We start from the raw sequence: 1,101,004 nt of genomic DNA on the forward strand, positions 1-1,101,004 counted from the left end.
GTGACCAACGTTATCAGTACTCAGAGTGAACAGTGATCCAGTGAGGCTAATATGAACTTAAGGTAAACTTTGTGTGAGGAAAGGGGTCGCTATAAGGGGAGGTTTGGAGGCGACTATTAAGCTCAAGAAACCAGGTGGATAATCATGTGATACTCATGTTATATGTAGGTAATAAAGTCGGACACCAGCACAACTCATATCGTCATCTCACTAACATCCAGGCCTCGTATAGGTATGTAGTACATTTACATATCGCTTTCCAGTATCCGTAAAACCATTAGCTCATTCGATAGGTTAATAAGTATGGTGAGCTTGACGACACATTTAGTATGGGATTTAGAAACAGCGCGCCAAGCGGGACGTTTTGGAAACTCAAAATCCTATACAAAATGAGACCTAACGCAAACGCGTACGTCACGTTTCGCTATCGAATAAATGTACACTAGGGGTACTGGTGAGATAGAGCATATTAAAAAACTTCCAGTGGTGTATCACATTTTTTTGCCGTTTAATCGTTTTGTGAATAATTAATAACATTTATTTTTGTGCACAAAACACACACGTAAAAAGTTACTCACACTGAACGTATATATTAAATTCGGAGAATAAATGGACGAATAGACATGCTCGCGAACAAGAAATTGTGCATAATAAAGTCAGCTACCTTGCCTTGGATTCAGACAAACTTTAATCTGCGTAAGCATTGTTGAGATGTCTTCAAACTTGAAAATTGGGTTGCTAATTTTTTTTTTTACAGAATTACATGTTGACTTGCCAAGAGTCATCAGAATTAGGCTGAAGGGAGGGAAAAATATACTCAGATAAGGTTATACCAAGTTGAACTCATTATTAGGATCTCTGAGTTGTTTATCAATTTTCAAATTAAGAAACTTTTGGCACAACTATTGGCGAGAGAATATCCCTTTATTGATGCCTATTTTGGTGTCCACAACGGATTCTTTTCATTTTTAACCTGAGGAAGCCGAAGGGTGTACTTGCGTCGCGAAATGTTCACCGGGAAGGTCGGGACTGGAGACTGGACTGGATGTCTTTCGATACCCCGGGTCGCTCCCCACCGACCGGTAGGGAGGTCAGTTGGCCGTCTTTTGGGGGACGGTGTGTGTGGCTCGTGGGTAAATAATCTAGAAGGCCAATTTACATTGTGACATCAAAATGATGTCAGTCGCCCGTGCGTCTCGGACATGTACGGACGAGTACAAGCGAAATGCGCGTTTGACATTATTTAGATAGTAATGTTAGTTTGTGTTTGTGTAGTAAGCGGTGGTAGCCGAGTGGATATGACGTCCGACTTTCAATCCGGAGGTCGCGGGTTCAAATCCTGGCTCGTACCAATGAGTTTTTCGGAACTTATGTACGAAATGTCATTTGATATTTACCACTAGCTTTGCGGTGAAGGAAAACATCGTGAGGAAACCTGCATACGTCTGCGAAGAAATTCAAAGGTGTATGTGAAGTCCCCAATCCGCATTGGGCTAGCGTGGGGACTATAGCCCGAGCCCTCTCGCGCATGAGAGGAGGCCTGTGCCCAGCAGTGGGACGTATATAGGCTGAATTATTATTATTTTATTATAATGTTAGTTTGAATTGGCCCCCAGATTACTGTAATATTCTACTAACTGTTAACGTGTTATTCAACGCGCCACCACATAGTCTCGAAATAACTGGAACATTCTGCTATCTCAGTCAAAAAAGACGTCTGTACCTTCAGAGTACAGTGTACTTACGCTCTTTTGTAACGATGACAGGTAACACTCCAAAACAGCGATTGCTGCTTGAAATTGCCATGTATTTAAGACCTTCTTTAACCACGACAGTTATTTGAAGCTTCTGAAGTTTGAAGCTAAGATTATTCATGTTTTCGATCGTCAAGGATGATACTTTGTATCTTTAGGTATTTAAATAAAATTCAACAAACAATTTGTACACTTTCGGGTAGTTATATTATTTCATTTATTGGTTAACCAACCAAATACAAAAACCGCCTGGATCTGTCACTGAACGACCTGACTTTTACATTATTTGATCATGTAATGTTTTCACCTATTTTCAACTGGCTTAAGGAGCCATTTGAGGGTAGATTTTGTCTAGTTTTATTTAAATACCTTGAAATGATAAAGTGTGGTAAGTCATTAATGTAATTTTTTTATGAAAATATGACGTTTATAATGACATTCTCTCACGTTGTTATATTAATGCGAAGCTAACCTAAACAGACTAGTCGAAGTTTTGAAATGAAATAAAAATGTTAATCGGAATAAATTAATGACAAAAATTTCATTTTTGGTACAAGCTTTTATCGCTGACTGTACTTTTATTTCCACAGGCAACTAATATTCAAAGAGATAATTCTAACATCCCCAAACACAATAAGTTTGTGTTGTTTTTATCACAGAGTGCCCAATTGCCTATGGCCACGTCCTGCTTCCATCATCAGATCAGATCAGATCAGACCAAATCTGCTCGATCGGAAATCGGGAAGTGGGTAAAATTTAGCTTCCAAGATTTGACCCATATTAACTAACTAACATACCTACATAATAATAGGGTAAGTTAAAAGCTTGTAAATAAATAAGTCTGTCCTTTTTTACCACAGGCAACTAATACTCATCGAGACAATTCTAAAAACCCCAAACATTAGGTTGCATTGTTTCATCACAAAGTTCCGAAGGTATCATAATATAGCATTGTCACTCGATTTACATATGTATTATGCAAAATTTCAGCTAGATCGGAAATCGGGAAGTGGGTCAAATTTAGTTCCCAAAATTTGACCCACACTAACTAATATACTAACAGGGCAAGTTAAATAAAAGCATGTAAAAAAGGAAAGGTTTACAGCTGCATAAAATCCCGATTTCCAAGATATCCTTCATTATTTTGCAGACGTTAGACGTCTACTTTTACCCACATATCTAGGGGTACCAAGATATCTTCGCATATCAACCTACTACTAAAATCTATCAAAATTTGAAAAGTGTCTATCAGCGTCACGCAAAATATATGTAAGAGCGAAGAGATTAATAAACAACTTTTACGAATTTCGATTTTCTTGGTAGCCATCTTGAACCATGTTCAAGTCTTATTAAAGATTTTTTTTCATTTCATTATTTGTAAGTCATTTTTGTAGATGACTGAGAAGTACAAAAAATACATAAATGTAATATAAGAAAAAATATATCAAAACAGTCAAAGCTCGTATTTTTCCTTTCTGATAATCCGATATCGTATAATTGACTTCTTGCAAGGAAAAAACATGTTACTCAAGGCTCGAGGCCGATTCTAATTTACAAATTTGATAAACCCTCAGATCGGCTTGACTCCTTGGCGCAGCATAGAGATGTAGCCTCGCTCTGCATTTTCTACCGCATGTACAACGGGGAGTGCTCCGAGGAATTGTTCGGATTAATCCCTGCCGCTTCTTTTCGCCATCGCCCTACGCGACAACATTTCCATCTTTACCACTTACATGGTTGGCAGTCCTCTACTGTGCGCTTCTCCAGAAACTTCCTGCCTTGCACAGCTAAACTATAGGGAGCGTGCATGAACTAAAGGAGGCAGCACAGGAGCCGTCAGATTTTTGGCGCGAGGCGTAAATGTGATGTTTTTTGTTCCGATGTAGCCCACAAGATGGCAGACCCTACTATGCACAAGAAAACACTTGACGTGTAAATGTGCCTGTTTATGGTTCCGATTCAGACCACAAGATGGCAGACCCTCCAACGCGTACGGTCCCTATGGAATCAAATATAAATAGGCCATTTTACATGTCAAATTTTTACAAACAATATAAATAATAAAATACAATTAAAAATATGGAATCAATGAAATAATAAATACTTTATTAGAGATGTATACAGTCTCTAAATGTCGAATTACAGAAAAAACTATTATAAAAGAATACAAGAAACAAATACTGAAATTCTTTAGAGATTTTCGAGACTGACGAGTATTTCCGGACCGATACGACCTTCAAACCTTCAAGAAAAGAGCGTAGTACCTACTTCCATCTTAAGTGCGTTGCCGACTTTTTTTTTGTTATACTACGTCGGTGGCAAACAAGCATACGGCCTGCCTGATGGTAAGCAGTCTCCGTAGCCTATGTACACCTGCAACTCCAGAGGAGTTACATGCGCATTGCCGACCCTAACCCCACCCCCCTCGTTGAGCTCTGGCAACCTTACTCACCGGCAGGAACACAACACTATGAGTAGGGTCAAGTGTTATTTGGCTGCGGTTTTCTGTAAGGTGGAGGTACTTCCCCAGTTGGGCTCTGCTCTAGATCTGGAATGACATCTGCTGTGCTGTGCCCTACCACACAAGGCGATATGACATTCACATTGCCCATACCTCTCTTTTAGACGTAGTTTAAGGACATACCCGGGTCCACGGGTACCCGGGTATTACAACCCTTCTGGTGTTCCAGGTGTTAATGAGGCGTTCAGTAGGCGGCCCATGATACCGACGGTCAATGATGCTGTGCGAGCGGATCTTTCTTTAAAGGGTTCCACTGATTAACAGTCCGCCGGACGGTATCGGCCTGTCAGTTGGTTGGTTGGTTGGTCGGTATCGGAACTATCAACTGACAGGCCGATACCGTCCGGAGAACTGTTAATCAGTGGGCCCCTTAACGCACACACAATGCGAGTCCTTTTGGGGTGAACGTTCCGATTGAAAGTCTAGCGACCTTCAACAAGGAAGACTTTTGGCCGAAGAGTGTCAAGTTCCGGCGGTTCCGCGGCTCCTTGCGGTTCCGCGGCTCCCTGCGGAGTTGCGTAATACATCGCAACCATGATGATTGGTGTGTTTTGTAGTTTTTAGTTTTAATATTTTTTTTGTAATATTTTTCCTACTTTTAAAGTACATATTTATCTATGGGCCACTAATTGCCTGAAATAATGATCTTCACTGATTTAAACTTTATTACACATTATTAAATCATACAAATGTAAAAATCGCGTTTTAAGTTTTAAATTTACCTTCGATGTTTCGATGACGGCGTTGTCCCCGTGGTACTGGCTAAAGTTGACATCAACATCTTGTAGCCGCGCGAGTTTTCCAAACTACCCCCACTTGGTCTTATACTCTGTCGACACACAACACTAATGATATTTGATTTTTCGACTGTCGATATTAGTTTCCACTTACATATACTAATGACTGGATTACATATCGATGAGATCCCCAAACCCTCGTCCCGATTGAAATAAAAATGTTTTTTGATCTCAATGGATTCCCGCATTTTTCTGCTGTAGAAATGCAGTAATGAAATGCTTAAAATAGTAATAAATTCTTTTATCATAGTTTTTTCTGTTTTAATTATTAAATTCTATAATGAAATAATAAAGATTTTCATAAAAAATTTCATTTCATTTCATTTAAACTCACTGCACATTAAAACAGAATCGGCCTCTTTGTTACTTAAAGCTCGCTCCTACAAAAAAGAGGGTAATTTCTCAGCTTATTTCCTTCTATGCCGCTTAATATTGATACTGGAAGCAATTTGCTGGTTAATGGAAAACAACTATTCCGTAATATCGGAACTGCAGTAATTGCTTATTATAGTGTGAAAATCAAGAAAAAACATTGACATTCGATATTACTAAAAATTTTATCGATACTTTTACCATAAGATAAAGATATTTTATTATTCAAGTAGGCATATTACAATGCGCTTATGAACTTCAAATAAAACTATACTACTTAATATACCTTCCTGAATATGTTATGTGATTGACTCGTCAAATCAGTTTCTTTCTTCGATCTGTTGAAAAGATTAGCTACTAAGAATTTATATGAAATACATTAAAAGTTAAGTCGCAGTCAAGTTACCTAGTATTATTCATGGTTCTTTCCGAATTTAATGTAGTCTACTTTAATTCCTTATAATTTTCTGGTGCTTTTATTCCGTCAAGCTCGGATAAAATAATAATAATAAATTTTGTGCCGTTTTATAATTTAATTCATAATTTTGCTCTATGTTCGTTAGTACCATAGACAAAACTGCAAGTTCATATTAAAACTGAAAAAATGGGGTCCCAGCGTGCACAAGTTTTTTGCAGAAATCGCGAAACGTCTGGTTGACGTAACTGGTGACCGAAGAGCCGGTGGCTTCCTCGCACAACGTATCAGTATTGCGAAATTGCGATACAACGAGGAAATGCCGCCAGCATCGTTGGTTATAGTTATAGTTATCCTCTGTAAGTATCCATTGTGTATATTGTTATTGTTTTGTAAATTAATAATTTTCCCAGAAAATATAACATTAAAAAAACGTTGGGCCTTCGGCAGTTTACAGTCACCCCTTGTTGTACATGTGCATTGTGCATGTATGGGCACAGGTTGACGCAGCGTCTCATTATGGCTGGTCACGATAAGCGGGTCAAGACCGTGTCATCACACGTGCACTTAAAGAAGGTGCATTAGTGGAGAAAAACTGCAGTATCCATGCAATTTTGTTTGGGTAGGTATTTATAAGGTCTTTACTAACCTAAGGCAGTAAAGATGACAGATATTGTTTATCAACTAATGCTAGTCGAAAATTGAAAAAGTATCAATTCAATTCAATTCAAATATACTTTATTCATGTAGGCCTAGCAACAAGCACTTATGAATAGTAAGACAGTATTACATATAATTATCTTAATCTAATTATCAGAGCAATTTATTGATGTTGTAAATATTATTCCATATATAATACTAATGAATATAATTCATAGATCAAATTTAATACTAAAACTTTCACAAAATATAGTCATACAAAAAATCGAGATAAAGGATGTAAAACAAAAGTCATGTAACAGGAAAGTCACGTGACCGCTTCTTAGTCCCAATTTTCCCTCTGGATATTAACATTATAAAATATTTGTACGTAATTTGATGTTCGTTACCCACAGCTTTACCCCCTTCTTTGATTTTTTTTATATTTATTTATTATTTGAAGAGCTTTTAAAAATTAGTACTTATGGAATTATTTTTTCGCATCTAATTCTTACTAGGTAATCAAAAAAGCAATATGAAGGGACATAGCAACAAGCTGCGTAAAACATCCTATGAGGAAATGCTCGTGTTGCTCGGCTGTGTTACAAAAGCGTACTTAGCAGAAAGCAGCCGAGCGCTGGCAACCGGGTGACATTGGTACTTGAGTGGCGCGATAGATGGCGCTGTTAAATGAGAAATTCACCCGATTAGGCCTGAGTTACAAGGGTGTTATCTCATAGATGGTTCAAGCGGCAGGCACGGATACGAGTACCTAAATAAATAATTTATTGATAAGTACAAACACACTATAGAAAATTATACAAAACAGAGAAACATAAAAGGGAGAAAGTGCCACGAATCGGTCTCATAAGCATGTGGCTGGCAACTTCCAGCGCTGATCTTGCGATAGGCAGACTCATATTGGCACGTCAGTGCATATTGAGTGATCAGCACATTTAATATAGATCTTGCGCCTCCACTCGAAAAGGGATTTCCTCTTCTGTCACGTACAATAATTATATAAATGATAAAATAGAAAGTATTGGGGAGATTCAAGTGTATAAGCTGGGAGACAATACATCTGTTAACCTGTATACTGAGTTTGGAGATTCAACCCCTCCACCCCGGCGCTCTGCCTATTACATGGCGACCGTGGGCATGAATTCTGTGTGAGGATACTGCGGATATAAAATCATCATGGATGACGACAATGAAGAGGACTTTGAGGACGAGTCGGCGGCGTCGAGCTTACCCAGTGATTTATTGTTTTGTTAATTTGGGTAATCAACGTACCAAGATGGGTGGTCTGAAACGGAGAATGAGATCATAATGATAAAGGAAGGACAATGTTATGGTAACCGCTGCCAGTATCAGTGTTGCTTCATTGGCTTCGGTGGGTTTGGATTTGTCGGAGGTTCGGGATGTCGTCGGCTACGCGGAGGAGGTGCGATAGGCAGACACTCATATTGGCACGTCAGTGCATATTGAGTGATCAGCACATTTAATATAGATCTTGCGCCTCCACTCGATAAGGGATTTCCTCTTCTGTCACGTACAATAATTATATAAATGATAGAATAGGAAGTATTGGGGAGATTCAAGTGTACAAGCTGGGAGACAATACATCTGTTAACCTGTATACTGTGTTAAGTGATTCAACCCCTCCACCCCGGCGCTCTGCCTATTACAATCTTCCGATGAGACCATCCAGTGAAACAATCACGATAGGTAACAAAACAAAAGCATAGCTATAGTTGATATATTATGTGGTGTTTTATACCTACTGTACGTCGGCGCCGTGCACGTGCCTCATTATATCGCGGCACGACTGCAACTGGGTCTAGAATTATAACATTTTATGTCATCATGATGTGTGGTGCTTTATACCTACTGTATGTCGGCGCCGTGCACGTGCCTCATTATATCGCGGCACGACCGCGACTGGGTCTAGAATGATAACATTTTATGTCATCATGATGTACATTGTTGCCGAGGGATGGAAGGAAAGGCATTTTATGACGAGGTACGGAAAAGGTCCGAGTTAGAAAACGCCTGTTTCCACCACACTGAAAAAAATAGATAGCCGAACTGGTTTTGTAACTTTACTAAATAACTAAACTACGGTTATAAGAAAATAAACTTTGCATAAATTTACAAACTTATTTTGTAGTGTATACCCAGTACCTGAACACTGATAGCCAAACACGGTTTTGTAACATATAACACATAGTTCGCAAGTCCCAATTTTTGTGTAAACAGTAACCAAAATTTTGTTACAGTTATGCAAACATTTCTTTCAGTGCAAAGTATACACAGTGCTTTTCTCAAACGTAAGGAAATATTGAAATATAAAAAGAAAGCGCCGGTAAGAGCGTGCGACTTGCAATCCGGATGTCGCGGGTTCAAACCCCGGCTTGTACCAATGAGTTTCTCGGAACATATGTACAAAATATCATTTGATATTTACCTGTCGCTTTTTGGTGAAGGAAAACATCGTGAGGGAACCGGACTAATCCCAACAAGGCCTAATTTACCCTCTGGGTAGGAAAGTCAGATGTCAGTCGCTTTAGTGCCTACGCCAAAATCTTGGGATTAGTTGTCAAGCGGATCCCAGGCTCCCATGAGCCGTGGCAAAATGCCGGGACAACGCGAGGAAGAAGACGCGTTCGTTCCGCGTAGTTGTGCGCACCGCGCCCCGGCAGTGGCCTCGCGTGCAGCACGCGCGGCTGCGCGGGCGGTGGCCGGCGCCCCAAGCGCAGCGGACAGAAATGGAATTTGTATCGGTCATTTTACTCCTAGGAGCGACCTATAAATTCTGCTACTTGACGGTAGTCTATGGAGTTACCACTCTTTCTTTACTTATATTTATCTATGCTCTAAGTGGACCTTTACTGTTCAGTTTGATATGTAACAACTTATTCTCCTCGATTGACACAAAACATCTGCGGCTGTATCACAATCGCATTTTTATCACTTGTCACTATCCATGTCACTTTCGCACCTACATACTTGTTAGAACGTGACACAGCCGCTGATAACTTTATTGGCATACTAGGTATATAATTTTTTCTCTCCGTCAGCTACTGACGGTACCAGACACGTGGCACGAGTAATGAGCGCTAATAAATCTTATTGTCATGTCGCACCGACGCATATTGATGGCGGGAGCGTCGGCAGAACAATCCTTTGTCGGTTAGGTTATGCATAAAGTTTTGTCGCATATGTATGTGTATCTAGTTTGTGCTGTGAGTAATTAGGAGAGGAAACAAGAACATTGCTGCCTTTGTGTCGCCATTCTCTTAAATATCATTTTCCAGGGTGGATTTTCAAAAATAAAGTAGTCTATATGTACGCCACATATATGCTCTTGTGGCACGGACGTGGACCGACTGGGACACCACGGATTATCTTGTCAAAAAAGTGCAGGTCGTTTTTCAAAACATGCGTCGCTTAATGACATAATTCGTCGATCTCTTGCCACCATCAATGTGCCTGCTCTTCTTGAGCCAACTGGCATTATCAGGGATGATGGCAAGAGGCCTGATGGGGTGTCCTTGGTTCCTTGGAGCTTGGGACGGATGTTAGTGTGGGATGCTACCTGCGTAGACACACTGGCACCGTCCCACCTCCAACGGACTAATGTAAAAGAGGGCGCAGCGGCGGAAAGCGCCGAAATTTTGAAACGTAATAAATATAAGAGCCTCGGTAGAGAGTACCTTTTTGTACCTTTTGGCGTTGAAACTCTAGGTCCATGGGGTCCCAGCGCGCACAAGTTTTTTGGAGAAATCGCGAAACGTCTGGTTGACGTAACTGGTGACCGAAGAGCTGGCGGCTTCCTCGCACAACGTATCAGTATTGCGATACAACGAGGAAATGCCGCCAGCATCCTTGGTACAATGCCTCAAGGGCCTATTTTAGATATAAGCTAGTTATAGTAATCATCTGTATACATCCATTATGTATATTGTTATTGTCAATAAATAGAATATTTATTTAAGTATAGTCTTTATTCATTTCCAGACTTAGCTATAGCTTAAGCAGGACTTAGGCACTTTGAATGTAAATTTTATCAAAATCGCTTAAATTGTACGGTCCGAAATGTAATATTTATTTGACCGAAGCATAAGCGAAGGTCTCCGTTTGGACTCGATCAAACAGCTTTCGTATGTCTGGATGGTGGATGGAAATTTTGTGAGCAGGTTCTGGAGTTAGAATTTTTCTATCATTTCGTTTTTTGGAAAATTTTCAATGGTGTAAATTGGCATAAAGGACTTAAGTGCATTTGCTTAAGACCATTATTAATTAATAATCTATGATAATCACTCATTGAAGTATTTTTTGTTTTTACATTTTTGATACGTACAAAACCAATAGTTGTGGAAGTAACATTTGATAACACATTATCTTCATTGTAATATTTTTCTCACATAGCTTGGGTATTGTGATAGCAGTCTTCTTCAGATAACTTATAACCGGTAATTATATAATTGACGACCGGTCGGCCTAGTGGTTAGTGACCCTGCATATGAAGTCGATGGTCCTGGGTTCGAATCCCGGGAAGGGCATGTATTTGTGTGATGAGCACATATGCATATATGGAAAATACTCAGGAACTTTTGTTCCTGAGTATTTTCTATGTATTTAAGTATTTGTTTATTATAATATATCGTTGTCCGAGTACCCACAACACAAGCCGTCTTGAGTTTACCGTGGGACTTAGTCAATCTGTGTAAGAATGTCATATAATATTTATTTATTAGGACTTCCGGTTCGAACACCATCTGGATGGTCGCGCCTTGTGATTAATTACTTTGTTTTTTGCTCATTAATATTGTTTAAAGTGTAAACTTATATTTTTTTTCTTTTTTAAATTATAGGACATTATTACACGAATTGACTAAGTCCCACATTAAGCTCAATAAGGCTTGTATTGAGGGTACTTAGACAACAATATATATAATATATAAATATTTATAAATACTTAAATACATAGAAAACACCCATGACTCAGGAACAAATATCCATTGCTCATCACACGAATACATGCCCTTACCAGGATTTGAACCCGGGACCATCAGCTTAGTAGGCAGGGTCACTACCCACTAGGCCAAACCGGTCGTCTAAACTAATGTGGTAGTGTGCAGTGAATGAAGAATTAATCTTGAAACGCGTTCAAACACCATTTTGGAGTCAACGGCCGGTAGTCCGCGTGCTACTTGTAAAGTCCAGCTATCGCTTTTCAAGTGCTGATTAATCACCGTACACTGTCTTGTACTAACCGTACAAATTTAGTCGTATCTGAAGCTCATAATACGTTGATACTGGCGAATTATAAAAGAAGAAGTAGATAATAAAATCACCGTACACTGTCTTAGTATTAACCGTACAAAGCTCTCAGTACCTTGATACTGGCGAAATAGTCCCACTGCTGGCCTGAAGCCATATTTTTTAAAAGGAGGGAAGTATTTATTTATTTATCATTTAAAACCTTAAAACGCAAACTTGTATTAAGATTACAGTTTCACCGTACCCACGCTATGTGAAAAATACTATACGTATACACGTTTACGTGCTTACTCGTGCCAAAAATAATTATTATTTGTTTTTCAGGTGTCCAAATATATAACCGACAAATTATCACGAGCATACACAATTTTTTTACATACAACTTACAATAATTATTTGACATTATCCGAAACGCTTCTGCTGTCGCTGCCGCCATTTTTCCTTAAATTCGCCGACACTGATTGGCTCGTAACCGGATATCCGTCCATGATCACATACCTGGCAGAATCTTAATAGACAGCCGTTCTTCACAAATATGGCCGCTTTGATTATAAGTGGAATTTAAGTTGGATCTGCGATCATTATCACAGAAAAGATATATATCTATCTAAATTGTATTTTTTCTTATTTAATGCATGTTAATTATAAGATGTAATGTTTTGAAAAGATGTGTCCCGCCGAGTTTCTTGCCGGTCCATATTGGGATACCCTCCTCCAATTGAGGGGGGATTTAAATCTTCTCAGGTCAGAGGTGTAGGGTTAGAGCCGGTGTAGCTTTATTTGACGTTCATAAGCGCATTATAATATGCCTACTTGAATAATAAAATATCTTTATCATAAAGTCAGACCAAGATAAGTTGGCAGCAAATTTGATAGACGGTGCAAGTGTCACGTAAACGTCATTTCATAGAAGTTTGACGTTTAAAACAACCCGTGCATTCTGGGCTATCAAAATTGCTGACAACTTATCTTGGTTTGCCTTTAGGAACATTTTTGGAGCAAAGAAACTGCTTTAGGGCATCCGCAAGCTGGCGCGGGCGCACAGAGCGGGTGAGCGGGTTAACGAAAAATAGTATAAGTATGAGCACGCTCTTAGTTAATCTTTAAATCTTCCACGCGCTGGTGGCCTAGCGGTAAGAGCATGCGACTTACAATCCGGAGGTCGCGGGTTCAAGCTACGGCCCGTACCAATGAGTTTTTAGGAACTTATGTACGAAATTTAATGTTGATATTTACCTGTCGCTTTTCGGTGAAGGACAACATCGTGAGGAAACCGGACTAATCCCAATAAGGTCTAGTTTACCCTCTGGGTTGGAAGGTCAGATGGCAGTCGCTTTCGTAAAAACTAGTGCCTACGCCAAATCTTGGGATTAGTTGTCAAGCGGACCCCAGGCTCCCATGAGCCGTGGCAAAATGCCGGAACAACGCGAGGAAGAAGAAGATAATATAATATAATATGATACCCTGATAGGAACGGGTGCATAAAGCGAGGTCTTTTATTAACACCTAAAATGTCAGTTCTAGTAATTGTATAGTGCTTTTCTGATTTTTTTCCGCATAAAGGAGCTAAAACAAATTGAAACCTATAAACTTAACTGTATAGAATGGTGTGGTTTGTTATCGCCATCTTAGGTCATTTTGCTGCCTTGGCCATCAATGTTGTATGATTTTTTTTTGCCGGCGCGTCTCATTTAATCGCCCTAAAATAACATGTTTTCAACCCCTTATCACGGCAGAATTGGGCTGGACTAATATTTTGATGTAACATCTGTGTTAACCATGATTATAGCAAATAAAGAAATACAATACAATACACGATGCTATTTCCACAGTTATATAGTTATTTGTACAACAAGAGAGCAAAGTTTGATATTTCTTCGAGTGCTTGTTTTGAGTCCCGTGTAAGCGAAAGATTCTATAATAGATTCACGAGCGTAGCGAGTGAATCTAATTTAGAATCTTGAGCGCAGTAAGGGACTCAAAAGCGCACGAGATGTAAATAACTTTGATCTCGTGTAGTACACAAAATTTTTCACGTCAGTCAGCCTCAGCCATCAAAAAATACAACCTGAAAAAATGTAATCCGTCTTCATCACTATTTCACTCATGTTTTCTGAAGGTATTCTAACAATTAACTTGAATTACCGCAATAAAACAATACGAAAGAAATTTCAATAAAATGATACGAAAATAATGAATTAACGAACATCAATTGACAGTTCAATCGTCAACTTTTTTTGTTAAAAAAAACTTTGTAAGTTACGGTCCGAATTGCGGATACTACTATTTGTCAACTATAGTAGAGATCGTTAAAAGTCGTTAAGTAGAATTATTTACTGCGTAACAATTGCGTAAATTTGTATAAGTATATTGTTTTGATTGTATAATAAAATACGTAAAATATGGCATTTTTATTAAATTTTAAACTTTTATTTCAATAATATTAATTATTACGAATGAAGACTAGTAGGGTGTTTTGGAACGACGCGGTTTGACTTATTTCGGGAGTCTATTATAAACCGTCAATATATCGTTGAATTACGTATGCACTTTTTTGTCTCTTTCTTTTTGCTAATGACGTGAAAGGGACAAAGACAATAGAATCCAAATACTTCGAACTTGTATTAGGCCCCGCACGTTGAAATGACATTCGAATATGAAGGTCACTTGAATGTTATTTTGTCTCACTCAGTGAGCAAAATGCGATTTTGCTCACTGTTTTTAAGCAGCAAATTACCCTTGTTCCAGCTGCTGACGTGAAAAATATATTTTCAAACTTTGTATGTTCTAGGTCATTCTAAATAGGTAACACTTTAATGTTACCAACGATCTAACTTCTTGCTTAAAACAATTATGACTTCCACTTAATTGTCGTTTCAAAGTCGGTAACTACACTTACAAGTATGACGGCAATTTTCGCAATGCCGAGCTTTTAATAGCGGAAAATGAGCGTTTTAAATCAATACCCTAGGGTAAAGTTGAACTCTATTTATGCAGTACAATCACCATTTTTAATTTGAAATAAGGTCGAAGGAGCTAATCATTGCACGAGACTGAACGAAATTAATATAGTTTAATGAAATTAAATGAAATATCTTTATTTTTAGGCAACTATGGGCCCATAGATGAACACCATAAAACTAGCATACATATTATAAAATATAATCTATTACTACTCGTATCTTCATTAAAAAAACTATGAAACAGCCTTAAAATTTATAGTTTTTATGGTTCATTATTTTTTGTATTTTGATTCATAATTTTTCCTCAATCAGCCGTTGACCACTCACGCTGTGATGGGTTAGAAATATCGGTATGTATAAGATGTATTTTATAGTTTTGTTTCATAGTTTACCCTATTTTATAGATACCTACACTCAAGAAGGGAAATGGATGAATCCGTTTGTGGCGATTTAATTCTTTTTGATTCAGGTAACACCAGGCTACATTTTTAAAACATATTAAAATAATAGGTACCAGGTTTTTTTTAAATGGTAAAGCTTTCAAAGGTTTTGTTTAAAAAAAAATGCAAAGGCACATTGCGTATTATTCATGAAAGGACATTATATCATTTTGTAATATACTCGAATAAAGTTAATTATACCGATTTCGTCGAACAAACATTTGCATTTAAATTATTCGGCCATTTCTACTTAACTTGGCATAATTGAATCAGTACATTTGCATCAATAAGTCGAAATTCACACGCGAAACTAATTCAAACAAAGCCATTTAATTCCAAATCACTGCACAATTTGCCGCAACTGGACATTTAAAATCAAATGAAGTGGACATTTAAGCTCGTAGTATTCTAATTGTTTGTAGGTGTACCTATAATTTGCAATTAGTGTACAATTAATTGCATTGCGTATTGGTGTTCATTCATTTTGAGGGCATTCGTATAGGAGGTGTCAGCACATACCAAATCATAGAGAAAAAAGAAGTAATAGAGTGCTCACTCCATACATCAGTTTTGGTACCAAAATGCTTATTACATTCGCAGTCGACATCTAGCATCGAGTAGCAGAACTCTCAGTACTGCTACTCGACAATAGATATCGCGGCAAACAAAGAGTCTAATGCTCAACAATTTTCAGCTAATATTATTTATTTATTTATTTATTTAATCTTTATTGCACAAAAGAAAACAATCTTATACTACAAAAGGCGGAATTAATGCCACGAGGCATTCTCTACCAGTCAACCTATATATATTATAACCAGAGTAAGCGTAGGAGTTGAAAACAGAGTTCCGGTTACTCTGGTTATAATATTAGCGGAAAATCGTTGAGCATTAGACGTTTTTTTTTGCCGCCATATCTATTGTCTGATGTATGGAGTGAGCACTCTATTACTTCTTATTTCTCTATGACCAAATGGAGACGCTTTGTCTGTAATTTTCTGTACAAAACAGTTTGCTGATTTTTGCGGGGGAGGGGAACGTCAATTATATGTCTATTTGTACGTAACGTACAAATAGACGTCAGATAAACGTCAGTCCATACAATACATATGACCATTGGCCGAGGTTTTCCACAGAGGGGTAAGCTCTTAAAGGCGACCCTGTTTAATTGTTAAATCCTCCAAGGCACATAATGTTCTCCCAAGACGCCTAGTTAATTTTTTTACAAACAGAAACGTTTGCAAATAATGCGATTATCCATAGGCCGTGAGTTCAAATGTCACCCAAGGAATTTTTCCTCTTTTAAATGTATTCTAAGCTTAAAGAGGCCTAGACTTTCTAGGATTGTACAATTGGGACGGGTACCGCTGTGGTCGTATAGCCTAGAGGTCCAGGGCGCTAGCCACGTAAGACGCTGGTTTGAATCTGGCCTCCGCCAATGGAGGACTTTGTCAATTTATATTTAATTATGCATGTATTTCAGTTTAGAACAAAGTAATCATCATCGGGTGCGTCATCAGTCGGGGACCTAGTCAAGGCGAAAGTATTATATCGGCAAACGCTCCCTAATCGAAAAGTAGACATAAATGAATCGAGCACGAGTGAGAATGATCGGGTGCGAGCGAAGTCGCGTAATCAGTTCTATAGCTACCTATAGAAATGTACATTATTTAAGTTTCAATGGTCGTTATCTGTAAACGAATGTCACCTAGCATGTTAATTGTAGAATCGCACAAACTGAAGCCATGAGGACTCACGCTAGAATTGTCCAGGGCCGGGTCCTAGAATTGTCCAGGGCCGGGTCGAGGCTTTGGACGCTTCGTTGTCTATAACGGGTGATCGGTGATCACGTGTTTCTGTAGAACACCGCCAAAATAACCAAACTTGGCCACCCGTCCCCAACTTCGCCTTATCGTTTATTTTTAATTATGAAAATTATACTAAAAATTGTTCCGATTCCTAAGCGCAACATTGATAACGGGGTTTGATCATTGACAATAAGAGATTACAACATGGTGTTAACTGTTTGGGCACTAGCCTGTCGAGTATAGGAACCTTTTTTTTGCCACGAAATCGTCCAGATTCGTTTTACTTTCCCAGTGCGTTTTTTTGCGTTTATATTACAATAAGAAATTAAAATTTGATTTTAAATGGATTGGTTGTACTGTACAATTTCTATTCCAATATTTAACTGCCCATTCCATAAATCACGATACTTTTACCTAAATTGTTAATTGAAAGTACCCTGAAGAAATACTATAAAAGTTTATACTTAGTCATGTTGTTTTTAATAAACACATGTATTTTACTTTCCTTGTATTCGAAATGAAAAGTAGAGTGTTTAACTCAAGTGAAAGGAACCATTTCAGTCTCAACAGGAATGGGCGCCTTTCAACCTACTACGAGTATTCTCAATGTCTAGCTCAGGATTTTATGTTAGAGTTGCTACGCTCAATAATGCATAGAATAACATAGATTTCCTTAAATTAGAGACTCTGCTTCCTAAATAACTATAACCTGTACTTTATACATATTATAAGGTTTATAAGAGTGGAAACAAGATTGTTTACAAAAAAGCCAAGGTTGATTACATATGTATTCCTCCGAGATTCGTGCAGCTCATAGATATAAGAAGTAAGGAGATTTATAACGAAGCATAATTTCAACGAGTCTCGCTGTCTCCAACAGCCTCCCACCACATCATTAAAGGCGTGGCCAGACAACCAAATCACGCGCTGTGATTGGCCAAACCGCGCGGTGTAGAAGCCTAGAGCGGCGGCACTAGAGTGAGGACAATTCGATAGAGCTATCGATATTTTACATGTTCTGAACATGACCTTAGAGTTTTGACATTTTGTTTTAAGTAATAATTGCCATAGACTTAATTTATATTCCATTAAATTTTTGACCTTATTTACGAGCTAAAAATGTTAAGGTACGTGTAAGGTATATTAGTTGATCCATAAGTTCTCTCACAAAGGTTTTTACTGATAAAATGTAATACAAAGCTTTTAATTTAAAAAAAAAACATGTACCGTGATGCGAAAGCTTGTTTATACTTGACTAATCAAATTGGTTAAAATTTTAGTAATTATTTGATGTAATGTTTGTTTAAATTGTTTACTTTGGGATTGTCGTTAGACGCGAGCGCTTCATTAAAACAATAGTTTCAGTTTATTATAGCATATTTCGTCACCAATTGAAAGCAATTCCAGCATGTTACATAGAGTTATGAAGAACTGCGAAAGCAAGTTATAGTAAATTATATTGTAAGTATAATGCACCATTAAATAAGCTTTTAAATCATATGTACGAATAACAAGGAAAGAGTAATCATAATTATCAGTAAAAATCTTTCTGATAGAACTTTTGGATCGACTAAGTATACAATATAGTATTATTTTAAACATAGATTCAGATTCAGATTCAGATTTATTTATTTCTCAATAGCAATACACAATTTTCATTAATACAAACAAAAATATGCACACATAATGAGATCGTCAAAGTCGGTACTCTAGGTACACATTTTAAACTAACATTTACATTATTTTACAAATTTGAAACATAAAAAAAATAAAAAAAAATAAGAATATATATAATACAATCACATTTACACATACAATTTGAATAATAATTCGTCAATTATCCGTAGTCTATTTATACATTAATAATTATCATTTAAGTATTCTTTAACGCTATAAAGTGTCCTGTCAAGTAGGAGCTGCTTAACTTTGCGACGCATATTTATATTCTATCGTTATATAAATGAGGCAAAGTGTAACTGGAAACATTTTTCTTGATAATTATCCGAACAAATAACACTTTTCTCGCTCGTAAACCAGTTAGGGCCTCTACCTTGTAGCATCTATCCATTTTTCTTTAATACTGGGATTTTTTGGGAAACTGAAAAAAATTGCAATAAATAAAATAAATAAATAAATAAATATTATAGGACATTATTACACAAATTGACTAAGTCCCACAGTAAGCTCAATAAGGCTTGTATTGAGGGTACTTAGACAATATTGCAATTACCAGCCAAAGTACCCACTTTGAACCATCGGAAGAGATATTAAACAAAGACTTGGGCATGCTGGAACGATACTTCAAGAAATGGCGCCTGGTCCCAAACGCTAGTAAAACAGAAGTAACAACATTCCATCTCTGCAATAAAATAGCCAAGTACCAACCTAATATAACTTTCTCGGGTAAAACTATACAGTACAACCCGACGCCAAAGTATCTGGGCGTGACCCTCGACCGCAGCCTTACGTACGCGCCACATATAGAAAAGCTGGGTAAGAAACTACAAACCCGAAATAATATCTTGCACAAGCTATCGGGTACTACCTGGGGAGCAAATGCTGATGTCCTTCGAACCACCTGCCTCAGCTTGGTCTATTCCACAGCAGAGTACTGCGCGCCGGTGTGGCTTAACAGTGCGCATGTGCATCGGGTGGATGTGCAATTGAGACAAGCTATGAGATGCATAACAGGAACCATCAAGAGCACCCCCGTAGAGTGGCTACCTGTGCTGAGCCATATAGCTTCTCCGCACTTAAGAAGGCAACATGCTCTGACCCGGGAAGCTCAGAAGATTCTGGCCAAACCAAATCTACCCGCCTACAATGAGTTCAAGAGACCTCCACCCAACCGGCTGAAATCACGTCAACCGCCACATAAAACTGCCTCAATACTTTTAAACACCCCCTTCAACATTAATGAGAGATGGACCCAAGAATGGAATGAGAACTTGCCTACCAACCTAGGGACAAACATCAACCCTACAGAAAAACCTACAGGTTTCTCACTACCCAGACGAAGTTGGTGCCAGTTAAATCGATTACGAACCGGTTGGGGTGGATGTCGAGAGTTCCTACACAGATGTGGCTGGAGAGAGTCGTCAGCATGCGATTGTGGAGCTGCGGTGCAGAGCATGGACCATATTATCCGCGAATGCCCACTCACCAAATACCAGGGCAACCCGGCAGTAGACTTGTTCACCCTGGACAACAATGTCACCCAATGGATCCAGCAATTGGGCGTACTGCTGTAATAAATATACCTACCTATATTTCATACATATGAATGAACGATTGTATTTTTTTGCCATACGAATAAATAATAACTTAGACAACGATATATATATAATATATAAATATGTAAAAATACTTAAATACATAGAAAACACCCATGACTCAGGAACAAATATCCATGCTCATCACACGAATAAATGCCCTTACCAGGATTTGAACCCGGGACCATCAGCTTCGTAGGCAGGCCCACTACCCACTAGGCCAAACCGGTCGTCAAAAACAACAACATGAACATATTTGATTATACCTAGTGCAGTTATTCGAATCGTTGCTAAGAACCTGAATAAAATATACTTATAGGTATAAACTATAATGTTATAAATAAATTGTATTTAATTAAATCAGTTTATTTTTTGGCTTACCTATTCGATTTTTAATCCAAATTAATAAGTATTAAATTAAACATTAGGTGCATATAAAATAATTGTAAAATTTTACTTGAAAAATAATTACTTTCAGACACACTATATCCAAACATTTTTATCGATAACGCTCAAAGATCAATTATATGCACGAGCACCACTCTACTTCGCGGCGTCAATGAAGGGAGCGGTTGGCGGTCGTACCAAGAAACAATAATGCCGCTGTGAATATCGTTAGCGGTTTAATGCATTGCACCGTTGCTAAGGACACTACAAATAGTTTTTCATGCCAAAGCGTCAATGTAGAATGTATAGACAAGTTGCCACGCGTTTGTATGACAACATGGTCTGACTCAGAAAAATCATATGTCACTGGATTTATTTGTTAAAATGTGTGGTTTTAATTAACTAATACGTGAAAAAAAATGTACTCACATGTGATATGTAACTCCATGATCCTTATAGTTTTTGGATGCACTCCTATTTCGACACAAAATAACGCTATAATTCGACATTTCAATAAAATTGACGCGCACATTGTTCAATGACAGCTAATTTGCTACTGTCTTACGGCGGGCCGGTATGGCCACGATGTGGCCATGTCGCGGCGACACGCGCCACGCCTCCGTCAGCCATCTAGTACTTTCTATGATCTGAGGTGCAGCTTGTCAGTTGTCTCACTCCATAGATAAAAACCCAGTTATAATATTTTTAAAGCTGTAGGTAGCTTTGATAACACAAGATTGTTTGGAAAAACCTCAAGGTTGATTACCACGTATTCCTCCGAGATTCGTGCAGCTTATCCTTGTCTTACAATATTCCTGCATTTTGCTGAGACACGGCGACAACTCCGTTGGGAGCGTTGCAGAAATTTGAGTAGAAATGCTACTTAATTGATTGAATTTCTTTTTTTTTCTTAACGTTGACATGTAAGCCACATGCCAGCCAGTGTGTTGTACATAGTGTAAGTGTGATATAGTAAGTATAATAATGATACTAATATTATTTATAAGCGCTTGGTTTATTAAACTGTAAGCTTATTTGTGAATAAAACTTTTATATCAGGTAATCTTAGGTTTAGTGTGAAAGTGTTTTAAACCGAATTGAATTAGATGGAGGTTCTTAATCAGATGCACAAAATGCAATCTCAACAGATTGAATTTTTTTGTAAGAGTGAAATAAGATTGTTTAGATAAACCTCAAGGGTTTTTTTTTTGCCATCTCAAGTTTGATTAGATACGTATTCCTCCGAGATTCGTGAAGCTTGGACAGCGGTCGTCTTACAATATTCCTGCATTTTGCTGAGACACGGAGACAACACCGATGGGAGTGTTGCAGAAATTGGAGTAGAATGCTACTTAATTGATTGAATTTGTTTTTGTTTTTGTAAAGTTGATATGTAATTCTCATAGTGTAAGTGTGACATAGCCCCCTCCTTGCATCGGTTTCCTCATCACTGAGGGTCGTGGCCACTTCTATGGAACAGCTTCTCTTTAACAATTTGCCGCCACCTCTTTGACATAGTATGTATAATAATTATAATAACATTACTTATAAGCGCTTGGTTTATTAGACTGTAAGCTTATTTGTGAATAAAACTTTTATGTCATGTAATCTTAGGTTTGGTGCGAAAGTGTTTTAAGCCGAATTGAATTAGATGTAAAAAATGCAATCTCAACAGATTGAATTTTTTGTAAGAGTGAAATAAGATTGTTTAGATAAACCTCAAGGTTGATTAGATACGTATTCTTCCGAGATTCGTGTGGCTTGCACAGCAGTTGTCTTACAATATTCCCTCATTTTGCTGTGACACGGCGCGGCGACAACTCCGATGGGAGCGTTGCAGAAATTCGAGTAGAAATGCTGCTAAAGCTTTTATGTAAGGTAAGGGTTAGGTTTGGTGAATGCTTTTAACCGAATTAAAAAGATAGTAGTTGCTTAATTCATAGAGATTTTAGGTTTTTTTACTTAAGTGTGTGTATGCTTCATAAACTCTTTGTAGTTTCTTAAAGCTCTCGGCTTAGTAGGTTCTTAAAGTCAGCTTTAACTTTGGCGGATATTAAAAATCATTTAGTTTTAAATGTTCGATGCATACAATTACACCTATTTGGCAAATACTGTGGTGTTTTATTCGTGTCTTAAATACACAAAATCTCAAACAAATAGACATATGTTGTTCACGAGTGAGTGATTTAAAATATGAACTAGGTATACTTTTGATTGAACTCACTCTTCAATTCACTCAAAATTTAACTCGCTCGTTCGCTCATTCCCATTCACGATTCGAATGAGCCGGCTGAGCCAAAAAAGTGAGAAGATGCTTCGGAGCGGTTCGGAAGAATACGGAAGGGTGTTGGGAAAACATGGCGGGAACAAGATGATGGTGATGCAATCCTGTTATCCCTCATTAGGGACATAGGGCTCGCAGAAGAATTTTTCATTTATCGCGATCCTGTGCGGCTACTTTCAACTCTTTCCAGCCGAGTCCAGTTGAGCCAGCCTCCTTCTCAACCGAACAAAACAGTGTTTGGAAAAACCTCAAGGTTGATTAGATGTGAATTCCTCCGAGACTCCCCTGCAGCTTGCCGTTGTTTTACAATATTCCTGCATTTTGCTGAGACATGGAGACAACTCCGTGGGGAGCGCTGCAAATCCGAATAGAAATTCTGCTGTTAAAGCTTTTATATAAGGTGAGGGGTTTGGTGTGAAAGTGTTATACCCGTTTTAAAAAAGGAGGTTCACAAATCATATGATTGGTTTTGCTCTTTTTGGTATGTTGGCCAATTTCTTGAAGAAACCTGTCCTAATCTGGATTTAGTCGTTTGAAAGTACCTATATAGGTAGGTGCTTGACAGTTGGTTCCATTTTTATTACCTTATGATCTGATTATAGTGTTACTTATTTCATACAAACTTCATAGAAGTTAAAAGTTTCTACGTACCAAGTACACATTACTTTGATTTTTGTCAGAATATTCAATTACGTTTTTGAGATCGCTACCGCAATTTATAAATTTGGAATTTGTTTCTGATTGGAGCAAATTCACTTTTACACCGACAGATAAATCCATAACATTGTCCAGATCAAATTCATAACCTGTTATAACAATTAGAATCCGCCTCCTAATTTGCGGGGTGGAGCTGCATATAGGAACAACTGCAGATAAAAAGTCAGGAGTCAAAATCCAACAATTTATACTTAAAGTAGTTGGTTACCAATGTTATCGTAGCCGTAATCTAAATACGACCTCCAGTTGCAAATAATTGTTACAGATCTCAAGGATACACTTATAATAGTTTTTATAAGGCTTTTGGAACAACAAATTCAAATTGGTAGACTGATACGAAAACCAATGACCCTTTTATCCATTGTCCAAGCTATTTTGCAACTTCCCCATTTACATATAGGGCTCAAATTCTCATTGTAAGTTCTTGAACTATGGACGTTTTCCCAGCGAACTTTAAATTGGTTTAACTGCGGTAATCGTTATACAATGGCGTTTTGGGGTAAGACAATAGGGTTAACGGGTCAGATAGAAATTGATCATAAATATTGTCTATAGGGTTAGATTATCGGTGTTTGAGCAGGGAATTCGATTGAAATACAAGTAGTAACGTGATGTATATTCTGGTTTAAGAATTTGATACTATTTTTATGAGAGAATTCGAATATGTAAGAACAATAATTGTACTTGCAACTATAGCTACAGTCATTTAGATATTCAGTACATACTAAATTTGTCACTTAATATTTGTGGATACAATTTAAAACTGCTCTTTGACACACATTGTCACTGTAAAGTGAAATTGACTTGAGTTTTGAAGAGTGATGTTGTTGAAGTGAAGTTGAGTTGGTTGGCTTGACCAGAGTTGGCTTTAACTGAATCTAAAACATATTTTTTTAGTAATCACAAAATTTCTTGGAGGCAATGACAGCCTTACACTGTGAAGTCATCGCGATGCCCTCAGTAAATGACACGTATTTTCGAGAATGGCGTCCTCAGAACATGAACAGATGTTACTTTTGAAGTGTAGGTAAAAAATGACTGCCTAAAAAAGTCACGTGACAATTTAATGTATCTAGGAATATATATAATCATATAACCGTATCATAACATGAAATAATCGTCAGAATAGGCCCCCTAGTTCAAAGCGCGTGGTCGTCAAGCGGTTGAAACTAACGCTGAGAGCTAGATCTCAATGGACGGCGACGATCTGACAAGGACCCTTTGAGGGGACAGTGACCTCAGAGTTTAGTAGGGAAATGGCAGAATTTCGGCTCTAATGACATAGTAAATTACTTTTTATATACAAAGAAATTAGCTACTGTATGTAATTGCATGATTTCTATAGTAATCTAAATTGTATTTTATTTTTCTTATTTAATGCATGATAATTATAAGATGTAATGTTTTGAAAAGATGTGTCCCGCCGAGTTTCTTGCCGGTCCTTAATGGGATACACTCCTGGAGGAGGGATTTAAATCTTCTCGGGTCAGAGGTGTAGGGTTAGAGCCGGCGTAGCTTTATTTGACGTTCATAAGGGCATAGTAATAAGCCTACTTGAATAATAAACTATCTTTATCTTTATCTTATAGTATAAGGGGACTAAAGATGAAAAATTGGTTAGTTTAGTAATAAAAATTGTATAAAAAGTTTGGGACACTTTTTTTTCTATCAGAGTCGAAAGAGCCTGTGATTCGGAGTAAAATTAAATAATTAAAATCTGAAAAATATGTTCACAACTTTTAAAAATTGGCTCATTTAGTATTTAAACAGCTGACGGATCATATACACAACCGTTTCATAACAAAAAATGACTTTTTGCCCCCTAGTTCAAAGCGAGTGGTCGTGAAGCGGTTGAAACTAACGCTGAGAGTCAGATCTCAATAGACGGCCACGAACTGCTAAAGGCCTATCAGCGCGAATTTTGCCTCTAACGACGTAGCAGATTCCTTAGGCGAAGAGTTGGTTAATTATTAGTTGGTTATAAAAAGTTTGGGACACTTTTTTTCTCCTATCAGGATCGAAAGAGCCTGTGATTCTGAGTAGATCTTAAAAAACAGAAAGTATAGTGTTCAATATTAAATAAAATGGCCCACATCGGTGTTCAAGCAGCTCCGTATCCATAACCGTTTCATAACAAAAATTACTGACAGAATTGGCCCCCTGGTTCAATTAAAGCGAGTGGTCATCAAGCGGTTGAAACTAACGCGGAGAGTCAAATCTCAATGGACGGCGACGATCTGATAAGGACCCTTTGAGGTGACACTTACTTGAAAGTTCAAATAAAAATAAATAAACAAAAAGGAGTCCTAGAAATAACACATTAAAAACAATAAAAAAATATATAAAATTGCTTATATTGTACAAATAAAAAGAAATTTGACAATAGTTGTAATTCGGTCCAGAATTTAATACAATGATCAATATCAAAAAATGATTTAAAACTTGATAATAATAACTATTATAAGATATGAAATTAGATTAGATTAATGATATGAAATTTAATTGAAGTGGTCGTCAAGCGGTTGAAATGAAACTAACGCTGAGAGTCAGATCTCAATGGACGGCGACGATCTGATATGGACCCTTTGGGGTGACACTGACTGAAAGTTCAAATAAAAATAGAAATAAATAAACAAAAAGGAGTCCTAGAAATAACACATTAACAACAATAAAAAAAATAGATTTGCTTATAACGTAAAAATAAAAAGAAATGTTACAATAGTTGTAACTTGGTCTAGAATTTAATATAATGGTCAATATCAAAAAAGGATTTAAAACTTGATAACTACAAGATATGAAATTAGTTGAAGTGGTTGAAACTACAGTCGGCTACAGCGCTGAGAGTCAGATCTCAATGGATGGCCACGAACTGCTCAAGGCCTTTCAGGGCACATTGGCCTGAAAGTTTAGTAGGGAAATGGCTGAGGAATTTTTACGTAAGGGGACTAAAGACGAATAATTGATTTGAGCCAAAAAGGATCGTGTGTTCGTCAGAAATATGTGTTCCTGGGATATGGATGTCTTCTTTGTTTTTAGGAAATATAAATATACACGGTCCTCATGAGGAACCCGAAATATATATAATTAAACTTTAAAAACCAAAGTGTATCACTCTTATTCGCCCAGCCTGAATAATAAACTATATAATATACATATGAGAATCTGACTCAAAACTTGGATACGAGTGTACCCTATTATCGTAACCTGGACCCGTAGAGTTCAACAAAAGCTCATATATATGTATTTTCTCAGTGAATAGCGGCTCCTGATAAAATTGATGTGTTCCAGGAAGCACACGACATTGGAGATCGGACCAAGGAATGGTCAGCAAATACATAAGAAAATACTTATTAAAATTTTAACCTTTTTATATGTGACCGAAACCGGCAAAACATCTCACTTATATAATCATTAACCTTTTCACCTTTTTATATGTCATTGAAAAATAGTCATTAAACTTTTGACCTTTTTATTTGTGACCGTCACCGGTAAAACGTCCCACTTAAATAGTCATTAAACCTTTAACCTTTTAATATGTGACCGAAAAATAGTCATTAAACTTCCTGTGACCGAAACCGGAAAAACGTCCCACTTTCTCGCTTGCCATAATGATGCCTTGACAGATTATTCGTATAAAGATAGAAGCAAATCTCGCCCTTATGGCAAGCGACAAAGTGAGGCGTTCTGCTGGTTTCGGTTACATATATAAATAAATCAGTAGGGCTACGATGGTCGGCTTTTTATCATTTGTCACCATACCTGTCACGTTCTAACAAGTATGTAACTGCGAAAGTGACGGGTATAGTGACAAATGATAAAAATGGAACCATGTTGCCACCGCAGACATACGCACCAAGCCAAGATAAATATAATATTTATTTGGATTTTATTTGTAATGTTTTACAGTTAGTATTTTCTTGGCGATGGTGTGGTGAAAAATTGTGTTTCACTCGATACCAAAGTTTGTTTAACCCTCGTGTTTTGAGACCCGCTAACGGCTAAGATTCCACTTTTCAAACCACTCGCTCCACTAGCTCGCGAATCAATATTAGGACGAGGGGAACAATTGCCTCCTTGTAAAACAAATAGAATTTAGAAAAAATAAAGATGTTGACGGCCAATCGTAAAATCAGGCAGATCGTCAAATTAAACCTATAGAGGTAAGATAGGTTCGTTAGGTTGCTTTAGATGCCCGAAAGACAAACTGTCCAGAACTAGGAGCTGGGCTCCGTCGACTCAGGGAACGAAACAAAGATTTTCACGTTTCACAATATGCAGGCATTTCACGAACTGCCTGATCTTACGATCGGCCGCCAACATTAAGTAATGTGCACAATCACGAAACTAAAGTCTCACAGCCTCGCCGATTTCTAGGCCGGCACAGGCCTCCTCTCATGCGCGAGAGGGCTCGGGCTATAGTCCCCACGCTAGCCCAGTGCGGATTGGGGACTTCACATACACCTTTAAATTTCTTCGCAGATGTATGCAGGTTTCCTCACGATGTTTTCCTTCACCGAAAAGCTGGTGGTAAATATCAAATGACATTTCGTACATAAGTTCCGAAAAACTCATTGGTACGAGCCAGGATTTGAACCCGCGACCTCCATTGACATCCACTCGGCCACCACCGCTCACCGAATATTACTTTAAATGTAATTATAAACCCGAATACCGTCAGCAGTGCAGCATATAAAGCAAAAGTTTGTTTGCTGACCGTACATAATAATAAGAGCCCATAGAGGAGATAGTGGCTCTCTCAATAAGCGCATTCGAGTAAAATCATAATACGAGCGGAGCGGAGCGGGCGACGCGCGAGTCATGAGCGGAAGCGGGTTATAAATTTATGGAGAGATCGAATGACACTCTGCGGTTAAACAGAAAAACTGCTCTTGTAAGAGCAAACGTCACTGTTTCTCTATTTAACCGCAGAGTCGATCGATGAATGTTTCTTGACAAAACATGCCAGTCGTGCCACAAATTCATTGTTTTAAGAATTATTGTAATTGTATGTATATTCAGTCTGTAGGATATGTATCTTAGTCTTAGTTTCCTGAAAATATACGATATTTGATTCGATTATGACCAAGGACGGACTATACAGCTTACGCACTCACCGAATATTACTTCATCTCTCTCTCTCCTTCACTCTTATGTTGCTTTAACAAACCCTTTTTGTCAGTTGATATTATTCTCTTTAGATAAATAAAGCTCTAAATAAAATATCATAACATCATACATGTCTATAGGTAAGCATAATCATCTTATATAATTCGCAAAAGCTAAATTATAACAGTCTAAAAACGAATGAAACAACAAAGACTTGTGGCAGTTACTCATTTCTAAATTTACCTCAAAACACACATTGGCATGGACAGGGATATTTTAATCAGCGGAGACAATAGGGCGTGAAATAGACTACAAGTCTTTTTCTAACTATGTTAGTTAAAGAGGGACGGGTAGTCTATATTGCCACAAGATACTGTCGCGGCAATCATGTGCTAGCCCAGCAGGAGCATAAGAAAACATTATTAACGTAGTTCAATCATTAAATTGTTCTTTTTTATGATATAGGAGGCAAACGAGCAGACGGATGACCTGGTGGTACCGCCTATGAACACCAGAGGGGTTGTAAGTGCGCACAACAACAGGGAAATGACCAAACTTTTTCATTCCCCGCTATTCGCCTATCCCAGACACCACACCGTACAATCTGAGCGATTTCATAAGTGGTAGCGATACGTCTACGAATACATATGATGAATACATATACCCTAAACGTATTGGTTTATTCAAAGGCCGATATAAAATATACTGAGCATTCCGATATTTTGAGTGGGTAGCCCGTGGAAAAGGAATTTATTTTTAGCTTGCGTTTGAAAATATAAAAAGGATATCTTTTGAAATGATAACAGAGATTCAAAGGAAAGTGTATGAAGTTAAAAAGCCGCAGAGAATTTTTATTTAGGTTAGATTATTATGTGTGAGGTATCGATGGGCGGATGTGGTGGACACGGATCTACGCGAGCTCCAGGTTGAAGACTGGCGAGAAACTGCACAGGACCGGGATCAGTGGCGAGCAGTAGTGTTGGAGGCCAAGACACACTTTGGGTCGCTGCGCCAGAGGAGTAAGTAAGTAAGATTATTATGACGATCTGACTGTTATCTCATTATTTTGTTTGGATAAAATAACAGGAGGATATATCTAAATATATAAAACATTTCCTATAGTTGTTCATGCGGGGTCTCCCAAAAATGAAAATAAAAAATCTTTATTGTATAAACATAAAGTAAATCACGATGTCCAGCGGTAGCAACACACTATGCCCGTCACTTTCGCGCTTACATATTTGTTAGAACGTGACAGGCATGGTGACAAATAATAAAGAGCCGACCATCTTAGCCCTACTGAGCTAGGAAACCCGGAAACAGGGCTCAGTTTCGTCATACTACGAGTAGTTTCTTAAGTACATTGTACAGAGAGTTACATTAGAGTGAACGGGTGCTGTTTGTGGAGACCGGTCTGTTTAAGCTTACACGGGCTACATGTTATGTTATAAGTATGTAACTTTACTTTTGAGTGCCATTAACGTGAGACACTTCATTCGGTTCTTGCCTGTTTTGTTAATTTCACGTCTTTTAATTATTTATATAATGATTAAAGTTTTGGAGACTCTTTACACCTCTAAGGATATTTTAATGATCTTTTTTAAATTATATTTTATCTCTGACACTTAGAGAATTTTAGTATTTGTTGTTTGTATTTTTTTTATATCGTAGTTTTTTTGTGTAATTCGACATTTAGACTTTAGAGACCGTATACATCACTAATAAAGTATTAAATATTTAATTGATTCCATATTTGTAATTGCAATTTGTTATTTTTATGATTGTAAAAATTTGACATGTACGTGCCCCTGTGGCCTATTTGCTGACTGAATGTATGTTTGTTTGTTTATTAAAACTTACAGATGCCAATACATTTTTTTTTTACTGCAACATAGGTTTTTGAACAAGCGTTTTCATTTCATCATCAAATCTCCTTCCGCAATTCTGAACTTTCGCTTATGCATGTGTGTGCTCAAGATTAAAGCTACAAAACGTATCCTGCTCGTTTGCTTTTTACGCCCGAAGCGAATATCTACGTTAAATGAGTAGATAAGCGAGGATTAATACTACGTTACTCCACATTTTATTTCAATGATTGTAGTATGCGTGTGATTGATGTGTATTTTTAATTGTTAATAACATTTTGTAAAACACGTGTAAGTAAGAAAAATATTCCTAAAAACTCCTTTGTCAATATATTTCTTGGGCCAACCTGTATTTATTATTATTCATATTTAAATTTCCATGTTCACCAACGGACACGTAAAACTTTGTGTATTATAAAATTTTCAACAAAACTTACTAGTGGAAAACTTAAAGGTGGCGACTGACTTGTAACATTTGCTTGTAATGTATCGTTCACGGCGATCGTTACAAGTCAGTCGCCACCTTTGTAACACTCAAAGGGATTCGCGTAAAGGTGGCGACTGACTTGTAACATTTGCTTGTAATGTATCGTTCACGGCGATCGTTACAAGTCAGTCGCCACCTTTGTAACACTCAGGGATTCGCGTAAAAACCGACAGCCGAGTGGAGCACGCGGTGCTCGCGTCGAGCGGCTCGGCTCGCTGCACTGACTGTTGTAATGCTCGGGTTGTAACACGTTACATTACACCGAAATGTTACAAGTCAGTCGCCACCTTTACAAAACTACAAGTACGCATATAATATTTTAAAACGGCCGGATTCAGATCAAACGACTTGTTACGTTTTTGATCTTATTTTGATATTACCTTGAAGATCGTTTAGTGATTGTTGTAATGTAAAATTAACTGGAAGTCATGCAAAAGATGTGTGGCAATCAACAAGACGGCAGATTGTTGAGAGAAGAGGCAATTTTTTTTTTTTAATATAGTTATTCAATACTGTATTGTCATGTACATAATAGGTGTTACATTATATAAAGTTAGTTCATGACACCCTGTAAGGGCACACAATATTAATATTCTACATATTCTATTCTAGAGTATTAGGTAACATAATAATACCATTTTACTTAATAACAATGAAATAAAACGAAAATAAAGGACAGAAAATCTTATCAAAAAATCTAAGAACATAAAACGTCAATGTCAACAATTTATTTGTGGGATAAGCACAGATATTTATTCCTAAGTCATGTATGATTTCTATGTATGTACAGATATATTATATACATCGGTGTCTGAGTACCTACAACACAAGGCTTCTTGAGCTTACCATGGTACAGTCAATTTGTGTAAGAAGTCCTTATAATATTTAAAATTGTATCAAAACCAGATAAAACCATAACAAGCTATTATATCTGAATCGGGCTCCCGTTGCCCGAACACGGAAAGGACTTGAGGTTATGGTGTTCGGAAAGGCTCTTCTTTGAAGTTTTCATTCTTAGGAGTCGACTTTTTTAACCTTTTATATAAAAACTTCTTGTTAGACTCGAGTCGATGGTTGAAAGCGAATTTGTGAAAGTGTTCCACAACTTGATTAAGCTTAGTAATGTTGTTCAAACTTTTAATACCAAGGTACAGTTTAGGTATTCAATATCGACACGGACAATGTGCCAAAAATATGTACACACTACCTTAAGTCGTGTCGATATTACCTTACGGTGACTGTACGGACGGTGCCCCAACTTAAGTAGCCATAATAGTTGTATAGAAAAGTAGATATCATGTTAACGGCACCAATCATGGAACATTTAAGAAAAAAATTGGAGTATTTTTGATATTTTACCGACACCTGTAAAATTCCTACCGCTTTATGCTTAAAAGTTGAATTTCCAATTCGTCCTCTATTTTTTCTATGTATTTAATGAAAGCTAATGCGATTGGTTTAAATATTATCAACCAATTAAAACTTTGGTTTTTATTGCTCCAGTCATGGCGTATGGCGTCATTAGTATTTAAACTAACAAATATCCATGAAAAAATTAAACTTATTGCAATAAACTGATTGCAAATACTTGTTTTACAGAATGTACCATCCCATTACTGGTGCCTGTTCTATTATAGGGGTGTTTACTATATGTTAGAGAACCGATTATAAACCCTTCCTTTTTGACCTGGTAAGTAATTTATCCATTCAACAAAAACATACGTAAGGTCGGCCAGGGCGATTGCAACTATGGGGCACATGCAACTTCTCTGAAAATATAAGGAGTCTAGAGCTAGATTAACGTAGAGCTGGAGAAAATAAAAATCGAAAAAAACAACGAATGGGCATATAGATGTGGTGAATAGGCATCAAATTGTGTCATCCATATTTTACCGTAACACAGGCGTATAATATTGAACTAAATTTATTACTTATATTTATACGTCATATGAGTATTTAATAATAGAACCATAAAAATAACTAAGATATAAAATAAGAAATCCATTCCAAAACTTAGTAATAAACCATCAAAGAGGTAACGCCAGCAGCGTGCTAGGCACATTTATCCGGGTACCTGTCGACCCTAGTGTATAATATTGTAATTTTTTTAGATTTAGTTTTTAAGTTTGTTAACTACTATACAAAAGCACATGTAAATATTTTTTTAAGTCTTCAATGTAATAATATAGAATCAATAAATAAATCAAAACAAAAACAAATCAAATTCAAGAAATTAAGTACAATACTTACTTAGTTTTTTCTTCCGTTTATGAAAATATTTTACCTTCGAACTTCGTCATTCAAATTATTACTATTAATCGTATGGTATGCACAGTTAAAGGGCAATCAAAGTATGGCCTTGAGGTTGTCAAGCCAGGTAATCAGGTCAGGAGTGATGGAGACCAAATCTTCAGCTGGTCCAGAATAAGAGTGAAGGGGGCAGCGCCGGATGATATGTTCAGTTGTCTGCTCTTCCTCACCGCACTCGCAGAGTGGAGAAACATTCCAGCCCCATTTGTAGGTAAGAGAGTTGCAACAGCCATGCCCAGTCCTCAATCTGTTCAGGCGACACCAAAGTTTGCGAGGGAGATCGAACCCTTTTAATTTTCAAATAATCATTCAAATAATAATGATAGTCATTCAAATAATAGTTCCTTAAACTAAAACAAAGATATATAAGTTAGTTTTTGTTGGTATATTACAAAAATCCAAGTCTACCTTCCATTCATTCATTCATTGTATAAATACATTCACTCATTCGCTTAATCTGTCATTCGCTTAATATCATTATTCTTGCTTCACTTGAATACAGAACGTTGAACAGTCAACACGTATTTTTACTTTGCCGACCCCACCTATACCTATAGGTTATGGGCCCAGGCCACGTGGTTGTTAAAAATCAGTTTGAAAATTACGTTCAAATATAAATACGTAAAAATGGATCAACGTGCAAAAAGAAATATTCAACCGTTTAATGGCGACCGGTATAGCACGTGGAAGTTTCGCATTAAATCACTTTTAGCGGAACTGCAAGTCTCGTCCGTTATCGAAGAACCAGCTCCCGTAAACCCTGACGCCGTGTGGACGCGAAAGAATCTTATCGCTAAAGGTACAATAGTGGAATATTTGGGTGACGCATTTTTAAATTTCGCCCAAGATACGGATTCCGCAAAAACCGTTATTGACAATCTCGATAAAATATATGAACGGCGAAGCTTGGCTACACAATTGGCGTTACGTAAACAATTGTTAAATTTAAAATTGCAACCTGACGTGAATCTGATCCAGCACTTCACAAATTTTGATAGTTTAATCACTGAATTGATTTCCGCTGGCGCTAAACTCGAAGAAATGGATAAAATATCTCATTTGTTACTTACGCTGCCTGCCAGTTACGATGGCGTTATTACTGCTTTGGAGACGCTCGGCGAAGATAATTTAAACCTATCGTTTGTCAAAACGCGCCTTTTGGATCAAGAGGTTAAAATAAAGAACGAGACAGTCACCGGATTAAAAGTACTTCATGCGGCAAGTGACAAATTCTCTTCTCACATCCCATACCATAAAAGGAAGAGACACGTGGATCATTCATCGAGCTACGTTCCCGATTACAAAAAGAAGAAACCTAATTATCATCATCAGTTCAAGACAAATCATCAAACTAGAAATTCATCGCATCATATATCTAGAATGTATTGTGACTTTTGTGGACGACGTAATCACTTCAAACAAGATTGCCGTTACTTCAAGAAATCACAAGTAAACAGCAATGGTGGCGGCAACAACGGGCAACAGACGCAGCAAAACATCGCCCACGCTGCCGTGCCGGAACAAAACAACGAGGACGGTTTCGCTTTTATGTTCTCACAATGTAAGTTACCAAAACCTAATCATAATACTAATGAAATTACTTTTCTTCTAGATTCTGGAGCCACGGACCACGTTGTAAACACACAGGTTTTTTTCTCATCATATGCAGAACTTACCTCACCCCTGAAAATAAATATAGCTAAAACTGGAGCATTCATACAGTCAACAGGACGAGGTCGTATTGATGTCACAACCAACATGGGAATACAAGGTTCCCTCGAAGATGTTTTATATTCGACGGAGGTTCCCGATAATTTACTGTCAGTAAGTCGAATGCAAAAAGCAGGTATGGAAATTGTTTTTAATAAGGAAGGCGTTCGTGTTTATCAAAATAATAAGTGTATTATGTCTGGCACTACTTGCAATAACCTGTCTAAGATAACATTTGCTATTAATTTGCTAAAGGTGTTGAGTGTAAATATAAATAGAAATTCAAATTTATACAATTTATGGCATAACAGGCTTGGACATATACATAAACAGAAGTTCATTAATCTTAAAAATATGATTGATGATTATTCTGTAATTGATAAAATAATTCCACCTACCGACGAGTTATGCGAGCCATGCGTTCTAGGTAAACAATCTCGACTGCCTTTTGCAAAATCAAAACCAGAACGCACAAACAACAGGCCCTTATTTATAGTTCACAGTGACGTATGTGGCCCCATAACTCCCACTACAATTGATGATAAAAACTATTTTGTAAATTTTATCGATGATTACACGCATTACACGGTTACCTACTTATTGCATTCGAAATCTGAAGTTTTAAAATGTTTTCAAGATTATGTTTCTAAAAGCGAAAATCTATTTAATTATAAGGTAGTTAATTTATATTGCGACAATGGCCGAGAGTATCTGTCAAATGAGTTCAAAGATTATTGTGTAAACAAGGGAATATCATATCATTTAACTGTGCCCTACACACCTGTCCAAAATGCAGTATCTGAACGCATGAATCGTACGTTAACCGAAATGGCTAGAACCATGCTTACAAGTGCGAAATTGGGTAAACAGTTTTGGGGCGAAGCCGTGTTAACATCAACTTATTTAATAAACAGGCTACCCACTAAAGCGCTAATTGGCAAAACCCCGTACGAAATGTGGCATGGTATAAAACCGAAAATAAGTCACTTGAGGGTATTCGGTTCCACTGCATATGTTCATAATAAAACTAGAAAGACCAAATTTGACGAAAAATCATTTAAATCAATTTTAATTGGTTATGTGCCTAATGGTTATAAATTATTTAACACTGAAAATAATCAATTTTTGATCGCCAGAGATGTATTGTTTGACGAGTCAAATTTTGGTGAATCTAGGTCAATATGCAGTGATGACATTCCTAATAAAATCAGCAAGCCGAACCATGAGTCGGTGGAGTTGATCAAGCCAATATGCAGCAATAATGAAATTCCCGCCAAAATCAACAAGCCAAATAATTCGGTGGAGTTGATAGGCATTACACAAAGTGTCGTAAACAACAAGTCGCTAAATAACAACAATGAACAGTTACAAAGTGACGTTAGCAGCAAGTCACTCGACACCGAATCCAGTTGTTTACGACGTAGCGATAGAATTCGTAATCTACCCTCTAAAAATTATGAATTAATGAATGACCCAGATTTAGCAGTTTTATCGCTTTGTTCTAAACAACAGTTACCATTACCTGTGCATTTTAATGATATTTTCAATCGGCCAGATACAAATGAGTGGTTAAGTGCAATTAAAAGTGAAATTGATTCATTACGTAGCAATCAAACTTGGTGTCTTGTGGATAAGCCTAGTGGTGTAAATATTGTAAGTAGCAAATGGGTTTTTACTATTAAAAATAACGAGTTAGGTGAACCGATACGATATAAGGCCCGATTAGTAGCGCGAGGTTTTAGTCAACAATATTTGGAAGATTATGACGAAACGTTTGCCCCAGTTGCGCGGATTACTACGTTTAGAATGATTTTAGCATTTGCGAATCAAAATGATTTACTTGTCCATCATATGGACGTGAAGACTGCATTTTTAAATGGCATCTTAAAGGAGGACATATATATGCAGGTTCCAGAAGGTATTTCCTCTAAGTCTAATCAAGTGTGTAAATTAAATAAAACACTCTATGGCTTAAAACAGTCTTCACGGTGCTGGTACGAACGTTTCGATCAGGCGATTAAGGGCATGGGTTTTGAAAGCTCGAAAGTTGACCCATGTTTGTACACATTGAATAAAAATTCGATCGATTTGAATGTGTATATAGTTTTATATGTTGATGATTTAATAATAGTAACCAAATGTGTACAAACAATGCAACAACTTAAGAACTGTCTAATGAAACAGTTTGAAATGACCGATTTAAATGATATTAAATTGTTCCTTGGCATACGAATTGAGAGAACTAAAGATAAAATAACTTTGGACCAATCAACATATCTCCAAAATGTTTTAAACAAATTTTCCATGAGTGATTGCAATCCCTCAAAATCACCGTTCCCAAATAAATTAAACTATGACGCATTGAATAGTGATGTCCAATACAATGCACCCTCTAGACAAGTCATAGGTTGCCTTATGTACGCAATGCTTTGTACGCGCCCTGATTTATGCGCGGCTGTTAATATTCTAAGTAGATTTCAAAGTAAAGGCAATGAGGAATTATGGAAATGTTTAAAGCATCTTTTAAGATATGTGAAAGGAACTTTAAATCTTAAATTGACTTATTATAAATGTGATTATAAACAGCTAATGACCGGCTATGCGGACTCTGATTGGGGAGGCGATGAAACTGATAGAAAAAGTACAACAGGATATTTATTTCAAATGTTTGATAATTGTACAATTTCGTGGTGCACACGTAAACAAAATACAGTGGCCGTTTCCTCAACAGAAGCCGAATATATGGGTCTATTTGAAGCTGTAAAAGAGGCTATATGGATAAAATCGTTACTTATTAGTGTATATATAGAAGTAACTAAGCCTATACTTATTTATGAAGACAACAATAGTTGCATTAGCATTGCTAATAATCCCACGAATCACAAAAAGTCAAAACACATTGATATAAAATATCATTTCACCCGTGAACAAATAAATAATAATGTGATAATGCTAGAATATATTTCCACAGGAAACCAACTAGCAGATATGTTCACAAAGGCGATTCCAATGACCAAGTTTCACGAATTAAGAGTAAGATTGAATTTAATTTGATTCTATTATAATTGAATTATATAAATCTAATATGATTGCATAAGATAATAATATAAAATGATTAAAATGTATTTAAAATGCGTTTGATTAGAGTGTATATTAAATGTATAAAATACTTGAATTTTTGAGGGGGACTGTTGGTATATTACAAAAATCCAAGTCTACCTTCCATTCATTCATTCATTGTATAAATACATTCACTCATTCGCTCAATCTGTCATTCGCTTAATATCATTATTCTTGCTTCACTTGAATACAGAACGTTGAACAGTCAACACGTATTTTTACTTTGCCGACCCCACCTATACCTATAGTTTTGGAAGAGATTCAAGATAGTTAGGTCGTTTTGCCCTACAGAATCATATTGTTTGAAGAGAAATAAATAAAACATGTAAAAAACGATTAACATACAAAACTACAAACTTAAAGTCAGTCAAACTAATTCAAACTCAGTAAGGCGGACGTAAAAAGACGCTCGGAGCGTAACAGAAAATTATAATAAATTGTACAACTTTAACCGGCTTCAAAGAGAAAAGTTGAGCAAAAAGACCGAATTATGGAAATGGTAACCCTCAGTGGGAATTAAATCACATTGGGAACTTGAGAATGAAAACTCGTAATGAATTTTAATATAAGATTTTTTTAATTATATTTATTGAGACAATAAAATAGGGTAATAGTTTTACAGAAGTGGCTTTTTAGCTTGAGTCTTTGTCATGGTAATTCCATAGTTTGGTTTAGTGAATGCGGCAAATTCCGTCCGTGAGTAAATTCCGTACCGCATGTACCACAAATTGATATACGTTTTTTTTACACAAATACTATACAGTGATGATGTGTTAAGAGAAAAAGGGACGGTCGTTTCTGCATACAAACATAGTACCCATTTTCCTCTCTGGATATTAACATTATGGAAAATATTTTTACAAAATTTACGTTTGACTTTTTTCGACTTTATGATTATTGTTAGGAACGAAAAACAGATTACATACAAATTTTTAAATGCACATAACTCTATAAAAAAAAAAAACTTTTATTTTAGACAGTCGATAATCCATATTTTAGAGAATTAGATAACATTTAAAATAAACAATTATACAAATTAAATACAATTAATTACGCTTAAAAATTAAAATGAAATATAATTAACTAAATAAATCAATTTACTTTCCGCGCCGCCCGCCGCCCGATCGCAGCACCGCGCGCCACCTGCGTCCAGCCAGTCCGCGCCCTAATAGAAATAGCTGACATTTTGTTCGTTTTGAACCCGGGTACGAACTTAAACTACACTTCTCTGGTACGAATATTTCTTAAGACTTATAAACTGTGTTTTTATTGAATTCCGTTAACTACGGGATATGGCCGGTATGGATAAGTACGTTTAAGGAAAGTAATGGGATAGTTAATTAAAAAAAAATACATATTATTTTTATAAAAAAGTAATTAAATGTTGCATATAGCGCTGTTGTAACACGGGCATTACATTTAATTCAACCAAACATTTGAAAACTATGACATATCAATGTAATATCGAACATCAATCGTCCGAAATAGTATTTAAGTACGTTTAGTAGCAAATGTACACACTCGTACTAAACACTAATCAATATGTAAACAGGCCCTAAGGTAAAGAAAGAAAAGTTGAGAAGGTTACTTAATTTAAGCTCAAGAATGCACCCTTGAAATTAACAAAAACAAAAACACCGTGTACTTATAGAGCTTGAAATTTTTGGAGTGAAACTTGAGTTGATTCAGAACCCCAAGAGAAACCCTAACAATATTAAACATGGAAAAACATTAATATTATGCTTATTATTTATTACAATATTAACGTAAAAGCTACTGAAATATTAGCTTATACGCCTGTTTTGTATGAAATTCAAATTTAAATTCGACGCGAAAGAAACTTAGCATTTGCGTTTAAATTACGTTTCCACAAAATTAGTTAATGTTGCATTTTATTTTTCGGGTATTTGCTCCTAAAATAATATAATAATTCAGCCTATATACGTCCCCATATCAATCGACGTATCAATGCTGCCGTGACCCCGGTGGCCGAGTGGCTCAGGCACCTGCCGCGATAGCAGAGGACGGTGGCTCGATTCCAGCCTGGGGCACTAGAGGCCTTGGTCACTTTTTCTTAGTATATGACATTTATTTTCAATTTATGTACGTCCCACTGCTGGGCACAGGCTTCCTCTCATGCATAAGAGGGCTTGGGCTATAGTCCCCACGTTAGCCCAATGCGGATTGGGGACTTCACATACACCTTCGAATTTCTTCGCAGACGTATGCAGGTTTCCTCACGATGTTTTCCTTCGCCGAAAAGCTGGTGGTAAATATCAAATGACATTTCGTACATAAGTTCCGAAAAACTCATTGGTACGAGCCAGGATTTGAACCCGCGACCTCCGGATTGAAAGTCGAACGTCATATCCACTCGGCCACCACCGCTCACCGAATATTACTTTAAATGTAATTATAAACCCGAATACCGTCTGCAGTGCATCATATAAAGCAAAAGTTTGTTTGCTGACCGTACATAATAATAAGAGCCCATAAAGGAGATAGTGGAGAATGTTCTATACCTACTATATGTCACCTATATAATCTGTAGGCGTTTACCCCATTTGTATGTAAGAAATAACCCTGTAAACAACATGTTATTGTCATTATTTCCGGCACTTTACTTGAAACATTGAATATTCCAAGACATTTTTGTCGGAAACTTGAAGTTTGTGGCAAGTGATTGTCAAAGGAACATAACGCTTTTGGGGGTAAACGAAGCCAACTAGTTGCTAGGGTTGTCACTTCCTTGGAGAAGTTATAGATAACAATAAACTTTGGCTATCGAACTATAACTTTTTAAAATATTTCTATTGCTATGAGTAAAAAATACAAACTACAAAACTTGTCTAACGCGTGTGCCGTATGCATCCGGATAGGTGGGCCAAATTGGCTACCGAATGGACACCGCAGATTAGCCGGGGCAGAGGCAGACCAAAAAAGATGCCTATGCCCAGCAGTGGGACACAAAATAGGCTAAAAAAGAGATGGCGGGATGACCTCAACGCTTTATGCAGCGATTGGCGGGAGCACACGCCAAAACGTGATGAGTGGCGGAAGAAAGGGGAGGCCTATGCCCAGCAGTGGGACACAAGATAGGCTAAAAAAGAGATGGCGGGATGACCTCAACGCTATTTGCAGCGATTGGCGGGAGCACACGCCAAAACGTGATGAGTGGCGGAAGAAAGGGGAGGCCTATGCCCAGCAGTGGGACACAAGATAGGCTAAAAAAGAGATGGCGGGATGACCTCAACGCTATTTGCAGCGATTGGCGGGAGCACACGCCAAAACGTGATGAGTGGCGGAAGAAAGGGGAGGCCTATGCGCAACAATGGGACACAAGACAGGCTTAAAAAAAACCTCCAAAAAATTACCCTTTGTCCGAAAACGAAATTTTAATTAAAACAACTATTTAGTAGGTAACATCCTAAATATCGTTTTTGACAAAATGTAATATAATTATTATCAGGTATTTTAGTTCTTGGACCGTAATGAGAGACGTGCGGTTGACTAAACATTTCTCTTTTACAACTTGCTCGTTGCTGTTCGCTTAAAGGTACCGTTCGGATTCAGACTACACGCATTAACATTCAAAAAGTTCATTTTATCGAGAAATTTATATTACATTTTCTGCCGCAATACAGTCGGCAACATTACCGCAGAGCAATATTGCTGCTAGACCTTACTACCGACTGCAGTTTGCGAATGTCAAATTCATATTGCGGATTTTTGACATTTGTAGCAGCAATGCAGTCGGCAGTAATGTCGCGTTGATATACTACAGCAGTAATACTGATGTTGTCTGCATCCGAACGGGTCCTTATGGCTGATCATCGGTGGTCGGACAGGTTACAAAGCGAAAGAGTCAACTACCTACTTCATAAATAGGATTCGTAGTATACTCAAAAATATGAATTTATGGAATATGTTTGCATGTGGCAACCCTAGCCGTGGCGGGGTCATTAGTAGGGAGTCGATAGTTCACGTCTCTTTAGCGCCGCGCACTTGCACTAACTTGGGTTCCGCAGCCAAAGGTCACACTATAGTTTTCTAAAACCTCCTCTAGAGTTTTCAAAAACTCCTGAGCGTTCACAAAATCATTACACAGGTATGCATACTTCTTTCTTCGCACTGAATTTCGCAATAAAACAGCTGCTTTTTACCCGCTTTAGGCTACTATACCCTTACATCTTTAACATTAGCTAGCAAGTAAGCTTCTTTTTTATGATATATGAGGCAAACGAGCAGCAAGTCGCCTGACGGTAAGCATTTACCATCGCCCATGGACACCTGTAACACCTGAGGGGTTGCTAGATGCATTTTCCGGATTTTAAGAGGGGAGTACGCTCTTTTCTTGAAGGTTTGAAGATCGTAACGGTCTGGAAATAATCCGGGCGAGTTCATTCCACAATTTAGCTATGCGAGATAGGATATATCTGCAGAAACGCACAGTTGAGGACTGCCAGCAATTGTGAAGATGGTAATGTTGTTGAGAGATTGTAGCTCGGAAACAAGGAATTATTATCGATAAACTGGTTACCATTAAATTAATGAACACATGTTTACCAATTTCAACTTAAAGTGTAGGTAATTAGGATCGTTCTGTTTATGTATTGTATTCCTTATTGTCTAAAATGAACTTGTTCTGCATTTTAAGTGTAAGTCTCTGGACTTTTATAGTGCAACCTGCAGTGTGCTACTATTAGTTATAGTTACAAAAACGTCTTAGTATAATAAGCTATTGTTTTTGTTTGTTTTGTATAACTTGCGATGCTCACTGATTTACTTTTGTTTTAGTATAAATAAAATAAATAAATAAATATTATAGGACATTATTACACAAATTGACTAAGTCCCACAGTAAGAATAAGGCTTGTGGTGAGGGTCCTTAGACAACGATATATATAATATATAAATATTTATAAATACTTAAATACATAGAAAACACCCATGACACAGGAACAAATATCCATGCTCATCACACGAATAAATACCCTTACCAGGATTTGAACCCAGGACCATCGGCTTCATAGGCAGGGTCACTACCCACTAGGCCAGACGGGTCGTCTGGCCATTTCAGTTAATGAGTATATATTCTCATTAAGTGAAACGTAAAATTTCTTTTGAGAAAATAAAGTTCTTTAAACATAAATGGAACCATGATCTTTCTACCTGTTCTTCACGCTTTGTCGATTTCATCCTTTTCATTAGTTAGCAGGAATAATGGATTCTCGGAAGCGGATTTTTATTTATGTTCCGATGCAATTAGTGAGTTTTGTGTAGATCGTTTTGCACGTAGTTGTTAAGCTCTGTTCGAAATAATAGTGTTTTAGATTTTTTACACTGTTATTTTTCTTTTCAGAACGATACAGAAAATGAGAAGTATTTCTATTTAACTCTGTGATACTTTGTAATTATTAGACATAATAGGTAATGCACATATGCAATCATCATATTCATCATCATCTTCATTAATTTCTGCTGGATTTCTGCTTAATTCGGTGGAGTGATCGCCAATCCATTTAGCATTTGTATTTGTTCATGGGCCAGTCTTTTGATTTCCTCATACGATACATGTTATTTCACTGTGTTGAGATATATAATTCTGGGCTTTCCTCCTGCCTTCCAAAATGTTTAAGAAATAGCTTATCAAGTGTGCTAAAATCTTGCTTTTCCTATTCCTTATGGTATTCGCTTAATAAGCATCGACATGCAATAGCAGGGTAAAAAATGAAATAGGTATATATCTGTGACGTAAAATGTTTCTCATTTGAAACAGTTATCTAACCGTTAGAAAACCATACTTACTGCAACGGAATAAAGTCTACAATTAGTTCTGTGTATTTGTTGTCAGGTGTATGCCCGAAGCTTCGTGTTCCTGGTCATTAGCTTGGACACTAACACTTTGTGCAGGGCAGCCGCACAGCGTAGAGCGTTCTGGATCCGGATTTATATCTAGCCCGCCGCCGCGTCGCAGTCTGGACGCCCTAAGTACCGCTGGAGAGACGAAGTGCAAAAAGACCTTAGCGAATTCGGCGCCGTCGACTGGACAGAAACGGTTTTGGACAGAGAAGCATGGCGGTCTTTGGTGTCGGAGGCCAAGATCCACTTCGGGTCACTACGCCACAGCAGTAAGTAAGGTGCTTGCCCAGTGTGCGACAAGCCTATTTATTGCTAATGAACTAAGTTTAACGATGACATATAATGAAAATGACAAGCAGTACCAGTTCGGACATATAGTTCGTGTCATCCACGATGACGCACATATTTGTCAAATCTAACCTTTAATAACATAACAATAGGGAGCGTGCATGAACTGTAGGGGGCAGCACAGGAGCTGTCAGATTTTTGGCGCGAGGCGTAAATGTGATGTTTATTGTTCCGATGTAGCCCAAAAGATGGCAGAACCTACTATGCACAAGAAAACACGTGACGTGTAAATGTTCATGTATATGGTTCCGATTCAGGCCACAAGATGGCAGACCCTCCAACGCGCACGGTCCCTATAGTCTAAAATGAACTTGATACTTTGTTTTTTGCTCATTAATATTGTTTAAAGTGTAATATCGATAGCTTATTATACAATAAACTAATGTGGTAGTGTGCAGTGAATGAAGAATTAATCTTGAAACGCGTTTAACCACCATTTTGGAGTCAACGGCCGGTAGTCCACGTGCTACTTATAAAGCTTAGCTATCGCTTTACAAGTGCTGATAAAATCACCGTACACTGTCTTGTACTAACCGTACAATTTTAGTCACTATAACCGTACAAAGCTCCTAATAGATAGTCCCACTGGACTGAAATCATATTTTTAAAAAGAAGAAAAAGACATGCGTTGTCGAGAATAGCACGATCTGTATAATGAATTAATGACCTGTATAATCATTAATTCATTATACAGATCGTGACCTTAGCCATTAAACAAACCCTGAAATCCCACGTAGGGTTACTTCTCAGGAATGCTCTGACGTTTTCGAACAAAAGTTATTTGCAATAATCGACAACAAAAAGAAACACACTGTGTCAATCTTTGGCAGTGTTTTTGACAATTTGTTCGAAATTGATAATGATGACATTTTTCAAAAGTCAGAAGTATGGAGTGTGGAATTAAGAGGAGTTGCATCTCTTATAGTAGAACTGTTGCAAAAGTGTCCAGCTGTCAACTATAAATAATAGTTCCAAATCTCTCCAGAGTAGCGCTAGAGTAGCTAAGAACCTAGGCGTTATTGACGGAGTGAATTGCGCTGTCTATGATTTGATTTTTTTGTTCAAGTACTCTAGGTATCGTAGCGCCACCTATTTAAAGTTTTTTGATGACACTTTTTGGTACATGGAGATTTCGTTCCTTATCTCCACCTTCCGTAGTCAGAAGCTTATTAGTATCATAAATAAAAATAATAATCAAAAAGGTCGAAGAAGGTTCCATACTATTCTTTTAGGATATTACCTTAGGAGCTACTAACACATACAGGCTGCTCCAAAGTAAAATATGGTAATTCGTAAATTTCTTCGAAACCGCTACACCGGTTGTTATGATACTTTGTACACTGGTTCTAAATACCCTAATGCATATGTACATTTCGGCTTTGTCCAATAGCTAGGGACACACTGTATAGGACGCTTATTTAACCGACAGCGAATTTTCACGAAAAAATTAGCATTTCCATTGAAAACTTAAAAAAACCCGTTTATTATGAGCCAAAATATATGAAATCATGAAAAGAATGTGCCATTACGCATTATCTATGAGTAATCGGTGAACATACATAAAAAAAAATAAAAAAAAAATATTCCGACGAATTGAGAACCTCCTCCTTTTTTTGAAGTCGGTTAAAAAGAGCTTGCTCGTATTTTACACGTGTATTGTACACGCTAGTAACTATAGTACACGTGGTGTAACCGGAGATAAAACGTCGATGATTATCCGAGACAAAGCCGAGGGCTCTCGTCGAGATGTCGATAACACACGACCACTCCACGTGTCCGGGAATAGTGGATTCTCTAGACTACAGTACAATGACGGTAGATGAAAAACTTAACAAGTGCTCTTTGTCAATCAGACAACCTGGGAATAGGTCATCCAAGGTTCAATTTTATTACATATAGAACTAATAAATCTTTATAGATAAAATGTTATATCAATTGAATAAAATGAAATTATCACTACTTATAAAATGAAAGTACTAAAACTAAACCTTCTTAGAAAAAATAAAAATACCTAAAACAAACCCTGGCCTCTTGGCAGGGTGCCCATCACGCAGGCAGCATTCCCGCGCTGTATCGCGGTGGCAAGGCTTTGCGCGAGAAAGCTGCCCACGCGAGGGTCTCCCGTTGCCTTCCTTAATCGCTTTCCAAGCTCCACGTGGAACCCACGCGCACATTTGCCCCACAGACCAAGTGTCTCAACACCAAAAGCTACGAATTCGTAGTTGGTGCCGAGACAGCTATGTTTATTAGTTTTAAAACGCTCTCGTGCGTCGGCCGCCGCCCCAGCGTTTCTGCTTGTCGCTGCCAGCGTTTCGGCGCAGGTAGCGTCCCACGTCAGCGCACGGCCCATCCTCCAGGGGATCGACGACATCCCGTATATGGTGACAAATGATAAAGAGCCGACCATCTTAGCCCTACTGGTTTAGATAAGTTCTCATTTAGATATCGTTTGTATGTCGTATAATTGACAGAAGCAGCTCGATTCGGGCAACCAATGTCACTTTGACGTTAGAAACATCGTAGATAGATCTTATTAGGATCACAGCGGAATCGAAAGAAACGTCAATTTTGACATGTCGTTTAGTTATCGATCATTTAAAGATCTTTCCAAGATCTTAAATGTGTCTTAATCATTCTTCGAATCGGGCAGTTCATCGTTATAACTTTTGCGGATGCGGATGCGGAACGCACAAAAAATAGCAGGTCTAAGTTTTACTGTTGGCTACTAAGTACACTAACATTTGGAGATCTAATTCAGTCATGCAATGATGTAGTGACAGAAATAGGGATAAAGGAACTAATTTCGATTTCGGCTTTTTGAAGACCTGTGACGGTATCATGGTTCCATTTTTATCATTTGTCACTATGCCCGTCACTTTCGCGCTTACATACGTGTTAGAACGTGACTGGCATGGTGACAAATGATAAAGAACCGACCATAGCTCTAATGATTTGCTATGATATGAATTTCATATGATACAAAATTGATATGACTCTGAGTTCATTTCACTCACTCTTAAGAGGGAAGAATAGCTTCGCGATCCTAACGAAAAAACGTTATTTTTTCTATGGAATTCCATTTCGAGAGAAAACGTTTTCCGCTAACTAAATCTTAACAAATCACTTTGATTTTGATGTGGATCGCTTTAGCATAAATTCCAGGTTAATAGGTAACGTTTTAAAAAAAATGTTGTGTTGCAAATAAAAAAAAAAAGGAACACCTATAAACCTAGTTTTTCATTGTGCCAATAACATACTAAAAAATCTTGGAGAATGGAAAATATTAGAAATGGAAAAAGTTTTTCCTTTTTTTATGGAAGATCCCGTGGTATAACTTCCTTCTTATGTCGCAGACTTGGACTAAAGGGGCGCGTTCATATATTTGGCCGAGCATAATGTATGTGATTTTGCCGCTCGCCGCGCCGCGCGCCGCTTGCGTCCAGTCCACGGCCTGATCGAGGCGAGTTGAAATTTGAAATGTCTTAAACTTCGAATAAGCAGGTAAAACTGACGTTAGGTACTTCTCATGGGGAAAAGCGCCACATCGTTTATAAGCAGAAATTATAGGTAATCCAAGAAATTAGGTAAAGGTACAGTCAGCATCAAAAGTAGCGGATCAAACAAGGTTTCAAAAGTATCTACCATTCTGTAACAGCTTAACGAAATGTGGTGGTTCTATATGTAGAACAATTAAGACGGTAAAAGATATACTTTTGAATGTTAACTTTAGAGATTTATCTATATTTGGCAAAGTTATCCAGAATATCAGATACTTTTGGCGCGTTGTTTCATCCGTTACTATTGATGCTGACTGTACAAAAAATAGCCTCCCTTCTACGTTAGACGGGTAAAAACTAACTTTACAAAATGAGAAGTGAAAAGTATCTACAGAATATTTTAATAATACGTTGGGAAAATCAAGACTACTAAGAATATACTTACGTTTTTAGTACTTTAGTAAACGTTTTACGCAAACTTGGGGCAAAAGTTAGCAAACTCTGCCAACTAATTACTTAGCAAAATACCTTTAAAACTAAGGCTATGAATACACAGGTAATCTTGCTTAGAAATATTAATAAGTTTTAATCAAAATCGACATTTTGTTACACGCCCAGTCTTATTGTTCTTCGACGGACAACAGATAGCAGAAATCCAGGGTTGGAATATACACGGTGTAACACGAGGAACACGAAAGATTTTAACCACGGACTTCTGAGGCCAACCGAAGGAAAAAAAATGAGTTTAAGTAAATTTCGCAAAACAAATGTTTTTGTTTTTTTTTTTATTTTTTAATACATAAAGAGTTAATGGTATGGTGGAACAGGCACTGAAAATTAATTTTTACGATATTTTGTACAACCTAGGTTTTGCAAAGGTTACTTGTCACTTTTTGACATCTATCAACAGGGAAATTTAACTACGCCTTATAATGGCATCATCGCTATCTAAAACGCGTTTTGCACTAAGTTAAGATAAGATTTATTTTATTTTATTGGTATTAACTCTGAAGCTAGGTCCAGAAAAGTTTATATGACATTTTAGTTTCTAAATGTGATCAGGAATACACTGTTACAATCTTTCGGTTTCCTCATACAAAGACCACCGCCGCGTTTGTCTGTTTGTATGTATGTTCGCGATAAACTCAAAAACTACTGAACGGATTTTCATGCAGTTTTTAGCTATCGATAGAGTGATTCTTGATAAATCAATCAATCAATCATAATTTATTCACAAGAACATATGGTACATGGGATGTTACAATAAAGATATAGAACCTTAGTTTTAGTTTTGGTATTACCTACTTACCCCCTTATTCATAAACGTTTACTAAAGTTGACAAGCTGCTAATAATCGTTAGTCCCTATCCATCATACCAATACGTCGGAAAGGGACAAACGATTATTAGCGGCTTGTCAACTTTAGTAGACGTTTATGAATAAGGGGTTTATTCTAGTGCATTAAAGTTAGGTTAGGTTAGCTGGGGCGGGTCGCTATACTATACTTATAATATCCAATACACAATTTCTCACCATTGAAATAATTGTTATTGTTTAGTAAAACTTTTGATAGGCTAAACTATATTTCTATATTTGACGACCAGTCTGGCCTAGTGTGTAATGAGCCTGCCTACGAAGCCGATGATTAACTAACATGCTTAGTGGATGGCCTGTTAGAGAAATGTAGAGCTCGGTCTTTAAAAAGAGCGCTCCGCTCTCGGTCAATCGGTCAAAGGAACTAGTTCGCTCTTTAGTGCCTTTAGTTCAAGAGCAAATCTCGAGATCTGAATGAGGATGACTAGGTATGTGTCTTGCTCTTGCTCGCAAATAAACAAAGCGAGAGCGTGAAAGAGCGACTTTCTTGACTCGATTCATTCCGATCATTCGCTCCCGACCGATTTGTTACTAGGTACCGACGTACCGACTACTGAACTAAAGGACCGAGACCGATTAAGAGCGCTTAAGATGAACTAGTTCCTTTCGGTCCGTGGTGGGATTTCATTCCTTTTAGTTCTTTGGTCCTGACCGACTCAAGGCTAAAGAAATGGCATAAAACTACTACAAAAATGCATGTTTGATACATTAAAATACCATACAATCTAGATTTCAAGAGCGGTTGTCAGGGACAAAAGAGCCGTAACCGTGGCAACGAGTGACTCTAAAAAGTTGATCCAACCAAGTGTGTGCTAAGCCTAAAAGTGTTCTGCGTATTTTAAAAAATAAGTTTCTAACCTTGTTAAGGTAGTTTATTAAAAAAGCAAAGTCTTGACCCGTTGCTTTCTGCATTAAGACCTTTTTCTGCATTAAGGTTAGTTAGAGATTTTTGTACTTTGAAAAGAACACGAGGATTCTTGTTTTGTCGAATTCTTGTTTCGCCGGAAATATAAATATGCAATAAAATCGGTTAGGTAAAGAAAGCGTGTGGTTATATTTTATTATAGTATAAATTATTATTTAATTATTGCACAATACGATATAACTACACCTAGAAATCGTTTCGATTCATATTTTCAAGGAAACAGCGTAACTTTATTTAATAGATACAGGTAAAGCCACGATATTTTCGTAGTTTTGTTTGATTTTCATTTTCTGTAAATGAAAAATTTCGATAAAACAAGAATCCGGCGTAACAAGAATCAGCGAAACAAGAACCTGGTGAATCGGGAACTAAACGAAAATGGATCAACTGGGTCCTGAGTCATACACATTTTGTTTTCTGCTTAACGCGTTTTGGTCTTTCCTGTACCTAGATTTTTTTAATGATATAGGTGGCAGACGAGCAGACTTATCAAGGGGTTGTAAGTTCGTTGCCGGTAGTTAAAATAGGCGTACGCTTTTTTCCTTTTTTTTAATTTTTTTTCCGATGGCGTCAAGCAAATGAATACTATTCAATTATACGAAAAAATATATAAAGCCCCTATTCTGTGCCCATATTTCCTCCATCTACATCATAAAAAAATAAGACGTATCGTCAACGATAACAGAATTTGAATCATCAAAGCTTCAAACGTAATTATCTTTAAACTCGTGTTTCATTCGTTGAGCAAGACGGCATTTTTCACGCTTTTCATTTTTAAACGGCTTATCATTTTCAAACGGGTTTTCATTTTTAAGCCGCTTATCATTTTTAAACGGCCTTTCATTTTAAAATGGGTTATCATTTTTAAACAAATTATTCACGCTTCTCATTTATTTTATTTTATACGGGTTATTTACGCTTTCCATTTTTAAACGTTTTTTCACGCTCAAGCGTCGTAGCGAATTGACAATAGTCTGTGGTCACATTATGTTTAACTGTACCTCTAGTGTAGATTGACAATAGTCTGTGGTCACATTATGTTTAACTGTACCTCTAGTGTAAATTAACAATAGTCTGTGGTCACATTATGTTTAACTGTACCTCTAGTGTAAATTGACAATAGCCTGTGGTCACATTATGTTTAACTGTACCTCTAGTGTAGATTGACAATAGTCTGTGGTCACATTATGTTTAACTGTACCTCTAGTGTAGATTGACAATAGTCTGTGGTCACATTATGTTTAACTGTACCTCTAGTGTAGATTGACAATAGTCTGTGGTCACATTATGTTTAACTGTACCTACCTCTAGTGTAAATTGACAATAGTCTGTGGTCACATTATGTTTAACTGTACCTCTAGGGTATATTGACAGTAGTCTGTGGTCACATTATGTTTGAGTAAGTAAGTAAGTAAGTAAATATTCTTTATTGCACCAACAATTATACATTTTACATACATGTAAAACTACAAATGAATTTTAAAGGAAAATAGAACCAGGTAACAACAGGCGGTCTTATCGCTAAAAAGCGATCTCTTCCAGACAACCTTTAGGTAGCAGGAAATTTCGAACTCATACAAAAGTCAACAGGTAGTGCAAGGAGCTAAATATGGAGACTATTAAGAGCAATTCCTAGCTGAGCAACTTTTCAAATCTCGAATTTTTGAAGCTATGTTTCTGTCGCGCTGCGGTGGGCGGGAGCCGGAGCTATCTAAGTGTGAGTGCGCGCACACAGACGCGAGACTCGTGCGCTCGCTCATTGCGCGCCGTTCCGTCGACATCGCCCGCGAGCCAGACGGAATTTATTCTGCGCTGCGCGACGCAAGTTGTTTTTGTTGTTACCACGTAATATTGTTTTTCATTTATATATTATACTTACTGTATCTATTACACCCTAATACCAAACACCCTATCACCTGCACTAAATATATTTTACACCTATGAATCCTATGATGACGAAATAATAAATGATTGATTGATGATTGATTGATATTAATTACCATATAGGTAAAAACTGCAAAATAGAATGATGTCTCAGCTTCGGTTGTCGTTGTACAGTCAAGTGCAAAAATATGTATCGAAAGAATCATCTCATAAATATGGTACTACGCTCTTATTACACTGGAATAAGATGCTATGGAACATATTTTTGAGTAAGATGTGTACACCCATATTTTTACACTTGACTGTACCTATCCGTATCAGTAAGTTGGGAGTGATCATGGTGTGTTGTGAAATTTTGTAAGTGGGTATATACCTATGGTTAAACTACAATCTATTTAACTTGTAGTACGATGAGGCTAAACTTGGGCCGCCTTATTGAAGAACGTATCGCAATGACAATCTGGGTAAAGTATGTTGGGATAATGCCGGACAATTTTGGGACCAATTGAGAGAACTCGTGAAAAAATGTTTTTTCGAGATCTCAACACGTGACAGATTCTTGAAGTACGTAGCGAATCGTTAAATAATAACCGTAGATTCGGCTTGAATTTTGGTAATCTTCAATATAGAACGGTTTTAGTTTTGTACCTGTGTAAAGATGAGACATAATTTTTTTAGGGTAACGAGTGTTTTGCCATCAAGGGAGAACATTGGATGGTGAAAAAAAGTTGCTTCTAATGGAAAGAGAATAAGGTATCACAAAGAAATAGGTCCGGTGTCTACCCTTTTGTATCCGATCTTAACCCTGATACAAAAATTGGTAAAATTGTGGCTCTCAAACTTTGATACCCATGTCATAAGGCAATTTGATAAGTAAACAATGTGCTAAGAAACCTCTTATTGTAAGGTTTACCCGAAGTAATAAAAAAAAACCACTAAAATAATAGATACGTTGCGAAGTTTTGACAATTTAAGATTTCGTGAACTGTACAGGTTTAGGGAAAGTGTAAATGTATTGTTTATTGAATGAAATGTACTGGAAGATATTAAGTACTTAAGTAGGAGGGACAAAAATCAAAATAAAAAAAAATCGTGCCCAGTCATTTTTAATGAAGGTCGCCAAAAATATAAGAATAAAACTTAGAAATCAAAAAGACTAAGTAGTTCTTTAAAAATGTCAAGGTCACTGAGATCCCATCTTGAAGTATGGAAAATAATTAAATTTGCGATTTTGTTGGTTTAATTTTGCAATTATGTTGGTTTATATATATATATATATATATATATAAATAGTTGATATACAATCTTTTTTTTATTATAAAATGTAAGGATCGTATGTAAAAAGTAAATTATAGAAAAAGAGAGCCCTCTTGAAGCATTTTAAGGAAACTAATTTCGAAGCCCTATCTCTATTTTGTATCCGAAACTAGCAATGTATGTATGCGTGCACATCTACATATGCATGCGTATGTGTAGGTACTTTATTGCGAAAAATTGCTCATTTGCTATCTATTTTACTCGATTTTGTTATAAATTTCAACATGTATCATCAATCATCATCCCTATACAATATAAATACTCTTTATTGCACACCTCAATAAAAGAAAACAATACAAAAGAAAACATACACATAAGCACAGGTAAACAACATGCGGTTTTATCGCTAAAAGGCAACCTTTGGGTTGCGGAAATTAAAAAAATTACATTGTCAGTAACCGTCGCGCTGGTAGTGGTACTGGATAAAAATAATGGTACGAAAGTGTGATCAAGAAAACAATAAATGTGATAATTAAGGTCAGTAGGTAAATTGAAGAAAATTTAAAGTTTGATAATCACTGCTGTTTTTTAAATAGGTAAAGATCTGATTGTTTCTGGTCCGATCTTTACCTGGAAGGGTCAAGATCGGATATCGGTCTACAGAGTGCTAGGTCTGTTAACACAATTACAAAAACAAACACAGTTTCATCACAATATGCAAAATAAATTACAGAGCGAAGATCGGATAGAAGGAAGAATTCGCGAAATTTACCTTGCTCTCTGTGATTGCATATAGCACAAGCCCGACAGCCCGACAATCCCTGAGCGACGCGGGGACACTGACAGTCGAGGCGCAATGAAATGGCGTCTTACACAATGTTGCCAACATTAAAAAATAAAGCCAAATTAGGGGGAAATGAATGTCCTACGTTCTTCACCCGCATCCGGTATTTACCCAACATACCTTAATCGTTGAACCGCCGCATTTCAAAATGGCCCTTATTTTGATATCGGCTAGCCGTAATGTAATACGGCGGATTATACAATACGACTGCGATACTTATATATAAATCCCCTCGTCAATGTAATTTCATTAAATTTGCTATCTAGTGGCAAACATCAAAGTAGTTATCTTTTACTTGTGACGCACAAGTGTGAGCAATGTAAAATACTATATTTCTAAAAAAAATTGCCTACTACGTAATAAAAGAAAATGTGATTATTAAATTATAATACGAAAGGTGGTCAAATCGCAAAATGCTGTCGTTTTATTTAAAAGAATGAAATAATTAGACCAGTTCCGAAAGTACCGGGAAATCCCGGTTCTTTAAAACAGTACCGGTTCTGCAATCCCTAATAAGGATGTTATGCCCATCACTATTCCTTCTGTGTACGTATATTTAGAAATTGTCTCCGCCTCCAATTCGTGCGATAAGGACAACTGCAGCTCGGACCGAAATTCACTCGCAAAAAACTCAAAAATCGAGGTTTCGCTCTCGACTGTTTCCTCCTCCAAAACGCAACTAATCATTATGAAATTTTGGAAATTGCAAGAGGAAGAAATAATCTATGCCGCTATGTTTTGATTTTTTGGATATTTTTTGTCATATTTGTATACTGTGCCTTTTTTTACAGCCAATTCAATTTAGCCGTTTTTGCGATTTTCGAGGCGCTGTATCTTTCTTCAAAATAAAATAATCCAAAAAAGCAAAACATAGCGGCACAGATATTGATGATATTGATCTTATTTGAAAAAATCACTGCTCTAGGTTAAAAATCCAGGGAGGAATCAGTCGAGAGCGTTTGTATGGAAAAATCGCAACTAGGAATTCCTCTTAAATACAAACACACATACTACTTATCAGTAGCGGCGCGTGGACATTTTGGCTAGGCAACTCGGACCAAAAAAAAAACACTTACCTTGACATTATGTACTTATTTTTCCGTGATAAAAGTGAAGCGTGCGCTATGTGTGTCCTTGGGCGCGACCTTTTGCAGTTAGTGCATAAACCACCTTTGCCATACTAGTCATCACTGACTTCACGTAAACAGTGTATATCGAGTATGACAAAAGCGGCTTTGAAAAAAGCCTTTTGAACAGCATTCACATCCCAGCACGTAACACACGTTAGTTTAAAAAAAAACGCAAGCATTACAAATGTTAATTAAATAAAAAAACACCAAACTAGTGAAACTTAAAATACCGAGTAAAAATCATTACTTAAAAAGCTATCATGCACATCATTAAACCGAAACCAACGACCTGCTCTAATAGACAACACCTCTTGCAAACGCAACTTGCTTATTTACAAAAAAAACGGTGAATTAAGCAGCACACACGTTGGTTAAAAAATACAAACATTACACATGTAAATTAATTAAAATATGACCATATTAGTGAAACAAAATCACCAAGTTAAAACACGTCAATTAAAACCTATTATTGTCATTATTGAATTATTAAACCGAAACCTGCCCTCATAGACTCAACACGTCTTTCAAACCCTAAACACCTATTTAGAAAAACGTGCGTTTACTAAACCTGCAAATATCATCAAAATTACTTTTAGGTTTTGTTAATCCCTGCACGTTCCACGCGTTATTTAAAAAACACAAGGATTACACGTTTTAATGAAATAAGAAATGACCAAATCAGTAAAGCAAAGCTTAAATCACCAGCTAAAAAAACACCAATTAAAAACTATCTTGCACATTATTAAACCGAAACCAGCAACCTGCCGTAAAGCTTTGCGAGCGAGACAGCGCTATGGTCATTACATAGCGATGTCTCGTTTGCACAACGCCACGCCACGGCGCGCGGATCCGCGTCCGTGTGTTCGAGCCGTAATAGACTTAACAGTCTCAACACCTCTTGCTAACGCTAAATATTTATTAAAAAAAACATGCATTTACCTAAACTGAAAATAGGTTGAAAGCTGATTGATTTTTTTAAATGATAATTTCTGATTTAGGCTTTAAATAACAGTCTATTTGTATTGTAACATAATTCTGCGGTCTTTTTTAACAAAATGAGCCAAAACACTATCGTAAAATTCGTGACGTTTTTGAATTTTTAGCAGTAAATGTTTTTCTATTGAAATTATGGCCAAATTTGACAATCTTTCTTCAAGGCCGAAAACGATCTTTGGGGGCGTCCATTAATCGCGTCATATTGTATAGGGGGGGGAGGGGGTCAGCAAAAAATCACCAATGATCACCACAGGGGACGGGGGGGTATGGACACGTATCACGTGTATTTTTTTTTTCATCTGTGCTATACTGCATTATATATAGTCAATAAAATAAAAATAATAGTTAGGTTCATTTGTTACAAAACTGTTCTTTAGTTATCGAAAAAAATACACGTCATATTGGATGGGGGGGGGGGGGGGGGGTCCTGAAAATATCACCAAAGATCACCATGGGGGAGGGGGGGGGTCTAAAACAAGCCAAAAACGTATGACGCGATTAATGGACGCCCCCTTTCCGCGGATACAACCGATACGGGAAGAGTCAAAAAAATGTGACACAAAGTTAAAAGTTGCGAGAATATGTCCCTCAAGGATGAATTGTGGAGGTACAATTAAAGTTCGTACGCGTCTAATGTATTTAGACTTGGCGAGGTGTACATAACATTTAATTCATTTTTTAAGGCCGTGAAATTGAAAACATTTGGAAACTCGTTCATTAAATCGGATATTTTTTCATCGGGGAATAATCTGCAATATTGGGTGTATTTGCGTTTGTTTAATAAATCCAAGAAAGTGAGTTTATTCAATGATCGATATCGGGAATCTATTTGAATTAAAACGTTATCAATAATTTTTTGATATAGTAGTTTATACTTTTATACTGAGTTTTTAAGTCCATTTCTGTGTTTAATCGGCGACGACGTCGCGGGGGCTCACTATAGCCTTGAATTCCTTCGAATATGGAATCAAATATTCATAAACTCCTCTGTTAGCCAAGAGCGAAATGAGTCATTTAATAAATAATCTACTACACAACAATCGAAGTGGACTAACGCGGCCATAAGTAAAATAAAAGAAAGTACCTTTTCCTAAAAACAAGGTCAGTCCCTTGAAAACACCTGCGCTACGAACAATATCCAACACTTATACGCACAAAATTTCACTGGTTTTGGTTTAGTAACATAATAATATATAAAATGCACAAAACTAACTAAAATCACATAAAAACACAAGCCTTGGGAACAACCGAGACGGGAGTGTTGTCATAACATTATTCCATTTTCACCCACGAATTCTAAAACCTATTACTACAAACCTTCAAACAGAACTTTCTTTGAAGAAACGTTCGTTATCAAATTACAAAAATTGAAACTACATAAGTTTCTTGGATTATGTAATAAAATGTATCTTTTTTTAAAGGTTTTTACAAACCTTGGTATTAATTATAGCAAAATACAATAAAGTTTTACCCGTTTATTCAATTCAATGTTTTTGTATGGCAATATTAAGCATACGCGCGGCAAACGCCACTCGATTCAAAATTGTGAAACATTACACTCTAATATAAATCTTACCTGTTTGTATTTAAAGTTTAAATTCAAATAAAGCAGCATGTTAATATAACGGACGTTGTTGCGGCCGTGTACTACGGGGCCTACCGCGAACGCCTTGGTTTGCAAATATTGCGAGCACCTTTCTATGTCACTCTAGTTACACCATGATTGGAGTAAAAGAGAAAGTTGCCCGCAATGCGTACTTCGGGGTTCGCGGTAGGCCCCTCAGTACTCGCGTGGAGTTTATGAATGTGTGTGTGCATTTTTCCAATATAAACCTTAATTATTACGTTTAAGGTTTTTATTCAAATGAATAACTCGATACAAGACCGAGTTGCTTTGAAGCTCATTCGCGCGGACTCTCTATAGCAAACTTTATGAGTGTGTGTGTGAGTTTTCGTATCCGTGTAGTGTCTTATGAATGAATAGTCAAGTTTAGGCTTAACTAGCTTGACTTTGCGCGCCCGCTCGTGAAGCTTTAGTAAATCGTGTTATCAATTCCAAGGTAATGTAAATACGTAGTGTTTTCAATGTGGATATATTTTTAATTTTAATGATGATTTATAAGTTTGGTATATGTAGCAATAATTTTTAGGCAAGCCGGTGGGAATCGAGTTGTATGGAGGCGCCGCCCCTGCTACTTATATAAGTATTAAAACAATACCTAATATACTAATAAATATACAATATAATATAATACAATATATATATATATATATATATATATATATATATATATATATATATTTATACTTACACATATACAATATATAAATGGCAACTTAAGGTAGAGATAGAAAGTATAGTTTCAGCTGATTTTTGAAAATGGGGAGAGATTTAGCTAATCTTAATTCTACTGGCAGAGCATTCCATAACCGAACAGGCCGGAAGGTAAAAGAGCTATTATAAAATTTTGAAGTAGATAAGGGAGGAGCAAGAATATGAGTCTGAGAACATCTGATAGAAGAGAGATACTTGAAACGCTCTTTGAGATAAGGTGGTGTAGCGGGGTTAAAGAGAATGCCATAAAGGAGGGCAAGAACATGAGAGTCACGGCGAAGACGAATAGGAAGCCACTTGAGCTGAGAACGAAACTGAGACACATGGTCATATTTGCGCAAGCCAAATATAAACCTTATACAGAGATTCTGGAGGCGCTCAAGCTTATTCAGCTGATCCTGCGTAAGGTCAAGATAGCAAATGTCAGCATAATCTAATATGGGCAGTAAGAGAGATTGAGCTAGCGCAATTTTAGTGGCGTAAGGCAAGAAATTTCGAAGTCTGCGGAGCGATGCAATTTGCAGCAAACATCCTCCTACTAACCTCACTCACCTGAGGTGCCCAAGAGAGACTCTGGTCCATCATGACACCGAGATTCCTTACCTGGAGAGAGAAGGGAATCTGAATACCGTCAAACACAATGGCAGGTAGAGAGCCAAAATCAATCCGGGCAGTAAGCTTTGAGCTACCTACTACCATAACCTGAGTTTTAGTAGGGTTTACCTTGAGACCGTAACGCTTACTCCAATCTAAGATGCTCTCCAAGTCAGTGTTAATGGCGCAGATAGTCTGTGGTAGATCGGCAACAGAGCCCTGAGAGTATATTTGAAGGTCATCAGCGTAAAGGTGGTAGGAGGACAAAATATTGGAAGTGATAGAGTTTATAAAGATAGAGAAAAGGAGAGGAGACAGCACGCCGCCCTGTGGGACACCAGCAAGCGTGTTGCACCACGAAGATCGAGAGGAATCCACCTTTATACGCTGCCGACGCCCTACCAAATAACTGCGAAACCAGTCAACTACCGCAGGAGATACATTAAGTGAACGCAATATGCCTAGCAAGATATCGAAGTCAACCGTGTTGAAAGCATTACTGAAATCCAAAAGCGATAATACCGTGATCTTACGATTATCCATACCAGCCCGGATATCATCAGTAATTTTTACAGTTTAACTGTACCTCTAGTGTAAATTTATTCGATAGCGAAACGCGACTTACTCGTTTGCGTTAAGACTCATTTTGTATGGGATTTAGAAACAGCGCGCCAAGCGGAACGTTTTGGAATCTCAAAATCCCATACAAAAGGGGTTCTGAGCTTAATCTTTTCTCACTCTTCACGCGTACGTTTCGATTCTATAGCTTTTTTTTCTGTATCAGTCAGTATGCTTTTTGTTTTCTGCATTGAAAACTCAGAGCGAATAAACGCTCTTAAGAGGAAAGAGGCTGGCCGATTCTCCATTCAAACGTAGTCCCCATTTTTCTCTCTGGATATTGACATTTTGGAAAATATTGTTACATAATTTGATGTACTAATGTACATATTACGACAACTATGCCTCTACGTTTGACTTTTTTGGATTTTTGTATTATAAAAATTAGGAGCGAAATTTTAAATGCTTCTAACTCCTATAATAATTAAAAATTCGAGAAAAATCAAACGTATGGGCATAGCTGTGGTTGATATACAACATATTGTGTCAAAATACTTTCAATAATGTTCATATACAAAGAGGAAAATGAGAACGTTTGTATGAAAAGGTGATTTTGCGACGGTCCTCCACTTTCGTCTTAATGTCAACTCGAAAAGCTTTTTAAGCTCGGAGCAAACTAAAATAGAAAAAGAAACAGAAAAAGTTAAAATTTGTACAAGCTTTAATCAAGACGTTTACTTTTAAAAGTTTAAGTTTCGCTCCTAAAGTGTTGGGCATGATTTAAAAAAACACTCAATCTTAATTTCAGTTACTGAACAAACTAAAAACTTTTGATGGCTTGTCACTTTGACTTCCAGCGATGAACAGCTGCCAGACGCTCAGGTCTAGTAATAAGGGTACCGCAAATTAACTACACACTTTAAGTTGTTCTTTCGAGCATTTCACTCTGTGTCATTAGTTAGGGTGTCATCATAGAGTGGATTTTTTTAAATCTTACCAGATTAGGGTTCCGTAGCCAAATGGCAAAAAACGGAACCCTTATGAGTTCGTCATGTCTGTCTGTCCGTCCGTATGTCACAGCCACTTTTTCCGAAATTATAAGAACTATACTGTTGAAACTTGGTAAGTAGATGTATTCTGTGAACGGCATTAAGATTTTTACACAAAAATAAAAAATAAACAATAAATTTTGAGGGTCCCCCATACTTAGATCTGAAACTCAAAATGTTTTTTTCATCAAACCCTTACCTGTGGGATATCTATAGATAGGTCTTCAAAAATTATACAGGGTGATTCATGAGACGTGAGCAGGACTAAGCATACACAATCAGTAAATGATAATGAACCGTTCATCATCATATTTAAGTAAAACAATCTCGCTTTATTTCTGTTATTTAACTTTTTGGGAAGGACAAATTTGATAATCTACAATCATGGACACCCTACAACACTTAATTAAGAAAGATAAAACCTCTTTAACCGTTATGACAGCAGTTTGATTATGAAGAAAACAAAATGTCACACTTGAGAGAGATACGATTTTTCAAAAGTAACCAGACTCCGATGACATTCAATTTGTCACTTGTTATGGATAAAACAAAGAGGGTGACCATACATGGCGTAAATAAATTAAAACATTTTTTTTTGAACAGTAAAAAATAAAAGAACGTTAATCTCACAAATACTGGTACGAAACAGTTGCTTATAACTTACTGAATGCTCAAGCTTGATCCTGCTCACGTCTCCTGAATCACCCTGTATTGAGGTTTCTAAAATCATTTTTTTCTAAACTGAACAGTTTGCACGAGAGACACTTCTAAAGTGGTAAAATGTGTCCCCCCCCACCCCTGTAACTTCTAAAATAAGAGAATGATAAAACTAAAAAAAATATATGATGTACATTACCATGCAAACTTCCACCGAATATTGGTTTGAACGAGATCTATTAAGTAGTTTTTTTTAATACGTCATAAATAGTACGGATTCCTTCATGGGCGAGTCCGAGTCGCACTTGGCCGCTTTTTTCTTGAGAATTTTCTGAAGATTTAGCTTACAAGCAATTGACATATATCTAAGAATGGTGCTAGTTCAGTGGTGTCACTCACGAATTTGAACCAATCGTGCAGGCTAACGCAACTAGTTCCGACCAATCGCGCGCGTGATGCGAACTCAACAACCAATCGCGTTGTGGCATTAGACTGCACGATTGGCTTGAATTCGTGTGCGTGACACCGCTGTACTGGCCCCATTCTTATTGCCCGTCCTTACCCCCTTATTCATAAAACTTTACAAGCTCGATTTAGTTAAATTATGTTTTATCCCTTTCTTGCAAATACATAAGTCAAAATGACAGATAAAGACAAACGATTCATAGCAAATTCAGGCCTGTAACGCGTTTATGAATAACGCCATTTCAGCATATGTCAATGTCACATTCAAGCCAATTCAAATGCGCACCTGACATAAAACTGATATTAGAAACGTGTTGGAATCATATCAGTTAACTGTAATTTGCGCGGGCGTCTTGCTTGCACTAATACATTTACGGACCAGTCAGAGTGAAATGACAGCTAACTGATATAATTCCAATATAATTTTGACAACCGGTTTGGCCTAGTGGGTAGTGACCCTGCCTACGAAGCTGATGGTCCCGGGTTCAAATCCTGGTAAGGGCATTTATTCGTGTGATGAGCATGGATATTCGTTCCTGAGTCATGGGTGTTTTCTATGTATTTAAGTATTTATAAATATTTATATATTATATATATATCGTTGTCTAAGTACCCTCAACACAAGCCTTATTGAGCTTACTGTGGGACTTAGTCAATTTGTGTAATAATGTCCTATAATATTTATTTATTTATTTATTTATTTATAATTCAAGTATTAGTTTGATGTTAAGTTCACGATCAAATTTACCTTTAGTGTAAGGCCTGAGACGAGACGCTCGAGTTGGGCGTGCAGCGGGGCGGGGCGTGCGGCGTGCACGTTAAACAAATGCAAACGTATAGGAGCGGCCTTAGTGCACGCTGCTCACAGCCCTTGTGAGCCCGACGCCACGCTGCACGCCCCGCCGAACGCTCCGCTTCGAGCGTCCACTCAGGCCTTATACAGCACTCCACTCTCAGCAATTTGAGGCTTCTAGCTGTCAAATCAAGCCAACCCATGCCGAAAATAAACAGCATACCGACTCAATAAATTAGCGGCGATCTTTATTTACGGCGCGCCGGGACTTTACATAATGTAAGACTTGCCGGGAAATCCTGGACATATTCTTCGCTGCAACGCCAAATAGAATTTTCGGAGGATGTTTATGGGGATGATAATACCCGTGTGTAATTTTCGTATTAATGTCTCTCCTCACTTATATATATTATAGGACATTATTACACAAATTGACTAAGTCCACAGTAAGCTCAATAAGGCTTGTGTTGTGGGTACTTAGACAACGATATATATCAGGGGTTCCCAAAGTGTGCGCCGCGGCGCCCTGGTGCGCCGTAGAAAGTAAAGAGGGGCGCCGTGAGTTCTATCATTATCCGAAACCACAAATATTCGCGGGTACCTATTTGAGCGCTCGCATCGGTAAATAATATAGCGTCGTATCACTCTTTTTCGACCGTGATTTTAAATTTACAAGGGCGCCGTTGCAAAATACTAAACTTATAACTGCGCCGCATGTTGAAAAAGATTGGGAACCCCTGATATATATAATATATAAATACGTAAATACATAGAAAACACCCATGACTCAGGAACAAATATTCGTGCTCATCACACAAATAAATGCCCTTACCAGGATTTGAACCCGGGGCCATCAACTTCACAGGCAGGGTCACTACCCAAGTGGCCAAACCGGTCGTCCAACTTCGTCGTCGTCGTCGTACTTGTACTAACAAATGTAATACTGACATGACTTATCCTTAATAATTATGTGTAACTTTGATACCATATATTATTTGACTTATTTTATACAAGGACACTAATTTATTGCATGTAAATTTGGTTCTTAATGTGCACGCATATTTAGGGTTAGGCAGTGTCTTACGTGAGCGAATAACTCGCGAACGCGAAACGGCGCTGCGCGGGTGAATTCAATCCTTTGATACCTATGGAAGTGTGCTACGCGGGCGATCTCTGAATGCCGTTGGGCCGGCCGCCGCGCCGCGTCGCATTCGCGAGTCATCGCTCACGCAAGCCGCTGCGTTAGAGTCCAGTTCAGAAGGCTGTAAGCTGTAAGCCTCTAATATGAATTAAACGCAATGACTGTAACCTATTTTGTGAGCCTAAATGAAAAAAGTGGCATGGCATGATTTGTACTGACGTTTGGCCAGGCATGGAAGTCAAAGTCTGTATTTAATATCTCATTGGCGTAACATAATACGGTGTTTTGGTGTTTGACTTACAAGTTAAACCAGCTCTTTTTTTCGAACTGTCAAAACGATCAACAGAATATGGAATTTATATGAAACAGATATAGTCTTCAGATTCATTTTCGCACACACCCACACACCCACCCACCCACTCACACACACACACACACACACACACACACTTATTCCCTTGATTATTAAAATGATGATACGGTAGTCCACCAAATTGTACCTTCAAAATTATTTATTAAGAACAGATTTTTGTTAAAATTGTTTTATATACCTACTAAATTTCTTTCTATTGTTTAAGTTATTAAAAAAAATGTTCGTTTTAAGTCTTTAGCCTAGCTATTGTACCTATATGTAAAAATTCTGTTACTACCTACGGGAGAGCGGTGTCTCTTGACACAAGTGTCATGTACGCTTACAAAGAGGCACCAGCCCAGTCAAAATCACGTTTGTTTGTGTAACTCAATAAACATTTTTATTTTTATTTTTTTATTTATAGATATGTCACGGTCTAGTCACATTTACAGGTTCTTTCCGATTTATTGAACATAAATTGTGTCAAACCACTTAACTATAGTTTTCTTTAAGTAATTGTCATACCTGTACGAAGATATTCAAGTTAATTTTGATCCATAGTTGAGAGTTTTTGGACTACAGGTAGTCGAGTGGTTTTATGGTTCTTAATTACGTGCGTCGTGTGAAATAATTTAATATAATAATTTCAAGTACAGTCAACATATATTATTCGATAGAATAAGTTTTTAGGATAGGCATATTAAGAACTTATTCCATCGGGGTTGCTATCCGCTCTATAGAATTATTTCCGGGGACTGCATTCTGGCTGCGCCGTCGCTGAGTCAGTGCGGTCCACAAATATCTATTCCATATTTGAATACGAAATTTGGATAGAAAGAAACGGTTGGAGCTTGTGTGTTCCAATTCCAAATTGGCGAATGTATGCTACTTACGATTATTGCGTAACCGTATTTAAGTTTTACTAATATATTTTTTATTTATTTTACCTTCCGAGGGAGCGTAAACTGTAGGTATTTAAGGTATGTGGCTGTTTCTTTGTGTATTTGTGCATATAAACTAGTGACTCTATGAGCTGAAAACCTCGCGAGCATAGCTAATCAAAAAAAAAATTAATCAACGAACCTGCTCACGAAATTTCACGAGAATCGTTTCAGAATTGTGACCGGTAGAGGAGAACATCCGGACATACGAAATCATTTTCGCTCAAGCCAAAACGGAGACCTTCACTAACGCTCGGTCAGTGAACATAGCCCTTGCTGGCTATCAACAGTTACGCGAGCATTCACTCTTTTAATATAGCAAAAATTACTCGCATAGTTAGAGGAGCGTAGTGTCGTTCATTCGATACCCTCCCTCCTGGGAGGGTATTAGAGGCTTCGTCCGTATTTCCATGGTTGAAGCTGCTTCAGGTCGCGTCCCACCGTGTCGCGGTCATTCATCGTCGTTATATGGACCAAGGCTCGGTTTAACTCGAAAAACCGTTATTTTTAACCCGTTTTTTATGAGAACAGTTCTTGTAAAATTAACCGGTATAGAACATCACAACAAGAACCGGTTTCTTCCTATATCGGTGTCTATGTTTACGTGGCACATCACTAGGCCGACCAGCTGTTGCGTCGCTCGTGGAATAAACCGGCTTTTTTAGGTTACAATAAAGTTCTTAAAACGTTCGTGTCCTTATAAAAGTTCGGAGGAAAACAGAAACAAACCGGTATTTTAAAAACCGGTTCAGAGCCGGTGGTATGGACGACTGTGCAAGCCGGTGTGAGCCAGCTTTATGGCTACTGTGGGCAGCTTTATCGCTAACCGTTATCCAACCTCGCGACCCCTAACCTGGTGATACCATTTGAGCGGGGCCAGGGCTATAACTGCGAAAATCGAAGTTCGTCAATTGCGGGCATTCTCTGTTACTCCGATTACAGTAAAAGAGAGAGATCCCCGCAATTTGTCCCGCGGTCGCCCCAGGTTTCGGGGCCACAGTGAAGGCGATCGGCAGTTAGGTTAGGTTAGGTTAGAAGAGATCCCCCTGCGGGTTGCCCACCTTGTCGTGGTGGAGAGGGTTAGTAGCCGTGGCTTGGTCTCCCACGGTGAAGCGAAGAGGCAACCAGGGCCGGCCTGTTTGAGGTGCGGGCTGGCCCGAGGAGGACGCTCCAAGTGGGCTTGGTAAGCCCGCTTGTGACGCGTTGGAGGTGGACCGTCGAGGAAGAGGAGTGTCGGTATTGCGGTGAGCCATTCTCCCTATCCTCGACGGCCGAGGTGAGATCGCAGGGGAAGAGGCGTGATGGTATCACGATGCGCCACTCTCCTGGCGGGTTTTGAGTGGGTATACCGTGGGCCTCATTAGCCTAGACGGGAGTCCCACATAACCACTCGGGTCACTCCCCGCACCCGGGTGGTATGCTGAATGCATTTTCCCGTCGTTTTCATGCCGTCTACTAAAAGTCATCATCATCATATCAGCCTTTTATCACCCACGGCTGAGAATAGGCGTCTCTTCAAGTACGCCACTTATGAGCCAATCTCATCAAGAAGTGACCCGCAGTTTTCCGAATGTCGTCCACCCAACGAGCCAACGGACGCCAAGTACGAAAAGTATACTCGATTAAGTCCATTTTTTGTAAATAATAACTTAATATATAAATATGGTTTACATATTTCTTTTCATTTGTAATGCTCTGAAACTGGGCCGTTCTTGTTCTAAAAAGTGTGCAGAAAATGATACGTACGTTTCTGCTTTAAGGTAGAGAAATTTAATTTCTAAATACATATTTATGATATATAATTAAACATTTTGGTTTAAAATAGATTCGCTGTACAATTTATAATCAACTCCCCGTCCCATAAATACCTAACGATATTTTTACTATTTTTTATTTATTTAAAGTACCCTCAAGAAATACTACTGAAGTTTTATACTTTGCCGTGTATTTTATTAATGCACATGTATTTTAATTTCATCTTATTCTAAATGAAAATTAGAGTGTTTAAATCGGGTGAAAGACATCATTTCAGTCTCGGACTATTGGCGCTCTTAATGCGTTCGAGCGCCAAACTACTTCGACAGGGATGGGTGCCTTTCATCCCTTAATTAACAATCTACTATAGACAATCCCGAGTGTAGCCCCCTAAGAAAACCTCAAGCCACTTTCCAGATAATTAATAAAGCTGCAATCTGCATCAGTTGAAATAGAAGCTGCCCCTAATATCGCATCAGCTTGCAACCAGGTGTGCATATTGCAATGACAGCTTCAAGCCGGGACGGTCGACAAAACAACCTGAAAGTTTTCGAAATACAGTGTATAAATTTTATTTACATATTAATATATATAAACAGAGGTATTACTATTAATAAATAGCTTAAATCTAAAATAGGCCTTTGAGGCATTGTACCAAACCAAGGATGCTGGCGGAATTTTCTCGTTGTATCACAATGGTGATGTGAGGAAGCCGCCAGCTCTTCGAACATCACTGTCACCAGTTACGTCAACCAGACGCTTCGTGATTTCTGCAAAAATCAACTAGATTGTCAGATACAGTGGCGGTATCAACGCCGCCGCAGTAATTTCGCAACAGCTGGAGTTGTCATCTACCTATGTACCTTAATTTGATCTACCATCTACCTATGTACCTATATTTGATCTGTCATCTACCTATATACCTATGTTTGATCTACCATCTACCTATGTACCTATATTTGATCTATCTATGTACCTATATTTGATCTGCCATTCACCTATGTACCTATATTTGACCTACCATCTACCTATGTACCTATATTTGATCTACCATCTACCTATGTACCTATATTTGATCTACCATCTACCTATGTACCTATATTTGATCTAACATCTACCTATGTACCTATATTTGATCTATCATCTACCTATGTACCTAAGTTATGTGCTTTCAGCTCGCTTCATAAATCAATACATGTACTTTAATACCTTTCATTATGTAGCAGGATTTTTTCAGAAAATAGTGCCAATCATTTATTTATTTATTCATTTATTTAATCTTTATTGCACAATACATGAAGGTACAAATGGCGGACTTAATGTCTTAAGGCATTCTCTACCAGTCAACCAATGGGTGAAAAAAATCATTCCACTCAATCAATCAATTGAAACCCACCCAGTCAATTGAAATGGGTTAATCATTCCACCCAATTAGAGAGAGATGTTAAGAAAAGTTAATCACTGTCTGTTTTTTAACGATAATAATAAAGCAATAAATTTCAATAAAATGGTTTTGGTATTCATTTCAACATGTAAGTAAAAAGGAGTAACAAGTTGATTCCCAAAAAGATTTAATGCTTCATTTTCGTCACAAAACTTAACTACTCACGCTAATATTGCACCTGGGAACACTGTCTTCTGAAAACTCCCAGCAGTCACATAAACTATTATTATTTAAAAAAGATTCTTAGTTACAATATTTTGTAGTCTGTACGTCTATATCTGCAGATCTCGATTAAGCCCGCCGTCAGACAGTCTTACCCATATTATCAACCCAGTTCCGCCCCGATTAAATGTTGGCAAACACTTAACATCCTATACTCATTAATAGTTGCTGTAAAATGTAGAAATAAACTTAAGTCAAGAAAGAACGGTTTTTCCAACATTATTGTTTTCTTTGACGGGACCTATCTTTAAAATTACCTTCGATGTTTCGAGGACGGCATTATCCCCGTGGTCTGACTGGCTAAAGTTGACATCATGAAGCATTTTTTTTTGGACCCGGGTACGAACTTAAACTACGTCCACAAGAGAGGTATGGGCATTGTGAATGTCATCTCGCTTTGTGTGGAAGGGCACAGCGGATGTCATTCAGATCAGAGCAGAGCCCAACTGGGGAAGTACCTCCACCTTACAGAAAACCGCAGCCAAATAACACTAGACCCTACTCATAGTGTTGTGTTCCTGCCGGTGAGTAAGGTTGCCAGAGCTCAACGACGGGGTATTAGGGTCGGAAACGCGCATGTTACTCCTCTGTAGTTGCCGGCGTATATAGGCTACGGAGACTGCTTACCATCAGGCGGGCCGTATGCTTGTTTGCCACCGACGTAGTATATTTAAAAAAATGTATAGAGTCAACCCAAGATAATTTTGCTAGCAGTTTTGATAGCCCAGACAGTGCAAATTAAATTATGCTGTTTACTTAACACTTGCACAGGCTGGGGTATCAAAATCGCTGCCAATGTAGTTTGGTGTCACTCTACGCGATTAAGTGCCGATAAAGTAAATAATAATGTGTGAAAATCCTGAAAGTTTAAATCAGGGGTTTTTCCTTTCAATCAAAACTAAAACCATTGGTATTTGCTTGTTTCTTCTTCTTCTTCCTTCTTGACCTTTTCCCATTTACTTGGGGTCGGCCTTTCTTGTCCTTTTCCTGCATAATATACGATTTTAGGCTATTTCAGCATCTATATTAACATCTTTCTGACGACCAGTTTGGCCTAGTGGGTAGTGACCCTGCCTACGAAGCCGATGGTCCCGGGTTCAAATCCTGGTAAGGGTATTTATTCGTGTGATAAGCATGGATATTTGTTCCTGAGTCATGGGTGTTTTCTATGTATTTAAGTATTTATAAATATTTATATATTATATATATCGTTGTCTAAGTACCCTCAACACAAGCCTTATTGAGCTTACTGTGGACTTAGTCAATTTGTGTAATAATGTCCTATCATATTTATTATTTATTTATTTATTTATTTATCTTTCATGTCTTTTTCGACTGTCGTCAATCAAGTGGCAGGTGGTCTTCCACTTCCTCACTTTTGTGTCGTGTGTGTGTTTTGTGTGGTATTTGTTTGTTTATCTTATCTTTTATATTCATATTTTATCTTATATATCATATATTTAGAAACAGGCTGACTGTACCAAATTTAGCGCAAGATACGCATTTGTAGTTACCCAGAAATTGTTTCAGATCGCAACCGCGATGGCGCGATGACAGATTTATGTAGTCGACTATAGTGATGTGCCCCAACAATTCCAATAAAGGATTTTTTTTTATTATATAGGAGACAAACGAACAGACGATTGCCTGATAGTAAGCAATTATCATTGCCCATGGACACCTGCAACACCAGAATGGTTTCAAGTGGATTGCCGGCGTTTAAGACGGGAGTTCATTCTTTTCTTGAAGGCCGATATCGGTCCGGAAATATCAGAGACGACAGTTCATACTTGGGGTAATTCATGGTGCTGCCGATATTCCTTTCTAACTTAATGGCACTTACCCTTTTCCGGTTGCATGCTAAAGACCTGTGCTGCACTTTGCACAAGCGCTAGTCTACATGGTAAAATTTAGAGGATTTTTTTTTTTATACTACGTCGGTGGCAAACAAGCATACGGCCTGCCTGATGGTAAGCAGTATCCGTAGCCTATGTACGCCTGCAACTCCAGAGGAGTTACATGCGCGTTGCCGACCCTAACTCCCTCCCACCCTCGTTGAGCTCTGGCAACCTTACTCACCGGCAGGAACACAACACTATGAGTAGGGTCTAGTGTTATTTGGCTGCGATTTTCTGTAAGGTGGAGGTACTTCCCCAGTTGGGCTCTGCTCAGATTGAATCGGTCCCATTTGCCTGTACAATGAAAATGTTTGTTTAAATAAGACGCATGTTTTATACGACTTACTCTGGTATAAAAGTTAACCAATCGTGTAAAGGCAACTACAGACATGAAGTCGATGCCATGAATAACCAGTTCACCAAACTAACTACCGAATTAAATCAAGATACCTGCCGCCAAAATGTACAATGCCTCGTCTTAACACCTTTTTTTAAACAACAAACAACAATTAAATACAAAAAATACAAACTTTTTATTTTCTCTCTCAGTCGTATCCGATATCCGACATCGAATCCGACGATGTAAAACTCTCTTACCTTCCAACTAGAGTCTGTGCGGAAAGAGAACAGTCGTGGAATGTATAGGGCTCAATACATTCCAGAACTCTTCTCTTTCCGAACAGACTCTTGCCTTTTTTGGACTAGTGTGTCAATTTTCTTTTTTTCTAATATAAACTGTTTATTCCAAAATCTGTCTCATCACTAATTGAATTGTTCCAAAGCGTATGATTTATAGTGAAGTAACCTTTGTTTGGCAAAGTTGTAGGTGGCGGCAGTCGGGTAAGTTTCCTCTTGAGACAACTATTTTAGGTCACGCAGTTTCAGAAGGAATTCAATTATTAATGAATAGACTAGTGGATCTGTGAGCTGTAGACCTTGCGATATGCTTAAAAATAAAAAATAGGTACCTACATACTTCGTTGAATCATTGTCACAACGAACTCACAATAGTCTGAAGTACCATAGACCTGGTGCTTAAGTTCTTTAGGCCAACTTCAGCTGATTAGAAGAAACGACACAAACATTCTAGACCAAACTTGCTAACAAAATTTAACGATAATTGGTTAAAAAATGCGATCTGCAGAAGAAAATCCGGGCATAAAAAATAAATTTCGGGTTCAAGTCCTGGTATGGTATTTGTGTGATAAACACAGTGATGTTCCTGAGTCATGGGTGTTTCATTAACACGCTTTTTTAGGTCGACCTGTATGTAACTATGTAATGGAATCTAAGGTAACTAATTTAATCATCTTCCAAGGACCGTAGCGTCATGAAAATTGGCAGCTGTATGTAGTTCTGATGACAATACAATAATATGGTACTGTCGAACTGATCTGATGATGGAGCCGGAAGATATGAACTGGAACTTCATGATGGAGCATCGTATTATAGCTGTGTTTGGATTTAGTAGAAAAGTCTTGTAATGAACTTTGTCAAACGCGTTTTTCTAGTGTTTTTTTAACTATTAATTTATATGTATTTAAGTAATTATAAATATATATTGTTGTCTAAGTAGGTGCCCACAAAATAAGCCTTAATGAGCTTACTGTGGGACTTAATCAATTTGTGTAATAATGTCCTTAAGTTTTGGCCAAGCTGAAACAGAGACTTTCGTTAACGCTCGGTCAATTATACTGTGACAGAAAAAGCTCGAAGCTTAAAAGTTTGATTCTCAGAATGGCGCAAAAATTGAAATTAGCCGTACAAAAACAATAAGACGGGATTGTGACGCGTTCGAATAAAAGCTTTGCTACTGGTTCACCTCACCTGGTTATAAACTGAAAGCTTTTGTCCAGAGTAGGCGAATTCAGTGGCCATAAAGGGGACCAAAAAGGGCCTTGGGAGAATGAGCTGTGTGCCTTTCAGGGTGGTTTTTATGGTTCCGTAGCCAAAAGGCAAAAAAACGGAACCCTTATGGATTCGGCATGTCCGTCTGTCCGTCTATGTCACAGCCACTTTTTTCCGAAACTATAAGAACTATACTGTTGACAGGTAAGTAGATGTATTCTGTGAACCGCATTAAGATTTTCACACAAAAATAGAAAAAAAAACAAAAAAATTTTTTTCATCAAACCCATACGTGTGGGGTATCTATTAGGACTTCAAAAATGATATTGAGGTTTCTAATATCATTTTTATCTAAACTGAATAGTTTGCGCGAGAGACACTTCCAATAAAGTGGTAAAACGTGTCCCCCCCCTGTAACTTCTAAATAAGAGAATGATAAAACTAAACAAAATATATGATGTACATTACCATGCAAACTTCCACCGAAAATTGGTTTGAATTAGATCTAGTAAGTAGTTATATTTTAATACGTCATAAATGGTACGGAACCCTTCATGGGCGACTCCGACTCGCACTTGGCCGCTTTTTTTATAAGGGTCCGTAAGATTTTATACAATGCAACGCGCAAAGGGGCCACAGATTACCAGTTCGCCTGATGATATTAGTCTGTCAGTTAATCGCAAAAGGTCACACACTAACAGTTCAATTTCAGGTTTCGGTCTGACGACTAATACGAACCGAGAGTGTGTGACCGCTTGACGATTCCGGTCAGCGTTATTATCGGTCGAACAGTCCGTGGTCTTGGAGTGAAAACTGACGCCTCCCAACTGCTAGTGTGTAGTCGCAGAGGTGGCCAGAGGCCATTACCGGTAGGCAATAATCGCTTATCTGTGCAAGCCGCCCCATAGGACCAGGGCTATAACCGCGAAAATCGAAGTTCGTCAATTGCGGGTATTTTTCTGTCACTCTAATTACGTCTTAGTGAGAGTAAAAGAGAAAGATCCCCGAAATTTGCGAATTTGGGTTTTCGCGGAAGGCCCCCAGAGACTGCACGCGGACTGGTAATGGGTGCAGCAGCGTAGACTAAGGACACGCCGATTGTAGGTAACCTATGGAATTATTTTTATAGGTATGTGTTTTATGTAGTCGTCTGAGAATAAATACCTATTTCCATATACGAATAACTTGAGGAGGAAGAATAACTTAGACACGAACATATTTTTGTTTTAAGGTTATATATTGCTCGGGGATGAAAAGCGTCGCCGTACCCAAGCTTCGTGAATAATATTTTAATTGATTGATAAAGAAATAAGTATCAAAGAATTTTGGTATATAAAAGAGACTGGCGCATGAAACGTTTTTACTTTATTCATACCTAAAGTGTAAATAAAAAAACATAAACAATGAAAATCCTTGTGGAGGCCTTATTTAATTTCTTTCCCTAATGAAAAGTTATGTTTTATATTTTAAAAGGACTTAATTTTTTCCTTTAGAAACGAGACACGTGTATTACTTGGCACGTGTACATAATTAATTCATAATGTCGCTGCATTACTTTTTTCATTAAATTATGTGCGTGCGATAAAGATAGAAAATGGCGGTTTATGTACAGTCAGCATCAAAAGTAGCGGATCAAATAACGCTTCATAAGTATCTACCATTCTGTAACGGCTTAGCAAAAAGTGATATCTTTAATATATAACAACTAAGACCGTAAAATATATACTTTTGAACGCGAATTTTAGAAATTTATCTATATTTGGAAAAGTTATCCGGGATGTCAGATACTTTTGGCGCGTTGTTTCATCCGCTACTATTGATGCTGACTGTACGATACAAATATAAATAAATAATGATTGGACATTATTACACAAATGGACTAAGTCCCACGGTAAGCTCAAGAAGGCTTGTGTTGTGGGTACTCAGACAACGATATATATAATATATAAATACTTAAATACATAGAAAACACTGTGACAGTGAATCCTAAGTAATATATTATAAGAAATTATGTATAAGGTGTAAAACTTTTGAGCTTAATAAACTTATCTTATCTTAACACCCATGACTCAGGTACAAACATCCGTGTTCATCACACAAATAAATGCCCTTACCGGGATTCGAGCCCAGGACCATCGGCTTCATAGGCAGGGTCACTACCCACCCACTGGCTTCACTACCCACTAGGCCAGATCAGTCGTCAAATATTCTTAGTGCCTCACATTAGTCGTCTTATATATCCCATATATGAGGTAAACTGTGGCCCCAGCACAGCACATTCCTTAGATCTAATTAATGCGAGTTATTGAACTTATAATGGCTTCCAATATCATGATGCCGTGAGCACAATGGCAGAACACATAGTTGGCTTTAAGAGGCCGTTATCGATTTTAGTCGCAAAAATGTCAAATTGATAGATTTAGTCGATGAAATTGTACACCTTTTGTTAACTATTAGAAATAACAATTACTGGTTTCTATTAGCACGTCTTGTTATCTTTTTTTTTTTTAAACAGAGTCTTTTAATTAGGATTTTTTTTTTTCTGATAGACGTTTAGGTAAACGCGCGTAAAGCGCTGATTTTAAAGATCTTATTTGTAAATTTACACATATCTTGTACTTCAACTTTAACAAACTACATTTTTGTTATTATAAATTTGAAGTAGTGTAAATGAAAGTCAGAAAAAAACAATTTTCTCCAGAAATTACTTCATAACAAGTGACAATTTCTCTGAAAATCGACTTAATTTCAACGTAATTTTTGATACTTAAACAATCTACAACATTTGCTGAAACTATTCTTATACATTTTTCCTCTGATTTCGTTACCGGGCTCTTAAGAGGCAACAGGAGTGGTCATTTCTCCATACAATCATACTCGACTGTTTCCTCCGTGGTTTTTGAAGCTAGACCAATGAGTTTTTCAACACAGATTATTGTTATTATTATTTGTGTCGGACTGTTTTGCTTTTTTGATATTTTTGTTTCTTAAGGCGCTAGTGCACTTTAAAATTAGGCCGCTAAGCGAAGCATGGTATTCTAAACTGACATCAATTAGCCTAAAAAGCAAAACTTTAAATTTTGTTACATTTGGTTAAGTTTTGGAGGAGGAAACAGTCGACTACGAAACATCGTTTTTTTTTAGATTTTAACGCAGGATTTTTCGCTTAACCTCGCGTGGTCCCTATATCCTTTTAATCGTTTTATTTATTAAAAATTGAAATCAGGCAACAAACTTACAGACTAACATATCAAAGAGAATTTAAAATAGAGGTAGACTGTCAAAGAAAACTTTGTAACAGTAAATTTACTGCCATCTTTCGAAACATGATTCAAACTTTTAGAACGCCATTTGACTTTGATCCTTATTATTTTACTGATATATGTAAAATTTGTTAAATACGAAAAAGTGGCGCCATCTAATAGATCAAAGACCAAAGGTGTGGCGACATCGTTTCGAGCGATGACGCCATAATCTTTAGGTTATGCCCGGTATGGTTCCATTTTTATCACTTGTCACTATGCTTGTCACATTCGTGTCAGGCATGGTGACAAATGATAAAGAGCCGACCATCTTAGCCCTACTGGTGTACATACTCAGAGACCGCCTGTTGCTACCTTTCTTTACTTTGTAAATTTGTTTTTTTTTCTTTATGGTGCAATAAGGAATATTTACTTACTTACTTACTTATTCCACCACTTCAGCAGCCGTGGCGGTGTAATGCAAGTGAGACACATATATTATATCCAGCACCTTACTCGGTTATATCGGTATATGTCGGTGTTATTATGCTGTATCTATTGGGTGATCTGTGGTGCTGGACACATTCCTCAGATCTGATTAATGTCAGTTGTCGAACTTACAATGGCTTCCAATATCCAGTGCCGTAGAACAATGGTGTACAACATATAGTTCGCTTTAATGTGTATAATGCATGCTCGATGACAATGTGGATTAAAGCATAATTCATGGTATGTACAGTTCATTGTGTATTTACTGTACATCTATATAAACCAATAAATAATTTTTAATGTTAAATTTTTTAATTGATTACCATTAAGAGAAGTTGAATTTTTCAATGATATTTGTTAGTTTGTAAATTAATGGCGATGGCGCCATACATCCTATGACTGGAGCAAAAAACCATAGTTGTAATTGGTTAATACTGATATCTGACGACCGGTTTGGCCTAGTGGCTACCCTGCCTACGAAGCTGATGGTCCCGGGTTCAAATCCTGTTAAGGGCATTTATTCGTGTGATGAGCATGAATATTTGTTCCTGAGTCATGTGTGTTTTCTATCTATTTAAGTATTTATATTATATTTGTACATGATATATTGTTTTGTTACAATGCCTCTCGGGCCTATTTTAGATATAAGCTAGTTATAGTAATCATCTGTATATATCCATTATGTATATTGTTATTTCTTTGTTTTGTTTTGTGTTTATTCTGTGCTAGATTTCTTTTATTGCATTTGGAACACCTAATGACGTGACAGAATGTATTTAATTCCGCTACCTAAAGGTTGTCTGGAAGAGATCGCTTTTTACTTCTTCTTAATATGCCATATTATTTGTATTGTTTGTGTATTAAGGTATGCAATAAAGAGTATTTGTATTGTATTGTATCTTTGTTCATATCGTTACGCTTGACATAGAGGGTTAGAATCATTTATTCAAAACCTTATAAATGTAAGTAGCCAGATATATCCTGCAGTGGCATCATGGTTCCATTTTTATCGCTTGTCACTATACCTGTCACTTTCGCACTTACATACTTGTTAGAACGTGACAGGCATGGAGACAAATGATAAAAAGCCGACCATCTTAGCCCTACTGCAGGGCTAAGATGGTCGGCTCTTTATCATTTGTCACCATTTCAGTCACGTTCTAACTAGTATGTAAGCGCGAAAGTGACGGGCATAGTGACAAGCGATAAAAATGGAACCATGCTGCCATTGCTGGACGTGTAAAGTGCCCAAGCATGCGTTATTAAGGATTTTTTTAAATCCATAATTGTACAAAATATTAATAAAAAACTTATTACTTTCAACCACGCCCATCCATTATTGAGCTTTCAGCCTTTCACAACAGGGCTGTGACGTCATAATTCTGAATGCCCACTCCTGTTATTCATGGCGGACACTCGGATATTTTACGGTCATGTAACGGCTAGTGATGGGAAGCGGGTATCGATAACATTATCGAGCGTTTACTAGCGTTGCCGTTGGGCAATAAAGTATTAAGGAGTCACTATTTCCTATCTCTGTCGCTCACACGTAATTATATTTGCTGTCCCGCCTATGATGCCGGTGGTCAATGCTACTGTGAGAGCGGGTTGTCTTATGTGTCTAGTAGTTGAGGTGGTTTGTGGTTTTGACTGTTAGATAGATTTATTAATTATATAGATTCGAAAAAATCGAACATAAGGAGCTAAGGTGTGGTTGATTTACAACAAATTATGTAAATATATTTTCCAAAATGTCAATATCCAGAGAGGAAAATGAGGACTACTTTTGAATGGAGAATCAGCCGTTCTGTTTGTAATCAAATCTTGCAAGTTAAATTTGACCCACTTCCCGGTTTCCGATGAAGCTGAAAATTTGCATACATATGTAAGTCGGGTGACAATGCAATATTATGGTACCATCGAGATGATCTGATGATGGAGACAGGAGGTGGCCATAGGAACTCTGTGATAAAATAACGTAACCTAATTGTGTTGAGGTTTTTAGAATTGTCTCGATGAGTATTAGTTACTTGTGGAAAGAAAAGTACAGTCAGCGATAAAAGCTTGTACCAAAAATGATTTTTTTGCCAAAAACTTATTTTAACATCGTGGATAAGGTTTGTTGGGAAACAGTGTAGATTTGGACCAAACTAGCATTTGCATAGACAAAGTTGGCATTTGCGTTCTATGAAAATATAACATTTATAATGACCGTCCCTCACTTTATCTTCAAATCAAATAGCTTAAATTAGTCCCTCAACTTTATACGGGCTGCGCAGAATCGTACTTTTTGGCACCATGAGAGGTTATTGTACAGTGGATTATTGTGACTAGTTGATAGATAGCCTAAAGCTCTGGTTACCTAGGATAGCGGTGCCGTCATATAGTCTCCATACAAAGACTACTTCATTCATATTTAGGCGTATTATTTTGTATAGGGACGGTCACTATATGCCGGTGCCGCTAAAACAGAGCTTTACCAAACTGTTATTGGACTGTCGCAACAGGGCGCTGTGAAGTCATAACGGAATATCTACTTCTGTTGTTCATGGTGGACATTCTAACATTTTACGGTCATGTAATGGCTAGTGATGGAAAGTGAGCAATTAAGCATCGATACTTTAGTCTACACTCTTTTATTAGTACGGTGCAGTCCAATAAATCCAGAAAAATACAATGCAGTCTTAAAAAATAAAACTGAAAACAGTTTAAGTACGATTATACTTTGGTTAGGTTTGATTCGTAGATTAGGTCAAGGTATCAACAACGGTTACAATTTTAAATTTTTACTTAAATTTTTGAGTAGGCATTACAAACTAAACCCATACATCACTTGCATAAACTTAAAGTTAAATTAACATTATCTAAAGAAAAAACCGAAACATCGAGATATTCCAGTGCACATTTCAATATTAGGTACAAAGTATTCTTATTTCTCCATCAGAAACATTTCCAAGTGACATCGAAGATCATTATACTTGTCATTAAAGTTCATTACCACCCTCTGACTATGAGGCCAATTCGAATGTACACTTGACATGAAAACGATATTTAAATGATTCAATTTAGTTATCGTTCGCTTGGACTTGTCCGTACATGTATTAGCGCGAGCGAGACGCACGGGCGAATGAGAACAAAATTACATCATTAAAAAAAAGAGATAAAGATAAAAAATATGTTTATTGCACAAGAAAGGACACAGAAAAAGTATACAGCGGTTGTTTAAGAGGTTTAAGAGTTGGTGCATAACTAGATTGACAACAGAGTTTCCAGGAGTCCCCGCACTAGGCTAGGCCTGTATCGCGGGAGACCAGAGGTACATATAAATGTCATGCAAGTCAACGAAAAACGAAAATTTATTTTTATATAATAAATATGACATTCATTCATTAAGTTGATACATGCAGTTTTCAGTATTAAACTATTTACCTAATGCTTCATTTAGATATCATTTTGATCTCGGATGTAAGTTTGAATTGGCCTCTGTGGCGTCGTCGCACTGCGTTTGTTCTGAGATTTGCAAGCAGTTATCTTTTATGGGGCCGAGTGTACCGACGCTTGAAACCACCGACCCGACGACTGTGGTTGAAATTTAATTTTATAAAATCTTGTACTAGGTATACCTACCTATACTTCTACCCTGAAGAGGAAATATTTTATATCGATTTATTTTAAGATTAAGCTGAAAATTACTAGTAAGTCCACCGTCTGTACTTTCTCAACTTGTTGAAAATGCTATTCAAAGATTGTTAAAAAATAATGTATCAACCGAGCGTCAGCGAAGATCTCCGTGTCAGCTGGGGAAATAATGGTTCGTATGTCCCGGATCTTTTCCTATGCAGGTCGGATTTTTAAACCAATTGTCGAGAAATTTTGTGAGCATGTTAGGTGTTAGATAATTTTTTTCTTTTTTCAGGTTAGGTGTCAAAAAAAGTTCAAAAACGCAGATATTGGCATAAAGGACTTAAGCGCCAGAAGGGTATATGGCACTTAAGATCGTTGTGAGTTCACTGTGATAATTACTCAACGAAGTAAATACCTACAAGTAAACATTCGTTGTAGCATTCATACCTGTCACGGTGTTATACGTTTATAAATTCTAAATATAGTAAAATACCGGCTTTTCACATAATATCTTTCAATTTCAATAGCTGGAAATAGTAGAACAAATGGAAGTTTTAAACAGACTTTTCTTAAAAAATTTAAATTACGTTGACATGTAGCATACAAAGTTTCAATAATTAATTAACTGTCGATACATTTGACGCTCGTCACTAGTCAACTTTACAGCAGCGGGCGAGCATCGCATCACGGCAAGATGAAATATTCAGTAAATTGTACCGGATTTAGGACCGTACGGGCGCCGGGTTATCGACTGTTCATGTCTACGTCACAACACTATTTATCGACATGATTTTGATTTTCTATTCCGAACTGTTAGCTTTGTACTACACTTTGTTTGACTTGCAATATTCGTAGCCTGCTTCAAAATTTGCGATCTATTTACTGCATGGTTGATTCGATTCTTCTCAAATTAGATACCTATATGTACTTATACATTTATACCTACTTAGATTCTTCTCAGTCGTATACTTTTGTCAGAGTATTCGGGGTCATTGCGGTCGTTGAACGGCCTTTTTCATTGTTTCCCGCTATTTATTGCCTGCCGCACGCACAGATTTGAAGGTAACCCGGTGAGAGCTTCTGCCTTCCACTCGGCCCTGAACAACCGGCCTCTCCATGGCGTCGGATTTCCTGCGCGTAAGAGCGTTTTCACATTTTCCGATCCGATATTGGGATGTAGGATCCTACGATAGACAAGGACAAACAATACTAAAAGATACATGTCTATCCCTTTCGGTTACTTCAGATCACGCACACTATGCCCGGCCCGGGGAACCTTGATCCCTATGACAGTTCATTTTTAGGGTTCCGTAGCCAAATGGCAAAAAACGGAACCCTTATGGATTCGTCATGTCCGTCTGTCTGTCCGTTTATGTCACAGCCACTTTTTTCGAAACTATAAGAACTATACTGTTAAAACTTGGTAAGTAGATGTATTCTGTGAACCGAATTAAGATAATATATGTACAGAAAAATAGAAAAAAAAAACCATAAATTTTGGGGGTTCCCCATACTTAGAACTGAAACTCAACAATTTTTTTGTTCATCAAACCCATACGTGTGGCGTATCTATGGATAATCTTCAAAAATGATATTGAGGTTTATAAGGTAAGTCGCCTGGCCACGATGGCCTTAGTATAGAGCACTTCAAATATGTAGGAGTGCACCTACCTCGAGTACTGTCGTTAATACTGAATTTATGTATGAGTCACTCGTACCTTCCGGCGGAGCTCATGAGGACGATTGTTGTACCGGTGGTTAAAAATAAAACGGGTGACCTTTCTGATAAGGCAAACTATCGGCCTATCTCGCTCGCCACCACTTCAGCTAAGATACTTGACCGTGTGCTTGATAATATGCTAGACAACTACTTAAATATTCATGACGGTCAATTCGGCTTTAGAACGGGGCTGTCCACGGATAGTGCAATTCTGTGTCTTAAGCACACGGTCAGGTATTATACTGATAGGAAAACCCCCGTCTATGCCTGTTTCCTCGATTTGTCCAAGGCATTTGATCGAGTTAATTATGATCTGCTTTGGCAAAAATTAAGTGAGACAGGTATACCGGCGGAGTGTGTGGGACTATTTAGGCACTGGTACAGCAATCAAGTAAACCAGGTCAGATGGGCGGGCAGCTTATCCGGTGAGTATAGGCTTGAATGTGGGGTAAGACAGGGTGGTATCACTTCACCGAAGCTCTTCAACCTATATATCAACAAGCTGATAGTCGGGCTGAGTGGCATGCATGCTGGGTGCTATGTGGGAGGCACTTGTGTCAATAGCCTAAGTTATGCCGATGATATGGTGCTACTGAGCCCGTCTGTCAGTGCGTTGGAGCAGCTGCTTGCCCACTGTGAAGCCTACGCCTTGACCCATGGACTAGAGTACAACACTAAAAAAAGTGAGGTTTTGGTGTTTAATGCGGGTAAAATCAAGCCATACCATGTACCACCTATTTTGTTGAACTCTAGCCCATTAAAGGTTGTAGATAAGGTAAAATACCTGGGGCACATCCTCACGAGCGACCTAAGGGATGACTTGGACATCGAAAGGGAGCGCAGGGCGTTGGCGGTTCGGAGTAACATGATTACCCGCAGGTTTGCTCGTTGCTCAAGTGATGTAAAAATCACGTTATTTAAATCATACTGTCAATCCTTGTACACGAGCAGCCTGTGGGTCCGGTACACGAAACGAGCCTACAACGCCTTGCGCGTACAGTACAACAATGCCTTTAGAATGCTGATGGGGCTGCCTAGCAGGTGCTCTGCATCGGGTATGTTTGTGGCAGCTCGCACGGATAGTTTTCAGACTATATTACGGAAAAATATAGTCTCATTACTAAGTCGTGTGAGATGTAGTCCCAACAGAATTCTAAAGGAAATTGCTAATAGGTTCGATTGTCCCATGTTAAAGCACTGGACCGAGCTAATTAAAAGTGTTGCGCAATTTATAATATAGATATAAATTGGCTCATCTTATTTAAATTATATTTATAAATAAGCACTAATACTAGGTTAAGATATTTTCTTGTTGTACTAACACTCTATGGATACATTGTTTGTCCGAAATAAAGAAACATTTATTTATTATTTATTTATAATATAATAATAAAATTCTAAACTGAATAGTTTGCGCGAGAGACACTTCCAAAGTGGTAAAATGTGTCCCCCCCCCCCCCTCCCTGTAACTTCTAAAATAACAGAATGATAAAAGTGAAAATAAAATGTACATTAACATGCAAACTTCCACCGAAAATTGGTTTGAACGAGATCTAGTAAGTAGTTTTTTTTTAATACGTCATAAATTGTACGGAACCCTTCACGGGCGAGTCGACTGTCAATGTCAAATGTTTTTGGACTTTTTTTGGTACTTAAACACTTTTTATTTATAAATATAACAATTAGGTAATAACAATACGGTAAAAACCTATTTCTACGATTATTCTTTATGTCTATCGAAAAGCGAATTCGAGGAACTGCCATAGGGATTATTATTCGCCGCGTCAAGTATACTAGAAACATACTGCTACACATGCACGCACAAATAAACAAAAAATATCGTCCGACAAAGCTAAAACTGTCGGAAGCACCTTCCGATATCGGATGTCGGAAGGTGATGTATCAAAAAAAGCTGCGAAAAAGTGTCATATGGCATGAAGTCCGTCTTTTTTGCATTATATATCGTTTTTTAGTAATAATGATTTAGTAAATGCATAAATAAACATAAAGAAGCACTTATATTTTACAATTTACGTCCTTCCGACAGTCGATATCGGATCGGACAATGTGAAAACGGTCTAACGTGACGAAATAGCTAAGGATGCGAGAGTGAACGATTGCCGAAAGTTTTTGTGCAAATTTGAGCTCCTGGAGAATTGATATATTAGTGCTACTACATGCAAATACATATTTATGATTTAAGTGTCAAACGAGACAACCTGCAACACCAGAGGGGTTGCAAGTGCCGGCCATTTAAGAGGGAAGAATAGTTTTACGATTCTAACCCAACGTACGTAAATTTTTGTGAAATTTCCATTTCGGGATGTTTCCACTAACTAGCTCTGAACAAATCACTTTGATTTTGATATATTCTAGGTTTATAGGTATCACTTTAAAAAATAAATAGTTTTTATAAAATAAATGGCATCACATTTTATACGTAGGTTAGGAAGTTTCTATACTTATCGAAAAAATCAATTATTGATGCTTTTCCCATGCAGGTAAGACACGTCAAGGTCGCTTATAGTTTTCGCGGTTTTAGAGATTTCGCGCGATTCTGATATCCCAGACGGTGCACGGGTTATTTTGAACGTCAAACTTCTATGAAATTATGACGTTTACTTGACACTTGCACCATCTGGGCTATCAAAATCGCTGCCAACTTATCTTGGTCTGACTACCTTCTTTTTAATGCTACAATAAAACGAACTATAGTAATGTCTGATCATGTACCATTTTCGAGGGACTGGTATGACCTTGCCATTATCGACTATGCCACTGTTGTGTTGTATTAACTTGAGTGAGCGTAGCCTGACCGCCGTATTAAATATTTACAGACAATTAAGTCTCCAGTCGCCACAATTCGTCGCGGACTCGAACTGGCGAATGCCAGGCGACTCAGTGGCGCCGGCCCGCTGGGGTAAAGACTAAGTAGACGCTGTAGATAGGCCATTTCTTATTAGGCCCATTAGTTGACTTAAACTTTCACGTATTGTACACATTATTAGTTATTTAAACGGTACTTAATCGAATATTAGAAATATTGTCTAGAGTCTCTGACATCAACAAGTTTTACATAAAAAACATTTATCGTAAGTATATTATAAGGCAGGAGATATTTTATAAGAAGTACAGAGTACACATACGCGATAGAGACAACTTGAAGGGGAAGTCAGTCAACTAACGACTATCTGCCTTACGAAATACTACTATAAGCTATACGAAACTTACAGGAACGGGCATAGTGATTCCTAAACTGGGAGAGAAAATATCAATATCACTGGGTAGATATGCTAGCGTGTTTCAAGCAGAGATATGTGAAATAGCGCGCCGTACACGTATAGTCAAAGAAAGTGTGCAGCAAGAGGGTGCTGCTGTAATATACTAGTAGGTATACAGATAGCCAGGCAGCGTTGAAAGAACTAAAGAAAATATCGGTTACCTCCTCTCTCGTGATAGAATGTCGAGAGCAGCTTAACTCGATAGGCAAGAAAAGAGGTGTTACGGCGGCATGGGTACCGGAACACCAGGGATAGGATAGGATAGGGTCGGAGACGGAATATATGGGTCCGGAACCGGCTCTACCTGTCAGCGGATGTCACGAAGGGAGTTATAGAGAAGGTAAAGGAGATGGAAGCACAAAGAGAATGGGAGGAAGAGACTGGTTGCAGGCAGTCAAAGATGATGATTAAAGGTCCCAAAGATGAGTCCTCAAAGATGATGAAGAAAAATTTCGACGACCGGTTTGGCCTAGTGGGTAGTGACCCTGCCTACGAAGCTGATGGTCCCGAGTTCAAATCCTGGTAAGGGCATTTATTTGTGTGATGAGCATGGATATTTGTTCCTGAGTCATGGGTGTTTTCTATGTATTTAAGTATTTATAAATATTTATATATTATATAATTATATCGTTGTCTAAGTACCCTCAACACAAGCCTTATTGAGCTTACTGTGGGACTTAGTCAATTTGTGTAATAATTTCCTATAATATTTATTCATTAGAAAAAAAAAAAAAAGTTATAGATCACAGGAGAACCAGGTATCTTCTAAAACTAGGTAAGAGCAGTCTGAGACTGCTGACGGGTATCATTACTGCTCATAAGACTCTCAATAGACATCTTAAGATAATGAAAATCAGTAGAGACGCCTCCTGTCCACATTGTGGTAAGGTTGAAAGAAAAGGAACTAAAGGATATCGAACTCAAAGATGTCCTTTTGTTCTGCAGGAAAACGAGAAGATTTGAGGAGAATAGTGTGAGAATATCACCGGGACAGTAACCTGCAGCTCCATCTTCAGGGAATTGAGCTGAATGAACGCGACAAGTGATCGACAGCCCGCCTGCTTCCGGCCGGGTGTCCATACACTACATCTACTGCATTGATTTTTCTTAGTAGCTACATGTGTTTATTTAAAAAGGTAAAAAACAATACAGTTATGAACTTTCCATTCGCTAAAATATTACAATAAAGATTTTGAATTTTGAATTTGAATTTGACCATAAAGAAGAACTTCACGTACTACTCGTATTTTTGCTACAATAGGGTGAACAAATTTTCGAGTATATATATTGGAGAAAAATACTGTTTGCTCTTAAAATGCCATCATTATAAATCTTCTGTTTATTCTAAACTTATTCTTTGCCTTTATCCAACTAGGCAATGTACCAAATACCCTGTTCAGTAAGAAATTTATTACATTATGTTATAGCCGAAACCTGCTTAACGAGAATGAACTCTAGGACAAAGGATTAAAGTACAAATTGGTTTGTAGATTTTGAGATTAAGATAGTAAAAATAGGGTGCCTATCTAGCTGCAGGATATTTTAGTGTAAGTAACATTTTCCATTTATATGGCAAAGGTGTTGTAATACAGTGAGTGTAGTTTTTAGGACTATTTTTTTTTTCTTATTTCTCAATTGTATATAAGTTTCTTAGTTTAGCCGTTTTATATCTTTGTTAGTTGGTTACTGAACACGGTATATACACCAATAGTCTGTATCTTCAGGTATTCTTTAAGTTTTAATTCGATATGCCAAAACTCACAGAAGTTTTATTACGATATATTTCATTTCATTTATTTATTTCTTTAACAATTATATATTGTGTTAGAAAACTTACGAACTAATTACATACTTATAATTTAATTAAACTAAGTAGTGAGTGGACATGTCAGCAAATAAATAAATTTTCTATGATTAAATTAATTATTACGTAGTCAACGTGAAAACGAAGCTGCTGTAATCGTGTTATTTTGTTAATAGGAATAATCGGGATTAATTGATTTATCAATAGTAATTTAAATCTGTAATATTTGCTATTACTTTGCCCTAGTAAAGAACCTAAACGAGATTGAATAATTATTCATTCGAGGGTAGATGAAAACATAACACGATTAAGGTCTAATTTTTCAAATATCAGATATAAGTTATCTGTCAGAAAAATATGTCACTCTCATTCTTCATGCATGTGAAAGAAAGGGAGCGTGCTATATATATCTAACAGATAACTTTATCTTAGAAAAAATAGACCTAAATGAAATAGGTTAAAGTCAAAACATTGAAGATGATAAATGTTTCAAGTACCCAAAAATGTGAATACACATTAAACCACCTCTTTAGTCTGTATCTTTATACCGACTATAAAATAGTGCTCAGATGATCAAGCATACTTACTTGACATACTTCATTAATAACAGCGGATTTAAAAAAAGTGAGCCAAAAGTATATGTTCTTAAGAACCGTGAGATTGAAGACCTAGTGGCTGAACGTAACATCATGGGAGAAAGTAAAACTCACAGACTCCGTTGGTTGGGCCACCTTGAGAGAATGGATGAAGATCGAAGCGTGAAAAGAGCGTACCTGGGTCGCCTAGCAGGAGCGGACCTAGGAGGATCTGCGCGAGCTTCGAGTCGACAATTGGCGAGGGGTCGCACAGGACCGAGAAAAGTGGCGCTGTCTTGTGACGGAGGCCGAGTCTCATTTTGGGTCGCTGAGCCAACCGAGCATGCCGAGTAAGTATAAGTAAAAGTATCTGCCTTTACCACATATAACCTTTAAGGTCCCGTAGATTTACGTTCCTCTGTCACTATCACTGATCGTGAGAGAGATGGATGTTAGTGTTTGGGATCGCGGATATCATGTTTTTAATTTTAATTTGTTGTAAATAAGAAAAAAAAAATATTATTCATTATATATTATTGATTATGTATAAAATTATATAATAAGTAGTGTTTAACTCATATATAGTATATCAGTTAAACCCTCTACTTTTCATTTCGAATACAAAGAAAGTAAAATACATGTGTTTTTATAAAAAAAAAGTATATTTATTTATGGAATGAGGAGTTCAATATCGGAATGGGCACAAACATAAACAACAAACACATAAAAAAATAATTTAAAACCAAATTTCAATTGCTTATCGTAAAAAAAAAACGTACTTGGAAACTAAAACGCTCTAATGCAGAAATCACTTTCTGTACACTTTTTATAAAAACAGTGACCATCTTTCGGAGAATGAGGAATGAAAAAAACTCATATCACTTATTCGATTAGTTGAAGTTGGTTTAAGCCAGCTTTTTTTGTGAATATATCTGTACCCATCTACTTTTAATTCGTTAGTTAATTTGTACGTACCCTTTTACCTAAACGAAGCCCTACTTCCTTTTATTGAATCCCCAATACAATTTCGAAATAGAACGGAATAAGACTCCATTTTTATAGACAGAGAGCTGGACCCGGAAAATGGTACATGATAATGAGAGCCACGAAACTTGACGGTTAGTTGGCTATGCTATTCTTTTATGGCAGCTGTTTATCGGTCGACGTCAGATAATGCAGGTAACTTGATAAATGCACGTTTTAGACTTCTGGGCTGTTGTAGTATTAAGGATAATTGTGTATTTATTTCAAATGTAACAGTTTCAGTCATTTCAGTTGAGGAAAACGAGTGCCAATATCTAACGTTATAAATTTACTGTTATCGCCTGCGGTTCATGTTTCCGCAATAATGCGTTATTTATTTATAATAATGATAAAATATAGGACCAGCCGTGGCCTTTTATAAATGTTGTTGTAAAGTTTTACTTGTGTCAGAGGCCAAGATCCTGTTTGGGTCACTGAGCCAGTGAAGAAGAAGAAGATCATTCTGACCTCCTCCAATGAATAACTGTTAGAAGCCACGCAAAATAGGCGCGAATTGCGACGTCGAGTTGCGGAAACCTAGCCCGCAGAATACGAACTGTTAGAAGCCCGGATCTAGTAATAAGGATAGTATAGAAAACTGACATTTGTTGCTCTCATTGTCATATACAAACCCTGTTATCAATGTTGCATTGCAGTTCATTGAAAATCAAGGGTTAGCAATACTACGTACCCTAAATTCATCTTTAGTTCTTATCTAACTTCGCTTTAACTAGCATTAAATCATAATTCCACTATATTGTACTCGTAATTGTATCATGCGCGTTAAGTAATTTAACATATTGGATTTAGAATATGTTTTAGTATAATTTTCATAATCAAAAAATATTTAAGGCGAAGTCGGGGACCGATGGCAAAATTAGGTTATTATATTTTATTTCTTTTAAAACTATTTTGACTATTATTTCTTGATGAAATGGTTATTTAAATACTTTACTTGGGTGGAATTGGATACCAACGGTTAAGTTATGGTTTTTTATGTAGGGTTCCGTAGATAGTTCAGCCAGTCCTAATTTTCAATGAATTGTACCATAGTTTCATCTTCTTCAACTTAAACTTCGACATTTATTCAGCAAATAGGCCACAAGGGCACTTTAACACGTCAACATGGAATTTAAATACAAGCAAAAACAAGCATATCAACAATTATAAAATACAATTAATTGAAAGTATTAATGCATACTAAGGTATTTATTGTTTAAAGTAAAAGCAAGTAAAGTATTACTATTACTTAAATATATCTAAATGTCGAATTACAAAAAAAAAACTTAAATAATAATAATAAAAAACACAAACAGATACAAAAAAAATCTTAAATTATTTAGAGGTGTAAATATCTCATAATGTCAGATCTAAATGATTTTTATCAAATTATACTTAGTGATGTATAGTCTCTAAGAGTCAAAATTCTATATAATTAAAACATTCATTAAGAAAAACAAAACATACGAGAACCTAATGAGGTGTCTCACCGTAATTATACTCAAAAATAAAGTTAGCTTAAATGCACCAGTCTCCACAAACAGCACCCCTTCACGAGTATGACGCGTATCTCAGCCATCGCCTCCCTCAACCTTCATTCGGGAAAGTGGCGACCCGATCAACGACGCCACCGAAAGCGAAGACTTTTAAGCGAGCATGACATATTCAAGCTAACGGGGTATATTAATATTTGAATAGTAATAACATGTAGCTGTGAAACACAACATTTTGTGCTTATATGTTATATAAAAGACGGTATGGCTACACAAAATAACCAGCTTAGATTTACTATAAGTGTCAGAATCATTAAAAATATTTTTTTTATTTTTTATACTACGTCGGTGGCAAACAAGCACACGGCTCGCCTGATGGTAAGCAGTATCCGTAGCCTATGTACGCCTGCAACTCCAGAGGAGTTACATGCGCGTTGCCGACCCTAAACCCTCCTCCCCCTCGTTGAGCTCTGGCAACCTTACTCACCGGCAGGAATACAACACTATGAGTAGGGTCTAGTGTTATTTGGCTGCGGTTTTCTGTAAGGTGGAGGTACTTCCTCAGTTGGGCTCTGCTCTAGATCTGGAATAACATCCGCTGTGCTGTGCCCTACCACACTAAGCGAGATGACATTCACAATGCCCATACCCCTCTTAATATATTTATATTGGTATGTACAATCAAATTAAACACAAAATATATTTTTTTTGTGTGTATGATCATCTACCATTTTTCGTAGCGAGCTCTTATTCTACTATTGCTGTTTTGCGTTAAGAATAATTGGAAAACGTTAATATCCTGTCATGGCATCAGGTGCAAGGGATCGCTGTTTAGACTGACCAGAAAAAGGTTTGTTTTAATTAAAAAGGTTATTGGATTTTTCCTCTTTAAAGATGAGCATCCATAACAAAAAAAGTATGGTTCGTTTCATATTCAAACTGCACTAGCGTTATCGCTGCTATATTGCGGTACGACATTGTTGCTGCTTCGCAATTGTCTTATTGAGTTTTTTTTCGTCATAAAAACGTCATAATGATTAAAGGGTGGAGCAGGATAAGCCTTCAAAAATTGCCCCCAAATGGTTAAAAATTGGTATGGATTATTTTCATTTGACGGGGCATTAACTGGTAGTAGTTTTGAACTCAAAGCTTTGGGGGCAATTTTTGAAGGCTTATCCTGCTACACCCTTTGATATCTGTGGCAGTTGTTATGATGGCCGCATTACTGCAGCAGTACTGCAGCGCAACATTACTGCCGAATACATTACAAATATCAAGATCCATGTTACTTCCCGGATTTTTGACAATTGTCACGCTGTAATACTGCTGCAGTAATGTCACGCTGCAATACTGCTGCAGTAATATTGAAGTAGTCTGAAAACGGGCGGTACCTTAATGCATTCCTTTAGAAGGATTTTTATCGCTCACCGCTGCGCAACCCCTCTCACCTATGGTGGATGCTCGCCCGAACACACCGAGTGTTTTGAGTATATCGACACACACGAAATCCGAAACAGAAAATGTTTTTGTATTTATCAGACAGAGAATTTGTGCCATTTCGTCGAATTTTGTCGTATTTCTATTGAAATATGTAATTTTGGTGGACATATTTGTCACACCAATTTGAAGTTTACTCCATTCTGAAACTATTGATATTTCTATACCTTTGTTATTTATGGCTTTGATGAATTAGATACGTATCGACGCATTCGGGGTATGGTTACCCATTTAATTAGTAAAATTAGATGTGGATATAAGACTGGGTTTGTGGGTTTCCAGTGGTTTTGACTGACTAATAATAGGGTTTTGATGTAATGTACGATAATTATTTGTCTTACAAGGGGAGAAAGTTGTTGTTTAACCGCCCGTGCTAATATTGATATCCGAGCAAGCGAAGGATTCCAAAATTTTGAGCATGAGAGATGAAAATGATATTTTTGGTATTTAACATAATCTGTACACTTGAATAAGATTTCTATGGCTTGATTATTAATTCGTCAGGTAATTAGGTATAATTAAGTTAAAAAAAATATTACATTGTGCTGTATAAATATTGCAAGATGTAGTATTGTAGTTCTTTATACTCTTTATACTACTGACGTTGAAACAAATAGCAAAACGAGACAATAATTAGACGTTTCGAATCTGTCGTTGCGCTGCACGTTCTCGTAGAATACCTAGATTATAAATATCTGGAAGACAATTTACTCCTATTCGAAGTACTTACCTTTATCTGGCATATATCTTATCAGAAAGATATCCATAACCCATAACAGTGGTGGCACCATGGTTCCATTTTTATTGCCTGTCACTATGCCCGTCACTTTCGCACTTACCTATTTGTTAGAAAGTGACAGGCATGGTGAAAAATGATAAAAACCGACCATCTTAGCCCTACAGATTGATATAAGGGTTCAACGTACAGTCAGCATCAAAAGTAGCGGATCATTCTACTTTTGATGCCATTCTGTAACAGATTAACAAAAATCGATGGATCTATATAATATATAAAATAAATATTACAGGACATTATTACAGAAATAGACTAAGTCCCACAGTAAGCTCAATAATGCTTGTGTTGAGGGTACTTAGACAACGATATATATATATATATAATATATATACATATTTATAAATACATAGAAAACACCCATGACTCAGGAACAAATATCCGTGCACAACACAAGAATAAATGCCTTTACCAGGATTTGAACCCAGGACCATCGGTTTCATAGACAGGATCTCTACCCACTAGGCCAGACAAATCGTCAACAGAGGTGACGTTAGGCGTGGGCGACGTGGGCCACCGCCTACGGCCTCGCGGTCCGAGGGGCCTCGCGCATCAAATACATATAACTGGGAAGCAACGTAAAAAATGACTCGTTATTTCTTGCGCCACCAGAGGGCCTCGCTAAATGTACTTTGCCCACACCAAATTTTGGTCTTGCCCCGCCACTGGTCGCCAATTGTATTTATTTTTATTTATTTTTCAATCTAGAAACACTTTATACTTTCTAGCAACAGCTACACCAACGTTTATCAAGATATCTTGCTTATCGTTGCTATAGTGGAAAACACACACACACACAGGTAAAGTAGAATGTGTTAGTAGTAGATATTAGCGATTTTCAAAATTAATCCATATTCGAAGATACTACGAAGCACCTTAATCTAATATTCAATTGCACAGCCAGATGAATTTATCCTTGCTCGCTTGCTGGCATTTTCGGACGAATAGAATTTGCTTAGTTTCTCTCAGAGACAATTGAACATTAAGACGCGTAAAGTGACGGAAAATATTGCTGCCTCCTCTAGACAGCTGACTGGCTTAAAAGACAATAATTGTGTAGCTTATTATACTCTAGATGCGCGTAGGTAATGTACTGTTATGTTTTTATTTCGTGTCAATATTTATGTCTTTTTGTTTTTGTTTAGTTTTGAATTGTATTTATTTTATTATTATTCAATATCAAATCTAGTCAAGACCTTCAAATTTAAATGCAGCTCCTCGTTACGACATAAACTTCGTCACTGCATGGCACCATCTACTGTCGTTAATACTACGCCTAGAATATCTTGTAAAAAATCCACCTAAATGTACACTTTGCAGCAGCAATTCAATTTAATCTATCAATGAATCAATGTATATTTATTTCACACCAAATTACAGTCTATTTTTGTTAGTTAAATACAGTAAAACCTACTTATATCTATGTAAGTTTATCCTAATTCTATCCTAAATCTTAATAATAGTTTATTTACAATATTGGTGCTTTGGAGCATGCAACGACACCAAAAATGTCGTTTAAAGTCTAATACTTCTGATACAGAGCGGTCAAGGTACTTATATCAAAATAAATCTTCTATCATCAAAACGTGTTCAGATATTTTTGCTGACTTTAGCCTCTCCGACATATCTGATGGCGACTGTACCTACAAATCGGCTAAGACCACCACCATCATAATAATTTTGAATTTATTTAGGAGTCTTAATATTCCACAGTCTTTTGTTGCTATTCCTAATCTATTCTGTGATGAGATAACCTGAAATCGTGTTTTGTAGTTTGAGCGGCGCCGGCTGGTCCTTAGGGTATATTGTTGCGCGTCAATTTGCGAAATTCGGTTTGTTCATGAAATATCTATTATTGTGATGTTATTTTATAGGTATACTATTATTTTATAATATTACACCGTGTTTTTTTTATTTCCGTTAATTTCTAGGGTGCATCCATGAGTTCAAATTAAGTAACTTTCTCAGAGAAGTATTCTAATTATCTCCATTTCGGAGATAATCAATAATTATTTTTTATCTTATAAGGCCCTTACAAGCGTGTACACTTACCTTAGGGTCTGTTTACGTATTGATTAGTGTTTAGTACGAGTTAATACATTTGCTACTAAACGTAACCGTACCGTAAACGTATCTCGGACCATCAATGGTCGAAATGACATTTATATGTCACAGTTTTTCAATTGTTTGGTTAAGTTAAATGTAAAGCGCGTGTTACACCAACGCTATATGCAACATTTAATTACTTATTATTAATATAATATATATATATATATATATATATATATATATATATGAAAACTGAACTATGTCATTTAGTTTCTTTAGGCAGTGTATTACCTGAGCGAATAACTCGCGAACGCGAACTGGCGCGGCGCGGCGCGGGTGAATTCAATCCTTTGATACCTATAGATGTGTCCTACGTGGGTGATCTCCGAATGCCGTTGGGCTGCCGCGCCGCGCCGCATCGCATTCGCGAGTCATCGCCCACGTAAGCCGCGCTGTTAAACGTACTTACCGATACCCCGAAGTTAACGGAATTCAAGAAAAAAGAATTGGTAAAACTCGACAGATTTTAAAGGTATTCTTGACTAATTATGTTGTTAAAAATTGTATTTATCTAAACTACGTACTTAACAATACTCAGGAAGATCAGTAAAAGATTACTCAAGATATCGTCGAACAACAGTTGACCTTGACCCGATTCCTCTCAGTAGAAAAATTAAATGGAAAGCTTAAAAAAATCATTATTTAGTGATGTGTTTTTAAACTTTAAAAATTGTGAAATTTCTACATGGAATAATTTTGGAAACTAATCATCTTTTTGTATGGTATACGAAATTTTATGTTTAACTATCTTTCTTTAATTTTGATGCATGTTTCCAGAAATTATCGAAAACTTTCATACTTTTTAGAAAGTTTCCGCAACTAGCATATCTGTATAATATTAATATTCATTTATCTAATTCAAAGATAACATCTAAACACTACACTAACATAGACACACAACTAGTTAAAATCAATACCCACTCGCATTACAAACCAAATCAGCATAACCTCGTTGGCCGCCTCTGCGCAACAATGTGCTCTGTGGCAATCAGGCCGAATTGTTCATTAGACCAATAACGTCCCAGAGCGAGCGTACGCTAGCCAATCAGAGCGGAGTTTGGCAGTGACGCAATGGTAATATCTCGTTTAGATTTAAATTCGGAATTCTGTTACGGATAGACTGCAGAATGTGTATTTTAGAACAATGTTTAGTACTGTTCGTGTTCGTTACGGGCAGTTTGGATTTCACTGAATAATTTATTAGAATAATGTATATTTTTATGTATCTAGTGACGTATATTGAAGTTTTTTTTTAATTAAGTACCTCCATAGAGAGAACGTTTATTTCTGTACTAACTTTAAAGATCAAAAAATACAAAGTACAAGGATTTTTTTAACTAATTACTTATATCGTTATTAGTTTGAAATTCATAATGTCACCTGGGTTTGGATGTATTTGCTACATTTTTGATGAAATAATAAGTGGGTGAGTAATAAAACAAAATAATTGTAACTTATTTATATAATATATTTTATTCATATTTGAAAATGTCGGTACAATGTACAATTTCGGATTTATGCAATGGAACTTAAACAAAAATACTTTTCAACATTGCGCAACATTCAGACAGAGGTATGTTGGTTCTAACATAGACAAAGAAATAGCTAAATACGGGCAATTCCGAAAATTTAGGCTTTAGAGTAATTCCGAAAATCACAATTCAATCAATGAAGAGTCCATTTTCGGAAATACCCAAGTACCCCCCACTACCGATCAACCTACTGATGTGCAATGGGAATGTTTCTAACATTGTGTATTCCAGATGGGAAAATTTGGTAACTTCATATTTTTACACATGAGCATCGAAATTTTTCATTTTCGAAATGAAAGTTTTCTCCATTTCCTGTAGAAATTTTCTGACACGGAATTTTTTCCCCAGTTTTTGGAAGCTTTCCGCAACTTGCACTCCAGGGGGCCTAGCCAAGATGCCAATCGGAATGTCACTAATATGCAAGAGCGAGAGATAAAGTCAGACCAAGATAAGTTGGCAGTGATTTTGACATCCCAGACAGTGAAAGTGTTATCTTAAACGTCAAATTTCTATGAAATTATGACGTTTATTTAACACTAACACAGGCTAGGAAATCAAAATCGTTGCGACCTAAGCTTGATCTGATTCTAAGGGCCTCCGCTAGCTGGCGCGGACGCCCGCCGCGTGCGCACACTCGCGGGTCCAGAGGGCCTTTTCTATGTCACGTACGAATTTACAAGTGCGACAGAGAGGCAACACGTCGAACGTGGTTCGCAGTAGGGCTTCTGCTCCCAGGCAAAATACGTCGCACGCGCCGGCGCCAGTTAGCGCTGTTCATACAATTTGTTATTAGACGGGGCGTCCGTTCCGGATAATTCGCGTCAGCTAGCGGCGGCCCTAAAGCGTTTCGTTCGCTACGACGACGGTGCAAACGATGGGCATTTTGGCTGGGTCCGTGTTGGTCTACCGCTTGAAGCGGAGGTAAGAATGTATTGTGGTTAACAATAAACTTGCGGCCCGATTCGAAGAATGATTAAGACACTTTTAACATCTTGGAAAGATCTTTAAAAGATCGATAACTAAACGACATGTCAAAATTGACGTTTATTTCGATTCTACTGTGATCCCAATAAGATCTGTCTACGATATTTCTAACGTCAAAGTGACATTGGATGCCTGAATCGAGCTGCTTCTGTCAATTGTACGACATACAAACGATGTCTAAATGAGAACTTATCTAAACCAGAACTTATCGTTATCGTATTTCATTCTTCGAATCGGGCCGTTGTTTAATGTTTACAGCGTACGCCTGATTCACATCATAAGTATAGTTACTTTTAATCAAATTTATGAATTATAAGGCTGTTCAAAATTAATTCTCGTTACGGTATGCTTATTTAGAAAACAGCAAGTAATAACTGAATTAAGTGCATTACGTGACCTCATAAATCATAATATATATTATACTTTATATTTACATTTAGGATACTGATGTGTGTAACAATTAAAACAAATTGTTTTACCTAATAGTTCATATTTTTATAATACTGTATAGCGTATTTAAAGAAAAAATACCCTTAAGAATACAAGGAGTCGTTGAATACATATCCTAAGTCAATAAAAATAATTAAGTATTAAATTATTATTTTTTGGAACCGCCTTCAAAAATCACACACACAATAAAATTATTTTAGTTCCCGATGGACTAACAGCTGAGAAAAGAAGCCAATCTTAAAAATTATACCAATTTTTTTTCTAATTTAAGGCGGTTTCAAACAATATATTTCAAAATTAAAAGTAGTTGAAATTAAATTAAGACAATTGATTATTACATTTTCCTATTCCACAGGTCGTACATTTAATTAATGGTATTATATACATTTTTTAATGTAAGCGAATCGTATTGCTTTTAATAATAAAGAATAATGCTAGTTTATAATTTTTCAATATACATATTAAATATGTTAAACATTTGCTTAACTACATACATACATAATGCCCTTAACAAGGCTATCCAAAGACAGCTTAGGTTTAAATTAATTTTACTAAATTGACATTTAATAATTATTTTTCTATATATATAATAGAAACAACTGCACCCATAAACAATTTGCTTTTGAATTGATTTTGGCATTTTAACTACCTTTTCTATATATGAATATTGCATTTTCCTATTTTATAGTGCATTTTCCAAGACAGAGCTAAGCATAAGGTATATTGTGCTGCATTTGTATATTTATTATATATTTACATATATTTAAATATATAGTACAAAACATTTTACTAAATATTTTGATTCCTACTTACATAATAATCAATTCGAGGACTATTATATTGAAACATTAATTGTTCAATCATTATTTTATTAATCCTATCAAATAATATTGATTTCTGAAATTCATTCGTCCATTTAAAAATATATTACATCCATTCCTTGTTCAGTATCCAATCAGTGCACTTTACGACTAGATCTATTTTTTTTTTCAATTTGTGCAACTTTTACAGTTAAATGGCATTTTCTTTTATAACCTACAACTTAAATTTATAAGAAAATCTAGTGAAAACAAAGTAATGATCAGATCAGTTCAATTGATATAATCGCACTGAAGCATTATTATATTTGATGCATAGTTTTGTTTGAAAAAACAATGAAAGTCGTCTCACATTAATCGATCTTTAAAAACGTATTCCTGCTTCAATTCCACATTAATTACATTTCAATTCTTATTTCAAATCAAAGCGCTGCCGCAAATAGCATGACATTATGACATATTTTGTGATCTATTGACAATTTGAATTTGGCGTCATAAATAATTCAATTTAACAAGCAATATAATACAGATATCGGCTAAATTATTTGTTTATTCTGTGTTGTGATTAAAATTTTAATCACAAAATATGCTAGTCAATTTGACTAAATCAATCAGCGTAACTTTTGAATTCGACCGCGAATGATCCAATGATCAGTGAACTTATTGAATTCCAAATTGATTCAGAATAATATCAAATCAACAACTAAGTACAAATATCACGCATGCTCTTATGGAAATGGAATTATACACAGTGAACAGATTTTTCTCGGCATTAATTAAAATTATTCAGCGTACTTATTGTACTTCAACTAATAGTTGCAAACTTGCAGTTTGTAGGGCTCGAGTACGAACGGATAGAATTATTCAGTGTACGTAAAAATTGTTTCACGTACTCGTACTTCAGCTAATAGTTACAAATTTTTTAGCGCAGTCGCGCTGACAGATGTCAGTCAGCAAACTGATTAGTCAGCAAATGATAGAATTGAGTATTTTTTTTAAAAGGCTTATTTTTGTATAGTTTTCATAGAGAAATAAGCCCTTTTTAATAGACACTCCTCTATTATTCAACGTGCCTGTCGAAGCATTGCAGTCTGTAGCGCTAAAGTACGGAAATGTGAATAGCCAACGCGTCAATTGTTTAAGTAATCGTTACAAATCATGACTTCAGCGCATCCTTTAGGACATCCTTCAGTAGATTAATCAAAAATCTGATAGAATTACGCCAACAAAGTGAAGGACGTCAATCAGCAAACTTATAGAATTAGTCAACGAACTGAACAATAGTTACAAGTCTTGCAGCATTGCTTTTAGCGCGCACGTGTTCATGGCGTAGACGTTGGAATAGCATTCAGCGTACTTGAATTGTTAAAATAAACGCTACAAGTCTTAGCTGACCGTCAATCAGCAAACTGATAGAATTGCTGATATAATATAATTACTTGTTAAATTGTTTAGCGTAATTGAACTAATAGTTACAGGTCTTGCAGCATTGCATCTTGTAGCGCTGGAGGGCGCACATGTTCATGGCACGGACGTTCTCGCAGAAGCGCGATGTGTCGCGACAGACGCCATCTGCACAGAACAACTAGCGTTTTTATTGAGCCATGATAATAGATTAAAGTAGCCTATATGTTGTTAGAAATAAACGAATCCGAATGTAAAGGGTCGTGATTTAACCCACCAGTCATGCGAGCAAAGCAAATGACGAGGCGAATAGCGAGCGCATTGTTACTTCTACGTTTACACACTCGCGTTCATTCACCACGTTAGAGGGTCGTAATAATACAACGCGACTGCTTATGCGATTATCGCAAGTTCGCGTGATTTTTACTCGTGCGATCGCGCGTTTGTGTGTGTGATATTGACCTCAAATAGGTGTCCTAATTGACAATCGCGCTACTCGCGCGGATCGCCTCACTATTCGCACGAGTGTAGTTAGCTAAACGAGTTGATTAGAATAAGATTCTGTCAATTGACTGAGTTATGACTAAGACGTGTAGATGACGACGACGATGATGACGTGTAACGTCTTATGAGCAATAAAGATATTCAGTATTGAGTATTGAGATAAAAACTTTACTTTATAGGTCACATTGATCTTCTATTCCGTGTTGTATTAATCTATTCACTATCAGAAGTACCTAAATTATTTTTGAGTCAGCATGATCGTATACAATATACAGTGTGTCCCTAGTGTGTATTTGGAACCAGTGTACAAACTATCATAACAACCGGTGTAGCGGTTTCGAAGAAAATAACAAATTATCATTTTTTACTTTGGAGCAGCCTGTATGTGTTAGTAGCTCCTAAGGTAATATCCTCAAAGAATAGTATGGAAAATTCTTCGACCTTTTTGATTATCTTTTTTATTTATGACACTAATAAGCTTCTGACTTTTGAAAAATGTCATCATTATCAAATATTTCGAACAAATTGTCAAAAACACTGCCAAAGATTAACACAGTGTGTTTCTATTTGTTGTCGATTATTGCAAATAACTTATATTCGAAAAAAATATTTTTTTATCTTTTGTTCTAAAAAAAAAATATTAACGTCAGAGCCTTCCTGATAAGTAACTCAACGTGGGATTTCAGGGTTTGGCCAATAGCTAAGGTCACCCTGTATATTATTTCTGGAGTTTTTTTTTTCAAAAATAATATAATTCCAATTTGTATGAAAAACATATAATTAATGTGGCAGACGACTTTCTTATTATTCACGTTTAATTAAATTAAAATAACTGAAGGAATCATGTTTAAATAGAGAGCAAGACTAATTGAGTTTAAAAGTCATGAATAAATTATAACTGAGTTCATTGCACACACCAGACAGCTAAAATTAATTATTTAAAATTAATTAAATTAGAATACGGTATTAGTACTTAACTAGTCGGAGTTTAAAAATAACATTCTATCATTGCTTGTTAATTTATTTCAGCAGATATATATAATATATAGGGTCAAGGAGGGAACAGCGGCTCGGTAAAAAAAAAGCCGAGACTCACTCAACCTAATTTAAACACGAGAGAGGCAATATTTGGGCGACTGAGCCACTGTTTCCGCCTTGAACTCATCATCTTCATCTACTCCATTTGTGACTTCATTTTGTGACGGTAACATTTGGTGACATAAATCATAAATGAATTATTCTTAGCAACAAAACCTTACAACAGCGTACATTTTCAAGTTTCTAGGATCACGTAAATGCCGTTTTGTGGCAGTTTTCATATCATTTGACTTAATAAAACTGAATTTAGAGGTAACAAATTACAATTTTGTAGTTCCAGTCTGTTGACAAAAACATAATTCGATTTATCGAATTCATTTCTAGTCAGCTAGTCGACTTTTAACGTCAAACTGGTAAAGAATCATTATACTTATTAGCGATTCAAACGCTTAATTACTCTGGAATCATAGTGACAGAATTTTAGGAAATTTAGCGTGGTGTCCGAAAATTTTAAGTTGAATTATTTAATTCACATTTTTCGCCTGTTATCCACAATTTTACAACATCAAGTATTTATAACATCCAATAGTTCATATTTGGAATGTCTTTCTCCCAAATTCATAACACTTTATAAGCCTCAATTATTTAATTTATGTTTCTTACAAATACAGCTGTCAAAATGTCAGATTAAGATGAACTGTAAAAGCTAATTGAGGCTTTTAGTGCGTTTATGAATAACGAATCTAGACCCGTAAATTAATTGTGTTAAAACTGAGTGGTCGCTCAAAATAGGCGTAGTAGTAGGCGCCAATATTAAACTAATACAAATATATACGGGCTGGGGCCTATTTCTCGAACGGTATTAGTCTATTATTATTAGTGTGCTGTCATGGTAACCCACACAACTTGACAGTTCGTGGACTAATAATATTAGTCTAATTCCGTTCGAGAAATGGGCCCCTGATTGCACACTACACACTACTCAAATTGACGCTGCCCGCCCCGCCGATCTGCTAACCATCCTTCACATAAACAAATCAGCTCTTCACAGTTCTCACCGATTTAACCATAGAGAGCGCGGTATCCATAACCCAGTTATCTTGCGGACATGCAACGTCGTTGCACTGCCGTATCACGCTCGGTCTCCTAAGCAACTCGTCACTAAACAAACCAGGTTTCCACAGTTCTCACCAACTTAACCATCGATAACGCTGTATCTGTAACCCAGTTACCTCGCGGGCATGCAACGTCGCACTGCCGTATGACGCTAGGCCGCCTGAGGAACTCGCACGCTGCGCCCGCGCTGCGCTCTTTGCGTCGCTTCTGTGATTGGTTGTGACGCCAGACGCAGCGGAGCACGCGATGTTGCCGGCCTGGGTTGTTGCAGGGGCCTATGCACTAGGGAAAAGGGTTTTGGTTAATGTCTAAATTGGAAAGTCAATAATGCAGACGATTTTGACAGATCCTGTCGCAAAATGACATTTTGTCAATTTTGACCCCAAATTATATTTTGACAGATTTTGACCCAAAATGACATTTTCAACTGGTTGGTCGGCAGGTGGGACCCGTCAACTCTGCATAGCTCGGGTGTTAAAAATTATGTTTACAGTTATACATATGGTGCTACTTTCCCGCACGCGTGCGGGAATGAGCACTTTCCGTGCAAGTGTCGAAACTTTAAAGAGCCATATCTTATACCTTTAAACGAGCAATTCTTGTATATATATTTATATATTGCTGAAATATGGTATATGGGGGTTTTTGGGGGTATACAATCTATCTAGATTAGTCTTATGTTTGGGAAAACGCGTGTTTTCGAGTTTTCATGCGTTTTTTTTTTCGTCGCAGAATATGGTCGCTAATTTCGTGTTGCCCGCCACTGTCCGTCTGGTCCAGCGGGTTAAGACGCGGACTGCTAAACGAGTGTTACGGGTTCGAATCTCGCCCGGTGACTAACTTTTGTTTTTTTTCATATGTTCAAGTTTATATATATTTTTTTAATTTTTATTGTTTTAGACAAGTTTAATTTAGTAAAAAAATGTAGTTAAGATTTTCACCTAATACACCACCATATTACAATAAATAGTTATAACCGAGCAAAGCTCGGTCGCCCAGGCACTGTACTGTAAAACGTTGTACGATACACGTGCGAATAGGTAATTCGCAACTCGTGTCGATTGAAAACACTCCCTTTGGTCGTGTTTTAATTTTAATTTATAACCACTCATTGTGAATTTCCTATTTTCTGCACTTGTATCATAAATAACTATTTTCTGGTACGGCCAGAAGTATAAGTTTCTTATGCGTAAGCAAATCCATGAAGTCAGCGTATATATACGGATATAAAAGTATTCTCTAATAGAAATACGTATGTGAAAAAGGCATGAAATTTCTCAAAACTTCCATAATACTAACCATTGCTCAAAAAAGTTGGAAAGAGTGTAACAACAAAAAGATTACCTTGCTCCAAGGTATCCTGCCTGCTGATGTCAGAGTTATGAATGTCACACGCTCGGCACGCTACTGCATCGATCTTGCATAGATCTACCGAAAGTTCCGGCTCGAAGGACCGCTTTGTTTATACAAGTTGCTACGTTACCACAATTTTTGATTCTGTTACATGAACATGACACTGTTTTAGATTTCGTCGGGAACAGCGACATCTTTGAGGTATAATTTGAACTCCCCCTTTGAGGCACGAACTCCGTTCTAGAAAAAATGTAATAAGTTAATAACTCCGTACTCAGTTGCTTCAAGGCTCGATGCTCGATGCTCGATTGCCTTGCACGGCGGTTCCCGTTTAGTCTCCGGCTGCGTGCTGATGTCAAACGTTGTTGGAGTCAACGTTGGTTGTCTCACCTTGCCACTCTAAAACCTACCTTACTTAAGGCCCGACAACCTAACTTGCCTTACACGGCTGCTTCCGACTAATCTTCTATAGCCGCATCATAGTCTCAGACCTGGCCACAAAAAAGGAAAAGCGTAACAACCAAAACTAAAACACATGGAGTTTGTACCTTGCTCCATGGCCCGACGGTCCAAGTCGCCTTGCATGGCTGCGGCTCCCGTCTAGTCTTCAATGGCTGCGCGCTGATATCGCACGCCTCTGGAGCCAGCACGGTACCGTTGGAGCTGACGCACTCCACCCGGCGGCGGACGACGGCTGGATGGGGTTAATAAAATTTTTGAGATACCATGAACATTCAAACCGTGATAAAATTCTAATGCATTGTTATTTACATGTTTCAAATGCGAATGAAAATAAATAAAGATTTGGGGCACAGTCTTACGTAGATCAACCTAACCCAAAACTAAAAAAAAAGATTATACTATAGGTAATAGGCGACAATATATATACTTATGTAGATAAATACATACTTAAATATATTGTAGATAACACCCATAACTCAGGAAAAATTATTGGTGATTAACTCACAAATAAATGCCCTAACAATGATTCGAACCCAGGACCATGCGTAATCACTAATTAGGGTCTTTATTAGTACTACTAAACTTGTATCCCGTTAAAAAGAGTTTTTGTTATGAGTATATAATCAACAAAAAAATAATCATTTTTCAGCCTGTCTTCAGAGAGCTAAAGTAACACCTTACTAGTGGCAACCTGCTGTCAGTCAGCGCATGATTTTTCCCACAAGATTATTGGTATTACGATTTGTCTTCGTCAAGGAGTTGGAGTTTTAATAAACTAATCGTCAATCAAAATGGGACACTTAGGGCCGATGACCCACATTTAGCAGACTGATCAACGTCACTCATCAGTTACAATAAAATTTAGCGAACGCTTTAACGGTGACAGAGGATTTGATGCAACTGATCCTTAATGTGGTTGCATAGAGTCAATTAACGATGTATAATTTTTTTGTAAAGAAATAGGAGAAAGCCTTATCTTCATGGACATCGGACTTTTTCTTTGGAATGCCTGAGAGAGAGACTACATAAAAGAGGTAAGCATGATTACCAGCGCCGCTGGCAAGACAGCGAACCCCCGACCACGGTGTCGCCCTCCACGATGCGCACGCGCCGCTCAAGCAAGCGATCAGCACGGATGGTGGCGTCAAGCCACGAGAGAGACATTCTTCTGTCTCTACGGTTGTTGTTGAGTTGTCGTTCTTGTGCTGTTGACAAGACTTTATACTGTATTTTTTCTTGAAGCTATTACGCAGAGGAAGGGTGGGTATTTGCCAAAATTGTACCAAATCTACTATTTGACTTATGCTGCAGATAACACTATACTATTTATAATTTGCATCCAGTCTCTATTTTCTATATAATTTGTTGTACAAAAAAGTTTTTCAAGTCTCAAGTCTATTTAATGATCGCAAAAGAGGAATTAAATGTGGTAACAGTTAGGATTAATATCATTTAAGTACAAGAGTCATTTATGTCAAATCATACGAGCATTAAACAGACGGAATAGAAGGATAAACCGGTAATATTGTATTAAGACACTTACTTGGCAAACAGCTCCTCTAACCTGGTGGCCTGTCTGTCCACAAGGAGCATTGCACGGGGACCAGTCTGTCGTTTTCCACGCGTACACTTTTGCATCCACGGCTTCCACTCGTCTGCAAAGCCACGAATTTAAAAATAACTTTGTCAAAATTAATTATAAAATGCTTCTTGAGAGGCATAGTTCCTTTATAAGTATAAGATAAATTCTGCTACGAAATTAAACCCTTACTGTAAGTACTACAAGTTATTTAACCTATACAAATCGAAATAATGAGAAACTGAAATTCTTTTTGATTTTGTAATAGAGATAATTTGATCATCAAGAAGCGATAGAAGCGATTTTACTTCAAAATGTTTAATACCCGTTTCTGAATACACATTAAATATCACATCTCGAATCCATGATCAATATCATCAATAATATTTTTACTGATTTATGTTTTAATTTTATATTATTAACTTACTTGACTTCAGTAGTTGTTTCAAGATCATCATCTTCTTTCAAATTCTCAACTCTAACTTCATCAATTGTATTTTTACCATAATCTTCATTGACAATAATAATATCAGAATCGTCATCTTCAGGAAAAACAATTTGTTTGTCTTCCAAATTGATGATGTGGGCTTTGATAGGGGTCCCGTAGTTCTGGTACATGATAAGAGGATCCACCATCCGTTGTCCTCTCGAGTTGCCGAACCCCTGGAAATTCCAGAACATCTGAACATATCAATTATATGTGTCCTTTTTGGGTTAATTAAAAAAATGGGCTTAAACAAAATAATTATATGACCTTATTTAATGACGTTCCAATAATAAAGATTAAAACTTTCTAAAACAAAGTGTATCGATAGAAGTAACCAAAGATAATGACGACCATGATGGAAACTGGAAACCAAAAACTATAACCAAGTTAAAACCTATAAAAGCAACCGACAAGAAATAAACATGCTGAAGATAGCTGATGAGTGATGACCTGATGACCCTGTTGAATGATGATAAAAAATGTTAATAAAACGCCTAAATATAGAACCCAAAAGTGAAAAACAAAAGAAGGGAAGTCATGGGTAATTGCAACCCTGTTAAATGGTGATAAAATATAATGAAACTACATATTAAAGGACTCTAAAATGAAGACCAAGAGACCTCAATAAACAACATACCAATTATAAATCAAACACCCGAAGAAAACACTAGATACTAAATACAGGTAAAATGAAACTAAAGACGATGCTAATAAGGTCTCTATTCCGGTAACGTCTCACCTGGATCTGCATGACCAGGAAGTGGAAGCATGGCAGCAGCCGCGAGCCACTGCTCGGCTTGGGGGGGAGCATCTGGGAGGAGACGGCGCTCTCCTTTAGTCCAAGCAGCGTTGAGAGACATAGTTATTGTTTAGAATAATGTTTGGAGAATTTATACGAGCTACATTGAATGCGATGGAGTTGGAACTCTTTCACTTTTTAATTCAATTTTGTTTGATGACATGGGGTTAGGGCCTTTTGGCTGGGTGCTACATTTCAATGAGCACGGCAGATTTATTGCAGTTTGTGATTTATTTGTCTTCAAAAAGTTACTGATTATGACAAAAATCATTCTTTATTTGTGTTTAACATGTTTGTGCTTTTGACAAGGATTTGTGATTTTTAGGGGGTTAAGTGAGCATCAAAAAGATAGTGACAGACAGTGAAATTATACAAGATGTAGATAGAACTCTGTAACTTTATGGTTTTGAAATTGAATTTAAAATACTGCAAATAAATCATTTTATTTACCATTTTGTTTACAGAATTTTTTCCCAATATTCAGTTTATTATTTATGTGTTTTATTTTAAATGTTGTACCGATAATGATGATAATTTTTTTTAATTCATTGAAGCAACCTTTTAAACCTTATAAACAATAAACTTGTATTTCTTAGTTCAATTACACTGTAGTAAACGTATCAAACGGCAGTTTTAAAAGCCTTTTTAAGACCAATCTTTAAAGATAGATAAAACCATTTACAGCCAAGGTGCCTTTGTCTACTGAATCTCATAATCAGAAGCGAGACGTAACTTCAGTAAAGGGGCCAATAAAACCTGACGATTTTATGGACACAATAAACTAAAAGTCCAATTCTGCTTAAAAATTTGATACGACCCTGAGTCGTGTCAAATCAGGCACTCACTTTTTTATCGTGACTTACGCTACGCTGTTTGGCCTCCCCGGGGACCAGTTACAGCTTGAGGTGCCAGTGGGGTCAAGTAGGAAAGAGAAAGAGAAGAGAGAAGTAAAGATGATATAAAAGATTAGAGGAGAGGATTTCGTAAGCAACAATTAGTGTGAGCCACAAATTTTCTAAATTCGCACGCTTCTGATAAACTTCGGTAGCACTATCAAAAGGTTGCAATTTCGAATCACCTTGCCCGAAGCGGTGAATTTTTCAATTTTACAAGCTTTTATTTAACATGCAATGTACCTAAAATTCGATTTTTTTCGTTTTCCGGTAGGCCCTTTGTTAACAATTTATTATCTGTGAAAACTCTGTCTCAATGTGCAAAGAAAAGTATAGTCAGCGATAAAAGCTTGCATAATTTTGTTTTTTTTTGCCAAAAACGTATTTTTTTTGCGTGAGCCGCTACCGCTAATTGATGCTCTATTACTCAACTCAAGGTCGTGTCAAAATTAGATGATTAGATCAATTTTTTAAATCAGGATCGGCCTTTAGACGATATAAAACCTGATGAAATATAATCTGATTTGGAATAGCGTGAAGCCAACCGGGATTAAAGAGAAAGGTGCAATAACTCTCTAGAGTCAATTTCGTACATAGTTGGAAACAGTAATCCTTTGCTGCATTGATAAACTTGGATTTTGTATTTCAATGATATGCATATTTTTAATGGGAATTGTAAAATTAATTGTTTACCTGTTTTTATATTTTAATGTTTTTTTATTTACACTTTTTAATGCAAGATTTCTCCCTTTGTACAGTTTATTAAAATAATAAAATTTAGAGCATAATTATATTAAAAACAGCGTATTGTAAAATTAATTGTAATCCTCATCATTATGTTTTTTCACTTACCCACGCCGAGATAATGTTATGTGATTTTTCATTGCCTACGAGTAAATTTTTAGTTTCATTGATTTTACAGCGAAGTTTTTTAACCCAGATGCAAAAAGAGGGGTGTCATATGTTTGACGCCAATATCTTTCTGTCTGTGTGTCTATCTATGGCGTCGTAGCTCTCCAACGGATAGACCGATATCGATGTGGTTTATTACGTGAAAGCGAGCTTCCTTGAGTAGTTCTTAGTTAAATTTGAGCGAAATTTATCCAGCAGTTTGAGGAGTATCTTTTCCAAATTGATGCAAGACATTTTTTGCATAAAATTGTTGTTTTGGCATATGGCGTAGAGGGTTTTAATGTTTTAAATTTAATAGTTATTTACCCATCTTTTTTAAATAACATAACCTTTCACATGCGGATTAGACCATAAACTAGCCAAGGATCACCTGTTTGGGGTATGAATTGAAGATGCTTACCTCGTTTTCGTCGTAAATATCTCTGGCCTGCGAGTTGTAGGTGGGAGATGCTTTTGTTGTCACCGGGTTGTGGAGGGCGTCTCGGATTTTGTCTATTTTACCTGTTTGAACAAAAATATGATAAGATATTTAAGACTCAGACATTTAAGACTCCTTAACTCAAAAAATCTTTTTAATTTAAGATTAGTACCTAGTTAAGTTTAATATTATAAACTTAATATAATTTTTATTGAAATAATAAAAATTAATATATTTTTTTTTAATTTTTTGGTGGAAAAATTTGCTGCCTATGGATGAGGTCTTGGTGGCTCAGATGGCAGAGCGCTGGAGTATCGATCCAGAGGCCGTGAGTTCAAGTCTCACACAAGACAGTAATTTTTACACTTTTAAATTTATGCTAAGCTTAATAGCATCGTTCGCAGATTTTTCTGCGTGTTAAAAAATAATTTATTACTTAGTTTTCGAAAAAAAACGTCAAGATTATTTACCCTTTTTTCAATTCTAAAAAAAACAGGATTCCACCAGTCTGCATATTCGGTGCAAAAATGCTTGTGCCGCACAGTGTACACTGGTGGAATCCCGCCCGAAGTAGTAAGTTTTATGCTTGCATTGTATTTTTACTAAAAAGTTTCACACGCTTTATTTCGTTTTTTATCTCTCCTTAGCTCAAGCTAAAATGCCTAAAATGTAAACCGTCTTTTCTCGTATAAATGCCTAAATTTCCTAAATTATTTTACGACGTCATCTATAATATTTTTTGTAGCGCGCAACAAAACCACTTTGGGAGGGTGTTGAAAAATGTAAATAAATTATGACTATCATAAAACTCGTAAATGGGTACTGAGATTCTCGGCGTGATAGAGGCCTAGTGAAAGTATACAAGTAAGTTATCTTTGCAATTTTGTTCGTAAAAATACCAATGGCATATTGGAAGCCTCATTTTAAAGTTGATTTTTGTATTAGCTATGTGACGGTCTGATCGATGTATCCGCAATTTTATGTTAACAGTTTTTATTTAAAGATATAGACCATCATATCATAGACTAGTATTGGCTGAACGTTAATTAGAATTGACCATATTGAAAATTAACCATTATAAATTGAACCGTAAACCGTAACAGGCGGATACAGTTTTCGGTTCAATTTTTAATGGATAGACTTCAAAATGGTTAATTCTTATTAACTTTCGGCCAACACTGTCACTGACCCTTTAAAATCGCAACGGCAGCATAAAGATAAACAAATTTCTTACGCGTAAAATGTTATTATTCATAATATAACGTTGATAAATGTGGAACCGTCAGTGGCAAGTTTTAAACTCCCGTGTCACCTCTCTACCCTCAAACCTCATACTAGAGTTGCCCTTGAGCCATCTTAGATTTGTAGGAGCCAATCTTGTGGGGGCGAGTCGCTGTCTGCCGGAAAACTGCATACCGTACTCTTAAGCAGGCGTTTAGGTCTTTTATCCCATAGGCCAGCATTTTTCCATCGTTTTAACCCAATAACCTAGTTCATTTTAGATTTCACCAACGCTCAATAGTCCTTGCAACCTAGCGGGTACTGCCTCTGCGTGCATCCCATGACACGGGCAAGGCCAACATCCGATCGGTGTACCTACCGCCTACATCTTATTAGAACGCCAAAAGGGCCTCCACAAAATGTCCAGAACACTATTGTTCCGTAATTAGGAAGAATGTCGCTCTCGATTTAATAATTATAATAAGCAAGCTATATGCTCAAGGGGTGGAAGTAAAACATGCATAAGACGCGAGTTGGCACAGTGGCTGTTATCAGCCACTGAGTACACAGCGGCGTACACCTCTCAACATTCCTGAGCCGCTCACACCGGTGTTGCTCCTGGTCGTCTTCGCGACGGCAGTTTCAAGGGTCCTTCTAGTGGGCGGCAAGTCACCGCCTGCCTATGAAAATATTGTTATGGCAGGTGCCCGGACGTCTTTGCAATAACACAGTCTCATTCTCCACTTAAACTTCAATCCGTAAATCGTTATACTGTTTACTTTTTCTACATTAGTCAAAATGCCTGCAGCGACCGGTTCATGGGTGTCAGTTGTTGCGCCTGTGAACGGGTTCCAGCAGGCGTTAAAGCTCTCCAAAGGGCCTCTGCGTGTTGGATCTATATCCCCACGCAAGCCTTTTTTCACGCGGGATTTATAGGCCCGTGAAATCCAAGGAAAGCAAACTTACAAAGTACCCTGTGAATCTGTAACTACGGTAGACAGATAACTGCAGATACAGTGAATTGGAGAGACAGCACTGAAAGAAATGTTTGCATAACTGTAACAAAATTTTGGTTACTGTTTACACAAAAATTGGGACTTGCGAACTATGTGTTATATGTTACAAAACCGATTTGGCTATCAGTGTTCAGGTACTGGGTATACACTACAAAATAAGTTTGTAAATTTATGCAAAGTTTATTTTCTTATAACCGTAGTTTAGTTATTTAGTAAAGTTACAAAACCAGTTCGGCCATTTTTTTCAGTGAGGTTACCGCGGAACATTTTTGTTAGTTATACGAGCCAAGTTAAAAAACAAACTAGCTTTACTCTTCTCCGACTACAGTGATGTGGTCCGCAGCATCCTTAACAGCGGCTTATCTCTCAGATTAATTAAGATTTGCTCCGACTGCACGGAGCTCCGTAAACAAAAGCGAATGAGAACCATTTTGAATTCTTTTTACGACGCCAATTCTGTTGTAATAATTTTGATATTTTTATATTAAAGGGATAATTGACAAATTCACCGCTTTTGGCCTATGAAAATACTTTTTCATCACACTTTTTTTTTATACTACGTCGGTGGCAAACAAGCATACGGCCCGCCTGATGGTAAGCAGTCTCCATAGCCTATGTACGCCTGCAACTCCAGAGGAGTTACATGCGCGTTGCCGACCCTAAACCCCCCCTCGTTGAGCTCTGGCAACCTTACTCACCGGCAGGAACACAACACTATGGGTTGCCCACTAAACTATTTTCCGATTTGGGATTTTTTCATCTTAGGATTTCCTATTTCTACTCGAATTATATTGCTGTTTCACCCATGATGCCGGTTATCAATGTCACTGTGCAAGTTTGACAGCAATATAATTACGCGCGTGCAATAGAGATAGCAACAGGCGGGTCAATGTACGAAAATCTATCTGGAAAGCGTCTCTTCTTTACAACTTTAAATAAAATTACCCAGGAACGTTATCTAATTCAATTCAATTCAATTCTTTATTATAGATAACAAATGATCCATATTACAATAAAATTATTAAAATAACGTAAATTAAAAAAATATATTAAAGTTTCAAAATTAAATTTAGATCCTTTACAAATAAAAAGGTACATTTTAGAGTTACATATAATCACAAAATAAATATTGATAATGGTTAAAATTTTGCCCATTAATTAATTACATGCAGATTATTCCAGTGTCTAAACTGCTAGCGATCACGTCCAGAATGCTGTTGCTACTCCCCCGCACACCCCCGGAGGCGACCCGCTTTCGAATAATAGCATGGAAGCCGTCTACTCGCGCTTCCGCAAACATGCCTGATGCGCTGCAGTACCTGGGCAGTCCCAACAGCATCCTGAGCGTATTATTGTATTGCACCCTCAAGGCACTGATTGTCCGCTGGGTATAGTTCACCCACAGGCAGCACGAATAAAGACTGGCAAAATGCCTTAAATAAAGTAATTTTTACTTTATTATTGCATCGTGCAAACCTGCTAGCCAACATATTCCCACGAATAGCCAGCGCCCTACGCTCCCTCTCAATGTCCAGGTCGTCTAAGGGCCAAATTGAATCATGACTGGTTTATATACAATTTGTAAATATGAATCGGCCTCGAATTTCAAGCAAATCGAGTTTCATTCAGTTTCAGACATTTTATTTCCATTAGCACTATACAGTTTGGGTTAACGAATTGCTTACTATTTTTAACTTTGAATTTTCAATTTACGCTTTAGCAATGCTCAGAGGGAGATTCTACGAAAAAGAAATGATGTCTGAAATGATTTTTCCTTTTATTTAGGTATTCGAAAGTTACTTTTTATACACACAAACAGTTTGATTTGAACAGGAATACATGTAGGCAGTACAATGAAAAATGTATGGACGCAGATTTGTTTTGCAATTCATTAGGCCTCTTTAAAAGAGCAGTATATTCTTTTCTAAAATAACGGTGAAAAGTTGCAGCAACCTGATAATAGGTACCTGTGATTTAAGTATTTTCTCAGTTCTCTACATATATATATATATATATATATATATATATATATATATATATATATATATTTTTTTTATATATAAATTTTACGCTTTTGTTATGTACGCTATAAGTTTACACTATTATTATTTTTTCAATTGTACATCGAATAATTTAAAATTAGGAAACTATAGGTCTATAACGAAATCAATCCATAGCTATTAGTTAAGTTGCTCATATGTTTATTTTAAGACTATTATCTCAATAAATGAAAAAAAAAGGAATAAATAGCTTTGCGGTCCTAACGAAATAACGGTAACTTTTCTATGAAAATCCTTTTCCGGAGAAAACTTTTTCCACTGACTAAATCTTAACAAATCACTTTGATTTTGATAGATTTGATGTCGATCGCTTCAGCATAATATACAAAATATCTATTTAGTCACCTGCAAGAATTTGCGGGGTGACTGATATAGGTCATACTAAGCAAGTTTTACTATGGTACCAACTAAAAAACCGGCCAAGAGCATGTCGGGCCACGCTTAGTGTAGGGTTCCGTAGTTACTCTTTCGTCACAATAAGCTAAACTGGAGCTTAAAGTATAGTAAATTGTTGACCAAGGGATGAAACGGTACCTTTCACGCGAGTTAAACAAATAGGCAAATTTGCATAATCAGTACCTAATTAAAGTAAGTATTTTTACTATGAAGGGGAAACTTTTTGCGATAACTCAAAAACAGCTAAACTGATCATGTCCGCTATAATTATCATTTAATGTCTTTCTTAAGCTCTACTTCCACGATTTTTTTCATATTTTTTGGACCTATGGTTCAAAAGTTAGAGGGGGGGACACATTTTTTTTTCTTTCGGAACGATTATCTCCGCATATATTCACTTTATCAAAAAATGTTTGTTGAAGACCCCTATTCGTTTTGAAAGACCTTTCCAACAATATCCCACACTGTAGAGTTGGAGCAAAAAAAAAATTCACCCCCACTTTACGTGTAGGGGAGGTACCCTCAAAAAAAAATATTTTTTAGATTTTATTGTACGACTTTGTCGGCTTTATTGATTTATATATCCATGCCGAATTTCAGCTTTCTAGCACTAACGACCACGGAGCAAAGCCTCCGACAGACAGACAGACAGACAGACAGACGGACATGGCGAAACTATAAGGGTTCCTAGTTGACTACGGAACCCTAAAAAATGGCATTTTAGGGTTCCGTAGCCAAATGGCAAAAAACGTAACCCGTATAGATTCGTCATGTCCGTCTGTCTGTCCGTTTATGTCACAGCCACTTTTTTTCCGAAACTATAAGAGCTATACTGTTCAAACTTGGTAAGTAGATGTATTCTATGAACCTCATTAAGATTTTTACACAAAAATAGAAAAAAAAACAATAAATTTTGGGGGTTTCCCATACTTAGAACTGAAACTCAAAAAATCTTTTTTCATCACACCCATACGTGTGGGGTATCTATGGATAGGTCTTCAAAAATGATATTTAAGTTTCTAATATCATTTTTTTCTAAACTGAATAGTTTGCGCGAGAGACACTTTCAAAGTGGAAAAATGTGTCCCCCCCCCCCTGTAGCTTCTAAAATAACAGAATGAAAAATATATGATATACATTACCATGCAAACTTCCACCGAAAATTGGTGTGAACGAGATTTAGTAAGTAGTTTGTTTTTAATAAGTCATAAATGGTACGGAACCCTTCATGGGCGAGTCCGCTCTCTAGTCTAGTCTCGCACTTGGCCGCTTTTTTACATTCTGGCTATCTGACCTTGACATTTTCTATAGAAAAGTAAAAAAAAAACAATTTGCGATTTCGGGGTTGGTCCCATAGTAATAGTTGCTCAGTATGACCTATATGTTCACTCCGTAAATTATTGCAGGTAACCAAATACACAGCCTGTATATGGTTTATAGGTTTCGCTTGTTTGAAAAAAGTTTTTTTGTTGTTTTGTGATTTATTATGGGTGATTATTGGAATTATTAATTCACCAGTTACGATGTGATAATATTAAATTCAGAATAATTTCACCACTCCCTCTTATTAGAAGATATATAATATATATTTTAACCTTTCATATGTATGTAGCCAAAAATTGTGCTGTATAGAGAAGTATAAAGATATAGATAGTTTATTTTTCAAGTAGGCATATTACGTGCATATTACAATGCGCTTATGAACGTCAAATAAAGCTACGTCGGATCTAACCCTACACCTCTGACCTGAGTCTTAAATCCCTCCTGAACTGTAGGAGGGTATCCCAATATGGGACCTCCATTACATCTCCAGATTTAATGTATTTTTAACCATAGAGACTATACATCTCTATAGTAGTATTTATTTTAAGATTATTATAATGTAATGTTTACCCAGGTATTGGCTGTTGTATTTATAAATGTTGTTATGTATTTTTCATGTCACTATTTTTTTTTCAAAGGCACATATACATAATCATATCATATGATGTTACTATAATGTTTTACTAACTTGTAAAAGAGCCCGTGAGGCCTACTTGCAGAATAAATTCTTGATTTTTTATTCTTGAATTGATCGGCAAGAAACAGTAAAAATAGTTTTCGAAAAAGATGCACAAAGTTGACTAAAAATACGGTCAGGATCCTTATCACACAGACATAAAGAAAAAAAAACATATAAACATAACATGGAATTCATGAATATTTTTCTCACACGATACGTTGGTATTTGCGGATTTATAGATGTATCGTTAGAATAATATCAGTAGTTCGTGCAAGGAAAATATTTCACAAACGTGCAAGTTCATTGCTTCCAATAAAATAACTTCGATATAGTAAAATTTTCAAATATTTCATGTTATTCCTTTCAAATAAAAAGAGATACAAAGGATTTTGTGAAGATAAGAATTTCTTTATTTTTTTAAAGCAAAACTAACATACGTTTCAGCTAAATATTTGTATACAAAGTGTTTTTATTGAATTCCGTTAACTTCGGGGTATTGGTAAGTACGTTTAAGGAAACTACTTAATATTTACTTTAAAAAAAAAAAAAAAATTAACATTTTTTTTTTGTTATAAAAAGTAATTAAATGTTGCATATAGCGTTGTTGTTGCACGGACATTACATTTATCTCAATCAAACAATTTAAAACTGTGACATGTCAATGTCATTTCGAACATCGATCGTCCGAGATAGTAGGTACTTACGTTTAGTAGCAAATGTATTAACCCGTACTAAACACTAATCAATATGTGAACGGGCCCTAAGGTAAGTGTACATACTCGTCAGAGCTTTATATGATAAAAATAAAATATTGATTATCTCCGAAATGGAGTTACTTAGAATACCGGTGTCTTTGAGAAAGTTACTTAACTTAAATGTTACTAACCATTATGGACCATTGTTGTCTATAGAATGATAATGTAAATTTAATTGAATTGTAATAAAAGGCAAATTAAGCCGAAAAAATTGGTAAATCTCGGAATATGATATTATGTGATATTAATTTAATTTATATATTATACTAGTTCATTATTTAATAACAATTTTAATTAATTTACTTATTTGTGACTGTGATTATTTATTTAAGATTAATGTAATAATTATACTGTGGATACTAAGTTACTAACATAGTCTTAAAGAAAATTTGTAACTAATCTTACATATATGGGTATAATACTTGAAATAAATAGTTCAATTTCAATTTCAATTTTAATAAAAGATTACTGTAGGGCAAGTTTGATCTGTGTAAAATTTCCCTATAATATTTATTTATTCAGTTAGACACTTACCCTTCTGTTTCCCTTTGTAGCTTTTCCGCGTGTCACCGGGCCGTTGCTCGTGGGATTGGTCGTCCGATCTGCCTCCCACCATGGCCCGGTAGCGGCCATCTGTTCTGCTGTGAGCAAAATTACATTTACAGCAATATGGTATTTATAGAATATTATAAATAACTACTTTTTAACAATACTACGGCACAATTTTTCACGAACTACGGGACCCTACCAAACCCAATGAAAAATTTTAACGATAACGATTGACAGTCCATACTTTAGGCCTGATTCGAAGAATGAGATACGATAACGATAAGTTCTCATTTAGATATCGTTTGTATGTCGTATAAATATCGTGGATAGATCTTATTGGGATCACAGCGAAATCGAAATAAACGTTAATTTTGACATGTCGTTTAGTTATCGATCTTATAAAGATCTTTCCAAGATCTTAAACGTATCTTAATCATTCTTCGAATCGGGCCGTTTGTAGCAGTAAGTATACAGGATGTTTATTTAGTTACCTGCAATAATTTACGGGATGAATATATAGGTAATACAGAGTAACTTTTACTACGGGACCAACCCCGAAATAGCGAAAAAAAAATTTACTCTCCCATAGAAAGTCAAGGTCAGACCGACAAAATGTATGAAACAGCCAATTCTTTTTTTCGGGATGGGGATTGGTAACATAGTAAAAGTTGCTCAGTGTGACCTATCTATTCACCCCGTGACTAAATAAACACTCTGTATATGGTATGTACGGCACCCAAACGAAGTGGACTGGAAGCATCAATAGTCTGAGACTGGAGTTAAAAGCACTAATTTTCATTACGATTAATAGAAAACCAAATATAAAAAGCGGCCAAGTGCGAGTCGGACTCGCCCATGAAGGGTTCCGTACCATTTATGACGTATTAAAAAAAACTACTTACTAGATCTGGTTCAAACCAATTTTCGGTGGAAGTTTGCATGGTAATGTATATCATATATTTTTTTAGGTTTCTTCATTCTGTTATTTTAGAAGTACGGGGGGGGGGACACACATTTTTTCACTTTGGAAGAGTCTCTCGCGCAAACTATTCAGTTTAGAAAAAAATGATATTAGAAACCTAAATATCATTTTTAAAGACCTACCCATAGATACCCCACACGTATGGGTTTGATGAAAAAATATTTTTTGAGTTTCAGTTCTAAGTATGGGGAACCCCCAAAATGTATTGCTTTTTTTTTCTATTTTTGTGTAAACATCATAATGCGGTTCATAGAATACATCTACTTACCAAGTTTGAACAGTATAGCTTTTATAGTTTCGGAAAAAAGTGGCTGTGACAGAATCGGACAGACAGACGGACATGACGAATCTATAAGGGTTCCGTTTTTTGCCATTTGGCTACGGAACCCTAAAAAGCAATTTTTAGCCATTACAGACCTGTCAGCCAAAGGCGACGACGGTTCATCCAACGCTTTATGCCGTTCTATCTCCTCGCTGGACGGGAACTCGCCTGGCCGGGGCTTGACCAGCAACGTCAGGTTGGCGCTGGAGCGGCCAGCAACGCATGTGTAGATGCCGTGGTCTCGGAGCGATAGTGAGTTTATGCGGAGAGCGCCCTTAGGAGAAAAGTTTGATATAACCGTTACACCATTAACGAGTATTCGACAAATTAATTTAACCAATTAAATATTCTTTGAATTTACAAACGAAATACATTTTCCTTTTTGCCTTGTGGAAAACGTGTGATAAATTGACACGTACTTTATCGACTACAATACTGTCAAATATATCAGTAATTTTGCGATAAATGGATGTTCGTGTAAATGGGTGACTCAACAATTACTTGTGATTCTATCCCATCAGCAGTGATAATATTACCATTTATTCCATTTATTATAATTTAGAAGGACTATTTCTTCTTCTTTTGCTACCATGCCCTAGCGGGCGTCGGCGGCCACCTTTGCAAAGTCTTTTCTATGCTTGGCCAGTTTTGTTAGCGTGGCCGCGTCCTTGATGTTTGTCCATATAGAAGGAGGATAGATAGAAGGACTATTGTACTACATTATTATAATCGTGTTTGGTAGATAGGCAATTATGGACACGGCTTTTCACTACCACAAATTACATGTTTGGTTTATTCAATGACCATAAAACTATGGTTTGAAAAGTTACCGAGGCAACCGTAACCATGGCAACGAGTTACAAGAAAAAGTTGATTCACCCAAGTATTATATAACGTCAACAAACAACCAAGTATAAAAGTTAGTTCAATTGCGCCTGTTTAAAGATCCAATGTTTGTCATATTTACACTTGAAGACTATTCATACCTTTTTCGATATCTTGTACTTCTTGGATTTGGTGATGATCTGGTGGTCCTTCGCCCACTGGATCTTGGTGCGATTGTAGCCTTTGACGGGGCACTTTATCTTCACCTGCGTCCCGTAGAACACGGTGGCTGAACCCCCCACTTTCACCGTCACCTTTGCAGGCAAACACAGAAATTGTTAGTCGACTTTGCAAAGAAAATATGTATAAATATTCCAATAAGTTGGGAAAATCTGGTCAGCTCCTATATTAATTTCGTAATTTTCGTATGGAAGCCATATCATTTCTTTTTTTATCATAATAGGAAGGCAAACGAGCAGAGAAGTCGTCTGATTACCATATCATTATACCAACTCGTCGCCCATGGACACCTGCAACACTAGACGGGTTGCAAGAGCGTATCCCATCTTAAATGAGTACCGCTTTTTTTTAGGAAGGTTTAAGGTTCAGGTCGATCCTTTACGACATGTAGTCATGTATATAAAAAATACCAACAATTTAGTAAATGGGTAACATACACTGTTTTAGTTTAAAATAATGAAGGATGCAATTAAACTGATAACCTTGACCATCATAAAGTTTTGTAAAGTCTGAATACGCATTATAGTTCGTGTCATTCAGGAAGGCGCGTGTCTTGATTCGTAATGTCATGCAATTAAAGGCTAGATTTGACAAATCTGCGCGTCATCATGTATAACATGTACTGTACTCCAGTAAGCTTCTACAGTATCTCGCACGCTAAAGACTGCCCATTATTAAAAAAATATAAAATATATGAAACAGTATTAAAGCACGACCAGAAATATATGATCATTGTCAAGAGGACGCTGTTATTCTCATGTAGGTATAGACTGACAGTTCCATTTGGTATGAAAAATTTAGTTCCAATAAAATTCCGCAATATGGCGCGTGATCATATATTTCTGGTAAGGCTTTAATTAAAAAGGGGCAGGTAGTCTGTTTCACTCGCGAGATCACAGCGCACTCGTACTAAAACCTACAGCTGTTTCAAATCATAGCGCTGCGGAGTTTTTGAGTATAATGTATAGGTTAATCCTCTTACCTTCTTCTTCTTTGGATCGTGCTGTATATACGATGAATTGTCAAGCTGGATCTCTGGAGCTGACGTGTCCAGAAGACAGGGTCTGCTATTGCAGGACTTGGTGGGCGCAGGCTTGGGAGAGTTGCAGAAAGACACGGGTCGCTCCACCACGTGGGATTGGGCCATTATTTGCTTGCATTCCACCTGTGGAATTATATTTGATGTTAAGTTGGTTGATGACATATTGCAATATTTAGTATTATTTATATCAAGATGGGATGTTTCCCCATTTATGAGCTTAGTATAAAACAAAGTATCCCGCCGCGTCTGTCTGTTTATATGTATGTTCGCGTTAAACTCTAAAAGCTGCTGAACGGATTTTCATGCGGTTTCTACCTATGAAAAGAGTGATTTTTGAGGAAGGTGTAGGTATATAATTTGTTGAGGTTTCGTGTAGCCGGGCGGGTGGCTAGTAATCTTAAAATGTAAAAGATTAAGTATAAGCCAAGATAATTTGATAAGTACAGAATTGGATGATCAAAGAAAACTTTGTAGCCACATTATATTTACTGCCATCTTTCGACACATTATTAAAACTTTTAGAACTTATTATTTTACTGGTGTGTATTAAATTTGTTAAATATTAAAAATAGGCGAAATGAAAATGGTAGTTAACATGTTTTTTTTTATACTCGTTGACTTTAATGGTTGAATTAGGATTTTGTACCAAACTATAATTCCGTACTTTTCATGTATGGCTCCCACTCAACTATAAGATTCCTTTCGATACACTAGAGTCAACTATTAAAAAAATACCAATCACGTGCCGCCGCGCTCCCGTAGAAAATACTAAACGGGCGCGGGGAGCGGGGCGAGAGTCGCGCATTTATGTCTACATTTTTGTTGAGATACTTACCAATTTTCATTAATAATTTAGGTTTTATAGTAAAAAAAGTATTATTTTAGATGACTCGTAGATAAAGTATTGTATATAATAGTGATATAATCAAGCTTTTCAATCTCGTACCTTACTTAGGCAACTCAGCAAGTAACGAATTACTTAGGCAACGGAATACTCGACTGAAAAGCTCTCTATTATATCTTGTATAAAATACTACTTCTCTAAAACTCTGGACTATTAAAACAATGAAGAAAAAATATGATACACTCACATCTCTAGTCTTTATTCCTCCACCACAAGTCTTGGAGCACTTCGACCATTCTCCTGTATGCCATCGAACAGGACAGTCCAGTACATTGCAGTATTGGCGGTCCGGCGGAGGAGGTTGAGGGCACATGCTATTTGGTACGACTACGGTGTTCGTGCCACCGCGTGTCACCTGTTGGGGAAACATCTACATGTAATACTCGTAATTTCTGTCAATTATTTCAAACCTAACCAATATAAGAAGATCTAACATTAACAAACTTTTATTGTTGCTTAAATAAACAGGTAGGCTAAGAGAAACATAGTTTATTTTGCTTGGGGTAAAAGGAACAGTAGACCCCAGCCACGCTAATTTTGCACAAACTTGACAGTAATATCTCTATATACTCGTACATATCCCTATAAGCTCCATACTCGACTTAGCACTCGGCAAGAAAACTTAGCGTGGTCCGACTTACAAGTGTTTCTCTTGCCCCGCTGTTTATCAGAAAAGTCCGGAGATTCTCCTCTACATGTCGCAATTCTCAACCGATCCTGATGAAATTTTGTGAGCAGGTGATTAAAAGGAGTTTTTGTCGATTCAGTTTCAAAATAAATTGATAATTTGTTAAAAAAGAACTTACCTCGTGAATGCACGAAACTTCCCTCGTCTGTATACCGATACCGCAGGATTTTGTACACTGGGAAAACTCAGTGTAGTTCCATCTATAAGAGAGGAAAATAATGGTTATTACAGAACCCATTGACCATCCAAGTCGTCAAGTATCACGTGCGGCTACAGCCTTCAACCTTCGTGCATACCGACATGGTGCATTCCATCCCATGGCGCTCTCGCAAACGGCAAAAAAGGCGAAACGCCGGAGTCGGTATAGTAGGTAGGGTCAAAAGTTCTCCCTCCCTCTCGCCAGGAGAGAGGACAGGAGCGGCGAGTCCCCCACCCCCCATCATGACCTTCTCCTGGCCGGGGGGGACGGGTTCGCCCATTATAAACGCATTCGCCCACTCCATCAGATTTCATTTGAACACAATTTATACCAATCCACACAAACGGTTATGACATACTTTCGTCGTCACTCAGACATTCAACCACATAGTGTACACATTGCATTTCATCGTTATGTTTCTGCATTTGGGAGGGTATCGTAACTTTACCGAAAGGAAGGACGCTACGCACGAATAATTTCCTAAATTAACCCGCCTGTTTCAATCTCTATCGCACGTGCTGCTCCGCTCACACAATCGCATTGGCCGCCGACATCATAGGCAGGACAGCAATATAATCACACACGTACGATAGAGATAGAAACAATCAGATCAATGACCAAAATTCTTCGTGATAAGCGTCTTTACTTGAATACTCCCGATCACAATCTAAATTTACATGTGGTTAGGTACCTTGGCGGGCACGGATGGTCGTTGCAAGTCCTGACTCGGTTCTCAGGTTTGGTGAGCGGATCGCACATGTAGGGCGACGCGTTCTTCCCATCTTCATCTCTCACGCACTGGATTATCAGCTCCTGTAGTAAAATAATATTTAGATATCGCTCAAAAGATGCTGTTCAGGCCAATAACTGGGAGACAACTGGCGTTAAATTTTGTTGAAAACCAAACTGGATAGTTACAACGCTACAACAATAGAGGTAACTTATGTTCATTTTAGTTTATTCAGAGTTGTAGATATGAGTCCGAGGTATTTTAGACCCTGAGTATTTTACCTGAACACCACTGAGACAGGAGGCACTGCAGCTGGTATAGCCCTTCTCCTTCCAAGAGTAAGACTTTCCGGGGGACCCTGGTGCCACCCTAATGTTGCTCGACGTGCCGTAGGTCAGTGACCTGCTGAGAATGAGGTGTTGTTATTATTTTAAGGCGAGGCATCTTTTGGGCAAAGTTTGTTTTCCTGGTCTTCATTTTTTTACGAACACAATAATTATAATCGTGCAAACTTGTAGGATGTTATGGTGTTAGGAAAAAGGTAATGTTGAAAAATGTAAGTCCTTCACCTCTATCCTTCTTCGTAATCTATAGTTCTATATACTTTAGAACTAGATATCACCAGGGCCTGATAACTTAATCTTATACGTCTTTAAAACAGATAACGATGAACTATCGACTGTTTCTTTTTTTCTGGACATGTTTAATGTGTAAACACCACAAGTGTCAACTTCAGAAAACAACTTGAAATAACAAAAAATAAATATTTGAAATAAAATTTCTAAACTAATATATAAAATTATGAACGTCATCTTATTGATAAGTATTATCGGACGTTGTCGATATTCAGCTTATTATTGATGATTAACTTTAAATAAACATCAGATACCACTTCAACAGTACTTATCGAAGTAAGAATGTCTCTAGACGTCAATATTAGTGAACCCGAAGAATTCAATTGCCAAGAACTACACACTTCTATTGAAAAAGTCGCTCTTATTAAAGGAATAAAGGATTTTAACTATCACGTAGATACTATTAGTGGCAAAGGAGATAACTATATCGCAAATCTATTTAGAGTAACAATCAAAGATACTGAAGATGAAAATAACAGTGTTAATGTTATTGTAAAAACTCTTATAAATACAGCAAGACAAGAAACATTTTGTGAATTGCACAAACGAGAAGTCAACGTTTATAATAAAGTGTTACCCATGTTTAAACGAATACAAGAGGTCATTAACGATGATGATAGAGTGATATTTCCAGATTGTTTATTATCAAGTATTGAAGAAGAACAGGAGATTTTGATACTCGAAGATATGCAAGATAAGGGTTTTGTAATGAGTGATAAGGTGGCTAAATTTGAATCGTTGACTTTTCATGAAATCGAATCAATATTAAAGGAGTTAGCAAAGTTTCATGCTCTCTCTTTAATTTGTATGAAAAAAGAGCCAGATGAATCGCAAAAGTTACAAAAAAAGTATAAAGATTTGATGTTTGATAACAGATTCCTGAACAAAAGTAATTTACGGAAGTATTTTGTGGATTCTTATGAGATGTCATTAAAAGTTGTAGAGGATATGGAACTCAAGAAATTATTAGAACAAATAGGAATGAAACTAATAGACTTGTTAAGACTATATACTTCGCCAAAGAATTTTAATGTATTGTGCCATGGAGACTGCTGGGTTAACAATGTGCTGTTTAAAAGAACGGTAAGAGTACTGGACTATATTTTTTTCAAAATGTTCATTTAATTTTCCATCATCCTAGTTGTACGAATAGCATTAGTTAATGTAATGTATTGGTACTAATTAATTTAACCGTAAGATTACTGCATGTTCACTGGTAGAAGACACTTATATAAGATGTGGTTACCTATAATTAGATAAGCATCAGTCCTGATTGTCATATAGATTTAAGAGCATGTTAGATGTATTATCTGTTGGTAATCCTAAATAAATAAAATAAAAATAAAATAATTTTACAAACGAGAAGAATACATAATTACTGTACGTAATCTAACAAATAATGAACAATTTACGTCCATATTTTCCAAAATCACCATACAAGGATCGGCAACGCGCATGTAACACCTCTTAAGTTGTGGGCGTCCATGGGCTGCGATGACTGCATACCATTGGGCGGGATGTAGACTTGTTTGCCACTTACGTACAATAAATAAAAAAAAAATAAAAAAAAAATTAAATGGCGTTAGGTATCTTCCAAATATCGGTGTTCTCTATTTAATTGATAAGATACGATATCGTACAAATTGCAGGTTTTAATATAGAGATGACACGAATATTCGACAACTATTCGGTATTCGGCCTATTCGGCCAACTTTGCCGAATATTCGATATTCGGTCGAATGTTTCCTATTATTTGGCCGAATACCAAATATTTGTTGCACCTATCTAGAAAGAAATTACACAATAAAAATAACCAAAAACTAGGCATATTTAATATTTAAAATGTATTCTTGGAAGTTATTAAATACGAATTAAGATCCTATTTTGACCATTTGTAGGTTAGGTTTGATTAGATTGACTCTACTTCATTCATCAATTCTGCTCAACAAAAAAAATATCTTAGCAAACGTTGTTCTTTGTTGGCGAACAGTTTTCATAATAGTGACTCAAAATTTTCGCATGTCATGCCGAATATTTGGTCACCGAATATTCGGCGGTTCGGCCGAGAGAGGAGCCGAATAATCGGCGGTCGTTCGGGGCATCTCTACTTGAACTTAGTGTGTATTTGTTTAATGTGCGGCGTAACTCAGGACCAATGGCAATAGAACACATCGCATTGAAATTTATCTGTTAAGCCCTTTTTTTGTAAGCTTTATTTTGTAATGATGTAAAATTATCTCGCGAATTATTAATTTTTCGATTTTCAAGAACTAAAACTCCATTTTTATTTCCAGGAAAACGGAGATCGGCTATCTTTCCTAGACTTCCAGGCATTACGAAATGCTAATCCAGCTACCGACGTTCTACATTTCCTGTTCCTATGCACCAACTCCAACTTTCGATCCCAACATTTAGAAAACCTCTTAGACGCATATTACGAAAGTTTTCAAGCATTTTCGAATTTATTCAACGTAGATGCAAGTTTAATTTATCCAAAGGAGGATTTTTACAGGGATATAAGAGAAAGTTTGCCTTTCGGGTTCTTGATAGCTTTCATAGAGTTGAGGATAGTCACATGTACAGCGGAGGATATTGATTTTTTGAGAGGTTCTAGTCTTTCGTTGAATACTTTGGCGCCGCCGAATGGCAATGAGCTGTTTAAAATTAGAATAAATGACGTTGTGAGAGAAGCTTCCAATAACGGTGCTATAAAGAATTTGATTGATGAAACGAATAGATTTAGTTATTAATATACGTATTGAAGCTATTAAATTATTTTTTCTACTCCGGTACTTTTATTTGTCAAATAAAGGATCGTACACAGATCTTAAAAACCCTACCTTATAGTTGCCAAGACAAGTCTTTAGTCTATTTCCCTAAAACGCATTTGTGCATACACGCAGTATCTTTTTGGCACTCTTCGATACTTCTTGTAATGACCACTTAAAAAATATTGTATGAAATACATTGTTGCCAACCTTATTTTAAGTCTCATATCTGACAAATAAGTGAACTACAGACATCTTTTTTTTAAATTTCATTCATTTATTTTCCCGCCCGTACCCTCCGTTCTTTACTACTTCTTGAATGTGGTTATTGTGGTTGGCGAATAAAAACTTTTGTGTTAAAAAACAGTGTGTCTTTCAAGTTAAAATAGATGAAGACGAAAACTTACTGTCTACGTCTGAAGAAATATCAGTGTTAGTTCAAGAAGTAAAAAAAAAAATTAGCTTCCTTCAAAATCATCTTTTTTATTATCTTTTTGTTTTTAAAATTTTATTTCAAAGTAAGTGCTTGGTCGTAGAAAAAGTATTGTATGCAACGTTGTTTAACCGAGTCAAAAAATACTCGCCTTTATTAAAAAAATTCGGCTGCGCTTTTTTTTACCTCTCTTAAACAACGGTTGCATAAAATACTATTACATTACTGTTCTGTACTACTTAGTATGGGTGTATGTTTTACACTTGGGTTTTAAAATGATGGATATTTTGATAATAAGTAGGTATCAAAATAACAAAAATCCACAGACAAAGACATGATACTTTTTAGTCTTAATGTACACCAACATGTAGATATATTATTTTGCACAATACGCAATAGTGGAGTTCAATTTTAATGGGATTATATGAAGCTTCGTACCTATTTCCAAAACCAAAACAAATATAATGTTACGAGTGAAAATGTCTATTATTGACCTTTTATTCAATGTCAAGCATTAAATTATTATTTGAAGGTTTTTAAAATAAAATAAAATAGCTAACACCAACGTTGCTTAACATAATTCATATTCATAGTTTATGTTACCACCAACTTACCTATCTGACCCACCATACGAAGGCACGCTTGAATCCCCAAACGAAGTCCCATAAGCCAACGAACAAGGTTCCATCACGCATCTCTCAGTTTCCTCCGTTGGTTTCGGCCCCATGCATTTACTGTCCGGCAGCTTTGCTATAGTCCTACTGAACTCCAGGAATATCTTGCAATGTACTTCTTTTTTTCTCCAACCCTCTCCACACGAGACACTGCACGGCCCCCATTCGTCATCTTTGATGTAGCTAGTAATAACAAAACAATATTAGCTACTGGTTTATTATTGTCTATGACATAGTTAATAGGATTCTCTATACTATTTAATACTATAGAAATTCACACGTTTCTCGTCATGCTAGGTGCTGAAGGGTCAATTCTACTAATCCTATTTTTACATTTCATCAATTTCTGGCTGGTATATGTAGAAGTATGTGCACCAGTGTATATATGTTATCTGTCCACCAATTGAATGTTTCACCTGAAAATTTTAACATAGTAAATTTAGCTTTAACATTGAAAGTATAAGAATTAAAGTGCCTTGTTATATTTTTGTGTTATAACTCTGTGAGTCAATCTTTTGGAAACAGTGTAGCTGCGTCAGTGTGGGTGCCAGAAATGTATAGTAGTAGTAAAGAGTATTGGAAAAGTGTTTAGAAGCGAAAGGAAAAACAAATGCAAGACAAATCGTCACTGTGTCGACTACAAGTGTGCAAGGAATTTAAATTTTACTGTGCAGTGCAAAGAGTTGAAAATACAAGTATTGTAGGTTTATGTGAAAGCGATGGATAGTGACAGTTAGTGGTCTGAATTTGATTGGTCAGGGATGTGCATCTTTTGGACGTCGTTTAGGATTCTGTTTATTTTATTCTGTACAGTATTTACGGTGAACACTTAAAAACTGCTAAATTATCTAGACATTTCAGGTTTATTTACATTTACATTCGGGTTTCTGTATTCTGTATATATTCTAAGACCACTAGGACTTTACCGTGAGGACAGTTGTTCAAAGATGAGTCTTAATTCTATTATATTTTGGACCATTTTTGAGCAACTGCTGATACACAAAAGCTAGAAAAAATAACAATAGCTAGCAGCTGGAACTGTGTTGATGGAGGGGATCAATGTCATTCATTGTAAAAAATGTGTGATGTTATTTTGAATTGAAAAGTGAAACCTTTAAAAATTTGATCGTTCGCAGGTACAATACCTTACATACAACCAGCCACACGCAAAGAATATTTTGTAATTGCTGAAAGAGACAACAACAAAATACTCTGAGCTTTTAACGGAAATGACTGAGACAAGTAATACGAGATGGAAATTACCTCCATTTTTTAGGAGATTGATAAGGTTTTTTAATCATAAGTGGACTTTACCTTGACTTGTATGAAGATATATTTTGGACCTAAAAAGGTCACAGAGCCTGTAGTACAAAAAGTTCTGCAATCGGAGTGTTAGGTTAGCACTTTAAAAAATGCATGAACATTAAGCGATAAAAGTCCAGTTATGACAAAAAAATCATTCAATATGACGTCAAATTGTGAAAAATTATATTTCATAAATATTGGTAAATGAGAAGTCTGTATGTGTATCCTGAATATATTTATATGATGCATACTGATAAAAAAGAAAACACTGTCGGAGTTAAACTATACTCAACGTTATCTATTAGTCTTATTGATATTCGGAGCTTAAATACTAAAATATAAAATCAGAATCTAAAACATCGACTACACTAGAACTTAACGCACACTAACTCGTGAGGAGGATATATGTTGCGTTTTTGTCATTTCATCATCGACTGTTCACTGACAATTTTTAGATGATATAAGATCCAACTGCGATCAGTTAAATGTACTACACATTTTGATGTAAATATTTTTAGGAACTAGTGTGGCCGATATCCTTTGGTATATTGCACCAGAACTGTGTCTGTGACTTTCTTAATGTAGACATTATTACATTAATTAACCTACTTATTCCAACAAAAATTAATATTAAACTAATATTAGTTTCAATGTACTAGGACTACATAAAACTTACGTGGCTTCGACCGGCACGTCCGGGTCTCCGATGAGGCGCTCGGCCTTCGCTTGAGGTGGCGGGTATGGTTGTATGAGGGGTTGGGTGTGATACACTACGCCTGGGAGGAGTTCTTCGATATCGTCCTAAGTGAGAATACATTGAAATATACATTTTAATAAAACACGTAACGCACTATAAGTATTTGTATTTTTGAAAAGATGTCGTATCTGATAATACCTTGGAGGAAAACTGGAGACGCCTTGACTGTAATTTTCTCTACAAAACAATCTGTTGATTTTTGCGGGGGAGGGGCACGTCAAATGTATGGCTATTTCTACGTAACGTACAATTAGCCATGTCAGATAAACGTCAGTCCCTACATTACATATATTATGACCATTGGCCGAGCTTTTCGACAGAGAGAGGAGCTCTTAAAGGCGTCTCGAGCTGTTAAATTCTTCAAGGATAATACTATTCAAAGTTGAAACGTAGCGATTCTATATGTTAGTTCAATATTACTATGTTAAATTTTTCTTTTAGTTGACGTTACAAATCTTACCAAAGTAGGAACCTTTTGTATAGTGGTATATCGAGTTCTTGTAGTGAAATATCACTTGTAGTAGTAATGAAGTTGATCGAAAAGAGAGCCGGTTGCTCATCGAGGAAAAAACTGAACCCTTATAGAATCACTTTGTTTTCCGTCCGTCTGTCTGTACAAACCCTTTATCTCGGGAACTCTTGGAGGTATCGAGTTGAAATTGAAACTTGGCTCTACAGTTCAATGTTACTGTGTTACGCCTTAAAGTTGCGAAAAAATCAAACTTCTAAGTTAACGTGAAAAAAAGATACGGCCGTTTAATCCGCAAAAAACGTATATTTCGACACTCTCAAAGAAATCAAAATTTATATGGTACCTAGTTCCCGTTGACCTATAACTATGAAAATTGTCAAGTAATATTGTCTTACACGTAATAAGAATAAGTTGAATTTGTACGGAACTCTTGGTGGTTGAGTCCGACTGGCACTTGGCCGGTTTTTTTTATCCAACAAAACTACTAACGATATCCTGGTCACGGCACCATATTGTAACAGTAAATTAATGATTTGGTGAAGAAATAACGCATTTGACTTCTAAAATACCCCGTTAATATTGCCAACAAACAATAGTTAGTATTGTCAGGGCAAAAAAAAAAACAATACCCGACTAGATAAGACTAGGTGCCAGAAGGTATTCAATCCACGTCAAGGATTTGGTTACCTTCGCTGCACATTGACATACCTCAGGTTCTTCCTCCCTGCAGCTGATACCAGTAGAGCATGGCCTGGAGATTTCTGGCCTAGTGGAGGGATCGCAGCCACCGCCAGATGGCGTGCACTCGACACCGCGAACCTGGATGCCTTCACCGCAGGATACTGAGCACTAGTAACAAAGTACAGCAGAAAATTTAAAATTGAAGGTTAAATATTGAAAGAGATATGAATTAGGAGGAAATTGTTTTTTAGGTAACTTATTCAATTTGTAAGATAGAATAGGAAGAAAATGATTTTACCCGTTTTCTGAAGGGACTATGTAGGTATTGTATGTCAAATTCTTTGGCACGGCCTATATAGGTAGTGTACACCGCTTGAAGGATTACAATGTTTGAGGAGTGATTAGATTTGTCTCAGTTGAGGGAGTTACATAAGCTATTCAAGTTTCTTGCAAATCTTAACAGCATTCGGGTTTATTAATTTCCTTAGTTAAACTTGTTTCATGGTTCTTGTTGTTTGTGTGCCCAGGACCGGAGTCAGTGGAAGAAAATAGTTCGAGCCCTACACCCCAGCAGGGGGTAACAGGATGGAAAGAAGAACAAGACGAAACTTGTTTCTAATCCGATCCCAGTGTATAAAGTTCAATAAAACATTTACAAATTCATTTTAGAATCCCTTCGTAGCTTAGAGTATCATATTTTAATAAACACAAATCATTTAAATATTATTATGTTTAAAAAAAAGTTTTGATATCGTTGAGTTTCATTATGTGCAACGGAACCCAATTGCAATACAGTTTGACTCTACTTATCGACCGAATCGATTCCGCTCGTGTTAAATCGCTTCGATCGCATCTAATTGTGAACGTATGTTCACTTAAAAATATAAATCATCACCATTAGAATCGATTATATGGCCTTTGCAGATTCAGCCGAGAATCTTAAAAAATCGTTTCTAATTTACATTGTCACATCCCTATAATTGTTCTTGATATGTGTCAGCCTACCCTTCGAGTTTGAAAAAGACTAGGCAGAATCCTAGACCACAGGCAAAATAACTATTAATAGTATATGTATGCCGGACACGATATTGATCGCAGGCTATTTCCAGTTTCGCATTTAATATGTAATTCCCATTCTAGGTTTAGTTCAAACAAAAACACTCTTAACTGTCCATCAGTGGACTTTATGCCTTTTTTAATAAGGTCCACTGATGGGCAGTTAACATTGTGGGCGATGGTTCCTTTAGTGTAAGTATAGTAGTTCAAAACATTCTGACATCTTAAAAAAAAAGATTATACATCATCATCATTGGCGTCTGACATCAATAATGTGATGGAATAAGTAGCGTCCATTTTAAGAGTGTAGAGTACGGCACTTCCAAGTCCAATGCGAGACCGGCAGCCGCGACCGCAGCTGGCAGGAGAATGCCGTGCCCGGTTACGAAGGTGGGAAATCGACGCGCTGGTGTCTCAATTGTCCCCTAATATACTTCACATACAGTATTTTGCTGTCACCATTTCTACTAAAATAGCAAATTAAATTTGTAACTGTTATTAATAAAAAGTCCAATTTCCCATGGCTCAAATCTTCTCGACTTCTCGAAAGTAATTATATAACTAAAACGTTTCTGGCTCCAAGATTTGTAGCACTTGTTAGTCTTGAAACACTTCTCACAAAAGAATAAGCTACAACAAGAAACAAGTAAGAAGCAAGAACTGAATGAAGACAAGCAAAGTTTCCCAACCTGTGCGAGTTGTTAAAAAAGCCATTCCAATTAGCTAAAGTTCTAAGGTAGGTTTTTACTTTGGCTAACTATGTCGCCCGCGGCTTAACCAATTCTTTGATGAGTTGGAGCTGAGGCGGTAGCGGAAAGCGGATGACACAAGGTGAATAAATTTTACAGAATAAGATTATTTACATCAAAGATAACCGAGAGAAGAAAAAGAGATCGAAAAAGTCATAATTATATTGAATTTGTGTGTTAGATTTTAGATTAATGATTTTCTTTGGCATAGATAGCTTGCTAGTCAATTATAACTAAATTGATATCAATCATCTAAATAATAATAATAATAATTCAGCCTATATACGTCCCACTGCTGGGCACAGGCCTCCTCTCATGTGCGAGAGGGCTCGGGCTATAGTCCCCACGCTAGCCCAATGCGGATTGAGGACTTCACATACACCTTTGAATTTCTTCGCAGATGTATGCAGGTTTCCACACGATGTTTTCCTTCACCGAAAAGCTAGTGGTAAATATGAAACGATATTTCGTACATAAGTTACGAAAAAATCATTGGTACGAGCCAGGATTTGAACCCGCGACCTCCGGATTGAAAGTCGGACGTCATATCCAATCGGCCACCACCGGAATAAGTAGGTTTACAAAAATTTAAAATTGAATTTTTAAATAAATATTCATACGTATATGTATAGATAAATATAAGATAAATTCATACTTATATACATATAAAACACCCATGACACAGGAACAAATATTTGTTCATTACACAAATAAATGCCCTTAACGGGATTCGTACCGATTCATCGGCTTCATATACACATATTCAATAAATATTCATACGTATATGTATAGATAAATATAAGATAAATTCATACTTATATACATATAAACACCCATGACATAGGAACAAATATTAGTTCATTACACAAATAAATGCCCTTAACGGGATTCGTACCGATTCATCGGCTTCAAAGGCAGGATCATTACCCTGGCCAGACTGGTCGTCAAAATGTCACCGTAACATTCAATTCCTACCAAAATATAACATTTCGTCACTTTCTTACATGAAAGCCGGTTTATATAGTTAGCGTAAACATAGTGTATCTAAGTCTTTAACCTCTAGTCTTAACTTAAAGTTCAAAACTTCGGCTAACAACCAACATACGTTTCTAAACTAACGTTGCCCTCAAGCTTGTCTGAAGAAGCTCACCTTAAATCGCTGCCTGGCAGACCACAGCCCTGACTCGGAACTTACCAACTTGTTAGTCTACGGGTTGTGTTGAAAGTTTGACAGCCCAAGTTGAAAGTTTGCGTTGTCTTCGCTTTTGGTCAATTAATTATACGTCGCGGCTACCATGTTAATTGGGAATCGAAAAAGTTAAGATAGTTCGAAGCGTTTGAAATAGTCATATGCTCGTGAGACCCTCTACAAAATACGGGGATTTGGTAGACCAAATCGGCGAGGGCGAGACGATATAGTCTCCTTTCTAAACGAATGACCGAAGACTGCTCAAAGCCGAAAGGAATATAAAAAGCAGGGGGAGGCCCTTGCCCAACACTGGGACACAACAGGCTCTCAAGAATATAATAATAAAGAAGGAAGCAAAAAAATGCTTTTAGTATTCAGAATCAGATAAACAGGGCCCGTACATTTCATGCCGTCACGCTACATAGAGTATGATTCTGATTCCAATTAGTATTTTCGTAATAATGAATCATTTGTTAACCTCTTTAGTTAACTGATACATATACCTGACAATCAGTACAGAAACGTCTAACTGACTTTCATCTTATCGTCACTCAACTAATTAATAGATTATTGATTTATTAAATAATATATATTGTTGTTTTTAAACATCGTATTTCACGTAACAAAAATGTATTTTTTCTACTCGTCAATAAGTAAGTTATTTAAATTTGTATCCTGTATGTTAAATCACGTCATTTTAAGTCATAAGTACAGGCGTTGCAGAAAAACGAAAAACATAGGTACCTAAAAGAAATTCATAGAAAACAATTGTCATCAAGTCGTCTGATAAAGTTCGTGTCAAACACGATGACGTACAGTTTTGTCAATTCTAACTTTTAATAACATGACATTACGATTCAAGGTACGCGTCATCGTGAATGACACGATCTTTACAATGCAAACTATTACTTATTAAAGTTTAAATTGAAGATTTGTTATATTTTAGATTAGTTGAAATGAAAATGGTTGCTTAGTACATTATATTAAAATAGAATAGAATAATTTTTATTCGTAAACACAAACAAGTCACATTATATTACATAATATAACAAAAATAAAGAAAGTAGAAAGTGCCACGAAATGGCCTCATCTCAGCATGTTGCTGGTGGCTTCCAGCACTGATCTTCCAATGAGATCATCAAGTGAGAAGAATCACGGAAGGTAACAGATAAGAAGGAAAAAGACATAAAATAATATAGATTGAACAAATTGAAAAATAGATAAAAGATAACGACTAAATTAACTATAGATTATTTATGTATATCAAGCATCGTAAACATAACACTGTATCGGTCCGGTATTATGCATATGTTTTAATATCTACAATAAAATATAAAAGTTTAACGTTAAGGTTATATATTTTTATCAATGCAATGCAAAAACCGTTATATATTTTTATCAATGTAACATCAAAATAACGGTTTTTGCGTGATTTATGTATGAAACCTAGTTTTTCTATCAATTTAGCGCAAACTAATATTCGAAAGTAGATAGGTGCGCACATTATTTATGTAATAATAGTGTTTAATGACTTCATAAAAAGCAATCGTTTTTTTGTATGGAAATCGAACCACCTTAAAGAGATTTAAATTGAACAACAGATTTTATAAATACCATAAAGCTCCGTTATTTTATAAAACAATAAATCGTAGACCGCAATATTTATCTGTAACACCAGAAAATCAGTACCCCTAGTGTAACTTTGATCGACATCATAACGTGACGAACGCGTTTGCGTTAAGTCTCATTTTGTATAGGATTTTGAGGTTCCAAAACGTCCCGCTTGGCGCGCTCTTTCTAAATCCAATACAAAATGAGACTAAACGCAAACGCGTAAGTCACGTTTGGAAATCGAATTTATTTACACTAGGGGTACAGATTACATGTACAAATACAAGCAGTAAAACATATGTAATGTATTCACAAAAAATAGTGCCAAATAAATATTTCACAATTCCGCATCACCCGTCCTTTTGGAAGAAAACGTGATACTGGACGACCGGTTTGGCCTAGTGGGTAGTGACCCTGCCTACGAAGCTGATGGTCCCGGGTTCAAATCCTGGTAAGGGCATTTATTCGTGTGATGAGCATGGATATTTGTTCCTGAGTCATGGGTGTTTTCTATGTATTTAAGTATTTATAAATATTTATATATTATATATATCGTTGTCTAAGTACCCTCAACACAAGCCTTATTGAGCTTACTGTGTGACTTAGTCAGTTTGTGTAACAATGTCCTATAATATTTATTTATTTATTTATTTATATTATTATAACTAAGTTACTCTGAACCATTTTTATATTAAATATGACACTTTCTGAGCAAAAAATTAATGCAATTTCAATTGTTTTAAATGGTTTTTTTGCTCGGTGTAATGGCTTTGTGAGCTGTAGACTTCGCAAACCCAATGGCGCCAACATTTTGAAAAAAAAAATCCAACAACTGACGCGACAAAAATTTTTTTTCTTCGACTTGCTAATAAAATTTCATGACAATCGGTTGATAAAAGCGACCCGTAAACAAGGCCATCTGGACGCTCCAAGCTCAAACGGATTCCGCTAATGCTTGGTCAATAAAGAGAACAAACTATCTTATTTTTGGTAGTTTTCGTGAAATAAAGTCAATATTTCCGACCCCTATTTTACCTTACTCTGAACTTACTTCGCGGCGAGGCTATATACGATAAAGGCAGTCTAAACAATATGCTACCCTGATGCAGCACTATCTCAATCCTTTTAGCGTCCTGCCAATCAAACTTCGATCTTAAAGTATATATCCTTAGGTCGATTTTGGCTCCGGTAGAGAATGTTAGAAATTATCTCTTGCATTTTCAACAGGATGGAATTGGTTGTCGAAAAAGAAATTGACTACGAGGGTTTTATAGTGAAGAGTTTGTTTGAAATTATGGAAATTTGAAGTACCTTTAAAGTCCTTTTCCTTTTGTTCATAGGTACTTACGTTGTTTTTTCCAAATATCTTTTATATGAATCGAAATGATTACTTGTTTATTATTTTATTTTATTTCCTTTATAGACATAGGCAGATAGTACAAAGAAAAATATATTGGTTTATACATTAATAGGTGCATGTAACCTACATCCTCTAGATCGCTCTGTAGCGATAAGGCTGCCTGTTGTTTACCTCTATCTTCATGTATTATATGTGCTACCATGTACATTTTTTCAGAGGTTGTACAATAAAGATGATTTGTAATTGTATTGTATCCTGAGACAATTCCCACGAAGATGTATATATTTAGAATGTTTAAGAATGATGAAATCGATATTCCAATGTATGTACTGTGTGTAATATACTTCTTATGTTAAGTTTTGTTTGACATTTAGGTTCAATCTAGATACATTCTCGACTAGTATTTTAATTTTTTTATGTTTGATGATCTTTTTATGAAATTCTTAGTGTTCAATTTGATCTATACAAAACTCAATTAAAAAAAAAAATTAACGCAATTAGTTACTCTGATAATAAGCTTAAGATGATAATAATATGTGTATTTCAATGTTCTCGTTAAAAGAGGTTGCGTTCTGAAAAAAAAAATTATGGATGTACAAATAACCATTGAAAATGTACTAACCAAAGATTTCCCATTTCCACTAAGATCCTACACAGGACTTCAAACAACAATATCGGAAATTTCCCATTCGCAAACAACAAAGTGCGGTAAGTACAAAAGTATGCATATTCCCGATATTGCCACGCCGCTATAAAACCCGGCACTAAAAGTATTGAGAACTTAACAATGTTGCTACTTAGGACAGAGTTACGGGGACAAAGGAGTATAAATGTGAGGCGATGGATGCTAGGTGCTCAACTGTTCCAATTTAATTTGTCAATGTGCCATTATTGTTTTATAATGACCAGGATATTGAACGAGAACGCAGGGCATTGGCGGTTCGGGGAAATATGTTGGCCCGCAGGTTTGCTCGATGCTCCAGTAATGTCAAGGCAACGCTCTTTAGAGCATATTGCCAATCCTTTTACTCGAGCGGCCTCTGTGGGTTAACTATACGAAGCGAGCCTTTAATGCACTAAAAGTGCAGTACAACAATGCATTCAGAATGCTGTTGGGCTTACCTAGTAGATGTAGTGCATCTGGCATGTTTTGCGAAGCTAGAACAGACTGTTTTCCGGCAATCATGCGCAAGAAAATAGTATCTCTGCTAGGTTGAGTTAGAAGCAGTCCCAAAAACAGTATTCTGAATGCTATTGCTAACAAATATGATAGCCCAATCCTCGCTCATTGGATTGGGCAAATTAAAGGGGTAGCAACTAGCCCATATTGAGGGATTAATTAAGCAATGTGAAATGTGCCTACTACACTAACCTTTAGTTTTAAGTTTGTTTGTGTAATTTTCACATAAGTAATACTAACAACTATGAAGCCTGATCTTCGAAATAAAGATATTTTATTTATAATTGTTAATACTTATAATTATTATTGCTGTTAGTCTAAGTTTCGTGACTATAATGTCATGTCATGTAAACATTTTTATCAATAAAATAAAAATAAAATAAATAAAAATGTTATTACTTACTTACGGTAAAATTAGTGAATAAGTAGGTAAAATTATTAGTAACGATGTTTTAGAAGGTTGCGGCAAACTCACCTATTTATATATAAATACAATTTGTTTTGTCTATTATTTTGCTCATTGAAGTGAAGTTCAGTGCACACTTTCGTCAATCATTATAAATTATAATATTTCCCTGTAAATTTGATGATGATGATAGGTGTTATTTAAGTAAAATAACGTTGTGCCATCTAAATAACATTTTTTTTCATTACAAAACTTTCGAAGTTTAAGATAAGGTTGTCAAAAAGTGATGTTCATGTTTAAAGAAACGTCACCTTTGACACTGACATATCTAATCCATATCGTATCTTTAGCAAATTTTTGACGTAACTTAAAGTTCGAATCGGGCCGATAGGGCTAGTTACATAAACCACACTTGACGGACTGACCAATGTCATACAAAAAAGAACTGTGAAACTTCCCGTATAATTATATTTTGCGAACGTTTAAACGATGACAGACGCTATTGATGGTACAATTGACTATTACAGTCATACATACATAGATAGATTGATAGAAATAGAATAGAACAAATATATGACCAACATTTGTCAGTCTGCCAGCCACGAGCAAAACATGTTGAATATAATTATTATTGAAAATGATAATGTTATGTCAAAAGATGGCAATCTTTGTTATTATTTATTGTTAGCAACGGCTTACTTACCCCTGACCATGGCCCTTCGACCCACACAGGACAGTCCTCAGTGTTACAAGGCTGGGTTGAGCGCGGCGCTGGAGACACGCAACCAGGGTCTGGGCTCGTACCTATTACAAGTAAATACTGTATTAGTTATTTATGAAAAAAATTGGTGATTTATACTATAATCATTTTAATAAATAAATAAGCGGCTGCTGTAAGAACGATTCGAAAGTTAAAATCAAAAACATTGAAAGTTTTACTGTCTTGGCTAAGAGTCAATCATAGATTTCAGCAACAAACCCATTGTAGAACGTAAGGTGTATCGATGAAGGTTCAAGTCTAGCTGGATTTTATTATAAGATTAATACGGGTCAGTTAGGCATACATGTAAGTGTGACTGGCTTTTACATTGGGGCCTATAATCTATTAGGGTCTATTTGTTTATGTTTATTCCAAGCGCAATATTTATTGCGTTCAGTGGCAAATATATAAACTCGCTCTTAATGATGCTTTTAGTGTAGAAAGACAAAATATCTTTGGGAACCGTAACCGGGGGAAACTTAAAAAATTATCATCACACAAGTCACAAGACCTTACCAGGTTCGTATGTATCCGCTCTGGTCATGTTGGCTGAGCGCGCGCACAGAACGCGACGCGAGCGCACCCCGCCGCCGCAGGTCACGCTGCATGAAGACCATTCCCCAACGTACCATCTGTGAGACAAAAAACTTTGTACAGAAGGCACTAGAGGTCGTGTTGTAGTTTATTTATTGTAGCTAACTGGCGATTGACCCTAGTTACACCTGATGGAAAGTTAAGACCCTAAGATGGAGCTCATTGGTTCAACAATAGCCTATTCTCTCCTTGCTTTAAGAAACCGAAGTTATATTCATTAGGGATAACAGATGGGGGAGCCTATTCCATTACATTCATATTCGTGACTGCTGTATTATAGTAACTATTGCTAGCCAAGCAAAACATTATTTTCTACTTCGTAGTTTTCATTCAAGTCTGTTCAGTTACATGGCAGCTTTCTCTTTGGCAGCTCGAGACAATACTCTAGGCATAGATAAAGTAAACGGTACAGGACTTGAATAGATAAGCATAAGCATGTGTGTTTCAGGAGACGATTGGCGCTTATGGCTTGCTTGATGCACATTGCACAGCTGCTCAGAAACTAATAGACCCGTTAGCGACATCTTCATAGCGTCGGTATACGTACTTGAACGGGCACGGATGTGTGTTACACGGAACGATGGACGCCTGAGGTTTGCTGGACGCGTCACACAGCTGCTCAGGTGCATCTGACCCCGTCAACCGATCGCGGCAGACTGCAAGCGACATCTTGTAGCCTAAAAAGAAAATGATCATTTGATACACACTGCAAAGTCAGTCTTACAAACGTACAAAATACACAGTAACATGGAAAATCTCACTGACCAGAAAAAAATAGTTCTGTAGATGGCAAAGACTGATAGAGAAATTGCGTATTACTTTCTGCTTTGTCGGCAAATATTGTGTAGGTACTTAAAAAAGATTCAGACAATCTTTCTATAGTATATTATGTATATACTATTGTGTAGGCAGTTTATGTTGCAAATTGCATTCATAAAATGTGCCAACTTGTTTTTAAAGCAACTGTCAATGTCCTTCTTAGACATAATATTATTTGTTTAATTTACATATTTTTGGTTTTTCATTTATAAAAAAAATACTTGCTCGGAACCTATGGCCTAAGTTCAGCTCCTAACTTTTATCCAAACTGGGACTCCTAGACAAATTGCGTTTTTTTTTATTAAAGCGCAAAGAACATTATGTTAACAAATGTTAGTCAGCGATAAAATTTTGAAGTACAACAACATGAATGTTTAAACTACAACTTTCATTATTTCAGGTAAAACAAGCAACGAAAACCTCTGAAATAAACTTACCTCCAAAAAAACAAATAAAGGCAAGAAACTTTCAGTGTTTAAATAGTCATTAGAGAGCTCTCAGAAACCAAATTACTAAACACGGATATAAAAACAACAGAAGCTCTTATGTATTCTGATAAAGACAGAAAAAAATTAGGAAAAGTAAGTCCTAGATTGGCTAAGCTGATGTTCAAGCCTATTAAGTAATGTCCTATGGGAGTGGCATTGATTTAGCAGGTCACCTTCCAATCATGATGAAGTCCTATTAGAACGTGATTTAGGTACATGGTCTTAAGTGTGTGGACTTGCATTTTTGATCACAAGTAAAATAAATTAAAAGCCGGTGAGTAAGGTTGCCAGAGCACAACGAGGGTGCGGAGTGTTGTTAGGGTCGGCAATGCGCATGTAACTCCTCTGGAGTTACAGGCGTCCATAGGCTACGGAGACTGCTTACCATCAGGCGGACCGTATGCTTGTTTGCCACCGACGTAGTATTAAAAAAAAGATATTAATGTGACAAAGGAAGAATCCTTACGAGACGATTTTTTTCTTTACTGCCTAAATACATAATTACCGTATAATCTGACGCAAGTAAATAATAGGTTATTTGATGTTCGTCATAATTTTCGGCAAAACACATAATAACTAGGGCTCAATCAGGGCTTCTTGTCTGAAAACTATTCTTTCCTTTTGTAAGAATTTGTTTAATTGTGTTTTCTGAAAGAACTAAATACGTATTTGTAAGATTTGAGGTGAAATTTTCACAGATGATGTATTTCTGTTGCCGCTATAACAACAAATACTAAAAAGTACAGAGCCCTCGGTAGGCGAGTCCGTCTCGCAGTTGTCTGGTTTTTAAATCAAATTTCATGAATACTATAGTAATTTAAATTGTATTTTTTATTTATTTAATGCATGTTAATTATAAAATGTAATGTTTTGAAAAGGTGTGACCCGCAGTTTCTTGCCGACCTATTTTGGAGGGATTTAAATCTTCTCGGGTCAAAGGTGTAGGGCCGGCGTAGCCTTATTCGACGTTCATAACCGCATTTTTTTTTTATACTACGTCGGTGGCAAACAAGCCTACGGCCCGCCTGATGGTAAGCAGTCTCCGTAGCCTATGTAAGCCTGCAACTCCAGAGGAGTTACATGCGCGTTACCGACCCTAAACCCGCCCCCCCTCGTTGAGCTCTGGCAACCTTACTCACCGGCAGGAACACAACACTGAGTAGGGTCTAGTGTTATTTGGCTGCTGTTTTCTATAAGGTGGAGGTACTTCCCCAGTTGGGCTCTGCACTAGATCTGGAATGACATCCACTGGCTGTGCCCTACCACACAAAGCGAGATGACATTCGCAATGCCCATACCTCTCTTTTGGACGCAGTTTAAGGACGTACCCGGGTCCATTGTAATATGCCTATTTGGAAAATAAACTATCTTTATCTTATCTTTATCTTATGCCTTGTAAATGGTTCATCAATTTTCTGCAAGAAACAAGAAAACTGTCAAGCTCATCTAGCGTCACTTAGTCGTTGTAGTCGGACCATGGTAATGAGCGATTAGCGAAGCCTGGGAGTTCCCGTGAATACATAAATATGTAAATAAAGATGGAGGTTCATTACGGGCCGCGTTCTGCAGGGGATATCAAATTTAGAGTCGCTTTGCCAGGCTAAAGTGCCGCCGAGAATGGTCAGACATTTTTAAGTTAAAGTGAAGCGACTATTTTATTTACAACCTACAGACTTCGTCTTTGCGCCTTCTTACATCAACCGACTTTAACATAAATAAAGGAAGGAGTTTCTTATTATGTTGGGATCCTTATGATTTTTTAAAGTGTGTTCTCCTATTTATCGAAAAATTGGATGGACTGACTCGAAAATTCCAGGATCTGATGATACATATACATTGCTTCTGAAGCACCCGAATATTCCGTATCAATGGTCAATTAATAATGTTCCCCAGCAACTATTAACTATAAATCTCCGGGATATTGATAACGTACTTCAGGTACAATAATTGCAGTTATAATATATGCCATTTTTAACATCACATGTTTATTCAGCTTTTTGTCCCCGCGTCCGCAAGGTGGGTTTTCACAGCTGCACGTTTTTGTAGTTTCAACTCTGCATAACGCTCATTTGAATAGTAAAGACAGCTAAACTCCTGCTCGGTTGAAGGAAAAAAACATCCGTAAATAGAGGAAGTGGGTATTAATAATGCAATAAAGGATTTTCATCCATTTTGTGCATTTACTCGGTACGTTTATGCCGCTGTTTTATGCATAAATTTACCAGACAGAATATAGTCTGATTTTAATGAACTAATCAAACAAGCTATATTTTCGTTCGGTCTTTTGCACAGAAAACTTGGACATGTGTAGTTTCAAGTATATATTATTTTCTCGTGGCTTTTTATCTAAATCCAATGATGACGGTACGTTTGTGCCGCGGTTTTATGCATAAATTTATCAGACAGAATATAGTCTGATTTTAATGAACTAATCAAACAAGCTATATTTTCGTTCGGTCTTTTGCACAGAAAACTTGGACATGTGTAGTTTCAAGTATATATTATTTACTCGTGGCTTTTTATCTAAATCCAATGATGACGACTTTAATGGCTCGGGCATGTAATCGGGATGGATGAAGATCGTGCAGTCTGGACGGCGTACTGTGGAGTACCAAATGGCTGAAGACCGTCTGGATGCCCTAGGTACCGCTGGAAAGACGAAGTGCAAAAAAACTAAGCGACCTCGGCGCCGTCGACCGGACAGAAATGGTTTTGGACAGAGAAACATGGAGGTCTTTGGTATCGGAGGCCAAGATCCACTTCGGGTCCCTGCGCCACAGCAGTAAGTAAGTAGTTTTTATGTAAATCATGAGCTACCACGTCTCTTGCATTCATTCAATCAATATCATTGGTTGTAATCCACATCAATATTCGCTTCTCCGCTCCGCTGTATTAAAACCAGTATTATTGGTTGATATTCGCTCGTCTACTTTCATCTCGGAAAAGCAGCCAAAGTATACTGTACTGACTGAGGTACAGTACAGTACCTGAGGCGCTATTTCCATTTGCCTGATACGCCATAAACAACTAAGAAACTAATTCTATCACTGGCAGAAACTACATCAAAGACAAATTTAATGGTCCCAAGGAAGGACTGTCCACCTCTAAACCTGGTCGTTCGAATTTCAACTCAAATGTTATTGGATTAAAAGTTAATTTCTCCGTGCCAGGTGTTTCCTTTGTATCTTCGAATGTAGGTACTTGTCATTTGGAAACTCCACGGAGCGACTAATTCTCAGAATTAAGTTTTGAGAACATGTGTTAGAAGGTGCCCAAAGATTTGTGTAGAAACAAGTCTGACCTAAAAGTTGACTTTGATCTATTACCTAGTAGTAAGAGAAACACGCCACTAAAAAGCCGCTCTTACACACAATATATGTTTTGCTGTCATTTCAAAACTTCATGCTTAAATTATATGAAACTTAGACTCGTAATAATCATGTTATTAAAGATTATATTTAACAAATTTGTGCGTCATCGTGGATGACACGAACTATGTCTATGTTAGGTGCCAGTTTTCGTTGCTAATAATAGTTATAAATAAAGTACAAGTTTTGTTTGTAAAACCCTCTATTCGTTCTAGTGTTGGTTAAGGCTCAATTCTTTTAAGTCCTCTGCTTTAAGACTTGACTCAGTTTTTCAGACTAGTCATGAAGTCGAAACTTGAGTCCTTATCGAGACCTAAGTCTTTTGTAAAGACTTGAGCCCTTTAAAGAGAACTCTCAAATTAAGCATTAAAGTTTTCTAAAATCTCTACATTAAATTCATGGGTTAAGCACAAATCATTTGAAAATTGCAATTTTATTTTGTGTTACTCGTAAATAAAACCTATGAATTTTTGACGAAGTCTTTATTCGAAGACTCGAGTTATTTTTAGTTGCAATTAAAAAACTCAATAAACGACTCATCTTAAAAGACTCATAAGTTTTTTAAGCGCAGAGCCGAGTAATTCCACGAGACTGTAACGTGAGTCACCAATTCTTTCGTGTGTTCTTACATTAATTAAGCAAATTTAAGTATCTGTATGTCTGGTGTAGGGATTGCAAACCGGATTGATTTTCAATCCGGCCGGATCCGGCCGGATTTTGGCCATAATCCGGCCGGATCCGGCCGGACCGGATCGGAGTAAACTAAATATATCATATATTAATTCACACATATTGATGAGTCCAACTCTAGTCGGTAGAGTACGGCCGACTTAATCCTGCTCATTTGTTTACTATTATAAATCTCCTATCACAACATTATGACACAACATTAACTTTCTCTTTAGCATAAATTACAAATGCCTTCTATGGCATCTGCATCCTTTAATTTTTCCTTCTATTACAGTATTTATGTAATCGTCATATCGTGCCACCAACACGAAAGAAGAAGAAATCCTCTTCTGTTCCCATTTATCGTCATAATAAATATATAAAAATATCTTACTAAATTCAAACTTTCACATTCGTTTTTTGTTCTGTTTAACTTCATACTTCTCACCCGTCGCCTTTTCCTCATCTAAAATGCACAGCGCGTGCTGTATTTAAGCGTTTTTTTATTTTACCGGATCCGGTCCGGATCCGGTGATTTTTACCGGATCCGGTAGCTCTTGAAAAGTGCCGGATCCGGCCGGATTACCGGATCCGCCGGACCGGATTGCAATCCCTAGTCTGGTGTAGCCCTACAGGTAGATATCTGTAGTAAAAAATTGGTAACTGACGTGACAGTCTCGTGGAATTAGCCAGCCGCGTCATAACGACTGGAGTTCTTCAAATTTAGACTTTCGACTCCCGTTCTGATTTCTTTGCAATAAAATTGTAAGCAACAAAAACTAATACCAGACATAGATATTTGAAACCTTTCAATTGGAAACCGCCGGACGGAAGCCGTAGCTCCGGGCGCCCTGTACACTTAGCAATATACAAAGTACCTACAAATAAACCTCCTGAATGATAAACAATGGCATTCGAACCCGGCACCCCGTGACAGCCGACAAGAAATGCGGCATTTGACTCTTGCGATAATTTGTCGCCAATTAACGATAAAGTATCGCTTTAATTTGTCGTTTCATTTATTAACTGCGATGCTTTTGTTAACGATGTCGCGTTTAGTTTTATTTATGAATTTCTTTGCTTCTTTCTGACAGTAAGATAAATAATTTATTTGATTTTAAACACGTATGAGCAACGATAACCCGCGTTACTTTTTATACATTGACTAATTGAAGAAAACAAATAAAATATAAATGGAAATTGCTTTCTTTAGGAGGGATATACCTCATTTAACTAGAATAATAAATCATAAAATATAAAGTTTGGTGAAATAGCAAAGCAGAACTAAAAAACAAACAATAGATGATTAAATTCCCTCATGATCAGGTCATCTAAAAAGGCAAAAGCCTAAGTAGTAAAATTCCTAGAACGCACAACAGCTAGCTAGCAAAATGCCTGAAACGCACCATGCCTGCTTTTTTTATTACCTAAATCGCATTAGGACCTAATAGCAAAATACCTGAAACGCACCATGTTTGCTTTTTTGATTACCTAAATCGCATTAGGACCTAGTAGCAAAATGCCTGAAACGCACCATGTCTTCTTTTTTGATTACCTAAATCGCATTAGGACCTAGTAGCAAAATGCCAGAAACGCACCATGTCGTCTAACAGGTAACCTACCTACCTTTTAGTCAGCGATATAGTTCATCCCTACAACTTGTATGGTGTGACTATTTTGACACTTTGACTGCTACGAACTATATGACGCTGACTGTACAGTCGCCATCAAATGTATCTGTGTGCCCCCCTGGAACTACTAAAATAAGCGGACGATAAAATTTAAAAAAATATATGATATACATTACCATCAAAACTACCACCCAAATTTGGATTGAACGAAATCTAGTAAGTAGTTTTTTTTTAATTCGTCATAAATAACTTTTATGTTATATGTTACTTGCTGCTACGGAACCCTTCATGGGCGAGTCCGACTCGCACTTGGCCGCTTTTAATTTAAATAAGGGAATGTTTCCTTTAATTAAAACAAGCTAACTTTTAAGGATTTAAGCCCTCCAAGGGCCTATTTCACCACGGTGACAGGTGCGACAAATGTGAAAGTGTCCATTACTGGCTTTGCAGGCGTCCATAGGCCACAATTACCACTTACCTTCGGGCGGGATGTGTGCTAAAAAAAACTTAATAATTTCGCCAATAAACAGATATTACTTTCGCGAAGAGCTTGTCAAATTGTCACAATAACACTACAATTGTAGCGGGTGCCGGGTGGCTCTATACTCCAATTTTTAATTCAAGACTAAAAAATCTACTATAATGATGCCACAGCAACAAAATTTTCGTATTATAGATCCCTATTTTGTAAAATACACGTCAAGATAATTTACTTATTGGTGTATACAGGACAATTGCTTATCAGATATACTACAATTTAGGTAAATCTAATTTAAAGTATATTGCCATTCAGCTGTTTTGCGTTTTAGACATTACATAAATTAGGCAACAGCATATTTTGTGACTCTGCTACTCAGACATTTGACGTTTTGGATGATTTAAGTCTTAGGCATTATGATTGTAATGTATTTTACTTCTTAGGTATAAAGCTTCTTAGACATCCGTTTCAGGCATTTTGCCCCTTAAGCGTTTTGCTTTTTAGATGACCTGATCATGAGGGATTAAATTCCTCCAACTGACTGCTCTTATGAAAGCTATCGGCAACATATCTCCTTTCAGCGTTGCATCCTTTCAGCAAAGCTGTAATTACAGCGATCCATCGTATGAGCTGAAATTAGCCTGCGTTCCAATTAAACGGTGTGATTGGGTATCGGTTTTTTCAGCATAATCAGTGAAACATCAGGTTTTTATTTAACATTAAACCCTTTTTAGGGTTCCGTAGTCAACTAGGAACCCTTATAGTTTCGCCATGTCCGTCTGTATGTCTGTCTGTCTGTCTGTCCGAGGCTTTGCTCCGTGGTCTATAGTGCTAGAAAGCTAAAATTTGGCATGGATATATAAATCAATAAAGCCGACAATGTCGTAAAATAAAATCTAAAAAAAATTATTAAAAAAAAATGTGTCCCCCCCCCCTCCTCTAACCTTTGAATCATAGGTCCAAAAATAAAAATAAAATCGTGGAAGTAGAGCTTAAGAAATACATTAAATGAAAACTATAGCGGACATGATCAGTTTAGCTGTTTTTGAGTTATCGCAAAAAGTTTCCCCTTCATAGTAAAAAGACTTACTTACTTTAATTAGGTACTGATTATGCAAATTTGCCTATTTGTTTAACTCGGGTGAAAGGTACCGTTTCATCCCTTGGTTAACAGTTTAATATACTTTAAGCTCCAGTTTAGCTTATTGTGACGGAAGAGTAACTACGGAACCCTACACTGAGCGTGGCCTGACATGCTCTCGGCCGGTTTTTAGTGTTCTTTACACTTCATAAACACAGCTGTCGGTGAAATATCAAAAATACTCCAATTTTTGTCTTAAATGTCCAATGATTGGTGCCGTTAACATATACAGTACCTGGGCGACCGAACTTTGCTCGGTTGTAACTATTTATTGTAATATGGTGGTGTATAGGTGATAATCTTAACTACATTTTTTTACTAAATTAAACTTGTCTAAAAAAATTAAAAATTATATATAAACTTAAACATATAAAAAAAAAATTGCCACCGGGCGAGATTCGAACCCGTAACACTCGTTTCTAGCCGTCCGCGTCTTAACCCGCTGGACCAGACGGACAGTGGCCGGCAACACGAAATTAGCGACCATATTCTGCGTCGAAAGAAAAACGCATGAAAACTCTAAAACACGCGTTTTCCCAAACATAAGACTAATCTAGATCGATTGTATACCCCCAAACACCCCCATATACCAAATTTCAGCGAAATCTTTAGAGCCGTTTCCGAGATCACAGAAATATATATATACCTATATATATATATATATATATACAAGAATTGCTCGTTTAAAGGTATAAGATATAAATGTATTCCGCAAACCATACGCTAGAATGCTAAGACTGCCCAACCGGGCGGACCTTTTGAAAGAGAATCAATCAGAAAACGTTAATTATTCAACCAGTGCGATTACATCGGATGCTGATTCTTATCGGATCTTCCGGCCTAATTAGGGTTGGGGACGGCAGACCAGCAGACAGATAAAACAATCTCGAGGCGGTTTAATTTGGGGACAAAATAAAGAAACTCGATGCGTAGAGTATTTATGCATCAAGTTTTTTTCCTATCGGAAAAATGTGGATAATTTTTATTTCTCATCTTCTCTTTTTAAAAGCTTTTATTTAGCTTGCAATATGTGTATTTATGTGTTCGGGTCAAATTTCACAAGCTTAGTTATACCCACTCCCCATTATTAAATTTATCTGAAAATTCACATGCATAGGTGGGTTGGGTGATAATACAATATTATTGTACCATCGAGCTGATCTAATGATCGACACGGGAGGTGGCCATAGGAACTCTGTAATAAAACAACGCAATCTAATTGTGTTTGGGTTTGTTAGAATTGTCTGGATGAGAATTAGTTGCCTGTTGAAAGAAAAGTACAGTTAATGATAAAAGCTTCAATAGAAATATTAATATATATTTTTAATAAAATATTAAAATTTTAAGATAAATTCAGTCTTGCACTACTGTTTTATGTTCCAATTCTTTAATTTTATTTTAACCGACTTTACAAAAGTGAAATAGATCTTTGTATTTTGGAGGTGTTTCGGAAAATGCTTCTTTGTTAAAGTTGGTTTAATTGTCATCGAGTAAGGAACTGATGAGAGGAAACGGAAAAGTCTTGATTTCTGGCTAAGCCCAAGCCCAAGGTCAAGGTGGTGACCTTGACCTTGACCTTGACCTTTTCAAAGTAGCTCGTACTCCTGATGCGGGTTATAAATAGATGAGATATAAAATTAATCAACAAGTCCCTTTTTATGTATGTACAGTCAGCCAAGAAAGTGGTTTACCACTTTTCGACTCCATTACTTGACGAATAGAGTGACTGTACATTTGCCGCTAGTCTTGCTCAGATCAGACGGTCGGCTTCTATTTAATTAATTAATAGGAACAATTATTAAAATCCCATACTCGTCCACAAGAAATAAGACAGTAAAATGTGTTTCATTCAGAATAGCTAAGCCTAAGTATCACTATTAACAGTTATTATAGTAACATTTCCAAAATCTCCAAAAACCTTCAGCCCTCCGCTACGCCCGTCTGCCCTCAGCCGGAGACAAAAGGAATCCAGTCTGATTTATCGTGGCCTTTCCCTAATGGCGGTCTGCTGTTATAAATTAACCTCCACCCGAGCAATTAACTATGTTGATGTATCGATGGGGAATCAAAATTTCAGATTTGGGGCTGTTGTGCCAGATACAATGTAGCACCAAGAGATAATCTAAATTTGTATTGTGATTCGAAATATTGAAGTGCTTTTCATGAAATTTGAACTATTCAAATACATATGGTATGTTTCAAATTTCGAGGTTCCTGCGTTAAAGAATATTAAGGCTGTACACATATTCCTGATGGTATGACAAATAAAAAAAAAACAGCCAAGAGCATGTCGGGCCATGCTCAGTGTAGGGTTTCGAAGTTACCATTCTGTCAGAATAGGCCAAACGTGTAAGTATCATATAATTAAGTCGATTTTCAGAGAAACTGTCACTTGTTTTGAAGTAATTTCTGGAGAAAATTGATTTCGTCTATCTTTCATTTATACTACTTCAAATATATAATAACAAAAATGTAGTTTATTAAAGTTGAAGTACAGGATACGTGTAATACAAAATTACCAATTTTAGCAGTCCAAATTTTACGAAATTTACAATTAAGAACTATAAAATCAGTGCTTTACGCGCGTTTACCTAAACGTCCATCAGAAAAAAAAAATTTACTAATTAAGTGAGTCTATTTAAACAAAAAATGATGTATTAAAATGAAATATAACAAGACGTGCTAATAGAAACCAGTACTTGTTATTTCTAATAACTAAGAAAAGCTGTAAATTGTCATCGACGAAATCTATCAATTCGACATTCGATAACGGCCTTTTAAATTAAAAAATATACATATCCATATCTATCAACATTCATGTTCACCCCACTAGTCACGTGAATGAATTACAATTCGCAGCGTAATTATAACTAACTAATTGCTTTGGCTCAGCGAACCAAAAAGAATCTTGGCCTCCGAAACGAGAGAACGCCACCTGTCCCGATCCAGCGCGGTTTCCTGCCATGAATTGGCATTCAGCCGACGCAGGTCCGCCTCCACGACATCACACCAGCGGTACCTGGGGCGCCCGATCGGTCGGCCGGAAGCGTAATTATATGACTTACATTAAATTTATATGATTTACATTTGCTTTGCTTGTCTGATTGAAGGTTGCCAGAGCTCAACGAGGGGGGGCGGGTTTAGGGTCGGCAACGCGCATGTAACTCCTCTGGAGTTGCAGGCGTACATAGGCTACGGAGACTGCTTACCATCAGGCGGGCCGTATGCTTGTTTGCCACCGACGTAGTATTAAAAAAAAATGTTGAGATTGTATATGTGAGAGTAAATGTTTTTTTCGCGATTTTGGGTTTGATATAAACTGAAAGTTGCTTTGTATGATCTATATATATTATTTACTTTATTAAATTATAGAAATGGGACTTAATAATGTGAAAAATCGTGAAAGTTTAAATCAGTGTTCTATACAGTGTGTCCCTAGCCATTGGACAAAGCCGAAATGTACATAATGCATTAGGGTATTTAGAACCAGTGTACAAAGTATCATAACAACCGGTGTAGCGGTTTCGAAGAAATTAACAAATTACCTAATATCTTCAAAGAATAGCATGCAACCTTCTTCGACCTTTTTGATTATCTTTTTTATTTATGACACTAATAAGCTTCTGACTTTTGAAAAATGTCATCATTATCAAATATTTCGAACAAATTGTGAAAAACACTGCCAAAGATTAACACAGTGTTTCTTTTTGTTGTCGATTATTGCACATAACTTTTGTTCGAAATTTTTTTTTTTATCTTTTGTTCTAATTAAAAAATATTAACGTTCCTGAAAACCCTTATGTGGGATTTCATGGTTTGTCCAATGGCTAAGGTCACCCTGTATATTCTCCTCGTAAATTATTGTAGGTGACTAAAAAAACATTATTCATATTTATATTTCTTTCATTGAAGAATAATATTATTATATATTATCCACAGAAATATATGGTCATAAAATAAACACAAAAAAATACTTAAAAAAAAACAAAACTTAAGACTAACTTAAGTCTAGTCAAAAAGACCCCCCGAGTTGTCCCCGGCGCAAAGGTACCCATAGCGCTAGCCGCGTTGCCACGTTGAATGACGATGGATAACCTTTGCACCAGGTACGAACCCGCCCGGGCGTCAGACCCCCTTTCCCTCCTTCGACGTCCCTTTATATTTATAGGTTACTCCAATGAAGCAGAAAAATAAAAAATTATACGGGTTATCGGGTCTCACACGTGCTTCAAATCAAACAAATTATTTCTGTGATTGTCACAATGAAACAAAGAAACGTATTCATAAATCAAACTCAACGCGACATCGTTAACAAAAGCTTCGCAGTTAATAAATGAAACGACAAAATAAGGCGATACTTTATCGTTAATTGGCGACAAATTATCTCGAGTGTCAAATGCCACAGTTCTTGTCGGTAGTCACGGTGTGGCGGGTTCCAATTCCGTTGTTTATCATTCAGAGTTATTTGAACTACGTAAATTAGTCTCATCTTGACTTCATTTCGACGATCGGTTTGGCCTAGTGGGTAGTGACCCTGCCTACGAAGCTGATGGTCCCGGGTTCAAATCCTAGTAAGGGCATTTATTCGTGTGATGAGCATGGATATTTGTTCCTGAGTCATGGGTGTTTTCTATGTATTTAAGTATTTATAAATATTTATATATTATATATATCGTTGTCTAAGTACCCTCAACACAAGCCTTATTGAGCTTACTGTGGGACTTAGTCAATTTGTGTAATAATGTCCTATAATATTTATTTATTTACTTAACATCTAGCCCTTGGCAATAAATTAGAGCCAAAATCAAAAGGATATTATTTTCATTCGTCTTTTTTAGGGTTCCGTACCAAAAGGGTAAAACGGGACCCTATTAGTAAGACTCTTATATAAGAATTCAAGCCTTGGAGACCCTCTACATCTCTACGGATAATTTAATATCTTTTTTTATATTTTATCTCTGACACTTAGAGACTTAAATTATACATCTCTAAAGAATTTTAATATTTTTGGTTTTTTTTTTATCATAGTTTTTTTGTGTAATTTTACATTTAGAGACAGTATACATCTCTAATAAAGTATTTATTATTTCATCGATTCCATATTTGTAATTGTTTTTTTTTTGTAATTTTTATTGTTTGTAAAAATGGACATGTAAAAGTGCCCCTGTGGCCTATTTGCTGAATAAATGTTTGATATATGATATTTGACTCCCTGTCCGTCCGTCTGTCCTTCCGTTCGTCTGTCACCAGGCTATATCTCATGAACCGTGATAGCTAGACAGTTGAAATTTTCACACATGAGTATTTCTGTTGCCGCTATAACAACAAATATTAAAACTCGGTGGGCGAGTCCGACTCGCACTTGTCCGATTTTTTTATTACAATTTTGCCTTCTTCGACATTAAAGGCTGTCATCTATTTCTTTCCTATACACTAATTCGAACGTTCGCTGACATCAGTACCCCTAGTGTAACTTTGATCGACATCATAACGTGACGAACGCGTTTGCGTTAAGTCTCATTTTGTATAGGATTTTGAGGTTCCAAAACGTCCCGCTTGGCGCGCTGTTCAAAAACCCATACAAAATGAGACTTAACGCAAACGCGTACGTCACGTTTCGAAATCGAATTTATTTACACTAGGGGTACTGAATGATATCTGAATTATCCTATCCTCGTAAGGCCCAAGGTCCTACCTATAGGACTTATTCAGTTCGATGAAATTTAAATCATATTCAATTAGGACAGAGTTGCATTTGTTTTGTTTCGTGCAATTTTCAAACAAAATAAAATCTACTGTATTCCGTGCACTATAGGTTCAAATTCCAGTGGCAAATTTTGGATTTTTCATTTCTATTTCATTTGTTTATGTTTTGAAATACGACGTTGACTTACGGCGGTATTCGAAGAATGCTTATAAGATGTTACATTGATACGATACCGATATGTCAGTGTGTAAAGAGAAGTTTATGTTTGAAGAAACGTCACTTTTGACACTGATATATCAGATCTATTTCGTATTTCACCTGTCTAACTTCCATACGATTGGTTACGTACTTACGTCTAAACAAGTCTAGTCAAGGTAAACAAATAGAGCTACATAGTCTATTATGTTTTAATTAGAACGATGTTTACTGTTAATTAATATTAGGAAATGGCTATTACCGGCTTTCGTAATCATTGTGGTATAGTACTAGCATCGGCAAATGTTTCCGCATTTCAATGAAGTGCCGGCACTTCATTGCGTTTAGTTTAGTACGTCTCCGACTACTGGCGAGATGCCACACATGTAATCAAATTTAAAAAAAAATAATAAAGACTAAAAATGCCTTTGTGCGTTATGACAATGTATTCTAATAATATCAAGAAACAATCAAACCAATATAATAACAATCCACTGCAAAAAAACTCTTGTTTTGAACTCATTTAGATTATTTTGAGACGTCACTTTATACACTCGCGGTGGTACGCCATTTTCTTTGGCGCATAGATTACATTTCGCAGATATAACACGTAGGTACTAATGATTACCTACCTTATTGTTTGCAGAAGATATACACAATAATGATATATTAATCTTCATCTCGTAATTTTTTGTGGCGTATTTCTTATATTCAAAAAGTATTTTATGCTACAAACGCGATTGCTACGAGTACGAGAATCGTCGTCGAGAGAAATTGAAAGAGTTTCATGACTACTTTTATAAATTTTAATGTTGTCAGTGTCACATATGTAAAACAATTTGAATACACTTGTAAGGAAACAAATACATTTAAACTAGATTCTGTACAGTGAGTATGTAGGCAGAAAATGAACAGTTGTTATAACTCGCTCGCTCGCTCCACCGACAAGAGTCTAACAGCGCGGCTTACGTGGGCGATGACTCGCGAATGCGACGCGACGCGGCGGCCCAACGGCATTCGGAGTTCGGAGATGGCCCACGTAGGACACTTCCATAGGTATCAAAGGATTGAATTCACCCGCGCCGCTTCGCGTTCGCGAGTTATTCGCTCAGGTAAGACACTGCCTAACTCTTAAATATATGATGATGATGCCATAACAGTTTTGCCTCTGGCCACCTATGCTTATTCTTTAGCTTAGTGACAAACGTCAAACGCCAAAAATGGCGGACACAATTTGTTTTCTATAGCCTGTCTAATGCATAGTACATTTATGTCAGTGTTCGTAATCGTCTAAACGTGGGTATAATATGGCCTACGAGCCAATTAGAGTTTTAGCTATTATTTTCGCCATCAGGAGAAAAAGAGTTGGATCACTGCTGAATCGTATGCGGGGCAGCAGCAACGGCCTTCTGAGGCAGTTGGCAGAGCGCCTCGACTCTCCTCTCACTCGCTACTGTATAACGGTCTATGGATTGAAGTTTGGGAGGACAATGAGACTGGGTTATTGCAAAAACGTCCGGACACCTGCCATAACAATGTTTTCACTAGTTATCGAGGCAGGCGGTGACTCGCCGCCCACTAGATGGGCCCCTGAAAATGCCGTCGTGAAGACGACCAGGAGCAACACCGGTGTGAGCGGCTTAGGGATGTCGAGAGGTGTACGCCGCTTTCTACCCAGTGGCTGATAACAGCCACTGTGCCAACTCGCGTCTTATGCAAGTTTTCACTTCCACCCCTGGAGCATTTAGCTCTAACGACTCCTCTCTGGACGGCCAATGAAGGCAAGCCAGAGCTGAGAGTCCTGCGGGTCCCCTTGGGGTCCACTCCGACCGACGAAGACACGCCGGAGACGGAGACCCTGACCGACTCTCGGGAACACTCGGGTCCGTGGGGTCGTTACTCCCCAACAGCTCGCCACAAGCTGCCCTGCGGGCTTATTATTATTATTATTAAGATTCCGTAGCAAGCTCGGCCGAATTTCACCTTCACATACAAACGGAGTTTCATTCTCATTTAATATTATTCTACGACGACGAAAAATCTCCAAACGTCGTAAAGCAAATAAACTTTCACTACACCAGTTCATAAATTTCACTTTATCCTTCAAAAACTGATAAGAAAGGCACATGTTATCAACAAGATTGACAAAGTAATTTGACTCCTACGCGAAGTCATACGCAAAATAATAAATAAATAAATATTATAGAAGCGGTGGTGGCCGTGTGGATATGACGTCCGACTTTCAATCCGGAGGTCGCGGGTTCAAATCCTGGCTCGTACCAATGAGTTTTTCGGAACTTATGTACGAAATATCATTTGATATTTACCACTAGCTTTTCGGTGAAGGAAAACATCGTGAGGAAACCTGCATACATCAGCGAAGAAATTCAAAGGTGTATGTGAAGTCCCCAATCCGCATTGGGCTAGCGTGTGGACTATAGCCCGAGCCCTCTCGCACATGAGAGGAGGCCTGTGCCCAGCAGTGGGACTTATATAGGCTGAATTATTTAGGACATTATTACACAAATTGACTAAGTCCCACAGTAAGCTCAATAAGGCTTGTGTTGAGGGTACTTAGACAACGATATATATAATATATAAATATTTATAAATACTTAAATACATAGAAAACACCCATGACTCAGGAACAAATATCCATGCTCATCACACGAATAAATGCCCTTCAGCTTCATAGGCAGGGTCACTACCCACTAGGCCAAACCGGTCGTCAAAAGCAAAAGCTAGTATAGTTCGTGTCACCCACGATGACGCGCAGATTTGTCAAATCTAACCTTTAATAACATGACATTACGAGTCAAGGCACGCGTCATCGTCTATATGAAACACCAACATAAATATACGTAAAGTCTTTGTTGTATATCCTCATTGTATTTTATTTCCTAACCTTAACGGCACTTACCTGCCCTCACTGGAGCAAATTAAAAACGGTCCGAGTGTTTTCGATTAGATCCCATTAAGGCCTTGCCGGTAACCCTCGACCGCACAGTGCACAGATTGCAAACATAAACCTTTTGAACGCCACGCCTGTGGTGTGCAGCGCGCGATTCTGAACCTTGTCGGAATGCACGAAGTTTGATATTTTGTTTTATTCCATTGGATAATATAGGAGAGACGTCATGTGAAAATCGATGAGGAGATGTGAAGACATCGCTTGAGAATTAAGAATTAGGTATGAAGAAACATCACTTTTGACTCTGAATCCATAATCGATATCATAAATCCATATCGTATCTATAGGAATTTTTTAACGTATCTTAAAGTTCGAATCGGGCCGATTGTATGCTTTTTTTTATATACTACGTCGGTGGTAAACAAGGATACGGCCCGCCTGATGGTAAGCAGTCTCCGTAGCCTATGTACGCCTGCAACTCCAGAGGAGTTACATACTCGTACGCGTTGTCGAACCTATTCCCAAACATTCATTCTCTCTCTCTTGTCCTAGCTAATTTCGACCACAGCGACTGCATCGTATTCCTTAGGCGCGGGAACGAAGATGGTCCGCCCGCTCGCTCAGTGTGAACAAGTGTGAACGCGACCAGTGGTAACGTTGAAAGCGAACGCAGCTGACGCGCACGAATGAGGGTAGACCGCGCGCGGTCTAAACAACTTTGATACCCACCCGCTATCTTCAGTTACCCGTGAACAAGATGCATATAACTGCATCGACATATAAGGAGCTCGAAAACAATACATAAGGTAATCATGGTCCATATCCCGGGCGGTTTAAGTGTAGTGAAACGAACCGTGAATCATTTAAAACTGGCATAACAAGACTTCATCTACGTAGTGATAGGTAAAATGCTAAAATGCGACGAGCCGTGGGAACGTTATTTCGCGGAATAGTAAAACAATAGACTTAACTCGACCGGGATATAAACTGTGATTACCTTTTATATTGTTTTTAAGCTCCCGATATTTCGACGGGTATGCATCTTGTTCACGGCTAACTGAGATAGCGGATGAGTGTCAAAATTGTGTAGACCGCGCTCGGTCTACCCTCATTTGTGCGCGTCGGCTGCGTTCGCTTTCAATGTTGCCGCTGGTCGCGTCCACACTTGTTAGTCTATCCAAGCACACCACACTCACAGTGACAACTATGCGTGGTCGATTCGGATAAAACAATATAAAAGGTAATTACGGTTTATGTCCCGGTCGATTTAAGTCTAGTGAAACTAACCGTGAATATTTCAAGACTGTTATATTAAAGCAATATTGCAAAGTAACGCCTGATTAAATAAAAATTCACTCCCCCTTTAAATTATGCAACTATCTTGCCTTACGGTATATTCTTATAGTAAGTAGCTCCTGGTAGGTAATCTCTCAAAGATTATCTCCTGACCCAGCCCTTTAGCGTTTCAATTGTTAATTAGGTGCGGGTGATGAATGGATGTCAGGCTTTTGTTGGAAAGGGTAAGGTGCGTTGGGGTTATTCAGGATCGAGATAAATTCAATTTTTTTTTTTTTCAAAACACTTAAATTACGTATCTTTCTCGTATCACTAGTGCTACTTAATTGCCACAAGTCACCGATGTTTGTATATAAATAAAAAATCCACATTTAAGGGACATTTAGTATCAAAAGTAATGGATCCGACTATGCATCAAAAGTATACTACTACCATTTTCTAATAACTGAACAGAAAGAGATAAACTGTCTCTATAATGTATAACAATTAGATGATATATTCTCATTGTTTAAAATCATATATTATCATATTTCTCATAATATTTTTGAAATCATATTTTTCATAATTTTTGAGGAATCATGCGGCGGATTAACTTTGTATTTGATTATAAATATTAAAATACGATATTCTGGACCTGCAACATTTATCTAGATACTTGTCGTCAGTTTCGGTTGTTAGTTATTTTTGTAAATTTTGCTTTATCCTTCAGCCATCAAATCAAAACTTGCCAAGGCCATGCACTTCTTTTATCAAATTAATGATTTATAATACATACAATGGAATGGAAGACCTTTTTATAGGCCTTTGGGCCGCTAGTGGATACGAAAATTATCCCACGTCGTATATGCATCACGGCTTCATCGTACATTGACTCTAAATCAGGTGAAAAACATATTTACTGGTTTTGGAAATCACCCACAGTTTTTCCGGTTACAGAAAAAATATAGTCATGTTTCATCCGCGTTTTTTTTTTAATTCTGTTGACATTTTAGAACAATATTTTAATAAAGGGTTGAATGATAAAACACTACACACTAACGCCATCATGCCTCAAGGAAATTTCATAGCTTGTAACTTTCGAGTCAAATGACTGGTAATAACCCCAATAGACTTTACACCTTTGTTACGAAAGGGTACAGGTGTACGAACAATTCAGGCCTACTAAATTGCTGTAAAGCTAGACTGTTGGGCCGTGATACTAGATTCTAAGCTGATTTTAAGGGTTAATTATCATTGAAATGAAAGGTATGTGATGTTGTAGCCAAAACCATTACGGCCGTATGTTACCATATTGTATAGGTAGCCATAGTTACCTCTGAATTAGGTGACGGACTCGGCTGTGGATACTGATGTGCCAAAAGTGTTGGAATTTGTTAACATTCTTCAAGGATATCTTTTATGGGGATCGAAATTTCCCCATTCCATGAAAAGTTCCTTGATTTCTTACCAAGGAAAGTTTCAAAAATGTCCTAGAAATTTTTCATTATTTTTAACTTTCTACAACTGTCGCTTTTGTAAAATTTGAGATATTTTGGATTTTTATTTATCCCGGGTTCGAATCACGGGAAGGGCATTTATTTGTGTGATGAACACAGATATTTGTTATTGAGTTTTGGGTGTTTTCTATGCAAATAAGCATGTATTTATCTACGTATGTATACCGTCGCCAAGTACTCATACAAGCTTTGGTTAGTTTGTGGCTTAGGTCGGTCTACAAAAATATGGCCTATATAAATTATATTTATTTGGGTTTTGGTAAAGGCATTTATTCATGACGTGACGAGTATATTATTATTTATTACTGTTTTATTTATTTGCCTGGTTTTGGGCATATATCAATCTTCGTAAGATTTTCATTGTTGCCAAAATATTTACCTAAGCTCATGTGATGTATCGTCAAAATGGCTTTTAAAGTAGGCTAGGCAAGCCTGACTATCAAGCTACAGAACCTGTTTTTATGCACAGTCTCCTATTATATTTGCTTAGTTTCTTTAACACACATATACATATACCTACATACATGAACAGAGCTGTGATGGCTATCCCGGAGGGAAGAACAGGTTCAGGACGACCTCCCGTGACTCGGAGTCAGACCATCAAAAATGACTTAAGTTTTGGTGGAAGTAGATTGGTACGGATACAACACAAAACTGTACACTGTGGCGTAAACGTACAAAGAGGGCTGACCTCAAATCATATGTAATATAATAATTATTTTCAGCTAAGAAGAAGAAGAAGGACACTTACCTCCACCACACGTCGCAGAGCACACGGATCCCGGAGCCAGAGCCAGACGCGAGCCAGTGGTAACTTGGCTTTGAGCAGAAGGACCTGACGCCACCGCACTCGTCGACGCGACATGCGACAAGGATATCACATACCTCCACCACATGTAGCACTACACAGGGATCCCGGGGTAGCGAGCCAGTGGTATCTCGGCCTTGAGCAGGAGGACCCATCGCCGCCGCAGACGCCGCACTCGTCGACGCGGCGTGTGCTGCCCACGCGCAGGTCGCAGCCGACGCGCTGGAGACAAATGGGATCGTTAGTATGCAGTATTTATAAAATAAAACCGGACAAATGCGAGTTGGACTCGCCCACCGAGGGTTCCGTACTTTTTAGTGTTTGTTGTTATAGAACACAACATCATCTGTGATTCAACTGTCTAGCTATCACGGTTCATGAGATACAGCCTGGTGACAGACGGACGGACGGAAAGCGGAGTTTTAGTAATAGGGTCCCGTTTTACCCTTTGGGTACGGAACCCTAACTAGACAGAAAGGATCTTACAATCATTCTTAGGCACAATCATACGCTTGCAACCTGATCTCTATTTGAGTTTATTTTGATATAATTTGTACTGGCTTGCTGAAGGAGAGACGAGACCAAACAGTAATTATTAGAGTTTGATATTTTAAGGTGCTGATAAACTTGAGCATTCACTCGAGCAGAACATCGAACATTAAGCAGATTCGTAGAATTTTACAACGAACAATTCACCGAATCTACTTAAAAACTGCGAATGCTATCAGCACCTTTAGGGAGATGATGAATTCATTTAGGGAACTGTACATTCGCTTTATGCTTCACTTGATCCATGAATAGTTGAATACCCTTCTTGGCTCGGTATCTTCCTTTTGTTTGACTTTCTCAAATAATTAGTTGTATCGTAGGTGTTCCAACATACGAGTATTTCTTTATTTTCGATAGTCTTTATTGAGAACCTCATTTATTTTACTTGATTTAAGACCTAGTTTAAATGTTTATTCAATTAGAACAATATTGTGAAGTTAGATTGTGCAGTGAATGTTGACACTGACAGTATCTACCATGTTGGGGTGGAAGATGTCTTTAGTGATACCTGACAAAACTGACAAAGGCTTCTATCCCCACAGGATCAAGTGAGTGCTTTTGTGACTTCGGGTCTAATGTATGCAGGATTTTGGGAGTCGGTCGAGAAATAATGTTCCGAGACTGTTTATCTGTTCTAAATCGTTTCTCGGGGGACTGCCGACGTGTTATAAAAAATATATAAAAAAACTAGCCTCGTATTCCCGGTGTATTCGTACCAGTACAAATTAAATACGAGTTTTAAACTGGTACAAAAATAAAAGAAAGTTCAAAATACAAAAGACTAATACTAAGAAGGAACAAACTACATAAAACATAGTTCCTGACCTAGCTGCCTCGTTTAATTGTGAAATACCGAAAATACAAGGGAAGAAAAATTTAAAACATATTCTTTGGAAAATTTATTTGAACATGACAAATGATGACCTAACAAGTCAGCGATTTCTCTCCCATTTATAAAAATATTTTGCCTCAGAAATGCGTAATTCAACTCACACTTTAGCGAAAATATTCAAGTAAAATTTGGCCCATAGTTGGGAGAATTTAAACAATGATTTTCTCACTCTCACTCAGCGTACGCATGATCGAGATGGATGTGTGCGTGTTTGGGCCCGCGGATATCATGTTTTTGAATTTTAACTTGTTGTAAGTTACTTTTGTGCATAAATAGTTACAAATTTTTAAAGTGCGTTTATAGACCTATGTTCGTGATTTTTTTCTATTAAGCAAAAGTCAAAAAATCTTGATTCGAAGAACTGAGAAAATCCTCAAGATTGCTAATCAAATTATTGGCAACCGTATTGTTATCCAGATCTTTCAATAATTCCACTCTCTGAACCCTAAGATACAGTAAGGAACTTAATATCGAAACCAGATCAAAGTTTAAACGCACAAATCTGTAGATAAATGAACGAGACAAGTTCTCTAAAAGCTCGTCATAAATAAAACACTCGCAGCCAACTCTAAGCAAACAGAGATGTAGAATGCGTCAGAACAGTTAGCGCTAAATCACGCGAGACGTGACGAATAGCGTGTTGTGGAAACAGAGAGAACACTTTATAGAGGAAAGTTTGTTTCAAAACAAAGGACGTGTATTTGTATATATACAGAAGAAGCACTACATAGCAAACATTTTTGTATCTGTAGAAGTAAAGGTGGATTTAATCTTAGAATAAATTTGTAAGTGAAAATATTACGGCCTCTGGATCCAGAGGCCGTGAGTTCAAGTCTCAACCAAGGCAGTAATTTTTCCACTTTTAAATTTGTTTTTTTTTTGTAGAAAATTATGATACTACAAAAAATCTTCAGAAAATATGAAGACAAGAGTTTCACGTAGTAGTATCTGTTGTCTTTTTCGTAGCTCTTATCTATCAGCCTGTGGAATAGAAAATGAATGACATATAAGTCCCTTAAAAGCTTGTCATAAATTAAACACTCGCAGCCAATTCTAAGCAAACAGAAATGTAGAATCGCATCAGTACAGCTAACGCTAAATCACGCTAACGTGACGAATGGCATACTGCTATGGAAACAGAGGAAACACTTAGAGAACATTTTGGGGTTTCACTGTTTCTGTGGAAACAGGGGGAGCACTTCCGAGTGCTAGGTCCCGACCTACGACAGTATTTTTGAAAAAAATATGCCAGGAGTTTTAGTATAGAAACCGAGGTTAAATGTGGAGAAATTGAAGGTGTATGTATACATAACTAAAGACATAAATGAGCTTACGTTTTGAAAATCGAAGGGGTATCAATGTTTCTGTGGAAACAGAGGAAGCACTCGGGACCTACAAAAATGTTACGAAGAAAATTATGAAAGGAGTTTTACCGTGGAAACCAAGGTGGAATATGCAGAAACTGAAAGGGTGTATGCATATGCATATACCGCATAAGACATAAGTGAGATAACTTTTTATTTATTTATTTTATTTTTATTTAAACTTTATTGCACAATACATGAAGAGTACAAATGGCGGACTTTATGCCAGAAGGCATTCTCTACCAGTCAACCATGAGCCAAACCGAAAGATCTTAGTTGGTGCAGGGTTAGAATACAGAGTAAAATAACAAAAAAAAATATCACAAAATTATATAAAATTATACATACATACATAAATATATTCCCATTGTGAAACATTATGAGGACGACCTTTGAACCTTGTCAAACAAATGCTTGCGCAACATGCGCTTGAAGGAGAATTTATTCTGGGTTTGTCTCATAGAAAGAGGAAGATCATTCCACAGCCGGATTGCCTGAATGTTGAAGGAATTCGACATGAAACCTGTACGATGTCTAGGGACAATATGTTGAAGACTACGAGAGGTTCGGAGATCAGTGCCGGGGCGCGGAGTAACAAATTTGAATTTGGAACGAAGGTAATCAGGCAACTTTTCTCCAAACAGAAGGAACAAAGTGTACTCCTGGCTGACAAATCAAAACATATATTGAAATTAAAGGAAAAATAAGAGTATTCAATAAATTGAAAATGGCTGTGAATTGAATCGTAGATTTTATTGCTTAATATAATATAATAATTATATTATAAAGGTGTGTGTTCATTCTGATGGTATGAAAGTTTTACGAGAATTCATTTTAAATGATTGTTTTAGTTTATTATAAAAACAGTACCCCTAGTGTAAATAAATTCGATTTCCAAACGTGACGTACGCGTTTGCGTTTAGTCTCATTTTGTATTGGATTTCGAAAGAGCGCGCCAAGCGGGACGTTTTGGAAACTCAAAATCCTATACAAAATGAGACGTAACGCAAACGCGTTCGTCAGGTTATGATGTCGATCAAAGTTACACTAGGGGTACTGCTTACATATTCGTACTTTTTATTTTACCCCAGGCTAAATTCCATTGATTCAAATCAAATTTTCGACTCCGTTAATATTAAAACTGTAAAAAAAACATAATAATATTAAAATAACTTTCTGTAGTAACTAAGCTGTAAAACCGCAGGATTGCTTATAGCATATTCATGCGACGACTCAGCGAGGTGAAGTAGTAATGTGTCCAAATATCCGCTTCCTGTGTGTGGGTTCACTTTGCCATAGACTTAAGAGGCTGTCAACACCCAATGTCCTTGAAATTGATGTTACTTAAACAGTTTTTTAAGAAAGACTATTTGTTTTAGTCAAGTAAGAAAAATATATGTTCATATTAATTATATTTCAAAGACCGTGGTTGTACTCGATACATGATTGAACGAAATCGGCTCGATAGAAAATAATTGCAAAGATTGGTCTTAAAATCACAATTAAACGGTTTTATGTCTTTATTGTTTTGACTTATGGGTCTGCAATTAAAATCACAATTTCAAAACATTTATATCTAAACCGTGGTTGAGTAAAATATTACACTAATAATTCACTTTTTTTTATTTAAATATTTTTCTTATTATTCCCTTGCCCAGGCCCAGTAACATGCGACAATGCTATCTCATTTACTCCGATACAAAATAGACAGTGTGCGCGCTTTAGGTATTGACAGCCTCTTAATAAATACACAGAATTTCTACATAAATTTCTGTCATAAAGTGATAAAGTGATACACTTATTAATTGCTGATTTTACTTAAAAATAACACGAACCAAGTTTTTTAAATAGTTTTTATAATAACTAGTATAAAAAAAAACTTCTTTTACATAATATAGGTTCATTGTTTATGCTAAGCTGTATGTACAGTTGCCATCAGATATATAGGAGCGGCCGTGGTGGTCAGAAATATCTGAATACGCACCTAACGCCTTGACAATAGAGGCGTGTTCGGATATTTTTGACCATCTCGGACGCTCGGATATATCTGATTGCGACTGTACCTAATTTAAGTAAGCAATTACTGAAACGGCACATTTCTAATCGTTAGAACCAATGACAGAAGAAAATACGAGTGATAACGGTTTACTTATTACTGCAAGAAATTTTGCGTTGCATCAAATAGTATTCTGTACAATTTTTTTCCTCCTTAATTATTTTTATTATTATTTAGGTTTTATAGTTAAACAAGTATTATTTTAGATGACTCGTAGAAAAAAGTGTTGTATAATACAATTTTTTTTATCATTTTCACCGATTCGCCATTTATTTTTTTAGTTGACTACAAAGTATCGAAATGAATAATATACTTTTTTTATAATACGACGGTGGCAAACAAGCATACGGCCCGCCTGATGGTAAGCAGTCTCCGTAGCCTATGTACGCTTGTAACTCCAGAGGAGTTACATGCGCGTTGTCGACCCTAAAAACCCGCTCCCCCCCTCGTTGAGCTCTGGCAACCTTACTCACCGGCAGGAACACAACACTATGAGTAGGATCTAGTGTTATTTGGCTGCTGTTTTCTGTAAGGTGGAGGTACTTCCCCAGTTGGGCTCTGCTCTAGATCTGGAATGACATCCACTGGCTGTGCCCTACCACACAAAGCGAGATGACATTCACAATGCCCATACCTCTCTTTTGGACGTAGTTTAAAGACGTACCCGGGTCCGGGTACTTAAGTTGGGAGCCCATACATGAAAAGTACGCAATTATAGTTTGCTATACGAAATCATAATTCAACCATTACAGTCGAGGGGTAGTAAAAATACTTAACTTTCTGAACTATTATACTCTGTCACGATGATATACAGTCTGAATGTATCGGCGAAAATGATATGAAGAGCGAGCAAGCTTCCGCCGGGACACTTAAATATGAAATACTACGTGTTTTTCCGGAACATCGAGTACCAGCACATAAGAGACAGCAGTTAAAAATAAACGTCCCAAATATACTTCAATAAGGTACGGTCAGATTTTAATCGTTAATCAATTTAGGGTTTAAGCTAATTTGATTATCAATACCGTAAAACTACACAACTATAGTCCAATGCTGCAACTATGGTCCACAAGTTCGAAAGGAAATTAAGTATCTATACCAATGTTCCTTGTGGTTTACTCCTAGTTCTTATCTTCCATTTATAAACATACTTTGCCTTAGACACAAAGTATGTATATAACTTACTACAAAAATATAGTAAAATACACACCTAAACGAGAAAAATTGAGTTTATTTGTGGACCATAGTTGGGAGCTTTGGACTATAGTTGGGTGGTTTTACGGTACTAACGGTATGAAATGTCCGATGTAAAGTAAACACTAAATGGCTCAACAATTAAAGTCCGTGACTGTACAATAAACTTGTGTTTACAAGATGAAAATATGTGGCGTTCTCATGCAAAGCATACCACATTGTCGCTTGCCATAATTACGCTCTCTCAGGTTAGTCGTATAAATACGAGCAAATTTCGTCCTTTTTCGTTTTACAACTAATTTTTAAAAGCAAACATAAAAAAGACCTCCGCATTTAATACTTAACAGCATCCAAAAATCAGTTCACCCCACGCCAGTTATAAATTACCCCGATATGTAGCAGTGACACTGCTCATCGTTTATTCACGAGCTCGAATCGAGCCGCTGCCACACAAATGTGGCGAATTTTCCGATTATCATAATAAAGTAGGATGAACCCGTCCCTTTTACCCCAGAATATAACGCCGTATGAGAGAGCAAGTGCGAGTAATCGATCCTGACTGGTTAAGAGGATTTAAAGTTGAAGATAATTGCCAGCGAAATGTTTGTTTGGTGGCTGAAAGGTTTTTTTGCTTGAGCTTTAATGTGATCAAATACGACGGGTGGAGTTTTTTGATACTGATCCGGGTGTGATGTGTTTCGTTTTTGATTATTTACATGTTTATGTGACAGTAAGGAATATTGTAATGTAAACGTAAGTTTGGGCTGCATATTATAATGAAAGTCGTTTCGAAACTCTGTGTTAACGAACTCTCTAAACAAATTCTTAGTAAAAGGTAATTATGTATTTAAACAAAAATAAATTACTTTGAGTGGCTGGTTTACTGTAAAAGTTTTTTAGTTTTTAGCCTTTCTCGTTAAAAGGCTAGAAAGCCTTTCAACAAGAAAGGCAGATATAGAAAGTAATATAAAATTTACGTAACCCAAAAATTTAAAATATCTTTTTTGCTGTATTCTAATATAGCTTTAGAGTTTTTAGAAGCACGGTTCAAATAGTTAAATTGTAAGCTTTGTATAATAAATATTTAATTATCGAATAAATATTCCTCCTCCTGTCCACCAAAGCACAGATCTTTTTTTACCTTTCGCCATTTCGCCAGACCGTACTCTCCAAAACTCCCATCAATAGTAACTCACCTAAAACACTACAGGCCCAGAAGGCCTCGAAAGTGATATAACTCCTGAACGACCACTACCCCAATTCTTTCAGCATTTTGCATAATTTCATATATTATTTAAGTGGCGACTTCGTACCATCGTTTGCATATTTGCATAATCCGACCCGCCGTGTACTCTTGGAATACTAATTCAGTTTTCAAGTTAGATGGCGGTGTAAAGGATAATAATGACATTGGATGGTGACCTTTTTTGAGGGTCTTTGAGATATGTTCACCTTTATAAGTATCGGGGAAATGTTGCCCACGAGATAGAATTTAATTTATTGAGTAGGTATGGTACCTACTAAAGGCTTAACCGTTTCGCCGCCGTAATGAAGTGTCATCAATGCCACGTCAAAAATTGTACGTAAACAAACCTGACTAAAACCAAGACTTGATATTGACGGATTGGCCTAGTGGTTAGTGATCCTGCCTATGAAACTGATGGTCCTGGGTTCAAATCCCGGTAAGGGCATGTATTTGTGTGATGAGCTCAGATATTTGTTCCTGAGTCATGGGTGTTTTCTATGTATTCAACCATTTTCCAGGCATAGTACGATTTATCGACCACATACGCGCCATTACAATTTCCACTTTAGCATTGCGATTTAAGTTTTAAATTAGATTGCAGTTTCTGGAAATGTGACTTGTCTTCAAATAAATCATCAAAGCTGGATTAATTGGAATATATTTGGATTTTTTGGGAAAACTTTGTAGATTGGTGGGGCCTGGAAAAGGGTTAAGTATTTGTATATTATATATATCGTTGTCTGAGTACCCTCAACACAAGCCTTCTTGAGCTTACCGTGGGACTTAGTCAATCTATGTAAGAATGTCCTATAATATTTATTTATTTATTTATATGAAGTTATGACATGTGGGGCACGAGATGTACTAACTTTATAACAAGTCAGTGGCGGCAAAAATGTGATGGTTGAAGCAGAAATCCCAAATGGAGCATACCCGAACGAAGTGACAATGTGATCAACTGTGATATCTTTTCTATAAAAATAAACAGCACCACGCACCTTCAGGAAAGATATAAAAACCAGAAATTCAGGAAGTTACATAAATAAAACACAAATGAATGCGAAATAATCCTCATTTCTGAAGTATGAAGCATCTATCGTGTAACAAAAATAGTGCAGAAGAAAATTTTTTTGACGCGAATTTTTTTTTTCTATGGTGCATGTCATCCAAGTCAGCCAACCCTCCAATGGCCAAAAATTTTTGGCGTCAAAAAATTTTTGTTCTACTTTTTCCTGCTAAGTACACAGACCCCCAAAAAATGTTTGTTCACATTGTATAAAAAAACCTTGTAAAACAAACAGACGATCACAATATGAATTCCTAAGAATTTACCACGCGTAGTTTTAAGTGAAATTGTATATTGTGATATAAATAAATTATATTATATCATATATGCTGCATCTTTCATTTAACAAGAATATACGCCATATTCTTGTTAAAGAGTCCATAGCTTAGAAACCAGAAAAATCCCCTTTCTCCCAAGCCTATTCAGAAACCTTCTATAGAAGCCATTCCAATAACTGTTTCCATAAGAATGCTCTTAATACCGACACAGTGGAAAGACCTTTTTAAACAAAGAAAAAAAAATGCGAATTGAAACCTCGTGACACAATGTCGGAGCCGACCTGACATCATCAGGGAATGGGGACGCGAAATAATAAGGCTTGGGGATGGAGCAAGATAAAAGAATAGGCGTTGCAGAAACCTTGATTTTTTAATGAAGTTCATCAAATCATTCATCATTAGTATGGTTTTTTTTTAATACAAAGTAAGTAAGGACTCTAGATTTATATATCTAACTTAGGGTCCTTTGGACAACAGAGAGGGTTCAAGTGCCATTGGTTAGAGCCGCCAAGAGTCGCCGTGTATAAGTACCACGTTCGAGAGTTTCGAGACTGAGATATCTAAATTCGGCAAAATGAAATACTGAACATAACCTTTTACCCCTTCCTTTTATTTTAATAATCAAAATTTAAATCCTCTTTGGCGCTCAATAGTGTTAAACTCACTACCGTCTCAGGTATGCGCCAAATTGTATATAAAAAAATGCAGTATTTTGTATGGGATCATATTAGAGGCCGTCTAAGCTAAAGCTGCACCTAATTTGACGTAACAAAGTGCGGGCGAGTAATAATAAACGATACACATTCGCAAAAAAAAAAATATAATAGCCGACAACTTCCCGTGTAAAATTCCAAACGGTAGTTAAATTATCTTATGTGACGTTTGTTGATTTATGGTTTGACAAGTGGGTAAAAACATGATGAAACACAAAATATTATAAATAAAACAAAATATCCTAAGTCGTGATCGCTTGGTAGTGTGTCAATGCTGATATACTGAGTAAAATATAGGTAACCCAAAGCCTCTATAAGCTCTTAAGCTTAGCTTATACTATCTTATTCAATCTCAAGACCCTATCTCTAAAATCTCGCTATCCCCTAACTTGTACCACCCTCACCGGCAGTCGTCGGCGCCAGGCCTTTGTCTAGCATGTTTGCTCTCGTTTTTAAAATTAAAACTATGTGGCCCGGAACATGAGCCCCTAGTTATTTGTCGCAACAACCACATTTTTCTAGAAAGAAATTGTTCCTTTCAAGTATTTTTAAGAAACTGATGAAAAGAGTTTAATCTCGATATTGGTATCGGAATATAAGATGACTACCGGCTTTATCTTTTTAAAAGATTCTGTCAGGTTGTTATTGACAACCAGCTTTTAATGGCTATTGGATATCCTAGACTCTTTATTACCTGTAGACTTCTCGAAAATAAACATCCACGCGTGCAAACACCCATCGTGCGCGACTTCATGTGTGGAGTCGCGCACGAGAATGCAAGCCATGCTGGCCAGGTCTCCTGTTGCGGGCCAAATACCATCAATATTAATGAATACTTCAATAATGACATCAATTTTTAACTGAGTAGTGACGGGAATAAAATTATGTGAAATATGCAATCACACAAAGTAATAAGGAATATCACAGAACTATTATATAATCTGTGATATTACGCAAAACTCTGCGAAAAGAGCGCCCCTACTCTAAGAGCGTACGCACTCTCGCATATTCGAGCGATAGAAAGGCAGAATAACGAAATTTCGATATTCGCGTATCGCAGTAGCCTCTCTGTAAACAAACTGTTTAAGGCATAGTATGTAGAAGTTATTCTGTGGTTTACAATACGTGCTAGAGCTGCACTCTAGCGGCAGAACATTGCATTCATACCCCCTATTACAATAACATGCCATTCTTTTTCATAGCTTCTGGCCCGCATCGCACTAAAAGGTTTGGGTTGTATGACATTGCTAAAAGACTCAGGCTTTAACTTCTCAACTTTTTATTAATTAGGGAACAGAACAATAAAAAAAAATTGTTGAAATAATTGCATCGTTGAAACAAAAAGCTCTTTTATTCAGTTTTATCTGAAGAAACTCGGAACTAATATGCATAAAGAACGGGATGAAGCTTTTCGCTTTACGCGGGATTTTTTCTTTGATTCTTTTGTGATTTTATTCACTTTAATAATTATTACGCGCAAGTTTTGCTTTCTTGTTTTTGAACTGCACAAATCTCGGACAATAAAGACCGTAAGAAGCAAAATGTGGCTTTATTTATAATTCCCATTCCGGGCTGCAAAATGAATGTCTAATTCTTCGGCACGCCCTATTAAAAAATATTCATTATTTTAGTTCTTAACTCATTAGTAAAATGGAGATTATTATTATTATTGTGGTTTTTTGGGTCATTGAGTGCCACGTCGACCAGGTAGTGATCTATTGTGACAGCCCTTTAAAGTTCATTACTGATGCCCGTTGAATCCAGGAAATTCCAGATTCTTTGGGCCGTAATGTTCTGTACCTCATAGGGTTGCAATACGTACCGCCCTAAGTGGGTACTTCGTTTTGACATTAGTGGTCCACAGGAGCAGAGAATGTGCATTGCAGTCTCCTCTGACTCATGGCAGAACCTGCATGTCGCGTCTTGTTTCTTCCCAATTTGAAACATGTGTTTGTTCAACTTACAGTGTCCAGTCAATATTCTGGTCACCGCGCAGGTTTTGTGTCTTTTGAGGTCTAAGAGCTCCTTAGCAAATTTGTTGTTGAACCCTTTGATGGAGAATTGAAAATGGAGATTAGGAGTTTTCGCTTAACAAAATACAAATAAAGCTAACATGACCAGGAAATGGCATGATTAAGGACTCTTATAGCTTTCTTAATAGCTTTTGAAAAATATTGCTAAGTTGTTTTTATTTACATAAGATGCATTTACATTTGATATATTGAACAAGGATAAAAAAGAAAATTTGATCAGTGATTCGTGTCGTACTGATTCAGACCAGATCATTGAATCAGTACGACATCGGCAGGTAGCCTACACTATTTGACGGATTTCACCTTAAGTCATTACATTTTTCCCAGTTGTCAAAAATATCCAAAACTTGCCGGATTTTGGAGCAAAAATGCATGAACCAGATACCTCTTTTGTATTCAACTTATTTATTATATGATAATGATGATGATGGTATCCTGTCATTCCTAATCAGGGACATAGGGCTCTCAGAAGGGATTTCCATTCTCAAGGTCCAGCGTAGTCTTCTCCAGCTCCGCCCAGTCAAGACCAACTGATGCAGCCTCCTTTTCCATTGTGCGTCAATTTTCCAAGTCAGCCCTTGCTTGGCTAGGTAATTTTTTGTCCTTCGTAAAATATGTCCTATCCACCGCCAAAAATTCAAAATTTAAAATTTAAAAAATTTATCCTGCAAGTAGGCCTCAAGGGCTCTTTTACATGTCAATACAACATTTATAGTAACATCATATAGTGAAATGAAAAATATATAACAATATTTATAAATACAACAGCCAATATCTGGGTAAACATTATAATAATTTTAAAATAAATAATTACTACAATACAATAGAGATGTATAGTCTCTATGGTTACAAATACATTAAATCTGGAGTTGTAAAAGGTCCCCAATGTCAGAGTACTAATACTAATAAGATTTGGAGGTGTAAAGTCTCTCCAAGTGTCAAAATAAAATTTATACTAAATGAATAAATCGCGTCTGAACTGTTAAGCTAGCAGTCTAATAATAATTAATGCTACAGAATACATAACTAGTATGTATCAAGTCAAGAATATTATACAATATTACAGAGACGTATAGTCTCCACGATTAATACATTAAGTTTGGAGATGCATAAGGTCCCCACAGTCTGAGAAAGTAATAATACACAATAATTATGACATTAATAAGATTTGGAGGTTTGGAGGTGTAAAGGCTCTCCAAGTGTTAAAGAATAAAAAAATAAAAAAGTGTATAAAATACATGTTTAAGATTATTATAATGTAATGTTTACCCAGGTATTGGCTGTTGTATTTATAAATGTTGTTATGTATTTTTCATGTCACTATATGATGTATTGATGTTACTATAAAATAAACTATAAATGTTGTATTGACTTGTAAAAGAGCCCTTGAGGCCTACTTGCAGAGTAAATTTTTGAATTTTGTATTTTGAATTTTTTGAAAATGTTTCATGTCACGCCATAACTTAATTATATGATGAGTCAATAATCTTAAACATCAGATGTTAAATTGTTATAATTATAAGTTGCAATTTAATTTGGTGAAAATTATTAGCATCCCATTTCAATACTCGTTAACGATCGTTAAACAAACGCAAGCTTAATAACCTTGTTAATATTAAATTCATTTACTATACAGACCATATTTTCCCAATGTACCTATATCGGGCCAATCCGAATTACTGTATCGACCGGTATCGGCGTAGGCTGGTGTTTGTGTAGCTGGACAAACACAATCAAATCCAATTTATTCACAACCACCAATTCATTGTTTCATTTTGTTGGTATACAAAATTTGTAGCTAGCTCATTGACATAATATGTCGTATGTAGAATATAATAACATCTGACTATATACATGTATCCTTTTGTACAAGTTTTTGCTTATGAAATTAGTTTTTTAAGAATTCTTTTGTACAAGTTTGTTTATGAATTAAATTGTAAATTGTAAATTGTAATATGCATTTTAAAAATAATGACACCATAACGCGATATTTTAATATACAATCAGACTTGAGCAATAAAAATTGCTGGCATTAAGTCGGATGTAAACATAACGTACGTGTCAACTACGGTAAATTAGATTATTTCAGGCATAAAGTTGTATTCGTGTGATAAATTTATATAAATATGATTAAAAAATGTATTTAACGAGAAGTGTATGCAAAATGTAATTAAATAAAACGTATAATAGCTTGCCTTCGATGACAGAAAAAAACGGACTTATCGCATGTAAATTGAGTAAATTATTGGCAAAATCATTATTAGTTTTTATTTTTGCTCTCCTGGAAACCTTGATATTACTAGATCCGACCATATGCTTTTTAAGTCCAGATATAAATCTAAGGGCGCGGGCCTTACGGACAATAAGAATGGGGTAAGCGGTGTCACGCACACGAATTTGAGTCAACCGTGCAGTCTAACGCCGCAACGCGATTGGTTGATGAGTTCGCATCACGCGCGCGATTGGTCGCAACTAGCTGCGTTAGACTGCACGATTGGCTCGAATTCGAGAGTGACACCACTGAACTAGCGGCATTCTTAGTTCCCGTAAGGAGATTAGATATATATGTCAATGAGTTAGCTATATTGGTGGAGTCATTTTTTATTTCTCTGATTTATTATACGTACAGGGTGCCCAGTAATTAATGGATAACCTTCTAACCATCGATAGGGCATATATATATATATGTTTTTTTTAACAAAATCTATAACATTTGGGAGGCATAGGGGTGGTCGATATACAGAAAATTGTGTCACAATATAGTCAATAATGTTTATATTTCGAGAGGGAAATGAGGACTACCTTTGTATGAAAACGCGATTTCGCCCGGGTCATCCTCTTTCGTCGTAAGCTTTTAGACAAAGAAAGGTAGATATTTTAGCGCATAGTCTGATACGCTACCTTTGACGCAGATTGTACAGAGACAAACCAGAAACAGCGTTATTCCGGAACTTCGTAACATAACAAACCGTCTTAATGTTTCGTCAAAGCAGAGTTTGTAATTATAATTAAATTTTCTCCGCACTCGAGTCTTGGCAGTGTAGTGTATGGGAACAGTAAGACAGGCTTACCTATTAAAACCGGCCAAGAGCATGTCGGGCCACGCTCAGTGTAGGGTTCCGTAGTTACTCTTCCGTCACAATAAGCGAAACTGGAGCTTAAAGTATAGTAAATTGTTAACCAAGGGATGAAACGGTACCTTTCACGCGAGTTAAACAAATAGGCAAATTTGCAAAATCAGTACCTAATTAAAGTAAGTCTTTTTACTATGGGAGCAACTTTTTGCGATAACTCAAAAACAGCTAAACTGATCATATCCGCTATAGTTTTCATTTAATGTCTTTCTTAAGCTCTACTTCCACGATTTTTTTCATATTTTTTGAACCTATAGTTCAAAAGTTAGAGGGGGGGGACACATTTTTTTTCTCTTTCGGAGCGATTATCTCCGAATCTATTCACTTTATCAGAAAATGTTTGTCGAAGACCCCTATTAGTTTTGAAAGACCTTTCTAACGATACCCCACACTGTAGGGTTGAAGCAAAAAAAATAATTCACCCCCACTTTACGTGTAGGGGAGGTACCCTCAAAAAAATTAAATTTTTATATTTTATTGTACGACTTTGTCGGTTTTATTGATTTATATATCCATGCCGAATTTCAGCTTTCTAGCACTAACGACCACGGAGCAAAGCCTCGGACAGACAGACAGACAGACAGCCCTAAAAAAAGAAGGAAATATTAGCCATAAAAAAATATATATTATAGGACATCTGTAAGATGCACCCGGACAGATGGGCCAAAATAGCGACCGAATGGGCACCACAGATCACCCGAGGCAGAGGCAGGCCACAAACGAGACGGCGAGACGACCTGGACTCATTTTGTGGTGACTGGCGGGAGCATGCACAAAGCCGTGACGAGCGGCGGAAGACCGGGCAGGCCTTTGCCCAGCAGTGGGACACAATGTAACCAAAAAAAAGGACATTATGATTATGACACAAATTGACTAAGTCCCAAAGTAAGCTGAATAAGGCTTGTGTTGTGGGTATTTAGACAATGATTTATATATTATAAATACTTAAACATTTAATATCCATGATCATCACACGAATTGCCCTTACTAGGATTTGAACTCGGAACCATCGGCTTCATAGGCAGGGTCACTACCCACTAAGCCAGACAGGTTGTCAACCCTGTTTTTGCAATTTATTTTTTATTAAGCCAAGATAATTTTTAACTGCACAAAATAACGTGATATAGAGTTAAACTACTTATGCTCTAGAGGATACGAGTATGATATATGGTCCACTTGGTATATAAATTGCCATCAGGATCAATGTATTCTTAGAAAAATGTAACTTGGATGCCACAGTCAGTTTCTCTAATCAAATAGGCCCCTTACTTTATGTAAAAAGGCTTGTGTCGAAAATTAAATTGTAACAAAAACTTATTCCAACCTACTTTGCGAGTTGTTCCACAATTTCCGTTCCATTTCGTTGTTAGACGGTAACTTTGGAATATGCAAATGATTAAGTCACAAGTTGAAAATGTGGAACTCAGGAAGATTCTCCTTTTGATGCCGGTTTCTTAACTCAAAACAACTCGCAAGGTGGTTTAACAATTCATTCCTTGAAGTTCGATCAACAAATAAATTATAGAAGTATCAATTAAATCTCTACTAATATTGTAAATACATACGAAAATAACTATGTCTGTCCGTCTGTCCGTCTGTCCCTCTGTCCGCCTGTCCGTCTGTCCGTCTGTCTGTCTGTCTGTCTGTAACCTCTTCACGCTATAACCGCTGAGCTGATTTAGATGAAATGGACTTTGAGATAGTTTGAGATCCGGAAAAGGGAATAGGTTTAGTTTTTAACATCATCATCATCATTCAGACATGACATCATTAGACGACCGGTCTGGCCTAGTGGGTAGTGACCCTGCCTAATGAAGCCGATGGTCCCGGGTTCGAATCCCGGTAAGGGCATTTATTTGTATGATGTACACAGATATTTGTACCTGAGTCATGGATGATTTCTATGTATATAAGTATGTATTTATCCATATACGCATGTATATCGCCGTCGCCTTAGTACGCATAGTACAGTCAGCATCAAAAGTAGCGTATCAAATAACGTTTCATAAGTATCTACCATTCCGTAACAGCTTAACAAAAAGTGATGTCCTTAATATAGAACAACTAAGGCTGTAAAAGATATGCTTTTGGACGCGAACTTTAGAAATTTATCTATATTTGGAAAAGTTATCCGGAATATCAGATACTTTTGGCGCGTTGTTTCATCCGCTACTTTTGATGCTGACTGTACAAGCTTTGCTTAGTTTGGGACTAGGTGGATCTGTGCAAGATTGTCCGCAAATATTGATTTATTTATTTATTCTACGCAGACGAAACTAGTAATTAGAACGGCGATTAAAAAAAATGATGTAACAAAATTATTACTCATTTTGCATTCAAATTAAAATCTTACAAAGTACAATACTTATTGCTAATGAATCAAAGCAAATAATCAGCATTTACTTGTAAATATTACTAGCAGAATTATATCTCCAACAAACAAAAGAAGAACATTGAATCCGAAGCACAAAGCTCATCACGTCATAAGGCGATTATTACCAATGCCTTTTAAAATAAAAAATAAAAAATAAAATAAAATAAATATTATAGGACATTATTACACAAATTGACTAAGTCCCACAGTAAGCTCAATAAGGCTTGTGTTGAGGGTACTTAGACAACGATATATATAATATATAAATACTTAGATACATAGAAAACACCCATGACTCAGGAACAAATATCCATGCTCATCACACAAATACATGCCCTTACCAGGATTTGAACCCGGGACCATCAGCGTCGTAGGCAGGGTCACTACCCACTAGGCCAAACCGGTCGTCCTTTTGTATTTATTGATTTATTTAAAGTTTGCCAACAGGTGTAATACAGATACTAATGAAATTAAATAATAGACACAAAAATCATAACATAATATCTATCCACGTGCATACATTTTGTATTTGGATCAAAATTCTTTTCGTCTTGTTTCTGACCACTCTGTCACGCTTCTATTTTTGTCTTTTTGTCAAAAAAATAAAAAAAAATTAAGTGTTATTGCATGTCTTTCTAGCTGTAGATTATAATTCTCATGAAAACAGTTAAAAAATAAAATTTTCAGACAAAAAGCTAAACTCCGTCACATTTTTGGGGACAAAAAATAACACAACAAAAATAATTTTGATATGTTAAAATACTTTACCTTAGCCAAACAAAAAAAAAAAAACATTTTTTACAACCTATTTATAATTTCCTGACGGGGACATAATTTAAGGCAAATGATAAAATCCACAAAAATCTGTCAAAAGAATTTGAACTTTTTAACAGAAGGAAAAGTCATTTATTTAAATTACAAAATTTTGTAGGATGGATCCTTTTCGCTTAACTATATCCAAATATAGACCCTTTCTGTATACCACTTGAAGCTTCGCCATGTTTTTTTATTTGATGAATAAAAAATAAGCGGTTTTGTAGGTATCCGTTTCGACCTATAACGTGAAAGCATTAATTCATTGCCACTTCAGAACTCTTTTGAATTCGCCTCTCGGGGGCTTCGTAAAGAGATTCAGTACACACAGACGTCGAAAACACAGTGCTCTTTAAATTTTACCTGGAGCCAGTGCACCGAAGTAAGCAAATTTCAGGCATTTTTCTCTTTTACTCAAATTGAGGCGTAATTAGAGTGGCAGAGATAGTTGCTCGAAATTTACGTACTTATATTTTGGCGGTTATAGCCCTGATTCAGATTTAGTAACTTGGTATGGTTTTGAAGGTTTTGACAAGACCGTTACGATCGAATTGGTGGATCTCACGCACGATTTTCACTTTATTTCGTAAATTGTATGCACCAATCAGTGTGGCACCAATCAACCTCCAAGGTCATCAAATTTTATATCTAAATTGGGCTCCTATGAGACCTGCACGGAGCGGATGACCGAGTTTACGAAAAATAGATGTGATATTGAACCATCTCAGTAGGAGATTTCGGCATAAGATCGGCCCAAGTGGAAGTATACAGTGAGTACAAAAGTGTAAGCCTTTGAAGAGCAGAGGCGAGTGGAACTCGAGGCGAAGCGTGACGAGTTAAAGGCCCGACCACTTGCGGTAATAAACCACAATTTTGTCGGAGGGGTGCTGACTTGCGGTGAGTGTGGCCGCACATTTACTGCAAAAATTAGGCTACGCCAGCCACCTGAGAGCTCACGATCGTCTCACTAGCCAGTACAATCTCAGTCGCCGAGACCGAAACAGGGTTGAACGGGATGATGATGATTTGGAATGCTTGAACTTTGCTGCAACCTCCGCCGCAGTCCGCTCTCTGCACTGTGTGGCTGAGATGCGACGGAGCGAACTTTCTAACGCACGTACATACTTATCATCAATTAGCAATTGGAAATCTGCCGCTGTCCTGTAGTTAGTGATCTGTATGTTGTCAAAGACTCTCTAGAGTAAACGATGCTTTGCTTTGGTCTGCAATATTCGAAATGTTTGCTAAGCACTCCGCCTGTATCGCATTCAACTGATTTTATTAATGGTGCCACAGTTTTGATTTTCTATATTGAAAGGGTTACCAAATGGAGTATCTTTTGTGCCACAAACAATCCCAACACTGAATGGTGGGATGCTGACGCGTATTAATTATACGGTGAAGATGAAAAGACTGAAATGTAATTGAAAATAAAATGTAATCTAGAGGGGAAATTCCTTGAGGTACTTGTATTCATTCGATTCAATTCATTGTTTGCTTATGTTTGAAGGATGATTTAGTTTGATACCAAGACCGAAAATAATGTCGGAGATTTATCTTTGTATACAATTCAATACAATGTAATTGTTTAACGTACGTTCAAGTGTTATCATTTTATATTTTAAACTTAGATTTAAATAGATAATATCTATCGAGTTAAAACTAGTGGCTCTGTGAGCTGTAGACTTCAAAAAGTCAAAAGTCAAAAGCACTTATTACTTCGCGAACATAAAATTAAAACTGAATAAATTTATAGGTCCGCCATTTTGAAAAAATTTCAGAAACTGAATCGTCAAAAAGAATCAATATTTCTGAATTATCGAATATACTCACAAAATTTTACGAGAATCGGTTAAGAATTCGACATGTAGAGGAGAACATCCGGATAATACGTAAGCATTTTTGTCCAAGCTGAAACGACTATCTTCGCTAAGCGCTCGGTCAATAATCGTAAAATCAATAAAAACACAAACTAAAATTACAAATAAATTTAAACTTCGATTGATATCGCGATGTAGACAAAAAAACAAGAAACGCGTCACGGTGCCATCTATTGGGAGATCTCAGAAAGTTATTTAAAGAAAGTATAATGCTGTGGCCCTAGTGAAAAAGGGTATAAGTCTCTGGCAGCGCAGGTGTAAAGGGGTGTAAGTTCCACGTAACACTTATGCCCTTATACACTTAAACTGCCAGAGACTTGTACCCTTTTTCACTAGGGCCACAGAATGGAGAATTAGAATTTGGAAAATGTGAATAGCATACATAAATATCACTGGTATAGTAAAATTGAGAAAGTTTCAACTTTCTCTACCTTGCCACCAGCCCTTCTGCCACCCCCCACCCCAACGCCTTAAGTCTCGCCACCCAGCATGCATCACAGCCCAAAAACTGAGGAATTTCGACGTCAGACAGAGCTGGAAGTACGAGTGGAGCAAAATTACTGCTGGAACTACCCTACAAGCCATAGATCCCACAGCGAAACCAGACGGTTTTGGCCTGTCACGAAAGCTCTGGTGTCGTGTAAACAGACTGAGGACAGGTCACGGGCGCTGTAACTATTTTCGCCATAAATGGGGCTGGCGGGACTCTGCGCTCTGCGACTGTGGTGAAGAGGTTCAAACCATCGAGCATATTATACAGCGCTGCCCTGTGCACTCTTTTCCAGGCCCCCCGGAAGATCTGTTTAAATTAACACCAGACGCAATCTCGTGGCTTGAGACCCTGAATGTAGATTTATAATTATTTTATTTAGCAATATATTTTTGAAATGTTTATGTTTATACGCCATACGATTAAATAAATAAAGTAAAATTGAATAAAATGAAATAATAAATATTTGTTTGCAATTCGTGAATACGAGTACTTATATAATGTTCGCAGTCGCACCAATTCTATCCCATTTGGAACATAATAATCTCTTTCCAATCTTGAAGTTCGATTTGGTCTCCCAGAAGTTTCCTACTTTACTGGGAAGTTTATTTCCCCCTTTAAATAATTCCGAACCTGTAAAAGTTGGGGAAATTAATTTCGTACTACTTATAGCAACTAAGGTTGAAACCTGCAATGGACCGAAACTTAAGTGGGCCAGAGGTGGTCGTACTTAAAAACAATGTCAGGTAAAATTCAAGTAGTTTGTACAAATTGTTAAAGCAATTTATTAAAATAATGTGGATATTAAAATAATATATGGAAATGATAAAAAAGCAGGACCTGAAAATATAAAAGATATATATTTTTTTTATTCTTAGTTTTTTTTTTATCACTGATAGAAACACACATTCTTATTTTTTTTAGAAATTCAAAGTCAGGAATCTAAATTGATATGCATATCTGTTTCTGAATCAGACCACTGAATTATTGATCTTCTCTGTACGTTCACCTAAAAGTGTTTTTAATAAAGAATATATTCTAGGAATTCTTACTTTTACGACTTGACTCTTGACTCAGTTTAAACATGTTTCGGGATTATGACTAGAAACATAATCCCGAAACATGTTTAAATTAAATTTGGCTTAGAGACTATTCTCCTGCAGAAACTCGAGAAATAGACAATTGAGGACTGGATTTAAATGGTGAAGATGGAAATGTTGTCACGTAGAGCGATGGCGGAAAGTAGGGATTTATCCGAACAATTTTACGGAGCATTCCCTATACATGCATCTTAAATAATGTTAATACGCTTTAAAAAATACTTGACTAAGCGTCACTTGCACCATCCCACTAACTCGGGCTAACCGTAGCAATGTACAAATTGCAGAACATTCCCAAATCGCGGAAATATTCTCGAGAATGTTCGCAGAACATTGCTGCAACATGAAAATTATTGTATAAAAAAGAGAATGTTCTTAGAATAAAGTTTGAATCGTCATAGGTAATATTAAACAACATGTTATAATGTATATGTAATTGTCTTTTACAGTTTGTTAATAAGTAATAAGTTCCCATTGTTCCCAATAAGTTGCTTAAATTCTCGTTATATTTCAGCAAACATTACCACTTTTGGTCTTCGCAGCCCTGTTTTATTTACTAAGTACCGAAAAATTTCATAATGCGTGTCTTTCGTTGTCAAGTTGTTGTAGCAACCTCTAAATGATGTTTAATTGCTCTAAAATAAAAATACAAAAAGTTACAAAAAAATATACAAAAGTTACGGTGCAGAGTATAGATCCAGGGACCTCCCTCTCCCTGCTACAAAGCTTAGTCAATCAAAAATAGGAATATAAGTGCAAAAAAAAAATTTTTTTTTCATCGTTCGGGGATGGAACCTGGGACCTCCTCATTGCAAATTGCGTGTAATCCAACTGAGCCACGAGAGGGTATATGATGCAGGGTGAAATTAGCCTATTTATTCTCGAGTAAAACCTAAATATCTAAATATCCAAATGGTGTATATTACGAAATCATTAAGTATTCCGATGAATTCTCGTTCTCGAGAACATTCTCAGAAGTTACCGGGAAATTCTCATGTGGAAAGTTTCGCAACTATGGAAACTTCTCGTCGGTGCATTGCTAACCAGTTAAACCGATAACTCAAATTGTACAGGTAACCATGGTAACTCCAGGTTTAACGGAATAATGCAAGTGGCCTTGAGTAAAAAATCTTTGACCGCGACCGCGGTCTATGGAAAGACTGCACCCAGTCAACTAAACTTAGTTGACTGGATGCAATCTTTCCATAGACCAGCTCTAGTTAGTCTAGTAAATGCACCTTGCATATACCTCGTGCTAGACTAGGCACCGCGTGACTTTATTATTAAAGCCAGCTTTGTTTATTTGTGGCTGCAAAGCTAACTAAATTACTGCATTTTGGTGCATTGATTCAAGTTACAAGAGGCGAGCGGAAGCGAGAGGTAGAACTATAAATACCGACTCTAACAGGCCAATTATAAATACACGGACATGAGAATGTTATTTAGTAATCGTGCATTTCGCTCTTACTTGTCTGCATATGTATTGGCGCGGATGAGACGCACGATAACTATGTAAATGCATAACATGATTTAAATATCATTCTAACGTTAGTGTACATTCTAATTGGCCTGTTAGGTTAGCTTGTGGTGGAATTGATAAAATAATCGACGTCTAGTTTATAATCGCCGACTAGTTTATTAAAGCGTTGGTGGCCTAGCGGTAAGAGAGTGCGACTTGCAATCCGAAGGTCGTGAGTTCAAACCCCGGCTCGTAGCAATGAGTTTTTCGGAACTTATGTACGAAATATCATTTGAGTCGCTTTTCGTTGAAGGAAAACATCGTGAGGAAACCGGAGTTCCCAACAAGGCCTAGTTTACCTCTGGGTTGGAAGGTCAGATGGCAGTCACTTTAGTAAAACTAGTGTCTACGCCAAATCTTGGGATTAGTTGTCAAGGGGAGCCCAGGCTCCCATGAGCCGTAGCAATCCGGGACAACGTGAGGAAGAAGCAGAATCGGCGTCTAGTTTATAAGCACAGTCAAGGTATTATATTTATCGATACGGACACAGTGGCAAAAATATGTATACACGACCTTATTGCCTATATATTAAGGTAGTGAGTATATAATATTTCTGTCACTATCCGTATCGATATTTACAATAAATAAACCCTTAGTTCTTGTCTACGTGACAGTGACAGCGTGATTTTTTTTATACTACGTCGGTGGCAAACAAGCATACGGCCCGCCTGATGGTTAGCAGTCTCCGTAGCCTATGTACGCCTGCAACTCCAGAAGAGTTACATGCGCGTTGCCGACCCTAAACCCGCCCCCCTCGTTGAGCTCTGGCAACCTTACTCACCGGCAGGAACACAACACTATGAGTAGGGTCTAGTGTTATTTGGCTGCTGTTTTCTGTAAGGAGGTGGTGGTGATAAAACGGTTTCCGTCACTTTCAACCCCGTGGTGTCAAAAAGTGACTATTATTGAATAATAGTCACGTAGACAAGAACAACCATCATTATTTCGTGGTTATACAGCCATCAGGGAACGTTTTTAGCCAAAAAGCCACATCATAATTGGCACGTACATAAATTTAACTATAACTAATATTCATAAATATCATTGTTTAAGAACTATTTTTTCTAAGTGTTTGCCTTAAAAATCGTAGCTCTATCATTACGTATCTACAAATTTTGGCAATTAAAAAGTTGGTAATTTTTTGTAGGTATCACAAAATTCTGTTACTTGGGTGTCACGCGCAAGTAAATATGTGACATTATCTATGAAAAGACACTTTATTGTCGATGGCGCTCCCGCCATTATTAACGGTATTCCGATATAAATAAATACAAGCCGCGCCGCGCAGCGCAGTACGGCGTAAGCGGTCCCTTTTCATACATAATTCCACATATGATTATTATCGCATTAAAGTCAAATTGGTTTAAAAGACATTTTCTCAAACTTGCTATGAAATGATGACATGACTTACGTCAAATTAGGTCCGGAAAAACTACATATCAGGTGCGATGAGTGAAGATGATAATATATGTAAAGGAATTTCATACTGCCTTACACACCTAGGACTGTAATTGTTTTTTAAAGTCAAATTGTGACACGTCTTGACATTCTACCATCAACTAGCTTCAGTTAGCTTGGTACGATGATTTGTTGTGCATATTCGTTGCTAAGCAACGGCGGTGGCGCATCGCGCGGGCGCGCGGACTTACGCGCGTAAGGTTGTACACCGCTGGTAGAGTGGCGAGCCGAGTAGGTCGCCACAAAACAAATTGACTATTTTTTTTTGTTTTCATGGCAAATTTGAGAAAAGCACTATACATACCTCGGCGAGAAACGGGGCTGCCGGCCGCGTACCTCTATCTACTTGTGTAGAAGCTAGAAAAATCATAATCTTCTATGATAATTATTATTCTCTTTACACGGACGGAATGGAATCGCTTCATTTCACAAATTAAACCAAAGTGCGACATCAAATATTCAGCTCAGACCTCAGACAGAGCTATTCGTTCCCTGTATAATGGGATTGTTTTAGACGCCGGACAAAAAGTTCGGAAAACGGCCTTAAAAAGAATATTGTGGCAAAAATAAAGGTATTTCAGGGTTTAATCACTGTTTCGTAGGAAATTGTTAAGGTATTTTTTAAGATAGCAGCCGTAGTTTCAAGGTATTTAAGTCAAGGGAGCTTTGTATTTGGCACGACCTCAAATATAATAATAAATAATAAATTTAAATAAAAGTAAACAAAATCTACCCTCAAATACTACTTAAGCTAGTTGAGGGTACATGAAAACATTACATGATATAATAATGTAAGTTTTAAGTCAGGTCGTTCAGTGACAGATCCAAGCGGTTTTGTATTTGGTTGGTTAACCAATAAATATTATAACTACCAGAAATGTACAAATTGTCGTTCCAGATCTAGAGCAGAGCTCAACTGGGGAAGTACCTCCACCTTATAGAAAACCGCAGCCAAATAACACTAGACCCTACTCACAGTGTTGTGTTTCTACCGATGAGTTAGGTTGCCAGAGCTCAACGAGTGTGCGGAGTGTTAAGGTCGGCAACGCGCCTCTAACTCTTCTGGAATCAGAGGTTGTCCATAGCTTGATATTAGGCATATTATGCCGCGGCCTGATCTGTTGCAGTATCATGGACAAATTGAAAACACTCACTGCCATAGATCAATGCGGCGTCGTGATGTCAACATTTCCTGCAAGTATGTAATGGCTGGAGCTAAAGCAAAGGCACGTAAGCTTTTAGATGATGCGTGAACTCGTATGTATATATTAAAGATAAAGATATTATATTATACAAGTAGGCATATTACAATGCGCTTATGAACGTCAAATAAAGCTACGCCGTCTCTAACCCTACACATCTGACCCGAGTAGATTTAAATACCCCCTCAATTGGAGGAGGAATACAAAATTTGATCCGTGAATTGTATTGGTTTGTACATAGTGCATTGTAGTTGGCATAGTGGATGAAGAACGGGGACGGACATCCACCAACCTGCTGAGCAGACATTGTAAATAAGGCCTGCCAGGCAACACAGGCGCCTATTATTAGGACGGCAGAAAATCATGCAAAATCTCCATTCTTTATTTTTTTTGTCTTGTGGACAAAACAATGATCTCATGTGGTCGCGACGTGACGTGACGTCATGAGGAAACGAGGAAGAATAACATACAGTAGTCGGCAATGAAACGTGATGTAAACTAGTTATTCCTGAAAGAGCTGTTGTTACCTGACAACGTCCGTCGATGCACATATCCAGGCTGCCAGGCCGACACCTCGTGCCGTCGGACACTCGTGCCGCCAGGACTGCAACAACGACACGGTCATCCTCGTCCAGGGATGAACTCTGCAACAAAAATTTAGTCCGATTTACAGTACAGACACAAAGTCGATAGTTATAAACAGAACTGAAGTGGGGTACTCAAAAGAAAGCCTGAGACTTTATGACAAGTACATTTTTAATTAGTTTTTTTTAAGAAAAAACGTCTAAAAATGATACCACAGTGATTAAAAATAAAGGGAATGTGGAAAAATCCACTGTCTTGGGAGAGACTCGAACTCGCAACTAAGCGATATGCCGCTGTACCAACATGATGCAGGCATGAAAGTTATGGTGGAAATATTCGCTGACAACGGGTAATACTCGGTCGGTACGAGTAAAATAACTAGTACTTACTAAAATAAAACATATCATTGAAAAAGCGCTAGCAGAGTATTTTTACAATTCTCTTTAAGCCGATTTCAACGTCTAGACCAGGCTAATTGTATAAACTACTCGGAGAACACGTTCTGGATTATCCGGGTGTACTACCTACTCGTAATAGTAACTGAGCATCGGTAGCTTTTATGTCAATGTTAAAAGGTTCAAAATTTGTCTTTTAACATTGTATACGGTACGTGCTATGCCGTGACAACGTGACCACGCTCGCATGGAACGTGGAGACGTCTTTAAGTTCTGTTGCAAGTGGGTCACAAAAATCACGTGCTCAATATCCGGGTTAGGGGCGAATTAAAGTTGAAATAGAAAGCGAAGCGAGTTCTTTAACCGCTTAGTCTTTTATTAAAGTGATAAGTTTCCTCAAAATATTTAGGAATTTACTGATTTTTGAGATGATGGTGATGACTAACAGACCTGATGAACATGAGAGATATCCCAAGACCTGATGAAAGATGAAAATCGCATGACTTTTTCGAAGTATATGCCGATTTATATCCTTATTTCCTATTACTTAAAACAGACATCTTAAAGTTGACTTTAATGAGGTAGACTAAAGAGAATATAAGATTTAATATCCTAGGATGCCTTAGTGATAGTGTATTTTAACAGGATTTAGGTACTTAAAAGTTACGCCGGGTCGTAGCTAGCTAAAATAAGTAGCTGGCTCAAGATATTTAGTAAGCTAAAATAATGATTTAGCTTTTAATCATCTAAGTTTACATAGATGTGATATTTCGACATGGCAGAACATCCTATGATTAAAAAGGGTACCTACTTTTGATTTTACCGTTATTTTGGCATAGAATAGTCTTGTATTAAATTTGGATTTTCATTCTTCGCAACTAGCCAATAAGCCGTGCCAAACGGCGCCATTTACGGAACAATTAGCTATCTTTGTCACACACATACCGGTTCGGTCTGTAAAACGTGCTGGGGTTCCCCGCTATATGTAAGAGCGCAGGTCTCGGTACACGCGCCTATGAAATAGCCCGCCGCCATAAGCAGTGCTGTCGTATGCTGCGCATTGCTGCTCCCGCCATATGTCCTGTTCTAACAGCTATAGACCTAGCTATCTCTCTTAAACTTACGGGTTCAGTCTGTAATGCGTGCTGCGGTTCCCCGCGACAGGTAAGAGCGCAGGGCTCGGCGTCGTCTCGGTGGGCTCGCCAGTGGAACAGCTCGCCACCGAAAGTGGTGTTGTCGTGTGCTGCGCATTACTGCTCTCATCATATGCCCTCTTCTAATAGATAAAGACCTAGCTATCTCCCTCACACACTTACGGGTTCAGTCTGCAATGCGTGCTGCGGTTCCCCGCGACAGGTAAGCGCACAAGGCTCGGCGTCATCTCGGTGGGCTCTCCAGTGGAATAACTCGCCGCCGTAAGCGGTGTTGTCGTGTGCTGCGCATTGCTGCTCGCGCCATATGTCCTCTTCTAGCAGGGATACGTTGCCGCGGCAAGGCTGGAAAGAAATACAAAATTAGTTGGAAATCGGGATGAGAGTGAAAGTGAAAGTCTTTATTCTTCAATTTAGGCATCAATCATTAATATTTTAATATTTTATAATATTGTGACATATTTATTTCTAATTATTTTAATATGTGATACTTTGTAAAAATGTGAATAAAGAAGATATGATTAAGGCATAATTACAATTAGGTACAATGTAGATACATATGAATTTCAGAAACTACCACCGGTTCTAACCCTACAATACAGCCCCTACTAATTAAAAAATAATAATATACATAAAATCTTAAAATTACAAAACGTCTAGTTCTTCCAGAAAACATTTCAAACCTTATATATTTATATGAAAAAAAAAATACAGTTTTTTTGTAATCTGACTGATTGCTTGATTGTAGCTGTGAGTTTAGGAAAGTACGAGTCTTTTGGTAGGTAAGATGACTTGCAGCATGGATTGCAGCAGAGTGCATTGCTGCAGTAGCGGGAAATGGGAGATGTCACTATCAATAATGATAATTTCCTAAGTAAATAAAACTTACAAACATACATTTTCATAGACAGAGTTACTACTGACTATATAAGCTACGGAGGACTTGAATGAAACCAAACAAATACTACTTTGTTCCATTTTTTGGGTTCCGTACCTCGAAAGGAAACAAACGGAACCCTTATAGGATCACTTTGTTGGCTATCAAGACCCTTTTTCTCAGGAAAGCGTGGAGGTATCAAGTTGGAATTTATATCAAATACTCAAGTCTACTGTCCCTTGGAGCTGTGTAAAAATCAAACTTCTAACCCAACGCAATCAAAAGATACAGACGTTTATGCCGCAAATTTTCGACACTCGCAAAGGAATCAAAACCTACAGGGTACTTTTCGTGAACTCCGAATCTTGAAATTTGGTACGAAGCAACGTCTTATAGCACAGATGAAGGAAAAATTGCGAAAACCGTAAATTCTTAGTTACATCATATAATAAAAATATTTTTAATAATTGATATGACCCGATTGTCGTGATGGGTGAACTATTAAATATATACCTACAGGTTCGTACGGAACCCCCGGTGTGCGAGTCTGACTCGCACTTGGCCGGTTTTTTGAACATGATTTACAATTCGTTAATTATAATAAGTTTCATTATAAGTACCGGTTGAAGGAAGGTCGAATTGACCTTCACCTGACTTTTTTCTTTTTTAGTACCTAAGTTATTCGATAACGTAACCTTATAACATTTTAGAGCTTTCAACAAAGAAAACCTCACTACCCAAAATAATGCTAGATCCATAATCCTTAAAGAAATGCGCACTCACGCCGTACATCTTCATAAAACGGCCATCTCGAGTAAAGTAGTTCAGCTAACTAAAACTATCGGCACTTAAGCCCTTCTTTGATCGAACGGTAGAAGTTTACTTAATATAGAATGCATGGAATAAAATTTCTAGTCTCTATAGGCACTAACTCAGAACTAAGAATAGTAATGGTTCTAAGTGGTACTATTAGAATTAAAAATGTTTTTGGGTAAGATATCGTTTCATTCGGCGAGTCCAATTTATTGTGGAGTTTAATTTCTGAAAATCGCTGAACTGTTAATTATTTTTCATCACACTCGCTTGGAAAAGGTCTCATTTTATGCAGGTGTACAATACGCGGTGTATGCGGGAACATTATAGTACTTTAGTTCGGCGAGTCGATTTTATTGTGGAGTTTAATTTCTGAACTAAAATCGCTGAACTGTTAATTATTTTTCATCACACTCGCTTGGAAAAGGTCTCATTTTATGCAGGTGTACAATACGCGGTGTATGCGGGAACATTATAGTACTAAAGGCCATTAGGCCTATATTGGTCCAGCGGGAGTTATGGATTTTTGGAAGAAAAAGCTATAACTCGCTAGAGAGTTATAACTTTTTTTATTATTATGTCCCTAATTCATACAAACAAAGTAGCGTAAATGAGTTCTACTTTTGAATTTTTTGCGTTTATAATTTAATATTATTGTGTATGTTAAAAAATATTTAATATATTAATTTAATAGCCGTTTGATATATTTTTACACAATTTTCGATCGTGGCCGTATACCGAATAGGTCTGTACCCCTAGTGTAACTTTGATCGACATCATAACGTGACGAACGCGTTTGCGTTAAATCTCATTTTGTATAGGATTTTGAGGTTCCAAAACGTCCCGCTTGGCGCGCTCTTTCGAAATCCAATACAAAATGAGACTAAACGCAAACGCGTACGTCACGTTTGGAAATCGAATTTAGTTACACTAGGGGTACTGAGCCTTCGATGCCTAACCTGTCAATAAATGACAATATGGCGGAAGAATGTTTGATATGTCACAGTATTTAAGGATTATTTCGCTTAAATGTTAGTTTTTTCTTTGCAAGTGTGATGAAAAACATTGTGTGTACTCGTAATTCCGGGGGTAAATATATTGCAAACTCGGGTCTTGTAATAAAACAATTTGCAGACACTGTACAATTCCATCCAATTTGGATACACTATTAGAGTTTTAACACATTTTTTTAATTACATAGTTGGCATACAAGCAGACGAATCACCTGAAAGTAAGCAATTACCGTTTCCTATGGGCACTTGCAACATCAAAGAGGTCCCAATGCGTTGTCGGCGTTTAACATGGGATTACACTCTTTTCTTGAAGCCCGGGTCGATCCATAAAAACCTTGTGATCGATCGAGTTCTTAAACCTTTAATTTATTTACTTATCTTTCCACAGTTCAGCTGTGCACGGCAGAAAGTTTCTGGAGAAACGCTCAGTTGAGGACTGTCAACCATCTATAGGGTTAAGCGTATGCTAAGACGCAGGCGACGCAGTTCCACGCAGCGAAGGGCAGCGCAGTTTCTGTAAAGGATTGGACCCGGGTATGTCCTTAAACTACGTCCAAAAGAGAGGTATGGGCAATGTGAATGTCATCTCGCCTTGTGTGGTAGGGCACAGCACAGCGGATGTCATTCCAGATCTAGAGCAGAGCCCAACTGGGGAAGTACCTCCACCTTACAGAAAACCGCAGCCAAATAACACTTGACCCTACTCATAGTGTTGTGTTCCTGCCGGTGAGTAAGGTTGCCAGAGCTCAACGAGGGGGGTGGGGTTAGGGTCGGCAACGCGCATGTAACTGCTCTGGAGTTGCAGGTGTACATAGGCTACGGAGACTGCTTACCATCAGGCAGGCCTTATGCTTGATTGCCAACGACGTAGTACAAAAAAAAAAAGTATGGAACGTCCTTGTGCCGCTCCGTGCATGGCTAAAGGACGTTCCATACTTTACAAAATCTACTCTGCCCAGTGCTGCATGGAATTGCGTCGCCTGAGTCTCAGAGTTCGTGTCATTCTCGATACCGCGCAGATTTGTCGAATCTAACTTTTAATAATATGACAATAAGCGTCAAGGCACGCGTCTTTGTGAATGGCACGATCTTTAAGTGTTAAAGATGAGCAGTAGGTATACAATTGCCGGTTCTTGATCAGTTTTATTGCCGTTGATGTAGGTGCTTGTGTACACATGTATGGAGAAATGTTGTCACATAAATCGATGTCAGAAAGAAGATTAATCCGAACACACACACAATAAGTAACTATATATTTTGTCTCAAAGTAAAATAGTAAAATTTTCGTGTTGAAATTTAAAATGAAACACGAGTTTTACAAGTAAACGTGTCTTCATTATTATGGACAACGCTGCCAATGATGATGATTTTTTACTATATTTCATTTTAATCACTTGTGCTGCCCGTAGTATATATAAAAACAAAAACAAGAATTGAATTGAGAAATTCACACTTCTGAAAAACGATTAAAACACTTTTTAAAGGCTAAAACAGAATAGAATTTATATTTCCACAAATGGGTCCCAAAAGGATTGTAATTCTAGTGTTCATATTTTATGACCTGCGTGCGATCTACTCATAACCGTTATTTTAAAGTTTAATGCATTTTTTCCACAGCTAGGCCTAATATGTCAGGCTTTCAAGGGTTGTTGTTGACCTTGAGGACTTTTAACTTAATATGATATCATTTTGTTATCAATCGCGCGTTAAAACAACAACCATTAAAGGAAACCTATTAATAACCCCCATTTTTAGAGTGTCCGGTAAAATAAAAAGTCATAGTCCGTATAAGGTTTTTTACTCAATTGAAATAGTTGAGGTACAAAATAAATAATTATAATGATAACCCCGTAACACCGGATAGTGCATGTGGTTTATTTCGGTAGTATTTTTATTTATTTTAATAGTTATTGTCACTACGAAAGTTTGAGACAGAAGAAAAGGACAAGGAAAAAAGAAAGATCGAGAGAAGCTAAATTTTAACATCAGTTCCGTATAAACGTGTTGTTGAAGAAAAAGAGAATTAAAATACCACTATCCATAAGAATAAGAAAAACTTGAAGCCAGCTGTGAAAGAGAAGTATGAACAAGACAGAACTGCGAAAGCCAAAGGACATGGAGGAGTGAAAGGAAAGGGAGGAGACCAAAGTCAAAGACTGGATACTGGTGCTCCAGTTGCTATGGGTGAGCGTACGAAGACAGTCTTGACATTCCAGAATGTTCAGAAGCTTCTGTGAGCTTCTTCTTCTTCTTTTTCCTCGCGTTGTCCCGGCATTTTACCACGGCTCATGGGAGCCAGGGGTCCGCTTGACAACTAATCCCAAGATTTGGCGTAGGCACTAGTTTTTACGAGAGCGACTGCCATCTAACCTTCCAACCCAGAGGGTAAACTAGGCCTTGTTGGGATTAGTCCGGTTTCCTCACGATGTTTTCCTTCACCGAAAAGTGACTGGTAAATATCGAATGATATTTCGTACATAAGTCCCGAAAAACTCATTGGTACGAGCCGGGGTTTGAACCCGCGACCCTCCGGATTGCAAGTCGCACGCTCTTACCGCTAGGCCACCAGCGCTTCCTTCAGAAGCTTCTGTGAGCGATGTTAAATATTTTAAAACCGTCCGGTGCTAGAGTTTACATTAGCTCTTTTGTGCCAGGGATCTTGGCGTTTGAGTGATGTTTGTGTTTATGACATAAAACGTTCAAAGGATTAATGAATACTACTGGAAATTTAAGCAATTCAACCAAAGTAGCAACAAACGCCGACTGCGAAACTCGTGTTAAAAATCTCCAACTTCCCAATATTTCCTCCTCCCAAATGATATTCCAAGTGCCGACCAATCAAATTTAAAGCGCCGCCAGTCAATAAGGGCAAATAACAATTCGTATTATCATTCACTTCTCGTTCACCCCCAGTGGGGTCGATTAAATTCGTAAGGAGCTTGGGAGTTGCGGATATTTTAAATTCGGAATTATCCTGGAAAGATCTAGGATAAAAGAGTAGGTAATGTTGGCTCAGAGGAAAGGGGACGGCCGCTTCTCCTTACAAACGTAGTCCCAATTTTTCTCTGTGGATATTGACATTATGGAAAACATTTTTACAGAATTTGATGTTATAATTATACTATAACTATGCTCCTACGTTTGACTTTTGTAGATTTTATTACATAGCAGATTATGGTAATAAAAGGTGTGAAAACCAGATTTAATTGAACCTAACTCTTATAGTAATTAGAAGAGTGTTATGAAAGTAACTCCTGATCATCTATCTTTTTTCCTTGAACTCTTTATTAACTACTGAACTGTGATTTTAATAAACTTTTAACTTACATTTTGGATCTTCATTTGTAAGCCCGTAGGCATTTGAACGGTTTTAATTATATTTTCACAATCAAAGACCATCTTCATTATAGGATTATAGATTTGTTATCGGATTGTTTATTTCAATTTAATATTTTCAAAGGATGTCCCATGTCTACTTAGTAGATAAACTATTGACGGCTTTTACGACAGCTGATAAGGGTTTGTTTACCAATAGATGAATCGAATTGATTGGTATTGTCAAACACTTCACCCATACCGATAATCCAGTACCAAAATGGGGACCTTACGATCAACAAAACAAAAAAGTGCATAGAATTGTGAGTTTAAAAAAAAAACTTTAGATACTGATATACTTAAACCAACTTTGATTTGAATCAACTAAGTCGTTTGAGGAAAACAACCTCACGACATTAGACATAAAATGCCAATTACGCAAGGAAAAACCTAAGCCCTCCTATGTGTATACGTAGACAGCCGGTCAACTCTACTGCTGTGAATGTGAAAGAGTGTTTATGAGCAAGTTCGATCTAAACAGCCACATAAGAACTCATAACAAAAAGATGCTTTGATCAATGAGGTCACCCTCATCGAAATCGACGTGAAGGACTATAAACTTATATGTATAACATCATTGCACGCTGTTACTTCCCAAATTTCTCACATTGTTATGACGTTTCGTACATGAACGTAACGCTACACGAGCATAATTTTATTACTGTCGGCCAAATCGCCCGGTCTCTGCCTAATGGCCTAATTAATGTACAGCAGTTTGTGCACGAGAAGTTGCATCATAACATGGAACTTAGGTAAATACAAGTGTACTGTTTTTACAAGCTTTTATTTAACTCGTAATGGATGTATGTTGGGGTCAAATTTTGCAAACTAAATTAGAGCGACTTCCCAATATTCGATTGAGCTGTAACTTCACATATACACATAATTATGTGAGTTGGGTGAAATGCAATATTATGGTACCATCGAGCTAATCTGATGTTTCACATAAGTGGTAGCCATAGGAACTCTGTCATAAAACAACGCAACCTATTTGTGTTTTCTCGATGAGTATTAGTGTCTGTTGAAAGAAAAGGACAATCAGCTATAAAAGCTTGTACCAAAAATGTTTTTTAGTCAAAAACTTATTTATATATGAAATTGACAGTGATGTCTCTCGCATCAACACCGTACAGTAATACCGCAACAGTAATGCTGCTACAGTCGCCATCCGAATGCCACCTTAACTTACCACATTCAATAAGCAATTTTAAGGATTTCAGGGTCTGCTGGGCATTTGCATACACAGAATTATCACAGGAAATAATTTTATGATGGTCGGTTGGCAACAAATTAATGATTATGATTATGAAAAAAGTTACAGCCATCTGACATTCTGAATCTGAATTACATGTAAGGAAAAGGCTTTCTTCAATTTAACACTTAAGGAATTTGATTTCTAGATGTATCATTTTGCTATAGTGGCAAAAATAGGTATCTTCCAACATTTTTGTCTTTATAACAAGGCGCCATAAAGTTGTAACTGAGTTCAAACTGTACCTCAACAAAAAAAAAACACTGAAATAAACAGATTAATTTTTTTTTGTCAATAATCTTACTCGTATACCTAGTTGGAAATTTTAAACGTGTCCGAACGTAGCTTAAGGTGTCCTATAATTCGAGCAATCATAAAAAAAAATATATTTATTGAGATAACAATATACATAATGGATATATACAGATGATTACTATAACTAGCTTATATCTAAAATAGGCCCTTGAGGCATTGTACCAAGGATGCTGGCGGCATTTCCTCGTTGTATCGCAATACTAATACGTTGTGCGAGGAAGCCGCCAGCTCTTCGGTCACCAGTTACGTCAACCCGACGTTTCGCGATTTCTCCAAAAAACTTGTGCGCGCTGGGACCCCATGGACCTAGAGTTTCAACGCCAAATGGTACAAAATGGTACTCTCTACCGAGGCTCTTATATTTATTACGTTTCAAAATTTCGGCGCTTTCCGCCGCTGCGCCCGCTTTTACATTAGTCCGTTGGAGGTGGGACGGTGCCAGTGTGTCTTCGCAGGTAGCATCCCACACTAACATCATAAAAAATATATTTGCATCTGTTCACCTCCACGATATATAACTAGTTAGCCCAGCCAAGTCCGGGAAATATATGAGCCCGATTTCATGGTCTGTATGTTCATCAGCCTGTATTCCAGTATGTAGTGTAGACTCAAATCGCGAGAATTGGGCAAATGGGTAGCGCGAGTTAATCCACCTACTGTGAGATTATAACGCCACTGCATCCGGGGACTGCTGAAATGTACCTACATGGGAAAACTGATTTAAACTGAGTGCAGTACGGTGCTGTATGTGAGAAAATTTATCAGTTTTAGGCTGAAGTATGTGTTAAATATTTGTTTCAACCTATGATTTTTTTTTGACACGAAATTTGGATGAAAATCAAACCAAGCAAATATTTTGCGGACCGAAAGGTGATTGAAAAATCGGCCAAGAGCATATCGGGCCATGCTTAGAGTAGGGTTCCGTATTTACTCTTCTGTCACTACAGGCTAAACTGGAGCTTAAAGTATAGTAGATTATTAACCAAGGGATGAACTGTGGATGAACTGTACGTCTTTTTACTATGAAGGGGAAACTTTTTGCGATAACTCGAAACTGATCATGTCCGCTATAGTTTTCATTCAAAGTCTTTCTTAAGCTCTATTTCCACGATTTTTTTCATATTTTTTTGACCTATGGTTCAAAAGTTAGAGGGGGGGGGATACTTTTTTTTTTCTTTCGGAGCGATTATCTCCGAATATATTCACTTTATCAAAAAATGTTTGTTGAAGACCTCTATTACTTTTGAAAGACCTTTCAAACGATATCCCACACTATAGGGTTGAAGCAAAAATATACCCATGCCAAATTTCAGCTTTCTAGCACTAACGACCACGGAGCAAATCCTCGGACAGACAGAAAGACAGACACGGACATGGCGAAACTATAAGGATTCCTAGTTGACTACGGAACCCTAAAAATGACAAGTGTGGAATTCTTGTAGACATATTAAAAACATTAGGTACATGTAAAATAAGGTAGGGTAAGACTATCACCGGGTCAAGACAAACATTTGTATGGAATCCTCATACTGTCGATTCCGTACCCAAAGGGTCAAACGGGACCCTATTACTGAGACTCCGCTGTTCGTCCGTCCGTCTGTCACCAGGCTGTATGTCATGAACGGTGATAGTTAGCCAGTTGAAATTTCTACTAAAAACAGAATAAAATAAATATTTCTTTCCAATCTCGAGATTCTCATCAATCTCATCCAATCACCGAAGTTAAGCAACGTCGGGCGGGGTCAGTACTTGGATGGGTGACCGTTTTTATAGATAATGGTACGGAACCCTTCCTGTGCGAGTCCGACTCGCACTTGGCCGATTTTTTGTTTTACCCCGAGCAAAATACTATGTTCGTCTTATCCCACCGTAACGTATTGTGGCACGTCCACATACTAAATACGCCGCAGGTAAATAATAAAATAAAAATAAAAATAAAAATTATTTATTTTCAGATTCCTCCGATCCATAGATTTGTAGTTACAAGACACTTATAAAACTATATTAGTAAACTATCTTATATTACAGGTTTCATACAAATATCTATTTCTTAGGTCGTATGATATGGAGTTCGGTATAACGGCGGAGAATATCCGAATCCCACCTCTCTGCTATCATTCTCAGGATGCTGTTTGCGCTCCCCCTCATCCGCCTCACCACAGATGCCGTCTTCTTCCTCACTATAGCATAAAGAAGAGCCATATATCTTGTCTGTATATTGATTCTGAATCCCAGTTCCCTATAGTGTAGCTAGACTCGAACTCGACGAGAATTGGGCGAGAATAATCCGCACGAGACTATAATGCAACAACTGCCACTGGGGACTCTTGAAGTGCACACACGAAAATCTGATTTAAGGTAAGATATGGATTAAAACTACTGTAGCCGCCGTGTAGGTCAGGATCTCGACGATTTAAATAAAACTTCGATTTATAATGAAGCGAAGTATAATCTTCCAAAAGGTACTGGTTTACAAGGGTTCTTGTCAAAACGGTTCAATGTAGAAAAGTGGGTGTTGATAGTATGGAGGATGATGAAAGAGTGATTTGCAATATATGATCAGTACAAAAAGGTAGTTTAAAAGATGCTTCTAATTGGCCGCGATACAGAATATTTGGAGCGAGATTGGTGCTTTTAAAAAGCCTCCGAATACTAGCCGAGCCCGACGGCTGCGTTTAGCTACTGCATTGATTTTTATATAATAATAAGTTGCATTCGCAACAACTACATTAGCATTACTGCTGCAGTAATGCGTTGTGATATTACTGTCGACTGCTTTGCTGCCGCAAATGCCAATAATCCGTACATCAACATCGATCTTGACGTTTGCGGCAGCATTGCAGTCGGCAGTAATATCGCGCTGCAATACTGCTTCTGACACACGTACGTCGTGTTGCCTCCCTGTCACACTTACGTAAGAATTTACAAGTGCGACAGAGAGGCAACACGTCGAACGTGGTTCGCGGTAGGCCCTCAGATTCGGTCTTGCAAATCGGTTAAATGCGTTTTTTGCGAAATAGATGAGATTTCTCTAATGGAAAGGACTCAAGTCTACAAAAGTCTCGAGTCTCTCACAAGTTGAAACGAACTCGAGTTTCGACTTAATTATATGACGGCCCGATTCGAAGAATGAGATACGATAACGATAAGTTCTCATTTATATATCGTTTGTGTGTCGTATAATTGACAGAAGCAGCTTGGTTCGGGCAACCAATATCACTTTGACGTTAGAAATATCGTAAGATAGATCTTATTGGGATCACAGCGGAATCGAAATAAACGTCAATTTTGACATGCCGTTTAGCTATCAATCTTTTAAAGATCTTAAACGTGTCTTAATCATTATTTGAATCAGGCCGTATGTCTCTAAAACACAGTCCAGTCTTAAAGGACATCTCCTCTCACTTGAAGCCAACATAACCAACATTAGGTCCAGGCTCCAAGTAATCACATCTTCGGCAAAATCGGCAAAACTTGTAGAGGTAATCCCACATTTACACCTATCCCAGAATGAACAGCGTTACTACAATAACATAAAACTAATGATATTCCCAAGTTTCCTTACGTAAGATTTCCATTTCGGCCCGGCGAAGGCAAACAAGATAAACTATCGGACGGAAATGTTATAACGGAACATTATGATTCGGAGGAAACAAGTTCCAAACTTTAACCTTAGGAACTTGAACTTGGAAAGGCTGACTGTCACACCGTACTGAATGGGTTATTTGGACGTAGTTAAAGGAAAAGGATCCAATCCACAAAAATACCAAAACATGAGTTAAGTATACCAGGCAGGCCTTTAATGTGTATATTTTCATTCAGCAAAAAAGCACTGAGCTCACATAGCGTTTTCATATTTTAATCGACATCGGATACCATCCCCCATGTATGAAAGATTAAAAATGATATTCACCAATAAGTATTCAATACTCTTGGTACCTTGTTGTAAAATTATGTTAGTGACAGGACTGGTTTATATAAATTTCAACAAGAAAAATCCAAACTGCTTGGAATCTTTTTGAGAAAATGCAATGAATACTTTTCGTCCTAAATATATATCAACAAAACTGATCCAACCCATTTGGATCGTTTTTGAGAAACTAATTTGACGATGTGTAAATACTTTAGCTAAACAACAAAAACGATTCAGCAAACTTGGATCACATTTGTGGAATTTTTGTTATTCCAGCATTGGTGTGTCAGTAAACAACAAAAACGATTCATGTTAAATATATTAACTTTAGGCTGACTTTTTAAATTTAAACAACTTTATACTTAACCTAAAAGGCAGTTTTACTGCTATGATAGGCTATTTTTGAATTTTTTGCTATATAAGTCGACTTGGATCCGTAATTCATAAACAAATTAAATAGATGAGGAAAAATAACAGAAATCATTCAAACTGTTTGAATCATTTTTGCAGGTTTAAATTAACTTGTTCTTATATTCAGCGTCAAACATCAAAGTCGATTAAAGTTACTTGGATCTTTTTTGATAATTTACTCCAGGTATAGTTTCATAGTGGCAAATTAATCAACGGAAAAGATCCAGTTTACATAAATACGTTATAGGGATTTTTTTTATTTAAAATGGCAATATAATGCTAAATTTTAATAACGATCCATGTTAATTATATTGTTCATAAAAAAAATTGCTTTCAGTATTAATTTCGTTTATACGTTGCTGGTATTAATAATGTTATAGTAATTATAATTTTGAAACTTTACCTATCATTTTTGTAACTAAAAAAACTGATTTTGCTATTGCGTCATGCTGTGCATTGTCGCGAAAGACAGGTCTGTGGATTTGTAACGACAAAAATGGTGAGTAAAAGCTATTTTGGTTGAATCCATCAAAACTTCTTCCGATAAGATAAGATAAATTATTAAAGTTCTGTTCTAATATGTGTATGTTATTATTTAGCTGAGAATAGCAATCCTAAATTTTTTGCAAGGAAGGCATGCTATGACAAGAATGAAAAAAATGACGAAAATAGGCATAAAAGTAAGTGGTATGGTTATAGTTATATTTCTTTTAATCTACAATTACTTCGGTATTAACTATTAAATATTCATTTTCCATTGGTTTTACAAAAGATTAATAATATATGTGATGAATTTGGTATGTCATGGGAAATATTGTTCAAAAATGGTATTTTGATTTATGTCCTAAAATTTTTTTTATGTAAACGATTAGTGATGCGTTTCAGCGGGACTGGCGGGGCCTTGCTCAGCACAGGGAGGATTGGAAAGCTAGAGGGGAGGCCTTTGCCCAGCAGTGGGACACACAAATAGGCTAATAAAAAAAATAAAAAAACGATTAGTGATTATAAGAGGCTTTTATTATCGTTAAACAGAAGTGATCTCAATTTTGTTAATACTCAATACTTTGATAAGCTATTACATTGTTTTTTTAATAAAGTTTTTTATCTTTTCTTGGTGATTTTCTCGTTTTTTTTTCCAATTTATTGGGATGGATCCTTATTGCCTATTTAAAATGAAAAAGGTTACATGGAAAAAGTATTTTCTCAAAATGGATCCAACCCCACATTTAGTTAAATATCTCAAGAAATACGACATTAAACTAAATCGTTTATGTACAGAATCTTAAAACACGTCAAAACTCATGTTTCATCCAAATAAGTATTATGGGAAAAGTGAATCAGTAATGAGGAATACCATTTCTAACTTTAAACCTCCATAACTTTTGCTCATCTCGCTGTGGATTGAATCCTTTTCCTTTAACTACGTCCATTTTTACTTCCATTTTTCTGTCATGCCGCTTTGAATGTTTTTGTCCTTATTTTTGTGGACACAACTTCCACGGATGTCCACTCTTTCAAAATCACGTTAACATTTCACAAAAATGATTTCATATTCAAAAACAAATTAATGTCAAAAGAAATTTTTTGAAAAAAAAATTGTATTACCATTTTAAGTGTATCTGCACTTTTTAAGAGGATAAGACACGTAACTTAACCTTTTTAGCGGCAAAATAAATACTAGTCTTTATGAATTGTGGCATACTTTTGTCTGTAAAAGCATAATATTATCACAGTACTCTTAACTGACCATTGGTTGGACCTTATATCTGTTGAAATAACACAAATAGATTTTCGATGGCAGCCGAAATGTCCAATGTGCCATTGTTTCCATTTTTAATTTTTACGAAAACTTCATTCATCCGAATTTAATTTACGCGAAAGCAATTATGTGTGGAGCGCAACTTCAATAGAAAATATAGGTAAGTTAGATTTCCTTTGTTATTGTTTTACAAACAAAAACATATAGAATGTACAGGAAACAAAATGATGATCGAGATGAAATTTGCTTCCAGAGTAATGAGTTTTCGCTGAACCAATATGGACTACCTATGCGGTTTTAGTAGGATTTCTGTGTACAGGAACCGATCCTCTGTACTATGTCTTATTATATATATATTCATCCTGTTACCCCCTGCTGGGGTGTAGGGCTCGAACCATTTTCTTCCACTGACTCCGGTCCTGGGCAGCATGGGTAACCTCCTCCCACCCCATCCCCAATACACCCAACTCTTGCTCCACGGAGCGGAGCCAAGTAGATTTAGATATCTAATTCCATCCAAACACGAAAGTCGAACACGGCGACTTTTTGCAGCGATGTCGTCGCAAAAAAGCTGCGATACAGTCGCGATGCTGTCAATGCTCATATATCCTCACACAAATAAACACAATTTGGCATCGTTAATACTATCGCGATAAAGCATCGCTACTGTTGAGATACAGCATCGATACAGCCACGGTTCAACATCGATTCAGACGCGATGCAGTTCAACGCAACACCGTAGTCTGACGATCTGAGCCTGCATAGTAACACAGGCACTTCAACTATAAAAATATTTTATTCAAATAGGCTTAGTAATAAACACTTTTGACAAATCGTACAAATTACAAGCATTAATTAAACAACAATAATACATAGAATGGTCACGCGGAACTGATTATTCGCGATTCCGACATGAGACTATACAGCAAAGAAGGGGTAACTAAAGGAGACCCACTGCCCATGCCCCTGCATGCCCTTGGTACTCTGTCCATCATGAACAAAATGAAAGATAAAAACACCATACAATCTTGGTATGCAGACGATTCCTCAGCACAGGGTAGTTAAAAAAATCTACGAAATTGGTGGAACAATATAAATATGACAGGACCATCCTATGCTACTTTCCGCAAGCCAAAAAGACATTGCTCATAGTATCCGAAACTGACAAACAAATAGCTCATCAGATCTTCAAGGGTACTTCTTCTTCCTCGCGTTGTCCCGGCATTTTGCCACGGCTCATGGGAGCCTGGGGTCCGCTTGACAACTAATCCCAAGATGTGGCGTAGGCACTAGTTTTTACGAAAGCGACTGCCATCTGACCTTCCAACCCAGAGGATAAACTAGGCCTTGTTGGGATTAGTCCGGTTTCCTCACGATGTTTTCCTTCACCGAAAAGCGACTGGTAAATATCAAATGATATTTCGTACATAAATTCCGAAAAACTCATTGGTACGAGCCGGGGTTTGAACCCGCGACCTCCGGATTGCAAGTCGCACGCTCTTACCGCTAGGCCACCAGCGCTTCATCTTCAAGGGTACTAATCTAACTATTGTCACCGGATCTCGCTTCCTGGGAAGCTACATTGGTGAAGGAAAGGAGGATTTCATAAAATATAATGTAAATGAATTCGTCTCCACCGTCGAAAAAGTATCAGTAATATCCCTTTTTTTTTCCTGGCTTTCCCCTCTTGTGTTTTGGCAGGAGGGATTTTGCCAATGACGACGTTTTAAGACGTACCACGCACGATAAGCATGTTCGGTGTATGATAAATTTTGGTTTGGTAAAAGGACTTATGGTAGGTACCTAAAACAAAAAACATTTATTGTTATGAACATCACAGACAGTAATATCACTTATCTGCAAGGATTGAATAGGTCTGTGCCTTCGATGCCTAACCTGTCAAGGAATGACAATATGGCGGACGAATGTTTGGACAGTCACCGTATTTAAGAATGATTTCGCTTAAAATTTAGTTTATTCTTCGCAAGTGTGATGAAAAACATTGTGTGTAACTCTGGGGGGTAAAAATATTGCAACCTCGGGTCTTTAATTCCCTCCAGCCTCCGGCTGTCGGAAATTACCACCCTCGCCTCCAAAATTAAACTTACCCCCCTCGTTGCACAATGTACTATTATTTGTATTTCTACGTTTCCTCTTAATATCGCGTGTTGCAAATGAGACAGAAGGCTACATGTCGCTGGCGAGTCGCTGCAGAAAGTAGCCATGTGCGACTTCCTTTAGATTTAAAAAAACGTACTCCCGAATTTATATTCCCAAATTTAGGTGGAATAAAGGCGGAAGCAATTAGAATATTCATTGCCTCGTCCTAAACCGTCTGTTTTTTTAAACACCAGAGTCCTTGTTTTAATATACAATATGGTTTTTCTGTATTGACATTGTAAACGAAACTGTTTTTTTTTTTATTTCCGTTCAGTTTGTGTGATCTGATGTGATCGAAGAGTTAATGGCCGAACCCAATATCATCGGCGAAAGAAAATGCCACAGACTTCGCTGGTACGGCCATTTACTGAGGATGGGTGAGGAGCGGGGTGTTAAGAGAGCTTATTTGGGACGACCGACTGGTCGCCGTCCAGTGGGTCGGCCCAGATACCGCTGGAGCGACAGTGTACAGGCGGATCTGTGCCAACTCAAAGCCGATAACTTGCTGGAAGTGGCACAGGATCGGGACAGGTGGCGTTCTCTCGTTTTGGGGGCCAAGACCCTCTTTGGATCACTGCTAGGGATTGCAAACCGGATTGATTTTCAATCCGGCCGGATCCGGCCGGATTTTGAACATAATCCGGCCGGATCCGGCCGGACCGGATCCGGTTTGGTGTAGGGATATTAAAGTTAATTAAATGACACATTTTTTTAGTTTTTTGCGTAATACGTATTCCTAAATCTATAATTTGAATTTAATAAATAACTTCTTAACAATAAAATAGAACTTGGTAGTAAAAAGTGTCATAACGTCAATATCACTTTAAAAACAAAATTTGAAATCGGTAATTTATTATATTTAACCATTTGCAAGTGCTCAAACTTCGTTTACAATTATAAATTTGATTAGTTTCCAAAGCCCGATGATGGGATGTGGGGTGGGAATTGGAGCTCCTTGAAAGGGCAAGTTTTCGTAACTGTTCTTTGATTGAATTCATTGTAGAGTCTGTATTGGGCCCCATACATTCCACGGCTCTTCTCTTTCCGCACAGACTCTAAAGTTGACATCCATTCTAGCATAGAGAAATAAGAAATACATAGAGTGCTCACTCCATACATCAGTTTTGGTACCAAAACGCTTATTATTTTCGTAGACGACATCCAGCATCGAGTAGCGGAACTCTCAGTACTAGCGGAACTCTATTTGCAACTCCTACGCTTACTCTGGTTATAATATTAGCTGAAAATCGTTGAGCATTAGACTTTTTGTTTGCCGCGATTTCTATTGTCGAGTAGCAGTACTGAGAGATCCGCTACGTGACGCTAGATGTAAATTACGAAAATAATAGTATTAGTGTTTTGGTAACAAAACCGTTGTATGGAGTGAGCACTCTTGGTCTTCTTTTTGATTCTAGTAACAAAAGAAGATATTTTACTTTTAGCCAATTATGATATTAAATGCGCTCTAATATTACCTTGCTCTAATTTTTTTGTCCGAGGAAGTAGTAGACTGTATGACTTAAAAAATAATAATAATAATAAATAACTTTTTTTTAATTTATAGAATAGTATATTGGTCAAATTATAATGAACAACACACGACACGACGATCTCATGCGAAAAATAATAGAATGTAGGATTGAAAACCATCGCGGAAAGGGACTCCGTAAGAAAAGTTACATAGATCAAATAAAAAAATTGGCTAGACGTAGAGTAGCATGTACCAGGAGATGAAGGAAATTGCATAAGATTGGATGAAATTGTAAAGACAAAAGATTCTCTCTTAAATTTGAATAGAAAAGAATCTATATTTCATCATATATATATACATATATCGGAGAAAACTAAAGATTATCAATATTATCATATATTCATTCACACATCTTGATCCAACTGTAGTCGATTGCCCAACTGTAGTTGGTTGAGTACCGCCGACTTAAACCTGATGCTCATTTGTTTACTTTTAATCTCCTATCACAACATTATGACACGACATTAACCTTCTCTTTAGCATAAATTACAAATGCCTTCCATGGCATCTCCATCCGTTAATTTTTCCTTCTATTACAGTATTTATGTAATCGTCAAATCGTGCCACCAACATGAAAGAAGAAGAAATCCTCTTCTGTTCCTAGTCATTGTCATAATAAATATATTTTTATCTTACTAAATTTAAACGTTTTCATTCGTTTTTTGTTCTTTTCAACTTCATACCACGCATCCGTCGCCTGTTCCTCATCTGAAACGCACAGCGCGTGCTGTATTTAGGCGTTTTTTTATTTTACCGGATCCGGTCCGGATCCGGTGATTTTTACCGGATCCGGTAGCTCCTGAAAAGTGCCGGATCCGGCCGGATTACCGGATCCGCCGGACCGGATTGCAATCCCTAATCACTGCGCCACAATAGTTAGTTAGTTGTGTGATCCGTCCTCGAATATGTATCCGTTGTGATGTACAAGTTGTACAATACACGTGCGAATAGGTAATTCGCAACCTATCGTGTCGATTTAAAACACTCCCTTCGATCGTGTTTTAGTTTGTCATCCTACTTTCCGCACTTAAATAAATAAATAAATATTATAGGACATTATTACACAAATTGACTAAGTCCCACAGTAAGCTCAATGAGGCTTGTGTTGAGGGTACTTAGACAACGATATATATAATATATAAATATTTATAAATACTTAAATACATAGAAAACACCCATGACACAGGAACAAATATCCACGCTCATCACACGAATAAATGCCCTTATCAGGATTTGAACCCGGGACCATCAGCTTCGTAGGCAGGGTAACTACCCACTAGGCCAGACCGGTCGGCACTTATAATGTAAATAACTATTATAATATACCTACATGGTGTTTATCTAGTCACCTGCAATAATTTCAGGGCTGAATATATAGGTCACACTGAGTAACATATAATTTACTATGGGACCAACTCCGAAATCGCAAAAAATAAAAGCGGCCAAGTACGAGTCGGACTCGCCCATGAAGGGTCCCGTACCATTTATGACGTATTAAAAAAAAACTACTTACTAGATCTCATTCAAACCAAATTTCAGTTGAAGTTTGCATGGTAATGTACATCATATATTTTTTTTAGTTTAATCATTCTCTTATTTTAGAAGGGCCGGGGGGGGGGGGACACATTTCACCACTTTGGAAGTGTCTCTCGCGCAAACTATTCATTTTAGAAAAAAATGATATTAGTAATCTTAATATAATTTTTGAAGACCTATTCATAGATACCCCACACGTATGGCTTTGATGGAAAAAAAAATGTGTTTCAGTTTCAGTTCTAAGTATGGGAAACCCCCAAAAAAAAATTTAATGGTTTTTTGTTTCTATTTTTTGGTTCCGTTTTTTGCCATTTGGCTTACAGAACCCTAAAAATGGCTGTTTCATACATTTTGGCCCTCTGACCTTGACATTTTCCATAATAAATGTTGCTCCTTATAAATAAAATAAAATTTGTTTATTTCAGACCATCCGATCCGTATTTTTTTAGTAAATCAAAACAACTTACATCCTATATTAGTACTTACATAAAAAACACTTATACACAAACACTTATAACTATTTACTAATACATAACATCCCTGCGTGTAGAGAGGAGCACGGGGCAAGATGGTTTAAAGGCAGGGCCAAATAAACCATCTTGACCCACCGTGATTCACCTCAACCCAGTACTTTGTGAGGCGGCAATCTGCACGTTCGGACAATGTCCTCAGCAGGCTGTTGCTACTGCCACGCACGCGCTTCAGCAGAGATGACCTATAAGTATATTCAGCCCGTAAATTATTGCAACTGATTAAATAAACACCTTGTATAGGCATGATAAATAACAGAGTTTGTCAGGTTATCAATTTATTGCCACATTGAAAGGCAACTTTTATTATTCAATATTAAAGTCACGTACAGTTCAGTCTTTATTATTCAATAAATTCACTTCTTTTCAGATATATCTATTTTTTTGTTAATAAATAAAATTTATAATTAATAATGAAAATAATACGACTGCTCAGAAGTTTGTAGATTTTCTCTCCATTTACAATAAAATTGAATTGCCATGAAGAATTAAGCATAAAATATTGTGATAATTATTCTATCTTCCTAAGTCTAAGTGTTTTTGTAAACTGTATAAAAAAGGGTTTTTTTTTTACTAAATATAATTGTAAAATCAAATCAATACTGATTAAGTACATATTGACATTTTGCCATTTTGCTTGGCATCTGCAAAATGGCGAAAAACAAAGACAAATGGAATAAAAGTTTATAAATAACGTTGGTGTAACTATGAGGATGTAGTTTTGAGTACAACAAGTTTCGAACTTAGGATGTTCCTGGCCGTCTGTTACACCGACGCGAACAGTTTATGAAATTGCCTCCCTGAAATGATGAATAGAATCAGGCGTTACGTTGCGGATATCCATATTAATTAAAACAAAATATATTACATTGCTAATCCACGAAAAGATAACGTGCTAGTCAATCAGTGTTAACCGTTATACTTACTTGCGTATTTTTACATGCAATTAATGTTCCCATCCTCTCACTGCAAAAATAAATACGCAAATAAATATAACAATCCACCACCGAAAGTACAAAACGCGACACGTGTTTCGCCTCTCTACGAGGCATCCTCAGGAGATGTTGATTGTCTGAAGTCCGACGATTGAACAGTCGTCGAACACGTGTCGAGTTTTACACTTTCGGTGGTGGATTGTTATATTTATTTGCGTATTTATTTTTACAGTGGGAGGGTGGGAACATTAATTGTATGTAAAAATACGCAAGTAAGTGTAACGGGTCATGTAGTCAATCAGTGCTAACTGATTGACTAGCACATTATCTTTTCGTGGATTAGCAATGTAATATTTTGTTTTAATCACCATAAAATAAAATCACTTACTCCCAAAGAAATTTATTTCATGCAGGTGTACTGAAGGGCAAAGGTCTATATTGTTCCCGAGGGAGTTATGGATTGGGAAAATAGCTATAACTCCTTTTTTATGCCACTAATTCATACGAACCATGTAGGTTTAAATAAGTTTTACTTTTAAAATACTGACATTTATAATTTAATATTTTTGTTTCTGTTTCAAATATTTAATTTAATAGCCGTTTAAAATATTTTGACACAATTTTCAATCGTGGCTGTATGCCAGATGGGCCCGTGCCTTCGATGCCTAACCGGTCCAAAAAATAACAATATGGTGGATAAATGTTTGAAATGTCGCCGGATTTAAGAATTAATTCGCTTAAAATTTAGTTTCTTCTTTGCAAGTGTGATGAAATACTCCGGGGGTAAAAATATTGCAGACTCGAGTTTGTCGAGCCTGAGGCTGTCGTGAAATAACACACTCGTTTTCAATATTTCAATTACACTCCTTGTTGCACAATGTACTAATTTGTCAGGCAACAAACAATATTTGTAATCTTAAAAATTAAAAATCATTTTGGCGACACGACAGTTTATTTGCTGCGATACCTGTTCTAGTGTAGGATTTGGCAGATCCCCACAGAACCACCGAAATACCACACCCCCATACGTAACCATTACGTAACCATAGGCCTACGGTGTGACAGACAGCTTCAACTGTCGATGTCCCTCACTTCGCCTATTAATCACTCGCTGAAAGCAAAGTTTGCACCTCGTTGGCTGCTATTGCTTTAAATTTGTTTGCCCCGCTTGACTTCAGAATTATGAATTGATGCTTAATATGACAGTATGAGGATGCTAACTTAATTTTTAATAACTAAGTCAAGGCTGCTTCTATTGGGTCATTTTGGCCCTGAGATGGTGTTGCTGCAAACAGCTCACATGGGTAATAAAAACCGGCCAAGTGCGAGTCGGACAAGCACACCGAGGGTTCCGTACAACCTGTTTATATAATATTATAGGGAGCGTGCGTGAACTGTAGGAGGCAGCACAGGACCCGTCAGATTTTTGGCGCGAGGCGTAAATGTGATGTTTATTGTTCCGATGTAGCCCACAAGATGGCAGCACTTACTATGCACAAGAAAGCACGTGACGTGTAAATGTACATGATGATGGTTCCGATTCAGGCCACAAGATGGCAGATCCTCCTACGCGCACAGTCCCTATATGATGTAACTAAAAATTTTCGGTTTTCGCAATTTTTCCTTTATTTCTGCTTAAAGACGTTGCTTCGTGCCAAATTTCAAGATTTTGAGTTCACAGGAAGTACCCTGTAGGTTTTGGGTTCCCTTGCGAGTGCCGAAAATTTGCGAAAATTTGCGGCATAAACGGCAACGGTATCTTTTAATTGCGTTGGCTTAGAAAATTTGATTTTTTCACAGCTCCAAGGGACAGCAGACCTGAGTATTTAAATATAAATGCCAGCTTGATACCTCCACGCGTTCCTAAGAAAAAGGGTCTTGACAGACAGACAGACGGACGGACAACAAAGTGATTCTATAAGGGTTCCGTTTTTTCCTTTCGAGGTACGGAACCCTAAAAATGTGCAAACCAAATAACATTAGACCCTACACGTAGTGTCTTAAAAATAAATAGCGCTCGTACTCGCATATAAGTGCGAGCGAGATGTATAGAAAGAAAATTACGTTCTCGATAGCGTTTATGTCAGTACCAAACTGGTGGTAGCCACATTGTTGTCAAAATGTCTCTGAAAATCCTCAACACGGCGCGACAAAATCTTGACAGATAAATACCTGCCCTTTATCAATGGTATCAATTTCTTTTACTTTAATGTCTGTGTATGATCCAACTTTACTTAAAAACAGTCAAAAGCTGTTGTTTTTGCTCCTCTTGAATCGACGCTCATTGTGTCGCTCTGCCAACATAGGACATTAAGCCAAGTCAAAACAATAATAGCTCCTATCGAATTCCCATTACCAGGACGTTTCATAATGGGCATTACGCCGTTAAATTGCTCAGAACGGGCAGTTTGTGTGCCGAGCCAAGGCTATTCAAGAAGCATAGCGTTGAGGTTGTGAGTTCATCTCCACTGGAACCAAGACATAGGGTACATTAAGTTTTTATAGCCCATAGCCATACTTTGTGAACTGAATTATGTAAGATACATTAGGCTGTATTGGTAAGCTAGAATCATTATTTATAGTTTATATTCATGTAATATACTCATTTATTGTAACCTATATAAGCGCTTGCATAGCCAAATATACGGACAGTTCTAAACCAATCATTCTGTTATTCACATCTCCCAAACCTGCGCAATATATGGCGATCCCGCCATTTTTTTAGTCGCCATTTTTGGACTTAATCACGAGCTCATCGATACGTTCGCAATCACGCGCAAACATGAGTCCACTGCAATCGTATAGTGATTTCGTATAATTCGTCTGCAAGACCAACAAACGACAGCGACATGAGCAAGCAGGAATCTGAACCAGAAAAGACCATCGTTGTCTAGAATACACCAGGCTTCACCAGAGGATTACAGGTACCTATATGTAATTGGGCATATCCTCAGGAAGCCTGACACCCACGTATCCAAAGTGGCCCTGACCTGGAAGATGACCGGAAAACGGAAACATGGTCGCCCTAAAACCTTCCTTGGAGCAAAAGTTGGGTGTGATGGGGATGGGATTGGAGGAAGTTACCCAAGCTGCCCAGGAGTGGAACCAGTGGAAGAAAATGTTTCGAGCCCTACACCCCAGCAGGGGGTAATACGATCAAAACAAGATATATGAAATAACCTTTCTTTTTTACCTTTTTTATACGGATACAGAAGTACTGTTACTATAAGACTAACTCCAAAAAAAAGAAAACTAAAACCGGGCAAGTGTAAATCGGACTTGCCCACCGAGGGTTCCGTACTTTTTAGTATTTGTTGTTATAGCAACAGAGATACATCATCTGTGAAAATTTCAACTGACAAACTATCACGGTTTATGAGAACGGACGGATAGCGGAGTCTTAGTAATATTAGGGTCCCGTTTTATCCTATGGGTACGGAACCCTAAAATGACTGTCTCATGATTAACTTCTGGACAGTCGTAATGTATAAAACAGCAATATTTCGAGTTTAGTGTGATTTACATATTTACATTTTCTTAAAACGTCTAAGAGACGATGGAGATACTCTGGACTTCCCCGATGAAAAGCCCGATGGGTGAAGGAGCTAGATGTAAAATTATAGTAATACCTAATTAAAAGTTTCACTAATACTGTAAGCGACCTTGACAAATATCTATCCATACTATTAAATAAATAAAAAAAGAGACGATGGTTACACATACACTGGTTTTCAATGACGAAACATTACAATTTGGTCGTGAGTCTCCCTCAAGTTCCGACCGCGTACTTATTTGATAAACTACAAGGACCCGACTGAAGTGACTTGCTCTTAGTTCTGTACACTGCGGGACACTGAAAATGGACTTCTTGACTCGAGTAGTTTGTGGAAATACGGCGATGAAATTCTGGGATGGAATACGCAGCCCGTATTTCATATATAATAGGTATTTCAAAGCTAGTCAGTAGGTAGGTTTTAATTAGTACATTACGATACAAGTGCGAGAAATAGGAAATTCGAAACGAGTGGCGATAAATTAAAACACGACCGAAGGGAGTGTTTTAAATCGACACGAGTTGCGAATTGCCTATTCGCACATGTATCGTACAACGTTTTACAGTACATATGACCCTTTAAATTTTTGAAATAGTTACATAATGTGCTAATTTACGCACTAGTGCGGAAAAGTAGCACCATATGTACTGTAATAGTATTTTATGCAACAGTTGTACAAGAAGGGTCAATAAAGCGAGTGGCGTAAGTTACAATGTGAGCCGGAGCCGAAGGCGTAGGTAGGCGTAGGCGTAGCTCAACATTGTCACCCGGCTCTCCACAACATGCCAAGAGCGGGCCATTCGATTCTGCAATGCAGTCGAGAAATATATGTCTTTAGGCCTAGCAAACGTGCTTAGGGTAGGGCACGTATGAAATGCTCAAATGCTATGAAGCGGTCGGCTGGCGGCAGTCTGTACCGTGCAGTGACCTTATGACCGCACAAAATGTGGTCGCAATCCTCAGCAATGAGGAAATGAGGAAGAAAAAGTATCGGATTCATTTTGGATCATCACGCCAACCAAGTACCTAAGTAAGTAAGTAATCTTACTTTTTGACCGTAGCCTCAGTGAAGATCTCCGTTTTAACACTTTCGCTACCGGGAACCCGCTAGGTGGGTTCATTTTGTATAGGATTTTGGGAGCTTGGCACTCATTCTGTTAACTCGGGCATTTTGCTTTCGTATGTCCGGATGTTCTCCTCTACAGGTCGTAATTATTAACCGATTCTCGTGAAATTTTGTGACCAGATTCTATGATTAAATAGATTTTTTTTCAATCCAGTTTTTTTGTTTTTTTTTTTAATATGCGGAACTTGGCATAAAGGACTTAAGCGCCAAAAGCTGTTGTGAGTTCACTGTGATAACTCAATGAACTCATCTCTTTTCTAAGCTTAACGCGAGGTTTATAATAATTACTTTCGATAAAATTAATAAAAAATACCTTTACTACACTCCTTATTAAACATTCCACAACGAGGAAAACAGAAACAACAATTGTATTATTTCCTGTGTGTTTCTGAAAGCAATTATTTTCTCGAAATGAGAATTCAACATTTCTGTTTTTTTTTTTCGAGCATAATATACTCATGTTTTTATTGTACTTACTCATATGTATTGTTATGATTGTTTACTAAATTTGTTTATTTACTAAATTTGCTAAACGGGTAACGTTAATATGAATTGTCAATGCTGTCGTTGCTGCCTTGCTGTCGCGATTAGAACGACTCTTTCACTCATTGTTTAGGAATTATTTCATATAGCAACATTACACCTCAAATTTGCGTTCTGTTATTGCTACCGGAATCCATCCGCCGAAACGTCATTCAGTCATGTTTTAGATCGAAGGAATACCACTTAACAATAACCTATCATGGCCGGTATAACGTGCCTGCATTTAATTATATTTGACAGTTTTTTTTTTTACGTCGGTGGCTAACAAGCATACGGCCCGCCTGATGGTAAGCAGTCTCCGTAGCCTATGTACGCCTGCAACTCCAGAGGAGCTACATGCGCGTTGCCGACCCTAGCATCCCCCCCTCGTTGAGCTCTAGCAACCTTACTCACTGGCAGAAACGCAACACTATAAGTAGGGTCTAGTGTTATTTGGCTGCGGTTTTCTGTAAGGTGGAGGTACTTCCCCAGTTGGGCTCCGCTCGAGATCTGGAATAACATCGGCTGCGAGTTGATATTCACAATGCCCATACCTCTCTTTTGCACGTAGTTTAAGGACGTACCCGGGTCCAATATAGAAAATATTCTAATATTTTGTTCTGAGTGAGAGATAGAAGAAAGCCAAGAACATTATGGAAGATACAATGGGCCCGTTCAACGTGGGAAACACAAGTAATATTATTTCACTAAACACAAGGTACTGCTTCAAATCCCTTCTAATTTCCGTCTTTTTTTATTTTGTTCATGAAGATTAACAGTAACATTTCCCAGTTCCCACAACTCCCAGTAAATCCTATCTTAGTGCATCTTTTTTTACACCACGACGGTGGCAAACAAGCGCGCGGCCGACGTTGCTAACCCTACAAGCTTACAAGGGTTTCTCCTTACAGACACTACATACTTACTAAATTCCCTAAATATCAGTGTTATTTTGGCTGAGGTACTTCCCCAGTTGGGCTGCTGCAGATTCGAGCGAGATGATATTTATCTTTGTCCTATCTTTTGGTAAGACATGTTTTAAGGACACCCAAGTCAAAAACTGGACCTCAAGTACCAGGTCGGATAGTTTGAAGTGTCATGTTAGTTTGTCCGCAAGTGCCCTAACAACCAATTACCGCGATTGCAACAGTTTGATTGCGACCTCCGCGTTCCGTTTGTGGAGCGTTTGTGCAACATCATTATGATACTGTCCCTATATATATATACAAGTACAATTTATTTATTTATTTATACAAAGAATTCCAATAGCTATAAAAAATACAATAAACTTTTTAGATAGTAATACAGAGCCAATTACAGGAACTCGCAAATAGAAACTGTATATATAATTACACAGTACACACTAGATACAAAAGCACATGTGACGCAAGATATTACAATATGAAATATATCAAAGTTACAATTAGAAAAAAAAAGAGAGACCAAAAAAATAGATATGAGCAATAAGTAAGAACACTTATAATTTATGAAATTACACTAAGATAAACAACTTATATTCGCATTTGGATGAACAACATGGACCGGGCTCAAAGACATTAAAGTTATGAATCACACACACAAGTAATAAATATATATAAATATAATAATTTTTTTGGTAATGACACAATAAGTATGAGTAAGTGCTTTCATCATTCCACTAACCCGGGATTAACCGGTTAAACCGTTAACCTAGTGTCAAATTGTACAAGTAACCATGGGAACTCAAGGTCTAACCGGTTAACCCCGTGTTAGTGAGATGGTTTGAAGGTTTGGCTTCAAACCATCAATAAAAGACCGTACTCCCATCTTAAATCCGATAACGCACTTACAACCCCACTGGTGTTGCGGGTCTCCATGGGCGGCGGTAATTGCTTACCATCAGGTGATCCGTTTGCCTCATATATCATAAAAAAAATGGTGCTAGTAAGTAATCATGCTAGTGACATGCATGAATCCTCGCGGTTTTGATTTTTGACTAGTTTTGAGTCGTTACTCCTACACTTGCACTAAAGATAGGATTATAAGATAAACGGCTATCGGTTCTTCAAACTTTTATCTCCATTCTGGTCTGCCGGATTTTGAAAGAAATGAACACTTATTTTTTTATATATTTTTTAAACGTTGTCTAAAAAAACACATTTTTCGTTACTAGATTGCTGTGAAGGATTTTACATGAAATCTACACATTTGGGTTCGTCTTTGACGTCTCTAAAAACTCGTCAGAGATTTCAATTTTAAACTTATTAACACGAAAGTTATGGCCAGTAAACCAGTTTTTTGGCCTAAAATTGTTCAAATTTGATGCTAAATATATCGAAGACAGTGAACTTTAAAGTAAATATGGTATACTATATTGCTTACAGCCGTTGTTGTTAATATGATAAGCTACAAAATACCTTAAAAAACTAAGGGATTCAGATCGAAGGTAATTGGCGTTGGGGACCCCCTTAAGCGTAAAACGTTACTCACCTGCATATTGCAAATTTTGTACCGCACCGGCTCGCCCCGACAACCGACTGGCGACGAACATGTTCGCAGCTGTCGCGACACGCCACCATCGCATGTTCGCGAGCAGAGCGACCATTCGCTCCATTGCGACCAGCCTCCGCGGTCCTGTGGATGATTAGAACAATTAAACGAATTAGGTACATGCATATTCATATTTGGAAGATATCAATCGATTCTCTTCTAGATTCCAATGTTTCTAACAAATCTGCTATCAGATGTACCCCAGAAACTTCCAAATTGTGAAAGTAAATGTGGTGCGCGCACAGTAAAAAACCATTTAAAACTATGGAAATTGCTTAAACAATTCCATGTGAGCCTATCGAACAAAAGAGTAAAGTTTTCTGTTCCGAAATGACAGTAAATTTTACTGTTTTGAGTAGATGAATTGTAGCTGCTAACAGCTGACAATTGCGAATAACTGACAGGCCGATATCGTCCGGCGACCTAGTAATCAGCCCCTTTAATTATTATCCCGTATGAATCATGGCCCTCTACGTAGCAACATCTCGTAGTAAGAAAACTGCTACGGGCTTCGGCGTAGCATATGTAGCGTAGTTAGACAATGAAAGCATTACATTATGCTACACAATACAACAAAGAAACGTTGGACTGCATTCCTTCAGGAATTCGCCTCAGGCATTTTATATTGGAGTTATATGACTGAGAAAGCGGATATTATTGAGTTTAATATAATAATACCCGGGTCAAAAACTTCCCAGAAAAGCGTCTTTCCTGTGAACGATATGATACCGCCCGATTAGAACTTTAGGATACGTCGAATGTTAGGTCAAGAAACGATATATAACTTAAAATAAAACAATTCTATGATACTATATTTGATATCGTATTTTAATTAGGAAAAATTAGAAATCTTTTTGACATAAAAAATATTTGGCCTTTGTATGGAGGAATTTTTTTTTTCGCGTTAAAGAAAATCTTCTACTTTTCTTAATCAATACGCGAAACCAAACATGCTCTCAAACTTTTAAAGATTTTACAACTTGTCTGTAATTTTCTGTACGAAAGGGTCTGCCGAGTTTTGCGCAGGAGGGGCACGTCAAATACATGGCATGTCAGATAAACGTCAGTCCATACAATACATATTACCATTGGCTGAGGTTTTCGGCAGAGAGGTAAGCACTTAAAGGCGACTCCAGTTGTTAAATCCTCCAAGTCTCGGATCCCCACTATTTTTATTTATTTATTTAAACTTTATTGCACAATAAAAATAAGTACAAATGGCGGAGTTAATGCCTTCAGGTATTCTCTACCAGCCAACCATAGGGCAAAATAGAAATTCTCGAATGTGGTGAGAAAAATAATTCAGAAAAATGACAACTATAAGTATTTTTTTTCTATTTTTGTTACACCGTTTAGACTAACTTCTTATATTTTTAGAGTAAGTAAGTAAGTAAATATTCTTTATTGCACCACAAAAAAAAACAAATTTAAAAACAGATTGCCAAAGTAAAGAAAGGTACAGGCGGTCTTGGCTGAACTTATTTATATAAAATATAGGACTATCTTACATAAATTTTATTTGTGACCTTGAAAGTACAGTAAAAAAATAACACTAAAGACATTTTTATCTTATCTTTGCTTGACACCTAACACTCACATTAAGCTTAATGAGAAAAGCGTCTGCGAGTGACAAATAACAAAGGTGGAGCCACTGATGTAGCACCATAGATGCCACATCCTTTTCATACTTAAGATTCTTTGTACTATTGAGAGGACAGTACGGGACTTTTCAACAAAGCTTTTTTACTGGTATTGAAACGATGATACCATGTGAAACCAAATTCATACAGCAAAGTCATAAATGTGCTAATATGTTTCACTTTAATCCAAATGTATTAGGATAAGTAGAACCCCGTCGTGTATGGTCAGCCCTTAACCGCCTTAGAACCGGAATTGGTAACTGCGCACACCACTGGCATAAATGGGGCTGGAGCGCCTCTCCTGCCTGCGAGTGTGGGCATCCAGACCAGACCATCGATCACATAGTAATGGAATGTCCCCTCACAAAATACATGGGCCAAGTGAACGACTTCAATATCCTGGCTGAAGAAGCGGTGGCTTACCTGAGTAGGGCGAAATTTTAAATTTTAAGTTGTTACTTACTATAATTTATATTATCTACCATTTTATATCCAGTGACATGTAATGTAACGAAGCCATACGATAAATAAATAATAGTATAAGTAGAAAAATTGTGAACTGAAATAGAGGTCTTATCATCATCATCATCTCAGCCATAAGACGTCCACTGCTGAACATAGGCCTCCCCCTTGGACCTCCACATGTACCAGTTGGAAGCGACCCACATCCAACCCACTAAAGTCACCGACATAGCCCACAGCAAGCCGAAGTGGCAATGGGCAGGCCACATTGCACGCAGAGAAGATGGCCGATGGGGTCGAAAAGTGCTCGAGTGGAGACCACGGACTAGCAAGCGCAGCGTAGAGGTCTTATACTAAAGAAAAATTGGCCAAGCCCTCCGGTGGCTGAGGCCGGAATCGAACTAGTGTCTTCAGCTTACTTTATGGCATGGTACGTACAATTATAGGAAAATAAGATTGTTTCCAGTTTTTGTTAAATGGCGACATTTTTTCCAAATAAAGGTATGCAATACTTATTTCCAGAAATGTTTTGATTATTGTTTACCGAGCTAAAAGGGCAAACCTGGGACGTCCGGTAGGGCGGAAGCCTATCGGACGTCTTAAGTATCGCTAGGGCGATGCTGTTGAAGCGGACTTGTGCGATCTCCAAGCCAATAACTGGTGGGAGATGGCACAGGATCGAGACAACTGGTGTGTACTCGTGTCGGGGGCCAAGACTGATTTTGGGTCGCTGCTGCGCCATTATAATAATTATCAATAATAATAATAAATATAACACTTATAATGTAACACCATTTGTAGATTGTTGTATAGTTGTTTGTTATCCCTTAAAAACAATAAAAAAAAAATAAAAATAAATATTATAGGACATCATTACGCAAATTGACCAAGTCCCACAGTAAGCTCAATAAGGCTTGTGTTGCGGGTACTTAGACAACGATTTTATAATACATACATATTTATAAATACTTAAGTACATAGAAAACATCCATGACTCAGGAACAAATATCCATGCTCATCACACGAATAAATGCCCTTACCAGGATTTGAACCCGGGACCATCGGCTTCATAGGCAGGGTCACCCACTAGGCTAGACAGGTTGCCATTAAATATTGTTTACCGTGTACAATAAGATGAATAAGTCTCTAAAATATATTGTTATTCATATACAGTCACAACGGCAACCCATTTAGGGTACCTATTGAAGGGAAAACATCTGATAGATAAATATTGAGCCTTGAATGGTTCCGTCATCGATAGATCGATGCGTTTCGTTCATTAGAATGAAGAAAACCAGAACCATTTCATTTCAATTTGAATCGTTCAAAATAATAAACAGAAAAGCATCGAAAGAAACAAGTACTCTTAACTGCACATTTCAAAGTAGCGACGCTCAACGAAAATTGAAAAAATGTAAACGTGGAAACATGTTATCTGCTTAAAAGGATTCTCGAATGCACATTTCGTCGACAAAAACTAAAAATATTCTATTTCTATCATACGTTTGATAAACCCGAACAGTTGACGAATGTACGATTTGTTTATTTTGCAGATTGCCTAGTGTTTGCCGTTTCGTGGAAAACAAGAAAATAAACATGAATAAACTTTTAATCCTTTAAAAGCTGACTTATTTTATTATAATACAATAAAAATACTCTTTATTGCACAAATCAATTAAAAACAATACAGATAGAAAACGGCATCAGACGGTCGACGGCGACGGTCTTATCGCTAAAAATCCATGTCTTCCAGACAACCTTTAGGTGGCGGAAAGCGATAAATTTGAACAATATAAGTACGAGTCAGAACAAGATAAGTTGGCAGCGATGTTGATAGCCCAGCCTGTGTAAGTGTTAAGTAAACGTCATAATTTCATAGAAGTTTGACATTTAAAATAGCACTTGCACTGTGCAAACCATGATCGATTTGTAAATTAAGAAACGTCAGGTAGTTGCTTGGGTAGAATCAGAGATGGTGTTGCAAGGCAGACAGGAACCGGCCCGGAGGCATTATGATTGAGGCAGTCGAGCAGAGCGGTCGTGAGGGGACGATCTCTGGGATCGCCATGTTTCTTTATAATTGTTTTTTTTTTTTTATAATCCATTTAAATCGAAGTGATCTTGAGTTATTTTGACGTGTAATCGATACTGTTAATTAAAACCAACTATTGGCTATCCCGACGTGATATTATTTCATCACCCACTTGTGAATCTATCCGCAAATATGCTGCCGATTCTCATGGCCCCTTCTCCACTCGTCGGTATATCTATATCGGGTACAAATTTTTGTTGTTGCTTGTTGCTGCAAATTGTAAAACAATGAAATGAGGGAGAGAATAGAAGTTTTACTCACAAACCTTTTACTCGCTCTATTTACAATATAATATATATTGATGTATAAAAGATCACCATATAAGTAGTAGTTGTAACTATTTCTATATTTTTAATATTATTTGACTTCACGTTAAATTTTTTCCTTATTATTTGTTATTATTATTTCCTGCACCAACATACACAAATGTCTCTGTTTGACCCAATGGTTGACTGGTAGAGAATGCCTTTTGGCATTAAGTTCGCCATTCGTATACTTTTTCTTTATGTGTGCAATAAAGTTTAAATATATAAATAAATATATTGCTGTGAATGTGTTAACGAATAAAAATACTTTTATTTCTACTTAAGTTTGAATTTTTCCACTCTTGTGTGGAAATGAGAGTTACGCATAAAAGCAATTTTCATGCAAGAAGTGAAGTGTTTTAGAAAATAACATGAATGCAAACTGGTACTTTTGTCGCAGAATTAATTTACTTTATAATGAAGCTTAGCCGCGCTCTAAGCCGCCATTGTTCACTATCTCTCTTCCCAGTCGCCTTTTCAGAACTATTTATACTGGGTAAACAATATGTACCTATATTGTTTACCCAGTATAAATAATAGGTATTTGGGTCGTTCTCAAATTATATGGTAGCACAAATCTGGAGAATGACCCATTTACTATTTTGTTTAGCTAGATGAATATAAGTATAATAATGTTTATAAAACGACTGTTGCTGTGTGTTGTTTATTGTCTGGATATTTCTTCCTGAGTCTTGTGTGTTTTCTATTTTTCTTGTAATTTCATTTCAATTACCTAAATTGAATGCTAGAGTCAGTCAGTAACAGACGTTTAGTAAGGTAGACTTTCGCAACCAAGTATTTCAATACCTAGGCACTGTACTTTTTAGCGATATTAGGCAGCTTGGTGCATCTATTCTCTCTACGTCTGTCTCTGTCGTGACCTTGTTCCAACTGGAATCACGGCGTTAATGAAACATCAATCAAAACCGGGCAAGTAATTTTCCGGGAAAACATTTCAGGTCACGTCCCATGAAGTAGGTACGTGCGGAGGTGTTTAGGAAGAGAATCGTTATTTTCGAGCCCATTAGTGTATTTCGACACCCGACGCAAAAACAGGAATGTTATATGTGTGAGACCGTAGCTGTTAAACGAGTACACTGATTTGGAAGCGGTTATTTTTGGTTGTTTTTTTTTTTCTAATCATGTCTAAGAACCATCTCAGGCATGTTTTATCAAAATCGGCTTCTCCGTTTCATTGCGTTGTGGGTTTTTTCAATTTTATATTTTGTTCGAACGCTCGGTAGCCGAGTATTAGTTAGAAAGATAAGTCATATAATACAATTAGATCAGAAATCAACTTCATAACATTCCAGCGGTGGTAGCAAGGTCGCATTCTTATCGCCTGTCACGTTCTAACAAGTATGTAAGTGCGAAAGTGACGGGCATAGTGGCAGGCAAGTATCATAAGGCTAGCGTCACTAGTCAAGTGACAAATCGTTTGTAGAATACGCCAATCGAAATTAAATTGACGATGTGACTTTACTCAGAATAATTAAAAAAAAAATCGCGAAACTAATTTTTTGTTAGTAATGTTTTTTTCCTTGAGGCGGCAGATATTTTGGTAGCGTCAGACTGGAAAATATATCAAATAGACCGCTAAGCTTAAGTGGGACTGGGCTGGACATGTCTGCCGCATGCATCCTGAAAGGTGGGCCAAAATGGTTACCGAGTGGGACCCACGGAACGCCATAGACGGTGCTGGCCGGGGTGCAGGCAGGCCGAAAAGGAGATGGCGGGTCGACTTGGACGTATTTTATCTGGATTGGCGGGAAAATACAAAAGACAGGGTTGAGTGGAGAAAGCAAGGCCTTTTGAAGGGACACTAAATAAGGCTAACAAAAAAAATTACTCATAATCATCAGTTAGCTCTGTCATTCACGCGGGCGACTCGCTCGCACTAATATTTGTGCGGGCAGCTAATGACAGATAACTGAGCCTACCGCGAACCACGTTCGAAGTGTTGCCTCTCTGTATGTTCGTAAGTGTGACAGGGAGGCAACACGTCGAACGTGATGTGCGATATGCCTTCTGATACAAATGGTTTCCTATGTAATTCTATTATCGGTTTGTCAGTGCACGTTCGACCTGGCAAAGTGTCTGAAAAGCCTCTAAATAGTTGTAAATATTCACGATTCTTCTTCAACTCTGTTCCATAAAACGAATGTAGGTACGTTTTCCATCATAGCTAAGCCGTAAGCTTCACGCCTACATTTTATATTTCCAAATAATAATAAAAAAACACATCAAACTCTCAACAGGCGAAAACACTAAACAAAAATGCAACGCGCGAATTCAAAAATCTAAAGACCGCTTTCTGTTAAAAGCAAATCTATGCATCTTTCACACTCTCCTATCTTAATATATCTTACTGATATAATTCCAACCTTACTTTAAAAGAATAAGATTGGAAATTGGATGGATAGTGAAGTAGTGATGTGAAGTTTTGGAGATGTTCGCAAATCTCGAAATACTTTATACATGCGCTCGAAACACCCGGTGAGAACCTTTTATCGAATTTTCTGCTTTACTGGGTCCATTTGTGGAGCACACGTGAATAGTTAATATTAACGACGCAAGTATTGTTGATCAAAGTTTTTAAGCGGAGAAATTAGGATATTACAGACGCCTCTTTATAACATTAACAATTTCCTGATAATTTATGGATCGATAAGTAACCAAGGTCTGACACCTTGGTCAATTTGTCTATTATTTACTTAGTAGTCCTTCTGTGAGCTGTAGGCCTCGCGATAAGATCGATAAGCTTACAACATGTAAAAACACAATGGTCTTAAGTGCCAATAGACCATAAATGGCACTTAATTTATGCCAATTTCCACCATTTTGAACATTTTCCAAAAAACGAAACGACAGAAAAGTTATATGTAGGTACTAAACCTGCGTACAAAATTTCACAAGATTCAGTTGAGAATTGCCCCTAGTGTAAATTTATTAGATGGCGTAACGTGACGTACGCGTTTACGTTTAGTCTCATTTTGTATGGGATTTCGAGTTTCCAAAACGTCTCGCTTGGCGCGCTGTTCCTAAATCCCATACAAAATGAGACTTAACGCAAACGCGTACGTCAAGTTACGCCATCGAATAAATTTACACTAGGGGTACAGAACCCCCAGTGTAAATTCGACGACCGGTCTGGCCTAGTGGGTAGTGACCCTGCCTATGAAGCCGATGGTCCCGGGTTCAAATCCTGGTAAGGGCATTTATTCGTGTGATGAGCATGGATATTTGTTCCTGAGTCATGGGTGTTTTCTATGTATTTAAGTATTTATAAATATTTATATATTATATATATCGTTGTCTAAGTACCCTCGACACAAGCCTTATTGAGCTTACTGTGGGACTTAGTCAATTTGTGTAATAATGTCCTATAATAAAAAAAAAAAAAAAAAAAAATATTCGATAGCGTGACTTGACGTATGCGTTTGCTTAAGTCTCATTTTACAGTCTGACCTGTCGCGAGTTTAACATTTCTTCCCCATCACAAAAAGTGCACAGCGCCGCTAAAGAAGTTTTCACTTCAAAAATGTAGAATATTATACCTATTTTCAGCGTAGCGAAACATGGGCTGGTCAGTAATATTTTTCGTAATTCTCTTACTGATACAGATGTGAGCTATACGAGTTGACATGGAAAGACAGCTTAATCCGCTAACAGCATTTAGCAGTTCTCGGTACAGAGCACTCTATAGTGTCTGCCATTGTACACTGTTGATTAAAACTCAACCTTATTACATGAACATAAGATTCACCGATGGTCAGTCATGTAACCGATACTACGTAGTTCGTATGCGCCGAATTAAGGCCGTCACTCACTGTGACGTAACAAATCCGAACTACTTTTGACTGGCGTTGAAATTTTTACCATTGCAAATAGTATTGAAGAGTCTGCACTTTTTTACCTGCATAACGAAGGACGTTTGTAGGTGTACCTATTGGCTACGTGCGAAGTAAATGGTGGGGGTAAGTAAGCATTTCATACAGATTACAATGGTCCCTTACACCATACAATTTAAATGCATATTTCAGGAGTAATCGTAAATTAAAGTACCATTTCGAGCCATATAACTTGTATGAAATGTTAAAGGCGCTATCCTTGGTTAGTTCCAATTTTCACCACCGCATGCGCTGCGATTGTTTTACTTACCCCACCATGCACTTTGTGGCCACAAAAGCCCAAGCCCTCTCGTGCATGAGAAGAGGCATGTCGTCATTAGACCCAGTCGCAAAAGGTCACTTTTTCTCTGTTGTAGAAAGTTTGCAAAATGACAGTTTTTTTTTTCTAAAATTTTTTTTTTATATTTTTTTAATACATACATACATACATATAATCATGCCTATTTCCCGAAGGGGTAGGCAGAGACCACGGATTTCCACTTGCTACGATCCTGACATACCTCTTTCCTTCCTTCACTTTCATGACATTCCTCATACACGTACGTCGGTTTAGGGTGACCTGGCCTTTCTTTAGGATTTCCCCGATTTGATCAGAGAAAGTCCGCCGAGTTCTACCTCTTCCAGCTCCCTCTTCTACTTCTCCCTCATACTCTTTGTTAACCTTCTTTCACTCATTCTTTCCACGTGTCCAAACCATCTCAACATACCTTTCTCAATTTTTGTCACTACATCTTCGTTCAGTCCACACTTTTCCCTTATCACACTGTTCCTAATTCTATCTTGTAATTTTACACCACACACACTTCTCAACGCTCTCATTTCCACTGCATTCACTGGACTCTGATGTTTCTTCTGCCATACCCAACTTTCGCTATCATACATAAGTGTAGGCACCAACACCCCTCTATGCACAGCCAACCGTGCTTTTTGCGACACCTTCTGGCTGCTCATAAAAGCGTTGAGTGCCCCATTCACACAATTTCCAGCATTCACTCTCCTTTCAATGTCTTTATCATGTTTACCGTCCCTAGTGAACAAGGTTCCCAGATACACAAACTCGACTTTCACTTGTTCAAGTCTTTCTTTCTGTATATTTATTAAATAATTAAATTTTACTACATAAATTAATATTATTGTCTAAAATATCTGGTATTTTTTATACTTTTACCTTTTTCGTCGAACGATGATTCCGATGACAGTTTTTCCAAGTCGCTTTTGGTTGGACTAGATTAAAAAATTGTTGAAGAAATGTGTTTTTACCGTATTTTTATTACTAAATCTTAAATTTCTAGATAAATTAATGTGCTTAACTTCCAAAAAATGTCTGACAAACATCTTACGTGACAGCTACTACTCTTTAATTACCTTTCGCTGTTGTATCTGTTAGCCATTTATATTTAATTTTATTAGTAGCTCGATTGATTTACGGTTTACTAATTTGGCGGTATTGATATTTTAATATAAGGGATACTTTGACATTTTGTCATGATCACAATGCTGTTGGATTTTGTAAAGTCTTCTTCTTCTTCTTCCTCGCGTTGTCCCGGCATTTTTCCACGGCTCACTCACTAGTTTTTACGAAAGCGACTGCCATCTGACCTTTCAACCCAGAGGGTAAACTAGGCCTTGTTGGGATTAGTCCGGTTTCCTCACGTTTTCCTTCACCGAAAAGCGACTGGTAAATATCAAATGATATTTCGTACATAAGTTCCGAAAAACTCATTGGTACGAGCCGGGGTTTGAACCCGCGACCTCCGGATTGCAAGTCGCACGCTCTTACCGCTAGGCCACCAGCGCTTCTCAATTTATTCGAATGTTTTAATTGCAAGTTATCACCGTAATGTACTAATTTAAGCTATACTAAATTAACGTAGGACCAAAGTGACATTTTCCAGTGAGTAATGATTCATATGCAAAATACCACTTCACATAATGACGCAACCTAACAATAATGTATGTACACTACAATCAACATGAATGTGTATTTACGATGATCCGTTTCATGGTAATAAACAACAAATGAGTTCTGTCTCTCAAACGTCAGTGCCTCGCACACGCCTACAATATGCGATCGGTACCCTTACCATGAGTTTACTACAGCGATAAATTATATCGACTGTCAACTCGCAGTGCATCTCGCTTACACAATATATCAGTACCAAAGTAACGCATTGTATTTCACATGCGAGTTCCGTTAAAGGTAAAATCTGTCACACGCATCCGCGCCAATTAGCGTTACTCATCCTATTTTTCGTAAGCCCGCTCACCCGCAGGGCAGTATAGTATTGTAGTCGGCAAAGTAACTTTACTTTGGATACTTATCCAGCCGTATAGATGACATTCGCATTACGACCGCAGCCAAGCTATAATCTGTTTTTAGGGTATCGTAGTCACCTAGAAACCTTTCTTATAGTTTCGCCATGTCCGTCCGCGGCTTTGCTCCGTGACCAAATACTAGAAAGCTGTAATTTGGCATGGATATATAACATTAAATTTTGGTTTATATCAGTAAATCTGACTAAGTCGTACAATTTTTTTTAGGGAAACTCTCCTACACGTTAAGTGGCGATGGATTTTTCTTTCTTGCAGACAGCAACAACATCTATCAAGAAAATTGACAGTGATATCTCCCATTTTTCGCTGCCACAACACTGCACCAGTATCAATAACCCTGCATCAGTGTCGCGATCCAAATGTCACCTTTTTACTCATTACCCTGACGCATTGCAAGAAAGCTTACACAGTCGCTAGCTAATATGACTGCGTGAAACTCATGGTAGGGGCACCACACATGTTTCATGCACAAAAAGTTAAATTTGACATATTAAATTGTGCTTCAGAACGTATAAAAAGGGAATTTTTGATTGTCTTTGTTATTTTTAGCGTCATGTTTTCAAATGTGGAAATCCACGGAACCGAAAGAAAAAGGATGAATTAGCTTTTGTTATTGTTTGGGAAGCGGGTGGTTGCCGAGTGGATCTCGGCTTTAACTTTCAATCCCGGGTTTAAATCCTGGACCAATGATGAATTTCGAAACGTATGTACGGAATATCTATTGATATTTACCACTAGCTTGTCGGTGAATGAAAACGTGAGGACTCCTGCATTTCCGAAGATATTCCAAGGTGTTTGTGTAGTCCCCAACCCGCATTGGGCGTGGGGACTATAGCCCAAAGATCTGTCTCTCGTGCATTACAGGAGGCCTGTGGCCTGCAGTGAGACGTATATAGGCCAAATTCCGCACCGGAACAGGTGGCGCAACCGAAAACTGCGTCGTCAAAATGATTTTTAGATTTTAATACCTATTTTTATTATTGTATGTATGTTAGTTTGTAAGGTATGTATGTATGTATGGGCCTTAATTGCCGGAAAATAAATGTTATTTAAGTTAATTTAATGTTTAAATTATTAAACCGCTTCTAATTATTTTTATTGCTTCCACAACAACCGATTTTGATAAATACAGAGATATATTTATAAGCGCTGGTGGCCTAGCGGTAAGAGCGTGCGACTTATAATCCGGAGGTCGCGGGTTCAAACCCCGACTCATACTAATGAGTTCTTCGGAACTTATATACGAAATATCATTTGATATCTACCAGTCGCTTTTCGGTGAAGGAAAACATCGTGAGGAAACCGAACTAATGCTAAAAAAATGTCTAGTTTACCCTCTGAGTAAAGGTAAGGTGACAGTCGCTTTCGTAAAAACTAGTACGTACGCAAATTCTAGGGATTAGTTGCCAAGCGAAGCCCAGGCTCACATGAGCTGTAGCAACATGCCGGGACAACGCGAAGAAGAAGACAGAGATATATTGTCTAGGTTTAAATTAAATGTGCAAGTTGTGAAGTCTTTAAAAATAATCAAATACCTTTATTTGCTCCCCCTTAGAGTCGATAAAAGACTCCTAGTCTTACTAAGATGACATCTAGTTGAAAAATTAGGACCGGTTCCGTGGTGGGGTGGCAAGGTGACGTAGGTGTTCATGGCATTAACCCTGAAGACACCGTTTCGAATCTGGCCTTCCCCACTGGATGGCTTCGTCTTTTTTTCTTTAATATATGACTTCTATTTCAGTATAATTATATCCCACCAAGCTTTTACACTAAAAAGCTCTCAGATCCCGCAGTAGGTGCCAAGACTTTTACTTTTTAAGTTCAAACTTTATCAACTTTAAGTCTATAAAGCCAACATCTCGAACAGAAACAAGAAACCTATGCTGCGGCGGTATTATGGTTCCATTTTTATCACTTGTCACTCTGCCCGTCACTTTCGCACTTACATACATGTTAGAACGTGACAGGCATGGTGACTAATGATAAAGAGCCAACCATCTTAGCCCTACTGGTGTCATCTATAAAAACCTATGACAGTTGCCAGCCCCATTCTATTAATATGTTAACCCAGTGATAAGACTCATTTTCACAACCCGAAATACCTACAAGATGCTTAAATTCTACTAATATTTACGCTCCCCCACAGAACGATTTCAAGGCACGAACTTTTTTACATATACGGCTGACCGGAATAAGTAATTGTTTGGCGAAGAAGTATTTGGTTTGGGTGCCTTTTTGTGTCGAGATTGGAGTTTTGGATCTCCACAAGTACCTACCCAGTTTTTGATGGTTAAGTTAAATTATATAAGGTGTATTGGGATCTACAAACCAGATGCCGATCCCGCGGACGCTCCGGCTGTGGAATGAGCTCCCTGCCGAGGTTTCCCCGAGGGTAACATACAGTATTCTTCAAAAAAGGAGTGTACAGGTTTTTAAAGGGTCGGCAACGCGCATGTAGCACCTCTGGAGTTGCAGGCGTCCATAGGCTACGGTGACTACTTACCATCAGGCGAGCCGTATGCTAGTTTGCCACCGACGTGGTATTAAAAAAAAGATGCATTTAATACTTTAGCAACACTTACGCTGCTGCAACCAAGGCATCTTACTTACTGTTACTACAGTAGGAAGTGCTTCTGGTTTTACGTATTTGCAATTTTCAAAATTACGACACTAAATTACCCCAATGCACTTAATACAGTGTTTCGAACAACCTCTACCACAGATACCAACGTCAAAATCTGCGCTTTTTACTTTTTTCAAAAGATTTAATATACATAATTTTATTAGCTCCATCGTTGAATGTTGCGGTAAGTTCAGTCGTAAAGATTTTCACTTTTTCCAGTTTTCTTATCTAACTGCACACACGCAAACGAAGAAAGGTTTAAACCACCATAAAAACACTCATAATGAAACAACGAGAAATACAATAACACACATGAAAGAGAACACACTCGAATGCTTGCGTTGTCGGGAACAAACAAAATTTGTAACAAACGGCAATTTGCAGGCAATCTGTTCACTTGACGAGTTGGAAGCAAACAATTTATGGAAAATAACAGGGGAAGGCGTGTACGATGGTTTCAAGGAAAATAAACATGCACAGAAAATCTTGCGAAATATATTACGTTAATGAAAAGATGCAGGAACTTTTGACTGATTTGATAACTCTGTATGTTCTTTTTAGACATTCATAGGTTATGTTAATGCCTAAATTTATGGAGTGTGGAATTAAGAGGAGTGACATCTCTTATGGTAGAACTGTTGCAAAAGTGTCCAACTGTCAGCTATAAATAATAGTTCCAAATCTCTCCAGAGTAGCGCTAAAGTAGCTAAGAACCCAGGCGTTATTGACGGAGTGACGTGCGCTGTCTATGAATTGATTTTTTTCTTCAAGTATTCTAGGTATTGTATTGTAGCGCCACCTATTTAAGGTTTTTTGATGACACTTTTGGTACATGGAGATTTATTTCCTTACCTCCACCTTCCGTACCTAAATAGAAAAATTGAAATTGAATTGAAATTGAAACTGTTGAATATTTGAGATTAGTATTAAGTAGTATAATTACTGACTTAGTTGGGCTAAACTAGCCACGGAGTGGGTACCACAAACGTAAACGCCGTAGTGATGAGCCTAAAAGATGGCGGGACGACCTGTATGGCTAAGATGGTCGGCTCTTTATCATTTGTTACCATGCCTGTCCCGTTCTAACAAGTATGTAAGCGTGAAAGTGACGGGTATAGTGACAAGTGATAAAAATGGAACTATGCTGCCACCGCTGGATGCATTTCTCAGTAACTGGACGGATGCTGCCGTTAATCGCGAAGATTGGAAGTCCAGGGGGGAGACCCCAGCAGGGGACACATTATAGGCTCTTAAATACTTAGCAGTCAAATGAAGCGGCGTAACATTGGGAAGATTTTTTTACATAAGGTTTATTGGAGGTAATTTTCTAAGCTAGAAGCGTTATCTGCTATATTATGAGTAAGCAAGATGTCTTGGTAAGCGTTGCTGTAGCCTGTTGTTAAATTTTGAAGTGTTTCTGGTTTAGTAGATATTATTTTATTAGATCCAAAGGAAAACATAAACCCTTCGAGCAACGCCGGGAAGGGAGACGGCATTCGCACTATTTCCCCTCTGCCGAAGCATAGGTATAACTGTACCTATGGCCTATGGCGGTGCATGTTGTGACACGTCCATACACAAAAAGAGATCGAGGTGTGCAAGATGTGTCTTTGACGTGTGTCATTTTCTATGTATTTGTGTCGTCATTACAAATTTTGTAATGTAGTGAGTGAGAAGTGCAACTGTGTGCGCGTTTCCCCCGCAAAAAATGGCAGAACAACTTGTACAGTGAGATATCGCACCGGCTTCCGACGTGTCGCAAGCCGGTGTTGCTCGAAGCATAAACCATAAATAAATTGAGCTTCTTATATTTAGAAAAAAAAAGCGAAAAAATTCAAAAATTTTGGCACGAAGGTTTATTGTTCTGTAGAAAATTTGAATTATGCGCCTTTTTCTACTGCCAAAGTTGTTTGACTGGCTATAGTTGATAAGTTTTTTGTCAAAAATTTCATTGATGATACAAGCAACGCTGACTGTACTTTTCTTTTAGTAGACAACTAATACATACTCATCGAAACAATTCTAAACACAAACGCAATTGCGTTGCGTTGTTTTATCACAGAGTCCCTATCAATCAATCAATCATTATTTATTTGCAGTTAAAAACATAATACAATGCATTATTATGGCCGCCTTATGTGTCCATCATCAGATCTGCTCGATGGTTCGTTGTCACCAATTCAATTCAATTAAATTCAATTTTTTATTCATAAAATTTACATCTTATACGTCACTATATATTTACAGGTTACATGTATCTAATAGATTTCATAATTTTGCCGCAATTAGGGCGTTCCGGATACGGCCCCGAGCATAGGTTTATTTACTTTTCCAGGTTATAATTTATGCTGCATTTCCAATTATTGTTTATACACTTACAGTTACAAGAAAAATTCGTCGATGGTGTACAAAGCGTCTTTAACTAGCTTTGTTTTCATTTGTCGTACAAATGAAGCGTAACTCAGGACTGCTTAATTGCCGTAGGGATCTTATTATAAACTTTCGGGCCAATGAAGGCAAGACATTTTTTACTTTACACCCATTTTTTACACCCATCTTGCATATGTATTTAAAATGCAATCGAATAATAATAATAAACGTAACTTGAAAAATTAACGCATTCACTGCCAGGGGGCGTGGCCTAGGAACAAACTTGTATGACGACGGTGAACGCATATATGCGTCGGTGGCAGTGAATGTGTTAACGAAGAAACGCATTACATACATCGTAATTTAAATCAAAGCTTGTTTAATAACTAGGTGGCATGAAATCTGTACCTCTAGTGTAAATTTATTCGATAGCGAAACGTGACCTACGCGTTTGCCTTAAGTCTCATTTTGTATAGGATTTTGAGTTTCCAAAACGTCCCGCTTGGCGCGCTGTTTTTAAATCTCATACAAAATGAGACCTAACGCAAACGCGTACGTCGCGTTTCGCTATCGAATAAATTTACACTAGGGTCTCTGTTCAAAAGCTGCTCGTTCAACAGCAGTAACACCGATATTTCAAAAAAATGGCTAACAAACAGAATCACAAACTCGTATTCTGTACTTTTTTTGGTCCAATCCAACCAATCGTCAGAATAGCGGAGTGTCTGTAAACTTGGGTCAATCTGGGCCAGAAAATAGAGGCTATATTTGAACATTCAAAATTCTAAATTGATTACTTTCAGTGCACAGGTGTGTTTGGCCCATACAGTCTCCCTCAGACATATCGGAGCGGGCGAGGTGCTCACAAATATCTGAGCACGCTGCTATTGTCAAGACATTGCATTGCTTGTTCAGATTATTTTGAGCACTTTGGCCGCTGCGATATATCTGATAGCGACTGTACCATTATTAAAAAAAAAACAGGACAAATGCGATTGGAACTCGCCCACCGAGGGTTCCGTACTTTTTAGTATTTGTTGTTACAGTCAAACTAGAGGCCACCTACGCCATGACGTTGGGGTGCGAAATGTATCCTTCAAAGACTAAGCTATTTTTGTATTCTTTCTCGGTGTGATTGGGGAGTGTGGTAGTTCAAGAGCTGCTTTTAAAAAAATACAACGTAAGAGCTATTTTTAAGAGAATAACCTGCATAAATAAAGAAGCTCCCTAACTACCTTTTACTCATAGTTCGTAGTTTTTTTTATTCATAGTGTTGTGTTCCTGCCGGTGAGTAAGGTTGCCAGAGCTCTACGAGGGGAGGGGAGGGGGCGGGTTTAGGGTCGGCAACGCGCATGTAACTCCTCTGGAGTTGCAGGCGTACATAGGCTACGGAGACTGCTTACCATCAGGCGGGCCGTATGCTTGTTTGCCACCGACCTAGTATAAAAAAAAATGGGTCCCACCGGCAGAAAACATGAAACTTGACATGGCTTCGATTGATATATCATATTTTCTAAGATGGCGGCGAGTCCTCAAGGTCAAGGTAAAAATAGGACATTTTATTAACTACATCAAATTTTTGGAATGTTCTAGAGATATTGTGCTTCGTCCTACTTTGTTTGTACAACCTATTAGTAAGAGCCGAGAACCATTATCCCGTTTGATGTTTCTTGGCTGCAAGTAATATAAATTCGAATTTCTAAACTCCGAATGCCTCCTAGATTTACGGGTGCACAAAAGACCGTTAAACATCGTTCACGCTTTCACAGATTAGCAGAGAGTAACAAAAAAGTAGCCAGTGTACCATCTCGAACACTGTTAACCTGTTCTAAACCTTATTATAAAGACATAAGGTACATGTATGGTTAGGACTGCTGGTCTGTTGGTTTACGTGTCGGAAATTATGACGTCGTTATGTATGCATGGAGCCGGGCTTACGGAAAGCAAAAAGGGTTGCTTTACACATCATCATTTGCGCCCGGTTTATCGCGGGAAGTGCATTTCTCTGCACACCTTTCTGAGGTTCACCTTTCTAGGTTCCGTAGTCATATAGTTTTGCCATGTCCGTCGGTTTGTCTGTCCGAGGCTTTTCTCCGTAATCGTCAGCTAGATATACAAATCAATCATGCTGACAAAGTAGTAAAATAAAATAATAATAATTTGGGTACCTTTAATTTAATAAAGGTCTTTAAAATGCTTAAAAAATATTTTTAGATAAAATTTTCAACCATGAGTCAAAAACTATAAGCTTGATAAAGACATTCAATGGAAACTGTATCGAACATGATGATGATGATGAGTTTAACCGGTTTTGAGCGCCGCCATTTACAATGCGGCGATGGAATAACACACAATTATAAAAATCATCATCTACCTACATCATCATGGTAGCCTTTTGGTGATCCAATCTTGGATGTAGGGCTCTTCCCTCTTCTTCTACTCCTGTCGATCTTGTGCCCGATTCATCTATTCCCAAGCTCCGTGTCATCAGATGACGTCCACCCAGCGCTGCGGTGGTCTACCGCTTCCTTGGGTTTCCTCTCTGGGACTCCATTCAAGGACTCGTCTTGTTCAGCGACTCTAGTCCATTCTTGCAATGTGGCTCGCCCATGTCTACTTTCTCTCCGCCATGACGGCCATGATGTCTCTAACTTTGGTCTTGCTTCGGATCTAATCGTTACGTTTCTGGTCTCGTAGGGCGATCCCGAGCATCGCACCCTCCATGCCTATATGCTATGAGGTATAAAGATAATGATGGGGTGCAAAATTGTAAATTTAAAATAGTCAAAACATCACCACGTTTAAAATTGATTAACGATGCAACCCGCCCTTACTATGCTAACAGCTTGAATGTAACATATCTGTTTTACTGAATTATTTCTATTTTCAAAGGCTTGTTTCTCTATGAAAATCATACAAAAATAAACGGTTTAAAAAAAGCATTCCTGAAATTTACACCGTGTTTTTTTTGTTTCCGTTAATTTCGAGGATGCATTCCTGAGCTTAAATTAAGTGACTTTCTCAAAGACACCGGTATTTTAATTAACTTTATTTCGGATTTAATGAATAACTTATTTTTATCTTATAAGGCCCTTACGAGCGTATACACTTGCTTTAGGGCCTATTCACATATTGATTAGTGTTTAATACGAGTGTGTATATTTACTACTAAACGTAACTACTATCTCGAACGAACGATGTTCAAAATGACATTGATATGTCACAGTTTTCAATTGTTTGGTTGAATTAAATGTAATGCCCGTGTTACAACAACGCTATAAGCAACATTTAATAACTTTTACAAAAATAAAAAAAAATTAAAAATTAAAAAAAAAATTTTTTTTTTTGAATTTTAACTGTACCATTTAGTTTCCTTAAACGTACCTACCCATACCCCGGGACGGAATTTAATAAAAACACGGTGTATAAATAACACCAGCATCTTTTTTTAAGTGCCACTAAAAATCCTTCAAGTTCTCTTTCACCTGCCCTATATTACTCTGAAGTTCAACAGAAAACAACTCATAAACATCTCAAACACCGTATCACGTAATAAAATCGAAAAAAAAAAACAAAAGACGAGTTCCCGTTCATTCCGTTTGTTTCTCGCATTTGTTGTATCCAATTTCTTATAAATCAGTGTTCTTTAATCTCGGAGTGAGGAACACTTGGCTGCTGTTCGCAGTTGATTGTTAGGCTCTATTTGTAATTTAAGGTTTCTTACTGACAAATATGCTATCGATAAGTCAGTCATAGATTAATAATTAAAGAATACACTGTCAAAAAAATAGAAAACTACCAATGGGTATATTGGGTGTATTAAAGAAAATATCTAACGTGTTGTGTATTTCGCGGTAGCTATCTTTTTACACAATGTTAAAAATATCTATAACGATAAGGTAACGTCGATAACAGACATAATATATGTCGTATTTAATTTTGTCAATCACTTTAATTTGCCACAATTACTTCTACGTCTGATAATAGTTAAGACTTGTGGACCCGGGTACGTCCTTAAACTACGTCCAAAAGAGAGGTATGGGCAATGTGAATGTCATCTCGCCTTGTGTGGTAGGGCACAGCACAGCAGATGTCATTCCAGATCTAGAGCAGAGCCCAACTGGGGAAGTACCTCCACCTTACAGAAAATCGCAGCCAAATAACACTAGACCCTACTCATAGTGTTGTGTTCCTGCCGGTGAGTAAGGTTGCCAGAGCTCAACGAGGGGGGTGGGGTTAGGGTCGGCAACGCGCATGTAACTGCTCTGGAGTTGCAGGTGTACATAGGCTACGGAGACTACTTACCATCAGGCAGGCCGTATGCTTGTTTGCCACCGACGTAGTATTAAAAAAAAAAGACAGGCCTTAAAAATACTTGTAAATGGTTATTTTTTCTCAAATGTTTAAATATATTTCAGTCACAAAGTTTATACTGTATTAATAATTACATTACACTAATAAATATACAATAACATCACGATGTAAGGGATGTTTTTGCATTTAAAATACATTATTTCACAGCATGCACGAAATAAAGCACCATATAATAAAAAAAAAACATAGCAGTTTTTTTTTATACTACGTCGGTGGCAAACAAGCATACGGCCTGCCTGATGGTAAGCAGTATCCGTAGCCTATGTACGCCTGCAACTTCAGAGGAGTTACATGCGCGTTGCCGACCCTAACCCTCTCCCACCCTCGTTATTTTTAAACACAATTTCTTTTAATAAATAGCATAGCAATATAAAAACTAGGTGAGTTAACCGTGACGTCACTATATTAGTTTTCATAATAAATGTCATATTAGCAAATCGTTTTGACAGTTCTAAAAAAAGAAACTGATTTGACTATTAGGAGAATACTCTATTGTATCCATCACATGAAGCACGTAATTTATGCACGTGTGTATCGTGAACACGTCAAGCGCTCACTGACCAATCAGAGGCGTGAATTGTATATGTGCATGTGTGCGTGAACACATTCGATTGGTTATTTACATAATCAGACTATGGCTTATATAAGAGCTATAAATACTGTTTTAATACCCCAATCCTCTATCGATTTCGATGAGGGCAACCTTATTAATTATGGATTTAGGCTTTTCCGGGCTAAGCCGAAATTTGTAAGATTAATGCGGCGTAATCGGCGGGAAATTCTCTACATCTGAATGTAATTAAGTGGAAAATGAAACACAAATAAATGCCTTCACCAGGATTAGTACCCGGGACCTGTTCGTAGGCAGAGTCACTAGCGACTAGGCTAGAAAGCTGACGATTGACACGTTATAACAAAATCGGCTCGATATTTTTTACTTTCTGAAAGAATAAAATAATTCATGACCACAAACGTAAACATAATAAGGTATCAACATTCAAATTTAATTTACCAAACAAAAAGTTAAAACGGTTCAAAGACAGCATATTTACTAAATGTTTCCCGGAAAATTGCGAAAGGAAAATTATGTAAAATTTTCAACCCAGCAAATTAAAATGTTGTGAACAAAAAAGTAGGCAGGGGAAATGTGATCAAAAATATCTTTAAATGACTCATTTTCAACAACTCATCTAGACACGGTAGTGACGAGCCAAGCGGCATCGCTTGGCACTAGAGTTAAACCAAGATAACTCTGCAACGATTTTGACAGCACAGACTACTCTTGCAGAGGGCTTGAGATCTGATAACTTTTTGACAGTTCGAGTGCGATATTATAGGACATTATTACACAAATTGCCTAAGTCCCACAGTAAGCTCAATAAGGCTTGTGTTGAGGGTACTTAGACAACGATATATATAATATATAAATATTTATAAATACTTAAATACATAGAAAACACCCATATCACTCAGGAACAAATATCCATGTTGATCACACGAATAAATGCCCTTACTTGGATTTGAACCCAGGACCATCAGCTTCGTAGGCAGAGTCACTACCCACTAGGCCAAACCGGTCGTCAAAAACCTAAACCTATTCATACTTTTGACTACATGCAAAAAAACATGAACACGACAGTATACTTAAAACGTCTAGATTTCTAACGAAAAAAAAGTTAAAACGAAAGAGAAAAAGAGAAATTGGGGAAAGAATTCATGTTAACGTAAAACCTCCACACAGTACACATTTAACTTTTATTTTGGATCATTATGATATCTAATATGTCTACGCTGTGAAACCTCAAAAACATAAAACTGAAAAGACATCCCAGACTTCAAATTTAGTTGATTAAATGTTTTGTGTCATAGTTGATACTGTTGATAAAGATTAAACATCAATTTGTATTTTATCAACGCTGAACTTAATTAATGGACCTCCAAAGAACCTACTTTTTCTAGGAATCCGACAAAACACAGATAAATATTATTTGAAAAGGCGTTTAGAGGAAAAACAAAAATTTTACGACGAAAGATTTCACAGAAATTAATTTTCTATTAGTGATGCCACTCACTGAATCAGTATAAATATAAATAAGTATTCAAAACATCTAAGTAAAAATATGGAAATTCCATAAATCTGAAAGGAGATCAGTACCCCTAGTGTAAATTTGATCGACATCATAACGTGACGAACGCGTTTGCGTTAAGTCTCATTTTGTATAGGATTTTGAGTTTCCAAAACGTCCCGCTTGGCGCGCTCTTTCTAAATCCAATACAAAATGAGACTAAACGCAAACGCGTACGTCTCGTTTCGAAATCGAATTTATTTACACTAGGGGTACTGGTCTTTGAAAAATAAACATCGAATAAATAATTCAAAACTGTTAAAATGTAATAATATATCTTGATAAGATTTTATTTGACCTCCTTGAGTTTCTGTAAAGTTCAATGGTAGTTAATTTATTTTAGCGGCAAGGAGACTCTTTGACGACAGTTATTGAATGTCATCGAAGTTCACCGATGTGAACATAAAGAAAATGTTTGCAATAAAGATATAGATAGTTTATTATTCAAGTAGGTATATTACAATACGCTTATGAACGTCAAATAAAGCTACACCTCTGACCCGATTATAACCGATCTCACAACACAATGGCAAAAAGGGCGGTAAACAAGAATTTAAGTGTTACTTTTAAGCCCGAAGCCGAAGGCGAGGCTTAATTAAATATAAAAAAAAAGTAATTAAAATGCACTTATTGACATCAAACGACACAAGCTACTTATACTAAGAATCCTACAATGTTTTATTTTTTTTAAATTAGTCATAAGACATTAATATATGTATTGTTCTCTGAACTCCCCATCGGCACACAAACCTCCTCAAGGTTTTGCCTACGATGGGTCTTGTATTAAATTCTAGACTGTAAATTGTTTTTTTATTCAATAAATTAAAAAAAAAAAATAGCACGAGTTTTTAATTGTCTTGTGAAATCACACTTGTGAAGAAAAAAAAATTAAGCAATATAATTCTTAAATATGGTGACATTTTAAACATTTGGCCGCCATATTTCCATTTCTGACAGGTTAGGCATCGAAGGCACAGACCTATCCGGCAATCAGCCACGATTAAAAATGGTGTAAAATTATTTAAAACGGCTATTAAATAAATCAAATTTAATATTTATAAACATACAAAAAATAAAAATAAACGTCAGTATTTTAAAAGTAAACCTCATTTATGCCTACTCGATAAAAACGTGCCCAGTATGCCCATAGGCGAAATGAAATAAAAAAAAACTATTACGCCCGTGGCATAATATAGCTCATTCCATCTACTGAGATGGCAGGATACTGATCCTGGCATACAATAACACCGTTTACGAGCAAATGTGATGAAAAAAAATATTTTTAATACTATAAAACATTTTGACATAAATAAAAAAGAAAAAGGACTGCGTAGCTTTTTAATAAACAATGTACTAAAATTAGTCGTTGTCATGGCCGCTACTGTCATTTTATTTGACTATAATGTGTCATAAGGGGCCCACTGGATACCAGTTCGCCGGACGATACCGGTCTGCCAGTTAACCGCGATAGTCAGCTTTTGCGAATAACTAACAGGCCCATATCGTCCGGCGAACTGGTGACCAGTGGGCCCCTTTATTTATTTATTTACCCCCTTATTCATAAACGTGTACTAAAGTTACGATGCAGCTGATCATCGTTTGTCCCTTTCCATCATACCAATACGTCGGAAAGGGACAAACGATGATCAGCGGCATCGTAACTTTAGTACACGTTTATGAATAAGGGGGTTAAATATGATTGCACAAAATAAAACCTTACAGTACAAAAGGCGAACCTAATGCCATGAGGTATTCTCTACCAGTCAACCTTTAGGCAAAGCAGAAAGATTCAACTGCCTGATAAGTCAGCTGCTTGTAGCGACACTATGGCCAAATATACTCGTAATGTGGTGAGACTTTAATTATTAAATAGACTTTAACGATTTTGTATCATGCACGCGCACTAAGAAACAAGTAGGTACATGTAAAATATATCAGTCTACTTCGCTCGTCAGACCAAATATATATTCCATTAGGTACCACCGTTTCGGATCGATAATATTTTACTTCATCCCCTAAAATAGGTCCACGTACTCCATCATGTCTCGTTTTCCTGCTAGTCGTAATGTCAAACTAATTTTCCATAAACAAAACAATAGCGACAGAGCCCAGCTTCCCTCGGCTCTTCAACTTTTTCCTGCTACACAATAATTAATGCTGCCGACTTTTCTTCTAGGCAGTGAGATCGCAAGGAAAAAAATATGTTATTTGTTAGTTGTATAAATGCCGTTTACAATGTTTGACTAGAAAAAATACACCGTGGGGACCTTATACATCTCCTAACTTAATGTATTAACCGTGGAAACTATACGTCTCTGTAATATTGTTTCATATACTTGACTTTGGATGGCATACTAGTTATATAATCTGTAGCATTAGTTTATGAGACTGCTAGCTTAACAATCTATACGCGATTGATTTATTAAGTATAAATTTCCAACAACTCCTCTCACCTCCAACTTCACACCATTTTATTTGTATTAGTACTCTGACATTGGGGACCTTTTACATCCCCAGATTTAATGTATTTTTAACCATATAGACTATACATCTCTGTTTTATTGTGGTAAATATTTATTTTAAGATTATTATAATGTAATGTTTACCCAGGTATTGGCGGTTGTATTTATAAATGTTTTTATCTATTTTTCATGTCACTATAATCGAGGGCTTCATGCTAAAGGGGCGTATAAGCAAGAACCCTACTTTTCAGGAGACACAAAAAACTGAATAACTTTTGTTACAATGTACCGATTGTTCTACAATTTTGCATAGAGTATTTAAATTACTATCTTTTTCATGTGTCATGCCTAGTTTCGTTCTATTTATTCTAAAAAGCAGTAATTATGTAGTTACGCCTCTTTACCACGACAATAATTTCCGACATTTAGGTTGAAATTTTTTGAAAAATACTTGAGATTTATGGTCGTATAATTCATATTTTTTTTCTATTCGATAATTTAATCATTAAAGGTGGAAATACTGTTAATAATTCGAAATACTTTAATTTTACAGTAATTTAGTCATCATTGTGTAGTTTCTTCTATTTTTTCTGATTTTTATACGCCCGTCTGGGCTGACGAATCTACCGTGTAAGTATCCTTTATTTGTGGTCGTATAATAGGGCGCCAAATTATATTTTGAGTAAATATTCATTAGTTCATCTAGATTTTACCATTAAAATGATTCCTGATGGTTTTGATAGTGTCACAACAGTCCACGAGATTAAGCAATGTCGACTCGAGCTGGTTACCGATGGGGTAATTAACTGTTTTGAATTGCCACTTTGAGCATTTCAGTGTTTCAATAGCCTCCGTGGTCTAGTGGTTAGAGCGGTTGTCTCTCGATTCGGAGGTTCTGGGTTCTAATCCCGGTGGGGACACTGTCAAGCAAAAGTCGCTTTGTGACTTTGTGAGACTATTCCCGGTTTGGCTAGGACATTGCAGGCTGAATCACCTGATTGTCCGAAAAGTAAGATGATTCTGTGCTTCGGAAGGCACGGTGTAAAGTCGTTGGTGATAATAGAGGGAAAAATCGAAGGGAAAAGAAGCAGAGGGAAAAGAAAAACTACATGGATGGATAACCTTAGGAGTTGGACGGGAATGGACGCTGCCTCGCTGGGCAGAAAGACTGCAAATAGAGAAGAGTTCCGGACTGTGGTAGCCGACATCCGTTGAGGATATGGTACCTGAAGAAGAAGAAGAAGAATCTTACAACCCACACGATAAGAAGAAGTGTTTCAAAAGACAATCACGCCGCTTACTCGGATTTTTGCCTATAATAGCAGTCGTTTAGCCGTTCGGTGGGAGTTAGCGTTAAAACGTGTGGGCTTACTTAAGAAAACTGACTTAACTGAATTCCAATAAGAACATTTTTACTATTTGTGATAGTATTAGGTAAATGGTAGTCACTCAAAAGAAAAGAATTGAAATCGGTAGTAAAGCATGCATAGAAATTGCTAAGACAACACAATGAAAGCTTTACTAAAAAAACAGTCAAGAAACAATCAAACGATTAAATTTAGAGTGCATTAACTAGAACAAAAGGTTAAAACGTATCAAAACTTGTATTTATACAATAAACATTACTCCTTCTTTAATGGTACCACTGGTAACAAAATTATAACTATCTTAAACAATAAAATATTATTCAAAACTTCTAAACAAATAAATACGACATCATTTATCGTCATTTCATAAAAAGAAACAATATTAAACCTTCTCTACTAATAAACCTAAAAGTAGTTTAGCTAACAACTTAACCCACTTACGTCTCCATCAAATTATAACAGAGGAATGTTACACTTAAGAATTACAACCACCCCGACGGAGGACGAGTGGCTACAGACATATGAGGTAATCAGCCCGCAGCACACGCAGTGGGCCTTAAACAGCTTTGACTCATTCAAATCTCCACGAATGGATGGGATCTTCCCTGCGCTTCTTAAATGGGGCGGGAAGCATCTCACTCTGAAGCTGACCATCGTTCTGCGCGCCTGTCTGGCTCATAGGTACGTGCCGAAGCAATGGAGGGAGGTCTTGACCTTATCTTCATACCGAAACCAGGTAAAAGCGACTACTCGGACCCCAAATCCTTCAGGCCCATCAGCCTGACCTCTTTCATGTTGAAAACATTAGAGAAGTTGTGTGACAGGTACCTTAGAGAGAGGGTGCTAATTCATGTGCCCTTGCATCCAAACTAACATGCCTACAAACCTGGCAAATCTACAGAATCAGCACTTCATGCAGTAGTAAGTAAAATTGAGGTGGCGATCAAAAACAGATCCATGTGCTTAGGAACCTTCTTAGATATAGAAGGGGCTTTCGACAGGCTGAACCTGGTCAGCAGCATTACAGCAGCACTGGTAAGACATGGCGCGAATGCAGTTATGACAGAATGGATAAACAACATGTTGAGCCAATGAACCATCAAACTCGGGACGGGCGAAACACAGCAGGCATTAATAGCAAAAGGATGCCCCCAAGGAGGAGTCCTATCGCCACTACTACTATAGAACCTTGTGGTAAATGACCTGATCATCACACTAAACAATAATCACTATTACACAATCGGCTATGCTGACGACAGTGATACTGACGAGCGGCAATCATGCAACTGCAAATGATTGTAACAACGAACTCTCAGTCAATCCTAACAAAACTGAGCTGGTTATGTTCACCAACAAACGCAACTTGGGAAACTTCCGCCTTCCCAAACTGTTCGACACTGAACTCCAACTATCTGCTGAGGTAAAGTATTAAGGGGTAATACTTGACAGCAAATTGAATTGAAGCAATCACCTAAACGGCAAAATTGACAAATCCACAGTCGTATTCTGGCAATGTCGTAAAATGGTGGGTAGAACCTAGGGGCTAACCCCAAAGATAGCTCTATGGCTTTACCAGGCAGCCATACGACCAATAATAAGCTAAGGTAGTTTGGTGCGTGGCCATAGTTGAAGCTAAACTACAACGACTCCAGAGGTTGGCCTGTATGGCGACCACGGGCTGCATGAGGACAATACAAACCGCGGCCCTGGAAGCCTTACTGGGCCTGCCGCCGCTGCACCTCTTTATACAACAGGAAGCGCTAGGCTACGGCGGTACGTCTCAAAAAATCTAATCTCTGGAGACCACCTAGGGTACCACACACCGAGATCCTCTACGAGGCGATAGGTAAGGAACCGCTAATAGAAGCGGTGACTGACAGGATACCCAGACAATTCGTCTTCGACAAGAAATACAAGATACAGTTACAAGAAGAACCTCGTGAAGGGCTCAACCCAAGAGAGCTGAGAATCTTCACGGATGGAACAAAGACAAGGTCAGGCAATGGCGCTGGAGTATTCTCAGAGGACCTAAACATACATATCTCAACACCACTAGGTGCCCACAACACAGTCTTCCAGGCATAATATATGGGCATCATAATGGCAGCACACGCAATCGCCTCAAGGAAAGTATTGGACTACCCCATCCGCATACTCTCTGATAGTCGGTCAGTACTACAAGCTCTGCAAAGTTATACTTTGACCTCAGGGCTAATCTACGAATGCCACAAAGCTCTGTCAGAGGTGAGCACCACCACCAGCGTAACTCTGCAGTGGATCAATGCGAATGGAACGATGCGGCCGACATATTGGCGAGAGGAGGTTCGAAACTGAGGATGGCAGGACCGGAGTCAATAATACCTCTGCCTTATGCCTGGCTCCGGAACATGCTGCGACACAACACCAAGGTAAAACACCAACAGTACTGGTCTAACCTAGGCACGTGCAGGCAGGCGAAGGAAGCCCTCCCGACAATCGACCCCGGTTTGTCGAGGAGGCTGAGACAGCTGAAGAGGCCACAGCTCCGGCTTTTGACTGGGGCCATAACCGGCGACGCCCCAATAAACAAACACCTACTAACCCTACGTGCTACAGATAGCCCCATCTGCAGAGCGTACATGGAGGCAGAGGAGACAGCCGCCCACGTCATTCTTAAATGACCAGAGCAGAGCCATCAGCATCAGAGCGCTCCACTTCATTGTTATTATTCGCACGAGATGCACATCATACTGTAATGCACTAGACACTGACTGAGAGACAGGCGGCCCTAGTGCGCTTACCCGCTTGACAGAAAGGGATAGCAATATGCGGCAATCAAGGACGCTGTCTCCGCGCCCCTTTGGCCCGGTATTATTTGAAGGCCAACGTAATTTTTGTACGGTCGTATGTTCATACGCCTCTTTGCCGCGACGCACTTTGAGGATAGTTGGTAAAAGTTTATGGTCGTATGTATGTACGCCTATATAGCGTGACACTATTTCGTGGTTCGCACTGTCACGTGAGAGAAGTATGTACGTACGCCTTTATACTCCGATGAATATTGGGGATTGAATGAAAATATCACTTATACGCCTTCAGTACGCCTTTTTGGAACGACATTAAAATGATGACTGTCAGTTATACGCCAAACGATTTTTTAATGATTTAATTAACTAATAGTTATGATAAAATTATGAAAAAAATTGTGCTTACGTATTGTTACAAGACGAATACGATGCCGTTAAAAACGAAAAATGGCATTTTTGCGTATACGCCCCTTTGGCCTGAAGCCCTCGATATGATGTTACTATAAATGTTGTATTGACTTGTAAAATAGCCCTTGTACAAGTAGGCCTTGTACAATAAATTTTGGAATATTAGAATTTTGAATTTTTACACAATTTTAAGTCGTGTAGTCATTTAGTTAATTTAGACATTAATGAATTTGAAGTTCGCTTAGGTTAGGTTAGTATTTGATTGTTAATTTATTTATTTTCTTTTATGTTATTTCATTTCTTTAAGTTTTTTAGATTACATTGAAATCACTTGGCTGAGTGAACCAGATGTTTTCAAAGAGATGTCTTTCAATACGCCAAGTTATTAAACGTTGAGTGATTTTCTATCCGCCTAGGTGACTAATTATCTGGCTAGCTAAACTAGATGGCTGCGTCAAATATGTAATATAGTGATATTTTTGAAGAATGCTTTCAGAAGGCATTGATTAATAGATACAATAATGTTTTTTTTAATTACTAGCAATATTATTACTTCTTTTTGCTAGAAATTGCGGAATGAAATGATGTATGTGTAGATTTAGCGTTTATCATAGATTTAGCTTTAGAGTAGGTATATTAACAACACAAGTCATGGGTGAATTAAGTGTTTTTTAAACAGTCTTTGGCATGGTTACAGTCTCTTGGGTCGTTCTTAAAACTTGAATATAAGGTATTTTAATTAACGAAACACACTGAAAAAAAAAAATAGCCGAACTGGTTTTGTAACTTTACTAAATAACTAAACTACGGTTATAAGAAAATAAACTTTGCATAAATTTACAAAACTTATTTTGTAGTGTATACCCAGCCACTGAACACTGATAGCCAAACACGGTTTTGTAACATATAACACATAGTTCGCAAGTCCCAATTTTTGTGTAAACAGTAACCAAAATGTTTGTTACAGTTATGCAAACATTTCTTTCAGTGCATGCCTTTTCCGTGCATATAAGCTCTTCACGGAATTGTCTATCTACTGAAGATGTTAAAAAGAACATAGTATAATATTTGTTTCTATCAAACCATCCTACTAATTGTCCCCTGGATGGAAATCACAGAAAAAAATAGTTGCGGCACTCTAATTGAAAATCCGTTATTGAAAAATCTTACAAGTAATTTATTCAAAGTTCAGCTCCCGGCCTACGTCGACTTTGATCTCCAGTTATTGCGAGCAAAGGATCCGTTTTGTTTTTCACTTGGACTTTAATCGTTTTCGTTTGTCCTTGTTAACGTCGTTAATGAAAAAGTTCGCTTTTTGACTTGCGTGAAATTTGTCGTTGGGTTGTTATTAATCTAGGTCATTGGTGTTAGATATTCGGTTTTTGAAGTTCATTGTAAGTAAGCAAGTAAACACTTTATTTTAGGAGAAAAAAAATTTACGTCAGATAGAACATAAATTGTGTAGCACAAAGGCTAATTATCCTTAAGAGGAATCTCTTCTAGTTAACCTATACCTAAAAGAGTAATTAAAAACTATACCTAAAGTGATTTATATCATTACACACTATAAACTATATACACCGTATTTTATGGAATTCCGAACTCTGGGGTATCGGTAAGTACGGTCAACCAATTTGATTCCTAGGCCACTATAGAACCATGTCATAATGACTTCTACGACAGTGTTTAGTTAGTTAGTTAGTTAGTGCTTCTGGGCATTTTCCGCAACTCGACAACCATTGTGCCTATTTTGCGTGAAACGAGGTAGCGCTACTCTAACCACCCCAGCTCCTCCACGAAGCCTAGCAAAGTTTTCAGGCTGCTAATTGCCTCTCCTAGTGTGCACGGATTCCCTAGGTATTTGTTCCTGTATACTTCTACCTGTTTGCAGTCTAGGAGAATATGTTTTGTTGTTTCTTCTTCTTCCATGCACGCTCTGCACATGGGGCTGTCTGTTTTACCCATATTGTGTAGGTGTTTGTTAAGTGTGTTATGTCCTGTAATTAATCCTACTATTTTACGTAGTTGGTGTCGAGGTGTTTTCAGTAGTATTTTGGTGAGTTTGTGGTTCAGTTCCGGTAGAAAATCCTTGGTCTGCCTGCATGTGTCCATTTCATTCCAGTATTTATTGTGCAGTTGTCTGTGATGTAGGTCTAGCTGGTTGTGTATATAGGATATTGGTAGGGGTATGATGGGCTCGGGTCCATATGCCGTCGTTTCTGAGCCTTTCCTGGCCAGTTCGTCCGCTGCATCGTTTCCTCTTGATCCACTATGCCCCTTTATCCATTGAATTGTTACTTTGTTGCCTTCTTTGCTCACTTCCGTGAGGCTTCGATGACATTCGAGTATGAGCTCTGAGTTAATTTTGTCGCTGCATAGCGCTTGTAGTACTGATTTACTGTCTGACAGTATTAGTATATTTTCGTGTTTCACCTGTCGTCTTGTTATAGCATTGCAAGCTTCTATTATTCCCACACATTCAGCTTGGAATACCGTGTTATGTTCTCCCAGGGGTTTTGAGATGTGTATGTTCAGGTCTTCCGAGAAGACACCACATCCTGTCCCTTCAAGTGTTTTTGAGCCGTCTGTGAATATTCTTAGGTTTGTTTGGTCTAGTCCTTCTTTAGGATCCTCTGTTAATGATATGGCGTATTCTTTCCAGAAGATCATAGTTTTTGGTGTTTTGTCGATGGGCGCCGCCAGCATGGGTAGTTTTGAGATCATATTTTCATAGATCTTCTTGTGCGATGAGCTGAAGGATGTCCATAGGTTTAGCTTTTTCAACCGAAGAGCCGTGGCAGCCGCTTCTTTTTGTATATATATGTGTAATGGTAGGAGTCCTAGCATTATTTCTAGCGCCGCAGTCGGAGTAGTTCTCATACAGCCCGTCGCAGCCACACATGCTAGTCTTTGTGTTTATTTAGTTTGTCTATTACCGTGGTTAGCTGGGTGCGGGGCCACCATACGACCGAGCCATAGCTGATCATTGGCATTATTACCATTTTGTATAGCCACAGTATGATGTGAGGAGCAAGTCCCCATCTCTTGCCCACCATCCTACGACAGTGTTTATTGAGTGATGCATGTCATGTAAGTATAGAGTAGTTAAAGCGACAAGGTTCTATAGTGGCCTAGGATTCAAATTGGTTGACTGTACGTATGGGCAACTGAATGACATAGTTAATAAAAAAAAATAAAAAAGTAATTAAATGTAGCATATAGCGTTTTTGTAACACGGGCATTACATTTAGTTCCATCAAACAATTGAAAACTGAGACATATCAATCTCATTTCGAACATCAATCGTCCGAGATAGTACTACGTTTAGTAATAAATGTAGGTATACACTCGGTAAACTAATCAATATGTAAACAGGCCTTAAGGCAAGTCTATACGCTCGTAAGGGCCTTATATGATAAAAAATAAATTATTGATTATCTCCGAATTGAAGTTAATTAGAATATCGGTGTCTTTGAGAAAGTTACTTAATTTAAGCTCAGAAATGCACCCTTGAAATTAACGGAAATAAAAAAAACGCGGTGTATAAATAAATATATTTCGGTTATATATTTATTTATACACCACAATATATTATAACGACACACATCTTCCTACCTATCAGTAGGTTCTCCGTCCGAGAGTCATAGTTTTCTTTAATTTATATTTTAGGTATCCACTGGTTGATACTGTCTCAAAGAAGGTGGTAGCATTGGCAGTGAAAAGTCTACCTCAGGCAAATTGCATCAAGCGGTGAGGGTTACGGGAGATCAAGACCGATGGAGACAAATCATAACAGCTGCAAAACGAAGTGGTCACGATCCTCGGTGATGAGGATGAGGGAGAATAAGAATAGAAGAAAAGAATAGAGAGAGATGATATAAAACCTGCACTGAAAAGTCGGAAATGAAGGTAAATAAATAAATATAATAGGACATTCTTAAATATATTGACTAAGCCCCACAGTAAGCTCAAGAAGGCTTGTGTTGTGGGTATATATAAATGTTTGTTATGTTTTAGTTATTTTGATGATGACATTGACATATTAAATACATAGTAGTTATGTATTCTGTAGAACTAGTTTTAAGATTGTTAGCTTAACAGTCTCTTGACGTGAAACATGTATTTCATACAATTTTTTATTTTTTTATTCTTTGACATTTGGAGAACCTTTACACCTCCAAATCTTATTAATGTCATTATTATTGTGTATTATTATTTTTCTCAGACCGTGGGGACCAAATACATCTCCAAACTTAATGTATTAACCGTGGAGACTATACGTCTCTGTCATACTGTATAATATATTTGACTTGGTACATACTAGTTATGTATTCTGTAGCATTAGTTTATGAGACTGAAGTTTAACAGTCCAGACGTGGTTTATTTATTTAGTATAAATTCTATTTTGACACTTGGAGAGACTTTACACCTCCAAATTTTATTAGTATTAGTACTGTGACATTGGGGACCTTTTACATCTCCAGATTTAATGTGTTTTTAACCATAGAGACTATACATCTCTATTGTATTGTAGTAATTATTTATTTTATGATTATTATAATGTAATGTTTACCCAGGTATTGGCTGTTGTATTTATAAATGTTGTTATGTATTTTTCATGTCACTATATGATGTTAGTATAAATGTTGTATTGACTTGTAAAAGAGCCCTTGAGGCCTACTTGCAGAATAAATTTTTGAATTTGAATTTTGAATTTGAATTTGACTTAAATAAACATTTATCATAACAAGACACAGCCATTATTAAATGTACTTGTTGAAACTGATTATTACGAATTTAAGTCGAAAATTTCTTGACATATTTCGCTCCATAACGAGGAGCTTCAACGGCAGCACGTGCTAGCAGACCGACGCAGACTGGTAATTTCATTCAACAAGTTACCATGTATTTTTCCTATAATTCCATGTATTTTTTTGTTATGGACGACCGGTTTGGCCTAGTGGGTAGTGACCCTGCCTACGAAGCTGATGGTCCCGGGTTCAAATCCTGGTAAGGGCATTTATTCGTGTGATGAGCATGGATATTTTGTTCCTGAGTCATGGGTGTTTTCTATGTATTTAAGTATTTATAAATATTTATATATTATATATATCGTTGTCTAAGTACCCTCAACACAAGCCTTATTGAGCTTACTGTGGGACTTCGTCAATTTGTGTAATAATGTCGTATAATATTTATTATTATTATTTTTGCAGCCGGGTGTACTACACAAACAAAGCATTACTTTGCTTATTTTCTTAAGTCTTCTTAGCATCGTATGACCCACATTCCTCTATTCTCCATTTCCATTGCATCATATTAGCGACGCCCAACCAGGCCAAATAAAAGAGATGCAGCGTGAATTCACAATCGCGGGCACACGTACACGCTCGCTTTCTGTGTAGTCCAAGGCACAAGAAACATGGCTTATAGCACAATCGATCCTTTATAAATTTGTCTTTTACTCTTATTCGCATCGCATGACCCACATAAATATCTATTATTCTCTATTGCATCATATTAGCGACGCCCAACCAAGTGAAATAAAAGAGGTGTGCATCGTGAATTCACAATCGCGGGCACACGCTCGCTTTCTGTGTAGTCCAAGGCACAAGAAATATGGCTCATAGCACAATCCAACTAGGACAAAGCTCGAAATCTCTAGAACAGTTCTGAAATTTCATGTGTATGTTTGAAAAGGTCCTGTTTTTATGTCCGGACCATCTGATGTTTGGGGATCTCGAAAAACTGCCGCCAACTTAAAAAATGTGTGCCATCCGTTACACATTTCATTTCTACTCTGAATCGCATCGCATGATCCTCATAGAGCTCTATCATTCTATATTGCATCATATTAGCGACGCCCAACCAGGCGAAATAAAAGAGGTGCAGCGTGAATTCACAATCCCGGGCACACGTTTGCTTTCCATGTAGTCCAAGGCACAAGAAACGTGGCTTGTAGCAAAATCGAACTAGGACAAAGCTCGAAATCTCTAGAACAGTTTAAAAATTGTATGTGTATATTTAAAGAGGTCCTGTTTTCATGTACAGACCATCTCACGTTTGGGGATCTCAATTAATCGCCGACATCTTTAAAAAATGTATTCCATATTTTACACATTTGTCTTTTACTCTGAATTGCATCGCATGACCCAGAAAGAGCTCTATTATTCTCTATTGCATTATGTCAGCGACGCCCAACTAGACGAAATAAACGAGGTGTAGCGTGAATTCACAATCGCGGGCACACGTTCGCTTTCTATGTCGTCCAAGGCACAAGAAACATGGTTCACAGCACAATCCAACTAGGACAAAGCTCGAACTCTTTAGAACAGTTCTGAAATTCCATGTGTATGTTAAAAAGGTCCTGTTTTCATGTCCGGACCATCTGATGTTTGTGGATCTCGATAAATAGCCAACATCTTTAAAAAAAACCATCTTTTACACATTACCCTTTTACTCTGAATCGCATCACATGATCCACATAGAGCTCTATCATTCTATATTGCATCATATTAGCGACGCCCAACCAGGTGAAATAAAAGAGGTGCAGCGCGAATTCACAATCGCGGGCACACGCTCGCTTTCTGTATGGTACAAGGCACAGAAAACATGCAACTTTCACTTAATAAAGTTTGATAAGCCTCTGATTGAGAAGCGATACATACATTCCTAGAATGTTGCGTGAGGCTATTGATATTGAGAAAAATCCAAACTTTAATAGGGAAAATGGCATTTCTCTACCACTAGCTTGGGAGCCAGTAGTCCAAGGAACAAGTAGGACTGTGAGACTATAGTGTTGAATGGTGTGGACATTTTAGTATAGTAGTGTTTACTTAACATAGATTGAATGTGTAACTACAAGCCTTAAAATGTATACTTATGTTCTTGTTTTATTATTCTTGAATGAGGGTAGTTTTGCACATTGTAATTTTGAAAGAGGTGAATATATATTTCTCCTTAGTCTCCCATTGAACCCGAACGCTGTAAAACGCATATTCGTTTATTCAATCTCTGACATTGTCTCTATGCTTTCGACCATGTAGTTTGTTACTAGTTGAACAAATTCCAAGACTACATTGCATCGGCCTCTGCGATGGTTCCTTGGGAAATGTTGGTAAGAAAAACAGCTGTTGTCAATATTTTGCGTCCCCGTTAGCTATTATATGTCGACTCTAATAGCAGCGCAAAGAGGCGTAATAAATACGAGCTCGAATTTACAATTGCGAATGCGTCCGCATAGAAACTGTGTGTGGCCCAAGGCACAGGATTAACCGACAATTGGGTTCTTGACACATGTTGAATATTTTAACAAAATTGAGCTAAATGGATAGGAAATAAGCCATCCATTATAAAAAAGTTGACTTTAAAAATACATATTGAGATTATAAAAAAACACAAGGCTCCAAAGTCGCAAAAAATTTTTTTCTTTAAAATTTTAAAAAAATGGTACCGTTCGATTCCTTATATTTTATTGAAAAATAAATTGTATAACAACTATATCCATAAAGGCAATAATCCAGGGTGAAAATAACAATTTTCTTGATCTTCCATACGTTTAGGACAGATTAATGTAATGTGACGTTATATTACAATATCATTTTGTTAGAGGCGTTTCAATCGTCGAGTGCGAGCGTCAGACTTTAACTCTCATCTCTGACCTTTGTGTAGCTTAAATGACATGAGTCCCAGGTAGACATTTGATCCTCAGGAAAATCAAGATCGATTGACATTATTTACAAAAAAACTGTCAAGTAGCCGATTATAACGACGTGACAACCCTAGCGTAAAACAAGAGTAATCAAGTGCCGGTATTCTTATAGAGTCTAACAAATCTAAGTCTGCATGGCGTTTGTAATGGCAAAGTGTAGGAATGTCATCATTAATGATTTAATATCTATGAAAATATGACGTTTATAATGATACTCCCTCATTTTGTTCTATTCAGGTAAATGCAAAGTTAACCTAGACGGACTCTAGTTAGCTAGTTGCTACTTGCGTTTAGTGACAGATGTATGAACTCGCACTAAATACTGATCAATTTATAAACAGGCTCCGGTATGCAGGCCAGTTACACTTACCCCACAGCCACCCTTACCCTTACCTTACATTTAAAAACGGGGTATTTAAAATGTTTATTGTTTTTTTTTTTGAGTTCCTGATATTTGCAAATATCATATTTACGGAGTTAGTATTACGTTTTTAAAAGAATTGTAACGAAGATGACCGTCATTTGTACATGAGAGAAGCATCGACAATTGAGTTTTTCTACTCGTCGACTGTTAATGGTTGAACTGAGATACCAAACTATAATTGCGTAAATATATTTCTATGGGCTCCCACTCAACTATAACATTCATTTTGATACGCTGTAGTCAACTACAAAAAAAAAAATTACCAATCACGTGCCGCCGTGCTCCCATAGAATAGACTAAATGGGCGCGGGGCGGGAGTGGCGCGTTTATGTCTACAGTTTTATCTACTGAGATACTTAACAAATTTCATTAATTAAATCTCGTACCTTACTTAGGCAACTCACCAAGCTTCGTTGTCTATACACGATACTTGACTGAAAAGCTCTATCATATCACGTTTGTATAAAATACTATTATCGATATAGCAACTGCCTGTCATAAAATTTTGCCCCCTAAAATCCGATGTATGTACATAACTTAACCCAGTAGTGTTATAAAAGCGACGCCAAACAAGGTAAAAGAAACGGGCGCGAATTTACAATCGCAAACATACACGAGTATTCATATGGGATGTGGTCCAAAACACAGGAGATTATAGGGCTTTTTGTTATTTAATCTTTAACCCATATTATTCCTTTATTCATTTTAACTCTTATTCAGATTTGGTTGTTTGTAATATTAATATAAAAATAATATATAAAGATAAAATAATACAAAATTTATATAAACGCATTTTGTAATAACCGATTGGGGTGCCGCCGGCAGCGGGGTAGGGCTCAATCTGCCGGTGGTTAGGGCCGTAGTGAAAGGAACGACGTACTTATTAATCTTATTATTTACTATACTCATTAGGTATTGCCCATATTATTATGATGTCTTGAAATAGTTTTCAATATAAACCCTTGAAGTTACAGAGTTTTTCTTCGACTAATTTTCATAATTAGAAGCAGAAGCAAATATTATCCAATTGTTCGGAAAAAACCCAATGGGAATATAATGTGCCAGTATAGGATGCAAAATACACAGACGGAGTCTAAGGTAAGTAAGTATGTTAAGCTTTTTCGAGTATTTAAAAATAAGTAAGGGGGCGTCCATTAATCGCGTCATACGTTTTTGGCTTGTTTTAGACCCCCCCCCCCCCCTCCCCCATGGTGATCTTTGGTGATATTTTCAGGACCCCCCCCCCCCCCATACAATATGACGTGTATTTTTTTCGATAACTAAAGAACAGTTTTCTAACAAATGAACCTAAGTACACGTGAAGGATTATTATTGACTATAATACAGTATAGCACAGATGAAAAAAAAAATACACGTGATACGTGTCCATACCCCCCCGTCCCCTGTGGTGATCATTGGTGATTTTTTGCTGACCCCCTCCCCCCCCCTATACAATATGACGCGATTAATGGACGCCCCCTAAGGTGATCGGAAAAGCGAAAGGCGAAAGACTAGATAGTCCGACCAAGTTAAGAAGGCCACCTCAGGCAAACTCAATCAAGCGGTGAGGGTTACGGGAGATCGAGACCGATGGAAACAAAACTAAGTGGTCACGATACTCAGTAACGAGGGACCGCCATAGAAGAAGAAAAAGGTGCAAAATGTAAACATATCTTTGACGTCGACTGTACAAATTGCGGCCTAAATTCAAAAATACTAAAAGTATTATCAAATATATAGCCAAAACATAGGCTCATAAGATCTAAAATTGTCTAACACATCATAGTTCTATTTAACAGGCCAATTTGAACGTACAATATCATGAGATTGATATTTAAATGATGTTATTTAGTTACCGTGCGTCTCGCTCGCACCAATACATGTACGGACAAGTACGAGTGAAATGCACGATAACTGAATGACACCATTTAGATGTGATTCTGAAGTCAGTGTACGTTCTAATTGGCCTGTAAGTTAACTTTTTGATCGTCTTTGATAGCGATAGGACAAAATGCCAACTCTGAAACGATATATATCACAAAGATACTCTTACAGCACAGACTAGTATCATAACAGCAAAGCCAACGACATATTAAAAATGCGCGCCAATTTACAATCACGAGTGCACGTCTGTTGTGTGGCCCAAGGCACAGGCGATAACGTATTATAGTCCGCTTAAATCGTCGCACCATAATTGGTACGCGGAATGATGCGCAATGTGAACGCTCGAGAATTTACAATTGCTCTGTGAAAGAGCTTATGGTGTTAAAAATAGTAAGTAATAGTTGCTGTATATTGACGACCGGTTTGGGTAGTGACCCTGCCTACGAAGCTGATGGTCCCGGGTTCAAATCCTGGTAAGGGTTCGTGTGATAAGCATGGATATTTGTTCCTGAGTCATGGATGTTTAAGTATTTATAAATATTTATATATTATATATATCGTTGTCTAAGTACCCTCAACACAAGCCTTATTGAGCTTACTGTGAGACTTAGTCAATTTGTGTAGTAAAATAATGTCCTATAATATTTATTTATTTATTTTTATTTATGTAGTACATAGATTTATCACTTTGAATATTCTCTGTTTATTTCATGCAATATTTGTATTCTCATCATCATCATCATCATCATATCAGCCTTTTATCGCCCACTGCTGAGCATAGGCCTCTCTTCCAGTACGCCACTTGTCCCGATCCTGAGCTAATCGCATCCAGAAGTGTCCCGCAATTTTCCGAATGTCGTCCACCCAACGAGCCAACGGACGCCAGGGGCTTCTTTCATCCGAAAGCGGCCACCATTCCGTTAACATTTTAGTCCACCTGCCATCACTCTATACTCTTTGTATTCTATTATCCATTTACTAACATAAGTACACATTGTATCTACCAATCAATTCTATCATCTTTCAGGTTAGGTCGAGTTCTAAAATATAAGATTTATTTTTTTGACTGTACCAACAGTGAGTAAATCTATTAGTTTAGCACCTCTGCTTACAAATGCGGGTGCCAATCAAATAGCTTTGCTGACTGTACAATGATTAAGATCATGCGGTTCTTCATTAACGTACAGGAGCTCACTATATCTTGTTTTTTGATAAGTTTTTCCTATCAAAATCTAAGCCTGGCTAGCCATGCATCTTCCAGAATTTCCTATGGTTTCTGATGACAGTAAAAGTCACTTACACTACTAAACTACTTACATAAATGAAGTCTGCCCGCAACTCAAGGATGATGGTAATGATGATTAATAAAAACTATAGTAAGTCCTTTCCCAGGCCTTAAATAAAATTCGGTACGGGGATAGTACCAAATATCATCTAAATTGTTCAGTGGTTTAAGTGTGAAGAGGTAACAGAGAAGCAGATTTACTTTGGCATTTAAAATATTGGGATTACCCGTTATTTCATGCATGTTCGTTACCAAGGAAGGGCGTAGCCAACCAGTGAACGGGGGGGGGGGGGGGATGATATCGTTGGAGGCCAAGAGGGGGACAGACAGACGCTGCATAAAATTTGAGATCTAAAGGGGGAAAGCTGCTCCCCATACCTGCCCTACGCCCATGTTACCACATAAATGGAATGGAGTGAAATGAGAATTACTTATGGGCCACCTACTAATCTTTTTAATCAAATGCGACCTAATATTCTTCTAACAAACTGTAATACTATTGTCCCTTGGATAAATGAATAGCAAACATGCTCGGGGTGGCGCACGCACGGGGCAGAATAAAACGGCAAAAAGTTGATCCACTCAAGGAACAACGATGGAAGTTGTAAAAATCCACCACAAGCCCTGTATTTGCGAGAAACAAGGTAACGGTTAAAACGAGCTGCGGTGCGAGAATTTATAATCGCGTGCATACGTTTGCACTAAGCTAGGCTGTGGCCCAAGGGAGAAGAGACGGCGATTGTACGGTCGAGGAGTTATCTAGCAATTTGCGGTTGAAGTAAATTTGGTGGTACGGTCAACTTATTTGATTCCTAGGCCACTATAGAACCTTGTCATAATGACTTCTACGACAGTGCTTATTGAGTGATGCATGTCATGTATAGAGTAGTTAAAGCGACAAGGTTCTATAGTGGCCTAGGATTAAAATTGGTTGACTGTACATACTTATGCTAAGAATTTTCCAATGTAAAGTAAACGACACACACAACAAACGGTGGAAAGTGAAACAGAGGATAGTGAAACAGTGGAAAGTAACACAGTGGAAAGTAAAGTCTAATGTAAAGTGAACTGTTAACTGCTAAAGAATCAATTCCTCAACCGTACTTCGGTTTTCTAATTCTGAACAATTTTTTTTTACCACTCTTCCAGATTTTGTGTCTTGGCAATATTTCAGTACGTTTACAGACTCAACTTCAAAGATAAATTATTGACGATGACGGTTTTCGAAGATGAAGTTGAAAAAATATGGTATTTATTCAAGTAATTTCCCGTCAGTAAAAATTACATATTCATTATTGCCAATATAATTTACTTATTATAATAAAATAATACTTATAATATTTACTTACTATAATAGGTTTTCGAAGATGAAGTTGAAAAAACATGGTATTTATTCAAGTAATTTCCCATAAATAGTAAAAATTACATATTCATTATTGCCAATATAATCAGAATAAAGTACCATGAACATGAGTAATTGCAAATTTCGTATCACTCAAGTGTAAAATAACCATAGATTACGTATGAACAGTCTGTAACCAGTGCATTCAAGTAACTTCAAATCACTATTTACATCGAGTGATTTCGAATATCATAATCAGATTCTATTTTCGGAATTACTGTTAACTGGAAACACATGCTATCCCACTTCCTCTCATGACTCGCGCCTCAACAAACGAAACAACTGACACAGTGCCATATGTAAATTCCAACCCCAAGGGCTACTAACTTCAATATGTCAACCATTTTCATTTTTCACAAACGACTTTATCTTCTACAACTTAAAGCTTCATTTCGCGAATCAAATATTTGATTAGAATGCGGGGAATTTCTGATCCAGTTTGAATTTAGAATTAGCAGATCTATTATTGAACCGGGAGCGAATTTGGAAATGTTTCGGCATATATTATTTAATCAGAATGGCGGTTTGAATTTTCAGGGAATTTCTGTATCTAAATCGCAGAGCTGGTTTCAAATACTATTCGTATTTATTTTGTTACTCTGTGGTTTAATTGGTTTAAATTTAACTAATCTAATGCTTAAGGAGTGCTCCCAGTAATGGTTTTCTACACAAATATAGTACCGAACCCGGGAATTCTGTATTTCGGCAAATGTATATGGGGCTCGCAAAACCAAACTTCGTTTTAAATATCCGATCGCACTGTGCACAAAAAAGCTTTCCCTGCTTATGTGTACCTATGCGTAGGACGGCTTTGGTCGAGACCTCCAATGAAAGCGCTTTTGGTCCAGGTGTTGAAGTCGAGCTTCTTCAAAAGTAGCTATGCCTTTTTTTAGGGTTCCGTAGTCAACTAGGAACCCTTATAGTTTCGCCATGTCCGTCTGTATGTCTGTCTGTCCGAGGCTTTGCTCCGTGGTCGTTAGTGCTAGAAAGCTGAAATTTGGCATGGATATATAAATCAATAAAGCCGACAAAGTCGTAGAATAAAGTCTAAATTTTTTTAGGGTACCTCCCCTACACGTAAAGTGGGATGATTTTTTTTTGCTTCAACCTTACAATGTGGGATATCGTTTGAAAGGTCTTTCAAAACTAATAAGGGTATTCAACAAACATTTTTTGATAAAGTGGGTATATTCGGAGATAATCGCTCCGAAAGAAAAAAAATGTGTCTCCCCCTCTAACTTTTGACCCATAGGTCAAAAAAATATGAAAAAAAATTTGGAAGTAGAGCTTAAGAAAGACATTAAATGAAAACTATAGGGGACATGATCAGTTTAGCTGTTGTGTGAGTTATCGCAAAAAGTTTCCCCTTCATTACTTTATGGTGCCAGTGATGCCAGTCTGGTCTCCTAAACGCAAGCAGCTCCCAACGCTCAGAGGGGATATCGCCAACGATTTCAAAAATTATGATAATCCCGGCCCATTCATATAATTTCGACCAAACATTCTCGTTTCGTACGCACCAGGAGTAAATGCACAACGCGATTCGTTGATGGCTTCGCATGACTCGCGCGATTGGTGGCAACTAGTTGCGTTGGACTGCACGATTGGCTCGCATTCGTGTGATCATTTTAGTGCGCTGGCTCCATTCTTGGTGCCCGTGAGGTCTTTACGAAGTACCTAATAAGTCAATGGATATCGTATTATTATTATTAGGTATTATCGTATGGCTTTATCCTCGTTAAAGGCATTTTACATTATAGTTCTTATATCATAAATCTATATCTAAGTTTAATAGCCAATCCCTGGCACCCGCTGTAAGCTCATAGAGGTCTTCAACTCTTCCAGCATACCGTCTCCGAGGACACTCCTCTACTATATGCGCAATTGTTTGGTCCGGCGCACCACAGTCGCAACCAGACGAGGTCTTGTAGCCCCACTTGTGCAGAGTGGATATCGTAAGCTTTGTTGTAACTAACCTTGCCATGGTGTGTAGAGTTGTCATGCGCCTCGCTGAGGTCCGGGTCCTCTGTTGAGATATCGTGCCCGTGTCGGTGTGTGCTGCCCACTGATAACTGAAACAATGAAACATAAACGTGAAACCTTGCTTCAAAAGTAATTGCCATGTTGGAAATGTTAAAAACTATATTTCTTCTACAACAGATAATGTTTCTAGAAAATCTGTTTTGCTTCAAAGAAAGGATCGATAAATATTGTTGAATAATTTATCCTTAAATTAACTTAAGCTTTTGAGTTTCATAGTTTCAAGCACACCAGAATTTCATAAAATAATCTAATTTTGACATCATTATCTCTCTATCATTAATGCGAGGGAGTGAAGTGATAAACAAGACCATTTTTATATTTTTTTATACTACATCGATGGCAAACAAGCATACGGCCCGCCTGATGGTAAGCAGTCTCCGTAGCCTATGAACGTCTGCAATTCCAGAGGACTGACATGCGCGTTGCCGACGCTAAAACTCCGCACCCTCGTTGTGCTCTAGCAACCTTACTCACCGGCAGAAACACAACACTTATGAGTATAATGTTTGAATAGACCTGGGGGCCTACCGCGAAAACCGAAATTCGCAAATTGCGGGGATCTTTCTCTTTTACTCTCACTAACACGTAATTAGAGTGAAAGAAAATTGCCCGCAATTGACGAACTTCGACTTTCGCGGTCAAAGCCCTGTTTCCCATACTTTAAAACACTAGTTGACGAAAATCATATATGGACAGTGCGCGTAGGAATCTGCCATCTTGTGGCCTACATTGGAAACATAAACTTGACATTGACACTTCACGTTAAAGCAGATTGCTGCTCGTTACAGTTCACGCACGCTACTTTGCGCGTTGTAGAATCTGCCATCTTGTAGCGTTAATTATTAACTTAAGCTTGACATTTACATTAACAGCTGCCCCTTACAGTTCATGCACGTCCCTGTAAAGTACTGTATTTACCTCAGTAAATCATACAATATTTCCAACGGTTCACCAACACAAACATTACGTGACACGACCCCTCTGCTCGCCCTCGTCTAACATCGACTGACTGTAACTGTCAGGGACGTCACTATAACGTAAGCGCTCGAGACGTCTATACACTACAGTCTTTATCGTAATAAGTGTAATAGGTAATAACAATCCAACTTGCCGAACACCATCGGAAACCTAGAAATAATACTTGTACCCAACCCGGCGTAAGCCGCTTAAGAAATACAATCCATTGCAATGAAAAGCAACTTGCAAATAGGTAAGATCGATTTTCAATTTGAATTCTCGCTGAATTTATGCAATTCAAAGTCCTCAGATGATCCGAAAATACCATTATAATTTAAAGCTTCTGGCAATAGTAATAAAGATGATTTCCCCAAATCTTGTAAGCTTTAGGATATTCCGAACTATTTCAAATGTGTTCGAATTTAGAATTGAACAATCGCTTCAAGTGAATAGAAAATTTTAGGTTATATTTTGGCAAATATTTACTCGACATATTTATTGCGTGCATCACAATATTGTCCGTATAGTGTATTCACGAAATAGAGAATGATTTCACATCTAACTAAAGGACGGACGGACCTTGACTCTCCGGAACAGGAACATCTCGCGCGGGGCCCGGTGACTGTAAAATTAGTTTAATGAAAATATTTACGTTTTTGCCTAAATTTGTAGGATTGGAATTGCTAGAAACCTAAGTGATAGTAAATTTACTATCACTTGGTTTTCCGGCCTCTATAGTAATGACTATAGAGGCCGGGAAACGAAGGTTTGCAGGCTTATTACCAGAGGGCCTACCGCGAACCACGTTCGACGTGTTGCCTCCCTGTCACATTTACGTGCGAAGTTACAAGTGCGACAGAGAGGCAACACGTCAAACGTGGTTCGCGGTAGGCCCTCAGATATAGACGCAGGGATGCGCAGCCGGCAACCTTGTCTCTCGACGAGATTTTTAAGTGCTTTTCTCAAACTTGTAATGAAAAAAAAAATGTAGTCAATTTGTTTTATTTGTAGCTTATACAACTAAACACAAATTACGAATTTACTACTATTTGATAATTGAATGCCAAGACGTTGTGTCACAATTTGACGTTTAAAAACAAAAGGTTACTTTACGGGCCTAGGTGATGTGTAAGGCTGTATGAAATTCCTTTACAAAGATGATACGCATATCATCTTCACTTATCACACCGGATACGTTACTTCCGGACCTAATTAGAAATAAAGTCAACATTTATTTGCACGTTTTAGAAAAACCATATACAGTATTTAGCTTTGATTTTGATATTGTTGGCAAAATTAAAGAAGTAAATAAATCCGACCTTCGATTTTTAATAACCCAATTTATGTACGGTCAACCAATTTTATTCCTAGACCACTATAGAACCATGTCATAATGACTTCTACGACAGTGCTTATTGAGTGATGTATGTCATGTATAGAGTAGTTAAAGCGACAAGGTTCTATAGTGGCCTAGGATTCAGATTGGTTGACTGTACAGTCACGGACTTGAACCATTGAAGTATTGACAAATAAATTAGCCTGAACCCTTAATGGCTCAACCATTAAAGTCCGTGACTTATGTCTTATATCTTACATAAAATTATATTATTGAAAATGGAAGTATTATCTTCTTATTTCAATCATCGCAAGTTCATCGAGACGTAATAATAAAAACATGGAAAGCAACTTACAATGAAGGAGCAGGTAATAGAAAAAACTACAACTTTTGATGCGTACCGACCTCTACAGCTATTCAAGTATCCATTTTCAATCCCGATCCTGGATCGTAAGTCCCATAGCTTGGATAGTGAGGGACGGGTATCGGAAGCGGTAATGAAATACTTGTTCGTTCCAAAATCGTTATATTACTTTCCTACTCGTCTACTGTTATCTGTCGTTTATGCATTCATTAACACGAATATAAGAACATACATAAATGGTTTCAAGAAAAGCCTATATTGGCTATTCCTCATAACAGCACTTGTGCTTTTAATCGCTACAACGTTACTGCGATTAATGGCTACCAACCTTACAAAATCAAAACGAATACAGTTTTAAACTAAGTGCATTGCTGCCAACTTACAAAATATTCATCTGGTTAAAAACAATTACTTCATAAGTGAGAAACACGCATGTGACACCCGTAATATAGCAACACCCATACTGTGGCCGGCTACTGTGGCCAAAATCGAGAGAAAAGTATCCAAAAATTGAATTTAGCAAGGAGCAAGTACCAGGGCCTCATGAGTTACGAGAAAGTGTCGCTGACCGGGCGGGCCGGGCGCGTAACAAGGGATGCTCGCGTATCTTAGCCATATACTTTTGCTTTGTTTACCTAAATTAAGATTTATTTTTGTTGACTCGTAGGAAAAGTATTGTATGCAACGTTGTATAGGTAAAAAATGCTCGTGGCGTATTCCCTTACAAAAACGCGTTGGTCGTATTTTTGGCACATTTTTTGTACCGATATTTTCCGACTGTGACTGTACAGAGCAAGTCCCCTATATTTATTGATGTAAGTATTTATTTATTGTATACAATGTGTTTGTCCACGTATAGTCGAGCCGGTAACCTCGTATAGTACGATGAATTTTATCGACAAATCACCCCCCATACCTATGTTTTTTCTCAACAAATTTAAAAATGCACCCTATCAAAATTTAATGGTGCCAAACACTACTGCACTCGATTAATGTACCATTATCTGTCCATTTACCTATCGCACATTTTAAAAAAAACATTCGATAGCTAATGGACTAGGGCATAAATTTGAAGCATAAATGTCACACAGAATTTTCCACAATTACTCGAGAATTAATAACAAAAAATTTTTTTTACATTTTATCATTTTTTTCGAAAACAAGGTCGTTGACCTGTACTTTTTTAATTGTTAAACGGTAGCACAGGATATCAGCTAAAAGTTGACACTAAAATGATAGATCTAGTTAAAACACTTCACAAGTTTCACGAATCCAAACAAGAACTTGTGTAATGTGCGTCGAAATAAGTTGCTTAGTTCCAAATAATAATTTCAAATTAAAATAATGGAGCTGGGACATGTTGCCAGGCAGAGTGATGGCTGGTGGGCTAAAATGCTAACGGAATGGTGGCCGCTTTCAGACGAAAGGAGTGCCTGGCGTCCGTTGGCTCGTTGGGTGGACGACATTCGGAAGACTGCGGGTCACTTCTGGATGAGACTGGCTCGGGACCGGGATAAGTGGCGTACTAGAAGAGAGGCCTATGCTCAGCAGTGGGCGATAAAAGGCTGATATGATTTTTTTTATGAATAATTCAAGCGGCGGGCAATGTTTCTTTGGAACTGTATAATGGCGAATAACTCCGATAACATAACATTACGCGTCAAGACACGCGTCTTCGTGAATGACACGATCTATACACTTAAAGCTCTGATTTCTTTTATATTTTTTCCCGTGAATTCCCGTCACCTGTGCTTACGACGGGAATACACGGCAACATTGGATTGCCGCGAGATTAACAAAAGTTTGAAAGGCCGGCACTGAACCTTGGACCGCGCATTTTCCGGCCCAGTGGCTATTGTACGCTACATTAACTAAAGGTCCACGGTCAGAGACGAGTTAAATTAAGGACTGTTAATCAGCGTTTGTTTTGTATACTATTTATTTTGTTCTACGAGTATTTCGAAAAAAAAGTTAAGTAAGGTGTATTTAGTGTTGGTAGCAACTCGAGTCTTTCGAGTCTAAATTTAAGAACTCGTCTCGTTTTTACGAGACTCAGAGCTTAAAAAACTTCTGAGTCTTTTAAATCCCGAGTCCTTTATTGAGTTTTTTTTTAAGCGCAACTCAAAAGGACTCGAGTCTCCGGATAAATACTCAGTCAACAATTTTATAGGTATTATCTAAACAATAGTAAAGTAAATAGGCGTTATTGTATGATTTATGTTATGTACATCCATGAATTTTACATAAAGACAACGCATTTCGAAGTTATTTGTAAAAAAATACAAGTTATCCGAAAAGGACTCAAGTCTGTACAAAAGACTCGAGTCTCTAATAAGTTTTAATATACATAAGCATGGTCTACAACACTTGGTAAACTTGTACTTGTGTATGTTAACATACCTTTTAGTTAAATCCGTTTATTTTATGTATGTTTTAGTGAGAGCGTTTAAGGAAGTAAGTGTTCATCTCTATATTGTTTGTACCTAACAATGTAACCTATTATCCTGTCGCATACTTCTGTTGTTTCTCCAATAAAAATTAAAAAAAAGTTGAAAATAACTAGAGTTTCATCTAAATTATGAGAGTCTAAAGAACTGAGTCGAGACTTAAAGCAGAGGACTCAAAGGACTCGAGTCTTAAACCAACACTAGGTGTATTGAAGTAAATTCGTAAGTGCGATATTTTTTTTTTAATGGAAAATATCTATAAAATTTGAAGTAGTATGCAAAATATGCTAATAGCATATAGGCTAAGTAGTTTAAGTTGTATCCTTAATTTGGAAGTCATGTTTCTTTTCTATATTGGTGAGTAATATACATATAATATTTTGTACTATATTGTATTGTACTTTGGTATGGAGTGGAACCTGCTTACACATATATTATGATGTTTTCTACATCGACGTACTGCTGTTTAATTCTAGTATTTTGGTTATCTGTCTTTATTAGTTACTGATCTCTGGCAGCGTGCATAGTAATTTATGTTTGTACATATTTTGTGTAACCTGAAAGTGAATAAAGAAATATCAGTTATACAAATACCTCTACGCTACAAAAAAGTTTGTGTTATTAGTTTACTACGTACGGTGGGCGAGAACGATAAGTTCTAGTTTAGATAAGTTCTCATTTAGATATCATTTGTATGTCGTATAATTGAGAGAAGCAGCTCGATTCGGCCAACCAATGTCACTTTGACGTTAGAAATATCGTAAATAGATCTTATTGGGATTACAGCGGAATCGAAATAAACGTCAATTTTGAGATGTCGTTTAGTTATCGATCTTTTAAAGATCTTTCCCAGATCTTAGACATGTCCTAATCATTATTCGAATCGGGCCTTGAGCAACGGTAACTTGCTCGGACGCGTGCGACGTATGTTACCTAAAATACCCGCGCCAGGTAGCGGATGCCCTAAGGTGTGTAAATAAAAGTAATCTGCTTTGAGCTAGATTCTAAGTTATAGTATACTTTTGCAACTTACTGTGAATTTTTCATATAAAAATAAGGTGATCCCAGGTTTATATTGATAGATATTAATTAATACCTTCTGTTTCAGCTTTGAAATATTTAACCTTTGAAAGCTTTATAATTTTATTAGTTTGGAGAAGCAAGATATCTATATCGTCTGGTATGGAACTGATGTTGTGGGAATACAATTATTATGATTACTAACGATCATTTAATAATAATAACAATTATAATTACAATAAAATGTTACTGTTACTGTCAATCTCTTCTATCGAATGACTTCATTTTGTCATATTGGGTCATCTGTAAACAAAACATTTAAAATTCAATACCCTCTTAAAACTGAAACCAATCATAATGCACTTCGAAAAAAATTTTTCGTCGTTTCGTTCCATGAAGGTTCACATAAACATCGCTTATTATCTAGGTCCGTGTTTCGTTCACGTTCCAGTTTCTGCCAAAACGTTGCCATAGCAACGCTTGCCATCGCAACCGCTAGATCAATAATACAAATTTACATTTCGCTTCACTGTCAAACGTGATTGTACATTATTATTCAAAAAAATCTTATCTCTAGTATTTTCCTACATTTAAATCAAAAATCTCTTTCCTAAAGTTAAACATATCGAGAAAAATGGTGATTCTCCTAGTAAAAAGAGGCGACGAAAACCAGTTCCTGTACGAAACCAACGTGAACTCTTCTGTAGACGATGTAGTAAAAGATGTGACGGCCATCTACAACGGCAGATTGAAGATCACCAGGATCTGTTACGAGATGGAGGAACTTGGCAAACATGGGACCTTCCTGCCGCTTGAGATGCAGGGATTGACTGAGGAGCAGGTAAGGAAAAAGTAGTGTTATTTATATTGACTGAAGATTAAATTTTGCGTGGCTGTGTACTGTTATGCTAGTTCGTTTAGTATGTCCAGAATATATCAAGGCCCAGGGTAGGGCAAGGCATTCTCCATACAAACCTTGTGCAAGTTTTATTCGTTAGTTTTGGCACTATAGCATTTAATTTCATTTTTTGCTTGTATATATTGGATATACGCAGAAAAATCAAAATCCATTAATGGATCCAAATGTACAAAAAGTCCACTTCAGCACGTTGTGGATTCTAGTGTCCAATAAATACGTTCAAATCCATTGATAGATCTGAATGCACAAAACGTCCACTTGGATCCGTAATGGATCCTACCAAACGGATTTTAGTGGACGGAGGGAACTTGATGTAGAAATTTTTCTTTATTAAAAAAAAAAAAAAATTATACATCAAGCCCTAGCTAACAGAAAAATAAGCATATTTACCAAAAATAGTAACTGTAGCGCAAACACAAACGAAGAAAAACGCGTACAAAGTTTGTATGGAAAGGGCTTGCCCTACCCTTCGCCTTAAGCGACACGCGCAACTTCATATCGAGCAGTGCTGATTCGTCCTTCTGTAAGGCTAAGATGGTCGACTTTTTGTCATTTGTCACCATGCCTGTCACGTTCTAACGAGTATCTAAGTGCGAAAGTGACGCATGGCATGACGGTGACCGTCGCTGGTGCGAATTACGGCAAGAGACGACATTTTCTTGCTGATGTACCAAAACTCTCAATCCGGTGTTCACTCTAAAACCGGTGGTGGTATTTAAGTGTTATAGGACCCGTACCGAATGTAAGCATTCGGTAGAACTTTTCAACAAGACTTAGTAGGTACCTATTCAAATTAAATGTGGTTACAATTTCCTATAAAAACGATTTGTAAGTACATTTTTAATAATAATACTAGTTCAGCCTAAATACGTCCCACTGCTGGGCACAGGCCTTCTCTCATGCGTGAAGGCTTGGGCTATAGTCCTCACGCTGGCCCAATGCGAGTTGGAGACTTAACCTACACCTTTGAACTTCTTCGCGGATTTATGCAGGTTTCCTCACAATGTTTTCCTTCACTGAAAACCTAGTGGGAAATATCAAATGATATTCCGTACATAAGTTCCGAAATAATAATTAGTACAGTCACGTCTGAAAATATCGGTACGAAAAATGTGCCATAAATATGTATACACTACCTTAATATATGGGCAATAAAGTCGTGTATATATATTTAAGCACTTTTTTCGTATCGATGTTTTCAGACGTGACCGTACGAGCCAAGATTTGAACCCGCGACCTCCGGATTGAAAGTTGGACACCATATCCACTAGGTCACCACCGCTTCAAGTAAATTTAGTACCTACATAAATTTTTATAATGCCATAATATTTTGACTTATAGAAAATGGTCTACTCTTATTAATCCCTAAATATGAATACTTAAAATATGCCCTTTGTGCCAATCTTGGTATTGATATTTTCAATAAAATCTAAGGAAACTTTAAGAGCTTATTTCCTTCAGCGCCTTACTTTCTCAGACGCAAAGTAGCTATTAATAAGATTGCTATAAGCAGCGCCAGGCGCTTCTAAGATTATTAAAAAGCGCTATATTTTCTTGGATTTATTTTCATACTTTAGCACGTAATTGAATTGTGAAACTAAGGTCATAACCAGTATTTATCATAGTATATTTCAATTTTATTAGGAAGGGATTTTATAGGTTCTAGTTAGACTTGCTAGCCCTCGGTATATTAACTTAGATATTTTATTATTAAAAGTGGAATATCTTATACCTTTAAACGAGCAATTCTTGTATATATATTTCCGGGATCTCGGAAACGGCTCTAACGATTTTGCTGAAATTTGGTATATGGGGGTTTTTGGGGGTAAACAATCGATCTAGATTAGTCTTATGTTTGGGAAAACGCGTGTTTTCGAGTTTTCATGCGTTTTTCTTTAGATACAGAATATGGTCGCTAATTTCGTATTGCCGGCCACTGTTCGTCTGGTCCAGCGGGTTAAGACGCGGACTGCTAAACGAGTGTTACGGGTTCGAATCTCGCCCGGTTTTGTTTTTTTTTTTATATGTTCAAGTTTATGTATATTTTTTTAATTTTTATTGTTTTAGACAAGTTTAATTTAGTAAAAAAATGTCAACCTATACACCACCATATTACAATAAATAGTTATAACCGAGCAAAGCTCGGTCGCCCAGATACTTTTATTATTAAAAGTGGAACTACTTAAAGTCTGTATAAATAAATAAATATTATAGGACATTCTTACACAGATTGACTAAGTCCTACAACAGTAAGCTCAAGAAGGCTTGTGTTGTAGAAACTCAGATAACGATAATTCTAATATACACCGTGGGCCAATTAAACCCGACAGATTTTAACCACGCATTCGTGACGTCATAAGGAGCAAAAAATTTCTTTTTTTAGGGGTTTTGGCCAAATTCGCAAAAAAATTTTTTTTTGCCGAAAAAAAAAATTCCTTTTGCGTTTTCTGCACACAACACGTTATTTATTTTTACACCTTGGTGAAAAAAAATCATTACAACGAATAAGTAAAGTTTTTTTTACAGACAAAAATTGCGAGTTTACTTTAAAATTTTAATATCTGTCAGTAGGTATGTCTAAACCAAGTCACATAGTGGCAGCGTCACAGCTAAAAGGCGTTTTTGACTAAGTTATAAAAGAAACAAATTTTCACAGAAATTGTCAATATCTCTAAAACAAGACCGATTTCAGAAAACATTGATACATTTTAGTCTCTAAATACGGTCAAGAATACACCTTTGAAATCTGTCGGGTTTAATTGGTCCACGGTTTATAAATACTTAAATATATAGAAAACACACAAAACTCTGGAACAAATATTTGTGTTAAATATTATATAAATCCCTTACTGGGATTTAAAAAAAAATAATTTAATTACCCATGCCATTTAGTTTCCTTAAATGTACTTACTCATGCACCGAAGTTAACGGAATTCAATAAAAACACGATATGTATACATATTACTTGAATCTTCATGTCAAACTTTATGTTATTTCAGAATATCTTTTTAAAAGTCTAGCGTAACTTTGTTTGTATGGAGGCGGCTATGTTGGTGTTACTCTAAAACCTATTTGTTTCAGATAAAGGAGCTAAAACTAGATGACCCCTGGGCAAAGCGCTGTGCGCCCATGGGCTACGTGGAGTGTAAAGATGATATGGGCAGGCGCTGCGGGCTCGCACCACCACCAAACCTTCAGGAGGTGCTGAAGAAAGCTGCTGAAGCGGCTAAGGAGTTTGTCCATAAGAAGCTGGTGCGTATTGACTATGACTAGATTGGCTAAAAACTAGAAGACCCCTGGGCAAAGTGCTGTGCGCCTATGGGCTATGTGGAATGTAAAGATGACATGAGCGGGCGCTGCGGGCTCACCCCACCACCGAACCTTCAGGTGCTGAAGAAAGCTGCGGAGGCGGCCAAGGAGTTTGTCCATAAGAAATTAGTAAGTATAATATTGAAAACTACTCTGCCTACGCCTTTGTCGTTAAATTGGATGAATAGTCCATCCAACCCCTTAGGGATTGAATTTCAAAGAAATTGTCCGTGGAGCATTACAACATATTTGAAGAACATACATTTTAAATTTTAACGCATTCACAGCGAACGTTTTCGTAGCGCTACACGCGCAGCCGATTTTAGCGTTTTTCCGCCAAAGCGACTACGAACAGAGCGCCCGGCGAGCGGGTTCCCGGCACTCAATGTGTTAAGTTCAATGTTCAATGGATTAGATAACAATGAACATTCAGTCTTTAAGTGACGTGAAAATAGATGCTATAAGATTTTAACTCAACGCAAGCTATGCAAAATATAAACGCAAGATTTGTATTACACGTAACAGTATGTAATAGTCACTCAGGCAGCCTTGGAAACTATGTTTTGAAGTAAATACATCTTCCAGGTGGACCACCGTAAACCGCTAACCCAGAAAGACGTGGCCCGCGCCCTAGATGAGCTCCTCGGAGCTACAAAGATCGTGTTCCCCGCTGGTCTTCCTCCTCATGACCCAGTTCGCATGGAGCTGGAGAACGTTGAAGACCTGACTGGAACGCAGGCTGCCAATGAGGTCCTGGATCCCGTAAAAGCTTGCTTATGGGCGTGCGGAAAGAAGTTGATCAGTGGGAACCTGTTGAGCGATCATTTAGGTAAGGATGTAGAACCTGATGGCTTGCTGCCATAGAAGATCTGAATGCAATGCAGTGGGCCAAAAAGGTCGTCCAGTTTAAAGTAGATCCGGAAAAAACTGATCAGTGGGAATCCGCTGAGCAAGGTACATAAATATATATATTCGCATTTCCTTAAGTCTTCCTTCCTACAATGGGCTACCATATAGAGCTGGAAAACGTGGAAGTTCTGACTACAACACAGGCTGCTAATGAAATCCTAGATCCAGTGAAGGCGTGTTTGTGGGCGTGCAGAAAGAAACTGATCAGTTGGGATCTCCTGTTGGACCATTTAGGTAAAGATATAGAATATTTTTTGTTGGTATGTTACGTTCCGTATGGAGCTGGAGAACATTGAAGATCTGAGTGGGACGTAAGCTGCTAATGAGGTTTGTGATTCAGTAAAGGCTTGTTTATTGGCGTCCGGGAAATAACTGAACTGTGAGAATCTGTTGAGTGACGAGTTGGGTAAGGATATAAAATAAAACAACATACTACTACTCTCAATACAACAACATACTCTGGTGTCTGTACTATAATTCCCATGGATAGGTACACTTTGTTTTACAATAGATTCCTCCAAAAGAACGGGTGTGAAATAATAATTCTTCCATCCCCGTTGCGTTTCAGTTGGGTCAATGCACCCTAAACTAGTTTTGGAATTCAACTTCCTGCCCTAGGGACGGAAAATTTCATAATTAAGTTAGCAGCTACATCACACAGAACTGAGGATAGTACAATCTATTTGGATTTATCCATAGCTTTATTTTTCCGAAAATATAGTTAGTCTATTAGGCAAGGGCAATATTAAAAAAAATATGTAGCAATTTTTACCGAACAGACTTATACTAATACCTAAAAATAAATCTATAAATCAAAGACGTTATTGTTTATTTTTTTACCTATCTAATATTTCCAAAAAGGAATTAACTATGTGAAAAGGGCAGTGTACAACAACATATGAAGCCTTTTTATCAATTTGACAAAGTTTTGGACCCGGGTACGTCCTTAAACTACGTCCATAAGAGAGATATGGGCATTGTGAATGTCATCTCGCTTTGTGTGGTAGGGCACAGCCAGTGGATGTCATTCCAGATCTAGAGCAGAGCCCAACTGGGGAAGTACCTCCACCTTACAGAAAACAGCAGCCAAATAACACTAGACCCTACTCATAGTGTTGTGTTCCTGCCGGTGAGTAAGGTTGCCAGAGCTCAACAAGGGGGGGGCGGGTTTAGGGTCGGCAACGCGCATGTAACTCTTCTGGAGTTGCAGGCGTACATAGGCTACGGAGACTGCTTACCATCAGGCGGGCCGTATGCTTGTTTGCCACCGACGTAGTATAAAAAAAAAGTTCTACGATCAGGGTTTTATTTTGATAAATGAACACCTGTTTTGGAAAAGTAGGAAGATTCATTAATTTCTACAGGTGAAAATATCCAGCCACAAAAAGGACATAAATATCTCAGCTTCTTGTTCCTGTCTTATTTATGACAAATATTTACCTATTTAGAAACATATTCGCGAAGCCCGTTTAACGATTGGACTGTAAAATACATTTTTCCTGTTTTGCGCGAATTCTCTAAAACCTGAACGAATGAGAAATTTCCGGGCGATCTGAGTAATTGATTAATTGTGACAGAATAAAAAATGGCCGGCGTTTAGAGTATTTTCGTGTTTCGGCGTCAAATTGTTGGTATTTAATAGATCTGAATTCCGTCTAAGCATTATATTCGTAATTTTTGTCAGTTTGTTAATTGTTATCAATGACATGTTGTTAAATGGGAGCCAATACACCTATCAAACTGCCGTACGAAATGAGAAAAACAGACAACTTTGACTTACAATCCATCTGAAAGCATTATAGTTTAAGTTACTATAACGGAACTTATTTAAATTTTCAATGAATGCCCAGAAAAAAGTCTAAGACGGCGCGCGACTCATATACAATTTTAGTTACATTGCGGACTATAGGTTACATCCAATTTAGCTGACCGAACAAATATCGCGATGTAATGAAACTCGCGTGTGAGTTCTCGCGCCGTCTAAATGAGCCCTAGGGAAATACACGAGCAAAAATGCATTACATACTAACAACATTAACTTGGATAACCTCACCTAGGTAACCACATTGAACGAATGTAATTATCTTAGGTGGATCCAATCCAACACGATTTATATGTGATTTTTGTGGACAAATATGTTAACTTGTTTGACGACCGGTTTGGCCTAGTGGGTCACTACCAACTAGGCCAAACCGGTCGTCAAACAAGGGTCACTACCCTGCCTACGAAGCTGATGGTCCCGGGTTCAAATCCTGGTAAGGGCATTTATTCGTGTGATGAGCATGGATATTTGTTCCTGAGTCATGGGTGTTTTCTATGTATTTAAGTATTTATAAATATTTATATATTATATATATCGTTGTCTAAGTACCCTCGACACAAGCCTTATTGAGCTTACTGTGGGACTTAGTCAATTTGTGTAATAATGTCGTATAATATTTATTTATTTATTTAACTTCGAGCGCCTGATGAATTATTACTCAAAGATCTTTCTGGAGCCGTAAAACATCGTGTATTGAAAAACGCCAATAGAAAACTAAAAATGTGTCGGGATGACATAAGAGTTGAGTAATAATATGTACGAGTCCGTAAGTTTTCTCTTGTTTGCAGGCAAGAACGACAAAACCAGAGTGACCGTAAAGCTATGCTCTTCATCTGAACACGCGCCCGGGCGAGAGCCAGTCCTGTCAGAAGATGAACGTAAGCAGCTCATGCTGCATGCATACAGGTAACAGTAACACTTACTATGAACCTTATGTCTTTGTAATAAGACTTTGGAATGGTCAATTAAATTTGGAAGATAGTAGTAACAGGAACTCACAAACTGACCATTTCTGACTGAAACTTTACGAATTATCACTAGGCATCGGAGTTTTTATCGCATGGTAACACTAATAGCTAGCTATGGAGTCGACATTAGCAATAAAATTCAACTCATACTCATACTCATTAATCTATTTAATAAGTGATTTTAATATTATAACTAAGAACTAGAACTTAGACGAGTTATATACTATACTTTAATTTTGTCGTTGATTATATAAATATTACAAATAAGAATTACTATTTTTTGTATTGATTATATTACGAAATTTCATTAAAAAAACAATATGTATATTAAAATCACTAATTAAATAAGTAAATGAGTATGAGTATGAATATGAGTTGAATTTTATTGCTAATGTTGACTAATAGCGAGCAATGGAGTCGACTCCGACCAGGGTCTGCCACCTTGTGGCCTGAATCGGAACCATAAACATGTACATTTACACGTCACGTGTTTTCTTATGCATAGTAGGTTCTGCCATCTTGTGGGCTACATCGGAACAATAAACATCACATTTACGCCTAGCGCCAAAAATCTGACGGCTCCTGTGCTGCCTCCTACAGTTCATGCACGCTCCCTATTAGTCTTACCATGCGATAAAAACTCCGATGTCTAATTATCACTTTACGGCGTCTGATTTACCTGTGGTAAAGTATCATACTTTAGATGTCAATGCAATGAGCAAAAACGAAATTCATCATCATCATTTATCGCCCACAGCTGAGCATAGGCCTCTCATACGCCACTTGTCCCGCGGGTTCTAACCTAATCTCACCCAGAAGTAACCCGCAATCTTCCAAATGTCTGAAAAGAAAGTTTCTTTAAGAAACTGATCTAATGATTGTAGTCGGAAGCTAGCCTAAAGAACCCTTCAACGGAAAACACAACATGGAGTTTTCAAAATCATATGAAAGTTCTTACTGATGATTTAAGAGACACGCAAAGAACTTGAAGTACAGATAGCAATAAAAGCATGTATCAGAAACATATTAATGACAGTTTCTGTAAACTTGTATAAACAATCTACTATCTATCTACAGGAAACAGGAGGAATGGAAGAAGTTAGAGCAAGACGATGATGACCACTACCTGGACTCCAAGTGGGCTGACGGCCAGGGTCTGAAGAGGGCGTTCCATGGCCTGAATGACATCTCTTGGAAGCCTGTTGTTAGGAAGTAGATTTTTGATTTTAAGATGTAGCGGAGGAATTTCAGAGAAAAGTGTACCATTAACTTTTTTTTGATAGGACTCTTGGGCAATTTGGATCACGAAAATTATTGATTAAAACAAAGATAAATATTATCCCTAGTTTTTCATAAGAATTTTTGGTGTTAGTTTTGTGATGGTCCGTATAAAATGCATGTAAAAATGCGCCACAAAACAAACACTCAGAGTAGAAAACAAACTAATTGATAGTTTTATGAAAAAAAGGAAATGGTACACTTTTTTCTCAAAATGCTCATAGATCTACGTTCTTAGGGCAAACGGGGCAATATACTTATGTTGTTTAATACATTACGCAATTATGTGGATATTTATCAACTTATGAAACTAGTTTTGTTATAAGTACTTTAATTAGCATTGTATTATTTCTTTTGAATTAAATACATACTTTAGTTGTAGTTGAGAGTATTTTATCATATTCAATGTTACCAGGACTTTATGTACTCCCTTACTAAATAATTAATAAATAAAATAAAAATAAAAATTATTTATTCTCAGACAATTAATACAGTCCATATTTGTTAGTATCAACTTACAACCTATGTTATGTTACCTTCCGCACAATAAATTACATAAATTAAATTAGGTAACTTACACACTTTAGATTGCTGATTATCTTGGCCGATTTACCGAACTGCACGTTTGTGAACATGCAATTCGATAAATCGTCCCAAAATACCGGAATCTAACCGCTCGGCTATCATTTTCAGGATCCCGTTGGTGCTCCCGCGTATACGGTGTACCACTGATGCATTCTTTTTTCGCATAATAGCATACAAATCATCTACGTCATGTGCGTCCGCAAACATGCCAGAAGCACTACAGTATCGCGGAAGCCTCAACAGGGCCCTGAAAACGTTGTTATACTGGACCCTCAGAGAGTCAAAGGATTTCTGCTTAAAATTAGCCCACGAATTAATTCATGTCTATATTTCACCACAGCTTATCTTTGTCTCATCTTTTCACATGGTATAAATCATTTAAGACTTTGATTTATAAAGTATTGACAATTATCCCACAGCGGAAGTTCACCATGCAAAAGGAAGTAAAACTATTTGCATGGCCATGTAGAAGAAAAAATGACTAACCAATTTTGGATAACTTGCATTTACCAGACTAAACAAGTGCCATCTGTCACTTAAAATATTTCAAAGCCTAGCTATAAATTTGTTGACGTCGAGCACGGATTGAAATGGAATGGCCGCCGCCGTCACGTTGGACCATTGATCATTCCGATGGACGCCACGTGACTGATGCTAATTGATGCGTTTGAACCATTAGATATTTGTTACATTTTGTCAGGTTTGAGGCGACGGGAAGCTGAATCAGAGGGCCTACCGCGGACACCGAAACTTGCAAATTGCGGGCATATTTCTTTGTCACTCTAATTACGGCTTAATTCGAGTAAAAGAAAAATATGCTTCCGGAGACACTAAGCGCGCGGTAGGCACTTCGGAACGAAAACCATATTTTTTCCTCTTTTTAACGCGCTTTTATTAAGTTGACCTGTATGTAGCTAACTATGTAATGGAATCTAAGGTAACTAATTTAACCATCTTCCAAGGATCGTAGCGTCATGAAAATTGGCAGCTGTATGTAGTTGTGAGATTGAAGACCTAGTGGCTGAACCTAACATCATGGGAGAAAGTAAAGCCCACAGACTCCGTTGGTTGGGCCACGTTGAGAGAATGGACGAAGATCGGAACGTAAAAAGAGCGTACCTGGGTCGCCTAGCAGGAGGACGTCCTATCGGACGCCCTAGGTATCGCTGGAGCGACATGGTGGAGGCGGATCTGCGCGAGCTTCGAGGCGACAATTGGCGAGAGGTCGCACAGGACCGAGAAAACTGGCGCTGTCTTGTGTCGGAGGCCAAGTCTCATTTTGGGTCGCTGAGCCAACGGAGTAAGTAAGTATGTAGTTCTCATAACAATACAATAATATGGTACTGTTGAATTGATCTGATGATGGTGCCAGCAGATATGAACTGGAACTTCATGATGAATCATCGTATCATAGCTGTGTTTGGATTTGTTAGAAAAGTCTTGTAATTAACTTTGACTACGATTAGGTTTCAAGGTCTGATGATGAAGCCGGAAGATAGGCACTGGCATTCCATGATGGAATATCGTATCATAAGCGTGTTTTTCTAGTGTTTTTTAAACTATTAATTTTTTCTTTATTTATTTTGAAGACCGGTATGGCCTAGTGACCCTGCCTACGAAGCTGATGGTCCCGGGTTCAAATCCTGGTAAGGGCATTTATTCGTGTGATGAGCATGGTTATTTGTTCCTGAGTCATGGGTGTTTTCTGTGTATTTAAGTATTTATAAATATTCATATATTATATATATCGTTGTCTATGTACCCTCAACACAAGCCTTATTGAGTCGCGGGCTTAAACCCCGAATCGTACAGTCGCCATCAGATATATCCGAGCCACCGAGGTTCTCAAAAATATCAGAATACGCCTTGACAATAGAGTAAGCGGTCACCGCAGCCTATGGACGCCTGAAATTCCAGAGGTGTTATATGCGCGTTGCCACATAAAGCGAAATGACATTCACAGTGCCCATACTTCTCCTTTGAACGTAGTTTATGGACATCCCGAGTATGTTACTTGTTTTACTATTTAGTACCTGGGCGACCGAGCTTTGCTCGGTTATAACTATTTATTGTAATATGGTGGTGTATAGGTGATAATCGTAACTACATTTTTTACTAAATTAAACTTGTCTAAAACAATAAAAATTAAAAAATTACATATAAACTTGAACATATAAAAAAAAAAAAACAAAAGTTAGTCACCGGGCGAGATTCGAACCCGTAACACTCGTTTAGAAGTCCGCGTCTTAACCCGCTGGACCAGTCGGACAGTGACCGGCAACACGAAATTAGCGACCATATTCTGCGTCGAAAGAAAAACGCATGAAAACTCGAAAACACGCGTTTTCCCAAACATCTAGATCGGTTGTGTACCCCCAAAAACCCCCATATACCAAATTTCAGCGAAATCGTTAGAGCCGTTTCCGAGATCACAGAAATATATATATATATATATATATATATATATATATATATATATATATATATATATATATATATATATATATATTTATATACAAGAATTGTTCGTTTAAAGGTATAAGATTAGTCTTTGCCATGTACCAACCCTGGTTTTCCCTGCACCATTACATAAATCACTAACTCGACTTTAAGAAATTCAAACAGCAACAACCGACAGGTTATGATACGTATGATAGACGATAGTTTGTACGTGGATATTAGTGGGCGTACGTATCATAAAGCTCTGCAAATTACTGGTGGGCCTACATGATCAATGATGTCAAACGGGACATACGGACGGAGAGAATGATGAACGTTTCAAATCGGAAAGAAACAAGACGCGACATGCAGGTTCTGCCATGAGTCAGAGGAGACTGCAATGCACATTCTCTACTCCTGTGGACCACTAATGTCAAAAAGAAGTACCCACCTAGGGCGGCACGTATTGCAACCCTATGAGGTACAGAACATTACGGCCCAAAGAATCTGGAATTTCCTGGATTCAACGGGCATCAGTAATGAACTTTAAAGGGCTGTCACAATAGACCAATGCCTGGTCGACGTGGCATTCAAAGGCCCACAAACTACAATAATAATAATAATAATGATGAACGTCAAACAAGAAAATTATTCAAATTTCCATTTGTTTGTGCTGTATATTTGGAGCTGAAGAAAATGTTTTTAAAAAAATACAAAAGGACTAAACTTCAGTCGGTTCGGACCCATATCATATAAAGAAAAGGGACTAATCGAAATATGACCTAGACCGATTCCTTTTACCCAATATTTTGAAAAAAAACAATACATAATGTAACTCGAGTAGTTTTCAATTGATTGATTGAGTTTTCAGTGACAAACGAAATTTGTTCCTGGCTTTAAATATGCTTTTCTTATGCATGCACCTTAACTTACATATAATTGGGTACCTGGGACAGCTAGAAGAACCAACCGGACCCGGGTACGTCCTTAAACTACCTCCAAAAGAGAGGTATGGGCATTGTGAATGTCATCTCGCTTTGTGTGGTAGGGCACAGCCAGTGGATGTCATACCAGATCTAGAGCAGAGCCCGACTGGGGAAGTACCTCCACCTTACAGAAAACAGCAGCCAAATAACACTAGACCCTACTCATAGTGTTGTGTTCCTGCCGGTGAGTAAGGTTGCCAGAGCTCAACGAGGGGAGGGTGGGTATAAGGTGGGCAACGTGCATGTAACTCCTCTGGAGTTGCAGGCGTACATAGGCTACGGAGACTGCTTACCATCAGGCGGGCCGTATGCTTGTTTGCCACCGACGTAGTATTAAAAAAAAAACCTCTACATTCAAAGATAATTCAAAGGGAGAGCAGCATTGACACTCGGCCGTACACTCGGCTCTCCACAAAATGTCATGAGCGAGCCCTTAGATTCTCCGGACATGACTGTACGCGGTCTTCAATGCATGATGTGGAGAAACATATTATTATAAATTAAAGGTGAGAAATGGCTCGGAGTGGGGCACGTATGAGATGACCGAACACTATAAAGAGGTCGACTGGCGGCAGTCTGCACCATGCAGTCAACATCATGGCTTATAATCTCACAAAGTGGAAACAAATTTTATGTAGCAGCGACAGCAATAAATAAACGAGAAAGAAAAAGAGACATCTACGAAATCAGTCAATTAAAAAAAAACTATGAATAATGCAACATATTGTCATCAAACTCGTTTGTTACCATAGAAATAGGATAGTATAGAACGACTGTCAAACTTGGAAAGTGTGACCAAAAATGAAATGCAAGTGTGTGCGTAAATTGACTATGTGCGGACAAAAATAGTGATGTCATGCTACAACATATTAATAATCTATCGATGTTTAACTGCTTTATCGACTACTTTTTCAAATGTGTTTGAAAAAGTTGAAAATGATAAAGTTGAAGTTGTTTGAAAATGTGTTCGCAAAGAGTTAACTTACCAAAGAAAATTTGAATTTTGCGCCTTTTCCTGCTGACAACTTGGGTTGGATGTGTATACGCTGTGTACAAGTATACGCTGTCTTGTGTTTCCTTGTGTTGGTGGCAAAGCCTTGGAAAAGTGGTTAAAAATGTAAGTACTGTGTTGGAAAGTGAAGTTTAAATTTATCGCTAAACATGTACACGTTCAAAAAAGGTATTATAACAATCGTTATTATTTTAAGTCGGTTATAAAGGTAATATCTTAATGATGTCTTGTGAACAACTAATTCCATACCTACTAATATACCGACAAGTTATCGATACAGTCATATGAACATTTTGTCAAGCCCTAGCGTAAAGTAACAGTTTAGGTTTTTACACAAAATATTCTAAATTATTGACTAATATGATGAAATATTAACACACAATTGAAGAAAAACTTATAATGAACTGTTATAATTGGTTTTTTAAACTTTTTATGCTGTTAATTTGATAAAATATCGTTACGAAAATTTCGCTAGGAATATCATAATTACCTGTGAAATGAGTATTTTCCTTGGTTTTTTGGCCCTGAAATACTACAACCCGGCACACAACATGACACCATCGTCACTGAATTACTTAATGTATAATGTTCTTTTTGATTCGCTTATATTTTTCACGTTAAAAAATACGGCAATATGATTTTGGCCGCCTCGGCCGCCTTCGAACTCAAAATTGGTTACGTTTTCTCCTATGTAGTCTGCCTCTTTTGCACTTATGGCTTGTTCATATACGTCATGGCTTCCCTTTCGCACACTTCATCTGTCTGTCAAGCGAAGCGACTGACATGTCTCTGTTTGTTACAAAATCTTGATTTTTATTTATTCTCTAGAAAGCCACATTATTTTGAAACACTGTATATTAACACGTACGAAAGACATAGCCAGCGTCACGTACTAGATTAGTCTGACTCAGCTCATAAAGTCTGAAGTTCCCTGCTACAATGTATATGATATTGATTAAGTTTAACTTAACTTTCATACTTGACACTGTGCGCAAGAATTACATGAATGATATGTCATTTTTACGTTTCGAAGTATGGAAGGTGGAGGTAAGGAAAGAAATCTCCATATACCAAAAAGTGTCATCAAAAAACCTTAAATAGGTGGCGCTACAATACCTAGAGTACTTGAACAAAGAATCAAATCATAGACAGCGCACTTCACTCCGTCAATAACGCCTAGGTTCTTAGCTACTCTAGCGCTACTCTGGAGAGATTTGGAACTATTATTTATAACTGACAGCTGGACACTTTTGCAACACGACCTATGAAATATGGACGGTAGAGAAGGATGGTCTTATAGACTCCATACTTCGAAATATGGAGTGTGTATTTAAGAGGAGAGAAATCTCTTATGATAGAATTGTTGCAAAAGTGTCCAGCTGTCAGCTATAAATAATAGTTCCAAATCTCTCCAGAGTAGCGCTAGAGTAGCTAAGAACCTAGGCGTTATTGACGGAGTGAAGTGCGCTCTCTATGATTTCTTTTTTTTTTTAAGTATTCTAGGTATTGTAGCGCCATCTGTTTAAGGTTTTTTGTCTGACACTTTTTGGTACATGGAGATTGTACCTTCTATAATTATCTGTACCCCTAGTGTAAATATATTCGACAGCGAAACGTGACGTACGCGTTTGCGTTAAGTCCCATCTTGTATGGGATTTTGAGTTTCCAAAACGTACCGCTTGGCGCGCTGTTTCTAAATCCCATACAAAATTAGACTTAACGCTAAGGCGTACGTCACGCCACGCTATCGAATAAATTTACACTAGGGGTTCTGGTGCGCAAAAAAGTCAGCCGTCCGCCACGCCAATGTGTATGATCTTTTATCGCGGTGTTAAAGCCATGCGTCATTCTTATGATTCCTTTCGCGTCATTTTCTAACCCGACCGGTGATCCATCATTAGCGTCATTTATATGAAAGGGGAGCGTGTTTCTTCGGTATTTGCTTTTGTGTGTTTTGGCGTAAGAAATATACGTTTCTTTTTTTTACTTAGCTGCTTACGGGCTATTTTGTTAAAAGTTGCTACATTCGTTTTTTTAAGATTTGGGATTTTTTATTGTACTGTCACACAAAAATGATAACGGAGTAGAATAAAAATTCGTGGGAAACTTTCTCCTATCAGACCTTCTAGGCATGAATGGCGTTCTCGCGCGCGAGTCCATACTTGAAGTCGCGCCAGATTTATAAAGTCGCGCGCGAGAACGCAACCCATGCTGGCGGTCAGGATCGAAAGTTCTTCATTCTGAATAAAGAAAGGTTATTTATGCGAATAGGCTTTATGCTCCTTACACTTGTACCTACAACCTACACAGGTAGTAATTAGGAAGCTCATTAGCGAAGCTGGGATGATTATGAGAGGCTTCTTTCCGGATTGGGTTTAATTCTAATTTCTTTGAATGACATGCCGATGATACGAGGAATAAGCATTGATCTATATCGCAATCGCAATCAGTACCACGCAACCAAAACATAGTAAGCGCCGTGAAATTCATAGCGCTTACGCGTTTAGGTCGCAAGATTCACGCTCGGCTTCCGTAGTTTGCTGTGGACCAACAATAACACATGGCGCAAAATACTGTTTCTCCGGTTCTATACCTACGTAATAATAATAGTTTAATGGGAATATGCCAGACTTTTAGTAGATATTAGGGCTCATACGGAACTTGTATGAGAGCAGACTTTTATCACGTTTAAAAAAAATATCTATATACATAATAATATTAGTTTTCGTTTGTGTTTAAAATTTCGTTCAAACCGTATTGCTATTTATTCATAACGTATCCGTAAGATTATTATTATTAAAGCTTATTTATTCAGTGTTTTATTTGACGATCGGTTTGGCCTAGTGGGTGGTGACCCTGCCTACGAAGCTGATGGTCCCGGGTTCAAATCCTGGTAAGGGCATTTATTTGTGTGATGAGCATGGATATTTGTTCCTGAGTCATGGGTGTTTTCTATTTATTTAAGTATTTATAAATATTTATATATTAAATATATCGTTGTCTAAGTACCCTCAACACAAGCCTTATTGAGCTTACTGTGGGACTTAGTCAATTTGTGTAATAATGTCCTATACAAAAAAAAATGTAATTTTACATTTCAAATGTGTTGTTTGTTTGTTAGTGATTTAATAAACAAAATCTTATTATTTATGTATGTATATATTAGTTAGTTAGCTACTTATTATTTTATTACATTGATCCCGTTAGGGTAAAAACCTCCTCGATTCCCTTCCACTTCTCTCTTGCACTGCACATCTTTAGCTTTCTCCATCCAATCCTTTCCAGCTATTTTGGTGACATCATCAGCCCACCTTTTATAAGGTCTTCTCCTTGTTCTTTTCCCTTCTGGACCCTTCCATTTTGTTGTTTGTATGGTTCATCTTTAGTCATTATATCTAGATATGTGGCCAGACCACTGCCATTTTAGGTGCATGGCTTGTTGCATCAACATCTTTCTGGATCTTTCTTAGCTTTAGCATGTTCCGTTCTATAGCATGTTGATATGAGGAAATTTTGTTTTTTATTTTAGTCGTGAAAGTCCATGTTTGGCATCCGTAAGATAGTAATTGTAATATTGTTCATGTATCCATAAATAATAATGAAAGGACTAACGCTCTCAATCATAACGTATACTTCAAGGTTGAGTCACTTTTGGTTTTAAATAGCCTATTTAGTGTCCAACTACTGGGAGGCCTCCCCTCTAGACGTCCAGTTGTTGAGATATGAGTTCAGGTCGTCCCGCCATTTCCTCCGAGCACTCCGGCGTTTATGTTGTGGCACCCACTCCGTGGCCAGTTTGGCTCACCTCTGTTGGTGCATACGTACATGGCCAACCCAGTCCCACTTTAGCCTGGTGGTTCTGACCCCAATGTCGACAATTCCTGGTTTGGAGTGCGACGTAGGGTTTCGGATCCTGTCAATCCTTTTCACCCCAAGCATGTTTCGCTCCATTGCGTTTTGGCAAACCTTCAGTTTGGTTTTTTGTAACTCTGATTTATTATTAATTTGTTAGTTAGTTAGTGCTTCTGGGCATTTTCCGCAAATCGACAACCATTGTGTCTATTTTGCGTGAAATCGAGGTAGCACTACTCTAACCACCCCTCCTCCACGAAGCCTAGCAAGGCTTTCAGGTTGCTAACTGCCTCCTTTAGTGTGCACGGAGTCCCTAGGTATTTGCTCCTGTATACTTCTACCTGTTTGCAGTCTGGGAGAATGTGTTTTGTTTTTTCCTCTTCTTCCAAACACGCTCTGCACATGGGGCTGTCTGTTTTACCCATATTGTGTAGGTGTTTGTTTAGTGTGTTGTGTCCTGTAATTAGTGCTACTATTTTACGTAGTTGCTGTCTAGGCGTTTTCAGTATTAATTTGTTACAATTATTTAGAATTTGCTTGCTATCGATACTCAAGTCGATATATAATTTAATCACAAGTAGTGGTACCTACGTGTTTGGCTTTTAATATTTAAACATTTTGCTTATTATGTTTTCTTTTGTATATTGTATTAACTTCAGCTGTATAAAATCTGCCATCACTCTCAAACATCGTCAATATGACATCAATAACCGTCATGTATATTAGATTAACGATGGATTTATGTACTTTCGGTGTTTCCCGGTAATTCACTCTAATCGAGATGGATAGGATCGAGTTTTGTTTTACGTAAAGGTATTTTTGGCGGAAGGATGATGTTCTGTATTTGGTATTTAATTAATATACACGCGAAATGGGAAAGCATATTTTACTAACCCAAATTAAAATATATAGGTTCTATTTTTTATAAAATCATCATTTTGCAAACCTTTGTATTTTATCCTCTGTGAGGGCTACTTGTGCCTTTCAGGGTTAGCCAACTAATTTGGAATAAACCGTTTATAGATGTAAAGTACAGTTGAACTCCGAGTTAATTGACTAACCCTGGAACGCGTAAGTGGCCCTCAATATACGATATCTGACATTTACTTAAATCATTCTGACGATAATTGAAATCACATCGAATGGTGATAAAAATTCAGTTCATTTTATTGCAAAAAAATAATTATATTTAAAAAAAATCACATAAGGGTACTGTATTATGTTATTATTTTATATACATCTGCTTAAAGTAAGTTTCACTTTTCCTCGCAATTATTAAACGCCAAACTCTCAAACCGGAGTAGGCATGATTATTTTTGACGCCAAGGACGGATATATTCGCACCGTTAGTCCGACGCCAAAAACGGATTAATCCGTCAGAGATCACAGAGCAACATAAACCTACATGCACATACATAAAGTTCAATTACAGCTTTGACACTTCGATGACGTGGCGTCTGAGCTTTTGTGTATGGAAGGGGAATACAATCTCCATGCATCAAAAAGTGTCCGTCAAAAAACCTTAAATAGGTGGCGCTACAATACCTAGAATATTTGAAAAAAATAAAAAAAAATAAAAAAAAAAAACATAGCGCACTTCACTCTGACAATAACTCCTAGGTTCTTAGCTACTCTAACGCTACTCTGGAGATATTTGGAACTATTATTTATAGGCAACAGCTGGACACTTTTGCAAAGATACAAAAATTGGCCCAAATCGCATGGGCAAGGTGCCTAGAAGGCTGGCCGTATTTGCCCGCTGTATGGCGATACTTATAGGCTGTGCGAAATTTGAATTTGAATTTTGAATTAGTTATTTCTTTATGTATGAAAAATTTAGTTCCAATGAAATTCCGCAATATGGCGCGTGATCAACTGATCATATATTACTGGTCAGGCTTAACGTTCAACGATCACGCTGATCGCAACTGCAGGACAAGGTGTTGTTGCAGTGACAATGCATACTTGGCGTAACACTTGGCATGAAAACTTAGCGTGGTCGAACTCCATGCACAAATGAAAATCCTGGTATTTCCTCTGCTCTAGATCTGGAAGGATATCCGCTGTGCTGTGCCCTACCACACAAAGCGAGATGACATTCACAATGCCCATACCTCTCTTTTGGCCGTAGTTTAAGGACGTACCCGGGTCCGGGTCCGGGTCCGAAAGCTATCCTTGAGCCCGATTCAAGAACTTATTACAGTTTTGAACTGGTTTTAACATGATCTTGACAATCGTCTTTGTGATAGGCGTACATCTCATGCATAACTTTCATTTCATTTCGCATGCACCAATCAGCATGAGCGATCGTCAAGGTCGTATCAACAGATAAAAATATCAATTTTGTTGTTGTATTTCACGAAATCTGAATCTGACTCCTTTTTCTCTTATGAATATTTGTTCAAATTCTTAAAGAGAAAATATATCTTTAAAAGCAAAAATGTACGTCCCAGTATATTGAACGGAGCTCCATACGGGAGCTTATCGGCCACAAAGCGGTCAGGGAAATTATCAATATCTCGGCATCGGCGAAAAATCTGCACCGCACGTGACGGCAATGGCTGAGATTGGGTACTGTTTGCATTGGCCAGCTGTTGGTACAAGTCAACTTGACTGCTGGAGCGATTACTGGCTGACAATGTTGATACAATGGCTGGAAAATTATCAATATCTCGGCATCGGCGAAAAATCTGCACCGCACGTGACGGCAATGGCTGAGATTGGGTACTGTTTACATTGGCCAGCTATTGGTACAAGTCAACTTGACTACTGGAGCGATTACTAGATTACTGTCTTACAATGTTGATACAATGGCTGAAAAATTATCAATATTTCGGTATCGGTGAAAAATCTGGAGCTGCACATGACGCCAATGGATGAGATTGAGTACTGTTTACATTGGCCAGCTATAGGGAGCGTGCATAAACTGTAGGGGGGCAGCAAAGGAGTCGTTAGATTTTTGGCGCGAGGTGTATATGTGAAGATTATGCTTCCAATGTAGCCCACAAGATGGCAGAACCTACTATGCACAAGAAAAGATACTAGATCGGTAGATGGCAGCACTTGTTTTGGTGTGAAGTGTCAATGTACATGTTTATGTTTCCAATTCAGGCCCACTAGATGGCAGACCTTCCAACGCGCACGGTCCCTATTGGTGAAAGTCAACTTGAGATTAATTGATTACTGTCTTAAAATGTTGATACAATGTTGTTGTTGTTGTTGTCCTAAAGCACCCCAGAGGTACAAAGGGCCTTCACAAGCTCGCGCCTCGCCTTCCTATCTTCAGCTCGCCTTCTGACCTCGCTCCAGTTCAACCCGACCGCTCGTAGCTCTCTTAGGATGGACCGTTGCCAAGGGTGTACAGGACGCCCGGAGCCACGGGTTCCGTCCGGCGGACGTTTGTTGATACAATGGCTGAAAAATTATCAATATCACGGCATCGGTGAAACATCCGCAGTTGCACGTGACGCCAATGACGAAAGTTGAGTTGACTACTGCTTTGTAATGCCGAATACTTAGCACTGAAAATAAGATTAGGCATTATTTGGACTGGCGAGTATACTGGCTTCTAAGTTTGACAAAAATCTTGGACGAGCATGCAGGTACGTTTGAAAACAGGCCACCAATGGTGAGATTAGTTAACAGGTTCTAGAATTAATCTGTAAACTAAGCAAACGAAGACAGAAAACATTGTATAACATGAGCTCTTCAATGGTGCTCCCACGTTGGTGTTATTATAGTGTTGTATAATTTAATGAAGTGTAAGTGGATCTTATCATGTATAAAACATGATAAGATCCACTTACACTTCATTAAATTTTTTTTTACAACTTATTAGGTGTTTTAAATGCTCTCACACTGGTAAAAATGCATAACATGTTATATAACACCGTATAGATGTTGCATAACCATTGTTTTTATAACTTTATCCCAAATTGTAACAAAAGTTATAAATTTTTACCAAGGACCCGGGTATGTCCTTAAACTACGTCCACAAGAGAGGTATGGGCATTGTGAATGTCATCTCGCTCTGTGTGGTAGGGCACAGCACAGCGGATGTCATTCCAGATCTAGAGCAGAGCCCAACTGTGGAAGTACCTCCACCTTACAGAAAATCGCAGCCAAATAACACTAGACCCTACTCATAGTGTTGTGTTCCTACCGGTGAGTAAGGTTGCCAGAGCTCAACTAGGGTGGGAGGGGGTTAGGGTCGGCAACGCGCATGTAAATCCTCTGGAGTTGCAGGCATACATAGGCTACGGATACTGCTTACCATCAGGCAGGCCGTATGCTTGTTTGCCACCGACGTAGTATAAAAAAAAATTACCATGTTATACAACAAATTGTAACAAACTATAACTTTTGTTAAATAATATTTTATTTTATAATATTTGTATAAGTACTTACTTAAATGGTATATGGGTAAAAATATCAATATAGCATAATTATAGAGCTAAATGTCTTCGTTACATATTTATTCATTTTAAAAGAACCCTTTCGTTGACCAGTAGAGATTGCCTTAAGGCATTAAGTCCAAAAATAAAAATAAAATATACACGAAGGCCAAATAGTTCACAAATCCTCTCCTATTATCTTAGGGCTACACCAATTATTTTAGGGGCACATCACAAAATTTCCAGAAAGTGCTTAAGCATGTTATGCGGCAAACCGCGTGACACGTGTAAAGTTGGCAAACTACTGGAACGAGTAAGTGAACTTGACAAACTATGAGGCAGGGATTGGGGATACAAGTTGTAAGTGTTGCAAAGTTATTAATATTTGAAATAGGTTCTAGCTGTGATATTAATACATTACCGTACGTTCAGCGCGATGCGCTTCATTGTTTTGTTTCTAATGATATTAATAGGACTATATATGTAGTAGTCAAAACTTGAATCAGACCGTAAGTACAGGATATTTTCTAGTTGAACTCTTGCATATTTTTAAAGCAAGTCCAAATGTGTGAACTACTTGGATTAGTATAATTATCAACTGATATATTGTTTTAATAGTACATACCTATTTGGCTACCACCAGTTCGGCACTGACATAAACGCTATCGAGAACGTAACTTACTTTCTATGCATCTCGCTCGTACTCGCATATAAGTGCGAGCGAGATGTATAGAAAGTAAATTACGTTCTCGGTAGCGTATATATCAGTTTTGACACTGTCAGTGACTCATAGTACGGGTATTAGTATAGTGAGATAGTGTCTCGTATTGCGTAAAGTGAAAAGTGATTCATGTTTAGAGTTTTACAAAAACATTTTACAACTACGTATAAAGTAAACGACGGAAACATTAGACACCTTAATATTGGCGTCATAAATGTATGTACCCCATTCCTCAATGGCTGACTGTATGAGGTATGATGTTTCATTTCAGTTCTACACTCCTTGACCTATTCTCATTCACTGAGATATCCTTTATTGTCCTGAATTTGCGGCATTAGCAAAAGTATGAACCTGATCGCGTAGACATATCAACATAAGTACAGTAACTCGTACCAGTACACTTACCCGTCACAACCCTCCCCCGTTTTGTTCGTATCACTACTGTACCCTTACCACAATAATTATAACATTTTCAAGCTGAATTAACATTATTGATAGAAGTATGAACCCTTACTTACCACAATAATTATAACATTTTCAAACTGAATTAAATATAAACTTGACCGGGTAATTACACTAGTTGCTCACTCATTTATATTAAATTCTCTTACAAAATTACGACCTTCAAACCTTCAAAATAAGAGCTTACTCTCATCCTTACGCAGTTGCAAACCCTTTGATGTTGCGGATGTTCATGGGCAACGGTAATTTCTTACCATCATGCGATTCGTCTGCTCATTTGCCTTAGAAAAATAAAAAAGATATTCGTTCCAGTAGTTTAGTAACTCGTACCAGTACACTAGCCTGTGCCAACCCTCCCCTGCTTCTTGGCACGTCCGTATTATCACGTACCCTCACTTACCGAGATATAATTATTCTCGAGCTGAATTTGCAGCATCCGGCCCGCATTCAATTTACCAATTTGTGAAATATGGGTGAGTAGGTTAACTTTGTTATAAACTTTTGAAATTGATTTTGAGAAGGTTTTCCATTTTTTCCGTACAATAAATAAATAAATATTATAGGACATTATTACACAAATTGACTAAGTCCCACAGTAAGCTCAATAAGGCTTGTGTTGAGGGTACTTAGACAACGATATATATAATATATAAATATTTATAAATACTTAAATACATAGAAAACACCCATGACTCAGGAACAAATATCCATGCTCATCACACGAATAAATGCCCTTACCAGGATTTGAACCCGGGACCATCGGCTTCATAGGCAGGGTCACTACCCACTAGGCCAAACCGGTCATCAAATACACGTAATACGTACAAAAAAAAATTGGCCAAGTGCGAGTACGAGCACAATCACGTTTGTTGTATGGGAGACCCTTAAATAATTATTTTATTCTGTTTTTAGTATTTTTTGTTATAGCGGCAACAAAAATACATCATCTATGAATATGACAACTGCGCGCATAACTATCAAGGTTTCGTGAGATACAGCCTGCGATGGACAGAGGAACGGACAGCAGAGTCTTAATAATAGGGTCCCGTTTTACCCTTTGAGTACGGAACCCTAAAAATCCTTATGGTGCTACTCTGTCCGTCCATCCGTTTGTCCATCACAGCACTAAATATCTCGAGGACTTATTACGCTGTCGATTTGAAGTTTGCAATAGTTATGAACAAGGATAACCTAGACGTAAAATTGTCTTTTTTTAGGGTTCCATAGTCAAATAGGAACCCTTATAGTTCCGCCATGTCGGTCTGTCTGTCCGTCTGTCCGTCCGCGGTTTTGCTCCGTGATTATTAGCGCTAGAAAGCTGCAATTTAACATGAATATATAAATAAATTATGACGATAAAATGGTACAATAAAAATTAAGGTAAATACTTAAAGTATAGGCCCTCTTGATTGTTCAAAAACGAATGAGAAAGTTGCATTTTATCCACATGTGGGGCAAAGTAATCAGATGCAAATTTTGAGTTGTTTCCATATGTTAACTGGTAGAATTTACTTTAAAATGATGATTTTGAATGATCATTATGTATTACCTTCATTTGGATTTGATTTGTTTTGACTTTTTTTATATATCTTTATTATATAAAGAGAGGTATGGGCAATGTGAATGTCATCTCGCCTTGTGTGGTAGGGCACAGCACAGCAGATGTCATTCCAGGTCTAGAGCAGAGCCCAACTGGGGAAGTACCTCCACCTTACAGAAAACCGCAGCCAAATAACACTTGACCCTAACTCATAGTGTTGTGTTCCTGCCGGTAAGTAAGGTTGCCAGAGCTCAACGAGGGGGGTGGGGTTAGGGTCGGTAACGCGCATGTAACGCCTCTGGAGTTGCAGGTGTACATAGGCTACGGAGACTGCTTACCATCCGGCAGGCCGTATGCTTGTTGGCCACCGACGTAGTATTAAAAAAAATATATATATCATAGTTCGTATTTTCCTCGCGTTGCTGTGATGAAAAATTTTGTGTTTCACTCAGAGGCAAAGTTTGTTTAACCCTTTTGGCTTGAAGCCCTCGCAACGCTCAAGATTGCACTTCTCGATACACTCGCTACGCTCGTGGTTCAATTTTGGAATCTTTCACTTGCTCGAGTATCAATATTAGTACTAACGGTTAAACAACAACTTTGCCCCGTTGAAAAACAAATAATACTTAATAGCTTGTCATTCTGACGAGTCGAATATGTACTAAAGCAATCGTCATACCCCAGTCAAAGCAGTTTTAAACATGATTAAACCGAATCCAGAACGAAGCGACGGCTTAATCAGTGCAGCTTCCCTAATGAGCTCCGTAATGACCTCATGCAGGCCATGCTTGTTGAGCAATTTTAACGCTTAAGTGGCGCGTTTGAGTTACGTCTCATTTCTGGTGTTCTGTGCAGTACCTAAATTTATTTAATAAAGATAGTTTATTTTCCAAGTAGACATATTACAATGCGCTTATGAACGTCAAATAAAGCTACGCCGGCTCTAACCCTACACCTCTGACCCGAGAAGATTTAAACCCGTCCTAAATTGTAGGAGGGTATCCCAATATGGGACCGGCAAGAAAATCGGCGGGACACATGTTTTAAAAGTTTTTGGCAAAAATTTCATTTTTGGTACAAGCTTTTATCGCTGACTGTACTTTTATTTCCACAAGTAACTAATACTCATCGAGACAATTCTAAAAACCCCAAACACAATTAGGTTACGTTGTTTTATCACAGAGTTCCTATGGCCACCTCCTGTCTCCATCATCAGATCATCCCGATGGTACCATAATATTGTATTGTCACCCGACTTACATATAAAATAAATAAATAAATAAATAAATATTATAGGACATTATTACACAAATTGACTAAGTCCCACAGTAAGCTCAATAAGGCTTGTGTTGAGGGTACTTAGACAACGATATATATAATATATAAATATTTATTAAAAACTTAAATACATAGAAAACACTCATGACTCAGGAACAAATATCCATGCTCATCACACGAATAAATGCCCTTACCAGGATTTGAACCCGGGACCATCGGCTTCGTAGGCGGGGTCACTACCCACTAGGCCAAACTGATCGTCAACACATAAGTACATAAATGTGGACATATGTATGCAGATTTTCAGCTTCATCGGAAACCGGGAAGTGGGTTAAATTTAACTTGCAAGATTTGATTAAAAACAGACAACGGTCAGGTGAAAGTAAATAAAAGCTTGTAAAAACATTACATCTTATAACTAACACACATTAAATAAAAAATACAATTTAAATTAATATGGATTAATATGTAATGTGATGGGTCCTAGTCTACCTGGTAGTGATCCTGCTTATGGAGCTGGAGGTTTCTCGTTCGAATCCCGGTAAGGACATTTATTTGTTAATTCATTACAAATATTTTTCCTGAGTTAGGAATCTTTTCTATGTCTTCTTCTTCTTCCTCGCGTTGTCCCGGCATTTGCCACGGCTCATGGGAGCCTGGGGTCCGCTTGACAACGAATCCCAAGATTTGGCGTAGGCACTAGTTTTTACGAAAGCGACTGCCATCAGACCTTCCAACCCAGAGGATAAACTAGGCCTTGTTGGGATTAGTCCGGTTTCCTCACGATGTTTTCCTTCACCGAAAAGCGACTGGTAAATATCAAATGATATTTCGTACATAAGTTCCGAAAAACTCATTGGTACGAGCCGGGGTTTGAACCCGCGACCTCCGGATTGCAAGTCGCACGCTCTTACCGCTAGGCCACCAGCGCTTCTCTATGTATTTAGTTAAATACCTATTACAATTCTATGTCAATATTATACAGTTTGTATTTTTGATGTAACCGCAAACGTCAACTAGACGCAGGTTTTAGTGCTATAGAAGGATTCTGAAAGTTTTTTTATTTATTTAGTCTTAACTACCAGAGCAAAATTAATTTTAAAAGCTTTTATTTAAGTTGCAATGTATGTATGTCTGTTCGGGTGGAATCTTGCAACTCAATTTTGAAGCAGATATCTTCAGCCGATTGAGCTGAAATTTTGTATACACGTTTAGTTTGGATGGCAATGCATGACAAATTATGTGACGTCATTCTAAATCCAACATGGCGGACCATTCAAGATGGCGGAATAGTTATTTTTAATGCACTTCTACAATATGGGTATCAAATGAAAGGGATTATTAAAAGCTTTTATTAAAAAAAAATTTTTACTTTTATTTGAATTTTTCGAGGTGCAATTTATTTTGTACATCATAGTCACATGTGACAGTTGTGACGTCGCGTCATAAAATGCCACATTTTGAAATAGAAAGTAGTGATACGAGTACATTGCTTGCTGTATTATTTTATATGTAAAAATAAAAATTATCTATTTTTTATAAAACCTATGAAAGTGTGTGCATTAAAGCCTAAACGGACCAAACTTTGGTTATGCGGTCGTATATTTATGTGCCTGTTATGTTTATGTACCTGTGATGAACGAATAAAGAATTGAATTGAATTGAATTGAATTGAGGCAATAAGTTCGCAATTTGTACCTTTTTTGTGCGAAAAGTTTAAAATAAATAAATAAATAATGTACCTATGTGTATACTAATCGAAATTGTTCATTACAAAAATGATAGTCTCCTTTATTTCTTGTGAAATTTTGACAACTAGACAACCGGCCACGGTGGTACTCGTCCCAAATTTTCTAGTATATGCAATATTTAAAAAGCGAGCAATCTCCTATATGATCCCCTTACTTAAAAACTAAAAAAAAACAAGTGCGAGTCGGACTCGCGCACGAAGGGTTCCGTACCATTATAAATAAAAACGGCAAAAAATCACGTTTATTGTATGGGAGCTCCCTTAAATATTTATTTTATTCTATTTTTTAGTATTTGTTGTCATAGGGGCAACATAAATACATCGTCTGTGAAAATTTCAACTGTCTATCACGGTTCATGAGATACAGCCTGGTGATAGACGGTCAGACGGATGGACGGACGGACAGCGGAGTTTTAGTAATGCGTTCCCATTTTACCCTTTGGGTACGGAACCCTTAAACGTTTCTTCATAGCATATAATAGTGATATAATCTAGCTTTTTAATCTCGTACCTTACTTAGGCCACTCAGCAATACTCGTGGCCTAAACACGGTAGGTACTCGACAGAAAATCTGTCCATTATAAGTCCTCTACACGATGTCCCAGCGCAGGTCAGTCCAAGGGACGCATTTATGCGTTAGAGGGAGTGAGTGATATTACTATCTCATTCCCCTGCATAGCTGCGTGACCTAAGACTGGCCTACGCTGGGCCATCGTGTAGACGAGCCCTTATGTCCCGTTTGTATAATATACAAGTTTACTATCTTTAGTAGAAATCATAACATTACGACGTTCAATTACATTTGGCTCAACTCAAGTAGTTTCAAAACTAATGACCATTAACCAGGGTTGTCCATCAAAGGGAAATACAATGAACATCGGGCAATAAAACAGGGCACGCAATACAGACCCGCGGGCCAATTTCACCAAATCGACACCCCTGGTCTCCGGAGGGCGGTGCGCGATATGTAACCATTTGGTAAATTAGGTTATTTGTGTTGGAATTGTGTTTAGATATTTAGAGCTAGTTGGACGTGATATGAGTCCGCCTTTTGTGTGTTAAGGGTTTCTTTTGTGTAATGAAGGATAAATTAATTAATAAATATTAGCGAAATGTGTTAGGCAGGCCCTAACACATTACATGCGCTTCTAGGTATAGTAGAGTTTAGTGTTTGATTATAATTCAGAAAACCTGAAGTTATGTTTTCGAATAATGAGAAGTTCGAAGAACAAGCTAATTAACTAAATATGATTGATATTGGCTTTATTGTGCCTGGCGGGCCTTGGTCCTATAAGTAATTCTATCATTGACTATGAATAATACTTTTTCTTAACAAATTAATTATAAGACTGCTGGAATGATCAATTAATTTGCGTTATTAAGATAAGATAAGATAAGATAAGATACATTTATTGATAAAATTATACAGATTTTACACGTCAATTCAATGCGGTTGCTTTACCATACTGTACAATGTCAACCATATTATTACGAGTACATTACAATGGTCAATTTATATTGATTGCAATTTTAATTACAATTATTATGTTTATTTATTTAAATTCTCAAATTTATATGTTATTCACACTTCCTCAAAATAAATTCATTCACACTGTAGCAACACAGGTCAATCAACATTTTTTTAAGTTTATTATTAAATATTTTATCACTCGCAGAGGTAATTATGTCACTAGGTAGGGTGTTATAGATCTTGACACCTAGGACAGCGAGTGACTTTCGAGCTTTAGCGAGTCTGCGGTGCGGGACAAGTAGCAGGTGTGCACCTCGAGTATTTCTACCATGATACTGTCCGCGCGTTGTGTATTGGTCCAGATTAGATCTCACGTGTTGGCAGGCCATCAATATGAAGATACAAGGCAGAGTGAGGATTTTATGGTCCTTAAATAACGCTTGGGCTGGGTGATCGTAGGGCTTGCCAGATATTATTCTAAGGGCCCGCTTCTGTAGTTTAAACGGTCTGTCACAGTCTGCTGACGTACCCCATAGCTCGACACCTTGGGTTAAGTTATTCAAATTGTACCTCTAATTGTAGTAAGGTAAGTTTTCGTTTTCACAAAATGGATAAATATTTGCTCATTTGTTGTTTTTTCACATTTTATCCAGATAACGTGGTATATTTATAATATCTCCACAAAAACCGTCTCAAACCATATGTGTTCAAGATCACGTAGGCGCGACGTGTCGTCACATAAGTATCTGACATTTTTTTTTTAATTCCGCTACCTAAAGGTTGTCTGGAAGAGATCGCTTTTTAGCGATAAGACCGCCTGTTGTTTACCTCTTCTTTATGTGTTGTATTATTTGTACTGTTTCTGTATGGAGGTGTGCAATAAAAAGTATTTGTATTGTATTGTATCTGCTTTCCTCACGAAACCTCTACAGGGTGATTCATGAGACGTGAGCAGGACTAAGCCTACACAATCAGTAAATGTTAATGAACCGTTCATCATCATATTTAAGTAAAACAATCTTGCTTTATTTCTGTTATTTAACTTTTTGGGAAGGACAAATTTGATAATCTACAATCATGGACACCCTACAACACTTAATTAAGAAAGATAAAACCTCTTTAACCGTTATGACAGCAATTTGATTATGAAGAAAACAAAATGTCACACTTGAGTGAGATACGATTTTTCAAAAGTAACCAGACTCCGATGACATTCAATTTGTCACTTGTTATGGATAAAACAAAAAAGGGTGACCATACATGGCGTAAATAAATTAAAACATTTTTTTTTTAACAGTAAAAAATAAAAGAACGTTAATCTCACAAATACTGGTACGAAACAGTTGCTTATAACTTACTGAATGCTCAAGCTTGATCCTGCTCACGTCTCCTGAATCAGCCTGTATAAGTCTCAAATAAAATATACCAACAATACCGCGTTATTTCCAAATACAGCTCAATAAAGACATCCATTCCATTTAAAAAGCAAAAATGATTCAGTCTCGTATAAAGCGGTCCCTAAACCCGTTTACTGCGGCCAGTAATATGATGAGATACGCCGCGATTCCCTGGACATAGCAATATCCGTTGCGCATCGTAAATACCAACCCACATAAATATTAGATTGACAGCGAGCAATCTACTGCGAGCATTATCTTGTTATTCGTTAAATTGTTATTGCAGGACGAATGTGGTGGCGGGAATGAAATTTGGTAAGATTGTGATGAAAATTACGGTTCATATATATGTTCAATTTGGTTGTGAAAATGTAAACTTTGTTCATTTCAAATTATTTCAAAATGACTTGCCTATTTAGTGTTATATACTGATATTTTAAGCAGACAATTTGTAATGATTAAATAATTTATTTAATACACATTTAATTTAATAGACTGCTAGGTCTATTTAAAGTACCTACGTTAATCTTTTAAAGCGTACAGTCGCCATCAGATATATCAGAGCGGCCAAGGTGCTCACAAATATCTGAACACGCCTCTATTGTCAAGGCGTTAGAGTGCGTGTTCAGATATTTTTGAGTACCTTGGCCGCTCCGATATATCTGACGGTGACTGTACAAAACGTCTTAATTAATGATTTCAGTCTGTTTTACGCTCAATTGTCTTAATAATTGATAATTAAGTAAAGAAAAAATACTAAGAAGATTAAAGTTATGTAATTATGTTGTTCGTAACCTATATTACGTAATAAAGGGTTAATATAATTACAGGACAGGACGAAGTTCAATGTAAGTCCTATTTATTATGCGATTTTTTTTAACCTTTTAACCGTTCAGATCATTTAACTTCAGTCCCCTAGTGTACATTTATTCGATGGCGTAACGTGACGTACGCGTTTGCGTTAAGTCTCATTTAGTTAGTATGGGATTTTGAAACAGCGCCGAGCGGAACGTTTTGGAAACTCAAATCCCATACAAAATGAGACTTAACGCAAACGCGTACACGTTACGCCATCGAATAAATTTACACTAGGGGTACAAATCTAGATTGTAATTCTAAACTTGATATTTAATCTTAAAATAACTGTTTTCAATTTCAGAGCAAAATGTCACGTAGCACTGAAATCAGATTACTCTTGACTGGACTCGGTCCGTGACTTGGCTTTGCTGGCCGAGAATTATACCAATGTTGCACTTTGGCATCTAGGTTATAAACTTATGACTAAATCTAGATTTACAGAGCTGTTTACAAGCACATGTACCTAGCCGCCGCGATACGAATAAACGAATGTACTTGTTTACGTGTTCAAAAAAAAGTGGCTTTTTGATGCTATCTATTCATAGTCATAGTTTTTTATTTGCTAAATTACAATGGTAATTTTAATATTACTATATTAAAATTAGTTCACACAAAAGGTTTTGTAGTTTTATTGAAAGGTAATTGGGTACTTGACACATGTTAAATATTAAAACAAAATTTAGTTAAATGGAGAAAACAAGCCGTCCATTATAAAAAAGTGGAATTTAAAAAATTATATTGTGATTATAAAAAAATACAAAGCTCCGAAGGCTCAAAAAAAATTTTTTTTTTTGTCTTTCACAAATAGAAAAGAAAATGGTACCATTCGATTCCTTACATTTTATTGAAAAACACGCAATATTTCAGGGTCAAAATGGCAATTTCCTTGATCTTCCATACATTTAGGACAGACTGATATGATGTGACGTCACACCACCTTATCATTTAAACATAAAATTAAAATTGATACAATTGAAATTACGCTCTCTTTTCAAAAGGACGTTGTCAATTAAATATAAAATTTTGCTGTAACGGGAGCAATAACTGTACTTCTCACACTGACCAACATTTGTTCAGCAACGTTTAAAAATGACTTTTTATTTTTTTTACACACACATTTAAAGTTTATTCTAAGAGCATTTTATAATTTTCTTACGTTTAAATCGTGACAAATACACTGATGACAGCATACATTTAACATAATACTCTTATTTAATTTGTATAAAAAAGAGAAAATCTAAAGATTTTTTAATTTTAAAAGTTGATAATCAAAAGGTATAGCGGTGAGGAGTACAATATGTAGTTTAATTATTTTCTCGCGTAAAAAACCTAGTCCGGGTATTTGTAGCAACAATTAGTAATACAGAAGGCGCTCGGTAAAACTGCACTGGAAATTTTTCCCGCATGGATGATTATTGGACGTGTATGGAAATAAAAGTTTTATGTATAAAACATAGGTTAATCAATAATGGCAACATATTGGATCTCATTATTACAAAGTACAAAGTAATTAGAGTGATTAGAAGTTTTTACACTCAATTTTTGCTCGCTTTATTCATGCCAAGTTTCATGTCTTTTTAAAATGATAGCGTAATTTATATTGTATGGAAGCGGCTTTTTGGGTCACCAACTACTGTGTGACTATTAAAGCGTTTATTTATCCGATGTGGAACATTTTTCTACGAGAACTACTAAAGATTTTATTACATTTTCTAACTCCCAAACTGCGTAACTGTAATCTAAAAGCTTTGGTCAAACATAAAGTTATATAACCCTTCGGACTTGGAACCCCATAGCAAACAGTTAAAACACACAGCTCTGTCGCATACGGACAGCTTATTTACCAAACTTCTGCTTCGATGTAAAAAATACTAATTAAAACTTTGCTCCCTAGCGTGCAAAAAGCGAAAAAAGCAGGTATCAGACTGTATTCCCTTCGCTTTTATAATGCGAGATTTTGACTAACAGGCCAATTTCATCATTCCGACATGAGATGGTTCCAATCTCCTTTAGAGGACTCGGTGAATTGCGCATTATGTCAAGTTTCAACCAAAAACGTCACTTTTGACACTGACAGGTCAGTATTCTATCAATATCATATTGGAATAAGATCTAATAATCAAATCTCGAATCCAAAACCGTCACTTTTGACGACAGATGAGTATCTTATCAGTAATATATCAGTATCATGTCAGTATCATATCAGTATCATACTAGTATCATCTGACCAATATCATATGGAATGAGATTGAATAACTAAAACTCGATTCCAAAAACGTCACTTTTGAAACTGGCAGATCAGAATTGTAACAGTATCATATCAGTATCATATACAATGAGATCTAATAACCGAATCTCGAATCCAAAACCGTCACTTTTGATACTGAGAGATGAGTATCATATGTATGAGTAATATATCAGTATCATATTAGTATCAAATGGAATGAGATTTAATAACTAAAACTCGATTCCAAAAACGTCACTTTTGAAACTGACAGATCAGAATTATAACAGTATCATATCAGTATCATACCAGTATCATATGCAATGGGATCTAATAACAAAATCTCGAATCCAAAACCGTCACTTTTGATACTGACAGATAAGTATTATATCAGTATCATATCAGTACTCGTATCATATTAGTATCAAATGGAATGAGATTTAATAAATAAAAACTCGAAATGGCCTGCTAGTAAAAGTGGCGTCGAGACCTGTACCCCTAGTGTAACTAAATTCGAATTCCAAACGTGACGTACGCGTTTGCGTTTAGTCTCATTTTGTATTGGATTTCGAAAGAGCGCGCCAAGCGGGACGTTTTGGAACCTCAAAATCCTATACAAAATGAGACTTAACGCAAACGCGTTCGTCACGTTATGATGTCGATCAAAGTTACACTAGGGGTACTGTAGTAATATTGAGTAAAGAGACCAAACATAAACTGGTTTGTGTGAGGCTAATCCTAAGCGAATATACATTTAACCCGGGGTCTGAGTGTTCCAAACATTTAATTGTAACTGACAGTATCAGTTACATACAAATACACATATACATATTACGAGTATATAGGGTGACCACAGAAACAAAATTTAAAATATACATTTTGTAATGTTCTTTACTCCATTTTGAGATAAAAAGTGCACATATTAAGATGCGGCTTGTCAAACAAGTCTCCATCGCCATAAAGCCTACGAGTGTCATGGGGACTTTTGGACAGGGCATGCCACATGACGGGCTTTAGGTTAGGTAAATAGTTTTTTGTAATAATAGTGATTTATAAAAGTTTTTTAATGATTTTTGTTATTATTTAAGTTATATAGAATTGGATATAGGGAGTGTAATATCAAATTGACATGTGGTTGAGAATAAAATGCAAGATTGTAGTTTTTTCATTATTTTAATTAGGAACAAATGCCATGAAAAAAATCACACGGAAACGAGATTATATTTGCAAGGGCAGACTACAATAAAACATAAAAAAAAAACAAAGTTGGCTTGACAGGAAAATCACGAAAACATGTCTCATTTCCTTTTTTTTCTGTTTTATATCGTTACCCTGCACACCATAGCATCAGTATAATTTTATTATAAAATAGCTAATGATATAGTAAAATTTGAAACAGACAGGTAAAAACTGGCGTGACGGCCATATCTTCCGTCGCAAGATTTGCGTGGCGCGCACTGTCATTTGCCTCCTTCTAATTTCTAGCTTTATGCCTCCCCTTAAAGAATAATAGTCCCAAAGAAAACTAGATTATTTATATTTTCCCTACTTACAATAATGTCACATGTGTCGTATTAATATTTCCCAAGATTTTACTTGTATAAGTATAAAGAAAACTCTCGTCCGATTGTCTGTTGGCATTCAATAAGATTTCCTCAACTCAACAGTAAGCAAAGTTACCAAAAGTTATTGTTATGTGGATTTTCAGATACAAATGTAAGGACATTTTTATTATACTTGGAAGTGTTTTCTTTATGACTATAAAAATACTGTTAAGAAAAGTATTTCGCTTCAGCCTCTTTTGTAGTGATGCCTGGCTGTAAAGATGATGGTCCTGGGTTTGAGTCTTGATAAGGACATGATTTGAGTACCCAATGGGGATAAATAGGTATTTGTTCATAAGCACGGCTTGAAGGACTCGCATCCCGGTCATAATTGTTAAAAAATGGTCTTAAATATTTTCTATATATACTTTGTAAATGTTTAAGCTAAACGGTAGAGTGAAGTAAAACCAGAAACTGAGATAGCTAAAATTTCTTGGAACCTCATAGTTTCGGTATCATGGCCAATCATAATGTGCAAACCTGAGTCTGATTATATTGTTGTTCAATCGCATACATGTAGCTAAAAGGCCCGAAAGCAAAATCTTCTATTGACACACGCTCACAAAAAAAAACAATTGAATTAAACCGACCGAATTGTACCCTGATTGAATGTAAACAATGTGATCTTAATTAACGCGTATATCAATCGTTTTATTAGACATGGAGCTTTAAACATGGATAAAGCATGAGAAATCAAATAATATAGGAACTGGCACCAGATTTGAGGTCACACGCAAAACATATCATGTGGTTATGATATCGAAATTACGAAATTAGAGTTTTTTTCGTCGTTAAACAGCGAGCTCAAAAATATTGACCAATACGAATAAAAAGTTTGACCAAAATCTTATGGCTCCTCTACACGATGGCCCAGCGTAGGCCAGTCCAAGGGACGCAGCTATGCGGTGAAATGAGATAGCAATATCACTTGCTCCCTCTAACGCATAAATGCGTCCCTAGGACTGGCCTACGCTGGGCCATCATGTAGAGGAGCCATTAAAGCAATGTTAGCTGACTTAGCATGCTACAGCGTCGACGAATTTGTTGAATCGTGCACTAACCCTAACTAGGTAATTTATATATAAACACATTTTTAATGTTTTACCTTATAAATAACATGATGACTTGAAAGACATATGCGACCTATTGGATACTGATTATGTATTTGTTCTGCTTTCAACATGTTTTTTATTTTATAATAAGTGACATTTATCCAAAAAATGCTGTGTACCTACTAGTATTAGTTGAATATGTACCTAACTCAAAATGACCTGTAAAACATTGACTTTTATCAATAAATTTCTTATATCTTGTAATAACTTTCTTGAAGGTTTAGTCAACATACACGTTTACTTTTATTGCCCAAACATGTCATCTGGCAAAATAGGTAATCGTATGAGATTAAAAGAACCGGTCGGAAAGAGGGCGTCAAATACAACAATTCCTTTTACTAGTACCTTGAAGTAAGTTTAACCAAAGTGGAAGAGGGTGGGATGACCGAACAGGATGGTCTTATGGAACTTTCAGAAGGAGTAGGAGAGAAAGCGTTATTCGTTTATAAATAACATTCATAAACGGGCAGGCAGACACTTGTGAGGCAAAAGATACCTATACCTAAATGTTTTTCTGTTCCTTAGTTAAAAGATAAGTACCTGGGCGACCGAGCTTTGCTCGGTTATAACTATTTATTGTAATGTGGTGGTCTATAGGTGATAATCTTAACTACATTTTTTACTAAATTAAACTTGTCTAAAACAATAAAAATTAAAAAATTATATATAAACTTGAACATATAAAAAAAAACAAAAGATAGTCACCGGGCGAGATTCGAACCCATAACACTCGTTTAGCAGTCCGCGTCTTAATCTTAACCCGCTGGACCAGACGGACAGTGGCCGGCAACACGAAATTAGCGACCATATTCTGCGTCGAGAGAAAAACGCATGAAAACTCGAAAACACGCGTTTTCCCAAACATAAGACTAATCTAGATAGATTGTATACCCCCAAAAACCCCCATATACCAAATTTCAGCGAAATCGTTAGAGCCGTTTCCGAGATCACAGAAATATATATACAAGAATTGCTCGTTTAAAGGTATAAGATACGTTTTCTGCCAACATACTGTTTTACAGTTTGGCAGATAGTGGTAAATGTGAATGTAATTTATGAATAAATAAATAAATTTTTGTGTGTAAATACCTTATTGTCCTTTACTTTTACTCACAAATCTCACACTTTACACTTCAGCAGATCTTCCTTCTTAGCTACATTTATCTCAGTACGAAGCGCAATTCGCGTCGTATTCAAAGCGGGGCTTAAAAATAGCCGATAAAAATCAAAGTCGCGATCAAATATTTGCACTGCCGGCGAGGGGGCACAGTTGAGTTTCAGCGAGAGCACTCCATCCTTTCATAGTATTTATTTACTTTGGAAAACTATATTTTGTCAGTTTTTATAGGGCTCCGTACCTCGAAAGGAAAAAACGGAACCCTTATTGGATCACCTTGTTGTCCGTCCGTCCGTCTGTCTGTCTATGACGACCCTTTTTCTCAGGAACGCGTGGAGGTATCAAGCTGGAATTTGTATCAAATACTCAGATCTACTGTTCCTTGGAGTTGTGAAAAAATCAAACTTCTAAGCCAACGCAATCAAAAGATACAGCCGTTTATGCCACAAATTTTTGACATTCGCAATATATATCAAAACCTACAGGGTACTTCCCGTGAACTTAGAATCTTAAAATTTGGTACGAAGCAACGCCTTTTAGCACATGATGAAGGAAAAATTGCGAAAACCGTAAATTTTTGTACGGAGGCCGACTCGCACTTGGCCAGTTTATTATGTAATAGACAGCTAACGAGCAGACGAGCCGCTTAATGGGAAACAGTCATCGCCGCCCATGGACATAAGCAACTTCCTAGGAGCCACTTATGCGTTGCAAACCTTTGAGAACCCTAAATACATGCTTCTTGAAGAACCCTATGAAGAAATTAGCTTAGAAAATTAGAAGGTAGCTCATTCCACAAGTAACAGTAGAACTAAATAACAGTAAAATATGAAAAACTATCTTCGTCCGTCTTGGGTTATACTCGTAATTTTAATACCGAGAAAAGGTGTCGAACCACCATGAAAACTCAACCTTGCCAGAGCTCAACTAGGGGGGGGGGGGGGCGGGTTTAGGGTCCTCTGGAGTTGCAGGCGTACATAGGCAACGGAGACTGCTTACCATCAGGTGGGCCGTATGCTTGTTTGCCACAGACGTAGTATTAAGAAAAAAAAAAAAAAAAAAAAACTTGGGACCACTCTCGGAAGGTGATGATATGGATTCACATAACCATTACAAGCACTATATGCGTAACATACATAGACTGGCTAGATAGTATATTAGTAGTAACAATCACTGATTAACAATTATCCATTTGCAGAAAATCTATGTAAAGGTTATAAACCTAATCAAAGCTTATAAAAATTGTGATTTCGCTTACCCCATTCTATCTGCGACAGTACAGATAAGGTTTGTTTAATAAATCAATATCTTATTCAATGAAACATTCCGCTTCCCCGACATCAGAAGTAGGATGGAAAGTGTTCGACGCGGGAAGCCATTAAAGCAGATAAAAGGTTTTTCTATTGTCTAAGTTTAAAATAAGAAATGCTTGAAATAGGCTTTCAAATGCTTCTTATTGTCTATATTAAGAGAGAGCGTGATGTAAAGAAAATAGAAGAAAACAAAAGATTTGGCGCGCCGCCGAATATTAGGACGGAATGCACGGTGGTGGTATGAAAATAAAAAAAAGTTTAGACGTGTCGTGATTTTGTCTATAGAGCCAACTTTAACCTTTTATGCCTCCTCTTAATAATCGAGCTGCATTTAGGTGAAACCCTTCTGCCACGTTATCTTAAACTAACAAAACTAAACTAACATAAAAAGAAAGAAACATAACAAAATAAATCCCAAAAAAGACAGTTACTGGCATTAAAATAAAAATGCAAAACGCCTAATATAACTCAAGACAATAATATCACCAATTCACCACATAATAAATCTGTCAACGCCAATCCCACTCAGATCACCTGACATACTGTCAATTTGTCAAACCGTTCAGGCAATAAATGGAATAGCTTTATGTAAAACAAATTACTTTATAAGCGCGGCTCCTAATATTGAATTGATGGCATCTGTATGAATATTAAACGGTATTGACGTAAAGAAAGTAAATTCTGCTTTCGGCATTTTATAAGCTAATTTTTAATGTAAAACGAAATCATTGGAAATTTAAGATTGCGAGTGACAGCTTCAATCTGAGGCAGGTGGGCTTTAGAAAATGAATAAATGTTCTTGAAAGAAGATGAATTAATTTTAAATGAGTCTCGTTTTATGTCTGCTGTTTATTTCATTTTGTGACTTTAGTTAGACATTTAAGTAAATGTTTCCAATTCGTACAGAGTTTATAAATATTTATATTAACAGTTTTGAATGATTCACGGTTTCATTAGTGAAACTACTATACTTATATTGATAAGTATAGTAACTATTAGCTAACTATTTATTTATAGGCTATTTATCCATTAGAAGGCAAACTGGCCATTACCAGAGATTATTGCAGTTACCAACATAACAATTAGGTACGGTAAGTGAAATAGGGTAGTTGCAATGGGTGAAAAACGCGACGTTGCCGCCAAAGAGACTTGATTGTAATAGAGAAGTCTTAGAAAAACCGTGCCCTTTAGCATCGCGTTTCACGATACGTTTATAACACAAAACTACCGCTCGTTTAAAAGGGTATCGTGCGCACAGTGGCGCCACTTTTAATTTTGTGATATAGTTGTCGCGAACGTATTGTGAACCAGCTAATATTTGCCAACGTCATGGAGTAGATGGCGCTAGTAGTCACGTTTAACTTAAGTAACCGCTTCTAGATTATTGGGATTTTTTGAGGGAAGTTGAGAGGGTAGATGAGAACGACAGTAGGAAAAAGGAGGTTGTGTGCGAACAGATCGACGGGGCAGTGATATTTGCTTTTAGATCAAGTCAAGAACGTTCTTATGGTGTTATTAGAATAATGATGTGTCTCTGGTATATTGTGACCAACGTTATCAGTACTCAGAGTGAACAGTGATCCAGTGAGGCTAATATGAACTTAAGGTAAACTTTGTGTGAGGAATGGGGTCGCTATAAGGGGAGGTTTGGAGGCGACTATTAAGCTCAAGAAACCAGGTGGATAATCATGTGATACTCATGTTACATGTAGGTAATAAAGTCGGACACCAGCACAACTCATATCGTCATCTCACTAACATCCAGGCCTCGTATAGGTATGTAGTACATTTACATATCGCTTTGCAGTATCCGTAAAAGCATTAGCTCATTCGATAGGTTAATAAGTATGGTGAGCTTGACGACAATAGGTTAGTTTTTCTTACTTTTTACGTTTTTTACAAAACGGAACGTAGTGGCCAGTATTTTTCGTTTAGTAAAATTAGTAAAAAATAAGAAAAACTAAACTAAATAACAAAGACTAAAACTGGCGGAATTGATAGGACTACAACTTACCCGTGCTAAATTTTGCCAAAATATATTGTTTTATTAGAAAACACAATCCCCTCGAAGTGGCGCCACTGTGCGCACGATACCCTCTTAAGTAAAATGTAATAGCGTCATTCATACGCGTCTGTCAAATCTAACAAACTGTGGATTATCGTTTGTCCGTAACCGTCATTTTGACGTTTCTATTTGTTACAATAGACGAATTAACAGAGGTTTGTAAGTGGTAGCTAAGTTTAATAAGGACGTTAATTTGTATAATAGAGCTAGCAATTTAATCTAAGTTATAGCAGTTAGTGCCAACATAACATTTACGGTAAGTGAAATAGCTCGGTAATAGTGGGAAATAGACGCGACGTTGCCGCTTGGTGCAATATTACGGTGCTTGCGGGAATAAATTAATTGTTATTATAAGAGACAACATTTGGCAAGGATGATTAAATTCACGCAAGTAAACTTTCTTTCTGGTACTTTTGTTACAATATGTCTTTTTTTAAGGAATAAAAAATCTCAGAGTAACAGATCAGGGCGATCAAATTTCGCCATAAATTACTACATTTTTTCCCAATCGTTATTTTTTATTCTTAGAAAACGAGGATTCTTTAGTCGGAAAACCTTAAAGTCATAAAGTTTTAAAGTTGTTCAATAGGTTACAATAACAGCTTTCATTTGACTATGTTCTTCAGGATGGCGTGAAAATTAGAAAAAATATTAATCACCAATAATTAATTAGGCCTTACATTTTTTTATGATACAGGAGGCAAACGAGCAGACGGATCACCTGGTGGTAAGCGATTACCGCCGTCCATGGACACCTGCAACACCGGAGGGATTGTAAGTGCGTTGCCGGCATTTAAGGTGGGAGTACGCTCTTTTATTGAAGGTTTGAAGGTCGTATCGGCATACATGTGAAGTGATTCCGTTTCTTTGCTCGTGAGTGAGTAGATATATAGATAATCAGAGTTTCAAGCGTCTTTAGACGTCGATACTAGATGGTTGTTATCTCCGTGTTGGTATAGAAAAAAACCATGATTGTACTACATCTTTCTTTCTTCCTCGCGTTGTCCCGGCATTTTACCACGGCTCATGGGGGCCTGGGGTCCGCTTGACAACTAATCCCAAGATTTGGCGTAGGCACTAGTTTTTACGAAAGCGACTGCCATCTGACCTTCCAACCCAGAGGGTAAACTAGGCCTTGTTGGGATTAGTCCGGTTTCCTCATGATGTTTTCCTTCACCGAAAAGCGACTGGTAAATATCGAATGATATTTCGTACATAAGTTCCGAAAAACTCATTGGTACGAGCCGGGGTTTGAACCCGCGACCTCCGGATTTCAAGTCGCACGCTCCTACCGCTAGGCCACCAGCGCTTTTTTATGATTGTACTACATATAAGCTTATAACTTGACCAATTAAAAACACGTGCATGTAATTTAACGATACTGTTCAAGTTTTAAATGAGTAAATGTACTTACAGTCAACTTTAGAGGACGAAGTACTTATCCAAAATGACCTGAACAGTTGAACACATATATTATTATGATGATATTAAAGCATGTGTAGATCATAATAAGCAACTCGACTGCTTCGATAATTTTGGCACGCTTAAATTACGTAAAACGAATCCTACAGAAAGAAAAAAATATACGAAATGCACCTCACCGTTGCTAATTACAAAATATAGTTTATAAATTAATATCAAAAAGTCTAGATAATTACCACGTTGTAATTGGCATAACTATGGGAGGCACGAAACGGAACAGAGTGACAGTTATAGTGACAATTTTCAATGCTGACACAACATAAAAATTGTCGAAAATGTACCCAATCGTCGTGGTTCTATACCATTTTATATATTTTAATGTTAAATTAGCAAAAAAGCATAAAAGGGGAATAGAACGTCTATTTTGGACAACGTTTATCTGGCCTCGGCAAGTACCTCGAGAATATTGAGATTCACTCTTGAGAGCTTCAGAGCCCTTCAACACCTTGATTTCAGCAGCGCTGCTGATCTTTACACTATAATATTTTTCACATAGCTTTACAAATTACAATTTATTTTAAGGTGAGAAATTGTATTGAGATGACAGCTGTCCTGTGACAGCTACCCAAGCTATATGAAAAATATTATAGTGACTGTCCAAACCAATGCAGAACCGCCATCGCCATTTGACACTGCATTCGTCACAGCTGAGTGGATTTTTATAAAGCTGTTACTCTGCATATTTCTTTACTCATCTCCCATTACGCTAACGAAATCGCGCTCCAATTAAGCGCATTAGTTATTCACAAGTTGAAATCACTCAAACAGTGTTATGTTAATTCGTTTTATCTGATTATTCCGTAAATTTTGGATGTATGTATGTATGTATGTATGTAATAACACTTGACCCTACTCATAGTGTTGTGTTCCTGCCGGTGAGTAAGGTTGCCAGAGCTCAACGAGGGGGGTGGGGTTAGGGTCGGCAACGCGCATGTAACTCCTCTGGAGTTGCAGGTGTACATAGGCTACGGAGACTGCTTACCATCAGGCAGGCCGTATGCTTGTTTGCCACCGACGTAGTATAAAAAAAAAGTCACTTTATTGCACATGTTAACAGGTTAACATAAAATAGACAATACAAAACAAAAAAAAAATTGTGTACAAAGGCGAACTTATCCCTAAAAGGGATCTCTTCCAGCTAACTTTGAGAAAATGCGAAAGCATCAAACACTAACAGGTGAGGTGAGTGCGAATCCCGGTAAGGGCACAGATATTTGTTCCTGTGTCCTCGGTGGTTTCTATTTATATAGGTATCTGTGTATTTATCTGTTTAAGCGACCTAACATGAGTCTTGGCCTCCGACACGAGTACACGCCAGTTGTCTCGATCATGTGCCGTTTCCCACCAGTTATCGACTTGCCGTAAAATATAATCAAATAATCATTATCTTATGTTAAGAAAACAAATTAGCCTTCGTTACAAAGGTACCAAATTCTAAACAAAAGTAAGTCTGACTGAACAGTAGATTTATATCGACGACCGGTCTGGCCTAGTATAGTGACCCTGCCTTTGAAGCTGATGGTTCCGGGTTCGAATCCCGGTAAGGGCATTTAATTGTGTGATGAACACAGATATTTGTTCCTGAGTCATGGGTGTTTTCTATTTATATAAGTACCTGTGTATTTATCTGTATAAGTATGTTTATATCCATACAAGTTTTGCTTATTTTGGGGGTAAGTTGATCTGTGTAAGATGTCCCCTGATATGTCATTTTCTTCTTCTTCACTGGCTCAGTGACCCAAACAGGATCTTGGCCTCTGACACAAGAGAGCGCCACTCTGCCCCATCCTGCGCCATCCCCTGATATGTATATGTATTTATATATTTTTTATTTATACCTCTATAATTTACAGGTGAAGAAGTAGTCATGCGATGAGTTTTTGAAATTTGAACCATGTGTTACTATTTTCATTTAATATATATGAACGTATGTTGCACAATGCATCGCAAAGTGTGTTTTGTAGTTTTAAGATATATTTTTTATAAAATGTATGCTAGTAGTACGTATTTAACTATTTGTCTATGGGCAACGATAAGTGGCTACTTGTCAGTTTTTTGTAAATAATGTCAAACGATCTCGATTTTCCTGAGGATCAAATGTCTATATAGGACTCATGGCATTTAAGCAACACAAAGGTCAGAAATGAGAGTTTAAGTCTGACGCTCGCACTCGACGATTGAAACGCCTCTAAAAAAATGATAATGTGATGTGACGTCACATCACATAAGTCTGTGCTAAATGTATTGAAGATCAAGGAAATTGCCATTTTGACCCTGAAATATTGCGTTTATGTGTATAGTTGTCATACAATTTATTTTTTAATAAACTGTAAGGAATCAAATGGTACTATTTTCTTTTCTATTATTGAAAGACAAAAAAAAATATTTAGAGACTTTGGACCCTTGTATTTTTTTATGATCTCAATAAAAAAATTTCAATTCCTCTTTTTTATAATGGATGGCTCATTTTCTATCCATTAAACTAAATTTTGTTATTATATTCAACATGTGTCAAGTACCCAATTGATTGTAATAGAGATGTAAAGTCTAAGAAAAAAACGTGTCCCTTGGTTTGACATCCATAACAGATGGCGTTGTACTGTGCCATATATTTTGCGGTCACTGAATTGTGAAACGTCAACTTTCGACAAAATGTATGGAGCTGTACAGCGACATCTCGTTAACCTGTTAAATTCGAAGCACGAAATGATCTTATATTTTACGCATCTTACTTATTTAATGTATTTTTAACCGACTTCAAAAAAGGAGGAAGTTTTCAATTCGACTGTTTTTTTTTTTGTATGTATGTTACTCGATATCTCATATCTCCGAGAATCGTGAACCGATTTTCAAATTTTTTTTTAATCGAACGGGTAGAACCCCGTGATGGTCCCGTTGGCAGCAAGTCGGGGTCTGATGATGGGATCTTGAAGAAATCGAGGGAACTCTTCAAATTTTATAGCATGTACCTATGGCGCTTTTGGTAATTCTTGAAGACGGTTTTATTTTTTGTTAAAAAGTTTTATTGCTATGGACAACTAGTTGCTTGAAATAAAGAATTTCCATTTAATTTCATATTCTTACAGGCTTATTATATTTGTATTGCTCGTCCAGTGAAATTAATTTAATAAGTCATTATAAAACCGGCATTATGTAAATGTGGTTCCATTTCGTGACGGTGTTAACTTGTTATTTTATGTTTTTAATACGACCCGAATACACAATTTTCTTTTCACCACACCAACTGGTAAAATTTTGAGTTGTTTCCTTATGTTAGCTAGTAGAATTGACTTTTAAATGATGATTCTGAATGATTATTTTTTATTACGTTCATTTGGATTTGATTTCATTTAAATTTTCTGGTATTTCATAGTTAGTAGTTTCCTCGTGTTGGTGTGGTGAAAAATTTTGTGTCTACGCTCGTGGTTCTATTTTGGAATCTTTCGCTTGCTCGGGTATCAATATTAGCACGAGCGGTTAAACAACAACTTTGCCCCCTTGTAAAACAAATAACTATTCCTTTCTTAACCCATTCAGCGCTAATCACGACACATTGCCGTTTTGCCTCTACGTACCGGGAAATCCCTGTTATCGGCTACGACGTAGCGCTACGACCGTAGCTCAGTGGTAAATGTGTTAGGTAACTAATCAAGTTCTATCATCATCATATCACACTAAATCCGTTCACAGCCAGAAATAAGCCCAAAAGGATCGCTTCAACGAATCTTCTGCAAAAGCATTAATTTTAGTTGAATATAATGTAAATCGTAGGCCTTGGAAAGTGTTTATGAGCCATATGTAATGAACCCTCGTATAAATCAGCAACCGCTCGTTTGTGAGTTAAGGAACGACAGCTATTGTTCGTGGAAATCTGTTCCTAGTTCGCGGGTTAATGGGGGTCAAATGGGGATAGCTTTTAAAGTCCTCTAGGCTTTCTTTTGATTTGTACTGAACGCAATAAGCTGTATTAAATATAATTCTATTGCAATTCCCTTGTTGTTGGTTATAAAGTACTTACCAGTGAGGCACATAGGATGGTCAATACTATGCAACAATTCGCCATGTCGCCGTCTGGGGTATCACCGCTCTTGCATCACTGCGTTACGCCTGAAACAACAGATATTCCATGGTTACTATATGAGAAAAATAGTTATTATGTATCTGTTGGAATGATATTTTTATTATAAGATATGCAATGAGAGTCTAGTCTAAAAACATGAATGTTTAGCCTCAACTCCAAATTCAATTCCATCAAGTGTCAATCAAACATTTATTCAGCATTGGCATATATGGGGCATTTTTACATGTCAAATTTTTACAAGTAATAAAAATAACAAAATACACGTACCTACAAATATGATATAAATCAATGAAATAGTAAATACTTTAATAGAGATGTATACAGTTTCTAAACGTCGAATTACACACAAAAACTATGTAAAAGTCTCTAAGTTTCAGAGGTGGGCTATGTCGGTGACTTTAGTTCGTCTACCACCACCTAGACCACGGACTAGCAGGCGCAGCGTACGACGTCTAACCACAAGATGGACAGACGACCTTATTAAGGTCGCCGGAAGACGCTGGATGTGGGTCGCTTCCAACCGGTACATGTGGAGGTCCAAGGAGGAGGCCTATGTTCAGCAGTGGACGTCTTATGGCTGAGATGATGATGATGATGATGATGATCTCTATGCCCGTCATTATTTCTTTTGGTTGAAAACAAGGTGACCTTTTTCCACCATTCTTTTTTTCAATTTCGATTACAAAAACCCCTTGTATCTAACAACAATAGGGTTACATAACCTCGGCACGCAAACTTCGTTCCATCGATATGTCGACTCAGATTAAGCGAGCGAAGTTAAATCGAATACAGAACTCGGTCAGGGAATAAACATAAGGTTCGCATGTCGCGTTCCGTAAATATCGAGTGGCGTTGGCGTGCCGATCGACTGTTGAACGTTGACAGTAAAAATAAAATGGGTTGTGAGTTGTGAGGCTCACACGATTAAGGTACACGTCCTAGTTCTCGACAAGTCTTAAAATATTATTTGTTGTTCCTTCTATTGATGACGATGGTGACTCAAGTTAGATGACACAAAGCACACACAACTTAAAGATTATTGAAGTGTACTAAAACGTAAGGTCGGCAGACTGGAAAATACGAATAGAACGCGAGCCAGGAACAGATTTCCATGACCAATTGCCTCCCGGCCGAAAAACTGCCGTCTCTCCATTTCCCAACTTTGGCACGTCTCGAGGGTGTGTTGGGCCGTGTCGTCTGGGTCCCCGCACTCATGACACACTGGTGTGGGCTCCCTCTCTATTCCATGCAGGTAATGACCGAAGCAGCCATGTCCAGTCATTACCTGCGTTAGCCTGAAAGTAAGGACACCGAACTTTCTTCCTAACCAGTCGTCTGGGAGGATTGCCCCTATCATGCCACGCATACGTATCTACGCCACTAGGTCTCAATGCAGCACGTTCTTCCCAGTCGCCGGTACCGATGCCAAAGCGTTCCATGTCACGCTTGCAGGAGTCCCTAAATCTTAACATCGGGCGCTCCACAGTTCTTTTTGCATTTGCTATCTGACCCATCAGCACGTGGCGTGGTAACCTTTCTGGATCCATACGCTGTGCAGCGATAGGGAGCGTGCATGAACTGTAGGAGGCAGCACAGGAGCCGTCAGATTTTCGGCGCGAGGCGTAATTGTGATGTTTTTTGTTCCGATGTAGCCCACAAGATGGCAGAACCTACTATGCACAAGAAAACACGTGACGTGTACATGTGCATGTTTATGGTTCCGATTCAGGCCACAAGATGCCAGACCCTCCAACGCGCACGGTCCCTATAGGCTTGTATAGTGGAAGCGGAAATTCATTGGCCGTCTTAACCGCTCTTTGACATAGCGCAATAATGCCAATAATCGTCCGTCAGGGATGCAGTGGCCATTGATGACGATCTAATCCATATCGTATCTTTAGCAAATGTTTGACGTATCTTAAAATTCGAATCGGGCCGTGAGCCGCACTCAGGCAAAACATTTTACCGACCAAACTTTTTATAATTTACATAAACTTTCAAATCCCCATACAGTTTCCCAAACATCCTTTCCTTCTCGACAAAAAAGGGCTTAAGTCACATAAAATGTATATGTAAATACGTCGTTTTTATATAAGGTAAGAGCATTAGCAGCGGAATCCTTTCGCAAAGAATACACGGCGAAGTTCGGCCAAGTTTGGCAAAGTTTAGGATAGGGCAGGTTTATATTTATCGGGTTTTGGAGTGACAGGTCATCTAGACTCGATTAGTTTTGGGTCTAGATGTTCTGGGAGTTAGACAATGGAGTTGACGTATTGGGAATATGAAAAAGATTGTTCAAGTGTGTCAAAGTCGAGTTTAATTTGATTTTGAAATTATTCATAACTAAAAGACGTCTAAAGGAAGAGTAAAGGTAAATTTCGTATTTAGGATACTGTATACCAAAATTACTGTAGCAGTATTGCATCGCGACATACCTATTTTGTTACTTTGCCAATCGTACAATAAAAATTTAATACATACTTTCAACAGTTTCAACGAAAACGCGAACATGGCCGGCCGTTTTTGAGTTATAACTATAACTAACTGCTTTGGCTCAGCGATCCAAAAAGAATCTTGGCCTCCGAAACGAAAGGACGCCACCTGTCCCGATCCAGCGCGGTTTCCTGCCATGAATTGGCATTCAGCCGACGCAGGTCCGCCTCCACGACATCACACCAGCGGTACCTGGGAGCGTTTTTGAGTTATATAGCAAAATTTATTTTTTTAGTCAATAAGACATGATACGCCTGTAATGTACATGATACTTAGTAATAGCCCCCGTTCAGCCTATTCTGACAGAATGGTAACTACGAAACCCTACATTGGCATATTAGTATTAGACTTAGTATTTAATTTTGGAACATTTTCTTTTCACACTGCACCCTCCTTAGCAAATTTCTGTTTGGACCAGTGGTTGACTGGTAGAGAATGCCTCAAGGCATTAAGTCCGCCTATTGTATGTTAAACTTGTATTTGTGCAATATAGTTTAAAATAAATAAATACATTGTAAAATATAAAACCATTTATTTCAAGTATGTTACACTCATATCTTGGTTAGTAAAACTTAATTCTAACTCGTATTAGTACTTATATCCTAGGAACATATCTATATACATTATTTTCTTTCCGCACGGCACATGTAGCCGACTGCAGCGTAGCAAATAGGGGGAGTCCAGCCTGTCCCCAATCATTTTCATGATGGTGTTGTGGCCGGCGCACCAGAGATGCGGCCATCTTGCGGATAGTGGCATAGAAGCAATCGACCCTGGCTTCGGCGAACATCCCTGATGCGCTACAGAAGCGCGGCAGCCCCATGAACACCCTTAACGCGTTGTTATACTGGACGCGGAGGGCTTCATAGGCCCGTTTCGTATACGAAAGCCACAAACTGCACGAGTACAATTGAGCATGGCCCGATGTTCTTGGCAGACTTTTATTTGTTTTATATTATATATATCGTTGTCTAAGTACCCTCAACACAAGCCTTATTGAGCTTACTGTGGGACTTAGTCAATTTGTGTAATAATGTCCTATAATATTTATTTATTTATTTATTTATATAATATGCGAAAACAAAACGACATTAGATCAATATCACCAAGCTTTTATTATCACCCTCATCAACACTTGAAACAATATGGCGGGAAATATTAACAAACTTTTAATAACTGATATCAATCTAATAGCATATCCCTGTCACGTCACTTAATGATAAGCTGACATGACAGGGTAAAAAAGAGAGAGATGTAAACAGAAGGTTTACTTGATAAAAACGCCATGTCATTTATTCAACTTAAAAATTTCCCTAGTGTAAAAATAGACCTATTAGGTTTGTTTGATCTGGATTTCTTTTTTTAGGGTTTTGTACCCAAAGGGCAAAACAGGACCCTATTACTAAGACTCTGCCCGTCCACCCGTCCGTCCGTCCGTCCGTCTGTCTGTCTGTGACAGTTGAAATTTTCACAGATGATGTATTTCTGTTTGCGCTATAACAATAAACACTAAAAAAGTACGGAACCCTCGGTGTGCGAGTGCGACTCACACTTGTCCGGTTTTTTTAATGGGTTCTAACCTTCGAGCAACACCGGTTTCCGTTGGAAGGGAGGAGCCCAACAACAGACAAATCATTCTGCCATTTTTTGTGAAGGGAAACGTGCACACTGTCGCACTTCTCACTCACTACATACAAAATCTAATCTGTAATGACGACACAAATACATAGAAAATGACACACGTCAAAGACAAATATTGCACACCTCGATCTCTTTTTGTGTACGGACGAGTCACAACACACACCGCGCTATGCCTAGTAGGCCTGTAAAGCCATCAACGGATTACGCAATTTACACATACCTAATACCTATGCGTATAGGTACTTTGCCGCACATAAAGTGGTAAGGCGGATATTTTTCACATGTACATTTTACAGCTGACGGTCTTTCCACCGCGATACAATCGGCTGACCAGCCGGGAGGCGGTGAATGACGAAATATGCTCCTGGCCCGCAGTCTATAATGATTTCGCGAATGTCAAAAATATCCACGTAGACGTAGAGTATGACGTTGTTTGTAATTGTTTTTAGTAACGTGATAGCTGGACTTTACAAATAGCCACGATGGATTTCCAGCCCGCATAGCCAACATGCCAATCGTTAACACTTTTGACACACAGCACTTTTGACAAACTTTATAACTGGCATTACGGGTAAAGAATATTTATGTTTATTAATTAGGTAATGTAATTAAATTTGTCCTCAGCAAAATGTTAAGATACTTATACGAAAAAGTGTGGTTGTTTCACGTTAATACGATGGCAACCGATCAATTAACAGGCATGATTAGTCCTGCTCACGTCTCGTATTTTCTATACCACGATGGTGGCCAACAACGCCCTGCTTGATGATAAGCAGTCACTATAGCTTATGGCCGCCTGCAACTCCAGATGTGTTACATGCAGAGGTGTTAATTTCAGAATGATAACGCTTAAAATTTCGAGGACTAGCTGTATTTTCGCTGTGTTGTTTACCTCGCATAATCAAGGATCTAAATCGACCATCAATTTGTTTAATGCGATAATAGTGTTTATCGAAATGACTAGTGGTTCGAGTGCTATACTTTACGATTCTTTTACAGCAGGAATCGATACGCCCATTACAGTTCGTGTCATCCACGAAGACGCGCAGATTTGTCGAATCTAACCCTTAAAAACATAACAATTCGAGTCAAGGGACGCGTCTTTGTGAATGACACGATCTATATGAGTGGATATTTTGTATCGTCGATTTGCGGCCCGATTCGAAGAATGAGATACGATCACGATAAGTTCTGGTTTAGATAAGTTCCCATTTAGATATCGTTTGTATGTCGTATAATTGTCAGGAGCAGCTCGAATCGGGCAGCCAATGTCACTTTGACGTTAGAAATATCGTAGATAGACCTTATTGGGATCACAACGGGATCGAAATAAACGTCAATTTGGACATTTCGTTTAGTTATCGATCTTTTAAAGATCTTTAACGTGTCTTAATCATTCTTCAAATCAGGCCGTTAGTTTTACTGCGCATTTTAGTTTAAAGTCTTGAGGACCTGCAATGATAACAAGGCGGGGATCTATAATCAAAATATGTTTTTGGCAAAAATTTCATTTTTGGTACAAGCTTTTATCGCTGACTGTACTTTTCTTTCCACAGGCAACTAATACTCATCGAGCAAATTCTAAAAAACCCCAAACACAATTAGGTTGCGTTGTTTTATCACAGAGTTCCTTTGTCCACCTCTTGTCTCCATCATCAGATCAGCTCGATGGTACCATAATATTGCATTGTCACCCGACTTACATATGTATGCAAATTTTCAGCTCAATCGGAAACCGGGAAGTGGATCAAATTTAACTTGCAAGATTTGATCACAAACAGACAACGGTCAGCGGTGGCATCATGGTTCCATTTTTATCACTTGTCACTATGCCCGTCACTTTCGCGCTTACATACTTGTTAGAACGTGACAGGCATGGCGACAAATGATAAAGAGCCGACCATCTTAGCCCTACAGGTGAAAGTAAATAAAAGCTTGTAAAATATCCTTAAGGAGGTTCTTTATTAACATTCAAGTTCAGTACCCCTAGTGTAAATAAATTCGATTTTGAAACGTGACGTACGCGTTGGATTTAGAAAGAGCGCGCCAAGCGGGACGTTTTGGAAACTCAAAATCCTATACAAAATGAGACTTAACGCAAACGCGTTCGTCACGATATGATGTCGATAAAATTTACACTAGGGGTACTGAAGTGTGATTTTTTTTAAAGTTATTTTTGTCCTTTATAAAGGCCTCTGGGATACACGTAACACACTAACACATAACATTATGCCAAAACCAACTTGAATAGATGCATTATTATAAATCTAATAGAAACTAAGAAACTTGCACTTCGCACCAAACGAGAATATAAGTGACTTATTTACTTAAAAGCTTTCCTGTAACAGGTACGGTGTAGGATTAAAACTGAACCGAGTCCTGAAAGCACATAAGCTTAGCTTAGCTTTATCCTTTTCTATTTCACTTATCTTCGCTTTTAGCTATCTGGATTGGGGTCTCAAAATATCTGAAATTTTACTGTTTTCAGCGTGCATTCAAAGACTTAAGAAAAATAAACTGAATTCGTGTTGCCGAAGTACATATTCGGAGAAAGAAGATATTCTTTTAGAAGTCTATTTTTACGGTGTGCAGTCATTGAATTAGATGAGATATATTTTTTATTCTGAGAATGTTAATATGTATAAGGAATTAAAGTTTAAAAGGGTATTTTATATAATATTCCAGCGCTGTCAATGATATTAGATCTATCTTTTTATTCCATTAGATCTAACAAAAAAAAAGTATTTCAGATTTCTGATTGATACTATCTTAAATGTATGGTGGTGGTGGTGGTGGTGGTGGTGGTGTCTATTTTTAAATGTATGGTGCACAATAAAGAATATTTACTTACTTACTTACTTATTATTAATTCAAATGCAACTACTTACTACTAAAAAAAAACAATAGATACAGTAGTTCGAAGTTTGATCCAGCAAATTTAAAGTAAAGTAAATATTCTTTATTTACTTTACTTTACTTTAAAACTCTACTAGACCTATTAGAAAATAGATAAAGATCTATTTTCAAATTTCTTTTAGTCAGAATGGTATTATATTTTAATGGCTAATTTCTTTTAATTAATTGGTTGGATCTATAGAACATTCCCTCTCTTCTTTGGAATATTCCCAGTAATACAGGCAATAGAAAATCGCTACGCAGCGCCAAGGAGTCGAGCTAATTTCATCTCTTCTCTTCTCAGCATATATGCGTCCACTGCTGAACATAATGAACTCTTTCATGGATTACCATGTTGTTCTGTATGCGGCGGTTCTATGCCAGATCGGCCTTGTCGTCTTTCTGATATCGTCCGACCAATTGGCTCGTGGTTTTCCGTCACCGCGGCTTCCCAGTCGAGGTCTCCAGAACACTCGCTGGCCCCATCGGTTATCATCCCTGCGATATATGGCCATCTCATTCCCACTTCAGCTGCGCAGTTTTTTTGACGATGTCGGTATCTTTTGTGCGTTGGCAAATGTCCACATTCCGAATTCTGTCTCGCAGGGATATCCCGAGCATCGCGCTCTCCATAGCTCTCTGTGCCACTTTTAGCTGGCGGACGTTTCCGACGTCAACGTCAACGTCCATGTCTTGGATGCGTAGGTCATTACCTACGCATCCAAGACATGGACGTTGACGTTGACGTTAGAAGGGTAATGCCCAGTAATGACTGGGAGGACGCGTTGATTGTAAACCCTGGTTTTCAGTGACTGTGGGATTTTGGACTCGAAAACATCGCCCTGCTTATCCCAATTGAATGCGCCTACTAATTTCAGCATCCATTGGGTTACCGTCTAGCTAATTTCATACCTAGTCCTATCTGTAAAATGATATGATCTGATGTGTTATGTCAGTGCCACCATATCGACCAAGCTTGAGTAGCATGTCGTGGAAACATTGATTTTTCAGCACATAAAATATTCAGAGACTCACTGATTATAGGTACATTTTCCTCCGATACACATTTCATTGAATTTTAAACCTTAATGCAATGCAATAAGGTTTAAGTTAGTTGACAATATTGATATAGTATTAGTTTATTATTACGTAATTATAGTATCAGAAACAATCAATTTGGATTTCAGTCCTTATTATCGAGTTCGATAGCTACTATTTTATTCTTACAGGCTAATTCGACTGTACACCTGATGGAATCATATCAGTTAGCTGTCATCACGTTCACTTTGCTCTGACTTGCCCGTATTAGTGCGAGCGAGACACATGCGCGTATGAGAGCTAACAGCTGGCAAGCTATTCTTTGCCAATGCAGAGTCAGCTTGGTCTGACTCTTCCAATGTGTTAGCAAAATGAATTTGCTTTAATTTATAAGTAACTTGCATGAAAGTATGTTGGCGTAAGTTTTAAACTTATGTTCTCAAACTTATATAGGTAAATAAGCGTCCTTTATTTTGATCCCAATATTAATCATATCGGGATCCTGGAAAATCCTAAAGAAAGGCCAGGTCAAGGCACCCTAAGCCGGCGAGCGTGTATGAGGAATGTCATGAAAGTGAAGGAGGCGAAAGAGGTATGCCAGGATCATAGCAAGTGGAAATCCGTGGCATTTGCCTCTCTAAGGCTGCTGAACTCCCTTCTGTCATGGGCACCTGATTGTGATATGTTTGCAAATCGATGGACGGCTGTGTATCAGATGTGTCTGCGGTATTGCGAGGTGATGGACGAAAGTTGATTGTGATCTGTTTTTCCTAGTATGTAATCCTATTATATAATCTGAATTGTACAGTGCTTTGGTCTCGACTGTAATGCAGTATATTATTACGTTTCAAAAAAAAAAAATTGCCTGCCCCTCCGGGAAATAGGCGTGATTATATGTGTATAGTTTGAATCACCAAAGTTCGATTAGTGAATAACATGTGACTTTTTCGAATTGTAAGGGAGAAATGCAAGATGCTGGTGGTCGAGACGGCGCCAATTTTTAGCATAACATCGAACTCGATGATGATGATGATGGATGGATGGATGGATGGTCTTCCTATTAGGCTTCAAGAAACTTCTAAGAACCACTTCGAAGACCATTATAAGGATCAGAAGTCAAACTGCGGTCTAATAACTATACATACGACACAGTTCTAAAGATCCTGGTATGATGGGAAATTTTATAATACCTTTTTTTTCAAATTTTTCGTTTGGAGAAAAACAAAAACGACTTTGATGTCAAGGCAGAAGCTTGTGTTATACAGGGTGATCAATCCAATTGGGTCAGTAGGGAAAAGTCAAAAGCTACGAGAGATAGCGACATCTGTTCTTAGGAACCATGGCTTCGATTTTAGATTTAATAATAATGGCATTCAATTTTTTTTAATCTCTCATACATAACCGGGAATGGAACCTAGTCGAAGTCTCTGTAAACAATGTTAGGTATTAATTCTGCAAGTTTTTTCGTTGTTATTGTTGATGGTGCGAATCATAAGTCATAAGGAACACATTTTTAGGGTTCCGTACCCAAAGGGTAAAAACGGGACCCTATTACTAAGACTTCGCTGTCCGTCTGTCTATCTGTCTGTCCGTCCGCCTGTCACCAGGCTGTATCTCGTAATCTGTGACAGCTAGACAGCTAAAATGTTCACAGATGATGTATTTCTGTTCCCGCTATAGCAACAAATACTAAAAACAGAATAAAATAAAGATTTAAGTGGGGCTTTCATATAACAAACGTGATTTTTGAAGTAAAGCAATGTCGGGCGGGGTCAGTACTTGGATAGGTGACCGTTTTTATAGATAATGCAAATTATTTAAATCGTGGGCATTTCAGTTTTATGTTTACACAAGATTTCATAGCAAAATTTGGTCATTATACTTTCAGGATCAACTATACAAACAAATACTACACGCGATTACATAAAGAACATTGACCAGGTTAGATTTCCGGTTATGTATGAGAGCTTAAAAAAAAGTATGAATGTCATTATTATTAAATCTAAAATAGAAGCCATGGTTCCTACAAACAGATTTCGCTATCTCTCATAGTTTCTGACTTCTCCCTACTTACCCATTTGGATTGATCACCCTGTATATGACCCTTTCCATTTGAAACACTTGATTTTAATTCCCAAGCCAAGTTGGCCCGGGCCCGTAATTATGTAAAGTTGCGTACTCATAAATGGCGCTCCGTTGCACAAATTACAGTGTTTCTTGCGGTTATTATGACTAGTTGCTTTGAAAAGTGAAAAAGGTGAATTGTCAGTTTGTCACTCTTCCATGACAATTGGAATAATGACATGTTAGATTCTATAACAAATTCTAATTAAATTATAGAGAATTTATCACAATATATAATATTGGACACTAAAAAACTCATGGATATTATAAAAAAAATGAAGGCAAACGAGTAGACTTATCTTGGAAAGGGTACCGATCCATGAGAATTCCTAAATTGATTACTTGTTGTGACTGCTGATCAGAACGCCATCAAAATAAATTGGAGAAAGAGTACTGAAGTTGATCTTCGACAGCAATTTCGAACTTACAAAAATAAAACGCAGAGATATTTAACACGTGAATACGCGAATAGAACGCGATTTTTGGAAGTTCGTAATGTAGGCTTCATAACGTTTTTTTCGATTAATTTCTCTGTTTCTGCTACGCAAAGGTTGTCTGGAAGAGATCGCTCTTTAGCGATCATACCGCCTGTTGTCTGCCTCTTCATTTAATCAATTGTTTCTTTTTTTTTGTATCTTTTTACAGAGGTGTGCCAATAAAGAATATGTTATCTATCTATGCATCTAATCTTTGCCCATGGACACCTGCAACATCAGAGGGGTTGAAAGTGAGTTGTCGGCATTTAAGATGGGAACACGCTTTTTTCGAGCGACAGTTCATTACACAGTTTAGCTGAATATTGTCACATTTCCGTGGTATCATCAGCTAGTATCCCTAGCTCCTAATATTCGTAGGTATTTACTGATAAAATACAATGAAAATTGATTAAAATTGATCTAGAGTTTTCATTTTTATTTCGAGACAGTTTAAAAAAAAAAAACAAATTTTAACAATATTTTCTAACCTTATTCATTCAACATTACATTGCCAATATTTCTAATTATACTTAGTGGGCAGGTAGCCCGCATGTCCAACTAAATAGCTTAAAAGTAGATATTTATCGATGAAAGTGGTTTCTTGATTTATGTTTAACTAGAAAATATTATAAGTAATAAACGTATGCATATTTACTTATACATTATGCAAAGGCTTCATGCCTCACTGGCATATCCAAACACCATTACTAGCCTTCTTTCACGATAAACCGCTTTCCTTCGCTTTCAAGTCAAAAGAAATAACTAATAAATAATGAGGAGACCAAGATTAATGGTGGCGTGCAGTTTACCCTTTGAAAAGGGTTGTTATATGTATATGCGAAAGCCCAGCGTACTGTGGAAGTACTTTGTACTTGTGAGCCCTGGGCTATAACAGCGAAAATCGAAGTTCATCAATTGCGGGCATTTTTCTCTGTCACTCTAATTTTGTCTTAGTGAGAGCAAAAGAGAAAGATCCCCGCAATTTGGAAATTTCGGTTTTCGCGATAGGCCCCCCAGCATTTAAGTCAAACATTCTTTAAGATAGTTGGTGGTGTGCGTTGGTTTGCTCGGTGAGCGTATCTTTTTTTTTCCCACTTATTATGTGTTATTTTTTGCCACTTTTGTGTTATTTCTAGTCAGGACCGCGAGCCCTTTTCATCCTTATAGGAGAAAAAAAGCGTCCCTAAATGTCCATACATTTTTCAAACTTTCCATTTTGTTACCGCCATACAAAGTATATGGGGAAATGGTAACACAGTAGGAAAAACACTCTGAGACATTTTTTTATCCCCTTAGAATCGAAATAGCTCGTGATTCAGAATAGAAAAAATCACAACATTTATAAAAAAAAATACAAAATTAACGAAAATGATTTTTTTTAAAGAAACCCTCAAGTAGTATACTTGTATCTTGTTTGAGTATTTAATTTTTACTTACAGTACCCCTAGTGTAACTTTGATCGACATCATAACGTGACGAACGCGTTTGCGTTAAGTCTCATTTTGTATAGGATTTTGAGGTTCCAAAACGTCCCGCTTGGCGCGCTCTTTCGAAATCCAATACAAAATGAGACTAAACGCAAACGCGTACGTCACGTTTGGAAATCGAATTTATTTACACTAGGGGTACAGCTTATAGTACAATCCAATCGAACGTATCAGAACTAAATCTGCGATTTGCTGTTGCTACCTACAATGATAGCAGTTCAAACAATTTATTACATTTAAAAATTAATTATAATCTAAAATAAATGTCATATACTAAGAAAAAGTGACCAAGGCCTCCAGTGCCCCAGGCTAGAATCGAACCAGCGTCCTCTGCTATCGCGGCAGGTGCCTGAGCCATTCGGCCACCGGGGTCACGGCGGCATAGGTCGATGCTTATGGCGCCCCCTAGCCATCCCTAAGGTAGAACAGTATGGTTCGACCGTCTAACTGACTCAACTCAGGTGATTCCGAGCTAGCGAGAGAGATTGCGCCTGCCAACCTATACTATTACTGCCGTGTGGTGCCGGCGTTTTAGAATAGCACCACCCCATCTCATCCCGTAGGTGTCGTAAAAGGCGACTAAGGGAAACCGACGTATGGGCAGCAGCGTCCGTCGTGTATTGATATCAACAGCTACTGCGGTCCCAATTCGTATATTCAACTAAAATATCTATAATCAAACCCCCATCATAAATCAAAAATCCATCTTCTTTAACTCGCCGCTTATCTTACTACAATCAAAGACCAAAATAAAATTTCGCAACACGAATAACTCCAAAATAATAATTTCAAACACAAATCTCAACCAGGGCCCATGGCCGCCCGTACTCAATGCGGGGACCATGGGTCCAAAAGCTCAATCACAAAAACAACGCCGGGTCTCTAAACTGAGCATCACCATTGCTTCTTGACTGATGGTGATGCCGGACCCGGCATCGCATAAATCAAAACAGCTTTTCGAAATGTCACCGCGGACAAAGGGTCGCCCGTATCATTAGCGAGGGCCCTGTGTCTTCAATCGACACTATACAACCTTAAAAAAAAAAACCATTACTATTAGAAGTATTAAAACAAATTAAATTCATAAAATATTTTAATTTGTTTTTATTTCAAGTAGAGCGTTTAAAAATGACTCATATTTATAACTCCAGTTTTTTTAGAAGAAACTGTATGAAATCCAAATGTGTTTCATCCAAAACAATTTGCCTGTTTTAGTCCCCTTGAACTTATTTACGATAATGATACGTTCCATCAAATGTCAGCTTACAAAGGTATCTTCGTTCACGTATTTTGCGTCCAATTACAGACAAAAACTGTTATTTCCGATTAAGGAAAACGAGACACAGAAAACAATAATAATATTTAAGAATATCCCATGCGTATTTTACGTAATTTATTTGTTTGTTCTAAGTAGGAAGTGCCTTTGGTAGGTACTCTCTCATCAAAGAGAGAGTTGCTATATTATTATTATTTATTCATTAACAATAATACAATTGTGTCTGAATATTGACTATATCTAATACTTAATCTAACATGCGTCAATTCTATAAACTATAATAAAAGATGAATTACAAAATGTCATACAAAATATCAAAACATCAATACGAAATAATTATTATTGAATAATATACTTGAAAAGTATTAAAATACGAGCTTTTTTTTTTTAACTACACACATTAATGTTGTATTTTTTCATAAATTTTGTGATTTTCTTACGCAGTATCACGACCTCTTTCGATCCTAATGGAATCCCAAAAAAAATATCCTAGAGTTTTTTCCTATTGTGTTACCATTTTCCCCATAATTGTATGGCGGTAACAAAAAGGAAAGTTTTAAAATGTATGGACATTTTGGGACACTTTTTTCTCGTATAAGGATGAAAAGGGCTCGCGATCCTGACTAGAAATAACATAAAAGTGGCAACAAAGTTCACATAAAAAGTGGCAAAAAAACGCTCAAATGCATACAAGTGGGGCAAATACGTTTCTGGTTAGGGCAACATATCAAAAGCTTTATCAGAGCACATGCCATTTCAAATATCAATAAAACGATTTTTTAAATGAAATATCCATACAAGGTGACCCCCCCCCCCATACATAAGTCTTGCTCTTAATATTAAAATATTCCTAGATTGCCGGTGAGTAAGGTTGCCAGAGCTCAATGAGGGGGGGCGGGTTTAGGGTCGGCAACGCGCATGTAACTCCTCTGGAGTTGCAGGCGTACATAGGCTACGGAGGCTGCGTACCATCAGGCGGGCCGTATGCTTGTTTGCCACCGACGTAGTATAAAAAAAATTAACCTTTTTTTTCACTGTACTATATAATTTTGATGAAGGTGGTATCCGCTTCCGCTACCGCTCATGCCTCCGCCTGCTCACGGCGACCGCTGCCAAGTCACGATTCCATCATAAACAGACCGAACAAGCTGAATTTACCCTCACACAGCGCACAACAACAAGGCACTTTCAGTTTACACTGCTCTTATAAGCAGTTCAAACTTAAACCAGCGCTGAAATCACGGCGCAAAGGCATAAATAAATATACAGCTTAGATTATCCTTTTAACTTTTTTTCTGGACGGTTAATACCTACACGTCTAAGTACTCTGGACCCGGGTACGTCCTTAAACTACGTCCAAAAGAGAGGTATGGGCATTGTGAATGTCATCTCCCTTTGTGTGGTAGGGCACAGCCGGTGGATGTCATTCCAGATCTAGAGCAGAGCCCAACTGGGGAAGTACCTCCACCTTACAGAAAACAGCAGCCAAATGACACTAGACCCTACTCATAGTGTTGTGTTCCTGCCGGTGAGTAAGGTTGCCAGAGCTCAACGAGGGGGGGTCGGGTTTAGGGTCGGCAACGCGCATGTAACTCCTGGAGTGGAGTTACATGCGTACAGTCAGCGTCAAATACTTTGTAGCAACCAAAGTAGCCAAATAGTTCGGTACACAATATATTTAGTATGGTGTACCGAACTATTTGGCCACTTTGACTGCTACAAAGTATTTGACGCTGACTGTACATAGGCTACGGAGACTGCTTACCATCAGGCAGGCCGTATGCTTGTTTGCCACCGACGTAGTATAAAAAAAAAGTACTAATTTGTTTCTAGGTTGAGATTTTGTTTGTATTAAGCTTTTATTTAAAATTGTACTTTTAAGTGTGTAATTTTTTTTTTTACAAAATTAACTATTTCTTTATTACCTTTATTAGTGTTTCATTTTATTTGAATATCATAGAAATTCGTAATTAAGAAATTTATTTATACAGTGTGCCCCTAGCCATAGGACAAAGCCGAAATGTACATATGCATTAGGGTATTTAGAACCAGTGTACAGAGTATCATAACAACCGGTGTAGCGATTTCGAAGAAATTAATAAATTACCATTTTTTACTCTGGAGCAGCCTGTATGTGTTAGTAGCTCCTAAGGTAATATCCTCAAAGAATAGTATGGAACCTTCTTCGACCTTTTTGATTATCTTTTTAGGGTTCCGTAGCCAAATGGCAAAAAACGGAACCCTTATAGATTCGTCATGTCCGTCTGTCTGTCCGATTCTGTCACAGCCACTTTTTTCCGAAACTATAAAAGCTATACTGTTCAAACTTGGTAAGTAGATGTATTCTATGAACCGCATTATGATGTTCACACAAAAATAGAAAAAAAACAATAAATTTTGGGGGTTCCCCATACTTAGAACTGAAACTCAAAAAATCTTTTTTCATCAAACTCATACGTGTGGGGTATCTATGGATAGGTCTTTAAAAATGATATTGAGGTTTCTAATATCATTTTTTTCTAAACTGAAAAGTTTGCGCGAGAGACACTTCCAAAGTGGTAAAAAGTGTGTCCCCCCCCCCGTAACTTCTAAAATAACAGAATAAAAAATCTAAAAAAAATATATGATATACATTGCCATGCAAACTTCCACCGAAAATTGGTTCGAACGAGATCTAGTAAGTCGTTTTTTTTTAATACGTCATAAAAATTAAAAAAAAAAAAATTTTTTTCATCAAACCCATACGTGTGGGGTATTTATGGATAGGTCTTCAAAAATGATATTTAGGTTTCTAATATCATTTTTTTCTAAACTGAATAGTTTGCGCGAGAGACACTTCCAAAGTGAAAAAATGTGTGTCCCCCCCCCCTGTAACTTCTAAAATAACAGAATGAAAAATCTAAAAAAAATATATGATATACATTGCCATGCAAACTTCCACCGAAAATTGGTTCGAACGAGATCTAGTAAGTAGTTTTTTTTTAATACGTCATAAAAATAAAAAATAAAAAAAAATTTCATTAAACCCATATGTGTGGGGTATCTATGGATAGGTCTTCAAAAATGATATTTAGGTTTCTAATATCATTTTTTTCTAAACTGAATAGTTTGCGCGAGAGACACTTCCAAAGTGAAAAAATGTGTGTCCCCCCCCCCTGTAACTTCTAAAATAACAGAATGAAAAATCTAAAAAAAATATATGATATACATTACCATGCAAACTTCCACCGAAAATTGGTTTGAACGAGATCTAGTGAATAGTTTTTTTTTTAATACGTCAATAAATTAAAAAAAAAATTTTTCATCAAACCCATACGTGTGGGGTATCTATGGATAGGTCTTCAAAAATGATATTTAGGTTCCTAACATCATTTTTTTCTAAACTGAATAGTTTGCGCGAGAGACAGTTCCAAAGTGGTAAAATGTGTGTCCAAAGTGGTAAAATGTTGAACAAGATCTAGCAAGTAGTTTTTTTTTAATACGTCTTAAATGGTACGGAACCCTTCATGCGCGAGTCCGACTCGCACTTGGCCGCTTTTTTTATTTATGACACTAATTAGCTTCCGACTATTGAAAAATGTCATCATTATCAAATATTTCGAACAAATTATCAAAAACACTGTCAAAGATTAACACAGTGTGTTTCTTTTTGCTGTCGATTATTGCAAATAACTTTTGACGAAAATTTTATTTTTTTATCTAATTAAAAAATATTAACGTCAGAGCATTCCTGAGAAGTAACCCTACGTGGGAATTCAGGGTTTGTCCAATGGCTAAGGTCACCCTGTATAAACACGTGACTATTAAGTTGTTTTAGGGTTTAAAGCATCGGCGGCAGATTTGAAAAGCAGAAGCTCAAATGAATGGTTGCAATTTAAATTTACTCTTAAATTACCAGTTCACACTTGACACAAATAAATGGCTAATGTACACAAAGTACCAAAACTGTAAAATATAACAAAAAACAAGTGCGGATTGGACTCGCCCAGTGAGGGTTCCGTACAAAATTAACTTATTCAGTATAAAGTTTTCAGATTATTTCCTGTACTTATAGTTTAAGACGTTATTACTTGCCAAATTTCATATTTTTAGGTTACCGTGAAGTAACCTATACATTTTGATTTACTTGAGAGTGTTGAAATATACCTTTTTTGCATAAACGGCCGTATCTTTTTTTAATCAACTTAGACAGCTTTAAGAAACTGATTGACCTGATAACATGCTTTTAATTGCAACTCGATACCTCCACGCGTTCCCGAGATAAAGGGTCTTAACAGACAAATGGACGGACGGACAACAAAGTGATCCTATAAGGGTTCCTTTTTTCCTTTTGAAGTACGGAACCCTCTAAAAGTAGGAAAATAGCATAAGATTTGTGAATCATCCGTTTGTTACCACGAAATCAATAAGTTTTGAATATAATTAGAAACAACTAAAAATAAAGTGCGTATCGAATTAAAATAAAGAAAGGACGCTTAGCACGAGGAATTTCGTACATTGATCGGCCTGTTCTTATCTCTAACGCATAATTAATATAATGATATTGTTGTCCCGTTCGTCATCGTCATTGATCGCCGGTATTATGAGCGGGACAGCAATATAAACACCCCCGTGCGATATAGATATAGTTAGACCAACATGAGTCTTCAACTTGGAGGATTTAATAACTGGAGACGCTTCGTCTCTTATTTTCTGTACAAAATAATCTGCCGATTTTTGCGGGGTAGGGGCATGTCAAATATATGGCTAATTGTACTGTAACGTAAGATAAGTTAAGCATCTGACAGAGATACATACAAAATGTTAGTCAAACTAAAAAAATATACTTCATTTTCCTTTTTTTTTATAGGACATTATTACACAAATTGACTAAGCCCCACAGTAAGCTCAATATGGCTTGTGTTGAGGGTACTTAGACAATGATATATATAATATATAAATATTTATAAATACTTAAATACATAGAAAACACCCATGACTCAGGAACAAATATCCATGCTCATCACACGAATAAATGCCCTTACCAGGATTTGAACCCGGGACCATCGGCTTCATAGGCAGGTTCACTACCCAGGCCAGCCCGGTCGTCAAAATATTTATACACCATAAACGTCATAATGACGTGTTTTATACGTCATAATTTCATAGAAATTCGGCGTTTAAAATAACACTTGCACAGCTTGCAATGCCTATGCCATCAAAATCGTTGCATACTTATCTCGGTCTAACACTAGGAACACTGAACAGGCGGGTCAATATACGAAATTCCTCGTGCCAAGCGTCCTTTGTTCAGTGTAAGTTCTGTAAACATAAGTTGTAGATGCCGTCGGCGGCAGATTTTCGGAACAGCGGAACAATATGAGGCGTTTCGACATGTTAGTAACATGCTAGCCACATATGGTGCTCGGAAATTGCCGATTCCGAGTTAGTGGCTTGTTTTGGCGTCTTTATTACGTTTAAAACTATTCTATGACCGCTTTTCCTTCGTGAGATTATATATGTGTCGTTTCAAGGGTTTTTATTTAAAGCCTGACCAGTAATATTAGGTTAACGAAATTCGATTTTTCATACAATGAATTATGCGGATTATTTTGTGATGGCATTTTCAAACCAAACAAATTTTTGCCAGTAATCTGAGTCATTTTTAAGGCACATTTTCTATCTCATTTTTTTTTTAATCTGTCCCGTTAGAAAAATATAAGTCATTTAAATACTCGAGCCGGCAGTACATGAAAAGAGCTGTTTTCAGGGCGGTATTCTGAATACATAAAACAATAAGTAGCAAATAATTGTATGTAAAATCGTTGTTCTGTAGCGCACTAATGAAATTAAATAATACTTCGAAGTTACTGTTAAAATAAATAAACTATGACATGACTAATACTTATGAACTTAAACGCCAATTTCATAGGTAATGGCCCAATATATGATCACGCGCCATATTGCGGAATTTCATTGGAACTAAATTTTTCATGCCAAACTGAACTGTTACCTATACATGAGAATAACAGCGCCCTCTTGACAATGATCAGTTGTTACGTATTTTTATCGGTAATGCATTGTTACCACAAATTAATATGACCTAATCCCCACCCATTTCAATTTTCGATTTGGAGCAAAGAGGTGCACTGATTCATCAAATTAAAATTAAATCCGATCTTAATTTGTAGCTAAACGTAGTCCCGTATGTCAATCACACCTAAAACCAACAGATGGCGTTGCTGGCACCACGCCAAAATCACACCCCGATTGAATAGACGCAACTCAACACAATTATATAGAATTTACGTCCTTTTTCAACTGGTAACAGCGTTGATCGCGTCGTCACACCGTAACTAAATAGACGAAACTCAACACACTTTGTATAGAACTTACGCTCTTTTTCCACTAGTGACAGTTGATCGCGCTATTCAAGTATTATCTGTGGTTGCCGCTGATTGGATGAGTTAAATTAATGGCATTTATATCCTGTCTCATTGGCTGGATGAAATTAAGTTTTAGAGTAAATAGTGGGCTATTTTGTAGAACGAATTTTATTATATTTAACGATGTGATAACTTTATTGAATTGTAATTGACGTTCGCAATGTCATCATAAAAACAAAGGTAAGTTAGAAGTACGCTTCGACGCTGCACTAGTACTCGACATGGGCCCTCTTGTCGTCAAGCTCACCATACATATCGAATGAGCTAATGCTTTTACGGATACTGGTAAGCGATATGTAAATGTACTACATACCGATACGAGGCCTGGATGTTAGTGAGATGACGATATGAGTTGTGCTGGTGTCCGACTTTATTACCTACATATAACATGAGTATCACATGATTATCTACCTGGTTTCTTGAGCTTAATAGTCGCCTCCAAACCTCCCCTTATAGCGACCCCATTCCTCACACAAAGTTTACCTTAAGTTCATATTAGCCTCACTGGATCACTGTTCACTCTGAGTACTGATAACGTTGGTCACAATATACCAGAGACACATCATTATTCTAATAACACCATAAGAACGTTCTTGACTTGATCTAAAAGCAAATATCACTGCCGCGTAGATTTGTTCGCACACAGTCTCCTTTTTCCTACTGTCGTTCTCATCTACCCTCTCAACTTCCGTTCATGGAAATATAGGTTAAATTTGAACAACGAAGATTTTTCTGTATTCGAACTTAAGAGCCCATCAACGTGCTCACTAGCGCCACTGGAAAATAATTGTGATTGTTTAAATTTAGCGATAGATATTTTAAAAAAGGGGGCCGCTACGTACTGTATTTTGTATTTAAGTACCTTTTGAATACATCAAAATAGTTTTTATGTTGCTGGATTCGTCGATCTACGAACTTAAAACAAAAACGGCCGGCGGCCCCCTTTTTTAAATATCTATCGTTAAATTTAAATACTCACAATTATTTAGCAGTGGCGCTAGTGAGCACGTTGATGGGCTCCTAATCCTTGTCACTTTGACATACTTAAAGTGACCATGTCGACTATTAGTGCAGCGTCGAGCACTAGTACTTCTACGTTATTGCTGAAGATTAAGAAGTACTTAACTAGATATTGGTGACAATTTCCATCTGTCTCTGACCATCTAGCATGACTTGCGTTCTCGCCCGCGAGTCCACAAATACTTGAAGTCGTGCAAGATGTTTGGAGTCGCGTGCGAGAACGCAACTCATGCTAGCTGGTCTGAACTTATCAATGGACCTAATAATATTATGTATAATAATAAAATAATTCAGCCTATAACGTCCCACTGCTGGGCACAGGCCTCCTCTCATGCGCGAGAGGGCTCGGGCTATAGTCCCCACGCTAGCCCAATGCGGATTGGGGACTTCACATACACCTTTGAATTTCTTCGCAGATGTATGCAGGTTTCCTCACGATGTTTTCCTTCACCGAAAAGCTAGTGGTAAATATCAAATGATATTTCGTACATAATGATGTTTCGTAATATTATGTATATTATACATAAAGTACAGTAAATAGAGATAATCCTAATATACTGTATACGAGTATCAGATACGAGAGTCAGCAATGTGTTTGTAATATATTCTCAGTTATATACTTCCCTAAGCTGCAAAGAAGCTTATTATCTTATCAGGCGTAATTTGCTTGATTACGCCAAATATTGAACGGGAAAGGTCGTCAAACAAACGGAAGGAGAAAGGTAAAATTTAAAGTAATTAAATTGGAACATTTAGAGTTTTAGAGATACCTGCCATCTGTCCAATAATCTTAGAGACATTACAGCGCACAAAATCCAATCTATTACGAGCTAATTTCAGTAGGAAAACAGCAAGTCAAGTATGAATGAATGAATGAAATGAATGAAACGAATGAATGAAATGAATGAAATTATTTTTTTAGTTTTAGGTACAATTTTTATGAATATGTACATTCATGGTATCACTAAAACTATACCTTACAGGCATGCATAATGTACAATTGACAGGATACTTATTGAGCTACTTATAGTCTAGACTAGAAATTCATTTATGCTATAAAAACATTTATCTACAAGCCATTTTTTTAAGTATCAATGTTTATAAAAAATTCCAATAGCAGAAGTGGAAAGTCTAGGCACCAAGAAACCCGATGTTCCCAGGTTGAGAATTGGTAACTACCCCCGCCGGCTCCTTGAATTTTTCCCTTACATTTTTCATACCTTCGCCGTCGAAATTAGCTTGTCCACAAATCGCACGTAATAATTGCACTACGTGATTAATATTGATATCAAATTTAAGCACGTTTAAGAGTCCACAGTAAGCTCGGCTCAATTTCATCTTCCCGTTCCCATACAAATGAAGTCTTCCTATATACAGTATTAAAAGTACTTCCCCTCCATGTGGCAAAGTCGTGGGACGCCCTGTATAGCTCCAGCTTATAAAAAAAATTAGAGCAAACACAATTTTTGTATGAAAAACTTAAATTTGCTATATTTTTTGACTACTGAAGCTACATAAACTTATCACAGGCATCGATATAACTTATCTTATTGTAAGTACAAAACTTCAGAGCAATCTAGCTAGTCGTTTTAAAATGAAAACGTAAGACTTTTGATTACTTTCACAATGGCATATTTTGTGTAGGGAGAACGGCATCACCTTCCAGTCTTTTAATCCTTGAAGGTTCGCAAGGATCAGAAGTCAAACTGCGATTTAATAATGCATATGTATATGTCTCTAAATAAAGATCCTGATCTATGAACTTGTATGGTATATGGAAATGATTCAGTTCAGTTTATTAAAATAGGTGGCTTCTGTCCAGTGGGAAAATTTTACCGGTCAACGTTTGGCAGTCCACGTCGCTACTTGTCTTGTATTAGTACAATCCAAATGAATGAAATGAATGAATGAATGAATCTTGAAATTCATTTAACCATTTTGGAGTCAACGTTTGGTAGTCCACGTGGCTACTTGTCTTGTACTAAAAATTCACTTCCCCATTAATTTACTGTATAATAAGCTATCAATATTACACTTTAAACAACATGAATGAGCAAAAAACCTAGAAATCTGTCATAAGACGTCATCGCCAATATGGCGCTCGACCGAAAGTCTATATGGAAATGATCAGAGCCTCTAGTGTAACATGTATTCGATAGCGAAACGTGACGTACGCGTCTGCGTTAAGTCTCATTTTATATAGGATTTAGAAACAGCGCGCCAAGCGGGACGTTTTGGAAACTCAAAATCCCATACAAAATTCGACTTAACGCAAACACGTACGGTCGCAGAAATTGATTCTTTAGCAACTTGCGGTTCAAGTAAATTTGGCTGTACATACTTATGGTGAGAGCTGTCCATTGTAACGTGACACGTTAACTGCTAAAGAATCAATTTCCTCGACTGTACATCATGTTTCGCTCTCGAATAAATTTACACTAGGAGTACTGGTGACATTTCTTCCCATCTGTCACCCCTATTTTTTTATAAGTATTTGTCGATACACTATTCTCATATGGGCTACGGCCCCTATGGAGTGTCGATGCTATATAATACTATATCTCAATTTAGTGGATATACCTTAGACTTTTCCATGGAATTCTCGGGACATTTTAGGTACTCTAAGCCCGAAATCCAATCTCTTACCTTGCTAGGCAACCTGATCGCATAGCGCTCTGCTAAAAAACAGTACGTTACAGAACTGTAGTCTAGTTAACCTCGTAAAGCTTACGGTCCTACCTATAGTACTTATGAAGCTCGATGAAATTTAAATATTTTTCAACTGGAATACAGTTGTATTTGATTTGGTTCGTTCAGTTTCACCTTAACCAAAATCAAATTGACAAATTTTGTTTTTACAAGTTTTATATAAAAGCTTTCCCTGTTGTTAGTATGCAAGTTTATTATTAGTGTGGGTCAAATTTTGGAAGATACATTTGATCCACTTCCTGATTTCCGATTGAGCTGAATATTTTCAAACAAAGTCCGGTGACAATTCAATATTATGGTACCATTGAGCTGATCTGATGATGTCTACAGGAGGTGACCATTGGAACTCTATAATAAAACAAAGGTCACGTTGTTTTTAGAATTGTCTTGATAAGTTTTAGTTGCTTGTGGTAAAAAAAAGTAGGTCAGCGATAAAAACTTATACCAAAAATGAAATTTTAGCCAAAAACTAATGTTAATGGCAAAATTGATGTTGCTGTCCGAAATTTTGACATGTGCAGCAGAAAAGCACCGCAGTAATGCTACGCTGCAATATTCTAACAGTAATGCTGGTGTAATCTAAAACAGAACAGTACCTTAAATCCACATGAGGAAGAATATAACCGTACTGTTCACCATCTGTGTGCTATTTATATCCCATTGTTCTCGACACAGGATCGGTTTATTGTTACCTCCGACCGAACACCGCCACTTTAAATTGGACTCTATTCCCTCCGAACAAAGCATACACTCCCTCAACGCGATCGTCACAGTCCTGATCGAATTACAGTAAGAAGAGTTATTCCTACTAGAAACGTTATTTTTCTTTTGACTCGGTTTCTAAAGGAGTCTTGACGTGATCGCAGCGTAATGTGAAGAGAATGTATTTTGTGTGTATTTTTCTGTGGAAAGCGGTATAATATGTACACAAGACATTCTATACTTATTTATTTTATAGACTGATCTTATCTTTATACAGTTCTTTTACCGATGACTGCTACCAGGCGTTTTAATGAAGATGGCAATGTGAAAATAATGTACTTTCTATGTATTTTTCTGTGAAAAGCAGCATAATATGTATACATAAATTTTATACGTGTTTCCGGTATCTGAAGGATCTTGTCTACTTCTACCGATGACCTGCCACAAGACGTTTTAATAAAGATGGCAAGAAAAGCCGGATTCACATTTGTCTGTCGTGTTGTGTTGTGTCGTGACGCACCAGAACTTGCACATTTGGCTGACGCAGCATGCATCACGACATGTCAGACAAATGTGAACGGAACCATAATAAATGTGTGAAACCGATTGCCGTTCTGAATCACGACACAACACAACACAACACGACAGACAAATGTGTAACCGGCTTAAGTGTGGCCTTCAAAATGGGGCCTGTTTACACATTGATTAGTGTTTTTTTTATACACGCATACGGCCCGCCTGATGGTAAGCAGTAACCGTAGCTGTCACCGTTTATTGCGAGTTTATACATTTGCCGCTAGTAGCATTTCGCTCATACTTGTCCGTAAATGTTATGGCGCGAGCGAGACGCACGATAACTAAATGATAACAGATATCATTCTGATGACAGTGCACGTTTAAATTGGCCTGTTAGGTACTTGTATTGGACTTATGAACTTTATTTTCATTTTAATATTTATACATAATATCTACTTCTTCTTCCTCCTCGCGTTTGTCCCGGCATTTTGCCACGGCTCATGGCAGCCTGGGGTCCGCTTGGCAACTAATCCCAAGAATTAGCGTAGGCACAGTTTTTACGAAAGCGACTGCCATCTGACCTTCCAACCCAGAGGGTAAACTAGGCCTTATTGGGATTAGTCCGGTTTCCTCACGATGTTTTCCTTCACCGAAAAGCGACTGGTAAATATCAAATTATATGTTGTACACAAGTTCCGAAACCGTCCGTTCATTGGTACGAGCCGGCGTTTGATCCCGCGACCTCCGTTTTGCAAATCGCACGCTCTTACCGCTAGGCCACCAGCGCTCTCATTTATACATATTATCTACGGCTGTATTTATTAATATAAAGTCGTATGTATAAATATGTGACGTCTCACGAGTAAAGGTACCTTATGGCTGTAGCGCTTACGACGCGAAGTAGCGTAGGTATTCCTATAGGAGCGACGTAAATAACAGCGTAAACGTCAGCCGCCATGAGGTACCTTTTCCAGTGAAAACTCAAATAGAATGAAAAACTAGTTTTCTGTAGGAAATAACAGTGTTTTTCTATAATGAAGCTATTACCTTTTTATTGCCACCACTTAACTTAATTCTCTTTTAAAAATAACTATCGTTTAAAAATCGAAGTAAATGTAATAAAGTAAATGGAATAGGTTTACCTTTACGCGCCGTTTAAAAATAATTGGAACAGCAGCTTACTACTCAGATGTTTTGTTTTTAAATTTGTGTACATTGGATTTTCCACCTTATAGTCATAAAATCCAATGCAATATTTCCTTTAAGTATACTCTGTATTTTTAGGTATTTAAATAAAAGTAAACAAAATCTACCCTCAAATGGCTCCTTAAGCCAGTTGAGGGTAGATGAAAACATTACATGATCGAATAATGTAGGTTAAAGTCAGATCATTCAATGACAGATCCAGGCGGTTTTGTATTTGGTTGGTTAACCAATAAATGTTATAACTACCCGAAAATGTACAAATTGTTTGTTTACTTTTATTTAAATAACTAAGGATACAGAGATAGCATGAGCTAACTTAAGGTTTTAAGGCACTTTTCCTCTATAAATGCTTTTTACCGCGTACTACGCATATGCCTATTCAAGGCTGTCCTACGGTCTCGTATTGTGGGGAAATAGTTGTGATGTTGAGACAATTTTTATATTGCAAAAAAAAATGCATCAGGATACTGGTAAATATCGATCAATTGGACTCCTGTAGACCTTATTTTATTAAGCATCAAATACTCACCCTGGCCTCGATGTACATCCTTGAAACAAGTAAATTTGTCAGAAAACATATTAACCTTTATTCACTACTAACAGACAATAGAAGAAACAACCGAAATTTAAATAAACTAGAATTGCCTTTCTCGTCATTAAAACTTGTTACATCTAGTCCTCATTTTATGTGTATTAAAATTTATAATCACCTTCCGAATTCGTTGAAAAACATAGAAAATTACAATTTGTTTCAAAATAAGTTAAAAATCTTCCTTACTGATAAGTGCTTTTATAATGTAAAAGACTACTTCGATGAAAAATTTGATTAGTAATGCTCGTATTCTTAACAATATGTAATGTTAAATTATTTGAAATGTATTATTTCTTAGTTTTAAGTTAACATTAGTTTATATGTTGCTGTGTCCTTACAGGACGTCACTAAAACTAACCACATAATATGTACCACCTTTATAACTGGTTTGTGATATGCAATAAACAATTCAATTCAATTCAATTCAATTCAAATCCACTCTGTATAAATGGCAAATTTTTGACAGGAGCATACAAAATGTTAATACTGTCTTCAGTTACCGATGAAATAAAACTATGTAAGACCGTGTTGGGATCCAGTAGTCCATCTAACAAGCAAGACATGACTGTGAGACCATAGTGTTGAATGATGTGGACATTTGTGACGTCCCACGAAAGTTACCTTATGGCGGTTGGCGCTTACGACGCGTATAGTACTCGTATTAGGAACGACACGAACGTAAGCGCCAGCCGCCATAAGATACCTTTTCCCGTGGAACGTCACATTCTAGTATATTTATGAAGTACCTGGGCGACCGAGCTTTGCTCGGTTATAACTATTTATTGTAATATGGTGGTGTATAGGTGATAATCTTAACTAAATTTTTTTTACTAAATTAAACTTGTCTAAAACAATAAAAATTAAAAAATTATATATAAACTTGAACATATAAAAAAAAAAGTTAGTCACCGGGTGAGATTCGAACCCGTAACACTCGTTTAGCAGTCCGCGTCTTAACCCGCTGGACTAGACGGACAATGGCCGGCAACACGAAGTTAGCAACCATATTCTGCGTCGAAAGAAAAACGCATGAAAACTCGAAAACACGCGTTTTCCCAAACATAAGACTAATCTAGATCGATTGTTTACCCCCAAAAACCCCCATATACCAAATTTCAGCAAAATCGTTAGAGCCGTTTCCGAGATCCCGGAAATATATATATATATACAAGAATTGCTCGTTTAAAGGTATAAGATTTTACCTACAATATTTGTAATGTATTAAAAATTTTATTGTCATTTTAAGAGAGGTGAATTTATTTTTCCCCAGTTTCCCGTCGACCAAAAACGCTGTAAAGGTGATGTATCTTAAATTCATTATACGAGATATAATTATTTGGAAATACCTTTACAAAATACATTACCTACTAGTTACCCCTATAGGCTACAGATAGCCCCCTCTGCAGGGCGTGCATGGAAGCAGAAACAGCCGCCCACGTCATTCTCGACTGACCAGGGGTGGCAGAGTACTGGGCAAAACACCTCTGTTCACCATGGTCTCTCCCAGAAGTCGTCGGCAATACCAAGGTTCTGCTAGGCTTCTTGGTAGTTGGGTTGGCAAGAGTATTGCCGACAACCCACCGCACAAAATAGGCGCAATTGTATGACGTCGAGTTGCGGAAACCAAGCCCGCAAATACCTATAACATATACACTACCTACTTCAAAGGTTATCTCATTAGCCAGAGAAAAACTCATCAGGAAATGGAAAGCAAAAACAAAACAAAAACAGTAAAGTTCACTGTAATGTGAAACACATATGCTTTTCTTGAATTTTATTCTTTGTACGATAAATTGTACCTTAGAAACTCGTTAATGTAGTAAATTGCTGTTTTAGTTCTATTTTTAAATGCTTAATTGAAATGCTTTTAAGAGCTCAGTACTAAATTGGAGGTGAATTTTATTTAAATAGGCTTTAACAGTTAATGACTGAGAAGAATTGGGTTCGTTAAACTGTTTTATTGTTTTTATTTTGTTTTCACTTTGCTACTACATTTATTCTGCTAAGGTTTCCCTAAGAGCGGGCGTAAAGACAGGAAATTAGAAAGGAACAAAAGATATGCTGCTTCGCGCGAAACTTGCGACGGAAGATTTAGCGTTCGCGCGTATTTAACGTTTCATCTCAAATTTTGTGAGTAAGTTTGGTAGTTACATAGAATTTTTCTGTCTCATTTTTTGGAAAATGTTGGGTGAGTCAACTTTTTCTTGTCTTTTGCAAGAATCCTTAATTATTATTAGTTCAACTTTTTTTAAGTTTCAACGTGGTCCAAATGAAAGTAGATCCGGCAGAAATAAAAATACGTCAATTTAAAAAATTGTGTGACCCAGTGGACGTACCCTTATTTTCATACAAAAGTGTGAGACAGCTTTGTCCCCTGGGTGACTACTCTTAAACAAGTTATAAAAATCAAATCATGATAAAAAATAATGCATTACGTAGCTTGTTTACCTGTTTTTATATAATAAGAAAAAAATAATTACATAAAATTCGAATTTTTAACCGACTTCAATAAAGGAGGAGGTTCTCAATTCGACTGATTGTTTTTTTTTATCACTTTTAGTCAAATTAAGTTAAATTTTACGGACAAAATAGTTGATTCAGCCACTAAATGCCGGAAATTGGCATAAAGGACTTAAGTATCAGTATGATCTATTCCACATAAGACCATCGTTAATTCGCTGTGAAAATAAATAATAATAATAAATATAATATGACATTATTACACAAATTGACTAAGTTCCACAGTAAGCTCAATAAAGCTTGTGTTGAGGGTACTTAGACAACGATATATACAATATATAAATATTTATAAATACTTAAATACATAGAAAACACCCATGACTCAGGAACAAATATCCACGCTCATCACACGAATACATGCCCTTACCAGGATTTAAACCCGGGACTATCAGCTTCGTAGGCAGGGTCACTACCCACTAGGCCAAACCGGTCGTCATTATTAGTTTAACTTTTTTAAGTTTCAACGTGGTCCAAATGAAAGTAGATCAGGCAGAAATAAAAATACGTCAATTTAAAAAATTGGGTGACCCAGTGGACGTACCCTTATTTTCATACAAAGGTGTGAGACAGCTTTGTCCCCTGGGTGACTGCTCTTAAACAAGTTATAACATATCAAATCATGATGAATAATGCATTATGTAGCTTGTTTACCTGTTTTTATATAATAAGAAAAAAATAATTACATACAATTCGAATTTTTAACCGACTTCAATAAAGGAGGAGGTTCTCAACTCGACTGTTTTTTTTATCACTTTTAGTCAAAGTAAGTTAAATTTTACGGACAAAATAGTTGATTCAGCCACTAAATGCCGGAAATTGGCATAAAGGACTTAAGTATCAGTATGATCTATTCCACATAAGACCATCGTTAATTCGCTGTGAAAATAAATAATAATAATAAATAATAAATATAATAGGACATTATTACACAAATTGACTAAGTCCCACAGTAAGCTCAATAAAGCTTGTGTTGAGGGTACATAGGCAACGATATATATAATATATAAATATTTATAAATACTTAAATACATAGAAATCACCCATGACTCAGGAACACATGCTCATCACACGAATACATGCCCTTACCAGGATTTGAACCCGGGACCATCAGCTTCGTAGGCAGGGTTACCCACTAGGCCAAACCGGTTGTCAAAAAAAGCTCAACGTATTTTTCATTCTTACAAGCTTATGAAGCTTATCGCGAGATCTACAGCTCCCAGAGCCACAAGTCGCTAATGGCATTACCCTAGCCTTAGACACCATAGCCCACAATCTACCGAATAGCACGGAACATAATAACCTAACAAGCCAGCCTATTGGGTTACTAACAATGTGCACCGATTCTTCACGACTCGACCCCGGGCGTGACTAGAGGCATTTTCGTGTGATTACCGTATATTATGCTCTTTATTTATAGAGCGAGTAGTGTGAGAGTCCGCTGTGAGTGTGCTAGCTGATTAAATTCTTTAAAAAAAAAATATAGTACCTAGTGGCTTAACAACAGAGCCGGACAGTTCAGCACCATGCTGAATTGTATCCTGTTTTGTGGCAGTTATATACTTATTCTCTGTCGTCATACTTTTGTGTGTGTTGTGAGTGTGTGTATTGTTTATGTAGTGTAACAAATTTAAAAAAAGACACGTTGTTACAATATGCGTTTTGTCATACTTTTGTGTTACTTATATTGTTTATGTAGTATCACGAATTAAAAAAAAATGTATCTCTTAAATTATACGATTTGATTTATCAAGCCATATAGTATGCATATAATTGCAAAGGAAACTGACAATAGCAAGTATATTATCTCAACACTCGAAAAACATAATTTCCCTTTCATCTTAAGTCGGGTACAAATATTGATGGCATTCACAATATGTGAGTAAATGAGTATGTAAAATTAAAATGTAATCAAGGGTGTGAAGGTCGATAAAAGTTCTAATTTGATTTATTTTATTTTAGACCAGGATACTTGCAAAAATGAAGTAGGTACATATGCGACTTAACTTTTTGCTTGAAAATACGTAGCATTTGGATCTTACACACATCTTTTAGGATAGTATGTTCTATTTTATTATATTACTGAACTGAATATTTCTATACATAAAAAATATTTCACTAATATTTGTTTGGGGTCAGCGACTTTAATTGTTAAGCCATTTAGGATTTATTTTACATTGGACATTTCATACGTTCATACTAATTAGTTGGAAAACATATTACCCTGAAAACTCAAACTTTTACTCAGAAAATACTTTGGTTTTATAGAGTGAAGAACTGAGTGAGAACCCTTATATCAGTGATTTAAACAGTGTACGATGAATGACGTTACTAAAAGTTCGTCTCACGGCCTACAGCTGCTGAGGTCGTGGGTTCAGATTTCTATCCACTATTACTTGCTTAAACTGTTCATTGGCGCCATGAAGGCGAAAAGTAGAATACACCTTTCATAAATATCTTCACACGAACCTTTTCCCGCGACTTCTTCCGCGTAGGTGTTTTTGTTTTCTAACATATTACAAAGCAAGTTAAGACAAAAAATGAATATAAAACTTATTTATTTTCAGATTCCTCAGATCCATAGATTTTAGTTACAAGACACTTTTTATTTTTTTATTAATAAAACTTAAATCTATCATTACAGGTTTAGCCTAATGCGATAGATAAGCGACAAACCAATATTCAGAGTTATTGACAATATAATAAACTTAACCTAATGTTAACATTGCAGCCTTTGTGAGATCATTCAGAGAGCACGTAAATATGTCCAACTTCAACGCAAGTTTATTGATAGTGCGAATGGCGCTCGTTAGCGGGGCTTCCCTCAGCAAGTAAAATTGTATCAACCTGCAGCCAAAAACTATTATGGTCGGAGAACCCAAGAATACTTAATCCCAAAAATTTACAATGAATACCCAATATTGCTAGATATCCCTAAATTAAAAATAGGTAGCCTGAAAGAAAAATTTAAAGAAATATTAATAGACAGATTCGATAACTCCATAAAGCATGAATAGTAAATTAAATACCTAACATTAATATTAGTATCATAAAATAACTTCATATAAACCAACTATTGTAGTGCCTCTTGCCACTTGTGTTGTAAAAATATAACGAGTTGTTAGTTTATAAACAAACGTAGTAATTAGCGTTAAGGTAGTTTTTTACGCACCGCTGTGCTCCTGTCCCGCGCCCGCGCCACCAGTGTTGAGTCACCAATCCTACGTTATACCTACTTCATAATTGTAATACCTACATAAAAATTGGCCATGCCGGGACGGTAGGACAGTGCAAAATTATGTACCTTTTTATAAGTATAACGAGCGAGCTCATCGCCAACAAACTGTCTCGCAGTTTGGCGAATATTTTGTTTTGTGGTACACATATTTTATATTTTAATGTTGTAATAAATAAAAAAATAAAAAAAGCAGTTTTGTGCGAGTTGGGTACGGCCAGCAGCGGAGGGCCGCGGCGCCACACGTGCCGGTCCGGCACGTACGAGTGGCGTGCAGGACCCCGGGGTTACACAACTCGCCTCTTAGCACCCTAACTACATATGAAGCGAGGGCAAGTCCCCGCCTCACCTCTAGCTTGCTATGTTCGTCCCTGCACGAACAGTGTGGGATAACAGAGTGTTACGCTATCGGATGAAATTTACACTAGTACAGATCCGGACCTGGGTATGTCCTTAAACTACGTCCACAAGAGAGGTATGGGCATTGTGAATGTCATCTCGCTCTGTGTGGTAGGGCACAGCACAGCGGATGCCATTCCAGATCTAGATCTGGAATGTGCTGCTCTAGAGCAGAGCCCAACTGGGGAAGTACCTCCACCTTACAGAAAATCGCAGCCAAATAACACTAGACCCTACTCATAGTGTTGTGTTCCTGCCGGTGAGTAAGGTTGCCAGAGCTCAACGAGGGTGGGAGGGGGTTAGGGTCGGCAACGCGCATGTAACTCCTCTGGAGTTGCAGGCGTACATAGGCTACGGATACTGCTTACCATCAGGCAGGCCGTATGCTTGTTTGCCACCGACGTAGTATATAAAAAAAATCCACCTCTCAAAGGTCTACTGGGTCAAACGCATTTTAGAAAAAGATCACTTCCGTGGACAATATTATAAAAGTTAACGACTCTGATACATGATATCCCGTTTTTCTTATTTGAGTCTCAAGTACTGAAGAAATTTTAATAATTAATAAGTATTAGCGTTATTTTTTTTTGCTTTAGATTCCCTTAAATTTGCGATGTCTACAGGAAAAACGCGAACGAGTTTGCTATAAAATGTGACCCTACTTTAATTTGTATTTAATTAAAACACGTAGATGGCATTTCGAATAGTGCCGAAATATCGGGAACTCATTGAAACAAATATACAAAATACTTACCTAGTTTTTAATAGTTAGTTATAATGTATACGTAAATGACTATTATACGACATATATATTTTGACGACCGGTTTGGCCTAGTGGGTAGTGACCCTGCCTACGAAGCTGATGGTCCCGGGTTCAAATCCTGGTAAGGGTATTTATTCGTGTGATGAGCATGGATATCTGTTCCTGAGTCATGGGTGTTTTGTGTTTTCTATGTATTTAAGTATTTATAAATATTTATATATTATATATATCGTTGCCTAAGTACCCTCAACACAAGCCTTATTGAGCTTACTGTGAGACTTAGTCAATTTGTGTAATAATGTCCTATAATATTTATTTATTATTTATTTATTTATATATTAGCTTGAAATCCTAATTTAAATACCTAGCTCTCAGCACTGGCTATTGTAAATCGATACGTTTCCATTTTCATGACTTTAGGGCATCGAATAATACTGGCGAAATCCAAGCTATAATAGCCCTATCAATTTGTCTTTCAAAATTGCAGCATACATGCAGACTTGCAGAGGAATTTGACTTCACATAAAAGGCAATATCTAAATTCAGGTTTACACGAATGTGGAACAGAGTCGTAACACCGCAGCAATTCCGAGCAGGATTGACGTATATAAAATTAGAAATAAACGTAAATTTGAAACGGCCACACGTCTGGGGCTGTAAAAATATGGTGGCGCTACTCTTGGTTATCGATCATAATTTCGTCAACCTTTGAAAGGCGTTCAGTCAGTTCAGATATATATATAAAAAAAAAAAAAGGATACTCTCCTACAATTTAGGAGGGATTTAAATCTTCTCGGGTCAGAGGTGTAGGGTTAGAGCCGGCGTATTTTTATTTGACGTTCATAAGCGTATTGCGATATGCCTGATGGAAATAAACTATCTTTATCTTTTTATATGATATGCCTACTGGAAATAAACTATCTTAAGTAAATAGCTGCTAACTTGACGGTGTTATAAGATGTTACATATAGTGAACCTTGTTGGGGTTCCGTACCCAAAGGGTAAAACGGCATCCTATTACTAAGACTCCGCTGTCCGTCCGTCTGTCACCAGGCTTTATATTATGAACCGTGATAGTTAGATAGTTAAAATTTTCACAGATGGTGTATGTTACATGCCATGACAACAACAAACACTAAAAAATAGAATAAAATAAATATTTAAGGGGGCTCCCATATAACAAACCTGTTTTTTTGCCGTTTTTATAGCTAATGAAACCCTTCGTGCGCGAGTCCGACTCGCACTTGGCCGGTTTTTTTTTTATATACTTAATCATATTTAATGGAAAGGGGTCATTTATGCGGGTAGTATTTAGTTGCGAATATATTTTGTTATATGAAGTGTGTTTTATTACTAGCCCTAGTATTTTCCTAAAATATTTTATTGAAAATGTAATAATACAAATGTGACAGTCCATATAAAAAGGACCTTATGGCGGTCGGCGCTTACGTCACGTAGTAGCGTCACCGACTGCCATAAGGTCCCTTTTGATGTGGACTATCACAAATATTTTTTCACCTGAACAGCTCGAACAAGCCTACTTTCGTCACACCGGGGAGTGACGAAAGTGCGACTTTTCACACTCTAGGGCGTGACGAAAGTGCGACTTTCCTCACCCCAGGGAGTGAGACAAGCTTTCGTCATAATGATGATGCTTTTCATTCATGAATGTAAATAAATGTGGTTAATATTATATTTACTTGATGTTGAATTTTTTTAACCTTTAATAATTATGTTCTCACTACTGAGGTGAAAAGTTGTATGTGTCACACAAGAGCAAAGTTATTTCACATCTCGTGTTTTTGAATCCCTCGCTACGCTCAAGATTCTAACTTAGAATATTTCGCTTACTCTGGACTCAAAATCAACACTCGCAAGAAAAACCAACTTTCCTCTCTGGTTGCACAAATAACTATAAAACCACCAAACAGAACTTTTATTATCCTAAATTTAAAATTCGTTCGAACACCTAGTAGCCCATTTTCTCAAACCGGATCGCCGGCGTAAGCGGCCGGAAGTCGTCGCGATGGCAACTTCCTGCTTCCGCCAGCTTTTCGTTCAAACAATGGAAACGGCTGTACGCTATGTTTGTATGTATGAACATATGTATAGACGGGAAGCTCGGTAAATAGTACTAAAATAGGGAGATTATGAAAAATGGGTCTATTTTGATAGATTTAAAACGGTCAAAATTTATTTTTCACTTCAGCAGCTCGTACAAGCCTACTTTCGTCACTCCAGTGAGTGAGACAAAGTAGCTTTTTAATTTAGTGAAGGCCATGAATAGCGGAATAAAAACTTTTTAACTATTAATATGTTCTCACCACTGAGGTGAAAAGTTATATGTTTCACACGGGAGCAAAGTTATTTTAAAAACTCGCAAGAAAAACTAACTTTCCTCTCTTGTTGCACAAATAATTATAGTACTACAGGGTGTTTAATTAGTCACCTCCAATTATTTACAAGGTGAATATATAGGTAATACTGAGCTACTTTTACTATGGGAGCAACCCTAAATTGCGAAAAAAAATTTGGCTTGTTTCTTACATTTTGACTGTCTGACCTTGATATTTTCTATAATAATAATAATAATAATTCAGCCTATATACGTCCCACTGCTGGGCACAGGCCTCCTCTCATACGCGAAAGGGCTCGGGCTATAGTCCCCACCCTGGCCCAATGCGGATTGGGGACTTAACATACACCTTTGAATTTCTTTGCAGATGTATGCAGGTTTCCTCAGGATGTTTTCCTTCACCGAAAAACTAGTGGTAAATATCAAATGACATTTCGTACATAAGTTCCGAAAAACTCATTGGTAGTAAAAGTTGCTCAGTATGACCTATATATTCACCCCGTGGCTAAACAAACAACCTGTACAAGTATTAATGTATAAATGGATGCCAAGATGTGGCTGGAATATTTAAAAAAAACCGGGCAAGTGCGAGTCGGACTCGCGCACGAAGGGTTCCGTACCATTATTTATAAATACGGCAAAAAAAAATGTTTGTTGAATGGGAGCCCCCCTTAAATATTGATTTTATTCTGTTTTTAGTATTTGTTGTTATAGCGGCAACCGAAATACATCATCTGTGAAAATTTCAACTGTCTAGCTATTACCGTTCATGAGATACAGCCTGGTGACAGACGGACGGACGGACAGCGAAGTCTCAGTAATAGGGTCCCGTTTGACCCCTTGGGTATGGAATCCTAAAAATAGGAGAATATTTTTCTAAGGCTTCTTTCTTGAAGTAAAAAGTATTTATTATCTTTTTGTAACTAACATTACTTACCCATTTTACGTATATTTAGTGTAGGAGTAAGTGGCTTTCTGAGTATTAGGTTAGAAGTAAATTGTTGTAAAACATAAAAGGTTTACTGGATATTTTTAGATTCTTTATATTTCTTATTTTATACTTGTAGTATTTTCTTCACAATAATTGTTGATATGTTATGCCTTTTTAAATCAGTTTCATTTTTAGTGATTAAATAGTTACTTTGTTGCCAACGTTTGTAAAATTTTGGAATATATTTATTTTTTAAACTCGATTTTCATTCAAAAACGGAAACGGGTGTAGGTACAGGTGAGTCGAAATCCCTTTCGTTGTCTTTTTTTGGACTACTCTGTCACACTTGTATTTCTGTAGTTTATCAAATAAATAAAAAAAGAAGAGTGCTATTTATATGTATGTTTAGTAAGTGCGTCCGTGCGTGCGTGCGTGCGTGGTGTGCGTGCGTGCGTGCGTGCGTGCGTGCGTGCGTGCGTGCGTGCGTGCGTGCGTGCGTGCGTGCGTGCGTGCGTGCGTGTGTGTGTGTTGTCTTGACAAAAACATAATTTTGACCAACTTAAATCGTCCACACATATGTATTTGTGTTTGAGCTCAGATGTACTCCTAAATGCGGCTCGGCATTTTAAATATTTAAAGGGTTGGTGAGCAGATTGGGTGATATTTTTAGAAGCTTTTTTCCTTTTTTCGATGGCATTTAGTATTTATGTCCTTTGCAGAGCTTTTATCACCTTTCATTCTTGATGTTTTTCTAAAGCGAGATATTTTTTCTAGATTTGTAACATATTTAGTATATAATCAGAGCCGACCGGCTTGGCCTAGTCGGTGTTGTCGGTTAGGTAGTGCCCCTGCCTATGAAGCCGATGGTCCTGGGTTCTATGAGAGTCCTGGGTATGAGCACAGATATTTGTTTCTGAGTCATGGATGTTTCCTATGTAATTAAGTATTTGTATAGTGTTTAGCACAAGCCTCCTTGAGCTTACTGTGGGGCTAAGTCAATTTGTGTAAAATTGTCTTATTATAGGTATATCTATTTTATTTCATTAGAAGCATTTTAAGCCTTTCAAAATATCTAAAGTAATATTTAAAGTATTACTTCGATAGATCAAAAAAGTTAAATAAAAAGGCAAATAAATATAGAGGCAATTGTATAATTATACGGATTTAAAGTCGGAAAAATTTGGTTTCAAAATAACACTATTTCAAACCTCAAAACCTTATCTTCTGATATACGTGATGTACACGTTTGCGTTAAGTCTCATTTTGTATGGGATTTAGAAACAGCGCGCCAAGGTCCCGCTATGGAAACTCAAAATCTCATACAAAAAGAGTCTTAACGTAAACGCGTACGTCACGTTACGCTATCAGATAAATTTACACTAGGGGTACAGACCAGAGCCCCTAGTGTAAATTTATTCGATTTCGTGACGTGACGTACGCGTTTAGAAAATAGAAACAGCGCGCCAAGCGGGTCGTTTTGGAAATCCCATACTAAATGAGACTTAACGCAAACGCGTACTTCACGTTTCGCTATTGAATAAATTTATACTAGGGGTACAGGATTCAAACTGTGTGTATACGAATCCTATCATAATTTACATACAAATGTATCTCAAAACAAACCACATACGCATAAATTATTGAACATACATACATACAAATGTATACGGTTATTGGTTAAATGTATGGAGGCGAGAGCCGATATCTCTTCGACGATCTACCAATTAAATCGACTAGAATAACGAGCATGGTGTAGACGAAGAATGTTATAGACAGGGCATACCTGTATTACCATAAATATTACTATTAGTAAAGTTATGAATATTCCTTTTCCATTAAGTTGTTTTCTATCCAAGATACATAGAAATTATCCATACCAAAATATATAAATGAAACAATTCCGCCATACAAAAATGTACGATAATAAATTAACCCATCAATAATTCAGCTATGGATATGTTTTCAATGGCTCTTTATAAGTTTTACCAATTACATGGTTATAATTATGTAAAAAACAGGCGTTCGATATGTTTTCTTTTGGGTTTACTTTATATATGATTATTGCAAATCACACAATCATAGCAAACCACTAAAATGAAAGTTTGTAACATATATAAAACTTAGTACGTGAGTGAAATTTGATATAGAAAAAGAAATACTGTAAGCTGGACATAAATTATATAGATTTGATACTACTGAGGTTGATATCTATTTTATAATATATATCGGATCAATATAGGAATTAATGAAGATGATGAAGGTTGTCTGGAAGAGATCGCTTTTTAGCGATAAGTCCGCATGTTGTTACCTACTCACTTAAGTATGTCCTTTTTTTTGTTTATAATATGTATTTTTCTTAGTAGTGCACAATAAAGTATATTTATTATTATTATTAATAATGAAGTTTATTATCCTATTTTTGCATTGCTTAATACTTTTTTAATTTATTTATACTTTATTGCACAAAAAATATATAAAAATGTCCAAATGGCTGACATTAAGTTATCTACCAATCAACCACAGGGCCAAACAGAGATTCATACAATGAGTGCAAAAGTATATTGACGAAATTAAAAAAAAAAACTATTAAATAGTTATTTGTTTTACAAGGGGGAAAAGTTTTTGTTTAACAGCTCGTGCTAATATTGATACCCGAGCAAATGAAAGATTCCAAAATTGAACCACTAGCGTGTTAGAATACTATTATCCTATGTACAAATTGACCTGTTTCTCTTTGACGTCCAATGTTGATCATATTTTCACTATTTAAACAGTTAACTCAACATCACATGAAGTTTACACAATTTGTGATTTATATGGGTACGATACGAAACCACGGTCGATAAGAGAAACATAGGTAGTGGTAATTTTAAGATAGTAGTTGGGAGAATCAACTTTTTAGCGTCACTCGTTGCCATGGTTACGATTAGTTGTCCAGGGGACAAAAGTTCATTGAAATACTGATTTTATGGTACTTAAATGTATCAAACTTGCGTTTTTGTGGTCGTTATAACCAATGTCCATAATGGGCCCCCTACTAAGCATGTTAATAGAACGGCATACAACGTCTCTTTAAACAAACTGTGCCACTGTTGTCCCTTGGACAACGGGACAGGATAACAAAACAAAAAAAGTTGATTCACCCAGTTACTACCTTATCTACTATTATTTTCTTTATATTAATTTCTGTACATCAAACACACTCAAAAGTCAAAAGTGTCAAAACCTACTCATACAGATCTCAATTTTGTCGGCGAGTCAAGAACGATAATACTTAAATTCTTAATATAAATAAATTAATAAATAAATATTATAGGACATTATTACACAAATTGACTAAGTCCCACAGTAAGCTCAATAAGGCTTGTGTTGAGGGTACTTAGACAACGATATATATATAATATATAAATACTTAAATACATAGAAAACACCCATGACTCAGGAACAAATATCCATGCTCTTCACACGAATAAATGCCCTTACCAGGATTTGAACCCGGGACCATCAGCTTCGTAGGCAGGGTCACTACCCACTAGGCCAAACTCAAAACTGTTTTATTTTACGATACATACATTGTACCTACTGTAGGTACAACAAAAAGTGATATACAATTAGAAACAAATACACACAAAACAATAATATATAAATAAACTACGAGTACAATGCTAAATAAAATTATTCTAAAAGACCTCCGTGAGCTGCACCGGGTGCAAAGGTGCCCATCACACTTGCCGCGTTACCGCGCTGGATAGCGATGGCCAACCTCTGCAGGTACTAATAAACTAGGTACAGGTACTAATAATATGATGTAATATGAACGTGGCTTTCATTTCACATTTATGTTTTTGTTGGGATGGACATTATGTGAATTATTGTTACGTAACATTCATAATTTATCATATTTGTCATTCGTACGGTCACCTCTGAAAATATCGATACGAAAAAAGTGCCAAAAATATGTATACACGACTTTATTGCCCATATATTTACCTTAATACATATTTTTGGCTTATTTTTTGTACCGATATTTTCAGACGTGACTGTACTACCGCTCACTTTTTTTTTATTTTCCGAGCCATATCTATCTCTTGCTAAGTCTATAAACATATATCAAATTGAACTGCACTAATTAAAATAGATGACCCGATTACGCGTATTGAGATTTAGTACGGGCACGAGCTTGGATTAAAAATGCCCGAGTTCTTTTATTCACCTTTTTTCCCTTATTATTTATTTACTAACACTTTTCACACGACCTTTTACAAAAAATGCCGCGGTAGAAAGAACTGGTTAAGTAATGCGGTGAAGGTGAAATTTTAAATAGGCTAAAGGACTTGTTAGGCGAGATCTCTTATATTTTCAAAAACCGGACAAGTCGGACTCGCGCACCGAGGGTTCCGCACAAAAATTTATGGTCTTCGCAATTTTTCCGTTATCTGTGCTATAAGACGTTGCTTCGTACCAAATTTCAAGATTCTGAGTTGACGGGAAGTACCCTGTAGGTTTTGATTCCCTTGCGAGTGTCGAAAATTTGCGGCATAAACGGCTGTATCTTTTGACTGCGTCGGCTTATAAGTTTGATTTTTCCACAGCTCCAAGGAACAGTAGACCTGAATATTTGATACAAATTCCAGCTTGATACCTCCACGTGTTCCTGAGCAAAAGTGTCTTGACAGACAGACAGACGGACGAACGGACAACAAAGTGATCCTCTAAGGGTTCCGTTTTTTCTTTTCGAGGTACGGAACCAAACGGGAAAAAGTTTTTATAGAAAGGAAAAGAATGACGGAGAGATGGATCGATGGCTTCCACGCGATCATCAGGAAGCGGTGTAACTCGCTGTTGAGGCGGTGGCGCGCCAGCTCGAATACCATTCATACACGTTGGCCGACCTGTGGACTCACCGCGGCTGAAGCACTTGGTGCAGCTACATGCCCCTTTATGTAAAAATTTGTTTTAATGTTATGCTGACACATTATGGACTTTCGTACGAAATAAATGATTTTGATTGATTGAAAATAAATATATAAATATTGTAGGACATTATTACACAAATTGACTAAGTCAATAAGGCTTGTGTTGAGGGTACTTAAACAACGATATATATAATATATAAATATTTATAAATACTTAAATACATAGAAAACACCCACATTTAATTTTAGTTATGACAGTAGTATTATTTGTGTGTATTGTTAATATCTAAATGTATATATATATAATTGTTCTAGTATATAAGCGCCTTGGTTTTTGTTGACTGTAATGTTTATATATTTTGTAATAAATAAAATAAAATAAATAAAATGTAAATGACTCAGGAACAAATATCCATGCTCATCACACGAATAAATGCCCTTACCAGGATTTGAACCCGGGACCATCAGCTTCGTAGGCAGGGTGACTACCCACTAGGCCAAAGCGGTCGTCGATAAAGCTAGCTGAAAAAGCTAGGATTCTATGAAAACACTTGTATTTCACTGATTTAATCTTTCAAGATTTTAACGCACTATGATTTACTTTAACAGGACTTTACTGCGCATAATTAAGCTTTAAAATTATCTCCATTTCAAGAACGGCATCGTCTTCGTAGTCTCGGAGAAAAGCTCTCTCTTTTGTAATTTTTCGGAAGGCTTTTCGGCGTCAGTTCATTTATTTCAACCCCTCTACTGTTATCTGTCATTGATACATTCATAAACACTAATATAATAACATAACATACAAATTTGGTATGGAATGTAGAGGTACGGAATGGAATCTACTTGTACCAAAAAACCTTAAATAGGTACAATACCTAGAATACTTGAAAATAAAATGAAATCATAGACAGCGCACTTCACTCCGTCAATAAGGCCTAGGTCCTTAGCTACTCTAGCGCTACTCTGGAGAGATTCGGAACGAATATTTATAGCTGACAGCTGGACACTTATGCAACAGTTCTACCTATGGAGTTGTGCTTTAAAATTACTAAAATGATACTGCGATTAATGGCTACCAACCTAACAAAATCAAAATTAAAACAGTTTCCAAACTAAGTGCATTGCTGGCAACTTACAAAAAACATTTTTTATGGCATCGCCTTTAATTAATTTTGCATTTTATTTATAAGTCAGTAGTCCTAGAAAAAGTATTGTATACAACGTTGTGTTAGTAAGTAGAAAAATGTTGGTGGCGTATTTCTTCACAATGTTCGCCTACGCGTAGTTAGACTAGCTAGACGCGCCGGCGTAGGCCTGCGGCTCCGGCTCACGTTGTAACTCACGCCACTAGCCTTTTTTGAGCCTTTTTATACAATGGTTGCATAAAATACTATTAAATGATTTATAGGTATCATAATAGTTCCGTTATATAAGAAAGATGAAACTAATAACACCGCACAGCCTCAATAATTGCAATTGGAAACAAATATAACTCTTAAATTGTATGATATTAAAATGAATCACTCGCATATTTTAACTGGAAGATTGCTCGACATATTTCGCTCCATAACGTAGAGCTTCAACTGGAGCACGCGTTGGCGGACTGATGCAGGCTGATTCAAATACGTGAGGGCGCACGTATATGTTTCTCACGGAAGTTATGCTATATTGCTTGCCAAGGAAGCCTGCGCTGTGGATCTGATGGTATGCTATTTTTTGTTAATAAAGGATTTATTTTTGTAAAACTCCACTATGAATGGATTTTTTGAAATTTTTACTCTAAGAGGATGAAATACAGTTGAAATTGTTTATGGACTTTTCGGTTCAAAGTTCTGTGCATATACGTTTTTCCACTTCTATACATCTTTCCATCCTCCATGATTTTTTAGTGGGTATGTTATTGACACAATAGAACACTCAGTTTAAGTTTTGTTTTATATTTTCAAAATTTACAAAAAAAAAAATTTTTTTTTAGCGAAACCTATAAACCTATGTAGAACATATTATGCTGAAGCGATCCACATCAAAATCAAAGTGATTTGTTCAGATTTAGTTAGTGAAAAACGTTTTCTCCCGAAATGGAATTTCATAGAAAAATTACCGTTATTTCGTTAGATTCGAAAACCTATTCTTCCCTCTTAAACTTAAAACGTAATAACAGTTGCCACAACTGTCAAATTACCAACTTGACATGATTTTGATTGGCGCAACTTTTTGATTACTTGTATGTAAGTTCCAAACTCATCAAGCCTTGACAATTAAACTTGGTAACTTAGCGTTTCTGTGTACTTTGCGTGTTACTAAGTGTGTACGTACAGTCAGCGTCAAATACTTTGTAGCAGTCAAAGTGGCCAAATAGTTCGGTACACCATACTAAATATATGGTGTACCGAACTATTTGGCTACTTTGGTTGCTACAAAGTATTTGACGCTGACTGTACCTACGTATAGTCATAATATACAGGCCTTAGCCATGACCTTAGCCATTGGACAAACCCTGAAATCCCACGTAGGGTTACTTCTCAGGAATGCTCTGACGTTAATATTTTTTTAATTAGAACAAAAGATAAAAAAATATTTTTTTCGAACAAAAGTTATTTGCAATAATCGACAACAAAACGAATCACACTGTGTTAATCTTTGGCAGTGTTTTTGACAATTTGTTCGAAATATTTGATAATGATGACATTTTTCAAAAGTCAGAAGCTTATTAGTGTCATAAATAAAAAAGATAATCAAAAAGGTTGAAGAAGGTTCCATACTATTCTTTGAGGATATTGCCTTAGGAGCTACTAACACATACAGGCTGCTCCAAAGTAAAAAATGGTAATTTGTTAATTTCTTCGAAACCGCTACACCGGCTGTTATGATACTTTGTACAATGGTTCTAAATACCCTAAGACATATGTACATTTCGACTTTGTCCAATGGCTAGGGACACACTGTATTTTAGAATGTTATCCTTTATTAATCACTCTGTCTTCCTTGTCGTATCCTCATGGCCGAGGGACGTGACGACTGTGGTGTGTGGTGTCTTCTTCTTCCTCGCGTTGTCCCGGCATTTTGCCACGGCTCATGGGAGCCTGGGGTCCGCTTGAACGAAAGAACGAAGCGACTGCTCTCTGACTCTCCAACCCAGAGGGTAAACCAGGCCTTGTTGGGATTAGTCCGGTTTCCTCACGATGTTTTCCTTCACCGAAAAGCGACTGGCAAAATACCTAATGATATTTCGTACATAATGGCTGAGGGACGTGACGACTGTGGTGTGTGGTGTGGTGGACGCTATTTAAAGCGTTTTGTCAGACCTGTTACACGTGCAGCCTGTGGACAAATTATGGTTAATTTTTTTTTTTATCATTTATTTCAAGTAACATTAGACTCATAAATATGTTAGTATGCACTTACAGCTAAGTTAATATGTACAAACTTATCACAAAATAATTACTAAGACAGCTATGTTTCTAGAAGCACCACGGTTTAAACATTGTTATCGCTATGACGTAAAAATTGAATAAAGATATCAAGTTAATATCAAACACTGAACAGGCTTCAAACCAGTAGCTAAAGTTACACAGAAGGTATGTGCAGTCATAAAAATAACCCATTTAACTAAAACTGTTCCAAGCCCTGATGAATAGGTCAGCTAACAATACACCCACATTTTAAACACTAATTATGGGCTTCGGCTAACCGAGCTATTACTTAATTAACTTCAAGTTGTAAACGTCACTTAAGCTCGAGTCATTAAAATTACTAAAATGAGCTTCTTTTTATGGGCAGATATTTTAATTTTTATTTATTGCTGAATGGAGTTAGGGTTCTTTAGTAGTTGGTAAAGGTTTTTTTTATTAATTCATGAACCGAGTTTTATACTAGTACCACTATGGTATAAATGGATAGATAGATATATACCTAGATTTATTTATTTCATAATACAGATTACATTATAAATTGCAGGCATGTCAATCTACAAGAATTCATATTATGATCGTCAAAACAGATATAGGTATGTAATATATTGTTTGCGTCTTCATTTTGTTGAATTATATGTATATCGGCACTACCCGTTCAATGTTGTAAGTTCATAGTTTCCTGCTACGCAAAGGTTGTCTGGAAGAGATCGCTTCTTAGCGATAAGACCGCCTGTTGTTACCTAACTTTTACGTGTTTTTTTCATTTCCTGTCTATTTTTAACTGTATGGTGCACAATAAAGAATATCTACTTAATTACTTACTATATAATATACAGGATGATTCAGGAGACGTGAGCAGGATCAAGCCTGCATATTCGGTTATCAGCAACTGTTTCGTACCAGTATTTGTGAGATTAACGTTAAATTAATTTTTACTGTTAAAAAAAAGAGTTTTATTTTATTTACGATATTTATGGTCACCCTCTTTGTTTTATCCATAATAGTGACAAATTGAATGTCATCGGAGTCTGGTTACTTTTATAAAATCGTATCTCACTCAAGTGTGCCATTTTATTTTCTTCATAATCAAAGTGCTGTCATAACGGTTAAAGAGGTTTTATCTTTGTTAATTAAGTGTTGTAGGGTGTCCATGATTGTAGATAATCAAATTTGTCCTTAAGAAAAAGTTAAATAACAGATAAAAAGCGTAATTGTTTTACTAAATTATGATGGTGAACGATTCATTAACATTTACTGATTGTGTAGGCTTAGTCAAGCTCACGTCTCATGAATCACCCTGTATAATCATTATCGTGTACGCCACTTATCCCGGTCCTGGGCTAGTCTCATCCAGAAGTGTCCCACGATTTTTTGAATGTCATCCACCCAACCTGCCAACGGACGCCAGGCGCGGCTTTCTTTCATATAATATAATATACCTACTTAAGGTAATAAATAATCAATACAACGGAACCCAGCATCCAGTTTAACTTTTAAATTCAGAGCTACAGTAAATTAAGTATTTTCTTTAACAATGATAGAATTTTGACAGAAGCCGATATAAAGTTAAACGAGATTACATTCTAAATAACATTTAAAACTTTCAAAGTTAAACAACTTTTCGTAAATTGTAACGATTTTTTAAAGCTTCTGTTGGAGTGTATTAAAAACGTGTTAATTGAGTTTCGGCCCGATTCGAAGAATGAGATACGATAACAGATAGTTCTGGTTTAGATAAGTTCTCATTTAGATATCGTTTGTATGTCGTATAATTGACAGAACCAGCTCGATTCGGGCAACCAATGTTACTTTGACGTTAGAAATATCGTAGATAGATCTTATTGGGATGACAGCGGAATCGAAATAAACGTAAATTTTGACATTTCGTTTAGTTATCGATCTTTTAAAGATCTTTCCAAGATCTTAAACGTGTCTTAATCATTCTTCGAATCGGGCCGTTTGTTAAAAACCTACATAGCGTCGTAGGTTGGTCAAACACGTTTTAGGTAAAGGTCACTTCTGTGGACAATGCAAATTAACGACTCTGATACATCCCGTTTTTCTTATTTGAGTCTCAAGTACTGAAAAAATGTATCCCCGCTGTAAAGGTGCGTAAAAATTAGCTTAAGATTCCCTTAAATTTGCGATGTCTACAGGAAAGACGCGAACGAGTTTGCTATAAGTATAAGGTGAGTATTTTCTGCTTTCTGATTCAACCTAAAATTAAGTTACTCGTGTCAATTATAAATTAAGGTAGGCTAAAAACGATATTTAACAAAAAGTGTTTCATAAATTAAGGTAGGCTAAAAACGATATTTAACAAAAAAGTGTTTCATAAATTAAGGTTGGCTAAAAACGATATTTAACAAAAAGTGTTTCATAAATTAAGGTAGGCTAAAAACGATATTTAACAAAAAAGTGTTTCATAAATTAAGGTTGGCTAAAAACGATATTTAACAAAAAGTGTTTCATAAATTAAGGTAGGCTAAAAACGATATTTAACAAAAAGTCACTTTTATTAAAAGTGTTTCATAAATCAAGGTAGGCTAAAAACGATATTTAACAAAAAGTGTTTCATAAATTTGAGAAGAAAGCCCGTGAAAAAAAACATGTTTCTAATAAATAATTAAATAAAATCATTTAATTTGAGTAACTTTCAGACTCATAGATTATGTTAGTATGCACTAATAGCTGTTAATATGTACAGACTAATCACTAAATAATTACTAAAACAGCTACGTTTCTAGAAGTACCTAAATAGTGGTTAGACATAATAATATACTTCTAGAAACTTGCATATCATCCCAATTTCTCAAATATGTCAATCCTCTCAGCTGTTGAACACAGGATTGGGTTAGAGGCCAGCCCACTCGCACCCGGCGCACCGGGGATGTCCAAATAGATTATGCGATGTTTATGCCATTATTGTTTCTTCCTAGTCGCGATTCTACACAATATTCATTCCACACAGCTGAAGTTTATCACATGCGATATTCTTCACAGTTATTATTTCTACACAATCTTGACTATACCTAGTCGCGATTCTACACGATATTCATTCCACACAGCGGAAGTTTATCACATGCGTTATTCTTCACAGTTATTATTTCTACACAATCTTGACTCTACCTAGTCGCGATTCTACACAATATTCATTCCACACAGCTGAAGCTGTTTCTAAAATATAATAAATGACATAAATGACAAATAAATGCCCATACCGAGATTTTACCCAGGACCATCGGCTTAGCAGGCAGGGTCACTACCAACTAAGCCAAACTGGTCGTCGAAATAGGAATATAATTGTGTGAAGAATAACGCATGTGGTAAACTTCAGCTGTGTGGAAATAATATTGTGTAGAATCGCGACTAGGTAGAGTCAAGATTGTATAGAAATAATGACTGTGAAGAATAACGCATCTGATCAACTTCAGCTGTGTGGAAATAATATTGTGTAGAATCGCGACTAGGTAGAGTCAAGATTGTATAGAAATAATGACTGTGAAGAATAACGCATCTGATCAACTTCAGCTGTGTGGAAATTATATTGTGTAGAATCGCGACTAGGAAGAAACAATAATGGCATAAACATCGCATAATCCCACAAAATCACTCTGTGCTTAATATTAGATGTTGTTAATTCTCTCACAATTCAATTAATTTTCAGAAAATCCCTATATCATTTCATGTCCTAATTCTAGACTGACAAAAGACATCAAGCAAGTAATTATCTCTAATAAAGATAAGACCTACTTTCGCCCTTTTCACACCCCTATTGAACTTTAAGCACGCAACCAACCGCTTTGGCGAAACAAAACATCATATCTATGGAACGGCTCAAACAAATTGGCATGCACTTATGCCACATTACAAATACATTCATCATCTCTTTATTATAAGGAAATAGAGTTTATTTTCGAGTGTTTCTGTGTTATAAGGGTTAAGCGATACCCTAAAATGCTGGTTCGCGTGTGTAAAGTACATTTGGCATGTGAGCACGGAATGCTAAGTTCGCCACTATTTTAGAGAATTGGCTAAGGACTGTTATATTTCCGTGAAATATTGATTCGTGTATGCCTTTGAAGTTTTTCCAATACTGAGGCAATTATAGTTAAATATTTGGCTGAATAATTGTGTAGGATTCTTGGCTGGTTTTTAGTGACGTGTCTAAATATTTGTGGTAAATATATTACCTTATATCCGTTATGAAATGATTTGGCAACCATTACGTAGGAAAATAATACTTTTTTCGTCGAAATTGACGCAAGGCAAGGCGTAAAGCTGCAGGATTCAAAATACACCTACAGGCCAATTCGTACGTGCACTTAGACATCAAACCGATATATGAATCATATCAGTTAGCAGTCATTAGCGCGGGCGTCTCGCTCGCTTTAGTACATGTACGGACGAGTCAGAGCGATATAAAATTATGAACGCGCGAATGACGGCTAACGGCCCGATTCGAACTTGAAGGCGAAAGTAGGCGAAGATAGGCGATAATTTATTGTTTCATTTGATTAAAGTGATTAAACACACTGACTTTTTTAGGAGATACCGGCGTATGTGCCGTAGCGTTTGTGTTAATGTTGCATGGAAGTCAAAGGTAGTGGATTGAATCGTTCTCACGGAGAAGGAGAATGCACTTTATATACGAAATCAGGTTTCGATTCGATGAATTTGCTAGAAAAAGCCCTAAAGATTGATCTATAAAAGCGACGCTAATGCAACGCTTTTTCAAAAACTCTGCTGGTGGAGAGTACTGAATCTTTGGTGTATTTGTGGCGGGCAATCTAACCCTGGGAGCCTTAAGAGGGGAGGGGAGAAAACTTTTTGAATCGAACAAAGTAACGGTAATTTTTCTATGAAATTCCATTTCGGGAGAAAACGGTTTTCACTGAATAAATCTTAAAAAAATCACTTTGATTTTAATGACGATCGTTTCAGCATAATGTGTTCTAGGTTTAGAGGATTCGCTCCTAATTTTTTTTTCAATATTTGAAATAAAGGAAAACCTACAAACCTAGTTTTTCATTGTGTCAATAAGATATTAAAAAATCATGGAGAATGAAAATATTTAGAAGTGGAAAAACGTTTTCTCTTTTTGTATGGTCGATCACGTGGTGTACTTTCCTACTAGTCAAAACAGTTGTTTTTTAAACTCTCGAAATAATAAGAGTTAAACCAAGTTAAGTCTGCAGCGATTTTGATAGCACACGCAGTGCAAGTGTAATATATTAAAAAAGGAAAACGACACAGTAAATATTGAACTTGTATACAAAAATAATTAATCTAGGTCCAAAATCCAGAGAGGAAAATGTCGAGAATCGAGAACGTTTGTATGAAAAATTATCACTCATGTTTCCTCTTAATAAGTTTTATGACAAATTTGACTATTAAGTCACGAACAACATAATTAATGCGGTCTTTTAATTGCTAAATACTTACTGATATTTTGAATTGTACTATATATATATTCTTCAACACTTCAGCAGACACTTACCTGTAACAGAAAAATAAGTTTATTAGTATATTATACTAATTAATAATGTATTAATAAGACGATATATATTTAAACGAAGCGGGTCGCCTCATATTAACTAACTAGAAACTGTATTGTTGGAAAACCTTAATAATACACCGATTTTGATAAAATTCTAACCATAAATAAATGTCATAATTTTCACAATAGTTCAAAATTACATTGTTATTGCCAACGTTACTGTACCTACACAAAAGAAGCGCCGGTGGCCTAGCGGTAAGAGCGTGATACTTGCAATCCAGAGGTCGCGGGTTCGAACCCCGGTTTTACCAATGAGTTTTTCGGAACTTATGTTCGAAATATCATTTGATGTTTACCAGTCGCTTTTCGGTGAAGGAAAACATTGTGAGGAAACCGGAACCCCAATAAGGCCTAGTTTACCCTCTGGGTTGGAAGGTGAGATGGCAGTCGCTTTCGTAAAACTAGGGCCTACGCCAATTCTAGGGATTAGTTGCCAAGCGGACCCCAGGCTCTAATAAGCCGTGGCAAAATACCGGAACAACGCGCGGAAGATGATGATGACTGTATCTTCACGAAAACGAAAAATCTCGAAAGAAATTCAAAGGTAGTTACAACATTTTAAATGTAAATTCCTTAGTTGAAGATAGCTAATAATTTATAGTTAGATTGAAATCTCTACTGGATTAAGCAATTCTCACGAAGAACTATCTATTTACATTTTAATTTATATTTAAATCTCAATTGGAATACATTGGTAGTATTGAAAGAAAGAAATAGAATGAAAATAAATCGAGCGAACAGCATACGGCCCGCCTGATGGTAAGCAGCCTCCGTCGCCTTTGTACGCCTGCAACTCTAGAGGAGTTACATGCGCGTTGTCGATCCCAACACTCGGCATCCTCGTTGAGCTGTGGCGACCTACGCAGTCAGTATTTTAAACATGTTTCTACAGGCTGTTTTTTAAATGGATCTTCACTATTTTTTGTTACAAATATTCTAATACCAATTCAAAACACTTAAGAGGATAGGCCCCGAAACCGCCTTCTCATACAAACGTAGTCCTCATTTTACTCTCTGGATTTAAAATTATTAAAAAGATTTTTATTCCCTTTGTGAGAGACTGGAGTCTGGACTAAGCGTATACCTGTAATAGAGATCTCCAGGACGACACTCCGAAAACTAGGAGTAAGATTTACTCTTAAGAAATTACGAGTATTATCCAATGTATTAAAATAACATTAAAATTAAATTAGGCGACCGGTCTGGCCTCGTGGGTAGTGACCCTGCCTATGAAGCCGATGGTCCCGGGTTCAAATCCTGGTAAGGTCATTTATTCGTGTGATGAGCATGGATATTTGTTCCTGAGTAATGGGTGTTTTCTATGTATTTTAGTATTTGTAATAAATAATAAATAAATAAATATTATAGGACATTATTACACAAATTGACTAAGTCCCACAGTAACCTCAATAAGGCTTGTGTTGTGGGTACTCAGACAACGATATATATAATATATAAATATTTATAAAAACTTAAATATATAGAAAACTCCCATGACTCAGGAACAAATATCCATGCTCATAACACGAATAAATGCCCTTACCAGGATTTGAACCCGGGACCATCAGCTTCGTAGGCAGGGTCACTACCCACTAGGCCAAGCCGGTCGTCAATTTATAAATATATATTATATATATCGTTGTCTAAGTACCCTCAACACAAGCCTTATTGAGCTTACTGTGCGACTTAGTCAATTTGTGTAATAAATGTAATAATGCCCTATAATATTTATTTATTATTTATTAAAACAGAAAAAACATCAAATATTTTGACACAGTTTGTTGTACACCCGCAGCTTATGCCCCTTTGATTTTTTCGACTCTTTAAGTAACTATTATAAAAGTTAGAAGCATTTAAAAATGTGTATGAAATCTGTTTTTATCTCCTACTTTTTACCTTATTAAAAAATCTAAAAAAAGTCAAACATGGCTACGGTTAGTATACATCAAAATATATAAAAATATTTTCCATAATGTCAATATCCAGAGAGGAAAATGGGGACTACATTTGTACGGATAAGCGACCGTGGCCTATCTTCATAACATCTTATAGCGTAGAAAGACTAGAAAGAAGGATCACTTTCAACAAAAAACGCCCGGGCGGTAATTTGTAAACGCGGCAATTACTCGTGTAGATAACCGGCGATCCGTTTTGTCCACACTCGAGGGTGCGAGCCCCCGCTGTGCCGGGCGCCGCACTGTGGTGCGCGTTCCGCTGCGTCTGGACAAAATTTAGTAGATAAACTTATACTTTAAGTCATAAATTTCACATGACGTTGACGACGACGACAAATGTCAGTTAACAGTTGTATGTGGTAATTACAACATAATATTGTACAGAAACAGTAGATTAGATTAGATTAGATTCATATATTTCTTATTGGAAATGTACATTATATTTGACATGTCAAAATAAAATGCATTCACAAAAAGATCGAAGATTAAAATAAAATGAATACAGAAATAAAATAAAAATACCCCACAAACTATTAGCCCCGTCAAAAATTAACTTTTAAGTCCTTTATAAACTTATACTATAAATATTTTTTTAAAGTATTGGCACTCATAATATTTGTGCATAGTTTCTTTACCGCCTGATTATTTATAAGGGCTGTATGGGATAGGTCGCTTTTTATTTTATCGATACGACCGCCTCTTGTTATTTTCAAATCCCATCTTAAAGACTATTATCTGTCCCTTATTTTGTTACTCTGGTCGCGTTGCTGGCAATCATACTTGGCTACAATATATAGTATTGTAAACCTTTATATGTCTGTATCATATATTTATGTATATATGTAAGTAGTATGTATATATAGGTATTGTTATATTGTTGTAGGTTTCGTATTTATAAGTTTTTTCTTTAAAGCTATGTAGTTTCCAATCTAGTGTTTTGCACCTCCTAAATAGTTAAATTAATATTATCACTTCTCCGCTACCTAAATGTTGTCTGGTAGAGATCGCTCTTTAGCGGAAAGACCGCCTGTTGTCACCTCTGTCATGTATTATGTATGTCTCTCTGTAAATGTTATTTTGAGGTTGTCCAATAAAGAGGTTTTGTATTGTATTGTATTCATTACCTAGTATTCATCTCGTATTTAATTATCTGTGTATTTTTTACTTTGCTTTTTACTTATTTGGTGCACAATAAAGAATATTTAGAATTAAAGCATGTCACGAGCAACTGGCACGCCGGGACTCAAGATAGAGAGAATTGGCGCAAACTGGGAGAGGCATTTACTTTCGAGGAGGTCCGCTCATTTAAATAAAAAGTGTTTAGATATATTTTAAGATACCTAAATTTAAGTTAAACTGAACCTTTGATCAATGTAATGAGTCGGAATAAAAAGGCTTTTTTTAATTTATTTATTTAAAGAATATTTACTTGCTAACTTAAATCTTTAAAATTCAATCAAATATAAATATTTCAAAGAGGTTTGAAATATACATAGAAACGGCGTAGTACTAACTATTAAAACAATTTGTTAGGGCATGATAGTTAAAATAAATAGAATACGACTCCTGCAGAAATATATAATGATAAAACATTATTTCTTTATTTAGATAAAATAGAAACCTAGAAAATTGCTAGAAAACTAGCTGGAAGTTTAGAAATTGTCTTACCGGTGGCATTTTTCCAATATTCTAGCTTAACTAAGCCTATAAAAAGCTTCAAACTCAATTTACATTTCATAACCTAGTTTTCGGTTTGGCCTAGTGGGTAGTGACCCTGCCTACGAAGCTGATGGTCCCGGGTTCAAATCCTGGTAAGAGCATTTGTTCGTGTGATGAGCATGGATATTTGTTCCTGAGTCATGGGTGTTTTCTATGTATTTAAATATTTATTAATATATATATATCGTTGTCTAAGTACCCACAACACAAGCCTTATTGAGCTTACTGTGGGACTTAAGTCAATTTGTGTAATAATGTCCTATAATACATTTATTTATATTATTTTATTTATTTATTTATTTTATAACCATAAAACAATAATAGAGTCAGACCAAATTAACTTTGCACAAACTTTTCAACGACAAAGGGTCAAAGTGCCACCACAAATGTCATATTCTTATAAAATATGACGTTTTAGTAGCTCTGGCATATTCCTGAGTTAATGCAGAATTATCTTAAGCAGACTTATCCAGGCACACCATTTTCTGTATAGGCTGACAACAAATTATGACATAAAACTCATGATGTCATCTTCATTTAAGAGCATGGCTCTTGTCGGTGGAGTAGACGCCAGTTTTCGCGGTCATCGGCTAACTTTTTTAGGTCCCTGTAAGATACGATACTGGCTTTTCCTTTTCAACTGATAACGTATCAAATATCAAATATCAAACATTTATTCAGCAAATAGGCCACAGGGGCACTTTTACATGTCCATTTTTACAAACAATAAATTAAAAAAAAAAAACAAATTACAAATATCGAATCTATGAAATAATAAATACTTTATTAGAGATGTATACTGTCTCTAAATGTCAAATTACACAAAAAAAACTATGATAAAAAAATAAAACCATAAAATACTAAAATTCTTTAGAATTCTTTAGATAGGTATCATTAAAAAAATATTTAAACCAAAACAAACCACAAAAAAATAAAATTGCTTTTGTCCAAAACAAAAACAGAATTGTACCACTAGCCGTTTACACTCCTACCGCCCGCTGTTAGTGAATTAAGGTCCATTCCGTTTACTTCTTTTGCTTCTGCTTGTAAAGGAACATTCCGCTTCACTGCTCGCTTTGACAACCTCGTAAATCTTTCGAATTATTTTCGTAAATTCAACTCTATTTCGTACATTTTAAAGTCCTTTTTGCAATAAAGTGAATGAGTGAGTTAGGAAATACGGTAATGTTGCCAAGGCTCATGTTTTATATTAAATTTCACACCTAATAATATTCGCTCGTAATGAGCATTCAAAATGGGAAATTATATGTGAGCGCTTTGAGGGGTTTAAAAAAGGAATCAATTTCTTAAAATAATGAGATTTTGAGGAGCACCTTATTAAAAAAACTGATTCTCATCCTGACCATGTTTTTTTAATCTTCTTAATGGTTAGCGAGATAAGATTATTATTATAACTCTTATACTACGTCGGTGGCAAACAAGCATACGGCCTGCCTGATGGTAAGCAGTACATATATCATACAAAATATACGATACCTACTTTATTGATTTACTTGATAACTTATAATAATATTAATTCAGCCTATCCGTCCCATATTTCTTTAAACTTTATAGCATAAATTTACAAAAAAAAGAATACAAAGAGCGGACTTAACGCCTCAAAGCATTCTCTACCAGTCAACCATTGCGCTAAACAGAAACAGTTTGGTGCACGATTGAAAAGATTTGATATGAAAAAAGACACATGTCGACTGTACGAGTACTTACATAAATATATATTTTAAATAACCATACATCATCAAGTGGGTAGTGACCCTGCCTACGACGCCGATGGTCCCGGGTTCAAATCCTGGTAAGGGCATTTATTCGTGTGATGAGCATGGATATTTGTTCCTGAGTCATGGGTGTTTTCTATGTATTTAAGTATTTATATATATATCATTGTCTAAGTACCCTCAACACAAGCCTTATTGAGCTTACTGTGGGACTTAGACAATTTGTTTAATAATGTCCCATAATATTTATTTATTATTATTATTTATTAATATAACTATGACGTTCACTTAACACTTGCACCGTCCAGGTTATCAATATCGCTGCCAACTTAGCTTGGTCTGCCTCAAGGGTCTGCCTTCGCAAATGTAATCCAGGGGGCTTACCGCGAAAACCGAAATTCGCAAATTTCGGGGATCTTTCTCTTTTACTCTCACTAAGACGTAATTAGAGTGACAGAGAAAAATGCCCGCAATGACGAACTTCGATTTTTGCGGTTATTATATGTATAGCCCAGTTTACGTGTGAATTTTTTCATGGTCAACCCTCGATAATAGTAGTTTATGTGAGTGCTAGATAATAAAGGCATAATATAATGATATTATGTACAGTTACATACACTATTTTATCTACACACATATTATAAACTTTTTATGATATATTCACTATCCCAAATTACAGCCAACGCTGGGGCATCGTTGCTCTTTTGGCGGAACTCGCGGATATGTGCTGGCGTCACCGAAATATTTTTATCGTTAATTTTACACGAAACTTTGGCTATAGTTACTTTAAAAACAACAAAACATATTCATTTTATAATTAATACTAATTAAAAGATACTCTGTACGTCAAATGGCGGTAAATGAAAACATTTTTTACGCATTTCACTCATTTGTAGTGTTTTTTTTTTTATTCAAAGACAATCTAGAGTCGGGGGCCGGTTTCGTATCATTCGATACAAACTAACATGCGAGATATGTCAAAATTGTATGCAATTGACATTTCATTTCGAACAAAAAGACATCTCGACTGATATTAGAATAGAGGTCAAATCGAATTGCTTTTTTTCAGATGTGTTCCAAATTTGAATGTCATAACCAAATCGATTTTGATGTGGTTATGAAGCAATTAAAACATTATCACAGATAAGAAATTTGTTGTAAAAAACAGTTTATCATAACGTTGGCCATTATTTACAGATTTTGAGAAGATTTCGGAAGGCATCATAGAGGGTTCATGATATGTGTGTAGATAAAAACGTGTAAAAATTCAGTATAAAACCACAACTTGCATTAGCAATCATCCAAAAATCAAATCATCATCCTTGTGTTTTTGTTTGTTGCATATATTATGAGTGAATACTCGCACGCACATCAATAGATGATACATTACGATAGTTATGCACGATTACAGTCACTGCATTATGACACGTCTAATCGCCTGTAGGTAATCTGTGGCGTTCAAACTTTGGAGATTTTTGCCCGGTTTTTGGTCAATTTTTCTCGGGTCAAGTAGGTACTTTATTTTTATGTCCATTAGTAGGAATGGTATTTTAGTAATTCTAACTTCACGCAAAAAAAAACCGAGCAACACCGGCTTCCGACACGTCGGAAGGGAGGAATCTAAGTGATATCTTACCGAACAAATCATTCCACCATTTTTTGCGGGGGGGGAACGTGCACACAGACGAACTTCTCACTCACTACATACAAAATCCAATCTGTAATGACGATACAAATACATAGAAAATGACACACGTCAAAGACAAATCTTGCACACCTTTATGTGTACGGACGAGTCACAACATGCACCGCCATAGGTACAGCTGTACCTATGCTTCGGCAGAGGGGAAATAGTATGAATGCCGTCTCCCTTCCAGGTGTTGCTCGAAGAAAAAAAACGTTGTATTTTGTAACAATTGAAGACCAAAATAACGGTTTTTGCGTGATTTCTGTATACGATTAAAACAGGGTTTTTCTATCAATATAGTGCAAACGAATATTCGAGAGTAAATAGATGCACACATATTTAAGTATGACTGACTTAATAAAACGCAATTATTATTTATATGGAAATCGAACCATCTTAATTTGGTTAGTGTTAGAAATTGTTGTAAAACGTGTAAAACGCATTTTAATCAGCTAAAATAAGTGTTCAGAATCATAACCTTTATTAATATGTATTTCAGAATTTGCAAGAAACACCACTAAATCACTCAAATTAAATATTTGCTTTCAAACTGTCAAACATGGGCACACGTTGTTACTATACGTAATAGGTAATTTAAGCTATACAACACGTGCATATAGGTGATTTAAGAAATGAAAATGGTAACATTTGGCTTGAAATAATAATAAAAACTATATATATAAACTTTAAATAAAGGCACTATAAATAAAACACGTCCTCCAAGTCACTGTCAATGACCAGTGTGCCCAGAAGTCTGGCCGCATTGCCAATTTGCCACGTTGAACGGCAATGCTAATGCCTTGAGCAAAATACTGGCCAGCCTTGGTCACGTGTGGCGTTTATAAGGCGCGCCACTAAGTCAAGGTACAACCGGCGCGCGCTTGGCCCCCACGGCCTCATCGTTTCGACCCCAAACGCCTTAAAAATATAACTACTGCCGAGGATATATTTGCGGCGTTTGAGGTATTGGCTTACATTTACTAATTTTAAATATGTTCACAAGTTACCATGGAAGTCATTTACAATTTTTAAAGGAAGGAGTGGAATTGAGGTAAGGTTTTTCGGAAGTTCAGGGCAAGAAGCATATAAGTAATCTAGTGTTTTTATTGAAAACAAAAACCATGTTGAGGTTTAACTTATTACTATTGTATAAAGTTTCATAAAAGGACATTAAAAATATATTTTATATCTACAAATGAAACCCAGTTACGTTCTTAAAATTGTGTCACACGTTAAATACGTTCAAACTTTACACAAAATATACAAAAAGCCCAAATATCCTGGTCATATTTGAAGCCCGGCATTGTTAGTAAAACTCGAATGGGCGAAGATTCGTGTGAAGCACTCAGAACTTGCTTTTGTCGCTAAGTTCTCAAAGTTCCGTAACTATACGCAAGTTTTTATTTACTTATAGTTTGAAGCGCTTAGGGTGCTGTAACGGTGGAGAAATATTGAATAATGGTTTTAGTATTTGTGTCGTGTTTTGGGAAACGAAGTAACCGTTTTACGAGAAAAGTTTTTAGAGGGAACTTTTTTTTATTAAACGTTCTCAAAATAGTGTGTCTATATTTTTAGGGAACTTTGAAACTCAGGACCTAGATTAATAAAAAAAAAGATATTCCGCGAAATTCCCAAAATATTACCATAGAAATTAAGTTGTTTACCTATTTTATTTACATTACACAAAATGTAACAATACAGGACTAGCCTGAAACATTACATTCCTTATAACTAAGGTCATTATAATAATAAAAAAACCGGCCAAATGCGAGTTGGACTCACGCTCGAAGGGTTCCGTGCCATTATCTAAAAATCACTTTTTTGTATGGGAGCCCCCTTAAATATTTATTTTATTCTGTTTTTAGGGTTCCGTAGCCAAATGGCATAAAACGGAACCCTTATAGTTTCGCCATGTTAGTATTTGTTGCGATAGCAGAAACAGAAATACATAATCTGTAGAAATTTCAACTGGATAACTTTCACGGTTCATGAAGGACGGACGGACGGACGAACCGTCGAGTCTCAGTGATAGGGTCCCGTTTGACCCTTCGGATACGGAACCCTAAAAAACAATAGTAATAATTATTAATAAAACATATTTACAGAAAACATAGAAGATTTTTGTGTCTCTTTTCGTAACTCTATTAAGATCATTAGAATGTTGATATTCCTGTATAGGAGCATCAATAAAGCCCAATTTATGAACACAGACGTTAGTTTTTTTATTTATCAATTATTTATTTTAAAAATTAAAATTCAATGTTGTGCAACATGCATCATTTACAATAACACTTACGAGTAGACGAGCAAATATTGGAATAAGTTAAGTATAATACAAGGTATTACTTTCAGAACGAATCATACGAAGGGTCGAAGGCCAGTGATAAAGGGCCTTAAGCCTTTCAACGCTACGCCTATCGTGTACGGCGCGTCACCATCAACCTTGTCGGAATGAGCGAAGGTTGATATTTGGTTGTAGCAACGTGCGTCATTTGACGTGTTTGGCGGTCAAAGGGTTACAAACTACCAACTTCCGGGCTTAATTACTGATCAGAAAAATTATAAACTAAATGCGCTAGAACAATTGAGTTAAATATACTTATTTATCAGTAAAGCCGCGAAAGTATATCGCCCGCGAGATATACTGGCTGTTCCTGTCAGTTAGAAAAATATGGTGGGCGATATACTATCGCGACGCTCCTGTACTAAGCCTACTTTTTCTACAATATATGTGATAAGCATTGTACAAGGTGCCCATGAGGAATCCGAGACATTTTAACCACGCATTTCTGAGCCCAAAAGAAGGAAATAATGTTATATGGGTTTAGTCAATTTCACATCAAATGTAAACGCTATTTGTAAAACTGTAACTCAAAAAGATTTTTAACTCTTTTTATAAAACCTATTTCTTTCAAAGTGTTACTTGTCACTTTTTGATATCTATCAATAAAGGGTATTTGAGCTAGGTCTCATAGTGGCAACATCGTCATCGAAAAGGCGTTCATTTTATACTACGTCGGTGGCAAACATACGGCCCGCCTGATGGTAAGCAGTCTCCATAGCCTTTGAACTTGCTCCATAGCTGTTGCCGACCCAAATTTCCCCCCACCCCTCGTTGAGCTCTGGTAACCTTACTCACCGGCAGGAACACAACACTATGCGTTTTGCATTAAGTAACAATAAAAATACGTTTTTTTGTAAGTGGCTTTAACTCTGAAATTAGGCGAATTCCAAAAAAGTTTAAAGGACATTTTAGTCTTTAAATATGATCAGGAATATACTGATTAAATCGTGTATAAAGTTTGAGAGCCGTATTGCGGCGTCGCCAAAACCAAAACATCGGTGTAACCGGAGCCGTTCGTCCGCCGCATTTCTGCAGCTATGTTGCGCGCGTGTGTCCGCGTTTACTGTATATGTCTGTGTGCGTCGGTTGTGCTGAGTGTTCATGTGGCAAAAGGTGCGTATTTTTAAGGAATTTACTTTCAATTATAAAGTAATTTTTAAAAAGCGTTTTTCAATAAAAAGACGACAAGATTTACTCAAGTTAATATATCATACAGAGCATCTTTTGTTATGGGGCGAAACCCGAAATCACGAAAAAAAATTTAATCTCAAGCAACGCCAGATTAGCCAAAATGTACGAAATAGCCAAATTTTATTTGATGATTTGAAGTTGGTCTCATAGTAAAAGTTACTTAGTTATTAATAAATATAATAATGACGTGTATTGATTTAAAAAAAAAAAAAGTTACTCAGTATGACGATGACTTAAATATTAACGGGTTTGATTCAATGTTTTTAGTTAATAAACATACTGTATAATTACATAAATATATAAATTACATTAACGTTTAATGCTTTAAACAGTTCCATATGAGCTTATCGAACAAAACAGTACTGTTCCGAAAAGACAGTAAATTTTTGTAGTTTTGACGACTGGTTTGGCCTAGTTGGTAGTGAACCTGCCTACGAAGCTGATGGTCCCGGGTTCAAATCCTGGTAAGGGCATTTATTCGTGTGATGAGCATGGATATTTGTTCCTGAGTCATGGGTGTTTTCTATGTATTTAAGTATTTATAAATATTTATATATTATATATATCGTTGTCTAAGTACCCTCAACACAAGCCTTATTGAGCTTACTGTGGGACTTAGTCAATTTGTGTAATAATGTCCTATAATATATTTATTTATTTGAGTAGCTAAAATGTAATAACTGTTCGTTTATTTTTATAATTTTTTCAAAACTTAGAAATGTTCAAACAGTTAACCTTACTGTTTTTCAAACATTTGTTGATATTGTATAAAGCAGTTAATCTTAATACATATCTTTCTAATGTATGTTCGATGGATCATATTTTTTTCAGAGTAAATTATATAACTTGTTTATAGAACATAACTATCACTAAATACAGGACACGTCGGCTATATCTATGTTCTTTGATATGTGAATGTGACCGCGGCTGGCAAAACGTACTACCACTTTCTCGCTTGCCATAAAGACGCCTTGACAGGTTATTCGTATAAAGTTACAAGCAAATCTCATCCTTATGCCAAGCGACAAGTGGGAGGTTATTCTAGCCGTGGTCACATATATTTGACGACCGGTTTGGCCTAGTGGGTAGTGACCCTGCCTACGAAGCTGATGGTCCCGGGTTCAAATCCTCGTATGGGCATTTATTCGTGTGGTGAGCATGGATATTTGTTCCTGAGTCATGGGTGTCTTCTATGTATTTAAGTATTTATAAATGACGACCGGTCTGGCCTCGTGGGTAGTGACCCTGCCTATGAAGCTGATGGTCCCGGGTTCAAATCCTCGTATGGGCATTTATTCGTGTGGTGAGCATGGATATTTGTTCCTGAGTCATGGGTGTCTTCTATGTATTTAAGTATTTATAAATATTTATATATTATATATATCGTTGTCTAAGTACCCTCAACACAAGCCTTATTGAGCTTACTGTGGGACTTAGTCAATTTGTGTAATAATGTCCTATAATAATATTTATTTATTTATATTATCATGTTTATATTATGGTACCAAATACCTGAATAGAAAGAAATGTGTCGATTTGCATGTTGACTACAACTGTTGACTTCTTGGTGAACATTATAAATAGATAAGCTATTTAATTAACTTGGCTATATTTTAAATATTTTATTTTGTCAAGGATTACTTTGCAAGTAAACCTCATTAAGAGGTTTAAGAATTACATAGGTTGGAATTGGTCAATAAGATCACATCAAATATTTTTTAGAAATTTCCAAAATATATGTTAAAAAGAGATAGATATTTTTATAGTAATAATTGCTGCACTATCGCTTTTTGTTATGAATGTGACCTACATTTAGTTATACCAATAATACATAGGTATTCATTAGGTGTCAAATATCATTATTTATTTTGTGCACAGTAAGTAAAAACGTACTAGCATGCTACGTAATATCAAAAAGAATAAATATTATTATGATGTCTTTGTTAATAGTTATTTGTACAACAAGAGAGCAAAGTTTGATATTTCTTCGAGTGCTTGTTTTGAGTCCTGTGCAAGCGAAAGATTCTATAATAGATTCACGAGCGTAGCGAGTGAATCTAATTTAGAATCTTGAGCGTAGTAAGTAGTGTTGAGTTGCTCACTCGTGAGGCACCTCATTTGTACCACTCACTTTGTTAAATTGTCGCAGAACTTCACACCGCATAAATGTCATACATCACTCCTCAATTAATTTTACTCATTTACTCGCGCGCATCACACACAGCTCTTACCACTCAAACACTTCAAATTTAAAAAAAAACTCAGCCTTTCAAACTCACTCGCGTTCCTCACAACTCGCAAGAGAGTCGCGAGGCGCTCGGTGCTCGCCGACATTCAAATGAAGAAATGAGTCATTGACGTCATCGTATTCATCGCTCATACTATCAACTGTCCAACTACAAACCTTATTGCAAGGACAAAAGGTCCACCGAGAAATGCGTTGTGTTTATACCATTCGCTCGCCTCACTGTGACATCCCCTCAAAAATCCTTTCAAAATGAAACAATGAATTGGATTTACCGAAAGAGGGAGTGAGACAGACACGCGCCGTGCTTCAATAACACCTCATCGAAAATACGTTAAAAATGAAACACGAAAGAAAACAAGCGTAAGCGTCCGCAAGCTTACATACATATTACGCCATTTTGATCCTAGCATTGCTAAGTTACTTGTCAAAAGCGAAAAATCTAAGTCATCAAAGAACCTACCGAAGAAAGTTTTTTTTCTCTGTCGCACTTGTAATTTCATACGTAAGTGCGACAGCAAAGCAAAACTTCGTGGTTCGCGGTAGGCCTCCATATTTGTTAGCTATTATTGTACTAACGCGCATACCAGTATAACCTGACCTCAAGACTCATATTGCTGGTGTCATGTATAATCTGAATCAATTAGACTGGACAGTGAAATGGTTACTTGATAAGCGATTGAAATGCCAACCAAGTCTCACTGGGCATTTACGAAGCTTGCTTAAAAACAGTTATCGTTTAAGAGACCAAAATATTATTTAAATTATTGAAATATAATATAGTGGCGTACACAAAATATGATAATTTACATTAGTTTATTAATAAAAAAAGTAAATATAATTTGTATAGGTGAAATAAACATGTACATTTTAACGATTTGAATTTGTAATACTTTTTGTTAACGTGCTTCGTAAACTATTTCGATCATTTATGATTTTGACATATTTATAATACGAGAAACTCGAAAAAGTTGTTCGTAATCTTTAGTTGTGTTTTATAAATAGTGATCAGTGACCATTCTTATAATTATGCCAAAATAACAATATATTAACATTGTTTTCGCGATAAAATATACCTGTGGGTCTTTCGTTGTGTCTTTTGCATACAAAAATCAAGTGTATATTACACGCCGGTGGCATTACCGCGCGAACGTTATTGAGGCTTTCGTTTGTTATCATATTACAATGATATTATTACTGATAAATTATGAGGTGGTAAGTTAGTAATTTCTATATAATAATGGTACAAACAATATTGGATTTGTTCTCCTTAGTTTGTTAATTGTTTGTTTGGTAGTTTATGGTTAGTATTTATTTCAATATATGAATGTTAAACTTAAAATGATATCAAGTAGCAAAAATTGATACTGAACAATCTAACAATAAAAATAATAAACTGCTAAATTAGAACAAGTTTCATAAAAGCATCAAATTAAGTTGCAATAGGATGTATGTACTTTAACTCCTTAGTTTGATTCTTAAATGTATGTCTTCTGTTGTTAAAGTTCTGTTTTAAACCTCCAGAATTGCACTCCAATTAAATATTTAAAAGGAAGTTTAGCAATGCCTAAATATGTATTTACATTAAATATGGTTTGCTGCCGTACGGTCCGAATTGCGGATACTACTATTTGTCAACTATAGTAGAGATCGTTAAAATTAGTTAAGTAGAATTATTTACTGCATAAATTTGTATAAGTTCATTGTATTGATTGTATAATAAAATACCTAAAATATGGTGTTTTTATTAAATTTTAAACTTTTATTTAATTAATTAATTATTACGAATGAAGACTCGTAGGGTGTTTTGGAACGATGCGGTCTGACTTATTTCGGGGGTCTATTATAAACCGTCAATATACCGTTGAATTACGTATGCACTTTTTTTGTCTCTTTCTTTTTGCTAATGACGTGAAAGGGACAAAGACAATAGAATCCAAATATTTCGAACTTGTATTAGGCCCCGCACGTTGAAATGACATTCAAATCTAAAGGTCACTTGAATGTTATTTTGTCTCACTCAGTGAGCAAAATGCGATTTTGCTCACTGTTTTTAAGCAGCAAATTACCCTTGTTCGAGCTGCTGACGTGAAAATATTTTTTTATTATGTAGCCATTGTAGCCCATTTTAAAAACTTTTTTTTACATTAAGGCAAAATAAATCAAATCAAAAATAGCCATAAATAAATAAATAGCCTTGATTTGTGTTATATTTGATTTGACCTTTCATAAAGAAATCTTTAAGTATATTTATTTATTAAAACTTTATTGAACAGTAAAAATATACAGTTACATAAGGCGAACTTAATGCCACACAGCAACATATAATATCAACATGTTAAATCATAATTTTAGTGAACCTATCGCGAATTTATTTTGCTAACTTTACTTCCATTCAGTACCCCTAGTGTAAATAAATTCGATTTCCAAACGTGACGTACGCGTTTGCGTTTAGTCTCATTTTGTATTGGATTTCGAAAGAGCGCGCCAAGCGGGACGGTTTGGAACCTCAAAATCCTATACAAAATGAGACTTAACGCAAACGCGTTCGTCACGTTATGATGTCGATCAAAGTTACACTAGGGGTACCGACCCGTTTTAAATGATGATTTAACATAATAATATATTCAAAACGCGAAAGTCTGAAACGTTAGTATTAAAACCTTCATGTACTCGCCTCTTGTGAAGTATGTACAGGTATTTATATTTACAAATAGTCGAAGTCTACAGGCATTGTTCACCGTGCAGCGTGAAACTAAACAGAATTTCATAGCGCTGTTATTCCGGAATACTTTATACCTAAATGTACAGTTCGGGTTCAGAACCCCTAGTGTAAATTTATTCTATAGCGTGACGTAACGTACGCGTTTGCGTTAAGTCTCATTTTGTACGGGATTTTGAAAACGACGACGTTTTGGAAACTCAAAATCCCATACAAAATTAGACTTAACGCAAACGCGTACGTCACGTTTCGCTATCGAATAAATTTACACTAGGTGTATTGACGACACCAGCGTTACTGCTGTGCAGATATACTGCACTACTGTGGCGAGACATTACTGCCGACTGCATGCCATGCACCCTAAATAATGTATATATATCGAAGTATAAGAGAGATTAAGGTTTTCCGGACTGACTAGATGCACTAGGTCGTACATCCCTACGGCGAAAGCGTTAACGGGAGAATAGTTATAACATGATATTATTACAATTCCATAAGTCAGTGAAGCCTTCACTGACTTACGCAAGCCAAACGTGGCTGTTTACTGCAAAAATTAAATCAAAAATAACTACATGCCAGAGAGCAATGGAGAGAAGCTTGTTAAACATTAAAAAAGTGCAAAAAATACCCCACATAAATATAAGAGCTGTAACAAAACTAAAAGACGCCCTCAAGCACGCTCAAATACAAAAATGGCGATGGGCTGGACATGTAGCCAGGCTGTCTGACTCGCGCTGGACCTTGCAAGCTACCACCTGGAGGGGACCTGCAGGCAAACGACGCTCCGGCAAACCAAACAGTCGTTGGACTGATGACATTAATAAAATAGTTGGTAAAAACTGGAAATATATAGCTGCAAACAGAGATAGATGGAAGTCCTTGGAGGAGGCCTTCACCCGACGAGGGGTTCTTGTCCGCTACAAATAGTTAATCATTTGTTTATAAAAAATAATATGTTACTTAATATCTAAAAATTGACTGAACAAATAACAATATAAATTAAAAGAAAAATGACATACCTACTTAAATTATGTAAACGCTGACTAAAAATCAATGTAATGTAATGTAATCCTGGACTCGAAATAAAAGGCTTTTTATTTATTTTTATTATTTATTATTATTATTACAATTAACATATAAATACGAGACCCGTTGTTATAGGCTAAGTAAATACCACTAGGCGAAACATGGTCTCAATGCGTGTTTCATGCGCTGACTCCATCCCGGCCTTTGCCTGGCCTGGGGCCTGGGATAACTTTGCCACAAGAAATAACTAACATAATAAAATTAATTAGCAAACACGACCCGTGAGAATACGTCCAAACGGCAAAAGTGCGCCGAATGTCACCAGTACCCCTAGTGTAAATAAATTCGATTTTGAAACGTGACGTACGCGTTTGCATTTAGTTTCATTTTGTATTGGATTTAGAAAGAGCGCGCCAAGCGGGACGTTTTTGAAACTCAAAATCCTATACAAAATGAGACTTAACGCAAACGCGTTCGTCACGTTATGATGTCGATAAAATGTACACTAGGGGTACAGATTCAAGTGGTGTTACATCACACCGTGTATTCGTACATGCCAATCTTCGCAGCAGGGTGCAGTACCCCTAGTGTAAATATTTTCGACAGCGAAACGTGACGTACGCGTTTGCGTTAAGTGTCATTTTGTATGAGATTTTTGACTTTCCAAAACGTCCCGCTTGGCGCGCTGTTCAAAAACCCATACAAAATGAGACTTAACGCAAACGCGTACGTCACGTTTCGCTATCGACTAAAATTACACTAGGGGTACTGGTCTCTTCGAGTTTTTGCATCAACGCACCACACACGCACCATAAGCAAGCTCTGCCTTGTTTATCCAAACTTGTAGTTTTTCGTCTTCAAAATGAGACTGACAGTTTCTAAAAAACTTAATTATTCTTATACTTCGTAATTATCCCTCGCTGTTAAAATGTGTGTCTGTGTTCGCTACTCGCTTTTGTTTTCAGCGAACTTTATAATGAAAGTCTAAACTTAGTATAAATATTTATAAACTTATAAAATTAGAGCTGACATTTAACTATAAATAAGATTGATTCTGCTCATTAGAGCTTGGCTCAAGAATATATTAATAGACTAAGTCTTTTCAGACATGGAGAGTGTTGTCAATGTAATCGCATTTTCTTTGATAGGTAGGGAGCATTCGATTTAAATTTCTGAAAGACATTTTATTGAATAAATTGTCTTTAATGATTTGACTGTCCTGTGTTGGTATAATATATGTTGTTTATTATATACGGTGTATGATGAGGAACCCGAAAGATTTTAATCACGCATATGTAAGGCCAAAAGAAGGAATTGGAAAATTGTTATATAAGTTAAGGTCATTTCGGAAAAAGATTTTTGTTTTCGTTTTGTTTGAAAATGAAAATTGTACATAAAACTCAAATGTTTTTTTTAAAACGATTTTTTTTGAAGATCTAGTTTTTGTAAAGTGTTATTTGTCACTTTCTTTACATCTATCAATGATGATATTTGGACTACGTCCCGTAGTAGCAACATCACCTTCAAAAAGGCGTTTAGCACTAAGTAACAAAAAAAAATGTTTTTTTTTTCACGTGACATTAACTCTGAAACTAGGCAAACTCCAGAATTGTTTGTAAGTCATTTTAGTCTTTAAATATGATCAGATATACACTATTAAAATCTTTAGGGTTCCTCGTGAAACACTGTGTATAGTATTTATAATGAAATATTTATTTCTACACGTATAAATTAGTAGTAAATAATACAACCACGTATTTATTATTGATTGCCTACTTGCAGTCGACCAAAGAATTAATAATAGAATAGACAATCAACTATATTTACTACCTAATAAAATACAGCTATTTTCAAACTAACTAGCAATATTCATCAACATTAAATATAATATCCAGTCATTTGTGACGTTTTAACTAAAAACCACACTGTCAGTTGTCGGTAAGGTTGATTTCAAAATGAATCTCTATGGAAAGAGCGTCTTATTGACAACAAGCAATAAGTATGCTTTTGTTTAAAAACGGAATATTTTGTTGAATAGTTACATGCGGGTAATTGCAAGAATGATCATTAATTATAGTTGATATGAATCGAATTAAGTCTCATCTCGTTTGGGGTTTGTATTATGACATCATTGACTATTCAATTGAGTTATGCTGTCATCGTAACTATTATATCATTGTTAGCTCTAAATTGTATAAATATACTTGAGATCCGTTATATAATCGGTGACGCTGTGTTGGAAGTCACTGTCATAAGTATAGGTCAGATTAAGTTGTAAACTACACTTTTTTCGCAGGGATTTTTTATGTTATTTCTATCTATCATGAGCTGTTTGATCCTAATCGAAGAAAAAAATAGCCCCTTTTCTTCCATTCCGGTACCGTCATACAAAGTCTTTGAAAAATGCTAATGGAATGAAAAAAGATATGGTATACTTTTCTCCCGTAACAAAAGAAAACGCTCGCGATTCTGAATAAAAATAACAGATTTTTCCAGATCAAAAATTAAAGTGTAGTACGGTAAAATGTGCCTATTTTGCTCCAAACTTTGCGCCATAATTGTTTTTTTTCTTAATTATTATATTGTGGTAGGTATGTTGATAAAGGTATGCCCATTTGAAGTAAACCATCATTACTATCATGTTGTTATACTTAAATAAGGTTGTGAAATAGATTTAATTTCTACTCGTTAAAACGTTTGGAGCACAATTACCCAGTAGGGAGCAAAGTAGACACATTTTAGTTGCTTCTTAAACGAAGTGTCACAACTTAACCAAATAAAGTACCTAGTTTTAATACTTCTAAGCATTATTCAATATCTTTCCAGAATATGTCTGCCAAGATCCAGATACGGGAACTCTTCATGAACTTAACACAACTTGGCGATCTACCACTTTCTGCGGAAATTATACGTGTAAAATTAGAAGAATAAACACTGGTCAGCAACCATCTAAAGTGTTTGTGAGTCTTTTCAACCAACAATCCAGGTCCAATAATGATAATAAAATCAATCACACAAATGAATTCAGTTTGTCAAAACTCTTACCAGAACTTACCAAAGATAGTGATAGACTATTAAATAAAGCAGAAATTCAGAAAATTACAGAATTACTACATTCTGTAAAGAAGAGTGACTTGCAAGCTGTTATAGAACTGTATAATGTAGCTCAAGAAATGTATAAGGATATGAAATTGACTGACACTAAAGAAGATAATAGAGCGAGTGAAGCAATATCAGGCGAATCTAGAGAAAGTAGTCAACATAAAACTTCCTATTGGTATGAACCTGCTAATGAACACAGAAAGGAAGCTGATATGAAGCCAGAAGGAACTGAACTTGAAGGATCGACCCTATATTCAGCTAGCCCATACCCATACGCGCAACAACAACCGTACTTTTACTCGCAAAGTCGAACAAATTATCCCAATTACTTTACAGGATCGTTGTTAAATAACGACGGTAGAGTGGGATATCCTAGTCTACCGATGAACCAGCAAGGCATGCCCGCATATTACCAACAGAGAATTATATATGATGCTCCCGGGCCTACACCACAGAGTCCTTGTAACCCTTGCGTTCGACCATATCAGTATCAACCAATGCCCATGCCTGCAAACTATCCTCCACGCCCCACGAGTAATATGTACCCGTATTTGCTAAGATACAACTACACAACTCATGCCTACAACAATTATTATAAAGGAAATCCTTGGGCGTATTATGATTACTACAGAAACCTTCCATATCAGAAACCTTCACAATTTCAAAGAAATCCTAACACATTAGAAAAAATACCTGACGAAAACAGTATTAATGCTGACATCAAAGACGAAAAATCATGGAAAACTGATCCTCTATCCGAAGAAGTTATCAATGAAATCAGAGCAAATATAGCGCAGCGTGGTAAACTAATAAATATACCCTTGAAAAAGCGGATAAAATTAGAAAGGGTATCTAAAGTAATTAAACTAGATCAGAATAATAGAAAAACGAGGTCAATAACTAAGATACATAGTGAAGAAAAACATTCAAGAGAAAGTGATATAAGTCAGAAGTCTATAGAAGAATCAAAAACTCTTGAAAATACTGAAGTGATGGAGACATATGTCGAAAAAGTAATGTAAGTAGCTTCAACAAAATTTTAACATAGAATTATCAAAATTAAATTTACTTAAACCCGAAATTCTGCTTCAAAATGAGACACGTTTACTAATCACGACCAAAAGCCTGGGTGAAATGTAGGTAGGTAACTATTTGGAGTATAAATTTGGTCAAAAATTCCAATTTGCAAAGCCAACACGAGTAGTGGGACCGCAGCATTCCCGGTTCCTGCGGTCGAGCCTGCGATGCGAACTTAACTTGTTCAGAAACACAAAATATTACACCAATTTTATATTTTATTCACAAAACACAAGTGGGTAAAAACGTAATAAAGCAAAAAATAGATCTAAGTCGTGATCGCTTAGGATGCCCAGATGGCTGGCCGTATTGCCCTGTGTAGCAATGCTGATCCGAAATATTGGCTAGCCCCCTGGTCACTCGAAGCCGCCTTATAGAGGCAGCTTTGCTAAGTCCTCATTGACAATTAATATTCTCTCAAACACGTAGAAATCTTGAGCGAAAAGACGCGTTGAGATTGATATCATATTTTACGTTTCTGAATTCTTATTTCTATAAATACAGTTATTTTCCGACATAAATAACGCACACAATTCACGCCTTATTATAAATAACTAGCATTTATTATTTGTTTACGTATTGTGTACAGTATTGTATGGTTGTTTTGCTAAATTATATTCATAATAATCGACTCAAATTAAAGTTTGTATTCTGTACCCCTAGTGTAAATTTGATCGACATCATAACGTGACGAACGCGTTTGCGTTAAGTCTCATTTTGTATAGGATTTTGAGTTTCCAAAACGTCCCGCTTGGCGCGCTCTTTCTAAATCCAATACAAAATGAGACTAAACGCAAACGCGTACGTCACGTTTCGAAATCGAATTTATTTACACTAGGGGTACTGTTTTATAAAGTATAACCCTAAGCTTATTTTATGTTAAACTCTTGTATTAATATCATTTTTGGTTAAAATATGTGTTGATTATTTATATTTCAATGAAAAAAACCTTCGTAAGAATTTTAGGTCACATGCTAAATTCTAACAAAATCTGTCATATTTGTTTACATTAGTTGCAATTTCTTTTGAACTCTACTTTATTTAAAATATCGGCTTATTAAAAAAAAACATAGTTACTATACAATATTAAAGTAGACTCGAAACAAAATCAACCAATTCATGAGTCTTAATAGAAACCTCAACGAAAAAGAAAAATAACTAAAGCAAAAATCGGAGAATCATCTAAAGTTCTTGGAATTCTATCCTCGCGTAGACTAAACAAAGAACGTGGAAAATATTCAATACGTGAGAGATATTTATGTTACCTTACAAAGTATGTTGACGAATTCTGATCGTACTCAGCAATATTGTTAAATAAAGGTGACTCCCACGGCCACCCCTAATAGTACAGCCACACTGTGCTCCTTGCATTGCCGCGATGTTGCCCGCTTTAGCCACACACTGTTAAACTTGCACGATTAATCGCGACGCTCCCCACTTTTTACTTCGGCTACCATTCACATATATCTTAGGACGGGCCTTACGGTTTACGGGCAATAAGAAGGGGGCCAGTACATGCAGCGGGTGCCACGCACACGAATTCGAGCCAATCGTGCAGCCTAACGCCACAACACGATTGGTTGATGAGTTCGCATCACGCGCGCAATTGGTTGCAACTAGTTGCGTTAGACTGCACGGCGTGAGTGACACCACTGAACTAGCACCATTCTATAACACCGACCGGTTTGGCTTAGTGGGTAGTGACCCTGCCTATGAAGCCGATGGTTCTCGGACTCTTCTTCTTCCTCGCGTTGTCCCGGCATTTTGCCACGGCTCATGGGAACCTGGGGTCCGCTTGACAACTAATCCCAAGATTTGGCGTCGGCACTAGTTTTTACGAAAGCGACTGCCATCTGACCTTCCAACCCAGAGGGTAAACTAGGACTCCTGGGTTCGAATCCCGGTAACGGCATTTATTTGTGTGATGAGCACAGATATTTGTTCCTGAGTCATGGATGTTTTCTATGTAAGTATTTAAGTATTTGTATATCATATATATCGTTGTCTGAATACCCACAACACAAGCCTTCTTGGCTTACTTGCCATGGGACTTGGTCAATTTGTGTAAGAATGTCCCTAATAAAATATTTAATTGTTCTTAGTGTCCGTAAGGCCCGTCCAAATTGAAATAATTTATTTGTAAACATAGGTAACAGCGTTGGTAAATATATATGTTAATGACGGTCACACTGTGCTCCTCGCACTGCTCTTCATTCTACTCCTTCCGTTGCCGCACACACTGCCCTACTCGCGCGATTAATCGCGATTCGTGACTCTCCATACTTCATATTGCCAGTTTTGACTCGCGCCAAAAACCAACAAAATAGGGAGCAGTGGGCATGACGAGTACATGGCTACACTAGGTCTATGCCTACTTCCCATGCCACTCGTCAAGTATGTGGTTGGGGTATAAGGCCCCGAACTGGAGGACCGGTAGTGATAAAGCTGGCCCACACTAGATCGCACAGTCGCCCCTAAAACGACGGCGACGGCGATGACGAATGGACACATTCTCCAAAGCAGGAATGCGAAAGAGACCTCTCACACCCCAAGGAAGGGTGTCGAATAAACCCCCCCCCCCCCCCCGCCGGCCCCCCGGCCCCCGTCCCGGACTGGACGCTAGCGGCGCGCGACCCAGCAAGTGGCAAATCAAGGTAATTTTGCACTCGGCCTTATGTACGAACTATGAACAACCTTGATGTGCCGCTCGCCGCGCCGCGCACCGCTTGCATCCAGTCCACGACCTATCTGTCTAAGCCTAGCGTAGCGTAGTCATCTCTCTCTATTCATATATTTTTAATGTAGAAGGATATAATTTCACACTTACCTATTTTCTTTTCTAGGTGCGAACCAACAACAGAACTAGGCTACTTCAAGATCGGTAACATGAACAAACCATATCCTGACTGCTGCCCGCAAAAGATAGAAGATAAGCAAAGATAAGACTTGTCACCTTTTGGGTGAATCAACTATTTCTTGATGTTATTACTAAGGGAAATAAGTGCAGTGAGTATACATATTTGTCTGAGGCGATGCCGCTTGGGAAGATTGTTCCTTGAATCAGACTAAGCTGATTTCATGCCCTAGTCACGAGAGCATTGGCTACCCCCCAAAAAGGGGGAAGGTGGCTCCGGTGGTTCAGTTTGAGTGAAAGAACAATCGTGCCAAGCGGTGTCGCCTGAGACATAAATGCATACTACTCCAAATAGTTCTGCACTTACTTCCCCTACGATATTCTGTCCCGTTAGCCAGGCGACAATATTAGTAATATTAGTATAGTTCGCGTCCGAAAGGACATGAAGGTGTTGGGACTCCACGAACAAGACACCCAAGAAAGGAGCAAGTGGCGTCGCATGATTGGGAAAGCCGACCCCGCGTAACGGGAAAAAGGCGAGGCAGAAGAAGAACAGTATAGTTCGCGTCATCCGCGATGACACGTAGATTTGTCGAATCTAACCTTTAATAACATGACAATACAAGTCAAGGCATGCGTCTTCGTGAATGACATGATCTATACAGTTTGTTAGAACTCTTGCACACCTATATTATCGTGCTGTAGAAAGGACTCATAACTACCACAAAAATGCATGTTTGACTAAATGCCATTAAACCAGGATTTTAAGTGTCACCCAGGCGACCGTAACCGTGACGAGTGACAAGAAAATTTGATTCACCCTTTTGTAGAGAACGTAATTTTTCGTTACTGGAGAAAGTAACATAATTTTATTTCAAAATCTAATACCTTTAAATATATTTTTGTAACCTTTTGTACATAGCATTTTTTGCAGGTATTAGAGTAATTTTCGTTATTTAAGTTTTGTTATAACAATAGAAAATAATTAGTAATATACAGCGTGTATTTTTAAAACAACCGCAAATTGAATCGAGGAAGTAGATTGCAGTGTTGTAATATATGTATTTCAAAATGAATATGTAATATAGCTTACTCATCCATACAAAAACAGAGAAAAGATCAACTCCCGAAAATTTCCATTCTCCGTGATTTTTACTATGTTATTGAAACAATGAAAAACTAGGTTTAAAAAGTTTTTCTTTTTTCAGAATTTGGATAGCATTTTTTTTTTCAAAAAAGCTAATTCTATATACCTAGAATATATTATTCTCAAGCGATCAACATCAAAATCAAATTTATTTGTTACGATTAAGTTATTTTCTCCCGAAATGGAATTTCATAGAAAAAGTAGTTATTTCGTTAGGATCGCAAAGCTATTCTTATTTATTTATTTATTTAAGCTTTAGTGCACAAATTTACAAAAAAAAGAATACAAATGGCTGACTGAACGCCTTAATACATTCTATTCAAGTCAACCATTGGGCTAAAAAGAGACAGTTTGGTGCAGGATGGAAAAAGCGGGTATGAGAATAAACAGAATTCGAGATAACTATGATAATTTATACGCTATTTTATATATAATTTAATTAACAATTAATAAATTAAAACAGTATAAAGACATCTAGAAATATTTGAACATTACTGACAAAATAACACAGCCATATCAAAAAACCGAATAAAACATTTAAAAAATTAGAATATAATTTTAAGATTAGAACAAAATTATTGTCTAATAAATTAAAATAAAATAATAAAAATATCAGAAATTTCAAATTAGATATTTTATATTGTATTATATTTTATATTTATATGTTATACTTCCCTTTTAATACAATGTTTTTTTTTCGAGAGGTTAAGTATTGCGTACAGCCATCACTTGTATCAGTAAGTGCGACTTCTACAATATAAACAAAATAACTATTAATTGCGAGCTGAATTATTTTATGAGGAAAAATTTAAGTAGTATATTTGAATTAAAATATAACATCTTTGTCTTTAATTTTATGATTATATATAATATTTTAATTAATTTGTCTATAAAATTGTATAAAACATAATTATGAAACTTAATTAATTTAGGCCTATACAAACTGCCTCTAGAATATGTAGTCGTATCAAAAACACACGCTGTATAGTGTTTGCTCATACACAATATAAGTTAGAGTATCGAACCAAAAGCAATTTCAGTTTCCGAAAGCAATTATCTATCGAAATTGGACTTTAAATTGATAGACAGTTTTAGGTCAATAGGATATCAAAATAAACCTAAGTATTTGAGAATGTTATGTTTGACAAATTCTATAGAGACCGTGCGCGTTGGAGGGTCTGCCATCTTGTGGCCTGAATCGGAACCATAAACATGCACATTTACACGTCACGTGTTTCCTTGTGCATAGTAGGTTCTGCCATCTTGTGGGCTACATTGGAACAATAAACATCACATTTACGCCTCGCGCCAAAAATCTGACAGCTCCTGTGCTGCCTCCTACAGTTCATGCACGCTCCCTATTAGGACCAGGGCCCGTACATTTCATGCCGTTGACGCAAAATGACGAAATTTAACATACAGGTTGTTTTTTACAACACTATAAATTTAGATAACTTAGCTGTTGACGCGTAGAAAAATAAATACTTGTTACGTAAAATACACTGTTAAAAATCAAAAACGTATTCATTTTAATAACTAATAATATATTGTATAGTTCAGTGACAATAAAATGAAAGTCAGTTAGACGTTTCTGTACTGAGTGTCAAATATCTATATCAGTTATTCTTTAGGTAAAGGTTGACAAATGATTAATTATTACGAAAATACAATCATACGGCCCGATTCGAAGAATGATTAAGACACGTTTAAGATCTTGGAAAGATCTTTAGAAGATCGATAACTAAACGACATGTAAAAATTGACGTTTATAGCGATTCCGCTATGATCCCAATTAGATCTATCTACGATATTTCTAACTTCAAAGTGACATTGGTTGCCCGAATCGAGCTGCTTCTGTCAATTATACGACATACAAACGATATCTAAATAAGAACTTATCTAAGCCAGAACTTATCGTTATCGTATTTCATTCTTCGAATCGGGCCGATGCTCTATGTAGCGTGACGTCGTTTTTCCGCCAACGGCATGAAATGTACGGGCCCTGATTAAGACCTGTTTCGATAATGTAGAGTAAATTCAGAGAACTTACGTATCATATTTTGTCCAAAATAAGTAGTATTACTAAAGAAAAATAAGTACGGTTATAGTTGTTAGCTTTGTAGCTGGCCCGCAACGGCTTATCATTTGTCTATTGTTAACTAAAACCGCGCGCGCCACTACGTGCAAAGAAAAGGGTCGTATAATTCTAATAGGCACCTGAACGCGGGCTAGGCCAACGCTCATAAAACCAGTGTAGGTGCGCTCTCCGATAACGCGCCTTTGTTCCGCATATCGAGGACACATTTTAGACTGGTTCGGGAGCGTTCGATTCGCCGGCACTCAGTAACCGTATAGGGACCACACAAGAAATCACAAATTATTTTTCCATTTGTTAATTTTGAATCTTATTTCAGTTACCGTACGAGTTCTAATTAAATAACCGCTTAAAGTTACCCGGCCCTTTTTTTGCAGGTAAGTGGCACGCGCGGTTTTAGTTAACAATAGACAAAGGATAAGCCGTTGGGAGCCAGATCCGCTACAAAGCCAAAAACTATACATACTTTAAATTGATCAATTTGATCATCCACCCAAGGTTCAAGCTAATTTTGTTTCTAATACTAAGTATGACATCTCCAATGTAAATCAACCCTAAAAGGCTCAACAATTAAAGTCCGTGACTCTACGAATATACTAAAACGAGTCACTTACGTATTTTTATCAGATATATTCCATAACGAGAAGCTTCAACGGGAGCATGCGTTTGCGCACCGACGCAGAATGCGGGCACCGCGGAGAGTTGTAGCCCGCCGTCAGTGGGGCGACACTCCTCCTTTCGGCTTTACTCGGCTCCGTTCGGCTCAGAATTGCACCGAGCAATTATTAGGGTTGGCACAACTTGACCACCCTATAAGTGCACAACCACAGATAAAATAATGACTTGGGTAATTCCAAGAGACTGTAACGTCAGTTACCAATTCTTTCGTGTGTTCTTACATTAATTAAGCAAATTTAAGTATCGAGATATCTACCTGTAGGGCTACGCCAGACATACAGACATTTGCATTTCGACAACCCTAAATCGCCGAAAGGGACAGTGCCATACATTAGAAAGGGACAGCATGATTCGTCCCTGAATCGCTGTCAAACTTCGGTTTTGTAGTCGAGCAATCTTTGATTTAAAAATTTGTATGTGACATTTAATTATACTTCTATTTATGTATGTGTCTCATGAATACTAGATTTATAGAAAAATAGGTTAGATAAGTAGGTACATGTTGTAAATATTTTCCTAATTCTTGTAATAAAATAAATGTTTTGAGAACGTTGTTTTTATACTACGTCGGTGGCAAACTAGTTGTCTCCGTAGCCTATAAACGCCTGCAACTCCAGAGGTGTTCCATGCGCGTTGCCGACCCTAACACTCCGCATCCAAGTTGAGCTCTGGCAACCTAACTCACCGGCAGAATCACAACACTAAGAGTAGTCTAGTGTTATTTGGCTGCGGTTTTCTGTCACATACCTTTCTCTTCCTAATTTATAACTCCAATTACTCATTCCTAATTAACAAAACTAACTTATAAATTACATATAATCTAAAAAGAAAAATTACATTTGTTAAAAACACATTAGTCAATAAATTCCAATTAAAGGTCGGAACGAAGTGAGATAACTTACAATTTTAAATTAATCACCAAAAAACCTATAAATCAGATACGGCGTTTGATTGTGGGTCAACATGGAACCTTGTCCCAATAATTTAAGGATTAAGTACTAAGCGTATTGTAGGGAATAAACAGCTGGCTTGCTTTGACAAGGTTGCATAACTTACAAATCATAGCTAGTACACCGCACACGAAGCAAAGTGTGGTAACACAATGACTACTTTTTTACCCAAAACTTTGTATTCCGGCATAGTTTTGATTTATTATTCAGTAACTGGGTTACTTGGAAAAGTTTTGTAGTGAAGAAAAGGTTTTGGAAACAAAAAATAGATAACAATTTACGAGTATCCTTACGCGTGTATAAAATAGGTATCCATAAAAAAGGAAAGGCTTGTAATAATACACATTATAAATATTGTAATATATTTTTTTATTGTAATTCAATGATCTATTACTAAAACTTCAGTTAGATCATTCAACAATAAGTATATATTTTCAAAATATATGTATCGAATTTACATTATAGATATTAAAGCCCGACCAGAAATATATGATCATTGTCAAGAGGGCGCTGTTATTCTCATGTATAGGGTGACAGTTCAGTTTAGCATGAAAAATTTAGTTCCAATGAAATTCCGCAATATGGCGCGTGATCATATATGTATTACTGGTCAGGCTATATATTCAGAGGCATTACTATAGCTAGCTTAAATATAAAATAGACCCTTGAGGTATTTCTCGAATGATGTGAAAATACAAGAATTATTATACGAAGAGTCGGACGCCAGTTCTTTTTTTTAACTCATGCGAATTTTTGTAAAAATATGAATGAGAAGGTAAGTAGTTACTTATATAAAACTAGGCAACTTTAAGCTATACGTACCGACTGTTTTTTATGTTTTTTATCTCAACTACAAAGGAGTGCACGACTTAGAAAATTTGAAACCCAATTTTTTTTTAAAGTTATTATTTTCACACTATTAACTTATATATAATATATATAGGACATTATTACACAAATTGACTAAGCCCCACAGTAAGCTCAAGAAGGCTTGTGTTGTGGGTACTCAGACAACGATATATATAATATATAAATACTTAAATACATAGAACACATCCAAGACTCAGGAACAAATATCCGTGCTGACCACACAAATAAATGCCCTTAACAGGATTTGAACCCGGGACCATCGGCTTCATAGGCAGGGTCACTACCCACTAGGCCAGAAAGTTCGTCAAAACATATGATTTATATATTATGAAGTAGAACAAACATTAAATTTCTATTTAACAAATCTATAAATGACATGTTCAATCAATGAATGAAATTTAATTTAAATTTTTTATTAAATTTTTAATACTATGTCGGTGGCAAACAAGCATACGGCCCGCCTGATGGACCTCCAGAGGAGTTACATGCGCGTTGCCGACCCTAACCCCCCCCCCCCCCCCCCCCCCCCCCGTTGTGCTTCATACAACATTAAAAAAATCAAAGTAGTTGAGCATCCCTATTGTAGTTGTGAAAAAAACTTTGCATATTTTATCAACATAATATGTAGTTGTAACATAATAAGAGTGGCCCGTCGAAAATTGTCAAAAAACTGCTTTTTTGACTATGCTAACCTAAATAGACTTCTCTGCAAAATTATTCATAAGCTATGCTTACACCTCTTGAAATTCTCTGCAGAAATATTCAAAGCATTTTAACGCAGAGACCAATATAAATATCAATAAAATTCCCATTATAATATTAAAGCTAACCGCCTCGATGCGTGATTATCTTAAGAGGCACCCCATTTTATGGTCATTACATAGTCACTACACATAAAAATGACAAGGCACTATAAATGTACCATAAAAGGTCATAACTAAGCATTCCTAAAGGTGCCGTTCGGATACAGACTGCAGCGTGACTGCTGCAAAATTGCGGCGCGTCTTTTAGGCCGCAAATGTAAAAAAAATCCAGCCAGCATTTTTAACATTTGCAGCAATAATGCAGTCAGCAGGAATGTCGTGATGTTTGCTGAATTAAATAAATAAATATTAAAGCGACATTCTTAACAGCAGCGGCTGGCGGCACCCTAGGTTAGGTTTTTTATAATGTGTTTATATGTATTTTGTATTATTTTTGTATGATTTGTTGTATTTTACTTTTATATTCATATTATAAAATGCCTAATCTAAGACACAAGATAAATAAAGAGATAATAATAATAATTTAGCCTATATACGTCCCACTGCTGGACACAGGCCTCCTCTCATGCACGAGAGGGCTCGGGCTATAGTCCCCACGCTAGCCCAATGCGGATTGGGAACTTCACATACACCTTTGAACTTCTTCGCAGATGTATGCAGGTTTCCTCACGATGTTATCCTTCACCGAAAAGCTAGTGGTAAATATCAGATGATATTTCGTACATAAGTTCCGAAAAACTCATTGGTACGAGCCAGGATTTGAACCCACGACGTCCGGATTGAAAGTCGGACGTCATATCCACTCGGCCACCACCGCTTTTCTTAATTTCTTACAAAATTTTACTAGGTTCCACGGTAAGCTCAAGAAGGCTTGTGTTGTGGGTACTCAGACAACGATTTATATAACTTAAATACCTACATGGACAGCATCCATGATTCAGGAATACATACCTATGCTCATCAGACAAATACATGCCCTTACCGGGATTCGAACCCAGAACCATCGGGTTCAAAGGCAGGGTCACTAGTGTCACTACCCACTAGGCCAGGCCGGTCGTCAAAATCGTGAATCTATCGTGATCCGGTCATTAAAATAGAATAGAAAAGCGGCCAAGTGCGAGTCGGACTCGCGCATGAAGGGTTCCGTACCATTTAAGACGTATTAAAAAAAAATCTACTTGCTAGATCTTGTTCAACATTTTACCACTTTGGACACACATTTTACCACTTTGGGACTGTCTCTCGCGCAAACTATTCCGTTTAGAAAAAAATGATGTTAGAAACCTAAATATCATTTTTGAAGACCTATCCATAGATACCCCACACGTATGGGTTTGATGAAAAAATTTTTTTTTTAATTTATTGACGTATTAAAAAAAAACTATTCACTAGATCTCGTTCAAACCAATTTTCGGTGGAAGTTTGCATGGTAATGTATATCATATATTTTTTTTAGATTTTTCATTCTGTTATTTTAGAAGTTACAGGGGGGGGGACACACATTTTTTCACTTTGGAAGTGTCTCTCGCGCAAACTATTCAGTTTAGAAAAAAATGATATTAGAAACCTAAATATCATTTTTGAAGACCTATCCATAGATACCCCACACGTATGGGTTTGATGAAATTTTTTTTTTTTTTAATTTTTATGACGTATTAAAAAAAAACTACTTACTAGATCTCGTTCGAACCAATTTTCGGTGGAAGTTTGCATGGCAATGTATATCATATATTTTTTTTAGATTTTTCATTCTGTTATTTTAGAAGTTACAGGGGGGGGGACACACATTTTTTCACTTTGGAAGTGTCTCTCGCGCAAACTATTCAGTTTAGAAAAAAATGATATTAGAAACCTAAATATCATTTTTGAAGACCTATCCATAGATACCCCACACGTATGGGTTTGATGAAAAAATTTTTTTTTTTTAAATTTTTATGACGTATTAAAAAAAACTACTTACTAGATCTCGTTCGAACCAATTTTCGGTGGAAGTTTGCATGGCAATGTATATCATATATTTTTTTTAGATTTTTCATTCTGTTATTTTAGAAGTTACGGGGGGGGGGACACACTTTTTACCACTTTGGAAGTGTCTCTCGCGCAAACTTTTCAGTTTAGAAAAAAATGATATTAGAAACCTCAATATCATTTTTAAAGACCTATCCATAGATACCCCACACGTATGAGTTTGATGAAAAAAGATTTTTTGAGTTTCAGTTCTAAGTATGGGGAACCCCCAAAATTTATTGTGTTTTTTCTATTTTTGTGTGAACATCATAATGCGGTTCATAGAATACATCTACTTACCAAGTTTGAACAGTATAGCTTTTATAGTTTCGGAAAAAAGTGGCTGTGACAGAATCGGACAGACAGACGGACATGACGAATCTATAAGGGTTCCGTTTTTTGCCATTTGGCTACGGAACCCTAATAGATAAATGTCAAAAACCCGGGCAGCAACATCGATTTTAACATTTGCGGCAGTAATGCAGTCGGCAGTAATGTCACGCTGCAATCCTGCTCCATGCTGATGTAGCCTGAACCTAAACCGATACCTTAAATGATATAGTTCTATATACGACCTTTTTTCCTTTCACAACAGGGCTGTAAAACGAAACAATGTAATTAAAATCACTCAACATTAAATTTACCACCCGATCGCAACCCTAATGGAGGGAATATACATTTAGTGGGCGAACGAACGGGCCGTGTGGAATGAGGGTTCTGTACAAGTTTATATCATACTATTAATTTTAATTTATGTATTGAGAAGTTCTACAGCGTTTACAATGAATATACAAAAAACATGAGTACTTATAAGCATAGCCAATAACGGAACTCCCTGGAATTTACACAAAATAAAATATCATCTGTGGGTAGACTTGTGATTTGTGCTGTACAAGAATTGTAAACATAAATTAAATTGTAGATCTTTAAAATACAAAGAAAAAGAGTATAAGAAAAGAAAAATATTAACTGAAACAAGTATCACTCTAAGAACAAATTAAATCTCCTACTTTCCTATGAAAATTACTATTGATATGAGAACGGTGTCATTACCATTCTAAGTTAACGGCCTCCTAGACACTCCTAGTCTAGTTGCCTAAGAAACAGGAGGTCCCGGGTTCGAATCCTGCTGAGGGAAATTTAATTGTGTGTTTATATAAAATATTTTTTACTCAGTTATGGGTGTTTTCTATATAAATATATGGAGCATTGATATACTTGTATTTGAGTTTGAGTTAATTAAGTTATCACATAAAATATTTCATAAATAAATAAATAGAAAAAAACAGAAAAATAAGCGAAATAGGCGTGATTATATGTATGTATGTATAAAATATTTTTAAGCCAAATAATAAAACGCAGAAATGTAGGATTTCTAGAGGTTTCTTTTTGTTGGTATAGAACATAATTTTCTGTTAGATCAGCTAGTAATGGAATAACACATACATTATGAAAAACGTTAAGGACTTTAAAACCTGAGCAGAAAGATAATTTATTAAAGCCTAATGGCTTAACTGTAATCAGTTCGTGGGTACAGGTGGGGGTAAGTAAAGCGATCCCAGTGCATAAGGTGGTAAAAATTTGAACTAACTGCGGATAGCGTCTTTAACATTTCGTACAATTATATGGCTCGAAATGAAACTTTGATTTACGATTACTCCTGAAATATTCATTAAAATTGTATGGTGTAAGGGACCATTGTAATCTGTATGAAATGCTTAATATAACTAACGTATTTATTTTGATAATTGTTAATAATGTATCCATGTAAATAGCTTTGCAAATGCCACATATTACGTGATCTTTTTCTAGAAGTTAAGAATGGATATAGTAAGTTATCCTTAAAAGATAGACATTTCACATCACGGACTTTTTTGTAGACCTATGAATGAGAAACAACTCCACCATACATTGTGTTGTTATAGCTCAAACGGATTAGGCAGCGTTTTCGATTAAAGCTCCAAGCCAGCATGATTTTTTCCGACAACATCGTTATATTTCAAACAATTTACACAAAACCTTAACAAGTTATATACTTAAGCCTTCCTCAAGAATCACTCTACTGATAAATGAAAGTCGTATGAAAATCCGTTCAGTAGTTTTTAGTTTTGGAGTAGTTTTATAAGATGTAGTGAATTGACGTTTTCCCCTAGAATTGCGGACACTAGGTTGCGTGACAGTCGTGCACGCTCCCAATATCTGTATAAATTTTTAAGTAAATGACTACTTTCTTGTAATAAATATTTTTAATAATACACAACATGATAGCATATTTTACCAAATATTATTTGCCGACGGACCCCTAAACAAGGAACGTAACTCTGTTCAAGTTCGCTTAAAAAGGCATTTACCCGCCGTCGGCCTGTGACTTATCGCGGTCCCGAAAGAGACCACAATAATAAACTCAGCGAAAAGGAAAGGGACGGAGCACGCATAGAAATATTTAAATTAAGTTCTCTCCTTAATGTTGGACATTATTTTTTTATCGGAGCACCCAAATAAAGATATGTAAGGAAATGTTAGGGAACGCTCGGACACTTAAAAATGTACGTAACGAGAATAGAATGAGGTCAATGTAAAGGTGACGTTCGGATTCAAACTGCAATTTGAATACAGAAGGACTGCAATTTGTATGGGAACTGCACGCCGACTGCACCCCAACTGCAACGTTGGCGTGCAGTTCCCATACCAGTGAATGAGGTGATTAAGGTTGCCAGAGCTCAACGCGGTTGTGAAGTCTTAGGGTCTGCAACGTGAATGTAACTCCGTACATAGGCTACGGAGACTGCTTACCATTAGACGAGCCGTATGCTTGTTTGCCACCGACGTAGTAAATAAAAAAGTTGCAGTCCGATTGCTGACCGTCTGAACCAGCCCCTACTGCTACAGTATTGCAGCACGACTCTACTGCCGATCGCATTACTGTAGGAAATATAAAATTTATATTGAATTTGACATTTCTTAGAATGAAATTGCAGTCGACTGCAGCAGTATTGCAGCTCGACATTACTGCCGAATGCATTGGTTAACGCAAATGCCAAAATTCCGGGCAGCAACATAGATTTAACAATTAGTGTCGCGCTGCAATACTGCAGCGGTAATGCCGGTGCAGTCTGTATTCGAACGACACCTTAAGGCCTCATTGTATTGTACTCTAGACATATTTTGTTAAAAATATGCACCAAATTTGTCCATTCCGTTAATATTAAGTGTCACACGAACGCGACGCCAAAAAGCCGCCCTCATACAATAGAAGACCGGTGAGCTCCATCTTAGGCCCTGTCTTCACTTTCCATCAGGTTTGACTAGAGCCAATCGCCGATCAGTTTTTAATAAAAAAAAAAGTTAAAACGACACGCTGAAATTACATGAAACTTGTCATGAACATTTAAGTAACATAGTTTTTGTTGTTAAAAATTATTAACACAAAGAAATTAGACCGAGCGTACGTTTTGTATGTAAAATTCTCCTCGCTCTAATTTCATTGTATTACAATTTCTAGCTACACAAACTGAACCTGACTAAAATATGTTATTTCAGAATGAAGTTTTTAAATCAGATGGTATAATAGTCGTTAGTTTTCAAGCTGGCCCTTACGGCTACCTCTTTGTCTATTGTAAGTAAAACCGCACGACTTACTACCTGCAACATAATTCGGCGTATAACTCTAAAATTGGCACCTGAGCGCGGCTAGTCTAACGCTCAAAAACCAGTGTAGGTGCGCTGTCCGGTAACACGCCTTTGGTAGGCATGTCGATGCCACATTTTGGACTGGTTCTGCAGCGTTAGACTTGCCGGTACTCAGTAACTTATCGCGGAAGGATCACACAACAGCCAGCAACATATTTTTTCATTATAAAATTTTTAATCTCATTGCAATTTCCATAGGAGTTGTAATTCAATAACCGGTTGAAATGACCGAACCTTTTTTAATGCAAGTAAGTAGTACGTGCGGTTTAGCTTGCAATATACAATGAGCTAGCCGTAAGGCCCAGCTTGAAATGTAACGACTTTAACACCGTTTGTATGGAGGCGGCGGCGGTTCGTGCAACTCTTAACTATATGGGTGAAGGCAGGTAGATCCACTATCTATTTATAGCTAAGTATAACTAAGCCCGCTCTAGAATAATTAAAAAATCCTCTCCTATAATCCCTCCACAATCTCAGAGTCAAAAAAACCCACATGACAGGTGAACCCAACTCACGCTTATCTGTGGGACGAATAAATATTTTAGACCCGTAAGCCTTGTCGAGTCAATTTAGGGTGAAGATTTTACTTTAGAAAACTTTGTTTGAATTTAGTGTGAAATTTTACAAGGTACTGTTTAATTTTTGTTTGCTCTAATGTAAACGCGTCAATGGTAAACATCCACATAAAAACCATAAACTTTCTAAGTATAACGGTCTCTGAAAAAAAAAACGCATTTAACCGTTTTGCAAGACGGAAGTGATTCCATAAGTGTTCCGTGAAAAATAAAAATTGGTAACAATAAGTTCTCGCTTATTAGCTCTTTTTATAAACCTGCACTCGTATTTTAATGCTATTTATTATGTGACAGTCGTATAAACTACTATAAAATAAATTAATATTATGGGAAAATGTTACACAAATCGATCTAGCCCCACAGTAAGCTCAATAAGGCTTGTGTTGTGGGTACTAGACGACTATAATTATGTAAGTATAATAGATAGATATAAATAAACAAACAAAACATCCATAACTCAGGAACAAATCTGTGATGAACACCCCCAGTACCAGCTTCTCCCTCCGGACCGCATATCCAACGAGAAGCGACTCGAATTGTCGACTGCCAGCGTATTTCGGATAGGCTCCTTGGCGCTGCGTAAAGATGTGGCCTCGTTCTGCATTTTCTATCGCATGTACGGTCGAGGAAATTGATTCTTTAGCAATTTACGGTTCAAGTAAATTTGGTTGTACATACTTGTCTTATGCTATGAGCTTTCCAGTGTAAAGTGAACCACAACCTGCTACAGAATCAATTTCCTCGACTGTACAACGGGGAGTGCTCCGAGGAATTGTTCGGATTAATCCCTGCCGCTTCTTTTCGCCATCGCCCTACGCGACAACATTTCCATCCTCACCACTTAGTTGGTTGGCAGTCCTCAACTGTGCGTTTCTCCAGAAGCTTCCTGCCTCGTACAGATAAACTGTGGAATGAACTGTCGCCTGCGGTATTACCGGACCGATACGACATTCAAGAAAAGAGCATACTCCGTTGTTCCGTCTCCCATGGACACCTACAACACCAGAGGGGTTGCAAGTGCGTTGCCGGTTTTAAGATGGAATACGCTATTTTCTTGAAAATATGAAGGTCATATGGTCGCGGGCGACAGTTCATTCCACAGATTATTTAAGCTAAAGACGGTTAAAGAATGGAATGCGCTCCCGCCATCTGTATTCCCTGATAAATATGACCTCGGTCTCTTTAAAGCAAGAGTGAATAGGTTACTACTGAACCGGTGAGCTGTCTCTGGGCACTGTCTTCGCTTTCCATCAGGTATGACTAAGGCTAATCACCGATCAGTCAATAATAATAAAAAAAATAAGGACGGACTAAGCTCCAAGTCTATTAAAATTTCATAAGATAAGAAATAAGCAAAGCTTCAGTCACGTCTTAAAATATCGATACGGGCAATGTGCCAAAAATATGTACACATGACCTTATTGTCCATATATTAAGGTAGTATATACAATTTTTTGGCATTTTGTCCGTATATATATACATATATATATAATATATAGGATAACATCCATAGCTCAGCAACAAATATTCGTGATGATCTTACCGAGATTCGAACCTGGGACGGTGGGACCTCCTGCATCGTAGGTTTAGATTAGGTACCACCGATTTAGGTTAGGTAGGATATAAGACTTAATCAATATAGGAAACAGCTGAAACCTTCCGTACGTAATGCTGACCAAGGCTCAGAAACCGGTTAAATTTCCAAACCGTTATCATATACTTGGCGCAAAACCTTTTAATTACGGTATCGCTCGAAAAATTGTTATTTTTAAACCGGTTCTATGAGAACAGTTCTTGTCAAATTAACCGGTTTAGAGCAATAAAAACCGGTTTATTCCTGTGTCGGCATCTATGTTTACGTGGACACCACCAGGCCGTCCAGCCGTTTCGTTTCTTGTTGAAATAACCGTTTTTTGGGTTACAATAAAGTTCTTAAAACATTCGTATTCTTATAAAAGTTCGGAGGAAAACCGAACAAAACCGGTATTTTATAAACCGGTTCTGAGCCTTGTTGCTGACAACGCATAAGCTGTCCCTATAGCCAATTTGTGTAAGAATGTCCCAAAAATATTTATTTATTCCCTCAATTATTTAACCATGACCCTCGATTATTTAACACATTCACAAGAAAATCGAAATAAACCGATATTTACCGGTATTCAAATTGTAAATATCGGTTTATTTACCGATAAATAAACCAGTTTGTATAAACGGGTTCGGCCTTGATGCTGACAACGCATAAGCTGTCCCTATAGCCAATTTGTGTAAGAATATCCCTAAAATATTTTTTTTTTATACTACGTCAGTGGCAAACAAGCATACGGCCCGCCTGATGGTAAGCAGTCACCGTAGCCTATGTACGCCTGCAACTCCAGAGGAGTCACATGCGCGTTGCCGACCCTAAACCCGCCCCCCCTCATTGAGCTCTGGCAACCTTACTCACCGGCAGGAACACAACAATCCCTAACTACCAGAAACAAACCATGACCCTCGATCATTTAACACTTTCACCCTTGAACTCTCTTCAAAAAACTTTCCCCGTAACCCAGGAGCCAAATGAACCAAAAGGTAGATTAATGTTTAAAGCATATTTCATTGTTCTTCAAACAATAGATCTAACAAGATATAATAGGTTCAATTACGGCTGCTTGGAATTTCATTAAGTCTTTGTGACCTCTGCTAGAGGGTTTGTATGGGAGCCGGTGTAAATTTTGAACTTTAAAGTTATTGATGTAAAATAAAGTACTGGCACGCGATATGGTTGGTTGGTTTTTTATCTTGCCTAATTTCGAAATTGCTTACTTTTTAGTGTTTGTCAATTTACGTCCAGTTACTTTTGTATACTACGTACTTTTCTTCTATTTAAATATCATATAATACGAAGTTTCAAATTCCTACCTTAATAAAACTTGATTCCCATACAAACTTTCATCTCCTTTATAAACCCTCTTTGAGGATGAATTTCCAAAAACACTAAAATCCCTTTTCTTTGATTTTAATTTACTACATTTTCACGAAGTTTCAAATTCCTAGCTTAAAATAAAAATAAAATATGAACGCCATACAAACGTTCAGCCTCTTTTCAACCCTCTTAGGAGTTGAATTTTTCAGAATCGCCTCTTTCTCATACACTTTATTAATGAAACCTAGTGTGCCAGTTTAAACTTTCTAGCTTTAGTAGTTTCGGCTCTGCGTTAACGAATCAGTCATTCAGTCAGAACATACGCATTTATATAAAATAAAAGTGTATATAGCAGTAATTGTTTAGTTGTTAGTAATTAAATCTTTTTATAAATTTCAAAAATATTACATTAAATCTTCCATAAAACAAATAAGTCCAGCTCCCGGCCTAAGAACCCATGATTTACGCGGTTTGAAAATGAACCCATTGTTTGGGAACACCTCTCGAAGTAGCCCTGATATATTGTATTCACCGTTTGGAACCTAACTATAACATTTATTTTGATATATTTTTATACATACGTGTAATTGTATTACCGTGACACTCGTGAGATTTTGAAAATAAATTATTACGCAACACGATTCGATCTAGCTCTGATATATTATACCTACGGGTACTTCACAGTTTCAAAATATTCGAAATATATTGTTTTGAAACTATAACAACACCAAGCATACGGCCCGCCTGATAGTATGCAGTCTCCGTAGCCTATGGACACCTGCAACTCCGCACCCTCGTTGAGTTGACAACCTTACTCACCGACCGGAACAACACTATGAGTAGGGTCTAGTATTATTTGGCTGCTGTTTTCTATAAGGTGGAGGGCACTTCCCCAGTTGGGCTCTGCTCTAGATCTGGAATGACATACGCTGTGCTGTGCCCTACCGCACAGAGCGAGATGACATTCGCAATGCCCATATCTCTATTTTGAACGTAGTTTAAGGACATACCCGGATAAGGAGATAGGTTGGAAATGAAACCTATATAAGACAGCATGCATTGTCAGCATTCCGCACACCTACAGAAGGTCCAACGCATGCTTCGCTCCTTAGTTGTTTCCCAGTCGTGAGTTGCAATACTTGCATGTTCTTAATAGCACCTCTGTTTTTTTATTTCAACTCCCAGATATACACCGTGGGCTGGTAAAACCCAACAGATTTTAACCAGGCAATCTTGAAGTCTTAGGAGGCAAAAAAAATGTGTAAGTAAAGTTTTATTTGACCATCATTTCTGACTTTTGTATTGCTTTAATGCAATGGGTCCCATAGACATTTGATTCCAAAAAAAACCTCATCGATTGATGGTATCAACCATTCATAAAAATTTGTCATCTAGCCTATTCTTTCTATTTACCAAATGTTATCGAACTCTGACGAATAAAACGACAGTGAAATAAAAATCGTCCGTTATATCAAAATAATCAAAAAAAAAAACAGTGAAACAACTTAACTTAAGCCCCTACATTGTAGACAACATCTCCGCTCATGTTTTTAAGAACTTGTATATGATTCCATGTCACGGTGTTGACATAATCTTCATCATTATCAAACACGCCGTGATCCAAAGATCCAAACAATTTATTGTCACATTCAGAGGCTAGTTCACTTAGAGACTGACAACCTTCGTACAACACCGCGTGGTTCGTCATAGGTGGCGTTATTGACTATTGGCGCTTATGAAATCTGTCACTTCACTGTTATTTATGATTTCAATACCAATAATTTTACTAGCTTGGCGCTGTCTTGAGTACACAAGTATAATAACGGGCATACCAGATTTTAAGACATATTTTACTTCATGACGCCATTTAGTTCTTATGGCTCCTCTACACGATGGCCCAGCGCAGGCCAGTCCAAGGGACGCATTTATGCGTTAGAGGGAGTGATATTATTATTGGGGTGTTACGGGTCTTTGAGAGCTACGTCGACCAAGCAGTGATCTATTGTGACGGCCCATTAAAGTTCATTATTAATGCCCGTGGGATAGAGGGAGTAAGTGATATTGCTATCTCATTCCACCGCATACCTTCGTCCCTTAGACTGGCCTACGCTGGGCCATCGTAGAGCCCTTAGAGAAGGTTAAAAAAATTGAAGGTATAATAATTTTTATAATGCTTTCATTGCCTCTTTATGCATTTAACAGTGGCCAAGTACGTAAAATATTAGGTTTCGAAGTTATAAAATAAATAGTAGAAAGTAAACAGTCTTCATATGCACAAAGGTAATATAAAAAAGCGCCACCTACAACAACGACAAAGCTCACAGCGTTGTATGCAGGTTAACACTCTTGATTAATTTACTCCCTGTCACATATTGAATGAGATCGGAATTTAAAATAAGAACAAAAACATTAACTTCACGGACAAAACCCTTTCTCCCGATAGCCGATACATTACAATAAAAAAAAGAAATCGGGACACTCTGCGTTATCTATGTCGCTCGATTACTACCGATGTTCACGAACAAAAAGATATACACATGTTTCATGTTTTCTATACCTTCGTTGTGCTTTAAGGTATCGTTCGGATTCAGCCTACACCAGCATTACTGCAGCAGCATTGACGCGACATTACTACCGATTGCATTGCTGTCGGAAATGTTAACATTTCGGGCAGCTATTTACATTAATTTGCCACAATAATGATCGGTCCTTTATGAACTGAACATCGGAACCAGGATGTCTACCATCTCCTTACGCAGTTTGTGTATTCTGGCCACATTGCCAGGAAAGACCGTGATAACATGGAAAAGTTGGCAATCACTGGTAAAATCCAAGGTCTCGTAAGCCGAGACGCAGGAGCCCAATGAGGTGAACAGACGAAATTCGCTCAGTCTTTGACGTGACGCTCCACAGTCCACGGGGCCCTACATTCGGCGACAGACAGAAAGAGGTGGCGGCAAATTGTCAAAAAGAAGCTGTTCCCTAGAAGTGGCCATCACGATCCTCAGTGATAAAGACACCGATACAAAGAGGAGACGATTATGACATTTGCGGCAGTAATGCAGTCGCCGGTAATGTCGCGCTACAATATTGCAACAGTAATGCTGCCGAGGGTATTGCTGCCGCAAATGTAAAATTTAATATTAATAATTAATTTCGCGATAAAATGGCCTTTTTGATGATTTTTACAACAATGCTAATTGCTAAAAAAAATGCATGCAAATGTCAAAAATCCAGGCAGCAACATCGATTTTGAGATTTGACACATTTGCGTCTGAAATGCAGTTGGCAGTCGCGATGCAATGCTGCTGCAGTAATGCTGGTGTAGTCTGAATCCGAACGGCACCTTTAGAATGTAGTAAGAACCCATCGGTAAGATTTCGAAAATTTATTTAAATTTGAATTTACATTTTATTGATCTCAAAAGGATCTTACGCCTTGTATGTATATATTTTCTATTTTTACGATTCTTTATTACGACGTTACTGCGATTCTTATTTAAGTTTTTACCTACATAACACGTTAACATAGGGATGTGTTTAACTGTCACTGTCAATCTCCTTTATAAAATGAGTGACGGACTAAACGTTCTATTTGCAGCAGTAATGCGACAACATCACACGTAATTTTCTTAAGAACTTGACATAAACATTACTCGCGTCTCTGCAGCAGTAATGTTGCAACAGTGATGTTGCTGCAATACCCATCTGCAAGTCAACTGCAGCGACATTACTTTTGTATCATCTTGTTTGCCGCCGCTATCTGTCTTTCATAAAACGAGTGATGGAATGAACGTTCTATTCGCGGCAGTAATGCGACAACGACATCACACGTAATTTTCTTAAGAAGTTGACATAAACATTACTCGCGTCTCTGCAGCAGTAATGTTGCAACAGTGATATTGCTGCAATACCCATCTGCAAGTCAACTGCAGCGACTTTACTTTTGTATAGGGAGCGTGCATGAACTGTAGGAGGTAGCACTGGAGCCGTCAGATTTTTGGCGCGAGGCGTAAATGTGATGTTTATTGTTCCGATATAGCCCACAAGATGGCAGAAGCTACTATGCACAAGAAAACACGTGACGTGTAAATGTACATGTTTATGGGTCCGATTCGGGCCACAAGATGACAGACCCTCCAACGCGCACGGATGCGGATGATAGGGACATCGTGTTTGCCGCCGCTTCATCTGTCTATGATAAAACGAGTGACGAAATGAACGTCATAATCGCGACAGTTATGCGGCTGCGAATGTTTACCAAGGAAATTGACAGAATACAGCAGGGACAACACCACAACCCCAGCATTAATGTAGCTGCAGTTAACACCCGAACGCCACCTATGCATGGAAAAAAGGAACTGGAAAACCTAAAAATAAAGCAAATGTTTATGTACCTACTTTATTTTTATAAGCTTCAGAATACTAGTATACTCTTCATACAAAACCGTTTAGCAATATTTCTTACCCAGCAAGCCAACGTATACTAAACCACACAAAACTGTCACCTTCTACATATTTCACAAGAGATAAAACTACCCTCGAAAATCAAGACAGAGGGTTAAAACAAATCCAAATAAACTAAAGAAAGGTCCACGGTAACGAGTTTGGTCAATATTTATACGGAGCCCGCAAGATTTACAAAAGGATTGGATACCAAAAACGACATCCAAATTTCCTTCCTTCCGTCCTTTTCACTCAAGCATTCTTAACCTATGTATAAGTGGGATGGAGTTAGGTAGCCTGTTTAAGAATGTAATGCTTGTACGAAAGTGTACGCTTTGGAGCAATGAATAAATTTAGGTATAGAAATAATATGAATTTCTATTGCCTTATTGAAGGGAGTAAAATGCTGGAAGGAAAGAACAAAAATAAGAAATCTGATGGATTTTTAAAATTTTAGCCCTTGAAAGGTAGCTTTCTATGATGTTTTTTGTCGAATTAGCAATATCTTTTCGACTGCTAACAAAGCTATCTATAAACTTAGGTACCTATTCGTTTTTAAATGCATTAGATTGGCTAGGCAAGTTATGATACCTACTTACTCTCCCACAGTTCTTATGTTCACAGAACCATTTTTCATATAAGTATTTGCTAAAGTAATTTTTAATTGCTGATTGATGTAGATGAAGGCGGTCCCTGGACTATGTATAAGAAAATATTATTTTTATAGGACTTTTTTTACGCAAATTGACTAAGCCCCGCGATAAGCTCATAAAGGCTTGTGTTGTGGGTACTCAGACAACGATACGATATATATAATATAGAAATACTTAAATACATAGAAAACATGCATGACTCAAAAATAAATATCTGTGCTCATCACTCAAAAAAAATGCCCTTACCGGGATTCGAACCCAGGACCATCGGCTTCATAGGCAAGGTCACTCCCAACTAGGCCAGACCGGTCGTCAAATATGAAGCGACAGTTGTAGCGCGCGACCCCGTATATTTTGGAAAAATGATCTACAAATAATTAATTAGTGACTACTAATTGAGGAGGAGTTAAAGAACTAAATTTTCTTACCACAATCATTTATATGTGTGTAACGCAGGTAAAATTGGCACCTAAACCTTATCCCACAATATTATCGTCTCAACACATGTCCCGAGACTCGACGAGCAAACACAACAGCTCAAATATGGCTGACATGACATCCCAGTGCTGTACAAACTTACGTTTGCCACCGAGGGGCGCCACTTGTTTACAACTTCTATAATTTGTGTAGTTGACGTAGTATAATTTGCACCAATCTCTAGAACAACTTGTATGGTGAATCGGTGCAAAATATATTTCGTCAAGTTTACAAACTTTGAAACGTTTGAGTCAGCTTAACCAGGTAAATGTACATACGATCCGTACCTACCGAGAATCTCCAACTATATATTATATTATATTATTTATTTAATATTAGCACTAACAGATAAACCTGACATGCTAACACTCAGATTACATTTCTTAGGTATATTTACTTCTTAACTTAATAGCAATATACATTTCATTTTTTTTTTAGGTAGTTTGTTACATATTTAATTTTAACAATTTGAAATATAATTTAGTTTATAAAGGCTTAAAGTATAGCTATGTTTATTTTGTGTTGGAAGGTAGACTAGTAGTTAATACAGTATAATTATATTAGACCGCCTGTTGTTTACCTCTTCTTTATGTGTTGTATTATTTGTACTGTTTCTGTATTGAGGTGTGCAATAAAGTATATTTGTATTGTATTGTATATTAGAAGGTAATAGAACTTTTTGTGACTAGTAATTATATATCACATCACTATCATATAATAAATATATTACATCGAATAGTTTGTGTGGGACCAAGTTGTTGCTTAGTCCTGTGAGCAAGCCATAGATATAAGAAGTAAGGAGCAAGCGAATGATTCCAAAATAAAATAAAAAAACTTGCAAAGAGTGAAACAGAAGGAAATTTCACATCCTAAGTATCCAAACATCACCTTAAAGTTGACACTCGCATGCAGTTACTTGACGAAGGAAGGTCCTATAGTTTTAACACCAAATGTTAGTTCCTTGTTTGAACACTGGTAAATTAAGTCTGTATGTTCCGCTCTTTAACCAAGTTATATTTGACGTTAAACGCGTCGCTACTGTAGAGTTAACTGGATGGAAATATTGTAGTTTCCTGTTTAGCCGACGGTAAAGTTATGTTTGTTAAGGTCTAAGGTTTGTTTATGTTAATTCGGTTTCCGGAGATAAGGGGAATTCTTGGACCTACCGCACATGTCTCTTAAATAAAGGGCGCGTTTTTATTAAAAATATGCTATTTGAATTTAGTAGAATTGGAAAAAGAGTACTTAGATATTTTGGTCCTTTTTTAAAATTATATATGTACAACATAATATTGTACAGAAACAGTAAATTAAAATAAAGCTGACTAAAAAATAAAATGTTAATACTAGATAATTATATATTCCTACAGAAATAAAAAACAAATACTCCACAAACTAACGTCAACGTTCCAAATGTACCAGCTGCGTTGCTACGCTGAATGGCTAAGGATATTTGTTGGACCAGTTGGGCTAATATGGTCGGCTCTTTATAACTTGTCTCCATGCCTGTCACGTTCTAAGAAGTAAGTAAGCGCGTAAGTGACGGGTATAGTGAGAAGTGATAAAAATGGAACCATGCTGCCACCGCAGATAAGAGCCAGCCCGGGGGTCGCAGCCTCTGTCCCTCAACCGGCGTCCAATCTCCCTAACCAGCTTCTTGGCCTCGGCGCACCATGGCCCAGCCGTTTCGACAGTGACCGGAATAAATTCATTCACTGGTCCAAGGTTGGCGTATTTGCCGTATTTGAACTTAGCAGCAGCCTCGGCCGCTGCACCTGCTTAATGACTTGAATTTCCTTTGACAACAAATATAAATATAATCTAATCCGTTTCAATGAGGTAAGGAAACTTGTATATCTGCGAAGTAATTTAAAAGTGCGTGGGAAGTTCCAGTTGTTTTAGCTCAAAAGCTCTTGTTCGAGAACTTATATTAGCTAGCAATGAAGACGATTGATGGACATATTTTCTTTAGATCTAAAACCTTTTTGAAACTTTACATGAAAAGTTTTTTTTTTCAAGAAAAGTTCTTAAAGTTCATTGACTCTCAAATAAATGTTTGCATAACTAACTAGATGTTACGCCAAGGCTGGCTAAACTAACTAAACTTAAGAAATAAAGGAATATTTTTTATCGATTCCTAAAAACCGAATTTGTTGGTAAAAATTTACCTATAGGCTATAGGATAAAAAATATTCCTTTATTTCTTAAGTTTAGTTAGTTTTTAATTACTCAATGAGCTAATATTTACTATTCTACAGCTTAATATTTTTTCAGTTCAATCTTAAATAAATAAATAAAAGACATTATTACACAAATTGACGAAGCCCCACAGTAAGCTCAAGAAGGCTTATGTTGTGGATACTCAGACAACGATATATATAATACATAAAAATTTAAATTCATAGAATAAACCAAAGGCTTAGGAACAAATATGTGTGCTCATCACAAAAATAAATGCCCTTCCCTAGGTCACCACCCTAGGTCTAGGCTAGGTCAGAACGGTCGTCAAATCTTAACATAAATAATCACTTAAAGCGCTTTTACATCCCATTCCAGGCCTCTATTTTCCAATCCCAAAAATGACCTAATCAACCGCCAGCTATAAATCTTAAACATTAGACATTTTGAACATCTAATCCACTTTAGGGGGCTATTCTCAAAGCGGAGGCAATTTCATTTGGAACATTTTAAATCTACGGGCCGAAGAAAGGGAATCTGGCTGGGTTCTGAATGGCTGCGCGAGTCTGAAACCAATGTATTATGATCTATGTGTGTCCTTAAAAAGTCTGTCTAGCCATTTATATCACTAGAAAACACGTTTGTCTCTCACACCTGCCACAGTCGTGCTGAATTGATTACTTACCACTACAGATAGGTCATCGTCATCATAAGGCTTTTAACATCTTAACAGATGATTTATGCAGCGTTTGTATGTGAGGGACAACGTCTTTCTTGGCTGTATAAGCCAATGCGGGACCGGCATTAGCGACCACATTTGTGGCAGCTAAAGGAGGGAGCCATATCTATAGTTTGACCGCTCTTGAGAACGTTCTCCATTTGTATGGAGAATGTTCTCGCGCGAGAACATTCTCCATACAAATGGAGAACATTCTCCAGAACGGCACAACTAATTCGCTAACTTCGCGCGTTTTCGGGCAAGGTCTTGGAACCACGCGTTGTCGTGAATATCGCGACCTTTTGCAATGGTACCCCTCCATCCATCGCGATTTGACGCGAGATCCTCCCATCTCCTCCCATACAGGGCTTTTTCATAGCCATAGCCATATTTTGCGAGATGAATATGGAGGTGAACTATGAAATGAAAATGAAATGAAAATCATTTATTTCGAGCTAAAAACTCATATAGTGTTAGTACATACAACAATTATTATTTATCTACCTATATATCTAAGTTAGTACAATATAAACAAAACAATAAATACCTAAAACTACTTAACATAATCTATGTCGATGATGCGTTGGTCCGTTGGGTTCATGCAGTTGGTTCCAACGCCTCATCAGTGGGCAGTCCACTCTGACGACAAATACGTTTAGGACCAACTATTACTACGGGACCAACTCCAAAATCGCGAAAGAAAATGGACGTTTGATACACGGACGCCAGATTTGGCGAGCCGTATACCTGATGGTCTACTAAATGGTAAAATTGGGAATCGTTATTTCCGTCTCCTTCACTTCAATATGCAAAATAGATAGAGATGCAGATAACGATTTTCGATTTTACGATGTTGGCGCCTACGTACGTAGGTCGTCTGGCGAGGCCAGAGCGGGGTGACATTTCCCTGATTTCCCTTCCTTGGACTTCGTGTTCCAACTATCCTTCGTTTATGATTTCCACTCGTCCTCAGCAAGCTATTGGAATGACACGCCAGTACAATTCCTTCAAATTGGTGATATTTCGAAATGGAGAGATGAATGAGGGGCCGAATTGAATTTTTCGCGTTCAACTGACGACGATGTCTGCTTTGTCCGTTATTTGTCATTTTTATTTGATGCGTAAAATGTGGGTGCTTTGGAAACTTTTTTGTCCGCCAGTTTATTAATGTTTGATGGAACGATTTTAAAAGGAAATTTTTGTTGTTTTCAAATGAAAGGTGATTTTTCTGTCAGTTGTCATTAAAGCGCTACTGCAAGAAAGACGAAATAATAAAAAAATAAAATGTAATGAAACCAATCGAATTTATCGGCAACTGAAAAAAGGCCATTATTTCAAATTATGTATAGACATCTTACTGTCACCGGCGTTTGCGCCTATTGCAGACGATTTATTGCGGGGATTTATTGCATTGCTGCCTAGACAAAGGGTTTGGTGACTGTGGAGGCCAATGGGTGTGCTCCTACTATGACAAATGTCATAATCGATGTTGCTGTCCGGATGTTTTCCATTTGCAGCAGCAATGCAGTCGGCAGTAATATCGCGCTGCTGTAATTCTGGTTTAGTCTGAATCCGAACGGTACCTTTAGCCGTTTATAAGGCAAAGTTCTCCAAAAGACCATCCTATAACATCATCTTTTTGTATTTTTTCTTGTACACAATTTTTACGACTAACTATAGATTGACCATGAGGCTTAAATTGAGGATTGTTTCACTCTTTCCCATTAAAGGGTTTGGTGTCTTCTTATTTCAGTTCAAATTTATAGTTTTGACTTTTATCCTTTTAAGTGGCATTCAACCCGTGAGTGGTCGGAACGAAAACCCGTAAAATGGCATCCCACTATTCACGGGACGATGCGAAAACCAGTTGACTGTCGGCCACTAATTAGTGGTTAGTGAGGTGTTGCCGTATTTAAGGTGAAGTTGAAAGCTTTTATGCACAGTTACGCTAGGTAGCAAGCAAGTACGAGTGCGGTGCCCGCGAAGACTCGGCCCAGCACACGCTAGCTGAGTGCCCGGTCTGGGGCGTTGAAAGAGAAGAGGTGATTGCCCGAGTGGGATAAGATCTGTCGTTGCCAGCCGTAGTACAGGCTATGCTGTCAAGTAAAGAGGTGTGGCAGACGATGCTGGATTTCTCTGAGCACGTTATGGCCGAAAAGGAGGCGGCAGAGCGCGAACGGGAAATCCAAGCTGAGGCTGACCCAATGCGCCGCCGTAGAACGAGACGCAGGCGTGCTGCGCACGACAGACGCTTGCCCCCTTAACATTGACCTCCGGGTGGCAGACACGGGGGCGTCTGTCATCCATAGGAAAGAAGTCCTCGGGCTGGAGGGCGTGTCAAGTGTTCGCGTTATGCGTAATGGGCAGCTGCTGGTGGGGTTGCGGATGATTGACACCACGTGCCCGTGACCCCACCCCAAAGGCAGAGAGATGAACACCCCAGGTTTTTTAGTGAGTAGAAACCTCACATATCCTCAGCGCTTCCCCCTGGCGCTGGGGAATCTTTCGAAGATTTTTCCTGGGCAACAAAAAAAAAAGGTAGCAAGCAAGTAGCAAGTAAGAAAATATGATTTGTTCATGAGGACCATTCATTCGGGAGCTACCGCCTATATAGTCCCGAGTTCAGTTTTGGTTTTAAAAAGGTTGTTGTGTAAAAATAATTGTATAGTAGGTTCTTTTTAATGATTTATTCTTACAAATATAAGTTACTTTGATAATTAAATAACAATTACATCCAATCATCAATTTGTTTAATGGTTGTAGTCATTTTTAACAATGAAACTGGAAAACTGCCACTCTTCTGAGGTTTGATTAGGTCTGGCCAAATATTTATAAATACGAGTATAACAATAATTTAAATAGAATATTTAACGCTGATTCCAAGGATATATGATTTAATATGTTCTTTCATACATTGATAAGCTTGTAAAATCCTCATAATTCGCACTGACCACCCATCGGGGTCCCGCCACTTGACTGCTTGTGCGAAAATTCGCGGCGCCATTTGACTTCTTTCGATGACATAACTTGAAGGTTTAACGACATACAAAATTCTACTAACGAATGTGTTTACAAATATCGCCTGTGTGTCTAATTACTAAAAAGCTTCATCACAAAACCCACTTAAAAACTCAAAGAGAAAGTCCGAGTTACTACAGAAACATTCCAAAAAAATTTAAATATATCATGACCACTAAGCAATGTACGGTCATAATGTTTAAACTCTAGGTCCATGGGGTCCCAGCGCGCACAAGTTTTTTGGAGAAATCGCGAAACGTCTGGTTGACGTAACTGGTGACCGAAGAGCTGGCGGCTTCCTCGCACAACGTATCAGTATTGCGATACAACGAGGAAATGCCTTGGTACAATGCCTCAAGGGCGTATTTTAGATATAAGCTAGTTATAGTAATCATCTGTATATATTTATACATTTAGGTCTTATTACTAGAATATAAGGTACAATATATGACTGTTTGGAACTGGAGGGATTACTGTCATGAGGTATTAAATATCACGTTAATGCTCAATTTAGCTTTAGCTTTGATAGTAGACACCTTGTTATACCGGGTAAGTGCCGCATACCATGTTAAGTACAATAGGTACAGGGCCGGAACAAGGGTAGAGCGAGTGGAGCGGCCGCTCTTGGCGCCAAATGGTAGGGGGGCGTCAAAATGGCAAATGTGAAAAAAAAACAAGTTTTTTTTTAATACCCGCGAATTGGCAGGGCGGGAGTGAATTCAGCTAACGAAAATCCATAACACCACGGAGACATCAGAACCGACTTGTAAGGTATAAGAGTTCGGATACGACAATGTATTGTGTCAAAGATGAACTGGATAGTTGCACCACGTGTTGATGCTGAGGCGCCGTGAAGGGGAGATTCTAGCCCTCGACTAACCATATTGTCCTCGTTGCGAGGCCGGAGGCCGAGCTGCAGACAGATAAAGTTAGGACACGACCCAAAGGCTAAGTGTCTATCCGACGGGGCAAAGATCTTAAGGTATTTAAATGGTATGAACCTTAAACCCTTTAACTGCCAAAGATGCCAAATGCCGCGTGCAGTTTTCAACCTTCGTGCATTGCGATAAGGTTCGCGATGACGCGGCGTTCAAAGCGGTAACAGAATTAAGACTTCTACCTTATTAGCGGACTTCCACCGTTTTCTCATGTTTAGTGGGTGATGAATTCATTACGGTTATTCTCTCCAAAGGAACTGCCAACCTAAAATCGCTGAGATACTTCAATTTTGTTGTATTTTTTTTTATTTTTAGAAAGAAAATGATTTTGTTTTTTGTACGTACTGGTTTTTGTTAGCCTTTCCGATGTTTATGATTGGTGATAGAAACAGGATCAAGTCAAATAAATAAACATAAAAATACAATAATTGTAAAGTCACTATAATTATAAAGGTTTTTAAAATTGTTGTTTTTTAGAACAGAATGAGTTATATCAAAGGCCTTTCTTCTTAAGGGTCCAATAAATTATATCCATATAAAGATCAACAAAGAGAACTAGTACAAAAATAATTCAATGACAATACAATTTACTTACATCAAAATACTGACACAAAACCTGATTAAGTAACGTACAGCAATTTATTTACAAGTAATTTATTTCTCAAAGACCTAAGTAACAATCTATTATAATATATCTACCATTGAATTCTTTTATCATTTACTCATCTAGATAAAACGTTAATATCCCTAATAGATCGAACGCCACAAGAAGCACGTATTGCTTATTTCTCGGATTCTCTCAGATAACAAGAGGTCGATTCTCATATAATCATTTGGTTTTGATCATGTTTTGATACGATCTCTGTGGAGGAGGCCTTTACTTGAGAAGGGGTTCAAGATTCATAGGAATATGCTTAGTATTATTTAAATTTCAATTTTAATTTAATTTATGTGAAAATAATGATATTTCTAACTGCTTATCATAATTATGTAATGATCGCTCCCGCTGATTGGTGGGTGTGAAATGCGGTGTCATTAAATATCTTGCTGGCACTTAAGGTGATGTTCGGATTACATTGCAGTGCGACATTACTCCCGCGAATGTGCAGCGATATCTATTTTAACATTTGCGGCAGTACTGCAGTCGGCAGTATTGTCACCCTGCAATCAAAATGTCAATTTATTGAAATCTTTATGTGAAATATGACGTTTCATGCAGTAATCACCCAAAGCAATAATCATAATCAGAATCATTTATTTGTAAAGCTAATTTACATGTCACTTATAATAAAAAAAATGACAATACTTTCAATAGAGAGTAATCAAAGTTAATAGCACAATTATTAATTGGTCATTATGAACTCGTCATACTCGTAATTGTAGAACGGGCGCTCAATAAGCCAACTTCTTAGGCGATGTTTAAAGCTGCTTACGCTTGGGGCCTCAGTTATATTTTTTGGTAGATGGTTATAAACTGTGGAGCAGCTCCGATATTAGAAAAAGGACACAAGTAACTGATGCCTTACACTTGCGCAAAGCATGAAATGGGGATGGGCTGGTCATGTGGCAAGGCTCAATGACGGGAGGTGGACAGGAAGGTGACCAAATGGAAGGGCCCCCTGGGCTCTAGAAAGAGAGGACATCCACTAGCCAGATGGCAGGACGAAATTGTTGCTACTGCGGGTAAGGAATGGCAAAGCGTAGCAAAAGACAGAAACAAATGGAAACAGCTGGAGGAGGCTTTTACTCAGAAGGGGTCTACAGCAGAAAAATAAAAATTAATATTTATAAATATATATAAAATTCTCGGTGGAATATTGAAGCTCTAATAATAATAATAAGATATTAAATAAATAAATATAATAATAATAATAATATAAACTGTGGGGCCCGTCACAATAGAAATAGAAATACATTTATTTGCAAGAATATAGGTCAAAAAAGTTACAAAAAATACCAAATTCCAGATACATTACCTATGTAATGGCATCCAAAATTATTTACATTCTTAATTTATTTCTAAGCTAAGCAATCGACTGCAGAAGCATTGCATCGCGACATTACTGCCTTAAATGTCAAAAAAAGATGTTTCAGTCTGGATTTTTTGATATTTGCGGCAGCAGTGCAGTTGACAGTAATTTCGCGCAACAATACTGCTGCAGTAATGCTGGTGTAGTTCGAATCCAAACGGTACCTTTATTGATGCGCTTATTGGCAACTTTTTGATAATCGAAACAATATCAAAATTCCTAACAAATTGTTGAATAAGAATTTATCTCTTTATATCAGTATAATGAAAACAGTCGTCTTGTTGAAATACAGTCTTAGTATTTCTTTAGTAATAGAGTTTTTCTAGATTAAAGTGAATGCTTAGAACAGCTTTAGAAATAATGGTATGGCCATTGAAGTTGCGGTTTGCTTATTTTTAATGGAAAGCAGCAGACTTCTACGTCAGTTTACATTTTTTTTATTGAAAACTTTGAGTTTTTATAAAAACAAAAACCACTGATTTTTAATGATATAACGTGAGTAATAAAGGTTGTTAACTAAGTATCTAGATCTAAAATTTCTTTGTGTAGGTATACGCGTCGAAAACTTTCGCAAAACCGGCATCTTTTCTGTGGACATCACAAAAGTTTTGGATTTGGATATTTTCTAAGTTATTAACTTACATTTTGATTGACTTTTCTGATATTTGTGAGTGACTTCCACCTCACTACTTTAGGTAGTCTAGTAGTATTCCTTTGTGTGAGCGGTGAGAAAAATTGGTCTCATCAGGGATCGGAAACCGGTATTTTTTGTATGGGAACGAAACCGGTATTTTTTCGTTCTTTGTTAATTATTTCATTTCTAATTGGGCAATCTAATAATACGAAGTTGTTATCTAAAAACACAACCGAGTCCTATATTTGGAGTATAAAATAAACCGAATATATGTTTATTTCAAAGTTTTTCCAAAAAACCGGTTCCGATCCCTGGGTCTCATATAATGGTATGTTCATTGAGGTTTTTTGTTTGACTGTATGGTTAACTTAATTTTTTTATTAGAGCTTTTTTAGTAATATGTTGACTCTCCTATTCTAATTCACAGTATTTCATTGCACTATTCATCATATATTTGTATAAAATGACTAATAAAATATGCAATCTACAAACTAACCTATATTGTTTACTCTATACACGTTCATACAAAAAAAATCTATGGACTTAACTAATCTCACAAACGTTCCCGCTTTCGGCGAGTCTTTTCAAGAAGCTTTTACTATATTCCCCGCTGTTTTCGTGGCCTCAGTAAACTTTGATGACTTCTTATACTTTGTCAAATGATAGTCTTATCCACGTCATATTTTACCAATCTCACAAACTTTCCCGCTCTTTTCATGGCCTCAGTGAACTCTAATGACCGCGGGTGCTTAACACGCTTAAGCTTTGTCGACTCAAGGGTCTTTTCCAGGTCGCCCTTTGTCTCACCTCGGGGTCCGTAATGGATTAAATTCTCAGAGTTCGATAACTAAAATTTTTATTGAATTGTACCCTTGGGTGCCATTTTCTTTAGTGTGGCTTACAAGGAAGGGTACCCAACTGTCCGACTCCGATTTGATTCATTTTGATATATGTTATAGAGTAGTCTAAAATAACGGACACGTATTTTTTTTTAGCTGCCCAAACTCAACATATTGGGAGAAATTGTCCTCCAAAGTACTAAAAAGTTACTAAATCTTCTAACTCCTATAGAAAGTGATGCTCAAGCAACTTGCTAGTTAATGGCTTGTTTGAGTATATGTTTGAGAGAAGGAAAAAATAATGTACCTACACGTGTTTTGTTATATCTGCTTAAACTCAAGTTTTCCTAAAAAAACACTCGTCTTTACGTGTAACTATAGTGATAAGATATTATAAAACTTCGAATGTCGATTTTTTTAGGAAAAAATGAGTTTTAGCCGATATAACAAAACACGTGCTCATTATTTTTTGCTGCTTTCAAATATATACTCAAACCAGCCATTAACTAGCAAGTTGCTTGAGCATCACTTTCTATAGGAGTTAGAAGATTTAGTAACTTTTTAGTACTTTGGAGGACAATTTCTCCCAATAGGTTGAGTTTGGGCAGCTAAAAAAAAATACGTGTCCGTTATTTTAGACTACTCTATAACATATATCAAAATTAATCAAATCGGAGTCGGACAGTTGGGTACCCTTCCTTGTTAGTGAAGGATAGATTCATAATGGAGTTGGCCGATCAAAGTATATTACAGATGACGCATGCATAGATATTAGTGTCAAATTCTTGTTATTTTTTGTGGAATATCATCTCCTAGCCAAATCCAATACTTAAAGCAAACTAGAGACAGGTTAGGTTAGGTATAGGCGCCATCTTTAAAAAGCTTTGTTGTTGCCACCCCAATATAGAATAACAATATATTTGGACCTATCAATTTATTTCCTGTACAAGATGCGATAGTCTTCTTCTTCCTCGCGTTGTTCCGGCATTTTGCCACGGCTCATGGGAGCCTAGGGTCCGCTTGGCAACTAATCCCGAGAATTGACGAAGGCACTAGTTTTTACGAAAGCGACTGTCATCTGACCTTTCAACCCAGAGGGTAAACTAGGCCTTATTGGGTTTAGTCCGGTGGTCCGGTTTTATCACGATGTTTTCCTTCACCGAAAAGCGACTGGTGAATATCAAATGATATTTCGTACATAAGTTCCGAAAAACTCATTGGTATGAGCCGGGGTTTGAACTCGCGACCGCCGTATTGCAAGTCGCACGCTCTTACCTCTAGGCCACGAGCGCTTTTTCACTACCATACCATAGTAACGTCTAAATATTTTCAACGGATGCCATAACCCTAACATTGAACATGTGAATATTTATCAAAAATTGAAATAAAATATTAAAACAATATCGAACTTTAATACTCGTATGAGCTTCTAAACAATTATTTATGACTCGGGGGCTAATATGAAAGTTCAATATACGATTGAATGACATTTGAAAATTTTATTTTCTTACTCTTTTTACTAACAGAGACAAAAGCGAATTGAATACAAGTATGTATTCGGAATTAGAAAGGTTGAAATGACATTCTGATTTTTCTTTTGTCACTTTGTCTCACGTTCGTAGCAAAATCGAGTTTTGCGCACTGTATTCAAACACAGAAGTACACTTATTCTAGCTGTTGAAGTGAAAAAAAATACCTAATTTCCGTCCTATAATTTTCTATCATAGTATAAATTATGTAAATTGCTGGTGGTGGTGGTGGTGGTGTTGGTGGTGGTGGCCTATGACGGCCTGACGGCCTGGCCTAGTGGATATGACGTCCGACTTTCAATCCGGAGATCGCGGGTTCAAATCCTGGCTCCTACCAATGACTTTTTCGGAACTTATGTACGGAATATCATTTCACATTCACCACTAGCTTTTCGGTGAAAGAAAACATCGTGAGGAATCTTGCATACATCCGCGAACAAATTCAAAGGAGTATGTCAAGTCCCCAATCCGCATTGGGCCAGGGTGTGGAGCCCGAGCCCCTTCGCGTGTGAGAGGAGGCCTGTGCCCAGCAGTGGGACGTATATAGGCTGAATTACTACTATTGTAATACACATGGTATGTGCACGTCTATTAATTTAATTTGTTGATTTAAGTTATCAAAATTATAATACTCACGAACAACTGCTCCGGTTACCCTTCCTTCTTCCTCGCGTTGTCCCGGCATTTTGCCACGGCTCATGGGAGCCTGGGGTCCGCTTGACATCTAATCCCAAGATTTGGCGTAAGCACTACACCAGAGGGTAAAATAGGCCTTATTGGGATTAGTCCGGTTTCCTCACGATGTTTTCCTTCACTGAAAAGCGACTGGTAAATATCAAATAATATTTAGTACATAAGTTCCGAAAAACTCATAGCTAGGCCACCAGCGCTTTTTTTTAACTGCTCCGGTTACCATTGACATTAATAATAAATTATGTTCAATTAGGTTATTGCTTATTTCCCCTACATCCAGCTCATTAAGTAATTATTAGATTACTAATTAATGAGTGTCGCTCGCGGTGTCTTACCCAGAATATAACGGGTTAATATTACATGCCGGGGTTCATTACGTGCTGTTGCATTTTTAATTGTACATTTTGAGACAGGTACAGAAGGGAAGTTTAAAATGTATGGACAAAGATAACTATCCGTCTAAGCGAAATTCGTCGACTTTGACAGAAGAAAGTATAGCAATATCATCATAAATAGTAGGAAAACGCTAGTCGTAGAAATCTGACATTTATAATGACAATTCCACACTTTATTTAGCGCATAAGGTGGTAAAATAGGCACTAGCGGACGTTAGCGTCTTTAACATTTCATACAAGATATATGGATCGAAATGGGACTTTAATTTACGATTACTTCTGAGATACCTATTCATTAAAATTGTATAGGTATGATGTAAGGAACAATTGTATTCAGAATGAAATTCTGTATAACTAACGTATTTAATCTGATAATTATTAATATTGTATCTGTGTATGTGTGTGTGCAAATACTACATATACTAGAGCAGAGCCCAACTGGGGAAGTACCTCCACCTTACAGAAAACAGCAGCCAAATAACACTAGACCCTACTCATAGTGTTGTGTTCCTGTCGGTGAGTAAGGTTGCCAGAGCTCAACGAGGGGGGGGGGGGGTTACGGTCGGCAACGCGCATGTAACTCCTCTGGAGTTACAGGCGTACATAGGCTACGGAGACTGCTTACCATCAGCTTATGCTTGTTTGCCACCGACGTAGTATAAAAAAAAATTGTGAAATCTTTTTGTTGAAGATATGAATGGGTATATTATGTTATTCTTAAAACAGAGGCATACCGTTTTTTTGTAGACCAATGAAAGAGAGACAATTCCACTATACATTGTGTTGTTATATCTCAAACGGATTGGGCAGCGTTTTCGATTAAAGCTCTTAGCCAGCGTGATTTTTCTGACTTCATTAGCAAATAACGTCGAATTTCAACCAAATTACACAAAACTTGAACAAATTATAGGCCTTAACCTTCCTCAAAAACCTCATTCATAGATAAACCTCATAAAAATCTGTTCAGTACTTCGGTCGGTCGGTACAGTCATAAATATTGTAATATTTTTTCAAGTCACTATAAATAATTTAAATATATGGTGATATTCAATTTTTATAAGCAGGTGCTTGTTTTACATATTACAAAACATTGAAGTTAGCCTACTGTGTTATCTCCAGTGTACCCTTGAAAGCCCAAAGGGATATCTTATATCAGACCTGTGTCCCCATTATGTATTTAAGGGTACACGTCGCGACACATGATTACATACTGAATTTACTTTGAAATGCATGATACTATGTACCCTTAGGGCTGTCATGGTGTGTGTAACAACAGTACTATGTGTGTACTCCTTATGTGTGTTCTACCGCTTGTACAATGGGCTGTGCTCTGAAGAATTGTTTGACATGATGCCCACGGCTACTTTCTATCACCGCACCGCTCGCCGTCGGCAGGGTGTTCATCCTCACACCCTAGAACCTAAATGGTCACGCACTGTGCGGTTTAAGAGGAACTTCCTCCCGCGCACGCTCCGATTGTGGAATGAGCTACCTGCCGAGGTTTTCCCGAGGGTCTACAGTATGAAGTTCTTCAAAAAAGGAGTGTACAGATTTTTAAAGGGTCGGCAACGCGCATGTAACACCTCTGGAGTTGCAGGCGTCCATAGGCTACGGTGACTGCTTACCATCAGGCGGGCCGTATGCTTGCTTGCCACCGTCGTGGTATAAAAAAAATGGTAGAGGCAAGAAACATATACCAAAAAGTGTCCGACAAAAAACCATAAATAGGTGGCGCTACAATACCTAGAATACTTGAGAAAAAAATCTAATCATAAACAGCGCACTTCACTCCGTCAATAACGCCTAGGTTCTTAGCTACTCTAGCGCTACTCTGGAGAGATTTGGAACTATTTATTTATAGCTGACAGGACACTTTTGCAACAATTCTGCCTAAGGAGTTTCTGTTCCTTGCCTCTACCTTCCATAAACAGTATGAATAAGATGGTCGTTCTTGTCTACATGACAGCGTGATAAAACGATATGCGTCTCTTTCAAACTTGCGGTGTTAAAAAGGTGTCAGTTGTTTTATCACGCGAAAGTCATGCATAACGTATTTAATCTGATAATTATTAATATTGTATCTGTGTATGTGTGTGTGCAAATACTACATATACTAGAGCAGAGCCCAACTGGGGAAGTACCTCCACCTTACAGAAAACAGCAGCCAAATAACACTAGACCCTACTCATAGTGTTGTGTTCCTGTCGGTGAGTAAGGTTGCCAGAGCTCAACGAGGGGGGGGGGGGGGGTTACGGTCGGCAACGCGCATGTAACTCCTCTGGAGTTACAGGCGTATATAGGCTACGGAGACTGCTTACCATCAGCTTATGCTTGTTTGCCACCGACGTAGTATAAAAAAAATTTGTGAAATCTTTTTGTTGCAGATATGAATGGGTATATTATGTTATTCTTAAAACAGAGGCATACCGTTTTTTTGTAGACCAATGAAAGAGAGACAATTCCACTATACATTGTGTTGTTATATCTCAAACGGATTGGGCAGCGTTTTCGATTAAAGCTCTTAGCCAGCGTGATTTTTCTGACTTCATTAGCAAATAACGTCGAATTTCAACCAAATTACACAAAACTTGAACAAATTATAGGCCTTAACCTTCCTCAAAAACCTCATTCATAGATAAACCTCATAAAAATCTGTTCAGTACTTCATGTATGCCCCTCTGCGGCGTCTGCCGTCCAAATACTTATATTAATATTTGGACATGTAAAAGGTCCTCTATTTTCTTTGGAAATAAAGGACCTTTTACATCTACAAATAATTGAATTTGTAATACATTGACAGGTATTATTAACCATAGAAACTCTATTGGTCTTTTGTATTACATAGTTTAATAATTTAAAAGGTAATTAATTACAATAGGGTTGTTTCCATCTACAAATCTTAGGGCAGAATTGTATCCCAATAAATTCTTTTGGATCATAAGAACATGTTAAACTACTTTTAGGGGACCTGTAATGACCATATTTTTGTAAATATTGAATTTAAAATATCTTTTGGCACACGTCACGTGACCAAACTCGAAACGTCTTTGAAGATTCTGATGACGTCACAACTCTCGGATTGACACTGTTGACAGTTAGGTGATAAACAACAAATGACAAATGTCGGTTGACAGTTCGTATCTTCTACGTGTGTATGAAGTTATGTGTTAAACCGTAAACTGTGACGTCACACAATTTTCAAAGAGCGTTTTGGGCGCGAAAGTATCTGTCAAAATATATTTTGTTAATTTAACATATTTAAAGCCGTTTTTAGTATAAAAGTTGAATTTAAGGGCAACTTTTAGTTAATATAGAACGTAAGACAAGCGTTTCAAAAAATTGGAAACGACCCTATTAAATATTTATTGTAGTCATAAATATTGTAATATTTTTTCAAGTCACTATAAATAATTTAAATATATGGTGATATTCAATTTTTATAAGCAGGTGCTTGTTTTACATATTACAAAACATTGAAGTTAGCCTACTGTGTTATCTCCAGTGTACCCTTGAAAGCCCAAAGGGATATCTTATATCAGACCTGTGTCCCCATTATGTATTTAAGGGTACACGTCGCGACACATGATTACATACTGAATTTACTTTGAAATGCATGATACTATGTACCCTTAGTGCTCGTGGCCTAGCGGTAAGAGCGTGCGACTTGCAATCCGGAGGTCGCGGGTTCAAACCCCGGCTCGTACCAATGAGTTTTTCGGAACTTATGTACGAAATATCATTTGATATTTACCAGTCGCTTTTCGGTGAAGGAAAACATCGTGAGGAAACCGGACTAATCCCAACAAGGCCTAGTTTACCCTCTGGGTTGGAAGGGCAGATGGCAGTCGCTTTCGTAAAAATTAGTGCCTACGCCAAATCTTGGGATTAGTTGTCAAGCGGACCCCAGGCTCCCATGAGCCGTGGCAATATGCCGGGACAACGCGAGGAAGAATAAAATATGTACCCTTAGTGCTGTCATGGTGTGTGTAACAACAGTACTATGTGTGTACTCCTTATGTGTGTTCTACCGCTTGTACAATGGGCTGTGCTCTGAAGAATTGTTTGACATGATGCCCACGGCTACTTTCTATCACCGCACCGCCCGCCGTCGGCAGGGTGTTCATCCTCACACCCTAGAACCTAAATGGTCACGCACTGTGCGGTTTAAGAGGAACTTCCTCCCGCGCACGCTCCGATTGTGGAATGAGCTACCTGCCGAGGTTTTCCCGAGGGTCTACAGTATGAAGTTCTTCAAAAAAGGAGTGTACAGATTTTTAAAGGGTCGGCAACGCGCATGTAACACCTCTGGAGTTGCAGGCGTATATAGGCTACGGTGACTGCTTACGATCAGGCGGGCCGTATGCTTGCTTGCCACCGTCGTGGTATAAAACAAAAAAAAAGGTAGAGGCAAGAAACAAAATCTCCATATACCAAAAAGTGTCCGACAAAAAACCATAAATAGGTGGCGCTACAATACCTAGAATACTTGAGAAAAAAATCTAATCATAAACAGCGCTCTTCACTCCGTCAATAACGCCTAGGTTCTTAGCTACTCTAGCGCTACTCTGGAGAGATTTGGAACTATTTATTTATAGCCGACAGGACACTTTTGCAACAATTCTGCCTAAGGAGTTACTGTTCCTTGCAAAAACAGTATGAATAAGATGGTCGTTCTTGTCTACATGACAGCGTGATAAAACGATATGCGTCTCTTTCAACCTTGCGATGTTAAAAAGGTGTCAGTTGTTCTATCACGCGAAAGTCATGCATTATTACGGATCGCAAGGTGATCTTCATTTTTTTGAATTGGATATTATTTAAAAGTTGAATTCCCATTTCTGCTCCTAAATGGAAAAAAGCGACTTAAAAAAAGGATATAGTAAAAAATTATCAATTTTAAATGCGCAACCAAAAGATAGTTTGAAGTCGGTGCCAAGCCAAATATCAAAAGCGTCAAGATACTAGCGAACTGAATGCCAAACCTGGTGCAATTCGATAGAAATAAATAAAGCTTCAACGATGATCAAATCTGGCCAACGCGGGACTCGAACCCACATCTATGGATTTCAAATCCAACGCGTAATTTGGTAACGCGTTAGACCGGCATTGCAAAGATGTGCATGTATGTGATAATTTTTTTGACAAATCTGTTTCCATATCTAAGTTTCTTATGTTTTGTTTCATGTCTTCTTATTTTGTTCATATGTTAAAATTTAGTTTCTCGCTGTATTGGTGTGAACTGTAATGCCGTGTAAATAAATGTGTCAAATAAATAAATAAATGTGGGTTCGAGTCCCATGTTGGCCAGAGTTCATCATCGTTGATTTTTTACATTGTGATTGACATCTGTATATACAATTTATGATTTGTAATGTGGTACGTTCCACAATAAAAGAGGAAAATATTAACATTTGAATTTGATATATTTTCATTTTTCTGTTTAAAAAGTCCACTTAACTGGTACTATTACTGGCACGTGTCTGAGTTCGGGCCCAAGTGTCCGAAACTTCATTTTCCTATATTTAGAAAGCATCACGTCACAGAAAATGACGTGTCGTAAGCCCTGCCCTTGGCCTTTTTAACGCGAGTGTTCCTTAAGTCATATATAGATCCATTTTTAGGGTAATTTTAAATGTAGTATTTTCGTCTCCACATCTGCTTCTTATACCTACCTGTTTGTGTACTTCCTCTGTCGGTCTTTAACCTTTTGACCGCCAAAGACGTCATATGACGCGCGCGGCTACAGCCCAATATCAACCTTCATGCGTACCGACAAGGTTCACGATTACGCGCCGCGTACGATACGCGTGGCATTCAAAGGGTTAAATGTTTCTTTTTCAACTTACATTTATTGTCCATTCCTTGAATCCCAGTCGATACCTGCAACAAGGGAAATGTCTTTAATAACATAATACTCAATACAAGTGAGTTTCCAATTGTAAAATATTTACAACAATGTAAAAAATATTTTATACCACTCCAGCTAGTAAAGGCGCTCTTGATTGTTCAAAAACTAATGAGAAAGTTGCATTTTATCCACATGTGTGGCAAAGTAATCTAAAACAAATTTTGACTTTTTTCCTGGTACAATTGAATTTTAATCGATGATTTTGAATGATAAATATTTAATAACGTTAGTTTGGATTTGATTATTACAGTTAGTAATTTTTTCGCACTGGTGTGGTGAAAATTTTTGTTTCACTCGGTGGAAAAAATTGTTTATCTCTCGTGCCTTGAAACCCTCGCAATGCTCAAGATTCCACTTTTTGAAGCCCTCGCTACGCTCGTGGTACAAATTTGGAATCTTTCGCTCGCTCGGGTATCTATATTAGCACGAGCAGTAAAACAATTTTGCCCCCTTGTAAAACGTATAACTATAAAACAAGGCATAGGTAATATTATAAAACAATTATTTTACATGACAATCTCCTGCAAATATTGCCACATAATTAATAACGATGTCACAATTAACAGTGATTGTCCAAGCGATATCCAATATCAGTTAGTATCGCGTTTTCGCACAATAATGTAATACAGGGGTGACCACGGGTGACCCAATTCACGAATATTGTCATATTATGTTGGGCCAATGTATTACGCAAATATGTACCTTTATTACACATTTGGCAAACATTGAGCTTGTCAATATATTTAAAATAAAATATACACCTGTCTTGTCTTTAGTAGAAACAAAACATTTTTCACTAAACCAACTCGTAAAGCCTCTCTTTATTCTTTAAAACTTTACTGCCCAATACACGAAGAGTACAAATGGCGGACTTAATGCCAAAAGGCATTCTCTACCAGTCAACCATGGGCTAAATTGAAAGAACCAGTTGGAATCTTTAAAAACTGATTAAAAAGTTGCAATTTATCTACTAGTATGGTAAAGTAATTTGATAAATTTTTTGAGTTGTGTCTTAGTTAAAAGTTTAAAGTGTTTAAAGTTTATTTTAAAGTGTAATAAAAATAAAAACATAAGTTATTTTTTAAACTCGCTGATTAAATGTTGGTCAGTTTGAGGAGTACAGTCTACATCTAATTTATTGCTCCTGTTATAGGCAACACCCAGTATATATATATATATATATATATATATATATATATATATATATATATATATATATAAAAGCGTTCATTTAGATTTGATCTGTCATGTTTTACAGTTGATATTACATAAATCTTAATAATATAGCATTAATCTCTGAAACGCGCGTGTCAACCACTGACGATTTCTTCATATCATGTCATGGCTGATAAGCGTGACCAAAACACGCCTACAGGACACTAAAACCCCATTTTGGGTCCGTCTGTGACCCCTATAAAGACCTAACCTCAAACTGACTTCAAATTACTAATTAAATTGACTGACTATAACACCGTTTCCTATTTTAGTTATTTATTTATACTTTTTCCCGCAATTCATATTTTTTTGACCAAATATGAAACATTATAATCCGTGAATAAACTTAGTAAGTAAAATGGATAAATTTAAACGCTTATTCTTGTAGGTATCCTTCAAACGCGAGAATATTATAAATGAATGCAAACTACGTAACATATTGCCTTTTTTTTAATTTATAGTTTGATATTTATTACAACTTGAGAACAACATAGATTCTCGGCTTAATATTATATTAAAATGGATAAAGAAATCCCGACAGATAGATATAAAAACTTAGCGTGGTCCGACTGTAATGCCTCGCCCACAAAACGCACGCTAGAAGCTAACGCCAAATAATATACATCCATTTTAACCCACAGATTGGCCGTTCGCGGCCCCTATGAAGCTTAAAAGTTAAAAGTGGTCACGTTTTTTCATTTGTAGTCTGTCTTTTTCTTTTTTTTTCTCTTTATTAGGGTAAACAAACATGTAATACTTACAAAAATAATTACTATATTGTTTACAATATGTGTGGCCCACAGCGATTACCACTGATTGATATAAATTATATAAATTCAGAGCGAAAGCTAAACACCGACAGTCTTAAGGACTCTTGGTGTCAACAACAACATAGAATGGTCGGTTATGTATTTGGTCTTGAAAAGTTCATATACGTGATGGCTTCCCTTTTGTACACTTCAATTACCTTTATGCGTAAGCGTATTCTAGATCTGTGCAAGTACCTAATGTAAAAGTTTCGACGTCGGTGTGACAGGCGGCCTAACTAAGGGTCCGCATTAATTGGGGGCGATTTAAAATTAATTTCGCGGAAATTCAATTTTCCCAAGTGGCATATCAAATTAGTTGACACGTCAAATTAAATAAAAAAATTAAGCACCCCGATTGTGAAGCCCAGAACGGCCAGCCTTTGTTCCTTTATTGGTGGCCATTAAGAAAAGTTTTTGAATAAGGTAATTAAATTTATTATGGTTTCTAATTGAGTGAGGAGCTGGCTAATTTGTACCTCATTAATTTTGTAAAATAAAATTTTAGGGAACAGTATGGTTAAAAGTGAAGTGAATCAATGATGATGTACGTTTTTGAATTTATTTTTTATGCATAATAATAATAAGAAAATATACCCTATATATTTTTTTTACTCGCTGATGGTCATTCCACCGCCACCGAGGATCGGATTAAGAATGAGTATATAAGGGGAAGTTTGAAAGTAGCACCGGTAGCGGAGAAGATAAGGAGTGGTAGGTTAGCGTGGTATGGGCATTTAATGAGGAGGGATGAATGCCATATAGGAAAAAGAATGTTAGGAATGTTGATGGACGGAGAGTGGATGGTAGACCCAAAAAACGATGGATGGATTGTGTGAAAGAGGATATGAGAAAGAAAGGAGTGAGTGCTGAGGTGACGAAAGATAGAGGAGAATGGAAGAGAAGAAAATGTTGTGCCGACCCCACATAACGTGGGATAAGGGCAGGAGGAAGAGAGGTCATTCCACCGTGATAGAACCGGCTGACGGTTTTTTAAATTTAAAACAGCATCTAAACTATCATCTAAAAAAGTATCAGCCGGGGGGCGATGACTGACAAAATATGCTCCTGGCCCGCGGTGTAAAAAGAGCCACTGGAGTCGTGCGTTTATGTCTACAATTTTGTTTACTGAGAATTTACATTAATTATTTAGGTTTTATAGTTAAAAAAGTATTATTTTATATGACTCGTAGAAAAAATATTGTATACAATAGTGATTTATTATTATTTATTGATTTTTTATTTTTTTATTTACAATAGTTATTTTCAATCTCGTACTTTACTTAGGCAACTCAGCTAGCTTTGTTGCCTAAACACGGCACTCGACTGAAAAGCTCTCTATTATATCACAATTGTAAAGAGAACTATTTAAAAAGTGTATATATTTTTTTACTCGTCTTATTTACACGATGCTAATGATACGCTAATAATGATTTGATTTTACGGCAAAAAGCCGGGATAATGCGAGGAAGATGACGCAATATAAATTATATCCTAGTTCCTATAAAAGTGTTGTCACTATTTTCGACCGTTCTGGCCTAGTGGTTAGTGACCATGCCTATGAAGCTACCAACAGCTTCATTGCGGGTCATCCCGGGTACAAATCCTGGAAGGGAATTCATTTGTGTGATGAGCACGGATATTTGTTCCTGAGTCTTAGGTGTTTTCTATGTATTTGAGTATTTCTATATTATACCGGGTGTTTCCTGTAATACGAGCAAATAATTAAACCATATATTGTACTCCTAAAACAATATAACTTTTGAATAACAACTTTTTAAAATTATGAAATCTTAAGATTTTATGTTTTTCATACAAATTAAATATTATTTTCAATGTACGCTGACATCAGTGTGTTTGACGTTGCTTGTCACGCTTTAAACGTAACAAAATTCGCAATACATTGCGTCTTAGAATTAACTTGAATGTGTAATAAAAATTAAAACATAAGTTATTTTTAAAAGTTGCTGAATAAATGTTGGTGAGTTTGAGGAGTACAGCCTACAGTTTAATTTATTGCTCGTGTTACAGGAAACACCCGGTATATACAGGCGTCCCAAGACTATGGGGCATCAAGGGAAAGTATCTTAAATATCGTAGATAGGATATTTTGCTGAAAGAAGACTTTATTTTATTTTTAAAAGTTAGTTATATTACATTCAAAGAATTTCTAAAAAAAAATGAAAATTGCTTACTTTTTCTGGGAATTAAACCGAATCTTGAAATTTTAATCGAAAATTTTACTCTATTCATTTCTTTTGCGATATCATATTTCTGAGATGACTTATTTTTTATGCATTCTTTCGATTGGCGTCATAAAAATACAGTATGTTTTTTTTTACATTTGAGTCGGTTCGATTTCCAGACAAAGTAACTTTTTTTTTAAATCTTTGAATGCAGTATTACTCAGTTTTGAAAATAAAATAAAGTCTCCTTTTAGCAAAATATCCTATGTCTTATATTTAAGGTACTTTCCCTTGATGTCCCATAGTCTTGGGACGCCCTGTATATCGTTGTCTGAGTATCCACAACACAAGCCTTCTTGAGCTTACTGTGGGGCTTAGTCAATTTGTGTAATAATGTCCTATAATATTTATTTATTTTCATAACAGTACGACTTCCCGTTTTAATAAAGTAGGAAATATTCGAAATTCGTCTTCATTGCCTTCGGAAAGTGTATACGAGATATGGGTTAAAAATAACCCGATTTGCTCAGGGGAAAAAATTGCAATAAAAGGCGTGTGAAGCAAAATGTAAAATTAGGTTTGCTCTCGGAAATAACCAGATTTCCTTCATGTATAATGATGTTAATGAAGGGTAAATGTTAGCTGGAGTTGAGATTCGGGGCGAATAAGTATGAATTTACTTTCAAATAACAGTCTTATTATACAGTGAGCATTGCGAGACATTTGAACGAAGCATTCCTGGTAATATTTAGAAACTAAAATGTCATATAAAATTTTCTGGATTAGGCCTAGTTTCAGAGATAATTAAATGTTTTTCGAAATCATTCTTTCGCCATAAGTCGGTACAAAACACATTTTTGACTGCGGTATTGCCGCGTTGAGGTCTAGTCTAGGGCTACCCCCAAATAAAAATATAACTTTTTAGTTAATTTTAGGTTGTGTTTATCAATAAAAAATAAGTTTTATGTACCTACAGGAGTTCAAAAAAAGGGGAAAAAAACCTTTTTTTTAATTTTTTGTCGAATTTCACAAAAAGTCATATAACATTTTTTGCTTCTGTTGCCATCAGGAATGCACCGTTAAAATCTTTCGCAATGCTCACAGGCACCTTGTATAGGGTTTATATATGGGCTAATTATACGAGAAAAAAATGCAGTTGAATATGTTTAAAAATATATAGTTAAATTTCTTTTGTTTTTAAACCAAATCAGTCAATAAGAACATATTTTTATTGTTCTAAACCGGTTAATATACCAAGAATTTTATGGAAATGTTCTCCTAAAAACCGGTTTCAAAGTAACGGTTTTACGAAGGAAACCGAAGTTAAAAGTTTTTGTACCAAGTACATGATAGTTTGGAAAGTTAACCGGTTTCCACCTAAACAAATAAAGAAAAAACGCTACTCGTATAAAACTACAATAAAACCCAGATAATTGTTTTACACAGCAAACAACCGAAAACCTATTACGTAACTCAAACATTTTAATCCAACAAACTATTTCCTAACTATCCTAAGGGAAAACTAATCGTCCCGTCCGCCCACCATTTTCTGTCCGCCATTTTTCTCGGCTGTCAGCGAGTGACCCGCGCATTTGTCATTCGGCCGCTTTCGGCTGCGGTCGTGACGGCGTGGAAGTGTTGCCAATTTATATTTTTTATACTTACACATTTTTTCTGACGTCTTTAGGTTAAGTAGATGTATTAGTTGGGTTGATTGCTTGTTCGTATTAAGGTGATATTTCCTTGATAAAAAGCGTTACTGTTCTCGCATGCCTGTCGCGATTAGGTCGTCCAAATCGTCACTTGTCATTTACCGTAAAACCACCCAAATATAGATCCTAACTATGGTTCAAGATTAGCTAAAATATCTTCGTTCAGTTATGACTATAGATTGCAGATTTGAACCTTAAAACAGCTACAATACAGCCGCTTTTTAAACGACATTGTTGCGTTGGCACGCGCTCAACACGGAAGCCCACCGCTCACACAAAAGAAACAATGACTTTTTTAACAGATTAGGGTTTTAGGCGTAAAAATCATTAGAGAAAATTAATATTATACATGTTTGTTATTAAAATGTCGTAGGAGGCGGTATTGGCAATATTTAAGAGCAGGCTATTAGAGGAAAACCACGTTTGCAGTTGGCCACATTTTCGTGATTTTCTTAGCAAGTTTCGTGTGCGTTTTTGCGTTGATAACGACTGTTGTGTCATCTGCAAACAGATTTAAAATGCCACTCGTGATTTCCGACGGGAGGTCATTAATAAATAATAAAAATAGTGTGTAGCCAGTTGCCGACCCTTGAGGGATACCCAAATTGATATAACTAGTATCTGAAGACACTGTTTTGCCACCTATGGACATTTTGATCACCTGCTTACGGTTAGACAAGAATGATGCAAACAAACTTAGAACGGAATCGATAACGCCGTACATACTTAACTTATTTAGAAGCAATTTATGATTTATAACATCGAATGCTTTCGAAAGATCACACAGTATGCCAGCCATTTTGTACCTATCATTTAGACCAGTCATATACTAAAAAAATATTTAAGCCGCTACTGAGCTTTAGAAGGTAATAGTTATTTTTTTAGCATTAGAAAGAAGGAGCGATCTTCACGTGACTTTTTATTAAAAATCACTTTTGAAAAATAAGTCTTAGCAAATATTATGTAATCATTATAAATTATATACGATTATTTACATTCACAATTAATATTTACTATTTTTTTAAAGTAATTGGAAATATTTTAAAAAAAAAACGTCATGATTGTTTATCTTTTATCTAATGATATAAATCGAACTGAAGATCTATAGGTACATCCATCCATACATCGTCCTTTACGTTTTTCTTTGATATCAACGTTGGGCGTTCACATAAGATTTTCATCGAACATCGTAACTACTTCGTATTTCATCAATAATTGTATATTGATAGTTCGTGTCCACGATGACGAGCAGATTTGTCAAATCTAACCTTTATTAATAAGACATTATGAGTCAAGGCACGCGTTTTTGCGAATGACACGGTCTATATCTTGATTATTCTTTGACGACCGGTCTGGCCTAGCGGGTAGTGACCCTGCCTATGAAGCTGATGGTCCCGGGTACAAATCCTGGTAAGGGCATTTATTCGTGTGATGAGCATGGATATTTGTTCCTGAGTCATGGGTGTTTTCTATGTATTTAAGTATTTATAAATATTTATATATTATATATATCGTTGTCTAAGTACCCTCAACACAAGCCTTATTGAGCTTACTGTGGGACTTAGTCAATTTGTGTAATAATGTCCTATAATATTTTATACTTATAAAAAAATATCAATATAAACTTAGATAAACGTCACTTGAGCAGTAGAGCTAAGATGGTCGGCTTTTTATCATTTTTCACGATGCCTGTCTCGTTCTAACAAGTAAGCGCGAAAGTGACGGGAATACTGACAAGCAATAAAAATGGAACCATGCTGCCACCGCTGATCATTCATAATTATCCTTAAATGAGATCACATCCGCCAACTTTATATTATGGCCAACCACCTTTGAAGCACGTCTCCCGAGTTTAACTTTTTATTAATTTTGATGCTATTTCTTTTCCCCTTGAGTCGGAAAGTATGTTAATAGAAAAGTGGACAAAAGCCACGTCACAACCTGTCACTCCGACGACTCGAATAGGCCCCGTGAAAGCGCTCCAATGTAACAGTGACCCAGTTCACAGTTATAAAATGTCCGATAAAGTAAGTAGGTATCATAATGATTCTACTAGACTAAGAGCTGGTCCCGGAAAATAAGATAAAATGTAAAAGACGAAATAACCACGGTATGGGTGCTGTAAGACAGGCGAGGATCTGGTAGGCCCAGACGGAGATGGCGGGACGACCTGGACACATATCTCAACGACTGGACAGAAATTTCTCAAAACCGAAACGATTGGAAATCGAGGGGGCAGACCTTTGCTCAGCAGTGGGACACCGTATAGGCTTATAATAACAATAAAAAAGACATTTATTTGTGATAATAACATAACACGTATAATTGTACAGACAACAAAAGCAGAGAAAAAAAAAACAGAACAAGTGTGCTAGTATTTGTGTTACGAAATGGACCAAATTCAGTATAATGCTAGCGGTGAAACGAGTGCTGATCATCCGTAAGAGCCATACGGTGATGAACTCATGTCATCCATGAAGAATAATATAATAACAAAATAAAATGTAATAAATCACATAAGACAAGAGCATCTATACTGCTTAGTTGATTTACTATATTATCCTTTTTACTGGATCCGGGCGTCTGGCAGCTGTTCGTTAGTGGAGTTCAAAGTAAGAGGCCAGCAACATTTTTCAGTTGAAAAAAAAGATGAAGCTCAAAAGTGGTCACGGTTTTTCATTTGTAGTCTGCCTCTTTCGCTTTCATGAAATTTTTCATACACGTGATAGCTTCCCTTTTGCACACTTCAAGTCTTCTTTAAACGTTAATGTCATTGTAGATTTGTGTATGAATAATATCTAGGTCTTCCAGACGCTATCTTTGTAGCGCAATGTCCTCGGAACAGTCAATCGGTATACCGTAAGCGATGAGATGGCGTTTGAGAACATCTTTATTTCGCAAGTACTGCCCCCCCTGCTTCCGTTTTCCACAAGAGAGCTCTGAGTAGAACACTGCGTTAGACAACTTCAAAACATAGAATCTGGACAAGAACTGTACCTGGTGTCGCCATTGCCGGGTACGGCAAGGAAGAATGATGATGATGATGAATAATAGAAAACTGACATGTTATCAACATCAATATTATCACGTCCATTTTCCGAGACTAGCTCTTCGTCTATACGAGAACCCTCGAAATAAACAGGCGATTTAAAATACAAGTGCTATCCCATCGGGTCGAACGCAATGGAACGAATCGTGTAAACCCTTTCCAAACGTGGGTGTTAGGGTTCCGTTGGCAAAGGGTTCCGTAGTACGGGGACTGAAGACCAGACAGCTTTATATAAACACGGATTTCTAGATTCCAATTTCCACACTATTTATGTTAGACGAATGTTTTGATAAAACCAGTAATTTTAGATTAATAAAAGTAATAAATCGCCTGACATTGTGCAAAACTTTCATGTTGATAAACAAGATCAAATCCTAGACACTCCTAGCTCAAGAAGACAGCGGCCCGTGCATAACATTAAAGTGGATCGCTAATTAAAAACTTAATTTATAAGATAAGATAAGATAAGATAAGATAAGATAAGATAAGATAAGATAAGATAAGATAAGATAAGATAAGATAAGATAAGATAAGATAAGATAAGATAAGATAAGATAAGATAAGATAAGATAAGATAAGATAAGATAAGATAAGATAAGATAAGATAAGATAAGATAAGATAAGATAAGATAAGATAAGATAAGATAAGATAAGATAAGCTAAGATAAGATAAGATAAGATAAGATAAGATAATATAAGATAAGATAAGATAAGATAAGATAAGATAAGATAAGATAAGATAAGATAAGATAAGATAAGATAAGTTTATTAAGCTCAAAAGTTTACACCTAATACATAATTTCTTATAATATATTACATAGGTAGGTATGTATTTATGGTTTCAAAACTGGTTGAAATATGTTTAGAAACATAGTTATGATTTATTTTTTGAGTTATATATATTTTAAAAATTATTCAATTAACTTCCAGTACCAGTAGACTACGTCGGAAATAGATGCCTCAACCTCACTGTCCACGGCCCTAGATCACGCGGCCGCGGTAGGCCTAAGAAGCGCTGGCTGGAGGTCGTGAGAGCGGACATGGTGGAGAGCAATCTCACATCTGAGGATGCCGAAGATCGGGCAAAGTGGAGAAGATTAAGTAGGAGAGCGGACCCTGGCGCTAGGCCGGGAAAACGCTAGGTTGAAGAAGAAGAAGAACTTCCGTTAATTTAATTACTTTATATTAATATTTAGTATAACAAAATCCACGTACGTAACTGCTGTTATTTGGTTGTGTGTATTTTTACAAAAAACCGGACAAGTTCGGGTTGGACTCGCCCACCGAGGGTTCCGTACTGTTTAGTATTTGTTGTTATAGCGGCAACAGAAATACATCATCTGTGGAAATTTCAACTGTCTAGCCATCACGGTTCATGAGATATAGCCTGGTGAGAGACGGACGGACGGACAGACGGACATACGGACATACCTACGGATATACGAACGAACGGACGAACGGACGGTCGGACGGACGGAGGGTCTAAGATTTTCGAACATTTTGCTTTAAATACACTTTTTCTCGATCGATGGTAGAGGACTATGTCCAATTCATAGCTTTTTTGTTTGCCTTCATCCGTATAAAAAATTGGGTGTTTGAATAAGCCTACACTATTTTCATAGCAGACTATGCGGTTGGGCAGATTTTCCACAAAAATATCGGCCTAAATAAATACAGTTGGAATAACGTTTCAATTCAATTTTCCTATTGCGTATAATCTCAGAATATACTACGTACGTACATAATTCTTAAGGTGCGTATACACTCCCTATAAACATTTTGTTTAGAAATTTCGGATCGGGCCGAGAGGTGCGGTAAACACTATAATATTGTTTATCACTCACATCATCATTCATTCATCATCATCATCATCATCATCATCATCATCTCATAATTAATTCATCATTCATCATTCATTCATAATTCATCATTCATTCATGTGGTCATTGTATCTGAGTTTGTAGAAAACGTTGCAAAATTCCAACTTTGTATGACAAAGATTCTTCACTCCTACATTTTTAAATTTACACTTTCTACCGACAAAATTTGTTTTTCCAGGTTATAATTTCGTGCCAATAGTTTCGTTAAAATACGCGTTCCAGTTGAAACTTGTCTATCTAAATGGAATTGTCAACTGAACAGCCTACATATCTATTTAGACATACTACATGGTTTACCAATCTTATATGACATTCGAAAACTCATTCAATTGTGTACAGAATTCTCGTGCAATAGAGTCCAAATTCAATCTGGTTATCCAATGTTATTTCTGTTATTTTGTTGTGTAGCATTTTATATTGGACTGTGTGTGCAATTATAATTTGGCCTCCAAATTGGTTAAAAAATAATGAATGAGATGAAATAAGGGGTTTAAATTTATACACCGTGGGCTGATAAAACCTGACAGATTTTAAGGATGTATTCTTGACCGTATTTAGAGACTAAAATGTCATACAAAGTTTTCTGAAATCGGTCTTGTTTAATGATAATGACATAATGACTATTCTTAAAAAAAATGTTTCTGCAGTAACTTTGTGTAAAACACCTTTTTGGTTGCGATGCTGCCACTATGTGACTTGTTTTAGACATACCTACTGACAGACATTCAAGTTTTAAAGAAAAACCGCAATTTTTTTCTGACAATAAAAATTAAAACCTAACTTATTTGTTGTAATGTTTTTTTTGCCAAGGTGTAAAAAGAAATAACTTGTCGTGTGCAAAAATACAACAATTTTTTTTGCCAAATTTCACCAAGATTCGTATAATATTTATTTATTTATACCTATAGAAGTGTCCTACGTGGCGCGTGGGCGATCTTATTCGCTCACGTAGGCCACTGCGTTACTTTACCAGCACACGGTGTATATTATCGCCATGACATGCACTTCAGCTCGTTCGTGGTGCGCGTGTCGCGGTCGCTTTTGGAAACCATCGCGAGCGCGGACTTCTGGCCAAAGGGTTTGGTATTTTCTGGGAATCTGCCCAATCTTACACCTGGCCGCGTAGCCAACGTTACAATCGTTAAGGCTCCGTAGCGTAGCATAGTCATCTCTCTCTATCACTCTTCCATATTAGTGCGACTGTGACAGTTGCGTTTCGTTCGCCACGGAGCGTAAACGATAGGCACGTTGGCTACGCGGGAAGAACGGGTGACAACAGAAAATTATTGTGTGCCTAAATGATGTTTAGTTTTTAAGGTTTTAATTACTGTATGTATGTTAGCCTGTAAGGTACGTATATATCGACATCATGCAATATGCGTGTTATCGTCATGCGTGCAATAGAATATTTAAGAGCAAGTTCGGCCTGGCCAGCACATTAGGGCTCATGCTAGACAACGTCCATAATGTTTATTTAGGGTCGCCGTCATCGAAAACGATGAGGAGGACTATATATACAGTGTGTCCTTAGCCATTGGACAAAGCCGAAATGTACATATGAATTAGGGTATTTAGAACCAGTGTACAAAGTATCATAACAACCGGTGTAGCGGTTACAAAGAAATTAACAAATTACGATTTCGTACTTTGAAGCAGCCTGTATGTGTTAGTAGCTCCTAAGGTAATATCCTCAAAGAACAGTATGGAACCTTCTTCGACCTTTTGGATTATCTTTTTTATTTATGACACTAATAAGATTCTGACTTTTGTCAATTGTCATCATTATCAAATATTTCGAACAAATTGTCAAAAACACCGCCAAAGATATTACAGTGTGTTTCTTTTTTTGTCTATTATTGCAAATAACTTTTGTTCGGAATTTTTTTTTTTATCTTTTGTTCTCATTAAAAAAATATTAACGTTAGAGCATTTCTGAGAAGTAACCCTACGTGGGCTCTCAGGGTTTGTCCAATGGCTAAGGACACACTGTATATCTATCGAAATATGGGATTTTGTTGTCTGATAATACGAGTAAATAAGTAAATATCATGAGACAATCTGACACATATATGCCCACAGTAAGCTCAATAAGGCTTGGGTTGTTGATACGAGACGAAGATATGTATAATAGATAAATACGTAAATACATATAAATCGTCCATCGGAACAAATATATTTTTTTTTATACTACGTCGGTGGCAAACAAGCATACGGCCCGCCTGATGGTAAGCAGTCTCCGTAGCCTATGTACGCCTGCAACTCCAGAGGAGTTACATGCGCGTTGCCGACCCTAACCCCCTCCCACCCCTCGTTGAGCTCTGGCAACCTTACTCACCGAACACACATAAATGTCCTTATCAGTATTCTAACCAGGGATATATCCTGCTTTATAGGCATATATACATTGACTAATGTTTTCAAGGAATATTTTCCTACGCATTTTTTTTAATATCATTAAAAATTAAATCTACAACAATTTAACTAAAATAAAACGTGAACATTATGTAAAATATATACTTCTTCAGTTTTTATACACACATAATTAAAAAAAGCGTATTTTTGGGCCTCCATTTAGTGTGCACAGATAATACCCAACCCGCTATTATTGTTGCAGACCGTACACGCTACACGCGGTTTGGATTGCGGTTCACGCTCGTGTGGGTCCAATTAATGGTACGCCTATAATAGTATTATCTCAGTTCTGACGTGATCAAGACATCGACATAGCTGTAAATATATCCATGTAACATACGTATAAGTATAAGTAGCCAAGATGATAAGATTAACGATTTCGTTACTCGAAAAACGCAAAAACATTTAAAAAAATTATACCTATATTTTTTTTATATGCGTCAGCAATTGATATGTGTGATTTATGATGAAAATACAAAAATAGCTGTATTATTTGAGAAATTTCCTCAATTTCTCATGGATATCATCATTAGAACTGGATTTGACATTAATGAGAACAACTTGAAACTATATGAAAAAAAAAATGTATTCTTTTAAACATAAAACGAATGTTCCAAATCAGTTCATATAATAATATGACAAAAGTTCTGAAGTAAAAGACATATATAGTACTATTTGTAGTAGTACATGCATGTATTATTATTGGTGCAATAAAGCATATTTACTTACTTACTTATTCCTTCTGATTGAAGGATTTTTTCTATCGACGTGACAGATGAAAAATGACGCAAAATTACGTGATAAATAAAATTCCTAGGATTACTGTTTTGATTGGCGTATTCTACCAACGATTGTCAACTTTTCTAGGCCTGTTCAGTTACTTCGACGACCGGTTTGGCCTAGTGGGTAGTGACCCTGCCTACGAAGCTGATGGTCCCGGGTTCAAATCCTGGTAAGGGCATGTATTTGTGTGATGAGCACGGATATTTGTTCCTGAGTCATGGGTGTTTTCTATGTATTTAAGTATTTATAAATATTTATATATTATATATATCGTTGTCTAAGTACCCTCAACACAAGCCTTATTGAGCTTACCGTGGGACTTAGTCAATTTGTGTAATAATGTCCTATAATATTTATTATTATTTATTACTTAAATACAAAGCGAGCGAGGTATTTCGCTACATTTTGGTATATTTGTGCTAACCTACACGCGTTTCTACAAACGAGCTTATAAGCGCGTATAAAACGCAAGTCTGTAATTTAAGCTGTCTGTAATTTTGAAAGCATCTTTGTCTTGCCCTATTAGTTTGACTGATTATTAAAAATGCCGTCCATATTTTGTGTCTTCTGCAAAAAATATTAAGTTACATGTTTCACCTACGTATTATAATTTCTGAAATGCAGTAGAAATTCCAATTTTTATTATGTACTCGCCAGAAATCTTTTAAAAGATTCCACGAAATTACTCATGCCATACATGTTACGATTACAAATTAAATAATTAATTGCACAAAGGATAATAGGGTAATCGGGTAACTTTTAAGGGTAAGGACGGCAGATGTGGCTACCCGGGCCGCATGGCAATTTATATCGGCGCAAAGTTAATCCTTTTGGAGCAACTGACAGAATGGACAAAGAGCTGAAAAGGCGTTCAAGTTTTAAAAGAATGATATTGATATGATATTTAATAAAGTTTGATGCAGGGACTGATGTCGGTTACGGTATAACGGTATGGTAGCGGTATAAAATTACAGTAACGATACATTATACCGGTTGGGCCGCGGGGCTTTGTTATAAAGGTATCGCTACCGTTTTAAAATAACGGTACCGGTATTTTTTCCGGTATATATATTAACCGATATTATAGCCAAACCTTACCGTTATGAAAGTGGTTAAGATACCCGAAAAAATAACGGTAGCGAAATAAATTTATTCGGGTACCTAAATGGTTCGGATTTAACCGGTATGATGTGATACCGTCATATATAAAGGTATCGTTATTTTTCGGTTATGCAGTCCCTGGTTTGATGTCTTCTCCTGATCTTGAGTTTACGACACTTAGCAAGCGATTTGAGTTCAAGCACTCTCACTGAAGAGTTCTTCATTTCCGCATATAAATATGTTAATATGTATATGTTAATATGTAGTCCATAGTTTGTCCATGTTTATGCACAAGTAAATATATATTATTATCACCTGATTATGATCAATAATACAATCGTACAACTATTTGCCTAATATCGAGAGAGAAACTTCGCACATTGTACACGCATTTTGCACACATTATTTGTCAGAAAACTTACGAACTTTGGAATTCCCCGACCTTAAAACTAAGTTTAGTAGTACATTTAAACACTAGATTAATAATATGAAGAATATAATTTAGTAACTAAGTTATAAACACTACTACTGTACAATAGAAAGTTCGGTAACAGCAAATTTACATTTGAAATATACATAGCAGACAGAAAATGTAGATTACTCACTTCACGCCAAAAATACCAATGTCACCCATTTGTTTTACTGTGATACAGATAATAAGGTAAACATTACCCGTACCGCGAGTCACTGACAGTGTCAACACTGCCATATACGCTGACGTCTCGTCTACGTAATTTTCTTCCTATACATCTCGCTCACACTAATACGTCATCATGAGCGACATTCATAGAGTAAGTAAGCAGTCAGTGTGTAACCGGCCTTAAGCTATTGGCTTGACGGCCCAGCGGTGGCAGCATGGTTGCAATCAGCAAACTCATGTGAGCTTACAGTGCTATTTTGTATCAACATCGCCTCCCCCTTGTAGTCTCCCCTTCCTAGTCCTTGCTGCAGGACCTGCTGGCTGGAGTTACCCCAAGTATCAGTATCAGTAACATATATGAGGATTGAAGGAAAAACTACCGAGGGCTTTACAAAGAAATAAGTAGTTAGCTGCGGTGGCAGCATGGTTCCATTTTTATCATCTGTCACTACGCCTGTCACATTCATACTATGAATACAGTATGTGACAGGCATAGTGACAAGCGATAAAAATGATTAGACGAATTATAACACAAAATTGTTGATTTTGAGTCTACTGCTGGAATTACGAGTTTCCGAAGTAAATAAATAGACTTATTTATGTTTCATTTTTGGCCAATGGAAGTTTAAAGTGAACGGACAAAGGAGAGAAACGTTTAACAATTTAGATATTAACATATTCAATGCATTTAAATTAATAATTAGCGTTCTGAAACAGGGAAATAGAAAAGACATTCTTTGAAATGTCGGACAGTGTGGTTAATAATAATCTTTGGGCAAGTGTTTGACAATTGGGTCGGAAATTTTGCTAGAACCTAGAGAACAAATTATCGATGTACAAGAAATAATAAGGAATAACATGCCTGTTTACTAATAAATAAAATTTTATTATTACAATAAAAACAAAAGAATCCGACTGCTTAAAAACTATGAACTGAAAAGGGAAAAAGAAGTATCACAATACTATATAATGAAATAACTACATATGTATTTTTAAATTACTTGAACTAAATGCTTGAAGGTGCCGCTTGCAGTGTAAATAACTTTTTGTTGACAAGCAATTTTCTTACCTCTATAGTCATACGGCTAATAATATTCGTTTGTCTCCTCGCCGACTATGTCGAGCAGCCTAATTGCCTTTGTCTCCCGAGTTACGGCCGTTATTGACGTCATAATGCTCATCGTAAATATCGATGGTGTTTGTGCGTCACGATTTATTGGAGTTGAGTACAAAGGAGTTAGTACTCAGGGATCTGCCCGTAGAAATGGGGGATGCCCTATCGACCCTGATACTAACACCATTCTTCAACTATAGGGCATAGAAATAAACTAAAATACATACAAGTACTATTTATATATATAAATTAATGGTTTAAATTGTGTTCACAAATAACAAATATAATGCCACAAAAAATCAGCACTTACATTATACTGGTTGTCACACTCAGTACCAATAAAACTCGTGAGTTGGCGACCAGTCTGGCTTAGTGGGTAGTGACCCTGCTTATGAAGCCGATGGTTCTGGGTTCAAATCCCGGTAAGGGCGTTTATTTGTGTGATGAGCACAGATTGTTCCTGAGTCTTGGATGTTTTCTGTGTTCAAGTATTTGCATATTGAAAAAAATACCATCCCAATCGCCGTAAGTAGTACGTACAGATGACGGACAATATACTGCTACGACGTTTTCTAGGTATTTACAATTTAGAATTTTGACATGTAGAATTTCAATTCCAGGATTTACAACAGTGTATGAGGTTTGGTACGATTGTATAGACTTATGAATAATGATAGCTACGCCCCCATAGGAGTCCGCTCGGTCGCAACGGTACACATCATATCCACTAAAGTTCATAACTGAGTCCACCTCCAACCAGGTTTCACTAACTATAGCTATATGGATCTTTTCTTGGCTTAAAATTGCTTCAAACTGTACAAATTTAGGTCGTATACTTTGTGCGTTCCATTGTATAATATTTAAAGTCAGCTCCTTATCCATTACAAAAACTAGAGAATATACTACTCAACAAATTTTCGCTACTCACGATCTGTAATACAAGCTTAGTTATTGCGTCCATGATTAATTTAATTCCTAGTTTAATTTTCTCTTCAAGAGATGTATCTGATACTAATATATTTTTGGCCTTTTTTAAAAATAACGCCCATGAGAATAGATTCTTCTTTTGTTGGAGGTTTTCTTGATCAGGAGTGTTCTCCAATCTTATACAACTATCTTCACTTACGACGTCTGTGTTTTGATCTATCTTTGCCTTTTGCTGTGTGATATTCTTCTTCGTACCTCTTACTTTTTTCGGTTTTGGAGTACCAACGTGCTTATGATTTCTTTCTAAATTACTCTCCTCGTCGCTTCCATCATGTTCCATTTCTAATTCCGTGTTGTGGCTTTGTGTCGTCACATTATTAAGAACACTGTCTCGATAGTTTGTAGGCAAAGTACCGGACGTGCCTGGTAGTGTGATGTTTTCATTTACTGCATCCGTATCTTTTAGCACTGTGTATACAGTCTCCTGGTCTTTTTTCGGACTTAACACTTTCTGTAATGCTATCCGGTAAGTACAATTTTCTTCAGCCATAATCACCCGAATCCTTCGTTCTTTCTGATATGCTGGACAACTCTTGTCAAGAGCCATGTGTTTCCCTTTACAATTAATACATACAAAGGTTGTCGTAAGGTTTTAGATTAAAAGTCCTTAAATAAATAAAAGACAATAAAAAAAAAAAAAAAAGTATTTGCATATTATATATATCGTTGCCTGGAGTATCCACAACTCAAGCCTTCTTGAATTTACCATGGGACTTAGTTTGTGTAGGAATGTCCATATAATATTTATTTATTAAATTGTGCACGCACGACCAAAAATAATCCCACAAAAAAACAGCACTTTTATTATACTGGTTGTTACGCTCAGTACAGATAAAACAAAGGTCACTGATAAACAATCTTACTAGCTAGTGATTAAATAAAATAATAATAATAATAAGGTTATAATAAACATTGAAAATTGGAAAAAAAATTAAGGTTTTGGCTTTAATAAAAAAATAAACAAGTTAAAACGTAAACTATTTTCCTTTTAATTGTAAACTACCACGTCTGATCAAAAGCTAAATATTTCAATTAAGTACTTTAATCTTAATGTTCCACGTAAGTCTAAATAACCTCACACGTAGGTACTAAAATAAATAATAAATTAATAACCAACACAGACAACAAATCCTGTCTAAATTACTCATAACAAGCATTAGCACTTAATTAGAAGTCATAATTAACAAAACGGGCTTAATGAAACGATTGCGTACGCAATTATTTTTGTTTAGCATCCTTTATGTGAATTCGTAATAATACATTCAAGCTTTGCGAAAGAAAATTAATTGTAACGGCTCCGGAATTATGCGGAAAGCACCCCTGGCTCGGGAAAAACAAAATGCCTTAAAGACGCAAAAAGTTACACAACAATTTACCTTAACCCTTTCAGCTACGATTCAAATTCCATCGAAACAGTCAACGCACATAGGCTCGATCAACTTTTATCAGCTGACCATCGAAGTCATAGCCTTTGAATAGCGTTCAACCAAAACCGAACCTTGATTGACAAATAATAAGGTTTAATTTTGTTTAATACTCTTAAGGATATAAGCCGTTTCGTGTCGGAGCTTGAATTAATAAAAGCCAGATGTAAGCAACCTTGTGGGTCGCATACTAATGACAGGTCAAATATTGTTAATTTTGCCTTATGCAGCATGTTACTGAAGGTAATGGACATCGGCTAAGTTTGATCTTAGGAAAGCAAATTGCCTAATAGACTGGGTAATGAAGTAAATGCCATTAACTTTACTAGTAAAAGAAAATTACATCTTAGTAAAAGCTTGTGATAATTCAGGTTTTATCCTGTTTGTAGTCAAAGTGATTAGCCAAAGATGTAAACAAACATACATACACATACAGACGTTGTACATTGCCAACATTTTTTTTAATTATATCTTTACCTGTCCCTTATGTCCAATAAAGTGTTTACATACATACATACAAACAATTCATTATGTATTCTTCATTACCTGTAATTGGCTTTGAATTGTTATTTAAATCTGGATAATGTTTTTTTAGCTATAGGTACTCCTTAAAGTACAAAGAAATTAATAAAGGAATATTCATATTCATATTAATATTCATTTATTGATAAAATTACAAATTTTACATGTCAAAAGTTAATACAACATATAATTAGGTCGATGTCAATTTAAGTACAATTAAGATAATAATAATCAAATTCAATTAGAGTAAAATAAAACAGTAGGTATAAAAATAATCAAAACAATTCAAATATCCAATAAATTAAATTAAATTATTATTATAATATTCTGACATGTTATAATTATCAAATCAAATAATATACTTGCCAAAATCAAAAATAGGTTGAGGCCTTTCGCTAGTAACTTCATCAGTTCGAAACCTGTACCTCTAGTGTAAATTTATTCGATAGCGAAACGTGACGTACGCGTTTGCGTTGTCTCATTTTGTATGGGATTTTGAACAGCGCGCCAAGCGGGACGTTTCGGAAACTCAAAAATCTCATACAAAATGACACTTAACGCAAACGCGTACGTCACGTTTCGCTATTGAAAAAAATTACACTAGGGGGTACTGATAGGAAAAAAAACGCAACTAGGTCTTAAGCGCCCCATTAAACATTTGTAACAATTTTTGCGCAAAACCTATAAATATGAAACTTGTTTCCAAAAATGCGAATTTTTTTTTTCGATCGAACTCACTGATTAAAATTCATTAAAGATAATTAATTAACAATGATATCCGCGATCGCGGGCACGCACGGCTGTCCGCTCAGTGCTTAGCGAATTGCTACCTGATAACACGGCACCTTATAATTTTACGGTTATTTTGCTTTCATACATAACAACATGACCAATAGGGACCAATAGTGTTTTACGATTTTTTTTGTATGCATTTTGGTATCTGGACCAATACGACCCTCATACCTTCAAGAAAAGAGCGTATACTCCCATCTTAAAAAAAATATTATTATTTTTTATAATATTATTATTTTAATTTTATCTGCTCGTTTGCTTCCTGTATTATAAAAAAAATAAGTAAGATACTCTTTGTATAAAAATATTAACTAAACCTAGTTTTCATTAATTTTGAGTGTAAAATATAAAGTATGTAGGTTTTGGACCCGGGTACGTCCTTAAACTACGTCCAAAAGAGAGGTATGGGCATTTTGAATTTCATCTCGCTTTGTGTGGTAGGGCACAGCACAGCGCATGTCATTCCAGATCTAGAGCAGAGCCCAACTGGGGAAGTACCTCCACCTTACAGAAAACCGCAGCCAAATAACACTAGACCCTACTCATAGTGTTGTGTCCCTGCCGGTGAGTAAGATTGCCAGAGCTCAACGAGGGGGGGGCGGGTTTAGAGTCGGCAACGCGCATGTAACTCCTCTGGAGTTGCAGGCGTACATAGGCTACGGAGACTGCTTACGTCAGGCGGGCCGCATGCTTGTTTGCCACCGACGTAGTATAAAAAAAAAACTTTACATTATTTGTCAAAACAATTAACCATTACAAGTACCCAATTACACAACAACAATAAATACTCCACCCTGTATACAGTTAAATTAATTCCCGCTGATTACACTGTTGTTTCCTCAACACCCTGTGTGGCTCGGCTTCAATTGTTTCGGGGGAACGTTTCGCAAATTATGTCAAAATATTATAATTTCATTTCGTTTGAATTAAATTTACGGCGTGTATTTGATTTTACAATAGACTGTTTGAATAAATATAATAGTCGCAAGTTACGATTAAAATCCATTTAATTGTTTAGATGTCGCATTCTTAATTTAGATACGTTAGAATTAAGAAATTAGAGTTTTTTTCTAGGAAAAGGGCACGATGTCATGAGACTGCTTCTAAATATCCGTTTATGTCACAGCCACTTTTTTCCGACACTATAAGAACTATACTGTTGAAACTTGGTAAGTAGATGTATTCTGTGAACCGCATTAAGTTTTTCGCACAAAAATAGAAAAAAAAAACAATAAATTTAGGGGGTTCCCCATACTTAGAACTGAAACTCAACAATTATTAATTAGGGATAGATCTTCAAAAATGATATTGAGGTTTCTAATATCATTTTTTTCTAAACTGAATAGTTTGCACGAGAGACACTTCCAAAGTGGTAAAATGTGTGTGTATTTAAGTATTTATAAATATTTATATATTTATATATATCGTTGTCTAAGTACCCTCAACAGAAGCCTTATTGAGCTTACTGTGGGACTTGGTCAATTTGTGTAATGTCCTATGATTAAAAAAAAAACAGTCGAGTACGGAACCTTTTGAGATTTTAACGCAGGATTTTTTGCCCAAACTGCAGTTGTCCTAATCGCACTAATTTAAGGAGCCGCTCTCGTTAACGCGACGGATATATTTACCTATTTTTTATTCCCGAGTTGTAAGAGCGGCTCAACTCCCCTTTCCTCTTAAATTCAGTTATGATTTGAATTACTGAGTTCCGCTTTCAGCTAACTACTTTTTTCTTTGTAAAGCCCCCGGTAGTTTTTCCTTCAATCCTCATATTTGTTACTAAGAAGTTTTATTTAAGAGTATTTTCATCCGTTCTCATGTCAACCCTCTCTCTTCCGGGCTCGTGGACTATTGAGGAACACCCGCTTGGGACCTTGCGGATTATCTATGTAGCGTCCGCAAAACAAGTACTTCCAGGGCCGTAGAAAAAAATCTATTTTTTTTATGATATAGAAGGCTGATGATAAGCAATTATTGTCGCCTATGGGCATCTGCAACACGAGAGGGGTTGCAAGTGCGTTACCGGCCTTTGATGAGAGCGCGCGATTTTCTTTACACTCGTTTCTGTTCGAAAATACCATTGATGACAGTTCATTTAACAGTTTCATTGTGTGAGGCAAGAAGTTTCTGGAGAGATTCACAGTTAAGTGGTGAAGTTGAAAATGTTGTTGCGTAGAGCAATGGCGGAAAAAAGAATATTTAATTATAATAACAATAATAAATCAAGTTGGGATTTTAAACTCAGAATATGCCTGTTGGTATATCCTTCAATCTTCGTATTTTTTTGTAAATAGGTTTTTATTTAATAGGTTGGCAAATAGGTGGATATTGAAATTGAACTTGACGACCGGTTTGGCCTAGTGGGTAGCGACCCTGCCTACGAAGCTGATGGTCCCGGGTTCAAATCCTGGTAAGGGCATTTATTCGTGTGATGAGCATGGATATTTGTTCCTGAGTCATGGGTGTTTTCTATGTATTTAAGTATTTATACATACATATTTATATATTATATATATCGTTGTCTAAGTACCCTCAACACAAGCCTTATTGAGCTTACTGTGGGACTTAGTCAATTTGTGTAATAATGTCCTATAATATTTATTATTATTATTATTTATTATTATTATTTAAGGGTTTTTTCATTCGTTCTCATGTTAACACTCTCTCTTCCGGCCTCGTGGATTATTGAGGAACACCCGTACGGGACCTTGCGGATATTTTTTTTCTATGTAACGTCCGCAAAACAAGTGCCTCCATGGCCGTAGCCAACATCAAACAAATTATTGCGGGGTATTTATTGTTTAGCATTTTAAAAAAAGTTGCACCTAATAAGATCCAACTACATAAAACCGTATGCTATTTTTTCCTGGTTTTGAAACAGCAATTTTATTTGGCCAAATGTTTGGTTCCGAGAGCAAATTTTAAAGATTTGCCTACTTTAAATATACTTATCTAAATAACTGGGTGTGACTTTATTATTAAAAAAACTCAATTTCTCCAGGACCCTAAGGAAATGATATACTTAGGTACCCTTTAGAGCAAAAAAAGCTTTGTATAATTTTAGCGTTTTTCTTTTAGCTTATTTACGAACATCGGCCCGGGCTCCCTTGGGAATTTTCTATAAGTTTGATGTTTATTCTCACGAAATAAGTAAATATTTTTATCGTGCAGTTAACTGGACACTAAAGCAGCAGCTGCAACATACTAGGTAATAACGGCGGTCTTATCGCTAAAAAGCGATCTCTTCCAGACAACCGTTTAATGTCAAACTCAAACATTTATTTAGAAAATAGGCCACAATGACAATTTTAAACGTCGAGTTGATTTACTAGCAAATAATTCACAATTCATGATCAGCAAAAACTATAAATATGAATTCAATTAAATATTATTAATTATAAGATTTTGACGACCGGTCTGTCCTAGTGGATAGTGACCCTGTTATGAAGCCGATGGTCCTGGGTTCGAATCCCGGTAAGGGCATTTATTTGTGTGCTGAGCACAAATATTTGTTCCCGAGTCATGGATGTTTTCTATGTATTTAAGTATTTATATATTATGTATATCGTTATTTGAGTACCCTCAACACAAGCCTTATTGAGCTTACTGTGGGACTTAATCAATTTGTGTAATAATGTCCTATAATATATATTTATTTTATGTAAGGTTTCTGCTTAATATGTACTCCATAAATCGTAATATAAAAGTATTTTTCTTCTATCGCTACATAGGGCGAAGCAATCAGGCGGGGATATAAAGGGCGGCCCGTAAACTGCCCACGAGAGATACAGGATTTGTGCTAAACTAGTTTTTAGAACACCCTGTACGTGGGCTTGTATGGACTGTGTGGACTCTGATAGTTCTGTTGTGTGAAGAAAACAAGGAAAAATTACACAGGACTTAATATAAAACTCACACGAATGTGTATGTCATATTCCTCTATTTCTTCCTTTAAGGTAGTTTTCTAAAAATAAAATAACTATTTCACAACACCAGCTCGTAAAGGCTTTCTTTATAGGTACTTCGAAAACTGATAAAGTTACATTTTATTCACAAATGTCAAAATAAGATGTTGCAAATTTTAAGTTGTTCTCTTCGTGTTGACTGGTATGTTTGACTTTCGGTAAGTGATTTCGGAAAGAGATCGACATTATAATCAAAGTAATTTTTTTGAGATCTAATTAGTGGAAACCGTTTTCTCCCTAAATGGGATTTCATTTTTTTTTCATAGAAAAAATACCGTGATTGCGTTAGATTAAAAAGGTATTCTTCCCTTCTAACCCCTATTTTAACTCTTGGTATTAATATCTAGTGCAATAACAGCAGTAAGTACTCTTTATTTTGATATTATTATTATGGGGCACGTTTTCCTATAAAAGGACCCTTATTTGTCACTGCGACCCCTTTGTGTGACCCCATTAGTGATAACTTGCGTTATTTTCTTATACAAAGACATTTTTCTTAGAATTTCATTGTTTATTCTCAATGAGTAGAAATACGCCAAATCAAAAAACAATTCAAAATATGCTGTTTATTAAACTGACGTTTTAAATTCCATAATAAATAAATAAATAATAATAAATATTATAGGACATTAGTACACAAATTGACTAAGTCCCACAGTAAGCTCAATAAGGCTTGTGTTGAGGGTACTTAGACAACGATATATATAATATACAACGTGTCCCAAAACTCAACGATAAGCCGGCACCAGAGGATGGAGCTGCTTATGATTAGTCGAGAAAAAATAAGGAAAAAAATATATCTCAATTATTTTAGAAATTACAGAAAAAAAATGAAATTCATTGAAAATCGACATCCCTAATGGTATTTTTAACGACCATGTCTACAAATATTCAAATATTACTGTTTTTTATTTTGTTTTTGGAAACTTCAGTAGCCCTGCTATCTAACACAGTTCTTAAAAATACCAAAATACATGTAGTTTTTACACAAAAAATAATCAAAATTCATTTTGTCCCTACAATTTTGAAAGATTGTTTCTTACAGTCCACTTTCAATCATCATGGTGTAAAAAAATAGTATCGACACCACTATGGCAATTATTTTCAAAAGTTGACGCAACTAACCAAGATTCCAAAATGGTATAATACTTTGGGAAACCTAGTCACAACAAAAAACAACGAATTTTTAAACAAGAACCGACATTTTTAAATGTTGATATTAATCACTTTTGAAAAGGGTTGTTGTTGCAAGTTTTAAAATTTCAATGGAAAATGTGGGTAGTTAATACAGAAAAAAAATAAGAAAAAAAAATTGTACCATTTCTTTGCATTTATTCAACATTTTTCAACAACAAAAATCCTTTTTTGGGTACAGTAAAAGTGATTACCGCCAACATTAAATAATGTCGATTCTTGTTTAAAAATTCGTTGTTTTTTTTTGTGACTAGGTTTCCTAAAGTATTATACTATTTTGGAATCTTGGTTAGTTGCGTCAACTTTTGAAAATAATTGCCATAGTGGTGTCGATACTATTTTTTTACACCATGATGATTGAAAGTGGACTGTAAGAAAAAATCTTTCAAAATTGTAGGGACAAAATGAATTTGATTATTTTTTGTGTAAAAACTACATGTATTATGGTATTTTTAAGAACTGTGTTAGATAGCAGGGCTACTTAAGTTTCCAAAAACAAAAAAAAAACAGTAATATTTGAATATTTGTGACATGGTCGTTAAAAATACCATTAGGGATGTCGATTTTCGATGAATTTCATTTTTTTTCTGTAATTTCTAAAATAATTGAGATATATTTTTTTCCTTATTTTTTCTCGACTAATCATAAGCAGCTCCATCCTCTGGTGCCGGCTTATCGTTGAGTTTTGGGACACGTTGTATAAATATTTATAAATACTTAAATACATAGAAAACACCCATGACTTAGGAACAAATATCCATGCTCATCACACGAATAAATGCCCTTACCAGAATTTGAACCCGGGACCATCGGCTTCGTAGGCAGGGTCACTACCCACTAGGCCAAACTGGTCGTCAAATAAGAGGGAATAGTTTTGCGATCCTAGTGAAATAAGGGTACTTTTTCTATGAAATTTCATTTCGGGAGAAAACGTTGTCCAATAACTAAATTTTACGTAACAAAAGGTGTACAATTTCAACGACTAAATCTATCAATTTTACATTTTTGCTCTAAAATCGTTACCGGGCCCTTAACCCTTTAACGGGTAAACTTCGATTTTATATGCCAAAAATAACAATGATTTTAAACTTAATTTCAATATTACAGAGTTCAATTTTCCGTAATTTCTGAAACTCGTCTGACCATTAAAGGGTCTAATATTTTACATTTTACGTATAGTATCCATTTATTAATCTCTCGCTTAAATTCGGTTCCGAATGTCACCTTCAACGTGCCTTCGATTTAATGTAGCAAAAATAACAATTATTCTAAACTTCATTTCAAAATGAGAGAGTTCAATTTTCCGCTATTTCTGAAAGTCGCCTGACCGTTAAAGGGTCTAATGTTTTACATATTACCTATTAGTTAAGTAAGTGTAAGCCACAGACTTTAACCTTTGATCCATTTAGAGTTCAAGCTAATTTGGTTATCAATGCTAAATGTATAAAATATCCAATGTAAAGTAAACACTAAACGGCTCAAGAATTAAAGTCTGTGACTGTACGGCGATTTCTTCAAAGCAACATAAACAATAAGATTGAAATTAAATAAATATTGCGTCTTAGAGTTTAAGTATTTCAAAAGGCATAGCATATTAGAGTATGCAAAAACTGGCCGAAAAACTTAATTCAACCGCCGAAAATATTTCATCGTCATAGCTTGGATACATTTTGAAATTGAAAAATGTATGGAAATAAGAAATACCAAGTTATCGCATTTCTGAAATATCGATCGTCTGTCTATTTTGAAGAAAGTGTTGGATTTCGTTGATTTGTGTAACATTACTTACTTTATTTGTTTATTTATTTATTTATGTTCCGTAGTATTTTATTTTAAAGAAAAGCATTATGTGATTACCTACACAAATTGACCTTGTTCCTTGTCCCTTAGCACAGATTAGAATATATGATTACTTTATGCACATAGTAAGCTCGATAAGGCTTGTGTTATATTTAAAGCATCACGTGATCACCAATTACCCGTTTATTACACTTGGTCACACACACACATTGGTGATCACACATACTTATGTGTGTGTAGAAAATAAAGTTTAAACACCGCGGCCTGGACCCGGACCGTTCTAGCCTGCCTGAGTCGTCCTTGATTTGAAATGAGAACAGTTGGTTTTAGATTAATTAGGTGTATATTTATCCTCAAATAAACAAAATTTGTCAATAGTAATACATATTGTAATATAAATACAAATGGACTTAAATAATAACCACAAAAATCATACTGGAGTATGATTACTCCACTATTATTACTGGAGTGTTGGGTGATCCCAATTATAGGCAAATACAACTTGCTAATACTACGCCCGTACATTTTGTACTCGTTCTTATGTTAAAATTCTTAACCTTAAAAAAAACTACAAGCATTACATTACAAGAAAGCAAAATGAAAAATAAAGTATAAGTATCTATTCTAGAACTGACCCCTAAGTTTTGAGAAACGACAAAATTAAGATGGCCGTTGAAAATTATAGACACAGAATAATATTTATTTCGCCGAATTCGGCCTGTATAGTTTTTTGTGACCCCACCTCTACTCTAAGCTTTAAGCTCTTCGATGCCCGTTGAAATAATAGCTTTAACGAAACGAAAGCTCCATTACTGAAGAATTACTATAGCTTCTAATTGGGGCTTAACGAACGGGTATTCGTTAAATTTAACATTCAATTTAATGATCATTGTTATATTTATTTTGTTTAAATTGTTAGAAGTTAAAATGATAGAAGTTGGAATATTTTAAATGGAATAGAAATTATTATATTATTTTTTATCTATTGAATAAATAGACAAATAAATAAATATTATAGGACATTATTACAAAAATTGACTAAGTTCCACAGTAAGCTCAATAAGGCTCGTGTTGGGTACTTAGACAACAATATATATATATATATATATATATAATATATAAATATTTATGAATAATTTAATACATAGAAAACACCCATGACTCAGGAACAAATATCCATGCTCATCACACGAATAAATGCGCCTACCAGGATTTGAACTCGGGACCATATCGGCTTCGTAGGCAGGGTCACTATCCACTAGGCCAAACTGGTCCTCGATAAATTTAAATTGTAATTTTATGACTAGCTTCTTATGGTCGAAAAGATAAAATCATAAATATTACCTACAATGTTAAAATTTCGTTTGATACATTTGATTTAAAACACAATAAATGTAGTGATTTTACCTCCTAAAAATCAGAAATAAACTGTAATCGTATTTAAATCAAACAAATTATATGGCGTTCTATACTACAACAATATTTAACTTTTAATTTAAATAATATAACATCTAATTTTCAATAACGTAAACCTGCATTCATAAATACAGTTGAAACTTGATCCAAGTTCCGTTTAGTTCCATAATACTTAAATGAGACAATATCATAAAACTCATAACAATAATCATGCAACATAATCAAGCGTCATAAAAAACAACTATTTATTTATGACTTCACTGTTAAATGCTGATTTGTCATCTCATAACGGCATTGGAGTCCTGTTGGAACTCTAAAATCTCAACTTGATTTAATTCTCAAGTCATCATTTTATTTGGCAAATAGTTGAGTTATATTAAACTTGGACCCGGGTATGTCCTTAAACTTGGATCCGGGTAGGTCCTTAAACTACGTCCAAAAGAGAGGTATGGGCATTGTGAATGTCATCTCGCTTTGTGTGGTAGGGCACAGCCAGTGGATGTCATTCCAGATCTAGAGCAGAGCCCAACTGGAGAAGTACCTCCACCTTACAGAAAACAGCAGCCAAATAACACTAGACCCTACTCATAGTGTTGTGTTCTTGCCGGTGAGTAAGGTTGCCAGAGCTCTACGAGGGGGGGCGGGTTTAGGGTCGGCAACGCGCATGTAACTCCTCTGGATTTGCAGGCGTACATAGGCTACGGAGGCTGCTTACCATCAGGCAGGCCGTATGCTTGTTTGCCACCGACGTAGTATAAAAAAAAAAGTTAAGGGCTCTTTTTTAATTCAATACAACATTTACAGTGACATGAAAAACAGGTAGAAAATATACCAAATTTGTCAGTAAATAAGAGTAAAAAAACTATGATTCTCTCTAAAAACAGTATAATTCTCTCTGTCTATGTTTGAAATGAGACAATCCCTGGCCAAAAGTTATTACAAAATAAATACAATATCTGGGAAACCGAGCTTTGCTCGGAAAACATATAAAAACTCAGAAATGCGCGTTTTCCCTGAGATAATACCTACCTAGATCGATTTTTCCGCCCCGAAAACCTCCATATAGAAAATTTCATCAGCCGTTTCCGAGATCCCCGAAATATATATATAAATATACAAGAATTGCTCGTTTAAAGGTATAAGATTTAATCCCATCAAAAACATTTTCATGTTAAATGTAGCCAAGACGAGACCATATGGCTCGCACTGTCAAAAAGTTTTCAGATCTCCTGTAGAGCCAAGCTCCTAACTCTACAAGCCCTAACTTCACAAACACTTTAGACAACATATATGGCTTGGCCGTTTCGCTATTTATATAACGTCACATGAGGGTAAGGTGAAAAATGTATTCACTGTTCATTATTTTTTATTATACAATACTTCTTTTAGTAACGAAACGGCAACGGCCAAGCCAAATATTTTGACAGTACCCTAAGGGTTTTGATGATCATCAGTGAGTGAGTGAGTGACGAAATCGGGGTTTTTTAGATATGAATAAAATGTAAAGTATGAGAGCTATGCAATTGAAATTTTTTTTGCTTAATAAATCTACAATTGACATTATATCCCTAGAATTATGTTTATCTGGTATAATCCAAACCCAAGTTATGAGGGTTCAAAAAACGACGAAGCGCTTCGAGGAAAGGTAGGTAGTGCCCTTGCGCTTCGCTTTGCTCGTCTTGGTGGGGGCACTACCGTGCCCCCATATATTGTTTTAGCTCTCGCAGTTCATTTCACTCAAAGTTATTGGTGAGTTTGAGATATATACGAGAAAAAAAAATTGTAAAGTGTTCAGTCTATGAAAAATTACTACCGCGAATTTGACAGGCACAATAGATCTCGTTATACGACCCCATATTAATGTAGGGCATAATTGCAGCAGTTCAGCGGCTGCAGCACGGTCGTATTTTTATCGCCTATCACCATATCTGTCACGTTCTAACAACCATGTAAGTGCGAAGAAGGTGACAGGCTGAGTGACAAGTGATAAAAATGCAATCATGCTGCCACCGCTATGAAGGTTTTTTTATAATACAGGAGCAGATCACTCGCGTGATAGTAAGCAATTACTGTTGCCCATGGACACCTGCAACGGAAATATACGTTTCGCAATTCAGTTTCCATAACATATAGATTTAGATATTTATTCTCATAATATAAAATTACACTATAAATTATGCTATACTAATCTACATGAATTTATAATATGATCGTCATTAATATTTACATAATATTATTTAATAAAATGGATACAATTCAAAACATGTCCTTAAAATAATTGTCAATCTTATGTCAACAATGTTATCATTTATATCAAAACAAAGTACGGGAATAAAATAACTAGTCGTACGGCACTAAATAACGCAAACCTATCTCTGGGCACGATTTGATCTTAGACTTTACACTTTTTCTACAGTCAATAACTCTGATTGCGAGTAATGTCAAAACAATATCAAATAAAGATACGATATTAAAAGTTCGAACAGGCCTGCTGCTTAAGCTTTAACAACTCTGCACATACTTTAAAATACGGGCGAACAGAACCCCATTAAAATATCTACTTTAATGCCCTATCTATAAGATTGAAAATGCAATAACCATTGTTACGCCGCTGTCCAAATATTTTAAGTAATAGCGTGGATTAAAAATGGGGTCTTCATAAGGTAAATGGTGTTACTTAAGACCTTTTTGGCTAAGTTTTAAAATGACATGCGATTCGTATCGGTCGCTAGGTTAAAGGTAGAGTTCGGAATTGGACTACAACATTACTGCTGCAGTACTGGTTTGCAAGAAATAAATACTGAATACTGAATACTGAATACTGCGGCGCGACATTACTGCTGAATGCATTGCTACCGAAAATGTTATGCTGAGTTAGTCCCATTTCGTGATGCACTTTATGATTTCCTCTTTTCTTACCTTTGTTGTCCGTACATGTTCGTACATATTTTATGATCGCCACGAATAAATATCTTTTATCTTTCATCGATTTTGACATTTGCATCCGCAATGCAGCCGAAATCATTGTTACACAGAAAACGTCAAAAAAGTAATTTTATCCGAGAAGTTAAAAGTCCCCCGGCACGCTCGGCTGAATTTCACCTTCCATACAAACGGAGTTTCTTTCTCATTTTAAAACTATTTATGTGTTAGATTGTAATGAAACTTCGCTCAACGGGGGGGGTTTAGGGTCGGCAACGCACATGTAACTGGAGTTGCAGGCGTACATAGGCTACGGAGACTGCTTACCATCAGGCGGGCCGTATGCTTGTTTGCCACCGACGTAGTATTAAAAAAAAAAAAACATATAATGGCATGAAGAATATCTAGTCCTGTGATTAGTTTATATAGCTCCAGTTTATAAAACAAATGAAATGGAGTAAAAACAAGTTTTATATGAAAAACTTAAATCCGCTACTTATATTTTTTGAAGTATGGTATCTGAACAGGAAATTACAGGACTCGATAATGTAGATAATGTTTAAGAGAGGTATGGGCATTGCGAATGTCATCTCGCTTTGTGTGGTAGGGCACAGCACAGCGGATGTCATTTCAGATCTAGAGCAGAGCCCAACTGGGGAAGTACCACCACCTTACAGAAAACCACAGCCAAATAACACTAGACCCTACTCATAGTGTTGTGTTCCTGCCGGTGAGTAAGGTTGCCAGAGCTCAACGAGGGGGGGCGGGTTTAGGGTCGGCAACGCGCATGTAACTTATCTGGAGTTGCAGGTGTACATAGGCTACGGACACTGCTTACCATCAGGCGGGCCGTATGCTTGTTTGCCACCGACGTAGTAAAAAAAAAAATGTAGATATATCTTATCCTATTGTATACAGTACAAAGATTCAGAGCAATATATCTAGTCCTTTTAAAATGAGAACGTAACTACATTTGTATGGAGAACCGAGCTTGCTAGGGACTCTTAAATTTCACATTTGCGGCAGTAATACAGTCAGCATTACTGCAGCGGTATTAATTGCGACGGTACTGAAATAAATGTCAAAATCGATGTTGCTGTTCTGACTTTTGCGGCAGCATTGCCCCGGCAGTAATTTCGCGCTGCAATACTGCCGCAGCAACGCTGGTGCAGCCTGAACCCGAACGGCACCTTATGTGAACGATATGCGATGCGGTCGGAGCGAGCGTTTAGCGTTAATATTATTTATGTTTCGGCTAGTTTGCTGGACGTGTGGGCTAAGGCATGGGAGACAGCGGGAATTAATCGCTGAAATACCGATGATACCCGTCCCAAATTCTTTAACATACAAGCCAGTCAGGCTACGCAAGCCATATATATCTACTTTGTATAAACTACTTTTTAACTTCCTTATATATATTTTTTTGGAATCTCTTTTTTTTTTTTTTATACTACGTCGGTGGCAAACAAGCATACGGCCTGCCTGATGGTAAGCAGTCTCCGTAGCCTATGTACACCTGCAACTCCAGAGAAGTTACATGCGCGTTGCCGACCCTAACCCCACCCCCCCCCCTCGTTGAGCTCTGGCAACCTTACTCACCGGCAGGAACACAACACTATGAGTAGGGTCTAGTGTTATTTGGCTGCGGTTTTCTGTAAGGTGGAGGTACTTCCCCAGTCGGGCTCTGCTCTAGATCTGGAATGACATCTGCTGTGCTGTGCCCTACCACACTAGGCGAGATGACATTCACATTGCCCATACCTCTCTTTTGGACGTAGTTTAAGGACATACCCGGGTCCAAAAAAGGGCAAAAAAGGGCCCGGGTCTCTTGTGTCCACTTAGTTATTGCATATTAGTTATACTTTATGAGTGGACATCTGTTATTGGCTATGTTTTCTGTACACTATGGTCTGTATTAATTTTTGTATTGCTGTTGATGCTCTAAATAAATAAAATAAATAAATATGTAATCTTTGAAAGACTTTGCTCCTTTTACCAACTCTGAATAAAGGCCGTGGCCTTTACATCGTAATATGGTTGCAAATATATGAATAGCAATTTTTGGGGCCTTTCTGTAGCAACTTCATCGATTGGAAGCCTGATTTCGCGACTTTAGCTCGCTAGAAAAAAAAAACATATAGGTTTAGCACTTTAAACTTTTTTATCAATCTTTGCGTAACATATTACTTTTATTTGTTTAATATCACTGAAAAGAACAATTTAAAATCCGCGATCCGGAGCATGCACAGCCGAGCCGTCTCTCTCACACTTACGCTCAGTGCGGTTGAGAGAAGAACCTGAACCCACGCTTTAAACAAACCGCTCCGCCTATAACTTAAATCGCATTATTACCTAAACATTTAGTTTGTTTATAGTCCACACATCGAAAGTCGAGTGTGGTCGAAGCGAAGCGCCTCGTACAAGCCAACTAAGTTCTAAAACCAGAGACTAGTATAATTAAGAGTGTTAACCTCCTACAATTTAGGAGGGATTTAAATCTCCTCAAATCAGAGGTGTAGGGTTAGAGCCGGCGTAGCTTTATCTGACGTTCATAAGCACATTGTAATATGCCTACTTGAAATATAAAAAAATAAACTATCTTTATCTTTATCCTCCATACAACTGGCTCCGTCATTGTTTCAGGTGGCGTTTTATATGTAAAAATTCTACTCAACAATTTTTTGTAATAAAAAGCTAGTACCAGTATGTAAATCGTTTTAAAATGAGAGCGTAACTTCGATTGTATGGATGTGACTTTTTGATGGCGGGTTCGTGTGATTCCTCAAGTAAATCGCTTCTCCTATAAATTAAATCGCATTATTACAAAATATTTAGTTTCTTTATAGTTCTCGCCTCGTACAAGCAAACTACGTTAAAACCAGAGTAACAAAAAGCTAGTACCATACTAGTGCTATACTCTGTATCTTTAGGTATTTAAATAAAAATAAACAAAATATCTCTCCTTTCCTTAAACCAGTTGAGGGTAGACGAAAACATTAAATTATCAAATAGGTACAAATTATTTGTTTACTTTTTTTTTTATATACTACATCGGTCGCAAACAAGCATACGGCCCGCCTGATAGTAAGCAGTTTCCGTAGCCTATGGATGCCTGCAACTCCAGAGGAGTTACATCTCCACTCCGCGTCCTCGTTGAGCTCTGGCAACCTTACTGACCGGCTGACTTTTGTTTAAATACCTAAAGATAGTATACAGAGTATAGATATTTATAATGGCGCTTCGTCATGGTGGCGTTACTCTTAGATATAATATGTACTTACACACATCAAAACTATTAACAAAACTATTAGCTTAACACCCTTACCTGCATATAACAATATGTACATTATAAGAGGTGGCACAAGATTTGTAATTACTTTTAAAATTCTCATATAAAATTCGCGCCAGGTTTCGTAAATCAATCTACACTGACTGACTTTACTCCCATTTAAAACAAAAAAATGAAGTACCCTCATCGTGTTTACCAGCACAAAAAGTACAGCAAAAGCATATTAAAAGCCTTTTTGGCATTTTTTTTAAACACCATTTATGTACTAGCTTTTTTATCATTATTTCAGTTAAAACAAAGTAAAATTATATAAAAAATACATAAACAGAATTACTACGTACTTAAAAAACTTACTAGATAATCATTTTTTGTTGTTTTTTGTAACTTCATGTTTAGAGTCATTAATAGCACTAAGGTAATAGTTTTAAGGTTAAGGTAACAGCTCCCCCTACAACAATGATGAGGCATGCGGGGCAAGCATTGTAAGTTGTCAGTCTTCTATGTTTACTAGTCTCTGGTTAAAACTAAACCTTTTGGGTATGTTGACAGTTTTATAGTTATGTTTCAACGGAATGTTCTGTTGACTAGTTAAGATTTAAGCCTAATTTAATATTTTAATCCGTAAATACTTTGACCCGCGTTTTGATATTTGAATTTCTAAGAGACATTTTAACTGTAGTATAACGGGAGGCTATTGTACATGTTGAGTTGAATGTAATAAAATTTAACCGTTGTTTCTGAAACAAGAAAGATATTTTATTATAGTTTCCCCTAAAAATGTTTTTTAGGCTTCCGTAGCAAAATGGCAAAAAACGGAACCCTTATAGATTCGTCATGTTCGTCTGTCTGTCCGTTTATGTCACAGCCACTTTTTTCCGAAACAATAAGAACTATACTGTTCAAATCCAAACTTGGTAAGTAGATGTATTCTATGAACCGCATTAAGATTTTCACACAAAAAAAAAAAAAAAAACAATAAATTTTGGGGGTTCCCCATACTTAGAACTGAAACTCTTTTCATCAAACCCATACGTGTGGGGTATCTATGGATAGGTCTTCAGAAATGATATTGAGGTTTCTAATATATTTTTTTCTAACCTGAATAGTTTGCGCGAGAGACACTTTCAAAGTGGTAAAATGTGTCCCCCCCTGTAACTTCTAAAATAACAGAATGATAAAACTAAAAAAAATATAGGATATACATTACCATGCAAACTTCCACCGAAAATTAGTTTGAACGAGATCTAGTAAGTTTCTTTTTAATACCTCATAAATGGTACGGAACCCTTCATGGGCGAGTCCGACTCGCACTTGGCCGCTTTTTTATGTGATAGCAAACAAGCAGACGGCGTGAAGCGGTCATCGTCGCCCATGGACATAAATAACATTACAGGAGCCGAACCCTAACCGCCTCTTGAAGAATCCCATGTCTTAGCTCAAAGGAAATATTAGGAGGCAACTCATTCCACATTCTGCACGTTCTAGGAAGAAACGAGCGATATGCCCGCTTATTCTTGGTGTGCCATGTATCTAAAGCCGACCATATTCATGTATCATAAGCCGATATCGTCCGGCGGCCTGTCAGTTAGAACAAAAAATTGACAGTTCCGAGCAACTGCCAGGCCGATATCGATAGAAAAAAATGTGGTTCAAAATGTACCTACACAACTTCAGTTGCCGAATATTCGGCGCTTCGACCGAGAGAGGGGCCGAATATTAGGTTATTCAGCTTCTACTCGTTGAATTTCTTTGTATTATAGGGAGCGTGCATGAACTGTTGGAGGCAGCACAGGAGCCGTAGATTTTTGGCGCGAGGCGTAAACATGATGTTTATTGTTCCGATGTAGCCCACAAGATGGCAGAACCTACTATGCACAAGAAAACACGTGACGTGTAAATGTACATGTTTATGGTTCCGATTCAGGCCACAAGATGGCAGAGCCTCCAACGCGCACGGTCCCTATAACTTTTTGCAACAAAAACTAGCTTTACACTTCTTATACCATTTGTAGCTGAAAAACTGTAGAATAATTTGGCGGCCATTATGAAGCCGTCACGCCATCATTTTTATTCCCCGAAGCCGGATAAGGCGCGGTCTACCTCGCCGGTGTTATTTATATGCTGTACCCATTACTCATCTCCCTCTGTTGTTTAGTTTTGTTTTCTTAGGGTTCTCTAACAATACAACATATTGTTTTATAATATTTAATAACGTATGCTTCGTTGGGCAGGAGGAGTTACCCTTAAAGATAAAGTCCGTAATGAATACATTCGGGGCACCTTCAAAGTGGCACCAGTTACCGAGAAGCTAAAGGAATCCAGACTAAGGTGGTTTGGACATGTGATGCGTAGACCCGAAAATCACGTAGTGAAGAAGTGCCTCTCCATGGCTGCAGCAAAGGGAGGAAGGGGCAGGCCAGTAACTACCTGGCTGACGAATGTCCGAAGAGATATGAAGGAGTTGGGTCTGTCCAGTGACGACGCTTATCAGCGATCAAAGTGACGCCTCAAGATTAGGAAAGCCGACCCCGCGTAACGGGATGAGGCGAGGATAAAGAAGAAGAATAACTTAATAGCGTACCCTTGCTTTAATAAATAAATATTATAGGGACATTCTTACACAAATCGACTAAGTCCCACGGTAAGCTCAAGAAGGTTCTTTATTCATTCATAACAATAAAATATTGTGTTGAACACAGCTTAAAATAAAAAATAAAACATTATAATTATTATTTTGAAGAAATTAAAGCTTAATAATTAGTGATCCCAAGATGATGATATTAATTAAAAGTACCTATTGAAGAATATATGTATAATATTAACTGAAATTTGTATCATGTCAATAAGATTTAAATATCAATCAAGCAAATAAAATGTCAATCTAAATAAAATAAAAAAATGTTTGAAATTTAATAACTAAGATATGTCAACAATAAATAATAATATCGTCACTTTGGTATCCTACTAGAATAATACACTAATATGTAGCCTTGGTTATAAGGCTTGTGTTGTGGGTACTCAGACAACGATATATATTATGTATAATATACAAATACATAGAAAATATCCATGACTCTCCTGAGTTACTAATACAAATACATGCCCTTACCGGGATTGGATCTCATGACCATCGGCTTCATAGGCAGGGTCACTACCCACTAGGACAGACCGGTCGACTCTTATGGTGCGACTCTGTCCATCCGTCCGTCTGTCTGTCTGTAACATCGCTAAATATCTCGAGAACCACTTAAGCTATCGATTTAAAATTTGGAATAGTTATGAACAACACTAACCCAGACACATTTAAAGTATTTTTTTTATTAATCATTGAAAATGCTAAATATGAAGAGGGGGTAACATTTCAAAGTCTAGTGACTAGGTCAAGTGGGGTATCATTTTTTGAAAGAGCTCATATTGTACATTCCAATTTTTTTTTTTTTTCATAGAGAAAAAAAATGATTTATAAAGGAAAATGTAAAAATAAGGCTGTCTCCCCCCCCCCCCCCCTTTATCTCCTAAGTTTACCGACGAAAAATTATGACATTCTTACTTAATATTATCATCACTATACATTTTACAAGAAAAATATAATTAGACCTCTATCTGGGTAACTTTTTTTTTTAACTAACAAAAGATTGTTCCGAATTCAGTTTGCAATTTAACCAACTTTACGTGTGTTTATTACACCTGAAATTTTAATTTTTTTCAAATAATAGATAATTTTTTTAAATCATATGATAGAGAATTATCCTCGAAAAACCAACATACGTGCATTACATCGCGCAAATTAGTTAGACAATTTGCCGATAGATGGCGTTGTACACAGTACTTAGTATAAGTACTTCTGTCCTTCGCCTTTTTGGTTACACGAGATAATTCAAAGTTCGTACGGAATCCTCGGTACACGAGTAAAACGAACTTGCACTTGACCGGTTTTTATTTTTACTCAGGTACGAGTACAGTCAAGTGTGAAAATATGATCGCACACCACTTACTCAAAAATATGTCTATAGGTCGGAATTCGTCGGCTTAAGTTAAGAGCAATGGGACATATTTTTGAGCAACTTGTGTGCACCCATATTTTTACACTTCACTGTACAGTCACATCTGAAAATATCGATACGAAGAATATGCCAAAAATATGTATACACTACCTTAGTATATGGGTAGGTAATAAAGTCGTGTATACATATTTTTGGCACTTTTGTTCGTATCAGTATTTTCAGACGTGACCGTACTTACTTGAAATTCACGTAATGGTGGAACCCGTAAGAATACACGTTACGCACTTTGCCTTTTGTTAAGACAGCATCGTAAGTGGGCAATTCCGAGCAGGAAAAGAGAGGTTTTAAGTTGTATAATATGGGAAATGGAGGAGTTTTATGAATTTGTCAACTTTGTACACGATTGTTGAAGGCTTCACTTGTGGTAGTGTAGCATAAGCATGTAGCGTATATATAGATATAGGTGTAGCTGTAAGTGATGTATGATGTGTCAGTAACGGAGCAGTAAACGGATCGATCCAGAGAGCACTTGTCTTTCACTGATAACCCCCCTCTACTCCCCGCCTCACCTCAACACGTCGTTGTCCGATTTCGTCGCTCTACGGAAAATCGAACTCCTTAGCGCGTGTCCTCGAATCTCCTCACGGATCCACCTCCTGTGGCATCTCTGGTAGAAGTAATATGCAGCACCCAAACATATCAAGATGAAGAAACATACCAGCACGATTAGAAGGGTGTTCGTGGTACCTATGGTCTTCACTACCTCTGCATTGTTGTTTCCTGAGCCCCCGGCTGCATTTTGGGCCACGACAACCTCTTCTTTCGTCTGTGAGAGCCCATATCCACACGATTTTGAAATTATTTACAATGAGTCCATTTTATTATTATTCACCGCCACAAAATTTTAAACTTCGATAAAATGTTCACCGTCACAAATTTTTAAACTTCGAAAAAATGTTCACCGACCACACACGCCACGGTCACGGGTGTCGGGGTCACGGTCACGCGTCACGGTCGCCATGAGGTGAGGCGGGGAGTAGAGGGGGGTTATTAGTGAAAGACAAGTGCTCTCTGGATCGATCCGTTTACTACTGCGCTACTGACACATCATACATCTCTTACAGCTACACCTATATCTATGTATAACGCTACATGCTTATGCTACACTACCACACGCTTGCGTGGGATTTTATTTTATTAATATATACTTCTACTCGTACTTTATCGAATTTAAACTGTCGTGAGTCATAGTTACTAATATTGAGAGGCTGTCAATACCGAAAGCACGCACACTGTTACAATAAGAAAACTATTTAAAAAAATATTATTTGTGTAATATTACTTGATTTACTTGTTAGCGATTTAGGTTTAAATGTTTGCAAATTGTAATTTTTAATATACAGACACAGAAGTAAAATAAAAGGACCATTTAATGGTGACTTTAAGACCAATATTTGCAATTATTTTGCTAGTTATAAAGCCGATTTCTTTCAATTATATATCCATTCAAGCACTATAGTCTGTTCGGAAAGAGAACAGTCGTAGAATGTATTGGGCCCCACGACTCTTCTCTTTTCGCACAGACTCTAACAGTTCACGAGCAGCTGTCACGATATCTTCGCTCCGCGTACTGTCGCTCGCCGCGCAGCGCGTTGGGCGCAATATCAGATAACCGGTTGGGGGTGATCTTGCGCTGACGTTGAAGACGGGCACGGTGGCTGGTTTGGGTTAGGTTAGGTTAGCTTAATGTAGATTTGGGGGTAGCCCCATGCCCGCCAACTTGCAATTTGCCAAATTTATACATAAGTTAATAATCAACATAAGTTGGCTATGGACTCATGAGCCATTTGCAGCTCTTTGGGCACAATGTGGCTTTTCCAATGTCCAAATAAATATTTAAGAGTATTTGGACTGATCCAGTCAATACTGCGATTAGCTTTTCTTCTTAAAAGCTTGCTCTAATAAATAAAAGACAATCTAAGAAGTTACTTTAATTCATTTGATACATATAATAGCCCCTATTCGCCAATCACTCACGACCTATGCCTTCGCCCTAGCATATTATAGGGCAATTATTCTTTGTTTGCAACCTTTCACCCAAATCTGACATTTCCATCACCGACCCCGTTGCCCCATTAGGCATACGGCAAGCTTATGCGGTCAGTTCGTAGGTCAGACAGGGTTAATGCTCAGTGTACGGCAATCAGTTCTAAGTTACTAGATTATAACGATTTTTATTAGAGTCCGACTATACAAACAAACATTTATTCAGTAAATATGCCACAGGGGCACTTTTACATGTCAATTTTTTACAAACAATAAAAATAACAAAACACTATTACAAAATTAAATATGATAATTTATTAGAAATTTATATAGTCTCTAAATTTAATGTCGAATTACACATAAATCAAACTTCGATTGATAATAAAGTGAAGTATAATCTTCCAAAAGGTACTGGTTTAGAAGGGTTCTTGCCAAAACGGTTAAATGTAGAAAATGGGTGTTGATAGTATGGAGGATGATGAAAGAGTGATTTGCAATAATTGATCAGTTCAAAAAGTGGTTTAAATTTAGGTGCATTTAATTGGTCGCGTTAGAAAATATGTGGAGCGCTCCTATTGGAGCTTTTGAAAAGCCTCCGAATACTATCCGAGCCCGACGGCTGCGTTTAGCTACTGCATTGATTTTTATACAATAATAAGTTGCATTCGCAACAATAACTTTGTTGTTATATTATATCTGATATAATTATTGCCTAAGATATGACCTCAAAACAAGTACGTTGTTTTTTAGAAGGCCCCCGCTACCGCTCGTCCCCAAAACCGCTTCTAATTTGTCAGCTTTTACCAGATTGAATGTTATTACCATGATTGCGTTCGGCGCACCTTAGCGTTGACTATTGTGAGCTTAGGAAAAAAGCTCGAATCTAAGTAGATTTGAATAATGCCATGGATTTATTGTCGAAGACTTTTTCTGAACAGTTTCAGAACTCCTTTCGAGTTTGCTGATGGAATGTTGTTTAAATACGTCAAGTGAATGGAAAAATTTGCAACATTTAATTTCTATCATGTTTAATGAATGTGTTCTTTTATGTGCTTCAATTGTCAAATGATGTCATTATAATCTTGGAAAAGGCTTTTCTCAACTCAAGTTTTCCAAAAAAATACCTGTCTTTATGTGTAACTTTAGCGATAAGATATTATAAAACTTCGAATGTCGATTTTTTTAGGAAAAAATGAGTTTTAGCCGATATAACAAAACACGTACTCATTATTTTTTGCTGCTTTCAAACATATACTCAAACCAGCCATTAACTAACAAGTTGCTTGAGCATCACTTTCTATAGGAGTTAGAAGATTCAGTAACTTTTTAGTACTTTGAAGGCCATTTTCTTCTAACAGGTTGAGTTTGGGCAGCTAAAAAAAAATACGTGTCCGTTATTTTAGACTACTCTATAACATATATCAAAATGAATTAAATCGGAGTCGGACAGTTGGGTACCCTTCCTTGTCAGCCATTAGACGTCCACTGCTGAACATAGGCCTCCCCCTTGGACCTCCACATGTACCGGTTGGAAGCGACCCACATCCAGCGTCTTCCGGCGACCTTAATAAGGTCGTCTGTCCATCTTGTGGGTGGTCGTCCTTCGCTGCGCTTGGCTCGCTCCGTGGTCTCGAACACTTTTCGTACATAGTACACAATAAAAATCTTATCACCTTTACAAAATAACTTATTTAACTATTCTATATATCTAAGTAAAATAATCATTTTACGACTATTAGTAAGTTCTCTGTATCATCGTATGTCATAATTTGAAGGTCGCATCGTAGAGTATTCTTACAACCAGCATAGCTTAGTGGTATAAGTCTAGTTTTGCATTTAATCTGTTGTACAAAAATTGTTTCGTGGATGAACATTCGTGGATATTTTTAGGGAGGGCGGAGGGTAACCGACACTGCATAACAATCAAGGATATCAGTGTATCTGTCCGTGCATAGACACTTGGATTCTGAATATAGATACCGCTCGCATCTATAGTATGTAGAACACCTTTCTCTGCCCGAGAGTAGTTACTCAACATAAGGTAGAAGTACTAGTGCTCGACGCTGCACTAGTCACCGACATGGGCACTTTATTTCATGGAAATATAGGTTAAATTTGAACAACGAAGATTTTTCTGTATTCGAACTTAATCCTTGTCACTTTGACATAAGGTGCCCATGTCGAGTACTAGTGCAGCGTCGAGCGTTAGTACTTCTACCTTACAATCTCACTATCGGATCTCGCCGTTTGCTTTAACCGCAGCATTTAAGGCTGTGACACACGGGCTGATAAACTCATCAGACTTAAAGGAGAGCTGGAAGGGAAGACCATTGTTTAATATTTCCTGGGAAAGATGGGAAAATCTTAACTCTTAAGTAGTGGTTAACGCAACAGTTAAGTTGCATTATTGATAAGATTAAATTAGAGATTATATTTGCAAGGGCAGAATCAAAATTATGCATTTTGGCAGATAAGTGATCATAGCCGACGTAACTTCTCTTATAAAAAAAAAAAAGTTGTTTAGTGGGTAAGTTCTTTTTTTGTAACAGAAGTGGCGCTGTATGTAGAAGGTTTTTACAATAAATGTATTTCTATTCTATTCTATAAAACGTTTACAGGTTAAGAGTCCGCGGCAATCTCGGTTCTCCATACAATACAGCGAATTAAATTTTTCTTACAAAACTCCTTTTTGCTCTACTTACTTTTTTTATAAGCTGGAACTTTATAAACTAATTACAGGCATAGATATACCTCATGACATTGTATGTGCAAAGTCTCATTATAATCCAGCTCGTAGTTTTACAATAAGAACGAAACTCCGTTTGTATGGGAAGGTGAAATCAGTTATTCGCGGATAGTCTAAAACGCAAAATGACTAGTGTAATATTTTGCCTATATCGCTTTTAGTCTACATCGCGAACGGTCTAGAACGCAAAATGACCACTTTTTTATTTCATTAGGTAGGTTAGGTTTGTTAGTTATCTTCAAATGACCGAAGGCCAAACCGCCCAGAATAGGAGCCCCGCGGCAGAGGGGCTCCATAAACATCGCTAACGGAAAGATAAAACGACGAAAATGATGTAGGCATTTTGCGTTCTAGACCATTCGCGATGTAGACTAAAAGTGATATAGGCAAAATATTACACTAGTCATTTTGCGTTTTAGACAATCCGCGAATAACCCATCCTGCATACTGTAGTAGTTATACTAGTCTAATTTGTTTAAAATAACTAGTGATTTAGTCGAGGTATCTGACACGCAACATTTTAAGTACCCCGTTTAAACTTGGCCAGATTTACAAGTTCATTCTGTATCAGTTTGATCTTTCAACAAAATCGAATAGTAAACTCGATTCACAAGTATTCCTGATACACCCACAGTGAACATGATAGATAACATCGGGTCAATCTGAGCAATGATTATATCAGGAGAATGCCTCACGTACGTTCGTATATACGTACGTAGGTACGCGGAGCCCACCGCCATCAACTACTATGGTGAACGAACGCGCAGCTATCTCACACCGCGAATTTTTAACAAAATTTCCTTTGAAGACGAGTGTAGCAGCAAAAACGTGTTTAAAATGAAACTGAAAAAGTTGCTATTAAATACCTCAACTCAAAACGTGCCTCAACTTAAAAATAAATAAATAAAATATATAAAACGATCCCAAGCTTGGGCAACTAGTTTTTTCAGATAAGAAAAACAATACACACCCTACATACATACATATAATACTTAGAATAAGTCATAATCATAAATACTTAGATAAATAAATAGTTCATAAGATAAGATCGGGTACACAAAAACTGTAAGTGAGTGCAACATTCGCCGATAAACGTTATGTTTGGCGAAATATTATGTAAATGTATATTGTACCAACTTTTTTTGATAAATAAATTAAAAAAATATAAATACGTGTACTTAGTCTGTACCCCTAGTGTACATTTATTCGATAGCGTGACGTGACGGACGCGTTTGCGTTAAGTTTCATTTTGTATGGGATTTTGAGTTTCAAAAAAGTCCCGCTTGGCGCGCTGTTTCTAAATCCCATAGAAAATGAGTCTTAACGCAAACGCGTACGCCAAGTCACGCTATCGAATAAATTTACACTAGGGGTTCTGATAATGATGTTATACCTATGTATGACAAAATAAAAAAATATTTATTTGACGTAACAAGTTCTACAATATTCTAATTTTAGTAAGAGAATGTAAATTAGATATGGATCTGTCGGCCTAGCCAAGGTGACAATCGCTATTGCTATGACAATGAAACGCTTTGTGTCTCACTATCGTCTTTCATATTAGTGCGACAGCGACAGTTGCGTTTCGATCGCTATGGAGCGTAATAAACGATTGACATATTGGCTACGTACCCTGGAGCGCGCCGACCCTGCTTCGGCGGTACACTACAGCAAACATTGTGCCTACATACCTATACGCAAACAAAATTTTGACGACCAGTTTGGCCTAGTGGATAGTGACCCTGCCTACGAAGCCGATGGTCCCGGATTCAAATCCTGGTAAGGGCATTTATTCGTGTGATGAGCATGGATATTTGTTCCTGAGTCATGGGTGTTTTCTATGTATTTAAGTATTTATAAATATTTATATATTATATATATATCGTTGTCTAAGTACCCTCAACACAAGCCTTATTGAGCTTACCGTGGGACTTAGTCAATTTGTGTAATAATGTCCTATAATATTTATTATTTTTTATTATAAACGAAATGTATCAGTCCGACAGCACAGCTGACGGAGAGTCCGACATTTTTGAAATTATCGGAAGTGCCATTTCGTATATCAGATAGCCCCAATGAGAAAGACAACTGTAAGAGAGTGCCCCGTGATACAAAGTCCACCTTTTTTGAGTTATCGTGTTTTAGTGGTAATAATTTCTTAAATAAACCGACCGACCGACTGGTCGCCGTCCAGTGGGTCGGCCCAGATACCGCTGGAGCGACAGCGTACAGGCGGATCTGTGCCAACTCAAAGCCGACAACTGGCAGGAAGTGGCACAGGATCGGGACAGGTGGCATTCTCTCGTTTTGGAGGCCAAGACCCTCTTTGGATCACTGCGCCACGATAGTTAGTTAGTTAGTTAATTTCTTAAATGAATTAATACAGAAAAACACATCCATTACAGAAGAATCCTTATGCTTCGAGTGCAATAAAGACGTTTCCATTTGAAATTAGAACAGAAATTCTGATAGAAACGTCCTCATTGCAGATGAAGCATAAGGACCTTCTCTGATAGAAAGCCACATATATCTTACATTTTACTTCCATCCGACATCCGATATTAGAACGGGCAATGTGAAAACGCTCTAAAGCTACTTGTATATTAAGTATAATGTCATACGTCTCCGATTTCCTCTAAGCCAAATTGAACCGCCAGAATTATAACGAGAATAGCCTCAGGTATATTTTCCCAAGCTTTTCCTGCAAAACATTATACTGTTATAAAATTAAATTATATAGAAAACAATTCGCTTTACTAGATCCTATTAAACATTTATAGATAAGAGAAAAACTACGCAACTTTGTAAGGAGAAAATGGAGAAATAGTCGATTGTTAACCAAGCGATGAAAGGCACCCATTTCTGTCGAGGTAGTTTAGTCCGAGACTGAAATGGTGCCTTTTACTCGAGTCACTCTACTTTTCAATTCGAATACGAGGAAATTATAATACATGCGCATTTATAAAACACGGCTAAGTATAAACTTTATTAGTATTTCTTAGGGGTAAAATATCGTTATTTATGGAACTCCTCTGGAGTTGCAGGCGTACATAGGCTACGGAGACTGCTTATGATCAGGCGGGCCGTACGCTTGTTTGCCACCGACATAGTATAAAAAATGAGGAGTTAATTATCAAAATGGAAATTGTTCAACAAATCCATTTAAAACCAAAATTTTAATTGCTTATCGTAAAAAAAGAAAAAAAACGTACTTAGAAAATACAGTGCTCTAGAGCAGAAACGTATCATTTTCTGCACACTTTTTAGAACCACAACGACCCACTTTCAGAGCGTGAGAAATGAAAAACACATTTTTATTTCGGGAATCACACAACGATTTGAGTTGCTGATACTAATTACTACTAAATGACTAGTTGTTTTTCATATCACGAATACCTATCTATAGAGGTGTACATTGACGTCTGAAAATATCCATACGGACAAAGTACCTAAAATACGTATACTCTAGCTTATATATATGGGCAATAAGGTCGTGTATACATATTTTTGGCACTTTGTCCGTATTGATATTTTCAGACTTGTCTGTACCACAATTTTTTCCACGAACAAAATGTTAGTGTGATTGTAAAGACGGGTAATTTTTTGTACTCGATTAAAATAAATCCGATAATTCAAATAAGTAACTAGCTTTAAAATACATCTTTAAATATATTTAGCCAACTTGTTTGTATGTAATTCTTGATCTAGGTTATGTTTATTTCAACATAAACTTTTAAATAACGTTTGCAACGTCATGGAACATCTTCGGTTCAGTACCCCTAGTGTAAATAAATTCGATTTCGAAACGTGACGTACGCGTTTGCGTTTAGTCTCATTTTGTATTGGATTTAGAAAGAGCGCGCCAAGCGGGACGTTTTGGAAACTCAAAATCCTATACAAAATGAGACTTAACGCAAACGCGTTCGTCACGTTATGATGTCGATCAAATTTACACTAGGGGTACAGTTTTCTATGTAAAGATTCAAAATTATTTCCTCATTATCATATTTTAACGTCCAAAATCCTAAAAATAACGTTAACAATACCTCTTTTGTAGTTATTTTTGGACGTAAAGCGAACCATGTCCATATATACCAAGTTTATCTACGCAAATGTGATCAATCATATGAAAAAACCCTTTTTTCTACCATAATAGAAAATTGTTTGACAAAAATCTACTTTAACAGGAAGCCACAAAGTACAATATTGAGTGTAGGAAAGATTAGGAAAGATCAATATGTAGCTAAAATGTATCTATTTATGAACATGTAGGCTATATTCCGTTGAGTGTAAGAGGGTATGATGAAAAACATTTAAAGGCTTACTTATTTTTGTAGAAAATGGGTTCTTTGTTTTGATTTAAAAGATTAATATTTATATTTTGACGACCAGTTTGGCCTAGTGGATAGTGACCCTGCCTACGAAGCCGATGGTTCCGTGTTCAAATCCTGGTAAGGGCATTTATTCGTGTGATGAGCATGGATATTTGTTTCTGCGTCATGGGTGTTTTCTATGTATCTAAGTATTTATAAATATTAATATGTAAGCGGTGGTGGCCGAGTGGATATGACGTCCGACTTTCAATCCGGAGGTCGTGGGTTCAAATCCTGGCTCGTACCAATGAGTTTTTCGGAACTTATGTACGAAATATCATTTGATATTTACCACTTGCTTTTCGGTGAAGGAAAACATCGTGAGGAAACCTGCATGCATCTGCGAAGAAATTCAAAGGTGTATAGCCCGAGCCCTCTCGCGCATGAGAGGAGGCCTGTGCCCAGCAGTGGGACGTATATAGGCTAAATTATTATTATTATTATTAATAATATATTATATATATCGTTGCCTAAGTACCCTCAACACAAGCCTTATTGAGCTTACTGTGGGACTTAGTCAATTTGTGTAATTTGTGTTTGTGTGTAACCGTCTGAGAACAGGAATCGGCCACTGTGCATACCTCCGGAAAAAATGGGGATGGAATGACCAGGAAAGCCGCGAGTGCGGATGCCCAAAGCAAACTGTTCGCCATATCGTTTTGGAGTGCCCACTGACAAAATACGATGGCCCAGTGGAAGATTTTAAAAACATAACGAGTGCAGCCATTACCTACTTGGAGAAATGTAGATTTAGATTATAAACTAATCGTTATTCAATATACAGTGTAGTAGTAATTGCCATACGATAAATAAATAAATAATTTGTGTAATAATGTTCTATAATATTTATTTATTTATTATTTATTTATTTATATTTGAGTTCTTTGTCACTTAGTGTGTGCTAGACGTCGCGCCGGTCGAAAAAAATCGGGCGGCGGCGCGCCACGAAAAAATCCACGGCGGCGGCGTAACGCCGGCGGCGTGGGATTTTTCAACTTTGCATATTAAGATGTATAATGAAATAATGATAATGAAAAACCACGCTTAAACGAAAGAACTTTATTAAGTGAACTGAAAAGATGACTCAATCACTTTTCTTGACAGAAATATTTTGTTTGCAACTTTTATAGTTGTCGTGCACAGAAATTATTTTGTTCACCCTAAATGGACTCAGCCGGGACCTTTTGGCTGTTAAAAGCAATCCAGCAACCGAAAACACTCTTTCGCTCGGAGTGCTAGTGCATAACAGAGCCTGTGCTAATGACGATAAACGCTGGTAGGCAGATTGTCTGGTTTGTCAGTAGGACAAGATGTCCCCGTCTTCAAGTTCCGCAGGATCAGCAGTAGCTAGGTATTTCCAAGCTTCCTGGTCAACAGCATCATCGAAGCCGGAACCATGAGAACTGTGTTGCATGCTGTATTTGCGCGAGAGTTGGGAAAGTATTGAAACTTTACTTGTACTCGCTTCTTCCTGTTGACCCTGGTGTAATAATGGTTGATTATGTTCGTAGTAAGGGATTAATTCTTTGGCATATTCTGCCAAGAAACCAGCTGGAGTTAATTCGTTAGCAGTCAGATAGAGGTCAACTTTTGTTTTTGAGGTAAAATTTATTGCTACCGAAAGTCTATTTAACTTATTTTTTTCAATATCCGCTTTTGATGTCATGTTCGCTGTAACACAGTAACTAACAGATACAAACAACTCAATACTACATTTATTATTATTGGGGGTTTTTGGGCCTTTGAGTGCCACGTCGACCAGGTAGTGATCTATTGTGACAGCCCTTTAAAGTTCCTTACTGATGCCCGTTGAATCCAGGAAATTCCAGATTCTTTGGGCCGTAATGTTCTGTACCTATAATGGGCGGCACGTATTGCAACCCACAATACGTGCCGCCCTAAGTGTGTACTTCTTTTTGACATTAGTGGTCCACAGGAGCAGAGAATGTGCATTGCAGTCTCCTGTGACTCATGGCAGAACCTGCATGTCGCGTCATGTTTCAAATTGGAAAGAATCCAATTTGAAACATGTGTTTGTTCAACTTACAGTGTCCAGTCAAAATTCTGGTCACCGCGCAGGCTTTGTGTTTTTTTGAGCCCTAGAAGCTCCCTAGCAGTTTTGCTGTTAAACCCTTTGATTAGGGCTTTTACGAACTTCCACCAATCGTTTGCCCTTACTTTTTCTAAATTGCTGAGCAGAGAACATGCATCCCGTTTTGTGATTCCACAGAACGGTTCTGGGCCGACCACGGGTGTGTCTGCGCCTTTTCTAGCAAGTTCGTCCGCTTCTTCGTTTCCATTAATGTCGGAGTGACCTGTAACCCATCTAAGTATGACTTTGTTGGAGTTAGCAAGTGCAGCATTGAGGTTTGTTTTACAGTTGTGGACTAGTTTTGAGTTTGACTCAAGGGATTCTAGTGCCAGCAGAGCAGCCTACATACACAGATTCATTAAAATAAATCATACAACGAATTAAAAAAACGGAACGCTAATGCTACTCGGAGGCAGGCGTACGAACGGCGAGCTTCTGAGCTTGGACGCGAGTTTTCCGGCGCTCGCTGTGCTCCACGGCACGCGTCACACGCGCTTTATGTCCATTGATTTTAAACTTGTACTCTCTTGCGGGTTTTGTCTCGGCGCGAATTTTAAACTACCGGCGGCGGCGGCGGCGCGCTGACTCCTTATGGCGGCGGCGCGCCGCGGCGGCGCGCACGTCTAGTGTGTGCAAAATGTTGAGTATGTTTCCTTATGTTAGCTTTTAGAATTGTCTTTTAAATGATGATTTTGGATGATAAATTTTTAATTAAGTTCATTTGGATTTGATTTGGTTAGTTTTTTTGGTATTTCATAGTTAGTATTTTCCTCGCGTTGGTGTGGTGAAAAATGTTGTGTTTCACTCGGAGGCAAAGTTTGTTTAACCCTCGCAACGCTCAAGATTCCACTTCTCGAACCAATCATTTTTTTTAATAGGTACCTAGTATGTTATGTTCTTTAAAAATCACGTCTGCCGTTATAATAATGTAGCAAAACAAAACATAACCTAATCACACCGATTGTCCAATTTATGACAGATTTAAACCAACTGATGATAATACATATGTATAATGAACTGCCTAAATACGCCCTTAAAAGGTTTAAAACAGTTTATAGAATAAGTTTGTCTGGAAGCGCTGGTGGCCTAGCGGTAAGAGCGTGCGACTTGCAATCCGGAGGTCGCGGGTTCAAACCCCGGCTCGTACCAATGAGTTTTTCGGAACTTATGTACGAAATATCATTTGATATTTACCAGTCGCTTTTCGGTGAAGGAAAACATCGTGAGGAAACCGGACTAATCCTAACAAGGCCTAGTTTACCCTCTGGGTTGGAAGGTCAGATGGCAGTCGCTTTCGTAAAAACTAGTGCCTACGCCAAATCTTGGGATTAGTTGTCAAGCGGACCCCAGGGTCTCATGAGCCGTGGCAAAATGCCGGGAGAACGCGAGGAAGAAAGAAAGATAGAATAAGTTTGTCTAGTATTATCCAAGATTATATTAAGAACGTAGCACCTCAACAACTTCATATTCAAAGTCGCTGTCAAATAAGCACATAACTGCATTTTACACTTAGCGCCATGCAATCAGTCCCCAATACTGCCCAGACAAACAAAAAGGAACCCTATCACAAGTGGATAGGGCTCTTGTAGAGCTTTTACAACATTGTTGACACGGATTAAAACGGACTCAAATGAAATTAAGCTCTGCGCCTTAAGTGTAAAGTTCAAATTGAAATAAAGGACGATAGACTTTCTTTAAAACTGAGGGCCTACCGCGAATACCGAAGTTTGCAAATTGCAGGCATCTCTCTCTCACTCTTACGCCTGAATTGGAGTAAAAGAGAAAGATGCCCGCAATTTGCGATCTTCGGTGTTCGCGGTAAGCCCTCTGCTGCAAGGACTTGCAAACAGAGCTAAAAGAATATGAGCTTTATTAAAAGACAGCTAAGGTCAGGTTTTGTATGGGGTGTAGTGCCTTTGGTTAGTAATTGGTTTAGATTCAGTGAAAAGCAAGGGTTATGGAAAATATTAAACATTTTTAACGGATACGTTTTGCAGTTAAAATAAATTACTTGGAAGTTAAGATTTTGTATTAGGATAAATTGTTGCGGTGAAACAAAGGATTTAAAAGTTATTTTAATATATAATATATATTAAAATAACTTTTAAATCCTTTATAAATAAATACACAGGAGCGGTTTCGCCTCACCCAAGACAGTTTTCACTATTTGTTTAAAATTTCATACACAAAACCATTTTACTGTCTTGGGTTGGACTTGAACCCAGGACCACTGGATCACTAGTACAGTGCGCTGCCATCTGAGCTACCAAGGTTGTACCCAATACAGCGAATATTACCACCATACATGAGCCATAGGGAGGCTTATTAGGGAGGTGAATTTTTCCATTTTTAGGGTTCCGTAGTCAACTAGGAACCCTTATAGTTTCGCCATGTCCGTCTGTCAGTCTGTCTGTCCGAGGCTTTGCTCCGTGGTCGTTAGTGCTAGAAAGCTGAAATTTGGCACGGATATATAAATCAATAAAGCCGACAAAGTCGTAGAATAAAATCTAAAAAAAATTTTTTAGGGTACCTCCCCTACAAGTAAAGTGGTAGTGAATTTTTTTTTTTGCTTCAACCATACAGTCTGGGATATCGTTTGAAAGGTCTTTCAAAACTAATAGGGGTATTCAACAAACATATTTTGATAAAGTGAATATATTCGGAGATAATCGCTCCGAAAGAAAAAAAATGTGTCCCCCCCCCTCTAACTTTTGAAACATAAACCATGAAAAAAATCGTGGAAGTAAGTTACCTCTTTGACGTTTCCTACAATACAGTGGGTAGTATCGTGCCGACTCCAACCAAAACGTTAAAAGTTATGGTTGGCTCGGCAAAAAAAACAGGAAAACATTGTCTACATTTAATTTAGTTTCAGTTGTGTTGTATCTCGTTTCTCTGCATACTAAGGTACCGGACCCATATAAGGCCCACCTTATTTACTTTTAGATAGAAAAATAAAATTGCGAATTTTAAGGGAATAACAACATATTTAATTTATTTAATGACTTGTTAAATCAACGACGTATTAATAGTAGCTTTGGTTTAGAACAAAGTTTTAATATAAAACGCAAAACACAAATTGTAACTTCTTTTTGTAATAAATAATAATAAAGAGTAAACTATATAAATCCGAACAGCGCTCAAAAATTACCCCACGTGTATTGGGCCGCGGGCGACTAAACTGCGCGCAGCTTGACAACATTAAAGGTGCGTTTCGACCAGAGATGTGCTATATGCTATGCTATGTTTTCATACATTTGAAACCTAGCTGCAGCTGGAGCTGCGTAGCAAGCATAGCACATCTCTGGTCGAAACTCACCCTTAATATTGTACCTAACGCCACGCAAGAGATTTGAGAATTTAATTTAGCTAATCAAAACTGTTATACACCGTATTTTTCCGGTTAATTTCAAGGGTGTTTCGGTGTGCAATATATGTTTAAAAACAGTAACCGTTTTTTGTTAAAATGATCTAATATTTAAAAAGTGGTCTTTGTTAGGCACTGGCTGGGCCTTATTTGGGTCAAGAACAAGTATATTTTTTTAGTGGAAAAACTTAAAAAGCAAAATGTTAAAAAGAACTATATTTTTAGAGTAGGTAGTTGAGGCAAATGTGTTATAATATATTCCGTCAAAAGTTTCACGCGGCGTGCCATAATATATTTTGTTCCTTTCTAATTTCGTGGCTTTACACCCTCTCTTAAACTCATAATATTTGGTAAACTACATAGAGTTCAATGCCTACTGTTAATTAGATTAGATCTTCTAATCAGCCGCTAAGTGTCCGTCCGGCGATAATCAGATTTCCGGACGGACGGACGGACAGAACAAGATTAGGCGGATGCTGTAACGAGGTCAGTTGTTCTGGGAGTTTCAGGCTGTTTGGATATTTAGTGAATCATAGGTTATAATTTTATCCCAGAGACGGAATAAAGACGAAGCTCTTATAGATTTATGACTTTGGAAAACGGTTTATACACGATGCCTGTAACCCTGTGAGCATTGCCAGTGATTTAACCACACATTTTTGAGGCCAAATAAAAGGAAAAATAAAATGTTAGTTTAGGTAAATTTCACAAAAAAATTTTTTATTTTTTGTATGTATTTGTACAGTCAGCATCAAAAGTAGCGGATGAAACAACGCGCCAAAAGTATCTGATATTCCGGATAACTTTTCCAAAAATAGATGAATTTCTAAAATTCCAGTTCAAAAGTATATTTTTTACAGTCTTAGTTGTTCTATATTAAAGACATAATTTTTTGTTAAGTAAGCTGTTACAGAATGGTAGATACTTATGAAGCGTTATTTGATCCGCTACTTTTGATGCTGACTGTACATAAATTGTAAACGCTATTTGTAAAACTATAATTCAAAAAGGATTTGAACTTATTTTTTGTAAAATATATTTTTTGCAAAGTGTTACTTGTAAGTTTTTGACATCTATCAATAAGGATTATTTGGACTCGGTCCCATAGTGGCAACATCGTTATCAAAAAGGCGTGCATCATGTGACAACAAAATGATTTTTTTTGTAAGTGGCTTTAACTCTGAATTTAGGCGAATATCAAAAAAGTTTATATGACATTTTAGTCTTTAAAGGAAACTGTTAAAATCTCTCGCAATGCTCACGGGCACCGTGTATATCTGACACCTAACATAATATGTCACTCAAAGGCATTCCTTCTCTAGGTACATGTTTTTTTTTATCCGTTAACTTCGAGGTATATATATTATAGTGGCATAGTTTTTTTGTCGTAAAATATGTCCTACATGATATCGTTGTTTCAAAACTAATATTATATTTCGTCAGGTGACAAGCAAAACTCACAAATTAACACCACTAGTTCATAGCCATAATGAACCATATTACTCTAGCGAAATAAGGTTGATTTTTGTTTAATTATTTTTTAGTAATTAGTGAATTTTGCTTGTGACCTGACGATTTAAATCCACCAAACAATTGATAAGTATAATATATCAATGACATTTAGAATATCAATCGTCCGAGATAGTACTTGCGTTTAATAGCAAATGTATAAACTCATACTAAACTCTAATCAATAATTACACAGGCACTAAGGCAAATGTACACGCTCGTAGCGGGACTTATCAGATAAAAATAAATCATTGATTATTATAAAATGGAGTTATTTAGAACACCGGTTTCTCTGAGAAAGTTACTTAATTTTAGTACAGGAAAGCACTCTTGAAATTAACGAGAAAAACACGGTGTAGAATAGTTTTGATTGGCTAAATACAATTCTAAGTGAATTTCAAATCTCTTGCGTGGAATTAGGTACAAAATGTAATGGTTTCAAGACTTTCAAGCTGCGCGCAGTTTAGTCGCTCGCGGCCCAATACACGTGGGGTAATTTTTGAGCGCTGTTCGGATTTCTATAGTTTATTATTTAATTTTAATTTAATTTATTTTTCAATTTAATTTATTCAACATTCTATGTCATGTTCATTACAAAAGATGTTAGTAACAGGTAGTAGGTACATGACACCCTGATAGGGCACAAAATGTTAACAGGTAAGTAGGTACTTACAACTCTAATGAAAATTATTAATCTATTAACTACATGCTACAAAAAAAATGGTATGTCAAACAAAAATTAAATTAACTTAAGTAGTATATAGAATGCGATGTCATATTATGTTATTATTAACAATTATTGTTATACATAATCATTTTAATTCCTACTACATATTATTAATCAAATTAAAGTGATTTACGCATTTCATTTAACAAAGTGTCATCATTTAAAAATTCGTCAATTGAATAGTAAGATTTATTATTATTTAAGTTATTTATTACAAAAAGAAGTTACAATTTGTATTTTATTTCGTTAATATCTACGAACAAACGAACAACGTAAAAACTACGGCAATCAATTACATCTGACGACCAACAGACGGAGAAATATAATTACCTTAATAAATACGAGTCCGTCATTCTGTCAGGAACAAAGGAGGGCATTTAATATAAGTACAAATATTACAAATAAGTACTTATAATAGTTAGGAGGCAGGGGGGGGGGGGGGGGGGGGGGTAGATCCACGACATTTACTATAAATATAGCTAAGAACCATCTGTCCATTCACATGATAAACGGCCCGATTCGTAGAATGATTAAGACACGTTTACGATCTTGGAATCTTTAAAAGATCGATAACTAATCGACATGTCAAAATTGACGTTTATTTCGATCCCGCTTTGATTCCAATAAGATTTATCTACGATATTGCTAACGTCAAAGTGATATTGGCTGCCCGAATCGAGCTGCTTCTGTCAATTATACGACATACAAACGATATCTAAATGAGAACTTATCTAAACCAGAACTTATCGTTATCGTATTTCATTCTTCGAATCAGGCCGAAAGAATTATCTCTGAAATATAAAACACCTGAGTGCGCAGCGCCATCCATCGGCAAATTGGCTCAATAATTGGCGTGACTTAAAGTAGACCTACTCCTAGTAGGCGATGCGCACTCAGTTATTTTTCTACTTCGCACTATTAGTTTTTTTTTTTAAGATATGCGAAAATTGAATGAATGTACCCTAGGAGTAGGCAAATGAACTCGCAATCAACCATTTTACAAGGTTTTATTTAACTTGTATGTTTGTACTGGTCAAATCTTGCAAGTCATTTCATTCGGACCCGGGTACGTCCTTAATTAAACTACGTCCAAAAGAGAGGTATGGGCATTGTGAATGTCATCTCGCTCTGTGTGGTAGGGCACAGCACAGCGGATTTCATTCCAGATCTTGAGCGGAGCCCAACTGGGGAAGTACCTCCACCTTACAGAAAACCGCAGCCAAATAACACTAGACCCTACTCATAGTGTTGTGTTCCTGCCGGTGAGTAAGGTTGCCAGAGCTCAACGAGGTGGGGGGGGGGATGCTAGGGCCGGCAACGCGCATGTGACTCCTCTGGAGTTGCAGGCGTACATAGGGCCGTATGCTTGTTTGCCACCGACGTAGTATTAAAAAAAAGTCAAATTTAACCTACTTGCCGGTTTCCGATAGCTTAAAATTTTAGTAAATTATGTAACGCAATGCCATATTATGATACCATCGATCTGATCTGATGATGGAGACAGGAGGTGGCCATAGGAACTCTGTGATAAAACAACTCAACCTAATTGTGTATGGGGTTGGTAGAATTGCCTAGATGAATATTAGTTGCCTGTGGAAAGAAAAGAACAGCGATAAAACCTCGCATCAAAAATGAAATTTTTGCTAAAAACTTATTTCGTTTATTGTTCCTTTCAGGAACGTCTTTCAAAGACTTTAACTTCCATTTTTTATTATGTAACTACGTATATAACAACTCGAAATTTCCACACAGATTCGTTCATATCTGTATTCCTTGTTTTTCATGAACCTCTTCACTATTTCTAAGAAGAATACAAATCAACAAGGGAATGCTCTAAGAAATGAACTATTATATTTCCTACGCTCCGTAGGTTGTTGGCAACATATCTAATAAATTACGCGAACTGTACTGCCTAGCTAATGTAATGTGTTCTGTCTGTACATTCCAGCAACATATATATTCCAGAAAAATGCTCATTATTATTTTTCCAACTGGTAAAGGCCCTCTTGATTATTCAAAAACTGAAATTGATTATTCAATGAAAAAGTTGCATTTTATCCACATGTGGGGCAAAGTAATCACATGCAAATTTTGAGTTGTTTCCTTATGTTAGCTAGTAGAATTTAGTTTTAAATGATAATTTTGAATGATAAAATTGATAAATGTTTAATTATGTTCATTTGGATTTGATTTGCTTTGTTTTTTTTTATAGGTAATATTTTCCTCGTGTTGGTGTGGTGAAAAATTTCGTGCTTCACTCGGAGGCAATGTTTGTTTCACCCTAGTGCCTTGAAACCCTTTTTTTTTTTGACGGAGTGGGAATGCATTTACGAACGGTGTGTGGGACTCGCCGCTCCTTTCCCCTCTCCTGGCAAGAGGGGGGGGGAGAATTTGGCCCTACCCACTAAACCCACTCCGGCGTTTCACCCACTTTGCCGTTTATGAGGGCGCACTGGGATCGATGACATTCCACCACGGTGCCTTGAAACCCTCGCAACGCTCAAGATTCTACATCATGAAGCTACGCTCGTGCTTCAATTTTGGAATCTTTCGCTTGCTCGGGTATCAATTAGCACGAGCGGTTAAACAACAACTTTGCCCCCTTGTAAAACAAATAACTATTAAGTACTAAAGATAAATCACAATTACATAATATTTGATCAAAAAACATCGTTAAACATCGATACTCTAAATGCATTAGTATGAGGGCTCCGCACAGCAGGTTGAGAAGCATCTATATGCCAGCGGCACGTGATTGGATGACAAGTAAAATGCATATATATGAAATGAAAAAAAAAAAGAACATGAAAAAAAATTAAAAATATTTGTGTTATCTATTTACAGACATTACAGTAAACATTTGCTGGGGCCTCTCTTTAAGTACAGGGCCTGTGTTGTGACGTCCCGCTCTTCCGCTCTTAAGTACTTGAATTGAATTGAATTACAAAATATATTGTTTTACTTCACCGTGAAGCTAGTGTAAAACATCCAGCCCTCAAGGCATTAAGCCACACAACAATCATAACAATACAGCCGGAGATTCCATAAGCATATTTCACACGTAAAAGCCACGCGAGGAAGCGATAAAATAAGGCGGGATCCACATTAGTGTCAGAACCGCTAGGGTGGAGACAGACGGGCGGGAGAACCGCTCGGTTTAAAGACAAGCACAAAGACGCGATAAAATAAGGCGGACTCCACATTGTATTTTGAGGACCGGTCTGGCCTAGTGGGTTGTAACCCTGCCTATGAAGCCGATGGTACTGGTATCGAATCCCTGTAAGGGCATTTATTTGTGTGATGAGCACAGATTTGTTCCCATTCAGTTGTGTTTCATTGTCTTGGCTAGTGCTGGGGGCAGACGGGCGGGTGAACCGCTTAGTTTCAAAGCCACGCGCAGTTACAAGAAAGCAATAAAATACTCGTAACGTGGTATACACATTAGCATCAGAAGCGGGCCGACCGCTCGCTTTTCGAGCGAGAAGAGAGGCGTAATAATAGTGAAACAATAAAATAAGACGGGATCCAAACTAGTGTCACAAGCGCTAGGTTAGCGGCAGACTGGCGGAAAACCGCTCGGAACTTGGAATAAAATTTTGGATTATGCATATAAAAATATGATAAATAATTCATTTTATCGTTATAACTGATGCTCCATGTGCATGAGAACCCTTTCCCTTTAGACATGAAACATCACATGTCATTAATTCCCACTAATACAAAAGAACAGTCGTTTTAAAAACGCCCGTATATCCTGCCTCACGACATTAAATGAACTACCGTTGTCAATATTTATTCGATAGTTCTCGTTTGCTCTACGCCTGCATTACAACACCAACCTACCAAAACACCCGGTAAAATCGTTGCTTTCCTAACTTCCTTATCAAATTATTCGAGTCGATGTGCTTTCGTCATTTTTGTAACCGTAAATATAACTTGGTAAATCGTCAAGGGAGCCGAATTTTGAATTTATTTAATCAGGTGTGTACGCCGCTTTATGGTAATGAGACAAAGGGAATGAAAATGTAATGATAATGACATTTATACGTTATCATAACAGCCGTAAGTCTTTATAAAACATGTTTGAATTTGGAGTTTATATCGCGAGAATACGGTAAACAATTGAATACATTTTCCATTGCTCTTACGGTTGTTATGCTTGGATATTGTGGTTACATACGGTGTTTTTGTAGGTGCATTTTTTGGAATAGAAAATAGAAGCAAGTGTTTTATGAATACTGATATGTTAATTAGTGTGTAAAAATGTTTGTACAGTTGACAGTTATATTTAGATATTTTCGTCAGGAAGTACCATTTGTTCATAATTATACAAGTCAAAATCATTTTATAAAATACTGTTACAATGTATTTTTTTCATACTGAATGTCCGGCATAAAATAAGACGCGAATGTAACTTCAGTAGAGTAACAAGCGCACATAGGCTGCGGAAGTCGCTTTCCATCAGGCGGATCGCATGCTCGGTTGAAAATTGAAAAAAAAATATAACAGGTTGCCCTCCGGGAGTTGTGCATTTTTGATATTTTGGAATGGTTAGGGAATAATTTTGCACGATTTGCTTTAATTATCAGTATAAAAGTACCGTAAAACCACCCAACTATAGTCCAAAGCTCCCAACTATGGTCCACAAATAAACTCAATTTTTCTCGTTCAGGTGTGTATTTTACTATATTTTTGTAGTTCTAAGGCAAAGTATGTTTATAAATGGAAGGTAAAACTAGGAGTAAACTACAAGGAACATTGGTATAGATACTTCATTTTCTTTTGAACTTGTGGACCATAGTTGCAGTATTGGACTATAGTTGGGTGGTTTTACGGTAATTTTCTTTTGAACTTGTGGACCATAGTTGCAGTATTGGACTATAGTTGGGTGGTTTTACGGTACTATCATTTATGTGTATGGTAAAATACAATATTCATTGCAAGCGCCCTGCGCCGCCTAAACGAAACAGCAAGCGTAGGCATACATTTTCGCCGCGCGGTAGAAAGAGAGGGGGATACTTTCTCTCCTACGCCGCGCCGGCGGTCTACTGGCTTCAATGACATTGTAACAGTTTTTCGATCAGGTCACGTGTCCGTCTTACGAATTTTCAATCTGACGAATCTGTCGGTCACGTGACCCGTCGCGAGTTTAACATTTTTTCCCCATCACAAAAAGTGCACAGCGCCGCTAAAGAAGTTTTCACTTCAAAAAACCTAACTAGGGAAATATTATATAAGTGTAATCCTACGTAAGGTCAACTCGTTTGCGGGAAATTCCCAGTACAGTTGGACATCCAGAAAATTCAATTTTGCCCTCGATGAACGAAAAAATTTAAATGACTAATCTTATTTTATGATTGAACAGTACATAACAGCAACATCATCTTTCATCCTCGCAATACCAAATACAAACAAACTACAAGCAAACATTTTATTAAATTCCATTTTCCACTCCATTATTCACTAGACATGTTGAAAAAGTTAATACAAACACAACCTTAACACGTCTGCATAAAGTCTATTATAGATTAATGGATTCTTTACTTGACAATCTTTTCCTAAATTCAATAACGATATAAATCAATATACAAACGCAATCCAATCTCACCCTTAATACTAACACGTAAAATTTCAAATCAAAGTTCGACGTTCAAAGTTATTTCATAGCTTTTCTTAAATTCCAAAACGAAATGAATCAAAACACAAACGCAACCTAATCTCGACTTTAACACTAATACATAAAACTCCAAATCAAAGTTCAACGTTCGAAGGAAATTTAGTTCCCCATATCTTAAATTCCATAACGATATAAATCAAAACAAAAATGCAATCTAATCTCAACTTTAACACTAACACATAGAACTCCAAATCAAAGTTCGACGTGTCACCGTCATCACGGCGATATCTTTTGTTTTTCTTCTAGAAAATTCAGCTGCATTGATCCAACCCGACCGAATGAGGGAGGTCGTTAGCCCGCGGTAATAAAGTCGTGGAACTAGCGTGGAGATTACCTCTCTATTTGGTTAGCTTATCTGGTTACCGCAGTGCTATGACAGAGATTATGAACGAAAATAGCCCAGACGTGTAACTTGTTTAAATTATTTAAAAAAATGTCGATAAATCTAAAACATGCATAAGATTATTATTTTGTGATACTTACTTGCATGTCAGTGTATTTTTTTAAAAACCTAACTTAAATAATTTTCCATGTAGGTATGGGATAAATACAAGTAGAAATGTCGCGTGCGGAGAAGTGGTCAGACGCCAGTAAAATATATATATACATATATATAGTCTTAAATTCCTGTCTATGAGTAAGTTTGCTAGAGCTCAACGAGGGTGCGGAGTAGTCCTCGGCAACGCGCATGTAACACCTCTGGAGTTGCAGGCACCCACAGGCTACGGATACTGCTTACCATCTGATCAGGCGGGCCATATGCTTGGTTGCCTCGAGTTATGGAGGTTTTGAGCTTTGAAAGGAAGGGAATGGCTCGGAAACGGTCGTTCACGGTAGGCCCTCTGAATTCAAACGGTACCTTTACTTCATTAGTTACCAATATTTTTACAGCTGATAGTACTCCGCTCCTCGAGTATATTTTAGAATGAAATATTATAGGTTTTGTGATGTCTTTTTAGAAAAAGTTGGAAAAAAAATGCTACGTAAAACACCCTATTAATGAGATAATTAAATGAAACCTCATTGAACAGATTCTAGAACCTCTTTTACCGGGCACTTAACTGGCCACTTAACGTTGATAAATCAAATGAAACGTTGATAATGACATTTGAGACAAACAGAAATTTATAGATTTTTGAGATGACAGAAGGTGTTGACATGATGATTAGTTTTAGATTATATTTTTTTTATTGGGGAAAAAATATAAATATATATATATATATATATGACACGTTTTCGAAATTTTCATTAAAAAGTTAATTGTTTTAATGTAAAGTTAAAATATCGGTAGATAATTTGTTCGCACCTTATTCACCGTCCTTTTTTTCCGTTAATTTCAAGGCTGCATTTCTGAGCTTAAATTAAGTAACTTTCTCACACCGGTATTCTAATTAACTCCATTTCGGAGATAATCAATAATTATTTTTTTTCTTATAAGGCCCTTACGAGTACGAGCGTATACACTTGACTAGAGCCTGTTTACATATTGATTAGTGTTAAGTACGAGTTCATACATTTGCTACTAAACATAAGTACTATCTCGGACGATTGATGTTCATAATGACATTGATTTGTCACAGTTTTGAATTGTTTGGTTGAATTAAATGTAATGTCCTTGTTACAACAACGCTATAATGCAACATTTAATCACTTTTAATAAATAATTTAAAATACATATATATATTAAATTAACTATACCATTTACTTTCCCACCTTTCCGTTTTCAACCTATGTCCCGGAGTTAACGGAGATCAATAAAAACACGGTGTATAGGTATATTTAGGCAGAAATGTTGTATGCCATTTCTGCGCCGTCACTCTGTGGACCGAAGACAAAGCGTCGCCGTGTCAAATTAAACAAATCCGAGTTATGACAATATTTGTGTTTACCCGCCCGCGACTCACTTAACTTTTTATGTTGGCTGTCTGAACCTACTGTCTGGGGATATAATAGGGTTTCTAGTTTTATTTTAACTTTGTATTATTTTTAAATAATTGTTCGAGATGACCGTCGTGTTCTTCCTCTGAGAGAGAAGCAACAAGTATGTCATCTAAATAACAATACACAAAATCAAAATCTCTTAAAACGGTGTTATTCATAAAACGCTGGAAAGTCTGGCAAGCGTTTCTTAGGCCGAAACTCATTCTAGGAAACTCGTACAACCCAAACGGAGTCGTAATGGCCGTCTTCTCCACGTCTTCAGGATGTACCATGATGTTATGATAAGCTCTACGAATATCTACACAAGAAAATATGGACTTACCTGCTAGTAGATAGGTGAAGTCGTGTACTCTCGCAATAGGGTAACGATCCGGTTTCGTGACCGCGTTCAGAGCTCTGTAATCGCCACACGGACGAATCTCTCCATCTTTTTTAGGAACAATATGCAAAGGACTAGACCACGGACTCTTAGATGGCCTGCAAATGCCCATCTCCACCATTGTTTGAAATTCCTTTTTTGCTTTTTCGTACCTATCAGGAGGCAGCGGTCTAGTTCTTTGGTGTATCGGAGGCCCTGTCGTCTCTATATGATGATAAATATTGTGTTTAGGTGCCTCGATAAACGACAACGGCTTTAAAAGTTCTGGGTACTTGTGCAACAAATGATATGCCTTATTATCCGTACTAATTAAATTAATTGATGAGTCAGTATGGTTTATGATCGTACCAATTACATAAATACTTGTCAAATTATCAACTAACTTTTTGCCATACAAATCCACAATGAGTCTATAATTATGCAAAAAATCTGCCCCAATAATAGGTTGTTTAACATCACATACAATAAAATTCCACTTAAAAGTACGTCTCAAATTCAAATTTAACGTTAATGTGACGTATCCATATGACTTAATCTCGGTGTTATTCGCGGCGTATAACTTGCAATTTTTAACGGATTGTAAAGAGTCTTTCGCAAATTTAAAGTTTTTTGGAATTACACTCACATTTGCGCCTGTATCGACCAAAAATTTAAAACCAGAGTTTCTATCTATTACACTAAGGCGATAATTATTTACCAAGGTGCAGGGTTCCGCCGAAAACGTCTGCACGGTGTCTAGTTTCCCGTCGGCGACTGTCCTTTCCAGCTGCATGGCTGCACGCACTTATTGGCCTTGGTCTTGTATCGGTAATGGTAGAAACACAACCAATCAGGGCTGTTAGGGGTCCTCCCAGAGCGGCTGTTGTTGCGTGAGCGACTACGTGCACGTCCCTGGCTGCGGTTCCTCCTTCGGCTCCTACCTCGTCCACTAGAGCTGGCTAATTCACTGATGCGGCTGTTAATCTTCGCTAATTCCGCCGTTATAAAATCATTCGGTGAACTTTGGCGCGATGTTGTCTGAATTGAGGCGACTTCATTCGGTTTAAACGTCTCCATGACCTTGTCGGCAATACTTGCAAGGCTTTCTAAGTTTTTTGAATCTGCTGACGCTACGACTGCCCTTACCGATGGTGGTAGATGACCTTGCCAAAAATAGATTAAAGTGTCGTCCGGAATTTTATCACGCGCAAGGTCACGCATTCTCCTCATTAGCTGAGATGGTCGTTGCTCACCCAATTCCATGTCTGACATCAATTGCTGTAACCTCTTCGCTTCTGTCTCCTCGTAAACACTAAGCAATCTGGCCTTCAGAGTATCGAATTTGTTCTCACTAGGCGGCTTCTCAAGGATATCCGCAACTTGCTGAATTGCTTGCTTTCCTAATTTTGCGATGACCATATTGTAGTTTGATTGATCACCTGCCTTTTGTTGTGCTAAAATAGCTTCCACCTGCAAAAACCATAGTCGCGGCTGGTCCTGCCAAAAATCAGGTATCTTTGCAGCTAATGATATAGCGGATAATTCAATAGTTGTTGTTTGTGGGGTTGGTGGTGTCGGAGACATTCTGCTACACCTCTTAAATTTGCTTCCGATGACCCTGGAGCCGGGGAGTTGTCTGCCCGATAGCACACGCAAACACACGCGCACTCAAGACGATTACGAATTTAACTCAACCAGATCCCCATAAAATAATTATTACTTAAGTCTGTATGCAAAATAATATTATAATTCACTGCCGTAAAAGTTCAAGGTGCACTCAATTAATGTTCATTCGGGGTCACCACTATAGGATATCTGGGAGTATATAATAAGAAATGCGGCCCCAAGTAGCATTTTACTCCATTTAAGAGTACACATTTAGTTCCCAGGTGTACTTGAAGCATTATTACAGTTCACTCGTGATGTATAAGCTGCATTATTGCGATTAATAACACCTATACCTGTCTAAGGGACTTATAGGAGGGTAGAGTTATACTTTTATACGACTGTTGGTGTTATAATAATCTAACAACTATCCTTTAGTCAGCCGTCTGACTAAGAGCATTATAGGAGGGTAGAGATACGGCAACCGCTGTTTAACAGCCTACTTGTACGATGTTGTAGAGCTAGCATTTTAATAGAACACACATGGTCATTTATAAAGCCAAAAGCTGTTATGTTTACTTGTTTGAGACTGTTATACAGCTAGTAGCTGTAGTAGGACTTGTTTGTGATCATTAAAATAACCTTTTTTTACTAGCTGTACAGAAGTGTTTAAATGGTTCGCATGTGCACTGTAGGCTGTTAAAAGGATTATATGTGTTGTCCATTAACATCAATAGCAGTTTATTTGTCCACAAGTACTACTCTAATTTGCTGTAAGCTGAAAATGAATGTGAATGTGATATTCTATTACACTTATCCCACAAGCTGTGTGTTTATATTACGTCGCGTGCAAAAATTTCTGAAAATGAATAACAAACCTTGGAAAATAAGAGCGAGAACCGGTGGAAGAAGAAAGGATCTCTAAAATTTCAGTATATTATTGAAAGAATTATACGATGATACACAATTGACCTAAACTACATCTTAAAGCTGTACATTAGTTCACATTAGAATAAATTTATAGACATTGGCTCTGTAGTGGTACAAATGTGGGACTTTATATAGGTAACAGCATTCTAACAGAACACATGTGAACCTATTATACGCTCACCGCATTAAATTGGAGTTATATCAGTTCACATAACCGTATTTCATTTCCACCATTTTGTTCTGCGTAACCTAAAATATTTACCAAATAAATCTCCAAAATTATCATGCAAATTTATCACAAAATACGCAGATAGAGCGATTGAGTTTTGGTTTCATGCTATAATTAATTACCGTAGTATAATTATAATGCCAATATAATGTCAAAAACTGAAAATTGTTGATTTCCTCTCAGCCAGTTTTAAATATTTTAAAATGAATATCGCGTTTTTACAGAGGCGCGTGAATATTTTAGCTGTAAATATGTATACATTTCACGATAAACTTGCATTCCCATAGCATTTAACATTATTAAGAATTTAAAACAGGTACTTTACCGCGTGTTATCATAAAATTTATCCAAAGGATCCGCCGGTGTTTCTGATGGCACACAAAAAACCAAACTTAATGAGGAATAAATAAAATAAAGAAATATAATGGACCCACGTGAATTTTAGGTAGCACTGGAGTACTTTTGTCGGATTTTATAACTGTGATAGCTGTGTATTTAGCCACTTGTTACTCTTTATTACACTCATGTACGTTGTATGGTTCACACTGCGTCCCATATAGTGCCATTAGTCAGCCTTAAGTCCGATGTTACTACTTAAACTGCTATTATAATGCTCTTATACTGCTAATGTACAGCCATAGTGAACTTAAGGCTGTCTAATTTGTGCCCAAACTGGTTCTATAAGAGCATTATAGCAAGCTATACAGCTCTTATACAGCTGACTTACACAGCTTGTGGAGTACATGTGAACGACTAGACATCTCATATAGAACCCCGAATGCTACTTGGGGCAGTACTTAATTAAGACGTGTATTTTTCCAATCACGACCGGGAGACAACTAAGGAGCGAGCTATGCGTCGGGCCTTCCGTAGCCGCACGGAATGCTGACAACGCATAGCAGTCCCTATATAGTATTATGAAATGTAGGTACCTACAGTCTAGGTACTCTAGGTATTAAATATCGAAACGGACAAATTGACAATAATACATTCAAGGAGGGTAGGGTAAGTGAAATTTTGGATACGAGGGTGGTAATGACAGACCCGAGTTTGCAATATTCTTACCCCCGGAGTTACACACAATGTTTTTCATCACACTTGTGAAGAAAAAACTAAATTTTAAGCTTAAATACGGTGACATATCAAACATTCGTCCGCCATTTTGTATTTTCTTGACAGGTTAGGTATCGAAGGCACAGACTTATTCGGCATTCAGCCACGATTGAAAATTATGTAAAAATATTTTAAACGGCTGTTAAATTAACGAATTAAATAATTTTAAACATAAACAAAAATATTAAATTATAAACGTCATTATTTTAAAAGTAAACTTACATGGTTCGTTACGAATTAGTGACAGAATTAAAAGAAAAAGCTATAACTCCCGAGGGAACAGTTTCAGCAAATGTTGTAGATTATTTAAGTATCAAAATTACGTTGAAATTAAGTCTATTTTCATAAAAATTGTCACTTGTTTTGAAGTAATTTCTGGAGAAAATTGATTTCGTCTAACTTTCATTTACACTACTTCAAATTTATAATAACAAAAATGTAGTTTATTAAAGTTGAAGTACAGGATATGTGTAATACAAAATTACCATTTTTAACAGTCCAAACTTTACAAAATTTACAAATAAGATCGACAAAATCACTGCTTTACGCGCGTTTACCTAAACGTCCATCAGAAAAAAAATCATTACTAATTAAGTGAGTATGTTTTAAAAAAAAATTATTTATTATAATGAAAGATAACAAGGCGTGCTAATAGAAACCTGTACCCCTAGTGTAAATATTTTCGACAGCGAAACGTGACGTACGCATTTGCGTTAAGTGTCATTTTGTATGAGATTTTTGACTTTCCAAAGCGTCCCGCTTGGCGCGCTGTTCAAAAACCCATACAAAATGAGACTTAACGCAAACGCGTACGTCACGTTTCGCTATCGACTAAGTAAATTTACACTAGGGGTACAGTACTTGTTATTTTTAATAGTTAACAAAAGGTGTACAATTTCATGCGCTAAATCTATCAATTTGTCATTTTTGCGACTAAAATCGATAACGGCCTCTTAAGCCGCTGAACCTTTTAATTTTTCATTTCATTTCATCTTATACTTGTAGGTATACTTTCAATATAATCATTTCTTATTATTCTCTCATCCATCCTTGCCACACCTCCGTACACTTTTCTTTTTTAATTTTCCTATCTCATTAATAATTTCTTGACAGTACCTTGTTTTATGTTTCGTATGAAATATTATCTAATACCATTAAAATGTTTTATACCCTAGAGATCTCAGAGGACTTAAACGAATTTATAATACGTACCTAATAAGCAGGGCCCGTACTTTTCATGGCGTTGACGCAAAAATGACGTAATTTAACATACAGGGAGTTGTTTTACAATACTACAGATAATTTACTTATTGACGGGTATCAAAATAAATACTTGTTAAGAGAATAAAAGCTTGTTACGCTCTTAAAAATCAAAAATATGTATTATTTAATAAATTAATAATCTATTATTTATTTGAGTGACAATAAGATGAAAGTCAGTTAGACGTTTCTGTACTGATTGTCAAGTATATGTATAACTTACCTAAAGAGGTTGATAAATGATTAATTATTACGAAAATACTAATTGGAATCATACTCTATGTAGCGTGACGTCATTTTTCTTTCAACGGCATGAAAAGTACGGGCCCTGCTACTAAGAATTTAAGACTAGGTAGTATTAATTAATAGAATCAGGCGTTACTTTGCGGAAATCCATGCTAATTAAAGCAAGAAATATTACTTTGCTAATCCGCGAGAAAATAACGTGTTAGTAGTGTAACTAAAGTTTTAGTTGTCGGGTGTCAGACGGTCAACATCTCCAGCATCTCCTGAGGATGCCTCGTAGAGAGGCGAAACACGTGTCGAGTTTTGTACTTTTGATGGTGGAATGTTTTAATTGCATGTAAAAATACGCAAGTAAGTATAACGTATAGCACTGATTGACTAACACGTTATTTTCTCGCGGATTAGCAAAGTAATATTGCTTGCTTTAACTAGGTAGTATTTCAAATTCTCAATACCACTGTCGCTATTTAATAATATTTATTTATATTACGTCGGTGGCAAACAAGCATACGGCCTGCCTGATGGTAAGCAGTCTCCGTAGTCTATCCTACGTACGCCTGTAGTTACATGCGCGTTGCGGTGCCTAGCACCTCGCACCCTCGTTAAGCTCTGGCAACCTTACTCACCGGCAGGAACACAATACTATGAGTAGGGTCTAGTGTTATTTGGCTGCGGTTTTCTGTAAGGTGGAAGTACTTCCCCAGTTGGGCTCTGCTCTAGAACTGGAATGACATCCGCTGTGCTGTGCCCTACCACACAAAGCGAGATGACATTCGCAATAATATTCTGCACCTCTCTTGTGGACGTAGTTTAAAGACATACCCGGGTCCATGAGAATGTCTAGAAGCCTCGTAATTGGTCGCTATTCAGAGGTATTCAGGCAATTACTGCACGTGGAGCGCAGACACGAGGGCGCCCTTAAGTGTTGTAAGGAAACTCGGCCAATTCCGTGCTTGTGGGAAGATGGCACAATGGACTATGTTTGTTTGAATAAAACACAACTATCTGTTATACTTTTTTATTTGTAACTAGCCTCCTGCAACTTTGTCGGAGTAACAATTTGATCAAATTTTTACAACTCATGTAGTCAGAAATACATAATTATTTCTAATAGTAAAGTACCAACTATCAATTTTCTATAAAATTTCTGGAAAATACACTGTATTGGCAATTTTGTGGACCATTCTAGTTATACCTACCTGTAAAATGCCGACAATGTGCTCATGCCACTCCTGGGGGCCTAGTCAAGATGACAATCGTACAATCATCGACAAATGCTACGAATAGTCACGTGGCTATTTCCATACATTATTTAAGTTTTGATTGACGTTTACTATCAATTCAATTCATTCATTTATTTTGTCAAACATAGGTTACAAGAAAGATGGTAGATACATAAATATAAGTTTCATCTGTATGTATTACCCACAATGCAGGTGTACAAAATTGTCTCTTATGTCTAACCTAACTGAAACTGACAAGGAAGGGTACCCAACTGGCCGACTCCGATTTGATTCATTTTGATATATGTTATAGAGTAGTCTAAAATAACGGACACGTATTTTTTTTTAGCTGCCCAAACTCAACCTATTGGGAGAAATTGTCCTCCAAAGTACTAAAAAGTTACTAAATCTTCTAACTCCTATAGAAAGTGATGCTCAAGCAACTTGCTAGTTAATGGCTGGTTTGAGTATATGTTTGAAAGCAGCAAAAAATAATGAACACGTGTTTTGTTATATCAGCTAAAACTCATTTTTTCCTAAAAAAATCGACATTCGAAGTTTTATAATATCTTATCGCTAAAGTTACACATAAAGACGGGTGTTTTTTTAGGAAAACTTGAGTTTAAGCATATATAAATAAAACCGGCCAAGAGCATGTCGGGCCACGCTCAGTGTAGGGTTCCGTAGTTACTCTTCCGTCACAATAAGCTAAACTGGAGCTTAAAGTATAGTAAATTGTTAACCAAGGGATGAAACGTTACCTTTCACCTGAGTTAAACAAATAGGCAAATTTGCATAATCAGTACCTAATTAAAATAAGTCTTTTTACTATGAAGGGAAAACTTTTTGCGATAACTCAAAAACAGCTAAACTGATCATGTCCGCTATAGTTTTCATTTAATGTCTTTCTTAAGCTCTACTTCCACGATTTTTTTTCATATTTTTTGGACCTATGGTTCAAAAGTTAGAGGGGGGGGACACATTTATTTTTTCTTTCGGAGCGATTATCTCCGAATATATTCACTTTATCAAAAAATGTTTCTTGAAAACCCCTATTAGTTTTGAAAGACCTTTCCAACGATACCCCACACTCTAGGGTTGAAGCGAAAAAAAAATTTCACCCCCACTTTACGTGTAGGGGAGGTACCCTAAAAAAAATTAAATTTTTAGATTTTATTGTACGACTTTGTCGGCTTTATTGATTTATATATCCATGCCAAATTTCAGCTTTCTAGCACTAACGACCACGGAGCAAAGCCTCGGACAGACAGACAGACAGACAGACAGACAGACAGACAGACAGACAGACAGACAGACAGACGGACATGGCGAAACTATAAGGGTTCCGTTTTATGCCATTTGGCTACGGAACCCTAAAAACACGTGTACATTATTTTTTCCTGTACTCAAACGTATCAAATAAGCCATTAACCTCAGATCATAGAAAGTACTAGATGGCTGACGGAGGCGTGGCGCGTGTCGCCGCGACATGGCCACATCGTGGCCATACCAGCCCGCCGTAAGACAGTAGCAAATTAGCTGTCATTGAACAATGTGCGCGTCAATTTTATTGAAATGCCGAATTATAGCGTTATTTTGTGTCGAAATAGGAGTGCATCCAAAAACTATAAGGATCATGGAGTTACATACCACATTTTTTTTCACGTATTAGTCAATAAAACCACACATTTTAACAAATAAATCCAGTGACATATGATTTTTCTGAGTCAGACCATGTTGTCATACAAACGCGTGGCAATTTGACTATGCATCCTACATTGACGCTTTGGCATGGAAAACTATTTGTAGTGTCCATAGCAACGGCGCAATGCATTAAACCGCTAACGATATTCACAGGGGCATTATTGTTTCTTGGTACGGCCGCCAACCGCTCCCTTCATTGACGCCGCGAAGTAGAGTGGTGCTCGTGCATATAATTGATCTTTGAGCGTTATCGATAAAAATGTTTGGATGTAGTGTGTATGAAAGTAATTATTTTTCAAGTAAAATTTTACAATTATTTTATATGCACCTAATGTTTAATTTCATACTTATTAATTTGGATTAAAAATCGAATAGGTAAGCCAAAAAATAAACTGATTTAATTAAGTACAATTTATTTATAACATTATAGTTTATACCTATAAGTATACAGGGTGATTCATGAGACGTGAGCTGGACTAAGCCTACACAATCAGTAAATGTTAATGAATCGTTCACCATCATATTTAAGTAAAACAATCACGCTTTTTATCTGTTATTTAACTTTTTCTTAAGGACAAATTTGATTATCTACAATCATGGACACCCTACAACACTTAATTAAGAAAGATAAAACCTCTTTAACCGTTATGACAGCACTTTGATTATGAAGAAAATAAAATGTCACACTTGAGTAAGATACGATTTTATAAAAGTAACCACACTCCGATGACACTCAATTTGTCACTTATTATGGATAAAACAAAAAGGGTGACCATAAATATCGTAAATAAAATAAAACTCTTTTTTTGAACAGTAAAAATTAAATTAACGTTAATCTCACAAATACTGGTACGAAACAGTTGCTGATAATTTACCGAATATGCAGGCTTGATCCTGCTCACGTCTCCTGAATCATCCTGTATTTTATTCAGGTTCTTAGCAACGATTCGAATAACTGCACTAGGTATAATCAAATATGTTCATAATTGCAATTTTTTTCAGTTTCCCGAAAAATTCCAGTATTAAAGAAAAGTGGATAGATGCTACAGGTAGAGGCCCCTAACTGGTTTACGAGCGAGAAAAGTGTTATTTGTTTGGATCATTTTCAAGAAAAATGTTTCCAGTTACACTTCGCCTCATTTATATAACGATAGAATATAAATATGTTTAAAATAATAGTATATTGTATACTTAGTCTATCCAAAAGTTCTATCAGAAAGATTTTTACTGATAATTATGATTACTCTTTCCTTATTATTCGTACATATGATTTAAAAGCTTATTTAATGGTGCATTATACTTACAATATAATTTACTATAACTTGCTTTCGCAGTTCTTCATAACTCTATGTAACATGCTGGAATTGCTTTCAATTGGTGACGAAATATGATATAATAAACTGAAACTATTTTTTTAATGAAGCGCTCACGTCTAACGACAATCCCAAAGTAAACAATTTAAACAAAAATTACATCAAATAATGACTAAAATTTAAACCAATTTGATTAGTTAAGCATAAACAAGCTTTCGCATCATGGTACATGTTTTTTTTTTAAATTAAAAGCTTTGTATTACATTTTATCAGTAAAAACCTTTGTAAGAGAACTTTTGGATCAACTCATATACCTTACACCTTAAAATTCTTAGCTCGTAAATAAGGTCAAAAATTTAAAGGAATATAAATTAAGTCTATGGCAATTATTACTTAAAACAAAAATGTCAAAACTCTAAGGTCATGTTCAGAACATGTAAAATATCGATAGCTCTATCGAATCGTCCTCACTCTAGTGCCGCCGCTCTAGACTTCTACACCGCGCGGTTTGGCCAATCACAGCGCGTGAGTTGGTTGTCTGGCCACGCCTTTAATGATGTGGTGGGGGACAGTTGGAGACAGCGAGACTCGTTGAAATTATGCTTCGTTATAAATCTCCTTACTTCTTATATCTATGCCATTAACTAGCAAGTTGCTTGAGCATCACTTTCTATAGGAGTTAGAAGATTTAGTAACTTTTTAGTACTTTGGAGGACAATTTCTCCCAATTTCTAGTGAGTTTGGGCAGCTAAAAAAAAATACGTGTCCGTTATTTTAGACTACTCTATAACATATATCAAAATTAATCAAATCGGAGTCGGACAGTTGGGTACCCTTCCTTGTTAGTCATTAATATTAATACTACTACAAATTTCATTTATTCAGGTTACACATTTAAATACAATGTCAAATAATAATAATAATAATAGTGTTACAAATCAAATACAAAATTTAAATACACAGTCAATAGAAAATAATACATTTGGCAATAGTCATACAATTCTAATACAAGCCTGGGCCATTAGATACGAAGTAAACTGTTTTTTGAATTCATATATGTCAAGTAGTTTAGCACGGTCTGGAATTATAATAAATATCAACGACTGTCATTTTGGCTAGGCCCCCAAGCGCCTCTACCGGGTGGGGCTTGTAACACGAGCAAATAATTAAAACATAGTTTGTACTCCTCAAACATTGACACTTCTGTTCAATTAGCCCTATTCAAACTTTAAGATACGTCAAATATTAGGTCAAGATACGATATGGATCGGATATGCCAGTGTCAAAAGTGACGTTTCTGAAAACAAAAACGTCACTTTTGTCACTCACGTATCCTATCCATATTGTATCTAGACCTAATATCTGATGGATCTCAAAGTTCGAATCGGGCCGTACAACTTTTATAAAACTTTCTCTTCGTTTTTAGACTTCATATTCTTCATACAAATTATATATTATCTTCAACGAACGAAAAAACTTTAAAGTGTACTAAAAATCGAAACATAAATTATTTTTAAAAGTCGCTCAACAGTTGGTCAGTTTGAGGAGTAGCCCACAGCAAATTTGTGTACGTGTTACAGTCCACACCCGGTATACTGCAATGCCAGCTTATCTATTTATTTGCTTACGTAATATACTTAAAAAACACATACACCAACAGTTAGCGAGTCATTAAAAAACCCAGACTAAAGGCCCTTCAGACGCGAGGCGTGTGTAAGCACCTTTACCCAAGCGAGCGTAAAAGTGTGCCCTTTCGAGTGCTCACAATTGAAGGACTCAGTAAAAGGAGGTGGAAATCATTTGCGGGTTGTATATTTTATTTCGTACAGTTTGGGAACCTTTGATGGTCGTTCTTGTCCATTTACATATATCTAAGGAGGGGCTTTACGGGCAATAAGAATGGGGACAGTACAGCGGTGTCACGCACACGAATTTGAGCTAATGACGCAGTCTACCGCAGCGGCTTACGTGAGTGAATAACTCGCGAACGCGAACCGGCGCGGCGCGGGTGAATCCATTCTTTGATACCTATGGAAGTATCCTACATGGGCGATATCGTTTACGAACGCGAATGCCGTGGGCCGCCGCGTCGCGCCGCTTCGCGTTCGCGAGTTATTCGCTCACTTAAGCCCCTGTGTAATGGCTCCTCTACACAATGGACCATCATAGTGGTCCACTAAGCTGGGCCAGCGTGTAGAGAGGGTAGTGGTGTCGGATGGCTTATGGCGCGCGGGATGGCGGTGGAATGGCCGCGGTGTCGGTTTTTCGTCCGCACATCAAAGGCAGTGGACCAGCGATGGCTGTCCGCATCTACACGTGGCCCATCCCTCAGTGCGTGCTCGAACGCGGTCGAGTGAGGACGTTCGTGCTGTGTATTATTTTGATTAAAAATGACGAGTATGTGGCCGCATCACGAAAGAATAAAGTTTTTAGAGTTATATCGGGGAGAAAGCGTAACATGGAACCCCAAACATAAAGACCAAAACTATAGAAATAAGGTAGCAGGATATTAAAAAAAACAAGTTTTTATAACAAATAGTGCACGAATTAGTTAGAGGATTAGGAAAATTACTTATACATTACGCAGACATCTGTATATACAGTACATTCACAATTTAAATAAATAAATATACCAATAATAAAAGAAATTAATATTAGATACCTACATATCTAAATATACATACATAAATTATATATATATGCACAATATATACCAACACAGCGGCACATTAAGGAAGAGACAAGTAATGATTTTTAGTAAGGTTTCAAAGCTTTGAAGAGTTTATTGCACAAATTTAAATTGACTTAGGTGACAACCTGTGTGGCCTAGTGGGTAGTGACCCTGCCTATGAAGCCGATGGTCCCGGGTTCAAATCCTGGTAAGGACATTTATTCGTGTGATGAGCATGGATATTCGTTCCGGAGTCATGGATGTCTTCTATGTATTTAAGTATTTATATGTATTTAAGTATTTTTTTTAGTTCTATGTGTTTAGAGCTCAACGAGGGGGGGTGGGGTTAGGGTCGGCAACGCGCATGTAACTCCTCTGGAGTTGCAGGTGTACATAGGCTACGGAGACTGCTTACCATCAGGCAGGCCGTATGCTTGTTTGCCACCGACGTAGTATAAAAAAAAAAAAAATGTATATAATATGTATATCGTTGTCTAAGTACCCACAACACAAGCCTTATTGCGCTTTCCGTGGGACTTAGTCAATTTGTGTAATACTGTCCCATAATAACTATAATAAGTAGTTTATTTATTTATTGCGATGGATAGATAACATCCACCATAATCTTCTACGTCATTTCTTTTTAATTACTTTATTATTGTGCAGATTAAGAAAAGGTTGGTACGTGGCGTATAAATAAATTGCTGCAGCGGCTAATGCTCCCACGTCCATTTTGGAAGACGAATAGATCGCAACTGAATGTCGCCATCATGTAGTGGCGTGTCAGCCATCGCATGGCCATCTCGCTGGGCCAGCGCTGGGCCATCGTGAAGAGGAGCCATAACGCCACAACGCGATTGGTCGCAACTAGTTGCGTTAAACTGCTAAGTTAAGATAATGGAAATCAGTAGAGACGCCTCCTGTCCACACTGTGGTAAGGAGGAGACTAGCTTACACTTACTAGCTGAATGTATTATGTATGCGGCACCGCGATATAATATATTCGGTGGAGACATTCTGGAAGAAAACTAACTAAAGGATGTCGAACTTAAAGATGTCCTTCTGTTCTACAGGAAACCAAGAAGATTTGAGGAGAATAGTGTGGGAATGCCGCCAGGATAGTAACCTGCAGCTCCAACCTCAGGGAATTGGGTTGAATGAACGCGACACGTGATCGACAGCCCACCTGTTTCCGGCCGGGCGTCCCTACACTACATCTACATCTACATCTGCGTTAGACTGCACGATCGGCTCGAATTCGAACTAGCACCAGTTTTAGTGTCCGTAAGGCCCGTCCTTAGATACATATATATTATGTCAATGTTCTTATCTATGTGATATAGTGCACGTGTTCAGTAAATGTCATAATTTCAAAGAAGTTTTGTAGTTTTAAGTTATTATAAATAAGAGTTAGAAGCATTTAAGAATTTGTATGAAAACTGTTTTTCGCTCCTAATTTTTACAATAATTAAAAAATCTAAAAAAGTCAAACGTAGGGGCATAGCTACGATTAATATACGTCAAATTATGTAAAAATATTTTCCATAATGTCAATATCCAGAAAGCAAAATGAGGACTACTTTTGTATGGAGAAACGGCCGCCCCCTTTCCTCTTAAGAGGCTGTCAATACCTAAAGCAGCACATTGTCTATTTGTATCGGAGTAAATGAGATAGCACTTTCGCATGTTACTGGGCCTGGGCAAGGCAATAATAAGAAAAATATTTAAATAAAAAAAGTGGTTTATTAGTGTAATATTTTACTCAACCACGGTTTAGATATAAATGTTTTGAAATTGTGATTTTAATTGCAGACCCATAAGTCAAAACAATAAAGACATAAAACCGTTTAATTGTGATTTTAAGACCAATCTTTACAATTATTTTCTATCGAGCCGATTTCGTTCAATCGTGTATCGAGTACAACCACGGTCTTGGAAATATAATTTATATGAACATATATTTTTCTTACTTGACTAAAACAAATAGTCTTTCTTAAAAAACTGTTTAAGTAACATCAATTTCAATTTCAAGGATATTGGGTGTTGACAGCCTCTTAATATTCTTTGTCAACGTATTTTTGGGCCATACTCTAATAATATACTTATTTATTTATTAGCCTAGAGAAATAATTTATTCAGATTACAGCCTCCATAAAATACCTGCCAGTAAATTTACCGTCCATTCCTTACCCTTTTTCGTGAACAACAAATTCCCAGAAGCTTAAAAACATAATAAATTTAAGTGTAAATAACTCAAGTTAAGAGGGGGATAAATTTGACCGATAAATGGGGCCATATCTTGTGTAAGAATATAAATATCCTTTCCAAATGCGATTTTGGTGCATTCGGAAAATACGAGTCTGAAAACTTATTCTATTGTTAACTGTGTTTTCTCTATTTTAATTATGGTTGATGCAAAAGCCCCAAACATTTTTATTACCATGGTTACCAGTTCTGACGACCGGTCTGGCCTAGTGGGTAGTGACCCTGACTATGAAGCCGATGGTTCTGGGTTCGAATCCCCATAAGGGCATTTATTTGTGTGATGAGCATAGATATTTGTTCCTGAGTCATGGGCATTTTCTATGTATTGCCAAAGGAAAAGAAAAACTATGTCGGAATGACGGATGGGACGAAAACGCCCATGACTAATTCCATACATTACTTAAGTATCGATTTACATTTTCTATCAACGATTATCAACTTGGCTAGGCTCCTGAGAGTGCAGACAATGTATAGTTCGTGCTATCCACGATGACGCGCAGGTTTGCCAAATCTAATCTTTAATGACATGAATTGATAGCTTGAATTGAACTTTGTCAAATGACAAAGATGACTCTTGAAACTTGTTTTAGGGACACTGGAGCTTATGTACTACGTAGAGTTGCAGTTAGGCGCCGAGCTTTAGCGAGGACTGTTAAAAAAATCTAGTAGTCGGAAGGAGAGCGGAAGGTAAATAAATCAAGTCAATAAAATCTCACAAGGCATTATGCCTTAAATTCTACATTCGCATAAGCGGTTGAATTTCTTTCCTCGATTAGGCAAGATTTGTGTCCCAAGTTCACCGACAACGACTTTCAAGTGGTTTTTACTTTTTTACAACTCGCAAATTAACTTGGATAAGGGCGTTTTTTGATAAACGACTCTTTCTAAACTTCCATTGGGGATTTACTGCGATTTTTTCTTTGTTCATGTAGGTTATTTTATTAGGCAATTAGTTGTAAAAAAGTGGCCCATATAATCGTTGGATAATATGGACCATTTTTATTATAAACTTAGAGTATTTTCCAAGCTTCTATTATTAGTAACTAGAAATGAAAACACGAAAGTAAATAAATAAGGGGTGAGGGTTTTCCATTTTTTGACGAAGAAAGGAAGGACAAAGTTTTTTTTTTTATAATTGGGTGTAATTTGGGTAAAAAAGTATACTGTATAATACGTAAAATATATAAATACAAATATATAATATGGGAGAAGCTTATGACCTTACAAATCGGTCTAGTAACTCAGTAAGCTAAAATATAATAGATACATATAGATAGAAACTTAAATACATAGAAAACATCCATACTTAACTCAGTATGGCTAAGATGGTCGGCTCTTTATCATTTGTCACCATACCTGTCACGTTCTAACAAGTATGTAAGCGCGAAAGTGACGGGCATAGTGACAAGTGATAAAAATGGAACCATGATACCGCTGCAGGAACGAATATATGTAATAAAGACACAAAATCTACTCTTCTTAATAGAAGTCATACACGAAAGTAGGAGGTCCCTCGTTGAAAGCCAATCAGTTTTCAACGGAACTGCACAACATCCTCAACTTCATTATTGTTCCTTCGAACAGAGGACCTACCGCGGACCACGTTCGATGTGTTGCCTCCCTGTTACACTTACCTACGAATTTACAAGTGCGACAGAGAGGCAACACGTCGAACGTGGATCTCGCCGGGCGCCCCTACCTGCAGCTGTCAAGTCAAACAGCGCAAGACCGCGTGCTACCGCGGCTCGCCGCCACTCACCATTGTGCATATGATCAACACGTGGAATGGGCTTCTGAGTAACGATGTACAAGTAGATATATTTACTGATTGTTGATCTAAACTAGCGTCCAGGTGCCTCGCTTACTGTGAGACTATGAATGAGTGAAGAGTTGAAGAATTATTTCTACACAGTTACTTATGTACGAGTATAAGTGTGTTAATTAATATTCATAAATTGCAAGTGGTATAAACTGTTCTTGTAAATGAAATAAATAAATTCAACCCGGGTACGTCCTTAAACTACGTCCAAAAGAGAGGTATGGGCATTGTGAATGTTATCTCGCTTTCTGTGATAGGGCACAGCCAGTGGATGTCATTCCAGATCTAGAGCAGAGCCCAACTGGGGAAGTACCTCCACCGTACAGAAAACAGCAGCGAAATAACTAGACTAGACCCTACTCATAGTGTTGTGTTCCTGCCGGTAATTAAGTTTGCCAAAGCTCAACGAGCCCCCCCCCCCCCTCGGCGGGTTTAGGGTCGGCAATGCGCATGTAACTCCTCTGGAGTTGCAGGCGTACATAGGCTACGGAGACTGCTTACCATCAGGCGAGCCATATGATTGTTTGCCACCGACGTAGTATAAAAAAAAGCGATCTGCAAAAATGGAGTAAAAATTAACAAGAGCTTTTTTTTGTCATCAATCTCTAAGAATATTTTACAACAAACCAAGGTGACCCCGCCGTTATTTAAATAAGTAAAAAGCCTTTCTAACGTCTGTATCAAATCTGGCTTAAACATATTAAATCCAGTCAAGAAATCTCAGAGCAAAAAAATGTTAATCTGCCAAAAGGTACCCTTGAGTAAACCTCTGGTTTATCTGTCTGCGGCATTATGTGAGATGCGAATGAATTTTCTTGGTTGTGAATATGTAGATTAGATAAAAATGGTAGGCGTATTTTAATCCACGACGCAAAAAAGGGGGGTTATGGTTATGGCTCCTCTAAACAATGGCCCAGCGCTGGACCAGCGAGATGGCCATGCGGTGGTTGAGAGCACGCACTATGGAATTGGCCACGACTAGATGCGTACCTATGCATCATCGCTGGCCCACTACCTTTTACGTGCGGTCGAAAAACCGACATCATGACCACCCCATCGCCATCCCGCCGCGCCATAAGTCATACGATACCACTACCCTCTCTACACGCCGGCCCATCTTAGTGGGTCACTATGATGGCCCATCGTGTAGAGGAGCCATTATATGTTTGACGCCATTGTGTGTCTGCGGCATCGTGGCTCTCAAACGGAAGGACCAATTTTGATGCGGTTTTTTTACGTGAAAGCGAGTTTCCTTGCGGTGTTTCTTAGAAATGTTCGATAAAAATCGATCCAGTACATATTTTGAATATATTGATACTCATCAGCTCTCTTCCAAAATGATGTAACGTATTTTTGGTATACAATAGCCTTTTTGGCTTAGGTATGCGTAATTTTTTTTCCAATTTAATAGTTATGTTAAGTAGATCTTGAACTTGAGTTTCTTTGAACTTTCAGAACTTTGAGTTTCTTTTACAAATAAGTAAAAACTCCGGTGAGACTAAAAATAATAAACGTAGTTAAATAATTACGTGAGTGGAACATTCGAAGTCAAAAATGTCTAAAGACTTTTACTTTAAAATTATTAGACTTAAAAAAACAGCCATGTGCGGGAGTTTGAACAACCTAATATATCAAGTTATTATAATTGTGTGTCTATTTAGTTTAGTATTTCTGCGTGCGTGAGTACGAGTGCCACGGCACGCTCGAAAAGATCTTCATTATAACTAATCATAAGTTTATTTTATACGCGATGTAGAAGTTATAATTGAATACACCAATATATATTCAAAATTTGCGGGATAAATCATAATATATGTACAGTCACATCTAAAAATGTCGATACGGACAAAGTGCCATAAATATGTATGCACCACCTTAATATATGGACAATAAGGTCGTGTACGTATACATATTTTTGTTACTTTGTTCGTATACATAGAAGGTAATTTGATAAATTTCTTAGTTATCATATCGTAAATCATGTTTATCATATTACCGGAAATGTCATTTCTGAATGAGGATGTATGTTTGGATTTCCTTCTCACCCTCAGAAGGAGGAGCGGGAGGGGGGGGGGGGTAATTAGGGGTGAGACAGACAAACGCGTTGACGGAAAAATGTGTAACGAACCGTGCTGTCGTGGGAGCGGAGCGGTGCGAGGGATAAGCGGAAGCGGGACTGTTTCTTGTGTAATGTGCCTATTTAAGACAAGATAAGGAACCCAGGATTGAAACTTAATCAAACTAATAACGGCAAAATAGGTCATTACCCTTAGTGTAAATTTATTCGGTAGCATGAGTCTCATTTTGTATGGGATTTTGAGTTTCCAAAACGTCCCGCTTGGCGCGCTGTTTCTAAATCCCATAAATGAGACTTAACGCACACGCGTACGTCACGTCACGCTATCAAATAAATGTACACTAGGGGTTCTGGTAGCCTAGCTAAGATGACGATCGTTGATAAAAAAAAAAACGCAAACCGAAACTTAATTAATGTAAGGATATGTAGATCGTGTTATATAGGACGACGCGTGCCCTATTGTCATGTTATTAAAGTTTAGATTTGATAAATCTGCGCGTCATCTTGTATGACACGAACTATAGTCCACGTGATTTTTGTAGCATGTGCCCATACATTTTTTTATTTTCGTATGGTGTCTGTCAATGTACAAGTGACATCTTGGCTAGTCCCCTGGGCATACAATTTGTCCAGGGTATTTTAATTTTTCTACGAAACACTACCGACAAAAATGGCTGTGTCATACGGACTAAAAAACTTAACAAAAACCCAAGAAGTATATTGATATAAATTTAGCACATAAATTTGTATTTATGTGCTAAATTAAACATTGATCATTCAAAATAATTAGGTGCGCAATGTAAAGCAACACACAAGTAACTAGATACGATCTTCTGTCAACGCTTGTTGGCAGTTACTATAAAAAGCTCGTATCTCGTAATGTCATGTCATGTTATGTCTCGTTTTGTTTGCAGCACATTGCTGCTCGATAAATTTTTCAAAAATGATTACGGGGTCGTAAGTGTAGCTTTAAAAAAACTTCTTAATTAATATCACACAGATAAATTCTACATCTGGTTTATTTTACGCCTGTATTGGATTTACACATTGTATAGGAAATATATCCATAAGCGGCAGCATGTAGTGAATTGGAGCATGAAGCCAGATGTAATCTTCTAACACTTGCGCCTCGGGACTGATATTTGCCTGGCATTGGCACATTTTTTCTCCCACGCTGCATGTTTCCAATGTTTACTGTGTCGGATGCTCGCAACCACAGGACTCCAAAGAGATAGAGAGAGAAAAGAGAGAAAAACCGACACTGTGGCCATCCCATCACCATCCCGCCGCGCCATAAACCGTCCGACACCACTACTCTCTCTACACGCTGGCCCATCTGAGTGGGCCAGTATGATGGCCCATCGTGTAGAGGAGCCAACAACGTGTCATCGCACTAGGCCAAGCGTGTATCGCGGAAGACCTGTGTACCATTTGGCAAGGGCGTCGCTAGATGGTAGGCTGGGGCATGTAGATCATATGGGCCTCCATACATTTATAAAAACTCTTTATCTTTAGGTATTGAAATAAAAGTAAACAAACACATTTAATGATTAACCAACCAAATACAAAACTGCCTGGATCTGTCACTGAACGACCTCACTTTAACCGACATTATTTGATCATGCAATGTTTTCTTCTAGATTTTGTTTAAATTTATTTAAATACCTAAAGATACAGAGTTATAGTCAGTAATTTTGTCCTTCAGTACACTTGCATGAAATAAGATCCTTTTTGAGCAAGTGTGATGAAAAAATTATATTATAAATCCACCATTGTTTTTAAGGGAGTAAGGGCTTAAAATTATTTTTAATGTCGATTATCGTTCCGTCAAAAATCGATAAATTTGGTGAATAAATAGAATTTCCTTTTTTTTGTCCCAAATTCGGGTTTTGTATTGTTTCGCCCAGAATGAGGAAATCTTCAAATTAGCCAAATTTTATCCAAATCTAACATGAAAAATAATCGTCAACAAAATAAAAATGAGTTATTTTATGGATGGGCGTCAATCAGCAGTGAACTCTGAAACCTCCAGTGGGTACAAGCAAATTTCGTAAACATTTTAAAGGTGACAGACAGTTTGATGTATTCGATCCCAAGAACGTGTACAGATCATTATGCACAATTACGCACCTCCTTCTATTTGCAAGTACCTACTACTGATTGCAATGGTTCATTTAATTAGGTAGGTATAATAATGATACCGATTTTTTTTAATACTACGTCGGTGGCAAACAAGCATACGGCCCGCCTGCAACTCCAAAGGTGTCACATGCGCGTTGCCGACCCTACTCACCGGCAGGAACGCAACACTATGAGTAGGGTCTAGTGTTATTTTGTTGCGGTTTTCTGTAAGGTGGAGGTATTTCCTGAGTTGCACTTTTGTGCTACATTCTATAAACTTTCAGCATGACCTATGTACCTACTTTAACAGTTTGACTGCACTTCTAAAACATCGATGTTCACAAAATTTTGACCATTCCGTCCACGTATTTTTTTCTGATCTTTATATCATCGGTTTGTGTATCCAGCCTACGCTTTAACGACTTTTCGATTAATATAATCCAACATAAAAAATTAGTTCCGATAATAAAATTATCTACGTACGTTTTGCGTGGGATTTGATGAATCTCTCACGCAATGCCTATTTTTAAGTGATTAATCTAATTTATTAACTTTCGGGTTTACCCACGTGTTTTTAGACACCCTATCGTCTAAGCTTACTTTTTTTAATTCGTAATAATGGCTTCTCTGCTACCAGGGCACTTTGCCAACATCAAGTGTATTAAATATATATAACAGTATGTCGTCGATATTCAGTCGTCCGTCGAGGCCTTCACGATGTACTGGAGGATAGCTGGAGCAGCAGTACAAAGCACAATGGCGGCCCAGACCACGAACCGCCGAATGATGTCCAAAGAATTCGTTATTCGCATTTCTGGAAGAATTCTTCATTAACTGCACTCATTGCGCTTGCCATTCACTGCATAATATCCTATCAAAATTATACATTAAACAGCAGAATGCAAAAAATAAAGAAAAATGCCTGGAGTACGATCCACCATGTTCCGTGGATCATTCGAAAGTCCCAAGCTTACTTTGAAATGACTATAAGTCGTGTCATCCACGATGACGCGCCGATTTGTCAAATCTAACCCTTAATGTCATGACCCTATATACTTACTTTACTCTTTGGTCATGACTACACGAATTAAGGCATGTGTCTTCGTGAATGACACGATTAATAAAGGTAACCGTTTGAATTTAGGCTGCATAAACATTAAAGGTAACATTCGAATGTCATCTGCAGCTGCATTACTGTTGCGACGTTGTTGCTGCCGCCGCTGTATCTCTTAATTTTCTTCACAAAATGAGTGACGAAGTAAACGTCATAATCGCGGCAGTAATGCGGCGACGAATAAATAAATAAATAAATAAATATTATAGGACATTGCTGACGTAGGCGAGAAAACCGCTAGGCTAAACTGGGACTGGGCCGGTCACGTCTACCGCATGCATCCAGAGAGGTGAGCTAGCATAGCCACCAAGTGGATGCCGGTAGAGGGACGTGAACGTGGCAGGCCCAGGCGGAGATGGCGGGATGACCTGGACAGCTTCCTGAACAACTGGGCGGAGGAAACATCAAATCGGGAATCGTGGAAATCAAAGGGAGAGGCCTTTGCCCAGCAGTGGGACATTCAAACAGGCTATTAAACATAAAAAAAAATAGGACATTATTACACAAATTGACAAGTCCCACAGTAAGCTCAATAAGGCTTGTGTTGAGAGTACTTAGACAACGATATATATAATATAAAAATATTTATAAATACTTAAATACATAGAAAACACCCATGACTCAGGGACAAATATCCATGCTCATTACACGAATATATGCCCTTACCAGGATTTGAACCCGGGACCATCAGCTTCGTAGGCAGGGTCACTACCCACTAGGCCAAACCAGTCGTCAAAACGACGGCGAATGTCACTCATTTTATCAAGGAAATTGTCAGGTAGGTATTAAATATGCGCAAAACGCTTCACTGAGTTGAAAAGATTCATATCTTTCACTCGCGGAGATATATATCACTCATTTCGCTCAGTGGATCTGTAGAGTGCGTAAAAGAGATGGTTGTAATACACACAGCTATAAGTGCGACCAAGATGGTGAAACACGTGGTATCCTGGCATTTCCCGTTACCCTCCGAACTGCTCCAAAACGGTTGTGGCAGAGAACCAAATACAGAACTGACTGAAGGACAAAGGCCTATATTGTTCCCGCGTGAGTTATGTATTGTTACTAATTTATATATATTAACTATGTATAAATAAGTTTTACTTTCAAAATATTAACGTTTATAAATGAGTTTTTTTTGTTCTTGTTTATTATTATTATCTATAGCCGTTTGAAATATTTTTACACAATTTTCATTTGTGGCTGAACACCGGAAAGGTCTGTGCCTTCGATGTCTAACAACATGAAAATATGGCGAACGAATGTTTGGAATGTCACCGTATATCGCATTGATTGGGAATTTTCGCTTAAAATTTTGTTTTTTCTTCGCAAGTGTGATGAAAAACATTGTATCTCCGGGGGTAAGAATATTATTACTCGAGTCTTTAATTCACTCCAACTTGCGGCTGTCTTAAATATATACGTAGACCCTCCCTCGTACAATTTCATTTACCCCCTCGTTGCACAATGTACTATTATCACGTTGCCTACTTAGCGACAATAGCCAGGATTCAAATCAACGACATTGATAGATAATTTGTTACACTCTAACCTCATTAAAAATATAGGATAATAACTAATAAGCTATATTTCTTAAAGAGCAAACACAGACGCAATAACATCAAATCCTAAAAAAATTAGCTATTCCCTTTTCGCCCTACAGTTAGCAAGCAGGCTTCAGATATAAAACAAAAATAACCAACGCAGAGGGGATATAAAATATGAGTCCCACAGGACAGAACAACACAGACTACCCCACCGCAAAGACTTAAGTCACACCGACATCAAAGATATCTTCACAAATTTGCACCTTACTGCAATAGAAATAAGGTGATAATTGTAAAGATATTTTGATGTGTAAAGTCTTTTTGGAAATAAGACAGTACAAGTCAGTACAGAAGTGAGTTTAGGCTCTGTGGAGTTGGTTTTTACACGGTTTCGTTTGATACCTGGGGGCCTGTTTTCATCTTGTTTATATAGGTTGACATCGTAATGTGTAACTGAAAATTAAAGGACGGTGGGAATTTTTAATAAAGGTCTTAAGATCTGTTTCACATTGAGTAATTGGATAGGTAGCTAATTAAGAAATAAACTTAACTGTCGCCGGCGGTATTTTAGGACCGATACGACCTTCAAACCTTCAAGATAAGAGCGTACTCTCATCTTAAATGTCGGCAACACACTTACAACCCCTCGGGTGTCCATAGGCGGCGGTAATCTCTTACCATCAGGTGATCCGTCTGTTCGTTTGCCTCCTATATCATTAAAAAAAGTTACCAGATAAAACTTTTTGCAAAACTTAGCACTTTTTCTACCAGTTAAGCTTATTTGAAGATTGTGGAACGCGAGCGATGATTTTTCGTCAGCTAAGAAGTAGCTTATTCAGGACTCTAATTGGATATTGTGAAACACACCCATCAAGTAATTAAAATTTCTGTTAAAAATTATCTGTTAGCTACGTTACCGTTGTGTAATACGTTAATATTCTATATTTTCCAGATGACTACATACCTGTAAAGAAAAAAAAAGTATATATTAAATAGATATTTATATCGGCCGATATATCGGTATCGGTATCATTATACATATTTTGTATAAATATTTTATATTGTATAGATATTTTTCAGTTATTGTGCCAAGTTTGTGCAAAGTTAGCGTGGTCAGTCTATTTACAATTTATATTCATAATACGTGGAATTTATCAAATGTTTGTTTTATATTTCCTCAAATAACATAAAATTGGTTGAAAAATATTATTTTTGTAAAAAAAAACCGGACAAGTTTGACGACCAGTTTAGCCTAGTGGGTAGTGACTAGTGACCCTGCCTACGAAGCCGATGGTCCCGGGTTAAAATCCAGGTAAGGGCATTTATTCGTGTGATGGATGAGCATGGATATTTGTTCCTGAGTCATGGTTGTTTTCTATGTATTTAAGTATTTACGAATATTTATATATTATACGTATATATCGTTGTCTAAGTACCCTCAACACAAGCCTTATTGAGCTTACTGTGGGACTTAGTCAATCCTTGTAGTTGCAGGCGTTCACGGTGACAGTTTCAGCCAAGGCATCAGGCGGGCCGTATATAAACATCATTTTTTGAGTGAATTCAACTCTGCCCGACACCAATTGTGTCATAAAATTTGTACGGCAAACACAAATTGTAATGGTGTAAATACACAAGACATACACAGATTAGCTAATGCCCTCTGTGTAACGATCGTTACTCACGCTCCCGATGGTAACTGGGGAGGCAAACAGTTGGTCAAGATAGACAGTTATAGGTCGTTCACTTGATAATGGTGCTCCAAAATAAGGTAACAGGCCAATGCGAACATTTCTTTCGCTCTAACATGACTTCTTTCTTTCTTCCTAGCGTTGTCCCGGCATATTGCCACGGCTCAAGGGAGCCTGGGGTCCGCTTTGACAACTAATCCCAAGATTTGGCGTAGGCACTAGTTTTTACGAAAGCGACTGCCATCTGACCTTCCAACCCAGAGGGTAAAACTAAGCCTTGTTGGGATTAGTCCGGTTTCCTCACGATGTTTTCCTTCACCGAAAAGCGACTGGTAAATATCAAATGATATTTCGTACATAAGTTCCGAAAAACTCATTGGTACGAGCCGGGGTTTGAACCCGCGACCTCCGGATCGCAAGTTGCTCTAACATGACTATACATGTATTAGTGTGAGCAAACGCCCGCGCGACTTTAAATCGGAATTTTGCGGGTTCAAACCCCGGCTCGTATCAATGAGTTTTTCGGAACTACGCTAGATTAGCTAATGCCCTTTGTGTAGCGACCGTTACTTACGCTTCCCATGGTAACTGGGGAGGCAAACAGTTGGTCAAGATGGACAGTTACAAGTCGTTCATTTGAGGGTTTGAGTAACTCCAATAATGTTCCCATCCGATTGATGTCTTAAAAAGTTGTGTGCAAAAAAATACAAAGTTATCTGTACCTCATGCTCAAAATTTCAAATTAAACTCATTTGCAGCTACGAGGCAGATAGGGCCCAATTAGAACAATGCTTAAAAAATGTGCGATACTTCTTTAAACAAAAACGTCACTTTTTTTTTAAATTTATTTAGGAAACAAACAGTCACATATTAATATATATAAGCTTAAGTGATAACAAACAGACCTTTAGTTCCATTGAAAATAAAAGTATACATAGTAAATTACAGATCGAAACGGAAGGTGTTAGGCATCTTCTTGTCTGTCACGCGTACAGGGACTTCAAAACATCGGTAGGTAATTAATAAATGCATGACATAGTACAGAATTTAAAGTGGTATACAAAATAATTAAAAATACATGTATCGCTATAGTTGTTATGCGTGCAAATAATATATAGTTACTAGGTACTTAAAAGAAAACCTACAATATTTATAAAGAAAAGATTGAACTTCGCAGAATGCTACTGTATTTACAAAATGATAATGAAAAAATATCTAAATTTGAAGATTTATCATTGTAATCACGACAGGCTCGTCTAAAAAAAGTATGCTTGGCAAAATTAGAGCCACAAAAGCTAATATGGAATGTTTGGGGGTGGCGAGTGGGAATACGACGAGACAATTTAAAAATATTTTTTTCAAGAAGATCAGGAGAGTCAATATAGTTATTTAAAAGCTTATATAAAAACATCTGGTCTATATATACTTTTGACACTCGGATCGGTATCATATCTCTATCACATCTTTTAAACATTGTTCGAAGTAGGCCGAACATTGTTCGAACTAGGCCGAACATTGTTTGAACTAAGTCAATTATAGTACCTATTATAGAATCTTTTCGTATTGAAACAAAATAATAAGCACTAAAAGCTAAAACCAAATTAGCTCCACAAAAGAAACAAACGTAAAAAACATCAGGTGCTCTCAAAATGTTTTATTTCAAATGCTATAATTGCTGGTAGTTGCCAAAAATATGCTCTTTAAATTGTCGCAAGTATCATGACCAGTGTTAAAAACTACCTATACTGTAATGATTATTTTTTTCTCCGTAGAATTATGAGTCATAGACCAATCGACGCAGGTCAAAAGGAAAATAGATGTGTAAAATATTTTTTTCGCGTATGTGCATGTTACAGCATTATTGCTTTCTTACGATGTTATTATCTCCATCAATCTTCCTTCTTCTTCCTCGCGTTGTCCCGGCATTTTTGCCACGGCTCATGGAGGCCTGGGGTCCGCTTGACAATTTATCCCTAGAATTGGCGTAGACACTAGTTTTACGAAAGCGACTGCCATCTAGCCTTTTAACCTAGAGGGTAAACTAGACCTTATTGTGATTAGTCCGGTTTTCTCACGATGTTTTCCTTCACCGAAAAGCGACTGGTAACCATCAATGATATTTCAAAATACAAATACAAATTATTTATTGTTTGAATGTAAGTGGTAAGAAATGGTTGTAGGGTAAGTATTTGGTTACATCACAATCAGCCAGAATTTGGCGTACAATACTCGGACTCTCAATATGACCAATTTAAAAGTATAACTTTGTCAGACAAAAAAAGTATTAATTATAAAAAAAGAGAGAGAATAATAATTATAAAAAAAGGATTACATACATAAATTCCGAAAAGCTCATTGGTACGAGTCGGGGTTTCAATTTCGGGGATTGAAAGTCACACGCTCTTACGGCTAGGCCACCAGCGCGTCTCCATCAATCTTCCCGTTGCACTATATTTCGTCGAACGTCGTACACGAAGCGTGATGGCTTCAATATAAAGAATGTGTCGAGTCAGACAACATGCCCTTCTATATTTATATGCAGATGCACTTCAAACATAGCCGATCAGCGGTTTTACCATATTGATTCTACTTTAGGAATTGTTGTAGGAGGAAAAACACAGTTAGGAGGAAAGGGGACAACCGCTGCTCCATACAAACGTAGTACCCATTTTCCTCCCTATATATTAACATTATAAAAAAATATATAGAAACTGCTCATTGAAAAATGCTACTATACTGTTAATGAATTCCTAAACGACACCAATGTATGATTTCTATACTCTATATTACATAATTTTGACACAAATATTGACAAGCACGATTAAAATATAAAAGTATTGACATTGCAAATTTAAACTATTTTTATGTTACTTGCATGCAAGAACTGTAATTTTAATAATGTATTATGATTTGATTATTTTTATTGTTAATTACGTGTTAGATATAAGTAGCAAATTGCTTTGCCCTATCCGGATTCATGTACCATAGTAATAAGTCCTAGACCTAATGCATTGTACATGACTGCAATAAACAAATAAACAAAAATTTTTATGCAATTAGGTGTACCTCAAAATATACATTTTTATTTATTTATAAATAAACATATATATTTTTTATTTCAATGTTTTGACACTCGAGGGAACCTAGTTAACCTAGTTAAACCCCCGTTAAACTATTAAATTTGGCAAGTAATATCTTCTTACACTACAAATACAGGGAACAATCTCAAAACTATAAATTCGTAAAAAAAGTTAAATTTGTACGGAACTTTCGGAGGGCGAGTCCAACTCCCACTTGTCCAGTTTTTGATTATTAGGTATAAGAGTTAGGAGCGTTAATAAAAATCCATTTCCTTTTTTAAATGCAGTTAACTCTATAAGTAATTAAAAAAAAAACTAAATTAAACGAAGGGTCATCATAGCTGTGGTTGATGTATTATCAATTACACTGCGTTAAAATATTTCCAATAACGTTAAAATCCAAAGAGGAAAATGGGGACTACGTTTGTATGGAAAGGCGGTTTCGGGGCGATCGTCCACTTTCGTCTTATGTAGCCCTTATGTCAATGCTATAAGGTTTATTTTTAAACGTATTAAAATTTGTATTAAAACTGGATACGCCTACTATGTGTGGTATGGTATTCATGTCGGTCAATATGTTTAGTTTGCGTCATTTCTGTGAAAGGGTTTTAAAGGGTCGGCAACGCGCATGTCACACCTCTGGAGTTGCAGGCGTCCATAGACTGCGGTGACTGCTTACCATCAGGCGGGCCGTATGCTTGTTTGCCACCGTCGTGGTATTAAAAAGAAAGAAATGGGTATTTGATTTTGGTTCCGTATTGCCACTTTATTGCATGTACAATCGTGTCAATATTATTTCGAGTAGATTAGGATTAGGTACAGTGGACGTCAAATATATGTTTACATTTTTTCCCTTATTACAAAGGAGTAAGGTGCAAAAGTGTTAACATATTTTTGACGTCAATTGTACATACTTTTATCTAAATAAAAAATTATAGTGTCGATTGCACTTCGAACTGTAAGTAGAGTTGGAACAAAATGATCCTGTACAGACTTTGTGTGAAAGTGTAACCATTAAGACTCACACAAAAAGCCGCCAAGTGCGAGTCGGACTCGCCCATGAAGGGTTCCGTACCATTTATGACTTATTAAAAAAACTACTTACTAGATCTGGTTCAAACTAATTTTCGGTAGAAGTTTGCATGGTAATGTATATCATATATTTTTTTTTTATTTTTCATTCTGTTATTTTAGAAGTTACAAGGGAGGGGGGGACACTTTTTTTCACTTTGGAAGTGTCTCTCGCGCAAACTATTCAGTTTGGAAAAAAATGATATTAGAAACCTCATTATCATTTTTAAAGACCTATCCATAGATACCCCACACGTATGGGTTTGATGTAAAAAGATTTTTTGAGTTTCAGTTCTAAGTATGGGGAACCCCCAAAATTTATTGTTTTTTTTCTATTTTTGTGTAAACATCTTAATGCGGCTTATAAAATACATCTACTTACCAAGTTTGAACAGTATAGCTCTTATAGTTTCGGAAAAAAGTGGCTGTGACATAATCGGACAGACAGACGGACATGACGAATCTATAAGGGTTCCGTTTTTTGCCATTTGGCTACGGCACCCTAAAAAAACCGCCCCCGTACAATCGAAATTGCGAAATTGCCTTTTTATACAAACGCAGTCGTAATTTTTCTCTTTGGATAACATTAATGAAAATATTTTGACATAATTGGTTGTATATCAACCACAGCTATGCCCTACGTTTGTGTTTTTTTTTTTTTTCGAATTTTTAATTATTAAAATTTAGGCTCATTCAAAAAATCGCATGAAATTAATTTTGCGCTCTTAATTTTTAAAATAATAAAAAAAAACTAAAAAAAGTCAAACGTAAGTGCATAGCTCTTCCTATTCCATAATGTCAATATTCAGGGAGGAAAATGATGACTTCGTTTGTCTGGAGTGACCGCCCCTTTCCTCTTAAATTACTTAAAACTGGGCATTAATATTTATTTATTTAAGCCATTTAATTCCTTAATAATACATTTCATAATTAAATTAATAAATAATAGGTACATTAATAAATTAAATTAAATTTTATCAAACTAATTTACATGCATTTTCAAATCAGCATTAATATTAATGTTATATATATATATATCTACGTCTACTATATGATACTAGTTTTTATTGATAACAACAAAGAAAATACAAGGAGTGTAGTCGTAGAAGTTTCCCAAGTCTTATATTAGACTGATGAAATCCATCGCTTGTAGAAAACGCCTATTAGCGTGAATTGACAGTTTTTCCGTGTTTGCGTAAATAATGCCGGCGATATTTTCTATATCGACGCAGGCAATCTGCGGATGGAGGGAATTTTTATCCCTCGCCAGTTTGGGGTTGGGCGGCAGTGACAGCGATTATAAAAGCTTGTAGCAAATGGACCTTTGTAAATAATAAATTTAGACAAGAAAATGATGAAACGATATGAACTGGAAGGCTCATTCGAACCGTACAGAAAAGAAAATTCCCCCAAAACAGAAGTTTGACAGCGATTCAGGGCATTGCATATTCAGCGAATCATGCGGCCCTATCACTATCGCTTTCGGCTATTTAGGGTTGTCAAAATTCAATTCATTATCTTATCTGTGGCTGTGCATGCAAAGGGACGTTAAGTTGTGCCTACCCGTGTAAGGTTGTATCTCATCAATAACCAATCAGGTTGTGATTGGTTATTATATTAGTTGATACGAACTTTGCACGAATAAGCGCGAGCGAACGTTGCAAGCCTTATCAGGGAACCATCATATACAAGGTGCCCGTGAGCATTGCGAGACATTTTAACTAAGCATTCCTGGTAATATTTAGAAACTAAAATGTCACATAATATTTTCTGGATTAGGTAGGCCTAGTTTCAGAGATAATTAAATGTTTTTCGAAATCATTCTTTCGCCATAAGTCGGTACAAAACACATTTTTGACTGCGGTAGTGCCACTTTGAGGTCTAGTCTGGACATACCTATTGATTGACATCGAAAAATTAAAAAAACTGTACTTTTTAGTTAATTTTAGGTTATGTGTTTATCAATAAAAATTACGTTTTTGGAATGTTCAAAAAAGGGAAAAAAAATTTTTTTTGTCGAATTTCACAAAATCATATAACATTTTTTGTTACTGTTGCCATCAGGAATGCACCATTAAAATCTCTCGCAATGCTCATGGTCAGGGCATTTATTTGTGTGATGAAAACAGATCTGACCCGAATCATTGATGTTTTCTATGTATTTAAGTATTTGTATATTAAATAGGTACATCTTTATCTGAGTACCCACAACAGAAGCGTTGTTGGCTTATCGTGGGACTTAGTCAATTTGTGTAAGAATATCCCTATAATATTTATTTATTTATTTAAATATCTATTTTTTAATAGAATAACAAATTGTCACGCTCCCACTCGACCACACCCTTACCACCTTTGTACGTTTACAAAATGGCGTATCCCTTGTTATTGGACAAAAGCGATTTGTATGAAAAATCCATTGTTCCCCCACAATATGTCAAAATGTTTACTGCTCCGAATTACTTAGGCTTTAGATTGTTAGGATTTTTACTTCGTGTTGAGCTTTGAATAAGTTATATATCATTTTATATTGATAAAGTATTTTGAAGCTTACCAAAAAATATATTTTCTGTGCCTCTTCGTTGGTACTTATCATCTCATCGACACCAGTTGGGCTAAGATGGTCGGCTCTTTATCATTTGTTACCATGCCTGTCACGTTCTAACAAGTATGTAAGTGCGAAAGTGACGCATGACATGACAGGTGATAAAAATGTGACCATGATACCGCTGCAGTATTCATATGAATGTATCGTTCGGATTCAAACTAGCGAATGCAAATCGGTTATAACCGTAACTGAAATATATAACCGATTATTTTGGCAAAAATTCAAAACCGATTATTGGAAACTCTGTGGTGTAACCACTATACTTCTATTAAGTGCATGTATATAATAATAAATAATACCATAATATTTACTTGTATACATAACTAGCATATAATATTAATACCAAATATTTATAACACTAAACATAAACAATAAAGTTACACATACAGTAAATATAAATAAATAAATACAATATATATATAGATATAAAGTAATAAATATACATACATGAATATTCACTTTCACTATAGTAACGCACATGCAATATAAACATAAATGAACACATTAAAATCGATATCATATATACAAACAAATTATCTTAGCTACTGTGTCGATACTCCGGACGCGGTGGACAGGCAGCCGTGACGTCATACCAGATAACCGGCTCGACGAGGTGCGCGGCCGCACTGGCCGCGCCGCCCGCCACGCCACCACGCCAGTCAGACACCCAACCTGACGGCGAATGCATGCCGCTCCGCGCTGCGCCCGCGCTCGCTTATAGCTTTCGTATTATCGCATTGTTTACATTTATCTTCCTTCGCTTGTGCTATAGACTATGTACCGTTTTGCTACAATATAGCTGTGAAAGTGATTCGGTTGTTTTCTTTGGAGTCAGATCCCGCTACCACAACTACACTGGTGACCCCTATTTTGGACGAAGATCGCAGTTTTCTTCTGGATTATTACAATAACAACCTAAGGAAACCGTAAGTCAAGCATAATGTCCGATAACGAAGATAAAAATAGCTCTAAAGATCCTAAAGTTAATAAGCCTCCGAAAGATGATGGTGCCGAGCGCATTGCCACTGGTGTCGACACATTCCGTGTTGGAGTTAAGATACCGGCGTTTTGGCCACAAGAACCTGAGGTTTGGTTTAAGCAGGTGGAAGGCCAATTTATATTGTCGAACATCACTTCCGACACGACAAAATTTTACTACGTTCTGTCGCAACTAGAACAGCAGTATGCAGCCGAAGTAAAAGATATAATTATATCTCCGCCTGCAACAAACAAATATGAAAAGTTGAAAAGCGAGCTTATTAAACGCCTGTCAGCATCACGGGAGAAGAAACTGAAGACACTCTTGCTCCATGAGGAATTAGGCGACAGAAAGCCTTCGCAATTTTTAAGACACCTGCAACATGTCGCCGGCCCGGACGTTCCCGAGGACTTTTTGAAGACCATTTGGACTAGCCGTTTGCCGCATAACATTCAAGGAGCCGTAGCAACCCAGCCGCTGTCTACCCTCGATTCTTTGGCGGATCTAGCAGATCGTGTATGGGACATCGCTCCAGGTACTCCACAGGTTGCAAGCGCCTCCGGCCAGCCCGGCAGTTCAGCCATGGACCTAATGGCTAGTCAAATTGCCGCACTTACGAAGCAGATGCAGGAGCTCTCCTGCGAAATGCGTTCACGATCTCGTCCCAGATACAGAAATGGAGGTAAGCCACAGCACCGTGAACGCAGCAACAGTCAGCGACGCGGAAATAGTCAGCAGCGTTCGCAATCAAGCTACCGCAAGTTTCCAGTGTGCTGGTACCACTTCAAGTTCCAAGAACAGGCAACGAGATGCGTCAAGCCGTGTAACTTCTCATCGGGAAACGAGCAGGGCAATCGATAATGGCGGCCAACGATTGCCCCAGTTCTGGTCGCTTATTCGTAACAGACCGACGATCAAAGATGCAATTTCTCGTGGACACCGGAAGCGATCTTTGCGTCTTTCCTAAAACTGCATTACGCGAATATCGACCAAAAACCAACTACGAGCTCTACGCTGCTAACGGGTCAATCATCAGTACATACGGTTACGTTCAGCTAAGTCTGGATCTCGGACTCCGTCGAGACTTCAGCTGGCAGTTCGTCGTAGCAGATGTCACCAAAGCTATCATCGGGGTCGACTTCCTATCTTTTTACAACTTAGTCGTCGACTGCCGCCATAAGCGCTTATTGGACTGTACGACACTGCTGTCAGCGATTGCCACAGCCGTGACTCCAGCGGACACAGTGTTTTCCATTAAAACCCTCCACGGTGAGTCGAAGTACAATGACATCCTAAAAGAATACCCTGAGATAACACGGCCTCCCGGTATTCATCGCGAAGTAAAGCACAACACTTTGCACTACATCACGACGACCGAGGGACCACCGGTGCACTGTGCTCCGAGAAGGCTAGCTCCAGATAAGTTGAAGATTGCCAAGGCGGAGTTTGAAGCAATGCTCAAGAACGGAACAGCACGACCATCTTCAAGCCCCTGGTCTTCGCCATTACACCTTGCACCAAAGAAGGATAACGGCTGGAGACCCTGCGGAGATTATCGACAATTAAACACGCGAACTGTTCCAGACCGCTATCCCCTCCGTCACATCCACGACTTTGCCCACCAGCTATCAGGTTGTAAAGTTTTCTCCACCATAGACTTGGTAAAAGCGTACAACCAAATACCGGTGAATCCTGACGACATCGCGAAGACTGCCATAGCGACGCCCTTTGGATTGTACGAGTTTCCTTATATGACATTTGGACTCAGGAACGCTGGGCAGACATTTCAGAGGTTCGTGGATGAAGTCACAAGAGAAATGGACTTTGTATTCGCCTACTTAGATGACTTTCTCGTTTTCTCTGAGAATGAAGAGGCTCACACGGAACACCTGAAACAGCTGTTTGACAAGCTTCGGGACTACGGTATCGTTATAAACCCTTCCAAATGTACCTTCGGCGTACCGGAAGTAAAGTTTCTCGGTTACCACATCTCGGCGGAAGGCACTAAACCACTGTCAGCGAAGGTGGAAGCAGTTGGGACATTTCCAGCTCCGAAAACCATAAAAGAGCTAAGGAGGTTTTTAGGAATGATTAATTTCTATCGCCGCTTCATTCCTCAAGCAGCACAATTACAAGCTCCACTGCACAACTTACTGATTGGATCAGCAAAAGGATCACAGCCAGTTGTGTTGAAGGGAGATACGTTGAAGGCTTTTAACGACTGCAAGAAAAGTCTATGCGACGCAGCCTTGCTAGCACACCCTGACGGTAAAGCTGTTCTGGCGCTGGTCACAGACGCGTCAGATATGTCGATTGGCGCGGCACTTCAACAGAAGCACGGGGACGATTGGCAGCCAATTGCGTTTTATTCGAAGAAGCTGAGCCCCGCACAACAAAAGTATTCGCCATATGACCGAGAGTTGCTCGCGATATATAACGCAATCAAATACTTCAGGCACATGCTAGAGGCACGAGTTTTTACGGTATACACCGACCACAAGCCTTTGTGCTTCGCCTTCGCGTCACACAAGTCAAACTGCTCACCCAGGCAATTTCGCCATCTAGACCTGATATCACAGTTCACCACGGATATACGCCACATTGCAGGAAAGGACAACGTCGTAGCCGATACACTGTCAAGGATAGAGGAGCTAGAAAAGCCTGTTGACCTTGTGCAGCTCGCGAAAGCCCAAGGCAAGGACTCAGATCTGAAACGCATTTTAGACGGTGACACAACCCATACCATCAAATTGAAGAAGATGATGATACCAGGTTCCGCCACCGAGCTATACTGTGATAGTAGCACGTCTATTCTAAGACCTTACGTGACTCCAGAATTTCGCCGGCAAGTCTTCAATAGTCTGCACTCGCTTAGTCACCCTGGAATTAGGGCATCAGCGAGGCTCGTAGCAGAACGATTCATCTGGCCAAACATGAACAAAGATTGTCACGACTGGGCACGAGCGTGCACAGCCTGCCAACGTTCTAAAGTAACGAGGCATGTCCAGGCACCCTTAGGAACATACCAACTGCCTAAAGCCCGATTCTCGCACGTCCACATTGATATCGTAGGACCTCTGCCGCCATCTCAAGGTTACCGCTACTGTCTTACTGCCATTGACCGCTACACACGCTGGCCAGAAGCCATTCCGATGATGGATATCACAGCCGAAACAGTCGCCAAGGCTCTCCTGTCTGTCTGGATATCGCGATTCGGTTGTCCTGTGGACATCGTCACTGACCGCGGAAGACAATTTGAATCGGCACTCTTCGCGTACTTGGCAAAAATAGCAGGATTCAAACACAGGCGTACAACGGCGTATCATCCTGCCTGTAACGGGATTATCGAGAGGTTCCACAGGCAGTTGAAATCAGCCATTGTCTGTCACGCGCAGGAGAACTGGACGGAATCTTTACCACTAGTCTTACTAGGAATAAGAAGCGCGTTCAAAGAAGACCTGCAGACGTCATCCGCAGAGCTCGTATACGGAGAAACCTTAAGGCTACCTGGCGAGTTTTTTCAACCCAACGAAGTTACGACCACCGATGTCACAGATTTTACTGCTCGCTTGCGTGATATCACCCAGCAGCTGCACCCTGTACCCACTTCGAGGCATGGAAATAAGAAAACTTTCGTTTTCAAAGACCTGAAGTCAGCCACTCACGTCTTCGTAAGAGAAGACGCTGTACGTGGCGCACTAACGCCAGCATACACTGGGCCACACGCGGTAATAGAACGTGGAGACAAAGTCTGGAAGCTGAGGGTAAATGGAAAAGAGAACACCATATCCATAGACAGACTGAAGCCAGCTTATACGCTCGAAGATAGCACCACCAGCAACGTTAGAGAACCTGAAAAGAAGGATAAGATGAGTACACACCCCCAGAAGACCAGAGAAACAGACAGTAATAATCCAAAAACGCATACCAGATCTGGCAGACGAGTGAAGTTTCCAGATTATTATCGCCCGTAAGACGGTCTCTGGGAGGGAGTGATGTGGTGTAACCACTATACTTCTATTAAGTGCATGTATATAATAATAAATAATACCATAATATTTACTTGTATACATAACTAGCATATAATATTAATACCAAATATTTATAACACTAAACATAAACAATAAAGTTACACATACAGTAAATATAAATAAATAAATACAATATATATATAGATATAAAGTAATAAATATACATACATAAATATTCACTTTCACTATAGTAACGCACATGCAATATAAACATAAATGAACACATTAAAATCGATATCATATATACAAACAAATTATCTTAGCTACTGTGTCGATACTCCGGACGCGGTGGACAGGCAGCCGTGACGTCATACCAGATAACCGGCTCGACGAGGTGCGCGGCCGCACTGGCCGCGCCGCCCGCCACGCCACCACGCCAGTCAGACACCCAACCTGACGGCGAATGCATGCCGCTCCGCGCTGCGCCCGCGCTCGCTTATAGCTTTCGTATTATCGCATTGTTTACATTTATCTTCCTTCGCTTGTGCTATAGACTATGTACCGTTTTGCTACAATATAGCTGTGAAAGTGATTCGGTTGTTTTCTTTGGAGTCAGATCCCGCTACCACAACTACAACTCGAATAACCGGTTCCGGTTATTTTCGGTTATTTATTTATGACTTAAATTATATGAATAGATCTTCGAATGACTACGAAATCCTGTAAGGCTAAGATGGTCGGCTCTTTATCATTTGTCACCATACCTGTCCCGTTCTAACAAGGATGTAAGCGCGAAAGTGACGGGCATAGTGACAAGTGATAAAAATGGAACCATGATGCCGCCGCTGCCTTTTTTGGATGTGACTATATTTTTTGTCGTTCGTGTACTTTAATAACGAAAACATACCAAATTTACTTCCCTTATTTATGAAATATTCAATCACGTCCATCGTCAGATTTTCACTACTTATTACAGTATTTTGTGTTTTGTTCAAAAACGAAATCTTATACTCACTTTCCCTAATACTTTTCAATATTTTAGTATTTTTTAAATTAATTGATGGTAAAATTATCATTTTTTTATTTACATATAAGTAATATTCAAAAGGTTTCAACTTTATTACACAATGCACGCTGCTGGCACGTACAGGGAAACTACACAAAGAACACTGGCTGAATCAGACTGGATGCAGACAGGCAAAAGAAGCCATGCCTGGCATCAACGGAAAGCTCACAAGGGCGCTCCTGCAACTAGGGAAGGTCCGACTGAGTATGGTAACCAGTGTCATAACAGGTCATGGACTATTTAACAAACATCTTTTCATAACAGGTGTCACAGACAGTCCCTTATGCCGAGGATGCATGGAGACAGAAGAAACAGCCTCTCACGTGGTGCTGGAATGCAGCGGAGTGGCCCCATACAGGGCAAAACATCTCGGATCCCCGAGAGACCTCCCTGAGGTCCTACTCAACATCAAAGGTTTGATAGGATTCCTCGAGGAGTTGGGCTGGCAAGAGTAGCCAACCCTCCACCCCCCCTTGTCACGCAAAATAGGCGCCAGTCGTCGAGTTGCGGAAAATCGCCCGAACTACAATACAATACAATACAATGTGGTACAAACACAGCAAATTACTGATTTAATGTCTTCTAAATTCTCTAGTAGTTACCAAAGTTATTTCTCTTCGGAAACTTAAATGACAAATTCCAAAGTTCATTTATAGTCCAGGATCCCGCCCGCTATTCCCTATCTCGTCAACAAATTCGAACAATGCCATCAATTTCCTGTTAGAATAAGATCAGAGATAAATTAATTAAAATAAACCAATTAACTAGGCGTAGGCCGATTGGTATCGATGTGGTGTGGGTGTGAGATTCCGACCTACGATTTATGATATGAGTGTTTATACAACTTTTTTTTTTTATTGACAATGCAGAGGGAAGAATGTTTGTTTTCTTTTATACCTTTTACCAATCCAATTAATTTATCAATTCAGAGGAAACAAAGCTGTCTTTTGCGCTTTTCCTAATATATATTTTTTAACTTTGTTTTGGTAATTCAGCCATAAACAACTTTTCAATGTTTTTTTTAGTGATAGTACTGAATATTTCAAAAACAAGTTTTATGTTCCCTATAACACTGACCTCACTACACCATAATTAAAAATATGGCGTAATTTATTTTGATAATCAAAGCAAAATCCGCAAGTTCTAATAATATCAAAAATCTTCTTTTAAATTTTTTTTTAACTAGAGAATTCATATAGAAAAATGCTTGTTCGACATCAACTTAGTTAATAAAATACAAAAATGACATTATAAAATATTTACCTCATATTTAAAAACTTACCGATATCAAAAAAGTCATAAAACGCAAATTATGACAGCGTTACGTTAAGTGTTCTTGTAACTGCCCTTTTCAACCCTTGTATAACCTTTATATGACTTCGAAGGTCCGATTTTATGGGTGGACCGTGTTTTAAACATTATTAATAAACGTAAAACTTGTCAGCCCGTATGTTTATTTATCTGCTAGTTTTTGCCATTTTATTGCGCTCAAAATTTGCAATGCTCTCCTAGTTTTCATTATATGAAAAAAAGTCTTTATAACACTTTTTGACATATAATATTTTAATCGATCGATGTAAATAACAATGTCTATTTTTTGTTAAAGTGAGTACGATATAAAATTGGAAATGTAACTTGCCAACTCTTCTTTTCCGTCATTCTGTTGTCAAGGTTGTCTGGAAGAGATCGCTTTTGAGCGATAAGACCGCCTGTTGTACCTAATGTAAAGTGTGTTCTTTTTCTGTATTCCCTTTTCAAGTGGTGCACAATAAAGAATATATTATTATTATTCTCTTTAATTTTCTTTCATCTTTGGCTAGGATTTTATAATATGGATATAAAAGTAAAGTACAAAAAGTTATACAAAAATAATACAAAATACATATAAACATATTATAAAATCCTAACCTAGGGTGCCGCCAGCAGCGGGGCAGGGCCCAAGCTGCCGGTGGTCAGGGCCGCAGAGAGAGGAACCGACGTACTATACGCGCCGTGTCCAAGATCACCGCCTTCTGCATCTGACCCTTGATCCAACCAATTAGCGAGAGTCTCTCTAGGTGTTCGAGATTCTATTATTATTTTTATTATTCTTAATTTTAACGACGTTCCTCTTTCTTATTTAAGTCACACAAACCTAGCCGATGCCATACAATGGATGATATGCGCTCTCTTTAAAACAACAATCTGTCAACAAACAACAAGTTGTCAGCTGTTGAAAATTGACTTTGTTTTTGTTTGTTCTTAATATAAAGAGTAATTAAAAGTTTGTTATTTTATATGTACGTTACTTGTTAATACTTAACACTTGCAGACCATTAACGTTCGATAATAATACGTACTTATAATTTATTTACTGTCTGACACCGTGACACCTTGTATCTATAAATATAATCATATTGATTTATAAATGTGACCTTCCCCAGTCCCCTACGAATGTGATTTTAATTTTCCCCTCCATTTTAATTTGGTAATGACGTGTCTCGAATCTCGACATTCCTCACTCGGTCTTGAAGTTTGATGCCGAGCATGGCGCGCTCCATGGCTCTCTGTGCCACTCGAATTTTATGCACAGTCTCCTTAGTGAACTATCCGTTTGAGAGCTATGATGATGGCACAGACAGACATTGGAGTAAAACGTAATAAAATAACACCCCTATTTTTGCGTCGGGGATGAAAAATGTGTATGTTCTTGAAAAATGTGTAATTGAATATCCCAAAAACCCTGAGACTCATAACAAAAGTTTTATGCTTATTTGTAGGAATGGGATAGGCGTCAACCCTAGTAGGTACCCAAATTACTTTGTCGAATATTTGCTGTCGGGTGACCACACCGTCGCATGTATATGTAACCTACGTAGTTTAGATTTAGACGAGTTCCATTATATGGTAAAAAAGGGTTAGACATTTAATTTCATATCAAGCAAACTCCAAAATTTAGATATTATTTCTTTCTTTTTGATGTTACATGTTTTATGTTAATCGATACCTACACAATTTTATCAATTTTCCTTGTCGTAGAAAAATATAAAACAAAGCTCTCATTTTTGTTAGGTACTAATTTGAGGGCACAATATACTAAATTACCGATGCTCATGGCATATTGATTGAAATAGAGCTAAAGCTGCTCTCTCATATTTTTCTCGCGTAGCGCACCTACCTATAGTTCAATAACTTCATTATGTAACATTATTTTATCAGTTGTATTTAACCATGGAATTCACAAAAAGGGGTTTAAACTAAGTTGTAGGAATAGAATAGTTATGTCCAACCCTACTACTTACGTTAATTACTTTGTCAAATATTTTAACTATCGGGTGACCACAGCGGCAGGCAGAACTAAAGAAGAAAAGCTTTCTAGATAGATTTTCGTACATTGACTCGCCTGTTGCTATCTCTATTGCACGCACATAATTATTTGCTGTCAAACTCGCACAGTGACATTGAAAACCGGCGTCATGGGCGTGAGGCACATCTTTTCCTGTAGCTGTTAAATCCAATCGCATCACGGCACTTCCTGCCACAAGATCGCAGATGAAGCGCGAATCTGTTGATAGTTCCTGTGAAGTCCGAAGTCTTTTATTCTTTTAATTTATTTAATTTTAATAACTCGACTAAACCTGAAGTCATTAGGTATAAATAATACACAAATTGACTAAGTCCCACAGTAAGGCTTGTATTGTAGGTACCTAGACAACGATATATATAATTATATATACTTAAATACGTAGAAAACACCATCTCAGACTTAGAAACAAATATCTGTGTTCATCACAGAAATATGCTCTTACCGGGATTTGAACCCGGGACCATCAGCTTCATAGGCAGGTTCACTACCCACTAGACCAGACCGGTCGTCAACACTTAATATTATTACTTTTATCTACACACATCATAAACCCTCTATGATGCCTTCAAAATCCGTAAATAATGGCCAACATTAGGATAAACTGTTCTCTCACTCTCTTCGTTCTCTCTCTCTTCTCTCACTCACTTCGTTCGTTTCTTAAACCCACACTCGTGTATTTTAATGCCTTTTATTATGTAACAGTCACATAAACTACTATTATGGCAGTCTCACTCCTAATTATATAAGATTAATTTAAAAGTACCATACCTATTTTGCTCAAAATATTTTTATCGAGTTCTCTCGACGACTATGTATAGCCAGCAAGAGGCATTTAACACGTAATACTTATCCACATTTCTCCAAATACATGGGCACAGCCGGCCACAGTTGGCGAAACGCGAGATTTTGACAGATAAGGGATTTCGCCAAAACTTGTGACTGATGTCTCTTATTCAACTGGCTCGCGGCGCAAAGTATGAGCGGGAGGATAGATGAACTACATATTAAAAAGATATTTCCATCCCGTACATTAAAATGAAACCGCCTAATATGTGGTGATAACCAGATGGCGTTACTGAATATGAACTGTTGCAAACTATAGAAACTAGATGGCGTTAAGTGTCGCATCGAAGTCATACTTCGTACGTAATTATTATCAATATCATATCATATGGTGGGAGCGATCATTTTACATTTGTAAGGTTTTAGATCTAAATAACTAAATTTAATAGTCTGGCTAATCGGCCCGAACTACCGTTTTCTCATTGACTGAGTTTTTACTGACTAGAACAAAACATTTTATAGATCTCAAAGCAAGAATTTTTGCACCAGCATTAACATTTTGTTGTCCATAGGCCTTTCTTAAAGTCTACATAATTTTAATCAAAAATGATTTGAAAAAGTTTCGTGGCTGTTAATGTATTGGTTTGTTATATGATATATATTATATAATGTTCTGGAACCGCTTGTCTCCTTTTACTTGAACATTAGTGCTTGGATCCCCAGAGATAATGACGAATTACAGCTGAACTGCTCACGCTCCGCCGGCTAAGATGAAGCATCGCTCACGAAATATTAAGTATGATTACAACTCCAAATACATTTTATAATTGAGGCTGGTTTATAAAACAAATCGAACATTAGGTACGTGATATCGGAATAAATATAAATATCGGAATAATAGTGAGTTTCGTTAAGTCTGCTGTGCTGCTGACGCGGGCACTGTATCTGACAATTTATTTGATAAAGTGAGGGACGTTTGCCTCATTACTGCCGCGAGTATGTCTTTCTATTCTTTTGACGACCGGTTTGGCCTAGTGGGTAGTGACCCTGCCTACGAAGCTGATAGTCCCGGGTTCAAATCCTGGTAAGGGCATTTATTTGTGTGATGAGCATGGATATTTGTTCCTGAGTCACCCATGTGTTTTCTATGTATTTAAGTATTTATAAATATTTATATATTATATATATCGTTGTCTAAGTACCCTCAACACAAGCCTTATTGAGCTTACTGTGGGGCTTAGTCAATTTGTGTAATAATGTCCTATACCTAATATTTATTTATATTTATTTATTTATTCGTCACTCATTATATCAAGGAAGGTGACTTATACCATAGCGGAATTAAGGATGCAGCAGTAGTGTCGCAAAATTGATGCAGCTGCAATTGACATCCGAATGTCATCTTCGTCGCCGCCGCTGTCGCTGGTCGCAGAATGTCATGGTCGGCAATATGTGTAGGAGGAAGAAGGCGGCATTCAAATTTTTAAAAATACATTTTGATTTGATATTATTCTAAAAGGGACTTTTAAGTCTCTCTTAATAGTCACCCATAAAGTTAACGCCTAGTATAAATACCTTGATAAATAATTTTGTGTGAAAAAAAATGCAACGCCAGTATCGTGCTATACACGACATATAGACTTAACTTTTGTAATCTCTTACTAGTAGGTATAGCCTGTCCGATTTCTAAGATCAAGTTTACCATACATTTACTACGGCGTATTTTATTTTAGAAAAGCGAACAGACATTACTTATCCGTACTTCATGGTTTGACCGTATATGGTTCTACAGAAAAAGCGACTGTTTCCAAAGTAGAGGGATTAATGAAATGCACAAAAATTAAAACAGCTTCAGAACGCTTATTTTCCCTTTCTCTTGGCAAATAACCCATCGATAATTTCAGCGAATCATATCCAAACTACCATGACATATTGGGGACACATGCCATACCAAGAAAGGGGCAAAAGCCCGTTTTAAAATGCTATATTAATTAAAACGCTATTCTCCCATCACTTGGTCTGCGGTGCGTGGATCCCCACAGAGAATTTCAACAAATCACTGTTCACTCTACCCGCAAGGATTAAACATCGTATTAAGCGTGATCACGAATTATTTCAGAAGAATTTCATTATATACGATTTCTAGCTGACATGTTATTAAGTATATATGTAAGTATGTTAGTACCAGAATCACACTAACTAACTGCTTTGGCTCAGCGATCCAAAACGAATCTTGGCCTCCGAAACGAGAGAACGCCACCTATCCCGATCCAGCGCGGTTTCCTGCCATGAATTGGCATTCAGCCGACGCAGGTCCGCCTCCACGACATCACACCAGCGGTACCTGGGGCGCCCGATCGGCCGACGGCCGGTTGGTCGCCCCAAGTACGCTTCCTTGACTACGCGATCCTCCCCCATTCTGAGTAGGTGACCGAGCCAGCGAAGTCTGTGGGATTTAGTTACGCCTATGATATTGGGCTCAGCCACCAACTCTTCGATCTCGGCATTTTTCCGGATCCTCCAGGATCCGTCGTCACTTCGGACAGGTCCCAGGATCTTCCTGAGCACTTTTCTTTCCGCTATCAGGAGCTGACTTTCCTCTTTTTGAGTTAGTGTCCAGGCCTCACAGCCGTACATGAGAATAGGCCGAATGACGGTTTTATAGATTCTTAGTTTTGTACTCTTACTGAGAAGCCTGGACACCAACACTTTATGGAGGGCTGCACTACATCGTAGTGCGTTTTGAATACGCAGTGCAATCTCCTCCTCCCGGGTGTTTGTATCGGTGACTGTACATCCGAGGTAGCGGAACTTGTCAACACCCTGATAGACGGAACCCTCCACATGAAGGCTGTCACGGCGAACTCGCGTGTTTTTTGTACCGTTTCATGTGAAGGTATACGGTTTTTGCTTGATTGATCCTGAGACCTATCTTGGTTGCTTCCTGCTCGAGGACCTTTACCGCCTCAACCACCTCTTCACGGCGTTCCCCTAACAAAGCAAGGTCATCCGCATACCCAATCACCTTGTGCCTCCCACCCAGCTCTACTCCTATGTCAAGGGTTATCACCTTGCGGACGACATGCTCTAGAGCCAGGTTGAAGAGTACAGGCGACAAGGCATCACCCTGCTTTAGGCCGGTTATTACCGCGAATTCGTCCGTAAGTTCTCCCCCAACTCTGACTCTCAACCTGCTCTTCTTGGTTACCAGAATCACACAGTTGTCTTTAATTCAGTCGCATATTACCATTGTTGATACAAAAGCTTTATATTAACTTGCAATGTACCTATGTATGTACGGGTCAAATCTTGCAAGTTAAATTTGACCCACTTACTGACTTCCACTGAAGCTGAAAATTTGCATACGTATGTAAGTTGTATTACGAGTATGTACTATCGAGCTGATCTGATGATGGAGACAGGATGTGGCTATAGGAACTCTGTGATAAAACAACGCAACCTAATTGTGTTTGGAGTTTTTAGAATTGTCTCGGTGAGTATTAGTTGCCTATAGAGAAAAGTACAGTCAGCGATAAAAGCTTGTACCAAAAATGAAATTTTTACCAAAAAAATATTTAAATTAGAGGACATTTTGGTTGTTTCATAACTAAAAGTTTTGTTCAAATACAACTATCTATTTAAGAATGATTTTGTCTCACAAATCATCTACTAGGTACAGTAGGTATCACACCAATATCAAAACTCGAAAAATATTATATAGGTTGGAAATATATCCGTGATGGATAGTCTGGCCTAGTGGGTAGTGACCCTGCCTATGAAGCCGATGGTCCCGGGTTATTTGCAGCTATTTGAGTGCGGGTTATTTGAGTGATGAACCCAGATATTTGTTTAAAACGGCCCGATTCGAATAATGAGATACGATAACGATAAGTTCTGGTTTAGATAAGTTCTCATTTAGATATCGTTTGTATGTCATATAATTGACAGAAGCAGCTCGATTCGGGCAACCAATGTCACTTTGACGTTAGAAATATCGTAGATAGATCTTATTGGGGTCACAGCGGAATCTAAATAAACGTCAACTTTGACATGTCGAGTTATCGATCTTTTAAAAGATAGTTCCAAGATCTTAAACGTGTATTAATCATTCTTCGAATCGGGCCGTGAATCTTAGAAATCGGACAGGGTATACGAATATTATTATTGTTGGTAGTTTAACACATTGAGTGCCGGCAACTCGCTCAGCGGGCCCTCTGGTCTATTCGTAGTCGCTTTCCTCTACAAAGCAGGAAAACGCTAGAATCGACTACGCGTGTAGCGCTACGAAAACGATGGTAGTGAATGCGTTAGGTCTTGTGATGCATTGGTTAAGAGGCTGTCAATACCTAAAGCGCGCACACTGTCTATTTGTATCGGAGTAAATGAGATAGCACTGCTCAATAGCGGTTTAGATATAAATGTTTTGAAATTGTGATTTTAATTGCAGACCCATAAGTCAAAACAATAAAGACATAAAACCGTTTAATTGTGATTTTAAGACCAATCTTTGCAATTATTTTCTATCGAGCCGATTTCGTTCAATCATGTATCGAGTACAACCACGGTCTTTGAAATATAATTAATATGAACATATATTTTTCTTACTTGACTAAAACAAATAGTCTTTCTTAAAAAACTGTTTAAGTAACATCAATTTCAAGGACATTGGGTGTTGACAGCCTCTTAACACGTAATATCATGGAAACATTTCTATAACCAACAAACGCAACTTGGGAAACTTCTGCCTTCCCAAACTGTTCGACACTGAACTCCAACTATCTGCGGAGGTAAAGTATTTAGGGGTAATACTTGACAGCAAATTGAATTGGAGTAATCACTTAAACGGCAAAATTGACAAAGCCACAGTCGTATTCTGGCAATGTCGTAGAATGGTGGGTAGAACCTGGGGGCTAACCCCAAAGATAACTCTATGGCTTTACCAGGCAGTCATACGACCAATAATAAGCTCCGGTGCAATAGTTTGGTGGCCACGCACCAAACTATCCACAGTTGAAGCTAAACTACAACGACTCCAGAGGTTGGCCTGTTTGGCGACTACGGGCTGCATGAGGACAACACCAACCGCGGCCCTGGAAGCTTTACTGGGCCTGCCGCCGCTGCACCTCTGTATACAACAGGAAGCGCTAGCTTCGGCGGTACGTCTCAAAAAATCGAATCTCTGGAGACCACCTAGGGTACCACACACCGAGATCCTCTACGAGGCGATAGGTAAGGAACCGCTTATAGAAGCGGTGACTGACAGGATACCCAGGCAATACATCTTCGACAAGAAATACAAGATACAGTTACACGAAGAACCTCGTGAAGGACTTAACTCGAGAGAGCTGAGAATCTTCACGGATGGATCAAAGACAAGGTCAGGCACCGGCGCAGGAGTATTCTCAGAGGACCTAAACATACATATCTCAACACCACTAGGCGCCCACAACACAGTCTTCCAGGCAGAATGTATGGGCATCATAATGGCAGCACACGCAATCGTCTCAAGGAAAGTAGAGGACTACCCCATCCGCATACTCTCTGACAGTCGGTCAGTACTGCAAGCTCTGCAAAGTTATACTTTGACCTCAGGGCTAATCTACGAATGCCACAAGGCTCTGTCAGAGGTAAGCACCACCACCAGCGTAACTCTGCAGTGGATTAAGGGACACAGCAACTCGCGAGGGAACGATGCAGCCGACATATTGGCGAGAGGTGGCTCGGAACTGAGGGTGGCAGGACCGGAGCCAATCATACCTCTGCCTTATGCCTGGCTCCGGAACATGCTGAGATGCAACACCAAGGTAAAACACCAACAGTACTGGTCTAACCTAGGCACGTGCAGGCAGGCGAAGGAGGCCCTCCCGACAATCGACCCCGGTTTGTCGAGGAGGCTGAGACAGCTAAAGAGGCCACAGCTCCGGCTTTTGACTGGGGCCATAACCGGCCACGCCCCACTAAACAAACACCTACTAACCCTACGTGTTACAGATAGCCCCCTCTGCAGAGCGTGCATGGAGGAGGAGGAGACAGCCGCCCACGTCATTCTTGAATGCCCAGGGGTGGCAGAATACTGGGCACAATACCTCGGTTCCCCGGGGTCTCTCCCAGAAGTCGTTGGCAACATCAAGGGTCTGCTAGGCTTCCTGGTAGAGTTGGGTTGGCAGGAGTAGTGCCGTCAACCCACCATCACGCAAAATAGGCGCGAATCGCGACGTCGAGTTGCGGAAACCCAGCCCGCGAATACGAATACGAATACGAACATTTCTAACAATAGTAAATAAATATCATGTATTGCCTGTTCAAGCTCAGTGGCGCTCTCACAAAATTTCAAGGACGTCTTGTCGGTCTGCGCCTAATTACAATAGAATGTCCTGGTATAATGAAGTTTTACATAGATATATTTTGTTATTACCCATTCTTTTTGGTATCCAGACTGCTTTATTCAGAAACTTAAGACATATCTCCTCCAGCTTCGTATGACTTACGAACTTTTACCCGGAAATTGAAATAGGATATCCACTTTAAGCAATACAACGGATTTTAATCCTTATGTATCGAGTGTTAAAGTGCTTTTCGCAGTTATAGGATAAGTTTGAAGTGGTTCTGCATCTTTCGCTAAGTTTGAACAGTTAAAGTTATGTTAGTGTACGAAAACTCCGAGAGATGACGCCTTTTCATTGAAATTGGTGTTTTGCTTTAAGTTGTTAAAATTGTTCCTGAGACTGTGACTGCGGGTTTGTTTCTTCTTTTGAATGTTTTTTTTTTTACAACCAAGAGCTAGAATTTATTTTTTTATAAATAGTAATAAGAAGGATGATGAGTTTTTTCTTAAATACTTATGAAAGATTATTTGATGTTTACCAGTACTTTGCATTTTGCCCTTTTATATGTATAATACAAGTATTTACAATACTTAAAAAGAGATACTAGCACAATTATATGAACATTGTATGCGACCAAATAAATAATTTTAATTTTTTTTTTAATAATTTTAATATGAAAAATACTTGCATGTAATATATTCTAAGAAAATCAAAGTGTTGTGAAATCACTGATCCGCATTTTTTCCATTCCGTAGCTATTTTTAATTAACTTTAATAAAATGTAAAGAAGGAGAACGTATATTTAGGGTATTTTTTATTACTATTAAGGATCGAAAGAGCCGGTAGTTCTGAGAAGCATTAACACAAAATTTTCCAAATTAGAAAAACTGTTTTTTTTTTCCTAATGGCCCATAAAAGTCTTAAGAAAGGAACAATATAAAGGTTCTTTAGTTTGCTATTTTGTCTCAAAAACAGCATAGTTGCTCATTGGGTTGCAGCCAACTCCCATTTGATAAAAGACTCGAATACATTTCCAAGCAATTTCTGTTATCAAACATTTTGCAGACTGGAATTAATTTAAAGATAAAAATCCTCCGGGCATAGCGCCAATACTCAAAATGATCTTACACTATTTACTTCTCTAAACTCTTATCTTTCCTAACTATGTTAACGCGAAGAAAACTTTATTCTTTACAGAATTAAGTGCACTTCAGAATAACGTGAAAACGGAAATCGGCAAAGTTAGCGGTTTACCTAATATGATTTTAGACTACCTACTTCTCTAAACTCTTATCTTGTTTGCTATGTTAATGTAAAAAGAACTCTATTCTTTACATTATAAAGTGTACTTCAGAATATTGTCTAAACCGAATATGGCTAAGTAAGCATTTGATATTGCTAGTGCACTCATGGTTCCCTAGTATCTGAAATGAAATCTGATGCCTTCGGTTTAGATAAGGGATGCATTTATATTGTTGAATAAGCAAATTTTAATACTGTCATATTATTTTACATGTATTTGAACGGGAAATGGATGATATCTTTGAAAGGAATATTAAACAAAAACTTAATATACTGTTTTGTATTTATCTCGATAAGTGAATTGTAAATTCTTATGAGAATAAATGATCTTAAACCTAATATCAAGTGTCCTATAGATAACTAGTTTAAAGAAAAACGTAATCATATTAAGGTGCGACCAGACCGCAGCTTAAAAAACGGTCACGATACGGAATCGCAGCGACGCGTCGTATGTGTACCGTTTTTGACGCATGCTCCCCACACCGCTGCTTAAACAACGGTAACGGTACGGAATCGCAGTGACGTGCTTCACGCGAATGTTTTTTGTTCGCAAATCTTTGCGTCTTTTACGTCACCGGTGTGGTGTCTGCCATAAGATCTCCGTGTAATATTTTTTGCGATTTTTACGCAGATCAATTTACGGTGCGTCAGCGTATTTTAAGCAGCGGTGTGGGGAGCATGCGTCAAAAACGGTACGCATACGACGCGTCACTGCGATTCCGTATCGTGACCGTTTTTTAAGCTGCGGTCTCGTCGCACCTTTACTGATTACAAAATGCTATGATAGCCAAGAGTATTATTTATTTGTATTAAGGGTCCCCAACAAGCTCGGTTCTCCATACAAACGTAGTTTAGCGAGCGTAGTTAGCGGTAAACGAGATGGCGTTGACGTTTGATAACTCAGTGACCGCAAAACAAATGGCGCAGTACAGCGCCATCTGTTTTGGATGTCAAAATAGGGAGCACGTTTTCTTAGAATACCTCTCTATTACATTTACAATCAATTATCTTTGTTAATAGTAATCAAAACCTGATATTTCTACTGGCAAAGGTCGTCTGGCGTTTAACCTTAAACACTAATTCCAGTAATTCCACCAATAATTTAAACACCAATTAATTTGCAGCTGGTTTGTATCAGATGAATTTTAATTGAGCGATTTGAATTCGCGAAGTGTACTTAACTGTTGTGTGGTATTCTTAATAACTTCGATAATTAATGTTAAATTAAATTCATCAAGTCGTTTATAGACTTTATAGTTACCATTTAGTGTAGGTAAATTATTACTTCTATTTTGGTTCATTCATTATAAAATATAAATAAAAGTTTGTTTGCGGGATAAGTGTGGCTGGCTATCCCATTGGGCCCTGTTAAGGCGTGATTCCATCAGTATGCGGCACTGAGCGGCACAAGCATTTTTATATTGAATATATTATGCTTGTAGAGATAGATAGACTTGGCATAAAAAAAAAAACATAATAAAAAAATAATTACACGTACACCAAATAGGATGCCACTCAGCATAAGCCGCGGCTCCGGGTTCAAGGCACCCAAAATTGAAAACTAAAACTAAAATATGATATAATAGCAACGGAACAAGACAGAACATGTGTAAGAAAGGAAGAAAGAGAAAGAGAGAGTTAATAAATATTTATTTTTGACTATATGTCCGCTTAGTTATAAAACTTGTTGGGTTATGAGTTAATACTTTTTAAGGTTGTACTTAAAAGAGGTAACGGATTTGCAATTTCTGATTAGTGGCGGTAAATTGTTCCAACACTTCGTTGCAGCATATCGGAAGCTGCCACGAAAAGCAGACGTACTGTGTTGCGTACCGTTAAGTCTGAGGGCACCACGTACATGCAGACCCTTCGAAATCTTAAGTTTTTCAAGTAGATAAGACAGATGTTTATCGTGAATGTCGCCGAAAAGCAAGTGCAAGGTACGTCTGGCTGCCATATTTAACAGATTATTACGGTTTAAAGATGGTGTGATGTGAGAACGGCTAGGAACAGAAAAGCAAAAACGGGCACAAGCATTTTGAATGCGTTGCATTAATATCGATGCACAGTGCCACCAGAGTCTATAAAACAATACAGTCATTCAACGAAGCCGTCTAGACAGGGCAATCGTGCGTGGTGCGAGGGGTGGGTCGCGGGCACCTGAGCTGCAAACATTGCCATTGTCAAAAGCTCGGTACTACTTACAGGGCTGCCCATATTGTTTTATCCAGCTGCCCTTTTGGGCAGTTGTGTCTAAGTCTGTGACAACCCTACTGTGTTCATATGTGGTATCGGAATTTACGGAAACATCAAAGGCGTCGGTCCACTGTTCCTTTTTACACTGTGGTGCCGCACATTGGTAGAACCCCGCCTTTACACATAGATTATCGTTTATTGCGAGGTTTAGAGGTATATTGAGGGGTTTTTACCTGTAATCTGTTAATTCGTTTGAATTGCTGAGTTAGTGCCCTCCAGATGATCACATACCTGTAAAGATAATAAAAATACATTAGTTAGTTTATTAAAATTAGTAACACGAAAAGTAATCAATACATCTTTAAACAGTTCATTTCAAAAGCAAAATATTTTCTATCAGAAATTAGACCACGGTAATTTAGACCAAGCGGCCGTGGTAGGCCAAAGAAGCGCTGGCTGGACGTCGTGATACGAGACATGGAAGAGAATAATCTCACACCTGAGGATAGCGAAGACCGGGCAAAATTAAGAAGATTGAGTAGGAAGGCGGACCCTGGTACTAAGCCGGGAAAACGCTAGGTTGAAGAAGAAGAAGGAGAAGGTAATTTCGACCGTAATAAAATTGGCAACTTTAGGGCTATTATATAAGTACGTATTTGAAGATCTACTAAAGAGTAGTAAAATGGCACAGACTTTACGGTACCTAAGTAAGTAAAATACATATGGTACCTAAGTATGTATTTTACGGTACTTACGTAAGTAGAATACATTACGGTACATAAGTAATTTTACGGTACCTTAGTAAGTATGTATTTGTAGATCTAATAAGCAGCTGTAAACTGACATAGATTTTACGGTACCTAAGTACACATTTTACGGTATAGTAAGTTAGTAAGTAAAATACATACGGTACCTAAGTAAGTATGTATTTGTAGATCTACTAAGGAGCTGTAAACTGGTACAAATTTTATAAATTCAACACAAAAATAACCCTTTTAAGAATAATTAACTCGATTATTTGCAAATGGCGCAACTTAAAGTAGGCTCGCTTAAAAATAATTCCACTTCTTAGTTAGTAATTTAATGTGCGAAGTGCCGTAAATTAGGACAAGTGCTGCCAACTCGTACGCAATAAGTTTGTAAGATTTATCCGGGGTAGGCTGAGAGCTGACGGTCATGTTTTAACTTCATATTTAACTTTGATGACAACAAATGAGTTGTGTTTTTAAAGACGAACGGTTTGGCCTAATGGGTATTGACCCTGCCTATGAAGCCGTTGGTCCTGGGTCTAAATCCCGGTAAGGACATGTATTTGTGTGATGAGCTCAGAGGTTGTTCCTGAGTCATGGATGTTCTCCATGTATTTAAAGTATTTGTATATTATGTATGTGATATATATCGTTGTCTGAGTATCCACAACACAAGCCTTCTTGAGCTTACCGTGGGACTTAGTCAACTTGAGAATGTCTCTATAAAAAAGAGTATTATATCGATAACTAAACGATATGTCAAAATCGACGTTTATTTCGATTCTGCTGTGATCTCAATAAGATCTCTTAACGATATTTCTAACGTCAAAGTGATATTGGTTGCCCCAATCGAGCTGCTTCTGTCAATTATACGACATACAAACGATATCTAATTGAGAACTTATCTAAACCAGAACTTATCGTTATCTTATCTTTTCCGTATTTCATTCTTCGAATAGGGCCGCATGAGTAATAAGTTCTTCAGTAAAAGCTTAACAAAATAAAACTGTAAAGCAGATATAAGTTAGTTCCTATCAAGATATATTATTTTTATCAAGATGTTTTATAGTTGTTGTTAAATTGCTTAACAAATATTTGTCTCCATATTTCCTTATGCAAACTGCTCATAATTATGTCTACTTATTTCACAACAAATTATTCTTGAACTTAAGAGGAAAGTATAGCACGTAATATTGTCCATTCTCCATGTTTTTTTTTTGTATGTTATTGACACAATGAAAAAAAGCGGCCAAGTGCGAGTCGGACTCGCCCATGAAGGGTTCCTTTATGACGTATTAAAAAACAACTACTTAAACTACTAGATCTCGTTCAACATTTTACCACTTTGGACACACATTTTACCACTTTGGTAGTGTCTCTCGCGCTAACTATTCACTTTAGAAAAAAATTATATTAGGAACCTAAATATCATTTTTGAAGACCTATCCATAGATATCCCACACGTATGGGTTTGACGAAAAAAATTTTTTTTTTAAATTTTATGACGTATTAAAAAAAAACTACTCACTAGATCTCGTTCAAACCAATTTTTGTTAGAAGTTTGCATCGTAATGTATATCATATATTTTTTTTAGATTTTTCATTCTGTTATTTTAGAAGTTACAGGGGGGGGGACACACTTTTTTTCACTTTGGGAGGTTCTCTCGCGCAAACTATTCAGTTTAGAAAAAAATGATATTAGAAACCTAAATATCATTTTTGAAGACCTATCCATAGATACCCCACATGTATGGGTATGTTGAAAAAAAAAATTTTTTTTTTAATTTCATGACGTATTAAAAAAAACTACTTACTAGATCTCGTTCAAACCAATTTTCGGTGGAAGTTTACATAGCAATGTATATCATATATTTTTTTTTAGATTTTTCATTCTGTTATTTTAGAAGTTACGGGGGGGAGACACACATTTTACCACTTTGGAAGTGTCTCTCGCGCAAACTATTCATTTTAGAAAAAAATGATATTAGAAACCTCAATATCATTTTTGAAGACCTATCCATAGATACCCCACACGTATGGGTTTGATGAAAAAAGATTTTTTGAGTTTCAGTTCTAAGTATGGGGAACCCCCAAAATTTATTGTTTTTTTTTTCTATTTTTGCGTGAAAATCTTAATGCGGTTCATAGAATACATCCACTTACTAAGTTTGAACAGTACAGCTCTTATAGTTTCGGAAAAAAGTGGCTGTGACAGAATCGGACAGACAGACGGACATGACGAATCTATAAGGGTTCCGTTTTTTGCCATTTGGCTACGGAACCCTAACTAGGTTTATAGGTGTAGGGACTGCGTCCTACATTCGCCCAAGCTTTAGATGATATTAAATAAATAATATATTAATTTAGCTTTTCCCGTTATGCGCAATGTGCATTTTAGTTAATAGCATACGTAACTGTTCATTATAACCGTTACAGGGATGAGCTTGTAAAAACATTGTAATATAAGTTATCTGTTTCCTTCCCTTTGTCGGTACTTGCCTTTGTGTTAATCTCTCTTTGTTTTATTTATTTGTCAGTTTCCGAATATTGTTAACTTTAAGTCATAAACTAATTTGTAGCCAGCGGAGTAATTCGTGGGAAACGTTAGGATTCGCCATGTGCGAAACCGTTATAGGTTCTGTACCGCTATTCCTATTGCGTACCTGATGCAAGGTTATAATCATCGGGATCGCGGGAGTCAAAGAGAGTTCGTAGTCAGACGTCAACTCGACAAGTTGTCTCGTACCTATTATCACAGGTTGAGCTTGATATCGTATCGCTCCCTCGCGTTCTCTTGGTACCTATCTTTAACGGTCGAGCTCGATTATATATATCGCTCCCTACTTATTATTGTAATTAGTGTTAGTTTAGTATTGAGTTGTGTTAATATAGATTTATTATTGTTACCGCGTCTGAACTTTTTATTTGCAACAATCCCAACACCTAAGTACAAATACCAAACACCACTGCCAAATTGGTGACCCCGACGTGATAGCTATAAACGGCAGTATTGGTTAGTACATGTGTTGTGGACATAAACTTTAGTGCTTCTAGTGAACTTATCGTGTAAAGTGACTTTAGTGGCGTACTTTTAAAATGGCTAACGAAAATGCGCATACGCTTCGTTTGCCCGCATTCATGTCTAGTGACCCTGTGCTGTGGTTCTCATTGGTAGAAACAATTTTCGACAGAGCGAGCATCGTTGACGACATTAGTAAATACCTTCATGTGGTAAGTGCGTTAGCGCCACATGATGCCACCGAGGTGCGAGATATACTGATCGCCCCGCCAGAAGACAATAAATACGATGCACTTAAGACCAGCATCATTAAGAGGTTAGGTGCATCACAAGAGGCAAACACGCGCAGACTTTTGGAGCGAGAACACATAGGTGACCGCAAACCCTCTCAGTTTTTGCGGCATCTCAGAAATCTCGCTGGATCCGCGGTGCCAGACGCATTGCTTCGTACGCTATGGATGGAGCAGTTGCCGCGCTCGATGCAGATGATCCTAGCTACGCTAAAAGAGCAGAGCTTAGACAAGGTTGCCGACCTCGCGGACGCAATCGCGAACAGCACTACACCTACGCCTGCCATCGCGACAACGGAAAATCCAGCGATGAAAGTTATAGAAGATTTAAAGAGTGAAATTGCCGACTTGCGGCAACAACTAAAAGCTACGTCCCTCGATGCAAGTACGCGACACAGAGGCAGATCGCGCTCGCGTTCGAGACGAAGGTCTCGACCTAACTCAAGGAGCAATTCAGCAAATGGTATGTGTTGGTATCACGATAATTACGGTAATAAAGCTCATAAATGCATACCGCCATGCGCTTTTAAATCAACGGACAATGCGGAAAACGCGATCGGGAGCCATTAGTGGCGAATGGTTGCCCAAACACAACAACAACGTCACAACGAGTATTCATCGTGGACAGAAACTCTGGGACCAGATTTTTGATTGATACTGGAGCGGGGTTAAGTGTATATCCTCGCAGCCTAGCCCCTCACAATGAAGAATCTTTGTACGAGCTAGTTGCAGCGAATAACACCCCGATCAAAACTTACGGTTTCTCCACCTTGACCCTAAACCTCGGACTACGCCGAGATTTCCCATGGCGATTTGTTGTTGCTGACGTGGCTAAGCCGATAATTGGTGTAGACTTTTTAAGCCACTATGACTTACTAGTCGATCCAAAAAGGCATAGAGTGATAGGCCACCACACACCTTACGGTCACCGGGCAGGCAGCCGAGTCCGAGCCGGCGCTATCAATTACAACAATAACCGGGGACTCGCCTTATCACCGAGTTTTAAGAAAATATAGTGACATCACTAAGCCTGACGGTGCCGCGGCAACACAAAAGAAGCACAATACAAAACATTACATTGTGACGAAACCGGGACCGCCCGTAGCTCAAAAACCTAGAAGGTTAGCGCCCGATCGTCTTATCGCCGCGAAGAAAGAGTTCGACGCCATGCTAAAGTTGGGCATAGCGCGCCCGTCACAAAGCAGCTGGGCGTCGCCGCTTCACATGGTGCAAAAGAAAGACAATGGATGGCGACCTTGTGGAGATTACCGCGCGCTTAATGACCGCACGTTACCTGACAAGTATCCCGTTCGTCACATAGAAGATTTCTCCCAGACTCTTAGTGGTAGAAAAGTGTTTTCAACCATAGATTTAGTGCGTGCATTCAATCAAATTCCAGTGGCGGAGGAAGATATACCTAAAACGGCTATAACTACGCCATTTGGATTATTTGAGTTTCCATACATGACTTTTGGACTCCGTAACGCAGCCCAGACTTTTCAACGTTTTATGGACGAAGTGTTACGTGGTTTAGACTTTTGTTATTGTTATATAGACGATATTTTGATTGCTTCCAGTGACAGTGATGAACACTTAAAACATTTAGAGATTGTATTTAAGCGATTAAGTGACTATAGTGTAGTGATTAACCCTTCTAAGTGTGTGTTTGGTAAGGACCAAGTTGAATTCCTAGGTTACTTAGTGTCAGCGGAGGGCACACGCCCATTACCTGGTAAAGTAGAAGCTATACGCTCCTTTCCACTCCCTACCACAGCGAAGCAGTTGCGTCAGTTCTTAGGTATGCTAAACTTCTACAGACGTTTCTTACCTAACGCTTCAGCCCATCAAGCTAGATTAAATGACTTACTAAAGGGAAACCTCAAAGGTAAAGCGCCTATTCACTGGACACCTGATAGTATTAAAGACTTTGAGGCCTGCAAACAATGCCTTGCCGACGCAACAATACTGGCCCATCCTCAAGATAACGCTGACCTGGCGCTATTCACAGATGCGTCAGATAACACGGTTGGCGCCGCACTTCAGCAACGTGTGAATGGCGCGTGGCAGCCGTTAGCATTCTTTTCTAAAAAGTTATCGAGTGCCGAGAAGAAATACTCTACTTATGATAGAGAGCTATACGCAATTTATGCTGCTGTCAAACAATTTCGACATAATTTGGAAGCGCGACCATTCACAATCTATACCGACCATAAACCTATCGTGTACGCATTTGCGAAAAAAGATAAACAATGCACTCCAAGACAGTTCCGCTACCTGGATTTTATCGGTCAGTTTACAACCGATATCCGGCATGTTAGCGGAGAGCAGAATATACCTGCCGATACAATGTCTCGGATTGAAATTGATCCCATAGAACGAGGAATTGATTGGAAAGCCTTATCGTTATCTCAGAAATCGGACGACACTTTATTATCGCTATTAAACAAGACTGATTCGACGCTACAGCTTAAGCTTTTACAGTTACCTGGGCTCGAAGAAAGTATTTACTGCGATATTTCTACTCCGTCTGTCCGGCCTTATATTACTGAGCCTTTCCGAAAAACTGCCTTTAATTCTGTTCATCAATTATCTCATCCAGGAGCCAAGACTACTATCAAATTAGCTACGCAGAAATTCATCTGGCCGTCTATCAAATCAGACTGCAGAGAATGGACTCGAAGCTGTTTAGAGTGTCAGCGTGCTAAAGTTACGCGTCACGTGTCAGCCCCTGTCGGATCATTCGCACCGCCTTCTACTCGATTTGAACACGTGCATATCGACATAGTTGTAATGCCAATGTCAGAACGATGCAGATATATTTTAACTTGCATTGATCGCTTCTCTAGGTGGCCTGAAGCCATACCTATTGAGAACCAAGAGGCAGAAACGGTAGCATGGGCATTCTACTCAAATTGGATCGCACGTTTCGGCGTACCGTTACGAGTCACTACAGACCAAGGCCGAAATTTTGAGTCGCATCTCTTTAGAAATTTAAACAATCTGATTGGTACGACTCAATTGCGAACTACCGCATATCATCCAGCTGCCAATGGAATGATCGAGCGATTCCACCGCCAATTAAAAGCTGCGATTAAGTGTCATCAAAGCGACCAATGGACACGAGTTTTACCTACAGTAATGATGGGTATTCGCGCAGCATTCAAGGACGATCTGCAAGCTACGCCCGCTGAAATGGTTTACGGTGAAACCATTCGCTTACCTGGAGAGTTCTTAGTACCCAGAACAATCAGCGATTTAGATGCATCAGATTTCGTCAATCGATTAAAAACTAATTTTAACAACCTACGACCAGTCGCAGGAACCCAGCATGGACGTAACAATATATTTGTGTTCAAAGACCTAAAGACAGCTAGTCACGTCTTTGTCCGTGTTGATGCCCCTAAACGACCTCTACAATCGTCGTATGAAGGACCATTCGCTGTTATATCGAGAAACGATAAAACATTTGTTATTAACAGACGAGGGCATCATGTAACCGTTTCCGTGGACCGACTTAAGCCAGCCTATGTACTAGCGGATAACATAGAACCGTCGCACGAGTTTGAGGATGACTCGGCACAGTTCGTTGTGAAACCAACAACTTCCACTACAAATAACGATGCGAGTACAGCTATAGCACCTGTACCTATTGTACAACAAGCGCCGCCTATTAATGATAACGTCACCAGAACCAGATCAGGTAGACGTGTCCGTTTTCCGGATTATTACCAAGCAGGTGGTTAATAAATAATTAATGTGATTAGTTAAGCATAATTTACCTTTTTTCTGTCATATATTTTTATTGTGTGTTTTCACCATGTTGTATCCATACATTTTGATTGTTGTAGTTATTTTAGCGTATATGATACTAACTTACTAACGTAGCACTTAAGCGAATTGTAACTAACAATTGTATACACTGTACATCTAGAATTGTATGTTTATTATTTGTGTTTAGCTTTACTTCATTACTCTTATAGGTAGTTTGTAATATTTTTACCCTTTTCATTTGTGTGTTTTTACCAAATGTTGTTTTATTCCTTTTTTCTATCGTGACTTCATCACTGGTAAGGGGGTACTGTAGGGACTGCGTCCTACATTCGCCCAAGCTTTAGATGATATTAAATAAATAATATATTAATTTAGCTTTTCCCGTTATGCGCAATGTGCATTTTAGTTAATAGCATACGTAACTGTTCATTATAACCGTTACAGGGATGAGCTTGTAAAAACATTGTAATATAAGTTATCTGTTTCCTTCCCTTTGTCGGTACTTGCCTTTGTGTTAATCTCTCTTTGTTTTATTTCTTTGTCAGTTTCCGAATATTGTTAACTTTAAGTCATAAACTAATTTGTAGCCAGCGGAGTAATTCGTGGGAAACGTTAGGATTCACCATGTGCGAAACCGTTATAGGTTCTGTACCGCTATTCCTATTGCGTACCTGATGCAAGGTTATAATCATCGGGATCGCGGGAGTCAAAGAGAGTTCGTAGTCAGACGTCAACTCGACAAGTTGTCTCGTACCTATTATCACAGGTTGAGCTTGATATCGTATCGCTCCCTCGCGTTCTCTTGGTACCTATCTTTAACGGTCGAGCTCGATTATATATCGCTCCCTACTTATTATTGTAATTAGTGTTAGTTTAGTATTGAGTTGTGTTAATATAGATTTATTATTGTTACCGCGTCTGAACTTTTTATTTGCAACAATCCCAACACCTAAGTACAAATACCAAACACCACTGCCAAATAGGTATTCCTTTTTTCAAAATTCGCAAAACAAAAAAAAGCAAAACATATAAACCTACAATATATTATGCTGAAGCGATCGACATCAAAATCAAATTGATTTGTTAAGATTTCGTCAGTGAAAACCGTTTTCTCCCGAAATGGAATTTCATAGAAAACATGCCGTTACTTTGTTAGATTTTAAAAAATATTCTTCCCCCTTACGAGACTAGTCAATAATGACTTGCTCAGGAAAAATATACTTCATTAAATAATTAACGCCAGCTCTTCGCCTATTCAGGATAAACGGGAGCCTAACGGGCCTTGTTTAGTTTGTTCGTTCTGGCCAAGTTTAAGATATTCAACTCAAATTAGTCCCACTGAAGACCTAGCTTTAGTGCTTATAGCGAACATAAGTCTAGGCTGACTTAGATTGTTTGTCATGAATACCTCGCTATCGAATTAATTTCATTTGAAGCCTATTATAATACCGTTGAAATTAACATAAAATTATATGCAAAATTAATTTATGGTATTTAATTTTAACTTAGGAGTAAATTATGTGTAAAAAATGTGTTTTCAAGATTTAATTTATAGTATGTGACAACGCTCTACGAAGCCAAAATTAGCCAAATCTCTTTCCAAAGACTGCAGTATTTGACTTTATTTCATGCATTCCAGCGCTCGTGACTAGACAGCAGCCTGTCTAGTCAGGGGCGCTGGAATTATGGAGGGTAGAGGTAAGAAGAATTATCTCTTATGGGAGGGCTGTTGCTGAAGTTTCCAGCAGGCAGCTGTAAATAATAGTTCTAAATATCTCCGGTGGCGCTAGGGTAGCACAAGGACATGACATGAACTTAGACGTTATTGACGGTGTGAAGTGCGCTGTCAGTGGTTTGAGTTTTTTTATCAAAGTTAAAAAATCGTTCGCGATGTATTGTGGCGCCACCTATGTAAGGTTTTTTGATGGACACTTCATACACATAACTATACCCTCCATAGCTGGAATGCATAAAGTATGTCAGTACAGAAGGACATAGAACAAAATGATGCCTATAATCGATCATTTGTCCAAGGCACGACACATTAAACAAATACATTATGAATTAGAGTCACAAGCGGAGGTGAGGGAAAAGTATTTTATATAAATATATCTACTAGCAGCCCGTTTCGAAGAATGAAATACGATAACGATAAGTTCTGGTTTAGATGGGTTCTCATTTAGATATCGTTTGTATGTCGTATAATTGACGGAAGCAGCTTGTTTCGGGCAACCAATGTCACTTTGACGTTAGAAATATCGTAGATAGATCTTATTGCGATCACAGCGGAATCGAAATAAACGTCAATTTTGACATGTCGTTTAGTTATCGCTCTTTTAAAGATCTTTCCGAGATCTTAAACGTATCTTAATCATTCTTCGAATCGGGCCGTAGGAATACGTACTCGTAGACTCTCCTCAAGTGCTTGTATTTTTAAAGAAATATAAATGTATCTACTATTTTTCCGGAGTCTTTGTTCTTTTCTATCCATTGAATTATTCATCGGTCTTCATATCGGAGTATTGGAAAAGAATACGCATATGTAGCTATCTTCTCCTTCGATTTATTTAAAAACCATACCTACCTTAACGTTATTTTAATTTGTTTGACGACCGGTTTGGCCTAGTGGGTAGTGACCCTGCCTATGAAGCTGATGCTCCCGGGTTCAAATCCTGGTAAGAGCATATATTTGTGTGATGAACACGGATATTTGTTTCTGAGTCATGGGTGTTTTCTATGTATTTAATTATTTATAAATATTTATATATTATATATATCGTTGTCTAAGTACCCTCAACACAAGCCTTATTGAGCTTACTGTGGGACTTAGTCAATTTGTGTAATAATGTCCTATACTCAATATTTATTTATTTAAATGTCTTTGTACTCTATATCTTTAGGTATTTTAATAAAAGTAAACAAGCGGTTTGTACATTTTCGGGTAGTTATAACATTTATTGGTTAACCAACCAAATACAAAACTGCCTGGATCTGTCACTGAACGACCTGACCTTTACCTACATCATCTGATCATGTAATGTTTTCATCTACCATCAACTGGCTCAAGGAGCCATTTGAGGGTAGATTTTGTTTACTTTTATTTAATTACCTAAAGATATAGAGTTATTATAATCCAGTAACTTTGTCGTCTTTTGTAACGGGGTTCGTTTGTGTCAAAACCGGTACAATACAATACAATACAAATCATCTGTATTGCATAACCTCTGAAAAAATGGACATGGAAACACATATAATACATGAAATAAACAGCAGGTGGCCTTATCGGTACCGGTAGTTCTGATTTTTTGCAGACTCGTTTATGATGTTGGTTCAATGAATAATCTAAGTTTGTGACTTTGGACCCGGGTACGTCCTTAAACTACGTCCAAAAGAGAGGTATGGGCATTGTGAATGTCATCTCGCTTTGTGTGGTAGGGCACAGCCAGTGGATATCATTCCAGATCTAGAGCAGAGCCCAACTCGAAGTACCTCCACCTTACAGAAAACAGCAGTCAAATAACACTAGACCCTACTCATAGTGTTGTGTTCCTGCCGGTGAGTAAGGTTGCCAGAGCTCAACGAGGGGGGGCGGGTTTAGGGTCGGCAACGCGCATGTAACTCCTCTGGAGTTGCAGGCGTACATAGGCTACGGAGACTGCTTACCATCAGACGGGCCGTATGCTTGTTTGCCACCGACGTAGTATTAAAAAAAAAAGACCTCGACCGCCGAACTCAATTTGGTCAAAAATTGAAAAAACCGCGAAAATTTCGATTTTTATTTAGATTTGGGTGATTATAACCCTAAAAGACTAGTTTTTTATAGTACCTTCTCAGGATGTTTTTAATTATATATTTGGAAAGACTTTATCTCGGAACTTTATGTCGGATAGAGACAATTCTAGTCTCGTATTGCAGCCAATTTAGTCTATTTTAAAAGCCCCCTGAGAAGGTACCATCAAAAACTAGTCTTTTAGGGTTATAATGGCTAAAATCTAAAAAAAAAACACAATACAGATTCGCGGTATTTTCGATCTTTGACAAAGTTGCGTTCGGCGCTCGAGGTCACAAACTTGGATTCATAGGTCACAAGTCACAAGTCTGCAAAAACTCAGAACTATCGAATTTGACGCAAACGCTAATTTATAAAGTTACTGTATAATTCCAAAAGCTTAGTTGTATTTTGGTACTGGCGTTAGTTTAGTACATAAGGCGTCCTGCGTTAAGAGGCTGTCAATACCTAAAGCGCGCACACTGTCTATTTGTATCGGAGTAAATGAGATAGCACTGTCGCATGTTACTAGGCCTGGGCAAGGGAATAATAAGAAAAAAATTTAAATAAAAAAAAGTGGATTATTAGTGCAATATTTTACTCAACCACGGTTTAGATATAAATGTTTTGAAATTGTGACTTTAATTGCAGACCCATAAGTCAAGACAATAAAGACATAAAACCGTTTAATTGTGATTTTAAGACCAATCTTTGCAATTATTTTCTATCGAGCCGATTTCGTTCAATCGTGTATCGAGTACAACCACGGTCTTTGAAATATAATTAATATGAACATATATTTTTCTTACTTGAATAAAACAAATAGTGTTTCTTAAAAAACTGTTTAAGTAACATCAATTTCAAGGACATTGGGTGTTGACAGCCTCTTAAGCTCCTCGCTATGGAGCGAAACATATCGAGCAATCTTCGACTTAAAAATATGTGAGTGACTCGTTTTAATATTGTAATTTAATATGTCTATGTCTCACAGAAGTTTTTTTATCAAAACTAAGTCTTAAGCATGATAGCCAATAAGTTTGATTGTCCTCTTATGTGCAAAATGAGCCAGAGGACTAAATCACTTTTATTAATTTATTATTAGCGTTAGTAAACTAACATGTAGATTAAGTTCAAAACTAACAATTATGTGGACCATTATGTTGTCTATAATAAATAAATAATAATAATAAAAAATTATGATAAGCTCCCTAAGAAACTCTGCGAGTATCTCAGTATACGATCAAATACGATCATAATACTCGTACAGTCAGCGTCAAATACTTTGTAGCAACCAAAGTAGCCAAATAGTTCGGTACACCATATATTTAGTATGGTGTACTGAACTATTTGGCCACTTTGACTGCTACAAAGTATTTGACGCTGACTGTACGATCTGTCTCAGACACCTCACCGTACGTAATTAGCAATTATTCTCAATTACTATCACGACACTTAAACATACATCTCTCGGTATCAGCCGTAAACCGTTAATGACGCCATGAATACCGATTAACGGAATACGTAATTAATGGAATTACTGCAGGGAAAGATATCTACACACTACAGATACACGGACGTGGAGTTCCAAAATAGCTTTATGATCATTTTGGCCAATTAGGTGTATGTGGACCTTTTTTAAGCACGCGGTAGACATATTTTACCTTACCTTACCTTAATATATGGGCAATATTTGGAACTTTTTCGTACCGATATTTTCAGACGTGACCGTATGACTAATATCGCAATGTTTTATATTTGAAAGGTACATAAATATAATAATAATAATAAATATTATAGAACATTATTACACAAATTGACTAACTCCCACAGTAAGCTCAATAAGGCTTGTGTTGAGGGTACTTAGGCAACGATATATATAATATATAAATATTTATAAATACTTAAATACATAGAAAACACCCATGACTCAGGAACAAATATCCATGCTCATCACACGAATAAATGCCCTACCCAGGATTTAAACCCGGGACCATCAGCTTCGTAGGCAGGGTCACTACCCACTAGGCCAAACCGGTCGTAAACATAATATGTATTAGTGTACAGGTCCAAAAATTGATTCTAAAAGCATCACCTTGTTTAAAAATTCCCTGATCGCAGCCATTAATTCATTTGAAAAGAAACTTGAAAAAAATTTCAAACCACAGCCAACTCTAGTATTAGAACTACATTCGTTAAAAACAGGCTCCATCGATGCATTAAAATTAACTACATAAAGTCATACATGCAATCCAAAGAAATGGTCCCACAATGTCACACCAAAAAGCTCAGAAGCAAAAAGTCGTGTATTCCGTACATTTTTCTAATATAACCGACTTTTAAAAAGTGAGGACTTGGTTTATAGCGTCAAGTACCTTGTCTCCATTATGCCAAGTGTTGAATTAAACGAGGCGTCGGCAAGTTTGTACTTTTTATGTGTTTTCTATGTAGATAGTGTATGGAAATTAACACATTCTTGCATTCTTAGGGCGTAGGCGAGTTAAAATGTTTGGACGAACTAATTTGTGCCTCTCCAATAGTCATATATCGAAAAAGACGGAGCGGTATTTAGACTTTTAAATCAGAACCCCTAGTGTAAATTTATTCGATAGCGAAACGTGCCGTACGCGTTTGCGTCTTTATTGCTTTAAACCTTACATTACAATTCATATTGTAAAATTTATGAGTAAGACAGGTGTATTAGGTTTGTAACACATTTAGGTAGTGGGGTTGAGCCTCTGCCTCCCGAACTACCTAGGTCTAAGCCCGTGACTCAGGAGTCAGCGATTCCTCCTAGGTGAGCGATTCCTCCTTGATTTGGTAACAATGGCATCAGCAATAGAAATCCGTAGACTGGAAAAAAGGTAGGTAATTCTGTATGGGATTTAGAAACAGCGTGCCAAGCGGGACGTTTTAGAAACTCAAAATCTCATACAAAATGAGACTTAACGCAAACGCGTTCGTCACGTTTCGCTATCGAATAAATTTACACTAGGGCTACTATTATGAGACGCAGATACTCTCTTTCGCATTAAAATATTAGTACAGTTACCTGTAATAATATGTTACACAACGAAGGCCGCAAAAATATCTGACATGTTCTTATTTCTAGAGCCATAAGAACGCGTTACATATTTTTGCGGCCTTCAAACAGTACTATATTATTGCAGGTGTCTACAATTATATGTAAACTGGCTAATATTTTACTGTTCTGACGACCGGTTTGGCCTAGTGGGTAGTGACTCTGCCTACGAAGCTGATGGTCCCGGGTTCAAATCCTGGTAAGGGCATTTATTCGTGCGATGAGCATAGATATTTGTTCCTGAGTCATGGTTGTTTTCTATTTATTTAAGTATTTATAAATATTTATATATTATATATATCGTTGTCTAAGTACCCTCAACACAAGCCTTATTGAGCTTACTGTGGGACTTAGTCAATTTGTGTAATAATGTCCTATAATATTTATTTATTTATTATTTATTTAATATATCATAACTATTAAATAAAAATACATAACTTTTAGTAATATTTCTTTTATATCGTTCGGAAATCCGAATTGTACCTTAAGATAAAATTAACATACAGCTGCAAAAGTGCATGGCTATATGGCTATTAATTATATTATTAGAGGCTATGCACTTTGGCAGCTCGCTGTACCTAAACTCCCACAACAAGTCAATTCTTGTATAACATTTAGAAAACCTTAGGAAACTACAATTAGTTTCCTAAGGTTTTCTAAATGTTATACAACATCGTGTGACAGGCACATCATGAATTAAACCGGGATATGAACCTTCACCTTTTATATTGTTTTCGAGCTCCCGATATATCGACGCAGATACATGCATCTTGTTCACGGGTGACCCGGAGTAACGGTTCATATCCCGGTCGATTTAAGTCTAGTGAAGCTAAGCGTGAATCATTCAAAACTGTTACAGACATCATGATCGTCTTGATTGTAATTTATTATGTTGTCCCTATCACACTCATCATCATTATCCCTATAACACTTTATAACAGCCAATGTTGCACCATCATTGTAAGAATCATCATCACAACTCTCAAAACTGCAATAAATAAAAAAACAATCAAAACTGTTACAGACATCATGATCGTGTTGATTGTAATTTATTATGTTGTCCCTATCACACTCATCATCATTATCCCTATAACACTTTATAACAACCAATGTTGCACCATCATTGTAAGAATCATCATCACAACTCTCAAAACTGCAATAAATAAAAAAAAACAATCAAAACTGTTACAGACATCATGATCGTGTTGATTGTAATTTATTATGTTGTCCCTATCACACTCATCATCATTATCCCTATAACACTTTATAACAACCAATGTTGCACCATCATTGTAAGAATCATCATCACAACTCTCAAAACTGCAATAAATAAAAAAACAATCAAAACTGTTACAGACATCATGATCGTATTGATTGTAATTTATTATGTTCTCCCTGTCACACGATGTTATATAACATTTTATATTAACAGCCAATGAGGGAGCACCATAATTGTAAGATAAAAATAAAAACTAAGTTAGTATTTCCTTGCGAGTTTACGATAAGACTTTAAGTATGGTTCGGATCTTAAGTAACTCTGATTGAATGTGGGGCCGTGTTAGAAGCGTGCGTGGGCAACAAATAAATTCATTAGTAGAGCCACTTACGTGACGGATTCAAGTGTGACGTAAAATGTGTACAGTCAGCGTCAATAGTAGCGGAAGAGATTACATTTTTTTATATTTTTATTTTATTTATGAGGCAAACGAGGGGACGAATCGCTCTATGGTAAACAATCACCGTCGCATTCAAATAAATCGATGGCTGAAAAATGGGGACTATAATTATATGTTTGATTGGAAAAACCGTCGTCCCCTTTTCTCTTAAACACGAGCTATAATATCTGTATTTGTAAAGTTACTTACACAGCTGCCAATAAAGATATTTTTATCTATTTTTTTTTATGATAAAACGTATATAAGTATTATTATTGTAACTGATGCTTTTAGCATAAAATGTTGGAGTGATTGGTGAGATCTTCTATTGGAGGATACAAATACTGTATAAATAAATAAATAACAAATAAATATTATAGGACATTATTACACAAATTGACTAAGTCCCACAGTAAGCTCAATAAGGCTTGTGTTGAGGGTACTTAGACAGCGATATATATAATATATAAATATTTATAAATACTTAAATACATAGAAAACACCCATGACTCAGGAAAAAATATCCATGCTCATCACACGAATAAATGCCCTTACCAGGATTTGAACCCGGGACCATCAGCTTCGTAGGCAGGGTCACTACCCACTAGGCCAAACCGGTCGTCAAAACCTGTCGTCTGTATTATTCATCATTTTTTTTTACTGTCTTAAAACAAGTTTAGTTTGCGATAAAAGTTTGCCTATATGGGCATGTACTTATGTGGGCTAAAAATACGAACCAATGAAAAAAGGAAAAGACTTTCATTACTATTGCTTTTGTACCCCACCTAGACAAATAAGACTTTTTATAATAACTAAATAAAGCTAATCCTCGAGTTTTTGGTCAGCCTCGCCCAACTCGTCCGCTAAACTGAAAGTTAATCTACTGTCTAGTGGATACGAAACTCATCTAGTTTTTCCAGTAACAAATGGGTGTAAAGTAAATTGAATTCGGTCGGTACCGTTAAGACACTAACCACGTACATAGTGTCGGAGTGATTGGTTGCTGCTCCGTGACGGTGCGATGTTTTGTTTAGTTTAAATGGTGCAAAAAGGTGATATTAAAGTGAAGAAGATACATAGGTGTGCCGCAAATAGATGGCACTTTGCAGTTTCAAGAGAATTTATTTTAAGATATTTTGTACAACTTTATGGAACTCGATCCACGTCCAAAACGTGACTTTGGACCCGGGTACGTCCTTAAACTACGTCCAAAAGAGAGGTATGGGCATTGTGAATTTCATCTCGCTTTGTGTGGTAGGGCACAGCCAGTGGATGTCATTCCAGATCTAGAGCAGAGCCCTCCACCTTACAGAAAACCGCAGCCAAATAACACTAGACCCTACTCATAGTGTTGTGTTCCTGCCGGTGAGTAAGTTTGCCAGAGCTCAACGAGGGGGGGGGGGGGCGGGTTTAGGGTCGGCAACGCGCATGTAACTCCTCTGGAGTTGCAGGCGGCATTGGCTACGAATCAGGCGGGCCGTATGCTTGTTTGCCACCGACGTAGTTTATATAAAAAAAAAAGTGCCCATGTCTTACTTGTCAAGGTGCTTTTTAGGGTTCCGTACCCAAAGGGTCAAACGGGACCCTATTACTGAGACTCCGCTGCGCTGTCCGTCCGTCCGTCCGACCGTCCGCCTGTCACCAGGCTGTCTGTTAGCCAGTTGAAATTTCTACAAATTATGTACTGTTGCCGCTATAACAACAAATACTAAAAACAGAATAAAATAAATATTTATTTCCAATCTCGAGGTTCTCATCCAATCACCGAAGTTAAGCAACGTCGGGCGGGGTCAGTACTTGGATTCGGCTGGTACCTGTGTGAGAGGTTGGGAAGGGAGCCGACGACAGCGTGCCATCATTGCGATGGAGGAGCCGTGGACACGGCGCAACACACGCGCGAAGAGTGCCCTGCGTGGGCGGAGCCTCGCGCTATCCTGTCCTCGGCCATAGGAGGAGACCTCTCGCTGCCGGCGCTAATAAGCCGCATGCTCAGCAGTGAGGAAGCGTGGGCGGAAGTGGCCTCCTTTAGCGTCACCGTCCTGTCGCAAAAGGAGGCTGCAGAGAGAATGCGCGAGGACGATGCGAATTCGCTCCCTCAGCGCCGTAAGAGGCCAGGTCGGCGTCTAAGGGCATACGCAGCCCGAATGATACCGCCTTAACGGGAACCTGCGGGTGATGGGCCGGGAGTTCCATCACTCGCCTAAAGAGGTTCCGAGCTGGAAGGCCCTCAAGTGTTCCGAGGTGTCTTCAGCGGAGTAGGCTGCAGCAGCAGCCACAAAAGTCGAGCCCGTAATGGCAACGCCGACGGGGTATCGGAAGTCTACAATCGCGTTCCCGAAACCCCGTCCACAAAGCGCGCGGTGGAACACCCCAGGGGGTTTAGTCCGTGGGAGTCGGACATACCCACTCGGCTTCTCCCGTGCCAGTGGGATCCATAACGGATTCCCCCTGGGTCAAAAAAAAAAAAAAAAAAAAAAAAAAAAAAAAAAAAAAAAAAAAAAAAAAAAAAAAAAAAAGGGTCAGTACTTGGATGGGAGACTACTACTACTACTACGGAGACTGCTTACCATCAGGCGGGCCGTATGCTTGTTTGCCACCGACGTAGTATAAAAAAAAAACGTTGATAATAATTTGCCTTGATAGAAAAATAAATTAAATTGAATTCTGTCGCATTTTTTATCAACGTCGGGTAAGAATACGTTTGTGTCATACGCCACATACGTTGGTTGGACAGCTAAAAGAAGCAACGAAAATATTTTACGAAAAGTTTTATATTTAGGAAATATTCAACTTCTTTATCATTTAAGCACATATGTTGACAGTTTATAATACCGTTAAGACACTACGTACATAGTGTTGGAGTGATTGGTTGCTACTCCGTGACGGTGCGATGTTTTGTATTTAGTTTAAATAACGCAAAAAGGTGAAATTAATGAAGGTAATATTAAAGTGAAGAAGCTACATAGGTGTGCCGCAAATAGTTGGCACTTTGCAGTTTCAAGGAATGAATTATACGAAAAGTTAGCTATTTTTAGGGTTCCGTAGCCAAATGGCAAAAAACGGAACCCTTATAGATTCGTCATGTCCGTCTGTCTGTCCGATTATGTCACCGCCACTTTTTTCCGAAACTATAAGAGCTATACTGTTCAAACTTGGTAAGTAGATGTATTCTATGAACCGCATTAGGATTTTTATACAAAAATAGAAAAAAAAACAATAAATTTTGGGGGTTCCCCATACTTAGAACTGAAACTCAAAAAATATGTTTCCATCAAACCCATACGTGTGGGGTATATAGATACAGGTCTGTGGGATATAGGTCTTTAAAAATGATATTGAGGTTTCTAAACTGAATAGTTTGCGCGAGAGACACTTCCAAAGTGGTAAAATGTGTCCCCCCCCGTAACTTCTAAAATAACAGAATGAATTAAAAATCTAAAAAATATATATGATATACATTACCATGCAAACTTCCACCGAAAATTGGTTTGAACGAGATCTAGTAAGTGGTTTTTTTTTAATACGTCTTAAATGGTACGGAACCCTTCATGGGCGAGTCCGACTCGCACTTGGCCGCTTTTTTTTTTCAACTTTATTGGACTCAATCCACGTTTACAATAATTTGCCTTACAAGAAATAGAAAAAAAATGATCTGTCGCATTTTTGCATTGTTATCTACAGTAAACTGGCATGGAGACTTAAAAAATTGAAAAATTGCACATTACGTATTTGAATAAATCTTGCTATAATCTTATGTTAAAATTTATTCAGTTTTCGAAAAGCGGAAATTAAATCTCTCTGAACCCCTAGTGTAAATTTATTCGATACCGTAATGTGACGTACGCGTTTGCGTTAACTCTCATTTTGTATGAGATTTAGAAACAGCGCGCCAAGCGGGACGTTTTGGAAACTCAAAATCCCATACAAAATGATACTTAACGCAAACGCGTACGTCACGTAACGCTATCGAATAAATTTACACTAGGGGAACTAATTTCGGCAGCAAAACGTCAAAGCTTGTGCAAGAAACAATAGCAATCGAACATCGACAAACATTATCAAATCAATGTCACTATGGCGCTTGTGTAGGCACAAGCAGACAAACAGCCGAGCGCGTGTTGCAGGAAACGGGTGAGTCGAGTGCTTCGATGAACCAGTGTAAGAAGGAGTACCATCGGAGCTCCATCTCAGATTTGAGACCCATGTCCTTGAAATTGATGTTACTTAAACAGTTTTTTAAGAAAGACTATTTGTTTTAGTCAAGTAAGAAAAATATATGTTCATATTGATTATATTTCAAAGACCGTGGTTGTACTCGATACATGATTGAACGAAATCGGCTCGATAGAAAATAATCGCAAAGATTGGTCTTAAAATCACAATTAAACGGTTTTATGTCTTTATTGTTTTGACTTATGGGTCTGCAATTAAAATCACAATTTCAAAACATTTATATCTAAACCGCTAATGAGTAAAATATTACACTAATAATCCACTTTTTTTTATTTAAATAATTTTCTTATTATTCCCTTGCCCAGGCCCAGTAACATGCGACAGTGCTTTCTCATTTACTCCGATACAAATAAACAGTGTGCGCGCTTTAGGTATTGACAGCCTCTTAAGGTAAATATCTCCGTCGCGCCCCGGGGTGGCTTCTAAAGTTAGTGCGATAAAGACAACTGCAGCTTAAGCGAGAAACACTGCGTAAAATACCAGAACTCGAGGTTTCGTTCTCGACATTTTCCTCCTTCAAAGCTTAACCAAACGTAATGAAATTTTGGGAACGAAATGAGAAAGAAATCATCTGCCTGATTGTTTTGATGTCAACGTTTATTGTTGCCGATTTTGTATGCTACGCGATGCATTTTTTGGCCGTATATAACGCTGTTTGAAGTAAACTAGTTCTTATAAAAACAAGAACATCAAAAAGGAAAACATACAGACACAGGTAATGGCAATAATGAACACATAAAAAAATACTCATCTAGGGCCAATATTAATGTTTAATAGGATATACCTACCAATGCAGAAACCAATTTTGGATCAGTAGTGTCCGAAATTTTTCTATATGATTATGGCAGGTAGAACTGTTGCAAAAGTGTCCAGCTCTGAGCTAGAAATAACAGTTCCAAAACTCTCCAGAGTAGCGCCAGAGTAGCTAAGAACCTAGACGTTATTGACGGAGTGAAGTACGCTGTCTATGATTTGTTTTTTTCTCTCTACGAGGCATCCTCAGAAGATGATGACGGTCCGAAGTCTGACGACTGCATTACGAGTAATTGCATGTAAAAATAAGCAAGTAAGTATAACGGGTTAGCACTGATTGACTAGCATGTTATCTTTTCGCTGATCAGCAAAGTAATATTTTGTGTTTTAATTGAATATGACGCACGATATTAAGCTAAAAACAAACTTTGAAGAAGCTTTTTGGTCTATCTTGGAGTTGTCGGTTCAAATTATACGAAATAAAACTTTTTAGCAAAAAATAAAACCTACTTCAAATATTACCAATAGCGCCATACATGTACCTATAACATTTGAAGAGTTCCCTCGATACCCGTTCGATTTAAAAAAAAATTGAATATCGGTCACGATTCTCGGAGATATCGAGTAACATATAATAATAATTCAGCCTATATACGTCCCACTGCTGGGCACAGGCCTCCTCTCATGTGCGAGAGGGCTCGGGCTATAGTCCCCACGCTAGCCCAATGCGGATTGGGGACTTCACATACACCTTTGTTGAATTTCTTCACAGATGTGTGCAGTAAATATCAAATGACATTTCGTACATAAGTTCCGAAAAACTTATTGGTACGAGCCAGGATTTGAACCCACGACCTCCGGATTGAAAGTCGGATGTCATATCCACTCGGCCACCACCGCTTTATGAAACATACAAAAAAAATGAGTAACATACATACAAAAAAAACAGTCGAATTGAGAACCTCCTTTTTTGAAGTCGGTTAAAAAGAATACTAACTTCAAAATCTGGCTGTCATTACACAATTTTGTTGTTGAGTGACTTCAACTCTCGTGGCAATTGATGATGAACAACATGCAACTGGTCTGCCTGAAGAGTACCACTGATTAACAGTCCGCCGGGCGGTATCTACCGCGGCCTGTCAGTTGTTTGGAACTGTCATTTTTTTGTTCTAACTGACCGGCCAATACCGTCCGGCGGACTGTTAATCAGTGGTACTCTTCAGACAAGCGTCCGGAATCACATCACAACCAAACACGTGGCGTATGTGTACGTACTATGTACAAACAATACGGGCCGTCCACACTGTTAACTAACGAATCTAAACCTTATTACAAAGAGTTAAGGTCCATCATGGATCAGTTAATGCTGTTGTAGATGCTAAAGTAGAAAGGTGCTGGGTTCTGTTGTTGATTGGAAATTCAAATCAATTTCCCTACTAAAATATAAATGAGAGAAATTTGATAAGGAGATAGTTTTGAGGCCCGAGGTAGGACATACAAAGTTTTCATCATTCACCATAATCATCCAAAAAAAAAAAAAACCCAAGCATACCAAGTCGCGGTCAGAAGCTGGTGGACTTACATGTTTCATTACGATAATATACCAAAAGATATCTTATAGCAAGACATCTTACGATTTATTTTACACGGTCCACATACGAAGCTATAATAGTTATTAACGATACAAGTGCAGAAAATAGTAAATTCGCAACGAGTGGTGAAAATGAAAAAGAAAAAAAAAATGAAAATGAAAATGAAAATATGCAACGAGTGGTGATAAATTAAAACACGACCTAAGGGAGTGTTTTAATTTACGAGTTGCGAATTACCTATTCGCACGTGTATCGTTCAACGTTTTACAGTACATAGGGCTCTTGCTCATCAGTACACGTGCGGCAAAGTAGCACCATATGTACTGTAATATATATTTTAGCATCTTACGATATCTTAACCTCCTACGTCACGACCTGTCTGGCCTAGTGGGTAGTGACCCTGCCTATGAAGCTGATGGTCCCGGATTCAAATCCTGGTAAGGGCATTTTTTCGTGTGGTGAGCATGGATATTTGTTCCTGAGTCATGGGTGTTTTCTATGTATTTAAGTATTTATAAATATTTATACATTATATATATCATTGTCTAAGTACCCTCAACACAAGCCTTATTGAGCTTACTGTGGGACTTAGTCAATTTGTGTAATAATGTCCTATAATATTTATTTATTTACGTCCCAGAATCGTTAGTTTCGTTTTTTTTAAATTAAAATTACGTTTTGGAATAAAGCTGTCATAAAGGCTCCGGGACGTAGGAGGTTATATCAAGGCATCTTAACATTGACGTATCAAAAGAAGCATCTTAAGATATCTTGCGATAATAGTGCGGTATATTATGATATACTTAGGTATATTTCGTCTGTCTCACATTGTAGGTGCCAGACAGAATTACTTACATACATCCGACACCAAAGACCGCCATGCTTCTCTGTCCAAAACCATTTCGGTCCTGTCAACGGCGCCGAGTTAGCTAAGGTATTTTTGCACTTCGTCTCCTAGGGCGTCCAGACGGTCTTCGGCCATTTGGAACTACAGAGTACACCCTCCAGACTGCACGATCTTCACCCGTCTGAATACGTGCCCGAGCCATCGGAGTCTGACGGCTTTCGATTCTCAAATGATGTTCGGCTCGGACACCAGATCTTCAATCTCCTGGTTCCTGCGGAGTCTCCTGGGTCCTAGGATTTTACGGTAGATCTTCCTCTCAGCTACCAGTAGCGTGCGCTCTTTCTTTTGGGTTAGTGTACAAACTTCGCAGTCGTACATAGGGATTGGCCTTGACCAGACAGACAACGATATATATTTTCGTATCGTTGGCATATGTGGTGCTTAGCTATACTTTAGGAAAGCTACAAATCTGTCACTATTTCTAAACAACATTGTCAAGATAAATTTGGTCTCCTATAATTTTGCATATGAAAAGAAACTACAAGATCCTATTTAAATATCAATAGTTAAACCACTTCTAAAACATTAACTATTCCATATTCAATAACTGTCAGTTCGTCTGTCCGCAGCGTAAACAAGGCGCTCAGCGGGCGGTCGAGATTTACTGCGCCGGACCCGAACCCGCGACCCGTGGGCTCGTGACCTCACGTCATCGTGTTTCGTAAGTTGTCGATATCGATATGGGAAAGTTGTACGATTAGAATGGTAACATCAGAGTTATATCAATTCTCACAATTACGGGTATGCAAATAAGAAGTATACATTTTGTTTTTGAATTTTAACTCAATGAAGTTAAAAGATTATTAAGTATGTTGTATGTTTTAATAGTACATTACGATACAAGTGCGAAAAATAGGAAATTCGAAACGAGCGGCGTTAAATTAAAACACGGCCGAAGGGAGTGTTTTAAATCGACACGAGTTGCGAATTGCCTATTCGCACATGTATCGTACAACGTTTTACAGTACATATGGCCCTTTAAATGTTCGACACAGTAACGTAATATGCTAATTTTCGTACTAGTGCTATAAACTAGCACCATATGTACTGTAGAAATATATTATATAGGGTTGGCAAATAATATAACGTGACGTACGCACGTTTCGCTGTCGAATAAATTTACATTAGGGGTACTGACTTCAAAATGGAAGTTAGCTTACCTACTTGACGGTTTGTTAAACTAGTTTCGAGACTGATGAGCGCAGATATTTGTTCCTGAGTTTAAGATCTACGTAACCGAAAATTTATCTTTGACTTGGCAAATTAATATCTCTCTATCCTTATTCTCTCGCTTTTTAGGGTTCCGTAGTCAACTAGGAACCCTTATAGTTTCGCCATGTCCGTCTGTCTGTCCGAGGCTTTGCTCCGTGGTCGTTAGTGCTAGAAAACTGAAATTTGGCATGGATATATAAATCAATAAATCCAACAAAGTCGTATAATAAAATCTAAAAATTTAATTTTTTTAGGGTACCTCCCCCACACGTAAAGTGAAATTTATTTTTTGCTTTAACCCTACAGTGTGAGGTATTGCTGGAAAGATCTTTCAAAACTAATAGGGATCTTCAAAAAACATTTTTTGATAACGTGAATATATTCGGAGATAATCGCTCCGAAAGAAACAGAAATGTGTCCCCCCCCCCCTCTAACTTTTGAACCGTAGGTCCAAAAAATATGAAAAAAATCCTGTTAGTAGAGCTTAAGAAAGACAATAAATGAAAACTATAACGGACATAATCAGTTTAGCTGTTTTTGAGTTATCGCAAAATGTTTCCCTTTCATAGTAAAAAGACGTACCTACATCCACAGTTCATCCCTTGGTTAACAATCTACTATACTTTAAGCTTCAGTTTAGCTTATTGTGATGGAAGAGTAACTACGGAACCCTACTCTGAGCATGGCCCGACATGCTCTTGGCCGGTTTTTTTTAGGTACGTTTGCATGGTTTCTAGTTTATTCAATAACTGTTTTTAGATTACAGTCATATTCTGTGGTAATACTTGACGTGTTTTGATATTTTGAGTACCTTATTACTTCATACTATTTTCAATTGTATCCGTTTCTTCGATATATTTCCGATAACTTAGCTAAAGGTTCCTTTTTTGCAGCTATGAATCTAATAATCGAAAACACCTACAAATTAACTTTTACAAAAATATGTACATGAAAGGGTGGAAGTCATTATAAGCCAGAGGTGTCACTTTACAGCTAATCTGAATGGCAAAAACGCTGGTTTGATCCCAACTGGAGGCCTTGACCTTCTTCTTCTTTGCCTAGCCTTTTCCCATGTCATTTGGGGTCGGCTCTCCTCGTCATTCTTCGCCAGGCGTATCTGTTCTGGGTCGTCGAGACATTTGTTTGAGCTTTCTTAAGGTCGTTGTTTATGACGGACATCCAGGTCGTAAGGGGTCTACCTCTGCCCGATCTTTTGGAGCCAACGTTGATGCTCAGGACTTGTCTAGTCATGTGATCTTCTGGCCTCCTCATGACATGGCCAAACCACTTTAAGCGAGATTCGGAAAGCTTATCTTCTATGGGCCGGATCTTAAAACTGCCGCGGATGTGCTCGTTTTGGAGGCCTTGACCACTCCTGCTTTCTTATAATTAGTATCTATATTATAACTGTCACCATTTAAATTTAACCTTACTATGGTTGACTGGAAATATCCTTAACTCAGGAGCCCGTTAAAATATCAGAAACATTTGTACGCGCTTCGTTGTGCGAGACATTGAGGTATAGTATAGAGTTGGCATCGCCAACAAAATTATTCCAAACCTCATTGAAGCGCCGGCACTTCATTGCGCTTAGTACGTCTCTAACTACTGACGAGATGCCACACATGTAACGAAAATTAAAAAATATATATATAAATTGATACTCCCATGATGTTAGGTTCAGCCACTAGGTCTTCAATCTCACGGTTCTTAAGGACTGTCCAACTTCCATCCGGTCTTTGTTTGGGGCCCAATATTTTACGGAGGATTTTCCTCTCGGCAACTAGCAGCATGTTTTCTTCCTTGAGTGTTAGTGTCCATGCTTCGCATCCGTAGGTTAGGATTGGACTCCGTTGGTTAGGCCACCTTGAGAGAATGGACGAAGATCGGAACGTGAAAAGAGCGTACCTGGGTCGCCTAGCAGGAAGACGTCCTATCGGACGCCCTAGGTATCGCTGGAGCGACATGGTGGAGGCGGATCTGCGCGAGCTTCGAGTCGACAATTGGCGAGAGGTCGCACAGGACCGAGAAAAGTGGCGCTGTCTTGTGTCGGAGGCCAAGTCTCATTTTGGGTCGCTGAGCCAACGGAGTAAGTAAGTATATAAATTGATAGTGCCTTTATGCGCTATGAAAATGTATTCTAATAATATCTAGAAACATAATAAAAGCAATATAATAACAATCCACTGCGAAAAATGTTTTGTTTTAAGGTTATTTAGATTATTTTGAATCGTCGCTTTAAACACATACACGCGTACATAGGCTACGGATACTGCTTACCATCAGGCAGGCCGTATGCTTGTTTGCCACCGACGTAGTATTAAAAAAAAAACACTCACGGTGGTACGCCATTTTCTTTGGCGCATAGATTACATGCATGCTGCATTAACATGGAGGTATTAATGATAATCTACCTTATTGTTTGTAGAATATATACAGAAAAATGATAAATTCATTGTTATCTTGTAATTTTTTGAAGTGTTTTTATTATATTTTCCTTTATTTGTTATTAATTTTTCCTGCACCAACATACACTAATGTCTCTGTTTGACCCAATGGTTGACTGGTAGAGAATACCTTTTGGCATTAAGTTCGCCATTTGTACATTTTTCTTTATGTGTGCAATAAAGTTTAAATAAATAAAAAATAAATATTTAAAGAATATATTATGTTATAAGAGGCTGTCAACACCCAATGTCCTTGAAATTGATGTTACTTAAACAGTTTTTTAAGAAAGACTATTTGTTTTAGTCAAGTAAGAAAAATATATGTTCATATTAATTATATTTCAAAGACCGTGGTCGTACTCGATACACGATTGAACGAAATCGGCTCGATAGAAAATAATTGCAAAGATTGGTCTTAAAATCACAATTAAACGGTTTTATGTCTTTATTGTTTTGACTTATGGGTCTGCAATTAAAATCACAATTCAAAACATTTATATCTAAACCTTGGTCGAGTTAAATATTACACTAATAACCCACTTTTTTTTATTTAATTATTTTTCTTATTATTCCCTTGCCCAGGCCCAGTAACATGCGACAGTGCTATCTCATTTACTCCAATACAAATAGACAGTGTGCGCGCTTTAGGTATTGACAGCCTCATAAGCGCGATTTGATCAAAATTGCTACGAGTACGAGAGTTAAACACAAAAGGTTTTAGGACTATTTTTATAAATTTTAATATCAGCAGTATCAGAAAAGAACCAATAATTATTACACTTTAATGGAAATAATTTTTTTTTGTCTACAATAGATTCTTTACAGTACGTATTTAGGCAGAAAATGAAAAGTTGCCATAACAGTTTCGCTTCTGACTAGCTATTATTCTTAACCTTAGTGACAGACGTCAAACACCGAAAATGGCGGACACAAGTTGTTCTCGATAGCTTGTCTAGTACGTAGTACATTTATGTCAATGGTGCAAGACATTATTTACTTATGTAGTTCTGTATTCTACTGAACAACGTATTCAAGTATTCCTTTATCACCCTTTGCCTTGCTTTCTTCTGTTCTCCTTTAGCGATAATAAAAGTCAACTTATTGGCATTCCCCGATTCATTCTTATTTGAAATATTGTTTTTCCCGGCCAATAGAGTAAGCAATAACGGTATATTGTAATATACTGGGTTTTGAACACGTTTTGTCAGCGTCTCGCTTTATGAAAATGTTTTATTGATGTTTTGTGGAGTTAAGGAAACATCGAGAGCTTTCGGGGCATCAATATTTAATATTTCTCATGCATATCTTTTTTTCGACGAAAAACATTATTATTTATTTGTTTCGTTTTATTTTTCGCCTTTTTAACATGCTTTTATTATTAGGTCGACTTGTATGTTCGAATGGAATCTAAGTTAACTAATTTAATCATCTTCCAAGGATCGTAGCGTCATGAAAATTGGCAGCTGTATGTAGTTCTGATGACAATACAACAATATGGTACTGTCGAACTGATCTGATGATGGAGCCGGAAGATATGAACTGGAACTTCATGATGAAACATCGTATCACAGCTGTGTTTGGATTTGTTAGAAAAGTCTTATAGTGAACTTTGACCACGATTATGTTTTAAGGTCTGATGATGAAGCATTCCATGATGGAATATCGTATCATAGTCGTGTTTGCACTTGTGAGAAAGGTCACGTAATGGACTTTGAACACGATCAGGTTTCAAGGTTATAACAAACCTATTATATATCGACTTGGAAGTTTTTCAATTATCTCATATCTCAAATATATCCTGAGCAAAAAGAACAGCTTGGCCGCGAAATGCATATTGCCCAAACGCACCGCTTAATTTAATGACTTTGACGAAGGGAAAGAGTGTTTTTCTAGTGTTTTTTAAACTATTAATTAATTAAAGAATAATTATTGAGCGGTGTTTTCTGTTAAAGTAGATGAAGTCAAAAATTTCGTAGTTATTCGGCATGTGTTAAGGATTTTAGCTTTTCGTAGGGAACGTATTTTTTTTATACCACGACTGTGGCAAACAAGCATACGGCCCGCCTGATGGTAAGCAGTCACCGTAGCCTATGGACACCTGCAACACCAGAGGCATTACATGCTCGTTGCCGACCCTTTAAAAACCTGTACACTCCTTTTTTGTAGAACGCCATACTGTAGCCCCTCGGGGTTTGGGTTGGAATGTGCTATAACATATTTTTCCTACTCCTCTACTGTTATCTGTCATTTATGCATTCATTAATACGAATATAAGAACATACATAAAAGGTTTCAAGAAAAGTCTATATTGTCTATTCCTCATAACAGCTCTTGTGCTTTTAATCGCTATAACGTTACTGCGATTAATGGCTACCAACCTAACTAAATAATATTTGCATAGTAAAAACAATCACTTCATAAGTCAGAAACACGCATGTGACACCCGTAATATAGCAACACCCATAGACTACGAAGACCGCTTAGCGTTGCTTGTTAGTCTCCGTAGGCTACAGTGGCCAAAATCGAGAAAAAACTGTCAAAAAATTTAATTTAGAAAGTAGCAAGTACCAGGGCCTCATGAGTTACGAGAAGGTATCGCTGACCGACCGGCCGCAGCCCGGGCGGGCCGGGCGTCTAACAAGGTATGCTCGCGCGTCTTGGCTATATACTTTTGCTTTGTTTACCTAAATTAAGATTTATTTTTGTTGACTCGTAGGAAAAGTATTGTATGCAACGTTGTATAAGTAGGTCAAAAAATGCTTGTGGCGTATTCCTTTACAATGTTCGCCTACGCCAACTGTTGCATAAAATACTATTGTTACATAAAAAAATAGCAGAGTTATCTTATGAGTTTGCAGAAAGCTCGGCCGAATTACACCTTCGCATACAAACGAAGTTTGGTTCTCATTTTAAAACTACGGGTTGGATTGTAATGAAACTTTGCACATACAATGACATGAGGTATATCTATGCCTGTAATTAGCTTATATAGCTCTAGCTTATAAAACAGACGAAATAGAGCAAAAACAAGTTTTTTACTCTGTATTTTAACTATGGTATCTAAGGCTACATAAACTAATTACAGATATAGGTATTCCTTATCATATTGAAAGTACAAAGACTCAGAGCAATCTAGCTACCGTAAAACCAGCCAACTATAGTCCAGAGCTCCCAACTATGGTCCACAAATAAACTCAATTTTTCTCGTTCAGGTGAGTATTTTACTATATTTTTGTAGTTCTAAGGCAAAGTATGTTTATAAATGGAAGGTAAAACTAGGAGTAAACCACAAGGAACATTGGTATAGATACTTAATTTCCTTTTGAACTTGTGGACTATAGTTGCAGTATTGGACTATAGTTGGGTGGTTTTACGGTAGCCGTTTTAAAATGAGAGCTTAACTACTTACGTTTGTATGGAAAACTAAGCTTGCTGTGGACTCTTGATCTAAGTAACAACTTCATCGCTTCATTTATGTTTAATATTTCATGAATACCTACACTTAGTAAATTACCAGACAGATAATTGTTTTGGTTAAAATTTGTATCACACTTTTAGTTATTTTAATCCGCATACCTATGAATGTAGATCAGTAATGGGGGGACGGACCGAAAATCAGTGGGTTATTCGCGGATGGTCTAAAACGCAAAATGACTCGTGTAATATTTTGCCTATATCACTTTTAGTCTACATCGCGAATGGTCTAGAACGCAAAATGCCTACTTCATTTTCGTCGTTTTATCTTTACGCTAGCGATGTCGAGGGAGCCCCGCTGCCGCGGGGCTCCTATTCTGGGCGGTTTGGCCTTCGGCCATTTGAAGATAACTAACAAACCTAACCTACCTAATAAAATAGACTGTCTGGAAGAGATCGCTTTTTAGCGATAAGACCGTCTGTTGTTGCTTAGTTTTTTTTTATGTTAATTACTGTATTTAATCATGTTTTCGTTGTGCACAATAAAGAATATTATTATTATTATTTCCTTTATTTATTTTTGGTCTTAGGCTAGGTCATTTATAATATGAATATAAAAGTAAAATATAAAAACACTCACAAAACAATACAAAATATATATAAACACATTATAAAAAACCTAACCTAGGGTGCCGCCAGCAGCGGGGCAGGGCCCAAGCTGCCGGTGGTCAGGGCCGCAGAGAGAGGAACCGGCGGACTATCCGCGCCGTGTCCAAGATCACCGCCTTCTGCATCTGACCCTTGATCCAACCACCTAGCGAGAGTCTCTCAAGGTGTTGGTCGAGACTCTTCGCTATGAGACCGTTCGCTGAAACGACTATCGGGACAATGATCGTCGAATCAACATCCCACATGGCGGTTATCTCGTGAGCCAAGTCTAGGTACTTACTGGACTTGTCCTTCTCGGCTTTCACGAGATTCTCATCATGGGGGATGGTGATGTCGACGAGCACGGCCCGGCGTTGCGATCGATCTATTATCACGATGTCAGGCTTATTGGCTACAATAGTCCTGTCGGTAATAATAGATCGATCCCAATAGAGCGTGGCACGACCATTTTCGAGAACTGACGCAGGTGAGTACTTGTAGTACGGTACTTCGCGGTCCACAAGGCCGTATAGAAGAGCAAGTTGCTGGTGAATAATCCTGGCTACGAGATTATGTCTGTGCAAGTACTCGCCTCTTATTATTATTATTATTATATTATTATTAAAATAGAAAAGTGGTCATTTTGCGCTCTAGACCGTTCGCGATGTAGACTAAAAGCGATATAGGCAAAATATTACACTAGTCATTTTGCGTTTTAGACCATCCGCGAATAACCGAAATGGCTGCCGTGGCTTATGCTCAGCCCGTCTTTTTGTCACATATGTCAGTTATTAATTACTTATAAGCCAGATCTTGCTTAGTAGCCAAACAGGTTTATGTGACATTTTGAAACCTAACTATAAATTAATATATAAAAAATGTCAATAACACTTTAAATGCAAAAAACCTTTAAAAACTTTTTACGATTTTTGTTTACTTACGTGTAAGATCGATTAATCGCTTCATTTTAACAAACAAACCAGTAGGGCTAAGATGGTCGGCTCTTTATCATTTGTCACCATGCCTGTCACGTTCTAACAAGTATGTAAGTGCGAAAGTGACGGGCATAGTGACAGGTGATAAAAAAGGAACCATGCTGCCACTGCAGTAGGTAAGAAAAATGGAGGAGTCTTTTACCTTCGTGCGATAAAAAAATAGTACTTAAAATCAAACGGGCATATTTTACAGGCAGTTAGTTATTTTATTTAGAAGTAAAATCAGCTCCAATAGAAACAAATAAACAATTATGAAGATATTTAATATTTAAATTTAAAAGCAATTAAAATAAATTCGCGACTTTAATTTCGTCCAGAATCAAAAGTCGCAATTTACTTCACAATCATAATTAACGTTAATCAAATAAATCAAATGATGTAACCAATAATCAAAGTTCATCAAATCACAATTAAATTTCCAATTCTTATTCCAAAACTCACTCAATGAAAATTATAGTCAATCAATTTTTAAACACTTCATATTTCTTAGAAACTAATTAATACGTCTTCTGGCTTATACATAATGGATGAAACTGTCCACGTTGTTAACAGACAAATATAAACCTTATTGGACGGGCATAAGGTATAACTACGGTCAGTTAAAACAGGCGCTGTTATGATGTATGGAATGAAAATCGACACCGAGGTGGGAAAAACGTTTTGAATGGTCAATTTGTTTTGATGAACGACTCCATCTTTAACTTTAGATACGAAATACGACTGCGGCAGTATTAAGGTGACATTCGGATGATGACTGCAGCTGCATTACTGTGTAAGCCCTCCTACATGTACACGTTACAGCCCACGGCTATAAATAAATAATGTATAAAATATTAAAACATACCATATAAAACCTTACATGGACCTCTTGCTACGTAGGCAGGCTCACTGCCGACTAGGGCAGGATGCCGTCAAGAGATTCTGCAGAAAATGTGAATTATTTAGGACATCAACACTGATTATGACATTTTCTGCAGCAATGCTGCCCAGCAAAGGAATTTGATGTTTACTTCCTTATAAGCTTCCTTATAAGCAAAGTCGATGTTCGGGATAATTGACATTTAATGGCGAAATTCAGTCGACAGCAATAAATCACAGCAACGACGCTGCACCTGTAGCTGTTGCAGTGTCAATTCGAATTTAACCAAAACCATTTGGTTTGATGAACGACGCCACCTTAACTAGTAATGGCTCCGTGTCTATTACTGGTATGTGGGTCGAAGGTGCTTGATTAATGACAGCTTTGATGATTGTGATCACACTTCTTGATTAAATTATTACAATATGTTAAAATGTCCAACGAAATTGGGTAGATTTGTGTTAATGTTTCTATTTCTTTAAAAATATCAGTAAATGATGAATTTTTGAACGCCAAGATTTTAACAAATATCTAAACCTATTCTGGTGTTGTGGGTGTCCATGGGCGATAGTAATAGCTTACCATCAAGCGATTGTCTGCTCGTTTGCCTCCTATATCATGAAAAATACCTACCTTCGCCATACATGTTATTTGAAAATTCATTTAATTATTTACCGTTTTTTCAGCAATTCCAAGTAAAAATATTTTTCCAGTACTTACGGTTGTCATGCAATGATTTATTATATCTCAAGATTAATGCGCAAGTTTTGTGACAAATTTTACAAGTTGCCTTTCGTCGCGCTGAATTTAAGAAAAGGTAAAAAAAAAAACTTTACTGGATTTACCCTAATAATATTGCTTTGAAATTGTTGTTAAAGTACCAGTGACTGGTTTATGTTTGTTTTTGTACCTCGAGATTGGAAATAAATATTTATTTTATTCTGTTTTTAGTATTTGTTGTTATAGCGGCAACAGAAGTACATAATTTATAGAAATTTCAACTGGCTAACAGACAGCCTGGTGACAGACGGACGGTCGGACGGACGGACGGACAGCGCAGCGGAGTCTCAGTAATAGGGTCCCGTTTGACCCTTTGGGTACGGAACCCTAAAAAGCACCTTGACAAGTAAGACATGGGCACTTTTTTTTTTTATATAAACTACGTCGGTGGCAAACAAGCATACGGCCCGCCTGATGGTAAGCAGTCTTCGTAGCCAATGCCGCCTGCAACTCCAGAGGAGTTACATGCGCGTTGCCGACCTTAACCCCCCCCCCCCCCCCCCCTCTGCTCTGGCAACCTTACTCACCGGCAGGAACACAATACTTTGAGTAGGGTCCAGTGTTATTTGGCAGCAGTTTTTTGTAAGGTGGAGGTACTTCCCCAGTTGGGCTCTGCTGATCTCTGATCTAGAATGACACACACTGGCTGTGCCCTACCACACAAAGCGAGTTGACATTCACAATGCCCATACCTCTCTTTTGGACGTAGTTTAAGGACGTACCCAGGTCCGACGTACACGTGCTAACGAGCTGCCGCTAACTCGCATTCGCATCAAATAAGTGAATGTTTTGCGAATGCGAATGTGCGCAGGTCGTGTCCGGTCTCAGTGCGCGCAAACTGTGTACAAGTAATGCATTTTGACCACTAGACAGCATTTCTCAACACTTTATAACGGCCCTTTCTAAGGTTACATATGTTTTATGTAATAACAATTTTTCTAATTAGGAATGATAATAACAACTACATATTCCTTATCATTCGTATTCACATTCGTATTCGGACATTCGCATCCTGGACATTCGGATTCGTATTCGCATTTGCGAATGTCAAGAATGCGACATTTATGTTATCCCCGCTCTTTGACGACCGGTCTGGCCTCGTGGGTAGTGACCCTGCCTATGAAGCCGATGGTCCCGGGTTCAAATCCTGGTAAGAGTAAGAGCTGAAAATAACTGCGGTCTAGGTTTTTCTCATATTTCTCTGGTGCTTTATTTCGTGCGTGGTGTGAAATAATTTATTTACATAATAGACGACCGGTTTGGCCTAGTGGGTAGTGACCCTGCCTACGAAGCTGATGGTCCCGGGTTCAAATCCTGGTAAGGGCATGTGTTCGTGTGATGAGCGTGGATATTTGTTCCTGAGTCATGGGTGTTTTCTATGTATTTAAGTATTTATAATTATTTATATATTATTATATATATCGTTGTCTAAGTACCCTGAACACAAGCCTTATTGAGCTTACTGTGGGCCTTAGTCAATTTGTGTAATAATGTCCTATAATATTTACAAATCTAACGCAATAAGTAAATAAGTTTTTGCTATAATATTGGAATTCCGATACTTTAGTTTTTACGCTAAGTCAATATTTATAGATTTTAGATTAAAACAGCAGTACAATATTAGCTAATCCGCGCTCTAAGCAGAAGCAAGCTAAATTAACATCAAGAGAATGGATATTGGCTTCTCGTCTCGTTTAATAACGTTATAATATGAAGGTATTTACTTCAATATTATACGTAAGTAATGTTATTGTTGGAGCTATCTGTTAACAGATATACAGTGTGTCTCTAGCCATTGGACAAAGCCGAAATGTATATATGCATTAGGGTATTTAGAACCATTGTACAAAGTATCATAACAGCCGGTGTAGCGGTTTCGAAGAAATTAACAAATTACCATTTTTAACTTTGGAGCAGCCTGTATGTGTTAGTAGCTCCTAAGGTAATATCCTCGAAGAATAGTATGGAACCTTCTTCAAGCTTTTTGATTATCTTTTTTATTTATGACACTAATAAACTTCTGACTTTTGAAAAATGTCATCATTATCAAATATTTCGAAGAAATTGTCAAAAACACTGCCAAAGATTAACACAGTGTGTTTCTTTTTGTTGTCGATTATTGCAAATAACTTTTGTACGAAAAATTTATTTTTTTATCTTTTGTTCTAATTAAAAAATATTAACGTTCCTGAGAAGTAACCCTACGTGGGATTTCAGGGTTTGTCCAATGACTAAGGTCACCCTGTATATGTGTTCTTATTTATTTATTTAAAGAACACTACAGAAATATAAATTTTAAATACTACACCACCAATCCATTACAACTCACTAACTCCCAAACCAATATGGTAAATGCGAGACTAGAACCTTGGAATATCTAAATAAAATATAAATAAAGAAAATCCATTAGCTAACAAGCGTATTCGAGCCAACTGGGTCGGCGATTATTCATTCCAACGATTTACGATACAAGAATCGATTAAAACAAAATCGAGCCAAAGAGTAATTACAACGGATTGTTTGAATACGATATCATGAAAAGGTATTTACCTATTTTATTTTGTAAACGGGAAACCTGGAGACGTTTCAGATTTAACAATTTGTAATGGATTTGAACTAGTTTTGATGCGACGTTGAAGATTGCTCTTACGGGTTGGTGTATACGAAATTAAGCGGCAGACGGAAGTTAGATGCGCCCCAATATGGATGTTGTCTATATTAAATTATGACGATCGGTCTGGCCTAGTGGGTAGTGACCCTGCCTATGAAGCCGATGGTCCCGGGTTCAAATCCTGGTTAGGGCATTTATTCGTGTGATGAGCATGGATATTTGTTCCTGAGTCATGGGTGTTTTCTATGTATTTAAGTATTTATAAATATTTATATATTATATATATCGTTGTCTAAGCACCCTCAACACAAGCCTTATTGAGCTTACTGTGGGACTTAGTCAATTTGTGTAATAATGTCCTATAATAATATGTAAATAAATTATTACACACCACGCACGAAATAAAGCACCAGAGAAATATGAGAAACAAAAACACAATGACACTGAAAAAAAAAAGTGATTCCTATCCTCATCTCGACTTAGTAATGTTATTCAGTTTACGTACAGACGCAATCGCTTGGACAGGTCTCCAAGGAAGACCAGCCTTAAGAATGTCAAGTTACCTTTCAGGTATCTTGACATTCTGACATCAAGCTGAGGGGACACCTTTTCAGTGGCGTTTATACTTTTTACTAATAGATGTGTTTCAACAGATTTAAGCAATATTGCAAGCGTCCTGAATAAATTTATTTTCTTTCTTTATTTCTTTCAATTTCTATAATCCGAGAACTATAATGAATAGGTAACTTGACCGTGACGTCATTGTTTTATTTTTCATATAAACTCCATAGTGACTAATCGTTTTGACAGTTCGAATAAAAGAAACTGATTTGACTAGTCAGTCAACTTCCCTGTTCGATTCCATATTACAAGACGTTGGTTAATGTTTTGTCAAAACCATAACAATTTTATTTTATCTGAATTGGGCTCATAGAAATTTCGTAGATACAAAGTTTTTAAGTACATACATTTAACAGTAAAAATTACAATTAGTTTGTCTTAAAAATAGAAACTGAATAATTGTTCTTCTCTGTTAAAGAAGTATGTTGAGATATGAGTCCTGTATAAAACTCCAAGACAAAAATTAATAAAACACACATTTTTTTGTTTTCGTTGTGCACAATAAAGAATATTATTTGTATGTCTTTCCTATCACGGAACAATGGTGCTCCGGACCTTTGGAAGGCGTGCGCGGAGCCGAAGCCAACACGTAGACGCCCTTTTGACACTTTAATGAAATGTAAGGGGTACACCTAGCGGATGTTGCCCTTGCCCGTGTCATGGGACGCACGCAGAGGCAGCACCCGCCAGGATATAAGGACTATTTGAGGGTTGATGGAATCTAAAATGAACTGGGCTATTGGGTGAAAGCGATGGACTAAATACTGGGCTATGGGATAAAAAAACCGGACGCCTGCCTAATAAAACGGTATTCAATTTTATTTCCGGCAGACGGTGACTCGCCCCCACAAGATGGGCCCCCACAAAAAGCGACATCTAGGATGGCTCAAGGGCAACACCGGTGTGAGCGGCTCAGGTGTGTCGAGAGGTGTACGCCGCTTTCTACCTAGTGGCTGCGAGCAGCCACTGTGCCAACTCGCGTCTTATGCAATTTTTCACTTCCACCCCCGGAAGCTTATAGCTCTAACGACTCCACTCTGGCCGGCCGGCTAAGGCAAGCCAGAGGCAGAGAATCCTGCTTATTATTATTAATTTAATTTATTTATTTCAAAAGACAACAATGGTCCATAATGGTTAGTAACATTTAAGGTTTAAAACTAAGTGTTAGTACAACAAATACAAAAAGACAAAAAGAAAAGCGAAAAGTACAGCAACAAACAATAACAAACAATCACCTGGTAGCGGTCATGATACCTGATTTGGCAGCGACTGAACTCCACAAGGTATTAAACACAGTAATAGGGAAGCACACTTCTAAAGTACGTATAAGTAGGAGAAGATTAATTCTAAAACCCTGGATTACTCCTGGCCTCATTAGATGCCAAAAGCATCGCGACCGATTGCACTTAGAATCAAAAAAACATCCTGATGACCCTGTGCGAAAGTTAATTTACAAAAGGTACAGAAACTTTTTAACAAACCTACAACACAATTTAAAAAATGAGTACGACAAATCACAACTTGATAAAAACAAAAATAATCCGAAAGGCCTCTGGAAAGCTATTAAAAACATCGCTGATTACCCAAAAACTCAGTCAAAGGCTCTGGAATTAACTAAAATAAAATCAACGCCGAGCGAATCTTTGGATCACTGCAACGAGTTCTTTGCAAATACAGGTAGGAACTTAGCCAATAATTTACTCCTGCGCATGAATAATACAGAGCTAACACTTTTGTCCAACTTGCACCTAACTCCGTCGGTGTCACACTCCTTCTTTTTGCAACCTACGGATGAGCGAGAAGTATGTAAACTCATGGATCGATTGCACAATGATAGCGCGCCTGGCTATGACAACTTCAACCCTGCATTGTTAAAAGATATTTTTAATCTAAGTCTCATGACCGGAATATTCCCGGACGTATGGAAAAGGGCGGTGGTCATTCCTTTGCACAAAAATGGCCCTAAAAACCACCCCGAAAACTATCGGCCCATCTCGCTCTTACCGATCTTTTCAAAGCTGTTGGAAAAAATTGTCAACCGTCGCTTAATCAACTACCTAGAGCGTTTTTCTCTGCTTTCGAACTTCCAATTTGGCTTTCGATGTGGTAAATCGACAGAGGATGCTGTAGATCTCCTAACCAGGAAAGTGACTGAAGCTCTAGACAAAGGCCAGAAGTGTGTGGGCGTATTCCTTGACCTCGCCAAAGCGTTCGACACCGTATCTTTATCCATACTCTTGAGCAAGCTGGAGCACTACGGCATTCGGGGGCTACCGCTTCAATGGTTCCGTAGCTATCTTACAGACAGATATCAGAGTGTTAGGGTCGGTGACTGTTTAAGTAGAAGCTTACCAACAGTCTTTGGGGTACCTCAAGGTAGCGTACTGGGCCCAACGTTATTTGTTATCTACATGAACGACATCTTCTCTGTAAGCGCCCCTATAGATAATCTAATTTGTTACGCAGATGACACAGCCGCCATATTTTGCGGCAACTCATGGGTTGATACCATGCGTAAAGCTGAAACAGGTATGAATGCCCTAAAAGTCTGGTTAGACAATAATTTACTATCTCTTAACGTCAAAAAATCCAAATATATTTGCTTCCACAAAACTAAGGCCTCTGAACCGAATTACGAAACGCCGCTGCGTATTAGCTGCTCCCACAACTCGGTCTCTAACAACCTAAGTGAATCGATTAGCCGTGCAGAGTGTATACGTTATCTCGGTGTAGACATCGATCAACACTTCTCTTTTAAAGAGCATGCAGCATCTCTATCTCAACGAGTCAGAAAGCTTGCGTATGTGATGCGGCTAATTCGTAACTGTGCCGACGATCGGGTTCTAAGACTAGTATACGTCACATTGTGTCAATCTATTTTGGGGTATTGTATATCGGTATGGGGCGGGGCAGGTACTTCGACGATGCTCAATATAGAAAGGGCACAAAGATCCGTCTTAAAAACATTGTACAAAAAGCCCTTTCAATTTCCAACAGATCAACTCCTCATACAATCCAGCTCTCTCTCGGTTCGGCAATTGTTTATCTATAGGGTAGGTACGATAATGCATCGAAACACGATAAACTCGTCCGGCTTCGCAACTCTCATCAGCAAAAGGACTTTTCGCGTTCCACGGAACAGAACGGAAACGCCTTATGCACGTCGCTTCCCTCAATTCCTCCACCCATATGTGTACAATCACATAGCTAAACTATTCAACGTGCAAAACATGACACTCAAGGAATTTCAAATTGTTGTCCGAAGGTGGTTAGCCTCTCTCTCTTACAGGGAAACTGAAGAGGTATTGAAACCTTTGCAGTAAAATACACTCAGGCACACACCCACCCACCTACACACACACACACACACGCACATACACACACGCACAAACAGTAGTATTATTCATCATTATTAATATTAAGTAATGTTCTGCATCCACTCATTCTCCTTTTTATAGTCTTTACCTGCATGTAACTTATTTTAATTATTTTAGTTGATCACCTCATAGTTTGTAATTTTTTAATTTCTCATGTATTATATAGCACCAACTAGTTGTTAATTCGTTTTGCTGTTACTGTCTCACCAAAGTCCTCACGACACAGGCTTGACCTAGTGTGAGGGCTACTGTTAATCTAACCGCAATGTATATAAAATTTATAATTACCTACGTTTGTCAACCCTGCCTCTACCTTGTTAATAAAGAGATTTTGTATTTGTATTTTGTATTGATACCCTCAAAATGTCGCACAACAGGCGAGTCGTATCGGCCCGCTACCGTAGCCAGGATGGGGTTGGAGCTGGCCCGCACTCTGCAGAGCAACGAGGCAATCCTCTTTCTTATTATGGCATAGTAATCATCTGTGCGAGCTTGTGCAAACATGCCCGATGCGCTGCAGAAACGGGGCAGCCCCAACAACATCCTGAAACCATTATTATATTGGACGCGCAGGGAACTGATGGTCTTCTGCGCAAAACTAGTCCAGAGGCTGCATTAAGCAGAGCAAGCGATACTACAAATTTTTCCTGTGCCTTCCTGAGTTGTGTAAATAAAAAAAAGGAAACTAAACAAGATGGAAGAAGCTAAGCTAGTTTAAAGTGAACTAAGAAACTAACTAACTAGTTAAACTAGTGATCTAAAAGTGCGCAATTTTCCATGTTTCCTTTTGTATAAAATGTACACGTTTTAGTTAGCAATTTTTACTTTTCCGTACCCAAAGAGTTTTATTACCCTATTACTAAGCCTCCGCTATCAATCAGTCTGTCTGTCTGTCCGTCCGTCGCCAGGCTCTATCTCATGAACCGTGATAGATGATTAAGATGATGTATTTCTGTTGCCGCTATAACAATAAATACTAAAAATTACGAAACCCTCGGTGGGCGACTCCGACTCGCACATGTCCGGTTTTTTATTATTAGTACCAAAGTCATGTACAGTTTGATAAACAGGCCTTTAAGTAGGTATCCAGATATTCATTATTAAAATTGATCCCACGTTCCAAATATTAATATTTAATCGTAAACAAAAACTAATAAATGCTCAAGCCAATAAACCCAGAAACCCGATAGGTATATTTCCTAAACGAGTGTGTCACTAACACGTCTTTCAACATATTCTTTGTCACATTTAAATTTTTATAAAATATTAGTAGGCAGTTTAAATAATTCAGCGAAAAACGCAGCGGGATATAGCTAAGCCAAACCCTATACGCGTTGCAAGCAAAACTGAGCTTTAAGGATTTAGAGTATACATTTTAGACGTAAGTACTTGAAACTTAGAAACAAAAATCTAAGCCTTCTACTTGGCAGTATGGTGTTAATGGCGATTTTGCTATAATAGCTATTCTGAGTAGATTTTCAGTCAGTATATATATATTTTTTTTATACTACGTCGGTGGCAAACAAGCATACGGCCTGCCTGATGGTAAGCAGTATCCGTAGCCTATGTACGCCTGCAACTCCAGAGGACACAACGCACGAAAATTATCTGCCGTCATCTGATAGTAAAAAAAAAAGAGAAATATCTGTACAGTTTGCATTGATCTGTCAAGTCTTTAAACGTTTTATATAGCTTTATCCTTTTTGTAAAGCTATTTGAAATGGTAAAACTTTTTGAAGTGAGGTCTCATAATATTTATACTCAAAAACACCTAACTTGTCAGTAGAGAAAAACGCGAAATTTTTAATTTTCTATATGATATTCTTCACGCCTACATCTTTTTCATTTGCAGCTTTTTTCAACTGACAAAGTGGTTATGCCAGAGTATAATTATTAAAACTTTACTGCACAGTAAGAATATACAGTTACATAAGGTAGACTTAATGCTGTGGAATTATCTATAAACCAAAGAATCTTACCAAAAAAGTCATTTTTACAAAAACTTTGCATATGAAAATTTGATACGGCAGTCTTGTCCGACATATCGGACGAGAAGGAATATTTAATTCCTCGCTGTCCGACCACTTTGATAATTAAGAAATTTTATATTCAACCTTTGACCATCGTACCACGAGGAAATCGTCAATTTTACTCAGTTCGATTTTCGAACCACGTGGAATTCCAAAATTCTACTTAGTTCTATCATCTAAGTGGAATTTTACAATTCCTCGTAGTTCGACCACCAAGCGGCCGGAAAGTAAAATAATACATACATACATATAATCACGCCTATTTCCCGAAGGGGTAGGCAGAGACCACGGATTTCCACTTGCTACGATCATGACATACCTAAAAAAATAAAAAATAAAAAATGGAAAATTACGAATGAACGAATTAGAACGAATGGTTAATAGAATAAGCCATATCAGATGAAGCCGATTAAGTGTTACACTTCAAATGATATCATCATAACCGAAGTAAGACTATCAACATATAGCCTCTAAAGTTACGCGTTTAACTCGCGCCCCGCTGCGTTTACGCACAAATTATGTTTTATGGCGTCTTTGACAAATTGGGTACTTTACGAGCGGCCGCCATTGGCGATTTGATCAATATTGGGCCCAATGCGTAAAATAAGGTAAACGCCCTAGTGTTTGATAACTGATTCCAGTTGGCAGTTCGCAGCCTATTGGTTACCTTTATTACTTGCAATTATTAAGCTTCTAGTTCATATGAAGCCATATATGGCAGTTATAATATATAACTCTATTAACGGTTGTTAAAGTTCAAATTCAAACTGATAATTTTATATGGCATACACTGTTTGGGACATTTAGGTCATGGCGGGTTACGTTACACTACGCACCAGTGTTGGCCGAATGTTAATTGACCATTAACAATTACATTGAACATTGAATCGTAAACCGTAACGGACGGTTTCGGCCAACACTGCTACGCACATTTAACTTAATTTTTAAAAATATGAGAAGCAAAAAACAAAAAAAAATTAAAGGATAATTTTATTTAAATACTTTTAAAACTGAATTGAAACTTTTATTTTAAACTGATTTTTAAAATATGAGGTACGCTGTTCAAAAACTTTACGGTATAGGAAGTAAGTGAGCAGACGAATCGCATAATGGTAAGCATTAAGCGTCACCCATGGACACCTGCAACACCAGAGGAGTTGCAAGTGCATTGCCGACCTTTAAGATGGGAGTACGCTCTTTTCTTGAAGGTAGTATCGGTCCGGAAATTGGCGAGCGTTCAGTGTTAAACATGTCGGCGGCAGCTGTCCTTTTATACTCGTAGAGAACTGTCGAACTTTTCATAAAAAAAATTTACCGAACTATGGTGATACGGTTTATTTTAAATATAAATAAGGTTTGTAAAGTTAAAGTTATATAGCGCGTTTAAAACAAATGTGAAGATTATAAACAATATAAAAGGTAATCACGGTCCATATCCCGGTCGATTTAAGTCTAGTGAAACTAACCGTGAATCATTCAAAAATGTAAAATGTGAAGATAAATAGGGGAAACAGAGAATCAAACGATGTACTGTAATATTTTACTACTTTAAATAAAAAATCATCCCCATTCTAAGTTTCTATAAAGAAAAGTACCTACGGTATATTATTTCATGGATTCTATAGTTATTAAATGCATGTTAATTTTATAAGAAGTAATGTTTTGAAAAGATGTGTCCCTCCGAGTCTTTTGCCGGTCCCATATTGGGATACCCTCCTACAATTTAGGAGGGATTTAAATCTTTTCGGGTCAGAGATGTAGGGTTAGAGGCGGTGTAGCTTCATTTGACGTTCATAATAGCCTTGTAAACTATCTTTTTCTTTCTTTAAGTGGGAGAAGCCCTTTTTTAGGGTTCCGTAGCTAAATGGAAGAAAACGGAACCCTTATGGATTCGTCATTTCTGTCTCTCTGTCCGTCCGTATGTCACAGCCACTTTTTTCTGAAACTAAGAACTATACTGTTGAAACTTTTTTTTTTTCATCAAACTCATACATGTGAGGTATCTATGGATAGGTCTTCAAGAATGATATTGAGGTTTTTTTCTAAACTGAATAGTTTGCGCGAGAGACACTTCCAAAGTGGTAAAATGTGTGCCCCCCCCCCTTGTAACTTCTAAAATAAGAGAATGATAAAACTAAAAAAAATTATGATGTACATTACCATGCAAACTTCCACCGAAAATTGGTTTGAACGAGATCTAGTAAGTAGTTTTTTTTTATAAGTACGTCATAAATGGTACGGAACCCGATTGGGTAAAGTAAGAGTGATATAAGAAGTATATTAAATTTATTCTCGTACAATTTAAAATTGAGTCAAACCAAGCTGCCTCTGCATGTTATTTTCAATGACAAAATATGGAAATATCATCATTAATTTCAAATTTGTATGAAAATAAATAATGTTTATATAATGACACGGCTTCACTTTATTTTTTGAAGCTGGTGCAAAGTAAGCTTAGACAGACACTAACTATGGAAACAGATTTGGAAAAGAGCACGGCTAACCAACCCCTTTTTAATGCCATAGATAACGGGGTATAATAACCAAAACCAATCATAGCCAAACGCTATGATACCTCCACGCCCAAATAGTCTTAAGTCCATACTAAACACATATCATTTACATCTTTTTAATAAACAGTTTATATTGATCGGACGGTACGCGATACGAAACACATTAACCTTTTATTCGTTCGATAAGACATCCAGTTCCGGGTAACACGGCGTAAATATTTTATGGTACGTTAAAGACTACTTTTACGGTGATTGGTATTTTTTTACTATACAAAAATATGTTTTACAGTTTTGAACCTTACTGCTATGTCATAAGGCTTAAAATGTAGACGTATTTGGCGTTGACGCATAAAAACTGTGCGATCCGAAATCAAACAAGGCGTGCTCGCGCCCTTAGTTTCATGGTTAAAAGTTTACTCAATATGTCGGTAGATGTCGCTGAACTGAACGTGGCGATTTGTACATCACGCTAACGAAATTTTTATTGTTTTTGTATAAAGGCTCGGGAAATTATTTAAGTATAATTGTTTTTCAGGGTAAAGATTATCGAGTCAAATTAGTTTGACCGGTACTTTTATCTATGTAATAAAAAAAAACTGAATTTTTACTGGAGTAACTATGCAATCCTTCGTCTTGTTTTTGATGCAAATATTAAATTATATTATATTCAAAATATTTTTCCTATTATTTTAGAATGTAGAAAATCTTATTTGGCATTTTTGTGGTAAGATCGTTTTATAATGCTTGAAATGTTTTCTACTTGTTTACATCGGTGACATTCGATGACTTTCAACTTCTGTTAAATAAATTAGTAGGTACCACTGAAAATCCGCAACATGGCGAAGACCAAATATAATCTGGTTAGGCTTTAATTGGCATAATACACGAGTAGACTAATTTTGGTAACACAGTGAAATCAATTAGATTAAGACTATAGTTATTAACTATGTATTTTTTTTTCCATCCCCGATTTATTAAATTAAATTAAATATCATTTATTTTCAGGCAACTATGGCCCATATATACATACCTTACAGACTAACATACATACAATAATAAAAATATTAAAATATAAATATCATTTTGACGACGCAGTTTTCGGTTGCGCCACCTGTTCTGGTGCAACAAATAACAACTACAACAACACAATTTATGAAGGCTTTCGTTTGACTCGGCTTGAAATACATTATTTATTGACAGTACATACACTTTTGAATTCTCTTAGATAAAATTAAGCGCAATTTAAGTTCGATTCCCAGTTCGTAGTTAAGTAGGATTTTAGTAATCAAATAACACTTTTCGAGGAGTTAAGGTAAGATCAAAAAAATCCTGCAGCTGTTTGAAGTTGCAGGTTTGGATCGAGAGTTGTAGTAGGTGGTGATCACAATAGATCAGGAATGGTCGCAGTGTTATTTGGGCTGTAGAGCCTTACATAGCCCCTGACAAAGAATAAGAAGAAGAACACTTTTCTAAAACATTTCGCTACATCTAAGCAATAAGTACTATAGGTAGAATAAAACATTAAGTACTTTTAAGCGGTTCATTGTAGTCACTTCACTTCTTCTGCAGACTGTACCTACTTATAAGTTTAATTGCTTCCAAAAGTTTCATAACCAGGGCCCGTACTTTTCACGCCGTTGACAGAAAAATGACGTCAGGCTACATAGAGTATAATTCCAATTAGTATTTTCGTAATAATTAATAATTTATATCTCTTTAGGTAAGTTATACATATACTTGACAATCAGTACAGAAACGTCTAATTGACTTTCATCTTATTGTCACTCAAATAAATAATAGGTATTAATTTATTAAATAATACATATTTTTGATTTTTAACAGCGTAACAAGCTTTTATTCTCGCAACAAGTATTTATTTTGATACCCGTCAATAAGTAAATTATCTAAATCTGTAGTATTATAAAACAACTACCTGTGTGTTAAACTACGTCATTTTTTCGTCAACGGCATGAAAAGTACGGGCCCTGTTCATAACTCATCTGTACCCCTAGTGTAATTTTAGTCGATAGCGAAACGTGACGTACGCGTTTGCGTTAAGTCTCATTTTGTATGGGTTTTTGAACAGCGCGCCAAGCGGGACGTTTTGGAAAGTCAAAAATCTCATACAAAATTACACTTAACGCAAACGCGTACGTCACGTTTCGCTGTCGAAAATATTTACACTAGGGGTACTGTTTTCTTTACTGAATCAAGATTGAAGTATAAAAAGAGCCGATAAAAATAGAATAGATCGTTATTTTAAGACAAAAGTCAAAGAAAAGTATAAATATGGATTTCGAAGAAAAAGCGGCAAAGTTTCATGGATTGTTTTTAATCACTTGGAGATTTGAGAGGATAAGTTTGATATGAAAATGTTGATTTAAGTATTTTTGAACTGTTTGAATTTCACGTTCGATGTTTGAACTTTTAATGAGTTTAAACATCGAACCTGAAATTCGTATGAACGCCTGATACCTATCACTAGATACTAACCAACGTTGACGAAACGTTGGTACTAACCAACGTTTTAAAAGAGTAATCATATGTTTGGAACATTTTTGTTTAAAAACATAAACAAAGTAATGAATCTGTAAGCATTTCTATCAGAATTTTTCTAGGTGACCGAATGTTATCATAACATTGGGACATCTTTAAATATTATTCTGTACCCCTAGTGTAAATAAATTCGATTTCGAAACATGACGTACGCGTTTGCGTTTAGTCTCATTTTGTATTGGATTTAGAAAGAGCGCGCCAAGCGGGACGTTTTGGAAACTCAAAATCCTATACAAAATGAGACTTAACGCAAACGCGTTCGTCACGTTATGATGTCGATCAAATTTACACTAGGGGTACAGATTATACTTACACATACACTTTTTACTCGTATAAATAAGTATAGTTATATTATATATACATAAGTATAGTTAGGACTAGTATGTTATTTCTACTGGTGAGCAATAAAAAATACTTGTATTGTCTATTGTACTGTATGTATAATTTACGGACACAACATCTGTTTTTTTTCTTCATAGTTCTAGATTCTTTCAAATCTGCCTTTAAGTGGCAAACTTTTAAATATATATATTTTTTTTTATTTTTTTATTGCATATTAATCATGTGGTACATAACAGGTATTACATTAGGGCAAGTTCACACATGAACCCTGTTAGGGCACAGCAAGTATATCTTAAACTACACTAAAACTAGGAGGTGCATGCACATAAGTACATATAATTAAAATACTTATGTTCATACTTATTAATTCATACTTATGTTCAAGTCATAAAATTGAAAGATAACATTTGATATTTTATTATTATTTTAACGTAATAGTTGCCATTAATTAATTTATATTTATTTATTTTGTAAATACTTTCCCACAGAAACATTAATAAATTAGTATTATTTATATTAAATTCAAATTATCATTATATAATATTAAAAACATATTTAATATAATTTATTATTATTATCCATAATTTTATTTGGGCAAAGATTCATCATTCAGGTACTCGTCTATGGAATAATAACATTTTTTGAGGAGCAAATTTTTTAGTTTCATTTTGAACACGTTGTCTTCCATTTCGTTTATTATTTTTTCGGGTAGTTTGTTTGCTATAAGAATGCATCGGTAGTAAGGGCCTTTTTTGAACAATTCTAATTTTGTTGGGGGTAGTTGTATTTCAATTTTATCATTTTTCCTTCTTTGCGAGTTAACTACTTTTTTTTATGAAAAGATGCGAATTTTATCCTAACAAAGAGTGCCGCTTCCAATATATATATGGAGGGCAACGTGAGAATATTTAATGCAGCGAAGTGCGGTCGACAACTATCTGGTATATGCGTGTTGGTAAGTATGCGAATACATTTCTTCTGCAACAGGAATAGTTGGTGGACATCAGTGCTGGCCCCCCACAGAATCACACCGTACTGGAGCCTTGCGTGCGCAAACGCAAAATATGCTGACAGAGCGGTTTCCAAGTCAGTGTTGACCTTTAGCACACTTAACGCATATATAAAGCTCGATAACTTTGATTTTATATTTTGAATATGTGATTTCCAGTTTAAACTTGTATCTATTTTAATTCCTATAATAACTATCATAATCCTTATTTCCATAATATGTATCCTCCATAGGCTTATTTTTAAAAATATAACGTTGTTATTAAACCATTTTTCTTTCATTTACATCCGAATTGCTATTCAATCGACGGCTATTGGTACAGTCACAGATCATATGATACTAGTAGTACAGTCAAGTTCATAAATATATATTCCTTTTTTTCACCTTACTGCAATGGATTAAGGTGAAGAAGTGTATACATATTTATGGACTCGACTGTATCAGTTCCCAAGGAATTCTCATTTAAACCATCAACATATTCCATAAAGGATTTATATTGAAATTTATAGTAATATGTATTTAATAGCCATAACAGGACGGCGATAATGCATTAAAATAACTATATTAGCATAAAAGCGCAGTTACGCTAGTTTGGGACAAGAGGCTTGTTATATTTTATGGCGGCTTGACAAAAACCATCAAGCTGTTAGAACGATTAAAGTGTTATTAGCATAGTTTAAAATAATTCTAGTTACGCCTTTCGCCCACGATATTTTTTATTATTATTTAATTTGTTATTCTATTAGGATTCCTCGTTTTCAAACAAATTAATTTTATCACGGGTCTGGTTTTGCTCTTATATGTATTAAATAACTTTGGTTTATCCTTCGGGTGTTACCACACCAATCAATCGATCATCGATCGATGCTATCGATCGGCATCTGTCGATTGGTGCGGTAGCGTTGGCTGAGCGACGGATGCACTAATCGATCGATGTATCTATTGGTCCACACCAATTCTATGGCATCGAACAACATCGATCGATTGGTGTGGTCTAGTAGAAACTATCGATCGACTTCGACTGTTCAATTCTACTATCTATCGATGCCAACGCTACCACTAGCGTTGGCTGATCGACGGATACACTCATCGATCGATGTTGATCGATACCATCGATCGATTGGTGTGGTCTGGTATAAATTATCGATCGACGTCGATTGTTCCATTCTACCATCGATCGATGATCGATCGATTGGTGTGGTAACACCCTTCGTCTGTGTGGAATGATGATGATGATTGGTAGTCTACTCATAGTCTTCCTCCGGGCCTCAAACTACCTCCATGTTGTTTTATCTAAATCGGTACAGAATTGCCTGGTAGAGAATGCCTTAAGGCATTAAGTCCGCCATTTGTATTTTTTTTGTATTGTGCAATGAAGGTTAAAAAAATGGTTTTTTTTCCAAACTTGTACCTTACTGTGACCAGTGTTAGCCGAACGTTAATTTGAATTGACCATTAACCATTACAAATTGAACTGTAAATTGTAACCGTTACGGTTTACGGTTCAATTTCTAATAGTTAATAGTCAATTCTAATGAACATTTGGCCAACACTGACTGTGACTACACTATAAAATTATATTATAATTTTATAGCGAATGCAACTTATTAATATATAAAAATATTCCCAATCCAGTAGCCAAACGCAGCCGTCGGGCTCGGCTAGTATTCGGAGGCTTTTCAAAAGCACCAATAGGAGCGCACCACATATTCTGTATCGCGGCCAATTAGAAGCACCTAAATTTAAACCAGCGATACCTGAGGCGTCCGATAGGACGTCCTCCTGCTAGGCGAACCCAGGTACGCTCTTTTTACGTTCCGATCTTCGTCCATTCTCTCAAGGCCCTAGGTATCGCTGGAGCGACATGGTGGAGGCAGATCTGCGTGAGCTTCGAGTCGACAATTGGCGAGAGGTCGCACAGGACCGAGAAAAGTGGCGCTGTCTCATTTTGGGTCGCTGAGCCAACGGAGTAAGTAAGTAAATTTGAACCACCTTTTGTACTGATCAAATATTGCAAAATCACTCTCTCATCATCTTCCATACTATCAACAACCAACCACTTTCTACATTTAACCGTTTTGGCAATTAAACCCTTGTAACAAGTATATTGGAAAATTATATAACACTTCACTAAGAATCGAAGTTTTATTTGAGTAGTTGAGATCCGAACCTGTAGGGCTAATATGGTCGGCTGTTTATCATTTGTCACCATGCCTCTCACGTTCTAACAAGTATGCAAGTGCGAAAGTGACGCATGGCATGACAGGGGATAAAAATGCGACCATGATACCGCTGCTGCACGGCGGCTACAATTTTGTTTATAGAAATATGTTCCAAAGACGACAGGTCAGATTCCGTATTAATAAAACTAAACATAATTCATTCTGACATACTAATTTCATCGGAACGCCACCAACCCAGATTGTCAACATATCGATAATCGATTACATTTTGCATACGAAAAAGCGGAAATCGTCCATTCGATTCGCATCGCGTGATCCCCACGATAAAAACTCACTTTCTGTTTATTTAATTGCAATGAATTCATTTAATTACTCGTTATATAAATAAACATTAGACACGGGTGTTGGTAAATATTTGGATTTGTATGGCGACGGTTGGAGGCGGTGTTTTTGATGGTTCTTTATGTGAAACCTGACACGGTTGGAAGTTTGTACTAAATCATACAGATTTACATTTTCGTTTGTGAATTATGTTAAGATGTTAAACGCAGTCATGGATTGGATAGTGCCTATAAATCTCAGGCCACAGGAATTTGTAATGTATTTATACAATTTGCTTCGAGCAACACCGGGCAGGGAGACGGCATTCATACTATTTCCCCTCTGCCGAAGCATAGGTACAACTGTACCTATGGCGGTGCATGTTGTGACTCGTCCGTACACAAAAAAAACATCGAGGTGTGCAAGATTTGTCTTTGATGTGTGTCATTTTCTGTGTATTTGTGTCGTCATGAGCAGTGCGACTGTGTGCACGTTTCCCCCCGCAAAAAATGGCAGAATTATTTTTTCGGTAAGATATCGCTTAGGCTCCTCCCTTCCGACGTGTCGGAAGCCGGTGTTGCTCGAAGACAATTTGCCTTTACCGTACCATACCATAACATTTTCCTCTAGCTGCCCAGAGAACTATAAAAAGGTTGCCCCACGCGCGCTTCTAATGAAGTTGATTTAGACATCAATGGCAGTTATTTAATTGACAAATAGAAATGCAGAGTAGTAAAACGTTTATAATGCTACTATTATGGAAGGTAGAAGCAAGGAACAAAATCTCCTTAGGCAGACCTGTTGCAAAAGTATCCAGCTGTCAGCTATAAATAATAGTTCAAAATCTCTCCAGAGTAGCGCTAGAGTAGCTAAGAACCTAGGCTTTATTCACGGAGTGAAGTGCGATGTATATGATTAGATTTTTTTCGCAAGTATTCTAGGTATTGTAGCGCCACTTATTTATGGTTTTTTGTTGGACAATTTTTGGTATACGGAGTTTATGTTCCTTGCCTCTACCTTCCATAGCTACTATAATAGGTATGTATAATACATTTTCTCAATTTCTGTCTTTCTGTTCTAATGTAGTGTGCAATAAAGAATTAAATTATTATAATAGAACTAACTTGAAAACGATGTATGTAATTTGGTTATTAATGTTATTATACTGATTCAGCGTTGTTACTTGGATTGTTGTGTGTGTAAACACAGAGTTTGAACGTAGCAAAAGTCAAAGCCTGCCAGTTGGGTAACTAAGTTCCTGTATATTGTAAGCTGTCAGGACCAGGCATTGTAATCGGTGCGGTCCGTCGCTTTGCCCGAAGCAATTCATGAAGCATACTACACACAATCCTACTACTTATGAATACTAGTAGGTATGTATTTTGCCCCGAACAGAACAGAAACCTCGCAATGCGCAATCGTTTATCTATGAATCGACCACCAAACTACCTCGACTAAAATGAGTTCCTTTCATGATTGGTTAACAATCTACTATGTATTTATCTCTCTAAATCCCAAACCTCAGGCCGATCCTTCTTATATTCGAACTTAAAAATTGTATTGAATGTAGGTACGTTCCTGGCAAAAATTGTATTGAATGAAAGTACGGTCCTGTCAAAAAATTGTATTGAATGAAGGTATATTCCTGACAAAACTTCTTGTAGTCGTTCGATTTGAAGCTGGCCCGAAGCGGCTAATCTTTTGTCTATTGTTAACTAAAACCGCGCGTGCGACTACCTGCAAAAAAAGGGTCGTATAATTCTAATTGGCACCTGAGCGCAGGCTAGTCCAACGCTCAAAATACCAGTGTAGGTGTGCTCTCCGATAACGCGCCTTTGTTACGCATATCGAGGACACATTTTAGACTGGTTTGGTAGCGTTCGACTCGCCGGCACTCAGTAACAGTCTGGACTACACAAGAAATAGCAAATTATTTTTCCATTTGTTCATTTTGAATCTTATTTCAATTACCATAGGAGTTGTAATTAAATAACCGGTTAAAGTGACCCGGCCCTTTTCTATGCAGGTAGTGGCACGTGCCGTTTTAGTTAACAATAGACAAAGGATAAGCCGTTGGGGGCCAGCTACAAATCTAACGACTATACAGTAGTACAACACAGACAAACTGAGCATAATGTCGTGAGCTGTCCGTTGATGCTAAATATCACAGATCAAGTGTATTGTAGATACAAGCCAATAGGCGAGTGCGACGGTTCGTGAATAGGGCAAATGTACTCAGTGACTTCATTAGTGCTGTGTGCTTTAGCGACGTTGACTTACCCTGACTTTAGGCTGCCCGCACAATGTGCTACTCTCAAAGGGTCATCGGAGCCCTGAGGGTCCGTAAGATTTTTCTAGAGGTCCGTTAAAAAGCCAGATCAATCTGCGTATGAATCAATATTATCATGAGCGGTTAAACAACGACTTCACCCCCTTTTAAAACAAATAACTATTATCGAGTTGCCCGTTTGCAGCCAGCGTAACCATCTGAACCTTCCACGATCTGAACTGAAGTCTAACATCGCTCAGCGTAATTGTAAAAGTTCAACAATGAGTTAGAGTGCTGCTATTGTCCACTTATTAATTTCTTGCAGTTGCTCACTCACGTCTGAAGGGTTACCTAATGCTTCTCACTTCGATGGGATGTTGCTAGAATTTATCTTCGCTCGGGCAAAAATGCTACAAGTCATCTACTTATACCGAGTGTGGTCTGGAACATGAGCTAATGATTTAAACATTGATTATACTCCTCAAACGAGGACACTTTTGTTCAATAAAATTTAAAAGTTAAGTTACCAGTGTAATTGACGTTGCTTGTCACGCTTTATAAATATAAATATAAAAAGCCTTTTATTTCGAGTCCAGGATTACATTACATTACATTAATTTTAAGTCAGCGTTTACATAATTTAAGTAGGTATGTCATTTTCTTTTAATTTAGATGATGACTAAACTTTGTTCAGATGCCGACCGCTGGGCGGGTTGTTTTGTACGCAGCTATAGACCACCGGTTTTTGGGGTAGTGCGCCGTTTTTTGTCTGGCAGTGAATGTGGTACTAAAGTTACGATGCCACTGATCATCGTTTGTCCCTTTCCATCATACCAATATGTCGGAAAGGGACAAACGATGATCAGCGGCATCGTAACTTTAGTACACGTTTAGGAATAAGGGGGTTTATATTTTATTGACGACTAAAAAAACGATTGCATTAAAACATACACAAAATATTTCATCAAGTTAATGTCTAAAGCGCTCGTCACTCAAAATTTACCTCTGTCCCTTTTAACTTAATTTTACTGTGCTTTAAATTAACACTAAATCTTGGAATTAAAAAATAATTATCTAACATCTTTACGTAGGTATAATTTGAACCTTACATCTATTTTAATAGAGTTTAAAATGCTGGAAAGGTTTTATTAAGCAAAGCTCATTCTTACTGTCGTTTAAACTAATATTTAATCTTGAATTCATTTGGTTTAACTTTCGTTTTATATTAATAGTATTAAGGGCAAAGGTTAGCTCGTGGGTGACACTTGGGTGTTTGGATTTATTATAATTTTATAGGTATTTTAATTATATATAAATTTAATTAAATTAGCTGGTGTAATCCTTGTTCTACAACCATTTATGGCTGATTTAGTGGGTTAAGCTAGTTAGTTTTTACTTGAGGTTAGATTATTGAATTCCAAATAAACTGTGTCAGGGATAACGAACCTTTATTGCAGTTATTTGAAATTTAAAATGGGTATGATGTGCCATAATTTAGTAGATATAACGTGTACCGTTAGTTTGCCAGCCCAAAAAAAAATTGGTAGGTAGGTACATAAGTATACAAGTAGCAAGTACATAAGTAGTTAGATAAACTGCTACTAATTACCTGTGTATAAAGTATTGGTTGCGGATTTTGTCCAGTAGCAAGAAATTTTTGCTTTTTTTAAATTTACTTTCCTAAATAACGTTTGGTACATTGTTTTTACATTTGTTTCGCCAAAGATAGTGTTTATTGGCGAATAATGTACTCACTTTCAATACATGTATTGTACCTTACTATCTAATCATATAAATAATTTTAAGCATATTATTATCAAAAATTTGGTTTGTGTAAAAAAAAAATTATATTATAGGGACTTTGGGACACATCTTGATTGAATCTAACTATCAGCTCAAGAATGATTGTATTGTGAGTACTCAGACAACGATATATATAATACCTATACAAATACTTAAATACATAGAAAACATCCATGACTCAGGAACAAATATCTCTGCTCATTACACAAATATATGCCCTTACCGGAATTCGAACCCAGGACCATCACAACCCACTAGGCCAGACCGGTTGTCAAACAATATTATATTTATAAAGGAACCAATAATGAAATATTGTAAGCAAAAAGGCCATTTTGCCTTGAAAATAGTTATAACTTAAATCGTCGTTTTAATAACAAATAAAGTTAGATTACAAAAACCTTTCATCATACGACAGTTCAAAAACTATTCGCGCCTTCCTAATTATAAAATTATTTAAAAATAACCATAACTCATCAATAACCGTCACCCAGTTAATATTTAAATTAAAATACATTAACATTAAATTTTATATGTTATAAAATTATATCTAAATGCTATTACCCTCGGAATATTAAAATCAAATTACTTCATAATGCTCATAAGCAAAGAATATCAAAACATGATTATAAAATCCATATTTTTTTCGCAATTGGACGTTCATGGTTCTCTGTCATACGCATATTTTATCTTATACATTAAACCTTTGAAGCCAATTTCAGAGTGTCAAAAACCATACGCAGGTTGACTAATTGACCGAGCGTTCGCGAAGAGCGTTATTTAAATACCAATTTATTACTAACATAGTTTGACGACCGGTTTGGCCTAGTGGGTAGTGACCCTGCCTACGAAGTTGATGGTCTCGGGTTCAAATCCTGGTAAGGGCATTTATTCGTGTGATGAGCATGGATATTTGTTCCTGAGTCGTGGGAGTTTTCTATGTATTGAAGTATTTATAAATATTTATATATTATATATATCGTTGTCTAAGTACCCTCAACACAAGCCTTATTGAGCTTACTGTGGGACTTAGTCAATTTGTGTAATGATGTCCTATAATATTTATTTATTTATTTATAGTGTCTTAAGGATTTACCCATTGTTACTAACATATTTCATTTTAATTTTTTTATCTTAATTTATATTGTTATTTTAATGTAATGTTATATGGAATTTATTTTCTGACTTAAATTATTAAATTGAATTTACTGGTCCCGTGTCTTTTAATCGCCCACGGCTCAAAAAATCTCGGGACTCGTAAATAATGATACACTTTGCACACTAGTACATTGCAGTACTATTACAGTACATATGGTGCTACTTTACCGCACTAGTGCGATAATTTGCACATTACGTGACTATGTCGAAGATTTAAACGGCCAACTCCCTTCGGTCGTGTTTTAATTTATCGCCACTCGTTTCGTATTTCCTATTTTTCACACTTGTATGGTAATGTCCTTTTGACGTCGGCTGTTCATGTTAGGATAAAATTTTGAGCATTATAACATTATGCGCCCTACCCAGGTGTCATGTACTGACTACATTCAACTAACATCCGGCTAGATTCGAAGAATGAGATACGATAACGATAAGTTCTGGTTTAGAAAAGTTCTCATTTAGATATTGTTTGTATGTCGTACAATTGACAGAAGCTGCCCGATTCGGGCAACCAATGTCACTTTGACGTTAGAAATATCGTAGATAGATCGTATTGGGATCACAACGGAATCGAAATAAACGTCAATTTTGACAAGTCGTTTAGTTATCGATCTTTTAAAGATCTTTCCAAGATCTTAAACGTGTCTTAATCATTCTTCGAATCGGGCCGATCTTCTGTAATGAATGTCTTTTAATATTGCATAAATGAAATGAAAAGAAATCTCGCGAACCCTCTGCCAGAAAACCGCTCCCATACAATCAATGTTAAAAATAAATAACTTTATAGCAACTCGTTTTAAATTGAGAACGTAATTTCTATAATATGGCGGAGGCTAGGTTCATGAGACAATAATATTGCCATTTATAAAATAAAATAACTATTGCCATTCAGTTTGGCTGAAACTAAAGCAAAAATAAACATATTCATGAAAATTCCACAACTAACAGTGCAACCTTTAAAGAAACAATTTAATTCATGAAATATATAATAAATATTCACGAAGTAAAGAAGGCATCTCAAACCGAGCTAGACAAATGTGTGTTGAGCACTAATTTATTTACAGTTTCTAGGAGTTATTTAGAGTTGACTTCAGTGTTTCTACGACTTGCCAATTAAAATGGGACATACTGACAGCAAAATTGTAGAACATTTCTTCAAACCTTTTCATACAAATATAGTCCCATTTTCCTCTCTACATATTAACAAATTAGAAACAATTTCTGCATAATTTTCATCTTTTTAAACAACAGCTTTGCCCCATCGTTTGATTTTTTTCTAGTTTATAATTATTGTTAATTGCTAATTATTATATTATAATATAATAATTTCTGCATAATTTTCATCTTTTTAAACAACAGCTTTGCCCCATCGTTTGATTTTTTCTAGTTTATAATTATTGTTAATTGCTAATTATTATATTATAATATAATAATTTCTGCATAATTTTCATCTTTTTAAACAACAGCTTTGCCCCATCGTTTGATTTTTTTTTCTAGTTTATAATTATTGTTAATTGCTAATTATTATATTATAATATAATAATTTCTGCATAATTTTCATCTTTTTAAACAACAGCTTTGCCCCATCGTTTGATTTTTTTTTCTAGTTTATAATTATTGTTCATTGCTAATTATTATATTATAATATAATAATTACGAGCTTTACAGAATTTTATGGACTTTGGTTAGTGTACCAACACCGACATATTTTTCCTCTATTTTAAATTACGTAAGTTTTTCTAAATTTACCCCCGACGTTTCGAGGACGGCGTTGTTGGCATTTATTCGTGTGATGAGCATGGTTATAGTTCCTGAGTCATGGGTGTTTTCTATGTATTTAAGTATTTATAAATATTTATATATTATATATATCGTTGTCTAAGTACCCTCAACACAAGCCTTTTTGGGCTTACTGTGGGACTTAGTCAATTTGTGTAATAATGTCCTATAATATTTCTTTATTTACATCTTCTAGCCGCGCGAGTGTTTCGAACTACCCGCTCTTGGTCTTGTTTATCAACTTGAATGTTTAGCGCACTAGGGTTGTCACCCGGTCGACACACAACACAACACTCGCGACGTTCGGATGAATTGTACGCGATTAAATCCCGTTTTTGTAATTGTGAAAATTCAAATTCAAAATTCAAAATTCAAAAATTTATTCTGCAAGTAGGCCTCAAGGGCTCTTTTACAAGTCAATACAACATTTATAGTAACATCATATAGTGACATGAAAAATACATAACAACATTTATAAATACAACAGCCAATACCTGGGTAAACATTACATTATAATAATCTTAAAATAAATAATTAATACAATACAATAGAGATGTATAGTCTCTATGGTTAAAAACACATTAAATCTGGAGATGTAAAAGGTCCCCAATGTCAGAGTACTAATACTAATAAAATTTGGAGGTGTAAAGTCTCTCCAAGTGTCAAAATAAAATTTATACTAAATAAATAAACCGCGTCTGGACTGTTAAACTAGCAGTCTCATAAACTAATGCTACATTCCGTACCCCTAGTGTAAATAAATTCGATTTCCAAACGTGACGTACGCGTTTGCGTTTAGTCTCATTTTGTATTGGATTTCGAAAGAGCGCGCCAAGCGGGACGTTTTGGAAACTCAAAATCCTATACAAAATGAGACTTAACGCAAACGCGTTCGTCACGTTATGATGTCGATCAAAGTTACACTAGGGGTACTGTACATAACTAGTATGTACCAAGTCAAGTATATTAAAATCCTGATCAAATGGTTTTGAATTTTCGTTTCAATTTGCCTAAGACTAGCTTCTTCTCTTCTTCTCCTTGTCCTTTTCCCATTATTTGGGGTCGGCTCTCCTTGTTACATTTCGCCAGGCTTCGCGGTCCTGGGTCATGTCAGGTGGGATTTGGGCCGTTGCCTAAGACTAGCTGAAATAAAATATAGTAATTAACATATATACACCGTGTTTTTTTTTTATTTCCGTTAATTTCAAGGTTGCATTCCTGAGCTTAAATTAAGTGACTTTCTCAAAGACACCGATATTCTAATTAACTCCATTTCGGAGATAATAAATAAGTACCTGGGCGACCACTATTTATTGTAATATGGTGGTGTATAGGTGATAATCTTAACTACATTTTTTTACTAAATTAAACTTGTATAAAACAATAAAAATCAAAAAATTATATATAAACTTGAACATAAAAAAAAACAAAAGTTAGTCATCGGGCGAGATTCGAACCCGTAACACTCGTTTAGCAGTCCGCGTCATAACCCGCTGGACCAGACGGACAGTGGGCCAGCAACACGAAATTAGCGACCATATTCTGCGTCGAAAGAAAAACGCATGAAAACTCGAAAACACGCGTTTTCCCAAACATAAGACTAATCTAGATAGATTATATACCCCCAAAAACCCCCATATACCAAATTTCAGCGAAATCGATAGAGCCGTTTCCGAGATCACAGAAATATATATATTTATATATATACAAGAATTGCTCGTTTAAAGGTATAAGATTTATTTTTATCTTATAAGGCCCTTACGAGCGTATACACTTGCTTTAGGCCCTATGTACATATTGATTAGCGCTTAGTACGAGTGTGTACATTTGCTACTAAACGTAACTACTATCTAGGACGATCGATGTTCGAAATGACATTGATATGTCACAGTTTTCAATTGTTTGGTTGAATTAAATGTAATGCCCGTGTTACAAAAACGCTATAAGCAACATTTAATTACTTTTTATAAAAAAATAAAATTAAAAAAATACATTTTTTTTTTGGATTTTACCTGTGCCATTTAGTTTCCTTAAACGTACTTACCCATACCCCGGAGTTAACGGAATTCAATAAAAACACGGTGTATAATCATTCTCATGTATAAACTAAACTTTTTTTTAAACGTTCTCGAAATCCATAAAGCCATAATTTTGAGCGGACTTACAGGCCAACTAGAACATGTACGTGTTACTTACATTCGCGTGTTTATTTCGCTCAGGCTTGTCCGCACATGTATTAGTGTGAGCGAGACGCCTGCGTGAATGACAGCCAACTGATAACTGTGAGTCAAACATCGATTTGATGTCAGGTGCAGAGTTGGTCTAAAAGTCAGTCACTAAATTAATACAGTCGTTCAATATCCATCATTCGAAGCGTTGCTGTCCTACCGATAAGAGCGTGCGACTTGCAATTCGAAGGACGCGGGTTCAAACCCCGGCTCGTACCGATATGTTTTTCGGGACTTACCTATGTACGAAATATCAATTGATATTCACCAGTCGCTTTTCGGTGAAGGTAAACATCGTGAGGAAACCGGACTAATCCCAATAAGGCCTAGTTTACCCTTTGAGTTGGAAGGCCAGATGGTAGTCGCTTTCGTGAAACTAGTGCCTACGCTAATTCTAGGGATTAGTTGCCAAGCGGACCCCAGGCTCCAATGAGCCGTAGCAAAATGCCGGGACAACGCGAGGAAGAAGAAGTTATATATAATATCCATCATTCCTTCTGTCTGTGTGTGCCTCATTAGAAACAAGAAACTTTTTCATCTCGCTACACTGTTTATAACTCAAACGAACCCTTTGCTCTTTTAGGGTTCCGTACCCTTATCTTGGTCCCTTCAAGTTGCGAAGTAACAATTAAATTTAGATGTCCCACGACCACATAGGTTTATTGACCCTTTTGACCTGCGTGGGAGGGTACATATTTTTCAAGTGTTGGGATGAGATCGGAAAGGGTAAAGACCGGATAATTCAAATTAATACTAAAGTAGTTAGTAGACATTCTTTGCAATTGCTGACGTTATTTTGGTGTTATCAAATCTCGCAACTGGGTAAGTGGAAATTTTTGGCGATAAAGAAAGTGCAAAAATAAATTTTAAAAGTTGGAAAAGTAATATGCACTAGTTCGCAAAAAATAAATATTTTATTTTATTTAAACTTTATTGCACAAAATATATACAATAATATACAAATGGCGGACTTAATGCCAAATGGCATTCTCTACCAGTCAACCATAGGGCCAAACAGAGACACAATTGGTGCAGAGAGAGTGAAAAAAAAAGTCAATGAATTAAAAAGAAAAGCAAACTAATATACTTATAAACTACATATATATCATATAAATACAAACATACATACATACTACAAAAATCAACTATCAGCTACGTAAAGTAGCACTTTTTGAGCAACTGTATTTGTTGGCGACAAGCCTGCCGCCGCATCGAATTAACTCCACAGCAACAGCGATGACGTCCACCGTCACGTCACCGGACCGGTTAGCCAGCGACGGGGACCGGGGCCGGTCCGCGGGGGGGCCGTTAGAATCGAACGTACGGCTCGCGGAACGCACACATATGTTGCGTCTAGTGCCTAATTCGTGTAGTATGTTGAATCCAGGATATCTAGACTGCTGAATAAAACTATAGCGGACTGTAAACACTAATTTAATTACTGGTAGTTACAGAGGTATTTATAATTATTTTCGGCGCGACGCGATATGTGTGCGTTCCGCGAGCCGCTGACGGTCCCCCCGCGGACCGGCCCCCGTCCCCGTCGCTGGCTAACCGGTCCGGTGACGTGACGGTGGACGTCATCGCTGTTGCTGTGGAGTTAATTCGATGCGGCGTCGGGCTTGTCGCCAACAGTATTAAAAAGATATATTTCACCTTACTTATTTTTAACAAGTCGATAAATGAAAAAAATCGAAAGTGTTTGACATTGACTGTAAAGAAATAATTTGTTACTGTGTACTTTTCACTCTCAAAGATAAAATAAAACTATATTGTCAAGTAGCAGTACTGATAAATCCAATACTTGACGCTAGATGTCGACTACGAAAATAATGAGCGTTTTCGTAAGAAAACTGTTGGTTGGTTGGTTGGTTGGTTGTATGGAGTGAGCTTTCTATGCTTACTTCTCTGTGTTCCAGGATGTTTTGAAATTCTAATACCTTTTCAGTTTTATTATTCCAAGTGTTCCTGATAAGCTGTATAACATGCCTTTGAAATGTTTCACAGAATTCTTACGCAGTCAGGCTTTCTGAGTCCCGCCGCGCAATACATGACATATCTTACAGAGGTATTTTTCAAGTATTTCATGGAATAGTACAATATATTATCTAGTCTAATAATGTAGTAGAGATAATTGCCGTTATAGTTAGGCAGTATGTCGTATTTCAAAATACGTTGGCAGAGGGGTTGTCAACGTGCTAAATGAAGGAAAAAATGGAAAAAATATTGCACACGCTCTTTTCTCATTGGATATTTTTATACTGCGTGTATTTTTGATATAACTACAAATATAAACAAGACGTAGATTTTAGTGCTTAGAAACGATTTTTAATTAACTCTTTAAGTAGGTACCAAAAACTTTTTTTTTTAATCGGCATTTATCAAAATTTAATTAGCATAAAGTTTACATTATAATCAATAAGGTTAAAATACAATATTTTTTTTTTATTGGCAATGTATTTCGTACATTATTGATCACCTGTGACAGTGACATCGCATTAGTAAATGTGACGTTTTGAGTAAAAAAAAGTTGTGTTATATTGCTCGGTGAATTAGTTTATAAGGAAAAATAATAATCGTATTTTTTTATAAAACTTATGAAAGTTCATTTGAGCCTCCAACCAACCACCCTAAGATAATGCGGTCGTATCAAAAATACACGCTGTCGACAGCGTTTCTTTTTTTTTTTGGCTCTTTTTATGTGATTTTTTTGCCACTTTTGTGTTATTTAGTCATGATTGCGAGCTCTTTTCATCTTTATAAAAGAAAAAATACTTTTTTTTTGTTACCGCCATACAAAGTATAAATGGGAAATACTGAGAAATTTTCTATCCCATTAGGATCGAAAGAACTCTTAATTCTGAGCAGAAATAACAGATAATTTATGAAAAAATACAAAATTAATGAAGGTAGCATTTTTTAAAGAAATGCTCGAGTAGACTTTATTTTTAACTTTTACGCATGATATCGCTCCACCCTGCCAACCTTCCAGTATGTGATCGCCCTTAACCGTATCATATGCGTGAGTAAGTGTGTTAACCGCTCGAAAGGCTGGTTAAAAATAACAGCATGTATTATAGCCTCAAGGTCGCCCTAATACTCACGAATGAGGTCGTGTTGTATTGAATAATCTATGGTTTGACACGGTTAACAATACCTACCTATAGGTTTACCGGGGTGTGGCCGCTGCATGCAACTACAGCTACTTGAAGCCACTGGCACAAATAAAAAATAAATAGAAGATCCACTCCCGCCGTTCTTGAAAATACATACCTAAACTTGCCCGACTCACTAGGGTTGCTTCTGTATTAATTTCGAATTTTAAAAAGGAGTAGCTAATAATAAGTTTACAGACATCGATTCGTTTATACATTCATCTCATCATGTTTACATTCCTTAGAGACTGCATTTTGACGTACATGACAGTAGATATTACCTACGTAGCGGCGGGGACGTCAAGTGAGCAACGCGCGCACAGCCCGACTCAGCTCTGCCCGAGAGTGCCCGAGAACGCCTGTAAATGTAACGTCTGTGTGCGTGCGGCGACAATGGCACTTTGTACTGAGCGAACTCTCTGCTCCGGCGCGCGCCGCTGCTATTTACGTTGTGCCACTGGTGAGAGTGTGGGAGCACCTGCAGTCAGTCGGTTCGCGAGTTAAACTGAGGGCCTACCGCGAACCACGTTCGACGTGTTGCCTCTCTGTCGCATTTGTGAATTCGTACGTAAGTGTGACAGGGAGGCAACACGTCGAACGTGGTTATCGGTAGGCCCTCGGTGACGGGAAGCCTGCCTATGGTAGGTTTTCCAGTGAAAACCTGTCGCTTTAAATGCACAAGCTAAAGTAGACAATATTTGCAATTGCTGACGTAATATTGGTGTTATCAAATCTCGCAACTGGGAAAGTGAAAGTTTTTGACGATAGAGAAAGTACAAAAATAAATTTTACAGTACATATGGTGCTACTTTACCGCACTAGTGCGAAAGTTATCATATTACGTTACTGTGTCCGAACATTTAAAGTGCCATATGTACTGTAAAACGTTGTACGATACATGTGCGAAGAGGTAATTCGCAACTCGTGTCGATTTAAAACACTCCCACTCGTTTCGAATTTCCTATTTTTCGCACTTGTATCGTAATGTACTATTACAAGTTGGAAAAGTAAAAAGCACAAGTTCGCAAAAACCAACTTTGCGAACGCTAAACAGCTACGTAAAGTAACACTTTTTGAGCAATTGTATTAAAATAGTACATTACGATACAAGTGCGAAAAATAGGAAAATCGAAACGAGTGGCGATAAATTAAAGCACGACTGAAGGGAGTGTTTTAAATCGACACGAGTTGCGAATTACCTATTCGCATATGTATCGTACAACGTTTTACAGTACATATGGCCCTTTAAATGTTCGACATAGTAACATAATTTGCAAATTTTCGCAATAGTGCGGTAAAATAGCACCATATGTACTGTAAATATATATTTCACCATACTTATTTTTAACAGGACGAAAAATAAATTTACAGTTGAGTTTAGTGGACCCGGCGTGTTAACAAGGCAAGGTGGATGACCTAGGGAGGATAGAGGGCGTAGTTATCATCGGCCAGACACAGCATCAGACCCCATCTCCGGTCGCATCGGTTCTCCGCTCCACTGGGTCAAGATGGGTGACGACGAGAGTGTGCATCTGCGTTTGCGCGTACGCATGTGCACCTTAATATTTCCTGCGCACTTGACTGTTTCTGTTTCTGACATGATTTAGAAACATCCCATCCTCGTCGCCAATTATGATGTTTGATAAAGACACTCGGAGTAATTAATCAAGATAGATAAAGATAGATAGATAAATCATTTATTTGGCAGCTGCAAAAACACACAATATAAAGTTTAAATCATCATAAAGAACACAAATTATTACAGGAACAAAATAAAAATAGCACAAAAAATTGAGACAACAAAATAGGCATAATTAATAAACAATACAATAAAATAAAAGTACCTACCTACATACTGTGTGCGTTGCAGCAGGACAAAAGGGTCACGGCTCAGTGATACTCTACACTCTTTCGAGTAAAGCACTGGTTTTCTGCCGGAACCCAGGTCACAGCAGATGTATAAAATGAGGGTATATCAAGCACTTTATTATCTTATAAAATGTACATCTCGTCGGCCATTAATTTCTGAGACGCGAACAAGAGTGAGAGCATCGGGTGCGAGCGAGAAGATGCGTTCACTAAGGATGCGTTCTCACACAAAGAAATATATAATGACAGAGAAGAGGATTTTGGTTTAAAAGACACTAGGAATGTCATGTCTGTAGGTACGGGAAGGGGATAGAGACCTAAAGTGGGTAAGGTCACGGAGCAGGCCTAATAGTATTAGCTCTTCTTTTAAAAACGAATTTCATTCCATTTTTATAATTCTTTACAACGACCTTCAATACAAGATAAAAATACTGTATCATTTTGTACTTAATAATTATTATTAAAAATAAATAAAGACTTATTTATTAAACCCCGCTTTGCTCTACACGCTAAATTAATGCGAGTAAAGTTGTGCATCTGTCATAAACTCATAATATAATATGCAAGTTATGTTTATTCAAATAATTATCTGAGACTTAATTTTTCACTTTTTCCATGCAGTTGTCACTTTTTAGAAAACTTTTTAGTTTTTTCTATCGAATTTCACATTAACGTCTCGATAAAGACTGTGTTTCTGTTATTTTTTTTAATTTAGTCATCATTTAATAATCGCATAAGAAAATGAAATTGTATTAAAACTAGAAAAAGTAAGTAGGTAACCCGCTTTACCTAGACTACATTTTTTAGTTAAACTATGTTAAACACAAAAACGTAAAGAACAATGCCGGAACAATGCCTTTTGGAGTTAAATAGGCCAAAAATAATATGTTAAGCTCAATAAGGTTGTCTGGAAGAGATCGCTTTTTAGCGATAAGACCGCCTGTTGTTAACTGGTTTCCTTTAAAATTCATTTGTAGTTTTACATGTATGTAAAATGTATAATTGTTGGTGCAATAAAGAATATTTACTTACTTACTTACTTACTTAAGGCTTGTGTTGAGGGTACTTAGACAACGATATAAATAATATATAAATACATAGAAAACACCCATAACTCAGGAACAAATGGCCGTGCTCATCACACGAATAAATACCCTTATCCAGGATTTGAACCCGGGACCATCGGCTTCATAGGCAGGCTACTAGGCCAAACAGGTCGTCAAAAGCATTAAGCTCCTAGTTTTCAGACCTATTACCAGCTAGTCTATATTCCTTAGTTAGAACGCAGAGGTCTGAACCAGTATTTATAAGGTATTGAGCTATAGGAGCTAATCACGTTGGGGTCACCAACTATAATGATTAGCTCCTATACATACACATATTAAATGTGTGCGTAGCCATTCTCTGAATGGCAAGTCCTATACTTTCCTAATATCCTTGCTTACTGTTGATGCGACAGGAACGGCAATAGTGCACCAGAGTCGTGTGTGCCGTTCTTTCACGATTTATGTACCTGTAATAAAACAAATTATTTAATGAGACGTGCAATTATATATCCTTTCTACTAGAAATTGGGACTAAACCAAATAACCTAAGTCATTTTGAGTATCACAAGTAACAAAGCGACATAATTCTGCCCCGACTAGTCCATAGGAACACTAGTGCCTAGACTGACGCGATAGCACAAAGTGGCGATAACGATGCAGGCTTAGCTGGATCTCTTACAATTTACATGCAGATCGGATTGGACGTACCTGTATAAGATGTTCCAGATTCTAGATTGAAGATAAACTAGAGATTAAAAACTGGTTAGGCTAGATCAAAGTTACTATTAAAATATTCTATGTATAACGACCTGCTAGTCTAATCCGTAGTGGCCTGCCTACGTAGCAGGAGGTCCCGGCTTTAAATCCTGGTCAGGGCATTTACTTGTGTTTGTCACAAATATTTGATCCTGAGTTATAGATATTTTCTATGTATTTCAATATTTTTCTAAATCTATATACCTATTACATAACCGCTCTGTCAAGAGTGAAACAACTGAGAAGAAGATATATTATATAATATCGTTGTCTAGTACCCAAAACATACGATTTATTGAGCTAACTCTTAATGTTTGCTTATTTGTTTATGTAGAAGGGTAACTTATCTATAATTATACGATATTATTGCTGGAAACTGGCGTCAAACTAAGTCACTTTGAGTATCACAAGTCACAAAGCGACGTAATTCTGCCCGACTAGTCCACTTTATAGGAACACTAGTGCTTAGACTGACGCGATAGCACAAAGCGCCGATAACGCTGCAGGCTTGGCTGGCTCTCTTGCAATTCACATGCAGATCGGATTGGAGGTTTAAGATGATTTAGATGCGAGATTGAAGATAAACTAGATTAACTGGTCAAGCTTTGGACAATGGACATTCACCGCTGAGGTAAGGTAGGGTCGTAGCGCTACGTCGTAGCCGATAACACAGGTTTCCCGGTATGTAAAGGAAATTCTTCGTAGGGGCAACACTGACCCGTGATTAGCTTTGAATGGCTTAAGAGGATAGTGGACGACTGCTTCTCTATATAAATGTAATCCCCATTTTCCTCCTTTGATTGTTTATGGTATTAAATATTCTTACACCATTTATTGTAGGTATGTTATGCCCTTTCGTTTGACTTTTATCCGTTTTTTGATTATAATAAGAGTTAATACATTCAGTTTCGGCTACGGTCGTATCGCTACACACATCGTAGCTGATACCATGGATTTCCCGGTATGTAGCGAACGTGCTTCGCAGAGGCAAAAAGAACAACGTATCGTTATTAGCGCTGAATGGGTTAAGAGCGAAAACATATAACATAAAAATTTGTAAGTCCTTTTTTAAAAATATAATCATATGCACAACTTTTTGCAACTACAGACTACTAGTTTTACCACTAACTGCTTAGGTTCACAAATATCTAAAAATAAAAATCTACATAAGTCCCTCGACGCTAAAAGCATGCTTTCATAATTAAATCACTTCCAAATATATTACCACCCCATTTGATTGATAGGACTTATGAAATTGACCCACCTAATGACGCCCGTAAAATACACATTAAATATCCATTAGCACAAAATGTACACGTTTTTCATTCGTAGTATTTGTATCAAATAATGTGCAAAGTTGCCACTGGAAGCTCGACCAACTTTTGCAATAAAATTGTTCGTGTGTGAGCCAGTTCACAAGCTTTCGTGTTTCAGTTTTGGATTCGTGTAGTGTGTAAATAAGTGTAAGGCTTGAGTGGACGCTCGAAGCGGAGCGTTCGGCGGGGCGTGCAGCGTGGCGTCGGGCTCACAAGTGATTGAGCAGCGTGCACTAAGGCCGCTCCTATACGTGTGCATTTGTTTAACATGCACGTCGCACGCCCCGCTGCACGCCCAACTGGAGCGTCCACTCAGGGCTAGAACCGCGAAAATCGAAGTTCGTCAATTGCGAGCATTTTTCTCTGTCACTCTAATTAAGTCTTAGTAAGAGTAAAAGAGAAAGATCCCTGCGTTTTGCGAATTTCTTTACTTGCAGGAGGCCCCCAGGCCTCAGAGAACGACGCTGTACAATCCTGCATACAAATATATTTTGAGGCCTTTTAAGTCGAGTCGGACCAAACAATCAACCCAATTCGAACTTTAAGATACGTCAAAATTTGCTAAAGATATCATATTGATCGAATATATCAGTGTCAAAAGTGAAGTTTTTGTTCGAGAAACGTCAGTTTTGACACTGACATATCTTTTTTTTTAATACTACGTCGGTGGCAAACAAGCATACGGCCCGCCTGATGGTAAGCAGTCTCCGTAGCCTATGTACGCCTGCAACTCCAGAGGAGTTACATGCGCGTTGCCGACCCTAAACCCGCCCCCCCTCGTTGAGCTCTGGCAACCTTACTCACCGGCAGGAACACAACACTATGAGTAGGGTCTAGTGTTATTTGGCTGCGGTTTTCTGTAAGGTGGAGGTACTTCCCCAGTTGGGCTCTGCTCTAGATCTGGAATGACATCCACTGGCTGTGCCCTATGTTTGAGACTGATAGGTACTGCAGCAGTAATGCTGTAAGTCTGAATCCGAATGGGTACCTTAAAGCGGTCTTATCGCTAAAAAGCGACTGTACGTCTTCATCCTGTAACTTGCGCCGTACATTCCTGAATTCGCTGAACGTTGCAATACGATGATACCACCGTTATGTGTGGTTACCCTACATCGGGACGTGTCTCGTATTGGTTCTATTCGAAGCCAATTTCCTTGTAGTGTGGCCAAGCTTTTCCTGTTTTAGGATAAATAAAATTTAGAAGTTATACCGATACCTCTCCAATTAGCTGACCAAGGGCGGGTTTAAATCCAACAAGCTGTACCCGCACCTTTTTCATTACTTAGACAATCAAATTGTTGCACATTGTTGAGTTAAATACTTACCTACACCTTGTACCTAAGGACTACTTAACTACCTAATACATATTTGTCATAATTATCGAATCAAATAATATAAAATATAACAATATAAAATAGTAATAATCAACACAATTCATACATATTCATATATATTTAGCCCTTAAATTATTACAGGTGATTAAACAAACACCGTGTATAAGTTCAATTGTTACAAACATCGCTTAACAATGACCCATCCTATCAAAACAATTAACCATCGCCAAAAACGCCTCAGTCGCACGCAAACCCAAAAGGATACGTTTCAATTTTCCAACCAACACCCATCCTAATTCCAAACTTAAAACGACGTAACTAAAGTCTCATTTTCTATAGCTACGTTTAAATTTTTCAATCAACCGTTTCCCAGCCGAATTTAAACCTTAAACTAAGGAAATAAAGTTGATGTTTCTCTGGCTAATGGTTTGATGTTTTCTTAATTCCTAAGTATTTAATCCGTCGGACTTCGCTGGATCCGAAGGAACCGCAAATAAGCTTTGTTCTAATAACACGCGGTGGCGGTCTGAGTTGAACGATTTTAGAGGTTTAAGCCTCGATTAGACTTGTCACGGTGGCACGTGTTTATCGCGCATGACATGACATGATAAACTACTTATACGTCTGTTTACAACCGTGCCTTATATACGTTTTCAACACACTTGCTAACAATGTGGAACTTATAGAGTTTGTTTTTTTTTTTGGAAAAACCTTGTAGATTGTACGGCTTGGAAAAGGGCTAAGGCCTAGCATAAACTATAAATATCTCGATAGATAAATATGGCTATAAAAAAAAGAGTCGCACCATAAGGGTTCCTTTTGTACCTTTTTGGTACGGAACCCTAAATACAACAACAAAACCAGAATCTTTTAACTGAAACTTTCGGTAAGTATAGAAATAGAGAATTTTTTTTTTAAACTTAAAAGTTTGGTAATGCACTTTCGTAAGTTGGCGCATAGTAGGGAAGGGTAGGGAGAATTGTCACCTAAATTATAAAACTATAAGTAAAATACTAACGAGAACACCCACTTAGGAAGAAACCGGTTTTTATTGTTCAAAACCGGTTAATCTGACATAAATTTTATGAAAATCTTCTCATAAAAACTGGTTTAAAAATAACGGTTTTACAAACGAAACCGGAATTAAAAGGTTTTGCGCCAAGTACATGATAACGATTTGGAAATTTAACCGGTTTCCGAGTCTTGTCTTGTGTCGACCGGTTGTCGAATTGTTGGTGGTAATATTTTTTTTTATACGACGACGGTGGCAAACAAGCATACGGCCCGCCTGTTTTTTTTTTTTTTTTTGAAGAACCCCATACTGTAAACCCTCGGGAAAACCTCGGTAGGAAACTCATTCCACAGCCGAATCGTTCGATGGAGGAAATTCCTCTTAAACCGCACAGTACGCGACCATTTAGGTTCTAGGGTGTGAGAATGAACACCCTGCCGACGGCGAGCGGTGCGGTGATAGAAAGCGGCCGTCGGCATCATGTCAAACAATTCTTCAGAGCACAGCCCATTGTACAAGCGGTAGAACACACACAAGGAGGCAAAGTCTCTCCTTAGACTTAAAGGTTCAATACCGCTTAATAAATCAAAGCTAATAATCCTCAAACACAAAGTTATAATAATGTTGACACGAAACCAATAATGCCTCAGAACCACACACCATTTAACAATATATCTTAATACGAAATTACTCTGCCTTGCGTCATCTGTATCTATTATAGAATAACGTCTCAACATCAAGTAATATCTTCATAATTCATGTGTCGCTCCATAGAAAAAGGAACCATAGGAAAGGAATCAGTGATGACATAGGGCACTGAAATATGCTTGCCTCAAAAGGACCTTAAAGGAAACGCTGGGATTCAGTTTGTCGGCCAGATGCGAAGAATGAGATACGATAACGATAAGTTCTGGTTAAATAAGTTCTAATTTAGGTATCGTTTGTATGTCGTATAAGTTGACACCAGCGGTGGCATGATGGTTCCATTTTTATCGCTTGTCACTATGGCCGTCACTTTCGCGCTTACATAGTTGTTAGAACGTGACAGGCATGGTGACAAATGATAAAGAGGCGACCATCTTAGCCCTACAGCTCGATTCGGGCAACCAATGTCACTTTGACGTTAGAAATATCGTAGATAGATCTTATTGCAAGCATAGCGGAATCGAAATAAATGTCAATTTTGACATGTCGTTGAATCATCGAACTTTTAAAGATCTTTCCAAGATCTTGAACGTGTCTTAATCATTCTTCGAATCAGACCGTATGCTTGCGTTACTGTCGCAGTATTGCGACGCAACATTGCTGCCAACTGAATTGTTATCGCAAATGTCAAAATCGATGCTGCCATTCAGTCCAACAACCCTATTCAGTCGGCAATAATATCACGGTTAAATCTTGGTGCATCATGCTGCCTACTGCATTACCTACCTATGAAATTTCAAAAAGGTTATTAGGGGTTCCGTACCAAAAAGGTACAAAAGGAACCCTCATGTACGACTCTGTCCGTCCGTCTGTCTGTCTGACACATCGTTAAATATCTCGAGAACCACTTAAGCTATCGATTTGAAATTTGGAATTGTTATTAACAACGCTAACCCAGACACAGTGAAAGTATTTTCTTTTTTATTAACAATGAAAAATGTCCAATATGAAGAGGGGGCAAAATTTCAAAGTAGTCACTGGGTTAAGTGGGGTTTCATTTGAACGAGCTCAAATTGAAAATTCCAAAACATTTTATTTTAATTTTTTATAGTGAAAACAAAAACCGCCCTTTCCCCCTTACATCCGAAGTTAACTAAAGAACTTAGACAATTTGCCGATAGATGGCGCTGTACACAATTATATTTAGTATAGCTACTTCTCATCAAGTTTTTCGCCTTTATAGTTATTCTAGATTATTCAAAGTTTGTACGAAAACGAAGTCCCACTTGACCGTTTTTTTTATCATGAAGATTACGTTAAGTTTGATATTTCCACCTCAGTTAAATGGTAAACGACCCAAGGTCCCTTTCACGGAACGACACATATTATGTGTCCTTCTGGTTCTAGTGTTGTATAATCGTCAAATTCCGTACATTGCCTGAGGTATTAATATGAGACCTTGAGACCCACAACTATTGCTGACGTAATTTGATAACTCTTAGTCAATTTAGACACAAATGAGCGTAGTAATTATATTGCCTATGGCGTGAATTTAATTGAGCAAAATATGTATATTATTAGTATCTAACCAAATGAAGCTCTCTAAAGCGAATTGTTATAAACTTCACAATTTTAGAGCGCGTGTGACGTTTACTGTGTCAAATTATGGAACTCTTTACTATCTGGGCATTGTGAATTTCATCTCGCTTTGTGTGGTAGGGCACAGCCAGTGGATGTCATTCCAGATCTAGAGCAGAGCCCAACTGGGGAATTAACTCCACCTTACAGAAAACAGCAGCCAAATAACACTAGACCCTACTCATAGTGTTGTGTTCCTGTCGGTGAGTAAGGTTGCCAGAGCTCAACGAGGGGGGGCGGGGTTACGGTCGGCAACGCGCATGTAACTCCTCTGGAGTTGCAGGCGTACATAGGCTACGGAGACTGCTTACCATCAGGCGGGCCGTATGCTTGTTTGCCACCGACGTAGTATAAAAAAAAAAACTATCTTCTCTTCTTCTCTTATTCGACAGTGTCAATCTATTACATCGCTAAAGGCGAACTTAAAACACTTATGGCTTTCGGACGAAACTTAATTTAAAGGACGTTGCGGTATTATAGTTTTTGTATATATGTTTTTTTTATATTATAGAATATATATATATTGTATATTGTAAGTTATAAATATGTAAATACCTTATCTCGGGGCTCGGGGTATATTTTCGTCCCTTTTGCGGTGGAAACGGCTGGCTGCTCGGGTGCTGACGCGAAAAAAAATGCGCGGGAGATAGGCCGTCGACTTAGGCAAAAGGGAGAGGACTTCCGCTCCGAATCGTTTCTGGTGCAGAGGCTGTCCATAGCCATCCAGCGGGGTAATACCGTGAGCATTATGGGCACTTTTGCGCCGGAAGCGATAAGGAGCGGGTATGACTTAGTTACTTAATGTAAGTAATTGTGTAATTATTTGTAAGACTTAATGGTAATAAATTTCCAGGTAATATAAAAAAATACCTTATCTATTTTTTATACGCCACTCTGTACCGTACCGTCTCCAATTCTCCCTCAATTGCTCAAAGGTTAACTGGAAGAGATCCCTGAAACAGGGATCGGAACCGGTTTTTTGCAAAAACATCGAAATAACCATATATTTCGGTTTATTTTATACTCTAAATGTAGGACTCAGTTGTGTTTTCAGATAACGACTTCGTATTATTAGATTGCCTAATTAGAAATGAAGTAATTAACAAAGAACGAAAAAATACCGTTTTCGTTCCCATACAAAAAATACCGGTTTCCGATCTCTGCCCTGAAAGCCTTCGCCTTTGTACTAATGATGAGTGTTTTTTTCCTGTTTTGTATTCATTTTTGTACAATAAAGTGTTTTACTACCACTACTACTACGTTTTTGACGTTTTGACGTTATGATGCTGGAGGAAGATGCACCGTATCTCTTCCTTCTTATCTCTTCCATATTCCGAGAACTTAAAATCTCATCACTGTCATCCGACCGTTTGACGACCGGTTTGGCCTAGTGGGTAGTGACCCTGCCTACGAAGCTGATGGTCCCGGGTTCAAATCCTGGTAAGGGCATTTATTCGTGTGGTGAGCATGGATATTTGTTCCTGAGTCATGGGTGTTTTCTATGTATTTAAGTCTTCTTCTTCTTCTTCCTCGCGTTGTCCCAGCATTTTGCCACGGCTCATGGGAGCCTGGGGTCCGCTTGACAACTAATCCCAAGATTTGGCGTAGGTACTAGTTTTTACGAAAGCGACTGCCATCTGGCCTTCCAACCCAGAGGGGTAAACTAGGCCTTGTTGGGATTAGTCCAGTTTCCTCACGATGTTTTCCTTCACCGAAAAGCGACTGGTAAATATCAAATGATATTTCGTACGTAAGTTCCGAAAAACACAATGGTACGAGCCAGGGTTTGAACCCGCGACCTCCGGATTGCAAGTCGCACGCTCTTACCGCTAGGCCACCAGCGCTTTCTATGTATTTAAGTATTTATAAATATTTATATATTATATATATCGTTGTATAAGTACCCTCAACACAAGCCTTATTGAGCTTACTGTGGGACTTAGTCAATTTGTGTAATAATGTCCAATAATATTTATTTATTTATTTATTATTTATTTATCCGAATGTCTACACAGAGTCCTTGAATACTTCGGTCATATTGCAAGAAAAGACGGTGGCAACCTTGAAAAGCTCATTGTGACCGGCAAAGTTGGGAAGAGGCCTGGACGCGGACGTAGTCCAATACATTGGTCTGTCCAGATCCGCAACGCTCTGGACTCCACAGTTCACATGGCTCTCCACACCGCCAGAGACAGAAACAGATGGAGAAAGATCATAAAAGAGAAAATGATACATAATAGGTCACGACCCTCAATACTTAGACGATGCAAGGATGAGGAGGGATGACGTTTTTAATTTACCAGGGACTTAGCCAAATGTTTTAATCTAACCGTATATAACGACATTATTAGTTAATCCACCTGTCTACATCTTTTCCCCAGAGAAATATGTCGGACAATCCCCGAACGTGAGTAATATTAATCAATATCTCCCGTGGCCTTGAACACACATTTCGGCCGAATACTAATGAATAGGCTACCAGCGAAAAAATATATTGATGACGCTCTTAGATTCGGTCTAAGCTAACTTTGCACTAACTTTAGTAGAACAAAGTGAGAAAGTCTTTATGACAGTTTTATTTTCATAGGAATTTGACATGAACATCATGACATGATGACATCCACACTTTATCATTGCAAATTCCATGCAGTGCAGACTGCAGAGTTAGCTGGATCCAACACTAGTACAGTCAGCATCAAAAGTAGCGGATCAAACAAGGTTTCAAAAGTATCTACCATTCTGTAAGAGCTTAACAAAAGTTGATAGTTCTATATGTAGACAATTTAGACTGTAAAAGATATACTTTTGAAGGTGATTTTTAGGGAATTATCTATATTTGGAAAAGTTATCCGGAATATCAGATACTTTTGGCGCGTTATTTCATCCGCTACTATTGATGCTGACTGTACCAGAGGGGTGAAACTGATCGTATATATTTCACAGAAAGTAAAAACAATTGAAAAGATTTGCTTTGCCGCCTTTTTATTTTTTTAATTACCTAAAAAATACAGATGTATTTTGCTGCCGAAAATACGCCAGCCTATTTGAGACAACTAAATAGTCGCGGTACCCACATTATAATATTTGGCTGTATAATGGACCTAACTATGACTTCAATTGATTTTGAAATTTTTAATTTTTTCCATTTCAACTATTTAAAAGGTTTGAAACTCGATATTACGGAAGGTGGAGGTAAGGAATGGAATCTCCATATACCAAAAAGTGACATCAAAAAACCTTAAGTGTTATTATAGAATTGATGAATATTTAACTTAACTTGTTTAAACTAATAAATAATAATGAATAATGATTATAATATTTTGTAAATCTTAGATATAAATTAATTAATGTAAAGTATATGATTAATGCATGGTTATATTGTTCAATATTTTTATATGCTATACTTAGTTATAGTACCTAGTTAATGAGGAAAGTTTGCATGCTTCATTAAGTAAAATGTACGCACTTAAAATTACTTACAGACCAACTATGTTTACCACTACATTTTGCAAATAAATATATCTTTATCTTTATCTTTAAATAGGTGGCGCTACAATACCTAGAATACTTGAAAAAAAAAAAACAAATCATAGACAGCGCACTTCACTCCATCAATAACGCCAGGGTTCTTAGCTACTCTAGCGCTACTCTGGAGAGATTTGGAACTATTATTTATAGCTGACCACTGGACACTTTTGCATAAGTGCTGCCTATGGAGATTGCGTTCCTTAACTCTACCTTCCATACTCGATATGTAATGAATGAAATTTGTTTGTCGCAAACTAGAGACTGCAATGTTTTTAACTCTGTAATAATTAATTAACCATGAACTAACTACGCATTTCCCGACCGGATTTTTACCGGAAAAGTGGACATTGCCGTCCATTTTTGAGAAAATATCGTTTACAGTGAACGTTCCAAAATATATTTACACGACTAACTCCCTTATTCATTAATTAATTTGGCCTGGTTCAGTTACATTAGGTTTTATCCATTGACATAATTATATATAAGAACGGGCCTTACGGGCAATAAGACTGGGGCCAGTACAGCAGTGTCACGCACAGGAATTTGAGCCAATTGGCTACTTGACTGTTTTTTGTAAATAATGTCAAACGATCTTGATTTTTCTGAGGATCAAATGTCTATATAGGAAATGAGAGTTAAAGTCTGACGCTCGCAGTCGACGATTGAAACGCCTCTAACAAAATGATTAGGTGATGTGACGTATGTACGTATGTGACGTCATATATAAGTCTGTCCTATATAAATGTATGAAAGATCAAGGAAATTGCCATTTTGACCCTGAAATATTTCGTTTATGTGTATAGTTGTCATACAATTTATTTTTCAATAAAATGTAAGGAATCAAATGGTACCATTTTCTTTTCTATTTTTGAAAGACAAAACTTTTAAATATCGACACGGACAAAGTGCCAAAATATGTGCACACTAATGTATAGGCAATAAGGTCGTGTATACATATTTTTGGCACTTTGTCCTTGTCGATATTTAATACCTTGACTGTACCTACATATGTAGGTACAGTCAAGGTATTAAATAGATATCTATTGAAACATAATATCTGAAGTAATATCTACCTCATACATAACATATAGTACAAAGAGCTCACTCCCTAGACGAATTTTCATGTATCATAAATGGAAGAGCACTTTTACTACCCCGCTTTACTATTGGGGAGGATTTATCACCTCCCCTAGGATTCTGCGCTCCTGGTACCTACAGCTACACTCTTAACTGAGCGCCGATGAACCTTATTACAAGATACAAGAAATTTATTGGTAAAAGTCAATGTTTTACAGGTCATTTTGAGTTAGGTCCATATTCAACTAATACTAGATTCATTTGCAATAAGATGTATAAGTTTACCAACAGTGAGATGTTATGATTACGTGCGTGTGAAAAGATATACGTAATGATTTTCGCATGCAAAATCATTACGTACATCTTTTGTATCAAACGAGTGGACGAATCGCCACATAGTAAGCATTTCCAGTCGCCCAAAGACACTTTGGAGGTCGTTTCGGTCCGCAGATATCGCGGGTAACAGTACCCCTAGTGTAACTAAATTCGATTTTGAAACTTGACGTACGCGTTTGCGTTTAGTCTCATTTTGTATTGGATTTAGGAAGAGCGCGCCAAGCGGGACGTTTTGGAACCTCAAAATCCTATACAAAATGAGACTTAACGCAAACGCGTTCGTCACGTTATGATGTCGATCAAAGTTACACTAGGGGTACAGTTCACTCCACACTCACAACAATTTCTTGATGTAATTTTTACTATTGTCAGAATGACTAGTTAATGGTAGTTGTCAGATATTTACAGACACAATAAGAATAAATCAAAGTGGTTTGTAAATACAAATATAAGTAAATAAATTAATTTTTTTTTAAAATATATTTCACATTTATATTTCTTGTTAATTCTACCTTGACGATCCTTTTAGGAGATAAAATATTATATTATTTTATAGTTTTTATGGAATTCTTACATGTTCGTTTCTAGTTTTTGACGATCGTGATGTGAATTCTTATAATTTTTTGCTTAGGCAGTGTCTTACCTGAGCGAATAACTCGCGAACGCGAAGCGGCGCGGCGTAGCCCGGCGCGGGTGAATTCAATCCTTTGATACCTATGGAAGTGTCCTACGTGGGCGAACTCCGAATGCCGTTGGGCCGCCGCGCCGCGACACGATTCGCGAGTCATCGCCGACGTAAGCCGCGCTGTTAGGCAAATTTGTATTGAAATTTATACCATGAAACAAAATAATCTAATCTAATCTAAATAGATAACAGAGGAACTGACACTCTTAATTAATATTGTTTACTTTAAAGGTGAGACATTTGTTATTATTATTTAGAACTTGCTTGCTATCGATATAGATAGCACTTGAGTCGATAATCTATTACTAGCACTGCTACAGTTTTGCTCCAAAAAGCCGGGCTATGATTATGATGTGAGTTTGTATTGAAAAATCCGTGTAGGTTGAATATTTGAGATTTTTCTTTTTTTTTTCCTAAATACGAACTCGTGTAAAAAAATACGTATAAATATACAAAATACTGCATGTAAGGGATTTATAATATCTATTTATTTTAACAAACAGAAGCCTGAATGATATTTATAAATCACCTTCAACGAAACTTCTCAGTTAAACAACTGCAAATCGTATCCTTACCTAATAAGGCTCAATTTGAAATAACACCCTATTGTATCTATTAAATTAGATTTGTCCTAATAACGTGTTTTGTAACTTTCAGAATGGAGACTTATAAAGTTTTGGATATCTAATGTAATGTTCTAATGTATTATCTACACATATTGTGAAATTTTAGATATACGAAGTTTGCCTAGATACTTGTATTTGCTTTAATTAGAAATCTATTATCGTATCTATCATTAAAGTAATATTTACAGTAGATAATATGTATTGTGAAAAAGCGGATCCATGGTTCAAAAGTGAGGGGGGGATACATTTTTTTCTTTTATGCGATTATTTCCTAAAATATAAACTTTATCAAAAAATTGTTGGCGGAGACTTCGTATTCGTTTTACAAGACCTATCCAACGTTACCCCTCACTATTGGGTAAAAGCAAAAAAAAAATATATATAATATATCATTTTGTATGGGAAGTACCCTATTTTTGTTTTTAAATTCTATTTTACCGTTCCGTCGCCATGCATGATTTATGTATCCATGGAGGATACATAAATCATGGAGGATAATATTTTATTAATATTAGAGTCGACCTCAAAACGACCAAAAAAAAAAAAAAAAAAAAAAAAAAAACAGCCTATATACGCCTAGTCCCCACGCTAGCCCAATGCGGATTGGTGTCTTGTGCACATATTGCTCGTTGGAATTGACCTGCACGTCCCACAGTAAGCTCAATTAGGCTTGTATTATGGGTACTACATGACGTTACACATAATAGATAATAATAATAATGATTATTAACTATTATACATCCCACTGCTGGGCACAGACCTCCTCTCATGCGCGAGACTACTTGGGCGATAGTCCCCACGCTGGCTGGGGTTGGGAACTTCACATACACCTTTGAATTTCTTCGCGGATGTATGCAGGTTTCCTCACGATGTTTTCCTTCACCGAAAAGCTAGTGGTAAATATCAAATGATATTTCGTACATAAGTTCCGAAAAACTCATTAGTACGAGCCAGGATTTGAACCCGCGACCTCCAGATTGATAAAACCTATTGGTTTCAAAATTGGCAGTAATAAGAGGGTAATTAAGCCTTATTAGAGAGACCTGCTACAAAGTGCGAAATCTCATTAGCACGATAATTTCTGGGTAAGTGCCGAATGGCTTCTAAGTGGTTCAGTAAGGAAATTACAAGTTTCGTAGCGAAATAGCGTCTATTGCGTCTTTGTGCACAGTAGACTATTCTTAGCGAAATACCGTCTTTGTGCACAGTAGACTATTCTTAGCGAAATCTATCATGGACTTAAATAGTACTTTGTACCTTGAATTTTGATCCTTACCCTTATTCACAAAACTTGGCAATCTCTTACAAACATGAGTTTAATTTTATCTTTTTCAAACAACGAGAAATATCGTCATTTTTAGGGTTCCGTAGTCAACTAGGAACCCTTATAGTTTCACCATGTCCGTCTGTCTGTCTGTCTGTCTGTCTGTCTGTCCGAGGCTTTGCTCCGTGGTCGTTAGTGCTAGAAAGCTGAAATTTGGCATGGATATATAAATCAAAAAAGCCGACAAAGTCGTACAATAAAATTTAAATTTTTTTTTTTTTTTTAGGGTACCTCCCCTACACGTAAAGTGTTTTTCGCTTCAATCCTAGAGTGTGGGGTATCGTTGGAAAGGTCTTTCAAAACTAATAGGGGTTTTCAAGAAATTTTTTGATAACGTGAATAGATTCGGAGATAATCGCTCCGAAAGAGAAAAAAATGTGTCCCCCCCCCCCCCCCTCTAACTTTTGAACCATAGGTCCAAAAAATATGAAAAAAATCGTGGAAGTAGAGCTTAAGAAAGACATTAAATGAAAACTATAGCGGACATGATCAGTTTAGCTGTTTTTGAGTTATCGCAAAAAGTTGCTCCCATAGTAAAAAGACTTACTTTAATTAGGTACTAATTATGCAAATTTGCCTATTTGTTTAACTCTCGTGAAAGGTACCGTTTCATCCCTTGGTTAACAATTTACTATACTTTAAGCTCCAGTTTAGCTTATTGTGACGGAAGAGTAACTACGGAACCCTACACTGAGCGTGGCCCAACATGCTCTTGGCCGGTTTTTTATTTATCGAATGGTATATGTACATGCCACTGGATTCCATAGAAAAACTTAGTTAGAATTTCGCCCTTCCCAGGTACGCTACTGCTTTTTCTGACAGGATCTTAAAATCGTATACATGGCCTGTGTATCTAGTAAGGGGGCACTCTAGAATAATGTGGTTGATGGTCTGCGGGTTCGTTGTTAGGGCGAACACACATATTAACCACGATACGACGACGTCTCACGCTGCGGCGTCGTGCAACATTACCCGTATGGCGGGGCCAACACACATACCCATACGACGTCATATCGTGGTGACCCTTACTCCACGTCCGTAGGAATTACCTTAGATAACACTACACATGGTCCCCTTTTTTGATTTTTTGATTGGACTATAACAAATTTTGGCGGCTGCACTGTCGCTCCCATGACCACGCAGCCCACACTGGATTTGTCACATATTGTTTGCCGCTAACTATACCTTTCGCAATGCTAACTAGACCTGCTATAGCGAACGTCAAGAAAACGAATAGATTATCAACATCTGGCAGATCAGATGTATTTTATAAATATTAGACCAAGAATTCTGAAGTACTTAGATTAAAGATTCTCAAAGATAATTATACAATACAAATACTCTTTATTGCACATCTCAATACAGAAATAATAGAAGGAATACAGCACATTGAGAAGAGAAACAACAACCTTTTGACAATAAAGCGGAATTTAATAAATGTATGTCATGGCAGTAGGTGTTCGTGATGCAATAAAAGAAGTCTATCACAGAATATACACTTAACAAAACAATATATCATAAAATAAAATACATATATAAATACATAATTATACACACATACTTTTAAATATTTAAAAAATACAATAGTAAATTGGTGATCTGAGCGATCTTGAAGGTCGCGTCAAAACGAGATGTAAACCGCAACAAATACTTAAATCTGAGTCGGGCCATTTCGTTTGCCCTAAACCTTTCCAAGCTAAAAATTTAATAAATAAATGTTATAGGGACATTCTTACACAAATTGACTAAGTCCCACGGTAAGCCAAGAAAACTTGTGGGTACTCAGGCAACGATATATATAACATACAAATACTTAAATACATAGAAAACATCCATGACGCAGGAATAAATATCTGTGTTCATCGCACAAATGGAACATCACAAAATGGAAACTGAAGAACAGAAAATAAACTAACAGTATATTAAATCCTCTATTCTAAGCAATTCAAATATAATTTGGAGCCGAGATTGGTCGGATGACTCGAGTTTTTCACCGAGCTCGCCGTGTTTGCTCGCTAAAGTTTTCTAATAAAAACCCGCTTAATGGTCCCGCGATGATCCAATATCGGCCAGTTCACTGTTGGATAGACAGACGGACAGATGCTTCACTTTATGTATGTGATTTTGTATTTTTTACTGTGGGACTTGGTCAATTTGTGTAATAATGTCCTATAATATTTATTATTATTATTATTGTCTGTCTTTACTTTATTTCGGGACCATGGGGTCCCGGACATTTGGAAGCCGTGCGTGGGGCCGAAGCCAACACGTAGAGGCCCTTTGTAATAGACAATTTACTAAATGTGATGATTATTATTATTACCTGTCACATGTGTGTGGTGGTCAAATCGTTGGTAAACCTCGGTTGCGTATACACCAAAAAAAAAAAATCTCCAAAAAAATGCTAAAGATGACAAAAACTTTGGTTGGGATTCTTGTCATACACAAAAAAGAGATTAATTAAAAATTGTGATTTCATAAAAACTGTAGGTAGTAGAAACAGTAATTGACGGACCGTTTTGACTTTAAGATTTGAAAAAAAAATTGGCTATTTCATACATTTTGGCTGACCTGACGTTGACATTTATTCACACCGTAAATTATGGCAGGTGACTTTTACACCCTGCCGTCGTAAACTGATGAACGAAGAATAGTCAAGCGTTTCCTATATCAAACTTTTTCTACTGGCAGAGTGGTTTTACCGGCTATACAGCTTAGTTTTAGGATAAGTAGGTTACTCGTACCTACCATAAGAAAATTGTACGCCCTAGCAGGCAACTGTTGACACGTATAATGTAAAAATAGACCACCTTTATATGTACACAGTTATACAATAAAAAATATTCTATTCTATTCTATTCTAAAAGTCAAAATTAATTTTGACAGCGTCACCGCACTAAAACCAGACTAACTAAACTGACTTATCTGTTCCGCTCTCTGTTCAAGCCGTGCTCCACCACATCCTATTACTTTTGAATACCCGACTGCTGAAAAGGCGTTGTGATCTGCACTTTGAGATAAAATCTTTCATTCATGCCGCCTCAGATCCATTTCTAAGGCACGTATAAATTGCATTCAAATGCATTCAAGAAGTACAGCTTATTGTGTAACGATTCAATTCAAATCATAGTTTGTTGTGTTCCTGCCGGTGAGTAAGGTTGCCAGAGCTCAACGAGGGGGGTGGGGTTGGGGTCGGCAACGCGCATGTAACTCGTCTGGAGTTGCAGGTGTACATAGGCTACGGAGACTGCTTACCATCAGGCAGGCCGTATGGTTGTTTGCCCCCGACGTAGTATAATAATTGGGTGACATTTAGAGATGTTCTTTTATTTATGATAACTCGCTTCCTTGACTTAATTTGATGAGAAAATTTCTTGTCAGTACAGTACCTTCCAGTCTTCAAATTATTTCGCTTTCTACTGCAACATTAAATTTTATCGTTATTTATTTAGATCGCTATTATACATAACTTTATTTCACGTTCATAAGCGTATTGTATTATGCCTACTTGAAAAAAAAGATCAATGTAATATTTTAGGGCTTTTTCTTTCCGCGATAATTTCTTAAGTGTCGACATGTTCCTCTTGGAAATACTAGCTGATCTCATATACTTAGATTTGAAAATTTTAGGTAAATATCTCCGTCGCGCTGACGGGGGCCAGCTCTTAAAATTAGTGCGATAAGGACAACTGCAGCTTAGGCGAAAAGGAGGCTGGTAATATTGAAGTAATATAAAAAAAAAAACTCCAGCCAAAATCCAGAAAGGAAAATGTCGAGAACGTTTCTTTGAACCAATTACCACTAATGTTTCCGCTTAACGATCTCAATGTGGTCTTAGTGAATAAGGGTACAAGTCTCGGGCAGCGCAGGAGTAAAAGGGTGTATATTCCACGTCACACTTATGCCCTTTTACACCTAAGCTGCGCGAGACTTGTACCCCTCTTCACTAAGGCCACAATTTTTTAAATAGTAGTATTATAAAATTCCCTGTCGTAATAAAATTAAAACTTGACTGTGCCATCCAAGGTTCGAAACCGGTTTAAAAAATACCGGTAAATACCGGTTTATTTCGGTGTTCCTCCGAACTTATACAGTGTATTTTTTGTATCTCGAACTTAGACTAGACGTTGGTTTTAGTGCTTTAAGACAATACTGAAAGATTTTTTTAGTTTAGTCTTAACTACCAGAGCATAATTAATTTTTGATTTTTTTTCAAGCGGCAACGTATTTCGTACATCATGATCACTTGTGACAGTTGTGACGACGCATCATTAATGAGACGTGTTGAGTTAAAACAAAGTAGTGCATAGTAGTGCATTGCTTGTTGAATTATTTTCCATTTCCCAGTCCATTTCTTATAAAACCTATGAAAGTCTGTTAATTACTGCCTAAACTAACTACCCTTTGATTTTATGGTCGTATCAAAAATACACGCTGTATAAAAACGAGAACGTTTTAAGAACTTTATCGTAACCTAAAAAAACGGTTTATTCGACGAGCAACGAAACGACTGGCCGGCTTGGTGGTTTGCCACGTGAACATAGACACCGACATAGGCAGAAACCGGTTTTCATTGCTCTAAACTGGTTAATTTGACAAGAACTGTTCTCATAAAAACCGGTTTAAAAATAACGGGTTTTCGAGCGAAACCGAAATTAAAGGGTTTTGCGCTAAGTACATGATAACGGTTTGGAAATTTAACCAGTTTCTGAGCCGTCCAAACTAGAGCAGTAAGACTGCAGCAGTTGTCATCCTAATGTAACATTTACCAATAACATTTACGCAGTCATCTGAAAATTCTAAGCAACATGTCAAAACAGCTTTCAAGTCAATTAATAACCCTTTTGTCGGTTCAGCCGTCATTAATAACGGGCGCCATATTGAAAACTTGATCCTGACGGTTGGCAAGATTAGCTCGGATACAATATTAGATTTATTAAGTCGTTGCTAAGATGCTGACAATTAGTGACCTAGAGATGGTTCTGACAGTTTGTATTTGATTTGAGTTCTGAACTCCTAGTGTAAATTTATTCGATAGCGTGACGTACGCGTTTGCGTTAAGTCTCATTTTGAATGGGATTTAGAAACAGCGCGCCAAACAGGGCGTTTTGGAAACTCAAAATCCCATACAAAAAATGAGACTTAACGCAAACTCGTACGTCACGTTTCGCTATCAAATAAATGTACACTAGGGGTACAGAGTCCGCAGTAAGTTCGGCCGAGTTTCGTACTCATGTTAAAACTACGTGTTGGATTGTAATGAAACTGGACATTGAATGACATGAGATATATCTATTTAATTAGTTTATTAGTTTAAATAGCCCCAGCTTATAAAACTAACGAAATAAAACAAAAACATGTTTTGTAAGAAAAACTTACATTCGCTGTATTTTTTATTTATTATGGTATCTAAAGCTATACGGGTCAGAGGTGTAGGGTTAGAGCTGGCGTAGCTTTATTTGACGTTCATAAATGCAATGTAATATGCCTACTTGAAAAATAACCTATCTTTATCTTTAATCAAAAATTTATGTTTGGTGAGACTGGAAAATAGGTTGTTTATAAAAAGGAATTCCCAGTTCAATATTAACGTTAATAAACTATTATTTTGTATGCCTTTCCCAACGCCAGGCGCATCGAAAATATTAAAATTTCCAAACGGGCGAAAATCAATATGCCACTCGACTAACTAGGGTCCACTTAAAATCTTTGCTTAATTAATCTAACATAACGACATCCACCTGTCCTCTGATTTGCAACTTTATAGCTTCAGCATAAGGTCCCTATTGGTTTGGTGAGATTGGAAGATAGGTCATTTATATAAATGCCTTTAATGAAAGAACAGTGCTGCCTATTCTGTCGGAAGGGTATTCTTTCCGACGATGGAGATTTTTTCAAGAGACTCCTTTGATAGCTTATACGTCAAGTGAAGTGGAAAAAGTAGTAGTTATTCCACTGGATTTAGAGTTCATTTTGGCGCCAATTTTGTCGCCTGGTATACCCTTAGTCCTAAGGTATTATGTCTCAGCGAGATAAGGGCATCAAAGACTTGTATTGTCTGAAAAACGTTGTTAAAGCGCGATTTTCGTTCGAGCTTCGGGAAGTTTTTAGGTTATTTTATGAACCTGTCAAGATTAAGTGAAGTTTTGAGTTAAATTGCGAAACTTATTTCTATTTAATTTAACTTGGGCTTTTATAATGTTTGTCAAAAAATACTGAAAGCTTGATTCTTACAAATCTGGGCTTTCTTGGGATCATCCTCAGAATTGTCAGCATTATCTATGCTACCATTATAAAACGTTTAGTTAAAAAAAACAATGCATGTCCGTGATGTAGTGGGAACTTAATTTCCATACAAATTTTTGGGAGTTTTTGGGACAATTATAGTATTGAATATGCTAGTCATTCTGGGTTCGAAAAACCCAAAAAGATCACGGTCTGTGAGAAACCATTTGGTCCTGTCTAATGCACACTCCCGCCACTCATTACCAAACGTACCAGGGTCGTGTCGCCATCTCCGTTTTGGTCTTCCTCTGTCCCGAGATCCATCCTGTGGGACCCAGTCTGTGGCTAGTATAAATAGTTAATAACATAATACAATTACAAATGGTTTTGCATGCTACATTGCCTAAGATGAGATGGACAGATACCATAGCAAAAGACATGAGTGCCTGCGACGTTACTGTAGACGACACGTCCGATCGCACGAAGTGGAAAGAAAAGATGAGGATAGCAGACCCCACAATCAGATGGGAATAATAATGCTTCGGAGAGAGAGAGAGGTTTTGCATGCTACATTCGTCACTCGTGTAAGTACGTCACGAAATTTCGATGTTGGTGCTCCAGCTCTGGTTTCAATCACTGTCTCGTCACATATTTACCACATAATGTCATAAATTTGCGATGAAGCGAACGGTTTTGTCTTACAAAATAATTAGGACCGAATTATGCCTTTGATAGATCGCGTGTCGGTATTTTGTTGACTCCGGAGATGAAAGGAAATACTTTCGAGGCAAAAGCGGAAATAATGTGTGTAGCCACGTGTAACGTTCTAGGAATTTGGCTACGTGTATTTTTTATAGATTTGAGGGAAACAAATCGAAAATTTATGCGAACTGCCAAGGAGTGGAATGCCTTGCTGGAGTCTGTGTTTCCGTATGAGTACAATCTGGATCTCTTCAAGGCTAGAGTAAATAGGTATCTCATAGGTAAGCGGGCTCCGCTGTAAACCGCATCATCACTTACCATCAAGTGAGATCGTGGTCAAACGCCTACCTATCCTCCACAAAAAACATTTTAACGTGTACCTGACATCAAACAGATACTTGAATAATATCAGTTATCTGTCATTCTAGCGGGTGTCTTGCTTGCACTAATTCATGTACGGACAAGTGAAATGAATGCGCGAATGACAGCTAATTGATATTCCAATATTATTCAAATAACGGTTTAAGGTCTTGTGCACATTTTGCTCGTTGGAATTGACCTGTAAGTCCCAGAGTAAGCTCAATTAGGCTTGTGTTATGGGTAGTAGATGACGTTACACATAATAGATAATAATAATAATTCAGCCTATATACGTCCCACTGCTGGGCACAGGCCTCCTCTCATGCGGGAGACGGCTTGGGCTTAGTCCCCACGCTGACTGGGGTTGGGAACTTCACATACACCTTTGAATTTCTTCGCGGATATATGCAGGTTTTCTAACGATGTTTTCCTTCACCGAAAAGCTAGTGGTGAATATGAAATGATATTCCGTACATAAGTTCCGAAAAACTCATTGGTGTGAGCCAGGATTTGAACCCCCGACGGATTGAAAGTCGGGCGTCATACCCACTAGGCCACCACCACTTTATAATAGATAGATATTGATAAATACTTAAATACATAGAACACATCCATAACTCAGGAACATATTTGTGATTAAGCTCGAAAACCGGTTAAATTTCCAAACTGTTATCAGGTACTTGGCGCAAAACCTTTTCATATCGGTTTCGCTCGGAACACGGTTTTTATGAGAACAGTTCTTGTCAAATTAACCGGTTTAGAACAATCAAAACCGGTTTCTTCTTATGTCGGTGTCTATGTTTACGTGGCACACCACCAGGTCGCTCGTCGAATAAACCGTTTTTTTTAGGTTACAATAAAGTTCTTAATATAGCGTTCGGAAGTTCGGAAGGAAACTGAAATAAACGGGTGTTTACCGGTATTTTTTAAACTGGTTCCGAGACTGGTCTGTGATAAATATATAAATGGCCATACCAGGGTAGGAACCCGGGACCTTCTGCTTCGAAGGCAGGGTAACTATCACTACCAACTTAGCCGTTAAAGAGCCTAAGTAAATATAGACAAAGACCCTTGGTGGTTAAATAATACGAGACAGTGTTGGCGGAAAAGCAAAGAGAGTTGAGACAAAAGTAAAGGATAAATACTAGAAGGGACTATTTTTAGTAGATTCCTACGCAAAAATGTAGGCGTAATGTGTTCTTAAGCACTCCTCTTTTTTAATTTAAGAGCAGGGCTCTTGTCGATGCAGCTTGATGAAGTTGTCTCCACCTTGGTCGATCTGAACCCAGCCCTTTAGTGTCCTGGTACGACACGGCTCCTACATGCTCCTTTACTTTGTCTCATATAACTTTTTCTTGGTCTTCGCCTCCCTCTCCTTCCATTTATTTTCCCTTCTATAATGTTTCTGATGAAGTGGTCGTGCTGATCATTTTTCCTCTTCTATTTTTAATAATGCTCATTACTACTACTGGCCATAGCGTCTATTTCAGACGATCTATAGTGCAATGTCCGCAAAACATCTTTTTTTGTGACTTAAAAGACCGATGCGAGAGCGGCATACTCTGCCACAGAGCTGGCAAGGGAAATTCGCGACGGACTGTGACGTTTCGCTACGGTGCCTTTTTTCCCTTTTGTCTGCTAGTGCCGCAAACCAGGCCTCGTCTTAGAACTTGCGACCATCTCCAACGCACTTGCGCCACTCCGTTCGCTTCATGCTCATTAAGCTTCTCTTTTCCTTCACTCTTTAGGACGGCTTCATTGGTTACTCTTTCTGTCCAACTTATTCCTTCCATCCTTCGCCAACACCACATCTCAAATGCTTGTAGATATTGTTCATCTCTTTTATTTTGTGTCCATGTCTCACATGCATATAAATCGATAGACCATATCTATGTCTTCATAAATCTCTTCCGTATGTTTAAGGATATACGTGATTTTAATAGGTTTTTCTTCTTATAGAAAGTCTAAGCATCTAAACAGCTTGATTTATAAAACAAGTGACCCCTGCTTACAGACATACCTATACAATAATTAAGAAAAAGAATCCCTTGGGAGTAAAATTGGTTATTATTCCCTGAAATCGCGGAATAACAACACATTTCTGACAATGTTTTTTTTCATGTGTAAAAGACTCTTAGGTCTCTGCCTACCCCTTCGGGAAATAGGCGTGATTATATGTATGTATGTATGTAAATTTAGACTGAAATTATAATTATAATTGAAGTATGCGTCCCACTGCTGGGTCTTCTCTTGCGTGGGCTTGGGCTATAAGTCCCTACTCTGTCCCAATGCAAGTTGGGGACTTCACATTCACCTTTGAATTTCTTTGCAGATGGGATTCAGGTTTCACGATGTTTTCCTTCACCGAAAAGCTAGCGGTAGATGTCAAATTAAAATCCGTATATGTTTCGAAAACACCATTTAGTACGGTCACAGATTTTTCTTGCTGACCCATTTAGGGTTCCAGCTAATGGTATGAAACGTCCAATGTAAAGTAAACACTAAATAGCCTAACAATTAAAATACGTGAGTGTACGAGCCAGGATTTAAACCCGCGACCTCCGGATTGGAAATCGGACGTCAAATCAACTCGGCCACCACCGCTAATAAAGTAAGCCTTAGACCAGCACGTTAGACAGGCCCGTTTCATCACCAATCACCCACTGCACTGTACGTTTAACCTAAAATTTAATCTTATTTAAATATAAAATATTCTCATTAAAGTGAATTGGTAATACTTATGAGGATAAAGAATCTTCAAGCATAAATGCACCAAAATCGGACACTACTAATAATTGGCAGAAGCAACCTTGGTTCATACTGGTTAAAATACTGAGTGTCAATTATTGGTTATCATGTCAAATATCAGGAGCGTTGACCTTATAATTACTATTACTTACTTCTTTGGCGCAATGACCTAAAATGAGTCATGGTCTCCAACACAAGAACACGCCATTTTACCGGGTCCTGCGCGGCTACGCCAGTTTCCACTGACGCCGAGCTCACGAGGATCTACCTGCACTCTATCCGCCTACCGATACTGAGTATGACCTACAGGACGGCGTCCAGTCGGTCGACCAAATTCGCCTCTTTTCAGCACGACCTTCATTCTAAATAATTTTAATAGAATAGGTGAGTAAAACACATCTCCGTTGGCTGGGCCACCTCGAAAGAATGGTTTACCTTATAATTGATGGGTTACCTTATAATGGGTTACCTGTCAATAATTATCCTGATGAAAAACGTACCTGAAAGCAAATAAAGCACGTCATTTTCAGAACAAAGTAGGATTTCGAAATTAATGAACCAACATTTCTACTAAAAAATTAATATTCTCATTATAATACGAATATCGAGTTTCCATTTTAAAATGTCTTTTTCAGTACATATTTAATAATACGAATGGAATTATTTACATAATTTAGTTGCAAAATTTTATTAAAATTGATTATAAATTCTTTATTTAGTTTTTAGGGTTCCGTACTAAAAAGGTACAAAAGGAACCCTTATGGTGCGACTCTATCCGTCCGTCTGTCTGTCTGTCACAACGCTAATTATCTCGAGAACCACTTAAGCTATCGATTTGAAATTTGGAATAGTTATGAACAACGCTTACCCAGACACATGGAAAGTATTTTTTTATTAACTCAAGAGGCGGCAAAATTTCAAAGTCTAGTGACTAAGTCAAAATTTCAAAGTCTAGTGACTAAGTCAAAATTTCAAAGTCTAGTGACTAAGTCAAAAGCCCAAGTGGAGTATCATTTGAAAGAGCTCAAATTGTACATTCTAAAACAATTTAAATATAGCTATAAATCTTTCATGTACTTATGGAATATTTCCCTACTACTAAGTAAAAAGACTGTATGTTATGGAGGAGCGGGGCATCCTGATACAGGTTCATTCACCTAAAAGGAAGCTCCAACCACTTATGTCAAATTGTAAACCTTTACTTTATAAGGAAATAAATATTATTCATTTTCATTTTCATTTTTTTTTTTCAAAACATTTTTTTTTTCCACAGTGAATAAAAATGATTGATGGAGAAAATTGTGGAAAAAATTACAATTCCACTTATTACACTTGAAATTTCTATGAAAAATTGCTCTTTTATTTGAAAGAAGACACCTTTTTTCAAATAAGGAAAAATCTTTGAAATCGGTTCACATAATAATAATTATCCTCGAAAAACCAACATAACGTGCATTAGATCGCGCAAATTAGTTAGAGAATTTTCCGATAGATGGCGCTGCACACAATTATACATAGTATAAGTACTTGTGATCAAAATCTTTCGCCATTTAGTTACACGAGATAATCAAAGTTTGTACGGAACCCTCAGTGCGTGAGTAAAACGAACTCGTACTTGACCGTTTTTATTTTTATTTGGACTAGTAAAGCGAGGCCAAGGACATACTCGTATAAGTAGGTATACCAAAAAATATCATTTGCAGTCATTGGTTTAACCAAGTTGGGTGTAAGTAAATAATAATAAATAAATAAATATTATAGGACATTATTACACAAATTGACTAAGTCCCACAGTAAGCTCATTATGGCTTGTGTTGAGGGTACTTAGACAACGATATATATAATATATAAATATTTATAAATACTTAAATGCATAGAAAACACCCACGACTCAGGAACAAATTTGATATCCATGCTCATCACACAAATACATGCCCTTACCAGGATTTGAACCCGGGACCATCAGCTTCGTAGGCAGGGTCACTACCCACTAGGCCAAACCGGTCGTCAAAAAACCGGTCGTAAGTATTTAAAATAAATACTACACTCATGTGAGACTCATACATATTAAACATAACAAATATAATCATAGTGTTGTGTTCCTGCCGGTGAGTAAGGTTCCCAGAGCTCAACGAGGGGAGGAAAGGGTGTTAGGGTCGGCAACGCTCATGTAACTCCTCTGGCTCAGACTGCTTACCATCAAGCGGGCCGTATGCTTGTTTGCCACCGACGTAGTAAAAAAAAACCGGTCAATTACGATTTGAAATCCCCGACGTAAATAGGGGTGTTATGATAAGTTTGACCGCTATATGTGTATTTCTGTCTATGGCACCTTAGCTCTTAAACGACTGAACCGATTTGGTTGCGATTTTTCCTTATTTGAAAGCAGGTGGTTCTAAGATACGTATTATCAAAATCGGTTCATCCATTTCATTGCATTGTAATTAATTTGTTTTTTTTAAGTGTTTTCACATTATTCATACATACACATAACGATATGAAGGCAACAATGCTTGTTCTACGCCGTAGCACGCGTAGCATGCTCGTAGCGAGACAATTCCATATTATTATTTCAAGCTCAGAAAAGCTCAATTCGAAATACCGTCAATCTAAAATAGACTTAAGCACTAAAATATAAGATTGAATTTTACATGGAAATATTTTTCCACTTACAGCTATTTCAATATAATTACACGATTGTTGAAACTTAAACCTAATGCATGTGTTATAAGATTGCTTTTGCAATAGCTTGTACAGTTTATTTCCAGGTTTCTTGTAGCAAGCCAATAGAATAGCTTGTAGAAGCCAGCAGAACAATTAACAGTGTTATGCGGTGTACGGTAGTGTACGCTGTTGTACGTTATTGTATACTGTTGTGAGTAGCTCTGGCTTTGTTCGAATCAAACAGGACTGGAGTTGAAACAAGCTTGGTTTGTCACTTACCTATGCAGACCAAGGTTACGTTAGTGTTAGATACGCAGATATGGACACAAGTGAAACAACCGGTAGCTAGTTATGCACTGGTTTATTCACATATAGGTGATATAGGTATCGTGGTGGGCGCAGCCACGCACACATGCAAGCATACGCTAGTTGTATATATAACATCCCTCCCCTATTAAACTATTAATCTCATCACCTAATTTTCAATTTAAATACTAGTAATACTTCTTAAAATCTATTTTGGGACGGGGACGCAACACTCTCCGTGTCTCCCATCCTCGTCGCCACTGTTAGATACGTAGATATGGACACAAGTGAAACAACTGGTAGTTAGTTATGCACTGGTTTATTCACGTATAGGTATCGTGGTGGGCGCAGCCACGCACACATGCAAGCATACGCTAGTTGTATATATAACAGTTAGAATTCTAACAATGACTAGAAAGTGGGTAGCTTAGAACTAGTTTAAAGTTAAATAAATTAATAAATAATTATTGGACATACTTATACAAATTGACTAAGCCCCACAGTGAGCTCAAGAAGGCGTTGTGTTGTGGGTACCAAGGCTCGAAAACCGGTTAAATTTCCAATGTACTTGGCGCAAAACCTTTTAATTTCGGTTTCGTTCGTAAAACCTTTATTTTCAAACCGGTTTTTAGGAGAATATTTCCATAAAGTTCTTGTTAGAGTAATCGCTTTGGAATAATAAAAACCGGAGTAGAGCGTAGAACGTTAAAACTAGTGCCTACGCCAATACTGGGGATTAGTTGTCAAGCGGACCCCAGGCTCCCAGGAGCCGTGGCATAATGCTGGGACGCGAGGAAGAAGACTGTACTCCATTAACATAACTCAAAAGCCATATAAAATTACACAATTCGTTTCAATAATTATATGTGTCAATCCTAGAATATCTCATTAAATGTTGAAATTATTATTTTAAAGCGTTAAAAGGCTTATTTGTCTCTTACTTCGTGTAGTTTTATATAATTAATCCGTTATTCAACCAACATGACATTATGAAAAATAAATGTACAATCCCTCCTTATTCCTACAATTTATATATATAGTTTTCTAAATGCATAAGTAACTTTGGTTGTCTGTCGGTGTGTATGAACTCTTCACGGTATAACTGCTGAACGGATTGAGATGAAACTTGGTGGTTGGCTATAGGATTGTTTTTATCAATTATCATCATCATTATTCTACGCAGAGGATCGGCCTGATTCAAACTTTAATATACGTCATATATTAGATCTAGATACGATACGGATCGGATATGTCAGCGTCGGAAGTGACGTTTTTTCAAACAAGAATGTCACTGACATATTCGATCCCTTTTTTTTATACCACGGTGGTAAGCAGTTACCGTAGCCTATGGACCTATCCTATCCTACGTATATGACGTATCTTAAAGTTCGAATCGGACCGTATGTCACGGGCAGAAGATATCTACGTACAATTTTTTTTTTTGTAATTCATCTAAATGCAAACATAAGTATTATTTGAATATCATTACACATCGTAAGCTCTACAGAATTGTAAGTTGTTTTATAATCAGCAGTAAACCTAAGTTACGGTGCTCTAGGGAGCTCTACATTGTAATATTAACTCTACTATGTACGCTGGCGCGACAAAGGGTAAGTTAACCGACTTCAAACGAAAGGGTAGGCAGATCAATCTATATCGTGTTTTGTTTATGACATGTACTAAGATTAATTACGTGAGTGTTGAGGATTGATTATAATTCATTTTTTTAGGTAAATAGTCTTGACAAGTCGTTTATTGGAAAACGATTTAAAAAAATCAGTAACTATTACTCATAAAAGCAAAAAAATGTAAAGGATGATGTATTATTTATAATTGTTACACATTTGCCGTGACTTATTTTTCAAAAGTGGTTTTCAATAAAAAGACACTTCAAAATCGCTTACTTCTTCATTTTATTTCATAGTTTTTTTTTATAATGGATCGCTGGCCAGCAGAGCAGTGTACAATATCCTCTTGAAGTGTATCATTTATGTACCATACGGCCAAATTAAAACAATATTACATTGTGCAACGAGGGGGGGGTAAGTGAAATTTTGGATACGAGGGTGATTATACCCGACAGCCGCAGGCAAGACCCGAGTTTGCAATATTCTTACCCCCGGAGTTACACAATGTTTTTCATCACACTTGCGAAGAAAAAACTAATTTTTAAACGAAATAATTCTTAAATACAGTGACATATCAAACATTCGTCCGCCATTTTGTAATCTCTTGACAGGTTAGCATCGAGGGCACAGACCTATTCGGCATTCAGCCACGATTAAAAATTATGTAAAAATATTTTAAACGGCTGTTAAATTAATCAAATTATTTAATTTTAATCAAACAAAAATATTAAATTATAAACGTCAGTATTTTAAAAGTAAAATTCATTTATGCTACTTGGTTTGTATGAATAAGTGACAGTGAGTGTGATTTTTAACCTAGAGCAATGGTTTTTTTTTAATAAGATCAATATCATCAATATCTGTACCGCTATGTTTAAATTTCTTTATGGATAATATTATTTTGAAGAAACTTATGGCGCCTCTAAAATCGTAAAAACGGCTCAATTGAATTGGCTGCAAAAAAAAGGCGCAGTATGCAATTATGACAACAAATATCCAAAAAATCAAAACATAGCGGAATAGATTATTTCTTCCTCTTGCAGTTTCCAAAATTTCATAATGATTGGTTGCGTTTTGGAGGAGGAAACAGTCGAGAGTGAAACCTCACTTTTTGAGTTTTTTGCGTGGGAATTTTAGTCCGATCTACAGTTGTCCTTGTCGCACGCATGCACTGAGCCCATCGCAGTGCGACAGAAACATAGCTTCGAAAATTCGAAATTTGAAAAGTTGCTCAGCTAGGAATTGTTCTTAAAAAACTTTGAGGCTAAAAATTTTCATAGATATATTTTAAAGTGTCCGATTTATTGAAATACTAGAAAATTGCAAATTTTCTATCTATGTTATAAAATTCATCCACCCCCTATGAAGAAGCAATGAGCATTAAAATAAATAAATAAAAATAAAAAGCATTTATTTCAGACAAGATCCATATACCTATACAAAAACACAAAACAACAATCTAAATATTTTCATATAAATTACATAAAATAAAATAAAAATATTAAATAAATTAAATTAAAAATACGGATAAAATTTAATTAACATTATCCATTAAATTAAATAAAAGCTATCAATTAAATTACATTAAAATTATCAATTAAATTAAGTTAAAATTATCAATTAAATTATATTAAAATTATTATTTGTCGTAGTGGGCATGTGGCGCGTGAGATTTCGCCCAGTGGCCAAATATCAGGCTGTCATGGCCCCTGCGCTCAAGAGCCTGTTATAAATAAAACTGTAACAATCATGTATGTTAAAATGTACTCAAAAATTCTACTTCATTACGAGATGTCGCTAGTGGCCTCGTTCCTACTAAAATATGAACACGAACGCCAGTTGACGCGTTAATAATACAAGCGGCATTTACATACAGTTCAAGTTCATCCTGAATATTATACGTGTTATTATTGACGCCACTGTCTGTCAATTTCTTTCAAAAAATAAATGACGGAATTTATACCGTCCTGTCATAATTGCGGCAGTAATGTGCAAGGCTCGAAAACCGATTAAATTTCAAGAGTGATAGAGAGGTTATATATATAATGTAATATCGATTGTTTAGCGGCAGACCCTCAGGATTTGGTAGTGGCGCCCCCTGCGTAGAATTTCGCGTAATATTGGTCATTAAAACGAAAACTTCAAAATATTGTCCTTTAGCTTTAATACACCAACGCCAACGTTCTTTAAAATTATTAACAATATTCCGCAGTAAAACCGACAAATAACTAGGTACCTATCACTTACAAACTTGCACAGTAAGCAGTAGAAGTGGCTAAGCTGGCCTATTATTTCTTTTATTGTTATATATTTTGTTTCTTAACCGTTAACCGTTGATTGTATATTTATTTCCTTTTTTATTCCCTTAACAAAATATGCTCAGATCATTTTGAATCTCGACGGCTTAGCTTCTCCTGTTGACCGTACATAATTTTCTTAACTGCATCTTCCTTTGTGCAATATTAAATCCTCATAAAAATCTAGTTAAGCTAAGTTGGCGTTCCTTTATTATTTTTAATTTTACACCCACCGAGGCATTTTTAATTTAGACTGTAATAATGTAAAAATAACCATAGTGCAACGGATTACCATAAAGGTACCGTTCCAATTCAGAATACACCAGCATTACTGCCGCGGTATTGCAGCGCAACATTACTGTGGAATGCATCGCTGCCGCAAATGTCAAAAGTCCGGGCAGTAACATCGATTTTGATTTTTGGGGCAGTGCAGTTGGCAGTAATGTCGCGCTGCAATACAGCTGCAGTAATGCTGATGTATTCTGAATAGTATACCTACTGAGGCAAGTACTTCGGAGGTATGGAAATAACCTTTCCTGCAGCAATACAGTCGGCTGCATTACTGCAGTAGTATTGCAGCTCGTTATTAGGTACTACTGCAAATATCGGAACGAATGTGTGTGGAATGTCGGATGTGGTGTTGTGTGTGTAAGAGCGGGACGTCTCAACACAGGCCTTGTACGCCTAAAGATGGGCCCCAGCAAATGTTTGCTATAATGTCTGTAAATAGATAATAAAGATGTTTTTCTTTTTCTTTTTTTTATATCAAGTTCGATTCTTTGCCCGGGATTTTGAGATTTGCGGCAGCAATGCAGTCGGCAGTAATGTCGCGCTGCAATACGGCAGCAGTGATGCTGGTGAAGCCTGAACGATACCTTACGAACAGTAACCATATTGCAACAGATTACCATAAAGCTCCAGGCTCTCAAGACCTTTCCTACTGAATAATATTAACCCACTTTTTCAAAACTCTTTGATTTAAAAACCAGAACTCTAAATTGAATTCTTCTGTCTGTTTTAAATTGTCTTAATTGGATCGCTTCCAGGGACCTTCGTTAACTCTTTAAAGTATAGTAAAAAAACAGGTTGGTTAAATATTTTTAGTACCTGGGCGACCGAGCTTAGCTCGGTTATAACTATTTATTGTAATATGGTGGTGTATAGGTGATAATCTTAACTACATTTTTTACTAAATTAAACTTGTCTAAAACAATAAAAATTAAAAAATTATATATAAACTTGAACATATAAAAAAAAACAAAAGTTAGTCACCGGGCGCGATTCGAACCCGTAACACTCGTTTAGCAGTCCGCGTCTTAACCCGCTGGATCAGACGGACAGTAGCCGGCAACACGAAATTAGCGACCATATTCTGCGTCGAAAGAAAAACGCATGAAAACTCGAAAACACGCGTTTTCCCAAACATAAGACTAATCTAGATCGATTGTATACCCCCAAAAACCCCTATATACCAAATTTCAGCGAAATCGTTCGAGCCGTTTCCGAGATCACAGAAATATATATATATATATATATATATATATATATACAAGAATTGCTCGTTTAAAGGTATAAGATTTATTCATTAAAGACAAAGCCGCCGCCATACAAACGTAGTTACACTCTCATTTTATAAAGACATGCTAAAATAACATGAAACTTGGCATGAACATTGAAGCAACATAATATATAACAACATAAGATATGGTCCTACTTTAAAAAGGACATCACTTTGCTGGAAAAAGTACAGCGAAGAGCAACTAAAATGGTTGCTTCACTGAAAGACAAGCTATATGAAGAACGGCTTCAAGAATTAGGTCTTACAACATTGGAGGACAGAAGGAAGCGAGGCGATCTTATTGAGACATACAAAGTCTTGTCTGGACACTACAATTTTCCAAATATTAAAGACCTATACATATCAAGCCAGAATGTAAGGTTAAGAGGACACTCTAAAAAACTAGTCCAACCTCCATGTGCTAGCAACCCTAGGAAACCCTTCTTGCCAAATCGTGTAGTAAATGTGTGGAACTCTCTACCAGAAACTGTTGTTAGTGCACCGTCAGTGAACTTTTTCAAAAATAGGCTAGATACACATTTTAGAACATTAAAAAGTGCTAAATAAACACAAGTGCTGCGATATACACGCATCAGCTCCAAGAGCTGCTAGTATATCAAATAAAATAATAATAATATATCTATGCCTGGAATTAGTTTTCATTGCTAGAAATTGTAATACAAAGAAAATAAAGCGAGAAGATTTACGTACAAAAATTATAATCGCTATTTTTCATTCGTAAACGACACGAAACATCGTTTTTAAACCATGATATGCAATTGTATGTTTCATGATTATTGTACGATTTCTGTTAAGTGTACCCAATAAAGTAAAATGAAAGAAATAAATAAATATTCTATAATGTATTTTCCGATAATCTAAAAATCCAGCACAACGATATTCCAGCGCATTACGGGAGACACAATACGAAACGTTCATGCCAAACAAAAGAAACGTTTTAAGAAAAAAATCTTTCAACGATAAAAAAGCGGGAAAAACACAAGTGGCCCTGGTTCACACTTGTTTGCTCGTCGAAATGAGGCTGGCAGGAGGAAAAATACGGTGTTCTTTTTTCGAATTCGAGGAATAGGGATGGGCCGATGTTGGTAAAAAACTTAAGTAAGAAGTTTGTGTAGCTGGGACGATCGATAGAATTTGGTGAATAGAGTTGCCTATTAAGTACGACGTAAGTCGATGATACGTGAGTGACCTGGTTTAATATAATTAATATGTCAGTGTCTCACTGAACTTTTGTTACTAAAAATGATGATCCATCTTATTCATTTAAATAGTTGTGATATTGTGAATATAAAAAGTGCGTTGTGTAAAAAATGTTGTAAGTAATCAAACTTCTTAGCTTAGTGTACATATTTCGTTTACAAATACGTTAGAAACACGAACGTCCAAACACTGCACTTTAATTTAAAAATTAAATTAAATTAAATTAAATTGCATTTATTTAAGACCAACTAAGGATCAATATTGTTAGTAACACATTTAATCTTACAACTAATGTTAGTAGGTATAAACAAACTTATTATTTTAAGAGTGGCATTATACGTAATTTACTTATACCGCTTTTAAATAAATTAGCAATTGGGTGGTTTGTAGACTGGAAAATTGAAAAGCCTAATTCGATGCCCAAAAGCAATTTTGTTTGACACATAAATGTTGAACATGTAAAAAACTTAAGTACTTAAGAATTCATTGATGCCTATTCGTTTGAAAGTTGAAGTGAGTCCTACTACAAAATTCGATATTTTTATATAATATTGACGTTAATAAAAAATGTACTCCTAATATACTTAAAACGCTTATATTACTAATGGAATTAAAATAAACTTATCTTAAGCCGAAAGTAAACTAATGAATTATGCATATTCGTAAAACAAATAAGTTATGACTTAAGTTTAAAAGAAGTTTCTTTGAAGATTTGACTAATTGCATTTTTTAAATAGGAATCATTTCAATTAGTTGAAACTTGTTCTGAATTAAAAATACGCAAACGTAATAGAAAAAAACTTACGATGAAATTTAAATGATCGACGCACTGACCGAAGTCACCTTTACAAGCGACTTATCTTATACCGTTTTATTTTTTATTTGTATGTAAGTTAATTAAAATAATAATTGCATAAATAGAATAAATATTATAGGACATTATTACACAAATTGACTAAGTCCCACAGTAAGCTCAATAAGGCTCGTGTTGAGAGTACTTAGACAACGATATATATAATATATAAATATTTATAAATACTTAAATACATAGAAAACACCCATGACTCGGGAACAAATGTCCATGCTCATCACACGAATAAATGCCCTTACCAGGATTTGAATCCGGCTTCGTAGGCAGGGTCACTTTAAAAAGATGTGTCCCGCCGAGTTTCTTGCCGGTCCATATTGGGATACCCTCCTCCAATTGAGTGGGGATTTAAATCTTCTCGGGTCAGAGGTGTAGGGTTGCCGGTGTAGCTTTATTTGACGTTCATAAGCGCATTGTAATATGCCTACTTGAATAGTAAACTATCTTTATCTTTATCTTATCTTTGACAGGCGCATACGAAATAAAAAAATATCTTATCTTCGAATCTGGCCGCATTTTATAGAATGAGCTTTAAAGTGATTAGGGTAAAAGAATAAAAATGTAATCTTTATCTTAATCTTTTCTTTACCCACTAGGCCAAACCGGTTGTCATTGCAGATTACGTTTAGACGGATTCAATACACCTTATGAGTACAATGGATGACCAATCCTCCATACAAACGTAGTATCCATTTCCCTCTCTGGAAATTGACATTATGGAAAATATTTGTACATAATTTATTGTATGTTAACCACAGCAATGCCTATAATGTTTGATTCATTAGATTTTTTTATAATTATAAGATTTAGGAGCAAAAAAGCATTTTCTTGGCTAATATATGTCATGTAATGTAATCTTATGCTTAAGTTTCTTTTTGTAAATGTTTCTCTTATCTGTAAATTTTTGCCACGAATAAACTATTTCTATTTCTAAAAATAGATTCCATACAAAGTAAAAGCTCCTAACTCTCCTCCTCACTCCTCGCGTTGCACCAGTTTTTTGCTATGGCTGGGGAGCCTGGGGTCCGCTTGGCAACTAATCCCAAGATCTGGCGTACGCACTAGTTTTTACGAAAACGACTGCCATCTGATCATCCAACCCAGAGGGTAAACTAGGCCTGGTTGGGATTAGTCCGGTTTCCTGACGATGTTTTCCTTCACCGAAAAGCGACTGGTAAATATCAAATGATATTTCGTACATAAGCTCCGAAAAACTCATTGTTATGAGCCGGGGTTTGAACCCGCGACCTCCGGATTGCAAGTCGCACGCTCTTACCGCTAGGCCACCAGCGATTTTTTCTGAAATGACACGATTAATTCACGATTCTGAAATGTTATGTGCTTGAAACGTAAATCCTCATTATTGTCGCCAATAAGGCCTGAATCCACGAACTGCGTATTACTAATTAACGTACGTAATTCATAATTGAAATTGCCTGTATCCTTTGTACATCAGTTTTGATTGACTGAATAATTATTACCGTTTCCATATTTTAAATCAGGTAACCGATTTTTGAATAAATATAAAGAGATTGTATTTATAAATTTATTTAATAAATAATACACAAAAGAATTGTATAATCGTACAAAAGGCGGACTTAATGCTGTAAGGCAATCTTCTCGACCTTCGAACAAACCAGATATTTTTTAGGCATGGCGTATTAACAAAACAAAACAATATTTGTATTGGTGCAACCAGCATCAAAAGTAGGGATGAAAATTCCGGAGAAAATCAAATGTTTATTTTTCGAGAATTTCACCAAAATTTGTTTTTTTCGGTTTTTTCTGTTTTATTCAGAAAAATTAACTACGTCATAAACAGTGCCACTGATGAGTGATGACAGTATCAAATATATAAAATGCTAGAAACACACAGTAGACGTGTAAGCTTAACCTACTTGTTTTAATTCCCAATTAAATTCATATGGAAAAATACAGAATTAAAAAAAAAACTTTTTTCGGAAGTATTGTAACTGAAATTTGAATTGTTTTGCAAAAAAACGAGGCGTTTGGAGATTTCCTCCTATTTTTCCGAGTTTTTTCAACGCTAATCAAAAGTAAAATGTCAAAAGTATCTAGAGCCTGAGGGCTTACCGCCATCTTAAAAAATAGAAAATCGTTATCCGTCACGAGATGGAGACTAAACTGATATTCGATTGTAGGCTCTCTGGGAAAATTACAACTATGATCATCTACTTGTTTGGACAGGTTAAATTTGTTTATTTCTATATAATATACGATACGATACGATACGATATATAATATACGATATTCACGATATTAAGCTAAAATATGAGTATCATCGTATGTGGAAAATAAGTGGAAATAGGGAATATCTAAACCAGTTTAAATCCATGCGAACAAATTTGAAAAAAGAAATTAAGATAGCCTATAAAACTTACGTCAAAAATATATCCAGGCAATTAAGTAGTAACCCAGCAAAATTCTGGCAGTATGTACATAGTTTACGTTGTCACGGAGGAATCGAATCCAAAATGTATCACGGCGAAAAGGAGTGTCAGGGAGCTGATATAGCAACCGCTTTCGCGAAACATTTTCGGTCTGTATTTCTCCCAGATCCACCAATTCTCGACGCAACCATTGCGGATGCATTGAGTGGAGCACAATCGAGGCGTGTGGCAGTCGAAGCATTCAGTCCAGATGAAATAAGACGAGCTGTTAAACGATTAAGACCCAATACGAGCGCGGGGCCAGATGCTATACCACCCTTCGTAATTAAGGCATGTATAGATTACATAATAAAGCCTATTACTCACATATTTAACATAATCCTTATGGCTGGCGCGTATCCAACATCGTGGAAAGAATCTCGGGTAACCCCAATTCCTAAATCAGGGCCAAAACTCCAAGTCGAAAACTACAGACCGGTGGCGATATTATGTTCATTGGCCAAGGTGTTCGAAATGGCATTACATGCTCGCATATTGCCTCAGTGTTTACCACATGTTACATCCGCGCAACACGCCTTTTTACCTAAACGTTCGGTATCTACAAATCTCGTTACACTGGTAAACCTATTGTCGAAAGAAATAGACAATAAAAAACAAGTTGACGTAATTTATTTGGACTTCCAAAAAGCGTTCGATAGAGTGGATAACGACGTTCTATTGACCAAACTGGGTAATATGGGGTTTGTACCTCAGCTGCTCAAAGTATTCGCTAGTTACCTGTCGGGGAGGAAACAGTTTGTAAAATACGGACCGTACCAGTCAGAGCCGTACAACACACTCTCCGGCATAAGCCAGGGTTCAAACCTAGGACCGTTGCTATTTAATATTTTAATTAATGACCTGCCAGACAGTGTGGGATGTTCTGAAATAATGATGTTTGCGGATGACGTCAAACTAGTAAAAACTATAAATTCCGAAAAGGATTGTAAAGATCTTCAAAATGACATCAACTCGGTATATAGGTGGAGTATATTGAACAAACTCAATTTTAATATTTCGAAATGCGAAATGATGAGCTTTACTCGGTCGTCTGTACCGCTTCACCATAGATACACCTTGGGTGGAGACGAAATAACGAGAGTCGCTACGGTCCGCGATCTAGGAGTTTTGTTCGAACCACAACTTAACTTTCGAGAACATGCCCTTAGCGTCGCCAAAAGAGCGGCACAAAAGTTAGGATTTGTGTTAAGAAATTCACAACATCTAACATCGACAGCTCTTAGAGCCCTGTACGCGGCCTTGGTCCGTAGTGTTCTGGAGTCAAATTGCACAGTCTGGAACCCACACGAGGCTAAATATAGCCTAGTATTGGAAAAAATACAGAAAAAGTACTTGCGAAGTTTGTATAAGAAGCAGTTCACAAATTACCCTTACCTATACCCTACGCTATTCCTCCTGGGCGTACTCGGGTATGAATCTTTGGAAGTGAGGCGATATCTAGCGGTAGTTAAGTTTGCGCTAGGCATAATACGCAACCAAATCGAGTGCTCGGGTCTAGTAGAAGAGGTGGTTAGGCTATACGCACCGAACGCGCGGTGCCGCCTGCGCTCAGCGCCCCTCCTGGCACGCCCGCCCGCGCGAACCGCACTGCAGCGGCAAGCGCCGCTCCCGACCGCGCTCTCTGTGCTCAACTCCGTACTTAACGCAGACCCGCAGTGTGATCTGTTTCACTCTACGTGGTATTTCTTAATTCAACAATGTAAGAAAGTAATCGAAACATCCTAATGTGTTAGTTCTTAAGTTACGAAGTTTTGTTAGTCTTAAATCATTGTAATGTTAATATATATTAATTAATATTTGTAACGCTTTGGCTTGTTAGCTGTAAGTTACAGATGTTTACCTGAAATAAAAATAAATAAAAATAAATATAACTTTTATTTCATTTTGTTTTATCAACATATTGTTATATCGACATAATGTGATAAAATGGTGATATACTAACATGTAGCTATAACGTAGGGTACCTACTAACAATTTTCAATCGAATCTTGAATGTTCTGAAATTAAATTTATTTTTAAATTCCCCGCATTTATCGATCACGGGCACATCACTAGCGTTGTGCTGTTAACAGTCATTTGTTTCACAGTGAATTCCACCCTAGCGCCGCGCGACGTATCGACGCGACTTATTAGGCGCCGATTTATCGTCCATTGCGTCTAAATTGGCTGATCTGATTAACTACGAAATTCAACAGAGAGAAACAGACAGACAGAACAAGAGAACAGATAGTATTTCACACCGGCCCACCGCCTACAGCTTTATAAGACACAGGTGCGCTCACACTTGGAATACTTTTCTCATGTGTAGAGTGTACGGTTAGAACTGGCGAAGCTTTATTTGACGTTCATAAGCGCATTGTCAAATATCAAATATCAAACATTTATTCAGCAAATAGGCCACAGGGGCACTTTTACATGTCCATTTTTACAAACAATAAATAAAATAAAAAAAAACAATTACAAATATCGAATCTATGAAATAATAAATACTTTATTAGAGATGTATACTGTCTCTAAATGTCAAATTACACAAAAAAAAAACTATGATAAAAAAATAAAACCATAAAATACTAAAATTCTTTAGAGATGTATAAGTCTCTAAGTGTCAGAGATAAAATATAAAAATATATATTAAATTATCCTTAGAGATGTAGAGGGTCGCCAAGGCTTGAATTCTTATATAAATAATTAAAAGACAAAAAAATTAAAACAGACAAGAACCGAATGAAGTGTCTCACGTTAATGTCACTGTAACACGCTCACTTGGAAAATATACTATCTTTATCTATGGACAGGGGCACCCCAGTACCAGCTTCTCCCTCTGGACCGCATCCAACGAAGAGCGACTCGAATTGTCGACTTCCAGCGTATTTCAGATCGGCTTCACTCCTTGGCGCTGCGTAGAGATGTGGCCTCGCTCTGCATTTTCTATCGCATGTACAACGGGGAGTGCTCCGAGGGATTGTTCGGATTAATACCTGCGGCTTCTTTTCGCCATCGCCCTACGCGACAACATTTCCATCCTCACCACTTAGATGGTTGGCAGTCCTCAACTGTGCGTTTCTCCAGAAACTTTCTGCCTTGCACAGCTAAACTGTGGAATGAACAGCAGACGACAGCCTGCGGTATTTCCGGACCGATACGACATATAAACCGTCGCCGGCAACGCATTTACAACCCCTCTAGTGTTGCGGTTGTCCATGGGCGGCGGTAGTCGCTTACCATCAGGTGATCGTTCTGCTCGTTTGCCTCCTATATCATAAAAAAAAACTAGCCTAAAAGCCTAGCAAAGATTAATGGTACATGGTCAAACGTCAAGAAAAAATGTGTTAGAATGACAGATGTTACGAAATGTTACGTGAAGACAATGACAAAGTATGGATATGTCATCATTAATGGCAAATTTCTATGAAACTACACTTAATCACTTTTTAGGGTCCCGTAGTTAACTGGGAACCCTTGTAGTTACGCAATGTCTGCCTGTTGTATAATTGGCCTATATTTATTTGGCTTAAGGAAAAAATCGTTCAAAATATAACCTAAGGGAATAGTGTTGTGTTCCTGCCGGTGAGTAAGGTTGCCAGAGCTCAGCGAGGGTGTGTAGTTAGGGTCGGCAACCCGTATGTAACTCCTCTGGAGCTGCCACCGTCCATAGGCTATTGAGACCTTACCATCAGACGGGTCGTATTCTTGTTTGCCACCGACGTAGTATGAAAAAATGTTTTTTGTTGTTTCAAAGATGGCATATATTCGAGAATTTTGAACGAATATACCGTGGCTGGGTGTAGGGTGTGGTCAGGGCATTAGCCACTTAATTCAGACTTATAAAGTTAAAGTCGCCGGTTCGGTTCCGGTCTCGGCCACTGGCGGATTTGGTCACTTTTTCTTAGTATATGACAGTTTACAATATTATTGTCACAAAATGCTATTTTTGTATTTACAAAGAAAAAATAATTAAATATTTATTCACAAGCAGTGGTGGCCGAGTGGATATGACGTTCGACTTTCAATCCGGAGGTCGCGGGTTCAAATCCTGGCTCGTACCAATGAGTTTTTCGGAACTTATGTATGAAATATCATTTGATATTTACCACTAGCTTTTCGGTGAAGGAAAACATCGTGAGGAAACCTGCATACATCTGCGAAGAAATTCAAAGGTGTATGTGAAGTCCCCAATCCGCATTGGGCTAGCGTGGGGACAATAGCCCGAGCCCTCTCGCACATGAGAGGAGGCCGGTGCCCAGCAGTGGGACGTATATAGGCTGAATTATACACCGTGTTTTTATTGAATTCCGTTAACTTCGTAAGTACGTTTAAGGAAACTACATGACATAGTTAATTTTCCAAAAAAAAAATTTTTTATATTTTTTTAACATTTTTTTTTGTTATAAAATGTAATTAAATGTTGCATATAGCGTTGTTGTTGCACGGGCATTACATTTATCTCAATCAAACAATTGAAAACTGTGACATGTCAATGTCATTTCGAACATCGATCGTCCGAGATAGTACTTACGTTTAGTAGCAAATGTATTAACCCGAATGTATTAAACACTAATCAATACGTAAACAGGACCTAAGGTAACCTTTATAAGACGAAAATAAAATATTTATTATCTCCGAAATGGAGTTAATTAGAATACCGGTGTCTTTGAGAAAGTTACTTCATTTAAGCTCAGGAATGCACCCTTGAAATTAGCGCAAATAAAAAAAAACACGGTGTATATATAATTATTATACAGACTTTATGCATATTACATTCAAACCCTTTCGACCGTTATTCAAAATACTGTGCCAAGTCAATACTAACATTTCCGCTCAATTAACAAGGAAATTAAATTAACCCTTATTAAATTCTATTGACCCATATAAACTTTCTACCCTCTTTGTACATCTCTTTCTATCTATTACAATCAAAAAGAGACAACCGCGGTCAGTAAGCACTTGAAAATTGCCTGAATAAGTAAATAGCACAAAATGAACTGTTTCAAATGGAGTATTTAGTACTGTAAAACGACGTAAGTACCTTAAGATTTAGGGATTTATAAGTCGTTTTTACTTGGTTGCATAAACACTTATGTTGGAGAGTTGAAAAGGGCATAAGTGATATGATAATTGGGTGGACATACGATGTTTTTGGTTGGTTGTTAGGTTTGCAATGTACACAAAAACAGGCAACATTAGCTGACCCGATGACTCAGCGGGGTGGGGCTCCAGTGAGAGCGAGCACGAAAAAATAATAGTTTCAGAGAATAGTGTGGACGATTACTTCTCCATACAAACGTAGTACTTAGTAAACTATTCCTGCCTTTTTTCGCAATTTAATGTATATTCAACGCAGTTATGCTCCTTCGTTTGACTCTTTTTGACTTTTTAATTGTTAGGAGCGTTTAAAATTTTGCATGGAATTTATTATATATAAAATATTTACAATAATGTACAAATGGCGGACTTAATGCCAATGGCATTCTCTACCAGTCAACTATAGTGCCAAACAGAGACACAACTGGTGCAGAGAGAGTAAAAACGTCCACTAAATGTCCATTGTTGCCCCGCAGATTGACATATTCGCGAATAAGTGAAAGTGTTGGTGGTTTTGGTAAAAAGCTATCAGAATTCCTTAGCCAATATTTGGCCACAAAAAACTGACTTCTATTTTTAATAATTCAATTATAATGATGATGATTTCTATTTGACTAATTTAATTTATTTAATAATCCTATATTTAATATTTCTGCAAATAATGAATTGTGTTTTAATGTATATAATGTAATTTGTATTGTATATCCTACTGTAATCTAGTTTGTAAGCGATTTGGTGTACCTGTTAGCTTATAAATGTCTAATAAATAAACAAATAAAAAAAAACAATAAATTAAAATTAATTTGTATTGAATTCGCTCCTCACTCGTATACCAATAAATCAAAATAAGCCAAACGAAGAGGCATAGTTACTATAATGGTTAATATATAGTAAATTGTGTAAACTTTTTTTCCATATTGTCAACATCCAGGTAGGAAAACAACTGAACAAGATACATAATAACCCTCTACTGTCTTTCTGTTCTGCAGGAAAAGAAGAAGATTCCAGGAGAAAGAGGATTCCAACTCCAGGGAATTGGACTGAATGAACGCAACGAGGGATCGACAGCCCGCCTGCTTCCGGCCGGGCGTCCCTACACTACATCTATATCTACCCTCTAATGGAACAGAATTATAATGATACATGTTTTATTACCAGTAGTTGGCAGAAAAAAAAGAATAGGTTTATATAGTTAGACCAAGCTAAGTTGGCAGCGATTTTGATAACCTCTATGCAAGTGTTATTTAAACTTCATAACTTCAAAGCAGTTCGGCATTTAAAATAACACTAGCACAGCCTGAGCTATCAACTTATCTTGGTATAATATCTACGCGATGTAAATTGTAATTATACGAAATTAACTTAAAACTTGAATTTAAGTGACACACGCTATAAATTCAAGGAACGCTTAAATTATGTAAAATTTTCAGCACGCCATGTTTTTCACGTTTAAAAATATTAAAATACGTCGCATTATTTATTCCGTGTCTGTGCCGTTCGAATTTTTGCTATTGTCTTAAATTATTTACTTCATTTTATTTCATACATAACTTATTTCCTTTTTGGAAGTATTTTAAAAGTGAACCTTATTAGGTAAGTCTTAAGGTAGAATGAAGACGATATTAGTATGATATGTTCCCTTTTGTTGCCGAAGGTAAAACATAGGTATTTCAATTATGAATTGCACTGAAAAGGCATGATGACGTATCACTTTGGCCCAATGCCGGATTTAGAGGTCTGGAGGCTTCGGGCAATAAAGGAGTGGAGGCCCCCTGGCCCCAAATTATTTTCCAAATAAAATAGTAACTTTTTCGAAGTCTCTATTGTGGGGGCCCCTCTTTTGTGGAGGCCCCGGGGCTGTAGCCCCGGTTGCCCTCCCTTAAATCCGGCCCTGCTTAGGCCTGTGTTTAAAATATATTATTTTTCTCCAATATGTTCGGAAATGTTCACCTTATTGTAGCAAAAATAGTACAGGAAGTTCTTCGTTATGTTCAAACTCAAATATAAAAAAAATCTCAAATTCAAACCATAATTGTCGTGTTTTAGCGGACGGGAAGTTATTGTTATATTGTTTTTTACTTTTAATATTTGCACAATTATATTGAATGGTACTAAATGGCTGAATAATTGTGCCTTTAACTTTAAAAAAAAATATTTAAGGGGGAAATTGTTTTTGATGTAAAGGTTCCATTTGAGTGCTGCTGGTTGATGCTTAAATTGTGATAACTTTACCTGATTTCCTCGCATGTTTGGAGAAAAGCACTATATTTGCCTCGGCAGGAACAGCAATTCGTGGATTCGTCTTCTTTGTCAGACTCCGCTTCGCGTCGTCCGACAAAATCGAAACTCATCCACGAATTGCCCTTTCCCGGCCTCTGCAATAATGTACCGTGGACGAAATAAACCACCAGGGTCCCTTACCAAAAGTACCCTTTTCAAAACCTTCTTCTACTTCATATACATCACACACATGGTAAGAAACTAATTATAATAGTTAATTAAAAATTAACCTTATGTTGAAAAGCTTAAGGTACAATTGACTAGTAAAATAATTCTACTTTGAAAATTACAGTTAACTACGTCAGAACGTCGAGTATAAATTAACAGCTCGTGTTTTAACATCAATTATTTCACTTTACCGACACGTTTGATACTTATTAAGTTATTAGACAAATTGACACTGTAAATTACACCTCCGTAAATGATGAAATTATTAATAGAGGTCAGTTTTTAGGTTAAAACCTTACCTACCTACAACAGATAGATTACTTAGAGTAAATTACTTATCGATGAAAATATGTTGTTAATTGATAGATAATTGATATAGGTTAGAATACTTAACCAAGCACAGATTGCTTTACACGTGTTGATGACTAATTTTGAAGCAATTAGAATTTAAAAACATCCCAAAGCCATTATATTTCCTGTTATTTTAGGACAATGTACACACAATGTCACACTTTTAGGGGGAGGGAAACAGAAACTGTGACATGTTGTGACGGCGGTCAGCAGAAATTATTATTTATTGCACAATACATGAAGATACAAATGGCGGACTTAATGCCTTAAGGCATTCTCTACCAGTCAACCAATGAGGTAAACCAGAAAGATAAAGTAGGTGCAGTGTCTTGTAAAGTAAATAAATATACTTACTTACTTACTGCTGTGGCGCAGCGACCCGAAGTGGATCTTGGCCTCCGACACCAAAGACCGCCATGCTTCTCTGTCCAGTCGACGGCGCCGAGTTCGCTAAGGTCTCTTTGCACTTCATCTCTCCAGCGGTACCTAGGGCGTCCAGACGGGCCAGACTCCGATGGCTCGGGCACGTAGTCCGGATGGGTGAGGATCGTGCAGTCTGGAGGGCGTACTCTCGAGTTCCAAATAACCGAAATAAATATGCTTTATCAAAATATTGCATTGTCACTGTCACCCAACTTACGCATTTATTTAAAGTTCTAGCTCAATAGAATAATAGAAACGGCTAAGGAGTGGAATTCACTTCCTGCAAATCTATTCCCAGTCCACTATAACTTGGACCTTTTTAAATCGAGAGTGAATAGACATATTTTAGGTAAGCATGTTCCATCCTAGACTACATCGGCACTTTCCATCAGGTGAGATTGTGGTCAAATGCTTACTTTTTCGGAAAAAAAAAAAAAAAAAAATAGAAAGTGATTCTAATTCAGCTTCTAAGATTTACACTGTACTTTGTACATACAAGTTAAATGAAAGCTTGTAAAAAATATAAGCACGCTCGCTGTCACTGCGAACCTACCTCAGGGACCCAAAACGCAGTTTAGCAAACAAGCGAGCGATTACTGTATCAGAGGACTAATCTAACTGAGTGCCGCTAACTACAGTTAGTGTAAGTGGTGCGCTGGTGTAGCAGTGCGCACGAGATAAGGGTGCGCAGTGGAGCGACTACGACTGATAAAGTGTATGCTTTTTGTGTACTTTGCGTAGTCAGTGTAAGTGGTGCGCCGGTGTAGCAGTGCGCACGAGATAAAGGTGCGCAGTGAGGCGACTACGACTGATAATAGTACATTACGATACAAGTGCGAAAGGAGTACAAGTACGACCGAAGGGAGTGTTTTAAATCGACACGAGTTGCGAATTACCTATTCGCACATGTATCGTACAACGTTTTACAGTACATATGGCCCTTAAAATGTTCGACACAGTAACGTAATATGCTAGTTTTCGCACTAGTGCTATAAAGTAGCACCATATGTACTGTAAAGGTACTTTATGCATACGTACGTTACGTAGTCTCCCTATGCAGTGGGAGGCTTTATCAAAATATTGCATTGTCACTGTCACCCAACTTATTCATATTCATATTTATTTCGTAAATGCATGATATATTACACGTCAACACATTATAAATATAAGATTAACACTTAATACATTTTCGATTCGCTTTTCGATTCGATCGCTCGCTGTCACTGCGAACCTACCTCAGGGACCCAAAACGCAGTTTAGCAAACAAGCGAGCGATTACTGTATCAGAGGACTAATCTAACTGAGTGCCGCTAACTACAGTTAGTGTAAGTGGTGCGCTGGTGTAGCAGTGCGCACGAGATAAGGGTGCGCAGTCGAGCGACTACGACTGATAAAGTATATGCTTTTTGTGTACTTTGCGTAGTACCCACGACATATTTAATGCGGTGGGAGGTAGGCAACATTAATTGCATGCGAAAAATATGCGAGTAAGTATAACATGTCAGCTGATTGACTAGTAAGTTATAATCTCGCGGATTAGCAAAGTACTTAATAATATTATTTTATTTACCTAATATGGACTTCCGCAAAGTAACGCCTGATTTTATTGTGAAGTTTTTCAGAAATACCGACCAACAATCTAAAAAAATATGCCCCCCGAAGGGTATGGAATAAAGCAAGAAGATTGGTAAGATAAATTAAGATTGAATGCATACATTCAAAGAAAATTATTTTCAACATTATCGGTTGAGTCGTAAGTGAAATGGGGTGTAAAAACCTTGAATAGGGTGTAGCAAATACAAAACAATTAAAATAACTTACAAAGTTATTTAACATAATATTGGATTTTACAAACTTATAACTAACATAACCTATAATACAATAAAACCGGCCAAGTTCGAGTTCGTTTTACTCGCGCACCGTGGGTTCCGTACAAACTTTGAATTATCTCGTATAACTATAAAGGCGAAAGACTTTTGATAAGAAGTACCTGTACTAAGTATTATTGTGTACAGCGCCATCTATCGGCACATTGTCTAACTAATTTGGATAATTGGAGGATAATTCTCTATCATGTGAACCGATTTCAAAAATTGTTCTTTTTTTGAAAAAAGGTGTCTTTAATGTAATCTCATAGAAAATTCAAGTGAATAAACACACGTAAAGTTGGTTAAATTGCAAACTGAAATCGGAAAATTTTTTGTTAGTTAAAAAAAGTTACCAAGAAAGAAGTACCTACGATTATATTTTTCCTGTAAAATTTATAGAAAACTTTGCAATCTTTTGAAACATTTAATATTTGCGTTTAAACAGAAACAAATAGTACCGAAGCATACGCTCTTAAACATACTAATATTATGTTCTATATAAAATAAAACCTGTATTTCGGTAATAGTTACAATTATTAGATTTCATAATAAAAACTGTAACTAAACAAAAACTAAAATATTACTAAAAATAAAACTAATATAAATCTAAAAATACATTGTCGTTTACATATAATCCAGCTTCACATGTAAAAGGTCATAAATACTTATAATTTTGTACCAAGACGCGACTTTTTACGTAAACAGCGAAGTAAAATGCGTGAAAAGCAAGGAAATCGGTCTTATACACCTATTTGTGATACTCATTTCTGTCTCCTTCATTGTTAAACGGAGTGCGTAAGACAAAATACTTTTAAATTGATCTGTGAATGTAGACAAAGTTATAAAAATAACATTTTATGAAGAAAATTTAATACAAGTACGAACAACAAGAATTTACGTAACTTTATATTTTAACCAAACAGAAAGCCTCCTTGAGCCTTTTCAAATGGGTGATGTTTCCTTAAAATAAACTGGGAAATTTTAGGTGAGTATAGTAACAAAAGGGCCCAGTATTTACAGAAAAAATATCCCGTGCACTTAGCCAATGGGAGCACGGTTCTTATTAAAAAAAATGTCAGTGTTTTGAACTGGTTTTGACACACCGTGATCGTCTTTGTGATTGGCGCGTATGTCACGCACGTCTTTCACTTCGTTCTGCATGCTCCAATCAGCGTGAGCGATTTTCAAGGTCATACCAAAGTAATATCAAAACGGTCACAAGTTATTAAATCTGAATTGAGCTTATGGGACGCATATCAGATTTATTCCTCATGTTTTCACCTGCCCAAGCTGTACTGAAATTAAGACTATCGGCCCGATTTGAAGAATGAGATACGATAACGATAAGTTCTGGTTTAGATAAGTTCTCATTTAGATATCGTTTGTATTTCGTATAACTGACAGAAGCAACTCTACCTATATTCGGGTAATCAATGTCACTTTGACGTTAGAAATATCGTAGATAGATCTTATTGGGATCACAGCGGAATCGAAATAAACGTCAATTTTGACATGTCGTTTAGTTATCGATATTTTAAAGATCTCTCCGAAATCCGAAACGTGTCTTAACCTTTGGTATACTTAGGAGCAGATCTGCTCCATATATATTCAACCAAATTCAACTCAAACATGAAGATGTTAAAGTTGCTAAATAAATGGAAAATTTTTGACAGGCGCATACGAAAGGTTAATCATTCTTCGAATCTGGCCGTATTTTATAGAATGAGCTTTAAAGTGATTAGGGTAAAATAATGAAAATGTAAGATAAAAGAAAAACGTTATGTCAGACAAATCGGCCTAGTCCCGATAAGCTTTAGAATTTAGATTTCTAGAATACCTAAGCTCCGACGAAAGGGACTCTTATAAAAACATTTATTTTATATGTTGTTAAATTGTGTATACTGGAAAGAACCATTTAAATTGCAGTAGTCAGGTAGTTATGGGTATGGTACTAAGGTATGGTATATTATAAACGAACAGAAATAAATGAGTTCATGAAATAACTTTTTAAAGTTCATATAAAGTGCGTTATGTTTATTTATTTACTTAATCAATTCTAATAAAACAACAGGAGTGGTCATTTCTACTCACATACTCACGCACATACAAACGTACTCGACTGTTTCCTCCGTGGTTTTTGAAGCTAGAGCAATGATTTTTTTCAACACAGATTATTATTAATATCTGTGTCGGACTGTTTTGCTTTTACTGATATTTTTGTTTCTTAAGGCGCTAGTGCACTTCAAATATTCGCAAAAACGGCCTAATTATTCCGACACAGATAATTTCATTATCATTTAGATCTCAAAATAGCGGTGGTGGCCGAGTGGACATGACGTCCGACTTTCAATCCGAAGGTCGCGGGTTCAAATCCTGGCTCGTACCAATGAGTTTTTCGGAACTTATGTACAAAATATCATTTGATATTTACCACTAGCTTTTCGGTGAAGGAAAACATCGTGAGGAAACCTGCATACATCTGCGAAGAAATTCAAAGGTGTATGTGAAGTCCCCAATCTAGCGTGGGGACTATAGCCCGAGCCCTCTCGCACATGAGGGAGGCCTGTGCCCAGCAGTGGGACGTATATAGGCTGAATTATATATATAATTATTATACAGACTTTATGCATATTACATTCAAACCCTTTCGACCGTTATTCAAAATACTGTGCCAAGTCAATACTAACATTTCCGCTCAATTAACAAGGAAATTAAATTAACCCTTATTAAATTCTATTGACCCATATAAACTTTCTACCCTCTTTGTCCATCCCTTTCTATCTATTACAATCTAAAAGAGACAACCGCGGTTATTATTATTTTTATTATATTGGATCTCAAAATTTCGTTAAATTTGGTTAAGTTTTGGAGGAGGAAACAGTCGAGTACGAAACATCGTTTTTTGAGATTTTTACGCAGGATTTTTCGGCGAAAATTGCGTTGTCCTTATCGCACTAGTTTTAGGAACCGCTTCCGTTAGCGATACGGATATATTCACCATAAATATTTTAATCTCAGCTCCCGTATCCTCTGAACGTCTACCATAAGAATGGTCATGAACACGGATACTTATGAAATACAATGGGCCGTTTTTTGTTTACGTTTTTTCGTTGGATTTAATTTAGATAATATTTGTCTGGGTTGCCATAGTGGTGGTGGTTAAATACGAAATCACAACTTGTCCTGAGAAATGTATGTATTTTTCCATCAAGTTACGAAAATATAGATGTGCTTTGAGTGTATTGTCGCTTTATTAAAGGTTAAATTTGACATATCTGCGCGTCATCGTGGTCGACACCAACTCTACCATTATTTTTCGTAGCTCAGTAGACTTTTCGTAGCTCAGTAGACTTTTTTGAACACACAGTGACATTACGCTTATATGGATAGGGAACTCTAAATCTGAAGAAAAACTCGAGAGCAAGATAAAAATCCGCCCAAAATACAGAAAAGTATATATATATATATATATATATATGACGGCTTAGAGCCATAGCGAGGGTCCTTAGTTGCTCAAGATCTGACATGTGGGCGTGTAAGACGACTTCAGCAGTTGTAAGTAAACAATGGAACACTTTTAATATGCGGTATATTGATCAAAACAAATAACACATTAATCACTTTAAATAATTAACAATGACAATAATTAACTACAAATATTCAAAGTAAATCACTAGAGGCACAACGATCCATCGGAGGTTCGCAACAGAATGCCGGCGCGGGCGCAGTGGGCTGGTTTTTATGCCTTCCCACTGCTTGTCGCCGCACCGCTCCGAAGTTCCGTTAGGTGGCGCCATCTGGTCTGAAGCGCACCTTGGCCTCAATCTAGTCAACAGATCAACTTATTTTATTTTGCCGACACGGCCTTCCTGACTTTCGCACGTCCTCGGGCGCTTAACCTGTGAACATTTACCATAAAATACACTTTAATCTTAATCATAATTAAATTTAACATCGTTCGTAACATGACTTAGACTACAAGTCATCTCATCACACTTGTGTTTGTCCATTTGTCCTGCATTTGTTACAGCTCTGCGCCTCTATCTGGGGGCCGACACTCATATAGAGTGAGGCAAGCCAGAAGATTGCAGCCAGTCAACAAATATGCAGCTCACCTTCACACAAAACTCTTTAGCCTCACATTCGGCTAGTCCCAGGGACTACCGGAATGTCTTTCATCTCATTATGCACTTCAGCAACTAATACCATCTCTCTATTCTCATTAGTGTCGCTTTCACTTGCCGACACGGTCTCATCCTCCGCATAATAGATCTCATCACACATAGCCTCTGCCACTTCAGTCAGCTCTGCTCGCCCTTTACGTACCTCTCGCAAGTTTTCATGGGGTGTTTTTAGGTACCATTTCAGCAACAGTTCAATAACAAACAAAAAAATCTGCCACTGTACCAAACTTTTTTTTTTTATCAGAATCAGTTGACGAAAGAATATTATTAGCCGCAATGTGCCCGTCTTCCTCCAAATTATTCCTATTATTATCGTTACCATCTAGATCATGTATATTTTTAGGAATAAAACGTAACAAATAAAAATATATCGAGGGCTTCATGCTAAAGGGGCGTATAAGCAAGAACCCTACTTTTCAGGAGACACAAAAAACTGAATAACTTTTGTTACAATGTACCGATTGTTCTAAAATTTTTCATAGAGTATTTAAATTACTATATTTTTCATGTGTCATGCCTAGTTTCGTTCTACGTATTCTAAAAAGCAGTAATTATGTAGTTACGCCTCTTTACCACGACAGTAATTTCCGATTTTAAGGTTGAAATTTTTTGAAAAATACTTGAGATTTATGGTCGTATAATTAATTTTTTTTTTCTATTCGATAATTTAATCATGAAAGGTGGAAACACTGTTAATAATTCGAAATACTTTAATTTTACAGTAATTTAGTCATCATTATGTAGTTTCTTCTATTTTTACTGATTTTTATACGCCCGTCTGGGCTGACGAATCTATCGTGTATGTATCCTTTATTTGTGGTCGTATAATAGGGCGCCAAATTATATTTAGAGTAAATATTCATAAGTTCATCTAGATTTTACCATTGAAAAGATTCCTGATCGTTTTGATAGTGTCCCAACTGTCCACGAGATTAAGCAATGTCGACTCGAGCTGGATACCGATTGGGTAAGTAACTGTTTTGAATTGCCACTTTGAGCATTTCAGTGTTTCAATAGCCTCCGTGGTCCAGTGGTTAGAGCGGTTGTCTCTCGATTCGGAGGTTCCGGGTTCGAATCCCGGTGGGGACATGACTGTCAAGCAAAAGTCGCTTTGTGACTTTGTGAGACTATTCCCGGTTTGGCTAGGACATTGCAGGCTGAATCACCTGATTGTCCGAAAAGTAAGATGATTCTGTGCTTCAGAAAGCACGCTGTAAAGTCGTTGGTCCCGGCTGCTATCTATCCGGTGGTGCTCGTCATGAGAGCCATGTCAGAGGCCTTTGGCGGCTCAATAACTCTTAACACCAGGGTTTTTAAGGTACATCAATCATACAACCCACACGATAAGAAGACGCGTTTCAAAAGACAATCACGCCGCTTATTCTGATTTTTGCCTATAATAGCAGTCGTTTAGCCCTTCGGTGGGAGTTAGAGTTAAGACGTGTGGGCTTACTTAAGAAAACTGACTTAACTGAATTCCAATAAGATCATTTTTACTATTTGTGATAGTAGGTAAATGGTAGTCACTCAAAACTCGAGTAGTACAAAACGATTTTATAGAAAATAATTGAAATCGGTAGTAAAGGATGCATGGAAATTGCTAAGACAACACAATGATTTACTAAAAAAGCAGTCAAGAAACAATCAAACGATAAAATTTAGAGTGCATTAACTAAACAAAAAAAAGGTTAAAACGAATCAAAACTTGTATTCAGACAATAAAAATTACTCCTTCTTTAATGGTGCCACTGGTAACAAAATTATAACTACTAAACAATAAATTATTAATCAAAACTTCTAAACAAATAAATACGACATCATTTATCGTCATTTCATAAAAAGAAACAATATTAAATCTTCTGTACTAATAAACCTAAAAGTAGTTTAGCTAAAAACTTAACCCACTTACGTCTCCATTAAATTATAACAGAGGAATGTTACACTTAAGAATTACAACCACCCCGACGGAGGACGAGTGGCTACAGACATATGAGGTAATCAGCCCGCAGCGCACGCAGTGGGCCTTAAACAGCTTTGACTCCTTTAAATCTCCAGGAATTGATGGGATCTTCCCTGCGCTTTTTAAATGGGGCGGGTAGCATCTCACTCTGAAGCTGACCATAGTTCTGCGCGCCTGTCTGGCTCACAGGTACATGCCGAAGCAATGGAGGGAGGTCAAGGTTATCTTCCAATTCCTTCAGGCCCATCAGCCTGACCTCTTTCATGTTGAAAACATTAGAGAGGTTGTGTGACAGGTACCTTAGAGAGAGGGTGCTAATTCATGTGCCCTTGCATCCAAACCAACATGCCTACAGCCCTGGCAAATCTACAGAATCGGCACTTCATGCAGTAGTAAGTAAAATTGAGGTGGCGATCAAAAACAGATCCATGTGCTTAGGTACCTTCATAGATATAGAAGGGGCTTTCGACAGGACCAGGTTCAGCAGCATAACAGCAGCACTGGTAAGACATGGCGCGAATGCATGGATAAACAACATGTTGAGCCAACGAACCATCAAACTCGGGACGGGCGAAACACAGCAGGCATTAATGGCAAAAGGATGCCCCAAAGGAGGAATCCTATCGCCACTACTATGGAACCTTGTGGTGAATGACCTGATCACCACACTAATCAATAATCACTATTACACAATCGGCTATGCTGACGACATAGTGATACTGACGAGCGGCATTCATGCAGGTACGGTAAGCGATGTTACCCGCTCTGCACTAGCCATCGTGGAGCGCTGGTGTTTTAACAACGAACTCTCAGTCAATCCCAACAAAACTGAGCTGGTTATGTTCACCAAAAAAGGCAACTTGGGAAACTTCCGCCTTCCCAAACTGTTCGACACTGAACTCCAACTATCTGCGGAGGTAAAGTGTTTAGGGGTAATACTTGACAGCAAATTGAATTGGAGAAATCACCTAAACGGCAAAATTGACAAAGCCACAGTCGTATTCTGGCAATGTCGTAAAATGATGGGTAGAACCTGGGGGCTAACCCCAAAGATAACTCTATGGCTTTACCAGGCAGCCATACGACCAATAATAAGCTACGGTGCGGTACGGTGCATAGTTGAAGCTAAACTACAACGACTCCAGAGGTTGGCCTGTATGGCGACCACGGGCTGCATGAGGACAGTAACAACCGCAGCCCTTGAAGCCTTACTGGGCCTGCCGCCGCTGCACCTCTTTATACAACAGGAAGCGCTAGCTACGGCGATACGTCTCAAAAAAATCTAATCTCTGGAGACCACCTAGGGTACCACACACCGAGATCCTCTACGAGGGGATAGGCAAGGAACCGTTAATAGAAGTGGTGACTGACAGGATACCCAGACAATTCGTCTTCGACAAGAAATACAAGATACAGTTACACGAAGAACCTCGTGAAGGACTCAACCCAAGAGAGCTGGGAATTTTCACGGATGGATAAAAGACAAGGTCAGGCACTGGCGCTGAAGTAATCTCAGAGGACCTAAACATACATATCTCAACACTACTAGGTGCCCACACACAGTCTTCCAGGCAGAATGTATGGGCATCATAATGGCAGCACGCAATCGCATCAAGGAAAGTATTGGACTACCCCATCCGCATACTCTCTGATAGTCGGTCAGTACTATGGGCTCTGCAAAGTTATACTTTGACCTAAGGGCTAATCTATGAATGCCACAAAGCTCTGTCAGAGGTAAGCACCACCACCAGCGTAACTCTGCAGTGGATCAAGGGACACAGCAACTCGCGAGGGAACAATGCGGCCGACATATTGGCGAGAGGAGGCTCCGAACTGAGGGTGGCAGGACCGGAGCCAATTATACCTCTGCCTTATGCCTGGCTCCGGAACATGCTGCGATACAACACCAAGGTAAAACACCAACAGTACTTGTCTAACCTTAGGCACGTGCAGGCAGGCGAAGGAAGCACGCCCGACAATCGACCCCGGTTTGTCGAGGAGGCTGAGACAGCTGAAGAGGCCACAGCTCCGGCTTTTGACTGGGGCCATAACCGGCCACAACCCTACGTGTTACAGATAGCCCCCTCTGCAGAGCGTACATGGAGGCAGAGGAGATAGCCACCCACGTCATTCTTGAATGCCCAGGGCAGAGCCATCAGCATCAGAGTGCTCCACTTCATTGTTATTATTCGCACGAGATGCACACCATACTGTAACGCACTAGACACTGACTGAGAGACACGCGGCCCTAGTGCGCTTACCCGCTTGACAGAAAAGGATAGCAATATGCGGCAATCAAGGACACTGTCTCCGCGCCCCTTTGGCCCGTCATTATTTGAAGGCCAACGTAATTTTTGACGGTCGTATGTTCATACGCCTCTTTGCCGCGACGCACTTTGAGGATAGTTGGTAAAAGTTTATGGTCGTATGTATGTACGCCTATATAGCGTGACACTATTTCGTGGTTCGCACTGTTACGTGAGAGAAGTATGTACGTACGCCTTTATACTCCGATGAATATTGGGGACTGAATGAAAATATCACTTATACGCCTTCAGTACGGCTTTTTGGAACGACATTAAAATGATGCTGCCAGTTATACGCCAAATGATTTTTTAATTATTTAATTAACTAATTGTTATGACAAAATTATGAAAAAAATTGTGCTTACGTATTGTTACAAGACGAATACGATGCCGTTAAAAACGAAAAATGGCATTTTTGCGTATACGCCCCTTTGGCCTGAAGCCCTCGATATGTAGGTTCGTCTACCACTAAAAAAAACTGGTTAGCTCATAATACCAAACACGAGTTCGATTGGCGTAAAACCAGCATATTATTCAGCATCATGATCATCATCATTATCATTTTTAACACTGAATTTTATCAAGTTCATCCCTCCAGACACCATCAGTATTATTTTTCACTATTATTTTTAAAAGATTTAAGAGTTTACAATTTTCTTTTTACGTGTCCATTTTCTCGATTAGCTTCTGTGCAAATTTATGTGATTCTCGAGGTAAAGAGTTTTGGGGGCCCAAACAAAATTACATCGTATTCCAGTGTGAACGGTATTGACAGAGTCTAAATGTAATGTGTAATGTAACAAAACGTATTTGGTAAATACATGTGGAATTATTATGAAAACGAACTTTTCTTTGATTTTTACCGCTAAGTTTACCAACCACTAATATCGATATGCACGGTGTGCCAGGGAATATAGAATAGAATAATTTTATTCGTAGACACAAACAAGACACATATACACTTTTAGGCGCCAGAATTTCCTTCATAAGCTTTACATATTAGACAAGAGTCCATTTTTACAGTAGCAATCATAAAGCTTATCCAATATCTTACTGTAACCAAAATGTTCGAGTTTTACGTGAATATGACTAATGCGTGACCAAACCAAGAAGCAGGGCCACACAGGAAACTACGCTCTGCGTTTATTGTAGTGGATTTTCAGATACCTAACATGACAAGACTTATGGTTTGAGGAATATCACCGTTATTCCATTTCTTAGAAATAATGTCAACCATTGCACGTTAACAACACAACGCAGTTGCTCGTTACATATTACACCCTCACCAACGCCCTTTAAAAGAACTGTATAGTGAAATGTTGCTCCATTGATTTGCTGCGCAACGCTTAATTTAACCATTGAACATTCAGAACTACCTATAATAAAAAATAAAATGACAACTTTTACCTGCTATATTTATCTCACCCGTTACCGCTTGCTTGAAACGCAGATAAACTTCCCTAATCGTCAAATCCTTTCCCTTTGCGACTTGGCAGGTTGATGACAGGTGTCCGGGTTTGCCGCTGGTAAAACAGGTAACAGGGCGGTTTTTTTTTCAGGCGAGAGGAGGGCTGCTTTGGAATCTGTAAACTAGTATTTTGATACAGATGACAGAATGACATGTGCCGCTAAAAGTGCGGGAATCAAAATACCGTAGACGTTTATTATCAGCGTGTTCAAAACCATCATGATTCCCTTTTTAGAAGGGATACACCAATCAAAACTCGACAGAAAAGAGATTTTACAGTTATAACGTGAGAATTTAGTTCGCGTCGTATATACGGGCCAGTATTTGATAGAACAGAAATGGCAAAGCCAGTAATACATTCGCAGGTAAACCAAGATTAGGTATCTTTTCAATTAATTGCCATAGTAATACAGCAGCAAATGCTGCAGTTTTTTTGTTATTTATTTGCAATTTAATGATACTATAACTGTAAAATACTATACTATAAAATGATACCATCAAAGTAGTCCTGCATTTAAGAATTGGCTTAGAAAATTTGGATAATAGCAATTCCTTTATACTGTCCCACGTGATGCAGTCACTTTTAATTTTTGTTAAGCAAGAAGCTGCACGACCACGCGATGCATGTTTTAAAGCTAATAATAAATCGGTACCTTCAAGCTTCCTTTGTTTTACGATAACCTCAGTTATACCATACTTCCGTGTCAGCGTCAGCATCCTCCGGGTCAAAAGGCCCAGGCGCCAAAATAGGTGTCACTTGAGATTGTAAAACCACTCGCCATATTTCGCAATACTCGCATAAAAATATCAGCATCGTTATTGCATTTGCGGATGGTTTGTCTTCAATACTACCACATTTGCCTTTGTCGTCATTGGGTCCGTTTGTCACTTCTGATGACGGCTTAGAGCCATAGCGAGGGTCCTTAGTTGCTCAAGATCTGACATGTGGGCGTGTAAGACGACTTCAGCAGTTGTAAGTAAACAATGGAACACTTTTAATATGCGGTATATTGATCAAAACAAATAACACATTAATCACTTTAAATAATTAACAATGACAATAATTAACTACAAATATTCAAAGTAAATCACTAGAGGCACAACGATCCATCGGAGGTTCGCAACAGAATGCCGGCGCGGGCGCAGTGGGCTGGTTTTTATGCCTTCCCACTGCTTGTCGCCGCACCGCTCCGAAGTTCCGTTAGGTGGCGCCATCTGGTCTGAAGCGCACCTTGGCCTCAATCTAGTCAACAGATCAACTTATTTTATTTTGCCGACATATATATATATATATATATATATATATATATATATACATATATATATATATATATATATATATATATGTATGTATATAAAAAAATAAAAATAAAATAAAAATCTTTTATTTCAGACCTTGGTCCATACAGTGTTAGTACGACTTACTCTAAAAAATTATATTAAATTATTATTGAAATAAATTAAACTTACGATATTTAAGGGCTTAAACTTACAATATTTTAGAGTTTAAAACTGGAGCCAGGCACATACAACACCAGTAATAACTACATACACTCATGCGAGTTGTGTGTATGTAGCTACCACTGTGTGTACCCTGATCCAGTGCACAAGAAGCTGACTGTCAAGCCTATCAGCTATAATTGCCAGGAGACTGTTGCGGCTGCCCCGCAGGCGCCGCAGCGCGGCCGCGCAGCGCGCGCGCAAGATATATGTAAGTATATGTATTTGTATCAATATTATTAATATATATGTATGTTTATGTATGTGTATTTCTTATGAATGTATTGTGTTCGTACATGTATCAATTGTATCACCTATACCTATGTTTTTGCACCGCCTACAACTTATCTGCTTTGCCTAAAGGTTGACTGGTAGAGAATGCCTTACGGCATTAAGTTCGCCTATTGTACAGTGTGTTTTCTTATGTGCAATAAAGATTAAATAAATAAATAAATAAAAGTGTTTGCTCTCGCGTATTTTTATCTAAAAATACTTTACGGACAGCCTGACATGGGATACTATCAATCCCAAAATAACGGAAATCCCCAAAGGATATTTAGCCTAAGAAATATTCAAATACATTTAGTTCCATTTCGATCAAGTATCTTGTGAATTCACGCTTGACCGCAAACGTCAAGCTCCCCAAGGCCCGAGAAGATTCGAAAAGAAATTGTACATATTCCTTTTTCTGATATGACAGTTCATGGGACCGGCTGTCAGTCGCTGTCCGTTTGACAGCTTTCCCAAGTCATAAGTTGCAGGAATATTTTCTCTTTACGTATATCAAAGAGAATTTGAAATAGAGATGTATTGTCAAATAAAACTTTGTAGCGACGTAAATTTACTGCCATCTTTCGCGCTTGTAGCATAATATACACTTTAAATGCAATAAAAACACTACAAAAAATTACGATATAACTATATATATCATTATTGTGTATATATTCTGCAAAAAATAAGGTAGGTGATCATTAGAACCTAAGTACGTGTTACATCTGCGAAATGTACTCTATGCGCCAAAGAAAATGGCGTACCACCGCGAGTGTTTAAACTGGCTTTCCAAAATAACCTTAAAACTAGAGTTTTTTCATAGTGGATTGTTATTATATGCTTTTATTATGTTTCTTGATATTATTAGAGTACATTTTCATAACGCACAAAGGCATTTTTAATTTTTTTTTTTCGTTGCATTTATAGCATCTTGCCAGTTGTCGGAGACGTACTAAACGCAATGAAGTGCCGGCACTTCATTGAGGTGCGGAAACATTTTGTTACAGATGCCGACTCTAGTACTATACCTCAATGTTTGACAATACACCTCTATTTCAAATTATCGTAGCATTATAATGTACGTGTTCTATGGGGTGTGGAATAAGGAGGAGTGACATCTCTTATGGTAGAACTGTTGCAAAAGTGTACAGCTATAAGCTATAAATAATAGTTCCAAATCTCTCCAGAGTAGCGCTAGAGTAGCTCAGAACCCAGGCGTTATTGACGGAGTGAAGTGCGCTGTCTATGATTTAATTTTTTTGTTCAAGTATTCTAGGTATTGTAGCGCCACCTATTTAAGGTTTTTTGATGACACTTTTTGGTACATGGAGATTTCTTTCCTTACCTCCACCTTCCATAACATGTTCCTTTTTATGACATGACAGTTCATCGGGCCCGCTGTCACTCGCTGTCCGTTTGGCAGCTGCTCCAAGTCATAATCTATAGTATAGGGGCCGTGCGCGTTGGAGGGTCTGACATCTTATGGCCTGAATCGGAACCATAAACATGCACACATTACACGTCACGTGTTTTCTTGTGCATAGTAGGTTCTGCCATCTTGTGGGCTACATCGGAACAAAAACGGATCCCTTTGTTTGACATAATTATTGAAAGTCATAATGTAATGATAGTCATATTATCATTAGTCATAACTCTGAAACCGTTAACTTTTCAGGAATTTCCTTAAATTATCCTATAGATAGGTTAGGTTAGGTTAGGTTTGTTTTATGGCAATCCTGAAAAGTTACGCGTTTCTGAGAAAAACCAAATTATGACTAACGAAAATGCGGACAAACAATACATTATGACTTAAAACTTTATGGGAAACAATAGAGACCCGAACAAAAAACATCACATTTACGCCTCGCGCCAAAAATCTGACGGCTCCTGTGCTGCCTCCTACAGTTCATGCACGCTCTCTTTTATTATTTCTTTCTAAAATGAAATTATAAGTATAATTTTGCGATCTCATGGGATGGGCTATCCTTCGGGATGGAACCCTTTGACGGATGCCCCAAGTGATAAGCTAGCCCAGTATTCAGCCGTTAAATGCTAATTGTCTGTTTCTTTTCTCGCTTGATACAAGCCAAGAAAATTGACAAAGTAAACACGATTCTCTTGTCAATGCATTCTCCTATGACTCGCACCGTTCGGGACTACCAAGGATGATATTTTCATGTCCCGGATTCGCTAGAGGATAATTTGTGTATCTACTTATAATGTTCTTCTTACTAACTCATTTGACTACATAGTTATTTGTGATGTGAGGCTTCCGTTTTCCTTGCTAATTTATGAAAATAGGGCAAGAATCAGGGGCGTAGCTACCGCCGTATCTGCCGTATCAATTATACGGGGCCCTCGGGCCACGGGCGCCCCCAACGTGCGTTTTTGTGAGAAATCTTTACCCTTCCTAACGGCCCCCAAACAATTTTTTATACGGGGCCCCGCCAAGGCACGCTAAGCAAGAATTTTTCTTATTTTAAACATACCACCAGATGTTCAAATTCAAAAAAAATCAAAAATTTATTCTGCAAGTAGGCCTCAAGGGCTCTTTTACAAGTCAATACAACATTTATAGTAACATCATATAGTGACATGAAAAATACATAACAACATTTATAAATACAACAGCCAATACCTGTGTAAACATTACATTATAATAAACTTAAGAGTCCTTATTCCTACAGACGAGCGTATTTTGTAAAATGCTTCCTTTTTCATTCAAGATTACGACGTAACTATTAGTATTTATTCAAAAACTGATAACGTACTTAAATAATCGTTTCCTAAACTAGGGGCTCCAACAGTTCAAATTTTCATTTTCTCTTTTAAACCTCTTTTTTAATGAGGTTTTTTGGGAGTCTTTTCCAAATTTTGCAGTGAGATGTGGCGTTTCGGTTCTCAATTTTGCTATAAACAAGAATAATTTGGTACATGAATGACTATAATTTGATTCAACATATCTCGTACGAGGGGCTGGAATGATTAACAATCGAAGATTCATTTGAAAAAACTGATAAAATACCTTCCGAGTTTTCTTCATTTTTTTGGCGAAAACAGGGTTTTATTATATTTTATTTCCGCAAATTGTACGCATATTTTGCTTTAAAAATAATATTATAGCAAACTGTAACTTTATGTTAACCTATAAAAAAAAAATCGTAACTATGAAACCTACATTGCCGTAAATTTATATTTTTTTAAAACACGTATAAATCACGCAGCAGCGACGCCCCGCTCTCAGTCCGCGCGGAGCGCGCTTAGAGGACGGACCTGTGCTCGATTGTCAGGCATTCGTTGCGATCGTAATCAGTTACGGAGTTACGAGAAGTGCTATATACTGCGATTAGAAAATCTTAATAAAAGTTCATTTTTTACAGTATGCCTAACAGACTCGCTTATTGATGGATTTTCAGTGTTACTTTTTTTTAATACTAAGTCGGTGGCAAACAAGCATACGGCCCGCATATATACGCCTGCAACTCCAGAGGAGTTACATGCGCGTTGCCGACCCTAACCCCCTCCCACCCCTCGTTGAGCTCTGGCAACCTTACTCACCGGCAGGAACACAACACTATGAGTAAGGTCTAGTGTTATTTGGCTGCGATTTTCTGAAAAACGCATTTTCACTTGAAATTACGTTAGGGTTTGCATTATTATTTTTGACCCCGATGAAGTCCAAGTTCTCATGATGGAGTCAGGAGTTGGTCACCAGAACTCCTAATCTACTAATTATAATCCCATCGTGTTTGGGCTCAAAAGATTTGCCCTGACGAACACCATCGATCTAGATGAGGTCCAGGGTCTCATGATGGAGTCAGGAGTTGGTCACTAGAACTCCTAATCTACTCATTATAATTCCATCGTGTTTGGGCTCAACACAGTTGCCCTGATGAGCACCTTCAATCTAGATGAGGTCCAGGGTCTCATGATGGAGTCAGGAGCTGGTCACCAGAACTCCTAATCTACTCATCATAACTCCATCGTGTTTGGGTTCAATAGAGTTGCCCTGACGAGCACCATCAATCTAGATGAGGTTCCAGGGTCTCATGATGGAGTCAGGAGCTGGTCACCAGAACTCCTAATCTACTCATCATAACCTCATCGTGTTCGGGCTCAATAGATTTGCCCTGACGAGCGTCATCAATCTAGATAAAGTCCAGGGTCTCATGATGGAGTCAGGAGTTGGTCACTAGTACTCCTAATCTACTCATTATAATTCCAACGTGTTTGGGCTCAAAAGATTTGCCCTGATGAGCACCATCGATCTAGATGAGGTCCAGGGTCTCATGATGGAGTCAGGAGTTGGTCACCAGAACTCCTACTCTACTCATCATAACTCCATCGTGTTTGGGCTCAATAGAGTTGCTCTGACGAGCACCTTCAATCTAGATGAGGTCCAGGGTCTCATGATGGAGTCAGGAGCTGGTCACCAGAACTCCTAATCTACTCATCATAACTCCATCGTGTTTGGGTTCAATAGAGTTGCCCTGACGAGCACCATCAATCTAGATGAGGTCCAGGGTCTCATGATGGAGTCAGGAGCTGGTTACCAGAACTCCTAATCTACTCATCATAACTCCATCGTGTTTGGGCTCAATAGATTTGCCCTGATGAACACCATCGATCTAGATGAGGCCCAGGGTCTCATGATGGAGTCAGGAGTTGGTCACCAGAACTCCTAATCTACTCATTATAATTCCATCGTGTTTGGGCTCAAAAGATTTGCCCTGATGAGCACCATCGATCTAGATGAGGTCCATCTCATGATGGAGTCAGGAGTTGGTCACCAGAACTCCTAATCTACTCATCATAACTCCATCGTGTTTGGGCTCAATAGATTTGCCCTGATGAACACCATCGATCTAGATGAGGTCCAGGGTCTCATGATGGAGTCAGGAGTTGGTCACCAGAACTCCTAAACTACTCATCATAACCTCATCGTGTTTGGGCTCAATAGATTTGCCCTGACGAGCATCATCAATCTAGATAAAGTCCAGAGTCTCATGATGGAGTCAGGAGTTGGTCACTAGAACTCCTAATCTACTCATTATAATTCCAACGTGTTTGGGCTCAAAAGATTTGCCCTGACGAGCACCATCGATCTAGATGAGGTCCAGGGTCTCATGATGGAGTCAGAAGTTGGTCACCAGAACTCCTAATCTACTCATCATAACTCCATCGTGTATGGGCTCAATAGAGTTGCCCTGACGAGCACCATCAATCTAGATTAGGTCCAGGGTCTCATGATGGACTCAGGAGTTGATCACCAGATCTCCTAGTCTATTCATCATAACTCCATCGTGTTTGGGCTCAAAAGATTTGCCCTGACGAGTACCATCGATCTAGATTAAGTCGAGGGTCTCATGATGGACTCAGTAGTTGGTCACCAGAACTCCTAATCTATTCATCATAATGGTAATTTGATGGTGCTTGTCGGAGTAAATCTATTGAGCCCAAACACGATGGAGTTATGATAAAGAGATTACGAGTTCTGGTGACCAACTCCTGACTCCATCATGAGACCCTGGACTTCATCTAGATCGATGGTACTCGTCAGGGCAAATCTTTTGAGCCCAAACACGATGGAATTATAATGAGTAGATTAGGAGTTCTAGTGACCAACTCCTGACTCCATCATGAGACCCTGAACATCATCTAGATTGATGGTGCTCGTGAGGGCAAATCTATTGAGCCCAAACACGATGGAGTTATGATGAGTAGATTAGGAATTATGGTGACCAACTCCTGACTCCATCATGAGACCCTGGACTTCATCTAGATCGATGGTACTCGTCAGGGCAAATCTTTTGAACCCAAACACGATGGAATTATAATGAGTAGATTAGGAGTTCTAGTGACCAACTCCTGACTCCATCATGAGACCCTGAACATCATCTAGATTGATGGTGCTCGTGAGGGCAAATCTATTGAGCCCAAACACGATGGAGTTATGATGAGTAGATTAGGAATTATGGTGACCAACTCCTGACTCCATCATGAGACCCTGGACTTCATCTAGATCGATGGTACTCGTCAGGGCAAATCTTTTGAGCCCAAACACGATTGAATTATAATGAGTAGATTAGGAGTTCTGGTGACCAACTCCTGACTCCGTCATGAGACCCTGGACTTCATCTAGATCGATGGTACTCGTCGGGGCAAATCTTTTGAGCCCAAACACGATGGAATTATAATGAGTAGATTAGGAGTTCTAGTGACCAACTCCTGACTCCATCATGAGACCCTGAACATCATCTAGATTGATGGTGCTCGTGAGGGCAAATCTATTGAGCCCAAACACGATGGAGTTATGATGAGTAGATTAGGAATTATGGTGACCAACTCCTGACTCCATCATGAGACCCTGGACTTCATCTAGATCGATGGTACCCGTCAGGGCAAATCTTTTGAGCCCAAACACGATGGAATTATAATGAGTAGATTAGGAGTTCTGGTGACCAACTCCTGACTCCATCATGAGACCCTGGACTTCATTTAGATCGATGGTACTCGTCAGGGCAAATCTATTGAGCTCGAATACGATGGAATTATAATGAGTAGATTAGGAGTTCTAGTGACCAACTCCTGACTCCATCATGAGACCCTGAACATCATCTAGATTGATGGTGCTCGTGAGGGCAAATCTATTGAGCCCAAACACGTTGGAGTTATGATGAGTAGATTAGGAATTATGGTGACCAACTCCTGACTCCATCATGAGACCCTGGACTTCATCTAGATCGATGGTACTCGTCAGGGCAAATCTTTTGAGCCCAAACACGATTGAATTATAATGAGTAGATTAGGAGTTCTGGTGACCAACTCCTGACTCCGTCATGAGACCCTGGACTTCATCTAGATCGATGGTACTCGTCGGGGCAAATCTTTTGAGCCCAAACACGATGGAATTATAATGAGTAGATTAGGAGTTCTAGTGACCAACTCCTGACTCCATCATGAGACCCTGAACATCATCTAGATTGATGGTGCTCGTGAGGGCAAATCTATTGAGCCCAAACACGATGGAGTTATGATGAGTAGATTAGGAATTATGGTGACCAACTCCTGACTCCATCATGAGACCCTGGACTTCATCTAGATCGATGGTACCCGTCAGGGCAAATCTTTTGAGCCCAAACACGATGGAATTATAATGAGTAGATTAGGAGTTCTGGTGACCAACTCCTGACTCCATCATGAGACCCTGGACTTCATTTAGATCGATGGTACTCGTCAGGGCAAATCTATTGAGCTCGAATACGATGGAATTATAATGAGTAGATTAGGAGTTCTAGTGACCTACTCCTGACTCCATCATGAGACCCTGGACTTCATCTAGATTGATGGTGCTCATCAGGGTAAATCTATTGAGCCCAAACTCGATGGAGTTATGATGAGTAGATTAGGAGTTCTGGGGAGTTCTGGTGACCAACTCCTGACTCCGTCATGAGACCCTGGACCTCATTTAGATCGATGGTGTTCGTCAGGGCAAATCTTTTGAGCCCAAGCACGATGGAATTATAATGAGTAGATTAGGAGTTCTGGTGACCAACTCCTGACTCCATCATAAGAACCTGGATGGACTTCATTCGGGTCAAAAATAATAATACAAACCCTAACGTGATTTCAAATAACACTGAAACTCTATAGCACTAATGTGCGCAAACGATTGGCATCTTGACTACGCAGCATGGGTGCGTAGCCACCATGCCAATCGATACGACAACGAAACACTATCTGTCTCTCTCTCGTACTAATATGCACAAACGATTGGCATCTTGGCTGGGCAGCATGGGTGCGTAGCCAACATGCCAAACGTTTACGATACGACAAGGAAACACTATCTGTCTCTCTATCGCACTAATATGCGCAATCGATTGGCTTCTTGGCTAGGTATCATGGGTGCGTAGCCAACATGCCAATCGTTTACGATACGACAACGAAACACTACTCTCTCTCTATCGCACTAATATACGCAAACGATTGGTATTTTGGCTAGGCACTAAGCAAGTGTGTGGCCAACATGCCAATCGTTTACGATACGACAACGAAACACTATCTGTCTCTCTATCGCACTAATATACTTTATTTATACCTGCAGTCATTTAGTAACTTCTTCATTTTCCATTGGTGTGAAAGAGACAGAATAAAGAGCAAGGGTTATAGTACACTCTGTAGTCTGTACACTTAGTAGTAGTGTACATAAAATAAAAAAAACTACTGTGCATATACAATAAAATAAAGAGTGCCCATATGATATCATATGACACTAAAATTAATGTTGCTTGAAATTATATTGAAAACTATCAAGATTATTCTAGTCTGCATTGAAACGCGCGTCGCGTTGCCGGCGCTCGCGTACCGAGCGCCAACGCCATCTATCGAGCGTTATTTCGTGAAATCGGAGAACGCTCCAAGGATTAAGGGCTCTTAAAATAAATAATTACTACAATACAATAGAGATGTATAGTCTCTATGGTTAAAAATAAATTAAATCTGGAGATGTAAAAGGTCCCCAATGTCAGAGTACTAATACTAATAAAATTTGGAGGTGTAAAGTCTCCCCAAGTGTCAAAATAAAATTTATACTAAATAAATAAACCGCGTCTGGACTGTTAAACTAGCAGTCTCATAAACTAATGCTACAGAATACATAACTGGTATGTACCAAGTCAAGAATATTATACAATATTACAGAGACGTATAGTCTCCACGGTTAATACATTAAGTTTGGAGATGTATTAAGGTCCCCACGGTCTGAGAAAGTAATAATACACAATAATAATGACATTAATAAGATTTGGAGGTGTAAAGGCTCTCCAAGTGTCCAAGAATAAAAAAATAAAAAAGTGTATGAAATACATGTTTCAATTTATTATTTATTTATTTATTTGTAAGCCTATTGTGTCTCACTGCTGAGCAAATGCCGATCTCTTTTGCTTCCAGATCTTTCGGTCTATCTATGGCAATATTAAGCCAATATTTCCGAAACACGTCAACGGTGTCATCTACTTCGAGGTCTGCCGTGACGCCGTACTGTTTGGTGTCCACTCGGTAGTTTTCTTGGTCCACAAGTTGTTTGCCACACGGCAGATGGTTGTGTATGCGTAGGTAAGTTAAAGGTCCCGGATTCGAATCCTAGTAAGGAAGTATTTGTGTGCTTATTACAAATATTTCTTCCTGAGTTATGGATGTTTTCTATATATAAAAAATATTTACATAATAGTTATATACAGAGATACTACAGTAACTATACAAATATTAAACCATATGAATAACTGGCTTAAATCTAAAATAGGCCCTTGAGGCATTGTACCAAGGATGTTAGTGGCATTTCCTCGTTGTATCGCAATACTGATACGTTATGCGAGGAAGCCGCCAGCTCTTCGGTCACCAGTTACGTCAACCAGTCTATGTATTTAAGTATATACTTATCTATATATCATATGTATCATCGTCTAGAATCCACAACACAACCCTTATTGTGCTAACTGTGGGACTATAGGATGAGTTGTATTAAATTGATTATTTATATAAGAATGTAAGTCTTGGAGACCCTTTACATCTCTAAGGATGTTTTAATGATTGTTTTTTTATATTTTATCTCTGACATTTAGAGACTTTTACATCTCTAAAGAATTTTAGTATTTGTTTGTATTTTTTATCATAGTTTTTTTGTGTAATTTGATATTTAGAGACTGTATACATCTCTAATAAAGTATCTCATTTCATTTCATTGATTCCATAGTTGTAATTATATTTTGTTATTATTATTGATTGTAAAAAATTGACATGTAGAAGTGCCCCTTTGACCTATTTGCTGAATAAATGTTGTTGTCCCAAAATATGTATTTACTTATTTTATTTTCCGCTAGTTTTCTATGCCTTACGCCGCTTGGGACCGGCGCGGAAATCGTCAACGTAAACACGTCCCGGATTCGCTAAAGGATAATATAATTTGCAGGGATCCGCCCGTACGAGTCAAACGCGATAATGTAAGCCCACTGCCCACATCTGGGCATATATGTAAATATATAAATATGTGTGTGTAGTATGTGTTGCTTGCAGGCGTCCCTTGAGAACTGAGGGTTTTCACAATGAATACAGGCTTTTGCATAATGAAAAATAAAGTCCAAATGTGCATATTTTTTTATTTTTTTATTACACAACATACGATTGCATTACAAATTACATTCATGTCAATTTATATGAACCTATATTGTGATTATCAAAAATAAATTCTAATAATGACAAAAAATAATATCATAATCCAGATAGCAACAATTAATAAATGGAAAGTTTCACCTGAAAAGGATCGTCAAGTCAGAATTTATAGAAAAACAATAATAAAATAAAAATTATTTGTTTAGAAATTAAACATCATCTTCGAATTTGGGGAGCCCGGAGTCCGCTCGGCGACCTAGTCTCAAGAATTGGTACAGAGGTTAGTTTGTACGAAATAGACTGTAATCTGACCTTATTCATCAAAATTTTGATTTTTTATGTTAATTTTAGGTATGTTTTCATAATAATTTGACATTATGATGATGACATACCACACTTTGTCATTACAAAAGTCATGAAGAGTTAGCTTTGTCCGACTATAATTTTCTACAAAACGCGTCGTTGTGGTTAATTGACTACTATTATTGACCGCAAATGATAGGACAGACATACAAGCCGACGAAAAGCGTAGATACATATTAATAAGATCTGTACCCCTAGTGTAAATTTGATCGACATCATAACGTGACGAACGCGTTTGCGTTAAGTCTCATTTTGTATAGGATTTTGAGTTTTCAAAACGTCCCGCTTGGCGCGCTCTTTCTAAATCCAATACAAAATGAGACTAAACGCAAACGCGTACATCACGTTTCGAAATCGAATTTATTTACACTAGGGGTACAGTTATCCACAGAGTAAAGTAAGAAAAAGTAAAGGTGCGGTTTAACACATCACTGCCAACGTTTACGCAGCGCTACGCTCATAGCCGATCCATGCAGTTTTCCCGTTTTGTAGAGGAAAGCGACTAACCTCTTACCATCAGGCGGGCCATATGTTTGCCACGTCCGTGGTATAAAAAAATGTAAGGCTAGTAAAAGTTAGACATAATTTGGGAAATAAGTATAATGTTTTAACGGCCCGTAAAAATACTGTTTTAACGCACACCTAAGGGATAATAGTTATCGTAAAACCAGCAAAACGTCAAGTTTTTAACGCGGGTCGGCCGTAAAGGTGATGTTTCCGACAGGTACAGTCAGCAAAGAAAATTGATGATGATTGGTGAAGCTTTGTTTGAAGAGGTACCAAAGATTTCACTGAGAAGTTCCTCGAAGGTTCACTTACAACGAGTTTGGGTCAAAATTCAAGTCAACGATTAATGACCGTGGCCATACCCACGGGCTAAGTACGAGTAACACTTCAAACATTTTACTCAGTAAAAACCAATATACCGACAAACAAATACGCTCAAAAAAAGCAAAGAATTGCTGCTAAAATCTACGCTCAAATCTAAAGGAGTCCCAAAACAGCAGTAACGCTCAAATCGCTCGATACGAAGTTTCTGGAAGGGGAATAAAAACTAACGGCGTGCAGCGAGCACGACTGTTATACGTATACGAGTACGTTTTGGCGAAACAATACGACAAATACGGCCAAATTCGAAAAATGGTTATAAGATGTCACAGCGATACGATATCGATATGTTAATTTCAAAAGTGACGTTTTTGGTTGAAGTAATGTCACTTCTGATACTGATAGATCGGTATCTTATCGCTATGACTTATTGCAAAATTATTGCCGATTGTAAAATTAGTACCACTACTAACAGTGTCCCCAGTAAAAGTAATAAATATAGAAGTAAAAATATTGTGTTTGATATTTTAATACTTAGGAACCCAAAGCGAATAGAAGCGGAGGATTTATAATTGAAGGTTTGTAAATTTACTACCCTCGAATGTTGTGTGTCACAATTGCGAGATTTATTTGAGAAAAAAATAAAAAAATTATAAACAATAGTCCATATACATAGAACTAGAGAAATGAAAATTTAATGAAAAATGAAAATATTTTATTAAATATTACAGCTTATATTATTATGTTTTGAAGTCAGGCATGCAAGACATTACTCGCCTCTGCATTTCAACTATGTTCTATCTAATATATAATTCAAAAGATCCAAGACATTCATGTTTAAAGACAATAAAGACAACTATGGTTGACTTGTAGAGGATGCCTTTTGGCATTAAGTTCGTCATTTGTACTTTTTTTTATACTACGTCGGTGGCAAACAAGCATACGGCCCGTCTGATGGTAAGCAGTCTCCGTAGCCTATGTACGCCTGCAACTCCAGAGGAGTCACATGCGCGTTGCCGACCCTAGCATTCCCCTCGTTGAGCTCTGGCAACCTTACTCATCGGCAGGAACACAACACTATGAGTAGGGTCTAGTGTTATTTGGCTGCGGTTTCCTGTAAGGTGGAGGTACTTCCCCAGTTGGGCTCCGCTCTAGATCTGGAATGATATCCGCTGTGCTGTGCCCATCGATATAAGAAGTAAGGAGATTTATAACGAAGCATAATTTCAACGAGTCTCGCTGTCTCCAACTGTCCCCCACCACATCATTAAAGGCGTGGCCAGACAACCAACTCACGCGCTGTGATTGGCCAAACCGCGCGGTGCAGGAGCCTAGAGCGGCGGCACTAGAGTGAGGACAATTCGATAGAGCTATCGATATTTTACATGTTCTGAAAACGACCTTAGAGTTTTGACATATTTGTTTTAAGTAATAATTGCCATAGACTTAATTTATATTCCTTTAAATTTTTTACCTTATTTTAAGGTACGTGTAAGGTATATTAGTTGAGCCATAAGTTCTCTCACAAAGGTTTTTACTGATAAAATGTAATACAAAGCTTTTAATTTAAAAAAAAAAACATGTACCATGATGCGAAAGCTTGTTTATGCTTAACTAATCAAATTGGTTTAAATTTCAGTAATTATTTGATGTAATGTTTGTTTAAATTGTTTACTTTGGGATTGTCGTTAGACGCGAGCGCTTCATTAAAAAAAAGTTTCAGTTTATTATAGCATATTTTGTCACCAATTGAAAGCAATTCCAGCATGTTATATAGTAAGTATAATGCACCATTAAATAAGCTTTTATATCATATGTACGAATAATAAGGAAACAGTAATCATAATTATCAGTAAAAATCTTTCTGATAGAACTTTTGGATCGACTAAGTATACAATATACTATTATTTTAAACATATTTATATTCTATCTGTAACTGTAACTGGAAACATTTTTCTTGAAAATGATCCGAACAAATAACACTTTTCTCGCTCATAAACCAGTTAGGGCCCTCTTCCTGTAGCATCTATCCATTTTTCGTTAATACTGGGATTTTTAGGGAAACTGAAAAAAATTGCAATCATGAACATATTTCTTTTTTGACTCACTGTAAACTGTACCTCTGTAAATTCCATTCACCACCGTTTCTTTTTCAATTGTTTACTCTAAATAATTGTATATTATTATTTTCAATTGTAGTATTGTGTTTTTTTTTTACTTGTAAACCTTATTATCCACCACAGGACAGGCTATGCCTAGTGTTGGGGCCAGCATAAATGTAATACTGTTATTATTTTATTTCTGAAATAAAACATTTGTACAATTGTACTTAATTAAATCAGTTTATTTTTTGGCTTACCTTTTCGATTTTTAATCCAAATTAAAAAGTATTAAATTAAACATTAGGTGCATATAAAATAATTGTAAAATTTTACTTGAAAAATAATTACTTTCGTATGAAAGTAATTATTTTTAATGTGTGTATACACTATATCCAAACATTTTTATCGATAACGCTCAAAGATCAATTATATGCACGAGCACCACTCTACTTCGCGGCGTCAATGAAGGGAGCGGTTGGCGGTCGTACCAAGAAACAATAATGTCCCTGTGAATATCGTTAGCGGTTTAATGCATTGCGCCGTTGCTAAGGACACTACAAATAGTTTTCCATGCCAAAGCGTCAATGTAGAATGCATAGACAAATTGCCACGCGTTTGTATGACAACATGGTCTGACTCAGAAAAATCATATGTCACTGGATTTATTTGTTAAAATGTGTGGTTTTATTGACTAATACGTGAAAAAAAAATGTACTATGTAACTCCATGATCCTTATAGTTTTTGGATGCACTCCTATTTCGACACAAAATAACGCTATAATTCGGCATTTCAATAAAATTGACGCGCACATTGTACAATGACAGCTAAGTTGCTACTGTCTTACGGCGGGCCGGTATGGCCACGATGTGGCCATGTCGCGGCGACACGCGCCACGCCTCCGTCAGCCATCTAGTACTTTCTATGATCTGAGGCTGTGCCCTACCACACAAAGCTAGATGACATGCACAATGCACATACCTCTCTTTTAGAGGTAGTTTAAGGACGTACCCCGGTCCTTAAGGACGTACCCGGACCCGGGTCCACCCGGGTCGGGTTTTTCTTTATTTGTGCAATAAAGTTTAAATAAATAAATAAGTAACCATACTCAGAAAAAACAACGTTACCGTATCATTAACTACGATCACTAAAACATCGTTTTCGTACAATTGAAACAATTTACAATTCCAAGGCGCTACGTTACGTTCTAAAGTACTTTATACACGGTACTTACCAGAAATATACGGTGTGTACCGACTAGTGATGTGACAAATATAGCTTCTGTGAATACGAATAGCACTTTCAGAATTTTACGAATACGAATAGCAGTTACGATTGACGTCCAAATTCGGGGAAATTTAATACAATTAAAAAGTAAACCAGTTTTAAAATTTTACATGTGTTGTATAATGTTTTATGCCGAATTTCAGATTTTAAATAAAAATCAAAATGTTTATTTGCAAGAATATTGTTAGAAGAGTAGTATTTTTAAGGCAACGTAATTTTTATATGTCTCTACTCGTATTTAATAGGCGCGTTAGTAAAATCAGATCGGGTACTGAGTACCTACCCAAAAAAGATACCGAGAAAAAACGGATTTATTATTTATTATCATTTAAAGCCTTCTTAATTCCATACAGATGACCTTACATGATATTAAGTAGTAGTATAAATAATAAAAGGTACAATTAATATTATAAACAGAATAATAAATTTGAATATTTTGTGGCATTTAACACATGTCAACAGCATGCAGTAATTTCATCATTATTTTTAAGATTTGATTATCTGTGTAAAAGATTTATCACCCTTCGGGTAAAAGCCTCCTCCAAAGAAATCCAGGTTGCCCTATCCATCGCTATGTTAAAAAACGGATACTTGCCATTGTTAATATTCGGTGAATACGAATTTAAAAACGTTAATATCAGCCGAATACGAATCGTATCCGTATTCGTTGCATCACTAGTTCCGACATAGTGTTTGAGCATTTCTTAAATTTTCCCCAAGAAAAGCGACATGAAATGGGCACCCTCTCCGTGCAGGGTAGAAAACCCTTATTTTGACGTGATGGCTGACTCGGCAGCTCGAGTTACAATGTATGTTCATCATAACTAGAATATTCGGACTGAGAAAATTTGTTTTGGGTGATGGACGTCGTAAATTTAACTATATTAACTTAAGGTCACATTCGGATTGCGACCGCAGCAACGGCACTGTTGCAGCGTTATTGTTGCAGCACTGGTAGTTTCTTTGATAAATTGTGTTGATGTCGTTACAGCCTTTTCAAAACTTTGTTCCGTACCGTGATGGCATTCAAGAAGAAAATACTTTTTGATTATAAATGCTTTCAATGAAATATCTTTTTTCCATTGTACGTGAAAATAATAAACTGTTGCGCGACTTGCGAAGCGAAGGTCTCCAATTTAGCTTGGGCAAAAATTCTTTCGTTGTCCGGATGTCGTATGACAAAGCTCACATTTCTCAACCGATTCTCGTGAAATTTGGCGAGTTCAATAATTATATATAATTTTTGTCGGTTCAGTTTTTGGAAATACTTTAAACTGGCGGATCCATAGATTTAATATTAATATTAATTAATATTAATCCATAGATTATTTGTAAGGCTTACAGCTCACAGAACTCGTTGCTTATACAATTAATAAATTACATTAATTCATAAATCACAACCAACACGAGGTTCCGGTATCTACGCTACAAACTTTAGGCACCGTTAAATACGCCAACTTTGCCCACTTTTTTGGGAAAAACTAAAAAAAATATAGTTTTTTGTATGAAACCTCGGAAATATTTATGTATCTGTGGTAACACCGAGATCATGCGCATTTAAATTTAACTGCAAATTTAACTTTAGTCAACGTTTTCTCCATCATATGACTGATTTTGAGGTCGGGTAAAGTTATCTGGACTTTTAGCCAACATTGCCCACCGTGATTTTTAGCGCAACTATAGACCTTATATGGTTGCCATAAAAACCAATGAAAGTATTTTGGCAATGAAGGCGATCGGTTCAAAAATTTACTCGACATAATAATACATGCTCGAAATACTTTCCTATTAAAATGAGTGGGCAATGTTAGCCTGTACATTTTTTCTTCTTCATACAAACGGCGTGTAGCGATTTAAAAGTGCTAGGGTTGTCAAAATTGAGAAGATAATAAAAACTGAACATTAATTTGCACAAAGTTGGTAGGGTAGGTAAGAAACAAAAAAAGCTTGCAAAACCTTTACAATTTTATCCTCTTCTTCAGCTGTTAATGCAGTAGGATGTCCGACGGACTTCGTATGTACTTTTTTTAGTTTATTAACTATAGTCCGCCTTGGGATACCAAACTGTCTTTGAGCATCTCTAGATGAAATTTTACCTGATTGCACAGACTCACACGCAAGCATTAACATTTCATCAGAGTAATTTTTATACATCCTGGATCCAAGTTCACGCCTTGACTTTCTTTTTCTAATACGAGATTTATGTTTGTTTTTCTGAAATACAAAATACCAAATTATTTTAACGTAGTAAGTAAATTAACAAATAGTTTTATTTTTGTTACTAACCTACATACTTGAGACTTAAATAACCAAATCATAAAAATGACATTTGTAATATAAGCTTTTTTTCGCTGACTGTGCTTTTTGTTGACTGTACTTGTATTGTCAACTGAGATCTATATATGTACCAACCAAATTTCAATTGGTTACCTTATTTTTTCTGAAGTGGCCATTACTATATTTTTTTTTAATAGACACATAATGGAGTTCAGAACTCTAGCTACTTTTTTAATTACTTGTGGTTTTGTAAAAATATTTTTTTGAATATTTATTTTGACATAACACACGTTTGAACGCATTTATAGCTTAGATGCCTTAGTCTGTCGTAAAAAAGTAAAAATGTCGAGTTGACAGCTGCCAGTTGCCAAATGTCACACACACAGCTGAACCGTGTACAAACAAAGTCGTAGTTGTAACCAATGAGGAAGCAATATTTGACAACTGGCAGCTGTCAACTCTACGTTTTTCACTTTTTTACGGAAGACTAAGGCATCTAAGCTATAAATGCGTTCAAACGTGTGGTATGTCAAAATAGTTATTCAATTTTTTTTCTGAAAAACGGCCAGTAATCAAAAATGAAACTATAGTTTTCGACTCCATTATATATTAACCATAGAAAAAAAAAAGAATTCCTCATGTGGAGACGATCCCGGTTGAACCAGAATGTCACTACCAGATTGTATTGTCACTGGTAGTAGAAGTAGAAGTAGTATGCTATAATCTCAGCTCAATCGGATACCAAAAAGTGGTCGAAAAATGGCTTGCAAGATTTGATCCGAACATATGTACGTACATACAAATATTGCAAGATTTGCACATTAATAAAAAAAAAGTTTGTAAAAAAAAAGTGTCAACCCTAAGCATTTTTTTACTGCGGGCAATGTTGACACTCATACGACGGTACATTACTGGGTAATTTTGCCCATCAGCATAACTTTTGTAATATACTAGTTACAGTAACGAACCTAGCATCAAAATACTCAGCTCATGGTTTTACATTACATACAATCGATTCAACATACCTGTGTATTCGCCATGATGTACAATTCCCTTCCAAAATTTCTCAGTAATTGGCCCGCAAAAATACACTCCGTACTCGACAAGTCCCGACTGGTTACTGAATGAAGTCAGGAGTGCACGCGCTATTCTGTGTTGCCACAGGTATAGTTTACTTTCTACCAATGTCATCAATGTTGCCATAATTTTGTAACTTTTTTAGATATTAGTAGATTGCCTTAGAAATTGTGTTTTGGGCAATGTTCCCCCTGGTGGCAAAGTTGGCGTATTTAACGGCACGTTTTAAGTAGTGTTAAGGTTCTTCTGTGCTAATCGTTCTGTTAAATGCTTTTTTTTTAGTTTATTTATCATAAAGGTACATAACATTGTGACACCACTTTATTCCTCGCCAAACTGCGGTCGCAGTTTGTTGGCGAGATAGCGCTCATTCATACATTTTAATATCCATGCTATGCACTTAATACTAAGCTTAGGTACTATGTGTAAAACGAACACGCAAGCTTTTATGAATATAAAAACTAACAAAAACCAAATAGTCACTGGTACTTTAACAACTAATTCAGGTTAATTTCAAAGCAATATTATTAGGGTAAATTTTCCAGTAACGTTTTTTTTTTACTTTTTCTTAAATTCATTTATACTTACTGCATTTATTTTCTTCCCTTAGCAGGCTTATTTCATTATACAATTTGGGTATCAAAAATATATTAGTTGTAAGAGTTATAGTCGTTCGCTTTGAAACTGTTCCGTCCTCTATCTTCCTCCTCCTTCCTTTATCTATTGTTAAGTAAAACCGCAAAAATCGGGTCGTATAATTCTAATTGGCACCTAAGCGCGAGCTAGTCCAACGCTCATTAAATCAGTGCAGGTGCGCTCTCGGATAACTCGGACACACTTTAGACTGGTTCTGTAGCGTTCGACCCGCCGGCACTCGGGAACCGTGGAGGGACCACACAAGAAATCGCAAATTAATATTCAAATTGTTAATTTTGAATCTTACTCCAATTGCCATAGGAGTTGTAATTCAATGACCGGTTAAAGTGACCGGACCATTTTTTATGCAGGTAGTACCACGTGCGGATTAGCCTCTCGGGGCCAGCTACAAATCGAACGACTATAACAGTGATCATCCTTTAGATGAGGGGTCTCCAAACCGCAGCATCCAACGCGACACCTCACGCTCCGGCCCGCGGGAGGTTGCCAAACGGATCCGGCGCAAAAACCGATGGTGGCCCGCGCGAAAGTTTATGTAGTGCAATATGGCCCTAAGGTAAATAAATAAATAAATATTATAGGACATTATTACACAAATTGACTAAGTCCCACAGTAAGCACAATAAGGGTAATGTTGAGGGTACTTATACAACGATATATATAATATATAAATATTTATAAATACTTAAATACATAGAAAACACCCATGACTCAGGAACAAATATCCATGCTCATCACATGAATAAATGCCCTTACCAGGATTTGAACCTGGGACCATCGACTTCATAGGCAGGGTCACTACCCACTAGGCCAAACTGGTCGTCAAACCAGTCAGGTCGTCAGGTGAGTAAAAAAAGTTGAGACCCCTGCTTTCGATGTAGCTGTTACTTCATTATACAAAGATTTACTTAGTACAACTAATCTAGCTGTGTAGTCACACGGCGCCATTAAAGTGGAGTAAATAGCAAGTTTTATTTACTGTCAATATTTACTTAGTGAACAGAATATTACCTCTGCCATTTTTGTTAGCTCTTAGGGCTTATATAAGTTATATACTGTGGCCCTAGTGAAAAAGGGTACAAGTCTCTGGCAGCGCAGGTGTAAAGGGGTGTAAGTTCCACGTAACACTTATGCCCTTATACACCTAAACTGCCAGAGACTTGTACCCTTTTTCACTAGGGCCACAGTATGCTTATACATAAAGCTTATAAGAGACGTTATATGACAACACATGACTGCAATAGCAAATAATATAAAAAACTAGACAAATAAATCGTGCACTAACCCTAAGTAATTTATATAAACGCATTTTTACCTTATAAATAAAATTATGACTTAAAAGATATATGCGACCCTATTGAATACTGATTATGTAGCTCTACTTCAAACATGTTTTTATTTAATAATAATACATTTATCCAAAACCTGTAAAACATTGACTTTTATCAATAAGTTTCTTGTATCTTGTAATGCGAGGCAGACTCGCCCACCGAGAGTTCTGTACTTTTTAGTATTTTTTGTTATAGCGGCAATAGAAATATCACGGTTCGTGAGATACGGCCTGGTGACAGACGGACAGACAGACAGATGGACGGACAGCGGAGTTAATAGTAATAGGGTCCCATTTTAGCCTTTAGTTACGGAACCCTAATTATATTGAACTACATAAATACAAAACTGCAGAGGGAAGCATACCACAAACTCCTCCATATAAAAAGTAAAAATGTTTGTCTACTTCTAAATATTGTCTATTCTCCATGATTTTTAGTATGTTATTGACACAATGAAAAAGTAGGTTTATAGGTATTCCTTTTTTTTCAAAATTTGCAATACAAAGATAAAAGCGGCCAAGTGCGAGTCGGACTCGCCCATGAAGGGTTCCGTACCATTTATGACGTATTATAAAAAACTACTTACTAGATCTCGTTCAAACCAATTTTCGGTGGAAGTTTGCATGGTAATGTATATCATATATTTTTTTTAGATTTTTCATTCTGTTATTTTAGAAGTTACAGGGGGGGGGGGACACTTTTTTTCACTTTGGAAGTGTCTCTCGCGCAAACTATTCAGTTTAGAAAAAAATTATATTAGGAACCTACATATCATTTTTGAAGACCTATCCATAGATACCCCACACGTATGGGTTTGATGAAAAAAGATTTTTCGAGTTTCAGTTCTAAGTATGGGGAACCCCCAAAATTTATTGTTTTTTTTTTCTATGTTTGTGTAAAAATCCTAATGCGGTTCATAGAATACATCTACTTACCAAGTTTGAACAGTATAGCTCTTATAGTTTCGGAAAAAAGTGGCGGTGACATAATCGGACAGACAGGCGGACATGACGAATCTATAAGGGTTCCGTTTTTTGCCATTTGGCTACGGAACCCTAAAAAGGGGAACCTATAGACATAAAATATATTATGCTGAAGCAATCGACATCAAAATCAAAGTGATTTGTTAATATTTAGTTAGTTGAAACTGTTTTTTCTCGAAATAGAAATTTCATAGAAAAAGTACAAAGTATAGGTTATACCAAAACGAATTTTCACATGCCTAACGGCCCAACGTATTAAGGTTCTACTCGTATATATTCATTGTGACATCCCATGTACCATATGTTAAGTAAATATAGGTCTTAGTAAGCGTTAATGAGTGTAATTGTATGTTGATTATATGGAGCGACATAATCGCTAAGCGATAAAGCTCTATAATAAAGATAAAAAAATATATATTACCATATGTTCTTGTGAATAAATTATGATTGATTGATTGATTGAAAGTACCGTTATTTCGTTAGGATCACAGATCTATTCTTCCCTCTGAAGACAAGCAAGCAGGCTCGGCCGAATTTCACCTTCCCATACAAACGAAGTTTCGTTCACATTTTAAACGTTATTTTACGCGACTTTTATTCGTTTTTTAGGGTTCCGTACCCAAAGGGTAAAACGGGACCCTATTACCAAGACTCCGCTGTCCATCCGTCCGTCTGTCACCAGGCTGTATCTCATGAACCGTGATAGCAAGACAGTTGAAATTTTCACAGATGATGTATTTCTTTTCTGTTGCCGCTATAACAACAAATACTAAAAAGTACGGAACCTCGGTGGGAGAGTCCGACTCGCACTTGTTTTTAAACGTAATTTTTGTTTGTATCCTAAATCGTAACTATCCTAATCTAATCCTAAAATAAAACCTAGGATGAAATCTTCTACTTTTTGAATGTATTTGATGGTAGTCTCATAAAACTTACGTTCGTAATGTCTACAGAAAAGATTTCAGTTTTCCGAGTAGATCCGTGCCTTTTTAAAATCGGTGAAAAAAGTTCTTATATTAACGGCCCAATATTAACTTTAAATAACCGGCCAAGAGCATGTCGGGCCACGCTCAGTGTAGGGTTCCGTAGTTACTCTTCCGTCACAATAAGCTAAACTGGAGCTTAAAGTAGGGGAAACTGGGGAGGGTTGATCACCCCTTTTGATTTTAGACTAAATTTTTTAAACTATTAGCAGTATTGAAAAGCTTTATAGACCATACGATTCAGAATTTATCTATTTATGAATACTTTGAATTAGAACAGAATTGTGCAACAATTTAGACCATTATTTAAAGAAATGCCATAATGTAGACTTTTACCATGTGTCCCCTGTATAAGGGAGACATGTTTACCCCTGGTTGGGAGCCTTGATCCTGGGGGGATCAAGTCTCCCAGGTTCTGGGGACACATGGTAAACAGATTTTTACCGTGTCTCCCCATACCAGATTCTCACAGATTATATAGCCCGAATCGGAACTAGCAATGCATCTAGAATTAGGTAAACACACAGCGAACATATATATACTGTATCTTCCATACTTAGCAGTTATATTTCCGCCAATAAGATGTCTTGATGCGAAAGGGATCAAGTCTCCCATGCTTGGGGACACGTGGTAAATAGATTTTAAGTGACAATGCCATACTTTGAGGGTTGATTTCACGTTAATTTATTGAGTTGATCAACAAGAATTTAATCTATTAAGAAATCAAACACATAATGATCCATATCTTTAAATTTTTAAGAAAAAACTAGTTATATTTTCGAAAAAAGAACACCAAACTGGTAATCAATTTTACAGTACATATGGTGCTACTTTTCCCCCATAGTGCGTAAATTAGCACATTATGTAGCTATGTCGAAAATTTAAAGGGTCATATGTACTGTAAAACGTTGTAGGACACATGTGCGAATAGGTAATTCGTAACTCGTGTAAAATTTCCTATTTTTCGCACTTGTATCGTAAATAACTATTGCGCCATCAAAAAATCAAAAAGAAGTAGCAAACATAAAATTTCTTCTAACAAGTACACTTGTCTGTAGAATAATAATTAAAAAAAGTTTAATTGTTTATAAACAAACTTCCAAACAATCATAATGATTACTGTAAATTGCTCTTATTTATCGTTACCACATTTGGAGACTCAAGTAACAAGCTAACTATAATCTCAAAAGTTTTAACAGTCTAGAAATGCCTAATTTGCGAAATTAAACATCTAAGTAATAATCAACAACAATAGCTAATACTTAGCTATATTATATTAATCAGTCTTCATCAAAAATAAGTTACTATTTGGCTTTAAACACTTTAATGGTAATACCAGCTAATACTTCTGATACAGCATTTTTTAATCTTTCCTTATCTATCAGTATTCTTTGTTTTTAACCTTCTCTGGTCGTATATTTTCGACGCATGATTTCCTAAAACAATAAAAAAATACAGCATTATGAAACGTTTTGTTCATTACTAAGTAGACTTGATCCCCCTAGGGGTGACATGATCCCGGGATCTTGTCTCCCCCAAGGAAAAAGTCTAAGTCTCCCCATACATACTCAGGTTATAAAACATGGCGTGATCGAAACTTACGTTCGCGTATTTCAATGAAATCAAAGTTAATTAACACTTCAATAAACAACAAATAGAATAATCATACTCACTAACAGCATTTCTATCACATTTTATTTAATAAATCCAGTTAAAACTTACCGAAAATTAAATACAGCACGCAACAAATTTTTCATAGTCCGCCACTTGCAAACCACTGACTTGTTCCAAACAGCGCCATGACAGAACGTGAAGTTAGGAACGAATTAATGAGTGTTGCTAGCGTAAAAAACTGTATGACGTCTGGTTAAACTTGAAATGAAGATTACCAAGTGTCCCCTAGGGATCGACCCTCCCCACCTTCCCCTATAGTAAATTGTTAACCAAGGGATGAAACGGTACCTTTCACCCGAGTTAAACAAATAGGCAAATTTGCATAATCAGTACCTAATTAAAGTAAGTCTTTTTACTATGAAGGGAAAACTTTTTGCGATAACTCAAAAACTGCTAAACTGATCATGTCCGCTATAGTTTTCATTTAATGTCTTTCTTAAGCTCTACTTCCACGATTTTTTTCATATTTTTTGGACCTATGGTTCAAAAGTAAGAGGGGGGGACACATTTTTTTTTTCTTTCTGAGCGATTATCTCCGAATATAATCACTTTATCAAAAAAAAATTTTGAAAACCCCTATTAGTTTTGAAAGACCTTTCCAACAATACCCCACACTCTAGGGTTGAAGCGAAAAAAAATTAAACCCCCACTTTACGTGTAGGGGAGGTACCCTAAAAAAAAATTAAATTTTTAGATTTTATTGCACGACTTTGTCGGCTTTATTGATTTATATATCCATGCCAAATTTCAGCTTTATAGCACTAACGACCACTGAGCAAAGCCTCGGATAGACAGACAGACAGACAGACAGACAGACAGACAGAAGGACATGGCGAAACTATAAGGGTTCCTAGTTGACTACGGAACCCTAAAAACGTCAATTAGGTCTAGATACGATATGGATCAATATGTCAGTATCAAAAATGACGTTTCTTCAACCTAAAACATCACTTTGGACACTGACATATCCGATAAATATCGTATTTGGACCTAATTTTTGACGTATCTTAAAATTCGAATCGGGTCGTAATTCTCAGCTAATAGTACAATAATCTAAAGACTACAAAATTTTTAATTAACCGCCGTTAAACGTTAAACACGTTTTAATCTTGATCCGTGTCACAACCTTCGAAGAACTTTCACCTTTACCTAGGTCTTAGAAAGTAAAATAAGATCTGTCAAGTCCAGATACAGCCACAACTTAGATGTTTAATTGAATTTTAAATCTAAAAACAGTCTGAAATATTTAAAGGCGATCTAGCTGGTACGGTTGCATGGAGGGGGTTAAAGAAAAATAATAGGTATTATTTAAAAAAATTGGTATTTAAAAATAGGAAATTCGAGACGAGTGGTGATAAATTGTTTTAAATCGACACGAGTTGCGAATTACCTATTCGCACATGTATCGTACAACGTTTTACAGTACATATTGCCCTTTTAATTTTCGCACTAGTGCGGTAAAGTAGCACCATATGTACTGTAAACATAATTTACAGTACATATGGGGCTACTTTATAGCACTAGTGCGAGAAGTAGCATATTACGTTACTGTGTCGAACATTTAAAGGGCCATATGTACTGTAAAACGTTGTACGATACATGTGCGAATAGGTAATTCGCAACTCGTGTCGATTTAAAACACTCCCTTCGGTTGTGTTTTAATTTATCGCCACTCGTTTCGAATTTCCTATTTTTCGCACTTGTATCGTAATGTACTATTTAGTATTCAAAAAACACGTATTCCATGTATACATTCATAAATAAAACAAAGACTTAAAAAATAGTGATGGTTTACATGTGCCTGAACTAGGATTCCCTGTGTTTCAAAATTTATTATCACTCACAAAATACACAATATATATAATAAATTAATGGAATAATTATCAATCATATTTCTTATAATAATTTTACACCTATTAGTAGATTATCTGTGCCTTCGTACGTCATATTCCGAAAGACGGAGCGTTTCCTTACACTTAAGGATAGCTAATGTAGCTAATGTATATAGCTAATGTAGCTAATGTATATAGCTAATGTAGCTAATGTATATAGCTAATGTAGCTAATGTATATAAATATAAATTTTCAATAAGCTTGTTATATAGGAAAGGACCAATCATTTTATACAATTTTGATGTTTCTTACCGATAAATCCTTTTACTACATATTCCACGATAAATTTCGACAAAAATACGACAATATTACAAATCGGCCTAAAATTAATAAACCGTCTCAACATCATACAATTTTTCCGCCTTCAAATATAAGGGTATTTTCCTTGAAAAGCGAATTATAACAGAGACCCTTTTCATATTTCGCTACAAGTCAACGTCCTTTAAAGGAAATTGCTTGAATAGGAACTACAAAAGGCTGAATATTAATAACATTGTTTTAGATTACATTATGCTGTACTTAAATGTTTTAATATGAATATTATTTTAGATTAGAGGCTATTAAGTAAAGACTGTAAATCTCTTTATAAACAATTTTAGGATTTTGAAACGCGTTTACCCACCATTTTGGAGTCAAGTAAATAAGTAAATATTCTTTATTGTGCACCATACAGTTAAAAATAGACAGAAAATGAAAAAAACACGTAAAAGTTAGGTAACAACAGGCGGGCTTATCGCTAAGAAGCGATCTCTTCCAGACAACCTTTGGGTAGCAGGAAACTATGAACTTACAACATTGAACGGGTAGTGCCGATATACATATAATTCAACAAAATGAAGACGCAAACAATATAATACATGCCTACATACTAATAAAATAAACATATATATATATGTAGGCATGTATTATATTGTTTGCGTCTTGCGCTGGTGGTCTAGCGGTAAGAGCGTGCGACTTGCAATCCGAAGGTCGCGGGTTCAAACCCCGGCTCGTACCAATGAGTTTTTCGGAACTTAGGTATGAAATATCATTTGATATTTACCAGTCGCTTTTCGGCGAAGGAAAACATCCTGAGGAAACCGGACTAATCCCAACGAGGCCTAGTTTACCCTCTGGGTTGGAAGGTCAGATGGCAGTCGTTTTCGTAAAAACTAGTGCCTACGCCAAATCTTGGGATTAGTTGTCAAAGCGGACCCCAGGCTCCCTTGAGCCGTGGCAATATGCCGGGACAACGCTAGGAAGAAAGAAATGAATAATTGAATGAAATCAGATGTAATAACGAAAACTAGAATTGGCCTGTAAATCTTTGTTCACACTCATTACAAATGCGGACATAAATATTTAAACTAAAACGGCCTTAGTCAACTCTAAGCCACCAGCTCACTTCTATAGTCTGTATCTTTAGGTATTTAAAAAAAGGTAAACAAACAATTTGTACATTTTCGGGTAGTTTTAATATTTATTGGTTAACCAACCAAATACAAAACCGCCTGGATCTATCATTGAACGACCTGACTTTAAACCTACATTATTTGATCATGTAATGTTTTCATCTACCCTCAGCTGCCTTAAGGAGCCATTTGAGGGTAGATTTTGTTTACCCTTTTTTAAATACCTAAAGATACAGACTATAGGCTAAGGCTATTACAAATTTGTCCAGTGAATATTAGACAAATTTTGAATAGCTGGATTTTCGTGGTTTGTCTACGACGTATAAGTATATACATGTAAGTGTACGAGTACACTTGTATCTCTAATACAGAGTGATTTAGGAGACGTGAGCAGAATCAATACAGCGCGTTTTTTTTCTATTATAAAAATAAGTTTTTTTGTGACTTGCATGGACACCCTACATTCCGAATACTTCCTTCATAGGGACCGTGCGCGTTGGAGGGTCTGCCATCTTGTGGTCTGAATCGGAACCATAAACAGGCACATTTACACGTCAAGTGTTTTCTTGTGCATAGTAGGTTCTGCCATCTTGTGGGCTACATCGGAACAAAAAACATCACATTTACGCCTCGCGCCAAAAATCTGACGGCTCCTGTGCTGCCTCCTACAGTTCATGCACGCTCCCTATTCTCTTTGCTTTATCCATGACAAGTGTCAAATTGAATGTCATCAGAGTTACTTTTGAAAAAATCTCACTCATGTGCGATTTTTTTTCTTCATAATCAAAGTGCTGCCGTAACGGTTAAGGAGGTTTTACCTTTATTCATTAGATTTGGTAAGGTGACAATGATTATAAATAATAACAATAAATTTGTCCTCACGAATAAAGTTAAAAATAGGAAAAGGTGTGATTGTTTTACTTTAATATAATGGTAAGCGCTCCACAAGAATTTACTAAGTGTGTAGGGTTTAGATCTGTTCACGTTTCATGAATCAACCTGTATACTCATGTGCATATATATATCTAAACGTTGTCGGGAAAAGAACGCTTTTTAGCGATAAGACAGCCTGTGTTACCTGGTTCTATTTGCCTTTAAATATTTGTGGATGTACATGTATGTAAAATGTATAATTGTTGATGCAATAAACAATATTTACTTACGTACTTATTGGGAGCGTGCACGACTGTCACGCAACCTAGTGTCCGCAATTCTAGGGGAAAACGTCAATTCACTACATCTTATAAAACTACTCCAAAACTAAAAACTACTGAACGGATTTTCATACGACTTTCATCTATCAATAGAGTGATTCTTGAGGAAGGCTTAAGTATATAACTTGTTAAGGTTTTGTGTAAATTGTTTGAAATATAACGTTGTTGTCGGAAAAAATCACGCTGGCTAGGAGCTTTAATCGAAAACGCTGCCTAATCCGTTTGAGCTATAACAACACAATGTATGGTGGGGTTGTTTCTCATTCATAGGTCTACAAAAAAGTCCGCGATGTGAAATGTCTATCTTTTAAGGATAACTTACTATATCCATTCTTAACTTCTAGAAAAAGATCACGTAATATGTGGCATTTGCAAAGCTATTTACATGAATACATTATTAACAATTATCAAAATAAATACGTTAGTTATATTAAGCATTTCATACAGATTACAATGGTCCCTTACACCATACAATTTAAATGAATATTTCAGGAGTAATCGTAAATCAAAGTTTCATTTCGAGCCATATAATTGTACGAAATGTTAAAGACGCTATAAGCAGTTAGTTCAAATTTTTACCACCTTATGCGCTGGGATCGCTTTACTTACCCCCACCACGCACTTCGCACGGTCCCAATAGACACTTACCCCCTTATTCATAAACGTGTAGTCGTGTACTAAAGTTACGATGCCGCTGATCATCGCTTGTCACTTTCCATCACACCAATAAAGGGACAAACGATGATCAGCGGCATCGTAACTTTAGTACACGTTTATGAATGAGGGGGTTAATGTATAACCACATAAGTAAATAAGCCTAGATGTTATTCCTAGAAAGCTCTATTTTGTGTATTTCTTTTGATATTACTTTGTTTACGAACTCCCAACTTTAAGAGCTGAGAATAAAGTACCGAAATGACAAAAACAATTTTTCCTAAGCGTCAAGTTGACAATAAAGGACGAAGTTTGGCGAAAGAGACGGCGAAGTTATAATTCCGTGCAGATTCTGCGTTGTTTCGAATGCCTATGGAGTGCATTGCTTCAGGCCAGCCAAAGTTATATACATTTGTTTGTGGAAATGTAGATGTATTCATAAGCATGTTGCAAAATTTACATTCTAATAATATTTATGTTCTCAGTGAGATACTCGTATGTTTAAGGAAACGTCTTAATCTACTCGATATAATTTAATCGGTAATCAGGAGTTGAAAAATATTCATTCATAGGTCATACTGAGCAAGTTTTACTATGGGACCAACCCCGAAGTAACGAAAAAAAAAATGGTAAAAATATTTATTATGGGACATTTTTATTATGGGACATTTATTTTTATTATGGGACATTTATTTTTATTATGGGACATTTATTTTTATTATGGGACATTTATTTTTATTATAACTAACTAACTAACTATTGTGGCGCAGTGATCCAAAGAGGGTCTTGGCCTCCAAAACGAGAGAACGCCAGCTGTCCCGATCCTGTGCCACTTCCTGCCAATTATCGGCTTTGAGTTGGCACAGATCCGCCTGTACACTGTCGCTCCAGCGGTTTCTGGGCCGACCCACTGGACGGCGACCGGTCGGTCGTCCCAAATAAGCTCTCTTAACACCTCGATCCTCACCCATCCTCAGTAAATGGCCGAACCAGCGAAGTCTGTGGCATTTCGTTTCGCCGATGATATTGGGTTCGGCCACTAACTCCTCGATTTCGGCATTCTTACGGATCCTCCAGGTGCCGTCATCTCTTTTGATAGGTCCCAGGATCTTCATTTTTATTATGGGACAGTAATTTTTTTTTCGCGATTTCATATTTGGTCCCATAGTCAAAGTTGCTCAGTATAACCTATAAATTAATATTTTTCAACTTCTTATCACCTATTAAATTTTATCGTGTATATTGTAGTAATATATTCTGCCTATACTGTTCATAACTTGTATGCTTGTGTTTTATTAAATCTCGTATTGTTTTATCTAAATATTGTACTGTTTTTGCACGACTTTTTGTATTTATATTTAATTTTTATATTCATATAAAATATTCATAGAAATAAATAAATGAATAATAATATGTTCTATGAAGCATCCATATAATTACAAAAATGCTTAAAATCGCTGAATATTTACATTATATTAGTTCACTTGAAGCAAATACTTGGTAAGCTATGGTTTCTAACTCAGAGACTAGTGAGAAACCGTGTTTTTGTACAACTACCTTGTAACTTTTTGTAGAGATTTATCACGATGTTGTACCTAATTTGTTGGGATTAATATCTTTATAAAAATAGAGTTGATATTTACAGTAAAAGATCTTTAAAAGATCGATAACTAAACGACATGTAAAAATTGACGTTTCTTTCGCTGTGATCTCTTTTACAAGTCAATACAACATTTATTAATGTCAGAGTACTAATACTAATAAGATTTGGAGGTGTAAAGTCTCTCCAAGTGTCAAAATTAAATGTATACTAAATAAATAAATCGCGTCTGGACTGTTAAGCTAGCATTCTCATAAACGAATGCTACAGAATACATAACTAGTATGTACCAAGTCAAGAATTTTATACAATATGACAGAGACGTATATAGTCTCCACGGGTAATACATTAAGTTTGGAGATGTATAATGTCCCCACGCCCACGGTCTGAGAAAATGCACACACATAATACACAATAATAATTACATTAATAAGATTTGGAGGTGTAAAGGCTCTCCAAGTGTCAAAGAATTAAAAAATTAAAGTGTATGAAATACATGCTTCAATAAGATCTATCTACGATATTTCTAACGTCAAAGTGACATTGGTTACGCGAATCGAGCTGTTTCCGTCAATTATACGACATACAAACTATATATAAATGCGAAACTTATCTAAACCAGAACTTATCGTTATAGTATCTCATTTTTCGATCTTTATCGTATCTCATTCTTCGAATCGGGCCGTATGGCAGTTTATAACCCAGAATAATGATATAGGATAATATTTATTCCTAGAACTCCAAGACGATGATATAGTAAGGTAGTTGGGAGTACTATGGTCTCAACTAACAACAGTTGAAAAGAGATTTTTGGCAGTTTAACGACATCTACGCGAACGAAGTCGCGAGCAGAGGGTAATAATCAAAATAAAACCGAAAATAAACAGAGTGCCAATTAAGGGCGCCCTTACAATAATACGCACCCTTCCTATTCCTCTAACAAGGGCACAGATGATACCCAGCTTCCGTAATGCTTAAAATATAGTTATAGTTATAACGGTATTGTTACTGTTATGTAGCGCTCAACGATATCGTTACAAATAACGATATCGGATCCATAACAACAAATATTTATATAAATTGTATATTAATCTTAAAGTAAATTAAACTAACATTTACCCTAACTATTACCTCATTGCATCGGGATGTATATAGGTCACTAGGCAATAGACAAATATGAAACAAAGAGGTGGCCTATCAATCACATACACTTTTTAAAACTATATTTCCATAGACAATGATTGGCCGGAAAACATTTACTTTCTTTTTAAATTTACTTATTAAAAAATCGATTTGTTAGACCTGTACCCCAAAAGCATAAAATTGTTGTAGTAATTCACCGAATCGCATTTCACCTCGATCTCATATTTAATTTTCGCATTGTGTCTCAATAGTTTTTTTTTCTAGTGGCTGTAAGTTTTAGTCGCATTTCACCTCGATCGTGCATTTAACTTTCGAGTTATGACTCAATCGTTAATTACTTTAGTCGCATTTCACCTCGATCGTGTATTGTATTGGCGACGTGATTCAACGCAACAGTATGAAGATTGAGTAGACTGATGATTGATGATTCTGTAGACTAGGGTGTAATTCTTAATTTCGGATACTTGGCGTTAAAAAAAGCAAAACAAATGATCTAAGACACAAAGCTGCTTTATTACTCCTTAAAAGAAACCTAATTATCTTCTTAAACTAATACAAATCTGCTACTACTTAAACTAAAACACAACAGAAAACGAGGTTCAACTTACAAAAAACAGAAAAAATAATAAGGAGTAAAGACATACATGCTTAATTTAGTATTTCAACATGGCAAGTTTACTTATGCACTGTTCAAGAGGTAGTTCATTCTGCATATAAGATTTTACTATATTGTCTAGTTTGGAATCCATAATGGTGAATTTTTTCGCCCGTTTACGAAATATCGGTTTATCTCATTCATTTCGCAACAAGTTGAAATCGACTGTCATAGATTCGTCTTTCAAAACCGATATTAAGTATAGTACGTTCGCATTCGATTTAAATAGTTTGTTGATTTTGCTGTGCCACCCTTCTAGCACATTATTAGTCCTGTGCCGCTGTTGATAGCACGACAACCAAGTGTCACCCATGTAAATGTTAAATAAGTCCATGTTTGGTAACGCCGGTGCTTGTTCAATAACGTTAAACCAGGCTTCGTTCATCTTTGAATGCGGAAGGTGAACTACAGCTTGGCATATCTTTACATAACGGCTGCCTTCCCTGCTAAGTGATATGCCTAATTTTTCGGCACGCAACCAAACGTTTTTAGCGAAATGAAAATAGCAGCCTGTCATCTTGACCTGTGGAAATATGGTTCGTAGTGCGTTAATTGGAGCTAATTCAAAGTCTGCTTCTATAACTTTTGGGTTAAAATCTGGTAGGATTTCTTTTATTTTATTAAACAATATTTCATATGTCACTTGCTGCTTATTTGTTAAAAGAGCATATACAAAAGGAACAACTTTTGTAAAATCCTTATCTGTACCGATGTCTCCGCACAATGTGTACAGCTGTGCGTATGGGTGTGGTACTATCTTAAACGTTCCATCCGCAAAAAAAGTCTCCACGTTTTTTATGTAATTTTTGCATGGAGGACTAATGAATATAAGGCATTCATCAGTCTGAAGACATAGAAAGTCACGAGCTAAATGCTCCGGGATGATCACATCCGATACATTTTCAAATGTGCAGAAAACGGAATTTCTTTTTTTATTTCTGTATAGTCCATCACCCTTGCTAAAAAATGATGGTACTTTGTCAGCATATTCAGGTGTACGAAATTTAGACATCGCTTTTTGAAATAATTGTGGCACCGGCCTGTAATCGGTGATTACTTTTGTTTTTAATTTAACGATGGATTTCTCTACCTCGATGCTTTCAAAGTCCGGCGTACAAGTATGCAGAGATACTCGCACTATTTCCGTTTTAGTGGGATTAAGGACGATATTGCCGTTACAAAATTTCGTTGCACACGTGTAAACTGATGTCCCACAGCGATTCGTCCTATTGATGCGGTGTCTGTACCCTGCCCTAATTAAAATTTTTCCCCCATGTGAACTATCGATAAATTCGAAACTACCCCGTCTACCACCAGCAGATTCACCAGGTTCATTCTCCATATTTTCTCTAAATATATATTTCTTCCTCTAAATATTATATCGGAATTCAATGTCACCGCACTTCAACGTCGCAATGACAGAGTATTGTCTATTATTCATTAGTCACATAGATAATATTTCAAGGAGTTTGATAGCACTTAAGGCTTAATCATACAAGTACAAAACGTGTTTAAAAAAAAATATTTCATTTAGTGCAAGCATCAAATTAACGTATCAATTTAATTAGAGTCCCAAACAAACATCGATCGCGGCGAAATGCGTCTACGGTAACATACTACACAATAAATTTAATTCTACAATTTAATTCTACTAATGTCAAAAGCTACACGAAAAAGTGCGTCAAGTAAAAAAATCTAGTGATATCTTTTTCATTCAAGGTGAAATGCGATTCGGTGAATTACTACAACAATTTTATGCTTTTGGGGTACAGGTCTAACAAATACAGGTCATTTAACTTTGTATGAAATGAAAATGTTGGTAAAAATATGCGTAAATCGTCCTTAGCCCACGCCGACGCTTTCAAAGTTTAAGTCTATTTTTTAATAAGTTAATGTAAAAATAAAGTAAAAATCTTCCGTCAAATAGAACAAGTCGTTTATTATTATTTTGGCCTATCCGTCATTTTATTTTTCGTTTGCCTTGCCTCCACTGAGGTACCTCCATCTCTGAACAGCCATACGCATGAATCCATCCTAATATTATAATGCGTAAATGTGTCTGTATGTCTGTCTGTTACCTATTGAAGCTTAAATCGCTGAAACGGTTTAGTTAGAATTTGGTCTAGAGATAATTTGAGTCCCGGGGAAGGACATGGGATAGTGTTAATCCCGGAAATCATCCCTCAAGAGGGTGAAAAGTGGGGTAGAAGTAAGTTAAGATAATTGATGCACCGCCCGATAACTGATGTAAGGCTACACTCAAATTGAATAATTTAAATTTTTTTATATAAGCGTTATAGATATATCTTATATGAGGAAGTTAGTATAGGGAGCGTGCATGAACTGTAGGCGGCAGCACAGGAGCTGTCAGATTTTTGGCGCGAGTCGTAAATGTGATGTTTATTGTTCCGATGTAGCCCACAAGATGGCCTTAACCTACTATGCACAAGAAAACACGTGACGTGTAAATATACATGTTTATGGTTCCGATTCAGGCCACGAGATGGCAGACCCTCCAACGCGCACGGTCCCTATAGGAAATAAATAAAAAGCAAATTGGATACAAAAATTAGCTACCCAAACTACTAATTCTACGCAGACGAAGACACGGGCAAAAACTAGTCCAGTAATAAGAGTAAGTAGCTGTCAAGTTTTCCAGATTTTTTATTCTTTATACTAAATATATATCATAAATGAGAAAGAAGTATATTATCGAGTAATTCCGCTACTCGAGCTAGATATCGACTTCGAAAATAATAAACGTTTGGTAGGTACCAAAACTAATGTTTGAGTGAGCACTTTTTTTTTTTTTTTAATACGTTTTGCTGTTACTGTCTCACCAAAGTCCTCACGACACAGGCTTGACCTAGTGTGAGGGCTACTGTTAATCTAACCGCAATGGATATAAAATTTATAATTACCTACTTTTGTCAACCCTGCCTCTACTCAACTCTACCTTATTAATGAAGAAATTTTGTATTTTTTTGTATGCTTATTTCTTATTTATCTATGGCAAAACCGAGAGAAACATTAAAATTATAACTATAGGTACTTATATTGAAACGTCAATAAAAAAATCATTAAAATTTAGTAAGATCTATTTCGTTACTTATGGAAACTCGAGACAGTTTTATTGAGAATTATTATTTTTCCACACAACGCACATTCAAAGTCATAAATCGTTTCTACATTTTATAAAGAGCTTTTCATAATTTGTATGCCTGTATTCTAGGCAATTTTAAATCATATATATTCCAAGAACTCAACTGTAAAGAGCATTTTAAATATTTAATGAATAGAAAATTTTAATATAAAACGAAATATTCACCAACATTGAATTATATATTTCAATTGTAGAACAGTCATTCGTTTTAATTCGGCAGACACTGAGTAACGCTCCAGCGACTGCTCAATGCCCGCACACGATTTAAAACAGTTCGTTTTTAGGGTTCCGTAGTCAACTAGGAACCCTTATAGTTTCGCCATGTCCGTCTGTCTGTCTGTCTGTCTGTCCGAGGCTTTGCTCCGTGGTCGTTAATGCTAGAAAGCTGAAATTCGGCATGGGTATATAAATCAATAAAGCCGACAAAGTCGTACAATAAAATCTAAAAATATTTTTTTTGAGGGTACCTCCCCTACACGTAAAGTGGGGGTGATTTTTTTTTTGCTTCAACCCTACAGTGTGGGGTATCGTTGGAAAGGTCTTTCAAAACTAATAGGGGTATTCAACAAACATTTTTTGATAAAGTGAAATTATTCGGAGATAATCGTACCGAAAGAAAAAGAAAATGTGTCCCCCCCCCCTGTAACTTTTGAATCATAGGTCCAAAAAATATGAAAAAAATCGTGGTAGTAGAGCTTAAGAAAGACATTAAATGAAAACTATAGCGGACATGATCAGTTTAGCTGTTTTTGAGTTATCGCAAAAAGTTTCCCCTTCATAGTAAAAAGACTTACTTTAATTAGGTAATGATTATGCAAATTTGCCTATTTGTTTAACTCGGGTGAAAGGTACCGTTTCATCCCTTGGTTAACAATTTACTATACTTTAAGCTCCAGTTTAGCTTATTGTGACGGAAGAGTAACTACGGAATCCTATACTGAGCGTGGCCCGACATGCTCTTGTTTTTCTTTTTTCTTAAATGGCGTCGAATAAAAATACCTTTTTCACAATACAGAGGTATGAACTTTTTCGGAATCCTATTTAATTGAGCAACCATGGCTCGTGAGTTTTCTATGAAACGGTTTTTCTATTGTTTTTCTGTGAAAAATAGTTTTAACATTCGCCGCAAAAATTCAGAAAAAGATATGTCGTATTTTTTTTTTGTTTGCAGTAAATGAATAAAATAAAAGTAGCTACCTAATATTCTACTACTACATCCCAAATACATACCTAATTAAAACCTCATAATGTAATATGCTGTATACACTTTAATACAGTTAAATTGCGTGGTATTTACACGACAGCGTCTCATGTTACCAGATCCCCACAAATAGGACTAGCATAGTTTTTTATTCTACTGTTTCTGACAACATTTTGCAAGACTATAGAAGTATGTTTGAATGATAATAAATAATATAAATTACAGCTAATAGTTATGTCTCTTAATATTTTCACTTAATAATGCTATTCGGATAAACAAACATTATGGAACAATCTTGCACAAATCGACCTAGTCCTACAGTAAGCTCATTAAGGCATACAGTAGGCTCATTTTGTACTAGACGACGATAAATATCAAAAAAATCAAAAATCAAAATCAAAATAGTCTATTTGGTATCTATTAGAATTTAAACAATATTGGTAATGGATACCTCCTGGTAAGTATAGCAATACTTGTGTTAGGAGGTACCGCTCCTTCCTGACGGAGTTTTTCGGGTTTGTCTCAGTTGACTTATTATTTTATAAGGTACATTTTGCTAGTTTAACTATATCTAGCTAACTATATATAGCTTATTTATATAAATATTATTACAAAACCATTTTATGAAATTTGTTGTAACTATTCAAAGAAAAATATAATTATAAATATAACTATAATTATAAAATATAATAGATAGATATATATAAATACATAGCCATGACAGATGGAGCAGAGTGCTGGACTTTCAAGAAAGTACACGAATAAAAACTCCACACAAGCGAGATGAAAACGGCCGTGAGACCTGCCATGCTATATGGCTCTGAGTGCTGGGCCATAAAGAAATACCACGAGCAAATCCTTCACGTAAATGAGATGAAGATGCTACGCTGGGCTGGTGGTGTCACAAGACTAGACCGGATAAGAAACGAGTACGTTCGCGGAAGTTTCAAAGTGGCTCCAATTCAAGACAAACTCCTTGAATCTCGTCTACGATGGTACGGCCACACTCGAAGAAGAGGAAATGACCATATAGTAAACATTGCGCTAAGCCTTCCTGAACGCCCTAGAGGAAGTGGCAGGCCAAAATCCACGTGGTGGTCCAATATTAGAAACGACCTGAAGAACCTGAACATCGAAGAACAGACAACCCAGAACCGACCACTCTGGTGCAAATTGACAAGGAGACCCGACCCCACATAGGTGGGATAAGGGAAGGAAGAAGAAGACACAAGCGAGATGAAAATGCTCAGATGGGCGGGAGGGGTTACTCGACTGGATAAGGTCAAAAATGAATTTATCAGGGGATCGTTTAAGGTAGCACCCATTGTTGAAAAGGTAAAGGAAATTCGATTGCACTGGTACGATCATATGCTTAGACGTGATGATGACCATTCTCTTAAAAAGGCCCTAAATATACCCAACCAACTCGAGGACGGGGAAGACCACCCGACACCTGGTGGTCAGATATGCAAAAAGAGATCAGGAAAGAGAAACTGAGTACACAGACAAGCCAGAACAGAGCACTCTGGTGCTAAACACACACACACTACTAGAAACATATTTCTATACATCCACGCACACAAACAGGAATTATCGACCGACATAGCTAAAACTGTCGGTAGCACCTTCCGATATCGGATGTCAGAAGGTGTTCATGACAAAAAAGCTGCGGGAGAGTGCCATATGGCATGAAGTCCGTCTTTTTTGCGTTTTTAGTGTTCCGTACAAAAAAAAATCACGGAACACTTATGGAATAATCACTTTGAGCTTTGGTCTTGAAAATTGGTTAAATGCGGTTTTCTCGGAGACCGTTTGATGGAGACAGCTAAAATTTGGAACAGTTACACCAATTAGCGCCACTAATATTTAGTAAATGCATAAATAAACACAAAGAAGCACATATATTTTATTTACGATAACAATTTACGTCCTTCCGACAGCCGATATCGGATCGGGCAATGTGAAAACGCTCTAACGTTCTCACTCCCATCTCGCGAGCCCATTCTGTTAATAGCTGCCAATAAATCGCGCGCGATCGCGGCACTTAATTGGACTTGTGTGTTTGTTGCTTAAATGGCCTTGTTCCAATCAAATTTTCGAATACAAAATAAACACGCAACATAAATATACCTACTTCAGTTAAAGGGAAGACTTGGGAACCGCGACTATCGGCCCGATTAGATTCAAAGAATCTTTATTACTCATAAGAATATTACAATTCATTTATATGAGTAAACATACTTACACTAAGAATTAATTATATTGACGAGTACATTTTTATCGATTCGAAGAACGATTAAGACACGTTTGATCTTTAAAAGATCGATAACTGAACGATATGTCCAAATTGACGTTTATTTCTTTTCCGCTGTATTCCCAGATCTACCCACGATATTTCTAACGTCAAAGTGACATTGGTTGCCCGGATCGAGCTGCTTCTGTCAATTATACGACATACAAACGATGTCTAAATAATAACTTATCTAAACCAGAACCTATCGCTATCATATCTCATTCTTCGAATCGGGCCATATTTCAGAACTTCGTCGACTTCTATTAATAGTTGAGTAATTGCTTATGTACCTATTTATGTTATTCAAAACAGTTTTTTATTAATTGGATATATATATAAAAAACGGTCAAGTGCGAGTCCGTTTAACTCGCGCACCGAGGGCTCCGTACAAACTTTGAAAATGACAGAGTTGCACCATAAGGGTTTCTTTTGTACCTTTTTGGTACGGAATCTATGATTGTAATAACAGGTTATTACATTTGTTATGAATATGATCTGTCAGTGACAAAAGTGTATACAGGGTGACCTTAGCCATTGGACAAACCCTGAAATCCCACGTAGGGTTACTTCTCAGGAATGCTCTGACGTTAATATTTTTTTAATTAGAACAAAAGATAAAAAAATATTTTTCGTCGAACAAAAGTTATTTGCAATAATCGACAACAAAAAGAAACACACTGTGTTAATCTTTGGCAGTGTTTTTGACAATTTGTTCGAAATATTTGATAATGATGACATTTTTCAAAAATCAGAAGCTTATTAGTGTCATAAATAAAAAAGATAATCAAAAAGGTCGAAGAAGGTTCCATACTATTCTTTGAGGATATTACCTTAGGAGCTACTAACACATACAGGCTGCTCCAAAGTAAAAAATGGTAATTTGTTAGTTTCTTCGAAACCGCTACACCGGCTGTTATGATACTTTGTACACTGGTTCTAAATACCCTAATGCATATGTACATTTCGGCTTTGTCCAATGGCTAGGGACATACTGCATATATATATATATATATATATATATATATAACGTATCTATAGTTATAATAACTTATCATTGATATTGATACTCGCTTCAAAATTGAAGCGCATTAGAAATTAATCTTAAAAATGTCTTTAAATTTTGACTTTATTTTTAATTTTTTTGACAAAATTACTTATGTGCATTAGTGAGTATCGTACTTATTCATATAATTAACCATATGTGTCAGATAGTACTTTAGAAACTGAATAAAGTAGATATTACGAAAAGGAGACGCAAAAAGGAGATCTCGTTATTACGAATAATCCGCAAATCTGCTTGAAGAGGGACCCGAGCCCGGGCAATTGGCAATAGTACGATATCGCTATGGCTTCCTATAGGCGCATTTAACTCTTTACGTAATAATGTTATATATTTATTTATTTAAACTTTATTACACAAAATATATACGACAATATACAAATGGCAGACTTAATGCCAAATGGCATTCTCTACCATTTACCATGGTAATGTTGTTTATTGTTTATTATTAAAAAAAAATGTAATTACTGCCTTCGCCAATACTACTTAATACTGCGATTCGAATATTCGTTTACATTGTTATACAATTATTTCTACTTACTCCGTCTTTATATAAAACAATCTGTTTGAATTGTCGAATTTTCAGAAGAGATACAAATTTAACCCATATATATACCCTTAACCAACTAACTAGAATAATTATATAATAAGTCCAAGTAGAGCTGAATAATGGCCCCACGTGCATTGTGCCGCGAGCCACTCAACTGTACTGCGCGCAGCTTGACGACGTCAAATATTGTAATGCCTCGCAAGAGGTTTGACATACCTATAAAAGTTTATTTTCACAGTTTTTCTCACTTAATGGTATCATCGGACGATCAGCGCTGGAAGCCACCAGCAAGAAATCTGACTAAAGCCATAAATCCATCCATCATAAGACATCTAGAGTTCATAAATGACCCCACGTGTATTGTGACGCGAGCGACTCAACTGTACTGGGCTCAGCTTGACAACGTCAAATATTGTAATGCCACGCAAGATGTTTGACATACCTATAGAAGTTTATTTTCACACTTTTTCTCACTTATTGGTCTCATCGGAAGATCAGCGCTGGAAGTCACCAGCAAGAAGTCTGACTAAAGCCATAAATCCATCCATCATAAGACATTTAGAGCTCATAAATGACTCCACGTCTATTGTACTGCACGCAGCTTGACTACATCAAATATTGTAATGCTGCAAGAGGTTTGACATATTGAAGTTTATTTTCACAGTTTTTCTCACTTATAGATCGTGTCTTTTACGACGACGCGTGCCTTGAAAAATACTGAGAGTTTGTTTATATTTTGATGCTGCCCCTTAGATACCTAGTTTCAACCCAGAATCTCTGAGTGTTTCCAACATGAACTGCAAACACGGAATGCACTAGATAACTGCTCTCAGCACAAGATGGATGGACCGTGTGAGCTCTGGGATTCCAGTTTTATACCCCGTAAAACTATAGTGCAGGAACCAACTGTCGTTTTGAGAAGTCATCGAAACACACCAGCAAGGTTGGTTTGGGGAAGTTTTAACGCGCAGAATAACACATGTCAAAATTATATTTTAAGAACTCACTTGACTAAAGTGTAAGATTTTAATGACAGTTTTTTAAATCCACCCGCAAGGTTTGCCAACGCGCCATGGAGCGTAGTATTCTCGGCGTGAAGTTGATCGATCGCATCAGAAACACTATACTACGCTCCAAAACGCAAATAGCTGACGTGGCTGAAACAGCCACCAAGCTGAAGTGGGACTGGGCGGGACACGTTTGCCGTATGCCAGATGACTTATGGGCTAAATCAACCACCAATTGGGCTCCACAAAATCGAACCCGAGGTCACGGCAAACCTTGACGGCGTTGGCGAGATGACCTTGACGCCTTCGACAGGAACTGGTGGGAGACAGGTCAAGACCGGGATACGTGGAAAAGGAGGAAGGAGGCCTTTGCCCAGTAGTGGGATACTCTAGTCTCATATAAATATAAATATTTTCTTATAGTTAATTAATTTAATTTAATTTAATTTAATTTATTTATTTCAAAAGACAACAATGGTCCATAATGGTTAGTAACATTTAAGGTTTAAAACAAAGTGTTAGTACAACAAATACAAAAAGACAAAAAGAAAAGCGAAAAGTACAGCAACAATTAATAACAAACAATCACCTGGTAGCGGTCATGATACCCTCAAAATGTCGCACAACAGGTGAGTCGTATCGGCCCGCTACAGTAGCCACAGTACATTAAGTACATACAGTACAGTAGTACAGTGTACAGTAGTAATAGTACATTGTGCAACGAGGGGCGTAATGAAACTTTGGAAGCGAGGGTGGTAATTCCCGACAACCGAAGGCTGGAGGGAATTAAAGACCCGAGTTTGCAATATTCTTACCCCCGGAGTTACACACAACGTTTTTCATCACACTTGCGAAGAAAAAACTAAATTTTAAGCGAAATACTTCTTAAATATGGTGACATATTAAACATTCGTCCGCCATTTTGTAATTTCTTGACAGGTTAGGCATCAAAGGCATTCGGCAGTCAGCGACGATTGAAAAATATGTAAAAATATTTTAAACGGCTGTTAAATTAATCAAATTAAATAATTTTAAACATAAACAAAAATAATAAATTATAAACGTCAGTATTTTATAAGTAAAACTTATTTATTCTACTTGGTTTGTATGAATAAGTGAAATAATTTAAAAAAAAGCTATCCCTAGGGAGTTATAGCTTTTTTTTCACAATCCTTAACTCCCACGGGAACAAAATAGGCCTTTGTCTTTCAGTACACCTGCATGAAATAAGATCTTTTTCGAGCAAGTGTGATGAAAAATAGTATTACAATACTCTGAGCATAGTATTAAGATGAAATTAAAATGCAGTAAAAGTATTCAAGAACAAAACCTTCTAAGTACCTGAAACTTGTGTAACTACACCTCAGTTTACTATATCACAGCTTTCAACACAAAATGGATGGACCGTATGAGCTCTGGGATTCTAGTTTTATACCCCGTAAAACTGTACTGCAAGAACCAACTGTCGTTTTGGGAAGTCATCGAAAAACACCAACAAGGTTGGTTTAGGGAAAATGAGAACACGCAAAACGCACTTGTCTAAAGGATTATTCTTTTGAAAACAATTATTTTGTTGAACTAGAATAAATTATCATAATAATTAATAAATAACTAGGAACGTATGTAAGATCCGACGCCGCAGCCGCACCGATGTTCGAGACGTGGGTGAGGTCATTTATTACCAAGCTGAAATGGAATTGGGTGGGACATGATGCCAGGCAGAGTGATGACAGACGGACCAAAATGTTGACGGATTGGTGGCCGCTTTCGGATGAAAGAAGCGCTTGGCGTCCGTTGGCTCGTTGGGTGGATGACGTTGGAAACATTGCGGGACACTTCTGGATGCGACTAGCCCAGGACCGGGATAAGTGGCGTACACGAAGAGAGGCCTAAGTTCAGCAGTGGGTAACTGGAGGACAAAATGATGTAAAGAAATTTGACCTGCTTTGTTTCTGTTGTGGATCTTCTACAGATAACAAAAAAAAACATTAATAAGATCACATAATCAAATTCAGCAAGAAGCTCAATTTTCTTGCTGGCTCTCAGTCTAACTGCCCCAGTCTGAATTAACCTGAGTACTTCCGAATATAAAGCAGAGTTTATTCCGTTATTAGTAATAAAACCTCTTTGGGTTTAATATCGGCGTAGCTACATTTATAGTCGGGAAATATGACAATTTCCTGAAGAAAATCTGTTATTAAAGCTAAGTTTCAAATTTACGGGCCTTAGAACGGGCGATAAGCGATTTAGTATTCAAGGAGTGACGAAATGAAGGAGTAAGGAGCTGCTGTTGCTGCGTTAAGGTGATGTTCCGATGCCAACTGCAGCTGCAATACTGTTGCGACATTACTGCTGTGACCTGGACGGCGAAGTATCTATAATTTTTTTGATAAAATAAGTTTTTGGCAAAAAAATCATTTTTCACAGTCAGCGATAAAAGCTTACCGTACCGTACCTACAAGCTATTACCCACATTTTTCTTTCCACAAGCAACTAATACTCATCAAGACAATTTTAAAAACCCGAAACACAATTAAATTGCGTTGTTTCATCACAGAGTTCCTATGGCTTCCTCCTGTCTCCATCATCAGATCAGCTCGATGGTACCATAATATTGCATTGTTACTCGACCTACATTATGCAAATTTTCAGCTTCATCGGAATCGGATCGATTTATGTGGTAGGGCACAGCACAGCGGATGTCATTCCAGATCTAGAGCAGAGCCCAACTGGGGAAGTACCTCCACCTTACAGAAAACCGCAGCCAAATAACACTAGACCCTACTCATAGTGTTGTGTTCCTGCCGGTGAGTAAGGTTGCCAGAGCTCAACGAGGGGTTAGGGTCGGCAACGGGCATGTAACTCCTCTGGAGTTGCAGGCGTACATAGGCTACGGATACTGCTTACCATCAGGCAGGCCGTATGTATTGCCACCGACGTAGTATAAAAAAAAAATAAAAAAAATGCAGTGAACTATCATGGAAGTGTGCAGTTAATGAAAAACTCTAATCTTGAAACGCGTTTAACCATGTTTTAATCAACATCCGGCAATCTAACGTGGCTTTTAGTAAAGTCCAGCTGTCTCTACTAAAAGCAACTACCGAACAACGTCATGCTCTACGAGCACACTTAACAGTAACTACCGCACAAAGACATGCTCTACGAGCACACTTAAAAGTAACTACCGAACAAAGACATGCTCTACGAGCACACTTAACAGTAATTACCGAACAAAGACATGCTCTACGAGCACACTTAAAAGTAACTACCGAACAAAGACATGCTCTACGAGCACACTTAACAGTAATTACCGAACAAAGACATGCTCTACGAGCACACTTAAAAGTAACTACCGAACAACGACAATAATATTGTGTGCCCTTACAGGGTGTCATGTACCTACCGTTTATGCTTGTAACACCTTACTGTATTATGAACATGACTACAATGAAATAAAAAATAAAGAACGTTATGCTCTACGAGCACACTTAACAGTAATTACAGAACAACGACATGCTCTACGAGCACACTTAACGTTAACTACCGAACAACGACATGCTCTACGAGCACAGTTAACAGTAACTACCGAACAACGGCATGCTTTACGAGCACACTTGACACTGGCAAAATCATCATAGATTTGATGGAGGCCATATTTTAAAAGAAGAAGAAGTACATTATGTTGAAACGCTTGACACAAACATAAATAATTATGTAAATAAATAAAGACTGCTAACATTATACCCATTTCCATAATCGGGTAGAAAGAGAAAATTACACTAAAGTTATACTCTACAGCATAACGTGCACAGATGTAGTAAATGTTTATAAAAGAATATTCCTTCCATATTCCCGATGACTGGCGGTCCCGGCTGACCTATCGTCGGATCGGATCGGATAACGCCGGATTGACAATTAGGCTCGATTGAGCGGCGCCTCCCGAAGGACGGTAGGGGGACGCCGGGGTTTTCCTTGCTATGCCACGCCACGAATTTCAAATTTAAAACTGTTACTGATTAAAATACTTTCAATATGGTTTTGACAAAAAAATGAGACAATCTTTACAGCTTGGCGACATACTTAATAGCTTACATTTAGCTACATGCATGAATAACAAGAGGGCAAAGTTGTTATGTAACCGATCGTGCTAATATTGATAGCCGAGCAAGCGAAAGATCCTAAAATTGAACCACGAGCGTAGCGAGTATTATCATAGAAGTCATTGCCGCATTACTGCCATGATTCCTTGAATATGTTACTCATTTTATCAAGGAGATTGATAGCGTCAACGACGCAGAAATAAAGGTGAAGTTCGGATAGCAACTGTTACGGCCTTGACGCGAGTGCTATATCCGTCAATATGGAGTGTGGAATTAAGAGGAGTGGCATCTTTTATGGTAGAACTGTTGCAAAAGTGTCCAGCTGTCAGCTATAAATAATAGTTCCAAATCTCTCCAGAGTAGCTAAGAACCTAGGGGCTATTGACGGAGTGAAGTGCGCTGTCTATGATTTGATTTTTTGTTCAAGTATTCTAGGTATTGTAGCGCCACCTATTTATGGTTTTTTGATGACACTTTTTGGTACATGGAGATTTATTTCCTTCCCTCCACCTTCCGTATCCGTCAATTTGCTTGATAAAGTGAGTGACGTTCGCCGCCGCATTACTGTCGCTTATGACTTTCAATCCGTCACCCATTTTATCAAGAACTAAGTAAGAAGGAGAAGAAGCGCTGGTGAGCGGTAAGAGCGTGCGACTTTCAATCCGGAGGTCGCGGTTTCAAACCGCGGATGTACCAATGAGTTTTTCGGAACTTATGTACGAAATATCATTTGATACTTACCAGTCGCTTTTGGTGAAGGAAAACATCATGAGGAAACCGGACTAATACCAATAAGGCCTAGTGCCTCTGGGTTGGAAGGTCAGATGGCAATTGCTGTGGTAAAAACTAGAGCCCACGCCAAGTCTAGGGATTAGTTGCCAAGCGGACCCCAGGCTCCCATGAGCCGTGGCATAAATTCCGGGACAACGCGAGGAAGAAGATTCATTTTATTAAGAAAATAGATACTTGGCGCCCGTCAAGGCCGCAGCAGTAATGTCGCAACAGTATTGCGGCTGCAGTTGGCATCCGAATTTCACCTTAACCTGCCTACTCGTTTTTTTTAATTTGAACTATATACCACATATATAACAGTGGTTTATATCCTTTGGGTAGGACAAAGGTTAACGCAGCAACAACTTCTGAAGTCATCATCTGAATGTCACCTTTAGCCACCATCATGGCCAACTGCCTCTAATAACCTGAATAAATGTAATGTACCGCATTAATAAAGCCTACAGTGTGACCTATTTGTACAATTCAGCCGATATAAAGCCACAGTAAACCCTCGAAGAGGAACTAACGTGTTTTGGGAGCTTGCGGAGCGGACTGTAACATTTCGGCTAAAGAAACGACGCTTAGCACGTGGAATTTCGTACATTGTCCCGCTTGTTTCTATCTGTATCGCACGTGCGTAATTATATTTCTGTACCGTTCGCACATGTCATTGACGCAGGCATGGGCGGACAGCAATATATTTACGAGCTTGCGTAAAATTTTAGAACTGCGCTCAAAAGGCTTAAATGATTATATTTGATTTTTATTTTTCAACGTCATGCGCAATATATTGTTGATGGATGAAAGACGATTGCTATATGCATATGCTAACGCCTACATTAAACGTAAGAGTTTATGTGACATGTAGATACCTTTACTATTTGGCATATACATACTCATGTACGAGTATATGCCTCAGCAACTGAGCCACCCGAGTCACGGCGGTATGGATCGAAATTTCTCGAGTATATGCAGTCCCTTGGCTTATGGCGCCTCGGATATCAAGAGATGCCTAATTCCCCCAATATGATGGAAAAATATCCGCCAGACATATCAGCTATACAGTGTAACAAATATAGTGGGGAATCAGGACAGGGAATATGCTCTATATGCGTTACCCTGTTCCGTTTAGGAGGAATACGTCAATTTTTGACGCGTTTTTTTATTCTACACCGTGTTTTTATTGAATTTCGTTAACTCCGGGGTATGGGTAAGTACGTTTAAGGAAACTAAATGGTATAGTTAATTTTTTTCAAAATTTTTAGCGTTTTTGTAACACGGGAATTACATTTAATTCAACCCAACAATTGAAAACTGTGACATATCAATGTCATTTCGAACATCGATCGTCCGAGATAGAACTTACGTTTCGTACTAAACACTAATCAATATGTAAAGAGGCCTTAAGGCAAGTGTATACGCTCGTTAGGGCCTTATAAGATAAAAATAAACTATTGATTATCTCCGAAATGGAGTTAATTAGAATACCGGTGTCTTTGAGAAAGTTACTTAATTTAAGCTCAGGAATGCACCCTTGAAATTAACGGACATAAAAAAACACGGTTACTACGACCACAATATGCTCCTCGCGCTGCCGCGATGTTGCCCGCTCCGGCCACATACTGCCCTACTCGCGCGATTAATCCCGACGCTCCATACTTCATATTGCCGGTCGTTTGAATCGTCGAAACACAAAATAGGGAGCGGTGGGCATGACAAGGAGCAAGACGAGCTAAGAGCATGACTAAGACGAGCGGCATGATGAGTAGCGCGGGCGCACTACGTCTCTGCTTACTCCCCTCGTTACATTAATGATAATAATAATAAATAATAAATATTATAGGACATTATAACACAAATTGACTAAGTCCCACAGTAAGCTCAATAAGGCTTGTGTTGAGGGTACTTAGACAACGATATATAAAATATTAGACGACCGGTTTGGCCTAGTGGGTAGTGACCCTGCCTACGAAGCTGATGGTCCCGGGTTCAAATCCTGGTAAGGGCATTTATTCGTGTGATGAGCATGGATATTTGTTCCTGAGTCATGGGTGTTTTCTATGTATTTAAGTATTTATAAATATTTATATATTATATATATCGTTGTCTAAGTACCCTCAACACAAGCCTTATTGAGCTTACTGTGGGACTTAGTCAATTTGTGTAATAATGTCCTATAATATTTATTTATTTATTTTATTTATTTATTTATTTATAAATACATAGAAAACATCCATGACTCAGGAACAAATATCCATGCTCATCACACGAATAAATGCCCTTACCAGGATTTGAACCCGGGACCATCAGCTTCGTAGGCAGAGCCCAACTGGGGAAGTACCTCCGCCTTACAGAAAGCCGCAGCCAAACAACACTAGACCCTACTCATAGTGTTGTGTTCCTGCCGGTGAGTAAGGTTGCCAGAGCTCAACGAGGGGGGGCGGGGGTTTAGGGTCGGCAACGCGCTTGTAACTCCTCTGGAGTTGCAGGCGTACATAGGCTACGGAGACTGCTTACCATCAGGCGGGCCGTATGCTTGTTTGCCACCGACTAAGTATTAAAATATATATATATATAGAATATATATATCATTTCGTCGGGATAAAACTATTTTGTAGTCCTCCGCCGCGCCCCGCACGCATATTTATCGGCGAAACGACCGGGAAACCCGTAACAATATAATTTTATAATATTTCGCGCAGGACAACCGGACGGATGAAATGGTGGGATATTCCAGTCAGGCTCTGCAAGTTTCTCAGTTATTTACTGAAAAATATTATAGGATAATCTTACACAAATCGACATGATATCATAGTATTACCGTTCAATAAGGCTTGTATTGTGAATACTAGACAACAAAGATGTAGTAGATCGAAATTACTTACACTGGTTTTTAACGATAGAGCCTTCTGCTACATTTTGTAAAATTACTTTATTTTTTCTGGGAAAAATCTAACCAAGGGGTAAAATATACATAGGTAAGTACAAAAAAAAATCTTAGGAAATAATCTCGGGTCGGAGTCCAATGTTATTTACATTTTGACCGCTAAGGCAATGGAGTAAATAACTATGTAAGTCAACACATAAAAAAATCATTAAGTACCAGAAAAGTTAAGTCAAAACTTTGATGAAACTACACAGATCATTACAATGAATAATTGATTACATAACCATTTGACATTGTTAGTACTTTTAATGACATAATTGGTTCTATACATGACGGATATCCTAATATATTTAGTACATGAATAGAGCATTGGTCCCATTGTACGCGGCACAACTAGGGCAGGATATTGGGCGCCATTGTAAGTTCGACAACTCACATTAATCACACCATATTGCGGTAAACACCGCAATTCTATTAAACTGGAAGTAGTAATTACTTATGAAAGCTGGTCTTTTCTTGTCAACTTAAATACTAATGGCCCACATTAGTATGATTTTTAAATAAAAAATTAAAGTTTCCCATTTTTAATGATACCAGCCAATAAATTTGCTGATTTATCCTAATATTTTTTTAAACTTATTTAGAACACAAACCGTCGCATACATAAATGGATTTGTAATACAATGTGTGTACCTAACATATTTAAAACCTATGTTTTATCAGGTCTATACCTGGCAGTTCATTATTAAGTACATAATGACTGCAAAACGAAAATTAAATCATGAGTGTCATGAGCCATACTTAAATTCTATTTACCCAGTCTTCGGAGCAACATAGTAGTATATAGGGTCTATTTCACAAAGTTTGAGTAAAGTTTTGGATAGCTAATTAACTAATAAGTTAACTGCCAGATAAAACTCCCTACAAAAAAGCACTTTATCTAGCAGGTCAGCTTATTTGAAGATTGTGAAACGCGAACGATTTCTTTATTCGTTAGATATTTGTCAAGTAGCTTATTCAGGACCAGGGCTTTACTTGGACATTGTGGAACAGATCCAATGTAATAAAGTAGAAATTAAAATAAATATATAATAAGTATAAAATCAAAAGAATAGACAAAGTGCACAAGGTGAAAATTAAAGAAAGAACCAAATTCTTAGATTTTTTAGTACAGGCACTAAAGCAAAAATGGAGATGGGCTGGCTATCTGGCAAGACTGCAGGATGGTCGTTGGACAAAGGAAGCCACGGTGTGGCCCGGACCTACGGGAAAGCGCGGCAGAGGCACGCCGCGCACGCGCTGGTCAGACGACCTAGCGGCAGTCGCTGGCCCAAACTGGATAGCAACAGCTTCAGACAGAGAGCTCTGGAAAACCTTGGAGGAGGCCTATACCCTATAGAGGGGTTCTCGTACACCATTTTTATTGTTCATTTTATCAGATGTGTATTATTTTTATTTTTTTGTGTTCGAGAAATTAAAGACTTTTTTTTTATATAATAAGTGTGTGTAAATATATAGAGGGTAAGTAGAAGATTGGTACTTAGGTTTAATATTTATTAATGTTAAATTTTAACTTAATTTGGTATCAGTTGAATTCAATATCCAGTGTTTTAATATTTTCTTGTAACTCCAGAGGTCAAATGTCGCGGGTTCACTCCGGAAAAGCACGTAAAATATTTGAGCCATCGCAACATGGCTCGCACGACAAATTGAAATGTCCACACAATTACACCCGCCCGCCATTTTGTGTTCCGTTGGTAAAGGGACCAAAAATACTGGTGGCGACAACAAATGTTTTATGTTTAGGGATTTTTTTAATCTGTTTTTTATTGTTTTATAGATTATATAAAAGGTCGATTTTGTCATGAAACATATTAAAAATAAATATTAAAAATAAATTTTACGGTTTACACTCACGTGTTTTTTTTAGTCACTCGCGCGACATGTTTTGGAGAGTCTAGTTCTCCCTTCTCAAGCACTAATCGTGCGAACAGCGTTCCGTCGTGAACGTTTGGAATTTATAAATTATAAAACGTATATACATTTCAAGTAAAACTAACAAAACATGAGGTCTGAGGTTCGAATACTGGTAGGGGCATTTCTTTGTGTATTTATCACATCGTACCATCACAGTACCTCCACCTTACAGAAAATCGCAGCCAAATAACACTAGACCCTACTCATAGTGTTGATGTGTTCCTGCCGGTGAGTAAGGTTGCCAGAGCTCAACGAGGGTGGGAGGGGGTTAGGGTCGGCAACGCGCATGTAACTCCTCTGGAGTTGCAGGCGTACATAGGCTACGGATACTGCTTACCATCAGGCAGGCCGTATGGTTGTTTGCCACCGACATAGTATAAAAAAAAAATCAGTCATATTCATATTTATTTAATACCACCTCCTTGTACCAAACCTATATACGCATAAATATAACACATTACTCCTATTTACACAATCAAATATATGGAAGGTGGAGGTAAGGAAATAAATCTCCATATACCAAAAAGTGTCATCAAAAAACCTTAAATAGGTGGCGCTACAATACATAGTGTACTTGAAAAAAAAAATCAAATCATAGACAGCGCACTTCACTCCGTCAATAACGCCTAGGTTCTTAGCTACTCTAGCGCTACTCTGGAGAGATTTGGAACTATTATTTATAGCTGACAGCTGGACACTTTTGCAACAGTTCTATCATAAGAGATTTCTCTCCTCTTAAATCCACACTCCATAATCAAATACTTATTATACTCGCTGTCAAAGAAGTCAATTTTGACAGTTATGAATTGTCCTTTATATTTACGAAGCTAAGACCTACCATTTTGGTTGTCGTTGAGATGCAAGATGGCGAAGACGTCTCGAGAATATTTTTTTGTGTTTTGCTGATTTATGTTGTTCAAAGTGTAGTATTGATAGCTTATTATGCAGTGAACTATCGTGGAAGTGTGCAGTTAATGAAAAACTAATCTTGAAACGCGTTGAACCATGTTTTAATCAACATCCGGCAATCCATCGCGGCTTTTAGTAAAGTCCAGCTATCTCTTTACTAAAAGCAACTACCGAACAACGTCATGCTCTACGAGCACACTTAAAACCAGAGACATGTCAGTCGTTTCTTAAAACTTACAACGAAACTTGACATTGGCAAAATCATCATAGATTTGATGGAAGCCATATTTTCAAAGAAGAAGAAGACCTACCATTTAACTGATATTGATAGGCTTACTGTCATATATATAAGGGTCAATTCACTACTGACAAAATTGACTTCTTAGCTATAAAATAAACCAAGGTAGGTCAATGTTTGATTCCATTCTACTCGAAAGTCTATTATTATGGGAAACGTGTTATATTGGTAAATTTGTCTAATTTACGGTTTCGCATCGCTTAAACGATAAGTAATTTATCGTAATTACAAACTAAAATTTCCTTAATTTGAAATTCAGGTATTAATACATTTTAGAGTTAGATTTGAAATAACAGCTGTTGATTTATACGTCATGTTGTTTTAGGTACGCTCAGTGAAAACATTTCAAAGTTAATGCTTTAATGTTAACAACGGTAACGATTATTAAATATTATGATATTTAATATGCCTATTTAGCGAGCGCTCAAGTTATACCTACACAGGGATTTTTTTTAGAGTTCTGTTAGATAAATATTTAGGCAAAGTCGCCATCATGATAATATCAAGACGTTAATAATAGTACATTTCGATGCTAGTGCGGAAAGTATGTCATTATCCGAGTACCGAGATATCCGAGTAACGAGTACGAGCCGTAGGCGAGTGGCAAGATTTGGGACGCGTGAAGAATGACATTTCCGCACGTGTACAGTCAGCATCAAAAGTAGCGGATGAAACAACGCGCCAAAAGTATCTGATATTCCGGAGAACTTTTCCAATTTCTAAAATTCGTGCTCAATAGTATATCTTTTACAGTCTTAGTTGTTCTATGTTAAAGACATCACTTTTTGTTAAGCTGTTACAGAATGGTAGATTAAAACAAGAAATATTACTTTGCTAATCCGCGAGAAAATAACGTGTTAGTCAATCAGTGCTAACCCGTTATACTTACTTGCGTATTTTTACATGCAATTAATGTTCCCACCCTCCCACCGCAAAAATAAATACGCAAATAAATATAACAACCCACCACCAAAAGTACAAACTACTACTTGTAGCAAAGTAACGCCTGATTCTATTAATTATTGACCGAAGCGTAGTTGACCGAAGCGTAGCGTAGGTCTACGTTTTGACTCGCGCAATCTGCTTTCGTATGTCCGGATGTTCTCCTCTACAGGTCGCAATTCTCAACCGATTCGCGTGAAATTTTGCGACCATATTCTATGATCTAATAGAATTTTTTTGTCGATCCAGTTTTTGGTTTTTTTTCAAAATGGCGGAGTCATGGTACGTCGCGCCTAAACAAATAGCCGTATCGATATCATAAGAGTTTCCTCCTTTTGAGACATGGTTACAGAGTGATTTGCGAAAAATTCAGATATTTTAGAACGCTGGTTTAGGGGGTATTTAGATATTTAGGTTTTACTCGAGAATAAGTAGCCTAATTTCACCGTGTCACATATATCCATTCGTGGCTCAATTGGAATACACTAGCTTTACAATCATGAGGTTCCGGGCTCAAATCCCGAACAATGGAATCGTTTATGTTTTTTTTTTGCACTTTAATTTCCTATTTTTTATTGACTAAGCTTTGTAACAGGGAGAGAGAAGAGGACCCTGGATCTATTCCCTGAATTGTAACATTTTGTATTTTTTTTGTATTTAAATTTCGTATTGTTGATCAAGCGAGCACGAAGCGCGAGCAAAGCGTATTCGTTTCAGTTTTATTGTTTGAACTTTTTTTACAGCCGTCAAAGTTCAAGGAGACGGACAGTTGCGCAGGCGAAAACGGGTTCATGTTTAAAAAAATCTGAGCAGTTTTTGCATTTAGATTAATTTATCAACTTTGGCTTTGCTATAGAGACGTAGTTGTAGATTGGAATATTGATATTGATTATATTGCTTTAATAAAATAAAAAAATATATCATAGCTAAAAGAGGGAAACGGTTTTTTTTTATATTTCCTGCGTGCAGTCGCCACAGAAAGTTTCGGTACGGTTCGTGGCATTCTTTTAGAAATTTAGAAAATTTTGGTGCATATATATATATATTACTAAGAGCCAGCGATGCTTGCTATAATCTTGTCTACAAAAATTCAGGGCACAATATCAACAGATATGATATTCTGTTGATATTTTAGTCAAGGTATTCGATGTAGCAAAATGATGTTTTAACGAATTAAATTGCTAAATCCTACTTATAGAGATAAAACACTACAGAGTACAGAATGAAGCTCTGATGGCCCTTCTTCTGCCAACGAAGATGGAGGTGGTTCTACTTTTACCATTCAGGGGATGACTGACTAACTGTGGGCGTTTGGAAACGGGAAAGGGAGTATTTTCTCTTTCCTTCCCATTTTGTAGGCGATGGCAAAGCGAAATTAAAATGGAGGTGGATTGTCAAACAAAATTTTGTTGCTACTGTAAAATTGCTGCTATATCTTTAGACACATGATAAAAATTTGTAGAACGCCATTTGACTTTCCTTTCCTTGATGATCTTTTTGATCCTTATTCGTTTACTAATATATGTTAAAAATTGTTAAAGACCTAAAAGTGACGCCATCTAATAGATAAAAGACCAAATGATTGACAGCATCGTTTCGAGCGATGGCACCATAACGTTCCAAAAGTTTTAATCATGTGTCCAAAGATGGCAGTAAATTTACGTGTCTACAAAGTTTTCTTAGTTAATAATTAATGAAAATTCCTTTTCCCTGCGGGCTTTTTAAATTCTGATATACGAAAAAGTATCTATAAAAAATTAAGAGCAATTAACATTATTTAGAGGTCGCTATAAATGAAACAATACTGCTATACAAAATAGTATGATAATAAATTGACCCATCAATAATTCTGCTTTGGAAATGTGTTTAAGGGCTCTTTATTCGTTTTATTTATTATTTATAAGTATGCTAAAAAAGATGGCGATCGTTTTTTTGTTTTAGGTAACTTTGCATTTTTTTATTTGTATGAGGATATTGCAAATCACAAAATCATAGCGACCACCACACATCATTTGATTTGATTATTCGCATATGAGTTCCAATTTGGCACATAGATTACTGTTCTATAAAGGGAGCCATGTGAAGATAAAATCCTTTTAACTTTTTTCTACATACAAAGTTGGACCATCCTATTCGATAATTATGTTTTTTTGTCAATTTAGTTTTTATAAATTCTTCTAAACAGCGGAGCTATACATTTATTCAGTTTTAAGGGATACTACACGATGGCCCAGCGTAGGCCAATCTAAGGGACGCAGCTATGCGGTGAAATGAGATAGCAATATCACTTGCTCCCTCTAACGCAGTGGTTCCTAACCTTGTCAGTTCTGTGACCCCTATGACTAACTAGGGAACCCGATTTTACCCCTACTCCCAATAAATATCAATATTCTTTCTTACAGGTCTAATTTCTGTTATATTTAATTGAGCTTATTACCTCCGTAAAATACCAGATTTACCACTACGGGGGTAATTACCCCCAAGTTAGGAACCGCTGCTCTAACGCATAAATGGACTTGCCTACGCGGGGCCATCGTGTAGAAGAGCCATAAGCTATGCTCGCGAGGTCTACAGCTCACAGAGCTACTAGTTTAGAATGGTAGATACTTATGAAACGTTATTTGTCCGCTACTTTTGATGCTGACTGTACCTATCGAACGACGTTTCTTAATACAGTTGCGAAAAAATAAGAAAAACATAAAGTAATTTTTTTATGCATGTTCTATAAGACAGAAACAATTGTAAATATAAAACATAAAACTATTATTACCTAAGTATCGTTATTTACGATTATTTGTGTATCGTATAGGTATTTAAATTGTATAAAAACTTGGAAACTTAATACATGCTTGCAATAAGAAAAAAACTCTTCTTTGACAGGCGTTTCGGCAGCTATTCCGTTACATTTTAGACAACTTATTAGGAACGGTTTTTCAATATTGAATATTAAAAAATACAAGTGCGAAAAATAGGAAATTCGCAACGAATGGCGGTAAATAAAAATACGACCGAAGGGAGTGTTTTAAAACGACACGAGTTGTGAATACCTATTCGCACATGTATCGTACAATATTGTATAGTACATAAAATATGGCTTTTTAAATTCTCGACATAGTTACGTATTGTGCTCATTACACTTCATTACATTCACTAGTGCAGTAAAGTAGCACCATATGTACTATAAGGATTATTATCTGTCCCTTCCTTAGTGTTTCTATCCGCGTTACTGGTTATCACTTTTGGTATGAATTATACTTCGTATCCAAATCCAAGACAACAAATATAATTTACTAGCAGCAGTACACGTTATCGTGCAGTCCAAGTCACACATTTTAGAGATTATAGTATTTAAAAAACAAGTTCGCGCTGTCCCTCTCACTCGCTACGCTGCGTTCCTGCTTCGACATCGCTTCTCCAGTACTCATTACATGTTTTTGTGTTAGTCCGAGTCACACGTATTTTCGCCAAAATAGTGTTCCTCTAAATATTTATTGGGTTTCGATTAATGTTTATTGTGCGCTGAATAAGAAGTATAGAATCAAAACATTATTTGAACTGCCGACCGCCGTACCCTCGAACGAAAAATTGATGTTTATTCAGCTCGGCAAGTCTAGTCTCGTTTGCCATACTTACATGGCAGTTAAACTTTCAATTTGAAATTGTAGGTATATTCGTTTAGCGTAATAAACTTATTACCTAAGAAATCAAGTAAGTAATTTTTACGTTCATACGAAATCACTTACTACAACTACCTACCTTCTTTTTTGAATAAATAAATTACGGAAAAAATTAGTATGGGGCTACAAATAGATTACAATTTGAACTTTAAATAATTGTAATACGTACTATTATAGTATTATTTACTAATATAATATTATTTAGATTTCATTTTATGATAGCATAAAATGCAATGTTCACTCACATTTTTTTTTTTTTTTTTACGAGATGCTTTCTCGTACAGATTTAAATATACAAACCATATCTGAATAAAGTTAATATATACTAGGTAATCGTTTCACGAAAGCGGCTTTTACCATGTCCGATCTACCCTACCATACAATAAAACAGATAACAATGGTAATCCTTGCCGATTGGTAATAAGTGACTATGAATGATAACAAAACGCGTCTTTATGCAAATGTACATACACAGTACCAACAAGTTTAATGAGCGTCTTATGAGGATACCTATAGGTATAAATATACAGGAGTAATGTCAATCAATACACAATCTATAAGACATTGGAAGACTATTTAGTCTGACTGACAGTTTAAAGTGTTTAATGCCATTAATCGACGTATACAAACGGGACGTGCTATGCATGCTCCGATACCGTGCGCCCCATGCCCCATATGAGGGCCATAGTGAATCTATCGTATGGATCATGACGGATTAGGTAGTAGGCTTAAATCGGACATCGCGGTATCGTCGAGTCTTGGGTCCAATCGATGTGGTCGACTCCTAAATTTGATCATCAGTTAGTTACCCGCTTTGTTATTATTAGACAGCTTTGATTATCATAATATAATATAATTTTAAAATGAAATATATTATGGAAAGATATACTTGATTTGTGTAATATTGTGGACTCCGTCTAATAATAATTCTCCTTTCCGTGAGTACTTAGAAGCTTAGGTTTACTGTGCAACGAGATATTCATCAAACAGAAAATCGGTATTAACTGTGTTGATTAAAGTTATAATGTAATTTTATAATGCACATTAATTAATAGTTCAAAATTAAAACACATATTAAATAAATATTTTCTTATAAATGAAATGTCGACATGGTACTATATTTGCCCCACTTTAATAGTGAAGAGGCTATCATTACTCCACAATCATTGTGTCGAGGGCTCCGCTTTCACAGCGTCGAGGTTATATTTGCCCCACTTTAATAGTGAAGAGGCTATCATTACTCCACAACCATTGTGTCGAGGGCTCCGCTTTCACAGCGTCGAAGCTATATTTGCCCCACTTTAATAGTGAAGAGGCTATCATTACTCCACATCCATTGTGTCGAGGGCTCCGCTTTCACAGCGTCGAAGCTATATTTGCCCCACTTTAATAGTGATGAGGCTATCATTACTCCACAATCATTGTGTCGAGGGCTCCGCTTTAACAGCGTTGAAGCTATATTTGCCCCACTTTAATAGTGATGAGGCTATCATTACTCCACAATCATTGTGTCGAGGGCTCCGCTTTAACAGCGTCGAAGCTATATTTGCCCCACTTTAATAGTGATGAGGCTATCATTACTCCACAACCATTGTGTCGAGGGCTCCGCTTTAACAGCGTCGAAGCTATATTTGCCCCACTTTAATAGTGAAGAGGCTATCATTTCTCCACAATCATTGTGTCGAGGGCTCCGCTTTAACAGCGTTGAAGCTATATTTGCCCCACTTTAATAGTGATGAGGCTATCATTACTCCACAACCATTGTGTCGAGGGCTCCGCTTTAACAGCGTCGAAGCTATATTTGCCCCACTTTAATAGTGATGAGGCTATCATTACTCCACAATCACTGTGTCGAGGGCTCCGCTTTAACAGCGTTGAAGCTATATTTGCCCCACTTTAATAGTGATGAGGCTATCATTACTCCACAACCATTGTGTCGAGTGCTCCGCTTTCACAGCGTCGAAGCTATATTTGCCCCACTTTAATAGTGAAGAGGCTATCATTACTCCACAGTCATTGTGTCGAGGGCTCCGCTTTCACAGCGTTGAAGCCATATTTGCCCCACTTTAATAGTGAAGAGGCTATCATTACTCCACAATATTGTGTCGAGGGCTCCGCTTTCACAGCGTTGAAGCCATATGTACCCCACTTTAATAGTGAGGAGGCTATCATTACTCCACAATCATTGTGTCGAGGGCTCTGCTCTCGTAGTGTTGAGGCTAAGTTTGCCCCACGTCATAGTGAGGATGCTATCATTACTCCACAATAATTGTGTCAAGGGGTCCGCTGTCGCAGTGACGAAGATATATGCCGCACTTTAAGTTATATGTACTATACAATTCCACAATAGTCGTATCGAGGCTTCCATTTCCGCAGCGTCGAGGCTATATGTGCTTCATTTTAAGTGTCGAGGTTATAATGCTTCGGTCATTTGGTTCTTCGGTTGCTTTGCTCCTTTTAGTCGCTTCGCTCTTCGGTCGCTTCGCACTTCGGTCGCTACGCTCTTCGGTCACTTCGCTCTTCGGTCTACAGTCGGTCATTATACATATCTCAAAATGATATCGTCAAAGATATATAACGTTGCTCTACTATAACAGTGTTGATGCCAATGTAATGATTGAAGACTTTAATAGTATTGGAAGTAGCTTTACGCATGTAAATATAAGGGACTAAAGAGCAAAAATATTTAAGGTTGACCTAAAGTTTACAGGACTTGTAAAAATAATGAAATATAAAGGAGGTTCTTGTTACGCTGAGGTAATTTAATAGGTGTTAATGCGGCCTAAAATACCTTAAACAAAATGTACGCAATGTCATTGCCCTTACAGACAAAGAAATGCTGTATGTAAACAACATATAGGAAAAAATATATCTGTAAACCCTTTAACCCAAATTTATGATTCGTACTCATATCGCGCTGTTATATACTCCTAATAACTTCAAACGTCAGCTTTGATATGCTGTCAAGAATATACCATATCAACGAGCCTAATGTAATAAATCCGGTACAATTTACTTACGAATTCTCAGCTCCAAACTTCAGGGGAACATCGCCGCATCAAACAAGAGGTGAACCGCCGTTGATGCACTATCCCGCGACGCGAAATAAGTGCTGTAAATTGTGCAACCATGCAACTAGAGTTATGCTGCCACGTGTTGCAGTCGCTTGCGCTAAGTAGCTAGATTAATAATCGCAATAAAGGGTTGAAATCCTTTAACAATAACATTATTATTGTCTGAAATGTAAATGCTCGGGTTGTCATATTGTCTTGCTGTAAAAGAAAGCTTAAATAGTTTTCATTTTTCGTCGCAATGCACACTGTACAGTTTTATTGTAGGTAACGTTAAAAACTTTTACTCCTTAAAATGAAGTACAAGTTACAAGTCATGCCAGATATTTTGTTCACAAATATATCATAACTCAACACATAATCTACCTAAGTTCCTTGCCACTTGTTAGCGTAGTAGCCATCATCGTTCAGATACGCATAAGCAGATGAGATTAGCTATTTAGTTATAAATAATATCATATTACTATTTCTTGATCTGTGGTAATAACTAAAATTAGTCCATCTATATTTTCAAAGTGATAAGTTTCAAATACTTAATACCTACAGGATACTCTACTAGTAATTGTCCAGACTTAGTTTTAAAGTACTTACATATAGCCTTGATATTTATGGTAGCTTTACAATGAAGAAAATTCTCATTTATCTACCTCACTCAAAGGCTATTTACCGAGGAAAGTATTGATTGCTGTATTCAAAATTAACTTTAAAGTGTCGTAACATAAAATTAGATTATATTTTAGGGTCAGTAACGCGCATGTAATATACCTCTGCAGTAGCGGGCATTCATAGGCTACGGTGATTGTTTACCATCAGGCAGGCCGTATGCTTGTTTGTCTCCGTTGTAATTACATCCAGACCATGGTTGGTAAATTCTAAATTATACAAAATGGTTTGTTTATATGGTTACAGACAGAAAATGCCCATCTAAAACTTATTTAGAGCCAACTAAAGCTTGAAAACACATTTACACTTAATGGCGTCCTGGCTTGTAAATGACATAAAAATAGTTGTACCTTGTGAATATTAAGATATATACAACTTTATCAATATACTACAGTGAAATCAAAGAAAGTTTTATACTTTTTTAATATTAACGAAATGAAATACCAAGAGCAATTTTATTTCACTCCTTAATTTTATTATGCTATACATACATTTTACATTTATACTATGTGGATACATAAATAATTATTTAAATTGGATATAAATTAATAACTTCTAGGTGGTACGTTGTTCTCTTTAGTCAAAATCAATAATATCAGTATGTTCGTAACATACTGATTTGATATCGATATTTTATTTTATTTTCGCATTCAGGATTTGAATTTAAATACAAAGCTCTGAACATCTGCTAGTAAATTATATTTGTTGTCTTGGATTTGGATACGAAGTATAATTAATAATCAAACGAACTTACCTGTGAAGTTTGATTACAATTATGCGAGTATCCAAATCCAAGACAACAAAGACCCGCCCCCCATCCCCAAAAATGAAAATAAAATAGTCTCTGTTAATAACACAAAAATAACTCTGAAATAATGAGTACTGGAGAAGCGATGTCGAAGCAGGAACGCAGCGTAGCGAGTGAGAGGGACAGCGCGAACTTGTTTTTTAAATACTATAATCTCTAAAATGTGTGACTTGGACTGCACGATAACGTGTACTGCTGCTAGTAAATTATATTTGTTGTCTTGGATTTGGATACTCGCATAATTGTAATCAAACTTCACAGGTAAGTTCGTTTGATTATTAATTATATATAGTATTGTATATATCAGGGGTGGCCAACAGGTCGATCACGATCGACCGGTCGATCGCGACTGTTAGTCCAGTCGATCGTGGCAAGGCAAAAAATATAAATACGTAGACCAGTTTCATCTAAGGTTTCAAGAAGTATGTAATTGGTAGATCGCACAGGGTTTCGTTAGTAAACAGGAGATCTTGGGTCTAATCAAGTTGGCCACCCCTGGTATATATAGGTATTTAGGTATATAATTATGTAAGTACTATGTATGTATATGTATTGTCTTATTTTTGTAGACTTACATTTTAAAGGTATTATTTCTACTGCCTTTTAAGTTTTTAATTATAAGTTTCATTTCTCCGCTGTCTGGAAGAGATCGCTCTGTAGCGATAAGACCGCCTGTTGTTTACCTCTATCTTCAAGTATTATGTGTGTTTCCATGTACCTACAGTTATTCTGAGGTTGTGCGAGGAATTGTATTGTATTATATTGATATCGTTGAGTATGGGTTCGAAACGTCGAGTTGAATTTTAAATTTGTTAAATGTGATAAATCCATTTGCATAGTTTTCATTGATCTTTCTAGGTTTCAGAAGAATCGGAATGGCCAAAGGAGCCATGGAGCAGCTGGAGAAAGTATGGAAGGACAGAAACATCTCTACCAACACCAAGATCACCTTAGTACGAACTCTAGTTTTCTCCATTTTAACATACTTAATTATGGCGCAGAGATATGGACCCTTAGGAAAGCTGACCGTAACCGAATTGATGCCTTTGAGATGTGGTGTTAGAGGAGGATGCTGAATATACACTGGACAGCTCGTCGCCGCGCATCGATCCTAGATGAACTGAACATCACAACCAGGCTATCTACCATCTGCTTACGCAAATTACTTGAGTATTTTGGCCACATTGTCCGGAAAGACAGTGATAACCTGGAAATGCTGGTAATCACTGGTAAAGTCGAAGGCGATAAGCTCAGCCCTTGAGGCGACAGACAGAAAGAGGTGGCGGCAAATTGTCAAAGAAAAGCTGTTCCCTAGAAGTGTCCACGACCCTCAGTGATGAGGAAACCGATGCAAGGAGGAGGACATAGTTTTATTTCATGGCTTAATTACGACTTTTACTGAGAAAATCGCGGGCGGACGCTAGTATACGAATAACTCTATAACCAAAAGTTTTTTCGCTATTGCGAAATATAAAGCTATTAATATACAAACAGATTAACAAATTCTCATCTTTATATCTATGACCAATCGGATTTCGGCAGCTATGCATTAAATTAACCATCATAACATATAGATATAAAATATCAAGTTAAACATTCAAATTCACTAAAACATTTAAATATATGCAATGCAACTTTAACTGTACATTTTCTGAAACTGTGCCAAAGGAATTTCAACTTTATTTTAATGTTCAGAAGTTAACTGATCTTTTATTCATTGAAATCTAGATGCAATTTTAGAATGGTTACTTTATCTCAGTATGGAAATTAAAAGTTAGGGATATCTCAAAAATGCCTCTGTTATTGATTTTCGTGAATAAAATAAATCAGTTAAATTTAAAGCGTATCACTATAACAATAAGGTTAATTTTTAAATGTTAACATAAAAGTAAATGCTTAAGCATTATGTACAGTAAATAACAGAATAAGATAAGGATGAGACTGTGAAATTACTTTATAATACTTATTCGAATACTTAATAAACTGTTTAAGACCCTTGGGCACTAAATGCCAGTTTTAATTACGATATTTTGCATATTGCATGCAAAATGGACTGTCAAATTATATGAATAGTGCTTAAAATTAAGAGTCGTTTGTATGGAAGGTTTATATAAGGAATGCAATCTCCATAGGCAGAATTGATGCAAAAGTGTCCAGTTGTCAGCTATACTAAATAATAGTTCCAAATCTCTCCAGAGTAGCGCTAGTGTAGCTAAGAACCTAGGCGTTATTGACGGAGTGAAGTGCGCTGTCTATGATTTGATTTTTTTTCAAGTACTCTAGGTATTGTAGCGCCACCTATTTAAGGTTTTTTGATGACACTTTTTGCTATATTCCTGATCTCCACCTTCTATAGTCGTTTGCTTTAAAACGTCAGCAATTAAGGGTTGGTACGTTTTTCTTTTTTTTACTCCTACGTACGGACCCTAAACCCCCCCCCCCCCCCCTCGTTGAGCTCTGGCAACCTTACTCACCGGTAGGAACACAACACGTGTCTGTAAAAGCCTTAAAGAGTCCGCGAGGTTCTCCATAGAAACGTAGTTACGCTCTCATTTCAAAACGACTAGCTAGATTGCTATGAAACTTTGTACTTACAATAGGATAAGGTATATCTGTGCCTGTAATTAGTTGGTCCCGGGTTCAAATCCTGGTAAGGGCATGTATTCGTGTGATGAGCATGGATATTTGTTCCTGAGTCATGGGTGTTTTCTATGTATTTAAGTATTTATATATTATATATATCATTGTCTAAGTACCCTCAACAGACATCTCAAGGTAATGAAAATAAATAGAGACGCCTCCTGTCCGCACTGTGGTAAGGAGGAAACTAGCTTCCATCTACTAGCAGAATGTATCATGTACGCGGCACTGCGATATAATACATTCGGTAGAGACTCACTAATAGAAAACGAACTAAAGGACGTCGAACTTAAAGATGTCCTTCTGTTCTGCAGGAAAACAAGAAGATTTGAGGAGATTGGTATGGGAATGCCGCCGGGACAGTAACCTGCAGCTCCAACTTCAGGGAATTGGGCTGAATGAACGCAACACGCGATGGACAGCTCGCCTGCTTCCGGCCGGGCGTCCCTACACTACATCTACATCTAAGTACCCTCAACACAAGTCTTATTGAGCTTACTGTGGGACTTAGTCAATTTGTGTATATATTCTTTTCTGCCCTCCGGGCGAAAAACGTCAACTATGCTCCCGCTGCGCTAAACGATGTTGCCGCTTTCCGCCTCCATCGAGCAGCAACCTATGTTAATTACGATTCCTCCCGTGGTGCGCATAATAGTATGCGAAATATAGGAATCGTAGGACATTCCATCCCGCGTATTTGCTACCATAATTTCACACTCGGCACGCAATGTCCTACTTTTCCTCCCTTGGGACATAAATAACTGAAAACAAGTTAACAATATAAAGAAAGGTAGCAACAGGTGGTCAACAGGGGTAGGCAGAGACCACGGATTTCCACTTGCTACGATCCTGACATACCTCTTTCGCTTCCTTCACTTTCATGACATTCCTCATACACGCTGGTTCAGGGTGCTCTTGTCAGGGCTTTCTTAAGGATTTCCCTGATTTGATCAGAGAAAGTCCGCCGAGGTCTATCCCTTCCAGCTCCCGCTTCTACACTATTTGTTAGCCTTCTTTAACTCATTCTTTCGACGTATCTAAAGCATCTCATACCTTTATCACCAACATAACTACCTTTCTAATTTTTTATCACTACATCATCACCATCATACCTCATCATCTTACAGTTCTTGATCAAAATAGCTTGACGACCGGTTTGGCCTAGTGGGTAGTGACCCTGCCTACGAAGCTGATGGTCCCGGGTTCAAATCCTGGTAAGGGCATGTATTCGTGTGATGAGCATGGATATTTGTTCCGGAGTCATGGGTGTTTTCTATGTATTTAAGTATTTGTAAATATTTATATATTATATATATCGTTGTCTAAGTACCCTCAATACAAGCCTTATTGAGCTTACTGTGGGACTTAGTCAATTTGTGTAATAATGTCCTATAATATTATTTATTTATTTACTTACAACCCGACGGACATGACGAAACTATAAGCGTTCCATTTCTACCATTATGGCTTCGGAACCATAATAACATGCTAAGTAAAAGTCAGTTTACCAAGAAATTTTATGAAATGTTACAAATTCTTATTCCACAAAGCAGTATTTAAATTCTCAGTAACGTTGCCACACTCCATTAGCCGCCATTTTATTTTTCTCTTGGGACGTTTCTTTAAAAACTGCAGTCTTAAAATATGTAGGTACTGTTACGATTGAAGCGGTAATTTTTAGGGTTCCGTACCCTATTACTAAGACTCCGCTGTCCGTCCGTCCGTCTGTCACTAGGCTGTACCTCAAGAACCGTGATAGTTAGACAGTTGAAATCAGAGATGATGTATTTATGTTGCCGCTATAACAACAAACACTAAGAAGTACGGAAACCTCGGTGGGCGAGTCCGACTCGCACTTATCCGGTTTTTTTTCTTTCATACCTTCCAATACATATTGCGTAAAATACCTACCATCATAATTAGGCACTATAATATAACCTTAAAATAGGAACCTAAGAATTCTGCGTATAAAAAGTGATTGAACACAATAGAATAGAAAAATATTTATTTGGCCTGTTAGCGCTGTGGCAACACCGCTAGCTTGTCCACAACCAATGATGGATGGAGATGCGGCTCCAATCTGCCAACATAGACGACCAGAACGGCGGCCAACCAGAAAGCGCGATGCTAGCGCCAGAGTTTCGCACATGCGACACATCGCCGTGAAGCGCGACCCGAGCATCGACCTCTTGCATCCTGACCACCACACTGAACGCGCGTGTCCTAGACCAAAGAAAAGAACCTAAAATATATAAAGAACAGTTGTAAACCATTAAAACAATGGTAATTTGTTTTATTTAAATAGCGCAAATAAGCACCAACATGGCCTAAAAACATTCATAACAACAAAGTAATTAATGACAAGTACATCAAATAGGAGGCCACTCAGCATAAGCCGCGTCTATTAGACACGGCACTGATTTTCAGGGCACCCAAAATTAAAAACACCTTATGAAACAAATTCCCCCGCCGCCTGTCTGTCTGTATGTTCGCGATAAAATCAAAAACTATTTAACGGATTTTCATGCGATTTTCACCTATCTGTAGGGTGATTCTTGGGGAAGGTTTAGGTGTATAAATTAAACTGTACTACCCATGCAAAGCCGGAGCAGATCGCTAGATAAAAACTAAAACAGAAGCTAAACAGAAACAGAACAGAACATGTATAAAATAGATCTTGTTCAACATTTTACCACTTTGGACACACATTTTACCACTTTGGAAGTGTCTCTCGCGCAAACTATTCAGTTTAGAAAAAAATGATATTACGAACCTAAATATCATTTTTGAAGACCTATCCATAGATACCCCGCACGTGTGGGTTTGATGAAAAAAGATTTTTTGAGTTTCAGTTCTAAGTATGGGGAACCCCCAAAAAAAATTTTTTTTTTCTATTTTTGTGTGAACATCTTAATGCGGTTCATAGAATACATCCACTTACTAAGTTTGAACAATAAAGCTCTTATAGTTTCGGAAAAAAGTGGCTGTGACAGAATCGGACAGACAGACGGACATGACGAATCTATAAGGGTTCCGTTTTTTGCCATTTGGCTACGGAACCCTAAAAATAGAAAAAGACAAAGAGAGAGCACTAACAAATATTTATTTAAAAAAGATGTCCGCTTAGTTATCATTTGTTGAGTTACGAGTAAAATTTGATGTTTGAAATTGGTTTAGTAACACACTAATTAGTTTTAAACACACTTGCTCGTAGCGTGGAAGTTATAGAACCGCTTTCGGGGGACGTCGTGGTAGAATGTTCGCGATCCCATGACGCCTCCCCATACGGCATACTGTGGGAAACGCCGGTGTGGGTTTAGTGGGTAGGCTCCTCCCCCTCTTTCTCAATGGAAAAAGCCGGGAGGTGAGTCCCACATACCCCCCAAAATGGGCCTACCTCAGGCCAGGGGGACGATGCGTAACAGCATTCCCACATCAATAAAAAAAGGGTCATAATGCTAGAATATTAAACACGTGTGCTTTTTAGGGTTCCGTAGTCAACTAGGATCCCTTATAGTTTCGCCATGTCCGTCTGTCTGTCTGTCCGAGGCTTTGCTCCGTGGTTGTTAGTGCTAGAAAGCTGAAATTTGGCATGGATATATAAATCAATAAAGCCGACAAAGACCTACAATAAAATCTAAAAAAATATTTTTTTAGGGTACCTTCCCTACACGTAAAGTGGGGGTGAAATTTTTTTTTCGCTTCAACCCTAGAGTGTGGGGTATCGTTGGAAAGTTCTTTCAAAACTAATAGGGGTTTTCAAGAAACATTTTTTGATAAAGTGAATATATTCGGAGTAAATTGCTTGCAAAAATATGAAAAAAATCGTGGAAGTAGAGCTTAAGAAAGACATTAAATGAAAACTGTATCGGACATGATCAGTTTAGCTGTTTTTGAGTTATCGCAAAAAGTTTTCCCTTCATAGTAAAAAGACTTACTTTAATAAGGTACTGATTATGCAAATTTGCCTATTTGTTTAACTCGGGTGAAAGGTACCGTTTCATCCCTTGGTTAACAATTTACTATACTTTAAGCTCCAGTTTAGCTTATTGTGACGGAAGAGTAACTACGGAACCCTACACTGAACGTGGCCCGACATGCTCTTGGCCGGTTTTTTTCATTATATTATGGCACTTGTACGGTAATGTATGATAATCCGACTGACGTAAGAAGGCAATTTGCTAATAATAATGGAAACAGAGTCTTCTTAAAATGGTCGAGTAGATTTTGCAAGAACTGGAGAGCGCCGGCCAGGCCGCCAGCGGCAGCGGCTGGGTCGAGGGGCCAGCAGACAGTATTATGACGGATTTAGACTGTTTTAACAATTAAAATTTAATAAATATGAACGTTTAATTTTTTTTTCTCGAAAGTGTGTTTTAAAACGTCGTATGAAACACGTGTGCATTGGTCATTACACACATCGGCTTTCTTATTGCGCGCGAGCTGAAAGCGATCATGCACTCTCGTGTGTAATACCCAACGCAGCACACTTTTATCACAATGTACTATTAAAAAATCTTCTGCAATAGTTTTCAGCTACCCCGATACGACGTATCCAAAGCACTTTATACGGACTATCAATTAAAAATATTATATATAAGTATTTTTTTACATCTACGTGAGACTTAAGCTCTTTTAATAATGAGATTGTACATACCAAACCACACGCACGGCGGCGGCCAAACCGCACAACCGAGGGATTTCAATTACTGAGTCGAACATTATGGAGCGATCGGCGGACATTTGTTTTTGCAATTATGACGGTCATTAAAGTGAAACTATTTGATACAGATCCAAAAATCCATGTACTTTGTTTCATGATAAATATTTTGAATAATATAGTAATAAACTATTTGTAATGATAATGACTGATGGTTGCATATGAGTGACAGAAAGAGTATGATAGAATTAGTTCTATTTTAAGTTAGTAGCTAAGTTGGTTATCTCCAGAGCCCCCAGTGTAAATTTATTCGATAGCGAAACGTGACGTACGCGTTTTCGTTAAGTCTCATTTTGTATGGGATTTAGAAACAGCGCGCCAAGCGGCACATTTTGGAAACTCAAACTCCCATACAAAATGAGAGTTAACGCAAACGCGTACGTCACGTTTCACTATCGAATAAATTTACACTAGGGGTTCAGATTTGTGCCTGCGTCTAAACTACGTCAAACCATCCCAAATGTATGAAAAGTTTGACGGAGTTTAATCTGAACTGCTATATGACACATTAGAGGAATTAGACACTAACCTCTCCCGAGCGTCGGCGTCTAGTCAACTCTATGGCTGCTGCTCGAAGCAGCGTTGGCGCACCTGCGCAGCGACGCCCTTTTCCATAGCGCTGACTAGACGCCGACGCTGAAAAGACACTAGTGTCGGGTGTCCCTAGTATTTTAGACGCATGCAAACCAACCAACCCTTAAAACCAACCAACCAACCAACCAACCGACCGACCGACCAACCGACTCATTTACAATCGACTGTCTTTCGGTCACCGTAGCCTATGGACGCCTGCAACACCAGAGTTATTACATGCGCGTTGCCGACCCTTTAAAAACTTGTACACTCCTTTTTTGAAGAACTCCATACTGCAGACCCTCGGGAAAACCTCTGCAGGTAGCTCATTCCACAACCAAAGCGTCCGCGGGAGGATATTCCTCTTAAGACGCACAGTACGCGACCATTTAGGTTCTAGGGTGTGAGGATGAACACCCTGCCGACGGCGAGCGGTGCGGTGATAGAAAGCAGCCCTTGGCATCATGTCAAACAGTTCTTCAGAGCACATACAATTCTACAACATATACTTAACTCTTCTTCTTCCTCGCGTTGTCCCGGCATTTGCCACGGCTCATGGGAGCCTGGGGTCCGCTTGACAACTAATCCCAAGATTTGGCGTATCAATGTTTTCCTTCACCAAAAAGCGACTGGTAAATATCAAATGATATTTCGTACATAAGTTCCGAAAAACTCATTGGTACGAGCCGGGGTTTGAACCCGCGACCTCCGGATTGCAAGTCGCACGCTCTTACCGCTAGGCCACCAGCAACATATACTTAACGAAATACTTAAATGATATACATACAGGGCAGACGTCCAATAAGGATGGAACGATGGCTCACGATTCCTCTGAGACCATTAATTTTCGCTGAACACACATAGGGGTCAAATCGTTAGCTTTCAACGCCCTCTATCATTGGTCTCCCGTATTGACCGCAATACCGTAAAGCCTATTCTTATTGTAATAAGTGGTTACTAATTTGATATTTTGTTGGTTTGAGATGAGTTTAAGATGAAGGGTTATTAAAATTCAAAATTCAAAAATTTTTTCTGCAAGTATGCCTCAAGGGCTCTTTTACAAGTCAATACAACATTTATAGTAACATAATTTCGTGACATGAAAAATACATAACAACATTTATAAATACAACAGCCAATACCTGGGTAAACATTACATTATAATAATTTTAAAATAAATAATTACTACAATACAATAGAGATGTATAGTCTCTATGGTTAAAAACACATTAAATCTGGAGATGTAAAAGGTCCCCAATGTCAGAGTACTAATACTAATAAAATTTGGAGGTGTAAAGTCTCTCCAAGTGTCAAAATAAAATTTATACTAAACAAATAAACCGCGTCTGGACTGTTAAACTAGCAGTCTCATAAACTAATGCTACATTATGTACATAACTAGTATGTACCAAGTCAAGTATATTATACAATATGACAGAGACGTATAGTCTCCACGGTTAATACATTAAGTTTGGTTAAAGGGTCGGACAACCCCTGTTTGCAGGTGTCTATAGGCTGCGGTGACAGCTTACCATAAACATAGATTGTACTCGTCAAACTATGACACTTTTATTTAATAACTTTTGAAAATAATGAAGTCTTTCGAATTCTATTTTTCATACCTACAAATTAATTATTATTTCCTATGGACGCTGTCATCAGTGTAATTGACGTTGCTTGTCACGCTTTAAGCATAACAAAATTCGCAATAGATTACGTCTTAGTATAAACTTTAAACATACATACATACATATAATTACGCCTATTTCCCGAAGGGGTAGGCAGAGACCACGGATTTCCACTTGCTACGATCCTGACATACCTCTTTCGCTTCCTTCACTTTCATGACATTCCTCATACACGCTCGTCGGTTTAGGGTGCTCTTGACCTGGCCATTCTTCAGGATTTCCCCGATTTGACCAGAGAAAGTCCGCCGATGTCTACCCCTTCCAACTCCCTCTTCTACCTCTCCCTTATACACTCTCTTTGTTAACCTTCTTTCACTCATTCTTTCCACGTGTCCAAACCATCTCAACATACCTTTCTCAATTTTTGTCACTACATCTTCGTTCAGTCCACACTTTTCCATTATCACACTGTTCCTAATTCTATCTTGTAATTTTACACCACACACACTTCTCAACGCTATCATTTCTAAAAATCAAAACACAAGCTATTTTTAAAGTCACTGAACAAAATGTTGGTAAGTTTGAAGACTACAGTCTACATTTTAATTTTTTGCTCCTGTTACACGATATACTAACTCCTATATACAATAATACCTATTTATTGTAATATGGTGTAATATGGTTATAACTAAACTTGAACATATAAAAAAAAAAGTTAGCCGTCCGCGTCTTAACCCGCTGGACCAGACGGACAGTGGCCAGCAACACGAAATTAGCGACCATATTCTGCGTTGAAAGAAAAACGCATGAAAACTCGAAAACACGCGTTTTCCCAAACATAAGACTAATCTAGATCGATTGTATACCCACAAAAACCCCCATATACCAAATTTCAGCGAAATCGTTAGAGCCGATTCCGAGATCAAAGAAATTTATATATATATACAAGAATTGCTCATTTAAAGGTATAAGATTGCTCGTTTAAAGGTATAGCATAAGATTTGCCTTTTTAAAAATGGCTATCTTTTGAAGTTATAGGCTGTTAAACCAAGCACCTTATCCTATTATAGATTTATATTGTGAATAATAGCCAGCATTTAATCCGAGTCTGAGGATAATAAAGGATAACTTAAACATAGTTGGTCTAATATTTGCGCACTGGAGTGTTAATTGGACAATATTTGTGCCGACCGATTACCTAAGAATAGCTAGTATTTGCTGGTATTTTTAATTGTTTTACTAACCCCAACCAGGAACGAGAGCCCATTAGCCCTGGGGGCCAATCCCAGAACCCTTAGTGTAAATTAATTCGATAGAGTGACGTGACGTACGCGTTTGCGTTAAGTCTCATTTTGTATGGGATTTAGAAACAACGCGCCAAGCGGGACGTTTTGGAAACTCAAAATCTGATACAAAATGAGACTTAACGCAAACGCGTAACGTCACGTCACGCTATCGAATAAATTTAGACTAGGGTATGAAAGGTGGAGTTAAGGAGTTAAATCTCCATATACCAAGAAGTGTTATAAAAAACCTTAAATAGGTGGCGCTACAATACCTAGAATACTTGAAAAAATAATCAAATCATAGACAGCGCACTTCACTCCGTCAATAACGCCTAGGTTCTTAGCTACTCTAGAGTAGCTAAGAACCTACTCTGGAGAGATTTGGAACTATAATTCTATTATTCTGACAGATTGACACTTTTGCAACAGTTCTACCATAATACGAGATTTTACTCCTTTTAAATCCACACTCCATACACTAGGGGTATAGATGACGGGCGTACTCGCCAAACGCTATACTTTTTTTGTTTATCGTAACTCACAGTGCTCTAGAGCAGAAACGTATCATTTTCTGCACACTTTTTATAACAACAAAGACCCACTTTCAGACCGTGAGAAATAAAAAATTAAAAGCATACCGGAATGCAGAGATGTGACTTATTTGAAATACTTGTATTTAAAATGCAAATACAAAATGCAAAATACCTATTTTGTATTTTGTATTTAAATACCTTTTAAAGAAAACTATTTTGTATTTTATTTCAAATAGTTTTTGGGACCTATTTTCTATTTTCAAAATACAAAATACTTTTTATTAGGTGAAGTAAGTAGGAGTTACAATCTCTTCTGACGTTACAATCCTTGCAACTCTCTCATTCTTTTATGGCGACCGGTCTGGCCTAGTGGGTAGTGACCCTGCCTATGAAGCCGATGGTCCCGGGTTCAAATCCTGGTAAGGGCATTTATTTGTGTGATGAACACAGATATTTATTCCTGAGTCATGGGTGATTTCTTTTTTTTTTGTGTATTTATTCACTATGATTTTTTTGAAACAGGGTTTAACACAATAAGCCACTATTGAAAACCTCTAGGGTTTATGTAATAGTTGGCAACATCGCGCGGACCGATCACTTAGTTATGTTTTCCTGTCGAAGCTGTTATTGTATCTATCGTTTAAATATCGACCTTATGTATATGTACTTAAGTATTTATAAATATTTATCATTGTCTAGTACCCACAACACAAGCCTTAATGAGCTCATTACTGTGGGACTTAGTCAATTTGTGTAATAATGTCCTATAATATTTATTTATTATTTTAACATGGAACTGGTGAATCTGTTTAGTAACGCCGCAAATGACCACAAGCGTAGCGAGAGATTAAAAATGTTGAATCTTAAGCGTTGCAAGGGTTTCAAGGCACGAGAGGTAAACAAACTTTTCTGCCCTGGTGAAACACAAACGAGACGTTTTCACCAACCAACGAGAGGTATATACTAGCTGTAAAACATTACAAATCTAAATTAATGCTTTTAATAATTGACCGTTAAAAACCATCACTTAAAATAAAAGTCCATTCAACCGGTAAACATGAGGAGACACAAAATTTGTACTCTAGAGGACTGATATACACACTATTTTTAAAGAATAAAGAAAGCCTTTCCAACTTGTAAATTCCGAGCAATACTAACTTTTTAATTCAGACTAGGTATTCACTATTTAAGAGTATCTTTTATCGCAAAGTATTTGTATTTTAAAAAAGCATTTTGAAAATACCTATTTTGTATTTAGTATTTTAAATACAAATTTGAAAACTATTTTGTATTTTGCATTTGAAATAGTATATCAAGGAAGTATTTGTATTTTGTATTTAAATACTTTTTATAAAGTATTTTTTACATCTCTGCCGGAATGACAGATGCTACGAAAAATCTCGTGACTATTCCTATACATTATTTAAGTTTGGATTGGTGTTTCGTATCAACGTCTGTCATCTGGGCAGATAATACCTACTGTTACATAGATAAAGGTTTTACACTCCAAATGAATAAAATAGACTATAAATAAACTTAAAACTAATGATATAAAGTAAACTTAAAATAAGAGTCTTATAAATAGAAAATGTCCTCCAGCTCGCTACCGATGGGAAGTGTACCCAGAAGGCTGGCCGCATTGCCACGTTGAATGGCAATGCTTATACGTTGAGCGAAATACTGGCCAGCTTTCTGTACCCCCAGTGTAAATTTATTCGATAGCGTGACGTGACGTACGCGTTTGCGTTAAGTCTCATTTTGTATCAGATTTTGAGTTTCTAAAACGTCCCGCTTGGCGCGCTGTTTCTAAATCCCATACAAAATGAGACTTAACGCAAACGCGTAACGTCACGTCACGCTATCGAATAAATTTACACTAGGGTTTCTGGTCACCTGTGGTGTCTATGAGGCGCCTAGCTAAACTCTTGTATAGCTGACGCGCGCTTGTCTATAGATAAATAAAACTTTTAATAAATTAAAACATCACATTCTCACTGTTCTAGTGATAAATATCAAACAATAAAAAATTGCCCATAAATTACGCCTCTGGTTACAATTCCACCAAAATATAATGGCATTTTCAACATCCCCGTTACACAAATCAGTGGTCCTGTTCAGTACATCTGTTACACAACAGTTCAACCCTTCTGGTGCATTGCGTAACGCGTAATTTAAGTTTGTAAGCTGACACAGGTTAGCTTAGTTTGGTCTAGACGTCTAGGGTTAGGGTTTGATGGATAGCCTAGGGCCTAGGTGGTCTAACTTTGGGAAACGAAAACTAAGTTCCTTTTTAACCCCTGACACAAAAAGATTGATGGGTGTCGAATATAAGTTGTTTTACTTTAGTGTACATTTATAAACTAGAAGTGTTCTTACTCATTGCTTATATCTATTTTTTAGGGTTCCGTACCTCGAAAGAAAAAAACGCAATCCCTTATAGAATTACTGTGTTGTCCGTTCGTCCGTCTGTCAAGACCCTTTTTCTCAGGAACGCGTGGAGGTATCAAGCGCAATTTTACTGTATGTCCGACAAAACCTTCCTCGGAGTAAAAAAAAATATTTTTCGTTGTCCCAAATTGGGAGTTCGCATTTATTCCGCGGAGAATGAGCTTTTCAAACTTACCTTTAACACTGCAAACAAATTACTCGTAAAATCGGGCCAAGTAAGTACCTATCACCTACCGATATTCTCAAGTTTTTGGATTAATGGTCGGTGACGTGCTTTTGAGATCTCTAGAGTTTCAACCGTCTTTAGACTAAGATAGGCGCTTACCATGTGTTGAAAGTATGGACGCACTAGCTTCGTTTAAAAAAAACCGGCCAAGTCCGAGTCGGACTCGAAATTTGCGGAATAAACGGCTGTATCTTTTGTTTACGTTGGCTTAGACGTTTGATTTTTTTCACAGCTGCAAGGGCCAGTAGACTTGAGTATTTGATATAAATTCCAGCTTGATACCTCCACGCGCTCCCAAAAAAAGGGTCTTGACAGACAGACGGACGGACGGATAACAAAGTGATCCTATAAGGGTTCCGTTTTTTCCTTTCGAGGTACGGAACCCCTTAAAAATGGGGCATTTACCATAGTGAATAAAAAAGAAATACTTCAATTCGTCTGTGCGAGCCTGGCTCATAACAATTCCAGATTTCAAATCGATAGCGTAAGTAGTTCTCGAGATATTTAGCGAAGTGACAGGCAGACGAACATACACGCCACAAAGGGTTTCATTTTACTGTCCGGTACGGAGCCCTTAAAATGTGATCCATTTAGATTAATTGACTTGATGAAGTTTTCTTTCTCTTCTGAAGTATTTAAATTAAGCCAGCATTGTTTCTCAGAGCTAATTAAATTAAAACAAAGGCTTTACGTATTTGTACTCAAATAACTACTCAAGATTAATCGAATAAGTCAGAGTACTGTTATCAAGATAATAAAATAAATATTTGCTAAGAATCTGTTTTAACTTCTTGTCTGTGTACGATAAAGATTTTTAGTCACGTTTTTGCATGTGTTCCGAGAACGATTTTTTCGGCTCTGCCGGCCCGATTCCAGCTTTGAGATACGTCAAATATTAAGTGTAGATACGATATGGATTGGATTCTTTATTCTTTATTCTTTCTTTATTGCATCCATGGTTTGTACAGGTGTTACATACTCGTAGTAGTTGTGAGTTTCACATGGACCCTGATAGAGTACAGCAATAGTCTTAAATCTATGTTATGTACTTAATCGAGGTTTTATAACAATGGTTAGTTGATTATGGATATGTCAAAAGTGATGTTTCGTCAAACAAAAACGTCACTTTTGACACATATCCGATCCATATCGTATCTAGACCTAATATTTGAAGTATTTTAAAGCACAAACGACGAGATTTGAACCTAAAATTTTTGAACACACAAAATGAAAGATGAATCCGCAACAAGCTCGGTCGAATTTCACCTCCCATACAAACGGAGTTTCGTTCTCATTTCAAAACTACGTGTTGGATTGTAATGAAACTTTTCATATACATTTTACATTTTTTTATTGACGACCGGTCTGGCCTAGTGGGTAGTGACCCTGCCTACGAAGCCGATGGTCCCGGGTTCAAGTCCTGGTAAAGGCATTTATTCGTGTGATGAGCATAGATATTTGTTCCTGAGTCATGGATGTTTTCTATGTATTTAAGTATTTATAAATATTTATATATTATATATATCGTTGTCTAAGTACCCTCAACACAAGCCTTATTGAGCTTACTGTGGGACTTAGTCAATTTGTGTAATAATGTCCTATAATATTTATTTATTTATTATACAATGACATGACTATGACTATTCTATGTCTCAATTAGATTGTATAGCTCCAGCTTATAAAACAAATGAAATAGAGCAAAAAACAAGTTGTGCATCACAAACTTAAATTCACTATATTTTTTTATTACGGTATCAGTACCCCTAGTGTAAATAAATTCGATTTTGAAACGTGACGTACGCGTTTGCGTTTAGTCTCATTTTGTATTGGATTTAGAAAGAGCGCGCCAAGCGGGACGTTTTGGAAACTCAAAATCCTATACAAAATGAGACTTAACGCAAACGCGTTCGTCACGTTATGATGTCGATAAAATTTACACTAGGGGTACTGAAAATACATAAACTAATGACCTTAAACTATTGAGTACAAAGTTTCAGAGCAATCTAGCTAGTCGTTTTAAAAATGAGAGCGTAAGTTTGTATGGAGAGTCGAGCTTGTTGCGGACTCTTAACATTACAATCTGCCATTTAAATTATTATACTCGGTATTCTCATGATAACATTTTTACATGTTATAAGTTTTTTTAACGCCAAATCCTAGGTATAGCTATATTTTGTAGCGTAATATGTAAAAAAATTGTTTTACTGAATTAATTGTATTTTTTTATTTTAATGTATAACGCATTACGCATATTAGAGATATGGTATTACCTAAATAATTATAAAAAAATGTTACCTACATTTCCGCAATTCTCGAAAACAGATAACTCGTAAATCTAAATATATATCGAGATAGCTTTGCATGTAATTGGCAACAAGTATTTTTTTAAGCGTTCGTCAGTGTTAGAATAAAAATAATAATTAACAGATTACGTACACTTAAAAAAAAACTATTTTTTTTTCAAACACGATTAAACTGAACTAAATATTAATTTTATAATTATGTAGTTATTACGGAATTGTCCATAAGTACAACATTTATTTATATTAGCACCTAATAAAATTCATTATAATTATGTTAATTAAATATATTTTAATTACCCTAATTATCAAAAAAAAAAATTAGACTTACCTCACTTTGCCGCACTATATCCAATTTCAGCAAACAAAACACTTCAGATGCCAACAGGAAATCCGGTCTAAAACACAACAAAACACTCAAATCTTCGACACTTCTCAAACACTTAATTTCAATTTCAAAAACTTCAAATCCACTCACGTCACTTCCGAATTTTTTTTTTTTATTCCAAGCACAAATACCGCGCGGTTCGAATTTCGAATCACATCGCGTCGAATTTTTTTAAATACGCTCGCGCGAGAGTAAAGCTCCAGCGACACGGCCTCCGGCGGTCGCAGCGACTACCCGAATGCTTTGCGCATGGTTCCGTCTCCGTAGAACGGAACGTCCTATGTCGCATTGCGTTTTTACATTTAAAAAGTTCCCTTACAAGCTCTAGATTATCTATGAACAAAATCGCGCCGTGTCAATCCCTTTAACTTGACACTTTAGTAATTTTCGTTTTATTATCATTGCGTTTAGGGTTTTGATTGGAATTCTTTAGAAGTGTTTTTGAAGAATGCGCAGTACAAATGGGTTGAAATTATATAATTTATTGGCTGCGGCGTTTCACAGCTTGAATTCTGATGAAAATATAAGTTCGGCGAAACAACTTTCGCACTACTGCTTTTGCTTTTATTTATTTTGTCGCGTTTCCTACTGTTGCTTTTTTATTTTCACTTATGTCGTTTTTTCATTCGTTTGCTAAATAGGCCGTCTAGTCATACAGAATGTCGTCGTTGGCAAACAAGCATACGGCCTGCCTAATGGTAAGCAGTATCCGTAGCCTATGTACGCCTGCAACTCCAGAGGAGTTACATGCGCGTTGCCGACCCTAACCCCCTCCCACCCTCGTTGAGCTCTGGCAACCTTACTCACCGGCAGGAACACAACACTATGAGTTAGTGTTATTTGGCTGCGGTTTTTTGTAAGGTGCCCAGTTGGGCTCTGCTCTAGATCTGGAACGACATCCGCTGTGCTGTGCCCTACCACACAGAGCGAGATGACATTCACAATGCCCATACCTCTCTTGTGGACGTAGTTTAAGGACATACCCGGGTCCAAAAATACAATTTAAAAAATGGATTCAAGAATGAATGAGAGAAACACGGGGCAAAATGTATGGACTTACGTTAAGAATATTGTGTTAACTTTTAATTTGTAAAATTGAAATCATGGTAAGGTAGAAGTACTGCTCGACGCTGCACTAGTACTCGACATGGGCACTTTATGTCAAAGTGACATGGATTAAGTTCGAATACAGAAAAATCTTCGTTGTTCAAATTTAACCTATATTTCCATGAAATAAAGTGCCCATGTCGGTGACTAGTGCAGCGTCGAGCACTAGTACTTCTACCTTAATACTATAAGACTTATAATAATATGTTCTTTTGTACAAACCTACCTAACATATTTTAGGGAAACTTTTATTTTATTGCATGCGAGGTCTTGGTCATAGTAATACTAATTGAAAATTAGTAACCTTGAGCCTTTCTAGAAAACGCCCTTGGGAAGTCTAGTTTATTCGTGTTACGATATTTATTATTTATTGGTATTGAGATATTTTATTCCTCTCTTCTTGGAATTACTTTTAGAGGTATATTTAATAACTAACTCAAGTCATTTCGAACGTACACTGATACCAGGGCTTTAACTATAACTGCGAAAATCGAAGTTCGTCAATTGCGGGCATTTTTCTCTGTCACTCTAATTACGTCTTAGTGAGAGTAAAAGATAAAGATTCCCGCAATTTGCGAATTTCGGTTTTCGCGGACTTTGCGAATTTCGGTTTAAGCCCTCCGGACTCGGACCCGGGTACGTCCTTAAATTACGTCCAAAAGAGAGGTATGGACATTGTGAATGTCACCTTGCTTTGCGTGGTAGGGCACAGCCTCACTAGCCCCAGAGCGTAGAATAGTACACTGCCCCTGGTTCACCGTCAGTTGTTACTGAGTGTGCACTAATGCTGAAACATTACGATTACGTTTCATTACGTTTTTATCCAAAATGCCGAGTTGTGCAATCGTTTTCTGCAAACATCATAGTGACTTGATTAATTTCCACACCTATGGAATCACTTTTCACAGGCAAATACAATAAAAATCATTAATTTCTAAAAAAACTACGAATTCAACCTCATATTCCGACATACGAAGGCGTTTTTAACCAAGCTGAACAATGCCATTTTAGTTTTTTTTTTATACCACGACGGTGGCAAACAAGCATACGGCCCGCCTGATGGTAAGCAGTCACCGCAGCCTATGGACGCCTACAACTCCAGAGGTGTTACATGCGCGTTGCCGGCCCTTTAAAAACCTGTACGCTCCTTTTTTGAAGAACCCCATACTGTAGACCCTCAGGAAAACCGTTAGTAGAGTCATTATATCCAAATAACCGGCCAAGAGCATGTCGGGCCACGCTCAGTGTAGGGTTCCGTAGTTACTCTTCCGTCACAATAAGCTAAACTGGAGCTTAAAGTGTAGTAAATGGTACCTTCCACCCGAGTTAAACAAACAGGCAAATTTGCATAATCAGTACCTAATTAAAGTAAGTCTTTTTACTATGAAGGTAAAACTTTTTGCGATAACTCAAAAACAGCTAAACTGATCATGTCCGCTATAGTTTTCATTTAATGTCTTTCTTAAGCTCTACTTCCACGATTTTTTTCATATTTTTTGGACCTATGGTTCAAAAGTTAGAGGGGGGGGGGGGACACATATTTTTTTTCTTTCGGAGTGATTATCTCCGAATATATTCACTTTATCAAAAAATGTTTCTTGAAAACCCCTATTAGTTTTGAAAGACCTTTCCAACGATACCCCACACTCTAGGGTTGAAGCGAAAAATAAAATTCACCCCCACTTTACGTGTAGGGGAGGTACCCTAAAAAAATTAAATTTTTAGATTTTATTGTACGACTTTGTCGGCTTTATTGATTTATATATCCATGCCAAATTTCAGCTTTCTAGCACTAACGACCACGGAGCAAAGCCTCGGACAGACAGACAGACAGACAGACAGACAGACAGACAGACAGACATGGCGAAACTATAAGGGTTCCGTTTTATGCCATTTGGCTACGGAACCCTAAAAACCGACCCTACCCGTGAATAATCAGTTCTTGGTTTTTTTTTTCGTAGGTCCCTCGGGGGATCACTGGGAGTGTAAATTCAAAAAGTAGACCGAATCAGGCTCCTGTGTATATACGAAAAATGTTTTTTTTTATAAAAAAAACGAAGGAAATTTGATTCTCTACAAGTTTGGTTCTCAAAATTTTTCTTCTAGGATCGATATTTTGGAAATTAAACCTGGAAAACGCGACAAATTCAAAATATTATCATTATCTCCTATGTTCCAAGTTTAACGGCATGAATGAAGAGAAACAAAGTTGTAGAGAATCAAATTCTGAACAACACACGCACGCACGCACGCACGCACGCTCGCACGCACGCACGCACGCACGCACGCACGCACACACACACACACACACACACACACACACACCAAAAAACAAACTCATTCATAGGCAATTACATAAATATTAAAGTGTTTTTGTGCTCTTTCATTTATAATAAAATCATTAAAGCTGATACAAACATTCGAAGTCTGGCTTGATCACTGATCAATAAATTCAAAATAGCTTTTATTCCTCGTGAGAATCAATTTCATTCTATAAATAGGACTGTTGTATGCAACTAGGAATAAAGATACGCTGCCATTGTTTTTATTAGTAGCAAGTATTCCAGTATTTCCATCACGATTAATATTCCGTCCTAAGCGCGGCAGAAACTGTCAAGCTACTTCCTAGCTTTACTGTACAGTCGGTACCAAAAGGCTTAAATACTTATGAAGGGTACACGGAAAGATAAAGATAGTTTATTCATCAAATATGCATATTACAACGTGCTCAATGTCAAATAAAGCTACGCCGGCTCTAAGGGACGTCCGATTCGCACGTCGCAAGTTTGAGCGAGACAACGCTATGCGCGAATTATAGCGACATCCCACTCGCATGTCGAAGTCACATGCGAGTGGGATGCAAATTTCGCAAATTGTGAGCAACTTAACTCTAACTATACAGGAGTAAAAGAGAAAATTGTCCACAATTTACGAAATTCGCTGTTCACGGTAGGCCTGACCCGAGAAGATTGAAATCCCTCTTAAGTTATAGGAGGGTATCGCAAGACCGGCAAGAAACTCGGCGGGACACATCTTTTCAAAACATTACATCTTATAAATTCAATTTCAATTTTTTCTGTCCGCCTAGGCTACGCTTAAAATCCCGACGTCCACCGGCCAATACGGCACAGGAACTTAAAGAAAGCATTTTAACATCAAGGATAAATGGAGGGAGGACTGGATTGCTAACTTGCCCAGGGCATCCCATGCCAGCTACGATCCTACCAGCAAACCGCAGGGCTTTTCGGCTCCGAGACGGCAATGGTGCCAACTAAATAGACTTCGCACTGAAAGCGGGCGATCCGGAGAATTTATGTTTAAGCGTGGGTGGCGAGATACACCGAAGTGCGACTGTGGAGCACCTGTACAGTCCATTTACCACATTGTCCATGAGTGTCCAAAAAGAAAGTACAAGGGAGATCCTCTGGAGTTACTTAAGCTAAGCGAAAACGCAGCCCATTGGGTGAAGACCTTAGATATTAATTTGTAAATTTGTAAAGCGACCAAGAATTGAAATATGCCATACGACTAAATAAAAATTTCAATTTAAAAATGGAATTCAGAAAAAAAAAGAATACAGAAGAGTCACTTATTTTCTTCTTTCCGTGTACCCTTCTTATATTTTAAGCTATACCATAACCTCCTTTTTGGACCTCAGGACAGTGGTCTACTCTGTTTTACAATTTGATGTGATTTTCATTTATTTAGGCCCGACCTTTTCGTGAGCACGTTGATTAGTAGACACTGTACTCGTAAGGCATCTTCGCATCAAGGTCGCACGAAGATGTTACCGTGCTCCACGAAGATCGGCTATGTCAGCCACACGAGAGCACATGAACGCCAAAAAAGGAGTTGAAGCAGTCGCCGTGGCCGAAAACGGTCAGGGAGCATATATATATAAGGCATCTTGCTCGCACTCATTGTTGGCGAGATGAGTGAATGCGAGAAAACAATATCAAATCGTGAAGACAGAATCGACCTCAAGGAAATAAATGTAATGTAATGTTGTTTTATTGGAATAGGACTCGAACTGTTGATCAAAATACGCCGCTTCCTACATTTTTATGAGTTTATTTTTAGTTCTTGCTCCTTTTTTCTCGAATCAGATGTCTTTACGAGAAATGGGATCCATTTACTTAGCGATACGAGAACCTTTGTATAATGTTGATGTAACCTATCGTATAGACCTATTGTAGTTATAAAGTAATAGGTGACCTTTTTGGCAATGAAACGAACGTATTACAAAAAACAAGATTAAGTATAAAAAAAAAAAATAAGTACTAGAGGCAAACCGAGAAAAGTTGTCAGCGATTTTGGTAACCCAGACTGTGCACGTGTTATTTTAAACGTCAAACTTTTATGAAATTATGACGTTTACTTAACACTTGCACCTTCTGGAGTCCTAAAATCGTTGCCAACTTATCGTGGCCCGACTTTCGTAATAATAGGAATTTAGGAAATCTACATACATATGAGTCTAGTAAAGAAATATTTATATCATAAATAATATTTAGTTTACTATTTAGTTTTTTTGCACCTCCTAATTAGTTAATTTAAGTTTCATCTCTCCACTACCTAAAGGTTGTCTGGAAGAGATCGCTCTGTAGCGATAAGGCCGCCGGTTGTTTACCTCTATCTTCATGTATTATATGTGTTTCCATGTAAACATTTTCATACGTTGTGCAATAAAGAGGATTAAAAAAAATTTTTTTAATAGTAAACTCAAAAGTAAAAATGCCTGTTATTGAAGAAGTATTTCTTGCGGTTAATTATTTTTAGCGAAAACCATATAAAATGGTTAGTACTAAATATAAAGTTTGTATGCAAACACGTTGCATAATAAAAAATACATTACTTAAATTTCAAGCTAATCAGCAAAATTAATTAAAAGTTAGTTTACCGTTTTCAACCCCGACTGTACGTGCAAATAGATGTTAATTTCTTAGTTTTACCAGTCTCCATAATTCATCAGTCTTAGCTTGAGTAAACACTAGTCAGTCTTATTACTATTATTACTGTACCCCTAGTGTAAATGAATTCGATTTTGAAACGTGACGTACGCGTTTGCGTTTAGTCTCATTTTGTATTGGATTTAGAAAGAGCGCGCCAAGCGGGACGTTTTGGAAATTCAAAATCCTATACAAAATGAGACTTAACGCAAACGCGTTCGTCACGTTATTATGTCGATAAAATTTACACTAGGGGTACTGATTCCGTAATTGTTAGTTTCGTATCTAGTTCAAGTTTGAGTGGTGAATACGATACGACGATTAAGGATGTCACGATTATTCGCATCATTTTTAACATTCGCATCGACATTCGCATGTTTTTTTTATACTACGTCTGTGGCAAACAAGCATACGGCCCGCCTGATGGTAAGCAGTATCCGTAGCCTATGTACGCCTGCAACTCCAGAGGAGTTACATGTGCTTTGCCGACCCTAACCCCCTCCCACCCCTCGTTGAGCTCTGGCAACCTTACTCACCTGCAGGAACACAACACTTTGAGTAGGGTCTAGTGTTATTTGGCTGCGGTTTTATGTAAGGTGGAGGTACTTCCCCAGTTGGGCTCTGCTCTAGATCTGGAATGACATCCGCTGTGCTGTGTCCTACCACAGAAAGCGAGATGACATTCACAACGTCCATACCTCTCTTGTGGACGTAGTTTAAGGACGTACCCGGGTCCAAATTCCGGGGCATTAGCATCAAATATAGCGAATGTTTTGCGAATGCGAATGTGCGCAGGTCGTGTCCTGTCTCGTCGATTCGCGTATGATCAGTGCGCGCAAACTATTTTCAAGTAATGCATTTTGACCAGTACACAGCATTTCTCAACACTTTATAACATCCCGTTCTAAGGTTACATATGTTTTATGTACTAACAGATTTTTTCTAATTAGGAATGAGAATAACAACTACATATTCCCTCACATTCGTATGCATTCGCATTCAGACATTTGGATTCGCATTCGCGAGTGTGAAGAATACTCGTACGACGTAACGAACGAAAGCTAATATCTTATTGTCGCACTTGTATGAAAGAGTGATAGAGATAGTGCCGTTTCGTTTGCTACGGCGCCAACGATTGGCATCTTGGCTAGGCCAACTGGCCATAAAAACAAGTCGGTTGACACCCCATACATCAATATCAGCTTTAAACGCGATGGTACACCATACAAAAATACATACATATTTACATAGGGGAGGGCGGGGCTTGAAGTTACGATTTTCGTAAAATACAAAATTGAGGTATATGAAAACAGGTTGATTAGATTTTATGATTCGCTCCGTTGTTTATTTGCGTTCCTATTCTCATCGGAACAACTTACCCTCGGCACTTTTAGCCCCGCTAAACTGCTAAAACTATAATTAATTATACTTTTTACTCGTTCCTTCATTGCTGAGGATCGCCACAACATGTAATTTGTCTCCATTTTCTGCGGTCATACGCCATGTGGACTGCTCGACGCAGACACCTACCATCCGACCTCTTATAGCGTTCGACCATCTAAAACGCCCCACCCCGAGTAAGTTTTCCATAATTCATAATCCTTCCTGAATTAAAAAATGCACGGCCTGAAAAACTCCCAGAAGTAAGTTTTCCTGAAGGACTCTCTACAGTATGAAATTCATCAAAAAAGGAGTATAAACTTGAGTAAAGTAAGAATTTTAAACGCGCAAGTATATAACACCCCTGGAGTTTCAGGCATCCATAGACTATGGTGGTGACCACTCTACATTAGGCGATCTATATGCCTTTTTGCCATCGACATGGTATAAAAAATAAGTTTGTGTTGCCAACTGTACCTACTTAAGGAAGCTACCGCGTTTTTAATCGATAGCCGATAGAGATCAGTAATTCCAAATTCAATTTTTAGGAGGATATGATTTGGAGGGCTTCATTATATGAGCAGAGTACAAAATAGTATATTATACAATCTTGATATAATAAAGAGCTTTTCAGTCGAGTACAGTGTTTAGGCAACAAAGCTTGCTGAGTTGCCTAAGTGAGGTACGAGATTGAAAAGCTTGATTATATCACTATTGTATACAATACTTTTTCTACGAGTCAACAAAAATAATACTTTAAACTAATAAAATCTCATAGGTAAACAAATCAAAAGTATACAGCAATTTAAGATATGCGAGCAGCCACGTTACCTTCATACTCGTAGGTGCCCCGGCCGCCGGGACCCGGCGGGGTGGTCGACGATACCTTATCGTAAGGGGGCGTCCATTAATCGCGTCATATTGTATAGGGGGGGGGGGAGGGGGTCAGCAAAAAATCACCAATGATCACCACAGGGGACGGGGGGGTATGGACACGTATCACGTGTATTTTTTTTTCATCTGTGCTATACTGTATTATAGTCAATAAAATAAAAATAATAGTTTTCCGCCCTTATTATCCTTCACGTGTACTTAGGTTCATTTGTTAGAAAACTGTTCTTTAGTTATCGAAAAAAATACACGTCATATTGGATGGGGGGGGGGGGGGGGGGTCCTGAAAATATCACCAAAGATCACCATGGGGGAGGGGGGGGTCTAAAACAAGCCAAAAACGTATGACGCGATTAATGGACGCCCCCTAACTCATGAGGGCCTGGTACCTGCTCCATGCTATATTCAATTTGTAGACAGTTTTTTTCTCAATTTTGGCCACCGTAGCTTATGGAGACTAACAAGCAACGGTAAGCAGTTTTTGTAGTCTATGGATGTTGCTATATTAAGGTTGTCACATGTGCGTTTATGACTTATGAAGCAATTGTTTCTCCTATACAACGTAAAAATAAATAATTAAGTTGAGCTATCGTTTTGTTTCCTCCGCGGAGAGCTGTTATTGGTCAATTTAACTATAGTTGACTACTTAAACCGTTTCGAAATGAATATTATAGTTGAGTTGGGAGACCATACATGAAAAGTACCCAATTACAGTTTCGTATACGAAATCTTAATTCAACCATAACAGTCCACGAGTAGAATAATGTGTATTTTTAAGTACCTATAAGGTTTTTTTTATCCATTACAGAAACACAATAATAATTTTCTGTACTGAAATAGAAATAGAAATACATTTATTTGCAAGAGAATTCAGGTAAAAACAAAGGGAAAAGTTCCAAAAAGGGTAAATGCACAGTTACAGATATATTCCGCCACATAATATTAGTAATTCTAAGCTTAAATTCTAGTACTCTAGGTGCAGTTACATAATATACATTAATTCAGTCTAGGTGTTCGTCAATTACATTAAATTTAAACAAATGTCATAAAAGAAGTACAAATAAATACAACAAGCAATGCAATATGCACTGGTGGTCGAGTAGAATGAATAGTGATTTTTTTTTTCTAGATAAATACTTGCATATTCGGACAATTCGTGCGCACATCGACACTAAAACAATTTCCAATATGTCCATACAAAGGCATAATTATTATTTTATGATATAGGATGCCTCCAATGAGTAGAGGAATCGCCTGCAATACTAAAGTACTTATGCAATTCCAGTATTTTGACACTAATTGTCTCTATGGAGATAAGTAGCTTGCCATGTAGGTCATCCCCTTATCAATTCAATAGGATGCCTATACGGCGGATATCTGAGGGCTCTTTGGGAGGGAATGGAATCTCCATGTACCAAAAAGTGTCATCAAAAAACCTTAAATATATACTTAAAAAAAATCAAATCATAGACAACGCACTCCGTCAATAACGCCTAGGGTTTTAGCTACTCTAGCGCTACTCAGGAGAGATTTGGAACTATTATTTACCTATAACTGACAGCTAGACACTTTTGCAATATTTCTACCATAAGAAAAAATGAAAAAATGGAAATGTAATTCTGCAATAAATGTTTATTTAATTTATAAGAGATTTCACTCCTTTTAATTCCACACTCCATACTTAAAACATTACACTTGCCTAGTGTGTCGTTTCGTGTTGTATATTGTCATGCCACTATTTTCTCAACTGAAAAGTGGCCTGCCATGTAGGTCACCTCTGCCTCATCAATTTGCCCGGATGCTTACGAATGGCGGATATCTGCGGGCCCTTTACGACTATTTTCGGTATTGGTCGTATTGGTCGGGAATGCATAGGGATGGTTTATGGTAGGGTTATTTTTAGACGACAAATTGTATTTTATATTCGTAACTTAGGCAAAATAAAATGTTTTATGGCAGCGTGTTTGACGTACTAAATGCTGGACATATACTTTGACCCTCTTGTTCGATATATTCCTAATCAGAATTATTATTAGGTACTATTGAGCGTCGTAAAGGATTAACGCAGCGGCTTAGTAATTTTGTGTAGCTATGCATATTATATAACATACAAGCACAAAATGTTATGTCTCACAGCTACATGTTATTATTATTACTACTTATTTAAATATTAATATACCCCGTTAGTTTGAATTGAACATGTCATGCTCGCTGGCATGTCATGTACTTACGGTGGCGTCCTCTATGATCAGAGGTGGCGTCGTTAATCGAGCCGCCACTTGCCCGAATGAAGGTTGAGGGAAGCGATGGCTGAGATACGCGTCATACTCGTGAACGGGTGCTGTTTGTGGAGACCGGTATGTTTAAACTTACACGGGGTATATGTTATATTATAAGTATATAACTTTACTTTGGAGTGGCATTAACGTGAGACACTTCATTCGGTTCTTGTGAGCGAGTCAGAGACTTTATTGGATGTTTTTATGTTTAATAAGTCCACTTCTTCTTCCTCGCGTTTTCCCGGCATATTGCCACGGCTCATGGGAGCCTGGGGTCCGCTTGACAACTAATCCCAAGATTTGTTTAATACGTCCACTATTGACATTATATCCCGAGAATTTGATTATGTAGTATAATCCAAACCCAAGTTATGAGGGTTCAAGTAAACGACGAAGCGCTTCGAGAAAAGGTTGGCCGTGCCCTTGCGCTTTGCTTTGCTCGTCTTGGCGGGGGCAAAACCGTGCCCCCAGATAACGTTTATTTGAATTTGATGTGTAATGTTTTACAGTTAGTATTTTACTTGCGTTGATGTGTTAATAGTATTTTATTACTTTTCCTACGAGTCAATAAAAATAAATATTAATTTAGGTAAACAAAGCAAAAGTATATAGCTAAAGATACGCGCCCGGCCCGCCGCGGCCCGGCGCCGGTCGGCGACACCTCATCTTAACTCATGAGGCCCTGGTACTTGCTACTTGCTAAATTAAATTTTTGGACAGTTTTTTCTCGATTTTGGCCACAGTAGCCCATGGAGACTAACAAGCAACGCTAAGCGGTCTTCGTAGTCTATGGGTGTTGCTATATCACGGGTGTCACATGCGTGTTTCTGACTTATGAAGCAATTGTTTCTACTATGCAACCAAATGACCATTTTGTAAGTTCGTGGTTCACTTTTGGAATCTTTTCCTTGGTTCAAGCAAGTTGCTTGCAATATTAGCTCGGGGGATAGAAATGACTTCGCCCCTCTATAAAACAAATAACTATTAACGATTTTTTCGCGAACAAAGCCACAGGCAGGCGTTAATTAATAGTTGCATTTAACCCGAAAACACAAAAATACAATCTAGTTTCCAACAAAGACCTTACGTTCTTCAGAATTACGAGCGTAACACAAAAGACTGTTTACGCTCGCAGCGTAACCCGCAGCGTAATTTTTACGAAGTATTCGTAAAAGTGAAAGAAGTGCTCCGAAATTATTCGCGTCTTTGTACGTCGGTCAGAAAACTGCGATGCGTTACTACGATACTGAAATACTTAATTAAAAAAATATTCGAAATTAGTTTAATGTCAATAATCTAACAGGCCTATTCGAATATTAGTTATACGCTCTATTTCAAATATGATACTGATCTGTCAGTATCAAAAGTTACATTTCTACAACCAAAAACGTCACTTTTGACACAGGGCTATAACCGCGAAAATCGAAGTCTCTGTCACTCTAATTACGTCTTAGTGAGAGTAAAAGAGAAAGATCCCCGCAATTTGCGGCAGCAGCGGCCGGGGCACGCCACGAACAAGCATTAAGTTAGCTTATCTAGTTAGGGTAGGTTAGGTAAGTTAGGCCAGGTAGTAGGTAGGTCTCCCCGCGGGTTGCCCACCTTGTCGTGGTGGAGGGGCTTAGTAGCCGTGGCTTGGTCACCCACGGTGAAGCGAAGAGGCAACCAGGGCCGGCCTGTTTGAGGTGCGGGCTGGCCCGAGGAGGACGCTCCAAGTGGGCTTGATAAGCCCGCTTGTGACGCGTTGGAGGTGGACCGTCGAGGAAGAGGAGTGTCGGTATTGCGGTTAGCCGTTCTCCCTATCCTCGACGGCCGAGGTGGGATCGCAGGGGAAGAGGCGTGATGGTATCACGATGCGCCACTCTCCCTATCCCCTGCGACCTTGGCGGAGCCGTTCCGCTGTAGCGGCGTTGGTGGGGCTGCAGAGGAAGAGGAGTGTCGGTGTTACGGTGTGCCGTTCTCCCTGTCCTCTGCAGCCGAGTTGTGGTTTGCGGCAGAACCATGGACCTCATCTGCCGCCGGGCGCTGGGGAGTTTTCTGGCGCCCGTGGCCTCCTTGTGGCGGGCTCGGGGGGGTCCGCTACACTGCAGGACGGAGGCCGAGGAGGAAGGCGCGTCGAACCATCTGGCGCGCCTCGCGTGAAGGGCCTTCGGGCATCCGCGAAGGGGTGGGGTCGCGGATGAGTACGCAAGTATTCCCGTAACCCCACCAATAAGGCGGCGAGGTGGCATATGGGGGGTTTTTAGTGGGTATACCGTGGGCCTCATTAGCCTAGACGGGAGTCCCACATAACCACTCGGGTCACCCCCCGCACCCGGGTGGTATGCGGAATGCATTTTCCCCCCTGGAAAAAAAAAAAAAAAGGTAGTAGGTAGGTAGTAAGTTAGTCTACAGCTTTTGACCAAAAATAAACATTTTGGCTTGATAATAAAATAAAATAAAATTATCTTGCATGGAATCAAATGCCCTAAAGAAAGCAAACACCTACACACGCCTATTATGCCCAAGAATTTCATCATATATCGCCGGGCTAAGTATAACGGCATGTAATTATACGGGTTTTCCTTATTGATTAGAGAGTTTATTTGTATTTTTTTTTACAAGCTTAATTAATGTTTGTTAGCTACATTATGTTAAGTTAAATATTATAAACAAATTGTTTGTTCGCTGGACTAGATGTGTTTTCTTATTTACTTCAGAATTAATTTGGATGTGAAAGTATTTTGATTGGAAGCATTTAAATAACGAATAGAATTAGGCGTTACTTTGCGGTAATCCATATTAATTAAAACACAAAATATTACTTTGCTAATCCGCGAAAAAATAACGTGCAATCGGTGCTAACCCGTTATACTGACTTGCGTATTTTTACATGCAATTAATGTTCCCACCCTACGGAATGCACGATACCTGAATGTCATCATTTTTAACCGACTTCAAGATTTCAAAAGGAGGAGGTTATCAATTCGGTTGTATGTTTTTTTTAATGTTTGTTACTCCATAACTCCGTCATTTCTGAGGGCCTACCGCGAACCACGTTCGACGTGTTGCCACTCTGTCGCACTTGTTAGTTGTACTAGTAAGTGTGACAGGGAGGCAACACGTCGAACGTGGTTCGCGGTAGGCCCTCTGGGCGGCTACCGGGAAAATCGTAATTCGTCAATTGCGGGCATTTTTCTCTGTCACTCTAATTACGTCTTAGTGAGAGTAAAAGAGAAAGATCCCCGCAATTTGCGAATTTCGGTTTTCGCGGTCGGCCCCCTGAACCAATTTAGATTTTTTTTTTAATTTTTTTTTTTTTTTTTAACAACAAAATTACACAGCATTACAGTATATACTAATGCACTGCGAAGTTTAGGACATTTATATATATACAGATTGGTCCCGTTTTTTTAGATAGTCGTTACGTTTTTCTAAAATGTGTTTGACCCTTGCGTCATTAGGGTCAATAGTACCACCGCAAGTTATCCACATTATAATTTCATGAATGCCAAAGTCCACTTTGTTGCAAGTTTTTCCGCTCGCATTTAATTTCGCGTTCGCAAAGGCGTTTTATATGCACACCCTTTGCGGGAAAATATTAAAGGTGAGTGTTATGTGGGTCAAGAAATTAAGTGTGTGTTATGTGGGTCAAAATTCTTTTCGTTGTCTTGTTTTTTATGTCCCCTAAAAATGTGACAGAGTAGAGATTTTGTATGAGATGAAATTTTGTTTCTATTTTTTCTAATCTAAAATATAATCTACAGCTAGAAAGACATACAATATCACTCGGCTTTTTTATTTATTAAATATAAAACAGATACAAGCGTGACAGAGTGGTCAGAAACAGGGCAGCTACTCACTCACTCTAATTACGTCTTACTAAGAGTAAAAGAGAAAGATCCCCGCAATTTGCGAATATCGGTTTTCGCGGTAGGCCCCCAGACAACGAAAAGAATAAGAATTATTTTTTCACCACACTTTACTCATCAAAAACTATTGAAAAAGTTGCATTTCATCCACAAGAGTGGCAAAGTAATTAGATGTAAAATTTGAGTTGTTTCCTACTGTTGGCTGGTGGAGTTGACTTTTATGTGATAATTTTATTTTGAATGATATATATCTGATAGTTTTGTTTTCGATTTAATTTGTAGTTTTTACAGCTAGTTGGTGAGGTGGAAAATTAATATGTGTTTCACTTGATAGCATAGTTTATTTAACCTTCGTGCCTTGATCCCTCACAACGCTCAAGATTTCACTTTTGGAACTCAGATATTCTAGATACACAGCAATAACTCTGTCAGTGGTTTAGTAATTAGTAGTTTTACGAGCTACTAACTAACACGCGCCTGTCACTCACCACCGCCTCGTCGTTAAAGAGGCAAGTACACTACAGGACAATATAACGATACACGTTTAATAACCTATAACCATTACAAATTGAACCGTAAACTGTAACCACCCGTTACGGTTTACGGTTCAATTTATAATGGTTAAGGTTCAATTGCAATTAACGTTCAGCCTTCACTGCTTTAACCGCAACCCAGACGTTTATTTTCAGTTTCGCACATAGTTACGAACCAATTATGTAAAAAAAAATATAACTGAAATATATAATTTAATTTAATCTTTACATGATTTGTATGTTAGTCTTTTGACCTTTAATATGTTTTTTTTTTTACATTTAATTTAGACATATTATAATATGTTTTAGTTTACTTATAGCTTTTATTATTATTAATTTTAATCATAATTTTATAACATATACCTATGTATATTTGTTAATATAAATAAAGTGTGTGTGTGGTGGTCGAAAATCGTATATTGTGCTTTACAGAAAAGGAAAAATTGTTTTCAAAAAAAATGCAATATGATGACTAAAAATTCGGTCAGGATCCGTATCACAGACAAGAGGATACCTAATACTTATCACACAAACACGTTGCACTTTACACGCTGCACATAGTCTGTCAAACCACTTCTGACAGTAGTAAAAAGCGGCAAATTTAAAAAATGGAGGCGCGAAGGGTTATCGTAACTTAGAAAATTAGAATTTCGTACCTTTTTCTACTGACAAACTTGTTTGACCGGCTATATCATTGTACATATTATATATTGAGTATTATATATGTAACCACAAACTTAAACTAGACGTAGGTTTTGGTGCTATAAAACTATTCTGAAAGATTTTTTAAATTTAGTCTTACTACCAGAGAATAATTAATTAAAGAAAAAAAATCGAGTGGCAATGACACTTGTGACATTTGTCGCGTCATTAAATGCGACGTTTTGAGTTATAAAAAAGTAGTGATACATTTCTTGCTGAATTATTTTATATGGAAAAATAAAAATCGTATTTTTTTATAAAACCTATGAAAGTGTGTTCATTACAGCCTAAACTAACTACAATTTTATTATGTGGTTGTATCAAAAATACACGTTGTATATATTTATGCCAACTAAATATCCAATGTTATACTTACGCCAAAAACATACAGTTAGTAAACCTTCAACTGTCTTTTGATATTCCAGATAGGTACTATAATAACAGTTTTATTAGCCCAATTTGTTAAACCGATTTGTCATTTTAGTACAAAATTGACAGAAAAGCAGACCACCGACCAGGTCGAGGCGTCCAACACTTCAGCCCGCGTAGCCAACATGCCAATCATTAATGCTCCGTAACAAACAAAACGCAAACTGTCGCACTAATACTGAAGAGTGACAGAGAGCGACTACGCTACGCTACGGAGCGTTAACGATTGGCATGTTGGCTATGTAAGTAGTTTCTATAGAAATCATCACGTGATCACCGAGCACCTGTCTAAAACGAGGCGCCAGCCGCCTCGGCCCGGACCTTTCTAAACTCTGTATCTTTAGGTATTTAAATAAAAGTAAAGAAACAATTTGTACACTTTCGGGTAGCTATAACATTTATTGGTTAACCAACCAAATACAAAACCGCCTGGTTCTGTCACTGAACGACCTGACTTTAACCTACATTATTTGATCATGTCATGTTTTCATCTACCCTCAACTGACTTAAGGAGCCATTTGAGGGTAGATTTTGTTTACTTTTGTCAAATACCTAAAGATACAGAGTATAGCGTGAGCCATAATTTATTGTCCCGAAGCGTACCGTTTAGAAAAACTCAGCGCCGTGAGGGTCTAATGAGTCGACGTGAGCTTTCACAGGTGCTTGTGTAGTTAGGGGGCGTCCATTAATCGCGTCATACGTTTTTGGCTTGTTTTAGACCCCCCCCCCCCCCCTCCCCCATGGTGATCTTTGGTGATATTTTCAGGACCCCCCCCCCCCCCATCCAATATGACGTGTATTTTTTTCGATAACTAAAGAATAGTTTTCTAACAAATGAACCTAAGTACACGTGAAGGACAGTTTGGTTAATTGAAGGGCGGAAAACTATTATTTTTATTTTATTGACTATAATACAGTATAGCACAGATGAAAAAAAAAAATACACGTGATACGTGTCCATACCCCCCCGTCCCCTGTGGTGATCATTGGTGATTTTTTGCTAATATGACGCGATTAATGGACGCCCCCTTAGTGTAGGCAAACGAGCACACGAAACACCTTATACCGTGTGATGATTAGAGGGATAACTTTTAGGTTATGGTTTTTACTTTAGAGGCTGTCAATACCTAAAGCGCGCACACTGTCTATTTGTATCGGAGTAAATGAGAAAGCACTGTAGCATGTTACTGGGCCTGGGCAAGGGAATAATAAGAAAAATATTTAAATAAAAGTGGATTATTAGTGTAATATTTTACTCGTTAGCGGTTTAGATATAAATGTTTTGAAATTGTGATTTTAACTGCAGACCCATAAGTCAAAACAATAAAGACATAGAACCGTTTAATTGTGATTTTAAGACCAATCTTTGCAATTATTTTCTATCGAGCCGATTTCGTTCAATCATGTATCGAGTACAACCACGGTCTTTGAAATATAATTAATATGGACATATATTTTTCTTACTTGACTAAAACAAATAGTCTTTCTTAAAAAACTGTTTAAGTAACATCAATTTCAAGGACATTGGGTGTTGACAGCCCCTTAAGCAATTAAAAGATTCGATCGACTTTAACATTTATATAACGCTTCAACTGTTGTTTACTCTAAGAGTACGTCTGAAATATAAAAATATAAGATGAAAAAAGACACTTCTATCCAGCCTGGCATATTATGCTGTCGAACAAAATAAAATAAAAATTGGTTGGGAAGACCGTCATAGGACAAGAACGTTCTTGTTCTTTTCGTATGTCTGATTCAGTGAGCGTCGTACGCTTACTGAATCAGACATGCGGCCCGATTTTAAGAATGATTAAGACACGTTTAAGATCTTGCAAAGATCTTTAAAAGATCGATAACCAAACGCCATATCAAAATTGACATTTATTTCGATTCTGCTGTGATCCTAATAAGATCTATCTACGATATTTCTAACGTCAAAGTGACATGGTTGCCCGAATCGAGCTGCTTCTGTCAATTATATTATACCACGTATAAACGATATCTAAATGAGAACTTATCTAAACCAGAACTTATCATTATTCTTCGAATCAAGCCGATAGTCAGAAAGGAAGGACCTCGCTCTCCGCTTTACCGGCCTTCCGTAAGTAGAGTATGGAGTATGTGTACAATCGCAAGAGTTAGAAGCAAAGTAAGAGCTTGAAGACGATCTTACCTGATAGACGGTCTTCCCATATTGACCTTGCGTAGTTACTACATTTCAACCAAAGAGAATGTAAGATTTTAACTTTGAATATTAGAGGACATGACATATGCAATGAATGACGCTATGTAGAAATACGTTTGCATCGACAGCAAACTCTCATTGCAGAATAATCCTTCTTACTTTACCAATAAGGTCGATATTCGAACAAATGTCCTTCACCGCAGATACCCATTCCATAGACGGACGTATGTCCATTCGGAATGCCCAATTAGCCAGAAACCCAACTAAAAGTAAAACTCCCGTCACTCGCTGTCACGAATTGGAAAAGTTCGCTTTTTTATTAAATCCTGGAAACGAAAGGTTTTTATAAAAGTTTGCCCTTTTGGGACTCTGAATTAGTCTTTGATTTTGCAAACATGGTCCGATTTCATAGGACTGATAGAAGTAACTTTAAATTGGAAAAGTCAATAGATACGTATGTATGCGCTTGATATACATATAACGCCTATAGAAAGCTTTTAGCAATTTATACTGAGACATTTTGCTCGAGTATCGTAAAAGCGCAGTACACAGTGTAGACCCAACGTTTATTGCAATTGACAATTGGCTACTTGACTGTTTTGTTTCGCCATGTCCGTCTGTCTGTCTGTCTGTCCGAGGCTTTGCTCCGTGGTTGTTAGTGCTAGAAAGCTGAAATTTGGCATGGATATATAAATCAATAAAGCCGACAAAGTCGTACAATAAAATCTAAAAATTTAATTTTTTTTAGGCTACCTCTTTTTCTCTAGTTTAGCTTTTTGTTACATTTTATCAGTCGGAACCTTTGTGACAGAACTAATGACCTAACTAAGTACTGTAGGGAGATACTTGATCTATATATTTTTCCCTGCAAAATAGCCGACGTCGAAATAAACCAGCCCTCTTTTCTTTTCCATTTTCTCTCGCTTGATTCAATCAATAGCACTCTATCCCAAGTTATATTTAAACTTCTTTAACCCTTTGTCTAAGTTCGTTAACCTGCGAGTTTATCTAGAAGAACATGTTACGCCAATGTTTTAACCATTTCAGCTTAATTGCCAATCAATGAGATAACAAAGAATAGTAAAAAACGTGAGCGGATTAAATATCCTTCGGGTTTTAGGGTTTTTTTTTATTTTAGAACATCATTGTTTTTTATACTACGTCGGTGGCAAACAAGCATACGGTCCGCCTGATGGTAAGCAGTCTCCGTAGCCTATGTACGCCTGTAACTCCAGAGGAGTTACATACGCGTTGCTGAGCCTAACACTCCGCACCCTCATTGAGCTCTGGCAACCGTACACACCGGCAGGAACACAACACTATGAGTAGGGTCTAGTGTTATTTGGCTGCTGTTTTCTGTAAGGTGGAGGTACTTCTCCAGTTGGGCTCTGCTCTAGATCTGGAATGACGTCCGCTGTGCTGTGTCCTATCACACAAAGCGAGATGACATTCACAGTGTCCATACCTCTCTTTTGGACGTAGTTTAAGGTCATACCCGGGTCCAAAAATTTGCAGGGTGCTAGAGTCCATTTAATTTTAAGCTAACTTTGCATAAGCCTTAACAGTACACAGTGAGGAAGTGTTATTATAAACGTCATATTTTCATAGACATTTGACATTATTGATGACGTTGCCACACTGTGTCATTGCAAATAACATGAAGAGTTAGCTTGATCCGCCTCTGTTTGTTAAGTCTGGCCTAGTGGGTAGTAACCCTGCCTATGAAACCGTCGGTCCCGGCTTCAAATCCTGGTAAGGGCATTTATTCGTATGTTGAGCACGGCTAAGTATTTGTTCCTAAGTCATGGGTGTTTTCTATCTATTTAAGTATTTATTTTTATAAATATTTATATATATCGTTGTCTAAGTATCCTCAACACAAGCCTTATTGAGGTCACTGTGGGACTTAGTCAATTTGTGTAATAATGTAATGTCGCATAATATTTATTTTAACATTTATATTTATCTATGATTTAGCATATTATGAACCATTTAGAAATAAAGCAGATGTAAAACTACTTATAATGTTTTGCGTTTGTATTGTAGAAATTCTTGTGTACATTTGTACATTTTCCTGTTATACAGTAGGTAGCTTTGCTAACTGTTCTGTAATTTTAATGAACTTTTATAAACAGCCCCGAGGACCTCTAACCAGGGTTCTGCTGTGTAATTCTAAAAGCCGAGCAATATTGAGTCGATTCTCAGACCTATGTTAACGGCACCAATCATGGGACATTTAAGAGAAAATTTGGAGTATTTTTAATATTTCACCTACATCTGTAAAATTTCTACCGCTTTATGCTTTAAAAGTTGAATGTCCAATTCGTCCTTTATGTGTTTTATTTATTTTTCCTACTCCTCTACTGTTATCTGTCATTTATGCATTCATTAACACGGATATAAGAACATACATAAAAGATTTCAAGAAAAGTCTATATTGTCTATTCCTCATAACAGCACTTGTACTTTTAATCGCTATAACGTTACTGCGATTAATGGCTACCAACCTAACAAAATCAAAACGAATACAGTTTTAAAATAAGTGCATTGCATAGTAAAAACAATCACTTCATAAGTCAGAAACACGCATGTGACACCCGTAATATAGCAACACCCCATAGACTACGAAGACCGCTTAGCGTTGCTTGTTAGTCTCCGTGGGCTACGGTGGCTAAAATCGAGAAAAAACTGTCCAAAAATTTAATTTAGCAAGTAGCAAGTACCAGGGCCTCATGAGTTACGAGAAGGTGTCGCTGACCGGCCGGCCGCGGCCCGGGGCGGGCCGGGCGCGTAACAAGGTATGCTCTCGCGTCTTGGCTATATACTTTAGCTTTGTTTGCCTAAATTAAGATTTATTTTTGTTGACTCGTAGGAAAAGTATTGTATGCAACGTTGTATAAGTAGGTCAAAAAATGCTCGTGGCGTATTCTTTTACAATGTTCGCCTACGCCTTCGGCTCTGGCTCACATTGTAACTCACGCCACTCGCCTTTTTTGACCTTTCTTATACAACTGTTGCATAAAATACTATAATGAAAGCTACTGCGATGGGTTTCAATATTATTAACCAATTAAAACGATGGTTTTTTGCTCCAGTCATGGGATGTATGGCGCCATTAATTTTCAAACTAACAAATATCCATGAAAAATAATATAAAACTTAAGCAGTCTTTGGCTCTTGTTTATGGTAAAATGTTGCCAGTGATAAAAAATTGATGGCAAATACTTGTTTGACAGGATTTGTCTATAGTCTATACCATTCCATTACTGGTGCCTGTTCCATTATAGGGGTGTTTACTAAACCCCGAACCAGGGGGAGGAAACTAGAGCGTTCGGGCGTTCTCGGCTACGTTCGGCTCAGCATTGCTCCGAGCAATTATTAGGGTTGTCAAAACTTGAAGTTCCTTTGCGTGCACAACCACAGATAAGATAATTACATTAATTTTGACACCCTAAATAGCCGAAAAGGATAATTCCATACATTAGATAGGGACAACGTGATTCGGCCCTGAAACTTCAGCTTTGTAGAAGTTTCCTTGCTGTATGGTAGTACTATTTATTCTATGCCAGAAAGAAAATATTCGTGTATCTCGCTCTGTTACTTTAATCTGTGTGTAGGTGTAGCTGTCGGTAGCCACATACAAAACTGGACGTAGTTACACCCTTGTCCGGCGAAAACACCGGACGTCTACAAGCGGTGTAAGTCTGATTGGATATTTCTTTTATTGCAAACCATGGTACATACAATACAATACAATACAAATACACTTTATTGCACACCTCAATACAGAAACAGTACAAATAATACAACACATAAAGAAGAGGTAAACAACAGGCGGTCTTATCGCTAAAAAGCGATCTCTTCCAGACAACCTTTACATACCTATGTTGTTACAAAAGATTAAAGTATCACATATCACATGGACCCTGACAGGGTATAGCAAGTATATTCTTAAAATAATTCTTAAAGCTAGTTCTTAAAACAAATGTAGTCGGGTGATAACAATTCTTCCATTATAGGTACTTATCCACCATCTCGGTCGATCCATCCTCGATATCGGATGTAGAATCCTACGTCCACAATCTCGCATCACTGGGCGTACTAATACTAAGGCGCGCCGTTCCTGCGTCAACGGCTTACTCTTACTACAGCAAACATTATACCTGCACATACACACAAACAAAAATTAACGAGACAACTAAAACGGCAATTAAAAAGCTGACGGGAGGTCCGACATGTCTGAAATATAAGTCCTTTTTGTGTTAACATTTTTGCAGTGAATAAATACAGAAAAAAACAAATAAAAACTAAAAAACTAAAACTAAAAAGACTATTATCTGTCCCTTCCTTAGTGTTTTTGTCCGCGTTACTGGTTATCACTTTTGGCCAGAATTATATAGTATTGTATATATGTATATATGTAGGTATATAATTATGTAAGTAGTATGTATGTATATGTATTGTCTTAATGTTGTAGACTTAAATTTTAAGGGTAATTTAGTTTACTATTTAGTTTTTTGCACCTCCTAATTAGTTAAAAGTTTCATTGCTCCACTACCTAAAGGTTGTCTGGAAGAGATCGCTCTGTAGCGATAAGGCCGCCTGTTGTTTATATCTATCTTCATGTATTATTTGTGTTTCCATGTACATTTTTTCAGAGGTTGTGCAATAAAGAGGATTTGTATTGTATTGTTATACATTTTACTTCTATCTTATATACGATACGATATCGGATCGGTCAAAGTGAAAACACTATGCAGGGTTAGCCTAACTCAGTTTTGTAACAGTGCCCGTTTGGTTACCATTACAACCCATGTTAAATGTAAGTGCAATGGAGTCACAAAACGCTTTTCTTTTCATTTCAATATACATTAGTAAGTAAGTAAGTAAGTAAATATTCTTTATTGTGCACCATATAGTTGTCATAGACAGGAAATGAATGAATGAATTTTTGGTGGAAGTTTGCATGGTAATGTATATCATATATTTTTTTTAGATTTTTCATTCTGTTATTTTAGAAGTTACAGGGGGGGGGACACATTTTTTCACTTTGGAAGTGTCTCTCGCGCAAACTATTCAGTTTAGAAAAAAATTATATTAGAAACCTAAATATCATTTTTGAAGACCTATCTATAGATACCCCACACGTATGGGTTTGATGAAAAAAGATTTTTTGAGTTTCAGTTCTAAGTATGGGGAGCCCCTAAAATTTAATGTTTTTTTTTCTATTTTTGTGTAAAAATCTTAATGCGGTTCATAGAATACATCTATTACTTACCAAGTTTGAACATTATAGCTCTTATAGTTTCGGAAAAAAGTGGCTGTGACATAATCGGACAGACAGACGGACATGACGAATCTATAAGGGTTCCGTTTTTTGTCATTTGGCTACGGAACCTTTTGGCTACAAATGTTTGTCCGCTACACTGGTATGCCTGTGATTGGACTCGCTGGCCCTCATATAATTTGAATACAGCAGGGTATCTCTGACGCCTACTTAATGCGCGCAGTAAGCCGCGTCGCTCCACTTTTTACATACGAAATTAATTCCCACGACTCAGGACGGTCAGCAGAAAAAGCGGAAGTTACAGGAGTTTGGATATAAAACTGTACCCCTAGTGTAAATAAATTCGATTTTGAAACGTGACGTACGCGTTTGCGTTTAGTCTCATTTTGTATTGGATTTAGAAAGAGCGCGCCAAGCGGGACGTTTTGGAAACTCAAAATCCTATACAAAATGAGACTTAACGCAAACGCGTTCGTCACGTTATGATGTCGATAAAATTTACACTAGGGGTACTGGTAGGTTAAAACAAAATTGGATTATGTATGCAAAATAAAAATGTAACGCACTAAGTGATACCTTTTGGATTTAATAATTCAGCATATATATACGTCCTACTGCTGGGCAGAGGTTTCCTCTCATGCCCAAGAGGGTTTGGGCTGTAGTCCACGCTGGCGTCCAAGGTGTACACCTTTGAACTTCTTTGCGGACCTTTGGGATTTAGTTTTAAAAATAATTTCAAGTCAAAATTTACGCATTTTAATCTAGAGTAAGTAAAGTACCTAAATTCTGAAGTGTGGATAAAATGATGAATGAAATGATAAATAAGACTAACCTGCACCGGTATAAAATACCACATTCATTGAAAGATAAGTTGACGAAAGAATCATGATCGCTTAAGAGCATTTCCGTATGTGAAGCTAAGATTGCTATTTACGTTTGCTTGAACGCGTCTCAACTTCTTGGACTATATTCAACAGAGAAGTTGAAATTAATAAACGGACTGAAAAGGTGCCCCTTAGGGTCCACTTCTAACCATCATCCCCAATTTCCTATTTTTGAAAACCGTGAATGAATATTTTTCGTTTCGTTGTCGTCCGACGCTACGGCAAGTTGTTGGGATAAGCGGCTAGCTTTAATTGTTTGGAACCGAGAACCGGATTAACGAAAAAACCGTGATCTCCTTTATTTTAAGCCAAAAACGACACGTAGGGCTTTAAAATATGAAATGTTTTGACATTTTTTTAATCATGATTCAGTGGCCTTAGAAGGAAATGATCTAAAATCTGATGAAGCAGAATAAATAGATGTTGAAGTTTACTTTTTTGGTAAGTGAAACTTTTAATTATCTAAGACCGCGGACGGGACGCACGCGGTCCAACTGACTTGCGTTATTCCGTCAAATGTATAGTTGCGTGGGCGCCCAAGCTTCGGAGTGACATTCAAACTTGTCAAATTGAACTCATTTTTCATTTCGTAATTTTGACATCACTCGCAATACATATGAGTTGCCGCATTCCTGACAACAACCTACTTAATCCTAACAATTCACCAATCATTAAGCCTTCCACCTGATTTTAAACTAAAATGTTACCAGTTTTCCTACTTAATGATAAATAAAGTAGGTTCAGAAATACAGGTGAAATTTTAATCACACCAGCCATACTTTGCGTAGGTAGTGTTGTTCTAGATCATACTGAGCAACTTTTATTATGGGACCAATGGCAAAAACGCGAAAAAAAACCTATAGAAATTAGCGGCATCGCATCAGCCGGAATGTAGGTATGAAACAGACAAACTTTTTTTCGTGGCTAGTCAAAAACGTAATTTTAATGTTAATTTAATAGAAAGCCAAGCCATTTTAGTCTATAAAATTGTATATATTGCTCACCCGGTATTGTATTGTGCTAGCCCCTAAGTATACGTGTTGCATGATATTACCTCCACGAAATTGTAATATTCATTCATAACATTAATATTTAAGGCTGTTACTAACACTTGTTTATTTATTTTATTTTATTTATTTAATTAAGAAACAAACAGTCGTTTACAAACAATTTTACAAGAATATTTTTTAAATTAAGACCTGGAGTTTCCTTATTGTATATAAATTGCAGTCTATAAAACAACAAACAAAAATAGGTACTAGGTAGTTATGTTTGAAGGTATAGGTAGACTCACGAGAGTAGGCGGCGCACGTTTTGTGCACACTTGTATGGGGTTTGCCTGAATTAAATGATTATTTAATATAATAATAAAAGCTGTACAGTATGACCTACAAAACCACTACGCAGAGTGATTAAAATTTCAACTTGTATATCAACCTTGCGTGTGCTGTTTGTATAGGTAAAAAACTTAAGCAAGTCACCTGTTGTATGTAGTTGTGACGTGTTCGAATAGACATTTGTTTTGTTTGTGTGTGTCTTTTAAACATGTATTGTCTATTCGAACACATCACAACTACATACAACAGGTGACTTACTTTAGTTTTTTACCTATACCATCTTTAACCTTTTATGGTAGAGAAGATATATTATTAAATCGTGGATGATAGATATTATTTAAATACTTACTTCCCCTTCACTTCTCATCGTTACTTGATCTTATAAGTGGGTCAGGTATCTACTTAGGTAGGTCAGAAATAGCCACTTTCGACCAAAATGCACCGTTTACATTGATCCGATGGCTAGAAACGGTCGCGCTCGGTTCAAAATAGATTCCATTTGAATGTCAAATTCATGCGGCCATCTGTGCCTCTATTTGTGGTGCAAATAGCAGAAGCTCTTTGTAAATAATTGTCTAATAACGTGTTAGTTTAAAACGTGCAAGTATACTTAATTAATGGAAATAGAAATATTTATTTACCAGAATTCTGCGTTCGTTTGTACTTGATGTATTTAGTTATTGCAAACCAAAGGTTGCAAGCCTTTAGGGTCGGCAACGCGCATGTAACTCCTCTGGAGTTGCAGGCGTACATAGGCTACGGATACCGCTTACCATCAGGCGGGCCGTATGCTTGTTTGCCACCGACGTAGTATTTATAAAAAAAAAATCCTAATCCCTTTTACAAGTAACATTAAATTAATAGAGTTGAATCGGGCTCTTAAATGCATCGAACGTTTTGAAAGTCAAATTCATCATGTTTCAACCCGTTTCTCGAAGCCCTATTTCTAAACCAATTAAAGTATTCAAAGTCAACCGTCTAATCCCCAAACTTGACCAAGGCCTAAAGCTAATTGCTCGATAACCACTAACTTGGCCTGTCCTCTGTCCAGTCATTATTAAACAATCAAACTTGGCTGACTTAACGACCTAGTTCGAAGGCGTGGGGTTATTTCGGGAGAAATATTTTGAAAGTATATTGAATAAAATATGAATGTTGAAATTGTTATATAGACTTTTTAAGCTAATGTAATTTACGGTCAACGACTAAATCTTCTAGTATTTCTTTACGGACACTTGGAACTCTAAAGGTATAGGTTATTAGGGTACAAGTCAGACAGGACCCATAACTGCACTGCAGTGGCAGCATGGTTCCATTTTTAACACCTGTCACTATGCCCGTCACTTTCGCGCTTACATACTTGTTAGAAAGTGACAGGCATGGTGACAAATGATAAAGAGCCGACCATCTTAGCCCTACTGAACTTGAAGTATGCCTAAATTGATAAATATCTGTTTCACTTTCAGAAATGTGGAGCGCTCATCACTAACACAGTGCATCTTTAAGAGCACAAATACACACACACACATACATACATACATTCCGTTTTTTTGCGTTTTTAGGGTACCCTTATCATTTTGACATGTCCGTCTGTCTGTTTGCCTATCACAGCCATTTTACTCGAAAACCATAAGATATATTTTAATTAAATTTGGAAGGTTTTTTTTTATGTTAGCATAGTCAGCAAATGCGCAGACGAGCCACCTGATGGGAAGCGGTCATCATCGCCCATGGACATAAGCAACACCATAGGAGCCACATAAGCGTTGCTGACCCTTGAGAACCCTAAATACCCGCTTCTTGAAGAATCCCATGTCGTAGCGCAAAGGAAATACCTCAGGAGGCAAGTCATTCCACATTCCGCACGTTCTAGGAAGAAACGAGCGAGATGCCCGCTTATTCTTGGTGTGCCATGTATCTAAGAAGTGAGGATGAGCTTTGCTACTTTGGCGGGAGGTGCGATGATAAAAACTTGACGATGGCACCAATTGAAAAAGTTCTTCGGAGCATTCCCCATTGTCCCATTGTTTGCAAGGTGTTTAATAGACGTATACGTAAGATACGCACACCGTTTTTGCTTTTATGGCTTATTGTATTTCATGAAGATACATATGTTTTGTTTAGATTACAAACTTAAAACCCGATGCACTTAAAAAGTCTCAATCAACAGGTCTGTTAAATATCGGAGTGGGCTCAGCCGCCAATGATCCGATGGGGCTTAACAGACAAACAGATTATCGGCTTACGTACAGCTCTCTCCTGGCTTTCGTGCGATCAGTTATTTAATTGTTCACTTAAATAAATAATAAATAAATAAATAAATATTATAGGACATTATTACACAAATTGACTAAGTCCCACAGTAAGCTCAATAAGGCTTGTGTTGAGGGTACTTAGACAACGATATATATAATATATAAATATTTATAAATACTTAAATACATAGAAAACACCCATGACTCAGGAACAAATATCCATGCTAATCACACGAATAAATGCCCTTACCAGGATTTGAACCCGGGACCATCGGCTTCGTAGGCAGGGTCACTACCCACTTCGGCCAAACTGGTCGTCAAACTAATACTACTAATACTAATACTTATTGGTAATATTTCAAACACTGGGCAAAGTTGAAAGTAGCATGTGTCAATCTTCGATAGCTTAATATACAGTACCCCTAGTGTAACTTTGATCGACATCATAACGTGACGAACGCGTTTGCGTTAAGTCTCATTTTGTATAGGATTTTGAGGTTCCAAAACGTCCCGCTTGGCGCGCTCTTTCGAAATCCAATACAAAATGAGACTAAACGCAAACGCGTACGTCACGTTTGGAAATCGAATTTATTTACACTAGGGGTACAGATGTATCTCCTTTTTTTTTTAAGTAGAAAAAATTCGGTTTATTTCTAGTCAGAATCAGTATTCATTTAAAGTTAAAAAAAGCGATGGAAATTGTCGTGAGTCATATAATAATATTTTTAGTCAATCGCACTGTTTACGTTCTTGAAAATGTCGCACGAGTAACTAAAAACATGTAAAATCGAATCTATGAAAGTTCGTAAAAAAATATCTTCATTTAAAGCCAGTTTTCTGATGCTTTTCTACGTAAATTCTGTACCTATGGATTAACAAAACGGACATATACAGTACGAAAAGTAAGAAACGTGCGTGCTAAATATTAATCTCGACTAGGGTATGTAAACAGGCTTTTTATTGTATTTAAAAACCGATTTTTAACCGAATATTTCATACAAATAAAAACCGGTTTACATTCTCTAGTTTCGACGTACAAGCAACATTCTGATTACTAAGGATGGATGGATTGGATACAGTTCACACGCATCCAATGTAAGCTAGCGGTCTGGTCTATAAAATGCATTTAAATGTAAATATTTGTAAAATCAGTTAGATTCTAACCAAATAGCCGTTGGAAAGGTTGTACGGTGGCTCAAGTGACCAGCGCTACGCGGGTTAAGAGGATACATTAGTATAGGTAGTCATTTCTCCATAGAAACCTTCTCGACATTTTCCTCTCTGGATCTTTATCCTAGATGAATATTTTTTACGAGTTACGTTTATTAGTTATATGAGTTACGTTTTCCTTTTTTTGTTATTCCATTTTATATAAGAACTAGGCTACTTCAAACAGCGCTGTAAACTGCCAAATAAATGCGCTGTAAACAGATACCTAGCATAAAAAATTGGCAGAAATAAAGACAAAAATCGACAGAGATAATTTCTTTTTTATTCCGTTCCCAAAATTTCGTTACCATTGGTTAAGTTCTGGAGGAGGAAAATATCGAGAACGAAACCTTGATTTTTACACAGGATTTTTCGCCTGAGCTGCAGTTGTCCTTATCGCACTAATTTAAAAGCCGTCCCCATCAAGTGAGCTTATGGCGTTATTCACAAAAGTATAGAAGGTAGAGGCAAGGAACGGAATCTCCGTAGGCAGAACTGTTGCAAAAGTGTCCAGCTGTCAGCTGTAAATAATAGTTCCAAATCTCTCCAGAGAAACTAGGCGTTATTGACGGATGACGGAGTGAAGTGCGCTGTCTATGATTAGATTTTTCTCAAATATTCTAGGTATTGTACCGCCACTTATGTATGGTTTTTTGTCAGACACTTTTTGGTATATGAAGATTCTGTTCCTTGCCTCTACCTTCCATAATAAAAGTGTTTATCCGTCAGTTTGACATTTCTGTTTGTTAGAAAGAGATACAATTTATCAGAAAATTGTAAGAGGTTGCTAAGTTTTAAGAATAAGGGGTTAAATAAGTAGATTGTTAAAACCGAGGGATACCGGGAACCGAGATATTTTGTAGTTCTAGTCAGAGTGCCTTTCACTCGAGTTAAACACTCTTCTATTTATTTTGAAAAATAGTTCATTTCTTTAACAAATTTCGAAAGTATAGCAGGTCAAAAAACTTTTTCAATAGAAAAAGGCGAGAAATTCAAATTTTCTATGGGATGATTACCCTTCACGCCTACATTTTTTAAATTTGCCGGTTTACTAACTAACTTTATAATCCCAACTGGAAGAAAGCATGAAACATGAAACTAAAGCTATTGCGAATTGAGTAGTTTTATTGTATGTGTTCATAAAATAAAATTACTCCCAATTTGCATTAATTTATTGATTGTTGGGTTATTGGATTGCAGATTGCTTGTGTTTTTTCCCTCTGTTACTATATGATACGATTAGTAGAAAATATTCGAAACAATTAAATCTAGATAAGCTATACCAGAGGTTTTGCTTTGAGAAACTGTATGGATTAATTTTTTTACCTTTTCTAAGTATGGCATTAATTTAATTATATGGACTTATGAAGTTTTATAAAATCGTGTAGATAATCACTCGTACTAAAACCCCACATTTTTTTTAAGTATTTTTTTTTTTGTAATAAAAGTATATCTCAATTTTCCTTTGTCTTTGTTATTTATTATAAGCAATCCCGCTGCCGCCCATGCCTTGACGGTATTCGAAATGTACTAAAGGAAGACGCTGCGATCGTTAGAGTAAAAAAACGCGATCCAATTTCATTACGAGCGTTTTATAGAGCATGTCCTGCTACGGGGTGCTCCTTTAATGGCCATTAACTGCTATAGGATTTTATCTCGGGATTGTTGTTCATAATTTAATATTCAAAGGGAAAAATTCTTTTGTTCTTTTAATTTTTGAAGCGGTGGTGGCCGTGTGGATATGAGTGATATGACGCCCGACTTTCAATCCGGAGGTCGCGGGTTCAAATCCTGACTCGTACCAATGAGTTTTTCGGAACTTATGTACGAAATATCATTTGATATTTACCACTAGAATTTTTTTTTAGGTGTATGTGAAGTCCCCAATCCGCATTGGGCTAGCGTGGGGACTATAGCCCGAGCCCTCTCGCACATGAGAGGAGGCCTGTGCCCAGCAGTGGGACTTATATGGGCTGAATTATTATATCTTTTAATTTTTATATTCTGAGTTGTTCTACTGATTTTAGTAGGAATACTTAATGTCATCCATGATGACGCGCACATTTGTCAAATCTAACCTTTATTGACATGACAATACGATTCAAGGCATGCGTCCTCGTGAATGACACGATCTATACGCTTACGAGTATTATTGTGTATTTCATTGTTATTTTATTGCTGTAAAATGATTATTACAGTTGTGTAAATCGTCATGCAGCTACGGGGTTCTCCATTAATGGCGGCTTTCAATTAGATTGATTTATTTCATAATACAAAATTACAATATAAATTAGGTAAACTAATCTTATATGGATTTATATTATGAATATAAACATCAATACAAATATAAATTAATTACTAAATAAATTCTTCACAATGTCAAATAATAACATACCTACTTATTAATAATATTTAATATGATTTTATTCCGAGAATGTAGTTTATAATTTAATATTTAAGCATTTTGCATTGTCTTATTTAGTTTCCTCGCATTCGATATGAAAATTTGAGTGCTTAGCTTGTGTGAAAGACACCATTTTATCCCTTGGTTAACAATCTACTATACTAATAGCCCCCGTTTAGCCTATTATGACAGAAGGGTAACTACGGAACCCTGTCACTAAATAAATATAATAAATAAAATAAAAAAATTTTATTTTCAGATTCCTCAGATCCATAGGTTGTTAGTTACGGGACACTTATAAAACTAAATTAGTAAACTATTTTATATTACAGGTTTCATAAAAATACCTATTTCTTAGGTCGTATGATATGGAGGTCGATATATCGGCGGAGAATATCCGAATCCCACCTCTCTGCTATCATTCTCAGGATGCTGTTTGCGCTCCCCCTCATCCGCATCACCAGAGATGCCGTCTTCTTCCTCACTATAGCATTAAAGTCCTCTACACCGGCATCGGCAAACATTACAGAATCGAGGACGCCCAAACAGCATTCTAAAAATGTTATTATATTGGATACCCAGGGTATTATAAGTCTACAGCCTGAAACTGGCCCACAGGCCACACGTGTAAAAAATTTGACAGTAAGCTTTGAATAAAGTCAGCTTCACTTGGGCACTACAGCGTGCGAACCACTAAGCATGGCCCGACATGCTCTTGTTTAACTTAATTTCAAATTTGTTAGGTTAGAGTTAAAACTAATGAGTTTTAGAGTTAAAACTAATGAGTTTTAGAGTTAAAACTAATGAGTTTTAGAGTTAAAACTAATGAGTTTTAGAGTTAAAACTAATGAGTTTTAGAGTTAAAACTAATGAGTTTTAGAGTGAAAACTAATGAGTTTTAACTCTACGGTAGGACTCGTTTTCATTCATATCTCCTTCGTTTAAAAACCAATAAGTACAGGTGAATAAAATAAGACCAAATACTATATGAAATTAATAAAGCACCAAAAATGCTTTCCGAGCTTGGAATACTAAAACAGACTGAACCAAGAATATGCAATATCGGCGAAAATATGCTTTAATATTTAGGAAGTGGCTTTACAAAGGAGAGGGCAATACCCAAAATATTTTAGGCAAAAGAATAACAATATAGTACATTACAAATTCGAAACGAGTGGCGATAAATTAAAACACGACCGAAGGGAGTGTCTTAAATCGACACGAGTTGCGAATTACCTATTCGCATATGTATCGTACAACGTTTTACAGTACATATGGCCCTTTAAATGTTCGACACAGTAACGTAATATGCTAATTTTCGCACTAGTGCGATAAAGTAGCACCATATGTACTGTAATAGTACATTACGATACAAGTGCGAAAAATAGGAAATTCGAAACGAGTGGCGATAAATTAAAACACGACCAACGGGAGTGTTTTAAATCGACACGAGTTGCGAATTACCTATTCGCACATGTATCGTACAACGTTTTACAGTACATATGGCCCTTTAAATGTTCGACACAGTAACGTAATATGCTAATTGTCGCACTAGTGCGGTAAAGTAGCACCATATGTACTGTAAAGAATGTTTTTATTGTCCACTGTGTAGTAGGTATACATATAGATAATATGTATAAAAAATGGTAATTTAGAATAACAGTACCTATACATGATGGATATATACAGTGGTACACTGATTTAAACTTTTAAGAATTTTTACACTTTTTTTTTTTGAAGATGTTGATGTCAACTTTAGCCAGTCTTCTCCGAGACCACGGGGACAACGCCGTCCTCGAAACGTCGGAGGTAAATTTAAAACTTAATACGCGATTAAGTCCCGTTTGTGTAAGTTAATAACTTAATAATATACGAGTACAGTGGTGTTACTATAACTAGCTTAAGTATAAAATAGGCCCTCGAGGCACTGTACCAAGGATACTGGCGGCATTTCCTCGTTGTGCAAGGAAGCCGCCAACTCTTCGGTCACCAGTTACGTCAACCAGACGTTTTGCGATTTCTGACCCCATGGATAAGGTTTCAACGCCTAATGGTACTCCACCGAGGCTAAGTAGTTATTACGTTTCAAAATTACGGTGCTTTCCGCCGCTGCTTCCGCTTTTACATTAGTCCGTTGGAGGTGGGTCGATGCCAGTGTGTCTATTTTTAATATTTAATTGATAACTATAGGTAAAACTTTGAAATCAATACAGTCTCTATGGTTAATATTACATTTGGTGATGTTTTAAAACACCATCAAATGATCCGTCTTTGGATTATGGTTTTCAAAACCATTTTTTTCTGTGTAGTGTATCCACTGTTGCAAGAGCTTAATATTAATAAAAGTCACTTCTTATTTCTAGTCACATTTTTGTCCTTGCATTATAAAATAGAAAGAAAACCAGCCATGTGCGTACGGAAGGTGGAGATAAGGAACGAAATCTCCATGTACCAAAAAGTGTCATCAAAAAACTTTAAATAGGTGGCGCTACAATACCTAGAGTACTTGAACAAAAAAATTAAATCATAGACAGCGCACTTCACTCCGTCAATAGCGCCTAGGTTCTTAGCTACTCTAGCGCTACTCTGGAGAGATTTGGAACTATTATTTATAGCTGACAGCTGGACACTTTTGCAATAGTTCTACCATAAGAGATGCCACTCCTCTTAATTCCACACTCCATACATGTGCGGTCAAAACATAAGTCACGTACGTCACACATGCCACAGACGTAGTACAAAAGTCACGATAATTGTGACCATCTGGGAACAATGAGTGGATCATCCTGTACACATCACTTAACGAAGCAGTTATAAAAGTTTACGAGGCCGTTAAAGGACACGTATCAATTGCACGTAAATTCGTTGCACCTTGCCGTGGCCACGTATTATCTCGTTAAACTTGTTTATTTCTTTACTCCATTTATTATTATGTAAGATTGTTAGCGCGTTATTACGCTATTGAAATAAAAGACAATGTGTTTATAGTATTTTATGCAACAGTTGTATAAGAAGGGTCAAAAAAGGCGAGTGGCGTGAGTTACAATGTGAGCCGGAGCCGAAGGCGTAGGCGAACATTGTAAAGGAATACGCCACGAGCATTATTTGACCTACTTATACAACGTTGCATACAATATTTTTCCTACGAGTCAACAAAAATAAATCTTAATTTAGGTAAACAAAGCAAAAGTATATAGCCAAGACGCGCGAGCATACCTTGTTACGCGCCGAGCCCGCCGCGGGCCGCGGCCGGCCGGTCAGCGACACCTTCTCGTAACTCATGAGGTCCTGGTACTTGCTACTTGCTAAATTAAATTTTTGGACAGTTTTTTCTCAATTTTGGCCACCGTAGCCTACGAAGACTAACAAGCAACGCTAAGCGATCTTCGTAGTCTATGGGTGTTGCTATATTACGGGTGTCACATGCGTGTTTCTGACTTATGAAGTAATTATTTTTACTATGCAACCAAATGAATATTTTGTAAGTTGGTAGTAATGCACTTAGTTTAAAACTGTATTCGTTTTGGTTTTGTTAGGTTGGTAGCCATTAATCGCAGTAACGTTATAGTGATTAAAAGCACAAGAGCTTTTATGAGGAATAGACAATATAGACTTTTCTTGAAACCTTTTATGTATGTTCTTATATTCGTGTTAATAGTGCTGGTGGCCTAGCGGTAAGAGCGTGCGACTTGCAATCCGGAGGTCGCGGGTTCAAACCCCGGCTCGTACCAATGAGTTTTTCGTAACTTACGTACGAAATATCATTTGATATTTACCAGTCGCTTTTCGGTGAAGGAAAACATCGTGAGGAAACCGGACTAATCCCAACAAGGCCTAGTTTACCCTCTGGGTTGGAAGGTCAGATGGCAGTCGCTTTCGTAAAAACTAGTGCCTACGCCAAATCTTGGGATTAGTTGTCAAGCGGACCCCAGGCTTCCATGAGCCGTGGCAAAATGCCGGGACAACGCGAGGAAGAAGAGAGAGAGAATGCATAAATGACAGATAACAGTAGAGGAGTAGGAAAAAGAAGTAACATTGTTTTAATGGTGTATTACATGTTACTATAGGTTCTTTGTCTAGGACACGCGCGTTCAGTTCAGTGGTTAAGATGCAAGAGGTCGATGCTCGGGTCACGCTGCACGTCGATGCGTCTCATGTGCGAAACTCCGGCGCTGGCATCGCGCTCTCTGGTTGGCCGCCGTTCCGTCGTCTATGTTGGCAGATTGGAGCCGCATCTCCATCAATCGTTGGTTGTAGAAAAACTAGCGGTGTTGCCACAGCGCTAACAAAGATTATTTTGGAGAATCTCGTACTTGATGATCCAATTTAAGATCTTAATTTATGAGGTTTCATTTCAAAGTCCTACGAATAAAGCATCTAATAGAGTTAAGATGGAAGAATAGCATTGTGTATTTTAATTCTATGAAATTCCATTTCGAAAGAAAACGTTTTCCACTAACTACATCTTAACAAATCACTTTGTTTTTGATGTCGATCGTTTCAGCATAATATATTCTAGGTTTATACTTACAGGTTTCGCTTTAAAAAAATGTTTCTTATTTTTGCAAATTGGAGAACGATTGGCCAAACATCATTGGAGAAACGAAAGCCGCCGGACTCCGATGGCTCGGGCACGTAGTCCGGATGGGTGAGGATCGTGCAGTCTGGAAGGCGTACTCTGGAGTTCCAAATGGCCGAAGACCGTCTGGACGCCCTAGGTACCGCTGGAGAGATGAAGTGCAAAAAGACCTTAGCGAACTCGGCGCTGTCGACAGGACAGAAACGGCTTTGGACAGAGAAGCATGGCGGTCTTTGGTGTCGGAGGCCAAGATCCACTTCGGGTCGCTGCGCCACAGCAGTAAGTAAGTAAGTTTTGCAAATTAAAAAAAGGAATACCTAGTTTTTCATTGTGTCAATAACATACTAAAAAATCATAGAGAATGGAAAATAGTTAGAGTGGAAAAACGTTTTCTCTTTTTGTATGGGTCACGTGGTATACACTTCCCCTTTAACGTTAGCGACTATATTATTTTTATATAATATATATTTATTATTTTGTTAATTATAATAATTTTGCAAAATTTGTTTAACAGGCCAATTTGAACGTGCATCTGACATCTAACGGATATTTTACTAATATTGGAATCATATCATTCGCATTTTTCAACCGAGCTGGTTTCGATTATTGTAACAACTAACTGGTAACAATACCTAAGACCTTACAATTCTGCCTCTGAATGCGGCGACTCCTTATTACTCGTAACTCACTGGTGGTCGACAGTCTACCGGTTTTCTCATCAGCCCGTGAGTGGTGGGCCGCCATTCTACTGCTACTTGATCCGACCACTCACAGTACGCCACTTAAAGAAATATCCAGATATTTAATAAATATTGATAGCATTCAATCTTTCGAATACACAAATATTTCGGCCATTTCATTGAAAAGTGGACATCTTGTCACATTTATTGACTTAATGACAATTACTGGACCCGGGTACGTCCTTAAACTGGACCCGGGTACGTCCTTAAACTGGACCCGGGTACGTCCTTAAACTGGACCCGGGTACGTCCTTAAACTGGACCCGGGTACGTCCTTAAACTATGTCCAAAAGAGAGGTATGGGCATTGAGAATGTCATCTCGCTTTGTGTGGTAGGGCACAGCCAGTGGATGTCATTCCAAATCTAGAGCAGAGCCCAACTGGGGCAGTACCTCCACCTTACAGAAAACTGCAGCCAAATAACACTAGACGCTACTCATAGTGTTGTGTTCCTGCCGGTGAGTAAGGTTGCCAGAGCTCAACGAGGGGGGGCGGGTTTAGGGTCGGCAACGCGCATGTAAGCTCCTTTGGAGTGTCAGCTACGGAGACTGCTTACCATCAGGCGGGCCGTATGCTTGTTTGCCACCGACGTAGTAATAAAAAAAAAAAGAAAAAAAAAATTCGGCCATTTGATTTAAAAGTGGACATCTTGTCACATTTATTGACTTAATGACAATTACATTACAACACCTAGACTGTCTGGCCGGATCCCTTTGTTTGACATAATTATTGAAAGTCATAATGTAATGGTTGTCAGATTTTTTTTGTTAAGTTTAATAGTGTCAGTTGTAGACACAGGGCCCTCGCTATGGATACGGGGGACCCTGTGCCCGAGGTGACATTTGCGAAAGGCTGTTATGGTTTATGCGATGCCGGGTCCGGCAACACCATCAGACTAGAAGCAATGGTGATGCTCAGTTTAGAGGCCCGGCGTTGTTTTTATGATTGAGCTTTGATGGACCCATGGTCCCCGCATTGAGTACGGACGGCCATGGGTCCGGGTTGAGATTTGTTTGGGTTGGTCTGTGTTGATACGAAATTTATTGTTGGTTGTTGTACTGGTAAAAAAAATTGAAGATGATTAATTTGAAGTTTGCGAAAAGTATGTTTGAGATAGTGTAATGGTTGTCAGATTATCATTCATTAGTCTGACTAGTCATAATTCTGAAACCGTTAACTTCTCAGGATTTTCGTAAGGTTATCCTATCGATAGGTTAGGTTAGGTTAGGTTTGTTTTATAGCAATGAAAAAAAAAAAAAAAAAAGTTTTGGTGAAAGTTACGCGTTTCTGAGAAAATCAAATTATGATTAACGTAAATGCGGACAAACAATACATTATGATTTAAAACTTTATGGAAAACAATAGAGAGCCCTTTCTGGCACTAAAACAATAAAACATTTGGACTTGTTAGCAGTAGTACATTGTGACTCTGGACTGGACTTTCTTACACTTGGACTGGACATATATGCCCCAAAAGGGTTTTAAAACGTACGCATTTTTCCGAAAACTTCCCTTTATGTTTGTTGACTATTGAATAGAATAGAATAGAATAGAATAGAATAGAATAGAATAGAATAGAATAGAATAGAATAGAATAGAATAGAATAGAATAGAATAGAATAGAATATTTTTTAATGTATAACTGTGTACATACAAAGGTGGTCTATTTTTACATTATACGTGTCAACAGTTGCCTGCTAGGGCGTACAATTTTCTTATGGTAGGTAACCTACCTATCCTAAAACTAAGCTTAAACTTAAGTACATGGTATAGCCGGTAAAACCACTATTATTCTATTAGCCTCCGCACCTACATTTTCTAAATACATATATCTATTTTCTATTCCATCAGCAACATGACTGACAGTCTAAACATAGGAAGGCGTACTGTATTTATTATTCTTTAACATTTCTCTAAGTAAATAACCAAATGGACCGCGCGCAACGCTCTTGACGTTCCAATGTTTACCATCCTCGAAAATTCACTTGCAGCCTTCTTAAGTATTTAGTAACATTTTATAGAAATATAGACCGTATACAAACTATACTAAGATCGATATTACTTTGAGGATTTCGATGGAGTTACGAGGTTTTGAAGATGAGGAATGAATTTTTCAAAGCGAATTCAGAAAGCCTGGTTGCCTGTTATTTTGAGGGTTATATTTTATTACTGAAATTTAGTGCTTTGGTGCAAGCGCTGGTGGCCTAGCAGTTAGAGCATGTGACTTTCAATCCGGAGGTCGCTAGTTCAAACCCCGGCTCGCACCTATGAGTTTTTTCCGAACTTATGTACGAAATATCATTTGATATTTACCAGTCGCTTTTCGGTGAAGGAAAACATCGTGAGGAAACCGACTACTCCCAAAAAGACCTAGTTTACCCTCTGGGTTTGAAGGTCGCATGGCAGTCGCTTTCGTAAAAACTAGTGCCTACGCCAAATCTTGGGATTAGTTGTAAAGCGGACCCCAGGCTCCCATGTGCCGTGGCAAAATGCCGGGACAACGCGAGGAAGAAGGAGAGACTGAAATTTAGTGCTTTTCTAACATGTGAGCGAAGTTTTGTTTCACTGCTACCTTAGAAGTTACATAGATCAAAAAGCCTACTTTGAAAATACTTTTTGGTATTTTTTTTCACTTATTTCCTTTATAATTTAAGCAAAACATATACACTTTTTTTTTTTAATAGCCTATTTTGTGTCCCACTGCTGGGCAAAGGCCTCCCCTTTTTTCCGCCACTCATCACGGTTTGAAGTATGTTCCCGGCAGCATCTGCAAAAAGCGTCGAGGTCATCCCGCCATCTCTTTTTTGGTCTGCCTCTGCCCCGGCTAATCTGCGGTGTCCATTCGGTAGCCAATTTGGCCCACCGATCCGGGTGCATACGGCAGACGTGTCCTGCCCAACCCCACTTAAGCTTAGCGGCCTTAACACCCACATCTATAATACCAATAAAAACATATACACTGTACTACGCAAACTTGACCCACTTTGTTTGCTTTGAATCTTGTTGATATTTATCTTTTATCTCTTGTTTGTGTTGGAAAAAAATAGCGAAAAACCGTGTTAACCCCTTGTTGTTCATTGGTCAACAATTCGTCAGCCATTTGCACAACATCAGGACTTGGCCGTGTTTTATCAATTATTCATTTCAACATAACATAAATGGCATCTGGAAAGGGAGCGGAACTTGAACATTTCAAACAATTTTGTACAGATTTGACATTACTTTCGGTCATCTTGCAAGTGTGCGAGAAGGATACACTACAGTCAAATCAAAGTAAGATTTGTATACCTAGTTTGAATGTTGCTCTGATACGTTCAACAGCAAAGGAAACAAGCAATTAGTTTTTCGTGATTTCGGGGTTGGTCCGATAGTAAAAGTTCCTCAGTATGACCTATATAAATAAATAAATAAATATTATAGGGCATTATTACACAATTTGACTAAGTCCCACAGTAAGCTCAAGAAGGCTTGTGTCGTCGGTACCTAGACAACGATATATATAATATATAATTATAAATACTTAAATACATAGAAAACACCCATGACTCAGAAACAAATATCCGTGTTCATCACACAAATATATGCTCTTACCAGGGTTTGAACCCGGGACCATCAGCTTCATAGGCAGGGTCACTACCTACTAGGCCAGACCGGTCGTCAAAATATATGAATATATACCCCGTAAATCATTGCAGGTGACTGAATAATCAGCGTGTATGGACTGTCACATTTTTAAACTTGGCTGGACACACTACCCGAGTGTCATGAATCTCAATGCTCAGTATTTATTAAGACCAGTAAACTGTTTGTTAATAGTGAGATCGTGATCCTGACAGTGATAATCAGCTGTACACAACGACTGGAGCGCACGCGCCGCTCTTTGCCACTTCTGGTCTATACGAGTAAGAATTTTTTGTCAAATACGTTACTGCTTTCTAAACAACTACCTAAAGATAAAAGAAATCTAATGTAATTAGGCCATTTTAAGAAGTATTTTGTTTCATAAATAAACGAAGTTTTAGGCTATCTCCACTCAGAATCACGAATGCCTTAGAGCGGTTTCGCACTCCGTCCGATCCGAATCCAATCAAAACCCGTGAAAATATGGTCCGTAGTAGCCGTAGAACTATTTCTATGGTAAGTTACGCACTAGATCCGTGAGAAATCGGATGACGGAGATCGGATCTAGGGCGTAACTTACCATAGAAATAGTTCTACGGCTACTACGGACCATATTTTCACGGGTTCGGATCCGTCTCGGATCGGACGTAATGCGAAGCCACTCCGGTATATTTCCTTTAATAATGATAATTATGATTATTTTCTTTAATTATTGTTGTATTTATTGACAAAAAAATTGTTTCGACAGTCAGAAATTTGAGTAACGAATTTTGCATTCTGAGTAGAAATAATCCCAAAAGTTATAAGTGAGCTTTTCTTTAAAAAATATTGAACACTTCGAGTTCTTTCAGCTTAGAATCACTAGCATTCAATCCTGATGCTAAATAATGTCCCAAAAATTTGTATGAAAATTGTAGTTTCCACTACGTCACGCACATACAAGTGTTTTTTTTACACTAAAACGTGACGTAATGAAACGGACATTTTGGGACATTTTTTTTAAATGGTAGGATGGAGAATGCTGTCCATTCTGAGTAGAAATAACCCAAGAATGAAGAATATCGTATGTTCATATATAGTCTCGGTTACAAATTCATTTACTTTAAAAGACACTGCACCTACTTAATCTTTCTGGTTTATCCCATTGGTTGACTGGTAGAGAATGCCTTAAGGCATTAAGTCCGCCATTTGTACGAAATAAATAAATGTCCAGATTTGTAAGAATCCGGTTTTCCATATTTATTTTAGAAAATGCCCACATATCAGTATGTTCTTATCAGAAACCCCTTTCATTTTTATTTCTTTAACTTGACATTTCAGCACTAAGAGATTTGTTAAATCTTTTATAAATTTAGCGTAATTTTGTGAACTTCAAATATCACTATGACTGAAAGTTATCTAAAATCTCCGTTCAAGTATGGTGGACACCGTTTGGCAGCCGCCAAACATCGCTCAACAATGCCCGGCACAGACAAATCTGACCGCGTGTACCCCTTTTGCGTTCGTGTACCTTAACTTATTGGTGAAGCTCTTCGGTTCAGCAGCGGACCGTGCGCCGGAACCTCTAGAAGCAGGTAGGTATTTAAGAGTTTTAAATACAAGCTTGCTATTGGAACATTAATTGTTTAGTCCAGCCGATGGCATCAGCAAATGGTGCTCAGCGTCCTAAATGAATCTCAGCGCTTTTACTTATTTTGCGGTAATGTACACCAACTCCTCAGTCTTCTTCCTCGCGATGTCCCGGCATTTTTGCCAGCTCATGGAAGCCTTGGGTCTGCTTAGCAAGTAATTCCGTGGGCTCTAGTTTGTACGAAAGCGAATGCCATCTGACCTTCCAACCCAATGGCTAGGCTTTATTGGGATTAGTCCGGTTTCCTCGCGATTTTTCCTTCACCGAAAAGCAACTGGTAAATATCAAATGATATTTCGTAGATAAATTCTGAGAAACTCATTGATACGAGCCGGGTTTTGAACCTGCGACCTATGGATTGAAAGTCGCATCTCATGCTCTTACCGCTAGGCCACCAGAGCTCCACCAACATCAACTCCTCAGTCATCATTCGCTTGCCCTTATCCCATTCATTTGGGGTCGGCGCAGCATGTCTTTTCCTTCCATATCTTTCTGTCACCCGTCATCTCATCGTTCACTCGCGTTCGTTTCATGTCATTCTCACACAATCCATCCACCGTTTCCTAGGTTTTCCTCTGCGGTTCCATCCCTCTACATTCATTCGTAATACCTTTCTCGTCACATGACATTCATCCCTCCGCATCACATGCCCATACCACGCTAGGCGATTCGCTCTTACTTTTTCTATTCATCAACTTCTCAGTATCTCAACTTAATAGTACTGCTGCCAGTGTTGGTAACGGACGGTTAAAGTTTACGGCTCAATTTGTAATGGTTAATTTTCAATACGTTCAATTCTAATTAACGTTCGGCCAAGACTGGCTGCTACGCATAAAACACGCACCATAGGTACATACTTATGTATGTCGCAGATCTGATAGCTTAATACAACATGATAAAACTCAAGAAAGGTGAATTTCAATTGCGCCGGTTATTGCCATTAGACAACTCTAGCAAAACACGAGAAAGTCAACGTCGTTTGTATCAGTATTTCATTGATTTAATTGCTTAATGTCTTATTTTAATCACGACATTCATGTTTATTGTTTAGCGACGAGATAAGTACAATGTTTTCGGATACGAAAACTCACTATCTCTAGTAATTGAAGTCTTATGAACGGCAAAGAAACTGCTATGGTTTCAAACATTTTTTTTTTAATGAAATGGAACTCATGAAAAAGGCTACAGGCCTATAAAACTCATCTGGCATATAATGGCTACGGAATTATATTAGACACGGATATCAGGAACGGTCTGGAATCTAAAAAAGGACCCTCGTACTTGGGACTCTTCACATTTATTCAGCATTGCTATAACAAGTTTGGCGATTTAGGTGGTGTCTTGAAGTAGGTACAAGTAGTTGGATCCAGATTATCATTTACCTTCTAGATACATATAAATGATGTATTATTTCCTGTCTTTCAGAAACCTACGACTTCATCGTCGTAGGAGCCGGGGCCGCTGGATGCGTCGTCGCTAATAGACTCAGTGCGATTCAAGAATGGAAGGTACAAAACGGATGAAATATCGCTTATTTTTAACCGACTTCAAGATTTCGAAAGAGGACGTTATCAATTCGGTTGTATGTTTTCGTTCTTTTTTTTTTTTAATGTTTGTTACTCCATAACTCCGTCATTTCTGAACCGATTTTGAAAATTATTTTTTTGTTTGAATTTATATATATAATTATACAGATTGGTCCCGTTTTTGTCAAAACTCAGTTCTGATGATGGGATAATATCATTGTATGAAATCTTAAATCAACAATAATCGTTCTTTCACCGGTCTCCCTCATTGAAGTCGGTTTTTTTTCTTAAAAATTATTAATATTACTGTTAATTCAAACTAGATGTCTCCAATTTTAATCTCCAATCAGATATCTACACACATGAAAATATCTCTTATGCTTGCGTCCATGGTGTCTTACATTTGATATTTGTGCGAAACCAGAAGTACTCGTAGCCACGTCACGCCTTGTAAGTCTTGCCTGGAACAGATGTGCGGACACCATCATTCAGATTCAGAACTTTATTCATAAAAATTAAGTATTTTACATGTCATTTTACAATATGTACAATAAACAACATAAATTATTCATTTTATACATTTTACAAATAGGTAGGTTCTTGGTTATTTTATGTGGTTGGGTTAGCCACTCCTATTGACAGAGTCATCTATGTTATAACACGCCAGTTCGATCAAGAGTGTTTTGAGTCTTTTATTCAATATTGTATCGCTTGACTCAATCATTTCTGCAGGAAGCGAGTTGTACAGTTTTGCCCCAATAACACCGAGCGACTTTCTAGATTTTGCGAGTTTACATTGTGGGACAACTAGACGGGGTCTCCGTCGGGAGCTCCTATCTCTTGTAGCAGAGGAAATATAGTTGTGTAAATTAGCCCTTATGTACTTGCACGCAGTGAGGACATAGACACTGGGAAGCGTAAGTATTTTAACTCTCTGAATAGTTCTTTCGGTTATCTGAATAGTCATTTTAGAAGCCATGCCATATTATAACAAGCACATTGAACACCTGCGTAGCCAACGTGCTAATCGTTTATGCTCTGTAGCGCACGAAACGAAACTGTCACTGGTGCACTAATACGGAAGAGTAAGAGAGAAGACTACGCTACGCTACGGAGCGTTAACGATTGGCACGTTAGCTAAGCACCCAGGGTGCTTAACCTAATTAAGAATAGTTAATGACGACGTTTAATACGCGCACAAACTGTTCAGGTGCTGCTCCTAGAAGCTGGTCCAGAAGAACCCGACATTACATCCGTTCCTGCGTTGTCCACGGCGCTCCTCAACTCAAACTTGGACTGGCAGTACAGAACCATGCCCAGTAATGTCGCCTGCCTAGCCTTCCCAAACCAGCAGTGCAGTTGGCCAAGGCAAGTTGTAAACATTTACTTTTATTTTATTAATTCTAGTTGGTCTTCTTCATCTTTTTATCCTGATACCCTATGTTGGGGTGTAAGGCTCGAATCATAATCTTCCAATGACACCGTTCCAGTCCTGGGCAGTTTTGGGTAACCTCCTCCTACCCCATCCCCATACACCCAACTTTATTTTACCACCTGTTTCAGGGGCAAATTGATGGGTGGTTCAAGTTCCATCAACTCATTCGTGTACGTCCGCGGCAACAAATTTGACTATGATGATTGGGCAGCGCGCGGTAACCCGGGCTGGAGCTACGATGAGGTATGTAACGCATACCCTTACATCAGTAAGCAGAACATGCGGTCGTAACTGTCGTAAGCAGCATAAAATCCCTAAATAGCCGTTCCCTAAATGCTGAGGAACATGACAATTATGGCCTTGGTTTCTCCAAGTGCCATAGCTTACAATGTGTAAGTTGCAGATCATTCTCAATATGTCTGCAATACTACCCATAGGAAGTTCCCGTTTAGATTAGGGATTAATACTCAATGTTCTTAACCGTTGACGTCACTCATTGCCATTGGCGTCTATTTCATAAGTCAACTTTTCATAGGAACTTTGCAATTTTGGCTCATTGCTAGACATAGTTCTGTGCACAACTGTACAAGGCAAATTGCATGCTCGAAGTAATTTTGGGTTTGAGGGGTTACCTTCGTACCTTCGTCGTCGTAATTCTCTCCAAGCTACCTGATACTGATACACATTATCCTACGCCTAATTCCACGGAATCATCATAGTTTCATTAAGCCGAGTTCTCTTTAGTTAAAGTTACAACTCTCAGATATTAGTGAATTTTCGTATTCAATAGATGTCCTAATTTATTTAACGACAAAAAGATTGTTTACTTAAATTATATACTGGATGAAAATACTATTTAATTATGTTTTGTTCTGCAGGTATTACCATACTTCAAGAAATCTGAAAGAAACCTAAACATAGAAGTGTTAGATCGAGCATATCACGGTGTCAACGGCGATCAAGCCGTGTCATTCTTTCCCTATGTAGACGATCCGGCTATTATGATGACCGAGGCCTTCAACGAGAACGGGCTGCCGATAAATGACTGTAATTCCGCCCGACAGTATGGAACCTTACAGGCCCAAGCCACCATAGAACAGGGACAGAGAGCTTCCACTAACAGGGAGTTTATCAAGCCCATCAGATACAAAAGGAAAAATCTTACTGTAAGACCAGAAGCCGAAGTTATGAAAATTCTATTTTATGAAAACAAAAGAGCTTCTGGCGTACAATACATTAAAAACGGTCAGCTATTCACAGCTTATGCGACTAAAGAAGTCATAGTGAGCGCCGGATCTATAAACTCTCCGAAATTACTAATGCTTTCTGGAATCGGACCTAAGGAACATTTGAAAGATCTAAATATACCAGTGATCTCCGATTTACCGGTTGGGGAAAATCTCCATGATCACGTCACTTTCAACGGTCTTGTTGTTGCTCTGTCGAATAAAACCGCTACCATTGTCAGTCAGGAAGAGATCATTAAAAATATATTACAGTACAAGCAGATGAAAGTCAAAAGAGGTCCGTTATCAGGCAACGGCCCAGTAAATAGTATATCTTTTTATTTGACTGAACCTGGCTTGCCGGCTCCCGATATCCAAGTACAAGTTAACAATGTTAACTGGGAAGAATATGTCAGAGAACCTATAGATTATGAAGGTTTGGCTATTTTTCCGACAGCGTTTTATAATGGAGTAATTCCAAGGGTCATGAACAATGTTCCAAAGAGCAAAGGTAGATTACTCCTGAACGCAAGCGATCCGTACGGACATCCTTTGATATGGTCTGGTTATTTGACTGATCCGCGTGATTTAGAGGTCCTAATAAAGGGGGTAAAAAGGGTTTTGGCTTTGGAAAGCACTCATGCCTTTAAATCTAGAGGTGCTTACTTCGTTAGGAACCCTCTGCCAGCATGCAAGCACTTGCTTTGGGGTACAGACTCATACTTCGAGTGTTTGGCGAGGTCTTACACATCTAGTACTTATCACCCTGTGGGGTCTTGTAAGATGGGCCCCGCTGATGATCCTACGGCAGTGGTGGACCCCAGGCTCAGAGTGTATGGAGTGACAGGGCTAAGGGTTATAGACGCGTCTATGATGCCACAAGTAATTCGAGGTAACACAAATGCTCCGTCAATTATGATTGGAGAAAGAGGAGTGGCGTTAGTCTTGGAGGACTGGCTGGATAAATATAGAAAGTATAAATATAAATAAATATAAAACCGGCCAAGAGCATGTCGGGCCACGCTCAGTGTAGGGTTCCGTAGTTACTCTTCCGTCACAATAAGCTAAACTGGAGCTTAAAGTATAGTAAATTGTTAACCAAGGGATGAAACGGTACCTTTCACCCGAGTTAAACAAATAGGCAAATTTGCATAATCAGTACCTAATTAAAGTAAGTGTTTTTACTATGAAGGGGAAACTTTTTACGATAACTCAAAAACAGCTAAACTGATCATATCCGCTCTACTTCCACGAAATTTTTCCTATTTTTGGGACCTATGGTTCAAAAGTTAGAAGGGGAGGGACACATTTTTTTTTCTTTTGTTGCGATTATTTCCAAATATATTCACTTTATCAAAAAATATTTCCTGAAAACCCCTATTAGTTTTGAAAGACCTTTCCAACGATACCCCACACTCTAGGGTTGAAGCGAAAAAAAAATTTCACCCCCACTTTACGTTAGGGGAGGTACCCTAAAAAAAAATATTTTTTTAGATTTTATTATACGACTTTGTCGGCTTTATTGATTTATATATCCATGCCAAATTTCAGCTTTCTAGCACTAACGACCACGGAGCAAAGCCTCGGACAGACAGACAGACAGACAGACAGACAGACGGACATAGCGAAACTATAAGGGTTCCTAGTTGACTACGGAACCCTAAAAATGAGAAATCTGGAAAACTTTATCAGTGACGCGGCCACAGTGGAGCGTGTGAATTATCATTTGGACTAGCACCTTGAAAACTTAGTACTATATCTTATACCTTTAAACGAGCAATTCTTGTATATATATATTTCTGTGATCTCGGAAACGGCTCTAACGATTTCGCTGAAATTTGGTATATGGGGGTTTTTGGGGGTATACAATCTATCTAGATTAGTCTTATGTTTGGGAAAACGCGTGTTTTCGAGTTTTCATGCGTTTTTCTTTCGACGCAGAATATGGTCGCTAATTTCGTATTGCCGGCCACTGTCCGTCTGGTCCAGCGGGTTAAGACGCGGACTGCTAAACGAGTGTTACGGGTTCGAATCTCGCCCGGGGACTAACTTTTGTTTTTTTTTTATATGTTCAAGTTTATATATTTTTTTTAATTTTTATTGTTTTAGACAAGTTTAATTTAGTAAAAAAATGTAGTTAAGATTATCACCTATACACCACCATATTACAATAAATAGTCATAACCGAGCAAAGCTCGGTCGCCCAGGTACTTATACAATTATACACATTTTACCTGCGTTAGAGCCGTTAGAGGCAGCCCACATACTCGTATATTAGTACATTACGATACAAGTGCGAAAAATAGGAAATTTGAAACGAGTGGCGATAAATTAAAACACGACCGAAGGGAGTGTTTTAAATCGACACGAGTTGCGAATTACCTATTCGCACATGTATCGTACAACGTTTTACAGTACATATGGCCCTTTAAATGTTCGACACAGTAACGTAATATGCTACTTCTCGCACTAGTGCTATAAAGTAGCCCCATATGTACTGTAAATTAAATTTTAACACAAATCAGAAGTATCAAGTCACATTAAATAAATAGAATCAAAGTTGTGCTATTTGCAACAAAATTCCATTAGAAAAATTCGTCAGAGAAAACAAAAGACGAGCGTTACAGTGTATTGGTCGGCCGCTAGAGTATGAGACAAGAGACAATCCAATATATTTAATTAATTTACTATAATAAGTATACATAAACCATACGTTTCTTTTTTTATTAAAGTTGATAATTTGATTTATTGATAATTTATATAAATATCATATTTAAAATAATATTTTTAGCAGAATGGGCGCCGGTAGTCGCTTACCTCCAGGCAATACGTCTGCTCGTTTGCCTCCAAATGCCTTTTCATAAACGTAGTCCTCATTTTCCTCTCCGGACATGAACATTATTGAAAATATTTTGACACAATTTATTGTATATTAACCACAGCTATCAATCAAACTTAGGGGTTTGATTTTTTTAGACATTTTAATTATTATAAGAGTTAGGAGCATTTAAAAATTTGTATGAAATCTACAAAAAACCTATGTGTAATAGGACTAAAGTTGTATGAACATCTACCCGCTGATTTAAAATCTGAAACATCGGACGAAACCTTTTATTGAATAACCTGTTAAGGAATTTATGGATTTTACTTTTGCTCAAAATTATTTTATATTTTTTTGTTAATTTTATCCTAACGATCCTTATTAGGAGATAAAATATTAAATTATTTGATGGTTTTTATGGAATTCTTGCATGTAAGTTTCTAGTTTATGACGATCGTGATGTGAATTCTTATAGTTTTGACTTAGGCAAATTTGTGTTGAAATTTATATCATGAAATAATATAATCTAATCTAATCTATTTTTCGCTTCTAATTTTTACAATAATAAAATATATAATAGCATAGCTGTGGTTAATATACCTACATCAAATTACCTAAAAATATTTTCCATGATGTCAATATCCAGAGGAAATTGGGGACTACGCTTGTATGGAGAAACGGCTGTTCCATTTCCTCTTAAAAAAGTCCTAAAGCCAAGTACAGCACTTCGGCTTACAATAGTATTGTGTAGTGTATGTATGTAGGAAGTAAAGTCAGCTGAAAATCTCGGGAACGTATAACAATAACTTATTCTATACGTAATACGGCACTCTCGTTCTGTTCGTAGACGACGGCGTAGAACAATCAATGAAGCTGCTGAATTTAACAATAATTTTACCATTTTTGCTTGCGTATGTTGTATCCAAAAAGTTTATTTTCTGTACAGGGGGCCTAGACAATACGACAATCGTATAGTCGTTAGATTTGTAGCTGGCCCTCAACGGCCTATCCATTGTCTATTGTTAACTAAAACGGCGCGGCGGCGTGTACATACATAATTATAAGGTAAGATTTTAAAACAACCCTCTGTAGAAATTCGCCCAAAAATACGTCGGCAAAAAAAGGAATGTTTTTCTTACACCGTCAAATTAAAACTATAAACAATCATTTCATTGGCTCTAAGCCACGTATTCTCATAAACATTTTGTTCAGAAACAGAAATATCACCGTACCAAGCTAACTGAAGCTAGTTGATGGTTGGATGGGTGTCACAATTTGACGTTAAAAAACAAAAGAAGGTTGCTTTACAGTCCTAGGTGTGTAAGGCAGTATGAAATTCCTTTACATATCATCTTCACTCATCGCACCTGATATGTAGTATTTCCGGACCTAATTTGACGTAAGTCATGTCATCATTTCATAGCAAGTTTGAGAAAAACATATTATCTTCAAAATGTTCTCCTTTAGCATTGATACACAAACGCAAACATTTGTTAAAATTATCAACAATATGCCACAGTAAAAAAATGTTAACGTATTTTTGGCCATTCTATATGTGACGTTTGACTCCGTTGTATGACAAGGTGGTAGATAAAATACAGATTGTGATCGTGTGTTTGCGACCAGTAGGGCTAAGATGGTCGGCTCTTTATCATTTGTCACCATGCCTGTCACGTTCTAACAAGTATATAAGTGCGAAAGTGACGGGCATAGTGACAAGTGATAAAAATGGAACCATACTGCCACTGCTGCTATCCGCTCGCCATGACACTTCACAACGGAGTCAAGGCGTTACACTAGTCTCCATTGATCGGAGTACGAGCTGTGTAAGCATAAACATAAGTATAAGCTGCAACTTGGCAGATACGCCGATCGACACGCGACATTTCGGCGCCGGTACACTGAGGCGCAGATATCGAGCTTTCTGCCCGAGGGTGGAAATGAACCTCTTCCCGTCTCGTTACGTATCAATTTTATGAGGCGGTTTTCAGTCAGTTACGGTAAATATTACAAATATCAATTTTATTTATACTCCCGTTGGCTTAAAGGACTCGCGTCCAAGCCATAACTTTAAAAAAACCTCCGCGGTCGAATGATGGTCCTTTTGACAGTAAATTTTTTTATATGTCTACTGTCTATGGTTAGAGGTGATGAATTAAAAATCCTAAATAATTTATATGAAGTCTGAATAAAATAAAAAAATATTCAATATCCCATTTGTAACATATATTCATGAAACCTATATTATGACTCCTTCTCCTTCCATATAAATATGACAGCTTACTACAGAACCCCTAGTGTTAAATTTATTCGTTAGCGAAACGTGACGTACGGTACGCGTTTGCGTTAGTTAAGTCTCATTTTATACGGGATTTTGAGTTTCAAAAACGTCCCGCTTGGCGCGCTGTTTCTAAATCCCATACAAAATGAGACTTAATGCAAACGCGCACGTCATGTTTCGCTATCGAATAAATTTACACTAGGGGTACAGATAATTAAGAGGAATTCCTAGTTGCGATTTTTCCATACAAACGCTCTCGACTGTTTCCTCTCTGGATTTTTAACCTAGAGCAAGTGATTTTTTCAAATAAGATCAATATCATCAATATATGTGCCGCTATGCTTTTTGGATTATTTTAAATTTTGAAGAAACTTAACTTACAGCGCCTCGAAAATCGCAAAAACGGCTTAATTGAATTGGCTGCAAAAAAGGCGCAGTATACAAATATCCAAAAATCAAAACATAGCGGCATAGATTATTTCTTCCTCTTGCAGTTTCCAAAATTTCATAATGATTGGTTGCGTTTTGGAGGAGGAAACAGTGGTGAGCGAAACCTCGATTTTTTAGTTTTTTGCGTGGGAATTTTAGTCCGAGCTGCAGTTGTCCTTATCGCCCACCGCAGCGCGACAGAAACAGTTTCAAAAAATTCGAGATTTGAAAAGTTACTCTCCTGGGAATTGCTCTACTAAAGATACGATATGGATTAGATATGTCAGTGTCAAATTGACGTTTCTTCAAACAAAACATCACTTTTGAGACAGACATGTGCAATCCATATCGTATCTTCAGGAATTTTTTGACGTATGTTCTTCTAACTTCGAATCGGGCTAATTGTATGTGTTGCTATGACAATTGTGACAGGCGTTTTGCATTTGTTTTAACGACAAGTCTAAAATATACTTTTGGCAGATTGTTCATGCTGACTGTACCCCGTTCCAAGAATCTCTGCTTTATATCGGCCTTTTTATTGCATTTTATTTCGGCGCCGGCTCCACGCGAACAAGGTTCCCCGTCTCCCGACGTCCATGCATTATAGAACCTTGTCGCAGTTGCTTTCTCCATGCAAGCGATTTGTATGTTACAGTAACACCCGTAAATGACCATAGATAGATTTTAAGTCGTTGGAATAAGGTTCAAGAAGAATTAGCTGTACGGCTTTGCTGTTCTTTTGATGGTTGACAACATTTGGACGTATTGATTTTAGGTCGTTGAGCTGTGTTGTAAGGGGCGGCTTCAAGAGCGATGAAATCTGATCAATTTGAATAGTTTAAATATAAAGTACTTACAAAATCCTTTGTTTTTGCTCTTACCCCAGACAGCTCGTCAATTTATGGCGGGAATTACGCGAAGATATGTTTGTCTGTCTGCATCAAAGACAATTGATTGTAACAGACAGGTAAAATCTAAGAACAAAACGTGCCCCTTATTTTGACATCCAAAACAAATGGCTATATATTGCTAGAAGTAATATTAATATCTGTACCCCTAGTGTAAATAAATTCGGTTTCGAAACGTGACGTACGCGTTTGCGTTAAGTCTCATTTTGTATGGGTTTTTGAACAGCGCGCCAAGCGGGACGTTTTGGAAAGTCAAAAATCTCATACAAAATGACACTTAACGCAAACGCGTACGTCACGTTTCGCTGTCGAAAATATTTACACTAGGGGTACTGCATCCAAAAAAGTCCTTCACACACGCACCGAAATCAAGTTTCTTTTGAATACATTACCATAGTTTTCGCTAACCCGATTTAAGGTTCCTCGAGAACTCTTCTTAGTACTTAGTATTTCGTGAAACGGATACTTCGGAACACTTAGTGAGGTATTATTGGACTTACCTGCATGTGTCGGGTGTGTCGATAAATTGACTATAGTATCGATATCGATGAAAATGGTATTCAAAACAAAAGTGGGGTGGGTAAATAAATATTTCTTATTCTAATTAAATATTTCTAGGAAAAATAACATGTACATATAAATTCAAAATATGTATGTACAATAGACGTGGAAGTGTTGACATGAATATACATTCTATTGGAACGGCTTTTTGGCGGTGCCTTCGTGTAACTTTTATAGCGTATAGAGTTTTATTTATATGTTTAAACTTTATTGCACGATATAAGATTGTACAAATGGCGGACTTAATGCCTTAAGGCATTCTATACCAGTCAACCATTGGGTCAAACGGAAACTTGTAGTTAGCGCAGGATTGTAGACAACGAGAGGGAATATAAAACACAAATCAAATTATTCTAGACAATATAACAATATTCTATTTATACACTTAAGTTTTAAATTTATCTTCGACGTTTCAAGGACGGCATTGTCCCCGTGGTCTCGGAGAAGACTGGCTAAAGTTGACATCAACATCTTCTAGCCGCGCTAATTAATAATGTGTAAAAATCGTGAAAGTTTAAATCAGTGTCTATCGATATAATTCAGAAAAGTTCGTCCCACAGTCGCATCCCTGACGGGCCGGATTTGAGCTCAAAAATAAAATATAAGTCGTCAACTATCTTCTTCCACATCTCCAAGAGGTATATCCGACACGGGCACAAATAAAATTATACGAGCGTGTGACCGTGTGTATCACACTTTACAATTAAAACAATGTTTTGGTAATTCTATCGATATAATTCAGAAAAGTCCGTCCCACAGTGGCATCCTTATCGGGCCGGATTCGAGCTCATAAATAAAATATAGGTCGTCAGCTGTCCGCTCCCACACCTGCCGCACGGGATATATCCGACACGGGCACGAATTAGACGAGCGTGTGACCGTGTGTAACACATTTTACAAGATATTTTATTTGTCTATAGTTTTTTTGCATTAGAAAAAAGATTAACATGTCTTGACATGTCTAATCATGTGTTTGTATTGAAAAACGCTTTTTACAAATCAATAACTATTACTTTAAGGAATGCAAATTATCCTGTAGGGCTAATATGGTCGGCTCTTTATCATTTGTCACCATGCCTGTCACGTTCTAACAAGTATGTGCGTGCGAAAGTGACGGTCATAGTGACGTGATAAAAATGGAACCGTGCTGCGATTGCTGTACGATTTATTTATAATTGTGACATATTTGCCGTTACTTTTTTTTTTTGTGATTTTAAATAAAAAGACTCGTCAAAATCGCTTACCTTCTTTCTGATAATAAAAAAGTGCGAGTCGGACTCGCCCACCGAGAGTTCCGTACTTTTTACTATTTGGTTGTTATAGCGGCTTGCAACTAGCTATCATGGTTTATGAGATATAGCCTGATGACCGACGGACGGACAGACGGACGGGCAGCGCCCAGCGGAGACTTAGTAATAGGGTCCCGTTTTACCCTTTGGGTACGGAACCAAAAAGCAAAACTTAAAGCAAATCTAAAAGATACCTCATGATAATACAAGTGCCTATTCATCTGTGTGAGATGTTTTAAGCAGCATCCTGGTAACGACACTTGCGTTCGTGGCTGTATAGCCCTATGCGAGAGAGGATCCCACGTCCACACACGCGGCAGGTGTATGCTTGCCCAGGTGGGCGAGGGTTGGAGGCCTGCTCGTGGCGCCTCATGCGTTTCTCTCTTAAAGAGGTAAACCAGGCATCGTCGTGTGTGGCTTGACCATCGTGAACAGCACGACGCCATACGGGTCGGTCTTCGGCCAGTTTTTGCCATTGGTTACATGTGATATTAAAAGCAACCATATCACGCTTGACGCAATCTTTGAAGCGCAGCATTGGCCGCCCGACCAGTCTTTTTGCGTCTGCAACCTCCCCTAGCAGGATTTGACGTGGCAAACGAGTCCGTTCCATTCGATACACATGCCCAAGCCACCTCAGTCGGTCAATACAAGTGCAAAAAATAGGAAATTCGCAACAAAAAAATTATAACACGACCGAAAGGAGTCAAGGGAGTGTTTGAAATCGACACGCGTTGCAAATTACCTATTCGCACATGTATCGTACGTTTTCCAGTACATATGGCCCTTTAAATTATTTACATAGTTACATAATGTGCTAATTATCGCACTAGTGAGGTAAAGTAGCAACATATGTTCTTTAATAGTAGATTACGATACAATTGTCTTCGTCAATTGTCGTCGATACAAAGAATTGTCTGGGGAAAGTAAGGAAGCACATTAAAACTACATGTAAGATTAAAGGTCTTGTTTTTTAAAAATATTATTTGCGGACTCGTCCGGGGAAAAAATGCGATTTACGCCAAATGTCCGGGTTTTTTTGAATCTTTGTCCGGGTTTGGCGAAATTCGAGATGGCGGCCCTAATTCAGAGTCTCAAGCGTCGTATAGTATACTCGGCTCCGGATGAAGAATTTACGAGATCCTCGACTGATCTCCGTCACGGTAAACGGGGGTTTATCCCTGTTTTGTTCTTTACTGCCTTTGGTTTTACGGATGAAGATGTTTTCAGAAGCTTATTGGAGATAGATTGATGTTTATGTGCTCTGATTAAAGAAAGGAGATCATGATATACTGAACATTTTTCTTTATTTAAAATTTCGGCCTTTTACTGATGAATTGGTAAATCTTTGCTTTTGCCGTACTTCAGGCTTTTTTTATTTATTTTTTATTTAATTTATTGAGAAACAAACAGTCTTAACCTTTTGACCGCCAAAGACGTCATATGACGCGCGCGGCTACAGCCCAATATCAACCTTCATGCGTACCGACAAGGTTCACGATTACGCGACTCGTACGATAGGCGTGGCGTTCAAAAGGTTAAAATAAACATATGAGCAACTTAGCTAATAGCTATGCATTGATTTCGTTATAGACCTATAGTTTCCTAATTATAAATTTCGATGTACTATTGAAAAAAAAATAGTGTAAACTTATAGCGTACATAACAAATGCGTAAATGTATATAAAATATATATATATATATGTAGAGAACTGAGAAAATACTTAAATCACAGGTACCTATTATCAGGTTGCTGCAACTTTGAACCGTTATTTTAGAAAAGAATATACTGCTATTTTAAAGAGGCCTAATGAATTGCAAACCAAATCTGCGTCCATACATTTTTCATTGTACTGCCTACATGCGCGCCCAATATATGAATGCTGTGCGTATTTCGTTCTTCTTTCTTTTACAAGAACATGTGTCGTTTTCCAAGCAAAAGGTCCCACTATGTCGCTGGCCATAAGGAAGCTTTGACAGGTTATTCTTATAAAGATACAAGCAAATCTCGTCCTTATGTTAAGCGACAAAGTGGGACCTTTGACTAGATACACTAAATATGTACTGACAGACAAAGCACATCATAAACCGTTGAGTTTGAATTTTTCTAATGTTTTGGAATCACCATTAAGAAATTATTATTTGAATTTAATTAAACCCTTAAGGGAGTAAAAATGGAGTTGAAAGGGTTAAAACGGCATCTCACTCAAAGATCGATGACAAAAAAATGATCGTATAAATAATCCCTACTTAATATTATGAATGCTGAACCGATTTAGATGATGTTTAATATGAAGATAGTCTGAAGGCCGGGGAAGGAAACAGAAGGAGAGAGGAGAAAAATACTAAATAAAATTCAACTTAGTAAATAGTAAACAAATATTACTGAACGTCACATCAATTAACACCTAAAATAGATCACAAAATATCAAAAAAAAGTTTTTTAGCTGTTGAGACCTAAGTACTCAAAGAAAAGCCAGTTTTATTATAGTATTAAGTTATAGCCGATCAAACAACTTTAAGTTCAATACTTAATTAAGTGTAATTTCGAATCTTATGTATTGAGATTTTGTGGATGCACGTACTTCTACAATTTAAAACTGCTAATTATTTATTTTTAGATGTTATAATATTCATTTATTTCGAAGAATTAAACAGTATACTATGAATAATCTTAAAAATAATAATAACTCTACAAATAAACTTCAAGTAAAGGCCTTCATCATCATTATCATCATATCAGCCTTTTATCGCCCACTGCTGAGCATAAAGGCCTCTCTTCTAGTACGCCACTTATCCCGGTCCTGAGCCAATCTCATCCAGAAGTGAAGTGAGTGAGTGAGTGAGTAAAGGCCTTATAACTACAAAAATCTGGACAAGTGCGAGTCGGACTCGCCCACCGAGGGTTCCGTACTGTTCGGAACTAAATCAGATACATGAAGCGCCTGCGCCAATATCACAGGCAAAGGCTCACGGAGACCAACCGCCACTCGTAGGAATTTAAGATTTTGTCAAAATTTGCATGTCATTTACTTATTCCTGTACCACAAGACAGATTACACGTCTCAATTTATTATTCTGCAGTTTTTCTGCTATAAGCCCATCAGACCCTTGAACACGTACTTTTTAAGGTTCCGTAGCCAAATGGCAAAAAACGGAACCCTTATAGATTCGTCATGTCCGTCTGTCTGTCCGATTATGTCACAGCCACTTTTTTTCTAAACTATATACTATACTGTTCAAACTTGGTAAGTAGATGTATTCTATGAACCGCATTAAGATTTTTAATAGAAAAAAAAACATAAAATTTTGGGGGTTCCCCATACTTAGAACTGAAACTCAAAAAATCTTTTTTCATCAAACCCATACGTGTGGGGTATCTATGGATAGGGCTTCAAAAATGATATTGAGGTTTCTAATATGTGCCCCCCCCCCCCCCCTCCGTAACTTCTAAAATAACAGAATGAAAAATCTAAAAAAAAAATATGATATACATTACCATGCAAACTTCCACCGAAAATTGGTTTGAACGAGATCTAGTAAGTATTTTTTTTAATACGTCATAAATGGTACGGAACCCTTCATGGGCGAGTCCGACTCGCGTATGGCCGCTTTTTAGTATTTGTTGTTATAGCGGCAACAGAAATACATCATCTGTGAAAATTTCAACTATCACGGTACACGAGATACAGCCTTGTGACAGACGGACGGACAGCGGAGTCTTAGTAATAGGGTCCCGTTTTACCCTTCCCCAAGTCGCTGCCGTGGATTGCAATGCTTATCCTTTGAGAAAAATACTGGCCAGCCGTCTGGAGGCCTACCGCGAAAACCGGAATTCTCAAATTTGCAGGTATCTTTCTCTTTTACCCTCACTACGACGTAATTAGAGTGACACAGATAAATGCCTGCAATTGACGAACTTCGATTTTCGCGGTTATAGCCCTGGTCACCTGTGACATCTATAAGGTGCGGCGCTAGGTCCTTGAATAGCCGACGCGCGCTTGGTCCCTTGGCCATTTTTAGGGTTCCGTAGCCAAATGGCAAAAAACGGAACGCTTATAGATTCGTCATGTCCGTCTGTCTGTCCGATTATGTCACAGCCACTTTTTTTCCGAAACTATAAGAGCTATACTGTTCAAACTTAGTAAGTGGATGTATTCTATGAACCGCATTAAGATGTTCACACAAAAATTGAAAAAAAAAACAATAAATTTTGGGGGTTCCCCATACTTAGAACTGAAACTCAAAAATATTTTTTCATCAAACCCATACGTGTGGGGTATCTATGGATAGGTCTTCAAAAATGATATTGAGGTTTCTAATATCATTTTTTTCTAAACTGAATAGTTTGCGCGAGAGACACTTCCAAAGTGGTAAAATGTGTGTCCAAAGTGGTAAAATGTTGAACAAGATCTAGTAAGTAGATTTTTTTTAATACGTCATAAATGTTACGGAACCCTTCATGCGCGAGTCCGACTCGCACTTGGCCGCTTTTATCTGTTAATATTGCAATTGGTGGTGAATTGTGCCTATATTGGTTTGGAATTGTATGTTACAAGTGGCTTTGAATATAAACTGTCGTGAGACATACTAACACGAAAATAAACGTTAAAAACCAAAACGTGTTAAAACGTTTTAAACGTTTTTTTAACGTTACATACTTGCACTGCTTGAGAAAGGAGACCTAAGCTCTCCGAAACATGTCGCGCGAGTGACTAAAAATACGTGAGTGTAATCCGTAGAATTATTTTAATATATGTGTCATTAAATTTTCTGTGTAAGTTAGCACTAGCAGTGGTTTGGTATTTTTACTGTTGTACTGTGTTTGAAATAAAATAAATAAATTTAACAAATGCTTTTCTTCCATTTAAAAACATATCTTGCTATGGAACTACGATAATCAAATAATAGTTAATAAAGATATTCAAGTTAATTTTACGATTCATAGATCCTTCCGGCTTAATAGCTTTAAATGTTCCGTAAAAACAATGCGTTCAGCAGCATTGTAATTAGTTTAGTTCAGGAATATTACTTAAGTATCTTTTTCAATACTCATTCTGCTTATAGTTATGTTTCCAATCATCCAAAACCAAAGCTACTCCTCGCTCCCCAATCATAATCGACGGAGCATTCGTATTACCTCTAATCACTTGCGGCATTATTGAAGCGTCGATCACTCTCAACCCCGAGACTCCATATACTCTGAGCCTGGGATCCACCACTGCTGTAGGATCGTCCGCTGGACCCATTTTACAAGACCCCACAGGATGGTAAGGACAAGACGTATAAGATCTCGCCAGACACTCAAAGTACGCGTCAGTACCCCAAGAGAAGTGCTGGCATGCTGGTAGAGGGGTTCTAACGAAGTGAGCACCTCTGGATTTAAAAGCATAACTACTTTCCAAAGACAAAACCTCTTTCACACCCCTTACAAGTACTTCTACATCGCGCGGGTCAGTTAAATAACCAGACCAAATTAATGGATGTCCGTAAGGATCACTCGCGTTGAGAAGCAAACGACCTCTACTCTTCGGAACAAGGTTCATGACTCTAGGGATGACTCCATTATAGAACGCAGTTGGGAAGATAGTTAAACCATCATAGACAGCCGGTTCTCTTGTATACTCTTCCCAGTTTACACTGTCTACCTGTACTTGGATGTCGGGAGCCGGCAAGCCGAATTGTGTTAGATAAAAAGACACACTGTTCACCGGACCATTTCCAGACAGAGGTCCTCTTTTGACTTCCATTTCCTTGTAGTCATATATATCCTGAATAAGCTCATCCTGGCTGACAGTGGTAGCCGTTTCATTTGGCAATGCTACGATAATACCGTTAAATGTCACGTGATCATGAAGATTTTCCCCAACTGGTAAATCGGCAATCACTGGTATATGCAGATCTTCTAAGTGCTCTCTAGGTCCGATTCCAGAAAGCATTAACAGTTGTGGAGAATTAATAGATCCACCGCTGACTATAACCTCTTTAGTTGCATGAGCTGTGTATATCTCACCATCTTTTATGTATTGAACACCTGAAGCTTTTTTATTTTCATCAAAAAGTATTTTGATAACTTCGGCTTCTGTTCTGATGCTTAGGTTATGCCTCTTATATCTGATGGGCTTGATGAACTCCCTGTTGGTGGAAGCCCTCTGGCCCTCCTCGGAGATGGCTTGAGCCTGCATGGTTCCGTATTGAATGGCGGCGTTGTAGTCATTCAACGGCAGCCCCCTCTCGGCGAAGGCCTCGGTGATCATGATGGAAGGGTCGTCCACGTAGGGGAATCGGGATACGGCCTGTTCTCCTTTGACGCCGTGGTATATTCGATTTAGGCCTTCTATATTCAGATTCTTTTCAGATTTCTTGAAATATGGTAATACCTGGGTAACAGAAATAAATACCATAAAATAAAATAGTAAAATCTTTTTTTGTAACCTCATTTGATAATTAAATCTTGCGAGTCAATTTTAACCTAAAGTAGGCTAAGGCATATAAGGTCCGGCGGGTAACAAGGCCCAGCATTCAAATGTAGCAGTTGCCCTAGTATTATTTGTTCAACACAACACGCACACATAGAAGAAGCATATAACGAGCTGGCAACAACGCTTGACTTTGTACGCGCCCCTATTTTGCCAGTAGCATCCATACAGTCTGATAGAAGGTTGTGGCTGTGTTTGATGATATTTTTTTATTAAAACAAAGTTTGTTTTTTCGAGTTTCTGGATTTATTCGGTGTTTTAATGTATATGGGTGCGGACAGAAGTGATCTAACTGTATGAGGAAGGGAAAATTTGTAATTTTATGTATATATTTATATTAAATATTCTCTATTATTCTTGAACTTGTACTAGGGCTAAGAAGGCCCACTATCAGTGCGAGTAAAAAGGCCCGTTCCCGGGCCTTATTGAATGTATGAGATGAAATAGTGACTTTAAATATTTTAAGTTAATTTTGTTTTTTTTTTATCTCTTCATAAGGTCGATATGCCAAGTTATAAGTAAGTACTTACTGACTTAGAAAAGTATAAGTGTAGTGCCACAATATTATAGACATTTTGATTCTTTAAAAAGCCTTAAGTTCAATAAAGCCCAAAAAATTACGTCATATGAAAAGTAAGTAGCGTTCCTTTTTTTTATTAAAAGTTTATATTAAAAGAGCTCTAACTAATGAAGTTTTAATTTTAGTTTTAGCCAACTTGTCTAATGCTGTAATAATTGCTCTGATAATTAGCTTAAGATAATTATATATAATACTGTCTTACTATTGATAAGTGCTTGTTACTAGGCCTACATGAATAAAGTATATTTGAACTTGAGCTTGAACTTTGGTTTTAGTTTTGGTATGTAGATATAGTTTTTGTTACGGGGAAGGATATAGAATAGTTTTCAACCCCAAAATCACCCCGTAAGAGTGAAAAGAGGGAGGAAAAGGGCGTTAGAAGGAAATAGGGGTTGAAGTTTGTATGGGGAATCAGTAAAAATAGCAGAGATATGTATTTCAGGGTTTTGAATAGTAAATCACCAACTTACAAAAAGAAGTGAAATCCCATCAAAAACATTTTCATGTAAAATGTTGCCAAGACGAAACCATAAGGCTCGCACTGTCAAAAAGTTATCAGATTTCTTGTAGAGCCAAGCTTCTAACTCTACAAGCTCTAACTTCACAAACTCAACCAACACAACCCTACTTCACCTTCACCTTAGTCAAAATATATGGCTGTGTGTAATTTGTTAACAAGTTTTGTGTGTGTGTGTGTGTGTGTGTGTGTGTGTGATCTAACCTCTTCGTAACTCCATCCTGTGTTGCCGCGCCGTGACCACCCGTCGTAGTCCAGTCTGTTCCCGCGGATGTATACGAACGAGTTGATGGAACTCGAGCCACCCATCATTTTACCCCTGAAATAGGATACTTACCTGTATGTTAGTCGTTCAAAATTATAATCTACAGTGCGTTCTAAAAGGGTATTTTATGACCCATCCAGTTTTTAAGGGTAAATTGTCTATCATGATCCTAGCAAGAGTAGCAAGGGAATCGGAAAGAAGAAACATCAGTGAAAAACCAACTGGCCTGGTTGGGCACCTCTTTTCCTGAAAACCGGCGAACATTGAGGAAGATCATGACTGTTCACCGAAGTTATCTGGAATCTCGGCCATCTACACTGTTGGTTCTGGAAGTCCAGGTAGGCAACGGAGCTGGGCATAGTCTTGTACAGCCAGTCTATGTTGTAGTTGAGGAGCGCTGTTGAGAGCGACAGCACCGATGTGATATCAGGTTCGTTTGTCTCGTTCTGTAGTAACAGAAGAGTATAAGAAGGCTAACCTCGGCCATCTGCACTGTTGGTTCTCAAAGGCCAGGCAGGCGACGTGACTGGGCATTGTCTTGTACTGCCAATCGATGTTGGAATTCAGGAGCGCTGTTGAGAGCGCTGGCACTGATGTTATATCAGGTTCCTCTGGACCAGCTTCTAGGAGTAGCACCTGAAGGTTTGGGAACAACATTAAAGTAATTATTTTTTAAGCAAATTATATTAACCGGGTGTAGTAGAAATGTTGTCCTTAAAATAATGTCCGAATCGACCTCAGAGCTTATCTGCCGATGAAAGGTACCGATTGAAGGTAACATAATATTTCATAAGAAACTTAACCATCTTATGAGGGCGTAAAGCCAGAAAATTAGCAAGGAACAAAAGATTAAGTGTGCCGTGCGAAAATTGCGACGGATGATTTCGCGATCGCACGGGTTTTAACGTGTTTCCTCAATATGCATCGCAAATATAGACCCCTGCTACCAAACCTATCGATAGAATTGCAAGGCTCGGAACCGGTTTATTTTAGTTTTCCTCCGAACTTTTATAAAAACGCGAACGTAATAAGAACTTTATTGTAACCAAAAAAAATGGTTTATTCGACAAGCGACGAAACGGCCAGACGGCCTGGTATGGCCGCGTATAGGGAAGAACCGGTTTTTATTGTTCTAAACCGGTCAATTTGAAAACAATAACTGTTCGGAATGGAAAACCCGTAGACTATCCAGCACAGAGTTTATTTAAGAAACACAAAATACTTACTTTACCATGTATATATATATACTCCCGGCATGCATGTATCTAATAACGAACATAAACAGGTATAAACCGAGCATCCAAGCCTGTGAGTCTCAAACGCGCAGGCGACCCAGGCTACTCGCTCATGTAATAAATAAATACCTATCTCTAAAAGTATGCTTTTCTGTTTAAAATGTCGCTAGTCAAATCCCTCGGCTACATTATTAACTATTTTATATTATGATTATACTGCTATCGTATACAGGGTAACGCTATACAATGGAAAATAAATTAAAATAAGACATATTTTCGTAAATTTTCTTCTATCCTGCCCTCGCACATAAATTTATAGCACATACAGTGTGTCTCTAGCCATTGGACAAAGCCGAATTTTACATATGCATTAGGGTATTTAGAACCAGTGTACAAAGTATCATAACAACCGGTGTAGCGGTTTCGAAGAAATTAGAAAATTACCATTTTTTATTTTGGAGCAGCCTGTATGTCTTAGTAGCTCCTAAGGTAATATCCTCAAAGAATAGTATGGAACCTTCTTCGATCATTTTGATTATCTTTTTTATTTATGACACTAATAAGCTTCTGACTTTTGAAAAATGTAAATATTTCGAACATATTGTCAAAAACACTGCCAAAGATTAACACAGTGTGTTTCTTTTTGTTGTCGATTATTGCACATAACTTTTGTTCGAAAAAATATTTTTTTATCTTTTGTTCTAATTAAAAAAATACTAACGTCAGAGTATTCCTGAGAAGTAACCCTACGTGGGATTTCAGGGTTTGTCCAAGGGCTAAGTTCAACCTGTATATTGAATACAAAAAAATTCGAGAAAAATAAAATAAAATAGCCAATATTTCGACCTTCGGTGAAGAAAAACATCGTGAGGAAACCGGACTAATCCCAGCAGAGCCTAGTTTACCCTCTGGGTTGGAAGGTCAGATGGCAGTCGCTTTCGTAAAAACTAGTGCCTACGCCAAATCTTGGGACTATTTGTCAAGCTGACCCCAGGCTTCCCATGAGCCGTGGCAAAATGCCGGGACAACGCGAGGAAGAAGAAGAGCCATTTATTTCGACCTTATTAAAATATTAAATTTTTCTCAAGTTTCTTGTTTGTCAAATAATTAGAATATCAAAAAAAATTTTTTTATTGTCATGTCTGTCGTTTCTTAAAATTATTGACATCGGTCGACTTGCCTGCCGGCATAGGCCTCCCCTTTTTTTTTTTTGCCCAGTAAAAATCTTCGAAAGATTCCCCAGCGCCAGGGGGAAGCGCTGAGGATATGTGAGGTTTCTACTCACTAAAAAACCTGGGGTGTTCATCTCTCTGCCTTTGGGGTGGGGTCACGGGCACGTGGTGTCAATCATCCGCAACCCCACCAGCAGCTGCCCATTACGGCCCATCACCGGGTATTTACTAGCCATTGTTAAGGGCGTGTCCGAACCCTTGACACGCCCTCCAATAGGCCTCCCCTAAGACCTTCCATTCCTCTCTGTTGGTTGCTCTTTTTATCCATGTCGGTCCAGCGATAGCTCTTATGTCATCTTCCTATCCGCGGTAAGGTCTGCCTAAAGTAAAAGTAAAAAGTAAAAAAGACATTTATTCAAGTAGGATTTTACAATCTCTTTTGAATCGTCAAAAGCACATTATAAATAAATTAATTAAAAATAAATAACAGATTACAAAATAGAAAATTCAACAATTATAATTTACTACCAATATACATTTCATATTTCATTCATTTATTTATAGGAGGCCATGCATTTTTGTCATTAATATACTCTCCGACTGTGTAATATGCCTAATGCTGTAGACCAGATTTAACATATTTTTTAAGTCTAGGAAATGGTAAATCCAGTGCTTCCCTTGGCAACTTATTGTAGAACTGTATACACTGTCCTAGAAAAGATTTCCCTACTCTCTTAATACGAGATCTAGTTATTGCTATTTTGTGATTATTTCTAGCACTTTGCATTTTATGAAAGGTTTCTAAATTTTTTAGAGCATATAATATGCAGTCGTATATGTATTGTGATGCCATTGTTAGAATATTTATTTCTCTGAAACGTTCTCTTAATGAAACATGTGACCCCAACTTATATATATTCCGCACTGCTCTTTTTTGCAATACAAAAATTGTTTGTATATCGGCAGCTTTACCCCAGACTAGAATTGCGTATGACATTAGGCTGTGAAAGTAGCTAAAATACACTATTCGGGCTGTTTCTACGTTAGTTAATTGCCTAATCCTTCTGACTGCGTATGCTGCTGAACTCAATCGGTTTGCTAGAGAAGATATATGGGGACTCCATTGCAAATCTTTATCTATGGTCAAACCTAAGAAGAGAGTCTTATCCACCATTTCCAGACATGCATTATTTATAAATATACTGCCACTAGTAACTTTTACATTAGGTAATGTGAATCTAATCCATTTAGTTTTTTTGGAATTTAACAGCAGATTATTAATTGTAAACCAATTTGAGACTATATTCATGGTACTATTTATGTCTGTATAGTCTTCAGTGTTTCGACTAACTTTAAAAATTAAAGATGTGTCATCTGCGGTTAACACAATTTCACAATGATCTTTTACGATATATGGAAGGTCATTTATATAAACTAAAAATAAAAACGGGCCTGAAATGGACCCCTGTGGCACTCCTAGTTTAACAGCAGCGGATTTCGACGGGGTTTCATTAATCACAACCGTTTGTGTTCTCTCGCTGAGATAGCTTGAAATTAGGTTGATAGCGGCGTCAGATAACCCGTAATGTTTAAGTTTTAGTTTTAAAGTCAAGTGCTCAACACAGTCAAAGGCTTTTGACAAGTCACAAAAAATTCCTCTTTTTCTTTTCCCATCTTTGGGGTACCGAGTTGTTACAATTTTTGTCCATTTCTGTCCTGGTTCTGTTAGCATGTGCCCAGTCCATTTCCAGGTTATTTGTTACATAGGATACATCCATTAATTTTGTGATTTTTCTTATGGTGCTTATTCCTACTTTGTCTTTCTTTTTGATGCTGAGAATACTTCTCTCTATGTTGTGTTGGCATTTTGTGTTAAGGCCCAAGTTTGGCAACCATAGGTCATGATGAGGATAGGAGGATGCAAGAATTAAACAGTTTACTTTTGCATTTTAATGGTATATATGGATTTTTCATAATCTCTTTCCATGACGAGTATTGGAGAAAAAAGAACAAACAAAATCATTGTCTCACAAAAAGCGACTTATGGCCTAAGGTACGTTATAAGGAATATCTACGCTCATATGTTATTTATTTGTGATAAGAAATAAATGATAGATAATATTCACCTTGACATATTGCCAATAGGTTACCTAGTTAAATCATCTCACTGTAATAGGTCGCCTAATTAAGAGGGAAGAATAGCTTTTCGAATCTAACGAAATAACGGTAATTTTTCTTCCAATCCATTTCGGGAGAAAACGGTTTCCACTAATTAAATCTTAACAAAACACGTTGATAAATGTCGATCGCTTCAGCATAATATATACTAGGTTTATAGGTTTCGCTTTAAAAATCATTTTTTTTTTGTTTTGCTAATTTTGAAAAAAGGAAACCTATAAACCTAGTTTTTCATTGTGTCAATAATATCCTAAAAAATCATGGAGAATAGAAAATATTTAGAAGTGGAAAAACGTTTTCTCTTTTTGTATGGACGGTGTCGTGGTATCCCTCTTAAAAAGTGGGTGCATTCCGTGGTTGCCTAGATTTGGACAAAAAATTGATTAATCTTTTTTTTCTGTCCGTACGCAATCTTACTAGGCAACCTATTTGCAATGTGTCAATGTGAATATTATCTATCATTTATTTTCTTATCACACATAAATGTTAACGGCACCAATTATGGGACATTTAAGAGAAAAAATTGAGTATTTTTGATATTTCGCCGACATCTGTCAAATTTCTACTGATTTATAGTTTAAAAGTTGAATATCCAATTCGTCCTCTATGTTTTCTATGTATTTAATTAAAGCTACTGCAGTTGGTTTCAATATTATTGACCAATAAATATTGTAATTTATTGAAACATACATTTTACAGTAGGTACAACAAAAAGTGACATACAATTAGAAACAAATACACACAAAACAATAATATATAAATAAACTACTATCTTATTCTAAAAGACCTCCGTGGGCTGCACCGGGTGCAAAGGTGCCCATCACACTTGCCGCGTTACCGCGCTGGATAGCGATGGCCAACCTCTGCACCAGCACCAGGTACGAACCCGCGCGGGCATCAGAGGTCTTCTCCCTAATCCTACGTCCCACTTCCCTTATAAACGCTATGGCGTCGGACCCCCAACACCCCGTTGTCTCGAAGGCGAGAGGTACAAAATAATAATTCGCTTCTAGAACAGAGTATTTTGCCCTCTTTCTCAATGCTGCCAACTCTGCCGCAGCGCCGGCTGTCCGCACCGTCCGGCCGAGGTGCGAGGCGGCGAACGTGCTAACGCACGTGGCGTCCCACAGCAGGCACTTCCCCTTCTGCCATGGCACCAAAGTTAACCCGTTTTTTGCTCCAGTCATGGGATGTATGGCGTCATTAATTTTCAAACTAACAAATATCAATGAAAAATTTAACTTAAGCAGCTCTTGGCCTCTTGTTTATAGTAAAATGTTGTCAGCGTTTAAAAACTGATGGTAAATACTTGTTTTATAGACAAAATACCATCCCATTACTAGTGCCAGTTCCATTATAGGGATGTTTACTATAACAGATGAGGATACCTTTTCCTTATAACTCCTACTATTCGTTTGTAATACCTAGGTAAATGCTTAAACTGTACACTGTACAGTCAGCATCAAAAGTAGCGGATGAAACAAGGCGGCAAAATTATCTGATATTCCGGATAACTTTTCCAAAAATATATATATTTCTATAATTCACGTTCAAAAGTATATATTTTACAGTCTTGTTTGTTCTATATTAAAGACATCACTTTTTGTTAAGCTGTTACAGAAGCGTTATTCGATCCGCTACTGTTGATGTTGACTGTACAAGTAACTATAATGTCATGTCACATTTCACTTTCTCGAGTCAAATAGGGTCTCCGATGCTTAGTTATTCGAGGTATGCCAGGTCAGGTGTAACAAACCTTGTAGATACAGTAATTATGTATTTTCTATCCGTTATACATAACAAGGTTATGATATTGAGCGATTGAACTAGTTTGTTATCGGAAAATGGCTATTTTGTTCATTATAGTTATTTATGTTTCGGGACTATTATATATGATATTGTTTAAGGGTTTCATAGTCAAAGCAAAGAACCCTTATACGGCCCGATTCGAAGAATGAAATACGATAACGATACGTTCTGGTTTAGATAAGTTCTCATTTAGATAGCGTTTGTATGGAGCAGCTCGATGCGGGCAACCAATGTCACTTTGACGTTAGAAATATCGTACATAGATCTTATTGGGATCACAGCGGAATAGAAATAGGTAAACGTCAATTTTGACATGTCGTTTAGTTATCGATCTTTTAAAGATCTTTCCAATATCTTAAATGTGTCTTAATCATTCTTCGAATCGGGCCGATAGTTCTGTTTGTCCGTCTGTGTGTGTGATACAAGGAGGCCTGGTTTTCTGGTACATTAATATTTACTATAATTTTAACATAAAAATATTTAAGAAAAGACATTACGTTCTTAGGAGCAAAATCATCTACATATACTCCTTGATGAGATTTTTTTTAAATGAGTAAGAACAAAAATTAACAATCCCTCTACGGAACCATTTTTTCTTACAAAAATTAAGTAGATGCTCATGGCCAATTAAATAAAAAAAAAATAATAAATATTATAGGACATTATTACACAAATTGACTAAGTCCCACAGTAAGCTCAATAAGGCTTGTGTTGAGGGTACTTGGACAACGATATATATATACTAATATTTATAAATACTTAAATACATAGAAAACACCCATGACTCAGGAACAAATATCCATGCTCATCACACGAATAAATGCCCTTACCAGGATTTGAACCCGGGACCATCAGCTTCGTAGCTTCGTGTGATGATAAATCGCCGCGCAATTAAATCCATATTAATTTTTACCAAGTAACCATTATTGCGTCGCATTTACTAAGTGTTAGAACACTAATAAATATTTCAGCTAGTAATTTATTTAATCGTAATTTATCTATTTAATTTAAACTTTATTGCACGATATAAAACTGTACAAATGGCTTAAGGCATTCTCTAAAGTTCGAAATGACTTACGCCTACTTCTTAAATTACCGTATTCTTAATATCACTATAATTCCTTTAGACTATCGCGTTTGTATACATTTTCAATTCTACCATTTACCAAAATGTCTAAAAATCAATTTAACTAGATAAAAAAACGCCATTGAACTGATTATTCACATCTATAAATAGGACGTGACACTAAAATACTGTTAGTTAAAATTTTAGGTATTATGAGACATTTTTGAATTTTGGTAAACATGCAACTAATGCATTTTTTTAAATACTACGTCGGTGGCAAACAAGCATACGGCCCGCCTGATGGTAAGCAGTATCCGTAGCCTATGTAAGTCCGCAACTCCAGAGGAGGTACATTGCCGACCGTAAACCCCACCCCTCGTTGAGCTCTGGCAACCTCAGTTACCGGCAGGAACACAACACTATCTCTAGGGTCTAGTGTTATTTGGCTGCGGTTTTCTGTAAGGTGGAGGTACTTCCCCAGTTGGGCTCTGCTCTAGATCTGGAATGACATCCGCTTCGCTGTGCCCTACCACACAAAGCGAGATGACATTCACAATGCCCATACCTCTCCCAAAAGATTTCACTTTCAGTCTTAATAATAATTCGGTATTTGAAGTTATTCATCATTTTACCAACTATACGATTTGGATATCGGATGTAATGTGCAAATGTTATAATAACATTTTATTGTATTGAAAATAAATCAATTTGGGAATTTAGGCATTTTGGAACTAAGACAATTTGAGATTTAGTAAAATATGTAAAAGAGCATTATGATATTTGGCTGTAACGAACCGGCATCAATCTGACACAGATCGACTTAGCACCAAACTCAGCGTAGCTACTATCCTCGTAAGGCCCAAGGTCCTACCTATAGGACTTATTCAGTTCGATGAAATTTAAATCATATTCAATTGGAACAGAGTTGCATTTGGTTTGTTTCATTCAATTTTCAAACAAAATAAAATCAACTGTATTCCCTGCACTATAGGTTCAAATTCTAGTGGCAAATTTAGGATTTTTCAATTCTACGGCTGGGCCTTAGGAGGCTATGTGTACTTAGGCGACGACATACATACGTATATATATATATATATATATAGGTAAATACATACTCATATACATAGAAAACACCACGACTCAGGAACAAATATCTATGTTCATCACACAAATAAATGCCCGTACCCGAACTATTCGAACCCGGAACCATCGGCTTCATACCCTACCTATGACTATGACTGCCCATCACTAACCATTAGGCCAGACCGGTCATCAAAGTAACATACCTTCCACTCTTCGATTGCACTGAGCCTGTTGGCGACCACGCAGCCTGCTGAGCCAGCTCCTACCACGATAAAATCGTAGGTTTCTGAAAGACAACAATATTGTTAACCGAGAGATGAAAGACACCCATTTTTGTCGAGTTAAAACACTCTACCGACCCGATTCGAAGAATGATTAAGACATGTTTAAGATCTTTAAAAGATCGATATATGGAAGGTACAGTTAAGGAATAGAATCGCCATATACCAAATAGTGTCCGACAAAAACCATAAATAGCTACGCTACGATACCTAGAATACTTGACAAAAAAATCTAATCATTAACAGCGCACTTCACTCCGTCACGCCTAGGTTCTTAGCTACTCCAGCGCTACTCTGGAGGGATTTGGAACTATTATTTATAGCTGACAGCTGGACACTTTTGCAACAGTTTTGCCTATGGAGATTCTATTCCTTGCCTCTACCTTCCATAGATCGATAACTAAACGACATGTCAAAATTGTCGTTTATTTTGATTCCGCTGTGATCCCAATAAGATCTATCTAGGTAATTATACGACATACAAACGATATGTAAATGAGAACTTATCTAAACCAGAACTTATCGTTATCGTATTTAATTCTTCAAATCGGGCCGTACTTTTCGTTTCGAATACGAGGAAAGTAAAATACGTGTTCTTTAAGAAAAAACACAGATAAGTATAAACTTCACTAGTATTTATTGAGGGTGCTTTCAATTTACAATTTAGATAAAAATATCGTTGTTTATGGAATGGAAAATAAATTATCAGAATGGAAATTGTACAACAAATCCATTTAAAACCAAAATTTTAATTGCTTATCGTATAAAAATTGGCTCAGTCGCGAGGTCCGACGCTGGACCAAACAGCTTCACCAACAAATCGAGGTACACCCCTCAAAAGGGGTACACCTGAATATATCCCTAGTTATAGCGACGTAACCCTACCTCCATCCAATGGGTCAATCGCATGGTCCGGCGCTGAACCATAGAGTTTTATCAACAGGTCGAGGTACATCAACGCGAAAGGGGTACGCCTTAAAATATCCTTAGTTAATAGATTAACAATCCTACCTCCATCCAGTTGGTCAGGTTCATGGTCCGACGCTGAACCAAACAGCTTCACCAATAGGTCGAGGTACATCAACGCGAAAGAGGTACGCCTGAAAATATCCTTAGTTAATAGATTAATAACTTATTAATGTATTAACTAAGGATATTTTCAGCCTACCTCCATCCAGTTGGACAGGTTCATGGTCCGACGCTGAACCAAACAGCTTCACCAATAGGTCGAGGTACATCAACGCGAAAGGGGTACGCCTGAAGATATCCATATTTAATAGATTAACAAGCTTACCTCCATCCAGTTGGTCAGGTGCATGGTCCGACGCTGAACCAAATAGCTTCACCAACAGCTCGAGGTACATCAACGCAAAAGGGGTGCACGCGGTGAGATTTGTGTACGCCGGACACAGCTCGTACAGGTTGGGCGGCTGCCACACGTTCACCATGGTTCTATGAGAAGAATGAATATAATAGTTATTTGTGCAACAAGAGAGGAAAGTTGGTTTTTTATGGCCTCTTTTACCAAGTGGGCCTTTCCATTTTTTAAGTGTCCATCTTTAATCTGTTAGTCTTGCGTTCTATCCGGTCCACTTTCACGAGTTTCTTTGCACAGCTCAGCTCAGGGCGTCTGTTGCTCCTGTTTTTAGGGTTCCGTAGTCAACTAGGAACCCTTATAGTTTCGCCATGTCCGTCTGTCTGTCTGTCTGTCTGTCTGTCTGTCTGTCCGAGGCTTTGCTTCGTGGTCGTTAGTGCTAGAAAGCTGAAATTCGGCATGGATATATAAATCAATAAAGCCGACAAAGTCGTACAATAAAATCTAAAAATTTAATTTTTTTAGGGTACCTCCCCTACACGTAAATTGGGGGTGAATGTTTTTTTTGCTTCAACCCTACAGTACAGTGGGGTATCGTTGGAAAGGTCTTTCAAAACTAATAGGGGTCTTCAACAAACGTTTTTTGATAAAGGGAATATATTCGGAGATAATCGCTACGAAAGAAAAAAAATATGTGTCCCCCCCTCCAACTTTTGAACCATAGGTCCAAAAATTATAAAAAAAATCGTGGAAGTAGAGCTTAAGAAGTACCTACTGATTATGCAAATTTGCCTATTTGTTTAACTCGCGTGAAAGGTACCGTTTCATCCCTTGGTTAACAATTTACTATACTTTAAGCTCCAGTTTAGCTTATTGTGACGAAAGAGTAACTACGGAACCCTACACTGAGCGTGGCCCGACATGCTCTTGGCCGGTTTTATTTCTCTTATAGTGTCTTATTTTCTATTTTTCTTATATTGAGCATGCTTCTTTCTAATTAGACTATAACGGGTACTTTTGAATGCAAACTGTAGATATATAGGTACAATCTCTATTTGGAAAAGTATTCCAGGGCGGCAGATACTTTTTGGGCGTTGTTTCATCTGTCACTGTTGATGCTGACTGTACAACATTTTACGACTTCAATGTTCTTGAATTGACTCAACATAGATTTTTGATTGGATCCATTTCTAAATGCGGGAAATAACTAAATACCTACTCTCTACTTTGTTTTCATTGGTGTCAAGTGTCAGTGTTATTTTATTTATAGCTACAATTAATTAATATGTTATTTATTGAAAATACAGCATATTTTAGAGTATGTTCTTAACCTCGCCTTGCCCGGTTTGGTCCCACTTCGCGGCGCTGCGCAGTCAAGCGTTGCCAAATAAATAAATAACAGTTTTGAATGATTCACGGTTAGTTTCACTAGACTTAAAGCGACCGGGACGTAAACCGTGATTACCTTTTAATATCGGGAGCTCAGTAACAACAAGATGAAAGGTAATCACGGTTTATATCCCGGTCGATTTAAGTCTAGTGAAATAAATGCTTAAACCATGTAACGCTATTAATCATCCACCGTTTAATGTCCATTTTACAATTTTAGTGTATTTTGAAGTTATCCATATATTTAATTTTAACTACTTCGTGTCTGATTATGGTGTAACTATTACACAGTTTGTTAAATTCGGAATGCCGTCAGAGGTAAATTGTAATGTAAAGCTTCATTTATTCGTGTGATGAGCATGGATATTTGTTCCTGAGTCATGGGTGTTTTCTATGTATTTAAGTATTTATAAATATTTATATATTATATATATCGTTGTCTAAGTACCCTCAATACAAGCCTTATTGAGCTTACTGTGGGACTTAGTCAATTTGTGTAGTAATGTCCTATAATATTTATTATTATTATTGTATCTTCTTGGATTTCACGGGCCTATAAATCCCGGTCTTTTGATAGGCTTGCGTGGGGATATAGATCCAACACGTAGAGGCCTCTTGGAGAGCTTTAATGTCATGTAGAACATTATTATTATTATTATTGTCTGTCTTTTACAAATTCTCGGGACCATGGGGTCCCGGACATTTGGAAGGCGTGCGTGGGGCCGAAGCCAACACGTAGAGGCCCCTTGTAATAAGACAATTTACTCTAAATGTAACGTGACACCATCCGACGATTATCCCTGTTCACACTATAGCAGTGCACCCAAGGACAAGCCCCGGTTAGTGTAGGGCTAATGTAAAAAAAAAGGGTACCAAAATAAACCGGGCTATTGGGTTGAGTTGCAAGTGGACTGGTAACCGAGACTATGGAGAATACTATGGCACCTTCCCTGATCATATGTTTTTAAAAACACGACAAAATGGGCAGGTGGTGACTTGCCAACTCACAATATGGGTCCCCGAAAACGGCCGCTCGCACGGAGCGACAAGGGGACAACATTGCGTGAGCGGCTCAGGGTGTGAAGAGGTGTGCGCCGCTTTCTACCCAGTAGCTGTAAGCAGCCACTGTGCCAACTCGCGTCTTGTGCAAATTTCACTTCCACCCTGCGAGCATATAGCTCTGACACCCCACTCTGGACGGCCGGTAAAGGCAAGGCAGAGGTGAGAGTCCTGCGGCCCCTGCTCAGTGTTCACTCCAGCCGGCCAATCAAGGCAAGCCGGAGAGAGGGACCTGGCCGACTCTCGGGGGTATGGGACCCAAGGGACGTCACTTCCCATTCAGCTCGCCACAAGCTGCCCTGGGGGCTTATTATTATTATTATTATTTATTATACTTTATTATAATATTTATAATTAATTTTGTGTAAAAATCATGCAAGTTTAAAACTTTAAATCAGTGTTTGGCATCCATTTTCTGTTATGTATTAGAATCACTTACGGCCCGATTCGAACAGATATTAAGACACGTTTATGGTCTTGGAAAGATCTTTAAAAGATCGATAACTAAACGACATGTCAAAAGTGACGTTTATTTCGATTCCGCTGTGATCCCAATCAAATATATCACCGATATTTCTAACGTCAAAGTGACATTGGTTGCCCGAATCGAGCTGCATCTGTCAATTATACGACTTACAAACGATATCTAAATGAGAACTTATCTAAACCAGAACTTATCGTTATCGTATTTACTTCTTAGAATCGATCTATAGATGTTAAAGTTTTTTATTTACACCTAATAAACAATTACCTGGATATGTCAGCGGCAGGAGGGTTTTAAGACTTTTAAGGCGTGTGCGCAGCCGCGCCAGCGCACAAACTGTAGTTACGCGAAGCAGGATTCACTATTAAAGGAACGGGTAACCTTGCTACATAATAATGATAATACTTAAGTTATACTAACTCCTACCTCTCCTCTGGAGTTGCAGGCGTACATAGGCTACGGAGACTGCTTACCATCAGGCGGGCCGTATGCTTGTTTGCCACCGACGTAGTATAAAAAAAAAATACTGAATGTTCCTAAAATGTCTAAGTAAATCTGTAGTAGATATGTGAGCTTTACTTTTATAATTCCTTTTTAGGGTTCCGTAGTCAACGAGGAACCCTTATAGTTTCGCCATGTCCGTCTGTCTGTCTGTCTGTCTGTCCGAGGCTTTGCTCCGTGGTCGTTAGTGCTAGAAAGCTGAAATTTGGCATGGATATATAAATCAATAAAGCCGACAAAGTCGTACAATAAAATCTAAAAATTTAATTTTTTTAGTGTACCTCCCCTACACGTAAATTGGGGGTGATTTTTTTTTTTGCTTCAACCCTACAGTACAGTGGGGTATCGTTGGAAAGGTCTTTCAAAACTAATAGGGGTCTTCAACAAACAGTTTTTGATAAAGGGAATATATTCGGAGATAATCGCTCCGAAAGAAAAAAAATATGTGTCCCCGCCCTCTAACTTTTGAACCATAGGTCCAAAAAATGTGAAAAAAATCGTGGAAGTAGAGCTTAAGAAATACATTAAATGAAAACTATAGCGGACATGATCAGTTTAGCTGTTTTTGAGTTATCGCAAAAAGTTTCCCCTTCATAGTAAAAACACTTACTTTAATTAGGTACTGATTATGCAAATTTGCCTATTTGTTTAACTCGGGTGAAAGGTACCGTTTCATCCCTTGGTTAACAATTTACTATACTTTAATCTCCAGTTTAGCTTGTTGTGACGGAAGAGTAACTACGGAACCCTATACTGAGCGTGGCCCGACATGCTCTTGGCCGATTTTTTTTAACTCTTTCTGATAATATGCACAAATTTTCTTTACGATAGGAATAACCTGAAAAGTATACGGCCCATTTTTAGGGTTCCGTACCCAAAGCGTCAAACGGGACCGGGACTGAGACTTCGCTGTCCGTCCGTCCGTCTGTCACCAGGCTGTATCTCATGAACCGTGATAGCTAGACAGTTGAAATTTTCACAGATGATGTATTTCTGTTGCCGCTATAAGAACAAATACTAAAAACAGAATAAAATAATTATTTAAGGGGGGCTCCCATACAACAAACATACAACAAAATATTTTTTTTGCCGTTTTTATAAATAATGGTACGGATTGCCCGGTTTTTCTTCAAACACTTTGTATGAGAATTGGGCTCTCACTGGTTTTGTATGGTGATTGGGGCGTATCTACTTGGATTCATCATTTCTGTTCATTCATTTTGTTACTGGACTCATTTTGATTTTGATACCTAAGGTTGAATTTTTGAATCTATTGATATGCGGTTTTTAGGGTTCCGTAGCCAAATGGCAAAAAACGAAACCCTTATAGATTCGTCATGTCCGTCTGTCTGTCCGGTTATGTCACAGCCACTTTTTTCCGAAACTATAAGAGCTATACTGTTCAAACTTGGTAAGTAGATGTATTCTATGAACCGCATTATGATGTTTACACAAAAATAGAAAAAAAACAATAAATTTTGGGGGTTCCCCATACTTAGAACTGAAACTCAAAAAATTTTTTTTCATCAAACCCATACGTGTGGGGTATCTATGGATAGGTCTTCAAAAATGATATTTAGGTTTCTAATATCATTTTTTTCTAAACTGCATAGTTTGCGCGAGAGACACTTCCAAAGTGAAAAAATGTGTCCCCCCCCCCCTGTAACTTCTAAAATAACAGAATGAAAAATCTAAAAAAAATATATGATATACATTACCTAGCAAACTTCCACCGAAAATTGGTTTGAACCAGATCTAGTAAGTAGTTTTTTTATAATACGTCATAAATAGTACGGAACCCTTCATGGGCGAGTCCGACTCGCACTTGGCCCCTTTTTATTTTTGTTACTTATGATTATTAAACTCACAACTAAGATTTTAGTTTAGACTATACCTACCCATTGAAGAGCAGTCAATTATAAAATGTGCATTTGTGACTCCAGATCATAGTGTCCATGAATGGCATATATATTAGGCTTTTGATGTTTCCAATGGGCCAAGAACTTTTCAGAGAGCAATAAATGAAGCACTTGGATCTTTAAGAAAAAAAATATAAAATCATAGTACCTTCATCGAGCGTATTTACTAGTAGAAGAGGGCTTAGAACTATTGATTTAGTTTGAAAAGTCTTGGATGAGGCGAGGTTTACTTTAAAACTAAACAACTTTTAACCGGTCTGAATAATGTTAGAAAACTCAACAGTATGTGTGGTGTCCATGGGCGGCGGTAATTGCTTACCATCAGGTGATCCGTCTGCTCGTTTGCCTCCACTACCATAAAAAAAATGTGATCGAACTCAAGGAGTACACTTGTTAAGAGGCCTTATTCCTACAGACGAGCGTATTTTGTAAAATGCTTCCTTCCTCATTCAAGATTACTACGTAACTATTAGTATTTATTTAAAAACTGATAACGTACTTAAATAATCATTTCCTAAACTAGGGGCTCCAACAGTTAAAATTTTCATTTTCTCTTTTAAACCTCTTTTTTAATGAGTTTTCTTGGGAGTCTTTTCCAAATTTTGCAGTGAGAAGTGGCGTTTCGGTTCTCAATTTTGCAGTAAACAAGAATCATTTGCTACATGAATGACTACAATTTGATTCAACATATCTCGTACGAGGGGCTGGAATGATTAACAATCGAAGATTCATTTGAAAAAATTGATAAAATACCTTCCGAGTTTTCTTCATTTTTTTGCCGAAAACAGGGTTATATTATTTACAGGGTTAAATACGCAAACGATTGGTATTTTGGCTAGGCACCAAGCAAGTGTGTGGCCAACATGCCAATCGTTTACGATACGACAACGAAACACTATCTTTCTTTCTATCGCACTAACATGCGCAAACGATTGTCATGTTGGCTAGGCGCCATGGGTGCATAGCCATCATGCCAATCTTATACGCCAAGACAACGAAACACTATCTGTCTCTCTATCGCACTAATATACTTTATTTATACCTGGGGGGCTACCTACCGCGAAATCCGTCCTGAGCCGGACGGAGGCAAGAATGCCCGAAAGGGGGAATGTCGCCCCACTGCCTACACGAAACAGGGGGCCTACCGCGAAAACCGAAATTCGCAAATTGCGGGGATCTTTCTCTTTTACTCTCACTAAGACGTAATTAGAGTGACAGAGAAAAATGCCCGCAATTGACGAATTTCGATTTTCCCGGTAGCCGCCCAGCGCCAAGAAACCGGAAGCGCACATTTTTTTATGCTATCGTTTACACAAGTGCCTCAACCAAAGAGAATAACTTATCACCACTATCACTACTTTTGCCCCAACTCAATACATTAGAAAAACATACTAATGTTTCGTATGCATTTCAAAATTTAATTAGCTGGCCTTCTTTCAGTACTTATTATTATGATTTTAATTCAAAAGTATAATAACAATTAGATTATTGGTTTTCATTTCAAAATATTTTCCTTTTTTTATGCAAAATAAATAACAGGAAACGTAATATTTTGGAACGCATCCGATTTACATGTGGCGACAGTAACGACATGGCAACATTGAACTTAACATTTCAATTTCAAACGGTTTTCGATTGTGTAGTGTTTTAGGTCGTTTATCAATTTGTGAAACATATATTGAAGTGTATTTTTTATTACAATTATGTCCGTTTTTGATGAAATACTGTGTAAACTTAATGAAATATCTAACAGTTATGTTCGCTCCCTAAACGAAGACATACAGGTACAGCGATGAAGTGTTCAAAAATACGTTGTGAAAATGGTGGCTTGCCGTGTACTTATTCGACCGTTTTTGACGCGATTTTTAATTGAAAGTGCCTTTTTATAACACATTTAGTTCTTCTATTTCAGAAAAAATGCTCTATATTAACTCTAAAATGCATTACAACTATAGAAATCTCGAATCAAAACTTAAATTTCAAACTTTCTTTTCGTGACGCCTTTCCGCCTAAAATCTCAATAATATGTTTAATTACGGAGTGGAATACAGTGTTAGTGATTACATTGATGTGGTTTGCAGGTTGCTTTCGACTCTTTAGAGAAGTTTGCTGAAGAATATCAAAATGGACGCGGGAAACGGGACCAAAATCAGAAGAAGGCTCTGGTGAACACGCTCATGAGCATAAATGAGGCCGAAGGTACGCCATTTTAACGAGATTTTGTCCAATTCCTATCTTTTTTTTTAAGTCACAAGTCTACTCACAGATGATATTTTATTTTGTGTAAATTCCAGGGAGTTCTGTTATTGGCTATGCTTATAAGTACTCATGTTTTTTGTATATTATTCATTGTAAACGCTGTAGAACTTCTCAATAAATAAATTAAATTAAATTAATAGTCATTCTTACACAGATTGACTAAGTCCCAGAGTAAGCTCGAGGCTTGTGTTGTGAGTACTTAGACAACAATATATGTAATATACAAATACTTAAATACGTAGAAAACACCTATGACTCAGGAACAAATATCTGTGCTCATCACTCAAATAGATGCCCTTGCCGGGATTCAAGCCCAGGACCATCAGCTTCAAAGGCAGGGTCACTATCCACTAGGCCAGACAGGTTGTCTCTCGATCAATCTTTAATACTCAATAAGATAGTTTTTTTTTAGTTGTTTGACCTGATGAGTTTGATTACATTTGTTTCCTCCTTTTGTACACTCAAACTTTGAAGCTATAAGAAAACACAAAGACTTATTAATCTACCAGGGTCAAGAGCCAACATTGGAATCAATGTTTCTATGTTATAGGAAGAAATTATTAACATTTTGATGCTACACTCAGCTAGGTCAGAGCCCTCAATAAAGCTTTTGCTGTGTGGAATATTGGGACTAACTTTTTAAATTATTAATGGAAAAAGAAATGTCTTTTTTTCATTCAAATTTTTAGCCATTTGTGACATTGACCACTAGTATTTTTTAAAATGATATATCTTTTTATGATAATGATGATAAAAAACTTGTACAATAAGTTTCTGAGAATTGTGCTATACTAAAAGCTCACAGAAATATGTCACACATTCAATTTATGGTGGTGTAGCAGCGTGTAGGTCAGGATCTTGATGACTCAAATAAAACTTCAATTTATAATGAAGTGTTAGGTATAATCTTCCAAAAGGTACTGGTTTACACGGGTTCTTGCCAAAACGGTTAAATGTAGAAAGTGGGTGTTGATAGTATGGAGGATGATGAAAGAATGATAGTCAATATTTAATCGGTACAAAAGGTGGTTTAAATTTAGGTGCTTCTAATTGGCCGCGATACAAAATATGTGGAGCGCTCCTATTGGTGCTTTTGAAAAGCCTCCGAATCTATCTGAGCCCGATGGCTGCGTTTAGCTACTGCATTGGGAATATTGTTTTATAACAATAAGTTGCATTCGCAACAGTGGTGTTAATACATCACTGCTAATGAATAATAATAATTATATATATCAACCAACCTAAGAAGGTACATTAATTCCAGATGAAAACACTCCTAAAGAAGTCGGGAAGTCCAAGGATGGCTCGGAGAAGCGGCTCTCCAGCAAGCGGAGCAAGGAGCAGGTTGAGGGCATGTCTAGCCCTGAGCAGGAGAAGAGACCCAAGAGAAATGCCTCTGTTAAGGCTCAGAATAATATCAGCAAACAGGTAAGTATTACAAACATTCATACCAGATGAAAACTCTCCCAAAGAAATCCAAAAGTCCTAGGATGGCACGTAGAAGTGGAGCAAGGAGCATGTGGACGGCATGTCCAACCCTGGGCAGGAGAAAAGACCCATGAGAATCGCCTCTGACAATGGTCCTACCACATTGGCTGTTATAAAATGTTATACAACATTGTGTGACAGGGACATCATGATAGTATTTATAGTAATTTATTAGGTTTTTGTAAGGCTCAGAAGAATATTACCAAACAGGTAACATTATTTGATGTTATAATGTAGGCATGCACTTATGTGGTCATGTTAGGCAACCGAAGTGTAAAAAAAGGAATAAGCTTTGAATTGGTACAGTACAGGAGATGGTAATTTAAACTTTCCCCATTTTACACATTATTATTTATAAAACAACAATGCCCTCCTCGAAATAGGTAATTTTAAAACTTATTTATACATGATTAAGTTTCATAATTAATAATAAGGCGAGGTGGTATTCCAGAACCGCAAGTTCTAATCTTGCTGGAGGAAGTATATAATATTATTTGCAATCACATTTAACCCTTGGTATGTCAGACGCCATTATGCACATGTCTGGAGGTATGCCGTACTCCTGCTGCTGCCAGGAAAGAATATTGGCTTGTCTGGTGTCCCACTGGGGAACCATGTTTAGCTTCTCTCTCTTGCTAGAAAGTTGAGTCCCAAAAATTAGTTCCCCAGTGCTCTGATATACAAAAATGCTAGATCATAGGCTACAGTTGGTCAGTATCATCAACAAGGTTAGTGTTAATTTTTCCCGTATACTGTATAGACGCCGTGAACGCAACAATTGCGCATATAGTAGAGGAGTGTCCTCGGAGACGGTATGCTGGAAGAGTTGAAGAACTCTATGAGCTTACAGCGGGTGCCAGGGATTGGCTATTAAACTTAGATATAGATTTCTGATATAAGAACTATAATGTAAAATGCCTATAACGAGGATAACGCCATACGATAATAATAATAATTATTATTATTATTATTTGCAAAGCAGGCAGGCAGTTGAAATAACTGATAATGCCTGTATCCAAAACCATCAATAAGGTGTTGAGTAGAATTTGCATTGTGCGCATCTAATTTATTCTTAAACTCATTGACACTTTAGGGTGATACTATATCCTCTGGGAGTTTGTTCCAAGCTTTGACCACTCTGTTGCTAAAGAAGTGTCTATGAGGATTATTGTAGGATCTGCGAGACACCACCTTATACTGACCTCTCAGACGGTTGTTGTTATTGCGCTCTAGCATCTCATGAAAATCGTTGAGGTCATAGTGTTGGGTTAGAATTTTGTATGTCTCAATCAGGTCCCCACGTTCTCTGCCATAGAAATTTTGCTGTCACTGGTATTTGATACATTCCCGTATATGGTTAAGGAAAAATTAACGCAGTGTGAACCTAGACGAAGGGTTCATCATAATGATTAAATCAATTTCTTGTGCAGAGAAAACCCCTGGAGTCTTTAAATCAGCACATTTTACTTCTCAGTGACGATGACGATGTGGTAAACTTTAAAAATGTATTAAAGTCTATAGAATGTAATGTAGTTCAGTAGTATAATCAGTGGCGTAGCTAGGCGTGGGCGGGTGGGGCCTTGCCTACGGCCTCGCAATTAGGGGGGCCTGCAAGTTGGCACCTTTTTATTACCTTGGGGAAACACATTGAAAAGGGTCTCGCAGATGTGGTTTCGACCACGGTTAGATTAGTTCACGCTACGCCACTAAGTATAATAAATTAATAAATTATGTACTGCTATTATTTTGCACACTGTATATTATTTTACAGTACATATGGTGCTACCTTATAGCACTAGTGCGAAAATTAGCATATTACGTTACTGCGTCGAACATTTAAAGGGCCATATGTACTGTAAAACGTTGTACGATACATGTGCGAATAGGTAATTCGCAACTCGTGTCGATTTAAAACACTCCCTTCGGTCGTGTTTTAATTTATCGCCACTCGTTTCGAATATCCTATTTTTCGCACTTGTATCGTAATGTACTATGTAGCAATAGTATCTTTTGATGTAAAATATCCTTGGCATTCCATTCCTAAAGGGTCCTTATGCTCCAGGTGGACCCTTCAGGCACGGAACGTCACCTAATTTATTTATCATTAAGTAGCAGTTCTTTCTATTACTTTTCTAGCTAGCTGGTTGATATTAATATTAGGACAGTTTACGCATTTAGGACCCATATTATCTCACAAATTTTATTCGCATTTTAGTTAAAACATTTTGAGAAAGCTAGATGTAATTTACTATTTTAAGGTAGTGTAGGTAAGGTATTAGTAGGTTCAGAAAACGGATTAAAAAAAGCGGCCAAGTGTGAGTCGGACTCGCCCATGAAGGGTTCCGTACCATTTATGACGTATTAAAAAAAAAACTACTACTAGATCTCGTTCAAACCAATTTTCGGTGGAAGTTTGCATGGTAATGTACATCATATATATCCATAGATACCCCACACGTATGGGTTTGATAAAATTTTGAGTTTCAATTCTAAGTATGAGGAACCCCCAAAATTTATTGTTTTTTTTTTCTATTTTTGTGTGAAAATCTTAATGCGAATTTCACAGAATACATCTACTTACCGAGTTTCAACAGTAATTCTTATAATTTCGGAAAAAAGTGGCTGTGACATACGGACGGACAGACAGACACACATGACGATACGGGTTCCGTTTTTTGCCATTTGGCTACGGAACCCTAAAAAGTCGTAGCGCTTTTTTGATCACAATATGGCTGCCATAAATTTAATAACAAGCTTGAGGCCTTTCTCTAGAGACTTCAGCGATTCAAATCCTGAGATTTTGACTTTCACTCGATAGAAAAAAAATCATGAATATAGCTCTAAACTGCACTAAAAAATTATAATATAATTTTGCATAAAAGCTAATCATATGAAAATTATTTCTAAAAATCAGCAATATTATGTTTAAGGGAATTCAGTGCTTACTTTTTTTATCCTTCCATCTCACTTTCGCTTAAGCTCAGTGAGAGTAAGAGAAGAACATAAATATTATTTATTTATTTCGGAAAATATAGTCTATGTCTTCTTTAATTACAAACTTTAAGTATTATTGTGTTATTTTTACCTATTTAGTGTGTATTTTTTTTTTTTTTTATTTAGCCTAGTAATACAAAGGTATTACAAAGAATCCCATTGTTGGGCAAAGGCCTCCCCCCATCTTTTTCTAATTCCGTTTGTCAGTAGCCTGTCTGACAAACAGACACAAAGGTATTACAAAGAATCCCATTGTTGGGCAAAGGCCTCCCCCCATCTTTTTCTAATTCCGTTTGTCAGTAGCCTGTCTGACAAACAGACACAAAGGTATTACAAAGAATCCCATTGTTGGGCAAAGGCCTCCCCCCATCTTTTTCTAATTCCGTTTGTCAGTAGCCTGTCTGACAAACAGACACAAAGGTATTACAAAGAATCCCATTGTTGGGCAAAGGCCTCCCCCCATCTTTTTCTAATTCCGTTTGTCAGTAGCCTGTCTGACAAACAGACATTGCACCTTAGGCAACTTACACACCGATTATGCTACTTAATCACTTACATACGAGGGCTGATCCAAAAGTTGTTAGTTGCTCCGGCTCTACTCATGCGATAAAAAAAATATTTATACTGTTGTGAGGGATATTTCAATGCTACTTATGGCCATCAATTTTTTTTTTAATTAATGGAAATAGTTTTTTTATTTTTAACTGAAAGCTGTTTTGTATGGAGTTACGAATTGCTTAGAAAAAACGGAAATTTTGGGCACAATTAAATGAAGTTCGTATTGAAATCTTTGAAAATGTAACTTAAATTTACCGGGGTCTAATTATTATCTTCCTTCTAGTATTTCCAATGTATAAATCAATAAAATAATCTTATATGCATATATATATATATATACAGGGTGTCCCAGAAATCGACGTCAAGCCGTGAATGGATGATAGACCAAGTTATAACAGTTATCAGAAAAATACAAAAAAAAATCTATCTCATGTTCTTCAAAAATTATGGTCACTTTAAAAATTTACTAGAAAATTCACAACCTATAATGGTCTCTTAACTGTTATTAAGTAATTACAAATTCCATAATTTGTAATTTTTATTTCCTTTATTTATTTTTGGTCTTAGGCTAGGTCATTTATAATATGAATATAAAAGTAAAATATAAAAACACTCACAAAACAATACAAAATATATATAAACACATTATAAAAAACCTAACCTAGGGTGCCGCCAGCAGCGGGGCAGGGCCCAAGCTGCCGGTGGTCAGGGCCGCAGAGAGAGGAACCGGCGGACTATCCGCGCCGTGTCCAAGATCACCGCCTTCTGCATCTGACCCTTGATCCAACCACCTAGCGAGAGTCTCTCAAGGTGTTGGTCGAGACTCTTCGCTATGAGACCGTTCGCTGAAACGACTATCGGGACAATGATCGTCGAATCAACATCCCACATGGCGGTTATCTCGTGAGCCAAGTCTAGGTACTTACTGGACTTGTCCTTCTCGGCTTTCACGAGATTCTCATCATGGGGGATGGTGATGTCGACGAGCACGGCCCGGCGTTGCGATCGATCTATTATCACGATGTCAGGCTTATTGGCTACAATAGTCCTGTCGGTAATAATAGATCGATCCCAATAGAGCGTGGCACGACCATTTTCGAGAACTGACGCAGGTGAGTACTTGTAGTACGGTACTTCGCGGTCCACAAGGCCGTATAGAAGAGCAAGTTGCTGGTGAATAATCCTGGCTACGAGATTATGTCTGTGCAAGTACTCGCCGTTAGCAAGATGAGAACAACCGGAAATGATATGCCTGAGTGACTCTCCGGGACGGCGGCATGCCCGACAAATGTCGACCGTACCGTCCTTCAGGATATATTTCCGATAGTTGTTCGTCATCATCACTTCGTCCGCAATTGCACAGGCAAAACCTTCGGTTTCTCCGAAGAGGTCCCCGAATCGTAACCAGTTCACCGACGCGAGCAGGTCTACGTCGGGTCCCGTGAGGGCCTTGTAGAACCGCCCGTGTAGCACCTTACTCTCCCATGCCGCCTTGCGATCCGCAGTACTTAGTACCACAGGTTTGCGCCAGTTCTCGTTTGCCAAGGAGAGCGGCGTGAGGTTCCTATCTACTGCCACCACATCACGATGCATCCCACACTCGTTGTTAAGGAAATAATTCCTGAGATTGCACACCTCGCGGTTGTGGAGATCTTTGGCGTTTAGGAAGCCGCGACCTCCACACTTCCGTGAGATGTACAATCTCATAACTGACGAGCGTGGGTGTAGCATACGGTGTGTGGTTAGCAGTAGTCGGACCCTCCGATCCAGGGCGTCCAGCTCGGTCTGAGTCCACCTTAGTATGCCAAAGGAGTATGTGAGTAGGGGCATTACCCAGGCGTTGAAGGCGCGCACTTTGTTGCCTCCTGACAAAAGACTGTTAAGGACTTTTGTGAGCCGACTGAAAAAAGCGCTCCTTCACCGACTGTCTAATACCCTCGTCCTCAATACCCAACGACTGTGTCATACCAAGGTATTTGTAGGTTTCTGATTCAGAGATAGATCTGAAAGACATTGTCTCAGAAAGTTGTAAATTTGTTGAATTTACAACCTTCCCCCGCTGTACATGCATAACCGCACATTTATCGACACCAAACTCCATGTTGATGGCACTACTGAAAACTTCGGTGGTTTTCAGTAGCTCCAACAAGTCTTGGCTATTTGGTGCAAATAATTTGAGATCATCCATGTACAGAAGGTGAGAAATGACTTCACCCTCTCTCCGAAGCCGGCAACCTAGTCCCGAATCCTTTAGCAGGGTGCTGAGGGGATTCAGAGCTAGGCAGAACCACAGGGGACTCAGACTATCACCCTGGAATATTCCTCGCTCAATCCTTATAAAATCCTGCGGGCCAGGGCGGTCATCCCCACCTCCTGGTTGACGAAGGACTGTGGTCCACTGCCTCATACACGCGCTTAAGAAGGCTCTTAAAGCTGTATCAACTTTATACAGCTCTAAGACCCTCCCCAGCCATGAGTGAGGCACCGAATCATAGGCCTTCTTGTAGTCAATCCAAGCAGCAGAGAGGGCCCCCTTATTCCGCCGGATTTTTTGGCAAATGGTCATGTCTATGAGGAGGAGCTCTTTAGTACCACGGGACCCAACCCTACATCCATTTTGAGCGGAGGCCAAAATGTTGTTAGCGACAATATGCGCGTTTATTTTTGATCTCAAAATGGATGTAAGGAGCTTGTAGAGTGTAGGCAAGCACGTGATGGGTCTGTAGTTCTTAAAAAAAAAAAAAAAAAAAAAAAAAAAAAAAAAAAAAAAAAAAAAAAAAAAAAAAAAAAAAAAAAAAAAAAAAATGACGCTGTCAACGTCAGTCGTGTTTTTGTAAATTCTCTTTAAATATTTTCTTGATTGTGTATTTACGTGTTGCTTTTTACATCCATTTTATGAAAAATATAACCCATGATTACTCCATACTGTTACGTATATACGGGTTATACTCTGACAAGTAAAAATGTGTTCAACATGTACGACAAAGCTAAGTAAAGAAAATGCAAACCAGAAGCAAAACACGACCTCAAATAGCGTCTACCACATCCAACGCACGCCTACCACCCTCGCCCGCCTCGTGTGTCTCCTCGCAATCGTCGTCGGGCGATGAATTCGCCACCGCGCCCGACACCAGCGAGTCGAGCGACGAGTGCGGGCCGCCGCCGCCGCCGCCACGACCACCTGCGCGACGAGGGCGGCCACCGCTGCCGGCACGCTTGGGGCCTGCGGGACATCCTGCCCCGCCCACGGCTCCCGCTGCCGGTGGTGTAGTGCGTCGCATGCGATGGTCTCAATCCATGAATGAGAACGTCATGCGCGCCTACTATGGGGCTACAGAGGGAGGAACTAACCTATGCGCGTATCGTGTCCGGATTCTGCCTCTGTTTCAGGCTCTTGAACCGACCATCGAAGTGACTGCGCAACGATTATCGGATCAGGTGCGAGTCATCCAGCGGCGTAAGCGGTTGGATGACTCTACACTTGATCGGCTCCGCCTGGAGGCTCTTTCTGCTCGCTCAACCTCCACCTCGGCGCGAGACCCGCCCGCCACGTCGCCAGATCCGGTGCCGGCACCCGACCAGGCACCGAGGGCGCCGCGGGTGGATCTCAGTGCCGGCGAGGAGGAGCAGTTCGCGCAGAGTGCGAGTAGTACAGCCAATGAGCAACTGAGGAGGACTCTGGAAGAGGTGATTATGCAGTATCGGTCCACACCCAACACTAGGCCACGATTACCACGTTTGCCTATGAATAGACGCAATCTAGCGCTAATGGGAGCCCTAAACGCTTTACTAGAGCCATATCTGCGGACTAGTAAAGATTTAGATGATACGCACGCGATCATGTATTGCGGAGCCATCGCGGCGTGCCGTGTTGCACGAGTCAAGTTTTCGGACGCTGAACGTGCACCTAGGACCGCCGGAGGTGCCCCCGCATGGCAAATACGGATCGAGCGACGTATCAACTCGTTTAGGACTCTCATTGCAAAGCTGATCTGCTTCAGGGGGGGCAACCACCGCCCCCGAGTAAAGCGCTTTGTGAATCAGGCGTTCGCGGGGACGGGCATTGAGCCCCGCGACTATATTGCCAATCTCACGGAGCGCATCGACTTTCTTAAGCAGAAAGTGTATGCATGGGCAAACCGTATTCGCCGCTACAGAAAGCGTGTGGATCGATTCCAGCAGAATCGTCTTTTTCAGAGTGATCAAAGGAAGGTATACCGAAAGTGGGAGGAAACCAACCTTCGTGCGTCCGACACGCGGTCGCCAGATGCTACTGCCATGACTGATTTCTGGCGTAGCATCTGGTCAGTGCCTGTCGAACACACCGAGGGGGGTTGGATGAGTGTTGTCGAGCGTGAGTGCGAGTCCATCGAACCTATGGGGGCAATCACCATCAGCCCCGATGACGTAAGTTGTGCCATCCGCACGGCTCAGAACTGGAAAAGCCCTGGGCCGGATGGATTGCACAACTTCTGGCTAAAATGGTTCCGATGCTCGCACTCACGCTTGGCAGCACAATTTCAACAAGCCCTCGAGCTTGGTTCTCTTCCACCTTCCTTAACAACTGGTGTCACCTTCCTGCTCTATAAGTCCGGTAGTGCCACGGAAGCAAAGAACTACAGACCCATCACGTGCTTGCCTACACTCTACAAGCTCCTTACATCCAATTTTTATTATTATTATGTAATCTTGAATAATGCTTCTGTAGATTTTTGCCTAAAACTGAAAACCAACTCCTCCTACTTGGAAGGAAATTAAACTTTTACGAAATCAAATTATTCAAATTTACTATTTCGCCTAACTTTAACTGACTGTACTGAAAAAAAAAATGTACTACGCCAGTTTGGCAAGTAACGTTAAAAATTGGCGCATTTAATAAGGATTCAAAAATGGTATAACACTTGCTAGAATACGTTTTCAATAATTGGTCAAGTTTTATTTTTTGTAAAGAACTCCAGTTTTGACCATAATTTTCATACTAGCTTAAAATGATTTTGGCTTACTTAAAGCTTTGCTAAACTTCGTTTCAAGGTCGAGAGAGACGGAGAAAGTCATTTTACGAAGTGTGAGCGAGACAGAGAGCGATGCCACCCTTATCAAAGATGAAACGGATAGATAAAATAACCGACGAGTGCGAGTGAGACAGCAGTGTTATTATTCTGTTGTGCAATGTTTTGAATGTTAATGTTTTTGAATGGCGAAGTTTATTTGGATTTTCTTCAGAATACTTTACCAGATCTGTTGTTGATCAGGGAAATGTGGTTCCAGCAAGATGGCTGCCCAGCGCATTATGCCCGTTTGGTAAGAGAACATCTTGATGAAGAATACCCGCTCAGGTGGATAGGGCGCGCTGGGACAATTTTGTGGCCACCCCGTTCGCCTGATTTAAATCCCCTGGATTTTTTTTACTGGGGAGCGGTCAAAGAGAAAGTTTACACAAAAACAATAGAGAATTTAGCCGAGCTGCGGGAAAGAATAACGGAAGCGGTTGAATTTGTAAATAGGGGAAGATTTGCCCGGAAAATAACCAGATCATTTTTAAGAAGATGTCGTGCGTGCATTGCCGTCGAAGGGAAGCTGTTTGAACATTTACTATTGTAAAAAAATAAATTTAAATCTGATATTTTGTTTTATTTCATTTTTCTAAGATGGGAAAACTGATCCTGACTTAAAGTAAAAACATTGAGTCATTATCATAACGTACTGACTTGTTGGTGTGAGCGTCTGCGGTTGCACAACAGAATAATAACACTGCTGTCTCACTCGCACTCGTCGGTTATTTTATCTATCCGTTTCATCTTTGATAAGGGTGGCGTCGCTCTGTCTCGCTCACACTTCGTAAAATGACTTTCTCCGTCTCTCTCGACCTTGAAACGAAGTTTAGCAAAGCTTTAAGTAAGCCAAAATCATTTTAAGGTAGTATGAAAATTATGGTCAAAACAGGACTTCTTTACAAAAAAAAAACTTGACCAATTATTGAAAACGTATTCTAGCAAGTGTTATACCATTTTTGAATTCTTATTAAATGCGCCAATTTTTAACGTTACTTGCCAAACTAGCGTAGTACTTTTTTTTTTCAGTACAGTCAGTTAAAGTTAGGCGAAATAGTAAATTTGAATAATTTGATTTCGTAAAAGTTTAATTTCCTTCCAAGTAGGAGGAGTTGGTTTTCAGTTTTAGGCAAAAATCTACAGAAGCATTATTCAAGATTACATAATAATAATAAAAATTACAAATTATGGAATTTGTAATTAATAACAGTTAAGAGACCATTACAGGGTGTGAATTTTCTAGTAATTTTTAAAGTGACCATAATTTTTGAAGAACATGAGATAGATTTTTTTTTGTATTTTTCTGATAACTGTTATAACTTGGTCTATCATCCATTCACGGCTTGACGTCGATTTCTGGGACACCCTGTATATATTAAATATCAGAATTTTTTACTTTTAATGAAAGAACTCATTGTTGACACCTATTAAATCATAATAATATTTACTCAATCAAAACGATTTATACGTAAAAGAGCGGCCGAGATTCGTCATCCACCTAAAAACTTATGTTTTTTTTACAAAAACTGTCTATAAAATGACAGCACATATGGAGTCTCAATTACTGATTTCCATGACTGATGGTTAGGCTTCGACGCGTCGAAGTAAAAATAAGATAAAAACAAAAATAAGCGTTTTCTAAAAATGTATTTACACCACTTTAATAAGCACTGAAAAATCCCTCACAATAGTATAAATAAAATTTTAATCGCATGTGTAGAGCCGGAGCAACGAACAACTTTTGGATTAGCCCTTGTACTTGTTATAAAGTCGATAAAAGCGCGCCCATCATAGGTCTATTTTTAATATTCCTTGCCAAACTTTCACTGGAATACTTGATTATTTGACTGCCTGTCCATCTGTTCCAAATGTTTTTCACTATTTAATGTACAAAACTGTTTACATAAAACATAAATAATAATCTGCAGGTGAACGTGAACCTGACGCAGAAGCTGCGGCGCGACGACCCGGAAAAGACACGTCGACGTAAGGATGACGACGCGGACAAGACACGTCGGCATCAGGATGACGACAAGGAGAACATACTGACTGTCGTACAGGGTAATCTTGTTAATAAGCTTAAGTTGACGACTGGTTTGTCCTAGTGGGTAGTGACCCTGCCTATGAAGCCGATGGTCCCGGGTTCCAATCCCGATAACGGGCATTTATTTGTGTGATATGTGTGTATTTATTCCTGAGTCATGGGTGTCTTCTATATATGTATTTGTACGTATATACAAGGTGCCCGTGAGCATTGCGAGAGATTTTAACGGTGCATTCCTGATGGCAACAAAAGCAAAAAAAATTATGACTTTGTGAAATTCGACAAAAAATTTTTTTTTTTGTTTGGGGCTAGGTCGATTTATCTATTTATGAGTACATGTAAAGCTATGTCCACACTGTCATTTTGTTCCATAAAAGCATGTTTATAGCGGGTACAGTCACCGTCAGACATATCGGAGCTGCTATGGTGCTAAAAATATCTGAACAAGGACTAACACCTTAACAATAGAGGCGTGTTCAGGTATTTATGAGCAATTTGATCGCTCCGATATATTTACTTAATGGCGACTGTACAGCCATTGCGTCGCGGCGTTTTTTTTTTAAATAGTGAGACACCCTTCTGGGATCTGAGATGTTTAGCCCTGTATGGAGCCACTCCGCTGCATTCCAGCACCACGTGAGAGGCTGTTTCTTCTGACTCCATGCATCCTCGGCATAGGGGACTGTCTGTGACACCTGTTGTGAAAAGATGTTTGTTAAATAGTCCATGACCTGTTATGACACTGGTTACCATACTCAGTCGTACATACCAAAAGTTCTACATGACATTAAATCTCTCCAAAGGGCCTCTACGTGTTGGATCTATATCCCCACGCAAGCCTATCAAAAGACCGGGATTTATAGACCCATGAAATCCAAGGAGATACGAATAATAATAAAAAAAACAAACAGATACAAAAAAAAAATCAAAATTATTTAGAGGTGTAAATATCTCTAAATGTCAGAACTAAATGACTTTAAGCCCGTAAATTATTGCAGTTGACTAGATAAACGATGTATGTTATTCAAGAGATATCTTGGCGAAACGGCTGGTGGATGGGACCGGGGATAAGAGAGCTGGCAGCTTCCTCGCCCAACGCTTGAGCATAGCGATCCAGCGAGGAAATGTTGCCAGCATCCTCGGTAGCTTGCCATGGGGGCCCATTTTAGATTTAGATTTTTAGTTTTATATAGTAGTTTTAGTTTAGTTAATTGTATTACTTATATAAATTTTTTTATTAACTTGTCAATAAAGTAGTCTAGAACCTTTCTAGAATAAAAGAGATATCTTAAGGTGAATCAATTTTTTTTGTTTTGTTATCCTGTCCCGTTGTCCAAGGGACAACAGTGGCACAGTTTGTTTGAAGAGACATTGTATACCGTTCTATTAACATGCTTAGTAGGGGGCCCATTATGGACATTGGTTATAACGACCACAAAAACGCAAGTTTGATACATTTAAGTACCATAAAATCAGTATTTCAATGAACTTTTGTCCCCTGGACAACTAATCGTAACCGTGGCAACGAGTGACGCTAAAAAGTTGATTCTCCCCTTAACTTTCCTGTGTCTAATAGAGTTGATGAGTGAATTTAAATACTGACAGGGACTTTACAATATTACAGTGAAACAGGAGAAGGTATCCCTCCCACCGGAGCCAATGGAGACAGAATCGGTGTTAGACATACCATCAGTGCCTGTGAAACAAGAACCCGATAATGATGGAACGGCTATGCCACCTCCAGCCGCCCCTGTACCTAGTAAGAATAAGATCATTTTACATTGATTCATATTCAGATCTTGCATGCATAATTTTGACGACCGGTTTGGCCTAGTGGGTAGTGACCCTGCCTACGAAGCTGATGGTCCCGGGTTCAAATCCTGGTAAGGGCATTTATTCGTGTGACGAGCATGGATATTTGTTCCTGAGTCATGGGTGTTTTCTATGTATTTAAGTATTTATAAATATTTATATATTATATATATCGTTGACTAAGTACCCTCAACACAAGACTTATTGAGCTTACTGTGGGACTTAGTCAATTTGTGTAATAATGTCCTATAATATTTATTTATTATTTATTTATAAGTAAGCCTGCTTACTCTGTCTCAGTCTGAACCACTTAGTATAATGAAAGGTGATGTCATATATAAAATTATAGACTAAACCATAGTATTTTCTACATAATTTGGGTATGAGGTGCAAGCAAGTATCGCTTGCTTTTTCGATCAAAGACAGCTAGTTGTTTACCCTCTTATTCATAAACGTCTACTAAAGTTGACAAGCCGCTAATAATCGTTTGTCCCTTTCCATTATACCAATACGTCGGAAAGGGACCAACGATTATTAGCGGCTTGTCAATTTTAGTAGACGTTTATGAATAAGGGGGTTAGAGATTTAAATATTCAAAAATTGTTGCGATCGAATGTTCTTGATTCATTACATCAGATACGAAACTAGAATTTTTTTTTTAGTTCAGTTTATAATGAAAAAAGCGCTGATGGCCTAGCGGTAAGAGCGTGCGACTTGCAATCCGGAGGTCGCGGGTTCAAACCCCGGCTCGTACCAATGAGTTTTTCGGAACTTATGTACGAAATATCATTCGATATTTACCAGTCGCTTTTCGGTGAAGGAAAACATCGTGATTCCTCACCAGACTAATCCCAACAAGGCCTAGTTTACCCTCTGGGTTGGAAGGTCAGATGGCAGTCGCTTTCGTAAAAACTAGTGCCTACGCCAAATCTTGGGATTAGTTGTCAAGCGGACCCCAGGCTCCCATGAGCCGTGGCAAATGCCGGGACAACGCGAGGAAGAAGAAGTTTATAATGAAAAAAAAATATTTAATTTGACTTGCAGAGCCCCGCAAGCTGCCGCCGAAGGAGAAAACCACGGACATCGAAGAGGAACCGACTGGCAAACGCAGCACGCGCACAAGGAAGAATACAGATTCTATGCCACCGCCACCGGGTAAATGTTGTCTTCATTCTATTCGACGACCGGCTTGGCCTAGTGGGTAGCGACCCTGCCTACGAAGCTGATGGTCCCGGGTTCAAATCCTGGTAAGGGCATTTATCCGTGTGATGAGCATGGATATTTGTTTCTGAGTCATGGGTGTTTTCTATGTATTTAAGTATTTATAAATATTTATATATTATATATATCGTTGTCTAAGCACCCTCAACACAAGCCTTATTGAGCTTACTGTGGGACTTAGTCAATTTGTGTAATAATGTCCTATAATTATTATTTATATTTAATTTTTAATTAGAAGAAACGTCTGCAGACGATGCTATTAAGCTTAGAATAAATTGAAAAGTGGAAAAAATTACTGCCTTGGGTGAGACTTGAATGTCACAATTTAGCTATGATTGAAAGTTGGTTATTAAATAAAATAAAAAATCTAGACATAAACAAAAATGTAATGAATAATGTTAAGAGTCCTTATTCCTACAGACGAGCGTATTTTGTAAAATGCTTCCTTTTTCATTCAAGATTACGACGTAACTATTAGTATTTATTCAAAAACTGGTAACGTACTTAAATAATCGTTTCCTAAACTAGCGGCTCCAACAGTTCAAATTTTCATTTTCTCTTTTAAACCTCTTTTTTAATGAGTTTTTTTGGGAGTCTTTTCCAAATTTTGCAGTGAGATGTGGCGTTTCGGTTCTCAATTTTGCTGTAAACAAGAATCATTTGGTACATGAATGACTACAATTTGATTCAACATATCTCGTACGAGGGGCTGGAATGATTAACAATCGAAGATTCATTTGAAAAAACTGATAAAATACCTTCCGAGTTTTCTTCATTTTTTTGGCGAAAACAGGGTTTTATTATATTTTTTTTCCGCAAATGGTACGCATATTTTGCTTTAAAAATAATATTATAGCAAACTGTAACTTTATGTTAACCTATAAAAAAAAAATCATAACTATGGGACCTACATTGCCGTAAATTTATATTTTTTTAAAACACGTATAAATCACGCAGCAGCGACGCCCCGCTCTCAGTCCGCGCGGAGCGCGCTTAGAGGATGGACCTGTGCTCGATTGTCAGGCATTCGTTGCGATCGTAATCAGCTACGGAGTTCCGAGAAGTGCTATATACTGCGATTAGAAAATCTTAATAAAAGTTCATTTTTTACACTATGCATAACAGACTCTCGCTTATTGATGGATTTTCAGTGGTCCTTTTTTTTATACTACGTCGGTGGCAAACAAGCTTACGGCCCGCCTGATGGTAAGCAGTATCCGTAGCCTATGTACGCCTGCAACTCCAGAGGAGTTACATGCGCGTTGCCGACTCTAACCCCCTCCCGCCCCTCGTTGAGCTCTGGCAACCTTACTCACCGGCAGGAACACAACACTATGAGTAGGGTCTAGTGTTATTTGGCTGCGATTTTCTGAAAAACGCATTTTTACTTGAAATTACGTTAGGGTTTGCATTTGCATTATTATTTTTGACCCGGATGAAGTCCAAGTTCTCATGATGGAGTCAGGAGTTGGTCACCAGAACTCCTAATCTACTCATTATAATCCCATCGTGTTTGGGCTCAAAAGATTTGCCCTGACGAACACCATCGATCTAGATGAGGTCCAGGGTCTCATGATGGAGTCAGGAGTTGGTCACCAGGACTCTTAATCTACTTATCATAACGCCATCGTGTTTGGGCTCAATACAGGGTGATTCATGAGACGTGAGTAGGACTAAGCCTACACAATCAGTAAATGTTAATGAACCGTTCATCATCATATTTAAGTAAAACAATCTCGTTTTATTTCTGTTATTTAACTTTTTGGGAAGGACAAATTTGATAATCTACAATCATGGACACCCTACAACACTTAATTAAGAAAGATAAAACCTCTTTAACCGTTATGACAGCAGTTTGATTATGAAGAAAACAAAATGTCACACTTGAGTGAGATACGATTTTTCAAAAGTAACCAGACTCCGATGACATTCAATTTGTCACTTGTTATGGATAAAACAAAGAGGGTGACCATACATGCCGTAAATAAATTAAAACATTTTTTTTTTAACAGTAAAAAATAAAAGAACGTTAATCTCACAAATACTGGTACGAAACAGTTGCTTATAACTTACTGAATGCTCAAGCTTGATCCTGCTCACGTCTCCTGAATCACCCTGTAGATTTGCCCTGACGAGCACCATCAATCTAGATAAAGTCCAGGGTCTCATGATGGAGTCAGGAGTTGGTCACTAGAACTCCTAATCTACTCATTATAATTCCATCGTGTTTTGGCTCAAAAGATTTGCCCTGACGAGCACCATAGATCTAGATGAGGCCCAGGGTCTCATGATGGAGTCAGGAGTTGGTCACCAGAACTCCTAATCTACTCATCATAACTCCATCGTGTTTGGGCTCAATAGATTTGCCCTGACGAACACCATCGACCTAGATGAGGTCCAGGGTCTCATGATGGAGTCAGGAGTTGGTCACCAGAACTCCTAATCTACTGATCATAACTCCATCGTGTTTGGGCTCAATAGATTTGCCCTGATGAACACCATCGATCTAGATGAGGTCCAGGGTCTCATGATGGAGTCAGGAGTTGGTCACCAGAACTCCTAAACTACTCATCATAACCCCATCGTGTTTGGGCTCAATAGATTTGCCCTGACGAGCATCATCAATCTAAATAAAGTCCAGGGTCTCATGATGGAGTCAGGAGTTGGTCACTAGAACTCCTAATCTACTCATTATAATTCCAACGTGTTTGGGCTCATGAGATTTGCCATGACGAGCACCATCGACCTAGATGAGGTCCAGGGTCTCATGATGGAGTCAGGAGTTGGTCACCAGACCTCCTAATCTACTCATCATAACTCCATCGTGTTTGGGCTCAATAGAGTTGCCCTGACGAGCACCATCAATCAAGATCAGGTCCAGGGTCTCATGATGGACTCAGGAGTTGGTCACCAGAACTCCTAGTCTATTCATCATAACTACATCGTGTTTGGGCTCAAAAGATTTGCCCTGACGAGTACCATCGATCTAGATTAAGTCGAGGGTCTCATGATGGACTCAGGAGTTGGTCACTAGAACTCCTAATCTATTCATCATAATGGTAATTTGATGGTGCTTGTCGGGGTAAATCTATTGAGCCCAAACACGATGGAGTTATGATAAATAGATTACGAGTTCTGGTGACCAACTCCTGACTCCATCATGAGACCCTGGACTTCATCTAGATCGATGGTACTCGTCAGGGCAAATCTTTTGAGCCCAAACACGATGGAATTATAATGAGTAGATTAGGAGTTCTAGTGACCAACTCATGACTCCATCATGAGACCCTGAACATCATCTAGATTGATGGTGCTCGTGAGGGCAAATCTATTGAGCCCAAACACGATGAAGTTATGATGAGTAGATTAGGAATTATGGTGACCAACTCCTGACTCCATCATGAGACCCTGGACTTCATCTAGATCGATGGTACTCATCAGGGTAAATCTTTTGAGCCCAAACACGATGGAATTATAATGAGTAGATTAGGAGTTCTAGTGACCTACTCCTGACTCCATCATGAGACCCTGGACTTCATCTAGATTGATGGTGCTCATCAGGGTAAATCTATTGAGCCCAAACTCGATGGAGTTATGATGAGTAGATTAGGAGTTCTGGGGAGTTCTGGTGACCAACTCCTGACTCCGTCATGAGACCCTGGACCTCATCTAGATCGATGGTGTTCGTCAGGGCAAATCTTTTGAGCCCAAGCACGATGGAATTATAATGAGTAGATTAGGAGTTCTGGTGACCAACTCCTGACTCCATCATAAGAACCTGGATGGACTTCATTCGGGTCATAAATAATAATACAAACCCTAACGTGATTTCAAATAACACTGAAACTCTATAGCACTAATGTGCGCAAACGATTGGCATCTTGACTAGGCAGCATGGGTGCGTAGCCACCATGCCAATCGATACGACAACGAAACACTATCTGTCTCTCTCTCGTACTAATATGCACAAACGTTTGGCATCTTGGCTGGGCAGCATGGGTGCGTAGCCAACATGCCAAACGTTTACGATACGACAAGGAAACACTATCTGTCTCTCTATCGCACTAATATGCGCAATCGATTGGCTTCTTGGCTAGGTATCATGGGTGCGTAGCCAACATGCCAATCGTTTACGATACGACAACGAAACACTACTGTCTCTCTATCGCACTAATATACGCAAACGATTGGTATTTTGGCTAGGCACCAAGCAAGTGTGTGGCCAACATGCCAATCGTTTACGATACGACAACGAAACACTATATGTCTCTCTATCGCACTAATATACTTTATTTATACCTGCAGTCATTTACTAACTTCTTCATTTTCCATTGGTGTGAAAGAGACAGAATAAAGAGCAAGGGTTATAGTACACTCTGTAGTCTGTACACTTAGTAGTAGTGTACATAAAAAAAACTACTGTGCATATAAAATAAAATAAAGAGTGCCCATATGATATCCTATAACACTAAAATTAATGTTGCTTGAAATTATATTGAAAACTATCAAGATTATTCTAGTCTGCATTGAAACGCGCGTCGCGTTGCCGGCGCTCGCGTACCGAGCGCCAACGCCATCTATCGAGCGTTATTTCGTGAAATCGGAGAACGCTCCAAGGATTAAGGGCTCTTAATTTAATTTATCCGTATTTTTAATTTAATTTAATTCATATTTTTATTTTATTTTTTGTAATTTATATGTAAATATTTTGATTGTTTGTTGTTTTACCTATGGATATTGTCCGAAATAAATGCTTTTATTTTATTATTTTTATTATATTTAAAAATAGTAAATTAGAAACCTTAGTATTTTAAAAGTAAACCTATATGGTTCGTATGAATTAGTGACAGAATAAATAAATAAAAACTATAATTTCCCAGGGAGTTAGTTTTTTTTTGCAATTTATAATTTTCGCGGGAACAATACATCAGGCCTTTGTCTTTTAGTGTACCTGTATTAAGATTTTTTTGAGCAAGTGTGATGGAAATTCTAGAGTCGGTCCAAGTCTGAGACGTGCAGTCAAAGTGTACTAATACGTTATAATTTCATATAAATTTGACATTTGATATAACGTATCGCGTGTGGTATCAAAATGGTTGCAGAGTTATCTTTAATAACTTGGAGAAATGACATCTCACCTCTCTAGCGATAAATTGTAATTATATATGTCTTTATTCTTCTGTGTACACATGTTTAGAGTTATAATCTAGATCTGAACTGTATGTTAATAATGATTTCCGCTATTGTCTGTAACTTATGAGCCAAATAAAAAAAACTATGATAGTAGGTAATGAATAGAATGTCGGTTTGTGTGTTTCAGTCCCAGGTCCGTCGGAGCGGCCGGCGCGGGCGTCGCGGCGCGGCGCGGACCGCGCGGCCGGCCCGGCGAGCGGCCCGGCGTCCGGTACGACGACCGGCCCGGCGGAGCCGCCGGCGCAGCCCCCGCCGCCGCCGGAGCCCCGGCCGAAGCGCACGCGGGCGAAAAAGGTTCACCTCCAACACTACACTATACCGGGGACACCGGCCAAAGCTCGGATAACCGGATCCCTTTCTTTCGCATAATTATCGAAAGGCATAATGTAATGATAGTCATATTATCATTAGCAGGGCCCGTACCTTTCATGCCGTTGACAGAAAAATGACGTCACGCTACATAGAGTATGATTCCAATTAGTATTTTCGTAATAATTAATCATTTATCAACCTCTTTAGGTAATTTATACATATACTTGACAATCAGTACAGAAACTTCTAACTGACTTTCATCTCATTGTCACTCAAATAAATAATAGATTATTAATTTATTAAATAATACATATTTTGTTATTTTTAACAGCGTAACAAGCTTTTACTCGTAACAAGTATTTATTTTGATACCCGTCAATAAGTAAGTTATCTAAATTTGTAGTATTGTAAAACAACTACCTGTATGTTAAATTACGTCATTTTTGCGTCAACTGCATGAAAAGTACGGGCCTTGATCATTAGTCATAACTCTGAAACCGTCAACTTTTCAGGTATTTCCTTAGGTTATCCTATAGATAAGTTAGGTTAGGTTTGTTTTATGGTAATCCTGAAAAGTTACGCGTTTTTGAAAAAAAAAATATAGCTAACGAAAATGCGGACAAACAATACATTATGACTTAAAACTTTATGGGAAACGATAGAGACCCTCGGAAAACATATCAAAACTCTGAACTGCACGTTTTCCCAAAAATTACACCTAGCCAGATCGATTTTTTTGCCCCCAAGAAACCCCCCCCCCCATATAGCAAATTTCACCAAAATCATTAGAACCGTTTAATTGCTCGTTTAAAGATATTAGATATTCAAACTAACTATTCCAAATATTTATTTATACGAGATTCCACAGAATCTTAACAACTATTAATAATCTTAAAAATAATAATTCCAATTCATTACCTTCTCTCATCCTTACCTCCTTCATACGCTATTAACAAGTTTTCAAATTTAAATGCTGTGAAGGTTGACTGGTAGAGAATGCCTCATGGCATTAAGTCCGCCTTTTGTACTATAAGGTTTTCTTTTGTGCAATAAAGATTAAATAAATAAATAAATTAGCAAATCCCTTGTTCGTTTCAAATAGAGTTAAGCGACTAACCGACCACATAATTCACTAAAACCGTTTTATTTTAGATACCAAATGAACTAAATACGCAAATGTAACAATGTGTAACCTAAACTCAAATATACATTGATTAACGCATTCACTGCCAGGGGACATGGCCTAGAAAAAAACTTATATAACGATTAACGCATATATGCGGTTTTTTTTTTTTTTTTTTTTTTTTTTTTTTTTTTTTTTTCTTCTGGCAGTTAATATGTTAAGATGTGTAAAATCTAAGACAATTTCATGCTTCGAATTTAACACATAAAGTTTTCTCTTTTAGGTATGGGTTAACTGGAAGAGATCCCTCTTAGGGATAAGTTCGCCTTTGTACTACCCAATTATATTCCACCTAATGTAATATTTATTTTTCTCGTACAGTAAAGTGTTTACTTACTTACTTACACATAAAGAGACTACCGCTATACATATAGCGCAGTACAAAATCTGTTTTGAATATCAAACTAAGAAGCACGTTTTTTTTCTTACACCGTACCTCTCTATTACAATTAATTCTCTTTACTAAAAAAAAAAAGGAAAGTGAAGAAAAGGAAGGTGAAGGTTGTCTGGAAGAGATCGCTTTTTAGCGATAAGACCGCCTGTTGTTTACCTCTTCTTCATGTGTTGTATTATTTGTACTGTTTCTGTATTGAGGTGTGCAATAAAGTGTATTTGTATTGTATAAAATACCTATTCATTTTTTTTTTTTTTCAGAAAGTCTCAGAGGCACCTGTCACAGACTCTGAAAATACACAGCCGCCCGTAGAAAACGGAAGCGGTAAGCTATTAACATGTTTAAATCTTACTTTCCCCACACAAACCAATTAAACTTTCATTATGTATATAGTGGCCAAAATTCACGGATTCAAACCTCAATTGTGCTGTATAGGACAGAAAAAATCATTCTAAAAAAAATACAAAAATAAATACATTCTGTCAGAATTCTTACACATACAACAAGTCAGAAGCTGTCTTAAAATAATAACTCTATTCTAGTTTCTAATTCTTCAAGACAAATTATTGCAACACGCAACTTTAATAGATTTTCTTCTCTCTCTTTTTCCTCGCGTTGTCCCGGCATTTTGCCACGGCTCATGGGAGCCTGGGGTCCGCTTGACAACTAATCCAAAGATTTGGCGTAGACACTAGTTTTTAGGAAAGCGACTGCCATCTGACCTTCCAACCCAGAGGGTAAACTAGGCCTTGTTGTGATTAGTCCGGTTTCCTCACGATGTTTTCTTTCACCGAAAAGGGATTGGTATTTATCAAATGATATTTCGTACTTAAGTTCCGAAAAACTCATTGGTACGAGCCGGGGTTTGAACCCGCGACCTTCGGATTGCAAGTCGCACGCTCTTACCGCTAGGCCACCGGCGCTTCTGCAGCTTTAATAGATTTACTGATATTTTATGGTATATCTAATTATTTTTGTAAATAACATTTATCCAGGTACACCTGATAAACCGCGGCCGAAGAGGACCAGGCGAGGGAAGAAAGCAGCGTTAGTATACCCTAAATGTTATTAATACCTAAACAGTGAATCAATAAGGATCAAAGTCAAATGGCGTCCTAAAAGTTTTAATCATCTGTCGAAAGACGGCAGTAAATTTACTGTAGCTACATAACATTTCTTTGACAATAAATAAATAAATAAATATTTTTTAAATATTATAGTACATTATTACACAAATGGACTAAGTCCCACAGTAAGCTCAATAAGGCTTGTGTTGAGGGTACTTAGACAACGGTATATATAATATATAAATATTTATAAATACTTAAATACATAACACCCATGACTCAGGAACAAATATCCATGCTCATCACACGAATAAATGCCCTTACCAGGATTTGAACCCGGGACCATCAGCTTCGTAGGCAGGGTCACCCACTAGGCCAAACCGGTCGTCACAATCTACCTCTATTTCAAATTATCTTTGCACATACTAACAATATTAACCAATTTTCAGGGAGGAAGAACCACCGAAACCCAAAGAACCATCCCCGGAACCACAAATAATCCCCAAAGAAGAAAGAATATCCATCCCCGACCCGCAATCGCCCGCCATACCTCAAAAGACCGTCAAAAAGACCAAGGCTGACTCAACAGTATCAATAACTTCAGATGACTCTATACAATCGAAAAAGGGCCCTAAAAGGAAGGGAGCAAAGACGAAAGTTGACAAGCAAGCGGTGGAGGAGACTCAGGTTCTGAGCAATATGAATACGACGGTAACCATTAGTATGAATAAGACTGTGGTGTTGCCGAATGGGGTGTATGACCATACTGATGGGAAGACCACGGTAAGTGGTTATTAATGTTATACTTTTTTCATCACACTTGCTCGAAAAATCTTATTTCATGCAGGTGTACTGAAGGACAAAGGGCTATTTTGTTTCCGCGGGAGTTATGGATTGTGAAAAAATTCTTTTAAATTATGTCACTTATTCATACAAACCAAGTAGCATAAATGAGTTTTACTTTTAAAATACTGAAATTTATAATTTAATGTTTTTGTTTATGTTTAAATTTATTTAATTTGATTAATTTAATAGCCGTTTAAAATATTTTTACATAATTTTCAATCGTGGCTGAATGCCGAATAGGTCAGTGCCTTCGATGCTTCACCTGCCAAGAAATTACAAAATGGCGGACGAATGTTTGATATGTCACCGTATTTAAGAATTATTTTCCTTAAAAATAGTTTTTTTTCGCAAGTGTGATGAAAAACATTGTGTGTAACTCCGGGGTAAGAAATATTGCAAACTCGGGTCTTTAATTCCCTCCAGCCTGCGTCTGTCGGGAATTACCACCCTCGCTTCCAAAGTTTCACTTACGCCCCTCGTTGCACAATGTACTATTACTACTATACACTGTACTACTGTACTGTATGTACTTAATGTACTGTGGCTACTGTAGCGGGCCGATACGACTCACCTGTTGTGCGACATTTTGAGGGTATCATGACCGCTACCAGGTGATTGTTTGTTATTAATTGTTGCTGTACCACCCTCGTATCCAAAATTTAACTTACCCCCCCTCGTTGCACATAAAATGTTTTCGTTTTATTATAAACAGCAATTTGGGTTCCTGTTGAACCCGGGTACGTCCTTAAACTACGTCCACAAGAGGTATGGGCACTGTGAATGTCATTTCGCTTTGTGTCTTTTTTTTCCTACGCCGACCAGAGTCAATTTCCGGCCTCGTAACCGTGGTCTACTTGTAGGTCTGATATCGCGAACCGTGTCTCACAGAACTTCCCCCACTTGTTCGCCATTTACCCCTCCTGAATGCGCTCTCAGCATCAGCGTCCGAGTGTGATTCATTTGCTGGCAGGTGGAGCGAAGTGCGAGATGAATTGTTGAGGTTCTGTGAGAGGATGGATGTCCTTCAACAGTTTGAATGTGCTTGTTATGTCAGTGTGGTAACCTGCCTAGAAACTGTCGATGCCTAATTAGTAATTGTACATAATATTATTTTTACCTAGTTTTGTTTCAATGGGGTTGGCAACTGTCAAAGGGTTGCATAGATGGCGCCATCATAGCTTGCCCCTGTCTCTAGTTTTGTTCTATGAGATTTGGCTTAAAGTACTGGAATCCAGGTCACAAAATTCCAAAAAAAAAACAAGAATTTGACACAATTCTAGGGATTGACAGGGCAAGCTATGATGGCGCCATCTGTTTAATACTTCGACCGGCCAACCCCATTTGTTTGTAGTTTTGCAGTGACTTAGTATATGCTGTCATGCTGTACAACTATTTTGGAAATAAATAATAATTTACAGTGCCTATACCTCCCTTTTGGACGTAGTTTAAGGACGTACCCCCGGGTCCCAAGCAAAAAAGGCCCCTTAGCCCACTGAGCAAAAAACCATGAACAAATTTATGAATAAAAGTTGCAAACTTATGGTAAATATTTTATTTGTTACGCGAGAAATCGTATTAATCGGTAAATTAATTATATTGAAATAATTGTATTTTCAAGCATTAATTAGAGATATTGGCGTGGAATTAGGAGTTGTGGTTTTTATTTTTTTTTATTTTTTTAGTGTGCACCTTACAAAAGAAAGTCTCCGCCGCGTCTGTCTGTGTGTATGTATGTTCGCGATAAACTCATAAACTACTGAACGAATTTTCATGCGATTTTCACCTATCAATAGAGTGATTCTTGAGAAAGGTTTAGGTATATAATTAGTTAAGGTTTTGTGGAGGTTGCCAGAGCTCAACGAGGGGCGGGAGGGGTTTAGGGTCGGCAACGCGCATGTAACTCCTCTGGAGTTGCAGGCGTACATAGGCTACGGAGACTGCTTACCATCAGGCGGGCCGTATGCTTGTTTGCCACCGACGTAGTATTAAAAAAAAAACCCGTGCGAAGCCGGGCGGGTCATTATACTCTGTATCTTTAGGTATTTAAATAAAAGTAAACAAGAACTTTGTACATTTTCGGGTAGTTGAAGCATTTATTGGTTAATCAACCAAATACAAAACCGCCTGGATCTGTCACTGAACGACCTGACTTTAACCTACATTATTTATTTATTGTTCGGAGAACCAACAGCTATAAATTGTACAATAGTTATATATATAGATAACAAAGAGCCAATTATAGGTTCCCACCGGTAGCAACAGGTTAACAGATAATTGGTGGTTAGCACTAGATTTTTTTTTACAACGTGTTACCACTAATATTTTTAAATATTAATACTTATTATATTATATACTGAACAAATAAACCAAAACTTATCAGTAAACTTAATACGTTAATCGATACAATAATATGCCAACGCATACGACTCGCTCACTCAAGTAATTTGTCTGTTAGAATCCGTCTTATAGTTGTGATGTTGCTATTAAAAACGTCTTTTATTTTTATTTTCTTTTTATTTATTTATTTGATCATGTAATGTTCTCATCTACCCTCAACTGGCTTAAGGAGCCATTTGAGGGTAGATTTTGTTTACTTTTAATACTTTTATTAACCCTTTTCTAGGCATAGTACGATTTACCGACCACATACGCGCCAACAGAATTTCAACCTTAGCTCATTTAAGGTTCAAATTAGATTGCACTTTCGGAATAGAATAGAATAGAATTTCTTTATTTGCCAGAATACGTATGGTACAAGATGATAACAGAAAAGGTTTTACATATAAGTGTCAGTATTCAGTCGAAGACACGACATGCAAAAATTAACATAAAATAAATCAGTATAGAAAAATTAAGAAAATAAAACAGTGGCTAAATTTTTCATAGTAAAATAATAATAATAATAACATCCACTTGTAACAATTCGAAAATTAAATAATAGAATGTCCAGGAACAAAGAAAATGTGACTTGCCTTCAAATGAATCATCAAAGCTGAATTTATTGAAATATATTTGATTTTTTTGGGAAAACCTTGTAGATTGGTGCGGCCTGGAAAAGGTACCTAAAGATACATAGTAGGTAACAACAATAGAAATAACATGTTTCTTTTTAGGGTTCCGTAGTCAACTAGGAACCCTTATAGTTTCGCCATGTCCGTCTGTCTGTCTGTCTGTCCGAGGCTTTGCTCCGTGGTCGTTAGTGCTAGAAAGCTGAAATTTGGCATGGATATATAAATCAATAAAGCCGACAAAGTCGTACAATAAAATCTAAAAAATTTTTTTTTCAGATTGCAATGAATGAAACAGTCGTGCTAGCTACAATCAACCGGGACACCATGGTTCTAGACAAACCACAGGCTAAGATTATGGACTCCACAGTTGTCATAGAGAAAGGTAACATACTAGTTATACTTTATATTATTAGTTTATGAGACTGCTAGTTTAACAGTCCAGACGCGGTTTATTTATTTAGTATAAATTTTATTTTGACACTTGGAGAGACTTTACACCTCCAAGTTTTATTAGTATTAGTACTCTGACATTGGGGACCTTTTACATCTCCAGATTTATTGTGTTTTTAACCATAGAGACTATACATCTCTATTGTATTGTAGTAATTATTTATTTTAAGATTATTATAATGTAATGTTTACCCAGGTATTGGCTGTTGTATTTATAAATGTTGTTATGTATTTTTCATGTCACTATATGATGTTACTATAAATGTTGTATTGATTTGTAAAAGAGCCCTTGAGGCGTACTTGCAGAATAAATTTTTGTTTTTTTTTTTTTTAATTTTTAAATACTCATAGAGTCAGACCAAGATAAGTTGGATGTAATTTTGACAGCCCAGACAGTCTTCTTCCTCGCGTTGTCCCTGCATTTTGCCACGGCTCATGGCAGCCTGGGGTCCGCTTGACAACTAATCCCAAGATTTGGCGTAGGCACTAGTTATTACGAAAGCGACTGCCATCTTACCTTCCAACTAGGCCTTGTTGGGATTAGTCCGGTTTCCTCGCGATGTCTTCCTTCACCGAAAAGCGACTGGTAAATATAAAAAAACATTTCGTACATAAGTTCCGAAAAACTCATTGGTACGAGCCGGGGTTTGAACCCGCGACCTCCGGATTGCAAGTCGCACGCTCTTACCGCTAGGCCACCAGTGTTATTTTAAACGTCAAATTTTCATGACGTTTATGACACTTGCACAGTCTGGACTGTCAAAATCGCTGCAAACATATCTTGGTCTGACTCTAGTTGCTTAGAGTTCGTCCAAGCTAACATTGTACAGACTTTTATAGAACAAAGTGTGGAAATGTCATTATATACTTCTTATTTTCATAGAAATTTGACATTAATGATGAGATAAGTTGGTTCGAGTCTATACTCTGTATCTTTAGGTATTCAAATAAAAGTTAACAAAATCTACCCTCAAATGGCTCCTTAACCCAGTTGAGGGTAGATGAAAACATTACATGATCAAATAATGTAGGTTAAAGTCAGGTCGTTCAATGACAGATCCAAGCGATTTTATATTTGGTTGGTTAACCAATAAATGTTATAAGTACCCGAAAATTTACAAATTGTTTACTTTTATTTAAATACCAAAACATACAGAGTATAGTGCTGCACTCTGGCGACAGATCATTGCAGTAATCCCTATTATTGAGTAAAATAAAAGATCGTGTTTTAGATGGCGCCATTCCCGACTTGACGGACGACCTGTCCCAGATGACTGACGACCTGTCCCTGATGACGGACGACCTGTCCCTGATGACGGAGGACGTGCCCCAGTTCACGGAGGACGACAGTGAAGAGTACTGCACGCCCGGCAAGCGGGACACGCCGCCGGAACCCACGTGAGTCGCGCCGCTGCCCGCCGGCCCCTGCTAGCCTGTCTTTTTAGGGTTCCGTACCTAAAGGGTAAAACGGGACCCTATTACCAGAAAATTTGAAATAGAGGTGTATTGACGACCGGTTTGGCCTAGTGGGTAGTAACCCTGCCTACGAAGCTGATGGTCCCGGGTTCAAATCCCGGTAAGGGCATTTGTTCGTGTGATGAGCATGGATATTTGTTCCTGAGTCATGGGTGTTTTCTATGTATATAAGTATTTATAAATATTTATATATTATATATCGATATTATAATACAACGACAACGATTTGTCTAAGTACCCTCAACACAAGCCTTATTGAGCTTACTGTGGGACTTAGTCAATTTGTGTAATAATGTCCTATAAATATTTATTTATTTATAAATATTTATTGTCAAAGAAAACTTGGTAGCGACTTAAATTTACTGCCATCTTTCGACATATAATTAAAACTTTTAGAACGCCATTTGACTTTGATCCTTATTCTTTCACTGTTTAGGTATTAATAATATTTAGTTCAAAGTATACTTACGCAGGTTTCTTCCCTCGCCTGGTCCTCTTCGGTCGCGGTTTATCAGGTGTACCTGGGTAATGTTATTTACAAATAGATGGCGCCACTTTTTGATATTTAACAAATTGAACACATATCTGTTGTGATTTGAATAACCAACACTGAGTTTAAGAGCCCTTATTCCTTGGAGCGTTCTCCGATTTCACGAAATAACGCTCGATAGATGGCGTTGGCGCTCGGTACGCGAGCGCCGGCAACGCGACGCGCGTTTCAATGCAGGCTAGAATAATCTTGATAGTTTTCAATATAATGTCAAGCAACATTAATTTTAGTGTTATATGATATCATATGGGCACACTTTATTTTATTTTATATGCACAGTAGTTTTTTTTTATGTACACTACTACTAAGTGTACAGACTACAGAGTGTACTATAACCCTTGCTCTTTATTCTGTCTCTTTCACACCAATAGAAAATGAAAAAGTTAGTAAATAACTGCAGGTATAAATAAAGTAGATTAGTGCGATAGAGAGACAGATAGTGTTTCGTTGTCGTGACGTAAAAGATTGTCATGTTGGCTATGCACCCATGGCGCCTAGCCAACATGACAATCGTTTGCGCATGTTAGTGCTATAGGGAGACAGTAGTGTTTCGTTGTCGTATCATAAACGATTGGCATGTTGGCTACGCACCCATGATACCTAGCCAAGAAGCCAATCGATTGCACATATTAGTGCGATAGAGAGACAGATAGTGTTTCCTTGTCGTATCGTAAACGTTTGGCATGGTGGCTACGCACCCATGCTGCCTAGTCAAGATGCCAATCGTTTGCGCACATTAGTGCTATAGAGTTTCAGTTTTATTTGAAATCACGTTAGGGTTTGTATTATTATTTTTGACCCGAATGAAGTCCATCCAGGTTCTCATGATGGAGTCAGGAGTTGGTCACCAGGAGGCCTACCGCGAACCACGTTCGACGTGTTGCCTCTCTGTCGCACTTGTAAATTCGTACGTAAGTGTGATAGGGAGGTAACTTGTCGAACGTGGTTCGCGGTAGGCCCTCTGAACTCCTAATCTATTCATTATAATTCCATCGTGTTTGGGCTCAAAAGATTTGCCCTGACGAACACCATCGATCTAGATGAGGTCCAGGGTCACATGACGGAGTCAGGAGTTGGTCACCAGAACTCCCCAGAACTCCTAATCTACTCATCATAACTCCATCGTGTTTGGGCTCAATAGATTTGCCCTGATGAGCACCATCAATCTAGATGAAGTTCAGGGTCTCATGATGGAGTCAGGAGTTGATCACTAGAACTCCTAATCTACTAATTATAATTCCATCGTGTTTGGGCTCAATAGATTTACCCTGACGAGTACCATCGATCTAAATGAAGTCCAGGGTCTCATGATGGAGTCAGGAGTTGGTCACCAGAACTCCTAATGTACTCATTATAATTCCATCGTGTTTGGGCTCAATAGATTTGCCCTGACGAGTACCATCGATCTAAATGAGGTTCAGGGTCTTATGATGGAGTCAGGAGTTGGTCACCATAATTCCTAATCTACTCATCATAACTCCATCGTGTTTGGGCTCAATAGAGTTACCCTGACGAGCACCATCAATCTAGATGAGGTCCAGGGTCTCATGATGGAGTCAGGAGTTGGTACTAGAACTCCTAATCTACTCATTATAATTCCATCGTGTTTGGGCTCCATAGATTTGCCCTGACGAGCACCATCGACCTATCTTCGATCTATCGAAATCTTTTGAGCCCAAACACGATGTAATTATAATGAGTAGATTAGGAGTTCTGGTGACCAACTCCTGACTCCATCATGAGACCCTGGACCTCATCTAGGTCGATGGTGTTCGTCAGGGCAAATCTTTTGAGCCCGAACACGATGGAGTTATGATGAGTAGATTAGGAGTTCTGGTGACCAACTCCTGACTCCAGCATGAGACCCCGGACCTCATCTAGATCGATGGTGCTCGTCAGGGCAAATCTTTTGAGCCCAAACACGATGGAATTATAATGAGTAGATTGGGAGTTCTAGTGACCAACTCCTGACTCCATCATGAGACCCTGGACTTTATCTAGATTGATGGTGCTCGTCAGGGCAAATCTATTGAGCCCAAACACGATGAGGTTATGATGAGTAGTTTAGGAGTTCTGATGACCAACTCCTGACTCCATCATGAGACCCTGGACCTCATCTAGGTTGATGGTGTTCGTCAGGGCAAATCTTTTGAGCCCAAACACGATGGAGTTATGATGAGTAGATTAGGAGTTCTGGTGACCAACTCCTGACTCCAGCATGAGACCCCGGACCTCATCTAGATCGATGGTGCTCGTCAGGGCAAATCTTTTGAGCCCAAACACGATGGAATTATAATGAGTAGATTGGGAGTTCTAGTGACCAACTCCTGACTCCATCATGAGACCCTGGACTTTATCTAGATTGATGGTGCTCGTCAGGGCAAATCTATTGAGCCCAAACACGATGAGGTTATGATGAGTAGTTTAGGAGTTCTGATGACCAACTCCTGACTCCATCATGAGACCCTGGACCTCATCTAGGTTGATGGTGTTCGTCAGGGCAAATCTTTTGAGCCCAAACACGATGGAGTTATGATGAGTAGATTAGGAGTTCTGGTGACCAACTCCTGACTCCAGCATGAGACCCCGGACCTCATCTAGATCGATGGTGCTCGTCAAGGCAAATTTTTTGAGCCCAAACACGATGGAATTATAATGAGTAGATTAGGAGTTCTAGTGACCAACTCCTGACTCCATCATGAGACCCTGGACTTTATCTAGATTGATGGTGCTCGTCAGGGCAAATCTATTGAGCCCAAACACGATGAGGTTATGATGAGTAGTTTAGGAGTTCTGGTGACCAACTCCTGACTCCATCATGAGACCCTGGACCTCATCTAGATCTATGGTGCTCGTCAGGGCAAATCTTTTGAGCCCAAACACGATGGAATTATAATGAGTAGATTAGGAGTTCTAGTGACCAACTCCTTACTCCATCATGAGACCCTGGACTTTTGATGGTGCTCGTCAGGGCAAATCTATTGAGCCCAAACACGATGGAGTTATGATAAGTAGATTAAGAGTCCTGGTGACCAACTTCTGACTCCATCATGAGACCCTGGACCTCATCTAGATCGATGGTGTTCGTCAGGGCAAATCTTTTGAGCCCAAACACGATGGGATTATAATGAGTAGATTAGGAGTTCTGGTGACCAACTCCTGACTCCATCATGAGACCCTGGACCTCATCTAGATCTATGGTGCTCGTCAGGGCAAATCTTTTGAGCCCAAACACGATGGAATTATAATGAGTAGATTAGGAGTTCTAGTGACCAGCTCCTTACTCCATCATGAGACCCTGGACTTTTGATGGTGCTCGTCAGGGCAAATCTATTGAGCCCAAACACGATGGAGTTATGATAAGTAGATTAAGAGTCCTGGTGACCAACTCCTGACTCCATCATGAGGACCCTGGACCTCATCTAGATCGATGGTGTTCGTCAGGGCAAATCTTTTGAGCCCAAACACGATGGGATTATAATGAGTAGATTAGGAGTTCTGGTGACCAACTCCTGACTCCATCATGAGAACTTGGACTTCATCCGGGTCAAAAATAATAATGCAAACCCTAACGTAATTTCAAGTAAAAATGCGTTTTTCAGAATATCGCCGCCAAATAACACTAGACCCTACTCATAGTGTTGTGTTCCTGCCGGTGAGTAAGGTTGCCAGAGCTCAACGAGGGTCGGGAGGGGGTTAGGGTCGGCAACGCGCATGTAACTCCTCTGGAGTTGCAGGCATACATAGGCTACGGATACTGCTTACCATCAGGCGTGCCGTAAGCTTGTTTGCCACCGACGTAGTATAAATAAAAGGACCACTGAAAATCCATCGATAAGCGAGAGTCTGTTGTTAAGCATAGTGTAAAAAATGAACTTTTATTAAGATTTTCTAATCGCAGTATATAGCACTTCTCGGAACTCCGTAGCTGATTACGATCGTAACGAATGCCTTACAATCGAGCACAGGTCCGTCCTCTAAGCGCGCTCCGCGCAGAATGAGAGCGTGGCGTCAATGCTGCGTGATTTATACGTGTTTTAAAAAAATATAAATTTACGGCAATGTAGGTCCCATAGTTATGATTTTTTTTTTATAGGTTAACATGAAGTTACAGTTTGCTATAATATTATTTTTAAAGCAAAATATGCGTACAATTTGCGGAAAAAAAATATAATAAAACCCTGTTTTCGCCAAAAAAATGAAGAAAACTCGGAAGGTATTTTATCAGTTTTTTCAAATGAATCTTCGATTGTTCATCATTCCAGCCCCTCGTACGAGATATGTTGAATCAAATTGTAGTCATTCATGTACCAAATGATTCTAGTTTACAGCAAAATTGAGAACCGAAACGCCACATCTCACTGCAAAATTTGGAAAAGACTCCCAAAAAAACTCATTAAAAAAGAGGTTTAAAAGAGAAAATGAAAATTTGAACTGTTGGAGCCGCTAGTTTAGGAAACGATTATTTAAGTACGTTACCAGTTTTTGAATAAATACTAATAGTTACGTCGTAATCTTGAATGAAAAAGGAACCATTTTACAAAATACGCTCATCTGTAGGAATAAGGACTCTTAAGATGTATATCATTTAATAAGGAACACCACACGACATTCTCATAACGTAGATGATGTGACAAGAAGAACAAAAGAACAGTACTGTCAACTCTTCAAACAGCTAAAAACTTAAATGAGGTTCATATACTATGAACACATACAAACTCCATGTATTTGCATTGCTATATTATTCTAACAATATCAGTAATAGAATAAGAAACAAAGTCAAGTGGCATTCTAAAAGTAATAATAATATATAGGTGTACCCCTTACATTTCATTAAAGTGTCAAAAGGTCCTCTACGTGTTGGCTTCGGCTCCGCGCACGCCTCCCAAAGGTCAGGAACACCATTGTTCCGTGATGGGAAAGACATATATAATAATAATATTATAGGACATTATTACACAAATTGACTAAGTCCCACAGTAAGCTCAAAAGTTTTAATCATGTGTCGAAAGATGGCAGTAAAATTACGTGGCTACAAAGTTTTCTTTGACAATACACCTTTATTTCGAATTACCTTTGCTATTACTAAGACTCCACTGTCTATCCGTCTGTCACCAGGCTGTATCCCATGAACCATGATAGACAGTTGAAATTTTTACAGATATATTTCTGTTGCCGCTATAACAATACTAAAAAGTACGGAACCCTCGGTGGGCGCGTTCGACTCGCACTTGTTTATTTATGTTTGATGACCGGTCTGGCGTGACCCAGCCTATGAGCCGAAGATTCCGGGCTCGAATCCCGGTAAGGGCATTTTTTGTGTGGTGAACACAGATATTTGTTGCCGAGTCATGGGTGTTTTCTATGTATATAATTAGGTATTTATCGATATACGTATGTATATCGTCGCCCAGTACCCATTTATACACCGTGTTTTTTTTGATTTGCATTAATTTCGAGAGCTTAAATTAAGTAACTGTCTCAAAGACACCGATATTCTAATTAACTCCATTTCGGAGATAATCAATCATTAATTTTTATCTTATAAGGCCCTTACGAGCGTGTACACTTGCCTTAGGGCCTGTTTACTTATTGATTAGTGTTTAGTGCGAGTTCATACATTTGCTACTAAACGTAAGTACTATCTCGGACGATCGACGTTCGAAATGACATTGATATATCACAGTTTTCAATTGTTTGGTTGAGTTAAATGTAATGCCCGTGTTACAACAACGCTATATGCAACATTTAGTTACTTTTTATAAAAATAGTAAAAAAAAAACAATTTTTTTTTTTTGAAAATTAACTATGCCATTTAGTTTCTGTAAACGATACCCCGAAGTTAACGAAATTCAATAAAAACACGGTGTATTTATATTTATTTATTTACTTAACACAGTGAAAGCTTACAGTACTACACCAATTCGCTTACAACACTAGAAAAATAGATATCAGGAAAAAAAAAAAAAAAAACATGCAAACAGATAAAATGTCAAGAAAGATAAAATTTACATATTCAGTCAAATAATTACAATATTTACAATATATAAAATGTCAAGGAAGATAAAATTTACAAATTCAACCAATCAATTACAATAATTCGAATTTAGAAAGTGTCTAGCTGCATAGGTATGGTAAACTATTGGCAAACATGTCGGCACATAGTACAAGCTTTGCTTAGTTTGGGACTAAATCGATCTGTGGAAGACTGTCCCAAATAAAAAAAATTAAAGGCACTCGTGACTCAATCATGGGCGGACACACATTGCCTCCGGAGAAGTTAGGGTCTCCCGAGATCAAGAAGATCCTGCAGCTTCACAATAGATCAGGAATGGTCGCAGTGATATATAGGCTGTGGAGCCTTACATAGCCCCTGTACGGTCCGTACAAGTCCGTACAAAGAAGAAGAAGGCACTTCAGCAACATAATCAAGAATGGACACACTAGCCCCTTCCCATCTTCATGGCACTTCCGTCTCACCGGGTGCAGCGGCGGATGCGGCTGAGCGAAAAAAAAGAGCTAAGTACAGCCGCATCGGCCAAGAATATAGTTGTACCCCTTTTGGTGTGGAAACACTTGGCCCGTGGGGTCCCGGTGCCCTGAAATTTTTTGAGGCTTTGTCAAAGAGGCTTGTGGATGCGACTGGGGACCGTAGGCCTGGCAGCTTCCTCGCACAGCGCATTAGTATTGCAATCCAGCGGGGTAATGCTGCCAGCATCTACGGCACCTTGCCGAGGGGTGAATTTTTATTTTAGTTTAGGTTTTACTAAAAAAATGTATTATAGTGTATTGTATATTGTAATTACATAAATAAATATATCAAGAATTAAATTTCATTTCTTTTCAGTTCCGCTGTAAAAGCCAAAGTACAACAGTTTGAAGAGATGGCTGCCAGGACCACTAGAACAAAAACGAGAGCTATGGCCAAAAAGGTAATATACCTATACTCTGTATCTTTAGGTATTTAAAAAAAGGTAGACAAAATCTACCCTCAAATGGCTCCTTAAGACTGTTGAGGGTAGATGAAAACATTACATGATCAAATAATGTAGGTTAAAGTCAGGTCGTCCAGTGACAGATCCAGGCGGTTTTGTATTTGGTTGGTTAACCAATAAATAATAAAACTACCCGATAATGTATGAATTGTTTGTTTACTTTTATTTAAATACCTAAAGATACAGACTATAACTATACTCCGTCCGTGTAAGCCAGTTGAGGGTGGATGAAAATGTGACATTATCTATGAAAAGGGACCTTATTGTCGGTGGCGCTTACGTCATTAATAACGATACTCCCATATTATAAACAACGCCGCGTACGCAGTAAGCGCCGTAGAAAATAAGGTCCCTTTTCATAGATAATGTCACAAATAATGTAGGTTTAAAGTCAGGTCGTTCAGTCACAGATCTAGGCGGTTTTAATTAATATTATAATAATAACTACTCGAAAATCTACAAATTGTTTGTTTACTTTTATACCTGCAATAATTTACTGACCGAATATATAGGTCATATTGAACAACTTTTACTATGGGACCAATACCTAAATCGCTTTATTTTAATACTTTCCCACAGCCCGCCAAAATGTATGAAATAACAAAAAAATTTTTCGCGATTTCGTGGTCATTTCCATAGTATAAGTTGCTCAGTATGACTACAGTATAATTCAATTCAATTCTGTATTAAATCACAAATGATCCATATTACAATAAAATTACTAAAACAACGTACACAGTTAAAACGGCAATAAATTGGGATACTTAAATTAAATTTATACACCATAAATTATTGCCGGAGACTAAATAAATTGTATTATAACTGGATATGATTGGAATCTTAAAAAATATATAATTTGACAGGATGCCGAGACAGAAGACAGTACGCCGCCCGACAGAATACCCAAGCAGGTTCTCTCCGCCGACACGCTCAACAAGATGAACAAATTGATATTCAACGGCAAGACCACTCAGGTGAGCTTTTGTTGATACCGGCACATATGGACCCGGATACGTCCTTAAACTACGTCCAAAAGAGAGGTATGGGCACTGTGAATGTCATCTCGCTCGGTGTGGTATAAAAAGCAAAATAATTTGCTCCAAAAAAAATATTATTACTACTATGAGCCCATATTGTCCCAATGCTGGGTATCGGCCTCCCTCTTATTCTCCACGTGTCTATCCTCGGAAGTCTCCCACCGGTCTCTGTCATCAAGTTCGTCCCGCCATCTCCGACGAGCTCTACCGTCTTACAACCTGCCAAAAAAATATCCTCAGATATCAAGTTCGGCCTCGAAGCCGACTGCCAAGCTGCCCCCCGTGAAGCAGTTACCGGTTTCCGCGTCCAAGGCGTCCGCCCTCAGCCGCGCGCGCGACGAGCTGCTCAGCAAGGACGACGCGCGCAGGAAGAAGGAAGCCATGCTCGAGGCTAAGAAGGAGGTGCAGAAACGGTGAGACCACTCTAAACATTACAACTTTTTTTTATTGTAGAGAAGGCGAACGAGCAGACGGATCACCTGGTGGTGAGCGATTACCGCCGCCCATGGACACCTGCAACACCAGAGGGGTTGCACAAATTAAGTACAAATAGACTTAATGCCTTGAGGCATTCTCTACCAGCCGACCACCGGGCCAATTGTTAGTTTCGATATGTATACGTGTTAATATCGTTCCAGAACCGTTACATTATGTCAAAGAGAATTTTAAATAGAAGTGGATTGTCAAAGAAAACTTTGTAGCCACGTACATTTACTGCCATCTATCGACACGTAATTAAAACTTTTAGAACGCCGTTTGACTTTGATCCTTATGTATTAAATTTGTTAAATATCAAAAAGTAACTTGGTGGTAACTACTGGATTAATCCGATAATACCGATTGAATTCATATCCATGACACTTACAGAGTGGGAATATAGCTTTATGTACAAGTTCGACTAGACTTATTAGACTGGGTTGAATATTTTTATTTTATTTTTTTAGAAAACGCGAAGAGAAAATGGCCGCCGCCGCAGCGGCGCGCGAAGCCGCCGAGAAGGAACGCAGAGCCGCGTTACAGGCACAGGCACGGGACAGGTACTTGTATTTTAAATTCTATTCTTTTTTAATTTCTCGTTTTCGTCTACGTTGAACATATGTATAGACATACAGGGCGACTGGTAAATTAACCTATTCCTTGAAAGGGGTTATTCTAGAACTTATTTACAATGTTTTTAGCCCAGTCAACTAGGAGTCTAAATTCAATGGTTGTCCAGTTATTCAAGTTTTTAGCTTTTTTTCGAATAAGCGCCATCTTCCGACCTAAGAATGGCGATTTGATTTAGGATGGTTGGTTTTTGTTTTTCTTGTAGCCAGTAAACAAAAAATTACTTTAAATAAAAATCATGTCAAAAATTATCGATACTTTAGAAATAAAAGGTCATAAATCACAAGTTAAAGTATTTTTTAAATTAAAGATTATTACTGAAAAAAAAAAAAAACTGTATGATACTTCGCGTAAAAATAACAGAAATGGATTCCTTAATTTAGAACCTATCTAAAAAGGTACAAATGTTGGCATGTTTTACAACATTATTGAAAATAATAAAATTAATTACAGAGCAGGTAGCGGGTGTGCTGGAAGCGTACCTGACCCAAAATCGGTTTGTTTGTGCCACTTTTGTTTTGTTCGTGCTTTGTTTGCCTTCATCTTTCGACGACCGGTCTGGCCTAGTGGGTAGTGACCCTGCCTACGAAGCTGATGGTCCCGGGTTCAAATCCTGGTAAGGGCATGTATTTGTGTGATGAGCATGGAAATTTGTTCCTGAGTCATGTGTTTTCTATGTATTTAAGTATTTATAAATAATTATATATTATATATATCGTTGTCTAAGTACCCTCAACACAAGCCTTATTCAGCTTACTGTGGGACTTAGTCAATTTGTGTAACAATGTAAAAAAAAAAAATCTTATCTCGACTTATCTTTTGTTATCGTTTGCGGTTTAAGGTCAAGACAGGTTGCCTTCGGTAAGTATTCAGGCATGTTCGTGTGTCATGATGGTATTAATTAATGAATAGACCCCTGGTTGACTGGGCTAAAACATTGTAAATAAGCTCTAGAATAACCCCTTTCAAGGAATAGGTCGAATTACCAGTCGCCCTGTATAAGTAAAAAAGGAGTCGACATCTCCCCTTTCAAGGAATAGGTCGAATTACCAGTCGCCCTGTATAAGTAAAAAAAAGAGTCGACATCTCCCCTTTCAAGGAATAGGTCGAATTACCAGTCGCCCGGTATAAGAAAAAAAAAGAGTCGACATCTCCCCTTTCAAGGAACAGGTCGAATTACCGTTCGCCCTGTATAAGTAAAAAAAAGGGTCGACATCTCCGCTTTCATGAAATAGGTCGAATTACCAGTCGCCCTATATAAGTAAAAAAAAAGTCGACATCTCCCCTTTTCAAGGAATAGGTCGAATTACCAGTCGCCCCGTATAAGAAAAAAAAGAGTCGACATCTCCCTTTCAAGGAATAGGTCGAATTACCAGTCGCCCTGTATAAGTAAAAAAAAAGAGTCTATATCTCCCCTTTCAAGGAATAGGTCGAATTACCAGTCGCCGTGTATAAGTAAAAAAAGAGTCGACATCTAGTGTCAAGTAGCGGAATTTATCAGTACTGCTATATTTAGTCCATTTTTTTTCCCGTAGACTAAAATGACATTTCATGTGTTGCTAGTTTTTTACGTCTTATAAATAGTGATGTGCTACAACCGGTACTAACCGAAAATAAACTATTGGGAGTTACTTATATAGGCATGTAACACCATTTTGAGGCATTTAGAAAGTTTGTATCCAGGTCTAAACACAATACTTCTAATATTTACAAGCGATTTTTTTGTAAGATACAGTCACCTCGAAGCTCATAATGCAATTTTTTAATGTTTGAGTGGATTAGTAGTGAGTAGATTTTATTTATTGTTTACTTACTATCATGTAGTGCGTAGAATTCATTCATTGTTTATTTTGAATCTAAAATTAATTTAATATTTATCGGTTATTCACAAACCGAAATCAGATATCAGCACTGTTTGTTTTAAGCTGGTCACATTATTTCTACGTTTGACATTTGTGGTTGTCATTTTAGTCTACGGAATAAAAAAACAGACTTTAGTTGACACTAGATTTCGCGACGAACGAAAACTAATGCTGAACAATTTTGAGCTAATGTAACCGGATTAACTTTCTATTATCAACTCCTTCTACCTGTAATATTAATTGTAAGGTGTATTGGCAATACATTTTTCGTCAGTTGCGACACTTGTGACATCTGGTGTCAAATAGCGGTACTGATAAATTCACTACTTGACGCTAGATGTCGTCTACGAAATAACTCGCGTTTAGAAATAAAACTGATGTACCTAGCCTACCATTTTTTCCCTACTAGCTACCATTTTTTCTTTATTTATATTTCTCTATGACTTATATCCTTCCTTAGGACGCAAAATTAATCATTTTTTTTATTTATTGGGTTGAAAAATGAATTGTTTCTTATGCGTGAATGTTTGTCATCAGGATGGAAAAACAAGCCCATGCTGATCAAGGGAAACTAGAAAAAATGAAAGAGGTAGAAAGGGTAAGTAAAATATGCTAAATATTTTTTCACCACACCAACTTGTAAAGAGGGCCTTTAGAGGGCCGATTGTTCAAAAACGAATGAGAAAGTTGTATTCTAGCCACATGTGGGGCAAAGTAATCAGATGCAAATTTTGAATTGTTTCCTTGTGTTAGCTGGTAGAATTGACTTTTAAATGATGATTTTGAATGATTATTTTTTTATTACGTTCATTTGGATTTGATTTCATTAGATTTTTTTGATATTTCATAGTTAATAGTTACCTCGTGTTGGTGTGGTGAAATATTTTGTGTTTCACTCGGAAGCAAAGTTTGTTTAACACATTGAAACCGTCGCAACGCTCGAGATTGCGCTTTTCGAACCACTCGCTACGCTCGTGGTTCAATTTTGGAATCTTTCGCTTGCTCGGGTATCAATATTAGCACGAGCGGTTAAACAACAACTTTGCCCCCTTGTAAAAAAAAAACTATTATGCTTTGAAAATATATAAGTCATATAACTTGATTTGTAAGCATTTATATTATGTCTATCTTTTAGTTGTCCCATGATAAGGTCACCAATTTGATTGATTTTTGAATTTTCATTTAATAAATTAAAATTGGTAGACAAGAAGCTATACAGGGTATTTTTTAATTCATCACTCCATTTCACAAAGTGAATATGTCATATACGATTATTGAACAATTTTTACTTTAAAACGTACCATGTAATCACGAAAATTAAAAATAGTTCTGATCGGCCGAATACAGCCTTTTTAGGGTTCCGTAGTCAACTAGGAACCCTTATAGTTTCGCCATGTCCGTCTGTCTGTCTGTCCGAGGCTTTGCTCCGTGGTCGTTAGTGCTAGAAAGCTGAAATTTGGCATGTATATGCCAATAAAGCCGACAAAGTCGTGCAATAAAATCTAAAAATTTAATTTTTTTTTAGGGTACCTCCCCTACACGTAAAGTAATTTTTTTTTCGCTTCAACTTTACAGTGTGGAATATCGTTGGAAAGGTCTTTCAAAACTAATAGGGGTCTTCAACAAATATTTCTTGATAAAGTGAATATATTCGGAGATAATTGCTCCAAAAGAAAAAAAATGTGTCCCCCCCCCTGTAACTTTTGAACCATAGGTACAAAAAATATGAAAAAAAATCTTGGAAGTAGAGCTTAAGAAAGACATTAAATGAAAACTATAGCGGATATGATCAGTTTAGCTGTTTTTGAGTTATCGCAAAAAGTTTCCCCTTCATAGTAAAAAGACGTACACCCACGTTCATCCCTTGGTTAACAATCTACCATACTTTAAGCTCCAGTTTAGCTTATTGTGACGGAAGAGTAACTACGGAACCCTACTCTGAGCATGGCCCGACATGCTCTTGGCCGGTTTTTTTTTACTCGGTATTGTTCCCATACTTAATGCAGTATGCCTAACATATAGACAGTGCACTTACACGTGCGATCTTGCGCTCTGGTTGGTACACACACGCGCTAAATTGATTGTAATTACACAGTAAAAAATCGGCCAAGAGCATATCGGGCCATGCTCAGAGTAGGGTTCCGTAGTTACTTTTCCGTCATAATAAGCTAAACTGGAGCTTAAAGTATAGGAGATTATTAACCAAGGGATGAACTGTGGATAGTAAGTCTTTTTACTATGAAGGGGAAACTTTTTGCGATAACTCAAAAACAGCTAAACTGATCATGTCCGCTATAGTTTTCATTTAATGTCTTTCTTAAGCTCTACTTCCACTATTTTTTTTCATATATATCCGAATATATTATTTTTATCAAAAAATGTTTCTTGAAGACCCCTATTAGTTTTGAAACACCCTTCAAACGATATCCCACACTGTAGGGTCGAAGCAAAAAAAAAATTCATCCCCACTTTACGTGTAGCGGAGGTACCCTAAAAAAAAAAATTTTAGATTTTATTCTACAACTTTGTCGGCTTTATTGATTTATATATCCATGCCAAATTTCAGCTTTCTAGCACTAACGACCACGGAGCAAAGCCTCGGACAGACAGACAGACGGACATGGCGAAACTATAAGGGTTCCTAGTTGACTACGGAACCCTAAAAATGACAAACAAATCTTCTAAGAGTGTGTGTGTACCTTCTTAAGTTAAAAAGTCTTATCTTCATACGATATTCATAACACATGTGGCATTTTGCTTTCGAAGGTATTTTGACAGCCATTCAAACTACTCATTCGTCCATTCATTAACTCAATAGAGATGGGCAACACATAAAATTGTTATATCGATAAATGTATATGAACGAATGAATGATATTTGACTATTATTTTGCAACACTGGTACATACTGTATGTACGTTACTTACATAATTTGAAGTAAAAATCGTTTGAATTGAAACAAATCACTATATGAAATTGCAAAATTAAATTTGCATTTCGATACGAATGCACGACTCTGAACTGGTAAGTATGAAAGGCTCGCTTTATTTCTATAGTTAAAAATAAATATATACTGTGTCCCTTAAGATATATTCAGAATTCAGTTTTTAGCATTCCGTGCCAACAACCATAAAAAACCTGTAAGTCAAATTCTGCCATTCTTTTTTTTAATTTTTACTTTTTTTTGTTTTTTTTGTCAATATTTCAGGGTTTTCTAAAAGAGAACGAAAATTTCATTATTTTTACGCTACGACGCATGGTTTAGGAGATACAGCCGTTATACAGCCCTATAAAGTTTTTTTTCAGTCATGCAGAAATCTTTATAGGGCTGTATTTCCTAAACCGTGCGTCGTAGCGCAAAAATAATCAAATATTCGCCCCCCCCTTTTGATAACCCCAAAGTAACAATAAAAAAAACACAAAACAATACACTCCTTTTTTTGGGCAGTCGTGTAAAAAAAAAACGTAATGACGTGCATCCGTAATCCGTAACGCCAAAATAATCAAATTTTTGTTTCCTTTCAATACCCCACGCACTGAATAACTCAACATCCTATTTTTATTATTATTTCATTGCAAGTTTTAGAAAAGCACTATACAAATCTCGGCGCGAAACGGGGTTGCCTGCCGCGTATCCCTATATCTACTTGGCCTGCAACCCTTCGTTTTCCGGCTTCTATAGTAATGTACAATAGTAGAAAATATCTTATTTATGTGTACAAACGAATGTTCTAGAAAAAGCAAGAGCTAGCGCGTAAAGTAGCGGAGACGGAGGAGCGGCGCCGCGCTGAAGAACAGGCGCGGCTGGCGCGCCTGGCGGAGGAGCAGCGGAAGGCAGACGCGGCCAGGAGGAAGCAGCAGGAGGAGAGCGAGGCGTGAGTGCTCATTGTGTACTAGCACGTAGAGTGGCGGAGACGGAGGAGCAGGCCAGCCTGGCGGAGGAGCAGCGGAAGGCAGACGCGGCCAGGAGGAAGCAGCAGGAGGAGAGCGAGGCGTGAGTGCTCATTGTGTACTAGCACGTAGAGTGGCGGAGACGGAGGAGCAGGCCAGCCTGGCGGAGGAGCAGCGGAAGGCAGACGCGGCCAGGAGGAAGCAGCAGGAGGAGAGCGAGGCGTGAGTGCTCATTGTGTACTAGCACGTAGAGTGGCGGAGACGGAGGAGCAGGCCAGCCTGGCGGAGGAGCAGCGGAAGGCAGACGCGGCCAGGAGGAAGCAGCAGGAGGAGAGCGAGGCGTGAGTGCTCATTGTGTACTAGCACGTAGAGTGGCGGAGACGGAGGAGCAGGCCAGCCTGGCGGAGGAGCAGCGGAAGGCAGACGCGGCCAGGAGGAAGCAGCAGGAGGAGAGCGAGGCGTGAGTGCTCATTGTGTACTAGCACGTAGAGTGGCGGAGACGGAGGAGCAGGCCAGCCTGGCGGAGGAGCAGCGGAAGGCAGACGCGGCCAGGAGGAAGCAGCAGGAGGAGAGCGAGGCGCGAGTGCTCATTGTGTACTAGCACGTAGAGTGGCGGAGACGGAGGAGCAGGCCAGCCTGGCGGAGGAGCAGCGGAAGGCAGACGCGGCCAGGAGGAAGCAGCAGGAGGAGAGCGAGGCGTGAGTGCTCATTGTGTACTAGCACGTAGAGTGGCGGAGACGGAGGAGCAGGCCAGCCTGGCGGAGGAGCAGCGGAAGGCAGACGCGGCCAGGAGGAAGCAGCAGGAGGAGAGCGAGGCGTGAGTGCTCATTGTGTACTAGCACGTAGAGTGGCGGAGACGGAGGAGCAGGCCAGCCTGGCGGAGGAGCAGCGGAAGGCAGACGCGGCCAGGAGGAAGCAGCAGGAGGAGAGCGAGGCGTGAGTGCTCATTGTGTACTAGCACGTAGAGTGGCGGAGACGGAGGAGCAGGCCAGCCTGGCGGAGGAGCAGCGGAAGGCAGACGCGGCCAGGAGGAAGCAGCAGGAGGAGAGCGAGGCGTGAGTGCTCATTGTGTACTAGCACGTAGAGTGGCGGAGACGGAGGAGCAGGCCAGCCTGGCGGAGGAGCAGCGGAAGGCAGACGCGGCCAGGAGGAAGCAGCAGGAGGAGAGCGAGGCGTGAGTGCTCATTGTGTACTAGCACGTAGAGTGGCGGAGACGGAGGAGCAGGCCAGCCTGGCGGAGGAGCAGCGGAAGGCAGACGCGGCCAGGAGGAAGCAGCAGGAGGAGAGCGAGGCGTGAGTGCTCATTGTGTACTAGCACGTAGAGTGGCGGAGACGGAGGAGCAGGCCAGCCTGGCGGAGGAGCAGCGGAAGGCAGACGCGGCCAGGAGGAAGCAGCAGGAGGAGAGCGAGGCGTGAGTGCTCATTGTGTACTAGCACGTAGAGTGGCGGAGACGGAGGAGCAGGCCAGCCTGGCGGAGGAGCAGCGGAAGGCAGACGCGGCCAGGAGGAAGCAGCAGGAGGAGAGCGAGGCGTGAGTGCTCATTGTGTACTAGCACGTAGAGTGGCGGAGACGGAGGAGCAGGCCAGCCTGGCGGAGGAGCAGCGGAAGGCAGACGCGGCCAGGAGGAAGCAGCAGGAGGAGAGCGAGGCGTGAGTGCTCATTGTGTACTAGCACGTAGAGTGGCGGAGACGGAGGAGCAGGCCAGCCTGGCGGAGGAGCAGCGGAAGGCAGACGCGGCCAGGAGGAAGCAGCAGGAGGAGAGCGAGGCGTGAGTGCTCATTGTGTACTAGCACGTAGAGTGGCGGAGACGGAGGAGCAGGCCAGCCTGGCGGAGGAGCAGCGGAAGGCAGACGCGGCCAGGAGGAAGCAGCAGGAGGAGAGCGAGGCGTGAGTGCTCATTGTGTACTAGCACGTAGAGTGGCGGAGACGGAGGAGCAGGCCAGCCTGGCGGAGGAGCAGCGGAAGGCAGACGCGGCCAGGAGGAAGCAGCAGGAGGAGAGCGAGGCGTGAGTGCTCATTGTGTACTAGCACGTAGAGTGGCGGAGACGGAGGAGCAGGCCAGCCTGGCGGAGGAGCAGCGGAAGGCAGACGCGGCCAGGAGGAAGCAGCAGGAGGAGAGCGAGGCGTGAGTGCTCATTGTGTACTAGCACGTAGAGTGGCGGAGACGGAGGAGCAGGCCAGCCTGGCGGAGGAGCAGCGGAAGGCAGACGCGGCCAGGAGGAAGCAGCAGGAGGAGAGCGAGGCGTGAGTGCTCATTGTGTACTAGCACGTAGAGTGGCGGAGACGGAGGAGCAGGCCAGCCTGGCGGAGGAGCAGCGGAAGGCAGACGCGGCCAGGAGGAAGCAGCAGGAGGAGAGCGAGGCGTGAGTGCTCATTGTGTACTAGCACGTAGAGTGGCGGAGACGGAGGAGCAGGCCAGCCTGGCGGAGGAGCAGCGGAAGTACTTACCAAGTTTCAACAGTTTCGGAAAAAATTGACTCTCCTGATCTTCTTGAAAAAAATATTTTCAAATTGCCTCGCCGTATTCCCACTCGCCACCCCCAAACATTCCATATTAGCTTTTGTGGCTCTAATTTTGCCAAGCATACTTTTTTTAGACGAGCCTGTCATGGTTACAATGATAAATTCTCAAATTTAGATATTTTTTCATTATCATTTTGTAAATACAGTAGCATTCTGCGAAGTTCAATCTTTTCTCTATAAATATTTAATGTTTTCTTCTAAGTACCTAGTAACTATATATTATTTAATATTTTTAATTGATTTTGTATACCACTTTAAATTCTGTACTATGTCATGCATTTATTAATTACCTACCGATGTTTTGAAGTCCCTGTACGCGTGACAGACAAGAAGATGCCTAACACCTTCCCTGTTTCGATCTGTAATTTACTATGTATTCTTTTATTTTCAATGGAACTAAGGTCTGTTTGTTATCACTTAAGCTTATAGTACCTGGGCGACCGAGCTTTGCTCGGTTATAACTATTTATTGTAATATGGTGGTGTATAGGTGATAATCTTAACTAGATTTTTTTACTAAATTAAACTTGTCTAAAACAAAAAAAAATAAAAAATTATATACCTATAAACTTAAACATATAAAAAAAAAACAAAAGTTAGTCACCGGGCGAGATTCGAACCCGTAACACTCGTTTAGCAGTCCGCGTCTTAACCCGCTGGACCAGACGGACAGTGGCCGGCAATACGAAATTAGCGACCATAATCTGCGTCGAAAGAAAAACGCATGAAAACTCGAAAACACGCGTTTTCCCAAACATAAGACTAATCTAGATAGATTGTATACCCCCAAAAACCCCCATATACCAAATTTCAGCGAAATCGTTAGAGCCGTTTCCGGGATCACAGAAATATATATATATATATATACAAGAATATATATACAAGAATTGCTCGTTTAAAGGTATAAGATATATTAATATGTGACTGTTTGTTAAAAAAAACAATTATTATATACTCACAATAGACCTCTCTCCGACTTTCAACCTAAATAAATCATCCAATAAAATTGTTTTTTTTTTTCAGTATGAAGAAAGAGGCTGCCATGATGGCTAAGGAAATCGAGAAGAGACAAAAAGAGTATCTCGAGAAACAAAAGAAACAAAGAATGGAGACTGACAAAAGTAAGTTAAACATATCAGTTCTCAATGGTTGGCTAGCGCTAAGGGCGTGCGAGTTGCAATCCGGAGGTCGCGGGTTCAAACCCCGACTCGTACCAATGAGTTATTCGGAAGTTACACACTGTTATGTATCACTGTTTAAACTTATATTTGTCAAATGAACAACTTGTATTTGTAGTTATGTACGAAATATCATTTGATATTTACCCGTCGCTTTTTAGTGAAGAAAAAAATTGTGAGGAAACCGGACTAATCCCAATAAGGTCTAGTTTAGGAAGTGGGTTGGAAGGTCAGATGGCAGTCGCTTTCCTAGAAATTAGTGCCTACGCCAATCCTTGGGATTTGTTGCCAAGCGAACCCCAGGCTTCCATGAGCCGTGGCAAAATGCCGGGACAACGCGAGGGGGATGTAACATATCACTTCTCATTCCACAAAATTATATTCTTGATATTGGATATTTTTTAATTTCCTAGTTTATTGAATAGTACTACAAATGCACCTTGACGCTTTTCTGTTTTGCCCTATGGTTGCCAGGTAGAGAATGTCTATAGTGGCATTAATTACGGCTTAAGTATGCCTTGTACTCGTTGTATGTGCAATAAAATGAAAATGTGACATTTTTCGTGTAAAGGTACGTTATGGCGATTGGCGCTTACTCGCGTGGCACCGCATTAGTATTGTAGCGTCGTTAATAATAGCGTAAACGCTGACCGCCATAAGGTACCTTTACCCATGAAACGTCATAAATGAATAAATACAAAAACTTTGCGTCATTCAGATGCAATAGGTAATTTAATAGAACCGCACTTATCGATTACTGTAGGTATTTCTTTATTAAGACTGTTAGATTTTGTCAAAAAGTACTTTCATAACAAGAAAATGAATGTATTTTGGTTTTTCTCATTTCGACTGGACTAACATACGAGTGTTTTCAGTGCACACACCATTGAAGAATCTCACGAAGGCGCCCCCGATGGAGCCCGTGTACATGCAGGACGGCTTCCAGTACCTCAACTCCGACGATGATGATGAAGACGCGCCGCCCAAGTTCCCCACGCCCGACTGGTGCAAGGTAACCTGGCTGTTGTATGTCCGCTGTCTGTGGGCCCGCCATCTCGTGGCCTGGGTCGGGAACATAAACTATACGTCGATAGTGACAATGACACCGCCAAAGTGCGTTTTGTGATATTGGTATGCCATCTTGTGGGCTACATTGGAAACTTAAACTTGACATTTACACTGCGTCAATGAATAGGCTTTTGTGCTGCCCCCTACAGCTCGTGCATGCTCCTTTTTCAAATATCAAATATCAAACATTTATTCAGCAAATAGGCCACAGGGGCACTTTTACATGTCCATTTTTACAAACAATAAATTAAAAAAAAAAAACAATTACAAATATCGAATCTATGAAATAATAAATACTTTATTAGAGATGTATACTGTCTCTAAATGTCAAATTACACAAAAAAAACTATGATAAAAAAATAAAACCATAAAATACTAAAATTCTTTAGAGATGTATAAGTCTCTAAGTGTCGGAGATAAAATATAAAAATATATATTAAATTATCCTTAGAGATGTAGAGGGTCGCCAAGGCTTGAATTCTTATATAAATAATTAAAAGACAAAAAATTAAAACAGACAAGAACCGAATGAAGTGTCTCACGTTAATGTCACTCAAAAGTAAAGTTACATACTTTAACATAACCTGTACCCCGTGTAAGCTTAAACAGACCGGTCTCCACAAACAGCACCCGTTCACGAGTATGACGTGTATCTCAGCCATCGCCTCCCTCAACCTTCATTCGGGAAAGTGGCGACCCGATCAACGACGCCACCGTAAGTAAAGACTTTTAAGCGAGCATGACATGTTCAAGCTGCCGGGTTGTATTAATATAAATATAATAAAAAAAATTGTGAGATACAACATTTGTGCTTGTAAGTTACATTAAAGACGGCATAGCGCCACATAAACGCGACTACATATTATTCATAAGGAGTGCCTACCTATAAAACTAAATTATAAATTTAAATTGACTTAGAGATGTACAGGTCTCTATTATATATTAGGGTGCCGTAGGAGGATGGTAATTAATTAATACTCATCACTACACTTCCAAACACTTATATATATTTTATTTTGTATAAATTTAGCTGTTACATATTACTGTGTAAACCGATCTGACAGAAGAAGAGTGAGTCAAAAGAGTGAACATGTTAGTTCGGGGCGCGACTATTTATATAAAGAATACTACACTCTTCCCCGCATAGCAAATAAGATTACTTACAAAGTTTTATAACTATAGAACAAATAATGTTTGAACCTCAAACACAACAGAAATACACTATAACCTTAATCTTGTTGACTACATTCTAATATCTGGTTTACATGTCTTTTCCATCTCAAACCATCAACGTCAATATAATATGTTGTTCCAGGAATTGATTCTTCAATAATAGTGCCTTTAGCCCAAGGCCTTTGTCCCCTCCTGAAATCGCGAGTCATCACTTTTGACCAACTTGAAATATGGCTTTTCTAGAACCACCCAATGAATCTACCACCTTGTTTTGTTTTAAAATTAAATCTTGAAATATTGGAGTTGGTCTCAAAAGTGATAAACGACCCCTGATTTCTCTCCCCAACATAAGTTTGGCTGGTGACACACCAGTAGCTTTATGTGGTGTACTGCGATAGTCGGACAAAAAGATGCTAATAGCATAATTTAGTGGTTTTTCCACTATCCACAATTTTAGTAATATTGGACTTAAAGGTCTCAACAAATCGCTCCGCGGCCCCGTTAGTCGCCGGATGGTAGGGGGGAGTGAATGTATGATTAATTCCCCGTTTGTCACAAAAATCTTTAAAATCGTTACAAGTAAACGAAGTACCATTATCGGTCACAAGATGAATAGGATATCCAAATCTAAGGAAAATATCATCAAATTTTTGCATCGTTAGGGAACTCCCTATGTTTGCCATTTGAAATACCTCTGGCCACTTACTGAAACTATCCATCACAATTAGAAACATCTTGCCATAAAAAGGCCCAAGGTAATCCGCGTGAATACGATACCAAGCTGAAGGCGGAATTGGCCAAGGTTTTAAGTTTGTTTTTGGTGGAGTGTTTCGGTAAGATAAACAATTGACACAATTTTGGGTAAGACTAATAATATCTTCGTTAAGTTTTGGCCACCAAAAATAGGATTTGGCCATGTCAATCATCCTGCTACTACCAAAATGGCTCTTATGGAGTTCATTTAACACATCATTTCGGATAGACTGGGGTATTATAATCCTATGACCCCAAAAGAGACAATTCCTATCAATACTAATCTCATGTCTTTTCATGAAGAAAGGCTTTAGGTCTGGTTCTATCAATTTAACATCAGGCCAGCCGTCATAACTATATCTAATAATTTTGGTCAGTAAACTATCTTTTACAGTCTCCCTTTGAATTACTTCCCACTTAACCTCAGAACTGTCAATGTAATTAACACAAACCCGAAACTTATCATCAAAATCGGAACCTATATTATTTTTTTGTGATGGCCTTCTTGATAAATAATCTGCGGGATTCTTGTTAGTAGGTATGTGCCTGATTGTGTAGCAAAATGCGGACAAGAATATGGCATAATGTTGTAAGCGTTTAGCTGCCATTTTAGGAATACTCTTGTTCGGCCCAAATATTCTCACCAGGGCCGCATTATCAGTCTCCAGTTCGAATTGCCTGCCATAAAGAAAATTATAAAATTTGGTTATTCCGAAAATGACTGCCATTGCTTCTTTATCCAAGGTACAATATTTTTTTTCTCTGTCATTAAGCTTTTTGCTTGCAAATGCAATAGGTTTAATTACATTGTCAGGCCCTCTGTTAGATAACACAGCACTAATGCCTTCGGATGAAGCGTCACAGGAAAGTATTATTGGCAATGTTGGATCATAGTGATTTACACCCTGTGCAGTTGCAAGTTTCTTTTTAATTACATCAAAGGAATGCTGGCATTTTTGAGACCATTCAAATTTAGCCTTTTTTGTGCAGTCATATAATGGAGCCAGTATAGCTGCCATATGTTTCAAAAACCTGGAGTAATAATTAATTTTTCCAAGAAATGATCTAAGCATTGTCATACTATTAGGTGGTGGAAGCTCCAATATAGGCTGTATGTTTTCCTTGATAATGGAGATTCCATCTTTATGAATTTTATATCCGAAAATCTCAATACTTTTATGGAAAAATTTGCATTTTTGAGGTTTGAGTCTTAATCCTGAATCCTTTAATATTGAAAGCACAGCCTCTAACGTATTGTACATGTCAGTTAAATTTTTACCACACATATAAATGTTATCTATAAAAACAATAGTGTTAGGTACATGACTTAATTTCATGCTCATCAGCCTCTGGAACGAGCCTGGCCCCGTGCACACTCCAAAAGGTAAATATAGATATTTATAAATGCCAAATTCAGTGTTTATGACAGTCAGAATCTGTGAAACTGGATCCAATGGTGCTTGTAAGTAGGCTTCTTTAAGGTCAAGCTCACAGTAGTATTCACCACCTTTAAGAGTCTGAAATATGCTATCAATATGAGGGAGTGGGTAATGGTCAGTTTCTAAACATGGATTAATCGTTACCTTATAGTCACCGCACAATCTCACTGATCCATCAGGTTTTAAAATAGGAACAACTGGTGTACCCCACTAACTATATTTAACTGGCTCAATCCTTTTATTTTCTAACAGTCTATTGATTTCAGTTTTGACTTTTTCCTTAAGAGCAAAAGGTACCTGCCTAACAGGCTTAAATTTTGGTTTCGCATTATCTTTTAATTTTAATGTAATACATTCTCCTTTGAAATCACCCCACCCTGGTGTGAATACTTCCATGAATTTATTTTTAATTCCTTGCACCGGATCACAAGTTTCATTCACCCTCTGATCACAAACTTTGTTATCTAACTCTAGGGGCCACCGTCCAAAAGCCTTTAACCAGCTCCTACCCAAAATTGTAGGTTTATCATTACCCACAATGTACATATCGACTTGCTTTGTCATTTCATTCCAACAAACATTTATATTTTTTATCATACCAACTGGCTGTGATAAACTTTGGTCAAAATTTTTAAATGTAACATTAGTTTTCTCAATATTTATATCTGGAAATAATCTATAATGATCCTCAATTGTTATTGTGCTAACCTCAGAGCCTGTATCTAATTCTAGTTGGACTGGCTGTCCCTCCACAACCAAGCTAACATACTGCGGAGGCACTTTTTTTTCAACAAAAGCATTAAAAGAATACATACAGTACATCTTGTCCTCCTCAGTTTTAAACAAATTATGTAAGTCTTCTGTAATGCTGTCCTCACCAACCACATCCACAGTCTTTGTTTGCCGCACACGACACACGCTATAAATATGGCCCTGTTTGCCGCACTCAGAGCAGAACTTATTTTTTAATGAGCACTCAGACTTCACATGATTATCCTTGCCACAAACAAAACATCTCACACCATTTTTTATAGCTGCAGCTGTTTGTATAGGTCTACTCCCACCCTGCCTTTGTTTCTTCGACTGAACTTTTGATGTAGAAGTAGCATTCTGCCGGCTAGCATAAAACATATCTTTCTCTCCATGTGATGGTTCACCAAGTTCCTGCTCCACCTTTGACTGTTTTAAGGCAGCTTCAACTGTTCTAGCCATAACAATTAATTTATCTAATGAAACATCACCATTCTTCATAAGCTCGAATTTTATTAGAGGTTTGTTGACCCCATCAATCAATTTTTCTTTAACTTGGTCTTCCATGTCCTTGAACTCACAGCGTTTAGCTAATTTTTTTAACTCAATCACATAGTCTTCTATGGTTTCGTCTTTCGTTTGATTCCTTGAGCGAAATGCGGTTCTGTCTAAAACCTTGCATGTTGACTTGGTATATCTGTTCTCTAATAAGCTTATTAGATCCTTGTACGACTTTTTTATGGAATTATCTGGCGCACATAAATGATTGAGGATTTGTAAAACCTTTGGAGTTAAGTTTGTAATCAGTAATGGCGTCTGTTTCGAATCATCAATGTTATTCAATGTAATAATACATTCTAATTGTTGTTCAAACAATTCGAAATTGTCTCCATTGAATAATTCTATTCTTCCAATAAAGTTATTCATTTTGGCCGGAATTGCTATTCCCCGTGGCGATTCAAACTTCTCACTATCTTCTTTCGAATCCAAAATTGTCCATAATTCACCACTTTTGGTCAAGTCTCGAAGTGATTGTCTAAGTGATTCCACGTTGTGATGGTCAACTTCCGATATTCCAATTTCCCGAAATATATTGACCAGGTCTTCTCTTTTTAATTGTTGTATCCAACTAGTTTTCTTTACTTTAATCTCCTCTATAAATCGCTGAACAACCATTTGCAAATATTCGAAAAAATATTTGTAAGTAAAGATGTCATCGACAAAGAACGATCAAATGAACATAATGAATGAATGATATGCCAAATGAATGAAGAAACTTCAATATTCAGTACAACCATAATATAATTTTGTCATCTAATCTGTGGTCCGTCATGCACAATTCGATTAATTCAATATGGCTGTATATATCTTAACAATGACATTAACACGCACTTTTCGTAAACTATTTTCTTAACAGTCCGGTTTCCTCGTCGCCACTTTATTATATATTAGGGTGCCGTAGGAGGATGGTAATTAATTAATACTCATCACTACACTTCCAAACACTTATATATATTTTATTTTGTATAAATTTAGCTGTTACATGTTACTGTGTAAACCGATCTGACAGAAGAAGAGTGAGTCAAAAGAGTGAACATGTTAGTTCGGGCGCGACTATTTATATAAAGAATACTACATGTATGTTCTATTTATATAAGTGTCCAAATCATTAAAATAGGTATTAAAATAAAATAAAATTTAAAATAAAATAAAATCTTAGAGGTGTATAAGGTCTCTAAGTGTCCAAAACTAAAATAATACAGTCAAACGAGAACATGATGTTCTCTTATGTCAGTTCTACTGGACGCTAGTATGGTTATTTCACAGGAAGAAAACGAAAACACTATTACTGACATTTTTATCATACTATCAAGATCAAGCTACTGGCTTAAAGGCATCCTTATCATCTATGAAATCATTCACAGCATAATACGCCTTACTTAACAAAGAGCTCTTAACGTGTGACTTAAATTTGTTAAGAGGCAAAATCACTATATCAGTGGGAACTTTGTTGTTATATTAATTTTCGAGTAGTTGTGTGAGAGTTTATAGCAGAGGGAAAGTATTTCAAAATTTCTCATGTGAATAATTTTTGGAACATTAATTCATTTTTGAACGGTTTTAAAAACTATTACTTTATGATGGCTACAAGACAGAATAGGTCATAAGTATACTTATCATCTGTTTGGCTGTTTAATGGACCTGAGTTTTTTTTAATTGGGGGGGGGGGGCAGAGGCTGCAGAGAGCTATACATTGTATGTAACATCGCCTACGCTCTTGCCATTGCACTAATCACCATACAAAATATTTTACAAACGCTTAAACGGTGACATACGATTTGGTGCAACCGACAAGGAGGGCTTCTGTGTCGCCCCCTACAGTTGATCCCCGCCGCCTAGTAACCTGATCCCCCCGGCAGGCGCGGCACCGGCAGCTGGCGCTGCAGCAGCAGCTGCCGGCGCGGCTGGTGGACGGGCTGTTCGCCGTGCGCGCGCGCCGCGTGGACCTGCGCGCCGTGTTCCCGGGCGTGGAGCGCGCCGCCCTCAAGCGGACCTCGTCCGCCGTGTGGCGCACCCCGCCCGCCCTGCAGCCCGCCCGCGGGCAGGAGTCCCCGGTAACTGTACCCGTCCGCCGTGTGGCGCACCCCGCCCGCCCTGCAGCCCGCCCGCGGGCAGGAGTCCCCGGTAACTGTACCCGTCCGCCGTGTGGCGCACCCCGCCCGCCCGCGGGCAGGAGTCCCCGGTAACTGTACCCGTCCGCCGTGTGGCGCACCCCGCCCGCCCTGCAGCCCGCCCGCGGGCAGGAGTCCCCGGTAACTGTACCCGTCCGCCGTGTGGCGCACCCCGCCCGCCCTGCAGCCCGCCCGCGGGCAGGAGTCCCCGGTAACTGTACCCGTCCGCCGTGTGGCGCACCCCGCCCGCCCTGCAGCCCGCCCGCGGGCAGGAGTCCCCGGTAACTGTACCCGTCCGCCGTGTGGCGCACCCCGCCCGCCCGCGGGCAGGAGTCCCCGGTAACTGTACCCGTCCGCCGTGTGGCGCACCCCGCCCGCCCTGCAGCCCGCCCGCGGGCAGGAGTCCCCGGTAACTGTACCCGTCCGCCGTGTGGCGCACCCCGCCCGCCCGCGGGCAGGAGTCCCCGGTAACTGTACCCGTCGCCCCGGTGGGGCGCACCCCGCCCGCCCTGCAGCCCGCCCGAGGGCAGGAGTCCCCGGTAACTGTACCCGTCCGCCGTGTGGCGCACCCCGCCCGCCCTGCAGCCCGCCCGCGGGCAGGAGTCCCCGGTAACTGTACCCGTCCGCCGTGTGGCGCACCCCGCCCGCCCTGCAGCCCGCCCGCGGGCAGGAGTCCCCGGTAACTGTACCCGTCCGCCGTGTGGCGCACCCCGCCCGCCCGCGGGCAGGAGTCCCCGGTAACTGTACCCGTCCGCCGTGTGGCGCACCCCGCCCGCCCTGCAGCCCGCCCGCGGGCAGGAGTCCCCGGTAACTGTACCCGTCCGCCGTGTGGCGCACCCCGCCCGCCCGCGGGCAGGAGTCCCCGGTAACTGTACCCGTCGCCCCGGTGGGGCGCACCCCGCCCGCCCTGCAGCCCGCCCGAGGGCAGGAGTCCCCGGTAACTGTACCCGTCCGCCGTGTGGCGCACCCCGCCCGCCCTGCAGCCCGCCCGCGGGCAGGAGTCCCCGGTAACTGTACCCGTCCGCCGTGTGGCGCACCCCGCCCGCCCTGCAGCCCGCCCGCGGGCAGGAGTCCCCGGTAACTGTACCCGTCCGCCGTGTGGCGCACCCCGCCCGCCCGCGGGCAGGAGTCCCCGGTAACTGTACCCGTCGCCCCGGTGGGGCGCACCCCGCCCCCCCTGCAGCCCGCCCGAGGGCAGGAGTCCCCGGTAACTGTACCCGTCCGCCGTGTGGCGCACCCCGCCCGCCCTGCAGCCCGCCCGCGGGCAGGAGTCCCCGGTAACTGTACCCGTCCGCCGTGTGGCGCACCCCGCCCGCCCGCGGGCAGGAGTCCCCGGTAACTGTACCCGTCGCCCCGGTGGGGCGCACCCCGCCCGCCCTGCAGCCCGCCCGCGGGCAGGAGTCCCCGGTAACTGTACCCGTCCGCCGTGTGGCGCACCCCGCCCGCCCTGCAGCCCGCCCGCGGGCAGGAGTCCCCCGGTAACTGTACCCGTCCGCCGTGTGGCGCACCCCGCCCGCCCTGCAGCCCGCCCGCGGGCAGGAGTCCCCGGTAACTGTACCCGTCCGCCGTGTGGCGCACCCCGCCCGCCCGCGGGCAGGAGTCCCCGGTAACTGTACCCGTCGCCCCGGTGGGGCGCACCCCGCCCGCCCTGCAGCCCGCCCGAGGGCAGGAGTCCCCGGTAACTGTACCCGTCCGCCGTGTGGCGCACCCCGCCCGCCCTGCAGCCCGCCCGCGGGCAGGAGTCCCCGGTAACTGTACCCGTCCGCCGTGTGGCGCACCCCGCCCGCCCGCGGGCAGGAGTCCCCGGTAACTGTACCCGTCGCCCCGGTGGGGCGCACCCCGCCCGCCCTGCAGCCCGCCCGCGGGCAGGAGTCCCCGGTAACTGTACCCGTCCGCCGTGTGGCGCACCCCGCCCGCCCTGCAGCCCGCCCGCGGGCAGGAGTCCCCGGTAACTGTACCCGTCCGCCGTGTGGCGCACCCCGCCCGCCCTGCAGCCCGCCCGCGGGCAGGAGTCCCCGGTAACTGTACCCGTCCGCCGTGTGGCGCACCCCGCCCGCCCTGCAGCCCGCCCGCGGGCAGGAGTCCCCGGTAACTGTACCCGTCCGCCGTGTGGCGCACCCCGCCCGCGGGCAGGAGTCCCCGGTAACTGTACCCGTCCGCCGTGTGGCGCACCCCGCCCGCCCTGCAGCCCGCCCGCGGGCAGGAGTCCCCGGTAACTGTACCCGTCCGCCGTGTGGCGCACCCCGCCCGCCCTGCAGCCCGCCCGCGGGCAGGAGTCCCCGGTAACTGTACCCGTCCGCCGTGTGGCGCACCCCGCCCGCCCTGCAGCCCGCCCGCGGGCAGGAGTCCCCGGTAACTGTACCCGTCCGCCGTGTGGCGCACCCCGCCCGCCCTGCAGCCCGCCCGCGGGCAGGAGTCCCCGGTAACTGTACCCGTCCGCCGTGTGGCGCACCCCGCCCGCCCTGCAGCCCGCCCGCGGGCAGGAGTCCCCGGTAACTGTACCCGTCCGCCGTGTGGCGCACCCCGCCCGCCCTGCAGCCCGCCCGCGGGCAGGAGTCCCCGGTAACTGTACCCGTCCGCCGTGTGGCGCACCCCGCCCGCCCTGCAGCCCGCCCGCGGGCAGGAGTCCCCGGTAACTGTACCCGTCCGCCGTGTGGCGCACCCCGCCCGCCCTGCAGCCCGCCCGCGGGCAGGAGTCCCCGGTAACTGTACCCGTCCGCCGTGTGGCGCACCCCGCCCGCCCTGCAGCCCGCCCGCGGGCAGGAGTCCCCGGTAACTGTACCCGTCGTCCCCGGTGGGGCGCACCCCGCCCGCCCTGCAGCCCGCCCGAGGGCAGGAGTCCCCGGTAACTGTACCCGTCCGCCGTGTGGCGCACCCCGCCCGCCCTGCAGCCCGCCCGCGGGCAGGAGTCCCCGGTAACTGTACCCGTTCGCCGTGTGGCGCACTCCGCCCGCCCTGCAGCCCGCCCGCGGGCAGGAGTCCCCGGTAACTGTACCCGTCCGCCGTGTGGCGCACCCCGCCCGCCCTACAGCCCGCCCGCGGGCAGGAGTCCCCGGTAACTGTACCCGTCCGCCGTGTGGCGCACCCCGCCCGCCCTGCAGCCCGCCCGCGGGCAGAAGTCCCCGGTAACTGTACCCGTCCGCCGTGTGGCGCACCCCGCCCGCCCTGCAGCCCGCCCGCGGGCAGGAGTCCCCGGTAACTGTACCCGTCGTCCCCGGTGGGGCGCACCCCGCCCGCCCTGCAGCCCGCCCGAGGGCAGGAGTCCCCGGTAACTGTACCCGTCCGCCGTGTGGCGCACCCCGCCCGCCCTGCAGCCCGCCCGCGGGCAGGAGTCCCCGGTAACTGTACCCGTCCGCCGTGTGGCGCACCCCGCCCGCCCTGCAGCCCGCCCGCGGGCAGGAGTCCCCGGTAACTGTACCCGTCCGCCGTGTGGCGCACCCCGCCCGCCCTGCAGCCCGCCCGCGGGCAGGAGTCCCCGGTAACTGTACCCGTCCGCCGTGTGGCGCACCCCGCCCGCCCTGCAGCCCGCCCGCGGGCAGGAGTCCCCGGTAACTGTACCCGTCCGCCGTGTGGCGCACCCCGCCCGCCCTGCAGCCCGCCCGCGGGCAGGAGTCCCCGGTAACTGTACCCGTCCGCCGTGTGGCGCACCCCGCCCGCCCTGCAGCCCGCCCGCGGGCAGGAGTCCCCGGTAACTGTACCCGTCCGCCGTGTGGCGCACCCCGCCCGCCCTGCAGCCCGCCCGCGGGCAGGAGTCCCCGGTAACTGTACCCGTCCGCCGTGTGGCGCACCCCGCCCGCCCTGCAGCCCGCCCGCGGGCAGGAGTCCCCGGTAACTGTACCCGTCCGCCGTGTGGCGCACCCCGCCCGCCCTGCAGCCCGCCCGCGGGCAGAAGTCCCCGGTAACTGTACCCGTCCGCCGTGTGGCGCACCCCGCCCGCCCTGCAGCCCGCCCGCGGGCAGGAGTCCCCGGTAACTGTACCCGTCGTCCCCGGTGGGGCGCACCCCGCCCGCCCTGCAGCCCGCCCGAGGGCAGGAGTCCCCGGTAACTGTACCCGTCCGCCGTGTGGCGCACCCCGCCCGCCCTGCAGCCCGCCCGCGGGCAGGAGTCCCCGGTAACTGTACCCGTCCGCCGTGTGGCGCACCCCGCCCGCACTGCAGCCCGCCCGCGGGCAGAAGTCCCCGGTAACTGTACCCGTCCGCCGTGTGGCGCACCCCGCCCGCCCTGCAGCCCGCCCGCGGGCAGGAGTCCCCGGTAACTGTACCCGTCGTCCCCGGTGGGGCGCACCCCGCCCGCCCTGCAGCCCGCCCGAGGGCAGGAGTCCCCGGTAACTGTACCCGTCCGCCGTGTGGCGCACCCCGCCCGCCCTGCAGCCCGCCCGCGGGCAGGAGTCCCCGGTAACTGTACCCGTCCGCCGTGTGGCGCACCCCGCCCGCCCTGCAGCCCGCCCGCGGGCAGGAGTCCCCGGTAACTGTACCCGTCCGCCGTGTGGCGCACCCCGCCCGCCCTGCAGCCCGCCCGCGGGCAGGAGTCCCCGGTAACTGTACCCGTCCGCCGTGTGGCGCACCCCGCCCGCCCTGCAGCCCGCCCGCGGGCAGGAGTCCCCCGGTAACTGTACCCGTCCGCCGTGTGGCGCACCCCGCCCGCCCTGCAGCCCGCCCGCGGGCAGGAGTCCCCGGTAACTGTACCCGTCCGCCGTATGGCGCACCCCGCCCGCCCGCGGGCAGGAGTCCCCGGTAACTGTACCCGTCCGCCGTGTGGCGCACCCCGCCCGCCCGCGGGCAGGAGTCCCCGGTAACTGTACCCGTCCGCCGTGTGGCGCACCCCGCCCGCCCTGCAGCCCGCCCGCGGGCAGGAGTCCCCGGTAACTGTACCCGTCCGCCGTGTGGCGCACCCCGCCCGCCCTGCAGCCCGCCCGCGGGCAGGAGTCCCCGGTAACTGTACCCGTCCGCCGTGTGGCGCACCCCGCCCGCCCTGCAGCCCGCCCGCGGGCAGGAGTCCCCGGTAACTGTACCCGTCCGCCGTGTGGCGCACCCCGCCCGCCCTGCAGCCCGCCCGCGGGCAGGAGTCCCCGGTAACTGTACCCGTCCGCCGTGTGGCGCACCCCGCCCGCCCTGCAGCCCGCCCGCGGGCAGGAGTCCCCGGTAACTGTACCCGTCCGCCGTGTGGCGCACCCCGCCCGCCCTGCAGCCCGCCCGCGGGCAGGAGTCCCCGGTAACTACCCGTCCGCCGTGTGGCGCACCCCGCCCGCCCTGCAGCCCGCCCGCGGGCAGGAGTCCCCGGTAACTGTACCCGTCCGCCGTATGGCGCACCCCGCCCGCCCGCGGGCAGGAGTCCCCGGTAACTGTACCCGTCCGCCGTGTGGCGCACCCCCGCCCGCCCTGCAGCCCGCCCGCGGGCAGGAGTCCCCGGTAACTGTACCCGTCCGCCGTGTGGCGCACCCCGCCCGCCCTGCAGCCCGCCCGCGGGCAGGAGTCCCCGGTAACTGTACCCGTCCGCCGTGTGGCGCACCCCGCCCGCCCTGCAGCCCGCCCGCGGGCAGGAGTCCCCGGTAACTGTACCCGTCCGCCGTGTGGCGCACCCCGCCCGCCCTGCAGCCCGCCCGCGGGCAGGAGTCCCCGGTAACTGTACCCGTCCGCCGTGTGGCGCACCCCGCCCGCCCTGCAGCCCGCCCGCGGGCAGGAGTCCCCGGTAACTGTACCCGTCCGCCGTGTGGCGCACCCCGCCCGCCCGCGGGCAGGAGTCCCCGGTAACTGTACCCGTCGTCCCCGGTGGGGAGCACCCCGCCCGCCCTGCAGCTGTCTCGCGTTCACGCGACAGGTATTCTTAAGAAGAGAGGGGACGGCAGTTTTTCCATACAAACTTAGTTCCCATTTTCCTTTCTGGACATTGGCATTTCACGCGGATCCACGACTTTCGTCATAATAAGTTTCTGCCAAAAATGTACTTTTAAAACACTCATTTAACCTTACATTTACCGGAACGCGGACGCATTTACGTTAGTAGGTTTTAAGCTCAATCTCAAAAATTGGAATCCCAAAGAAATGTGATCATCTAAACGAATTTTAAGAGTCCTCTGAAGAGGTTTACTAGTATGTAACTATCAAAGGATTTCACTATCCATCATCTGGACCCATTAACAGATCAGCTCAATGATACCAAATTTATTGTCATTTATGTATGTACATATCATTTATATTTGTTTCAGACCGAAACGGATATAAAAAGTAGCCTAAAATGAACTTACTTGCTTTGCCAACGTGAATTTTAATAATTTAATCATTTTTTAAATTGACACAAGTATATTTTTTTCATTACAATCTCAGCTACTTCGCGAACATCGCTAAAGCAGATAATCCAAAAATAAATCTGCATTTCAACTTTATTCCATAAAGATTACCGAAAAACAGGTGTAGGTGTAAATAAACGCGAAACACCAATAGTAGGTTATTTTCGTCGACTCAGTACCGGCCTCGGTGGCGCAGTAGGCAGCGCGTAAGTCTCATAATCTTAAGGTCGTGAGTTCGAGCCTCACCCGGGGCATAGTTTTTTGCAATTCTTTCTCAAAAAAGGGCTTTTAATTTCGATACTTGCTTTTTCATTTCTGGGACAACTTTAAATAGGTCAAATTTGTGGGAAAACTGATATTAGGTGAAATTTTTTAAACATTTTTTTTTTCTATTTGGTTTAAACTTAAAATAAAACTGTGGTGACTGATGAAGGAAAGGGTTTGTCAGTGTTATTGCCTATGCCCTAAAAATGATGGGTATGGGCACGAAAGTTGAAGTCACAAAATCATGTAATTACCGTGAGATTTTGAAAATAGTTTTTTTTTTTGAAACAAACAGTCTTATAAAACATATAAGTAAATAAGCTACAGCTAGAATTTCTATGATATAGACCTATAGTTTCCTATATGTAAAACATTTTATAATAAACTTAATACTATGAATTGCTATCCGAGTATAACAACTATAAAAGATAACAAATAATGTGATAGCTAAAACCTAATTTTCACACTCATTTAATTTTTTTTTTAGTTTTTTTTTTTTTTAACAAAAAAAAATTAATAAAGAATAAACCTTTTTCTTTAACCCTAACGAACTTATTTCGTACCGATAACCGTCATCTGCAAGATGGACCAAAAAGTTTCTTCAAGGTTTTTTTTAGCTTAATATCGTGCTCTTAAGATGGAAGAATAACTTTCAAATCTAACGAAATAACGGTAATTTTTCTATGAAATTCCATTTCGGGAGAAAACGTTTTCCACTTACTAAATCTTAACAAATCACTTTGATTTTGATGTCGATCGCTTCAGCATTATATATTCTAGGTTTATAAGTTTCGCTTTTATGAAAAATATTTTTTTTGTATTGCAAATTTTGAAAAAAAAAACCTATAAACCTAGTTTTTCATTGTGTTATCATACAAAAAAATCATGAAGAATGGAAAATATTTAGAAGTGCAAAAACGTTTTCCCTTTTATATGGAACTCGTGGTATACTTCTCTTTTCCTTCATTCATTCAATACTGTTTTTGCCATCAGTACCTGCAGTTGTGTGTGAAATCATTCACTTCAACTCTCCTGCCGATATCTAGACCTTGGTATTGATAAGCATAATCTTTATGTTGGGATTACTTCCATAAACTAATTAATTATTTATTTCATTTTGCTACTAACACATATGTGACGTTATCTATGAAAAGGGACCTTATTGTCGATGACGCTTCCGCCGTTATAAACGATGCTCTGATACAAATGGGTGAATCAACTTTTTTCGTTTTGTTATCATGTCCCGTTGTCCAAGGGACAACAGTGGCACAGTTTGTTTGAAGAGGCGTTGTATGCCGTTCTATTAACATGCTTAGTAGGGGGCCCATTATGGACATTGGTTATAACGACCACAAAAACGCAAGTTTGATACATTTAAGTACCATAAAATCAGTATTTCAATGAACTTTTGTCCCCTGGACAACTAATCGTAACCATGGCAACGAGTGACGCTAAAAAGTTGATTCTCCCCTTCCATAGATAATGCCACATATAATGTATTGATGTTACATTTTAAATGTATGTGAATGTATAATTATGGACCTGGTCTGAAATAAAGAATATGATTGATTGATTGATAACTTTACTTTTTTAATTTTTCAGATATAACATCGAGTTGAGACCAGTCGCGGGCGATCATTGTAAATAGTATTATGTAATTTGTATTTAATCGCTAATTATACAGGGTGATTCATGAGACGTGAGCAGGACTAAGCCTACACAATCAGTAAATGTTAATGAATCGTTCACGCATCATATTTAAGTAAAACAATCACGCTTTTTATCTGTTATTAAACTTTTTGTTAAGGACAAATTTGATTATCTACAATCATGGACACCATACAACACTTAATTAACAAAGATAAAACCTCTAACCGTTATGACAGCACTTTGATTATGAAGAAAATAAAATGTCACACTTGAGTGAGATACGATTTTATAAAAGTAACCAGACTCTTCGATGACATTCAATTTGTCACTTATTATGGATAAAACAAAGAGGGTGACCATAAATATCGTAATCTTAAATATATATCGTATATATATGTATGTTTATGTATGTGTATTTTTTATGAATGTATTGTGTTCGTACATGTATCAATTGTATCACCTATACCTATGTTTTGCATCGCCTACAACTTATCTGCTTTGCCTACAGGTTGACTGGTAGAGAATGCCTTACGGCATTAAGTTCGCCTATTGTACAGTGTGTTTTCTTATGTGCAATAAAGATTAAATAAATAAATAAATAAAATAAAACTTTTTTTTAACAGTAAAAATTAAATTAACGTTAATCTCACAAATACTGGTACGAAACAGTTGCCGATAATTTACTGAATATGCAGGCTTGATCCTGCTCACGTCTCCTGAATCAATCTCTATATAGATATATAATGCCGACCATCGAGTAAAGACCGGATCACACCCAAAATTACTCTAATTTTCTAATTTGTAATAAGCTACTGTTCAACACGTATTTTGTGAATATAGTAACAGTCACTATACCTGACCTATCTGAAATCTAAATATATAAATATTTGGGGAAATATTACACAAATCGAGTTCTACAGTACAGTAATCATAGAAATAATTTACGCTTCCCTTTAAAGTGTAACTTGTTCTAAGCTTACGAGGAAGGGTACCCAACTGTCCGACTCCGATTTGATTCATTTTGATATATGTTATAGAGTAGTCTAAAATAACGGACACGTATTTTTTTTTTAGCTGCCCAAACTCAACCTATTGGGAGAAATTGTCCTCCAAAGTACTAAAAAGTTACTAAATCTTCTAACTCCTATAGAAAGTGATGCTCGAGCAACTTGCTAGTTAATGGCTGGTTTGAGTATATGTTTGAAAGCAGCAAAAAATAATGAGCACGTGTTTTGTTATATCGGCTAAAACTCATTTTTTCCTAAAAAAATCGACATTCGAAGTTTTATAATATCGGGTGTTTTTTTAGGAAAACTTGAGTTTAAGCAGATATAACAAAACACGTGTACATTATTTTTTCCTGCTCTCAAACATATACTCAAACAAGCCATTAACTAGCAAGTTGCTTGAGCATCACTTTCTATAGGAGTTAGATTTAGTAACTTTTTAGTACTTTGGAGGACAATTTCTCCCAATAGGTTGAGTTTGGGCAGCTAAAAAAAAATACGTGTCCGTTATTTTAGACCACTCTATAACATATATCAAAATGAATCAAATCGGAGTCGGACAGTTGGGTACCCTTCCTTGTTAGACCATGAAAAGAATAACAGTCATAAATATCGTTAGATTTGTACCACTACGCGGTGATCACTTAGAGGATATAACAACTGGAGACGCCTTGTCTGTATATTAAATATCAATACGGACGTGCCAAAAATATGTACACACGACCATATTGCCTATATATTAAGGTAGTGTATACATATTTTTGTCACTTTGTCCGTATCGATATTTAATACCTTGTCTGTTCCACCATAGAACTGTTTTTCTTGTCCGGAACTCTCATTTACATACAACATACTATGTATTGCCAATAAAAGGTTAAAATGTTGATTATCTATAGCGAAGACTGTCAGTAGAATTTTTGAAAATTATAATTCTTGGGTGCAAAGATCTGTTGTCGAATGAACTAAGGACATCACACTTTGAAAACGGTCGAGAATCTTTTTTGTTGTAGTTATAATGTAATCATGTTTCTTAGGCGAATGAAGGTGTTTCATGTTAGCTTATTATCATACTCTGTATATTTAGGTATTTATATATTAAAAGTAAAAAAAACAACCCTCAAAATGCTCTATAAGCCAGTTGAGGGTAGATGAAAATATTACATGATCAAATAGTGTAGGTTAAAGTCAGGTCGTTCAGTGACAGATGCAGGTGGTTTTGTATCTGGTTGGTTAACCAAGAAATGTTATAACTACCCGAAAATTTACAATATTTTTTTTTTAAATACCTAAAGATACAGAGTAAAGATTTTGTTAAAATATTATGTTTTAAAATTGACGACATAAGAATTAGCGAAGAAGTTACGACTCGTGGCTACTGCATTCAATTTAACCTTTGATTTTGAACCTTAACTAAATTATATAAGGCTGTTTATTGCATGTTAAGGCTGACATTTGTGTGCGATTTTTATATTTTATTAATGAATCTGCTCATTCTAAATTCAAATTTATGTGCTCTATGGTTAGGTTAATTTTCAAAGAATCGTGAAAATAATTTTTATAACACTACGACCAACGCTGATATATTTAGTGGCTATGTTCACGACTTGCCTCACTTTGGACTGCATTACTTATCAAGTTGTGTGTAAATTTGTCCCAACGAAAGTTCACATTTTTGCCACAACGTGCGTTGTCATGGCTCAGCCAATATATATGCAGTAGGAAATAATATAATAAAAATAATGTTAGATTTATATAAATTTGAATGCAGATGTTTCCTTGACGTATATTAGGATTTTCAATAATATATAAATAAAGTTAATTGTATGTAATGTTTTTTTGTCGCTGTGTAATTGAAAGTTTTATAAAAATAAAAAATAAAAATAAAATAAAACAGCGTGAATCGAAATGCGTTTTTATTTGTTCATCAAATTATATATTCCTTTCTAAACATCTTGATTGTCAAACGGTTAAGCATTTGTCATATAAAAACGTCACTCACACGCGAAGGTTACGGGCCCAAGCGAGCTAATGTAAACTGCTAATGTCTGCTTGACGAGCGGTCTGGCCTAGTGGGTAGTGACCCTGCCTATGAAGCTGATGGTCCCGGGTTCCAATCCTGGTAAGAGCATATATTTGTGTGAGGAACGCGGATATTTGTTTCTGAGTCATGGGTATTTTCTATGTATTTAAGTATTTATAATTATACATTATATATATCGTTGTCTAGGTACCTGCAACACAAGCCTTATTGAGCTTACTGTGGGACTTACATTAGTCAAGTTGTGTAATAATGTCCTATAATATGTAAGTGTGAAGGTTACTTTAACATCGTACGCCATAACACTTAATCTTATGTGTTCATGGCGCTGTGGGCACTAATTACGATGCTCTAGGCGTTCAAAAGGTATAACTATTACCGCAAAACTGGACTGAGATCATAAGCTATCTACTTTACCCTTGTTAAGAACAACTAAGAGTGAAAGAGATGGCATTATGACCTGACTCGCTACTTAGTTTTGCGGCAAGTGTAGTACAAAATATTGTAGCCGCAGTTTTGACAGTTGAAGCAGAGATGGCGCTGTATTGTGACTAGTGATGGGCAACAAGTTTCCAAAGTGAAACTTACACTTAAATTTCATGTAAGTTACTGTAAGTTTCAAATGGAATATTTCGCTTATATTTCTTTTAATTTTTCTTAGATTTCGACAGATAGACGCGGCGGGGCGACTTTGCTATATAATATATTTAGATAAAGAATTTGTTAAAGATCTGCCTGATTTACCGTCTCAAAATTGTTCACAATTTTTTTTATTGGAATGAACAGCATGCATAATAGAATAAAACGTCAAGCGGAGTCTATAATGCTCAATAAAGTCATTACGAATATTATGGTGTATTAGGATAACGAATAAGAAAGAGTAAATTTGAATTTCATATATGAGAGATTTAAATGAAATATGTCTAATATACACATATGAATCAAAACAAATAGCAAATATGGTTAAAAATTTGAAAAAAAAAGGAAAAACGGCGCAGTGTAGCGTGGACTTGAACTTACGTCCATTGTATAATAACCGGGTGCAATTACCCCTCAGCCACGCGGCTACTGTCATATGTTCTCGAATTTTCCGATCAGAATCCGTCCTACTGACGTCATGAGTAGCGGAAAAGATGCATGAAAGGAGAATGGGCAATTTGTCCCATGGATGTATACTGTTGAGACATATCTCGTTTGAAAGGGTTTACTCTTAGCATTATTTTATTGTATGACACCAACTTTGGATAACTTGCAGGGACTGAGCAATTTAAAAAAAAGAGTGGCCAATATAAACGGTTGTTTTACAAAGTAATTGTTATGTAGCCGGTTGTTAGGTGTTTAGTATGAAAGAATATGAGAAATTCTAGATTTCTGTTTACCACTACTTACGTTTAAGTACGTACAGGGCTGGAATTAGTTGATAAAACATATGCTTGAATTAAAAATACTGCTATTAAACACTGAAACTTGCTTGTATACTCAAGCCATATATATCATTTAAAAGACATTTTTATAAGGTATTTTAATATATATATACTTGCACTCTAATGCTTGCAGGGGCGGTAATAAAACTAGTTTTTTCGTTAATTAAGTGTGGTAAATGCCGCTTTGTTTGTTCTACCTGGCACTAGATGGAGCCTTGGTAGCCGTTTGGGTAATTTTTACTAGTGGTATATACAATTGAGTTTTATCCTATTTGGAAGGTCTTCAATTAAGCATTAATTACTTATATGACACCAAAGACCGAAAGTGTCCAGGGAAGATGATATTAATAATTTTGATCATGCGCTGCGGCGTAAACTGGAACTAAAAAATGTCATTCATATAGAGTTACTTTTGTAACCATTTACATCACTTTGCATGCCTGAAATATAATGAAAAAGTAATTTATATATTTTTTTAAATTATTACCGCTCAATAAATGGCACTAAACTACTTAATTATGATTTTTCAAATCCTATCTAGTACTGACATCTTGCGTGCAATAGGAGAACCGAATGAGCGGCAAATGCTGGATCCGTATAATCGCTTATAAACGCTTAAAAAGGTCAACGAAGAATAAGTTTGTTTAATTCGGAACTTTGACAATAAAACGAGTTGTTACCTTGAACGAGTAAGTGTCGTCTATTTATCTCTCTTGCTCTTACATATTCGAGTGATAAAGGTAGAAAAAGCATTATATTTTTTAAAGTTCGCGTTATGTCCCGCTAGAAACGTTATATAAACTTATTATTAAACATGAAATAAGATTCCTAAGCAATAAGTAGGTAAGTAAATGTATTTATGGAGTACCATAATTAGCAGCAAGAAAATAAATCTAAGTTTATATGTTACGATAAAATAAATCGTAAAAAGGTACTATGTACATACTTGTTTTGTCTCTCTGCAGGAAAATTGTGTAAACGTGAAACATTTGAGATTGCGCCGCGGTTCAAAGCAACGTTCCCTTCGTTTGCCATATGAAGCAGGATTAAATTGTGTAGTTTTAAGTTCTCATGTAAGTGAATTGTCAAATTCTTAGTGAGAATAAAGAATCTTAAACCTAAAATTAACGCAGTGAATACATTACAAGCATCAGCGACTCTTAACTGTTTGCCAAGCTAAGATAGTAGCTGTATTTCGTTCCATTATATATACGTATAAAATAAAAACTTTTGAATACATTTAACACCTTTATTTCATATAAATTGAAAAATAACTGACGGCATACATTTTCTAGTGAATAGGTGCATCCAGATATACAGGTACATTTTCTAGTGAAGAGAATGCATGGTTATTGCGCCAATCTCGGACCATTTGCGATTGGTTTGCTAAGGGCTCCGCTAGCTGGTGCGGATGCACAGAGCACTTATACATACCTTATTAAATAAAAACTTTTGAATACATTTAACATCTTTATTTCATATAAATTGAAAAATAAGTGACGGCATAGATTTTCTTCACGGTCGCACAAATATTATCAGGACGAGTCGACAAGTTACTTTAAAGCAAGCATTGGTGAATAGGTGCATCCAGATCCAGATAAGGTAATGCATGGTTATTGCGCCAATCTCGGACCATTTGCGATTAGTTTGCTAGCTGGAGCGGGTTAACGAAAAACAGTAACTGGCGACGCTAACTGGCGCGGACGCGTGCAACGAATTTTACCTACAAAGGCACCCGCGCGCGTGCACCCGCTCCGTGCACTCGCGCCAGCTAGCAAACGCCCTTAACCTTTTAAACGCCAAGAATACCTTAAGGCGTCTTAACTAGCTATGCTCAAAGCGTCATAAATACATTATAGCTGATATAGCCGCTGTCAGAGTAACCTTCACACTTTCAAGTAAGGTTTAGGGCATAGGGCGTCCGCAACGTCGCGAGTGTGCATGGAGCGGGCGTGCGGCTTACAGTATCAGCAACGCTAACTGGCGCGGACGCGTGCGACTGATTTTACTTACAAAGGCACCTGCGCGTGTTTGCCCGCTCCGTGCACTAGCGCCAGCTAGCAAACGCCCTTAACCTTTTGAACGTCAAGAACACCTAAAGGCGCCGTCACTAGACATGATTTAAGGGTCATGAACACATTAATGATTATAGCTGTTATAATCGTGACCTTGGCGTGTGAGTAACGTTTTTGTTTATGGCGTTCAAATGGTAAAGTATCAATGTCGTAATGCGTCGCTAGCGCGTTATTTTCGAATCGCACCCGTGCTCCCGTGTTGGACTGCACACGCGGTGTACACTTCTTGTTATTGTAACCGTTTGTGCGCCTAGATAACACAAGTACACATACACAACTCGCAATATGCTCGCGTGCTCTTGTTTATATGTAAAGTACGTCTTCTAGGGCCGTGGATTGGACCCACGCGACCGGCGGGGCGGTGAGCGGCATACATTGGTCGCAATGCAAGCTGTAAAGCTAGTGCAGTGCATGAGGGACGCGCGGCTTTCTCTCACCACATCTTTAGGTGTTCTTGCCGTTCAAAAGGCTAAAAGCACCTAATGAGGTGGCTTTACATTAGCTAGATGCCGGCCCACACGCCGATCCGGTGTACAGGCTAAGGAAATCGCTATGTAGGCCAATTCGAAAGTGCAACTGACATTAAACCAATTTTAGAATAATATTGGAATGATACCAGTTAGCTGTCATTCGTGCGTTCATTTCGCACTTATACGCATGTATTTGTGCGAGCGAGACGCCCGCAACTAACTGATATGAGTCCAATATTACTCTAATATCGGTGTGCACGCCCCTTTTTATTCATAAGCAAGGTACGATTGAACCACTATAGAAGGCAGCGAAGAGGCCGGCAATGGAACTGGTAGCGTTTGATGGAGACAGTTTTCTGTCAAATGCAAGTTCAAATTGGCCTGACTGTCTCACTCGCACACCGGAGTAGCGTTTCATATAAGCGTAGCGTTTGTTATATCCAATCGATCCGCTCTATTCAGTAGGTTTCATTATCTCGATCCATCAGTTAAGTAACAATCTCTTCAATCTGGTGGATCGAGATGGTGGATCCTACTGGACAGATGGAACCTATGGATAGGAAAACGTTATGCTCAACAACTTGGTAGCAGAAGCGATGTGATTTTTTAAACTGTGTCATTGACATAATATATCTGAGGACGGGCCTTACGGGCAATAAGAATGGGGCCAGTACAGCTGTGTTACGCACACGAGTTTGAGCCAATCGTGCAGTCTAACGCCACAAGTACCACAACGTGATTGGTTGATGAGTTCGCATTACGCACGCGATTGATCGCATCTAGTTGCGTTAGACAGCACGATTGGCTCGAATTTGTGAATGACACAACTGAACTAGCACTATCGTCATTGCCCCTAAGGTCGGTCCTTAGATATATGGTAAGCGTCAGGATGGCGGTGGACCTCAGCGAATTTCAAAGAAATATTTATAAACATATTGTACCTTCTGTGTACCTCAGTGTACCTTTAATAGAAACCAGTGTACCTTTCCCCAAAACGAGATATTTTACAAAACGGTCCACCCGCTAACCTGACGTCAGGATGGCGGGTGGACCTATGAAATCTTGCATTATACCGCACTAAAAGTATGCAGTTATATTGTGCATGAGCTTAGCCTAGCTTGTTTTGGGGAGAGGTACACCGGTTTCTATTTCTATTTACAGAGGTACACTGAAGGTACAGTCACCATCATATATATCGGAGCGGCCAAGGTACCCACGAATATCTGAACATGCCTCTACTGTCAAGAGGTTAGAGTGCGTGTTTAGAGATCTTTGAGCACCTCGGCCACTCCGATATATCTGATGGCGACTGTACCATATAACTGCATACTTTTAGTGCGGTATAATGCAAGATTTCATAGGTCCAACCGCAATCCTGACGTCAGAATGGCGGGTGGACTTTTTCTTAAATATCTCGTTTTGGGTTAGGTACACAGAAGGTACAGTATGTTTATAAATACTTACTGCTATGGCGCAGCGACCCGAAGTGGATCTTGGCCTCCGACATCAAAGACCGCCATGCTTCTCTGTCCAAAACCGTTTCCATCTAGTCGACGGCACCGAGTTCGCTAAGGTCTTTTTGCATTTCGTCTCTCCAGCGGGACCTACCTAGGACGTCTAGACGGTCTTCGGCCATTTGGAACTTCAGAGTACGCCCTCCAGGCTGCACGATCCTCACCCATCTGGACTACGTACCCGAGTCATCGGAGTCTGGCAGCGCGAAAAATCCTAGGACTCACACGTGGAGAGGATGGAACCTGGAGACTCCACAGGAATCAGGAGATTGAAGATCTGGTGTCCGAGCCGAACGTCATTGGATGTTTATAAATATTTCTTTGAAATTCGCTGAGGTCCACCCGCCATCTAGACGCCAGATGTCAATGCCGAGTGCGACCGCCCTTAAACCGGTGTATTATCTCTAGTCTCTCCAATATGTTCTCCTGGTGGGTCCACGGGGTTTATTTAGTGTTATCATAAACAGTGTTCACCAGCGGGTCTACGGGTACCTAATTATTTTTACCATGGGCCGACCATGAACACGATTCTATTTTTAAAACGTAACCCGCGTAGCTACTTCAGTCTTAGGCGGTATATACTCTACACCACGTTCACAAAAGATTGATATTTTAGGTAAAAACTCACATTTCGCTATATTTGTCCATAGTCAATACTAATTCAAAAACTGTAGGGTAGGGCCTAAAATCTTCTGTGATAGTAATGTAGAAATAAATACTGTTGACAGGCGGTCAACGGTATTTAGTACAATAATAATTACACTGAAACAATTCGTATAGAATACAGAACCTATGAATAATATATATCTAGAGAATCTAACTTTAATGCAATAATATAATTGAACAAAAGATATACATTAGTACGAGTAGTACGATCAACCTATATGTCTATTTTTAATAGTCTTAATGTTCGTGTATCGGTTCTGTATTCTATGGCCATTAATTATGCTTTATTTTTCAACTTTCTTTGACTACAGACAAGTACACATTATATTTGCTTTTTTCTTGAACTTTATCTTGCCCATGTTCGATTCTTCTTATGTCGATGCATCCTCATTATTTCCGTATGGTTTCTGAAAATACAATAACAGTTTTTGTAATGTTTTCTAATACCTATGTTTGAAGTCGGTTTCCTATTTTTAAGAGAAGTTTTTTTTTTCATGTAAGTACCTTTTTTTTCAAGTGGGGTAAATTAGAGCAGATGGGATACCTATCGACAATTATGTCAATAAACAGTTTTACGTTCCATCAAGAATTGAGAGGTTGCCTCAATTCCTCATGGAACCCATGATGTAAGCTAGACCTTTACACAAATATTCCTTAAACCTCGTTAAGCAAGTAGCTTCTTTACAAACATAACAAAGAAGACAAATCGTCTAGCGTGAAATACGCATCGTTAAAGAGTTCTTTTCTGGTCCTGATCAGAAGTTCCACTTCTTCAAATAGCACTTTTTTGAATGGCAATGCCTGGTCTGTTGATGAAACTAAAAAACGCCTATAAGATTTGGGGATTTCCCTTAATTCCTCGTGGTTTTGTCAAAAATAGGACCATCTTGGAACTATACACCCACTTTCAAACGATAACTAATTTTCAACATTGGTTCAGAAATGACGAAGATCTTACTTAACATATATACAAAAAAAAAGTTTTTGAAGTCGGTTAAAAAGTAGTATCTTTACAATACTTCCTTTTACTAAGAAGGGATAACTACTACAATTTGCTTACTAAGTAAGTACTTACTTACTATTAGTATCAGATTGGAGTCGACTCGAGAGTCGATAAAATGGGCGTCGCTATCCTTTCCGGGTGGGGGGGATTTCACCGCATGAAAAAGAGACACATATAGTGAGTTCTTACTGTTCTACCAAACTACATATATAAAGTAGTCGTACTTTTTGAGTCAAATTAATTTAATTCTAAAGGTGCGACGTAATGGCCTGAAGCCCGCTCTTAGCATACCTAGTTATACTATTTGATGGATATTGGTGTTAATTTATAATACGTTTAACTATTCATTGTCTTTACCTAATTATCTTTACCTTTTGCCGACCGGTTTGGCCTAGTGGGTAGTGACCCTGCCTATGAAGCCGATGGTCCCGAGTTTGAATCGCGTAAGGGCATTTCTTTGTGTGATGAATACAGATATTTGTTCCTAAGGCTTGCGTGTTTTCTATGTATATACGTAAATATATATTTATCTAAATATGTATGTTTAACGTCGCCTAGTACCCATAGTACAAGCTTTGATTAGTTTGGGGCCAATCTGTGTAAGATTGTCCCTACATATTTATTTATTTATTACCTAACGTAACCTACATTAGGTAATGAAAGTATTTTATTTTTGTAAGGGTAACAGTTTTGTTGGGATATAAAATGGTTAATGATAAAAACTAATACTTTTACCAGCACTTTCACTTTATATTCATGTATTCGAAACCTATACATTTATGACATTAACTTTTGCAAGACGATAAGATTTTTTATTCACAATAACTTGTCCGTATTCGAACTGTCTGGCTACCCGGCTAGCCGTGGCTGCATGTGTACCCGGATTTTATACTCTGAAACTGGAACTAGTGACAGATAAGAGTCGATTGATGTTTTTTTAAAGATACTTATACTTAAATAGAATTACTTACCTATGTTTAATTAAAAGAAACTACTTATACATAATAATCCTTACAGTTTTAACCTATTTAACCTACCTACCTACCTACTTTTAATAGTAGTAGTTCGGTTCACTTCGTAGAAATACCTGTTCTAAGAATAATGAAAAAGAAAGAAGAGTAATAAAAATAAAGAATCTGGAAGTCGTTGAGGTGTTCCGTTCTTCATCAGCAATTCTACTTCAACAAATGTCACTTTATTGAGTAAAAATGCTTGTAATATTGATGAAAATCCTAAAATGACTATATGTATGCCTATCCTATACAATATGAGAAGCTCCTTCAGTTTCTCGTAGAACCTATCATCAGAACTGGACCTTGACACAAATGTTCCTTAAAAGCCTTACATGCTATAAACGAAATAAAATAAAAAAAAACGCCTAAGGTAAAATACTTGTCGTTGAAGAGTTCCATTTCAGCAGTATCAGCATAGTTTCAGTAATATCAGCAGTTTCACTTCATCAAATGTCACTTGTTCAAATAAAAAAAACTTGATATGTTGACGAAAATCCTCAATTCCTCCTAATTGTGAATTCAAATCGATTTAAAATCCTCAATTCCTCATTGAATCCATCATCAGAACTGAACCTTGACACAAATGTTTCCTAAGAACCTAGCTTGCTACAAACTTAACAAAGAATAAGAATCGCGCGCGTTGAAGAGTTCCGTTCTGGTCAATATCACTAACTTGTTTAAATAAAAATGCTTGATATGTTGACGAGAATCCAAACATTACTGTATGTATTGTATGCCTATAAGATTTGAGGAATTTCTTCGATTTCTCATGGAACCCATCCTCAGAACTAGACCTTATGACACAAATGTCTTCAAGAACTTTACTTGCTACAAAATAAACAAATAAAACATATCGCGCGTGAATTGGCGAGTTCTATTTTGGCCAGCATCAGCTGTTGCATTTCGTCAAATGTCACATTTTAATAAAAATGCTTGATATGTAAATAAGAATCCAGAAATTATAAGATGTCAGGAATTCCCTCGATTATTTATGAAACCCATCATCAGAACTGAACATTGATATAAATACACCTTAAGAACGTTACTCGCTACAAGCTTAATAAAGAATACAAAACGCGTGCGTTGAAAAGTTCCGTTCTGGACAACATCAGCAGTTCCACTTGATCAAATATAACTTTTTTTTAATAAAACACCTAGAGATATTGATGAAAAAAAAAACTATATGTATTTCTATAAGGTTTGAGGTGTCCATCATCAGACCTAGACACTAGACACTGGTGTCTAGTACAGATATTTCTTAAGAACCTTACTTTCTACAAACTTAAAAGTTCCGAGGAATTGTTCGGATTAATCTCTGCCGCCTCTTTCCGTCACCGCTTTACGCTACATCATTTATATCTTCACCACTTAGATGGTTGGCAATCCTCAACTGTGCATTTCTCTAGAAACTTCCTGCCTCATACAGCTAAACTATGAAATGATCTGTCGCATGCGGTATTTCCGGCCCAATACGATATTTAAAACTTTAAGGAAAGAGCGTATTCCTATCTTAAATGCCGGCACCGCACTTACAATCCCTATGGTGTAACAGATGTCCATGGCCAGCGGTAATTGCTTACCATCAGTTGATTCGTCTACTAGTTTGCCTCTTATATCACAACAAACAAAAAAAGAATAAAAAAAATATTGATGAAAATCCAAAATTACTATATACCTATAAAAATTGAGGAGAATGAGGAGTTCCGTCGCTTTCTCATGAAACACATCATCAGAACTGTACTTCGACAAAAATGTTTCTTGAGAACCTTACTCGCTACAAACTTAACAACGAAGAAAAATTGCGCGCGTTGGAGTTCCGTTTTGGTCAACATCAGTAGTTCCACATCATCAAATGTCACTTTTGTGAATAAAACTTGATAATATGTTGATGAAAATCCAATAAGTACTATATATATACCTATAACTTTTAAGAAATTCCCTCGATTCTTCATGGGACCCATCATCAGACCTTTACCTTGACACAAATGTTCCTAAAAACCTTAATACTTAAAACTTACTTGCTACAAACTTAACTAATAAAACAAATCGCGCACGAGTTGGCGAGTTCCATTCTGGTCAACATTAGCTGTTACTTTTAGTCAAATGACACTTTTTTAATAATAATGCTTGATATGTGAATAAAATCCCAGAAATTATTACATGTATGCCTAAAAGATTTTAGGAATTCCCTCGATTCTTCATGAAACCCATCATCAGAACTGGACATTGATGTATTAAGTACACCTTAAGAACCTTACTCACTACAAGCTTAATAAAGAATACAAAACGTGTGCGTTGAAAAGTTCCGTTCTGGAACACATCAGCAGTTCCACATGATCAAATGTAGCTTTTTTTAAATAAAACGCCTGAAGATATTGATGTAAATCCAAAAAAAAACTATAATATAATATAATATAAGGTTTGAGGTATCTATCAGACCTGGATCTAGACACAGATGTTTCTTAACAACCTTACTTTCTACAAACTTATCAGGACAAATCTATTACGGCGAGTGTTCCATCGAATTGCTCGGATTAATCCTTGCCGCCTCTTTTCGTCATCGCTCTACGCTACAACATTTTTATTTTCACCACTTAGATGGTTGGCAGTCCTCAACTGTGCATTTCTCTAGAAACTACCTGCCTCATACAGCTAAACTATGAAATGATCTGTCGCCTGCGGTATTTCCGGACCAATACGACATTTAAAACTTTAAGAAAACAGCGTATTCCAATTTTAAAGGCCAGCACCAAACTTACAATCCCTATGGTTTAGCAGGTGTCCATGGGCGGCGGTAATCGCTTACCATCAGGTGTGACGTCTGCTCGTTTGCCTCTTATATCATAAAAAAAAACAAAGAAGAAAAATCTCGCGCGTTCAATAGTTCCGTTTTGGTCAACATCAGTAGTTCCACTTCATTAAATGCCACTAGTGGGAATGAAAAAGCTTAAGGTATTGATGAAAATCCAAAATGACTATATGCCTATAAGATTTGAGGTGTTCCCTCGCTTCCTCATGGAACCCATCGTCAGACCTTTACCTTGACACAAAGGTTCCTAAAAACCTTGGTACTTGAAACTTACTCGCTACAAACTTAACAAAGAAGACAAATCACGCGCGTGGAAGAGTTCCGTTTCTGATCAACATCAGCAGTTCCACTTCACCAAATGTACTTACTTACCACCCATTTATTTGAAACAGTACCTAGGTACTCCATTTTGATGCCGCCAGCTTGAAACTTCAATGGCCTCAGTGTCCGATGAACAACTTAAAAATGCTGAAAGTAATAACAATTATAATAAGTTGGGGAGTAGCAACCTTACACACCCGAGTGCTCCTGGGGAGTTCTGTTACCGGACATACAATAATAATAACAATAAATAAATATTATAGGGACATTTTTACACAAATTGACTGAGTCCCACGGCAAGCCGAGAAGGCTTGTTTTGTGGGTACTCATACAACGACATAATAATATATAATATACAAATACTTAAATACATAGAAAACATCCATGACTCAGGAACAAATATCTGTGCTCATCACACAAATAAATGCTCTTACCGGGATTCAAACCCAGGATCATCGACTTACTAGGCCAAACCGGTCGTGAAAAAAAGAGCAAAAAAAAAAAGAAAAATATGTCAAAAGAAAATGCGATTTGGAAACGTTATTCGCCACTTAATATATTATTATATCTGGTTCACAGCATTTATTTGGTGCTGATATAATGTCTGCAATATTACCCGAGTACATTAAAATATGAATAAATTATCATAAATTCAGAAGATGGTCCCAATAACAGTTCATTTTTACATGGAAAAATGGCTTTCATGTAAAATGTTTGTCAGACATATTTTTGGAAGTATAGTACAATCATTAACTTAGAAATATAGGTAACATTTCACGAATAAAAATACGGTAACACATATTTTTAATTATTTTTTTAACTTATCCAACGCAAAATAGAATTGGAGAAACTGACATAGGGACTATCATTCGACACGACACGTATAGTAAAGTATGAATCCGCTCTAAGTCCCCTTACATAGACAGTGGGAAGTAAAATAATTCTTGTTCTGAAAACAATAAAATGTAAAATGATTAGGTAGGACAATCCAAACTTCTAAGGTCGCGTAGATCAGAAGTAGATATGAATTTGTTCGACAATACGATAGGAAACTTTTCAGCATTTACATTGGCACATTTTTTTTCTGGAATACTATCTAAATTGCACTTTGTATTATATATTATATACTTTGTATATATGCTATATTTTTTATATAATTTGGAGCCTTTATTTTCCATGGAGTCGAACGCTATATAGCAGCTATACGAGAAAAAATAATACTTTTATCTTACCTACCCCATGAATAGTGAAGATCATCAAGGAGCATACTCTCTGAGATCAATGGAATGGAGTGCCTTTCGATTGGAGAAAATTATAGCGTATTAGAAATATACTATTTTGTAATTACAATGTTGAATATTTTAAATTGCGTGTTTTGACAATTATTGTTGACAATATTACATTCAGAGTCATCTTGACATAACTTTAGAAATCCATAAACTAGTCTATACTTTTTAAAATGATGGAGTAAGACTGACGAGATTACCGCTATGTATAAATGTTTTACGTCAAGTAGAATTTTGCTTTAGAGCGACATCTGGCGTTGAGTAGAAAAGTTAAGGCGTAATTAACTACAATTAATTAACTCATTAAATGGTTTTATTTTGGTCCCTGCAACGATTTGACCCCAGTTATATTATACGAAAAATAGCTTATAAAAATACTTTTCACATGATATACATGGCATTTGTATACACTCTTATTTCGCTGTGTATCAAGTAATTTTTAGAATGACGATTTTTTTAAACTGTACATTGTGTCCCTTTAAATACTTTATCATTGGTGTTGATACAAAAAACATAAAGCATTTTTTATATTCTTTCGAATAAAATTCGCTAAAACTTTTTATATCCCGCGTATAAGGAAATATAACTGCTTATATGCGCAACTTCTTTTTTTATATAGCTCGGTCCCTGCAAGTGGTCCAAGGTTGGTGCCATACAATAAAATAATACTACGATTAAGAGCTTTAAAACGACATATGTCTCAACAGTATACATCCATGGGACACTCCCCATACAAAAGTGCCCATTGTCCTTTATGCAGTAACATTTCTATCAGAAACATTTCTTGTCAATAATGTAATTTTCAAAGTTGAAATATGTCACGGTTAAGGAAATACGTATGGAGTCAGAATTTGTGTTACAATATATTGCACTCTTTTACGCCTTATGGCCTTTGTCTTAAAAGCGTCTTTATAGATTTATATTTCGAAATTTTGTAAAGGATATTTATTTTGTTCATGTAAGAAAACTTTCAGACAAGGCTCGGTTTTAAAAATAGCTGCCAATATCGGTTTATTTTGATTTTAATAAGACGCAAACAATTTAAGAACTTTCTTGTAACCTAAATAAACCGGTTTATTCGACGAGCGACGAGCCGGCCTGGTGGTGCCGCGTAAACAAAAACATCTACAAAGGCGAAACCGGTATTTTGTTCTAAACCGGTTAATCTGACTAGAACTATGAAAATGTTCTCATAGAAACCGGTTTAAAGAACGAAATCGAAATTAAAATGGTTTGGAAAACGATAATGGTTTGGAAAAACCGGTTTCCGAGCTTTGCGAGGGTTATAGAAATTGGGTTTAGTCCTCTTTGGACTTTCTATTATAAAGACTGGTATTACAATGTAAGTTATAAATAAAAATACCGAATAAATCTAAATGATACTTTATTTAAACCACCACTTTCACCGTTGAGTTCCAACCATGATCGACATTGGACCTCATCTAACCGTGTCCAAATATATTTATAAAAAGGTGTTTAAGCCAGTAATGTATATAAATGCGTGTTTTTTACAAATAAATGTGAACACCGTTCGATAATGTCAGGAATATGGTACATTTTTCTATTGATTACATAAACGGCAGTATAATATAAATAAAACAATGATTACTCTGACAACGAATTTCAAGCTTTTTTTAGACTGTTGAACCCCTAGTTAAAAGCATTTCTTTTTTGCACAAATAGTGCTAGAAAGATACTACTTGGCGATAAACCATACCAAGGGGATATATATCATATTTTTTACAGAAAGATATTTTATCTACAGGCTTATTTGCTTTCATGACTGTTCAATTACTATGGCGGGGCGTGAAACGTAAGGTTGCCTTTCGACCAGAGTGCTATGCTGAGCTATGCTATATTTAAAGCATAGCACATCTCCGGTCGAAAGTCACTCTAATAGGGAGCGTGCATGAACTGTAGGAGGCAGCACAGGAGCCGTACAGATTTTTGGCGCGAGGCGTAAATGTGATGTTTATTGTTCCCATGTAGCCCACAAGATGGCAGCACCTACTATGCACTAGAAAACACGTGACGGGTAAATGTACATGTTTACGGTACCGATTCAGGCCACAAGATGGCAGACCCTAACACTTTGAATACTTACAATATCTAATTATTAAGCTGTATTAGAGCAATTTCGACAAAGCAATTTGATTTTTGATTTGATTTTTTTATTTACGAATAATAAACAGGCAAGTCTCGAATGTACGGACGCCCCGCAAGTCCCGAGCCGGTCCGGACCGGATCCGCGGCCGCAGCAGGAGCGCTACTCGAGCGCGGCGGCGCCGGAGATGATCTCGATGAGCTCGCGCGTGATGACGGCCTGGCGCGTGCGGTTGAAGGTGAGCGTGAGCTTGTCGATCATCTCGCCCGCGTTCTTCGACGCGTTGTCCATGGCCGTCATGCGCGACGACTGCTCCGAGCACGCGCCCTCCTGGAATTACATATTTAAATGTCTAATATTTTTTTTTTTTTTATTGAACGTAGGCAGGCGTTTCCGATGGTATGGCCATATAAGCCGCAGACCAGTAGACTACGTCGGAAATAGATGCCTCAACCTCACTGTCCAAGGCCCTAGATCACGCGGCCGCGGTAGGCCTAAGAAGCGCTGGCTGGAGGTCGTGAGAGCGGACATGGTGGAGAGCAATCTCACATCTGAGGATGCCGAAGACCGGGCAAAGTGGAGAAGATTAAGTAGGAAAGCGGACCCTGGCGCTAGGCCGGGAAAACGCTAGGTTGAAGAAGAAGAGGGTAGGCAGGCGTTTGACCGCGATCACACCTGATGGTAAGTGATGATGAGGAATACTATGGAAGTAGACAGCATTTTTATAGGACTCACGGCGGTGAGAGGTTTTGACTGGAGATGAGGGTACAGTCGGCATCAAAAGTAGCGGATCAAATAACGCTTCATAAGTATTTACCATTCTGTAACAGCTTAACAAAATATATATTTAATATAGAACAACTGAGACTGTAAAAGATATATTTATGAATGCGAATTTTAGAAAATTATCTACATTTGGAAAAGTTGTACGGAATATCAGATACTTTTGACGCGTTGTTTCATCCGCTACTTTTGACGCTGACTGTACATAAGGGGATAAAGATAGGGCTAAGCACGACGCAGATGATGCTGCAATTGTTTACAGTTCAGCCGGGCTAGCACATGATTGACGCGACAGTATCTCGCGGCGAGATAGACTACGCGTCCCTCTTTAATTAACATAGTTAAAAAAAGACAGAGTCTAAAAAGACAATAAGACTTATCTAGATCAACATCAACGTCAAAATACAGATTTCTAGCAAGAAAATGCCAAGCGTGGTGCAAAATGAAAAAACCTCTGGTACAGTCAGCGTCAAATACTTTGAAGCAACCAAAATAGCCAAAAAGTTCGGTACACCACATATTTAGTATGGTGTACCCAACTATTTGGCCACGTTGACTGCTACAAAGTATTTGACGCTGACTGTACGTGACTTAACTACATACTTCGCTTTACAAGTCATTAAAAAATATTTATTTAAATTTGAACTTTAATAAATTTCAATAGAGTTCATCAGTTCAATATTATATCTGCCATATATGGCTTTTTATACACTAGACTAAATACACCTAATATATTATAAAAAATTAAAAAAAATATTAATGGACATTATTACACAAATTGACTAAGTCCCACAGTAAGCTCAATAAGGCTTGTGTTGAGGGTACTTAGACAACGATATATATAATATATAAATATTTATAAATACTTAAATACATAGAAAACACCCATGACTGAGGAACAAATATCCATGCTCATCACACGAATAAATGCCCTTACCAGGATTTGAACCCGGGACCATCGGCGTCGTAGGCAGGGTCACTACCCACTAGGCCAGACCGGTCGTCTAAAGTAAAACAAAGCTAAGACTAAAATAAAGCTAAGACTAAAATAAAGCTAAGACTTAAATTTGACTTGAACAATATCTACAGATTTTTGCACTTTTTTAAGTTAACTGCCATGCTGCCATACGTCACGTCGCCAGTAAGTAAATTTACTGGAATACCCCACTTTGAGACAAATTACATAGAAATAAACGAACCTTGAGAGCGTAGAAGAGCATGGAGGCGATCGAGAACTCCATGTAGGACTGCAGCACCTCCGAGTCCAGCGAGTCGTACACCGCCAGCTTCGGGGCCGCCTGGACAATAAATAGGTATTCAGTATTAGGGACCGATCTGGTATCCCCTTCGAGGGTTTTAGAAGGGGTTTCGTAAGGCTTTGCTTACCAGAGCCGTTGCTAAGTAAAACCCTTGCATTTGGATTTTTAAGCGCTTCATAATACGGGTCAGCTGACCCGTTCCTGAGCGCTAACCTCTTAAATTATATGCCATTTTAAACTTTCTCTTTGTAAAAATAGAATCGAATATTGCTCTTTTACGTTTAAAATGAAGGACTGGGTGTCTAGCGCGTTGACAGCACAGGTGCCATAATTTTTTGAATTAGGAAGGGGATACCCTTTCATTTTAGCGGTATCTCGGAAAGGGGAACCTCTTCCTAGAGCTAAGTCAAATGAACGGGTAAGGAATTCAAAGGGAAAGCTAATCGTTGGGACTATTCGATAAACGACTAAGCCGTTTATAGGCTTTTCTGGGAAGGGGTGGACGGGTATGTTTAGTATTAGTGTATATAAGATTCAGGTAAGGTACATATACCTATATTATCAAACTGGGAGTTAAATCTTTCCGAAATGCAAAGTAACACGCAACACTAATGCACCGTCGGAAACATGCGAAATTTTCAACATGGAAAAGTACTTTTGTTCAGTGTATATATCAAAATATGTCGATACATCTATATTTCCAGTTGCTTTTCGGTGAAGGAAAACATCGTCAGGAAACGGGACTAATCCCAACAAGACCAAGTTTACCCTCTGGGTTGGAAGGTCACATGGCAGTCGCTTTCGTAAAAACTAGTGCCTACGCCATCTTGGGATTAGTTGTCAAACGGATCCCAGGCTCCCATGAGCCGTGGCAAAACGCCGGGACAACGCGGGGAAGAAACATCAATATTCCGAAATGAATTTTAAATTGTGCGCAGTTTTTAGCCTGCGCGTAGGACACGACGGAGCGGAACTTGTTGTAGATGATCTTGCCGGAGCCGAACTCGTAGCCGGAGGTGAGGATGCCGGAGGTCTACAGTCATGTCACCAGTGATATAGCTACCTCGACAGCCTTCCTGCTGAACAGGGGCAGGTCAGCCTGCGCGTAGGACACGACGGAGCGGAACTTGTTGTAGATGATCTTGCCGGAGCCGAACTCGTAGCCGGAGGTGAGGATGCCGGAGGTCTACAGTCATGTCACCAGTGATATAGCTACCTCGACAGCCTTCCTGCTGAACAGGGGCAGGTCAGCCTGCGCGTAGGACACGACGGAGCGGAACTTGTTGTAGATGATCTTGCCGGAGCCGAACTCGTAGCCGGAGGTGAGGATGCCGGAGGTCTACAGTCATGTCACCAGTGATATAGCTACCTCGACAGCCTTCCTGCTGAACAGGGGCAGGTCAGCCTGCGCGTAGGACACGACGGAGCGGAACTTGTTGTAGATGATCTTGCCGGAGCCGAACTCGTAGCCGGAGGTGAGGATGCCGGAGGTCTACAGTCATGTCACCAGTGATATAGCTACCTCGACAGCCTTCCTGCTGAACAGGGGCAGGTCAGCCTGCGCGTAGGACACGACGGAGCGGAACTTGTTGTAGATGATCTTGCCGGAGCCGAACTCGTAGCCGGAGGTGAGGATGCCGGAGGTCTACAGTCATGTCACCAGTGATATAGCTACCTCGACAGCCTTCCTGCTGAACAGGGGCAGGTCAGCCTGCGCGTAGGACACGACGGAGCGGAACTTGTTGTAGATGATCTTGCCGGAGCCGAACTCGTAGCCGGAGGTGAGGATGCCGGAGGTCTACAGTCATGTCACCAGTGATATAGCTACCTCGACAGCCTTCCTGCTGAACAGGGGCAGGTCAGCCTGCGCGTAGGACACGACGGAGCGGAACTTGTTGTAGATGATCTTGCCGGAGCCGAACTCGTAGCCGGAGGTGAGGATGCCGGAGGTCTACAGTCATGTCACCAGTGATATAGCTACCTCGACAGCCTTCCTGCTGAACAGGGGCAGGTCAGCCTGCGCGTAGGACACGACGGAGCGGAACTTGTTGTAGATGATCTTGCCGGAGCCGAACTCGTAGCCGGAGGTGAGGATGCCGGAGGTCTACAGTCATGTCACCAGTGATATAGCTACCTCGACAGCCTTCCTGCTGAACAGGGGCAGGTCAGCCTGCGCGTAGGACACGACGGAGCGGAACTTGTTGTAGATGATCTTGCCGGAGCCGAACTCGTAGCCGGAGGTGAGGATGCCGGAGGTCTACAGTCATGTCACCAGTGATATAGCTACCTCGACAGCCTTCCTGCTGAACAGGGGCAGGTCAGCCTGCGCGTAGGACACGACGGAGCGGAACTTGTTGTAGATGATCTTGCCGGAGCCGAACTCGTAGCCGGAGGTGAGGATGCCGGAGGTCTACAGTCATGTCACCAGTGATATAGCTACCTCGACAGCCTTCCTGCTGAACAGGGGCAGGTCAGCCTGCGCGTAGGACACGACGGAGCGGAACTTGTTGTAGATGATCTTGCCGGAGCCGAACTCGTAGCCGGAGGTGAGGATGCCGGAGGTCTACAGTCATGTCACCAGTGATATAGCTACCTCGACAGCCTTCCTGCTGAACAGGGGCAGGTCAGCCTGCGCGTAGGACACGACGGAGCGGAACTTGTTGTAGATGATCTTGCCGGAGCCGAACTCGTAGCCGGAGGTGAGGATGCCGGAGGTCTACAGTCATGTCACCAGTGATATAGCTACCTCGACAGCCTTCCTGCTGAACAGGGGCAGGTCAGCCTGCGCGTAGGACACGACGGAGCGGAACTTGTTGTAGATGATCTTGCCGGAGCCGAACTCGTAGCCGGAGGTGAGGATGCCGGAGGTCTACAGTCATGTCACCAGTGATATAGCTACCTCGACAGCCTTCCTACTGAACAGGGGCAGGTCAGCCTGCGCGTAGGACACGACGGAGCGGAACTTGTTGTAGATGATCTTGCCGGAGCCGAACTCGTAGCCGGAGGTGAGGATGCCGGAGGTCTACAGTCATGTCACCAGTGATATAGCTACCTCGACAGCCTTCCTGCTGAACAGGGGCAGGTCAGCCTGCGCGTAGGACACGACGGAGCGGAACTTGTTGTAGATGATCTTGCCGGAGCCGAACTCGTAGCCGGAGGTGAGGATGCCGGAGGCGAGCTTAGCGGCGTCCAGGAAGGTGGGGGGGAGGCGACCGATCTGAAAATATGTTATTGATATAGTGATGGTCCCATATTAATAAAGTTATGTTTGATGACATGACCTTAATATGTGTTAGTCTTATGCTTACTTGGCAAGTGGCAGTGTGGGTGGAACGTCACATTCTTATGAAAATATTAAATTGGTAAGGCTGAGGACAAGGTCGCAAAAGGGACGTAATCTTGTAGATGAAGCACTTTAATGTCAATATTCTGAATACGTAAAAGCGAAATGAAATCATTGGAAATCAAAGTTAGATTACCAAGGGGGATCATTTTGAGGTCACTATTGATAGGGTTCCCATAATTATTCAGAACGAATCCGGGACAATAGGGTAGTATTTGGGACAGAAAATAACTCTCGACGATAACCCCTTGGATCCTGAAATTAGTAGGCGCATTCAATTGGGATGGGGCGCATTTGGCAAGCTGGGCGATGTTTACAAGTCCAAAATCCCAGTCACTGAAAACCAGGGTTTTTTCGCCCAATGCATCCCAGTAATGACCTACGCATGCGAGACATGGACGTTGACTGTCGGAAGGGTCCACCAGCTAAAAGTGGCACAGACACCTATGGAGCACGCGATGCTCAGAATTCGGAATGAGGACATTCGCCAACGCACAAAAGTTACCGACATCGCCAAAAGAATTGCGCAGCTGAAGTGGGAATGGGCCGGCAATATCTGTCGCAGGGATGACGACCAATGGGGCCAGCGAGTACCGTTCTGGAGACCTCGCCTGAGAAGCCGAGGTGACGGAAAACGACGAACCAGCTGGTCGGACGATATTAGAAAGACGGCAGGGTCGACCTGGCATAGAACCGCCGCATACAGAACAACATGGAAATCCATGAAAGGAAATCCGCGAATATGCTGACAAGAAAAACGGGACGAGTAAAATTACGGGACGCGATACTTAAATACGGTGACAGTCCCGTATACACTGGACGTATGGCAACCCCAATTAATTAATGACCATCAGACTAAAATATTTAATCCAACGTCATTAACATCATGAGTCGACTTTGACCCTATCCAAATAGTTTCTGGACACAAACTCACTTCATTGCACACCGAGATCTGCTTCCCGTACAGACGTGACAAAATAGCGCGGGACTTGTCACCGACGAAGACCTTGATAACCTTCAAAGGATGACCTTGACAAACTATTTTACACGTATTAATAACTCACCTCGTTACACAAAAATGATGTGCTTCCGGTACAGACGGGACAGAATAGCGCGGGACGTATCACCGACGGAGACCTTGATAACCTTCAAAGGATGACCTTCACATACTTAAATGAGCAAATTACACGTGTTAATAACTCACTTCGTTGCACACAGAAAAATGGGTTTCCGGTACAGACGGGACAGAATAGCGCGGGACATATCACCAACGGAGAAGAACTTGATAACCTCCAAAGGATGACCTTCACATACTTAATAACTCACCTCGTTGCACACGGAGATGATGTGCTTGCCGTAAAGACGCGACAGAATAGCGCGGGACTTGTCGCCAACACAGATGACCTTGATGTTCTCGGCGCCGGGCTCGGCCAGGCGGAGACGGATGACCTTGGAGACGCCGGTGTGGACGGCGCCGCACAGACCTGTGGAAATAATGAGAGTAGAATCCTAGAGTCGGTATAGCTCGTGTAGTCGTGTCATCCACGATTTGTCAAATCTAACCTTTATTAACATGACGATACGAATCAATAGCGATAGCAATAGCGAAGCTAAACACTTCCAAATACCTTATTTAAATAACAACTTACAATAATAACATAATAGAAAACATGCTTAACAAATGTCAGTTATAATAGACAAAAAAAAGTTTTTGTTTTTTTTTTTAAGTAAAAAGGCACAGAATATTGCCTTGATTTTCAAAATGTTACTATTGTAAGACCACGAATTCTAAATTCAAAACTCTCAAACCTGTCGTTTAAAATGTAAAATAAAACAAAAACTGTACATGGTAAAATATATCGCAAATGGTTTTATTCATACAGCCTGGCTAAGATGGTCGGTTTTTTATCATCTGTCATCATACCTGTCACGTTCTAACAAGTACGTAAGTGCGAAAGTGACGCATGACTTGACAAGTGATAAAAATGCGACCATGATACCGCAGCTGGCCACGTGTATAGACTTATATTTTGTCGGTTGATAAATATTCTATTTAAAAATATAATAAATGAAACGATCTATATGAATTAACACAAATACGGTCGCCATCGAATACACACCGTTTCATGATATCATCATCATTATCCCTCTCTTTTCAAATAGTTAATATCAGCATATACCTTTTTTGATAATAAACAGTCATAAGTCTAATATTGGACGCTTTCAACTCCAAAGATGTCATATGCGTGTTGCCAGCTTTTATTTATAATCATTTTATTTACAATAACAATATATACAAATATCAAAACATTTATTCAGCAAATAGGCCACAGGGGCACTTTTACATTTGTTTGTTTATTTGTTTATTTATTAGACATTTATAAGCTAACAGGTACACCACATCGCTTACAAACTAGATTACAGTAGGATATACAATACAAATTACATTATATACATTAAAACACAATTCATTATTTGCAGAAATATTAAATATAGGATTATTAAATAAATTAAATAAGTCAAATAGAAATCATCATCATTATAATTAAATTATTAAAAATAGAAGTCAGTTTTTTGAGGCCAAATATTGGCTAAGGAATTCTGATAGCTTTTTACCAAAACCACCAACACTATCCGCGAATATGTCAATCTGCGGGGCAACAATGGACATGACATTAAGGAGAGAGAGCGCCCGAGTCGTGGGTGAGTTAGCGGCGCGGCGGGTGCGCGCGGGGCACCCCGCGAACAGGCGCGCCGGGCGCCGCGCGGGCAGCGCGTCAGGCCCGGGGGACAGGGACGCCACCCCGGGACGAACAGGCCGCGTCCGAACAGTACATCCGGATTATTTACTGGATTATTTACTTATTGTAGTTATGCTGGATTAGTTACATGTCCATTTTTACAAACAATAAAAATTACAAAAAAACAATTACAAGTATGGAACCGACGAAATAATAAATACTTTATTAGAGATGTATACTGTCTCTAAATGTCAAATTACACAAAAAAAACTATGATAAAAAAATAAAACCAACAAATACTAAAATTCTTTAGAGATGTATAAGTCTCTAAGCGTCAGAGATAAAATATAGAAAAAGATATTAAATTATCTTTAGAGATGTAGAGGGTCTCCAAGGCTTGAACAGGAAGGCTTACAGAGGATAATTAGGACTAGCTTAGCTAACATAGGATGCACCAAGGATGCTGACGGCATTTCCTCGTTGTATCGCAATGCTGATACGTTGTGCGAGGAAGCCGCCGGCTCTTCGGTCACCAGTTACGTCAACCAGACGTTTCGCGAATCTATTTCTGCAAAAAACTTGTGCGCGCTGGGACCCCATGGACCTAGGTCCATGAGTTTCCTGAAGTTTCAACACCGAATGGTACGAAATCTAACTTTCCGCCACTGCGCCCGCTTTTGCATTAGTCTGTTGGAGGTGGGACGGTTCCAGTGTATCTACAGTGTCCTCTTGTTTAACTTCTGTTGCATTGTAGCAAAAAAGGGACAGGCTGCATTGTTCATTGAATTTGTATTTATTCATTAACAAAAAAAGTTAAAAGTATTTTGATACTGATGACTTACCTCTGTCGGAGGTCATGGCAATGTAGAGCTGCTTAGGCTCATCTTCAGGTGCCTGGACCTGTGGAAATATTAATTAAAAGATTTTAAATTGTGTCACACTATGCACAAAACAAAACACTATAAAACAAAGAAAACAAATGCCGTAAAACCACCCAACTAAAGTTCAAAGCTCTCAACTATGGTCCACAAATAAACTCAATTTTTCTCGTTCAGGTGTGTATTTTACTATATTTTTGTAGTTCTAAGGCAAAGTATGTTTATAAATGAAAGGTAAAACTAGGAGTAAACCACAAGGAACAATGGTATAGATACTTAATTTCCTTTTGAACTTGTGGACCATAGTTGCAGTATTGGACTATAGTTGGGTGGTTTTACGGTGGTACATATTTTTCATAATTAATTTGTAATTAGTATTTTACATAAAAATGAAAACTGCGTCTCTGACCAACTCTGATGGCTGCCAAACTCCAGCGTGAGAGTGGAAAATCACTATAACTTAAATGACGGTGTCTAGCTCGGAAACTGAAGCAGTATGCAGATTTGCATCCAATGTGGAGACCACTCGAACTTCCTTGAAGTTATAATTACCTCAGCTCTGTCATAGAACTGGGCAGCACCCTCTCCGTACGGGCGCGCAGCCTTCAAGTCACGCTCAGCACGGGTGTACCTGGAATATGAACATCATTCAATAATGAACCAGCTCTTGTTGGTCCAGAAATAATGGTTTATGTAAATGTGCAAATTAAATACGTTAATAAAGATTGGATAGTTCTATTAGTTTTTCTTCATGTAATTGGATTAAATACAATTTAGATAATAGTATCACATATTTAGCCTTAAATACAACTACTTAAAAAATATTAATAAGAAGGAAGGAGGAATGAGCCAGTCCTAGGTTCACCCGTAGTCTAAAGCAGTTTTTTTAAAATACCGGTAAAGGATATCAGCTTTATAGCTCCACGGCCCTAGGGCCTCTACTGCAAACTTTAAAATTTGACAGGAATCAAAGTTTTCCAGTTTGGATAGCTTGGAAATTTTGAGTGTATGATTTTGTCATGGTAAAAGTTTCACCGTTCGAGAATGAATGAACATAGTTCAGCAAAAAGGATTCAAAAACCCTGGAGTAGCAAGGAACTTTATGTTATGGTAGTAATTGTTTACCATCAGGCAAAAATACTTATTTGTATCCAACATACTCTAAAAAACACTTTCATTGCCATACAATATCAAAAATAAATATTTAAATTATAAAATTTGGTCTGCTTAGAAGGATATACAAATAACTGGCATGAAACAATTTTAATACTGAACTTTTTACTCAAACTAAGTAACTATTACTTATGTGTACCAGTTTCTCAAACCTTGACTGATCATTCAAGCTTATAAGTATCTAAGTTCAGTCTATGACTGGTTTGACATGTATACTGTTTAGTCCAGGTACTAAATCGGCCGTCAAACACCCCGTCTACATCTGTACTTACTTGGCAGCGGACACCATCTTCATGGATTGGGTGATCTTCTGAATGTTCTTTACGGACTTCAGACGGAGGGAAATGGCCTTTAGAGTGGCCATATTCCTGTTCTGCTGGTGACTGACCACCGCCGTCACCTGGGCGACACCAGGCGCGATACGTCCCAACATTTTCACGGCTCTGAAATCAAAATCAGATGATAGAAATGCAGGTTAGGTGCAGTTATGTAAGAATTTGACACCCTGATCCGCCGACATTGAAACAAGTTTAATGGTTTATAAGCACTCAATTTCTAAATGTTTGTACTGAACACGTATTTGTGAAGGAAAATGTGCAGATTTAATTGGTATAATACTAACTTTTATTGGTTTTTTTGGTCAAGTACACCAGCCGACGATAATGTCGCTGGTTGGAAACGTCGTTCGTGGATAGCCACAGAAAAAAAAACTCATGGTTTACGGAACGTAATCAAGAATATCCTCAGGGTGAAATAAATGTTTAAATATTTTTTGACCACTAAAAACTTGAAAATGTATTGTTTTACATATAAATTAAATTATTATTTTAAATTAATGTAAGGGCACCTCTACACGATGGCCCAGGGTAGGCCAGTCTAAGGGACGCAGCTATGCGGTGGAATGAGATAGCAGTATCACTTGCTCCCTCTAACGCATAAATGCGTCCCTTGGACTGGCCTACGCTGGGCCATCATGTAGAGGAGCCATAATAATTATTTGCTCGTATGCATTCAAAAAAAATTAAAACGTCACCAGATGTTAAAGTGCGTGGAATGGAGCGTTACCTCCGATAACGAGGGCTTAAACCGACCAATTTCAGAAGTTTTAAATCTCTATAGTAGCAATGCTTATATCGTATTCAACGTAATTTGTACATGTTACACTTTATGACCAATTTATAGGTGTGTACTTTTTTACAAGTTCTTTTGTTTTTATTACAATTACTCATCGAAATCTCTTGTTTCTAAAATGCCTGAACCAGAGAAGACCCACCCAGTGAACCCAGAACTAATTCAAGAGCAGCCAACTCGGGAAATAAGCCAGACCGATCATTTGAACAAGAAATTGTTGACTTCCCTTTTCAAGAGATTGGATGAGGAAGATTCTACTGCCTCAAAAATGTTGGAAACGGAAAATACCACAGAAGAGGACGAGTGGAAGGATTAACGTTTCAGTATTATTTGTATGGCATTAATTAAGGGTAATTGTAAAATATATTCTAATGTGAAAACTGACATTGTTTTTGTTATTGTATCAATCCATAGTAGAATTGTCAATTTTAACAAGTCCGCAGGCTAATCAAGGCATGAGTTTTAACTATGAAATTGCTTGATCTCGCCTTTCATACAACAATAACCATCAAATCAATAAATGGTTAAAATAAATAATTGTAAATATTTGGGAACATTCATACTCTGATCAATCTTCTTCAGTTGGTCCCTCAATGCTGAGAATCGTGATATCATGTCCTTCTATTACAGACCAGATTCCTCCATAGGCTCCTATTCCTCGCGAAGTGCATGGCCTTGTGCAGTATTAATTGCATAGGTGCAGTGATTTGAGCACACCATCTAGTAGGAGGTGGGCCCTGAGGTCTGATGCCTTCAACTTTGCCCGTCAAATTATATCGGGATAAAAATCTCGAAAGTTTGTTTACCTTCTAATATGTGTTTCAAACAATTATAGAAGTGCATAGAATAACAGTATAGTATGAATTATCTGAAATGATTTTTTGACCTCAAGCCCTAAGCTGTTAAAAGGCATTGCTTCTTTTGTGCACTGTGGTGGCTACCTGATTTGTCACAGTTTTCTAAACACATTGGGCCCATTTAAAAGGCAATGTTGGTGCTCTGCACATGTGCATATTTATGTAACAGGTTTTTGTTACCTTTGAATATAATTACCTGTCACATTACCCAAACATGTTATCTCCAATTTGAACCATATGAGTGGAGCACTGAATTTGTCTTTTAAATGGGCTTGATAAATGATGTAGCCTGTGCAAAAGAGAAACAATGCCTGTAGTTCAGCAGCTTGAGGTTTGGGGCCAAAAAATCATCTGAGATAATTCATGCATGCATAACCAACAACCAACAGGTAGTTCATTATTACTTATTGTAGGATTTGATGGGGTTTCTAACCTTTTATAGCAAGCATTGTTTCTGCTTATGTTTTCATGTTCTGATAAAATAACAAATAATCCCTGACTTATTTACTTTGTTAATGGCAAATGGTAATACATAATTTTGATGTCCCCTTGCCATCTCTATTCTACACCCTTCTGGATGGAAACTTGGCCTATAGAAGGTACCTTATAATTTTTTATATATTTACTCTTATGAATGATTATAATGTTATGCATCAAATTCTTTGTATGAAGGCAAGAGCCTTCAAGAACATTGAGGCAAATTAATAGCCACGAATAATGAATAAAACACACACAAACAGTAACTTGAATAATAATTTTTATTTTATTATGTACTACACAAGTTATGACGAGGAATGTTCTTATTTACATAGTTTTTTTCCATTTCATTAACTCCAATATAAATATCTGTTGAACATTTATTATACAGCATCGAAGGGATGATATGCAACTAGTCTACGAACGCAACTCACATAATACTGAACATAAGATTGTTGCGCGTGGAACATAGCAAAGCTAAACACTTCCAAATACCTTATTTAAATAACAACTTACAATAATAACATAATAGAAAACATGCTTAACAAATGTCAGTTATAATAGACAAAAAAAGATTGTTTTTTTTTTTAAAGTAAAAAGGCACAGAATATTGCCTTGATTTTCAAAATGTAACTATTGTAAGACCACGAATTCTAAATTCAAAACTCTCAAACCTGTCTTTAAATGTAAAATAAAATAAAAACTGTACAATGGTAAAATATATCGCAAATGATTTTATTCATCCAGGCCACGTGTATATACTTATATTTTGTCGGTTGATAAATATTCTATTTAAAAATATAATTATTGTACAATTTTTTTTAACAGATTGCAACTATTTCTTGCGGGCCGCAAGCCGGGCGACATGTAATTTTACCTGCGAAAAAAAAAAACAATTTGAAAAAGGTAATTAAAACAGGACTTGCAAGGCTGGTCGCCAGCTGATGGGCTAGAAGGGAGCAGTTGCTATGGCCGATGGCGGAGGGGGGGTCATACATTTAGTTACAAATTTTATTCTCTCTCTTCATTGAGCGCTTGTATGTTTGAATTGTTTGACAGGGAGAGAAAATAATGCTTCATGTTAGTAAAGATTTATTAATAGGGAGTATTACTGCACTTTCCTCCGCCAGAGTGCAGCACTAGCACCTTTCGTAAACCTCAGAGTAATTTATACATATTGTGCCTTAACCCATTCATGGCCAAAATCCGTCGAGCGTACACAATACGCCGGGCCACCATACAAACCGTTTTTAGCTAAAACGTATGACTCAGCTTATGGGTCTCTGGGCTGGCGCGCACGGGTAATAAATCGCCGCTTATGAAGCCTGCCAGTTGAACAACATTATGGAACATTTTTACTAACCACCTTTTTTAATATACCTTACAGAAATGCTTGTAACTTAGTGGATACGTACGTTATTAATTAAAATTACCTTTCGTTTATGTTTAAATCGGAATTTATTCATGACTCGCATGTGAGTCACTGGCCCTGCGGAACTGTTTGAGCATGACCCATACGCTGAGTCGCTCGCCCTAAATGGGTTAAACTGTTTTTGGCTCTAGCCAATCTTTGGTGGCCAATCCATTTACCACATAACACATGGGGCCTTAAAAGCACTGCCTAAGTCAGCTGTAAAACATGGAGTTTTCCTTAGGCTTTACATATTTTTCGACGATTGAATACAATAAAGGTTGTGACGTACCTAGCTATAGTCTAGGCCTTCTCAATCATGTCGACGTTGACCTTGTAGAACACGTAGGGGAAGTACTCCGACTGACCGAAGCCCAGACCCGCGAGTTCCGCCGTCTGAAACGAATTTAAAATCAAATGAAGAAAAAACTTAAAATCAAATTAGGAAGAATTAAGGACTAATTTACTAATTTCTAAATATTGTTCAACAGTTGGCAAGCCTGTCATCTGAGCCTTCATGTACGGAGCGCTAACTCCGAAAAAAGATACAATTTGGAGAGGTCAACTAGTTATACCAGTGGAGCGACACTCCTCGGTTTTTTCCGGCTCCACTCGGTTCAGCATTGCTCCGAGCAATTATTAGGGTTGGCACAACTTGGGGTCCCGATACGTGCACGACCACAGATAAGATAATGACTCGAATTTTGACAACTCAAAATGGCCGAAAGGGATAGTGACATACATTAGAAAGGGACAGTATAATTCGACCCTGAATCGCTGTCAAACTTCGGTTGATAGTACTATTATTTTGTGGTTATACTTTGGTAAACCCACTTTGTCAGTAGAAAAGGCGCGAAATTCAAATTTTGTAAGGAAGATCGAGCCCTCCTACATATTTCAAGTTTGCCCCCTTCACTTGTGACGGAAATGGTTTGCCAGAGTATAGTTTGCTATTCTTCCTATATGTCCTACTCCGGGCGCCTGGCAGCTGTTCATTGGTGGTGGTGGTTCAGCTCCTTCATGTCTGTATACTCACGTCGGCGGCGTTGGCCCCGTGGCTCTGCGCGGAGTGGTCCAGGTGCGCGTACAGCTGCTGCAGCACGTGGCGCAGCTGCTTCATGTCTGTATACTCACGTCGGCGGCGTTGGCCCCGTGGCTCTGCGCGGAGTGGTCCAGGTGCGCGTACAGCTGCTGCAGCACGTGGCGCAGCTGCTTCATGTCTGTATACTCACGTCGGCGGCGTTGGCCCCGTGGCTCTGCGCGGAGTGGTCCAGGTGCGCGTACAGCTGCTGCAGCACGTCGCGCAGCTGCTTCATGTCTGTATACTCACGTCGGCGGCGTTGGCCCCGTGGCTCTGCGCGGAGTGGTCCAGGTGCGCGTACAGCTGCTGCAGCACGTGGCGCAGCTGCTTCATGTCTGTATACTCACGTCGGCGGCGTTGGCCCCGTGGCTCTGCGCGGAGTGGTCCAGGTGCGCGTACAGCTGCTGCAGCACGTGGCGCAGCTGCTTCATGTCTGTATACTCACGTCGGCGGCGTTGGCCCCGTGGCTCTGCGCGGAGTGGTCCAGGTGCGCGTACAGCTGCTGCAGCACGTGGCGCAGCTGCTTCATGTCTGTATACTCACGTCGGCGGCGTTGGCCCCGTGGCTCTGCGCGGAGTGGTCCAGGTGCGCGTACAGCTGCTGCAGCACGTGGCGCAGCTGCTTCATGTCTGTATACTCACGTCGGCGGCGTTGGCCCCGTGGCTCTGCGCGGAGTGGTCCAGGTGCGCGTACAGCTGCTGCAGCACGTGGCGCAGCTGCTTCATGTCTGTATACTCACGTCGGCGGCGTTGGCCCCGTGGCTCTGCGCGGAGTGGTCCAGGTGCGCGTACAGCTGCTGCAGCACGTGGCGCAGCTGCTTCATGTCTGTATACTCACGTCGGCGGCGTTGGCCCCGTGGCTCTGCGCGGAGTGGTCCAGGTGCGCGTACAGCTGCTGCAGCACGTGGCGCAGCTGCTTCATGTCTGTATACTCACGTCGGCGGCGTTGGCCCCGTGGCTCTGCGCGGAGTGGTCCAGGTGCGCGTACAGCTGCTGCAGCACGTGGCGCAGCTGCTTCATGTCTGTATACTCACGTCGGCGGCGTTGGCCCCGTGGCTCTGCGCGGAGTGGTCCAGGTGCGCGTACAGCTGCTGCAGCACGTGGCGCAGCTGCTTCATGTCTGTATACTCACGTCGGCGGCGTTGGCCCCGTGGCTCTGCGCGGAGTGGTCCAGGTGCGCGTACAGCTGCTGCAGCACGTGGCGCAGCTGCTTCATGTCTGTATACTCACGTCGGCGGCGTTGGCCCCGTGGCTCTGCGCGGAGTGGTCCAGGTGCGCGTACAGCTGCTGCAGCACGTGGCGCAGCTGCTTCATGTCTGTATACTCACGTCGGCGGCGTTGGCCCCGTGGCTCTGCGCGGAGTGGTCCAGGTGCGCGTACAGCTGCTGCAGCACGTGGCGCAGCTGCTTCATGTCTGTATACTCACGTCGGCGGCGTTGGCCCCGTGGCTCTGCGCGGAGTGGTCCAGGTGCGCGTACAGCTGCTGCAGCACGTGGCGCAGCTGCTTCATGTCTGTATACTCACGTCGGCGGCGTTGGCCCCGTGGCTCTGCGCGGAGTGGTCCAGGTGCGCGTACAGCTGCTGCAGCACGTGGCGCAGCTGCTTCATGTCTGTATACTCACGTCGGCGGCGTTGGCCCCGTGGCTCTGCGCGGAGTGGTCCAGGTGCGCGTACAGCTGCTGCAGCACGTGGCGCAGCTGCTTCATGTCTGTATACTCACGTCGGCGGCGTTGGCCCCGTGGCTCTGCGCGGAGTGGTCCAGGTGCGCGTACAGCTGCTGCAGCACGTGGCGCAGCTGCTTCATGTCTGTATACTCACGTCGGCGGCGTTGGCCCCGTGGCTCTGCGCGGAGTGGTCCAGGTGCGCGTACAGCTGCTGCAGCACGTGGCGCAGCTGCTTCATGTCTGTATACTCACGTCGGCGGCGTTGGCCCCGTGGCTCTGCGCGGAGTGGTCCAGGTGCGCGTACAGCTGCTGCAGCACGTCGCGCAGCTTCTTCATGCTCTTGCGGGACGGGACCATCACGACGGCCTGGAAGTTCACGGGGAGACCGTATCTGAAAACAAAGGTTTCATTTTCAATTTCAATGAATCAATTTGAAACAAAAAGATTCACAATAATGACTTCGTTTGCGCCCAACCCGACGGTAAAATTACGGAGTGGAAGGGGCATATCTGGTTACTCGCACACGCCCTTGCAGTGGTGTACAGAATACCAACCTGAGCACGGATTCTACGAACACCCGCAGCGCCTTGACGTGTATCCAGGCGCAGAAGCACTCTGAGAAGTTCACCTTCAACCATCGAACCAAGGGACCCTGTGCGGCAGAAAATAATCAGTTAGTACATTACGATACAAGTGCGAAAAATAGGAAATTCGAAACGAGTGGCGATAAATTAAAACACGACCGAAGGGAGTGTTTTAAATCGACACGAGTTGCGAATTACCTATTCGCACATGTATCGTACAACGTTTTACGGTACATATGGCCCTTTAAATGTTCGACACAGTAACGTAATATGCTACTTCTCGCACTAGTGCTATAAAGTAGCCCCATATGTACTGTAATAGTACATTACGATACAAGTGCGAAAAATAGGAAATTCGAAACGAGTGGCGATAAATTAAAACACGACCGAAGGGAGTGTTTTAAATCGACACGAGTTGCGAATTACCTATTCGCACATGTATCGTACAACGTTTTACAGTACATATGGCCCTTTAAATGTTCGACACAGTAACGTAATATGCTACTTCTCGCACTAGTGCTATAAAGTAGCCCCATATGTACTGTAATATTCATTTTTGTCGTTTAGTTTCTTGTGCAATGGATCGCCTATTAAATGATGGTGTTTAGGAGGAAAATGACGGTTTTGAGGAGGATAATGACATATAAATGCTTCTTCTTGTCGATGACGAGCTTGGTAATCTCAGTCATGCCGGATTCTCGTTGCAGAAGTGTAGCCACGGCGAACGACCGTTTCTTCTTATTAATGCCAACAATATTGAGGCGAATGACGACGATGGTGTTTAAGATTAGAATGACGGTCTTTAGGAGGATAATGTCTAATGACAGTTTTGAAGAAAATAATGTCCACTGACGGTTTTGAGTAGGATAATGTTTAACGACAGTTTTGGGAAGACCAATTACGATGTAATGAAGGATAATGACGGAAATGAGGAGAATAATGGAAATAACGAGTATAACGTACGAATTGCTTCTTCTTGTCGGTGACGAGCTTGGTAATCTCGTTGTTGTCGGCGGAGAGGTCGTTCTCTTTGCAGGAGAACTCGCGCACAATAAACTTGTTAATGACTACAATATTGATGCGAATGACAATCATCAAGCGACCGGTGACGGACTCATATGGTGTCTAGGAGGACAATGGCGGTCTATAGGAGAACGATGACGATGTTTAGGAGGACAATAACGGCGATAAAGAGAATGATGTACGAATTGCTTCTTCTTGTCGGTAACGAGCTTGGTGATCTCGTTCTTATCGGCGGAGAGGTCGTTCTCGTTGTATGAGAACTCGCGCACAATAAACTTGTTAATGACTACAATATTGATGCGAATGACAATCATCAAGCGACCGGTGACGGACTGATATGGTGTCTAGGAGGACAATGACGGTCTATAGGAGAACGATGACGATGTTTAGGAGGATAATGACGCTGCTTAGGAGGATAATATCGGCGATGAAGAGAATGACGTATGAATTGCTTCTTCTTATCGGTAACGAGCTTGGTGATCTCGTTCTTGCCGGCAGACAGGTTGTTCTCGTTGTAGGAGAACTCCCGCACAATGGACTTATTAATGACTACAATATTCATGCGAATGACAATCATCAAGCGACCGGTGAAGGACTGATAACTTAGGAGAACAATGACGGTCTATAGGAGGACGCTGACGATGTTTAGGAGGAAATGACGCTGCTTAGGAGGATAATAACGTAGATAAATAGAATGACGTACGAATTGCTTCTTCTTGTCGGTAACGAGCTTTGTGATCTCGTTCTTGCCGGCAGACAGGTCGCTCTCGTTGTAGGAGAACTCCCGCACAATGGACTTATTAATGACTACAATATTCATGCGAATGACAATCATCAAGCGACCGGTGAAGGACTGATAACTTAGGAAAACAATGACGGTCTATAGGAGGACGCTGACGATGTTTAGGAGGAAATGACGCTGCTTAGGAGGATAATAACGGCGATGAAGAGAATGACGTACGAATTGCTTCTTCTTATCGGTAACGAGCTTGGTTATCTCGTTCTTGCCGGCGGAGAGGTCGTTCTCGTTGTAGGAGAACTGGCGCACGATGAACTTGTTAATGACTACAATATATATGCGAATGACAATCATCAAGCGACCGGTGACGGAATGATATGGTGTTTAGGAGGACTATGACGGTCTATAGGAGAACGAGGACGATGTTTAGGAGGATAATGACGTTGCTTAGGAGGATAATAACGGCGATAAAGAGAATGACATACGAATTGCTTCTTCTTATCGGTAACGAGCTTGGTGATTTCGTTCTTGCCGGCGGAGAGGTTGTTCTCGTTGTAGGAGAACTTCCGCACAATGGACTTATTAATGACTACAATATTCATGCGAATGACAATCATCAAGCGACCGGTGAAGGACTGATAACTTAGGAGAACAATGACGGTCTATAGGAGGACGCTGACGATGTTTAGGAGGAAATGACGCTGCTTAGGAGGATAATAACGGCGATGAAGAGAATGACGTACGAATTGCTTCTTCTTGTCGGTAACGAGCTTGGTGATTTCGTTCTTGCCGGCGGAGAGGTCGTTCTCGTTGTAGGAGAACTCACGCACGATGAACTTGCGCTCGCGGGCGTGCAGTTTGAACTCGTCGGCCACCTGGAACATATAAAACGTATTAAGAGAAGCATTATAATATTTAATACGAGTCTATTGTGTCCCACTGCTGGGCAAAGGACCCTATCCCAATGTTGGACAAAAGACACTGTGTCTACTGCTGGGAAAATGACCCATATGTCTCTTGTTGTTCAGCAAAACATTCTATTGAGTTTCAATGCCAGGCGAAGACGCCAACGAATTCGGGACGAAGAGAAAAACATGACCCTATTTTGTGCTAGATTTTGCCAGTGTAAAAAAGAAATCTTAGTTATTCCGTCATCGTTAAGTATCTAACAAAAAGCCCTCGATTCTAACTTTAACAGTAGCTTATATTACATTTTAATGTAATTTTTGAAAGTATTATGATAAACTATTTCCCTTATGTAAAATTTTACCTGTAGATAAAAAAGTCACATACTTATTAGGATTAGAGCATTATTACAATGAAAAGTACAAAGTGTTAGTTGGGAGAATCAACTTTTTAGCGTCACTCGTTGCCATGGTTACGATTAGTTGTCCAGGGGACAAAAGTTCATTGAAATACTGATTTTATGGTACTTAAATGTATTAAACTTGCGTTTTTGTGGTCGTTATAACCAATGTCCATAATGGGCCCCCTACTAAGCATGTTAATAGAACGGCATACAACGTCTCTTCAAACAAACTGTGCCACTGTTGTCCCTTGGACAACGGGACAGGATAACAAAACAAAAAAAGTTGATTCACCCAGTTAGTAATACAATACTAGAAGTGTGAGAGATAAATAGCTGGTACAACCAAAAATGAACAATTATTATGGAAAAAGAACCTCAAAGTATATGGTACCACAAATATTGAATAAAATTTGCATACTACGCAGTCCTACACAGTCCTAAATTAAGTAAATCCCTGATAAAAAAACAGGTTAAAAGAGTGTCTCCTCGATTTATCTTAATCACTCGTATGAGAGCATGCTAATATAATAATATCTAATAATAAATTCAATAGGTTAAGTTGTTAAGCCGTATAAGAACTGAGCGCCTCTCCCCAATAAACGTTACAGTTTGGCGGGAATACATATGTATTATATATGTCTTTATTTTAATAATAATAAAAAAAAAGTAAGTGACCCGTTTTAAATATTTCAATACAGATGAGACCATCAGAGACTGTACCCAAGAGTATTTGACGCATAAAATAAGATTACCTTCTTAAAGAGTGTGACGGTGAATAGTCCGTAGTCGTTGTCCTGGTGAACAAGTTGCGAGGAACGGGGCACGATCATGTCCGTGATTTTCTCGTAGTTTGCGTTCCAGTCGTTGAACATGGCCCTAAATCAAAAAGGATTTTTTCTCTATAAGCTACAATTGGCTACTTGACAGTTTTTTGTAAATAATGTCAAACGATCTTAATTTTCCTGAGGATCAAATGTCTATATAGGACTCATGGCATTTAAGCAACACAAAGGTCAGAAATGAGAGTTAAAAGTCTGACGCTCGCACTCGACGATTGAAACGCCTCTAACAAAATGATAAGGTGATGTGACGGCACATTATATAAGTCTGTCCTAAATGTATGGAAGATCAAGGAAATTGCCATTTTGACCCTGAAATATTGCGTTTATGTGTATAGTTGTCATACAATTTATTTTTCAAAATGTAAGGAATCAAATACAATTTTCTTTTCTATTTTTGAAAGACAAAAAAAAAAAATTGTGACTTTGGAGCCTTTTTTTTTATAATATCAAGTACCCAATACCCAACCCCAATTGGCTACATTAACTGCTGATAAAATGCAAGGACCAAACACAGAAAAAATTACGTCGACAAGTAAAGCAAGTAGTCGTCAAGTAACCATATTTTAACTCGTAGTCTGTGCTGCTTAATTAACAAAGACAGTTTATTTTTCAAGTAGGCATATTACAATACGCTTATGAACGTCAAATAAAGCTACGCCGGCTCTAACCCTACACCTCTGACCCGAGAAGATTTAAATCCCTCCTAAATTGTAGGAGGGTATCTCAATATGGGAGCGGCAAAAAACTCGACGTGAGGTACGAGATTGAAAAGCTCGATTACTTATATTATTATTTTATACAATACTTTTGCTACTAATCAATAAAAATCTTATACCTTTTTTTTTTTTAAATATAGGACATTATTACACAAACTGACCAAGTCCCACAGTAAGCTCAATAAGGCTTGTGTTGAGGGTACTTAGACAACGATATATATAATATATAAATATTTATAAATACTTAAATACATAGAAAACACCCATGACTCAGGAACAAGTATCCATGCTCATCACACGAATAAATGCCCTTACCAGGATTTGAACCCGGGACCATCAGCTTCGTAGGCAGGGTCACTACTCACTAGGCCAAACCGGTCGGTCAAAACCTTTAAACGAGCAATTCTTGTATATATATATATATTTTTCTGTGATCTCGGAAACGGCTCTAACGATTTCGCTGAAATTTGGTATATGGGGGTTTTTGGGGGTATACAATCGATCTAGATTAGTCTTATGTTTGGGAAAACGCGTGTTTTCGAGTTTTAATGCGTTTTTCTTTCGACGCAGAATATGGTCGCTAATTTCGTGTTGCCGGCCACTGTCCGTCTGGTCCAGCGGGTTAAAACGCGGACGGCTAGAAACGAGTGTTACGGGTTCAAATCTCGCCCGGTGACTAACTTTTGTTTTTTTTTATATGTTCAAGTTTATATATAATTTTTAATTTTTATTGTTTTAGACAAGTTTAATTTAGTAAAAAAATGTAGTTAAGATTATCACCTATACACCACCATATTACAATAAATAGTTATAACGCCCAGGTAGTAATACTTTAAACTAATAAAATCATACAGGTAAACAAGCCAAAAGTATAGTATACAGCTATTTAAGATACGCGAGCAGCCGCGATACCTTCATACTACCGGCCGCCGGGTCAACGACACCTCCTCGTAACTCATGAGGCCCTGGTACTTGCTCGGCGCTAAATTCGATTTTTAGACAGTTTTTTCTCGATTTTGGCCACCGTAGCCTATGGAGACTAACAAGCAATGGTAAGCTGTTTTCGTAGTCTATGGATGTTGCTATATTAAGGGTGTCACATGTGCGTTTATGACTTATGACGCAATTGTTTCTACTAAACAACCTGAAATAATTAATTTGAGCTATAGTTTTGTTTCGTCCTCTTGACCGCGGCGAGCTGTGATTGGTTCATTTCATTATAGTTGACTAAACCGTTTCGAAATGAATATTATAGTTGAGTTGCGAGCCCATACATGAAAAGCATCCAATTACAGTTTGGTGTACGAAATCTTAATTCAACCATTACAGTCCACGAGTAGGAAAATTCTCTTTGACGTGGTATCTAAGAATTGTATTATAAATGTATACGTACTTGGGCACGATGACGAGGAGCGTGACCAGGTACTCGCTGTCCAGGATGAAGTGCTCCTTCTTCACCAGGTCCGACAAGTTACGGGTCAAAAGACTGCCGCTGTGAGCACAAATAAAATATATATTATCACAATTCAGGAGCAGATATTTATGCACATCGCAAAAAAATATTCCCGGGAATCGAACCCAGGGCCAAGCATGTATGCAGGCATTGTTAACTAGACTAGACCTTCGATTAGGAGTAATTAATGAAATAAACATAAATGTTACAATTATTTTTATAGCTATAAATTAAAAAAGTGTGCGGTGCACAAAAGAAAAAACGCCTTTTGTTTGTTTTGTTTAACAGCTTAGGGTTTGAGGCCAAAAAATCATTTCTGGTAATTCATATTCATCGGTTCTCTCGCCCCGTACAGTTCCCATTATTTTGTCTTTTTAGGGTTCCGTAGTCACCTAGTAACCCTTACAGTTTCGCCATGTCCGTCTGTTTGTCTGTTAGTCGTTAGTGCTAGAAAGCTGAAATTTGGCATGGATATATAAATCAATAAAGCCGATAAAGTCGTACAATAAAATCTAAAAATTTTTTTTTGGCTGCCTCCCCTACACGTAAAGGGGGGGGGGGTTGATTTTTTTTTTGCTTCAACCCTACAGTTTGGGGTATCGTTGGAAAGGTCTTTCAAAACTAATAGGGGTCTTTAACAAACATTTTTTGATAAAGTGAATATGTTCGGAGATAAACGCTACTAAAGAAAAAATATGTCCCCCCCCCCCTAAAATTTTAACCATAGGTGAAAAAAATCGTAGAAGTAGAGCTTAAGAAAGACATTAAATGAAAACTATAGCAGACATGATCAGTTTAGCTGTTTTTGAGTTATCGCAAAAAGTTTCCCCTTCATAGTAAAAAGACGTACATTCACAGTTCACCCTTGGTTTACAATCTACTATACTTTAAGCCCTCAAATAAAAATGGCGATGGGCAGGACATAACGCACGGTATAAAGACAATAGATGGACAATATTGGCAACGAAATGGAAAGGCCCTATTGGCAAAAGGAAATGGGGAAAGCCATATAAACGATGGCTAGATGATATTACAGAAACTGCAGGGAAAGACTGGCTAAACAAAGGGGAAGACAGGCAAAAATGGAGAGAGTTGGAGGAGGCCTACACTCGAAGAGGGGTCCAATTTTTTTTTTATAATACATCGGTGGCAAACAAGCATACGGCCCGCCTGATGGTAAGCCGCCTCCGTAGCCTATGTACGCCTGCAACTCCAGAGGAGTTACATGCGCGTTGCCGACCCTAAACCCGCCCCCCCTCATTGAGCTCTGGCAACCTTACTCACCGGCAGGAACACAACACTATGGGTAGGGTCTAGTGTTATTAGTAATAAAACTTCAAATGTAAAATGGGAAATTTGGAAATAAAGGCTTTTTTTTTATGTATCCTTTAAGCTCCAGTTTAGCTTATTGTGATGGAAGAGTAACTACGGAACCCTACTCTGAGCATGGCCCGACATGCTCTTGGCCGGTTTATTTCGCTTTTCTGATTGCATCGGAAAGATAACCCCAATAACAGATATTAGAAGAAGTAACATCAATCAAACCATTAGTATTAGCATCAATATTAATCAACTTAAATTGCCCTTCTCGAGAATGAAAATTATAACGTCTAGCCCTCACTACATCATGATCAAGATATATAATAAGTTACCTAACTCTATAAAAAATCAGGAAAAGACTACTACATTCACTAAACTATTAAAAATATTTCTAATAAATAAAATAATAATAATAATAATTCAGCCTATATACGTCCCACTGGGCACAGGCCTCCTCTCATGCGAGAGGGCTCGGGCTATAGTCCCCACGCTAGCCCAATGCGGATTGGGGACTTCACATACACCTTTGAATTTCTTCGCAGATGTATGCAGGTTTCCTCACGATGTTTTCCTTCACCGTAAAGCTAGTGGTAAATATCAAATGACATTTCGTATATAAGTTCCGAAAAAACTCATTGGTACGATTGGTTCTAATAAATACATGCTATTATTCCCTAAGTGAATACTTTGAAGAGGTTTATGCTAGAACTCATGTATTTAATTGTAATGTTTAGATTATTGGTTTCTCAATGTCCTCTTAAATTGCTGTGCCCTTCCAGGGCGTCACATGTACTTTTACACCTTCTGTTACATCTAATGTGATTTGTGATATGCAATAAAGATTTGACTTTGACTTTGATTACTTCGAGTCAGGTATAGCCACTTACGTCTGTTTCTTCTCGAGGTTCTGCAGGTTGCCCTTGAGCGCGTTGTAGGCGCTCGACTTCACCTTCAGGTCCGCGTCGATCTGCCCCACCTGCGCTCACGATATCCAATCATTAACTTGGCTTACCGTGTAAGTTGCGAATTGTTTGTATTGCGGAAAAACCGCAAACGTAAATCTAAATTTCGCCATTCTGAAAACTCGGCAAATCAGTACTAACGGCCCGATTCGAAGAATGAAATACGATAACGATAAGTTCTGGTTTAGATAAGTTCTCATTTAGATATCGTTTGTATGTCGTATAATTGACAGAAGCAGCTCGATGCGGGCAACCAATGTCACTTTGATGTTAGAAATATCGTCGATAGATCTTATTGGGATAAAAATAAAACAGCGGAATAGAAATAAACGTCAATTTTGACATGTCGTTTAGTTATCGATATTTTAAAAATCTTTCCGAGATCTTAAACGTGTCTTAATCATTCTTCGAATCGGGCCGTTAGGCAGGCCTACTCTTCAGTACTAACTAGGATATACCTATGGGCAGGTTATAATGGCATAGTACACACCAGTATCACCATGCACGTTAAAAGACACAGAAGCTAAAAGTTACGATCCTTTTTTCATTGATCAACACTTCATGTAAAATAATAATTAGATAATTTATTTCATGAAAAACATTACATAATTAGTTTTTCATGGCATATACCTTTGTATGACATAATTATTGAAAGTCATAATATAATGGTTGTCAGATTATCATTAGTCATAACTCTACAACCGTTAACTTCTCAGGATTTTCGTAAGGTTATCCTACAGATAGGTTAGGTAAGGTTTGTTTTATGGCAATTCAGAAAAGTTACGCGTTTCTGAGAAAAAACAAATTATGACTAGCGAAAGTGCGGAGAAACAATACATTATGACTTAAAACTTTATGGGAAACATTAGAGGTCCTTTTCATGGATATATACGAAATTCATAATTAGGATGTTCCCAAACTATCAAGCGTGAAGGACCCGTTCTAATAGTATTTTTCCTACTCCTCTACTGTTATCTGTCATTTATGCATTCATTAACACGAATATAAGAACATACATAAAAGGTTTCAAGAAAAGTCTATATTGTCTATTCCTCATAAAAGCTCTTGTGCTTTTAATCGCTATAACGTTACTGCGATTAATGGTTACCAACCTAACAAAACCAAAAAGAATACAGTTTTTAAACTAAGTTGGCAGCAATGCCAACTTACAAAATATTCATTTGGTTGCATAGTAAAAATAATTACTTCATAAGTCAGAAACACGCATGTGACACCCGTAATATAGCAACACCCATAGACTACGAAGACCGCTTAGCGTTGCTTGTTAGTCTCCGTAGGCTACGGTGGCCAAAATAGAGAAAAAACTGTCCAAAAATTTTATTTAGCAAGTACCAGGGCCTCATGAGTTACGAGGTGTCGCCGACCGGCCGGCCGCGGCCCGGGGCGGGCCGGGCGCGTAACAAGGTATGCTCGCGCGTCTTGGCTATATACTTTTGCTTTGTTTACCTAAATTAAGATTTATTTTTGTTGACTCGTAGGAAAAATATTGTATGCAACGTTGTATAAGTAGGTCAAAAAATGCTCGTGGCGTATTCCTTTACAATGTTCGCCTACGCCTTCGGCTCCGGCTCACATTGTAACTCACGCCACTCGCCTTTTTTGACCCTTCTTATACAACTGTTGCATAAAATACTATAATATGTCTCAGTATAATATTACAGTATTGTCATTGAAATTTAGAAAATAGTTTCCTTTAAAAATATAACTTATTTTTATTTAATACAATATAATTCGGAAAACCAATAAAAAAAAATTATGTCGAAAGCATACCTGTTTGCTAATAATATCAGCGATGTTACGCAGGCTCTGCTTGATGGGGTACTTGGCCATGTCCCACTGGAAACGAGTCAGGTAAGTGGGCAGGTCGGCTGTAAACACACATCCGTTTTACACTTGTATACCATACTTGGCGACCATACCCTTTTGAGCAGGACCGGCAAAGTCGGTGTTAATCGGTTTTTTGCAAGCTTTTATAAGCATCTGCTGGAGTTTAGTAGAAAGAGACGGAAAATATATATTGATTGCCGACTCACACCTACTGCCGCGTCTTAAAAGTAGTTGAATCTTTAAACGGGTTAAGGACGGGTAAGTTGTAAGAAATTATGCCTGAGCCTGTCATTTAATAATATAAAAGATCCCCAGCAAGGTTCTTCATACAAACGTAATTACCCTCTCATTTTAAAACGACTAGCTAGATTGCTATGAAACTATGTACTTACAATAGAATAAGGTATATCTAGGGCTGCAATTAGGTGAAGCTTCCGATACCATAGTTAAAAAACCGGTCAAGAGCATGTCGGGCCACGCTACTTATAGTTCTTGGGTTTTAAACGTGAAATCTTCAGTGAAACTTGATTTAAGGTTACAAGTTTTTAATAATATGATTACATAATTGGTCCCGACAATCGGAGCGAGAGCGAGCGAGAGCGACCGAAGTTAGGTTCGAACTGCCGTTAAGTTTTTCTTAATGCTAGATGCACTACACATATGTACCACACAGGTATATAGCACGCGCACACACATAACACGTTCAGTGTAGGGTTCCGTAGTTACTCTTCCGTCACAACAAGCTAAACTGGAGCTTAAAGTGTAGTAAATTGTTAACCAAGGGATAAAACGGTACCTGTCACCCGATTTAAACAAATAGGCAAATTTGCATAATCAGTACCTAATTAAAGTAAGTCTTTTTACTATGAAGGGGAAACTTTTTGCGATAACTCAAAAACAGCTAAACTGATCATGTCCGCTATAGTTTTCATTTAATGTATTTCTTAAGCTCCACTTTCACGATTTTTTTCATATTTTTTTGACCTATGGTTCAAAAGTTAGAGGGGGGGGGGGACACATTTCTTTTTTTCTTTCGGGGCGATTATCTCCGAATATATTCACTTTACTAAAAAATGTTTGTTGAAGACCCCTATTAGTTTTGAAAGACCTTTCCAACGATACCCCACACTGTAGGGTTGAAGTAAAAAAAATTCACCCCCAATTTACGTGTAGGGGAGGTACCCTAAAATAAATTAAATTTTTAGATTTTATTGTACGACTTTGTCGGCTTTATTGATTTATATATCCATGCTAAATTTCAGCTTTCTAGCACTAACGACCACGGAGCAAAGCCTCGGACAGACAGACAGACAGACAGACAGACGGACATGGCGAAACTATAAGGGTTCCTAGTTGACTACGGAACCCTAAAAACAGCAAGTTTAAGTTTTTTATACACAACTTGTTTTAGCTCTATTATGTTTGGTTTATAAGCTGGAGCTATATAAACTAATTACAGGCATAGATATACCTCATGTCATTGTATGTGCAAAGTTTCATTACAATCCAACGCGTAGTTTTAAAATGAGAACAAAACTCCGTTTGAATGGGAAGGTGAAATTCGGCCGAGCTTGCCGGGGACTTTATTGTTAGTGCAAACTCCAGGTGAGTGAAGAGCCATTGGACAAACCCTGAAATCCCACGTAGGGTTACTTCTCAGGAATGCTCTGACGTTAATATTTTTTTAATTAGAACAAAAGATAAAAAAATATTTAACCGAACAAAAGTTATTTGCAATAATTAAAAACAAAAAGAAACACACTGTGTTAATCTTTGGCAGTGTTTTTGACAATTTGTTCGAAATATTTGATAACGATGACATTTTTCAAAAGTCAGAAGCTTATTAGTGTCATAAATAAAAAAGATAATCAAAAAGGTCGAAGAAGGTTCCATACTATTCTTTGAGGATATTACCTTAGGACATACAGGCTGCTCCAAAGTAAAAAATGGTAATTTGTTAATTTCTTCGAAACCGCTACACCGGTTGTTATGATACTTTGTACACTGGTTCTAAATACCCTACTGCATATGTACATTTCGGTTTTGTCCAATGGCTAGGGACACACTGTATAAACTTAGTATTTCGACTGATTGCGCACTTTATTTATCTGACGTAGTAAATGTCAGAGTTTAATAAAACATGTTTTAGGAATGGGCTATATAATATATGATGTTCAATAGTGACTCATTTAGTGGACAACGGACAAATCGTACAGATAAGTAGTACATGTTGCATGTGTTTCAGTTTTTAGGCAACTTTAAGGGAAAAATGAATAGAATCAGGCGTTACTTTGCGGAAATCCATTCTAATTGAAACAAAAATATTACTATAATTGGCTAATCCGCGAAAAGATAACGTAAATATATAATACTGCAGGTCTGTGATGATTGGGATATTTTTGAAAAAGTTCTTGCTGCAGTGGATGCGTGTGCGAGCGCGTTGTAATACACAGATCCTTATGTCAGACGGCACACCGCTTGCGTGACGTGTGCGTGCACAGCTTCAACATTTTAGCGCTCGCATATGTGCACATCTACGCGCTCGCAGCCGGTGTGTTCTGGCCTTATCTAATATTTTTTCTATATCAAACGCATTTTCTCGTTTTAAACGAAATAATAAATAAAACATTTTTGTGTTTCCATTGCGTTACGCACATTTAAAATAGAAAAGCCGTTCAGTACAATGTGGCGATCTAAAAAGGTTAATTTGGGGTTATATATAACCCCAAATTAACCTTTTTAGATCTCTTTATATTATAGCTATAATATAATATAGCAAACTAATAAATTACTTATTACGATAAAACTAAACTAATGTTCCCTTCTTTCCATGCAGCATGTACAAATCTATCTTAACGCCCAACGCAAAAAGTACACAAGTACAAAATTCAATTTTTCCGGTCGTCTTCACAAGTACGAAAAAAATAAAAAAAATAAAAGGGTTTTCAATAAAACACTAGCAATAACACATTTCATGCGTTACCTACGTGGAACAAAATTTAACTTAACATCAAGAAATACTACCGCATGCAATGAAACATATAGGTATTCATGCTGTCATGCACTAAATGCCTACAACCAACGCAAAGCATCAAATACAAACTATACATATTTTCATATAGCAAACCTTTTAGAATCGAGATATATTAATATCTCTAAAAGGATATCATTATTGACCTTATTGTTGCCCCTTTCAATTTTTAGACCAGTCACTTAAATACATTTCTGAACAAACGCGTGTGTCGTTTTTGATACAAAAAAAAAAAAAAAAAAACACGTTATAAAATTGGCTTTTAAGCGCAGGACAACATTGGGAAGGTTAGATTAGGTAAGAGAAACATTGGGGCCAGAGAAACACGCGCAGGGAATTCTTATACTATTTACCTTGATCCGAAAAAATAAACTGTTTCTCTTTCACCATATGATCTTACCTAAATTTTGTGCAAAAACATCCACAGCGAGCATCGACAATTTATTTTTAAGAGATTTGTTAGATGCAAGTTAACTCATCTAACTTTACTTTTTATAAACAATAAAGTTTTTAATATTTAGAAATATCTGAAAGTTTGATAAGAATAACCACGACGTACCTTGATTATTGTAATTTTATATGGCTTTTATATTTGCAAATCTTCACCAAATTATTACTTAAAACAAAATGATATATTTATATAAAACTGATAATTAAACTTCAACAAAATAAAAGATAACTTTTACTTTGGATACATAAAAAAGCCGCATACAAGTATTTTTAAAATATACAACTCAATACAAAATTCATACATACGATATTACTTATACATATGAATAAAATACGAGCAAAATGCACGATGAAATGCATCCAGAAATGGTCTGACTGAATTTCAAAACTGTATCAAACTTAACAAAGTTCACCTGTAAAAGTGCAATAACCCAAAAAAACACATTTTTGGGTAAGAAAAAAAAACATAAATTTATCTTAATAAAGCTACTTACATATTTTATACCAAGTGTAAAATAGACATTGATGCAAAATAAAAGTTAAACTTAAAAACAACAAAAGCTAATAAAACACTGCTGTCTAGCCGTCTTGGGATTTTTATGCGGTAAAAATTTCACTTTAGTCTACATGTTAAATAGGTAAAACTTAAATATAGCAGTTACACTTAAAAGCGACATTAAGAAGGGACAATCAAGACGTACAAATTGCGGGTAATGCTAGCCAGTGTCAGGGCGTCAACCTAAACTTGTAGCTCTGCAAACGCTTTGCAATACTATACTGAAAATATTTAGAACACTGTCAAAAAAAAGGTTGTAAATGTTGAGCTAGTGTATTTTGTGTATGTAGAGTACCTAGTCTTTAGTGCAAAATGCTCAAGAACTCTAAACATTTTTTGACTTGCTTTGTCTTTAAATCTTTTAGTTACCTAAGTCAACAGTGATCTGAAATTATTGGAGTTATCGGCAACAGCGATTTGAAGTATTTTGCATTGAAAAACGAGCTTCTATTTTACAAATTTAGAATGGCGCTTGACACTTAATATTACGGCCAGCGCCAACTGCTAAATTAGCAACTAGAAAACCTAGATAGTCTAGATACCTATTGTTTACGCAATCACTGCCTTCACATTGGACTAAAAAACGCAGGCAGCGCTGTTCGTAGAGGAATGCCTACGGGGTCAGAGCGAAAAGGGCCTAACGGAAAGGGAAGGGCTTTTAATCATTGATGCTGAGAAAATAGTCCCTAATTTTAACTTTATCATCTGGCAATACTGTAAAAGATCGCTTCAAGCTTAATCACTGTAACTAAAAGGTCAAGGGCATACAGATAAGTAGGTTAGGTAATAAGGACTAGCATTTCATTTGCTTCGTCACCTGTCGCGAGTGCGTGCGATCTTCCTTTCCCGCTAAGCCTGTAGTAGATGGTGCGCGCAAATTTGCAAACACCTTCAACATAAAACTAAGTTACAATATGACTTACGAAGAATTCAGGCTTCTTATAGGCGGACCCTATGAAGTAATATTGATTTCTAGGCGCTAAATAGGGTATTCACAGGATTATTACAGGCCGTTAAGGTTTATTCGACATTCAGGACTATTCTCCAGCATCAAAGACAAGGATCTCGGGACCTAAACCTTGTGAGAGCACGTGATGCGGCCTCTCCTCTTCCTCCTCGTCGTCCCACCGCGGCGAGCTGCGGCCGCTGGAGGCCTGGGACTGCTCGCAGGAGTCGCGGTGCTCGCACGGCCAGCAGCCGTGGTGTTCGGAAAACGCCGAGTCACAGATGGGTGAGGTCGGCGTGCCGGGCGGCTCGCCCCCGCCGGGGTCGCCGTATGAGTCCATGCCTGGCAGCATAGTTGTCGCGGATTCAAGAGCATAATCGTGCTTACGCAGTCGGTCAATAGAGATTAGCGTACCTTCAAAGGGTACTGAAGATCTCCCAAGGAGAAGCTCCCAGGTGCCGTTGTGTTGAAAGAACGTAGTGTACAAGGTGTTTATATTCGCAACACGCGATCGACAGCCCGCCTGCTTCCGGCCGGGCGTCCCTACACTACATCTACAAGGTGTTTATAAATTGTAATATGGGCCTTGCTGCCTGAATCTAAGTTCAAATAAAACCTTAATCCATTATGCGACATTTACCGGTATTACCTATTTCAATCATTAATTATTTATGACAATTTATAGCATTGCCAGCTTGGACAGAAAAACCCATTCAAGGTACTGTCATAAATAGTATTATAAATATTAAATCAAACATCAGTCCATTCCCATATAGGCCCGGTGAATATTGAATTTTAATATTCATCGAACAAGGAGGCCACTTTTGCTGGTAATATTGGACTTCGTATGGCCTTTTCTATATCGTTCGCTTTAATTTCTCGAACGATGCTCTTATACCCGCGACAACACATGCTGCAGGGTACCATGCCAAGTTAAGGAACATGTTAAGAGTGCTATAAAAGAATCCAACGAATAAACGACTTTCTTATTTTTTTCAAGTCGGTTAAAAAGAGTGTTACGCTTGTTATATAACGTGTTTAAACTTTCAAAGCTCCAAGGACATGATCCCAATATCCAATCACCTAAATGTGATATTACTCAGTGAGGGCTTATCTGAAACATTTTGAACTAACTCTTAATTCGTACTCTCTCGATTTGTTATCTGGAAATTCTTGCCATTTTCAAATCTCTTAACACGCTCCCTCACAGAAGGCATCGCCCGTATCAACTCCGCAGCTATAGTTAGGTTGAAGACTCGTAACGTATTATTGTTATAAATTATTCATCGTTTACGATGTTATAAAGCTTTTATTCGCCTATAAAACTCTCTTCAGCGCCAGATTTTAACCTAAGCTTGTTTTATTGAAAATAAAATAAAAATAGGATTTTAGTGGGATAGGAGCAAAATATAACAAATAAATTTAAGGAAAAATAAACTAATATTTAATAATAACAAGAAGCGCAAAGCATAGACGGTATGTAGAAGCTCGATATGGCTAAGCTATGAATGTCTTGTGAGGCAGTGATTGCGATATCTATGGTATGACGACATAGTTCTACGTATATCTTATATCGAGACACTTGTGCATGTATATTTATCATTAACGCCGGTTGTGGAGTCGAATATAGATAAATATGGATTAAGGAACCTCTTCTTGTAGTGGTCAAAATGTAAAGGGCTTACCACACCACAGCAACCGATCGATTCAAATCATCGAGTAAACGACATTTTGGGTCGACCACTTAAGCTTCAAATTGTCGATAAACGTGTTTGTAGCCATTTAGATTTTTGACTTAACTACCATGTATTATTCTTGCCACGCCACTATACAGAAAAGCCTCCGTTTCTATCCACGTTTATCACAATATTCTTTAGTTCTATAGACACTTATATAATCTATTTGAAACGATTACTTATTTTATATACTAAACGTTACATTTGACAAGTAACCTAAAACACATTTAAACTTCTAAAACACTGTAAAAACATAGTACGTACACAAGACTTACATTCGCTAGAATACATAATACAACGAAATTATTAAAAATACGAATGGTTTTAAAGAAATTATTTTCTTTATACATCTTATTATTTCTTATTACCTAAACCTAAATTTCTTTAATTGTCAAAAAAAATGTCCAACCATACATCGATCGTATCGATAAGAAAAAAAAAGAAATAAGACAAAATCCACAAAGCGACGAACATGCAAAAGTAAAATTTCCAACAATAAACTGTCATTTTTTTTTTCAAAACAGTATCATAATTTTTAACCTAACCTGATAATATCAGATAATGAATATAAGAACGCATATACTTACTTTGGCCGTAAATACATATATCATACACGATACGTGGAATATACATACATGTATATCCTCAAAGCGTCAGAAGCGCAGGAATTGCTAAGCTTTTACATATACTACTAAATAGTTACTCACTGCCAAAAAACTTTTTCCATTTTTCAGACACTGAAATGCAATTCCAAATACTAATTTGCAATAATCTACAATAGGAATGAATATTTCAAAAAAAGGTCATTAACGAACCTTTATTCATATATTTAAATACATAAAAGAAGCATCGAAAATAAATAAAAAATTTGTGATTTACGATGTTATCATATGATATAATAAATAATTCGAAAAATAATAACAGAAAATTAAGAAGTATATTTTGAATAAATAATGAATTCTCCAAAAATAATTATCATACATGTTAAAAATCACTCACCAACTATACTTATAACTTTATCCACTGCATAATGTTTCTAGAAGTTGGCCCTAAAATAGAATAGTTAAAGCGCCAACCTATAAAAGTAGTTTATGATGTTCCTTTTCTATAACGGAGTCGGAGTATAAAACATCAAATATCCTATGCAACAATATTTAAAACAACTATCGTGTAACAAAGTGATACTGTAATGCAATGTGCGAGAGGTCAGAATAGCTGTAAGTAGACGAACCTCTTTCTAAAACAATAAAACATTCGTAACAAACACTGTCCACGCAACATTCTTAGCCATTTTACAAAATATAATCAACGAACCTTCCACAAAAAGCCCCAAACTTATAGATACTATAACATTTTAAAGTTAAAATATACTATACATGCAAAATTTACGATAGTATCCTTGACAATTGATTTTGACTTGGCAAATCTCGAGTTTTAGCAATTCCACTTATATTATCACAAACTGTCATGTTAATATTTTATGACAAGTTTTTTTTTCTTGCAGTAGAATTAAGAAATTGTTTAATGAAAACAGTTCATGGTTTTTGGCTTTAGGTAAAGATTCGTTGTCATTTGAAAATCACATTGAAGTTGATTAATTCAATGTTAAAATATAAAAAGATTAAAGTTTATACAGGTGATATGAGATGTGTACATGAAAATGTTATGTGTTAAATAAAATAATTATGTACAAACATTCTTATAGAAAGTGCAATTTTATATTGCAAATAAAATTTAAAAAAGAATCCAGAAAGATAAAGTTACTGACAGTGGTTCAAGAATTAAATAATTAACAAATATTAAAGTGTTCGTTAAAAAGAAAAATACATGCAAAATATACACATGTTGAAACATAATTAACCAAAATCAAATAGGAAGTATAAAAAATCAAATAAAAAATATAACCATCGAGATCCAGCGACGCATGCTCAAAATTTTCGCACTACTCTGTGCTTTTATTTCTTTTTTTGTCTACATCAGTTCATTCTTGTCTATGAATTAGTTTTTCATGCTGGCAACTTTCCTGCATTTAAACAGCCTATGTTCTGTTTAGCCCAAAAACATGCCATCGTTCAATTCTAAAACTTTACATGCAAAATTCTCGTCTTTTTTAAATTTGTATTTTACTTTCTAAGACTAGGTATAACTTCAATTTTATTTCACTTGTTTAATTATTTTAACAAATGGCACCAAACAAAGTACCGTAATTGTTTAAATTTTTACGGAATTAATTAAAATAGTTTTTAATTACTTTGTAATTAAACAAAAACAACTAAAATGTGCCACATGAAAAGTAAATTGCCCCAAAAAATTTAAAAAGTGACTTACTGTTGTTTGCCATCAGATTTTCATGCAGCTTGTCGCGTTGGTCTTCCAGTACCTGTCAAATATTATTTATTTTGAATTCAAATAATCCTAAAATAAACACAAACGTTTTAAAAACTAGAAAGATTTATACAAACAATGAATTAGATAGGAGAATAAATGAGAGAAGCTTTTACATGTCGACGTCATTATGGCAATGATATAAGGTTTGATTTTGCCTGGCCTTTTGCCATCACGTAAAAATATTTCGAAAATAAATAAAGCAAAAGTGGAAAATATGGCAATATAATATAAAAGTGTAAAATATATCTATAGTAGTCAATTTATTAGGTTAAGTCAGTGGTTCCCAATCTTTTTCAATCCACGGCGCACCTGCAAGTTTAAAATTGAATCTCGGCGCCCTAACCTAGGCTATTCGAAATAGATAGGTACCTACATGGTGAGGAGGATTGCCTCACGGCGCCCCTCTTTACTGTCTACGGCGCACAGTTTAGGAACGCCTGGGTTAAGTAATAATATATAGGTAGTTTTATTTTAATTATAGCATTAAAGTTGGAATATATTGGTCTGAAATTACATTTTTTTGAGGTAATAAACCAAAAATATGGTGAAATTAATGAATAATTAGTTATAAAGACCTCACCTCTCCAAGGTACTGGGCCACTTTCCTGGTGACTCCCTCGACGAAGGTGTCCAGCTTGCCAAGGTCATCAGACAGACCCACCAACTGATCCAGCGTTCCCACCTGAAGAACATAGGTTGTGTAATAATAATTAAAATGGTTGGTTTCAGGATTTAACCTTTTGACGCCAATGACGGATTAATATGTCACAGACCACAGAGCAACATAGACCTACGTGCATATGCATAAAGTTCAATTTCAGTTTTGACACTTTGGTAATCCAATAAAAAATATTAATTATTATTGAAAGTATTTATTTAGGTACAATGAATCACAATTGTTTATTTTCATTACATTATAATAGGTACATAATCAGGTGTAGTATCTAGACACTGATTTTGATAAAATGATGTAAATTTTGATACTATAGGATAAAGTACATCTTATCAGTCACTCATGGTGGTGGGAGTTTAAAGTGGGTGATAGACGGGCGAGTAAGTTCGCGAATTTATGGCTCGATGACTTTTCTCGCACGTCTATCCAGGACTTAATATTTTGCTGACTCTACTATGTTTACGCTTTATACAAATGTGTAGTTACTTTAGTTAAGTTGTGACGTGATAAATATGTAATAAAAAATTCATTTTAAAAAAAATAATAAATTAAAAATATATTTCACGTTTTATGTAAATATTCTTAGTAAATTTTGACACTCTTTAATAAAAAACAATTTAGTTCTTTAGTAATAATAATATGAATATTCAAAAATATTTCACAACATGAAATAAAACAGATTATTGGTGCTCGGTCTTGGTCAAGGCACGTCTACACTGGCCGTTTTGTGCGCGACGAAATTTCCTCGTGTGGACCCACCTAATATTGTGTCATTTGGAATGAAACTTTGTACATAGGTTAGAAATACCCTAATTAACACGTCCTAATGTCCAGAAGGTAGAGATACATTGTATATACAATATACAAATACTTACATAAATAGAAAACATCCATGACTCAGGGACAAATACCTGTGCTCATCACACAAATACATGCCCATACCAGGATTTGAATCGAGGACTATTGGCTTCACTACCCACTAGTCCAGACCGGTTGTCGCATAACATGCCTAGAGGTTGGGAATGGGGAATATGTAGTTGATGCTAAGGTTGCCTAATTTGGTGGCATTGTTGAGGGTGTCCCAGATCTAATGGAACATATTGACCACCCAGTACTCTGACATTTTGTTTACGTACCTTAAGGTCAGGAATGGGGAATTTGTAGTTGACGCTAAGGTTGCCCGATTTGGTGGCATTGTTGAGGGTGTCCCAGGTCTGTTGGCATGTCTTGTCGCCCGGGGCGCTGATCACCCAGTACTCCGACATCTTCACTATAAGCAGAAAAAAAATCAATGGTACCATAAACATCACTGAAATCTAACAAGTTCTAAAAATAATTTTGACATTTGTTTTTATTACAAAGAGACAACATTTACCAGAGGCTTACTAAGTCTTGAATCTATGAAGAAGGGGACAAATCTTGTAAAAAAGGGCTTTTCATATTCTTAGTTTTTGTTTATTACCCAGCAGAACCCAGTTTTTTCTACAATTAATATATCTACAATACTTGCTATGGCAGTCTAGGATGTACTTATTCCAATAAGACAAAAATGTTCATTTATTTTATTTTATTCAAGTACTCAAATAAGATATAGTGATACATAATCTAAACTAAAGACTACCACTATAGGATTTCGTAAAACTTTGTCATATGACATGTTTCAAGAAGACTGTAACTACACACACTACTGCATACTTTTATTTTCTTATTAGACTGATATAATGTACTGCAGTGATGAAAACCACCAACTAACCTCAGGGTGAACTCGAAATCTATTACGCTCTAGCATACACTTCGAACAGGGCTCACTTCACACACGAAAAATACACATACCTATTTAAAACTCAGAACCTCACGCGAATGTTAAACATTATTGAGGAATGAGGGCTGACCTTGACTGAGAATTAAGCTTCTATGAAAACCGTAATAGTCCAGAGCCCAAGCAGATACGCAGCGATTTTCATATTGAGAAACATAAATAGTACTCCTTGTCGAAAAAATCGATTAAGCTCCGAGAAATTTGGAGACGTCCTGTTTAACGTGAATATGGACGACGAAGTGGTGTTTTACGCGGTCTGACGCGGTGGGATTGGGAATCGATACTCGCCCCGGCTGTCCGGCGCCCCGTTAGCGCTCAGACATCCAGGCGCCACAATTATGAACACCAATTCACCCCAAACCACCCCATAGTACACCCGTCACTATTTTGACACTTTCAAGTCCCGCGCAAAAGCATTTTTAAAGCACACCACACACTTAATAAGGCTAAATACATTACTTTACTCACCTAGAACTTAAAAATTAATGCTGTTTAACAGTAAATATTAGAAACAGCTATAATTTCGTGAAATCACAAGACGTCGGGACTAGCCCTGCTTCAGCGCCATGAAAATTCACGTGACGCTGTGCTGCCACCTACAACGACTGATATCAGACAGCTGATTTACGTCAATTGTCTTTGGTGCACTATGTTTTTGGCGAATTAAAAAACAGAGAATTTATAAATTTACTTATTCAAAGTTATAATTTATCCATATCTTGTTACTCTTTTCAATATAATTGGGAATAAAAAATATTGTATTTGCGACACAAGTTAGTTATTAAAAGTATTTAAGATGTTGACAGTGACATATTGATTTTTATTGTCTATTATTTGGATTTTTTAAAATGTAAATCAAACTTTTAATCATTTAAATATATCTAAGTTCTAAGCTTCTAAGTTTACTTTGAACATAATATAATAAATGGAAAAATGATTTGTTGATCTTTTCTTTCTTCAACCCAAATAATAAGTTTGCAATATTTTTGCTAGCTCGATCGACTTATTCACCGAGAAACGAAACGCTTTCGAATTGCCAGATAAAATAAAAAAAAATTATTGTATACTTACTGTTTTTTTTTAGGCATACAAAAAAAAAATACTGACTCTATTATAATTTAATTATTGACATGTTTATAACTCTTACGCGTGCCTATACGTACAATGAGTCTGGCCAAGGCCTTTGGCCAAGGCCATGGTCTGGCCAACTCTATTGTAACGTCTGCAAAAGGCTCTTTTTACCAAGAACAGTTCGGCCTGGCCAATTTGCTGGGGTAGCCGTCATCGAAATCGAAGGACTATATGTACATATTTTATAATTATTAACATAATTGTGGAATGTTTTTTCACGATTTTCGTCATTTAAAAACAGCAATACTTTCGATATCGGCTTCTGTCATTACTGTCAACTGTTACTGTCAAAAATTCGTAAAATTATTGGTAATTGTATTATGTTCTAGGTTCTAGGTTAATCAAGGAACAAAATGCGAATAATAAGTTTCCTAGCAAAAAAAGTCGGCGACCTCACCGTTAAATACTCAAATTTACCTGAGTCTTACATAAAAAGAAGTTATGAGCAGGTATTTAATTCGAAATATTCATGTACTTCCCTCCCTATTTTGTAGTGCATAACCTATAAATTGTTATGTTTATTTTCAGGTCTATTGGAAGAACCCCGCGGGCTATCCGCAATATCCGAAGGCGCAGGTAGCTCGCAAGAAGTATCGTTTCACCACGAACCGTCCGTGGACTGGCCAGTTCCGAATGCAAAATGAAAGAAATATGCATAGGAAAAAAGTATTTTTGGAGCCTGTTGGAGAATGGAGTTTCTTTAGGTAATACACTGATCGAAATAGTTAATGGCGTTTTTTTATCTAGGTGTTTCAACCATTTTCATTTTAAATAGAAAGATTTAACCTGTTTTTGATTGATTATATAATTTCGAATGTATAAATTGACAGTTAGTTTTATTAATTATTTAAGTTTTATGTTGTAAGATACAATCCTAACCATTAAAAATTACTAACCATTGACCTGCAAATTATAACTAGTGGTTCTATGAGTTTTAGACCTCACGAAAAGATTCATAAGCTTAAAAAATCTAAGTCAAAGTTTGTTGAGTCATTATCACAGCATAGTCTTAAGCGACATAGACCTTAATGGCACTTAGTCCTTTACACCAATTTCCAACATTTTGAATGTTTTTCAAAAATTATATCTGACTTCTGGACCTTCTCACAAAATTTCACAAGAATCGGTTGAAAATTGCCACCTGTAGAGTAGATTATCCAGACACATGAAAGCAAATTGCCAGTCAGAATGGACTAACGCTTCGGTCAATTACTGTTTTCATAATGTCTTTTCTTACTGAGCTATATATTTTTTCAGGGGTGACCGGGTTGAGGTGATGGTGGGCAAAGACAAGGGCAAGCAGGGCATTGTGGTGCAGGTCATACAGGAGCGCAACTGGGTCATTGTGGAGGGGCTCAACACACACCTTAGAACAGTATGTACTTTCACTTAGCCACACAACAACAAGGGCAAGCAGGGCATTGTGGTGCAGGTCATACAGGAGCGCAACTGGGTCATTGTGGTGGAGCTCAACTCACATCTTAGACCAGTATGTACTTTCACTTAACTACACAATGATAAGGGCATGCAGGGCACTGTGGTGCAGGTCATACAGGAGCGCAACTAGGTCATTGTGGAGGGGCTCAACACACACCTTAGAACAGTATGTACTCTCAACTTGTTATGAGAAAGCCATCAACAGACATCAGAATTTAGGGGGCAAAATTTAATGACAGATAAGGAGTTCCTATATTGATATAGGTAGTCAATCACACAAAAATAAACTTTTTCTTGTCTTTCTATTTTAATCAATAAAATTTAGTTCTATCCGACAGAAAATTAATAAAAATATTATTCATTGCCCGTAAAGTTTGCTTTTGTATTTTTTACATAAATTATCAGTGAATAGCATTGCCGTATATGGCACCGCAGTGAAATTAGGAAGCAAACTTCACTCTCTTCTTCAAACTCTTGCTCCATGGAATGGCGCTAAGTAAATTGACAGAACATTAATTTTTAGGAGAGAGTCTCTAACCTAATTAGTTAATTGATTCAGACCAAAATTAAAGGAGATAATGAATGCATCAGAAGCATAAAATTTCCAATGAACTTCAATTGTTACAAGTTACGACCCAGTTAAAGTAAATGTTTTGCAGACTTTTTTTTTAATTTTGTTGCATGATTTCTCGATTAGTTTTTTCCAAGGGTAGATAAAAAAAGAAAGTCGCATAATTATTTTGGCGCCTTTGTATTAAATACGAGGGCGGGCGGGTTTAGGGTTGGCAACGCGCATGTAACTCCTCTTAAGTTGCAGGCGTACATAGGCTACGGAGACTGCTTACCATCAGGCGGGCCGTATGCTTGTTTGCCACCGACGTAGATAAAAAAAAAATGCTGTTCGCGTTGAGCAAATGCATGAGCTACTAAAAATGGTTGACACAATAAGAAAAAATAATAATATCTCCAGGTGGGCAAAGACAAGGATTTCCCGGGCGTGACGATCCGGTCAGAAGCGCCCCTGCTGGTCACCACCGACGTCAAGCTCGTCGACCCGGAGACGCTCAAGCCGACCGAAGTCGAGTGGCGGTATACAGAAGAGGGGGAGAAGGTAAGAATGTGGTTATTTGTGTCACAAGAGAGCAAAGTTACTTTTTGCTGCGAGAGATTCCAAAGAAAAATATTTTGGTCTTGGCACTTGGAAGTTATCGCCTCAAACACTAGTGAAAATATATCATGAGTTGACAACCAATATCCAGTAACTGTGGAATAAACTGTGGTGTCGCCTGCGGTATTTCCGGACCGATACGATCTTCAAACCTTCAAGAAAAGAGCGTACTCCAATCTTAAAGGCCGACAACGCACATACAACCCCTCCGGTATTGCGGGTGTCCATGGGCGGCGGTAATCGCTTACCATCAGGTGATCCGTTCTTCGTTTGCTTCCTATCTATCTATCTATTATCTATTAAGCCCTTTTATTCTGAGTTAGAGTATGTCTCTTAACTCAGTGCGCCGCTTGGCAAAGGTCTCCTCCAGCTCTTTCCATTGGGGTCTGTTGTGGGCCACTCTTCTCCAGTTCGGGCCCGCTGTGAGTTTGAGTTCATCCTCCCATCTTGTTCGAGGTCTCCTCTGGCTCCGTGTGCAACCTCTTGGATACCAATTCGTTACTGTTTTGCTCCATTTTTCCTGCCTGTCTCTTAACATGTGGCCAGTCCATATCCACTTCTGCTGATCTATTTTAGTGAGTATGTCTGTCACTTTTGTTTTTCGTCTCAGGTCTTCATTTCTTATTTTGTCCAGTCTGCGTGTTCCCGTCATACTTCGTTCCATAGACCTCTGGCAGTATTTAAGCCATACCTATACCAACTTTGTCAACCAAGGTCATGTAGCCAGATATAAGGACAAAAGATGGACATTAGTAACAACAAAATGGACCGGACCGGCAGGACGGAGGCTCCGAAGAAGGCCCAAAAAGAAGTGGATAGACGACATCTACTCCGTCGCAGGAAAAGACTGGCTCCAAAAAGCCAAAGACAGGGATGAGTGGAGAAAAAGTGAGGAGGCTTTCACCCAGCAGATGGGATCTGCAGTCAGCCCCAAAACAAAGATAAAGAATTAAAAAAATAAAAATAACTGACTGTAGAACAAATAAAGCTTTTATAAAAATAATAATAATAAATAATAAATACCAACTTTCAAAGCCATAGTGCACCGTACTGGTAACAAAACAAGGTTGTAAAAGAGTTATAATTTCATTGAACGACTTAATGTTAATCACAAATCAACTAGGTACAGTCAGCATCAATAGTAGCGGAAGAAACAACGCGCCAAAAGTATCTGATATTCCAGATAACTTTCCAAATAAAGATAATTCTCTAAAATTTACTTTCAAAAGTATATCTTTTACAGACTAAATTGTTCTACATATAGAACCATTAGCTTTTGTTAAGCTGTTACAGAATGGTAGATACTTTTGAAACCTTGTTTGATCCGCTACTTTTGATGCTGACTGTACGTAGTTCTAAAGAAACGCGGTACAGTTCCTAAGACACTAGCGCACTTTGCAAGTGCTGGACGGAAGTGCCCCCTTCTAGACTCCGTATAACGCCACAGATGGCGTTTGCGTTCCGCAGCAACTTCCGACGAGTCATGAGTCACTCATGACCATATGAGTCATTTGACCATCCGTAACCATGACCAGGCCTTCTTCGGAGAAGGCCCAAAAAGAAGTGGATAGACGACATCTACTCCGTCGCAGGAAAAGACTGGCTCCAAAAAGCCAAAGAAAAAAAAAAAAAAAAAAGTGAGGAGGCTTTCACCCAGCAGATGGGATCTGCAGTCAGCCCCAAAACAAAGTTAAAGAATTAAAAAATAAAAATAACAACAATCTGACTGTAGAAAAAAAAAAGCTTTAATAATAATAATAAAAAAACCATGACCAGGATGTGAAATGACAGGATGAAAAGCAGAGCTTTGTGCCTTACCATCATTTAAAAACCCTCAACCCTCAATATCACCAGTACTTGATGGTTTCAGGTCCGAGTGTCAACCGCCAGCAGTCGCATCATCCCAATACCGAAGGCAGCTGAAGAAACCATAGACTATAAGAGCAAGGAGCTGTATCTGGAGAACGAGGAGAAGGATACCAAAGCTGATGACGTCACTAAGGTGCGTCTTATCAAAGAAAACTTGAATAGAGGTGGATTGTCAAAAAAAAAAGTAGACACGTAAATTTACTGCCATCTTTCGACACATGATTAAAACTTTTAGAACGCCGTTTGACTTTGATCCTTATTTTTTCACTGATATTTGTTGAATTATTTAAATATCAAAAAGTGGTAAAGTCGGTTTTGTCCAGTTAACTTGGTGCAATTAAACTGTCATTTTAGTATTTGGAATGTAAAAACATAGATTATCTTTTAATTTAAACCTATTAGATGAAACATATATCTAAGACGTTTCGAACCCTTTGCAGTGTTCGTGGTCAGCGGGAGACTGAACCCAAGCTGGTCGTAGAGAAAAGCATCTTCCTAATTGACAACATTTATTTTTAAAACACCTGAAATTTTACATATGATTTCGAAGAATTTTGCTTCCTGAACACTGCAGTATATTTATGTAATTTTATATACAATACAAATGAATATAAAAAAGTAGTCATTTTACCAATTCTACGGCACAATAGGTGAAATTCCATTGCCATTCATCACAAAAAAATAGCTGTCATAATATTGGATTTGACATTGTCAATTAAATACCACGTCTTGATTGAAATTCAAAACAAAGAGAAATAATAAATAAATAAATATTATAGGAATTACACAAATTGACTAAGTCCCAAAGTAAGCTCAATAAGGCTTGTGTTGAGGGTACTTAGACAACGATATATATAATATATAAATACTTTAATACATAGAAAACACCCATGACTCAGGAACAAATATCCATGCTCACTACACAAATAAATGCCCTTACTAGGATTTGAACCCGGGACCATCGGCTTCATTGGCATGGTCACTCCACTAGGCCAGACAGGTCGTCAAAGAGAAATTTATTTACATAATTATGTTACTATCAACTAATCGTTTTTAAAATGGACATAAAGCCGTGTATGGGTCGATGAGGTATCTGTCTCATTGCAGATCTCGTTCCAGCCCAGACTGGCCACGTTCGAGATGGACGTCATGGAAGCCATGGGCATCAAGGAAGATCGGGTGCCGGCCAAGACCTACTGGTACTGAAGCAGACAAATTATTGTATAGTTAACGTTTAATAAAAATAGAAACAATTTTTTTTTTTTATTTACTGTACTCTGACCCGAAAAGTTTTTTTTTTATTATTATTATTATTTATTTATTTTTATTTTTTTTTAAATACTACGTCGGTGGCAAACAAGCATACGGCTCGCCTGATGGTAAGCAGTCTCCATAGCCTATGTACGCCTGCAACTCCAGAGGAATTACATGCGCGTTGCCGACCCTAAACCCGCCCCCCCTTGTTGAGCTCTGGCAACCTTACTCACCGGCAGGAACACAACACTATGAGTAGGGTCTAGTGTTATTTGGCTGCTGTTTTCTGTAAGGTGGAGGTACTTCCCCAGTTGGGCTCTGCTCTAGATCTGGAATGAAATCCACTGGCTGTGCCCTACCACACAAAGCGAGATGACATTCACAATGCCCATACCTCTCTTTTGGACGTAGTTTAAGGACGTACGCGGGTCCAAAAACTTCTTCTTGGGGTCTTCCACTTGGGGGATTTAAATCTTCTCGGGTCAGAGGTGTAGGGTTAGAGCCGGAGTAGCTTTATTTGAAGTTCATAAGCGCATAGTAATATGCCTACTTAGAAAATAAACTATCTTTATCTGTACAGAAAAGGTCGCAAACATTGGTATGGATAATGAGCCAAACATCTATACATTAATTTAATGTCTAGATTTCTGTGAACCGCATTAAGATTTTGACAAAAAAATAGAAAAAAAAAACAGTAAATTTTGGGAGTTTCCCATACTTAGAACTGAAACTCAAATTTTTTTTTCATCAAACCCATACGTGTGGGGTGTACCTATATGGATAGGTCTTCAAAAATGATATTGAGGTTTCTAGTATAATTTTTTTCTAAACTGAATAGTTTGCGCGAGAGACACTTCCAAAGTGGTAAAATGTATCCCCCCCCTCTGTAACTTCTAAAATAAGAGAATGATAAAACTAAAAAAAATATATAATGTTTGTCCCTTTCCATCATACCAATACGTCGGAAAGGGACAAACGATTATTAGCGGCTTGTCAACTTTAGTAGACGTTTATGAATAAGGGGGTTAATGTTTAATGCCTAAATCAAATTTGTGCTAGTAAAACTGATGCAGATCACTTGCAGATGGCGTTGTACGGCTTTGAAATTTCAGTTACCACAAAACATGGAGGTGTTGTAAATAATGGATAACCTTCTAAGAAGCTTGTCCTTTATTTCCAGTGTATATACGGCCACGTCTAAAAATATAGATACGGCAGTGACATAAATATTTATACACCTTAATATATGGGCAATAAGGTCGTGTATACATATTTTTGGCACTTTGTCCGTATCGATATTTTCAGACGTGACTGAACCAGTCTGATATGACGCCTATGATGTAGATTTCGATTTGATAAAAAATAAGTATGATTATATTAAAAGTAGGTATGTTTCAACGTTCACCGCTTCAAGCGCTCAATAAAAAATAATTCTGAAAAGACAAAATACTAGTTAGGGGTCATCCATTAATTACATCACACGCTTTGGGGGTGGGAGGGGGTCAAGAAAATGTGACATGTTGTGACAAGGGAGGGGGGAGTCACAAACTTTGTGACGTCACTTTAACTTCACCAGTATTTATTTAAAAAAATTATTCGCTGTACAGTTAAATAGCGAGTTTTTAGAACGATAATCGTTTTATGCTATTAATTTTCTTTCCTAGTCGGTTTTGTGTTATAATTACTAATATTTCTTTTGTCCAAAATAGTTTGATAAAATATTAATAGTAACAAATTCGATTCGCCGATTTTGTTGAAAAAGAAATGCGAAAAATGCGACGTCACACCAGGGGGGGAGGGGTTAGCCAAATGTGACCAAGTGTAACAAGGAGAGGGTGAGGGGTCAAAGAACCTAGAAATTCGTGTGATGTAATTAAGAGGCTGTCAATACCTAAAGCGCGCACACTGTCTATTTGTATCGGAGTAAATGAGATAGCACTGTCGCATGTCACTGGGCCTGGGCAAGGGAATAATAAGAAAAATATTTAAATAAAAAAAAGTGGATTATTAGTGTAATATTTAACTCGACCACGGTTTAGATATAAATGTTTTGAAATTGTGATTTTAATTGCAGACCCATAAGTCAAAACAATAAAGACATAAAACCGTTTAATTGTGATTTTAAGACCAATCTTTGCAATTATTTTCTATCGAGCCGATTTCGTTCAATCGTGTATCGAGTACGACCACGGTGTTTGAAATATAATTAATATGAACATATATTTTTCTTACTTGACTAAAACAAATAGTCTTTCTTAAAAAACTGTTTAAGTAACATCAATTTCAAGGACATTGGGTGTTGACAGCCTCTTAATGGATGACCCCTTACAACGACGAGAACAAGAGAGCGAATTTAAACCTTATTATAAAGCATGAAGGTTGCTTTTACATACGCAACAACTTCACTGTGGTGACTGTTGCAACGTAAATTTAGGCGTATAAAACAATGAAGACTTATTCCCACTAGTTACCAAGTTGTTAATTTGTTACCATTGATAACTACTGGGATTTTTTCCCACCTTTTACCTGTGGTAACTGCTGGGGAAAAAATCCCACTAGTTACCACAATAACTTGGTTTGGTGGTAACACCGGCAACTTGGGCCCTACCCCGCTGCTGGCGGCACCCTAGCTTAGGTATTTTTTATGTTTATATGTATTTTGTAGGTATATCTTTTTGTACCTATTATACTATAAATTTCTAACCTAAGAAGAAACAAAGTTAAAGCCAGACCAGAAATATATGATCATTGTCAAGAGGGCGCTGTTATTCTCATGTATGGTTACAGTTCAGTTTAGTATGAAAAATTTAGTTCCAATGAAATTCCGCAATATGGCGCGTGATCATATATTACTGGTCAGGCTATCTAACATTATTAGTGCGTTGTTATGGAAACACATAATATCGTTCGAGGAATGGGCCCCCGATCATAGGCGCCGGCAGCGGGGTGCAAGGGGGTGCACTTGCACCCCCCTGGCAGGAAAGAAATATATAAAAAAATACATGTTTTTTATGCGTCTGCGTCTGCACCAGCATTAGAGTTTGTAAGAGATACAGAGTCTGCAATGATTTTGATAGCATAACTCGGAACTATTTAAAACAAGAAAAATAAATGAGTGCATCGATTCTTCTATTCCATTTATAATGCACCTCCCTGAAAGTAATCCTGACGGCGCCCATGCCCCCGATACCTAATCATGTTACGATGTTATTGCCGAAGCCTGACCGATTAACATCATAACATCATGACGTCACGTGTTTGTTAACTTTAACCTTTTTATCTAGCGGTTATCTTGCCGATAACTGTTGCTTGATAACTGATAAGTTGATAACGCTTCGCGGGGGGCAGTTTTATAGCTTTGGGTGATGTTTTATTTGAATTATACTTATTAGGTATTTTATAGAAAATAATTCGCAGAGTATTTTACGCCAAATATGACATTCCTCCTTCCTCCTTCCTCGCGTTGTCCCGGCATATTGCCACGGCTCATGGGAGCCTGGAGTCCGCTTGACAACTAATCCCAAGATTTGGCGTAGGCATTAGTTTTTACGAAAGCGACTGCCATCTGACCTTCCAACCCAGAGGGTAAAACTAGGCCTTGTGGGGATTAGTCCGGTTTCCTCACGATGTTTTCCTTCACCGAAAAGCGACTGGTAAATATCAAATGATATTTCGTACATAAATTCCGAAAAACTCATTGGTACGAGCCGGGGTTTGAACCCGACCTCCGGATTGCAAGTCGCACGCTCTTACCGCTAAGCCACCAGCGCTTAATATGACATTGCTTTGGAAATATTATAATCAGTCTGCCTAAAATTCAAAATGGGTCATTCTCAAAACGTATCTGCGGTCTAATTGCCGCGACCCAGATGTGACTGCGGCAGGCAAAACGTCCCACTTTGTCGCTGGCCATTAGAACGCCTTGTCAGGTTATTCGTATAAATATACAAGCAAACCTCGTCCTTGTGGCAAACGACAGAATGGGACGTTTTGCCGTCCGCGGACACATATTTTCATACAAATTGTATGACAAAAGTTGTGGCAATTACACAACCGCAGACGTGCTCAGAGAATAAGTTTTTTATTCTTCATTTGGAAGAATAAAAAACTTTCACATTGAAGAGTTTTCTAAATCTATGAGATTTTTAGGGTTCCGTAGCCAAATGGCAAAAAACGGAACCCTTATAGATTCGTCATGTCCGTCTGTCTGTCCGATTCTGTCACAGCCACTTTTTTAATAATGTTTCAGAACGAACTCATGTCATGACTCAGGAATACTGAGAATTAAAATATGACAAAACAATGTAAAGTGAATTAAACGCGGCAAACGCGGTAATAAAAAAATGTTTTCTATTGCAGCAACAGTAAACAAGATTTTTTTTATACTACGTCGGTGGCAAACAAGCATACGGCCCGCCTGATGGTAAGCAGTCTCCGTAGCCTATGTGCGCCTGCAACTCCAGAGGAGATACATGCACGTTGCCGACCCTAACACCCCTCTCTCCCTTCGTTGAGCTCTGGCAACCTTAACTCACCGGCAGGAACACAACACTATGAGTAGGGTCTAGTGTTATTTGGCTACGGTATTCTGTAAGGTGGAGGTACTTCCCCAGTTGGGCTCTGCTCTAGATCTGGAATGACATCCGCTGTGCTGTGCCCTACCACACAGCGAGATAACATTCACAATGCCCATACCTCTCTTGTGGACGTAGTTTAAGGACGTACCCGGGTCCAAAACTACAAGATGCTTTATTAAAGTTATTAACTGTAAAACATGCGCCACTTAAGCACTTGTACAGTCAGCATCAAAAGTAGCGGATGTAACAACGCGCCAAAAGTATCTGATATTACGGATAACTTTTCCAAATATAGATAAATTTCTAAAATTCGCGTTCATAAGTATATCTTTTACAGTCTTAGTTGTTCTATATTAAAGAAATCACTTTTTGTTAAGCTGTTACAGAATGGTATATAGTTACTTATGAAACGTTATTTCATCCGCTACTTTTGATGCTGACTGTACCATCCCACTAACCCGGGGTTAATCGGTTAAACCGTTAACCCATTTTATTTCCTGTGGTCCTAAGCGCCAAGCGGCGCTTCATTTGTGCAAGTGCACCAATCCGGGGTTAACCGGTTAAACCTGGAGTTACTAGTACAATTTGACAATGGGTTAACGGCTTAACAGGTTAACTCCGGGTTGGTAGGATGGTGCAAGTGGCGCTAAGAATCTGTAGCAACAAACCGTCTGTCACTGTTAAAGTGAAGTTCGGATGGCATCTGCAGCTGCATTACTTTTGCGACTCTGTGAATTTGCTTAAGAGGAAAGGGGACGGCCGTTTCTCCATTCAAACGTAGTCCCCATTTTCCTCTCTGTATACTGACAATATTAAAAATATTTTTACAGAATTAGATTTATATTAACCATAGCTATGCCCCTACGTTTGAATTTTTTTCGATTTTTGTAAAAATTTGGAGCAAAAAACAGTTTTCATACAAATTTTTAGATGCGCATCACTCTTATAATAACAGTGTCAAAATATTTTCAATAATGTTTTGATATTTGCTATATTGATATTTAACAAAAACACATATCAGTGAAATAATAAAGATCAAATTCAAATGGCGTTCTAAAAGTTTCAAGTAATCATGTGCCTAAAGATGGCAGTAAATTTACTGTGGTTACAAATTTTTCTTTGATGTCTATTTCAAATTCTCTTTGACTTTATAAGCACCAGCTAGGACCTAGCCATTAACTTTACTCTGTACTGCAGCTGAGAGTCTGAGCAGCTTTAACATTTCGGATAGGTGGAAAGCGGATTGGTCTGCTTCGGCAACACAGAACAGCCATATATCCGACCCGACTAAAAAACCACAAGGGTTCGACCTTCCTCGGAAAATCTGGTGCCGCCTGTACAGGCTGAGAACCGGACATGGCCGCTGCAATTCAGCCACACACAAATGGGGATGGACGGCTTCCACACTTTGCGAATGCGGAGAGGAAGAGCAGACCATCGAACATATTTTCCAGCGCTGCCCACTCCACTCATATCCTGGGCCTGCTGAGGACCTGAACACCGTGACACCTGACTTGGTTGCCTGGCTTAGCAACCTCAAGGCTACACTCTGATTGCCCTCAATGTATATATAATGCCATACGATTAAATAATTAACTTTATACCATTATAACAGACACCAGAGAGCCGTATCATTCCTTCAATTCATGCAAAATAATCAAACATTTATCTTAATCCAAATTTAATAATTATAAATATTTAAAATCTATAATGTCAATCTCAATCACGCATGCATGGACGTTGGCTGATCATCACGACTTTTACACGTGGCGATAAGAGTGATAGTAAGACGTCGATAACTGATAAAATTGCTTTTGCTTTGGTTACTGTTTCACATAGCCGATAGGCGATAAATAGACCAAGGCAAGGCCCTAATGACCTTCTATGGAAAACGCCAAAAGGAACCTATTAATAATTATTTATAATGTATGAACATTTTTAGAACCAGTCCAACCTAACTTTGCTTTACGGGACGGAAGTAAGAGGCAAGGAATAGAATCTCCATAGGCAGAACTGTTGCAAAAGTGTTCAGCTGTCAGCTATAAATAATAGTTCCAAATCTCTTCAGAGTAGCACTAGAGTAGCTAAGAACATATAGGCGTGATTGACTGATTGAAGTGCGCTGTATATGATTAGATTTTTTCTCAAGTATTCTAGGTATTGTAGCGCCACATATTTATGGTTTTTTGTCGGAAATTTTTTGGTATATGGAGATTTTGTTCCTTGCCTCTACCTTCAATAATATAAACGTCATATTCCATAGAAATTTGAAATTATTGATGCCATTGCCATTCTTTATTATTGGAAATGCCATAGCTTGATCCGACTTCAGGTGACTTTTGGTTTCGTTCGTTCATTTGCCATCCATATATATTTTACTTTCGCATTTACTTTCGTCATTTTTACGTAGGTAACAATTGTCACTTAATTGGAAACTGGTCGATGGTAAATTTCTACCCCATCATCATCAGGCCTTGCATATCTTTACAGATGGTTTAAACAGCATCTATGATCTAGCGACTGCGCCGCTCGTGGCTATATAAACCGATTCGAAAATGAGGGTCCGCACCGAGGCGACCCTTATCGCGCATGTGTTTTATTGCCCGTTTTCGGGCCAAGTGTTGAAACCAGGACCTATTATGGGTTTCGCGACCTCTTAAAAGGCTGTTCCTCCACTCAACGCGGTTTGTTGCGAGCTCTTCCCATGAGTCGCAGTTGATATTAAACGCAACCATGTCGCGCTTTACGCAGTCCTTAAAGCGGAGCAAAGGTCGACCCACGTTCCGTTTGCCTAATGCAATTTGGCTCAGCATTGTCTGTCTGGGCAAACGACCACTGTCCATGCGTTGCACATGCCCTAGCCACCGCAAGCGTCTTAGTAACCCTAAGCCTGTCTTTTTTAGGGTTCCGTAGCCAAATGGCAAAAAACGGAACCCTTATAGATTCGTCATGTCCGTCTGTCTGTCCGATTCTGTCACAGCCACTTTTTTCCGAAACTATAAAAGCTATACTGTTCAAACTTGGTAAATAGATGTATTCTATGAACCGCATTATGATGTTTACACAAAAATAGAAAAAAAACAATAAATTTTGGGGGTTCCCCATACTTAGAACTGAAACTCAAAAAATCTTTTTTCATCAAACCCATACGTGTGGGGTATCTATGGATAGGTCTTTAAAAATGATATTGAGGTTTCTAATATCATTTTTTTCTAAACTGAATAGTTTGCGCGAGAGACACTTCCAAAGTGGTAAAAAGTGTGTCCCCCCCCCCCCCCCGTAACTTCTAAAATAACAGAATGAAAAATCTAAGAAAAATATATGATATACATTGCCATGCAAACTTCCACCGAAAATTGGTTCGAACGAGATCTAGTAAGTAGTTTTTTTTTAATACGTCATAACAATTTTAAAAAAAATTGTTTTTCATCAAACCCATACGTGTGGGGTATCTAGGGATAGGTCTTCAAAAATTATATTTAGGTTTCTAATATCATTTTTTTCTAAACTGAATAGTTTGCGCGAGAGACACTTCCAAAGTGAAAAAATGTGTGTCCCCCCCCCCCCCTGTAACTTCTAAAATAACAGAATGAAAAATCTAAAAAAAATATATGATATACATTACCATGCAAACTTCCAACGAAAATTGGTTTGAACCAGATCTAGTAAGTAGTTTTTTTTAATACGTCATAAATGGTACGGAACCCTTCATGGGCGAGTCCGACTCGCACTTGGCCGCTTTTTTTTTATGGTAGAGGAGGTAAACGAGCAGACGGATCACCTGAGTAAGCGATTACCGCCGCCCATCGACACCTGCAACACCAGAGGGGTTGTAAGTGCGTTGCCGGCCTTTAAGATGGGAGTATGCTGTTTTCTTGAAGGTTGTATCGGTCCGGAAATACCGCAGGCGACAGTTCATTCCACAGTTTAGCTGTGCGAGGCAGAAAGTTCCTGGAGAAACGCTCAGTTAAGGTCTGCCAACCATCTAAGTGGTGAGGATGGAAATGTTGTCACGTAGGGCGATGGCGAAAAGAAGCGGCAGGGATTAATCCGAACAATTCCTCGGAACATTCCCCGTTGTACATGCGATAAAAAATGCAGAGAGAGGCCACATCTCTACGCAGCGCCAAGGAGTCAAGCCGATACGAAATATGCTGGCAGTCGACAATTCGAGTCGCTCTTCGTTGGATGCGGTCCAGAGGGAGAAGCTGGTACTGGGGTGCCCCTGCCCATAGATGAGAACAGTATTCCATGTGCGGGCGCACCTGTGTCTTTTCATGTAAGTAGTATACGCTGAAGACAGCGCATGCGGAAGGTGTTAAGTCTTCGTCCCTGATTAGCGTATGACGTCCAGGTTTTGGCCCCATACTCGTACAAGAATATTCTCAAGGCACAAGTTTGGTAAACATACATCTTGGTCTTTGTCGTAAGGTGTTTGATATTCCATACTCTTGCACGAAAAGAGTACCCCATCAGGTATTACCGTAACAGTGTAAAATTCTTCGATCACTCTACGCGACATTTCCATCTTCCTCACGGTTAATTGGCAGTCCTCAACTGTGCGTTTTTCCAGAAACTAACTGTCAAACCTCCAAGAAAAGAGCGAACTTTATCTACCCATTTTAAAGGCTAAAGAAACGCACTAAGCAACCCCTTTGGTGTTGCAGATGCCTCGTCGGTAGATAATTGCTTAACATCAGCCGATTCGTCTACATAATGATAACCAACCATAACGTAAATATTCGACCAATCAGCAAGTTGATAAAAATAAGCATCGTGGTGTAAGTCACGCAAGCCATGGTAATGACCTAGGATTCTAGTAAAACTGATTCAATAAACGACACAACACTATACCATAAGAAAACCAGAATAACTCAGAGCTCTTGCTAAGAACTGTTACTAAGAACTTAAGGGTCAAATTATTAGTGTGGACGGTACTGGGGTAAAACAGTGGATAAAACCGGTTTGAGAATATAGGGTCAGGTAACCTTATGTGACTTGTCAATGTATTTACGTATATGGACAGTTATGGCACACGTTTTTGCAATTTTATACAGACAATTTTATTGTTTCTTACAAATTACTTTCGTCACGTATGCACGATAGTTTAATTTTATGCCACGTTGATGGTAGACTAGCATACGACCCTCGTGTTAAGCGGTTGCCGTAGCCTACGGACGCTTGTTAACTGGGCACTACATGCGCGTGACCGACCCTTAAAAACTTGCATACGAACTCCATTTTTGAAGAACTCCATATTGTAGATTTTGATTTCATCAAAATAGGTTCGTATTATATTTCACAGTCGGAGCCAGGGCTCGGGACGGGTATTGAAATACCTGTTAATATCGTTCCAAAACCGTTATTATCATTTCGTTCATTAAAAACCGGTTAATTGATGAAACGCGAACTAAAAAATTACATTCTCTCTCCTAACCGGTAAGAAGAGGGAACGGAATTTTATGGTACGCGGGGAACGATATAATACCGGTTATTCTCGGCGTTTGGAGACTCTTGGTTAAACTCGTTGTCATACGTGAAAGAGATAGCTATACTTAACTCGTTCTATCTGGCTTCGATATTTTTAATTTAACCGGTTAATTTCGTTCCACAACACGGAAGGCGAACGAATTTTTCATAAACCGGTATCTCAATAGAACAGTTCTTTAACTGGTAACAGCAAACGGAAACGAAATTCTTTTCGTACCCGGGTGAACGAACGAAACCGATTTCAAAAATAAAACAGTTTTCGAGCCCTGGTCGGAGTGTTGGCAGAAGGATTTTTTCAGTGGTTTAAATAACTGAAAGTTTTGATTTTTATCCGTAAGTAAATAAATAATTAAAGTACTTTAATTATAAGCAAGGCTTGGAACTGGTTTATAAAATACCGGTAAATACTGGTTTTCCTACGAACTTTTATAAGAACTTTTATAAGCGATGAAACGGCCGGCCGGCCTGGTGGTATGCCACGTAAACATAGACACCGCCATAGGAGGAAACCGGTTTGTATTGCTTTACGCTGGTTATTTAGACAAGAACTCTTCTCATTAAAACCGGTTTAAAAATAACGGGTTTTTGAGTGAAACCGAAATTAATAGGTTTTGCGCCAAGTATCTACATGATAACAGTTTAGAAATTTAACCGGTATCCGAGCCTTGATTACAAGCCCAATTTTTTCTGCTGGCTACGTGATGTTTAGGTTAAGTCATACCAGATTAAAGTTGGTAATGCTTTTATATGATCTTAAATTTGCTATAGGTTTTTTTTTTTATACTACGTCGGTGGCAAACAAGCATACGGCCCGCCTGATGGTAAGCAATCTCCGTAGCTTATGTACGCCTGCAACTCCAGAAGAGTTACATGCGCGTTGCTGACCCTAACCCCCCCCCCCCCCTCGTTGAGCTCACGCACGCACGCGGGTATGCACGATATCAATTTTCATATTGTGCTAAAACACAAATCAGACTGAAGAAGGTTATATAACGATATTATCAAATAATGCAGTTTTTCTCACCACTACATCCTATAAGAAACTGAACACCAATACAAAACATTCATCCATTACTCGTTTCACACAAAAATCACAAGCAATCGTATAATAACTCAGCAATGAACATCACAATATCGAGATAACCAAACGGTAAAACTACATTAATCGATTTCATCAACTATATATATGTTAGAACGTCTATTTACTTTTCAGTTATTCCTTCGCGAGGTCTCAAAGAGAGTGGTCGTGTTATAAATAGGTTGAAATATATTCGCGAGTGAAAATGGGGTGTTTGTTAAATACAGTGACTATTTTTCTACTTGTTGGTTTGACGAAGTCTTCAACGGTAAGTTGATTTTGCAGTTTTGGAGATTTGTTTGCAAGCAACAATTAAGCAGAGTTAGCTAAGGTTTTACTTGTTTTGTGTACTTAAACTTAAGTAATTATATATTTATTTGACGAACGGTTTGGCCTAGTGGGCAGTGACCCTATGAAGCCGATGGTCCTGGGTTCGAATCCCGATAAGGGCATTTATTTGTGTGATGAGCACAAATATTGAGTCATGAGATTCTATTTATTTAAGTATGTATTTCGTTGTCTAAGTACCCACAACACAAGCCTTCTTGAGCTTACAGTGGGTCTTAGTCAATCTGTGTAAAAATATCCTATAATATGTATTTAATTCGTTTATTTATTTCCGTTTCGTAATTGGGTATTATTAATATTTTTAAAGAAGTATCTAAACATATTTACACAATCCAATTGAGATGAAACGCGGAAAATTTTAATTTTTCGGAACATTATGTCAGCTAAAGCTAGCCTAAATTTATTACTTTAAAATTGTCTTTTTTTTATTTTATTTTTTAATATTATAGGACATTATTACACAAATTGACTAAGTCCCACAGTAAGCTCAATAAGGCTTGTGTTGAGGGTACTTAGACAACGATATACATAATATATAAATATTTATAAATACTTAAATACATAGAAAACACCCATGACTCAGGAACAAATATCCATTCTCATCACACGAATAAATGCCCTTACCAGGATTTGTCTTTATAATAGAAGTTTAACTAAAAATCACAAATTGTATTTTTGTCCAATTTCCATAGAAGAACCCTCTTGGATAAAAAAGTACTTGAGTCAAGTATATTTTTAACGTCTACCCAGACGTTAAAAATATACTTGACTCAAGTACTTGTAATTGATTTCTGTAAACAAATTGATCTTAACCCAAGTTCTTTTCTGTAAGAAGGATAATACCTATTAAAGAAAAAATAATACCAACAAAAAAATAGGACAACTTGGGACGTTTACGCATGCGTGATCACGTACGCATTATTCCGATACTCGTATATCCGTCTTCTCACTGGTAAAGATCGTGACTTCGACGGAAACTTAGGGATAGACTCGACCACTAAGCCTTATTAGGGTTCCGCAGCAAAAATGGCAAAAACTGAACCCTTATAGGTAGTTTCATTATGTCTTTCCATTCGCCGAGCCGCTCGTTAGTTTAGAAATTAAAATTTGAAAAACAAATTAAGATGGCTCTTCATACACGTACCTGTACCTACTTAACTAAATAAAAAAAATGTTTAAAGTTATACCAACGTAAGGCACATAAAAAAATAAATAAATAAATAATAGAAATAAATTAAAAATGGAAAAATTCACTGTCTCACTACCGGGCTACCGAGACTCCACTCGAAAACAGCGAATATTTCCATATGCGCCTACAAAAATACGCAAATTTTTTAAATTAACTAGGAATATAGTTTATTTCTCTAAACCCAATATGAATTGCAGCACACCTACAAAGCTGGGACCGTGAGCAGCACGCAATGCAGCTTGGATGCGTGTGCGCAGCTCGTCCAGAATGCGGCTAAAGCTGTAAGTACTGTAGTGTGTAGGAACTAAATATTTTGTAGGTGACGATCGAATCGTTGGCAAAATAGAATATTTTACACTTTAAATAACATTCAAAATTTTACATAAGCCATGATTTTTTAAATTTATTATATTAAATGAAAAATTCAATTGAGGGGCAGTATAATTAATTCATTACCAACATAGTGTCGGTTAAAATCCCCTAATATTGTCGGTCAAACAACTTTGTCAGTAGAAAAAGGCGTTAAATTCAACCTTTCTATGGCATGATATCTTTTCGCGCCTACATTTTTAAATCAGCTTTTTTCTACTGACGGAAAGGGCTTGACAGAATATATTACTTTGTCAGTCCGATCCCCATTAATGTAATTAACTTTTGGTTCCAACAACAAAATTAATTAATGTAATTAACTTTTAGAACAAAATGTTAATTACATTAATGGGGATCGGACTGACAAAGTAATATAGTCTGTCAAGCTATTATATATAATATAATATTCTACTTTTCCAGCTACCTATTTGTTTTAACGAGTTTTTAAAAATAATCTTCAGCCTTTACTCTCCCAGTCTACCAGGATGGACAGTAACAACAATAATTAATTACTGTTATTTACATTAACTCTTCTTCTTCCTAGTGTTGTCCCGGCATATTGCCACGGCTTATGGGAGCCTGGGGTCCGCTTGACAACTAATCCCAAGATTTGGCGTAGGTAGGCACTAGTTTTTAAGAAAGCGACTGCCATCTGACCTTCCAACCCAGAGGGTAAAACTAGGCCTTGTTGGGATTAGTCCGATTTCCTCACGATGTTTCCCTTCACCGAAAAGCGACTGGTAAATATCAAATGATATTTTGTACATACATAAGTTCCGAAAAACTCATTGGTACGGGCCGGGGTTTGAAAACGCGACCTCTGGATTGCAAGTCGCACGCTTTTACCGCTAGGCCACCAGCGCTTTTATTTTAAATATATCAATATTTATAATTACGACGGCAATAGGACATTGTGGCGCTAAATATATAACATTAACGTGAGACACTTCATTCGGTTCTTGTCTGATTTAATTTTGTGTCTTTTAATTATTTATATAAGAATTCAAGCCTTGCAGACCCTCTACATCTTTAAGGATGATTTAATATCTTTTTTATTTTTTATCTCTGACACTTAGAGACTTATACATCTCTAAAGAATTTTAGTATTTGTTGGTTTTTTTTTATCATAGTTTTTTTTGTGTAATTTGACATTTAGAGACAGTATACATCTCTAATAAAGTATTTATTATTTCATCTATTCCATATTTGTAATTGTTTTTTGTAATTGTATTGTTTGTAAAAATGGACATGTAAAAGTGTCCCTGTGGCCGATTTTCTGAATAAATGTTTGATGTTTGACATAAGTATATTTATATTGTTGCACTGGTTGCACTTGGCTACGGAAAGACTCCAATTATAGAACTTAATATGTAATCATAAGATAAATAATGAATGATATAACTCAAGGGTTATTTGCAATTAACACTTCACCTTAAGCTAAGTATCGCTATTAAATATTGTTACAACAAATAGTGTGAAAGGTCAAAATGCTGGTTGTGTGTTGTTATTTATTTTAATATGGATGACCGACGACATCAGTGGTCGTCAAGTTGTGAGCTAGATTCATTATGGTCACTTTTAGATTATACAGTTAAACTTTTTTTTACTTTTTTTTTTATAACTCAAAAAATATATACTGAAATAAACCTAGAGGGATAGATAGAAAGAAAGTTACTTGTCTATAGTTACACGTTAAGCCAATTTAGGGCTCCGCCGACTCTGGGAACGAGGCAAATATATTCGGGTTTCACGGTGTGCCTAGCAATTTCACGATCTGCCTGATCTTACAACCGGTCGCCGACACATATATATCATTTGTTTACATTCTTTAAAATTCCTAAAGCCTGATTTACAAGCGTGCTGAGACCTGCCAAGCGTCAGGGACGCAGCTGTACGGTTTAATGAGATACCAATATCGCTTGCTCCCTCTAACGCATAACTGGACATGGTCCGAAATAAATAAATAAATTGATAACTGCGTCCCAAGTCTCGGCACGCATGTAAATCAGGCTAAATAGAATAGAATTCATGTTATATTCCTTGTTTCATAGCAAGGTATGTACGCGTCACCAAATCTGTCGTCTTATATTTCTTCTAGGTAAGTAAGTAAACTAATTTTTTTTTTATCTTTTACAGAATGTTGACGTATTGGTGCTGCCTGTCCCTGACATTTTCAGATCTGCTCAGAAAGATAATTATGATGAGGTAATTATTTTTTATTTGATTTATTTATTTATATTTAGGACAACAACAGCCGTAAATAAAAGTTTTACATATGAGTGATTACATAACAGATGGCCAATGACAGTTATCCACTAATTACATTTTACTTAGAATAACGTAAGTCGTATCTAGGTATTATCATAATAAACAGTTTAAATAAGACAGTGCATAATAATATGTGCTTATCACAACATGCTCATCATTAATTATGAGTTTATGATTCTATACAAATACATAAATTTATGTTTAATTATAATAACAAACCATCAGTATCCACCTAAAATATAAACCACAACCCGTTTTTCGCCTTTAAACATATGAGTCCTCACTCCTCAGAGGTGATCATTAGAATACAACTTTTCAACACCTTTTTCCTTAGGTACAAATAGGTTCTTAGGTACTGTACTTAGGATACCTAACTGTTCTCAATTTGTATGTGAATGTTAATTTTTAACATGAACAATAACATAACTGCAAAACAGCATGATAACAATGTCACTCACACCGCCAATGACAAGTTCAACTCGTTCATTGCATGTTGCATTTTACCCACATGTGAGGCAAAGTAATCACATGCAAATTTTGAGAGAGGAAAAACAATTGGGATGCTACGAATAGTCACGTGACTATTTCCATGCAATAATCGAATTTAGACTAAACTAAACGCGAGTGACTAAAAACACGTGTGTGGAATCCGTAGAATTAGTTTAATATTTCCATGCATTATTTAAAGTTTCGATTGGAATTTGCATTTTCTATCAACGATAGTGCAGATATCACAGCCTATTTCCAATAGTTGACAGCCCGTATAGCACCACCACCGCTTGGGATTAAGATTGAAGGTGCCAACTATTGGAACAGTACCCAGCGTTGGGACATTTACTTTGCCTACTGAGTGACCATCAAAAACACGTTTGGTTCACGTGAATGATACCCCGATGACTTCTGTGCAATATATTTAGCAAATATAACTTATCAATTAGATAAACATCCATAAATAGCGTTAATAGGCCTGCAAAATTTAAACAAAAACATGTCTTAATCAGAATCTTAAAATAAAGATACAGTTTAAATTAACTGTAAACATAATAAATTTAGAGTCAGCAGCAAGCTCGGTTCTTCATACAAACGTAGTTACGCTCTCATTTCAAAACGACTAGCTAGATTGCTCTGAAACTTTGTACTTACAATGTAGTAAAATGTGAATTATAGCAGCAAGAGAAAAATTGGTTTTTGCTGCGAGTGTAGGTATCCTGCCTGGGCAAGCAAAAGATTCTCGCTAAGCTAGTGATTTTTACTTGTTTTGTTTTACCAACTTTTCTTTCTTCAACAGGCAGTGAAAGTAATCTCAAGGTTGGCGAAGGACAACAAAATCTACGTGGTCTCACATTTGCTGGAGAAGGTGCGATGCCAGGAGAAGAATGAAATTATCAGGAGTAACCTGGTTTTCGATCGTCAAGGGAGCGTCGTTTCTATGTAAGATATTTCAACGTAACAATATGTTAAATTATTCTAAATATGAACTTACAGGCCAATAATTAAAAATTTACGTAGAGGTATTGCTCAATTATTGCTTAGTTTCTATTATTTTTAATGTTCTTATAAAACAAAGCCTGTATGTTCGCGATAAACTCAAAAACTAATACTGATCTTTGAGGATGGCCTACGTCACTTTTGGTGTATAATTTATTAAGGCTTTCTGTAATCCGTGCGTGCGGCGGGTCGCTAGTTAGTTTCGTAAACCATTTCGAGAAATAGACCTTGCTATACATGTATAGCACACGGTTCGAGGTGGTGGTACCTAATTGTCCTAATTTTGCTGTAGTCGAATGTTACTTTTGTGTGTCTTATACTTTGCTATTTCTTTATTACCTACATATTAATTATTAATCGAAATAAGATATTTGAGCCGTTTATTATCCGTCACCTTGTCTTTCGCGTTTGTAAGAAAGCAAAAAAATGGGTTATCGGTTACTAATAAGTATGTACCAGCTGTGCCATCATGTTATTACGATCTGTTTGTTCACAGCTATAGAAAGCCCCTGGACCCCACAGCCACCTGCAACGTCACTACCACCGAAACCACCTTCGTTACCGATTTCGGAGTCACCTTCGGCGTGCTGATGCCAGAGGATTTGGTGCTGAGAAACCTCCAGGGGAAGAACTTCGTAGTGGCAGGCGAGTGGGGATCAGAGATTCCAGTTCTTGCAGGTTAGCATAATAATGTGGTTCTAGTAAGATTATCTTTGCAAAGTTAAATAATTAAGTCAGAATTCAAAAATTCAAATTCAAAATTCAAAAATTTATTCTGCAAGTAGGCCTCAAGGGCTCTTACAAGTCAATACAACATTTATAGTAACACCAATAAAAAATACATAACAACATTTATGAATACAACAGCCAATACCTGGGTAAACATTATAATAATCTTAAAATAAATAATTACTACAATACAATAGAGTTGTTTAGTCTCTATGGTTAAAAATACATTAAATCTGGAGATGTAAAAGGTCCCCAATGTCAGAAGTACTAATTCTAATAAGATTTGGAGGTGTAAAGTCTCTCTAAGTGTCAAAATAAAATTTATACTACTTAAATAAATAAATCGCGTCTGGAATGTTAAGCTAGAAATGTAGGTAGATAATTTTAAGTGGCAGATGTGATTTTAAGTTTCAAATCTACGGTGACTGAAATGAAATATTATATCCTTTTTTTAATCTTTCGGTAACGCGCAGTTATTTCCACCCAAAGAATGATTGAATACTTAAATAATATAAAAAAATATGCTAAATATTTCATTATTATACCGCATAAATTACCCGATACCAATTCGCATGTTTAAGTCCTTTTGCGGAGTTATTTTTAATGTTAAATAAAACCTGACAAGTGCGAGCCGTACTCGCCCACCCAGCTTTCCGTACTTTTTAGTATTTGTTGTTATAGCGGCAACAGAAATACATCATTTGTAAAAATTTCAACTGTCTAGCTATTTTATTGATATAGTTCATGAAATACAGCCTGGTGACAGACGGACGGACGGACGGACAGCGGAGTCTTACTAATAGGGTCTCGTTTTACCCTTTGGGTACGGAACCCTAAAAATTACGTTCAGCCTTTCATATTTGCGACCAAATCAAAGTAAACATGCCTTTGGAACAATCCACATCCTTGACCATAAGTCCTCGTTCCCTCGGTGAATTATTTCCTATATTAACCCCATTTCATATTTCCAGCTCCGCAATTCTTCAAATCCTGGGCCTTCACCACGAATGTGAACCTGGTGTCGTCGTTTGGAGTATTCGCTGGGAAGGCTGGAGAAACCGGCCATGGAACTGACTTCATTGTTGCTGAACTGAAGAAGGATGGAGAATGTAATTTTTTAATTTAACGAGTTTTTCTATTGGGCTATTTAACAATATGTTAGTTAAAATAACCCCTTGAAGACAGTGACGGGGCAAGACCAAAATTTTATGTGGGCAAGGTACATTAAGCGAGGCCCTCTGGTGGCGCAAGAAATAACGAACATTTTTACGTTGTGTCCGAGATACAGGTACTTGTTTGAGGCGCGAGGCCCCTCGGACCGCGAGGCCGTAGGCGGTGGCCCACGTCGCCCACGCCTAACGCCGCCTCTGCTTGAAGATATGCCATGTTGATGTTTGTTGTAAAATATTTTTTGACATTCATTTATAGTAAATATTTCAAATAATGGGATAAAGGCAAAGGAAAAGAATGACATTCATTTATAATTTATGCACATGTATGGAATGCCTCGTAAAATTAGGTACCCATCGCAATTTTACATATCAAACTAGTGATATTAGTATTTTGATAATTTATCAAAGCCCTAATTACAAAGGTTCTGTTTTGCCATTTTCCACGAAACCCTTTAAAATGTAAATACGTAGGTATGCGTCACCTGGTGTATTGTATGATACCCTTTTTCCCCAGACACTATCAACGCCCCTATTGCCACCACATCTCCACACGTCCAGGACCTGAGCCAGTATGTCATCAAGCCCCTGGACCTTACAAACCAGGATGTGCGGGAGACTGTGTGCCATGGACAATTCTGCTGCCAGTTCCACGTCAAGACCAGTGCCTCTGGTAAGAGCAACTAATAAACCCCAAAATAAATGCAGTGTTTTTGCGGTTTTTACGAATACGACAGCCAAGGGTCGCGCCGTTTATTCGCCTTCTTTTTGACCTACTGGGTGATATTGGTGAGACCGATTCCTCAGTTAAATCGCGGGGCTCCCACTCAGTGGATATCTTGGCCCACAAGTCGTCCTGCATTCGCCAGACATGGCCAGCCCAGTCCCATTTCAACTTAGTCGCTTTCCGAGCTACGTCTATTATTTGAGTCTTAGAGCGCAGCGTGGTGTTTTGGCCTCGATCCCTTAATTTTACATCTAATATGCTGCACTCCATAGCTCTCTGACAAACTCAGAATTAGGAAAACGAATAATGTCCAATATTAAAGGTGCAAGCAAATTAATTACCGGCCGGGACATTAACATTTAAGTATTTTTGCAATAGGCAGATTTGAAAACAGACACGTTTTGAGTTAGTAAGGCAGTAACAAGTGATTGAATCACAAATACAAATTGCATCAAATGTGACTGCAGTAAATATTGTTGTGTTCGTTTAGACGTTACACCAATATTAATTATAACGTCTAACTGACGTATCATCTACCATCATACGATACTCGGGGTACTAACAACACTGTTAACCCTTTGACCAGCAAAGGCGTCAACTGACGCTCGCAGCTACAGTCCCATATCAACCTTCGTGCATTCCAATAAGGTTCACAATGCCACGCCGCACACGATATGCGTGACGTTCAAAGCTATGTGGAACGCACGATTCAGTATCTATGTATGATAATTTACAATAACAAGAATACAAAACATGTTGGGAAAGCGATAATAATTGATGGAAGTTGATAAGCTGCTGAACTACTGGTAATAATTTGTATGAGTCAGGCAGGACACCTGCTGATTATTAATTACAAGCTTTTATTTACGTTCACCTAACCGTTGTCTGTTTGTAATCAAATCTTGCAAGTTAAATTTGACCCACTTCCCGGTTTCCGATTGAGCTGAAAATTTTGCATACATATGTAAGTCGGGTGACAATGCAATATTATGGTACCATCGAGCTGATCTGATGATGGAGACAAGAGGTGGATATAGAAACTCTGTGATAAAACAACGCAATCTAATGTGATTGTGTTTGGGGTTTTTAGAATTTGCTCGATGAGTATTAGTTGCCTGTGGAAAGAAAAGTACAGTCAGCAAAGCTGTTAAGCTTGTACCAAAAATGAAATTGCCAAAAACTTATTTATTATCTAAAATTGTTATTAACTACAAGTTCATTGCAAATGGGTAGGAGACCCTTCTTACTTGTTTTTATTATTTTCAAGTGTAAATAGTGAGCCAATGCCATTTCAATCAGATTAGGTGTCATTTCCCTATAGATTATAAGTAGTAATAAAATAATTAATCGTGTTATCACTTTTGAGGAAATTGCTTCATATTTAATCTAAACAGTGGAATGAACTTGTCGCCTGCGGTATTTCCGGACCGATACGACCTTCAAAGTTCAAACCCCCAAAAAAAGATCACACTCCCTTCTTGGAACGCACTTGCAACCCCTCTACAATCCATAGACCGTTATACTGTTCAATTTTTCTACAAATAAAACTTACTTTCAGTTGGGGAACTGAAGTTCGGCGCCGCCGCGTTTGAAGGCGTCCGCCATTACGGAGGTGGTCAAAACATCGGCACGCAGGAATGCGCCCTTCTGCTCTGCAATGGAAGCTACAAGAGGTCTTGTGATATTGGGTAAGTGTAGTGGGAGCGGGAGTGGGAGTGGGAGTGGATCACAGGCATAAAGATCTTTGAGAACCTATGGTCAAGGTATTTATTTAAGTACCATTTCTTACCTTGTCACAGTGAAAATCGTATAATTTCATGTCTTTTAATAATTTATTAAGAATTCAAGTCTTGGAGACCCTTTAGATCTCTAAGGATAATTTAATGATATTTTTTTTAAATTATATTTTATGTCTGACACTTTTTGCTGCTTGTATTTTTTATCATCTGTGTCTTGCTGTGTAGTGACTCTGCCTATGAAGCCGATGGTCCCGGGTTCGAATCCCGGTAAGGGCATTTATTTGTCTGAGTCATGAGTGTTTTCTATGTAGGTATATAAGTATATATGTATCTCTATAAGTATGTTTATCGTCACATAGTACAAGCTTTGCTTAGTTTGTGGCTAGGTCGATCTGTGTGAGATTGTACCCAAATATTTATTTATTTTATAAAAATATACCACACTGTAAGGTAAACGTCTCAATTTTCGAAACTCTAATCTCAATATATTCTTTACTTGAAGTCTTTTTTGTATCATTGCTTATATATACAAGGTGCCCGTGAACATTGCCAGACCATTTAACTAAGCATTCCTGGTAATATTTAGAAACTAAAATGTCATATAAAATTTTCTGGATTAGGCCTAGTTTCAGAGATACTTAAATGTTTTTCGAAATCATTCTTTCGTCAGAAGTCGGTACAAAACACATTTTTGACTGCGGTATTGCCACTTTGAGGTCTAGTCTGGACTCTGGACATACATATTGATTGACATCGAAAAATTAAAAAAAATGTATTCGAGCGGCTACCCCCAAATAAAAAAAATACTTTTTAGTTAATTTTAGGTTATATTATATGTTTATCAATAAAAATTACGTTTTATGTACAGGAGTGTTCAAAAAAATGGTAAAAAAAAAAACAAAAAAAAAATTTTTTTGGTCTAATTTTACAAAAAGTCATATAACATTTTTTGCTTCTGTTGCCATCAGGAATGCACCGTTAAAATCTCTCGCAATGCTCACGGGCACCTTCTATATATATACACTGTATCAGTTTCCTCCAATGGGATATTTACCTCAGCATTATATTATAAGTAACATTATGCTAACAACGGCCGTGTGTATTTTCTTATAATTATATATGCTTCTACAGATCCATCAATAACACCAACGTCATATTCGATGAAGTCTCCATCACCGCTAACTTCAAACCTACAGAATCTGCTCAGTTCCCGATCATCCTGTCAACCGACTCTCTGTCAAACAGCCAATTCCAGTTTGACAGCAAACATGAAAACAATACCAGCCAAGTAACTGTCAAATTGTACGAAGGACAAAATCTTTTGAACTTCGGTATTTTTGGGAGAGATTTCTCAAAGGACTACGTAGGGAAAACTGTGATCTATGGTAATGATGATGGATTGACGTACAAGATCTACGAGTACATTAACAGTGATGAGGTCCTAGAGTTCTGTGATTATGTCTGGATCCGGTTGAGGGTGCTTATTTTCGTTGTTTCTATCTATGTTTTGGAAATGATGTAAATATAAGTTCACATTTGTATGTAATTAAGTATGTTTTTACAAAAATATAGCGTGCCATTTTTTTTGCACTCATAAAAAAAACGTTTTTTTAAATTTGTAATATGTTAATGTTTAAACAATGAAACGAAGCTAATATACATTTTTTTTTATATTATAGGACATTATATTTGGATTTTATAAAAAAAATATACAGTTGGCATGCATACAACTGTTGATAAATTTAAACCTTCAACTTGTTATTTTGTAAGCTTTTAGCTAAAACTCATAGCACGTCTGAAATTCCTGGTTTTGCATTTAATTTTAAAAATATCCCAGATTTATTTTCTTGAGGTTTCGTTTATAAGTCTACCTATTTTTTAATTATAGAAAATATTTAGGTACGTAGCCAAAACGTTTTGGTTATTAACTAAAATTAAATTATTAAACCTTTTGCTTAGAATATATATTCGCAAAAATCCCAAGGTTAGGTTAAAGAGCAATGTTCGCACATATTTGGGAAATACCGCAGATTTTATTTGGCATAATTTATTTCTGTAGGTAACTATTGTATTGTTTTGGCGATGAACGTGACGGTGTTTTTTAAGTCACGTTTTCATTCACATGTAAGATTTAAGGAATTTGTAGTTTATTTTTAGGTAAATAAAAAAAAGCTATGTTTATTGTACAAGTACCTCATTAATGCTATGTTCCATTTTGAAACCCCAAAATGGTATATCATCGTATGTAAATATTGTTACTTATATTGAAAATGTCAGTTATGATATTTTAAGAATTATGATTTTAAGATTTTTAAGTACTACCTACTTGTACTTAGTTATCAAAATTAATTCAGCTTACATTTTATAACATTTAAGAATACCTATATCCATAAACATGCTTTATGTAGCCGTACATACATGCTACAAATGCTATGTTAATCCTATGTATCGAATAGGGAAAACTACCCATTAAGAGGCTGTCAATACCTAAAGCGCGTACACTGTCTATTTGTATCGGAGTAAGTGAGATAGCACTGTCGCATGTTACTGGGCCTGGGCAAAAGAATAATAAGAAAAATATTTAAATAAAAAAAAGTGGATTATTAGTGTAATATTTTACTAAATAGCGGTTTAGATATAAATGTTTTGAAATTGTGATTTTAATTGCAGACCCATAAGTCAAAACAATAAAGACATAGAACCGTTTAATTGTAATTTTAAGACCAATATTTGCAATTATTTTCTATCGAGCCGATTTCGTTCAATCATGTATCGAGTACAACCACGGTCTTTGAAATATAATTAATATGAACGTATATTTTTCTTACTTGACTAAAACAAATAGTCTTTCTTAAAAAACTGTTTAAGTACCATCAATTTCAAGGACATTGGGTGTGGACAGCCTCTTAACGTAAATTCTGTAACAACTGGATACCAAAGTTTGGTGCCAATTAATGGGTATTTTACCCTATAGTTTTATATCTGAAAAATATTAAGTTAAGTCGGCTGTGTAAATGTTATTGTGTGTTTTTATGGTAAACGACTGAATACTGTGATATTAGATTACTAGATCCTACGCATGGGTGGAAATAAAGATCGTTTAACATTTATAATTATTCCCTTTTATTTATTAACTAAAATTACCTCGATTTTGTCATTCGTTTGATTTAAAAATGTAAATAATAAGACTTTGATGATTCCCGATATGTCAAAGATAACATTTAAACATATTTAAGTGATTTTCTGAAGAATTTTATTATTTAATATTTAATAACATAAATCTTAAAATTATATATTATTTACTATCATATGAGCTTAATCAATGGCTCAAAATAAGTAATTCGACCAAACCCTATTAATAACAGTAACCTATTTCAAAAGAAGTCCAATCCGTTTACAACATTAAATCTATTGTATTTATGAATAAAAACCATATTTATAATTTGTAGAAATGATAATAAAACAGCGGCAATAGGCAGATTATACAGTACTAAGTTAAGTCGCCATCAGATATATCGGAGCGGGCGAGGTGGTCAAAAATATGTGAACACACACCCTTTGGCAACAGAGGAGTGTTCAGATATTTATGAGCACCCGGGTAGCTCCGATATATCTGATGTCGACTGTACCTATATACCTATTCAGTTAGAATTAAAAACGTCAACTACACGTAGATACCTACAGTCACAAACTACTCGTAAGCTTTCTTATTTTTTTAGAAAATCACACTCAACATCACTAAAGGACTATTTTCTGCCACTGTGGTAACCAAATAAATTCCTACGCACTATATTTGGCGAGGTGTATTGAGACTAAGGGCTCCTCTACACGATGGCCCAGCGTAGGCCAGTCTAAGGGACGCAGCTATGCGGTGGAATGAGATAGCAATATCACTTGCTCCCTCTAACGCATAAATGCGTCCCTTGGATTGGCCATCGTGTAGAGGAGCCATAAGATAGGTACACCAAGCTGCAATAATGCATAGGCACTTTATGAAGTAGGTAATTCATTCATAATGTGTCCAAGAAATTTTGCAGCTCGCTGTATGTGGGAGAGAAAATTATATCTAGCTTCAGTATCAGCCTGATGGGCTACGGTTAAGGTTTGTACGACGGATCTGAAATGTATGGGAAGATCCGCGGATCCGGATCCAAATCCGGATAATTTCATACATTTCAGATCCGGATTGCAAACCTATCATCAGATCAGTTAAATTGTTGTTCAATTGGTACAGATTTGGAACCTTTAGGTTGATCGGACTTTCAGGATTGTCGGCATGGCTCGGAACCGATATTTTTAAAATACCGGTAAATACCGGTTTATTTCGGTTTTCCTTTGAACTTTTATATGAACGCGAACGCGAATGAACTTTATTTTAACCTGAAAAACCGGTTTAATTGACGAGCGACTCAACTGTTTTTATTACTAAACCGGTTAATTTGTTAAGAACTGTTCTCATGAAAACCGGTTTAAAAGTAAAGGGTTTTCGAGCGTAACCGAAATTAAAAGGATTTGCGCCAAGTAAATATTGGTTTGGAAATTTAACCGTTACGGAGCCTTGATTTTCGGTTAAAATCGACGTTCCGGTGTCTGTTAATCTTCCTCCTTCCAGTCTCTTCCATCTTGTTGATGTATCTCCAGTGGTCTTCGTAGTCATCTCCCAACGCCTTTGAACGGATCGGTTTTGAGTTGTCGGTTAAAAGCGGGTGTTCCGGTGTCTGTTGGTCTTCCTTCTTCCAGCCTCCTCCATTTTCTTGTTGATGTATCTCCAGTGGTCCTCATCATCGTCTCCGAGGGTCTTTTCTATCCAACCCATGAAAGCTTCCACCTGGAATTCAAAGTATACCAGTGTTGAATATTTAGCTAATTGGTAAACGGAATGTATGTTTAAATTTTAGCTTAAAAGTCGGTGTGTGTGTGATGCGAGTAGTAGACTGGGCCCTTATTCGACATGCTAAAAGTGACGTTTCGTGTTGATTTCCATTTGATGTGGGAAATATTGTGACTTGTCGAATTGCTATCATCAACACCTGTCAGTGAACAATATCCACACTAGAGGCGGGGCGTTGTACCGGAATAGTTTTTGGAACAGGTTTTTTGTAATAGACTACTTTTAGCTTGTCGAGTATTTAAAAGTACGAACTTTGATTTCTGAAATAAAACAAATATGAAACTTTCATCACCTCGTACCTCCATTCTTACCGTTACTTTAAGCAAAACAAAATATTGTTAACAGACGGTCGTCTGGGCGTCTGTTGTATCTAAAAATAGTGTAATAATATATAATAAAAATATGTCAATGGATTCATAGCCTTCACTCAAAACGTCATAATATTTCCGACCCCTACCAATATAATAAGTCGATATTTGCATAAATAATCCTTATTTGTAAGACGCCTAAGACCGGCAAATACGTAAACTGCCTATTGGGGGTCATACTCGTAAAAGTGGTATTTTAGACGTACTTTTGGTACGAGTAACAGAGACGTACTTTTGGTACGCAGTCCCAGCTCTAGTCAGGATTCTAGTTGTCAAATATAAGCGTGTCGAATACGTATTAGTTAACTGTCAAATGAAATTAGATCAACGGTAGACTTTTTTGTCGATGGGTATGGCTGCCATGTTTGGATTTATGACATTTGAAAGGGAATCCTAAGGCAGAGAGTAGTTTTTTCTGTACGATTTTGATTCTTCTACTCGACGCAAGATGGAGTTAGCTGCCAAATTCCGATCTTGGCGTTATAAAAATAAACCGCAAGAACCATGACAATGACATGCAGTTGCGTCGATGTAGATCTATCATAAAAACGTACATGTGACAATTGTCCAGGATTTAAAAAAATCTTGACAATTAATAAATGTCAAAAAGAAAACTGATTTATTATAAAAATACAAATTATATATAAAGTTTGATTTTAAAACCAATGGTCGTGGGTCCTAACCCCGGCTCTTAACAATGAACATCTTGTAACTTGTGTGCAAAATATCATTTAACTTTTACCAATTACTTTTCGGTTAAATATAATATCACGAGGAAGAAGTAGGCCCAATAAGGTATATTTTCCCCTCTGGGTTAGAAGGTCAGATGGCAGTGAGACAGGGAGAGATAGTGAAAAATGCGGCAAAATAATCATTAATTGTGTTGTTAGACTAGCTTTTTTTGTTAATATGAAAATTGACGCAACAGCAAGCTCAAAGCCCCCTATGAGCCAGAGCCTGTTAGGTGCAGGCTTAATTGGCTCATCCGAGGGAAGCGGAGCTTCGGCGACTAGCTGGTTGCGTCTGCTTATCAACTTCTTCCAATTCACTTTTACATCAACTCCTTATAAATTTGTAAATTAAGGTCAACTTTGTAAGAACTAATACCTGTGCCATACTATAAATTGGACGATATGCCTAATTAATTGTTATTAATGTTGAATTTTTAATGGCGTATAATATAAGACAGCGGTCGTATAATGACTGAGAAATTTGGATTTTTCTGTTTGAATAAACAGCAAACTGGAGACATTGAGATTAATTATAAACTTATTATTTTAGGTGTTATCAAGAAAAAAGGTCTTAACAGATTTATGAATAGGCATTGGCAGAAAAACAGGCGTCCGACCACGCATAATGGAGGATTCTATTTCTTTTATCATGTAGCTATATCTATATGACCTCTGCCGCCGACTTTTTCACCCGTTGGCGCCTGTGCCCAAATCCTTCTAAGACCGAAGTTTGCTGTTTCCACCTGTCCAATAAGCTGGCACATAAGACCCTCAAGAGTTAGATTCCGGGGTACAGCCTTACAACATAACTATTCCCCAAAGTATCTCGGTGTTACACTGGACAGAAGCCTGACATACCGATTGCACATAGAGAAGCTAAAAAGTAAAATAAGGACCAGGATATTTTAATTACGATACATAAATAACTACTAAAACATGTTTTCTGCAAGAAATTAGTTATCTTATTATATTATAAAATATTTATTATCCATCTGTGATGTTTATTTCTTGTGAAGATATCGAAGTTTCGCTGTGTAGCACTTATCGATATATAATATGATCAAAATCGACCCGTCCACATCCCTAAAAATCCACACATACACATTTTTACGCTCATATACAAAGCAGTATAACCACCAAAATGGCTACGGCTTGAGTATTCAAATTTGTATTGAGAAAAGGCAACTATATCCTGTCTTTATTTGCCTCTCTATCGCTCGAATATGCAATACGCATGCACTCTTCGTCAAAATCGGTTTGAAACTTTTTCGACTGAGTACGCGCAATAAACGCCTAGTAGTAGTATTTAAATGTTTACCGTATTCATTTAAAGCATCGTAGGACAATGCCGCTATGTAAACTGTAAGGTGGGTCTTAAATTAGTGTGAGTTATTTTGGCAGCGGACTCAACCTTCACGTTACAATATTTAAAGTATTGCGCTGTCATAGTAACGAAAATGATAAACACGTCAATCGGAGTAAACAAGTAACTAAATGATGCAAACAAGAAAATATTGCAAAATAGGTACATATATATGTACCGATAATTATTTAGTGTTAAAAATATGAGGCAAATTATACTGCCCGATTATACGGACTACATATTAAAAACGATTATCTTGGAAACAGTCAATAGGTGAACAAAGTTATAGTAAAATTGGTGCATAATTTCAGGGCTTGCCTGGCCCACGCATGATGTACCTACCTACCACGACCACGGCCGTCTCCTATTACTATTTTTTTCTAATTCCCTAACTAGCGAACAATATTTCATGTTCATAGTCTAGAATTTAAAACCTTAGCTACATATTTGTGGCGCTTGGGGTTGAAGTTGAAACCCTGGGGTCCTAGCGTGGGTCTATGAGGAAATGTCAAAACGCCTTTTAAAGGTTTCTGGTGACCAGAGGCCTGGCCTATATTTCAATCGGCGGATCAGCATTGTTATCCAGAGGGGCAGCAGCCTTCTGGACACACCACCGACCGACCAGAATTTATTTATAAGTTTTTATCTTAAGTGTTTTTATGATATTTTATATATAAACTTACAGATGTCGAACCACCAGCAAAGTTTTTGAAGAGGTGTAGTTCCTGGAAACTGAAACTAATAATCTACACTCAAGAAAATGAAATATAGTCACAGAAAACTTTAATGTTTTATTTTATTAAAGAAAAACGTTAAAAAAATGTCTAAACATAATAGTCTAAACAACTATATTTTTTAATTCGTAGTTGAATAACATAATATGTATTTAATCTCCTGTACATAGGAATCGTCTTTTTGTAGGTTTATATAAACAATAAGTACTTAGGTCGATTTAGGCATCAACTCATCACACCAAAATTTTGTTCTAACCGGTCACACCGCCAAAAGCTGTATTATTTGTTTCAACCCGTCACAAGTAGATTTAGTTCTATTAGGACACATCGTAATTTTGTAGCTATTGGTCAAACTGCTAATCTGTTCCTATTCGTCATCCCGTCAAACTGTTCTAACTAGTCACAAGGAGGATACCTAAACAAATTTCACTACCCGCCAAACGTGTAATATAGACCATATAGTAGGTCTTAATGGTGATGGCGACTGTACAATGGGGTTGCGTATACATACAAAGAGCATTCAAATAGTTGGTGATAGACCAAGTGACCGAGTTACTAACAGTTATATTATATCTTTTTTATAAATAATGTAATAGCGTAATTTTTGGAAAAATAATAAAGGATTCATGAACCATCTCGTAATTTTTAAAAAACGGACTTTAAATCATATGCCTGAAAGATGTGTTAAGGTATACTTACAACTTGGATCGTGAACGTGGTTTAGAAGCAACTGGGTGCGGAGTAAATTGCTTGAAATTTTTTAGAATTTTGAGCGTTTCTAGGAGAATATGTGGAGCGAGCATTATTCGACGTGTAGGTGTGGGTTCAACAAAAAGATCGCATGTCAATAGTGCTTTATTGTCGTTAAAATTCAATTAATAATCGCCTTTATCGACCATCAACTGTGTGGTCACTTTTTAATTGATTGACATTGTCAGGTATAGTTTCACTACTCGCCGCCGCATTATTCATAGCGCATTACTTATCCTATCGGATACAAGATGTCGCTGATTTTTGTAAAGTTATGTTTAAAAAAAAAAGACGCCTTACTCTATGCCATATATTGTATGAAAGGAAGGGTATTCCCTGTCGTACGTCAAAAAATCCAAGATGGTGCCCAAGCCCATGGACAAAAAAGTCTAGCAATAAAATCAACACTTGTCAAAATTTGACATTAGCAATCCACAGTCAGGTGACAATCAAATCAAACCGATCCACTTCGAGTTCAGAGCCATTACAAACTGTATAGTAGTAATAAACAAAGTTGATTTTAGTTTGATTATTTTTTCTATGAATGAGTTTTGATTGTTCCAAATGATAATATCCACAGTTGATAGAATCAACACTTGATACAATCAACATGCGATAGAATCAAGTGTTGATTTGATGTGGACGCGAAATTTGACAGTTGTGCATGTCGAATAAGGCCCCAGGGGATGAAAGGCGCACATTTCTGCCGAGGTAGTTTGGTGCTCAAACGCAGTAAGAAATGGATGCCTTTCACTCGAGTAAAGCCCTCTATTTTTCATTTCGAATACGAGGAATGTAGAATACATGTGCATTTTAAAAAATACGGCTAAGTATTAAGTAGTATTCCTGAGCGTACTTTCAATTAACAATTGAGGTAAAAATATCTTTATTTATGGAATGGGGAGTTAATTATCAGAATGGATGTACAACAAATCCATTTAAAACCAAAATGTTTGTTCCTTATTGTAAAAAAAAAAACTCTGTGTTCTAGAGCAGAAACGTATCCATATTTTGCATTTTTTTAGAACAACAACGACCTACTTTCGGAGCATAAAAAATTAAAAATTAATAATAAGGGACCCTTTACCGCATACGGAGCCATATATGGGGGATATGATATTCAACTTTATTGACAATTATTTAAGTTCAAATTTCAACAAATATTTTTTATTACATGCGGTAAAGGGTTATAACATTCAGCATAGTCAATCAATAGCAGCAGATAGAGCAACACGCCAATTGCAGTGAAAACATATTTAAATACATTTAAGTACCTGCGACGAGTCACGAAAGTTATAAATGATGTCATTCTAAATGTCTTTCTTTACTATATCGGATGGGACCCATGCGCACCAGAATGCGATTTTTGGCTCAATATGATAAGTTACTAATACTTATTCCGACTTACTTTAGTGTAGACATCCGGCTTGCCTCTTGCGCAGGGAATGCCCCACGACACGACGCCGATCTGCCGGCCCTCGCGGACTAGGGGCCCGCCAGAGTCTCCCTGAAAATAACAATTCGTACTCCTGACATTAGTAGAAACAACAACATTAACACGTTCACGGACAGTCCGTCTATAGACATGATATGGCACCACATCTTCAAAAAAGGAGTGTACATGTTTTTAAAGGGTCGGCAACGCGCATGTAACACCTCTGGAGTTGCAGGCGTCCATAGGCTACGGTGACTACTTACCATCAGGCGGGCCGTAAGCTAGTTTGCCACCGACGTGGTATAAAAAAAATTAAATGTATCCAGCAAGCTAAGCTGTCAATATGTGGCACAACTTTTGAAGAAAATGCGATGTGGCAGTCCGTTTATAAATGCGAAAACATCTTGTATGCTACACATCACTGAGTTTCGAAAATGGCGCTGTGTCCGAGATCGTGAATGCGTTAAAGTTAAGAGCAATTCCTAGCTGAGCAACTTTTCAAATCTCGAATTTTTGAAGCTATGTTTCTGTCGCGCTGCGGTGGGCGGGAGCCGGAGCTATCTAAGTGTGAGTGCGCGCACACAGACGCGAGACTCGTGCGCTCGCTCATTGCGCGCCGTTCCGTCGACATCGCCCGCGAGCCAGACGGAATTTATTCTGCGCTGCCCGACGCAAGTTGTTTTTGTTGTTACCACGTAATATTGTTTTTCATTTTTATATTATACTGTATCTATTACACCCTAATACCAAACACCCTATCACCTGTACTAAATGTATTTTACACCTATGATGACGAAATAATAAATGATTGATTGATTTATTGATATTAATTACCATATAGGTAAAAACTGCAAAAAAGAATGATGTCTCAGCTTCGGTTGTCGTCGTACAGTCAAGTGCAAAAATATGTATCGAAAGAATCGTCTCATAAATATGGTACTACGCTCTTATTACACTGGAATAAGATGCTATGGGACATATTTTTGAGTAAGATGTGTACACCCATATTTTTACACTTGACTGTACCTATCCGTATCAGTAAGTTGGGAGTGATCATGGTGTGTTGTGAAATTTTGTAAGTAGGTATAAATATACCTATGTTTAAACTACAATCTATTTAACTTGTAGTAGGTACGATGGGGCTAAACTTGGGCCGCCTTATTGAAGAACGTATCGTAATGACAATCTGGGTAAAGTATGTTGGGATAATGCCGGGCAATTTTGGGACCAATTGAGAGAACTCGTGAAAAAATGTTTTTTCGAGATCTCAACACGTGACAGATTCTTGCGTAGCGAATCGTTAAATAATAACCGTAGATTCGGCCTGAATTTTGGTAATCTTCAATATAGAACGGTTTTAGTTTTTGTTAAGGAAATCTGTCGCTAGGTTAACAAATAACACAATGTAATATAGAGCACTTAGGTTTATTCACTAATAAGCCGATTACACTTCACATCAATTATGACATTTAAACACACGGTCATGACTTAAACGCGGCGGTCTAGCAACTAACTCCGCAACTAGCCTAGAGAAAGATGGCGTCGCACGGGCGACGCCAGCTCTCTCCTGATTGGCTCATTTTCGAAAAGTGTCCTTGAGGTGCGTCCTTTCTTCGGCAGGGTCGCCGGCGCGCGCGCTTGAATGCGAGGAATGAAAACGTTGTTATAGTCGGCCCTTCCTGATGACTGGGCGTCCCGAACAGTTGATTCTTTTGCAATGGTCCGCCTCTTAAGGCCTACACTGCGGATACCAGTAACAAACTGGCCTCTTAAGGACAGTATAATATCACATGCAATGGTCCGCCTCTTAAGGCCTGCACTGCAGATACCAGTAACAACTAGCCTCTTAAGGATAGTCTAATATTACATGCAATGGTCCGCCTCTTAAGGCCTACACTGCAGATACCAGTAACAACTAGCCTCTTAAGGATAGTCTAATATTACATGCAATGGTCCGCCTCTTAAGGCCTACACTGCAGATACCAGTAACAACTAGCCTCTTAAGGATAGTCTAATATTACATGCAATGGCCCGCCTCTTAAGGCCTACACTGCGGATACCAGTAACAACTAGCCTCTTAAGGATAGTCTAATATTACATGCAATGGTCCGCCTCTTAAGGCCTACACTGCGGATACCAGTAACAACTAGCCTCTTAAGGATAGTCTAATATTACATGCAATGGTCCGCCTCTTAAGGCCTACACTGCGGATACCAGTAACAACTAGCCTCTTAAGGATAGTCTAATATTACATGCAATGGTCCGCCTCTTAAGGCCTACACTGCGGATACCAGTAACAACTAGCCTCTTAAGGATAGTCTAATATTACATGCAATGGTCCGCCTCTTAAGGCCTACACTGCAGATACCAGTAACAACTAGCCTCTTAAGGATAGTCTAATATTACATGCAATGGTCCGCCTCTTAAGGCCTACACTGCAGATACCAGTAACAACTAGCCTCTTAAGGATAGTCTAATATTACATGCAATGGTCCGCCTCTTAAGGCCTACACTGCAGATACCAGTAACAACTAGCCTCTTAAGGATAGTCTAATATTACATGCAATGGTCCGCCTCTTAAGGCCTACACTGCAGATACCAGTAACAACTAGCCTCTTAAGGATAGTCTAATATTACATGCAATGGTCCGCCTCTTAAGGCCTACACTGCAGATACCAGTAACAACTAGCCTCTTAAGGATAGTCTAATATTACATGCAATGGTCCGCCTCTTAAGGCCTACACTGCAGATACCAGTAACAACTAGCCTCTTAAGGATAGTCTAATATTACATGCAATGGTCCGCCTCTTAAGGCCTACACTGCAGATACCAGTAACAACTAGCCTCTTAAGGATAGTCTAATATTACATGCAATGGTCCGCCTCTTAAGGCCTACACTGCAGATACCAGTATTACCAGTAACAACTAGCCTCTTAAGGATAGTCTAATATTACATGCAATGGTCCGCCTCTTAAGGCCTACACTGCGGTCCCCTCTTGACACTGTTATAGTTTGCTCACTAAGAGGAGAAAGCAAAAAAAACAAAAGGGAAGAACCGGTAGTTGTCAAATACAATGTTTATTCAAATAAGTCGCATTGACTTTAAGTTACCTCTAATAGTAAGTAGCAATATAGGATTTTAAATGACATAACATATCAGTCAATAGTACAATCTCTTAACATGGCACTTGTTAATATCACAACCCAGTTCTTAATCTGGGACTTTAGTACATGGCGTCCTAGTTTCTTAATGTAGGAGCTCAAGTTTGACTAATAAATGAGATCATATTCATCATAATTACCTACCATAAAACCTAGGTAATAACTTTAACGAATAACTAGATAGGTTTTTAATCCAGGAACATAACTGGGAACCGAGATCATAACATTTGTTATTATTGCCATAAGGGTATTAAGAGTATACACAATCTAATTCTTAATCTAGGAACAGATATATAAATTACAATTATGATCTAATCAATCACAATGTATTAATAAAATTCTCCGTAAGTATATTCAGTTCTCAATCTAAATCGGAACCAGTGTCTGCATTAGACAAGAAAGGTTTAAGTTTGTCTCTGGCCAATACATTGTCATACTTACGACCGGTACTGTTGGTTCCTTTCACAACGTAGCGATCGTTCGGAAGTACTTTGGTGACTACAAACGGTCCGTCGTAGCGTGGCACAAGCTTACCGCTCCTTAACCCCTTTTTGAAAACCTTGCGTTGCGCTAGGACCAGTTGACCAACGCTGAAGGGTGCTCCGATGCGTCTCTTTTGGTCATACAAAGCCTTTGCCCTTTCAGCAACCCTCCGGGTCCTGCTAGCAGCCGCTTCACGAAGTTCGTCTAAAGAGTCTGTTCTGACTGGCACGAGCAAGTCGCCAGTTAAACGTGGTCGAAACCCATACAGGAGCTCTAAAGGACATTTACCTGTGGTATCATTTATATTAGAGTTTAATCCTAACTGGACCTTAGGCAAGTACTTTTCCCAGTTGTTCTGGTCGTCACCTACGTATGCCACAAGTGCATCCAATATAGTGCGGTTATACCTCTCTATTTGCCCATTCGCCCTAGGACTAGCTACGGCGTTCATGACGTGCTTTATCTGTCGCTCAGCACAATACCTTTTGAACTCGTGGCAATCGAAAGCCTTACCCCTATCGCTGATAACCCGACTAGGTAACCCAAAGGTCTTAATAAATTGGTCTAAGGTTTTTACAGCGTTAGCGCAACTGGTATCACGTACCGCCTCGATCCATATAAACTTAGTAAATGCATCAATAAGTGCAAAAATGTACATCTTCCCCGATGGGCTTTTACAAAACGGACCGAGGTGGTCGACATGCACTGTATGGAACGGTAACGCTACTTTATCGATGGGGTGGAGAAGACCTACCTGCCTACCAGTAGGCTTTTTTGCATACTGGCAGGATATACACCCTCGGACATACTTTTGAATAAATCGACGCATTTGCTTAAACCAGTATTTGGACTTCACGGCGTCGTACGTTTTCTTAAAATTTACGTGACCATTGTTATCATGGAACGACTGGACTAGTGACCAACGTGACTGCTTTGGTACAACGACCTTGTTTGTACCGTCTACCTTTCGAAAAAGAACACCGTCTACCTCAACATAATCAACTGCCAGTCCTTTTTTGTTTCCGTTACCCAATTCATCCTTAAGTTGTTCAATCGTAGAACGCACTGACTCGTCCTCCCGTTGCAAGCATTCAATGAGATCCTTTTCCACGCAACGCATTATAGTACCGACTGGATTACGACTCAGTGCATCCACGTGACTCATGGATGTCCCGGCACGGTATTCAACAGTAAAATCAAATCCTTGAACTTCTAACCACCATCTTGCAATACGCGGATTTAAATCACGTTTTTCCCAAGTCCAGCGCAAAGCATTACAATCAGTTACGATAACAAACTTGATACCACTTACGTAAACTTTAAACTTCTGTAAGCTCATAACAACGGCCATAGTCTCAAGCTCGAAACTATGATATTTTTGCTCGGCGGGAGTAGTTTGTCTGCTGGCATACGCGACTGGTTTCCACGTACCTTCCGGCTGTTTTTGAAGTAAAATACCTGCTAGGCCAACCTTGGAAGCGTCAGTATGTATTTGTGTGTCATATTCCGGGTTATATATCGCTAGGACGGGTCGGCTGACGAGTACAGCTTTTATCTTATCAAAAGCGCGTTGTTGATCGTCACCCCAAACCCAAGGCTGGTCCTTCTTTGTTAAAGTCGTAATAGGACGAGCAATTGTGGCAAAACCGCAAACATATTTCCTAAAATAGTTAGCCAAGCCCATGAATTGTCTACATTGGTGAACGTTTACTGGTACGGGAAAGTCTTGAACGGCCTTTATTTTATGTTCCGCAGGCCTGACTTCGCCGTTACATACCTCGTGACCTAAGTATTCTACCCGCGGGACTAGAAATGAGCATTTGTCAATACGCAACGTCATGTTAGCATCACGCAATCTCTCTAAAACTTGGCGCAACCGATTTAATGCAGTGGGGTAATTCTCGGCGTATACGAGTATGTCGTCAAGGTAAGCAGTGGCGCATTCGAATTTAAGCGGCCCTAGTATCTCGTCGATCGCTCGCTGAAACACTGCCGGGGCATTGACGAGACCAAAACTCATACGAGTATATTGGAAATGGCCGTCAGGTGTAATAAACGCAGTAAACTGCTTGCTTTCGTCTTCTAATTGTATGCAGTGATAAGCGGATAGAACGTCAAGGCATGAAAACACACGTTGCCTTGCCAACCTATCTAGCTGGTCTTGTATGAGAGGAAGTGGATATCGTTCTTTTTTAGTTACCTTATTAAGTGCCCGGTAGTCAACGCACATACGCTTCTCGCCTGTTTTCTTGGGCACTAATATCACAGGACTAGCATAAGGAGAGTTAGACGGCTCGACAACCCCCTTTTGCAAGAGATCATTGACTATAGTGTGTACTTGGTTACGATCTTCAATTGACATTCTATAGGGTCTGTAATAAATCGGTTTAGTGTCGGTGAGTTCTAATTTCATTTTTACCGAACACTTCCCGATAGCCTGGTCACTCTCAGAAAAACAGTCAGAGAACTCCGATAACAAACATTCAAGTTCGGCCCTGACCTTGGGATCTAAATCCTGTCCAACCTGGTACTTAAGATCAGAATTATCGACAGTTGCACGCGCTACACACTCATTGTTCCGTATTGTAATCGACTCGGAGCCTAAGTTGACAACATTCAGCACTACTCGGCCATCAACTATTTCAGTAGTGTGTTGAGGAATTAAACACTCAGATCGCGGTTTAAGATGCATTGACTCATGTACAAGTATAGGCCCATCAAACTCGGAACAAGATAATGTAATTTTATTTACACCGGGTAACAGTTTTGACTCCTCCGATGCATGCAGGGTAACGCGTTCAACATTATCACACAGTCTAGGTAATTCCGTCAAATAATTAGCGTTGAATATACGCAGAGATGTAGGCGTCTTAATAACATATACCGTAGGGCGCTCAGTGAAGGATTGCCCAACAATGATACCTATATCCTGCGTGTTATCAGGCACAATATACGATTTAATATTTTCGCACATAGCCTCGTCCGCGGTTATGGTTACTAGAGCTTCCGCGAGGGGTGCAGAACGCCCCCCACCCCAACCCTTAATAACACTGTTGACGTTGCATAAAGGTTGAGTTGTCAAACCTAATTCCTTTGCAAGCGAATTCGTAATAGTAACACATGAACTACCAAAATCTATAAAAGCGGGAACATCTGAGTTATTCACCTTAACCGTCATATAATATTTTGAAGCTGAGTCGCTTGCAGTTTGCATTACGCGGACCGTTTGCGTCGTCGTTACACCACCGTTCGTGTTGCGACTCTTAAATTTCAAACATTCATCCTTAAAATGGCCCGTCTTGTTACAATAACTACATTTGCGCAATTTAATGAAACAAACGTTATCCGTATGTCCCTTTTTGTTACAAAACGAGCACACAGGAGGTGCTTTATCATTTTTGTCACGAATCTTATAAGTACAACGCGATGCAGTATGTCCGCGTCTTTTACACGTATTACATGTCATTTTCATTTGTTGGCTATTATTAGCACCGCCACTGTTACGCCTAAAGTTGGAAACGGAATTGTTTCGTTGTAACGATGAGAGATAATTAAGCAACGAGTTAGGATCGCGGCATCCCGCGGAAATAGCACCAATTTCGACAAGCTCGCTACCGATCGTACCTATTATAGCTTCTGTGATTAAATCCGTGGAGATACCACACGCGTTACCTAAAGCTAATTTGTCATAATAAAATTGTAGGTAATCGACGTCGGGAGATCTAGTTACATTAACTAAGTCACGCATCATATTTAATTTACTTTTATGACAAGGAAAGGCTGTGAGTAACTTAGCTTTAAAATCGGCCCACGACAAATTAAAGTCTTGTAACTGATCATACCAACGTCGAGCATACCCTCTCAATTTCGACGAACAGTTAAATACAAGCGTCTTTTCGTCCCACCCGTACATATTTGAAAGGCCTTCAACCTTACGAATCCATATTTCCATCGTAAGGAGAGACGATTTTGGGTCAAATTCAGGTATCGGATCATTACGGCCTACATATCTTATATTATTATTGTTAGTTTCTGAATGTACATACGGAAAGTCCGATGGTGATGGCGGTGGCGGCGCCGCGGCACTGCCGGTAGGAACTTGCGGCATAATACCTACTGCACTTGCACTTGCACTCGCACACGAAGTGAACGATCGCGTGAGGGGCCTGGCGGCGGCGGCGGCGCAGGCGGCCTCACATAGCGGAAGCCTATTCGTTACCCCCACTGTGCTATGAGGCGTACTCTTCATCGGCGCCGGTGTCGCCGGCATGGCCGCTCGTTGCGTGCTAAGCGCTGCAGGGGGCTCCACGGCCCACGCGCGCAGTTCATCCGTTGCCCGCGTGGTCGAATCCTGAGCTAGGTGCATATCTGGTAATGGCGGCGTAACGACGCCGTCTTCAGTGCACGGAGGGCGCCTCGTTGGCGGCCCGAGCGATTTCCCACATACAATGTCTTCCAAACATTGGAGGCGCTCGGCCAACCGTCGTGAATTTACTTCGGCTAATAGCTTCCTCCTTAGCCGATTCTCTTTGGACTCTCTCTCCTTGTGTTTGTGTTTACCCATAGCGACAGTTTAGTTTTATTCACTCGCGGGTTACTTGAGATCGCACTTCTGAAAGTTGTTAAGGAAATCTGTCGCTAGGTTAACAAATAACACAATGTAATATAGAGCACTTAGGTTTATTCACTAATAAGCCGATTACACTTCACATCAATTATGACATTTAAACACACGGTCATGACTTAAACGCGGCGGTCTAGCAACTAACTCCGCAACTAGCCTAGAGAAAGATGGCGTCGCACGGGCGACGCCAGCTCTCTCCTGATTGGCTCATTTTCGAAAAAGTGTCCTTGAGGTGCGTCCTTTCTTCGGCAGGGTCGCCGGCGCGCGCGCTTGAATGCGAGGAATGAAAACGTTGTTATATTTTGTACCTGTGTAAAGATGAGACATACTTTTTTTAGGGTAACGAGTGTTTTGCCATCAAGGGATCAAGGCATCATTGGATGGTGAAAAAAAGTTGCTTCTAATGGAAAGAGAATAAGGTATCACAAAGAAATAGGTCCGGTGTCTACCCTTTTGTATCCGATCTTAACCCGGATACAAAAATTGGTAAAATTGTGGCTCTCAAACTTTGATACCTATGTCATAAGGCAATTTGATAAGTAAACAATGTGCTAAGAAACCTCTTATTGTAAGGTTTACCCGAAGTAATAAAAAAAAACCCACTAAAATAATAGATACGTTGCGTAGTTTTGACAATTTAAGATTTCATGAACTGTACAGGTTTAGGGAAAGTGTAAATGTATTGTTTATTGAATGGAATGTACTGGAAGATATTAAGTACTTAAGTAGGAGGGACAAAATTCAAAATAAAAAATAATCGTGCCCAGTCATTTTTAATGAAGGTCGCCAAAAAAATAAGAATCAAACTTAGAAATCAAAAAGACTAAGTAGTTCTTTAAAAAGGTCAAGGTCACTGAGAGCCCATCTTGAAGTATGGAAAATAATTAAAATTGCGATTTTGTTGGTTTAATTTTGCAATTATGTATATATATATATATATATATATATATATATTTTATATAGTTTATATACAATCTTTTTTTTTTATAAAATGTAAGGATCGTATGTAAAGAGTAAAGTAAATATATAGGAAAAGAGAGCCCTCTTGAAGCATTTTAAGGAAACTAATTTCGAAGCCCTATCTCTATTTTGTATCCGAAACTAGCAATGTATGTATGCGTGCACATCTACATATGCATCCGTATTTGTAGGTACTTTATTGCGAAAAATTGCTCATTTGCTATCTAATTTACTCGATTTTGTTATTTTCAACATGTATCATCATCCCTATATAATATAAATACTCTTTATTGCACACCTCAATAAAAGAAAACAATACAAAAGAAAACATACACATAAGCACAGGTAAACAACATGCGGTCTTATCGCTAAAAGGCAACCTTTGGGTTGCGGAAATTAAAAAATTACATTGTCAGTAACCGTCGCGCTGGTAGTGGTACTGGATAAAAATAATGGTCCGAAAGTGTGATCAAGAAAACAATAAATGTGATAATTAAGGTCAGTAGGTAAATTGAAGAAAATTTAAAGTTTGATAATCACTGCTGTTTTTTAAATAGGTAAAGATCTGATTGTTTCTGGTCCGATCTTTACCTGGAAGGGTCAAGATCGGATATCGGTCTACAGCAGTGCTAGGTCTGTTAACACAATTACAAAAACAAACACAGTTTCATCACAATACGCAAAATAAATTACAGAGCGAAGATCGGATAGAAGGAAGAATTCGCGAAATTTACGCTCTCTGTGATTGCACATAGCACAAGCCCGACTCCCTGAGCGACGCGGGGACACTGACAGTCGAGGCGCAATGAAATGGCGTCTTACACAATGTTGCCAACATTAAAAAATAAAGCCAAATTAGGGGGAAATGAATGTCCTACGTTCTTCACCCGCATCCGGTATTTACCCAACATACCTTAATCGTTGAACCGCCGCATTTCAAAATGGCCCTTATTTTGATATCGGCTAGCCGTAATGTAATACGGCGGATTATACAATGCGACTGCGATACTTATATATAAATCCCCTCGTCAATGTAATTTCATTAAATTTGCTATCTAGTGGCAAACATCAAAGTAGTTATCTTTTACTTGTGACGCACAAGTGTGAGCAATGTAAAATACTATATTTCTAAAAAAAATTGCCTACTACGTAATAAAAGAAAATGTGATTATTAAATTATAATACGAAAGGTGGTCAAATCGCAAAATGCTGTCGTTTTATTTAAAATAATGAAATAATTAGACCAGTTCCGAAAGTACCGAGAAATCCCGGTTCTTTAAAACAGTACCGGTTCTGCAATCCCTAATAAGGATGTTATGCCCATCACTATTCCTTCTGTGTACGTATATTTAGAAACTGTCTCCGCCTCCAATTCGTGCGATAAGGACAACTGCAGCTCGGACCGAAATTCACTCGCAAAAAACTCAAAAATCGAGGTTTCGCTCTCGACTGTTTCCTCCTCCAAAACGCAACTAATCATTATGAAATTTTGGAAATTGCAAGAGGAAGAAATAATCTATGCCGCTATGTTTTGATTTTTTGGATATTTTTTGTCATATTTGTATACTGTGCCTTTTTTTACAGTCAATTCAATTTAGCCGTTTTTGCGATTTTCGAGGCGCTGTATCTTTCGTCAAAATAAAATAATCCAAAAAAGCAAAACATAGCGGCACAGATATTGATGACATTGATCTTATTTGAAAAAATCACTGCTCTAGGTTAAAAATCCAGGGAGGAATCAGTCGAGAGCGTTTGTATGGAAAAATCGCAACTAGGAATTCCTCTTAAGCTCATGTCATGTTGAGTAAAAGACTGTAAAGGACGGAACTCACATGACAAGCCCCTTCTCCCCTCTTAGTCAGCGCGCATATCTGAGTTTCGTAGACCGCGTTGATGTTTTCGTGGGCCTTCTTGCACTCCTCATATGTGATGGCTTTCAGTTCCAACTGCATCAGGTCGTTAGGGAGACGGCCGGGGTACTGGAAAATAAGTAGTTATATATCATTGTACACCTCACCTAGAAAATCAGGAAAATCTATACCCAAGAGTCGGTGTCAGTAGAAAAAGGCGAAATTTAAAATTTTAATTTTTTTACCGCCTTTTTCTACTGACAAAGTGGGCAGGGTGCATCTTCGCCCAAAAATTACACCATCGTCTAAATGAAAGCCTCTTTAAAACTTCAAAATTTGCATAGATGAGCCGATGTAAATTTTGATGGAAGTTTGTACATATCAAGAACTTCAAAAGGCCGTGCGGGGCGCAATGTTCGTACGAGTAGAAACGATGGCATAGGTTTTACGAGTAAAAATTGCCCCTAATGATAGCAAAAGGACCCCTAATCTGCCTTTCTATCGTTCATCCATATTCGAACGACAGAGAGGCAGATAACGTTTCGATCGATTTTTCGATGTTAATCAATTTTGGAACTGGAGGTCCTTGGGATTGTCCTAAAATTATGTTACCTAGTCGAAGCCTTGCGGTTGTAATAATGACAGACGTAGCAGATATAGCATAGCCAATTCACTTTCGAATATCCAAGAAAACCTTACTGAGGTATAAGGTTTAGAACAAAATTACTTAAGTACAGAAGTCAACTTTAGCCAGTCTTTCTCCGAGACCATGGGAGTTTTCTCAACCGTCCTCGAAACGTCGGAAGTAATTTTAAAGCTTAAGTATATGCGACGGGTAAATCATGTGTGTAAATCGTGAAAGTTTAAATCAGTGTCTTACAGAAGTCGTCCCCCAACCCGTCAAGATCAGATCCTCCCCTTTCTCGACCGGCTCATCATTGAGCTCTATTGCGTCCACTGTGCTGCTAAACTCAATATCCTCCTGCGTGAACACGATAGCTATGTCGTTGACGATCTCATAGTTGTCGTAGTTCTCGTGGTAGACGATCTTGCGGACTCCGTACGGCGTCCCGCCGGCGAGGAGCTGGTTCGTGCCGACGACCACTTTTAGGTATTGAGGGCGCATGCTGAAAAGAGCAATGAATTGAAAAGAGTGGGTATGAGAGGAGATTGCGTCAAACCTAAAAAATTACACGAGACTGATACTGATACTTGGGGTAACTCCAGCCAGCAGATCCTGCAGCAAGGACTAGGAAGGGGAGACTACAAAGGGGAGAATAGCACTGTAAGCTCGCATGACTCTGCTGATTCAACCTAAGAGGCAGCGAGTCGATGGATTATGTCAGCGTCACATCACACCGGCTAAGCCTCAAACGCGAAATCAAACAAAGTACGCTCGCACACCGGCTCATTACGCAACAACCCCTGCCACCCCGACGTAGGCACCCGCAGCCTGCCCGAGACACCGGAGCACCCAGTAGATAGGACTGGAGTGTAGGGTTTGCAGTCAGGATAGTAGGAGAGACGGGAAAGTTTTAGCCGATCCGAATACAAGGCATCGTTATATCAGCATAAAAATTACACAAGACGAAGATTTATGGAACTTATACTTCGTTTTAGGTTTCCGTACCAAACAAGGTGTAAAAAGAAACCCTGTTCGGTCTCCTCGGTCTGTTCGCCTGTCTGTCACATGCTAAATATCTCGAACTACTAACGCTCAAAACAAGTGTACCTAACCCGGACCCGTTGAAAAATATTTTTGTATTTTTTTTTTCACTTAGTTGCATGAGATTAAGGCAATGTTAGTTAAGGCGAAGCTCGAAGTTTACAATATATTTACAATAACAATATGGTTACACAATGGATATATACAGCGGATTATTAATATAAATAGGCTCTTGAGGCATAGTACCAAGGATGCTGGGGGCATTTCCTCGTTGTATCGCAATGCTGATACGTTGTGCGAGGAAGCCGCCAGCTCTTCGGTCACTAAGTTAGATCAACTAGACGCTTCGCAATTTCTGCAAAAAACTTGTGCGCGCTGGGAGCTAGAGGTGAAGTTATAGTAAATAGGGCACGACGAATAGGAAATAGGGGCGAGGGGGGTGGAGTTAGGGTCGGCAACGCGCATGTAACTCCTCTGGAGTTGCAGGTGTACATAGGCTACGGAGACTGCTTAACATCAGGCAGGCCGTATGCTTGTTTGCCACCGACGTAGTATAAAAAAAAATTAGGATACGTATTTTCCCCATCCCTTATTTTCAATTATCTGCAACATTGATAATGGGCTTTTTAGACATGCAATAGATTAATTAATAGCATTATTACTGTACCGTTCCACACAATGTGCCGCTGTGAGAATGACCCTAGGGGTCAAAATGGAGGCTCCACAGAAGTGCCACACGCCGTAGACCCGCAGCGAAGCCTGGTAGGGATAGGAGCCGTTGGCGGCCTTAGTACCGCCTACGATTCTCTCCCAGTCAGCTTGCTTCTCTGATGAATAGAACTCGGACGACACTGGGTGAAAAACAATAAGTCAACTTTTAATTTCCTTTTTAATTCTCATGTATTTCTTGTACCGTTGGGGCGTTGAGTAAAAAATGTTAAAAATTAAAAAAGAAGTATGCGTTTCGTTTCTGGAAACAGTAATGAGGAAACAGAAAGTACATGAAACGACTTACCTCTTTTTATGATTTAAGAGGCTGTCAATACCCAATGTCCTTGAAATTGATGTGTCGATGTCGATGTGTGACTTAAACAGTTTTTTAAGAAAGACTATTTGTTTTAGTCAAGTTAGAAAAATATATGTTCATATTAATTATATTTCAAAGACCGTGGTTGTACTCGATACATGATTGAACGAAATCGGCTCGATAGAAAATAATTGCAAAGATTGGTCTTAAAATCACAATTAAACGGTTCTATGTCTTTATTGTTTTGACTTATGGGTCTGCAATTAAAATCACAATTTCAAAACATTTATATCTAAACCGCTAACGAGTAAAATATTACACTAATAATCCACTTTTTCATATTTAAATAATTTTCTTATTATTCCCTTGCCCAGGCCCACTAACATGCGACAGTGCTATCTCATTTACTCCGATACAAATAGACAGTGTGCGCGCTTTAGGTATTGACAGCCTCTTAAGTAATTACATCGTTATGAAATAAAGCTGTATGTATTAATGTTTTTTGTTGTTAAAACATTATCAGAAATAGAAAAAATATATAGGTAGAGTCAAACCAAGCTGAGTTTTATTGTATTTGAATTGTATTTTAAGTTGCTAAGTTTTATTGTATTTTAATTGTACTTTTATTTTAATGTATATAGCATCCCATTGTATCGTTATGTGTTATGGGCTTGAAGCCTGAAATAAATGATATTTTTTTAAAGTTTAATAGCCCAAGTTAAGATTTTTATAGCCAAGCCTGTGCAAGTGTTAAGTAAACGTCATAATATCATAGAAGTTTAAAATAGAACTTGCACTAGCTGGGCTGTCAAAATCCCTGCCAACATATCTTGGTCTGACTCTAGGTAGGTGTTATTTTTACACATATATATTTTCTTTGTTTAAAAAATAAATAAATAGAAAATATATGTAGCTAGGCCAAATATAGGTATACATTAAGGGCAAGAAAATAAATAACATAAAAATATATACATGGGTAGTTACAGTGCTGGCCGAACGTTATATAAGTAATTCCAAAATGTATTTAAAAGCATGAAAAAAATATATCGCTAAGATTTTCACTACTACAGTTTTATTGATTCCATTGTGCCGGTTGGTGTAGGTAAAAAAAGTAACTCTTATGAAACATTAGTTAAATCAATGCATATAAACTTTTATTTTCAAAAAAGTAAAATAAACAAAAACTTTGTCAGAAGTGGGATTCGAACCCACGCCCACAGAAGTGGACTGCGACCTGAACGCAGCGCCTTAGACCGCTCGGCCATCCTGACTTGTCTATCAAGGGCGAAATTTGCTATCAGTTGCGTCAACTGTATAATTGGCTGTTTGAGTCACTGGAATGTGTGTTGCGTCACGTTATGACGTCATGATGTCTACTGATACAGGGAGAAATATAGAACATCTAATCTTCGTTTCTTAATTAGAATTAGCACTTATTTCAGCTCTTAGTAACTTACTAAGCTATTTTAGCATAAGTGCAAATACATAATTAGCTTTGCTGTTATGTTCTGTTCTCTTTGTGTAGTTACATAAAAAAAACTGGTTACACAGAGACGATTGTGACCATTTCTCTAGATATTCTACAGCGGTATCGAAATACGGGACAAAAACGGTGACAGTCCCGTATATACGGGACGTATGGCAACCCTACAGCTAATCCCAAAGCTAAGTTTACTCTGCATTATAACAATACATTTGTTTGACCCATAAACATAATTTAATAACATAACATAATTTTATTTTTATTTTTTATTTTATTTATTGGAGAAACAACAGAAGGAAGTACAATAATGGTATAATTGATAAGTTATACATTGCAATAGACGTGCACCTACCTTTTTTTTTTATTTATACTACGTCGGTGGCAAACAAGCATACGGCCTGCCCGATGGTAAGCAGTCTCCGTAGCCTATGTACACCTGCATGCGCGTTGCCGACCCTAACTCCACCCCCCTCGTTGAGCTCTGGCAACCTTACTCACCGGCAGGAACACAACACTATGAGTAGGGTCAAGTGTTATTTGGCTGCGGTTTTCTGTAAGGTGGAGGTACTTCCCCAGTTGGGCTCTGCTCTAGATCTGGAATGACATCTGCTGTGCTGTGCCCTACCACACAAGGCGAGATGACATTCACATTGCCCATACCTCTCTTTTGGACGTAGTTTATGGACATACCCGGGTCCATACCTCCTAAAACGCTCTCACTAAGTTAAGAACTATACATAATATAGGTAAGGTAATGCTACAGTAAACTACTAAGCTACACTTAACGCACTCTAGCGACTAGATGGCAATGAAACAAATTACACAAAGATACTAAGTTGTCTCAGCTAGAATTTCAAGGATTTGTTTATTGAAAGTTACTCTACTTGTATTGAAAATGTCTGCGGCCGTGAACATTTTATTGTATGAATTGCAAAGACGCCCTTACTAATGTCCGTTGAATCCAGGAAGTTCCAGATTCTTTGGGCCGTAATGCTCTGTACCTCATAGGGTATTTCGCCCTAAGTAGGTATTTCTTTTTGACATTAGCGGTCCACAGGAACAGAGAATGTGCATTGCAGTATTCTCGGACTCCTGGCAGAATCTGCATGTCGCATCTTGTTTCTTTCCAATTTGAAACGTGTTTGTTCAACTTACAGTGTCCAGTCAATATTTATAAACTTACCTTAATTAAAATATGTGTGATAATTTATAAAAAATATCCTTACCTAATAACGGCAATATGCCAAACACAACCAACAACAACGAAACCATGATGACGGTTAAAAACACTTTATATAAACCTTCCCACATAGTTCTACTGCTTATATACCTTCCTCTTCCATACCAAAATTGTTAATACCTATGTAAATGTATGTTGGCATGCAATATTGTATTGAGCTAAATATTTATGCATATTTCTACCCCTATGTGACTGCTTGCCTAATAATGGTTACTTTTGCATAAACATAGAGAAATAAGAGGTAATAGAGTGCTCACTCCATACATCAGTTTTGGTACCAAAATGCTTATTACTTTCGCAGTCGACATCTAGCATCGAGTAGCGGAACTCTCAGCACTGCTACTCGACAATAGATATCGCGGCAAACAAAGTCTAAGGGTCTCCCCAAACTAGTCGACGCCGTTTCGGCAAATCGCGTACGGAAAAAGCTTTATGTCAACGCAATAAGAGCGAATAAGTCGTAAATCGGCTCGGCCCACGCGAAACGACGTCTTTCGACGGGAAAACGGCGTTTTGCCGTAAAGCTGTTCGCATTCGTACGACGCTGTTTGCAGCCTACCGCACACGTTCGCATTCATAAATCTCCTTATACCGCCGTACGGTGCCGGAAAGAGTTGAACGGCTCCGATCACGGCCGAGTACCTACGATAAGGACCGGTCACAGCTGGCGGAAGCCGTTCAGCGTCTTCGACGGCCGAACATAGCTCAGGTTGTTACTAACAACCAGTCTCCAAAAATGAGATTTACGATTGCCGATCACCCGCTGTCCTACATCTGTTCGTCGGACTCAACGGCTGTACGTGTGCTGTCTGACGTCTCGACGGCAAGACGGAGCACGGGAGAGCCGACCGTCGCTTTACAACTGTTGCGATAGCAAGTCGCAGGCGATCGGGCGTCTCTACGGCCGCAAGGAGGATGAGACTGCTAAACGCAGGTGTCCAACCGCGGAGACAGTCGATCGGCTAAATGCGAATAGTGTGGTGTAAAACATTCGGCGAAAGCCGACTCCGCGTCGACTGGTTTGGGGAGACCCTAATGCTCAACGATTTTCCGCTAATATTATAACTAGAATAACCGGAACTCTATTTTCAACTCCTACGCTTACTCTGGTTAGAATATTAGCGGAAAAAAGTTGAGCATAAGACTTTGTTTGCCGCGATATCTATTGTCGAGTAGCAGTACTGAAAGTTCCGCTACTCGATGCTAGATGTCGACTGCGAAAACAATAAGCATTTTGGTACCAAAACTGATGTATGGAGTGAGCACTCTAATTACTTCTTACTTCTCTATGCCTACATGTATATTGCTATGTGCACGACTGTCACGCAACCTAGCATCCGCAAATCAAGGGGAAAACGTCAATTCACTAAGTACATCTTATAAAACTACTCCAATAGACAAAATGTCCCTAAAACGAAGCCTTCCTCTAGAAATATGACTCAAAATCTTATAAGATATTACAAAAAAATATTTTGTGGTTGGGTAAATAGTGTATTTGTGGTCCAATCATTTGTAAAAAGATTCTACGAGTATTCTTTCCTTTGAATAATTCCTTCGAGTTTGGAAACTCGGAGGAATTCATATTACTCCGAGTTTTCTATTAAGAGAATGTTCCCTGGAAGTGTATAAGCGCTAAACCTAGATTCAGCAAGTATTTTCTATAACAATTTTTTCGCAAAGATATTTAGGACTTTTTTGAATAGAATTTAATAAGCTTTAAAATTGTCGTACACCATATTTTCCTAGATAACGTAGTTTTAGATTAAAATGCGATTTCTACATGATGGTACACATTTTCCAAGATGGCTGCGATTCCTCGAGGTCCCCAAATGTCAAATGGCGTGGACATGAAAAAGGGCCCTTTAATTTACATACATACCAATTTTCAGGACTGTTCCAGAAATTTCAAGGTTTGTTCTATTCCGATTGTGCTATCGATAAACTCCTGACGTTTAATTTAAGTATTATGATATTAGATTGCTGTATTAGTTTTGACAGGCGTTTACTTTTCATAATTTTTCATCACACTTGCTCGAAAAAGTTCTCATTTCATGCAGGTGTACTGAAAGACAAAGGCCTTTTTTGTTTTCGCGGGAGTTATGGATAGTGAAACAAAAAGCTATAACTCCCCTTTTTTAAAAAAATATGTCACTTTTTCATACAAACCAAGTAGCATAAATGAATTTTACTATTAATATACTGACGTTTATAATTTAATATTTTTGTTTATGTTTAAAATTAAATAATTCGATTAATTTAACAGCCGTTTAAAATATTTTTACATAGGTAATTATTAATCGTGGCTGAATGCTGGATAGGTCTGTGCCCTCGATGCTAACCTGTCAAGAAATAACAAAATGGCGGACGAATGTTTGATATGTCACCGTATTTAAGAATTATTTCGTTAAAATTTTAGTTTTTTTCTTTGCAAGTGTGATGAAAAACATTGTGTGTAACTCCGGGGTTAAGAATATTGCAAACTCGTATGCCCCCACTTACCCCCCTCGTTGCACAATGTACTATTATGAACTGAAGCGAGTGAATAAGATGGTTTAAAGTAAATGTAAATCCACTTTCCTTTACCGAATCATATTTTTCTATGAGATGACAGCTACGGCTACCATATTTAATGTTGAACAGCGGGCCTAGCCAATATGACAATCGTTAATTGATAACGCCAATCGAAACCTACAGAATTAATTTATTATTAAACGTCCTTGAACTACGTGGACTCGGGTATGTCCTTAAACTACGTCCAAAAGAGGCACATCACAGCGGATATCATTCCAGATCTAGAGCAGAGCCCAACTGGGAAAGTACCTCCACCTTACAGAAAACCGCAGCCAAACAACACTAGGCCCTACTCATAGTGTTTGGCCTGCCGGTGAGTAAGATTGCCAGAGCTCAACGAGGATGCGGAGTGTTAGAGTCAGCAACGCGCATATAACTCCTCTGGAGTTGCAAGCGTCCATAGGCTACGGAGACTGCTTACCACCAGGCGGGCCATATGCTTGTTTACCGCGTGGTATAAAAAAACTTATGAAAACGGTCACGTGGGTTTTCATAGCGTCTGTTCATTGTTGATTTTGCTTGTGCAGCCCACCCTGAGCAAATATCTATACTACGGGCTTGTTTCATAATGTCCAAGTAAATCATTGGATAGCGAATTAACATATAAATGAACTGCCAGATATAACTTCCTACAAAACTTATCACTTAATTATCTACCAATTAAGCTTATTTGAAGATTGTGAATCGCCAATGATGACCTAATTCGTCAGATAAGTGGCAAGTAGCTTATTCAGAACTACTTGGATATATAATTAAATACAAAGACATTTAACTCTTGTTGTTATTGTCGTAAAGCACCCCAGAGGTGCAAAGGGCCTTCACAAGCTCGCGCCACGCCTTCCTATCTTCAGCTCGCCTCCTGGCCTCGCTCCAGCTCAACCCGACCGCTCGTAGCTCTCTTAGAACGGACCGTTGCCAAGGGTGTACAGGGCGCCCGGAGCCACGGCTTCCGTCCGGCGTTTTTAACCCTTACCATTCATAAACCATAACCCGAAGTGACTACATACTCGTATTTATGAATGAAGCAATCAAAATACTCAATAGCATATCTTCACGCGTCTCTTACAATTCTATCGGCACCGTACAGAGGAAACGGGCAATTTCGTTCACTTACAAACCAGACAACGTATCTTATTCCGGCGGATAAGAAAAACCAAACTTATTGTGTACACAACAGAGTATATGTTGGAAGAGCAAGGATTGCCAATAAAGTGTGTAATTTGTGTTGATTAAAATGCAGCTCGATGGTAATTGTGCACGAAAGGTTGCATTTCAATCGAAGGTTTATAGGTTAGGATCTAAATTATGGTGTTATGAATGTTATGGTAACACATATTGCTTGACAGCAATTGCTTTGGGATTTCATATGGAGTATGAATGTACACTAGAATTTATTAACCGACTTCAAATAAAGCAAGTAATTCGTTAGGGTAGTTTACACTTCACAGTTGACTATCGTCACGTTAAGACCTTTTGGGATCCTGTTACAAAAACCTGGATTCAAGACCATTTTATTTCCAAGCAGATAAATCATAGGTGAACTAAGTGTATTTTTAGTTTACTTAATTGACCCGGGTGATCTGAGCTGGGTGAACAGAGTCAACTACAGGATTTATTTCAGATATGTAAGTTTGTAATAAGTAAGTCTGGCGGCTCCAAAATAATATAAGTCCACGAGGTAAGTTTAACATAAATTAATAGTTTAAAAAACACTAGAAAAACACGCTTTTGTAAATGCACATAAAAATCGTGGTCAAAGTTCATTACAAGACTTTTCTAACAAATCCAAACACAGCTATGATACGATGTTCCATCATGAAGTTCCAGTTCATATCTTCCGGCTCCATCATCAGATCAGTTCGACAGTACCATATTATTGTATTGTCATCAGAACTACATACAGCTGCCAATGTTCATGACGCTATGATCCTTGGAAGATGGTTCAATTTGTTACCTTAGATTCCATTACATAGTTACATACAGGTCGACCTAATAAAAGCGTGTTAATGAACATTAATTGGGTAACTAATTAAGCAGTAACAACCTTTTGCCGTAGATAAATAAGACAGATTGGAGTATTCACTCCATACATAGATAAAAACATGTATTATAAGTTTTAAGAGAGCTTTTTGAAAACTTATTTATGATAAGATTTGAACTAGTATACATGTATCAAGTTTTGTTCAAGTTGAAAACTTATTAATATCCAATAACCATGGGGTTACAACTTATTATTATTAAGTAAGGAATATATGGAGTATACTAAGCTTACTTATTTATCTTTTTACAAAAAAGAGCCACTCCACTCCTCGTCCAAATTCTCTTCTCTCCTTTGACAAATAGAGGATCATTTATAAAAAAAACTAAGAAACGCATGTACCTATTGAGAATTTCCTCCTTTTTGAAGTCGGTTAAAATATTGTCATGCATCTGGCATGCCTGGTACACAATAAGCCACCTTGTACCGTTACAATCACACAATGCAACTTGCATAACGCGGGCACGTATGATGAAATTGCATAGCGCCATATAAACTACAAACGCAGGCTATAATGATGCATATCCATTGACGTTCAGAACGGAGCATTTCTACACTGAAATATTTATTTGTTTGAATTGTGGGATAGACAACTTATTTACAATTATGTAGGTTATCAACTTCCCACATACTATTCGACTGTAGGTAAAGGAAGTAAAGTGATATAAAGCATTCAACAACATTTTGGTTTGACACCTAACATTTTGGTTACCTATACCACCATACCACAATAAACTTCTTAATTTTTCTCTCAAATCTACTTTAGACTGCCATCTGAATAACCATGAGGTCAATGTGGGTAAGACTGGGGCCTTATTCGAGATGCACAACTGTCAAATTTCGCGTCCACATCAAATCAACACTTGATTCTATCGCATGTTGATTGTATCAAGTGTTGATTCTATCAACTGTGGATAATATCATTTGGAACAATCAAAACTCATTCATAGAAAAAATAATCAAACAAAAATCAACTTTGTTTATTACTACTATACAGTTTGTAATGGTTCTGAACTCGAAGTGGTTCGGTTTGATTTGATTGTCACCTGACTGTGGATTGCTAATGTCAAATTTTGACAAGTGTTGATTTTATTGCTAGACTTTTTTGTCCATGGGCTTGGGCACCATCTTGGATTTTTTGACGTACGACAGGGAATACCCTTCCTTTCATACAATATATGGCATAGAGTAAGGCGTCTTTTTTTTTTTAAACATAACTTTACAAGAATCAGCGACATCTTGTATCCGATAGTATAAGTAATGCGCTATGAATAATGCGGCGGCGAGTAGTGAAACTATACCTGACAATGTCAATCAATTAAAAAGTGACCACACAGTTGATGGTCGATAAAGGCGATTATTAATTGAATTTTAACGACAATAAAGAACTATTGACATGCGATCTTTTTGTTGAACCCACACCTACACGTCGAATAATGCTCGCTCCACATATTCTCCTATAAACGCTCAAAATTGTAAAAAAAATTGATGCAATTTACTCCGCACCCAGTCTCAAGTTGCTTCTAAACCACGTTCACGAACCAAGTTGTAACCTAACACATCTGTAAATATAAGGCATATGATTTAGAGATAAAGTCCGTTTTTTTTTAAATTACGAGATGGTTCATGAATAACCTTTATTACTATAAAAATAATACTACATTTGTCAAATTTTTTTTCTGTATTGCGCTATTACATAATGCATAAAATTGATATAAAGATAGGTACCATAGTAGCTCGCTCACTTGGTCTATCAACAACTATTTTAATGTTCTTTGTACTCGTATACGCGACCCCATTGTATGTACAGTCGCCATCAGATATATCGGAACGCATGTATGAGATCTCAAATTATTAAGATAAGACCTACTGTACTGTCTATATTACTTACCAAGACCTAAGTACCTATTATTTATATGTACCTACACAAAGAGAATTCCTATGTTAAAAGGAGATTAAATACATATTTTGTTATTCAACTACAAATAAAATAAAATTTATCTTTTTCAGTTAACACATTTTTTTACCGATTTCTTTAATAAAATAAAGCATTAAAGTATTATGTGACTATATTTCATTGTCTTCGGTGTAGATTATTTACTGATGTTCCAATTTCCTGTATCAGTTTGGTACCAGGAAATATAAAAACTACACCTCTTCAAAAACTTTGCTGGTAGTTCGACATCTGTAAGTTTAAATATAAAACATGATAAAAACACTTAAGTCAAAAACGTATACATAAAATATTTGCCCTATATTCTGGTCGCTCGGTAGGGTGCTCAGAAGGCTGGGTGCATTTACGCGCTGGTTAACAATGCTGATCCTCTGGTCACCAGAAGCCTATATAAGGCGCTCTCATAGAGCCACGCTAGTGCCCTAGAGTTTCAAATTCAACCCCAAGTGCCACAAATATGTAGTTGAGGGTTTAAATTCTGGATCAAGAACATGGAATACTGTTCGCTAGTAAGGCCATAGGTATTAGAAAAAAATAATAGTAGGAGACGGCCGTGGTCATGGTAGGTGGTACAGGTGGGCCAGGCAAGCTCTGAAATTATGCACCTATTTTACTATAACTTTGTTCACCTGTGTATATTTACTGTTTCCATGATAATCATTTTTAATATGTAGCCCGTGTAATCGGGCTCTATCATTGGTCTCATATTTTTTAACACAAAATCATAATTTTAATTCAATAATTAATGGTGTTTTACATATTAATCATTAATGTACCTATTTTGCAAAATTTGCATATAATAATATTGTTTACTTCAATTGACGTGTTTATTATTTTCGTTACTATGTCAACGTTAATACTTAAAAAATTATAACGTGAAGGTTGAGTCCGCAGTACAGTTACAGTTTACGTACATAGTGGCATTAGCACAGTCGGATTAGGACCAAACTCGAAATGTCTGAACAGTCATGAAATTTGGTATGTATATACGTTAAAGGCCCCTTTTTCATGCCCACACCATTTGACATTTGGGGATCTCGAGGAACCGCAGCCATCTTGGAAAATGTGGAGCATCCAGGAGAAATTCGCGTTTTACTCTAAATCTACGTTCTTTATTCAATAATCGTGTAAGGCAACATTGAGGTAGATGTGAGCGTAAAGGAAACACAGCAGTTCAGTCGACGGTCCGTTTATTACTGGTGGATACAAAAGGGGGCGCGGGGAGCGACACCGCGCCCGCGTCGGTTTGCATGCATATACTACATTTCTCCCACACTAATCTTGAAACCTAGTAACAAACAAATAATTAATATTAATAATAATAAGTAGGCATATTATTTTCCTACTCCTAAACTTTATAGTTAATGTCTTTTCTTGGACGCAGCAGACGTCTTGATGAGGACTCTGCGAGAGCGGTTGACTCAGCGGTCTCTTGCACAGGTGCGTCGACCGCGCTCGGCAGCTGCACCGGCGTCCCCGGCGCGGAGCCGCTCGGGGAGGCCGGCGGGGAGCCTCCGTCACCAACGCAATCTGCCCACATTTCCTCCTCCGCGCGTGTCTCCCGAGTCACCTCGGAGGCTAACTCACCAGACCCATTATCCTTATTAATAAGAGATCCTTCGGGTAAACTTGAACAATTCATTGAGGGTTCAGACACTAGCGGGCTGGGAAGTGAAGGCAATTGGGTAGGTGTATCCAGGTCCTCTAAATCACTCATAGTAGTGATACTATCATTAGGACCTTTATACTTTAACAATTGGTCTATGTGGCGTACACAATAAGAATTATATTTATACATAAATATTTTAAACATTTTATTGCCAACCCTTTCCTTTATGACACCTAACTGCCAACTTTCTTTTCGAGCACTGTACCACCGAACCCAAACTTTGTCCCCTAAGTCGAAACAACGACGATGTTCCGGCGCAGGTGTTTGCGCGTGCTTATTATTATTAGCATGAGGTAAAATTAAATCAAGACGCGACCTCAAATTTCTTCCAAACATTAGTTCGGCGGGGGTCGTTCCTGTAGTACAGTGCGCGGTATTTCTGTAAGTAAACAAATACTCATACAAGGCGTCAATCATTTTTTGGTGAGACATATTCTCATTCAAAATACATTTAATCATACGTTTGCAGTTTTTTACTGTATTCTCCGCCTGACCATTACTATTTGGATGGTATACAGGAGAATTCATGTACTTAATTCCATTGTTAGAACAAAAAAGTCTAAACTCGGCGCAATTTATCTTGACATCATTGTCACATCATTGTCTGAAACTAATACATTCGGTATACCGAAATACGAAAATAAATTTGTCAACTTAGAAATAAGTGCTTGCGTAGAGGTACCATTATTCATATGTAAACAATCTAGCCACTTGCTAAACGCATCGACCACGACCAGATATACCCGTTGCCCCACCGTCATGTAATCAAAATGAACACGGTTCCAAACTCCAGACGGCCGCGGCCAGCTCGCTGGCGCCTCGCGCGGCGGTTTGGCGCGTAACGAAATGCAGGTGGCGCACGCGCCGATACAGCGCTCGATATCCGCGTCGATCCCCGGCCACCACATCCGAGTTCGAGCATTACTCTTCATTTTAACGATACCTAGATGCGTACTATGGAGTTCTTTCAACATGCGCTCCCTAAGTATCATTGGAATGACGACCTTATGTCCCCGTAATAAGATCCCACCTTCCAGTTGTAGGTCCGATTTGCATAGGAAATAAGGTCTAATTTGATCGCATACTATTTTACGCGGCCAACCATTATGCATGTACTTTATAACCGTCTTTAATACGGTATCGTTTCCTGTGGCTTGAATTATTTCGTCGCACGTTACCGCCGGTGATATTGCATTCATAAAATGCAGGGAGTTAAAAGTATCAAACTGGTTATCGCTATCACAATAAGTCTCTGATAAGGGAGCGCGGGAAAAATAATCTGCAACTAAATTATTTTCACTGGAGATGTATTGTACGACGTAGTTGTACGCGGACAAAATAATGGCATATCTTTGTAATCTTAAGGCGGTTGTAATAGAAATACCAGTTTTATTGTTAAAAATCGATACGAGCGGTCGATGATCAGTTTTTAGAATGAACGGCTCACTACGACCGTACAGATATTGATGAAACTTTTTTACCGCAAATATAATTGCCGTCGCTTCTTTCTCTATTTGGCTGTAATTGCGTTCACTACTTGTTAGTGACCTGGAAGCAAATGCAAGCGGCCGCTCCAGACCCTCAGCATCACGAGTCGACAGAACTGCGCCAAGGCCGGCGGGGCCAGCGTCAGCCGCTAGAACCAGCTGAGCTTCGGGGTCGAAGTGCGCGAGCGCGCGCTCTGAGGCCAGCTCGCGCTGCACCTGTCGCACGGCGCGGCGTTGCCGCTCGCCCCACTCCCACTCTGCTCCCGACCGTAGTAATTCATGCAGCGGACTTAACACACTAGACGCGTTTGGAATGAAATTCCTGTAATAGTTAACCATGCCTAAAAAACGTTTAACCTCCGTTATATTTTTAGGTTCCGGTGCATTAATTACTGCTTTTACCTTTTGCGCGCTGGATTGAAGCCCTTCTTTACTTATCGTGTAACCTAAATAAGTAACACTATTTTTGAAAAACTCACACTTTTCTTTCTGCAGACGGAGACCCGCTTTGTCAAGCCTACTCAGTACTTCCCGTAACCTGCTAAGGTGGACAACTTTGTTGGGACCTGTAACACATATGTCGTCCAGCCAGCAACTTACACCCTCTATGCCGGCAAGCAACGTCTCCATGGCTTTTTTCAAGCTTATAAAATTCTACATAAAATAGTTTTAGACATCTTTGCGAAAAAAAATGATCTTGCTTTAAAAAATACTTGCTAAACCCAGATTTAGCCCTTATACCCTTTCATGGGATATTCTCTTAATAGGAAACTTGGAAGAATAAAAATTGCACTTTTAACTATACATTTGTACATAATCTACCCCAATATCAATATTTTACTTGACTGCAACTTAACCAGAAAGTAGGGTTATGGGTATAAGTACTGAGGATTCAGGACAGCCTGTAGCTTAGGATACTGGACGGATTTTTTAAATGACGTATTATTTAGCCCTAAACTTTCTTCTTCCGTTAATTTTAGTAACTTTGTATTGCATAGCACTTGTATACTAACTGTGGATCTACTGATGTCTGTTTTACTGTACTCCGCTCAATAGTTTAGGCGCTAGAAGAAAAAATATGATTTAATATTCGGAGTCCTCTCAAGGCGGCTGTATTGATTTTTCTTTAATAGAACAAGTAAAAGTAGGTTGTGAATGGCAAGAGGAATCTAACGATATGTAATTTAAAAAAATCCGTCCAGTATCCTAATACCTAGCTACTGGGTGTACTGAAACATCAGTACTTACACCCCATAACCCTTCTTTCTGGTTTAGTCGCAGTAGAGTAAAATGTTAATATTGGGGTAGACCACGTACAAATGTATAGTTAAAAATAGAATTCATATTCCTCCGAGTTTCCTTTTAAGAGAATGTCCCCTGGAAGTGTATAAGCGTTAAACTTAAATTCAGCAAGTATTCTCTATAACAAGATGTATTGTTCCGCAAAGATATCGAGGACTTTTTAGGGTTCCGTAGCCAAATGGCAAAAAACGGAACCCTTATAGATTCGTCATGTCCGTCTGTCTGTCCGATTCTGTCACAGCCACTTTTTTCCGAAACTATAAAAGCTATACTGTTCAAAATTGGTAAGTAGATGTATTCTATGAACCGCATTATGATGTTTACACAAAAATAGAAAAAAAACAATAAATTTTGGGGGTTCCCCATACTTAGAACTGAAACTCAAAAAATCTTTTTTCATCAAACCCATACGTGTGGGGTATCTATGGATAGGTCTTTAAAAATGATATTGAAGTTTCTAATATCATTTTTTTCTAAACTGAATAGTTTGCGCGAGAGACACTTTCAAAGTGGTAAAAAGTGTGTCCCCCCCCCCGTAACTTCTAAAATAACAGAATGAAAAATCTAAAAAAAATATATGATATACATTGCCATGCAAACTTCCACCGAAAATTAGTTCGAACGAGATCTAGTAAGTATTTTTTTTTTAATACGTCATAAAAATTAAAAAAAAAATTTTTTTTCATCAAACCCATACGTGTGGGGTATCTAAGGATAGGTCTTCAAAAATGATATTTAGGTTTCTAATATCATTTTTTTCTAAACTGAATAGTTTGCGCGAGAGACACTTCCAATGTGAAAAAAAGTGTGTCCCCCCCCCCCCCCCCCCCTGTAACTTCTAAAATAACGGAATGAAAAATCTAAAAAAAATATATGATATACATTACCATGCAAACTTCCAACGAAAATTGGTTTGAACCAGATCTAGTAAGTAGTTTTTTTAATACGTCATAAATGGTACGGAACCCTTCATGGGCGAGTCCGACTCGCACTTGGCCGCTTTTTTTTGTGTAGAATTTAATAAGTTTTAATGTTGACTGTTGTGTTGATGGTACACATTTTCCAAGATGGCTCGGATTCCTCGAGGTCCCCAAATGTTAAATGGTTTGGGCATGAAAAAGGGGCCTTTAATTTATATACATAATAAATTTCATGACTGTTACAGAGATTTCGAGGTTGGTCCTAATCCGATTATGCTACATTGTGCGTCCGCAGCAAATTCGGTTCTCCATACAAATGTAGTTTCGCTCTCATTTTAAATCGGCTAGCTAGATTGCTCTGAAACTTTGTACTTACAATAGGATATGGTATGTCTATGCCTATAATTAATTTAAAACATAAATGTGAAATAAGAGCCAATTAAGTTCAATATTAAGAATATGTGTCGTTGTTGACTCGCCGACAACGGAATTGAGATCTATATGGGTGCCATGTTCTGTGCTGTGTAGAAAATCCTGAAATTATAAAGGATTTGTCTTGGCTAGTTTTTACGTATAGCGTAGCCTATCACCGAAATGTCACAAACACCACGAAGGTTCGGCTTGTACGGGCCCTCGTTTTTCCTATATTCTTATACGCTGCGGAGACCTGGACTATCTGAAAGACAGAGGAGAAGACGATAGACGCCCTAGAAATATGGTGCTGGAGGAAAATGCTGGGGATATCCTGGACCGAGTTTCGGACTAATGTCTCCATCCTTAAAGAACTCCGTATCAAGCAGCGCCTTCCGACTCTTGTAAAGACCCGCATACTCAGTTTTTTCGGTCACGTCTCGAGGAGGAACAACGACTCCATAGAGCGTCTAGTGGTGCAGGGTAGAGCAAACGGAAAAAGACCGCGCAAAAGGCCACCTATGCGATGGACTGACCAAATCAAATCTGCCATGAAGGGTCCCCTGAACGCATTTGCCAGAATGGCCCCCAACCGCGAAAAATTGCGAGAAATCGTACGGCAAGCAACATCTGCGCCTGATATCAGCAGTTGACCACGACGCTCTGCAAAGAGTACAACGACAAAGAAGAAGAAGACGTATCATATTTGTCTAAAATTTGGTTTGTTGGTACACGCACAAGGGATAGTCTCTAGCTAGGTACGGGGTGCCACACTCGTCAGCGCGACGGCGATATTGTTTACCTTTTACCTAAAAATCTCAAATTTGTGTACGGGCTCAGCTCCTGTTTCGTCTTAAGCCTAAATTTAACAGATTCTGACTCACAGGGGGCTTTGAGCATGCTGTTGCGTTCGTTTTCAAAATTTGAAAAAAAAAAACTAGCCTAACAACACAATAAATGCTTGTTTTTCCGCATTCTTCACTATATCTCCCTGTCTCACTACTATCTGACCTTCTAACCCAGAGGGGAAAATATACCTTATTGGGGATACTCCATCTTCCTCATGATAATATATTTTACTTTACTGAAAAGCAATCGGTACATGTTACAAGATGCACATTGTTAAGAGCCGGGGTTAGAACCCACGACCATTGGTTTTAAAATGAAGCTTTGTATATAATTTGTATTTTTATAATAAATCTGTTTTCTTGTTGACATTTTGCGGTATTGTATTGCTTTATGTCAATTGTCAAGATATTTTTTTCATCCTGGACAATTGTCACATGCGTCACATGTACGTTTTTATGATAGATCTACATCGACGCAACTGCATGTCATTGTCAAAGAGCATTATAATCACTACGTTTTAAGAGACGGGATTTCCATACTAGCGAGTGGAATCAGTTTGTTTCGCAAATCATTACCAAAATGTACGACAAAGAACTGTACCAACATAAGCGATTTAAATAGTGTAGTACGCTACACGCTTACGATTCTTATCGATATCGATAAAATGGGGAGGGTTGAAACATAGGCTCCTGTCTACAAATTTTGTACTCGAAATCAGGTTAGCATCGAGTTCACATTTAAGTTGTATGTTATATAGTGGATAGTTCTTAATTGGACTACTATCTGGTGCGGCTTAATGTGGACTCGAATTATTTTAATAGTTTTTAAGTCGTGTTTTTTTATTTTATTAAATGCTTGTTTTTCATAATGATGTGCACATACATGTTTGAATAAATGTAACTTTTCTATGGGAAGATGTATCAGGTCTTCGTTCCCAACAAATTTGGCCCACTGCCTGCATCTGAAAATATACAGCCTTGGAAAAACATGACTTTATCTACAGTTTATATTCCATGTGTTTGCTAATAAGATGATCAACTGATTATTTCGCGCTAATATGCATCTATAAATCATGTTTTTCGGCATCCAGTTATCAACAACCCTTTATCAATGCTTTAACTTTTTATGTATTTATATGTCTGTTAATCATGAGAACGGGTCTGGCCTTGTTGGCAGCGACCCTGCCTATGAAGCCGATGGTCCCAGGTTCAAATCCTGGAACGGGCATTTATTAGTGTGATGAGCATGAATATTTGTTCCTGAGACATGGGTATTTTCTATGAATTTATAAATACTTATAAATTAGGTCTATGTACATATATATATACATTATTACACAAACTGACTTAGTACTAAAGTATGAATGGCATGTGTTGTGGGTATATATATATATATATATATATTGTTGTCTAAGTACCTACAACACATGCGATTCATACTTTAGTACTAAGTCAGTTTGTGTAATAATGTCCTATAATATTTCTTTATTTATCATAAAAACAGAGATTAATTTTCTTACATTTTAGGTTAATATATTAAATAATCACTAGATAAAAAAATATGTTAACTAATGACCATTAATGCATAAGTAATAGATAATTTATGCATTATTAATCTTCGACGAATTAATTATGGTCATATTGCATGCTAGTTCTAAGGAAATTTCACATATTTAATTTAATTATTTACACTGATATACAAATAAAACTACAGTTATCGATAGTTATAGTACATCCCTAGTTCACAACGAAAAATAATGTAAAATATCTAATTTTCGATGTGTTTATAGCCTGCTGACCCAAAATAAGGTCAAAAGTATCTAAAGCAATACTTACCAGTCTTCATCCAAGGGAAATTTCGCCATAAAGTCCCTTTTTTCGTGATTTTCTCGAGTGGCTCGCTTGCCACATATTTCACACTTAGTAAACCGTTTTCTCGCTGGCATTGTAACAAACTCGCTCTTTACTCTGATCACGGTTGACTATTTTCGATTTTTTCACTAAATAATAAAGAAATTACACGAAATACCCGAACAAAACATTGAAGCCTTCAAAACAAACAAAGCAATTAGGCTGACAGTAGACTTGATGTAAACTTGACAGAATAAATAGCACTGACGTTTTCTTTTTCTTCGTTGGCAATGATTTGCGAAACAAATTCCATATAAAACTTTTTTCTTCCTAGTTGCGTCAGCCTGATCGGAATTTGGCAGCTAACTCCACCTTGCGTCCAGTAGAAGAATCAAAATCGTACAGAAAAAACTGCTCTCTGCCTTAGGATCCCCTTTTAAATGTCATAAATCCAAACATGGCAGCCATACCCATCGACAAAAAAGTCTACCGTTGATCTAATTTCATTTGACAGTTAACTAATACGTATTCGACACGCTTATATTTGACAACTAGAATCCTGACTAGAGCTGGGACTGCGTACCAAAAGTACGTCTCTGTTACTCGTACCAAAAGTACGTCTAAAATACCAGTTTTACGAGTATGACCCCCAATAGGCAGTTTACGTATTTGCCGTGCTTAGGCGTCTTACAAATAAGGATTATTTATACAAATATCGACTTATTATTTCGGTAAGGGTCGGAAATATGGTGACGTTTTGAGTGAAGGCTATGAATCTATTGTCATATTTTTGTTATATATTATTACATTATTTTTAGATACAACAGACACCCAGACGACCATCTGTTAACAAAATTTTATTTTACCTAAAGTAACGGTAAGAATGGAGGTACGAGGTGATGAAAGTTTCATATTTGTTTTATTTCAGAAATCAAAGTCCGTACTTTTAAATACTCGACAAGCTAAAAGTAGTCTATTACAAATAACCTGTTCCAAAAACTATTCCGGTACAACGCCCCGCCTCTAGTGTGGATATTGTTCACTGACAGGTGGTGATAATAGCAATTCGACAAGTCACAATATTTCTCACATCAAATGGAAATCAACACGAAACGTCACTTTTAGCATGTCGAATAAGGGCCCAACCTATGGCAAAAACCCTCGTATTTGTATAGGTACCTACGTACCTAATTCGGTCATACATAGTCAGAAAGGAAGAGCCTCACTCCTTCTCTATCGACTTTCTTAAAGTGGAGTATGTGTACATACATACGAAAGAATTATAAGAGTGGCGAAAGAGCTTGGTGGTCGACGGTCTTCCCTCATAGATGGTCATTACACATTTACCTTATTTATTTCATCGCCTATTCTTCTAACCCTCAATTTTATTCGAAAAGTTCATTCTCACAGACGTCAGAATCCAGTCACGTCAGAAAACGAAGATAGACGTCAGATACTTGGTATTACTGGTATTTACCAATAGTTACCCGACGTTCCGAAAACAACAAACATGGCCAGTTTCTCGTGTTTTCGCATTATTGAACAGTTGTGATCTTAGACAGATGTGGCGGTGGGTGGCTTTAGGCGTTCTTTGGGGTAAGTACTAAATAACAAATATAATGCTTTTTTTACAAAATAAGTAGATATATAGGTACAGGAGGGTCACTTGTTACGCCAACCAGAACTTGGGCGCGCTGGGACCCCATGGGACCTTCTATGCTTGACTACTTGGTAATTGGTATTAGCTCGGCTTGACTAGGTGACGCTGGAAGCTGTGCTGTGTAACTTTGTTGATTGAGAAATTTCTAGCATCGTGTAGGGATAGAGCCCAAACTTTAGTGTGTCGGAATATTCCCGATTATAGTTGACGACGGTCTGCCCTAGTTGGTAGTGACCCTGCCTATTAAGCCAATGGTCCTGGGTTCGAATCCCAGTAAGGGCATGTATTTGTGTTCTGAACACAGATATTTGTTCCTGAGTCATGAGTATTTTCTGTGTATTTAAGTATTTGTATATTATATACATCGTTGTCTGAGTACCCACAACACAAGCCTTCTTTAGCTTACCATGGGACTTAGTCAATCTGTGTATGACTGTTAAGTTCACTTTCTTTTTTGCGTGTGTATGGCACCAATATTTGGATATATCATGTTTCGCAGGTTAAGGATTAAATCAGTTATAAAAACGCGCTGATATGCACTCATCGCTAATATCTCCGGATATTATGAATATTATTTCACAGGTTCAGTGTGGAGTCAGTTCTTCGACTGCCACGACGACCCCAGCTATGACCCCGAAGAAGGCCAGATCACAGAGCTGCAATACTCTTGGTTAGGCGCCTTGCAGTACATACATGGTAGGCCAACACTCCAACCTCTATTAACCTATACACGTCTTACGAGTCTTCCTCTAATGGCCAAAGATTGGTTTAAAAGTTACGCAGCCATGCCTGAATTTAAGATCTAATCAGTTTTGTTATTCCACAGTCAAAAACGGGACCCCCCACTACTTCAGGGTGCCACGTGTGGTCCTGATTAGTCGGCAGTTTGTGTTAAGCACGGCTGTGGATGCTGCTGTAGTTCCACATGGATATGCTTTGTAAGTTGACTAGCTTGAACCATATCCTTGTAACTATTAGAAAATAAGATCGACAGTAAATACACGTACATATATACAAATTGCAAATACATATATGATAGGCAAATATCACCTAATCCTGGAATCTCATCGGTTACTTTACCTAACCCTTCTTTATGATGTCTGTCTCCGATTTGATCAGAGAAAGTTCGTCGATATATATCAGTGGAGACAAATATTGTCTCATTGTAGGTTTCCTAGCCACACACAGGTAAAACAGCCGCAGAACCAATTATTAAGTACGTCTCTTGCTGTAAACCTAAAGTATTTTCTGGCATTTTCTTTCATTTTGCTCTTCTGAAAGGTTTTCTGAAACTTATATCCCATTGCCCTTACAGAGGAAACGTGATCTTCGGCGATTATGAGCGAGATGAAGTGGAATGTGAAACTACAGTCCAAGCCCTCGCCAACATGAACGCGGAGTGCGAACCAGCCATCCTGCTGATGCCAGTAGCTGATGTGCTGATCCATCCGGAGTTTAAGCACTTTGGAGCCAGGAGCAGCGTGGCGTTGCTCAAGCTTATCACCACTGTTAAATCTAGTAAGTGGATTGATTAAAGTGGGATGAGAGACGACAGTCCAAGCTCTAGCCAACTTGAAGGTGGAGTGCGAGCCAGCCCCTGCTGATACCAGTAGCTGATGGGCTTATGCTGATACTGCTGATCCATCCCGAGTTTAAGCACTTCGGGGCGAGGAGTACCACGGCGTTGTTAAAGCTTATCACCACTGTTAAATACAAAGATGCTTCTATTTTACTGGAGATATTTTCCGGTTACTCTTTGCCAGGGGTGCTACTCCTTAGAATCCATTTCTCCAAAAAAAGGAGTGCAGAAAAAATATCCCAGTATTCTCTGTAACGTGAAAATAACTTGAATATGTTTCTTCAGGGAGTCTCTATTGTTTCCCATATAGTTTTAAGTCATGATGTATTGTTTGTCCGCATTTTCATTAAACATAATTTGTTATTTCTCACAAACGCGTAATTTTTCAGGATTGCCATAAAACAAACCTAACCTTACCTATCTATAGGATAACCTTACGAAAATCCTGAGATGTTAACGGTTTCAGAATTATGATTATGACTAATGATAATCTGACCATCATTACATTATGACTTTCAATAATTATGTCAAAAAGTTTTTCAGGATACGTGTTGCCGGTGTGCCTGCCCTTCAGGAACTTCCTCGAGCGCAGCAACGGCAAGCAGATGGAAGAAAGGCTTTACCACATTGACTTTGCCAGTGGTAAGTTGGTTGCCCTGCAATTTAACTTGATGTTGCATTGTTTCGTCAGAGTTGCTATGGTCATATTCGGTCTCCAACATCAGCTGCATGGTATAATATTATACCATAACATTGTCACGCTGGGTTCACACGGAGTTAATTTTTCCCGTATACCGTATACGGGATTTTATCGAATACCGTAGACATAGCAAAATTTGTATGGCAAATTTCAAAATCGTTCACACGCCATTTACCTACGCCACGCCGTGTGAACCTAGCCTCACTTAGTAGTAGGGAGTAGGGAATGCAAACCGGTTTTAACCGAAACCGAAAAAACCGGTTAAAACCGGTTTTTTGACGGAGACCCAAAACCGGGTTTTTAGAATTTGAAAAAACCGGTTTCGGTTTTATTCGGTTTTTTTTTATTTACCTAAGTTGCATGTTTTATTCATTATAAGGGTATAAATCGGTCCTAAACCGGTTGAATCGACATCAAATCAAATAATGTGGTGTTGTGTTAGTTTGATCATTTGTAACGCTAAATGAATTTTTACTATACAAAATACAAAAATACGAAAGATTTAAATAATATAAAGTACTGGCAGTGGCAGGACATCCGTGCTGGTGTACGAATTGGTATAAAAGGTCTTACTTATAATTTTATTATGCGATGCGCTGTAGAAAAATTCTACGTAATCAATTATATCAATGGCAGCTTTAATTTAGAGTCTTTTGTTGGTTCGGTGATAACGACTTGCCGACAACCTTTTTTGTCTCTTTCGCACTAATAGGAAAGGGTAGTTCAAACCCTAAAGAATGGAATTACTTGACTACCTGTGTTTGCCCAGTTTAAGCTAACACCATCAGTTTCTAATCGACTTTTCGAGAAGAAACACGTGACGTGAATTGTTGTATTAGCTTATTTCATTTATTTCCTACTTTACAAATCCATAATAACTTAGCAAATATTTTATATAGGAAGGTAGTAACAGTAAACGAATTAACTACTTGAATATTTACTAGAAGACAGCGAAAAACTTAGAGCAAGATTTTGGATTGGGCCATTTGATTTAAGACAAATAACATTAAATTATAAATTGATATTGTCATATATTTAAGAAAAAAATAATTTAATAAAATTGTTTTGTTCCTATTCCTAGTTACAAATAACATTAAGTTATTTGACAATTCCCATACAATACAACAAAATAGTCAGATATTCTGTCTTTAATTTCGTGATAAAATCGTGTATATACTATACTAGCATTCGTTTTTACACGTGAAGCAATCTTTTCTTTATTTCATGGCGATGAATTTAAGAATTTTTGATTCTAAAAACCGAAACCGGTTTTAACCGGTTTCGGTTTTTTTTTTGGTAAAACCGAAGAAAAAACCGGTTTTGAAAAACCTCCGGTTTTTGCATTCCCTAGTAGGGAGAGATCACTTTTTTGCTAAAGATCGCCCTGTTGTCAGTTGTGAATTGTTTTTCTAGAACTGTTTCTTTTTTGAGTTATGCGCTATTGGAAGCCAATCGTTAATTGTGGATGGGATAGGCATGCTTACTAAAAAATAAATAGATAGAATACTCCCACTCCCACTCCCACCAACAATTAGCGATTGGCTTCCACTGCTATAGAATGCAGTATGCTCCCGTCATCTATTTTCCCTGATAAATACAATCTAGTTCTATGTGAAGCAAGATACAGAACTAAGAGGTCTTATAGAGTGAAATGGCTTTTACTGATTCAGAAAGGTATCTTGGCTCAAATTTTTGAGCAAGAGAGACTTTGCTTAATCCGTTGTGATTTTTTTGATAAAAATGTTATTTTGCAGATGTCCCCCGAGATTTTGTAGAGGAAGAGAAAGAAGTCCTCAGGATCAGCCTGCTACCACGAGAGCTCTGCTATATATACGACTTGCCAGAAGTACGGTTGTGATCTTTCTCGTTCTTTATCGTTTATTATCGTTGCCTCTTCAGCAACTGCTTCTAAACCCAGGGTCTCTTACTCTCAGGGTCCGAAATAAAGTTTTGGTTTATAATTTTAAGCCAATCTTAGTGTTATTGAATATTATCAGGCCAAAATTGGCTCCCTATGATTTCCAAACTGGAAAGCATGGATAAGAGCATAGAGAAATAAATAAGGTTAAAAGAGTGCTTACTTCATTCATAAGCTTAAATACATCTTATTACAAATAAGTTTTCGCAAAGTTCGGCTAAGGCTGCCTGTCCACTGGAGCGGACAGCCATATGCCCTTAGAGAAATAAGTAAGCTTAGAGTGTTTATTCCACTATACAACTTATTATTTATAATATTTAACACTCTTGTATGGAGTGAGCAAATAATAATCACTGAACCTGAATGTATCCGAACTTGTGAGCAAAGTTAAGATAAGAGACCATAGTTCTATGGACTAAACAATCTGAACAAATATTTTATATAAATTCTGAACGATTTTAGAACAACACGCGGCTGAAGAAGGAGCGCATTACCTGCACGACTGGCTGCGGGTTCCGTTCGGGCGCCCCGAGCCTGGTTCACGAGCACACTGGGCATTGGTCCGTTGTCGCTCTCGCACATGGTGAGATATACTTAATATGACAATATAACAAAAATATATATAACGTTTGTATTTTAGCGTGCAGTTGCGCTCTCTCGGAAAGGTTTACACGGAAGACTAGCGTCGAGATCCTTAGGTGGTATCTTGACGTTAAGCTGAGTGGAAACGCTTTGTGACGCTTAATAATAAATTGGTTCCGTAGTCTCATGTTGTACCTACCTAAATTTAATCATTTTCAAAATAAATTTCTTATATTCTATTGTATTCAATAAAAAGTAAATTGTAAGAGAGGTATGGGCATTGTGAATGTCATCTCGCTCTGTGTGGTAGGGCACAGCACAGCGGATGTCATTCCAGATCTAGAGCAGAGCCCAACTGGGGAAGTACCTCCACTTTACAGAAAATCGCAGCCAAATAACACTAGACCCTACTCATAGTTATGTGTTCCTGCCGGTGAGTAAGGTTGCCAGAGCTCAACGAGGGTGGGAGGGGGTTAGGGTCGGCAACGCGCATGTAACTCCTCTGGAGTTGCAGACGTACATAGGCTACGGATACTGCTTACCATCAGGCAGGCCGTATGCTTGTTTGTCGCCGACGTAGTATAAAAAAAAAAAAGTAAAAGTATTTTAAGTCTAAAATTTAAGAACTCGGCTTATTTTTACAAGGCTCAGCTACAAAAACTTTTGAGTCTTTTAATTCCCGAGTTTAGTCTTTCAGTGAGTCTTTTTTTAAGCTCAACTCAAAAGGATTCGATTCTCCGAATAAGACGAAAGACTCCGTCAACAATTTTGTAGGTTTTATCTGAATGCTAAAAGCAGTCAAGGAAATAAGCGTTATTGTGATGTACCTAACCCACGAATTTTACATGAAGCTAATGCATTTCAATTTGATTGTAAAAAAATGAGTTTTCTGGAAAGAACTCAAGTCTCTACAAAAGCCCAAATCTCTAACAAGTTGAAAAGAACTCAAGTTTCAACTTAATTTTAAGAGATTAATTGTGATTCGAAATGATTAATTATTTCTTATATTTGAATAATGATGATGAAATGGATATTCCTGCTTCTGCATGTACTTCCTTTTTTGTTTTAATTTTTTATTTTATTTGTTTGACATTTAGAATTTATTCTAGAAACATTCTAGACTAGTATTTTTTATACAATTGTTTTGTTTTGCATGACGATATTTTGTAAAATTCTTAGTATTCAATTTGATCTATGAATTATATTCATTAGTATTATATATGGAATAATATTTACAACATCAATAAATTGCTCTGATAATTAGCTTAAGGTAATTATATGTAATACTGTCTTACTATTCACAAGTGCTTGTTGCTAGGCCTACATGAATAAAGTATATTTGAACTTGAACTTGAGAGTGAAAAATGTTGCCGAATCCTTAAGCAGAAAACTCTAGTCTTAATCAACACTAGTAAAGATGGAAGGGCACATTTCAGTTTATTCTGCGAGTAGGCCTCAAGGGCTACAAGTCAAATACAACATTAACAGTAACATCATATAGTTACTAGTGACATTACCCGGGTAAACATTACATTATAATAATCTCAAAATAAATAATTACTACAGTATAACAGAGATTTATAGTCTCTAAACTCTCTAATGGTTAATAATACATTAAATTTGGAGATGTAATAGGTATCTTTATCTTAGGTACCTATGTAAAGATTAGAGTTTCTTGCCTCTGGGATTTCTACAATTTATGAGGGATTTAAATCTTCCCTGGACAGAGGTGTAGGGTTAGAGCCTGCGTAGCTTCATTTGACGTTCATAATACAATACAATACAAATACACTTTATTGAACACCTCAATACAGAAACAGTACAAATAATACAACACATAAAGAAGAGGTAAACAACAGGCGGTCTTATCGCTAAAAAGCGATCTCTTCCAGACAACCTTTAGGTAGCGGAATTTAAAAAAAAAAGTTATGTCAGTAGGTGTTCCAGATGCAATAAAAGAAGTCTAGCATAGAATAAACACAAAACTAAACAATATATTATATACAAATATAAATAAAAAAGATATATAAATACATATACATACATATATTAAAATACATATTATATATATATATATATAATAAATGCCAGCTATAAGTATGGAAAAGGAAGCAGATAAAAGTATTACGGAGCAGGTAAAAAGTGAAGTTAAATGAGTCTCTTGAAAGAATTAGGACATTGAGCGCGCCTTAAGTCTATAGGCAGAGAATTCCATAGTCGGATAGCTTGAAAAGTGTAAGAATTATTATAAAATTTAGAAGAGGATGATGGTACAGAAAGAAGCAAGTTCTGGGATCACCTAACAGAACGGAGGTAGCTAAAACGGTTCTTGAGATAGCGGGGAGTCGCGGGGTTAAAAAGAATGGAATACAGAAGGGACAAAACGTGAGAGTTACGACGTAAGCGAATAGGGAGCCACTTGAGCGCATTGTAATATGCCTACTTGGAAAATCTTTATCTTTATTATTGTATTATGAAATAAATAAATCTATCTATCTATCTGTATTTAGTTTATTTGTTTTCCAGGCGGAACACCCTGCCCCGACCCGCTGCGGTCCCATCGGCCACCAGCTCCTCCTCGACACACAGTGCTGTACCCCTACGTTCCCTGGATAACAGCCGCCATTACTGGCAAGCCCCTGGGTGCTTTCTCCAAAGATGATCCATTTGGTGAGTTAAAAATATTAAAATTCCGTCTAGATATAAATATAATATAAATAAATAATTGGGAAGTATTTTAAATCTTTTAGTCCTGCCTGTGTTGTCTCATGACGGTCGTACTTATAGCAATGTGCCAAAGAGAATTTTCGAAAATTGCAAACTTCCTATCAAAATTTTATTTCCTCGGTATTTTTTTCTGCACGTTTATTGTCTAACCTTCTTAGCGCCACTTGCATCATTCCAATAACCCGGGGTTAACCTGGAGTTACCTTGGTTACCAGTACAATTTGACTAACCCGGCTAACCCCGGTATTGTCATTGTCAGTCGGTATTGTCATTCATTTTATTATGGAAATTGACAATAACACCAACGCGTTCAGTCGGTATTGTCATTCATTTTAAAATTGACAATAACACCAACGCGTTCATGCCGCTGCAGTAATGTCGGAGCAGTAGTGCAGCTGTGGTCAGAAATGGACTGTCACCTTTAGTGGGATGGTGCAAGTGACGCTTACAGTTAGTTTCGATTTTTATGACATATGAAATAGACGCCTTCGATTCCTACGAAAAACAGACGCAAATGAATGACGTTAATGGTAAATGAAGTCGTTAACAGTTAAGGACATTGAGTAATAATCCCTAATTTCAAGGCACATTTTCTAAGTGGAAACTTGCTTGAGAACTTTATCATGAAACTTTCTAGAAATTGCGGAAATTTTGAGAATGTCCTTTGCGCAATTGCGCATACCAAGCGTAGTATGGGTTATTGCAGTGGTTCCACATTATTGTAGATAACATCCTCCTACACAACTGGGGCCCATTTCTCGAACGGTACTAGACTAATATTATTATATAGTCCACAAACTGTCAAGTCGTATGAGTAACCATGGCCACTTATAATATTAGACTAATATCTCCCATACCATATTTCATATACCCATTTCTCGAACGGTATAAGACAAATATTGTTAGTGTACAAACTGTCAAGTCGTATGGGTTACCATGGCAACACGCTTATAATATTAAACTCAACAAATGGGCCCCAGGGCCCCATTTCTCGAACGGTATGAGACAAATATTGTTAATCCACATACTGTCAAGTCGTATGGGTTACCATGGCAACACGCTAATAATATTAAACGCAACAAATGGGCCCCAGGGCCCCATTTCTCGAACGGTATAAGACAAATATTGTAAGTCCACATACTGTCAAGTCGTATGGGTTACCATGGCAACACACTAATAATATTAAACTCAACAAATGGGCCCCAGGGCCCCATTTCTTGAACGGTATAAGACAAATATTGTTAGTCCACATACTGTCAAGTCGTATGGGTTACCATGGCAACACACTAATAATATTAAACTCAACAAATGGGCCCCAAAGCCCCATTTCTCGAACGGTATAAGACAAATATTGTTAGTCCACATACTGTCAAGTCGTATGGGTTACCATGGCAACACACTAATAATATTAAACTCAACAAATGGGGCCCAGGGCCTCATTTCTCGAACGGTATAAGACAAATATTGTTAGTTTTTTTTTTTTATACTACGTCGGTGGCAAACAAGCATACGGCCTGCCTGATGGTAAGCAGTATCCGTAGCCTATGTACGCCTGCAACTCCAGAGGAGTTACATGCGCGTTGCCGACCCTAACCCCCTCCCACCCTCGTTGAGCTCTTAACGCAACCTTACTCACCGGCAGGAACACAACACTATGAGTAGGGTCTAGTGTTATTTGGCTGCGATTTTCTGTTAGGTGGAGGTACTTCCCCAGTTGGGCTCTGCTCTAGATCTGGAATGACATCCGCTGTGTTGTGCCCTGCCACAAATGTTGTTGTGAATGTTGGGTCCAAATCCACATACTGTCAAGTCGTATGGGTTACAATGGCAACACACAATAATATTAGACTAATATGTTCGAGAAATGGGCCCCATGGCCGCGTTTGCGAGACGTCTCCAATTCCCCTGACTGTCTGTCCTTAACAATGTACTCTAAAAGAAAAACTCGTCATTGTTTCCAGGGTACGTGATGCCCCGCGCGTCCCCCTACGATCAAGTCGGTCACGCCTGGGTGGGCCATTGGTGGATGGGGGGCGTACGATGTTATGACAGAGGAGATGCGGCCTTAGACATCTTCAGGTTTTATCAGGAGATCTTCAGGGTCAAGCCTGTTGCGCTGTCCAGGGTCAATTATCATTTAGAGGTAAAAGGGAGATTATTTAAGAAGTTTTGTTTAAATAAACCTATTTAAATAGATTATCGCGTATAATGAATATTAAATACATCCTGACGTTTCGAAATCTTTAAAGCGTTGTCATTTGTAGTCACCCACCCCACCACGCTATTGACCAGGAACGCTGTAAACGTTTCGAAACGTCGGGATGTATTTTTCATTGCTTAGTGTAAAGCCTGAGTGGACGCTCGCAGCGGAGCGTTCGGCGGGGCGTGCAGCGTGGCGTCGGGCTCACAAGCGACGCGAGCAGCGCGCACTAAGGCCGCTCCTATACGTTTGCATGTGTTTAACATGCACGCCACACGCCCCGCCCCACTACACGCCCAACTCGAGCGTCCACTCAGGTCTTACACTTATGCTCTGAAAGTGGGTCGTTGTTGTTCTTAATCAGTGAGCAATGGCAATGACACGTCTAGAGCATTGTTTTTTTTTATACCACGTCGTTGGCAAACAAGCATACGGCCTGCCTGATGATAAACAGTCTCAGCACCCTATGTACGCCTACAACTCCAGAGGATTTACATGCGCGTTGCCTCCCCCCCCCCCCCCCTCATTGAGCTCTGGCAACCTTACTCACCGGCAGGAACACAACACTTTGAGTATAGGATCTAGTGTTATTTGGCTGCGGTTTTCTGTAAGGTGTATGCCGGACTCTTATTTTTCAATTTTTTTGTAATTTAAAGCCTCAATAAAATATAACTGAATAGGTAAATTTCGTATCGTCCACAGAAAAGGAGCCAATTTTCTCAAAAGTTTTTGACCCTCTTATTTAAAGTACAATACAATATAAATATTCTTTATTGCTCAGCAATATGAAAAGAACATAATGACGTACAAATTAAACACAACTTTAGCTATAAGACCGCCCGTTGTCTATCAGCCAGTGGATGTCATTCCAGATCTAGAGCAGAGCCCAACTGGGGAAGTACCTCCACCTTACAGAAAACCGCAGCCAAATAACACTAGACCCTACTCATAGTGTTGTGTTCCTGCCGGTGAGTAAGGTTGCCAGAGCTCAACGAGGGGAGGCGGGTTTAGGGTCGGCAACGCGCATGTAACTCCTCTGGAGTTGCAGGCGTACATAGGCTACGGAGACTGCTTACCATCAGGCGGGCCGTATGATTGTTTGCCACCGACGTAGTATAAAAAAAAAATCATAGTCTTAGTTTTTAATTTTTACGTCATTATGTTCTTTTCATATTGGTGAGCATTAAAGAATATTTGTATTTGACGACCGGTTTGGCCTAGTGGGTAGTGACCCTGCCTACGAAGCTGATGGTCCCGGGTTCAAATCCTGGTAAGGGCATTTATTCGTGTGATGAGCATGGATATTTGTTCCTGAGTCATGGGTGTTTTCTATGTATTTAAGTATTTATAAATATTTATATATTATATATATCGTTGTCTGAGTACCCTCAACACAAGCCTTATTGAGCTTACTGTGGGACTTAGTCAATTTGTGTAATAATGTCCTATAATATTTATTTTTATTTATTTTTTATTTATTTGAATTGTACTTTAAATAAGAGGGTCAAAAACTTTTGAGAAAATTGGCTCCTTTTTTGTGGACGATACGAAATTTACCTATTCGGTTATATTTTATTGAGGCTTTATACTACTCACATTACTTGTTTTTTTACCTTGTCTTAACTACCGTAATGGTTGTCTGGAAGATATCGCTCTTTAGCTGTAAGACCGCCCGTTGTCTATCATAGTCTAAGAGCGATCTCTTCCAGACAACCTTAGGGTAGTGGAGACAAGGTAAAAAAACAAGTAATGTGAGTAGGTGATCCAGTGAGTAAAAGTACCTAATAAAGGTCAAGTACCTGTAACCCTAGTAATTTCTTGGAATGTTTTCAGATCGTGTCCCCCAGGGAAACGATCATTATCTGCGTGAAGGTCGGCATGCCGTTCCAGATCGGTCAACCCCAGGTCTACGATTTAGACTCGCCTGAGGTTTCGGTAAGGGTTTCAGCGTGGAGTCTGAAGTCTTGAATTTGATTGTGGGTTTTTTATTGTTTTATTAAAAGTAGTATTTTCTTAAACTATATCGGTGGCAAAAAAGCATACGGCCCGCCTGATGGTAAGCAGTCTCCGTAGCCTATGTACCCCTGCAACTCCAGGCAAGTTTCGTGCGCGTTGCCGACTTTAACACTCCGCACCCTCGTTGAGCTCTGGCAGCCTTACTCACTGGCAGGAGCACAGCACCATGAGTATTATGTGTATTTGGCTGCGGTTTTCTGTACGGTGCAGGTACTTTCCCAGTAGGGCTCTGCTTTAGATCTGGAATGACATCCGCTGTGCTATACCCTACCACACAAAGCGAGATGGCATTCACAATGCCCATATACCTGCATGTTGGACGTAGATTAAGGACGTACCCGGATCCAAAAGTATTTAAAGAAATGGCGAGCCAATAAAATAACCCTAGAGTTCCAAGCATCTAATAGGGTTGTTTCCAATTTTTGAAAAACGCTTGTATTGCGTTCTATATTAACTAAAAGTTGCCCTAAAATTCAACTTTTATACTAAAAACGGCTTTAAATATGTTAAATTAACAAAATATATTTTAAAAGACCCTTTCGCGCCCAAAACGCTCTTTGAAAATTGTGTGACGTCACAGTTTACGGTTTGACAGATAACTACATACACACGTAGAAGATACGAAGTGTCAACTGACATTTGTCATTTGTTGTTTATCGCCTAACTGTCAAGTGTCAATCCGAGAGTTGTGACGTCATCAGAATCTTCAAAGACGTTTCGAGTTTGGTCACGTGACGTGGGCCAAAAGATATTTTAAATTCAATATTTACAAAAATATGGTCATTACAGGTCCCCTAAAAGTAGTTTAACATGTTCTTATAATCCAAAAGAATTTATTGGGATACAATTCTGCCCTAAGATTTGTAGATGGAAACAACCCTATTACCTCCTCATGTGGTGTCAAGTCTGATATAATGCATTCACGTTCCTTCGTGATTATGTGTGAAGATTGTGAAAGTTCACATCACTGTTTTCCTCTTACATTCATGCACTTTTCTCGTTACATAACTTTCATCCCTCCATATCACATGCCCATACAATGCTAGACGGTAATGTTGATGCTATAACTTAAAAGGGCTTCCCCTCAGTTATAGGGCTCGGATTTTGAAATTAACTTCTTTAGGCTCCTCGTTATCTTGAGTTAACAATTCCATTCTGCACAATCTCAATATTTAGCAATAGAAACCAAAATCACATAAAATTATCACAACGGCTTATAGGGACCGTGCGCGTTGGAGGGTCTGCGATCTTGTGGCCGAAATCGGAATTATGTACATGTACATTTACACATCACGTGTTTTCTTGTGCATAATAGGTTCTGCCATCTTGTGGGCTACATCGGAACAATAAACATCACATTTACGCCTCGCGCCAATAATTAGACGGCTCCTGTGCTGCCTCCTGTTCATGCACGCTTCCTATTACTTGCTTTTTGTTTTTTTATGCCTCTTCCAGTCCCGACATCTGTCACTTTTCCCGCGCATTGCGCCTAAGTTTTTTTTAAACGGTCCATTAATAAGGCACATCCACATTTACTAACAATTGATAATGACAAAACATAGGAGACGCGAACGCGATGTTGGAACCTAATATTGATGATGAATTTTTTAGTATTATTAATTTTTAGATTTAGGTTTTAAGTTTTATAGTTTAGTTACATAAATGAATTTGTATACATTCAATGAACTGTTTACATACAAATAAATATTATGGAAATGATGAATATTCCAATCTAGTTAATACATTGTTTGCAGGTGGACATTCCCCTGCTGCAGTTCAAACACCAGTACAGCTTCGAGGTGGAGGCCTGGGGCTACAACCACACCGAGTCCCAGTCTTCCGACAGCCAGGCCGACGATTCAGATTATCAAGATTAACAATGTTGTATATCAATAAATAAAAATATTCTGGATCAAACGTTTATCATTTTATCCTATCTATGATAAATATATATTTAAGATTAGTTGACATCTACACAATTTGTGAAAAACCAGCGGTGGCGGCATGATTCCATGTTTATACCCGTCACTTTCACGATTTCATACTTGTTAGAACGTGACAGCCATTGTGACAAATGATAAAGAGCCGTCCATCTTAGCCCTACAGGAATGGTTCACATGATATAGCATACGTGTCACTTTCTGTGACAGAGCTTTTTTAAACACAGCGCTCCAATATACAAGATTCTTTAGCATCTAATTCGTGGAAAACCATTGCACCCCTAATTTGACATGATAGCATACGTCACTTTCTGTCACCGAACTTTATTAACAGATAAATGATACCGTATATCATGTCATGTCATGCGACGCCACGACATTAACACACTAGTTAGAACTGGTCTTTGCCCCGGAGTAAAGTATCGCCTCCCACACCACACCGAGTTTTTTGGATGCCAGCGCAGCCTTTCCTTTCGTGCACCTCGAAAACTAGAGTGCGTGTTCAGATATTTTTGTGCACTTCGGCCGCTCCGATATATCTGATGGCAACTTTACAATGTTTGTGTCGTCTCGCGGTAGGAACACCGGTTCAATACTGCTCAAAATAAAAATCAAAGAACGTAGCACGAATACACATATTAAAAACACCCAACTATGGCATCCAGAAATTAAAACGTACAGTGTTTGTGTCGTTAACGATCCGCGATCATTCACGGGAATAACCTGTCATTACATATAAAGAAAGGGCCGACGAGAAAAGGAATGTACAGTCGGCGCCGGAAGATGACTATTGCGAAGTAATGACCCTAAAAGGGTAATTTAGAGATTTAATATTTATGTGAAGCAATAGTGAACTTATTTAGTTAAATGGAGAGAAAACGAGACATATAAGAAAGTAGACATTTTTAAAAACGCAAGAGGTCATCTTGTTTTACCCGCCATCGTGAAATTAAATTGTTCCTAAGTTAAATAAAAAATCGGTTGTCTGTAAAGTCGGTTTACTGACGATAGTTGAACGTGGGAACGTCATAAGAAAAAGAAAAGCTATAAACAATTGACACCACATTCACTTTTCACTGCACTTCATACTTGACGAAAACATGTAAATGTATTATTGTATAGCAGCTGTCCATGCGGACGCATCGCTCACTCAAGTAGGAGAGAGATAGATGTCGAACGCTGCCGAACGCGGAGGCCGATTGTGCCTCTTGGTCGCTCGTTGCGCGCTCTCGCTTGCACTTCAAGCCTTAAAAGGAACGCCTCAGAGCGAGGTAACGCCGCATGAATCATGTTTTTTCGTGCGTGCAGCCGGCTCCATCGAATTATGACACGTTGTCACGTCAAAAATAGGACTTCCCTACACTCTCCCATTTCAGCATTTATCCTGGTTGTGTCCCTAAAGCTACTTCTTCGTACCAGGGTTCGCGTTCTAACTTTTTCTCCTCGATTTTGCGCAGTTATCGGAAACCAAATTTATTTTTTAAAAAATGGACGGCAAAGTCGACTATGCCATTTAAAAATTGGTCACGAAAGTGTGTAGTTTAATAGTCAATTAAAAATTAAAAACATCGCAATTTCGATTTTAGGACTGCAATGTTGCATACAAAATCACAAATTCTATTATTTGTCGAGTTCCAAGCTTTTTATAATTATTATTGACTTTTTTTATATAATACTTTTTTTTATTCTGACATTGTCATACTTTTATTCTTAATTGGTTTTAATGACATGCATATTGAGAGTCCAAGTATTGTACGCCAAATTCTGGCTGATTGTGATGTAACAAAATACTAACCCCACCACCATTTATAACCACTCACATTCAAACAATAAATAATTTGTATTTTAAAAAGTTGAAATGTCTATATCAAATGAAGGCACAGGTCCATAAACAGCCAAATAGATGATCAGTACTTATTATAGTTATTATTATAATGTTGGTACCACGACTATCTAGTCTCAATTTAGGTTGGCGTGTTTTCGGCAGAGAAATACACTTCTATTTTTTAATTTAAAAATATAAAAAGGTGGCAAAGCAAATCTTTTCTTAGTTGTTTTTACTTTTTCTTTGGAAATATATACGTAAGGACGTTGCTTCTCTAAAATATTTCTATTATATTTGAGAAAAGCACTATATATGACTCGGCTGGCTAGCTATTTTTGAATCTCGTCAATAATGTACTATGATTTATTTATGATTACGTTAATTCCGTCTTCCTCACAACGTTCATTGGAGAGATTGGGCGGCGGCGAATGCATAATTAAATTCTCAACATACCAACAATACATATACTACATTCGGCCGAAATTAAAATATCCGACTGTACGTGCACATAAAAGCGTGAATGCCTTTATTGCATTTGTTTGTATCTTCATTTCGATTATCAATTCTGCAATATTGCAGAGCATGGTAATGGAATTTGAGCTTTACTTATGTGAGAGAGAGTCCCGTTTTCATTAATAATTGTTATTGTGAGTTGGTCATGAGGAAGCCTACTAAAGCATGATTTGTTAAGGTGGTTCGATTTTCATACAAAAAACAATCGCTATTTATTAATTAATTACACAATATTATTACATAAATAGTTGCGCATCTATCTACTTTCGAATATTCATTTGCGCTAAATTAATAGAAAAACTTTGTGTCATACAGAAATCATGCAATAATCAACGTTATATTTTTATAAATTTTACTCATGTGTGTGTGACAAATGTCGTGTACAAATACATTGCGGCGTTGCCACTCCATGCTTCGGACGGCCATCGGCGCGACGTTGCGATGTTTGACGCGTTTTTAGCTGACTCTGTCGACACTGACACTCAGTGTGACCAGGCGTACGATAATTGTCGTACATGTACAATAATTTGGGCCCCGGTATGACATAATGTTCCAAAGAGCATTATCGTACACTAAAGTACTATAATTTCAGCCCTTGGATGATGCCACCTTAAAAGTCTAGTAATTTGAAACATAATATGACACTTTCTCTCAGAAATAGGCTAAAATTAGTATATTTTGGGTGTTCGGCTCCTTGGTGTAAGTTTAAAGTTTAAAATGTCTCAATTTCCTGTATACCGTTTGAGTCTATCCCAAAAATACACAAACATAAACAGATTTTTTGCGCAATTTCGACGAAAATTGTCTTTTTTTTATTATTAATTGGAAATTTAAGCTTATTTTGCTAGACATTTTTAGGGGCTGCCTTTTTGATTGGCGTACGATATTTTTTTCAACGGTACAATAATATTGACACTCAAGTACGATAATTATCTTCCGCTCGCCTGGCAACACTGCTGAAACTTGACAGGACCTAAATTCGCAAATTGCGGGGATCTTTCTCTTTTACTCTCACTAAGACGTAATTAGAGTGACAGAGAAAAATGCCCGAAATTGACGAATTTCGATTTTCCCGGTAGCCGCCCTGGTGCTTGACGTACTTGATAGAAAACAACGCTGCCGCATGTTCTGAATTGTGATTTTATGTGTTTTTGGATTGAAAATGATAGCAACGTCTAAATCAAGTTACAAAAATCATCGATATTCTGGTCCGCGAAAAACCAGGAAAAGTGTAACTGTAATTGGAGTCTACAAAAATGACCAATTCATAGAAAATATGACCTAGAAACTAGTTCATTTTTATAAAACTCAATTTTGCCCGAGATTGTACTTAGGCGAATACCTAAGGAAGCTAAGTGTATTGATCTTGAATAATTAGTTGGCTAATATATGACTCCAACATGATATGGACATTTACGTCATAACTATTATACCTAGTTGGTTACTAAGTTCTGTTACTCGATTTCTTTCTTTCTTCCTAGCGTTGTCCCAGCATATTGCCACGGCTCAATGGAGCCTGGGGTCCGCTTTGACAACTAATCCCAAGATTTGGCGTAGGCACTAGTTTTTACGAAAGCCACTGCCATCTGACCTTCCAACCCAGAGGGTAAAACTAAGCCTTGTTGGGATTAGTCCAGTTTCCTCACGATGTTTTCCTTCACCGAAAAGCGACTGGTAAATATCAAATGATATCTGTTCTGAAGTTCTGTTACTCGATTTGCAACCTCTTTATTCCCGTTAAAACAAATGCTACCGAAAAAATAAAAAATGACATAATGTGGTGGATTTGTGAGCTATAATTATATACCACACATAACGCTTATCTCGTCGTATCTATAATGAATTGGGGCCTAAAAGAGAATCGTATTCCAATTTTTTGAAACGCTTGTATTACTTTCTATATTAACTAAAAGTTGCCTTAAAATTCAGCTTTTATACTAAAAACGGCTTTAAATATGTTAAATTAACAAAATATATTTTGACAGATGCTTTCGCGCCCAAAACGCTCTTTGAAAATTGTGTGACGTCACAGTTTATACGTACACACGTAGAAGATACGAACTGTCAACTGATATTTATCATTTGTTGTTAATCGCCTAACTGTCAACAGTGTCAATCCGAGAGTTGTGACGTCATCAGAATCTTCAATGACGTTTCGAGTTTGGTCACGTGACGTGTGCCAAAAGATATTTTAAATTCAATATTTGCAAAAATATGGTCATTACAGGTCCCCTAAAAGTAGTTTAACGTGTTCTTATAATCCAAAAGAATTTATTGGGATACAATTATGCCCTAAGATTTGTAGATGGAAACAACCCTATTGCGTTGCACAAATGTGGGCACCCGCCAAACATGATTTTGGGTGTGTCATACTCAGGGCTAACACAGATTCATTTCTGTGAAAAAGGTGTGAAAACCGGAAACTGGAAACCGTTCTCGAACCAATAGTGAAGCCCTTAAGCCACACCCTATTTCAAAACCAGCCATGGATCTTTGAACAAGACTCAGCTCCTGCACATAAGGCAAAAACAACTCAAGCCTGGTTTCGAAGGAACAAAATTGACTTTATTTCCCACGAAGACTGGCCGTCCTCCAGCCCGGACCTTAACCCCCTGGATTATGCCATATAGCAGGTTATTGAGGAGAAAGCCTGTGCTTAACCCCACACAAAACTTAACTCCCTCAAGCGGGCCATAGTTAAGACAGTGACGGAATTAGACATGACAATCGTGCGTGCCGCTATTGATGACTGGCCTCGTCGTTTCAGGGCCTGTGTCAAAGCCAGAGGAGGCGATTTTGAATGATATTGTCATATGTGATTCCTGATTTTGTGTACTTCATTTTACTTATTATTTTATAATATATACTTTATTAAACTTTCGTTGGTATATTTTATGTAGATAAAGATTATTGCAGTAACAGAATTTAATAACCAACTAGGTAGAAAACAATGCAATACATAAAACGCATAAATTGGATATGATGTGATCCGTTGAATGAAATTGACAATAAATAAATAATTTTCTATCCCTAGGCATTGTGTGAAACTTCTAGTTGTGTCAAAATATCCCGAAATCAATAATATAAACAAACATGGTAAATATCTCATTTCTTTTTATAATGGTTATAAATAGAAGGCCATGCAATTTTGTAACTTACTGTAATTTAATTAAATGTATCGTAAAGAAAAGTTTTAATTCTACTGTAAAATAGTACCTACTTTTTTAAAGGCTGGGCAGTAAGGGAAAACAGCGTTTTTTTTTGAAAAAAATACCGGAAAATCTGACTTACAAATTTGGACTTTCTTAGGTTCATTCTACTTAGAATCTTCTCCACCCTAGCATTAAAAAAAGATATCCTAAAATATCCATACCATTACGTCACATTTTAGTGTGATAGAAATTTCAGTGTAAAACTAAAATTTCAATACAAATTTTCGGGTTTTTATAGCACGAGGATTGATTATGCTAGTGATTCTGAGTTGGAAGAACCCAAAAATATCATGATGTGTGAGAATCAGATTGGATTTTTATGGAAAAACGCTCATATTTCTCATAAAATAATTTATTAATAATAGGTACTTGATAATACTGATAACAAAAAAAAATAATGAGTCTCGAACCCACATCCTCTTGCATGTATTTCCACGTACATACCGCAACGCTATTGAAGCCTACTGACGCTGTGCCAAATTGTCTACTACAAGGATCCCAGTAAGACTGTTTGAATGTGTGAGTGATAGTTAGAAATAGAGTCAAGAAACATTCTGTCGACATTAAGGGGTAGTTTTTGTACAATGAAGTGTTCAATGTTTGTTTTAATAAATCAATATTTATTTAAAGAGTGCGCTAAACATAATTTACGGTATAGAAATACCAAAGACTACTCCACAAAAAAATTAAAACTCAAAATTTGCAATTGTGGCGCCATCTAGTGAGGTTTAAGCTTTGGGTAACCTAGTCGAACCACCTTAAGGCAAAGTTCTTTTTAGAAAAAAATAATACCCCGAATAAAACAAACTGTCACATGTTTTCTGCAAATATGTTGCTATTTCATATTGAGAAATCCTTTTCAATATTTCGCTAAAAGGAACTCATTTGACTGCCAGTGCGACCCCCTATATACTTAGGTACCACTTACTTAACCTAATAGCAGCCTAATAGTTGTTCACGTATGAACCCTTCAATAGCTCGGCTGGTCCTAGCTTCCCTAGGATATTAAATCTTTTGGACAGGCATTGCAGTCATTCAATATGAGATATAGTCACTAACCTTGAGCACACTCCGATGACTCTGAAGATCCTGGGCCTTCTTCAGCTAGCTAGCACTTCGAGGTCCTTGAGAGGTCAATACAAGCACACAAAACTGATCGTTTGCCGAAAATACCGGAATACCGATTTTTTGGAAATAACAGTGCACAGACGACATGCGTTGCAGACCGCGCCCGAGCCGAAAGCTCTCGAACGTCAGAGGTTTCTTATCTAGCCCCAAATTTGCTCCGGAATGACTTACCCTCATATTAAAAGATAACAATGCCCGAACATCTGTAAATTAGGAATAGGAAACTACTAATTTCTGATTATACCGATAGGTAGTGGAAAATACTAGTTACATATTACCATGAGTTTGAAATTAACATGTCTTAACACTCTTAACCAGTAGCCCGCCAAAGCTACGGTGTTTTCTTCAAAGCCCGTTCAAGGGTGCATTCCTGAGCTTAAATTAAGTAATTTTCTCAGAGAAACCGGTATTCTAATTAACTCCATTTTGGAGATAATCGATGATTTATTTTTATCTGATACGGTCCGTACGAGCGTGTACACTTGCCTTATGGCATGTGTACATATAGATTAGTGTTCAGTATGAGTTTATGCTTTTACCACTAAACGCAAGTACTATCTCGGACAATATTCGAAACGTCATAGTTTTCAATAGGGTTGTTTCCAATTTTTTGAAACGCTCGTATTACGTTCTATATTAACTAAAAGTTGCCCTAAAATTCAACTTTTATACTAAAAACGGCTTTGAATATGTTACATTAACAAAATATATTTTGACAGATACTTTCGCGCCCATCAAAACGCTTTTTGAAAATTGTGTGACGTCACAGTTTACAGTTTGACACATAACTACATACGCAAGTAGAAGATACGAACTGTCAACTGTCATTTGTCATTTGTTGTTTATCGCCTGTCAACAGTGTCAATCCGAGAGTTGTGACGTCATCAGAATCTTAACTGACGTTTCGAGTTTGGTCACGTGACGTGTGCCAAAAGATATTTTAAATTCAATATTTACAAAAATATGGTCATTACAGGTCCCCCCTAAAAGTAGTTTGACATGTTCTTATAATCCAAAAGAATTTATTGGGATACAATTCTGCCCTAAGATTTGTAGATGGAAACAATATTTTTTTTTAATACTACGTCGGTGGCAAACAAGCATACGGCCCGCCTGACGGTAAGCAGTATCCGTAGCCTATGTACGCCTGCAACTCCAGAGGAGTTACAAGCGCGTTGCCGACCCTAACCCCCTCCCGCCCCTCGTTGAGCTCTGGCAACCTTACTCACCGGCAGGACCACAACACTATGAGTAGGGTCTAGTGTTATTTGGCTGCGGTTTTCTGTAAGGTGGAGGTAATTCCCCAGTTGGGCTCTGCTCTAGATCTGGAATGACTATTGTTTGGGGGATATAAAAATAATGTCCGTGCTATCAACAACTCTATTAATTACTTTCAACGAAAATAATAATGAATAATGCCGTTCAGTTTCCTTAAATGTCAGCCATACACCGAAGTTAACGGAGTTTAAAAAACACTGTGTATAAAATTAATAAAATGGATGTAAAAGCAGTATTCGCCTTTACACTATTCTTGCGAACTGGTTCCTTGTTAGTAGGCACGCCTCCTGTATCGCAAGACCAATATATCAACGCCACTTCATAAAATATACAATGATACTCGATTCAATGCCAATAAATGAAGCATATATACATGAGCAAGCGCAGGCTTGATGACTCTACTATTTGTTGTATTATATGGACTGCGAGATGACTACCAATACTTTATTTAGGTATGTACTTACCTTTCGAATTACCTAAATAAAGTATTAAGATAAAGAAAAGTAGGCATATTACAATGCGCTTATGAACGTCAAATAAAGCTACACCGGCTCTAAACCTACACCTCTGACCCGCGAAGATTTAAATCCCCCCTCAATTTGAGGAGGGTTATGGACCGGCAAGAAACTCGGCGGGACACATCTTTTCAAAACATTAGATCTTATAATTAACATGCATTAAATAAGAAAAAAATACAATTTAGATTACTATAGAAATCATGCAATAGGGTTGTTTCCAATTTTTTGAAACGCTTATATTACGTTCTATATTAACTAAAAGGTGCCCTAAAATTCAACTTTTATACTAAAAACGGCTTTAAAAATGTTAAATTAGCAAAATAAATTTTGCCAGATGCTTTCGCGCCCAAAACGCTCTTTGAAAATTATGTGACGTCACAGTTTACGGTTTGACACATAACTACATACACACGTAGAAGATACGAACTGTCAACTGACATTTGTCATTTGTTGTTTATCGCGTAACTGTAAACAGTGTCAATCCGAGAGTTGTGACGTCATCAGAATCTTCAATGACGTTTCGAGTTTGGTCACGTGACGTGTGCCAAAAGATATTTTAAATTCAATATTTACAAAAATATGGTCATTACAGGTCCCCTAAAAATAGTTTAACATGTTCTTCTAATCCAAAAGAATTTATTGGGATACAATTCTGCCCTAAGATTTGTAGATGGAAACAACCCTATTGCATACAGTAGCTACTTTCTCTTTATAGAAATTTGATTTAAAATTATATATGTACATCAAATCATACAAATAACTCTTTCAGAAAACATCAAATTCTTACAAAAGGAAAAGAAAATAAGATTATTGGTAGTTTTCACCTTTAAACTATTCTTGTGGACCCTTTCCTTGTATACATAAGTAATACTTAGTTTTGTGGTCATCAACACTGCTGAGGATGCGCTGTTGATGGTGAAGGATCCGCAATTTTTATAACTGTAGATATAAGAAAGCCTACAGTAGAGTAGTAGGAATTAGAAACACCTCAGAATTAAGAAAAGATTAATAATACTTACTTACTCCGTTGGCTCAGCGACCCAAAATGAGACTTGGCCTCCGACACAAGACAGCGCCACTTTTCTCGGTCCTGTGCCACCTCTCGCCAATTGTCGACTCGAAGCTCGCGCAGATCCGCCTCCACCATGTCGCTCCAGCGATACCAAGGGCGTCCGATAGGACGTCCTCCTGCTAGGCGACCCTGGTACCTACGCTCTTTTTACGTTCCGATCTTCGTCCATTCTCTCAAGGTGGCCCAACCAACGGAGTCTGTGGGCTTTACTTTCTCCCATGATGTTAGGTTCAGCCACTAGGTCTTCAATCTCACAGTTCTTAAGGACTGTCCAACTTCCACTAACATGGACACTAATACTCAAGGAAGAAAACATGCTGCTAGTTGCCGAGAGGAAAATCCTCCGTAAAATATTGGGCCCCAAACGAAGACCGGATGGAAAGATCAATAATAAATTATAATAATTCAGCCTACGGCTAATATAGCCCCCACGCTAGCCTAATGCGGATTGGGGACTTTACATAAACCTTTGAATTTCTTGGCAGATGTGTGCAGGTTTCCTCACGATGTCTTCACCGAAAAGCTAGTGGTAAATATCAAATGATATTTCGCACATAAGTTCTGAGAAACTCATTGGTACGTGCCAGGATTTGAACGCGACTTCCGGATTGAAAATCGGACGTCATATCCACTGGGCTACCACCGCTTTAAGAAAAGATTCATATTTGTTATTATTTTGAACTTAATCTACATGTTAGTTTACTAACGCTAATAATAAATTAATAAAAGTGATTTAGTCCTCTGGCTCATTTTGCACATAAGAGGACAATCAAACTTATTGGCTATCATGCCTAAAATGCTGTTGCCACTCCCGCGCACCCTGTCAAGCAGCGAGGCAGTTTTCTTGCGCCAGACGGCATCGAAACCATCTGTGCGCCCCTCCGCAAACATGGAAGACGTGCTGCAGAACCGCGGGAGTCTCAACAGAATCCTAAACGCATTATTGTATTGGATGCGCAGGGCATTGAAAGCACGTTGAGTATATCTAACCCACAGACTTGACGTGTACAGCGATGTACAGTAAGCCTTGAAAAGTGTAGTTTTAACTTCAACTGTACGAGCAAATCTGCGGGCTAGCATGTTCGCTCGAACTGACAATTTAGATCATAAAAAAAACATAATTAAAGCAATTACTTAAGCAAAACTCATATTTGTTTTAATTAGTTAAGTAGGTAATCAGTTTCGGTGTTTCTTTCATATAAACACAGACTCAAAACATTGTTTTCAACTCCAAAAATAAGAAGAAACCCGATATTATTAAAGTTCGATTTTCATAATGAAAAGGTTATATTTAATAAGAAATTTCAGTCTGTTTGTTCACAAAAACGCCATTCAAGATAAAGATAACATGACAAAATGTGGACAAATTAGCTTTTTGTAACACTATACGACTTTTGTGAGCGTTCTGAAAACAATTAGGCGTTAAAAGCTTGAGGCCGATTCTGTTTTCAACTAACATGATATGGTTTCATCTTATTTTGACACGATCTTGAGTCGGGGGCATCTCTGCATCAATAATTCAGATAATTAATTCAATTAAATAGATTATGAATTACCCCGGCTCGTACCAATGGAAGCGCTGGTGGCCTAGCGGTAAGAGCGTGCGACTTGCAATCCGGAGGTCGCGGGTTCAAACCCCGGCTCGTACCAATGAGTTTTCAGAACTTATGTACGAAATATCATTTGATATTTACCACTCGCTTTTCGGTGAAGGAAAACATCGTGAGGAAACCGGACCAATCCTAACAAGGCCTAGTTTACCCTCTGGGTTGGAAGGTCAGATGGCAGTCGCTTTCGTAAAAACTAGTGCCTACGCCAAATCTTGGGATTAGTTGTCAAGCGGACCTCAGGCTCCCATGAGCCGTGGCAAAAATGCCGGGACAACGCGAGGAAGAAGAAGAAATAGATTATGAATTAATTGATGATTGGATAAACCAAGTTATTGAGAGAGAGAGAGAGAGAGAGAGAGAGAGAGAGCGCGTTTATTCGTGGCAAAAAAAAAAACAGCAAGTAACATAACATAACATAACATATAAGCCACGAAATGGTCCCGACTCAGCATGGTGCTAGCCTTGATTACGTTGATCTCATTTGTCATTTTTAAACATTATTTAAATTTGTATGGATTATATGTAAGTAAATAAAAAAGTCACTGAGTTCATTAAAATTCATGATAATTTCGTATTCCGGACGCATTTCTGCCATGTCACCAAAATTGCTGACGTCTGGTAAACCAGTCATAAGTGTCAGTCATATTTAACCTGACACTTACCTATCACCAAAAGTTGATTGGTCGATTGGTCAATAAAAGTTTTGATTGTTACGGGCTAAAATAAAATGGAGTCGCTCGACGCTCACTTCTGGTGGTAATTTGTAGGGTAAAACGGGACCCTAAGACTCCGCTGTCCGTCTGTCTGTCTGTCTATCACCAGGCTGTATCTCATGAACCATGATAGTTAGTTGAATTTTTTATAGATGATGTATTTCTGTTGCCGCTTTAATGACAAATACTAAAAAGTACAGAAGGTGGGGCGACACCGACACGCACTCGTCCGGTTTTGAACTCTAGTCAGACTTATAGTTATTCTAGTTCGTGGCTTGATTGCATTTCATCAGCACTGATCAGTTTGCGCCTCTAGCGTTGATTGGGTGCCCACGGTCAAGGTCATATCCACTCATATGCTTTTGGTAACTGTAGTTACCAGCTGTCACCCTTATTTTATTATAATAATAGAAGTTACTGAAAAATATGACGAAAACCATATCAAATTTTTGACACAGAATCGGCCTCCTTATTTTTAAGTGCGGACAAAGCTCTTTGTTAAACCACCGAAGCTAATATTTCAAAGGTTGGTTTAATTGTATGTTTTGACAAGTTTAGTGGCCGTTTGGATTACTTTAGGCGTCGGCGTAAGGTAATGAAGCTTAGCTGCAGTTTGTCGTAGTTGGGTAAATTTGGTGACAATGCGTATAAGCATTTCAATATTGTCACTTATTGTTGTATTGATCAGTACCCCTAGTGTAAATTTAATCGACTGCGAAACGTGACGTACGCGTTTGCGTCAAGTGTCATTTTGTATGAGATTTTGAATTTTTAAAACGTCCCGCTTGGCGCGCTGTGTCTAAATCGTCGCTGTCTGCGTACGTCACGTTTCGAAATCGAATAAATTTACACTAGGGGCTCTGGAGCCTATTCGGAGTAAAGAAATTCAACTTAATTTTACACTTTGCCCGCGTTTGTTAGTGCGCGAGACATGCAATGATAGACAAAAAAGGCATTTATGTTAACGGCACCAATCTTTTTGATATTTCACCGACACCTGTAAAATTTCTACCGCTTTACACTTTAGAAGTTGAATGTCCAATTCGTCTTTTATGTTTGAAACTAACTGCAGTAGCTTTCATCAAATATGTAGATATTTGATGAAAGCTACTGAAACTATGTTTTTTTGCTCCAGTCATGGGATGTATGGCGCCATTCATTTTCAAACTAACAAATTTCAATGAAAAATTAAACTTCAGCAGCTCTTTGGCTCTTGTTTGTGGTAAAATGTTGCCAGCGATTAAAAACTGATGGTAAATAATTGTGTTACAGGATTTGTCTATACCATCCCATTACTGGTGCCTGTTCCATTATAGGGGTGTTTACTATATGAGCTATTAAAACAACCACCTCAATGAGTTTGTGTTTCTGTGTTCTAGCGGAACATTGCCTACTGAGCGCAACTTTGCCCGGCATGAGTCTAATGGAGTAATGGATATTGAGAAAAATGCGACCACTATTAGTACATTATTGCAGAGGCCGGGAAATGGCAATACGTGGTTGAGTTTCGATTTTGTCGGACGACGCGTAGCGGAGTCCGACAAAGAAGACGAATCCACGAATTGCTGTTCCTGCCGAGGCATATATAGTGCTTTTCTTCAAACATGCGAGGAAATCAGGTAAAATAATCATAATTTCCTTCTCATCAAAAACGTCAAAATCAATTTCCCTCTTTAATTATTTTTTAAAAGTTAAAGGCACAACTATTCTGCCATTCAGTACCATGCAAGTCAGCGCATAAGAGGCAATATTCAGCAGCAAAAAAAAAAAAACCTACGCTGCGGTATATGTATAACAGGAAAGCCAGAAGGTTTTACTCACTAACGGCCCGATTCGAAGAATGAAATATGATAACTATAAGTTCTGGTTTAGATAAGTTCTCATTTAGATATCGTTTGTATGTCGTATAATTAACAGAAGCAGCTCGATTCGGGCAACCAATGTCACTTTGACGTTAGAAATATCGTAGATAGATCTTATTGGGATCACAGCGGAATCGAAATAAACGTCAATTTTGACATGTCGTTTGTTATCGATCTTTTAAAGATCGTAAACGTGTCTTAATCATTCTTCGAATCCGGTCGGGCCGTTATTTAAATGCATTAGTTCAATTTGAAATCGATGTCGCGATATGATTTACTATTATTGTGGGATTTAATAATATCTTTTTTTTTTATACTACGTCGGTGGCAAACAAGCATACGGCCTGCCTGATGGTAAGCAGTCTCCGTAGCCTATGTACACCTGCAACTCCAGAGGAGTTACATCTACGAGTAAGTATCTATGCTAAAACCAGAGTGTATTTTGACGTATTGTTTAACTGTACAGTCAGCATCAAAAGTAGCGGATCAAACAAGGTTTCAAAAGTATCTGCCATTCTGTAACAGCTTAACAAAATGTGGTGGTTCTATATGTAGAACAATTAAGACGTTAAAAGATATACTTTTGAATGTAAATTATAGAGATTTTTCAATATTTGGAAATGTTATCCGGAATATCAGATACTTTTGGCGCGTTGTTTCATCCACTACTATTGATGCTGACCCTACCAACTGTACTTACAATGAAAAGTCCATTCGGCAAGAAAAGCTTGCACAGCGACTTGCAAAATTGCATGGACACAATATTAATGGAATTCATTCATAAAGTGGCTATGCACTTTTGCAGCTAGGAAACGTATTAATCATCTTTTAGTATTTCGTTTACTCTATGATGCGCCTCAGGCTAAAATTAACAATACGTTTCTAGTTAATAATAAAATTAGCAATTCATTCTAAGCACACAGATCAACGTTTTTTGCACTGAATCTAACCAAAAAGAGCACCACTCCATTTCACAATTAGGCACCCCACCGCGAACTTACCATTTAATTATATTACGACGTATGTGTCATATATACTCTATAGCACATACGACTTTTTAGCACTAGTCTACATCAACGTTAGCACACAATTCTATAACGACGTATGTGTAGTGTAAGCTATATAGCACATATGACCACTTAGTCATAGTGTAAACATAGAAGTGAATGGGATTGACCTACCCTAATCGTAGGGCGAGCATTCATTCATTGTTTGTTGCAATTGTTAATTTATTTATTTTTACGAGCATTCTAGTTTCTAATCCGGTTTTATATGTACCTAATATTTTTGAAGAATAATATAAAATATATTCTGGTCAGAAAACTAAGTTCAGAATTAAGAAATTTCTAAGAAACTTATTCATTAAATTAATATTCATCTCATCTTTACAGTTATATCATTTTTCTATCATTCACTTTTTAAAATGCGAGGCAGTTACAAAAAGAAGAGAAATAAAGGAACATATTAAACGGTTTTAACCAATATGTTTGTTTTATACTACGTCGGTGGCAAACAAGCATACGGCCCGCCTAATGGTAAGCAGTCTCCGTAGCCTATGTACGCCTGCAATTTCAGAGGAGTTACATGCGCGTTGCCGACCCTAACACTCCGTACCTTCGTTGAGGTCTGGCAACCTTACTCACCGGCAGGAACAAAACACCATGAGTAGGGTCTAGTGATCTGTAAGGTGGAAGTACTTCCCCAGTGGGGTTCTGCTCTAGATCTGGAATGACATCCGCTGTGCTGTGTCCTGCCACACAAAGCGAGATGACATTCACAGTGCCCATATCTCTCTTTTAGACGTAGTTTAAGTACATACACGGGTCCGTCCGTTTTAACAAATGAGGCATATACAACTGCATTACGGATGACTCACGCTAAAACGGCCCGGACCCGCGCCGAGGCCGTATTTCGTTCTGTCATAGAAAACAAAATGTCGGATGCCTCGTCCCTGATCAGAACAGTTAATTTAAAGCGTGAGTTATCCTTTATTCTTACAAAACTCCATAATTTTATTAATCTACTGACAGCCATAGGCAAGTTCTGGGGGCCTATCGCGAAACCCGAAATTCCCAAATTGCGGGGATCTTTCTCTTTTACTCTCACTGAGACGTAATTAGAGTGACAGAGAAAAATGCCCGCAATGGGGTTGGCAACTGTCAAAGGTTTGCATAGATGGCGCCATCATAGCTTGCCCCTGTTTCTAGTTTTGTTCTATGAGATTTGGCTTAAAGTACTGGAATCCAGGTCACAAAATTAAAAAAAAAAAATATGAAAAAACCGGCCAAGAGCATGTCGGGCCACGCTCAGTGTAGGGTTCCGTAGTTACTCTCCCGTCACAATAAGCTAAACTGGAGCTTAAAGTGTAGTAAATGGTACCTTTCACCCGAGTTAAACAAATAGGCAAATTTGCATAATCAGTACCTAATTAAAGTAAGTCTTTTTACTATGAAGGGAAAACTTTTTGCGATAACTCAAAAACAGCTAAACTGATCATGTCCGCTATAGTTTTCATTTAATGTATTTCTTAAGCTCTACTTCCACGATTTTTTTCATATTTTTTGGACCTATGGTTCAAAAGTTAGAGGGGGGGGGACACATTATTTTTTTCTTTCGGAGCGATTATCTCCGAATATATTCACTTTATCAAAAAATGTTTCTTGAAAACCCCTATTAGTTTTGAAAGACCTTTCCAACGATACCCCACACTCTAGGGTTGAAGCGAAAAAAAAAATTCACCCCCACTTTACGTGTAGGGGAGGTACCCAAAAAAAAATTAAATTTTTAGATTTTATTGTACGACTTTGTCGGCTTTATTGATTTATATATCCATGCCAAATTTCAGCTTTCTAGCACTAACGACCACGGAGCAAAGCCTCGGACAGACAGACAGACAGACAGACAGACAGACAGACAGACAGACAGACAGACAGACAGACGGACATGGCGAAACTATAAGGGTTCCGTTTTATGCCATTTGGCTACGGAACCCTAAAAAACAAGAATTTGACACAATTCTAGGGATTGACAGGGCAAGCTATGATGGCGCCATCTGTTTAATACTTCGACCGGCCAACCCCATTGACAAACTACGATTTTCGTGGTTATAGCCCTGTTTTCTGCTTCGCATTGTTCAACATGATTTGAAATATTTGAATAGGCATTTGACTTAATCCCCTAGACACCAAACAGTTTCAGCCCCTGTTTAAAGAAAATAAATAAATATTATCGCTCCATTGTAAATATTGCATCAATAGCTCTTAATCCCGGACATAAATAGGGCTTCATTAAATCTTACTTACGGGCGTAATACGGATTTACATGCAGTGGTTCCGTGTATATAGCTGATCAATTAAAACAGGTCAATTAAAACGAATCCGCATACATAACCGGTTGTTTGTTAACTCTAAAATTAAACAGCATTGCTATAAACATCTATTTATGACTAAATGATAATGAGTTCGTGGCAGGTAGCACGAAAAATAAATAACAGTAAGGCCATAGGCGAAGGGAGACAAAGACAGGTGATGTAGTACAATGGCTACTTGACTGTTTTTTGTAAATAATGTCAAACGGTCTTGATTTTTCTGGGGATCAATTGTCTATATAGGACTCATGGCATTTAAGCAACACAAAGATCAGAAATGAGAGTTAAAGTCTAACGCTCGCACTCGACGATTGAAACGCCTCTAACAAAATGATAAGGTGATGTGACGTCACATTATATAAGTCTGTCCTAAATGTATGGAAGATCAAGGAAATTGCTATTTTGACCCTGAAATATTGCGTTTATGTGTATAGTTGTCCTACAATTTATTTTTCAATAAAATGTAAGGAATCGAATGGGATCATTTTATTTTCTATTTTTGAAAGTCAAAAAAAAATTTTTTTTTGAGATTTCGGAGCCTTGTATTTTTTTTATAATCTCAATATAATTTTTTTTATTCCACTCTTTAAGAATGGGTGGTTCATTTTCTATCCATTTAACTAAATTTTGTTATAATATTTAACATGTGTCAAGTACCCAATTATTTGACATTTCAGGAATAGATGGCGCTGTAGCTTTCCTTAAAAGTGTTGTAAATTTACTCTTTGGTAATAATAGGATGTAAATAATTTTGACTTGGTTGATAAATACTTACTACAAGTTCTCTATGAGTTAAAGCACAATTATGGACCCTATTTTAAATAAACCATTGTGCCTACGGACCCCTGCTTGCGCACGCGCACGCCAGGTGCAGCAATCTGCGGCCGATTGTTGTCCGTGAATGGATGCATTCTTGAATTATTGCAGGTCAGGGGTAGTTCCCCTTTTCGTGGCGCGTTTTGGTAACGAGTAGTTTTCTAGACTGCTTTCAAGGTCACATTTTTGGTATTTTTTTTAGGGCACTATTTGAAGGATCAGCAAAAAATACTAACTTAACCTAAAAAGTAATTGCACAGGGAAAAAATCTAATTGCACAGCAAAAAAAAAATTGTACTGGAAAACAGCATTCTGCTGTGCGAGTCAGAATTTTTTGGAGGACGTTTTTTTTGGTACGTAGCATGAATATTGTTCTTAACTAAAAATGAAAGGTTCTTATTAACCGTTCCGTAGCCGAGACATTAGACGTGCCCGAAAATCGAAAAATAATGTATAATTTTGAGTAGAAATAACAGAAAATAAAAGAGTCAAAATTGCGCTCGCCTGCTGCTATAATAATACCTACTTTTCGGCTTTACGTATTTATATACATCTGAATAACTTTTCCATTAACTTTTCACTTAAAATATATATATTTTCAATCATGTCCTATAATTAACAATTGTTTTATATAATTAATTTAAGGGTGCGCGTGGGCTCCACAGGGAGCTTGGAAAGCGATTGAGGGAGGCAACGGGAGACCCTCGCGCAGGCAGTTTTCTCGCGCAAAGGCTTGCCGTCGCGATACAGCGCGGGAATGCTGCCTGCGTGATGGGCACCCTGCCAAGAGGCCAGGGTCTGTTTTAGGTTTCTTTATTTTTTCTAGGTAGGTTTAGTTTTAGTCGTTTTATTTTATAAGTAGTCATAATTTAATTTTAATATTATTATTATAAATAAAATATTGTTAATAATTTATTGTTATTTATGTATCTAAAATACCAACACGACTTGTAAAAGCGCCCTTGTGGCCAAATAATTGAATTAGGTACTAGCGTTTCCTTGCGATTTCGTCTATTTGGAATGATAATAATGATTGATAAAACTACCCTAATGTCCTCCCGGGCCTCAAATGATCTCTATACCAAATTTCATCTAAATCCTTTGAACGCAAACTGTCGAGATATACAGGGTGAAATTTTAACAACCAGCCATACTCTGCGTAGTGACTTTATATTGGACAACTTTTATTATGGGATCAATGTGGAAATCGCAAAAAAAGGCTGTTTCATACATTAGACAACTGGTCTGGCCTAGTGGGTCATGATCCTGCCTATGAAGCCGATGGTCCCGGGTTCGAATCCCGGTAAGCTTTTATTTGTGTCACTAAGCGCCACTTGCACCATCCCACTAACCCGGGGTTAACCCGGTTAAACCGTTAACCCAGTGTCAAATTATACTGGTTACCATGGTAACTTCAGGTTTAACCGATAAATCCTGGATTAGTGGGATGGTGCATATGGCTAGTGGTTAAACTTTCGCCCTGTCAAACAAATTGTCGAAAATTTTGGAAATGTAATGGTTGCAGATAATTTTTGAGCGTTGTTTCGTAGATGTCGACTGTACAAAAGGACATGCGACCTATCTGTGCACGTTCCTGTCAAACTAGCACGTGAGATCAAATAACAGCTATCACCCACTACTCTGATTCATATGGGAAACGTAACAAGGTTACACATATTACGACATTTCAGGTTACCCTCTTAGTTCAACATTCGAAAACCAACCTTAAAACAGTATACTACAGTTTAGATTAGCATGGGAGAGTCGAGATAGGGGGTTATCAAGTGTCAACTCGAATTTGCGGCCCACTTTCTCTGTTCCGCTCGAAATGAGAGCGATCGCTTGTTAATGTTCGGATAATGTGATTTTCAGTAGTGTGGTGCGGGAGGATTGGTCGCGAGAATCGTCTGAGGATATCGCTGAGAACTGTTGATTATGAAATTATCTTCTGTCATGCCATAGAGTATAAATACCTAAACTTGGTAGAACAAAGTCATAAAGTGGAGCCTGCCTTCCAAATTGTGGGCTAAACTAAAATCCTTTCTATCCTAAATTAATACTATAAATGCTAAAGCAACTCTGTCTGTTACCTCTTCACGCTTAAACAACGGAACCTATTTAAGTGGAATTTGCTATGAAGATCATCATTCCACGCAGTGGAAACCGCGGATGATCTAGTACAGTTATTTAGATGTCCTACGTCTCGTACGCGGTCCACTGCTTTGTTATCCGTTCCATTTACTCGCAAAAAATATGTAAACAACAAATTTTTAGCAAGATCATGCAATATTTACAACAAGAAATATTCACACATTGATTTGTTCCAGCATAAGTGTAATAAATTTGTTTCTGTCATCAAACAAACAAAAAAAAAAAAAAAAAAAAACAAAACAAATCATAACAAAAAAATGGTAATTCCGTTATCTACTTCGTAGCTCGTAATAAAATTGTAAGCTTGTCTTGTATTGTTATTGTAATTGTACCTATTATTTGAAATTTCAAAGTCTAAATAAAAATTGTGCTTGTTATTTTCAAAATTCTAAAGTATGCTTGTTATAATTGTTAATCGTGCTCGTGTATTATCTTATTTACTAAATGTAACTGTTAAATTCAACTTTAAATTAAAAATACCCAAATATTGTACTTTTTTTCGGAGCAAAGGAATTTTGTATTAGCTGTAAGTGGAAACTGTTTTGGCTTATGTTCTAACTTTATCTTGTACCTTATTGTATTATTATGTGCTGTATGTTTCCCAAATAAATAAATAAAATAAAATAAAATACACTGTAGGTCTTGACAAAAATTACGAGTACATATTACAAACACTGACTCGGAGCATTCCACCTACCCACATGGTATTATGATCTGATTTTGAAAATTCGGAGGCGCGGAAGGAGTGCAACCCCCGCCCGCCGTATGAAGCGTTTGATATGAAAATCTTTATTTCAGTCAACTCGTGAACCATACCTTAAAACTAGCATACATAAATATTATAAAAATATATTTACAAACTACAAAATACATGCTTGCGAAGCATGACGCAATCCCGCAGTGTAAGGTAGCCGGCCGCGGAACTGCCGGAATTCGACACCTTTCGAAACTTGACATCATGCCTACTTGTTGAAGATCGCTAGACGTTCGACTGAATGTGTCTGACGGAGGCATGACGTCAAGTTTCGGAACGCTCACCACAAAAGAATTAAAATTCGCATTCCAAATTCGCGACCCTCAGAACGAATCCAGACTCTTAGATACTTTACGATGTCATCGACTTTCGTAAGGTAATGTAGACGGGATGCAAACAGCGGCGTTGACGGTGTTGCAGGACGCAGCAAATGATCGGGTCCAGTTGGTTGTTGGTTGGTGGTGGTCGGGTGGTGTGTTGTGGGTTGGTTGGGTACAACCCAACGCATAATCCCACATGGTAGTAAGTGTTTGCCGTAACCTATAGACGCATGCAAAGGGTATCATAATGATCATATGTGTACATTGCCGATCATTGGAAAACACGACAAACTTTTCGTCGAAAAGCCTTTATCCCGAGACGTATCTCCAGACCCTCTGCCTTGTGTATCGCGTCGCGTTCGCGTAATATGGGTCAAGTGGACTGTCGCTGCATTATGCAGGGGCAGCGATAACACAACTTAGGCGGTTATCACACTGATTCCGGATGCGGCTGCAGCGCCAATGTCATAACCGCCGTACCTACTGGCAATTTTTTTTAATGACATGGGAGAAGAAGAATCCTCTGATGGTAAGCAATTACAGTCACCGACAACAGCAACACCAAAGGGTCTTGCCGGCCTTTAAGATGGGAGTACGCACTTTCCTTGCAGGTTTGAAGGTCGTGTCGTTCCGGAAATACCGCGGGAAACAGTTCATGCCACATTTTAGCTGTGCGAGGCAGTTTCTGGAGAAACGCACAGTTTATCGGGTATTCCACCTTAGCGACATAAAGATTGAGCTAATTTAGATGAATGAGTTGTCAAACGATTCGTTGCTGTAGCCTGTATGACATAGGCTACATACGAGTATTATGGTTGACGATGGACTCGTAGAAGTAAGAAGCGCTGGTGGCCTGGCGGTAAGAGCGTGCGACTTGCAATTCAGAGGTCGCGGGTTCAAACCCCGGCTCGTACCAATGAGTTTTTCGGAACTTATGTACGAAATATCATTTCATATTTACAAGTCACTTTTCAGTGAAGGAAAACATCGTGAGGAAACCGGACCAATCCCAATAAGGCCTTTACCTTCTGGGCTGGAAGGTCAGATGGCAGACGCTTTCGTAAAAACTAGTGCCTACGCTAATTCTTGGGATTAGTTTTCAAGTGGACCCTAGGCTTCCGAGCCGTGGCAATGCGAGGAAGATGATGATGATAACGGACTTGTAGAAGTCTTGGTTGGGTACTTACAACTGTTATTAGTTTAGGATGAGATAAGTGAAAATCAAAAGTGGCTTTCCATTAGAGAAGGGTCCTTATGCTTCACGTTAAAAAACGCTACTCTGACACCGTCTTTTTTGTCCAAGGTTTATTCTATCATCATAATATTCGTGATATTTTACAGCTCTTTCAACAGATTATGTTTTAAATGGCCGAATGTCACGTTCTTAATCAGCGTTGCTAAGGCAAACACATCACCTTCCGCGCCGCGCGGATATGAGAGCCAACGATAACAGGCGTGCTGTGGTTTGAGACAGGAGAGACGTGTGTTTAAAGGTTTATTACTATTTACCTACCACGACGGTGGCAAACAAGCATACGGCCCGCCTGATGGTAAGCAGTCACCGTAGCCTATGGAAGCCTGCAACTCATCCTCACCCTCATTTAATTGTATTTAATCATGAATAATGATTTGATTTGACTGCCTGATCAGCACTTACTTTTGAACCGACTTCAAGGTGAAGAAATCGAGGGAGTTTACAGCAGATATACTCGTAGGCACATCTGTACCCCTAGTGTAAATAAATTCGATTTTGAAACGTGACGTACGCGTTTGCGTTTAGTCTCATTTTGTATTGGATTTAGAAAGAGCGCGCCAAGCGGGACGTTTTGGAAACTCAAAATCCTATACAAAATGAGACTTAACGCAAACGCGTTCGTCACGTTATAATGTCGATAAAATTTACACTAGGGGTACTGGAGCGATTTATGTAATGACAAAATGAGTGACAGATTGTACTGTACGTTTTAATCTCGACAGCAATGCGGCAATAGCGCTTTTGTTTTGGGCCGAAACTGATATGTTTGTTTAGGCGGCGCGCACGTTTGACAAATCGCTCCCCCGCCGCGATATTTATCGCCGTTTTTGTCGAAACCTAATCTTTTAATAAATATTTTGCTTTGGAAATTGGTGCTGTGCCCTCTCATTTACTCATTTTGTGGGTGGCTTTTGGTTTCAGAAGCATGTTCTCATTCAAACTGGAACAGCTTTAAATATATAATACATGTTTATAATCTTTTTTTTTTCAATTGTTCAAAGGTTGACTGGAAGAGATCCCTTATAGGGATAAGTTTGCCTTTGTACATTGTTTAAATTTTATTTTTATTGTATCTTAACCTGTCTTATGTACAATAAAGTGTTTACATACATATACATGCGTAAATATCGTCGTCGATTTTCGGCTTAAAGAAGTTGCCGCTTTCTGGCTCCATGGAACAGAAAAATAGTATACACACCTCAACCAGTAAATAAGAAAGCTTTCGATCACGTGTTTGTCGACCTTCGGTTTCGCATCGTGCGATAATTTCATGTAATCAGAGACATTTCTTACTTTACTGTCCTAGGTACGAGGTACGTCATATATTATGTCATTTCTTATGCTATGAATCTGAGTCGTTTAGTTCTAAAAAGTGTGCAGAAAATGATACGTTTTTACGAGCACTGTACTTTCTAAGTACGTATTTTCTTATATTAAAGTTTTGCAATTAAAATTTTGGTTTTAATTGGATTTATTAAACAATTTCCATTCTGATAAATAACTCCCCATTCCATAAATAACGATTTTTATACCTAAATTGTTAATTGAAATTACCCTGCAAAAATACTACTGAAGTATTTTACTTTCCTTTCATTCAAAATGAAAAGGAGAGTGTTCTGACTGCGTTCGAGCGCCAAACTACCTCGACATAAATGGGTGTCTTTCATCCCTTGGCTAACAATCTACTATTACCGTCTCTCCTGTCAACCTCATAACCACAGCACGCCCGTTATCGTTCTGGCTCTCATATCCGCGCGCGGCGCGGAAGGTTATGTGTTTGCCTAGCAACAGTGATTGGGAACGTGACTTTTAAAACATAATCCCGATACACACTTGTTGATGGCTGTAAAAAATTAGATACGTGCTTGTTCACGTGTTGTGGTTGGAGAAAAATATCTAAAATGTAAATTTTTTCGTATAATATAGCTTAGAGATTTAAGTGCATTACAGTACTATAGGATATTGACTTAGGTAATCACCAGTATAATCAGTGATTTACGAACAACAACATTTATTGACGATAATTAATTCTGGGACGTCACAATGGATCCATCAATCAATTTAATCAGTTCATGAATAAATTTAATGATTTTTGTTGATTAGAATTAGAGCCATTATTTTCAAGCCAAATACCATATATAGAGAATAACAATAAACTAAAGAATGTTGCAACCTTCTATTCTCTAAGGCGCAAACTCCTCCACATGTGTGTCCTGCCTATCGGCGCCCAAATATGGTCTCGAACTGAAACTGAAAAGTCCAGACTCAAGGTTTGCGAGAGAGCACTGGATCGCAGCATACCAGGTGTTCGTAGAACCGACCGTATTAGAAACGCTGAACTGCGTTCCAAAACTGGCATGGTGGATGTGGGCATGAAGGCCGCTAAGCAGAAGGTCTACCGCGAACCACGTTCGACGTGTTGCCTCCCTGTCACACTTACGTACGAATTTACAAGTGCGACAGAGAGGCAACACGTCGAACGTGGTTCGCGGTAGGCCTTCTGAAACGGGACTGGGCAAGGTACATTTGCCGATTGCACCCCGAAATGGGCCAAATTAGCCACGGTCTGGATCCCACTGAATGTATCTCTGGGCAGAGGAAAACCCAACCCAAACGGAGATGGCGGGACGACCTCGATACATTCTGTAGTAAGTATAGTGTCGGAAATGTGCATTAGACAGGACCAAATGGCGGGAAAGAGGGGGGGGGGGGGCTTTGCCCAGCTGTGGGAGACTCTAACCCCCTTATTCATAAACGTCTACTAAAGTTGACAAGCCGCTAATAATCGTTTGTCCCTTTCCGATGTATTGGTATGATGGAAAGGGATAAACGATTATTAGCAGCTTGTCAACTTTAGTAGACGTTTATGAATAAGGGTTGATTAGTTTCATGGGGCCTACCGCGAAAACCTAAATTCGCAAATTGGATCTTTCTCTTTTACTATGACTAAGACGTAGGTAATTAGAGTGACAGAGAAAAATGCCCGCAATCGACGAACTTCGATGTTCGCGGTTATAGCCCAGAACTCTGTTGGGTTGCTCACGATGTTCTGCAATAGGTCCTACATGTGGGGTCATTTTTGAGCTATAGCTATAGTAGTTATTAAGTTCGTTGCCTAAAAACTATAAGCCAGCAGGTTCCCGGAAGAAAGTCCGTCATTCATTCATTCGCCTCGTATCTCGGAAACAATGGGATTCCCACACTACAAACTCATGGTTTGCACATGTGAACATTCCAAAGTCAAACAGCACTAAACTTCCACAAGCACATTCTAATTTCAACTTAAACACCTACGCGTTAAGTCTTAAATTAAAACAATTAAAAACTCCATACGATAACACATGTCACTTTCAAAAGGGAAATGTGCTTAGTCTGAAGCAAGCGCGTTCCAGTTTGAAACTTAATTATGATGTGATAGAATCTAAAATGCAATGAACAATGGATCGCTTAAAGCTGATTTGTTTTAATGAAAAATATGACGTGAATAATTTCCGTATCTGAATTCTCAGAATGGCGACAACATGTCTGATTTGGTTAGGCTGAATTTCTTAGAAAAATTGTCAAGTTGTTCCAAATATCCACTTTTTATCGGAACGGGCATAACTATTCTATTACATAATGTGAGAGTGAGAAGGATAATTATTGCGCACCGGAATCAAAAAAACTAGATTGGTTTTTTGTAGGCGTTTCAAGGTTAATTCGTTATGGTTCCGAACAAAAAACATTTCAAACAGACTTTATCTAGCAAATTAAAAGTATGGAATGAATGAATGAATGAATGATCGTGCGGTCGGTCACTGGCGAAATTAGGGTTAGGCTCGTGAAATTTTGTGACCAGATCTTTCTAGCACTAACGACCACGGAGCAAAGCCTCGGACAGACAGACAGACAGACAGACAGACAGACATACAGGCAGACAGACGGACATGGCGAAACTATAAGGGTTCCTAGTTGACTACGGAACCCTAAAAATGGATCTACATATGTACAGGAGGCCTACCGCGAACCACGTTCGACGTGTTGCCTCTCTGTCGCACTCGTAAATTCGTACGTAAGCGTGATAGGGAGGCAACACGTCGAACGTGGTTCGCGGTAGGCCCTCTGTTTAGATGATTCCATTTCTGCCCGACGCAGACTCGAACTTGACCGAAATGAATCGACATTGAAGTTTTTATCACTTGAACTAGTTTTTGCAGGTTCGCAGAATTAAAATTCTTGTTGTTACGATCATAGATTACATGAGCTTGTTTGATAACCAGTATCTATAATATTTTTTTTTTTATTTAATCATTTATTTCATTTCAATCTTAGTTGGTAAATACCAGGGATCGGAAACCGGTATTTTTTGTATGGGAACGAAAACGGTATTTTTTCGTTCTTTGTTAATTATTTCATTTCTTATTGGGCAATCTAATAATACGAAGTCGTTATCTAAAAACACAACGGAGTCCTATATTTGGAGTATAAAATAAACCGAAATATATGTCTATTTCAAAGTTTTTCCAAAAAACCGGTTCCGATCCCTGGTAAATACACAGTGGTCGAGTCCTCCTATTAGGTATGAAGTACCTGTGTCAGGAGACCTCGCTCTTCCAGATTACAGATTACACTAAGAGAAGTTTTGATATTAACATTATAATTTTATAATGAATTTACAAATTAATAAAGTTTACAAAAGGACAATGGGCACTTTTGTATGGGGAGTGTCCCATGGATGTATACTGTTGAGACATATGTCGTTTTAAAGCTCTTAATCGTAGTATTATTTTATTGTATGGCACCAACCTTGGACCACTTGCAGGGACCGAGCTATATAAAAAAAGAAGTTGCGCATATAAGCAGTTATATTTCCTTATACGCGGGATATAAAAAGTTTTAGCGAATTTTATTCGAAAGAATATAAAAAATGCTTTATGTTTTTTGTATCAACACCAATGATAAAGTATTTAAAGGGACACAATGTACAGTTTAAAAAAATCGTCATTCTAAAAATTACTTGATACACAGCGAAATAAGAGTGTATACAAATGCCATGTATATCATGTGAAAAGTATTTTTATAAGCTATTTTTCGTATAATATAACTGGGGTCAAATCGTTGCAGGGACCAAAATAAAACCATTTAATGAGTTAATTAATTGTAGTTAATTACGCCTTAACTTTTCTACTCAACGCCAGATGTCGCTCTAAAGCAAAATTCTACTTGACGTAAAACATTTATACATAGCGGTAATCTCGTCAGTCTTACTCCATCATTTTAAAAAGTATAGACTAGTTTATGGATTTCTAAAGTTATGTCAAGATGACTCTGAATGTAATATTGTCAACAATAATTGTCAAAACACGCAATTTAAAATATTCAACATTGTAATTACAAAATAGTATATTTCTAATACGCTATAATTTTCTCCAATCGAAAGGCACTCCATTCCATTGATCTCAGAGAGTATGCTCCTTGATGATCTTCACTATTCATGGGGTAGGTAAGATAAAAGTATTATTTTTTCTCGTATAGCTGCTATATAGCGTTCGACTCCATGGAAAATAAAGGCTCCAAATTATATAAAAAATATAGCATATATACAAAGTATATAATATATAATACAAAGTGCAATTTAGATAGTATTCCAGAAAAAAAATGTGCCAATGTAAATGCTGAAAAGTTTCCTATCGTATTGTCGAACAAATTCATATCTACTTCTGATCTACGCGACCTTAGAAGTTTGGATTGTCCTACCTAATCATTTTACATTTTATTGTTTTCAGAACAAGAATTATTTTACTTCCCACTGTCTATGTAAGGGGACTTAGAGCGGATTCATACTTTACTATACGTGTCGTGTCGAATGATAGTCCCTATGTCAGTTTCTCCAATTCTATTTTGCGTTGGATAAGTTAAAAAAATAATTAAAAATATGTGTTACCGTATTTTTATTCGTGAAATGTTACCTATATTTCTAAGTTAATGATTGTACTATACTTCCAAAAATATGTCTGACAAACATTTTACATGAAAGCCATTTTTCCATGTAAAAATGAACTGTTATTGGGACCATCTTCTGAATTTATGATAATTTATTCATATTTTAATGTACTCGGGTAATATTGCAGACATTATATCAGCACCAAATAAATGCTGTGAACCAGATATAATAATATATTAAGTGGCGAATAACGTTTCCAAATCGCATTTTCTTTTGACATATTTTTCTTTTTTTTTTTGCTCTTTTTTTCACGACCGGTTTGGCCTAGTAAGTCGATGATCCTGGGTTTGAATCCCGGTAAGAGCATTTATTTGTGTGATGAGCACAGATATTTGTTCCTGAGTCATGGATGTTTTCTATGTATTTAAGTATTTGTATATTATATATTATTATGTCGTTGTATGAGTACCCACAAAACAAGCCTTCTCGGCTTGCCGTGGGACTCAGTCAATTTGTGTAAAAATGTCCCTATAATATTTATTTATTGTTATTATTATTGTATGTCCGGTAACAGAACTCCCCAGGAGCACTCGGGTGTGTAAGGTTGCTACTCCCCAACTTATTATAATTGTTATTACTTTCAGCATTTTTAAGTTGTTCATCGGACACTGAGGCCATTGAAGTTTCAAGCTGGCGGCATCAAAATGGAGTACCTAGGTACTGTTTCAAATAAATGGGTGGTAAGTAAGTACATTTGGTGAAGTGGAACTGCTGATGTTGATCAGAAACGGAACTCTTCCACGCGCGTGATTTGTCTTCTTTGTTAAGTTTGTAGCGAGTAAGTTTCAAGTACCAAGGTTTTTAGGAACCTTTGTGTCAAGGTAAAGGTCTGACGATGGGTTCCATGAGGAAGCGAGGGAACACCTCAAATCTTATAGGCATATAGTCATTTTGGATTTTCATCAATACCTTAAGCTTTTTCATTCCCACTAGTGGCATTTAATGAAGTGGAACTACTGATGTTGACCAAAACGGAACTATTGAACGCGCGAGATTTTTCTTCTTTGTTTTTTTTTATGATATAAGAGGCAAACGAGCAGACGTCACACCTGATGGTAAGCGATTACCGCCGCCCATGGACACCTGCTAAACCATAGGGATTGTAAGTTTGGTGCTGGCCTTTAAAATTGGAATACGCTGTTTTCTTAAAGTTTTAAATGTCGTATTGGTCCGGAAATACCGCAGGCGACAGATCATTTCATAGTTTAGCTGTATGAGGCAGGTAGTTTCTAGAGAAATGCACAGTTGAGGACTGCCAACCATCTAAGTGGTGAAAATAAAAATGTTGTAGCGTAGAGCGATGACGAAAAGAGGCGGCAAGGATTAATCCGAGCAATTCGATGGAACACTCGCCGTAATAGATTTGTCCTGATAAGTTTGTAGAAAGTAAGGTTGTTAAGAAACATCTGTGTCTAGATCCAGGTCTGATAGATACCTCAAACCTTATATTATATTATATTATAGTTTTTTTTTGGATTTACATCAATATCTTCAGGCGTTTTATTTAAAAAAAGCTACATTTGATCATGTGGAACTGCTGATGTGTTCCAGAACGGAACTTTTCAACGCACACGTTTTGTATTCTTTATTAAGCTTGTAGTGAGTAAGGTTCTTAAGGTGTACTTAATACATCAATGTCCAGTTCTGATGATGGGTTTCATGAAGAATCGAGGGAATTCCTAAAATCTTTTAGGCATACATGTAATAATTTCTGGGATTTTATTCACATATCAAGCATTATTATTAAAAAAGTGTCATTTGACTAAAAGTAACAGCTAATGTTGACCAGAATGGAACTCGCCAACTCGTGCGCGATTTGTTTTATTAGTTAAGTTTGTAGCAAGTAAGTTTTAAGTATTAAGGTTTTTAGGAACATTTGTGTCAAGGTAAAGGTCTGATGATGGGTCCCATGAAGAATCGAGGGAATTTCTTAAAAGTTATAGGTATATATATAGTACTTATTGGATTTTCATCAACATATTATCAAGTTTTATTCACAAAAGTGACATTTGATGATGTGGAACTACTGATGTTGACCAAAACGGAACTCCAACGCGCGCAATTTTTCTTCGTTGTTAAGTTTGTAGCGAGTAAGGTTCTCAAGAAACATTTTTGTCGAAGTACAGTTCTGATGATGTGTTTCATGAGAAAGCGACGGAACTCCTCATTCTCCTCAATTTTTATAGGTATATAGTAATTTTGGATTTTCATCAATATTTTTTTTATTCTTTTTTTGTTTGTTGTGATATAAGAGGCAAACTAGTAGACGAATCAACTGATGGTAAGCAATTACCGCTGGCCATGGACATCTGTTACACCATAGGGATTGTAAGTGCGGTGCCGGCATTTAAGATAGGAATACGCTCTTTCCTTAAAGTTTTAAATATCGTATTGGGCCGGAAATACCGCATGCGACAGATCATTTCATAGTTTAGCTGTATGAGGCAGGAAGTTTCTAGAGAAATGCACAGTTGAGGATTGCCAACCATCTAAGTGGTGAAGATATAAATGATGTAGCGTAAAGCGGTGACGGAAAGAGGCGGCAGAGATTAATCCGAACAATTCCTCGGAACTTTTAAGTTTGTAGAAAGTAAGGTTCTTAAGAAATATCTGTACTAGACACCAGTGTCTAGTGTCTAGGTCTGATGATGGACACCTCAAACCTTATAGAAATACATATAGTTTTTTTTTCATCAATATCTCTAGGTGTTTTATTAAAAAAAAGTTATATTTGATCAAGTGGAACTGCTGATGTTGTCCAGAACGGAACTTTTCAACGCACGCGTTTTGTATTCTTTATTAAGCTTGTAGCGAGTAACGTTCTTAAGGTGTATTTATATCAATGTTCAGTTCTGATGATGGGTTTCATAAATAATCGAGGGAATTCCTGACATCTTATAATTTCTGGATTCTTATTTACATATCAAGCATTTTTATTAAAATGTGACATTTGACGAAATGCAACAGCTGATGCTGGCCAAAATAGAACTCGCCAATTCACGCGCGATATGTTTTATTTGTTTATTTTGTAGCAAGTAAAGTTCTTGAAGACATTTGTGTCATAAGGTCTAGTTCTGAGGATGGGTTCCATGAGAAATCGAAGAAATTCCTCAAATCTTATAGGCATACAATACATACAGTAATGTTTGGATTCTCGTCAACATATCAAGCATTTTTATTTAAACAAGTTAGTGATATTGACCAGAACGGAACTCTTCAACGCGCGCGATTCTTATTCTTTGTTAAGTTTGTAGCAAGCTAGGTTCTTAGGAAACATTTGTGTCAAGGTTCAGTTCTGATGATGGATTCAATGAGGAATTGAGGATTTTAAATCGATTTGAATTCACAATTAGGAGGAATTGAGGATTTTCGTCAACATATCAAGTTTTTTTTATTTGAACAAGTGACATTTGATGAAGTGAAACTGCTGATATTACTGAAACTATGCTGATACTGCTGAAATGGAACTCTTCAACGACAAGTATTTTACCTTAGGCGTTTTTTTTTATTTTATTTCGTTTATAGCATGTAAGGCTTTTAAGGAACATTTGTGTCAAGGTCCAGTTCTGATGATAGGTTCTACGAGAAACTGAAGGAGCTTCTCATATTGTATAGGATAGGCATACATATAGTCATTTTAGGATTTTCATCAATATTACAAGCATTTTTACTCAATAAAGTGACATTTGTTGAAGTAGAATTGCTGATGAAGAACGGAACACCTCAACGACTTCCAGATTCTTTATTTTTATTACTCTTCTTTCTTTTTCATTATTCTTAGAACAGGTATTTCTACGAAGTGAACCGAACTACTACTATTAAAAGTAGGTAGGTAGGTAGGTTAAATAGGTTAAAACTGTAAGGATTATTATGTATAAGTAGTTTCTTTTAATTAAACATAGGTAAGTAATTCTATTTAAGTATAAGTATCTTTAAAAAAACATCAATCGACTCTTATCTGTCACTAGTTCCAGTTTCAGAGTATAAAATCCGGGTACACATGCAGCCACGGCTAGCCGGGTAGCCAGACAGTTCGAATACGGACAAGTTATTGTGAATAAAAAATCTTATCGTCTTGCAAAAGTTAATGTCATAAATGTATAGGTTTCGAATACATGAATATAAAGTGAAAGTGCTGGTAAAAGTATTAGTTTTTATCATTAACCATTTTATATCCCAACAAAACTGTTACCCTTACAAAAATAAAATACTTTCATTACCTAATGTAGGTTACGTTAGGTAATAAATAAATAAATATGTAGGGACAATCTTACACAGATTGGCCCCAAACTAATCAAAGCTTGTACTATGGGTACTAGGCGACGTTAAACATACATATTTAGATAAATATATATTTACGTATATACATAGAAAACACGCAAGCCTTAGGAACAAATATCTGTATTCATCACACAAAGAAATGCCCTTACGCGATTCAAACTCGGGACCATCGGCTTCATAGGCAGGGTCACTACCCACTAGGCCAAACCGGTCGGCAAAAGGTAAAGATAATTAGGTAAAGACAATGAATAGTTAAACGTATTATAAATTAACACCAATATCCATCAAATAGTATAACTAGGTATGCTAAGAGCGGGCTTCAGGCCATTACGTCGCACCTTTAGAATTAAATTAATTTGACTCAAAAAGTACGACTACTTTATATATGTAGTTTGGTAGAACAGTAAGAACTCACTATATGTGTCTCTTTTTCATGCGGTGAAATCCCCCCCACCCGGAAAGGATAGCGACGCCCATTTTATCGACTCTCGAGTCGACTCCAATCTGATACTAATAGTAAGTAAGTACTTACTTAGTAAGCAAATTGTAGTAGTTATCCCTTCTTAGTAAAAGGAAGTATTGTAAAGATACTACTTTTTAACCGACTTCAAAAACTTTTTTTTTGTATATATGTTAAGTAAGATCTTCGTCATTTCTGAACCAATGTTGAAAATTAGTTATCGTTTGAAAGTGGGTGTATAGTTCCAAGATGGTCCTATTTTTGACAAAACCACGAGGAATTAAGGGAAATCCCCAAATCTTATAGGCGTTTTTTAGTTTCATCAACAGACCAGGCATTGCCATTCAAAAAAGTGCTATTTGAAGAAGTGGAACTTCTGATCAGGACCAGAAAAGAACTCTTTAACGATGCGTATTTCACGCTAGACGATTTGTCTTCTTTGTTATGTTTGTAAAGAAGCTACTTGCTTAACGAGGTTTAAGGAATATTTGTGTAAAGGTCTAGCTTACATCATGGGTTCCATGAGGAATTGAGGCAACCTCTCAATTCTTGATGGAACGTAAAACTGTTTATTGACATAATTGTCGATAGGTATCCCATCTGCTCTAATTTACCCCACTTGAAAAAAAAGGTACTTACATGAAAAAAAAAACTTCTCTTAAAAATAGGAAACCGACTTCAAACATAGGTATTAGAAAACATTACAAAAACTGTTATTGTATTTTCAGAAACCATACGGAAATAATGAGGATGCATCGACATAAGAAGAATCGAACATGGGCAAGATAAAGTTCAAGAAAAAAGCAAATATAATGTGTACTTGTCTGTAGTCAAAGAAAGTTGAAAAATAAAGCATAATTAATGGCCATAGAATACAGAACCGATACACGAACATTAAGACTATTAAAAATAGACATATAGGTTGATCGTACTACTCGTACTAATGTATATCTTTTGTTCAATTATATTATTGCATTAAAGTTAGATTCTCTAGATATATATTATTCATAGGTTCTGTATTCTATACGAATTGTTTCAGTGTAATTATTATTGTACTAAATACCGTTGACCGCCTGTCAACAGTATTTATTTCTACATTACTATCACAGAAGATTTTAGGCCCTACCCTACAGTTTTTGAATTAGTATTGACTATGGACAAATATAGCGAAATGTGAGTTTTTACCTAAAATATCAATCTTTTGTGAACGTGGTGTAGAGTATATACCGCCTAAGACTGAAGTAGCTACGCGGGTTACGTTTTAAAAATAGAATCGTGTTCATGGTCGGCCCATGGTAAAAATAATTAGGTACCCGTAGACCCGCTGGTGAACACTGTTTATGATAACACTAAATAAACCCCGTGGACCCACCAGGAGAACATATTGGAGAGACTAGAGATAATACACCGGTTTAAGGGCGGTCGCACTCGGCATTGACATCTGGCGTCTAGATGGCGGGTGGACCTCAGCGAATTTCAAAGAAATATTTATAAACATCCAATGACGTTCGGCTCGGACACCAGATCTTCAATCTCCTGATTCCTGTGGAGTCTCCAGGTTCCATCCTCTCCACGTGTGAGTCCTAGGATTTTTCGCGCTGCCAGACTCCGATGACTCGGGTACGTAGTCCAGATGGGTGAGGATCGTGCAGCCTGGAGGGCGTACTCTGAAGTTCCAAATGGCCGAAGACCGTCTAGACGTCCTAGGTAGGTCCCGCTGGAGAGACGAAATGCAAAAAGACCTTAGCGAACTCGGTGCCGTCGACTAGATGGAAACGGTTTTGGACAGAGAAGCATGGCGGTCTTTGATGTCGGAGGCCAAGATCCACTTCGGGTCGCTGCGCCATAGCAGTAAGTATTTATAAACATACTGTACCTTCTGTGTACCTAACCCAAAACGAGATATTTAAGAAAAAGTCCACCCGCCATTCTGACGTCAGGATTGCGGTTGGACCTATGAAATCTTGCATTATACCGCACTAAAAGTATGCAGTTATATGGTACAGTCGCCATCAGATATATCGGAGTGGCCGAGGTGCTCAAAGATCTCTAAACACGCACTCTAACCTCTTGACAGTAGAGGCATGTTCAGATATTCGTGGGTACCTTGGCCGCTCCGATATATATGATGGTGACTGTACCTTCAGTGTACCTCTGTAAATAGAAATAGAAACCGGTGTACCTCTCCCCAAAACAAGCTAGGCTAAGCTCATGCACAATATAACTGCATACTTTTAGTGCGGTATAATGCAAGATTTCATAGGTCCACCCGCCATCCTGACGTCAGGTTAGCGGGTGGACCGTTTTGTAAAATATCTCGTTTTGGGGAAAGGTACACTGGTTTCTATTAAAGGTACACTGAGGTACACAGAAGGTACAATATGTTTATAAATATTTCTTTGAAATTCGCTGAGGTCCACCGCCATCCTGACGCTTACCATATATCTAAGGACCGACCTTAGGGGCAATGACGATAGTGCTAGTTCAGTTGTGTCATTCACAAATTCGAGCCAATCGTGCTGTCTAACGCAACTAGATGCGATCAATCGCGTGCGTAATGCGAACTCATCAACCAATCACGTTGTGGTACTTGTGGCGTTAGACTGCACGATTGGCTCAAACTCGTGTGCGTAACACAGCTGTACTGGCCCCATTCTTATTGCCCGTAAGGCCCGTCCTCAGATATATTATGTCAATGACACAGTTTAAAAAATCACATCGCTTCTGCTACCAAGTTGTTGAGCATAACGTTTTCCTATCCATAGGTTCCATCTGTCCAGTAGGATCCACCATCTCGATCCACCAGATTGAAGAGATTGTTACTTAACTGATGGATCGAGATAATGAAACCTACTGAATAGAGCGGATCGATTGGATATAACAAACGCTACGCTTATATGAAACGCTACTCCGGTGTGCGAGTGAGACAGTCAGGCCAATTTGAACTTGCATTTGACAGAAAACTGTCTCCATCAAACGCTACCAGTTCCATTGCCGGCCTCTTCGCTGCCTTCTATAGTGGTTCAATCGTACCTTGCTTATGAATAAAAAGGGGCGTGCACACCGATATTAGAGTAATATTGGACTCATATCAGTTAGTTGCGGGCGTCTCGCTCGCACAAATACATGCGTATAAGTGCGAAATGAACGCACGAATGACAGCTAACTGGTATCATTCCAATATTATTCTAAAATTGGTTTAATGTCAGTTGCACTTTCGAATTGGCCTACATAGCGATTTCCTTAGCCTGTACACCGGATCGGCGTGTGGGCCGGCATCTAGCTAATGTAAAGCCACCTCATTAGGTGCTTTTAGCCTTTTGAACGGCAAGAACACCTAAAGATGTGGTGAGAGAAAGCCGCGCGTCCCTCATGCACTGCACTAGCTTTACAGCTTGCATTGCGACCAATGTATGCCGCTCACCGCCCCGCCGGTCGCGTGGGTCCAATCCACGGCCCTAGAAGACGTACTTTACATATAAACAAGAGCACGCGAGCATATTGCGAGTTGTGTATGTGTACTTGTGTTATCTAGGCGCACAAACGGTTACAATAACAAGAAGTGTACACCGCGTGTGCAGTCCAACACGGGAGCACGGGTGCGATTCGAAAATAACGCGCTAGCGACGCATTACGACATTGATACTTTACCATTTGAACGCCATAAACAAAAACGTTACTCACACGCCAAGGTCACGATTATAACAGCTATAATCATTAATGTGTTCATGACCCTTAAATCATGTCTAGTGACGGCGCCTTTAGGTGTTCTTGACGTTCAAAAGGTTAAGGGCGTTTGCTAGCTGGCGCTAGTGCACGGAGCGGGCAAACACGCGCAGGTGCCTTTGTAAGTAAAATCAGTCGCACGCGTCCGCGCCAGTTAGCGTTGCTGATACTGTAAGCCGCACGCCCGCTCCATGCACACTCGCGACGTTGCGGACGCCCTATGCCCTAAACCTTACTTGAAAGTGTGAAGGTTACTCTGACAGCGGCTATATCAGCTATAATGTATTTATGACGCTTTGAGCATAGCTAGTTAAGACGCCTTAAGGTATTCTTGGCGTTTAAAAGGTTAAGGGCGTTTGCTAGCTGGCGCGAGTGCACGGAGCGGGTGCACGCGCGCGGGTGCCTTTGTAGGTAAAATTCGTTGCACGCGTCCGCGCCAGTTAGCGTCGCCAGTTACTGTTTTTCGTTAACCCGCTCCAGCTAGCAAACTAATCGCAAATGGTCCGAGATTGGCGCAATAACCATGCATTACCTTATCTGGATCTGGATGCACCTATTCACCAATGCTTGCTTTAAAGTAACTTGTCGACTCGTCCTGATAATATTTGTGCGACCGTGAAGAAAATCTATGCCGTCACTTATTTTTCAATTTATATGAAATAAAGATGTTAAATGTATTCAAAAGTTTTTATTTAATAAGGTATGTATAAGTGCTCTGTGCATCCGCACCAGCTAGCGGAGCCCTTAGCAAACCAATCGCAAATGGTCCGAGATTGGCGCAATAACCATGCATTCTCTTCACTAGAAAATGTACCTGTATATCTGGATGCACCTATTCACTAGAAAATGTATGCCGTCAGTTATTTTTCAATTTATATGAAATAAAGGTGTTAAATGTATTCAAAAGTTTTTATTTTATACGTATATATAATGGAACGAAATACAGCTACTATCTTAGCTTGGCAAACAGTTAAGAGTCGCTGATGCTTGTAATGTATTCACTGCGTTAATTTTAGGTTTAAGATTCTTTATTCTCACTAAGAATTTGACAATTCACTTACATGAGAACTTAAAACTACACAATTTAATCCTGCTTCATATGGCAAACGAAGGGAACGTTGCTTTGAACCGCGGCGCAATCTCAAATGTTTCACGTTTACACAATTTTCCTGCAGAGAGACAAAACAAGTATGTACATAGTACCTTTTTACGATTTATTTTATCGTAACATATAAACTTAGATTTATTTTCTTGCTGCTAATTATGGTACTCCATAAATACATTTACTTACCTACTTATTGCTTAGGAATCTTATTTCATGTTTAATAATAAGTTTATATAACGTTTCTAGCGGGACATAACGCGAACTTTAAAAAATATAATGCTTTTTCTACCTTTATCACTCGAATATGTAAGAGCAAGAGAGATAAATAGACGACACTTACTCGTTCAAGGTAACAACTCGTTTTATTGTCAAAGTTCCGAATTAAACAAACTTATTCTTCGTTGACCTTTTTAAGCGTTTATAAGCGATTATACGGATCCAGCATTTGCCGCTCATTCGGTTCTCCTATTGCACGCAAGATGTCAGTACTAGATAGGATTTGAAAAATCATAATTAAGTAGTTTAGTGCCATTTATTGAGCGGTAATAATTTAAAAAAATATATAAATTACTTTTTCATTATATTTCAGGCATGCAAAGTGATGTAAATGGTTACAAAAGTAACTCTATATGAATGACATTTTTTAGTTCCAGTTTACGCCGCAGCGCATGATCAAAATTATTAATATCATCTTCCCTGGACACTTTCGGTCTTTGGTGTCATATAAGTAATTAATGCTTAATTGAAGACCTTCCAAATAGGATAAAACTCAATTGTATATACCACTAGTAAAAATTACCCAAACGGCTACCAAGGCTCCATCTAGTGCCAGGTAGAACAAACAAAGCGGCATTTACCACACTTAATTAACGAAAAAACTAGTTTTATTACCGCCCCTGCAAGCATTAGAGTGCAAGTATATATATATTAAAATACCTTATAAAAATGTCTTTTAAATGATATATATGGCTTGAGTATACAAGCAAGTTTCAGTGTTTAATAGCAGTATTTTTAATTCAAGCATATGTTTTATCAACTAATTCCAGCCCTGTACGTACTTAAACGTAAGTAGTGGTAAACAGAAATCTAGAATTTCTCATATTCTTTCATACTAAACACCTAACAACCGGCTACATAACAATTACTTTGTAAAACAACCGTTTATATTGGCCACTCTTTTTTTTAAATTGCTCAGTCCCTGCAAGTTATCCAAAGTTGGTGTCATACAATAAAATAATGCTAAGAGTAAACCCTTTCAAACGAGATATGTCTCAACAGTATACATCCATGGGACAAATTGCCCATTCTCCTTTACATTTGATTAAATTATTTGTTAATATTTAATAAACTAGTTACTGGCCTGAATTAGCTATGAATCGTTTGTCTTTATCTGTAATTTTGACTTTTGAATTCGTAAGAAAGGGATAAAACATAATTTAACTTCAGGTCCGTAAAGTTTTATGAATACGGGGGTAAATGAACTTCTTTTATGATTTCGGAGTTTTCACAACCTGGCTAACTATATAAAACATCAAAGTAAAAAATAAACATTTAAAATCGCTACTAAAATAACTTAAATATAAGGACCTATTTAAATTTTTAAAATTGTACCTAGTTTGGTATCGGTGCACGCACAGCCTGCGAAAGTCATGTTCGTATCGTATCAATAGGTTGCCAGCGGGCTAAGAACGGTGGCATTTTTATCGCCTGTGACCATGCCTGTCACGTTCCAACAAGTAAGTAAGTGCGAAAGTGACAGGCATAGTGATAGGTGATAAAAACGCAACCATGCTGCCACCGTGGCCCATAACCGTGAACATCGAAGTTCGTCAATTACGGGCATTTTTCTCTGTCACTCTAATTACGTCTTAGTGAGATTAAAAGAGAAACGACGGTAGGCCCCCAGAGCACGAGGGTGCGGAGTGTTAGGGTTGGTAACGCGCATGTAACAACACCTCTGGAAGTCTGGAGTTGCAAGCGTCCATAGGCTGTGACTGCTTACCATCAGGCGGGCCGTATACTTGTTTGCCACCGGCGTAGTATACAATTAATATTCGAATAAACGGATTCTCAATTACGTATTTTAGTCGTAATGAAATACTTATGTTATATATTGCTCGTTTCAACTGGGCTGAAAAGAGTAGGTAATGAGGTAATGACCATTATATTATAAACGCGCTACAAGGCTCAATTAGCTATTAATCGTTTGTCTTTATCTGTCATTTCGACTCATGTATTTGTAAGAAAGGGATAAAACACATATTGGGTTAGATTGTGTGTGATTGAGGTAATGCCAAATCAAGTTCAGATTTTAAAATCTGAATGCTCTTCCGAGCCTTTGCTATATTTATTAATACCTACATTGGATTAAAAGCTCAAGTAATTTTAAGCATGAAATTATCAGATTAAGCTGTTCAAGCTATAAAAAGTAAATGCAACTTGAGCTGTTACATTCAACGAGTGACATTAATGCGGCTGCAGAAAAATTAATCCAAAGTGATACAATTAGTTACGATGATAATAACTGACGGGCGTATCGTGGCCGCTTGGTATTTTATTTTTTCGTACAAAACTGCGACTTTTGTCTCAAAATATTATACTGTACAATATATCGCACATTTCTCGCGTCAGCATTAAAAATAATTATAATGACTTTATAATGATGACTACATCGATTTATGAATTAGTTTACGTTTATACGTGCTCCTAGCTAGTACGCATATATACTTTGTTTATTAATAAATACATATAACAAAATCAGTGATTCCAACAAGATAAATAAATAAATAAATATGATAGGACATTATTACAAAAATTGACTAAGTCCCACAGTAAGCTCAATAAGGCTTGTGTTGAGGGTACTTAGACAACGATATATATAATATATAAATATGTATAAATACTTAAATACATAGAAAACATACATAACTCAGGAAATCCATCCATGCTCATCACACGAATAAATGCCCTTTGAACCAGGATTTGAACCTGGGACCATCAGCTTCGTAGGCAGTGGCCTACTAGGCCAAACCGGTCGTCAGAAGAAAGGGTCACAGCGTGGTCACAGCTCAGCGATACTCTTCACACTCGAGTAAAGCACTGGTTTTCTACCGGAACCCAGGTCACAACAGATGTACATTAAATAAAATGAGGGTATGTGTGTGTTACATGTTTTAATAAATAAATATGAATATAATACTGAGATAATCGATAAGTCGGCAAGGGTGTGAACAGTGTGTAGGCCCCCTAGTCCTCGTGACTGCCATCTCCACCATGTTAGAAACAAGACTCCAATCAACCATCAAGAATCAGCTCAGATGTACGACCCGTACACATACATACATAATCAAGCCTATTTCCCGGAGGGGTAGGCAGAGACCACGGATTTCACTTGCTACGATCCTGACATACCTCTTTCGCTTCCTTCACTTTCATGACATTCCTCATACACGCTCGTCGGGTTAGGGTGCTCTTGACCTGGCCTTCCTTCAGTATTCCCCGATTTGATCAGAGAAAGTCCGCCGAGGTCTACCCCTTCCAGCTCCCTCTTCTTATTACCTTTACTAATAATTACTGATTCTAATTTTTGAAATCGGTACAGGCACGTCTGAAAATATCGGTACGAAAAATGTGCCAAAAATATATATACACTACCTTAATATATGGGCAATAAAGTCACATATTTTTGTCACTTTTTTCGTATCTTCAGACGTGACCGTACGTCAAAACTTAGATCTGGATATGGATCAGATCTGTAAGTGTCAAAGCGACGTTTCTTCAAAAAAAAACGTCATTTTTGACACTGATAGATCGGATCCTTATCAATCATTTATATATATGAAAATATACAGTAACAAAAGATATTAGACCTATTCCGCTACAATGTGTATTTTGCTTGCAAATAAATAAGGGGTCATCCATTAATTACATCACACGTTTAGGGGGTGGGAGGGGGTCAAGAAAATGTGACATGTTGTGACAAGGGGGAGGGGGAGTCACAAAATTTGTGACGCCACTTTAACTTCTACACTAGTAACCGAAAATTTATTTAAAGTTTTTTATTCGCTGCACAGTTAAATAACAAGTTTTTGGAACGATAATCGTTTTTATTCGTTTAAATTTTCTTTCCTAATCAGTTTTGGGTTATAAAATTGGTAATATTCTTTTTTTTTTAAATATTTTGATAAAATATTAATTCTATTTACCGATTTCGTTGGAAACAAAATTGTCAAAAATGTGACGTCACACCAGCGGGGAGGGGTTTGCCAAATGTGACCATGTGTGACAAGGAGGGGGGAGGGGTCAAAAAACATAGAAAATCGTGTGATGTAATTAATGGATAACCCCTAATGTCAAATCAAAGCATGCAAAAGATATAAATAATAATAATAATTCAGCCTATATACGTCCCAGTGCTGGACACAGGCCTCCTTGGGGATTTCACTCAAATTACGACACATCATAAAATTAGAATCAGACCGTTTGTGTGTCTGTCACCTCTTCACGTATAAACCGATTTAGATGAAATTTTGTACGGAGATATTTTGTGGGCCGAGAAAAGACATCTTAGGGTAGTTTATATCATATCGACCATCATCACCACTTTGGACCCGGGTATGTCCTTAAACTACGTCCAAAAGAGAGGTACGGGCACTGTAAATGTCATCTCGCTTTGTGTGGTAGGGCACAGCACAGCGGAGGTCATTCCAGATCTAGAGCAGAGCCCAACTGAGGAAGCATCTCCACCTTACAGAAAACCGCAGCCAAATAACACTAGACCCTACTCATAGTGTTGTGTTCCTGCCGGTAAGGTCGCCAGAGCTCAACGAGCGTGCGGAGTGTTAGCATATAACACCTCTGGAGTTGCAGGCGTACATAGGCTACTGAGACTGCTTATCTTACCTTACGTAGTATAAAAAAAATCACCATTCCACGCAGACGAAGTCGCGAGCACAAGCTAGTTCTTCATGAGCTTTTTTTAGTAATAATTGGTGTGGAGAGAGATAATGTTTCTGTGAAGACATTACACTCCGAGATTTCTTTGCAGATAATAATCAAAAAACCATTTCGGGGAATGATGCGTTTCATTTACGTACTTCTTTGCCTGAAATCACAAATGAGTAATGTCGTAAGAATATGATAATATCTTTGTTTTCTTAGGAACATGAACAACTATACTTGCCGCAAAACTAACTGGCGACTGAGATCAGAATGCTATCTCCTTTACCCTTTTTAAGGCCAACTAAAAGTGAAAGAGATGGCATTATGACCTGACTCGCCACTTAGTTTTGCGGCAAGTATAATAGGTGTACTATTTAAATAAGTCAGGGAGCCTAGCTAAGAAGACGAACGAAAGTAATACATGTACCTATCGGGAATTCGGGATGACAGATGGCATCTGTCATTGCTAAACCTAATTTGGAGGCTACTCCAAGGGTTCCGTTTTTACATTAAATATACCGAACTTTAAAAAGCTCGATTCTGGTGGTCCTTTCATTATTAAAACAGGCTTTCGGGCGAAACGTGTGATTTATATTTAAATTGAGCCTAAAAGCAATGATTATGGCAAATTAGGCGCCCCAGGGCACGAAATGTGTGGTCTTTATTAAGGCGTTAAATTATTTAATATGTTTTTTCACCATATTGCAGAAGAAGGTACAGCGAGCTGCAAAATTACGTGGACTCGTGGACACATTATGCACTTTTGCAGCTGGGTGTACAATAGTTTATAATGGTTTTTATTAACATTTTCCTTCATAAATCATTTTTTTCCTCTACTAAAAATAAATAAATAAATATTTTGGAATCAATTTGAGCTCTTTCAAATGATACCCCACATGACTTAATCACTAGACTTTGAAATTTTAACCCTCTTTCATATTGGGCATTTTCCAGTCTATTAATAGTTATAAAAAAAAATAGTTTTAATAAGTCTGGGTTAGCGTTGTACATGCCTATTCCAAATCTCAAATCGATAGCTTAAGTGGTCTTCGAGATATTTAGCGATGTGACAGACGGAGGGACAGACAGACAGACGGACGGACGGACAGAGTCGCGCTAGGGTTCCTTTTGTACCTTTTTGGTACAGAACCCTAACAAGCCAGTCACTTAGTTCCGGGTTATATTGCAAGATCTGTTTGACGCGCCGCCGCTGCTCAGATCCCAAAATTCAAATATGGAATACAATGGCGCTTCAAGCTTCTATGAAATCAATGACAAATTTGCATTTAATGTATTCTGAGTTATGTCAGACGTTTTGCATGTGTGTTAGGACCAAAAGTCACGGTAAATGTATGATAGTATTTGAATATCTTACATATAAATTAAATAATGTTTTTAATGTCCAAAATTGTAAATAGTTTTTTAATTACTTTTATAGTTGTCATTTCTTTTGAATTATTTTTCTCACTGCACCCACTTCGAGAATTTCTGTTTTGCCCTATGGTTGACTGGTAGAGAATGCCTTGAGGCATTAAGTTCGCCATTTGTACTTATTTTTATTGTGCAATAAAGTTTAAAATAAATAAATAAATTATTTAATAAATAAAAAGCGGACAAGTCGGACTCGGCCATGAAGGGTTCCGTACCATTTAATCCGTAAGTATTTAAAAAAAAACTTACTAGATCTCGTTCAAAACAATTTTCGGTGGAAGTTTGCATGGTAATATTTTCAGACGTGACTGTACATGAGTCTACAAATCGTACCCCTGTGTATAGTACAGACACGTCTGAAAATATCGATACGAAAACTGTGCCAAAAATATGTATACACTACCTTAATATGTGGGCAATAAAGTCGTGTAAACATATTTTTGGCACTTTTTTCGTATCGATATTTTCAGACGTGACCGTAGGTACGTATGAATGACAACATCAGACGTGACCGTTTGAAGTACCGCTGGTATGACAATGGATAATTGTGAATATTTAATTCGATTTTTGGAACTTGGCTATGGTTTTCATGGGAACTTTTAGTCACTAGCTTCCAGTAAAACTTCGTCATGATTATTAATTGAATAGAACAGGTCATACGGTGAAGAAAAAAAGGTTCCATTTCATTTGGTGTTCTAGAATTTCGAATGCATTTCAGTGTTTTTCAAACATTTTCTTCTTTTTAGGGTTCCGTAGTCAACTAGGATCCCTTATAGTTTCGCCATGTCCGTCTGTCTGTGGTCGTTAGTGCTAGAAAGCTGAAATTTGGCATGGATGTATAAATCAATAAAGCCGATAAAGTCGTAGAATAAAATCTAAATTTTTATTTAGGGTGCCTCCCCTTCACCTTAAGTAGGGGTGAATTTTTTTTTCAACCCTACAGTTTGGGATATCGTTTGAAAGGTCTTTCAAAACTAATATAGGTCTTTAACAAACATTTTTTGATAAAGTGGATACATTCGGAGATAATCGCTCCTATAGAAAAAAAATGTGCCCCCCTCTAACTTTTGAACTCTAGGTCAAAAAAATATGAAAAAAATCGTGGAAGTAGAACTTAAGAAAGACATTAAATGAAAACTATAGCGGACATGATCAGTTAAGCTGTTTTTGAGTTATCGCAAAAAGTTTCCCCTTCATAGTAAAAAGACGTACTATCCACAGTTCATCCCTTGGTTAATAATGTACTATACTTTAAGCTCCAGTTTACCTTATTGTGACGGAAGAGTAACTACGTAACCCTACTCTGAGCATGGCCCGATATGCTCTTGGCCGATTTCTATTTGATAGAAATTCGGTCCTCTCCTATAGCGAGCGCGACCCCTTGTCGGTTGAATTTAGATTGTAGGTATTTTCCAATAAGGGTTTTTTTTTCTTCCTAGCGTTGTCCCGGCATATTGCCACGGCTCAAGGGAGCCTGGGGTCCGCTTTGACAACTAATCCCAAGATTTGGCGTAAGCACTAGTTTTTAGCAAAGCGACTGCCATCTGACCTTCCAACCCAGAGGGTAAAACTAGGCCTTGTTGGGATTAGTCCGGTTTCCTCACGATGTTTTCCTTCACCGAAAAGCGACTGGTAAATATTAAATAACATTTCGTACATAAGTTCCGAAAAACTCATTGGTACGAGCCGGGGTTTGAACACGCGACCTCCGGATTGCAAGTCGCACGCTCTTACCGCTAGGCCACCAGCGCTTTTACCAATAAGTATTTTCCAATAAGGGTAATTCTAAAAATCCGAAGCATCTTATTGCCTTACGTAATTTTCTTGAAAACAACTTCGCGTCATTTCCTGTGTTTACCATTTTCAATGTGTACCGAGAAAGAGTTTTAAAAGTACAAATCGAGTCACTCTGGGTCGCAGGTTCAGTTATGAATGAATACAATGATGTAATTTATAGAAACATCATAAGTAAAGATAATGACTGTTAAAGTTGAGGAAAGTTATTCTCGGTTTTAACACTTGTATTGTATGTAAATTAGTGAATAAATTATGAAAAGAGTTGTTAAAGTAAATTATTTACAACACATATAAGAAAAAAAAACAAATATGTATTAATTTACCATAAAAACAAAATAGCAAAAAACGCGTGCGTTGGCCGGGAATCGAACCCGGATCAACTGCTTGGAAGGCAACTATGCTGACCATTACACCACCAACGCCGGTGCGAGCATGGACGAATTTAGATAACGAGTTCCGCGATCATCTGCCGACCAACGACATTGTGACGTCACGAGGTTATTAACTCTTGTATCGTTGAAACGTGACTAGATGAATGTTTCATGCGAAATAAAATATCTTACAACCAAACCGGCTTAACTCAACAATAAGGCCATTCTAATTTGAACTTTAAAAGTTGTACATAAGGTATACATTCTGTAACTTTTGAGGTATTCTTGTTTTCCTATTGACCTAATTGAGTATCGGCAATTTCGACATTTTTAGTGGAAATTAAGCGAAGCGTGACTATACACGTGATCATAAGTCATATAAATGTTAATAGTTTCTTATTTATAGTTTTTTTTTTCTAGGACATATATATTTATTTGTTTACCAGGTAAAATGGTTATTATAGAAAATTATTCACTTTATTACCATTGTATGAAAATTATGAAATGCGTGGTGATGGAACTATGCGGTTAAGCGATGGTATTATTACGAGTAGGTCATTCTCATTAGCTATGAAATTGGCGTTTTGTATGGAGAACTTTAACGAAATTCGACTTTTCATACAATGAACCTTGCGGATTATTTTGTGATGGCATTTTCAAACCAAACAAATTTTTGCTAGTAATCTGAGACATTTTGAAGGCACATTTTCTATCTCATATTTTTTTTTTTATCTGTCCCGTCAGAAAAATATAAGTCATTTAAATACTCGAGCCGGCAGCACATGAAAAGAGCTGTTTTCAGGGCGGTATTCTGAATACATAAAACAATAAAAGTAGCAAATAATTGTATGTAAAATCGTTGTTATGTAGCGCACTAATGAAATTAAAAAATACTTCGAAGTTACCATTAAAATAAATAAACTATGACATGACTAATACTTATGAACAAAAACGCCAATTTCATAGATAATGACCCAATATTACATTACGATACAAGTGCGAAAAGTAGGCAAAACACGTTATACTTAGTGCTAGTTACCGCCCTAGAGCTGTAAAATAGCAATGGTAGCATATCGATGTTCCGTAAAAGTACTCTACCAGCCTACTTGACAACTGTCAAATAACTAATTGGAATCATTATGCACCAGGCAGTTGCCACTGTCATAAGTACACAGAACCAGCCAGCAGCGGATCGTTTGATAGATTTGAAATACCTTTGAAAATTCTTTGAAAACGTTGAAGTCTCCAATCCTCATTACTTAGGCTATCGTGGGGGCTGAGGGCCTACCGCGAAAAACGAAAATCGAAACTTGGTTATCTATCTAGATAACGAAGTAGGCCCGAGAGTCAAGATGGCAGACCCTCCCGTAAGGTCCCGTTGTTACAGTCCACCGGCTTTCTTAAAGTATTGCTTCAATTCTTTCACCGCCTTAAAATTAAATAAAAAAAACAAACAAAAAATACAATCAAAAAGTCCTAAAAGCATACAAACTAAAACCCTCATAAACCCTTTTAACGAGAACCCTTTAATTATGACCACCTGTCTTAAGGTTCCGTCTGGCTACGTCTTGTGGGAACCTGAGGGAGGAAATTAATAATAAACCCTATGGAAGGGTAACTTTCTTTGACCTTGAGGGGGTAGCGTTATACGAATAACTTGAGGGTTCCTTGGGATTACATTATTAATTCGTTCTTCAAGTTTAAAAAAAGTATTGGATAAAAATAAGAATTCTACGAATGGCATAGATACATAAGGTATTTTTTTTAAATCAGCTATGTGGTTGAACAGGAAGAAAGTTAAGTATTGTTTATTTTAAGTGGCTATTAAATGATAGTTCTAAATAAAATTAAAAATAATTTTGTACCAAACAGAGACATCTGTAAGCGATTTTACAATTTTTTCCAGATACGGTATTTTTTTTCTTCCTTTTATTTCAAAATAGGTTTTTATTTAACCGCTGTAATTGTTCATCATAATAAAAGAAAAGAACAGGAAAACCATACTCATATTTCGTCGAAAGTAATAAATAGGTGTACTTTTGTTTACGTAATCATATTTAAATAACATCTTATAAAAATATATTTATTTCGCAATAGGGTTGTTTCCAATTTTTTGAAACGCTTCTATTACGTTCTATATTAACTAAAAGTTGCCCTAAAAAACTTCTATACTAAAAACGGCTTTAAATATGTTAAATTAACATAATATATTTTGACAGATGCTTTCGCGCCCAAAACGCTCTTTGAAAATTGTGTGACGTCACAGTTTACAGTTTGACACATATAACTACATACACACGTAGAAGATACGAACTGTCAACTGACATTTGTCATTTGTTGTTTATCGCCTAACTGTCAACAGTGTCAATCTGAGAGTTGTGACGTCATCAGAATCTTCAATGACGTTTCGAGTTTGGTCACGTGACGTGTGCCAAAAGATATTTTAAATTCAATATTTACAAAAATATGGTCATTACAGGTCCCCTAAAAGTAGTTTAACATGTTCTTATAATCCAATAGAATTTATTGGGATACAATTCTGCCCTAAGTTTTGTAGATGGAAACAACCCTATTAAATACAATAATCTTTGAACTAAAAATACATGTCAGAACTTAAAATCTAAAACAAACACAAAAAAGACAAATACTTAAAGACACTAAAACTAACTCAAAATAAAAATATCCAAGTGTCCTGTCATAAACAGAAAAAGACATAAGTACCTAATTTACGAAAGAAAAGTAACCAAGGCCCTTCTGAATTCGCACAAAATAACGCAAATTAAAATATTTTAAGTATAAAACATTTTGATTTCTTCCTTAATTATCGTAATATCGTATTTTCCTTTATTCTTAGCACCTTTTTAAATAAGTATCGGTTAGCGACGGATCTCCAAAATCTAAATTGCATAACTCAAACGACCATCTGTCATTGTATAATCATAAAAGATAAAACAACGGTATTTTTGTCTCGGATCGGGATAAGATAGTAAACTTCTGATAACGGTAAAATTTACGTCAAAATATCTGGACAATTTTGAACTTTAAGTGATTGTGATAAGGGGAAATTATGTTTACATATTTTACAGTTAACGGCGCCGTTTTGATCCAGGAATGCGCAAAGATTTTGTGGTAACAATGAGTCAATAAAAATGAATTGTTACCGGTAATATTTTGCGTTTACTTCGAGCTTAAAATAACAGGTATTTTAGCGGCAATTTTTTTTCAGTTACAACTGTTAATAACAAAATACATTCAGTTAAGCGAAAAGGTACCATTAAACAGCTGGACACGATTCTGTACTCCATTGTTTTTTTTCCATTTCTCATGCTCTGAAGTGGATCGTTGTTGTTTTAAAAAGTGTACAGAAAACGTTTCTGCTCTAGAGCATGCTGTACTTTCTAAGTAGGTTTTTTTTTTACGATAAGCAATTACAATTTTAAGATACGTCAAATAATATTATTATGTCTAGAATCTAGATAAGTACGATACGATCGATATGGATCAGATATGCCACTATCAAAAGTGACGTTTTTTTTCAAGAAACATCACTTTTGACACTGACATATCCGATGCCTATCGTAACTAAATCTAAATAGAACTAAAATTTGACGTACCTTAAATTTCGAATCGGGCCTATATGCATTATACTAGCGCAAAATACAGCTGCAGCTTTACTGTTGCAAGTGTTGCAACGTTACTGCTGCTTACACAGGGCAATGTCATTGACAATTTCCTTGATAAATTGCGTTGCTGACTTCCTGCCGATGCCGCATAAAGGTCACGTTCGGAATACAACTGCAGCTGCATTACGGTGTCACTATTTCCACCGCTGTATCTCTTAAGAGGAAATACCAGGTTCCCTTCTCAGATTTAAGAAATGTAGGTAAATATCTCTTAGGTGAAAGTCATGAATAAAAATCTTAGAAATCGAGGTTTTGCTCTCGATATTGCCCTCCTCCAAAACTTAACCAATCGTAGCGTTTTATTTTTGGAAACGGAATGAGAAAAAAATATATCTATGTCTAACCATTTTGATTTTGCGTTTATTGTTTCCGATTTTTTACGCCTCTGTTTGCCGGGCATTTATATGGCCGATTTTAGCGCTTTTTAAAGTAACCTAATGCTTATAATAACAAAAATACAAAAAAACACACAGACACAGGTCCTGGTAATATTGAACTCCAATAAAAAAAATATTCATCTAGATCCAAAATCCAGGAAATTGACAGATACAGCGGCGCCAACAACGACGCCGCAACAGTAATGCAGCTGCAGTTGACGCCCGAACGTCATCTTTACTGTCGCGATTCGAATGTTTCATCCGCCACTCATTTTATCGCGGGAATTGAAACGGACATTGCACTAACACTGCAGCTGTAGGTGATGCTCCAACAGTGATGTTGCTAGTCATCATCTGAATGTCACCTTTTTAGGGTTCCGTAGTCAACTAGGAACCCTTATAGTTTCGCCATGTCCGTCTGTCTGTCTGTCTGTCTGTCTGTCCGAGGCTTTGCTCCGTGGTCGTTAGTGTTAGAAAGCTGAAATTTGGCATGGATATATAAATCAATAAAGCCGACAAAGTCGTACAATAAAATCTAATTTTTTTTTTTTAGGGTACCTCCCCTACACGTAAAGTGGGGGTGAATTTTTTTTTTTTGCTTCAACCCTACAGTGTGGGATATCGTTGGAAAGGTCTTTCAAAACTAATAGGGGTTTTCAACAAACATTTCTTGATAAAGTGAATATATTCGGAGATAATTGCTCCGAAAGAAAAAAAATGTGTCCCCCCCCTCTAACTTTTGAACCATAGGTCCAAAAAATATGAAAAAAATCTTGGAAGTAGAGCTTAAGAAAGACATTAAACGAAAACTATAGCGGATATGATCAGTTTAGCTGTTTTTGAACTATCGCAAAAAGTTTCCCCTTCATAGTAAAAAGACGTACACCCACAGTTCATCCCTTGGTTAACAATCTACCATACTTTAAGCTCCAGTTTAGCTTATTGTGACGGAAGAGTAACTACGGAACCCTACTCTGAGCATGGCCCGACATGCTCTTGGCCGGTTTTTATATAATGTCGGTGGCAACGGTGATAGAAAGTGGCCGTTGGCATCATGTCAGAGCACAGCCTTGTTAAGTATACAAGCGGTAGAATACACACGACGAGGCAAAGTCTCTCTTTAGACTTAAGAGGGAAGAGCTTTGCGATCCTAACGAAATAACGGTACTTATTCTATGAAATTTCCATTTCGAGACAAAACTGTTTGCACTAAATCTTAACAAATCACTTAGATTTTGATGTCGATCACCTCAGCGTAATATATTCTAGGTACATAGGTTTCTCTTTTTTTTTGTACTGCAAATTTTGAACAAAAGGAAAACCTATAAACCTAGTTTGTCATTGTGTCGATAACATGCTAAAAACTCATGGAGAATGGAAGATATATTAAGAAGTGGAAAAACATTTTCTCTTTTTTTATATCGTCCATACAAAAAGAGAAAAAGTTTACGCGGTAATATACTTCCCTCTTACAAGTTCAATGCCGCATGTGAGTTTGGGATCGTCGATGATTCCTATAGCACGCCTTTGGACTGAGTCGAAAGGTCCAAGCTTGCATCCAGGTGCTCCTGCCCAGAGGTGACAGCAGTACTCCATGTGGGGTCTGACTTGCAATTCATAAGGTAGGACCTTTACTGCTCGGAGCAGTCGTGAGCCGAACTTTGTTTTATACTACGTCGGTGGCAAATAAGCATACGGCTCGCCTGGTGGTAAGCGGTTACCGTAGCCGTTGAGCTCTGGCAACCTTACTCACCGGCAGGAACACAATACTATGAGTAGGGTCTAGTGTTATTTGGCTGCGGTTTTCTGTAAGCCTAAAGGTTGGAAACCTTCACAGTCTCGTGGTAGATAACTGGCGACGAATATGTGAATTCAGAAATATCGCCCTGCTGAAGGAATAAAGATCTGCAGGCGATTCATTCTGAAAGCGGCAAGCATCAACGATAGTCGATATTTGTATTATACTAATTTGAAGAAAAAATATTATTACAGATTATCAGAAATCTACCTAGAGGTTTTACATTCCCCACCTCAGATAGACCGTATTCCTTTACAGTACTTCCCCAGTTCGGCTCTGTTCTAGATCTGGAATGACATCCTTTGTGCTGTGCCCTACCACACAAAGCGAGATAACATTCACAATGCCCATACCTCTCTTGTGGACGTAGTTTAAGGACATACCCGGGTCCAAGTGTACCCGAACTAAATAATATACCACTCACTATGCTCGTAGAACCCGGAACTAAGATAAGACAAAGTTATGATCTTTATCAATGTAACCGTCAAGGAGGACCATGACCTAGACAGACTCACAAGGTTTACAAGTGTTATGATAGATCATTCATATTTCCATTCAAGGTACGGGCAGACTAGTCTATGAAAAGGACTGTCAATCATGATACACGTCGTGTAAGTCTTTGACTTATACACGAGTATAGTAGAATCCGCTTAGGACGATCACGTTTGATACGATGTCACGCATAATATGCCATTTTACACTGGTCACTGAAACTTGAAGCTTTATTTTTTAAAATCTTGTGTTTAAGCAGATTTTACTATTTTGCTATGATTTTTTCCGGTTATTCTTTTCTGTAGCTCGTTTTTAGGGTTTCGTAGTCACGTAAAAACCCTTATAGTTTCGTCACGTCCGTCTGTCCGTTCATCCACGACTTTGCTTCGTGATCGTTAGTTCTAGAAAGCTGCAATTTGGCATGGATACATAAATCATGCATGGCTACAGAATTGTATAATAAAGAGTGCATAAAAAAAAAGATTTTAGGGTACAAAATGTTTTTTTTTTTCTTTGGACCCAACACCCATAGTATGGAGTTTCTTAAAACAGGTCTTTCAAAACGAATAAGGGTCTTTTAAAACAAATTTTTGCTTAAGTTAATATTTTTTCAAACAATCACCCCCGTTTCAGTTTTTGGATTTATTCATTAGTTACTAGTTATATATTTGTCTGTGGCCAACGATCACGTTCCTTGACCACTGGTTGCAGATTGCCCACTGCTATTATATAATCAGAGCCATCGTTCACGTGCTGAAGGGGAACACAATACTATTGATGCGAAATCACAACAATGTAATCAAAACGTGCATTGAAACCCTATTAAAAGTAGTGAAACCCTATTAAAGAGTCACTCAAAAGTAGTGAAAAAGGATCACTTCTTATGGAAATTTATGAATACGCTCCTATTTCATTCCTAAAATTGCGGTACCTAATTATGCTTAATTTTTATACTTAAAATTAGACAGTATCTAGATTTCGTATAGTAGAGAATTCGTTTGAAATTCAGATTGTTTGGGGCTTGTCTAATCGTTAGAGGAAGTGCATTCCAAAGACGGATTGCTTGAACAGCGAAAGAAGACGTTAGGAAACCAGTATGGTGAGGGAGAACAGAGAGTTTAAGAGAACGGGCAGAGCGCAGCTCACAGCCTGGGCGGGGGGACATAAAGTTGAAGTTACAGGCGTCAGGCTGGTGTTGCAGGCGTCCATAGGCTACGGTGACTGCTTACTATCAGGCGGGCCGTATGCTTGTTTGCCAGCGTCGTGGTATAAAAAAAGTTACTTTTAACGGGTTGAAAAAAGCGCTGGTGGCCTAGCGGTAAGAGCGTGCGACTTGCAATCCGGAGGTCGCGGGTTCAAACCCCAGCTCGTACCAATGAGTTTTTCGGAACTTAAGTACGAAATATCATTTGATATTTACCAGTCGCTTTTCGGTGAAGGAAAACATCGTGAGGAAACCGGACTAATCCTAACAAGGCCTAGTTTACCCTCTGGGTTGGAAGGTCAGATGGCAGTCGCTTTCGTAAAAATTAGTGCCTACGCCAAATCTTGGGATTAGTTGTCAAGCGGACCCCAGGCTCCCATGAGCCGTGGCAAAATGCCGGGACAACGCGAGGAAGAAGAGACTTTTAACGGGTTTGATTAATTTATAAATACATTGATGTAAATGAGGCAAATTTTCGAGAAATATACTATTTACATGAAATTTCGTCAATCTCTCTCCGTCTCTATCGTTCGATCGATGGTATAAATAAATAAAATATTATAGGACATTATTACACAAATTGACTAAGTCCCACAGTAAGCTCAATAAGGCTTGTGTTGAGGGTACTTAGACAACGATATATATAATATATAAATATTTATAAATACTTAAATACATAGAAAACACCCATGACACAGGAACAAATATCCATGCTCATCACATGAATAAATGCCCTTACCAGGACTTGAACCCGGGACCATCGGCTTCGTAGGAAGGGTCACTACCCACTAGGCCAGACCGGTCGTCATCAGTGCCGGATTAACCATTAAGCAAAATAAGCACTTGCTTAGGGCACCACGTCTAGGGGGGCACCAAAATCGTTGGCAAAAAAAACGGGTAGTTTGTACATGAACCTTTGTGCGTCGTGTACAGGGCACGTAAGCGCGTCTCCAACGCAGGCCTTTGCCCCTACGAGGGGGCCCACCCATCAGGCTTGCAATATGCTGATTTTTTTCCTCATACTTTACCCATTGGTTCGTGGTTGATTTTTGATTTCCAGAATTCTGTAAATCTGTCAGCCTTTGGGCCAAAGGGCCTTACACCCAATGTAGAGCTCAATTTTAGAAAGCTATTTGTCTTCAACCCTACGTGGAGCTTGTTCTTCAGCCTTCTCGGAGTGTCAAATTTAATAGTAGATCTACACTTTTGTCTTAATTTATAATTATGTCCTGTCCGAATTTCGCTCTCTTGCAACTCGGCCTTCGGCTTCGCACCGAAGTCTTAATAGGTTTTCGAGGATCGGAATATGTCACTCATGCTGCCCGAGCTCTTGCACACCAGATTTGTTTGCGACGTATTGCACACGGTAAAGCTGCAGAGCCGCGATCGTGCGAACTAATTGTTAAAGTTTTATGATAAAAAAACTGATGGCGGAATCAAAGGCTAAAGTGCCGGTTCGGGGCCCCACGAAGGTCGAAAACCAAAAGCATACGGTTTTATTCGAACCAAAGGTTTCCTTTAGCAGAATTAATCTTTGTTTTCCTAAGATGTAATTAAAAGTGATGCCACCCAGATTTTTGATTCAGGTTTATTTCAGCTTCGGCGAAGTGGGTCAGTCGGAGGTCAATAACTTAAATTAAATTAGGTTCTAAGTTACGTTTGGTATCATTTTCGACAAAATTTAAAATGTAGATCATACCAAATTTCATTCAAATAGATGCAGCGGTTATTGATTCCCCACATAAAGTCCACCCTCCTTTACACATCCTTAGCGATGATTTTTTAGATTAAAACTGTCCTATGTCCTTTCTTGGGACTAAACTAATTATCTCCATACCAAATTTCAACTAAATTGGTTCAGCGGTTGAAGCGTGAAGAGGAATATTAAAAAATCAATGAAAATTTTACATGTTTCCACTTCGAAATGGTGTCAGTGTGATACCATACTCGTAAATGAGGTCGGCATTCACGATGTATACGAAAATGATACCAAACAAAGTTGAGAGCCCACCCCTCTCCTCTAAAGATGTACACTACAAAACTTGGTGGCTTCACTTCTTAACTAAATCAACTCTTGGGTCCTAACTCCTAGGGGCCAATCCTGCCAAAGGAAATCTTCGGTTCGAAACGCCTATTTAATCGGCTGCAACTAACTCTAATCAAGTGCCCGTTTCAGCGAGGCCAAATGCCGAGCAGCAGGAGAGCCATGATCACATTGGTTCGATTTCGTTAGGTCTTATTCATACTCGGCTTTTTACTTTATGCAAAAGTTGGCCGCACATAAACTTGGTAATTTGTCCAAATCCAGGCTTTCGTCTCTCGCGGCTGGACACTATGCCTTTCGCCTTGTTTTTTTTTTATAGCGCGCCGCCATCAGACTCTCCAGGCGTCTAACCTTATGAAGACCTCAGCCTTCGGCCTCATTCACACAATTTGTCAATTCCAAGTTCTGCTTTCTTGTAGCGTGGCCTTTGGCCTCATACGTAAAAGCGCCGATCCGACCGCGCTTTCAGCCTTATGAAGAGCTCAGCTTTCGACTTCGTTTTTTAGGACACTTGGCCATAGATTCTTGCCAGAGCTCGGCCCTGCTGAAGCTCGACCTTTGGCCTCACATGAATGCGCTTCTCAAAAAACCTTTCTTTGCAACCTTGCGTGGAGCTCGGCCTTAGTCCTCGCTTACACTGGGTATTTTTTTCAGTCAGTTACAAAACCCAGTTCTCTCGCAACTCCGCCTTTAGGTCTTGCTCGGAAGCGCCAAGTGGACACTCCGGATCTTCAACTTTATGAAGAGCATGGCCGTTGGAATCGTTTTTTGACTATTGCCACCATTGGTTTAATTCCAAGCACTGCTATCCTGCAGTTCGACCTTAGGCCTCGCACGATTGCCCGCCACGGTAGAAACAACTGAGGGTCAACCGCGAACCACTTTCGACGTGTTGTCTCCCCGTCGCACGTACGAATTTACAACTGCCTCTGGGCCTCAGTCCTTATGTAACTTTCGGGTTACTTTTGGTCATGTTACTTCTAGGGTTTAATTGTGAAGTGAACCAAAGGAGGTTTTAATTACATAGTCAGCCGGAAAGGCAAGTACACAATCATAGATATAGGTAATTTCACTCATTTAATTCACGCATGCTTTGATAAAGGTGACATTAGGATGGCGACTGCACCAGCATTACTGTTGCAACGTTACTGCTGCAGCACTGTCAATTTCCTTGATAAAATAAGTAATGGATTGAAAATACAAATTGCAGCAGTAATGCGACCATGAACGTCACTTAATTTACCAAAAAAAAACAATGTTGTCTATGTAATCTGGATGAGCCTAGGCAGAGGGGGCACCAAGATCTAGAAATGCTTAGGGCATCAAAATTTCTTAATCCGGCACTGGTCGTCATCATAACGTCATAACAAAGTACTTACGACCATAGGCTTAGAACGTACAAGATTGCCTGTCAGAGATTTAAAAAAAAAATACGACGAAAATCAGAATGATGATCGTATTTAATTCATAACAATATTCTAATATATGTATAACCTCTCTACCGCTATATCCTCAACAAAGCTTTTCGTATTTCGGTAATCTTGGCCGCTATGTGGTCTCATAAGTGGTGTGGTTCCATTTGCACACTTCAATTATCTTTAAACATTCTAGATTTATGCTTAAAACTAATCTTTAGTGTCATTTTTGCGCCACCAAATTTTAACAGACAATGCTTTAAAAAAATCGTAAAAAAATCCTCTCTGCTGCAATCATATCGTTGTAAATCGCACTTATTTGCCACTACACAAATAACACTTAACCCGGAAAGTGCAAGTGCTCGTAACAATGTCAACAATCAATAAATCAACGGAACCCTTCACAGGGTTCAAGGAACCCGCTTTCTCGAGAAGGAAGGTGTAGGCTTCTGTGTTACTGCCGACTATAAGCGAGAAGTGATTGAAACAATGTCAACAATTACTAAACCAACGGAACCCTTGGCGGGGTTCTACTTCTAGGAACCCGCTTTCTCGAGAAGGAAGGTGTAGGCTTCTGTGTTACTGCCGACTATAAGCGAGAAGTGATTGAAACAATGTCAACAATTACTAAACCAACGGAACCCTTGGCGGGGTTCAAGGAACCCGCTTTCTCGAGAAGGAAGGTTTGGGCTTCTGTGTTACTGCCGACGATAAGCGAGAAGCGATTGAAACGATGTCAACATTGAATAAATCAACAGAACCCTTGAAGGGAGGTTCAAGGAACCCGCCTTCTCGAGATCTGATGGAAGGGAAATACAAATGTGAAAGTGACGATGATAAGCCAGAAGATGAGTGAGTTCAATATTTGCGAGCACATCATATGTTTTGTCTTAAAAAAGTATTCTCATTCATGCGACCAGTTTGATGGTATTGGGCTAGCCCATATTAGCGTCTTTTGAGCGTCGGTGTCTAGTCAGTGCTATGGAAAATGGCATCGCTGCGCAGTAGCGCCGACGTTGCGTCGAGCAGCAGCCATAGAGGTGACTAGACGCCGACGCTCGGAAGACGCTAGTGTGGGGTGGATCTAATTGTTAAACATAAAGAGACATATACCTTTTCGTAATACCTTACTATTAGAGAATATTTACTAAAGAAAGGACGCTTAACACGAGGAATTTCGTAGATTGACCGGTCATTTCCTATCTCTGTCGCAGGAGCGTCCCGCTCATGATGTAGGCGGTCAATGTCACTGTTCGAGCGCTACAGCCATTGAGGAGCTTGCAAAATAGAGTAGGTAGGTAAAGTCAAACCAAGATAAGTTGGCAGCGACTATGATAGCCCAGACCCCAGAGTCTACGGCTTATTTTTCTATGAAATGTGGCATTATCTAGGATAAGGGACCTTATTGTCGATGGCGCTTACGCCGCACTGAATGAATGAATGAATGAATGAAATGAATGAATGAATGAATGAAATCGTTTATTCACAATGAACATATGGTAACATAAGATCTTAAATTACAAGCATTGTGTCCCATGATATATTCAGTCCATGTAGACATGTGAACAGTTGTCAGTGATAACTTGATTAGATCACTCGGTCAATTAAAATGAATTGTATTTATATGATTAAATATAATAACTACTAATATAACTGCGTTGCTTTGTTTTTTGTTTTTATTTGGTTTTTGTTTTTATTTTATGTGTTTGCTCAAACTAACATAGTTATTAAGTCTAGAGTATAAGTACTAACATAATATGGATCTTTGATCTAATTTTTTTTTTGTATTTGTAACGGAGCATAGTTTATTACGGCGGAAGCGCCATCAACAATAAGGTCCCTTTTCATAGATAACGTCACAAATTATGATGTTTACACTTGCACCGCAATTGCGTTTGCAATTGTGACATTTGCTGCATCTGGGCTATCAAAATCGCTGTCAACTTATCTTGGTCTGACTATACCTGTGTATTTTGTACATTTGTTCACACAGGATATAACATCTACATTAGGTATAGTTCATCTAAGGGTCGGCAACGTGCAATAAATTTATCTAGTGTTGCAGGCGTTCATACACTACGGTGACTGCTTACCATCAGACAGGCTGTATGCTTGTTTGGCATCGACGTGGTATGAAAAAATGTACCATCTCTATCAATAAATAATCAACATCTTTTTTCTCTAATCGCCACCGGTCGAACCGATGCCTTATGACCTTTCACCCCACGTGTCAAGAGTGTGGTGTCAAGTGTTAATTCTTTCAAATGTAAACTAGATCGTAGTGGGGCTTTAGTATTGGATAAGTATCTATGCTATGATAGTCGAAAACATATATATTAGTCCTCGTTTTTAGGGTTCCGTAGCCAAATGGCAAAAAACGGAACCCTTATAGATTCGTCATGTCCGTCTGTCTGTCCGTTTATGTCACAGACAGTGCCGGATTAACCATTAAGCAAAATAAGCACTTGCTTAGGGCACCACGTCTAGGGGGGCACCAAAATCGTAGGAAAAAAACGCGCAGGCTGCATCGCAGTCGTAGTACTTATGTACCCATCTAATAACGAAGGGTCGTAATAGAGTGAGGACACGTAAGCACATCTCCAACCCTTCACGGAGGCCCTCAAAGCTCATAGCCAAAATATCTTACCGTCGGGCTTGTGACCAACCGATTTTCTCGACGTAGATTACCGATTTTGTAGCGAATTTTGCTCTCTTGCACGCCAGATGTGTCGGCCTGGCCGAGTTGCTGCAGAACCACGATCCTGCGACCTAATTGTCAAACTGTTATAAAGGGCCCCGCGAAGGCACAAAACCAAAAGCAACTTATTAAGTTTCGGTTTCCACTTAAGCCAAAGGCCGAGCAGTAGGAGAACCGTGATTACATAGGTTCGATTTCAAGCCACTCTTTTGCAGTTCGGCGTTAGGTCTTATGCGACGCTAGGCCTTCTACTTTGTGCAAACTGCCTTACTTTCACTTAACATGGATCCAAATCTAAGCTGTCCTCTCTCGAAGCTGGGCCTTCTGCCTTGCTCACACCTCGCCATCAGTTGTAATGTATGATAACCCACCGCGATCGGACGCTCCGGACGTTCAGCCATTCATACCTCGCCAGTGGTCAAATTCAAATGCTTTCTTCCAGCTCGACCTTTGGCCTCATCCATGCCTCATCCGTAAGCGCCAATCGAACGCTCCGCGCGTTCAGCCTTATGAAAAGCTCAACCTTAGACTTTGCGTTTAAAAACACTGATTTAAACTTTCACGATTTAGGCCAATCAAATTAGATCCAAAAAAAGCGTTTTGAGGAATTAATTCCCAGCAAGCTGAAAAATGTTTTAATACTTTCATTTCATTCTAAATGCGTATAATCCAAGTTTGCAAGATATTTTTTTCCTTTCGAAACCACTTGTATTTGAAGGACATAGGACAGTTCGTGGATTAGACACTGGTAAGAAGGCGTTTTTGGATTTTTAACATGATTTTACCAAAAATAAAAAATAGGTCGACATTTTTTATTTTATACAACTTAGACTAGGAATACATATTAGGGTACCTTCAATAAATCAATATGTTTTATTGCAAGAACATAGTTAAATTACATTTCGGATCCTCAGATATCAGTTTTAATCATAATTAGAACAAATTTTCCGCCAGACGTACCGTTTTCGATTTTCAAGCAAAAAAAACTGAAAAAGAGGAAACATTTATGCACATCTCCTGGAATGGAGCAAACTCGGATTACACGCATTTTTAGGACCAAATTCGAAAAAATCTAATTTTATTAGCATAATTGTGACACATTATTATTTAAGAAAACGGGACTTAATCGCCTTTGATTAAGTTCTAAAATTACCTCCAACGTCAAGATAATGATGTCGACTTTACCCAGTCTTCTCCGAGACCATGGGGACAACGCTTTCGTTTTCGTAAACAATAATTTGCTATTTAAGACACTTGCGGCCATTGGTTCTTGTCCTGACAAGAACCAATGGCCAATGGCTAAGCTCCTACTAAAGCTCTGCCTTTGCCCTCACATGAATGAGCTTCGCAGGAAAGCTCTAGATGTTGTAAAACCCTGTGCGGAGTACGGCCTATGCCTTTTATGTCTTCTCACACTTGGACATTGGTTGGCTCGCCTCCGGCCTTATGCGAAGCACGATCTTCAATTTGCTAACACTTACCTTACATACTGTTGGAATATTACTGCTGCAGTACTGTCAATTTCCGTGATAAAATGATGTGTTTTCTGTGTGAATTGAAAATTCTATTCTCAGCAGTAATGCGGCAATAAATAAAAAAACAAACAAACAAACAAAAACAAAATAGTATATTAATACAGTGAAACTTATAATTAAAACAAGGTTAAGTAAACTTATTCCAGTTAAACACTGCTAAATGTTGTTTCAGGTTATAGAAATTGCCCGTGACACCTGCACTAGGCTAGGCCTGTCTCGCAGGATGGCACTTTTCCTAGTTTGCCAGTTTTTATTGATTATAGGCGCTAAAGAATTCACTATCAGCTAAAAATAACAAATTGCATGCTACATTACAGTTAACTACAAAATTATACGACAATTTTTGTCTTGTATTTTTAACAATAAAAAATAAAATAAAAAATTTGTGCTAATCAATTACAAAGAACCAAGGCAAGGAATTTGGAGGAATTATGAGTACGTATTTGAGGAAGAGTACGTGTAATATGTTATGTGTGTGTGTGTGAGTGAGTGTGTGTCTATTAGTATGGTAATATTTTTTCTGTTTATGGTAAAATGGTATATCTTGGTAAAATGTCACTCAATTTACCAAGAAAATTCAATGTAATCTTGATGAGGGGGCACCATGGTCTAGAAATGCTTAGGGCATCAAAATGTCTTAATCCGGCACTGGTCACAGACACTTTTTTCCGAAACTATAAGAACGATACTGTTTAAACTTGGTAAGTAGATGTATTCTGTGAACCGCATTAAGATTTTAACACAAAAATAGAAAAAAAAAACAATAAATTTTGGGGGTTCCCCATACTTAGAACTGAAACTCAAAAAATCTTTCTTCATCAAACCCATACGTGTGGGGTATCTATGGATAGGTCTTCAAAAATGATATTGAGATTTCTAATATAATTTTTTTCTAAACTGAATAGTTTGCGCGAGAGACACTTCCAAAGTGGTAAAATGTGTGCCCCCCCCTGGAACTTCTAAAATAACAGAATGATAAAACAAAAACAAAATATATGATATACATTACCATGCAAACTTCCACCGAAAATTGGTTTGAATGAGATCTAGTAAGTAGTTTTTTATAATACGTCATAAATGGTACGGAACCCTTCATAGGCGAGTCCGACTCGCACTTGGCCGCTTTTTTAAATATGGAAACATACAGTTTTGATGGGATCCTCTAACTTGAGCAAAACAGCGCGCAAAAATATATGAAATCATTGACATATATTTAAGGTCTTAAGGACCATAAGAATGGGGCTAGTACAGCGGTGTCACGCACACGAATTCGAGCCAATCGTGTAGTCTAACGCCACAACGCGATTGGTTGATGAGTTCGCATCACGCGTGCGATTAGTCGCAAGTAGTTGCTTTAGACTGCACGATTGACCCGAATTCGTGAGTGACACCGCTGAATTAGCACCATTCTTAGTGCCCGTAATATAAAGCCTGTCCTTAGATATATGTCAATGTATGCAACGCCCTTATGACATACGATTCAGCAAAATAAGGCTAGAATATTTCAATATTTAGAAAAAGTAAATTTACAATTTTAAAATGTTTTGTACTATGAACTTAATTAATTAAATAACCATTTTAAATTATTTTAAGGATTGACTAGCCCAGCAACCCAGCAATACCGACAAACATATGCGTATGTAACATTATACGTTAGAATCCTGTTAATCTACTGTTTTATCAACACCCCTTATCACTTGCTCCTTTAAAGCCCTTAACATTCCCTTGCTATCACTTCATAACTAGAAACCCACATCTCATTTGACGGGTTATCTAAAACCCACCGTATTTTATGATAGGTTATGTTTCTGGCATTCTACAAAGTTATATTTGCAGTTATAATCAGCTGTTACTGCCGGTTAATATGAGAATTGTAAGGGAAATGTTAATCCCAAATTAAAACACCGATAAATGTAAAATTGTATCTCGCATTGGTGAAAAATACAACGTTATATCTGCTGTTCCGAGTGTCGCTAGCGTCGCGCGTTTAGTAAAATAAGTATGAGAACTTACGCAGTTCTAATTATGATCACATGTATTAACAATTTTGTAATAAAACAAATTTAGTTTTGCCATCATGATGTCGCTACTGGTTTATGGTAGGTGAAAATTTGCTATGACATAATGCGTTTTATGAGTTAAGCCGCTGCCAAAAATAAGTTTGTGCTATTAAAATGACAGCTTTCTTTAGTTTTTGACGTGTAACTTGAGATTTTAAGGATCGAAGTCAAGTGGGACCCTATGGGGGATAAAGATAACAGAAATATTGACGTGTTCTGAGGTTTTTATTTCATTTTCGTATCTTATAGTTGAGTAGGTTACTGGGTAAAATATTTTAATGTGTTTTAAGGGAAGTCACTTATCTATTTTTATATTGTTATTATTTCCAAGTATTTTGGGCTGGCTTTGAAAACGGCGTAATTTGGAAAATAATAAATATCATCTAAATTAATAGAAATCAGTAACTGAAATAGAGTTAAGTTCAAATTCCATTGAAAGACTTCAGTTTGAATTATATAAAATATTTTAATTCTCATCCAATATGTATCGATAATGAAACAAGAAAATTCCAAAACTAATAGTGAAAATCTTCCGCTCAACTTTTTTTAAAACAAGAAGATTGGCGCCAAAGCAAACCGACTTTGAAAAAAAAGTAAAACAGTTCTCGCTGGCAAATAAATTGCCTAAATAAATAACAAACTTATAATAAAATTAAACCTAAAGAAATAATATTATTAGCAATATTTTGAACATTCTAATATTTATATCAATATTATTAAGCCAATCAATTGAATATTTCCCATTGCATTTTTTTTTAAAGTAACACCAGCCATCATTGGCATAGACCAGGATATTGAGATTTGGCTAAAAAAACATTGATCTCTATTTCTATGATATTATGGTTGTTTATTCGTTTATTGCAGTCATGTACAACATTAAGGACCGAGAACTACAAGAACTCCTGAGTCCTATTAACAATAGAGCGAGAGCTATCGTTTGAAGCCAAATATATGTCTGTGCCCTGTTAAATTACATCATCATAGCACGTGTGAAGTTAGCAATTATCGAAGATTTTAAAAAATAATTAAAAATGTAATGAATGGTCTCAGAGATGCCTTTTTTTGTGTCAGGAACAGGAACCCCTTTTTATTATGTGACGAGGCAATCCAATTTTTTTATTCCATTTGTAACTAAGTGATGCAGTTGTCCCAAGATACCTCCGCAAGGCCCTACTTCAAGGACCTTGGTATACTAACCTTGCCGTCGGTAATAATATTACAGATCGCCACATATGCCTATAAAAATATATGCCATTTTAAAAAACGCTCTGATTCAGACCGCGTGCTTCGACACCCGAACGGGTTGTTGCCAGTAAAACGACGCCTCGCAAGATCTGAGAAGATAACTCACGTGATGTGCCCGACCGTATATAATAAGTTGCCAGTGTCAATCACCTCGGCTCCTTCTCTAGATTGTTTTAGAAGAAAATTAAAAACTTGGCTTCTCGAGCACACATTTTACAGCATCGACGAATTTTTAAAGCTTAAATTATAAGTTTATAAGTTATACCCAGAGTATATAATTGTATTAATGATTGTTATATTATTAATTTTTAATTCATATATTTTTGCGTAAATAATTGACATGTAATTTATAAAATTATACAATAAATGATTATGATTATGATTATGATATGCTAGTGTGTGAAGCTAGCATCATCCATCATCATCGTCATTCATCATCATCGTCATTCATCATCAACTCTAAAGTATCAGGAACTCTAGAACTATGGTGCATGCTAATAGAACTCCAATAAAAACGTGATCTGCCAGACTTTGATATGCCAGCTTCACAGACATTCTTAGTAATAGGGTCCCGTTTTAACCCATTGGGTATGTAACCCTAAAAAATAAATCAAAATAAAAGTCGGTAACTTTTTAGATTATACTACATTAGAACTCCGATAAAAAATCATTGAAATCCATTTACTACAGTTTAATTCAAGGCAAGTTACCCTCTCTATGGATTTGACAAAAAAAAAATAGCTCTTGGGACCATAAACACAGCGGTACAAAGTACTAATCAATGGTCGCCTTACGTGTGTCAAATCAAATCTAATTATATACATAGATTTATAACTAACCTAGATGCCTAGTCTGTACATCCCTAGTGAAGCCATTTCGAGTACGACATTATGTCGCCCTCGTGTCATCGTATCCGAACGGCCCTCGCAGTACTCAAGGTCGAGTTGGTTTGTGTACACCTCCCGGTTATAAATTAAAAAATACAAGAAAGATGGTTGTTTGTGCGGTGAATTGGTGTCACAACACATCAGTGAATAAAAACAAACCGCCTGATATAACATTTCATGCGTAAGTATCCAGTTTAATGTGATATTTTTACGTAATTGTAAATACAAAAATCCAAATTTTCGTCAGCCGCCATTACTTATAAATGTTGCCAGGTGATATGAATCTTTTTTCCTCCAAATGAGGCATGACGATTACATTGATAAAATTAATATGCTTACTTTAAGTTCCTTGTATGACTATAGAAAATATCCTTTTTTAGTTTTTCATTCTTTTATTTCAAATTATGTTTTGTCTTTTATAAAATTACAGTTTAAAATCATATTTTTATTTTGT

The 1,101,004-nt window shown here is 37.8% G+C and overlaps 14 protein-coding genes and 3 non-coding genes across 25 annotated transcripts; 9 read left to right on the forward strand and 8 right to left on the reverse strand.

Annotated features, from left to right (window-relative positions):
- Positions 1-96,404: 96,404 nt before the first annotated feature.
- Positions 96,405-748,086, reverse strand: LOC133516567 (protein madd-4). 6 transcript variants are annotated; one of them, XM_061849562.1, is made up of 31 exons: positions 747,862-748,083; positions 427,533-427,566; positions 313,051-313,139; positions 259,975-260,070; positions 215,973-216,116; positions 188,047-188,226; positions 186,278-186,394; positions 160,467-160,611; positions 139,930-140,059; positions 139,305-139,420; positions 138,732-138,832; positions 130,505-130,645; positions 129,244-129,368; positions 128,408-128,449; positions 127,203-127,445; positions 123,034-123,154; positions 122,714-122,835; positions 121,942-122,023; positions 121,323-121,490; positions 120,172-120,354; positions 119,111-119,263; positions 118,220-118,398; positions 116,806-116,912; positions 108,804-108,904; positions 106,539-106,631; positions 105,740-105,993; positions 105,277-105,388; positions 104,782-104,938; positions 103,820-103,965; positions 102,035-102,200; positions 96,405-99,428 (listed from the first exon to the last, which is right to left on the reverse strand). In XM_061849562.1, the coding sequence occupies exons 3-31, from the start codon at positions 313,093-313,095 to the stop codon at positions 99,322-99,324; spliced, it is 3,876 nt and encodes a 1,291-aa protein (XP_061705546.1). In that variant the 5' UTR covers positions 313,096-313,139; positions 427,533-427,566; positions 747,862-748,083; the 3' UTR covers positions 96,405-99,321. The 6 variants fall into 6 exon arrangements, with proteins under 6 accessions (XP_061705546.1, XP_061705545.1, XP_061705544.1 ...); XM_061849561.1 differs by having other exon boundaries at positions 116,806-116,909; positions 123,034-123,157; XM_061849560.1 differs by having other exon boundaries at positions 123,034-123,157.
- Positions 123,495-126,171, forward strand: LOC133516574 (uncharacterized). Its single transcript, XM_061849575.1, has 2 exons — positions 123,495-124,470; positions 125,682-126,171. Exons 1-2 carry the CDS (start codon positions 123,670-123,672, stop codon positions 126,135-126,137), a joined length of 1,257 nt encoding a protein of 418 aa, XP_061705559.1. The 5' UTR covers positions 123,495-123,669; the 3' UTR covers positions 126,138-126,171.
- On the forward strand, positions 266,584-275,751 carry LOC133516561 (cilia- and flagella-associated protein 298-A). Its single transcript, XM_061849553.1, has 5 exons — positions 266,584-267,006; positions 270,166-270,336; positions 270,979-271,222; positions 273,913-274,030; positions 275,170-275,751. The coding sequence occupies exons 1-5, from the start codon at positions 266,800-266,802 to the stop codon at positions 275,306-275,308; spliced, it is 879 nt and encodes a 292-aa protein (XP_061705537.1). The 5' UTR covers positions 266,584-266,799; the 3' UTR covers positions 275,309-275,751.
- LOC133516562 (uncharacterized) lies at positions 374,146-389,043 on the forward strand. Its single transcript, XM_061849554.1, has 3 exons — positions 374,146-374,357; positions 383,255-384,548; positions 387,451-389,043. Exons 1-3 carry the CDS (start codon positions 374,282-374,284, stop codon positions 387,548-387,550), a joined length of 1,470 nt encoding a protein of 489 aa, XP_061705538.1. The 5' UTR covers positions 374,146-374,281; the 3' UTR covers positions 387,551-389,043.
- LOC133516563 (uncharacterized) lies at positions 491,364-493,477 on the reverse strand. Its single transcript, XM_061849555.1, has one exon. The coding sequence runs from the start codon at positions 493,225-493,227 to the stop codon at positions 492,400-492,402; it is 828 nt and encodes a 275-aa protein (XP_061705539.1). The 5' UTR covers positions 493,228-493,477; the 3' UTR covers positions 491,364-492,399.
- A 41,659-nt stretch (positions 748,087-789,745) lies between the features above and the next one.
- On the forward strand, positions 789,746-796,217 carry LOC133516565 (glucose dehydrogenase [FAD, quinone]-like). The gene is made up of 5 exons (XM_061849557.1): positions 789,746-790,111; positions 791,593-791,675; positions 792,904-793,061; positions 793,257-793,371; positions 794,007-796,217. The coding sequence occupies exons 1-5, from the start codon at positions 789,955-789,957 to the stop codon at positions 795,342-795,344; spliced, it is 1,851 nt and encodes a 616-aa protein (XP_061705541.1). The 5' UTR covers positions 789,746-789,954; the 3' UTR covers positions 795,345-796,217.
- An 11,286-nt stretch (positions 796,218-807,503) lies between these two features.
- On the reverse strand, positions 807,504-823,847 carry LOC133516568 (glucose dehydrogenase [FAD, quinone]-like). Its single transcript, XM_061849566.1, has 6 exons — positions 823,823-823,847; positions 820,603-820,760; positions 819,231-819,313; positions 810,963-811,120; positions 810,424-810,538; positions 807,504-809,023 (listed from the first exon to the last, which is right to left on the reverse strand). Exons 2-6 carry the CDS (start codon positions 820,754-820,756, stop codon positions 807,689-807,691), a joined length of 1,845 nt encoding a protein of 614 aa, XP_061705550.1. The 5' UTR covers positions 820,757-820,760; positions 823,823-823,847; the 3' UTR covers positions 807,504-807,688.
- A 3,732-nt stretch (positions 823,848-827,579) lies between these two features.
- On the forward strand, positions 827,580-895,438 carry LOC133516685 (histone-lysine N-methyltransferase 2B). Its single transcript, XM_061849706.1, has 22 exons — positions 827,580-827,759; positions 828,057-828,174; positions 829,499-829,662; positions 840,254-840,386; positions 841,994-842,128; positions 843,226-843,336; positions 848,723-848,889; positions 850,745-850,808; positions 851,480-851,531; positions 852,001-852,334; positions 855,685-855,790; positions 857,091-857,256; positions 864,732-864,816; positions 865,743-865,853; positions 866,157-866,329; positions 866,861-866,953; positions 869,423-869,483; positions 872,620-872,759; positions 876,322-876,419; positions 877,352-877,488; positions 884,080-884,274; positions 892,484-895,438. The coding sequence occupies exons 1-22, from the start codon at positions 827,679-827,681 to the stop codon at positions 892,487-892,489; spliced, it is 2,730 nt and encodes a 909-aa protein (XP_061705690.1). The 5' UTR covers positions 827,580-827,678; the 3' UTR covers positions 892,490-895,438.
- Positions 890,799-890,871, forward strand: Trnam-cau (transfer RNA methionine (anticodon CAU)). The gene has a single exon. It is a non-coding gene; the product is annotated as a tRNA-Met (tRNA).
- A 14,086-nt stretch (positions 895,439-909,524) lies between the features above and the next one.
- On the reverse strand, positions 909,525-921,220 carry LOC133516576 (ATP synthase subunit gamma, mitochondrial). The gene is made up of 8 exons (XM_061849579.1): positions 921,061-921,220; positions 920,711-920,881; positions 919,818-919,896; positions 919,230-919,287; positions 916,973-917,130; positions 915,356-915,520; positions 912,244-912,342; positions 909,525-910,591 (listed from the first exon to the last, which is right to left on the reverse strand). Exons 2-8 carry the CDS (start codon positions 920,869-920,871, stop codon positions 910,424-910,426), a joined length of 888 nt encoding a protein of 295 aa, XP_061705563.1. The 5' UTR covers positions 920,872-920,881; positions 921,061-921,220; the 3' UTR covers positions 909,525-910,423.
- Positions 921,221-923,161: 1,941 nt separating this feature from the next.
- Positions 923,162-950,080, reverse strand: LOC133516572 (V-type proton ATPase subunit C). Of its 3 annotated transcripts, none has more exons than XM_061849570.1 (14): positions 949,922-950,080; positions 948,771-948,904; positions 947,542-947,643; positions 946,902-946,953; positions 942,970-943,179; positions 937,798-937,895; positions 935,932-936,020; positions 933,665-933,763; positions 931,466-931,589; positions 930,148-930,279; positions 927,613-927,710; positions 927,311-927,449; positions 924,607-924,710; positions 923,162-923,780 (listed from the first exon to the last, which is right to left on the reverse strand). In XM_061849570.1, exons 2-13 carry the CDS (start codon positions 948,897-948,899, stop codon positions 924,618-924,620), a joined length of 1,365 nt encoding a protein of 454 aa, XP_061705554.1. In that variant the 5' UTR covers positions 948,900-948,904; positions 949,922-950,080; the 3' UTR covers positions 923,162-923,780; positions 924,607-924,617. The 3 variants fall into 3 exon arrangements, with proteins under 3 accessions (XP_061705554.1, XP_061705556.1, XP_061705557.1); XM_061849572.1 differs by lacking the exon at positions 949,922-950,080 and adding an exon at positions 949,527-949,810; XM_061849573.1 differs by lacking the exon at positions 942,970-943,179.
- A 527-nt stretch (positions 950,081-950,607) lies between these two features.
- On the forward strand, positions 950,608-956,312 carry LOC133516575 (large ribosomal subunit protein uL24m). Of its 2 annotated transcripts, XM_061849577.1 has the most exons (7): positions 950,608-950,757; positions 950,921-951,033; positions 951,113-951,288; positions 951,842-951,959; positions 952,992-953,132; positions 955,060-955,191; positions 956,166-956,312. In XM_061849577.1, the coding sequence occupies exons 2-7, from the start codon at positions 950,938-950,940 to the stop codon at positions 956,262-956,264; spliced, it is 762 nt and encodes a 253-aa protein (XP_061705561.1). In that variant the 5' UTR covers positions 950,608-950,757; positions 950,921-950,937; the 3' UTR covers positions 956,265-956,312. The 2 variants fall into 2 exon arrangements, with proteins under 2 accessions (XP_061705561.1, XP_061705562.1); XM_061849578.1 differs by lacking the exon at positions 950,608-950,757 and having other exon boundaries at positions 950,847-951,033; positions 956,178-956,312.
- Positions 956,313-967,572: 11,260 nt separating this feature from the next.
- LOC133516573 (vanin-like protein 1) lies at positions 967,573-980,596 on the forward strand. Its single transcript, XM_061849574.1, has 9 exons — positions 967,573-967,725; positions 969,192-969,275; positions 971,500-971,568; positions 972,920-973,062; positions 973,616-973,797; positions 974,820-974,957; positions 975,535-975,690; positions 977,303-977,432; positions 978,615-980,596. Exons 1-9 carry the CDS (start codon positions 967,663-967,665, stop codon positions 979,003-979,005), a joined length of 1,356 nt encoding a protein of 451 aa, XP_061705558.1. The 5' UTR covers positions 967,573-967,662; the 3' UTR covers positions 979,006-980,596.
- A 951-nt stretch (positions 980,597-981,547) lies between these two features.
- Positions 981,548-1,002,792, reverse strand: LOC133516686 (chymotrypsin-1-like). The gene is made up of 6 exons (XM_061849707.1): positions 1,002,762-1,002,792; positions 1,001,168-1,001,351; positions 999,715-999,961; positions 998,817-998,963; positions 987,729-987,827; positions 981,548-982,311 (listed from the first exon to the last, which is right to left on the reverse strand). The coding sequence occupies exons 1-6, from the start codon at positions 1,002,790-1,002,792 to the stop codon at positions 982,180-982,182; spliced, it is 840 nt and encodes a 279-aa protein (XP_061705691.1). The 3' UTR covers positions 981,548-982,179.
- Trnal-cag (transfer RNA leucine (anticodon CAG)) lies at positions 1,002,715-1,002,798 on the reverse strand. The gene has a single exon. It is a non-coding gene; the product is annotated as a tRNA-Leu (tRNA).
- Positions 1,002,799-1,020,453: 17,655 nt separating this feature from the next.
- LOC133516566 (uncharacterized) lies at positions 1,020,454-1,034,600 on the forward strand. The gene is made up of 11 exons (XM_061849559.1): positions 1,020,454-1,020,897; positions 1,021,544-1,021,657; positions 1,021,788-1,021,899; positions 1,022,277-1,022,479; positions 1,023,084-1,023,182; positions 1,024,995-1,025,086; positions 1,025,621-1,025,741; positions 1,028,267-1,028,410; positions 1,030,429-1,030,610; positions 1,032,501-1,032,602; positions 1,034,438-1,034,600. Exons 1-11 carry the CDS (start codon positions 1,020,864-1,020,866, stop codon positions 1,034,558-1,034,560), a joined length of 1,326 nt encoding a protein of 441 aa, XP_061705543.1. The 5' UTR covers positions 1,020,454-1,020,863; the 3' UTR covers positions 1,034,561-1,034,600.
- Positions 1,034,601-1,081,091: 46,491 nt separating this feature from the next.
- Trnag-ucc (transfer RNA glycine (anticodon UCC)) lies at positions 1,081,092-1,081,163 on the reverse strand. Its single transcript has one exon. It is a non-coding gene; the product is annotated as a tRNA-Gly (tRNA).
- Positions 1,081,164-1,101,004: the final 19,841 nt, after the last annotated feature.

Source organism: Cydia pomonella, chromosome 3 (genome assembly GCF_033807575.1).
Source record: "Cydia pomonella isolate Wapato2018A chromosome 3, ilCydPomo1, whole genome shotgun sequence".
In the NCBI taxonomy this organism is placed as follows: domain Eukaryota; kingdom Metazoa; phylum Arthropoda; class Insecta; order Lepidoptera; family Tortricidae; genus Cydia; species Cydia pomonella.

Coding starts and splice junctions, on each gene's coding strand:
- LOC133516575 (XM_061849577.1), top strand. CDS start 950,938: ATGCGAATAATAAGTTTCCTAGCAAAAAAAGTCGGCGACCTCACCGTT. Junction 951,034..951,112: donor TAAAAAGAAGTTATGAGCAG/GTATTTAATTCG, acceptor GTTTATTTTCAG/GTCTATTGGAAGAACCCCGC. Junction 955,192..956,165: donor AAGCTGATGACGTCACTAAG/GTGCGTCTTATC, acceptor GTCTCATTGCAG/ATCTCGTTCCAGCCCAGACT.
- LOC133516576 (XM_061849579.1), bottom strand. CDS start 920,871: ATGTTGGGACGTATCGCGCCTGGTGTCGCCCAGGTGACGGCGGTGGTC. Junction 919,897..920,710: donor AAGATGGTGTCCGCTGCCAA/GTAAGTACAGAT, acceptor TTCATATTCCAG/GTACACCCGTGCTGAGCGTG. Junction 910,592..912,243: donor TGCTCTTCTACGCTCTCAAG/GTTCGTTTATTT, acceptor ATGTAATTCCAG/GAGGGCGCGTGCTCGGAGCA.
- LOC133516573 (XM_061849574.1), top strand. CDS start 967,663: ATGGGGTGTTTGTTAAATACAGTGACTATTTTTCTACTTGTTGGTTTG. Junction 973,063..973,615: donor CAAGGGAGCGTCGTTTCTAT/GTAAGATATTTC, acceptor GTTTGTTCACAG/CTATAGAAAGCCCCTGGACC. Junction 975,691..977,302: donor CGTCAAGACCAGTGCCTCTG/GTAAGAGCAACT, acceptor ACTTACTTTCAG/TTGGGGAACTGAAGTTCGGC.
- LOC133516565 (XM_061849557.1), top strand. CDS start 789,955: ATGGTGGACACCGTTTGGCAGCCGCCAAACATCGCTCAACAATGCCCG. Junction 790,112..791,592: donor GCCGGAACCTCTAGAAGCAG/GTAGGTATTTAA, acceptor CCTGTCTTTCAG/AAACCTACGACTTCATCGTC. Junction 793,062..793,256: donor CAGCAGTGCAGTTGGCCAAG/GCAAGTTGTAAA, acceptor CACCTGTTTCAG/GGGCAAATTGATGGGTGGTT.
- LOC133516686 (XM_061849707.1), bottom strand. CDS start 1,002,792: ATGGCCGAGCGGTCTAAGGCGCTGCGTTCAG. Junction 998,964..999,714: donor CGGGTTGGGGGACGACTTCT/GTAAGACACTGA, acceptor CTTATTTTCCAG/TACCCCGGCCGTCTCCCTAA. Junction 987,828..998,816: donor GGGGAGAAGGGGCTTGTCAT/GTGAGTTCCGTC, acceptor TGTTATTTTCAG/GGAGACTCTGGCGGGCCCCT.
- LOC133516574 (XM_061849575.1), top strand. CDS start 123,670: ATGTCTCTAGACGTCAATATTAGTGAACCCGAAGAATTCAATTGCCAA. Junction 124,471..125,681: donor ATGTGCTGTTTAAAAGAACG/GTAAGAGTACTG, acceptor TTTTATTTCCAG/GAAAACGGAGATCGGCTATC.
- LOC133516562 (XM_061849554.1), top strand. CDS start 374,282: ATGTTGCGCGCGTGTGTCCGCGTTTACTGTATATGTCTGTGTGCGTCG. Junction 374,358..383,254: donor GAGTGTTCATGTGGCAAAAG/GTGCGTATTTTT, acceptor ATATCTTTCCAG/AATATGTCTGCCAAGATCCA. Junction 384,549..387,450: donor ACATATGTCGAAAAAGTAAT/GTAAGTAGCTTC, acceptor TTTCTTTTCTAG/GTGCGAACCAACAACAGAAC.
- LOC133516561 (XM_061849553.1), top strand. CDS start 266,800: ATGGTGATTCTCCTAGTAAAAAGAGGCGACGAAAACCAGTTCCTGTAC. Junction 271,223..273,912: donor CCTGTTGAGCGATCATTTAG/GTAAGGATGTAG, acceptor TCTTGTTTGCAG/GCAAGAACGACAAAACCAGA. Junction 274,031..275,169: donor CTCATGCTGCATGCATACAG/GTAACAGTAACA, acceptor ATCTATCTACAG/GAAACAGGAGGAATGGAAGA.
- LOC133516563 (XM_061849555.1), bottom strand. CDS start 493,227: ATGTCTCCGACACCACCAACCCCACAAACAACAACTATTGAATTATCC.
- LOC133516572 (XM_061849570.1), bottom strand. CDS start 948,899: ATGTCGGAGTACTGGGTGATCAGCGCCCCGGGCGACAAGACATGCCAA. Junction 946,954..947,541: donor TGGCCCAGTACCTTGGAGAG/GTGAGGTCTTTA, acceptor AATATTTGACAG/GTACTGGAAGACCAACGCGA. Junction 937,896..942,969: donor GCATCACGTGCTCTCACAAG/GTTTAGGTCCCG, acceptor GTGTGTTTACAG/CCGACCTGCCCACTTACCTG.
- LOC133516685 (XM_061849706.1), top strand. CDS start 827,679: ATGTCCGTTTTTGATGAAATACTGTGTAAACTTAATGAAATATCTAAC. Junction 869,484..872,619: donor AAATGAAAGAGGTAGAAAGG/GTAAGTAAAATA, acceptor CGAATGTTCTAG/AAAAAGCAAGAGCTAGCGCG. Junction 872,760..876,321: donor CAGCAGGAGGAGAGCGAGGC/GTGAGTGCTCAT, acceptor TTTTTTTTTCAG/TATGAAGAAAGAGGCTGCCA.
- LOC133516566 (XM_061849559.1), top strand. CDS start 1,020,864: ATGTGGCGGTGGGTGGCTTTAGGCGTTCTTTGGG. Junction 1,021,900..1,022,276: donor GTTCCACATGGATATGCTTT/GTAAGTTGACTA, acceptor TTGCCCTTACAG/AGGAAACGTGATCTTCGGCG. Junction 1,025,087..1,025,620: donor ATATATACGACTTGCCAGAA/GTACGGTTGTGA, acceptor GAACGATTTTAG/AACAACACGCGGCTGAAGAA.
- LOC133516567 (XM_061849560.1), bottom strand. CDS start 313,095: ATGGCGAATTGTTGCATAGTATTGACCATCCTATGTGCCTCACTG. Junction 123,158..127,202: donor TCGTATGGTGGGTCAGATAG/GTAAGTTGGTGG, acceptor CCTCATTCTCAG/CAGGTCACTGACCTACGGCA. Junction 119,264..120,171: donor ACGATCCAAAGAAGAAGAAG/GTAAGAGGATTA, acceptor TTGCCTGCAAAG/GTGACGGTGAAAGTGGGGGG.
- LOC133516568 (XM_061849566.1), bottom strand. CDS start 820,756: ATGGTGAACGTGTGGCAGCCGCCCAACCTGTACGAGCTGTGTCCGGCG. Junction 819,314..820,602: donor ACCTGACCAACTGGATGGAG/GTAAGCTTGTTA, acceptor GTTGTCTTTCAG/AAACCTACGATTTTATCGTG. Junction 809,024..810,423: donor CAGGATGGAGTTACGAAGAG/GTTAGATCACAC, acceptor TCTGTTACCCAG/GTATTACCATATTTCAAGAA.